We start from the raw sequence: 1,136,753 nt of genomic DNA, 5'->3' as shown, positions 1-1,136,753 counted from the left end.
ACCATTTTATGACCACTCTATAAATTAGGATTTTATAAATGTTCTAATTATCATGTAAATCAGCGGTCCCCATCGTTTTGGCATCAGGGAAAGGTTTCATGGAAGACAATTTTTCCACAGACGGGGCTAGGGGATGTTTTCCAGATGACTCAAGCACATTACATTTATTGTGCACTTTATTTCAATTGTTATTACATGATAATATATAATGAAATAATTATACAACTCATCATAATGTAGAATCAGTGGGAGCCCTGAGCTGGTTCTCCTGCAACTAGATGGTCCCATTTGGGGGTGAGGGGAGACAGTGGCAGATCATCAGGCATTAGATTCTCATAAGGAACACTGCAACCTAGATCCCTAGCATGGACAGTTCAACAATAAGGTTCACACTCCCATGAGAATCGAATGCTGCTGCTGATCTAACAGGAGGTGGAGCTCAGGCAGTAATGCAAGTGATGGGGAGCAGCTGTAAATACAGACGAAGCTTTGCTGGCTCATTTGTGCACTGCTCCCGCTCCTTCTGTACAGCCCAGTTCCTAACAGGCCATGAACCACTACTGGTCTGTGGCCCCGGGGTTGAGAATTCCTGATGTAATGAGCATGATAATATTTTATGGACATTTATCAGTTAAAAAGTACTAATTTATTAAATATCAACATTTTAAACATTCCCCTATTTTAAAAATCCACTGTGACATTTCACCATTTCAAAAAGAAATTTTAAAAGGCATCAAAATGATACTGGTCCTGGGTTATTTCTACTTTAAGGTCCCTAAGTAGAGTAATTTTGGTCATTTTGGGTGATTCCTGGTCTTCTTTACAATGCTAAAACACTCATATTTTAGGCAAAATTTTTGCAGTTTTGCTTTCATCAGTGTTCACATTTCTTACTCCGAACAAAATGTTATAAGTGCTTCCAACTTTGTTTCTTAGTTTGAAGGAAAGGCCTCTACATCAGGAAACTCTTCAATTTCAGCAGATGTACGTTCTTTCCATTATATGCGTTAAAATGTTATCTGCTTCAAAATAACTCATGCTAGAGATATTTCAGGCTTTATTAATCGTAGAGAAGATTGTTGCTGACAAACCCTCCTGCTGAGAGCAGCTTAAAAGAATGAACAGAATGCAAAACCTGTAAGTTCAAAGGCTTTAGAAAGCTGCCCAGGCGATGAGAACTTAAAGAAATAAAATCCACAGAAGAAAGGAAGTACCAAAAAGTGAATCTGATTTTCAACTCTTGAGTACGTTTTACTCAAGGCACTGCTGATTTGAAATTGGACACTGAGAGGTAAAGAAACAGGAGAAAAGGAGTGTCTAAGATGCTCAGAAGTAAAGGAAATCTAGTTTAAGAAGCAAAATTAGAGTCTAGAGACCACCAAGGACGTGGTGCCCTTATAATTACCTCAAAATTTTCAGTTAGGACCCCTGAAGGGCTACACTCTAGGAGAGAGCATGCACTAGAAATATTGTACCATCATGAAGTGGGAGCCCAATTTCAAATCACCTAAATGACCTAATTAGGTAGACAATCACTGAATAGATTAGGAGATTTGCCACCATCATAACAACCTCCTCGCGCACACACCAAGCAAAAGTAAAGAGTCTCTGGAGGACAATAACACCAACCAGATCAACAAATTGGTTCTCAAACTTTTTTGACACAATGTCCAAATTTCAATAACTATTAACAGCCATGTCTGAAGACAAGTCTAGAAAAACAGACCATGAAAATAAACAGAAAATAGAAACAAATGCACAAGGGCACTCAGAATTCATTGGCTTTAAAATAGCTGTAATTAATTGAAGAACGTACACAAAATATAGAAAATTTACACTAGAGAATTTTTTAATCAAATAGAAATTCTGAAACTGAAAAATAAAATAACTGAAATTACTCAACTGATGAAGACTCATAGAAGATTAGACACAGAGGATGACAGAATTGAAATATAGGTCAGTAGAAAATACTAGATTGGGCTGGATGTGGTGGCTCACACCTGGAATCCCAGCACTTTGGGAGGTCAAGGTGGGTAGATCACCTGAGTTCAGGAGTTTGAGACCAGCCTGGTCAACATGGTGAAATCCCGTCTTTACCAAAAATACAAAAATTAGCTGGACATGGTGGTGGGCACCTGTAATCCCAGCTACTAGGGAGGCTGAGGCAGGAGAATTACTTGATCCCAGGAGGTAAAGGTTGCAATGAGCTGAGATGGCGCCATTGCCCTCCAGCCTGGGTGACAAGGGTGAAACTCGGTCTCAAAAAACAAAACAAAACAAAACAAAAAAAACAAAAAAAGAAATACCAGATTGAGGAATGGCAACAAAAAAAGATAAAAATCATATAAAATCACACAAAAGACATGAAAGACACAGGGCACAGTTTTAATATGCCTATAATGTTGCTCTGGAAAGAAACAAGAGGAAGAATTTGGAAGAAACAGTATTTTAAAGGGCAATACATTTTTTAAAAATCATAATTAAAAAAAGGCATAGACTCAAGAAGCACTATGAATCCTAAAGAGGATAGAAACAACAACAAAAACTCCACCAAGGTCCAGTATATAAAACTTTTCAACAATTGCAATGGAACCCAAAGGAAATGGAACAACATCTTCAAAATTATGAAAGAAAATAACTAATTTAGAGTTCTTTATGCAATAAAAATACCCATCATCTTAATGACAAAATAATAATTTCAGACAAACTGAACCTATGATTTGTAACCTGCCAACATGAACTAAGGGAAATGCTAAAAGGACTGATTCCAAAAGTGCAAAGGCAATCGCAGGTGAGAGCCAGAACTGCACAAAGAAACCAAGAGCACTAGAAAGAGCAAATGTGTGGGTAAACCTAAGTACATATCGAAGATTTACAATAACAATAGTAATCACCTAACAGGATTTAAAATATAGGTAGAGTCAAAGTTCGTGACAATAATAGGATAAAACATAGAAGAGTGTTCTAAAATCTTTGCATATTCTTGAAGGTGGTAAAAGTACTAATTAATATTGAACTTTAATCAGTCAAGAATGCTCACCATAATCTTTGGAATAGTCACTAAAAAATAACAACAAAAATAGCAAGATAAAACAGGAAAAAATGGAATGAAGAAATAATAATCCAAAAAATGCCAAAAAGTAGAGAAAAGACATATAGAATGGATAGATAAGTAGAAAACAAAGAGTAAGAGAGCAAACTTAAAACCCCAAATTTGATGACAATAATATGTAAATGCACTGAGCACTTATCAGATTACACTTTAAGGCAAGAAACATTATTGCAACAAAGAGAGTTAATTTCATAATAAAAGTGTCAATCTTTCTAAAACATTACAATTCTGAATTTGTTGCAGTTTTAGTCTCAAATATGTGAAGCAAAATAATGACATGACACGAGGGAAAATGGACAAATTCATTATCATAGTAGAAGATTTTAACAAACTTCTCTGTGATACAAGAAGCAGACAAAAATTCAATGTGGATATAGTACATTTGAACAATGCAATCAATAAACGTGACCTAATTCATGTACCTTATACTCAGCAAATGCAGAATTCATATCACATGAACAATCTCAATTAACTCAATGGTAGATATAAAACAAATATAACAAATATAATAAGACTGAAATTATATAGAGTATATTTTCTGACAAAAAGCACAATTAGGCTAGAAATCAATAACAAAAAGATAATGTTAAAACCTGTATATGTTTGAAAAGTACTCAATATACTTCTAAATAAATCACAAGCTAAAATGTGAGTACAAATGAAAATTAGGAAATACTGTCATTTGAATGATAATGAAAATTCAACTTGTAAAAACTTTAATATTACAATTAAGGCCATATTTAAATGCATATGGTAGAGGTGGAAAGATGAAATGAATGAAACTCGAGGTAAGCAGCAAGAAAGAAGTAAGAAAAGTCAAGCAGAAGTCAATGAAAGATAAAACAAATGTATAAAAGAGAAAATAAATCTACAAGTTCATTCATTTAAAGACTAATAAATTTAATGAATCTATAGAAAAATAGAGAAAAAAAGAAAGAGGGCACAAAATCCAAATATCAAGATTTTTTTAAAGAAGGGACTTAACTACACATCCCTCAGGTAATAAAATGCTAACAAAAATATATCATAACAATTTTAGAGCAATGATTTCAATAAAATGCTGAAATAATTTAAAAAGCCATTATTTATATACTAAACTGTCACATGAAGAAATATATAACACAAATAGTTAATATCTCGTAAAAGAAATGAAATCTGTAACTACAACCCTTTGAAAACAAATTTCCAGGCCTAATGATTTTATGTGAATTCTTCTAAACATTTAGAAATAACATCAATTTTATATACATTATATATTATATATATACACATTATATACAATTTTATATACAGCACAGAAAAAAGGAAAGATTTTCTAACTCATTTTCGGAGGTTATCATAACTTTGATAGCAAAATTCAGTGAGGAAATTATAATAAAGGGCCTAAGCAAAGTCTACTCTGATTTATATAGACACAAAACTCCTACACAAAATATTAGCAAATAAAATCTAGTGATACATATATATAAATTATAGCTGGGCATGGTGGCTCAAGTCTGTAATGCCAGCACTTTGGGAGGCCAAAGCAAGAGGATTTCTTGAGCCCAGGAGTTCAACACTGCAGTGAGCTATGATCAAGTCACTGCACTACAGCCTGAGCAACAGAATGAGACCTGCCTCAAAACAAACAAACAGAAAAATTACACACACACACACACACACACACACGCAATGGCATGGCATTATGGTCAGGCAAGAATTATTTTGACAAGACAAGACATGTAAAAATTACTGAGTGCAATTCACCACATAGGCAAAATAAAGGAGAAAAATCATAGGATCATTTCAAATAGAGGCAGAAAAATCGCGATAAAATTCAACACCTATCCATGATTTTTTAAAAGGTACCTACAAATGAAGAATAGACATATACATATAAAATCCTACAGCAAACGACCTGCTTTAATGGGAAAATATTGAATGCTTTCCTCCTGATAGCAAGTATAAGTCAAGGATGCCATCTGTTGCCACTCTTACTAAAAATGTTTTATTGGATCCTAACAGAATGTAGTGAGGCAAAAGAATTAATAAAAGGTATAAATATTGGAAAGAAAGAAGTAACAGAATCTTTATTTGCAAGAGACATTATTTTATATATATAAAATACAAAGACTCCACAGATAGACTTATAGAATAAATTTGTTAACTATTGCAAAGCCGAAAGTTACATATTCATTCTCAAAAATCAATTGCATTTCACACTTGCAGCAAAGAAGCAAAGAATACAATTTTTAAAATAATACCATTTAAATTAGCATCAAAATGAAAAACTTAAATACCTAGGAATAAATTTAACAGTAGATAAGCAAGTCTTCAATGTAGAATAATATAAAATATTGAGAGAAATTAACAAAGATCTCAGTGGGTAGAAGACTATGCAACTATGCATTACTTTCAGGTAAAAAGATTCAATATTGTGAAGATAGCAGTGCTTCCCCAAAACTACCTATATTCAATATATTCCTAATAAAAATCCAAATAAGCGACTTTGTGAAAATTAACAAGTTAATCCAAAAATTTATATGGCAATGTAAAGAGCCTTAAATGTCCTAGACAATGGAAGAAAATACAAATATTTGAAAGACTGAATTACCAGATACCAAGATCTATTTTAAAGCTAAAATTATTAAAACAGCATAGTATTAGCACAATCATAAACAAGTATAGTACAGAGTCCAGCAAATGAGCCACATGCATATATGAACACTTATTTACAAAAACAGTGGCAATATAAAGCAGTGGGGAAAAAGAAAAGAAAGAGGGAAAGAGAGAGAGAGGCAGGGAGGCAGGGAAGGAGAGAAGGAAGGAAGGAAGGAAGGAAGGAAGGAAGGAAGGAAGGAAGGAAGGAAGGAAGGAAGGAAGGAAGTTTTTTTAATAAATGGTGTTGAGTTGACTAGACATTCAAATCAGGGGCAAAAAAATGAATCTTGAGTTTCTACTTCACATTATTTGCAAAAAATCAGTTCCAGATAGATTGTTGATCTAAATGTGAAAAGTAAGACAATAAGGCTTCTAGAAGATAACAAAGATTATCTTCTTGACCTTCGAGTGTAGGAAAAGTTTTTTAAGAATACAAATTTCACTAATCACTAAAAAGGAGACTGAGTCAAATTACTTTAAAATAAGATTTTATGCTCATCAAAGATACCATCAAGACAGTAAAAAGACAAACCATGGAATGAAAGCAGATATATGCAGTTCATATAACTGACCAAAGATTCATATCAAATATGTATAAATGAGAAAAAAGATAGATAATATAATAAAATTAGTACATATAAAACACATGGATAAGCAATTTGCAAAAGAAGGTTTTCTCATAAGTACAGGCGATGTTACTCATCTAAATTTGTCATTTGGTAAATGGTAATTAAAAGCAGCTGTGGAATAACACTAAATATATCCCAAATGGCTAAAATTAAAAAGATTCACGATACCAAGTATTGAGGAGGATGTGGAGCAAATAGAATTTGCATACACTGCTAGTGGTACAGCTAAAACTTTACTTCTCAAGCTCAACATACCTTTGTCTCATGATCCAGCAATTTCATTATTAGATACGTACCCAACAGAAAATGCATATGTATATGTGCCAAAAATATTACAAGAATGTTTGCAACAGAAATATGCACATCAGTCAAAATCTGGAAATATCCTTGATGTGGCTCAAAAATAAAATGTATTCTTTTTAAAAAAAAATATGGACATGTAGTTGCTCTTTAACAATGAAAATGAATGAAATAATTTTACATGCAAAAACATAGATGCATTTCACAAACATAGTATTGAGAACAGAAACCAAAAACAATTCACTGTGTGGTTACATTTATACGAAGTTTAAATACAGAGAAAACTGATCTATGATTTTGCAAGTCCTGCTAGTGGTTACCACTGGAGGCGTGGGAGGAGTGGGAGCAATTAGGGGAAGAAGGGGTACTTCTGTGCTAACTCTTGATCTGGGTGGTAAGCAGTCAAATGTGCTGACACTGATAATTCATCTGGTTGCACTCTTGTGACTTGTGCATTTTTCTGTCTAAACAATATACTTCAATAATGAAAGTTCATTTTTAAATGTTCCACACTAAAAATTTAGTGGTATAGGTGATTTAACACTAATTATTTTCACAGTTTTATTATTATCATTATTATTTTATGATGGAGTTTTCACACTTGTTGCCCAGGCTGGAGTGCAATGGCGTGATCTGGCCTCATTGCAACCTCCACCTCCCGGGTTCAAGTAATTCTCCTGCCTCAGCCTCCCTAGCAGCTAGGATTATAGGCGCATGCCAATACACCCGGCTAATTTTTGTATTTTTAGTGAAGACGGGGTTTCACCATCTTGGCCAGGCTGGTCTCGAACTCCTGACCTCGTGATCTACCCACCTCACCCACAGTTCTATTATTTCTAAATAATGATCCAGCCAACATTCTGTTTTCTCACATGAAGCTTCACATTAAATGTCCTCCTTTTCTGAATTACCTGCATGCTACAGCTCATTTTCCTGGGAACGATGCTAAAACATCCTCTTCCTCACTTTAAAATATATTTGTCCAATGCTTTATCTCATTGAAATAAATGCCAGAACAATTAGTTCCAAATCCATATTTAGAGCTCATTTAGAACAAATTTGCATCTGGCATTTGTGAGCTTCCAGCTCTCACCTATTACATCAACGTTATTACATGCAAAGTAAACTCTGGTTGAACTCTGCTGCATATCTTCAAAATTATCCGAATCACAAAAAAGGGATGATTTCCAATATTGGGACTTCACACAAGAAACAGGGTGGCGATAACATGCCAAATATGTAAAGAGCAAAGGAGGGATCTGTGAAGCACAGAAATTCAGTGTTTAGAACTACTCGCTGATACTGGAGACAACCCTCCAAGTACCATCCAGTATCTAGTTGTTCATCTTCTGACAGCTCTGGCATTTAAAGTTATTTATTACTTACAAACTGAAATGTTTCCTTACACTAATGACCCACATTTTTAATTCCCATCTTAAAGCCAAGGAGAAAAGAAGTGTAATCCCGTTTCTCCGTGACAGCCCTGCAAGTACTGAATGACGATTGTCTTGTTCGGTCTGAGTCTTCCCTTCTCCATGTGTGGAGCTGTGATCTTTTAAAGCAATACTCACGTGATGTGGTTTTGAGTTCCTCCATTCTCCCAGCCACTCTGTTTACAACATCCTTTAGTTTCCGTAAGTTCCTCCTTCTTAAAGTGTTCATCCAGAACTACACCAAATGCCTTTCAGTGTGCTCCGACCTGTGAAATAAAATTTCTCTCCTCTTATGTGGTGCTTTAAGAACTGCCTTCAAGCACAACTTCCACCATCCTGTGATTTTGGACCCAGGAGAAGGACTTTTATTGATCATTATTAAACTTGAGTTTCCTCCTGCCTTCTTCAGGACTTATTAGATCCTAAATCTGACCACTCACCTCATTCAAGATGTGAAAAATTGTCCAAAACAACAGACCTGAGGTACAAGTCCTCCACCAGCTACCCGATAGCCTCCAGTTGGGCACCAGTTCATTCATGAGTGTCCTTTGCCTGGAGGTATTCTCCAAATATCATACAGCCTGTGTTTCCGTAAGGTCAACATAGTCAGCAGTAGCCTTGCCAAATGCCTCACTGAATACCACATACCTGTGACTAATGAATATTGTCCATCTTCATTCTGATAACCTGTCCAAAATATTCCTGTTGCAACTGAGCTTTCCAGCCATATGAATTAGGATGTAGATGCTGCATTCACATAGTACAAAGAGATCTGGAAGTTCATCTGCACTCAATTCCTCCCCTTCATCTGGTAAACTGGGTGTCTGTAGAAAGACCATATAGACTTTCTGAGCATCATTTTGCTAATTGCGACAGTGGGGTAATTACCTATAACTCTATTGTAGATTTTTTGAAAATGTGTTTGTTTTACAATTTGTGTGACCTTTGTTTAAAGCAGTATTTTCTCTTTAAAGTGTTCAACAAATTTCAAACTTCACACTTCAGAATGATCTGAAACAGAGGCTATCAAACATCCCCCGCAGTGCAGAGGCAAAGGTTCTTACCATTTGATGCATTCAGACACTATATTTAGTTAAAAAAACCTTTGTCACCTGTAAAGAAATGTTGTGACAAGAAATAGTGATGTGACAAAGATGATGATGATGATGATGATGCTGATGCTGCTGCTGCTGATGATGATGATATCCTCGCTTCCACCCTGAGGTCTACACCAGGAAGACTTCTGCTGTTGGAATAACTTATGTCACTCGCTTGGCTTCTCAGAGTACGAGAAATTGTATTTATACTCATGTCAGGATATTACAAGGTATTTTAGGGCAGTTGCTAGGGTGACAAACATATTTTATGGGGAGCATGAATGCACCTCAAATCTGTACTTCATCTCAGCAAAGGACTAGATTCAAGTCCTGTGTAATTCTCAGGAAACAGAGTTACAGAGTCATTTTTAAAGCAGAATGTGTTTTTCCAGAAACAGAGCAGCAGGCCCTGCTCTGTGGGAGACAATACTCCTATAAATAGAGAAGAAATCTAATGGTATTTTGTCTTACGCAGGAAGGCTTAGAATATCAGGGCAGAATTTCAATTTTTAATGTATTTATTCATCAATAAGATTCAAACACACACATGTACACATATCAAATAAATCTAGTAACTGAATCACCAAACGAGAGCTTTTATTCCAGGCTAAGCCGGTCAGCCACCAGTTATGAGCTTCAGGCATCCTAGCCATGTTTGCTGGAATAGTCTCTGACCTTTTCTTTTGACAGTAACCTTAACTTCTTGTCTCATTGCCTACATTAGTCAGGGTTCTCTAGAGAGACAGAACTAATAAGACAGATGTATACATGAAGGGGAGTTTATTAAGGTGTATTGACTCACACGGTCACAAAGTGAGGTCCCACAATAGGCCGTCTGCAAGCTGAGGAGCAAGGAAGCCAGTCCAAGGCCCAAAACCTCAAAAGCAGAGAACCTCACAATGCAGCCTTCAGTCTGTGGTCAAAGGTCCAAGAGTCCCAAAGCTGAAGAATTTGGAGTCCGATGTTTGAGGGCAGGAAGCATCTAGCATGGGAGAAAGATGGAGGCCAGAAGACTCAACCAATCTAGTCTTTCCATGTTCTTCTGCCTCCTTTTATTCTGGCTGTGCTGGCAGCTGATTAGATGGTGCCCACCCAGATTGAGGGTGGGTCTGCCTCTCCCAGTCCACTGACTCAAATGTTAATCTCCTTTGACAACACCCTCACAGTCCCACCAAGGAACAATACTCTGCATCCTTCAGTCCAATCAAGTCGACACTCAATATTAATCATCACACTGCCAAGTCTACATTCACTCAGCTCTTGACAGTTTAGCCTTAACTCCTTTTAGTGGCCCGGGGCTGCACCTTGGACTTGAAGATAGATTTAGCTTCTTCAGTTCCAGGCAATCTCTCTACCTGATGGAGTCCCAGCTTGGAACTCATCATCAATGATAGTTTTAACACTCATTCTGTGAGAGGTTCAAAGAGAATGGCCAGCTCTTGCTTGAGAAAGATAAGAAACAGTTACACTGTGTCTTTACCTTAGTGGCTTTAAAAGAGTTTTACTCTCTTTAAAAAACAAAAAAATCTGTGGCTTACTGTTTACTTAACATCCTTCTCTTAATCCTTTATTGTGGTCCCTGAATCTCTAGAGTGGATTTTCTCCAAGGATGACTTTATCAATTCATTCAAAAATGCTGATTAGACCAGGCATCGTACTTAACAGCGTAGGTCCAGAAGTTGCCTGTTAGTTTGATTCTGCCTTTGCTAAGGAACGTGTCATCTGCTTGTGCAATGTCACTCAACAATCTCCTTGCATTTGCCAGCACTCCACTAGACAGTCTCTTTGCCTTTGAATTCTTCATCTTTATGCACCAGTCTCCTTCTCACACACTCTCACTTTCACTACTATTTCAACTTGCACTTTAAAACCTTAAATTATCTACCATAATAAACTCAATTGTTTAGATTTGATATCCATATTTTGTATACAGTTCAACAGAAAGGCGGGTCTATGAAATTAGGAACTATAATTTATCTATTATCCTAATTTCATAGGCAATATCTATATTATCCTATATTTTCCTAATTTCATAGGAAATTCCCTATGAAATTAGGATAATTTGATTTATCTCTTACTGCTTCACCAACACTTAGCACAGTAGCACCAAAAACACTGTAGGTGCTCAAATGTTTGCTTATGGGTGGATGGACAGATGCTTACTTTGTGCCAGGCAGACAGTAAGAATTTCATAATTTTTTAGTATTACCCCCACAATGATTTTATAAGGGTAGGAATCATCAGTGTCGCTTTATGGATAGGGAAGCAAACTAGAAATATTGTGGTAAGTTGCTCAAGACCATTATTAACAAATACTATTATTACTTGGTATTACGTTAGTCAGATTTGCATTTATATTTATAATCCTATTGCTAGCGTTTATTGGATACTTATGCCTTCAACAAATATTTTCTTCCTATTATCTTACAGAGTCCTCAGGCAACCCTGTAAGATAGTACAATTATTACATTCATTGTATGTATTCTCTACGTGCAGGACAATCTAAATGAGAGCTATTAAATGGAATCTTTTCACTTACTCACACTTCTCTGTCCATGGCCAACCCAGGAAATGAAGCATACAAAAAAACTTCTGCTTTCCTAGAAACAGCACTACCTAAAGAAAATAAAATCAGTTTAATCTACAGTTGCTCCTGTAGTTCCCCATTACAGAAAGTCATTGTCATCACTAAATTGTCATCACTAAATCAATTTGAAACTTCATCTTCCATTATTGATAAGGACCAGGATAGAACCACAGGTTTTGACATGCTTTGATATTATTAAATATATGTATTTGCTTTTTCTTACACATCAGTTAAATAGGAAATAAAACTGTAGTGTGTTTTATGATAGGAAAACTCAACTGTGAATCGGGGTTATCTAATTTCCTCATTCTTCATTTAAATGTACTCTACCACCAAGTCAATATACCTATCAATTGTTTTCAGGTATTGAATCTTTCCTTGTCTTCTGTTTCCTTCTATTCATCTACAGAAACTAAAGTAAGTACCAAACGCCATGAAACAAAAGTTGACACAAGGATGAAATTTCCTGCAGATTGACATTTTTGGAAAACACAGCTATTGCTCACCCAGGGATTTTCCTACTTCCTTTCAAATGGGATGTCAATTTTGTTTGGTTGGCAAAGTACCCAGCTTGGGTGGATCTATTCTCAGCCAATAAATTTTTAGCCAGGCTTGGTGATGCACATCCTCCTTGCTGTTAATGGGTCTAAAGGTGGGAATATGATGCAGGTGCAGCCACTGGAGGTTCCTGAGAAAGACTTTGCTCTCTCATTTTTTAGGGGGTTAGCAGGGAGATAACAAAGAGACCTGTCCTTTCTTTTTGAAACGAGTTGAATGAGAACAAGCTTCCATAGCTGTACCCATGCAAGGGGTACACCTAAGAACAAGTATCCAACATGCTGAGGTTGGCATATTGGATTATTAAGAGCTGGGTCTTTGACATCAGTCCAGGCACTGCACAAAACGCCTGTTCTTCCATGCATTCTCAAAAATTCTTCTAATATGAGATAATTTAATGTCTATAACTTTTGTCATATTTAGTTAAGCTTCTGTTTAAGTGCAAAAAAACCCTAACTTAATTAATATGTGTTACTCGTTGCAACTGAAAAGAAAAAGAGAGCGTTTGCATCCTTAAGAGACAATTTAACAGTGCTGCCAGCAGCCAGAGCTAACATGTGTCATGTCCCTCTGTCAACTTGGCCAAGTTGACAAGCCACAATTTCTTCATGACAACACACACACACACACACACACACACACACACACACACACACAGAGGAATATAATACTTATCTCACCTGATTACTGTGAAAAGAAAATGTACATGACACATACCTGATATATAACTAGTGTCAGGTAACTGATAAGTACAAGTTTTGTGATTTCCTTACAATTATCTCAGTGGGTGATGAAGTATTGCTGAGTAATTGATTGTTCTTTTTGCATTTAACTGATATTTTTTGTATGACAAAGGCTATAGGAAAGGCAGGAAAATCCTCTCTCCATATTTCCAGAAACCCCTCTGAAGAGCTTTTTTCATGAATAGCCACTGTGCCCTTTTCATTGATGCCACTTGATATTTCAACCTTTCCCATCCTAATTCATAGACAGTGTCCTACCACTGCAAAAACAAGCAAACAAACAAAAAACAAAACACACACACACACACACACACTTTTCAGAGCTTCCACCATCCAGCTAATTCCACTGAAAAGCTGTAAAATAAACCAGCAGGCAAGTAAAAGTTGGTATTAGTGAAATTTCCCTGTTTTTTTGTCTGTTGGTTGATTTTTTTGGAACAGGGTCTTGCTCTGGCACCCAGGCTGGAGTGCAGTATTGTGATCATGGCTCACTGCAGCCTTGACCTTCCAGGCTCAAACAATCCTCCCTCCTCAGCCTCCTGAGTAGCTGGGACTACAGGTGTGTACCATCACACCCGGCTAATTTTTTGTAGAGATAAGGTGTTCCTATGTTGACCAGGCAGGTCTTGAACTCTTGAGCTCAAGTGATCCTCCTGCCTTAGCCTCCCAAAGTGCTGGGATTATAGGCCATGGCATCTGACTTCCTGTTTTTATCTTTCTTTCAGAATTTTTTCTAGAAAATAAATATTGCAAGAACTCATCTGGGGAACACTGAAGCAAGTTCACAAACTCATCCCCATAGTATCTCTCTGAAGGGAAACCAGTAAACTTGTCCAATACCCAAAATAGGTGAGCACCAGACACATCCATACTGTGCCTGCACATGCCCTGAAACCTTGCATACCAAATCTTCCCATTCTTCTCCAGTTTTGGTCTGATTTTAGACAAGAAATATTTTCCTATCTAGCTTTCTCACCTGAAAAAGGAGCAATTAATATCTTCTACCTTGTAGCCATTGAAGGGATTCACAGATTGCAGGAAAAACAAAGTACTTGTCACAAAAAAAAACACCAGTGACTCAAATACCACTCTGAGGTGAGAAGACCAGATACATATGCGGATCCCTTCTTCCCCAGATATGATAAAATGTGTAATGCCAATGTGAACTTCTTGGCAGGGGGATTCTCCCTGTTGAGTGTATCTTTACCAGTCTTGGACTCATGACTGTGAGTCTTGACTGACGGACATCCTGGTGAGCCTAAAATCAAGAATATTTTCATGGTCTGTCTCCTTAACTTGCACTCCCATTGTGTTTCTGCTATGGCTTTTGACAGCAATAAGTACACTTTCTAAAAACATATTTTGCCTGGGATAAATTTTAGAAGCTAGGACTACTGTGATAAACTTTAAAAATATGAGGCACTCAATGACTTAGCATTGAATTAACTTCAGAGGAACTATATTCTCCCAACTCCAAGACTGCAGGAAAAAACATCAACTCCACCTTGTATCAAAAACCCATCAGGTTGACAGAATAGATTAAGAATTGAGTAAACTAAATCTGGAAGCTTGGTTTGTTTCAATTTTAACTTTCAGAGCCATGTAAATTGGGTGTCAGACCTTACTTCTTTTGGTCTTTAATGTGTTCAGATTTTAACTTGCAAGAAAATTTATTCTTTGAACTAAATTCTTTCCCTTGGGATACCATGATGGAAGTCACTTACATTCCAAATCGGGGTGTCTCTTTTTTTTTTTTTTGAAACGGTGTCTTGCTCTGTCACCCAGGCTAGAGTGCAGTGGTGCGATCTTGGCTCACCTCCCAGGTTCAAGTGATTCTCCTGCCTCAGCCTCCCAAGTAGCTGGGATTACAGGCACGCACCACCATGCCCAGCTAATTTTTGTACTTTTAGTAGAGATGGGGTTTTGCCATGTTGGCCAGGCTGGTGTTGAACCCACCTCAGCCTCCCAAAGTCTGAGATTACAGGCATGAGCCATCATGCTTGTCCTTGGAGTTTCCCTTCTAACTCAGCATCTTCATGTTATTATTAATGATCTCAACGTAGAAGCCTATATTGAATTATGTAGCTGGATATATTATGGGATGAAAAATAATATAGTCAATAAAAATTTTAGCTTTGGGAACAGAGGGGCTACAGGGTTAATTTTATTTAACATTTTGTCCTGACCCTTTTCAGAGTCTTCACTGAAAAAAAACAGTGAAAGTCCTAGGAGGACCCTAAAAGGAACAGTGATTGATTAAAATTAGAGGAGGAGATCTGTGCTAATAGAATCATAATCTTCCCTCCCAAAGGGGTAAACACAAACTCCTTGATTAGCATGAGCTTAATGGTTAACCCCACTGAATTAAGAGAAGCAGTAGCTGAGAAAATGTTAGATGGTTTCGAGAAGAGGAGGTTTTTCCTTATGTTCTCTTGCCTGCCTCTTAATTCTCTCCACAGAGGTGAGAACAATTATTGTACTGATGAACAATAACAGTTGGTCTCCATACTTCCATACTGGGTGGAGCCAATTTATCAAAAGCCCTTGACATGGAAGAGATGATCTTTTTCTTCTTTCTCCTCTTCTACCTGGGACCTGTGGAAGTCAGCCCCTCCAAGTTTCCTCCCTGAAGGCCATTCCCTGTGGTCATGAAGTTGGCAAGCCCATTTAGCTCTCATACCAAAACCAAGGCATTCAATATCACTTTATATGCATGATAATCTTTATTTGGTCTCTCTGGATCCTTCGTCTTATATCTCCAGTCACGTGGGCCTCATACAAAGAAATGGGCACTCTTAGCCTCCCTTCCCCCTCCCACAGCCTGCACACTGGCCAGTTTCTGTCTTCTCTTAGCTTTTATTTCATACTCTTATCCTGTTTTGTCACCTTTCATCTCATTTCAGTGTCCATGTTTTCTTGTTTGTTCTTGAGAACACAGAGTAAATGTTCTCAAAGGCGTTGTTTTTTCTTGTGAATAATCATCAGAAGAAGTTAATTGTTAGGATTCTTACGTTTCTCCTCCATATGCTTTCATGAGTCTTGAGTTTGTGCTGTTGCCTCTTTCTCTAAGTGAATGAGAGTAGAGACTTAGTGATGAGGCGGCAGGAGAGAAGGAGGGTGAGGAGAGAAGAGGAAGGAGAGGGAGGAGGTGAGGAGAGGAAGAGGGGAGAGAATCCTCAATGCCTCAGAAAGGAGGTCTGCACAGTAAGTTAGGAGTTTCCTGATCTTTTTGCTTGAATATGCTAAGGATGCCTTTGTCCTGTCTGGCTCTGTAGTTTAGTCTCAAAATTATAATAAGTGTTGGGCAACAGTGATGGCTCAAGACAGGACCAGTCATGCTGTACAAACAGGTAATGCCTCATAGGGTTGACAAATCACCAAACAATATGTGAGGTTCTTTGAGAAGCAATTGTTAAGAAAGAAGATTCATGCTGGGCAAGGTGTCAGAGCCTCAGCAACAGAAAGTGATTGTCTCACAAGTAGTAAGAAGAATTTACCAACAACAGTATAGGTTTGAAGAGGAAAGTTTTATTAGATGAAAGAATACTGCAGGAGAGTGCGGCGGGGTGCCTCAGCAAGAGAGAACTGAGCACACAGCGGTGGATTTTTCCTTGCGGGTATTTATGGGCCTTAAAGTGGGAGCTTAAGAGTAAATTGGACCACATTAGCCACATAAATCATGATAAATGATTACATTTGTAGGAATTTTGCTGCTTTGATGTAAAGGTTAACACAATGAGCTTCAACATGCAAGCATTTCGGAGATGTATAGAAATTCTAGTTATAAATTGTGGGGAAAGAAACCTGAAACCAGGTGCTGGCTTTAGATAATAGGGACGTCTAATTATTTCTGAATTCTCCGGATACGGAGTTTGCCTCTGGATGGTCTGCCTGATAGCCACCGGGTGATCTTTGCTCTCCCCAATGCAGGAAAGAATAAAGTCAAACTAATGGGTATGACTCTCAGTCCATAAACTAGGGCACAAGAAATGTCCTGTTTATATTCTATTCACATGATTTTCTGACTTAAAGCCCCCATTCCCACAGGCTATTGAGAAAAACTTAACACAGTTCTTTCTGGAGATTCCTTATCTGCCCTGAGCAGTGCTTCACGTCGAGTCTCCAATGCTGCCAAGGCTCAGCAGGGCAGGGGAAAAAAGGCATCCCATCCTTCATTGCTTATCTGCCATTGCCCTACCAGCTGGCTTTAAGAAGACATTAAGCTCTCTGTCACTGCAGCTGAAGAAAAACACAGGGAACATCTGCAAGGTATCCATAGCCCCATCTTCCCAGAAACACCAGGCAGACTTTCTCTTGTATTCGGCTGCCCCTGTGGCGGTATACCCCCAGGACAGCACAGGATCCCTCTTTTCTCACAATCAATAAACCCAGCTCCTGCACTGCCTCTAGCCTGGGCAGACCGAGTCCTGAGCTCCTGCACTGCCTCTAGCCTGGGCAGACTGAGTCCTTCTCTAATTCCCGTCAAGCCACTTCTCTATCCACAGATAATCTCCCTGAGGACCTGAGAATGTACAAACAAAAAACCACATCTATTTTTTTTTTTTAATCTGGTGACAAATTTCTGTGCTTGTTTCAACGTGGGAAAGAAAAAGGGGAATAGATCAGTGGAAAAAAATATATGAAACAGTAACCAGCCATCCACCATCCTAACCACAAAAACCGCTCCTCGTATCTTTCCCCGCCCCATCTCACAGCTTTGTGTTAACCGTGTATTTGCCATAACAAAGGATTCAATTAAATGTAGAATTTTAAAATAATAATTGTGTTTTTCAAAAACCAGTATATAACAAAGTACTCCCATTTTTCTAAGAGAGAGGTTTTTTTTTCTCTTCTTTTCTCCTTTCCCCTTACCCCTACTTCTCACTTAGCCCTTTCTGAAATGCAAAATAACCTCTCACCTCTCTCTCACCAGACATTCCCTAGAGGGCAAGTTCATCTCTGTGCTCTGGATCTCTCCTGTAGAATTGACAGTCTATTTGCAGATCAAAGCACGTCCCCATGGAGCTCCCATCTCCAGGTACATGTTTTAGGCATGCCCACTAGGCCACTTCAATAACTGACTCCTGCTCAGAAAGATGCCAAGTCAACTGCCTAGTTGATAACTTCTGGGTATCAGGACACCCCCAGGCCTTGCTCACTTCATTCCTTACCTAATAAAAGTGCCCACTTTTTGTTCCAAAAGCAAAGTGACACATTCCAAGCAGGGTGAACTTCCCCCAAGCTAGCTTCAGAAATAAATTCCTTTTCTTGTACCAGTGAGGCAGCAATGAGAACAGGGTCTGGAGACAGGGAACTTAAGGCCAATTTGTGCTAACTTCCTAAAAGAGAAAACACCAAGGTCTGGGGGCAGGAAATCTAAGGCCAATTCACGCTGACTTCCCAAGACCTCACTCTTGTTAGTGGGACTCTTCATACAGAGAGCAACTAACCTACTTTGTGGCTACAAGTACATATTTCCTTTGGATACTTTGGAAAATTCATAATAGTATAGTGAAGAAAATAATAATATACAATGCCACCACCCTGAAATAAACACAGATGAGGTATTGATATGCACACATATGGGTAGTTTTCAAGAATTTTATGTGGCAGGTTAGCTGAGTCGGAAATTAAGGGTTTGATTTTTCTCAGTTATAAGAAAGATTGTAGCCAATATTTCTATTTAGCTAGGCATATATTTCAATACTCAAAAATCAGGAGCCCAATATTTTATGAGATTATTTTCACTATGGAATGTTCCTTTTGCTAATATAGAGTAATACTAAATTGCTCTGCTTAATTTTTAAATTTTTGCCTTAAACATGCTTTTAATATTTCTATTGTCTTCCTTGAGTCTGTTCGTGGCTTCCTAATATCTACATTTTACTTTTAAGTTATTCTGAGTTCCCTGTTTTAACATTTGTTTTAGTTTGAGAGTCTTTGTGTTTAGTAGATAACTTTACTCGTGACAGATACTATCACAATTTGTTTAGTGTTGCTCCTTGTAAGGCTTAACAGGAAGCACGGCTAGGAGGACTCAGGAAACTTACAATCATGACGGAATGCAAAGGAGAAGTACGTCTGACATGGTGGCAAGTGACAGAGAGAGAGAGAGAGAGGGAGGCAGGGAGGAGAGAGGATGGGGGCAGAGAGAGAGAGAGAGAGAGAGAGAAATTGCCATTTATAAAACCGTCAGATCTTGTGAGAACTTACTATTCTGAGAACAGCATTGGGGAAATGGCCCTTATGATCCAATCGCTTCCCACCAGGTCCCTCCCTCAACACCTGAGGATTGTGATTTGGATAACAATTCAAGATGAGATTTGGGTGAGGACACAGAGCCAAAGCATATTACTCCTATAACTGACCAAAGGTTTCACCTTGTCCAATGTGTAGGTGGGGTCAATTTATCAAGAAAGGGGAATTACGATGGAGAAAAAGTAATTCACACAGAACTGGCTGTGTGGGAGATGGGAGTTTTATTATTACTCAAATCAGTCTCCCCAAGCATTCAGGGATAGGAGTTTTTAATGATAATTTGGCAGGCAGGGGCTCAGAAGTGGGGGGTGCTGATTGGTCGGGTTGGAGACGGAATCAGGGCATCAAAATGAGTTTTTCTTGCGTCTTCTTTTCCTGGGTGGGACTGTAGAACTGGATGAGCCAGATTACTGGTTTGGTAGTGTCAGCTGGCACATCGAGTGCAGGGACTGCAAACTATCTCAAACACTGATTTTAGGTTTTACAATAGTGATGTTATCCCCAGGAGCAATTTGGGGAGGCTCACCAGTGTATGTGAGGTGGACCTATTTACACACTGGTGAAGTCTTTGACAATAAATGTACTGATCACATTTCACTAATAAGAACAAATAGAATTGGTATAGGGAGCAATCACACTGTGAAACAATTTAAGATTGCTCCATCTTGTCAGAACCAGCTGTTGTCTCTTTGCCCAAATGTTAGCTGTCACTCTCTTTACGCTTTTTCAGTTGAGACAAACGAGGCTCTCATTCCTACTGATTACTAATTCCAATCATCGGGTTAGCACAATCACTTTAGGGTAACTCTATTTAAAAGAGCTGAATAGATTTAGCAACAACACAAAAAGGTTTCCCTCACATTAACTATAAGATCTGACAGAATCTGTTATACATAATTTTGTGTACATTCTCCTCTTTTGCCTGCAGAATTCCAGTGCCTCTCAGATGAAAACGAAGACCCCGGCTTTCTGTGTATGTACTAAATTTAACTGTTTGTCTCCAATCACTCCACAGTTCTGACCACAACTTTTCTACTTGCCAGACCTGATTATTTACTATTTTCCAATTTAACTACAAACGTTTATATCTTGATGACTTTACTCAAGTTTCCAAAATGTATGCTCCCCTGCCTGTCCAAAGAGAAGACATTTGTTTCTCATGACTTAGTTCAAATATCTCATTCTTTGTAACCTCACCTTCCTTTTGAGTAAAATTATTTGTTTCTTCAAGCTTATTCCTATAGCAATTACCAAACTGCACCACATTAGTAGGTAACACTGATATCTTTGAGAGAAGGAACTGTGTATTATTTATATTTGAATCCCCACACCTAGCACAAATGGAACCAACATCTATTCCTTCACTCATTTACTAAAAAAAAAAAATTCACTACTGTTAAATCAAGTTTCGCCTAAAGCTGCCTCCTTACATATTTAAGTTCGGCCTAAAGGTTTTTCTGTACGTTGTGAACTATAACAAGTGAAGATATAAACCAGCCATAGCTCACACCTGTGCCAATCACTGAGTTTTTGGCCAATCAAATGTAGCCAACTGTTCAAATCATGTTCAAATAAGGCAAACAGAGCTGTAAACAATCCAGTTGTTTCTGTACTTCACTTCCATTTTCTGTACATCACTTTCTTTTGGCTCTCTGTAAATCTTCCACCACGTGGCTGCACTGGAGTCTCTCTGAATCTGCTGTGATTCTGGGGGCTGCTCAATTTGAGAATCATTCATTGCTCAATTAAACTCCTTTAAATGTAATTCGGCTAAAGATTTTCTTTTAACATGACTTACCGTATTCCAGACAATATTCTAGGCTCTTGCAATACAGTAATGAAAGAACAAAGTGTCTACTTTTTTAGAACATCCTCAATAAAAAATAGTTTAGTGGAATTGAAACTTTTGAAAATATTATATAGTTTAGATTGTATCCTTATGAAATTGGATGGGCTGGCTTTAAAAGAAATTTAGTCTAATTCATTATCCAACTGACTTGTGTGAGAAATCATTCCTTTGTGATGCTATTTAGCTGATTTTTTGGAACTTGTTGAAATAATCCAGTACTTTTTCTTTATTAAAACACACTTAGCATATAGTTATGAGCTTCTTTCAGAAATTATAAAATAAATAAGGTAGGCGTGAAGGTTTTACTGAAACCTGAAACTGGTCTCAAAAGGTGCCCTTCGCACAAAGTAAGGGCTAAGTATTTTTAGAGTGAATGAGTGAACGAATGTGTTCACAAAGCAATGCTTCTGTTGTAAGATAGTCATTAAGGACGCTAAAATAACTACATACTGGTTGCTTAAAATACATATGACTTCTATATACAGTATATTATTTCTATACCTATGAGTCCATTTTTTTTTCTCAGAAATTCAGATTTTATATTCACCACAAGGTAGGATAGATTCTACTTGATTATTTGAAAAGATTTTACTTCTACAGCAGAAAAGAAATGAATCCATCTGTCAGAGGTGTTTGAACCAGAGCAATTCCATCTTGAATAGGGGCTGAGTAAAACAAGGCTGAAACCTACTGGGCTGCATTCCCAGGAGGTTAGACATTCTATGTCATAGGATGAGATAGGAGGTCGACACAAGATACAGATCATAAAGACCTTGCTGATAAAACAGGTTGTGCAAAGAAGTCGGCCCAAACCCACCAAAACCAAGAGGGCCACAAGAGCGACCTCTGGTCATCCTCACGACTCATGATATGCTAATTATACAACATTAGCATGCTAAGAAACGCTCACACCAGCGCCAGGAAAGTTTACAAATGTGATGGTAATGTCAGGAAGTTACCCTGTATGGCCTGTAAGCCAGTTCTGCGGAATTGCCCACTCCTTTCCTCAGTTCTGCGGAATTGCCCACTCCTTTCTGAAAGCTCATGACTAATCCACCTCTTGTTGCCCATACAAATGGACAATCAGCAGCCCTCAGGGCTGCTTTGCCTACAAACTAGCCGTTCTTTCATTCCTTTACTTTCTTAAACTTGCTTTCACTTTACTCTATCCACTCCCCTCGAATTCTTTCTTGAGTAAGATCCAAGAAGCCTCTTGGGATCTGGATCCGGAGCGCTTTCCAGTAACAGATTCATACCCTTAGTTGTATCCAACTACATGTAAGTTTCTGAACATTGAAAACGAAAAAAAACAAAAAAACAAAAAAACATTGAATGTATTTGAAATAGAATGTAAAAGGTGAAAGAATACAGTAAGAAGTTTTAATACTGATGTCATACAAAAGAAGCATGTCAAAAGAAATCATTTTTAAGTACAGAGGTGGTGTACTCTGAAATGAAGTGGACAATATGCTTGGCATAGTTGAGGTTTTGCATCTCAGTTCATCTTGCTGTGCACCAGCCTGTCAAATTGAAGTGATTCTCAAAAATGGTGTGAAAAATATTGTCTGGGTTTAGACAGAGTCTTTTGTTTTGATTTTGCAATGTTGTTATATTTTTGACACATCTAACATTTTTCCTTCTTGAAGTGTTAAAGAAGACATTTTTAAAGGTTAAATATCATATGACTATCTTATTTTAAGAACCCCTGTATTTCCAAATTTCCAGTTGTCACTTTCATAGGTGGGTAATTTGAGACAAAATAAATGCACACATACATACACACACAAATATACAAAACTGTATACTTTTTACAAATATAGAAAACTATATAGTTTTAATGTGAATTTAATAGATAATGTAGTTACATGATTCAAAATTCAAAACATACAGTAGAGTGACAATCTCTCACCCCTCTCTTCTTCCTCAGGGGCCAATAATATTATCAGTTTCTTGTTTCCCATTCAAGAAGTATTCTTTTCTATTTCTCTACTCCCTCCACTTCCTTTCCATACATGGAAGCACAGAAACATACTACATACAATGTCATGCATGTTACTTTATACTTAATAATCTATCTTGGAAATTGTTCGATATTAGGACACAAAGTAGTTCTGCCATCTTTTCCTATAGTTGCGTTGTTTTCCATTGTATGAATGGGCTACAAATTATTGAAGTAGGCTATTAAGAGAAAGCTATGCCCCCAACCTTAGGTTACTGCAAATTCTTATTAAAATTCTTCAATAGATAACATTTTTCTTTTATCATTTTGCATATGTGTGGATATATATATGAGATAAATTCCTACAAATAGATAAGTGGTTATTTGGGGTTTTTTAACGTTTATTTTAGGTTCAGGGGTACATGTGAAGGTTACATATGTAAACCCGTGTCACAGGGATTCGTTGTGCACATTCTTTCATCACCCAGGTATTCAGCCCAGTACCCAACAGTTGTCTTTTCTGCTTCTCTCCCTCTTCCCACCCAAGAGTGGTTATTTTGAAAAATTATTTCCATCTCATACTCCAAAGAATTCATTCTTGTTTGTCTCCCTTAAACCCATAACAGCGGGATGTATCCCCACACCTGTCAACAATGTGTGCTGCCAAACTCTTTTGGTTTTGCAAGTATGATAGGAGAAAAAGACAATTTCAATGAAGTGTTAGTTTATATTTTATTACCACGAATGATGCTGAATATCTTTAATGTGTTTAAAAGCCTTTCATGTTTGCCCACCTGTAAACTCTCAGTTCAATTCTTCACCCTCTCTTGAATTACTGGCAGCTTTTTTTCTTACTCATTTAGTATATATTTTCTATTTTAAGAAAATTTGACCTTTGTTTTTTTCAATAAGTTGCAAATAATTTTCCCAGTTTGCTGTATGACTTTTGACTTTGCTTATGATATTTTTGCTATGGAGAAATTATTTTTAGGCACTACATTTATGAATCTTTTATTTCATTGTTTCTGGGTTTTATGTCCTAATAGAAAGGACCATTTCTACTTCTCACATAGTTTCTTCTAGAACTGTTTAATTTTAAATATTTGATACATCTGTATTTTGGTTTACAATGGAAGTATGAATCCAATCATATTATTTACAGCAGGCTATCCATTTATCTTTACATTACTTCTGAATAATTTACCTTTTGTCTATGGATTTGTTAGTCCACTTCACGTGTGTGTGTGTGTGTGTGTGTGTGTGTGTGTGTGTGTGTGTATTTACATATGCTTGGTACCATTTCTAGACATTTATTTGGTTCTATTCATGTTGACATTACCAGGCTATTTTAGTTAGTTAGTTAGTTAGTTAGTTAGTTAGTTAGTTATAGTGTTAGTATATGTTTTAGTGTTTGGTAAGGATAAATCAACTTCAGTACCTGCTTTTTACTCAAAAATTTTATTTCTATTATTGCTTATTTTTTTCCATTTGAAATTCAGGATCATCTTCCCTAGCTATAACAGTTTTTAAAGTATTTGCTGTGATCACATCACATGTATAATTTAAAGATAATTTACATCTCTATGATAGTGACTATTCCTATCCGAGTTCACAGTATATCTTTTTCTATGTTTGCATCTCCTTTTAGTTCACTGCTGAACATTTGCATTTTCTTCATATAGGTATTTATAATAAAGGCACATATTTCTTGGTGTGGCAGTTACTGCAATTTGACACCTACTTCCACCACTTCTCACACATCCTCCTCCACCACAGAGGGGGTAAAGCTGGAGGTCCTTCCACCAAGCAGAAATGTTCATACAAGTCTTAGAAGGCAGGAGTGAGCAGTGTGAGATGACATCTAGACTCAGGGAGATGGAATTTCCATAAGCATCTGCAGCAGAGGTGCCACTATCACAAGTAGTGAGGAGGAGGTGGCAGCTTTGAGGTTTCCACTAAACAAAGTGGATTAATCTGCATCAATCCTGCCTGTGAAGTAACCAAAAGAGTTTCCCTGATTCTTGCTGAAATTCTGTAAAAAAATTCTTTATGATTAATCTACCTGATATCCTGTTTCCTGCAATAATTAGAACCCCCCCAAAAAAGTTTGCAGGCAACAGACCATCAAGGCAATTGGAATTTAGAATCAGCTCTCTGACTCAGTTTGGGTTAAAGGGTTAGCGTTAATGGGTGGGACATCATATTCCATAACTCAAAGTGATAAAAGAGTTATGTAAGGGGTCATCTTTGGGAGAGAGTAAGTGGCATCTGTGATAGACTACTTTGATGTGGTACTAGGTATACAAGGATCATGGAGTAGGCTGGCTGCGTCTAACTGCACTGGAAGGTTAAATAATAGGACTCCATTATTGTATTTTGGGGTTAAGACATGCTTGGTAGCCCTGGTAGATTCAGCTTCTGACCGTGGACAGCAAATGACTGTCTAATTTATTTAGATTCACACAGCATTAAGCTGGGTGTGCCCAGCAGCATCCTACCCTCAAGAGGAAGTGGTCTATATGAGACTGAGTTTGAGGAGATACTGAAAGCACAAGTACATTGCTTAAGCAGCTGGTGAGCACTCCCAGTGTGCCTACTCCTGCCACATGGCCTCTTCACCCTTCTCCCATATCTACAGCCCAATAGGGATCATCCTGCAACCCCCTTACTAGGGCCAAAAAACAGTTAAGCACTGCACTATGTGCTGGCCCCAGTGGACTACCAAAGAATTACTCTCCTCTGAGGGCTATCCCTAATGACTCAGGAATCCTCACAGTACTCAGACCTCCAAGCAGTCTATCTCTTTAAGCCCTTTCCCTGAAAGGACAGGTGGCCAGATATTTATGCTCCTGTGTTGATGCTGGTGATTTGGGAAACAATCAAAGGTTAAGAAGGAACAAGATTTGAAGATTAATAACAATAAGGTTTGGAGAAGAGGTTTCTGCAGGTGCCTCTCAGAATGCTAGAAGAGTATGAGTATATCTGCATCCTAGAGAACACTCCTCAGGACGTGTCTATAAAACAGATTCTAGATAAGAAAGTGGGCAAGACAACATGCTCTGTGAATGTCAGTCAGCCTCTTTCTCCAGATACACCATTGATCACAATGGGCCAATGAAGAGGTGACCAAAGGAAGCAGGGAAGGAGATTGCATGTGAGTTTCACAACATGTACTTCCCCTCACCAAGTCTGACCTAACTTCAAGTCAACCAGGAACGGAGACCAACACTAATTCCCAAATATAGCCCCATAGCCCAGGGGGACCAGACTGCACCTGGTGGCAGATCAACAGAATTGGATCCCTTTCATTATGTAATGGGCGGTGATATATCACATTCAAATAGAAACCTATTTTTGCTATACTCTGTTGCCTGCAATTCCTCTAGCAATACCATCCACGGACTTAACAAAATCCGTATTCATCATAATGATACATGGCTTCTAACCAAGGATCACATTTTAGGCAAAAGAAGTAAATGCAATAGGCTGATGCTTATGGGATTCACTGATCTCACTGTGTAATCCATCATCCAAAAATCGACATTATAGAAGGGTAGAAAGACCTATGGGAGTCTCAGAGGTAGCATCAACTAAGTTTTAGAAAAGCCTGTGAGTTTGGCATACTAGCCAATAGGTACAGAATATATTCTGAACCAGCAGCCAATATGTGATGCTGCTTCTTTTATCACTGAACTATAGGAGTCTGAAAGTCTAGGGATAGAAGTTGAAGTGTCTTTTTCTAATATGGCACAAAATATGACACAATATGAAAAATTTTGCTTCCTATTATCACAAATTTGAGCTGTGTTGGTTCAGCAGTCTTAGTACCCAAGAGACTAACGCTTCCACCAGGCAATACAACAATGGTTCCATCAAACGGAAGTTAAGAATGCAACTGGCCAGTTCTCCCATGACATTAGAAAATCCAGCAAAATACATGCTTGCTGTGGCATTTAGCTGACGTGATTGATCCCAAATATGAAGAAGTGGTTTCCAACTACATAATGGGAACTTAGGTGAATATTCTAGAACATGGAGATTCTCTAGGGTGCCTCCTGATACTGTCATGTGTAGTGGTTAAAACCTAAGACTCCAGTAATTCCATACATTGCAGGACTCCAAAGGCTCAAATGAACAAGAATGGAGGTTTGGTTTATTCAACTATATAAAGACTTATATGGTATAAAGGGAATGTGGAAAGGGCAGGCAGGAAGTTATACAAACTTTTCCCTTATGACCATTTGCAGAAAGAAGACTCAATTAGCTACTCATATTCTTCCTGGTTTTCGTACGTGCATGTGATCTTGGATTTTGTATGTGGATATGTTATGTGCTCAGTGGCCACAGTGGGGTTTCCACTGGCACCAGGTCTCTTGCTGTGTTTGTGCAATTTCCCTTGCTGTATTACTTCATGATGTGTTGCTTCCAATACCAGTTCCCTTTCCTTTGTGGACATTCTGTAAGCTACTTAATAGCAATCGACTGAATGTGTCCCCTCCAAATCCTGATGTTGAAACCTAATCCCAATGTGATGGTACTTGGAGGTGGTAGCTTTGGGAGGGGATTAGGTCAAGAAAGTAGAGCCCTCAAGAATGGGATTAGTGCCTGTGTAAAGCCCCAGAGAGCTTGACTGCCCATTTTGCCATGTGAGTACACTACAAGAAGACAGCAGTCTATGAACCAAGAAGTAGGCCCTCAGCACACAGTGAATCAGCCAGCACTTTGATTTTGGACTTGCAAGCCTCCAGAACTGTGGGGAATAAATTTCTGCTGTTTACAAGCCACTCAGTCTATGGTATATCGTTAAGGCAGCTGAACACACTAAGATATCATGTAAGTATTTTCTCTTTAAACTATCACAATTGGGTTATGTTGTCTGCAATTCAGACAGACCAAAAAAAAAAAAAAAAAAAAAAACCACACACACACAAATTTTTATTTTGTTTATTTTTGCTTCAGAAAACTGCGTCTTTTCTTTTACTATGTCTTCTAAAGTGCTATTTGTCCCTTTTTGTGGTGAATGCTTGGGTATACAATTATGTCATCTGTACATAATAAAGTTTACCTATTCTTTTCCAATATTTATACATCTATCTATTAGTTCACTAAGACTGCCATAACAAAGTACTAAAGACTGGGTGGCTTAAGCAATGGAAATTTATTGTCTTACAATTCTGGAAGTTAGAAGTTTAAGGTCAAGTTGTCGGCAGGGTTGGTTTCTTCTGAGGCCTCTTTCCTTGGCTTGTAGAGAGCTGTCTTCAACTGGTCTTAACTCTGTGATTCTCTGTGTCCTCATCTCTTTTTATAAGGAAAAAAGTTGTATTAGATTAGGACTCATCCTGATGACTTCATTTTAAAAGTGAATTAGCCCATTTACTAAACCTGTCTCCAAAGGCAGTCACATTCTGACATAGAGGGAGTTAGGAATTCAACAAGAATTTCTGGAGGACACAGTTCAGCCTATAACAATCTACCTCTTGTTTCATTTTTTGGCTATATACTTATTTGACAAAATAATAGAAGTGATTATTGATTATTCACAGTATTTACTGTCAACAATCAGGAAGCTGATTTTAAAGGAAGGATTCCATTGTTTCTCCATTAAGTGGGATTCAGGATTTGGAGTTAAGATATAAGTAGATTTTATCATGTTAAGAAAGAATCCACCAGATCCAGCAATTCCACTTCTGGATATATATCAAAAGGTATTAAAATTGGAATTTTGAAGAGATGTCTTCACTCCCATGTTCACTGCAGCATTATTCACAATAGCCAAGACACGAAAGCAACCTAAATGTCCACAAACAGAGAAAGAAATAAAGATTACGTGGTATATACACACAGTGGAATGTTAGTCAACCTTATAAAGAAGGCAACTCTGCCATTTGTAAGAACACAGATGAATCTGAAAGACACCATGTTAAATAAACTAAGCCAGAGGCATAAAAAACAAACACTTCATGATACCCCTTACAGTCATACACTGCATGATGATAATTTGGTCAACAATGGATCACATATATGATGGTGGTCTCATAAGATTATAACACCACATGTTTACTATACTCTATGTTTAGCTATGTTTAGATACACAAATACTTGCCATTGTGTTGCAATTGCCTACAAGATTCAGTACAGTAGCATGCGGTACAGGTTTGTAGACTAGGAGCAACAGGCCATACCACGTAGCCTATGTAGTGTATTAGGCTCTACTATCTAGGTTTATATAAGTACTGTACACTCTATGACGTTTACACAATGATAAAATTGCCTAATGATAGCATTTCCCAGAATGCATTTCCATTGTTAAGCAACACATGATGAGTCGAAAATAGAAGCAGGGTATAGAACAGTGGTTGTCAGGGGCTGGGGAAAGGGGAAACGAGGTATTAGTCAAAGGGCACAAAGTTTCAGTTAGGCAAGAAGAATAAAACCTAGAGATCTATAGTACAGCACAGGGCCCATATAGTTAATAATATTAATAATATTTTATTATATATTCAAAATTGCTAAGAGGGTATTTTGTTAAGGGTTCTTATTATACACATGTAATAATAACAGAGGGGGGAGGAGGAAACATTTGGAGGTTATGGATATATTCATGGCATAAATTATATTGATTCTTTCATAGGTGTATGATTATCTCCAGACTTGTCAAGCTGTCTACATTAAATATGTATAACTTTTTGTAAGTCAAAACACAAATAAAAACACTGCTGATGACAGAAGGAAAGAAGGAAGGAAGGAAGGAAGGAAGGAAGGAAGGAAGGAAGGAAGGTTGGCTCCACTCTTCCTTGTTTATTAAAAGTTATTTTTCAGAAAGCAATGTAAAAATTTTATTAGTTATTTGAATAGCACTGATACAAATGGTCACTTTTCAATTTTTTTTCCTTTGAGCTGGGAGTGGTGGCTCACACCTGTAATCCTAGCACTTGAGAGGCCAAGGTGGGCAGATCCCCTGAGTCCAGGAGTTCAAGAGGAGCCTGGGTAACATGGAGAAACTCGCATCTCTACAAAAACAGAAAAACAAAAATAAAAAAATTAGCACAGCATGGTGATGCACACCTGTAATCCCAGCTACTATAGAGGCTGAGGTGAGGTGGAAGGATCCCCTGAGCCCAGGAGGTCAAGCTGCGGTGAACTATGATTGCACCACTGCACTCCACCCTGGAAGACAGAGTGAGACCCTGTCTAAAAACATTAAATTAAATTAAGAAATAATTTTTTTTTTGCTTTGAATTGTAGGTCATCAGAAACTTATACAAATAGTACAGAGGATTATATCATCTTTACCAGTTAGTATTACTGATATAATAAATTTTGGTGATAGATTTCCTAATGTTGAACTATTCCTGCATTCTTGGAAAAAAGTCTACTTGCTCATCGTCTGCTTTTCTTTATGATATGCCACTGGATCCTACTTGCTAAATAGTTGGCGTAGTACTTTGGCATCAATATTCTCAAGTAAGGTTCATCTTTTTAAAGCAACTATGCTTTATATCAACTATGCTCACATCTTCAAAAGAATTTGAAAACTTACCTTCCTTTTCTATGTTTGAAGCATTGAAATTACTTAATTTTTCAAGATTTGGTAGAAGTGTCTCAACTTGCTTTGTTTGCTTTTATCGTTGCTTGTTTGTTTCTGCGGGCAGTCAGTAGCTTTTAGACAAATTTCTCTATTTCTTCTAAGATAAATGATCTATTTAGATTTCTTTACATCTGTTTAGAGTTACTTTTGATAAATTATATTTTCCTGGAAAATTATTCATTTCATCTAGCTTTTCCAAACTTATTAACATGTGCTGGAGGAAATTAGTTCTTCACGATCCTTTTAATTTTCTCTGATTCTATACTTTCTCATCATTGCTTATTTTTGCCTACTTGTGCTTTTTATCTTCTTAATTAGGATAGCTAATGATTCATTTTCTTTTCAACAAGCAGTACTGAAAACTTTAAAAATTGTCACGTTTCTCTTTTATATTTTAAATTTTTCTCTCTATTAATCCCAATCTAATTTTTTGAGTTGTATGACGAATTTATTGACTTTCATTATTTACCAGTAGAATGCCTAATGCTGGCCGGGCGCAGTGGCTCACGCCTGTAATCCCAACACTTTGGGATGCTGAGGCAGGCGGATCACAAGGTCAGGAGATCGAGACCATCCTGACTAACATGGTGAAACCCAGTCTCTACTAAAAATACAAAACTAAAATTAGCCGGGCATGGTGGCGGGCGCCTGTAGTTCCCAGCTACCCGGGAGGCTGAGGGAGGAGAATGGTGTGAACCTGGGAGGCAGAGTTTGCAGTGAACCGAGATCGCGCCACTGCACTCCAGCCTGGGCGAGAGAGCAAGACTCCCCATCAAAAAAAAAAGAAGAATGCCTAATGCTATGCATGTTTCTCTGCGTGCTGCCTTCATGTCTAGATTGTTCTGCCATAACATGAGTTAGTTAAGAACTTTTTTTTTATTTCCAAGCAGTAAGGAATTTCTGATTTTATACTTAGTTTGCATTTCACCAGTATATCATTTTTCATACTTTATTTTCAACTTATAATCACTTTGTGTTAAAATGTCTCAAATATACCATAGAGTTGATTTTTGCTTGGTGATCCTATACAACTCTTTCTTTTAAAGCATGTATATGTAAATATAATTTGCATTTATCAGTATGATAGTTATGTTAGGCTTTAGCTCTCCTTTGTGACATACTTTCTGCTTTTATAATTCGGTTTTTAAAACTGAGACTATTGGGCTGTTTGTTTTGTTCGGGTGTATGTGCTTCTTCTCATAATTGGAAAGTCTGTATTTTTCTTCTAATGGTTACTTTGTGGTTTTTTATAATATCAATAATCATCTGAATCTTCTATTTCAAAATAATATAGTATCAGGAAACTTTTGTGGGTCTAATTTTGGTAATTCCCCACTCTCATCAATGACTAATTGACAAAGTGCCCCCTTTCTCCTTACCTTTCTCCTCTGTCACAACAGTTTGGTTTTTGCCTTCTCATTATGTGTTTTGTGTTGTTAAATATACATATTCCTCCACTACTTGGCTTATTTATTTAAAATGATGTCTTTTGGCTCCTGGGAATGAAAAGATAGATAAGACCGTCATGAAATTTAGAGCACCTACCAATTCTTTTTTTTTTTTTTTTTTTCCTAAGACTGAGTCTTGTTCTCTTACCCAGGCTGGAGTGCAGTGGCACAATCTCGGCTCACTGCAAGCTCCGCCTCCCGGGTTCAGGCCATTCTCCTGCCTCAGCCTCCTGAGTAGCTGGGACTATAGGTGCCCGTCACCACGCCCGGCTAATTTTTTGTACTTTTAGTAGAGACGGAGTTTCACCGTGTTAGTCAGGATGGTCTCGGTCTCCTGACCTCCTGATCCGCCCGCCTCGGCCTCCCAAAGTGCTGGGATTACAGGCGTGAGCCACCGCCCGGCCTAGAGCACCTACCAATTCTTATTAGTAGCATCATATTTTCAGAGTTTATAACATTTACATGTCTTTAACCATACTGTTTCCATTTATCTCTTAATTTGTTGACAATTAATCTCAAGTAGTGTCTTTAAGAAGACACAGGGGTGGTATTTATAGTAACAACATTCCCTGAACACTTGCATGTTTAACCACATCTTTCTCCACTTCACATTGGCATGGCAGTTTGATTTGGCTTTAAAAAAATCTTTTCTCACTTTCTTTCCATAAGGACTTTTTCCCTAAGGACATTTTGCCCGATTTAGAAGGTTGTGTTGTATCTGAGACAATCCAACTTGTTTAATTGTAAGTTGTAGATACTTTTAGTCTGGCTCGCCTAAAGATTTTTTTCCTTGGAAACCGAATCGGTTTACTGAAATCATTCTCCATTTTGACACATCTCTATTTTTCCTAGATCATGATATGCCTTATCAAGCATAGATTCAAATTACCTTCTATATTTTGGAATATTACCTTGAATCATATTTCAGAATATCTGTACACCTCCATTCCTTCTTCTAAGACTCTAATTTTTAAAAATATTAAATCTCTTTTGCCTATCCTCCATTTCAGGTGTCAGCAAAGTATGGCTCATTGGCCAAATTCAGCATACCACCTGTCTTTGTAAATAAATTTTTACTGGAATACAAGGTATTGTTTATGACTGTTTTCATACTGCAATAATACGATTGAGTTATTATGACAGGGAACATATGGCCTTCAAATCTGAAAATATCACTACTGTCAATCCCTGTTCTATATCAATCCTTTCTCTCTCATCCTTTTTAACTCTTTATTCCTATTTCATTTTGCTGGGCTTTCTTGTTCCTGTCTTTTACGTTCTGTGTTCTTTCATTCAACAGTGTATTTTCTCCCCAGAGTTGTTTTCAAATGCCTTTATTTATGGTATTTTAATTTTAGTCTTCTACATTTTTCTGAGTTCCTCCGGAAAACATCACTTCATATCCTTTTCTCTCAACATCTCTGATCACTGACTTCAGCATATATATATATCTATGTGTGTGTGTGTATAGAGAGAGAGAATTTCTTTCTAAATATCTTTAAATTTGTAGCTATATAATAGGTCATAACGCTAGACCTTCTCTGTGGCAAAACTTTTCAGGTAACCATTCTTTATTTATGATTTGTTTTTCCTTTCTCTTTCTCTTTACTTCTTTTCCTATAGTATTATTATACAGGCATTATTCTGATTCCTGTTTTGTTTCAGACATCTATTTGGGTTGATCTGACTTGGCATCTTTTGAGAATCAGCTATTTTCAGGCAACAGGGAATATGGGAAGCACCCGGTCTTGTTTTAGAAAACATTTCTCATGACTTGAGGACTTCTGTATTCAATATTTGGCCTTTGCTTCTTCCCAGAAAATGAAGCTATAGGCAACCGTGCAGTTGTCCCTCAAGGCACGGTTTCTGCATAACTCCTCCACATGGATGACTGTTTCCAGTAACCACAGCTTCTCCACGTGGTGTTGGCTTCATCTCTGCCTCTCTGGCTTCTGAAAGCCAAGCTTCCACCATCAGCCTGAGAGCCCATGCACACCTTTGGCTTTACACGCTCTAGAATCCATCTGTCCCTGTGTGGCTCCTGGGAGGATTCTGCTGTTCCCATTCCCTCCCAATTTCCACTTTGCTGGGTCCTTTTGCCACCTATTTTGTGGTTTGGCATTTCACGTCTCCTTTTATTTTTTTTTTAAGAGTTTGCATGTGTTTTTTATATCTCCATGTTGCTTTTTGTTGGTTTTCTAGAAAAGGTGCTTGAAATGCTGACTTCATACTGCATCATCACACCGATATCTGTCCTAATAGCTTTAAGTTTCACTTTCTCAATCTGTTTAATGAGGTATTAGCTGCCCCATGGAGTTACTACAAAATGTATTAAGCAATCAATGTAGATTTCCTAGCACATCTTTCTCTATTATCCTTCGTATCTACTCAGGAAAGGGTAAGAGGCTAATTCTATTGCTTCTCAGTCTTTCTTGCCAAGGTTTAATTTCAGAACCATACTGCAAATGTAAAGTTGCACTCATGTTTTCTGGTTATCGTGTAAACTTCATGTATATAAAAATTAAATTAGATATTTCTCTTCTCAGAGCCTTTAAGATGTTATTTAGATAATTATAATAAAATACTTGGACTAAAATTTGAGGGCAAAAGTTTGTTTTCCAGATAAAAAGTATATGGAAGAAAGCATTACAGGCAAGGCAACAGAATGTATACAGCAAGAGAACTATCAAAGATGGTGGAATGTTTGAGACCTTAAAGAAATTCAGCATTGATGGCTGGAAAGCATGAGATCACAAAAGCCATTTAAGGACCTAACTCTTCTGATCAAAACACTGCATCAATTATTTAGTCTCTTGTGAATTTAGCCATGCTGATACACTATGGCTAATGGATTAAACTTACAACTTGAACATTTTTAGCACCCTCTTGAGCAATCCAGCATATGAATTATAAATTATGATACCCTCATTGGAAGAATGAAGTTGCTTCCCCTAATCGTTTATTAATATAAATGTCTTCATTTTCTGAGTAAAAATACTCGTAAAAATTATGTATATGTACACTGAGAAGAAACAAAATTGGCCTCTTACCCTTTCCTGGGTAGGTAACTCAGAATAGTAAAGCTGTTCTAATAAACAAATGTGTATATGTATATTGTTTTAAAATTATGCATTCTGTGTGTGTGCACACATGTGTTCAGAAATGACACATATCAAATTAATTGTGGTTGACTCTGGAGGGAAAAGAAAAGAACTGGAAAAAATAAATAAGACTTCAACTCCATCTAAGGTATTTTATGTTTTCTTCCTTTATTTAAAAAATTCTTAAAAAATGTTAACTGTTAACTCTGTAGAGCAATCAGGTGTCAAGGTGGAAAACTGAGTCAACAAGACAAACTGAAAGCAACAATCAAGCTTCCTATTCACTTACAATGCAAGCAAGAAGTGCAAAGGGGCTCCAGCTTCCCAGTGTTTCATTTTCCTCTACAGAATGGAACTGGGTGAGGTTCAGGAATGAGGGGGAGTCATCTCACTGCTGAAAAGCCCCAAACAAAAGGCCTTTGTCTCTTCATGGACCCATAGACCTGGGAGAAGAAGAGAAGGGCTTTAAGGAGGAAAGTACTGAGTCAAAATGAGGAAAAGTGCTTCAGTCAAGGCTGCTAAGCAAGAGGCCTCCGGATGGCGGCAGCAGGGTGAGGAATTACATATGCAGGTGAGCATGGCTGGTGGTGGTGCAGAAAAGGGATGAATTCTTGACAGCAACTCCCTGCAGAGAACTGCAATGCACTGGCTGTGCACCAAGTCTGTAGGAAAAGCCGTTTCCTCCCATAAAGCTGCAGGATAAGCCATGAATTTGCTCATGGTTAGGCCTAAAATATATGTAAGATTTTAACCTGGAGACAAACTGCTCAAATTCTAGTTATAAATAAAGTCATTTGTTCTCTATACTTTTCTGTATTTTATACTCTTTCAAAAATTAAAGTTATACATATACATTGAAAAAACAATTCAAATAGATACATAAATGAATAAAGTAAATAGTGAAAGTCTCACTGTAATCACATTACCCAGAGATATCCACTGGTAGCCGGCTGGTGTCTTTTCTTCTGAATATTTTCTGTGCTTCTATATACAAATATATATAGAGAGACATATTTATAAAACTTGAGCAATTTTTAAATGTATTATTCTGCATTTAATAATACAGTACAGCATCTTTCCAAGACAAGATGTATCGATCTAGCTCATCTTTTAAAATGGCTGCATAATTACAATGTACACAGCAATGCAATATTGCAGTGATGTGGCATAATTTTGTTACCCCATGTCTTACAATTTTCTAAATTGAAAAATGTAATTTATTAGCACATTTGCTACAATTATAAATAAAACTGCAATGTATATTCTTATACTTATGATGTGCACGTGTTTAGGTATTTTCTGAGTAAACCCTTAAGGTAGAAATGCTGGGTCAATGGATATATTAATGTTGACACATTGCCAAATAGCTTTCCAGAAACTTTGTGCCACCAATGCATCTTCCAGGGCTACATGAAAGAATGTCTTTTAACACACTGTTGCCAAAACTGGGTGTTTTAATAATTTTAATTCTTAACAACTGATAAGCAAGACATAATTTTACCTTCAATTTGAATTTATTTTACTAATAAGGTTCAGCATTCTTTAATGTTCACTGATCAGAACTAGCAATTTTGTGAGCTCCCTATTCATTTTCTTTGACAAATTTTTCACGAAGTTTCCTATTTTTCATATTAATTTTCAGGTTGATATGTCTTAGTACTACCTAGCTAGACAGATGCACACATATTTATATATATAAAATGCTGTCCTAAGTATGACAAATATATTTTTATATTGTCATATTTTATATGTGTTCTTTGCTTTTCATATGTGTTCTTTGCTTTTCAATTCTGTGATACTTCTTGACAAAAGAAACTTAATTCTTAGAAAACCAAATTTGGAGGAGGGACAAAGATGGCTCATTAGAAGCAGTTGCAGTCTCAGCTCTCACAAAATGGCCAGTGAATTCTGCACCTTCAACCTGAGGATCCAGGTTCTCACATTGGGACTGACTAGGCAGATGGCTTGACCCACAGAGAGTGAGGAAAAGCAGGGTAGGGCGACAGCACACCCAGGAGTCCCATGGAACCAGGGAAGTCCATGCCCCTAGCCAAGGGAGGCAGTGACTGATTATGCAATCCTGCCCAGGAAACCACTCTTTCCCTATGGATCTTTGCAACTCATGGATCAAGAGATCCCCTCTTGAGCCCACATCACAAGGGCCTTGGATCCAAAGCACAGAGCTGTGCACAGTCTCAGCTGAGCAGCTGCTCACTTACTTGCTTGCTCAGGCACCCAGGAGTTTTACATACTCCGGCCACAAGAATGCAGGCAAGGTGAGAGATTCCGTGCATTCCTCTAAGAAGGAGGCTGAATCCAGGAAGCCAAGCAGTGTTGTTCTGTGGGCCCCACTCCCACGGCACCGCACAAATTAAGACCCACTGGCTTAGAATTCCAGCCGGCCAGTGGCAGCAGGCTGGACAGACTGAGACAGCAACCTGAGACAGACTGAGTTTCCAGTGGGAGGGGTAGCCACCATACCTGCAGCTGGAGTAGGCCATTCTAACAGGCCAGCACTGGGGACTGGGAGGAATTCCCCAAAACCCAGCACAACTGCTGTGCCTGATCATGGCCAGTCTGCTTCTTTAAGTGGGATCCCAATTCATCCCCCCTCACTGGTGGGGCCTCCCTGTGGGGATTTCAGCAACTCCAGCCAGATTTATACAGACAGAACTCTGATTTCTCCCTGGGATAGAGTCTGCCAGGATGCCTGTTCTGGAGAGGCCGGGTAGTCAGTGCAGTGCAGTGCACCTGCTCTGCCAAGGGGCAGCCATACTGCTTCTTTAAGCACATCCCTGATCCTGTTCCTCCTGACTGGGTGAGACTTCTCAACAGGGGTCACCAAACACCTCCCACAAGTGTTCTGGCCAGCATCAGGTCAGTGCATCACTGGGATGGAGCTCCCAGAGAAGGAGAAGGCTGACATCTTTGCCGTTTCACAGCCTTCACTGGTGATACCTCCATGTTTCAGGAGGGACCACGATGACTAGGGTCTGGAGTAGACCCCCAGCAAACCACAGCAGCCCTACAGAAGAGTGAAGAGTGGTCTGTTAAAATAAATAAACAGAAAGCAACAACAGCATCAGCAAAAAGGCCCCACAAAAACCCCAATCAATGGTCAGCAATCTCAAAGATTAAAGGTAGATAAGACCATAAAAACTAGAAAGAATCAATGCAAAAATTCTGAAAATTCAAAAACCCATAGTGCTCTTCTCCTTCAAATGACCACAGCACTTCTCCAGCAATGGCACAGAACTGGGCTGAGGCTGATATGGCTGAATTGACAGAATTAAACTTCAGAAAATGGGTAATAATGAACTTTGCTGAGCTAAAGAAGTATGTTTTAACCCAATGCAAAGAAGCTAACAATCATGATAGAACAAAACAGGAGCTGATAACCAGAACAGCCAGTTTAGAGAGGAACATAAATGACCTGATGAAGCTGAAAAACACATGAGAAACTCACAATGCAATCACAAGTATCAATAGCAGAATAGACCAAGCAGAGGAAAGAATCTCAAAGCTTGAAGACTATCTTTCTGAAATAAGACAGGCAGACAAGAATAAATAAAAAGGGGCCAGGTGTGGTGGCCCACACCTGTAATCCCAGCACTTTGGGAGGCTGAGGCAGGCGGATCACGAGGTCAGGAGATTGAGACCATCCTGGCTAACACAGTGAAACCCCGTCTCTACTAAAAATACAAAAAAAATTAGCCAGGCGTGGTGGTGGGCATCTGTAGTCCCAGCTACTCAGGAGGCTGAGGCAGGAGAATGGCGTGAACCCAGGAGGCAGAGCTTGCAGCTTGCAGTGAGCCGAGATCATGCCACTGCACTCCAGCCTGGGCTACAGAGTCAGACTCTGCCTCAAAAAAAATAAATAAATAAATAAAAAGGAATGAACAAAACCTCTGAAAAATGGGATTATGTAAAAAGAGTGAACCTAAAACTGATTGGGGTATCTGAAAGAGACAGGGAGAATGGAACCAAGTTGGAAAACATACTTCAGGATATCATCCTGGAGAACTTCCCCAAACTACCAAGACAGGCCAACATTGAAATTCAGGAAATCCAGAGAACCCCAGTAAGATACTCCACAAGAAGATCAATCCCAAGACACATAATCAGTTTCTCCAAGGACAAAATGAAAGAAAAGAATGTTAAGGGCAGCCAGACTGAAAGGCTGAGTAACCTACAAAGGTCAGCCCAGCAAAATAACAATGGGCCTCTCAGTGGAAGCTCTACAAGCCAGAAGAGATTGGAGGCCAATATTCAACATTCTTAAAGAAAAGAATTTTTAATCCACAATTTAATATCTGGCCAAACTAAGCTTCATAAGCAAAGGAGAAATAAAATCAGTTTCAGACAAGCAAATGCTGAGGGAATATGTCACCACCAGGCCTGCCTTGCAAGAGCTCCTGAAGGAAGCACTAAGTATGGAAAGGAAAAACTGTTACCAGCTACTACAAAAGCACACTGAAGCACACAGACCAGTGACACTACGGAGCAACCACATAAACAAATCTGCAAAATAACCAGCTAGCATCATGACAGGATCAAATTCACACATAACAATATCAACCTTAAATGTAAATGCAATAAATGCCCCAATTAAAAGACACAGAATGACAAACTGGATAAAGAGTCAAGACCCAGCAGTATGCTGTCTTCAAGGGATCCATCTCACATGCAAAGAAACACATAGACTCAAAATAAAGGGATAGAAAAAGATTTACCAAGTAAATGGAAAACAGAAAAAAGCAGGAGTCACAATCCTAGTCTCTGACAAAACATTTCAAACCAACAAAGATCAAAAAAGACAAAGAAGGGCATTACATAATGGTAAAGGGTTCAATTCATCAAGAAAAGCTAACTATCCTAAACACACATGCACCCAATACAGGAGCACTGAGATTCATAAATCAAGTTCCTAGATACCATCAGAGAGACTCAGAGTCCCATAGAATAACAGTGGGAGACTTTAACACCCCATTGACAATATTAGACAAATAACATTGAGATAGAAAATTAACAAAGATATTCAGGACCTGAATTCAGCTCTGAAACATGTGGACCTGATAAATATCAACAGAATTCTCCACCCCAAAACAACAGAATATACATTCTTCTCATTGCCACATGATACTTACTCTAAAATTGATCACATAATTCGAAGTAAAACACTCCTCAGCAAATGCAAAGAACTGAAATAATAACAGACAGTCTCAGAACACAGCACAATCAAATTTGAATTCAAGATTAAGAAACTCACTCAAAAACCACACAACTACATGGAAATAGAACAACCCGCTCCTGAATGACTGCTGGGTAAATAATGCCATTAAGGCAAATATCAAGAAGTTCTTTGAAATTAATGAGAACAAAGAGACAACATACCAGAATCACTGGGACACAGCTACAGCAGTGTTAAGAGGGAAATTTATAGCACTAAATGTCCACATAAAAAAGCCAGAAAGATCTCAAGTTAACAACCTAATATCACAACTAAAAGAACTAGAGGACCATGAGCAAACCCCAAAGCTAGCAGAAGACAAGAAATAACCAAGATCAGAGCAGAATTGAAGGAGATGAAAACACAAAAAAACCCTTCAAAAAAATCAATGAATCCAAGGGCGAATTTTCTGAAAACATTAATAAAATAAACTACTAGCTAGACTAATAGAGAGGAAAAGAGAGAACCAAATAGACACAATCAGAAGTGACAAGGGGCATATCACCACTGACCCACATAAATACAAACAACCATCAGCAAGTACTATAAACACCTCCATGCACATTAACTTGAAAATCTAGAAGAAATTGATAAATTCCTGTACACATACACCCTCCCAAGACTGAACCAGGAAGAAATAAAATGCCAGAATAGACCAACGACAAGTTCTGAAATTGAGGCAGTAATAAATAGCCAAAAAAAAAAACCAAACTCTAAATTAAGACCAGATTTATAGACATAAAAGACAGAGATTTATAGCTGAATTATTCAAGATGTACAAAGAAGAGCTGGAACCATGTTTACTGAAACTATTCCAAACAATTGAAAAGGAGGGACTCCTCCCTAACTCATTTTATGAGGCTAGCATCATTCTGATACCAAAACCTGGCTGAGATACAACAACAAAAAAAGAAAACTTCAGGTCAGTATCCCTAATGAACATTATACAAAAATCCTCAATGAGATACTGGCAAACTGAATCCAGCAGCGTATCAAAAAGCTTGTCCACCATGATCAAGTTGGCTTTATTCCCAGGATGCAAAGTTGGTTCAACATACACCAATCAGTAAATATAATCTATCACATAAACAGAACTAAAGATAAAACCCACATGACTATCTAAATAGACATAGAAAAGGCCTTTGATAAAATTCAACATCTTTTTGTTAAAAACTCTCAATAACCTAGATATTGAAGGAACATACATCAAAATAATAAGAGCCATGTATGACAGACCCACAGCCAGTATCATACTGAATGGGCAAAACCTAGAAACATTCCCCTGGAAAACCAACACAAGACAAGCATGCCTCTCTCTTATTCACCATAGTGTTGAAAGTTCTGGCAAGGGCAATCAGGCAAGAGAAAAAAATAAAGGGTGTTCAAATTGGAAGAAAGGAAGTCAAATTGTCTTTTTTGCAGATGACATGATCCTATATCTAGAAAGCCCCATGGACTCAGCCCAAAAGCTTTTTAAGCAACTTCAGCAGTCTCAAGATACAAAATCAAGGTGCAAAAATCACTAGCCTTCCTATGCACCAACAACAGGCAAGCAGAGAATCAAATTATGAATGAACTCCCATTCACAATTGCTACAAAGAGAATAAGATACCTAGGAACAATGCAGCTAACAAAAGAAGTGAAGGAATTCTTCAAGGAGAACTTCTAACTACTGCTCAAAAAATCAGAGAAGACACAAACAAATGGAAAAACATTCCATGCTGATGCACAAGTAGAATCAATATTATGAAAATAGCTATACTGGCCAAGGAATATATACATTCAAATGCAATTCCCATTCAACTACCATTGGCATCCTTCACATAATTAGAAAAACCTATTTTAAAATTTATATGGAACCAAAAAAAGCCCAAACAGCCAAAACAGTCCTAAGCAAAAAACCAAGGTGGAGGCATCACACTACCTGACTTCAAACTATACTACAAGACCACAGTAACCAAAACAGCATGGTACTAGTACAAGAACAGACACACAGACCAATAGAACAGAATAGGGAACCCAGAAGTACTCCACACACCTACAACCATCTGATCTTTAACAAACCTGACAAAAACAAGCAATGGGGAAAGGATTCTCTATTTAATGAATGATGCTGGGAGAATTGGCTAGTCATATGCAGAAAATTTAAACTAGACCCCTTCCTTACACCTCATACAAAAATTAACTCAAGATAAAGACTTAAATGTAAAACCCAAAACTATAAAAACTCCAGAAGAAAATTTAGACAGTATCATTTAGGACATAAGCATGTGAAAAGATTTCATGACAAAAACACCAAAAGCAATAGCAATAAAAGCAAAGATTGAAAAATGGGACCTAACTAAACTAAAGAGTTTCTGCACAGCACAAAAAAAAAAACAAAAAAAAAGTTTAGCAATCTATCAATCTGTCAATGGTCTAATATCCAGGATCTATAAGGTACTTGAACAAATATAGAAGAAAAAAAACATTAAAAAGTAGGCAAAAGGCATGAACAGACACTTCTCAAAAGAAGTCATACATGCAGCCAACAAATATGAAAAATAGCTCAACATCCTGATCATTACAGAAATGCAAATCAAAACCACAACGAGATACCATCTCACACCAGTCAGAATTTAAAAAGTCAAGAAAGAACAGATACTGGTAAGGTTGCAGAGAAAAGGGAATGTTTTTACACTGTTGATGACAGGTAAATTAGTTCAGTAATTGTGGAAGACAGTGGGCAATTCCTCGAAGATCTAGAGGCAGAAATGCCATTTGATCCAGCAATCCCATTACTGGGTATATACCCAAAGGAATATAAGTCATTTTATTCTAAACATACGTGCATGTGTACATTCATTACAGCACTATTCACAATAGCAAAGACAAGGAATCAACCTAAATGCCTATCAATGATAGACTGGATAAAGAAAATGTGGTACATATACACCATGGAATACCATGCAGCCATAAAAAGGAATCCTATTATCCTCAGCAAACTAACGCAGGAACAGAAAACCAAACACTGCAAGTTCTCACTTCTAAGTGGAAGCTGAATGGTGAGAACACACAGACACATAAAGGTGAACAACAGACACTGGGGCCTGTTGGGTGGACAGTGGGGACAGAGAGCATCAGGAAGAATAGCTAATAGATGCTGGACTTAATACCTGGGTGATGGGTTGATATTTGCAGCAAACCGCCATGGCACACATTTGCCTATGTAAAAAACCTGCACATCCTGCACATGTACCCCAGAACTTAAAATAAACGTTGAAGAAAATAAAAGAAAACCAAATCTGTCTGTCTTTATGGATCTGCCTTCATATCTTCAAGGTCATGTTTCTTTCTGATTTGAATTACCGTATCTGAAAATGTGAAAATCTGAAAATGACTAATTAATGGCTAATGTAAAAATAAGTACAGGGGGAGGGAGGGAATTTTTGCTTCTGGGATGATGGTACAGACATATTTTTCCCTGTTCTTTCCACTAAATATAACTAAAAACCTTGTCATTTTACATTAAAGCAGACATAAGTAGATACTGAAAGGTGGAAAGACTAAGGCAGAGTGGCTGGGGTTCTCTGGACTCAAACAATGACACAGGAGTGAGTTCCCTGGGCTTTCTTTTAACCTCATGTATCCCAGACAGGGTTCTGGAGAAGCTGGAAACTCAGTGTGCCCAGACAGTAACTTACTCTGTCTAGCATATAGATAAAGAAGTGGCTCTTTAGCAAGACAGAAAATTTTTAGAAAAGTACTGCTTTATGGAAGCCATAAAACCACAGGACCAAAAAAAAAAAACCAAAAACAAACAAACAAATAAAAAACTGGCTCCATCCCCAGCCACACCAGCGAGAGCTGAGCAGGAGCCTAGGCTCCCACCATTGCCAGGCCATAAAGAAACACCACCCACTGCTGATATAGTGTCAGAGGAGAGTAGAGAGCGGCAATGGCATCAGCGGAGAGCACATGGGCAGCTTGGACTTCCACTCCAGCCTGGCATAAATGAGGCTCGCTCCTCCAACTGAAGTGTGTCAAAGGAGGACTAGGGAAGCATCAGGACCTTCCACACCACCCAGTGGTAATGATACCACCCACTTCTTGGTGCCAGCGGTGCCATGTGAGCATCAGGAATGAGGCATGCCTGCCACTCTCAGTGGAGGCCTACTCAGGTACTGAGCTTCCACTTCCACCCAGTAGTAATGCGAAGCCCCAGTTTTGGATGTCAATGGAGGCTGAGTGAGGAACCTGGATTTTCCCCTATCTGGCTGTAATGAGGACATGCCCCTTCCTTGTCCTTCCAGAATGGTGTCACAAAGAGCCTGCTAAAGCGGAAAGCTAACTGAGATGCAGTCTCATAACATACTACCCCAAATGCCCAGGTTGTGGTCAAAAATCACTCCTCATACCACGACCAAGAAGATCTCAAACTGAATGAAAATGTACGACATATTCCAACACAGAAATTACAGAAATATTACAATCATTTGGCAAAGATTTTAAAGCCACCATCATACAAATGCTTTTAATAAGCAACTATGAACACACTTGAAACAAATGAAAAAATAGAAAGCCTCAGCAAGGAAATAAATGACATAAAAAATAAGCAAGGGGAAATTCTAGAGCTGAAAAATACAATAAGCAAAATAAACAACTCAACGGACGGACTCAAGAGCAAAATGGTGAGAACAGAATTTTTAAAAATCCATGAACTTGAACATAAAGTAACAGAAATTACCCAATCTGAACAATGGAAAGGGAACAGGCTAAAATAAATACATACATACAAATAACAGAACCTTAGGAACTATGAAACAATAACAAAAATCTGAAGTTCAGACTACTGGGGTTCCAAAAGGAGAGGAGGAGAACAGGGCTAGGCAAGTACTCAAAAAAAAAAAAAAAAAAAAGGAAGAAAACTTCTCAAATTTCACAAAGACATAAATCTACAGATTCATGAAGCTGAATGATTCCCAATCAAGATAAATGAAAGAAATACATACCAAGACACCTCACAGTTAATTTTTCAAAACTTAAAATGAAGAAAACGTTTTGAAAGAATCAAAAGAGAAACAACTACTTCTTATAAGGTAAAAACAATTTGAATAGCAGCATACGACTCATCAGAAACTATGGAGGCCAGAAAGAACAGCCATATTGTTTTCAAAGGGCTGAAAGAAAAGAACTGCCAATCCAGAATCCTATACACAGTGATAGTATCCTTCAGGAATGAAGGGGCAATAAAGACTTTTTTTAATAAGATGAAGAGGAAACAAAAAATTTTTTTGATTTTTTTAAAATAAAAAGAGTAAAAGAGTAGCTAACGGAAGTTTCCTAAATAGAAAATAATAATAATAATAATAATAAAAGAAGTAGCCTTGGGACATCAGGAACGGGGAAATAATATGATAAACAATAAGATGGGCAAATACCATTTTTCTCCTCTTGAGTTTTCTAAATTATGTTTGACAGAAGAAAGAAAAATCTTAACATCATCTGATGTTGTTCTAAATATATGTAGAGAAAATATTTTTAAAATAATGTTATAAATTGGGAAAAGTAAAGTAGCATAAAGTAAGCATATTTCATTCAAACTGGAAAAATGATGACAGTAGATTATAAAGAGTTACATATGTGTAGTGTAATACATAGAACAACCACTGAACAAAAGCTATACAAAGTGATACACTCAAAAACACTATTGATAAATCAAAAGAGAACTCTAAAAAGGTATAAGCAACCTGTAAGAAGGTAAGAAAAAGCAAATGAGAAATGAAAAACAGAAAGAACAAGTAGAAAATAAAAAATACAAACCTCTTCCGATTAAAGACAGAGGTCAGCAGAGTGGATTAAAAAACATGATTCAACAATATGAACTCTATTAGAAACTCACTTCAAATATGACAATATAGGCAGGCTGAAAGTAAAAGATATGGCATGCAAACATTAATCAAACAAAAGCAAGAGTGGCTACATAATATCAGATAAAGTAGACTTCAGAGCATAAAAAAAAAATCTTTAGAGACAGAGAGTAACATCATATAGTGATGATTTGATAATCCATCCAAAAGACATAGCAATCCTAAATGTTTACATGCCCAACAACGGAGATGCAAAATACGTGAAGCAATTTCTCAATTCAATTGATTGAACTGAAAAAAAGAAATAGACAAATCCACAATAATAGTCAGATCCCTCAAAACTCCTCTATTAATAACTGACTGAACAATTAGACAGAATATCAGCAAGGATACAAATCACTCAATAACACCATCAACCAGCAAAATCTAATTAACACTTTTGGAATACTCCACCCAAAGATAGCAGAATACACACTTTTTTTAAGTGCCAATAAAACAAATACCAAGAAAGACCACATCCTGGGCCATAAAACAAACCCCAACAAATTTAAAAGAATTGAAATCACTAAAAATATAATCTCCAAACACAGTAAAATGAAACTAGGAACCAATAATGATAAGATAACAGGAGAATCTACAGACACTTGAAAAATAACAATTCATGTCCAAATAATTCATGGGTCAAAGAGAAAATCTCAAGGGAAATTTTTTATAATTTAAAAGAAAATAAAAATGCAACATATTAAAATGTGTTAGACAAAGCTAAGGCAGTTTTTTTAATTAGTTTTCTCTTTGCTTATTACTTTGCTTTTGCAATCAGTATTAAGTTGTCATCAGTTTAAAATATTAGGTTATAAGATGTTATTTGCAAGCCTCATGGTAACTTCAAATTTAAAAACCTACAACATACACACAAAAAATAAAAAGCAAGAAACATACCACCAAAGAAAATAGCCTTCACAAAAATGAAGGAAGGAAAGATGGAAGGAAGAAAAAAACCCACAAAACAACCAGAAAACAAATAACAACAACAAAGAAAGAAAACAAATAACAAAATGGTAGAGGTAAGTCCTTACTTATTAACAACATTGAATGTAAATGTACTAAGCTCTCCAATCAAAAGACATAGAGTGTCTGAAAGAATAAAATAATAAGATCCAACAATCTGTTGCCTACAACAAACTTCACCTATAAATACACACATAGACTGAAAATAAAGGGATGAAAAAAGATATTCCATGCAAATGGAAACCAAAAAAAAAAAAAAGTAGGAGTTTCAAAAGAACTATTAAAAAAAGACAAAGAAAGTCATTATATAATGATAAAGGGGTCAATGCAGCAAAAGGATATAACAATTGTAAATGTATAAGCACCCAACATTGGAGAACCCAAATATATAAAGCAAATATTATTAGAGCTAGAGAGAGACCCCAATAAAATAATAGCTGGAGACTTAGGATGCCAATCTCAGCATTAGAGATATCTTCCAGGCAAAAATATCAGCACTATACACCAAAGAGATCTTTACAGAACATCTCTTGCAACAGCTACAGGATACACATTCTTCTTAGCATATGGATCATACTCAAGGACAGACCATATGTTAGGATGCAAAACAAGTCTTAAAACATTTAAAAAAAAAAAGAAATCACATCCAGTATCATCTCTCACCACAATAAAATAAAACTAGAAATCAATAACCAGAGGGACTTTGGAAATTATACAATATGATCCTGAATGACCAGTGGGTCAATGAAGAAATTAAGAAAAAAAACTGAAAAATTTCCTGAAGCAAATGAAAATAGAACCAAAACATACCAAAACCTATGGGATACAGCAAAAGCAGTACTAAGAGGAAAGTTTTCAGTGCCTACATCAAGAAGGTAGGAACATACCGTAACACAATAAAAACCAAATATACAACACACCCATAGCTATTATTACACTGAATAGGGAGAAACTGAAAGCCTTTCCTCTAAGATCGACCAAAAAACTGGAGAACTGATAAACAAATTCAGTAAAGTGGCAGGATACAAAACCAACATATAAAAACCAGTAGCATTTCTATACACCAACAGTGAACTATCTGAAAAATAAATTAAGAATGTAATCCCGTTTACAATTGCTAGAAATAAAATACAATGCCTAGGAGTAAATTTAACCAAAGAAGTGATAGATCTCTACAATAAAAATTATAAAATATTGATGCAAGAAATTAGAGAAGACACAATAAAATGGAAAAACATTCCACATTTATGGATTGCAAGACTCAATATTGTTAAAATGTTCGTGCTACCCCAAGAAATCTATAGAGTCAATGCAATCTCTATCAAAATGCCAATGGCATTCTTCACAGAAGTAGAAAAAAATTCTAAAATTTATATGGAACCACAAAAGACCCAGAATAGCCACAGCTATACTAAGCAAAAAGAACAAAACTGGAGGAATTATATTACCTGACTTCAAATTATACTACAGAGTTATAGTAACCAAAACAGCAAGGTACTGGCATGAAAACAGACACATAGACCAATAGAACAGAATAGAAAACACAGAAAGAAACCCTTACATCTACAGTGAACTCATTTTTGACAAAGGTGCCAAGAACATGCATTAGGAAAAAATGTCTCTTCAATAAATGGTGCTGGGAAGACTGGATATCCATATGCAGAAGAATGAAATGAGACCCCTGTCTCTCACCATGTTACAAAACATCAAATCAAAATGTATTAAAGACTAATTCTAAGACCTCAAACTATGAAACCACTACAAGAAAACATCAGGGAAACTCTCCAGGACATTAGGCTAGGCAAAAAATTCTTGAATATTACTCCACAAGCACAAGCAACTAAAGCAAAAATGGACAAATGAGATCACATCAAGATAAAAAAAACTTCTGCACAGCAAAGGAAACAATCAACAGAGTGAAGAGACAACCCAAAGAATGGGAGAAACTATTTGCAAACTACCCATCTGAGAAGGGATTAGTAACCAGAATATACAGGGAGCTCAAACAACTCTATAGGGAAAAAAAATCTAATCATCTGACTTAAAAATGGACAAAAGATCTGAATAGACATTTCTCAAAAGAAGACATACAAAAATGACAATCAGGCATACGAAAAGGTGCTCAATATCACTGATCACTAGAGAAATGCAAATCAAAACTACAATGAGATATCATCTCACCCCAGTTAAAATGGCTTATATCCAAAAGACAGGCAATAACAAATGCTGGCAAGGATGTGGAGGAAAGGGAACCCTCGTACATTGTTGGTGGGAATGTAATTTCATATAACCACTATGGAGATCAGCTTGGAGGTTCCCCAAAAACCTAAAAATAGAGCTATCATAAAATGTCACAATCTTACTGATGGATATATACCCAAAAGAAAGAAAATTGGTGTATCAAAGAGATACCCGCACTCCCGTGTTTGCTGCAGCACAATTCACAATAACAAAAATTTGGAAGTAGCCTAAATGTCCATGAACAAATGAATGGATAAAGAAAATGTGATACACAAACACAATGGAGTACTATTCAGTCATAAAAGAAGAATGAGAGTCTGTTGTTTGTAACAACATCGATTGAACCGGAGGTCATGGTGCTAAGTGAAATAAGACAGGCACAGAAATACAAACATTGCATGTTCTCATTTATTTGTGGGATCTAAAAGTCAAAATAATTGAACTCTTAAAGACAAAGAATAGGATGGTTACCAGAGGCTGGGAAGGGGTTGGAAGGTAGGGGAGAGGTGAGGATAGTTAATGGGTACAAAAAAATTAGAAAGAATGAATAAGACCTAGTAATTGATAGCACAACAGGGTGACTATAGTCAATAATAATTGTACATTTTAAAATAACTAAAAGTGTACTATTGGATTGCTTGTAACATAAAGGATAAATGTTTGAGGACATGAATATCCCATGTTATATAATGTGATTATTGCTTACTGCATGCCCATATCAAAACAACTCATGTAATACTCCATAAATATATACACCTACTGTGTATACACAAATATTAAAAACTTTAAAAAATGGCAAACAGGTATATGAAAAGGTGCTCCACATCATTGATCACTATAGAAATGCAAATCAAAACTACAATGAGATATCATCTCACCCCAGTTAAAATGGCTTTTATCCAAAAGACAAGCAATAACAAATGCTGGCAAGGATGTAGAGAAAAGAGAATCCTATTACACTGTTGGTGGCAATGTATATTAGTACAGTCACCATGAGAACAGTTTGGTAGTTCCTAAAAAACTAAAAATAGAATTACCACATGATCCAGCAATCTCACTGCTAGGTACATACCCCAAAGAAAGGAAATCAGTGTATCAAAGGGATATCTGCACTCCCATGTTTATTGCAGCACAATTCACAATAGCCAAGATTTGGAATCAACCTAAATGTCCATCAACAGATGGAGAAGGAGAGAAGTGAGAATGTTTAGTGGCTATAAAAGTATAGTTAGAACCAATAAGATCTAGTATTTGATAACACAACATAGTGACTACAGTCAACAATAATTTATTGTACATTATTAAATAACTAAAACAGCACAATTGGAATGTCTGTAAGAGAAATGATTAAGTGCTTGAGGTGATGACTATCCCATTTATCCTGATGTGATTATCACACATTGTATGCCTGTATCAAAATATCTCATGTACCCCATAAATATATACCCCTATTATGTACCAATGAAAAATTTTTAAATTTTTAAATTAAATACAATTTCTAATTGTTCAAATTAAAATAAAATATCTACTTGTATATCTAACAAAATATGTACAGATCTTATATGCTGGAAACTGCAAATATTAATGAAGGAAATCAAAGAATACTGAAATAATGGAGCGACCTTATGTGTTCATAGATCAGAAGATCCTACATAGCAAAGCTGTCAGTTCTTCCTAAATTAACATACAGGTGAAATTTGTGGACAAATGTTTACAGCATCTTTATGCATAATAACCCAAAATGAGAAACAACTCAATATCCTTCAACAAATGTGCAGTTAAGCAAATTGTGGTACTTTGTACAATGGAATATTACTCAACAATAAAAAGGAACAAACTATTGATCCACACAATGATATGAATAAATCTCCAGATAATTGTGCTGAGTGAAAAAATGCCAACGCCAAAAGATTATATACTGTATGAATTCATTTATATAATATCCTTGAAATGACAAAGTGTAGAAATGGAGAACAGATTCATTGTTGTCAGTGGCTAAGGAGGGAGTGAGGGTAGGAAAGAATTGGATATGTCTATCAAACAAATCTCAGTTGTATTCACTTTCCCCGTAATGAGGGCATGTTTCTCTTTCATTCTAGTGAACTTACACAGAGTCATTTTCATACAAAGTATACACATTTTTTCAAAGTGCACTTATGCACAGCTAAACTGTGGAAAACAAACTGCACAGGAAAGTCTTTTATTGACAGACTTTCTTTCCAAGGCCCCACAGAATCACAGAATCCTTTTTCTGATGATTTCAGTGCATTTAATATGATAAAGCACATTTTGCAATGAGATAACATGTTGCTAACGGGCTGACAATTTTATAAGTGACATAAAAATTTAAGGAACAATTATGATTATCCTTGCAGTCATCACTATTTTGACACTGTAGACACTTATGCACTATTTTGACATCGTACTTACTGAAGAAACATAACTATTATCTCTTCTCAAGACTCAGGAACAACTTAAGATTTTACCATATTGTTATGTGCAAAGTGATTCAGGAAATTTTATTCCCATGTTGTTTTATTTTTCTTAATAAATATTTAATGTTTAGCCATTATTTTGAGACACCATTATTTTGACGAAACAAGCCATATTATATTATTAAAATATTGTGTTCTTAAGCTCTATTTAATTAGAATAAACCCATTCATTTTCTGACTAATTCAAGATAAAAAACGTGATGAAATTTGTTTCTAGAGCATTATCATTATTCTAAGAATTGTATTATAATACTGTTAAGAATAGTGATATAATGCCATCTACTTGTTACTTTGGAAAATAACTTACTGAAAAAAGTAACTGCTAAAAAAATTGCAACCCACAAAATTTTTCAAATATATTTTAAATTATTATATGTCAGAGATAAAATAACAACCACCAGGTATTTTTCTGCAATTTCTCAAATATTTTAAACGTCAAATCTTCAAAAGTCACAATTGCATTCATTTGTGTATTTAGAACACATGTTATTTTTTCAGTTGAAATTGTATTAGCACTGTCCCCAAATGCCCTAGCTGCTCTCACCTACTTAAAAAGTACACTCCATGAATGTTTACACTTTATGAAAGTATTAGTAGTTTTGATAGTGTAAATTATTTTAATGATGTACATTTTTGTGGTTTGTATAAGAAATGTAGTTAGGCTTAAACCCTAAAACTTTATAATAAACACAAAAGTATTTCTTTGCTTTTCTTTTAATAAGTAACCATGAAACTTTTCATTTAATCCTTCATTAAGCTACATTACCTAAGAGCATTTTACTTGGGCTACATGTTGGATTTGTAAAAACAAATGAGACATGATCTCTCCCTAATGAAGTTCCAAATTTAATGTTTATTTCTAAATTTATAGCATAAAATGAATATATCATTTATAAATACCATGTGCTAATCTATTGTGCAACTGGAGATAATACACCATTTAAATTAAATGCATAGCATTTCTATATGTATTTTACTTCAGTTAGTCTAATGATATTTTAATAATAAGTAATAGTAAGCTAACTTACATAGTAAATGTGCCAAGCATTTGCATATAATTCATTTTGAAGTTTTAACATTTTCTTTTTCAATATAGAATGATGAAATTCAAATATTACCTAAAGTTGCATTATAAAATATCAGAAAGAATAAAAAATTTTAAATACATTTACAATGTATTTAATTATGTGATAACTTATACCAACAAAATATGGTATATATTTGAAATTGATGGATTATTTTAACAAATTAATTCAAGATTAAGAAGAAAACATAAATAACATGAATACACCGGTAATCATAAAAAAATGTAGAAGTTAGGCAAGATACACTCTCAAAATGACAAAACACCCAGATATGTTTACAGCATGTTTTATTAAACCTAAAGAAAGACATATTTGTTGTTACCTAACCCGTTTCAAAACCAGAAGGAAAACATAGAAAGTTAACACCTTACTTACAGGAGGAGAGAAAAGCTATTGTATCTAATTCTGATGCCAAAATCAGCCAAGAAGAGCACAGTTATCACACCATCCCTATTCAGCACACACACACCTAGAAAGCAAGCTTATTAAAGAGTTTTAATGTCATATTTTTAGGTTAAATATCATAGTTTATTAAGAGAACAATACATTATGACCAGTAATGTTTTATTAAGGAATATAAGGATGGTTCAACATTTAGAATTCTATTTCTGTAGTCACTACATTCATAAATTACTAGAGTAAGAAAAATATTATTGTCCTGATAGAGTCTTAAAAAAATTTGACATATTCCTAATTTAAAACTCTCAGTAAACGAGGAATAAAAGGAAACTTCCTCAACTTAGAGGCACAAAGATGAAATGTTGGAGGCATTCACATCAAAGACGGGAAATACAAGGAAGCCAGTTATTATTGTTATTGTTACTAGCCAATGAAATGGGAAAATAGATTTTAGAAAAAGAAATACGATATATAAAAATTAAAAAGAAACTTTTAAAAGTTATTATTTTCACATGATATAAATGTGTTTCAAGAAAATTACCCAGAAAACTATTAGAATCAATAATTCTAATAAGGGAGTTACCCCCAAATGATACCTTTTTAATGTACATGCAACTGTCCAATTTTAAAGTAGAATCAAAACTGTGCCCATTCAAAATGGAGATAAAACTAAGACATCCAAAAAAATACCCAGAAATATTAAGACTTGAAAAGAATTGTACAAATATGCTGAAAAGTGATTTTCAGGTAAGAAAAACCTGACATATCAGGATCCTGTATGTAAAGACATCAATTCTCATCAAATAATTTAATAAATTCAAAGCAATTCAAATTGAGCCCACAATACTTTTCCCTTGGGACTTGACAAGCAGATAAGAAATCCCATTTGAAAGAAAAGTGCAAAAATAGTCAAGACAACTTTTTTTAAACATACAGGAGCTTGCCCTACCAGGTATCAAACATTCTATAGAGTCACATGAACCACTGTAGGTGGTATTGGTGCGTAAACAAAGAGATCATTGACTTCAAATAGACTGAAATCATGTACCCAAATATATATGCCAATTTAGTGTGTACTATAGGTAACCCTCTAGTCATATCTACCTACACTTTCTCCTTAGCTTTCACCTAGACACCAATGATTCCCATATTTGTATCTTCAACACCGTTTTCTTCAGTTGTTTTATATGTTTAATAGCAACTCAAATTTAAAATATCAAATGGAACTTTCAATTACCAGCCCCAGCAAATTAGTTCCTGACTCCACCTTCCTCACCTTAAGAAATGGCAATACTTTCTACCCAACTGCTTAAGACGGACATATAGGTATCATCTATGATTATCACTTTCCTGTCAACCTCTTTAAGCAAGGCTGGTTGACTCTACCTCCCAAATAAACCCTAAATCCAACTATCTTCATTGCTAGCAGCCTAACCTGAGCCACTGTTCCTCTGACCTGGACTCCTGTTAATAATTTTTCTCCTGCTTCCACTACAGCCCTCTACAATCTATTCTCCCATATCCAAGTGGTCTTCTCTGAGGAAAAAACAGAATCCATTCATTCGATATCACTATCCATTGTGCTTCTACTATGGGTCAGGCACTCTTCTAGGCAAAGATTTTTCTATTTTATTCTTTGCTGTAGTCTTTCTGCCTAAAAGAGTGCCTGGCCCCACCAACCAAAGTCTAGTGGTTGGTGCAGCTAAAAAAAAAAAAATTAAAAAATGAAATATATGATATGTTAGTGATAAATGTTATAAAGAAAATAAATAAAGCAGGGAAAGGAAATAAGGTCTTTGGTTGGGTGAAAATTTAAATAAAGTAACCAGAGAAGTCCTTTCTAAGAAGACTTTTGAGGAGGAGAAGAAAAAGGGAGGAGGATGAAAAAGAGAATGTGTGAGCCATATTTATTCCTTGGGGGCAGGGAGGAGGCAATCCAAGCAACAGAAATAGGAAGTCCAAAGGCCCTGATATAGAACCATGCCTATTATATTCAAGGACAGTGAGGATACCAGAGAAGCTTAAACAGAATGAGGAAGATAAAACATGTATAGATTATGTCAGAGAGATAAGAGGGAAGGTGTGATGTTGGGCAGTGCTATGGACTAAATGATTGCATCCCCCAAAATTTACCTGTTGAAGCTCTAAACACCAATGTAATGATATTTGAAGGTGGGACCCCATGATGGAACTAGTGTCCTTATAAGAGAGAAAATGAGACCAGAACTCACTCTCCTCCATGTGAGGACTCAGCAAGAAGCTAGGAAGGAAGCCCTCACCAAGAATCAAATCTGTTGGCAATTTGATCTTGTTCTTGGACTTCCCAACCTCCAGAACTATGGGAAATAAATGCTGTTGTTTAAGCTACCCAGTCTATGGTATTCTGTTATAGTAACCTGAGAAGACTTAGACCAGCAGAGAGCAGATCATGTAGGGAATATGTCATAATAAGAACTTTTCTTTTATTTTGAGTAAGATGGGAAGCATGGAGGGGTTTGAGCAGAAAAATTACATGATCTGACCATGGAAACTGTGATGATAGGATCACTGTGGCTGCTTTGCTGACTGAAGACAGGCAGAGTGGGAAATAGTAAGGAGATAATGGAAACAATACTGGTAGGAAATGATGATTGCTAAGCCCAGGTGGTGGCAGTGGAGATAAATAAGAAGTAATAGGTTCAGGAGAGAGATTTAAATATGAAGCAGAATTATGTGCTATCGGATCAGATGTAGAATGTGAGAGAAAGGGAAACATTAAGGACAGAGCCATGGTTTTTGGGTTAAATGATTAGAAGGACAGAAATTATTTATTTTATTTTATTTTATTTATTAGACGGAATCTCACTCTGTCACCAGGCTGGACCTCAGTGGTTCAATCTTGGCTCATTGCAACCTCCGCCTCCTGGATTCAAGCAATTCTCCTACCTCACCCCCACCAAGTAGCTGGGACTACAGGCTCACGCCACCACAATGGCTATTTTTTATGTATTTTTAGTAGAGGCGGGTTTTTGCCACGTTGGCCAGGATGGCCTTGATCTCTTGACCTGACCTCATGATTCACCGACCTCAGCCTTCCAAATTGCTGGGATTACAGGCGTGAGCCACCACGTCCAGCCCAGAAACGGTTTTAACTGAGATGAGAAAGACTGCAGGACGATCAGGTTTGAGGAAGAATCTTAGGAAATTTATTTCAAACATGTTTAAATATCCAGGTGGAGATGTTGGTTAGACAAATGGATATGTAAGTTTTGAGTTCAGGCTAGAGATAGAAATGTGGGAGCCACAAGTACAGAGATGATATTTAAAGTCATGACACTAGATGAGAGGAAGTTAATGAAGAAAAATAAGATATCTAAGAACTGTGCTCCGTGGAACTACAATATGTAAACGTCAGGAAATGATATGGATGATTCAGAAAATAGATTGAGAAGGTACAGCCAGAAAGATAGAGAAAAACAAAATAAAATGTCGTATCCTGAAAGCCAGGTGAAGGAAATGTTTCAAGACAGCTTGATCAAATAGGCCAACTTCTGCTAATTGCTCTGATATTATGAGGATTAGTAAATGAATATTAGAGTTAACAATGGAAAGTTGTCATTGACTTTGATGAGAGCAGTTTTGGGTAAAATAATAAAGATAAAATCCTTCCTTGAGTGGAATCAGGAGAAAATGAGGATCAAAATGAAGCAACTAAATCTCACCCTCCACCCCCAGCACACACACACATATGGAGAGAGAAAACAACAACAACCACCACCAGAGCAAAAAAGACAAAATATATAAAACAATGACATTCAAGACACTTAGCATTAGACAACGAAGGATACTAATCTCTGAGAGATAGGAAATAAATGAGGTCAACTCTGTGATTGCCCCAAAGTCCTGGCTTGGGAGAGTTTCTAAGCTATAGCCAAGGCAGTGGGAGCCCAGCAGGAGCCCAGCAGATCCCTTGATTTGAGAGGGAGATAAGAATCCAATGAGAACAAGGTGGCTACAACACAGAGAATTGAGTACTGCAGAAGAGAGGGCTGAAGAGGGACCTTGTTGAATTTTCATCTGAGTAGCAATCAGTCCATGAATGTGAGGAAACTATCAGAGGAAAATTACCAGAAAAGATTAAAGGAAACCCAGTAGTAACACAGGGCCATAATAGTGACTGTACCTACCAGCCAAAGACTGGAAATCCACAGACTGGAAAAAGGACAATGTATAGAGTACTCAGAAGGATCTTGCCTCAGTAGTGGTGGAAAAATAAATTCATGAAATACCATTAAATGCTTACAATAGAAAAGAAGAAAGGTTTCAAATCAATGACCTTAGTGTCTATCTTAAGAAACCAGGGAAAGAAGAGCAAATTAAATCTAAAGCAAGCAGATGAAAGAAAATAGTAAATATCAAAGTGGAAATCAATAAAATAGAAAGCAAAACAAAAACAACAACAAAAAAAACCTGAGAATATTAAGGAAACCAAAAGCTAATTCTTTGAAAAGATAAAATTGAAAAACGTATAGCCAGACTGACCAGGAAAAAAAGAGAGAAGGTAGAAATTTACCAACATCACAAACAAGAGGCGACATCACTACAGATTTTATATATATTTAAAGGATGATAAAAACTTTGTAGCAATAAATTTGGAAACTTAGATGACATGGACGAACTCTTTGAAAGATACGAACTGCCAAATTCATTCAAAATGAAATAGATGGGCTGAGTAGCCATATACTTATTCAGGAAATTTAATTTCTAGTTTTAAAATTTTAACTTGTAGTTTTTAATAAGTTAAATTTATTTTATAATGTGAAAGTTGAATTTCTTCCGGTAAACTACAGTTGCTTAACTAATGAGTTCTACCAAATATTAAGGAGGAAATAATAACAATTCTACACAAACTATTCCAGAAAACCAAAGAGGAGGCAATACTTCCTTCTCATTCTCTGAGGATTAAGACATTTAAGCAGGTGCTGCACTGATTTAAAATATTAAAAAATTGAAAAAGACAAAGGTATTAAAAGAAAAAAACTATACAGACACAGATATAGGTAGATATATATCTTATGACCATAGATGCAAAAACACTTGAAATCAGAAAATATAACAAGAATAATATATCACAGATCATAATAGTAATATGTGAAATATATTACATAGTATGATTATGTATTTTGGCACAATATATTGTTACATATAAAGTGAGAGACGTGTGACTCTTCCTTTCTCTTAAACCTTTAGAGGCCTTTGTAGGGTTTCCTAACTGTCCTCATTTCAACATTACTGTATCTCAGAAAATAGGAAGGCCTGAGGAGAGAGGGAGACATGAGGGAACCACTGGTTGGTGGAGCAGTCAGAACACACACATCATTTATCAACTCCAGCCTGGGGTACGGGAGTGAAATCCTGTCTCAAAAAACAACAAAATCTATTCTTTTTAAAGACATGTTGATAGGTAAAGATACCAAAGACTTATTACTGAAGATCAAAAGAGAAATTATTGAAGAGCAAAATCACAATGATATTTACATAGGACTTGGATCATATTTATGTAAAATGTTAAAACCTCTGTATATATACATGTTTGTGTACAAACTGTATGTTGATCTGCAGATAATTGTTTGCAGTCATATACAGTTCAATATTGGAGGTTGCAGGAGAAGAAATGGAGATTTGGGAGCTCAAAAGAGACTTTTCAGGTTTTCTCTTGTACTTTTTTGCCTTACCTTCTTTTCAGTATTGTATCAGCAAAAGTAAATCAGTAAACAGTTGACCCAGACAATGTAGGCATTCTAGGCACTGACTCCCTGCACCATGGAAAATCCACATGTAACTTTGACTCCCTCAACATTTTACTAATAGCTTACTATTGACCAGAAGCCTAATCAGTACATGAACAGCCAATTAACATATATTTTGTAAGTTATATGCATTACATAATATATTCTTGTAATAAAGTAACCTAAGGAAAAGAAAATCTTATTAAGAAAATCATTGGGAAGAGAAAATACATTTACAGTAGTGCATTATGTGTATCGGTCCTGTAAGTTTCCATCTTCTGCTTCCAACATGAATCATCTGTCTGAAATAGCAAAATACCTGCAGCTGCAGACCTCAATCTCTGGTGCACACCAAGCGGTTCAAGTCATGACTTTTCTCTGCTTCTTGGGAGCACTTCCAGCATCACTAGTGGTACTTAGTATGGATGCCATGGTGTCATTCAAGGTTTACAGGATCGCACTAAACATGATGTAAATAAAATATGCAAGAACCTCAAGGGATCACGTTTTGCTGTGATACACAATTTACTTGAGAGATAAACCACTCATTAGGAGATGATTATCATCACACAGCGAGTGGATACTCACAACCCTGGAGCTCACCACAACAGCAACAGGAGGCAGCTAAAAAATTACTATAGAAGTACAATACGCCGTACAGTTAATTTTATGCAGTTATAATTTAACACTGCATCTTTACATTTCTCTCAACTTCTATGCGCCATGCATCGTTTGTGTTTGTATGTGTTTGTTTTGATAAATTTAAACTTCTTGTAACAGATTTCTGTATATTTTATGGTAGTAAATGATAAAATAGTGTCTACATATATTTTATACATTCGTGACATACCTACCATTTTCTTAATTTTTGGATATTTCTAGACTACAATGTTTATATGAAAGTCTTTTTCAAATTGTTGCAAATCTCCAAAAAGTTTTCCAATATATTGATTGAAAAACATCTGCATATAAGTGGACCTGTACAGTTCAAACCCGTTTTGTTAAAGGGCCAGTCATATATACTATATAAGTAGAGTTTAAAGAAAAAACAATAATAGCCTGTACCCACCAACCAACTTAATCATTATAACCTGACTTCTCTGCGGGTTCTTTGTGCTCTACTAAATCCATGTGTGGAAATTACCCTAGAGGCAAAGGGATACATGCACACTGCCAGGCAAGTGTGATGGCTGTTTTATATCACATTATATTATTTTCATTATCGTTACCTTTTTTTCAAGGATGGGTTTGAACTATATGGAAAGTATGTGTATATGGTTTAATGTGAGTGCTCTATGATTCAACTTATTATTGAAATAAACAGCAGCAACAATATTATTCCTTTATATTCACATAGCCTCATTCACAATGTTATGGTCTCAGTTGTCTATTGTGTGAATATGGGAAAAGCTACAATGAAAAAGCAGCACCAGGACCAGCCACCACTACAAGAAGGTTTAAAAAAAAGTGCTAATGTCATAAAAATGTGTGTTACTGCTATTTACATTTTGCTAAATTTAATATCTAGATATAAAAATATTACATTGCAAACTAAGTGGTGATATCAAAAACCAGAAAAGAAAAAAAATAGGGTAGCACTGCAGATTTCTCTAGACTTTAAAGAAAATACTTGCAGACTTACAGACTCAAAATTGGAAATGAGAATATGATATTAGTCAGGATATAGTAAGCCATATTAATGAAAAAGTGTTAGAACAGATTGAGAGGTCAGCATATCAAGCCTTCTCCAAGATGTGGTCGGTCTCATACAACATTGGATGTGCGGCGCCTGTGGGGTTGAAGAGCTTTGGCCACCTCTTCACCACCTCCAAACCCTGAAGCCCCGTAACAGGGTTGGGAGAGCCTGTGGTTGCAAGTAAATTCCAGAGCCATGATGCAGCCTGGCATCCCTTGGACTCACTCCACATAATCCCAACACACGGTCCCTCAGAATCCTCAGAAAATAGAAAAGGAGGTTCTGAAGTTACTAAAAGAAGAAAAGGGTGATTAAAGTGACAACAGATACTAGGAAGGTGGGCCTTGAAAGAATATCAAATTATGGTAGACATTTCCAAAATTTTGAATATTACAATCAATAACGAGTTTTTAAATAAACTTGTCCAAGATACCATCATTTCTAGAAGCCATGGAAGTGATTAACTGGAACTTGCAGATCATGTATGAGTTTCATAGGAAATATTTCAGAAAGTTATGTAATTAAGGTTTTAAACAATCCTCCTCTTCTACAGACCAAGGACTGGCGAGCTAAATGGTTTGGAATTTCTAACTAATTTTGCTAATGTGGTACAGAATAATACAGAGTTTATTTGTGCTGAGTTGTTTATATTAACAGTAACAACAGTAAGAACTTTGCAGGGAGTGAGGGCAGAAAGTTTCATCTGTAGAACCAGTGCCATGTTGACAATTGGAATTACCTGGGATTCAGTAGTTCACTTTATCGGGATCACTAATATCCAGTATTGATTATCTGGAATTCAGTGGTTTCACAGCAGCCCTTTTCAAGGGTAGACTGCAGTCAAAGTTGATGTCCCAAACAGAAAGGCTTCAAAACACATTGAGATTTTTCATTTAGAAAATTATCCACCTGAGTGCAGTCTGTGTGTAAGGGTTACCTAGCCTTTACTATTATCATATTCTATAACAGGCACAGGCGAGAGCAACCATGCTGTGACCCGCAGTCCCCAGCTTATAGTGATGCAAACAGTTTTTGTGCTAGACACAAGGATGATTTTATGCTGGTGCAAGTAGGATCTTTAGGTGATAACTCCATCTGCGATCAGTGTCACAGTGCTCTTGGACACAAACCCAAGGATTGTGATAAATCAGTACTGTGGAGAAGGGCGGAGAACCCATATGGATACCCCCAGTCTGAGGCCATCTGCTGCTCCAAACTTTGCTTAAAATGGCAGAAAGTGAAGGCTGCTGGTGGGGAAATGAGACATAAAGAAAATATATTGTTTGGAGGGTGCTTCAGGGATTTCTCTCCCCAGGAAAATGAAAGTGAAGCCTTTTATTATGGTGTCCCTTAAAAGTCTGCTTTAAAATTGATAAACATCTATTTTCTGGGGCTATGGGTTTGGAAACTCGAAATTCTCCAAGGATTAGAGTGTATGTGATTTTGACTGTAAGTAAGAAACTGAGATAAATACCCAAATTCTATGTATACTACACACCTGTTTAAGAGAAAGTGAGAATGGGAATTTTAGATTACATGTTATGCTTAGTTGTTTATAAAGAAATCTATGACTGCTGATTTTCTGGGGCATATATATTTATCACTTATTATTTAGTGACAGGTGCTGGATAATTTGATTAAATGTTCCTAAATCTTATGACACAGATGAGAAGTTACATTCAGAGATATCAAAAAATTAAATACCACTCTTTATATTTCATACAACTATTTGTATTTCTACCTTTGAAGCTAAGTAAGCTTTCACAAGACGTGAAATTTCTAGGAAGTAAGGACACTTTCCCCATTTTGTAAACATGGTTCAGTCAAAATTATGTGACTCCTATGTTGATTCTAACATAACTCTCAACATATTATGCCATGAAGAGAGAAGGGCTTCTGAAGTGCTACCAAAAATAAGCAGTGGAAAGAGTAGTAGCATTTACTCTATAGTGGATGATGAGATTGGAAGAAGGCCTTGAAGAGATGACCCTAATGGCCTTATGCAAAGTTTCAAACATGCACATCGGGGCATTGCTGCTTAAATTGATATGTTTAATCAGTAACAAAGGACACGTGGACATTCTCAGTATGTGAGGCCAGCATCCATTCTACAACAGCTATGTACAGGCAGATCGCCAGATGCCTTGGTGCTTTTCATTTCTGAAAGTTACCATCAGCACCAAAGGCAATATTGACCCACAGCATCTATATGAATCATTGGGATATCCACATGCCATGCTTCCAGGTGGGCACAGTCCATCAGGTCATATTTTGATAACGATTATGGTGTTCTTTAAGTTTTATGGATATAATGTTAAAGGTTGTCATCCTACCCACTTCAAAAACACTATTCTCAGAGCTTCCAGTTCTATGTGGAAAGACTCATTTTGGCTTCGAGAGTTCACTTTTGGAGTCTCTTTAGGGGTCACACAAACAATATCTATCTACACCATGTTTTAAAATGTGCACACTTGTGACATTATTATGATGTCACAAACCTGTATCTTTTTGTAGATTTAAGTCCAAGAAATATTTGCAAGGCGCACACAAACAAATCCCGATAATTTCAAAAATCTTCAGAAATCCCACTCGGGGCTGCTGAAGGTGAAATTTCACCCAGGCTATAATTTTCCCATACTGCACTCCAGGGCCAGTGGAGAGCCTTCTACTTTACCAAACCTGTTCTGAAATTCCCCAGCATATCAAGGGCAACCTCAGGAATAAATAGCACTGCTCAGCAAGAACCTGAAGCACAGTGGAAGTGAATGTGGTACTGAGATTTATGAAGTTTGGCATTTAAAAGAAACTTCCATGGACCTCTTTAGTGATCTTCGTGACCACACCTAAGCCATAAGCAAGAGGCTTCCAGCTTTCCCAGATGTATGAGACTCTACGCCAGAAAACACAAATGTCCTGAGGATTATCACCCTGCAGGGGATTTGCTTGAATCCCCAGCAGATGTAATAGAAGCCCACAGGAGACAGACTGCCAAGCCATTTTTTATTTCACGGGGTTATAAGGTTGCCCAACAGTTAAATCTTTCCAACATCGCCTTAGTGAAGATACATGTAGAGCTTGACCACTTCCTGTTGTCTCTTTCTTATGCTATGTCCTGGTGCCAATTCATAAATGACTATACCTCTATGATTTGTTGGAAGGGTGATTTTTTTGGAATCACTTGCCTAATAGAGAAGAGGGCTAAAACTGTCATTGCCTACTTTAATTCAACATTCATTCACCATGAAGTATAATTTACTTGATTGCTTAAATTAATATGTTTAATCAGTAACAAGGAATTCCTTTATTTTAGCAACACAGAACAGAGACTGGAACCATTCTGGAGCTGATAAGCTGGCTGAATTGAGTAGGGGATTTGTTCCTCAGGTATATATTGCAGAGACTACCTCTGGGGACCTCGATCCATCAGGGCTAATGTTCTTCCCTGTCTCAGAAGCATTACACAGAAAGCTAGAACAGTACCAAAATCAATGTTGATGTCTTAAGGAACTCATGCTTGTTTACTTCCTCAAAAAGGCAGGTAAATATAAAGACATTTTTAAAAGAGCAGTCTGTGGTTTGAACAATTGAGACAGACCATGTGAAAAAACATCAGTGAGCTGTCTACAACAAACATAGTTTGATGGCTTTAAGACACTTTCTTCCTGCTGAGATTACAGTAGTCTGTGACAACACCCCTTTTCGAAAAACTGAATAAGCCCTCTAAGCTGGGAAGGATGGAGCTGCCTGTGTGAGTGTGTGCAGTGTAATTGTGAATGTTCAGAGCAAGAGCCCATGACAACAATAAATTAAAAATAAAATCCCACAAAGTATGACATCTCTGAATCTCAGCCTCCTTAATATGGTTCAAAATGTATTTTGCAGGCTAAGGGAAACCGTGCCATCATAAGAAAAAGTCATGGTTCTTTTTCAAAATGCTTGGGACTAATTACAGGTAACACTGGCCCCACAGATGTCCACGAACCAAGCACTATTTTTTTCTGTAACCTTGTGTGATGCTGCCGTAGTCTACAAGGGTACCTGTGCTGATTGTATTCATTTGCTGGGGCTGCCATAGTAAATTACCATGAAGTGGATGGCTCAAAAGAGCAGAAATTGATTCTCTTGCATTTCTGGAGGCCCTGAGTCTGAAATCAAGGTGCCAAGAGGAATTCCATAGCCCCTAAGAGAGAACCCTTCCTTGACTCTTCCGACTTTTGGTTGCTCCAGGCATTCCTTGGTTCCTGGCAGCGTAATCTAATCCTAACCTTCATAACAATAGAATAATCCATAATTCTAATCTTCATTTTTTTAAAGACCTTCTCTATGTGTCTTCTCCTTCTGTCTCTCATAAGGACACCATCACTGAATTGAAGAGCCAACTCAAACTAGGATGATCTCATCTCAAGATCTTTACCTTAATTACATCTGCAAAAGACTCATTTCAAATAAGATCACATTCTGAGATTCTGTGTGAGCGTATCTTTTGGTGGCCACAATTCAACCCACTGCAGTAGACCTAAACACAGCTGCATGAACACAAGCTGCACAACTGCTTATGCCTCCCTGGAGGCTCATGACTGTCGTTCCTTTGAGACGATGTTATAAGTACATTCCCACAGGGAACTGCTACTGTATATTCCTGAATCCATGTGGCAGAGTCATGTCTTGCTATGTGGTGGGAAGCCCAAAACTTTTGGAATTACTTCTGCAAATATCCTGACAGGGAAAAAGCATGTTTTCGGGTGTCTTTGATGATCTAGTTTTTGTAGTCCTTGAGATTGCCCTCAATGTTCTAAAGGGAAACATCCCCCAGATAGTACACTGATTTCAGATTTTGGAAATAATGCAAGAATGACCAAAGATTTGGGTAGTACTACAGCCCCCTTAAAACCACAAAATGTCCATGGGGCAAGAGGAAGGTTTTTTGCATCCCAAAGCTTAGCCCACCTTTGCTTTCAACCCCTGACCGTCAGTGATGAAGGGTCCAGAGAAGTTGTGTTTAGCGAAAAACTAAAGAATATACCTGCTGATGAAAATATGGTCACCATCATTACCCATATCATACGGATAGGAGCATTTAAAAAGCCTTAAATACTCTGAGTGTCTGAAAAAAACTTTTAAGAAAAGATACGAGTCTGTACTTCAACAAAGCTCTATGTTTCACACCAGAGTAAACAAGAAAAGGAGACTACACCTTTTTTTGAACTGAGAGATCCATCAACCAACTTTTACCTAACCCAGCATAAATCAACCATATAAAAAAATACTGCTTCTGAACAAGAGGAAGAAAAAGAGAGCTGCTTCTGAACAAGATGAAGCAGGTATAGAGGTTAATGTATGGCCAGAAGGACCATTAGAATGCAATAGAAAGCACAAAGCTGCTACCCCTGACAGCAGGGACTTGGTCTGTTTGCCAAACAGTTGAGCACAGCTAAGCAACACCCTTAAGGGTGGGAGATATTTATGAGACTCTTATCAGAACTAAACTTTCTATTTGATATCTTGAGGAAACATGCTCAGAGATATCAGCTGGAGCAGATGAAAGAAATCACCAGGCAACATTCTTCTCAGCAAAAATGCCCAGTACATTGGCTCCAAGAAAGTGAAAGATTATCCTGATATAGGTATATCAGAACTAAATATTTTGAAGAAAAAGAAAACATGACTTGCTTTGTAAAAAAAAAAAAAATAGAGTTTTCTTAAAAATAAGGGTTTTATAAGCATTCTGCTTGCCCTCCTTAAAAGGGAAAAATAAGAGGTGACAAAGGGCAGGGGAGAGAAAAAGGAGAATCTAAGCCTCAGGGCAGGGTGGTAAAGTGGGTGATATTGGGCTGATCACAGCAAGTGCTGTGGGGCTGGGCTCATGATGGACATATAGCAGAGGTCATAAACTTTTTCTGTTAAAAACAAGATAGTAAACAGTTCAGGTTTTTCAAGGCCAGATAGTCTCTGTTGCACTACTCAATTCTGACATTGCAGAATGAAAGCAGTCATCAATCACACATAAACACATAGCTGTGGCCGTGTCCCAGCAAAACTTTATTTACAAAAACCAGATACGGCCCATCCATATTCACGTAGAGAAGGGATAATAAATATCATTCATGGAGTAAAAAAAAAATCAGAAACAGATTCTATATTATCAATTACAGCAATTTTTAATGTGCATATTCACAGATGGCCAAACACTTCACGGTCCATCTGTTGGTAAGCAGTGAATGGAGACAACATTTAAAATGTTGCCCCATATCTGGATGTTTCAGTTATATGGCAGTAAAATGTAACTCTCCATGTTTATATGCAGTGAAATAATGTATTCCATCTCTGAGTGACATCTATGACAGCATCCAAAATACTACAGGTGACCATGTTAACACTGTCGGCAAAACTCTGGTGAACCAGTATCTGCCCGCAGTTCCTCATACTAGACAGAGAGCAGTGTTCTGGGAAGAGGAGACTGGACTACTCAGCGGCTGGTCTAATGGCAAAATGTGTGATCTTGGCTTTACTCGTCATGGTTCTCAGAGAGCACTTGTTCCTTTCTGTGTTATTCCCTAGCCTACAAGGGAGTCACCTCCTGATTAAGTTCCTGGGTTCCCCACCCACATCCAGAGGCCCTAAGTCAATACCATAATCTTTAAAGTCAGGAGAATTTTTATAATAATCCCCACCAATGGTGCCATTATCCATGGATGACAGAACCCAGCACAAGTTATGTTAGCAACTGCCTTTGGAATGGATTTTCCTGTTACATTCTTGCCTTCCCTGAGACACGCTGAACACTTTCCTACCTTCCCAGTCCACCAGGTACACAGCATTGGCTGGGAACAGAACTCCAGCAAGACCTCAACGTACAGCAAGCACCACCAGGGTCTCTCAGCAAACAGGGAAGCTGAAACGATGTACAGTTTATAGAGTTTATGGGTAACATCTATACTACTTAGCAGTACTATGTAGTCAGTGTGAAGGTTCAAAAAGTGGAAATATCTACCTCTAGCAGTGAAATATGAATGTTTCTTAATGTCCTCATTTCCTCCTTGCTTTGCTATGTATTTCTGGTTACCAGCAGCATCTTTGTAAAATTTACCTTCTTGTCTATCAGTAGGCTTTTACTGCATCACAAGCTTCCTAAAACTTAGTGGCTTTTAAACAACATTGATTATTGTCATGATTGGGTTAGTCCTTTGAATGGTTCAACTGGCTTGGGCTAGCTTGGCTCATTATTGCAGTCAGCCAGTGGCTCAGTGAGGACTGGATGGTCAAGGATGATCTCATACGCTGATGGCTGGCAGGCTGGTTGCTCCAGGGGACCTCACTGGAACAACGGCTGGGACCACTGGAGTCTTTCTCCACATGGCCTTTCATCCACTAGAGGCCCAGGCATGGCTGTTCACACAGTGGTCAGAGATGGCAAATCTAATGTGCAAGCATTTTCTTCAAAGCTTACTTGATTTCCTGTGCTAATGTCCTATTGGCCAAAACAAGTCCCATGTCAAAGGCCAGAGTCAGTGAGGGTGAGGATGTAGGAGACATTACAAAATTGGGAACCACTTCTGCAACAATTTACTCACCCTGGAAGATGTGAGAGGGTGAATGCTCACTGCAGTTGATTTGAGTGCAAGTTTCATGAAGACCCTCATGATTTGGCTGGTCTTACTGATGGTAGTGACATGAGTGTAGGTCAGGATTACACAACTTCCCTGTACATGTCAGCTTGTCACCCTTTTCTGTGAACGGAAAACAAGAGCAGTTTTTAGCCTCAGGTCATCATGATTTTGGAGAGCATAAAATTCAAATGTTTTCCAATCATAACTATATGAGTTGTATCTTTTAAAGGTCCAAATCCAACTTGGTATTTTTGAACTTCAATGTACAAATGTCATTTGCACAAATCATATTAAAATTTACTTTTTTAAAAAAATTAAATAAAACCTGTTGCTATGGACTGAATTGTGCCATCCTAAAATTCCTAAGTTGAATCCCTAATCTGCAATGTGATGGTATTTGGAGAAAACTAGATGGTAATTGGAGTCTTTGGGATCTAATTAGGTTTAGGTGAGGTCATGAGGGTGGGGCTCTTATCATGGGATTAGTGGCCTTATAACAAGAGACACCAGAGAGACTCCATCTATGCTATTTTGTTATGACAGCCTGAGCTGAGTGGAATAATTTGCTCATCTTGAGGTCTCCTCTCTTCCTCTTTTGGTGTCCACTATGAAGTCTGAAAAAGTTAACTTGTTCACTTTTGGATTTTTGCTCTTCTGAGGCATAAATATCCTAAGTTTCATCGGGATTCTTGAAACTCACCCCTTTATTTTCTATTTCTTTCTTTTCTATATTTTTAATGTGTGTGACTTTTTAAGTATGCACCAACACATCTTCCCAGGATTATTTTTAATGCTTTTAGTGACCTCAAAACCTTTTCTTTAAAAAGGCATTACCTTCTACAGGCAACAATAATTTACTGTACATTGCAAAAAACTAAAATGGTATAATTGGATTGTCTGTAACACAAAGGTAAATGCTTGAGGTGATGGATACTCTGTTTTTTACCCTGATGTGATTATTATGTTTTGCATGTCTGTGTCAAAGTACCCCATGCACCCCATAAATATATACAAAATATATACACCTACCATGTACCCACAAAAATTTAAAATTTAAAAAAATAAACCAAATAAGTAAAAAATAAAAAGAAATGACCTTAAGGTAACCAATTTGTCTTGGTTTGCCTAGAACTTTTCTAATATTAGCACAGAAATCCCTACACATGAGGACACCCCTAGGTAGCCAACAAGCACGGATGGCTGGTCACCCTGCATGCCCTTCAAAACAAGCCTCCAAATGAGCCCCACACATATTTACTGTTCCATGAATATCTGTGAATCCAAAATTCTATTTAGAAAGCAACATTTTTTTTCTATTAAATAGCTCATCTTTCTCAAAATACAACTCTCAATAATACATGTTGGTCCTGCTCAGCCTTTATTGTGATGCTGCTGCTGCTGCTGCTGAAAGGATGGTTGCTTACCAGCTATGGTGAGAAGTGTGAAAAGTGAGGCTCTCACCATGTCATAGCTCCTGGCTCATGTGTTGTTGGTGATGAGACGTGCCTCAGCCAGGACATACCTCATCGGTGGCACAGCATGATTTCCAGCCATCTGATGCTGCATCATAAATATGTGGATATGCAGAGGATTAAATCTCATACAGCTAGGATGCTGGTAGACTCCACATCTGTAGTTACACTCAGTAACAGGACCAGAGTGTCCCTGATGACTATATAACAGTGACCCCAGCAGGCTTTAGAGGCACCACAGGGTGGGCTCAGAACAAAGTTTAGCATGAGGTCAGTTTATAGTTTAGCTTAATTTTATCTACTCATTCACATTTTGTACCAAATTTTTGTTCCCCATTCTTGTGCCCTTGTTTGAACTAACATGTTCAGGGAGTATGTATCATGTTCTGGGATGCTCTAGGCAGGAGTCAGCACACTTTTTCTATAAATAGCAAAATAGTGAGTATTTTAGGCTTTCTGGGCCATATGAGCTCTGTTACAACTATTGAACTCTGCCATTGTAAAGCCAAAGCAGACACAGGCAATACATAATGAATGGGTATGATTGTGTTCCAATAAAACTTTATTTATAAAAACAGGCAGTAGGCAAAATTGTGCCTGTGGGCTGTAGCTTGCCAACTTGTAGTCTAGTGAAACAATTGTAGTCAGATGCAGAGTTCTGAAGCAAACAAATGTTAAAGTATTTTTGGGGATTGTAATAGAGTTTTATCCACTGGACTGCTAAAGGTTTCAAATCATTATGATCTTGATCTAATTGTTCAACTTTGGGGGCCACTCCAGAAATTTCACTAACACATTGCCACACTTCTTGACCAGGGGCTTTTGGGAGCGTTGAGTGCAGATCTTCTGAAGCTCATCTGGGTTAAAAAACAAAAGCCTCTCTGTACCTCTTTGAGTGTATAAACTGAGCAGAACCCACATTAAAATCTTTTGCCAGGCTGGTGCAGTGGCTCATGCCTGTAATCCCAGTGCTTTGGAAGACCATGATGGAAGGTCAGGAATTCAAGACTCCATCTCTACAAAAAACTTTTTTAGTTAGCTAGGTGTGTTAGTCCACTTCGTGTTACTATAAGGGAATAACTGAGGCTAGGTAATTTATAAAGAAAAGAGGTGTCTCTGATTCTGCCAGCTGGACAAGAAGCATGATGCTGGCATCGGTTCAGCTTCTGGTGAGGACTTGGAGAGCTTTTACTCATGGCGAAAGGCAAGGGAAGCTGGCGTGTCACATGGTGGCAGAGGGAGCAGAGAGAGAGGAGAAGGTTGTGGGCTCTTTTAAACAACCAGCTCTCATGTGAACTAACAGAGTGAGAACTCACTTATTACCATGAGGACAGCACAATGCCACTGGTAAGGGATCTGCTCCCATGACCCAAACACTGCCCACTAGGCCCACTTCCAACACTGGGGATCACATTTTAACGTAAGATTTGAAGGGGACAAGCATTCAGACTGTATCACCGGGAGTAGTGGTGTGAGCCTATAGTCCTAGCTACTTGGGAGGCTGAGGTAGGAGGATTCCTTGAGCCCTGGAATTTGAGGTTGAAGTGAGTCATGATCACACCACCACACATTCCAGCCTAGGCAACACAGTGAGACCCTGTCTCTTAAAAATATATATATTTAGCCAGAATAAACATCTCATCTGAATGTTGCTCTAACACTTTTCAAATTTTGCCTTTAACTTAAAGCTTCTCATTTCTTCAACTGGTGCATAGTGGGCCTTGCCAATTGTTCTCGTGTCTGGTGCCATGCGTAAAAATGTCCCAAGCCTCTTGGGAATTTGCCTCAATAACATCTAGGGACCTGGGAGGGTTGACTAGCAGGCTGAGTGTTTGTAGTCAATCATAAAATCTTGAAGGCCACTTGATATGGTTTGACCGTGTCCCCACCCAAATCTCATCTTAAATGGTAGCTCCCAAAATTCCCACATGTTGTAGGAGGAACCCAGTGGAAAATAATTGAACCATGGGGGTGCTTTTCCCCATACTGTTCTCATGGTAGTGAACAAGTCTCATAAGATCTGTTGATTTTACAAGAGGTTTCCCCTTTTGATTGGCTCTGATTCTCAGACATGCCTTTTGCTTTGCTTTCCACCATGATTGTAAGGCTTCCCCGGCCACTTGGAACTGTGAGTCCATTAAATCTATTTTTCTTTATAAATTACCCAGTCTCAGGTATGTCTTTATCACCAGCATGAAAACGGACTAATATACCACTTAAACTCACCCATTTTAAGTGTCAGGGTCTTGGTAAATCATTCGACAATCTCTACCTTAACTGAATCATTGTGAACAAAATGGACTCATTATATAAAGGCTTTTTACAACTCACACTTTTAGAAATGTTGAAACCTAGCCTCTGTTCAATTTCTCATCCCTTTCCTCAAAATGTTACAAAATAAAAGAAACCTCCATTTTGGCTGCCAGTGGCTCCCGCAAAATAATAAATTTCTTTTAATAGTAACTTCCTTTTAACATGTGCCACAGTTGTGTTAGGAAACTTTGTAATAAAAATAAGCATCTTTAGTCACCTAAGTTAACTCTAGGGGAAAAGCACCTATTTATCACATGAAGGAAGGTTTTTTTCAGAGAAGACCCATCTTGGGGACATGTCCAGACAAGCTCCAGTGCGGTTGCTTTGGGCAGGTGGCTCCCCAGGGAAGTATACTCTACCACAGCTCTGCTGTAATGATCTTGCAGAATGCTCCCATAACATCTGCCAAAACATCAAACTGAGCTGTGAAATTGTTGCAAACTCCTGTACGAGTTTGTCTATAAACAGTCCAGATTTGCTATCATTAAATTAACAGCTTCCCTAGTAAAACACAACATCTGTATCAGCCCCAGCAGAGCAGGTATTTTGAGTTTGTCTTCTCCTCCTCACTAGGTGCCAGGTAAAGCAGTTCTGAGCCCCAGATTATATGGCCATCCACCAGAAGGTAGAAATGACCTGCTCAACCATGGTGAGCAGGGGATGGTGGAGGCTGATGGTCCATTCACACTGTCAAACATACTTAGTTTCTTACTTTCTTGGTCAGCCATAAAACCTTAGCATAGAAAAGGAAATGACATGAAATAAAATGAATTCCTACAAAAAGTTAAGCCAATCCTATTAATACATAAAACCCACCTCAACTGGAGTTTCCTGCACACCAGCTTTACTGATGACAACAAAGTCCCAGATAATAATTTGTTGCACAGTCAGGAGCCAACCTCTTGAAACCGTATCAGCCTACTTTTCCATCTGCAGTGAATTCTGGGAGACTTTTCCTTTCTATCTCTTAGACCACTAACTCATCTTTACCCAAGCCAACTTCCCTATCTAATCTACCTGTTGTTTGCTTTTAATTGACCAGAATTCTGTCTCATTCTTGATGAGTTATGAGCCCTCTTTTGTTAATATTTTCTGTTGCATCCCCCATTAACTCCGCTTCCTCACATAGTTCTTGTGTTTTCATAATACTGGTGACTGTTTACATTAGTAGTTTTCTGAAAATTTTTGGAGATTTTGGACTGTATGCTGCTATTTTAAGTTGACAGTTTAGTTGACCACAAGTGTACTTTTATTATCCAAAGAGAATTCCTATTCACCTGTGTGTGACAAGAAATCCTGACTATGGACGGTGGTGTTTGCTGAGAGGAGGGGCCAGGCAGAGATGAGGCTGGGTGAAGTACAGGTGGCCACATGAAGAGGGAAGTGTTCTATCTCCAATCTTCCTGTCCACCAAATATTTTTCTAGGAGTCTCTATCAGAACTTTCTCTGCAGGAATTTATGCCCTGGCTTTAAGCTAGAGGCCAAAGTGCCACTTCCTCCAACTTAAAACAGAAGTTTCAAGAGGTTATTTAATCTTGTTATTGTAAAAGGAAATTAAATCTTGGGACCCCAAATGCATTAAGCCAAAGGGAAAAGTCAGGCTGGGAACTGGGTCAAGCAAACCTGCCTCCCCCTTTTTTTGTTCCTAAACAAATGGCTACAAGATGAAAAGCTACACATCTCCCCCCTATTTTGCCCACAAGGAAATTCTTGGTGAGCTGCAAGATCTTTTAAGATGTTTCTGTTTTCTGTTAAATTTCACCAGGGCAATGCAAATTGATAGCTTATCTTTATAGGCAAAGTAACCCCAGCCCATCACACACAAATGCTTATCTGATTGCTCCCCTGCCCAATTTTGTCTATGTTATCTTATGTAAAATGCAGATTTCCTTCCTCTGCCACATTTGTCTATGCCATTTTATGTAAAAGAAAAAAATGCAGATTCACTGAGCCAGATAAAGGCATGAATAACGCCCTCTTACATGAAAATTGGGTACTTCTTAATATCCCTCCCTTACCCCCTTGAATTTGGAGCCGTCAAAATCATCTTTGGAGAAAAGCATAGACCTGTCTCCTGGGTGTGTCCTTAATTTTGGCAAATAAACCTCCTAAAATGATTTGGGACTTGGCTCATTTTTCTTTACTGACATTATTAAAAGACAACTCTTGGTAAAGACATATGGGTTTGCTTTATCATTCTTTCTCTCTCTCCTCTGTGTCTCTTCCTCAATCTCTCTTTACCTCTCTCTCTCTACACATTTATAACACACATATATACATTTTGATATTTATTCAATCCTTAAAATATTTTAAAGTATTATGATCAATTTTATAGATGAAGAGCATTAATTGAAGGTTAAGAACTTAACTTGATCTAATATGAAATAAGTAGGAAACTTTGTACTACACCTTATCTACTGTCATAGAAATAGACTTTAAAATGTATTTGTATCTATTTTTAAATGATTTGCCCCAACTAGACTTTGAATTCTATTGGTCAGGATAATGGTTTATTCATTTCTGTCACTGGTGCCCAACAGGTGCCTACCAGGCTTCTAGAAGGTAGGTAAAGTTTAACACAGAGTGCGTGCCATGAGCATTGTCCTCATTTCTGCTCAGAACCAATTAATCATCATGGCTGTAGCCCTGTGGATTAGTGCCTTCATGATAGGGCCACACAACAAGACACCCATGGAGACCCTGATGTCCAGCAAGAGAGGGTGGAAGCCCAGTGGATAATTGTGCAGGAGAGCAGTAGTACCTGGCCCAGACTGATAATGATTGTGGAAACAAATGGAATACCTCGGGGAGCTCCCTCAGGATTATTGTAGGGGGCTGCAGAAAGTGAACTTTACATAAGGCAATCAGCCCCCTAAAACTTGAGAATTTACTTATTTCTAACTTTTAAGTTCAGGGGTACATGTGCAGGATGTGCAGGTTTGTGACACAGGTAGATGAGTGCCATGGTGGCTTGCTGCACTGATCATCCCATCACCTAGGCATTAAGCCCAACATCCATTAGCTATTCTTCCTGATGCTCTCCTTCCTCCCAACCCCCACCCTCCTATAGGCCCCAGTGTGTGTTGTTCCCTATCATGTACCCGTGTGCATTCAGCTCCCACTTATACGTAAGAACATGTAGTATTTTATTTTCTATGCCTGTATTAGTTTGCTGAGGATACTGGCTTCCAGCTCCATCCATGTCTCGGAAAAGGACATGATCTTATTCCTTCTTAGGGCTGCATAGCATTCCATCATGTAAAGGTACCACATTTTCTTTATCCAGTCTATCACGGATGAGCATTTAGGTTGATTCCATGTCTTTGCTATTGTGAAGTGCTATGATAAACATATATGTGCATGTTATCTTTATAACAGAATGATATATATTCCTTTGGGTGTATACCCAGTAAGGAGATTGCTGGGTCAAATGGTATTTCTGCCTCTAGGTCTTTAAGGAATTGCCACACTGTCTTCCACAATGGTTGAACTAATTTACACTCCCACATACAAAAAAGCATTCCTTCTTTTCCACAACCTGGCTAGCATCTGTTGTTTTTTGACTTTTTAATAACTGCCATTCTGACTGGTGTGAGATGGTATCTCACTGTGGATTTGATTTACATTTGTCTAATAATTAGTGATGTTGAGCTTTTTTCATATGTTTGTTGGCCATATATATGTCTTCTTTTAAGAAGTGTTTGTTCATGTCTTTTGCCCACTTTTTTTTATTATACTTTATGTTCCAGGGTACACGTGCACAACATGCAAGTTTGTTACATATATACATGTGCCATATAGGTGTGCTGCACCTGTTAACTCGTCATTTACATTAGGTATATCTCCTAATGCTATTCCTCCCCCCGTCACCCCACAACAGGCCCCGGTGTGTGATGTTCCCCTTCCTGTGTCCAAGTGATCTCATTGTTCAATTCCCACCTATGAGTGAGAACATGCGGTGTTTGGTTTTCTGTTCTTGCGATAGTTTGCTGAGAATGATGGTTTCCAGCTGCATCCATGTCCATACAAAGAACATGAACTCATCCTTTTTTATGGCTGCATAGTATTCCATGGTGTATATGTGCCACATTTTCTTAATCCAGTCTGTCATTGATGGACATTTGGGTTGGTTCCAAGTCTTTGCTATTGTGAATAGTGCCGCAATAAACACACGTGTTCATGTGTCTTTATAGCAGCATGATTTATAATCCTTTGGGTATATACCCAGTAATGGGATGGCTGTGGCATTTCTAGTTCTAGATCCTTGAGGAATCACCATACTGACTTCCACAATGCTTAAACTAGTTTACAGTCCCACCAACAGTGTAAAAGTGTTCCTATTTCTCCACATCCTCTCCAGCACCTGTTGTTTCCTGATTTTTTAATGATCGCCATTCTAACTGGTGTGAGATGGTATCTCATTGTGGTTTTGATTTGCATTTCTCTGATGGCTAGTGATGATGAGCATTTTTGCATGTGTCTGTTGGCTGCATGAATGTCTTCTTTTGAGAAGTGTCTGTTCATATCCTTTGCCCACTTTTTGATGGAGTTGTTTTTTTTCTTGTAAATTTGTTTGAGTTAGTTGTAGGTCTTGGATATTAGCCCTTTGTCAGATGAGTAGATTGAAACAATTTTCTCCCATTCTGTAGGTTGCCTGTTCACTCTGATGGTAGTTTATTTTGCTGTGCAGAAGCTCTTTAGTTTAATTAGATCTCACTTGTCAAGTCTGGCTTTTGTTGCCATTGCTTTTGGTGTTTTATACATGAAGTCCTTGCCCATGCCTGTGTCCTAAATGATATTGCCTAGGTTTTCTACTAGGGTTTTTATGGTTTTAGGTCTAACATTTAAGTCTCTAATCCATCTTGAATTAATTTTTGTATAAGGTGTAAGGAAAGGATCCAGTTGCAGCTTTCTACTTATGGCTAGCCAGTTTTCCCAGCACCATTTATTAAATAGGGAATCCTTTCCCCATTTCTAGTTTTTGTCAGGTTTGTCAAAGATCAGATGGTAGATGTGTGGTATTATTTCTGAGGGCTCTGTTCTGTTCCATTGGTCTACATCTCTGTTTTGGTATCAGTATCATGCTGTTTTGGTTACTATAGCCTTGTAGTATAGTTTCAAGTCAGGTAGTGTGATGCCTCCAGCTTTGTTCTTTTGGCTTAGGATTGTCTTGGCAATGCGGGCTCTTTTTTGGTTCCATATGAACTTTAAAGTAGTTTTTTCCAATTCTGTGAAGAAAGTCATTGGGAGCTTGATGGGGATGGCATTGAATCTATAAATTACCTTGGGCAGTATGGCCATTTTCACGATATTGGTTCTTCCTATCCATGGAAGGAAGGAATGTTCTTCCGTTTATTTGTGTTCTCTTTTATTTCATTGAGCATGATTTGGCTCTCTGCTTGTCTGTTATTGGTGTATAAGAATGCTTGTGGTTTTTGCACATTGATTTTGTATCCTGAGACTTTGCTGAAGTTTCTTAGCAGCTTAAGGAGATTTTGGGCTAAGGTGATGGGGTTTTCTAAATATACAATCATGTCATCTGCAAACAAGGACAATTTCACTTCCTTTTTTCCTAACTGAATACCCTTTATTTCTTTCTCTTGCCTGATTGCCCTGGCCAGAACTTCCAACACTATGTTGAATAGGAGTGGTGAGAGAGTTTTGCCCACTTTTTAATGGGTTGTTTTTCTCTTGTAAATTTAAGTTCCTTATAGTTGCTGTATACTAGACCTTTGTCAGATGAATAGATTGCTAAAATTTTCTCCCATTTGGTAGGTTCCCTGTTCACTCCGATGATAGTTTCTTTTACTGCGCAGAAGCTCTTTTGTTTAATTAGATCCCACTTTGTCAACTTTTGCTTTTGTTGCTATTGCTTTTGTCTTTTTTGCCATGAAATCTTTGCCTATGTCTATGTCCTAAATGATACTATCTAGATTTTCTTCTAGGTTTTCTATAGTTTTGGAATTTACATTTAAGTCTTTAATCCCTCTTGAGTTAATTTTTGTATAAGATGTAAGGAAGGGGTCTAGTTTCAACTTTCTGCATATGGCTAATTCTCCCAGCACCGTTTATTAAATAGGGAATCCTTTCCCCATTGCTTGGTGATGTCAGGTTTGTTGAAGATGAGATGGTTGCGGGTGTGTGGTCTTATTTCTAGGTTCTCTGTTCTTTTCCATTGATTTGTGTGTGTCTGTCCACATATTGGTCTATATGTCCATAGTATTGTGCCAGTACCATGTTGTTTAGGTTACTGCTGCCTTGTAGTATAGTTTGAAGTTGGGTAGTGTGATGTCTCCAGCTTTGTTCTTTTTGTTTAGGATTGTCTTGGCTATTTGGGCTCTATTTTGGTTCCATATCAATTTTACATAGGTTTTTAAAAATTCTGTGAAGAACTTCAGTGATAGTTTAATGGGAGTAGCACTGAATCTATAATTTGCTTGCAGTAGTATGGCCATTTTCATGATATTGATTCTTCCTGTTAGCATGGAATGTTTTTCCATTTGATTATGTCATCTCTGACTTCTTTGAGCAGCGGTTTGTAGTTCTCCTTGAAAAGGGCCTTTACTTCCCTCGTTAGCTGTATTCCTAGGCATTTTATTCCCTTTTATGGCCTTTTATGGCAATTGTGAATGAGAGTTCATTCATGATTTGCCTCTCAGCTTGCCAGAAGAGAGTACCTAGAAATAAAACCACACACCTACAACTACCTGATCTTCGACAAACCTGACAAAAATATAGAGAACCAGGGAAAAAGGTAGCCAAGAAGAGTTCTCCTTGCATAAAGCAAGGTGTAAAGACTACTCTTGCAAAGGAATCCAACTTTAATTGGATAAGACTGGAGCAATGTATGGCCCAAGGTGTTGTCAAAAACAATATAGTAATCAGCCAGCAATTAGAGGAGCCTACCAGTTAGGTGTGATATCAGCCTGTAGCTTAATTGGGTGTTCAGGGAAAGAGATAGTCCAAGAGAACTGGACCATGTATAGTCATCTCTGGGAAGGAAGGTCAGAGAAACTGTGTCCATGCCCAAGGCTGTGCCCTCTGAGAAGTGACATCTCCTGACCCTTGTGTGCCTCTTTGTGAAGCCCCATTTAGCAATTCCAGGGAAGTCAAAAACCTTGCAACTTCCTTCTCCACTAACCCAGGACTAAAAATGGACAGGTTGACCTCAGTGTTTACAAATTCAGAATTTTGATAGCGGTAGATATGGAGAAAGACCTATTTCCTGGGTCTCTGCTGTATAGCCTTCTTCAGGCTTATCGTACTCAGTGAACATTCAGTGCTGGGTGCAGCTCCATCACCCTTTTGTGTGTTTACATGTCTCTTTCTATGAAAAAAAGGGTTGCATTGGTGGCACATCCACTATTCTTTTCAGTTTGTTGAATTTGAATTGTGAAACATCTTTGACCAATGGGTGTCTCTGTGATGAAGGAGGTTCAAGAGGCTGTGCTTTCCAAATGATATTCTATAGTAGTGTTTAATTTCTTGCAGCTCCATCTAGTTACTGCATTTGAAGCATGGCATAAATTGGTATTTGCCCTGTTATTTGACCTAAAGTTGAAGGGTATAGAGTTTTTAACCTGATCTGTAGAGCAGAGAGATTGAAAGCACTTAACTCTTGTTCAGTACCCATACTGCCTTGCTGTCTGGGTATCTGGCCCCTTTCCATAAACATTTCTTTTGAGTTCATGTAGTTCTTTAATAGAAAGCTGCTATTGTTTATATTGTCATTTGTGAAAGAAGTTGGAGAATCACAGCTTTGCCGTGACAGGTTTTGCCCGAGGCTTTGATACCTGTCACCCAGGGTATCTTAAAAGCAAGTTGTTCTCCCGTCACTCTCTTTTCCCTCTTCCCTGCCATTCCTTTTACAATGCTGTGAAAAAAGTTCTGCTTCTTAGATGAATGGGTACTTTCTATTTTGTTTCTAAATGAGCAATTTTGAGGATTAAATGGGAAGATACACTTGCTTCCCTTTTGCACCTATCTGGAATGTACATTCTGGCAGAAGGGAGTCCTTACGTTTAGTTTCAAAATATATTACTTTCCTGGATTTCCTTTTAACTTTTTCTGACTTTGGGTCCATTTTCTTTTCATTGCCTCATTTTCCAGGAAGCTCTATTCTTGAAGAGCCATGGCAAGACATATTAAAATTCCAATAGAAAACACTAAAAGGAAAGTCTGTAGAATCATTAGTGACTAAATACTGGCAACCTATTTTCTCAATCTTCCTCCATGTTGTGTTCTTTGTATTCTCAAGATGATAATATATAATGTATCTGAATTCCTGAAAAATGGGAAATCTTTAAGACATATGTATATAAAACATATACTGTGTTGGTGCAATAATGGCAATTAAAAATATGAAGAAAAAATTCCATTTATAATAGCATCAAAAAGAATAAAATACTTAACAATAACTTCAACAAAAGAAATGCAAACCTTGCACTGCAAGGTTTTGCAGTATAAAACATCACTGCAAATTACAAAATTAGAAAACTATAAAGCATCATTGAAATAAAGTAGAAAAACCTAAATAAATGGAAAAACATTTAATTTGCTCGTTGATCAGAGACTTAATATTTTTAAGATGCCAATACTCCCAAACTGACTCACCAATTCAACAAAACCTTTATCAAAATTCCAACTGTCTTTATTATGGAAATTGAAGAGCTCATTCTAAAATTTATATGGAAATGCAAGTGACCTAGAATAGTCAAAACTACCTTGAAAAGGAGAAAGCTGTAGGACTCAATTTTTCTAATTTCAAAACTCACTATAAAGCTAGACAATATGGTACTGGCATAAGGATAGATATATAGACCAATGAATTCAGAATTGAGAATCTAGAATTAAACTCTTACTCTTATTGTCAATTGATTTTTGAAAAGTGTGTGAAGACCATGCAGTGGGAATACAACAGTCTTTGCAAAACATGTTATCGAGACAATTAGATATACACATGCAACAGAAGGAATGTGGACCCCTACCTCATACCATATGCAAAAAAATCAACTCAGAATGAAACAAAGACCAAAATGTAGGAGCTAAAACTATTAAACTTGTAGAAGGAAGCATAAGGACCTTGGATTAGGCAACAGTTTCTTAAATATGACACCAAAACACACACACAAAGATAAACTGGACTTTATCAAAGTCAAAAACGTGTGTGTGTCAAAAGACACTATCAAGAAAGTGAAAAGACAACCCACAGAATTGGATCTGATAAGGGCTTGCTATCCAAAATATATAAAGAGTTGTATGACTCAATAATAAATAGACAACCCAATTAAAAATAGGCAGAGTTTGAATATAATTTCTCCAAAGAAAATGGCCAGTAACACATGAAAAGATGTTCAATATCATTAATTAAAGAAATATACGTTAAAACCACAATGAGATATCTCACACCCACTAGATCGGCCATAATCAAAAAAGGAAAGAAGATAAAAAGAAGGAAGGATATAAGTACTAGCAAGGATGTGGAGAAATTGGAACCTTCATACATTGCTGATGGGAATGTAAAATGTTGCAGCCACTATGGAAACCCCTTCAGCAGCTCCTCAAAATTTAAACGTCAAGTGTCCATACAATCCAGAAATGCCTCTCCTAGGTATATATCCAAGAGAACTAAAAACCATGTTTTCACACAAACATGTGTCCCCATGAATGTATATAGCAGCATTATTCCTAATAGCAAAAAACTGGATATAACCCACATATCCATCAACTGATAAATGGATTAAACAAAATCTGAACTATCCATACAATAGCCATAAAAAGGAGTGAAGTACTGATAACACTCTACAACATGGATGAGACTTCTAAACATTGTGGTAAATGAAAAGAACTAGACACAAAAGGTCACATATATGATTCCATTTAAATGAAATGTCCAGTATAAGTAAAACCCTGGTGGATTAGTGATTGCCAGTGGTTGAAAGAAGAGGTAATTAGGACTGACTGTGAATCAATATGAGGCTTTTGGAGTGATGGAAATATTCTGGAATTAGATAAGGATAATAGCGGCACAATATTGTGAATATGCTAAAATCCACTTGTAAAAATCTAAAATCATGAGTATCACATTATGTGAAAAAAAATTTTAATTCTTCAGAAGCTTAGGTTAGGGAAAACCTTTTTAGATATAACACCAAAGGCACGAGAGACAAAGAAAATAGATACATTTGAGTTCATCAAAAATTTCTTTTGGGGTATAATAAAAATGTTTTAAAATTAGCTTGTGGTGATGGCTGCATTCCTCTGTAAATATACTAAAAACTATTGAATTTTATGGTATATGAATTGTATCTCAGTAAAGCTGTTAAAACCAAAAGCACTATGGGAACTGTGCTGCAGAGAACGGATGCAGGCAGCCAGAGTGGAGGTGCTGAGCCCAGTTTCCAGGCAATCCCACTCATGTGAGTGAAAGATGCTAAGTGGCTGGACTGGGCTTGCATTGGAGGTGGACAGATGTGACTAGATTCAAGAGATAGGTGGTGGGAGAAATCTGCAAAAATGTGAAAAGAAACATGAGGATAAATAAGAGTCAGAAATTAACATGGTAGTGGAATAATGTACTCTAATGAGCTCTTCAGAGAATAACTGCCAAATAAATCTAAATAAATAATGAGAATCTGCGCCTTGACAAAGATGTAAAATTATTCTTCAGTGAGTGTTCTGCATAAAAGGCAACATCTTTCTTGATTGCACTTGGCGACTTCCCAGAAATTCTCATTTAATTGTTTTATTGTAAAGCTGGAAGTCTTGCTATATCTACTAACACCTCCTTCCCTGAATTAAAGTTTTTGGCATGACTTAGCGGGGAAGAACAGCACAAGTACTCAGGATTCTTAATAAAAAATCAGAAAGCCATTTACTTCAGAATAGATATTTAAGCCTATTATGTTGTTAACTTAAAGGATTCAATAAATGGAGGTCTAAATTTTTAAGCAATTTTTTTACCTCACATCTTCAGGGTCTACAATAGTTAACAAGAAAGAAACAGATTGGATAAGTCTTCATTGTCTTGTAAATATGAGTTATTTCTCAAGATGCTAAAGCAAAGGGACTAAATCTGCTGATGCTCATCCAATCATTTAAATAAATAAATAAGTAATGATATATTTGACTTTTAGCCTCACATCTTATACTTCAGGTGTGAGCTTTAGTTCTATCGCAAAATTCATCTTTTTAAATTTATTACCTCCCTTTTAATTATCGATTTCTTTACACAACGTATTAACTTCATTTCTGATCCTGAAATTATCTAATTTGAAACTCATTTTATCAAATACCATTTTAACATCTGATTTAGTGTGTGTGTGCAGAATTAGACAGCCCAGAGGGAAAATGCCGTGCTGAGCCGACAACAAAAACATTATTTTAAAAAACATGGTATACTTTCAGATGCAGTTGATACGAATTATTAAAAAACTTAGTTGACTGTGGTTGTCCCTGGGTTTCATATTCACTGGAGTCAAAGCCCGTGTTCTAATTGTCTTGCTATTGTTGGGCAGTGCTTTGTTTTGTTTTCTCTTCACAGCTCTGCTAAATAGGAGATGAATTCCATCTTAATATCAAAATTAATGTATTATTATATTTATCACTCATGCCACAGCATTAGGATGTAAGAATTTTTTCACGTGATAAGCTCTGCAAAGTGTTTATGGAAATTTCAGGATGCAAAAATCAGATATCTTTAGGAAAGATAGCTTTTTTGTTCCAGCTAGAATTTAATATAGCTTACAAAATATAAAATAACATAGAAATTAAATTCTAGCTAAGGAAAATCAGGAAAAAGGGTTGATTAATGAAGTTAAGGAAAGAAAATGAGTAGGTCCATACAGAAAGCCTGCTATGGCAATGTTTTTAAATCAAGCACATGATGCAGTACAACAATATGTATCCATTTAAGTAGACTTCAAATATAACCAAGCAACTGTGACAGGCTGTTACACTGACTGGAGTAAGACTCCTCCTATATTCCGATAATAACCCATAGGCTTAAATCACACTACATATCTTTCCTTAACAACCAAATTATGTTAGAGGGGAAAGAGAACAGTAACAGTTATTTTGTGCTTATGACAGGGCTTGGTCCTAGCTTTATAAATTGATTTCAGGCAGTTAGGACACCAAAAACCCAAGTGTTTTTTCTCAATGGTAGTATCAGTAATAGTAATAGCAACGCAATTAACTCCAAAGATGCCAAGCCAAATTATTACAAGTAAAAAATAAAACAGTTATATAGCAAAGAGCTAAGATAGTAGTGCAAACAGGCAAATATGAAAATGTTAATAATTACCCACAAATATTACTAACAGCAAGCACTCTACCAAAGTTACTTTGGAAAAAGGTAATAGCAAAATTTCTTTGGAAAAGAAACATCGGATGAAGCTCCATGAACTCAGTGGGTCAATATTTTCAGTTATTTGGTCTTAGAGCAGCAAGTATTACAAAACATGTAAGCTACAATGTAAGCTATAAACACAGGACCCATAGGTGAATGGGTATTTATTTAGGTAGATAGAAGCCACTATTTCTTGAGTACTTACTTTGCATCGGCCATTGCATCTGGTGCTATGCCTAATTTACTCATTACAATAGAACTATTTTCCTTATTTTTAAAATGTTTAAATAGTGAGGTTTATTATTGTTCCAAGGTCAAATATGGGCAGCATTTCAACCCAGGTTTGTCTGTCTCTAAATCATGTGTTGTTAACAAATTATTACATCATGCTCTGTCTTATTAATGGTTATAAAGGAAATGTTTACTGAGTGTCAATGTGTTTACTCTTTGATTACATGTTATGTATTTCAAATACATGATCTCATTTGAGCTAGGTATTATTTTATATGTAAGATTCAGAAAGGACAAATACTGAACAGTTTTATGACCACCAAATCCTTGGGATCTTTCATTGATCTTCCAAATGCAATCATTTGAAAAATAATGTCTTCATTCGTAGAAGTATAATAATGCATAGGAAAAACGAGAAATATCTTTTTCTGTTTTAAAACTTTTAGATGAGACAACTGAATTACAAATAATTCAGTGGCCTGCAAGGTCTGTAGACAGTCAGGGGTAAAGCCAAAATTATAGCTCCTGGGTCTGAGTTATGCTGTTTCTCTGGAATGCTCCTTACCTGAAAAGGCTATAGCCTTTGTTATTCCACTGCCCATCAAGCTTTTGTGACTTAACCCTGGCTTTTCTCCTCTGCTGGTCTTTAGGGAGACCAGGAAGCCGACGCTTGGTGGAAATAGTGCCTCTGTTGTAATATATCAAGCGACCATGATGGGTCTGTTGGCAGTTAGTTTTTTCTCTAGGGGTGTGTGGGGGGGGTGTGGGGGGGTGGGTGGTGTTTTCATAAAAGACACTTTGGTGGAGATAATGGGCAGTTTAACTTCGGTTTTAAAATAAGCTTGTTTTTCAGCTTCTAACGTCAAAAATTCTCCAAAGATGTGGAAATCTAATAAAAATCCATGATAAAAGACTTACATAAGCAGAATTTGTGCTACACATCCATGTGAGACCCCAAGGAGAAAAGAGAAGTGCTTTGCAAAGCAGAATCTAGAGAAAATTCAGCTTCCTTCTGAACCTATATATGCTGTGAGAACACAAAGACCTGCTCCCTGACTGGCCTTGGCAGAGGAGAACCATGATTCATTCTTATTACCATGACAGTGGGTAACATGGGCTGTCACGGGGGACAAAGCAAGGCCGGTCTCCTATACTGAACTCTAATGGCCAATATGAATGAGGAGGACAAAACAGCTGAGGACGTTTACATCATCCCTGTTCCTATGTGCTTTAGTAAAAATAGCACAGACTTCACTAGGTGATCTGAGCTCCTTACCTTTCTTGATCAATATGATGATTTAAAAAATTAATAGCGGCCGGGGGCGGTGGCTCAAGCCTGTAATCCCAGCACTTTGGGAGGCCGAGACGGGAGGATCACGAGATCAAGAGATCGAGACCATCCTGGCTAACACAGTGAAACCCCGTCTCTACTAAAAAAAATACAAAAAACTAGCCTGGCGAGGTGGTGGGCACCTGTAGTCCCAGCTACTCGGGAGGCTGAGGCAGGAGAATGGCGTAAACCCGGCAGGCGGAGCTTGCAGCGAGCTGAGATCCGGCCACTGCACTCCAGCCTGGGCGACAGAGCGAGACTCCGCCTCAAAAAAATAAATAAATAAATAAATAAATAATAGCAATGATAATGACCTCACAGGACTGTTGGAAAGATTTTTTTTAAACCTTGTGTCTGTGTTATATGTAAATATAATATATATACTACAGCATATATACTGTACATATAGATGTAATATATATACATATATAAAGCACTTAGCACAGTATTCATGCATTCAGGCATGCATTCATTCAAACGCACAATATAAATACTGGTTTCCTAGAGATTTTTTTGTTCTGCCCTCCTTATCTCAACCTGATTTAAATATATTTGATATGTTTCAATTCATTATAGTTGTTATTGGTGGTTCAGTTATCCCATTTTTTGAGACAAATGGGAGCCAATTTAAGTTGGTTCTTGAGTCCTTTTGATATGACTTCAATGTGATTTTCAATTCTTTCCTTACTTTCAGGATTGAGGTTTCAGGCTTCTTTTGTACATTTGCTGCCACAGACCTGGAATCAGCCATTTCTCCAAAGATCCCTGCTTTCATTAAAGCTGGGATTTAGAGACTACAGTCCAGACACTTGGGATGGTCATCTGTTCTGAGTCAGTAGTTTTTCTAGAACTTTTCAGTGGAAAAACTTAGAAAATATGTAAGGTTTTGTTTTGTTTTTGTTACTGTTCTATGAGACAGAGTTTTGCTCTTGTTGCCCAGGCTGGAGTGCAACGGCACAATCTCGGCTCACTGCAACCTTCCCCCTCAGGTTCACGCGATTCTCCACCTCGGCCTCCCAAGTAGCTGGGATTACAGGCATGCACCACTACGCCCAGCTAATTTTGTATTTTTAGTAGAGATGGGGTTTCTCCATGTTGGTCAGGCCGGTCTTGAACTCCCAACCTCAGCTGATCCACCTGCCTTGGCCTCCCAAAGTGCTGGGATTACAGGCATGAGCCACTGCACCCAGCCAAAAACATTTAAGTTTTTAAAGAGAAAATGCATTTGATATTTATAAAATTTACACTATCATTCAAATTTAAGACAGGTTTTGATGTAGAATCTTTGATTTTATATTTGTATCTCTTCCCTCTTACACTGAAAATACTGAACCCTAACAGCATTAATACAATTAACATCATTACTGGTTTTCTATGTTCTAATATGTGTATGTAGGCATACACACACCTACTTACCCACGTTGGTTTAGAATAACAATTTTAATAATATTATAAACACTATGATTACTGAAAACTGTTTAAGATTACTTTGTTCTTTTTGTCTTTAGGATATATTCTAGAAGGAGTATACTATCAAATAATTGTGTTTTAAAATCACTTGAAATAATTATTCTCTTTGTTAAAACAACCAACTCAATACAGAGGCAGGTTCTTTCATGTCATTTTGACTTTTATTATTTAGATTTAATTTTGTTTATAATTATGTAAAGAATGTACATTTTTCCAGTGCCAAATCTACTACATAAGATGTATGCTAAGAAGTCTACCTTTCGCATTTATCATTTCCACTCTGTGTTCTCCTTCTCCCTAAAGATAATCATTCATGTTAGCTTTATCATTTTATTGTTGTTGTTGTTTCTTATTTTGAGACAGGGTCTCACGCTGTCACCCAGACTGGAGTGCAGTGGCGCAATCACAGCTCACTGCAGCCTTAACCCCTCGGGCTCAGGTGATCCTCCCACCTCAGCCTCCCTGGTAGCTGGGAATACAGGCATTCGCCACCATACCTGGCTAATTTTTGTATTTTTTGTAGAGACAGGGCTTCTCCATGTTGCCCAGGCTGGTCTCTAACTCCTGGACTCAACTGAACCACCCGCTGCGGCCTCCCAGAGTGCTGGAATTAAAGGTGTGAGCCACCACACCTGGTCTTTTCCATTGGTTTTTGAATATAAACAAATGTGGATGGATGTATTTTGCACCTTCCCCTGTCTCAGATAGAAGGCAGCATAGTTTACACACTTCTCTCTGGTATGCCTTTTCCATCTATGAAACTACCCTAGCCACGTTTTCTAGTGCCAATGGTGATCTTTGGTATCTTCTTCATGCCGCACAGTCCTCTGTCGTGCAGATCTTCTACGGCTTATTCTATTATTACACATTTGGCTGGTTTAATCTTTTGCTATTACAAATAGTGTTGCAATAAATATTCTAAGGCGTACATATTTTCATATTTTTGCTAGTTTTTTAAAATAATTACCAAAAGTGGGACAGCTGAGTTAAAAGTAAATGCATGTGTAATTTTGCTAGCTACAACCAATAGGGAATGAGAATGTTGGTTTATCTCAGTCTGGCCAACAATATTACTTTCAAATTTTGCATTTTTGCCAATCTAATATGTGAAAAATATCTTGATGAAATTTTAACTTGTATGTCTCTTACTCTAAGTGAAGTTATCTTTTCTCACACTTATGGGCTATTTGCAGTTTTTCCTTTTTCTTCTAAAAGTTTATTGAAAATTTTTATTTATATTTCTAGAAGCTCTTTATATATGAAGTGATATAAGTGGCACTATTTTTTCCCATTGGTCATTTTTCTTTTTAGTTTACTTGCCATGTAAAAGTTGCTTTTGGATTTTGAGTAATAAGCAGGAAATTATTCCACGCTCCTGGTGTATAAAGAAATTCATTCACGTTTTTGTCTAGTATTTATATATTTTATTTTTCCAATTTAAATTACTAATTTATTTGGAACTTAATGCTAGTACACAGTTGGCAGAGATAACAATTTTTTTCTCTTTCTAAACAGCTATCTAGTTATCCTTACATCATTTTTTTAAAAGTCCATCTCCCACAAAAATTAAAAAATAAAAATGTATTTGCTTAAAAACAGTAAGAAAAAACAGAATAAAATTTCAGTAATACTAAAAGATTCTTGTTTTGTTTTGTTTTTGTTTTTGTTTTTTGAGATGCGTGTCTCACTTTCTTGCCCAGGCTAGAGTACAGTGGTGTGATCTCAGCTTACTCAGTTTACTGCAACCTCCACCTGCTGGGCTCCAGGGATCCTCCCACCTCAGCCTCCCAGTAGCTGGGAACACAGGTTCAAGCCAACACACCTGGCTAATTTTTTGTATTTTTGGTAGAGACACCATTTTGTCATGTCGCCCAGGCTGGTCTCAAACTCCTGAGTTCAAGCAATCTGCTTGCCTCAGCCTCCTAAATTGCTGGGATTACAGGTGTGAGCCACCATGCCCAGGCCTAAAAAAATTAAAAGTCCATCTTGCTCATCCTTTTCATCATCTTCCACATACTTTCCCTTCCATTTCCAAAACATGATTAATGGAACCAATGTTATCCTGTTCAAAAACAGCATTTTGGTAGAAATTAACAAATTGATTTTAATATTTAAAGGAAATATAAAAAGCTGGAATAGCCAAAACAATCTTTAAAAAGAAGAAGAAAGTTAGAGGACTTCAGTTATCTGATTTTAAATTTTATTGTAAAATTATAAAATTATTAATAGACTGTGCTATGGCATAAGGACAGAAAGACTCATGGATCAGGTCTTCTTTAGTTTCTCTCCACAGTATTTTGTTTTCAGTATGGAGTTTTACATGTTATTTGTAAGTATATTAAATTGTTTATTGTATTATAAATGGTACTGGTTTTTACATTTGATTTTCCAACTGTTGGTTGCTAGTATACAGAAATAAATTAATTCTGTAGATTGACTTTTTATCCTGTGAGCTTCCAGAGTTCTTGTAGATTCATTTAGAATTGCCAACATAGACAATCATGCCATCTAAGAATAAAACTAGTTTAACTATTTCTTTCTTCTATATGACTTTTGTTTTATTTGTATGCCTTACTATACTAGCTAGGACTTCCAGTACCATATTAAATAGAAGTAGTGAGAGTGGATAACTTTGCCTTGTTTCTGAATTTAGGGAAAAAACATTCAATCCTGAACCATTAATTATGTTACCTGTAGTTTTTGTAGATTCCAATAATCGGACTGAAAAAGCTTCCTTCTAGGTCTAATTAGTTGAGAGATATTGTCATAAATAGAAAAATATTTAATGCTTTCTCTTTATGTATCGACATGGTCATATGGTTTCTCTCCTTTATTCTGTTAAGATGATGAATCATATTGATTGATTTTCAAATGTTAAACCAACTTCACATTCCTGGGATAAAAATCACTTGGTTATGATGAACTATCCTTTTTCTATATTTCTGCATTTGATTTTGTAATATTTTTGTTAGGAATTTTTCCATCTATGTTCATGACAGTTACTAGTCTGTAATTTTCCTGTCTTTTACTTTTTTTATTTTTTTTCTTTTGAGACGGAGTCTCACTCTGTTGCCTGAGCTGGAGTGCAGTGGCATGATTTTGGCTTACTGCAACCTCTGCCTCCCGGGTTCAAGTGATTCTCCTGCCTCAGCCTCCCAAGTAGCTGGGATTACAGGCATATGCCACCACATCCAGCTAATTTTTTTTATGTTTAGTAGAGATGAGGTTTCACCGTGTTGGCCAGGCTGGTCTTAAACTTCTGGCCTCATGTGATCAGCCCACCTCGGCCTTCCAAATTGCTGGGATTTCATTATGTTTTCTTATCACCTTTTTGATCCCTGTGGATTCTGTGTTAATGTTCCTCTTTCCTTCCCAATGTCAGTAAACTGTGCCTTCTCTATTGTCTTTATCAGTCTTGCCAAAAATTTATAATTAGTAGTTTTCAAAAACTACCTTTTGGAATTATGACTTTTTTTTTTTTTTTTTTTTTGAGACAGGGTCTCACTCTGTTGTCCAGGCTGGAGTGCAGAGGTGCTATCTCAGCTCACTGCAGCCTCAACCCCCCGGGCTCATGCAGTCCTCCCACGTCAGCCTTTCTAGTAGATGGTCAGTTCCTGCTTTTATCTTTATTTTGGTCATCGCTGGGTATTTCCAAATTTAGCAGACACATTTCAGTGCCCCCAAGTGTTAGAGTGACCTAATCATGCATGGAGGTGAATCACTTAGGAAATGAACTTAGATTTGTCGAGAGTGACTGCTTTGCAATAGAAACTATTTAGCTAACCATTAGAGATCTTTCACTTCAGCAAAGAAAGCAAAAGAAACCTTTTAATCAAAGAAAAAATACAGACAGTAACCTAATATTATTTGATACAACTTACGTTATACTGGTAAGCCTAAATGTACTAAATTTTTGAGTTCAACAACCTGGATTGTAAAAAACTTATTATCTTTATGGTTTACTACATAATTACTTGCTATGGCCAAAATTTTTCCAAAGAAACTTTGCGCTATTAATGAAAATTTAAAAATCATAGACTTAAACCTTGATTGAGAAACAAAAGTGGTTTATAACTATACATTTGTGTCACTGTTAATTAGTTCATTATTCAGCTAATGTAATAGAATTTTTCCCTAAGAAGCTGAAATAAAGCTGGTGATGCATTTCACAATTGATGATATCTCTGAATTCAAAAAGTGGTAAGTATTTTTCAGAGAAATGGTACTCTGTGTTTGTGTTCATGAGTACGGTGGTTTTTAAATATTTCCTGATTTGTTTTTCCTAGCTGTGAATCATTTTGATTCCTCATATCTTGGCCAATACAAAAGGCTTGGTTTGAGAAGGGAGGGTGCCTGATGTAAGCAGATCTCAGTAAAATGAAAAAAAAAAGTATGTACTCTGGTCTCTGGAATAGAAGGAAGAAGAAAGTGAAGGAAAGAAAGGAAAGCAGTGAAACACGCAGATCCTGACCTCCTCTCTCTTGTCTAAAGTCCTAGAGTGGGTTAGTACAGTGGAAAGCCTCACTTCCTGCCGGGGGCTCTGGAGAAGTCCACCTCACAGGATGCCCTGCCCTGAACGGTGGTGGCTTCATCCGAGTAAGGGGACAACCCTGCCAGTTTGCAGGAGGGAGGGACGACTGTTTCCAGTACCCCTGTCCCTCCAGTAGTTTATCCAGAACTGTTTCCAGTACCCCTGTCCCTCCAGTAGTTTATTCTGTTAGTAGGTGCCAAAGCCAAGACGTCAGTCTGGGCAGTCTAAATCCAGAAACTGAATATGGAGCTACCAAACCGTGCACAGGTAGAATCCAGGTTGGAGAGAATGACTGCTATTTCCAAAGTGTAGCAAGCCTTCTTCCAACCACTAATGCTATTGTCTCCCCATATGAGCGTAAAGAGCCTCCAAGCAGAGTCAGACTTTTGGAGAGGCTTTCGTTTTGCCATCCAGCAATGTGCAGGTAATCCTGTATCAAGAGAAAGATGCATAGCCTTAGATGAATTCATTATGTTACAGTAGGTAAGCTGACATGAGCAGGGCAGAAGACCGCCCTCCTCCCCGCCCCCCACCAGGAACGTCAGGAGACCATGAGGTGATGGTCAGGCGATTATTAAGCTGTCTCTCCAAAACAATAATTGGTTGCAGCCAGCACAGGGAACAGCACTGTCCCAACAGACAGAAAAGACCTGAAACTGGTGATCAGCAACTTCCTAATAAGATCTCAGGAGTTGGGTGAGTGGGCTCAAGCATGAGCACTAACAGACAAAACGCTGGCATTTTTTAAAAAAACGCCTCAAGGGAGCACGCATACAACTCCAGCAAACACACTACACATGCAGCCCCTCTCAAGCACTGGCAGGCCACTGTGCATGCAGACAGCCCACCCCAATAGAAGAACCAGGGGAGAAGACCCCAGAAGTATGCCAACATATAAAACCCTAAGTCAAAGCTCAAACTGTGCCCTTGATCTTTCACGTTGCCCAATGGGCCCTCTTCTAAGTGTACTTTACTTTTGTTCCTGCTCTAGAACTTTTTAATAAACTTTCAGTCCTTCTCTAAAACTTGCCTTGGTCTCTCACTCTGCCTTATGCCTCTCAGTGGAATTCTTTCTTTTGAGGAGGCAAGAATTGAATGAGGTTGGTGCAGACCCATACAGATTCACCACCACTCACATACTTTGGTGCTGCCTGACTCAGATACATTCCCTAAGTGCTAACAATTATGTGAGAGGGAAATCAAATCACAGGAGCCCAAACTCACCATGCTAAAGGGAAAGTTAAGCTTGGGAGCTGAGTCACGCAAAAAATGCCTGCCTTTTGTTCCCAGACCTTCACATGTTTTCTTTATCTCATATAAAATGTAGATCTACTGAGTAGGATGTGAATGCAGAATTGGCTATTTCCCCGTTCCTTTCTTTTCACATATAAAATGTAGATTCACTGAGTACTAATCCGAGCCTCAAAAGAATATGACCACTTGCCTCCTTGCCTACTCGCCCCCATTTTTTTTTCTTTCTTCTTTCTTTTTCTGCTCACCATTTGCTATTTAAATATTGAAGTTCTCAAAACCCTCTTTGGAAGAAGCACAGGACACAGATTCTACCGTGACTTGTGTTTCTTTTTCCTGGGTGTGTCCTCAACCTTGGCAAAATAAACCTCTTATCAACTGAGACCTGACTTGGTCACTTTTGGTGTACAGTTACAAAGTAAGGATCAAAATATATAGCTTAAAATTCTAAGGAAGAAGTTTGAAAATCAAGAAAACAAACAAGAAAAGCAGGAGAGAACTAATAAAGATAAAAGTAGAACATTTTAATTAATTAGAAAAGAAAAAATTGCAAGCAATGAATACATACCGGTTCTTTCAAAATGTCAGTCATCAAAGCAAATCTCTAAAATTCAGATCAACATCAAAATAAAGAAAACATGAATAGGAAACATCTGGAATGAGAAAGAGAATATAACTACAAATATCAGAGGGTTTTCTGTTTGCTTGTTTTAAGCTCTGGGGAATGTTATGTATAATTATAAGCCAAAGTTCTGAAAATTTCATTGATAGTGATGACCTTTTAGGAAAAATGAGTAACCAAATTAAAACAAGAAGAGCAAAAAAAGTCTGAATTGAACAATGATCATGGAAGAAAAAGATAAAGCTGTCAAGCACAAGAGCTGCTGGCCCCAAGTAAGCCATTCCGCAAGTCTGTTTGTTCAGATATTAAAGAAAAGACAATAAAATCACCTTTGCAAAAATTTTAACAGTGGGAAAATTATGGTAGTAAAAGAGATTTGATCTAAGGCCACCTCCATTTGCCTTTAGCCTTCAAACTTACCTGACGTATTCGCAGGCTTGGGCCAAGCTAACTTTGGGAGACATTTAGTTGATAGTTTAAATCATAGTAGCCCTTCCTCAAAGCTCAATCGCCTTTTTAAATCTAAGCAAAGGCCACCAGGCTAGAAGGATGAGAAGAGCCCAAATTCTGCTAAGGTGTAGACATAAGCAATTACAAGCCATTATTCTGAAAGTCACAAGATAGGCAACTTTCCCAATTACTCCTGCAGATAACATCACTATTACAGAACCTAAGATTGGCCTTTTGAGGGATCTTTTCAGGTGTTTTCTATGTCTGATGACCAGTGGCTCCACCTGGACCCACCCATGGTTCCTGTGGCACCACCCAGCATTGACCCAGCACACAGGAGGGCCATTTCCCATACCCCTGTGATTATACAACCAACCAATCAGCAGCAAGCACCCATTGCCTGTCCAGCTCCTCTCTTTCCCCAAACTATCCTTGAAAATCCTAGCTTCCAAATTTTCAGGGAGGCTGATTTGAACAATAATAAAACTCTGGTCTCTCATTTAGCTGGCTCTTGGTGTGGGCAACTTTATTACAATTCCCCTGGCTTGATAAATCGGCTCTACCTGTACAGTAGGCAAGAAAAACCCATTGGATGGTTACAATTATTGCTTAGCTATTTAGATTCTTTTTGAGCTTATAAACAAATATAAAGCTTCCTTATTTATATTAGAAAGCTAGCATAATCCCCATACCAATTCTAACAGAATAACACACAGACGACAAAAAAATTGCAGGTTGATTTATAAACAGTAATACACAAATCCTAATTAAAATAGAAAATCTAATTCAAAATCATAAATTTCAGAAATTCAATTATTGTTAGAATTTCTAGTAATATTATTAGATGAACATTTCTCAAATATCCAATGGAATCTACAGTTATAGAATAAGTAAAAGGGAAAGAGCTGAGTTGAACAAAGTCAAGGAAATGTCTTGACTCTAAGCCTCCTCAGTACCTATAATTTGTCCAATGTTCCTTTTGCTAAAACATTTTGGAAGGCCAGAGACGAGCTAACTAAGAGCCAATATAAAATTTCACAATGATGGACCAGACATTCTTGCTAAAGTCAAAAAAGGAGAAAAATAAGTCAGCATGCTTATTTAAGAATGGTCATAAATTCTCAGTGGGATACTGACATGAGAAAAGAAATAACACACTACTATGGGAAGGAAAAAAGACAATATAAGTTTATAATGACAAGTTATCAGGAAAATAACTCAAAAAAAGTCAATCAGTAAATGTTAAAATAATAAGAAAGTTCAATAAGCTAATCAGCAAAGAATCAAAAGTATAGCAACAAAAAATCAACTAATAGAAAGACGGGCATGGTGGCACATAACTACAGTCCCAGGTACTTGGGAGGCTGAGGCAGGAGGATCACTTGAGGCCAGGAGTTTGAGGATACAATGAGCTATGATCATGCCACTGCATTCCAGCCTGGGTAACATTAGTGAGATCTAGTCTCAAATAAATAAGTAAATAAATAAATAAATGTTAGGAAATATTTGGAAGAAGTTATCCCTATTTAATAAGCACAAAATATAGGCATTGCATAGGAAAAAGGTAAAAGAAGTATCCTGGACCTATGTGAACAAAGTGATACAACTTCATTGAAGGACATAAGTGAAGATTTGGACAACTGAGCAACAATACAAATCTGACAAAATGAATACCAAGTTATCTAAAGACAGGCAATTAAAAAAAAGCAAGTAACTTTTTGGAAAAAAAAACAATCAGGGGACATGGCATGGCGGAGACTTGGTATGTAAGCTACGTGAGATTAAAAGCTAGAGTGTGGTGTCTGAATCATGCAGGACACAGAGATTAACGACACATATTGGAAGGCTCTGTAACATCCTCTGGCATCCAAGAAAATTCATTCATTATAAAAGTGATTTATCTGATGCAAATTAAAACTACAATGAGATATCATCTCACTCCAGTTAAAATGACTTAGATTAAAAAAAAAAAAGAGCCAGACAATAACAAATGCTGGTAAGCATATGGAGAAAAGGAAACACTTGAACACTATTGGTGAGAATGTAAATTAGTACAATCACTATGTAGAACAGTTTTGGAGGTTCCTCAAAACACTAAAAATAGAGCTACCACATGATCCAGCAATCCCACAGCTGGGTATACCCAAAAGAAAAGAAATCAGGCCGGGCGCGGTGGCTCAAGCCTGTAATCCCAGCACTTTGGGAGGCCGAGACGGGCAGATCATGAGGTCGGGAGATCGAGACCATCTTGGTTAACACGGTGAAACCCCGTCTCTACTAAAAAAAATACAAAAAACTAGCCGGGCGAGGTGGCGGGCGCCTGTAGTCCCAGCTACTCGGGAGGCTGAGGCAGGAGAATGGCGTGAACCCGGGAGGCGGAGCTTGCAGTGAGCTGAGATCCGGCCACTGCACTCCAGCCTGGGTGACAGAGCGAGACTCCGTCTCAAAAAACAAAAAACAAACAAAAAAAAAAAAAAAAAAAAAAGAAAAGAAATCAGTGTATCAAGAGCTATCTATACTTCCATGTTTATTGCAGCCCTGTTTACAACAGACAAAATTTGGAATCAACGTAAGTGTCCATCAACAGATGAATAGATAAAGAAAATATGGTACATATACACAACGGAATACTATTTAGCCATAAAAAATGAATGAGATCCTGTCATTTGCAACAACATGAATGGAACTGGAGCTCATGAGGTTAAGCGAAATAAGCCAGATACAGAAAGACAAACATCACATGTTTTCACTTATTTGTGGGATCTAAAAATCATGGAGATAGAACAATGGTTACCAGAGGCTGGAAAGGGCAGTGAAAGGGTATGGGAAGGTGCAGATCATTAATAGGTATACAAAAAAAATAGTTCCAAAGAATGAATGAGACCTAGTATTGGACAGCACAATAGGGTGACTGTAGTCAATAATAATTTAACTGTACATTTTTAAACAACTAAAAGAGTATAATTGGATTGTAACACAAAGGATAAGTGCTTGAGGGGATGGATATGCCATTTTACATGATGGATTTTTATGCATTGCATGCCTGTATCAAAATATCTCATGTACCCCATAAATATATACACCTACTGTATACCCACAAAAATTAAAATAAAAAAATTTTAAGAGAGAGAAAAGAGTGATTTATCTCTTAAAATAAATTTGGCAGCATGAAACAGAAAATCCATTGATAAGAAATGTACCAAATAGGAGTTTATGTTTCTCACAAATAAGGGTCGTTACCTGCAGTGGCTACTCCAGAAAGCCATGTAAGGTCGGACCTCTCTAGCCTCCTGCCCCGCCATTTTTATCAGGTGGGTTTGCCCTTATGGTGGAAAGATGGTTACCTAACCTACAAGATTCACCTCATATTCCAGGAACAAAGACGAAAAAAGAGTCAGTAATACTTAACAGTGCATCCACCAGCTCAGGAAATATTAGCTTGACAGTCCTGCTTTCTGGGTCATGCAGCCAGCTGCAAAGAAATACGGGCTCATTGCTCCCAACAATTGGGTTCCATGAGTAAAAAGGAATGGGAAATGGTTATTGGATAATATTACAGAACCAGCCATGAATGTATTTCAAATAAAAGATGAAAGGCTGCATTCTTTAACACGAAGGATTGGGACACTTGGCTAGCCATTTGGGGGAGAGGAGACTATTAGAACTCTATTTCATGTATTACATGAACTAAATTTCATGTGGATCAAAAAATGTAACAACTGAAAACAGAAATGGTACAATTACCAGGATCAATCACAGGTTAGTATCCACATGATCACACAGTGGGTGATGCCTTTCTATGACAAATGCTATGAGCAGAATTCATGAAGGGAAGGTTCAATAGATCCCATTATGAAAATGTTGAAAACTTTTTAGCAATAACTTTTATAATTTAATTTTATTTACAGTAAAATGGAATGAATGAATACAATCCAACAACGAACTATTTACTAACAAAAATACATTCATTATATATGAAAAGGAAAATATCCTCAATGTAAGATTTGGTAAGAAAAGAATTCATAAAAAATGGCAAAGATCATCAATACAGTTTGCAAGAGAAAAGACAATTAACCAACAGATACATGAAAATGTGTTTAATTTCATATTTAGTAAAGGAATGCAAATTGGCAACAATGAACTACCATGTTGTACCTATAAAACCCTGATGATACTCAGTGGTTAAGGTGGTCAGGACACAGACCAGAAGAAATGGTGAAACTGCCTGTCGGTGGGCAATATAACAGCAGACGTATCAAAATCTTTACATATCTTAAATGCCACTGCTAATGTTTTATTCTATGAAAATCTTTAGAGATTGTGAAAAGTTTAGCTATGAAACTTTTATGACCATATTGTATTTGGAATGAAAATTTGGAGAAGCATAAATGTTCACCATAGGAGGTTGGATAAATGAATTTTGTTATACAATGTAACTTTATTTGGTCATTATTAATTAGACTATGCTGAAATTTTATTGTTAGAGAAATACTCTCCTGGTATATTTAATGGAACATATAGGTTTAAAAAAAACATTAAAAAGCGATTGACAAACAGAGATTGAGAATTAGACAGACAGAGACACACAGAGAAGACTGAGAAGGATATATATTCAGAAGGATATATAAGCATTTATAAATGTGGCTATGTTATGGACACAGGGAGGGGAACAGCACACACTTGGGCCTGTTGGGTGGTGGGGGACAAGGGGAGGGAGAGCATTAAGACAAATAGCTAATGCATGTGGGGCTTAAAACCTAGATGACAGGTCGATAGGGTGCAGCAAACCACCATGGCACACATATATCTATGTAACAAATCTGCACGTTCGGCACTTGTATCCCGGAACTTAAAGTAAAACAAACAAACAAAAAAATGTAGCCATGTAAAGAAAATTTTGGCGTGTTTCATTTTGTGTCTTAAATTATCTGTATTTTCTTTACCTTTATACAATGAATCTACAATGTTTGTAATAACAAAAGGGACCAAAATGTATGATCCTAATCATGAATTACACCACAATAACAATATTTACCTCTGGGCAAAAGCACTACGGGGTTTTCATTTTTTTTTTTTTTTTAGGCTTTTCTGTATTTGCCTTCATGAACAGGTAAAAGTTTTGTAATCGGAATTTTAAAATACTATTTTTTAAAAACAGCACCAAGATGTTCTCTGTGGCCCTCATAATAGGGCCTAAAGTTTATTCAAATGTATGTAAGTTCATTCATTATCTGGCCTTGGCTCACCACACCTTCTCTACTACAGTCCAAGACTGGAATGAACTACTCTCAGGTCTCCAAAAACACCAAAGCCTACTCTCCCCCGGGTACCAGCTCCTGACGACATGCCCTTCATTGATTTCTCACAACCCCTTCTGCTGGAAAACCCCCTCATCCTGCACCACAGAGCTAGGTGGGCCAGGCGCCCCAAGAATACCTACACCTTTGTGTGAATCCTAGCCTATTCTATTTTCTGCTTGCTTGCCTTTCTCATTCCCTCAACTCGAAGCTTCTGCAGGGCAGCACCTACTGGGTGGTCAACAGGTTTTTCTGTCAATGGAGGTAATAAATGAGAAACAGCAAGAATGGGACCAGTCTTCCCTGTGCCTTGGATCTCATTTACTTTATCTCATTGAATCCCAACCAAGATCTCATGAAGTAGGTATTATTACCCCTCTTTCCCAGATAAGGAGACCAAAAGCCAAAGAGTTAAGAATCTGGATCACCCTCAAACAGCCCCTAACGCATAGTCAGGGCTAATAATTATACAACTAACGACCATGTGTACCCTGTGGCCATTTCTCTAAAGGCAAAATTAAATGAAGAACCAAGCTAATTACCTATAAGATTAAAACATAAAGCACCTTGCTAGGAAAATGAGATGGGAAGTGGAAATAGGAACAGGATGTTTATTTTACTTTTTCTTTTTTTGTCCTGATTCTTTTTGGATAGTTACACAGAGTGACTGAATTCATCTGCATTAAAACCCCTTGAGAATTTTTATAGGTTGAACCAAAGCAGAATAATGAAGTGAACCCTTCTAGGCAGGAAGGCAAAAGCAGACTTAAAAGATGATTCCTCTTGTGTTACTTGGCCTTTATAGAATAAGCCGTGATGAGCTCCTCAAAAATGCATTATTGATGTGATGTAATAAGGCAGCCTTTCTTTTTCCTTTTCAAATAATGACTTATTTTATATTAACCATGCCATGAAACATTGCCACTAAAGGTTGTTTTTCAGCACAAGTGAATCGTATTTGATTTCATGCCTTGCCTTTTCCATCTATTGCAATAGCTCTCATGTTTTGTCAGTGAGGTTTTATTCATATCATTATTCGATTTCTCATTCAGCATGGATTCAATAGATTCAAGATATTTTTCTTTCCTCAATTACGCCTTTGTTCCCCTATTTTCAGTTTTCTTTTATTTCCAAGTGATTTCTGGTTAATTCATGCTTACCTTCATATTCCATTTATTTTATCTTCTTCTATAACAAAATTCCTTAATTGTGCTACATTGAAAAAAAATAGATGTTTGCAAATAATTAGATATTTAGTTTTTTTAAAGGGCTGCCTGTTCCTAATGTCTTGAAAAATATTAAAATCCACAGCCCTGTTCTCTCATTATACATGCAAATTCCAACTGCATGCAAGGTTGTTATTGGAGTACCAGGACAAACAAACTCAAAATCCAAATAAAGGGACTTTATTTAGAATACCAATTAGATGGGGAATGTTAATTAGGATTTGATACAAAAATTATGAATCCAAATTACACATAATTAATGTTCTTCCCCAGCTACATTTGGTAATGATTTATTTCTATTTAGTATTCAGTTGGCATAACTTGTAAATGTATACTCATAAATGCATGTCCATTTTCTGTCTTTCTACAACGGAAAGCCTTCTGCATGCCAGGCACCGTGCTAGATGCAGTCTCAATTTACATGGAGCTTGTGGCTTGTGATCTAGGAGACAGACAATGAAATCGCACTAACGAATATATAATTTCTTTAGGGTACTGAGATGAGTGCCCTAAATAAATGGAGCACAGTCCCAGAAGCTTCTCCAGGCTGGGCCAGCCAGTTGAGACCTCAGGATGAAACAGAGGTAACAAAGGCTTGCCCTCTGCACCTCTACCCGGAGGTTCACTCCCTGCAATTAGGCACATGCTCCTTTAAACCTTTAAACTGCAGTATCTGAAAATTCTGTTGGATTCCTGCCTTATCATACGGAGACATTTTCCCTACTAAATGCTTGAGCTGAAAAACTTGCTAGACCTGACCTGGCCTGAATTTTGAAATTCAGTGGCCTGTCCAGTTAGCAAGTCTTCTGCTTCTACTGTTGGCCGTAGCTGCCCACTTACTAAGTTTCATTTAAAATGTGTAGTTCAAAGTTTTCGGCTACCCACAGCCAGCGGAGACTGTGGGATAATGGCTGGGCAATGTGGAGTGTGGGCTCCTGCGGAGCCAGGGGCTTCAGCAGCAAGGAACAGGTGCTCCCTGGACACCCCTGTCCTGTTTCATCATTGTTCACAAATAAATTGCCTTTGGACCCGCAACACATACATACACATACACATGCACGCACACACACACACACACATACACACACACAGAGAGAGAGAGAGAGAGAGATTGAGACTTCACATAAGATGTGTATCCTTGGTTAGAAACATTAGGAAACAAGTGACAAAGCAAAGTCTTTGAGTCCATCTAGAAAACCTTAAAGCCAGAAAAGGAATTGAATGGGTAAAGGGAAGAACTGGCCTTTTGGCAAATGCACATGGTGAAGGCAAACCTTACACTTGGGAATGGTGGACTGGACCCAAGGTTCGGTGAGTTTGTATTTGCTGCTTGGTGACTTCACATGGTTCACATGGGGTAAATATCATCTTACGGAATTACAGAAAAACACAACTCAGAACTTGTCCAAGGTCACCTGGCTTCTAAGTGGTAAAGCCTAAATTCAAACTCACTCACTCAGAGTTCATTTCATATCCTTATTTGGGAAGAAAGTGCTGAAATTAAAAAAATAAAAAAATCCAGAGTTCATCTTGGGATGGCTAGAAAGCTCATGGAGAAGACCCTGGGTGGAGAAGGAAAGGTTCTATGTTCTGCTCATAGCAGAAACACCAAGACCAATCAGGACAAGTTATCCTCCTTTGGAGAGAAGCAATTATTTCCAGGCTAAAACAAAGGCCTATATAATATTTTAATGTATTCAGTTCTTCAGCTGATAATCTTCTAGAATCCAGATGGAAGGGTGAACACTTTTATGTTTTTTTTCCTCAGTCTGCTCCTTTGTTCTCCCATCCCTTGTCTAGTTTTTACCCTAATTTCTATAATAATATGAACTGTGTATTTAACAAATATTAGCTTATTATCTTGATTCTTGTTTCCTAGATGTTTATTGTGATCAATAAAAGTATAACATCAACTCTGTATTTGTGAAGCGAAATTCACAGGAATGTGTGGGAAAGAAGCATCTAAATAGTCACTAGTTTCCAAGATACTTGCATAAGAAGAAAAAAAAAAAAAGCATTCATTCTTACCACAACACTGCAAGTCTGTATTATTCACACCATTTTACATAGAGATGAACAGAGACTTAAAATCAAGGTCATAAGCTCATGTGACCCACAGGGTACTTGCCATGAAGTTACCGGACTGTAATATCTAAGTCTGCTACAACGGGGGAAAGGTGGTATTTAATGACATTCCTCAGCAGTGTCACAAAATGACACAATTAGGGAATAAATTCTAGATTTGAAGTTAATCTTCTCACTGCTATCACCAGAGGGTGCAGAACACTGATCCTGCAGGCAAACGCAGCCACCTGAACCACCACAAATGGCAGACAGTGGGAGGTGGTGCCGGGGACTGTGGCATTACAAGCCATTCTTGAGGTTACCCAGCAGCAGCTAAGGACTGTGAGGAGGATGAAAAGGCAGGATGGAGACATTGCTTCACAGTGTAAGGGACAAGAACAGAGAGCTGCAGAAAGATGTTGAGTCAGACCCCACCAGGATTAGATCTTTGACACCAGTCACAGAGTGAGGAGAGTCGGGACATTAATAGGGAAAGCCTCTTGCATATTATTTAGAACTCATCAAATATGACCGGAGTTATTTCATCAAGGGTGTACATGGTTCTTCTTCTACTGACAACAGAAGAGTAAGGGCTGACTATATGGGTTATTGCAAAAGTAACTGCGGTTTTTGCCATTAAAGTGGTGGCAAAAACTGCGATTACTTTTGCACCAACCTAATACAAACCTATCATCTTCCTAAGGTCCTAAAGCACCCATGCAGGTGTTGTTTTGTACCTCTTGCTGGGTGCTGAAGTAACAAAGATGCCAACAGATGACCACCAAGACAGGTACACCAACTGGGTACACAGACTGCAGCTAGTTGCTGGGGCAAGATTGGAGTGCTCTACCTAATAGAAGAGGAATTTATTTTAATGCAAAGTGAAAGGAGGAGAAAGGAGCCAGTGGATTCTGTGGGGAAAGAAAAACAAAGCTCATGTCTGGGGACCACACGGCCAGAAAGTGACTTGAAAGAATGGAAATGCCCAATTGAAGATTTTAAAGTTATTTTCTGTGGAATGTCTGATGAAAACACCCCGCTCTGCCCCCAAAGGACTCTTCAGTAAAGTCTGCATTGTTCCCCGGTGTTTTCCATTAATGGATTCTTAGCAGAGAATCAACCAAGTGCTGAGCTGGGCACCTGGGTTGGTGCTGGGCAAAGACGGCTGCAGGAGCCTGGGGAGATGGGACAGCTGGCACAGGCAAGGCCTCCCAGTTGGGCACACCATTCACTGTGCTTAGAGCGGAGATTCTGACAGAAGTGGTGGGAAGAGAAGAAAAAGAAACAAAAAGAGAGGACAAAGGGGGAAAAAAGAGGAGGAGGAGGGGAGGAAGGAGGCAAGCAGCCCAAGGTTGTTTTTGGATGTGCAGAATTCTCTTCGGATGTGCAGAGCTCCAGAATTGAAACCAAGTGTCAAAGCCCTGCATTTTCTGCTAAAGTGTAAGCGTACAACAAAATCCCCATTTCTAAAAGTGAGCCCACTGTATGAACTCAGTCCATGCTGAATTCAGAAAGCAGAGGAAGCTTGAATGGTTCCCATGACACAGTGAAAACAGCCAAACTGTCAGAAGGGCTTTCCAAGCCTTCCACCAAACAGCTCCAGGCTATTGGTCTAGCCTTATGTCCCTCTTCCAGGAGCAGCTCTAGTCTGCAACATTTCATGCTGCAGGCTGTCTCCCTCTGGACATTCCTGCTGTCTCCCTTCTTCACCTACCTAAGTCTTTTGCATTCCTCAAGTTCCTGCTTGCATTATGCCATCCCTCCCCACCTATCAGGAGAGGTTCTCAATTTCCTTCCCAATCTCCTCACTCCGTATGTCTGTTGTCTAGGTCATCTTAAGCCACCTATGCATCCATTTACAGACTCAGCACAGTGAGGGGACCTAATTGGTTCCCAATAAATATAGATTGCCTTGAAGTTAAAGATGTTGTGTGTCTAACAGCATTTGCAGTGAAGCTAAATAATTTGGCTTAACAAAGTGTTCCCTCTAGAGGGTTCTCCAGGAAGATAGGGAAAATCAGATGGTAGTGATCTAACTCAGAATTCAGATGCAGCAAACCCAGCATGGCTGTCTTACAGGTTGCTTCTGTGACAGCTGGTGTCTGATTTAGAAGTTGCCTGCCCAAGCAGGTATGTGTTTCTGTTAGATCCAATTAGGAGGATGAAATGGTACCCAACAGACAAAAAGTCCCACTGACCACGTTCCATTCACCTACACTCGTATCTGTGCCTATGTACCAGCCAGATCTAGTGTAACAGTAACCAGAGCAGCGAATTCTTGAGGCGAGTCATGGGCTTGGGTGGGCACATTACAGGGGGCTTAGTGGGTGCTCTGGGAGATGTGCATGCCAAGATGCCATTGGGGTTTCTAATTTCTTGGCCCAGGTCCTCATTGCATCAGCAGGAACCACAACTCCAGCGGACACCAGGGGACTGTCTGTGAGGCCCTTGTGTCAAGGCAGCAGATCTGATCTTCTGAACTCCAGGAATGCAGTGCCTGCCTCTTCTTTGATGCTGTAATTAATTTAATGCCCTAATTATTAAATTAGGAGATTTAATGATTTAATAAATTAGGAGAGATTCCATCCTCTCGAGAAGGCCACATGGAAACAAAAAAGCAATGTGGTGAACAAAGTGTCCTGAAATTGGAATGTTGCCCATTTATTCCATGAGAACTTACATCCAAATGGAAATAAACATAACATTACAAAATGGTTTATGTCCTTTTTCTGATTTGCCTTTGCCAACATTATCCTTCAGAGACACATACTGCCCTTTTAAAAGGCCCCTCTCAGATGGTGTCTGGACACAAACATCACTAACAGAAGAGCAGATGCTGCTGAGCAGCAGATCCTACCCCTGCTTCAGCTGGCTTCTTCAAGTGGGCACCATTTGAACATGAAGGAGGAAAAAATGGTAAAGAGAGGAGCTGTATTAGACAGACAGGGAGAGGTAAAGGGAGACAGTGAGCCAGAAAGAAAGAGAAAGATAGAGGCAGGAAGGGAAGGAAATAAAGTCTGAGGCATAAACAGAGACAGAATTATGTCCAGACAGACATACAGAGCCTGGCAGAGCAGGCTGATGGACAGACAAACCGACCACCAGAGGTGGTCCAAGACAGCCTTCACCCAAGCCATTTCCGGGGCTACTCTGCGCTAAAGGGCATCCAAAACCATTTTCCCCAAAATACCACTCCCTCTGCTCCCCTGACACACTTCCTCCACTCTGTCCTACCCTAAAACACATCAGTCCTCTACGACTCCAGGTACTCAGAAAGACCCAGTCTGGGATGACAGCAACAAGGAGATACTTCGCACACAGACAAGAGTAGGAAACAGACTCAAGAAAAGAGACAAGGGGGAAATGTCCTGGGGAGAAGAAAAGAGAGTGAGAAAGAGAAGACAAGATGATGCTGTGACAAGGTGGGCTGATATAATATGGCTCTGTGTCTCCACCCAAATCTCATGTTGAATTGTAATTCTCAATGTTGGGGGAGGGACCTGGTGGGAGGTGATTGGATCTTGGGGGTGGATTTCCCCCATGCTGTTCTCATGATAGTGAGTTCTCACAAGATCTGATGGTTTAAAAGTGTGTGACATGTCCCCCTCCCTTGCTTGCTCGCTCTCTCCTGCTGTCATGTGAAGAAGATCCTTGCTTCCCCTTTGCCTTCTGCCATGATTGAAAGTTTCCTGAGGCCTTCCAGTCATGCTACCTGTTAAGCCTATGGAACTGTGAGTCAATTAAACCTCCTTCTTCATAAATTACCCAGTCTCAGATAATTCTTTATAGCAATGTGAGGATGAACTGATACAGAAAACTGGTACCAGAATTGGTACCCAGAGTACCAAGAGGGCACTGCTATAAAGACAACTGAAAATGTGGAAGCAACTTTGGAACTGGGTAATGGGCAAAATTTGGAACAGTTTGAAGGGTTCAGAAAAAGATAAGAAGAAATGGGAAAGTTTGGAACTTTCTAGAGACTTATTGAATGGTTTTGACCAAAGCCAACCTGAGGGAGTGGGGATGCGTACAGGGCTTCACTTGCACGGGGGTCCAGACTTCCCAGGAGGAGGAGTGGGAGCCTTTCTCTGTGCACCTTTGTAATTCTGGTGCCAGTTATCTGGAGATCTTTGAGTCCCCCAGGCTTTAGAGCTGACCCTTATTAATATTTAAATGATGGTGGCTTATATATACTTAAGTCTATAGTACTCAAGTGTCATGATATTCCGCAATTCATATGTAAATGCCTCAATAAATAAGTAAATATACAAATAAAAAGTTAAAACACATATAAAGAAAAATAAAGTAAATATGGCAAATGTTAATTCTTGACTCTCTGTTGTGGGTATACAGGATGTCAGAAGGCTCTTCTTTTAACATTTCAGGATGTTCAAACTTTTCATTTATTAGAGAGGCTGGAATTGTTTTAAAAATAAAGTAAGACAAAAAAGTGGCTCCTGCTTTGATATGGTTTGGCTCTGTGTCCCCACCTAAATCTCATCCTGCAGCTTCCATAATTCCCACGTGTTGTGGGAAGGACTTGGTAAGAGATGACTGAATCACGGGGACGGGTCTTTCCCATACTGTTCTCCTGATAGTGAATGGGTCTCACGAGATCTCATGGTTTTAAAAATGGGAGTTTCTCTGCACAAGTTTGCTCTTTGACGGCTGCCATCCACGTAAGATGTGACCTGCTCCTCCTTGCCCTCTGCCATGATTGTGAGGCTTCCCCATCCATGTGGAACTGTAAGTCCCATTAAGCCTCTTTCTTTTGTAAATTGCCCAGTCTCGGGTATGTTTATCAGCAGAAAACAGACTAATACAAGCTTCTTTCCCAGACATGATGGAAAATATAGGGCCCACTCCTATTTCTCCCAGGCACTGCTTATGTAGAATCCACTGCATCACTTTCATCCTCCTGCTGAGTCTGCCACATTTTTCTCCTCATACTTGCTGGTGTTCCCTTCTCTCCACTCCACATTGACCCAAAGATGGAATATGGTCCCTTCTTCCTTGATTCTCACAAACCCCACCTTTACTACGGATTTGGAGGCAAGGACTTGGGGCAGGGCTTCTAGTACAGAATATCATCAGACAGACAAAATGGAATATTTTGAAATCAAAATTTAACTCAGTTTGCCTTTACAGTTTAAAATGATAGATATACTTTACTATCTTATACTTGTAGTATTATTTCTAATGAAGTGAGAAAACTGAAGGGCAGCCTTGCCCGTTTTAGAGGTCCCCTGACCAGCCCTACCACCAGGAGGGGCAGATTCAGATATTTTTATGGGTCATCTCTTCTCAGGACCCAGCTCTGTCATGTTGCTCATCTGGTCCCCTTTCGTCCTTCAGCCCCTCACTCCTCTGACCACAAACACTCTGAATTCAGCTTGATTTCTTATGCAGAGCCATTCGGTTTTCTCTATATTTTGCCCTCTGCTTCCAAATGGTGTGGCTGCTTGTACAGTAGGAGGGGAGCTGCCCCCAACAGAGCCACATATCTATTAATTCATTTGGTTAAGCAGAAAACAATTTGGCCCTAAGAGCAATTATGCTAGCAGAGGGAAGAAGCATTGATGAAGTGTTTGTTTTAAACAGCAATTTTTAAAATTCTTGCTACTCTGAAACTGTGGCTTCACCAAAGAACCCTATTTAAAATGTGGCAACACTCAGTGGAAATTTGCATGGGAACTTTGGCTGCAAAGCCTGCCTCAGGAAAGCAGCCCTATTTAAAAAGAGCTATATGAATGCTACTGTCTTTGTGTTTTCCGGGGTCACTAGCCTAGGAGACCACAATTGAGAAAATGTAAAGAAGTCTACCCCCAGCTCATTTTCCCAACCTGGTTATCTACCCAACTATCATTTGTATTCTTGACTCAGCCCTCCCGCTGACAGCTCTATTCAGCCTCCTTGGCTTCTATTCAGTGTCTTTGGACCCAGATCTCAAATCCCCTTTGGGGCCTTTCTTTGCTCATTCCCACTTCAGGGTCCAGGACCTGTTCTGGATCTACTCTGTTCCTGGAATCTCTGCTTTCCATGCATTGTCTCCAGTGTTTGGCCTCCTGTGAACAGGACTCAATGACCTCTGTCCCTCATACCATTTTGCCACCCCAAATTTACACAGCCAGTGTGAAAACCTTCAGGAAAAGAAGCTTTCCCTGTCACTTCCTCCACAGTCCCAACTCTCCCAGAAGTTTCTTATCAGAGAGGCGAGTTCCAATTCTTCACTTTGGGGGAAGCCAGTGCTCTCTCTGCCTTGTTTCTGTAAGGTCCTGTGAACAGGCTACACCACAGTCGAGCCATTGTGACCCTTGTGACCCACAGGTACAGGCTTCCTGGAGTCACAAAGTCTGGAGCAACAAGAGAACCACTAAAGAAGAAGAAACAGCTAAGTCCTGCCTTAACTGATTAACCGACCTTGCAACATTCCACCATTGTGATATGTTCCTGCCCTACCCTAACTCATCAATCGACCTTGTGACCTCCCCCTACCTTGTGACTATGCACCTTGTGACATTCTTCCCCTGCCCGAAAACACTGCCCCAACTGTAACTTTCCACTACCTACCCCAAACCTGTAAAACCAGTTTCACTCCCACCACCCTTCACTGACTCCTTTCTCGAACTCAGCCCACTTGCACCCAAGTGAATAAACAGCCTTGTTGCTCACACTTACCCTGTTCAGGCTGTCTCTTCAATTAGACACGTGCATAACAATTTCTAGAACTTTGGATCATCAGAAAGAACCATGGAAACATCACTGGTCTAAGACCAACCAGAGCCCTCCTGGTTCTGAGCAAGACAACCTTGGAGTCTTTTGTTTGCAATAAAATGGAAACTTCAGAACTATAATAAGAAATAGAGACTTATTCAAGGTTATCTCTCCTATGCTCTATTAAAGGAAGTACCAGGAAATAGTTAAATAGCACCTGCAATCCTGGATTGAGGCTTCTTCAGCTACAGAGCCATCCAACTCCAGAGCTGCTAGAGCACTGATCAGAGCCACCAAAACTCCGTGAGTCACCAGAACAACTCACTCATACCAGGGCAGGGTACCCGTCTCTGCACTCTTACTATTTCATTCAGACCAAAAGTTATAGTCATAATCTTGTCTTATCAGATTTGGGACACTCTGGAACAAATGTCATCCTAATTTTGGTAGCAACATAAAAGCAAGTGAGCATGATTTATAAACAAAGGGCTTTTAGCCTAGGATTTGCAAAAGTTCTCCTTCACTTTTATAATTTAGTCTATCTGCAGAGGGACATTTAGATCTTATTGTACCTTTCCAAAAATTCTGCAACTAAGAGTCACACCCTGTTAATCTGCTTCCTTGGAGTCAGGGGGTCTCCTGTAACCACTACATGCCAGCAGGTGCTGTTCTAAGAAAATCTGCCTTCTTTGAGGAGCTTCTTCCCCCACACCGTGCTCTCACATGTACACCCCTGTAGTCTATCTCAGTGACTGGTGACCTCTTCCTCCTGGGCCAGAGTCCTTCCCCCGGAGTGGTATAATAAGCTCAGAAGAGACAGCCCTTCCCTCTCTTAAGATTTGAAAACTTCAGAGTTCAGAACCACCAGCTTCCCCTGCGTCACAGGGCAAACCCCAAAATTAGGGTCAGCCCAGGAAGCCAAGTGGGTCCTTAGCTAAGTGCAGGAAAGAATTCAAGAGCAAGCCAACGAGTAAAGTGAATACACATTTATTAAGAAAGTAATGCCATAAAAACGTGGCTACTCCATAGGCAGGGCAGCTTTGAGGGCTGCTGGTTGGCTATTTTTGTGATTTATTTCTTGATCATATGCTAAACGAAGTGTGCATTATTCATGAGTTTTCCAGGTGATTTCTTAGGGGTGAGGAGTGGGCCGCCAGGTTGCCATGGCATTTGTAAACCCTCCTGGCACTGGTGGGAGTGTCTTTTGGCATGCTAGTGTGTTATCATTAGCACATTAGGAGCAGCAAGGGTAACCAGAGGCCACTTCTGTTGCCTTTTTGGCTTTGGTGGGTTTTGCTCAGCTTCTCTACTGCATCCTGTTTTATTGGAGGAGTCTTGTATCCTGTGTCTTAGGAAACCAGTGCCGCCAAACTCCTATCTCTCATCTGTGCCCACTGCATATCCGCAGCTTACCAGCAGGAGGAGAGAATGAACATAACACAAACAACAGCAGGGGAGGTGAGTGACCCTGCGGGTGCCCGGGGTTTCAGCATGAGAAGTTCTCAGAAGAGCCCTGGGCACAGCCTTCCCCAGGTTCTGCTTTTAGGTTTTGTTTTTCTGTTCTGATGGTGGTGTTGACTTTCTAAACCACCCCGATCTTTCCAATAAATCTTTTCATGTTTAGATGGACTCAAGGTGGTTTTCTATTACCTGGAACTCAAAGAATCCTAACAAACAAATGGCCCATAATTTATCATCATCATTCAAATAATTACTATGTGCCAGGTATTACATGAGACCTTGAGGAAATGTGTATAAATAGGATGGCCTCTGCCCTTAAGGCATTCAGAATCCAAAGGAAAGAGGCACAGGGTAGCTAGCACTCCTTTCCCTGAGTTCCCAGTTCCTGGACTTCCTACCTTGCATGCCAATGAGTTGTACACGGGACACTCCACCCCACTCTGTACTCTGGGGTGAGTGGCTGCCCTTTTTGCCCCTTAAATTCCCATTACCTATGGCAATCATAAAGACTCTATGAAGCCTTGTTATGGGAATAAGTGAAACGCAGTAATAACAGTAACGCTGCTTTATGGTTTTCAAAGCCCTTTCAGATAAATCATCTCAAATGTCAAGAATATGCAGTTTCAGGAATGTTTATAGCAGAAAGCTGAGGTTTTCTGGGCCTCAGAGCCAAATAAAAACAATGTTCAACTTCCTTCCTTTTCTTATCTAATCTTAATTTAGCTTTCTAAATAGGCTTTCTGCCTGTGAAAAGAATGGGCTGATGGTGGGGAGCTGGGGAGCAGGAAGGGTGATAAAAGTACCCGGGTAACTTGGTCACATTTTCTGAAAATCAAATGAATTGATTCCTGCTGAAGAGAAATGTCAGGGCCTCAGGTACCCAAAGGCCTGATCCTCTGTGAAAGAAAATACCATCCCGTGATCCCAGACTCACTACACCAAAGGGAAAGTTAAGCTTGGACAATACAAGGCCACATATCTCCCCGATGGCCTCCTGCAGAAATTGCTCACAAGGAAATTCCCTGTGAGTCCCTAAATCTTTTAGGACGGCAGTCCCCAACCTTTTTGGCACCAGGGACCGGTTTCCTGGAAGACAATATTTCTACGGATTGGGGCAAGGGAGAGGTATGGTTTTGGGATGAAACTGTTGCACCTCAGATCATCAATCATTAGTTAGATTCTCATAAGGAGTGCATAACCTAGACCCCTCACATGTGCAGTTCACAACAGGGTCCGTGCTCCTGTGAGAATCTAATGCCACCACCGATCCGCCAGGAGGTGAAGCTGAGGCGGTAATGCTCCCTGGCCCACCGCGCACCTCCCGCTGTGTGGCCCGGTTCCTAACAGGCCACCGAATGGTACCCATCCACGGACTTGAGGTTGGGCGCCCCTGCTTTAGTATATATATCGCCCCATAAACTAACCCTAAGACCAAATTCTGTTGAATTACTTTCTGATAATGTCAATTGCCGGTTTAATTCCACAGGACAAGGACAAGACCAGAAATCATCCCTCTGTCTACCCTGAGATGAATGTATAACTGGTTTTTCCCTCTATTCCCTCTTTTCACATGTTTGCTTTAGTTTTTGTTTTTGTTTTTTTTTTTTTTGAGACAGTGTCTCGCTCTGTCACCCAGGCTGGAGTGCAGTGGTACAATCATAGTTCACCGCAGCCTTGATCTCCTGAGCTCAAGGGATCCTCCTGCCTCGGCCTAGTCAGCTGAGACTACAGCCTATACCACTGTGCCTAATTTTTTTTTTTATTTTTTAACACTCCGGGTCTTGCCTTGTTGCCCAGACTGCTCTCAAACTCCTGGGCTTCAGTGATTCTCCCACCTGGGCCTCAAAGGCCTCAAGTGCTGGGATCACAGGTGTGAGCCACTGCACTGGACATTCACTTTATGTTGTGTGAAGTGTACGATTTACTGAGTGGAAGACTATATATAATTGACTCTTACTCCAGCCCCTCTTTTCACATGTAAACTGTAGATATTGCTGAGCCTAATCAGAGCCTCCCAAAGATATAACCACCTGCCTCCTCTTCCCTTTTTTCTTTCCTGCTTATTCTTTCCCCTTTACTGACGTTCCCAAAACCCCCTTTGGAAAAAGCACAGGTCACAGATGCTCCTGCGACTTGTATTTTTTTCCAGGCACATCCTTAACCTTGGCTAAATAAACCTCTATCTACTGAGATCTGCATTAGTCACTTTTTGGTTAATACTTCCAAGAGTGAGCTGGCATCCAAAGTTCAGGAACTGCAAAGCCAAAGCCTCGTTCACTCAACTCATTCAATCCACAAGCTCTATTGCATGCCAATTTATACCAAGCACTATGGTAATACTCACGACTGTACCCACTCTCATCTGGATTTTACCACTGAGTACAGTGGTTCTTGAATGGACTTGTGCCCTGGAATCACCTAGACAGCTTTTAAAAATACTGATCCCTGGATCCCACACCCAGAGACTGATTTATTTAGTCTGAGATGTGATCTGGATAGCAGGAGTTTTTAAATGTACCCAGGCGACTCTAACGTGTGGCCCAGGTTGAGGCCAGTGGTCTAGGAGAGGAAGATGAAAAAGCAGAGAATCACCAGAAAGGGTCTAAGCACCTGAGGCAATGAAATCATGTGGGGCTCTCAGAGCCCAGGATCTGGGTCCTCTGAAAGGCTCAGGAGCCCAGAGAAGGAACACCTCAGATGAGACCTGCCAGGTCCTGCCAAATGGCCAGGTGAAGATGTTGGGAAGATGGGAGAAGAAGAGTGTTCTGGGCAAATAGAATAGCCAGAAAATGCCAGAAGAAAGTGCCCTGAAGGGAGAGAAAGGCTGGTGTGTTAGCAAACAGAAAATGTCCCTACAGCAAAGGAGAGGCAGGAAGTGATCAACTAAGCTTGGAGAGGTGAAGAAAGATCAAAACACAAAAATTGAAGTTTTGAGATGCAATTCTGAAGACAGTGAGAAGGCATTAGAAGGTCTGCAGCAGGAGAATGAAAATGACCAGATGTGGGTAAACAGAGCACTCGCTGTCTTTCTCTCACACTCTTAGAGAATGACTAAGAATGACTCTTAGGCTCAAGCCTATAAGTAGAAAACAGCATGGAAACAGCATGGTTAATGCGGATAGGTGACTGTGTTAATGACGTATCATTTTACTTTTTAAAATCTCGTCTGTATCTAGTCACTGGGTTTGATATATTTATAACCCTCTTTTTCTCCCCAGGAGATCAAAGCAGCTGCATCATCTCATTAACCTTCACTCAGCATTCCTGGAGGAGATTGCCAGGTAAACAGTATTAGGGAAAATTTAAAACACTTAAGGTTTGAAAAACATTTGCCAAAAACTCAGTGTGATAAGCTGAGAAAAAGCCAAGTTCTGGGGCTGCTTTTTCCCCTGATTCTTAGGGTCCGATTTATCTGCAAGATGACATTGTTAAGAAGAAGAGGTCAGTTTGGAACATGTCTGCAGAGCAGGGCAGTGCCGAGTTTCAGGCTAAGCTGCACTTAGAAAAAAAAATCAGAGAGAAATGAAATTGCTTTTTGCTCAAGGAAACTAACAATTTCAGTTCCAGGGAAAATAGTCAGTTCATGAACTGTGAGAGAAATGACTGCATTGGCTCCCAGAGGAAACAGGATCTTGCCAATTCTCCCACTGCTAATAAAAATTTTAGACTATTTTACATTTGCTCTCATGAGGGAGAGACTAGATATTGCTTATCTAAAGCTAAAACACTTTGAATTTGATTTGACCTGGTAGATTTTTGCTAACTCGGCAACTACACATTGAGACTGGCCCATATATTGTTTTGAATCAGTCAACTGTGTTTCCCAACATACTGCCAATTCTTGTATGCCCAGAACTGATTTTCTGCTGCTCTTTCCTTAAGTTACCTCTTACCTGCTCACTTGAAAAAGGAGGTTTAAGTTTACCTTTCAGTTCCTGTGCTGAGCTCAGCCCACTGCCAGAGCTCAGACAAAAAAGTCAGAGCATGGATTACACCAGTGCTTCTCAAACTGTAATGTACTCCCAAATTACCTGGGGATCCTGTTAAAATGCACACTGGTAGGCCTGGGGATGGCCCCGGATTCTGTATTTCTAAGGAACTCCCAGGTATTGCCAATGCTGCTGGTTCCAGGGCCATATGGTGTCTACCGGTTCTGAAGCCCTGAGGCAATCCCTCCTCTTAAAACTCTCTCCCCCTCACCCCGCTTCAATTTTCATTATCACGGAATCATCTGAGTCTTAAAAGACCTTTTGCCCTTCCAGTGTCTCCTTTAAAAAACACACTCCCTGGAGGATTAATATTTGATGCTCTCTCTCAGCTAACAGTATCAGAGATTAAGTTTCAGCTAGTTGAAATCCAGACCAAAACGGAGCAAGTCATGACTGTGGATGCTGAAGAGAAAAAGGAAGCAAAGAACACAGAAAAGACCTGGTGGTGACTTTATCCTCCCCAATGAAAGAGAAACAAAAAATGAAGCCACTCAGAGGAGTTTCAAACCACAGGACATCACCTAGAAATGTCCTGTGCAGAGCTACAGCCTTGGCAATAAATCCCACTTCGGCCCCAGGACTGGAGGCAAATTAGGTCGCATTTTGCATGTTTCCTAATCTGTAAAATGGAGATGACAATACACACCCCATTGCACCCCAAGTTATGGTGAGTATTAAAAATGAGACATTTAATCTTAGATATTGCCAAGCACTTGGTATGGTAGTTCTAATCATTCCTCAAAATATAGTCAAAATGTAATTAACAATGCCTGTACGACTTACAAAATCAGATTAGCTGGAGTGTGGGGGTGAAGGGAATAGTTTATCACACAGTTCTCCAACCTCTTCTCTGTTATTTGCCTTTTTGTATCTTGCGCCCCATGATAGCTTTCCTCTGCTCCTTTCCTCCACATTTGATCCTAATTTACTTGTAGCATTTTCCCCTAGGGAAATATCCTATTCAAGAATAAGAAAAGCATCAGGAGCTACCATGAATTCCTACTGGGATACCTTACTTAATTAAAAGACACGACTGTAAATCCATTACTTCACTTGCCCTTTACTAGCTGACCTTGGACAAATAATTTTCTCACACTTTTTTTTTCCTCTGTAAAATGGAAACAGCAGCAGCTATCTCACAGGGTCATTGTAGATGCTTTGACAGAGTATTGTATATGGCCCTTTGAATATTGTAAATTGGAGTCCTCTTCTGCCTCAGAATCCCCCCATCAATGTCCCTTTGCTCAACTGCATCAATAGGCATTATCCTTAGGAGTAAATAGACCAAGCTAACAATGAATTCTAGCCTTATTTCTTCTTTTTCTTTTTCAAACTTGAAATGCTCACTCCTATTTTCTCAACTTTTCTCCAAACTGTAGCGGCCCAAAGAACTGTTATTGGAAAAGCTGTATCGAATATAATTTTTTGAGCTGTTCTTTTTTAACAAGAGGTCTAAATGGGACAATTTCGAATTTCTAAGGAAGTCAGCATTTTAGCCACTCAGAGTTGGATGGGAACTGCTCTCAAGAAATTGAGGTATATAAAAAAGAATGAGATCCTGTCATTTACAACAGCTTAGATGGAACTGGAGAACATGATCTTAAGTGAAATAAGCTAAGCACAGAAAGACAAATGTCACATGTCCTCACTCATGGGCAGGAGCTAAGAGAAAAACATAAGTTGAATTCATAAAGAGTAGAATGATGGTTACCAGAGGCTGAAAAAGATAGCAGAGAGAAGATAAGGTGAGGGATATTAATGGGTACAAAAATACAGTTAGAATCAATAAGGTGTAGTATTCAGTACCACAACAGAGTAACTAGAGTTAACAATAACTTATATATTGTAGAATAACTAAAAAAGTGGATAATATGGTTTGGCTGTGTCCCCACCCAAATCTCATCTTGAATTACAGTTCTCATAATCCCTATGTCTCATGGGAGGGACCGGTGGGATATAACTGAATCACGAGGGCAGGTTTTTCCTGTAGTCTTCTCATGATAGTGAATAATTCTCACAAGTTCTGATGGTTTTATAGAAGGACAGTTCCCCTGCACACATTCTCTTGCCTGCCGCCATGTAAGACATGACTTTGTTCTTCCTTCACCTTCCGCCACGACTGTTGAGGCCTTGCCAGCCGTGTGGAACTGTAAATTAATTAAACCTCTTTCCTTTATAAATTACCCAGTATCGGATACATCTTTGTTAGCAGCATGAGAACAGACTAATAGAGTGAAACACAAAGAAATGGTAAAGACTTGAAGTGATGGACATTTCAATTACCCTGATTTGATCATTACACACTGTATGCCTGTATTAAAACACCACATGTACCCCATAAATATATACAACTATTATTGCCCATAATTTAAAAATGTAAATGATTAAAAGAATTTATTAAAATATATATATTACTTTTATATTGTATAAAAGTAGTAATTACAATAGTTGTTAAAAAAATAAATGGAGGTGTTAGGAACAATACTCTGACAGGATCACAGTAAGGTCTGGAGAGGAGTTCCTTCTTCCCCCTTTGGAACTCAAATCACCCAATCCAATAATCAAAAGCAAAATTGCCAACATATGTTTTGTTTTCCATCATATGATGTTCAATTTGGGCCATGAGGATATTTCTAAAATCCCATTTAATATAAACTTTGTTTTATATGAGCTAACAGATGGATCCTGAAAGCTATGAAACAGAATGGCTGTACAGCATGTCATAAGTCACACTGGTAGGGTGACAGGCTCCAGGTGTTTATGTGGCTTGGGAAGCTATCAAAAAATATGAAGAAAATCAGTTCAATATTAGGTGTTTTTAAAGTCAAAAAAATAATAATTTGAAAATCTATGGGCTGTTCATCTGATTTTTTTTTTTTTGACATGGGAAATGCAATGATAAAATACCACTTGAATAGGCAACCACCTTTCAATTATCTCATCTTCCCTGGGCCCCAGTTTCCTTATCTATGAAATGAGGCTCGTTTTGGGTCAGAAGTGGCAGAGATTTCATTTTGGGTGCTATCTCTAACCCATGACAGTGGCTGCTGAGGCCTGGCCTGAGAGGTCTGAAGCTCTGTATCAGTCAGGGTTCTCCAGTGAAACAGAACCAATGGAACGTGTGTGTGTGTGTGTGATTTCTTATCAGGTGTTGATTACAGTCTGAGAAGTCCCAGGATCTGCCATTTGCACTCTGGAGACCCAGGAAGTGCAGCACTGTGTTTTGATGGCCTGAGAGCTGGAGAGCCAATAGTGTAGATTTCAGCCTGAGTCCAAAGGCTTGAGAACTAGGAGCAGGCAGTAGACTGATGTACAGCTCAAGCAGTCAGACAGAGAGAGGGTGAAACCAACCTTCCTTCACCCTCTTGTTCTATCCATGCCCTCAATGAACTGGATGAGGCCCACCCACACTGGGAAGTCTGCTTTCCCCAGCATACCAATTCCAATGCTCATCAGACATCCGGGCATCCTGTGGCCCCATCAAGTTGACATAAAATTAACCATCATAGATAGGTTCTGTCTGAACTGGTGTCACAGTAGATAATTAATATCTGTTATGAGTCTAGGGCAGAGTCGGTTAGTGTTGTGCCAATCATTTGTAACACATGTGAATGAGACGGTCACTGATGTCCTTTGCTTTCTCCATAGGTATTGAGTCTGATTTGCCTACCACAAGATGAAGGGCACATGTGGCGGAGGAGAAGCAGAAGATAGGATTGGGAAGCCCAAGAGTCAGCTGGAGGTGCCCTAAGAGTGCAGCTTTGGATAACAGACATCCTGAAAGCTGGCTTGCCTGCCACTGAACACCACATGCAAATTCAAGCCCAGTGAATATGTGTGGTCTCAACTGAAACAAAAAAAAAATTTTTTTTAAGAAACAATACAGATTTAGGCCCTCACAATTCTCTCAGCAACTGTAATGGGTTGAATGGTGGTCCCCAACATTATGTCCATTTCCTAACCCCTGGAACCTGTGACTGTGACCTTCTTTCAAAAAAGGGTCTTTGCAGAAGTAATGAAGAGATCAGATCATTCTGGGTTACCCAGGTAGGAACTGAATTTAATGACGAGTACCCTTGTGAGAGACAGAAGAGAAGACACATGCGGAGGAGGGGCTGTGGCCACTGAGGCATGCTGGAGCCATGCAGGCCAGGGAAGTCGAGGCACGCTGACATTCACCAGAAGCTGTCAGAGGCAAGGGAGGGTTCTCCCCTAGAGCATTAGGAGGGAGTGCGACCCTGCCAATAATCTTATCTTTCAACTCTGGCCTTCAGAACTGTTTTAAGCCACCAAGATGGAGGTAACTTTTATGGCTGCTGGAGGAAACTCACAAAGCAGCCTACAAAGGCAGTAGAGCAGCTCAAGCTTGGCCACAGGAGGAGTCAGGCCTCGTGCACAGGACATGGGTTCAGATCCCCACCACCCTTCCCAGCTCCCCTGCTCTGCAGATCCCCTCCTTACACAGGATCCCCCAAGTAATCAGCCTCTGCCTGCCTTCCTTTGGGCTTTGCCCCTCATCTGTGCCATCTCCCGCCTCAGACAGCCTCACCCAGGCTGCTCCTTGAGCCTACCTTGACCTCGGCCAAGTTCTCTAGTCCAATTCAGCTGCCACGCTAGTCACTAATCATAATTCTATTTGCACAGGATGCACATGGCCATGTTGGAGAGTCTGCCAAGCTATGCTCCCTCTCCTTTATTACCCAAGTGACAACTTGCAACTGCACACACAACCCTGCCAGCACTTGGCAGCTGAGGAATGGAGCAGGAGAGGCAGGGAGCATGCCAGCAAGTGAGTGCCCTGGAATAACGTCTGACAAAGAACCTTTCCTCTTCACACCACAGGGTGAATTTGGAATTGGTTAACAATCATTTATTGTGTGTGGTCCAATGCTAGAAGAATTTTGAATGTTCCCAACACAAAGAAACGATCGGTGTTTGAGCTGATGGATATGCTAATTACCAGTTTGATCACTGCACATCACATGCATGTATGGAAATACTCTGTACCCCATAAGTATGTATAATTATTAGGTGTCAACTAAACACATAAAAAAGAAACTTTCCTCTCCCAACCGGCAACAAATAATGCACACAAAAGGGGTCATTTCTGAAATGTTATCTTTATAGCCTCAGAATTTCAACCCACAGAAGAGCATTCACAGGAACAAGTGGTCCAAACCACTCACATCTTCGGACGCTGCTGCCCCGCTCTATCTTGTTCTAATAATGGATATTGCTTGCACACACCAAGGACATCTAAAATTCATCATATGGCAAACCATATCCCCCACCTTGAAACTGGTACATTTCCACCTTCACTGCTCATTTCATCCACAGCCATTTCTTTTACATTGAGACCTCACCTGGAAAAAGAGAATAAGCTGTCTTGTAAGTTGGGTCTTCCCTACTGTCACAGAACACGGCAAGGGACTAAGGTGTCATCTGGCTCCTGTGTTATGATGAGAAATGTGAGGAAAAAAAAACTAGGCCAAAAATTCTGCTTGCTAGATATTATGATATAATACTGTACATCACTAGAGTCTACTCTTAGCCATGTGTGTCAAGAGTAGTAATGTAGACCAAATACTAAACATCTGGGAGACACCAGTTTTTTGTTATAGGAAAGGATTAATTAGAGCTTCCTTGCATACTTAAAGTGGGAATCAACATATCAAGTCTAGGGCTCGCACATAGCAAGTCCTCAGTGAGTATCAGCCACTGGCAATCCTGTTGCTGTTATTGGGATTGCTGTTAAAACCACCCTCCCCAAAGATATGTAACGGTTTGTTTCCCTACATCTCCTACCCACCTTCCACCATTCCCACTTGCCTCCATGTTTGCTCATCTAATGACGAAGGGAGGGATCAAGAGGATAGAAGAAATGAAAGCAAAAACTTGGTTCCTGCCGGATCAGAGAAAGGGCCTTAGCCATTCAAAAGACTAAAATGTGCATTTGTCTATCAACCACTTCGCTTAACTCTGTTCCGTATTCTGCACACAAAGTCATTATAAGACACTTCTGCATCAGAAAGCACAGCAGCCTAACTGGCACTTATTTTGTCTCCAAAACCACCAGCCTACGTGTAAAATATGCATCACCCCAAGAAACCATCTTGCTTTGTGAATAATTGAACACATGACTACAGAATGACCCTGTCCAGACAGCCCATGCTGCCCTAATCCCTCCCCTGTAACTGGGAAGGTGCTGCCAGTTTTCTTCGGCCAAGCACAGAGGAGCCTTTCCGTTTCTGTTTCCTCCAGCCTTGATGTTTGTCCACCGAAAGCCAAGCCTTGTCCCACCTAGGGTCCTGGCTCCATGCAGTGCATTAAGCAAACCATGGTGCCTCCCACTGTTTCCCTTCAACCCTCAGCTCTGTCCCCTTATCTCAGCACCTGGATCCTCCCTTCAGCTCCCCGACTCCTTTCCTGACCTCTCCATGCAGCCATACCCTTCTGTTACCTGCACAGACCTAGCCCATAGTGGGAAAAAAAAAAAAAGAAAAAGAAAAAAAAAAAAAAAACAAAACAGGTTGCAAACCTTGTGACCTTGTGTATGACATCCTTAGACAAACTTCAACCCTCTTGACTGGTCCATCAATTTCCCTTCATGCTATTGTAGTGGTAACCAGATCCTGGGTAGTATGCCTGGTCAGCTGGGCAATGCTTCCACTTTCCCTGCAATTTCATCACTCCAGTCAAAGTCGTCACTCATCACCTTGACATGAGCCAATCTCTTAGAAATGCATCTGATGAACTAATCACACATGCACATAAATGGCTGAGAAAGCAAGGCTTTCCCCTGGACTGGTAGCAACTGGGGTGGGCATTCCCTCCTTCTAAGGGCCATTCCTTGGGTTCTGCTGTTGGCCAAAACATTGGGACCACAACATTTGTACCCTCCTAAAAATACATTATTTTAACTCAGGTCAGCCACTTAGTGTATTTGTTGGCTAGGGCTCCCATAACGAAGTATCACAAACTGGGTGGCTCAAACAGGAATGTATTTTCTCCCAGGTCCTGGAAGCTAGAAGTCTGCAATCAGGGTCTCAACAGAGTGGATTGTTTCTGAGGGCTCTGAGGGACAATCTGTTCCATGCCCCCTCTCGGAGATTCTGGTAGCCTCAAGCATTCCTTGACTTGTAGATGATGCTCTCCCTGTCTTCACATTGTCTCCCTCTGTGCATGTCTGTTTCTGTGTCCAAATTTTCCTTTTAGGTAAGGACATCAGTTATATTGGATGAGGATCAGTGTAATGGCCTCATTCTAATTTAATCATCAGCAAAGGCCTTATTTCCAAAAAGGTCCCATTCACAGGTCCCAGGGGTGAGGACTCCAACATCGTTTAGGGAGCCACAATTCACCCGTAACATTTGGGTATACCATATTCTTATTTGAGTCAAGGATGCATTCCTCAAGACCCCCATAGAACTTAAAATTTTCATAATACAAAATTAATTTTTCTAAAGGTAAAACAATTGTGGAGGGACTACAATCTCAAAATGTATTTAATCAATTACTTTATTTATTTATTTATTATTTTTGAGATGGAGTCTCGCTCTGTCACCTAAGCAGGAGTGCAATGGCATGATCTTGGCTCACTGCAACCTCCGCCTCCCAGGTTCAAATGATTCTCCTACCTCAGCCTCCTGAGAAGCTGGGATTACAGGCACCCACCACCACACCCAGCTAATTTTTGTATTTTTAGTAGACATGGGGTTTCATCATGTTGCGCAGGCTGGTCTGGAACTCCTGACCTCAAGTGATCGGCCCACCTCAGCCTCCCAAAGTGCTGAGATTACAGGCATAAGCCACCACGCCGGGCCTCAAAATGTATTTAATCCACAAACACGTAACATGTTTGCTTTTTAATATTTCTTTTTTCTTTTCTCAATGTTTTCTCTAAGTTTCCCTTTGGGCACTCAAATTTACATAACCTCCACCACAAAGTGACTGATTTTTCAGCACAAGCCCAGGCAATATGGCTTAATGACAACTTAGAGGATACGTGATTCAAAAGTTTTAATTTTTAAGTAGCAATGAATATTAAAATAACAGTACAAAAATAACCAAAATCCCTTGCAGAAATTCTGGTGCATGTCAACACGAGAGGGATCCACAGCCACCAACAATGGAAGCCGCATGTTTCCATTCACCAGCTGAAGCGGCACTGTCATCTGGCAACTGCATGAACACAGCAGACAATTCCAATGGGGGCCCTACTTTGAAACTGTAAATTATTTACACTTTTTTTAATTTGGAGAATTATTGAGTTTGTTTCACATTTACAGTGTGAACACAGCAGACAATTCTGATGGGTCCCCTGCTCTGAAATTGTGTAAATTATTTACACTTTTTTTAACGTGGAGAGTTACTGAGTTTTTTCCAAATGTGCATAGCCTATTGAGACTTTGCTAATATTTTTAGGTCCCACTCTTTCAAATTCACATCGTTCAAAATTGCATTCAGTGCCACTGCGCTGTGTAACTTGCACTTTTCCTTCAGGAGGAAGAATCGCAGGGCAGAACTACCCAGAGGAAGCAAGGCGGCGCAGATGGCGGCTACATGTGTAGTCACAGAGGCCAGTCTTGTGTAGATGAGGATAGAAATGAGTTTTAGATATTTCTCTTATCCTTGGTCTTTATGTTGTTTATTATCTGGCCCTCTCTACCTAGCTCTGAAGGCTGATACAAGAAATATTACTTTTGTTGCATGTTCTTTTGTCCTCCCCTTCCCCCGGCTACCAAAATAGGCCTGTCATCTCTTGGTATAAAAACTCAGCTCCTAAAGCAAAATGACCTCAAGGCAACAAGAGGCAGGCAGTAAATACTCAGCAATGTGGTGTCGTGGTCAACCGGGAACCAAAAGCCCTGAGACTTGGCTTTCAGTCTTGGCTCTGCCACCAACCGGTTATACTTCCTGGAATAATTTGTTTAACTTCTCTGGGTTCCTACTCCTCCATAGTAAATGACTTGTACATTTTTGCTAAATTGATGGAATGCCAAAGGCAACACACCATTGAGAACTGCTCGGCAATTCTCTCACAGAAAGAAGCATGGGTGATGTGATGAGGATCTCTGTCACAAGGCTTCTCATCTCCTCCCCACTAAACCCATGGTTTTCCTGAGTTTCCCCAGTAGTGCTGAGGCCTCCCAGGCCCGGGAGAGCAAATAGGGCTGTTCTCACCAGTTTTGCCAGCTGTCTCATCCTCAAAGGCCTCAACACACCTCAGCTACCCCCGGTTTTACAGTGTATGTTCACTCCAACCCCTGCAGGGAAGCAAAGGCTACCTTGGATGCATTGCACTGATCCCTGACCTTGACAGTACAGCAGGTGTTGGACAGTCCCATCCTTGGGCTTCTGGATAGAAGGGCCCTACATAGATACAGTATCTTCTGAACTAAAACAGGTGATTTGCTTCACAAGAGACTGGTGAGTTTTGAAAGTAAAATAATCTAAAAAATATAAAAATCAAATCACATTTAGCGAAGCCTCTAATTGCTCTAATCAAAAAAGAACGAAATTGCATTAGATTCATCTACCTAAGAAAATCCGTAATGGGACATATGGTTACACATTTCCCCCTTATTAGTGAGCAACAGGAATGCTCTCCTCCCTGACCTAAACCATCTCTACTGCTATTTCCACAGATGAGCCCCATTTCTTTTTTCCAAAATCCTTCTCTCTCTCTATAAAGGAAGACATCCCTCTTCAGCCTCATGAAAAAATAAACAAAAGAGAGGACACAGCTTGTCCTAGTCTTTGGAATGTCAATGTAAAAACATGTTCCACTCTTGGAGCAAAGGCTTGTTATTTTCAACCTATCTTCAGCAAGGGTGCTCCACAAAAGAGTCTAGAGTTTTACCTTTTGGTTCCATGCTCAACATCTGAATGGGTTTGTTTATATGTTTGATTGCTGTTTGGGTTTTTTTTGTTTGTTTTTGTTTGTTTGTTTTATCTTGTGAGTGTGATAGTAGAGTGAGAAAGGTATTAAATAGTTAACTCTTGCCTGCTCCCAACAATACTGACAGCAACTGGTGTCAGTAGAAGACAGTGAAAAATGAGCTGGGATTTTAACATCTGTGAACCAGGTCTCCCTTAAATCTGACGTGAAAGTTGATGACAGGAAGCTGAAGTCAGTAAAACAGGGCCTTGCCTTTGCAAAGTATAGTGAGAGCAAATAATTTGGAGAAATAAAAAGGTCTCCTAGGCATGAGCACCATTCTTCCCGTTTTCTTATGGAAATATTGCCCAGGAGAGAACTGATGAAGAGGTCAGAATACATAGTTATTTTAGAGCCATTTGGCAATTTTGTCTGTACTCAACCAAAAGGTCATTAGAATTGCAAACAGCTAATGTTGCATGCCAACTTGCTTGCAGGAGAAACCAATTATCACAAACGAAAGCCTCTTGTCTCAGATTGGTTTACTCCGACTGCTTTTAGAAAAAACAAAAAAGCAGATGATCCTCCTGCTCTGATTTTAACCGGCCTCCGCCCGACCCTTCTGGCAACAGAGACCTTAGGATCTTAAGCCAAATGGGCACCTACAAAGCAAAGCGCTGCCACCTCCCTGGGATCTGGCCTCCTGCACTCCCAGCCTCTTGAACCCAATCAGTGCTTATGCGGAACCAAGTCTCTTCTAAATTGTTTTCTTTACTTAAAACAAATGACAGTGTTTGAAAATAACCAAGAGCTGCAGCACTAACTCTCAAGGTGAACTTGGCTGACGGAAGTGCATTTGTAGACTCTGACCTGCTTGCTAGAGTGACTGTTTACAGTCATTAGGAGACTCTGAAGAATTGAAGGTCTTTCTGTGGATTTCTTGATATTTTTGAATACTTAAAAATAGAGTGGTTTTTTTTTAACGGTATCATTTATAAACCATTTGGCTATCTTATGCTTCTTAATTTGCATATTTAAACTTCCATATAGTCGATCAGTATAGTAGAGGCATTAATGATTAATAATTTTAAGGAACCATAAAGTTTAGAATGTGCACTCATTTAGAGAGGCAGCACAGCACAGTGGTTAACGCACAGACGCTGGAGCCACAATGCATTTGAACACTGGCTGTGTGACCTTGAACAAGTGACTTAACCTCTCTGAGCCTGTTTCCTCATCTGTAACATGGGCATGGTAATCATTCATAAATGATTTCCTTTAAATGATTTATAGATAATGCCCTTTAAAAAACACCTTTTTATTTCCTCACATGAGCTATGAAGACTATAACAGTGCTATATAGCTAATAGCTCATAGTATTTATAATTTTTCCAAGGCATAAATTTGAATCATGTGTTCTGTGAGAATGGCATGAAATAGCCTATCACCTGATTTGAGAATCTGGCTGTTGCAGGTTAGGAAGGAAAGGATGAATAAATTAATAATGCTGCTGGAATAGTTGGTGGTCCTTACGAGAAAAAAAAAAATAGATTTCTATCTCAAGACATACAAAAAAATCTATTGTAGATAGAAATAAAGACTTAAATGCAAAGAACAAAACTTTAAATCTTTTGGAAGAAAACAAAAGAACACCATTATGGCCTCAGGATAGGAAAGAATGTATTTAAAAAGACAAAATAAGGCTGGGCATAGTGGCTCACACCTGTAATCCCAACACTTTGGGAGGCCACGTCTGGCAGATGGCTTAATCCCAGGAGTTTCACAACATGGCAAAATCCTGTCTCTACAAAAAATTTGCCAGGTGTGGTGACATGCACCTGTAATCCTTGCTACCCAGGAGGCTAAAGCAGGAGAATCCTCCAAGCCCAGGAAGTCAAGACTGCAGTGAGCCATAATTGTACCACTGCACTGCAGCCTGGGTGACAGAGTGAGACCCTGCCTTCAAAAAAAAGAAAGAAAGAAAGAAAAAAAACTGTGGTGGGGGGGAACTATTTTTAAAAGCTATAATATATTTAAAAACATTAAAATTAAGAACTGCTCACCAAGACATCATAAAAAGTTGAAAAGATAGGCACAACCTAGGAGAATATATTTGTAAAACATTTAACTGACAAAAGATTAATATCCAGAATAAAAGAACGTCAATGAATTGATAAGAAAAAAGCAAACAACCTAATAAAAAAAAAATGAGCAAAACACTTGAATAGGTATTTCACAGGAGAGGAGACAGGAAAGCCATCAAATATATGAAAATATCCTGAATGTCATTACTAGACAAGGCAATGCAAGTTAAAATCACAACGAGATACCATCTCATAACCACCAATGTGATGAAATACCAAGCACAGCAGAAGGATAGAAAGCAATGATCAGGAACTCATGTGCTACAGGTACATAGGTGCAACCACTTTGTAGAACAATTGGGTGTTGCAGAGAATTCAAAATGTTCTAACTTACAATCCAAAAAGTCCACTTCTAAGAGTGGATCTCAAACTTTGCCGTATATCACAGTTACCTGACATGTTTTTTAGAAATCCTGATCCTCAGGCTGTACCCAATTAAAAAAGAATCTCATAAGACCCATACATCATAAGACCCATACATCAGTATTGTTTAAAACATCCACACAATTCCAAGGTGAGCCAAGCTTTCTAGCCAGCAGCACCCTCTGGGCTGTGGCTTTTGACTGCTCTTCAGTACTGGCTGAAGTGGAGGAGACCCAGAATCAGCAAGACACCCAGTAGGCTGGGAGCCCACTGAACAAAATCCCATTCATGCTTCCCATCCACAACAGCCTAGGTGTAAGAAAGAGATCCTCTCCAACTCGGATATTTACGTCTGGTGCCACACAAACAAGGAAGTCCTCCAGCAGTCCTTTGGTCCAAGACACGGCCAGGTTTTCCTCCCCAAATACCAGTGGGGTACCTCCTCTCAAAGGGTACAAACTGAGAAGTCTCATTTTTGGGTTCTAGGGCTGGGGGCTGGGAGGTCAGACAGGACTACTGGAAGATGTACCATTAGTCAGAGGTCTAAACTGAATGGTTCCAGCCATTTGTAGCAGAAGGTCTCTTTTGCGACATCCATTTAGTAGCAGGGTAACTACTCCAGCCATGCAAGCCTACTCAGCAAATCAGAGCTTCCTCATTATTTTGTAACAGTTGACATAAAAATTTTTGATTGAATTTAAAATTGAGTTGCGTTAGCAAGGTATTTTCAATGTAACACTTGTCAGTGGAAAAAAGGAGCAATTTGATTCATTATCATTTTTGAATTCTTATTAGATGATTTTAAAATTTTTATTACTTACCTTAAGAGCAATGGTTTTCATCAGTGGTGACTATCAAGAATTTAAAGAGATCATCATTTTAAATCTTGACCAGAAATTGCATGTAACCATTTCATGCATAAAGCCTGACTTAAAAAAATCTATATATGTTCAAGGAGGAAAGCTTAAGTTTCTCTTTTTAAAAATATTGGAAGATTCCATGTGGAAATTTCATACGAACTCATTTTTAATACAATTACGTAATATAAAAAAATTCTTTTTGCACCAAGACCCATGGAGATGCCTCCAAACACCCTCCAGTTTACCCCTGTGTGTTGAACAAATGCTGTCATTTTCTATGTCTCTCATGATGGGTCAGGAAGTATGGCCGTAAAAAGAAACTTGTCATGAAACACGTGCAAAAACATTTATGGAAGCCTTGTTTGTAACAGCAAAATACACTAGAAACCACCCCAAATTCATCACAATGGAATGGATAAATGGTGGTGTGCTTATTCAATGGAGTAGAATGCAGCAGGGGAAACAGTGAACTACAGGGACAGGTTAAACATGGAGGAATCTCAAAAGCTCTTATTAGGCAAAGGAAAAAAGCAAGTCACTGAAGAAAACTACAAAAAGTTCAAAAAAGAGGCAAAACAAATGACACATTTTTAAAAGAGGGGATTGATGATATTTTTAGGAGACAATAAAGTCCCTAAATGTAGCCACTCTAGCAATGCCCCTCACACAATCCCATGTCCACTGTACCTCACCCACTTTGGCCCATGGATCCGCTACCTCTTCAGGCTACATCCAGAAAAATAGATGCTCTGAAGTGTCTCCAACTCACCTGGAGTTCCCTTCCCCAGGTCTAGGGCTCAGCTGAGGGATAAAGAAGATCCCTTCACTGCTTAGGTATCCACTGGGGTCTGAGGTTTTGCATCCTTGAATATCCTTCTTACCAACAAATCAGATTTGATTTCGTGTAGTAGAGGCAAATCAAGCTCTCTCATCATCTTGAATTTTTCCTCACTCTTTAAAAACTCAAAAAAACCTCTTTTTCTGTCAAAAATCTTGGCTCTGGCTCTATTACCAGAAGTGTTCACAACAGTGGCGTCTATTCAGATACTGGACTAATTCTGAGCCCACCATCTCCCACAGCAATGGGCAACTCAATGAGAGGAAGGCTAAGGCAACAATATGTTAGGAAACATCTGCTGTTTCCTTGAAATTTTATCTCACCACAGAATTCATGGCACCACAGGAGCTTAGAGAATGGCTTTACAAATTTAGATAATGCTTTATTTACCTAATCCTTTGGGAAATCTGCAGAGGTATTTTTTTTTCTCTGTAACAGATGTTCACTACCTGCAACTCCCACGCTGTTTAATTTAACAATGCTTGATGGAAATATTTTTACCACATATTGTATACTTTCCTAATTTATTCAATATATCATCCAGAAGACAATGACTGTATTTGCAAAAGAAGGTCACCTCATTAAGAATATTAATTATTGGCCAGGCAGGGTAGTTCACACCTGTAACACCAGCACTTTGGGAGGCTGAGGTGGGTGGATCACGAGGTCAAGAGTTCCAGACCATACTGACCAACACAGTGAAACCCTGTGTCTACTAAAAATACAAAAAATTAGCTGATTAGCCAGATGTGCTGGCGCATGCCTGTAGTCCCAGCTACTCAGGAGGCTGAGGCTGGAGAATTGCTTGAACCCAGAATGTGGAGGTTGCAGTGAGTTGAGATCACACCACTGCACCCCAGCCTGTCAACAGAGTGAGATTCTGTCTCAAAAAAAAAAGAAAAAAAGAAAAAAAAAAGAATATCAATTATTATCTTATGCTACCCGGTAGCTCTGCAGACTATCATGGTTTAGGGAAATGGGCAGGACACCTTAGCTGTCACTCACCCTGGCTGGTCTGTCCTTCTGTGTCCTTCCTTACATCAGCTATAGCTCATGGCTGCTAGCTTGTGGTCAGCAGTAGGTCTTCTGTTTACAACAAAGTGTCCATGCTTCTCCAGGTGTGATCCTTAGGCCAGCAGCACCAGCATCGCCTAGGAACTTTTAGAAATGTAGACTCTTTGACCATCCCCAGACCCACTGCATGTGGATTAACATTCTTGGGCACAGAATAATTCCTAGTGTAAGGTGAGCTAGGACACTTGTCCCTTGACGTAACTCTGAACTGATGTTAAGGCAAGAACTCAGTGAGGAAAAAAGAAAGTGGTCGGACAAAAAACAGTCTGAGACACAGGTTTTTTTTTTTCTTTTTTTATAGATGGGGTCTCACTGTGCTACCCAGGTTAGCGTACAATGGTGAGATCATACCTCACTACAGCCCCCAACTCCTGGACTCAACTGCTCCTCCCACCTCAGCCTTTCAAGTAGCTACAACTACAGGTATACACCATCGCACCCAGCTAATTCTTTAATTTTTTGTAGAGTTGGAGGTCTCACTATGTTGCCAAGGCTAGTCCCGAACTTCTGGTCTCAAGTAATCTGCCTGCCCCAGCCTCCCAGATTGCTGGGATTACAGGCGTGAACCACCATGCCTGGCCCTGAGACACTTTTATATCTATGAATCTCATCAGCCCTGTTGCTACAGGAAGTCATTACAATCACAATTACAATAATGCACACACACTTTGTCCAGCACAACCCCCAGATTATAGTTTTGTTACTTACTTTTATCCTCTAACCATCCCCTGGTATTTATTCTGAATTAATTTCACTTGAATTACAACTTTCCCTGTGTTAGTAAAATGAGCATTGACTAGAGTGAGAAGGGCAAACAATGATATCTGCTTTGGGCTCCCCTGACCCCTGCACAGAATGTATCACATGTTATGAAGCTAGACTGCCTGGGTTCAAGTCCTGGCTCTGCCTGTGTCACTGAATGACACTGTCCAAGTTATTTCAACTCTCTGTTCCTCAGTTTCCTCATTTGTAATATATAATTGCACCTGCGTCTCAAGGTGAGCTTAAGAATTATATAAATTTATGTATATATGTACATATATATACACACACACACACACACACACATATATGTAGTGCCTAGAACCAAGGCTGGTAGCATTGCTATGGCAAATGCTCAACAGATCATCACTATATCACTATTACTATATTTTATTAGAAATCATTATTATACTTTTGTTATTATGCTGATTATCTACACCCAGATAGGAGGCCTTGAACCACTCATATTTCTTTCTTAACTCATTTGTTTTTAGCTGTGAGACCTTGAGTAAATGTATTCACCATCTCTGAGCCTCAGTTTCCTAATCAGTAAAAAGAGGATAAGAATAGTACTTACCTCACAGTTGGCTAAAAGTACAATGAGAAAAGTTTTTGTAAAAGTACCTAGACCTGGTACATATGGGCCCTAAGCAAATGTTAGCTGCCTTCTCTCCTTTACCATGAAAGCAAACAGTCATTTCAACTAAATAAGATGTGTTATTTTACATGTAATTCACATTCAAGATGCCAGTCACATGTATCTTCTATTCACCCTGCAGGGCCCAGCTGAAATGCCCCCGGAAGTGATGTCTCCCCATTCTCCCTGGGGGCCCCACAACTCTATCCTGACTTCTCCTAAAGTACTTGGCTTACTGGGTCATAATGTGTCTTGCATGTGTATCTCCCAACTATGCTGTGCACTCCCTGGGGGCAGGTATCAGATTTTATTTCTATCTATGTCTTTAGTACCCCAGGCAGGGCCTGACAAAGAGCCAATAGTAAATACTTGTTGCATGGGTGGGTGGATGAATTGGTAGGTGTCGGGAACAAGGATGGATGAATGAACACCTAGGGAAGCTCCCTGGCCCTTTTTGCCATGGAAAGATTGAGACCTGGGACAGCTATTTTCTAAAACACAGTTGTGTTGGATGACTTGAACTGCATCTTACTGGGTAAATAGTGCATTACTCCATTACACTGTGAATAACAAACCCTTTCCTCCTAGGTATACATACAGTCAGAAAACACAAACAAGTTCTGAGAATTTAGGTAGCCTCAACTCCGTATCTGAGGAGTGTGTATATATTAGGGTTGTTTGAAGCTTTTGCAAACTCTTTAGGATGGCATCCAAAGATCTCTCTGATCCGGCACCAGCCTTTCTCCCCTGTCTTGCTTCTCCTGTTCCTTCACTACCTCCTGAGAACAGAGCAGTCCATGAACACTTTCCAGATGCCCCCTCATAGTCAATTACCCCTTCTCTGCGTTTCCTCAGAACACTGCACTACTTTTGTCTTTGCAGTATTATTTATCCATTTTATAGCTAAGGAAACTGAGGATTAGAAAGATTAATTTGCCCAAACTCACACAGCTAGCAAGTAGAAGAACCAGGATTTGAACCTAGACTAACTCCAGAGCAAATGCTCTTGAACATTGTGCAAATAAAAGGAATGCTAACTTACTTTTGCAGTTATCTCAACATTACTCTGAAAATAAGTACTGATATGCTAAAGTAGTAAAAAGCATTAAGAAAAGTGATGAGTAATTGCCACAAATCATAACTAATGGTTATTCCATGATTATTACAATCTCTTTTTGAGGTTACTCTCATAGGAGCATGATCTATACAAATACATATATGCACAGACAGATATATAGATATATAGATATGGATAGATATAGATGATATACATATCTACAGATATACATATAGAGATACAGAGAGTGTCAGTTTCAAATTTATATATAATCTATGTTACACCAGGCAGAGAGTAAAGGGTAAAGTTCAAACCAGGGTCAAATGGACAGAAATAATTATGCTTGCATTGGCTCTTTTTCCCACTTACTATTGCAGGACTTACAACTCCCTGCCAAGCCTCCCCAAGTCTGTTAATTTTATGGAATCCCTTGAGATGTCATGGATATAAGACTGTGCTGGCAACAAACGTGTGGCATTGAGCTTCTCTTCACCTGTGTTGTGGGCACCTTGGATAAGGCTTGCTAAGGCCACCTCAGCTGTCACTGATGTGGCAGTGCTATATTTTCCCCAATTTACCATCTGATAGTCCAACTATAAAGCAAGAGAATGCTTGTCTTCTTTTACAGTTCTCTTAGGATGCTAAACTCCAAAGTCATTTTAGATTGCCCCCGTGTCCTTAAGGGGTAGCAAAACCAGTTCCTTTTGTTTCTACCTAGAGATCTAACAACTGGGCAGCTGACCAGTGCCCAGTATGGACCTTGAACCCCATCCTCCAGGGCCCCACCTTCTCCAGCATACACTGTCCTTCCAGTGCTTCAAGAAACAGACTCAAGGTTTGAATTTGACTTTGAAGCCTCCTGGATTTTGGTGTGCCCTGTAAATTGCTTAAGGTAATAACACCACCTTGCACTTCTATAGTTCTCTTCCAAATAAATAGCGCTTCCTTGTACTTTATCTTATTATTATTAGTCACCAGCTATGGAGATAGGCAAGGCTAATATCATTAACTGCCCCCAGTTTGTAGATGAAGAAACACGGACAGGCATTAGGAAATACAGGGGGAAAAAAAGAAAAAAAAAAAACATGATACCTAAAGAAAGGCCAGATTCTGTCTTTGTTTAGTATAGGCAGAGAAACCTAAGTAGCCACTCAAATCATGGTTCTCAATTTCAGTTACACAAAAGTCTCTTATCCAGTAGCTTGATTTAGACCAGATGTTCCTTTTCTAAGTTTAGGACAAAATGTGAAGAAATGCTTTCAAACACTGTACTCCTGAGGCCTTTAGAGTGGATACGTGGAAGAAGGCTATGATGACACAAGAGAATGAGATTACTGAGGGAAGTTTCAGGCAATGTTTAAAATAATGGCCGGGCGCGGTGGCTCAAGCCTGTAATCCCAGCACTTTGGGAGGCCGAGGTGGGCGGATCACAAGGTCAGGAGATCGAGACCACAGTGAAACCCCGTCTCTACTAAAAATACAAAAAATTAGCCGGGCGCGGTGGCGGGTGCCTGTAGTCCCAGCTACTCAGGAGGCTGAGGCAGGAGAATGGCGTGAACCCAGGAGGCGGAGCTTGCAGTGAGCCGAGATCGCGCCACTGCACTCCAGCCTGGGCAACAGCGTGAGACTCCGTCTCAAAAAAAATAAATAAATAAAAAATAAAAATAAAAAATAAAATGAGGATAGATTTTAACCTCTCCGGAATTGCTTAAGGACTTCCATAGACGGAAATAAATTATATGACTACAGGTGCTCCCCCAGAATCTTGTGATTTGGGGTTTTTGTGTGTCATCTACAATTCTCAGTGTGACCAAAAGGAATCTGGAGAAACATTTTCCCAAGAAGGTTCTGTTCTTAAATGAGGAGTAGATAGCTTATTTGATGACTTAACTTTAGGAAATTATCAGTTAAGCAAAATTAAACAGGTTTCGTTTTTTTGTGTGTTTTGTTTCTGCAATATTCCTTAAGTTTTTGCCTTCAAGCAATTTGAATTTCTATGAAAAAGAAATAGCATTCTCTATTTCCTTAACTATTTTCCACAACGTTATTTTTCCAAGAGCATTTTATAGGATGGAATTTCACAAAATACATTTGAAAAACTTTGGCCTCAACTCAATGTATAGGTTTTATTGTAGGGGGAAAAAAAAAGTATTTGCTTTCAAAAGAAGCAAGAAATAGAATACTTGAACAAGAGTTGAGAATCATTCTATCAGGTATTTGAGGTGTTTCAACAATTTTCTTGAAAATTTTATTGTGTAACAAAATGCAAAATCTCTTCTTCACCCCATAAGGAAAGGAAAGAAAGAGATGAGTATAAGTGAGCCAATGGGTTCCCAGAAGGCCACTTGGAGTTCATGAGAAAGATTAGAGACCCAGAACAGAAAGCAAAGGATGTGAAGAGAGCTGCACTGAACTGTAAAGGTGATGGGTTTCATCCAGGGTGGCCTCAGTTTCCAAAATCCCTAATTTCTCTAGTCTGGCCTTTTTACCCATGGTCTTCCAAGACACACCTCTGTCCTCAGTCATGCTTCCTTTTGGCTCTGTCAAGGACTAAAGCATATCCTCTCCTAGACAAAACCTTGTGAAGAAGTGGCAGAGAATCTGCCCTTGGGTTTGCTGCAGCAGACCACGCAGGAGTTCAATTAGTCCTGATGTTCAAGCTCAAATTCCAACTCTTAGCCTTCATGGCTGCCTGTTAGGACAGCCTGAATTGACTAAAGCCATAAAGATCCAAGCAAGTTCACTAAACAATTAGAAGAAAACTTAAAGCAGTAAAACTCCCCATAAGCTTCCTTACAGAAATATATTTCTGGGACACCGTTTGCCCCATCAGTTGTTCCTCACTCCACTGGCTTCTACGTTTCCAGAAGCTTCTCTTCCAGCTGCCTTTCAGCATCCCGTAGAATGATGACTATCAACAGGAGAGACACTGCCTAACATCAACCACAGAAAGGCTCCCCAAGGGGCTAAGGAACACAGGCAGAGAACTGTATTTTCTTGATGTCTCTGCTCCTATGCAAAGAGAGGCTGTTGGAGAGAGGATTCACCCCTCCTAACAAAATTGCCATAACATCATTGTAAATGACTTCCCAATGGCTACTGCTCAATGCACAGCACCCGCCGCCACCTGACACAGCCCAAATCCTAACACTTGGCAGCAGTCGTTTGTCTTACATGTATTATCTTATTTTCACAAGAAACTGGAGCTGCCAAAAGGCCCTGTGAAGAAACACAGCCTGGCAGATGCCACGACAGTCCCAGAGTACAAGGCCCTGGAAAGGGGACTGGCAAGCTGACACGCCTCCCCACATCCCAGCAGGCAGGAAGAAGGCGACAGACACAAACTGAGCTGCATGTTAATGTCTCCAAAGTTCAGAGAACAGAACATAGGAGACACAGAAGGAGAAATTAATATGAAAGAGTTTCAAAGTGAAGCAAAACATTTGTCATTACTTCAGCCACTGAGTAGATTTTCAGATTATTTAAAAGCAAAGGCAGCCTTATAAACAAAGTACAATTAAATAAAATACATTTTTAACTGGAAAGAACAATCCAGGGATATTTTAAATGCTTCATATAATGGAAATATTTATTTTTAAATAGGAGGAAGGAAAATGGTTCGCTGGAGTCTTTTGAATGAAGGACCAGGAAAACATATTTTCACAGTAAGTGGTAGCATCTTGCCCATGGACCCACCAGTCTCCACGGGTCCTTCAGGGAGCAGGTGAAATCACCCCAGGCCCAGTGCCACTCTTTGGTTATGTCCTCTAAGCTGCCACCTTGCCAAAAGGAGTTGTTCAAAATGCAGGACTCTTCACGTCCTCCCCTTACTTAAATGTAACAGTGGCTCCTTTCTTGCCCTCGGAGTACAATCTAAAATCATCAGCATGGCCTTCCAGTCCCTCCATGACTGCCTGCTGCCTGTCCCTCTGTCCTCAGACATCACTCACATGCTCCCTATTCCACTACTCACTCTGAGGCTTTCTTCATCCCCCAACCTTACACATGCTGGTTTTACTTCTCCTCTACTGAGTCAATTATGAGCCATTCTTTAAGATCCCGGCCACATTTATTCTTCTCAGTGCTTCCCTCTATCTCTAGGCAGCATTCCTTTCTCCCTTGCCTACACCCCAGAAAAGTCTGCATCCCTCTGTCACCAGGTTGTTATTTGGTATTGTGATGAGTTGTTAGAATGTTGGGGTCATGTTGAGATGGTAGGCTCAGGAGGCAGGTACTTTTCTTATTTCTCTTTGAATCTCTTTGATACCCTCTAAGCCAACATACCATCTGTTGGTCTAGAAAGATCTTTCTCTATTAAAATATGGAGAAACAAACAAATTAAAAACATGAGGTGATTCATAAAATATCTTGATGCTTATGGAAAAGGTAATGCTTTCTGAAAACTTAGATCATATTTCTAAAAATGTCTTTCAACAACAAAAGAAGGAAGGAAGGAAGGAGAAGGAAGAGAAGTAAGGAGGAAGAATGGAAGGAGAGGGAAGGAAGGAGAGGGAAGATAAGGAAGGAGGGAAGGAGAATGAAAAGCGGGGGAAGGAGGAAGAAAGGAAGAGAAAAAGGAAGAAAGAAAAAATTTAGCATATATTGACTTGATGTCTTCAAAATGACATGGAGGGTATGACCTTAAAAAAACAGGACCAGAGAACCATAAAGACAGAAGAGGTCAAGATGAAAGAAGAGATGTAATAGGAACTTCTGCAACTGAAAAAAAAGGTAAAGAATTACAAAAGCGAAGAGCAAAATCACGACTGAATTAGGGCAACAAAATGTGATTTCTCATCATTCAGCCATACTTTCCATCCAGCACATCAGGTCCTGGCTTCTTCTTCCTACCCCATCTCTGCTACAGGAGTCCCACCAGGTCTCCTTAGTGCTCCCGAGTATGACACCTACGATTTCCAATCCCTACAGTCTAGAAGAATCTCAGCTGAGGGACTGGGCAACAAGAAGGGCACATAATCATCTTTCTTAGGCAGGTAACCTGTTGGATCTTGGTGACTGGATGCCAAAAAGCTGAAGAAAGTAAGCCGTCAAAGAGAAAAGAAAACTAGAAAATAACAAAAACAGTAAAAATAAAAATAAAGGCAAGAATTTATTTTCCTCATAAAATATACATTTTTCTTGTTTAAAGATTAAAAAAATACATGCTATGACAAACATTAGAAAATTTGGGGGCTGGGTGCGGTGGCTCAAGCCTGTAATCCCAGCACTTTGGGAGGCCGAGGTGGGCGGATCACAAGGTCAGGAGATGGAGACCACAGTGAAACCCCGTCTCTACTAAAAATACAAAAAAAAAAAAAATTAGCCGGGCGCAGTGGCGGGCGCCTGTAGTCCCAGCTACTCAGGAGGCTGAGGCAGGAGAATGGCGTGAACCCAGGAGGCGGAGCTTGCAGTGAGCCGAGATCGCGCCACTGCACTCCAGCCTGGGCAACAGCGTGAGACTCCGTCTCAAAAAAAAAAAAAAAAAAAAAAAAAAATTGGAAAATATTCTATAACCAATATGAAAATGATGTAGAAAAGTATCCCCAACTTATCACTGCTGAAATTATCACCTATATATTTGAAATAACTTTCCATGTTAATACATTAAAAATTACGTATCTACCATACACTCATACACATACCCTACATCAATTTAAGTCCCTGTTGCACGCGTTCTTTGAGAAATAAATCTAGATTCTCTAAGAGAGCATCCTGAAATGATAAAGGTGTATTACTTTCTCAGACTACAGACCATTGTTATCACCAGTGAGAGTCTGCCTGTCACTCCAGGGCCCCTTCCAGCTTCTGATACTAGGCATTTGGAGGCAGTATCTTCAACATATCTTCCAAGTTATCATGGAAAAGGGAAGAAGAACAGAGGTCAACATGTGCTTCTGTAAGCCAGGCCTCCAAGAGACTGTATCACTTTTGCTCATATTCCATTGACTCTATGTCAGAGGGTCCTACATAATTGAAAAGGGGTTAGGATATAAAACTTAGTTTTGTACCCAAAATAACAGGAAACATACAGGTATTACTAAGCACTAACAATCTTTGAGATGTGTGGTAGTTTTAAAATATGTCCACAAAATCTCTGGTGGAATCTAATTCCCCTTCCCCTGAGTGTGGGCTCGAGGTTCTAACATGACTCAGTATGAAAGAAGAGAGTATGCTGAAAGTGACACTGTGTAACTTCTGAGAATTGGTCAGGAAAGGTATTGCAGTTTCCGCTTTGCTCACTCTCCTTCTTTCTTGAAACACTAAAGGAATGCCAGCAGCTGTGCCATGAAGATACTGAAACAGCCCTATAGAGAAGTTGAGTGTGATGTGGAATTTAAGACCTCTACAGGCCTGGCATGGTGGGGCTCACACCTGTAATCCCAGCACTTTGGGAGGCTGAGGTGGGTGGATCACGAAGTCAGGAGTTCAAGACCATCCTGACCACATGGTGAAACCTCATCTCTACTAAAAGAAAATACAAAAATTAGCTGCGTGTGGCAGCACACACCTATAATCCCAGCTACTTGGGAGGCTGAGGCAGGGGATTTGCTTGAACTCAGAAGGCAGAAGTTGCAGTGAGCGGAGATAGTGCCACTGCACTTCAGCCTGGGTGACAGAGTGAAACTCCATCTCAAAAAGAAAAAAAAAAACCCTCTGCCAAGTCAGTAACAGTGAGACAAACTGCCAACAGCCATGTAAGAGGGCTAGCTTGAAAATGTATCTTCCAGCCCCAGTTGAACCTTCAGATGACCACAGCCCCATCAGATGACCATAGCCCCAGTCAACATCATGACTGCAACCTCATGAGTGATCCAAGCCAGAAACATCCAGCCAAGCTACTCTTGGATTCTGATGTACGAAACTGTGTAAAATAATATATATGTATTGTTTTAAGCCATTAGGTTTTGGGATAATTTGTTATGCAGTAATAGATAATTAATGCAACAGAACACAAACAGCATAAGACTAGGTAAATATCACCTTATTGCTAACTGGGGCTTTGGGACCAGATCCCAATGTGAAAACCATAATGGAGTCTCTGTAACTGTCTTGCTTAAACTCAGTAGCCATGGGATTTAGAGACAAAGTCAGCAGAGGCACTTACTTACACATTTCCTTTACACCCAGACCCATATCCTAGCCTTCTATTACTGGTTTTCAAATGGCCAGGCAAGACCAGGCTAAAGAAAAGCAGACCAAGGAAAAGCAGGGAAGAAAAGGGGAATCTGACTCTGACCAACAAGCCACTGGAGGTAGCAGGAGGGCAAAAAGGAAAGCTCGCAGGGGAGGCAGCTTCTCACTCCTTTTAAGAAAGAAGTTCTAGGAGAAAGGAAAGAAAATTTGCAGAGAGAGAAAAGCAAAAAGAAAAACTTTCCATTCTGACCTAGAATCCAAGCCTCCTCCCCTTGTTTCTCAAAATTCTCCACCTGCAAGTGACTGGACTCATTAAATATCTGTGTACTCAGATCCATTCACATTAGACTTCCTCTGACCTGGATGGGGTAGGTTAATGCAAAGCAGCATTATTCTCCCTGTGCTTCTTCCCTGGAGGCTAAATGGTGTTATTTCCTGGTGTCCTATGGCTATCTTTCTCTACTTTCTGATAAAAAAAGGCTCTAGCAGCCTGCTTTAATTCTCATTTCTAATAATAGCCTATATTCTCAAGTTCATTTTCACTTAATATCATACTCTACTCAAGTATGATACAGAATTACTCAAACAACCAACAGTGTTTCCAAATTGAGACCCTGCTAAGCTGGCTTTAATGGACAGGATATTTAGTACATTAATTGTTTATACACAGAGACTAACATTAATTATGTGAGTTCATCAAAGTCTGAAGTTCTTAAATGATTTGTTTTCTTAATAAATTAAAACTCTCTTTTTATTGAATTCTTACTAATTATTTTCATCTCAACAGATAGCAAATATTATGCTCTGGGTGAATTATCAACAAATCCTGAATTCATGTAGCTGAAATTAAAGAAATATTTCACCAGTAATAGCTATTTGGCTATTGTCCAGTAGTCATTGTCAAAGACTAACTTGCCTGGTGGGCCATTCCTACATGGATGAATAGATAGATAGATAGATAGATAGATAGATAGATAGATAGATAGATAGATAGACAGACAGACAGACAGACAGACAGACAGACAGATAGATAGATAGATAGATAGATAGACAGACAGACAGACAGACAGATTAAGTTTGGGAGGGTGAGAGAGAGAGAGAGGAGGAGAGCAATTTGGGTGTGTAGAAACAAAAAGGCCTGAAACACATAAGACAAAAAGTCATTACTGCTTGGCAGAAAACACAACACATTAGGATTTGAGACCTGGTTCTATGCCCTGCTGACATTTATAACTTTTTTGCCCCAAGGAAGTAGCTGGAATCATTTTCCATGTCTGTTTCCAAGTCTGTAGTAGGGAACACCACCACCCCTGCTCTGCCAGTAGTGTTGAAATACTTAAATGTAGGTGTCTTAGTCATTTCAGGTAGCTAAAATAGAATATTATAGACTGGGTGACTTCAATGACAAACATTCATTTCTCACAGTTCTGAAGACTGGGAAATCTAAGCTCAAGGTGCCAGCAAATCCAGTGTCTGGTGAGGGTCTTCTTCCTGGTTTGCAGATGACTACCTTCTTACTGTATCTTCATATGGCAAAGACAGAGAGAGAGAGAGAGAGGAGAGAAAGGAAGCAAGCTTTCTCATGCCTTTTCTTATGAGGGCATTAATCCCATCACAAGAGCTCCACCTTTATAACCCAATTGCCTCTCAAAGCATCCTATTTCCAAATACTGTCACACTGGGGATTAGAGTTTCAATATATGAATTGTGAGGAGAGGATACAATAGCATTAAATCTGTATTAGGTAAGGAACGAATAGGAGGAGGGAGGAAGGGAGGGAGGGAGAGAGGGGGAGGGAGGGAGGGAGAGAGGGGGAGGGAGGGAGGGAGAGAGGGAGAGGGAGAGAGAGAGAGAGAGAGAGAGAGAGAGAGAGAGAGAGAGAAGAAAGAATTGGCTCACACAATTGTGGAGACTGAAAATTCCCACCATCTGCAAGCTGGAGACCCAAGAAAGCCAGTAATGTAGTTGAGTATGAGTGTAAAGGCTGAGAACCAAGAGAGCTGATGGTGTAAGTCTAAGTCTCAGAGGAGTAGGAGACTGATGTCCCAGCTCAAGTGGTCAGACAGCAGGGGCAAAATCTCTCTTCTTTGGCCCTTAGTTCTATTCAGGCCCTCAACAGATTGGATGATGCCCACCACATGGGCCATCTGCTTTACTTAGTCCAGCAATTCAAATGCTGATCTCAGCCAGAAACACACTCACAGACACACCCAGAAATCACATTTAGCCAAACATCTGGTCACCCCAATGATCCATTCAATTTGACCCCCTGGATCCAGTCAAGTTGACACAATAAAATTAACCATCATGGTAGGTGACAGAGTTCTGAGAGAACAATGAAGAGTGTAAGAAATCATGAAGATGGAGAGAAAGTGCTTCACGTGGCTATCACCTTCCATTCCTACCCCTTTACTTCCAAAATTACCTATGTTGCTCTGATGACAGTAGAGAAGGCTTCTCATGGCAATTCCAGGGTGTTTCATTCCCTTGAAGCCTCTCTGTCAGACACTGTGGGGAAACTGTGTGGAAGATGAGCCAGGGGAATATTTGCATCAACTATTTTTTTATATCTATTATATGCCAAACATTTCATCCTTGCCTACTTCAAACCTATACTTCCAGAATGAACCCAAGCTCCCACTGAAATAAAGATAAACTATAAAAGTGACTTTCTTATCTCTGAGGACACAACAGCCAAGACCCAAACTGTGATTGGATATCCTACCATGCTTGGCCCCAGACTAAAAGCACCAGTGGAATAAAACCATTCACTCCTCTTTCCCCCTCTCTCCTAGGATGTTGGCCTGATCTTTGCCCTCACTTTACAACTAAGAATTTTAATCATGGCACCCCAAGGCCTTACTCAAAGCCACTGAATTCTCATCATTTTACAAAGCCCACCCTGAACTGCTGAGACTAACACACAGTTATATTTTCACCTAGGATGCCCCTACTCCTACCTCCCCTAACACATGACCGTCAAACAGAGCATGTTTCCTGCCCATATTTCCCATCACATATTCTGCTCACCTATGACATGGCATTTTGGTCAAAGCATCATTGAATGAATCAGAAGCTATGAGAGAGTTTCCACTTCACAAATAGTTTTCAGTGTGGGTGGCGCTTTACCTTAGTGGATTTGTCAACTGCTTTTTCAGGCTCAGGAATCACGGCAACCTGTGCAGCACAGAACTCAAGAAAAAGTAGCCAAGAAACCCATTAATGTGACCAAAAAAAAAAAAAACTTCAAATGTGTTTGTGCAGACAGAGGGTAAGGCAGATAGATATCTAACACTAATAAAGTGATTTATAGGCACCTGGGCATCCTTAGAGGCTAAGGCCCCAGAAATACTTGTATTGTTGTTGCAACTGTTTGTATTGACAATATTAGTTTTTCATTTGCCAACAAAAAATGTTCAAAGATGAGCTATAACTTATATTAATTCGGTCTGGATTTATGGGGAGCTGGGGAAGAATTTCAGGAACATGTGGGTTTCTGTAACCTCTACACAGCTGATGAACATGCTAGTCACTTTAAGATCCTTTCCCACAGGGCCAGAAAGACCTATGCTCTCCAGCTTAGGTCTTCAGTCTCATCAGGAGAACCTTCTAGCCAGTTATGGCCACTGTATACTGTATGTCTTCACTCAATGCCTTCCCTAGCAGTCACCAGAGATATGTTTATTAGAAGCTTCCCCAAAACTAGGCAGCTTGTAATAGATTCAGGGAGCCTGGCTTCTGCCAATGTCTGTCATGAGTTTATAAATCTTTATTGCCATTATCACTACTGTCACCATCGACAATAGATTAGGAAAAACCAGATCTGTTATCACACCAAATGGTGGATCCAAATAGTTTTGAGAGCCCTAGGAGGGTGAGTCTGTCATATTTTAAGGTCAGAAGGAGAGTGAGGCTTTGGTCATTTTCTCATCCTAAGTAAGAACAAGTGCTGGGCTGTGGCCCAGATTAATAACACTTACCTATAGTCAAAGACATGGCTTTGTGTCCTTGCAACTTTCTCCACCTCTATCCCTCTCTTCAAAACTGTGTGATGCGAATGTTGTTGATGTCTGTAGCAGACACCATGATGTACAAGGGGTCTTCAAAAGTTCATTGGAAAAACATCTTATGAAAAAACTATGCATGGATTTCAAAATGTTTTGCACCAAAATAAATTCATACTAACTTGTTATAAGATGTCTAAACAGGATATAGTTTGAGGCACTAAGAGCAAGACATCAGTTTGAAAAGAGTCCCATTGGAACGCCATGCATTCTGCTAAAATTGAAGTAAGAAAAAACATCAAGTTTATGATGAACATTGGGTGGAAGAATAGTGAAATCACTGACAACTTCTGAAAAGTTTATGAAGGCAATGTCCCAAGGAAATCATAAGTTTACAAATGAGTAACTTATTTTAAGAAGGGACAAGACAATGTCAAAGGTGAAGCTTGCAAAAGCAGATCATCCACATCAATTTCAAGGAAAAAATTAATCTTGTTCGTGCCATGATTGAAGAGATCCAATGATTAATAGAAGAAACAATAGCCAACACCATAAACATCTCTGTTGGTTCAGCTTACACAATTCTGACTGGAATATTAAAGCTTAGCAAACTTTCCACTCAATGTGCCCAGATCAGCTACAGATGAGAATAGAACTTTTAATAGAAATTTTAGGCAAGTGAGATCAAGATCCTGAAGCATTTCTTCAAAGAATTGTAACAGGTGATGAAACATGGCATTACCAGTACAATTCTAAAGACAAAGCACAATCAAAGCAATGGCTACCAAGAAGGGGAAGTGGACCAGTCAAAGCAGAAGCAGACTGGTCAAGAGCAGAGGTTATGGCAATAAATTTTTTTTTTTTTTTTTTTTTTTTTTTTTTTTTTTTTTTTTGAGACGGAGTCTCACTGTGTCTCCCAGGCTGGAGTGCAGTGGCGTGATCTCGGCTCACTGCAAGCTCCGCCTCCCAGGTTCACGCCATTCTCCCGCCTCAGCCTCCCAAGTAGCTGAGACTACAGGCGCCCGCCACCACGCCCGGCTAGTTTTTTGTATTTTTAGTAGAGACGGGGTTTCACCATGTTAGCCAGGATAGTCTCGATCTCCTGACCTCGTGATCCACCCGCCTCGGCCTCCCAAAGTGCTGGGATTACAGGCTTGAGCCACCGCACCCGGCCTAATTTTTTAAGACACTCAAGGCATTTTGCTTGTTGACTTTCTGGAAGGCCAAAGAATGACAACATCTGCTTATCATGAGAGTGTTTTGAGAAAGTTGGCCAAAGCTGTAGCAGAAAAACACCTGGGAAAGCTCTACCAGGAAGTCCTTCTCTACCACATCAATGCTCCTGGTTCATTCCTTTCGTCATCTAAGGAAAATTTTGCCAAGGTTTTGATGGAAAATCATTAAGCATCCATCTTACACTCCTGATTTTGCTCCTTCTGACTTCTTTTTGTCTCCTAATCTTAAGTAATCTTTACAGGGCACCCACTTTTCTTCAGTTAATGATGTAAAAAAGCCTACACTGACATGGCTAAACTCCCAGAACCCTCAGTTCTTTAGGGGTGGCTTCTGCCCATTGCTGCCATGACTGGTATCATCACTTACAAAAGTGTATTGAGCTGGATAAAGCTTATGTTGAGAAATAAAGTTTATATTTTGATTTTTATCTTCTAATTTTATTTTTTTACACGCATTTTGAAGTCCCCTTCTACTCCCCAGATCTCCGTTCAGGAATGAAGGACTCACTTACCTGATTGTCCAGTGGGCTACTGATCAGTGGCCCTCAGCTCTCAGTCCTCTTAGTGAATTGCCTTGGCTGAAGGTATTGTCTCGCCTAGGGCAACCTTTATCCAGTGACTGGCTCACATGGAGAAATAAGGACCTTTTTCCTCCATTTCAACTGAGGACCCCTCTGAAGAGCCATCTCTGCTTCAAATATCCCTGTGGGGTAAGCTAGGGCCCTCCTTGAGGCTGCATTGCTGCCAAATAAACTTCTCCCTCTGCCCACTCCTGCCTCTTTCCCTTCCCCCAACAGGTGTAGATCCCAAGAACACGCCTAAAATACTTCCTGCCTACAAATCTCCTTCCTAGAGTCTGCTTCCATCCTGCAGCAATGTCCCACCCCACAGCCCCTCAGCCCTGCTCTGAGTTCCCTTACAGCTGCAATGGACAGTCTGTAGCATGCTGACGACTTCCAATCTCAAGTACCTGCTGCTCAAGGCTTCTATCCCTGGGATTTTCTCAGTAGTTCAGGTTGTGGGTAGGTATGACCCAGGGAGGATGGGAGTTTGTGGATAAGCGCCCCAGCCTCTCTGTGCTTGGGTGGGGCAGTTCTGAGGCATATTCCACACAGCTTCCCAGGGAGCTCCTAGAGGGACAGTTCACAGGTACCCTCACAACCATGCACCTTTTGTTGGCTTCTCTCCTCTGTCTCATTTCTCCACTCCCTGCTTGTGCTGCCTGAATCACCTCCCACTAAGCCACCAGCACCCAAGTTCATGCCTCAGGTTCTGCCTCTGGGTGACCTGAAAGAAACTAAGACATCCTTATTTCTCTTTGTCTTTATAATTGTGCTGGAAACTCACCTTCCTGGGGTGGGATCCCAGAGCGCATTTGCTGGAAGGAAGCCATGAATCAGGTGAGTAACAGCGTCCAAGAGATCAACCTTGTAAGAACGCCAAGGAAACATGCAGGGTCAGCCCCAGTGACGCTTGGCCAACTACTATGTATGTTATGATAAAACATTAAAAGTGGATAGACCTAAAATGCCACTCCGGCTCCATTTTCGTGCACAGGAAATGCCCAGGGGCCATGAGGTGTGGGCATTCCAGGGGCTGAATGACAACAATGACTGCCTCCTACTGAGCAGCACCTTGGCCACATGTTGGGAGAAACAAGGGGCTGATCTCACTCCTCCTTCCAGGCCAGTGAAACCATCTCCATTCTCACAAGATTGGAAACTGAGGCTCCAAAGGGTAAGATGCTTTCCTAGTCTGGCAGCCAACCAGCCCAAAGCCAGAATTCAAATCCAGACCAGATCACTTCCAAACCCCAAACCCTTGACCAGGCAGCAGGAGGCCTCGGAAGCACGTACATGCCCACAGATGCTAACTCTGGGTGGTGTGGGGTCTGTGGTGTGAGGATGAACAACAAAGTGGGCTTTGTGCACTGCAAGGGACAGGAATGAGAGGCGACGCGAGGGAAAGGTTAGCAGATACCCAAAGGCTCTAACAGCAGAAAATAGGTTGAGGAGGATAGAGAATGAGAGAAGAGATAAAAGAACCACATCATCATCAAGGTTAGCAGCAGCCCTTGAGGAATGTGCTTGATGCCGCTGTACACAGGCTGGACCTGAGCTGTCCTGAGGGGGGGTGTGGGTTCAGTACTGTGCCATCTGCCTGTCACTGCTCAGTATTTATTGAGTGATCTTGCGCTAGAGACAAGGAAGTAAACACAAAAGGCAAAGGCCCTGCCCCCAGAAAGCACATGTACAAGTCGGGGGAAACTGGCAATAAATGCACTTACGTAGTATAAATGTCTGAGAGTAATGACAGCTATAAAAATATGACAACAGGGCTGCATTGGTAGAGAGCAGGGTGAGGGCCACCTTAGGTTCAGCAGTGGGGAAGGCTTCTCAGGAAGGTCACATTCCAAGAGCGAAAGGAGTGAGAGGCAAAGCATTTCAGCAGAGGGAATAGCCAGGACAAAGGTTTCTTGTGCAAGGCTCTCGGGAGCAGCAAACAGGCTGGCATCTAGGCACAGGGTAAGTTGGGGGAGAGCTGTGACAAATGATGTCCATCTCTGTCCCTTGAATGAAGACTTTTTTTTTTTTTAACCCAAAAGCATCCAAGTCTGGAAAAACTTAAAGCTCTCCCCAAGTTTTGCAAATTCTTGTGGATCTAGCATTCCCTGTGTCCTGTGGCTTTCAGCCTCTTTGTCCTCCTTTGCTGTACTGGTATCACCTGGTGACAACCAAGAATCCACTTACCATAGCTTTCTACAAGGAACTAACCACAACTAGCAGTGTACAGTTATCATATTATCGTATTTATCACGATTGGGAGGTATGTGTGGAAAGAGGAATGGTGTCCAGCCCACAGCACTCTGCCTTCTCCCTCACCCTTTCTCCTCCTCTCTCCTTCTCTTCCTCTCTTCCTCAACCTCTTTCCCACACCCCTACCATGACAGTTCTCCTTCCATTACATATTCCTATGTTCTTCCTTTCTCTGACCCTGGAAACTACTTTTGACTTAAGTAGAAGTCTTCAAAGGCAGAGCTCCCTAAGAAGGATTCTAGAACAACTACTAAGTTAATAAAATGTTCTCTATCTCATGACTCCTGCCTGGGCAGGTACATGGGTAACAGCCCTGAGGCCACAGGACTTGGACAGGAAGAACGTCAACTCCCAACCTTCAGGATCAGCTTGCACACAAACCCGCACAAATATGTGCACATGTCTTCTAAAGAAAAAATTACATGGCCAAGTGCAGTAGCTCATACCTGTAATCCCAGCACTTTGGGAGGCCAAGGCGGGCAGATCACCTGAGGTCAGGAGTTTGAGACCAACCTAGCCAACATGGCAAAAACCTGTCTCCACCAAAAATACAAAAATTAGCCAGGCGTGCTGGTGGGGGCCTGTAATCCCAGCTACTCGGGAGGCTGAGGTGGGAGAATCGCTTGAACTGGGGAGGCAAAGATTGCAGTGAGCCAAGATAATGCCACTGCACTCTAGCCTTGGCAACAGAGTGAGACTGTCTTAAAAAGAAAGAAAAGAAAGAAAGAGAAAGAAAGAGAGAAAGAGAGAGAGAAAGAGAGAAAGAGAGAAAGAAAGAAAGAAAGAAAGAAAAAGAGAGAAAGAAAGGAAGAAAAGTAAAGAAAAAATTACGTCAGCCACAAATGGAGAGGACACAAGCACTGTGAAGCCTGTAGATTTCTGTCAGGTTTCCTAGGGAATGGTCTATGTTGCAGAGGTGTGGTGGTGTCCTTGGAACACCGACAGGCATTTAACAGAGCAGGTTCAGCCTGTCTGACCAATAAATACACACATTACTTTAATGCTGGACCTGAGGAGGGTATGTGTTTGGTGGGATGTTTCATTTTTATTTTATTTCTATTGTGTAACCTAGATTTAGTTGTAAGATAGGCCCCAGATAATCATAAACATTCAGTAGCCTATGATATTTTTGCAACAACATTTGTTTTCCTTTTCTCTATCCCATCACCCTTTTACTTTGGAGGTGCAGTCATAATTATAATAACTACAATCTGTTGCATCTCTGATATACGCCAAGACATTTTCCCTAATCTTTATAAGAACAAAACAGTTAATACTATCATCAATTAACAGATGAGGAAACCGAGACTGAGAGAAGTTGCTTAAGGCCATGTAACTAAAACAGGAACACACCTGAATCCTTCTGAATTGAATTCCCATGGCCTGTCAAAGAGGAAGTCTTTGTCCTTTCTTGAGTCCCAGACTCTCTGCAGCTTTTGCAAAAACAACCATAGGACAGTTCTTCCATTGAACTTGTTCCTTGGTAAAACCAGGGTGATTAGGTCACCAGTGTGTGCTGAGTGCCTGCCGTGTTAGCCTCAATCCCAGGGTGAGCAGGTCACTAGTATGTGCTGAGGGTCTGTCATGTGAGTTTCAGTCCCTAGAAGGAGCGGGCTGCAGCAGAACGGTGGGGGCCAAGAACTAAGAGATTGGGTTCCACTCCTCCAAAGCTTCATGTCTAATGAGCTTTTAATGATGACTCCTTGTGACTTTTTTAAGCTGGGAGAAGAATCCAGGAGCAGGAAAGACAATTTTCACCCCTCACACTTCCTTACACCCTCCTCACCCCATCCTCTGGAGCTTACACAGAGGGCTAGTTGAATATTGCTCTGTCCCAAATCTTCCTCATGGGAAGATCTTCCTCCTAAATTTCTCCATCCCCCAACCCCCGCCATCTCTCACCACAAGTCAATCCAATATTGGAACTTTGTATTAAGAAAAGACATCAACAATAACAGTAGCATTCAATTACTGAGCCTTTGTGAGGCTCCAATAAGATAAAGTGTGTGAAAGAGCTTTGTAAACTCTAAATCACTAGAAAAGCACCATGAGCAATTGTTGTGTGAAGCCCCAGTCAAGGACATCTGTGTTGCTGTTTCAGAATCCTCGCTGGGTGTGGGCCTCACTTATAACTATTATCATTCCCAGCAGCAGCAGCAGCAGCATGAAATATTTGCTGAACTCTTTATGTAGTGCCAATCTCTATGCCTAGCACTCTCAAATCTAATGCTACCTCATTTAAGCAACCCCATGGAGCAGGTATTATCATCTCCATTTTACAGAAGAGGATGTTAGGGATTTTGTCTTTAAATAAGTGGCTTTCGACGAAGGTCAGGTATATTGCTTGCTAGAGTTGGGTATTTGGAATGCTGTGTCAAGTAACTCTTTCTTGGTTTAACGATGCCCTTCAATGAGTTAGAAGAATAAGTAAGGAGAGGTGTCCTTTGGGAAGCCACCAAATGTTTAATAAGGGCCCTTTGACTAAGTTCCCAAACCCTGGAGTCATTGATACAATCCCTAAATTCCCCTCATCATCAGGGGCAAGAGAAGTTCCTAAACAGGTTACTCTGAAAGGTCACTGACAGCCAATTCAGGTTCTGGAGGGAAAGAGAACCAGGCTGTGATTTCTGAGGGTATCAGGCCCAGGCTGGGGGCTCTAAGGCAAAAGCATCTTAAGTCACCCCTGGTGCATAAGGCTCTGTTTGGTCCCTCCCCAGGGCCTAACACACTTCTGCTCTCTCCCTGTTCTCTGCCCTCACTCCTTTCTCCATCCCCCGGTCTCTAACCACAAGTCAATCCAATATTGGAACTCTGTATTAAGAAAAGACATTAACAATAACAGCAGCATTCAATTACTGATTTTCATGGATTTGGTTGTCAAATCCCCACACGTACCCATGAAGCACTGTTATTATATCCACCTTCCAGATGAGAAAACTACAACATTTGGAGGAGACTTTGATAAGCAGATGGTGAAAGACAAGAGCTGGGGTGGGAACCCAACCAGTAGAATACTGCTGCTTTACAGACTATTTCAGTGAATTTTAAAAAGATCATTGTATTCTGGAAAAGCCTAAGCATCTAGGAAATTCACAGCTGAAAATGTGGCCATCGACGTGGCCAGAAAGTCAAGTCATTGTTCAACCTAGATTGGATTACGAAGGGAACCAGTGGCAAGTCCTCACCCAAATAAAAATAAAAGTAAAAAAAAAAAATAAGTAAAAACAAGAATTAGGGATGGAACCGAAAGCCAGAGCCCCAACATGTAAGTCCAGACCCGCTTTGACACTGTAACGAGAGCCACTGTGTATGATGTGAGCATCTACTGCAGGGAACTGAGCTAGGTCTTTAGACCATCTCCTCCATGGAGGCTTCCAACACCCCTGAGAGGGAGGAGCTTGCTAGAGGCCAGTGAGAGGGCAAACTGGGTTCTAAGAGTTTTTCTGCAGGAAGCCAGATCTTGAGTTCTGAGCCACTTGCTGTGTGATTAAGAAGTCTGAGATAGAAAGTAGTTTGCAGCTGTTTAGGGGCCATGCTGATGGAGCTAAGGTTGGGAGCTCAGAATCAGGCTAAGCAAGCTAAGGATATAGGCTCCAGTCCGGAGGTGGGCCACTCACTTGCAGAGCATAAAAAAGAGAGCATCACTTTGCCAGCTTTATAAGGACCCATGCAAACAGACCTCCATCCTCAGGAAGACCAGTCCAGGTGGACATCTGACCAAAACCAACTAAAGACACCTCTTGACTTATATAACAAGGTAGTTCACACTATAATTATATAAATTACCTAGTCTTAGTAAACCAGAGTGGAAATATAAGAGTTATGCTTATAAATCTAATTTTAAATAAAAATGTTCTCTATAACTTGACTTTGATTCCTGTGAGCCAGTTTATTGTCATCTAAATGGATAAGAGTTGACTGCATTCTGAGAAATAAAACCTTGAATATTTTAACACAAGTTTTTTGCTCTAATGGTTTATTCAGCCACTAAGCATTTATTAAGTCACTACAACTCAATCGTAAATGTCATAAGAAAGCATAATATTAAATGGGTATAAAACTGTTAAATAAACAGCAAAATAAAATCTTGTAGAAGCAGCAGATGGACTCTCTTAAGCCTAGCTGTTGTGTGGGAGGGGTATCTTGACAGTCTAGTGTGGTAAGCAACCCCAGTCAGGGTCCTTCAGAGACCAAGGCAGGGAAGTGACTCTTCCAAACAAGAACTTTTTCTCTTCCCACCAAAGTCTGTTAAAACTACCGAACTCCCCCAGTACTGCCAGAACCGACAGTGAGAAGGTCACTATGTTTGCTGTTTATTTAAACAGCTGGTAGATTTACAGAATGAGAAGGTCTCTCCAGCAATTGCACAGACTTGCCAAGAGCAAACAGGAACATCGGCAGCTAGAGCGTTAGAAATGCAGCAGATGATGACTCTGTGACTTTAAGTGTGAACTCATAGCCCCCTCAGGGAAGGCAACTAAAGTAATCAGTCCAGATGCCAGGAGACCCCCATGGAGGGTTCTGTTGTGAGTGGGACCTAGAGATGAACCAGGTGGCGGCGGTAGATTCCATGAGCATTTCCCAGTACTCCACTAGGCTGGCGAGAAGGTAGCTGCTCAACGGTCCTGGCAGTACACCAACATTAACTGGCTTTCTTTTTGTTGCTTGGTTGTTGGCTATACCTGTGCTTAGTAGAAGGAATACAGTGTGGTTTCCGTTTGTCTCAACTAATCCTTTTGCTGGATCTACCAATCACAGTTTAGAAGACCCTTAGGCACCTTTCAAGAAGCTTTACCTAAATGGAGTAGACCTAAGGGACAATTATTGTCCTAATCCCAGGGTCACAAGGGGTAAACAGCTACCTTTACGTTGTAAGATTTCAGGCAAAGGGTGGGATAATGGCAGATACCTGGGGCTCAAGATCTTGGAGGTCAGGCATACTAAAGTTAACTGATAGGTGATCACTTCATGCATGAGATGAACAGTAAGCAAGGGCCATATTCCTAATCCCTGGAAAATGTCTTAATGTTTTAAAAGACGAGAAACTGCACTGGAAGAAATTGGTTCGTAAGGACATAGGTCCAATGAACCTCTGGAGCCCAAAAGGATAGAGTCAAACCAGGCTCCACCACATGCTAGTTGCAGGTCCTTGTGCAATTTACTTCTTCTGTGCTTATTTGGACACAGCAAGTTTGTTTTTGGTTTGTTTTTTGTTTTTGTTTTTTTGATAGTCACACTCTGCCTCCCAGGCTGGAGTACAGCGGCTCAATCTCAGGGCTTACTGCAATCTCCGCCTCCTGGGTTCAAGCAACTCTCCTGCTTCAGCCTCCCAAGTAGCTGGGATTACAGGCATGCACCACCACGCTTGGCTAATTTTTTGTATTTTTTGTAGAGATGGGTTTTCACCATGTTGGCTAAGCTGTTCTCGAACTCCTGGCCTCAAGTGATCCACCCACCTCGGCCTCCCATAGTGCTGGGATTACAGGCGTGAGCCACCGCATCCCGCCAAGTCACAGCATTTTAACAAGGAAGCACATTGCCAGGATTTGCTACACTGCTGCTCTCTCATTTTGTCACTTTGTTCTTGCTAACTCCCTCTCTCCTCCTTCATATGCTTGTCCCAAAACTCTTCCACACTCCTTCGTTCATCTCCTCTCATTGCTACCTATATATTTTTATAGTATTTCATTTTGAGTTTTAAAAATAAACATTTGATCACAAAATGACAAATACTGTATGATTCCTCTTACATGAGGTACTTGGAGCATTCAAATACGTACAGACAGAAAGCAAACTGGCTAGGGGAAGGGTGGGAAGCAGGAGTTCGTGTTCAATGGATAGAGTTTCACTTTTGCAAATGAAAAAACATTCTGAAGATGGTTGGTGGTGATGGTTTCCCAATAAGGTGAGTATACTTAATGTCACTGAACTGTATAGTTCAAAATGGCTAAAATGAAGACTTTTATGTCTTATTTTGTCCCAATTTTAAAAAATAGAAAACTTACAAAGCACCACTTGACTCACCTGCATCATATTTACCTACAAGATTCACCAGAATAGAAGTATTTGTCATACCCAGATCACCTCAACACTGTCCTGTAGAAAGAACTGAGGTGGACTAAAAGGACTACAATACCCAGCAGAGGGCAGAAGGGAGTCAAGGTGGTATTTTCCTCTAAATTTTGTATTTGTGATCATTCTTTCTTCCTCTCATTTGCTGTCTTAGTTTAATGTTCTCTTTCAAAGTGTACGTCTTTCCAAGACAGCCATGTTAGAGAACAGAGGATAAATGATTCCCTCGCAGAGCAAGTTGGTTAAATTATTGCATAATTTAAATCACCACATAAAAATAATTGCTCCGTGGAGCTGGGTTTGTTGGTGGTAATAGAGTTCCAAACTAGGCTTTTTCGCTTTATTCTGGCTGTATATTATAGACCCAGATCATTTTGCAAAGTAATCCACAAATAATTGTATTGATGTTCCCGCAAAAGGATATTAAAAACCCTGCTAAGTCTCAGTGGAAACCCTATGGAAATACTATTGTAAAATTAATGGGATTCAGGTTTTAGGTGTTCTTCCTTCCAGCTGAGCCATGTTGCCATGACCAAATGCTATGAAAGTGCTGCCGTTCGCATGGGCCTTAGCTGATGAAACATCTATTTTTTCCTTTAATTTTCTCTTTGTCTTGATTTAGCGCATATTTGCAAGTTATCCTTGATGTACTATAATTATTTTGAGGAGACTGCTTTTTGGCTTAAAAGGATATTGCCGTTTTATTATTTTAGAACACCAAGGGAGTCATACTCAAGGAAGAGACGAGCATTTTAATGCTGGGCTTCCTCTCGAAGGAAACCAAACTCTTCACCGATTGTTTTTTGACTTCTGGTTCAAATAGCCTAGGAGGTACAAGGGTAGCATGTGGATTCGCGTGGAAGGTTTTCTTTAAGGCAATGAGCATTAGCTCGCTCTCTGTCTTCTCCCAGGGCTGCCACTCAGAATCGAGTTAAAACGGCGACAGCAGCAGCAGCAACAGCAATATCTGCCCAGGCAGTTCTGGTTCTTCCATTTACTCAAATAATTTAGATGCAGATGGCCTTTCTCCTTCACGCATTGAATATGATTTCAAGCCCCAACCATCCATTATTACTTCACCTGCCTTGAAACGGGAATTGTAAGCACTCTGATAAATGATTTGAAAGACTGTCTAATTTCCTCAAATATCCCTGTCTGCTGTTAACTTGCAATTTTATAACATATAAAATGTTCTGAAATTCCTGTGTGCTGCATAGTCCCGAGTTGACAGCACGTGCCCCCTTCATCAATGCTACAAAAATAACAGGGAAGGGGACACTATTTTTCTCTTTCCTGGGCAGTGGAAGAATACTGCTCTCTGAGCCCTGCATGCGTGAACAATGAGTCTTTCCTATACGAATGATGGCGGAGCTCCTAGGAATACACATTAGGATAGGCTTGATTCATTTAATTTCTGTCTCCAAAAACACAGCCTCTTCCTTCCTAAGAATCCAGGTGAGGACAGTGGGGGTAGAGATAGAAAGATAGGAGGTCAAAAAAGAACAACTAAACAACGTAACAGCCTTGTGTTGTTTCGGTGTCTGAAAAGCCTGAGTTGCTGAACCCTGTGTTGTGCCTTATGTGACTATCTGTTGCAAGATAGGTGGACGCCCGCTCTAAGCTCCATTACCCTCTGTGCATGGTGATCCATTGATAATAAGCTTCAAGAAAACCAGTTTTCATGTGGAGCTCACCACATTTAGGAGCTCTGTAAGAGTTACTTTCACAACCCTAAAACCACAATTTCCATGAGGAAAATCTAAACAAACTGTACAGACTAAATAAACATCATTTGGAGGAAAGGAAGTCTTCAATATGGAAATCACAGTGACACATACGTTGGCAGGGCTTGCGTGCTGCAGTGGATTAAGACATAAACAACCTTCCTTGATAGAAAATTCCATACAGAAAATCAAATCCGGCTGTTGATTTTAGATCTCATAACAACAACGTGTCTCTGGACTGAGCAATAGAGCTGAGTAAGGCAGAGCAGGGATGCTGTGTTTATTCCATCTACATGGAGGAGAGGAAGAAAGAACTTGCCCGTGTGGAGCTCCATTGTGAAAGGCGGGGGCAGCTCCCCAGAGGCAAATTCCACTTGGCTCAGGCTCTCCGCAGGATTTGTTTCCGTGGGTCCTGCCTAAATTCATCTTAACGGAGACTATGCTCTTCAGCTTCTGATGAGGGCTGTGGAAAAGAATCTATATCTGTGTGGAGTGTTCCCTATGTGCCTTGCACTATCTCTGTTAATTAAAAACATAAACAAAGTACGGAAAATCATGTAACAAGCACTGTCTCCAGATCCACACGTCAACGTATTTTTATGCTTGCTTCAGATCTCTTTGGATTTGAGGAAAAGACGCTAACTATCTCAGTTAAAATTAAAGCTCCTTTTGCTACCTGTCTCTGTCCCATTCTCCTTCCTTCCTCCTGCAGAGAAGCTACCATCCTGAATTTGGTGTGTATCATCTGTTGTGGATACTTTACCATGTCATCTCATTTAGTCCTTCTGACAACTACTTTGAAATGGATATTATGCCCATATTATAGATTAGGAAATTGAGATGCAGGGAGATCAGTATTTGCCCAAGATCACATAGACAGTAGGTAAAAGAGTCGAGGTCCACAGTCAGCTTTCTCTTATTCAAAACCTGGGACCTTTTCACTGCATCTTACATACAGAAGAGCTGGTCCTCTTCCTCATGGCACTGAAGACTTCAAATACTTTTCCCAGCCAAATCATTTCATCTCATTGTATCCTGACTTACGAGCTTTACTTTCTGATTATTTAATGGCAGCTCTCTTCTGAACCATTTTCAAATTTTTGCCCAGACATGGAAAGCTCAGCACGATACTGACTGGAGAGGGATAAAATGGGAGAACTGCATGCCTTGCTGCATGCATTTGGGCATCCTATCAGTCTTTAAATATGCAAAGGTGCATGGTTGCCTCCCTGAGTACCAACAGTGCATTCCATGCTCCGCTGCTCCTATGCCATTAGGGAGCTATCTGTAAAGTGGTTTCTTAAACTTCCCCATAAATATTTACACTTTGTTTTATAGCCATAACTCTCTGAAAAGGCTTTAGGAGAAAGGCAGAATGTAAGCAAAGTATAACTTAGATTCAACAGTGGCTGCAGTACAAATTGAAAAGCCACTTTTGCAAAGTAATTTAGAAATATATATCAAGGACAGTAAAACTATCCATAATAATTGACTTTAAGAACTACATTCTGAGAATCTATCCTAAGGAAGTAACCTAAATAGTGGGAGACACTGCCTTCAAAACCCTTCTCAGTTCTGATATTTATTATAGCAAAAACCTGGAATTAAACTAATGGTCTAACAAATGTGTTAGCTATACTTTAGAAGGGCCCCTTGATTGAATCCCATATTGTCATTACGCTGGTAATTTGGATAAAAAGCAAAGCTCACATCCTCTCTTTGCTAATTCACTATTAAATTTGGCAAGCTAGCGAACCATTCTGAATTTCACGTTTTTCATTTACAAAATGGAAAATGCTGATGTCTACTTTAAAGAGTCGAGAAAATTGAGTGAAGAAAATACGAGCGTAGAAAATTGAGTGAGAAAATATGAAACAGCTTATCCCAGTTACTGAAACTAGATAGTGATCAATAAATTATAGCAAATAGAATAAATATCTATGAAAAAGATACAGACATATTACAGTCACCAGGGAATATGTCAACAAAAGAGTCTAGATTCAGACATACAAAAATGAAAAGAATCTAATTTATGTTATGTATTTCTACCCACAATAAAAAAAAAAAGTAAGAATCTGATTGGGGTAATAGCACTAAAACATTTTTCCCTACATAGTAAACAATCTTGCTGTAATTTTGTTAGGCAGATTTTATAAAGTTTTTAAATAAAGCGATTTTTCTAAGCTGTTACTGTGTAAACTAGGAAAAAGGAAAGACTTTTTCAATCCAAGAGAAAAATATTCTAGCGTTGTCTAGATTCAGAGACTGTTGTAATGGTGGAAACAGCCCTGGACTCATAGCCCCAAGACCTCTGGTCATGTCACAGGAGCAGCTTTCGGCTGCTGTGTTCCGCCACCCAAGGGACTGGGACCTAGTGGTCCTCAGTTTTCTCACCTGTAAAATGAGGATGGTAATAATGCCTAGCTCACAGATTTCTTACAAAGAACTAGATAAGATCCATGTAGGCTGAAAATTCATTTGGTTTATAAAGGCTCATTTATGTTAGATTAAGTCATTTTAAAAGTGTGATCTTATGGTGACTTTGTATTCACTTAAATCAATGGAAAGCATTGGTGATTAAACTTGAAAACTTGAAAATATATATATATGTACTCATCTCCAGGGCCAAGCTGACATTCACCCTTGCTCACTCTTGTAGCTACAGCTTACGTCAATGCTGTTGTTTTAGAGACAAACCTGTTTTCAAAAACTGGAGTCAAGTAGGAGCCAGAGTCCTTTCTGAAATAAAACAATAGCTACTTAAGGATGTCCTTGAGGATGGTGACCTTGCAAAATGCAATTATTATTACAGAACATTATGCTCTCAATACTTTGGCCTTCCTATTTTCACAGCTGAAACCAGAAATGTCAATTTATCCTAGAGTTTTTGGCATATTTGTGGACAGAAATTAGCTGACAGTTCATTTTTGGTCAGGTAATCTTCAGTTAGACATGGCATTTATCTGCTAACTTAGCCAACATTTCCTCAGAAAGTTCCCTTCCCCCCTTGTTGCACATGCACACACATAAAAAGCTATCTTTTATAAAGAGTTTTCCCCAAACTTACAGCCTTACCGGGGGAAAAAGGTAAGCAATCAATCAATGCAGCTACTAACTTCAAAACTGTTGTAATAAGGTCCAAGTGAATATAAACAGCAGAATAAAGTATTCTATGCACAGAGATTCTTTCATAATGTGCTTCTAAAAATTAAGCTTTTCATGTAGAAATTGTCAAATAACTAGCTGTGCTCATTTCTGAAGAGATAAATAGCGACAGGATTTCATTATGTTACAAATTTACAAATGAATTGGTTAAAAATCCCATCTGGCTAGCAGCCCCTGACACATCCTCCTATTTCCCACTAAAATACACATACAGTTTTTTTTTTTTTTTAAACGAGGCACAATACAATTTGTTTAAAAAAAAAAAAAAAGAATGCTTGCCAGAATCTGGGAGAAATTTTTCTATAACACTAACTCCAAAGTCAACCCATTGACAAAAACAATAGATGACTAATTGGTGCTTTCCTCCCAAAATAATAGAGGTTTCCATTCTAAAATACGAACAGATGTGCTTCCTCCTTTCCCAGCTTCAACCTCCTGATTCAGACTCTTCCATTCAGCCATTTTTCTAATGCTTGGATAGAGGTTTTTAAGACAAGCCGGGTACTGTTAGTCTTTTCCCAGGGTGCCTCTCCTTTCTCCATCTAGTCAGAAACTGCAACATCCAGAACAATGGCAGTTTATTGCATTCTGGGAGCCACCATCCACCAAAGAGCTAAAGACAAGAACAGAGGACCCACATAGGTAACAGGACAGCCTAGGGATTGCAAGTTTTTAATTTTCTCCATTCGCTCAGAGTATCAGGAATCTCAAGCCAGCAGAAATGCCCTGGATGAAAGTCCACTGAAGCTGAAGAAGTCTGCCGTAAAACTGCATGAAATGTGAGGAAGAACTCATATAGATACAAAATAGGGCCATGGGCTTTCCACATACAGTGTTAACAGCCACCCCACCACGCCACTTTTTTTTTTTTTTTTTTTTTTTGAGACAGGGTAATCTTACTGTCGCCCGGGAGGTTGGAGTACAGTGGTACGATCTCAGCTCACTGCCTTCCTGGGCTCAAGCAATCCTCCCATCTCATCCTCCCAAGTAGCTGGGACTACTGGCGCCTGCCACTGCAAGCAACTAATATTTCTATTTTTTGTACAGACGAGGCCTTACTACATTGCCCAGGCTGGTCTCCAACTCCTGAGCTCAAGCAATCCTCCCGCGTTGGCCTCCCAAAGTGCTGGGATTACGGGTACAAGCCACCACGCCCAGACCACTTTTTATTTGAAGATTAAGTAGAACAAAAGGGTTAGGGTAGCTTATGAAAAAAATAATCCACATAAGGGAAAGGAACTATCTTGAATACTTGAAGAAGTAAAAAATTTCTGAAATGATTTACTGCAGAAACTGATAAACATCATTTCGACTACTCTGCCATCATCACTAGAATGCTAGAATACTTCGGTTCAAATCTTGGTTGCTGGATGACCTTAGGCAAATTACTTAATCATACAGATCGTCTTTCTTCTACAAGTGAAAAATGCAGATAAAAATATATTCTCTTAGAAGGTCGTATTAAGAATTATATGGTATCAGACAGGCGCGGTGGCTCACGCCTATAATCCCAGCACTTTGGGAGACCGAAGTGGGTGGATCACCTAAGGTCAGGAGTTTGAGACCAGCCTGACCAACATAGAGAAACCCCATCTCTACTAAAAATGCAAAATTGGCCGGGCGCGGTGGCTCAAGCCTGTAATCCCAGCACTTTGGGAGGCCGAGACGGGCGGATCATGAGGTCAGGAGATCGAGACCATCCTGGCTAATACAGTGAAACCCCGTCTCTACTAAAAAATACAAAAAACTAGCCGGGCGAAGTGGCGGGTGCCTGTAGTCCCAGCTACTCGGGAGGCTGAGGCAGGAGAATGGCGTGAACCCGGGAGGCGGAGCTTGCAGTGAGCTGAGATCCAGCCACTGCACTCCAGCCTGGGTGACAGAGCAAGACTCCGTCTCAAAAAAAAAAAAAAAAAAAAATGCAAAATTAGCCGGTCGTGGTGGTGCACTCCTATAATCCCAGCTACTCAGGAGGCTGAGGCAGAAGAATCACTTGAACCCGGGAGGCAGAGGTTGCAGTGAGCCAAGATTGTGCCATTGCACTCCAGCCTGGGCAACAAGAGTGAAATTCCATCTCAAAAAGGAAAAAAAGAAAAGGGGGAAGAAGGTAGTAATGGTAGTAACAGGAGTGGTGGGGTGGTGATGGTGGCAATGTTTGCAGTGGCATGGGTGGATAACTAGACACCCAGTTTTATATACATTCCTATGGCTAAAGAATACACCTGGGTTAACAGATAATGAATGGATTACTAAACTCCTCTCCAGTTTAATGACAAAAATTGAAACAGTAATTTCAATTTCTATTGCCACCAAAAATGAGTGAGCCTGCTTTTCAACAACCCAACACCCTCACAAATGGAGTAATTTTGTTACTTAATGTAATGTACTTAAATGATGGGATTCTACTTTTATCTATAAAACTTAAATACATATAAAACTTAAAAACTTTAATGTGTTTAAGTTTAAAGACAAAAGTAGGATACCATTGTTGTTTAAATCTACATCATCTCTTTTATCAGTACATGCTTACTGACTGTACTTTCTCCTCCATGAAATGCCTTTTCATATCCTTACCCCATGTTCTCATTGGGTTTTTGTTCTTTTTCATTAATAACCATTCTAATATATTAAATCCAGCATCACTTTTTAATAGAGACTGAAAATATTTTCCTGAGTTTATCATTTGTCTTTTACTTTTTTGTTTATAGTTCTTTAAAAGCACAGAAGTTTTAACATTTTTGACATCTAATGTCCTTTACCTTTTATATTTCATCTGGAATTTGTTTTTAAATAAGTACCTGCCACTTTGTGACAAATATCCATCAAATTTTCAACTCTAACCAATGCATTCTCTTCATCCCATCCCAATTTGAAAGGCTTAATGTATCATATATATGTATAAGCACACACACATCACATAAATATACATACACACACACACAAATATACATACATGCGTTTGTTTTCACTCTTCTACTTATTCATTTTTCTGTGGTTTAAAAGTAAATAAAGGTACTTATTGTGAGTGGATTACATAAATTACATTATTTCTAAACTAGCAAATCTTAGGAAACTCTACAACGTGGCAAATACGCGTGAAAAAAATGTGTATTCAGGGAAGTGTGTGCCATAGACAGCAATGGGTAACAACCTCTTCATCCATCAAGCTGGAATTCAACACGTATGATGGTTTAGCCACACAATGGAGTTTTACACAACCATTAAGACTCATAAAGGTCCAGGGGCAGGAACTCAATGTAAAAAATAAATAAATAATAAAAATATTTAGTTTAAAATAGCAAAAAATAATTATGAAGCTGTGTTTGGCATTAATAAACGTCCATGAGCTAGTTAACCTTAGAAGCAATTAAACATACTGTACTGCATTTTTCTTTAATGTGGTTTCAAGTTTAAGAATACAAAGACAACGTATATGAAATGATATGCACCAAATATATTCATAGTACATAGAATATATGTTAGTGGAATATTTAGTAGAATAATGAGCTGTAAGTGGAAGAATAACTCCCCTCAAAATACTCCACAAGGGGACACAACAGCTTGACCAGAGGGAGCTCCAGGGTCAGAATGGGAGACAGTATTACTGTGGGAGAGGAATGGATGTGACTGGGGGAGACTAAACCTTGTCACCAAGATAGAATCTCCTTAAGGGACAGTGCAAAGTCACAGAACAAAGGCTCAGAGAAGAAGGTATTCTCAGGCAAGAGCAGAGCCCTGTGGATGAGGAAGTCAGGAACTCAGGGTTCCTGTAAGAGGCCTACAAGAGTGTTCATGTCATGGGCTCAGGGGATATTCACACTAAAGGCAAAGTTTTCAATTCTTTCCCTCATATGTTGTAATTCCCTTTAATCCTTCTGACCCTTTAACCAACTTTGTGTCAGGTCCCCACCTCCAACTCCCAACATAACCCATCAGTCTGCCATCAGGGACCTGTGAAGTGAGGGTCACAGCACCAGTGGATTCCAGGCCAGAATGGGAATGCGATGAAATGTCACCCACTGTGGCATGGAATAGATGCCACAGAGGAGCAGGGCTCAAGTGGAGGACTCAGGGGTGCATGGAAGACCATCTCCTCCCCTCCCCAAATATGAACAGGAAAGGACGTCTCATGTCATGAGAGAAGGTGACACTTGATATTAGCAATGCTGAGACAAGCTGTGTATGGTTTGTATTTCTGGCTCTGCCACTTACGAGCTATGTGATATTAGTCAAGTTACCTAACCTTTCTGGGCCTCTGTTGTATCATCTATAAGTCAGGGACGGGAACAACACATTCCATAGAGCTGTTAAGAGGATAAAACATATTAATATTCATAGAACCTTAGCAGTGTCTAGAACTTGTAAACAATGAATGAGGCTGGATATGGTGGCTCACACCTGTAATCTCAACATTTTGGGAGGCCAAAGCAGGTGGATTGCTTGAGCCCAAGAGTTTTGAAAACAGCCTGAGCAACATAATAAGACTCCGTCTCTACCAAAAAGTAGCTGAGTGTCATGGCATATGTTTGTAGTCCCAGCTACTTGGGAGCCCTGGAGTTAGAGGCTGCACTCAGCCGAGATCGTGCCACTGCTCTCCAGCCTGGGCAACACAGTGAGACCCTGTCTCAAAATAAAAATAAGAAATAAATTTAAAACAATGAATGTGTTAGCTATTGTATTTATATAATTATAACTAAAACTTTTTGTATTACCTGAATCTTTTTAAAGAGCACATACTTGTATTAAAAACAAACTTATAAAAATACATATTTACCTTTATTAAGCACCTACTATGTTCTAGCCTTTGATTATACAATATTATGAATATACTAAATGCCACTGAACTCTTTACTTAAAAATAGCGATATTGGTAAAATACACACACATTACATAAAATTCACCACTTAAATCATTTTAAAATACAGAACTCGGTGACATTTAACACATTCACACTGTTGTGCAATCTTCACCACTGTCTAGCTCCAGAACATTTTCAGTGCCCCAAAAGGTAACCCTGTTTTAAGCATCGTTTCTCATTACTGTTTCCCTCAGCTTCTGGTAACTGCTAGTCTGTTTTTTGTCCCTGTTTCCCTATTTTGGACATTGCATGTAAATTGAATTATACAATATGTGGCCTTTCATGTCTGACTTTCAAAATTTACTATCATTTTCTTCAGATTCGTCCATGTTGTAGCGTGTGTCCGTATTTTATTCTTTCTTATAACTGAATAATATTTCATCATACGGACATACACGTTTTGTTAATCCCTTCATCTGTCCATGGATGTCTGTGTTGTTTCTACCTCCTGGCTGTTGTGAATAGAGCTTCCATGACCCTGCATGTGCGTGTTATTTGTTTGAGTAACTGTTTTCAACTCTTTGGGGTATACACATAGGAATGGAATTGCTGGGTCACATGGAAATTTTATGTTTAACCTATTAAGGATGCAAAGTATATTTTAAAGAAAATAATTGCATAATAATATGACAGGCAATAGAGAGTAATGGAGCCACATAGCAAGGGTTCGAATCCTGGATTCATCACTTACTAGTTGTATCACCTTAGAAAACTTAAGTCCTCATTTTCCCATCTGTCAATTGGCAGTAATACTAACCCCTATCCCACCAAGTTGTTACAAAAATTAAGGGAATTAATAAATGTAGTACAACTGGAACAATGCACATGATGTTACTTATTTTGATTTAGTTCTGTTTGCATGCCTGAGTATAGACTATATACATAATTGTTTAAATCAAACAATTAAGACTGGTTGCCTTTGGGAATTGCATTTGAAGGATAAAAGACAGAGCCCTGTCAGCCAGGCGTGGTGGCTCACGCCTGTAATCCCAGTACTTTGGGAGGCTGAGGCAGGCGGATCACTTGAGGACAGGAGTTCAAGACCAGCCTGGCCAACATGGTGAAACCTCCCCCTGTCTCTACTAAAAATACCGAACAATTAGCCTGGCATGGTGGCGGGCACCTGTAATCCCAGCTACTCAGGAGGCTGCGGCAGGAAAATCACTCAAACCCAGGAGGTGGAGGTTGCAGTGAGCCGAGATCACGCCATTGTAATCCAGCCTGGGCAACAAGAGTGGAACTCTGCCTCGAAAAAAAGAAAAAAAAAAAAAAGACAGGGCCCCGTCCTCTTTTTATTTTGTTTGTGCATTTCTCTCTGTAATGAGCACGTATTAGTCTTCACGGTATTTTGAATTAATGAGGTTTTCTTTTCAAGATGCAAAGTGACTCATTCAATGACTCAAAACCCTTCCGTGATCCTATAGCAGTGGTTCCCAAAGGCCTTCATGCTGGCTGGACACATAAAATCACTTAAATAACTTATCCAAAATACAGATCACCCTACTCATCATTTGGCCTTATTGAATGACAAGTTTTGGTTGATTCTAATGTGTCATGATGTTTGAAAACCAGAGTGTCTGCACTCTTTCCATGACCAGGTCTCTCAGTGTCTTGCAGTTTCATCTTCCCCTCTTCCTTCCTAATAAAGCTTCTTGGCCAGGCGCGGTGGCTCACACATGTAATCCCAGCACTTTGGGAGGCCGAGGCAGGCAGATCACTTGAGGTCGGGAGTTTGAGACCAGCCTGAACAACATGGAAAAAACCCGTTTCTACTAAAAATACAAAAATTAGCCAAGCATGGTGGCACATGCCTGTAATCCCAGCTACTTGAGAGGCTGAGGCAGGAGAATCGCTCGCACCCGGGAGGCGGAGGTTGCAGTGAGCCAAGATCACACCATTGTACTCCAGCCTGGGTAACAAGAGTGAAACTCTGTCTCAAAAAAAAAAAAAAAGAAAAGAAAAACTTCCCACCTATTACTTGACATGCTCTTCTATGCCTCAGGATGTGTCTTGCCTGGAATGCAAGCCCCGTTTAACTTCATTCTTTGAATTACTAATCCCTATTTATTCTTCAGTACTCAGTTCAAGCATTGTCTTCTCCGAGATCCACTATTACCAAATGAAGTATGTCCAACATATGAAATACTTAGTCTGTCCGAAAATGAAGTAAACTTCCTCTCTCGGTCTCCCAGAACATTCTTTAGCAGTAGCTCGAAAGCATCTTCTCCACATACACTGAAACTGTTTTTTCCCATGTCTGTTTTTGCTCCCACCCAACCGAGGTCTTGAAGGCAGAGACCATGTGCTGTTTAGTGATTCTTAACTAAAGATTTCACCATGAAATGAATAGTTCAATTTTATAATAAATACCTAAGTGTATATATATGTGTATTTATACATATATAATTAGAAATGTATAATTCACAGTAAACTATCTAGTAAATTACAGGGCACAGAGAACACTGGCCCAGTTTTTCCAAATTCATATTTAATATATGCATGCAGATATTTGTGCGTGTGCATGGGAATACTTCTGAGATAATATAACCTCTTAAGTCAATGTTTCCTAAAGCCGGTTTCTAGAAACACTAGCGTCAGGAGCTCCTCAGGGAGAAGAAAGGATTTCACGGATAATGAAATTAAACACTCTACGATAGCCTACACTAAGAGCATTTCTGGTCGTGTTATTTGACCACAACACTATTTCAAATACATCTATCTATGAGCATTCAGAGAAAGTAACGTTCTATGGACCCACAGTTTTAGAAATGCTGCATAATGTACTTAACCAGTTCTTTTTCTGAAGTGACAGAGTGGTCACACTTATTTGTGGCATGGTGAGGAACGATTTCCATTGGAGTAGGCCACGCTCTTACTATGCTCTTACCACCATCAGAAACAAAAGACACTTTCCAAGTGGCAGTCTATTTCGGGACAATCTATTTTATCTTTTCCACCACTGAGAATTCCACTCTGCTTTCACAGGCAGTTCTTTCAACTGAATGAATCGTGTTTTCTCCTTTGGGGGCGTGTGTAAATGAATTGCTAACCGTTTTGAATAGCACCCATCTGTGACAACAGTCATGCTTATGGGTGGCAGTTAATTAAGACAACTTGGAAGATGATGATGTCTTACAAATAAGAAAGGAAGAGAAGAGGACGGTCTTTTTTACAGAGTCATATTTATAATACATTTATTGTATGTATTTATAGTATCATATTTATTGCTTGTATTCTATTCTCTTAAGGCATAGTTTTGGGAGTGTGTATCAAAATGCACTCCTGATTTATAATGTTGCATGGGACAAGGACAGAACTTGGCTTCTCCTATTTTATTCCTGAAATCTTAGAAAAGGAAACCCTACACTACCCATTTATGTTTGTGGCTTTGCATTCAGCATAAAATTAAATTTTCTCTGGCATCGTTTGTCAAGAATGCTTTTGAAGCAGTGATTTCCCTGAGTTCCTTATGTAAGCAGCCCATCTTTATTTTATTTTTTTGAGACGGAGTTTCACTCCATCACCAGGCTGGAGTGCAGTGGCACGATCTCAGCTCACTGCAGCCTCTGCCTCTCGGGTTCCAGCGATTCTCCTGCCTCAACCTCCCTGGTAGCTAGGATTACAGCCATGCACCACCATGCCCAGCTAATTTTTGTATTAGTAGCAGAGATGGGGTTTCACCATATTGGCCAGGCAGGTCTCGAACTCCTGAGCTTAGGAGATTCACCCACCTTGGTCTCGCAAAGTGCTAGGATTACAGGCGTGAGTCACCACGCCCAGCCTGGTAGCCCACCTTTGAAACCACCATCACCCAACAAGTGTGACATCACCCAGCAAGTTATATCTAAGGATAAGGAAAAACGTGAAAGTTGAGAGTTTGAAAGCTGACCGATTTCAGAACCAACCATCTCTCTAACAAACATCTTATTACAAAAGCAGAGACTCAACTGTAAACTCTGGTAATAATTTAGAAGATTTAACACTCTGCCCTAAATCCCACAAAATAGGCATAACTCAATTATACACAAACCTATAGATGTGGCTGGGCAAGGTAACTGACACTTGTGATCCCACCACTTTGAGAGGCTGAGGCAGACAGATCACTTGAGTCCAGGAGTTCAAGACAAGCCTGGGCTGGTGAAACCCATCTCTACAAAAAAATACAAAAAAAAATTAGCCGTGAGTGGTGGTGTGTGCCTGTAGTCCCAGCCACTTGGGAGGCTGAAGCAGGAGGATCATTTGAGGCCATGAGGTCCAGGCTGCAGGGATCTATGATCGCACCACTGCACTCCAGCCTGAGCAACAGAGCAACACCCTGTCTCAAAACAAACAGGCTGGGCGCGGTCGTTCACACCTGTAATCCTGGCACTTTGGGAGGCTGAGGCGGGTGGATCACTTGAGGTCAGGAGTTCAAGACCGGCCTGAACAACATGGTGAAACCCCATCTCTATTAAAATACAAAAAAAAAAAAATTAGCTGGGAATGGTGGCAGGTGCCTGTAATCTCAGCCACTTGAGAGGCTGAGGCAGGAGAATCTCTTGAACCCAGGTGGTGGAGGTTGCAGTTAGCGAAGATCGTGCCACTGTAGTCCAGTCTGGGTAACAGAACAAGACTCCCTCTCAAACAGTAACCGTAATGGAAGAAACAAACTTAACATAGTAACTATACAAAGGTGCCCAATGTACTATAAAATATACGTGTATCATATAAAAAATGAAATGCCAGTCTAAATCTTTCTGAAAGTTTACCCTAAACAAAATGCTTATTCCAGCAATAATTTTAAGTATGTTATTAAATATATTTTTGCTAAGTGCTTAAGATTTAATGATACCTTGGAGAAATTATAGCTCATTCACATCTCCTGGAAATGTTGGAAAAAAAATCTGATTGCCAATTCTCCCTAGAGTCATGGAAACATTCAAAACATTCTTTGTTTTCAAAAGAACCTGCAATTACCCCTCTTCCCGCTAGGTGGTATACTCAAGGCCAAGAAAGCTATCAAAGGGATGAGTATGTTCTTTTTCAACAAGGTCAAAAAAAAAAGGATAATTTTTTAATGTAGTTTTTTAAAATTTATTTTTCCATTTCAATAGGTTTTAGGAGAACATGTGTTGTTTGGTTATGTAAGTTCTTTAGTGGTGATTTCTGAGATTTTGGTGCACCCATTGCCCAAGCAGTGTTCACCGTACCTAATGTGTAGTTTTTTATTCCTCACCTTCTCTCCCACCCTTTCCCCCGAGTCCCCAAAGTCCACTGTGTCATTCTTACACCTTTGTGTCCTCGTAGTTTAGCTCCCACTCAAGTGTGACAATATACGATGTTTGGTTTTTCATTCCTGAGTTACTTCACTTAGAATAATAATCTCCAATCAAGAGGACAAATTTTAAGTTTGAAGAGGTGACTATCTTATATCTGAATTCCAAAGTGTTTGATGAAAAAAACAGAGACGTTAAGAGAGAGAAGGAAAAGTCTGCTCAAATAGCCAGGGCCCTTGAAAGAGTGAGTCACCTACCACCAGGAATGACAATTAAAATTAGGCAAGGCCACCAGCCTCCAGCATTACTGTATCAGAGTGGTGGGGACAAAGTGGGAACCTCAATTTGCTTTTACAGCATGCACTTGGCTTGACTGTTATGCAAAATTCTGAGAACTAAATTTAGATTGCTCTCAATCTTTCTAGTAGTCAGAAACCACAATTGGTTCATAAGTTTGTGATGTTCTGAAACTTTTTTCTGCTTCTATATAGCTTGTATCTTGAAGGTCAGGGATTATAGGTTTCACTGTAAAATCTCCAGATGAGATTTTGCTAGGTTACTATCTCTCCAAGAAAATTCAGAGTGGCAGATTCAACTCTATGTAACAGGATATTTGGAAAGTACGTTCAGCTTTGCAGAAGGGGAAAAATGTATTTTATAGAATATAATGAAAATGAATCTCTTCTGGAAAGAATGGGTGATATTTACAATAGATATTCAAACGGTGAATCAAACACATTGATCTTTTAATTACATTGATCTCTGGAGTTGAAAGAAACGTATTGCTTACTCCCTGTGGATATTTTCAAACTTCTTTTTTTTTTAAGCAAAGCAGTTTATTTTGTTTTCCCTAGTTTGAGACACAAACCATCTTCCTGAAGTTCAGCTAATTATTGCATGGGAATGTGTGTATGAATGTGCATGTGTGTATACTGTAGGTATGCATGTGTACGTACGCGTGTGGTGTTCGCGCGCATGCTCTCTAGGATCCTCTGAAATGAATTTTTGTTGTTTTAAACCAGTTTTTTGTAGAATCACAACTTTGCTTCTTTAAACTCACTTGTTTTAAAATATTTCAAACCGACAATATTCTAAAATATATTTCCCATTACTCAATTTCAACTGAGAAAATGTAACCGTTTCATTACAACTTAGCACAATAAGTGTGAAAATGGATTCGTGGGTAGTGTTTGAAAGCGGCAGTGTCTTCAGGGTCCGCCAAGGTCCTAAAGACCTGTTTGTACCTAGAGTACATGAACCCAGGCAACTCTGCTCTGGGAATTGTTGCCTCTCTATGGTACGGTTTTCTTACTTTTCCCCCTTACTTTCAATTGTTATTTTGTGTTGCTACCAACACACCAAGGCAGCAGGGAGGGCCCCTTCTATTTCTAACCTGCAGAGGCCTTGGAAGGATGAGAGTCGTGTTTTGCTAAGAACGTGCATAGCGCAAGTGGGAGAGCGGGGCCGTTACGCAAGGGACTGCTCCATGACGGCAGTGGTGCATACCGTGCCGTGTCTAGTCTGGCTGTTTTATTTTCTTGCTCTTGGTTTTTCTCACAAAAGGTGAAACTGCATGTGGTTGAATCGTGGGTAGTCGTGCTCTTGTTTCAAATAAATCTTTCTAATCTATTTTTACTTGTGGCTAGAATCATAACATTTATAAAAAAGCTTTGTGTGGGCCCCTCAAGTTATATAAATCTTATGTATTTTATTTTTCGTGTGCTAAGAGCATAGTGTATTTTAACAAAAATGTCTAAATGTGCTTTAGGGCTTTCATTTATCAAAAAGCACACCTGCATTATTGCTTGTGTGTATATACACATACATATATATACATACATACATGTCGAGTATGCTCTTATTATGAGGCACGTTGACCAAGGGGAGCTCATTATTTTCCTTTGGGAAAAGACTTTATTTCAATCTGTTTTCCTTGAGTTATTTTTAACAATTATCTTTATCAAGGTCATTAAATGGAAAAAATGCTAACAAGAAGGCTAGTGATACTTTACAAAGGAACAGTACAGGAGAGCTGTAACTGCTCGTCTGTTCTCTCTTCGGTAAAAGTTGTGGGAGTTGGTGAACAAAAGCAACAGTTTCCAAAAACAATGGCATTCTCTGTGACCTGCAGCACAGCTGGCAACCCTGGGTTCTCAAACATCTACGACCTACGCAGTATTTCCTCCAGCCACGTCTAACCATGCCAACATCTCACACACATCGAAAGCATTGCTTTTTCCTTTCGGTTTTAAAAAACATTCCCTCTAATGAACAAAAACAGCCCTTAATATTTTTCATTGAAAAGTGGCTACAGTAGATTACAAATGTTAAACCCGGGAAGGCCTGAGCTCATTTCTTGAGACTTCAATCTGGAATTACAAAACACTCACCAGCTGTAAACTCTATGCAGGTCTTCCAAGCATGGTGTAGTCCCTGGTACATGGTAGGCCCACAGTAAACATTCCCAATGGACAGATGAACCAGTTACAAACTCACTTGTGGGTAAAGACTGAGTTTACCACACACAAGGACAAGTCAGATTGTGTCTGGAATTCATGGGTTCTTGGTCTCACTGACTTCAAGAATGATGCTACAGACCGTCGCAGTGAGTTTTGCAGTTCTTAAAGATGAGTGTCTTCGGAGTTTTTTCCTTCTGGTCGGTTCGTGGTCTCTGTGGCCTCAGGAGTGAGGCTGCCGACCTTCGCAGTGGTACAGTTAATTAAGACAGCGCGTTCAACATTGTTCATGCCTCCCAGGGAGGGTTCCTAGTCTCGCTGGCTTCAGGAGCGGAGCTACAGACCTTCGCTGTGAGTGTTACAACTCATAAAGGCAACGCAGACACACAGTTGACAGCAAAAAGATTTATTGCAAAGAACAAAACAACAACCCTGACACACCTTGCAAAGAAGACCAAACCAGATTGCCACCTCGGGCTGGCGTGACCTGCCTTTATTCCCTTATTTGGCCCCACCCACATCCAGTTGATTGGTCTGCTTTACAGAGAGCTGATTGGTCAGCTTTACAGAGCGCTGGTTGGCCCGTTTTGACAGAGTGCTGATTGGCACGTTTATATATATTAGCTAGATACAGAGTGCTGATTGCTGCGTTTACAATCCTGTAGCTAGACTCAAAAGTTCTCCAAGTCACCATCCTTCCCAGAAGCCCAAGCAGCTTCACCTGTGGTTGGCGCTGACATGGGATTTTGCGGCACCTAGCCCGGGCACTCAGTGAGCCCAGAGGGGGCTCGTCCCAGACATTCAAGGGGAAAAGAGGAGAAGTGAGAAAGAGATGGAGACCTGCTCTCGTGGCCAACGATCCCGCAAAGAGGGAACGGCAGTCCACGCACTGGATTCAGACTCCCATCAAAACCAGCAGGCGTCTGCCTATCGCGCGGAGTGCGGGCCCGCCGAGCCCGCACCCACCCAGAATCCGCGCTGTCCCGCGAGCGCCGCGCGCAGCCCCGGCTCCGGCCCACACCTCTCCCTCCACACCTCCCGGCCAGCGGCGGGAGCCGGCTCCGGCCTCGGCCAGCCCCAGAGAGAGGGCCCCCACAGCTCAGTGGCCAGCTGAAGGGCTCCTCCAGTGGGGCTAGAATGGACGCGGAGGCGGAGGAGGCACCGAGAGCTAGCGAGGGCTGCTAGAACGTTGTCGCCTCTCAAGATCATGATATAAAGGTGTTTTATTTGTGTCCCCTACAGATTTCTTTAGTCTTGTTTTTTCTCCTACTTCTTGGAAAACACGTCACATTGTATGAGGAACACTATGCCTTTTCAAATCTTTTCTGAATTCATATTTTATCTTAATTGTAGAAAAAGTAAGATAGGTTCATTGTAGGAAAAAAAAGGCACATGGAAGTATATTTTTTTAAATCCTCATTATCTCACTCCCCAGAAATAACAGCTACTAAAATGTTGTGGTTTCTTTCCATTTTTTTCTATATTTTTGGTGTTAAATTATACCTGTGTTGACATATATAAATGCTATATGTATAATTTCATATTTGGCTTTTTAAATTTGTTTCTTAAACGTACACGTCAACTAAACCTTCTTTTTAAAAAACATAATTTTAGGCCAAGCATGGTGGATCACGCCTGTAATCCCAGCACTTTGGGAGGTCGAGGCAGGCAGATCACCTTAGGTCAGGAGTTCAAGACCAGCTTGGCCAACATGGGGAAACACCATCTCTACTACTGGGCTGGGCATGGTGGCGCAGCACACCTGTAATCCCAGCTACTTGGGAGGCTGAGGCTGAGGCAGGAGAACTGCATGAACCTGAGAAGCGGAGGTTGCTGCATGCCAAGATAGCGCCATTGCACTACAGCCTGCGGACAGGAGTGAAACTCTGTCTCAAAAACAAACATAATTTTAATAGCCATGCTGTGTTCCACTATAGATATGCCCAATGATCAATTACCTACTGTTGAACATTTACATCATTTGAAATGTATCTTTATGACCATCTTTATATATAATATTTAAGCATACAATGTTAGTGACTTTCTTGGAACAGTTTCCTAGAAATAGACTTGAATATTTTTAAGGCTTTTGATTAAGTATTGTCATGTCACCTTCTAGTGTTGCTACAGTTTGTGGATTAAGGTCTACCAGCATTGTTTGATAACTATAAGAATAGCAGACAGCAGCTATCTTTTTTCTTTTCTTTTTCTTTTTCTTTTTTTTTTTTTTTTTTTTTTTTTTGATGTCTTATGGCCAGGCACCATGCTAAATGTTTTATTTGTGTTATCTCATTTAACTTTATTCATAACAATATGAAATAGGCATTCTTTATATTCATTTTACAGATGATAAACTGAGGCAAGGACAGGTTATGTAATTTTCTCCCAAGGTCGTACAATCAAGTTGTAGACACATGATTTAACTCCAGAGCCCTGGTCCCCGCTGTACTGAAAGAATCTTTGTCAGCATTGAAAGGTTCAGTATATATCCAGTATTTTAAATTTTTGCTAATTTGATAGAAAAAAAGACTCTCATTTTTGTTTTTAGGTTAATTATTTTAATATTAGCTCCTTTATGTGCTTTCCTGATATAGTTATCAGCCAGTTGTGTTTCTTCTAATGTGAATCATCTGTTTCCATCATTTGCTGTTTAGTAACTCTTATTATATAAACTTGTCAAACATTAAAAAATTTTATCCTTTGGGCCTATTGGTAGCTAAATATTGTTCTTGTTTGGCATTTAATTGTATTTATGTTTTGAACACACGAAATCTCTTCATTTCTATGCAAATATATTGACATTTCTGTTTGAGTGTTTTCGTGCTCTGAAAGTCATCCCATATCTAGAGATCAGATCAATATTAAATTTTCTGCTAAACACTGTCTTTCCCTGTGTTGATCAATCTACTTTACCCAGAAAGTCTTGCTGACAGCCATGGATTTCTTCAGTTTGTCTTAGATGGCAGTGTTATCAAAGTGGAAACAAATATTTTCTAATATTTCTGGTACTCTAAAAACACAATTCATAGAAATTTCAAAGCAGCAACTTTGTCCTTCCCACAGCTAATAACAAAAAGGGAAAACAAAGGAAGCATAGTTATGCATTGCTAATGACAATTGGAACCACAGGACTGGATTTTGGTCCTGGGCATCTGATTTGGTGTCAGGAATACAAGTCCTTTCTTTCCAGCACTGTCATTCACTGGGTTGCTTCTCAGAATAAAAATCCTAAAGAGTTACTCATGAAGTGTTACCTTTGAAATTTCAACTCTAAAAGGAAATGTTGCCAATCAGAGATATCTGCCTTCTGTGATAGATTACAGCAGAATAGTCTATTTACAAAGCTCCACATTATCTTATTATCTGGCAACAAAACTTCCAACTGCCACAATTAGGGCTCTTTTCATTTTATCAAGGCTATTTGCTGATAATTCTCCATATAAAAGCTTTGCAATAAACCATTTTTTAAAAATTCTAATTTGCACCATCATAATTGGAGATGTAATATTCTGCTTTAAAAGAATAAACATGTTTTAGGAAAACCTTCTCCATCCACTCTAAAATCTAAGTGTAAAATTATTTACATGCAATTTTCAGTGATTTATTCATTATTAACTAAAGTAGGGCTGATGTTGGATTTTTTTTTTTTTTTTTTTTTGCTACTCGTTACTAAACTACTCTTCAACTGCTAAAAAAAAGAAAACCTACAATTATAAACAAGACATAAGCAACCCTGGTAACAGATCCACCTTTTATAACAAAAATTTTTCAAAAACAATTAATGTTCCTTCACATGTAGTGTATGTTTGACTGATTGTTACAAGCAATTCCATTGGCCTCTGTTTATATTTTTGAGGAAATTAATGTCCAGGTAACTGTGGATCTAGCTGCATTAACTTTAGTCATATGAGCCTAGATTGTATGCATTTTAGACCTTAAAATCTTGTACTTGTTTTTGATCCAATTTTAGACTGTTTTATGATACAGTAACTTATCAGCAGTTAATAATCTGCAAGTTATACAATTTATAATATAGGATATTGAGCAATTGTTATTTAAAAATAATAACTGTAATAACAATAAAAATGGTTCTCAAAATATAATGAGTAGTCACTACCTACTTTTCATACCACAAGGATAGAAGATGTTTTTGAAGTCATCTGTACCAGCATTGAAAATACAACCAAGAAACTGAATGGAATAACAATTACTTGACAGAATACTCTGATCAGAGATGATTATGCATAAAAACAGTGAAAATTTACAAATGCTTACTATATGCATTAAAGTTCCTAATCAATTAACATTTATTTCTGTAGAAAGTAGAAAAGTTCCTCTTCAAAGTTCTGCTTGGTTTAAAATAAAATAATAGACACTGGGAATAATAGCTCCTTACTCTAAAGCCTCCTATCAATTATTAGTTCTTACATTTTAGTCCAGTTAGTTGCTTTGGCTTACTCAGGCATGCCTGGACAGGCCCAGGCAAGTCTTAGCTCATAGCTTATGCCTCTTCCTTATTTGGAAATGTTATTGCTTCCTTAAACCTTTTGTAAGCAACTTCCTCTTCTTCTTTGTTCTCCCTTGCACTTAGCTATTTAGTAAAGTTTTAGGTTATTAGCAAATCATGTATCAGTTTAAAACTGTGAGGTCCAGCTCCAGCCAATGGATGCAGGACACAGCAGTAAGGATGACCAAAATGCATAAGGGATAAATATGTCTGCTTTTCTTTTGTTCAGGTGTGCTCTCACCATTGTTCCATCTGCGAGGGACACCCTTTCTGCAGAAAATAAAGATTGCCTTGCTGAGAGATCCTTTGTCTCCGTGCTGACATTTCTTTGTGGCACCCATTATCTGTTTCTAACAATTTCTCATGTGCTATAGTTGTCCTTATGTTATGGATAAGAAAATTGAGACTTAGAGCAGTAAAGTAACTTGTGGTCAACATTCTGGTCAGGGACAAAGCTGGAGGTTAAATCAGACCTGTCTGAATTCAGGATCCAAGCTCTTAACTCTTACATTATAATAAATGTTGACCACGCTTTTTTTTTTTTTTTTTTTTTTTTTTTTTTTTGAGACGGAGTCTCGCTTTGTCGCCCAGGCTGGAGTGCAGTGGCCGGAGCTCAGCTCACTGCAAGCTCCGCCTCCCGGGTTTATGCCATTCTCCTGCCTCAGCCTCCCGAGTAGCTGGGACTACAGGCGCCCACCACCTCGCCCGGCTAGTTTTTTGTATTTTTTAGTAGAGACGGGGTTTCACCATATTAGCCAGGATGGTCTCGATCTCCTGACCTTGTGATGCACCCCTCTCGGCCTCCCAAAGTGCTGGGATTACAGGCTTGAGCCACCGCGCCCGGCCGCTTTTTTTTTTTAATAAACCTAGGTACACAACTTTTAATAAAGCTGGCTCTTCCTTCATCCTAAGGTCCATTCAGACAACATAGTATTCAAAATATCTAGAGAACTGTATTTTACAAGAAGATACCAGGAGTGACCAGATGAACCAAGAACACCTATTAATTTTTTTTTTTTTTTTTTTTTTTTTTTGAGACAGAGTCTCACTCTGTCACCAGGCTGGAGTGCAGTGGTGTGATCTTGGCTCACTGCAACCTCCACCTCCCGGGTTCAAGCGATTCTCCTGCCTCAGCCTCCCGAGTAGCTGGGACTACAGGCATGCGCCAGCACACCCAGGTAATTTTTTTTTTTTTTTTTTTTGGTATTTTTAGTAGAGATAGGGTTTCACCATGTTGGCCAGAATGGTCTCCATCTCTTGATCTCATGATCTGCCTGCCTCAGTCTCCCAGAGTGCTGGAATTACAGGCGTGCTACTGTGCCCAGCCAGAACACCTATTTTATGTTACTAAGATTCTTTGTAGGTCCCTTATTTTTGCAAGCTTCCCTGTCTGAATAACTCACCACATTTTGCATAGTAGGAATGGAATCCAGCATGGTCTGGAATGGCTTTAACTGGGACTGTGTGTGTGTGTGTGTGTGTGTGTGTGTGTGTGTAGCCCAAAGAGTCCATGTATGACTCATTTAAAACCATTCTTTAATCAACTAGTGGACCAGAACTCTGACTATTAGGTGTGCATCTGGCTTTCTGGTACTTATTCTTTCTGGCCATAAAAATGTTGCCAATGCCCTGATTGTGTTGATGTACTGCATTATATAAAAATGATGTACCATTGGGGAACACTGAGTGATGGAAACATGGAACCTCTCTGTACTATTTTTGAAATTTCTCATGAGACTATAATGATTTCAAAATAAAAGTTTTAAACTACCACCACATTTCATTTTGCCCAGGAAATGAACTTCTGACTTTTGCAGTTAGTATTATTTACAACCAATCAAAGTTCTTCTTGGGGAATTTGCCGTCTATTTGAAAAAGCACATCTGGGCTGGACGTGGTGGGTGGCACATGCCTGTAATGCCAACACTTTGGGAAACTGAGTCAAGAGGATCATTTGAGCCAGGAGTTTAAAACCAGACTGGGCAACGTGGTGAAATCCCGTCTCTACAAAAAAATAAAAAATAAAAATTTTAAATTAGCTGGGCATATTGGCACACAGCTGTTGTTCCAGCTACTTGGAAGGATGAGATGGGAGGATTACTTAAGCCTGAGAGGTTGAGGCTGCAGTGAGCCTGCAGTGAGCCATATTGGCACCACTGCACTCCAACCTCCCCAGCAGAGTGATACCTTGTCTCAAAAAAAAAAAAAAAAAAAAAAAAGAATGGTGATTCCTCAAAGACCTAAAGACAGAAATACCACTCAACCAAGTAAACCCATTACTGGCCATGTATCCAAAGGAACAAAAATCATTCTGTTATAAAGACGCATACATGTGTATGATCATTGCAACACTATTCATAATAGCAAAGACATGGAATCAACATAAATGCCCATCAGTGAAAGATTGGATAAAGAAAATGTGGTACATATACACCATTAAATACTATGCAGCTATAAAAAGAACAAGATCATCTCCTTTGCAGGGATGGAGCTGGAAGCCATTATCCTCAGCAAACTAATGAACTAATGCAGGAACAGAAAACCAAATACTGCATGTTCTCACAAGTGGGAGCCAAATGATGAGGCCACATGGACACACAGAGGGGAATCCCATATGATGGAGCCTATTGGAGGGTGGGGCATGGGAGGAAGGAGAGGATCAGGAGAAATAACTAATGGGTACTAGGCTTAATACCTGGGTGATGAAATGATCTGTACAACAAACCCCTATGACACAAGTTTACCTGTGTAACAAACCTACACATGCACCCCTGAACTTAAAAAAAAAGAAGCACTCATGTATGAGATAGGCACTATCCTGTGTAACAAACCCACACATGTACCCCTGAATTTAAAATAAAAATTTAAAGAAAAATTCATGCGTGAGATGGGCACTATTTGTTATTGTACAAGAAACACAGAACAACATCCATACATTTGTGACTTGCATCAGAGGGCCAACCACTTGCCTTCTTCCAGGTGTCTATCTAAAGTCCAGGGTGACTCAGAAATCCTCATTAGAAACCAAAGTTAGACTGTTGAAGAAGAATCCCACATGCATCTGGAGGTGTGACTCCCCCAAACAAGGGGAATTCGCCAGGTGACAGGATGAGACCTTCAGCAAGCGGGAAGGACTTAGCTGTGCTCCCCATCACCCCACTGGCTCTGCATAGTTAGTGATACCGTATGTATCATTGCCAAGTCCGGACAGGAACAGATGATAGCAATGCTGGGTTCCAGGAAGGGAGCAGCAATAGACAGAAAAGCAAAGCAACCTTGTGCAGATGAGCAAGGCCCACCCAGAGCACGGACCCTAGAGCACACAGGTGCCTTGTCTTCAGACACAATGCTCCAGGAAATCTCCACCTTGAGCAACTGGAAAAAGTCCCTGAAATAAGACACTGATTGAAAACACTGGGGAAGGTAAAAAGGAAAAACATTAACGATTTGTTCAGAAGGCACCTATATAAAATGCAATCTTTACTTTTTATTTCCCCCCCAAGGGGATTGGAGGGGAACTCAAAGGACTCCATAGCTTTGCCTAGTTAATGAGGCTGATTGTGGAAGTTCATGGAACTCATTCCAGTTCATACAGACCAGAAATGCTGTGCCAATGTTTGTTCACAGTTAGTACTCAGAGGAACCTGTTAAAGTTCATATTAGGAGAAAGGTTGAAACTTTGAAAAGATAGAGCCATGCGCATAGCATGAATTCCAAGGTGGAAGAAGATCTGCTAACAGAATTTAGGAAGGAAAAAGGACAGGGCAGGGAATGCAAGGAACTCTCACACAAGCCATTTCATAGACTGCCCCAGAAGTGCCCATTCGTCATCTGACATCAACCAACCCAAAACCCTGTTGGCCACTCTGGAAATAGATAGCTAAATAAGTCTACATTTTTTTCGTTTGTAAAATGGTGAGTCAAAAAGGCAGAAGATTTATCTCATGCCTCTAAAGATCGTTTATAATGTGGCTAAGTGGCCCAGGATAAAACCACCACAATCAAGGTGATTCATGCAGGAAACCCATTCTGTTGAGATATAAATGAAAATCCACATTAAATTACAGTCTATTCTATGCATGGGAGAATTGCAGTGAGCCAGCTCAGTGGATTCCCAGGCCCATTGAAGGCTGAATACAATTGTTCTTCTAAAATGTTGAAATCAGACTCCTTCGAAGTGAGAGTGCAGCCTCTAGTTCTGAGAGCAGGGGTGAGCAGCCAGTGGCCCTGCCAAGCAGGCATCTGGAACTATATTCCCGGATGGCAGCCAGCCTGGGGATCTATTCAATTACTGCAAGTTCCTTGCCAGGAGGTTTTCACCAGTTCCACTATTTATCAAGACAATTGGACCCAGTACAAAAACCACCTTTGCAAATTGCCATTAAAGGGGCTATCTATGTGACTGAACTAGGGATGCTCGCTGCCTGTTGGCATTTTAACTCAGTGGTGCAGTTACCATATTTTCTTCTGGCTTTTAATACCTGAAAAAGGTGTAATCTCCTCACCTCACCTTCCCTTCTTGCCTCAAAGGTCTCAAGTATTAGGGAATGACGTAAGTACAGGAGCAGGTTCATTGAGCAGTGGCCCATGGTCTATTATTTTGCTCATGACCTGTTTTTTTGTGTGTGACATTAAAGTCCTTTCAGCTTCTCTCCCTTCCTCCAGCTGTCACCACATTTCTTGACTTTTTCTTCTGATATCTGTCAGTCTCCACTCTAGAAAACAAAGGTTGGGCTCCAGGCATTGGCAATGGCCAAGTGAAACGCTTTGTGAGCTCAAATCCTCACATCTTAGTGCTTTTCAGTGAGAAGTTGACTAATGTTGTATCCAAAGACCTCCAATTTTATTGTAAATTAGCCAAAACTGTAGAAACCTCTGATTTGTATTTTCTTTTTCTCCAGTGGTTCCTTTCTTTGCCTCAGTCTTCATTCATATATTGATGTTGCAACTTAACATACAGAACAAACATAAAGAACAATATGAAATGCCACATGGAGCAAGCTGGTTGACAACCAGGAAATCTGAAAGGGAGGCAATCCATTAACTACATACACATCAGTTTGGCACTTGCCATAAATCATTGGCCCTCATCTGTTGTCTTTACGATAGCTGACAATGGGCATTGTGAGCCCTTCTAAAGGGTGGTCTAAGCGGCATGTCCAGAACTGCAATAAAGGTAGGAATTCCATCCACAATGGGTTTTGCAAAGGCACAACCTCATCAGAGTAAACCCCTTCCTTGAAAATAAGTAAAATCTGTTAACATATTACACTTTTATCAGAAGTGTTTGTGTCCTTGGAGGCAATGGTAAATTATCTTGTCTATTGACAAAACACTTGAAAACTGCATTTCTGTAAGAATCTTTGCCTTTCTTCAAAAATACCTCATGGCCTATGTTTATGCATAAAAGAGATGCACTGCAAACAGCAATGAAGAAGGCTTATTTTATGGCAAATGCAATCTGGTAGATTATAGAAAGAAGACCAATGTTGTCTAGTAGTACAGATCTTTGGTAAGCATGAACTCTGAATGCATCCTACTGTATTTTTCCTACAAAACTACTTCTTTTCTTAATAGAGTCCATATTTTATTATGTTGCCTTTTTAAAGACTAAGAGAAAAGACATGCTCCTGGTAACTGACTGCTTCTCATCAAACTGTACGGGGAGAATTAATTTAATGGAGAGTTTCTTTTTAGAAAGAAACTGTAAGAGAAGAGGACAACAATTGGAGTTTCCACCAGGCAGGCTGGTGTTTTATGTGCTAGAGAAGCAGCTGGAAATCTGAATGACAGTTTTGAAAGATGGATGATAAAGGAAAGGCCAGCAAAATTGAAATGGTGGGTGGTAGTGTGGAACAGGCCAGGGTAACATAGCAAAACTGAATCATCTCATCTGTATCAAAGCTTTTAAGAAATTTTTTCTTTTTGCATCAAACAGCTTGCTATTCTCTCTGGTGACTAACTGTCCCTTGAAAGCATAGATGATTTGCTTTTTTTTCTTCCATCCCAATCAATTCTAATGACAATTTCAAAATTTTGGTTTCTACAGTAAAGGATGTTCCCATAAGACTTCAATTAAATTCTGAATGTGTGTCTTCTGCATATTATGGTTTTTGTTTTTGTTTTTAGTAAATGTTTGTTCTCCACCTTAAAAACAATGTGAGTATTTATGAAACTAACAAAAACACTGTAGCTTGGAAAATTCCTTTGGCACAGACAGACAGGAGTGTTCAGTCACAAATGTTCCTGACTTAAAAGCTGAACCAAATAAAATTTGACAGCAAGGCGAAATATGTTATAGGCAAAGTGACATTTTATAATAATGGAATAATAAATGCAGAAGGGAAAAATGAACTAAGCCTGAAATATCATCTCAAATCCCATGGATACTAAAGGGAGGGGAATCTCAGCTAGACTTTTCCTGTTTTTATTACACTAATAATTATGTCTATGACTGAAGCACTCTTAAACTCAGAGAACTCCAGTATTTCTAATCACGTCGTCACCTATCTCCAATCACTTATCTATATGAGATCCAGACGACGCCTTGGTAGCATGCTAAAGTGGATAGATGCAGAAAGAAAGTAGTGGAAAAATCACAGGACCACTTTATCAAGCACTTCAATTTGGAACCGAATCAAGCAACGTGTTAAATCATTCTGATGAACACAACCCAACCCCAAACAACCTACAACTTGACATTAAATCAGATTACCAATGGAATTAATAAAGACCAAATCAGTTTACTTGCCTACCTTCATCTTCCAACCCCCTCCACTCAGCAACCAAAGTTAATTTAGGCCAGTTTCAGATAATAATCAGCAAGGGCCTGTCAATCACCCTTCTATTCCAGAGGACAACAATTGTAGAGAGGGTAAGAAGCACTGGATGTTTGGCTCCGGAAAAAGAGAAACTGCTAAGGCTTGTCTTAACACAATGGTTTGGATTAGGACGAAATGACAGCCAGGTTTGCAAGGACAGAAGACTTGGTATGTGCATTCTCCTCAGTGCCAGAAGATATGCATTTGCCTCCTGCAAGTCCTAGTAAAATACTCTTTGGTTCATGGTGGACTCCTGACTGGGAAAAGCTCATCAGTCCTTATTTTCGTCACCCGGAAACAGACATTTGCACAGAAGGATGGTCGTGGTATAATACAGAAGGAATAAACCAAGGCAACGAGGAACTCAAATCAGTAGATTAAAAAATGATTTAGATAGTACATTAATTGTTCATTTGCCAGATATTTATTGATACCTACTTTATTCAAGATAGTAAGTGAGGTTCTGGAGAACAATCAGAAATCTCATTTCTGGACATGCAGTTTCATTTGGTTTGGAGTGGGATGTAGAAACAGGCCTTTTTTTTTTTTTTTTTTTTTTTTAAACTCCTGAGATGAGCCGAAGGATCAACATGTTTGGAGCCCACTGATCTGAAACAGTGAACCTGAATTTCTGTGTTGCCTGGTAGATTCAGAGAGGGAGCAGTAGAGTGGAATTAGAGTTAATGCGTAGAGAATTGCAGTCTCTGTGACTGCAGGATGGCATCAACAAGGCATATTGCCAGGGCAAAGAACTGTTGAACCAAATACTATGTCACTGCTTAGAAGCTGAGTGACCATGAGCAAGTCACTACACTCCACCAAAGGACAATTAACACACCTTTCAGAATTGTTTAAATACTCAAAGGGGATCATAACAAGGCCTCTGCCCAAGGCTGGGTCCATCGTAACTGCTATGTTAGGCTCACCCTCCATCCTTCCTTCCTCTCACTTGGTGTGCTCTCCTTTTTTTCCCCTTTTACATTTAAAAATTGTTTTCATTCTCCACAGCCCACTTTCTCCATGAAGGCTTCCCAACGCCCTCCACTCCCACCAGCAAGGCTCACTAACCTCCCTTCTCTGTCCCCCTTCGGCCCTCACATTCAGGATCACACTACCTGACACTTAATTGTTCTCCCATGACCACATGAGAATGGCTTTACTTTTCCTGTCTGGATTCTTCCTGAGCACTCGGAGAATGTTTTCTTCCATAGCGGTGCAAAAGAATTAATGTTGGTTAGTCAGATTTCCTGTTGGGCTGCTGCCATAAAAGACGCCTAAAGAGGAGGGGAGCCTCCCTTTTCTGTGGGCATAATACAGAAGAGACCAGCCAACCCAACACTGCCACCGCCTATGGCAGGCATTAGTATTCTGAAAAAATCATCAGAATGCCAGTCTCCTTCCACCCCCACTCACTTATTTTGCTGGAAAAATGCAAAACCTGCAGTTTTCCATGAACCAGATCTCACTCTATGCACGGAGTGAATGCAGTGCCTGTGTTTAGCATCCCAATGTGATAATTATGCATTATGCTTACTCTGTAGCTAAATCTTACATTTTTATCCTAAAATACAAAGAAATGACTAAATACTCCAGGGTGTTATGTTGCCCCTCCTCTCTGTTACGATTTTTTCTTATTTTCCAGATTAATCCCTGCTGAAATGAGCCTGTGAAAATAACTTGAAAGGTGAATGATGAGAAGAGGTGAATTGCAGAGACATCCGTGCCAGCCAACACATGAGCATATGGGGAGAGGCTGCACTGTGTGTGTATGTGTGTGTGAATGCTGTGTGCCCGTGGAGAAAGCAGATTTTTTTTAATAGGGAACAAAAGCTGGGTTATGTAAGCAACACTGTTTGAAGCGGCATTTATAGCAAGAATGGAAACAAGATATGAATATTCATAACTAACATGGAAGAAGTGTTCATTGCAAGGAGGAAGTGGAGATAGGATTCTGAATATTGTTTAACCACAATATTATACAGGAGGCATTAGATACATAGACCACATAATATATTACACAAACACAAAATTACCTAGCTTTACTGCCTACATTTTCCCTTCTTCAACACACCAATAGCCAGTTTATTAATATTTTCACATGTTATTTGGTCAATTTGTTTTAAACAAATTTGACTCTTTCAGTCTCTCAAGACCTAAAAATGAAAGAAGAAATGACAAAAATAAAAACAATATACAAAAATTAACTTCAAATGAATCAAAGACCTAAATGTAAAAGATAAGACTATGAATCTCTTACAAGAAAGCATAAAGGTAAATTTTTGTGACCTTGGATTTCGCAATGGATTCATAATCAATGACACCAAAAGCATAAGGAACATTAGAAAAATATAGATAAGTTGGACTTAATCAAAATTCTTTTGTGCTTCAAAGGACACTACCAAGAAAATGAAAACCCAGAGAATGGGAGAAAATATTTGCAAATAATTTATCTGATAAGGGCCTTGTATCTAGAATATATAAAGAACCCTTAAAACTCAGTAATAAAAAGAGATAAATAACGCAATTTAAAAATTCACAAAGGACCTATATAGGCATTTCCAAGAAAAGATATACAAATGGTCAGTGAGCACGTGAAAAGATGTTCAATATTATTAGTCATCACAAAAATGCAAATCAAAACAACAATGAGATACCACTTCACACCCACAAAAATAACCATAATAAAAAAGTCCGATAATAACAAGTGTTGGTGAGGATGTAGAGAGATTGAAATCTTCGTGCACTACTGGTGGGAATGTAAAATGGTACAGCCACTTTGGAAAACAGTCCAACAGTTCCTCAAATCGTTAAAATAGAATTAACATTTTACTCAGTCATTCCACTTCTAGGTATATACTCAAGAGAAGTGAAAACCTATGACCACAGCAAAACTTATACACAAGTGTTCATAGCAGCATTATTTATAATAGCTAAAAGGTAGAAACCAAATATTCACCAACTGATGAATGGATAAACAAAACACATTCTATCCATACAATGGAATATTATAATACATTAAAAAATGAATGAAATACTGACACATGCTAAAACATGGATAAATCTTAAAAACGTTATGCCAAGTGAAAGAAGCCAGTCACCAAAGGTCACACATCATATGATTCCTTTCATGTAAAGTGTCCAGAATAGGCAAATCTGTAGAGATAGAAAGTAGATTAGTGGTTGCTTATGGCTGTGGAGGTTACAAGACTGTCATAGCTAAAGCATATGAGATTTTCCTTTGAGGTGACGAAAAATGTTCTAAAATTGACTGTGGTGGTTGCATAACTCTGAACATACCAAAAGTTATTGAATTTTATACTTTAAAAGGGCAAATTGTGTTATGTGTACTATATCTCAATCAGCCTGTTGAAAATGAAAAAGGAAACTAGGAGAGAGAGAAAAAAAAAAAAAAAAAGGAAGAAAGCAAACTCCAGGCTCTTGGACTCTTAGAAAACACAGACTATTGGCCGGGCGCGGTGGCTCAAGCCTGTAATCCCAGCACTTTGGGAGGCCGGGACGGGCAGATCACGAGGTCAGGAGATCGAGACCATCCTGGCTAACATGGTGAAACCCCGTCTCTACTAAAAAATACAAAAAACTAGCCGGGCGAGGTGGCGGGCGCCTGTAGTCCCAGTTACTCGGGAGGCTAAGGCAGGAGAATGGCGTGAACCCGGGAGGCGGAGCTTGCTGTGAGCCGAGATCCGGCCACTGCACTCCAGCCTGGGTGACAGAGCAAGACTCCGTCTCAAAAAAAAGATTTAAAAAAAAAAAAAAAGAAAGAAAACACAAACTATTTATCAATTGAAGTTCTATCAATGAAATCATCAATGAAATGAATGCTATGAAAGAATAAATCGAAAATGATCAAGTGAAACTCCTATCTCAACCTCAAATCCAAGCTTATTCAACCCATAGCCTGTTGGTCACACAAATTTGTAAACTTTCTTAAAACATTAGAATTTTTTGCAATGTTTTTTAGCTTATCAGCTATCATTAGTATTAGTATCTCTTATGTGTGGCCCAAGACAATTCTTCCAATGTGGCTCAGGGAAGCCAAAAGATTGAACATCCCTGCTTCCATTCCACAAGTCTCATTCACCATGATGTGACATATTAATGGTGAGTTTTACGTAAGTGAGATTTTCTTTTTCAGACTTTTTTTATTGATACACAAAAAGCTGTATATATTTAATATGTACACCTTAATAAGTCTGAAGATAGGTATAAACCTAAGAAGCCATTGCCACAATTAACGCCATAATCATATCCCTCACCTCCAAAAGTTTCCTCCTACTCATTTATTTATTTTCTGATTGGTTGATTGTGATAAGAACACAACATAAGATCTATCTTCTTAGCCAATTTTTAAATACCACAATATTGTTAACTGTAAGTGATATGTTGCACAGTAGCTCTCTGAAACTTACTTATCTCAAATAGAAATTTGATCCTCTGTACATTTGCTTTGAAAACTAGAAGCCTGCCCAGTAAAGTTGATGGCAAATGGCAAACTAAGGAGTAGCATTTGTCACAGTAATCAATCTCTTCAGAGCTTAAATTGACAGTATTTTCTCTTCCGCACGAAGCCGAGTACACAGGTAGAATGATCTTCCAAAATTTAATTAGGCAATCAGCAGATCTTGAGAATGAGATCAAATGACCACATTTTAACGTTGGAATCAGGCATAGCAAGGACAAAGACTAGATCTATTTTAACATATTCACAATATTTAGAAAATTAGCCCAGAATGAGTCCTAAACCAGTTGTTTTCAGACTGTCCTGCAGGCTCCTGTGGGGAGCTCCAGTGTAAACACATAACAGATTTTCTGGCTCTTGGGGGAAAAAAATCTATTGCCTTAGGTCAGAGATAAAGTTAGATTTTTTTCATCATGTAGCATTAGATTATAGATTTCAACGTGTTCCAGTTCCTCCTCTCTGTTGCAACCAGTGAAGCTCCACTTCTACTTGGTTTAAATGCAAAGTTTCTGCTTACAAAAGGAATTCTATAGCTTAAAAAAATGTTGAAACCTGTACAACTAGACCACTTTAATTCACAGAGCATTCTAAGTTGTTCCAGTCTCACAAGAATTTCTGCAAAAAAAAAAAAAAAATTAAAAATGAGTTGCAATAAAGGCCAAATTTTATCCACAGAGGAAACATCACCAATTCACAGGAGACCTGCTTCCTATAAAGAACTCCCCACTCCAATATTTCTGGAAGTTTCCTGGAAGTGTTTTGCATAAGCTCAAGAATAAATCACCATTTATTCATTCAAAAACATAGACTCTAAATGGCACAACACAAGTGTCAGCTGGGCTTTGGGTAAGGATGTCAGGCTGTGTCCTCACCCTTGACCTTCACCGTTTTGTCAGCAAGATCTCCACCTCCAAGCATGAGGGAGAGGGCATCTTTCTAGTCACTTGTGACCAGTGATTGTTTAGAAAATGCCTTTACCCCTTTGCTAGAGGAAACATGATTCTCCCTAATTTTTCCAATGTTAACACAACAGATTTTCTGCCTCTTGGGGAAAAAAATACTCTGTATTGCCTTAGGTCAGAGATAAAGTTAGATTTTTTTCATCATGTAGCATTAGATTATGGATTTCAAATTAATGACATTTCACCTGTTTGCAGAAGAAACAGGCTTTAAAAATCTGGCTTTCAAAATGAGCCATTGCTGGTTTCATATGGCATCTAAGTAGCAGTTTAGAGGCTAGTGAAAACTGGTCTCTCCCAACTTTCCCCTGAAACACCCATGGAGACTCAGAGAACGATGAACCCTCAGACAGACTGCCCATCTAATGCCAGAGCATGTACAGCAGTTGCATTAACTCATGAGAGAAGTTCAATATTTGTGAATCTGAAACCAGGTTTGGTGGTACCAAGGCAATATTTTGTGATAGAAAAAGCTGCAACCCTCCTACCCTGCCTCATGGACCTAAGCCTCTTCCAGCCATTACTTGAACAGGTATTCCTCTGCCTTGCCCATTCTGGGCAACAAAGTGTTAGAGTAAACCAGCCTTTTCAGAAGGGACCTAGGTAGAAAAGACTGAATATTTAGATTTTTAATCCCTATATTTGTATGTTTGGCCATATGGCTTCTACATGTTTTTGGCCAATATTATGGTGGTGAAAATTATCCTAAGTTTAAATTATAACAGAAGGAACTCCATTTTGCTCACTGGTGCATGCCCAGTACCTAGAATAGTGTCTGACACATAGTAGACAATTAATATTCATTGTTTGGATGTTGTATATAATTAGTTTTTAAAAATCAGTAGGGTTACATTTGACTTCTGGTCACATTTGCACCTTAATATTTGAAGGAAATTTAGGCACGGAATTCTTTAATAATTGTCATACAAATCATTTCATTAAAAATTTCATTATGAAATTCATCAAAAACTTAGGATAATAAAAGCAAGAATTTGTTGGGAGAGGGAATAGTGCATTTAATAAGAAAGAAATAAAAATAGCTTTTGTTGGTTGGTAACCTTCAGGATTCATCCCCTAGTCCTCTCCTGCCTCACCCAAACAAGTGCTAACAAGCTGGCTCATTTGCCAGGGCAGAGCTGCACACTGTCAATGCTGCTGACACTTTGAGGAAGAAGAAATAGTTACTTTTTAGGGCTATGCATTAATTTAAGCATTTGGGAAAATTCAATTTGTAAAAAAATAAAGAACTAAATGGGAACCCTCCAGTGATGGTTAATACTGAGTGTCAACTTGATTGGATTGAAGGATGCAAAGTATTGATCCTGGGTGTGTCTGTGAGAGTGTTGCCAAAGGAAATTAACATTTGAGTCAGTGGGCTGGGAAAGGCAGGCCTACCCTCTATCTGGGTGGGCGTCATCTAATCAGCTGCTAGTGCGGCTAGAATATAAAGCAGGCAGAAAAACGTGAAAAGACTAGACTGGCATAGCCTCCCAGACTACATTTTTCTCCTGTGCTGGATGCTTCCTGCCCTCGAACATCAGACTTCAAGTTCTTCAGTTTTGGGACTCAGACTGGCTCTCCTTGTTCGTCAGCTTGCGGACACCCTATTGTGGGACCTTGTGATCATGTGAGTTAATACTTTAAATAAACTCCCCTTTATATGTATCCTATTAGTTCTATCCCTCTAGAGAACCCTGACTAATACACCCCCAAAAATAATGTTTAATATCAGGATAGAAAGTATAGAGATTAAGATTTGGTAAACAGAACAGTGTGTGGAAAGATGGTGAGTTAAAACCTGGAAAAAAGGCCAACTGTACAGTGCTGTGTGGCCAGCATACACTGGGTTCTCTACCTGGGAAAGGGGCTATTGCACTTCATACACCTATTACCACGTGTTTTCCTCTATCCAGAAAAGGTGGAGAATGCTCACTAACCTTCTGGTGCTGATTCTAAAGGAAGTAACTTACTTGTTTTAGGAAGGTGGTTGGAGGCTTAAACGTACATGGAGGCCTGGCATCATGCTTCACGCCTGTAATCCCAGTGCTTTAGGAGGCCAAGGAGGGAGGGGAGCTTGAGGCCAGGAGTTAGAGACCAGCCTGGGCAACAAAGCAAGACCCTGACTCTACAAAAAAAAGTAAAAATTAGCCAAGCGTGGTGGCACACAACCTGTAATCCCAGCTACTCGGGAGGCTGAGATAGGAGGATCGCTTGAGCCCAGGAGGTTGAGGCCTCTGTGAGCTATGATTGTGCCACTGCACTCTAGCCTGGGTGACAGAGCAAGACCCTGTCTCTAGAAAAAAAATAAAAAATAAGTGCACATGGAGTTAGAGGTAGCTCTGGGGACTTAGCTTTCTCTTTTCTCCCTGCACCGACTCCCATTATTCTTATGTCTAAATTGCTTTATTCCTTCACTCTCTCAGCTCTGAAAGACAACCACAAAGAAGTAACCTCAAACAGGTTTAATTCCTCTGCTTAAAAGCACTTGCCTAGGTCCAGCTTGCCAAATTAGTAAACCAATCATTTCATGCAGTGACTTCCGTCCCAGCACATACCTCCAGTTACCAGAAGACCAGGCTACCTACAAATTCCAAATCCAGAAAAAGGGTCTCACGTGAATGTGAGGAAACAGCTGCTATGGCCTGGGAACCATCTGCATCCTGGTCTTGGGGGTTTGCCCTCTCTGAGTGCTAAGAAAATTACTGGTGGAGAAGGAAGCATTCAGCTTTATTGCTGAGCATTAACTCATCATGTGACAGAAAAGGGTGGCCTCAGACTGCTGATGGCAGCAGGGAAGTTATCTATCCTATGGTGAAAATCCAACCCTACCAAATCCACAATCCTACCATGTCTTGATAGAAGCTCTTATACCTCAATACAAGTTCAGAGCTTTGGAAAAATGAATTTTCTGAACATCATTTCATGGAGGAGAAAAAAATGACAGCAGGTTATTGTCCCTCAAAGTGGCTTTTCCTGACTTCCAAAAATAAAATACAAATAAAAATGTGAGAAGAAAGGGGAATATTCAACCACATCAAAAACTAAGTTTTTCTACCACCCTATTACTGGAGTTTGGAAAGAATGTTCTCTAATTCTACAGTCGATGGGTTTGGATTGGAAAATGCAATCTGTGCCTTATCTAGGGGTGCTGGTTTGCCACGAAATGAGAAGAGCTTGCCTTCTTCTTGATCTGTTTACGCCTGATTGCCGAAACCCCAAATTTGGGGCTATATAGCTTTATCTTCCCCTGGGATGAATAGACAAACAAAACAAAAACAGAAACAAAATATGCCCATGAAAAAAACTACTACCAGAGAGTAAAGAATGCCAAACATGATGCTGAAAACAGGAAAAACAAGCCTCCAAAATGGATTTCCTTCAGAAAGCAAAGAAAATTATTACAAACTGTCAACTTCAACAGGAGAGAAGAAGCAGGAAAAATAGAGAATAAAAGATTCTAAGATGAGAGAGAGATGAATGAGATGAGAAAGGCATTTAAGAAAACCAAACATCTAACAGCAGAACTCAAAATAACAACAATTAGGAGAAAAAATGAAAACTTCACAAAATCAAATCCATGATCAGAAAGACAACATTAAAAAAGCTCTCAGGAACACACAGAGAAAGAGAATGAAGGAATGAAAAAATGATAAGAAGTAAGATGATGAATGTTTAGGACAGAGATTAGAGAGTTCACTGAGTATTTATTTGGTGTTCCTAAGGAAGAAAATGGAAGAACCGATCAAGAACAAGAATGAGACATGAATGTAGAATACTTTTCTAGACCAAAAAAATACTGAGGAATCCAACTCAATAAGTTACATCACATTCCTAGAAAAATTAGATTACATTCTGACAGATGCTTAATTTATAAGAACTGCAAAGAAAGAGAAAACCCAAGCCTATGAGTAGAAAAGTGGGTTACGTGCAAAGAAGAAAAAATCAGGCAGATCTCAGTCATTTCTCTGTGACACTAAATAGTAAAAACAAAACATTGGCAGAGTTTTGGGGGAAAATTGTAACATAAGAATTTTATCACGTGTGAGAAGCTCTTCTTGCAGTGTGAAGTCAACATAAGCATAGTTCCAGATTTGTATTGATTCTGAAAATATGTTAATCTTTTACATCTGTTTTAAAAGGTACATTTGCCATCTAAATGAGAGAGAAGGTTAAATGAAAAACTCAACAGTATAAGTTTTATGGTGTCAAAAAGTCAGGCAGTAACAACTGATAACTATTAGTTTAAATAACTGTTTAAAATTTACTTAATGATATGAAAAGCAAATCTCAATTTTATATATAAAAAAAGATACAGACTCTAAATGTGATTTAATGAAAATCTTAGTGGAAAACTTAAAATTATATTATGAAACCCAGGAATGAAATTGGTTATGATAGAGAAAAGGTTTTTAAATTTCCCAGTTCTTTTTTTGTTTTGTTTTGTTTTGTTTTGTTTTGTTTTGTTCTGAGACAGTTTCACTCTTGTAGCCCAGGCTGGAGCGCAATGGCGCAGTCTCGGCTCACTGCAACCTCCACCTCCCAGGTTCAAGCGATTCTCTTGCCTCAGATTCCCAAGTAGCTGGGACTACAGGCCCACGCCACCACACCCAGCTAATTTTTGTATTTTTAGTAGAGACGGGTTTTCACCATGTTGGCCAGGCTGGTCTGGAACTCCTGACCTCAGGTGATTCACCCACCTCAGCCTCCAGAAGTGCTGGGATTACAGGTGTGAGCCACTGCGCCCGGCCCCACAGTTCTTATAATAAGGTAGACTCAAACAATTGCTCTCATTCTTGATTTTGATGTAAGACAATAGCAATTTTTATTAAAAAATTTAAAGATAATAACAAAATAAAATACACTATATATGACTTTCAAATCAGTGAAGATGAATGCAAACACATCATGATATGATCTTACTTTTAGTTTTTAAAATGTCTATTAAAATTCTGTATGTAACATGTGAAACATATTTTTAAAAATTTTCAATGTTTTCTAAAATAAGAGTATATTGGTTTTAAGTACAAAAAAATTTTAAGAGATGTCGCTCAGGCATAAAGGGAAAAATATTGCATTGACATTTTCCAATCAATTGCCAGTGACTGACATTTGTTTTGCTATCTGAAACTCACCATCAGAACTGTCCTGTGCAGGCTCAAACAACCCATGAGAAAATGGCTTTGTGTAAACTTGCAGTTGCAGTCTTTGAAAAATGTAATTCCTGTGGTCTTAAACAACTGTTTACACATTTACTGAGGTTACGTAGAGGGTTCTTTTTTTGAATTCTAGAATGGCAATTGCTCCTGTGCCCATGTTTTTATTAGGTATGGGTTCTTAGAGGCTCGAGATTATTACTTTTTAAATTCCACTACCTAGTCCAGAGCCTAGGTATATGTTTGCTGAATTTAAGTGAAATGAATTGCTGTAAATAAGATTATTTTGCCAGAGGGTTGTTGCCATCAGCATGTTCATTCCCATTATTGGTCAAAAAGCATTAACATCACCGCCTCGTTTTAGTTGCCTCTTGAGCCATTTTAAACAATTCTTCCCTCTATATTTTTTTGACTTTATTCACACCTGCAAAGCCCAGGTGGTGTTTGTTACTATATATGCTTTTAATTACCCATAGCTTAAATAAGCCATACTAGTGAAGCTGCATTTTCTGCTCAAATTTAAAACTCTTTCTCCATCACCTGAGTTTATTTAGGTTCTGACTTTTCCGCTCAAGTTCTATGGATCTGCATTACTTTTAATTTCTTTGGAAAATTTGCTTAAGCAAACAGTTTAAACATGGCATGCTTTTCCCACACTTTCAGGCCTTTGCTCCTGCTGTTCACTTGGCCCAAGCATCCATTCCCCAGCATGTGTGTACTCATCTGAATGCAGCTGCTGCCTCCTCAGTGCAGCTTCTCCTTCATCTATGGCTTTCCATTGCGCATTGCACAGTCATTATGACAATGCTTATCAAGTAGGGCAGGACCTGTGTCTCCTTCATCCCCAGTCCCCTTGCTTAGAACACTACGACCCACATGCATTCAGTAAACCAGTATTTACCGAGAGCTGACTGTGGCCCTCTGCCAGACCTCCAGGATATAGAAATGAACAGGTAAACACGGTACTATCCTCATGGAGTTCCCAAGCTTACCTAATAAATAAGATAACAGTTTGGGTTTTAAAATATAAACTTTGTTATCTCACATGGTATTTAAAAAAAAAAATTGAGATGGGTCTCGTTCTGTCATCTAGGTTGGCGTGCAGTTGGCACAATCACAGATCACTGCAGCCTTGAACTCCTAGGCTCAAGCAATCCTCCCAACTCAGCTTTCAGAGTAGCTAGGGCTATTGCAGGCATGCACCACCATGCCAGGTGAACTTTTTTTACTTTTTATAGAGACAGGATCTCGCCTTGTTGCCCAGACTGGTCACAAACTCCTTGTTTCAAGCAATCCTCCTGCCTTGGCCTCCAAGAATGCTAGAATTACAGACATGACCTCTGCACCCAGCATTAAGGTAACAGTTTTGACAGAGCAGTGGCCAAAATAAATGGAGTGGTATCCATGAGTTGTGGGAGGGTCTGCTTCAGATAGGGTGGTCAAGGTAGGGCTACTTCAGGAGAAGTTAAGCCAAGGTCTGAAGTACAAGAAGGAACCAGCCATGTGGAAAGCTAGGTAACTTTGCATCCCAGACAGAAAGAAGAGTGTGTGCGAAGGCCCTGAGGATAGCATGGGCTTTCTGTGTTCAAAGACAATAAACATAGTCAGTGTGGCTGGACCAGAGGGTGAGAGTCCTCAACAAGAGAGAAGAGTAGCATGAGCTAGTCAGTTATGCAGGGGACCCAGATAATGCGGCCCGGCAGTCAGTGGGGAGTTTTGTAGTGGTCAGGGAAGCCATTAGCCATAGGTTCCAATTTAAGGTTTTTAAATACGAACGTGACATGACCTCATTTCTCTTTTTAAAAGATCACTGTGGAAGTGGATTGACATGAGATGTATTTTCCTTGGACAGTGGTGCCATTTACTAAAATGGGAAAGAAGGAGGAGCATGGGTGTATTCGTCTGTTTTCACAATGCTAATAAAGACATACCTAAGACTGGGTAATTTACAAAAAATAAGAGGTTTAATGGACTCACAGTTCCACATGGCTTGGGAGACCTCACAATCATGGCAGAAGGTGAAGGAGAAGCAAAGGCACGTGTTACATGGCAGCAGGCAAGAAAACATGTGGAGGGGAGCTGTCCTTTATAAACCATCAGATCTCATGAGACTTACTCACTATCAGGAGAATAGCATGGGAAAAACCTGCTCCTATGATTCAATTACCTCTTACCAGGTCCCTCCCATGACACATGGAGATTATGGGAGCTACAATTCAAGATGAGATTTGGGTGGGGACGTAGCCAAACCATATCAATGGGCTTTGGAGATAGCTGAGTTTTGGATACCATATGTTTGAACATGGAAATCTCAAGTAGGCAGGTGGGTAAGGAAGCTTAAGTTTCATGGGAAATATCTAGCTCAGAGATTTAATTTGGGTGATATTTGCATATATATGTATTTAAGATTATGAGAGAAGAACAGATCATTTAGAAAAGAATGGAATAGGACCCAGGCCACTTCCTGGGGCACTCAAACATTTGTAGGTGTGATGGAGAAAGGAAAACTGGCAAACAAGCCCAAGAAGGAGGGCCCAGTAAGGTGGGGAACTGTGACTTGGAAGAAAACAAAAGTAGAGTATTTCGGAAGGAGTAAACAACTCACTGAGTGGAATTCTGCTGGGAAGGTGAGCAAATCGGGGTGAAAGAGTTCTTCTGAGCTGGTCAATGGGAGGTTGTTGGTGGCCTTGTCAAAGCAGTTTCAATGCCATGGTGGAAGCAAAAGTAAGAGTGAATGGATTGCAGAGGGGGCTGGAGGTGAGGAAGGAAAGAAGAGGGAGTTGGCCCTGGAGAGAAACTTTGCTGCCTAGGAGGGTGGAGAAATAATTTCCTCCCCATATCCACAAGCTTTGCAAAATAGGTTTGTTTTTGCTTTGTTTTGTTTTGTTTTTTAGATGGAGTCTTTCTCTGTCGCCCAGGTTGGAGTTCAGTGGTGCGATCTTGGCTCACTGCAATCTCCACCTCCCAGATTCAAGTGATTCTCATGCCTCAGCCTCCCAAGTAGCTGGGACGACAGGCATGCGCCACAATGCCTGGCTAATTTTTGTTTTTTAGTAGAGATGGCGTTTCACCATGTAGGCCAGCCTGGTCTTGAACTCCGGACCTCAGGTGATTCACCTGCTTCGACCTCCCAAAGTGCTGGGATTACAGGCATGAGCCACCGCACCCAGCCAAAACACAGGTTTTGAACACACTGTAGTATTTCTTTTTCAAGTGCACTTAAAATTTACGAGGAATCAACTGACCAAATAGCAATACTTGTAATAACTGGTTTGAGTGTGGGAGAACCCTTCTGTTAATTACACTATTTTTTGTTAGTTTTCGTACTCTCCTACATAGCTAAATTAATAATGGCTGACATCCTGTGAGTAATTAAAATTTGCCAATCAAAATATACTATTTTAATACCATACTCAAAACTGCCTGTGATGCACGTACTCTGACTATTCGACTTTATATACAAGGATCCAAGTGTCGGAGAGTAGAGACTGTACAAGATAACAGAATAAGTACCACTTGTTACAGGCAGCATTGAGTCCCAAGTTCTGACTTCAGAGTCTGCCATTCCTAACCTCTGAGAAGTAAGAGTTGGAGAAAAGAAAGGAAGTATGAATGACATAAGATAAACACTAGAATGTTTGCCATCCCCATCAAAGAAAAGTGGTCTTTCCCAATTCATTAATAATGTTAGTAACAAGATGAAACTCCTTATTGAATAACCTTCAGCAGTAATTTAAATAATTCTGCTGGTAGTTGAGAAGAAATGAATGGAGGCAGTAGGTGTGATCTTTTTTTTTCTTCATGCGAGTGGGAAAGGAACTTAGGAAATGCCATCCACCTCCCACGAAATCTGGAATATTTAAGATGAAATGTTCTAAATATGAGTGTCTAAATATGCCTAAGACATGCATAAGGGAACTGTCTCAGTGGAAGTAGTCTATTAAGGTTTACTGAATTTATGACTATGTGCTTATGTCAATAGTTTCTAGGCAAATTTTTTTAAAAAGTAGATTTTCTAAACACTAGACTAACCAGAGCCCTGCATTTCATCAGCGTTGAAGGCAAGGTTCTAGGAGAAAAACTGAGTCTCGTCCTTTGACTAAGAGATCACTAAATGCGTACACATCAGGAAAAGACAAAGAAACATGGAACATGAGTCCTCACAGGACAGAGGGACCACAAGACAGAACACTCTTGGCTCTCTGTACCAATAGCTGCTCTGCCCATTCTGAGAGCAAAGAGATACAACTCAACTCTCTGGAGTGTTTCCGGCAGCCAGCCATTTGCTCATCTATGCATTTAGTCATCTTGAAAGTGATCTCAAGTTTTTGCGAAGTGCACAGCATTGCAAAAGAAGCAGTCCTAGCTCTTGGGCTTACAAACTTCAAAAGGAAATGGTTTCCTTTGCTGATTTGCCAAGTCCCATAGGAGTGATAGACACTAAAGCAGGAGGGTGAGAGAACCCAAAAGACAGAAGTGACATAATACGCAAGACTTCATATCAACAGCATAGCACAAATGGTTTCTAATCTTTGAAATTTTAAGGCAGGTATGTGCCCACTGTTTAAATTACGAAGAAAATAAATAAATAATTCACTCAGAGAGCACTGGTATTCCTGGGTATACATATATACAGTTGAGATATAATACACAGACAAATTTCTCTTTTTTCATTCAGTATCTTGTGATTTGTACCACATTATGTAATTTCTCACGTTATTAAAAATTCTTCTTATATATAGACCTTTTTTTTTCCTAAAGAGTAACTTTTAAAAATAAAAAATCAGCTCATTACAATGACTTTTTCTTTTCTTTTCTTTTTCCGGGAATAACTTTCTTCGATCTTTACCCTCCCTTTTGGCTAGAGCCTTAACAAGAAGTGGCAGATGAACATCTGAGATGCAGAGAGACCCTAGGTTCCCAGCATGTCCAGCCTCTGAGTCACAGAGGTCATATAAAAAAGTAAGAGAGAGAGAACTGTGAGAGATAGGCTGCCCTAAGAGTGGAAGGCTTTGAATGTTACACAGAGTTTGGAGTCATTTGCAGACAATGGGTAATAATCTTTAATTTTAGTCATGAATAAATAGCTTATTGGGAATATTAGCCTGGTAATGTGCAGTAAGGATTAAAACGAGAAAGAGAACAGAAACAGAAGGCATTTATGAGTTTATTGCTTTGGCGCATTTCCAGAGGACAATTCACTTATATATACCAACATGTGCCACAGATTCATCTTTTGACCCAACTTCTTCACTCTTAGGAATTGAGTTTAAAGATGTATGTGCAAGGGTGTTCATTTTAAATAACAATATTTAAAATATTTATTTAAAATAGAGAAAATGCTTTTAAATCAAATATCCAACAATAATTAATTCACTTCTGTGACTGCAAAGGCATTTCCCCCAAATCCAATTAGTCATCTGATAGTTTTGAATTTTTTTATTTTTTTTATTTTTTTATTTTTTGAGACACAGTCTCTCTCGCTTTCACCCAGGCTGGAGTGCAGTGGCGCGATCTCGGCTCACTGCAAACTCCGCCTCCCGGGTTCATGTCATTCTCCTGCCTCAGCCTCCTGAGTAGCTACAGGCGCCCACCGCCACACACGGCTAATTTTTTGTATTTTCAAGAGAGATGGGGTTTTACCGTGTTAACCAGAATGGTCTCGATCTCCTGACCTTGTGATCCACCTGCCTTGGCCTCCCAAAGTGCTGGGATTACAGGTGTGAGCCACTGTGCCTGGCCAGTCTTTGAATTTAAGTTCTCAATAGTCCCCATAAAATCAAGTGCAGAGTTGTGGTATGGATTTTTGTCATAGCAGAACAATTGTGAGCTCTGGAGTGAAAAATCTGCTTTCAGTCCTAATCTGCCATTTGATAGGTGTCTGAATTTGGCAAGTCATTTGATATGGTTTGGCTGTGCCACCACACAAATCTCATCTTGAATTTCCACGTGTCATGGGAGGGACCTGGTGGGAGGCAATTGAATCATGGGGGCAGGTCTTTCCCGTGCTGTTCTAGTGATAGTGATAAAGTCTCATGAGATCTAATGGTTTTAAAAACGGGAGTCTCCCTGCACAAACTTCCTCTCTTCTCTCGTCCACCACTATGTGAGACATGCCTTTCACCCTCTGCCATGATTGTGAGGCCTCCCCAGCCATGTGGAACTGTAAGTCCAGTAAATCTCTTTCTTTTATAAATTGCCCAGTCTTGGGTATGTCTTTGTCAGCAGCATGACAACAGACTAATACACCACTTAACCTCTTTAATTTTGTTTCATCTGTAAAATAGGAATAATACGATATTTTTTGTTTGGTTATTGTGAAATTGAACAAAAATAAAAGGCCTTTCTTCACTTAATTTTTGCCTCACCAGATTAGGAATTTCGGATAAGGAATATCAGTACTTCAAATAGATTATTTACCTTAATGAAATAGGAACATACCCACAATCTACTGCCTAAGCTAAGATGCTAAAATTTTTTTTTAATAATTAGTCTCTTTGGAATAAACCATAGAACCGTTTTTCCCAATATTATAAAGCTTTCCAATTTTCATAAGGGCATATGCAAATTAAAGAGTATCTCACTTCAATTATGAGTACTTAAGATAACGTAATTATGTTATTCATGTGACCTACCTTGATCCATGGTGTATTTTCAAATCCATGGTGTATTTTCCAAAAAAGAAGGCCTAACTTCTTTAGTTTCATCTAAAACATTTTGCTATTTAACATTTTTGCCTTCAGGCAAAGAAATAGGGAATCTTATTTGCCCTTTACTGTCCTCATTCATGCCCTAAATATTAGACTCATTAGGGAAACAAATTCACATGCTTGGAAGCAAGTAACTACTGTGCTTGGTCATAAATGCTATTTTATTATCATGAGATTTAATGCTATTCCTCCAAATTTTATCCAAATATGTAGCAAAACTTTTTCTTTTTTTTTTTTCTATAAGATTTAAGGACCATTACAAGCCTAAAGACTCTAAATTGGCAATAGTAAAATTACTACACACTCCATCTTTTCCTTTCACATTTAATTCTCTCTCTCACTTATTTTCCGGTGAAGATAAAAAAACAGATAAGGTCATGTTTGGGGACAAACAACATAAGGTGTTGACAATAAATTGCAAAAATTGGGACATGGATCTTAAGATAAAATTGGTGTTATGGTGGATCTTTGAGAGTTGAAAATAACCTTTCATCAATCTGAGACCTACATCTAAAAAATAGTGTACGTAGAATTATAGATGAGCTAAATTTTTCTAGGTGTATATGTCTTCAGAGGGGTCAAGCTGGTGGATAAACTCAGTTGTGCTGACTCCTTGAGTGTGTATGGTGACCCAGGAGGGGCCGTTGGAAAATGTGGCTGTGATTCTTGGAGAGGTAATGAATAAGGGAAAAGCTGGAAGAGCTAAATGGCTCACAGTGCCTGATGATTGTGCCACATGCCTGGAAGAAAAGGTAACAGTGTTTCAAAAAAATTCTGAGTGGTCTCTGGAGAGTGCAACTGTGTGAGTGTTCTGCAGACTGAAAAAAGACCTTTAAAAAAAAAAGTTTAAGGTGGCATAATTTGCGTACAATACAATGCACCTTTTGAAAAATTAAACTTTTTGGCCGGGCGCGGTGGCTCAAGCCTGTAATCCCAGCACTTTGGGAGGCCGAGACGGGCAGATCACGAGGTCAGGAGATCGAGACTATCCTGGCTAACATGGTGAAACCCCGTCTCTACTAAAAATACAAAAAACTAGCCGGGTGTGGTGGCGGGCGCCTGTAGTCTCAGCTACTTGGGAGGCTGAGGCGGGAGAATGGCGTGAACCCGGGAGGCGGAGCTTGCAGTGAGCCAGATCACGCCACTGCACTCCAGCCTGGGAGACACAGCAAGACTCCGTCTCAAAAAAAAAAAAAAAAAAAAAAAAAGAAAAATTAAACTTTTTTTGAGATAATTGTATATTCACATGCAGTTGTAAGAAATAAAACAGAAAGATTCTATGTACCATTTACTCAATTTCTCCCAACGGTAAAATAGTACAATATTGCAATATCACAACCATGATATCGACATTGACACAGTCAAGATAAAGAGCAGCTCTATCACCACAAGGTTCCCTCATGTAGCCTCTATATAGACACACACCCCCTTCCTCTCCCCACTTCCTCACTCTCACTCTCTCTGATGCCTGCCGACCACTAATCTGTTCTCCATTTCCGTAATTTTTTTCATTTCAGGAATGCTATTTAAATGGAATCATATAGCATGTGATATTTTAGGGCAGAGCTTTTCATCCAGCATAATTCCCTGAAAATTAAGCAGTTGTAGCAACAGTTCATTCTTTTGTATTGCTGAGTAGTGTTTCATGGTAGGAATGCATCACAGTTTGCTTAAGCAGTCACCCACTGGAAGACAAAATATATGAATTTTAAGGTTACATTTTTGATGAGTTTTGACAAGTTGATACACCCATGGAATCATCACCACAATCAATGAAAAGGACATTTACCCTAGGTAAATGAAAATGTATGTCCATGTACAAATGACGCAGGTGCTTGTAGCAGTTTAATTAATAATACCTAAAAATTTGAAACAATCCAAATGTCCAACCACAGGTAAATAAATATATAAACAAATCAATTATGATATGTCTACACGATACAATACTACCAGCAGTAAAAAGCAATGACCTTCTGATACACGCAACATGGATTCATCTCAACAACATCACAGTGAAAAAAAGCAAGACGTAAAAGAGCAATATGCTCTGTGCTTCCATTCATGTGGATTTCTGGAAAAGGTCAGACCTATTGTGTCAGAAAACACATCAGTGATTGCTTAGGGCTGGGTGAGAGGAGGGGTGGAGGTATTGGCTACAAAGGGGCACAATATTTTTTTGTAGCTTAAGAAAACGTTTTTGGGCTGGGTGTAGTGGCGTAATCCCAACCCTTTTTGGTAGGCCAAAATCAGGAGTTCAAGACCAGCCTGGCCAACATGGCGAAACCCCGTCTGTACTAACATTACAAAAATTAGCCAGGTGTGGTGATAGGTCCTACAATCCCAGCTACTTGGGAGGCTGAGGCACAAGAATTGCTTGAACCTGGGAGGCAGAGGTTGCAGTAAGCCGAGATCATGCCATTGCACTCCAGCCTGGGTGACAGTGAGACCTTGTATTACAAAAAGAAAGAAGGAAGGAAGGAAGGAAGGAACGAAGGAAGGAAGGAACGAAGGAAGGAAGGAAGGAAGGAAGGAAGGAAGGAAGGAAGGAAGGAAGGAAGGAAAATATTTTTGAACTCTAAATTTGGGGAGATTCTGTTGCTTAGAATATAAGGGCCTTACTTTCTCAGAAAACAAGGAACTGGTGGCAAAAAAAATTGTTTATGGAGGATAGAAAACCTCTATAGAGGTTTAAGGAACCAAGGGATGGAAGACTAATGAAGCCCAAAAGTGAAAATAGAGGAAACTTAGAAGAAACCAATCAAAGCTTCAAACAGCAGAAAGCTGATTGGAGCAATATAACACCAGGGTCATGACCTATTTGATGTCAAGTATGTAATATGTGAATCCCTCCTTCCTGGTTTGTGATCTTTACACAGCCACGTGCACCATTACTCTTTGAGCTTGCGGGAGAACTTAGCCCAGGAAACACAGAAGAAAGAGCACTGAGATGGAGGAGAGGTCTTTGACAGGAAAATTCTCAACTATCTGATTCCACAAATTGGCAAGACACAAAATTACTTCTACTAGCAGAAAACAAAAAAGGAACAATTACCTTGTTTTTCTTTGGACACTTCTATGACAAAATACATTGTGACATTTTCCAGTGTGTTTTCCACTGCTTGGAGCCCTCTCTATATCTCCAGAAAGTATTAGTGTTGATATAGTAAATGGCATGCTCTGGTAGAAAGAAGCTCTTTTAGCACAGTATGTATGCCCACATCCCTGCCATGCCTAAGGAGACAGTACTAACTTGAGTTATATATAGAGAGACACTGGAGCAAAAACAATGAAAGACGGTAGGACTGGAAACATTAGTTGAGTCTGAAAGAGAACAAAAGAAGATAAGTTCAAGCCAGCTGACAGTAAGACTGAACACCAATTCCAGGGGACCTGAAGGTAGGTGTGAAGTGAGATATGGTTACTGGAAGTCAGAAGTGGGGGAATATACTAAAGAAACTGGGAAGAAAGTGGGAAGAAAATTGCAGTTGGGGAGAGTTATCAGTAGATGCGAAAATTACTGGGTCAAATGTGGTTCTAGGATAGGATATTGGCACAATGTAAAGTATCCCTCCATAGATGGCTTATTATTTGTAAGTGAAAAATGTACCTTTTCACTGGAAAGCCTCGTTAGTGATGACAACGTTACCAAGTGTTTAAAGTTAGCACCATCATAGTGGACAGATTGACAAGGATGTGATGCATCTGATATTGACGTGATGCAATGTGAAGTCTTCATATCACCCATGAAGTGTTCTTGCCAAAAATGTTCAGCCTAAATCTCATGAAACCTACTTTTTATGGAAACGCAAAGGACAGCAGAATAATACAATGACACCATAGGAAAAACCAGACAAATCTAAAGTGTAAGATACTCTATAAGAGGCTACGCCTGGACCTCACAAATAATTAGTAATAGTGATTGTAATTCATTGATAGATAGAAAGAAAGGTAGTATTTTACCTCTTAATACTGTAAGGCATAGAAAGAGTTAATGAACAAGTTAGAACCTGGATGACTAAAGAAGAAACTCCAGACAGACTCTTACCCAATTGCTTAATGAGAAAAAAATCAGAGATTAAGACCAGTGCCTCAGCCAGGCAGTGGTGTTCATACCTGTAATCCCAGCACTTTGGGAGGCCAAGGTGGGAGGATTGCTTGAACCCAGGAGTTTGAGACTAGCCTGGATTTAGAGACCAACCCTGTCTCTATATATATATAAAAAAATACAGAAATTGGTTGGACATGGTGGCATGCGCCTCTAGTCCTAGCAACTCAGGAGGCTGAGATGGGAGGATTGCTAGAGCCTGGGATGTTGAGGCTGCAATGAGCTGTGATCGTGCCACTGCACTCCAGCTTGGGTGACAGAGTGAGACCTTGTCTCAAAAAACAAAACAAAACAAAACAAAAAAACAAAAACAAAAAACAAAAAAAAAAAACAGAGACACAGTATGTAGCGTTTATGAAATAGAAGTAAGCATAAGTTAACTAAACAAAGACTAAGTTTTTATTAAACATAAGAATTTATTAATTTTCAACTCATCTTTTTGTGGTCCTTAAAAAAATCTCACATAAGACAATTCTTCAAATATTCTTGTAGATTACCCCTCCCCTCAAAACACGTGGTAGATCTCAACTCATTCCAGTGAACAAGATTCTGAGGCTCAGAGAGAGCACCTTACAGAAAAATCTGTTAATTCAATTTAATTGGCCCACGTATTCTGCCACTGTGGGCAAACCTCGAGTACCAGGTGTCTTTTGATAAAATAACTCAGGACTGCTCCCTCGAATAAGCACAATTTTGACTTCAATGTTTTATCAACAAAATTTAAAAATATACAGAAAACTTAAAAGAATACTTCAGAGAATGCCTGTGTACCCTCCTCTTAGGTTCAAGAATTGTTAACATTTTGCCAAATTTGATTTATATAGTTGTATTGGAAAATTCCCTTCCATAAGCATACTATAATTTTTATATCTAAGAAAGTAAGGCTAATTCTATAATATCATATAATCTCCAATGAATATTTAAGTTTCTCCAACTGACACAACTAATATATTTATAGATTTCCCCCCGGAGTCAGGTTCTTATCAAGACTTATTCAATGCATTCTTTATGTGCGAATTGATGTCTTTCATCCCTTTACTCTGGATTTGTCTTTTCACTTCTGCTTATTGTCTTTTCCTTTAGAAATCTTCATGAAGTTGACATATTGAAAAATCCAGGTAAGCTGCACTGCCCCTAAGGAGAAGGCTTGGCTGCATGGAGGCACCAAGGCTTTGGTACCCACAGCAAGTGAGGCCCCCATAGCCACCTGTGGCTGAGAGTGAGCAGTGTCTACCCCCAACATGGAGGGTCTATCATGATGAGGCCCAGAACAAAGAGATTTATTTTGTTGTCACCTATAAACAGCCCAGTTCACTCCTATAATCATAGAGAGGGTGATAACCCCATAAAATTGACAGAGACTGGATCTCCAGTCAACTCAGCCAGTGGATGCCAAGTTAGGTTCAAGTGATTTAGAAAATTAAGGGAGGTTTGCATTGAAGATGGTGGCCTGAGCATCTGTGTTTTCTCACTTACTTCCAGAAATCCCACTGAAGTAACAAAACAGACAGACAGAGGGGATCAATAGGAAACCACAGGGAGAACAGAAAGGGAGGACCACAGTCCAGAGCTCTGAGGAATTTGTGTAGTTTAGAGAGCAAATGGGATCTTAGTGAGTGTCAACCCGAGTGGAGGGAGCTGTTACTTGGAAGAGACACAGAAGGTTGCTATAAAGGTGTAGGAGCAAATCTGTCCAGGAGACCCCATGCTGGCTTCAAGTTCAGAGCCTGCATGCATTGGGAACAAGAATGGACTGTGGAGCAATCATCAAGGACTGTGGTGACAGGAACAGGGTATGGAAAAGCTGGGCCAGTGGATTCCATCTATGTTTAGAAAGTGACCGGAAGCTGTTCTGTTTACCACTGTTTAACAAATGGAGAGCTGCTGTCTGCAGAGGTGGAAGATTTGCCTAGAAAAGGCTGGGGCTGCAAGTTTGTAATTGACATCCCCAAGACTGGGAGCAGTGAGCTGAGGGGATGAGAGCATGCCTGCCAGTTCTGTGTACGGACACCCTAAAGACAGAACTGCTGGTATCCCCTATCCACAGGGCTCACAGGGGGTCCTCACAGTCTGGGGAGAAGCCTGCTGGGGAAATCCAATTTCATAACAGCTGAAAACAGCCACACATATGCCATCTGTGTTCACAGACATAAATATTAGGAATATAAACTAATGATTACTAAACTATCAGAAAAAAACATCAGTGCCTGAGTTAAGAATCAAGGCCAAGACAATCGTTAAAAAATCAGGAAACAACAGGTGCTGGAGAGGATGTGGAGAAATAGGAACACTTTTACACTGTTGGTGGGACTGTAAACTAGTTTAACCATTGTAGAAAAAAGTGTGGCGATTCCTCAAGGATCTAGAACTAGAAATACCATTAGACCCAGCCATCCCATTACTGGGTATATACCCAAAGGATTATAAATCATGCTGCTATAAAGACACATGCACATGTATGTTTACTGCGGCACTATTCACAATAGCAAAGACTTGGAACCAACCCAAATGTCCATCAATGACAGACTGGATTAAGAAATTGTGGCACATATACACCACGGAATACTATGCAGCCATAAAAAAGGATGAGTTTGTGTCCTTTGTAAGGACATGGATGCAGCTGGAAACCATCATTCTCAGCAAACTATCGCAAGAACAGAAAACCAAACACCATATGTTCTCACTCATAGGTGGGAATTGAACAATGAGAACACTTGGACACAGGAAGGGGAACATCACACACCACGGCATATTGTGGTGAGGGGACAGCGGGGACGGATAGCATTAAGAGATATACCTAATGTAAATGATGAGTTAATGGGTACAGCACACCAACATGGCACAAGTATACATATGTAACAAACCTGCACGTTGTGCACATGTACCCTAGAACTTAAAGTATTAAAAAAAAAAAAAAGAATCAAGGCCAAGAAACAGAAAAAAATGGACCCCAGCTTAACAGACAACTCAGGAAACAAAGAGAATTTTAAAAAGAAAACCCAATAAATTTTAATCAAAATGTCATCAGAGATTTGAGACAATATTATGTCCTTAAAAGAGAAATGGGCTGCCATTAAAAAAAAGGAATAATTAGAAATACTAAAACACATGATGGCTGATGCTGAAAGAATTCAATATAAGGGTCAGAGGATAAAGTCAAAGACAACTTCCAGAACAGCACTGAGCAAACAAAGGAAGAAAGGTAGCAGATGGCTGGGCACAGTGGCTCATGCCTATGATCCCAGCACTTTGGGAGGCCGAAGCGGGTGGATCACGAGGTCAGGAGATCTGAGACCATCCTTGCTAACATGGTGAAATCCCATCGCTACTAAAAATACAAAAAATTAGCTAGGCATGGTGGCATGCGCCTGTAGTCCCAGTTACTCTGGAGGCTGAGGCAGGAGAATTGCTTGAACCTGGGAGGCAGAGGTTGCATTGAACTGAGATCGAGCCACTGCACTCCAGCCTGGGCGACAGAGCGAGACTTCATCTCAAAAAAAAAAAAAAAAAAGATAGGAGACAAAACGAGTTGATGCAGAAGGTCCAACACTGACTTACATAGAACTTCTAGGAAGGAGATTACAGAAAATAGGGTGAAAATTTTTTTAAAATGGGGAATAATTCCTTAGGCTGAAGAGGGACAAGTCTTTAGATTGAAACTGCCTAAGTAGTGTCAATTGGGAAGAATGATAAAATATTCACACCCATCTCCATCCTGATAACAGTTCAGAATGGCAAGAATAAAGAGAAGATTCTAAATGCTTCTAGAAATGAGAACATATAGGCACATACACACACACATGAGGCATACCACAAAAGAAGATCACCTGGGCCTCAGATTTCTTATCAGCTTGAAGATAGGAACAATGTTTTTAATAATTCTGATGAAAAACATTTTGATATTTATGATCTGATAACTAAATAAACAATCAATCAAATGTAACTGCAAAACAAAGATGTTTACTGACATGCAGCTTCTCAGAAAAATTTACCTTCCATTTATACTTTCTGGAAAAAAATTACAAGATGCTTATGTACTTCAGAGGAGAAAGAAGTCTTTGAAAGCAGCAGACAAGGTATTCAAGAAACAGTGGAAATGACCAGAGAATAATGAGAAGAAACCCTTGGCAAACAGCAGGAAAGTGGGCCAAACTGGTACAAAATCTGTTTTCCAAAACTTCTGGTGTCTTTTTTCCTTCCTCCCTTTCTTCCTTTTTCCCCTTCCTTTTTTCTTTCTTCCTTTTCCTAGTGTGGCTATGGAGTCTTCTTTTTATATCTTTTCTTTCGTGGGACTTGGTGCTAGAAGGGTAGATATGCATCATGAGGACACTAGATTTCCACACTTAATATTACTTTTACATTGTGGATGTTTACTACATTTACATTCTGCTACCTTCTATCTTGACACTATAATTAAAGCTTATCTATAGATTTATTCTAAAAATTGAAAAACAGAATTTACAGCATTGTAATTATGCAACATTATTCATAGCAGAGCCAAAGAGCAAGACTGGACCTGAAGAGAAGGGGTATAATCCTTAGACGTGGAGGATCATTTCAAGAGGAAAGTGGATTCCATTTCTTTCTTTCTTTCTTTTTTTTTTTTTTGAGATGGAGTTTTGCTCTTGTTGCCCAGGCTGGAAGGCATGATCTCGGCTCACTGCAACCTCTGCCTCCCCGATTCAAGCGATTCTCCTGCATCAGCCTCCTCAGTAGCTACGATTACAGGCACGTGCCACCATGCCCAGCTAATTTTTTTTGTATTTTTAGTAGAGACAGTGTTTCATCATGTTGGCCAGGCTGGTCTCAGACTCCTGACCTCAGGTGATCCACCCTCCTCGGCCTCCCAAAGTGCTGGGATTACAGGTGTGAGTCACCACGCCTGGCGGAAAGTGGATTTCATTTTTTACAACATAGAAGACTTCCATGTGTTTCACCAATTTAAAACTCCAATGAGAGCAAAACACAAAGAAATGCATGGTATCTCCGTAAAGTATATTGAATTATATCAAAATTTGGGGCAATCGAGAGAATGTCAAAAGAGAAAATCTGTTTGATCTTGACCATTGATACATTCTTCCTCAAAGGTGACAGGTTTAATGATGTAGTACTAGATCAGAGACTGAGGAGATTAAAATGGAAGGAAACCACAGCCCCAAATCTTTTTCTTTTCTTTCTTTTTTTTTTTTTTTTTTTTTTTTGAGATGGATTCTTGCTCTATCACCCAGGCTGGAGTGCAGTGGTACCATCTCGGCTCACTGCAACTTCCGTCTCCTAGGTTCAAGCGATTCTCCTGCCTCAGTCTCCCGAGTAGCTGGGATTAGAGGTGCATGCCACCACACCTGGCTAATTTTTGTGTTTTTGGTAGAGACGGGGTTTCACCATGTTGGCCTGGCTGGTCTCGAACTCCTAACCTTAGGTGATCCACCTGCCTCGGCCTCCCAAAGTGCTGGGATTACAGGTGTGAGCCACCATGCCCAACACCACAGCCCCAAATCTAAGCTGAAAATTACTACTACAACATTAGAAGTCATTTGGTTCAAGTGTGCTCTGAGTCTGGCATAAACACACCACAGACAGGAGAGTGTCCAAGGGCACTGATTAATTGTGGGACTGCTCTCTCTCTTCTCTGCCCCAACTATCACTTTTTGCAGAGGAGCTCACAGCCTTACCCTTCCTTCCCCACAGGGCAGTGAATGTGAGCAACTGGGTTGAAACGCAGGGGCTCCATGTATCCTCTCATCTCCTGGAGGGGGAGTGCTACCACACACTGGAAATAAACTACCAGCATCTCCACCTGGTAATCCATTTCTTCTCCAGGATCACCAGTTGCAAGCTGCAGAAAATAGAAACAGCTGGCAGGCGAACGGAGAATCATTTTAGTAAAGTTCAGCATGCAAACAAGGAGACATCCAACTTAAACTGAGTAACTATAACCTAGGAAAGTAGAGATAATAGAGTAAATTAAAAAAAAAAAAGAATTTGAAAGAAGTACTAATATCCTCACAGCAATAAGAGAGGCTATTATATCCATAAAACAAGAGCAGGTAATGTCTTAGGTCAGGTTGTCCAGGACAAATACTCTGAGACTGAGGTTTGCTTACTGGAGGGTGACTTTGGAGTACCTTTGAGATCCATACTCGAGAAAAACTGAGGTAAGCAGGACTGAGCAGAGGAAGAAGTTGAGATGCAATGTAGTCACAACAGAGGACCCAGCCAACTTCATGGGGAGCTCTGGAGTTGTATTCATGCATCAATCATCAGCTGTGTGATTGGATGATGGAGCACCTTCGTCCTGAGCCGCGGCATGAGGGGGTGTGCCCACAGCGCCCACTAGAGGTAATTATTTAAAAGTGCCAATGAGAAAATTAAGAAATTTAAATTAGGATCATTAAAAATTTAAAAACCATTGAACTATATAAATAGAAAGAATAGACAAAGCTAAAGACTGACTTAATGAATTGGAAGACAGAGCCAGAGGATTGTCCCAGAGGGCAGTACTAAGACTCATAAGGAATAGAAGCAATGAGAGAAAAGTTAAGTGACATAAATGAGAATATCAGAAGGCCCATGAGATAGAAAATTTATCAATAAAAAAACAGAATACTCTTATACAATCAAAGAAATAATAGAAGAATTAGGAAAGAGAGGTAAGTAAACAAAAGTTATAAAAACTTTTCAGAGGAAGGAGTTAATAAATACTGTCTGAAGTTGGTCAAACAAAATAGTACAAACAGTTAGAAGCATGGCATGAATTACCAAAAAATTCAAAAAAGAAAAAACTCAGTGTGTTGACCTCTAGGGACTAACTAGGACTGTGAATGTATATATTCATTATATTATCTATAAATTAGCAAATATTTGCTTACTAATAATATTTATTAATAATAGTAAATGGACATATATTTATTTAAAACATTTTGAAGACAAAGTAAAGAATATTGATACTTTCACCTGACTGTCATGCAATCTATTAATAACCATTACAAGTATATAGTGGTTAGCATTCATGTTGGCTCCATTTATTGAATGTTCAGTATGTGCTAGGCACTGTCTGAAAGAAGTATCATTATCCCAACATCCATGTTTTATAGGCTTAGAGAAAAATAAGTTAAGTGGCTACTAAGAAGTAGAGCTAGGATTTTCACATCTGTAGACTTCAAAGCATGGACATTTAAATACTCTTTAAATTTTGCTCTCATGAGACGGTTGAGTCAATCCTCTTGTCAGTATTTATTGTAATATTGGATGTATTCCTTGAGTTACTGATAAATACTATTTCTTTGGCTATTGTTCATTGGACTCTGGGTGGTAGACAAGGGATATAGATCTAAGAAGTCTTGATAAATCTACCCAGAAAAACTCAAAACAGGAGAAGACATTGGTTAATAGGTGACTTGGAAGTCCATGGAGATATTTTTTGTTTAAAAGTAGGGTGGAATGGCTGGAGCAGAGGGGTACTGGTGCAGACAATAAATTTTGCATTTTTGGGTGGATGTTCTTCACCAATGGACAGTAATATAGTGATTAAGAAATGGGAACACACTGGAGATGAACGCAAGGTAATGGTGTCACAGAAAGTCAAACAAGAGGGGAGTCATCCCTTTTATATCTTGAGTCTGTCCTTGACCTGGGAATAAATGTTGTCGGTGATATTGTTTTGGATACTAGGCTACAAGAAAGCTAAGCAAGTTTAGGTTTGGTTGAGCCAATGAAGGAAGACAAAAGCAAATTGCTAGTTTGAGAGCTTCCCCAACCAGGGTGAACATCAGTTCTATGTGCCCTCTACCGCAAACATAACTAACACTTGAATTTCTCTAGTTCTCAGTTTCTCCATTAATGCATGACTTAGGCTCCCATCTCTGACCTCAATGCAATAATTCCCTATCTGTTGGTTATGAATTGAATGCTTGTTCTCCCCCAAAATTCTTATGTTGAAGCCCTACCACTAATGTGATGGTATGTGGAGACGGGGCTTTGAGAAGTAGTTAGGTTGAGATGAGGCCTTGAGTGTGGTGACCTCCTGCTGGGATTAGTGCCCTTATAAGAAGAGATACCTGAGAGCTTTCTCTTGCTCTTTCTGCCATGTAAGGATATAATAAGAAGGCAGCAGTCTGCGGGCCAGGAAGTGAGCCCTCATCAGAAGCCGACCATGTCAGCACTCTGATCTCAGACTTCCAGCCTTCAGGAGTGTGAGAAAATAAATTTCTGTTGTTTAAGCCACCCAGTCCATGGAATTTTGCTATGGCAGAATGAGCAGACTAAGACACTATTCTTCCCACGTGCATTTTTGTCTCCCCACTAATTCATTCACTATTTAGTAGGATGACCTTTAAAACAACAACTGACCACAATAATCAGTTGCTTAAAACATTTCAGTGGAAAACAAACCAAATCAAAACTTATTAGGCCTTTCCATCATCCTTAATACATCCAAATTCTGTAATATGACTCTCAAGGGCTTCCAAATTTTGGCTTTTGCCCATTGCTTTTAGATTTACTTTTGATACTTTCAGACTTGGGCCAAATAGACTTTTTAAGGTTCCTCCCACACTATGATTTCTCCAGGGGTGTCCAGTTGTTTGGCTTCCCTCGGACACATTGGAAGAAGAAGAAGAATTGTCTTGGGCCACACATAAAATACACTAGCACTAATGATGAGCTAAAAAAAAATCACAAAACTCATCATGTTTTAAGAAAGTTCACAGTTTTGTGTTGGACTGCATTCAAAGTCGTACTGGGCTGCATGCGGCCTGTGGGCCATGGGTGGGACAAGCTTGCTGTGAACCTTTATACAAAGTTAACTGTTTTTGCTTAGAATCCTTCCTCATTACCAACCCACTTCCTTTTGTCTTTTTGTCCTGGATAACACCTCCTCACTCACCCTTCAGGTTTCAAATCAACAGAACTTCCCCAGGAGGCTTTTCCTGACTTACAGGTGATGTTAGCATCCCTGTCTCCATACAGTCCTGCAATGTTCTGTCCTTCTCCTAATATTATACTCCTCACTTGTTTTTAATGGCCATTTAAAATCTGTCTTCTGAGCTAGAATGGAAATGCCAAAAGGGGGCAAGCCATGTTTCTCTCGTTCATGATTGTACTCTCCCTTTCTCCCTTTTAAACTCACACTTAAGGCATTCACTGCACGTTGAATTAATGAATGATCAAGTAAAGGAATGCCCTCTCACAGCAGCCCTCCGTGTCACTCTGCTTGTTCCAGGGCTGACCCTGTTGGCTGTAAATTGCAGGTGTCTGCCTGCTGCCCAGATCTCATTATCCCTGGTGTAGCCGCTTCCTGGAGCTGAGGCAACTCTCTCTGCCCCCAGAGCTGTTTGAAGACTGGAGGCAAACCAGCATGAGCCTGATTCTAACACAAGAAAAGGGAATAGATTTGTCAAACTGTAGATCAAGGAATTTGGTGCTGATTTGGAGCAGAAATTTGAAGCAAATTACTGAATGTATTATTAAATGCACAGGATCCATTTAGAATCCAATAAGTTTAAAAAATAAATTAGAAATTAATATTTATGAGCACTTAGGAAGGAGTTGATCAACGTGAGTCATCATTGATTAAAAATACAACAGGCTATTATTTCACTTTGGGGTTTCATGGTGACACTTTGCACGGTGACATTTTGATAGGGTCTCAATCCTCCTAGTTTGGAATTTTGTACACACAAGGAAAGATAAAGATATAGGAAACACAAGATCAAAGTATTTAAATCTGAGAAACTGCCCCAAATACCTCTCTGTCCATTAACAATGCAAAGCTTTCTTATAAAAACACGGTGGGGGAATGAAGCTTAGACTTGAGGCTTAAGTGATTTTGATTTTCCAGCCATCTGTCCCTACCCTGCTCTCTTTTCCTCTGCTTATCCTGAAACTAAGATGGATGGTTCTACAGAGGAGATCCTGAATCCGTCTCCCTAACCACTTGAGATGTGGATGAGGCTGGCCTGTCTGCACAAAGGTATAGGCTCTGCCCAAGTGGGCTTACCAGAAGTGCAAGTGAGGGGGTGCACTTGGATTCTGTTCCTTGCTATAAAATGGCCCTCCTCTCTGCTAAAGCATGACCTAATGATTGAATGGTTTGAGCTGTGACCAGGAACTGAGAAGGGAAAGTGGTAACAGCTCTTTCTCACCATTATGGGTGGAGACTGACATGTGAAAAGAGGGAATGGATGTTGTTCTTTTATTTTTTGAGTCTGTTAATATGAATTGTCCATTGAAGAACTGTTGTAGATAATAATAGCTAACATTCAGTGAGTGTTTCTATGTGTCAGGTCCTGTTCTAAGAATTTTTCATGAATTAACTCATTTAATCTTCACTCAACCCTATCTGGTAGGCACGGTTTCAATCTCATGAGTTAAGAGTAATGCAGCCAGTAAATGGTAACGGTGGGATTTATACACAACAACCAGGTCCAAAGATGGAGCCCACATACATGACAACACCACATATTCCACTCTATTGTATCCACTGCTGACCACCAGCAGAGCCCAGGGAGAAGGCAGGTTCCTCTAAGACACTTGACAACACTTCTAAGATGTCTTTATGAATAGAATCGAAAATTGAAGTTTGGCAATTGCACTGTTAAGCAGTTTATTAATAACCAGTGAACCAAAGAATGCTATGCTCCCAGCTTAGCGGAGGGAGCTCCTTAGTGGGATGTCACGTGGCATCTTAATATTTTTATGTAATCCGTGAATATGGGGAGACACTGGATGCCTGAATCCAATCCTAAGGGACTTAGAGAAAGTGGATCAGGAACTTTGGTTCCAAAGATCAACTCCATGTTCACGTGCATGGCCTAAGCATAACACCATAAAGAATTTCCAGTCTTCTCCATGTACTCCTATCAACATTGAGATGTATTTGAGAAAAAAAAAAAAAGAGAGAGAGAGAGAGAGAAAAGATCTCAGGCTGTATTGTGTTTGCTAATGGTTAATTAGGTAATTAATCTATAAGACAACTACTTTTTTATCCTTTTTTTTTTTTTTAAGGGCAGAGACACATACCCTTCCAGGAGAAGATGGCTCAGATGAGAGAGACTTGAAGCTATATCACATGAAGAAGAGTCAGAGTAATTGAGGATGATTAATCCTCAAAACAGAGTGTTTAGGTAAAATTTGAGGGCTATCTTCAAAGATCTGAAAGACCTCTTCATGGAGGAAAGATGTGAAGACCAAAGGTTACAGGGGAGTGGATTTGCATAATTGCTGTGCAAGGAGGGAACAATTATGACAGCTAATGTTTACTGAGTGCTCACCACGCATGCACTAAAGTTAAGGTCTTTATATGCCTTAGCTACAAGGTTGTAGATCGAATTCATGCTCATCACTACAAGCATCTCAGAGCATTGTTAGTAAAGGCTCCATTTATTGACTACTTATTAAATTACCTCATTTAATAGTTGTGCTATTGATTTTTGTTATTGTATCATTACTGTTTTATAGATGAGGAAATACAGAAGTTAAGTTGCTTTCCTGCAGTCACCCTAGTTACTGGCTTTATAACCATGTGGACCCAGGCACTCTTGATACTAATACTGCCTCCCAGAGTCATGTGTGTAATAAGGAGTTAGATCAGAGCTGTTCATTAAAAATATAAGGTGAGCCACTAATGAGAGCCTATGTGTAGCCTTACATTTTCTAGTGGCCACATCAGAAAATGTAAAAAGAAACTGGTGAAATTAATTTTATGTATGCTTATATGTTAACCCAATACATGATGAACCCAATGGACTTATTACATCAAACTATTCTCATGTATTGCAATAATGTAATCAACATAAAAATACTTAACAAGTTAGTTTACATTCATTTTAAAAATATTAAATTGTATGTCTGTTTTACAGTTACAGAACATCTCAGGGCTAGCCACATTTCAAGTGCTCAACAGCTGCCTGTGGCTCTTGAGGGGGAGGATCTTAAAAGGGAGCTTAGTTTTCCACCTTGATTCTGATGCCTCCCAGCCCCCAACTTATTTCCTTTGCCAATTAGAAGAAAATGCCTAACTGCCTTTGACTTTTCCGGTAGAGCCAATGTAGGTATTGCTGAATTGGGGGAGGACAGGTGTTTCGCCTGCAACCCTCTTCCCTCCTGCCAGCTAGGCTGAGAGTTAACGTTTTTGATTTCTGTTTTGAAAATGATTTAAGTAGGTTGCAAGAATTAAGTAATTTATTCTAAATACCAAATTAGGGGTAGAACGTCTTGCCTTATGCAAAGTTATGCAAAATTAGGAAGTCCCTGGCTTAATTGGTTAGAAATACATCTTGTAGCTTCAATTGCAGGGTTAGTAAATACATAGATGTCGACTGAGAGGGAGGAAATGTTTTGTTATTTTTGCCACTCTGTCCAAGGGTAGAGGCACAGCGTCAAAACAAACACGTCTTAAAGTAGCGTTCAAACAGCCCACCGAAGTTTCCCCTTAATATCCGGAACCGGTTGCCAAAAATGAAAAAAAGATGTGAAAAGATTCTACTCGCTTTTGGCCTCCCGGAGGTGGCGCTATGAGGGTGACGGAGTTAATTAGTGCCTCCAAACGCCGTGTGTGAGCTCATCGAAGTCATGCTCTGCACACATATTATTTATAGCAGATTTGAGGCATGCATGGTGTTTGACATTTCTGTCTTTATAAGTAGGGGGACTTCAAAAAGTCGTGGGCATTCCCCTAGGCAAAGTGCAGTGGGCAGGGACCAGGGTGCGGGCGCAAGGCGAACGCGCAGACCACGAGTGTCCTGGCGCAGGTGCCAGGGGCGGCGGCTGCAACTCCGCAGCGTCCGCTCGGGAGGAGAGTTCGCGGCTGATCTCCGGATGCCTTGCAGATGCAAAATGTGTCTCTGGCCAGCAGGAGGAAGGAAGAGGAAGTGAGAGCAGCGGCAGCCGGCGGTGCAGCAGCCGGCCGACCCAGAGTGTAAGTGCGTGTGCTGGGGCGAGCGGGAGCGGGCGAGGATGGGCACAGGATAGAGGTAGAGCCACCCACGCCGCCGCGGCCCCACGCTGGGCGACAGAGCCTCCAGTTCCCCTTCAATGGTGGCAGGTCGCCGCAGCTCTGATCGCCGGGAACCCTTGCCGCTGCTGTCCTGCGACCCCAAGCAGGTTCGTAAAGTTTCCTGGGCTGGCGCCGCGCCCCGACTTCCTGACCTCGGCGCGGCAGGGGAGGGGGCCGGGACTGGGGCCGGGAGGAGCCGTACTGCTCCGGGGGACTCCGGGAGCCGCGGAGACACTTTTGTTTCCTCCCTGGGGGCGCCGCGGCTCCGGCGGGGGTGGCCGCCGCGCTCGGCAGGGTGAAAGCTGTGGGCGCGTCGGGGCGCTCTGCAATTGGGGAAGTCTGAGCTCGGGGGATGGCGGGAGTGGGAGTGGGAGCGGAGGGAGGGGGCGCTGGAGGTGCAGCGCCCGGGGATGAAGCGCAGGGCCCGGGGCCCGGGGCCCGGGAGCCCGCCGAGACGTTTCGACCAGGGTCTGCGGGAGGGGGGCGCCGGAGGGTTGCGACGCTGGCGCGAGGTTGTTGGGGAAGGGGGATGTGGGGCTGGGACCTTGGAGTCAAGATTCCTATAGAGCCAGAGAAGCGGCTGGCGGCTCGGACTCTGCGTCTTCTCCTGCACTCAGGGATGGGAGGGAATCCCCCGGCGAGTGCGCTCGTGGGAGGAGGCGGTGATGGGCCAGAGGGATGGGGGCCAGGAGGGCCGGAGAGGGCGGTCTGGGCAGCCGGGAGCCCCGGAGGCTCTGGTTGTAAATACTCTCCTCCCAGGGACACACCGGGGTCTCCGCCGAGACCGGGAGAGGCGGCGGGGGGTTTTGTGGAGCTTCGTGGAAATCTCAGCTTCGGAGAGGGGATGCACCGGGCGCGCCTTCAGAGAAGGGGGCGGCGGCATGCCGGGGGCCCGGGAATCGGAGCGGAGAGTGGCAACCGCGATCGCCGGAGTCTCTTTGAGGAAGAGGAAATACAGAACTCAGCTGTCCCGGGGGTGCGCGCGTGTGTTTGGGATTGGGAAGTCGGTGCTGTGCCGCGAGCGCGCGCGAGGTGGCGTGTGTGTGTGTGTGTGTGTGTGTGTGTGTGTGTGTGTGTGTATGTGTGTGCGCGCGCGCGTGTGTGTGCGCGCGTATGTATGTGTGTGTGGTGTGTCATCGGTGTGTGTAAGTGTGTGTGTGTGGGGGGGGTGGGTGTTGTCGGTGTGGGGGGGTGTTGTCGGTGTGTGTGTGTAAGTGTTACCGCACAGCCAGGAACTACCCGCCCAGTGACCCTCTCCAGCCTAGGGGGCGATTTGAAGTTGGAGGCGGGACGGGACCTGCCTTGACCCAAAGGACCAGACTCAGGCTTGGTCCCAGGTAGTGACCCAGCTCTGAGAGCCCCTGGACGGCCCCCGAGACCCAGTGAACGTATTTGGGATGCCCCTCGCGCTGGATCATGGGCTTCCCAGCTGCGTTGGCCGTGAATGATTCGGGGCTAATTCATTATGGTTAAGATTTTAGATAACCTAAGGCAGGGGATGGGGCCTCCAGAGGCGGAGGCTCCCTGTTGGGCGCGGCCGGTGCCTTGGGGATGAGGCTATGGAAGAATATCTGAGTGTTTCTTTTTTGCTTCTATAAAGGTAATTAATGACCTGTATTTACATACCAAAACCCTGCGACCAATTTTGGGACATAGAGGGATATAATCCTTCTCAGAATCACTTTGAGATTGCAAAGACTGGCAGCAGCTGTTATTGTTGTCTCCTCTGGCCCCATATTATCTCTGGGTTCTCAGGTTCTCCTCTGGGTTCTCACATTATCTCACCTCCATGCCTACTTTCCAAGGTTGTTTCAAGGATTATTGTCCCCCGATTTATAGATCTGGGGGAAAATAATGGCAAGTTAGGAGGCCAGATCCCCTGCAGACACATCGTATACTTTTAATTTTTCTTATAGCTGACCTTTTGAAGCTTTACTCTTTACTGTTGTACATTTCCTATCTCTGGAAGGCTGTGGTTAAATGTGGATGCTGCCTTTTTTCTACTCTGTTTTGTTTGTTTGTTTTTATTAGGTTGGTAAATTGTGAGGAAATGACCTGGACTGCTGTGACTCTTGGGGAGGGGTTGTGTCAGGAGGGTACTGAACTGGAGAACAAGAAGTATGGTAGGTATCAGGGAGGGGCAGGCTGGGAGGCAGACCCGGCTGGGAGGCAGACCCGGATGGGAGTCTGGGGAAACTCAGGGCCTGGAGCAGTCATTGGGCAAGAAGATGGGCAGTTCTAGTGATGGCCATGCTTACTGTCCTTGGTAACTGCAGGCACCCTCACCGTCTCACATTCTTCTTTTTCACTGAGTTCTCTCCCTAGGGCCTTTGCCCATGAAATTACAGGAGGAGCTTTTCTCCCACATGTCCAGATGACTGACTTCCCCTGCTTCCTTCAGGTGTCTGCCCAGCTGTCAGCTTATAGGGGGCCTTCCCTGGCTACCCCATATAAAATAGCAGCCAGACATTCCCTGGGCCTCTTATGTTACTCAGTTTTTTGTCTTAGTACCTTTTACTCCCTGGCATTATACAGTCATTTGTGTATTTGCGTATTGTCTCTCTCCCTGTTAGAGCAGAAGTTCAATGAGGGTAGTGATTACCTTGTCTTGTTTACAGCTCCAGAACTTAGATGGATTCTTAGCATGACTTCAGTGCTCAATAAGTGTTTGTAGACTGACTAAAGGAGAGGTGGCTATATTGGGAGAGATCCACCAGGGAAATATACCAGGAAAATGTTGCAGCATTAGTGCAAGTGAGAAGCCCAGGTAATGGGCTTTTGTTTTTTCCCCCGTCCTTTCCCCCATGCCAAGCCACTCTTCTTTTAGACCCTGTTCTGCCTCAAGTAGACTCCTCCCCTTTTCAGCCTGAAGAAAGGAACAGAGGGGTGATTCCTTGAGAGATTACACAACCAGTGCACTTAATAACACATAACCAGCTGGGCGTGGTGGCTCACGCCTGTAATCCCAGCACTTTGGGAGGCCGAGGCGGGTGGATTGAGATTAAGACCATCCTGGCTAACACGGTGAAACCCCGTCTCTACTAAGCAAAATACAAAAAATTAGCCGCGCCTGGTGTCGGGTGCCTGTAGTCCCAGCTACTCGGGAGGCTGAGGCAGGAGAATGGTGTGAACCCTGGAGGCGGAGCTTGCAGTGAGCCCAGATCTTGCCACTGCACTCCAGCCTGGGCGACAGAGCAAGACTCTGTCTCAAAAAAAAAAAAAAAAAAAAAACACAAAAACAAAAACAAACAAAACAAAAAAACCCCACATAACCATTCCAGATCTGGTGTTTCATCACTCTCCTTGGAGAAGGTCTTTTAAAGAAGTCTGTGTTGCTTTCGCCTAGGAAGAAGGGCATTATTGTAAGGGGATTGAAGTCAGAGGCATCTACTGTATCCCATTCTGCTCTCCTAGGATATGGAAGTGAAGACAGGAGGCTGTAAGGGAGACTGTGTGGCAGATGCAGGGGAGATGAGAAATGCCTAGGAGAAGAAAAATGAAAGTGAGAAAACATGAAGGTCTTCTGCAGGTGCAGCTAAGTCTTGAACATTTACTAAATTACTGTATTGAAAAGAAGGTAATACTTGAGTGTTTCAAAGTAATTTACCCCCTTTGGGTGTTTGGTGTGAGTGGGTGGGGAGGATGGGGAAAGGGCTTTGAAGTCTTTGCCAGAGGATGTGGCTGGGGGTGAGGCAAGGAGCTCACCTGATCACACACTTTGCTTACTTCATCATCTTGCCTCATGCTCAAGGGTTAAAGGTGATCGTTCCTATGGAGGTAACATTTCCCTTATAGATCTAAGACAGTGGATACCATTAAGGTTTGTAGCTCAAGCTGGTAAACGCTTTTTGGTGCCTGAAACCATCCAAGTAGATAATTTGGTTTATAAGACATTCTACTGAATTTGGAAAATGTGGTGGATTAATAAACCTTCTCTGCATCACAAAGCCTGGAGTGTTTGCTACTAATTGTGCAACTCTAGTTCTGGTTCCTTCTAATCAAACAGAGAAGTATTTTTTAAGCTTAGGGTTGTAACCCATGAGTGGATCATGGTATCACTTTAGTAGGCCAAGACCAGCAGTTTAAAACATGAAAGAGAAAAGTGGTGTGGAAAACAGAATTTCATAAAACAGACACCCAGTCTTCATGTCAAAGTATTGCTCAATCTGGGTAACGATTTTTAAAGTCTGTTTCAATAATTCTGGGGAAAACTACATCTTTAACTAACTTGCCAGGGATTCTGATGAAGATGTTCTAGAGGGCTATCCTTTTAAGAAATACTTAGCGATCTCCTATTAACAAAATACTGTTGGTTTAATCCCCCTGCAAGAGATGCTATTTCCAAATGTTGAACCAGATGCAGTTCTGTCAGCTGTTGACTTAACTTTTAAAAATGCTACTATTTGTAGAACTTGCCAGTGTGCTAGGCCCTGATGCTGCCATCTTGGAGGAACTAGAAACTCAAGTGACATGCTTTTCACTTTTGTGATGCAGAGAGGCAGTAGCTCCCTTTGCAATAACTCTTTAACCTTGCTTAGAATAAAATCGACAGGATATCCCCTTTTCTCACCAAGTTTTAGGTTAGAACTTTTGAGGTCTTTGGAAATTTACTCTGCTCAACTTCTTTCACATTTTACATTTAGTGTTCCCCATATGAATGATTCTAATTACGAAGACAGTTGTAATCTCTTCTGGTGGCAGCCACACTGCTGGGATGCATGATTAGATGAAGCATTTTAGCTGACCTGGGCTTGGATTGGCTGTTGAAAGAAGAAAGTCAAAGGCTGACAACTCAGCTTGGGCAACAGAGCAAGACCACATCTCTCAGAAAGTTAAAAAATTAGCTGAGTACGATGGCATGCACCTGTAGTCCCAGCTACTTGATAGGCTGAGGCAAGAGAGTGGCTTGAGTCCAGGAGTCTGAGGCTGCAGTGAGCTGTGATCGCACCACAGTGCTCCAGGTTGGGTGACAAAGAGTTAAGAGGTGGGTAAGCCCATGTCTTAAAAATAAAAAAAGTCTGAGAACTTCTTCACTGCCCACAATAAAAGGATCATGAAGGACAGTCATTCCACAGGGTGTGGCTCTCAGGACCATGTGTGTGGCCACGAAAGCCTTCCAGTATGCCAGCACAGCGTTTTTAGGTTCAGGAAAGCCAGCCTGTATGTACAGTGCACACACTGGTTGCAATGCTCAGTTCCCTGGATAATTTGGGTTTTCTGAGTGTTAACAATTGGAACTTATCCATATTAGCCAGAACTAAAGCCTGCAAAGCCATATCGGGATTCCTGATTACATTAACTACTTGTGTATTAGTGCTATGTTTTCTAACCTGTTGCAATATAAGTGCAGGTATGGTATGAGCAGAATTTGGTCACTGGCCTGAGGTGGGATGAACAGTTAAGTATCAGATAGGACTATGTGTGGGAGAAGAAATGCTAGCTCATCAAACAGAATTAACTACAGTAACAAACTGGCATAGTGCTGAGTCGAGAAATTAGTCACATGTATAAATAGAAGGAGATGATTCTCAGTGTTCCAGGCCCCCACAAACACTGATTTCCAGAATCTGAACAGATTTATTATTGGAACTTCAATTTTAGGAATTGAGGCTACAGTTTTGACTGCTTTAGTTCTAACAGTTAAGGTAGGAAACAAAACTTTCATCAGTAGAAAACACTGGAAAGGCACAACTTGCTAGACTATAGGACTGCGATGTGTTCAGTGGGTTGTACTCTGCATAAGGAACGGTGGTTTAAGGGAATGATAATCAGGTAAGCCCTATAAAGCATTCCCTTGGTGGAGTTGGAGTCACAGGATCAATGCGACATGTTTCTCTGTGCCCTGACATACCCTTCCTCTGGGGATGCTGTTTTGGAAATGATGGGGAACAATCAGAATAGTATTGTTATCCCATTTTACAGATGTGGCTTGGAAGAATGAAATGTCACAAGGATACTTAGAGAGTGCATCTGAGCCTTAAACCCATTTTTTCTGACTCATTTTACTGTGTTGTTTCTTTCTGCTGCACCGTGATGTCTGCGCTAGTTAGTTCCTTCTTTTGTTGGTTCCCTGGACTTGCCAGCCTCTGAGGCCGGGATCCCATGTGGAGCTATGCTTCAGTGGCATCCTGAGAGGCTCTTCACTCCTGTATATCCTGCACACGGATGTGCCCTGGGTTGCCATGGTATCCAGGGATGTCTCTGCTGCCACTGAGTCCTAGTTCTTCAGAGTCAATCCCTCTCTTTGGGTATCTCATTCCAAAGTTGACCTTAATTTTGAGAGTCAATGGATTCTTCTCTCAGGGACAGTATGCCCATCAACCGACATCATGATATTGAAGCGTATGAGCCAGAAGGCAATTTATTAATAAAAAATGAGAACAGTATTTGCCAAGAAGAATGGGCATCTATTCTTCAGCCAACATTATTCCTCTCTGGATGAGTCATGGTGAAGGCAAAAGCATGGAACCACCTGGGAAGGAACCAATTGGAAGAGAAATATACTTGACAGTGTTTTCTAGCTTATCATAACTTTTGCTAATTCTCTTGTTGATGGATTCATACTAACTAAGGAAACCAGAGACTGGAGTCCTTTGACTGGGATGGTTTCTCCTTTGGGCGAGGCTGAGGCTACTTGTACAGTTCTTTTTCTACTTGTAGGCTGTTGGCCATTTTACTAACCCATTATTTCAGGCAGTGTCAGCCTCAGTGCTGTTGACATTGCGGGCTGGATGATCCCTTGTTGTAAGGGCTGTCCTGTGTACTGTTGAATGTTTACTGTCTTCCCTGGTTGCTGTTCACTAATGCTAGTAGCATTACTCATTTGTGACAACCCCAGATGTCTCCAGGTATTGCAGATTGTCCTATCAACTCTCCTGTCCCCAGGCTGAGAACCGCTGGTTTGTCTTCCTGAGTTAGTGAGACCAGTTGTGTGTTATCAGATAGTCCAGACTTTCAACAGCAGTTATAAGTGCCCTGCTTTTCTACTTACTGGCTATTCCTTAGAGTCTAAGGTGGTGTATTAACAAATGAGAGGGCTCACTCTTTATGTTCATTTCTTTCCTCCAGCTCTCCAAGTTTCCTTTCTAGCTCTCTTCCCTCCTATATTGCAATTGTTTCTCTAATCCAAATGTTTTTCAAGTTTCGTTTGCATGTATGTTTCTTCCTAGTACCTGTGACTGAAAAACACTGTAACTAGTGAGTTTTTGTCTCAGTTTCTTAACAAGGTTTTGAATTCTGACCACTGGTTACTGTTTTGACTTTACATAATGGCAGTAAGATAAATGAAATGAGGAAGGTGGGTAGCAAAGCTCAGCTTGGCTTGTTCAGAGGCCTTTGTCACAAGACAAAGGAAATGTCTGTGTGGGAATGAGTTAAGTGAGTTCAGTGCCTCCTCCTTTGCTTGTCAAATCCACCTTGACTAGTTGGATAGTAACAGATATTGATATTCCATTAGTGTGACCAGGACATTGCAGCAGGTCAGGGAGAAGCCTTCAAGGTACTGCTTTATGCGAAGTCCTTTCCCACTTTGTCCATTAGATTTCTGTCCTAATCTTGCCACGTTAATTTTCTTATGTAATTATCTGTCAGCCTTTTATTTACCTTCTCTGCTTGGCTGCTATCGTAGTCCAGAATACCATCGAGTGGCTTAAGTGCCATAGAAATATTGCTGGGTTATAGACTAGCTATGACTCCCCAAGGCATCTGCCGTCTTACAAGTCACCAGCCCTATAGCAACCCTCCACCCTTCCTTCCGCCCTTTGTGCCTTTTTTTTTTTTTTTTCCAGTTCAGAATTGCACTTAGAGCACAAGAGTTTTGTGCTGTGGGGTTCAGTGGCAGAGCTAGATGAGCTGTATTTTCCAGGCTGCTACACACAATTACCCTTAATTTTGAAGAGTAACCCATTTCAAAATAATTTTTTTTCTGTTTTTGGCCTCTTTAGCCCAAATGCATAACCACAGCTGACTTTACCCTTGGCCCTCAGAAAGCATGTGGCTTGGGAGGTAGAGCTAGTGGAGGAGTTTGGTCAGATTGCTCATTTTTGGTCAAGTGAGGAGTGAATTCCAATAACACTCAGTCAGGCTGGTTTTTACTTGACTCCTGTCCACCCTCCAACTCGCCCCACCGCACAGATTCCTATATATTTTTTTGAGATAGAGTCTCGCTCTGTCGCCTAGGCTGGAGTGCAGTGGTGCGATCTTAGCTTTCTGCAACCTCTGCCTCCTGAGTTCAAGCGATTTTCCTGCCTCAGCCTCCTGAGTAGCTGGGATTGCAGGTGCCCACCACCATGCCTGGCTAATTTTTGTATTTTTAATAGAGACAGGGTTTCACCATGTTGGTCAGTCTGGTCTCGATCTCCTGACCTCGTGATCCGCCCGCCTCTCCCTCCCAAAGTGCTGGGATTACAGGTGTGAGCTGCTGTGCCCAGCCTCTTTTTTTTTTTTTTTTTTTTTTTTTTGAGATAGAGTCTCCCTCTGTTGTCCAGGCTGGAGTGCAGTGGCATGGTCTCGGCTCACTGTAACCTCCACCTCCTGGGTTCAAGTGATTCTCCTGCCTCAGCCTCCTGAGTAGCTAGGACTACAGGTGCCTGCCACCACGCCCGGCTAATTTCTGTATTTTTAGTAGAGACGGCGTTTCACTATATTGGCCAGGCTGGTCTCAAACTCCTGACCTTGTGATTGGCCTGCCTTGGCCTCCCAAAGTGTTGTGATTACAGACGTGAGCCACTGTGCCTGCCCCCTAGATTTCTTTATAGTGGACCTGTGCCTCACTTATTCCAATTGTGGACCACTCTGGGAAGTGACCACTACTCAAAAATTTTGGTTTGGGGGAATGGGACTGATTATTTGATATATTAAATAATAAATGTGCTGTACATATGTGTGTGTGAGAGAGAAAGACACACACACACGCCACACATACACCCATGCAGCTCTCCTAATAATGAAAGACCTTTAGAAGCAAAGAAACGATTATATCAGCTGCTAAATCCTGTTTTCTCCAGTGCTATCACTTTTATAGTAAGTCAGCACAAATCACATGAAATTAAGCATTTTGTCAAGGAATGAATATGTTTCCATCATCTCTAGGCTTACTGCACTGCCAGGAAGCGACTTTGACTCATTAGAACTACTTTCTCAATTACTGTCCATTCTCCAGCTGAAGGTTTTTGAGAAACATTTGCTTGGGTTTTTATGAGAGAAGCACAGTAAAGCTTTATTTTTTAATTGTAATATATTTTAAAAACAGATGTTGGGCTTATCCTTGAAACGTATATAAATATTTTCAAGCCAAACTATTGCTGGGCTTATAGCCCTGATCATAATGCTTCATTCAGTCCTTCAGTCAGTCTACAGCCATTTTGCTTGCTACAGCCAATTTGTATGCTGTAGCCTGGGCACTCCATATGTGGAGAAGGGGTAGGGAGGGCTGTAACAGAGGCAGATCTGTTAAGAGACGGTCATAACAGTATGCTAAAGGTATGTTTACCGTGATTGCAGATCACAGAGGTAGGTGTTCACAAATGAAGTGACTTTTGAGAAAGATCTGGAAAGCTGAGTATTAAAAGAAAGAATATGATACGTCCAGGGAATATAGCAATCAGGGTGGTGGAGGACAGTCTGGAAGGGGCTTTACATCAGCAATCCCAGGAGCTGGGCATTTGGATTGAGCAGAAATGAAAGCCGAAGGGTTTTAGGCAAGGAAAAGATGCAGTGGGATTCCAGTGACAGCAACCTGGAGGATAGATTAGATGATACAGCTGGAGGGAGGGGCAGAGAAAAGATGGGAGCTCCTGCTAGGCCTGCCTAAGTAAATACATGGTCTTGGTCAGATGAATAAATAAACAAAGCAGTGTGCTTGCTGTGCCAATGAAACTTGGAGACAGGTTGCCCAGCCCCCACCTTCCAGCCTGAGCCCCTCAGCGGGTGCCAGCCAGAGTCTGAGCAGAGGGAAAGGAGGGCAGGCCTGCACACACCGTGTTTGCCTGTAGATACTGATGACAAAATTAAATGATTTGCTAACTGATTGGATTTGGGAAAAAGGAAAAGGAGTCTTTGTGGTTTAAAGCGACATAAGCACACACTTGTTTTTTTTTTTTTTTTTTTTTTTTTTTTTTTTTTTGAGACGGAGTCTCGCTCTGTCGCCCAGGCTGGAGTGCAGTGGCGCGATCTCGGCTCACTGCAAGCTCCGCCTCCCGGGTTCACGCCATTCTCCTGCCTCAGCCTCCCGAGTAGCTGGGACTACAGGCGCCCACAACCGCGCCCGGCTAATTTTTTGTATTTTTAGTAGAGACGGGGTTTCACCGTGGTCTCCATCTCCTGACCTTGTGATCCGCCCGCCTCGGCCTCCCAAAGTGCTGGGATTACAGGCGTGAGCCACCGCGCCAGGCCAAGCACACACTTGTTAATGGAGGGTTCAGATCTCCTGTTGAGTACACAGCTGGGTGACTTCAGGTAAGTTAGTGACCTTCCTTGGCCTCGTTTTCACATCTTTCAAATATAGGTAATGTAAGTCCCTACCTCTTCGAGTAGCTGAGATGATTAAATGCAATCATGATTGTAAAGTAGCGTACCCTAAAGGCATTGGGTTGGGTTTGCTATTATTATTGAGGTTATTATTACTGATTCAGTAGTTTCTAGTCAGGTTCTTTATTAAACTATCTTGCTAAAATCATATAAAAACATGCATTTTGTGTCTAATTTTCTTCAAGTGACCTAGGTAACTCCTCCTAAAGTCTTGACTAGAATTAGTTTGCTTAATATGTCTTTTCTTCAAGAAAACAAGAAGAAAGTTGGGGTTGGCAGGGAAAGAGGAGATGTTGGTCAAAGCCAGATAGACAGTTTCAGTTAGACAGGAGGAATAAGTTCTGGTGATTTTATTACACAACATGGTGGCAATAGTTAATAATTATATATTATATATTTCAAAACAGCTAAAAGAGGGGATTTTAAATGTTCCCACCACAAAGGAATGCTAAACATTTGAAGTGATAGATATGTTAATTTGCCTGATTTTATCATTCCTTAGGTATGCATGTATCAATACATCCAATCGTACCTCATACATATGAATGATTACTATTTGTTAAATAAAAATGAAACTTAAACCAGTACAGGAGAAGTACCAACTGTTAAAATACGGACTGGGATGAGTTATGATTGACTGTGAATTAAAATAACTGATGTAATGACTCAAGTTAGCAATTTAGGGTTCTCAAGCGAAAGCTCTTCTAAATAGATATATGTCCAGTTCAATTTGAGCTAACCTGAGATTTTACTGTTTTATTGTATTATTAATTTTTTTTTTTACTTTGAGGGGAGAGAATGGAGATGGCTCCACTGGAGCTCTTTCCCTTTTCTTGATTCCAGCTTTTGGGGCTGTTTGCATTTGTCCAAGTGTGCACAGGGGCCCTGGGAGAAACCCCATGTCACTGGAGTAACAGTGAAGGAGCAATTGGCAGGACTTTCATTCAGTTGAACTGGGTTTCATATGATTATGTTACGTGTAAAAGAGGGTCAATGGGTCCAATAGTGTTTTGGAAATGTCCCTTTTTGAATCATTAGGAACCTTCCACCAAGTAGGGGACTGCTGAAATGTTCATTGGCAGATGGGTGGTTGTAAAGTGTTACATTTTCTTCTTTAATCTGAGCCAGATGATCAAGCTGCCAACCAGATTAAAAATTATCCTGGGGATAAAAGTGGAAAAATAAAAGAAGAATGTCTGTAGTCCCAAGTGTATAGACCCAGTGTGGCCCCATTGTCCCAGCACATTCAATTACACCAGCTTTCACTTTCAAAGTGCCCTGGATCGGACAATTCATTTTATGGCCACCTAAGTAGAAGCCACCTGCTTCCATTTCCAATCATTCTCTCTGGCTATGGTCGGTTTGTTTGGGTGCTTTTTCCACTTACTGCTTCTTCAGGAAGGCAGCAACTAGCTTACAGGCACACCAGCTCATTAAGCAGTAGCTCATGTACCCATTAAACAGTCACTTAGTAACAGCTTTTAAGGAGTGGGTTGAAAAAGAGAGAAACCTTAATCTAGACACTAAAATGCCCTGGATAGAAGTAGGGGTGTCAGACAGCCATGTGCCAAACAGAAACTGCTTCTCCAAATTAGTGCTTTGAAAATGATGTCTTTTGGTCTCCACCTTGACTTCCATTACTATAGTCATGAAAATCACTTGTCTAATGACTGTATGTAAATCTTTATTGGACCTGACAAATACACAGTCTTCAGTGTGAAAAAATTCTGGTCACTTTCTTTTACCTAGGAGAGTGGTAAACATGGGTTATTCAGCAGCTAGAGTGTCCACTGTGTAGCAACGCCTCTTTTCTATATATCAGGATTGGTGTGTACCTTGAAATAGAATCCAGTGGTAAATACATGTTTAAAGACCCATAAGAAGACTTAGGTAACGAAATACGATCTACAGTAACTCACTGGAGAGTTATGTTCATACCAAAATATCTAGCAGCTTAAAAGTGATTTCAAACATGTACCCATTTTACAGATGAGGGAATTCAGGTGTCTGGGAAGCTGGCTGCCCAACTTCACATAGACTCAAAACCATATCCTCTTTTCTGCAGCATACCATATGGTACATACCCCTGCTGCCAAGTTTTCGTCACTTTTGCCTCGGTTGAACCTGTTACGCTGGATCATTATGTTGAGTTGAGCTACTTGGTGAAGGATGGTGAACAATTTGCTGCCTCAGGAGCACGTAAAAGAGCGCGATCGGGGCAGCAAAGCATTACCCCAGCTGTGGCTGACTGCCTGAGGGTGGTAGAGAGAAGAGCGCATAATAGAGATTCCTTTATATACCCAGTGAGACAACCTCCCACAGTCACAAGCGTTGTCATCTAATTATTGTCAACTGGTTTAGGGCCATGTTGAATCTTTTCAAATGTGTTGCTAACAATTCTAGCATGTGCAAGTGTGTAATGAAACAGTCTGAGACTCGGCGTCTGGACCTGGGAATGATAAGACGGGCAGATGAGGGTGTCTGAAAATACAAGAAGTTGTGAAAATTCTCGGATTTGTTTTTATCTCAACATATATCTTTAAGACAATTTTTCATGACTAGATCAAAGCAAGGCCCAAAGAAATGGCATAACAGTAGTTTTAATGTTGAGTTTCACCTTTTCGAAACCCAGAAGTTGTATTAGGAATAGTTTGGTCCATCCATTAGAAGTGATAAGTGCTTTGAAGAGTATTGGATCATATGCAGGGGGAGGGAAACCACCATAGGACTTTAATCCTTGGCTAGGGAGAGACTGCTGCCTTTACTTTTCAGGAAAGGGATCAGAGTATTTTAAATTCTTAATTGCTACTGTGTGCCTGAATTTGTTCCAGCATTTGATTCGGAAATAGTCTTTATTTTTCTCCTTTTGCTTTTTCAAGGCTAGTCAAGTGAAGCAGTGGTAGTGGAGAAGGAACAAAGAAATCCGTAACTGGTTATGATCAATTAGTTGTAAACACCTCGGCACTTGGACCAAACGGAAATATTCATTTGTTAATTCACAGGTATTTATTGAGCACCTGCTGTGTACCGTGTGGTGTACTAGGTGATACGTAAACAATGGTGAGCCTCCTTCCGAGAGAAAAGTAGGCCTGTTGTTGATTTCAACAACAGCTGGGCTGCTTACACACTAGAGGAGGAAGTATGCATTGATCAAAGGATCACACGAATAAGTGTGATGTTTGAACTCTGCTAAGGGCTGTTGAAGGGGGAAGTTACTGATGCCGGGGGAGCCTACAACAGGGAGATTAATGTAGTCAGGGAGGTCAGGGAGGAGGGTGAAAGAATGTTACTGGGTACAGACAACTAGCACGTGAAGGCTGTGTAAAAGGCTGACCTTGGATGTTGCAGGAACTGGGGAGCAGAGTGCCTGAGGCAGGGAGCACTCCAGCCGTGGATTAGACTGGAGAGGAGGGCTGATCGGGATCATGGGGCTGAGCTTTTATCAAAAGGGCAAAGGGAAGTCACTGAAGACTTTTACCCAAGGGAGTGACGTGATCAGATTTATGCTTTGAAAAGATCCTTCTGGCTTCAATGTGTAAATTTTACATCATTTAAAATTGGTCACAATATGACTGTACAATCACTCCTGTTAGAATCTAACCATTTCTAAAAGAATCAATTTAGCCACTAGTGTCTTCTTTAAATTTTAAACAGCAATTTAAAAGAGTGATTTAGCATGGGTAATGCAACCACTTAGGAATGATGAAGTACCTAGTTCTGTGGTTCTCAGACTTCAGAATGCTTAAGAATCACTGGGGACCCAGGAAACCACATTTTTAGCAGCCTCTCAGGTGATGCAAGTGCACGTGGTCCCAGACTTCACTTTTCTCTTCTTTCAAGAAGCGTCATCCTAGAAAGTGGTGAGTAAAAAGAAATTATAAACCTCAAGGTACCACCTAATCAGGCAGCTAGAAGAGGATGGAACCTCCTTAGAACCTCCTATTGCCCAGGTTTGAACCTGGATCTGTTCTCCCAATCCTGGGGGGATTTTCTTCCAGTGCACCTGAAATGGATTCTAAATCCTTTGAGTTACTTTTTTCATTTATTTTCTAATCCTTTCATATGCAGCTGTTTTCTCAGATCTGTGGCTCACTCTCTGTGTGTCTCTGATATTTTACTTTTCATCTTTGTCGCCGTTTAATAAAAATCTTGTTCCATAAGTCCCAGATGAGATTTGGGGGCAGGCAGGGGTTCTGAGGGGGTGGGTTAGCCTGGCCTGATGAGGAGGGGAGAGGAAAAGCCCCTCTGTAGGTGTTACTTATTTTGCCTCCTGCAGCAGGAGACAGGGCATGTATAGGGGAGAGACTAGTTCATGACTGCCAAAATAGGGAATTATTTTCAGAGACATAAAGACTCAGGGACACCAGAAGAATTCGCTTTTGGGGGGCTTTCCTTGAGGCACCCTGCTCTCTGGGTCTTCAAATACTGCCCGTCTTCAAATACTGCTCAGAAGCCATCAGTGGGGGATAAGGTGGGCTCATGATTCTTCCCTTGCAAGTGAGCATAAGACCCCAGAATTCCGAATCAGGTGAAATCAGGTTGAAATGAATATTAAGGGGAAACACCAAGCAAAAGAGAAGTCATGCCAGAGGTGTCCGGCAGTTTGGTGGGCTGGGAGAGAGAGGCCCCTGGCTTCCTTTGTGAGTGAAGTGCCTGGATCACATGATATGAGTGGATGGTCACCTCCTCTGGGAACCTTCCGTGACTTCTGGCATTTGCTCCTTGGACACATGAAGTGCTTCCCTGTGCTGGCATTGATTGTGCTGTTTCACACTCTGTTTCATGTCCTTCTCCCTGAGTAGCCTGGAGGGCTCATGGCAGGTGTTCCCAGGCTGAGCCCATAAGAAGTACTCAGTAAATGTCTGTAGACAGAAGCACTATTTTTCATGCATGTGAGCGCTGCGTCCTTTTCACAGTCCTTTAAAATGGTTTCTTCGTCTTTGAGTAAGGGCCCTGGGGATACTCTATTTAGGGATGTCTGGCATGTAACTCTCGCTGTCCCCAATTTTGCTGAAGACCCAAGGTCACTGATAGAGGAGCCTCTGGGTGTTGGAGAGGCACACGGCCGTGCAATGCCCTAACCCTAGGAGGCAACAGTTACTGCCTTAGTGTCATTCCACTGTGCCCAAATCCACTCTAGATAAAATGAACATTACAGAAGAAGAAACCAACATTTTGTCATTGCATTACTCTCTGCAGAAGTATTCTTACTTGCTTGTCTACTTATAATTCTCTCCTAGTCACCCAAGAGCCTACAGGGCATAGACATTTGAAGACCATAACTGGAAAGAACATAGCAAAGATTTCTTGGCTTTTCATCCTTTCATCCACGGTTCGGCCAGTGTTGAATTTGAAGCGTCTGTTTCTTCCTTCCTCCCTCCCCAGTGCTTGTGGGTGACTAGGCATCTGTGATACACATTGGGGGCTGGGATTTTTACCACATGTGTGGTTACCCACATTTCATTTATTACATTCTGAGAGCACCGTGGCCTTGATAATTTACGTTTCTAGGCTATAATTGCATATTATTTTTCTAGCAGCTATCAGGGGTTTCAGCTAGCAATGGAAACTTGATAGTGTCTTGGCTCTTCATTGCTGGAACAATTTATCCTGATGTTCAAGTGCAGAGCTGAGCCCATTTCTTATAAGCCAAGTAGCACACACATGGTAAACCCCCAACTTAAGTGTTCTCAGTTCACTCTGGAAATGGAGCATATTCAGGCCTTTGGAGCCGCATTCTCAGACCTTTTACTTCCCCTTTCTCCTTCAGTACAATAACCAAACAACTCCTTGCTTCCCCAGTGTGGAGAACCTGGCAGTTGCTAAGCATGCCTATTCCAATTATGCATTCCAGAACTTAAGAAATGACCATAGGATGAGATGTGGGACCCACTGGGTCCACTGTGAGGTGGACCTGAACTAAAACTTCATAGATCAAGCCAGATGCGGTGGCTCACACCTGTAATCCCAACACTTTGGGAGGCCGAGGTGGGCAAATCACCTGAAGTCATGAGTTCGAGACCAGCCTGACCAACGTGGAGAAATCCCATCTCTACGAAAAATACAAAACTATCCAGGCGTGGTGGCGTATGCCTGTAATCCCAGATACTCGGGAGGCTGAGGTAGGAGAATCGCTTGAACCTGGGAGGCGGAGGCTGTGGTAAGCCGAGATTGCACCATTGCACCCCAGCCTGGGCAACAAGAGTGAAACTCCGTGTCAAAAACACCAAAAAACAAAAAACAAACAAAAAAACAAACGAAGAAACTTCGTAGATCACCTGGCCCCCATAAGTTCCTACTAACTGAGGCCACAGTGATGTTTTGAGTGTTCTGGAATCAGTGTTCATTCAGAGCCATTGTCCATTAGTTCCTAAAACGTCTGATTTTTCCTTTTTCCCCAATGCGCAGTTACCCTGGTAAAAGGTTGTACGTAGGTCTTCTTGGGGAAGGCTGGGAGAAAGATTAACGAATACACTTTTGGCAGTGTACCAGGGCCCTATTTCAAAGGGACCCAGCCTTCCTTTCATTCTAGTTGAGCCCGTGGAAACTCACTGTAAACTGACTCTCACGTCTGAGGATTGGTTGAGGGACCATGACTGTTTTCATGATTCAGATTAGACTTTTGTTCACTTGACCTAGGACTTTTCCACTTATACACATCAAGTAGAAATTTAGTAGGCTTCTCATCTATTCCCACTTTTTGAAATACTATGATCATCCAGCCAACAGTATAGCCCTGTGCAAGTTAGACTATTCTTTTTTTAATTATTTATCATTATTATTTTTTAGGGACATGGTCTTGCTCTGTCACCCAGGCTGGAGTACAGTGGCATAGTCATAACTCACTGCAGCCTTGAACTCCTGGGCTCAGGCCATCCTCTCACCTCAGCCTCCTGAGTAACTAGGATTATAGACGCGCACCACCATGCCCGGCTACTCTTTTTATTTTCTGAAGAGGTGAGGTCTTGCTGTGTTGCCCATGATGGTCTTAAACTCCTGGCCTCAAGTTAGCCTCCTGCTTTGGCCCTCCCAAAGCACTGGAATTACTGGAATGAGCCACTGCACCTGGCCAAGGTACACTATTCTGATGGCCATGTTGACCTTGCTGTCCATTAAGATAACTATGCCACACTAGAAAGTGCTCAGTTAGGCTCTGCGCCTGTTCCGAGGCTTGCTCCCATTTGTTCCCTTAGAGACTTCCCTGAGCTGCCTTGTGGGATCCAGACCCACACAGATCCAGGTTGAGATTAATCACCACTCACTTGCTCTGTGACTTGGGGGAAATTTATTAAGTTCTCGTAGCTTCTGTTTCCTCTTGTATAGATGGAAATGATGCCAGTGTGTGGTTGTCAAGATAAAGTGAAAAAATATAATCAACGAACAGCAGAGTTCTTTGGCCTCGGCCGGCACACAGTAGATGTGAGAGGATGTAGGAGTTTTGAACCTCTGCTCCAAAATTCTGTGGCCAGAGGCTGTTGCTGGTTGAAAGGGATGGAATTAGGAGTCAGCGGTGAGCTCACAGAGCACACTGTTCCTGTCTGGCTTCTTGTGCCCTTCAAGTTTGCTGACAATCTGAAACAGATGCTTGATTTCAGCTTTTGTAGAAAAAAAATGTCATTTCATTTAAACAAGTTGTGTCTGAAAAAAAATGTCACAGCCTTTTCTGTCCTTTGCATTAAGACTTAAATTTCAAGTTTGCTGTGTTTTTCAGTACCGCAGTTTGATTTCTGGATTTTGGTTTTTTTGTCTGTTCAGAGAAAATAAAGTCTGTCTGGGAGAGGCGACCTTTTTTATACTTCCCATCGCCTCTGAGGAGTGCCTTTTCTGAGTCCTATTTGTGGACTTCATTCATTAACTCATTCTTTGAGCACTTGAGGCCAGGAAATGATGATACATGTGGAGTGCCTTTGCCCTCTGCAGGGGAAGATGAGGTTGCAGTGGGCACAGCTGTAATGCGTGGCTGATGCTCTCATGCAGGCAGAAACCAGGTGGGGATGGCAGAAGAGCCCTGTGTCCTGTTGGCCAAAGACGTGCTTCATGGAAGATGATGTTCCTGGTGGAGCTCTTTGGGGACTGGTGGTCCAGACATTGAATTTGGAATCAAGAGGCCAGGGCCCTATTCTTGGGACTGACCCTGACTATCATCTGTGCTCTCCTTCAATGCCAAATTTTTCTCAGCTATTTATAAATGTGGAGGGAGGATGCTAGATGTGATTGATGGATCCCAAACACAAATCTGTAGGTCAGTCAGCTGCATTCAGAATCATCTCAGCAGCTTGCAAAAACTAGAATCTAGGATCTCATCACCAGAAATTCTGATTCTGGAGTAATTTCCTAAAATCTCTATTTATACAAAGACTCTCTGCACCAGGTAATTGTAGTCTGAAGCCCCCTTAGGGATGCCCTGAATGTCTTCTATGTGCCTCTTCCCTCTAGTTCATTCCTCATCCTTCACATCCTAATGCCATCTTAAATGTCTCTCTCAGAAAACCTTCTTGGCTTCTAACTGAGCAGCCCTCCATAGGGGATTATTAGTTCATGCCTCTGTGCAAGAAAGAAAAACAAAAACAAAACGCATCAGTTCATTCACTTCTCCCATCTCCCCTGCTGGCCTGAGAGCACCTGAACATAGTGATGGTACCGTAGCCAGTCATCTGTGCATCGTCTGTGCTCTGCCCACTGCCTGGCATGTAGAATATGCCCAGGAGGGGATTTTCAGAGCTGACCAGATGGGAGAATGGTAAAACTGAAGATCAGCCCTTTTTCCCTGCCTGTTAGCACCTCTAGGAAAGATTTAAGAGATGTTTCAAACAAATCACTCCAACGTATTTGGGATTGCTCATTGTGATGCCTGATCTGTGCCAGCCTCTTCCTACCACATCTATGACTGTTACAGAGGTAACTATTCCATCTCTTAATTTGCAGCACCCAGAATGGATGTGGAATCACTGAAGGAGGTAAGCAGGGAAGAAGACAAGTTGGATCCTGACAGTTTAAACCCAGGTGTTTTGCAAATCCTTCCAAAATATCACTTGGCTTTTCCTCTCTATACCTCCTCCCTTGCCCAGTTGGAAAAAAACAAACAAAAAAAAAACCCCAAAAAAACAAAACCAACCTGCAGTACGTGTGCCCACATCCTCCTCTGGATGAAATAGAGTTGCACAGAGAAAAGGAAAGTTGATTTCCTAGTTATTCTCCCACACACAGAGTTCTGGGTGGCACCATCCCACACTATTTGCATCACTGAGCTACACACTCTGCCAAGACTGCATCTTAAATTTAAACACATTTTGATGAAAATAGAGAAAGGCTGAGGAAGAAAGGTTAACACTTCCCCATAAGAGGTGCGTAAGCACTATACATCGTATGTTTTTCTTCTGGCTCTTGGATTAAGGACAGAATGTTAATTAAAAAGTGAAAAGCTGATCTTCTGAGCAGCAATTAATTTCAGGATTGCTCTTTCATCTGTTGGGTCTTTGCATTTCTGAAGGTGTGGTGGAAAATATTTCCTAGGGGTCTTTCTAATACACATTTTCATTTGATTGTTCTGATCTTTAGGCTACATGTTGACTTAAAAAAAAGCCAATATTACAAAAAGAAATGTCATCTCAAGGTTCTGGATTCTGATTGTCGCTCTGGTGACACAGATGAGATTGGCTCCAGGCATGTACACATTGGTTAGCTGGTTCTGCTCAATCCCTGTCAGGAGTCAAATGTTCCATTTCGTCAAGACTGCTAAGCAGCAACATAAACTGGATTCATTAGCTCGAGTTCTGAAAGCTCCTCTTAAAAGCTATTTTTGTATTCGTATTACTTTAATATTTAGGGACAGGCTGCATCATTTTCTAGGTGCCAAAAGTGATCACTCAGTTTTTTTTTTATTAGGTACTATTTTAGATTCAAAAATATTTTATTTTTTATGGACTGTCTTGTGCCTTTGACCTAGCTCTCTTTTCCCTGGGATGTGTGTCCTGAGAGGATAAGGTTTATGATATTAATAATACCTGCATTATTAATTCCTTTCAAATGAAACCAACTGTCTCTGTTCCACTCCAACATGTGTGCATGCACACACACACACACACACACACACACCCCAAGCATACATCCTTCATGTAGATAAAAAGATAAAATGCCTTTGGGGTATCTATGGGGATAACTTATTTTTCTCCCCTATTGATCAGAATGCATGGAGGCCTGGGAAACTCTGCTGGAGCACCTAAAGCCTCCAAGCTGGGAGACTTGAGCACTATTGTCTTTATTGCTTCTTTTAGCAGGATTTTCCTGGGGATGGTGAATGTGCCATAAAGCGGGGCCCACAGGCCTTGCAGAAATGGAGGAGCATGCCATTCACAGAAGAAATGAGCTGTCAGCTCCCTTCTCCTCTTACTATAATTTGCTACAGCCTAGAAATGAATAAGTGACAGCTATTAAAAGGGCTTAGGAATAATTGCAGTTAAAAGCAAAAATCACGATATTATCCATTGCCACTTATGCTCACTTTTACTTTTGAAAAGGCTTAATGTTTGGGAATCCATAAAATGTTTGCAGAATATCATCCTGAGTCATTTTGTTTATGACTAATCTAAAATATTTTTATAGGTTTTCAGCCATCCAATAGTGGTGTTGGTTTTGGTGGCCTCCGAAGGATGGTGATATTCCCATTGGAGTGATCTGTGACACGTTTCGGTGTTGGTCACTGCTGACCCAGACTGAGGTGACAGGATTCTTCCATGCAGAACTGCAAGAGTTCTACAGCAGGTGTTTTTCCTGGAGGGAGAGCAATGACTTTTTGTGAATTTTAGTTTTAGAATTTGAAAAAGTCTTCGCCTGAAACATATCTTTAAAAACGTCTCCTCATATCTCAGCTAATGTAGCACATCACAGAGATGTCACTGTATTCTGGAAGTTGATGTCATTCTTTGGAAAGCCATCGAGTCATCTCCACACCTTCTGTGATCTCTGATGTTCAGATATTTAGTTTAGCAACTAAATTTGAATCTAGTTTCTAAAGAAGACCCCCAGGCCGGGCACGGTGGCTCAAGCCTGTAATCCCAGCACTTTGGGAGGCCGAGACGGGCGGATCACGAGGTCAGGAGATCGAGACCATCCTGGGTAACACGGTGAAACCCCGTCTCTACTAAAAAATACAAAAAAAAAAAACTAGCCGGGCGAGGTGGCGGGCGCCTGTAGTTCCGGCTACTCGGGAGGCTGAGGCAGGAGAATGGCGGGAACCCGGGAGGCGGAGCTTGCAGTGAGCTGAGATCCGGCCACAGCACTCCAGCCTGGGTGACAGAGCGAGACTCCGTCTCAAAAAAAAAAAAAAAGAAGACCCCCTTGTGCTCTGAACTACTGGATTGCCTTAGGAGGCTCAGGTTAGTGTTTGCGAAGGTTAGTTTGTGATTTTTTTTTTCAGGAAAAAAAGATGTAGAATCTTTTTAGCAGAAGGATCTTGGATAAAAATCCTGAGTAAATGTTTCTCGGTGTATGGCAATGAAAATGAGTTAGGTATAATGCTGGCTTTTAAGAAGTATTTAAATAGTTTTTTATTCATCTTCATATGTCTTGGAAAAAGAATAACAAGTACATCAAACCTGTGATTTCCTAGATTTCCTTGTTTAGGATGAGACTAACATGCAATAATTGTAAGAGAAATACTGAGTAAAATAGGGCTGGGAAATGGTCTTTGAAGAACTAGAGTTTGGGAAACACTGATGTAAACCAAAACCTGGATTTTGTCTGTGCCACTTCTGAGGCAAGACAAGGACTGACTTGCCAAAGTTTACCTGTTGGTGACCTTGAAACTGGAATCCAGATGAAATGCTGGTATGTTTGTGAATAATAACAAGGAGAGCTGACTTTTCAGAGCGTCTCCTGTGAATAGTACCAAGTGATTTATATATGCTATCTCATTTAGTTCTCACTACAGGCCTTTTTTGAATTAATTGCTACTAGTATTTTATTTTATAGCCAACAAGATGGGTGTGGTGGCTCACGCCTGTAACCCAGCACTTTGAGAGGCCAAGGAGGGCGGATTGCCTGAGGTCAGGAGTTTGAGACCAGCCTGGCCAACATGATGAAACCCTGTCTCGTCTAAAACTAAAAAAATTAGCTGGGCTTGGTGGCGGACACCAGTAATCCCAGCTACTTCAGAGGCTGAGATAGGAGAATCACTTGAGCCCCGGAAGCAGAGGTTGCAGTGACCCAAGATTGTGCCACTGTACTCCAACCTGGGTGACAGAATAAGACTCCATCTCAGCAAAAAAAAAAAAAAAAAAAAAAAAGAGAGAGAGAGAGAAGACAACTCTAAGTTCAGAGAGGTTGAGTAACTTGCCCAGGGCCATAGAGCCAGAAAGAGCTGAGGTGAAGGAGGGACCACACCTCTGTCCATCTCAGCTCCCTGAGAATAGTTCACATCAAAGAAAATGTTGAAGAATGGATCCTTTTGTTGGTGCTAAACTGCTAGACATGAGGGTCCAGAGCCTTGTTCTGGAGACTTGCAAATGATGATTTTTATAGCCTCATTGGAGAGGGGGACTCTGCCTAGAACATCCCCTGAGAAGTTCTCAGTATATCAGCATATTACAGATGGAGAAGACTCAGTTAGAAATCAGCTTTCTTCTGTAATATTGATGATTTTCAAAATCACTTAGCCACAGGTTCCCTTTTTCTCCAATAAAACCTATTACATTTTGCAGAACCAGTACTCTGTGGAGCACCTATTTGGGGAAGCTAACGTTTTAAACTCATTTTGCACATGGGAAATCTGAGGTTTGGGATTACTTGGCCAAAGCCAAAACTAGCTGTTGGCAGAGCTTATGTCATTAATTAATTTATTCATTCAACAGATAGACATGCAGTGCCTCCCATGTGCCAAGCATGCTGGGAATTGGTGGTATAGCATTGAACCAGTAGACAAGACACAGATAATAGGAGCCACATGTAAATAGTTTTGGATAACAATCATGATGGACTGAATGTTTGTGCCCACACCCCCACCCCTCCAAATTCTTATGTTGAAATCCTCATACCCAATATGATGGTGTTAGAAAGTGGGGTCTTTGGGAGGGCCTGAGGTTCTGAGGGTGGAGCCCTCTGGCATTAGTGCCCTTATAAAAAGGACCCAAGAGAGCTCTCTGCTACTCTTTCTGCCATGTGAGACATAATGGGAAGTTGGCAGTTCACAGCCCAGAAGAGTGCCCTCAGCAGAACCCAACCCTGCCGGCACCCTGATCTCACATTTTCAGCCTCTAGAACTATGAGGAATAAATTTCTGTTGTTGATAAGCCACCTAGTCTATGGTACTTTGTTAGAGCATCCTGAATTGACTAAGAAAACCATAAATCTATGAAGACTGGAAACCCTAGCATTTCCTGGGTCTTCTCAAGGCAGAGAGGGCTTGCCTTTTTCATCTTTCATCTTTGTTTTCCCAGTTTCTAGTATGAGGCAGCAATAACACAGGCTCAATAAATATTCGTTGAATAATCTCTTCTCGGCCTTTTGGCTAAGATCAAGTGTAATATTCGTTGAATAAGCTGTTGATGGATTGGAATCTTTCCCATTCTATAACAAAATGGCTTATTATTCTTATTATTAAAAATAATAATAGGATAATTATTAGTTCTGGTGTGTATTACTCTTTGGGACGTTTAAAACAAAATGTTCCAAGAGGTCCCCAGATTGAAATAGGTCTCTTGGTCAGCCTTGCTAAGAAACCCGGTTCTGAACAGCATTGACCTCGAATGCTCATTACAGGACAGATTATTTGTGACATGAGTAATGTTTGAAAATCATCTCTGTAGGTTTTTCGGCATTCCTAAATTGTGTCACTGGCTGGAATTTTCAGATCACAGCCATATTTTGATTACCAGGCTTTTGACCATTTTGCTAATGTGCCAGAATCTCTAAGGCCTAGCCCAATTGCTAATATTGATGAATTCTTGAGGCGTATATAGTTTGTTCAGATGCAAAACGGATGGGACTCAGAATCTTATTAGCTCATACCTGTGGGTATGGGGCAATCCATCCATCTAGCAATTTTCTAAACTATGTAGCCTACTGTGAGATACTGAATCCCTGCCCATGAGTACTGAGAAGGACTCACAGAAGGATGATAGCTTTCTCGGCATTATTTGATTCTAGCATAAGAAAACTGGCTAATATTAGTATAGTATGAGAAGTTTTTAGTCCACTGGACTGGAGGTTTGGAGCTGCCCAGGTGGTCAGTGCTGGCAGGAAAGGTAAAGAAGATCAAAGCATATGGCTTTTCTACTTGCCTATCTTTTTCTTGAAAGAATTTGCGGCTGACGAAGACTATTTTGCTCTGGCGGAAATGATGATCTGTTGGTGGCATGTTCTGGCCTCTTAGTTCTCTTTGTTGTCCTGGGAAGAGGGCAAGTGCCCCACTGGACCTTGATCTCTATTCCACAGGGGACTCCCTGCTTTAGAAAGACCCCTACCCATGAGGCCCAAGGATGACCACCCAGCGTAGCCCCCAGCAAGTACTGACACACACTTCATCCAGAGAGATCATTTAGTTTAAGGGAAGGTCATCATCACTTTCAGAGATGGGTATTTTAGTGATTAGAAATGTGGCTTCTCTGGTAGAGGGCATTCATTTTTTTAAAAAGAGAAAGGATAATGAATCGGACACTATCTGTCAAATTATTTGCTAGGTTTCTTGTGGAAACCTAAGTTTTCCCAAGACAGTATTTCCCTGAGAAGAAATTGATTTTGGTATGATCCATAAAGCCATGCAGAGTGAAATAAACTACTGGCAGAAAAGGGACAAATACATATATAAAAAAAATAGGAATCAGTGTTTCAAAAATGAAATACAGTAGAACACTGTGAGGGTTTTGTTTGTGTGTTTGTTTGTTTGTTTCTTTGAGACGGGGTCTGGCTCTGTCACCCAGGCTGGAGTGCAGTGGCACAATCTCAGCTCACTGCAACCTCTGCCTCCCAGGTTCAAGCAATTCTCCTGCCTCAGCCTCCCGGGTAGCTGGTATTACAGGCACCCGCCACTGCACCTGCCTAATTTTTGTATTTTTAGTAGAGACGGGCTTTCACCATGTTGACCAGGCTGGTCTCAAACTCCTGACCTCAGGTGATCCTGCCAGCTTGGCCTCCCAGAGTGCTCGGGTTACAGGCGTGAGCCACCGTGCCTGGCCAGCTGTGAGTTTTATTTAGCCTCAGAAGTATCTTTAGACATTAGGTAAAGAGACACAGGCTTAATCATATCTGTAGTTTACTGTAGGTTATAAGAGGAATATTTGATGAAATTATGACATATGTTACTGAAGGGAAATGGTGCCATGTTTTCCCCTATATATTTTAGAGTGACAACCTATAACACGGAAGACATTAGTGCCTCACTAAGAGCATGGCACCAGGAGCCTGAAGGAATGGGACCTGAATCCCATTTTCTTCGTTTACCAGATACGAAAATTTAAACAAGTTAGTAATGCTTTTGAATCTCTATTCCCATCTGTAAAATGGGGGTAACAATACAGATCTCTAGAGTTTGCTGTGCAGACTTAACAGGCTTGACTCATGGGATGTGGCCAATAAATGGTAGCTTTTGTTATGAACTATAGGTAGAAAAGTATCTAAATGGTTTCCCCCAAGCCCAGAGCGTCTGAAATGGCCTTTGGAGGTATCTTCAGACATCATGACTTCATTTGGTGTGGCATCATGCTTGTCTGATTTTTAGATTTCCAAAGAAGTCTTGCAGCGCGTCACTACTGGAAAACGTTTTGGAGTTTACACAATCAGTAAATGAATTTTAAAACTGTTTTTTTCTAAATAGGAAGGTAAGTGTTGCCTGCTTCATCTATCTACTTGTAGACCTGTTTCAGTGTTTTAAAATCCATCACAACATTTAAAATTATGAAAGCCATTTGCTTCATGACTAAACAAAATTCCCTGAAAGTCTTGTATATTCCTGCGACCAGCTGAATCCTCTAAGAGAAGCAGAAAAGCCACACGAGCTTCTCTATTAATGTTGCTGATGTGTTGTGACTTGTACCAGGTCCCTTAGGCCAAAGTGAAGCACAGATTTTTTTGGGGAAAAGAAAAGCTGATGAATTAAGCCAATAACTCCAACCTTTTGGCCAGAGAAATGTAAATTCTTTTTCTAAACTCACAGAAATAAGACTCTTCCAGGGCTGGAAAAGACTTTGATGAATAATGCAGGCTCATTTCCCCCATTGAATTTATTCCTCGATGCTATGCATATAATGGATAATCAATAAATATTGTTTGCCTGCTTTGTGTAGCTGTTTCAAATTGGGATGAGGATGAGTATGTGGTGTTGAAATAGAGGAAAGCTAATTTTCTTATCCTGGGATAAGCTTTAATCTTGTTAGCCAGATGTTCTAAGCATGAGAGCTAACCAGTCAGACGAGACCACAAATATCTCAGTTGCACAATGCAATTGGCTTGGGAACTGCATTCTTTAAAGGTCATCCTTTGTATGGGGACAGAGGCACCCCTTGTCTACATTTTGGGAAGATAGGTTGGCTTCCTGGTCCCATTCAGGTCAGAAACACCACTGCCCGTCACTTTTGGCCCCAGCTCCTTGTGGTTAAGTCCCACTGCATTGTAAACTCCAAGCAGAGGGGCCAGTTTTGACCAATGAGAATGGTTAACGCTTCTGGCCAGCCCTCTTCTGCTGAAGTCTATAATGCGTGGCTGTTTTTATCCCTGTCTGTTGGAAGAATATTCAGAAATCCATTGCAATCTCATTTTATCATTTTGATAAAGCCTTTAATTTTCCACCCCTTCCTTTGCAACTTCATCCATTTGCTGCATATTCAGCCCCTAAGAATCCAGGAATGAATTGATGTGCTGGCTTCAAAACAGCCTGGCGTTTAGAAGTTTTGATTATATTCGAGAATCTCCAGGCTTGACTGTTCTTAGCTTTGATATCATGAGGACTATCCTCACAGGGAAAGATTTATAGCATCTGGGGTGAGAACATTAATTGTGGCCCAAAGGAACATGTGATATTTTGATAAGGTGCTTGAGGAAGTTGTTGGATATAGAGCAGAATGTATTTCAGAAGGGTGCAAGCAATTTTGAGGCCTTCTGGCTGATCATTGCAAAATGGGTGAGCACTGGGAGATCACAAAATATGTGGTGGGCAAGGTAAAAAGAACGTCAAACTGGATGAAATAAGAAAACAGGGGGAAAAGCTATTTGAGAGGAAACTTGGCATATACTTAGTATTTGTGTCTGTTTTTCTCTTGAAATGGGCTGATGTCCTGGCAGAGGCTTCTGGCTGTTGTCAGAGATACGAACATCTGTGCTCCTTTGCAGAAAACTCAGGATTCTAAAGTGTTTGCTGGAAATTGTTTAACTCTGCCACTTGTTCCATCTCCTCATTAGGAAGAGCTTAGTCTGTACTGCTCAGAGTGTACTTTAAGAGGAAGATGTGGCTTAGGGTTCTGGGCTTCACTTTTACATACTGCGTGGCAGAAGCAGGTTTCCAGCAATGAAATCTGAGGCCATCAGATACAAGTGTGCACACTTGTGTAGATCAGTATGCTTGCTTGAGTTGGAAGTAAGAATGAAAGATGCCAAATTAGTAAGGCAGTTGTGATACAGACATCCAAAGACAGCCAGCAGGATGGACAGGTCTTTTGTGGCTAAGTTTTGGAAGGCTTTGCTTTAGTCACTGTAGTTAATTCTAAAAGCTGTTATAAATGACCCCAAAATATCAGTGACAATACAATAAGAGTGTAGTTTTTGATCACTTTAAAGTACATTCTCCTATTCCCCTAATTAACTCTGCTGTTCACCAAGTACTCTAACAAAGTGGTCAGTGGAGTTACACAGGGCATCAATGTCTAGCCAGCATATCACCTTCCTTTAGCCAGAACCTAATCCCAGCTGTGGCACATGCAGGAAAGGCCGGGCAATGTAATTTAGCTCTGTGCTTGTGGAAAGTGTCACTGGTTTATTGAACACAGCCTCGAATGTTCTTCCTAGACAGTGATGGATCCATCCACGTTTTGTGGAGCCCACTTTATGAAAATAACACAAAATTGGGTACTAAAGTGAATGGTTTATTTAGAATGAGAATGGGCAGGCCTCAGTCAAGTGAAAGGCTCTGAAGATTACGGTTTCTTAGCTTCATGGTGATATATCTCTGCTCCTAATGGCCAAATATAAAATGTGTTTTTCCCCTTCTTACAACCTAATAAAACCATCTTTGCTAGGTGCCCCCATGGAGCACTTTGTGCCGTTAAAGTGTGCCAGGGCAGCTATTCTCACATTGCCCTTGGAGTGAACAGTGCTGCAACCTTGCTGGGAGGCAGTTTGGCTATCGGTACTGAGAGCACAAGACTCGTCCTGTGCTTTGACTCAGGGGCCTTACCTCTCAGCCTCTGAAAGCCCCCAGTGATTTATATTCGGTATGTGTAAATCATGAAAACATCCTCATTCTCCAAAGACAGGTAAATGGTTGAATTATATCACCATGCAATGGAATATTGCAGCAATTACAAATGATGATAAGATGTTTTGTGCAAGGGAAAATGCATATAAGTGAAAACAGCATGATGTGAAATAGTGTGAACTCAATCGTGTAAAAATAAGTAAACTAAAAAATACTGAAATAAATGATATGAAAATGTTACCACTGGTCATCTCTGGATGATCCACATATGACCAAACTTTATTCATCTTTATAGTACTTACAGACGAGGCACACACAGGACCTGGCCTGAGGTACAATTATTTAAATAATGATAGTTCTGATCCTTCCACGTAAATGGCAATATTGCAGCCTTAATTTGCCCTAACATTTTACTGTTTCCAAACTGTTATCACATATTATCATATCAAATTTTACAACAACCCTGAGAGGACAACAAAGAGAAAAAAAACCCATACATTTCTAATAGAAAACAGATTAAACAAAACAAACCTATCCAACCACAAACAACCCATGAATATGTTGACATTTCCCGATAGCATCTCCGCCTTCTTCCTCCTGTTCCCCTAATTTATTCTACTGTTCACCAAGGACTCTTGCAAAGGTAAAAAATACTACTCTCTTCTCAATTAGCATAGTTTTCTATGTAGATTTTTAATTACAAATATTTTAAGAGTATTATTTTGGGTTTTCTCTGAGCTTGGAAACCTAGCCTTATTCTACCAGAAAATGCTTTCTGCATTTCAGCTAAGGCATTTAGAAGTCCACATTGGGTCAGAGCCTGCCTGCACCCTGAGCGGCTGTTTCTGTTCTCCCTGCTACATCCTCCTCTGCGGACTCAGCCCTGGGGGGTAGGGGTGGGGTTGTTGGGTGAGTCTCTAGGACCCTGGGACCCAACCCTGGAGAGACCCCAATCACGCTGGGTGCTCTTCTTCCCTCGACTCATGTTCCGTAGCTGCTTAGTCTTGTTACAAGTGCCTGAATCCTAGCCTCTGCAGCACCCTGAGAGCTGGGCACTCAACTCTTACCATCCTCATCTTGCCTCACTGCCCCCTTCACTGCAGAAGCTACAGTTTGCTCCCACGCTTAACCTAGTGACTGACACCTCTTTATAATACCTGCAAGATGACTTCTCTGATTCTGCCTGCCTGCACCTGTGTGTTTCTGGATTTTCCATCTCCACGCTTGGCCCTGCCTGAGACTTCTGCAGGTCAGCATCTGACTGGCAGATGCTGGCCAGGTTATCCGAGCTGACTCTGATGCATCCATGGTGTTGCTGTTCACCAGATACAGAGTTCCACTGGCACAGCACACTCTCTTCCTGCTCCTGAAGCTCTCTCTCCTTGCCAGAGGTCTTGCTTACCCCTGGGGCCTGGGCAGATCCAGTTCCAGATTCTGGAATCTCCCTACGGGCCCTACCTTATTGCAATGTACTGGGCCAGGCCACCAGGTACTGCCTTAGAAAATGTGTTTTGAAGTTGCTAACTGCTTGGAGTACTGTGGTACTGCAGGCAGCTGTCAGGGGTAGAGGTATGGGGAGCAGAGATGCCTGAGCTGATCTAGAAAATACTTAGGGGTAGAATGCTCTAATGTGAAAATTAATTTTAAAAAACACACTGCTAAAGACAGTTCAAAATGTGCTGCACTTTCTGTCTGTAGCAATCTTGAATCCAAAAAAAGAATGTGGAGGCCGGGCGCGGTGGCTCAAGCCTGTAATGCCAGCACTTTGGGAGGCCGAGACGGGCGGATCACGAGGTCAGGAGATCGAGACTATCCTGGTTAACACGGTGAAACCCCGTCTCTACTAAAAAATGCAAAAAAACTAGCTGGGCGAGGTGGCGGGCACCTGTTGTCCCAGCTACTCGGGAGGCTGAGGCAGGAGAATGGCGTAAACCCGGGAGGCGGAGCTTGCAGTGAGCTGAGATCCGGCCACTGCACTCCAGCCTGGGCCACAGAGCGAGACTCCGTCTCAAAAACAAACAAACAAAAAGAATGTGGAATGAAGGTTTTGGTTTCTGTCTCTTGGCAGATAGGTCAGGTCAAGTGGACAGAAAATGGAGGCAGGAAAGAGTAGCTGGGGAGAGCCTGCAATGCCGATTTTGTTTCCTGGGGCTCCCTTAACATCTTTTGATGAACTGCATGGCTTAAAACCATACAGATTTGTTCTCTCACAGCTCTAGAAACTAGCAGTCCAAAATTAAGGAGTTGGCCTGAAGGTTCCAGGGGAGGCTCTTTCCTTGCCTCTTCCAGCTTCTGGTGGCCCCAGGTGGTCCTTGACTTGGGCAATATCACTCCAGGCTGTGCCTCCGTCTTCATATGGCTGCCTCCTTGTGTGTCTGTCTTTGCATGACATTTTCCTCCTTTTTTTGAGACAGAGTCTTGCTTTGTCATCCAGACTGGAGTGCAATGGCGCCCTCTCCACTCACTGCAACGGCGCCGTCTCCACTCACTGCAACCTCTGCCTCACAGGTTCAAGCGATTCTCCTGCCTCAGCCTCCCGAGTAACTGGGACTATGCGTGTGTGCCACCACACCCGGCTAATTTTTGCATTTTTTTTGGTAGACATCTTCCTCTTTTTATAAAGATACCGGTCCTAGTGGGTTAGCACCTGCCCAGATGACCTCATTTTAATTTGATTATATCTGCAGAGACCTATTTCCAAATAAGGTCACATTCACAGATAGCAGGAAAAGACTTCAATGTGTCTTTCTCAGGGGACACCTTTCCATGCATAACAGCTGCCTCTGGTCCAATCTTTCTATCCCCTCTTCAGTGGTGTGTCCACCAGCAAAACTTCTGTGCCTCAGTTTCCTTGACTGTAAAACGGTGCCCTCTTCTAGGATCTTTGAGAGAATTAAATGAAATCATGCTTGGCAGAGTATCCCGCTCACAGAAAGTGCTCAGTAGGGGTTTAGCGTTTATGGCTAGGCTTGCAGTCATTTGATTTCATAAGCTAGGTTTGTGGAGAAATTGAGGAAGTGAATGAGCCAAACACAAACGTAAACACTGTTGATAGGACTGGTGGTTAACTCTTTCAGTGCCACAAAACACATTCTGACTCACCTGCACACAAATTTTGCTTACAAGGTTGTTGTCGGCACTCATTTTGCTCCAAGTATTTGCTTGATTAAAATCTTGTAGGCTACTCTTTGCAGCTGACCTATAACAGAAATACATTAACTAACTAGAGATACTTTCTTCGTTGGGCTTCCATCTAGAGCTGAGCTTTACTTAGGCTTTCAAATTGTAAGCAAATGCAAAGTAACTGTCTTGGGAAAATTCCAGAGAATCTAGGCCTTGAACTGTTCTAAGCAAATGTGGCCCTCCTTTTAGGGTGGAAATCTAAGAAATGGAGATTATGCATTGCCCAGTTCCAGGGGCACCATTCATACCGTGGTCTGTGCGTGTGCGTGGACAAGCCTGCTCTTCTGGGTGAGGTGGCCATGGGTCCTTTACGGGGTTCAGTAAGTCCTGACAGTGGCATTGTCACTGTGTGACACTTCTTATTCTCCTAGTTTAGTTATTCAATGAGAATGGGATTCCTGAGATTCTAAACCATATTCCATAACTTTGGAAAATATATGTGTATATAAAATTTTTCGTAAAATGAAAAACTGAGAGAGGACTGCAAGTCAAATTGCTATTTTCTTCCCTGCTTCATCTTTGTGAACTTCGTTTTGTCAGTTTTCCTGACAGTTGACAAAAGTGGACGGTTTTGGTGGCATATCTGATTTAGGAAGTAAGTGCCACAATTTGAAAGCCTAAGTAAAGCTTAGCTTTAGATGGAAGCCCAGTAAAGGAATTATCTCTAGTTAGTTCATTTATTTCTGTTATAGGTCAGCTGCAAATCTGCACAGTTTTGAATTTGTGTGCTCATTTAATGATACCGATCATCTGAAATCCTGGTTTTTAAGATTGTAGATTTCATTATGGAATAAGTTTTTAACTTAATTTGTATATGGGTCAATCAATGTTTTGGGAATTCTGTTCTAAGACATGTTGAAGCTGTGCTGTAGTTATTGGGTTTATGAGTTGTTGGGGTATTATTTATTTTTAATGTACTCTGTTCTTTCCTCTTCCCAAAGCAAATAATCAAGAATTAATGTTTAACTTTAAGTTGGATCCACTCACTTTTTATTGAGAGTTATTATTACTTTAATTCACATTTCTTTTCCCTGAAGCCCTGATATATCTTTGGGAAGATACATTTTTTCATGCATTAATTATTTTCCTTTTCAGTATCAATTGCAGGTATTACAATCACAGCAAGAAACATCTGTTGTACATTTATTATGTGTCAGGCACTGTGTTGCCTGCTTTAGATGAATTATTATTACAATCATTTGGTTTTTATATCCACGCTAGACTTTACATACTGTCTATCATAACTCACATTTTATAATAAGGACCTGAGACTGGGGAAATAAACTTGCCAAGTCGACACATTTAAAAGTGGAGGAGCCAAGAGTTGAACACACATAGTCTCTGACTCTGGAACTATGCTCTTAAACCCTACACTCTTGATATTGAAGATATAGGGACATCTTTGCATTTGAGGACAGAAATGCACATATAGCCCAGAACTTTTCAGTGATTCCAAAGACCTCTGTATTTTCATGTAACATAACTTTGGGGGCCACAGATTCGCTTTGCTCAATCTATTTTGTTCAGGATTACATGCATGCTAATTTGCTCAGGCAGCAGCTGAAAGCAATGGGAGATATTCCAACAAGGCTCCAGATTGCAAGAGAAATTAGTGTGGATTTAAAAATTAACAGGCTTTGTATGCATATAACTAAGAATCAACTTAATTGCCATGAAGATGAATACTATGGCCCCAAAGTATGTATGTCAGAAGGTAGGATATTACTTGGTTTTGTGTAATTAGTAATACCAAGGTCAAATCAACTTAGATAACCGGTTTAAACTGTTAAATAGCTTTTCTGGCTTTAGATATTTCTCAAGATTTTTAATGTATGCTATGTGCATTGCAGTCTACAGGAAAAAAAAAAAAAAAAAAAGGATTATTAGTGTTTTTGCAATGTTCCTGCCCAGTGTTTACTTGTTTATTTGATCTTGTCTTATTCCACAGGGAAAGGTTCATTGTAATGCACCCAGGGATGTGCGGTAGATTTTTCCAATGCAGCAGGTAGGATGACTTTGATGGTAAGGAACAGAAAATTGAATGCTGACTGGCTTAAACAATAAAAGCTTATATAATTGAAGAGATTAGAGGTATGGTGAGCTACAGAATTAGACTGATTCAGCCACTCTCTGGGTCATTTAGGGTTTCTTTTTTTTTCTGTCTCTGTCAAACAGGATTGGACTTTGGAGCTGGCCACAGGGCAGATTCCCCCAACACACCTGCAGGGTGGAGATCAGAGAATGCCAGAACAAACATTAGGTAATTTTTAAGAAGAGTGACTTGGGGTATGTGTGCCCCAACAAGTATCCGCCATAGCCAGTGACCTGGATATGCTTAATTTAGATTAATGAACTTATCCATCCTCTCTCTTCTCCACCTTGTAGTTGTTAATATTCTACATGTAATGGATAGGGGTTTTCCCCCTCAGATAGTTTTGGTGAATATTTCTGTAGTTGTCCCTCAGCATAGAAAGATTTTCCAGCAGGATACTAAGAGGTACTGTTTAGCGTATTTCAGTTTCCCATTACCAATCCCATAGACCTGATAAGATGTGGATGTTGGCTGCTAACATCAAAGAAAGTTTTCTAATTTTCTTAGTGGAAAATGAATGGAATGAATCATTCAAATGAATTCCATGATTCATTATGGAATCATTCACTTAATATTATTTTGATATTAAATTAATTATATTAAAATATCATTATTTTGTTATTAAAGTGGAGGTAAATGGACTGTCATATACCTTTTCACTTTGCTACTTCACAGTTTCCCTGTGTTTTTGGTGTGCTGAAGTGGCCTGGTGCAGTGGCTCACATCTCTAATCCCAACACTCTGGGAGGCCGAGGCGGGCAGATCACTTGAGACCAGGAGTTCCGGACCAGACTAGGCAACATGACAAAACCCGGTCTCTACTAAAAATACACAAATTAACCAGACATGGCAGTGCACGCCTGTAATCCCTGTTATTCGTGAGGTGGAGGCACAAGAATCGCTTGAACCCAGGAGGCAGAGGTTGCAATAAGCTGAGATCACGCCACTGCACTCTAGCTTTGGCTACAGAGTGAGACTCTTTATCCCACCCACCGCCCCCAAAAAAGGAAAGTGCTAAAGGGTGTTTTCTTGAGTGACAGGCTGGAACTTTAGACGGCAAGAAAAAGAGAGCTAAGGGCATACTTTGCGTGTTACATGGACGCTCATTTTTGACCAAGGGGATTTCTTCTGAGAAGTGAAAAAATATCTTCAGACAGTTTGGTTAATTTGGTGATTGTCCTGCTTGTCAGGTTGCACCAACTGATATTCTCTTCTTTTGTTCAGTAAATCAACCAAAGGCCGCTATGTGTAAGGTATTTTCTGTGGATTCAAAGTTGAACAAGACTTCCTTAGCCTTCCTGGTCTTTCAGTCTGATCAGGGAGATGAGACAGGCACACAAATAACCATAATACAAAGGACCAAGAGGAAAGCTAGGCTTGGAAAAAGGGCTGTTGGGTTTGGAGGAGGGAAGGAAAGATTCCTGGAGAGATGAAGAAAGTCCTTGTGTGCAAGGGGAAGGGAGAAGAGGGGGATTGCAGACAGAGCAAGTATTAAGAATTTCGAGCCTAAATGTTGTGAGGCAGTTAAAATACAAAAAATAAATAAATAAATAAATAAATTGGTCCAGTTATGTCTCATATTAGTGACTTATTATTGTTTAACAAATCACCACAAAACTTAGTGGCTTGACTCAACAAGAATCATTTATTCTCTTTCATAATTTTCGTGGTTGAGGAACCCAGGAGCAGCTCAGCCAGGTGGTTCTGGCTAAGGGTCCCTTGTGAAGTGGCGGTCAGATGTCAGCTGGGGCTGCAGTCATCTGAAGGCTGGACTGGGGCTGGAGGACTTGTTCCAAGATGGTGTGCTCCTGTGACTGACAAGGTGCTGCTGGCTATGGATGTCTCTTAGGGCTGCTTGAGTGTCCTTATGACATGGCATCTGGCCTCCCCCAGCATGAAAGTTTCAGGCAGAGACAATCATGTGGCATCTTTTTTCTCTGACCTAGCCTTTGAAATCACATAGCATAGCTTCCCACATACTCTGCATGTTAGAGAAGAGTCACTAAGGTGGGTCTAGGGGCAGAGGATTCACCTTTTAAAGGGAGCAGCATCCGAGGATATGCACCCATGTTTTAAAACCAATACCATTCTTGAAAAAAAAAATGACAAGCAAAAATGATAGTTGCATTAGTTTTTCTTTAGTTGTTGTGTCTGCACAGTGTTTAACTATATTAGTTGGCACATTGTAGTTTTTTGATTGGTAAACTATGGTATATATAATGTCTTCATCTGTTAAACTAGTCATTTAAAGTAGAAACTTAGCCGGGCGCGGTGGCTCACGCCTGTAATCCCAGCACTTTGGGAGGCCGAGGCGGGCGGATCACAAGGTCAGGAGATCGAGACCACGGTGAAACCCCGTCTCTACTAAAAATACAAAAAATTAGCCGGGCGCGGTTGTGGGCGCCTGTAGTCCCAGCTACTCGGGAGGCTGAGGCAGGAGAATGGCGTGAACCTGGGAGGCGGAGCTTGCAGTGAGCCGAGATCGCGCCACTGCACTCCAGCCTGGGCAACAGCGTGAGACTCCGTCTCAAAAAAAAAAAAAAATAAATAAATAAATAAATAAATAAATAAAGTAGAAACTGGCAGTTTATCCAAGAGACATCTTACCACAGAAGCCTCTTATAGAAGACAGATAAAGTAGAAGTCAGGGGCTCAGGCTGAGGTGGTGGTGAAGGGGGCTGGCACAGCCTTTCCTCAGTGTCCAGGAGGATACCACTAACACCCTGGGTCCTGAGAATAGAACTCTCTAGAAGCCATTTCATGGACCCATCCACTCCTTCCTGTGATTTTTTCTTTTGGAGTTCAGTTGTTCCTTTGAAGAAAGAACAAAAGGATTTCATGTTGTTTTGCAAAATATAGTTATAAGAATTATTTTCTGTATTATAAACACATAGTTTGAAAGATGATGTGTAGCACTGAATGATGGTTAGTACCAGTTCTTCCAAAAACATTGTGTGTGTGTGTGTGTGTGTGTGTGTATGTGCGTGCGCGCGCGTGCTTGTGGGCAGAGATAGGAAGCAGTTGAGAGTGAGGAAGGGACTTGAATTTGAACAGAATTTTCTCCTCTGTGGAGCATATTAGTTAAATATGCTCTGAACCATAACACTGTGTTTAAAGCAGTGAAAGACATGAGCCACCATTCTCAGCAATATCAAAGCTGAAGCCCTCCGTGACCATGTGATCTCACACCATCATGCCGTTCCTGCTGGAGTGGGAGGCAGAGTTCTGAGAAGTGGAGAATGTGAGTGCTTTTAAATTAAGTGTCTTTGATAATTACCAGAATAACGGAAAAAGTTTATGAACCAGATCAGGAAAAATATGCTCATTAGTCATATGAATATTAGTTTTCTCAACATAACAATATACTTCTGAGGTTCCCCCTTCTTCCTTGGCCCCGCACACACACAAAAAATGCCATTTGTGTAGACTGTATGGCCATTTCTGTAGAGTGTATGAAAAGAGACCCTCTAATACAATAGAGAAGATGGAAAAGCTGAATACATTTTCTCTCTCTAACTTAGCACACATAAAGGGCAAGAGCCAGAAAATTAAATTTTATTTAAAGAATTTTGAGGATGAAAAGCACAACGATATTAATTTTTCTCCACTGTCACTTTCCACTTTCATCACTGCTACAATTTATTGTACCCACTTGTTCCTGGAAAAGAAAGAGCGTAATAGCTTGTTACAGTGATTTCTTTTTAAAATAAAGTGTTGTAGGATGTTGAAAAGCTAGAAGAAACCAATGGCTAGTGGTAAATGAAAGAGAGGGAACTTTGTTTGCAAAGATGTGGACAGGGAATAATATTGCTCCTTGAATTTATCCACTGACAATCCAGTATTAATATCTGTGGGACTTCCCATTTAGAATATTGGTAAGGTAGAATTAGTTGCTACATCTCCATAATTATTTCTTAAAATGGTTTTCTGAGAACCAGGAAAATGTCACACTACTTCTTGTTCCTACTTCCTATTCTAGCTGTTCCAGGTTTTATTATGAAAATGTGTAAGTGGGAGTAAAAGCCAAGCTCTTACTTAACAGAGTGCCTGGTGTGCAGTAAACATTAATTCTCTTCCTCCTTCTCTATCCTTATGCCTTCTGCACTGACCCCAGGATCCAGCGAGGAGGGTGACAAAAAGTGTCACAGCAGATAGCTCATGAATTGCATTCTTTTCATTAGTTAGCTAAAAACTTTTTCCACTCCTGTCTTCTTCCCTTTGCAGTTTTTTTTGTTTTGTTTTGTTTTTTTCTCCAACAGGAAACCCACTGTTTTTTTGTTTCTCTACCAAAATGTGTCAGGTTGCCTTCGTTTAGGGCTAGGACAGCAGGCTCTATGATGGGATCTAGTTTTTCTCATTGTATTAGTTTTCCCTTGTTTGAATGAAGAAAGCGATTATAAACCTGGATTACTGTTCATTTCATTTTCATCCATGTATGTCATTTATTCATTCATTTGTTCATTATGACATTTGTAGAAGTGTAGGGCACTGTGTAGGGCTGTGTATGTGTTAAGGGGTGGGAGGGACTAGAGCAGAAGGTTATTGGAACTGAGGCATCTGACCCTCTGTCCCTGCTTTTTAGTGGCTCACAGTCTGGGGTTGTGGGGAGGGTTGGAAAGAAAGACAGGAAGACAAGTAGATACATTTCAAATAAGCATTTACTGAACCCTTGCTGTGATCAAGGAACTGAGTCAAATTTTATGTGGATACCAGGTTTTACTAAACTTGTTTTTTTCTTTCAAGGAGATTATACTTTAGTAGAGGAGAGAAGACACATCTAATGTAGCAGAACTTTAGGGAGCTTTCTATGTGTCAGTCACCAAACTGCAATAGTACTGGGGAGTTCATTTATTTTCATGTCAATTACATAAAATAATCCTTCCTATGCAAAGAAGGTAGAGACTCTCTGAGCTAGAATAATTATAGCAGGAATTGTAGAGGAAGTTGGGAGCAAAATAGTCATAGTAGTTAAGGGTTCTGACTTGGGAGTCAGATATATCTGGTTTTGGATCCTGGCTTCGTTACTTAATAGCTGCGTGACTTTGGGGGAAGGAGGGAGATAATTACCTTTTCAAGATTCAGTTTTCCTGCTTGTAAATTGGGGATTATATTGATAATATTTACTGTGGTAGATTGTGTTTTCCAAAATGGTCATATCAGTATCTTTTATTATATATGATCTTACCATATCCCTGTGAAATTCCTGCCATCTAGCAATAGCGTTTATGTTCCTCCATTTGATCTCGAGTGGAATGCTGTGACAGCTTTGACCAACAGAGCATAACAGAAGTGATACTATATGGCTTGCAAGGCTACATCATAAAAATGTTATTCACCTCCATCTTGCTCTGCAGTGTATCTCTTGGAACCCAGCCACCACGCTGGGAGGAAGCCCAAGCAGCCCATGGAGAGTCTCAAGTGGGAGGAATTGAGGCCTCTGGCCCACGGGCCTGGCTGAGTTCCCAACCAACAGTTAGCCTCAACTTTCCAGCCATGTGAGTGACCATCTTACAAGTGGATCCCCCAGCAAGCCCCAGTTGAGTTGCCCTGGCTGACTGTGCATGGAGCATAGATGAACCATACCTACCCAACCCTGCCCAAATTGTAGTTTCATGGGAAAAATAAAGTGATTGTTGTTGTGTGAAGCCAATAAGTCTGGAGATGGTTTGTTATACAGCAGTATACAACCAGGACACTTGCCACATAAAGTTGCTAAGAGGAGTCAATGAAATGATACATATAAATCAGCATAAAACTAGTGACCCATTAATGATAGCTCTCTTCATTATTATCACTAGTTAAGAGAAGTTATTTAATAGACGTCAGCATTAGTTCAAAGCAAGGTCACAACCTAAAAAGCTACCTATGAACTTTTGGCATCCAGTAGGTTTTAGGAAACTAATTGTGTTCACTTTTTTTTTTTTTTCCACTTGCAAAACCCTGCTGTGTGTCAGCTTCTGTATCACCTTTCTGCTGCTATTGTGCTGAGTTTGTTCTGAACTCTGTGTTCTCTGTCGTTTCAGAGTTTTACTTAGGCTTTCTGTGCCATGGCCCGATGTGTAAACAATGTTTAAACTTCCAGATTATTCTGTGAAAGTCATGCTCAAGGCTGTTATTTTATTTAAAAAACTTTTGTGTGTGTGTGTGGTAAAAAGCAACACAAAATTTACAACTTTACCATTTTAAGCATACAGTACAATAGCATTAACTATATACATATTCTTACACAACAGATCTCTAGAGCTTTTTCATTGTGAGTGACTGGAACTCTATACCCACTGATAAACAACCTCCCCTTTCCCTTCTCCCCAGCCCCTGGCAACTACCATTGTACTTTATGTTTCTAAGAGGTTGACTACTTTAAATAATCCCTGTCAGTGTAATCATGCAGTATGGGTCTTTTTGTGGCTGACTTATCTCACTTAGTATCATGTCCTCAAAGTTCATCTGAGTTGTAGCACATGACAAGATCTCCTTCTGCTTTAGGCTGAATAATATTCCATTGTATGTATATTCCTATGGTTTCTTTATCCCTTCATCTATTAATTAACATTCAGGCTGCTTCTCCTTCCTGGCTATTGTGACTAATGCTGCAGTGTACACAGTAGTGCAAATGTCGCTCTGCTGTTATTTTTTCCACTTCCTACCAATAGCAGAATCTCACTGAAATGCATTGGAAAGACAGATAGTAGAGGCTTATCTGAGTTCTTTGCCATCTTTTTTCCAAGGTATCTTAGAGAGTGATACATAATCAGGTAGCCAGACTGCCCAGATTCTTCCTGGGGGTTTCAACTTCATTATGTGTATCTATTGTGTAACCGGATGTGATTAGAATTAAACCTCTGCCGGGCTTTCTATTACTTTCAGAGCAGTTTCACAAGCATTAGTTTATTGAACCCTTGTTGCATGATAGCTATTTCTTTAGTATGGGGAACACAAGGGTACAAATATGGTGTGGATATAAACTCCAATGTATATATTTGTTGTGGTATTCAATGTTCTTTACCAATGTAAAATTCACTTATAGACTTGACACAATTTTTTGAAATTACTATTTTTAAAATTAATAAATATTTTAAAAATTAATCAATTTTTTTCTAAGATAAATTTTAGGTTTATAGAAAAATTGGGAACAAAGTACAGAGTTTCCATATTCTCTCTTTCCCCAGCAGGGCTTCCCTTTTATTAACATTTGTTACAAGCAATGAGCCAATATCGATACATTATTATTCATTGAAGTTCATAGTTTACCTTAGGGTTTACTTTTTGTTTTTTACAGTTCTGTGAGATTGAACGAACGCATAATGCCATTTATCCACCATTATCCTATCATACAGAAGAATTTTACTATCCTAAAAATCCCCTGCAGTCCACGAATGTATCCCTCTCTTACTGCATGTTGCTGGCAACTACCAATGTTTTTAGTGTCTCAATAGTTTTGCCTTTTCCAGAATGGCATATAGTTGGAATCAAACAATCTGTGGCCTTTTTAGACTGGCTTCCTTCACTTAGAATAGCATTTAAGATTCATCCATGTTCTTTTTTTTTTTTTTTTTGAGATGGAGTTTCCCTCTTTTGCCCAGGCTGGAGTGCAGTGGCCCAGTCTCAGCTCACTGCAACCTCCGCCTTCTGGTTTCAAGTGATTCTCCTGCTTCAGCCTCCTGTGTAGCTAGGATTACAGGCATCCACCATCACGCCTGGCTAATTTTTGTATTTTTGGTAGAGACAGGGTTTCAGCATGTTGGCCAGGCTGGTCTCGAACTCCTGACCTCGTGATCTGCCCACCTCAGCTTCCCAAAGTGCTAGCATTACAGGCATGAACCACCGCACCCACCCCTCATCCATGTTCTTTCATGGCATGATAATTCATTTCTTTTTATCTCCCAATACTGTATCATTGTGTGGATGTACCATCGTTTATTCACTGATCTATTAAAGGACATCTTAGTTGCTTCTGAGTTTTGTCAAGTATAAGTTAGGCTACTGTAAACATGCATGTGCAGAATTTGTATAGACATAAGTTTTTTTAAACTCTATTATAAATTACCAAAGTGTTCTCCACACAGGCTATATTAATTTACACTCCCATTCAGCAGTGTGTGTGATTCTGTTTACTACAAATTCTTACTGACAGTTAATACTGATGAATTCTTTCATCTTTGCCCAATTGAAGAGTGAATGTGGGTATCTATCTTACTGTTATTTTAATTTATATTTCCTGATTATTAGTGAATCATCCCATTTTAATCTTGGAAGGAACTTTGAGATCTTCTAGTTAATGCTATATTTTAAAGATGCAAGAAACAAGACTAAGAGTATTTTCTTGGCTGGGCATGGTGGCTCACGCCTGTAGTTCCAGCACTTTGGGAGGCCGAGGCGGGCAGATCACAAGGTCAGGAGTTCGAGACCATCCTGCCTAACACAGTGAAACTCTATCTCTGCTAAAAAAAAAAAAACACACACACACAAAAAATTAGCCGGGCGTGATGGTGGGCGCCTGTAGTCTCAGCTGCTCGGGAGGCTGAGGCAGGTGAATGGTGTGAACCCAGGAGGCGGGGCTTGCTGTGAGCTGAGATTGCGCCACTGCACTCCAGCCTGGGCAACACAGCGAGACTCCCTCTCAAAAAAAGAAAAAAGAAAAGAAAAATTTTCTTACTTCTTCACTTTCATTTTTCTTTCCTAAGAATATGTTTTTAGTCTCATTGCCTTATGCCCCTCATTGTTGTGGCTACTGAATTCAGTATCTCATCCAACGGAAATCTTTCACATTTGCCGGGAGGGTGGAATATATACAAAGAGAGGGAAAAAAAATGAAAGAGTAATACCGCGTATTTCTCCCTTGCACCAACTGCAGATTTCTCCCTTGCACCATCTTTATTTTCACTAACAAGAAGATTCTGTTTCCCAAACTAATTATATTTGACACAGGGCCTGAACCAGCGTGGGTCCTCAAGCGTTCCCATGAATGACAGAATGAACCCTAAGATGCAAGGAGTGGGAGATGAGGTCCGCTTAACAGCTTGAAAATACCCCTAGATCCCAGTGGTATCTCAGCTCTGCAGCTTGAGCTTGACTTCCGAGTCTGCCTGTAGCTGCGGTGGACTGGGAATTACTGATAAGGGAAGCAAGTGTTGACATTTTCCATAGTAGGATGGGTTCTCCAGGGAATTCTGACCCAGGTTTCGTGGTCAGCTCTCTTGAGGCCAGGCTAGCTTTCGGGACCAGCAGAGTTGACCTCTGCGGCAGGGCAGCCTATGCACTGTCCTCTGAGGCTAGCAAGTTCAAGACACTCTGGTTTCCCGTGGAAAGCCTTTGGAGTATTGGAGGAGGATTGGCTGGGCTGTGATCCAGTCAGTCTGTGTTTTAACTGCTGGGGAATGAATAAGCCTATCTTCCTGACTCCCTGTTTCCCATTAAGAAGCCCGACACCTTGAGTCCCAGGAAGCATGCCACACATGACTTTAGTGCCCTGTGCACACACAAGTTTAATTGCTTTGTGATTGCCTAAAATGTGAAATGAAGGAACACATTGCCTATAAGGATACCATTTGCGATTCCGTGCATTTCATTTCATCACACGTATTTGTGTCAGTTAAAGCAACATGGAAGTGTGTTTGCTCCTATCTTGATATAGTGTTTCTCTGTGATTTGGAAGAATAACTGCAGATAAGCAAGCTCTGGGTGTGACAGACATGGGGGCAGAGGTGAGACAAGGTGGAGGCTGGGGCGTAGGGAGGGAGTCGGAAACATTGGGCATTCCAGAAGGAGGGAACAATATGTGCAAGAGCTGGGACCTGCAATAAAGCCTGACATTTCTGGAGGAATTCTTAGTTTTTTTTTTTTCCCCATTGTTGTTGTTTTGGTCTTGAAGTATAAAAAGCACCCATGCCTTATTCTTGGGAAAGATTCATTCAGATAAAATCCCATTGTCACTCAAAGTTATGCTTTCTCACACAACCATTTCAGTCCCCCACTGCTGGTGGCCCACATTACCACTGCTTCATTGGTCTGGCCACAGTGAATTCTCTCCTGGAAGTGTTTGCTCAGCAAATGCCTTATTCCAGCAAATTTCAGAGCCCATAGTTCCGATGAACAGTCCTGATCATGTGCTGTTTGCATTTTATTCAGAAAAAAATAAAAAATGGGGAGTAAAAAGAGGGGAAGGGATGTGAGCCAAGCAATAGCTCAATGTTTTTTAAGAACTAGATATTTTGTTTTTCATCAAGTAACAATTACCCAGTTGCAACCACAATCTATTTAGAACTAAAAATTTAAGCCAGCCTTCCAAGCCCCAAAGAAAACTATGGAAAAAAAAGATCCAGGAAACTTTTGGTACTGGGATGTAGTATCTCCTTGTCATGCTAAGTTTGCAAACCTTGCTACATTGCCACAAGGAGGAGGAACATTTCAACACTGATTAGCATCTGGGCCTCACAGATGAGGTGTGTTTGTTTGAACAGTGTCTTGGTTATAGGAGAACCTTTATTAGAACAACCCCAAGGGCTCAGGGAGTTTATTATAAACTAGGTTGTTACTTTCATTAACATGGAGAAGCATCTAAAGGATACATTGTTTGTCAGATATATCAACATCAAAGGTTAAAAATAGTGTGGGACCTAGGGATGCACCAGAAAGCTGTGCCAATGGTGGGCATTGGCTGTGATAGGACCAGATGAGAAAGAGCATAAGATACCCATGGAAATCATGGTGCACAGTCACCTGCATGGGGCAGCATGCAGTGTGCATGGGATAGACCTGCCACATGGAGTGAAGGTGGAAAGGGGAGCCACCTAGACATTCAGAGATGGGTCTTGGTGGGATGGGAGAGGGCGTGGACTAGTGAGGATGGAAAGTGCTGGCCCAAACCTTCCCATGCATGCCTTAAAATGAATTTCTTTCTGGGCTGATTGGAGAGAAAAAATGATTACAATGTTAGAGATTCTCTTTCCCACCCCTCATTTTCTCTTGCTTTTTTTCCCCATTAATATATTTTATTTTTTAGAAGTTTTAGATTTACTGAAAAATTGACTAGGTAGCACAATGAGTTCCAATATACACCTGCTATCCACAGTTTTCCCTATTATCAACATCTTGCATTAGTGTGGTACATTTGTTATAATTAAGCTAGTATCCATTATTATGAATGAACAACAACAGTTCATTAAGGTTCACTCTATGTGTTGGATGTTCTATGGGTTTTGATAGTTGCGTAATGGGCTGGGCATGGTGGCTCATGCCTGTAATCCGAGCACTTTGGGAGGCTGAGGTAAGAGGATCACTTGAGGCCAGGAGTTCGAGACCAGCCTGGGAAACACAGTGTGACCCCCATCTCTACAAAAAATAAAAGAATAGCTGGGTGTGGTGATGTGTGACTGTAGTCTGAGCTACTCTGGAGGTTAAGGTGTAAGGATTGCTTGAGGCCAGGAGGTCAAGGCTACAGTGAGCTGTGATCGTGTCACTGCACTCCAGCCTGGGTGACAGAGTGAGACCTTGTCTTAAAAAAAATAAAAAATAAAAAAGACAGTTGCACGATGTCATGTGTCTACTGTTACAAAGTCATACGGAATAATTTCACTGCCTTAAAAATCCACGATGCTTCACCTATGCACCCCCCTACCTTCCTCCTGGCCTCCAAACCCCTGGCAACCAGTGAGGTTTTTTTCAGAGATTGGGGGGGTTTCACTGTGTTTCCCAGGCTTGTCTCAAACCCTTGGCTTCAAGTGATCCTCCTACCTTACCCTCCCAAAGTGTTGGGATTACAGGTGTGAGCCACTGTGCCAGGCAAACCACTGAACTTTTGACTGTCCCTATAGTTTTGCCTTTTCTAGAATGTTATATAATTGGAATCATACAGGTATGTAGCCTTTTCAGACTGGCTTCCTTCACTTAGAAATATGCATTTAAAACATATCCATGTCTTTTTGTGGCCTAATAGCTCATTTAAAAAATTGCTGAGTAATATTCTATTGTGTATCTATACTACAGTTTATTCATTCATCTACGGAAGGACATCAGGGTTGCTTGCAAGTTTTGGCAAATAGGAAGAACAGTGCTGTAAACATTTGAGTGCAGGTTTTTGTGTGGACATAGATTTTCAACTTGTTTGGGTAAATACCTAGAAGCATTATTGCCAGATTGTAACAGACAAGATTATGTTTAACTCTGGAAGAAGGGACCAAACTATCTTCAAAGGTGGTTACACCATTCCCCCTTGCTTTTTGATTTTCCATTGACTTTAGTTTGGGGACAGAAATTAAAGATAATATGTGGAAAAATGCAGGTACTACTTTTAACGTGTAATACCCTGATTCCGAAATATCCAGAGAAGCATGTTGTGCTAGGTGAGATAAAGACTAACAGTATTCTTCAGTATAAGGATATTAATTGTTTACTTAACCAGAAGTTAGGGATCAGATGGCTTCAGATTCATTAAATAGCTCAAGACTGTCCTCAAGGATCCAGACTCTCTCCCTCTACTCTTCCATAAGTATGTTGGCTTTCTGTCTTCTGCTCATACTTCATGGTCTTAAGATGGCGGCTATAGCACCAGACAGCATGTCCCCAAACACTTTGGAAGAAAGAGGAAGGCGAAAGAGGAAGAGGAAGCTGTCCTTCCATTTTGTCCCTTTTATCAGAAAAGTGAACACTCCCACCCCAATGAAAAACCCAGCAGATTTTCTCTGATGTTTTACTAACCCCAAATGGGTTCTGTAGTCACTCTAGCTGCATGGAGGCCAGGAAACAGTAATTTGGAGTCTCTCTAATTTCTGCTATTGGTTTCTTCCTGTAATGATATTCTCACTCACAGCCTGGCCTCATCCATTTATCAAGCAGAATATTGCTGGAGCCACTTGTAACTTTTTGTCACTGTATGGGAGGGGAAATAGCTTCTTCCCACGCATCATCAGGTTCATGACTGAGGCCCCCATAACAAAAAACAGATTGACAATAGAAAAGGATTCGAGGTAAGTTTTATGTGCCACAGGAGCCTTCATAGGAAAGAAAGACCTGAAGAAGCAGGTAAACCTGTGTATTTTTATGCTTAGGTTTGGTGAAGAGTAGACAGTCTTAGAGATGTATGATTGGACAAAGGGGCTATCTATGATCTAATTGTAATGAACTGTGGGAAATTTAGCAAGCCTGTTTGATCAGATTCTTTTTGTCATTTCTATGTCTTCAGCTCCTTTCCTTTGGGTATAGGGAAGGAGTCTCTCTCATATGGTTTGCCTGTATCCCCACCCAAATCTCATCTTGAATTGTAGTTCCTATAATCCCCACAGGTCGTGCGAGGGACCTGGTGGGAGGTAATTGAATCATGTGGGTGGTTACCCTCATGCTGTTCTCATGATAGTGAGTGTATTCTCACAAGATCTGATGGTTTTATAAGGGATTTTCCCCTGCTTTTACCTGAATTCTTCTCCTTCATGCCGCCTTGTGAAGAAGGACATGTTTGCTTCCCCTTCTGCCATGATGATAAGTTTCCTGAGGCCTCCCTAGCCATGCTGAACTGTAAGTCAATTCAACTTCTTTCCTTTATAAATTACCCAGTCTTGGGTATGTCGTTATAGCATTGTGAGAACAGACTAATACACTCTCTTATAAGGCTCTTATGAAGTGCTTTAAAGAAAAGTCAGAAAATCCTTCCTCGATTTTATGACCTGCTTTAGGAGAAAAGGGGTGACGGGAAGGTAAGAGTGACCTTCCTGCTTCTGTTGTTTTCTCAAATGCCAAGGTGCCATGTTTTGGGGTAGCAGGTCCTGAACCCATCACTTCAATGTTCTTATTTTATCTGTGCATGAGGGCTGAATTATTCCATCACTTTCAAACTGTGTTTTATGGAGCCCCATATTTCTGACATGAGTGTAGGGGTCTCTGCAGGGAGAGTGAACGGAATTTGAGAGGGCAGGGCTCCGGCTTCCCTCTTCTTCCTAGACAAGCATACCTTCATTTACTTAAGCTTCCTCCCAGGGTAGAGGTCCTAGGGGTTTCCTTTGAATTAAACTTCTGCAGCTAAAATTAAGGGTAAAAGCATTCAGTTAGGTGGATGTCTCTTTCAATTCTAAGAGTCAGACTTTTGGACCAAGATGAGACAAGGCTATTAGTCTTGTCCTGAGTCCTTTGCAAAATCCCTAGGATTTTTTGCCTTGAAAACTTTACCAAATACCCATATTGTGCACAGGTTGGAAGAAAATTGTTTTGTCTTCTGTCCTAAAGAAAAAGGAATTTATTTGCCATTTAAAAAGTGGCTTAAATCTTAGCTCTTCCTTGTCAAGTTGATGGTCTGGGGGGGGAAGATAAGAAGATGGCCATCAGTCTAAGTGTTATTCCTAAAAAGTAGAAGTTTTGATCTTTCCTGGTATCTCCAAATGGAATTTATCAAAGATTCTGCAGTAACTGAAAGGGGTGATCTGTATTCTCTTCCACTGTTTCCTAAATCTCTCACACGTTTATGTGAAATTTGTGGACTTTTCAGGTGGGCATTTAATATATGATATAGTGTTAATCTGGGTTGGAAAATGTTCTGGGCTTTTAAAGTATATCTTAGTTAAAATGCTTTGTAATTTGCATATATGCCCTGAAGTAATTTTATGGAATAGAAAAATACATGAAAACAAAAACAGAAACTAGGTCTATGCTGAATTTGCTATTGGGTGAAACTGACTTTTTTTTTTTTTTGAAATAACTCCAGTGGTTTCATGGTCCACACAGCACATTGTGATCTATGGACAGTGTACTGATGCAGATTCTGTCTGCCTGATCCTGGAAGGTATACTGGCTTTCCAGGCTTGTTGGTGCAGTATTTAAATAAATGAGCCCTGCTGTGTATGAGAAAAAGGGCCTCTGTACTAACTGAGCATATGCTATCTGATGTTCTATATTTACATGTGTCATCTCATTTACAATGTATAACTCCCTCCAAAATAAGTGTTCTCCCATTTTGCTGTGGAAGACAGTGACACATCAAAGTTGTACCATATTAAATAGCTAGGAAGTGTCAAAGTTGGAGCTGAAGTCTCCCAGAAGCCTGTATATTTGTCACTAAATCAGTAACTCTGCTTCACTAAAATTAATTGGCATTCTTCACATAAATGCCGGGGGAAGGGAACTAGTAAATTTTGGAATGCATTTTTGTGCCAGATAATTTGCACATTTCAAATTGTTTAATCCTCACAACAACCCTGGGGGAAGGGGGTTTATGCCGTGTGTGGAGCGGGAACTATAGCATTACTCCCACTTCAGGTCACAGGAAATTGAGGATTGAAATTATAGAGGAAATGGGCCCTTGAAGAGCACGTAATCTCCCCTAAAGATGTAGCAGTAATGATGCTGCAGATGTCTTTAGGTGGTGGAACTTCTGGCCTCTTTATGAATTTGTAAAATTCCCACCAAAACAGTCACTCAGCGTATTCTGAATACCGGAGGCTGATGTCATGCATTATCCAAAAGCATGATGAATGTTTATCTACCCAAAGCATAAGATGAAAGGTTCTGATTTTCCTCCTTCTCCACGTACTTGACAGCAGCTAGTGGGCAAATACTTGGCTTCCCTACCCTGTGTGTGCTGGGCTCTTGTTGGGCTGAGGTCGAGGAATAGCATGTGCCTGTGCAAAGTGGCTATGCCCAGGGCTTCCTGAGAGTGGCCCTGGTAGAATGGCCGTGGTAGAATGCCCTGGCCCTGGTAGAATGCAAAATTGGTGGTCCCTTCAGTGAGAACTCACTGGCAGAAAATCCTCACACAAAACCTAAAACTTAGATTGATCTGCAATAAAATTGTCCAGGAACCCACTGCCTCCACTCCTGTCCTGGGAGAGATTTGCTCCCATCTCTGTCTCCATTCTGCAAGAGTTTGTTGGATGTGGTCCCAGCCCTCCTGGGCATTTCCTGGCAGAGGCTGGGCAGGCTATGACATCACGGCAGGGGGCAGATCAAGGAGGAGCCAGAACCTGGAACCCCTGTGCCTCTGGATCCAGGTGGCTGCTGGATGGGAAGGCAGAAACTCAGCAGGAGAGTGAGGATCACCATTCGCCCAAGAGGCAGGATGTAGACTCTGACCAGAGGGCTCAGCGATAGGTACCAGGCAGGCATTGGCTCTTTGGGCTGGTACACGTACATAAGCATACATATGGGATACTGCTCCATGCCCTACTAAGCTGTAATGTTCATGGAGCTGGGTTTGGCCTGCAGGAACAGGGTGCCTTGAAAGAAACCTTCCTGTGCTGCTTGGGGGCGAAGGAGGGCCTCACGTTGTAGATGCAGACCTGGCTCATGAGTCTAGCAGGGGGCTGACTGAGTCTAGCAGAAGGGTCGAAGTGCTGCCCTAGCTGAAGTTATCCTTCTCTCCATTTTCCGAGAGGAATGAATCAGTGTCAGTGCGGCAGAAAACTTAGGATAAGATGATAGCAGCAGTACACACGAGCAGGGGGTGTCCTCCCGTCCCACATTCTTCCTTGTCATTTCCTTAGGGAAGGAAACCTCAGCCCTTTAGTTTCCTTGTATAGAAAGGTTGACTTTTGTTTTAAGTGTCCAGGAATCTAACATCAGGAGGTAAATAGAATCCTGGAAATAAAGCAGAAAGATAAACAAGGTTAGTGAATCCATCCCTTTCTGGTTCCTGCCTGAGTTGCCTTGTCTTTTTTTCTTGAATGGAGCAGTGAAGAGGGCTTCAGAAGAAAGACAATAATGATTAATTGACTGTTTACATTTCCATGAATATATGGATTGGGTTTTTGTTTGAAGGAAACTTTGATGTTTTTGAACATAGGAAGGGAAAATAAAAACCAAAAATAGTAACCTCCTTTCTTTCTAGGTGATGAGAAGAGAGTTCAAAAGCCCTTTACTGCTGTTTCATGTATTTATACAATTAAAAAACAATAACCCCGGGGGGGCAGAAAAAGGTAGTACATCTTTACTAGCATCTATTATGTGTCAGGGAGGCTCTGTGCGAGAGCTCTGTGAGCTCATTTAATTCTCACAGCAGTCCTAATGAAATGTGTATTATTGGCCATCTTTTATTAAATTTAAATTTAAATTTTAAGTTCTGGGATACCTGTGCAGGATGTGCAGGTTTGTTACATAGGTAATCGTGTGTCATGGTGGTTTGCTGCACCTATCAACCCATCACCTAGGTATTGAGCCCAGCATGCATTAGCTATTTTTCCTAATGCTCTCATTAGCTGTTTTTGCTAATGCTCTCCCTCCCTGTATCCCACCTGCTGACAGGTATGTTGTTGTGTGTGTTGTTCTCTTCCCTGTGTCCATGTGTTCTCATTGTTCAGCTCCTGCTTATAAGTGAGAATATGCAGTATTTGGTTTTCTGTTCCTGTGTTAGTTTGCTGAAGATAATGGCTTCCAGCTCCATCCATGTTCCTGCAAAGGACATAATCTCATTCCTTTGTATGGCTGCATAGTATGGTGTATATGTACTACATTTTCTTTATCTAGTCTATCGTTGATGGGCATTTGGGTTGGTTCCATGCCTTTGCTATTGTGAATAGTGCTGCAGTAAACATATGCATGCATGTATTTTTGTAATAGAATGATTTATATTCCTTTGGGTATATACCCAGTAATGGGGTTGCTGGGTCAAATGGTATTTCTGGTTCTAGATCTTTGAGGAATCGTATTATCCATCTTGATGAGGAAAGTGAGGTGCACAGAGGTGATACTGCCCAGAAGGAAATCACAGGCAAACAGATCTGAGGGGTCCAGCTGCATCTTCACAGGCGTGCTGTCCATAACGCCTTTTGTACATGGATGCTGCCCAATGGGGCTGTCTTACAGATGCCTTTTATGACCCATACCTTTACCCTATGTATTCCTCATAGAGTTGATCCAAAGATGGGATTGAGCCTACTATCAATTTTCTGTCAAACCTTTGAGAACTAAATATTTCGCTTTTGAGCATGAGATATTTTAAGTGTTGTTATTCAAAAGAGAAGAAAAGGAAATGACAAATAAAATTAACAAAGTCTAATTTGAGAGATCATGAAAAAAGTCTTAAGTTTTTTTGTGGGTCTTATGTTGTTTCTTGCCTTGATATTTAAGTAAATTAAGTAAGGTTCAGTTGACTATATATTTTGCAGACATTCTAACCTGTTCATTACAGTTTACTACTGTGGTTGTCTATATTCCAGCCAGTTTCTTTCTGTCTGAGAAAAGTTCCTTTCTTCAGTCTACCTCAGTCTCTCTTTGGGTTCAGCTACCAGGTAGACAGGTAGTCTTTTATAATGCAATATAGTCATATTTAATGTTCTTCTTTTTCTTACTCAGTGGAAGCACTTGATGCCACCAATTGTCCTCTTATCACTCCTTTGCCAACGTCCTATGGAATTTCATGTATAGTAATTTCAGAATCGCTAATTTCTGGCTAACACTTATTGAACTCCTGTGATATTGTTGTGTAAAGGAAAAATATATACATCTAACACTTGGAAATAGGCACATAGGCAAAAGTATAACTGCATGTCCCTTCAATGTCATACAGAATTATTGTCCCCACTCAAGATTATCCAATTCTCTAGGAGTAGGTGACTTTCTCTGCTATTGTTTAATTTACTATTTGCTGTTGGTTAGGATATTGTACAATCCGTAAGGGTAAATGAATACTATAGAAAATGGACAGTGATGCAAAGGGTTTCTGTGTGATAGCAGTGTGAATGATTCTTGCCCATTAGAAAAGATAGCCCCAAAGTACCATTTTAACGTCCTATAAAGCATTACTTAGGTTTTTTAATCTACTTCAGCAATCTTATTTTATCGTTTTTTTTTTCTTTAAGGGACTATATTAGTGGCTCTGACATGCATTATACATTTTACTTTTTTCCTTTTTTGTTTTGTTTTGTAGAGACAGAGTCTCGCTATGTTGCCCAGGGGTCTTGAACTCCTGGACTCAAGCAATCCTCCCATCTTGACCTCCCAGAGTAGTGGGATTACAGGCATGAGCCACTGTGCCAGGCTGCTTTATGCAATTTAATCTTCATGTAAATCCTCTTAGGTGAGCTTATCATTATGTCTACTGTGCTTAGAAAGAAAGGAGGCTCAAAGGTGTTCAAGTAGCCTGATACAGGATGGATGGCTTAGTAATTTGGAGCCACCAAGGGAGCAAAGGTTCATCTGAATAAGGTCCACTGTTGAATACACTTTGTGATGTCACCATGAAAACCCACATTATTCTCACCAAGGACTGCAATGATGAAGTGCAGCTGAGGATGACTCAATAAGGTGCACAAAAGAATGTAGATTAATAAAAGGAAGAAATAAGTAAAGGCAAAAAGGCTGAGACTGCCTACAAAAAACTATGATGCTATTGCATTTTCTTCTCACCATTAATCAGAAATAAAGTGTGCAAAATGTCTGTGCACTTGTTTTCATTCATTGTAGCACGACACAGATTTTACTTGGAAAGTCCCTGTCTCCTACCTCAGCCCTGAATATTTGCTTACGGTGTGTGTATAGAGAAGTGGTTTAAAATAAGAAGTAGCAGAGGTGCTTGCTTTACATTAACGAAGCATAACATACAAGATGTTGAGAGAGAAGAAGAGCCATAATTGCTTCTAGACTCTAGCCAAACCCTGGGTTCTCATCTTTCAACATGTAAATGTACAGTTTCTAAATTCAGCTTTTTATCACTCCGGGGTGTTTTCACTTTTTCTTAAGGATCTCATCAAGTTCTGAAAACAAAATTGGTTGTAACTTACTTTCCTTAAAAGGAAATAAATGAAGTGTGTGCTATGAAATTAAGTCAACAATGGGCTGCCCTAATTCTAGAATTACTGGAAATGATTAGGGAAGCATACATGGTAGGTGGCAGTGAGAGAGGCAGGATGAGCAACTCTTTTTTTTTTTTTTTTTTGAGATGGATTTTCACTCTTGTTGCCCAGGCTGGAGTGCAATGGTATGATCTTGGCTCACCGCAACCTCTGCCTCCCAGGTTCAAGCGGTTCTCCTGCCTCAGCCTCCCGAGTAGCTGGGATTACAGGCGTGCGCCACTACACCCGGCTAATTTTGTATTATTTTAGTAGAGACAGGGTTTCTCCATGTTGTTCAGGCTGGTCTCAAACTCCTGACCTCATGATCTGCCCACCTCGGCCTCCCAAAGTGCTGGGATTACAGGCGTCAGCCACCACGCCTGGCCTAGGATGAGCAACTCTTTATTTATTTATTTATTTATTTATTTATTTTTTTGAGACAGAGTCTCGCTCTGTCACCAAGGCTGGAGTGCAGTGGCCGGATCTCGGCTCACTGCAAGCTCTGCCTCCCGGGTTCCCACCATTCTCTTGCCTCAGCCTCCCGAGTAGCTGGGACTACAGGCGCCTGCCACCTCGCCCGGCTAGTTTTTTGTATTTTTTAGTAGAGACGGGGTTTCACCGTGTTAGCCAGGATGGTCTTGATCTCCTGACCTCGTGATCCGCCCGTCTCGGCCTCCCAAAGTGCTGGGATTACAGGCTTGAGCCACCGTGCCCGGCCTAGCAACTCTTAAAACACAGCTCTCTCTCTCTTTCTGGTACTGTCAAACTACTCCCAGCTATGCTCATGATAATTACTGCAGGAGGTAACACTGGGAACTAAAATGTAATTAAAATACTCAGTCTGCCATGATATTCATCCATGACTGCAAACTTTGGCCTTGAAACATTCCAGTAATCAGACTCAGTGAAAATTTGCTGGAGTCTCAAGTTTAAGATATTGGGAAATTGGTTTTGTGTCTAGAGGTGCTGAGTTACCAACACCTACTCTTCTCATCTGCATTCTGATCAAAGGCACCCCCATTGCCATGCACTTAATCCAGAAGCCCCCAGGCCCTCCTGATAACTCTCAGCCCTTCACTTCTTACATTCCTGCAAAATTCTGCAGATCTGGTGTTTCTATGGAATCTGGTCTCTATTTCCTCCACACTGTTCCTGCCCTAGATGAACCCTCATCAGCCTCTCTGCTCTGGAAGACACTTCCACTGTCTCCTCATGTATATTCTTATGTACCTCGCTTCCCTTCTGTTCCCCAATGATTCTCCTTCTGCAGATGGGTTCCTTAGGTCGTTGTAAGAATGTGCATGATCTTGGCACTTGGCTTCCAAACCTTCAGAGATTCATGTTTCTTATCAGCCCAGGTATAGGCTCTTGCTGAGTGTCTGAGGCCTGTCTGATCCAGCTCCTGTCTCCTTGTTCTCTAGTCTCCCCTCACCTGTCACTCAGCTTAGCTCACAGTCTGACTGAGGCCCTATTTACATCTTCTTTCAGGTTTTTGAACATGCCAGACCATGTTGAGCTGCTCCTTGGTGCTGGACTGCTTCCCCCTCCACCTGGTCAAGCATCTCCTTCTCACTAATGTCCTGTAGCTTTCTAGTAATAGTATTCTGTAAGAGACCATTCTCTCCTTTGGGGCAGGGCATTGTCCAACATATATTAGTGTCCCTGGGCCTAATAGGGAGAGGCTCCCCATAAATATAAGTGGCATGAATGAATGAATGAGTAAAAAGAGGTATTTCTTGTGTCAAAAAGTTAAGGCAGCTTACCTCTACTTAGCCATGGAAAAATTGTGTGAGTAGGACTTCAGGTATTCTTCTATTTTCCATAAAGCATATCATCTCTCCTTTCCACCACTTTGTCCTATCTAGGGGGCAGAGCAGGGAGCACTTATACCATAAAAGGCAGAAAAGTTATAGATCAAGATATGCCCAAGGCCCTTCTAGTTCAGCCTCTCCTTGGAGTATGGACTTGAGCATAAAAAAGGAGATCTGAGCATAAAAAGCAAACTGAGGAACAAATGAACAGTGATATTGGTTTTTGGATAAACCAAACCCAGGCACCATTTGACAGCAGGCAAGGGAAGGGCTGCAGCTTCACCTTTCTGTGATATTCCCACCAAAAATGCATAACCTGAATCTCATCAGTAGCAGCACCAGATAAATCCAAATTGAGGAACAAAATAACCAGTCCATAGTCTTCAAAAGGGTCAAGGTCAGAAAAATCAAGGGAAAACTGAGGGAAGCCCTTTAGAATGAAGAGACTGAAGAGGCACAACAGCTTAAAGCAGTGTGGGATTCTGAACTGGACTTTCTTTTTTTATGTAATATACTATAAAGTACTATTATTGGGACATTTGGTGAAATAATGTACTATAAAGTACATTATTGGGACATTTGGTGAAATTTGAATGAGGTCACAGGAGCAAATATTATTAAATGTTAATTTCTGATTTGAAAGGTTGTGTGGTAGTTATATAGGAGAATGTCATTGTTTGCTGGAAATCTACACTAAGGTATTAGTGGATGGTGAGCCATTGGGTTGGCAAGTTACTCTCAAGTGGTTCAGGAAGAAATAAATTTATTTATATTATAGCTTCAAATTTTGTGAGTTAGAGATTGCTTCAAAATAAAAAGTTTTTAAAAAGAAAAAAAATCAATGAGCAAGCTTAGACTTTTCCCCGTGGACAAGTTGCCCAGGAAAGACGTTTCGTATTATCTCCTGATGGAAATGTGCGCAGAAGTGACCTTGGTAGACCTTGGAATGAGTTGGGGGTGGGGAGGTGGTGAAGCCAAGGGACACAGCCAAGAGAACACCTGCATCCTTTCTCAGCAACCCTCAGGAGGTGGCCTTAAGTGCAGACAGGCTCAGAAGACAGCAGAGTTCAGGGGAGCACAGTTACCTCTCAGGGCAGGTGCAACTAGCAGGTTTTTAGTGACTGGGAAGCAAGAGGTTTTTAGTGACTGGGAAAGCAGGTTTTTAGTGACTGGGAAGCAAGAGGCCAATTTGATGATAGGAAATGTCATCAAGACTGTAGGAAATGTCATCAAGACCACTGGTACTCAGACTAGCAGATTTCCTCCCTGTAAGCAGATGTCAAGGGAAGGAGTTGTAATCAGGAGAGTGTTTGGTAAATGTAGAATCACAGTGAGAAGAGCTAGCCAGTGTGATCAGAAAGTCCAGAGGCCTCCAGAGTCAGGACAGCTCCATCCCCCCATTCTGTAGGGAGGCTTCACACCTGGCAGCAGATGTGGAACAGAGAGGCTAGAGTGGCGCCACTCTCCCTTGTATAGAGCTGGGGTAGCCTGGCAGTGCCAATTTGCTCAGATTTCATGGTTGGCCACCTCTGCTTCTGACTGATGTGCTCTTGCTTTAGATACGCGAATGGCCTCAGCTAGGTTGTTACCAAGTTCTGCCAACTGCAAAGCCCCATGGACTCTTGAATGACTTTGCAGATCTGAGATCTTGTGTTAATTCTTTCTGGATTGGTTTTATACGTTAACTGTCAGAGGCATATGCCACTTTATTCAGGTTCCTTAGAGCTTCTCCTTGCCACCCTGTACTTCCTCAGAGACCACTGGCCATGTGGGAACTTGAGTTACAGAGATGCTGACCTCTAGAGTAGCAACTTCCCTCTTTCTGTTTTGTTTTGCTTTGTTTTGAAGTCTGGAGCCACATCAGAGGAAAGAAAGATTATTTAAAAAAAAAAAAATGTTTACCATCCTGGAATATTTTATTATCTCTAGAGTTCTTTTTTTTTTTTTTTTTTTTGCAAGCACTTTTATTTTTATTATTTTTTTTAACATTTTCTTTTTTATTTATTTATTTATTATTATTATACTTTAAGTTGTAGGGTACATGTGCATAACGTGCAGGTTTGTTACATATGTATACTTGTGCCATGTTGGTGTGCTGCACCCATCAACTCATCATTTACATCAGGTATAACTCCCAATGCAATCCCTCCCCCCTCCCCCCTCCCCATGATAGGCCCCTGTGTGTGATGTTCCCCTTCCTGAGTCCAAGTGATCTCATTGTTCAGTTCCCACCTATGAGTGAGAACATGTGGTGTTTGGTTTTCTGTTCTTGTGATAGTTTGCTAAGAATGATGGTTTCCAGCTGCATCCATGTCCCTACAAAGGACGCAAACTCATCCTTTTTGATGGCTGCATAGTATTCCATGGTGTATATGTGCCACATTTTCTTAATCCAATCTGTCACTGATGGACCTTTGGGTTGATTCCAAGTCTTTGCTATTGTGAATAGTGCTGCAATAAACATACGTGTGCATGTGTCTTTATAGCAGCATAATTTATAATCCTTTGGGTATATACCCAGTAATGGGATGGCTGGGTCATATGGTACATCTAGTACTAGATCCTTGAGGAATCGCCATACTGTTTTCCATAATGGTTGAACTAGTTTACAATCCCACCAACAGTGTAAAAGTGTTCCTATTTCTCCACATCCTCTCCAGCACCTGTTGTTTCCTGACTTTTTAATGATCGCCATTCTAACTGGTGTGAGATGGTATCTCATTGTGGTTTAGAGTTCTTTAACTTCCCTGGGTTGCAGACTTCCTTTCGAAATTTAGCCAGAATATCTATATTTCTCATTTGAGAACAGTGTGTCTCCCTGCTGGAAACTCAAGTTCTTCCATTTCTGGGTGCAAAGTCCATGCAGGGCCATTGCATGTGTGTGGAGATTACAGTTCTCTTTCTACAACTGAATGCTGTCTTAGGGTGGGACACACACTTCCCCCACAGGCTTTGCTGCTCTTTCTTGCACAGGTGGCCACTTCTCCTCCTGCAGGCCTTCTGGGTACTTAGCCCTGGAACCTGTGGTCCCAAATGGTTCCTTGTTTAAAAGCCATCTCTTCCCTGGTGAGCGTGACATGGGGGCTTGCCCAAATCTTGACGCTCTTGAGTAGCAGAGGCTGTTTCTGAAGAGGTTCCTGAAATCAGAAACGTGGCATGCAAGTCGGCCCCCAGCTGGGGGTTCTGGATGGCTCGGTGGTTAGAGGCCGGTTAGAGGAGGTGTGGGTCCTTCTATGAGTAACGAAGGCCCTGTGCACCTCCTGGAATAAACTCTGTTTTCTTCAAAGAAACTTTAGAGAGGAAGTACATATATAGACTGGCTCACACTGGTCCAACCTAAGGGTCCTCAACTTACTATAATTTTATATTTTGTTTTATCTTTTGTCATAATATTATAAGGCCTTGCACACAAATGCCTTTATAAATAACTTCTTCTGGGCTGGGTGTGGTGGCTCGTGCCTGTAATCCCAGCACTTTGGGGTGCTGGGCTGGCAGATTACTTGAGGTCAGGAGTTCAAGACCGGCCTGGGCAACATGGTGAAACCCCATCTCTACTAAAAATACAAAAATTAGCCAGCCATGTTGGCGGGCACCTGTAATTCCAGCTACTCAGGAGGCTGAGGCAGGAGAATCACTTGAATCCAGGAGGTGGAGGTTGCAGTGAGCTGAGATCAAGCCACTATGCTCCAGCCTGGACAATAGAGCAAGACTCCATCTTAAAAATAAAAAAGAAAGAAAGAAGTAAAGAAAGAGCTGTGGGGGAGGAAGGGAGGGAGTGAGGAAGGGACTACTTTCTCAGAATATGCCTGATTTGGGCTTGATATGAACATTGAACCACTTCCCTCTATCACATATTCAGTTGGGGATGGGAAACAGTGTCTACAGGGTCACCAGGTCAATTTGGTGTCCTGCCCTGGCCACCTGTGTGCCCTGGCAGTTGTCTATAACCAGATTGTCCTCTCATCTAAAAGTGCAAACTCCTGATAAGCTCATGGCCCTCAACACCTGGTAGATAGAAGCAATAGCATGAGGGCCGGGGGATGGTGGTGGTGGTGGGTCCTAAGCTCCTATAAGTCTCAAAGAGCAGAGACTTGGTTTCCATTTGCAAACAAACCAAAACAAACCCATAAGCCCCATATGAACTCTGCCATTAGTCTTTGACATCTGTTTGATTTTTTTACTGGGTCAGGGATGGTGATGAGTCCTAAACTATGGGGACCATGAAAAGGATTAGGAATAGAATCACTGGAAACACATGTTATTCAAAACAGGTGGGGCCTGAGGTCTGCTTAGGAACCTGTAGCTTTTGCTTTTTATCTGTCCCTGGGCCACTGTGCTTCTGGGAATCAGAAAAAAAAAAAAAAGGCAGAGTGTAATAAGAAATTTGCGGCCGGGCGCGGTGGCTCAAGCCTGTAATGCCAGCACTTTGGGAGGCCGAGACGGGCGGATCACAAGGTCAGCAGATCGAGACCATCCTGGCTAACCCGGTGAAACCCCATCTCTACTAAAAAATACAAAAAACTAGCCGGGGGAGGTGGCGGGCGCCTGTAATCCCAGCTACTCGGGAGGCTGAGGCAGGAGAATGGCGTAAACCCAGGAGGCGGAGCTTGCAGTGAGCTGAGATCCGGCCACTGCACTCCAGCCTGGGTGACAGAGCGAGACTCCGTCTCAAAAAAAAAAAAAAAAAAAAAAAAAGAAATTTGCTCCTTGGGGCACCCTACTGACCTGTGTCTTTGTCAGTCAGATTCCCTGTTTGATGGGGGGAGTTCTGCCACCCTGCACTCTGCGAGACCTTCCCTTGCACAGTGAGTGCAGGCTTCATGTGAAACCGTTCATACTCCATGCAAGTGGCGCAAGCCTGACAACTGTGAAGGAATGCTTCTTGGGTTCCTGCTCAGTTAAGGGGCTGACTTTATGTTCACAGTGACAGCTGCAAAGTACAGATTTAGGGTGGGGGCACTAGCTCTAAATTCCTGTTACCATTTGTGTTTTTAAAAAGTCTGCATTTTTATGTCTATGGTGCAGCTTTACAACTTGCTGCTGTGATAGCCTATACACAGCCATTTCTTGTTCTTTTGATTTTTTAACCAAGTGATTTCTGGAACCAGAAGGTGACTTCTTGGGGGATGAAAGCACTAGGGAATCTGAATTTCAAGAGGTGGGATAGGGAAGGCTATGAGATTTTGGAAGTTGGGCAACATGGGAGAGACTGTGGGAAGCATGCCTTTCTGCTTACGGTGATTAATTTTTGTTTCAAAGAGCAGCTCTCGGTAATGAGGGTTGCATGTGCTGGAGAATTAGTAAGAATCTTGGGGGATGCCTGTGCTTCATTCTTTACGCATACCCCTAGGTGGAGGTGGAAGTATTTGGTTCCCCTACACTCTTGATAGACTCTTTCCTATGGTTAAAGGACAACTGAATTTCCCAGCAAAAGCTGGATATCAGGGTCTGGAGACTCCTATGTCTCCGTACTACCTGTGTCCAGGCTATTATTCCTGCCTCTTCATGCTCCACGAGGTGGCAGGATGCAAGGTTTGTCTTCCACCTGGACGGTTCCTGACTCTTGGAGACTCTCGCATGCCTGAGATGTTTTAGCAGTGGACTGAAGTGTGCAGATTTCAGGTGACAACTTCATTGCTTCCGCTAGAGGAAATAGACATGTTGGTCTACATGCGCATCAGCACGATGGAGGGAAAAATGCTCAACGTTTTAAAATAGACTTTTAAAACATTACCGAGACTGTTTAGTGCCTTCAAAAAAAATTCTTTTGAACGTTGACAGTCCTTTCCTCCATATATAAAGGAAACGTTTTATGTGGCTGTTTTGCTTAATGTGGGCTGGTTTTATTTTGGACTCTTTGAAACCCAGCGTGAAGGCTAAAATTCTGCTCTGTGGAAAAGTAAAAATGAAAGGAACTGCCTGGTTTGGGTTGTGCCAAATTAAAGTGACAAGGTACAGATAACAGGGCACAGCCATGCCCACAAATTAGTCCTCTCTAATTTGCTGCTGTGGAAAGTAGTGCTTTGGTGTTGCATTGCTATTTCTTTCCTTGAATTAAAGTTTAAAAAAGAAAGCCTAGTTTGCTCAAAAGAGAAAACTGGAAAAATGTAAGCCCATCAATATTGAAACAGCCCATGGTTCCCTGTGTTCAGGGAATTGTTTGAGGAAGTTCTGCTTCAAAAACATGTAAATTACGTGGTTTTATTTTTAGAAGCCGCACTTCTAAAATGTGTATTGGATTATTTTGTGTGCTACTTAAAGGTAACCCTTCCAAAGCTCTTGTTGACATGCAGAACGTCTTTTGTGTGGGTCAGGTGATGGTGGTATTTTTATTTTAAAAACTTTTTTAGAGACATGGTCTCCCTCTATTGCCCAGGCTGGAGGGAAATGACACAATCATAGCTCACTGTAACCTCTATCTCCTGGGCTCAAGAGAACCTCCTGCTCAGCCTCCCAAAGCACTGGGACTATAGGCATGAGCCATGCCCAGCTGGCGGCAGTCTTTTGTGTGGTTTTTTTTGCACGTGATGTGCCTTGGCATCATGGAGTGAGTGCAGCATCTTTCTCCATGATGTTATTGGGATCCAGGAGGACATGTGGTTTTCCCAGTCAGTGTGCCCTGCTCCAAATTATAATACTCCTCTTCCCCGATTACAACTTCTCAGAAAGCTGAAATGTCATTCTTTGAAATGTGGTGGCACGTGATTATAATATTACCAAAAAAAAAATCAGATACATACGTTGTGTAATAAAAGTCAGGATTACTTATTACAACACCGTACCAAAAAAAAATGCAGTATTTTGGTCCCGGTAAGTCTTGTTGTGTTCTTAGTATCTGTGTATGTTAAGGGGAGACCTGTTGTCTCTGTATCGAGTTGTCTGCTCCTCTGGTGGTGAGCACTTTCACACTCATAGGAGGCTTTCATTTATCTGTCTGGATAATAATGGCTCATTTCACACTCTGACTTTTAAGGCAGTGTTTCTCAAAGTGTGTTCCACAGATTGTTACTAGATGGTGATGTTTAAAGGGTTCCTTGCACTTTGGAAGGCTAAGGCTGGAGGATTGCTTGGGGAGACCAGTTTGGGCAACATAGGGAGATCCCATCTCTACAACAAAATGTAAAAAATTAGCCAGGCGTGGTGGCCATGTACCTGTAGTCCCAGCTACTCGGGAGGCTGAGGCGGGAGGAACTCTTGAGCCCAGGAGGTCAAGGCTGCAGTGAGCTGTGATTGTACCACTGCACTTCAGCCTGGGTGACAGAGTCAGGGCCTGTCTCAAGATAAAATAAAGGGTCCCATGGTTGGATAAATTTTAGAGACACTAGGATAAATCAAGCCAAACAGATTGGTTTCCTGAAGGAGTTTTCTGAGCCTTTTCTATACAAAAGTACACCATGACTTTTCAGGACAGCAAGTGGAATAGACATCCGGTTTCCCACAGGAATAAGTTCCTAAGCGCCTGCTTGGGAAACACTGCCTCAAAGTTTGGCTCTATATGCCTGTCTGGTGTGAATCGTGTCCCCTACAAAAACGGTATATTCGAGTCCTAACCCCCCAGGCCCTTAGAATGTTTCCTTGTTTGGAAATAGGGTGGTTTTAGATGCAATTAGCTAAGATGAGATCATACTGGAGTAGGGTGGGCCCCTAATCCAATATGACTGGTCCTTATAAAAAGGGGACATTTAGAGATAGAAGCACATACAAGAAGAACACGGCGTGAAGATTGGAGTGTTGCTGCCATAAGCCAAGGAACTACCGGGAGCTAGGAGGGAAGCCTGGAACAGATGCTTCCCTAGAGCTTTCAGAGGGGGCAGGGCCCTGTTGACATCTTGGCCTTGTAACTTCTGGCCTCCACGACTGTGAGACAGTTGGTGGTGCTTTGTTAAGGCAGCACTCGGAACTAATCCATTGGCACTCTTGGGTCGAGTTTAGTACCTCAGACTTCTTTTCAGGAGGGGCCAGAGCCATATCCCTTGTGCTAGAAGCTGCATACTCAAGTGCCTCTCTGGTTCTTTCTTTTCTATGGGTTTATTCTTTATGCTATTTGTGATGTTTTCACTGGGGCCCACCCTTACTTCCCATTGACCTGGAACAGAGGTTTCCTACTCTTGCTATATATTAAAGTCATTTGGGGAACAGGAACAAAACAAAACAACAAAAAAAGAAACTGTCTGGGCCTCGCCCCAGGGCAATTAATTCAACTCTCTGGGAGTGAAGATCAAGTATTTTATTAAAAACTCTCAGTCAATTACAATGTGCATGCGAGGCTAATAACCACTGAAGGAAGGAAGCAGACACTAGGCCGTGTGCAGGGACGGGCTGGGGGAGGAGGCTCCAACCAAAATTCGGCAGGGAATGGGAGGCTCTTTGTTGAAACCAAGAACACTCGGGCTGCGTGCCTGACTGACCTGAGTGTGGACCCTGGATCTCTACTTACCTGACTTGAGTGTGGACCGTGCATCTCTACTAACCTGATCTGAGTGTGGACCCTGCATCTCTACTTACCTGCTGGGACCAGGTGCAAGTAGTTTAGCTGCTCTCTCCTGTGGCATCCTGATTTAACACTTAGGGATAATAATGACTCCCTAGGAAGGCTGTGGTGAGGGTCTGTGGGAGGCTGTGTATAAGGGCAGTGAGTACAGGGCTGTAAGTACTATGGGGAGATGAACTGGGCTACCCCTCTCCAGCCCCCGCCCCCTTTTCTCAGTGGTCTCCCTAGGTAGGAACCATCTACCTCTGTCACCTTCTGCCCATTTTCCAAACCTAGTCCTTGATTCCTGCCTCCAGCCCTCCCTCCCCAGCTACCTGCTCAAAACAATTGCAACATCCGATAGGCTTCCAAATCCAAGGCGACTTTCTGTCTGCACACCGTTTCTTCACAAAGAAAACACATTTGTTGAGGAAGTATGCTGATTCCTCAAGGAACCAGCCCCAGGGCCAGGCATGAAATCACTGTGGCTTGCACCACTGTGGGTTGCAGGCACTTCCTTAAAGGTGAAGCCATTCTGGGTAAAAGGCAGGCCACTAACACACAGCATCTGAAAGACTGGCCTGGAGCTCTCCAGTTGAGGAGGGGTCTAGATCTTGGTGAAGTTTCTGGCTCCTGCCTGGATCACAGTCAGCTGTGGAGCACATAACACTAGGGACTTCCTGGGGAATTGGGCATCTCCGGAAGCTGGGCCTGGCACTGGTAGTTTTCAAAGTTCTCCAGGCGGTTCCTCAAAAGCTCTAGGGGTGGTTCTGCTTCTGTGAAGGCAGATTGGCCATCCCTTCGTATTTTGTGCATGTGCATGCATTTTGCTATGTGGGAAGCTAGGCGCTCGCTCAGCTGTTCACTCAACAAATGCTTATTAGGTGACAATATCTACCAGACCCTCTTCTAGACACGGGATACAGTGGAAAACCAAACACTTGTGCTTGCATGAAGCTTCTTTTCTATTCAGGGATCCAGAAAATAAACAAGTAAACAAATGTCTGAGGTGATTTCAGACCCTGAGAAGTGCCATCAAGAAAATAAAACAAGGGAGTGGAGTGGGAAGGACAGGGAGCACCATTTTAGTTAGAAGCCAAGTCACGCTTCTCTAAGGGCACTTGAATGGAAACCGGAGTGAAGAAAGGGAGTGAGCCACAGGGCAGTTTGGGAAATGTTATGGGCAGCTGAATAGCCCTGTGCTTGGCCTGCTGGAGAACAGCAGGGCCAATGTGGCTGGAGGGGAAGGGAAGATGGAATGAGGAACAGAAAAGGGGCCAGAGGCCAGACCACAGAGGCAGATGGGCCATAGCTAGGGCTTTGAATGTTTTTCTAAATGTGATAGGGTGCCTCCGAAGGTTTTGAGTAGGGCAGCCACATGACCTGACTTAGGTCTCAAATGGATCATTCTAGAACATCAACTACTGTGGGCAAGAGTAGAGTTGGAGAGATCAGCTAGAGGTAGACTTTTTAGCACTGTCCAGGGAGCAGCTAGGAGAGGTTTATGCATATGCGGCAGGTAAAATATTATAGCAAGGCTTCAAAGTAATTGCTAGGCAGTGTTTACTATTCTTAGAACTTCAGAGCAAAGTATGGAATATATACTTTTTGCATATTGTCAGATAATTCTGCATATTTTCAAATGTGATACTTACAGTGTTATCTGAACATGGTCACAGGCTCAAACGAATTTGTGTGCATTTTTATTCATGTCTTTTGTGTGTGCAACCATTGCTAGTTTTATTACAGATTAGAGTGAAAGAAGTACTTTTTTGAGGTCAGATTTCTGAGGCAGCCTCTCAAGTAGATCTAGAACTTACTGGTTTCTTGACAAATAAACAAATTGGAAACTTCTAATTTTTCTTCTATCTAATTATTTTGCTCACTCTTGTTTATAAATGTTGTGCCTTTTCTAATGGCTTGTACTTTTTATTGATAAGTATAACACCTCATTAATCTTGTTTGGGTCCAGGTAATTACATGTGCATATTATCATCTTAATTGTGTCATTTGTTTTCAGTCTGTGTTACTAAGAGAGGTAATAATCTGTATTATCAATGTAGATATGACTAAAATAGAATTCAGTAGACTGTCTAAGCAACATATTTTATACCATAAGTAAAATATAGAAGCCATCAAAACCTGTATGTTTCGGCTGGGCACAGTGGCTAACGCCTGTAATCCCAGCACTCTGAGAGGCTGAGGTGGCCGGATCACGAGGTCAGGAGATCAAGACTGTCCTGGCTAACACGGTGAAACCCCATCTCTACTAAAAATACAAAAAATTAGCCAGGCGTGGTGTTGGACTCCTGTAGTCCCAGCTACTTGGGAGGCTGAGGCAGGAGAATGGCGTGAACCCAGGAGGTGGAGCTTGCAGTGAACCGAGATCACGCCACTGCACTCCAGCCTGAGCAACAGAGTGAGACTCTATCTCAAAAAACAATAACAACAAAAAACCTGTATGTTTTGAAATTTACCTAAAACATGTATCCTTTTAAATGTTGCCTAAAATAATCTATGATTAGATTCTTTTCCCATAACACAGTTGCAACATTAAAAGGAAATGTGCTAGAAATATTATACCCAATAATAAAAGGAATAATTAAATAGGCAGAAATTAAAGATGAATCCCCAAATAAAATTTCCAAAAATGTAACAAAATATGTAAGCAGTAGATACTTATATAAGTGTGCTCATTTATGAAATGTTTTGAAATTTTTTTGTCTCAAATGCCATGTAACATAAACGACAAGTAAAATTTCATTACCTCACCAGGAAGAACAATTTTAACCAAGTGGTCAAAGTTACCGTCTCTATTAATGGGACAAACCAACTACATATGCCCTCTGATAAAACATCACTCCTGTGATAGGTCTGCCAAAAATGCATAACCTGACTCTCATTGTGAGGAGAGATGTTAGATAAACTTCTGTAGATTTTTTTCTGTACTCTTAAAAAATGTCAGGGTCATGAAAGGCAAAGAGTGAAGAACTATCCCAGACTAAAGGAGATTAAAGACAGAAAAACTCAGTGCCCTAAGTAATCTTGGATTGGCTTTTAGACCATGAAGCAAATTCATTTTTCTTTTATAATAAAGAACATTACTGGGATAATTAGTGAAATTTCAAGAGGGCCTGTAGATTATATAATAGTGTGTGTCAGGCCTCTGAGCCAAAGCTAAGCCATAGTATCCCCTGTGACCTGCACGTACACATCCAGATGGCCAGTTCCTGCCTTAACTGATGACATTACCTTGTGAAATTCCTTTTGCTGGCTCATCCTGGCTCAAAAGCTCCCCCACTGAGCACCTTGTGACCCCCCCACCCCTGCCCTCCAGAGAACAACCCCCTTTGACTGTAATTTTCCTTTAACTTCCCAAATCCTATAAAACGGCCCCACCCCTATCTCCCTTTGATGACTCTCTTTTCGGACTCAGCCCACCTGCACCCAGGTGATTAAAAAGCTTTATTGCTCATACAAAGCCTGTTTGGTGGTCTCTTCACAGGGATATGCATGATAGTGTGTATCAATGTTAATTTCCTGATTTTGATAATTGTGCTGTGATTATCTACAAGGATGTTCTTGTTCTTTAGAAATATACATTGAAATATGGAGGGGAAAAGTGGTATCACATCTGCAACTTACTCATAATACAATTGAAGGGGAAGGAGAACTCTTCTGTTGTCTTTACCCTCCTAGATTCTGGGTCTGGGGCCCTGCAAATTAGACTGACAAAAGACAGATTAACAAGAGATAGCAAACAGAAGTTTATTAGTACATGCAGCATGCATACATCTGGGAGAAACTCAGTGATGAGTATCTCTACAGAGTGGTTAGAACTTGGGCTTATCTAGTATCTTAACAAATAGCAATAAATTTGCAGAGAAGTGATAAGACAAAGGAAAAGGGTTTTAGGCTTCCCGGGGTGGCAGACTATGGGAAGGTAAATACATGGGGAATACTAATGGCAGATAAGGGTTAATTTAGTAAGGTTTGTTTGTGCAGGTCCATCCCGATGCAATCTCATCTCAGGTGATAAGGTTGTTATCCCCTTCCTGGTATGGGATGGTGGGGACACCTTTACAAGAATTTATCTTCTGCTTTCAGGCAGATAGTGAGAGGGCCAAGAGCATGTCCTGTTTCTGCTTTAAAAAAAAATTACCTTCAGCTCAAGATAATTCTTATGCCAAAGTGGTGTATTTTTGAATGGCACACTCTGAACTCCTTCACGATTCAGAAAAAAATAATAATACAAGAAAAAGTGAGATAAAGTTACCATGATAAAATGGTATTATTTGGGAAATATGGGTGAAGGGTATACTTTACATTCATCTTGGAACTTTTATGTATGTCTGAAATTATTTTGAATGATCAACTCTAAATTGGGCTTAGGAGAGAACATTTTATTTTCTCCAAAACTGCAGAACACCCTTTATCCTAGTGGTTTCCAAGTAGTAGGAGGGAAACTTTTCTTTTTTAAAGGTAAGGCAAGTATTTCTGAGATTGCCTTAAATGTATATAAAATAGCTAAATATTTCAAAATTATCTTTTATCCAGAGAGTCTTGACATACCAGAGGAGCCAGTTAGAATGAAATGGACCAATAGGAAGTATTTTTCTAATGTATAGATTGCTGAATTCTTAAAGAAAGCTCATATATAATTTTCTTTTTCTTTTTCTTTTTGGCTCCTTAAGAGTCAACTTGAAAATATATAATTTAAAATATTTTATTCCCACTGTTCATAAACTTGCAGAAGGATCCCAACCCTTGTTATTGAATGTGTTTTAGAAGAGGAAATGAACTTTTACTAAGAAATGAGAAATTCACCATAGAAGGGATTTTTGGAATGATGAGAGTGATCGATCCTGGAACCCTGTTGAAGACTCTCCATCCCTATGGACTGGGAAGAGGTGTGGACACTGGATTTCTCATGTTCTAGACATAAATTTCCCTCAACATTGGTTTGTGGATGGTTCAAGCTTGAACTCTGAAAAATTTTATTTTTCCATAAGTTTACATTTATGTAACTTATCTTATGGTCTACATTCCATCATGAAACCACCCATTGTTATTGTAAGTACTCTGGGATTGCCTTGTGAATTGTCACTTGAGAGATAGTAGCCAGTTCCCAGTGGTTTTACTCTTCATTAATGCAGGGTTGTAGATTACTGACTACTTTGGTACAGAATTAAGTTCACTTCATGAAGTTCTGCTTTTCGAAGTTCTGCTTCTCAAACTCTGCCTTTGGTATTGGAACTTTGGTAAACCAGTAATCTAGGGGGTTTAAATAATTATGGTCACCCAGATTAGAGAAATGGTACTCTGAGAAAGGTTGGTTCTTTTTTTAATAATAGTTGTCTTATGAATGACACAGACCGTGAAGTTGGACATTATCTGGGATCTGTTCTCACTCTACAGCAGCTGGGTAATCTTAGACAAGCTATCTGTGCTATTGGCGGATTCTGTATTTGAGAATCCAGTTACTTGCTAGTATCTATTTGTAACCCCCAAATCAGTGCTTATGGCACTTTTGTGGTCATTTGTGGATGAGCAGAGCAATGAAAACTTTGAGTCACCTGATGGGCATGTTTCTAGGCCTGTCTTCTTGTTTCATTTCTCATACTGTAAGCAAGTACTCTTTCTGTAGTCTATTTAATGCCACATTTTTCACATTTTTGTGCTTTCTGTTGGTGATTTAGCTGTTTAAAATGGCCCTAGGTGTGGTACTGGTGTGCTGTCTAATGTTCCTAAGCACAAGAAGGCTGTATGTGCCTTATGGAGGAAATACGAGTGTTAGATGAGCTTCATTCAGGCATGAGTCACTGTGCTGTTGTCCATGGGTTCGAAGTTAATAAATCTATAATATGTATCAAAGAAAGTGTCTTTAAATAGAAACACACATAAAATAAAGTTGCACATTGATTTGTTGACAACGATGCTGTGACATTACTCTCAGAGGGACCTAACTCCGTATTTTCCTTCAGGAGCAATCATTTAATGTTGGCAAATTCAGTGTTTGTGGTGACTTTATAGAACACAACTACTTCTAATGGTGAGAATGGATTGTATTCAGTCTTTCTGACTCTCAGCTTCGAAAAGTAACATTGAGACATTATCAGTCATTATGCCAGGGCAACACATTTAAACAAGGGCTATGTCAAGCAAACTGGGTCATACGGTCATCCTATCCTGGGTAAAATGGATATTAAAATACCTCCTTTCAGTAGCATTCAGCAAATAATTGTCCATCCCCTATGGAGCCAGGTACTATATTGGGAAATGGGTATCAGTGATAAACAAAACCAACATGTCCTCTTTCTGCATGGTGTTTATAGTGTATTGGAATAGGAAGACACAAAATGAATAAGCATACAAATAATCATATTGTCTGTCATTCAGAAAGTCACCAGGATAGCTAAATAGTAGAATGGAGAGCTTTATTAGTAATACGGGCTTGCAAGCCAGGAAGAGGAAGTCTGTACATAGACTGAAGGTGCTCTATCTTGGAAGAGGGGAAGGACAACTTGGATTTTATGCCTTACAGGATTCATATTACACAAGAGTCATGCATATTCAGCAGGTTTGGGGGAAAAGCTGTACATATTTATGAGATGATCCAAGTACATGCACAATGGGTAAACATATATGCAACATACATCCCACGTTCACTTTGGGGCATAGTTTTAAAATTAAAATGAGTTGGAAAAGGCTCTTTACATCCAAAGGTGAACTCTAGGACACAAAGGCAGTTTGTATGCATCCTCTATAAGCTGCTGAAACTGGCCTAAGGTCTGCAGTACCTTATCCAAAAAGAATGTTTGTGAGGGCCATCCTCTGTCCAATCAGAGTTGCAGTGGCCTGGGTTGTAAATCAGATTTAAGAGGAGTCTGATATCTCCATTTGTTACGAAGTTTAGAGCCATAGGAATTTGGAAATTTGCTATGCCAACTGGGTCCTGACACCTCAACACATAAAAAACTTTCTTTTCTTAACCTTAGAGTCCATCTTAGTTGATAAAGGGGTATCTGTTTTGATCTCTCAGATCACAAGTTATAGATTATGACCAGTTCTATGAAGGATAACAGTAAGCTGTTATTGACAAGAATAAGTATCGAATTGGGAAGTTGGAATGGTGAGGCATGGAAGGCCTCTTTGAAAAGATGAAATTTAAAGCAAGATGGGTAGATGAGCTTCATTTTACCAGAAGAAGAGCTTCCCAGGTGGAGAATGAGGCAGTCTAGAGCCCGACCCCTTCAAGGAAGACCTTAGTAGCTGAAAAGTAATGAACAAGAAGAATGTGATGCAAGATAAAGTCCTGTTAAGATTTCTAAGAGCAATGGGGATCCACTGAAGGTTTCCGAGCAGGGAAGTAATAAGATATTTTACAGTTCTCTGGAGTGTATGGAATTGGAAGTGGAAGGAAGAGCAAGTGAATGCAAAGGACCAGTTAGGAGGCTACTGCAGGAGTCCAAGCAAAAGTGACGGTGGCAGTAGAGGTGAAAGGAGAAGATAGGTTTGGAAGAGATACTCACAAGGTCAGATCTATTGGTTTTGAATATGAATGTTTAAAATAAAAAAAAAAAGATCAGGAATGATTTTCAGATTGTTTGAACAGAGGTACCATTTTCTGAAAGGGGAAATGTTGAAGGAGAAGTAGATCATGGGGCACGGAGTCAAGAATATAGCAAATTAAAGTGCATTTACATAGAAGACCATCTGTAAATATTAGTTTTTTTTTCATTTATACCCTGGCGGTAGGAATTTTTAAAATGACATTTGTTCCTTTCATCTCCCTCTTTTTCTGGAGGGAGATTTGTAGATTTGTGTTTATCAGAGTCCAAATTTGGTAACCCCTCTTTCTATTTTCGTATCAGTTTTCTGGACATTCTTTTGCATGCATTAGGTGGAAAGTCGGTTAATACTCATCTCCTCAGTTCTGCCTCTCTCCACAAACTTCTGTGGTTTCCCTGGTGCAGGTTTCAGATCTGCTTCAGGATACCAGGAAGAGAGAGAACGGGGAGCTTTATCTGCTCTAGATTATTGTACAGGCCACACAGTGCCCCAGCATTGGCCTTCTGAGGCTATAGCTTTTCAGTTCACTCCCAAGCTCAGCTGCTGTCCCAGGGCAGAGTCTCCATCCCAGCATGCTGGGACTGTAGAAACTTCAGTGGCAGCCATGCCATCAGCTGGACCAACCTATCCATAGGGACTTCTGGATTTTGTTTCTGAACTTGGGTTGGACTTCTGACTCCTCCTCCCATCTTTGGGAATTGCCTTGGGAAGAAAACTTTTCCTCTTAGGGTTGCACGGTCTGAGGGATGGGGGCTGTGCATTAACTGTCAATAGACTAAAAGGAGAAAAGACAAGGTTGATTTCCATATACTGAAGTACTCTTTGATAAGTGCTGCACAGACAGGTACATTTATACACCAATTTAACAAATAAGAGTAGTGCTGAGCTTCACTGGGGAAGTATAGCAGGCCCTGTTGTGCTTTTTGATGCTTATGGCAACTGATTTTGTACTTCCTGGTGCCAAGGGGCCGGCTTCTCCCACGTAGCAAACACCCTTGGAGGGGGTTCAATGGTGGCTGGATTTCCCGGAGGTTCTGCTTAAATTCAGAATACTACTTTGATGGGCTGTTCGTCCCTTCAGACCCTAAATTTCCTTTCCTCTCGGAAGAATCCTGGCCCATCAGAGAGTCTAAATTGAATGCTGGGAGAAAAGGGCTCCTGGAAGTGTCTCCCATCCACATGCAAGTATATCTACCTTCTCCTCAGTGACCTGCTCTGTCTACCAAAGAGCATTGAGAGGGGTGACCCTCCTCTAGTCACAAAAAGGTGGTATTCCCCATTCTACCATCGTTGGTGGTACTGGCGCATTCCATTTACATAACTGTGTGAGGCCACTGTGTTGACTCATCCCTGAACCCGGAAGATCTGCCTCAAGTGACTTTTCACTTTGGCTACCCCGAGACACATGGCCTGGCAGCTTCACTTTCCTGAAACTAGGTAAGATATGCCACATCCTGTGGATATAGATATTTTTAACTACAGATGATCCCTGACTTCAACTTAAGATTTTTGGGGGTTCAGTGGTGCAAAAGCAATAAGCATTCAGTAGAAACCGTACTTCAAATTTTGAATTTTGATATTTTTCTAAGCTAGCAATATGAGGTATAATACTCTCCAAAACTTGCAGTCAGCCATGAGATCACACAATTTTGCCCAACTGTAGGCTAATGTAAGTGTTCTGAGCTCCTTTAAAGTAGACTAGGCTAAGCTATAATGAATGTCCTGGAGGTTAGGTATATTAAATGCATTTTTCACTTACGATCTTTTCAACTTCACAGGATATAACTCCATTGAAAGTCAAGGAGCATTGGTAATGGATAATTAAGGGATGCCGTGAGTTACCAGTTCACAGATTTCTTGCAATTTTTTAATCTCTGATAAATGAAAATGTTACACCCCAGTGGGTTCTTCTTGCCTGCTACACAGATAAAGCCAATACACTAAGATGGCAGTGTTGACATAGAGAATGAGTTTAATTATCACAAGGCAGCCGAGCAGAAGGACAGGAGACATTTCTCAAATCTGCCTCTCTGAGAGCTTGGAGGCAAGTGTTTTTAAAGGACAATTCGGTGGTCAAGAGGCTAGGGAATGAGTGCTGCTGATTGGTTGTAGATGAACTCATAGGAGTGTGGAAAACTGTCTTCATGTGCTGAGTCAGTTTCTGGGTGGGGGTTACAGTACTAACTGAATCAGCTCCTGGAGATGAGTCAGGTCCCTGAGGTGGCAGTCAGTTCACCAGAATGCAAAAAATCTGAAACATATGTCAAAGACCAATCTTAGGTTTTACAATCGTGATGTTATCTATAAAAACAATTAGAGAAGTTACAAATCTTTTAACTTCTGGCAACATGACTCCTGAGCAGTAAGCAAGCTAGGGAACAATAACTGGTTATCACTTACCTATGCAGGTCTTAGCAGAATTCAGGCCCCTCCCATAGTTAGCCTTGTCTATGCCTAGGAATGAGGAAGGGCTGTTTGAAGCAAGATGGAGTCAGGTATGTCAGATTTCTTTCACTGTCATAGTTTTTTGCAAAGGTGGTTTAGCACAATGTTTAAAAACAGTGGGCACTAGATCAGGTCTGTGATCAAAGGTATAATTCTAAACATTGCTAACTGAATTGGTTCATCGCTTCCTTCAAGGGCTGTAAGAATCAGTGTTTTTTTGTTTGTTTGTTTGTTCGTTTCTTTAAAGTTTTTTTTGGCTGTAAGTTTATTCAATGCAAAATAACCCTCTCCAGTTTTACTGAGGTGGCCGACCATGTTCACAACCAAATCCTCCTCTAAACTGGAATTCAGTTGCTGATCCAGCCCCAGCCTCCGCTTTCTTGTTGACACCAGGAGGCACAGCACTATATCTGCAGGTATCTCTGTTGGCTTCCCCTCTTGTGAGTCTTGCAGGTTCCTCAGTCTCCAGACCTTTAGGCCGAGGCCTGCCAGTCTCTGGACGGCTGCGGCATAGAGTGGCAGGCACAGTCTCCAGGGGCAGATGAAGGTAATCACGGAGATACTGGATACCCTCATTGGTAAGGTACCAGTCGAAATGCCTCCAGGCAAAACTGTTCCTTCACGCAGCCTCGGGACTTGAGAGACTGCACGGCCTTCATGACCTGAAGATTGGGCACATTCTTGTCTGCCAGCTCCCGGTGCTTACACATGTGGACATCCTTCTTGGCCACCATGACTCCCTCCTTAAAAAGGAGTTCATAAATGGCAATCTGGTTCTTCTTAGGCATCAACATCTTGGTGGCTGTAGGGTCCAGGACCGGGACTCGAATCATACCTGACTCCATCTTGCTTTGAACCTCATGAGCTAACTGCCCTTGCTATTCCTGGGCATAGACAAGGCTAACTATGGGAGGGGCCCGAATTCTGCTAAGACCCGCATAGGTGAGTGATGACCAGCTATTGTTCCCTAGCTTGTTTACTGCTCAGGAGTCATGTTGCCAGAATCAGGTTTTTGGTTAGGAACCATTTAATATTTGTTTACTAGATTATAAAAACAGAAATATTTTCTTTTTCTTTTTTCAGTTACCAAGTGTTTAGCAAGGAAATGTAACCTGCTACAATATGATTATGCCTTCTCTTGAGCGCTGCATTGCTTCTAGGGAGAAGAAGTATTAGAATAATCAGAAAGATGGAAACAAAGAGCAAAAAAATTACTTTGTAAAGTTAAGAGATTTTTTTCTTTCTTTCTTTCTTTTTTTCTTTTTTTTTTTTTTTTTTTTTTGACAGAGTCTTCCTCTGTCACCCAGGCTGGAGTGGAGTGGTATGATCTAAGCTCACTGTAACCTCCACCTCCCGGGTTCAAGCAGTTCTCCACCTCAGCTTCCCAAGTAGCCGGGATTACAGTCATGCACCAGCACGTCTGGCTAATTTTTGTATTTTTAGTAGAGATGAGGTTTCACCACCTTGGCTACACCAGTCTTGAATTCCTGACCTCATGATCCACCCACCTCGGCCTCCCAAAGTACTGAGATTACAGGCGTGAGCCACTGCACCCAGCCAAGATTTTTATTTATTTATTTATTTATTTATTTATTTATTTATTTATTTATTTATTTTGAGACGGAGTCTTGCTCTGTCGCCCAGGCTGGAGTGCAGTGGTGCAATCTTGGCTCACTGCACTCTCCGCCTCCCGGGTTCAAGCGATTCTCCTGCCTCAGCTTCCCGAGTAGCTGGGACTACAGGTGCGTGCCACCACACCTGGCTATTTTTTTGTATTTTTAGTTCAGATGGAATTTCGCCGTATTAGCCAGGATGGTCTTGATCTCCTGACCTCGTGATCCACCCGCCTCGGCCTCCCAAAGTGCTGGGATTACAGGCATGAGCTACCGTGCCCGGTGCCAAGGGATTTTTTTAAACAACCAACTAATGTTCTTTTTTATCTGGCAAGCAGTAACGATGCATTGGATATAGCATATATAGGTTTTAGCAAGATTTCAAAAAAATAATTAGTTCTCGGACAACATGGAGAAATGAGAGCTGGATGCTAATATAGTTAGACATGATGGTTGCATAACAACAGCAAAGCCTCAGCCTCCCCTCTCCTTCTTTCCCTGTGGGTACTTAGGTGACCCTGAGCTAAGACTCATTGGCATACTGGTGTTAGGACCCGCATTCATTCCGATGGATCATTGTGCATCCTGTATTGTTGTTAAATATTTTAAATATGCTCTCAGGGTGTAATAAACTAGAGCTCTTGGGAAAAGCAGACGGAAGCTGGGTCACGGCCACGTTAGCTCTTTGGGAACTTTATGCATCGTGCCCACACCCTACCTCTAGTTAAAATGAGAAACAACAATAAAACAAGTAAGAAAATCCAACACTGTCCTTTTCCCCCATAATGATGACTTCAGTACATCTTTAGAAATATGAAGTAACAAATTATGCTTTATTTTCTCAATGATTGGGTGCTCCTGCTTTGCTGGTGCCTTCAACATGAGCCTTTGTTGAGTTCCGAGTAGGCCTCCCTGAGGCAGCAGGGGAAGGAGAGAACTGAGAATTAAGGATTGGTTCTGTTTAGATTTTGAGCTTCCATTGGTAGTTGTGTTGACTTAAAGTGAGTGCAAATTGTTTGCACAGCCATTAAGCATTTATGATAACGTATTGAGTTGTTTAAAATAAAAGCACTGCTAAAATTAAAAAATTAAAATAGGGCCATAAACAAATAAGTTTTGGATTTTTTTTTTTTTTGAGATGGAGTCTCGCTCTGTCATCCAGGCTGGAGTGCAGTGGGATGATCTCGGCTCACTGCAACCCCCACCTCCTGGGTTCAAGCTATTCTCCTGCCTCAGCCTCCAGAGTAGCTGGGATTACAGGCATGTGCCACCACACCCAGCTAATTTTTTTTTTTTTTTGAGACGGAGTCTCGCTCTGCCGCCCAGGCTGGAGTGCAGTGGCGGATCTCAGCTCACTGCAAGCTCCGCCTCCCGGGTTCACACCATTCTCCTGCCTCAGCCTCCCGAGTAGCTGGGACTACAGGCGCCCGCCACCTCGCCCGGCTAGTTTTTTTTTGTATTTTTTAGTAGAGACGGGGTTTCACCGTGTTAGCCAGGATGGTCTCGATCTCCTGACCTCGTGATTCGCCCGTCTCGGCCTCCCAAAGTGCTGGGATTACAGGCTTGAGCCACCGCGCCCGGCCTAGCTAATTTTTTTTTAATTATTTTTAGTAGAGACGGGGTTTCAACATGTTGGCCAGGCTGCTCTTAGACTCCCGACCTCAGGTGATCCGCCCCCCTCAAGCTCCCGAAGTGCTGGGATTACAGGCGTGAGCCACCGCGCCCGGCTACCTTGTAATTCTTTTAATGGAAAAATAAAGCAAAATACTTAACAGAGAGGGATTTACTACAAAAGTGTAAATTGATTAAACTACCACTTTTGCATGTTGGATTGGTGAAATGATTTGCTTTTCACTTTAGGGTAAGTGTGCCTTTCCCAGAACCGACCTCCGCTAGCGCCGTCTGCAGTGTTACACCTGATTCCATCTCCTGCTGCATTATGAAATGCTGACTCTCAAGGCAGACAATGGACAGGATTTCAGACAGAACCATTTACCTGCCTGTGTGATGTTTCCCTGTAGGTGACACAGCATGGGTGCCACTTCTGTACTAGCTGTGGAAGTCTGGCTCTTCCCTTTAGTAGCCTTAGGATTCAGGGCTGGTTCTGGCTTCATTTACCATCATTAAGAGCCTGTTTGACTGGAAGAGATGTTATCTCATGATAATTGTTCCCTTCTGCTCCTTGCCAGGTTGGAAAAATAGATAATGATGAAAAAGTGTGCTGAGAAGCACCAATTGCCAGATCCCCTAATGTGTGAGGGATTAATCTAGAAATATAGTGGAAAATTTCCTTTAAATACGTAAACTAGACTGAAGGGACTGGCAGAAAGTAGGGTGACAGTTGTTTATGAAATTATTGCATTTTTATTAGTTTGAAATACACTTGCATATGTTTCTGTTAGCCCTGGGGAAGAGAGAAAATTTTATTAATGTAATTCAAAGTTATAAACATCACTCATTGTTAAATTGCTATAACTTAAAAATGAGATGTGTAAGTTAGGAGGGATAACAATATAAATTCGTGGAAAATTTTATTTTGACCTGCTTGACTTTGTGAACTTAGAAAATAATAATGATCATTTATTGAACATGTATTATGTACCAGGGACTCACTGCAATCATTTAATCATTACAACAACCCTGTGAGTTATAGCATTATCATTCCCATTTTACAAATGGGGAAACTGAGGCCTGTCAAGCTTAACCGACTTACCCAGAATCACCCCCCGGCTGGTTAGTGATAGATCCAGGGTTCCCTCCCAGGCCCTCTGACCTCAGAGGTTATGGTCTTCATTCTTCATATTTTAAATGCTGCAGTCACTTAACTTTTTTGGGTTAGTTTCCTTATTTTTAAAATGTGGGGGCAAGACTAGATTCTTTATAACAAATTAGAGTTTTGGAACTGTGCTATCTTTTTTTTTTTAACTGAAACTGAGCAGAGGCGATGTTCATCACATACTCACTGCAAAAGGTCAAGAGAATGACTAAAGGGTAATTACCAGCAGTATTTGTAGCAATTTAAGTCATTTCAGGATTTTATCTTTGACAGTTATTAGTTATTAGTTTTAGTAACAGGGCACTGAGAGAAGGTATTTCTTAGTCTGCATCTCAGTTGCTTCCTGATTTCTCTCTGAACCAACCTCCTCCAACGCCATCATCTCCCAGGAGCTGCTAAATAATCACACTGCAAGCAAGGGCAATCGGCTGCTCTTCGCAACTCATCAAGAGAGTGACTACTAAATGCAGGGGATGAGTAAGAAGAGGGAATTCAGGCAACGAATAAGAAACAGTTCACTAATTAGGAGAACCAGGAGAGACTGCTGTTATTCTGTGCTATTCAATCTGGAAGTTACTAAACTCTACCTTAATAGAAAATGTGCACCTGACTTCTCTAGGAAAGAAAAGAAGCGTTCGTTAGCAGATTGGAGATTCCTCTGCATTGCTTGGAGTTTCCAAAGACATAGCCAATTGAAATATCTATCTGTACTTTCATATTTATTACTGAAGGAACCCCCCCCATTTTGTTACCGTGCTTAAGTTTGGTGTTTCACATAAGTAAGTTTTCCAAATAAGTGAAAGCTAAAACTAAATGTTTCATAATAGATTATAATGAAATGTTAAACCTTTATTAAGTATACGATATAAGCAAATGATGCATTAGAGCATCTATGTATTGTTTAGTGAAGAATTATAAGATGAATATCCATGTACCCATCATGCAGCCTAAGAAATATAATGCTAGCAGTACTTTTCAATCCTGGATCCCATTCTCTTCCCTAACTCAAGTAAAGATTGTCCTGAATATTTTATTAGTAATTTCTTTGTTTTATTTTGGGGTTACATAAATATTAATAATTTTTTTTGCAACTTTATAAAAGTGGAATGATTCTGAGTTTTTCAGTGGCTTGTTCAATATTAACGTTATGTTTCTGAGATTCAACTATGAGAATGTAGTTCACCCATGTAGATGTAGTTCATTTTTATTCTTCAGAGTATATTCCATTTTATGAATATGGGACAGTTAATTTTTCTCAGGAGAGATAGACATTTATTTGAGTTGTTTCCATTTTCTTGCTATTAGGAGGATATTGTGAATATTTTTGTCCATCTGTCTTAGTGTAGATGAGCAAGAGTTTTTCCAGGATGTATACCCAGGAGAGGAGAGGAGATGCTGTGTTGAAGGCTACACACACCTAAAATTTTACTGGGCAATGCTAACTTGTTTCCGAAGTAGTTGTGCCACCTTTAATTCTCACCAGGAGTACATGAAAGTTCCTGTTGCTCCACATACTTGCCAAAACCTGGGGGCTGTCAGATTATATACATTTTCTAGCCTTTTGGGTGTAAAATGGTGTCAGCATGGGGGTCTCTGCATTCCTCTGATTACTAATGAGGTTGACCATCTTTTTATAGGTTTATTGACCTTCTTGTTTTTTCATGAAATGCCTGAATATGTCTTTTGGGTTGCTTGTCCTTTTCATATTGATTCATTGGAGTTCTTTATATATTTTGTGTACTAAATCTTTGTTCATTATAGATGTTACTGTAGAGGCAGGAAGGGGGTGATCCCTTTTCTCCCCATCACAAGAGTCACAGCCCACACCTTTATAACAAAATATAGATCAACATGAGAAAAACATAACAAACTCAATGTACTTAAACACTGGAGCCATACAAAACATATGACAACTCAAGAAAGGACCAGATGGTTGATGCTTAAATATCCTTTTCACTGGGGAGAAGGAGGTGGAGAGCTGTAAATGAATGGGCCCAAAAAACTACACCAGTGGTTTGTAAATGATTCTCTCTGGACTCTGAATGGGACCTAAGGACAAATAGTAGCTGCAGACAAGTTACAGGAAGGTAAGGGCAGAGCTGCATTGTGAACAAAGGTCTTATTATGCAGATAACAGTCTTCCAGGTCTTCCCTTGGAATTGCCCTCAGGAGAGCAGAGGCGGAGGCTGACTGGGCATGGTGTCCTGAGCACAGAGACTTCTAGTCTCTTCTCTGGTGGTTAACGTTTCCTGGTTATTTAATGAGATTCCTAGGGAAGGGGTTTTGAGGCAATTGCATTTCTTTTAGAAGTTTTCTCAATCAGATAAGGGAACTTATTGAGAGAGCCAGTCCTGGTGCTTTGAATAGTAAGGAGGATCAGAGGGAGTAGGGGGAGGTCAGATGGAGATCTTGAGGCTGCTTCATTAGTTTAGCATGTCAAGGCACCATATTTCAGGGCATTTTCTGAGCCCCAATATTGAAGATATCTTCTTTCAATGTGTGGTTTCTATTTTTTCTTATTAAAATTTTTTGGATATATTTTTTCTTATCAAACATTTTAATAAGCAGAAATTCTTAATTATATTGTAGATGAATTGGTCAGTCTCTTTTTTTTATGTTTTGGGCTATATATAGCTTGCTTAAGAAATCCTTCTTACCCGTTAGTTATTAGGTTATTCTTGTATCCTAAGATTTTCTGAGATGTCTGTTTTTCTTTTTCATTCAAATAGTTAATCTCTGGAATTGTTTTGTTTAATGTACATTGTAAAGTAGAGGCTGATTTCATTTTGCCCCCTACATTGTCCCAATGCCACTTATTAAATACAGGTTGAGTATCCCTAATCTGAAAATCCAAAATCTGAAATGCTTCAAGATGCAAAGCTTTTTGAGTGCTGACATGACACTCAAAGGAAATATTCATGGAAGCATTTTAAATTTCAGATTTTTGGATTAGGGATGTTCAGCCAGCAGGTATAATGCAAATACTACAACACCTGAAAGAATCTGGAATCTGAAACACTTCTGGTCCCAAGTGTTTCAGATAAGGGATTTTCATCCCTCCTGTCTCCCCCAGTCACTGGTCTGCGCTGTCACTTTTGGCACATATCAAGCTTCCATATGGGTGAAAGTCCTTCTCGAGACTATAAATGTTACATAACCTTGTTGACAGTTTTATAATATTGGGCTCTCTTAGTCTTAAACTTTGTATGTTTATCCATTTATTTTGGTGTTCTTTAATATTTTTCAATAACTTTTATTGCTTTATACAGAAATATCTTGTAAAATTTTGTTTCATATATTCCTAAGTGTTGCTGCAGCGGCCAAGAGGGAAAGCTTCTCCCCTTCATCTCCTGAAGGTTTGCTGAAAATATACTGACAAAAGGCCAATGAAAAGGAGAGAAAGGCATACAATGTATTTAATGTGCACAATGCAGGAAATCACATGAGAATGATTTACCAATAGCCCAGTATAGTCCAGATGCTTATATACCCTTCCATTTATGGGAGAGAGGAGATAGAGAATGGGCAAGTAAGTAATAAGTTCCCCTGAGCTCTGAGGGAGGTGTCAGGAAGGTGAGGGATGGAACTTCACTGTGAGCAAAGGTCATCTTATGCAGATAAAGCCTCCCAGGTAATCTATGAGAGCTGCCCTTAGGAGAATAGATGAAAAGCCTGTCCGGATGTGGTGATGACTTACAGTCTCTTCTCTTCTTTTCCTGGGTGGTTGATCTTTTTGGGCTATTTGATGAGATTCCTAAGGAGTGGGGTCTTAAGAAATTCCAAAGAGAGTCCCTCCCGGTGCTTTGGGAAAGAAGATCAGAGACAGGGAGGTGGAAGCAGGTCAGAGAGAAACCTTGGTTCTGAGGCTTATTTCTGAGGCTTTTCACTTTTCAAAGCACTTAGCATGCCAACGCTCTGTATTGTGAAGCATCATTTTCTGCACTCCAACACTATCTTCTTGTTTTATTATCATGAAATGTATATTTAAGAAATAGTTCTTTCTGATGCTTTGTTCCTGGTGTATAGAATTGCTAGTCACTTTAATATATTGATTTATACTCAGAAACCTTGATAAAGCCTTATTCATCCTAATAGTTTCTGATAGACAATAATATTATCTGAATAATGAAAAATTTGCCACTCCCATTCTTAAAATGTTTAGAATGAGATCTCCAGTACAATATCGAGTAGAGGTAGTGATATTTGACTTCCTCGCCTTGTTTTTGATTTTAAAGGAAAAGCTTGATGGCTCACAGTTGAGCATGATGATTGCTATAGAGTTTCTGTAGACATACTTTAGGAAGGAAGCTTTCTGCCATTCCTAATTTGCCTACTTTCCTAAGATGCTTTAAAAAATTATGATTGACTAGTGTATTGGTCCTGTTTGACGGTAGCAGAAAGGAGTTACATTTACTATCCATGATTTTTTTTTTTTTTTTTTTTTTTGAGACGGAGTCTCGCTCTGTTGCCCGGCTGGAGTGCAGTGGCCAGATCTCAGCTCACTGCAAGCTCCGCCTCCTGGGTTTATGCTATTCTCCTGCCTCAGCCTCCCAAGTAGTTGGGACTACAGGCGCCCGCCACCTTGCCCGGCTAGTTTTTTGTGTTTTTTAGTAGAGACGGGGTTTCACTGTGTTAGCCAGGATGGTCTCGATCTCCTGACCTCCTGATCCGCCCGACTCGGCCTCCCAAAGTGCTGGGATTATAGGCTTGAGCCACCGCGCCCGGCCCATGATTGTTTTTGATGTCTGCAGTGGAAATTAGTGAGGAGGGAAAGATAGGAGGAGGTAATATATGCTTGCTATATACTTATTTTCTGATTGCTTTATATGCTATAAAATAATTTCATACAAATTACCTCATTTGGGTTATTGTTTCCAGTGTCTTTTGTTTGTTTGTTTGTTTCTCATAGGGACTTAGAGCATTCTGATTCCATAACTGTGGCTGGTCTTAGGCCCACCAGTTTTTCCTGCTACACATTGGTGATATTCAATTTGCACTATGCTTAACTAAGCTATTCTTTCTTCCTTAGTCTTCTGTAGTCTTCCATGTCACACACGTAGCGAGTTGCACCTGTAGCCTGTTATTTTTCACTGTACTCCCGAAGAATTTTCTTAAAGTGTCTAAGAAATCAGTGGTATCCTTCCAATCTGATCCTTTTCTTCCTTCATTCACTTATTCACTCGCCAGGTATTCATTGATAGCATACTATGTGACCACAGGTAAAATGATGGAGAAAATATCCCTGCCCTCATAGAGTTGACTCTCCAGAGTGGAATCAGGACAATAAACACATAGGCCAGTGTGTAGCATTGCAAGGTAGTGATGCGGTGAGTGAAGGAGTGAGTGGGAGAGAGAAAGAGAGGGAGGGATGACTGGGAATGTGTGTGTGCCCATTTTACTGGCATTAGGTTACCTAGGAAAGGCTTCCCTGAGGAGATGACCTTTGGTCTGAGCCCCAAATACAGTGAGCAAGTCAGCTGCGGGAAGTTCAGGAACAGCAGATGAATGACAGTGTGGTGAGTCTGGGGAACTTGAAGGAGTCAGGTGTGGTCACAAGAGAACAAGTCAGGAGAAACTGGTAGGGGACAGAGAAAGAGACAGAGGCCAGGAAATGCTGGACTTGCAAGATCCTCATTAGAGAGATTTTGCTTTTATTGATATGATGAAACTATGTAAGTATATTTTAGAGGCACGTAATATTTTTGTTTACTTTCTCAAAGAATTCATCAGTCTGTTATCTGATTTCTGGGAATAACAATGCATCCTGGTCTTCACTCTTGTCTCAGAATCTCCAAACTCAGTGATTGATGGGAAGAAGCTTCTTGTTAATGTTCTTGAAATGAATACAGAATCTCTCTTTCTCCCTTAGAGGAGTTTGGAGAATGCTATTGCTGAAGTTGGCCTGGCTCACTGCACCACGTGGGGAGGTGATGCTACCAGGGGGAGATTACAGAGGAATAAGCCAGCATTGAGTTTCCTCTGTGGTAGAGCCTCATTGTGTGAGGACGGGAGATTCTCAGTCTGACTTCCTTCTCCAGGTAGAAACATCTAACTTAACCAAGTGTAAATGATTCATGTGTGACTCTAGAACTTTGTCTTGCTTGTGCTCCTGTTCTAAACTCTAGGTGTTGGGAGATTGGAATGGATCTCATTTTGAACTGGATCTTAACTTCTTTGCTTCAATCCCCTGTTGATAAAATGAGATTATAGAGCAGTATTTGCTGACCTTCCTCACAAAGACCCTATGTGTGATCAAGTGATTTAGATGTTGAAAGGGTGGTTTGTTTTCTTAATATATGAGAAATAGTTAATGCTACAGTCTGATATAAAATGATTATTAATAATAATTTTTATTTTTATTGTATGTAATGTAATTTAACTCTGAAGAAAAAAAATGCTGGATATTCTTTTGAGACCACCGAAAGGATATGGCAATAGTTTCTTCCTTTGTCTTACAGAAGAATACATGCTATAGAAATCAAGGAGTAAAAGTCAGGGCATTCTTTCTGAATTTTCTTTCTCATCTTTTAGCCCCTTTGAATATGATGTGATTTTAGAAACAACTTAGAATTTAGAAACAACTTCTAGGTCATTTTAATAAACTTGGGAACCTCGTTGGTGGAGAGGTCCCTGTAAGTGGTGAATGGAAGTGAAATCATCTTGGGCATTCATCTATCAGATATTTTCTTATCAATGTAGTGGCTGTACTCTCTAGTAGGTTCTACAATTCATATTAGCCATTTTACATTTTCATACCTGTGAAGCTTAAAAACACTGCACACATTTGATACTACGACAATACAGGAGGGAGAATGCCGCTTATGGTAATACTTTACTATGTCTCTGCCTTGAAAAAGTAAGTAGTGAGTTGGAAAAATTGTTTAAGTGACTGAGAGAAAGGAACCTACTATTCAGGAAAGAAGAATTTTCAGATTGTCTGCATTGATTAATGCATTGGTTAGTTCTTCAACTCCCCACTTTACCTCAGAAGCCACATTTTTTCCTGTGTTGTTTTCACCCTGGGTTTGAGCTTCTATGATGGCTGAAATCAAAGTTTTGGTCATAAGAAAGAATGACTGAGATGAGTAGTTGGTATTTGAGAGCTGGTGCTTCGCCCATGCTGGGTAGAAGAAGACTTCTTTTCTGCTTTTTCCAGCTGGAGAGCTTCCTCAGGTCCACTGTTGAGCAGGTGTTCTGCTGCCCGTTCTGTCCTGCAGTGACTTTGGTGTTGGTCCACACCAACCAGAGGGAGCTTGGGTACAGGGTTGACTCTGTGGAGCTCGGAAGCTCCTGGGTCCACTCTTATCTTGGCCATCCTTCAGTAGGATCCCCTGCAGCCGGCTGGGGAATTGATCAGTGCTCAGCAAAACAACCTCTTTTATTTTCCGGTGTCCTTTTGAAAGACCCTTCACTCTGAAGTTTCACAGCCTTTGATTACTGCAAGAATTTAGGATCACATCATAGAATTTAAAACACAAAGTGGAAAGGTGGCTTGGTGTTAGAAGTTATTTCCGTAAGAGGGGACGGCTGTGTTTTCCATTTGGTGGGAACGGACAGGAAAACTACCGTTGTGTTCCCATTCTCGGCAGGCTCGGATGGAAATGTGTCGGGATGAGGAACTTTCTGTTTGATAAAAGCTAAAAAGCCCACTCACATTTCTAACCTTTCAAGTTATGACAGTCATTCACGACTGTCAAATATAATGGCATTTTGGACATCATCCAGGAATCGTTAACAGCTTCCAAGTGCCTTGACACAAAGAGTTTATGAAAACATTCTGAGCTTTGTTAAGAAGATGCTTCTGACCCACCTTCAATAGGATTCGCTTTTTGTGTTATCTTTCTATCAATGGTGATAGAAAAGCCAATATCCTTAGCTGTCTGGCGCCTGAAAAACAGGATGTGTCCACAAAAGCACTCGAGTTCGCTCTCCTTCTCAAGCAAAATTTGCCAAATTTTAAGATGGTGAAATGAGAAGAAGAAGAAATTTGGTTTTGAGTTGAATTTTTCCCTATCTTAATTACAGAAGGTAAATATTCTGAAAAAAAAAATTAAGCCAGAATTAAAGCATTAAAGTATGCCTTCTAGAACCTACAACTCATTTTCCTATGTGTTAAAGGTTTTGAAAACAAGTGAAGAAGTCTCTTTCTCCCATTGGATAAACATTTAGGTATTTAGGTGAAAGCAAAAATGATCAAGTGTGAATCTCTCTTTAGGAGATCTCTAGTTTAAGAATAAATATGTTTCAATATTGTTGCTTGTTGTCTGAAACTGGGAACAATTTTAGTCGTAGATTTAACATCATATTTGGCAGAATACATATTTGGCAGAATACACTCAACCATGAGAGGGTCCCCTGTGTCTCTCTGGAGTCTCATTTTATATTAATAAAGGCATAGATGAAAACTGCTTGTAGTCTTTGGTTCTGAGGGAAACCCTGATTGAGGATTGAAGTTTGGCCTGCTGAGAGCATGTCAGCCTTTGCCCCTATATTGACCCAGGGATGGGGTATGGTGGGGGGGTATTGTCTGACTTCTGTGGGGAGAGGACTCCTTTATATCAGAGAGGCCTAAGGACCTGGTAGAGTGTTAGTCAGAATTGAATGGAGAGAGGGATTCCAGAGGGATTTGCATTAGTCAAATGAAGAAGCATGGGTGAGAGTGGGTGGTGGTGGCTGTGGGGGGTTAGAGTCCTTCTAGGCCTAGGGTGTGATTTTCTACTGAACCCTTCCCTGACTTCTTCGGTTTTTCTGGTTACTTGGTTTAATTTCTGTCCCCTGATTCTGAAGCCCTGGAGGTGTCTTCCTTCTCTTTCAACTCCTACCAATGTTTAGATCTTATGGTCACGTGATTTCTGAGAATTTAACTTCATAGCTCATCCTCTTGTCTTCTGACTCAAAGACAAGCACATTCAAGATTTATTTTCCCCCTTCTAGCAAAAAATGAAAGGGGAGAAGTGAAAGAAGGTAGGTGTGCTTTAGAGTGATTTCAAGTAGCTGGGGGTAGAAAGGAAAAATGGAGAGGAAGAGAGACTACCTTTCATGGTAGGAGCTTGGCATGTTTGGGCAACTGAGAGAGGGCTGGAGCCACTGACGTGGGATGGGGATAGGAGAGAGGAATGGGGTGAGGGAGAGAGAGATGGATGGATGCCCAGGATGAGGTCAGGACAGATGGGCCCTGGTTAGATCACACAGGCCTTTGTGGGCCATGTTAAAGACTTTGGATTTGAGCTTGAGAGCAGTGGGGAGCCATTGAAGGGATTTAAACAGAGGAGGTGTTTGAAAGTCTTTGTGATTTCGACTTTGGAGGCTATGTGGAGAATAGATCTAAGGGCTCTTGCAAGAGCCCAGGTGGGAAATGTTAGTTTGGCCTAGGGAATGTTTGTGAGGGTTGAGTTGGTGGTAGACTGGACATGGAGGGGAGGGAGAAGGAGTGTGAAGCAGGACTCCTTGGTCTGGCACAAGCACCTGAAGTTGTCAGAGGGCCCTGAAGTCCTCAGAGGAGGCTAGTTCATGCTGTGGCAACAGCGGCTTCAACATTTCAGGCCACGGCAACAGAGTTTGCAGTCTTGCAAAATCTGCTATAAGTCCAAGTGACCCTCCAGAGCAGCTGTCCTCAAACTCAGTGGTCTAGTCTGCCTCCATATCAGTTCAGGTTCTACCAAATTCACTGTGGCAAGGGAAGAGAGAACCTGGCTCTCCAGTGCCTCTGTCACTTCCACTCACATGTCTTTAGCCACAAGAGTCATGTATATGGCTGTGACCTTATCCTGCCAGAGGGCTAGAAGTGCAGTTCCCTAGAGTGCTCAGAAGTGGGGAAGCAGGAAATCTGGTGTAAAGGTGTACCACAAAGCCATTTTCTAATGTGAGGAATCTGAAGGAAAAATAGCTTCTGGAGGAAAGAGTTCAGTTTTTGATATGTTAAATTTGAGATGCTCGTGAGATACCCAAGTAGCTATGTCAAGTAGGCAGTTGGCTATTTGCGGGAGGGAGAGAGGGAGGAAGGCAGGCAGGCAGGCAGGCAGGCAGGCAGGCAGGAAGGAAGGAAGGAAGGAAGGAAGGAAGGAAGGAAGGAAGGTAGGTTGGTTGGCTTGGGTTCAGGATATATGTTTAAAATGTATCTGTGGTATTGGATGAGACTACCTAGAGACAATGTCTGAAGAAAGACAAGGACTCAAAAATGAGCCCTGTATTAGTTAGTCTAGGCTAAACTCTGCCGTGGATCCAAGCAATCTTAAAAGTCCTAGTGGCTTATCACAGGCTTTACCCATGCCAGATGTCCGCTGGGGCACAGTGGGAGGCCCCATCATATTATAACTGTACCATCTGAGCAGAAACTTTGTGTTTTGTTTTCAATGTCTTATGCCCAATACCTGGAAGCATACCTGGCAGGAGGTAGTACCTGGCAATACCTGGCACAAGGATGTCATGGGGAAATTATATATATATATATCATATACATTTTTATTGAGGTACAATAAAATCAATTTTCATTTAGTGATTTTGACCAATGTATGTAGTCATGTAACCATCACAACACAGTCAAAAAACAGACCATTTTAAAGCTTTATTTTATTTTTTATTTTCTTCATGCTACCTTGTATAAGAGAAATAGACCAGTTTCATCACCCTAAAAAGTTCCCTTGTGCCCCCTTGCAGACTCTGCTCCCACCTCACCCCTGGCAACCACTGATAGGCTTTCTTTTTGTGTGTGTGACTGGATCTCTGTCTCCCAGGCTGGAGTGTGGTGGTGCAACCTCTGCTCACTGCAACCTCCACCTCCTGGGCTCAAGAGGTCCTCCCACCTCAGCCTCCCAAGTAGGTGGGACTTACAGGTGTGTGCTACCATGCCTGGCTAATTTTTTTTGTATTTTTTATAAAGACAGGGTTTCTCCATGTTGCCCAGGCTGGTTTTGAACTCCTGAGTTCAAGCCATCCGCCGGCCTTGGCCTCCCAAAGTGCTGGAATTACAGGCATGAACCACTGTGCCCAGATGATATGCTTTCTATCAATATAATTTTGCCTTTTCTAGAATTTTCTAGAAATGGAATCATACAGTATGTGGTCTTTTATAACTGACTTCTTTTATTTATTTATTTATTTATTTATTTATTTATTTATTTATTTATTTTTTTGAGACGGAGTCTCGCTCTGTCGCCCAGGCTGGAGTGCAGTGGCGCGATCTCGGCTCACTGCAAGCTCCGCCTCCCGGGTTCACGCCATTCTCCTGCCTCAGCCTCCCGAGTAGCTGGGACTACAGGCGCCCACAACCGCGCCCGGCTAATTTTTTGTATTTTTAGTAGAGACGGGGTTTCACCGTGGTCTCGATCTCCTGACCTTGTGATCCGCCCGCCTCGGCCTCCCAAAGTGCTGGGATTACAGGCGTGAGCCACCGCGCCCGGCAACTTCTTTTATTTAGCATAGAGATTGGTAAACATTTTCTACAAAGATTCAGATAGTAAATATTTTAGGCTTACAGGTGGTATGGTCTTTGTAGGATCTACCTACTCAGCTCTGCTGTTGGTAGTATGAAATGTGTACTGAATGGGTGTAGCTTTGTTCCAATAAAACTTTGAGAGGGCTGGATTTGGCCCATAAACTAGAGTGTGCCAGTATCTGACTCAGCATAATTCACTCCGGATTTACTTCTATTGTTATGTGTATCAGGAGTTTATTCTTTTTTATTGCTGAGTAGTCTTCCATTATATGGATGACGTTTTGTTTTTTCATCGATTGATGGACATTTGAGTTGTTTTGAGCTTTTGGCTTTTATGAATAAAGTTGTTATGAACATTCATACACCTATCTTTGTTTTCATTTCTCTTAGGTAAATCCCTAAGAGTAGAATTGCTGTGTCATATGATAAATGTGTATTTAATATTATTAAAAATGGACCAAACCGTTTTTCAAAGTCTTACTATTTATCAGCAATGTATAAGAATTCTAGTCGTTCTAAGTTTTTATCATCATCATGAGTGTGTCCTGAAGTAAATACTTATTAATATTCAAATGTCAATGGATGTAAATGAGTCATTGAAAATATGTTGTGAATATTGTCCAGTGTCACTTGTATTTTAATGTCATTTTAAAAAAATGACTCTTATTCTATCTCATAGTTTTGCCATAAATTATTAAACTATTTTCTATTCTTTAATCTTAACGTTTTTTTAACATTTTCCTGAGAACGATGTAGACGCCACCTTTGTGGATGGCAGTTAATTCAGTGTTAGACTTACTGATAAGGGGGCAGAGCACAATTTCTCTTTACACACTGCAGTTACTGAAAACCACACAGACCTTACTACTCAGTTGGGCTGAGTACTGGGTTGAAATCTTTGAAATGTGAGGAGCCTAATTTAATCCCACCTCTGAATAGGCAGCCACTTCATCTCCTCCTGGGTGTACCAAGGCCAACCCACAGGCAGATTCTAGATTTTTCTCCAAAAAGTTATGTATCTGTTGGACCCCTAGAGTTTTGTCTTTTAAGTGTGTGACTGAACTAATTTTTACCTAGAAAAACTTTATGTAGATGTTTGAAATGTCAACCTTTTTTTTTTTTTTTTTAAATCTCAGTTAAGTTTCATAAACTTTCACTTTAAGCCGTGTAACTTCCCACTGAACTCTCTTGTACCTGAGTGAATTGATTTGCTATGTAGGTTCTTTGCCACAATAAGCTCATTAAATGCTGGGGTCTGTTACCAAAAAGTGATTCTTTCAGTTTTGAGTACTTGTTCTGAGGCTGTACTCTGACAGAGCAAGATGTCAATTAAGATTATTCCTTGTTAGTGGAAATAAAATCACGTTATCTGCTTATAAAAGAATCTCTCTGTTCTTTCTCTAAGGGGAGGGGGAGTGTATTCAACTCACACAAAGTTTATCCATTCATGAAGTGAAAAGGTAAAAGCTTGTAGGTCACGAAGAGATCCCCGTTTTACCAGACCGGAAATTATGATCTGAGCCAGGGGGTATTTTTCCTGCAGAGCTGACTCTCAGAGGTAGTGTCAAATTGCAGCTTCTATCACAGCATCAAGAATGGAGTCTTTGTGGAGCCTGAAAATCTCAGGCCATAACTGATTCCTGTCCACAGAGTCAAAGTCAGAAGCAAGTTCACTGTGTCGCAGTCAGTATTACACAAGTACAAGGTGGAAAGGTGTGACCATGATCACTAATGGAAAAGTGCATAAAGCCTTTGTCTTCCTTGTGAACCAGCCAGGATGTGACTTTCAGAGTCAGGGATAATGTTGGCTGGCTCTTACTCGGTGCCAGGCGCTGCTCTAAGCATTGTGCCTGTTAAGGTCCAAGGACGTTTAGGGTAATGGTTCAGAACACTGCGGATGGGCTAGATTGCTGACTAGCCAAATGAGTGACCGGTTTCCTCAGTGACTCCATCTACCCATGTTTAGGGTGGGGATTATGAGAGTGTCTTTGTCACAGGGCTGTTGTGAGGGCTGAATGTGTTAATTTATATTAACTGTTTAATAGGGTACCTGGCACAGGGTAAGTTACCTAGGTGTGTTGGCTATTACAGTTATTTTAGTACTCATCCTAAGAAACTATTGACATAGGTGCTATGATTTTCTCCATTTTACAGTTCAGTAAACTGAGGCACAGAGAAGAATTTTTCCAAAGCCACAAGGCTAGGAGGTAGTGAAACTAGGAGTAGAATACAGACAGTCAGAGTCCAATCAGTGGCTGTTAACTGCTGTACTCTGCTGCCTTCCTGCTTATTAGGAGAAAATGACTGTGCATTTTTATATGTGATCTGCAGTAAAGCAGATAGTCCTGCAAGGAAGAAGTGAGTAGGAAGGTTGTATTTGGCACTGACGGCTTGGACTTTACCACTGGTTCCTCCAGATGAGTCTCTACACCCATTGCCTTGTTACTGGTCAACAAATTGGCCAAGAGTCCATCTTCTCTTTGGAGTAGTCCTATCTCAGAAATGACATCACCACCTATTCTGTTACAGAAGTCATAATCCTGGGTCATCAGTGACTCCAGCTTCTCCCTGTTTGTCTATTATCAATTGTTTTGATTTTTTAAATAGCTTATAAATCCATCACCTTTTCTGTCTCCACGACCACCCCAGCCCAAGTCACTGCCATCAGTCACTTTCTTACCAACCTACCCCTGTCATCCTTGCCCCATGCCAGTGTGTTCTTCATGCAGGCAAAGGTAAAATGCAAATCCGGTCAGCTTGTGGCCGGGCTTAACACATTACCTGCTTTTACATTCCAATCCAGGTCTGTCTGCCTCCATAGCCTGTTCTCTTTTTTTCCCCCATCTTTCCTCTATAAAGTTTGTATGAGTTGACCTTGATTTGAAAGGTCGAGAAAAGTAAGATTCTTAGGTGTCCAGTGGAATCTGGTTTTCTTTAAACTTACTCATCAAATTCACACCTCAGATAATTGGGCCCCAGACTCTATACCCATTACCAGACTTGTCAGCAGAACTCAACTGTTCCACATGGGTTTATAATATCTGGTATTTTTCTGGGCAAGGCAAAGTATATTGTAATAGTAAAATGATAAGATGCAAGATGGCCTTCTCTAATTTTTTTCACAATTGCCTTCATCAGTCTAGCTAGGGGTTTGTGTGTTGGTGTTTGTGTACTTGTTTTTATTGTCATTAGTTTGGTTATGGCACAATAGAGTCCTTGTCAAAGTGGATATTAGCAAGTTGAGTTCCAAGTTTGCTAGAACTGAATGCAGATACAAAGCATTTGAAATTATCAGCATCCTGTTAATAGAGGCTAGAGGAGAAATCAAAGTAAATTTTCAGAACTATGAAATTAGCAAACTACCAACACAGGGTTGGAAGTTTCTCTATTTTCCTCTTACCAACTTTTAATCTGATCATTTCCCAGGGAGTGCAGACAGGCTGTGGGGAAGCTCTCTGCCCAGGCTAACTTGAAGGGAAAATGAGCATGAAAAAAACAATTCATTCAGAATGTTATCCTTGGGATACCAGTGAGCAGATCAGCAACACTAGGATGTAATCAATAATACTGGCTTTCAGAATAGAACCACATACCACTTTCCCCCCAAATATGCACCATGGACTGCCATTTACCACCTCAGAGCTTACTTCTCTATGCATTTGAGCAGGAACAAGCCTTCTTGTTCTTAAGCATGGCCCACTGGCTCCACTGTCATCTTGATGTTTGTGTGAAAAGCTCTCACAGTGTGGCCGTATGGCCATGCTGATAGCATGTGCCCTGACTGTTTTATCTTAAATCGAACTGCAACAAACTTGTGAGGGAGCTCAGATAAAAACTAGAAGGAAGAGATTTGTATCATAAAATCCAGGGAGTTTTGGCAGAGCCTCCTAAGGTGAAAGAGATGAGAAGGAAAAAAATCTATAGGTTTGTTTGTCTTACTAGTGAGGGTAGCGTTGTGGCTAATAACTAGAGAGGTAAAATATCTACCACCCTGAAAATGGGGGAAATTTGTTTTTTAACTGCATCTTTCCTGAGAAACATTTGAGGTTCTGCTGTTTAGAGCCATGATAAGACAACCTTTGGAATGAAGCTGAGTAATCACTGTGTCTTAGTCTCCACTAAAACCACAGCTTCTGGGGGGCAGCTGGGCTGAGGTCTCGCCAGCAAAGCTCATTAGGCCCCAGGTGAATCATGCCTACTATCAGTGTGTGATAGTGTGATGCCTGTGTTCAACCATCATATGGGCCACTGTTGACACTCCTGAAACCAAAGACAGGTTAGCAAGTGAAAAGCATAACACATTTATTTAATCAAAGTTTTATATGACATGAGAGCCTTCAGAAACGAAGACCAAAAGCCCCAGAAATGAAGACCCAAAGCCCCAGAAACAGAGACCCAAAGCCTCATAACTATTCTTATGCTTAGGCTTGATATAGAATGGACAGCCATGTAGAACTATGATTGGACAAAGGGTGTGACGTAATGGCAATATGACTGAGGAGGAACCTCAGCAAGGGCTGTTGGTTCAGATTCTTATTGGCCTCTCTGTGTAGCATTTCTTCCTCCCGGATATAGGGCAGGATCCCTCTGGAAAAAGGGTCTTGGGGGAGAAGGAAGAGAGTGACCTTCATAGGTTTCATGGTTTACTTTGGGGGAGAGAGGTTCTAGTTTCTATGACCTACCTTGTGGAAGAGGAATTTTTTCTTTGTATTTATTATTCTTTCATTAACATAAGTTAATGCTTAAAGGAATTTTGTGAATTTGTCTTCCTATCCCTTGATCATTTTTCTTTTCTTTTTTTTTTAATTGTACCTTAAGTTCTGGGATACATGTGCAGAATGTGCAGGTTTGTTACATAGGTATACACATGCCATGGTGGTATGCTGCTCCCATCAACCTTTCATCTATGTTAGGTATTTATCCTAATGCCATCACTCCCCTATCACACAGGCCCTGGTGTGTGATATTCCCCTCCCTGTGTCCATGTGTTCTCATTGTTCAACTCCGACTTATTAGTGAGAACATGCGGTGTTTGGTTTTCTGTTCCTGCGTTAGTTTGCTGAGAATAATGGTTTCCAGCTTCATCCATGTCCCTGCAAACAACATGAACTCATCCTTTGGAGAAATAGGAACACTTTTACACTGTTGGTGGGAGTGTAAATTAGTTCAACCACTGTGGAAGACAGTGTGGTGATTCATCAAGGATCTGGAGCCAGAAATACCATTTGACCCAGCGATCCCATTACTGGGTATATACCCAAAGGATTATAAATCAATCTACTATAAAGACACATGCACGTGTATGTTTATTGCAGCACTGTTCACAATAAAAAAGACTTGGAACCAACCCAAATGCCTATCAATGATAGACTGGATTAAGAAAATGTGGCACATAGACACCACGGAATTTTGTTTTTTATGAGTTGCTTCAGCGGTGAAAGAGAGATGGGAGAAAGGAGAGCAGTAGAGGTCAGAGAGACCTTGGTTCTAGCACCTTCCAGTCTTCTTTAGTTCAGAGTACTCAGCATGTCAAAGCTCCATACTTTGGGGTATTGATTGTTTTCTAAGCCCCAACACTACCCTCTGAATATTTGCTGGGAGGATTAGACAGAAAAGGATAGATGTCACTCTGCAAGGCTGGAAGAACATACAGTTGGGGAAGTTGTGCGGTAATAGTGGAGCAGATCCCCCTCTGTACAGAGGCTCGCCTGTAGGCCCTCTTAAAGCACTCAGCTGCCTCATAACTCAAGATGACATCCGGTTCTCCTTGGGGAGAAAGGATTTAGGACAAGTTGACTCCCGGTCACCTTCGTGTACTCAGAGAACTTTCCTAGAGGACTAGACCTGTGGTCAGGAGAGAAAATAGTTCTCTTATTTTCCATCAGGGCATCTGCTCAGGCAATTCTCTGTGACTTCCTGCCTTTGCAATGTAGGTCAATCCTTCCAGAATCTTACCCTAACTTTCCCCTCTCCGATTCTGTCAACACAATCATTTACCTGGAATCTTCTGTACGCCCTCAAAACTTCAAATCTAAAAAACTCCCTGAACTTAAGGTGAAGTTATTATTTCCTTTCTAGTACCGTAGCTGTTTGTCCAATTCGGTTATGATGTTTACAGCAAAAGGAATTCTCATGCAGTGTGGCTTGTGTGTGTTTCACGAGACTGGACTACAGATGTGTTTCCTCAGTTTTATGTATCCAGCTACCCCATGTCTGGCAAATAATAATACCAGGTCAGGCACTACTCTAATTGCTTTATAGATAATTTATCTTCATAATAATCCCATGAGAAAAGTACCACTGTCATTCCAGTTTCACAGATGAGGATACTGAGAGGCTCAGCATGTTGTGTAACTTGTCCAGAGTCACAGCGTTTTCTATTTTGTTTTTTTTTGAGACAGAGTTTAGCTCTTGTTGCCCAGGCTGGAGTGCAATGGCATGATCTCAGCTTACCGCAAGCTCTGCCTCCCAGGTTCAAGCGATTCTCCTGCCTCATCCCCCCGAGTAGCTGGGATTACAGGCATGTGCCACTACGCCCGGCTAATTTTGTATTTTTAGTAGAGACGGGGTTTCTCCATGTTGGTCAGGCTGGTCTCAAACTCCCGACCTCAGGTCATCTGCCCACCTCAGCCTCCCAAAGTGCTGGGATTATAGGTGTGAGCCACCGTGCCCGGCCCGAGTCACAGCGTTTTCAATGTGAGTGAACCAGGATTAACATCCAGGCCAACAACTGACCCCAGAGACCTCATACAAGTCTGTGCTCTTCTGGGAATAAGGACCCCAGGCCGGGAGAAAAAGGCCGAGCCTAATGGTATTCCGTGTGAGGCAGCCATGTGGTATTGCATTATGCATCAGAATGACTAATTCTGTGTATGAGGGTTGTCAGGTGAAACCCAGTGGAGGCACAGCCCAGAGTTCTGCAGGGGCCTTCACTGATAATGTGATGCAATCAAATTTCTTAGGGGTAGCAGTTAGAGCTCTGCTGTTGCTGGAGAGAGGGCTAGAGAAAGAAGTTTCACATATTGTTTTTTGATCAGCAGGTTTGGAAACTTTGAATGTTTGGCTCACAGGATGGTGGAAATGCTCCAGCACTTCCTGTGGCCTCTAGTCTGGGTTCTGCGATAGGGAACTGAGCTCGAGCCTTGCCTCCTCACTGGGGACTGTCTGCACACATCACCGAGTGACAGGGCTTGCTGGGAGGAAGGGAGCAGCCACTGGCATTACAACAGCTGAAAAGGAATTTGAAAAGCAAATATCCAGAAAACCAGAACAAGGGAGGAAGTGTGTGCATTAGTTTGCAAAATGATGAACTTTCCAGTTGAAATGCTGATTCCCAAAGTGCAAGAGAGCTTGGAGTGAAGGAAAGAGAGCTAGTGGCTCAGCTCAGGTCTCATCCTGTTTTTGAAAGATTTTTTCCAGGAGGAAAAGGAATCTGGAATAGACCCTGCTCTCACTTCTCAGCAGCTCCCTTTCTATTTCTGTCCAGTGGGAACAAATGAATAGCTGCTGCTTGAAGAAATGCCGGAAGGTTTTCTGTGCAAGGAATTCTGGATTTTAAAAATGCATCACTGGCTTGAGTAATCCTTCACATTTGTAATTTTAATCTCTGAATTTGGTTTTAAGGAAAGAGTGGTTCATTTATTAATTCACTTGTCTGAAAAATATCGAGCTGCTCTTTACCATGCTGTCTGATCAGGTCTGGAGCAACAAAGATGAATAAGATATGAGGCCTACCCTCAGGGAACTCATATAAACAAATAAGATAAGGTGTGGAAAAGTGCTCTGGTAGGTCATTGTAAGCACCTAAGAAGACAGATTCAGGGCAGTTACTTCTAGCACAGGAGGCTGTGAGGTAAGGGAAATCTTTAATAGGAGCTGGCGCGTGAGATAGGCATTGAAATCTAGGTGGGAATTTTTGAAGCAGACCCAAGGGAAGGAAAGGACATTGGAGGTAGAGAGAACATTATGAACAAAGACAGGGTGAAAACGAGAGGTGAAGCTGGCTGGGCTTCTGGGTCGAGTGGGGACTTGGAGAACTTTTCTGTCTAGCTAAAGGATTGTAAATGCACCAATCAGCACTGTCAAAACGGACCAGTCAGCTCTCTGTAAAACGGACCAATCAGTTCTCTGTAAAATGGACCAATCAGCTCTCTGTAAAATGGACCAATCAGCAGGATGTGGGTGGGGCCAGATAAGGGAATAAAAGCAGGCCACGCTGCATTAGCAGCTGCAACTGGGGTCGCATTTGGCTGTGTAGAGGTGTGGGTCTCTTGCTCATTACAGTAAATCTTGCCGCTGCTGGCTGTTTGGGTTCGCACTGCTTTTATAGGCTGTGATACTCACGGTGAAGGTCTGCAGCTTCACTCCTGAAGCCACCGATACCACGGGAGGAAAGAAGGACTCCAGACGTGCCACCTTTAAGAGCTGTAACAGTCACGGCAAAGGTCTGCAGCTTCACTCCCGAAGCCAGCGAGACCGCGAACCCACCAGTAGGAAGAAACTCCAGACACATCTGAACAGCTGAAGGAACAAACTCTGGAAATACCATCTTTAAGAACTATAACACTGACCGCGAGGGTATGCGGCTTCATTTTTGAAGTCAGCGAGACCAAGAACCCACCAATTCTGGACACAGAGGACCTTGGCAGGCTCAGGAAATGGCAAGCCATTTATGAATTGAGAAGAGATACTGCAAACATTTGTCTCAAGTTCTCTAGTCCTTCACCCAGACCATAACTAGCTGGAGGATTATCCTGATTTAGGCTGGGGGTTCCTTCTTCACGCAGGGCCACCAGCAGCCGCCGCAAATTGATCATTGACAGTCTTAAGGTAGAACCAGTTTTCCATGTCTGACTTACAAAGCCATTGCAAGTGCGTGGGGTTTGGGGAGCAGGGACTCGTTGGGTGGGGGAAGATGCACCGGTGGTACCTGGATGCAGGCTGTGAAAGGTTTATATCCTAGAGGTCCCAAGTCACCATCTACAGATTTAAAGCAGGAAATGAGATGTTCAAATGATTACAAATGCAAGTATTCTGTTTCTTTTACTATTTATCATTCTGTTGCTTTGCACGGTAGAAGCTGCAGTTAATAGAATTTTTACTGTTCTCTGTGAGTTGGAAAGAGTTACTCAAAAGAATTGGGCTACTTTCCTGGAGACAAGCCCATAGATGCAGGTGATGATAATTCAATACGGGACTAACGGAAAGTTTTCTCTGCCACTTTCCATTACATTCCTGGCTAAGTCTATTCAGCGATTCTCTTTTTTTCTGCGCAGCCGAGGAGGCAAATGGTCTCCAAGTATGGCCTATGAGAAACCTGTGCCACAAGATATTTTATTAAAAAAAAAGTTTCCTGGACAGATACATTTGGGAAATATTGTAGATTGCATATGGACATTTCACAGAACACGTGTTACATTAAAGTCCCTGAGAAGTCCTGCAGTAAAGGAAACTATTTCAAAAGAATGGCATAGAGCCCAGCTTATGCCTGCAATCCCAGTACTTTGGGAGGCTGCAGCGGGAAGTATCGCTTAAGTTCAGGAGTTCAAGACCCGGTAACATAGTGAGACTTCATCTGTATTAAAAGAAAATGGCATAGTTGTTACAAACATGAGCTTATGAAATCAGACATGTAGATTACATTCTGGCTGGGTTCCATATGTGGATGTGCGACTTTGGGCAAGATACCTAATGTCTTTACATCTTGGTTTGCTTGTCTGTGAAACAGGCTGGTAATGGTACCTAATTCATAAAATTGTCTTGAAAAGTATATAGTACATGAACTAGTTATTAGATATTATTCCATTCAGTGTTTTCCAAGAATCCTCTTTTTGCATTGCATTTATAAATAACTCAGAGAAGCAGTGCTGTGTGGGAAATGCCAGAGTAAAACTAGTGCAGTCCATGTGTGACTTCTGGTAGCAGTCCCCCAGAGGAAAGGCAGAGCCTAGGTGCTGAGCGCTAGGTCACAGATGTGGACTTACAGCTATATGAAGCTCTAGAATTGGGGAGCAAAAGATCATTTCCTCTTGATTGCAAGGTTAGAGTGTGTAACTTCAGTCTCTTTTGCCTTCCAGTCATTTAATGACAAGTTTGGCACTCAGGGCAGTAAACAGATATGGTTAGGTTGATGTATTAGGAGTTTTTCAATTGTAAGTGACAGAAACTGAACTCAAGCTTACTGAGCATAATGAGGAATTCATTAGTTTGTCTATCTAGGAAGGTTATTAGGGTAGTTCAGAGAACTGAAGGAAAAGTGAAGGAAAACTCGACAGAAACTGAACATAGCTAGGCATCCTGTCCTTGTTCCCTTTTGAATGTTTTCCTCTTGACTTGTCTTAGCTTCTCCTTGCCTCATTCTTTCCTGTTGCGGATGACTTTCCCCATAGAGCATGGCTGCAGCTTCAGCTTCATCCCCAGCAGAGCAAGAACTCCTGGCCTCGAGTGATCCCCCCGCCTCGTCCCCACAAGTGCTAGGATTACAGGCGCGAGCGACTGTGCCCAGCTAACAAATATTTATGAGATCCTTATTAAGGGTATTTATTATACTAGGTTGGATGATGTTTATTGTAAATTTTTTTTCAGATTGTTATTCGTCTTTAAATTTTTAAAATACATACTTCAATATATAAAAATTACACAGGGGTCACACTAATCCTCTCTGTTGTTCCAGTTTTAGTATATATGCTGCTGAAGCGAGCACTGTCTCAATGTTTATGAAGGTTTTTGGAATTCAGAAGTTTTTAAGCTTCTTTGTATCAAATCATCAGGCTCTTCTTTGACGCATTCTGTCTTTGGTGGTTTATTAGATTGCTAGGGCTGCCATTAAAAAGTACCACAGTCGGGGGCGCTTAACTAACAGAAAAGGGTTTTCTCACTGTTGTGGAAGCTGGAAGTCGGAGATCAAGGTGTTATCAGAGTTGGTTCCTTCCGAGGGCTTTCTCCTTGGCTTACAGATGGCTGTCTTCTCCCTGTGTCCTCAGATGGTCTTCCCTCTGTACCTTCTGTGTTCAGATTTCCTCCTCTTATAAGGATAACAGACAAACACACTGTGTTAGGGCCTGGCCTGAAGACCTAATTTTACCTTACTACTTTCAGGGTCCTGTCTCCAAATACAGCCACATTCTGAGGTACTGGGGGTTAGGATTTGAACATACAAATTTTGAGGGGGGACACAATTCACCTTTAACCGTTCTCATACTAAAGAGGCGTCTATCGCCCTGAGAGGGTTTAAGGATTTGAAGGAAGTCCTTTAAACTAGCTAATATTTAGTATCTTCATTAATTTACTGCAAATAACACCTGTCAGTCAGGGCTGTGAAGAAGAGTGAGTAAAGTGTGTGTCTATGGTGCCCAGCCACATGCCTGCTCTGGGCTTCTGCCCGCCACTCTTTCTGGCAGCTGTCCCCTAGCCTTCATGATGTCAATGCCAGACACTGGGAAAGCAAAGATTTTTCTCTGCAAGTTTCCATTATATTGCAAGCCAACCGTAGCTAATAGCACATTTCCCCACCTGTCAAGTGAATGGGCTGAATTGTTGCTAAGATTAGCATACATGGCTTTTGTCAACAGCGTATACAGAAAATGAAATATTGAGCCTCCACACGCGATTCCATTTTCTGTTTATTCTCTCTCTGCTGAGTGCTTGTATGTTCTGTTCTGAACACACCGTGTTCCCTCATTTCTGAAGCTGCAAACTTCCTCTTTGGCCCTGGGCTGTTTTCAGAATGGCCATCAGGTCCCTGATACAGGAACCTGAAATGACACCCGCACCATGTACCCATCCATCCAGATCCTCCAGTGTAGGGCAGGTTGGGGGACACGTGCCTACCACTGCTGCTCCCATGGGAAACAAAGACTGGCTTCAGCAAACCTGGACACTCGTAACATCCTGAATGTCAGCTGACAGCACCATTGGCTTCATGTATTCTTTGACCTAGACACCAAAGGTATTGAGAATTTCAGTCTGTCTGGCATAAGAAGGATGGTAGCACAAAGAAGAGAAGAGCAAAACTTTTACCCAAAGCCTGTTTCAGTGGCCCCTGCTGAGGTTCAGTGTACCATGCAGGGCAGTGTTGTCAAAAGTGAAGACTAGGCTGGGTGCGGTGGCTCATGCCTGTGATCCCAGTACTTTGGAAGGCCAAGGCAGGCGGATCACCTGAGGTCAGGAGTTCGAGACCAGCCTGGCCAACACGGTGAAACCCCATCTTTACTAAAAATACAAAAATTAGCCAGGCAGGGTGGTGCCTGCTTGTAATCTCAACTACTCGGGAGGCTGAGGCAGGAGAATTGCTTGAACCCGGGGGGTGGAGGTTGCAGTGAGCTGAGATTGCGCCACTGCACTCCAGCCTGGGCGATAGAGTGAGACTTTGTCTCAAAAAAAAAAAAAAAAAAGTGAAGACTAGAGGGCTCTAGGAAGACAGCAGGGCCAAGAGGGAAGGCTGCTTTCAGTGGATGCGCCTCCTGAAGCCCTTTCCCTTTCTGACTAACGTAATGCAAGAGGAAAATGTGGTTTATGTCTTTTTCTATCAGAGACAACTCAACATTAAAAATATGAGATGAACAGCTCCCTTCCCACTATCCCCATCATCATTATAAACCCATTATCCATCATCAGTGGATAATGACTGTTAGCGGGCAGAGGACAGCTTTCCTGGGGAGGAAGGAAGGGGCTGAGGAGTGGAAGCAGATCGTTTCTCCAGCTGTTTGGTGTTTATCACCCATTGATCTGCCCTGGCCTCCACTGGCCCATCTGTTGGGCTTGTGAGTGCAGTGGGGGAGGGGACACACAGTTCACCAGGGCAAGTGTGTTCGTTTCCCCAACACACAGCTTCTGCAGGAATGGCCTTACAGGCTTAATTTTTTTCTCAGTAGGGTTCACTGTGCAACAGAAAGACTAGAAAGAGCATTAAAGGGTTCAAAGCCATTGCAGGCACCCAAAACTAAAACCAAATGGGAAACTCAGAAAAAACAAAAGTGATCAGATATTTGGGAGCTTTGTGGAACCCAAAGAATTAATTATGCTGTATGGAAAAACCTGTAGACATGTAACATCTTTAAGAGACTACAGCAAGAGGTGCGTTGAACTTCGGGCATAGAACAATGTGTAGAGAGATGAGCTTCTAGGTGGGAATCAAAGCGATTTCTCTCCGTTGTCTTCAAAATGCAACCCAAAGCTAGGGAGACATTTAGTAGAAGAGTGGGCTTGTTCATGGGTGATAGAGTCAGATGTTAACTGCTATGCAGACTTCAGTACCTAACTCTAGAAGAAGTAGTGATTCCTCTTTCTTATTTAATTCACTCAACTATAAACATGCCATTTAAAGTGCATATCGAGGTGATAGAATCTTAGTATTAAACATGAAACAATTCCCATATATTTGGAATGGAATAAAGTCAAGCCAGCAGGCAAGCAGGAACAGTATAGCATTCTCCGCCCATTCTTTACCCACCTCCTGGGATTTGATAGTGACTTTGGAAGGCATAATGATTAGAATGTCTAGCCACCTGCCTAGACTTCCCTTTTGTTTCTCCCTTTAATGGTTCTTAAATTTTAGTTTGTATAAGCATTATTATACCTGGCTGTCTACACAACTTCTTGTAACTTGTATTTTACTGGGCAATTTAAGTAATACTAGGTTATCTACTTTGGTAATTTTGACAACACTAGGCTCAGTTGTACTGCTGGTAGCTCTAATGAGATGTTCATTGAGGAGGGGATGCATTCATACAACACCCATGTATTAAAATGCCTGCCTACTGTGGCCCTGAATCTGTAACTGTGAATGCGATGTGGACCTTGCCCTTAGAGTACTCCAGATGTAGTGGGCAGAAGTTGACAAAGGGAGTCCGGTAACCCCAGAGTTGTGCTGGGGGAAACATAGGACACCAGGATGCTCACTTTGTTGGCTGAAGATTTTAGAATGGATTTCCTTCTCAGTTATGTCTCACGAAGAGTTGGGCTTGTGTGTTGATCTTTCCTGGAGAGCCCAATGAGACCGTGTGCCTTGTGTCCATTTCAAGGATGGGGTGTGTTGCCCTGATTGTCGGTAATCCGCCTAGAGGATTTGCTAGCTTGCCACCTGTATTAGTCTGTTTGCATCCTGCTAATAAAGACATACCAGAGACTGGGTAATTATAAAGAAAGGGGTTTAATGGACTCACAGTTTCATGTGGATGAAGGGGCGTCACAACCATGGCAGAAGGCTCTTACATGGTAGCAGACAAGAGAGAATGAGAACCAAGCGAGAGGGTGTTCGCCTTATAAAACCATTAGATCTCGTGAGACTTATTCACTACCATAAGAACAGTATGGGGGAAACTTCCCCTGTAATTTAGTTACCTCCCACTGGGTCCCTTCTACAACACGTGAACATTTGTTGAGACTGAGGGGAAGGGCCTGTTGACCTCTAGAGGGCAGAGGCCAGGGATGCTGCCAGCCATCTTGCAATGCTCAGGGCAGCTCCTACAGCAAGGAAGTATGGCCCCAGCTGCTAATTGTGCCAGGAATGAGAAAGCCCAGGCTAGAAGCTTTCTTCCCTAAATTTCATCAGAAGTAACACTGATTATATATAGAAGCCTTAGGTGCTGTTTCCTAGTGAAGATATAAATTTAAGAGGATAAGGTCTGCACTTCTGATGATAAAATGTGAACTAGATCATCCATTTTGCAATTGTGCACCTGGCTGTACCCCAGAGTAGCCTTGCTGTGTCCCCCTCCCTTTCCCTTGTGGTTTGTTAATGTTGGGGAAAACTGGTGAGGTCTAATTGGGCTTGGTTAAGTGAATTCCCAAGGGGAAGCCTCCTTGCTCCTTTGCTTTCTCAATGGTTGCTTTGTGTACAGCTCCCCTCTGACTCTCCACTGGAGCCAACGTTATTGTATTCTCACCTGTTCAACAGGTTTTTCCTGAACGGTCTTTGAGAAATAAATACTAGTTAAAAGGGTAGAAATACAAGCGTGGCCTTTGATTCCTAAAAGGTTAGCTGACCTCTTTTGCTGTAATTCTAGATGATTTTATGTACAGGTGGGGGCAAGGTGCTTAAAATGCATTCTTATTTTTATTATTTACTGTCTTAACCCCCAAGATGGTGTATGCTTTCTTTTGAATAGTGTTACCTAAAATTCACAGAGTCTCTCTGCACATTAGAGCCTGCTTTCTTAATTCTTATTCTAGGGTATGTAATTGAACTTGGATCTCGAATTGAAGTAATGTAGCACAGATATAATGCATTGTTTTTAGAGCTCTCAAGTATTCAAAGAGCATACAGACTATGGAGAGGAAGTTGGGAGTACAGATTGTTTGCTTGCATTTGCACATAGCAGACACTATAATTACTTAACAAGTCCCTATTGTTGAATATTCAATTGTTTTCAAGTTTCGAGAATTACAGACAAAACAGAAATTGGCATTGCTGTGGTTAATAATTATTTCTTGAGGATAACATTCTAGAAAACTGAAATTACTCAAAGGGGATGCAAAATTTTAAGGCTTTTCGTATAGTTTGCCAAAGGCCCTCTAGAAAGCTGTGCTGATTTACACTCTGAATAGGCGTGCAGGGACACACAGCTTCCTTCTTTAGAAGTCACAAACCAAGAGGTGTGGTGGAAGTTGTCCAGGGGGTCAGGAGTATGGAAAACTGAACCTACCAAGGATAACCCCACCGTTCTCTGAACACATTCTCTTCCTATTCTTGCCCTTCACTTCAGCAAGTACCCTGTTTCAGGAACATAACAGGGCATGCTCCTCCCTTGGGGCCTTTGCTCTTGCTGTTGTTTTGGCCTAGAAACTGATTTCTCCAGATGTCCACAGGTCTCCCATCCTCACCTCTCTGATGTCTTTTTTTTTTTTGAGACAGAGTCTCGGTCTGTTGCCCAAGCTCGTGTGCAGTGGTGCGATCTCGCCCCCCTGCAACCTCTGCCCTCCGGGTTCAAATGATTCTCTTGCCACAGTCTCCCGAGTAGCTGGGATTACAAGCACCACCACGCCTGGATAATTTTTGTATTTTTTAGTAGAGATGAGGTTTCACCATGTTGGCCAGGCTGGTCTTGAACTCCTGACCACAAGTGATCCACCCGCCTCAGTCTCTCAAAGTGCTGAGATTACAGGCGTGAATCACCACATCTGGCCTCAGATGTCTTTACTCAGATGCTGCCTTCTCGGTGAAACTTTTCCTGATTTTCCTGTTTAAAATTGTATTCCTGCCCCTCCCACACTGGTAGAGGCACAGGCTTCAGTTTCCTTCCCTGCTTGATTTTTCTTCATATCCTTTGTTGCTAACTCCCAGATTTGTTGCTCTGTATCCCCAGCACGGGGAATAGACCTGGCACTGAGCAGAGGCTCAATAATTATTTGTTGAATGAGTGACTAAACCAGTGCTTTGTAGATTTGCTCTTGCTGGTTACCACTGATTAGCTTCTCAGCAGGCTTCCCTAATCGTCTTTGGTCAAAGGAGTAGCGGTTTTGTTTTGGTTCATTTCCTTTACTTGTCAGCTGCACTGAAGTTAGTTATTTATATAACTGCTGGTGGTGGTGAGAATTCCATTAACTCTGCTATCTCTGTTGTCTCAGTAACGTCCAGCTACTGCTGAGATCTGGGATAGTAACTGACAAGGCTTACTCTGGTCTGATAAAGGACCAAATGCACATGTTTAAGATCTTCATTACAGATACCAATTTCTCAAAAAAGACAAGAGAACCTGATAGAAAAGGGGCAAAGGTTTGGACTGTTCACAAAAAGGGAGGGTGTGTCTTTTCCTCTTTATGTTCAACCTCACAATAAGAGAAATAGAATTTAAAAATAGATTAAGATTTTATTTTTCAACCTGTCAGGTTTGCAAAAATTCATTCTGTTAGTGAGGCTGGGTATAAATAGGCCACATCATACAAGTCCAATGGAGAGAAATTTGGAAATGGCTATCAATATTAACTGCATCTGTGCTTTGACCCAGCAGTTTTACTTCTGTGAATCTATTGTAAGGATGTACCTGCATATGTGCAAAATTAGTTAGACATAAGTTTATGGATCATAGTTTGGTTTATGATAAGTAAACTTAAGAAATCACCCAGTGGTCCACAGCAGGGGACTGGTTCATCAAATAGGACACATCCGCACAATGAACTACTATGTAACTGTAAAAAGAATCAGGATGCTCTCTTTGTACTAACATAGAAGGATTTAGAAAATATACTGAAAGAAACAAAAAGAATGCTCCCTTTTGGCCAGGCACGATGGCTCACACCTGCAATTGGGAGGCTGAGGAGGGCGGATCACCTGAGGTCAGTAGTTTGAGATCAGCCTGACCAACATGGTGAAATGCTGTCTCTACTAAAAATACAAAAATCAGCCATGTGTGGTGGTGTGCGCCTATAATCCCAGCTACTTGGGAGACTGAGACGGGAGAATCACTTGAATCTGGGAGCTGGAGGTTGTCTTGAGTCAAGATCATGTCCCTGTACTCCAGCCTGGGCAACAGAGGGAGACTGTCTCAAAAAAAAAAAAAAAAAAAAAAAAAAAAAAAAGCTGCCTTTTATATAAAGAAAGTGGAAATGCAATAATGTATTTTTGTATTTGCCTTCTATACTTGAAGAAATTCTGGAGGGATACCTAATCACTTGGATAACTGGAAGGATAAGGAGTGAAAGCAGATATTGGGCCGGCGGGTGACATTGGGAGAAGAGACTCTACAATGTACATCTTTGTACACACAAACACACAAGTTTGTATCACATGATTGTTAACAAACTAATTTTAAAAAGAAATGGGGCCAGGCCAGGTGGCTCACACCTGTAATCCCAGCACTTTGGGAGGCCGAGGTGGGCAGATCACCTAGAGTTCAAGACCAACCTGGCCAACATGGCGAAACCCTGTCTCTACTAAACATACAAAAATTAGCCAGGCATGGTGGTGGGCCCCTGTTATCTTAGCTACTTGGGAGGCTGAGGCAGGAGAATTGCTTGAATTTTGCAGTGGGCCAAAATTGTGCCACTGGGCAACAGAACCAGACTCTGTCTCAAAAAAAAAAAAAAAAAAAAAAAAAAAAAAAGAAATGGGCTAGCCTGGGAAGAGGCCGCAGAGGATAATGGTTGCCTCCTTTGTGTAAGAAGCACGATTCATTCAAGTGAGAATTCAGAGTCTGTTCTGAATGCCATCCAATCCACAGCTGTACATTTTTCTGCCCTGCCCCCCCCACCGAAGGTGCATTGTGGGAACTGACCTTGGCGGGGGAGTATGAGTGTGCATGTGTGTGAGCTCTCAGGGTGTTTCTCCTTCATGATATCCTGGTTGCTATAGTGCGGAGATCTATTTGTGACACGCAGAAAACACTTTAAAGAAACACTGCTTCCTGACCATGACTTCCTGGGCAATCTGTCCTTCCGGAGACTGTTGAGCGCCAGACATTTACATGCATGTCTGGACAGAGAGTGAGCCTGGCTCATTCAGACCCTGGGCACCATTTGGAACAGAACTCAGTGGTAAGGAATAGCTTTCTTTCCACTGAAGATTCACACAAGCCGTGCCCCACAGGGCAGCGTCTCCTGGCGGCTTTGACTCAAGGGCGTTGGCACGGGTACCCCCATCTTTCTTCTTTCCTCAGGAGCCCGTCTTACCATTGGCTGTGCCCCTCACCTCCAGCACCCAGACACCAAGGGGAGCCGTTTTTCATACCAAACCACCATGAAAACAGGAAGTGATGAAGCAAAATTCACCCTGCATCGGCACTGAGTGACTTCTCTTTCTTTTTCTGTCATTCCTCATTAGGTATAGACACGTGTGGCCGTTTACACTGTAGGATCCCCAGTCCCACTGGCTTTGAACATTTTGGGGGCTTACAATGCCGCCACCCGCGGACATCGTCAAGGTGGCCATAGAATGGCCGGGCGCCTACCCCAAACTCATGGAAATTGATCAGGTTAGTAACGTGACAGCCTTGGGTGTTTATTTTCAGTTTCCTTTCTATATGGGAATTTTCATAGACTTTGGATAGTTCGCTCTTCTCCCTTTCTTCCTCTAGCTGTGTTGAAAAATCTGTGCAGTAATAGTTGCAATGTAGCTTGATCTCTCTCTGTGGCACATATAATAGTGATGGATGGAGTTTTTATACTCTTCCAGCATCCACTTGGATTGTGTCAATGCAGGATTTGTGTCTGAAGCTGGGAAGGAGGTGGGAGGGACAAGTGGATCGGGCCCTGGGCAGTTGACACAGTGGAGGCTGCCCCATCCCTGCCTTGCCATGACACATGAATATGTGCAGATTGTTGGAACACAGGCAAGACAAAACTTAATTTTTAAAATCACTTTTTTCTTCATTTTTTGCAGAAGCAGCGAAATGCACTGATACTTTGTTACATTAATAGTTTTATAATGATATTAGTATAGAGGGGTTCAGTCTTGGATTTCAGCCAATTGTAATTTTTATTTTTAGTGTAAAATTCACTATGTGTCTAGCATATTGTCTGCCATGAAGTAAATACTCAACAAGTGTTTATTGAATTAAAAAATATCAAGAAGACTTATAAAAGTGGTTTGACCCATAAAGACATCCTTTAACTTGAGTCTTGAGAATTGTATGGTGTGATTCTCATGCACTGTTTGATTATAGGTTATCTCGGAATGGTTCATTTTGTCCTCACTTTACTGTAGTCATTCAAGAGCAAATGATTTAAGAAATAAAAGGTTGAGACCTAATATATACTTACGGGTTTTATAATGTATATAATATAGGCTTCTAAATGGCTTTCTACATTTTAAAAATTATAATACCATGGCAACTCCAATCTTTATGTTCTCTATGCTATTTTACGATTATGATTTACAATTTTTTTCCTGATCAGATTTTATTATCTGGTGGCAGATCAATGCAAGAGTTATATGGAATTGTGTGAATCCAAAGGAATCATTAAAATGAATTATACGGGTCAGATCAGAATTAATTGAACTTAAACTTAAATGTAAGAAAGGGTAAATTTTTGGGATTTTTGTCAAAAAAGCTGTCATCAGACCACACATCATTGTCATTTTAACTACTGTCTAAGGTAGTTTTCTAGTGACTCAAGAAGCAACCTATACAAATAGAGAAGAGTAGAGATGCCTAATAGTTTCGGATACTTTTGAGTCAGGCAACAGATGCTTATCTGCTTTCATGTGTGGTTTGAGATGCTAGTTAAAATTTACCTTAAGAAAATGTTTGGAGATACTTGGTGCAGACTAAATGTAGTTTAGATTAGGTTTGGCCACAGCCTGAGAGACCGATGGCTTCAATGAGATAGAAGTTGGTCTCACACACGTGTAGAGGTCCTGAATGCCCTGCAGTGGCATGCACTCGGGCCCTCTGTCTTGTTGCATTGCCCTTCTCAGTCTGTGGGGCTTTGGATCACATGCTTGGGCATCACCTGAAAGCACATTAGAAATGCAGAATCTCTGGTCTTATTCCAGACCTCCTGACCGAGTCTGCATTTTAACAAGATCCCCAGGGTATCCCTGTGCATAGTTCAATCTGAGACTTGCTGAGCTAGATACCTGGTGCCCAAGCCCGGTACTCATCAGAACTACCCAGGCACTTACTCGAAATAACTGTTTTCAGTGGTCCCATCCCAAGAGACTCTAATTTAGTGGTTCTGGTAAACTATTTAATTTTGATTCTGCCATGGTCAGTGCAGTTTGAAAACCTCTGCTTTAAGACAGCAGCTCTTAATAGACAGTCCTCCTTACCTGTGAGGTGAGTGTAGTGTTCTCTGCCTTTGGAGGTGTCCTTTGCTATGTGTGTGTTTTAATGTATATATTTTAAATTATCTGTTTATTTTGGAATAATTTTAGATTGACAGAAAGCTACAAAGATTGTGTATGCTTACATTTATACCCTTTTTCCAGTTTCCCCTCAGGTTAAAATCTTAATCTTGTTACGTTAGTCAAAACTAAGAAATTGACGTTGGTACATTACATTAACATAACTACCAACTTTATTTGGATTTCATCAGATTTTCCACTAATGTCCTTATTCTGTTTGAGGATCCAATCCAGGGATACCAATTGTCATGTTTCCTCAGTCTCCTTCCATTTTGGACAATTTCTCAGTCTTTCCTTGTTTTTCATGGCCTGATAACTTTGACAAGTACTTGTATGTTGATATAATTTTAAACACACAAAAATTGCAAGGATAGTACAAAGAACTCTGTACCTACTTTTCCAGAATCATTTGATGGAGCCTTGGAAGCACCATCCCCCTTCACCCCTGAACACTCAGTGTGTATGTCCTAATATCGTAACCATTCTCTTACATAATAATCACAGTACATTTCTAAAACCAGAAATAAATTGAATAGTGGTATAATGCTATCGTCAAATTCACAGTTTGTAATTCATATTCAAATTCCATCAGTTGTCCCAATAAGGTCCTCTATAGGGCCTTATTTTCTCTATGGTGTAATATCCCATCCAGGATCATGTAGTATGTTTATTGTCAGATCTCTTTGATCTCCATTGATCTCTAGAAATTTCTCAGTCTTTACCTTTTGTGACCTTGACGTTTTTGTAGAGTACAGGACAGCTGTTTTAGAAAAAGTCTTCAGTTTGAGGTTCTCTTACATATCCTACTGATCAGATTCGAGTTTTGTATTTTTGGCAGAAATGTAGAGAAATGATGTGTCCTTTTTGGCTCATCATATCAAGAGGTACATGATGTTGCATTATCTGATTCTTGGTGATTATTTTGATTTTACAGATGACAAGTATAAACAATTGCTTAAATTGTAGGCCTCCTGTTAATCACATATGGAAACCTAGACAGACAGTTAGGAACCCAGACTCTTGCCCTGCAGTTGCCGGAATTACAGTGAGACTTATGGAAGTGTTGCTGTCAGATGTTTCTTGATTGAGTCAGAAGTTGGCATGAGAATTAGAAGTATGTTTTCACATGCAATGAAGAGTAGAAGAAATGACCATTACTTGGGTTTTCTCCTTACCTTCTACCTTGTTCAGTAAAGAGCACATAACCTGCCTCTCTCTCTCTCATAGCATGTTAGCTTCATTTAGAAAGCTCTTTGCTTCTTTTTAGCCTGGATAGCTGCTATTTCACTAAAAACCATTTCCAAAAGTTGGGTTAAGCACTGCTGCTCTATTGTCTCCCAAAAGTTTGGGTGCCCCTCCACTTACCACATTGTGTTGTGCTTGTCTATCAACTGAACCCAGTGGTCCTCAACCTTGAGTGTGTACAAGAAGCATCCAGTGAACTTATACAATATGCATATACCACCTTGTGCAAAATGCAGCCCCAGCCGCAGAGATCGTGATTCTGTTGGCCAGGGACAGGGCCTTTCTTCTGCATCTGTGATAAGCACCAGATGAATCGAATCCAAGGGCTTCCACAGTTTGAGAAGCAGTCATTAGACTGGGAACTGCCTGTCTTTGACTGTGGTTTCTCCTTGCCTGGTGAACAGTCCTTAAAATGAAAAGATACTTCATGAATGAATCACTGGGAGGAGGCGCTTCCTGAGTAGTGATTATCTTATCAGGTACTCAGTTCTGCTCAGCCACCCTCCATCAGTGCCTGGAGTTGTCAGAGGAACGTCTGCCCATGATGGACTTGTTTCTCTTCTTTCTAAATATTTAGGAGAAAATTCTGTGTTTCCACTCAGCAGGAAAACCCCCCAGGAGCTTCTTACACATGGACTTCGCTGTATCACGGGAAGGTCTCAAAAGAATTACCAGCTCACTGGTTCCTGACTCCTGCTCTTGCCTTCACAATGTATTGTTGAATTTCAAGCTTGGGGGGCCACTTGAGGCGAGGATGTTTGTTGTCTGGATACATCAAGGCTCCCGCATCCACTGTTCTTGTTAACTTATTATGTCCTGAATAATGTATGTGTTTCTCGGTCAAGAGTCTGGAATCCCAAACACTTCGATAAGCAGCATGTAGTAAGAGGCAGTGTGGCAAAAGGGGCATGTATAGGCTCCAAGGACATTTAAACCTGGATGCTTGTTTTAGTTCCTTCAGCTGTTATAACAAAGTACCTTAAACTGGGCAATTTACGAACAACAGAAATTTATTGCTCACAGTTCTGGAGGCTGGGAAGTCAAGATCAAGGCACAGTGGATGTGGTATGTGATGAGGGCTTGTTCCTCATAGATGGTGCCTTTGTATGTTTCCCCATAGGCAGAAGGGGCAAACAGGCTCTGTCAAGCATGTTTTTATACCACTACCATAGGGGCCAGGTTTCAAACAGGTGAATTTTGGGGAGACACAAACATTCAGACCATAGCAGTCCTGGAGCCCTGCTTTCTGTGAAAATCTCAGCCTTGTTGAGCCTTAGTCTTTTTGGGATATTAATTTGCTACTTTGATGGTCCTTGTGAAGATTAAAGAAAACATGTGAAAAGAATGTAGCATGTTGCATAGTTTAGAGTGATTCCTTAATAAAGGCAGCCATTATTGCTGTTAGTTTTAAGCAAATTCTCATTAGATTAGAAAATTAGGTACTCTGGTTTTCCTTTTCACCCGCAGTTCCATGTGAACAGTTGCTCTCTGTTCTCATTCTTTCTCTGACTAACTTTTTACATGTTTAGGAAGGAGACAAAATTAAAAGATAAGTGGGAGGCATCCTCTGGTAATAAAGAGGTGTCCTGACTGGACACATAGCCAGTTTGTGCTATGGAATCCTCACTGGCTCCCTAGTACTTTGTGATTTTTTTTTCCATCTTGGCCACTCACCATTTCTGAGCAGCAGCTTTTCTGTTCCCTGCATAAAGTCTTCAAGCCTCCAGTATTTCCTGTCCCTGCCCTGCCCCCTCAGGCCTTGCTTTTCAAGGAAGACACAGACCAGAAAGCTACCACTTCTGTCTTTGCCTTAGAACTTGTCTGCCTGCATATTTGCATGGCACCACAGACTACCTGATGCCTTTGTCTCATGCCTTCCTGTTTTGTTTTGCTGCTTCTACTGCCAGCAGAGGAGGGAAGAGGTGGTCCCAATTTGTTTCCAGTGCTTTCAGCTTATCCCAGTCCCCAATGCTCCACATAGATTTTAGCCCATCCTTTCCACCTTACCTGGGCTTTGTCCCATCCATGTTCTCTTCTCTTGTTCTTTTCTTCTTCTCTGTCTTCAACAGTGAACTCTTCTGTTCTTACCTTGGAAAATCCTCCCCTTGACCTAGTAACTCTCTTTTGGTAGTATTTTATTCTGTTTTTCCATTCCAAGCTTATTTAAATGTTTCCAGTATATGCCATCGATGTTGTTCCATGCTTATTTTAATCTTTGCACGAACAACAGTTTACCTCTTTACAGGGCTCCCCTTTTTGGTGGCACCTCTGCCTTGGTTGTCCCCACCCTCTCGGTTACACTCAGCAAAGTTGCTCATTCTCATCTTCTTGAAACTCTCCCTCCCATCCTCTAGCTTCAGTGCCTGAGATTCTTCCTCCTTGTTTGATTCATCTGGGATTGTTTCCTTCCTGGTTCCTCTTCTTTCCAGATCAGTTCCAGCCTCCGTGCGAAGCCCTCTGGTCTGTGTGTTCACTGTCGACACTTTTTGTCTTAGAGTCCATGTTCACTCATGATGTTAAAGTTTTACCTCTGCCTACATACATAACAGCAGTTCCCATCACCAGCGTGGCCTGCCAGCTACTCACTAGTTTCGTTTCTTTGTTGGGTGGATATATGATTCCCCTCTCTAACTTCTAATTTCAGTTGTCTACAGAAGAGACAAATGGTTAGTGAAACTGCCCATATGTTAACCTGAAGAAAGGGGTCTCACAGGTGTTACCAACTTTTGGAGGTTATATCATGCAGAGAAGGGAACGTTAGATATGTTCTTTTTTTTTTTTTTTTTCCTCGACGCAGGTTCTCACTGTGTCACCCAGGCTGGAGTACAATAGTTCAAGCAGAGCTCACTGCAACCTCTAATTCTGGGCTCAAGAGATCCTCCTGCCTCAGCCTCTTGAGTAGCTGGGATTACAGGTGTGCACCACCATGACTGGCTAATCTTTGTATTTTTAGTAGTGATGGGGTTTTGCCATATTGCCCAGGCTAGTCTCGAACTCCTGGACTTAAACGATCCTCCCACCTCAGCCTCCCAAAGTGCTGGGATTACAGTCCATTAGCCACCACACCCTGCCTAGATGTGTTCTTCATGGCCCAAGTGTAGGAACTCCATCCTATTTGTACTAGGAGAGAGATTCCACTTTTGCTCAAGAAAAGCCAGCACGGGCCATCTCAGCAGGTGAGGGGATTGATCCATCATCTCTACTAAGTGTGCATCAGAAAAATGCTTGGAGAAGAGGTTGTGAGCATATTCAGGCCCAAAAAGGGCAATGGGAAGAGATACATAGTTTTCAACCTTAGTTCTGCTTCTCAAATGGCTTGGGGCAGAGGGGTGGCTGCCGAGGGCTTCTGGGCACTCCTCACTCACTCCTGCTGCAGTACCTTTGTATTGTCCCATTTTCATTTGTGGATGATTTGGGGGAAGATTTTGTTTGAAAAAAGTTTATCAGTTTTAAAAAATAGACATGGATGATTCTTGAGCTTTCTAGTGTTCTGAGACTTTAGTCAGATTCTTTAGGGTGACTTTGTATCCTTCCATATATTTCATAAGAATTACCCCTGGGCCAAGGTAGTGTCTGCAGGCACTGTATGTGATTCCCAGGTACCCTTCCATTTTGTAGAAGCTGCTCCTTTAGATGCTTGTTCCTGCACATCCACGGTCTTTTTTCATTTCTTGCCGTTTCCTTCTAAAAGTATGCCACCTTTAATGCCCCCTGCCTTCTCCCAGCTCTCCACTGCTTTAAATCCTGGCTTTGCTAAGCACTGCAGAGAGCCTCCTTTGTACTCAAACGTTTTCTGATCACATTATAATGCAGTCTTTTCTCCAGCTTTCTAATTTCTTATACCATTTTCTTTGCCTGTAGCTTTTATTTGCAGTTAATACATTTCACACATAACGTAATTCACATTTTTCTTTTTTCGTGCTCACTTCTCTTGAAACAGATTATAAGCTCTTGGAGGTCATCCTGTGGCTTACATACATTTGTATCCTTTGGTTCATCACCTTGATCTCCATTACTGTGTATCTACAATAGGTTTTAATTCTGAACAGTGAAGATAAGAATAAAACACTGGTGGTCCTCATTCTCCAAACAGAAAAATTATAACATCTCCCCTACCCCAGTATATTGGGAGGGGGTTAGTTCCCTAAAAGAAAAACAGATGCATGTATTTTAGGTAAGTGCGATTGCCTGCAGTTTTTCAACTACCATATTTCTATTGCATATTTAAGATATAATTCCATATGCATAAATTTGATTTACACGAGACTTTGAAAATCTCATTGAGTAAAACCCATTTGAGTTTTTGTACTTTACATGGAGTTTTGCTCATTAGTAGTAGTAGTAATAATAGCGCAACACACTATGTGGCAGGCAGCAGAAGGCCTTGCATGTGGTATTTCATCACCTTACTATACAGCCTTCAAGATCGACTTAGGCTCCCTACTTCATAATTATTCAAAGGTTCATTAACTTGCCCAAGATTACTCAGTTAGGAAGGTACTGATTTGAATCTAGCACTGTATGACACTAAAACCCAGGCAGTTTTTTGGTTTTATTCTTGTTAAGGCAGAGTTTTGCTCTTACTGCCCCGGCTGGAGTTCTATGGTGCAATTCTGGCTCACTGCAACTTCCGTCTCCTGGGTTCAAGCAATTCTCCTGCCTCAGCCTCCTAAGTAGCTGGGATTACAGGTGCCCGCCACCATGCCTGGCTAATTTTTGTATTTTTAGTAGAGTCACAGTTTCATCATGTTGGCCAGGCTTAGACATTGCCAAATGTCTCTTGGGCGGTGGACTGAGTCTCCTCCTGTTAAGAATGGACTAGGTCAGGGCCTCCTGAGCTTGCTTCTGTATCAGAATCACTTATGAAACATGTTGAAAATACACAGAGGATCATTGTGTAGTGATCCAAGGTTCAGGGATCCTTGTTTTTGTGAAGCTCCCCTGGTGATGTTCATGCTGTTGGAACTACATTTGAAAACATTGCTGTGAAGCCCTTGAAATTTCTCTCTCTCCCTACAGAAGCTACCTTTGGCTCCCGCAGTAACTTTTAGTGAGTCATTTAAAGGTAGTGCCTCAATTTCTCCATGAGGGAAATGGTGCTAAAAATTTTTAGTCTCTCCTTACTTTACAGAGAGTACAAACATAGCTTTAAGAGCTCATTTTGCTCCAGTTAAGAAAGGTGTAAGAAAGACTGTGTGGTACTGCACCACTGCTTTCATACTGTCATAATAGGTGAAGAGATATTGGTAGAGGAATAGTCATCCTTTGTCTGATTTTTGCAACTTTTGGATTTGGTAATGTAACAGTTATTTCTTAAACTTCCTTTAAAATAAGGTGACTGGGTACTTCCTTTTCTGGTTTTAGTGAGAGAGTCTATATAATAACCTCATAAAATCTTAAAAATTTGCCATGTTTTTGAAGAAAAACACAGCAAACATACCTCTCCCTTTAACTGAGCTGAGTTTAATTGAGCAAGAATGAACTCTTCCTTTCTCCTTTTCCTTCTGCAGATGAAATGCAGATTTTTAGTTTGCTCTGTAGGTGGTTGCTGGTGGGGTTCTCTTCTGTCCTACTTCCTTCCACAACACTGTCACTCAGAAGTTTGGGCAACTCAGAACACACCTATTAACTATGTTTTCTTAAGACTTCGTGACTAAGAACGCTGACATTTCTAGAACCTTTTGTGAATGTTACACTTTGTGCTTATTTTCCTATTAGGTCAGCAGGTTAATTGTGGCAGAGTATCTAAATATGTGAATTTCAGTGTTGAGAAGGAACTCTGGGTACCCAGGAACACAACAGCTTGTACTTCAGGAGTACGTTGACCAATATGCAGTGTGTCAAGAACTCCAAGGAAACGAGAGCAGCCTCCGGCAAATAAAATGTGTGCTTTTCTAGTTTCTTGTTCCTAGCTTTCCATCAAATGCATTCATGGGTCAGTGGCATCACCATCATGCTTGACTCCCACCCCCACATACTCCACAGCCCCTCAAATAGCAAGTCCTGTAGAATCAGCCTCCTAAGTGGGCTTGAGTCCATCCATCCTTTTTCCGTCCTAGCTGCCACTGCTCTAGCTTATTTCCCCTAGGTGGCTTCAGTAGCATCACAGCTGGCTGCCAGGCCATGCTTCTTCCTTCCCCTTCAATCCGTTCCCCTAGGCCTAACATTCTGTACTGGCTTCCATTGCACCTAGAATAGAATCCAGACGTCCTTGCTGGGGTTGGCAGGGCCCCGGGCTGCCTCCAGCTCTTGCCAGTGCACTGCCTTGCTTAGTGCCACTGTGGAGTTCCCCAACACCACCTGAGTTCTCATCATATGCAAACATTTTCTCCTTTCACAAACACAAATTTATTACCACTTCAAGTCTTTAAAAATGTGATTTTTCTCTTAACTAGAAATTACCCTCCTCAGTTCTCTGCATGTCTAACACCTGTTTATTCTTCCATCCCAGATGAAGTGTAAGTTCCTTAGACCTTTCTCTAAGGCCTTTTCTGACTCTTCAGACTGGATGAGGGCGCTTGCTGTGTAGAACTTGCAACATCCCACAGGGCTTCACTTGTCAGCATTGTAATCACTGTGTGATGCTCTGCATGGGCCAAGTGTGTCCCCAGCGCCAGCAGAGGGCCTGCACGTGGTAAACTCATAAAGGAGTGTTTGTTGAGTAAAGGAAATAAGTGATATTGATACTTTTTCTGTCTATTGATACAGACAATAATATGTGAACAGGAATGGCTGTGGTGAAGACATTCCTTGCCTCGTTTGCACCACGTATTCTAAATACATTATTACATTTTATAAATACCGACTTTAGGAAAATCTTTGTGTGTCTTTCCATCAAAGCCATCTGTAGTTAAAAGACAATCAGTGACTTTGAGACAAACCATCTCAAAATGATGATGGATGAATCCTTACTCTGGGAGAAGTTGGTGGTGATCTGTTTGGATTGATCAGCCTCATAATCATGAGATGCTCATAATTTCCGGCTGTCATTTCTTCCTTGACCACCCTGACCTATATAAACAACCATCCATCTGCCTGTCTGCCTTGCTCATCTGCATGGCTCTTGTATCTCAAACTCAGCATATTCAAAACAGTCCTTGTTCCTCCCACCTCAAACCCATACAGTTTTGCTTTTCTTCATGTTTTCCTTTTCTGGGTGACAGATGTGAACTACACCCAGTTTGCTCAAGCTGACACCATGTGTCTTTTAGACTCTTTTTTTCTCCCTCATCTTTGTTATCCAATCAGTCATCACAGAAAACTTGTCTGCATTTTCTGGTCTTGGTCACATCTGCTGCTGCCACCCTATCTGGACCTCTTCCTTCTGGTCAGTGTGGAGGAGTACAGAGAGCAGGAGAGAGCTTAACATCAGTGTGTGTTGAGTATCCTCAAAGACATCTCTTCAAAAGAGAGAGCATAATATTTACACAAACAGGAGATTATGAGGACAAAGCAAATGGGTATAAATTGTGAACAGGTGTACATGAGAAAGAGCCAACTAGATACCTTATAAGTGAAAAATGCAGTAGTCGCTGGTGGCACGGTGGCTCATGCCTATAATCCCAGCACTTTGGGAGGCTGAGGCGGGCAGATCACGAGGTCAGGAGATTGAGACCATCCTGGCTAACATGGTGAAACCAATCTCTACTAAAAATACAAAAAAAAAAAAAAAAAATTAGCCGGGCATGGTGGTGGGTGCCTGTAGTCCCAGCTACTCGGGAGGCTGAGGCAGGAGAATGGCATGAACCCAGGAGGCGGAGCTTGCAGTGAGCCGAGATCATGCCCCTGCACTCCAGCCTGGGCAACAGAGCAAGACTCTGTCTCAAAAAAAAAAAAAAAAAAAAACCAGAAAAATGCAGTAGTCTTTCCCTTATCTGTGGGTTTGCTTTCCCCAACCAACTACAGTCTGAAATGTTAAATGGAAAATTCCAGAAGTAAACAACTCATAAGTTTTAAATTGTGCACTGTTCACAGTACTGTGATAAAATTTTGCACTATCCTGCTTTGTCCCTCCGGGACTTGCAGCACCCCTTCGTCCAGCGTATGCATGCTGTAGACACTTCCCATTTGTTAGTCACCTAGTAGCCATTTCAGTTATCAGATCAACTGTCATGGTATGGCAGCACTTGTGTCCAGGTGGCCCTTATTTTACTTAATAATGGCTTCAAAATGTAAGACTAGTGATTCTGGCATTTCAGATATACCCAAGAGAAGCTTCCTTTAAGTGAAAAGGTGAAAGGTCTAGATTTACTAGGGAAGGGAAAAAAAAATCAGTTGCTAAGACATATGGTAAGAATGAATCTTCTATCTGTGAAATTGTGAGAAAGAAAAATAATTCATGCTAGTTTTGCTCTCAAACCTCAAACTGCAAAAGTTATGGCCACAGTGTATGATGAATGCTTAGTTAAGATCAAGAGGCATAAAATTTGGGGGTGGAAGGTATGAAGAGAAACATGTTCTGATTGATGGCAGTCAGGTTCAGTACTATCTGAGGTTTCAGGCATACACTGGAAGTCTTGGAACATATGCCCCTCAAATAAAAGAGGGACTACTGTATATGTTAATAAAATGTAAAAAGAAAAAAAAAAACCAACAGCAGAAAGATAAAACAATAAAACACAGAGTAAGTCTAGAGTGGATTCGGCTAAAGAGAGAGTTGGTAAATTGAAGGTTGAAAATGAGGAATTCATTCAGAACATGGCTCAAAAGAGAAAGGAATGAAAAATATTAATACGAATGCTAAGCTGTATTGAAAAGGATAAATTAAGAAGCTATAATCTATGTCTAATTGGCAGTTCCACTAATAAGGAAATGAATGTTGGAGACAAAATATTTAAAGAGCTTCTGGCTAATATCATGCTTCTCTGGAATTAAAGGGAAATCTGACAGTGAGAAAGAACAGGGGCTCTGCATTTGGCCACTTGGGTCTGTGAGACTCTCCCATCAGAAGCCATGTGGACTTAATACCCTGTCCAAGGGAGTAGAAAATGGAAGTTGTATAAGCAGGGGAGTGACATAGTTAGTTGTACTTTTAGAAGGTGCCAATTGGAGAATTGGTTTTTGGGGGCAAAATGGAAAATGAGAGGCTAGTTAGATTGCTCTTGCAGTAGCCCAATCAAGAAGCAACTATGCCATGAACTGGGATGGAGATAGGGAGATAGAAAGAAGTTAGGTATGTGTCCCGTTGTGACATATGGAAAGACTAATTTGACAGAAAATTGATGATTGATTATGGGTGTGGGGTAAGGCAAAGTAAAGTGCTAAGGGCAGTTCTGAGATTTCTGATATGAACAACTGGAAGGATCCTGGTGACATCTGCCAAGATAGAAAACATCTGTAGAGGACTGTGTAGGTGGACTAACGTTCCTCATGGACAACTTACAAAGGGGTACAGGAAATTGTTCAGGTGTCAGCATATCTCCTTTCATATTTCCTTTGGGTTTGATACATCAGCCAGTTTTCCTGTTTAACTTCTCTCAACCCCAGTGCAATCCCTTATCATTTGAGAATGCACACCTGATTATGCTACTTCGCTGTCTAAAAACCCACATGGGTCCAAACCTTTAAGAGTTGTCATATTTCGGAATCAGTAAAAGAATTGTAAATATTCTCACCACAAAGAAAAGATAAATATTTGAGATGATGGGTATGCTAATTACTCTGATTTGATCATTCCACAATGTACACATGTATCACAATATCACTTTATACCCCATAAATATGCAGTTATTATTTGTCAATTATAACTAAAAACTAAAAGAGTTGTCTACGGGAATTAGGCATTTTTTTCCTCTATCTTGCCTTTTGAGCCTCTGTCTCATCTTTCATTTGTGCGACATTGTCAGCTCCTCCGTATGCGAAGAGGTCATCCATTTCGCTCTGCCATTGCATTTGCCCAAATGCAAATTCAACCCAGAATGCCTTAGGCAGTCCAAATAGCACTGACTTGTACTTGCTTCCCTGTACCCACAGGCAGAATAAAGAGGACAGCTTTGAGAGTCACCCCGGATTGCATTGGCAGGAAAGAAAACAAACAGCAATATGAAGGAGAGCAGGAAGATGTAGTGTTGATTCTGAGTTTATATTCTGACAAACTAGAAGAAGATGAATAAAAGTTGAAAACTGGGAAAGACAGTTTTGGGGTAAGATTTGAGTTTGAGGTTATGAAAGGATGTGCATTCAAGTTGAATTGGTCTGAGACAGAAAGGACTACAAAGAAGTAGGGGTTGGAGATGGTGATTTGGGCATCCAGAGTGAGCTTGAGCAGAGAGGCTCTTCTGGTTGGTATCAAATGTTCCAGCATTAATTTAGGATTTTATAATTTATGCGTGAGGAAGGATCATCTACTATTCATATGGTGATGCTAAAACATTGCACTTCAAATAACATTTGTCCTTAACTTCCTATGTGTCAGGAACCAAGGCACCCAGCTCCAGCACCCACTCCACAGGTGTTAGCTCTGAGCACTTGGGCTTGTTGTTCATGGTTTTGATGACTTGGTAGATGATTTGGGATGGAGTTAAATGGTAAGGATTCTGGAATTGTACAGGTCTGGGTTCAAATTCTGACTCTGTCCCATGTGTTATGAGGCTTTCAGCAAGTTACATAGCATCTCTCTCTTTTTTTTTTTTTTTTTTTTTTGGAGGCAGAGCTTTCCTCTGTTGCCCAGAGCTGGAGTGCAGTGGCATAATCATGGCTCACTGCAACCTTGACCTTCTGGGTTCAAGTGATCCTCCCACTTCAGCCTGCCAAGTAGCTGGGACAGTGGGCATGCACCACTATGCTTGGCTAATTTTTGTACTTTTTGTAGAGATGGGGTTTCGCCATGTGGCCCAGGCTGGTCTCGAACTCTTGAGCTCAAGTGATCTGTGCACCTAGGCCTCCCGAAGTGTTGGGATTACAGACATGAACCACTGGCCAAATTACTTAATATTTTAAGATCCCTCATATGGTTTTCTCATTAGTGAAATACACTTAGTAATATTATCTGGTAGGGAGTGTATAGTAGTCACTCAAAAAACAGTAGCTGTTGCTACACTGTATCATAATTAGAAGGGCTGGCCAAGTGATCATAGTAAAAGAAGATAGTAAAGTCTGGGTTGATGTTATATTGAAGGTAGGGGTGGTGAAAGAGTGTGAAATTGTCATAATTGTTTGCATAGTTTAGACCCTTCCTGAAAAGCCTGTGTTACTATTCTTCAGTGCTGTAGGTTCTGCCTCAGATTGCCACCATTAGCTTAATGGAACGTTTTTTGAGACTCAGAAGCCACATCCCTCCACTACCTGCTGGCGGATGTCTCATGTCCATTGCCACTCAAGAAAGGAGGATGAATTGCCATTAGTGCATCCACTCACAAACACACAGACCAACTAGTAGCATAGAGAGACAAAAAATACAAGAAAAAAAAAAAACCTAAATGAGAAACATGAACTAATTTCATACTTTTTTGGTCACTTGTTCCTTTCAGTGTTCTTTTGACCGCTGTCTTACTTTCAATCTCAGGTTCTTTGCCATTGATAAACCTTCATAATCCTGTGTGGAGATGGAGCCTGAACCCTACTTTGCCTTCAGGGCTTATTGGCTTTCTCATATCTACTCTCCTAGCCTGATAACATCCTATCCATTAGCGCTGACAGTCATTTCTGTTTATCCTACTGAATCTCTGTGAATTTTTATTTTTAAGCTATGCACATAAATACAGTTAACTTTCCAAAGGTGAACTTAACACACATAAATAAATTATTTCACATGGGTGAAGGTAAGCAGACCATAAGGCCTGATTTGATTATCTGTGTGAATCATTCATTTCCACATGAAAGGGAACACTTGATTGCAAAGGCATGGTGGAGTGCAGTGGCCTTCTATGGGTTTAGAGTCATCTAGAAGTACTTGGAAAAGACTGATATTAAGGAAATTTGAAGACAATATAGGAATTAGGACAGTGGTTGTTGTTGCTGTCAGAGATAAGGAAATTTGGGAAAAAATTGTTCTTGATATCTATGGCAACATTGATATGTAACAATATTCACTAAATTAATCAGGAACTAGGAGGAGAATCACAAAAGATTATGATTGATCTAAGTAGTCCTTTATGTTTGCATTGTTCATCTCTATAGTTCTGTCATTTTCTAAAGTTGCAGTTTCCCTTCTAATTGAAGGGAAATACAGTGTCTGCTGAGCAGAAGCATGTTAGAATATCTAAAGGAGAATGTAGGTCTGCTTGTCTTTAACCCATTAATACATTCGACATAATTGTTTCTGTCTTCATTTATCTTCATAGATTTTTATGACACAAAGACTGTACTTTATCTTGGTAAAATCTAATACCTAATTTGTTTCATGAAGCTTGAAACAAGTCACTTTTGGTAAACCATTTAACCATGTTTTTGAAATGAATCATCATTTGTCAAGAAAAAGTTGGCAGAGCCTATCATCTTTCAATTTTTTTGTTTTTGTTTTTGTTTTGAGATGGAGTCTTGCTCCAGGCTGGAGTGCAGTGGCGTGATCTCGGCTCACTGCAGCCTCCGCCTCCCAGGTTCCAGTGATTTTCCTGCCTCAGCTCTCTGGGTAGCTGGGATTGCAGGCACACACCACCACGCCCAGCTAATTTTTGTATTTTTGGTAAAGATGTAGTTTCGCCATGTTGGCCAGGCTGGTCTCGAACTCCTCACCTCAGGTAATCCACCTGCCTTGGCCTTCCAAAGTGCTAGGATTATAGGTGTGAGCCACTGTGCCCCGCCCATCTTTCAGTTTTTAAAATTAATGTGATCCATGGTTTTACGACTGTGAAGAGGTTGCTGTAAGCCCCCTGTGTCATTTTTGATAATTGCTTGAATCTTGTGCCTGTTATTCACACTGCAACTGTTGTCAGAATACTTGCTTTCCAAGAGCCAGGTGAATTTGCCTAAGGAAAGTGTGGCTTTGTCATGATTTTTCAGATTCATCAGGCTGTTATTAGGAAGATAGGGTATGGACACAGCCTTTTCAGAACACATCCGATTCCTCCATGAAAAAGTAGATGGCTCAGAAGCATGGAGAGTGGTCATAGGATCATTGGAAGAAGAGTAAAACTGTTGTAAAGTGATTGGTGTCATTGACACAATGTCACAAGGTGCCTCTGGGAGCTGGATGGCTTATTGTACATTAAAGTTCCTTCAAGTCACATTGTATGCTTCATAGTCAACATGCTATCCTCTCTCAGTGGCGTCCTGACATTTGGAAGCTGGATTTCTTTTCTTCCTGAGCCAACATTACTAATAACTGCTGAGCAGAATGTGTTCAATGAATTTCTACCTATAAAAGCAAAGTAAAATCCCAAGTGCTGTGCTATACCACCTCAAACTGTTAGAATAAAGCATCTGTCAGGTTTTTTTTTCTTTTTTTTTGGTGCACTGGAGAAATGCTTTTTAATAGTCTAGGACCAAAAACTTTAAGTCTTTGTGGAAAAGCATTTTGCAGTTAGAGGGCCATGAGGCTATCGCTGAATGGAAGGGTGGAGGAGCGGTGGGGACTGGGGACCGCTTCTGTCTTCCGCTTGCTGTGATCCATCTTTAGCTGCTCCCCTGAGCCTCCATGGCACAAAAAAAGAGAAAGAAGCTAAAAGTCTGGAAACAGAAGATGGGTTTTTAATCAATGTTCATTAACTGCATGCCTTTCCAGGCCCAGCAGCCACGCACCTGGAAGGGGACAGTGTCCCGGAGGCAGTCTCTGCCGCCAAAGTAAGTGCCATGCAGGTGGCAAAACACAAGAAGATGAATTTAAGAATAACCAGCAGGATGCGGCAAGTGCCAAAGGCAGCGTCGGGCTGGAGTCACTTTAAGGAAGAAGGAGGAATTGGATTTTCATTTGTTTTTTCACTCAATTTCTTTAACCAGCATTTTTTAAAAGTATGTGTGAAGCATCCAAACAAGGGATATAAGTAAATAAAAGAAGCTATCTATAGATAACTTTATGTAATGCCCTACTATGTACCAGGTGCTGTTTCAAGGATTTTACACCATTATCTCAATTTATCTTCATAACAGGAAGAGAAAACAGAAGTGTTGAGAGAAGTAACAAGCCCAAGTTGCAAAGCCAGGGACTGCAGAAGCCGGGATTCAATTTCAATCCCAGGAAGTCGTCTAAAGTCTTTGATGGCCAGGTGTGGTGCTCACGCCTGTAATCCCAGCACTTTGGAAGGCCAAGGTTGCAGAATTGCTTGAGGCTAGGAGTTCAAGAACAGCCTGGGTAATATAGCGAGACCCTGTCTCTACAAAAAGTAAACCAGCCAGGTGTGGTGGTGCACAGCTCTAGTCCCAGCTACTCAGGAGGCTAAGACAAGAGAATCCCTTAAGCCCAGGAGGTTGAGGCTGCAGTGAGCCAAGATCATACCACTGCACTCCAGCCTTGGTGACAGAGTGAGACCATGTCTCAAATAAATAAATAATAAAGTCATCCAAGAGCTCATAGTTGAGGGGAAGAGAGAGAAAAACACGTAGTCAATAAAAATTCATCATTCTAAAAGCTTTTCTGGTGTCTATTCACTTGATACTACCTCATGAACATTTTCCCCATATCATTAGAAACGTTTGAAATGAATAAACTTGATGGAAGCAGCCTTTTTTTTTTCCTGGGTGATGCCCATTTTGAGGCAGGCAGAGGCCTGAGAAGTGGATGTCAGAGCTGAGAACGGCAGCCCACACTCCATAGTGGCTAAAACAGGTGTGTGGGCACATTGGCTGGGGGTGCTGCCAGCCTCAGCAGGCCGGTGTCAAGGCAGAAATGTGGGCAGTAACAGACTTTTGAGCTCTCCAAGGTGAGCTTTTGGGCTTAGTAAAGTCCCTAAGCCAGGTGCCTTGGCCAACAGACAGGAACAGGTGGCTGCACAGCCAGGGCCTGCCAGTGCTCATCAGAGGCGGGGCAGGGAGGGGCTCTGATGAGGGCTGACAGCTGGGAGGGTCTCCCGGAAAAGTGCCTCCAGGAAGGCTGGACTGGCCACCTCCTAAATAAAGAGCCAGGGACTCCCCAGGTGGCTGGGTCTCCAGTGCCTTAAAGGAACATGTACTCTGAGTGAGAGAGTGATCATATTTTTTTAAGAGATCAAAAAGAGGCAAAAGGAGAATTGTTTAGTAAGAAAGAAAGAAGTGTTAAATTTAAAAGGGTGGCAGGGCACCCTTGTGATCCATGGATCCGCATAACGGGTTATGCAGGACTAAACCTAGAAGATGGCTCAGAGGGGAGACATGGATTTAGGAATTAGTGGTACTAGCATTATGTTACAGGCAAAGGAAAACGAATGTAGAAAGGAAAGCAAAAGCCCAATACCCACTTTAAGGAATAGAGAGAGATATAGATTGAAAATCAGCTGGTAGAGCATTTGGCCATTTTCAATAATCTACCTTTTTTTTTTTTTTCCTCCGCCTCCTGGGTCCAAGCAATTCTACCTCAGCCTCCCTAGTAGCTGGGATTACAGGTGCCTGCCACACCCAGCTAATTTTTGTAATTTAGTAGAGACAGTTTCACCGTGTTGCTCAGCCTGGTCTCAAAAGTCTTGATCTCAAGTGATCCACCTGGCTCCGCCTCCCAAAGTGCTAGGATTACAGGCATGAGCCATCGCGTCCAGCCTTAAATCTAACTTATTTTACAAAAATTGGCAATAAATCTTCTTGTGTAGGAAATTTGCTTTGTGGACTTACTCTCTTTAGTAAATTAAGTTAACGAAAGAACTCTTTTAGAGAAAGAATTAAGATAAAAAGAGAGGAATACACCCTTAATAAGAAAAACTACTCCTTGAGTGTAGCTATTGACACATGGTACTTTACCAGTCAAATTCATATGGAAATGCGTACTTCATCTAACAAATAACAATATTTTTGCAAACTTTAAAATTTCGCCAGAATATACTATAAAGTGAAGAAAGACTTTCATATGCTGCAAGATGACCTCACTGTTGGGAAGGGGAATGGGGAAAAGAATGTGGGGTCAGGGCCTCTGTGCTTATGGGCCTTAATCCCCGCACATAGAAATGTGGTAACTGCCTAATATTCCAGGTTATTCTGAAAAAAAATCCTGCTCTTGTTTTTCAGCTCTCTGTTGAGTCTGAGAAGGCAGTTTTGATCATCCAAACAAAAAGCTTAAGAAATTTAGTGATGATTTGTATAAATTAGGGAAACATACTGAAGCAGTTAAAATAATTTGGCCTCAATATTCTAAAACCAATTTTTTTCCGAGACAGAGTCTGGCTCTGTCACCCAGGCTGGAGTGCAGTGGTACTATCTCAGCTCAGTGGTACTATCTCGGCTCACTGCAACCTCTGCCTCCTGGGCTCAAGCAGTCCTCCCACCTCAACCTCCCAAGTAGCTGTTACTATAGGCACATGCCACCATGCCTGGCTAATTTTTGTATTTTTGTAGTTTTGTACTTTTTTTTTTTTGGACAGAGTGTGTTACTCTTATCACCCAGGCTGGAGTGCATTGGCGCTGTCTTAGCTCACTGCAACCTCTGCCTCCCAGATTCAAGCGATTCTCCTGCCTCAGCTTCCTGAATAGATGGGATTACAGGCTCCTGCCACCATGTCCGGCTAATTTTTGTATTTTTAGTAGAGATGGGGTTTCACCATATTGGCCAGGCTGGTCTCGAACTCCTGACCTCAGGTGATTCATCTGCCTCAGCCTCCAAAGTGTTGGTATTACAGGCATGAGCCCCTGCATCCAGCCTTTAGTTTTTATATTTTTTGTAGAGATGAGGTTTTGCCATGTTGCCTAGGCTGGTCTCAAACTTCTGAGCTCAAGCTATCCACCTGCCTTGGCCTCCCAAAGTGCTGGGATAACAGGCATGAGCCACCATGCCCAGCCCAAATATTTTCCAATAGGGTACAGAAGTTAATTTTTAGGGCCAGGTGTCATGGCTCACGCCTGTAATCCCAGCACTTTGGAAGGCCAAGGCTGGCGGATCGCGAGGTCAGGAGTTCGAGACCAACATGGCCAACATAGTAAAACCCCGTCTCTACTAAAAATAGAAAAATTAGCCAGGCATGGTTGTATGCGCCTGTAGTCCCAGCTACTGGGGAGGCTGAGGCAGGAGAATCGCTTGAACTTGGGAGGTGAGGAGGTTACAGCGAGCCGAGATCATGCCACTACACACCAACCCAGGTGAGAATGTGAGACTCCATCTACAAAAAAAAAAGGAGTTACTTTTTAGTTCCTTTAGGGTATATGGAGTTATAGGGAGAAGAATCAAGCAGTTTCATCATTTTGAACTGAATTAATTTTTCTCCTGGGGCTTTTCTTTCAATGAAATGGAAAGCAGATTATTCAGTGGGTCTACAGAAAGCTATTAATGTATTATTCATATCACTCTACTCCCAGGTCTTGGAGAATTGGACAGATAGACAGACATACCTTACGTAACTTTTTGGGCAAAAGTTAACTAAAAAGTCCATAAGGCAGGGCTGGCATTTGGCTTGGAATTTACTGGTCAGGCAATGAGTTCACATCAAACAGGGCTTTCTATAGGAAATGAGAAAAGCGGTGATACCAGGCTAGTGTTTTCAAGGTAGTTGGGGTGTCTTGGTCAGTCTTGTCTGCTTATGAGAGTATAAGGCTCACCTCTTCGGTCATGCTTATGGAGGGTGACACTTGTTTGATTGGTATCTGATTTATCTGTTGAATTACATTCTTTGTCAGCTGGTGCTCAGTGCTCTTCCAAGCCATGAATTGCCTAATTCCTACATGAATGACTGCACAGGGCGTAGTGACAGCTTTCAGTGTCTAACAGCTTATGGCCAGCAGCTGCTCAGTCACCCAGCAGTGGTAGGAAATGGGAAATATGCTGGTTAATCCAGGCTATCATTAAAAATAGTTGGCTTTTTGTTGTTGTTTTTTAAAGGAAAGTTTGTGAATGTATAGATTTTTTTCATTTAGCAGAGGTGTATTGAGTCTCCTATTAGATCCTGTTAATACCTACATACTGTGGTAACTAGTACTGAGGGGTGGGGAAGGCTACAGAGATGAATTAAGATGCCTTGTTCTCAAAGGATGGGGAGATAAGATAGATATACAGTCCTCAGAAGTGAATCATTTAATCTGCTAAGTCCACAGAGGGAGTAATTACATCTATTTAGGGAGATAAGGGGGCATCTGGTTAGAGGGGGTGGCTTTGACATAGACGTTAAATGGTAGGTAAGAGTTCCTTGTTAGAGTTGGAACAGAAAGAAGGAGAGGGCCATTTCAACAAAGCTAATGGCATGAGCAAAAGTGTGGAGATGGGATTTTTGTTTGTTTGTTTGTTTTTGGTGATTCACCATCAAGATCCAGAAGCATGGGGAACGTGTACAGAATAGTAGACTTACGGAGACCAGATTGTGGATGGCTTTGGGTGACAAGCTAAGGGACTGACTTTCTTTTTTTTTGAGACAGAGTCTTGCTCTGTTGCCAGGCTGGAGTGCAGTGGCCTGATCTCGGCTCACTGCAACCTCCACCTCCTGGATTCAAGTAATTCTCCTGCCTCAGGCTCCTGAGTAGCTGGTACTACAGGCATGCGACACCACGTCCAGCTAATTTTTTTTTTTTTTTTCTGTATTTTGGTAGAGACAGTTTCAGCATTTTTGGCCAGAATGGTCTCAATCTCCTGCCCTCATGATCTGCCCACCTCCGCCTCCCAAAGTGCTGGGATTACAGGCGTGAGCCACCGCTTCTAGCTGGGACTGACACTTTTATTGGAGCAAACGAGTGATATAAGCAAAGTTTGTAGGGCAAGTCTAATTTTGTGTATTTATAGTTGACATGGGGATTGGAGAAAAAGAAATTGGAGATGTGGAGACTTATCTGCAGGGACCTGGTGATGGGATCTTTAGAACAAAGGTGGTAGGAAAGGTCTGGAAAGATTAAAGGGAGAGAGGTTGTGGAAGTAATGATGAGACTTAGTGTCTTGCAAATGTGTATGTCACAGAATGTATTAAGGAAGAAAGAGAAGACAAGGACAAGTTGGCTAGAAATGTGCCTCAAAGAACTGCTGAAAGTAGGCAAGTTGAGTGTAGGAACTGATGGAAGATACGATTTGGGGTTGATTTTCTAGGGAAGCAGTTGATTGGAAATTCATGGCAAATAGTTATTAATGATGGGCTGGTACTCAGGAAAGGTGCTGGGTCAGAAGCAGCAGAATTAAGGGTGATGAGATTGGGGCGTACACTCAAAGATCTATTTGATGGCAGGAGTTGGAATGAGGAGAGTCAGGAGTTCAGAAGAACAGTTAGGCCGTGAGAAGCAATGCTGTGGACATCACAGAGGAAACATGTACATAACCTGTTAGCACCTTATATCTGAAGAGTGAAGACATAAAGGTTAACGAGACTCCTGGGCAGTAGTGGTGCCATAATGAGGGCAGAGAAGTCATGGCAGCATCGGGTGTGGGATCTGAGGGGCGTGTGCTACCATTGGGTAGATTGAGGGGTAGGGAATGTGAAAGTGGTGATTTTTGTTTCCACTTTTAATAAGATCCCTGCAGGACAGTTAAAATGTTCCGTCTAAGAGACTGTCAAAGATTTGCAAGAAAGTGTTTGGGGCTACAACTGTAGACTTAGGACAGTTGAATAGAATGAGATCCATGAGGAACTGACTGACTAAATAAAAGCAGAAAAGATGAGAAAAAAAATCTGGAGTTAGAGAGCTACAGGTAAAAGAGCAACTATGAAGGATTTCTTGGACTTCATTGAAGGATTAGTTGTATGTGTAGGAGAATGAAGAAAATATGGTGCTATATCATAGCTCTGGAAAGGGGGTTTCAAAAAGAAGAAAGTAGTAACAGTGTCAAATAAGGCAGACAGGAAAAGGAAGGCAAGAATGGTGAAAAGGTTATTGGAATTAATTTTTGGGTGGTGAGGGCTAACGTTTGATTGAGGTAGATGGAAGAATGGAGGGGCCCATCATTATGTAACACTCATTTTAATTGGCTAGGCTACCCTATGGGTGTTCACTCAACTATAATTCCTTTTCCTCTGTGGTTTACAGTTTTTCTTTCATCTTTCTCTATTAAGTCTCTAAGCTTTGTGCATCTGTGGTCTTTATTCCTTTCATATATCCAACTTCATTATGTTCTAGGCATAATAGTACCCTAGAGACCTCTGTCTTTTAAAACTCGATTCTCTATGAATCAGACCTGAATTGAAATCCAAGTAATTCCTCTAAGAGACTTCAGTCTCTAAGTCTAAATCCGGGAACAGTTGCTTTTGATGCCTTCCGCTACCTCAACAATACCTTCTTGACCTGACTTTTTGTTTCAGTGTTATGTAAGACTAAAACCTGGCTCTGTTATTTGTGTTTCAGTTTTGAGGGTGCATGAAGTGAGATTTGGGGAGATTCTCTGATAAGTCATCACAAATTGATAGCGTAGAGGGATCTCTGGCAGCTGGAAGGGCAAAATTCTTGTCTAATGGAAAAAAGTTTTGTTTCTGAAGTTCCTTAGTCATTTGGTTGAGAGAACACATTTGTTCATCAGTTCACAGCAAGAGCCATCAACAGTGGACAGCTTCTTGCAAAGGCCTAGGACTTGCGTAACATGTAACTACAGTAGAACCCAATTGCCATTGTCATCTTATTCTAGAGGACAGATGCAGGATATAAGGAATACCCCCACCATCTTTCTACTCCTCAGTAATTCTAGGTTTCCCTTTCTTTCCAACTGTGTTTATTCATTTTTTAACTTTTGTGGATACATAGTAGGTATATGTATTTGTGGGGTACATGAAATGTTTTGACACAGGCATGCAATATATAATAATTATATTGTGGAAAATGGGGTATCTATCCCATCAAGCATTTATCCTTTGTGTTACAAACAATCCAGTTATACTCTTTTATTTTAAAATGTACAATTTAATTATTGGCTATAGTCACCCTGTTGTGCTATCAAATACTAGGTCTTGTCATTCTTTATTTTTTTTGGAACTCATTAACCATCCCCACCTCTCCCACAAACCCTACCACTACCCTCCCCAGCTTCTGGTAACCAGTCTTCTACTCTCTCTCTCCATGAGTTCAATTGTTTTGATTTTTAGATCCCACAAATAAATGGAAACATGTGATGTTTGTCTTTCTGTGCCTGGCTTATTTCACTTAATATAATGGCTTCCAGTTCCATCCATGTTATTGCAAATGACAGGATCGCATTCTTTTTATGGCTGAATACTTCACTGTATAAATGTACCACATTTTCTTTGTCCATTCATCTGTTGATAGACTCTTAGATTGCTTTCAAATCTTGGCTATTGTGAATAGTGCTGCAACGAACACCTCCAACTGTGTTTATAGTTGTAGGCAAAGACACATTCTTTTGCACACATGGTAGTGAATGTGCTCATAGAGGATGGAGCTCCAGTGGGAGAGAGTTCATTGGAGGGACACTGCACACTGAACTGGGCCTTTAGTAGGGTTTAGGGAGGCCCTTGGAGAGGACTATGCAAATGGTGTTCAGAATTCACCAATAGGGCAGGCATAGTATCATGTCCAAGGGTGAGGATGCAAGGAGGAAATGGAGCCCTTTCAGGAGTCCTAATCCTTTTTTGAAGTCTTTTGCCCTTTGTATTAATTTAAAAATATAATTAATATAATTTAATTTTTGTAACAACTTGAGGGGTTGGTAGAATCTATTTCCATTTTACAGATAAACTAATTGGTGTTCAGCAAATGAAGAAAATTGCAGGTTACTTAAACAGCAAACAGGGTGATAGAGCGTGGATTTGAACTGATCTCTTGGATTCAGAATCTCTTTGCAGATACCACATTTCCCTTCATATAGACAGGAGTAAAACTTGCTTATATGTAGACAGATTTTTTATGGTTGTATCTGAAAACCCAGACCATGTATTGTACTTCTCTGATTTCTCATCTTCTCTTCCTCTCTTCCCCATTCATTTCTTGTCTGTGATTGTTCTTTGGGTTGACATGATACTCGCCATCCTAGAGACAGGGTCTTGTTTGCATCCAAAACAGGAAGAGTTTCCACATCTCTAGGAGAGCTGGTGTGTCTCTCTGCTGCATTCCTTCTATCTTGGAGGCAGGCAGAGCACAAGTGTGGCTGTTAGGCGCAAGAGCACAGCTGTAGTCACCCGCCAGTTGACACCAGGGCACATGGTGTCATGGTCGCATTACTGGAGTGTATCTGGCTCAAGCTGCTGCATGATTGGCATTTATCGGGGCCATCGTCAGGGGAAGAATTCTATGTACTTTGTAAGAACCATTTCGTAACACTTCATAGTCCATTTGCCACATGTTCTCATAAAAATATCATCAATCCACGATTTTTGCATAAAGCCAAACTGCAGCTTGCCTGATTCATGTACTATTCCTGAGGGATTCTGGTTTTGACTTGGCCTCATGGGCTTCTGTTGTCTGTGAGATCTTTGAACAAAGCTATATTTTCACCCTAATTTCAGTGTGGCTAGATTAAATATGATGCATGTTTTGTTCAACTAATAATGCTAAGTATAGAAAAGGATCACAGCGGTAATAAATCAATACATTTGGTGGTAACAGCTGGTAGATTGTTACCTTGAGAAAAATAAGAGGCTTATTGACAACTAAGAATAGCGAATGTAAATTTTCTTTGCTTAGGTATCCTTTTATGAAGCTTCTTCTTTTTTTAAATTTAAAATGATGAAATGAAACTAACAAAGTATTTCCTTTTTTGTTATTTTGCAGAAAAAACCACTGTCTGCAATAATAAAGGAAGTCTGTGATGGGTAAGTGTTACTCAGGATTTATCTAAGGCATTCTAGTTGATAAATTGACAAGCAAATAATATATTTCCAGTAGAATAGTAAAATATTATTCATAAGTCACCCACTGACTTGCTCAAAGTCACTAAGAATTACTCTGTAGGAGTATCACACCCTTTTCCACCAGAATTTACCATTAGTCCTCATAGAGCAGAAAGTGTGAAATGACTGTTACATGCACAGTGGGGTTGGCTTTATTTATTTTAGGAAGTTGTGTTCCTTTTGTCCTACCCAGCAGGGAGTACTCTAAGGGTTTTTGAGGGCGCAGTACACACTTGATCTGGTATAAACTGAGAGGACCACTCAGGTCCTCATAGAGGATGAAAGAACTGAACAGACAAGGCAGTGGGTAATTGTACTGCCCCATGGGATCTCACAATGATATGACTTTCCTACTTTTTTGTGGCTGCTCTAAACAATACAAAGGAAATGTATATATGGTAGCTGCATGAGTTTTTTTTTTTTTCTTTTAAACCAGAACTGTGAAAATAGTTGTGTTAACTGAAATTTGTGTAAGGCCTAGAGTACTTAATTGGAGTGTTTCAGTCTGTAACAACTATACTGATAGGGGATTGTAGAATACAGAGACAATTAAAATGTGCTGAATATCCAAAACTTAAATTGCATTTATTTTCTTTCTTTGCTTCAATCCCTTAAAATCAGTAGAATTGTAAAGATTTGTATTTAAATCTGCCACAGCAAGCCTTGAAGATGAAATGCTTAAAGGTGAGCAGCAGGCCTAGCATAAGGTCTAGGCAGTCCACACATGAAATGTTTGGTCTCAGGGTGTGGAAGGTAGGCTAAAGTCATTTTGCTTTAGGAACTGCATTGTGGTATATGTTGGGATTGGTCCAGTTCCAATCACAGGGTGCTTAGTTCATCCAACACTAAAAAATTACACAAATGAAAATGGCCACTTTCATTTTTCTAATCAGTGTATGCTTGTATTTTTAAGGTGGTCTCTTCCCAACCATGAATATTATGCACTGCAGCATGCCGATAGTTCAAACTTCTATATCACAGAAAAGGTAGGTCAACCACATTATTTAATATGGGACACATGTTGAAGGAAAGTAAATCATGATGATGTTTCCTCTGTTCAGGACTAGACATGCTGGTCTAAATTTTACGTCTCTACTATCCATGAAAATAGGGTCTGTAAAGCAAATAACTGCTACTTTAGCATCCACAAGATGATATTTAGCAGCTCAAGAGTAAAGACCAAATATGTTTCATGTCTTGTTCAGCAACTGCAGTTGCCTTCGAAGAGTGAATATGTTATCTCTTTCTTACTGCTTGGTTAAAGGATTTATTTGATACTTAATGACTTAGTTGGGTTTTTCTTTCTCAGATTTTGTTTTTCCAAAATACCCTCTAACCCTTGCTTAACGTACATGAAATAATGATAAGAAACCTTTTTAAATGTGGCATTATGTATGTAGGCACTAAGAGTGTTCTATGAGTCTTGGGAACCTAGCTGTCTTCTTGGGTGATTTGAACTCTTTTTAGCAAGATTAAAGGAGAAGGAGGGATTTGTGAAGACAGCAATGGCCCTGGGAGCAAGTAAAATTAATACGTACAAGATCCCCAATAGTGGAAGGGCACACTGGAATTTACTGAGTGCATACTGTGTGCCAGGAACTGAGCCACGCACATTATATCTGTTCACAGATTTCTTCCTTAAGACTAACCTGGGCTATAAAAATACTGGCTTTGGGTAACAGGTACGAAACTGAATCATTGAGGACAAATGGTTAGACTAATGCTTCATACTTGATTCTACAAGAAGCAAGTTTAGATTTTTGTGCTTCTTTGATTTTTGTCTTTTGGAATTTCCACAATAGTTTTGCATTCAACACTTTAGGCCGAGCTCACTGAAATGCATATGAAACAGTTTTGTCTTCATGAAACTGATCTTGTGGGGTCAGCAGGGAGGGAAGGAACACCCCTGTGAACAGCTGTCATTATAACAAGGTGGCCAGTGCTGAAACAGAAGTGAGTACAAAGTGCTCTTGAAGGAGGGAGAATCCGGTGGCCTCAGGCTTCAGTATATTGCAGGCTTTGTTTGTCCCAGTTAGTAGTCCCTAGAGTGACTGTAATTTTACCCATGAATCAGGTGGTGGTAGAAGGTGGAGGCAGTAACAAGGGTCCTACTTCCACTGATGAGTCCCTTGCTCTACCCCAAAGACGGAGGGAGGGATTCAGTTCAGCAGCAGAGAGGCCGCAAAGGCCTGAATGCGTCTCAGAAATTGTGTCGTTCTTCCCAGATGGACACTGGGAATTTTGTAACTGATGCTGTTTTCTTCTTCATGTTGATTGCCAGAAAGCTGAGAAAGGGGCCAGGTACGGTGGCTCACGTCTGTAATCCCAGAACTGTGGGAGGCCAAGGAGGGTAAATCACTTGAGGTCAGGAGTTCCAGATCAGCCTGGCCAACACGGTGAAACCCCGTCTCTACTAAAAATACAAAAATGAGCTGGGTATGGTGGTGGGTGCCTGTAATCCCAGCTATTCGGGAAGCTGAGGTGGGAGGATTGCTTGGACCTGGGAGGCGGAGGTTGCAGTGAGCTGAGATCATGCCACTGCACTCCAGCCTGAACGACAGAGCGAGGCTCCATCTTGAGAGAAAAAGAAAAAACAAAGCTGGGAGTTAACAAGTGAACTCAGTTTCCTGCCAAGCCTTGTATTTATTAAGTTTACCTTTGATTCCTTTGACTTCTTCTGTATAAACATTTAGTTTCCTATCTTTATTTTCCCTTTGCTTCAGTTTCTTAATATTTTTCCTTTATTTTATACTGCATGTATATAATTTGCATGCTATTCTTTGTGAGATTAAAGAAGTTATGTAGAAATCCAAGTTAAATGACAGCAGTTAAAGGTATCACCATGGTTTCATTCATAGCAGTTACTGGGTAGTGAAATCAATTCAGTTAGTTGCCAGAGCATTAAACACTGGAACGTAGTAGAGTAGATTAGGTCAGAGTATATCTCCTGTGTTGCTTGTGAAATACTTGTTTCTCCTACCCACATACGTAATACATGCAGATTACACCGGTGATTTACCCTCGGTTGTGGTAAAAAAGCTGTTGAGTCATGAATAGTTCTGGCTCTGAGTAATATGTGCTGGCAGATGGCCCCCAGTGACATCCTGTCTTCTGTCACCATTGTCTGGAGACCTCAGTGTAGTGAAGATCACTAAAGATGGGGTTCTTAGACTTCAGAGAGAACATAAGCATGGCACAGAGAACCTTAAAAAAAAATGGGGCTTTAGATCCCAACCCCAGAGACTCAGAGTGAGTGGGACTTGGATATGGCCTGGGAGTTTTCATTTTTAAAGCACCTTCTGGGCGGTCTGATGCTGGATACCTGGAACCACTGGGAGAAACAGCCCTGGGGCCTATTTTCTAGAGAACTGGGACCCATGTGTACAGGACATTACACCTTCTGTCCAGAAGTTGAGCACAAAGTTCAATTTAGGAATGTAGGCTGGGCGCATGGTTCACACCTGTAATCCCAGCACTTTGGGAGGCCAATGTGGGTGGGTCGCCTGAGGTCAGGAGTTCGAGACCAGCCTGACCAACATGGCAAAACCATATCTCTACTAAAAATATAAAAGTTGACGAGTGTGGTGGCTCACACCTGTAATCCCAGCACTTCAGGAGGCCAAGGTGGGTAGATCATGAGGTCAAGAGATAGAGACCATCCTGGCTAACACTGTGAAACCCTGTCTCTACTAAAAATACAAAAAAATTACCTGGGTGTGATGGCACGCGCCTGTTGTCTCAGCTAATCAGGAGGCTGAAGCAGGAGAATTGCTTGAACCCAGGAGGCAGAGGTTGCAGTCAGCTGAGATCGTGCCACTGCACTCCATCCTCAGTGACAGAGTGAGACTCCATCACACACACACAAAAAAAACTGGGTGTGGTGGCACATGCCTGTAGTCCCACTCAGGAGGCTGAGGCAGGAGAATCACTTGAACCTGGGAGGTGGAGGTTGCGGTGAGCCAAGATTGCACCACTGCACTACAGCCTAGGTGACAGAGCAAGACTCCATCTTGAAAACAACAACAACAACAACAACAACAACAAAACAAAGTATGTAGGAATGTGTTTGTGTGCTGCCATTTCTTGGCATAATTTGAAAATTATTGACATCATATGATGGTTATACTTTTTTCCTAATTAAAATTCATGTATATGCAGAACATTCAAACTGTAGAGAAAGGGGGAAATTATTATTTTATGGTGCATCTTAGTTATTTTCTGGGAATCTTGTTTTGCCTGAGGACATTCTTGAAACTGAGTTTATAAAGGACTGGCCACCAAGTCTGTCATGTGGAGTTTTTCATCTTCAGTGGGCTGTAGCAGAGATTATTCTTTTATGAAGAGTTTAGGGATTGAGAAGACTCATCTTCCCTATCATAGTTCTTTGTTTGTAAATACAATGTCATCGCTCTTCCTCATGCAGCTGTCACTGGGTACAGCTGTGGGTTTGCATGTGTCACGGAGCTCCGCACGGACAGAGCAGGAGATGATGGTGACTCCTGGCTCCACAGGGTTGATCCTGGGCTGCCTTCAGTCTGCTGCTTAGGTCCATCTACTTCCTTGCAAGTATTCCTAAAAATACAGACATTTTTTCCCATTTTAAAAATAATATACGTAGCATCATCTTGGTTACTTACAGCCCAGTGAGTTGTTAGGTAATATTTGCATCACTATGGTAACTGGTGACTCATTATTGAAACTTGTGCATGCTGTTACTGATTTTCCCTTATATATGAGATGGTCTCTGTCTTTTTGCTGAAGATGAAAATCACCTGTAGTTTCAGAAAAAAAAGTTCTCTAGCTGGCCAATCAATCCAATAGAAATAGAGGTTGATGGATGCTTGTGATTCTCTTCTAAGATCCTCCAGAAGGCACTTTCCCTGCTTTTCTCATGTTCTCCAAGCCCATTTTTTGAAATAGTCTTCCCTTGCTTATTAGGCCATTAACTGAGGTTTTTCTGGTGCAGTGGGGGAAAATGTCATGTTAAGTAGCATTCAGCAGAAGCATCACTTGGAAATGCCTCAGAGAAAGTTAAGATTCAGTGATTCACAAGTTAAAATTCTGCTCCAGAAACTTAACTATTTCATGGTGATGTCCAGGAGAGAGAGAGAGAATAAAAAATGTTAAGTGAAGGGTATGTTTAAGTGGAATTTGTCTTTTGAATAAGAATCCTATTGAGACAGCACTAAGCATTGTTTGTTTATGACTGTCATCACAGTGCAATGATGCAGGTATTGGTATCTTCATTTTACGAGAAAAGTGAGACTGAGAGAGATTACTCAACAACTTGTGTGGGTCGTACAGATCAGAAGTGGCCAAGCTGAGGCTTGGACCCCGGTGGGTCTGATCCCAGAGCTCTCTATGTCGTCTCTGAGAAACCCTCTGTACCATTGCCTCAGCCCCAATTTGTTTATGATGCCCTTTCTTTGGGCATCACTGTCATCAAGCCAGTGATCCTAATGGTGACTGTCCCCAAAACAATAAATACAGGAAGTTACAGACTATGAACGTTGGTTACCAGCTTCAGTCTGTGGCTTCCTTATTCCCTCTGAGGGTAACTTGGAGGAAGTTGTAACAGGTAGTCTTCCACATACTAGAGCTTCACAAAGTGCATTTATATTTGCCTTTGGTATGGATCGTATGACTGCCTAAGGCAGTGCGATTGCATGAATACCATTCTTTTTAGACAAACAGGAAAATTGCCTTGTCATCCCTAATCGTAAGCATGTATGGAGGTGAGTCCCCAGAAAGCATAGGGCACAGTGGAGGACGCCATGAGGAGGTTGGATTGTGTGCTTGTGGATAATTGAGGTTTTATTTTGATTGCAGGATGATACTTACTTCCTCCCTATTGAGACCTACTCTAGCATGTATGAAGTATAGTGATGTATCACTCAATGTCTTATTTAGATAAATTCCTTATCTTGTAATCACAGAAATAAGCTAAGCCTCATTCAGGCCCTCTCTGCAAAGCTGGCCCCAGGCACCTTTGGTGAGGAAGTAGGGTTGTTTAGGGGACAACCCCTTTTTTGTCTTTCCCACTTCCTAAGTGCCCTGGGTTCTCAGACAGCTCCCGAGCCTCCCAGAATCCCTGGCAGCCAGAATTGTGCATTCCTTTGGATTTGTGCATTTCATTCTGGTCAGGAGATTAGTCTACTATTTTGCAGAATTCAGTTCAACTATCATGCTTTGGTAGATCCAACTGTAAGTAAGCAGAGTAATCTCAGTCTCCAGAAATGATTGAGACTTAGAGGTAAGCCAGGATGAAGGCCTGGGAGGAAATCAAAGGAGATGGACAGGGAGAAGCCTGCAGTCCTGATTTCCAGCTCTGGTTTCTGTGCTTCCTGTCTTTGCATCCTTGTGAGAGACCTGCTGTGGCTTTTCGGTTCCCGCCCCTTTGCTTAAATCGCTTTATGCTTGTCTTTGTTACTCTCAATCAAAGAACTTTCTCTAGGGCAGGCATTTTAATTTGAGCAAACTCATGCCCAGGAAAGCTGTAAATTTCCTAAACCAGCCAAATACCCTATGCAACATTCCCTTTCTTGCTGCCTTTGGTGAAGGATTCTGTTTCATCAACAGAAGTCACTGTGGCTGCCTCAGCAAGACACACCAGCAGCCCTGGGCTAGCTCCTCTTGGGCCAGTCCATAGGCAGTAATGGGTGGAGAAAAACGTTTCTGCCTGATATGGTTTGGCTGTGTCCCCACCCAAATCTCATCTTGAATTGCAGCTCTCATAATCCCACATATTGTGGGTGGGACCTGGTGGGAGATAATTGAATCATGGGGGAGATTTCCTCCATACTGTTCTCGTGATAGTGAATAAGTCTTTCAAGAGCTGATGGCTTTATAAGGGGAAACCCCTTTCTCTTGATTTTTCATTCTTTCTCTTGCCTGCTGCCATGTAAAATGTGCCTTTCGCCTTCCACCATGATTGTGAGGCCTCCCCAGCCACATGGAACTGTGAGTCCATTAAACCTCTTTTCCTTTATAAATTACCCAGTCTCAGGTATGTCTTCATTAGCAGCGTGAGAACGGACTATTACACTGCTTTTCCCTTTGGCCTGTCCCTTTATCTCCTCAGGGTTTCCTGACTCCAAGCAATTCTCCTGTGCTGTCTCTTCTTCCTGTTCTGAGACCCTGCTGCCTACTGTCTCCTCTGTTAAACCCGTGTGTTGCTACCCAATTCTTTCCTTTTTGCCTGATGACCAAACTGATTTCTGCTATGGATGCTGTGTGGATGCCCAAAGGCTGCTTGTATTCTTGTCCCCAGCCTTTGGCAACACTGGACTCTCCTGGACAGGCTGCTTATCTGGACTCTCACTCATCATTTGGGCAGCCAGAGAGAAATGGCCATGGTGGGAGGAAAAAAGCCACATGTGAACACACCCAATAGAGAAAACTAGAAGTGACTCCCCAGTGTGTGCCAGGTACCGTGCTAAACCCTGGGGCTATCTCTAACCTTCCAGATTCTCACAGACAGAATAAATCTTTACCTGAAATTAACCAGTTACAGTGACAGTGAGTGCCACAAAGGAGAAATGTGAGTGTCTGGGCCTAATTAAGCCTTGAGGAAGTGACATTTAGACAGAGATCTAGGAAGAAAGGAGGGAGGATAAATGGGAACCTCTTAAAGTGGGCCAGATTTATGGTGTGCAGAGAAATAGTGATAAAGCCAGCATAGGACCATCCAGATGTGTCTTGAAAGTTTTGCATATGCCCTGATTCTCAAGACTTTTTAAGGTCATCTTAAAGATCTTGAACTTCATCCTCAGATCACTGGGAAGCCTTGAGATGGTTTTCAGCTGGACTTGATGACAAATGATTGAATTGCAGACTCCCTTGTGATTACACTGAGTACACTCTGTTGGAAGAATCATCAACCTATGGCAGAAACAATGAGAAAACTGTTGACTTGGAGAGGAAAAGAATGCATGGGTGTTTTTTTAAATTATTTATTTATTTATTTATTTATTTATTTATTTATTTGAGACAGAGTTTTGCTCTGTCTGGCAGGCTGGAGTGCAGTGGTGCAATCTTGGCTCACTGTAACCTCCATCTCCCAGGCTCAAGCAATTATCCTGCCTCATCTTCCCGAGTAGCTGGGATTACAGGCATGTGCCGCCATGCCCGGCTAATTTTTGTATTTTCAGTAGAGACAGGGTTTCACCATGTTGGCCAGGCTGGTCTTGAACTCCTGACCTCAGGTAATCCACCCGCCTTGGCCTCCCAAAGTGCTGGGATTACAGGTGTGAGCCACCATGCCTGGCTGCATGGGTGTTTTAAAATATGCATAGAGATTGACAACAAATGTTGGGTAGCCCTTTGATTCCAAGGAAAACATAGAGCAAGATGATAGTCTTAAATGTCTGCCTTTAAAGAGTTTACTATCTATTATCTCCTTGACAGCTTGGCTGAGGGTAGTAATGATACACTGCAGTTGAATAAAACTGCTCATTTTATTTATTTCCAAAGTGATATATTCTTGATAAATTTGTCTATTTACACAGCCTGATAAAATGTTAATATTCAGTTACCTGATGTATTTGTTCATGTCCTTTCTCATGCTGCTATAAGGACATACCTGAGACAGGGTAATTTATAAAGGAAAGAGGTTTAATTGACTCACAATTCCACAGGGCTGGGTAGGCCTCAGGAAATTGACAATCACGGTGGAAGGGGAAGCTAACATGTCCTTCTTCACATGGCGGCAGCAAGAAGAAGTGCAGAGTGAAGCGGGGAAAGCCCCTTATAAAGCCATCAGATCTGTGAGAACAGAATGGAGGTAACCACCCCCATGATTCAGTTACCTCCCATTGGCATGTGGGGATTATGGGTACTACAGTTCAAGATGAGATTTGGGTGGAGACACAGCCAAAACATGTCACCCGACTAATTTATATCAAATTTTAACTTCTCCTTTGGACACCTAATTTAGGATTCAGACACTCCCAGCGTAGAACTATAAGAAGGAGAAATGAATTTGCCCAGATTTGACAGTTAATGTGCTACGATGAGAGAGATAATTAAGGTACAGTCCTTGTCTCCACAGAGTTTTCAATCTAGAGGAAGATTGGGCTGATAACAATTCTAGTCATTGGGGTAATTAAAAGGGGTCCTACTTGAAAAGATTATTAAGAATATGATTTTCGAGTCACTTAGGTTTATAATTTGACCATATGATTCTGTGTACCTTAACAAATATTTTGACTAGGATATGAACTCCTCTACTGTTTTTTTACATCATAATTGAGGTAAGATTTATACACCCTGGAATTTGCCCATGTAAAGTGTATGATACAATGGTTTTTAGTATATTCATAGAGTTCTGCAGTGCTTTATTTTTTCGATAGCAAAGCTGTGATATTTCCACCTCCAGTATTTTCATCTTCCAAAGCAGTAACTCTCAGCCTTAAATGTAGATTTTGGCTCCAAATTTAGAGATTCGGATTCTGTAGCTCAAGGCTAAGGTTCAGGCATCTTTAACAAATACAGCTGGTCCTAGTGCTAAGCTCACTTTCCAGTGGAAGTGTGAGCAGCCTCTGGATCTTTCCGCTATTCCTGCATGGGATGAAAAACCGTATTTTGAATGCATATTGGCTTCTAGGCACGGACTCCCCCATGCACTCCCTGAGCTGGGGGTGTCATTCTGATTGGTTTGCACTGTTGCCAACAGAGAATGAAGTCCAACCTCCTTTCTTAAGCCAGAGTTAAAGGGTGCATCACAAGTCAACATTTTCAATTTTATTCTTTCTCTTATTCACTCAATTTTAGCCAAACTGCTGTAGTGTTCTCTAAATATATCTTGATTTATCTCCTTTGTGTAGCTTTACTAACCTGGAATTCAGTTCTCTTTATCTCTCTCCCATTATTTCAGGTACTAGATTAGCTGCTGAGGGTAAAGAGATGAAATGACATACTGCTTGCTTCGAGAGCTGAATCTTAGAAACACACACACACCTAGGAGCAATGTCATTTAAATGACTGCCATTTCAGGACAACAGTTCATCCTCTTCCTACCAATCCTAAATTGTTTGAGCTGGAAGAAACCCTGGCTTCTTGCCTAACGTAACTGTAGCCCCACTTTTGGAGATTCGTCTCTTAATTCAGTCCTCTTATAAATCTCTACCCTTCCTCTCTGCTGCTGTAGGTATTGTTGTCTACTAGTTCTTTTTCTCTCAGGTGTCTGTACTAGCTTATCAGGACCTACATTGCTTTATCGTTGCCTTGAGCTGTTTAACTATTTCCATGCTGATTTATGTTTTCCTCTCAGCAAGATTCCAAGGTACTTTACATAAAAAACTGTATGTTCCAGCTGTGTGTCTCACATGGTTCTGTGAATATAATATGTAGGTGTTGGAAGGTTGTGGGTTTTATGTTACATAGTTTTCTTTGTAGATAAAAGTACAATTAGTGCTTAATAAATTATGTATGATGTTGGTTAATTCAATTACCAGAAGATGCACATACACGTTAAGATTATTCACAGTGGAGAAATTGTAGGTGAATAAATGAATCTTAATGTTCCTCTTAGTCTTAAAATGGTGTTGAAAGTTTAGTTTGGCTTTCAGTCTGCAACAAATGATTAATTACTTTTTTCAAAGAAATACGTACATTCAGACACACACACACACACACACACACACACACACACACACACACAATCTGTACCGTGCTGGATATTGACCACAAATTCTTAAAAGATTCATGAGATTTCACAAAATGATATTCAGCAGGACATAAATTTACAAAAATCTCTTGTTCCCTGTCTACCAGGAATGACAAGGTAGAGAACCTATAGATAAATTGACTTGTATTCCCCCCTCCAGAAAACAACCAATTTGAAAAACCCATGGATTTAGAATATATGAGCTATTTATTTAGAATCCCCAATTTAGAATGAATGATCTATTTCAGAGAACTTGGTCAGCTCTCGGAATTTATCTCCAGTTTACAGCAATAGTGAGAGGGAGGGAAATAAGGAACAGAGACTCTCTGGTACCTTATAATATACAAATAAACTATCACTATGCGGATCACAAAACAGTAATACAATTTCAAAGTATTATCAGTTTTGTTCTCATTATAGCAAATAACATCCTCTAAGAACCAAATGGTGTTTGTGAGAGATAATGTACTCAAAATTACGTTATTGTTCTATTTTGAGAAATGAATTTTACTTGATTTCACCCCAGGCTAGCATCCATTAATATTCAGGTGGCTCACCCATCTTCAGTTCTTCAGTTCAGGCAGTTAACTCTGTGGGAGCAGTGTCACAGAAGATAGAATTGTTGGCTTACATACATACAAAACTGTAGAGTTTCTGTGAAGGAAAACATGGGCATTGACTTACAAACCTTGCTGATACCCTCTCCCCTACCCCCTACACACTTTTTCATTAAATAAAGGAAAAGTTTTGCACAGTCACACTCTACTGTGGTGACATATTTTTCAATAACCAAGGAACAATTGAATGCAACTGTTTGCAGTCAGAATTCTCTATACATATGTGAAAACAAGCTGCTTAAAACAAAAGTTGGAGCAACAATTTTGGCAAACAGGAAAAACACTGAAATATGACATCTTCTAGTTTGCTTTTTTTTTTTTTTTTGAGATGGAATCTCGCTCTGTCGCCCAGGCTGGAGTACAGTGGCTCGATCTCGGCTCACCGCCTCCTGGGTTCGAGCGATTCTCCTGCCTTAGCCTCCTGAGTAGCTGGGATTACAGGTGCATGCCACCACGCCCAGCTAATGTTTTTATTTTTGGTAGAGACAGTGTTTCACCATGTTGGTCAGGCTGGTCTTGAACTCCTGACCTCAGGTGATCCACCCTCCTCGGCCTCCCAAAGTCCTGGGATTACAGGTGTGAGCCACCGAGCCTGGACTCCTCCACCCTTTCTCAATCCATTAATCACAACCTGTGAAAATTGAAGTGCATGTTTATACACACACACACACACACACACACACACACACACACACCCTCCTCAGATTGTCCTGACTTCCCCTAGGAGCTATCCAGCACTGGCATTGGGCTTCAGCCAGCCATTCCTCTTTCCATCAACATCACCCCTCTTTTGCCCTAGTGTCTTTGCTTATAGTGACTCAAACTAAATTGGCAGTAGACTTTCTGAAGTTGTCTCTAAAAACATTTTTGGGTGGTTTTAGACTTTTCTAATTAGAGTTTGGGAACTGGATGGGAGCTATCATTTTAATCATTTGGTATGTTTCCTCTAGAGAGGATTTGGAAGCATATATACTTATTTCAGGATGAAGAAAAAAGAAACCAGCCTAAGTTGAGTCACCTAAATGAGAGGGAGCTTGGAAGAGCAGGGCAGCGACCGCCACCAGCATTACTCAGATGTCGGTGGGTTTTATGACATGTTATTTAATGTTTACCACTGACTGTTGGATAGAGGCTATAACAAGATGATTACACAGGCAGCTAACTTTGTAGCTTAGGCTCCCTAGCTTATGCTTGGTAAGATGTGACTGCCTCTAGAATTGCAGGCAAAGACAAATGCCAGAGGTCATGATAATTCCATGTTCTCCAGTTCAGCTATTAAACTAATGAATAGATTGACTCAAGTACTGAAACATTTAACTGTGTAATGCTCAGCTGGAGAATGAGTGACACATGGGTTTCCTCCAAACAGACACTTCTTTACCAAAAATGATCCTAAAAACACCAGAGCACTTTTTCCAAACAAAACTAACTATAGTGAAAAGCAAAAACCATTCTTAGTAGAGAACGTTAGCTCCAAGAATGGCTCTGTGATTCTTATAATTTGTTTCCAGGCCAGAAACTTAATCGCAAATCTTCTAAGCACACTCCTGTTCATATTTTTTATACTTCTAAAATGTGATTTATTTTTGAACAGCAGTCAGATTATGTTTCTCAAAGTTTGGAAATACACATTGTATATATTTTTTTGTGTTTGTGTGTCATGGGTAAATAAAATATCCATGAAAAAGTGGTGACCTGACTACTTGGAATACCTTTTTGTTGTTGTTTTTAGTCTGTTTTCTGTTTTTAAAATATTTGTTAGAACTCATCAGGATGATTTTATGACTACTGATGGTTGTGCTCCACAGATGGAAAAACATTTCATTACACTCTTTGCTCTACGAGGTCAGACACAAAGCTAGATTTCCTCACTTTGGTTATCCCAGTGTCTAGCGCAGTACTCTATAAATATTTGTTTAATGGAATAATGAACACCTACTATGAAAATGAACTGGTGACCCAAGGGCAGGCATAGGGGTCAGGCATGAAAAAGACCAAAAAGAAAAGCAGAAATAGAAGAAAGGTAGAAAGTTAGGCAGAAAGTCTGGGGAGAGATAAGAGGAAGGTGAACTTATCTCCACCCAGGAAAGGTAGGGTGCCTGCAACTCTTTTCTGGAGATGACACCCAGTGACATTAGGGTCCTGGGTTGCCCATTCTTTGCACTGTGATTAGAATTAAGTTACAATAATTTATTGTCTGATTGTTTCTTTCTGATCCCCATGGTTCTGGTTATCTATTGACGCATTAAAAAACAACCCAAATTTAGTAACAAAGCAAAAATTCATTCTCAGTAGAAATGATTAGTTACACTCACTGATTCTCCAGGCCAGGATTTGGACATGACATCTTTCCATCCTTATGATGGCTTGTCTCTTCTTGATGCCTGGAATCACAACTGGGAAGACATGAATAGCTGGGGACTAGAAGCATTTGGAAGCCTCTTCTTCACTCATGTCTGGCTTCTGGGCTTGGATGCCTCCAAGACTGGGCTCATTTAGGATAGTAAACTGGAGTGCCCTACATATGTCCTTTCCATGCGGCTTGGGCTTCCCCACAGCATGGTGGCAGTGTTCTGAGAAGGAGTTCCAACAACAGGGCACTTCCAGAGAGCAAGTGTTTTAAGAGAGCCAAGCAGAAGCTGCATGGTTCATGATGACCTAGCCTTAGAGGTTTACAGGATCACTTCTGCTGTACTCTATTGCTCCAAGTAGTCACAAGCCTGCCCTGATCAGCGGGGATGAGACATAGCCCTGGTGCATGGCGCACACCTGTTGTCCCAGCTATGGGGACTGAGGTGTCTGCAGGCTGTGGTGAACTATGATTGTATCTGTGAATAGCCACTGCACTTCAGCCCGGGCAATATAGCTAGACTCTGTCTTTAAAAAAAAAAAGGGGGAGTGGAGGTGGGACGTAGACCCCTCCTTTCCAGGAAAGGAGTGGCAAAGAACCTGGGGGCTTTTTAATTAAACCATCCATCATGTCTTTACATTTCTTTTTCAGGGAAAGTTGTCAGATAGGTATACTATTTTCCAGAAGTTATCCAAAGATGAAACTGTGTCTTTTGCTTTTGCAATTATTTAACCTTTTAAACCAAGAGGAAGAAACTAAAAGATAAAGTAAGAAAAACAGAAGAAAGTGTGCATCATACAAACACAGAGCAGCAAGAATGTGGCAATTTTCTCTGTTGATAAATGGTACAGATCTATTGCTTCTTTTAAGCGTGGGGAGGAGGGACAATAATCATGTAAACCAAGAAATTTAGAGGAAATTTATTTGGCACTTTGATATTTACACCTTCTTTTGAGCACAATTTTGGGAGAAATTGGATTCACTGCCTTTACCATATCTGAAGATTAAAGTCAAAAAATAAAAGTGCTTTGTTGCCATCAACTGCACTTGTAAAGCAGTAACGATTCTTTATTTTTCCAAGGCAGTCTTATACTTGGTGCTTTGACTGAGAGAAAGGGCTGGAGAGGGGTGGATGGGTGGATGAACTACAGCTCTTTTCTGTTTCTGGGAATGGTGTAAGTTAAGGCAACCTTGGTCATCAAGCACGATTCATTTGCTTTGAACTCCTATGGGGGAGAAATACTACAAAACACAAACTTTAAAGGTGATTCATTGTGATCTTAACTGAGATTTTTCATTTCATTAGGAGATAAATAGGAGAGGATAACTTCCTCTTCCAGTTGTGTTTTTTTCCCAATATATTTGTTCTCATTTCTCATTTTTTCTCTACTCCCTAATGTTTATTTTTCTTTCTCCTCTGGCCCTTTTCCTTGTGATTGTTTTTCCTTCCTTTCCTTCTCTCCATGCTTCATTCTTATTTTGCTCCCTCTCTTTCTCACTACCGTCTCCTTTATTGGGTTATTAGCCATCTTTTTAAAAACTTCCTAGTCTCTGTCCACCTACTTTTATTCCACCTTTTTGATGTTCAAATCCCCCCTCTTGCAGCTTTAGACTTGTCAACACTGTAGTTAGGTTCAGATTTTTAGATGTTAAAAAATGAGCTGCCACTTTACTGATTTAATACAACTAGTATAAAGCATTCTTTTTTCAGTGCCTGCTGCTCTGAAGCAAGCAGATACAAAATCTCAAGTGTCTTTAAAAAACGTTTATACAGATTAGGCATATTGAGACATATTAGAAGAAGAAAAGGTAAATTAAAAAAAAAGATCAGAATCCTATTAGAGAAAACCAGTGGCATTCTACTATATCTGCTTCAAACATATTTAAGTCTAGAAGTATATTTATATTTTACAAGTGTGGAAAATACTATACACATTGTTTCACAGCTCTAGACTTAACATATAGCAGCCATCATAACACAGTAGTTAATATACTCTGCCTACTTTATTATATAATGAGGATTAAACAAGGTAATGCCAGCAACACAGTTTGCAAGGCGCTTAGCCCATAGTCATTCCTCAGTGAGTCATATTTCCTATTTATTTGTCAAACTTTCCTAATGGCTGAAAAGAATTCAGCTCAATTCTTGAAGTCAGTTATTTGTTTTTGGACTTTTAAATTGTTTATCTTCCTCTCTCTCTCTGTCTCTTTTTTTTTCAAACAGTGCTAAAGGGGTCGCTTTTTAAAGTAAGTCTATATGTAATTCCTTAACTATTTCCTTATAAAATATTGATAAAAGTTGAATGATGAGTCAAATAAATTGTGTCATCTAGGTATATGTGGCCATCATTTATGAAGGACCCCCTAGGTGCCAGGCACTTTCATGCGTTATTTCATTCAAACTTTTAGCATTCACAGTAGTCTTAGACATTTGAGAGTTTTAGGTCACATAGCTTCTGAATGCCAGAATTGGAACTGAAATAAGATCTTTTATATTATTGTGAAGAAAGTTCCATTTCAGTGACTTTTCAGAGGTGCTTCAGAAATTGCAGAAGGAGTTGACTTATACAACCTTTAAACATATTGTTTTGTATGATTTAAACATGAAAAAAAACAACATAAACGCTGATAATGGATAGGAGCACAGTGAAAGCAAGCTTCATTATTATTATAGCTTAAGCTGCCACGCTAAGTTGATTTTGAGAGGGCCTCAATATAAAGCATTTCATTTCCTCCTCTCCCTGTGCATACATTTACACTTCTTATAAAGTGTGTCATTGACTGGGAAGATTGCTTTTATCTTAAATCAGGCATGAATCCACCCACTCAAGAAAAATCATCTCAGCAAGTTCGCTGCTGCTGCACCTGTGTCCTCGGCTCATGGAAGGTCAGGGATAGTTCAGGCCTATTGGCTTGGGAGCATGTCAGGTGTCTAATAAAAGTGAAAACCTAATTTTCCTCTTTTCTATAAGTTTTGAGTACTTTTCCCCTGATTTCCAGTATTTATTCTAAGAACCAAAAATTGAGATTAGATGTTATTTATACAAATTTACGTGATAAAATAAATATCCAAGTATCTGGAAAGATTCCTGAGATTTCAAGGTAAGCTCTTAAAAGCAGTTTCCAGCTAATGCTCTATGTTGACAGATAATGCCTTGTGTATGGTAAGTGGAATTCTGAGATGGCCCCAAAATTCCCACACCCTTAGTGGTACACACGCATCTAATCCCTGCCTCTTGAGTGTGATCTGGGCCTGTGAATAAGGGGGGCTATCACTTCTGTGATTGGGTCACAGTGTATGGCAACAAGGATTTTGTAGGTGTCATTAAGGTCTTTAAACCAGTGATTTGGGAGTAATCAAAAGGGAGAATATCTTGGTGGGCCTAACCTAATCAGATAGACTTTTAAAAGACCAAAGAAGATGAAGCATTAACGAGATGTCTTCCTGTTGGCTCCGAGAAATAGCGAACTGCCTTGTTGTGGAGAGGGGTACAGAGAAAGGCCCTAAGACCAACCTCTCCGAGCTGAGAGTGGTCCCCGGCCAACAGCTAGCGGGAAATAGAGGGAAGAGGGATCTCGGTTGTGTAATCACAGGAAATGAATTCTGCAACAACCTGAGTGAATGTGGAAGAGGGCTCTGAATTTCAAATGAGGACCCAGCTGACTGACACCTTGATTTCACCCCTCACAGACACCCGACTAAAAGCTGCTGGACTCCTGATCCATAGAAATTGTGGAGATAAATATATCTGTGCTGTTTTAAACTCCTAGGTTTATGGTAATTTGTTATATAGCAATGGAAAACTGGCAAATACACGGGGGGAATGTATTCACATTTCCTCCACATTAAGTAAGACAACAACACACAAAAGCACATTGAATGTGGAAACTTGCTATATTATTATAATGATCACTTATAAATCAGAGATTGAGTTTTTATGTTAATAAAAAAGCCTCATTATTCCTGCCTATTACCTTAATAAAATATACATTGACAAACCTAAGCTCAAAAAACATATTAATGTTGATACAATATCTCTTTCTCTATTTGGGCTCTGAGGCATTATCTGAACTTTTTTTCTCCTTCTAGAACAAAAGGGTTCCATTATTTGAAAACCACTGTCTTGACTAATAGGCGCTTTTTAAAAAGACTGCATTTTGGTTGTTGTAAGAATGTAACTGTTGGCAGGGAAAGGAAAAGCAAGATTGTGCAAGGCTAATTTATATTCAGTACATTGTTTCAAAGTGTATGTTTATCTTTAATTGTTCTCTCATTATAAAGTAATGCATAGATGTAAGAAATCCAGCCATCCTTTCGGACAGATGAGTTTTGTGCTAGTGATACTGTTTTTTGAAATCAGAATTCATTTAAGTAGTAATTTTAAAACTTTTAAATCATACAATATTTCAAACATATCAAAAAACTACAAAAAATGATATAACTGACACTTGTACAGCCCACCGTCTGGATGTTGATAGATGTTAACATTTTGTCTACTGTTTTGCATCACCTTTAAAAACACTTCCAAGCATAGCTAAAACCTTACCCTATCATTTTTTTCTGCCTCTCCTTCTATTCCTTTCTCCCCAGAGGTAAGTACTAGCCTGAAATTGATGTATATCATTCTCATGAATGTTTATAGGTTTTCTACATATGTATGTGTTTATGAATAATATCAAGAATTGTTTTATGTTTTAAAATTTAAAGCATTGATATCCTACTGTAGGTAACTTTTGCATTTAAATTTTTCACTCAGAGTAGTATTTTTTGAGACGAATTGTGTATGTAATATATTTGAGATGAATTTGTGATAGCCCATGACATAAAACACAGTTGATTTATCCATTTTTTTAAACCAATAATCAGTTGTTTCCTCAATTTTGGCATCACAAAGAATACTGTACTATGCATGTATTTGTGTGGGACTGTTTAAAAGTTTCTGTAGAATAGAATGTAGAAAGCTTTTGGATTAGAGGAAACATCATTCTCACCTTTACTGCTTTTCAAAGTGGTTCTACTAGCTTGCAGTCCCACCCACAAGTTACCAGCTTTTCTGTTCCCCTCACTCCAACCAGTGCTTGTTTGCATAGCCTGGCTAATGTTAGCCAACTGACTGGGGCACCATGGGACTTCTCCTGTCTTTTTTTTTTTTTTTTTTTTTAAAACAGAGTCTCGCTCTGTCACCCAGGCTGGAGTGCAGTGGCAGGATCTTGGCTCACTGAAACCTCCGCCTCCCGGGTTCAAGGGATTCTCCTGTCTGAGCCTCTCGAGTAGCTGGGATTATAGGTGCAAAGAAAGAGAAAACCCAAGCCCATGAATAGAAAAGTGGGTTATGTGCAAAGTAAACATCAGGCAGACCTCAAGATCTTGCAGTGTGAAGTCAGCATAAACATACTTCCAGATTTGTATTGATTCTGAAAATATATTAATCTTTTATCTCTATTTTAAAAAGTATATGCCATCTGAATGAGAGAAAACATCAGATATCAAATTCAAGAGTGTAAGTTGTATGGTGTCAAAAAGTCAGGCAGTAGCAACTGATAACTCTTAGTTCAAATAACTGTATAAAATTTACTTAACGACACCAAAAGCAAATCTCATCTTTATATATAAAGAAGAAGATACAGACTACAGAAGTTATTTAATTAAAATCTTAGTGGAAAACTTAAAATTATACTGTGAAACCCAGGAATAAAATTTGTTATGATAGAAAAAATGGTTTTTAAATTTAACAATTTTTTTTAATTTTTTGATACCGAGTTTAACTCTCATAGCCCAGGCTGGAGTGCAGTGGCATGATCTCGGCTCACTGCAACCTCCGCCTCCCAGATTCAAACTATTCTTCTGACTCAGTCTCCCTAGTAGCTCGGACTACAGGCGCCCACCACCACGCCCTGCTTATTTTTGTATTTTTGGTAGAGATGGGGTTTCACCATGTTAGACAGGCTAGTCTCGAACTCCTGACCTCAAGTGACCCCCTCGGCCTTCCAAAGTGCTGGGATTACAGGCATGAGCCACCACACCCGGCCTACATGTCTTTAATTTACATTTCTCAACTGCTGAGGCTGAGCTTATTTTTCTGTGTTTACTATCTAGTCAGTTTTCCGTTCTATAAACTGCCTATACATTCTTTGTCCAATAGTGGGTTTGGAGTGTTTCATTGTCATGGATTTACAGGAGTTATTTATATGTTTTGGAAGCAAATTCTTTTTCCTAAATTTCCACCCAGTCCATAGGTGTTTTAACTTTTCTATTGTGTCTTTCGTCAAACAGAGGTTTGTAAGACCATTTTAATCTATCAGATTTATCCTTTTTTTCCCCTTTGTTACCTGGGGTTTTTGCATTTTATTTAAAAGCACTTTCTCTGTATGTTTTAAAGAGATACTCTTGTGTTTTCTTTCAAAAGTTAGAAAGTTTTGGTATTCATATAGGTCATCAATCTATTTTGAAAGTGTGTGTAGGGCGGTATTATATGGAGATCTAATTTTATCTTTTTATGGAGACAGCCAGTTGTCTTACCACTGTTTATTGCATTATTCATTGTCTATCTCCCACTTCCATGATTTGCATTGTCACTTCTGTCATTTGTCAAGGTTTTGTGAATATAGGGGTCTCTGTGGCTCTCTATTTCGTTCCATTACCATACAGCTTTGATAGCTTCCAACTGAGTAACAAGACTAGATTCCTAGTAGAGTGAATCTCTGTGCCGTTTTCTTCCTCTTTCTCTTCTTCAATGTCGTCATCTTCTTGTTCTTCTTTTTCTTTTCCTCTCTTCTTCCTCTTCATCATCATCATCATCATCATCATCATCATCATCATCAAAATCACCCTGCTTCTACCTTTTATTCCTCCATATGAATTTTAGTATATGCTTGTCAAATCCCATTAAAATTTTGATTAAAATTGAATTGAATTTATGGACTAATTTTGGGGGAAATTTGCTTTCTTTAAGATATTGACTCTCCCATCTATGAAAACAATGTATCATTTTATTTATTAGAATATTCTTTAACATTTTCAATAAAGCTTAACCCTTTTTCCCCTTAAAATTTTTGTATGTATATTTAGTAAGATATATGCCTACGTACCTCAGAATTTTGTATCCATCATAAATTATACCTGTTTTAAGCACTTCCATTGTTTATAGCTATTTATGTACCTCTTGTTGAATAGTTTCCGTGTATAGCAAATTCTGCTGAACTTAATTAATTTCTGCAAATATACTGAGGTGTATTTATCATGTTTTAAAGATTAACAAAATTAAGTATCAGAGATTACATAATTTTAATATGATTGTATATGACTAGTGTACAGCCTGGATTTGAACTTAGTTTTATCTAAATCTTTCCCTTTTTCTAAGAGCGTTTCCTTTTAAATGAGCTAATGTTTCTCTGACGTATGTTATCTTGTTTAGCAGGATTTTTTTAATACTAAAAAACCAAAATCTCATTACAGAGCCTGTATGTGAAAGAGGAACTTAATTCACCCAGTGTGTCTCTTAATATCAATTAAATTAATTCATCTGGATAGCCACATTCATGGCAGAGAGTAAGTCTATAAAATAAATACTTTTTCTGGTCATTATCTTTGGATCAGCTCTTAAGGAAAACACCCATCCTAATTGAATTAGCGTGGCTTTCCTAATTGCTTACTGCCCTACTTGTGCTTAGGCCTGTGTTGTATTAGTCCCTCCCAACAGCTCTGGAGGCAAGGCCTAGAGCATAGTGTGGGTGGTCCAGGGCCAAAGGAGAAAAGCTAATGTGCTAAGGTAAGATGAAGACAAGTTTTTAATGCTTTTAATATTTGAAGTGTTTAACTCTCTCCTCTGACACCTAGTATCCCTACTAACTCCTCCAAAAAAGCCTTAGATTTTAACTTCACCCCTGCCAAAAAAAAAAAAAAAAGAGAGAGAGAGAAAATAGGATAGAGGGAAAAAATCTCGAATACAATGCAAGGGCAGTTTCTCAGGTGTGTGCTGCTGGCTTGTTTGCTTCCAGCTCTCAGTCTAGATCCCATTTGTCTGGGGTTTCTTTCTGGCATCCTCTCTCCATCTCTTGCTAGGCCCTTCCTCTTAGGGCTGGAGCAGGTACATTTCTGGGAATGGTCCTGGACAGCTTTTTGAGCCTCAGAGCACAGTAGTTATAGATGCCTGGGCTGTTTATAACTTTGCTTCAGTGTTGAGGCTGCCTAGTGCTGTGGCGTCAGTGAACAGCTGATGGCAGATGGTTCATTTCTGTGCAGGACGTATTGCAGACATGTGGATTGGTAGTGGAACCTGAGCAAATATATCTCAACTCTCTGTTTTAAAAAAATGCTTAATAATAAGTGTGCTCATAGTAGGTACGAAATAAGCATTCACTGGTTGACTGAAGGTTATAGAATAGGGAAGGAAAGGAAGGATGGTTTGAAATTTATTTGCATTGTGAGAGGGGGGAGGGGATTGTTACCGTGAGCTTTAGTTTATAGATATTTTCACTATTGTTCCAGACTCTGTTATAATATTCATTCCATTCATTCAAAAAGCATTTGTTGAACACATTTGATATACCAGGTACCGTTCTAGGCACTGGTGATGAACAAAACATGGAGATGCCCATTCTTCTTGGGCATTTGTTCTTTTGGGTGTGCAAACTGACAGGAAAGGTTTAGAAAAAGAACAAGGCAATTAATTTTAGATTGAGGTAAGCGCTATGAGGAAAATAGAGTAGGAGAGACCCCCAAAAAAGACATGGGGGCAGAGTGTGGTAGGTATTGCTCCTTTGGTTTAGTCTGCTGGCTTGGCCATAGAATATAGGTTCAAGAATGACCCAGAAATGTGACTTGCCTGGTTTCATGTTTATAAACAACCAGATTTCAAAAAAATAAGACTACATATGGGTGCACATGGTTTCCAGAATTGAGGGCTTAAGGCCCTTCATCCTCCAACCATATGAGTGTCGAGAAACAAACTTATACACTAAGGCAGTCATTCTGCCATGAAGATTTGTGCTAACCAAGGTTAATGTCTGGGTTCTCCATCTTTGCATTGTGGTTGTGCCAGCTTGGCGCAATCTGCCTCACTCTTCAAGGCCCTGGTTGTCCATCTGTAGGCCTTGGCCTAGATTGCTTTAAGGCATCAGGGAATGTCTCTTTAAAGAGGTGGCACAAGGCGGGGTGTGGTGACTCATGCCTGTAATCCCAGCACTTTGGGAGGATGAGGTGGGCAGATCACCTGAGGTGGAGAGTTCGAGACCAGCCTGACCAACATGGAGAAACCCCGTCTCTATTAATAATACAAAAATTAGCTGGGCATGGTGGTGCATGCCTGTAATTCCAGCTACTTGGGAGGCTGAGGCAGGAGAATCGCTTGAACTCAGGAGGCGGAGGTTGCAGTGAGCTGAGATCATGCCATTGCACTCCAGCCTGGGGAACAAGAGCGCAACTCTGTCTCAAAAAAAAAAAGAGGTGACACACTTTGGGAAGCCAAGGCTGGCAGATCACCTGAGGTCAGGAGTTTGAGACCCACCTGGCCAACATGGTGAAACCCTGTTTCTACTAAAAATACAAAAATTAGCCGTGTGTGGTGGTGTGCAGCTGTAATCCGAGCTACTCAGGAGGCTGAAGCAGAAGAATTGCTTGGCCCCAGGAGGCAGAGAGTTCCGTGAGCTGAGATCGCACCACTGCATTCCAGCCTGGGCAACAGAGCGAGACTCTGTCTCAAACAAACAAACAAACAGATGACATTTGAGCCAAGACTGGAGGATAACAGGGAGCCAGACCCCAGCATTCCAGGAAAAGGAACAGCTAGCACAAAAGTCCTGCAGCATGAAAGAGCTTGGTGTGTTAGAAAACAAAAGAACAGGATAGTGAGCTGGGAGTGAGAGGAGGTACCAGATAAATTGTAGATGTTGACTAGGGCTGCATCACAGTGTCTTCTAAACTATAGTAGGAATTTGGATCTCCTTCCAAGTACAATGAAAAGCTACTATTTTATCCTGGGGTTCATGAACTTGTGTAGGAGAAACATTACAATCGTATAAAAATGTAAACTTTTCATAGCTTGAATCACAAATGTCAGCAACAAGCCATGATAGGATAAGCAGTATCTGCACCTTTATTACCAACAGAAATTAAAGATACATCCATTTATTACTGTTATCACAGTTATCTCTAAATATCATTTATCATCTTATGCCTAATTAGAAATTATGATAGTTATTAGACCTTACAATAGATCTTGTTATTTAATGCTTTAATACAGGGGTCAGCAACTATAGCCTGTGGACCACGTCCAAGCTGCCACCTGTTTTTGTACATAAAACTTACTGGAACACAGCCATACCCATTTATTTACATTTAACAGTTGTAACAGAGATGTTCTAGCCTGCAATGCTTAAAATGCTTACTGTCTGGCTGGAAAAAGGTCGCTGATACATGCATTGATAAAGCAGTATATATATTACTATGATACAATTTTTTTTTTTTTTTTTTTTTTTTTGAGAAGGAGTCTCACTCTGTCGCTCACACTGGAGTGCAGTGGTGTGATCTTGGCTTACTGCAACCTCCGCCTCCCGAGTTCAAGCCATCCTTCTGTCTCAGCCTCTCAAATAGCTGGGACTATAGGCACATGCCACCACGCCTGGCTAATTTTTGTATTTTTAGTACAGACGGGATTTCACCATATTGGCCAGGCTGCTGTCAAACTCCTGACCTCGTGATCCACCCGCCTCCACCTCCCAAAGTGCTGGGATTACAGGCATGAGCCACCGCGCCCAGCCTATGATACAATTTTAAAAATATTTGGATAACTGTTTGGTTTCTTTGCAAGCTTATTTATTTTATTTTATGCATTTAAAAACGTTATTCTGAAAAGAAGATCCATAGGCTTCACCAGAGTTCTCTAAGACATCCAAGACTAGGAAAAAAAGAGAAAGAAAAAGAATTCCTGTATTTCACTGTCTTAGGCTGGGGATCCAAATGGGTGGACTTGTATTTATTTCCTCTGCCTGAGATTCTCTCCCTTCTCTCCCTCCTCCTTTGGCAGATTTTCCATTTCTTTTGGAGTGTGGTACCAAAGCTGTCTCCTTTTTATGAATAACATATTGGATCCTACACATTTACTGAATGAGCCAAGCGAGGCTTTATTAGCACTGTTCAAAGCAATGCCCATAATAACACTGTGTAGTATGGATCTGACTGTCTTCATGTAGCACTGCGGAAAAGGAGGCCCCAAGACGTTGTCTTGCTCGTCATTCATTTACCCTGTATTCACTGAGCACCTATTGTGTGCCAGGGGCTGTGCCAAATTCCCAGGTGACAGAGCTGTTACTGGTGAAGCCAAGTTTTGGATCGGGCCCATCTGACACTAGTGTCTGGGTGGCTCATGCCACAGCAGGTTATGTTCAGGATGTCACGTGAGACCCTGATGCCTCAAGCTTGGCCACTCCTCCATCCCTAGTGTTTCCAACCACATTGTTCCTTGGCTGTGAGCTGTAAAGGGTTTTATCTCATCCTCTCTCCACAGACCACTATTTGTATTGTTTTGCCTAGAACAGGCCATGGAGTCAGTATTTTCCCAGCTGTAGTAGCATCTTCGGTGATCCCTGTTCATGCCACTGGAATGGCCCTTTAGAAATGTTTTATTTATTTATTTATTTATTTATTTATTTATTTATTTATTTGCAAGCACGAGTTTCTTTCCTGTAAGTGCAGCTCTTTTTTCTTGTCTCTGTAGCACTTTGTGGCTTTCTGAGACCACAGGCTCTAACTTGCCCATTGCAACCCATGTTTAAGCATTTGCACATGGCATTTGATTGAGGGGTAAGTTAAAACTGCTGGCAGTGGAAAGGGCTGGCAGTCAGGTCTCTTATCTCAAGTGGGTGGAAAAATAAGACTGTTCAACGTGGTTCGCTCAACTCATACAGGTCCCTTCTGTCCAAAACCAGGGAGATTGCTTCTCCCTTGGAAACACGGGCACTCCTCATTGGCTGGGTCGGGCTAATACCCACACTATTAGGCATTTTCGCTGCTTTTTTCCCCTTCTTTTCCATGTTGCAAGTGATGTTAATGTACATGGGATTATCTAACTGGTCACCAGTACTTTCTCAGTGCATGAACACAGATTATATTCTATATGTTTGGTGCAATTTTACTATTTTGCATCCTGCTTTTGTCACCACAATACAGTGTCCCAGGGTCCCATATTACTGAACATTCTTTCATAGCAGCACTTCGATGGCTACATGGTATATCTTTGGCCTGCCTTACCATAATTTACTTCAGGTTTTCTTTGTGTTAGGGGACATTTGCAAGACTTTGGATTTCAGCCAGCATCTAATCAGGATACAGAAACCATACTGTTATTTAAACAGGGGATATTCCAGTGTAAATCATTGACAGCTAGTAGAAGCTGGTTAGTTGTGAGTAAAAGAGAATTCCTATGGGTCCAGAAGCAGCAGTTGCAGAAAAGAAGCTATGGCCTCCAGTTTGAGGAAGAGTGGGTAACTGAGGAACTAAAGACCAAGAGCAGGCATTGCTCATCCCCCAGGGTTCTTCAAAGAGGGCATGGCCACCACAGGGACGTCACGACCCATGGGTGGTACAGAGACTTGTCAGAGGAAAGCAGCTGGCCAGCTGGCTGTGCGGCACTATAGATGCGTCTCTGTTGTCAGAAGCTTGGGTAGGCAGAGCTGCTTTGAAGCAGTCCCTGGTAGGGAGAGCAGAGCCCGGGTGCAGGAGGCTTGAGGACTTGCCCATGAAATGGTAATGGTGGATCCCAAAGGGAATGTGCTTTCCCCAGGCAGAGTCACTCCAGTGCCCTCTATTGGTGAAGCGTCACATTGCCGCAGCTGGCAACCTGTCAGAAAGCAGGGCCAAGAATGGTTTTGAGTTGAGAGACAATAAATGAATAACTGGAATATTTGGCCTTGCTTTTAGCCTTTTTTTCTGTAAACAGTGTTGTAGCAAACGTCTTTCATAAAATGTTTATTGCATCTCTGATGTGTTGGTAGGATAAATTCATAGAATTTGAACATTTCAAAGGCCTTAGTCATATGTTACAAAATCATCCTGTTGACTCTACTGGGTGCTGTGTATGGGAGCAAAGACATACAGCCTTGTTTTAGAACTTGTTCCTCCTTTACCTTTCGAATGTTGGCTTTGTCTGCTGGGTTGTTAACTCTTAGGCTGAGAGATGCTCAGAGCCGGCGATGCCAAGGTTGGAGCCTGCATTCTGATGTGATAAGGGCCAAGCTCTGCCATGGAGGGAGGGAGTAGTGTGTTGCTGAAGTCCTCCCTCATCTTGCTCAGTCTACTGAACGCATTCCCCTCCCATTTCATTAGCTGCTTCAACAAATTCATTTCCCTAAAACATCCCCTTCATCCTATCAGTAGTCTCTCTCAAAAGCTGTAAACGTTTCCTCTTTGTTTATGGCAGTGCAAATGAAAGAGAAGAGGAGAGAACTGACCAATGGCCCTGGGTCCCTTGCCTCCATTCTGTTGATGAGGGACTGAAGCAAAATGACATGCCCAAGGTCACATGGGAAGTGAGCTGGTCAGGCCCAACCAGGGCTTCCTTCCTCCCAGTCCTCTGCTTCTCACAGTTGCCAGACCACTGTGGCTCCATCACCCTAACTCCTCATTGTTCTCCCAGCACAGCACCTGTCCCGCGACAGGTATCACACTCCTCTAGTGCTCACACTATGCCCTTGCTGGGGCCGCCCCACTGTCTGAAATGCCAAGATGGCCCCCCTCAGCTGCTGTGCTCAAGGGGACTGCCTACACCTAACTTCAAGGCCAAGTCCAAGATTCACATCGACATAATTGTATTCCATTACTGTTTAACAGATTCGAGTCAGTAATTCTTATCCTACAGTATTAGAGATGTGGACATGAACTGGGTTCTACCCTGAGCTTTTAGTCCCAGCCTGGACACCAGGCAAAAGTAGGTATGTGCTGGCTTCTATCATGTGAAATTGACTAAGGAAGCAAGCAACTTCATGTCTTTCAACAGGGGTCTGCTTTTTTGTTTGTTTTTTGTTTTTTTTTTTTTAATCGTGGACATCTGGTAGTGCATGTTCCTTTAAAGCGAGTTTGTCATCTCCAGAAAAGCATGTTGTTCTTTCTTTCTATCTTCCACAAGTCCTTGGTTAAAACACTGAAGGGGACAGGCAGTCTCCTTCTGTCCTTTCCCTCAGGCTTGCCATGTCCTGACAGATTCCCTTGGCTCCTGGGAGCTGTCTACCCACCTCTGTCTGCTCCTTCTGACCCAGATCTTATTACAGATATAGAGAGAGCAAACCATTTATTGCAGAACAGGCCCTTCACCTTCATGTTCTGTGTTTACAGACCACAAATAGGTAGTTAATAGATATCTCTTAATACTTGTCTTGTTCTTTCTTTTTTCGGCTTTGGGAATTGGGTACAGTATATCTGGGTCCTGTGGAAAGCGAAATGATTGGAGAAAAAGACAACAGCTGAAAATGGAATTCTCACTTAGGAGCATGAAAAAAGAGTAGAAAAGAAGTCAAACCACAAATTCTTCAAATTAATGGGTGGGAACGAAGTGCTACCACTCTAATGGGGTGGCGGGGTTGCCGTTTCTGATGGTGAGCAGCCCCTGGAAGGCTGGAGCCTCTGTTATGTGGAATGGGCATTTACAGCAGCTGACCACTTTTTCTTCCTTATCCTTCTTCCTCATCCCCAACTCTTTGCCTTTCCCCCACCCTTTTTTTTTGGCGGGGGTTGGGTGGTGTCTGGATTTTATTTTAGGGTATTTCTAACATGCCTCCTTAACGTTCTAACATGCCTCCTTAACGGTCAGATCCGTAGTCCTGTCTGGAGACATTGCTCTGTAACTTAGCAACCAGCATATCATATATTGCCCTCAGTTGTTTCATTAGCCTGAAGATGTGAACATCAAAAAAATGGACACACAGTGGACAAAAGCGATCAGGCATGCATGCAAAAACAGTCTCTGTGATGATTAAGAAATAGACCTGAACAACTGCATTATTTTACAGTAACATATCCAAAGTAAGGGCCTCCTCACATCTAGAGAAAGAGACAGACACAGACAAGGATGGAGAGGGAGTGAGAAGAGATGGAGCCAGGGAAGATGTTGGAGCTTCCTGCCCTCCACAGGGCCTGAATGCAGGGGATCGGAAGCCTTCCTCCCTGTGGACCTCCTGTTGTCCTTGCTAAAAGACAGGAAGGAGAATAGAATTGGGATTTTTGAGTAGGCAAAATTCTTAATTTATCTGACTCAGTAGAAAGTTGGCATACTGAGAAAAACAGATTTCAGAGGGAAACATATGACAACAATGACATTTTTCTGTGCCATCTTATTACTCAATCTGCATGGAGGCTGAGTCGATGAACTAGTAAAGACACAAAGACATCCTATCGAGATGTCTGTGAATGGCAGGGGCTGGTACAGTCTGGAACTGCTGGGTATTGGTAAATATGACAGCAGGGCTTTGGCTGGCTTTCACTGGGCCATTTGTCATTCTCCTCATACATTGTGTTCAGTCAGGACATTTCCTTGCAGAAATGTTCTTTCTGCTGGTTTTCTCATTTTTGAGAAGCTGGCATGAGTTTTGTTTGCTTCAAACTTTATTATTTATTACCTCAAAATTCAGAATATTTATTCCAAATGTCATGTGTAGTCTTAACAAAAGTTTAGACTGTGGTGATTCTAAACTTCATTTTGCATCAGAGTTACTTGGGATCATAGTGAAAATGCAGCAAACCAGGTCCCTGATTCATGGGCTGTGGAGGGGAATCCCCAGAAATCTGCATCCTAATACTCACCCATGGTGATTCTAAAACGGATGGTCTGAAGATCATAGGAGAAATGAAAGATTAAAGACTCATTTTCCAGAGAGGGCATGTGGCAATTTCTTGGCACTGTGAGTTGATAGATACATTCTTTGCTTTCATGGAATCCCTTTCCCTGTTTGTGGGGAGTATTGCCGCATTGTTTTTTTCTTCTTTACACACTTTATTTATTTCCCATAAGTTATTGGGGTACAGGTGGTATTTGGTTACATAAGTTCTTTAGTGGTGATTTGTGAGATTTCGGTACACTTATCACCCGAGCAGTATACACTGCACCATATTTGTAATCTTTTATCCCTTGCCCCCCCTCCTGCTCTTCCCCCCAAGTCCCCACAGTCCATTGTATCATTCTTATGCCTTTGTGTCCTCATAGCTTTGCTCCCATATATCAGTGAGGACATGTGACATTTGGTTTTCCATTCCTAATTTACTTCACTTAGAATAATAGTCTCCAGTCTCATCTAGGTTGCTGAAAATGCTGTTAACTCACTCCTTTTTATGGCTGCATAGTATTCCATCTCATATATAGATGTGTATGTGTGTGTGTATATGTGTGTGTGTATATATGTGTGTATATATGTATGTATATATATGTGTGTGTGTATATATGTGTGTGTGTGTATGCATGTATATACACCACAGTTTCTTTATCTACTCATTGATTGATGGGCATTTGGGTTGGTTCCACGATTTTGCTATTGTGAATTGTGCTGCTATAAACGTGCATGTGCAAGTATCTGTTTTTGAATAATGGCTTGTTTTCCTCAGGGTAGATACCCAGTAGTGGGATTGCTGGATCAAATGGTAGTTCTACTTCTAGTTCTTTAAGGAATCTCCACACTGTTTTCCACAGTGGTTATACTAGTTTACATTCCCACCAGAAGTGTAGAAGTGTTCCCTGTTTACCACATCCATGCCAATGTCTACTATTTTTTTTATTTTTTTGATTATGGCCATTCTTACAGGAGTAAGGTGGTATAGCATTGTGGTTTTGATTTGCATTTCCCTGATCATTAGGGATATTGAACATTTTTTTATATGTTTCTTGGCCATTTGTATATCCTTTTTTGAGAATTGTCTGTTCATGTCCTTAGCTCACTTTTTGATGGGATTTTTTTTTTTTTTTCTTACTGATCTGTTTGAGTTCCTTGTAGATTTTGGATATCAGTCCTTTTTCAAATGTATAGATTGTGAAGATTTTCTCCCACTCTGTGGGTTGTCTATTTACTCTGCTGACTGTTCCTTTTGCCATGCAAAAAGCTCTTTAGTTTATGTCCCAGGTATTTATCTTTGTTTTAATTGCATTTGCTCTTGGCTTCTTGGTCATGAAATCCTTGTCTAAGCCAATGTCTAAAAGGGTTCTTCCAATGTTATCTTCTAGAATTTTTATAGTTTCAGGTCTTATGTTTAAGTCCTTAATTCATCTTGAGTTGATTTTTGTAAAAGGTGAGAGATGAGGATCCAGTTTCATTCTCCTATATATGGCTTGCCAATTATTCCAGCATCATTTGTTGAAAAGGGTGTCCTTTCCCCACTTTATGTTTTTGTTTGCTTTGTTGAAGATCAGTTGGTTATAAGCATTTTGGTTTATTTCTGTGTTCTCTATTCTGTTCCATTGGTCTATGTGCCTATTTTTATACCACTACCATACTGTTTTGGTGACTATGGCCTTATAGTGTAGTTTGAAATCAGGTAGTGTGATGTCTCCAGGATTATGGCTGCCTCTGTTGAGTCATGCAGGTTGTCAGGGAAGTGGGGGAAGGCCGGCAGTGACAGGCTTCACCCAGCTCCCACGCTAACTGAAGGGCCAGTCTCACTCCCACCATACAAAGTTCGGCTACAGATTTCCTTCTCTCGGTGGAGTTATACCTGCTGCTCCAGTGTCTACCCTCCCATTGGATCCCTGTGGTGCCAGGCCGTAATGGCCTGCTAGGCGACGCAGGGAGCTCCCAGGACCCTTCTGCTGCTTCCTCTACTTTGTATTTCTCTCTGCTCTCTAAATTGGCTCAGCTCCAGGTAAGGTTGGAAACTTCTCCTGCAAACAGACCTTCAGCTTCTCTAGTGGGAGTGTTTTCGGAGAGGAGGGTCTCCCTTTCCTACTTCCACAGTTGGGGCACTCACAGTATTTGGGGTGTCTCCTGGGTATTGCGGGAGCCAGTCTGCTTCCTTCAGAGGGTCTGTGGGTCCTCTCCGGATTACTGGTTTGTCCTTGCAATCTATCTGGAGCTAAAATCCACAATGCGAACTTCGGCACGCTGCACTATCTGGAGCTGCAATCTAGTCCTGCCTCCCATCCGCCATGATGATCCCCTTCCCATTTGCCACTTTAAAGCCTTAGAGCCAAGTCTCTCCATTCAGTTGCAATGCCCCAGTGAGGTACTTTTTTTTTTTTCTTGAGACAGAGTTTCGCTCTTGCTGCCCAGGCTGGAGTGCAGTGGCGCGATCTCGCTCACTGCAACCTCTACCTTCCAATTTCAAGCGATTCTCCTGCTCAGCCTCCTGAGTAGCTGGGATTACAGGCACCCGTCACCACGCCCGGCTAATTTTTTTGTATTTTCATTAGAGACCGGGTTTCACCATGTTGCCCAGGCTGCTTTCGAACTCCTGACCTCGTGACCCACCCACCTCAGCCTCCCAAAGTGCTGGGATTGCAGGCTTGAGCCACAGCGCCTGGCCCTCCACACACTTTCATATGCCATTTGATGCTGTTTCTTTGGCCTGAGAAAAGTGACCTTGCCTCAGATGAATGTTGCTTGGATTGACCCTGTCAAAAGATGGCTCCCAAGTGTCACCCATACCACTTGTTGATAAGACAGAGATGACCTTGTTGCTCACCTTATTGAGGGAGAACATCAGCATGCAACACTTTGTCAGTATCTCAGGCAGAGGTGAATTCGTCAGGACTGCACTAGAGATGCAGCACCAGTAGGAGATGTATTTGAACTGATTGCAAGGAATTACCTCGTGGGATTATGGGAGCTGGTTAGGAAAACGCGAAATCCACAGGGAAGGCTGGAATTCTGAGACACAGACTAAATCTGCTATCTACTGTCCACAGATAGAATTTGTTCCTTCAAGGAGCCCTCAGCTCTATTTTATTGTTAGTGTTTTGTTTTTTGTTTTGTTTTGTCTTGTTTTGAAGACACAGGGTCTTGCTCTGTTGCCTACGTTGGAGTGCAGTAGTGGGATCATAGATCACTGCAGCCTTGACCTTCTGGGCTCAAGCAATCATCCCACCTCAGCCTCCCAATTAGCTGGGACCACAGGCATGAGCCACTATGCCCGGCTAAACAACTCTGTTTTTAAGGCCTTTCAATTTATTGAAGCAGGCCCATTGAGATTATCTAGGATAATCTCTCTTACTTAAAGTCAAATGATTATAGACTTTCATCACATCTACAAAATACCTTACAGCAACATGTAGATTAGTATTCACATAACTGGGAACTGTATTCTAGTCAAGTTGACACATCAAAAAGGCCACCCAGTACCACACCACCCCCAGCTGTACCAAAAAAAAAAAAAAAAGGCAAAAAAAAAAGGCTATCACAGAAAGTAAAGTCAGAATTTATTGAGAATTGGAAGTTTGGTTTAGTTGGGTCTTTCAAAGCATGTATGGGTCATGATACAACAGTTTGGATTGGTGGAAACTGCAGGTTTCGAGGCAAGGGATTCAAAGAACCTTAGAGGATAAACAGTTGATGTTTTTCATTTGAGTTTCTGGGTCTTTCAGAAAGTTCTGTAATGAACAGTCATGCCATCTGCCTAAGCAGGAGACTTCTGGAAGAATAAAGTTATGCCAGTGAAGACAGAGGAAGCATACAAAGTGCTGTTACTGCAGACATTGGAAGGTGTGCATTCTTAGTGACCAGCTGAGTATGGGGATAAGGTAGACGGTTTCTGTTCTCAGTCCAGAGGCTCTGGATTCCTTTCTCATGAAGCGGCCACATGACCCTTGTTCCCAAAGCCTGAGCTTTGCAATTCTCCTTCTCAGGAGAGTATTTGTGGACAGATACGACTGCCATATTGCCCAGCTGGCTCCTTGAGAGAGATGACACGTTTGCTAACAGCAAATCAGAGCTGGAGCGCCACCCCTTTCTTACCCCTGCTCCTCCCTCTTCTTAAATGGTAGAAGATCAGTCTGCCTTTCAAGTGTCCCGTCTTCCTTTTCTTCCTGCATCTCCAGCTCTAAGCGACCACACAGGACTTTTCTCTGTTCCATGAGGAGGTCTTGTCCTTTCGTGCCTCAGAGCTTTGAGATGTGCTGTTTCCACCTCTTTCCTGGGAAATCCTGCCTATGTGCAGAGGGCCATCTTGCATGTCATCTCCTCTAAAAACCTTTGCTGCACACCCTGTTCTTCCCCTCTCCTCGCATCACACCTATGTGCTGATGCAGCGCTGGTCACCCCCAGGTCTCTGCCATGGTACAGATACAGTTATTACATGTCAGTTTCTCTCACTGACCAATTCCCAGCAGACAGGAATTAGTCCTATTTAACTTTGTATCTGCCTTGGTGCCTCATCTGTGCCTGGCATAGAGTAATTTAGCCATTTATTCAACAGATAGTTTTTGAGTGCCGGCATGTGCCGGGTCATAGGTGTCCACTATTCTGGATGGGAGTCATATACACATACTAAACTATCTGCTCTCTTGGAGGTGACATCTTAGGGGTGAGGGAGACAGCCAATGAACAAAAAAAGATGAATAAGTAAAAGCACATAGACAGCACTTACTGATGCTTAGAGGGCTGCTCCCTCTGAAACAGACTGAGGGTTGAGTAGGATAAAAAAAGTGGGTGAGAGATTCCCTGCCTCCAATACGAAGCATGCCTGTGAGACAGAATTCCTCCTTAGACATGCTGGTCAACTTACAGAAGAGGTATGCATTTGCTAATATTTGTTATCCTGCTGGGTAGATGTTTCTGTCCTTGGTGTAACATAGATTGTATTATTATTTTTATTTATTATTTACGTATAGGGTCTAGCTAAAAACAAATAAGAATATAGCAATGTGCTTTTTACGTATTATTTTTGTGCTTAATAATAAACAGTGAACTCTCTCCCTTTCTCTCTCTCTCTCTCTCATTTCTTTCTAGCATTTGCAATGTGCCAGGCACCGTTTTAAGGACTTTAAATGGGTTATCGCACTTGGTCCTCAGAATAACCTTAGGAAATAGGCAATATCCTCGTTTTCCATATGAGAAAGCGGGGGACATGAGAAAGCTGGGAGCATAAGGACAGCCATGCCACTTGCACCAGGTTTTCCCGCTTGGAAGTGAATTGTGTGTCCAGTCTGGGTGGCCCCATCACTTTTAAGCTGTGGACTATGCCTCCTGTGTGGGATTTATGAAATCAGAACAATGACAAGCCTCTTCCTTTGTTAATGAAGTTTACATCTTAAGTTAGGCCTTTCTTACAAAGCCAAAGGTGTCATCAGCACATGGTGAAAAAGCTGTAATCCAGTTGACTTTCTGGATAGAATATGCAGTGGTCTACCATTGCCTTTGTTTCTGAGTTTGCTCTGCCTTTCTGCCAGGACCTTAAATTTTTAATGCATATTTTATTAGTTCTTCTACATATCTCCTTTTCATTTGAAGTACAAGACACTGATTTAAAAGCATGGGGGAAGGAAAGGAGAGAAGATAAATGTAATTGTTGACTGAGAAGGCACAGGCAGAAGGTGCTGCTGTCTCTGGGACAGCAGGAATTGCTCCCATTCTTCAGCCAGTTTGAGTCTAGATGCAGTGCCTATGTCCGTTTCCTCTTGTTCTTATTCACCTCTAACAGTGCATTGTTCTTCCCACTTTTGGGAAGAGAACTTAGGTCTGAGGAATTAAGTAGCTTGTACTGAGTCCACTCAGCTGGTGGGAAGCAGAGCAGGAATTGAGCCCAGCTTTATCAGAGGATTTAATCATGCTTTGCTTTGAAACAAACAATCATCAAGACCCTTTCTGGAAAGCAGTCTTGCTTGGGTTCCAAAAAGGAAGCAGTGAACCTTGAAGGAGTGCCTGAGGGAGCCTAGAGGCCAATGAGGAACTTCTCCCAGCCCTCCTCCCACCCAGCACCCAGTATGTCGCCTTGGGTGTGGTGGGGAAGCCCTGGGACTCTGGGGAGCATTCCTTAGCACTTAGGAATCCAGTCTTGATTATTTGCTGTCATGTATGTTGAGCGACTGATGAACTCTCCCCTCTGAGGGTAAATGCAAGGTCTGGGTCTTGCCTTTGTCAGGCACACAGAGCACAGCCTTTGTTGCCAGATTACCTGGGTTTGAGTCCTCTCATCCCCTCCATGATGTTGGGCAAATAACTCATCCTCTCAGCAGCTTTGCTTTCTTATCTTTAACGTGGGCATAGAGGTGTAATGTTGGTTACATAAGCATGAGAAACAAAAACTCCCAGCCCAGTTCCTTTCAATAAATGTTAGTTTATTGCTTTTGTTAGGAATGCCTCATCACAACTCCAAACTTCCATGATTATTAGAAAGATTATTTCTGGGCCAGCTGTGGTGGCTTACGTCTATAATCCCAACACTTTGGGAGGCCGAGGTGGGTGGATCACAAGGTCAGGAGTTCGAGATCAGCTTGCCCAATATGGTGAAACCTCGTCTCTACTGAAAATACAAAAATTAGCCGGGCATGGTGGTGGGCACCTATAGTCACAGCTACTCGAGAGGCTGAGGCAGGAGAGTCGCTTGAACATGGGAGGCGGAGGTTACAGTGAGCCGAGATTGTGCCACTACACTCTAGCCTGGGTGACAGAGCAAGACTCCTTCTGGGGAAAAAAAAAAAAAAAAGATTGTTTCTAAACCCTCCTGACATTTTTATACCCCTAGAGCCTTCTTCCCTTCCTGTTTGGAAAATTTGGTAAGAATAAATTAGACCTCTTTCCTCTTAGGAAGAGAACTGCCTTAAGCCTTATATGAACAGGTGTGCCTGACCCAAGGGTTCAATCAGCACGTCTGCTGGCTCACTCTGAGACTTGCTCTTCATAGTCACTAATACAAAGGATTTTTCATTCTCCATCTTATTTTCTCAAGTTGTTTAGAGCTTGAGCAAAGAAAGGGTATGTTATGTATTCGGCTTCCTTAGAACTCTGTTGTTAGTATTTGCCATCTTCCTTTTCATTTCTCACAGAGTCAGAATTTTAGAGTTGAAAAGAGATTTTAAAAATGACTTGAATTCATTTCCCCATCTCCTATCTCAGCCTGCCTGCCAAGAGACATTCAGTACCATGCTTACCTGCTTCCGGTAATGACGAGCTGGCTCTCTCCAGAGGTGACCCAGTGCATCAGGGGATGCTCTACACTGGGCTAAATTGCACACGTAGGGCCCAGATCTGGTGGTGTTGGGTTTTCGGGCCTGCCTGCACTTGGTGTGAAATGTTCAGATCTGCTTTTCTTTTGGAGGGAATTCTGGCCTGAAGGCTGCCCCCTTCTGGGTGGTTCTTTTAGAAAATTCATTGTCCAAAAAGTCATCAGAATTGGCTGAGGAAGCAAGCAATTTTATGTGTCTTTGGCATCTCATCAAGAAATTTCCTGCCACCTCAGTGTGTCTACTGAGTCCTGAGCAAACTCCAGCTTGTGGCTTGATCTTATATTATGCAAGGTAGTGATCCTGAAGGCAGATTTATTAACCCCCAACTTCAGCATACCAGGTAGGGCATGCAACCATGGTGAGTCCTGGAAGGCCTCCTCCTGGAAATTATGTGTGGTATATACTCTACTGGAAGAAAATAAAACCACCAATGAAATTCTATCTTCAATGTCAAAGATGCTGTATTAATCTGTTCTTACGCTGCTATAAACAACTACCCGAGACTAGGTAATTTATAAAGGAAAGAGGGTTTAATTGACTCACAGTTCTGCATGGCTGGGGAGGCCTCAAAAAACTTACAAATATGGTAGAAAGGTAAGCAGGCACGTCTTACATGGCAGCGAGTGAGTGAGTGTGTGAAAGAAGCAAAGGAGAAAGAGCCCCTTATAAAACCATCAGATCTCGTGAGAACGGCATGAGGGAAACTGCCCCTGTGATCCGATTGCCTTCGCCCAGGTCCCTCTCTCAACACATGGGGATTATGATTGAAGATGAGACTTTGGTGGGGACACAAAGCCAAACCACATCAGATGCTAAGTGGTAGCTTCATAACACTCACTTCAAATATACTTGCCACATGGAGGCAGGCTGATTGGAGAGCTGCTTATTTATGCTATTTATTCTTAACTTCAAGGCAACATGCAAAAGGAACCAGCAAATGTTAAGAAACGAAGCTCTTTAATAACCCTTTTAAAGAAACAGCTTTACTGAGACAGATGTCACAGTGATCCACCTTTTAAAGGGGGTGTTTAGTGCATTCACAGTGTTGTGCAGCCATCACCAATCTAGTTCCAAAACATTTGCATCACCCCAGAAGAAAATACTGAACCCACCAAGCAGTCATTCCCATTGCTTCCCTCCCCCAGCCTTAGGCAACCATTTATCCTAATGCCTGATTCTATTGATTTGCCCATCCTGGACATTTCATGCAAACGCAGTCATGTAACATGAAGCCTTTGTGTCTGGCATCTTTCACTTAGTGTAATGTTTTCAAGGTTTATCCATGTTGTAGCATGTATTGGTACTTTATTCTTTTTATTAATTTTAAGACAAAGTTTCACTCTTGTTTTCTAGGCTGGAGTGTAGTGGTGCGATCTCAGCTCACTGCAACCTCTGTCTCCTGGGTTCAAGCAATTCTCCTGTCTCAGCCTCCTGAGTAGCTGGGGTTACAGGCACCCACCACCATGCCTGGCTAATTTTTTTTTGTTTGTTTGTATTTTTAGTAGAGACGGGGTTTCATCGTGTTGGTCAAGCTGGTCTTGAACTCCTGACCTCAGGTGATCCGCCTGCCTTGGCCTTCCAAAGTGCTGGGATTACAGGTGTGAGCCACCACGCCTTTCATTCCTTTTTTATGACTTATTAATTTTCTGCGGAATGGAAAGAACACATTTTGCTTATCCATTTATCAAGTAGTGGACTTATATATTGTTTCTACTTTTTGGCTATTACAGATAATGTTTCTGTAAACATTAGTGCACAAATTCTTGTGTGGACACATACTTTCAGTTCTATTGGGTAAATATGTAAGAGTGTAATTGTAGGAGTCAGGAATTGTAGAAATGTAGGAGTCAGGTCATATGACCTTAATAACCTTTTAAAATTACTTTTTTTGTTTGCTATACTTGGGACTCATATTCCTTTTCTTTGGGTTTGTATTCACTTCCTTGGTACTGAATATTGTCAGATAGAAAGTTAACAGCCTTTCTAGAAATAATTAAAAATTATTCAAGTGAGAATAAACTGAATGCCTGTTTTATCTGCTAGATTATATTTGCCTTTGTTCTCTTCTTTACCAAGCTTCTACTTGAAGATTTACAAAGATTTTTTATTTCTTTTCCAGAACCGCAATGAGATAAAAAATGGCACTATCCTTCGATTAACCAAATCTCCAGTAAGTTGATCTCAGCTTCTAACTTCCCAGTAAATTCTTTGCTCTGTGTTTCTGCTATATGTGAGATATTAATTTTTGAGGATGACTTTAGTGCAAAGCAAAAGGCTTCCAGAATGTCCTGACATGCAGATTCTGGATTAGTAGGAATGCTCCTCCATAGATTTCCCACTGCAGAGGAGGAAGACCTTACTCCAAGCGAAGGGCAAGCTTGTCTGACCTGTGGCCCAGGATAGCTTTGAATTCACAAATTCGTAAACTGTCTTAAAACATCATGAGTTTTTTTGTATTTTATTTAGTTATTCAGCTATTGTTAGTGTATTTTATGTGTGGCCCAAGACATTCTTCTTCTTATTGTGGACCAAGGAAGCCAAAAGATTGGACACCTCTGCTTTAAGGTTTGAGTTTGGAGGTCGTCTTGACAACTTCTGTGTTACAACTGGGATCACTCACCTGTACCAACTGGTTTTACCCACCTGCTCACACATCCACCTAATGCCATCTGAGCAAATTCAGACAACAAACAAACAAAACCAAAGTCGGTTATTTCCCTTTAAAGTCAGTGTGCGTGTGTGTGTTTGTGTGAAAGAGAGAGTTTAAGTACTTTGTAGCTTTAATGGGTTATTACAACAATTCATAAAAATAATTTACAAATGTTGGCCACTTCACTGTTCCATTGACAGCTGATTCTACATAAAGAACTTTAGAGTCTTCTGAATTAAAGCTGCTAAACAAGATGCTACAGTATATTTAGACTATTGTAGTCGATGATGTCTCTTTTCTTGATCTTTCCTACTTGCTTGGCGATACTTTAGGTAGTAACATTAGTGTATTTAACTATGTTATTTTACAGTGCATTTCATTGCTTTCTTAAAAAAATAATCTGCCCCAAATACACCACGTGTTACTATTTTCACTCTGCATATGTGATGAAAACTGTGTCTAACTATCATTTTCAGTTTCCACTGAAGCCATGTGGTAGGCTAAAAATAAATTTAAAAATTGGGAAAAGCATCTGGCTAAAATTAAGCTGCGGGTACTGTAACTACCATAAATTCTTATTGTTGAAAATTACGTTAGAGTGGCTTAGAAACTCCTAAACATTTTACCCAATAACATCCTGAACCTAAAAACAGTGATGAGCTCAGTGGAGTGAGTTGCTACAGTTCGCAGAACTGTCTTTGATGCCTGCTTTGCTACTTAATGGAAATTATAATCTTTACTCATTTTTCAGTGGCTACATGATGAGCTGAGGCATTTTTGTCTGACTTTGCATTGGTCTTCTTACTCAAGTCAGCATGAATGAATGTTAATTTGACCTTTAGACCATTGTTTTGTTTGGTTTTTGTAGTTTCTATTTATCCTGCTAAATGTAATCATCTGCTTGCTGGACAGAAAAAGTAGACCTTGCCTTTTATTTCCTTTTAGAGTCTAAAAGACAGGTTTTTAATCAAAGCCTTCTCTAAGGCAAAGAAGGAGTTAGTTTCATTTTTTTATTGCTATGGATTCATGAACAAAATTTCCACAATCTAAGTCACTCCTTGAAAGAAGGCTGGATATGAGACAGGGTGAAGTTTTTCAGCATCCCAAAGGAAACTTAGGATGACTTGTCATCAGGGAGAATGGAATTTGTGTTCTCGAGAGAATGATCCTCACATTCCCAGCTCAGTGAATGGAAAGATGTGAAAGCCCGTGTAAGAGGCACTATTAAAGATGGGAGCCCACCTACAAGAGACTGGCTTATGGTTTCCAAAAAGCAGTGGTTCCCAAACTTGGATCAGCTGTGAAACTTTGAAAATGCTGATATCTGGTGCCTTAATAGAGAGGGTGGATTACAGTATTTGGGAATTGGCCCCAGGAATCTGCATTTTTAAGCAACCACGTTGTGTTGTGGCTGTGGCCACAGGGTCTAGAATTGGGAAGTTACTCTATAAGCAAGACATTTTCGACCTGTGAACTTTAAATAGGTTGTTTTTTATAATTTTGCATTTAGCTGAAAAATACAGGTTGCATGTACTCGTTCATTTTTTTATACACAATAAAAATATGTTTAAAGAAAAAAAACACCTATGAAGCTACCATAAAGAAGCCAGCAGATGGTGTTATACTAGCTTTTGAAGTTCCTTCTGCCTCAGCTGAACTCTCCCTGAAGCCAGATAAGGACATCTCAACACCCACACGGATATACATACACGCGCGCACGCACAACACACACACACACACACACACACTCCTGTTTTTATGTAATGTGTAGCTATGCTGAGTTTTACCTCCACTCTGTCAAAGGTGGTCTTTTTGTTGATTGATGAATTTGTTTTCTGTCTCCATTTATCACAGAACAGTCGCTCTAGATTGTTCCTAGAGAATTAGGTCATTGATACTAGAGGATCTAAACAAACAACCTGCACTGTTTAATTTGTAATAGGCCTTGTACATGGCTGCTGCTTCTCCACTGCATGGTACATCTTTAGACAGTCTCTCTAGTGGCCGTGTTAAACAAGTGTATCTTTCTAGTGTGGTATGTTTATCCATCTCCTGTTACCATAAAAATATAAGCTGGGTGCGGTGGCACACACCTGTAATCCCAGTACTTTAGGAGGCCAAGGCGGGTGGATCACGAGGTCAAGAGTTCAAGACCAGCCTGGCCAAGATGGCGAAACCCCGTCACTACTAAAAATACAAAAATTAGCCAGGCATGGTGGTGGGTGCCTGTAATCCCAGCTACTCAGATGGCTGAGGCAGAGAATTGCTTGAACCCGGGAGGCGAGGGTTACAGTGAGCTGAGATCATGCCACTGCACTCCAGCCTGGGCGACAGAGTTTTATATATATATATATATATATATATAGAGAGAGAGAGAGAGAGAGAGAGCGCGAGCGCGCAAGAGAGAGAGACAGCGAGTGCGTGCGCGCGCCAGGAACACACCCAGAGAATGTGTGCAAATGTGTGTGACGTTTGGAGCAGTCAGGGTTTGGGGAACTTCTGAGTGCAGAGCTGAATAGTGTGTCCTACCTGCCATGATCATAATAGCTGTGGGCATGGAGTCTGAGGTCCTCTGTTGCATGCAGCATATTTTAAAATCAGCTTTGGCTATTGTTCGTAGCAGAAGAAGCTTGGCTTGCCAGACCATTGTTGTTACTCTTCTGAAATTTTTGTTTTAAGAGGTGCTTACGGTGACTATATTTGTAGTCTTGAAGTGGAGAGAAACTTCTAAATAGAATACAAAACACAGAAGCCATAAAGAAAAAGATCAGTAAATTTGACTACCAAAAACTTAAAACAACCCCACAAAAACTTTGTGTTTGGAAAGAATTCCAGAAGCATGTATGTATGTATCTGTCTGTCTGTCTGTCTGTCTATCTATCTATCTATCTATCTATCTATCTATCTATCTATCTATCTATCTCTATCTATCTATCTATCTAGGAGGAACTTCAGCCTCTCTTACAGATGAAAATCTACAGTCCTAGATAATCAAAGTGTGAGGAAAAGATGCTGTGGGGTCAGGATTTTGAAAATTTGAAGTAGAGTCTATTTGTGTGCCCTCTTTGGAGGGCAATTTAGTTGTATTCACCCAAGTTTAAAATACATATACCTTTGTCTTAACAGTACTGCTGCTGGGAATTTATATAATAAATAGACTCACAAAAGCACTGCAGGATGAACACACACACACACACACACACACGCCCAAGCATGGCTATATGCATCATTGTTTTTAGTGATCAAAAACTGGGAACCTGTTATATGTCTATCAGTTGGACTAGGTAAGTGCTGTAGGTAATTTTTATGTTGTAGAATACTGTGCAGTTGTTAGTAAGAATGTGATACGTGCTGCCGAGGAGGTATCTCTAAAGCCTGTTATTAACACAAAAGCAGGTTGCAGAACATCCTGTATAGAAGGATGCATGGGGGGGTAATCCCAGCACTTTGGAGGGCCGAGACGGGCGGATCACGAGGTCAGGAGATTGAGACCATCCTGGCTAACACGGTGAAACTCCGTCTCTACTTAAAAATAATAATAAAAAAAAAACTAGCCGGGCGAGGTGGCGGGCGCCTGTAGTCCCAGCTGCTCGGGAGGCTGAGGCAGGAGAGTGGCGTGAACCCGGGAGGCGGAGCTTGCAGTGAGCTGAGATCCAGCCACTGCACTCCAGCCTGGGTGACAGAGCGAGACTCCGCCTCAAAAAAACAAAAACAAAAACAAAAACAAAAAAAAAAAAGGATGCCTGTTATGTATGTGGAAAGGAAGTGTGTGTATATTCAGATAAAGGGATACAATGTTTCTCAAGGGATACCTACAAGAAACTTAACTTTGGGCTAACTTTATTTTTTTATTTGATAACTTCCAGTAGCACTCTCTGTGTGTGTGTGTGTGTGTGTGTATTATTATTTTTTTGAGATGGAGTCTTGCTCTGTGGCCCAGGCTGGAGTAGAGTGGCACGATTATGGCTCACTGAAACCTCCATCTCCTGGGTTCAAGTGATTCTCCTGCCTCAGCCTCCCAAGTAGCTGGGACTACAGGTGTGTGCCGCCATGCCTGACTAATTTTTGTATTTTTAGTAGAGACAGGGTTTCCCCATGTTGGCAAGGCTGGTCTTGAACTCCTGACCTCAAGTTATCCGCCTGCCTCAGCCTCCCAAAGTGCTGGGATTACAGGCGTGAGCCACCGCACCCGGCTGTACTCATATATTTCTACCTCTCTCATTTGCTGGTATTAATTAAAGAAAACACAAATATATATTTAAGTCCGTTATAGTACAAAAGAGGCGAATCATAATGTCCCATGCTAAAAACATGTCAGGATTGCAAACTATGAGTTTTTTTGTGAACCCTATTATATGCGAACTGAATTATTGCCCATTACGCCTTCTTTTGGCCTGTGTGGACGTATTACAGAAAGCAGAACTGCTCATCAAGTCCCTAGTGTTGCCTTGTCAGCTGTAAGCATAATCTTCGCTTTCTGCTCTTTCTGGTTTAGGGAGCTGGTATCAGCGTTATCTAGGTCAGAGGGCCTGTCATAATGATTTTTGGGTTTTATTCCTTCTGGCAATAAGAAAAATGGTATTATCTCAGTCACTGTGTGGATTCAGGTTATCGGAGATTCTTAATAAGCCCATTAATGCCTTTTTTTTGAAATTCCATTTTTCAATTCAGGTTTTCCATTTTTCTCTCCTGGTTTGAGAAACTAATAAAGGGTTGTAAAATGCCTTAAATTCTATTTCTTGCCATCGCTTTCAGCAGCCTGGCTCATGGGAGAAGAAGCCATTGGAGGCTGGCGGGCAGAGGAGTCACAGATGCCCAGGCTGCTGCCCAAGGACAGATTGCAACGGCGGCCAGGGCACAGGGTCAGAGTTTCTTGCAGGTTCAGGAGATGCAGGGGGCTTGGGCTACCTGTCTTGTAGGGAATTGGAGAGTTGGAAGGAGTGTTATAGAGGGCAAGCCCCAGAGCTTCAGGATGTGGTGTTCTTTGAGCTAGGATGTCCTGTTCTTCCCGGTGCTCTGGCAAAATTAACTGCGTGCTGTTTACTGGAATAGAAAGGTGGAGAGGATGAAAAGTTTGAGATGTTCATTATGTGTCCATGAGGATATGTCATCAACTAGGAAGCCTGGAGAGATGCAGATGTGCCAGCCACCCCCGTACAAATGTCATTTAAAGCTGTGGGCTGGAAGAAGTCACCATGGGGAAAGTAAAGGAGAAGGGCTCAGCACAGACCCCTGGGGACACTCTAAAGTTTAGAGGAGGAGCCGAACAAGAAGCCAGGTGAGCCAAGTGTTTCAAGGAGGAGGGCGTATTTACGTGTGTTGGAGGTTGCCCAGGTAATAAGGAAGATGAGATGAGGGTGGTTCCTGGGCTACCACCTACAGGTATTAATAGCATCGTAGAGACACTCTCCATGCAGGGTTGGACAGGGGCACCTCATAAGAGCGGGGAGAATAGGAGGTAGAATGGAGGCAACACTTTAGAGCTACTCCCTCTTCCAAAACTGTTGCTGAAAATGCAAGCAGAGAAATGAGGAAGTAGCTATAGGGAAATTGGGTCAATGGCTGTTTTTACCTTTCTGTTTATTTTTTTTAAAGATGGGAGATTTTGGAGACTTTTGCAGTTGGAAATGATCGACTGCAGAGAGAGAACTGATGATACAGAAGAAAGGGAGATAAATTTGAAGTAGAATACTTGAGAATGTCAGGGGAGAGGAGATCCAGAGCTGAGGGGAAGAGTTGACTTTTGGTAGGAAACAGGGTCCCTGCCACACAGCATCTATTAGGAGGAAGCAGAGCTTGAGGGTAGAGATGCCAGCAGCTGGTGCTGTTAGAAGTAGGAAGATGAAGGAACTCCTGGCTGATTGCTTTGATTTCCTCAATGAAATGATCACCAATGGAGGTGAGGCAGCAGAAAGGCATAGAGGGGGTTTAAGGAGAGAAGAAAAGATGTGGAGGAGTTATTCTGAAAGGGCATAGCAAACATTCCAGGAAAATATTGGATTGCTGGGCAACATTGACCGTACATTTGAAGATATCTATTAAACTGTTGAACCTAAGGATGTTTTTAGACTACTCTTTAATTGGCATCATGGATCCAGAGTTATGCTAGCAGTTTCTTGGGGATGATTTTAACTTGTATCTTTGGGAGAGAGATGTTAAATGCTTGACACACACACACTACCGGTACCCTTTCCTGTGCCCACGACTAATCCTTTATGAGCTGTTTCCTCCCTTGGAGTCTGGAGTCTGAGTTCCAGAACCCTTTCCTATCTGGGACATGAGGTAGCCACATCTAGCTGTTTCAATGGCCCAAAGTAAAACTTTTTTTCTATCCTTAGAACAATACCAGAAAATATAACTTGCTGTCTGATACAGAGATCTATGTGACTATTAGATTCTTTTCATGTGTGCTGGTTGCTTGAAAAATCAGAACTAAGGCTATCTTATTTTTTTAATAATGTTGACTCTTTCCTCCCAAATATAAAAATGGTGCAGATTAATGCAAAAACTAAGGCTTCCTGCAAAGAAAACTGTTTAGAATATTACAATTCATAAATAAGCACAGGTCACATCTACTTGCTTTCTTTGATCATTTGTATGCAAATGCGTGAATACATATGTGTGCATACATGAATGTATATTCATTTATAGGTTCATATATAGATTCATTTAGACATTCATATATATATGTATTCATTTGTACATTCATTTAGTGAAATGTGTTTTGAACTCATGGTAAATGCCACACTTCTATATGTTGGGTGACATGACATTCTAGCAGATACACACGCTCCACAGCACATATTCCCACCTCCCGCAAACAATAAAATATGTTTGCATCCTGGCTATTTCTCTTAATATTGCCTCGTGAGGATGTTCTCACTATTTTACATTCTCTAAAAGTTCCACATGTAGTTCCATATAATATTTCATCCTATGACCATATCATGACTATTTCACCATTGTCCTATTGGTAAACACGATGGCTGCTCAATGTTTGGCTATGAATGCTGTTTTAAGGGCTCCAACTGTACCACACATTCATCTCAGATACTTACATGCATCCATTCAGGGAAGCACATCACCACCAGGGATTCCTTCAGCTCTGCATGCTCATGAACATCCTAGGCTACCTTGCCTGCCGCTTCCACACCCTCACTTCCCTCCACACCCCCTGGCCTGCAGACCCCAGACACATCAGTCCTCTCCTTTCTCTCCCTCCAGACAGACCAGGCTTGTTCCACCTGAATCAGGGTTTTGACACTAACCATTGATGCTGCCCAGAATATTCCACTCCCCAATGTGGTGGGGTCTTTCTTGTCAGTCAGATCTTTCCTTGGATGTCACTACCTTAGGTTGCTTGTCCCTGAAAACCACTCCATCTAAAGAAGCCATCAGTCATGCTCTAACGCAAACCCTCCACTTTAGGTTTGGCTATAAAACATCAATATTTGATTTTTTATTGTTAATTTTAAAAGTTATCCACCTGCCACACCAAGCTTGGGTGAGCCCCGGGAGGGTGAGAACCTTGGCTGTCTTATTTGTTGCTGTATCCCAAATGTGCAGAACAATGTCAAGCTTTTCAGAAGTGTATATTGAACCAGTGAATGAGGATCCTGAGGATTTTGAAGGGACATTCCTTTCCACTGGATAACTGGAAAGACTTGTCTGAGAAGAGGCTAAGCAAAATTATATACAGAGTGATCTGCAATAACTAATATCCAAAAACAAAATTTCCTTACAAAACTCCAATATTTTAAGAACAAAACCTTTGATTCCCACTTTTTTTGTGTAATAAAAGCTGTATTTCCAGATTATTTAGAAATTAGAGAAGATAAAAAGAAGGTATATCCCTGCCTGTTCTGGATTCAGTTGAAAAAAATATTGCATTAAAAGGGTCCCACCAGTTTGACATAACGTTTTGATTGGCGGTCACTTGTGGGACTCACCTCTGTGGATCACCCTTTCCTGGCAGACTCTGTGATGAGGGTTACTGCCCAGGTGAGATGCAATTTGTCACACTGTGGGTGGAAGGGAACCTTAAACATGATCTCATCACAGTTCCTTGGTGTACCTACCAATGGGGAAAATGAGGCCAAGAGAAGTGAAGAGAGAAGTTCACTGTGGCTGCAGAGATAGCCAGTGAAAGAGATGTAAGTGGCCCTGCCTCTGACTCCTGGCTCATGGAGCTTTCCATCATGGTCCTCTCACCTCCTGGCTTGCCACACTCCTCCCCTCCTCTTTAGTGACCGTATCTCCTCCGGTTGTTCACCTATGTCCTAGGATGAATAGGGAAATTTACCCCAAAGCAAACACTGTGGGAACTGCACTTTTTGAAGAACGGCTGTCTCCTTAGATATGGGTACCAAGGGAAGGAGCAAGGGCTGCAGGGAGTTAAGAAGAGCCCCATGCCAATAGAACACATCATTCTCAGGCGCGGGGCTGAGTGCAGGAGAGGGGTGAATAGTTCTATAGGAACTTTCCAGGCCATTGAGTCTATGAGCTTTGCTGTAGTGTGGCAGTTTGGAGAAGGCTTTACTGCTATTATGGGAGTGACTCCTTGGCTAAGATCCCAGCAAGTTAGGATATTGCTTTGCTATTCTTACATGTGACCATCTTGGTAAAATATTTTCAATTTCTGTAGCAGCAACCCATGAGCGGTTGTGGAGGACTCCGCAGTCTTGACTCCTCTGCCTGGGACACTAGTCCTTCTCAGGTTTCCGTTCTCTCCTCACTTCTTTTATTTTAAAATTTATTTATTTATTTACTTTTAAGTAGGTAAGTATGAAGGCATGTAAATGAAGTAGGAGGAGTAGGTATAATAAATTATATATTAATAAGAGTAGGTATAGTAAATTCCATCTACTTAGCTTCCACATTGTTGACTTTTTCTTTGTTTTCTTAGCAAAGGTTCTTCCTTAAAAGTGCACAGCTTTTAGAAGGGCAAGCACACTTTCTTTAGGTACCGTAAACCAGGAGGGCCTCCTTGTGTTACAGCTGGGGAAGATCAGGTGGTAGTTGAAAAACACAATCAGCTGGGTGTGGTGGCTCACACTTGTAATCCCAGCACTTTGGGAGGCCGAGGCAGGTGGATCACCTGAGGTCAGGAGTTCAAGACCAGCCTGGCCAACATGGTGAAACCCTGTGTCTACTAAAAATACAAAAATTAGCCAGGCATGGTGCAGGAACTTGTAATCCCAGCTACTCAGGAGGCTGAGACAGGAGAACCACTTGAACCGGGAGGCAGAGGTTGCAGTGAGCCGAGATTGTGCCAGTGCACTGCAGCCTGGGTGACAGCAAGACTCCATCTCAAAAAAAAAAAAAAAAAAAAAAGAAAGAAAAACACCACAGTGCTGCTTATTCTATAATCACAGAGAGATGCAGCATCCTGAGTGATGTAGAGCAGTGGTCCTCAGTGTGTAATTCCCAGGCCAGCAGCAGCACCACCTAGGGTCTGGTTAAACACACAATTTTTGGGACCCCACCCCAGGCCTTTAGAACCAGAAACTCTAGGGGTGGCCATGGCCTGTGTTTTAAGAAGTCATCCAGGTGATTCTTACACAGGCAACAATTTGAGATCCACTGTTTACAGTGTGTTTTCTGGAGTCTAGCTGCCCAGGTTCTATTTTAACTTTAGCCCTGATAAGCTGTGTGGCCTTGGGCAAGTTACCTAACTTCCCTGAACTTCAATTTCCTTTGTCAAAGACTATGATAGGACCTACCTGGTGGGACTATTGTGCAGATTAAATGAAGGTATTTAGAATAGTGGCTCATAAAAAGTGCTAGGTAACTGTTGGCTGTTTTTCATATTGGTATCAACTGCATCAAACACTATTAGTTAGCATTAATAATGACAATGAAATAATTTTTGGGTACTCATTATTGTCATAACCTAGATAGTAAATGCAAACATCCTTCTTGGAGAAAAAATACACTTTTCAAGGAATTTGAAATGATTTGCTTGAGTTAACTATTATATGTTCATGTGAATGCTGTATATGCATTTGAAAATTTTGGAAAATACTATATTCCTTAACAATTTTAAGAAATAAATAATTCTCACCCAGCTCTCCACTCTCCCTTCTAGTATTTGAGTGATGTGTGGGTTATCTGTAGATCAGTGAATAGATAAGTAGGGAGGGCTCTTGTTTTCCTCCCTGCTCTTTTCCTTTTATAATTTCTGATGCAAAGCGTCTGTTTTTGGTTTTAATTAAATGGGAGACCTGAGCACATCTGTGACCAAGTGATGGGGGCATGGGTTCTATCCCTGTCTCGGGTCCTAAAGAATTGGATCAGTTCCCCTGTTGAATTCTTTTCTCTTCTTGAGGGCTGCTTCCAGGTGACAGTGGAGGGGGCGCTGGGCAAGGAGGGAGGGCTCTGTGGCTGTGGACCTGCTGGGGTGGAGTCCTTCTGCTCTTAGGACCTGCGTGGATTCCCTCCCCCATTCCAGGCAGGGTCTGTGGCCAGCATTGGTTTTGCCTTCAATACCTATGTGGTTCTCCTGCCTCCACTCTGCAACCTTAACCTGTGATAGTTCACAGGGGGTTCCTGAGAGAGTTGTAACCAGTGTCTGTTGAGGAGAGATACCTCATTAATGTGGTCAACACCCTATCTTCTCCCTCTCTAAAATATAACACAATTTCAAAAGAGAAAGCAAGTACCTGAGAAGGAGAATATGATGATGGCATAGTGCTTCACCACAGTGATTTTGAGTTAAATAAAACCACGACAGATACTCAGTTATCTGTATTAAGCAAAAACACAGGCAGAACATTTTATTCCTTTGTGTTTCTTACTGCTTGCCTCAACTGAAAGGTAGATATGAAAACCTCGACTGGATGAATAAGACATCTGGACTATAAGTTATTACCCAGAAGTTCAGCTTCTTTCATATATTTCGATTCCTCTATGTCCTGCATGTAGAAGCCAAGTGTAAATGCCTTGAAAGTAATTCTAGGCATAGCTGGTAATTTGGTTTCCTAATTATTTAGTTTTAAATTCACACAAGTAGCCAATGCATGTGAAACACATGTTGTTGAAAATTCAAATTTACAAGCATGGTTGTGGAGTGCTGGAAGATTTGCAGTAACCTAGAAAGATCATTTGGGTGGCTAATGAAGCTTCCGAACACGTGTAGGCAGTTATTACTCACAGTATTGACTGAACAGGTGAGCATGCTGTATAAATTTGTGTAATTGCTTAACTGAGCAAATAGCTTTCAGTTGCTTTTACATAATTTTACTTAAAGGGTAAATACTTCCCCTTTCCTCCCTCCTTTCTGCCACATCCTGTTCAGTTTCTAGGGCTTTAATATTCTTGTACTCTTGCTCTTGGTCTTTTCCTCGAAATGGAAATCCCAACTCCTTTGAGAAGAACGCAACTGTTTCCTGTTGTGAGATAAGCGGACCTCGCTCTGAAGGTGAATGTTTGGGTTGGAAGCCTTGAAGCCTGTCCTTGAGATGCCCACTCTGTAATATGCAGATAGTCTTGTGCTTTTGGCCTTTGTAGCTCTGTTTCTCATTGAAACATAAATCTGTTTTGCTGTTGTGGTTTCCTTTGTCAACACTCTTCCCTTTGCTTTCGCCCCGGAAGGCTCAGAATGCCCAGCAGCTCCATGAACGAATCCAGTCCTCGAGTATGGATGCCAAACTGGAAGCCCTGAAGGACTTGGCCAGCCTCTCCCGGGATGTCACATTTGCCCAGGAGTTTATAAACCTGGATGGCATCTCTCTCCTCACGCAGATGGTGGAGAGCGGCACTGAGTAAGCGTCTTTTTTCCTAACTTCCACAGCTGTCCTATGTGTCTCAGCGTTTTGAATATTATTACATTCCTTACACTTGCAAACTGTTTTAAAGACCAGAGCCTTGGTTAGACTCAGGAACAAAATAGTTTTTAAGATAGTGGCAAGGCAGTGGGTTTGTAATTTCAGGAGTTCTCCATCCTTTGCCCACCAACATCTAGTGTCTGAGACAAAATAGAAATCCATCAAGTGCTAGAAATTTCAGATTCATGTGGAAAAATATCATGTCATTATCTCAGAGGGCCTTGCCAACAATGAAATTATAACTCGACAAAACATTAATCCCTCGTATTCCTTGCCTATCCCTAAGAAAAATTTTCTCTCCCTTAATCCATTAAAAAAATTAGATTACCTAATTATATTTCTTTCTTTATTGACAGCTCAAGCTAGTTCAAGTTATGTTTCAAAGTATAAAACCAGGTCAAGATATCATCCCTGAAGTAATTTTAAAACATAATACTTGAATGATTAAATACTTGTCATTAATTACTTGAAATTAAATGCAGTCAGCATGTATTAATGACCTACTGTGTGCATGCAAAAGAGTTGAACATGGGAACATTTTTTCATATGAGCCTTGCCTTCCAGAAATTGGTGGAGACTATTATATGGGCAGAATTCTATTGTGTATAATTCCTCCTGAGAGCCAGGAGTCTAGATGGTGGACCCATTATCTCTCTCTCTCTCTCTCTCTCTCTCTCTCTCTCTCTCTCTCTCTCTTTTTTTTTTTATTTGAGATGGAGTCTTTGTCGCCCAGGCCGGAGTGCAGTGGTGCAATCTCTGTTCACTGCAACCTCCACCTCCTGGGTTCAAGTGATCCTTCCGCCTCAGCCTCCTGAGTAGCTGGGATTTCAGGCATGTGCCACCACACCCAGCTAAGGTTTTTTTTTGGTTTCTCTTTTTTTTGGGGGGGCGGGGGAGAGGGAGTCTCACTCTGTAACCAAGCTGGAATGTAGTGGCACGATCTCAGTTCATTGCAAGCTCTGCCTCCTGGGTTCAAGCGATTCTCCTTCCTCAGACTCCCGAGTAGCTGGGACTACACGTGTGTGCCACCACACCCAGCTGATTTTTGTATTTTTAGTAGAGATGGGATTTCACCATGTCCGCCAGTATGGTCTCGATCTCTTGACTTGGTGATCCATCCGCCTCGGCCTCCCCAGGTGTTGGGATTACAGGCGTGAGCCACTGCACCTGGCCTAATTTTTGTATTTTTAGTAGAGATGGAGTTTCATTCACCACATTGACCAGGCTGGTCTCAAACTCCTGACCTCAAATGATCCACCTGTGTCTGCCTCCCAAAGTGCTGGGACTACAGGCATGTGACACCACACTCAGCTAGTTTTTATGTTTTTAGTAGAGACGAGGTTTCACCATATCAGCCAGGATGGTCTCGATCTCTTGACGTCGTGATCCACCTGCCTTGGCCTCCCAAGGTGTTGGGATTACAGGTGTGAACCACTGCGCCCAGCCTAATTTTTATATTTTTAGTAGAAATGGGGTTTCACCATGTTGGCCAGGCTGGTCTCGAACTCCTGACCTCAAGTGGTCCGCTTGCCTCTGCCTCCCAGAGTGCTGGGACTACAGGCGTGTGACACCACACCCAGCTAATTTTTGTGTTTTTAGTAGAGACAGGGTTTCACCGTGTCAGCCAGGATGGTCTCAATCTCTTGACCTCACGATCTGCCCGCCTCGGCCTCCCAAAGTATTGGGATTACAGGTGGGAGCCCCCATGCCCAGCCTAATTTTTGTATTTTTAGTAGAGACGGGGTTTCACCACGTTGGCCAGGCTGGTCTCAAACTCCTGACTTCAAATGATCTGCCTGCCTCTGCCTCCCAAAGTGCTGGGATTCCAGGCGTGAGCCACCGTTCCTGGCTGGAACCCATTATATCTCAAAGAGCCCCACAGAGGAGATGAGTGTGAACTGTCCTTGAGGGAGCTGGAGTTCCACCAGGAGGGAGGAAGGAATGTGCCTTCCTACTGGGGAGCTCCCCTTCTCAGCGAAGGCTTGGGTTCTCTGGTGTGAGTGTGGAGCATCAGGAACTAGGCAGAACTGATGCTATGTGTGTGCCTTGTCAACATTCTTTTTCTCAGTGCTGTGGCCTTACTTTATGACACATCTTCACCTGCAGAACAGCCCAAAAGATTCACCATTCCTCAGACCTAGGATGGGGGACAGCAGTTCTGAATTCTCTCTCCATGCTGCACACGTATTATACAATGTGAGAGAATGTCAATATTGAACGTACTTTATGTGAACTAAAGCCACTGAATGCCTTTCTTAAAGAAAGGAGTATTATGCTCATTAATATCTTAACTACAGTCGCGCACTGCTTAAGAACATTTCGATCAGTGGTGGACCACAAATATAATGGTGGTCTCATGAGATTATAATGGAGCTGCGCTATACAGCTGTACCATTTTTTATCTTTTATGCCATGGTTTTACTATACCTTTTCTCTGTTTGGATACACGAATATTTGCTGTTGTGTTACCATTGCCTACACTACTCAGCATAGTAACATGCTGTACAGGTTTGTAGCCTAGAAGCAATAAGCTGTGCCACATAGCCTAGATGTGTCGTAGGCTATACCATGTGTGTTTATGTAAGTACACTCTATGATGTTCACACAACAAAATCACCTAATGATGCATTTCTTAGCATGTATCCCATTGTTAAGCAACACATGACTGTATTTATAATAATCAGTAAGCTGTCCCAACTTGATACATACAGCCCGGTTTCAGACAGATAAACAGAGCTTAAGGCCAGGTGTTAGGTGTATTCTCTTTTGCATTGGTCTCTTACACTTTCCCATCACACTATGTTTGTGGGAAGGAGTGATCTCTCTCTGGGTCACCTTTGTGACCCCCTTCCTGTTTTATGTAAGTTCGAAGTTACGCTACTTTCGGGGATGGAGGAAGGAGGGACTGGAGTTGCAAGGCCTACTGCCATCCTTCTGCTGGTCCTGCATCTCACGCTCAGAGGTGGCTTATTTAATCCACAGCAAATTTTTCAGATCTTTTGCTAAGATTAAAAAGAAAAGAGTCATTTTTCTTGTAAGAAATCCTGGCTTCTCTGTTAAACTTAGAGCAAGACTTCAATTAATTAACAGGAAATCTTTGGGATAGAAACCACACAAATTAAATAGGTTCCTGCAATTTGAAAGGCATTTAGTCATGACTCCTAGGCAAGGTTCCAGCTGGAGAAGGTGGTGGTTTCCTAAGCAGGACCCGTGGAAATTTTCGTAGACATTGAAGAAATGTTGCTAGAATTTTTCGCCTTACTTTTAGGAATAATGAGATTCAGAGATGACTTACCTCCTCCTCATTATCCAAGGCTGGGCTTTTTTTTTTTGTGTACACTTGATAAGTTCTTGGATACATGTGCAGAACGTGCAGGTTTGCTACATAGGTATACACATGCCGTGGTGGTTTGCTGTACCCATCAACCCGTCATCTGCATTAGGTATTTCTCCTAATGTTATCCCTCCCCTAGCCTCTCACCCCTGACAGGCCCCAGTGGCCCCAGTGTGTGATGTTCCCCTCCCTGTGTCTATGTGTTCTCGTTGTTCAACTTCCACTTATGAGTGAGAACATATGGTGTTTGGTTTTCTGCTCTTGTGTTACTTTGCTGATAATGATGTTTTCCAGCTTCATCCATGTCCCTGCAAAGTACATGATCTCATCCTTTTTTATGGCTGTATAGTATTCCGTGGTGTATATGTGCCACATTTTCCTTATCCAGTCTATCATTAATGGACATTTGGGTTGATTCCAAGTCTTTGCTGATGTGAACAGTGCTGCGGTAAACATACGTGTGCATGTGTCTTTATAGTAGAATGATTTATAATCCTTTGTGTATATACCCAGTAATGGGATTGCTGGATCAAATGCTGTTTCTGGTTCTAGATCCTCGAGGAATCGCCAGACTGTCTTCCACAATGGTTGAACTAATTTATACTTCCACCAACAGTGTAAAAGCATTCCTATTTCTCCACATCCTCTCCAGCATCTGTTGTTTCCTGACTTTTTAATGATCGCCATTCTAACTGGCATGAGATGGCATCTCATTGTGGTTTTGATTTGCATTTCTCTAATGACCAGTGATGATGAACTTTTTTTCATATGTTTTTTGGCACATAAATGTCTTCTTTTGAGAATTGTCTGTTCATATCCTTGACCCACTTTTTGGTAGGGTTGTTTTTTTTTTTCTTGTAAATTTGTTTAAGTTCCTTGTAGATTCTGGATATTAGCGCTTTGTCAGATGGATATATTGCAAAATTTTTCTCCCATTCTGTAAGTTGCCTTTTCACTGTGATGATAGTTTCTTTTGCTGTCCAGAAGCTCTTTAGTTTAATTAGATCCCATTTGTCTATTTTGGCTTTTGTTGCCACTGCTTTTGGTGTTTTAGTCATGAAGTCTTTGCCCATGCCTATGTCCTGAATGGTATTCCTAGGTTTTCTTCTAGGGTTTTTATGGTTTTAGGTCTTACGTTTAAGTCTTTAATCCATCTTGAGTTAATTTGGGTATAAGATGTAAGGAAGGGGCCCAGTTTTAGTTTTCTGCATATGGCTAGCCAGTTTTCCCAGGACCATTTATTAAATAGGGAATCCTTTCCCCATTGCTTGTTTTTGTCAGGTTTGTTAAAGATCAGATGGTTGTAGATGTGTGTGGCATTATTTCTGAGGCCTCTGTTCTGTTCCATTGGTCTATATATCTGTTTTGGTACCAGTACTATGGTGTTCTGGTCACTGTAGCCTTGTAGTATAGTTTGAAGTCAGGGAGCGTAACGCCTCCAGTTTTGTTCTTTTTGCTTAGGAATGTCTTGATTATATGGGCTCTTTTTTTGGTTCCATGTAAAATTCGAAGTATTTTTTTCTAATTCTATGAAGAAAGTCAATGGTAGCTTGATGGGGATAGAATAGAATCTATAAATTACTTTGGGCAGTATGGACATTTTCATTTGTTTGTGTCCTCTTTCCTTGAGCAGTGGTTTGTAGTTCTCCTTGAAGAGGTCTTTCACATCCCTTGTAAGTTGGATTCCTAGGTATTTTATTCTCTTTGTAGCAGTTGTGAATGGGAGTTCACTCATGATTTGGCTCTCTGTTTGTCTGTTATTGGTGTATAAGAATGCTTGAGATTTTTGCACATTGATTTTGTATTCTGAGACTTTGCTGAAGTTGCTTATCAGCTTAAGGAGATTTTGCGCTGAGATGATGGGGTTTTCTAATTTCGCAATCATATCATCTGCAAACAGACAATTTGACTTCTTCTCTTCCTATTTGAATACCCTTTATTTCTTTCTCTTGCCTGATTGCCCTAGCCAGAACTTCCAATACTATGTTGAAATAGGAGTGGTGAGAGAGGGCATCCTTGTCTTGTGCCGGTTTTCAAAGGGAATGCTTCCGGGTTTTGCTCATTCAGTATGATATTGGCTGTGGGTTTGTCAGAAATAGCCCTTATTATTTTGAGATGTTCATAAGTGAAGGAGAAATAAAATCCTTTGCAGGCAAGCAAATGGTGAGAGATTTTGCCACTGCAGGGCTGGGCTTTTAAAAGGTCTCTCTCCAGCTGGTACTGGGTGGGGCCCTGGAGCAAAGTCAGTAACAGAGAAACAATGAGGAAGTATCATATTGACAGAGCACAAGCACAGTGTTTAAAACCTGAGTTTAATTGTTCTATCCATCATGGGGTTTTGAAATTTCATTCCTAATTTCTGCTTGAAACATAGATGTGAACGCGAATACAGCTGTGGGGAAACATATTTTCCGAGCCTGAGCAACATAAGGGATATTGAGGAATGGACAGTGTTTCCAGAGACAAATATCAAAAAGATGGATATCAAAGCGTTTCTCAGAAATGTTTATTTTATTTTATTTGAAAGAAGAAAAATTGTATCCACAACTCTAAGTCCAATGTCATAAAAAATAATCTTTTTTGGGTTTTAATAAAACACCACAGTCTTTGTCCATGCCTCTGTGCACACAGACAATGAGACAGCCTACTTCTGTGTCCTTCCACTGTTAGTCAGTCATCACTAGGGGCAGAAAAACAGGGGAAACATTTCCAAGAATGAAAGGGCAGGGTACTTACAGTTTCCTTCCCACTTGGCAATGTGATGGGAAAATTACGCCGCTGGAATATGAGTAAGCTGTAACACCACCCTGGGCAGGACAGTCAACTGCGAGCAAAAGTTAAATTCATGTATTTATGATGAACTTGGAAAGTTTCTTTGTTTTTTTTTATTTTGAGATGGAGTGTCGCTTTGTCGCTCAGGCTGGAGCGCAGTGGCGCGATCTCGGCTCACTGCAAGCTCCACCTCCCGGGTTCACGCCATTCTCCTGCCTCAGCCTCCCCAGTAACTGGGACTACAGGAGCCTGCCACCACACCCGGCTAATTTTTTGTATTTTTAGTAGAGATGGGGTTTCACCGTGTTAACCAGGATGGTCTCTATCTCCTTACCTCGTGATCTGCCCACCTTGACCTCTCAAAGTGCTGGGATGGAAAGTTTTTTTAAATTAACTTTCTTTCCTTATGAAAAATTATTATCTGTCATTTGAAAAGTATATAAATAAGCAGAAGGAAAAAATAAGAATCATTTGTAGCGTGCCTTTCTACAGACAACAATTTTTAATATCTTGGTGAATATCCTTTTTTATATATTTTAGATACACACATTGGCACAGGCTTTATACAAGTAGAATTATCATACTCATGTTTTTATAACCTGTTTTTTGTAGCTAACAGTATTTCCATGTGACAAATATTATTCTCCCGTCAATTTTGTTGCCTGCATACTGTTTCATTTTTGCAGCTTTATAGCTTATTATATATAATTAATATACAATAATTTGAGGAATGTGCATAGTATGGTGAACTGTTTCCGTATTGTAGGACATTTATATTGTCTTCAGGGTTTTTCTCTGAAATTTTATTTTATTTTATCTTACTTTTTCTTGAGTCAGAGTCTTGCTCTGTTGCCCAGGCTGGAGTGCAGTGGCAGAGTCATAGCTCACTGCAGCCTTGACCTCCAGGGCTTAAGCAGTCCTCCTGCCTCAGCCTCCTGAGTAGGTAGGGACTACAGGTGCCACCACACCTGGCTAATTTTTAAATATTTTTTTATAGAGACAAGGTCTCTCCGTGTTGCCCAGGCTGGGGTTGAATTCCTGGTCTCAAGTAATCCTCCTGCCTTGGCCTCCCAAAGTGCTGGGATTATAGGTGTGAGCTACCGGGCCTGGCTTTCTAAATATTTTAAAATCAGCTTTTCTTTTAGCAAAATCTTTGTGGATATTTAATTTATTTTGTTGGAATAAAATTCCTGACTCAGAGAATATATACATTTTAAAGCTGTTTTAAAATAAGAATAGCCCAATAGCTTGCAGAAATGTTCTAATTTATACTTTACCATTCTTGTGGGAGTATGTCTATTTCCAATACCTTGGTCAATACTGGGCTGGCTTTCTGGTTTTCCTCAGAAAGATAGCAGTGGTGTTTGTGGAGTTCTAACTAATCTGGGGAATTTATAAGTGCTGTTTTATTTGTTTCGTTGAGGTCATTTCTCCAAAATCTGGCTGTAGTATTAGAAACATTGGAAGGAGTCCCATAGTTATTTTAGTGATATGTAAAGTTCTTACGTAATTGTCTTAAAAAGAAACATTAATTGTATAAATTATTAGTCCCCTCCGTACTGTGTCATACATATGACACAGATGGAAAAGTCTATTGCTGTGTGTATGGATGACATGTATATAAAAATTGTCATTGTTGCATTAATACAAGAACAGTCTTAAAACAGGTTCCCTCTGTCTCATATTAACCTTTCGCTATTCAAATTCTTTTCATCTTGCCTGAACCAGAGCTGTTTTCATTTTCTGGGTGTTGTGAAAACTGAGGTATGACTTGAATTATACACTTTGCTTTGATGTTCCCTAGCACCCACACTTGAGATGGATTTGTATGTTTTATTCCTTTAGCAAAATGCGTATTACTGAATGCTGAACCATACTCCTGACACTGGGTTAGGCATGTGAGGGGTAAGAGGAGGTGCATAGAGGATAACACAAAGATGTGTATGACAGTTTTCCATTATGTGTGACCTTTTCTGGAATTTTGCCTTCACACAAAAGATAAATGTCTTTTTTGAAACTTTGTTAACCTCCAAGGACACAGATGATCAGCTCTAACTTACTCCATTGACTCTGAGAACTTGGTGTCTCTTAGAAGCCTTGGCTGTTCTGGAAGTTCCAGTGCAGGCCAAAGTGATTCATCTACTGACTGCCTTGCAGCCAAGGCCAGCTGACACCATGCACGTTTTGCACTTTACCTCCTCGGAGACGACAGACCCAGCCAGAAAGAAGCTGCTCCTGTGGTCTCTGCAGTCAACCCCAGCTGTGAAGGCTGCCACATCTTCCCAGCGCTGTCTGCTGTTTTCCTGGAGCCTGCAGTGCACTCTGCATTGCTCAGGGAGCTCCAACTGAACAGCTCTTGAGGGCTCTGCCAGAAATTTGCATCACAAAGGCCAAAGAGGCCAACCTTCTTGGGCTTTGTCAGAGATTGTGTGGCAGAAAATTCCCTAAACAGGATCTGCCCCCTCCTCATTCCTTTTGCTTTCTCTCTGCCTCTTTGTCCTTCACTCTGGTAATGGAAATGCGAAGGGGTCACACAGCCCATTTGAAGAACAGATTATCTTCTGCTGGCGAAAAAAAAAAAGAAAAGTTGCTATTCCTTGGGCTGAGGTGAGAGGTTTCTGGCCACTGTGAAACATCAACCTTTCCAGAGTAATTTCTCTTCTAGTCACGTTTCTCTTAAAAAAATGGGTATACTGAGAGAAAGCGAGAGAGACAGACAGACAGACACAGACACACAAAATCCCACTTAAGGCAGTAGACAGACGTTGCAACAACAGTTTCTCTTCTCCTTATGCGTAATCTGAAGCCAAAGTGAGGGTGCAAATTTGAGGAGTATGAAGCACTGTGACTCAGCACTGAGTTATGTCTGTGCTCTGGTCAGGGAGAGCTCTCCAAGGTCATGGATACTGGAGGAGGCGGAACTCGTATAAAAACCATAAGCATGCTCAAGCCCCAGGCCAGAAAGTTATTTTAAAACTTTACAGCGACTGCTTTATATATTACACACACACACACACACACACACAAAATTTTATTTCAAAACCTTTTTAAACTTAAAACTTGCGAGAACAAAGCAGAAAATCGCCACTTGCTCTTTTCCTGGAGACCCCATTTAAGTTTCACCCATTGTCCCAGCTCCATCCTTTAATGGAAAGAATCTAGCTCCAGGTGGCACCTTGCACACAGGTGGCCCGTCTCCTCCTAGTCCCCTCTGATCTGGAATTGTTCTTCACTCACTCCTTTTCTTTCATGACTTTGGTGTTTTCAAATTATAGGTTAGCCATTTTATAGAATACCCTCTAATTTGGGTTTGTTAAAGGGTAATTTGTTAAAGGTAATTTTCATGGGAAAGTAAAATCATAACTCTCATACAGATGTGAACATTGATTGTACAAATTGGGTAATTCTTGTCACACCCAACTAAGTCACAGTTGAGGAACGGAGGCAAAAAGCACATGGGCACATGGTGCACCTACTCCAAGAATTGAATTATCTGCAAGCCCAGCTGCTAAGGTGGCCTGATGTAACCCTAAGACCAGTTTAATCTAGTAGCTGCTGGAATGACCTGCTGTGACTCTAGGACTGGTTTTACCTACCACTGCAATCAGAGCTTAGCAGCTCTCAAAAATTCTTGTGCCTATAAACTTTCTTTCAAAACCATAGGTAACATTCCTATTTCTAATAAAAATCCCAACGTTTTCTTTGTTCCTCAGACATACCAAAGTCTACTGGTCTATGTGTATGCTTCAAATTGCAATTCTGTGATTCCCCAGCAAAATGTTTAATTTAGAGGTTTCCCTCTATATTACATTTTGATTTCAGATATACAAATAAACGTGTGTTAAAATAATTTATTTTACTCATATGGTATGGTGAAACCAGGCAGATATTGTAACTTTAAAGGAAAGGTCAAAAGAGCACAAATATATATGAAGGAGAGGAATGTTGAGATGAATTGCAAATGGAGACAAAACTGGTTTTCCACCAGTGGAAAGGAAGTCAATTAAATCACTGCAAGACAGGATATATATATATGTATATACACACACATCAGTTACCTACACCTTACAAAGAGTTGTAAAATAACTCAAAGCCAACAGGCCTAGAATCTCATAGCCCAAAGGATATGTTGTAGGCACTGCTTAGTTTTTTACTGAAACACAGAATTCTGTTTTCTACACATTTTTCCAGTGTTCTCTCATCACAACAAACATTACAACAAAAATTTCCCTTCTTATGGAGACCCATATTGTACGTCTTTGGCTGGAATACAACAGATGGTTGTGATTTTTTTTTTTCCCATTTTGTCCTGTTGATGGCACATGGTATCTCTTTGTTTTATTACTGGTGGTAACTTTGACTGCTTCATTAAGATAGCATCTTCCAGATGTCTCCACTGTAATACTTTCTCCCTCCCTTAGCAGCTAATTCATGAAAAGTTTGTAGGGAGACACAGTGAAACTATGTAAAGCCTCATTGCTCACCCCAATTTCACCCATCAGTTTGGCATTGACATTTCTTATCTGAATTAATTATTGCTCTGATGATTTCCAAAGGGGAATTTTCGAATATTATTATTTCTTCTACATGTATTAGTTGGTTTTCTTTGGTAGTAAGAGCTCTGTTTTTTCCCTATGTATTTATTCACCTACATGTTTATCTCCTGTGGGGAGCTCATACTAGTTCCTGAGAGCCACTTTTGTACAATTCTGTTCCGCTCTGCGTTCGTTGATCTCATGTTGGTTCTTTAAGTTGGCCGTAGTGAGAGTTGTTACACCGTGGAAATTGGAAAACAATATCAAGCAGATTTGTGTGTTTTTCCCCAGAGATCTGGTGTTTCAACATCAGCACATCACTCTGTAACAATGTGGACTCATTCATTCCTGTTTTATTCAGTGGGCTTAATCTATCACTATTATTATTGATTTTGATGCTCAACGTGTCCCTGATTTGGCCTGTGCGAGCTTTTCTAAGGTGACTTCTGTGTCCTTTTGACCTGTATTTCATTATGTTTTGAGCATTTCTTTACTTTCTGGCTTAACAAGATGTTCCAGAATTATCTAGATCTCCTTGCCCCACCCCCTAACATGAGCCACTTCCCCAAGGAGCCCCAGTTCCTTTTAGTGGAGAGTAGCCTCTGGCCCTTGCGTGCTGCCAACTTCTGTTCGGGCCTGCTTCCCCTTCTCCCCCTTTCACCCTTTCACCCTGCCCAGTTCCTTTTTGATGAAGGAAGGGTAGGAAATAGTAAATATTTTTTAAAAGAAAAGACAGGTAGAGGAGGGGGAGCAGAAAAGGAAGAAAAAGATCTCTTTATATACATTTTCAATCCTCTTCCCGCAAATTTTACCAGAGACTAAATTTAGTCTTCACCTGGTGACTTGAGTTTCTGAAGTGGGTACATTTTATATGGTTGAGAATGTGAACATTTCTGAAGAGTAAAATCATTTGTCAGCCATGTCAGTCCCTACTCGGGATGTGCCTCACATTACACTATTGCCACAGTGCAGAGCCCCAGCCCTTAAACAGCTAGAAGGACAGTGAGATGTCCTGAGGCTTATAGCTGATGTGTCCTCAGGGCCTGTGGCCTGTAGATGCAGGCACTACCTATGCTGTCTGAGGAAGAGAAATCAGAAATCAGAGAGACTTCCCAGAGGAGCCTAGAATGAGATGAGTTTGGGGGTGGGACTTAGTGAGTTGGGCAAAGAGGGGATGGATGTTTCGTATAGAGGGAAGATCATACTTAAAGCCAGAGAGATTTGGCAGACTTGAGGAATGGGAGATGGTTTGGGCAGTTTAGAAACACTTATTTCTTCATATTCTTGACCCTAGTTTTTTTTTAAAAATAATAATAATAATTACCCTTTCTTGTAGCCAGATTTGCCTATTCTAAGCCACCAGCCCAGAGTTCCAGTTTTGGAGTTCAATACTAGTGCAATGTCTTATTGCAAAGAGATTGATTGCAACGTCTTCCCGCAGAAGAAGCCACCTGAGGGAGAACAGAGCAAGTAAAATTAGTGGACATTCTACCAAAGAAAGATAATAAATTATTTCTTTATAGTCTAGTGCTTTTTGGCTCAATGTTTTTTCATTGAAAATTTATCAATTCCTATCCCTTTGTGTACCCCCCGCTCCATTGAACACAGACCCATTCTGATCTAAATGGACGGTTCTGGATGCCTTTACTCATAAGCAAATGCAACTGGTTGATGACAGTAGTTTAATGCTGATCTTTTGATTGACTGTTTCTGATCATTAAAGAACACCAGTTTGTTACTTTGAATGATGTCTTGAAATGGATAAAGTTCTTTTACTTCATGGTAGTTAAATCTGTCCTAAATCTAATCCTGAGTTTTCTTCAAGATATGTTCTTTATGTAAAAATCATTGCTTTTAAGTACGCCCCTCACATGGTTGTTTTTAAATTTTGCAGGCGATACCAGAAATTGCAGAAGATCATGAAGCCTTGGTAAGAATATATGATCCATGGATATTGATGATTTAACCCTTCCTACTTTCCTGCATAATTGAACCCTGTCCTGTGACTGATTGTAGAACTATGCATCTAGTATTTTGAATAAGTGATTTCTTACTGTTTTTGTTTTCTGTTTGATGTTCTTTTATAAACAGCTTCTTCAAAAATGTATTTTCCCCCCTTTTTTGCTTTGGAGTAGAAGGAGTATTTTATGTATATAACCACTAAGTGATGCTATAACCACAGAAAGATTGCTACCCTCCTTCTGGAGCAATGCTAAGCATAATTTTATGTATTACTTTAAACAAAACTTTCTTTTTTGTGGGCTGTGTGATGTTCAAAGTCAAAAGTCTTTGATTTTCTTCAATGGCTCAGAAAGAAAAAGGATTCACATTTTAAAAAGTATCCAAGATTGAAGGATGCAATGAAAATTATTTACTTTGAGTCTGAGACAGTGCTCAATCATCTACCTATGAAGTGAATTGGATAATTGTGTCTGAAGATAGGAAACTCCTTTCTTAGAGTTTTCCATTCTAAGTTTCTCTCTTAACCATTAAACAGGGTGAGTCCAAATATGGTCTAACAAACTCTTTGAAGTAAGCTGGACAGATTTTCATGGTGCCAAGCCATTAAGCAGATAATGTCAGTTTGAGAAGGAACACTGACCAGCATCTCAAAGGTGAACCTTATTTTGTAAGCTCTCAGAGAAAATCCTCATCACCTTCAATGTACTATAGTATTATGCTGGTCTCAAATCTTTCATCTTCTTCTACCCCTCACACACAGAAAAGTATGAGTTGCAGGAACTCTTCTGTTTATTAAATTCTAATAAAATAGAAAGCAATATTGAGCTTCTAGGGTAAAGCTTCTTAAATTTCATTTTGATATATTTAATACAGTAGAAGCACTTAATGGTAATGGCAGCAGAAGCCACTTTTTATGAGACTTTATCCTGGGCATTGTCTCAGTGTTTACACTCATTACTCCAAATCCACACTTATATTTAACATACAAGCTTGGTATTTCCTTGGTGCAGAAGTTAAAATCAGGTGGAGGAGCTAGGATTCAAACTTACTTTCTCCCCATTTACTTAATAGAATTTGCAAATATGGAGGAATTTGGGGCCCTGAAGCCAAAATAATTTCTTTGAAATCTATTAGCCAGTAGTTTTAATCTTTTGGTGTGTAGATATGCTGGACAGTTTGTAGTTCATGATTTTTATTGATTAATCATAGACAGAAATCAATAGTCAAGGCTCTGGTTCTGATAATGGCAGAGTGGCACAATCAGACTAACACAGATAGCAATTATGAAATCTGGACAAAATATGATGAACAAAACATCTAAAACCAGCTATATGAAGGCACTGGATAGCAACCCAAAACAGGCAGAAGGTAGAGGGAAGTTAACCCTTGAGAGACCAGATGGGTCTTTGATGGGATTTCTGTGTTTGAAGCTTTTTCCCTGAGAACACCTACTTATCCAGGCAGCATGGGGTGGCAGAAAGCCTCAGTCTTAGTAAGTTACTAAGAAGATATACTTTGGGACTGCAGAGCAGCTAATTAGAGGGAATCTATGAAAGAAGAGAAGCTCAGAGAGTGGGAGACTCCACATCCACATATAAACCCTGTCCCAGTCCACTGCTGATCATTGAAGCATGAACGCACACTTTAATGGTAAAAACAGCAACTGGAAACTAAAAGATTTGAGCAAAGATGTCAGCTGTCACTCACTGCAGAGTTTACACTTTTACTTCCTGCTAGAACAAAAATCATCGCTCTTCAGAGGAACAAAACTGAATTCTGAATATTGACAGTGTTTTGTTCACAATGTCCAGTATATGATAAAAATTTACTAGGTATGTATGGAAACAGGAAAAGATGACCTACAGTTAAGAAAAAATGTAGGTAGTAAAAACTGACCCTGAGATGACCCAGATGTTGGAATTAGCAGATGAAGGTTTTTACAAAACTTTCATAAATATGTTAAAAACTAAAGAAAAGTGTGAGTGTAATGAATGCACAGATGGAGAGTCTTAATAGAGAAATTGAAACCATAAAAATAACCAGATGTCAGTTATAAAATTGAAAAGCACAGTAAAGTGAAAATTTTACTGTATGAGGTTGAAGATATCAGAAGAAGAGACAGTAGCCTTGGAGATGTATCAGTGTAAGTTACCCAATCTGAAAAGTAGGTAAAATGAATAATGAGTACTTGACCTGTGAGATAATAAGTGATCTGAAATACATTTAATTGGAGTCCCAAAAGGAGAGGAAAAAGAATGGGGAAGACAAATATTTGAGGAAATAATTACAGAAGAAAATAACGATGGAGATATATGAAGCAAGTTCTTACAGAGTGTTGAGACATGATACTAGATAGGTATTCAGATCTGTAGGAAAATATGAAGAACAACAGAAACAGTAAATATGTGGGTAATATAAAAAGACAAAATATAATTTTACTTGCCTTTAATTTCTTTAAAAGGCTATAACTATATAAAGCAAAAATTATAATACTGTTTGGTAGGGTTTATGACATATGTAGATGCAATATGTATGACAATGAGAGCACAAAGGATGGAGGTATAAGAGAAACTACACTACAGCAAGCTTCCTAGTGTGTAATCTTCCCTTTAAGTAGACATTAGTATATTAATGGTGCACATTGTAATCCACAGAGTCACAACTAAAAACAGTGCAAGGAAGCATAAGGCAAAATACAAAGGAGGAATTAAATCAGACTCCTAAAAATTTTTTTGATTAATTCAAAAGAAGGTAAGAAAAGAGAAGTAGAATAAAATATAGTTGAGACAAATAGAAAACGAATAAGTTGGTTGATTTCAAACTAATCATATCAATACATTACATGTAAATAGACTAAGCAGCCCAATGAAAAGGTTTAGATTGTCATATGAAATTTTTTAAAAAGCATGGCCCAGCTCTATGCTGTTTATAAGAGATGTACTATAAAGACAAGGGCACATGTACGTTGAAAATAAAAGGATGGAAAAACATATGCCATGCAAATGCTAATAATAACAAAACAATGGTTTTATTAATATCAGGAAAGATAAGACTTGGAAGCAATATATTATCAGAGTTAAAGAAAGATGACTAGTAATAAAAATGGTCACCTCATTAAGATTTAATCCTCCTTTGTATTTTAAATGTGTATGCTCATTTAAAATTATTATACATGGGTATAATAAGGTTTTAAAATACATGAAGCAAAAACGGACTACTAAAGAGAAAAAGAGGCAAACCCATTAGCATAGCTGAAGGTTTTAAAACCAGTCTTTCCTAACTGGTATGAAAACAGCCTAGGCAAAATAATAAGGATATAGATGATTTGATCAACACTATCAAAGGTCTTGCCTTAATTGTCATTGATAAAGCATCAGACTCAACAACAGCAGAATATGCATTATTTTCAAATGCACATAGAATGTTCACAAGATAGTCCATAGTAAGGCTGAAGAATTTTCAAATGATTAAAATTACACAGATTATGTTCTTTGATCACAAGGAAATTAAATTAGAAGTCAGTAACAATAAAATAGCCGAAAAGCCTCAGATGTTTGGAAATTAGAAAACACTCTTTCATACTATCCAAGAGTCAAGGAATAACCCAGTTGAAATTATGAAATATTCAGTAATGGATTTCATTACTACTCAGTAATGAAAATACAGTATACCCAAATTTGTGAATGCAGCTCAAGCTGTGTTTAGAGGGAAATTTTTAGCTTTAAATATCTATGTTGAAAAGGAAGGATGGTTTTTAAAAAAAAATCAGTGGTCTAAGTTTCTACTTAAGAAGCTTTAAAAATGTGAAGTAAGTAGAAAAAAAAAATAATACCAATCAATGAAATAGAAAAGAGACAAATAATAGAGAAAATTAAAGCCAAATATTTATTAGAAAAAAAAAAAAAGAGAAATCCCATATCAACACCAGGGATAAAAGAGGGAATATCACTACAAATCATACTGACATTAAAAATAAAATAAAGGAATATTGCAAATAATTTTACGTTAATACATTTAACATTTTAGCACTTGGGGAGGCCAAGGCAGGTGGATCACTTGAGCCCAGCAGTTCAAGACCAGCCTGGGTAATGTGGCAAAAACCTATCTCTACAACAAAATTCAAAAATCAACTGGGTGTGATGGCTTGTGCCTGTAGTCCCAGCTAATCGGTAGGCTGAGGGGGGAGTGCTTGAGCTAGGGAGACGGAGGTTGCAGTGAGCCAAGATGATGCCACTGCACTTCAGCCTGGGCAACAGAGTGAGATTCTATCTTTAAAAAAAAAAAGAAAGAAAGAAAATTTAGGATGAAATAGACAAATGCCATGGAAAACAGATTTACCAAATGTGTTAACCATGGAAATGCATGGCTTTGATTTCCTTTCAGGAAAGAACTTGCCAAGAAGGGTGCAATTGGCTGATAGTTTTCAGTTATCACACATTCCAGGTTCATGGCATTCCAGATTCATGGCAGCTTTCAGTACTCTCCCAAGGCAGTCTTTAGTTATTGAACATGGTGGTGATACCAGAGCCTGGTCATTTCTACCCATTATGGGATTTCTCTAAGAGGCAGTGTTTGTTCTGCAGCATCCCACTGAGTTGGCTAAGACATTTTCAGATCTGCATTTGCTTCCTCTCCCCCTTCCTTTCCCAGGCGTCAGATCTGTTTCATGGTCCCAAGGCTTTCTATACCCAATCCTGCTCTCTGCCTGCTTTGTCTTCCACGGACATTGCCCAAACTCCCACTCAATCTCTGTTCTCATAGCTCAATCTCAGCATCTGCTTCCCAGAGGACTAAAACTGACACATCAAAACTGACTCATGATGAAATAGAAAATTTGGACGCCCATAGTTATTAAAAAATTGAAATTGGCCAGGCGCGGTGGCTCATGCCTGTAATTCCAGCACTTTGGGAGGCCGAGGCAGGTGGGTCACGAGGTCAGGGGTTCAAGACCAGCCTGGCCAAGATGGTGAAACCCTGTCTCTACTAAAAATACAAACAAATTACCCATGCATGGTGGCAGGCATCTGTAATCCCAGCTACTTGAGAGGCTGAGGCAGAGAATTGCTTGAACCCGGGAGACAGAGGTTGCAGTGAGCGAATATTGTGCCACTGCACTCCAGCCTGGGCGACAGAGCGAGACTATCTCGGAAAAAAAATTGAAATCATTTCTTGAAAACTTTCATACAACAATAACTGGTTACACTGGCGAATTCTATATTATATAGTGTAGAAGAAATGCCAAATCTAAACACATGCTTTCAGAAAATAGAGGAGAGGGACCAGTACTCATTATTTTATGATACCAGTATCACTCTGATACCGAAACCTGGCAAAGGCAATACAGGAAATAAAAATTATAGACCAGATGCAAAAATCCCCAGAGGCATATTAATAAATATAATCAAGCAATATATTAAAGGGATAATACCTTGTGACCAATAAGGGCTTATCTCAGAAATAGTTTAACATTTGAAAATCAATCAAGCAGCTCAGTGTTTTATGAAATAAAGGAGAAAACCTAAAGAGAAAAATCATCTTAATGGAGAGAGAGCATTTCATAAAATCTAATGTCTATTAATAATAATTCTCAGCAAGTTAAGAATAGAGGGAACTTCCTCATCTTGATAAAGTCATCTACAAGAACCCCATCATACTTAATGTTGAAAGACTGAATGTTTTCTACCCTACATAAGGCAAGTATGTTTGTTTTCTGCAGTTCTGTTCAACCTTGTGTAGGAGTTCTTAGCTATTGCAATAAGTCAATAAAGAAACTTAAAAGCGTAATATAAGAAAGGAAGATGTAAAACCATCTCTATTCATGGAAAACATGATTATTTAGAAAATTCTTAGGAATCTACAAAGAAACTGCTAGATATAATTGAATTTAGCAAGGTTTCAGGATACATTATCAATATATAAAAATGAATGTATTTTTATATGTTAACAGAAACCATTGGAAAATGACATTTTAAAATTTTCACTTATAAAGTATCAAAATCATAATTTATTTGTGGAAATAGATCTTAAGTTATATTTAGGGATAAATATATCGATAGTCATGCAATATCTATTTATTTGCTAAAAATAAATGAGAGAAAATAAAGAAGATCTAAACAAGTGGAGGGATAGATTTCATGGGTTGGAAGACATAATATTATTAGATGGCAGTTCTTTTCTGACATCCTTTGGCAGGGACACAGAGCCAAAGCATATCATCTTCAAACTATAGCTTCAGTGCTATATCAATTATTTTTTAAAAGAATTACAAATCAATCCTAAAAACCAATGGTAATGCATGGGACCTAGAATAGCCAAAATGATCAACAATAAAGTTGAAGAGTGTCGTTGACTGATTTCAATACTTACTATAAGGTTAGCTGTCAAGATGGTCTGATACTGGTATAAGGGGGTAAACAGATCAATGTAGTAGAATAGAGTCCAGAATCAACCTGCACTGAAATTTTTAACAAAGGAGCTAGAAGAATGTTTGCTGACATAAGTCATGTTTTCTGAAGGTAAGTCATGCTTTCTAAAGGATGACTTATAAATCCATACCTTTAAATGTGTATACATTTTACTTCCTCAAGGAGGAAAACAGATGGAAAACCTCAGAGGGCAGGGCAGAACTATGGCCATTAACCTTGACAATTAATGATCTATTGAGTACAATTTGTTATAGCTTTAAAAGTGACCCTTATTTTCATCTTTTTTCAAATTCTGTATTGGGGCTGGGCTTGGTGGCCCACACCTGTAATCCCAGAACTTTGGGAGGCTGAGGCAGGTAGATCACCTGAGGTTAGGAGTTTGAGACTAGCCTGGACAACATGGCGAAACTCCATGTCTACTAAAAATACAAAAATTAGCTGGGCGTGGTGGTGTGCACCTGTAATCCCAGCTACTTGGGAGGCTGAGGCAGGAGAATCGCTTCAATCTGGGAGGTGGAGGTTGCAAAGAACTGAGATCGCACTATTGCACTCCAGCCTGGGCAAAAGAGTAAGACTGTGTCTCAAAAAAACTAAATAAATAAAAATAAAAAATTCTATTGGGCTTACCACTCTATGGAAACATTTGGAAGCACTATTCTTTTATAAAATTAGTAGCAGAAATTTACATGCTTGTTCTGAGATTGGCTGAATTTTGTTGGAATGAAGATGGTGTCTACTAAGTTGATGAGAAACATTTATTTGAATCATTCCAGCACACATGGTGTGTTGGCTGTGACAGTGGCTTTCCACCAGCATGTAAAATTTGCAGTTGACTTAATTTGTGGCTGTCAGTACTGCACAATCTTTAGCCTAACACTTACAAAATACAAATAATCCAAACAAATAAAAATGTTCCCGGATATGCCATGTGATTGCTTTTTATCTGTAATTCTTTTAGCCTTGACTCTCTGTACCCAGCACTGATTTCAGAGGCAGAACTTGCCCTCTGCTTTCCCTGTTTGGAGGCTGAATTACTCCTCTAGGAGTGGAAATAAACACCTATGTCAAGGTTCAGTAAGAGCTTTTATAGCCACCTCACTTGAAAGAGGTGATTGAATCCCTTGATTTGGAATGTAATAAAATTTTAGCATGGCCATCAATTCTTTGCGACTGAGAGTTTGAAGTTGAATTTGGAAAAAGTTATTTCGTATGGGAACTTACTATGTCACCCAGCAACCAGTCCTAATGAATTATATATGTTATATACAGAATATGTATGTAATACAGAATATTATGTAATATGTATATATTATATACCTATGTGTATTTTACATAAATATTAGATACTAGTAATATGTAAAATAGGTCCTATTATATATTCCTATCTGTCTCTCCCTATCTGTCATGTCATTAGATAGACCAGGAGAATTATCCTTCCTCTGAGTACCTTGACTGGTGTATGCTGTGAAAAAGCTTTACTCTCACTTACCAATCATTCCCACTAATGGATACTTGAGAAGCACAGATAGCTCTATTTGCAGTCTCAGAAATGGTGCTCCACCTTCTTAACAGCCATAGAGATTGAAATCTTGACTCCCAAACAAGCGTGCGGATGTGGAAACCAAATGATACCCTTTTTCCTTCTCTTCAGCCTTTTTTCCCCAAAGTCCTTGCAGTCTGTTCTGTCTGAGGAGTCTGTAGACAGAGCTCTGGAGTGTATTTTTGGAACAATTGACTGTACCAGATGTTACTAAGATCAATTGGATTAGGGTTCTGTTGAGCAGGTAGCTAGGGAGCAGAGTCATGTTGCGTTCATATATTAGAGGACATAAATATACTTTATCTTTTGCTTTTAAAGGATCTGCTAAAGACTAATGTCATCTAGTTTCCTCATCTTATCTGAGTGCTATCTAGCTAATGGGGGTGCAGAGAAGAGGTTTTTTGTTGTTGTTGTTAGTTTTCTTTTTTCTTCGAGACAGAGTCACTCTGTCGCCCAGGCTGGAGTGCAATGGCATGATCTTGGCTCACTGCAGCCTCCGCCTCCTGGGTTCAGCCTTCCAAGAAGAGTAGCTGGGACTACAGGTGCCTGCCACCATGACCGGCTAATTTTTGTATTTTTAGGGAGACAGGGTTTCACCACGTTGGCCAGGCTGCTTTCGAACTTCTGACCTCAGGTGATGCGCCCGCCTCAGCCTCCCAGAGTGCTGGGATTACAGGCATGAGCCACGGCACCAGGCCAAGAGTTTGATTCAATAGTGTGTGTGTTTCTCTGCCACTGCCTGTTCCATTGCCTGTGCTGCTGTTGATGTCACTGAGGCAGGTTTTTTTGCCTTGTAGAGATGCTGTGAATGCTGTCCTCCCGTGGCGTGTATAGGGGATTTTTTTTTTTTTTTTTTAACATTTGAGGTCTTTTAGTATGCTGGGTATGACCAGATGTCCACTATTAGTTATCATTTGGTTCTTGTTTTTCCTCTTTTTAAGTAAATAAAATAAATGAGCTAACATTGCTTACTGCTAATGCTATATGTTACTATGTAATAATGTTTTCACAGTAATACTAATGCCTACCCAGTCTGTTAATAAATCTTACTAATTGCTTTTATTTCCTGGCTCTTATTTTCCTGAGGCAATCTTTTTACTTTCTTTTCTGTTTGTTTTTTTTTTTTTCCTTTTGCAGTCGGATATTTGGATTTTCATGTGACCCATTGTCTGTAGAAAGAGTCATTCTAGAATTTTTATTTAACCTTTCTCACTACTCTCTTCAGCTCAGTGTTCCACCTGTCTTTGTAATGTTCTGTTCTGTTCTTCAAATAAGTTTGTGTTGTCTGGTTTGGAATTTCTTTTTGAGGCATGATCCTTTGATGCCACCTAGGGGGCACCTGTAAGATCGAGGTTGCCCCGTGCAGCTCTGAAAAGCCAGAGGTATTAGCTGCTTTTCCATCTGGTCTGAATGGTTTGGCTTTCCTTGCATTGCTGTTTTTGCTTTCATTTTCTAGTTCTAAGAACAGAGAATCCTTAACACAAGGTGAAATATTTGAAAATCTTGTGCTTCATTCACCTTTTAAAAATTTCACTTTTGCATAGTGACAATGTAGTAACACTCACACGCTACTTACTATTCACTGCACAGCATTTGGAGGCCTTTAAGCATGTTTGCTTGTTTTCATTTCTCCAAAAATCTGTGAGCTAGGTGTGATGACCACTGCCATCATCATCCCCATTTTTAATAAATGAGGAAACAGAAGCATGGGATGTTGCATAACTTGCCTACTTAGGGCTGGAGGGAGAACCCCTGTTGTCTGACTCCAGAAACTACCTGCTTAGCCGTTTTCGTTTAGCTGGTTGCATCCCCTCTGTTTTCCCTGGTCTCCGGCAGCTTTGGATCTTTGTCTTTCCCTGAGAACCACTTCCCCTTTTATAGGTTCCGTTTAGCATGACGTCTTCTGTGGTGGTGCAGAATTTCAAAGGTTGTTTTTGAGGCTGGGCCGAATAGAACAGTAGGAAGAAGGGAAATTGAGAAGCTGTTTCGAAAGAAATGTTTTCTGTTTTCTATTCTACTAGTTGGAAATAAGTGGGAAGGTTCACTCTAAATATGTTAGGAGACTTTGTAGGGTATCGATAATGGTATGCATGAGCCTACAAATGAAAAATCTATATAACCAACTTTATTTTTTAAAAAATTGAGCCTAGGAATCAGTGCTGTTGTGTAATACATTGTGCAGATCTTGATTGGCATAATTCATTGTACTCAAAGAAAGAGTATTTATCATAAAGGTGTTAATATTTATGAAGATGATAATTTACAATAAAGGTGAATATCTGTAAAAGATTCTGTGCATCTAAGTCTCTACTAAAGTGTTGTTTTGAAAGCTCTAGAAACCAGGATATTGTCTAATAAGGGTCCTAGGTGGAACTGCATTTGTCTGAGCCTAATCTCTGTTTGGATTTTCAAACCACATATTAGGCCCACCTTATGGCCTGCTGAATCTCAGCAAGTCTTTGTCAGCAAACCCATTATGTGGAGTGATTATCTCCATCGATATGCCAGAAAAGTTATTAACTAAAGACGAAATGCTGGCCAACATCAAAATGAGTATGTTTACTTGCATATATGTTTGTGTCTGTGTGTCCACACAGGGATGTATAGACCACTTAAAAAAAAAAAGTACTAATTCTCTTAATAGAAGTATTTTTAATTTTCTCTTTTGATGTGTATGGGTAATAAAGGAAGCACATTGCCCTCCCTAAGCGACTCCAAATTTCATTAGCCAAGAAGCTTTTCTTTAAGTCATCATTTACTAAGTATCTATATGCTACATGCTTTATTAAGTAAGTAGCTCTGTGGCTAAATAGATATCACCACCCAGTTTTTCAGCTGAAGAAATAGAGGCTCAGACAGGGTCAGTGAATTGCCCAGAACAACATAGCTCACCAGAGCAAGAGCTGGTGTGAGCCCAGGTCTGTTGGATGCTGAAGCCCTGGTTGACCTCAGCAAGGCCATCCTGCCCCTTCTTGTCACTCATGTTAGTGAGAAAGTCACCTGTGGTCCTGCTGTTTATCTCTTGATCTTTTAAAATTCTGCTTGTATTCACTTCCCCAGAACTTTCTTGCGTCAGTGTCTTTGCTCACCTTTGGGGTTCTTGACTCTTGTGCCTCCCTGTCTTTTTCAGCTTTGGAGACATGCTGTCCTTCACCCTGACGGCCTTCGTTGAGCTGATGGACCATGGCATAGTGTCCTGGGATACATTTTCGGTGGCATTCATTAAGAAGGTAAGGCGGACTCTGCCTCTTTAGGCTTTCCTTGCTGTCTTCTTTCATAGCTATTTTTCTCTGCTGTGAGGATATTTCATAATTGTCTTTCATTTAGTTCTTTTATATATGAAAATGGGTATGATTTTTTATAATATTATGTATGTGGGTGTCAGGAAACCCAAATTCTATATAAAAATGATTGTAAGAGATTATAAGGGATTGCATGTACACAGCAATAGCTCAGGCCAAATCAGTGTGTCACACTGTTAATAACTGCACAAGTGTCTGTTGAATCCCTGTGTGTGACTCTGTTGGTTTCAAGTCCTAAACAGAGTTCCTACTATTGTCCTTCTTGAGCCTTTTATCCCCAGCCTGCTGTCCAGGGAAAAGGAAAGGGGCAAAGTATACCAATGATCTGCATACCTAGGTTTGAAGCAAGGATGTATGAAAAGGAGGGCTACCTGAATCCATGTGTCTTAAGCAGAATGAGTATGTTTACTTGTAATCATGGTGCAATGAATATCTCAGACATCACCCAGTTCTACCAATTCTTCCTTTTGGAGGAAGCAAATGAAGATGGACCTGGTGCAGGGAGAGGGTGCAGAAGAGCCCCACCATTCCTTGCAATTGAAGTATAGCACATTTGCAACTCTGTTTCCATTCTTCTGACTAAAAATAAACAGTCTTGATCTTGTTACTCTCAAATGTAGATTAAATCATGGACAATTATCATTTATTGATTTATTTTTTCCTTTCTTTGTATTTGCAAAATGGTTTATAAATTCATTGGCATATCTCCTCCCTACTGTTGTATTAGTAATAAAGAGATGTTTGGAATTCATAACTTTATTTCATAAGTATCAGTTACTAGAAAGAGAATTTCAGTGAATCTGTGCAAGCCAGAAAATCAGAGCAAAATCCGGTAAGAGTCACTTGAAGCTTTTAAGCCTTTTATTTTAAACTAATGGTAGACTTAAAGAAAAGTTGCAATAAATTGGACTTTGGGAGGCCAACACAGGTGGATCATTTGAGGTCAGGAGTTCAAGACCAGCCTGGCCAACACGGTGAAACCTCGTTTCTATGAAAACTACAAAAATTAGCCAGGCATGGTGGCACTGTAATCCCAGCTACTTGGGAGGCTGAGGTAGGAGAATCACTTGAGCCTGGGAGGCAGAGGTTGCAGTGAGCCAACATTGTACCACTGCACTCCAGTCTGGGTGACAGAGTGAGACCCTGTCTCAAAAAGAAAAAAAAAAAAATTAGTACAGAATGTTCCTATAAGCCCTTCATCCAGCCTCCCCTAAAGTTAACATTTTGCATAATGACAGTACGGTTGTCAAAATTAATAAATAAGCTGTGTGCAATGCTGGCATTTGATTTCACCTGTTTTTCTATGAATGCCTTTCTCTGGTTAAGGATCTGATCCAAGATCCCACATTGAATTGGGTTGTCATGCCTCTTTAGTTTCCCCGAGTCTGTGACGGTCCCTCAGCTTTTTTGTTTGTCATTTGTGGCTTTGACATTTTTGAAAGGTACCAGTCAGTTATTTTGTAGAAAGTTCCTCAATTTGGGTTTGTCTGATATTTCCCTCATGGTTCAATTAAAGAGGGTTATGCATTTTTGGCAAGAATGCTACAGAAGTTATGGTGCATCCTTCTCAGTGCGTCCTTTCATGGGCACATGATGTCACTGTCCTCTGACTGGTGATGTTACCCTGGATTACATGGTTAGGTGACATCTGTTGGATCTCCCCACTGTAAATGTGCTGCTTTTTTTTTTTGGAAATTAATCATTATCTTAGGGGAGATGCTGCCTTGAATCAAAGGGCATGGGATGGCCCTAATCTGTTGAATGAGGGGGGTAGGATCAGAGGGCCCACAGATGTCATGCCTACACTATGTTTTATGTTCATTTAAGACCAGAGCTGATGGAAACCCAGGGCCTTGTTGACACATCTCGAAATCAACTCTCTTTCGTTATGTAAATCCATAAAGCCAAAGGGGATGAGCAAAAGGAACCCTGTAGAAAATGCACAGAAAAGGAAGAGGCCCCTTTTTGCCTGTATTTGTCAGTGGTATGAATTGCTATAAAGGAAAGGAACTGTTAGAATTGCCATTAAGAGTAATGCAAAAGCCGCAATTACCTTTGCACTAACCTAATAGCTAAAGAAGCCAAAAAAATCCCGATGTGTTATGAAGTACCTTCCTGCCACCTCTGGTGGTGGCAGGGAACGTAAGCATTAGATTATGAGAGGAGAAAATAAATTGCACTATTTTGCCTCTCTAAGATCAGTTCTAGAGAAGCAGTTCCAAATCTGAAGATGTGGAAGTATCATTGATTTTTTAATAATTAACAAACATTTTAACATTTTGAATTTACAGCAGGCTTTCTTTTCTACCTCCAGAGTGCCTGGCTTGTCTGTTATGAGAGCCTCTTTTGCTATAGAATGTAACAACAATGTTGTACTGAATGTGAATTCCTTGAAATTATGTTGTGCTTTCACCAACATTAGCTCTTTTGATTCCACACAGCAATCCTTTCCAGAACAGAACAGATAGTCTTGTTATTTCTGGTTAGGAGGCAGGGATGCAGTGGCTTGCCGAGGTTGAATGAGGTCACATAGTGAGTGGGCGTCCTTGGTCACATGGTCAGAGCGCTTCTCCTCATCATCATGCACCTGTGCTTTCCAAGTGGTAGAAGGCATAGTTCCCGGAGCCTCGCTTAACCAGCCTGTCTCTTACATATTCCTCCATGACCTTACTGCTAGAGTTAAGTGATTTCTTCTGCTGTCTATTCCCCTGGGATCTCCTGAATGCCCCTGTTCCAGCACTTGTCACATTTCGGTGCATTTTTTGTTCGTTTGACAGTCTTTCCCAATAGAGTATTACCTCGGGAAGGCAGAAACACGGCTTTCTTCATGACTTTATCCTCGGGGCCTGGCACAGAGTAAGGTCTTAATACATTTCTGTGAAATGAATGAATAAAATTTGCTTGGAAGCATTAAAAATACCCACAGAATTTGAAGAAGAGAAGGGAAAACAGTGGTACCATATTTAAATATATTTTAAGTAAAATTTCGGTTATGAGTGGAAAGGAATTAGAAAACTGTGTTTCTTGTGAGCAGTGGCCAGAGAGAATGACAGTCATTTAGTTTTCTCACAACTTAAGAAAATATTTTTCATTCATTGAAATTAATTCAAAAATCATATTAAATGTAAGAAAGTAAAGACTGACAGTCTCGGTGGTTTCAATAAAAAAGTAAGTATTTTTAAAAAGCAACACATTTAATCTATTTCGTGTCCTCATTCCCAGTCATATTTTCTTTGCATTGCTACTTAGAGATGTGTTACATGAATCTGAAAAATAGTCATCAAAAAATTACTTACTTTTCTGTAAGGTTAACTTTTTTATTCATTAGCTGGACCAAATTCAGCACTTTGACAACCCACGAATTGTATGTAGGCAACTGTCTTTTAAATGGAGCTTTATCTCAACAAAAATCGACTAGGAAATGGGCTGACAAAAGATGCCTATCTCTGTGGTCTAGAGTTGGCTTCCTATTAATGCCAAATTCATACCACTTTGGAGAAATATTTTTTTTCCCTGCCAGCTTCTGTCTCCTTCTCTATTACTTTATCTGTTTTGTTATATGTGAATCTAGATTCTGGTTTACAAATTTTGGCTGCAATAAATAGCATCATTTCATAAACAACTCTGAAACTTGGAATTCCTTGATACCAATAATGTTGTTGCTTTTTAAAGACTCGGCTACTTAGGGACAAAGTAAGAAAACACGGAGTAGAAAGAAAAGAAAAAAAAACTTTATATGTTATGAGTTGGTTTTTCCCTAGCCAATTATAATATCAGTGCCTTCTTTTGGAAGGAAGGTTTCACATAAATGCTCCAGAAAACCTTAGGTGTGCAGGAGAACCTGGCTCACCCCACAAATGTTTTCAGCACCTGGACAAACATCCCACCATATTGGTTTAAAGACCTGGTAATTTTTGCCTCTTAAAAATTTGAGAGATTTACAGGCCTCTACTTAGATAATTTTAAATACAGGAGTGGAGCTTCATGTTCCCCATGGTTGTTTTTTTTTGTTTTGCTTTTGAGACAGAGTCTCACTCTGTCACCCAGGCTGGAGTGCAGTGACGCGATCTCGGCTCACTGCAACCTCTACCTCCTGGGTTCACGCCATTCTCCTGCCTCAGCCTCCCGAGTAGCTGGGACTACAGGCGCCCGCCACCACGCTTGGCTATTTTTTTGTATTTTTAGTAGAAACGGGGTTTCACCATGTTAGCCAGGATGGTCTCGATCCTCTGACCTCGTGATCTACCCGCCTCAGCCTCCCAAAGTGCTGGGATTACAGGCGTGAGCCACTGTGTCAGCCTTCTATGGTTCTTTTAGTTTTTGATAACAGGAGAATTTTAAGATCTCATTCTAAGTGATTCTAAGAAGTATTTATTGGATTGTTGATTCATGCACTGTAATACCCCTTAGCTTCTTAAAAGTTACATAAATATTTCTCTTTTATTTAGCTAAGGTTTGAATGAGCAGTACAAGGAGCTAGTGTATATAAAATTACTGCTGGCTCCTCTTACTTACTACTTCCTTATGATACGGGCCTACTTTTGAGAAGCTGGACTGTGGCTGGCTTGGGTTGGCTCACTTGTGTCACCCAGAAGTGCAGTGATGGAGTTGGGATAAATTGAAAGGCAGAGGGAATCATTATTACTCTTCTGTGGGATAAAGGAAATGAAAATTTAAATAGACATGAATAACCTCTAGCTATACGAAGATCTGTAGTTTTCAAACTGGACATACAGACATTTGTCCATTAACTGATTTATACATTCAGTTATAAGGAGTTGGTCTCAAGTTCCCTGGAGGACGATAGTTATTACTTTCACTTGGATCAGCTCTGATGCCTTGGTTATTAATACTCATTCAGTTAAAATATTAGGTCATTTGAATACCTAGCTAAAACCAGTGACAAATAAGACAAAAGAAAGAAGTTAAGTTTCAGAAAACTATTAGCATGTACTTCAGACTTGTACATAGGACTCTAATGCATTGAGTGCTCCAGGTGTGTTACACAAAATGCTCATTACGTAACATGCTTTAGGATTGCTGAAATGGTTAGGTTCTTTATGTCAAGGAAGAAATGAATTACTAGAAAAATGAATTTTAAAGAATACTTTCATGAAAGTAAGGGATTCATTTCTTAGGAGAAAAATATGTAGAAATAACTAATGGAAATGGAATAAGTATGTGGGATATAAATATGCCTAAATTAAAGCAAAGACAGCAGATTATTTTTGCCACCATTGAGCAAGCCCACTGGGAGCAAGGAAGAGTTAATGATTCGTAGAGAACTTTAAAACCCATTATGAGAAGGTGTACTTCCTATCAGAAAACACTTGAGAGTAGGCTGGGTGCCATGGCTCACACCTGTAATCCCAGCACTTTGGGAGGCCGAGGCAGGTGGATCACTTGAGGTCAGGAGTTCGAGATCAGCCTGGCCAGTCTGGTGAAACGCCGTCTCTACTAAAAATACAAAAATTAACTTGGTGTGGTGGTGCACACCTGTAATCCCAGCTACTCAAGAGGCTGAGGTGGGAGAATTGCTTGAACTGGAGAGGTGGAGGTTGCAGTGAACTGAGATCACACCACTGCACTCCAGCCTAGGCAACAGAGCAAGATTCTATCTCAAAAAAAAAAAAAAATGAGTAAATAAATAAAAAGAAGAAAACACGGAGAGTTCTGATTGAATATTTCAAGAAAGGAAATACTGTAAAAAGGATATTTATGGAAGTAGGGGAATAATTCAGGGGGTAAATTTCCATTTGATGGAAAACTTGAACATAAAAGAACATGCAGAAGACTGTGTTTTAGTAACCCAGCAATGAGTTAGACCACTGGGCCAGTGTTATGTATATACTATGTATCAAAACGGAGACATGTCAGATGTATCCCAGAGATGTAAAATAGGGAGCTGGAAATATGAATCACTAATGATTATGGATTCTTAGAAAAGAGTGATAATTGGGAAGAGAGGAGTACGAAGACAATGAGGTTGATATTCCCTCCATTTAATTTTTTGCTTTTTTGAAATATCCAAATGGTGGCATCCTTTTGGATGCCAAGAATAGGCCCTCAGTGTACTTCATGATAAATGCCTTTTTATCTGTCCATAGAAGACTGTAAGGTCCTTGAAATTTGTTTGTTCTTTTCATCTTTGTATTTCCAGCTCTGTGGGACAGGGCAAGCCTATTGTATAGCACACAAGCAATGCATGTTACTGAAATGGATCAATTATTGATGAGTAAATATTGGCTGAATGAAAAGAGTGCATGAAGATGGAGGTGGAGGGTGCTTGACAATATCAGCAACAGCTTCTCAGGCAGAAGCCTCCATGCAGCCTTAAGGCACATCCAAATTTAATAAATAGAGACAAGCAGGGGAGCCGGGAATGAGGAGAAAATTAGTTGCAAGAAAATCTGAAGTATTGTCAATGAATTTCTTTATGAGTTCTTCAGTTTCCTAATACCAGTGCCAAGAATTATGCCGAGAGCATGAAAAATGGTTTGGTGGGGTAAGGGAGGAGTCAGAGAATTTATTCTCTGTTTAGAAGATGTCTAAATTAAGCATTAAACCCTAAACACAGTGTAATAGTAATTGGATTTTTGTCAGAGAAAGATGGCCCTAGGGAAAGAAGGGTGGCCTTAGTATGATAGATTTGGTGGATTGGAGCAGACTGTGAGGAGTAAGTCAAGGGCTTGCCAAGGATAGTAAACATGTTGGAGAAGTTTATTAGCCATGAAAAGAGCTGAAGCAGTCTTTTGAGAACCTTAAAATTTCCATACTCTTCCTGAAGTTTGTATTTTAAAATAATAGCTTTTCAGAATGTAAAATCATAATGTCACCGCACTTCTTCACATTATTCATTTTCCACCTCTGAGATCCAGATGTAGCTGGGGTAGGCAGAGTGTTGCGATCTGCGTATCCCACCCCTCCTTTCACCTGGACATCAGCGGACTAGGGACAATTCCGATGGTACCTGGGAATTGCCATGGTGCACTGTGCATTTATCATGTGCAAGGATGGAGAGGAGATGAGGCGAGTGGTCTCTGGGGCAGCAGAAAGGGAGAAATTAGTGTTGACGGGGAAACAGCAAGTGTTTACTTCTTGTGGAACCAAGTTATTTAGCTTTTAAGAAAGCAGTCATTATACTGATATAATAATGGCTTTTTATTGTGAGTTGTCAACAGACAGTAATAACTTTTAATGAGGCCTCTAAAATAAGACCTTTATGGTACCCATGTGTTTGGATTACTGTGATCCATTATTCTAACCTCTGTTTTTTATTTTCCTCTTACAATGTGATTTATTATGTTTGGGGATTTAGTGATTAATTCCTTAGAGAATCTAATTTGGAGCTTAAACTAGTATTTTAACTTTTAGTACTGCTCATTTAAATGATTTCCTGTTTGCTAAATTTAGGAGAGATGAAAAGAACTTATTTTAACCATCAGAAATTGGAAGAAAGAGGTAACGAGTTTTTCATTTAAGAGAGTGGCCAGTGACTGAGAAGTTGCCAGTTGAATTGTGTTGACAAGTGAGATTTGTGCGAGTCGCCTAAGAATGCAACAAGAACATAATAAGCATATAAAAGCCATGGATTGTGTGGATGAGGGAGGAGCCTGGGAATGCAAGAGGAATGGCAATTATCATATGTTGAAATTACCGTCCCAGAGAAACACAGGCATCCTTACAATATATGTGTTGAAATTGTCTGCCCCCAAAAGATGAAACTCAGGAGAATAGTCCTGGGAAATACAGAAAGAATAATCTTTGGAAGTATGTCTTTTTGAAAAAATTTGCTTATCAGTGAATTATAGAGATGTGATAAATCATGCTTTGTGATGATATCATGAATCATCCCTGGATTGATGGTTTTCTTGCTATTTGCTGTAATTCCAGGTCATCCTCAGTGCCTGGTGTTTCTTAAATGAGTTCCCGATTTGCTTCATTTGTTCCCTTCTCCACGTCTCTGCTCTACTTACCACGAGCAGTCAATTGTGTCCCACTTGGATTTTCAGATAGCAAGTTTTGTGAACAAGTCAGCCATAGACATCTCGATCCTGCAGCGGTCCTTGGCCATTTTGGAGTCGATGGTGCTCAATAGCCATGACCTCTACCAGAAAGTGGCACAGGAGATCACCATCGGCCAGCTCATTCCACACCTGCAAGGGTAAGCAAGCTGAGATGCTCTGGGGAGGAGAAATGCTTCAGGAAGATGGCCACGGTGATGCACTGGGAAACATTTTGTGTTTTTATCGTTTGGTTAAATGTATAGAAAAAAATCTCAATTTGGCATATAACCAAACCATGTGTCACACTGGAATGGCATGGTTACTTTCCCTTGGCCCCTGTCCCTCACTGAACTCCAGACTGGTTCTTGGCGCTGCCTGTCCCCACACCTGGCCCTTGGTAAGCTCTCAATTTTAATGCATATTGGTAGATATTGGCAGAGTTTTACTTTTAAGAAGGTAAAACAGGATGATTTGTTCTCTTAAGTTCTCTTTCCTAAACCATCTAAGTTAATGTTTTCTGTGATATAATGAGTATTTTCATAGTTAATTAGAAATGTAATGTTATGCCTTTTTGCTAGGAATTTTTAAAGGCAGGCTTCTTTCTTAGTTATGCTCAAGGTGATTCTAGTGAGTTGCTTCTTTTGTATTTTATAAAATAAAGGTTTTTTTTTTTTTTTTTCTAGTGGCTTGAGCTATAAAATGGAAGTAAGATAGCTGCCTCTGCAGCCTGCAGTCTTTGAGGCATTTTTCCCCTTCTTTCCTCCCTTAGGTAACTAGGAAGGTTGTCTCTGATGATACCAATCTGAGGAGGACTCTATTGTACAGTGCTACTTTAGAAATTAAAGTATTTTGGGTTGAAGTGATAATAAACATTGTGAGCTCGCTCACACAGGAAAGGAGGTTATTGGAACAATACTGGGGTACCTTGTAGAATCCAGAAATGACATAAGTAGCTAAGCCTTGAGGAGGAGAGAAACCATAGCTTCCCTGGAGTCCTCAGCAGATGGCCTTTTCTCTAGAATTGTGATTGGCACTACAATGACCCAACTCCCACTAACTCTTGTCCCTGGTCCAGTAGGTCGCAGTTCTCAAGAGGAAACCCGATTGGCCCATTTGGGTTGGTGGTGCAGGGTGGGAATGGTTCTCTGAAATGTTAACTGTTGTGTTTATAATATAAACTACCAAAGTAGATTATATTAGATATTTTTTTTCATTTGGAGGTGGGAAGATGATCAGCATTTAAAATTTAAGTCACAGAAGCTGAGGATTGTGGTGGCCTCAGTGATTGTGACCTCAGAATCATAATTCTTCAAAATGATGAGAATGTAGGTAGCTTCTCTAGAAATAAGACCAGTTTCACATTTCCTTTGAGTGTGAACTGCATTAATTTATATACTGTGTCTTTTCTGGGAATCTCAAAGGCACACATCTTCATCCCAAAGCACATTACCAAAGTGAAGAGTTTATTATTCTCCAAGTACTGTGCTAAGGATTTTATATGCATAATCTCATTTTATCTTCACAGCAATCCCATGAAGTAAGTGTGTCTAACCCCACGTTGTAGATGAGGTAACTGTGCCTTGGGGGATACCCATGAACTTGTCCAAGGTCTCAGCCAGCCTGTGATGAACTGGGCTTTGCACCCTATCCTGGCCTGGTTCTAAGCTCCACTTCTGTCTCGCTGGCCTGATAAGTTATTCCTAAATGTAGCTCATAAGTCACTCTTTGTTTATGCCTTGAGTCCTCCTTATTTACTGTTTACCACATGCCTTACATTAGAGCTTTGTTTCATTTATTATTTCTGGTTGCTTTCCAGTGAAAATGAGATTTATAAACAAACACCCGTTCTTTTTGTTATTTAAATGTTTATATTTGGAAATAGAATTTTAGAATATGTAATAGAGCCACCCAATTAGCCCAAGAATGTAGAGACATCTGAAACTACTCCCTGATATATTTCTTGTATCAGACAGAAAATTACACATATGTACACACACATATACATACATACATACATACATACATACATACAAACAACTATTACTAGTAGTACATCAATTACAACATCCCCTAGGTTTATGCTTTCAATCTGAATAAGAGAGAAGGCTGCCTGTATTTCTGGGCATTCTGCACTGACCAGTGTACTGTGAGCTGGTAATACTAGTTGTTTACCGCCTTGTGATGTTTGAAATGCATTCTCAGTGCTAAATGCATTTGCTAGGCCCTACCTTTGTCTCTCACTTGTTTTTGGGAGAGGAGGCTGATTTTGAGGCTTTTCAGGGTTTGACCCAGGGCTAGTCTCTTCTAACTTTGTGTTCTGATTTTCTGAATTGTTCTGTATCTTTACAGGTCAGATCAAGAAATCCAAACCTATACTATTGCAGTGATTAATGCACTTTTCCTGAAGGCTCCTGATGACAGGAGGCAGGTAAGTTGCATTTGTTTAGTCTAACGGCTATGTCAGGGCTAGGAACTTTGTGTGCGGAGAACGCCCTCTCCTTCCATCTGGGGACTCGTTGGGCCACTCTGCTGTCCTGGCCGCATATGGACTCTCCACAGCAGCTATGTTCTGCTGCACAGCTGGCCCGCTGGGGTCCTTCCCAAATCCAGGGGCAAGTGGGTAGAGACGGTAAACCCTTGACTGATGAGGGATGCTAGGAGTGTTCCAGCAATAGAGCCTTTTCATGAAATAGAATGCAACCTGGAAGACCAGATGTACAAAGGTGAAAACGTTGCTGCTGGGTGGAAGCGGAGTTAGGAGTCCCCGCGACCTTCTGTCGTTTCATGGGATGCTCACTAGGGTGAGGGAAGTGCAGTCCTCGTTTTCTGGATCAGGAAAGGGAGACCCTGAGAGGCGCCACGTTTTTCCCAGGGAGGGAGGCGATGGAAGGTGAGAGGACAGGAGGGATAATATGCAGATGGCTGCTCCTGGTGGAGATAACTGCATTCACATGTCAGAGGGGCTCCTTGCTTGGTGAGATTACTTATTTCTGTGTGTGGATGTGGCAGGGAAAATGGAGCCATCTCTTTCCTCTGTATAAAAAAAAAACCAGGTGCAGTGGCTCACACCTGTAGTCCCGGCCCTTTGGAAAGCCAAGGTAGGCAGATATTTGAGGTCAGGAAGCTGAGACTAGCTTTGTCAATATGGTAAAACCCCATCTCTACTAAATATACAAAAGTTAGCCGGCCTGTTTTACAGCCATGATAGTACACACTGGTAATCCCAGCTACTCGGTAGGCTGAGGCAGGAGAATCACTTGAACCCGGGAGGCAGAGGTTGCAGTGAGCTGACATCACACTACTGCACTCCAGCTTGGGCGACAGAGCGAGACTATCTTTTTTAAAAAAAAAAAGAGGAAGGAACCCCTTAATGTACATAGATGGAACCTCTCCTTTGATGGTGTCCTTTGTCTGTAGATCCTTTATTTCTTCACGAAGGAAAGGAGCATTACAGAGGGGACGTGAAAAAGTGGAATTTTGCCTTGTCTTAGAATGTAGCTCACACCTCAAAATCCATTCATGTTTTTTCAATCAATGTGTCCTGTAATATGTTACCCTGGTCACAGTTTCCTTCCTTAAAAAAAATAGGTGGAAATATGAGCTCTTTTCACCCACTTAGAAACTATGCTGAGGGTCTTGATGGCAGTTGCCAGTGAGTTCATTTAGAAGAAATTAGAAAGCAAACCTGCTACTGAATGCCATGACAAGAATTTTTGGATTTTATTTTACTTTTTCATTGCCAAGGATTTTTAACCTCAGTGACTAAACATGACGGCTTCTGGTTTGTTTTCCATTTAGAATTTCTTACTCATTCCCGGGGGGCTGTGTCTGCACAAGGAGTGGTGTCGATTAATAGTTTCCCGGACGTTTGATTTGGTGTTCGCTGGAACTAGGTGGAGGGGCCTGCCCTCCACAAGCCTGTGGTGGGGGCGCTCTTACCCTGGCTGGATTTTTAGGAGGGGCTTTGCAGATCTGAGGTGAAGTCATGGATAGGGCTGCCTCTGTGATATTTTAGTCTAAATACTGAACTCATAACTCCCAAGCAGCCCGGAAGTTGTCTGGAAGCTCTCACTGTGTATATCCACAAACTTGACGTGGGCATTGGAGGAACTGGGTCCTTCTGCTGGCCAGACCAGGGACTTCTGGCCCAGCCACATGGTAGCTGAGTGTAGCGTGTGGGGTCAGGAAGGCTGCATTCTGATCTCAACTCTTGGAAGTTTCCTTTCCTTTCTCCATCTGTGAAAGAAGAAGATGGATTAGAGGAGATGAAAGTTCATGCCCACTCAAAAGGCCGCTTCACTTGGATCTCTGAATCTAGACATGAATAAAATGCATACGGCATCTTATTTTATACCAAGCACTACTGTTCACTTGTTAAATTGGACTCTCATGACCATGGACAAATAGGGAATTTCAGGACATTGCTGATAATGGTAATATAATGGAATGTCGACATAAGATTAGGTTTGGATTTTGTGAACCAAGTCTTTCTTTGAAAACTATGCAACATAAGACTGACAGGAAACAGTTTAGCTATATATTATTCTAATAAACTACCGCAAAGAGTAATAAACCACCTCAAAGTGTAGTCTAATAACCTTAAACCATTTAAGAAAAGATTCTAACTAAGAACTACTGTATATAATTCAGCAGAAATTTATGAAGTATTATATGACTCAATCAAGCTCTAAAAATAGCTACAACGTATTTAATTGACTTGCCCATGGAAAGGTGATGTGGACTTCATAGACTATAAACTCTTGAAATTAAGAGTGTTATTAATCAAAGTAAAGGGAGTATCATGATTTTTAAATTAAAAAAAAAATCAGTAAGTAGCGAGATAGCTCTAAAAAGGGATTTCAGGTTCATAATGAAGAAAAATTTGTTGGATATTATTTTCTGAAGGTCAGTAGAGGCCTGTGAAGCAGAAGACTGAGCTAACTGGTAATATCACGTAGGTTGCTGTGGATTTATATTAACAGCTGAGCGTGTACACCTTAGTCTGGGCTCTATGTTCTAAGTTTCAGCTGGTCTGAATTTGACGTTGGCATTGCTGGCATATGTTCTGAAAAATTAAAAGTTCTGAATTTTTGGCAAATAGAAAAATTGACCAAAGTCAGCCATCAATGATAATATTATTGAGAGTCTGGCATGTGCCAGGCAGTGCTCAGTATTTTATATTACATTATTTCATTTTATTCTCATATTCAGAGAAAGCCACATTATTTCTGTTTTATAAGTAAGGAAATTGAGACTCAAAGGGAGTAAAGAACTTGACCAGGTTACTGAGCGGGTAAGAATCAGAGTTTGAGTCCCAACCTTATCCCTGCTTTTACCTGCAAAGCATCCCATCCAACACCTGTCAAAGAGATGTCACTCACAGAATTCCCCTGTGTTTGCCAAGTAAACAGCTCCCCGAAGCCTGGATAACACCAAGCCCATTTTCTCACTCCAATTAGATAGAAATGTAATCTAAACATGTATTTACTGGATTTGCAGGAGCACTATTTTTTGTTTTTGTTGGTTTTGTTGGTTTTGTTTTGTTTTACCTGTTTAAAGCCTTAGAACCATTGCTTTTTTTGGGGTGCCTGATTCTACCTCACTCAAATACTTTTTTAAAATTTCATCTTCTTTTTTTGACTTGGGCCAGACACATTCATAGGACTCCATTATCTGGCTTTTCTTGGAATTTGGAATGCTTTTAAACACTTATACCCTATTTCTGCTGTTACTGAAAAAAATGCCCCCATGGTCAGAAGGACCTGTGCTATTTTTTCCTTTGCATCCGTGAAGTAGGCCTTACTGAGAGACGCCTGTGCTGGGACCTAGGGCAAAGCTTCTTCCTCTGGAGAAGGGTTCCAGAGGGTCTAGGGTTCCCCCAGGGGTGGAGGCCTTCCTTTCCCATGCCTCCGGGATGTAGGAGATTCTCTGTTTCCTGGCACAAATGGAGGGAAGGGCTGTGCTAGTTTTGTCGGGGAGGGGGTTGCTGTTAGGTGGCCAAATGCATCCTTTTGTTTACAACTTGCACCATTATTCAGTTCACTATTTCAATGGCAAATACGTTGCTGAGATCCCTTCCAAATTTCTCTACAAATATTTATATACTTTGGATAAGCACTATTTAAAAAACTTGTTAGTTAAAAGATTTGGTAGAAAAATCAGAAAATACTAACTCAAAAGGAAGAAGTTTGAAAGATTCCTGTAATTATATTCCCAGAGGCAAAACCACTGCAATTATTTACAACTCTTGTGACTTTCATGGTGTTACTTCCCTGTTTGTTCTGTGCAAAAATTCTCCTAATACATCATTTTTTTTCCCACCAAATGTGAGCATACTACATGCAGTGTAGTTTTTCTAAACTGCCTTTGAAACTAAACAATATTTTGTGGACATCTTTCCATGTCAGTATACCTGGATTCATATTTGTATCTATCTATATACTTTTACATAATTTTAATGCTATAAAATATTCCCCATGGATTCTCACATTTACTCCAACAATTCCTTACTATTAGACTAAGAAATGGAGGTATGAATATTTCTATTTTCTCTTTGACCAAGCTGCTGTTCCTTAGGAGGATAGTGTAAAATATTTATTTGTTATTTTATCAAGCATTTATTGTCTTCTAGGTGTTAGACATTGTTCTTTGGGCTTGGAATACAAAAAAGAAAAAGTTTCTGCTCATGAGGGACCCACAGCTTATGTAGACAATAAACATTGTAAACAGATAATTACAATGATTTCTTTAGTAGAAATTGGACATGCATTGTCCCTTCTAACTTTAAATTTTATAAACTGATAGGCAAACATAGGAACAGAAATTTTTGTTTCTGTTTTTATTTATGAGCAATAATTTCATGTTTTAAAGGAAAGAAATTAAAACAGCTATAGGATCCTTTGAGGTTTTTACTTGACATCTGGCCTAGAAGAAACAAAAAAACCACCACCAGTGGGCCTTTCTATGAAGACTGGGAAGAAAGCACTGCTTTCTATGCCTAGTGGAAGGGAAGGTTCCTTCTGGGTTACCATTTGACTTGTTTCTCAATGCGTCATTGCTCCTGCTTTCTTGTTTTCAAGAGCGTGGAAGAAGACCTAGTATTGGATTTTGACTTGAGGGCCATCTAGCTTTTTTGTCACCTTACAGTATTTAAGCACTTTTCAATGCAGTGGGTCAGCAGGGGCATTCAAATAAAGTGGTCAACCTCTAACAGAGTCCTCTGAATTTCCATCCCTTCTTCTCTCCTGCTTGCTTTCCTTTCTGTGGTGGCGATGACGCCGTTAGGTTGATGTAGAGAGCAATGTTGACATCCTTGATTGTCCTCTGACTGTAAGTCACCCACGTTCCCTTTGTCAGCGTAAAGTGGGCCCTGCTCTCCCATGCTGCTCCTGTTTACCCCTGCTTGTATGCCCCCCTCAGAAATCTCCCCCACCCCCATGTTCTTGGTTCTCTTTGCTTTCTGCAAATTTGTTTTCACCTTGGTAGAAATCATGGTTCTGTTTTTAAACCATAGCTTAGTTTCTTCTCTACTCAGTAAGAGTAGCAACACCAAAAACACCCCCTACCACAAAACAACAATCAAGTGTCTTCCTGAATATGAGCAGTATTTTTACTTTAAAATGTGTGCTCCAAGACTGTGCTTAATGTTATTTTCCCTTAGTCTTTACTTGTCAATATTTATAAAAGGAGTCTGTGCATCATTCCCTTTAATAAAATCACCCTTGAATCCTCCATGCCACTCAGGAGATGCTAAGGCATGAAACACAACCTGTAGAAATCAGGCCTTGCAGAGCTCAGTGAGTGTAGACTCTAGAGCTTTGCATCACCCAGATATTTGCCCTTCACTTAAACTCCACTCAGATCACTTATGTAGCCTGGTATATGTATTACTCACTCTTGGGTTTTGCACAGATTAAGATGAAATGACTTTTAGAAGAGACTGGAATCTCCTTGCTACAGGCATGTGTTGCCTAATGAAAGCTTTCTGCACATACGTAGTCTAATAAAAGATGATGAGGCTTTCTAATAGAGAACGATTGCTATGTTTGGAGTGCCTGATTTTTATTTAGCACCCACCTTTTTCTGGAAGGAAGAAGTTCCTAAAGAAAAGAATTTTGCAGGTGCCAGATACATTTCCTTTGCTTTTGGACATGGCTTTTACATTCTAAATAGAACAGTCAAAAAAATAATTTGAATACTGCTGCCTGTTTGAGTTCATTATTTCATACGAAATACTGCTGATATACAGTTACGAAGCACACCCCAGGATAAAGTCATTTTTGGCCATGTCGAAATGTAGCTTTCTAACCTAAGCCTTTGTGTGGGCGTGTTTTTCTTTCACAGGAGATGGCGAATATTTTGGCTCAGAAGCAATTGCGTTCCATCATTTTAACAGTGAGTACCTATGTGCTGTGACCTCTTTGTGGGGGAGGAGTGGCCTGGTGCATGTATTAATCTCTTCTTTTGGCTTCAATCTGTGGTTTGTTCTGTGACTTGCTTCTGTGGTGAAGCAGTAGGAACTCTAAAGAAGGAAAAAGTGAGCTTTTGGAGTTGGAATAAATAAAGTCTTTCCCACAGGAATTGCCTCATTGGATCGGAGGGAGGGGTTTCTGGAACTGCCCTGGAGAGAGAGGAAGGGGGAAGGCATTCTGGCAGGAGGGATTGGATAGCTCTCTCAGTGGGGCAGGTTAGGGAAATCAGGCTTAAAAGATTCACCCTGATGAGGTTTTGCTCTTTTAATGAGAAAGCTAGCTGTAAACATATCAGGTACCAAGAGAAGTCCTGAGATGTTGAACATCAGTTTTGGGGCCCCCTGGCAAGAGAGAGGAAGGAAAGATGAAGATGGGAGCCACTCATTCGCTGCAATGCAAAATGACCTTAAACATTGGTGGGAAAAAAAGCCCTAAGGTGTCACCTTGTAAATGTTTAGAAATAAACCAAGTAGCACGATTTCCTGAGGTCTTACCCGCTATTTGACTTACCAGCTACTTGAAAGAAGCAGGTTGATTGATTGCCCTGCTTACAAAAAAGAAAAAAAAAAAAAAAAAAGGAAAAGAAAAGAAAGAAAAAGAAGAATTTCTTTTTGTGTGATTCCAAAGAGCAGTTCAGCAAGCTTACAGTTAAAAACACTTGGTTCTCAAATGCAGGTTTTAGCAGTATTCGGGTATGGTGAGGCCAACAGATCAGGAGGTGGCTGGCATTGAAAAGAAAAGTTTGTTAATTATAGTTCCCCGAAGGAGGGGGCATGCCGTGCCACTGGGGGATTGTGGGGGCAGGGGAAGCTTCTGAGTCGGGAGGCAGGGAAAGCCCAAGGAGATCTGGGTAAGAGCCCTTACTGTGGTTTTTGAGGGAAGGGACAAGTGAGGCCAGGTAAGCTGGCTGAGAAGGTTTGGGATTGGCTAGTTTGAATAATTTCAGTGGGCTGTGGAGTTTATGGGCTGTCTCTGGTTGTCTGGTACCTGGCCCTGGGTGGTTAGGGCAGGGGAATAGTGGTCCTAAGAGTAGGAGCCAGAGCTTGTAGAGGAGTAGGGTGTGGTTGCCAAGGCTCTGGACTGGTTCATTTGCATATGAAAGGAGTCATTTATTAGCTCTAGGAATGGGCTAGATCTGGGAGGGGCAGTCTCTCCAGGGTCAGCAAGGTCCCAGATGTCAAAACACCAAAAACAAGTGGCTTATACACGCACACACACACTATCCCCCCTCCCTCCCCGACCAATGCAAGTAAGCCATCAAAAATTAATGTTGAAAATAAATGTTCTAGATCCCAAAGCCAGTGGTAATGACTGCAATTTGTGACCAAGTTAGTTTGATTTTAAACTTCCTGGCTGTCAAGGATGACACGAAACATATGAGTGTAATTTTCATTGTTTGATAAAAAGAGGTCCCCCAGTTCTTCGGGAAAGATAAAACTTTTCCCTCTGGAACTGAAATCTGAAATGAACCTTGGGAGAGCATCTGAATACATCTAGGTCCAATTGTAGTTTTGGAAGTGCACAAGTATTCATAATTGCTGTCCTTTATATTGGCTCTCAATAAATGTAGAAGCTACAGCATCAATGTGTAGCTCAGTGTCTTCATATTACCTTGATGTGGCACTCAGGGTTAGAATGCCCTGAGAAATGAGTGGTATTAATGACTGTGGCCACCCTGTCTCAAAAATCAACATCTCTTCTTTTATGAGATGTTGATGGCTGAAGTTCGAGGTTGGTACTCTCCTGTAAGAACTTGGAGGCAGTACTTTGGAGTTGCTAAGAAAAGAGATACCCACACACTTTGGATACTAAGTGTGTGCTATGAGTTAACATGCTATTCTGAAGATTGGAGGATAAGGGGTTTGATTTGCTCCTAACCATCCTGTTGTCTAGCTTCCCTGCTTCCCATAATTTTGGTTCGGTGACTTGGTATTCTCTGATTTCTCCCTGTCCTCTTTCTTCTATTCCTCAATCTTCTCTCACCCCCCCTTCTTTAATTGGCTATTTCAGCATGGCACTAACAGCTAGGGTGTGGATTGCAGGTGGATGCCAGGTTGAGAGGCACCCAGGCAGCACTCTAAGGACCTAGACTTCCTCTAGTCCTGGAGGAAGATCATTTTTCTCTACAATGGGGAACTTTGTCATTTACTGAATAGCCACTTAGAAGTTGGTTTGCAGCAGTCTACCCAGGAGCAAGTACAGATTGCCAAGAGAATTGGTCTTCCAGATAGCAAGGCATGACTGGGGCTAACATTTGAAATAACTGATGTGATGGATTGTTTCACCACATTGATCCGTTGTTTGGCATTTTTAATGTACGGCCAGAATCTGTGTTGAAAAGGCTATGTGTTAGTCCCAAATGCTGAATGTTCAGTTGATGGCAGCTGTCCCATTTCTGGGTGGGGGTGAGGGGATTGGGGGTGGACCTATCCAGTCGTCCTGTCCTGCCACTCGTTCTTTGTTCTGTTTTCAGTTCTGTTTCTATGGGGAAGAGTCATTTTATCTTTCATTTAATTGTTAACAGTGAGTAAAGTAATTCACGAGCTTTTGCTGTCTGCTTTTGATGGTAGACATCCTTATGTAGCTCCCACAGTGGATTAAGACTTGATGGGTATTTTGCTTTTGTGTGTTCCTTGTGAAACTTTTCCCTGTTTTGAAGTGGGCTTACCTGTCAGACAGTCCTAGGGTAAGATAATGGCAAGATTGCTTCCTATGGGTATGCACCATGGGTTTTTCTGCTGTATGTGACAGATGCTTCCATTGGAGAAATCCACAGTTGTCTTGGAGACACCCCCATTTCAAGCACATCTTCTCTTGACTTATATGGCTGCCGTCACCAGTCCTTTTCCAGCGCTTTTCCCCTTCCACTCACGCCTGCCTACAGTAGGTTTTTTCCTGGACTCTGACCTGAAGATCAAGAACCTTCCTGGGCTCTGAAATGTAAAGGAAAGCTCTGAAATTCCCTGTGCCCTCGCCTACCTTCTCCATTCCTTGTACCTCCCAATGAAGACTGTGAGAGCCTACTTGAGGGTTAATTCTTGTTGTTTCCTTTTCTTTCTTTTTTAAAAAATTTCATTTGTGAACCATCTCCCTAGCATGTCATCCGAGCCCAGCGGGCCATCAACAATGAGATGGCGCACCAGCTGTATGTTCTGCAAGTGCTCACCTTTAACCTCCTGGAAGACAGGATGATGACCAAAATGGACCCCCAGGACCAGGTGAGTGCTCACTGGACAGCAGTTAAAGCATAGGACGGACAGAAAGTGTCATTAAAAGTCTTTTTTTGAGGTACCCTGCAACTAGGGAGTTTCACAGTTTGAGATGATGTCGTTTTATTATCATCTCAGAACATAGGGGCATGGCTTCAAAATTAGGTGAATCCAGGATCAGAAAATATACCCAAATGCATTCTTCCATTAGGCTCCAAACATGCATGTTCTGCCTTTATTGAATAAGAAAGTTTGATGTCACGTGACCACAGACCTTAGCCCCTGGGCCCAAGTACGTTTAATGGTAGTAGCTTTCGAGTCAAGTTCCCAGACAACGAGGGCCTCTTGGTGACTCTATGTGGCATTGATTCTGCAGGGTTGAGGCAGCAATTTTCATCCTCTAGAGATCAGTGCCAAGAGTAGGGTCCCAGATTAAACCTGATTTCTGGGCCAGCATTTCTGTTGGTTGGCTGTTGGCTGTAGCTCTCTGCTAGGTCTCTTGTTGTGCATGAAAGGTTATATCTCCATTCAGAAGCCTTTGGGGACTTTTGCTGTGTGAGGGTAGAGTGAGAGGAAACAGCTGTGAGCCCTGCCGTAGCACATTTTCAGCTTAAACAGTGCTGCAGCTTTGGAAAGGAAAACACTCATTATTGGCACGTGAGGGCCTGATCTGTTGCAGATGTGAACTGCGTATGTGAAGTGTGTAGCCACCGCGGCACTTCATTCATGGAGCAAGGCCATGCAGTTAAGAATGATGGAGAGGCTTTGAGAGGCAGTGAATGTGCCCCACGTTTTTGGCAAGGTGTGGTCATCCCAGGGAGAGGAGACTGTCATCTTACCACCTCTAGTGACAGAGAGCAATGCATCTTAATATTGAGTGACCCTCTTTGCTTGGAAACCCTTTTAAAAATGTATTTATATGTTTATTTTATAGTGGTGGGATATGTATAACATAAAGTTTACTATTTTAACCATTCTTAAGTGTACAGTTTAGTGGCATTAAGTACATTCACATTGTTATGAAACTATCACCACCATCCATCTCCAGAACTCTTTTCATCTTGCAGAACTGAAACTCTGTACCCATTAAACACTATTTCCCCATTCCCCTGTCCTCTTAGCCCCTGGTAACCACCATTCTACCTTCTGTCTATGAATTTGACTACTCCAGAGACCTCATATAATTGGAATCGGACAATATGCATATTCCTGTGTCTGGTTTATTTCACTCAGCGTAGTATCTTCAAAGCTCATCCATATTGTAGCATCTATTGGGAATGCCATCTTTCAAAGGCTGGATAGTATCCCATTGGATGTCCACGCCACATTTTGTTCATCCATTTGCCCTTGGATGGACACTTGGGTTGTTTGCACCTTTGACCCTTTCTTTCTTTTTTGTCCTGTGTTTATTTCCATGAAGTAACTTAGTGGGGTGAGGCACTTTGGGTACCTCTTACTTTGTTCCCAACTGTACAGTATCCCCAGTTTCTCTAGCTTAGCTTTCTCCAATCACGACCCTTCCATCATATCTGGGCCTCTCAGTTAAGACTGCACTGGACCATCAATATTCGTGCTCCAGATGACTACTTGGCTAAGAGGACCACTGTGGAATACAGCTAGGCCTGACCAGCAGGGAGACTGACAGGGGAAGACCGGTCTGCAAAGCTGTAACTTAGAACATTGGTTCTCTTTTATCTGTTTTTCTTTTGCCTGAATGCAGTGATTCATTTAGACCCCAGGGAAAGAGTATATGTAATGTCACACAATGAAAGCAGCTTTTTCCCCTCCCTTTTCTTTCTACTCCCTGTTTCCTTCAGGCTCAGAGGGACATCATATTTGAACTTCGAAGAATTGCTTTTGATGCCGAGTCTGAACCTAATAACAGCAGTGGCAGCATGGAGAAACGCAAGTCCATGTACACGCGAGATTATAAGAAACTTGGCTTCATTGTAAGTAAGCTATCTCCAGTATGCGCTCTCCCTCCAGCCTCCCCGGGCCTGACCTCAGCCACATAACTGATGTCTCTTCCGAGCGTGTGGTCCTCTTGCGCTTTACAGAATAGTTTCCACATTTCCAGATGTTTAGCTGGTTTAAGCAGGATCACATGAAAATCTCTTCTGGCTTCAGTGAAATGGAATAACTTGCACAAGTGTGACTAATACTGAGTTTGTTTATTCAGTTCTGATTAAGTGTAACCAAGAGTAGTTCGGCCGGGATGCATCTCGACTTCATTAAATCTACTTCACAAGACGCTTAAGATTTGTGTTTGACTTAAATGAATGATGGCAGCTGTGGGATGGATCTTATTATTGGGTTAGTGAGTGGATTACTTACATACATCAATTTTATATCAAAGTCAAATTGAAAGTCTCCTGAAATTTAATCATGATGACATTAACACAATTTATGTTTGCTTAAAAGGCCTCTCTTGCTATGAATTTTAATAGGTTGTCTCCTAGATTTTTTTTTTCAGTTTGCAAATCAGAATACAGCTTGTCCCGAATATAATCCATTGTTTTTATTTCTATTTGCATTATGTTCTTGATTTTATCCCCATGAAGCCTCTGAGTGACCTTAAGCTAATATCAAATTCTGCAGGTGTAAAATTGGATTTCCATTTTAATCCCCATCATAAATGGCATTACTGAGATTTTGGCTTCGGTGATTAGAAATCACCAGGCCTTATTTTATAGTTTCAAATACTCTTTCCTTGGAAAAAAAATATATGTGCTATATGTGTGTGTGTGTGTGTGTGTGTGTGTGTATAGTGTATATGTTTTATATATATGTATGTGCATATACATATCCACAGGCACACCCAAATATACGTATATACACACAATGTATATATCTGTATATATACACACAATGTATATATCTGTATATATACACACCATTAATATTTATATGTAATTTGACAAATGGTATCGTGCTTTATGTGTTATTTGAGAAGCCTTGTCTTTCATGGGAATATTCTTTGAAAATGTTTTCATATTACTTAACATGTACTGTGTTTCATTATTGATTTGTTTTTCATTATTTAGATGTAATGCATTGTATTTAACCAAGGCCTTTTACTAAATGATTCAATGTTTTGAAATTACCATAAGTCTATAATTAATATCTTACAGCCCAGAATGTATGCACACCCATGCTCACATTACTAGGATAAATTTGTGGAACTGTACTTTGTATAAGATGTTTTCAAGGCTCTTGATACTGTCAAATTGCTTTCCAAACACAGAAAGTCATGCCCATTTTAACCAGCAGTGGGTCAGACTGATCATTTCTTTAACTCTCCAGTAGTGTCTCTTAAACTAAAAATGCCTAAAAACCTAAAAAACTAACACTCTTAACAAGTTATTGTTTTTCTAGTGTTAGTTTTAATATGACATTTTAAATAAGAATACTTACTGAATATTCAGCTTTGCAGCTTGCCTTACAGAGGTATTCTGAAATTATTTTTATATCATCATATTTTATATTTCGACCTTGGCATTCCACTTTATCTTTTAGTTGAATAAGTTTTTTAAATTTTTAGCAAAAAGTGTCATGACTGGTGGAGCGGGTGAGTTTCCTGTACTTGTGTGTGTATGACCAAAGGCTCCAGGGTGGCAGTGACCTTGCTGGCAGAGCCACTCTGCCAGAGCGATGGTCCAGGGAAGGTGGATGGGACTCACTTTCTGCCTTGCCCTCAATTCCTTCCAAGTTTTACTTTTATGTGGTAAGCAAGACGTATCGAGGTCACTTGGGAAGCTTTGCGAAATCGCGCAATCTCTCTTACCCTCAAGTCATATCAAAATTACCAGGGAATAATCAGGGCATGTACGTTTGGAAAATACTCTTAATTGATTCCTCTCCTGAAGGAGAGCCTGGTTCTAAGGTGCTCCTGTGACTGCAATTTTATCGTCTTCCTCCTGCCAGTGCCTGGATTTCTTCTGAGCTATGTAGAAAGTCCAAAACCTGAATTCTTTCCATGTGCTGTCCCGGGGATGCATGTGTTTCCATCCCAGTAGTGGTTTTCCTCGGGGGTAGTTGGATCCCAGAATGCACAGTATGGAGGGACTGAGGAGAGAGGGAGGTTGTGGGATGACCACATGGAGGAAATAGGATTACTGTAGAATCTGGGTCCCTGTGAGGGGTATCTGGAATGGGAGTGTGTGCTATGAAGCATCTCGTTTTTATTTTCAGGCCCTGTTCTTACGTGAGGTGACCAGGGTATTCCGTGAGCCAAAATCGGAGTAAATTTTCTCAATGTAGCTCCATCTGTCTAAACATTCTTGTTAATTCCTTGTACAGCTTAGTCTTGGTGTGTCTCTGTCTTAGTTTTCCCTGTCTGGGGAGTGCTCTGCTTCATGAGTACAGAATAATAGTTTTTTAATTTTTTTTATTTTTTATTTTAACAATGTTAATTGGAGGTGGTGTTAAGACCTTTAGCACTTATGAGGACTTGAAAAGTCATCCTAGAAAAAGCAAAGACCCTGCACAGAGAATAATCATAAGAGAGTGTTGGTTTTCTTTATTTTTCCATGGTTCTTTTTTAGTTTTTGATTTTAGTTCTTCCCCTGCAACTTCTCCCAGGTCACAGTCTTGCATCAGAGAGTTGAGAAGTTGGAACGACTATTTAGTAATGATTTTGAATGCTGGAAATGATCCAACTTTTGACAAGCAGATATTTTCACTTTGAGTACCCAGTCAGCCAGAAATAGACGGGCCTCAGTAAACAGAACCGCATGGTCATGGCACCACCTAGAGACAGGCTTGGGAAAACACTGAAAGCTAGCTGATGATACCAGGGTCTGGCTGCAAAATCTCTAGATGCTGTAAGCAGTCCCATGCAGAATGCTCTCTGTACTTCCCAAAGAGGAGTCATCTTGCCTGTTAAACTCCTTACTGAACGTTAAGGATTAATTTGAGGTTGGGATCATCTTTTGGATCCCTCTGAAGAAAAGTTCAGTTCATAAGATGAAGACTGCTATTTCTCATTTTTCTGCTCCCAAGTAGGCAATGCCCAGGAAGCATCCCATGACAAGGTTTTGGAGTTCACTGGGCCTAGATTTAATTTTAGCTTTCCTGCTTTTGAGCCATGGGCCAGTGGTTCAGTCATTTAACCTGTTTGGGCATGGGTTTTCTCAGCTGTGAAACTGGGCAGCATCTTTTCCGTTTTGAGGTTATGGGAGGGCCCCACAGGACTGTCTGCCCACGACTAGCACAGCAGCTGGAACCGAGGTGCACTCAGCCAGTGCTACTTCCCTTTCTTCCTTTTGGAGAGAACACATCTTAGAAATCATCTGCAGTCTTTTAAGTTTTCCAAGTTAAAAGGGGCCATTGCTCCAACAAGGCAAGAAGAACAGTTTATTAAAGGATAATAAACCACAACACCTTTGAGGAGGCAGATGGGCATCACATTCCTTCTCAGCACAACATGCCAGTGGAGCAGATTTTTCTGCTAAAATAATTCTAAAGTCACAATCTAGGTGGCTGAGTGGCTTGTAAGGTTAGTCATAACACAGAAAAGGTGCTTCGTCTTCTTTCTGAGAGCTCGTTTTGCTTTTTGTTTTTTAGGTAGAGTTTTACTCTTGTCAGGTGCCCACCACCACGCCCAGCTAATTTTTTTTTCTTTTTAGTAGAGACGGGTTTCACCATGTTGGTCAGGCTGGTCTCAAACTCCTCACCTCAGGTGATCTGCCCATCTCGGCCTCTCAAAGTGCTGGGATTACAAGCATGATGCACTACTCCAGCCATCTTCTAAGATCTCTGTTACTGATTTCTCTGGTTTCAAAATGGACAAGCCTTTGTAGGTCCCTTGGTGGGAAGAGACAGAGTTGTCTGCGATAATGCGGTTCTTTTTTTCTGAGACAGAGACTCGCTCTGTCACCCAGGCTGGAGTGCAGTGGCACAGTCTCTGCTCTCTGTAACCTCCACCTCCCAGGTTCAAGTGATTCTCCTGCCTCAGCATCCTGAATACCTGGGACTACAGGAGTGTGCCACCATGCCCAGCTAATTTTTGTATTTTTAGTAGAGACGGGGTTTCGCCATGTTGGCCAGGCTGTACTCAAACTTCTGATCTCAGGTGAACCACCCACTTTGGACTCCCAAAGTGCTGGGATTACAGGTGTGAGCCACTGTGCCCCTCCGGGATAATGCTATTCTTAGTGGAACTTCTAAGAAAGGGCACATGGATTCCTGAGAGTAATGGAAGGCAGACCCTCACCTCTAGGATGACTTTATTTTGAGAGCAGGGGAAATGCTATCTACAAACTTGTCCCTCTTGATTGTAGCCACCAAGACCTGTGCACCATGGCTTTCACACTCTGCAAAGTGTTGTGTTCATGGCTAGAGCCCTTTCAGAGTTTGTCTCTGGTTTGATTTCCAATTTGTAGCCTATTTGTGAATTTTTCCTTGTTCAGTCTAGTGGATGAGCGTGAAAAAGGAGATGTCTGTAGTTCATCTTTCTGATCCCTTCTGAATCAAAGCAGATATTAAAATCAGACAAGGCATTTTTTTTTTTTTCCCTAGCTGCTTTGTTTTCCTTTCCTTTGTATTGACTGGGGAGAAAATAAGCTTTTTTTTTTTTTTTTTTTAATTGTTTCTAAACGATATAATGTGTTTTAACATGAAACATTTTACAAAACTTTTTCATAATATTTCAGGATCATCCTGGAGGGAAAAATGACTAAAATGTGAAGGTGGAAGAGGTTATGGGTAACGGTAAAAACATTATTTCAGAATTAAGGTTCATGTTCAAATTTTTAAGAGGATTTTCTACCTTCTTGGGTGATAGAAAGTAATTACCTGTAGTTACACAAGTATAATTATACAAAATTACATATGCAGGGGTTGGTGTCGTCTTAATACAGTTTTTCACCAAATAGAGATGGCAGGGATTAAATGAACTGCATATTTATATTTTTCTTTCTCTATCTCTGTCTCCATCCTAATACTAAGGAAGGAAGCATCTTTGTCTCAATGCTACTAGGTGTCAATAGTCATTGTGAGAGTAACATTGTGATTAAGCTTGGGCTATAGATTTGGGTTGCTGACATTGATTTCTGACTCTTCCACTCACAGGCTGAGTGACTTGGGCAAGGTACTTGACGTTTTCATGTCTCTTTTTTATTCTTTAAAATGAGGGGTAATAATTTTCTCTATCAATACGTGTGTTGTGTAGATTAAATTAGTAGATACTTGTAAGTTGTTCAGAGCAGTTCCTGCTACATAGTCTGTGAATCTAGATGCTATTATTACAATGTTATGATTGCTATTAATATTGGAACGGCACCCAGTGCTCTGACACCATGATGGATTGTGATGGCAGAATGTGAGAGTTGTAGGTTGTCCCAGGAGGGTAATGTGAAATGCGTGGTAAAAGTAACAGTTAAAGGCAAAAGAACACTGGGTGCTTGGGAAACTGCAGGTCATTTATCATGGCCAGCATTTATGTTGCAAACTGAGACAGAAGTAGAGTTGGCTTTAGGAGTAAGGGAAGAGTTATAGAAGAATTTTAAATTCAAAGGGCTTTGTTATATACAATCAGTCCACATTATTCATGGATTCCATATTTGCAAATTTGCCTATTTGCTGAAATTTATTTGTAACGCCCAAATCAATATTCAAAGTGCTTTTTTAGATCATTCTGGGACAAATGCATAGTGGCAAAAAAATTTGAGTTGCCCAACTCAGATGTTCCAGCTGAAGTCGAACAAGACAACAAGCCACCGCCCTGCCTTCCTGTTTCAGCTCTCATGCCTCAAACAGGTGTCCCTTTCCCAGTCTGTCTAGGCCACGGTTTTCTCACTTTTGTGCTTCCTGCTTTCTGATGGTAATTTCAGTTTCACATGGCCCTTAAATGTGGTGCTGAAGTGCCGTTTTAGTGTTTCGAAGTGTAAGAAGGCTGTGATGTGCCACGCAGAAAAAATACAAAAATATACAGGTTTGTTAAGCTTTGTTGAGGCAGTCTAGAACTGTTGGCTGAGCATTCAATGTTAATGAATCAACAATGTATACTAAATAGGGTGTCTTTAAACAGAAACACACATAAAACAAGGTTATATATTCACTGGTTGGCAAAAACGTTATGGTCAAAGGCTCGCAGAAACAATTCTATATTGTTCCTAGGAGCAATGGTTCAGTAGTTATAAGTAAGTAGTTATAAGTAAGTTATACTAGCAGCAATATTCTAGGACACAAATACTGCAAATAAGAAGAGTCTACTATACTGGGAAGTCCCCAGGGAGCTTTTGGGCAGAAGTAAACTATGGAGAGGAGAATCCCAGAGGCCCCCCGTCTGTGATAAGTGGGGAGGAGAAAGTCTGCTCTTAAATGGTAATGAGAGGTGAAGCCAGCTGGGCTTCTGGGTCGGGTGAGAACTCTGTGTCTAGCTACAGGATTGTAAACGCACCAATAAGCACTCTGTGTCTAGTTAAAGGTTTGTAAATGCACCAATCAGCGCTCTGTGTCTAGCTAATTGGGTAGGGGACTTGGAGAACTTTTCTGTCTAGCTAAAGGATTGTAAGTGCAGCAGTCAGCACTCTGTGTCTAGCTAAAGGTTTGTAAATGCACCAATCAGCACTCTGTAAAATGGACCAATCAGCATTCTGTAAAATGGACCAATCTTCTCTCTGTAAAGTGGATCAATCGGCACGATGTGGGTGGGGCCAAATAAAGGAATAAAAGCAGGCCACCTGAGCCAGAAGTGGCAACCAGCTCGGGTCCCCTTCCATGCTATGGAAACTTTGTTCTTTCGCTCTTGGCAATAAATCTTACTGCTGCTCACTCTTTGGGTCCGCGCCGCCTTTGTGAGCTGTAACTCTCACTGTGAAGGTCTGCAGCTTCACTCCTGAAGTCAGCAAGACCAGGAACCCGCTGAGAGAAACGAACAACTCCGGACCTGCCGTCTTTATGAACTGTAACACTCACCGCGAAGGTCTGCAGCTTCACTCCTGAAATAAGCGAGACCACAAACCCACCAGAAGGAAGAAATTCTGGACACATCCAAACATTAGAAGGAATAAACTCTGGACACGCCATCTTTAAGAACTGTAACACTCACTGTGAGGGTCTGTGGCTTCATTCTTGAAGTCAGTGAGACCAGGATCCCAGCAATTCTGGACACATTCTGCTGACCCAGATGGGACCATCACCTGTCGCCAAGTGGTGAGACTATTGCATATTGCCAAGCGGTGAGTACCATCGGACCCCTTTTGCTTGCTATTCTGTCCTATTTTTCCTTAGAATTCGGGGGCTAAATACCGGGCACCTGTTGTCCAGTTAAAAGTGACTAACATGGCCACTGGACTAAAGACACAGCTGTCAGGCTTTCTGGGAAAGGGTTCTCTAGCAACCCCATGACTCTTCGGAGTTGGGAGTGTTGGTTTGCCTGGAACCAGCTCCCGCTTCCCCTGTACTTCTGGGCTGAGCCAAGGGTCGACAGAGAGGAAAGCCATGCAGCTTCAGGAGCCCGAAAGCAAGTTGGCTGATCCTGTGGCCCTGAGCAGAACTCTCAAAGGCATGTCGCCTAAGCGAGACTCACCCATCTATCCTATCTATCCTGACCCTTGCCCCCTGGGTCCTAACGCCTGCCAGACAAACTTCCTGTCACCTCTCTTCTCCGAGGTTAGTCCCGCATCTGAAAAACCACTGTCTCTGGTGCTTTTCTACTTTCTTGTATAAGAATGATTTCTAGTATAAACTCCAGGACTCTGTTACCTTCTTTAGGCACCCGGGCTCACCAGTCAGAAGGACATAATTTTTGCACAAATACCCGTTGTAGAGGGGGCTATCTGGAATTTTAGGATCCCTCCTCAGACAAGCAGGCCTAACAGAAGCTATTCCTGAAGCTACGATATGGGGAGCCTCAGAAATTGTATCCTTCCTATTCATATAAGTGAGGAGAAAAGGCATCACTCTTCCGACTCTGGAGAGCCCGTGCCTCCCTCAGGGTATGGCCGTCCACTTCATTTTGGGGGCATAACATCTTTATAGGACATGGGTAAGGTCCCAATACTAACAGAGGAATGCTTAGGACTTTAACAGGTTTTCGAGAATGCGTTGGTAAGGGCCACTAAATCCGATTTTTCTCAGTCCTCTCTATGGTCTAGGAGGACAGGCAAGGGTGCAGGTTTTTGAGAATGTGTTGGTAAGGGCCACTAAATCCGACTTTTGTTGGTCCTCCTTGTGGTCTGGGAGGAAAACTAGTGTTTCTGCTGCTGCGTTGGTGAGCGCAGCTGTTCCAGTCAGCAGGGTCCAGGGACCATTGCAGGTTCTTGGGCAGGGGGTGTTTCTGCGGCTGCATCGGTGAGCGCAGCTATTCCCATCAGCAGGGTCCAGGGACTGTTGAGGGTTCTTGGGCAGGGGGAGAAACAAAGCAAACCAACACGCTGGCCATTTTGTCTTGCAGCTGGGAAACACTCAGGCATCAACAGGCTCACCCTTGAAATGCATCCTAAGCCATTGGGACCAATTTGACCCACAAACCCTGAAAAAGAGGCGACTCATTTTTTTCTGCACTATGGCCTGGCCCCAATATTCTCTCACTGATGGGGAAAAATGGCCACCTGAGGGAAGAGTAAATTATAGTAAGAAGGAAAAGTTAAATAATTTCTGCAAATCATTCAGTACTACTCAGTACCATGTTGGAATTCACAGGGAAAGTATCATAACTTACTATGATTCAATTCATTTATTTTAAAGCCAGAAACTGCCTTAAAATGCCTGCTATACCAAAATACTACATCCCTGAAACCTGGTGAATTCTCAGAAAAATCATTCTAGATGAAGAGAACCCAGTCTACAGTGGACTTGCGTTGTATTTCAGCACTGATCCCAATGTGATTTTACCACAGGCTTTCATCACTAAGAATGTGGTGCAGTCTCTTGGAGTACAAGGACAGTATTAGTAAGAATCTAGAATACATTTGTGGGAATAGAAGAAATTAAATTTTGACATTCTCTTAATTTTTGTGGTATTCTCTTTTTGCAACAGGCCATCTCTGGAAAGCACAAGATAATGCAGGTTTTTGTCAATCGAATCACTTTTCCCTATATCCCATATTAATAACTGGGATAGTATTCTTAAACAAGCACTTTGCTTTCAAATACATTTTAGATATAACCCATAAACCTCAAAGTAAAAGGACAGTATATTTAAAAACACACATTTCCTGAAATCCTGTATGGTTATAGCTATATAGAATGCAAGAGGTCCCAGGGTGCTCTGTAGCGAAGCTCTGCCAATCCTAGCCAGTCCACCAGCCCCAGTCAGCCCCTTTCCCCTGAGGGATCCTTGGGGGACATGGGTAAAGGGATTACCCGGGATGGTTCGGGCTGCATGAACTCACGCAGATGTGCCTGTTCCTCAGGGACCATATCTTATACTCTCTGCCTCCTTGACACTTGGATCAGATCAGAGACTCTCTTTTTCCTATCTGAAATGCTGCAGACCCCAGTGGTAATAACTTCTGAGGCATCCCTGACCTCAACAAGCCAGGAAATTCCTTTAGTGAACCAGAGCAGAAATAGCCACCAGGTGGCGCAAATACACAGCCATTGGCTCTCAGCCAGCCCGCTGAACTCTGGCCGGCTAGCTGCTGGGACGTTTCTGTTACATTGCAACCCTGCTTATAAGCCTGAAGGGTTTGAAGTTGCTTAAAGTTTAAAGGCCACGACAGGGGGTTCTCGGGTTCTCGGGGTCTCTTTAGAGGGCTCTAAAGCTTTCATCAGGGCCCAGAAGGAGCTAGAAGCATTCTTGGATGTGCAACTGGCCTCCGTATTAAATGGGATTTGCCTGATGTTCATGGCAGATGGGCTTTTTCCCAGTACCCGAGTCTCCCAACTCTCATTCCCAGTTATTTTTCCTTATTCTACCGTGAAAGTATTTTAAGTAGGGCAGGCAACCTGTACAAGTAATTTTTGCTTTCTGCTTTAACATGGAAGTACAGGAAAGAATGCACTGGAAATGGAAAATCTCTATGAATATTGGCTGTAAAAACAATAATAATGTATTTGGGGGTTGAAAGTTCTGTCACATAATTAAAATATGTGACAGTAATAACATGAAGAGGGCAGGATAGTAAAGGGAGTTAAAGTGAACCAGCATTGGTGGGGAGTTATGCAAAGCTGTCTGGGGAAGTTTGATCTGACTCTTGACATGTGGTTCTCAGGTAAATAGAATCTTTTAGAATCATTTTTCAATTTTTTAAACAGTAGCCACCTCTGGAGCTGTATGTTTAGAGGTACTGTTGAGATTTCTGTTTTAATGGTGGGGAGCGTTCGAGCCTCTTGAGCATTCTTTTCATCTCTAACTTTTCCTTCCTCACTCTTACAAATATTAAGGGGAATTTATTTTTATTTGCATTTTTTTTTAATTGAGACAGGGTCTCACTTTGTCACCCAGGCTGGAGTGCAGTGGTGCAATCTCGGCTCACTTCCACCTCTGCCTCCTCGGCTCCAGCTGTCCTCCCACCTCAGCCTCCTGAGTAGCTGGGACCACAGGCGCTTACCACGAGGCCCAGCTATTTTTTTGTATTTTTGGTAGAGACAGCATTTCACCATGTTGCCCAGGCTGGTCTCAAACTCTTGAGCTCAAGCGACCCACCTGCCTTGGCCTCCCAAGGTGCTGGGATTACAGGTGTGAGCCATGGTGCCTGGCCATAAAAGAGAATTTTAAAAGGGAAGAGAAGCCAAAGTGGGCGGCCGATGGGTCAGGCAAAAACTGTCAGAGAGTTTCGTTGCACACTTCATTGATTGGCAGGTGGGCATCCTTTTCAGTGGCTCATTCGTTACAGGTGAAGAGAGGATTGCCAGCACCCTGCCCGTACATGTTCAGGGTTGCCTCTGTGCTGTTTCTTGGATGCTTTTGGTCAAATGACAGAGAGAATGGCATGCACTGTCTTCATGTTTAATTTTATATGCAGAGACCATAGTTGTCTTAAAGTTGTAGCTGCTAGTTGGGTGCAGTGGCTCACTCCTATAATTCCAGCAGTTTGGGAGGCATAGGAGGGAGGATCACTTGAGGCCAGGAGTTCAAGACCAGCCTGGGCAATTAAGTGAGACTCTGTCTCTACAAAACAAAAAAGTTTTTTTAATTAGCTTGGCATGGTGGCACGTGTCTGTAGTCCCAGCTGCTTGGGAGGCTGAGGCGGGAGGATCCGTTGAGCCCAGAAGGTCAAGGCTGCAGCACGCTATGATTGCATCACTGAATTCCAGCCTGGGCAACAGAGCGAGACCCTGTCTGTCTGTGGGGGGATGAAAAACAAGTTGTAGCTGCACATGTAGGAAAGAAAAAGTTAGCTTTGGAAAACTCTTGAAAAACCGAAGAAGATGAGATTTATTTCCTGTCATTGAACCAAGCGAACCAAGCACATTAAGTCACGGGGCAGGGCCTCTGCACAATGGGCTCTTCTCAGATAACTCAAGGTCTCATGGGGCCATTTCCACTTCAGTGTAGCATCATCATACCTCCTAGGGGTGCAGAGAGATCGAGAAGTCCCTCTTAGAATACCTGCAGATCTTTCTTCTGTGACCCACCTTTGCCATCCGCTGCATTGAGAAAGGACATCCGAACTGGTGCAGTGGGACCCCTGGGGGCAGTCGTAACACAAGCTCTCTGTCACTGTCTCGGGTGAAGAGTCGGCCCATGTTTTGCTCTTGCTGCAGGGCATGTGCTGTTGCCACTATTTCCATCTGTTTGGTGACTTTCGTATGTGATGTGTTATTCCCTTCTTCCTACCCCGGCATGGGGAGGGAGCAGGGAGGAGTACTGATTGCTGGGAATAGTCTAATTTCAGAAGCACCCGTGACCTGTGGACTCCATCTGAAAAGGGGATGCATGAATAATTGGACTTTTAAAACTTTGGTTTGGGGTGGGGTGGGGTGGGGTGGGGTGGGGTGGGGTGGGGTGTGGTGTGGTGTGGTGTGGTTTGGAGACAGGGTCTTGTTCTTTTGCCCAGGCTGGAGTGCAGTGGCGTCATCATGGCTCACTGCAACCTCCACCTTCCAGGGCTCAAGTGATCATCCCACCTCAGCCTCCCAAAATGCTGGGATTACAGTTGTGAGCCACCATGTTCAGCCTGTTTTCATGTTTTTAAAGGAAGTGTTTTAAGGGAAAACTTTTAAAAACAGACGACCTATGATTCATTGCCATGATAATACTTGACCTTCGTTGTTCTTACTTTTTACGGTAATTAACTTTAACTCCAGACACAATTTCTCCAGGATGGTTATTGAACACCAGGTGAAAAGATAGGTTTCTTCCACTCGTGTTTTTCCAACTCCTTTCCTATTTAGCACGCATTGCTATGCCTTAGGAAGGACATTTGTGGGCGGTTAAGGTTGAATCTGTTCTCTGGCCACTAGAGGGCGCGCCTATCAAAGGCATGTGTGTGAGAAACTCTGCAGGCTGATGGCGCTTGGATAAAGAGCAGCTCTGATGTGTTCATGAGGTGGAGGACTTAGTGGGGGCTAAGTTCAGCAGGTTCAGAAGAATGCTTTTCCAGCCAGAATCTTCCTCCTTCCCCCTTGTAGCTCAAAATCTCCAATAACTCTATACCCTGGCTGTGGCAGAAGGAGAGGCAACATATTAAACAGTGTCAGTCCTTCGTCTCTGGTGTATCGTGCAAACTTCCTTGGCATCCTTTCTTTGCACATGGGGCATTAGAGCAAAAGAGCACCATCCAGCAGGTGCAAGGGTGACACACAGGGAACCAAGGGCGAGGAAACATCAGGGTCTCGTGATACATAAGCAAGTCAATTCTGTGTGAGGCTAATAAAACATAGCTTTTATGAGTGCAGCCTTTGGTGCCAGACTGCCTGGTTTTGCATCCCAGCTTCATTGCTCATTAGCTCTGTGACGTTGGACAATTTACCTAACCTTCCTTGCCTCATTAGTAAGTTGGATCTAGTAGTATCTCCCACCCAGGCTTGTTATGGACATTAATGAGTTAATTGATGTTAAGTGCTGAGAAGCCTTGGCATGGAGCCAATTTTAGTAAGTTTTTTACAATTGATGATTGTTATTTGGATCTGATGGTGGAAATGAGTCTGCAGAATGCATTTACACCCCAGATGACTGGGGACATTCTTCAACGTGGCTTCAAAAACAGTTAATCCTGAGGAGTGGCATATCCCAAAGTCCACGAATTCTAGAGAATTTTCATAAGAGTGCTTAGCAGTGCAGGAGTTTTATACCCCTCAGAGAGCCTCTTTAGTGAAGGAAGAGGTGGATTTTTTGCTGTGCATTTTTGCTACTCGGGAATTAGCATGTAGGCACATGGCCGAGGATGTCTTTATGGTGCCTGCTCTTGTGCAGATTTTCAAAAGCAGGTAAGGCTCAAAACCACAATATACATTGAATCAATGTGACTGTCCATGACAGGAAACACTTTTCTATCCATGATACCCTTTGGAGAGTGCCTTGGACCTAGGCTAGGCACTGCTAGGACAGAGGACCACCAGAATCTGGCGGGGCTGAGTGGTGATGGGGTCCTGGTACCTGGGATGGGTAGTTATAGGCATCCAGCACCTCTTCCTCCAAAGATTTTCTGTAGGTGCCTGTACTCGTGACTTTGCCTCTAGTAGGATCATATCAAAGCACCCCTGAGAATCACGCTGGTTATTCTGGGTTACAGGCAAGAGAGGGAAGGAATGACCAGTTAAGAGTCTCATGATCCAGTTACCTGCTTCCCATTGACCCTGCTTTTGATGGCCATCGAACAGCTCCATGCGAAGCTAGCATGCCTTCTATGTTTATCCTTTCTCCTGAGATAGTGTGCTGTTGCGATACTTTTTATTTTGTTTTGTGTTTTTCCAAGTGGTGACTTTGTCACAGTGTCCTTCCTACCTCTGAATTCAGTGCGATGTGACCTCGGGAGAGGAGATGTGAGCACGATGTCCAGACTCGGACATGTCTGTTTCACGTCTGCCAGGAAGTAATTTTTATGCTGGGAGCCGGCTTCATGGCGTGGGATTCTAATTCTGGGGATGGCATTTTGTATGTGTAGGAAGACTGTCAAAACCTTTCCAATGGGAAGGGACAAGAACCAATTTGAGAATCACATGGTTACATAAGAACTGGCCCTGTGCGGGCATCTCTGCACACTTCCTGTACTTGTTCATTCTGAAGACGAGAGAAAGAGGAGCAGGAAGAATCTTCCATGAACTCTGCAAACCTACAAACTTTCCAATGAGAAGTGGTGCACACTCCCCAGATGGTGCTTGGGACAACATGGTTAAAAGGGTAAGGGGTATTTATTAACCCTTTGCTTTCTTGTTATTCCTGTCCCTCCTCTTTAAATGTTTACATTACCAAACTGGCTAGACTGCTGAGAATCTATCCTTTTTAGGTGGCCTGCTAGGGTTTCCACTGGTCTTATCCCAGTAAATAACTGCAGAAAATAGCTGCAGCAGCCACACCCAGCAGCAGTAGCATCTAGGGGACTCTTTGGGACCTGAGCCAGAAAGTTCCCATATGCGGTATCTCATTCTGTCTCCACAAGACACAAGACACGAGGATTATTATGTCTATTTTAGAGATGAAGAAAAAGAGGCTTACAGCTTCAGAAGATTTGAAACCTGCCCACAATAGCTACAGTGTTTGAGCAGGACAAGGAGACATATGCAGACTTAATTTTTGTTTTCAAGTTGTTTAGTCACAGGTGCAGACACTCACGGGAGCAAGGCAGTGACACAGACGAAAGTAGCAGATCTCAGTGAAGCTTTATTTCTAGCCTCCTGTGCCAGGGACACCCTCCACTCCCTTGGAGTCCTTGAGAAGGCCACCAAATGCTTGTCTCACTGTGGCCTTTCTAGACTTAGCGTGGTATTCCCACTAATGAAGGCCACACACCGGCCATCCACTTGCTGCTTCTTAAGGGAACATGCGCAGAGCATTGTCCTTCCTGGATCTCAAGCTAAACCCAGCAGGAGCAAGACCACGTTTCTATCTGGGGGTTGAAAGCAAAATTATGCTTCCAGTTTTCCAGGGATGCTGTAAATCCTTCCCAAATGCTCACAGCAAGCAAGTGGCAGGGCCAGCGTTTGGCCCCATTCACCCTGATGCCAGTCCTCCCCCACCTCAGCCTCGAGGCTGTGCTGTCTTGCTATTTAAGGAAAAGGGAACGTGTTGGCTACAAGGTCTCAGTCTCTCTTTACATTCAATTCAGGTAAATCCAGGGAGGCCTTGTCTCCATTCTTGGCTTATTGAGCCTTTGCCTGCTTTCCTGTTGTTCATTTGTTGATGACCTTGCTGCATAGCCAGCACAAAGCAGTGAGGGAAAGCAAGTGTTTTCATGGCTGAGGTCCTGAGTGCTCATCTTCCTGTTTCATGATAATGCAGAAATCGGCCTGCATTTTTTGCCTTCTGTTGTTCATGGATGGAGCCTGAAGTTAGCAGTTTTGAATTTGGTTCTCTCCGTCCCCCCAACCCTTTTATATATTTATCCGCGATGTCATATACTAAAGCTTTTGCTTATGTTTCTCGGAAGGGTTCTCCCGCATTTCCACTGCAGCCTTCCGTGTCACTTATGAGCATTAGGGCAAAGGGAAAGGGCCGGAAAATGGGGACCAGGAAGAGGGAGGCCTCGGCCGTATAGCTTTTACAGTTCAGGGGCATCTGCTGGAGATGGTCCGTCTGGGACCATGTCTGTTAGGAGATGAGCCATGCCAGCTTTTGCAGATAGGAAAGCTGTGGGAGGAGGCCCAGTTCTTCCTCACTTTGGGGAAGCATCACAGATTCCTGCAACTGCTGCTCACTGCAGGGAGCCCCGCCTCCAGCCAGCTGGGCGAGGCTGGGCATCCAAACAGGCATCCAAGGCGTGGGACAGGGGCCTGTGGATTTCCTCCGTCTATCTGAGTGGCTCACTGAAGGATGGCATCCCATCGGTCACATGTAGGGCACCTTGATAGTAACGGATCATGCTATGGAACAGGGTCATGTTGGAGTTTAGACTAAAAATAAGAGACTAATGTGTTGATTCATTTGTTGGTACAACCAACACTTATGAGCATTTATGATATTTAAGGCAGTGTGCGGACTGTAGTCACAAAGATGAATCAGGGAGAAGCCAAGGCCTTCATGGAACTGATTGTTGAGTGAACTCCCTGTCACTCTGGACCTCGTGTGCTGTTCTCTCTCCTGGCACTCTCATCCCCTCTCCTCTACAATTCTCAGTTAAGAACTGAGTATGTTGCATTCTTAGACTAGACAGGGGGAGCCTGCTGGGAGCTCTCCCAGTCCAGGTCCTACCCCTGTTTCAGCACGTAGTTTGTACTTCCTTACTAACCTGATGTCCCACCAGAGGGATAGGACCTTGTCTACTTAGCACACCTTTGCATCTCTTGCACCCAGCACAGTTCCTCCCACTGGATAAGCATATGGTAAGTGTGTGTTGAATGAATGAATGAATGATCAGTTAAGGATTCTACCATTCAAGAAGGGAGACACATGTTTACTTATAGGTAGAAGTTGATATATACTATGAGAATCATACAAATAGACTATAAAGTGTTTCTGAAATTCCAAAAAGGGATAAGGAGAATTTGTTTGAGGACTCCATGAGATTTTACAGTGGAGAGGACAGTGAAGATGAATCTTAAAGAATAGGGAGCATTTGGATATGAGTGAGCTGTGGAGGAGGAGGAGCGTGGGTGATCAACAAGGAGTGGAAAGTGGAAGAATGTGAAATTTCCTTCAATTTCTACTCCTTTGAGGCTGGGCCATAAAATATTATGTGCTGTGGTGTTTGGATGATATTTGATAATTTGTAAGTTAGGAAATAATGCAGTTAAAGCTGAGGATTTCACTTTGGTGGTAGTAAAAAGATGGCAGGAAGGTGGAAGAGGCTGGAGGTGATACTGGCCGAAACTAGAAATAGAAGGTGAATAGAAAGGGAAAAAACAAATGTGAAAGAAAAGGTGTGGAGTACAGGGCTTGATAACAGATTGGATGTGGGGAGTGTTGCACAGCTTGTGTGGCCAGGAAGCTGGGGTGCTCTTTCTGCTGATAGGAGACGCAGCTTTGGGAAGGGGCTGGCTTGTTCCATTTAGGATAAAGGACATTTGAATTACTGTCAGGACTTTCAGCTGGAGACAGCTAGAAGACCAATGGAAATAAAAATACCTAGCACAAGTTAACATTTGCTGGAGATTTACAGAAACCTGGCAAGTGTTTTGTTAGCCTAATGTAATGAAAGGGGATCTGGGAAACTATAGAACAGAGAATAAAGTGGCCAGGACATACCTCGAGTGTGTGACGCCTAGGACTCCCGCCTTCATGCATCAAGTACCGTGCTTGTTCTGGAGAATTTCTCCAGGAGAGCCAGGGCTTTCCAGAGCATTCTGGATGAGAAGTGCCAATGAGATGTATTTAGAGGGACAAGTTGCTGAGGCAGCACCAGGTGAGATCATTTGCTGAAGCCTACAGTGGGTTCTTCTAAGTGTGTACTACAGTCGTGTTTATGTGTATGCACATGTATGTACGTGTGTGTTCACAAGTGTGTGTGCATGTGTGTGCTCATCTGCCAGCAGGAGAGAAAATGGTGATAAGAGAAAACTGGAAAGAGGATGGCCTATCACGCAGGGATTCTGATTTGTTTGTAAGAGCTGGAAAACACAATTGATACTCCTCCCATAGCAGGCCATTGGTGCAGTCATATTTTCGCCGTTTCCTAGTGACTAACACTGTATAGATAGTGCTGCCTTATTTTTAGTGCAGAGTATGAGTGTGCTGCGGAAGGCTGCCGGTTACCAAGGAGGCTGCGCCTCTAAGCTCCTTCAGGGAGCCCCCTGAGTAGTGACTCCAGCCTCCGTGTCACTCTCTGATAACCCCTGGCAGAGAACATCCTTAACCCGAGGGGTGACCGCTCTGTGCTGCCTTCCCTCCATCGCTGCTTATATAATGGCTTTTTGTTCTTACTCAGTTTACATGTTAGAAAAAATTACCTCTGTCTTAAAGGAGAGTTCTGTGAAAACATTAGGCAGATCATAGAGAGCCAGGGGGCTCTCGGTTGGATACAATCACTGTGCGGGTTGGGCAGTGTAGCCCGACCCGGTACAGGGGTTTTGAGTCAGCTTGGCCTCTTTGAGCCTCCCCTCTCACCAAGAATCCAGAGGGGAAGTGGTCAAAGCACTCACAAAGTTCTCAGCATTTTTTGCTTTACAAAGTAATACAAACCCAGCGAAGGGGTAAGTAATCAGGTTGAATTCTTCAAATCCCTCACAAAAATTCCATTTTTGGGTCTGGGTACACATCTGCAATGTTTTGTTTTGTATTTTGATTTCATGAACTTTTTCTTTCCACTCTTTAAAAAATGTATCTCCTATATATATAAAATATATATGTATCTATATATATGTGTGTGGTTTTTTTTGAGACTGAGTCTCGTTCTGTCACCCAGGCTGGAGAGCGGTGGTGCAATGTCGGCTCACTGCAACCTCTGCCTCCCAGGCTCAAGCTATCCTCCCGCCTTAGCCTCCTGAGTAGCTGGGATTACAGGAGTGCACCACCATGCCTGGCTAATTTTTATAGTTTTTGTAGAGATGAGGCTTCACCATGTTGCCCAGGCTGGTCTCAAACTCCTGACCTTAAGTGAGCTGCCCTCCTTGGCTTCCCAGATTGCTGGATTATGGGTGTGAACCACCGCACCCGGCCCAGTTTTTTTTTTTTAGATGGAGTCTTGCTCTGTTGCCAGGCTGGGTTCAGTGGCACGATCTCGGCACTGCAACCTCCTCCTCCTGGATTCAAGCGATTCTCCTGCCTCAGTCTCCCGAGTAGCTGGGACTACAGGTGCCCGCCACCACATCCAGCTAATTTTTGTATTTTTAGTAGAGATGGGATTTCACCACGTTGGCGAGGGTGGTCTCAATCTCTTGACTTCGTAATCCACCTGCATCAGCCTCCGAAAGTACTGGGATTACAGGCATGAGCCGCTGCACCTGGCCCGGGCCCACTTTTTACCAGTATTTCTTTCTGCTAATCCATGAGAGACATCCCTATGGGGAAAACTTGGGAGAGGAAATTGTGAAAAACACACACAAGAAAACACTCATAGTCTCACCTTCCACAGGCAAACACTGCTACTGTTAGCATCTTTCTTCTTCTTCTGTGAACTCTGTCCTTTACACAGTGGAGACTGACCTCTATGTTTGATTTCCTAACATTTCCGTGTGTCCTCAGTATACCTTGATAAACATCACGTGCAGAGGCCAGGTAAGTTTTTTTTTTTTCTTTTTTTTTTTTTGAGTTGGAGTCTCCCTCTTTCGCCCAGGCTGTAGTGCATTGGTGTGATCTTGGCTCACTGCAACCTCCAACTCCCTGGTTCAAGCGATTCTCCTGCCTCAGCCTCTCAAGTAGCTGGGATTACAGGCTCGCGCTACCATGCCCAGCTAATTTTTGTATTTTTAGTAGAGATGGGATGTCACCATGTTGGCCGGTATGGTCTTGATCTCCTGACCTTGTGATCCACCTGCCCTGGCCTCTCAAAGTGCTGGGATTACAGGTGTGAGCCACCATGCCCAGCCAAGACCAGATAACATTTTATTAAGTGGTTGAACCAAAATTTATCTAAACATTCTCCTATATATTTACGATTTTTTTTACGTTACAAAAAGGGGTTCCATGAACATATGCGAATAACTGTTCTTCCGCATTGAGGATTATTTCCTTAGAATGGATTGTTAGATTCTTGGGTTAAAATGTAAGAACATTTTTGGCACAATTATTTTTGATATTTATTTGTACCTTCTATCTTTAAGTACTTCTTTCCATGAGGTGGATTTTTGTTTATATGTTTTTTAACTACTTTGATTTAGTTGGTTTTTAAAAAACTATTCTAATTCTGAAAGCACGATGGGCTTACCACAGTAATTCAGAAATGTAGGTAATCAAAATCATTTAGATAAAAATCAGCCGTATTTCTACATATGTAAATGAAACATTGTTATAGTTTTGATATTTATCTTTCCAGATATTTTCTGTGCTTGTATAAGAAAGTATGGTTTCATGAAAATATGATCATATAGGTTTTTGAAATATGTTTTCAAAATGAATTTTTAAAATAAAATTTCTGGCTGGGTGTGGTGGCTCACACTTGAAATCCCAGCACTTTGGGAGGCCAAGGTGGGCAGATCACCTGAGGTCAGGAGTTTGAGACCAGCCTGGCCAACATGGTGAAACCTCATCTCTATTAAAAATACAAAAGTTAGATGGGCATGATTGGCAGGGCACCTGTAATTGCAGCTACTCGAGAAGCTAAGGCAGGAGAATCACCTGAACCCTGGAGGCGGAGGTTGCAGTGAGCCAAAATCATGCTACTGCACTCCAGCGTGGGTGACAGAGTGAGACTCTGTCTCTAAATAAATAAATGAATAAATAAAATAACATTTGTATGTGAAAACCTAGAATAGGATAGTTTATGATGCCATCTTAGTATATGCTTAGCTTCATCTGATAGACCGTAATGGAAGATTTTCTTCATGTTTTAGGTACAAAACTTTGATTAAAAAACATATCCCTGTGGAAAGCATGTTGAGACTTCTCTCCACATTAGTCTGGGATTATTGAATAATTATTACTATTAATATCCATGGAAATTAATATACATGCAACCTTCAGAACAAGTGAAACTTGCCCTAAAGTAAAGCAATTTTTAGTAATCAGTAGTCTATCAGTGTAATGTTCATTTTATGTCTTCCTAAACATTTTATCACTTGCATTGTGGCTTATAAATATTGACCTTTTGATAAAGAGCCTTTGCTGCTGCTCTTTCATTCAGTATAAGAATTTCTGCTAAATACCATTTCTTCTTCTTCTTTTGTTTTTGCTAGGGATAGAACAATAAAGTGTCTCTAGAAATCTGATGATTTGGCATGGTTTGTAGAGAGATTTGTAGTCCAGGATTGTTTAACCACAGATTCCTCAGGGTTTTCTAGAGGTTTACATTCTGGTGCATCCATAAAAACCAACTGATAATGTCATTTTTTAGATAAAAATGTAGGATGATAATATTTTATTCAGTGTTGTGACTTGGGACTGACATAGGCTTTATAAATTATTGAATGATGTGGTGATTATGTACTTCATTTGTTCCACAAAAATCTACTGCCATTTATTTTACTTTTTTTGTTTTTCAAGTTTTAGCAACAGTTTATTAAGATTCCCTGAATTCTTCCCTGGAAATGTGTCTCTCATTCTTTTGGGAGATCATTGCTTAAGCTAGGTAACAATCGGATTTCATGGAGAGAGTTAGTGCTTATGTCTTTGAATAATCACAGTTACATTCCCATGTGGCCCCCAGAGAGTGGCCTTCTCTCCTTCCCAGAGGTCTCAGTGCTCATTATCTCTTTCCTTGGGTTCCCATGAACTCCCCTGTGTCTTTCTTCAGTTACATAGCATATGTTATATACACTCATTTTTCATTAGCTTCAGAGTTCAAGCAACTGTCATCTTTGCATAAGTCACTTGGATCTCCTTCGGAATGCCTTGCAGAAACCAGTGTTTCTCAAAAGGATTCTTTTCTTCCCTGTTCATGTTCACATTAGAATCTGCATCTGTTGATGGAGGCTGAAAGTCTGATGCTTCTAAGAATGTATGTTATGCCTGCACTGTGTGTCCATCATACATAGTTTTTGAATTCCTTTTGTCCCATGGCAGTGCAGTTTGAATCTCTTTCATGTACATAAACATTCAAACATCATGATTAAAAGTATGGTGTTCCACACACAACTACCAAAGTCTTTTAAGCAATTTCTTAATTTTGAATGTATATGTTGTTACCAGTTTAAAAATTATTATATACAGTGCCACAGCAAATAGACCTACAACTTAATCTCTAGTAGTGCAGGTCCTTGGTTAAGGATTGGGCATATTTTATAACGTAAATATAATTCAGCAGGAAAAGGACTAAAATAGTTATTGTCGGAAAGTTCAATGAAAATCTCAGAAACACATGAGCTAAAGCTGCAGCAATGATGAAACTTGTCTCTTCTGCATATTCTCATAGAAGCTTCTCATGGAAGGCTCAGTCATGGGGTTGACTGTGGGGGACACATCCAAGCATTTCATACCCTAATCCCCAGCAAGATTTAGTGGTTTGGGTTGTGTTTTTGAAGATTTCCATGCATATTACAAAATATTCCAGAACTGGTGACAATTTATACCCTTACCATTAGTCTTAGAAAGTGGCTGTTTCTAAGCCTTCCTAGGCTATTTCATAAATCTGAAGATTTTCTTTTTTCTTTACTAATTTTATGGTTTCAAAAAAAAAACTCTTAAGATGCCTTTTCTCTAAATCCCCGCAGCCACATTTCCTATCTCCCTATTATAGTCTTCTCTTGCTCTTAGTTATTGTTGTTGTTATTATTATTCTTTCAACCTTCCTCCAGTGGCCTGTGAATGTGTGTGTGTGTGTGTGTGCGCGCGTTTTAACATGAAGCACAGTCTGTATGTTAAGCACTAGCCCCCGCCTTTGAATAAATGACTGTAAGGTACAACTTCATTTAACCAAGGATAATGGAGTAATCCAGTTCTACAAAAACGTCTCATCAGTAAGTGTCATTTGGAACCTAAGGATTGGGGCTCTGTTTTCTGCAGCTCTTCCTGATTAGTTTTGGGCAAATCATTATTTTTTTTAACCTCAGCTAATTGATTTGCAAAGTCGTGATGGTGCTTTTAAACACCTCTCTTTAAAAAGTTATTAGAGATCAGGAAGACCTGGTGTGTGAAGTCTGTGATTTCTGAACCGCGGTAAAAGTGAATATGATTGCCATTGAAGACAAGATTTTGATGCCCCCCCTTTTTTTTAAACTCTGTGAATGGAGATTCTTGTCACAAGATAATAGAAATGATTAGACAAAGAAGACCTACTGGCATTGACTAATTGGAGTCCTTCAGATTCCCCAGTTTGGGCTGGGATAGGAATTTCTAGAAATTGAATATTCAGGGAGTTCCCTTGAAGAATGACCTTGTGTTGTTATTTTCTTTTCACTGTGCTCTGTCAGTCACTGTGAATTCAAGTGTTTAACAGTTTTTAGTCTACACACAAATTAGCTAAGGCATTGTTTAATTGAAATAGTCAAATTATCACATTTCAGTGCACCTGTGGCCCCATATTTACAGTAATACAGTTTACTACAGTCTACCTGCACAGTCCTTTTTCTTTACTGTCAGAATTCATTTGGAGTAAATGACTGATAATAAAAAGCTGGTTATAATAATATCTATAGTAAACAAAGTTATTAAATGCAGTACACTAAAAGCATAATATGTTATTAGAAGAATGGGGTGAATTGCAAAGTTTTATTTAAACACTTTTACAAAACTTGTAAAACTGAGAACATAACTCATATTTTAACAGTTTTATTGATGTATAATTTATAGACCATGTGATTCACTCATTTAAAATGTACAGTTCAGTGCTTTTAGTATATTTACAGGGTTGTACAGCCATCACCAAAGTCCATTTTAGAGCATTTTCATTATCCCAACAAGACCCATTAGCTGTCACCCCAATCTGCTCATCCTCCCCAGCCCCAGGCAACCATTAGTCTCCGCTCTCTATAGATTTGTCTATTCTGGATGCTTCATATAAATGAAATAATACAACACATAGTCTTTTGTTACTGGCTTCTTTCACTTAGCATGATGTTTTCAAGGTTCATCTATGTTGTCTCATGTATCCGTTCTTTGTTTCTTTTTATTGTCTGATTTTATTCTCTCATACACACACATCCCACATTTTATTTATCTGTTTATCAGTTGATGAGCATTTGGGTTGTTTCTAGTTTTAGTTATGATGTCTAAAGCTGCTATGAACACTTGTGTACAAGTTTTTGTGTAGGTGTATGTTTGGATTTCTCTTTGTTCTGTACTTAAAAGCACAATGATTGTATCACATACTGACTCTATATTTAACCTGGCATTGAGGAAATGCCAGACTTTTCCAAAGTGCTTGCACCAATGTGTATGCTCACCAGTAGCTTATGAAGATTTCCATTTTTTCAGGTCCTCATCAACTCTTGTTATTATCTGACTTTTTGCTGATAGCCATCCTAATGAGAGGGAAGTGGTATCTCATTGTGATTTTGATTTGCATTTACCAGATGGCTAATAATATTTGAGCATCTTTTCTTGTGCTTATTGGTCATTTTTATAACTTCTTTGGGGAAATGTCTGTTCAAATCCTTTGCTTGTTTGTTAATTGGGCTGTTTATCTTTTAATCACTGAGTTGTAATAGTTTTATATGTTCTAGATACAAGTCCTTTATCAGATACGACTTGCAAAAACTTTCTCACATTCTGTGGATTGCCTTGTCACTTTCTTGAGAGTGTCTTTTGAAGCATAAAAGTTTTTAAATTTGATTTTTATTTTGATACATACCTAGTTTGTTTTTTATTTTTATTGCTTATGCCTTCGGTGTCATAACTAAGAAATCATTGTTCCATTCAAGGCCATGAAGATGTATACCTACATTTTCTTCTAATAGTTTTATAATTTTCACCCTTATATTTAGTTCTTTGATCCATTTTGAGTTAATTGTGTATAGTGTAAGGAAGGAGTCTAACTTCATTTTTGCATGTGGATATCTAGTTTTCCTAGCATCATTTGCTGAAAACTGTTCTCTCTTCTTTGAATTTTCTTGGCACCCTTGTCAAAAATCAATTAACTATAAATGTGAAGGCTTATTTCTGGATTCTTAATCCTGTTCCATTGCTATATGTTTATTCTTATGTCAAGTCCACGCTGTCTTGATTACGGAAACTTTGTAGTAAGTTTTGAAATCAGAAAGTGTGTGTTCTCCAAATTTGTTCTTTTTCAAGATTATTTTGGCTAGTGAAGGTCTCTTGAATTTCCACATGAATTTTAGGATTGTCTTGTTAATTTCTATACAGAAGTCAGCTGAGTTATGGTGGGGATTGTATTGAATCTGTAGATCAGTTTGGGAGGAGCATTGCCATCCCAGCTTAATATAAAGCCGCCTAATTCATGAACATGGGGTGCCCATTGATTTTTTCAGGTCATCTTTAATTTCTTTCTACAGTGTTGTGTAGTAGTTTTCAGAGTATAAATTTTGTACTCTTATCTTTTAAATTTATTTGTATTTCATTCTTTTGTATGCTATTATCAATAGACCTATAGAAATGATCCCTAAGAAGTATACTTCAGATTGTCTGGATCAAAAATCTTGTCTGACTTGAGCCACGTAACCACCTTGGCACAATCAGTCACGTCCAGGGTTATGTGGTCCTTCCACATTATATATATGGTATGTATATACATACAGTACTGTTTTTCCAACAAAAGCTTGAATCTAGGGTGATATGAGTGGGTTTACCATGCCCACTACGACCCCCTGCCCAGAAAGTGGACCTTTACTTGGAACTCAGATATCACATAAATACTTATTTATTATTTTTGAGCTCTATTCATTTACTTTAAGAAAATTGAAGTACAGTGTTATTTTAACAACTAGTAAATGGAAAGAATGAGTAATATTAAAGCTTTCATCTCTACAAATGATACTATTTAGACCTCCCTATTAAATATTCTGGGCTCAGTATCAAATTCTATTGTAATATCAGCGTAGAAGTGGTTTCTAATTTAAAACTCTAGCTAGCTGCTGCTCTGCTAAGAATAAAGATTGGCCACAAATTCAACATAATCTGTAGATTCTTTGCCTTTAGGCTATCATATTTGATTCACAATAACTCTGCTCTTTAAGACAGTTTTTAATGACATGATGGGAGAGGAAATGCAAAATGTTTTACATTAGCCTATACTCTATTTGTCCATCTAGTTATAATAGACAGACTCGTTATAAATTATGAGTTCCTATTTAATAGATATGAAGATTAGTCAAATATGTAGAACAAGAGAAAAAAGGATAGCAATGAAGTAATTTGTGATGGATTATTTTTTTTCTTTTGAGACAGCGTCTCACTTTTTTGTCCCGGCTGGCGTGCTGTGGCATGATCATGGCTTACTGTAGACTCACCCTCCTGGGGTCAAGTGATCCTCCCAACTCAGCCTCCTGAGTAACATGCCACTACACCAGGGCTAATTTTTGTCTTTTTTTGGGGGTAGAGATAGGGTTTTGCTGTATTACCCAGGCCAATCTCAAACTCCCAGGCTCAAGCGATCTGCCCACCTCTGCCTTCCAAAGTGCTGGGATTATAGGTGTGAGCCACCATGCCGTGATGGACTTCATAAACATAGTAAAAGGTTTCAGCCAAAGCAGTTTGATTTAAATGGATATTTTAACCCTTGGCTTGCAATAATTTTGTCCTCTGGAAAGTATGGTTTTCCAGGCAACATATTCATTTTTGGCCTTGACTGTGTAGAGCAATTATAGGAGCCCATATCAACAAGTGTCTTCAGTTGTTTCATTAGTGCCTGGAACCAGACCACAAAGGTGGCCAGAGAGGGTACCCCTAAACCATATCTTCCAACATCTCTGACTCTGAACCACACATGCATAGAGCCTACTCAAAGCACCCTAGCTATGGACAGAAGATCTCACTAAGACCAGAGTTGTAGCCCTAGAAACAGTTTGCAGTTTGTGCACAGACAAGAGAACTATCTGCTAAAACAACGGAAGCAACACTCATTGGGAAAAAAACAGAATCCAGAATTTTCACCACCTAACATTTATAATATCTGGAAAAGAATAAAAAATTCCCAGATCATGGAGAATGAGGACAAAAGAAAATCAATCAGCTCCAGCTCCCAGATGAACCAGATGTTGAAACTAACAGACAAAAGGTTTAAAATGACTGTAATAACTATCCCCAGTGAGAAAAACAAACCATGTTTTCAATGAATGAGAATCTTAGCAGAGAACAGGTGTTGGTAGAGAAATGGAAATGGTAGGAAGCAACCAAATGGAAATTCTAGAAACAAAAAATAAAATATCTGAAGTTGTACGTAATAATATATAATAGATCTTTTACAAATGTAAGCTATTATTATATAAGGGTAAAGATAAGGTATTTTGCCTTTATTTTATTATACTTTTACCAGTGAAATAGAAGCAGATAGGACAATTCTGTCTACCTTTTCATCTTCTAAACCTTATTCTCTTTGGCCTTGAGAAAAAAAAAATAAGTCTGGAATGCAGTACTTAGTGAAGTCAGAAAGTTGAGGGAGTTGGGGGACATAGACTATGACCCTTCCCTCTTTCCTGCTGTTTCTGTCCTGCTGTGAGCACCTCTGTGCTGTTGTGCTTTATAGAGAAAATTCCAATTTACCTCCTTTTCGCTCCTTTGCTGGGTCCTGAGTAACAGGAGGTCAGCTTCTAGGCCTTTCTTATCTCTTTCCCTGATAAAAGTTGGATTCATGTGTAGTGTATGAACAAATAAAGCTCTGGGGCCCTGGGTCCGTCCTCTTCTCCCCCTGCCTCTTCCTCCTCATTGTCACATCCTTATTGTAAATGCTTTAGGGGCGGTTTATAAAAAATGACATTAATTACTGAAACAATATTATTTACCCAGTACACTGGCAGAATGTTTACTATTTATAGCTGGGTTTTATTTTTGTTTGATGTGTTTAGTTGCTGTGAAAATGAACATGTTGCTCACTCTCGTTGAACCTGTTCTTCCTCCTCCTTCCTCCTTCTCCTTCTTCGTCTGTGCCAGATCGTCCTCCTCTTCAGCAGCTTCCCTTCCTTCATTAGGCCTTCTGGGCAGTTTTTAGGATGTCTGCTCCTAAACTTATATTTCTGTTTAAAATTATTCCATAATAGTGTGTCAACACACCAATCACTTCGACTCCATGCAGGTTGGTCTCTGCATTTCAAACCTGTTTTCCGTGTGTTAGTCCTTTTTGACATTTTTATAGGGTTTCTCCAGAAAAAAAAAAAAAAAAAAAGAGCATAGCAAAGTTATGAGCCGTCCTTATGAGTGCCTGCCTAGAGGGAAAGAGGAACTAAACATTGTTTGCATACTTACCACATATGAGGGCCCCTCCACCGTGTTTGACACACTCTTCTCACAGCTAACTGGTGAAAGTGGTTTTATATCTAAAAATACTACACTGAGGTTGAGTAACCTGCCCAGAGTCTAACACAGGGTAAGAAGGGACACCAAAATTCAGTGATAATTGTATCATTCCTAAGCCTCTGGGCTTTTAAAATTTATTTACTCTAAACCATACTGCACCACTCTAAGTAAAAGGTTAAGAGAACTCAGGAATGCAAATGCAAAAGTGCCTGTCAAGGGAGAGAGAGAGAGAGGAGGGGCAGGAAGAAAGAGAGAGAGAGAGGATGGGGAGGAAGAGAGAGAGAGAGAGGAGGGGGAGGAAGAGAGAGAGAGAAGGGAGGAGAGAAAGGGGAGAGAGAGAGAGGGAGAGAAGGGAGGGAAGAAAGGAGAGAGAGCAAGAGCACTCGTGATCTATTTACCTTCCTATGTTATCATTTTTAGCCTTTTCCCACCTTTTATGTGCTGAGAGCTGTTCCGCTGCCATTTTCTCTCCCTGCCTCAAGAGCACATTTAAGTGCAAGTGAATGGGGTGGGATTGTGATTGTTACAGTGATTGCTTAGAATCTGCCCTACCATATCTGCCAGTGTATGAAACTCTGAAACTCTGCCAATGTTACCAAACTCTGAGAGGGTGTGAAGCACTAGTCTTCACTGTACTGAGCTGATTACCTCATGTCGTCACGAGGGGGCAGCACCTTCCCATGCCTTTGGACTTAGGAGCCTGGGAGGGTGGGAAACTCACACCAAACCCCATCCCTTAGCTGGTCACCTCTTACCTTCCAAGCCTGATCATCCAAGTTTGGGCAAAACGGATGTAAACGTGTTTTTAATTTTTTTTCTTATTTGAGAGGGGGGCAATTGGAGAGGGGAAATACAGCTTATATGTTGGCATACACATTTGAAATATCTGGTACTTTATAAGCAGGTATTTTATGTGTATTCTGTGTTTTCTCTGCAGAGAAAATAACTCTTTCCTTTACTAGGGATGCAGTGCTCAGCAGTGCCTGTTGCAACCGTAAGTTACACCGTATTTTCTCAAAGAAACATGGTAGTAATTGGAGGTCACTGTTCAAAGTACTGACTTTAGTTTGCTGACCTTCAATCAAACCTCAGTTAGGCACTTACTAGCTGTGACCCTGGGCAAAATACTTAACCTCTCTGAGCATCACATACTCATCTGTGATGTGAGGGCTGCAATACATTCCTGCTTTCTTTTTTCGACAAGTATTTATTGAGAATTTCTTTACTTGTGGAACGTGGTATTATGTCCTGTGTATAATGGTCTTTTTATGTACCTCCCAGTTCAATTTCATATAAGTTGGCCTCTTGTTTCTGTAACTAGGATTGCATTTCTGTCAAAAGTCTTGGCTCATACGGGGACACTCAGAGGCCATCCAGTCTGAAAATGCAAGACAGAGCTGCCTCAGGAAGTGCCCGATGATTTAATTAAAATGTGAAGAGTAGCCCACAGAGGGGGAGGTGTGGTGAACAGCCACCCTGCAGGGGTGAGGCGGGCATCCTCCTTCTCGGTGACTTAGCCTGGACCTGGGATGAGTAGAGGCTTGGAGTAGGTTCAGAGACGGTTCTCAGGACAAAAAGTTGGCCCCTGTTTTAGGGAGGCTGACTTGTGGCCACTGGGCATGCTAAGGGTTTGCCATCTAACACTTTATGCCTGTCACTTGTCCCCATTTTGAGTCCAGGCAACTGTGGCCACTGGAATTATGGAGAGTCTCTTGGGACTCTTCGTTATTATTTTTATATACTGAGGTGAAATTCACATAACATAAAATTAAACATGTTCAAGTAGACGGTTCATTTAGTACATTTGTAATACTGCACAATCACCCTCTAGTTCCAAAAATCATTATTTTTTTAAGTTTCTATTTCGATGAGATTTTAAACTAGGAAAAAAATTACAAGAATGGTACAAGGAACTCTGCATAACCTTCAGCCAGATACATTCACTGTTTACCTTTTGCCTCATTTTCTCCCTGGTGTTCACTTTCTCTGTGTGTGTGTGCGCGCATGTGTGTGTGCATGTGTGTGGGTGTGTGCATGTGTGTGTATACATACATTTTCCCCCCAAAAAACACTTTAGAGCCTGATGGAGACATTGTGCCCCTTTAGCACTAAATACTTTAGTAGGTATGTATTTCCTAATATGGCCCTATGTGCAATTATAAAAACCTGAACATGTAACATTCATACAGTTCTATTATCTAATCCACAGTCATGACTCAAAATTCATCAAATTTTCTGTACACTTTTTCTTTCCTAGACCAGGATGCAGTCCTCCGTCCTGTGTGGATTTAGCTGTCTTCCTTTGTGCTCTCCTTTGATCTGGAATAGCGCTTTGCCTTTCTGTGTGTTCTTTGACCTTGACATTTCTGGGAGAGTACAGACCATGGTTTTGTGCATCATCTCTCTCAATTTGGATTTGGCTAATGCTTTTCATGATTAGATTCAAGTTCTTATATATCATCTCCCTCCTAAGGGAAAACGGGTCCTGATTTCCACATGCTAAACTTAGGAACATTGATTATCCTATTACCCCTACAAAAACCAGTGATGGCAGTTTTTAGCCTTACATTGTAAAGCTGTCCCAATTCTGTGGGCTTTAGTGATATGAGGGCCAGTTTCCTGAAGACCGTGGAAAATCTGACGCTATTCCTTTAGTTTCGGGCATCATCAAATGGGAGGTTTATGGCTTCAAGACTGGAAGATGGTGATGCAGAAGCACATTGTGCAGCCATTTGGGTTCAAATCATTCTTTCATATCGTTGACCAAATGGAATTTGCTATATGTTCATTCACTGTCAGATGCTGAGTGAGAAAATGACAATTTACAACGTACGTTCTTAAGAGGATTAAGTCAGTCTTCTATGGCATGGTGAAAAATTCCCCAGGCCGCCTGCTGGGCTCCTGCACACTTTGCCTGGAAGGATGAATCCTTTTCTTTACCTCGCTGTGTAACTTCCTCTGCCAAGCAAAAGCACCTTGCTACCTGGAGAATAAATTGACAATCTCAATTTTGATATGTTGCTGATTTCTTTTGTGTACATTATTACGAATTTACAGCTAATCTTAGCAGTAGATCCAAGGAAGTGATTATCTATCTTTCCACTGTTTTCTTTCATCCGTGTAGCCAGCCTTACCCAAGTCTTTGTTCCTCTTTCCCCATTCACATGTATTTGATAATTCAGCTTTTCCTAAAATATTTTGCCTTTTGTTTTTAAAGTTGGAAGAGCTATATGCAAGGCCGGGCGCGGTGGCTCACGTCTGTAATTCCAGCACTTTAGGAGGCCGAAGCAGGTGGATCACAAGGTCAGGAGGTCGAGACCAGCCTGGCCAACGTAGTGAAACCCCATCTGTACTAAAAATACAAAAAATTAGCCGGTCATGGTGGTGGACGCCTATAATCCCACATACTCAGGAGGCTGAGGCAGGAGAATCACTTGAACCCTTGAGGCAGAGGTTGCAGTGAGCCAAGATTGCGCCACTGCACTCCAGCCTGGGAGACAGTGTGAAATTCCATCTCAAAAAAAAAAAAAAAAAAAAAGCTGTCTACAAACATTCAGATGAAATTTGGATTACTTTTAAGCCACGTGAACAAAATTCCTCTTGCCAGTCTGTTCCCTCTAAAAAAAAACTTATCTATTGCGTTTTTTTCTTAAGCTATCTATTTGGAAATAATTTGGGGTTGACTGAACCATTGGAACCATAGTACAGGGTGTTATCCTGTTCCCTTTACCTAGCTTCCAGCAATGCTAATATCATACACATTATGTCTTACACAAAGTACATTTATCAAAACCAAATATTAACAGTGTATGATCCTGTTAACCAAACAGCAGAGTGTTTCAGGATTTCACCAGGTTTTTCCCTGATGTCCTTTTTCTTTCCTCGGATCCCAGATAGCATTTAGTTGTCATAGCTTCATTCAACCTGCGACAGCTTCTCAGTCTTTCCTTGTTTTTAATGGCCTTGATATTTCCTAGGAAGTCCGGTCATGTGTTTTATAGATTGTTCTTCAATTTGGGTTTGTCTGTTATTTCTCATGGTTAGACTGGTGTTACAGGTTTTTGGAGAGAAGCTTACAGAGGCAAAGTGCCTTTGCCACATCGTATGAGGTGGTACATCTCTCCTGACTTTTACAATTTTTATTCTCTTGTATTGTGTAGTTTCAAATATATTTCTGTGGTGCTAATACTGTTTTTTTTAAATTAAAAAAAATTTTTGAGACAGAGTCTGGCTCTGTTGCCCAGGCTGGAGTGCAGTGGTGTGATCTCAGCTCACTGCAAGCTCTGCCTCCTGGGCTCAAGCGATCCTCCCACCTCAGCCTCCTGAGTAGCTGGGACTACAGGCGCCACCATGCCTGCCTAATTTTTTCTTTTTTTGAAGAGATGGAGTTTTGGATTTTTTGTTTGTTTTTTCGTTTTTGTTTTGAGACAGAGAGTTTCATTCTTGTTGCCCAGGCTGAAGTGCAATGGCGTGATCTCGGGTCACTGCAACCTCCGCCTCCTGGGTTTAAGTGATTCTCCTGCCTCTGCCTCTCGAGTAGCTGGGATTACAGGCGTGCACCACCACGCCTGGCTAATTTTTTGTATTTTTAGTAGAGACAGGGTTTCACCATAGCCAGGCTGGTCTTGAACTCCTCACCTCAGGTGATCCGCCCACCTCGGCCTCCCAGAGTGCTGAGATCACAGGTGTGAGCCACCGCACCCAGCCAGAGATGGGGGTTTTTCCGTGTTTTTCCCAGGCTGTTCTCGAACTCCTAGGCTCAAGCAATTATCCTACCTCCCAACGTGCTGGGATTATAGATGTGAGCACCACACCTGGCCTGTACTGCTTTTTAAAGTGGAATGATGTGGATCGGTTACTTGTTTTTTCATGCAAAATCCTTAGAACCTGCTTAAGTTATCTGTATAGTATGGGATATCCCCATCAAAGAATATCAACTCAGAACATTGCTTTCTCTACCCTAAGTACTTTCTTCAACTCCACTTGAAAAGCATGGATGTATCACTTTGTAAAATGTTATACACTGGAAGAAATAATGCAAGAGGAAAAGTGATTGAGTGAGTGTATTCGTCAAGGTTCTTCAGAGAAACAGAACCAGTAAGATATATACACACACAGAGACACACACACACACACACACACACACACACACACACACACACGAAAGCCAGTGGAGAGCTGGAGATCAGAGAGCTGCTAGTATGGATTCCAGGCTGGTCTGAAGGCCTGAGAACCAGGAGGACCAAAGGCAGAAGATTGGTGTTCCAGCTCAGGCAGTCAGGTAGAGAGTGAATTCCATCTTCCTACACCTTATTTGAGCCCTCAGTGGACAGGATGGTGCCTTTCCACACTGGGGAACCATCTGCATGATTCAGTTCACCAATTCAAATGTTAATTGATACAGATTGGCTGTATCACCCAAATCTCCTCCTGAATTGTAGCTCCCATAATCCCCATGTGTTATGGGAACAACCCAATGAAAGATAATTGGATCATGGGGGCAGTTTCCCCCATGCTGTTCTCGTGATAGTGAATAAGTCGTACGAGATCTGATGGTTTTGTAAGATGTTTCCCCTTTTGCTTGGTTCTCATTCTCTCCTTGCCTATTGCCATGTAAGATGTGCCTTTCACCTTCCTCCATGATTGTGAGGCCTCCCCAGCCATGTGGAACTGAGAGTCCATTAAACCTCTTTTTCTTTGTAAGTTACCCAGTCTCGGGTATGTCTTTATCAGCAGCATGAAAATGGACTAATATACTACTAATCTCTCACAGAGACAGTCACAGACACACCGAGATAATGCTTCATCAGCTATCTGGGTGTTCCTTGGCCCAGGCAAGTTGACATGTAAAATTAGCCATCACAGCAAGTTCCCCAGTGCCTAACTCCCTCCTGAATCATGCATTGGCTGTCTTGAGTTTTGGGGAAGGGCATTTATTCGGTTTGATGGATCTGTGGATATTTTAGAAAGCTGATTTCAATCTATAATGTAAGCCTCCCCTTCAAATACAAAGAAAAATATAGATAACAGATTTTATCCAATTTCCTTTCACTTATGATCTCTCTAGGTCCCAGTATATACCACATAGTAAACAGTGAGTCAAGGAAAAGAAGGGCCAGAGTAATCCACAAACCTTAATCAATCCATGACCACCCAGCAGCTGGAGCAATCATTCTCTAGCTTTCTCTCATTAGGTACACACTAAATTAGAAATCTTTAAGTAGTGTTCTCTTGAACACAGAGTGACAGGAATGAAATGTGACACATAACAGAGTAAAACAAATACAAATAGTTTAAAAAACAAAGTCAGTCTTTAGAAGGAAGGTCACTTTTGCTTATTTCCTAAGATTTAATTCAAATTCTCAAAATACATTTTAAATTATTGTGCTGTAACTTGAATATCCCTAATTACTATGCTTCCAATTGGGGAAAACAAATAAATTTAATTAGCTCTGAAGTTTGAGAACTATTGAAAGAAGCACTATTCCCATGCCACTTCTTTGTACTTTCTTGTGCTCATGATGTTTTTAATTGCATTTTTTGTTTTGTGTGTGAATGCGTTTGGCAACCATTGCCACAGAGTATTGTGTCTGGAATTGGTGGGTTCTTGGTCTCGGTGACTTAAGAATGAAGCTGCAGACCCTCATGGTGAGTGTTACAGTTCTTAAAGATGGTGTGTCCAGAGTTTGTTCCTTCAGATGTTCAGATGTGTCTGGAGTTTCTTCCTTCTGGTGGGTTTGTGGTCTCGCTGACTTCAGGAGTGAAGCTGCAGACGTTTGCAGTGTTACAGCTCATAAAGGTGGCACAGACCCAAAGAGTGAGCAGCAGTGACCCCTAACGGGTTGCGGCTACTGGCTCAGGTAGTCCGCTTTTATTCCCTAATCTGGCCCCACCCACGTCCTGCTGATTAGTCCATTTTACAGATAGCTGATTGGTTTGTTTTGACAGGGTGCTGACTGGCGCATTTACAATCCTCTAGCTAGATGTAAAAGTTCTCCAAGTCCCCACCCCACTCAGGAGCCCAGTTGGCTTTGCCAAGTGGCTCACACGCTGGGGCCGCAGACAGAGGTGCCCACCAGTCCTGCACCCTGCGGCCGCACTCCTCAGCCCTTGGGCAGTGGACGAGACCAGGCACCAGGGAGCAGGGGGCCGCGCCTGTCTGGGAGGCTCGGGCCATGTGGGAGCCCATGTGGGGAGTGGGGGTGGGGTGGCTTGGGCATTGGGGGCTGCAGGTCCTGAGCCCTGCCCTGCAGGGAGGTGGCTGAGGCCCGACTAGAATTTGAGCACAGCGCTGCGGGCCAGCACTGCTGAGGGATCGGGCACACCCTCCACAGCCGCTGGCCCAGGTGCTAAGCCTCTCAGGTCCGGGGCCAGTGGCGCTGGCCAGCCACTTGGAGTGCAGGCCCAGCGAGGCTGCGCCCACTGAGAACTCCCGCTGACCCTCGAGCACTGTGCAGCAGCCCCAGTTCTCCCCCACGCCTTTCCCTCCACACCTCCTTGCAAGCAGAGGGAGCCGACTTTGGCCTCAGCCAGCCCAGAGAGGGGCTCCTATAGTGCAGCGGCAGGCTGAAGGGCTCCTCAAGTGTGGCCAGAGTGGACACCGAGGCTTGAGAAGGCGCTGAGAGTGAGGGCTGCTAGCACTTTGTCACCTGTCAGTATCATGAGTTTTATAAGCCACTATGTGCAGAAACTTTTCTTGATAGGGCAGAGAAAGTAAAATCTCAGATTTGCTTTATCTGACAATCTTCTGCTAGAACATACTATGTTTAGCGTTCTCACTCTGCGTATCTATTTGGAAAAGTGGTCTTCTTTAATTCCTTGAAGCTCTTAATTTCAGTTCCACTGGAAACTCTTCCTCCCACCTTTTATCTAGTTTGTAACATACAATGTCCATTTCTGCATGGGTCACTTTTCCCACTGCAAGATACATCTACAGACCTTCCTAAGCATTTTTAATGGCTACACCATATCCGTATTTTCTCATTGAGCTGTGTGTTCCATATTGGTCTATGCCAGTATTGTGTGACATTGATTGTATAGTCTTCTAAAAGCTGTAACTGTGTTTTCCTTTTCCCTTCTTTACTTGATCATCTAACTTTCATTTACTGCAACCAATATCAGAATAAAAGTAATACAGAAATAAAAGAAAATCAGTTCCATGTTTCCATTACAGTGCATCTGTTATTTTTGTTTTCTGTTTCCTTCCAGTTTTTGGTCATTTTGTAAATGGTAAAATAATTGTAATAGGAGGGAAGAGAGTATTCTATGTTTTATTTGAAGCGTTATCTCACAAGCACTTTTTCATATTGTTATACCACAATTACTTTTATGGCTGTTCATTCCATTGAGTTGATGCATTGTATATATTTTGATATTTTTAATTACTGGACATTCAGTGTTCTAGTATTTTTGCAAGGAATATTGTGCATTTTTATTCTTACAGCTTTCTCTTTCTTTTTCAGTTATCTCACTGCAATAGATCAAAGTATTTGGAGACTTTCATAGTGGTTAGGCTATATGTTCCTTTTTTTTGTTTTATTTGTGACTATTTTTAGCACATTGTCATTTATAAGAAAGTGCTTTGTCAATGCATAGGGAGGAGGGGACAATAAGGAAGCTGTCCTTTTTGTGAAAGTATTGTTAGGATTCTGAGGAAGCTCTTCTAGGAAATAACTGAATAGTGAAAGTATAACAGTCGATGAGTCTTTGGGGAGCTTGGGAAATTGTTGGGATGTTAAAGGCCATTCTGAAATTAATTTGTCTAGCCCATTGTAGGCTTTACTGAAATTATATCTAGTAAATGACAATATATTCTCAGTTATATCCAAAGACTATTGTAGAACCAGCCACGATCTCCTGTATATCATTCTAAACATCACTTGAAAGTTCTTTCTTACATCTAATCTGAATCCTATGCTGCTGTGAAAATCATTTTCAAGTATTGCAGTTCAACTTGGAACTAAAAGTAACTATGTTCTTCTACACTGAGAACAGAGACACTGTCCATTCTAAAGTGATCATGAGTCATTTATTGTTTTTGTTTTTTGTGTTTTTTTGAGACAGAATCTTACTCTGTCGCCCAGGCTGGAGTGCAGTGGTACAATCTCGGCTCACTGCAACCTCTGCCTCCTGGGTTCAAGTGATTCTGGTGCCTCGGCCTCCCGAGTAGCTGGGATAACAGGTGTGCACCATCACACCCAGCTAATTTTTGGTATGTTTAGTAGAGACAAGGTTTCACCATGTTTCCCAGGCTGGTCTTGAACTCCTGAGCTCAGGCAATCTGCCTGCCTTGGCCTCCCCAAGTGCTGGGATTACAGGTGTGAGCCACAGTGCCCAGCCTGTTGAGTTTTGTGTTGGGCATGGGGAAGAGTGAAAGCCAGGTGTCCCCAGAGGGTTAAGAAACCTGTTGGAAGGTGACCCTCGGTATAACCCCATGGTGGGCCTCCTGTATCAACTGCTGTTTGGTTTCAGCTGTCCTAAAGGGAGGACTGACTCTGTGACCTGACAGTGCCTTCTGTGATGCGTTACTATTGTCATGCCATTCCAGACAAATGTAAAGAGATTTGGTAGTGACTAATTTGCATTGCACAAGGTGTTGATAGTAGTGAACAGCTTGCTCTGAAGCCTGTATTCAAAATTTGGAAGGAACAAACACTACGGATATGCTCATCTCACCACTACCCAACCTATTTTTCTTTCACTCCTTCGCTTTGTCTCCTTATTATTCTGCTGATCTTTGTCTCTGCAGTGTTTTAAATGCTGTTTCTCTTTACTTTTCCCACCTTCCTTTTTTCCCTCCCACTCCTTTTTTCTATATCACCTTTCTCTCTGCTCCTTCCACTTCATCTTAGATTCCACTTCCCCTTTGATTTTTTACCATTCTTGACCCCTTTCCTCTTTTATTGGGAAAATAGGCTTTAAATTTGGAGTATGCTAAGAAAATGTCGCTTTATGCTAAAAAACTGCAGGATTCAGGGACTGTATTTGTGGTGTGGCTTATTGATAGAAGAGAGGCTATGGAAGCTAGTGCTTACAAGTGATTTAAGGGTGATAGCTCAGTGTCTCAGGTGGACATGATTATGTTGTGGGACAGCTGGGTTCCATTTTAGCCTGATATTGACCTCTCCTTGCCGTGTAATTAACAGTGTGCCAGCCACAGATCATAAAGTGAGTGCCGTTCAATGAATAACATCACGTACTGGTGCCTGGAGTTTGTTGTACCCATGGGACCTAGTGGGCACAGGGCATGCCTGGATATCTAGCCAGGAGTGACATTTAAGCTCAATTGCTGGATGCTGGATTACAAGAGCTCTGACATGCATCCTCAGATAGCCGTTCGATACAGATGGCTGATGAGTTCTGAAGCTTCACACTGACGTGTCCAGGAGCCAGGGGCAAACTGACCCTTTCCTCTTTAGGCGCAGTGCCTGCGTCGACTGTTTAGAAATCATCAGAAAATATTTGAATATATCAGGTGAATCTTAGGGGGCTCAATTTTTGGTGATTAAACTAGACTCCTAAATAGAGTTCTCTAAACCCCAAACACAATGAACAGAGATTCATAGTGAAGTAGGTTTGCCTCCCGGAATGAGAGTTGCAGTGAATCCAGTCCTTTTCTTGGCTTTGGTGTTGTGTAGTGATTAACAAAAATGTGAGATGACTGATGGGCACCTTTATAGGAAAAAGGAAGGGGGAGGGTATTAAGCATAGAATGGATGCTCTCATTTGCTTGAGATGTGTAAAATAAGTTGGGGTAGAATAGGGAGGGGCACAAGACTAAAGATTTAAACCCCCCAATCATGGTTTCATTTACTACGTTAAGGAATTTGATGAGGTAATTGGACAGAGTCAGGACAAAGAGAGAGCAAGGCTGAGTATCAATGATCTTCAGATAATCACTAAGGTATTATTCAGGACACAAGCCAGATGACGTTAGCTTCACCAGAAGATGGACTGATGTGGCCATGGATTCAGTTAGTAATTCTTGGAATTGCTGAGGCTTGGGGAAGCCACCACCATGTGGTTTATCTTTGTCTAACCTCACTAAAGCCGGCTGAGCAGGCACTATCTGTTTTGGGCTTTCAGGTTTGGGGTGGTGGTTCTCAGTGGAGCCTGAAGGGGAAAGAGAGGCCTTTTAAAAATAAAATATTTCTTTTCTCTTCTCTACATAAGTTTTGAGCTTAACAGGCTTTGATCAAGAAGGATTTCACGTTGGGTTTGTGTTTTGAGTTGTATCTGCTCAAGACGCTGCCGTAGGGCTGGAGGAGAAGGTCAGAGAGAGGGAAAACTTGGACTGTGCTGAAACCGCTTCAGGCTCACTTATTTAATTATTCACTCAGAAACAGCAGCGTGGACTAAGAGCTATCTGTGCTTTTGCAGTGTAGCTTCATTACTTAATTTGAAATAAATTCCCTTATAATAGGTCCAATATATAATCCAAGGCAGATTTGAAATAACATTCAAAGAGTTTTTGGCCATCCACTCTGTTGTTTCCTTCCATCAGTGGGGATCTCTGTGACGTGGCTTGTGCTCCCTCAGTGGTCCTTTTTCTTGAAACCTCACAAGGTAACTTGGGACCAGAAGATGGTGTAGCATGAACAAGAAGAGGTGGCCTGCAGTCCTAGGTGCTGGTCCATGCTGGCCAGGACAGAGAATACTGGATATCACATAGTCTCTAAATGCAATTTCAAAGAGTGCATCTCTAGAGTTAAATGAGTTTGCCTTAAATTCTGTATGGTTGCAGATGATGTAATCCTTTTATAAACATTTTATTAGGCAGGTTAAATTAAGATACAGGAAATGCCATTTCACATTGTGTTGAAGAGGAAAGTCAAGTCTTGTGAACGTTGTTTACTATAACGGAAGGTTCTTACATATCCATCTCAACTTAATTTTCTCATTGTTTCAGCATCCGAGTTCCCTGCTGCCTTCTACTCTTTGCACAGTAGAAAGTCAATCTGTGAGCAGCTTGCTGAGATGAGTAAGAGCTGTCTGCTAGTGAAGGGAAATTTGGACTCAATGAAAATAGTCAATGGAAACCTCTGTTTGCTGTATCAAGCATGCAGTACTTATATGCGTACATGGAACAAATTTCTTTTTCAGCTTCAGTGTTGTAACGAAGATGGCAATTTTCCTTCTCAGTGTAACATATAAATGCTCTACTTGGTAACTGAGTAGTTGTCTTGAGTTCTATTTCTGGTATTGTTGGCAGTGTACTTGCCTAGGACAAGCCTTTTGACCACTAGCTATAGACTCTTAATATCCTAATCAAGGCTATTAGTACTTTCTGATAGCAGCTTAGCTCCTCCATTTACGTCAAATCTTACCTTTTCTGCATTCAGCTGATGAAGTCTGTGAAAGAATGGGAATAATATAATAAGCTAGCTTTGGTGTTTTGGCCTTTTGGGTAAGAATGCAGGGAGGAAATGAAATGAGGGATGCCTTGAAATGTCTCACTTAGACTTTCTTATGTTCAGAGAAATACAGAGAGAACATTTCCTAGATACTGAGAGTAAATTTCTTTTCTTGAACCTATCTTAAGTGCCTCAGAAGAGGACTTCAGGTTGAGATGACTTTTTTTTTTTTTTTAATGTAAGCATGGACAATTCTCTTTCCACCCTCAACCCTTTACAGAATTTCTGAGAACAGTGAATTTCAACGAAGGGGAGGAACAGAAATGAAGCTGACAAGAGAAGCCATCTAAAATTAAAACTCTCCATATGGAATTGCTTTTTCTTTTCCCCTAGAGCGTGTACTCACTCTAAGTCGTGGAAACTCAGCTCTGTCTTTGAAAATTTTCTTACAGTATACTCTTTGGAGGCTCTAATAACGCCTAGCTTCTATTATTGTCCAGCTTGTATCTTCTAAATGTCAAAACTATGTTCCTCCAAATGACAAGTTTTTATTTTAAAAATATTTTTACTAACTTTACTTATATATTGAGCAGATAATAGTACAAAATTCAAAAACAAAAGACCCAACATGGTGAATATTGTTGATCTTTGTCTTTGGGTTGGATCTGATTGTGTTTAGAAGTTGATGGGGGGATAAGTAGCTCTCTAAGCTAGATTCTTTATTGCTTCCCATCAGTCTAAAATGTATTAGAAAAGAAAGTAAGGCCTGGTTGCAAGAATAAACTAATGGATTATTTTTACTTAATGGCAAGTTTACCCAGAAATCAGATATTTAAATATTGCTGCTATATCTATATTTGTATGTCCATATGTTATTGCCCACGATGCCACTGATTGGTGGATACACAGTTTATGTACAACTGAGAAAAAGAAATCTAGCCAGTTAAACTATTTCCCAGCACCTCCCATTATTTAAATGATCTTTTAGGAAGGAATTGAGTGTATCTAATATATTTTAAAAACATATTTATTGAAAGAACTCCTCTGGACTTAATGATATATAGGTATTTATCATTGAACACTCTTATAAACATATAAAAAAATACAAGAAAAATACATCAGGTAACTTTTACTCCTGACACTTCTACACAAGAAAATATAAGTCTTCTGAATCATTTTCAACTCAACTCTTCAGTGTCTAAACTTGCTACACGATTTATCCTTTGTGCTATAAAGAATATTGGTGAAATAGTTTTAAAGAATTTTTATTTTGGTTTATTTTGAATTAACACTTTCTTCAAAGTTTCTGGAAAAAAGAAATTTTAAAAATGAAAGTTCAGCCAGGCATGGTGGCTCATACCTGTAATCCCACCACTTTGGGAAGCCAAGGTGGGTAGAACACTTGAGGCCATGAGTTTGAGACTAGCCTATCCAACATGGTGAAACCCCATCTCTACTAAAAATACAAAAATTAGCCCAGCAAGGTGGCACATGCCTGTAATACCAGCTACTTGGGAGGCTGAGGCACAAGAATCGCTTGAACCCAGGAGGCACAGACTGCAGTGAGCTGAGACAGTGCCACTGTACTCCTGCCTGGGTGACAGACTAAGACTCTGTCAAAAAAAAAAAAAAAAAAAAAAAGGAAGGAGAAAGAGAAAGAAAAAAGGAAAGAAAGAAAAGAAAGAGAAAGGAAGGAAGGAAGAAAAGAAAGGAAGAAAGGGTAAGTTAGTTCACTGATGCTGAGTTCTTAAGCTGTTTACCACTGCAGTTTTGTCATGTTAACACAATTCTGACTGTTGCTGGGCTGGGAATGTAAAGGAACAGATCCCAGCACTTCCAACAACCATTTGGTGCCTAGGGTTAGTAACTGCTTTGGTATATCTCAGGGTTTTCATTACAGTTGCTGAGACCCATTCTGCTAATTCAATTCAATGCTGAATTTTTAAATATTCACACATGAAAGTTGCTTTGCAACTGCTGTCCATCTGACTGCAATTGAAAGATGCCATTCATTGTGAAATTGTACCCAAATTTAGAGTTGGTAATAGATGAAAAGAAATGTGCATCTGGGCTGGGCCAGGCACGGTGGCTCATGCCTGTAATCCCAGCACTTTGGGAGGCCAAGGTGAGTGGATCACCTGACGTCAGGAGTTCAAGACCAGCCTGGCCAACATGGTGAAAACCTGTCTTTACTAAAAATACAAAAAAATTAGCCAGGCATGATGGCGTGCGCTTGTAATCCCAGCTGCTCGGGAGGCTGAGGCAGGAGAATTGCTTGAACCCGGGAGGTAGAAGTTGTAGTGAGCCGAGATCGTGCCATTGCACTCCAGCCTGGGCGACAAGAGTGAGACTCTGTCTCAAAAAAAAAAGGAAAAAGATGTGCATTTTAGAGTTAATGAAAGATAATGATTAAATATAATTTCTAGAATTTTTAATGTTTCAGATGAGAATTGTGGACTTTTACTGAGCTCATAAACCAAAATGCTAAGTCAAAAGTAAAAGCTGTTCCTGTTGGTTCCTAAGCGTGATGATTGGGTTTTCACATTCATGTGTGACATGTGCCTCCCTCAAATCTTGTGATGATGTCATCACATGACCCATCTGACGTGGGAAGAAAAGTGAAAAAGTAAAAAAAAAAAAAAAAAAAAGCAGGAACTTGAGATTTTGAAATGTCTTAATTTCTTAGTGTGATTCTCCCCTTCCTTAGAATGCTCACAAATATTAATAATACATTTTTTTTCAAGACATCTAAAGCGACTCAATTTGAACATTTAAGTGGCAGGTTAAAAAAACTTTTTCCCCTAATAATTCAAATATTTATTTTACTGTAAGAAATTCAGAAATCTGATTTAAGGATGACCTTCTTATTGAAGAGAGGAAAAGCAATGGAAAGATATCTGTATTGGTAACTGAAACTGGCTCAAATCATAGCTGTATTCTCCTTTCTTTGAAATGTGTAGAATTATAGCCAATGGGTTAAGAAAAACTATTTAAAACTTGGAAATAAGGCAAAAAAGTAGAGGAGCATATCCTTTCAATATCATATTGGAACATTTTTTAAATAAATAAACCTGACCAAGGATTATTTAATTATTCAGGAGAACTTCCTTATGTTTAACTTTTGTTTTTCACTCTTAATTGGAGTCTATAGACACTGGGAAGTTGTGTGTTACTGTATAGATTTTTGGCAATAGCTGTCTAGTGAAAGAAAGAACCCTATGTTTTATGCATTTTAGGACATTAACCAGCTTTGCAGGTAACCTAGCAATTTTCTACTAACATTTTCAAAGGCTAGAAACACATTCTCCATCAGTCCTCTTTAGATCAGCCTTATTATCTTGATGGTTTCTTCATTATTGAGTTGAGTAAATCTTGACATATATTTATTCTGTATTTTTATGAGTCCTGTTTTAAACTTTAAAAAAAAATTCATTTTGTTGAGCTTTAAACCTCTCAAGTGAAATAGTTACTATTCATCATTATGTTATATATTTATAGGTTGACAAGTGCTCTTGGTAGTAGTTCATAGTGACCTGCAGAGATGAAAATGCCTGTTTATGAGGTTTAAAACTAGATTGCTGAACCTGTGCATGAGTTAGATTTCATTAAGGGACTCCCCTGTGATTAGCACATGATTCTCCTTGTGTGGATGGAAGTTTCAGGGGCCGAAGCTGGGCTTGTGCAAGGAATCTAGCCAGAACATTTCAGAAGAGCCTGCGGATGCAGGGGTGCCCCACGAGGCAGCTGTTCATCTTTGCTCCTCCAGCACCTGGTGTGGGGTTTTCTAAGCTCTCAACAATGTGTGTGGTGGTTTCTGGAGTTACTATTCTTGTCTTTCAGGGGATTTGAGGAGATTTTTCTGTTTTCAGAGGCTTCAGAAACGCATGGTTGGGTCTTCAGAATGATCTCTTCGGAATCAATTGAGTGTATCAGGCATTAAATTTACTTGGTTCCAGTTTACCCCCACCCTGCACTTTCTCTTACCTCCCTCCCTCTTGCATTAATCCCATTTTTCTCCCTGCTTTCCTTCCCTCCTCCCCTTTTATTCTGTTGACCTATCTATTTACAAACCCTCCCTCACTTGAGATGGTGTAGAAGATGACATCACACTTAACTGAGATATGTATTTATTTGATTACCTGAAGGCTTTCTATAATGTCTTAGTGGAAGCCTTTATGGTAAACACCAATCAATGAAACACACAGACATCAGGGAGTAGAAATTTCCTGTGTATTTGAATGTTGCACTGATCACCTTATCTAGTGTAGTTAGCCATTTTCTTAAAGTAGTAATTAAAGTGTTTCAAACTTGAAGTGGTTTAGGGTCATGAATTTTGAATTGACAGAATACTCACAGTACAGTGCTGTATTTTCTTATGTAGTCAGTCAGCACTCAAAAGTCAGGTAAGATGTTGCCAAAAGTATAAATGAGTGGAAAACAAGAAAGGCCATTAAATTCTTTGTCAGAGAAATCTTCATAAATAGAACAAGTGACCATACGGGTAGGAGACTGAAAATGTCCATTCCTTAATTCACTGAGATAGAGAAGGTAGAATATCCCCACAATATTTTGGGGGACTTTTGCTTCTTTAATTAGTTGTCTGATTATGTTGATAAAACCCTGGGGATGGAGATATGTACAGTTCAACAGTCTCAGGAAGGAGGGTCCTTTAGTACAATGTTTACGGGATTCAAGATAAGTGTGGGCTCAGAATGGTGTTGGGAATCAGAATCCTGGAGCCAGTGAGAAAGCCAAACTTCACATGAATGACATCTGAAGTCTAGTAAGAGCTCAAGGTCAGTTGATGTCTTGAAGGGAACCAGGCACGGCGTAAGAACCAGGATTTCTTCAAGAGGGAGCTTTAGAAGAATGTAGTGGAGAATGCTGATGCCACTCCAGACTGGAAGCTCATAGTTGACAGCTGCCACCTCGCCAGGGCCCACCTGGTTCTGGGTTCTGTTCAGAGCATTTTCTGGGCATCATGTCGTTTAACCCTCACACCAGGCCAGTGAGAGAGTAGTACCTCTGCAGTGTTATAGGGGAAGAAGTGGCTTTAGAGAGGTGAACTTTCTAAGAGTATCAACTGATACTGAAGATTGCGTTGGAACCCAGGTTGGTCTCTCTCCACCTCTGTGCTGCCAATCATGACGTTGTGCTGCCCCCATGTCTGCTCCTCTCACCTGTTGCAAGTAGCCAGCCTCTTACCTGATGAAGACCATCAGGCCCGAAGGACCAGGCTCTTTTGCTCCTGCAGAAAGCCAGTTTGGGGTGGGACATCTGGACAGGCAGAAGTCACGTGACTGGTGGACACAGGATTCCCAGGCACCTGTTCTCTCAAGGGTGGGCTCTTCTGGGGACATTTGGGGGCTACTCATGATTCCGTTGAACTGTCGTTTGACTTAGTCCTTCCAACCTCCAACATACGGGGCCACTGAGAGAAGCAGTACCTGTGGCAGCTTTAAACCGCCCTGCTCCTCTGCTGTTCTGACAGCGTGTGAAGCCAGCAAAAGCTTCTTTGCATCAGGTGCCAGTGGGGAAATAGGAGGAAAAAGGGGGAATAGGAAGGAAAATCATGCTATTTTGTAGACAGGGGAGGATTTCATAAAAATATGTTCAGAATGGTTTTACAAAGACTGTGCATATATGCTCCAGGTCTGTTCAGGAAAGATTCATTTGTGGAGGATTGAAATGTTCCATTAACATTTCTTATCTAAGAGAAGCAGAGGAATCTACTGAATTTCACAAAATGTAATATGAAAACTGATCTCCAAGGGTCACCTTTAATATTTTACTTCCTTCTTCATTGTTGAAAATATATTTCAGCTCTCTTTTACATACCAGCATACAGCAGAGGGAGAAGATAGCATAATCACTGCAAAAGTATTATCAAATGCAAGCACGCATTTGCATTTTTGGCAAACAACCACTTTTGATTTTACATTGTATTATTCCATAATATTTAAAGCACAAAGTCCTGAAACTATCAAACCTACTTGAGTTTGTGATAGTCAGATACTAGTTTCATTGTGCTTTTAATTAATAAAATGTAGATTTTCTAAATTAAAATTTTCATTATGAAATATTTTGACCATAAGGGAAAAACAGAATTAAATGGTATTCATATATGTACCTACCACTCAGATTATACAGATACTAACTTTCTGCTGTATTTTCTTCAAACGTGACTTTATGTTATGACTATTAATAAAATGGCACATTACAGATACAGTTGTTGTACAGCCCCCTTCACATCCTCTCTTCCTCTTTCTCCTTTCATGAGGCTGATGTATGTTATTCCCCTGAATTTTTCTTTTTTTTTTCCGAGACAGAGTCTAGCTCTGTCACCCTGGCTGGAGTGCAGTGCCATGCATGATCTTGGCTCACAGCAACCTCTGCCTCCCAGTTCAAGTGATTCTCTTGCCTCAGCCTCCCGAGTAGCTGGGACTATAGGTGCATGCCATCACGCCTGGCTAATTTTTGTATTTTAGTAGAGACAGAGTTTTGCCATGTTGGTCAGGCTGGTCTTGAACTCCTGACCTCAGGTGATCCACCCACCTCGGGCTCCCAAAGTGCTGGGATTACAGGCGTGAGCCACTGTGCCAGCCCCCTGAACGTTTTTATGCTTTGACAACATGGTTGTGAAAATACTAAGTGAAAGTTTCTTCAGAGCTGTATTTTGAAATAATATTCTCAATTTAGAGCCATAAGTCTATTATTTTATTATTATTATTATACTTTAAGTTGTACGGTACATGTGCACAACATGCAGGATTGCTACATAGGTATACATGTACCATGTTGGTTTGCTGCACCCATCAACTCATCATTTACATTAGGCATTTCTCCTAATGCTATCCCTCCCCCAGCACCCCACCCCCTGACAGCCCCAGTGTGTGATGTTCCCCTCCCTGTGTCCATGTGTTCTCATTGCTCAACTCCCACTTACGAGTGAGAACATGCGGTGTTTGGTTTTCTCTCCTTATGATATTTTGCTGAGAATGATGGTTTCCAGCTTCATCCATGTCCCTGCAAAGGACATGAACTCATCCTTTTTTATGACTGCATAGTATTCCATGGTGTATACGTGCCACATTTTCTTTATCCAGTCTATTATTGATGGACATTTGGGTTGGTTCCAAGTCTTTGCTATTGTGAATAGTGCCGTGGTAAACATATGTGTGCATGTGTCTTTAGAGTAGCATGACTTACAATCCTTTGGGTATATACCCAGTAATGGGATCACTGGGTCAAATGGTATTTCTAGTTCTGGATCCCTGAGGAATGGCCACACACTGTCTTCCACAATGGTTGAACTAATTTACATTCCCACCAACAGTGTAAAAGCATTCCTATTTCTCCACGTCCTCTCCAGCATTTGTTGTTTCCTGACTTTTTAATGATGGCCATTCTAACAGGCATGAGATGGCATCTCATTGGGGTTTTGATTTGCATTTCTGTGATGACCAGTGATGACGAGTATTTTTTCGTATGTCTGTTGGCTGTATAAATGGCTTCTTTTGAGAAGTGTCTGTTTATATCCTGTGCCCACTTTTTGATGGGTTTGTTTTTTTCTCATAAATTTGTTTAAGTTCTTTGTTGATTCTGTATATTAGCCTTTTGTCAGAAGGATAGATGGCAAAATTTTTCTCCCATTCTGTAGATTGCCTGTTCACTCTGATGATAGTTAACTTTTGCTGTGCAGAAGCTCTTTACTTTAATTAGGTTCCATTTGTCTATTTTGGCTTTTGTTGCCATTGCTTTTGGTGTTTCAGTCATGAAGTCTTTGCCCATGCCTATGTCCTGAATGGTATTGCCTAGGTTTTCTTCTAGGGTTTGTATGGTGCTATGTCTTACATTAAGTCGTTAATCCATCTTGAGTTAATTTTTGTATAAGATGTAAGGAAGGGATCCAGTTCCAGCTTTCTACATATGGCTAGCCAGTTTTCCCAGCACCATTTATTAAATAGGGAATCCTTTCCCTATTTCTTGTTTTTTTCAGGACTGTCAAAGATCAGATGGTTGTAGATGTGTGGTGTTATTTCTGAGGCCTCTGTTCTGTTCCACTGGTCTGTATATCTGTTTTGGTAACAGTACCATGCTGTTTTGATTACTGTAGCCTTGTAGTATAGTTTGAAATCATGTAGCATGATGCCTCCAGCTTTGTTCTGTTGCTTAGGATTGTCTTGGCTATGCAGGCTCTTTTTTGGTTCCGTATCAAATTTAAAGTAGTTTTTTCCAATTCTGTGAAGAAAGTCAGTGGTAGCTTGATGGGGATAGTACTGAATCTATAAAAATCTTTGGACAGTATGGCCATTTTCACAATATTGATTCTTCCTATCCATGAGCATGGAATGTTTTTCCATTTGTTTGTGTCCTCTTTTGTTTGGTTGAGCAGTAGTTTGTAGTTCTCCTTGAAGAGGTCCTTCACATCCCTTTAAGTTGGATTCCTCGGTATTTTATTCTCCTTGCAGTAATTATGAATGGGAGTTCACTCATGATTTGGTTCTCTGTCTGTCCTTGGTACATAGCAATGCTTGTGATTTTTGCACACTGATTTTGTATCCTGAGACTTTGCTGAAGTTGCTCATCAGCTTAAGAAGATTTTGGGCTGAGATGATGGGGTTTTCTAAATACACAATCATGTCATCTGCAAACAGAGACAATTTGACTTCATCTTTTCCTAATTGAATAGACTTTCTTTCTCTTGCCTGATTGCCATGGCCAGAACTTCCAATACTGTGTTGAATAGGAGTGGTGAGAGAGTGCATCCTTGTCTTGTGCTGGTTTTCAAAGGGAATGCTTCCCATTTTTGCCCATTCAGTATGATATTGGCTGTGGGTTTGTCATAAATGGTTATTATTTTGAGATACATTCTGTCAATACCTAGTTTATTGAGAGTTTTTAGCATGAAAGGCTGTTGAATTTTGTCAAAGGCCTTTTCTGCATCTATTGAGATAATCGTGGTTTTTGTTGTTGGTTCTGTTTATGCGATGGATTGTGTTTATTGATTTGTGTATGTTGAACCAGCCTTGCATCCCAGGGATGAAGCAGACTTGCTCGTGGTGGATAAGCTTTTTGATGTGCTGCTGGATTCGTTTTGCCAGTATGTTATTGAGGATTTTCACATCGATATTCATCAGGGATATTGGCCTAAAATTCTCTTTTTTTGTTGTGTCTCTGTGAGGCTTTGGTATCAGGATGATGCTGGCCTCATAAAATGAGTTAGGGAGGATTCCCTCTTTTACTGTTGATTGGAATAGTTTCAGAAGAAATGGTACCAGCTTCCGTTTGTACCTCTGGTAGAATTTGGCTGTGAATCTTTCTGGTCCTGGACTTTTTTTGTTGGTAGGCTGTTACTGCCTAAATTTCAGACCCTGTTATTGGTCTATTCAGAGATTCAACTTCTTCCTGATTTAGTCTTGGGAGGGTGTATGTGTCCAGGAATTTATCCATTTCTTCTAGATTTTCTAGTTTATTTGCATAGAGGTTTTTATAATATTATCTGATGGTAGTTTGTATTTCTGTGAGATCAGTGGTGATACCCCCTTTATCATTTTTTATTGCATCCACTTGATTTTTCTCTCTTTTCTTCTTTATTATTCTTGCTAGTGGTCTATTTTGTTGATCTTTTCAGAAAACCAGCTCTTGGATTAATTGAATTTTTTGAAGGAATTTTTGTGTCTCTCCTTCAGTTCTGCTCTGATCTTAGTTATTTCTTGTCTTCTGCTAGCTTTTGAATTTGTTTGCTCTTGCTTCTCTAGTTCTTTTAATTGTGATGTTAGGATGTTGATTTTAGATCGTTCCTGCTTTGTCTTGTGGACATTTAGTGCTATACATTTGCCTCTACACACTGCTTTAAATGTGTCCCAGAGATTCTGGTACATTGTGTCTTTGTTATCATTGGTTTCAAAGAACATCTTTATTTCTACTTTAATTTCGTTATTTTTTATTTATTCATTTATTTTTGGGACGGAGTCTTGCTCTGTCACCCAGGCTGGAGTGCAGTGGCATGATCTTGGCTCACTGCAAGTTCCTCCTCCTGGGTTCATGCCATTTTCCTGCCTCAGCCTCCCAAGTAGCTGGGGCTACAGGTGCCCACCACCACGCCCGGTTAATTTTTTGTATTTCTTTTTGTAGTAGAGACGGAGTTTCACTGTGTTACCCAGGATGGTCTTGATCTCCTGACCTTGTGATCCACTTGCCTCGGCCTCCCAAAGTGCTGGGATTACTTGGGTGAGCCACTGCTCTCGGCCTCAATTTATTATGTACCTAGTAGTCATTCAGGAGCAGGTTCAGTTTCCATATAGTTGTGCAGTTTTGAGTGAGTTTCTTAATCCTGAGTTCTAATTTGATTGCACTGTGGTGTGAGAGACAGTTTGTTTTGATTTCTGTTCTTTTACATTTGCTGAGGAGTGTTTTACTTCCAATTATGTGGTCAATTTTAGAATAAGTGTGATGTGGTGCTAAGAAGAATGTATATTCTGCTAATTTGGGGCAGAGAGTTCTGTAGATGTCTATTAGGTTCACTTGGTCCAGAGCTGAGTTCAAGTCCTGGATATCCTTGTTAATTTTCTGTCTCATTAAGCTGTCTAATATTGACAGTGGGGTGTTAAAGTCTCCTATTATTATTGTGTGGGAGTCTAAGTCTTTTTGTAGGTATCTAAGAACTTGCTTTATGAATCTGGGTGCTCCCGTATTGGGTGCATATATATTTAGGATAGTTAGCTCTTCTTGTTGAATTGATCCCTTTACCATTATGTAATGGCCTTCTTTGTCTCTTTTGATCTTTTTTGGTTTAAAGTCTGTTTTTATCAGAGATAAGGATTGCAACCCCTGCTTTCTTTTTGCTTTCCATTTGCTTGGTAGATCTTCCTCCATCCCTTTATTTTGAGCCTATATGCACATGAGATGGGTCTCCTGAATACAGCACACCAATGGGTCTTGACTTTGTATCCAATCTGCCAGTCTGTGTCTTTTAATTGGGGCATTTAGCCCATTTACATTTAAGGTTAATATTGTTATGTGTGAATTTGATCCTGTGATTATGATGCTAGCTGGTTATTTCACCCATTAATTGATGCAGTTTCTTCCTAGCATCAATGGTCTTTATAATTTGACATGTTTTTGCAGTGGCTCATACCGGTTGTTCCTATCCATGTTTAGTGCTTCCTTCAGGAGCTCTTGTAAGGCAGGCCTAGTGGTGACACAATCTCTCAGCATTTGCTTGTCTATAAAGGATTTTATTTCTCCTTCACTTACGAAGCTTAGTTTGGCTGGATATGACATTCTGGGTTGAAAATTCTTTTCTTTAAGAATGGTGAATATTGACCCCTACTCTCTTCTGGCTTGTAAGGTTTCTGCAGAAAGATCCACTGTTAGTCTGATGGGCTTCCCTTTGTGGGTAACCCGACCTTTCTCTCTGGCTGCCCTTAACATTTTTTCCTTTATTTCAACCTTGGTAAATCTGACAATTATGTGTCTTGGGGTTGCTCTTCTCAAGGACTATCTTTGTGGTGTTCTCTGTATTTCCTGAATTTGAATATGGGCCTGCGTTGCTAGGTTGGGGAAGCCCTCCTGGATAATATCCTGAAGAGTGTTTTCTAACTTGTTTCCATTCTCCCCATCACTTTCAGGTACACCAATCAAACGTAGATGTGGTCTTTTCACATAGGCCCATATTTCTTGGAGGCTTTGTTCCTTTTCACTCTTTTTTCTCTGATCTTGTCTTCTTGCTTTTTTTCATTAATTTGATCTTCAATCACTGATATCCTTTCTTGCACTTGATTGAATCAGCTATAGAAGCTTGTGTATGCTTCATGCAGTTCTCGTACTGTGGTTTTCAGCTCCATTAGGTCATGTAAGCTCTTCTCTACACTGATTGTTCTAGTTAGCTATTCATCTAACCTTTTTTCAGGGTTTTTGGCTTCCTTGTGATGGGTTAGAACATGCTCCTTTAGCTCGGAGAACTTTGTTATTACCGACCTTCTGAAACCTACTTCTGTCAGCTCGTGAAACTTATTCTCCATCCAGTTTTGTTCCCCTGCTGTTGAGGAGCTGCAGTCCTTCAGAGGAGAAGACATGCTCTGGTTTTTGAATTTTTAGCCTTTCTCTTCTGGTTTCTCCCCATCTTTCTGGTTTTCTCTAACTTTGGTCTTTGATGTTGGTGACCTACAGATGGGGTTTTGGTGTGGATGTCCTTTTTGTTGATGTTGATGCTGTTCCTTTCTGTTTGTTAGTTTTCCTTCTAACAGACGGTTCCCTCAGCTGCAGGTCTGTTGCAGTTTGCTGGAGGTCCACTCCGTACCCTGTTTGCCTGGGTAACACCCGGAGGCTGCAGAACAGCAAATATTGCTGCCTTATCCTTCCTCTGGAAGCTTAGTCCCAGAGGGGCACCCGCCTGTATGAGTTGTCTGTCTGCCCCTACTGGGAGGTGTCTCCCAGTCAGGCTACTCGGGGGTCAGGGACCCACTTGAGGAGGCAGTCTGTTCGTTATTGGATCTTGAACGCTGTGCTAGGAGAACCACTGCTCTCTTCAGAGCTGTCTGGCAGAGACGTTTAAGTCTGCAGAAGCTGTCTGCTGCCTTTTGTTCAGATACACCCTGCCTCTAGAGGTGTAATCTAGAGAGGCAGTAGGCCTTGCTGAACTGCGGTGGGCTCTGCCCAGTTTGAGCTTCCCTGCTGCTTTGTTTACACTATGAGCATAGAACCACCTACTCAAGCCTCAGCAGTGGCAGATGCCCATCCCCCTGCCAACCTCCAGCAACCCAGGTTGATCTCAGACTGCTGCGCTAGCAGCCCAAGGCTCTGTGGGCATGGGACCCACCAAGCCAGGCACGGGAGGGAATCTCCTGGTCTGCCGATTACGAAGACCATGGGAAAAGCCCAGTATTTTGGCAGGAGTGTACACCATTCCTCCAGGTAGAGTCACTCACAGCTTCCCTTGGCTAGGAAAGGGAAATCCCTGGACCCCTTGTGCTTCCTGGATGAGGTGATGCCCCACCCTGCTTTGGCTTGCCCTCCATAGGTTACACCCACTGTCCAATCAGTCCCAATGAGATGAACCAGGTACCTCAGTTGGAAATGTAGAAATCACCTGTATTCTGCGTCAGTATCACTGGGAGCTGTAGACCGGAGCTGTTCCTATTTGGCCATCTTGGAAGTGACCCATACGTCTATTCTTAAAGTCATTTTTCTGTGAAGTATAATTCCTTGAAGTGTCCACTTGTTGGAGGAGGTTGAGGTTAGTATAATTACTATCAAAAAATAGACTTTCAGAAATTGGTTCCAGCTTTTCCTGCCCCTCATTACTTCTCTGAGGAGCCTGGTAGATCCTTCCCCACATGTGTCCCTTATAGGTGTCCACTCCGGCAGATACTGCTTGGAGACATATGCAGAGGACTACCATTCGTTTGGGTTTTGCCCCAACACAACCAGCTTATACACATTATACAAAAACTTGCTTTTTTATTTCTCAATTCATCATGGACATGCTCACATCTAAGTAGATGAACAATCTAGTGCTTTCTAATATATTTACATAGAAGTTTGTATCACAAATTCTGTTCCTTTCATTTTCTTCTTTTTTGAACTATAGCCTTTTCTCCTTAACTTCACTAAATGAAGCTCCCTGTCTTGTTTGCAGCCTCCCTTCTTTCCAGTACTGTGTGTTAACCATCTTAGTGTATGCTTCCCACCATTTCTAAATGCTTTTATGATCATGTGTATACATGTGCACATGCACGCACACACTCCTCCACACACATGCACACATAGGTATATTTGGTCATTTCTGTACAAAAACAGGATCACACTTGGTATATTCTATGTACTAAGTGGCTGTTACTGTTGAGATTTGAAAAACATCAAAAAAAAAAAAAAAAAAAAAAAAAAAAAAAGCCCAAACAGCAAAATGTTTTTACAAAGAGAGAGCCTTGCTCAAGGTGCCAGAACATACGTGGGGGATCCAAACCTCTCACCCAGGTCTTCTCAGACAAAGTCACTTTCTCTGCACCCAACTTCAAATGAAGACCACTCCCACACAGCCCTGGCAGCTCAGGGCAGCGTTCGTGTGCCAGGCCTTCCCTACCTCTTCTGCGGGTTTGCAGGAGGATGGCCACCTGCTGCCATCCAGATTTCAGGCACAGCTTCCTCTGATATCCAAGGTCACATTAGTCTGTACCTGGAACCATGACTGTATGAGGTTCACAAGGACACCAAAGCTTTATTTTTTATTTTTTAACATAGTAGTTTTGACTCCATCTAATCTGTTTGCTAAGGTTAGGGGCAATGCGGCATTCACATGCTATTTACTTAACATTTCCAATACTCTCCTCCTCCCTCAAGGTTATTACTTCTCTGGTTGGCGATGGACTCAAATCCTCATTCTCAAAAGCTTGTTCTCAGGGCTGGGAAAGGCACAGTTGCTGTGTTGGCAGGTGGGCAGATTTCCATGGGCTAAAACAAAACTGAAGCAGAAGCCACCGTATATCTGCTGCTCCTGACCTTTGATAGAGAAGGAGAGTGGAAAATTTCTCCTCGGTATTTGCTGGCTTTGTCGTGGGATGTCACACGATGCATTTGAAAAAAGTTAATTTAAAATTTTAATTTCAACATTGATTTTTAAACCAGAACTACGTCCATCTCTCTTGTCTTTTTATCCTCAGCTCCAGTTGATTCCTGCTGGAATTGTTTCCAATATGTTCTCCAGAAAAGCATCTCCTTTCAGAAACTTTCAGGATCACGGGGGCCAATTACGTCTGTTTAGCTATTAGGTTGACTCATATGATTAACATTACATTTTTGTAGTTCAAAAATGGCCAGATATTGTCACTTCAGTGGTTCAACCCAATATGTTTACCCTGAATATTTACAGGTGGGAAGGCTTGGGAGCTAGAAGGCCCCATGGGGATTCTATTACCCAGTTCTCAAGCTTTACAGGGGACCACCTGGGGCCAGCCTAATTGCCCAGTTGATGATGAATTGATTCACCTGTGCTGAAGCTGTCTCATAGAATGCCCCTGATGAAATGTGAAGTGTGGTGTGAACGGTCAGGCTCCAGGAGGTGCAGGCTTCAAGGATCACAATAAAGGATGGGGATCCTTTAAAGCCCAGAGGGCTATTCCCTGGCAGGAAAGGAAAATTAGGCAAACACCTGGAGAGGCCCAAGCCTGAGAGACCTCAGGACCTGAGATTGCCCCTGACTCTGAGGATTCAAATCAGACAGATCCTCTTCCTGGCCTCTTCTATCCACACCCGAGTTTCCTCACACTGTTTGAAATGCTGTGGGCAGAATGCAGGCCACTTGCCCTGACTGCAGAGCACTGACTTGGGCAGGTGGGCATGAGCCTTTCTGCCCAGCGTGAGTTGCTCTGGCACAGCTGGATGCTGACCTGCAGGGAGGTGCCTCAGTGAGTACTTGAGCAGGGTCCAGGATGAGAAGCCAAACTGTTTCTCATGTTCTCCTGCAAAATGAATTTATTTCCTTGTTAAAGAAGAGTGGACATACCCCTAGTCAAATATAAGTGAAAATCGATACATCTTTATTAGAAAAAGTTAGAAAGATATGGACAGATAAAAAAAAAATTACCCATCTTCCCACCACTACAAATCAATATTACTGCTACTTTGGCAAATTTCCTTCCAGATTTTAATGCATTCAAAAAATACGTAATTATACTAAGTCTTTGTCTTGATACTGCTGATCCATGTATACTTTATATAATAAGAATTTATAGAAAATATTCTATATAAAATATACATTGACCAGGACTATATGCTACTATAGAGATTGTATACAAAATACAACTGGCTGCATTTTATATCCCTACCCTTTTCATTCATCCTAAGTAAATACTCGATGCACGTAAATGTTGCATAGTGTTCCCTAAAGTCGGTTTTCCATCATGTAGTTAACAAATTTTCCTTTTAGTGTAGTAAAGTACATGGACTCTGGATGGTTTGGTTCAAATCCCAACATACTAATTGTGTGAATGTGCGCAAGATGCTTAATCTCTCTTTATCTCTGTCTGTTAAACTTTAAAATTGGTGTAAGAGTTGTATGTAGCCTGTTAAAGAAAAAAAAAATTATGCATAACCTGTTGCAGAAAAGAAACCAAAGTCTTCAGATTTGCCATTTATAAGAAGTACATTGAAGGGAGGTAAGCTATGTTACCAGCCATGGCTCAGATCCCTAGCATGTCGTCTTTTATGTCTGAATTTATATCAAAGGCCCTATTTGAGGTTTGTCTTTAAACAAAAGAGGAGAAGGGGCCCTAAGACACAAAGGTTGGGCATTGAGTCACTGTGATACTAGCTGGCAGGGGAATGGGGACCTTCTAGCCATGAGCTAAGGTTCCTGAAAATATTCCTTTCAACATAACATTTGCAGGACAGAGAATTTGTTGAGTGAAACATTTGGGAGTCTATAAAATCATTACAGTATTTATCCAGGGGAGCAAAACATTAAACATTTACAAAGGGGCCACTGTGTTGTTCAGGGAGCAAAATATTAGCATTTCTTTGTTAAGATATTGAACTTTTGATTAAGGAGTTTTTAACTCTGGACAAGGACTGATTTTCTGATTAATTCATGGGTCGCTGGGAGGATCAAACACTTAGAACAAGAGTCTGCAAATATTTCCTATAAAGGGCCAGGTAGTAAATATTTTAAGTTTTGTGAGCCATATGCAAGGCTCTGTCACAGCTTCTGGGTGTCTCAGCTCCCTGGTGTGAAAGCAGCCACAGACAATATGCAAATCAATAAGTATGACTGAGTTCCAATATGACTTTTGTTGTGGACGCTGAAATTAGAATTTCATGTCATTTTCATATCATAGATTTTTTTGTCTTTTGATTTTAAAAAGCTATTTAAAAACATAAAAGAACAAATATTTTAGACTCTCAACTGTATAAAAACCATTTGGCCCCTGGGCTGTAGTTGGCTAACCCCTGGCTTAGAGCAGTACTTGGCACTAGTGATTGCTATGTATGTGTTAGCTCCTACCCCCACGGTTACAGCTGTTGTTATCACCATCGTCACCATCTGCATCCTTCTGCTATTGTAAATAAAGCACTGAAGAACATCTTCAGGGAGAAAGATTTTTATCCCTCCCCTGCTTTTGCAGTTACTAACTGTGCTGCAGCCCTATGCTAGGGCCAGACAGTGCTAGGCTCTGGAGAAATCTCTGCATCTCTTTGACTTCCTGGGAGTCCATTTGTAGCAGCTGCAGCTTGATCAGCTCCTTGCTTCACCATGGCAGAGAGGTTTCCCCTCCCATGCTGATGGTGGTTCCTCACCAGAGGCTGCCTGGAGAGCTGTGCTGGGCTCAAGGAGAATGGGCTTCATGACAGATTATCAAGGCCCAGGAGTACTGTTTGCACATGTGCTGTGTTCTTTGTTGGACATCATAGCCTGTGCTCTCCCTGGGGATGAATGAAAAGGGGAGACAGAGATGCCCACTGTATATGACATGTATTTATCCCTTGTTTTAAAGTGATAAGAGGTGGGAGAAAGGGGTTCATAAAAGGAGTGATACAAGGAGGAGCTGGGAGGTAAGGAAAGAAAGAATAGGGCACTGTTGCTAGAATGAGCCATGATATCTGGATTGTTCCAAATCCCCCATGTGCTCAGCTGAGTAGAAAAGTTGCAGATATCTTTATAAACCTTGACAGCACTATTTCATTATTCATAAAGACTTTTTAAAAAATCATAACCAGCTTCATTTTTAAAGGAAATTTATCCCCAAAGCATTTTTTAATTGAGTTTTTATGGTAATTCTTTGTATTGACTGTTGAATCAACATACCAAATAAAATATGCTCCAGTGTTTTCATTCAGGAAGTCTCAGTTCTGCTTCTTCAAAATAATGAAGTGAGAGTCAATTCAGATTTTCATGAATTTACATACCTGGCAGTACATGGCCTTTTCTAAGAGTAAATGTAAAAGAGTATTATTTTTTAACTAGGAAAGTTTGCCTTAAATCCAGAATCTTTGGTGTATGATCTTCCATTGTGTGTGCCTGTATAATTTATGAGTGTGTGTGTCTTGCTGTATTATTAAGGCTTTTAATAACTCACTTCTGAAATAGAAGTACCTCGAAGGCAGGTACTATTTTTGTTTTAAACTCATCTTTCGATGAAATGTATAATTTCTGTCTTGCACAGTGCCTTGCATAGTAGTGGACGTCCAAAATTGTGTGATGAGAAGGAGCTCAGGGTTGCAAGCCATCTAGTGGTTATTTGCCTTTCCCTTCCCTAGACAGTGTCCCTGCTGTACATCCCGCCCTGACCACAGTATTGCTCAGGACAAAATCTTTTCTGCTATTCCTGTTTCTATAGTGGCACAGAATACTGTCAATACCCTTTCAGATGCCTGAAGACAGTGTTAGTCCAACCTACAACTTCCATCTCAGTTAATCACCACACCTCACACACCTTTCTAATTTTCCCTGGGCTAACTAACTAGTTTTTTTTTTTTTTTTTTCCAACTTTTCTGACATGCCTCTCTGTTCTGACATTTCTGCTTCTTTCCGGCCACTCTTGTGTGTACAATTTCTTATGTGTCAGGAACTGGGTTACATTGTGACCCCCAGATTGTGCATCATGTCCAGATGTGACCTGGGCAGGGCCCAGTCCAGTGGAACCTCTTCTGTTCTTGTTGTGCTCCTATTAATAAAACCCAACATGGCAGAGCCTTCTGGTTGCCACATGAACTTGACTCCTCTTGGACCTGTTGCCAACTTCAATTCTTAGTTGATAATTTGAACAGTCATGGACTCTGCTTGGTTTCAGAACATTTTCAGGGAGGAGATTCCCTTAGTGACACTTGGAGGTGGTCCTAGAGCTTCTTTGAACCTGGGGTATCACACCAGGGGTACAGTTGTGGAGTTGCCCAGCCCAGAGAAACAGAGCCAAGGTTGGGGCCAGGAGGTAGCAGGTGGGTGAATGAAATGAGACAGATGAGTGGAAGTGTTAAGGAGGTCAGGCAAAGAGAAGACGATGTACATCAGAGACGGAGGTACACTGGGGAATCCAGGGGGCTTAGAATCTATTGGCCTAGATCCCTAGCATCTTCCTGGGTGTTTCTTTCAGGAGGCAGCTTTGTGCCTCACCTTAAAGAAATGATGAGGAGCTTGGATCTCATGAATTATTCATGAGCCAGATTTCCCTTAATCTGTACACATGTGCTTGAATTTCTAAAAATCTTTTTAAGGGACTTTATATTTCTCTGATTAAATTTCTTGTTGCTAATGGACCCCATATGCCTAGTCGCCAAAGATCTTTTGAACCTAAAGGGGAAAAAAGCTACAGAATTGAAGTGGTGACTCTGCCACTTATTAGCCATTGTCTTTCCCAAGTTGCAAGTTCTGACCTCATCCATAGGATGAGAACCATAACAGGTACCTCGTCACTTGTTTTGATGGGTGGTTGGGAAGATAATTGGAATTTTGCGTTTGGAGTGCCGGGTGTGAAGCCCATCAGTATCAGTGCCAACACCTTGTCGCAGTTATTTTTCTGCTCTCAGGGTATTTACCATGTCTCCGTCTTCGGTCAGTTTTGATAGACTGTCTTCCCTGTTTTCATCCAATCTATTGATTCTTATTAATAGATTCCTGTTATATATGGGGAGGGATCAACAGCAGAACCTGAAGATTCCTAGAGGCTACTTGTAAGGATCTTTGGGACACTGGTCCATGTTGGGGGTTACAAAGTCAGAGGCCTTCAACAACCTCATTATACAAATGTGTAAGAACCAGGTGAGGAGAGAGTGGTGGGGCCCGTGTCAACTCAGAGAATGTATGTCCCATCTAAAACAGTCATTCGCTAAGAGTCACTGCCCAATCCAACACCTGGTACAGGGGGAGTCAAGGGCACCAGCTCCATGGGCTGCTATGAATAGCTCCCTAACATGCACTTGCATTTGGTTAATGTGGCTTTGGAGCAGTGGTTCTTATAGTATGGTCCAGAAGCCATCGGCAGCACCTAGGAACTTGTACGAATGCAAATTCTTGGCTCCACTCCAGACCTACTGGATCTGGAGGTGAGGCCCAGCAACCTGGGATTTCACAGGCCCTCTAGGAGATTCTGATGTTCTTGAGAATGATTTGGAAAGTGGTTCTCAACCTTGGAAGGACACTGGAATCAATGTTCTGGGGAGCTTTAAAAATTCAACCACCTGGCTCCCAACCACAGAGCTTCTCATTGAGCTGATTTGGACTAGAACCTGGACACCAGGAATTTTTTTTAAAGCTCCCCAGGGGATTTTCAGGTGCGTCTAAGACAGAGAACTGCTGTTCTCAGGAGCTTATTGAAACACCCACATACTCATTTCTCCTGGGTGAAGAGGTGAGGAGAGGGAGGCATATATCATTTGACGGAGTTCCTAGATGACCTCTCTTCCCCTTAGAGAATGTGACCTTGAACCACCAGCTCAAGAAATAGCCTCGAATAGAGCTTTTCATAGATTAAATGAATATTCACTCAATGTGACTTGTTTTAAAGTTTGCTTTTAATGCTATATTTGTTCAGCAAATGTAGGCACTCATATAACACAAATATTAACTCCTAAATCCTCAAAGGCTTTCCCCATGATATGCCATCTGGCAAGCATTGTTATCATCAGCTCTTTATTATCCACGCTAATAAAGGACTAGCATGGCACTGGTAATTGAAAAACACGTATCATTTAAAAATCATTCAGGCTAGTACCAGTACTGTTTTCCAAGCCAGGAAGTATTCAAGAGTAGAAATATTGACTGATTACAGTTTGCTACTTCCCTGTGGAGGTGCTAATACATATTATTTTAGTGAGAAATTTGAGCCATTGGAGTGAGAAGCTTCTAAATTATAATTCCTGTTTCTGAGTAAGGGGGTTTGTTTTATTGATAAGAGTCCTGAGCACAGAGACAAGGAACAGCAAGTATATTTAAAATGCATGTGTCCCTGGGAACCAGTGGATTAAAGCATGGTATAATATAGAAGCTGCATGGGGATTTGAGGAATGGTGGATCTGGACTCTAGATCTCCTGATATTACCTGTGTCATTTGAGATGAACCATCCTATCTACCAGTGGGTCTCAAAGAGTCCTCAACTAGCAACAGCTGTATCACCTGGCGATTTATTAAAGATGCAGTTCTGGGCCTTACCCCAGGCCTACTGGATCAGACTCAGGGTGGGGCCAGCAATTAGTGCTTTAACAAGCCCTTCAAGAAATTTAGATGCCTGCTCAAGTTTAAGCACTGCTACTCTCCACCAGGGGCTCAGTTTTTTTGTCTATAAAATAAGAGGACCAGCCTAGATTATATTTAAGGTTTACTCTAGCTCTCCAATGGCCATGGTGTGTGGGCACAGAATAGGTTTAGAGATTTTCTGTCTTAGAGCTTATACCTTCTCTTGGATGTGTGATTGAAATCATGCGGCTGAAAAACTGACAGGCAGGTAACAGAAAAGAAACTGATTTCCAGGAACTAGATACTCAGACTAGATACCCAAACGGCACCTTGGGCACTCACTACAAAATAACTCATAATATCTTCAGCTGGTTGGTACTACTTTCCCAAAGTAAAAAACTCTGGTGTTTTGGAAAAGGAAGCAGCCATCTCCCTTTTCTCTAGGGGCTGAGAGCTGTCTGCTGTGATTCACAGAGCAGCATTTCAACGGGAACTAACAAATGGCATTTCAGAAGAATGTACCAGAGGTACACAGGCTTTGCAGTAAAACCAGGGAAAATTTCAAGCCGTTTATCAAAGCTCCTGCAGCTTCCATTTCAAGACAGGTGGAAAAAAATAACATGGAACAAGAAAAGAAAATAAATCTGTATCCAGAGCATCTCATAAATAAGAAAGGAGTAGGGGAGTTGCTGGCCTTGCTGGGCTCTCAGAGTATTTTTGTCACAGTACAGAAAGCTTTTAAATGTTTTGGCATGAAATTCTTTTCCTTTTCCTGTTATTAAAATTTGTGGTTGTAAAATTATTTCACTGACTATTGAAACCAAAAAAAAAAAAAAAAAAAGAAAGCTGAGAAAATGATACCTGGAGTGAGAGAGAGAGAATGAGAACATAGTTCACTCTTTACCCCAAAATATTTTTTATTGTTATCTAAAATGTAGTGATGCGGCCGGGCGCGGTGGCTCAAGCCTGTAATCCCAGCACTTTGGGAGGCCGAGACGGGCGGATCACGAGGTCAGGAGATCGAGACCATCCTGGCTAACACAGTGAAACCCCGTCTCTACTAAAAAGTACAAAAAAACTAGCCGGGCGTGGTGGTGGGCGCCTGTAGTCCCAGCTACTCAGGAGGCTGAGGCAGGAAAATGGCGCAAACCCAGGAGGCGGAGCTTGCAGTGAGCTGAGATCCGGCCACTGCACTCCAGCCTGGGCGACGGCTCGAGACTCCCTCTCAAAAAAAAAAAAAAAAAAAAAAAAAAAAAAAAAAATGTAGTGATGCTCCATAATTTAGGGTAAGTCATTGAAAATCAAAGGCAATTTTCTAATTGGCTTTTGTTCAGTAAGAGCCTATTTGCTATAGACAATTAGGGATGTGGTTTATTGAACATGAGAGAGACATGGGTCTGTTATAATGTCTGAGGGGGTGGATAAATTATAACTTTTATTAAAAAGATAGGCCAGTAGTGGTAGCTCACGCCTGTAATCCCAGCACTTTGGGAGGCTGAGGCGGGTGGATTACCTGAGGTCAGGAGTTTGAGACCAGCCTGGCCAACATGAGGAAACCCTGTCTCTACTGAAAATACAAAACTTAACCAGGCATGGTGACGCATCCCTGTAATCCCAGCTACTTGGGAGGCTGAGGCAGGACAATTGCTAGAACATGGGGGGCAGAGGCTGCAGTGAGCCAAGATCATGCCGTTGCACTCCAGCCTGGATGATAGAATGAGACTCCATCTCAAAAAAAACAACAACAAACAAACAAACAAAAAACCGACCGGCTGCAGTGGCTCACTCCTGTAATCCTAGCACTTTGGGAGGCCAAGACTGGCAGATCACTTGAGGTCAGGAGTTCGAAATCAGCCTGGCCAGCATGGTGAAACCTTATCTCTACCAAAAATACAAAAATCAGCTGGGCGTGGTGGCGGGCGCCTGTAATCCCAGCTACTCAGGGGGCTGAGGCAAGAGAATTGCTTGAACCTGGGAGGCAAAAGTTGCAGTGAGCCAAGATTCCACCACTGCACTCCAGCTTGGGCGACAGAGCAAGATTTGGTCGCGAAAAAAATAAAAAAAATAAATAAATAAAAGATGGATCTCAGGCCCACTCTGCCAGATGGAATAACGTTGATTGAGGAGAACCTGCATTGGACATCTTTGTGAAATTCCCAGCAATGTTAGGTTGTTGATCAACCTGGTAAAAAGCTCATGCTCTGAGTTCACAGTCTGGCTTTGCCACAACTGGCTCTGAAACTTTGGGCAAGCTACCCAATTGTCAGTGCTTTGGTTTCCTTTGGGGGATAATGACAGTATCTACCTGGTGGGAGTTTTGTGAGGATTGAGAACACCGTGTGCAAGACACTTTGCGCATGCCTGGTGCATAGCAGGCATTCTTTTATTGAGACTATTTGCTAATTAGTCATATAGTTCTTTAAAGGAACCCTAAAACTCAATTACATTGTTTTTTAACTGTAAGAATTTTTTGAAAATAGCAAATGAAAGCCTGCGGAGGGGTATGATTGATGAAAGGAGGTTTGAAGGGCATATTGGGTGCAAAATTCAAAGAAGATTGATAACTCTTGAGCCATGGGATCTTCTCCTCCATCAGCTTCATTAACATAGCTTTGGGGAATTGTTAGAATTAGATTCAGAGATACTAATTTTTTTCCACTAGATTTCCTTTTTTATGTATTTATTTTTGAAACTCATATAGCAACACTAGAAATAGGTCTGAACTAAATATCATGTTTCTCTTTTACATTTGGCTCCCCTCCTGTGTTGGCTGGCCTATGCTGCACAATGGCTAATATTGATTAGCCTACCTTTTTCTTAAATACACTTTTCACAGTCTATGTAAAGTCTAAATGCTAGCAGTACCAAAATAAATGGATTCATCTCTAAACTGGTGGTAAGAAAAAAAATAGGAACGAAAGATGGTTGAGACATATTGTCCAGTGAAATCTTTCCCTGTGATGCCACGGCCAGGTGTGAGGTCTGGGGCAAGCTTCCTAACTCATCTGAGCGGCAGTTTCCTCATCAGTAGAATTGGGATAAGAATAGCACCTACCAGGTGTGAGATTTAATACATGTAAAGTGCAAAATAGTGCTAACACCCAGAATGTACTTAGCAAATGTTAACTTCTTAAATGCTACTTGTGTTCATGAGAATTCGATGTATCAGAGTCAAAATAATCAATTTGTGTGTAATGGGTAGGGAGTTTTACTATTCTTTACTAAATAAGTAAAAACATTACAAAATCTTTAATGGTAAGTTACTTTTTAGACTTAATCTCTGGTCATTTATTTCCAATTAAAACTGGACCCCACTGTATATGACATGCAGAATGGTTTTTATTTTTGTTACAATCATATTTATTTTGAGATGTATCATTCTTATCATTAGTAACAGTTCTCTGATATTTTAAAAACTTTCCAACATTGGAATAAATGAATCAGGATAAAATGCTGAAATAAAATACTCAAATCATTGCACTTATACAACCTCTAGTTGTAGACAGCAATGCTATTTAAACTGTGGAACTGTGGCCAGTAGGCAGCACTACTCTCTCATAGTTTCGGATATTGCTTATTAGCTTATAAACAAAATTTCAGATCAGCATGGGTAAGATAGTTTAGATGTACTCTTGAATAATGTAGAAAAGTGTGAGTTGTTTGATCCTTGAACAAGTGAACAGAAAGGCCTTCCAGCACCAAAGTTAGAAAAAAAATTGCCTTTAACCAAAATTGCCCTGGAAAAACAGAGATTCGTGCTGTTTATCCAAAATGAAAGTATGTCATTTCATACGAATTATCTAGATCGTGAGGCAAAAGCAGTTTTCTTTCACACCTCTTTAACTTTTCTTTTTCATCTGTTTAACCTGGAAAAAAAAAAAACTTGTCTTAAATTATTTACCATTTAGATCTGAATTTTTAAACTTTCTTATTTTCAGTTTTTTTTTTTTTAATTTCAGTAAGTTTTTGGGGAACAGGTGATGTTTGGTTACATGAATAAGTTCTTTAGTGGTGATTTCTGAGATTTTGGTACACCTGTCACCCAAGCAGTGTACACTGTACCCAATGTATAGTCTTTTATCTCTCACCAACCCCCATTCTTTCCCCCAGGTCCCCAAAGTCCAGTGTGTCATTCTTATGCCTTAGCTCCCACATGAGTGAGAACATACCATGTTTGGTTTTCCATTCCTGAGTTATTTCACTTAGATCAACAGTCTCCAATTCCATCCAGATTGCTGTGAATGCCACCATTTCATTTTATTTTACGGCTGAGTAATATTCCATGGTGTGTATAAATATGCCGCATTTTCTTTATCCACTCATTGATTGATGGGCATTTGGGCTGGTTCCATATTTTCGCAACTGCAAATTGTACTGCTGTATACATGCGTGTGCAAGTATCTTTTTCATATAATGACTTCTTTTCCTCTGGGTAGATACCTATTATTGGGATTGCTGGATCAAACAGTGGACCTACTTTTAGTTCTTTGAGGAACCTCTACACTGTTTTCTATAGTGGTTGTACTAGTTTACCTTCCACCAACAGTGTAAGAGTGTTCCCTTTTCACTGCATCTATGCCAACATCTATTATTTTTTGATTTCTTGATTATAGCCATTCTTATAGGAGTCAGGTCGTATTGCATGGTGGTTTTGATTTGCATTTCCCTGATCATTAGTGATGTTGAGCATTTTTTCCATATGCTTGTTGTCCATTTGTATATCTTCTGTTGAGAATTGTCTATTCATGTCCTTAGCCCACTTTTTGGTGGGATTGTTTGTTCTTTTCTTGCTGATTTGTTTGAGTTCTTTGTAGATTCTGGATGTTAGTCCTTTATCAGATGTATAGATTGTGAAGATTTTCTCCCATTTGGTGGGTTGTCTGTTAACTCTGCTGATTATTTCTTTTTCTGTGCGGAAGCATTTTAGTTTAATTAAGTCCCATCTGTTTATCTTTGTTTTTGTGGCATTTGCTTTTGGATTCTTGGTCATTAAGTCTTTGCCTAAGCCAATGTCTACAGGGGTTTTCCAGTGTCATCTTCTATAATCTTTATGGTTTCAGGTCTTAGATTTAAGTATTTGATCCATCTTGAGTTGCTTTTTGTGTAAGTTGAGAGATGAGGATCCAGTTTCATTCTTCTATATGTGGCTTGCCAGTTATCCCAGCACCATTTGTTGAATAGAGTGTCCTTTTCCCACTTTTTTTTTGTTTGCTTTGTCAAAGATCAGTTGGCTGTATTTGGCTTTATTTCTGGGTTCTCTATTCTGTTCCGTTGGTCTATGTGCCTATTTTTATACCAGTTCCATGCTGTTTTGGTGACTATCACCTTATAGTATAGGTGGAAGTCAGGTAATGTGATACCTCCAGATTTGTTCTTTTTGCTTAGTCTTGCATTGGCTATGTGGGCTCTTTTTTGGTTCCATGTGAATTTTAAGATTGCTTTTTTCTAGTTCTGTGAAGAGCAATGGTGCTATTTGGATAGGAATTGCACTGAATTTGTAGACTGCTTTTGACAGTATGGTCATTTTCACAATGTTGATTTTACCCATCCATGAGCATGGGATGCATTTCCATTTGTTAGTGTTGTCTATAATTTCTTTCAGCAGTGTTTCATAGTTTTCCTTGTAGAGGTCTTTCATCTCCCTGGTTAGGTATATTTTTAAGTATTTTAATTTTTTGCAGCTATTGTGAAAGAGGTTGAGTGATTTGATTTTCAGCTTGGTCGCTCTTGGTATGTAGCAGAGCTACTGATTTGTGTACATTAATTTTGTATCCTGAAACTTTACTGAATTTATTTGCCAGTTCTAGGAGTTTATTGGATGAGTCTTTAGGGTTTTCTAGGTATGCAACTGTATTATTGGCAAAAAGTGACAATTTTACTGCCCTTTATGTATTTCTCTTGTCTGACTGCTCTGTCTAGGACTTCCAGTACTATGTTGAATAGTGGTGAAGGTGGGCATTGTTGTCTTGTCCTAGTTCTCAGGGGGAATGCTTTCACCTTTTCCCCATTCAGTATAATGTTGATTGTGAGTTTGTCATAAATGCCTTTTATTACCTTAAGGTATATCCCTTCTATGCAGATTTTGCTGAGGGTTTTAATCATAAAGCGGTGTTGAATTCTGTCAAATGCTTTTTCTGCATCTATTGAGATGATCATATGATTTTGTTTTTTATTCTATTTATGTGGTGTGTCACATTTATTGACTTACATATGTTAAACCATCCCAGCATCCCTGGTATGAAACCCGCTTGATCATGGTGAATGATCTTTTTGATATGCTATTGGATTTGGTTCACTAGTATTTTATTGAGGATTTTCGCATCTGTGTTCATTAGGGATATTGGTCTATAGTTTTCTTTTTTTATGATGTCCTTCCCTGGCTTTTGGTATTAAGGTGATACTGGCTTCATAGAATGATTAAGGGAGGAATCCCTCTTTCTCTATCTTTTGGAATAGTGTCAATAGATTGGTACCAATTCTTACTTGAATATCTGATAGAATTCAGCTGTGAATCCATCTGGTCCTGGACTTTTTTGTGTTGGAAATTTTCTTTATTACCATTTCAATCTCACTGCCTGTTATTGGTCTGCTCGGAAATTCTGTATCTTCCTGGTTTAATCTAGAAAAAGTGCATATTTCCAAGAATTTATCCATCTCTTCTAGGTTTTCTGGTTTATATGCATCAAGGTGTTCATAGAAGCCTTGAATAATCTTTTATATTTCTCTAGATTCAGTTGTAATATCTCCTGTTTTGTTTCCAATTTAGCTTATTTGGATCTTCTCTCTTCTTTTTTGGTTAATCTCACTAATAGTCTTTTTTTTTATCTTTTCAAAGAACCAGCATTTTGTTTCAGTTATGTTTTATATTTTTTTGTTGTTGTTGTTTGTTTGTTTCAATTTCATTTAGTTCTGCTCAGATCTTCATTATTTCTTTTCTTCTGTTGGGTTTGGGTTTGGATTGCTCTTGTTTCTCCAGGTCCATGAGGTGTGACCTTAGATTGTGCGCGCTCTTTCAGACTTTTGATGTAGGCATTTAATCCTATGAGCTTTCCTCTTAGCACCACCATTGCTGTATCCCAGAGGTTTTGATGGTTGTGTCACTATTATCATTCAGTTCAAATAATTTTTTAATTTCCATCTTGATTTCCCTGTTGACCCAGTGATCATTCAGGAGCAGGTTATTTAATTTCCATGTGTTTGCATGGTTTTGTGGATTCCTGTTGGGGTTGATTTCCAATTTTATTCCACTGTGGTCTGAGAGAGTACTTGATATAATTTCAGTTTTCTTAAATTTACTGAGACTTGGGCCGGGCACAGTGGCTCATGCCTGTAATCCCAGTACTTTTGGAGGCCGAGCTGGGCGGATCACCTGAGGTCAGAAGTTCAAAACAGCCTGGTCAACATGGCAAAACCCCGTCTCTACTAAAAATACAAAAAGTAGCTGGGCGTGGTGGCATGCGACTGTAATCCCAGCTACTTGGGAGGCTGAGGCAGGAGAATTGCTTGAACCTGGGAGGTGGAGGTTGCAGTGAGTGACATTGCACCACTGCACTCTAGCCTGGTGATAGAGTGAGACTCTGCCTTAAAAAAAAAAAAGAAAGAAAATTTACTGAGACTTGTTTTGTGGCCTATCATATGATCTGTCTTGGAGAGCATTCCGTGTGCTGATGAATAGAATGTGTGTTCCGCAGTTATTGGGTAGAAGGTTCTATAAATATCCATTAAGTCTAGTTGTTGTAGGGTATAGTTTAAGTCCATTGTTTCTTTGTTGACGTTCTGTCTTGATGACCTTTCTAGTGCTGTCAGTGAGTATTAAAGTCCCCCACTATTATTGTGTTGCCATCTATATCATTTCTTAGGTCTAGTAGTAATGGTTTTATAAATTTGGGAGATCCAGTGTTAGATACACATATATTTAGTATTGTGATATTTCCCTGTTGGACTAGTCCTTTTAACATTATATAATATCCTTCTGTGTCTTTTTTAACTGCTGTTGCTTTAAAGTTTGTTTTGTCTGATACAAGAATAGCTACTCCTGCTTACTTTTGTTGTCCATTTTCATGGAATATCTTTTTCTACCCCTTTAACTTAAATTTATATGAGTTCTTATGTGTCTCTTTAAGGCGCAGAAACTTGGTTCGTGAATTCTTATCCCTTCTGCCATTCTGTATCTTTTCAGTGAAGCATTGAGGCCATTTACATTCAGTGTTAGTATTGAGATGTGAGGTACTACTCTATTCATTGTGCTATTAGTTGCCTGAATACTTTGTGTTTTTCTTCATTGTGTTATTGTTATATACACAATATATATGTATTGTGAGATTTATGCTTTAAGGTCTTCTGAGATAGATGCTTTAAGGAGGTTCTATTTTGTTTGTTTTTTTGAGGATTTGTTTCAAGATTTAGAGCTCCTTTTAGCAGTTCTTATAGTGCTGGTTTGGTAGTGGCGAATTCTCTCAGCATTTGTTTGTTTGGAAAAGACTGTATCTTTCCTTCACTTATGAAGCTTAGTTTCACTGGATACAAAATTCTTGGCTGATAATTATTTTGTTGAAGGAGGCTAAAATTAGGACCTCAGTCCCTTGTAGTTTGTAAGTTTTCTGCTGAGAAATCTGCTGTTAATTTGATAGGTTTTCCGATATAGGTTACCTGATGCTTTTGCCTTATAGCTCTTCAGATTTTCTTTTGTCTTAACTTTAGATAACCTGTTAACTATGTGCCTAGGTGATAATATTTTTGTGATGAGTTTCCCAGGTGTTCTTTGAGCTTCTTGTATTTGGATGTCTAGATTTCTAGCAAGGCCAGGGAAGTTTTCCTCAATTACTGCCACAAATATGTTTTCCAAACTTAGATTTCTCTTTTTCCTTAGGAACACCAATTATTCTTAGGTTTGGGTGTTTAACATAGTCCCATCCTTCCTGGAGGCTTTGTTCATTTTTTAAAGTATTTTTTCTTTGTCTTTGACGGATTAGGTTAATTCAAAAGCCTTGTCTTTGAGCTTTGATGTTCTTTATTCTGCTCGTTCAATTCTATTGCTGTTACTTTCCAGTAAATTTTGCATTTCTCTAACTGTGTTCTTGGTTTCCAGAAGTTCTGATTGTTTTTTATTTATGCTGTCTATTTCACTGAAGAATTTTTCTTTCCTGTATCCTGTATCCTGTTTTTTATTTCTTTAAATTGGACTCCACCTTTCTCTGCTGCCTCCTTGAGTAACTTAATAATCCACTTTCTGAATTCTTACTCTGGCAATTCGGATATTTTGTCTTGGTTTGGATCCATTGCCGGTGAGCTGGTATAATCTTTTGCGGTATTAAAGAAGCTTGTTTTGTCATATTACCAGAATTGTTTTTCTGGTTCCCTCTCATTTGGGTAGACTAAGTCACAGGGAAGATCTGGGACTCAAGGACTACTGTTCAAATTCTTTTGTCTTACAGAGTGCTCCCTTGATGTGGTGTTCTTCCCCTTCTCCTAAGAATGTGATTTCCTAAGAGCCAAACTGTAGTGATTGTGTTTGCTCTTCTAGGTCTAGCCACCCAACAGAGCTACCCAGCTCCGTGCTGGTACTGGCACGTGTCTGCAAAGAGTCCTGCGATATGATCGGTCTTCAGGTCTTGCAGCCATGGATAACTGCACCTGCTTCAGTGGAGTTAGTAGGGGAGTGAAGTGGTGTGGGTCCTTGGTTATGTTTTTGTTTAGTGTGCTGGTTGCCTCCCAGGGAGCCTGCAGTGGTGATCCAGTTCCTTCAAAGCGTCTGTGAATTATCTCAGCTTTCCTGGTATGTTCCTGCATTAGTTCTTGGAACAAAAGTTCATGGTGTAAGTCTCCACATGCTGCTCTATCCTTCCGAGTGGAAGCTGCAACTAATCCTGCCTCCTATCCACCCTCTTGAAAAAATGGCAGATCTGAATTTTCAGAATAGTTCTTGGTCGTTGTTTTCAGTAATTAATGGTGAAGAGTAAATTGCTAATCTTACTAAGAGTCTTGTGGTGTTTTTGCTGAGTGATCTCAAGTATATGGAGAGTTCAGATCAGCCAGGTCTTCTCCTCTTAGGCATATTTGTAACTATTTTTTATTTGGGTAAATTTATGGGGTACGAGTGTACTTTTGTTACATAGATATACTGCATAGTGGGGAGGTCAGGGCTTTTAGTGTACCCATCACCTACATAGTGCATTGTACTCAGTAAGCAATTTCTTGTCATCCCACCAATTCCCAGCCTTCTGAGTTTGCGTTGTCTATCATTCCACACCCTATGCCCACGTGTGCACATCATTTAGCTCCCACTTCTATGTGAGAATATGTGACATTTGACTTTCTGTTTCTGAGTTATTTCACTTAAAATAATGGCTTCCAGTTCCATTCATGTTGCTACAAAAGATATGATTTCATTCTTTTTTTATGACTAAATAGTATCCCATTATGTATATGTACCACATTTTCTTGATCCAGTTATCCATTGGTGGACACATAGGTGCATTCTCTATCTTTGCTATAGTGAATAGTACTGCAATAAACATAAGAGTGCAGGTGATTTTTGGTATAATGATTTCTTTCTTTCTTTTTTTTTTTTTTTTTTGGAGACAGAGTCTTGCCCTGTTGCCCAGGTTGGAGTGCAATGGCGTAATCTGGACTCACTGCAACCTCCGCCTCCCAGATTCAAGCAATTCTCCTGCCTCTACCTCTTGAGTAGCTGGGATTACAGGCCCGTGCCACCACACCTACCTAATTTGTTGTATCTTTAGGGGTTTCACCATGTTGGCCAGGCTGGTCTCAAACTCCTGACCTCATGATCCACCCGCCTCAGCCTCCCAAAGTGGACTACAGGAGTGGCCACCGTGCCCAGCCAATGATTTCTTTTCCTTTGTGTAGATACCCAGTAGTGGAATTGCTGGATTGAATGGTAGTTCTATTTTTAGTTCTTGAGAAATCTCCATAGTGTTTTCCATAGAGGTTGCACTAATTTACATTCCCATCAACAGTATATAAGCATTTTCTTTTTTCCCTTTTCTTGCCATCTGTTATTCTTTGCCTTTTTACTAATAACCATTCTGACTGGTGTGAGATGGTATCTCATTGTTGTTTTTGTTTGCATTTCTCCAATGATTACTGATGTTGAGCATTATATGCTTGTTGGCCATTTGTGTGTCTTCTTTTGAAAAATGTCTAATCATGTCTTTTGCCCACTTTTAAATTGTATTGTTTTTCATTTGCTGAGGTGTTTGAGTTCTGCATATCTGCAACTATTATTTCACCTTTGGGGTTCTGTGTGCTGTGTATGGTGACCCTAAAGACCAGAGAGGAAGGTTCTCAGACTTCCTGAGAGCAGACAGATGTCAGGACGCTGTGGATATCTGAACTTATCCGGTGCCTGTGCTCAGAGGCCTATGGACTGTGTAAACCTGGACAGTTCACAAAGTCCATCCATGCATGCGGCTGTATTTAACCTCCCACATAAGGATGCGGAGTCAAGGTGTGAATAGGCCATAGTTTCCTTGGGGTCAGCTTCCGAATTAAATACCAGAGGTGTGGCTTTATCCCAGCTTTTTCTACCCAAATGCTGTTGGTTTCATTTTAGTGCAGCTACCAGAAATAATTTTCGTATCATTTTCTTTTTCTCACAATGTCACATGTCTAAGAATAATCCTGTATTTGAATCTTTAGCTCGGTTTCCTAATCCCAGGTATAAATCTGGTTTTGCTATCCTGAGGAGCAGTAGAAAGAAGTTGCTGCATCCACCTCAGTAGGTTTACATGGAGATAGAAAATGTCATCATGTTTGATTATTTGTAGCTTGCCTTGTAGTACTTCACTCTCGAGGAGGGAAATTGGATCTCTGGTGGTTGGTGAAATCTGCTGAAGAATTCACCTTATCATGCATTTTGTTTTACTCACAGAATCACGTCAACCCTGCCATGGACTTCACGCAGACTCCACCTGGGATGTTGGCTCTGGACAACATGCTGTACTTTGCCAAGCACCACCAAGATGCCTATATCCGGGTAAGTATGAAGGCCCTTTTCAGATATTGTATTTCCTACTCAATGTTAATTTCAAACGCACAAATACGGAGGGATTAGCTTTAGATGAATCATCCCATATTTTCTGGCTTTCTTAGTAAACTAAAAAAAAAAAAAAAATCAGAATTGAGATCAATCGGGACTGAAATGGGGATTTTAACTTTTAATTATTTTCTTTTGATGGCGTTAAAAAATACATTAGATACTGGAAAACCATTTCATATAGTCCAATATTGAATTATGACAAAAACTCTTAAATAACAAGGAACAAAAGTGAACTACCTACCAAAAACCTGCATGACTCCAAATTCAGTGGCTGTTTAGTCTGATGCTGGAGGAACAATAAGATAAACAGAAACAAAGAAAAATAGGAGAGATGGGGAAGGCAGAGAAATGCCTTCTTACATTTCACGTCAGACTAGTCAAATTTCAGTCAAAAAGGTAGATTAATTTGTGGGTGGAGCAGAAGGAAGTGGGGGACTCTATTTTCTCTGTGAAATGGAAGATGCCACCTGCTGACTGGGCAGTGCTGGCATGGAAGAAACCGAGTATGAATGAATGGGAGCCTAAGGTGACAGTGGCAGAGAACACTCATCTATCAGGGCTACTCGGTTGGAGCCCTGGATTTGTGCTGACACCTCTACCCTGTCCTCAGGGAGAAGAACCCAGACTCAGTCAAGATGAGGTAGATCCAAGATTGAGATCAGGGAAGGATATGAATAAATGGGGCAGGGGAATTGGTGAGTGGTTAAAATGATGACTAGATGTAAGCTTAGAAAGTATTTGATGAACAAGTCGCCTAAAGCAGGAAGAGTAAGGCTGAACTTAAAATATAGTAAGAGCATGTCCATTAATCTCACATTCTCTGTTGGATTCTCTGTGGCACTGGCTCCCTGGAGACCTGGGTTGGAGGCCTGGCACTATCATCATCCAGTGATGTCAGTGTGGGCAGTTCCTTTGGTGTGGGCTCAAGTTTCCTCTGTAAACCAGAGAGACGTGACGGTTCTTAGTTGGGACAGTAATTATTCCCCTAGAGAGCATTTGGCAATATGTGGGCATGTTTCTTCGGTTGTCATCATGCCTAGTGGTGTGCTCCTGGCCAAAATCTGTAATCTCTGGGACCGTCTGTACAGTGAAAAACTGTACCACCCAGCAGTGACCTCCTTGAATAAGGCCATGCCAGATCACTGAGTTCTGTGTAGGCAATATATTGTAAATCTATGTGTTGTTCTATATATATGCATTTTGGGAAACTTTGACCTATTCTGAAATATTATTTGCAATCTGATTATACAGATAATTTTATTGTCATTTCTCTAAAAGGTTTGGGATCAGGTGTTTGGTCAGAAATACAGTCCCACATAAGAAAATTGTTTTTCCATAAAACTTTGATTTGACTTACATGCAAATATATTTGTTGCACAGATGGTTTCTAAGAGTGTAATCTGCTTTTGTAGTAAGTAAATTAATATTTTTGAGATACCATGTAGTATAGCCTTGGAGAGTTGAGCGTGAAAAGTAGAAGCTAAGTAGAAATTGAATTTACCATTAACTGATTAATGTTCATGGATGAGTGTTTCTAAAATTGGAGCTTATTGATGCTGAATGTATTGTTAATTGCATAAGAAGCATATGTCTCATGAAAAGTAATTTAATGTTTTAAGTCTGTTTTCCTCAATGTGTTCTTTAAACATTGTAAGTGAAATGAATACCATGACAGCCTGACAAAACTTTATATTTGATAAGGACTTAAAAGAAAAAACCTATTTGTAAAGAAAAGTGTGGCTTTTGGTCCACAGGCACTTTTCTTTATTGGTTAGACTTTCCTGTATCTCAGATGACTTTATTGGTTTCTCAGAAGTGTCCTTTCCCTAATTTTTTTCTGTGTCCCATTTGACTTTGGGGCATTTACTAGATAGAAAGCTAAGGCTATTTTTGTGAATGCATGGGGTTAGTAGAGCATATATAAAGTCTGAAGATCTCTGCAAGGAAATTTTAGGGTGACTTTGAAAATAGATATCTCCATGATATGGCAGTAGTGCTATAGGTAGTGGAAATAGTGATCTGGACAGCTAATTAAATTTTGATTTATGAGCTCAGTGGTCTTTTCTGAAACGTTAAGATGGGCTCAATCTTTTCAGTTTACATTTTGATAAAAATCTGTTTTGAGGATGTATATCTTCTCTATGAATGCAGTTTTTCATTTGTTATTTATATCTTTCATTTGATAAATGCTTATTCTGTACCTGAATATTGCCTCACTATTCACTCTCTGCCAGTCAGTTTTATAGTTGAGATTTTAAATAACTGTAACTCACACACACAAACACACATGTATATATGCACAAATATTCCCTCGTTGCCCTTGTAACTCCCAGGTATCATGGTCCCTCACCCACTTTCTAGCCATGTGTTCCCAAGTTGTTTTTTGCCCTGTGTTAATCTTGCCTGCCACTCACTTTTCAGCCGCCTGCTCCAAGACGTTTCTCCATTGCTTTCTGGAAGCTGTCTTGCCAAATGCAGAGCACTTTCCTCATCCTTTGTCTCACTGACCTTGCCCTTGACACCTGACACTCTCTAGTGACCCTCTGTTGCCCAGCAGCCAGTGATCTGTCTTGGCTCTGTTGCTGACAGTTGCTCTTAATCTCTCTGGAGGGTTTCTTCTCTGCCTGCCCATCAAATGCACAGGACCCCCATGACTCTGTCTCTGGACCTTTGCTTGTCTCAGTCCCTGAGGCTGCACATTTCCTGAGTAACCATCAAATACCCAGCTGTGAGCCAAAGGATGGGGATTCCTCAAGAAGACAAGTTGCTCATGGGTCCTGACATTGAGGAGTTCACTGTCTAGAGATCAAAAGTAGAGGTGGTGGTGGGGTGTGGGGTGAAGAGACAAATACCAGGCAGTTTCCAAGTCACTTGGCGTGTGTCTTGATTGAGTATGCTGGGAACACAGAGGAAAGTCACCAACACAGATGTGGGGGTCAGGTCAGGAAAGCTTCCTGGAGGAAGTGACATCTAGGCTCAGAGCTGTTGAATAGTACTAGTTAACCCGGTGAAGGGAAGAGATGGAGAGTACTACCTCATGTGGAGGGAACCACGGGAGCAAAGGTATGCTTTGTTCCGGGAGCCACGCTAGTATAGGATGGCCAAGGCAGGGACTGGCAAATGGAACATGGCTTGTGAGGCGAATGTGCTAGTTCAGTGGGGATGTCTTAAGCCATCCGAAGAGGTCTGTTGGACCTAAAGGCAGTGAAGAATTTCTGAAGTATTTTAAATCAAGATGAGAATGAAGTTTAGACAAATCACTGTCCCACTAGAAAACCAATGTGAGAAATCAAGACCAGAGGCAAAAATAAAATGTGGGCAAAAATAAAAGAGAAATGGAGATAACTTGAACTAGGGGAGTGGGAGTGGCAATGAAATGGAACAGTTTGAATGAGTTACTTTGGAACTAAAATCAACTTGACCTTCTCCAAGGAAGAGGGAGGTTTCTGTCTTGAGTGGGAATAGACAGTGGCGTCATTAAGGAAATAGATAGTGCAGGTCTGTGCAGGGGCAGGCATCTGGACCATCCAGACTCTTACATGCATGTAGGACATCTGTCTAGGAGGACATATGCAGTAGGCAGTGAGATCTGGGTGGCTGAGCTCAGATCCATGTAGACATCACACTCTATATTCTAACTCCTTAAGCATTCTTATTCCCTCCAATTCATTCATCTATATTGTCACAATATTATCTTAGTGGCTTCCTTGCTAATGTCTGGAACCTTCAAACCCATATTCTGTGCCAGTTGCTAGGATGATCTTCCTAACCAGAGTTCTGGGTGCTTCAGGGACCATACCTGGCCTGCAGCCTATCTCCGTGACTTTATCTCTTGCTACCGACTCTCCTTTCCCTCTTTCCATCCCCCATCCCCCCGCTATAGTAGCCTTTGCCTATATAAATGATGGTTGGCCTAACTAGCCAGGCAAATCTCTACCACTATGTCTTTGCTCCCATTCTTGCTTCTGCCTGAGTGCCTGTCCCACACCATGTGTCTGTTGGACAGTCCTCATGGCAAAGGCCATCTTCTGTCTGAAGAAGGCTTCCTGACCCTCTACCCGGATGACTCCATCCACTCTCTTTGCACCGTGGACACACAATTTAAATCCTAGAACATTGTACAACCTTAAATGTATTTATTTTCGGTTTCCCTAATTGATTGTAAACGTCTTGTGAGCAGGCACCAAGGTTCATTTATATTCTAGCCCCTGACAGAGCTTAGCACATAGTGGCTTTTAATCATTTCTTGTAATTCACATGAGTAAAGAGTTTCTTTAGTTCTGGTTTAAATGGTCTCTTGACCATGATCAATTCTTTTTTACCATTGGAGAATCATGGCCTTTGTTCCTCCTAACAGTAATAAAGGTATATTTTTGCTATGTGAATTTTGTGATGGGCAGCCCGGTTTCTCATGTTGTATTCGAATAAAGTTTTGTAACTGTGTACTGACAAAAGCAGTGGATGTAACTGAATTACCCCACACTTGGACAGGCTCAGAACATGAGGAGGAATTGCAAATCTGAGTATCTTACTGTGCACCGAGTAAAATCTGGGGCATAGCATTATTTCAGACTCCCAAGTCTTATTTACTCTGGGTATAATTGCTTTTACTTTTTCTAGAAATGCTTCACTCCCCAGCTCTCCCCACCAAGGGAATGGTATGAGGCTATCTCAGTAAAGAGACAAGTGGAGGGGAGGGTTCTTGGCTCATGCCTGTGATCCTGCTGTCATTATTTTCAGAGACAAGATAATGGTACAGAGTTGAGTGTGTTGTAGATGTTTTGTTTTGCTTTTTTCTTACTCCCTGGAATGACAATTCTCAGTGTTTTGGAAGAAGGAAGCTTAGTGACTCCCTTGGAAACAAAATCTTTAGACTTAGAATTTATGGGGTTTTTGTTTGTTTGTTTGTTTGTTTTAAAGACACAGTCTTACTCTTTCACCCAGGCTGTAGTACAGTGGTGCATTTTCAGCTCACCACAGTCTCTGTGTCCTGGGTTCAAGTGATTCTCATGCTTCAGCCTCTTAAGTAGCTGGGGCTGCAGGCATGCATCACCACGCCCAGCTAATTTTTGTAGTTTTAGTAGAGATGGGGTTTCGTCATGCTGGCCAGGCCTTGAACTCCTGACCTCAGGTGATCTGCCCGCCTTGGCCTCCCAAGTTGTTGGGATTACAAGTGTGAGTCACCAAGCCCAGCCCATGTTCTTGATGCATTTAATTATTCACTGGGAACTACTGAGAAACCCAGATTACCTGGTTTTAGTTTGACTGAAGACCTATGCTGGCCAATGTGGGAGCCAAGATTCAACCACAAAGCAGGAAGCAATGGCAAGGAAACCTAGGGCTCTCTCAAAGGTGGAACTGGAATAATAAGAAAAACTTAAGAAAAAGGCTATGACTAGCAGATGGGGTGGTTTCAGGATGATGTAATTCTGCATGGTAATATTCACCTTCCCATTTGGCCAGAGCAAATGAATACCTAGTGTGGTTTTGGTAACATGCAAGACAGGCTGCATAGATGAGCTCAGTCTTCAAGTAATCCCTAGGAACAAGCATTGTTATCACCATTTTATAAATTCAGGAGCTGGGACTTAAAGAGGTGCAGAGTTCTGGTCTGTCAAATAGCCAGTCGACAAGTAGAATTTGAACTTACATATGCGGACTGCAAATCTCAGGCTCCTTCCAGTTGTGTAGCCTTCTGTCTCTGGGCTTGGAGTATGATGAGGGCAATAGTGTTATCCTTGGAATGGAGGGAAAGGGGACAGATTCAAAGAGAGAATGATTAGAAAATGTAGAAGGTCCACAGGACTATCAAACAAATCATCATATTCAGTTAAAGATCTTCTGAAATCTAGCATGGTCAGGAAGCCATTTCTAAAGATATTTGATTGACACCCAAAAGTTGCTATTTTAAGGAATAAGTGAGCCCAGGGAAGGTGTCATTGCAAAGCTTTTCACGTTTCAGAGATAGTCTTTAGTTTCAGAGTGATGATAGGAGAAGTAACATGCAGAAGTATTCGGATGTTCAGAAACTATTGTCAGTCATCTGAACCCTCTTGGCATCACAGTCAGACAGAAGCAAACTGCGCATTAATCCCAGGCTCTAAAAAAGTTAGATAAACATTTAACATGCAACAATAAAATCCAAGTGCCCGCAAATGAGATGTTTCTATTATTGCTTACATCTTTTTCAGAGGAAAAAATATACATAGAAAACAAACAGTCCATCTTCTTAGATGCTAAAAGTATCCAACTAAAAGAAGAAAAATCCTTTTAACATTCATTTTCATTCATTCATTCATTCATTCATTCATTCATTCATTCATTCATTGACTTTTTCATGAAATATTACCAAACATCCACCATACACCTGCATGGAGCCATGCGCAGTAGCTGTGGTGGTGAAGAAAGGCAGGATCTGATTGTGAAATACCTGAAATAGAAAAGCAAGCAAGTGAAGGGATTAGTTGTTTATTTGTTTTTTTTACTTGAGAGATTCCTTGTTTCCTTTGGGATTTTTAGATGTGACTTATGCTGGGCACAACTCTCAAGTTATAAAAACATTGCTAGATACTTCTTTGCAGTTTTTCACAATGTATTGAGGAGGTAAATATTTCATTCTTTTGTAAGTTATTACACTGCTTATGTCAGAATCACTTAGGGCTTGCCCCCTTTCCCAGCGACCTAATTTTAAACAATGGCACTGCTTCTTAGAGAAGTATTCTGGTGGGCAGTCAGTGTGGAATAGAACAAGCCTGACCCCTTTTCTCTGTTTGATTGGACATGGTGCTATGTCATAAATAAAATATTTTCTTAATTAAACTGATACCCAACCAGTTGATAAAATCCTACCCAACAAAGCTGTTACCCAACTGAATTTGTATAATCTTGAGGTTTCCAGGAACAAATTTAAAAGTAAATCCTGGAAACTGTGTGTTCCTTACATATCCACAATTCTTTTTTCTTTTCTAGTTTTATCGAGATATAATTGCTATACAAAAAAAAAAATCACATAATTAATATATACAATCCGGTGACAGTACCTTACAGTTCTTGCTTCAGCATCCCTCATAATTTATGATTAACATTTCATCTAGTTGGAAAATCTTTGCATACTGGCTGACTGTTATAGAAGATGATGAATTTCTTGAGAGGGGGGAAAATAGAAATGCCTTTAAAAATAAGATTAATCACAATGGTTTCATGCAATTGTGAGAGCATATATATGTTTCTAATATTATACCAAATCAGAAGAGAAATATTTATAATGTATCAAGTAAGAAAGACTGTGAGTAAAGATGGCTGTTTCTACTGAGGAATTGTTTTCTCAAGATTGTTTCATTATAGCCACTTTTTTAAACAAAAGAAGAATTTAAAGTATGTTTAGTTTACACTATTTTAAAACCTTTAAGTGGGTTTTTCCTCCTCATGATGCGTACATAGTAAATCATACTTATACAAAATAGTTGGGAGAAGTAATGATTTAGATCCTAACTAATGGTTGACACAGGGAGGCCTGGATTTTTTGAGGCAGAAACCTCAAGAAAATGCTCTGAAATTATCTAGCGTGAGAAAAGCTACTATCTTTTGAGCCTTTACTATGTTCTGAGTACTTCACATACATTATTTGAAATTTCCCTTCAATGTTCCCAGACGTGGGAAGATAACGAAACCTTGTGCCCTTTCCTTCCAGTCTATAGATCTCTCTGTTCTTCTCTTCAAGGCCCACCTCAAGTTCAGAGTCGTTTTGGGGAATCTCTTTTCAGCTTTTCCGGTCAGGAAGCATAAACATCAGTGATAACAGCAATCACATGTTTGGAGCTCACTAGAACAACTAAGCTGAGCATTTTCATTTATTTCTTGCAGCACCCCTCTGAGGTTGCCACTGTTACTGTTTCCATTTTACAGATGAAACTGACACACAGAGAGGTTAAGTGGCTTGCCCAAAGTCACACAGCTAAGGTAGTACCAGAGCTGAATTTTAAATCCAGATAATATGTGTCCATTGTCCATACCGTGTGCTTTTGAGGGCTTATAGATTCATATGGAGGTGGTAGCCACAGTTCAAATGAGTCCTACGGATGTGTTTTGCTTCACTGACCCAGTGTTTTTAAAAAGAAGAGAATTTGATTGCCTTTTGTCAGGGCTTACACTCCCTCCCCAATTCACTGAGAGCCCCAGACACCTTCTTGTATTATGGCTGACTGCTTCTTGCTTTCTAGTTATCTACCTGGTACTTGAAGGCACTCGAGTTAGTGCCCGTTGATGCTGATAGTCTGTAAATGACATTTGTGAAGTTCTGAGCACACCGCCAGCACATAGAAGGTGCTTCAACCATTTGAGTTGATTGTTCCCATTCCTACTCCTTAAAGTAGTACTTGACTGATGTACAGTCTTCTGGGAGTTTCATATGTATTTGCTCGGTATTTATCTTTTCATCCTTGTAAACTCCCAGAAAGCAGACATTTCATCTTTGGTTGGGCGTTTATTCCCTGGCTGAGAATAAAGTACTTTAATCCCAACCTCCTGAGACTGAAGAAGAGGAAGAGGCATGTTTCCCAGTTTCTCCCATTGTGAATTCTAAAGAAAAAAAGTCACAAGATTATATTACAAACAGACTGCACTGGACCAGTGCTCTGGGAGCTCTGCGCGTCATCAGCCCTCTGTACCAGGAGTCAGACCACAGAATGGATCCCTCGCAGGACACACCAGTCTGCATTGAAGGGAACAGGAACCAAGTAGTCCCTGTGCATTAAGGCAGGGTGCTGGTGGAGGCGATGCCCAGACTTTAAAATAAACTGAGGGACTTTTAACATTTCAAGGGGTAAATTGGCAGTTCCCCAAGCGACATAATTACAGGGCAGTGTGTAATGTGTAATTAAACTTAACCATGAAGCAAATGATTGGAATAACGCTTAGTGCACATCATTTTTTTGTTCCCATTGTGCTGACAGAGCCTCCCCTTCTCTCATCCCCGAAATGGCTTCAACAGCAATTGCTCTTCATTTTTTTTTTTAAATAAAATTATATGTTGCCAATTAAACACACAATCCCATGTAAAGGAACATTTTTCATTTGAGTGACATTTTTCTTCTAGGTGATGTGGAGAAAGGATCCAGTTTAGAATAACAAGGACCCCAAAGGCACAGCCTTGCTGGGATGTTTGAAATGATTCTTTGTCTCATAATTCATTTAAGTACTTTTTTTCCTGCCTTTAATTTTTGTTCTTTCTTTGACCAAGGTCCACAGCTTGGAGGCTTGTTTGTATATACAGGATTTTTAAATGTTTTAAAAATAGTGGCATTAATTTCGTTGATTGTGAATAACCAAGCTGTTACTGCCAAACAATCGGGACCCCTTGAGAGTGTGAATATGTGATTAGATTTACTAATTGAGCTGGAAGGAAGAATTTCTGACTTCCAAAGCCAGTGATTTGAATGGAATACTTCAAGCATGAGGATGAGATCATTGTTAAATGTGGGCTTGGTTTTATCTCAGAAGATCCCTTGTCCCAGGGAGGGAGGGCAATGTCCACAAACCTCTGTTAGCTGACTGTAGCAGTGCCTATGTGGTGTGCTCACACCACCTGGGGTGCTCACGTGTGTTCTTGGGGTGCTGGATGAGGTGTCTGAAATCTGAAGCAGAGCTGAAAGGTGGTTGTTACCTCCTTGTCTCTCTTGGTACCAAGCTGAGCATTAAGTTCAGAATGCTTGCTTGTTTGTTTGCTGTTGTTCCAGGTTAACTGAAAATGCTACAGCATTACAGAAAGATCCAAACAGCTCCACGTGGTGTTTTGAAATTTATCCCAACTGTAGGCCGAGAGACCCACACGTTGGACAGTCTGTGAAAGCCCCAAAGTCTCAGCGTTTCCTTAGTGTCAGGACCTACTTTAGTGAACTCCAGGTCCAGGGCTGAGACCTCAGGAACATCATTATCTCTCCTTTTTTCTCTCTCTTCCTCCTGCAACTTGATGGAGATGCCTCTCACTGGGCCCCTCCAAATCTGCTCCATCAGACGCAGGATGCAGCCTGCCCCCTTGTTGCGGAGCTTCTTGTCAGAGATAATGGTGATTTCCTTGCCCACACAGTTGTTCCTGTGGAAGTCATTGCCCAGGCACGTGTAGTACTTTTCTAGGATGACCCAGGCTGCCTTTTCATGGTTTCTGATGCAAAAGCGACCCATCTTGGAGAGTCCTTAGTGAAAGAGGTTTCAGACTTTTTTGGTTAGCTTTCTCCAGAGGGTTTTTGCTGTTATTGTTGTGTTGGTTTTTCTCTCAGAAAATTTTAAAACACAGTGGGACTTTAAAACAGTGATGGATTTGTTGAGAAAAATGAAACTAAGTTACATAGTGAACTGTATGCAGTTGACATACTGTAAACCCAAGTCCAGTGTGAATTGAAAGGTTAAAAACTTCAGAAGGCTCACATGTGCCTGACTCCCTCACTGAGGTACCAGCCAAGACTTAGCTCACAGTAACTATTGTGGTTTCTCTATCTTAGATCCAGTTAGTATCTTTCCATTATTTCTCCAACCCAGTTCTCCAAATTCAGCCCACATTGTTCATTTTTATGTTTTGTTTAGCTAGTTAAATATTTATTGAGTACAGTACCTGCTCTGTGACAAGCCCTCTTTCTTTCTGCTGTAATTGACCAAGCTTCCACCTTTAAATGTGCATTTTCTACCTTAACTGTGCGAACCTCAGCAGCTGCTCTGCTGGGGGTTTGCTATTTCTTCTCCCTTTTCTGCTTTAATTGTTCTAATGCAAGAGTTAAAAGAACTGCAGCTCACTTCTTACTTCTTTGAAGGGGAAAGGTTTCTGGGAATCCTCTCTCTTCTGTTTTTCTCAAGTTAAGAGAATGCAGACCTCTCTGCCTTTTTAATTTTTTAATTAATAGATATTGTGTTTTAGAACAGTTTTAGGTTTATGGAAAAGTTGAGCAAAAGTAAGCTTTCTCTGTTACTAACATCTTGCATTAGAATGGCTCATTTGTTACAATTGATAAGCCAATATCTTGCAGTCTTGCTATAATTGTTTGTTAGTTCCAAGAATTTATGTATTAATTCTTTGGAATTTTCTACATAGACGGTCATGTCCCCTGTGAACAAAGACAGTTTTGTTTCCTCCTTCCCAATCTGTATATCCTTTTATTTTTTTCTTGTCTTATTGCACTAGCTGGGATTGACAGTAAGATGTTACCTAGGGGTGATAGGAGCGACCATCTTAGCCTTGATCCTGATCCTAGGGCAGAGTCAAGTTTCTCACCATTAAGTATGATGTCAGCCGTAAGTTTTATGTGGATGTTCTTTATGTAGCTGAGGAACTGCTCTATTCTTAGTTTGCTGAGAGTTTTTATCATGAATGAATGTTAGATTTTGTCAAATGCTTTTTCTGTGTCTATTGATACCATTATACAACTTTTCTTCTTTAGCCTGTTGATACAATGCTTTACATCAACTGATTTTTGAATGTTGAATGAGCCTTGCATACCTGGAACAAATCCTACTTGGTTGTGGTACATGATTCTATTTATAGATTGTTGGATTCTATTTGATAATTTTGTGAAGGATATTTGCATTTATGTTAATGAGAGCTATATAGGTCTGTATTTTTTTTTTCTTTATGCCGTTGGTTTTGGTATTAGGGTGATACTGGTTTTATAGAATTAGTTAAGAACTACTCCTTCTGCTTCTACCTTCTGGAACAGATTGTAGAGAATTGGTATCATTTTCTTGTTTAAATATTTTATAGAATTCACCAGTGAAACCTTCCAGGCCTGATACTTTCCATTTTGGAAGGTCATTAATTATTTATTCAATTCCTTTAATAGATATAGGTCTATTCAGATTGTCTATTTCTTCTTGTGTGGGTTCTTGTAGATTGTGCCTTTCAAGGAATAATTGGTCCATTTCGTCTACATTATCAGACTTTTGAGCATACAGTTGTTCATAATATTCCTTTATTATATCCATTGGATCCATAAAGTTGACTCTTCTTTCATTTTTGATGCTAATAATTTGTCATTTTTCTTTTCATCTTGTTGAGCCTGGCTAGAGATTTGTTGTTTTTATTGATCTTTTCAAAAAACTAGCTTTTGATTTTATTGATTTTTCTATATTGCTTTCCAGTTTTCAATTTCACTGATTTCCACTCCATTATTTTTTTTTTAACTTTTCTTCATCTTACTTTGATTTTTAATTTGTTCTTTTTTTTCTAGCTTTCTAAAATGGAAGCTTAGATGCTTGATTTTGTATGTTTTTCTCCGTTGCTTGAATTCCCCATTCAATTGATATTTTGCTACAAATATCCTTCTAGCAATGGCTCTGCCTTCCACAGGGGTTCAGTGTGGCTAAACCTACTCAGGACTTTGCTATTTAAATGTTTCATGGCACTGAATATGGGTTGCCTTGGTAGGCCAACCCAGTGACTAAAGTCTCTGGCTCAGTGAGTTACTCTTTTTTCCATTAAGACCCAGTTACCAACAAACTAATGCCAGCAAATTCTGTTTACTCTACTTTCAATCCTATTGACTCTACTCTCAAAATCCTATTGACTCTGCTTTCCAGAAACCTACCTCCTTTCCCCACTTCTACCACCATTACAGTAATCCAGTACATCAAACCTCTCTCCTGTAATAGTGTAACAACCTCTGATTGGTATTGCCTGCTCCCACCCTTGCTCATCTTTTCTGTCTTCAACACAGTAGCCAGAACGTTAAGATGCCATAGTGTTTCTTCCAGTATTGGTCAGATCACGTCACTCATCTGCCTACAACCTCCAGTGACTCCCATCTAACTCAGAGTAAACATTCAGCACCTTTGCTACAGCTCTCAAGGCTCTGCAGTGTTCTGGCTCTCCATCCTTATGTCCTTCTATCCTACTCCTTCCTCCTTCAACTCCACACACAGAGACCCCCTTTGGATAAGTCAGCTAGGGCTGCCATAACAAAATATCACAGACTGGTTGGCTTAAACTACAGAACTTTATCTTCTCACAGCTGTGAAGGCTGGAAGTCTAAGATCTAGCTGCTGGCAGGGTTGGTGTCTCTGAGGCCTCCCTTCTTGGCTTGTAAACAGCTGCCTTCTTGCTACCTCTACACATGGCCATCCTTCTGTGCACTCACACCCTGTTGTCACTGCTTCTTATAAGAACACCAGTCATACCAGATTCTGACCCTACCCTGATGGCCTCATTTGATTTTAATTGCCTCTTTAAAGGCCCTACCTTCAAATATAGTCACATGCTATACAGGGGGTTAGGGCTTCAACATGTGAATTTTGGAAGGGCACAATTCCATCCATAGCACCCTTGTTGGCCTTGAACATACCAGATACCTCTGGCCTCTGGGCCTTTTACTTTTTGCTTTCTCTCCTAGGAATCTGTTTCTGGGTAGCCACGTGGCTCATTGCCTCACTTCCTTTAGTCTCTGAGCAGCTTTCTGTCACCTCTGGATATAAAATACTGATTTCCTCCTCTTGTTCCCTGTCTACCTTACCTCCTTTATTTCTCTCAAAATTTAACATTTCTCACATGCTCTGTATTCACTGTTTTCTTTATTTCCTGTTCACCCTTACTAGCCAGCAAACCTCATAAAAGCACAGAGTATCCATGATGTTTCTGCGGTACCCCAGTGCCGGAGGCAGTGCCAGGCACACAGAAGACACTCAGCACACATTTGTTAAATGAGTGCCTGTATCGAGTGAGTGGCAGGACTCTGCCCAGAGGGTTCTGGTGTTCCACCTTTTGGCCAGATTCACCCCGTGGATGGAAACCACAGAAGCAGATCTCCATCTGGAACACGCTCTAACCTCTCTGGATGCAGCTGCCCTTCTGGCCTTTGTCCGTCCTGGAATGAAAACCAAATTAGAAACTATATCGGTATGCCCCAAAATGGCCTTGCCCCAGATATGCTGATGCTTGGGCTTGGGTGAGTCACTGCTGACTTCCCTTTTTGAACAGGATTCATGTGACCAGAGCCCAGCCAGTATTAGCAACCTGCCTACCAAATCAGAAGGGCAGTTTGGACTGGTATAATAAAATTTAGGTGGTAATGTTCCCAAATGTCCCTTTGTATTAGTTAAAAATAGCTTTCCCCTTAGGAACTATGCCATACACCTGGTGCACCCAGTAGTGGTTGACATTGTCGGGTAATTTTATTTTTACATTGACCTTAATTTTATCAACTTTTTGCCTGCACTGGTAAAACCCAAGGTTCCAGAATTTGGCATACATCATAAATAATAGACAATATTTTTCTTCTGTTTTATAAAGCAACTGAAACAATTTTAACAACACATATAACAACCCTAACAACTAACTTCTCTTTCGTTGGTTTATCAAATGCTGCTCTGTAACACTGGTCCTGATATCTGGAGACTTTTTGAATCTAAGACCCTGGTTAATGTCATTCACACCTGTGTACAAACTTGCATTTGCCAAGATCAGGAAGGTCACCCTAGCCAATCTTTCAGTACTTGACTGGTGATGCTCCTATGCCACAGGGCCCTTGCACATGCTTTTTCTGCTGACTCAGCTCCTGCTTTCTCCATGCCTTCCCCTCTTGCCCACTTATCCCCAGATTAATCCTGCAGGACCTTACCCTTCAGGCTCCTCTTTCATTAGTTTTGTTTCCATGTTACTCCCTTTATAGCACTTAGTTTGGAATTATATAATCATATGTTTTATTATTTGATTATTATCTCTCTCAAACATGAAAATTTTGAGCAGGAACCATCTTTTTTTGCCCTATGTCCTTACTTTCTGTCACCGGACCATCTAAATTAAATGAATGATGAAAGATAGGATGTGTTGAACCTCTGAACAGGGTTGTGTTCCTCTTTTTACCCCCTCTGAAGTCCTTTATGGCCTTAGGTGATATGTGTCAGAAGATCAAAACTGAAGCATAACTTGGAAGGAATCTCTTTTTCCATGACCTGGTGGAACCATCAAATTGGGCAGTTTGAGCTACATAGGATAAAGCCTTACAACAAGTTTCAGTTATGAAAGCCATGAAGATGTGCATATGTTACATGAGCAGACATGAGTTCTCTATAAGCAAATGACTAAGAAGACCAACATTTAGTTTTCAACAGAAGGGTCAGTTCTGCTGATAGCTTGGCAGCTTAGGGCTCTACTCTGCATATGGTAGGAACAAAAAGAAAGCTAAACTATATTGAGTAATGAATGTTTCCAGCTATGGTTATGAACATTTTATATGCATTACCTTATTGAATTCTCACTATCATTGTGTGCATTTTGCAGATGAGAACACTGAGGCTCAGAGAGGTGAAGTAACTTGCCCATTGTTACAATAGATAGTAAATTGCGAATGGGGCCTTTGGACCCAGACAGCTCTGGTGGTGACTTTTTAATACTTTACATTGGATTTGGTAGTATGCTAATACATAAGTTTTTCTTAAAAAAAAAAAAATCTGATTAGTATTTTTGCAGCATTTGCTGGTGTCTGTGGTATCAATACTCCTGCTGTGGCTGATTTCAAGCTCCTAGCAGTCTATGGCCTGCAAGCCTTTTGAAAGTGATGCAGCAGTTGGTTTGCCTGCTCTGGCACCAGCCGCTGGATGTTGATGGTGCTTTTGCCTTCTCAGGCATTATCCCATTTGCTCTTCTTAGCAATATGAGGGACTGTGGAATGGGTGAGGTTAACTTATATGTCTTGATCTTTTCAATGGGTGAGTCATATGTCCAGTCCATAGTACCAAGTCATGGCCTGAGGTGAGAAACACTCTCTTACTGACTCTTAGGGCAGGAGCCTGCAGAGAACACAGAGCTGGACCAAAAGCCCCAAGGAACCTACTGTCAGAATGGCTGAAGGACAAACAAAAGAGGATCTGGACAGGAAGAGAGAGGCCTACATGGTCCTGGGGCAGCTGATGCTGGTGGAATGTGGTGGCAAAGGGAGTAGGAGAATGAAGTAACTGACAGTCTTTTCTCAATCAGAATTTTCTTAATTCTCTGAATTCATAAATATATATTTGATGTAGGAATTCTTCCCCAAAGAGCTTACCAAAAAATCCCCTACGCTTACCACCATACATACCCAGCCATGCAAGGGTGCAGCTGCTTGGAGGAGAGGAAATCCTGGGTTCTTTCATGATTAAGGAGTGGCTGTGCTGGTCCATAGTTGGGGAGAGCCACAGCATGGGGCTGATTGGGAGAGTCTGGGACCTCATAGCCCCTTTCTTCTTCCATCAGAGGAGACTATGGATTTTTCTTTCCCATGTTAAGTCTAGATGAGCCGGTGAAATGATTTTAAAGGGAACTCCTCCATTGCTTTGGGAAGTATGAAATGACATCATTTTTAGATTATGGTTTATCAATACTTATATATATGTATTTTTTTAAATTATACTTTAAGTTCTGGGATACATGTGTAGAACATGCAGGTTTGTTACTAGGTATACTTTAAGTGGCAAAAATGCTGAGACCTTTTGACTTAATGTTTGTTTTTAGAAATGTACTTAAATCATTTTGCAAATCAACATAAAAGTTGCTGTGTAAGGATGTTTGTCATTAGATCCAGTCAGGTACAGACGTGAGGACCTCTGGGCAGAGGTAGGGGACCTGGAGACGAGGCTGAGAGTGAGGCTGGAGTTCCCCTGGGCACCTGTGCAGATATAAATACAACCAGGCAGCTGGGCCTCTTCGCCTTGGCAGGCTTAAGCACATTGGATTTGTGTCCTTTTATTTCTTAAAAAAGGAAAGAATTCTGAAATGAAAAAAAGTAGCCTTTTGGCGTGTAACATCTGCAAGATAATTGATCTCCCTGATATTTCAACACTGAGACTGTTTATCACGGAGGCTGCTTTGGAACCAAGAGCAGCCAACCTCTCTGCAGTACCCACTACATACCTCATGTGGCAGGGGAGGACCTGGTTCATCCCAGAGGGCAATCTGGAGGCGGTCAAGGTTGCTTCCTGGCAAAACCACAGGTGTTCACTGCTGTGGCCTGCAACACTGTCTTCCCTTCTCAGTTCATATCATTAGAGGTCTTTGCCCATTGTTGAGGAATTAAGAGAAATGTCCCATGCATCTTGTTCTAAAGAAATATATTTGAGTCTCTTGCTTTCCACTTTTTACTTTTCACCTGAAAGTGTCCAAGAGTTAACTGAGAGGCAAACTAGTCTTCAGGTGTGGGGAAGACCAGGTGGGTGTTGAGGCCATGTTTCCAGCTGGAACGAGGGACTTGGAATCAGAACTGTTAACCAATATGCATGAAGGGGAAGGAAATCCTATTAGGGGGCGTCATCACCTAGGAAACACGAGTCAGTTTCCTTTTCTGCACTCCAACATGGAATGCCGAGCCTCGAGGCCCCTTCGCAGATTGCCCCTTCTCTGTCCCCCACCCTCACATTCCCAGATCCCTGGGGCCTCGTTTGTGCGGGGGTGGGGTGGAGGGTGCAGAGTGGAGGCAGTGCGTGGGGTGTGTGGAAGGGAAGGGGACATTCTTTTGCTGTGGGAGTTGGCTCCCTCTCATCTCATACATTTTCCTGCTGGTTCTCACTCACAACATTTACAGGAAGCATTTATAGCAAATACTTGCCAAGTGTTTTCCATAAACACACAACTAAGGACATTTTTCACACATTCCAATGTTCTGTAAATGTTTATTTTCACAATACACAAAGAAGGTTGAGTGTACGGTTTTCCTAAACAAGCCTTTGAAGTGTGGGCTTTGGCCCAGGGAGATTTGCTTCTGAGTTTTTTATCCACATGACCACATCATCCCTGGGGGCACACCAGGCACATGCTTCAATGCAGAGAGTCTCCAAGTGAGTTTTCTCCCCAGCTTGGATTCTCTGTGGGAATACGTGCCCTGACTGCTGAGTAGCCTCTGGGTTCTGAGCCTCCTCCTGATGAAGAGGAAAGTTAGAGGTTCTCAGTACGTCATGTAAGCCCTTGCTTCTGATTGGGAATATGGAGGACAGGGATGACTCACTTAAGATGCATTTGAACATATAGATGTAATAAGTTATGGAATCACTCATGCTAAAGCCAGGCAAGTTGGTATTCATGTAAGGGATGGAGAAGCTGACTGAACCCTCTGTGGGCACTGCCAGCCTCACCAGAGGCCAGAGTCATGTCTCGTAGTGTCCATGCACTTGTTGTTGAGTAACTGCTTCATTACTGAGCACCTACTGTATGTGCAACTCTGCTGCAATGTCAGAGATTCACAAATGAGGAAGTGGTTCCCAACCTCAAGGGATTGACTCTGTCGGGGAAGGTAAGACACCTACACTTTACCATAATTTGGGGGCATAAAATGGGAATTATTGTAAGAAAGATACAGATAAAAGGTTATCTTACTCGGGAGAAAACTCACTTGGAAACTCTCTCCAGTGAAGCATGTGCCTGGTGTGCCCCCAGGGACAATGTGGCTATGTGAATGAAAAACTCTGGAGCAAATCTCCCTGGGACAAAGTCCACACTTCAAAGGCTTGTTTAGGAAAACTGTACATAAGGTTTTATTGCCTAAGGTTTTATGGAGAAAGTGACATCTGGATTGGGTCTGAAGGAGAGGGAAAACTGAGACAGGTGTGGGAGGGGCAGTGTCAGGGAGGGGTGTCGGGGAGGTTGTTTCCCTAGGAGGGAGCCACGTCTTGGCCTAGCGTGGTAGGAGAGCTGTACCAGAGGGAGATCTTCCTCTAGCAGGAATAGGCAATATTTATGATTCATACACAGAATGAGATGTAATGAGATGAACTCCATTTAAAAAGCTAGATGTAATAGGAAGAAAAGATTTCCTTTTCACATGCTTTTTTAACCTCAAGTAAAACAACTTATGGCCCAATTTCTTAATTAGATTTCAGTCAATAATTTTTTCATTGTAGCTAACTTGTCATGTGCATAATCAGAAAATTAACATTTTCTGTTTGATAATATGTTCCCGAAATGGCCAATTTATTATTTGTCCAGAAGAGGATAATAAGAAATAGTTCTTTCTCCTCACCTTTCCATCTTCTCAAGTCTGTCCTCCCAAACCAGAGTGAATTTCTAAATCAATGTACTAAGTGAGAAAGTGAGGTGGGAGCTGACTTAGAGAAATTCATTTTACCACTAGCTTTCCTGGAATGTGTTTGTTTTGTAAAGTGAATTATATTCAAATATGTTTCAGACAATATATGTGGAGGGTAACTGTGCTTTAAGACAGCAGTAATTGTTCAGACAGTGGTGACAATTTCTCAGTAAGAAGTCAGGGTTGAGAAATGTCAGACTTAATTTTTCATCCACCAGTGACTGACAGACAAAAGCCAAACATCTTGGTATCTTTGCACTCCGGTGAAGGAGATGCGAGGCATTTGTATTCAGTAATGTAATGTTGAGAGAGTCAAAACTCTGCCCCGTGATCTTGATTTATTGCTCATACTGCCCAAGATGCATAGGGGCTTCTCTGCCTTTATTCAGCATCCATTTTCCCGTTGTAATTAGTCTTTCTTGCATTCCACAGCTCACTTCTGGTGTGGAATGTTAAAAAGATGCCTTAGGAGAGAGTTTGACATCAAGGCTCACCCTCTCCATGAAGCCCCCTGTCTGCCCATTGCATCTCATATGCACCTTCACTGCACAAAGTGATAGTTCTTTGTGAAAAATGCAAACAATATAGAGGCACATAAAAGGAAGTGAAAGTTGGCTCATCCTACCAATCCCATGTCCTTGTATCTTCCAAGTAGATTGCAAGACCCTCAAAATGGACTTTTGTTCATACATGTATTTTTAGTATCTAGCAAGTTGCTCAGCAATAATCAATGCTTAAAAATATTCCTGGAATGAAGGAATTGGTCAAAGGGTAATACATTGTAAGGATGTTGGGAAAGACTAGGGCTAGAATTGAGCTGGTAGTTTGGGGAAGCAGTGCCTTGATTTTCAAATTATGGACTTTGAACTTGCAACATCAGCATCATCTGGGAGCTTAGAAATGTGGGACCTCAGGTCCCAACCCACACCTTCTGAATCAGAATCCACATTTTAACAAGATCTCCAGGTGATCTGTGAGTACTTTAAAGTTTGAGAAGTACTGGGATTGTATATGTCTGCAAAATAATTTAAAATGTGAACTTTAAAAAAAATTACAGTGAAGTGTGTGTGGTTTGCATTAAAGAGTATGCAGTAGGGAGTTCTACCTCAACGATACCACAGGACTTTGTACGAATGCCACACTTTACTCCCCTCTGTATTACAGGGCACACCCAATGTCCTGTCCTTGGATGTCCTGTGGGACTGTTGTCCTGGGCCATTTCTGAGCCAACACCTATAGTGTCTTAGTCTGTTTTTGCTGTTATAACAAAATACCATAGACTGGGTAAGTTATAAACAATAGAAATTTATTTCTTATGGGTCTGGGGACTGGGAAGTTCAAGATTAAGGGATCAGCAGGCTTGGTGTCTGGTAAGGGCTGTGCTCTGTACTTCCAAGATGGTGCCTTGGTGCCATATCCTCTGGAGGAGAGGAGCATGATGTCCTTTCATGGTAGAAGGGAGAGAGGGCAAGTGAGAGCCTCCTTTCAATCACAAGCCCTTTTATAAGGGTTGTTATCCCAGTCATGAGAGAGAAGCCCTCATGACTTAATCACCTCCCAAAGGCCACACCCTTATTACTGTTGCACTGGGGATTTTCAACATGAACTTTGGAAGGGGCACCATCATTCAAACCATAGCAGTGTTCCTCCTAAACAGCATGCAACTTACTTAAGCTCTAAAATGTAGTCCCGCTTCAATGGCTTGTGAGGACCAAATGAGCTAAACACTTGAGAGTTTGCACATGGTAATCATCTAATATGTCTTAACTCTTTTTTGTTAATTGAGATAAAATGCTCATGCCATAAAATAAACCATTTTAAAGTAAATTATTCAATGGCATTTAGTACATTCACAGTGTTGTGCAATCACTACCTCTGTGTAGATCCAAAGATGACATCATCATCCCAGATCAATGTCTTGTGAGGACCAAATGAGCTAAACACTTGAGAGTTTGCACATGGTAATCGTCTAATATATATTAACTCTTTTTTGTTAATTGAGATGAAATGCATATGCCATAACATTAACCATTTTAAAGTAAGCTATTCAATGGCATTTAATACATTCACAGTGTTGTGCAATCACTACCTCTGTGTAGATCCAAAGACATCATCATCATCCCAAAAATCAACCCCATACCTGCTAAGCAGTGGCTCCCCATTCTCACTTCTCAGCCCCTGGCAACCACCATTCTGCCTTCTCTCTCTATGGATTTTGATTCTTATTAATGATTTTTTTATTAGCCACAGGAAAAACAAAACAAACCAGAACCAATCAGATTTATTTCTTTTTCTACTTTCATTGCTTTACATGTCTTTAAAAACAAAAGGTTTGCTAATGAGGGAAATTGGGAGTGTAGATGTGACAGACCTTTAAGTCAGTGGTTCCCACAGTGTGGTCCCAAAATAGCAGATCTGTGTTACTTGGGAACTTGTTAGAAAAGCAGATTCGTGAGTACACCCCAGAATGTCTGATCAAAATTCTGGATGGTGAAATCCAGCAATCTGCATTTTAATAAACTTTTAGAGGATTCTAATAGAAGTTCAAGTTAGAGAACTATTGCTTTAAATAAACCTGGAGTGAAGCCTACAGGTGCCCACTACACCTGCACCCATCCTTGGGCCCAGGAACACATGTACTGGCATAAAAGGGGAGATCTTCTTAGCCTAGCTTCTTTGGTGGGGGAGTCAGCTGGAGGATTGCCCCTGATACCTCCTGGCCTTTGAATAGTCAACAGAGCTCGGCTTCCCTCAGTAATGTTGTGCAGGCACAAACACAAGTCATTCTGCTATTATTTAATCCTTTGGCCTCTTTGTGCTACCCAATGTGATGCTCAAAGGGAGGACCTTTCAGCAAAACGTGGCTGTGATTGCTCTGTGTGTTTCACACATCCTGCTTTTGTTGTACAGGGAGCATTTCTTTTTTGGTTGATTAATGTTCAATTTGAGGTCTATTATGAACCTCCAGGCTTTAATTACTATACCATTACCCAGTCAATTCCTTGCCATTTTATATTTATGGCCTTTATTATGCCTCTGTATGTGCAATTGCCTAATTTTATTCTGGAAGCATTTCACCTCATTAGCTGGGTTTTATACCATTCCTCTCATTTGTCCAGATTATTATTTATCTTGATTCCCTGTGTGCCTTTTTTTTTCTTTTCTTTTTTTTTTTTAACAGTCTGACCCATTATATTAATACATTCTTTTTCTCCTTTTCCTGGGATGCATTGTTATTTGGCTCTTAGAAATATCGCTTTAAGTTTTTTGTCCTTTTCCCTGGTGGTCAGTTATACTCACATTCTTAACTTGGTCATTTCCAATCTTCTGAAAGCCTGTCTCAGCTGCCTGGCAGCACTGGCCCTGTCCAAAGGCCTGAGGCCTCCGCAGCCTGGACAAACCATGGATGGCTGCCTCTCTCTAGATGACCAGTTAAGGCTCAGGGAAGGTGAGGGGATGGAGTTTTTAGTTAAGAGCATGCTGCTGAAAATAACTTTTAAATATTCTCTTAAATCCTTTTCTAACTCTCTCTCCCTCAGTCCCCTCATTGTCTCAGAAAACTTTAGGACTTGGTTTACTGACTTACTTATTTTTGTGGGTTCCACCTCAGACCTTCTCAATCAAACCCTAGGGGAGCCTCCTAGCAGCCTGCGTTCAGTAAATTCTCCAAGTGATTCTGGCACACATTAAAGACACACTTTTCTAAAGAGATGCTAAAAGAACTTGAGGAAACCCATCTAAGAAAGAAATATTATTTATTTCACCCAAGTCCTTACTTTATCACAAAAAGCAAGATTAATAACGGCTACAGCAACCATGTTTTATTTTCTGTTGTCTTTTTTTCGACAGCTTTTCCCAAGAGCTATACGAATATTTCAGAAATGCAAAGAGTAATACCTTGGAACAAGAGCTTATGTAATTATTATCGTGATAGTAGTATCAGTTGTCTCCATCAAGTGTTCAAGGTGTTTCAGGCACTAAGGAAACCTTTATTTCCATTTTGTTTTCCCATTTAATCTTTACAACCCTTTATGGATACGTATTCCTGCCCTCATTTTTATGGAGAAAACTGAGGTTAAGGGATATGTACAAAGTCACCAAGAAGTTGATTTTGTCTGTTAGAAACAGATCCAGGAAGTTTGCTTCTGTCCAGAGCCACAGTGCTGATCACTCCTTTGTGACTATGTGAAGGTCTTTCCTGCTCAAAGCTTTATTACTGTAATATTTCACCCTTTCTGTATTCAATAGGAATTGGTAACCAAGAATATATGCTTTGGGGTTAGGCCACCTAAGCTTCCATGCTGGGTCTGTTTATTTCTGTGCTGTGTGACCTTGGACCAATGACACATCTCTTTGTCTCTGTTTCCTCATCTGTAAAGTGAGATGGCTTAGTATTTTGTCATGTGCTGGTACATGTGTGTGGAATGAGACAATCTGTACAAAGCCCTTCGAAGAAGGCCTGGGAGAGAAATGCTTTCTATAAATGTTAGCTGTTTGTTGCCTTTTGCTGCCATCTTCACAGCATCCCTAAAGCCTTTTTTCTTTTGGGTTTATTTACTTCCATGCCTCACTACCTTTCTAGGCAGATCTGGTGAACTAGCAGCCTGTGGTTCTGCTCTGTTCCATTTTGTTTGTCTGCTTGGCACACTTTCTATAATTTTAGTGTTTTCCCTCTGCTCGTTTAAAACCATCCTATTGGAGCTTGGACATGTTTGTTTAATTCTCTGGACTTGATTGAAATTCATGATCACAAGTAACCTCTTGTGCAGCCCCCTTGAGGCAACTCAGGGTTCTTTCTCATGCTGGTCTTCAGTTTTCTTGGCACCAATCATCATTAGCATTAGAACCAAGGGAGAATGTAGGAGAAGTGACTCCCCTGTGGCGCCCAAGTCTCCGTAAGGGGAATCAAAACTGGGCTTACTCTTTGACCCTGGAATAGATCTGTGTCTTGGGATATGATCTAAGGACTAACACTTTATTCTGGGGAGTTGCCTGATACTATTCCTAAGGGGACACTGACCCTGTGTTGGAGTGTGGGGAGATCTCATTGATACTGATAAGGCTTCTTATTTATTTGTTGATTTAGCATAGGAGAAGATCTGCAGTGGGTCAGGAAACTGATTTGTGACATTGACAAGGATTCTCAGGACAATTGCCCTATGGTGGCTGGAACAGTTTAGTTTGAGGACTTTATTGCCAGAAACACCATGTCATGCATTGACTTGTTCTGTGGGATCCTTGTTCATTCTTCACACTATTACCCCGCATTCCTCTGGGAGAGCCCTGCCTAAACACCAGCACATGGGACTTTTTATCTTGCATTCTTCTTGTAAGCAGGTGAGGACCTACTTTTATCTCTCTCTCTGCCTCTCATGCTAAAACAACCAGAAGGCCTCTGGCTTACTTTCATGAGTCCCTAGAAGCCTGTCATCAGAGAGCCAGTCTCACTGCAGTCATGATTTTGTTTTAGCTGCTGGTAAAAGTGTTGCATGAAATGTTGGCCATGGGCCATGCAGAAATAGGAAGAGGGAGCGCAATAAAGAGATAAAAACACGAACTCTCTGAAGGCAGTTTTAGGGACTTTGCATTTGTTGCGTGACTTGATAGCACAACAGTCCCATGAAGTGGGTTTTATATAAGGTCTTCGTATCTCACAAAGAGATGCAGCGCCTCGTGCAAGTTCATCCTAGTTGGCGGCACCTTTGTCCAAGGTCTCTACATGATCGGTGCTTCTCATAGCTGCTTTATGTCCCCTGTCTTTGCAGACAGTACCACCTCACACACACTGTCCTTGGTGTGGCCTATGGGGAGGCCACTGTGCCTCACCTGACCCTAAGTTAGCATCAAAGTGACATGGAAAAGGTTCACAGTGGAAGAGAAGCCTCCACAGGTGACAGGGTGTGAAGGAAGCCCTCAAGCCCTCCAGGGCTGGCTGCAGGAGACACAGAATGAATTGGGCTCTCCCAATTCAAAAAGAGAGAACTTCAATAGAAAGTGGAAGAGAGATTGTGTCAGAGACGAGCAGGTGAATATCAATCAGCCATGTATGCTGAGGCAAGGAGGGCAAGAGAGCCAGAGAAGGGATTCATACTTGGGTGAGGCTGGCCTTGGACTCAACACTTCATGGTCATGCCCAAGCCAAAGAGGTTCCTGATCTACACAATTGGAGAAGAGTGCCAAGAAACACAGAGCATTCAGAGGAAAGCCTGGAATTTATGGAAATAAAGTCTGTGGGGACACTGCAGCAGCTTTGGTCACTCACCATGAGGAATTGTCATCTTCAGGGGATAAATGAGATGGCACAGAACCTTATAGCTTTGTCTAGAAGGAGTAGGGCTTTATAGACCACTTCAAGTAGATAGAAAAAATTGATCAAATTCCCCTTAGCCTCTTTAGACATGAAATCTACTGAGTTTCTTGGTATATATGTGAAGCCAATTTGTAAACTATAAGGAGACAGGAAGAGATTTGGTCATTGGAAACCTTAAAAATTGAACTCCAAGGCTGGGCACAGTGGCTCATGCCTGTAATCCCAGCGCTTCAGGAGGCCAAAGAGGGTGGATCACCTGAGGTCTGGAGTTCGAGACCAGCACGGCCAACATGGTGAAACCCTGTCTCTACTAAAAATACAGAAATTAATTGGGTGTGATGGCAGGCGCCTGTAATTCCAGCTACTTGGGAGGCTGAGGCAGGAGAATCGCTTGAAACTGGGAGGGGGAGTGGGGGGGACGGAGGTGGCAGTGAGCCAAGATTGTGCACTCCACCCTGGGCATCAAGAGTGACACTACATCTTCAAAAAAAAAAAAAAAAAAAAAAGACTCCAGGGTTAAAAAGTCACCTCTACCTTTTGTTTCAGCATTCTTAAGAGACTGATAATACCTACCTTATCAATGGATGTACTTGTTGGAAGTCAATTGATAGAGAATATATAAACATACTCTGTAAACTATGAAGCATTTTATAAAACATAACTTCATATTGCACAGATATCCAGCTTTTTTTAATAAAACATGCAGAAAGAACTTATTTTGGTGTGTGATGAGTGGTAATAGCAGCTCTTAGTACTTCACTGTGATTTCTGTTCTAGCATATTTGCTCTTAAAACTGAAGAGTAAGGGGGAAAATAAAGATGAAAAATAAGCTTTGATATTTCCAAATGGAGCTTTTCAAAATGTCTCTGATGGACATGGTTAATATCAGAATGTCGAAATTGAATGTAGATGTATCAATGTGTTAAATAAAAGCCATTGTCCAGCTTAAGAATTATCTCTCACTAAAGTAGTGTCTAACTAGTAGCATTCATAATTACAATCTTTTTTACAGTATTTTTGTAAGAAAGTTGATCTCAAGAGTTACACACATAGCTTTAAGTATTTGTGTCTGCCTTGACAACAGAAATCAGTCAAGAAGGTGGCAGGTTTATTTTTCTATACGTGGGTAAATGTGATAAGATGGATGGTGCATTAAAAAATAAAGAGCAGGGCTTCTCCAAGCTGATTTACATATTGATTACTTAAATTACTACTTAATTTAGCGCCTGGTAATAAACTGTGCCTTGGAAATGTTTCCCAAGCATTTATTGGCTGCAGTAATTCTACCTACAGTGTATGCAGATCACAGCCTCATTAAATATTAATGTGCTCATGAAATGTTAATAGAATGTTAATGTGAAATACAAGGGAATGTGCTCTCTGGGAGCCGATGAAAACTACCTGTCTTCTGTCTTTTCTTTATGTACTGTCTTCTGGCTCTGTTTCTTTTTTTCAGTTCATTTCTCCCATCATCAGGAGCTTCAGATTAGCTCTCTAATCTGGCTGTCTCAGAAAACATTTAGAAGGGAAATAAAATTCACTGATTAATGGAACTTAGTTGTTCTCCCCTCCTGCTTTCCAGAATGGGTTCTCTGAAAAGGAAAAGGGTGATTCAGGCTGAGTGAAGTGAAATTCTCTGTGATTGGGCAGACTGAGTGCATATGTTTTGGGGAGGCCAGCCCACTGCCAAACTCACCTCAATGGGCTCTGACCTTCATGTCTATCTGGAATGTTCCTTCTCATATACCTTGACATAGCAAGATCTTTCCCATTGCTTGATTCTCAATAGTCCGAGAACCTTCCTTGATCACCTGGTTATCTAAACTCCCCTCCCCAAGTATTCCCTGTTACTCTGTGTCACTCAACAAGTTATTATTTTATTTTCATAGCACTTGCGATAAACTGTGTAACTACGTCTTTTGTTTTTGTGTCCTTCAATTAGAATGAATGCTCAATGAGGTCAGGCCCTTGTCTATTTTATGGAGCTCAGCCATCTTCCTGGTAAATAATAGGTGCTCAATTAATACTGTTGACTACATGAATAAAACACCTGTCCCTGCCACTGAAGAGTTCATAGTCTGTGGAGGTGACAGAATGAGTCACTGCACAGCAGCATTGTAGATGCTACTGAGAGATGGTCATTCAAAGTGCTGTAGCTATTAAGGAAGTCCCAGAAAACTCTTACTGGGGATGAGTTTTGGAGAGGCAGCTTTAGACATGGATAACATTTTATAACTTGAGAGTTTTGTTATTTTGTTTTGCTTTTGTTCCATCTGTGTGTAGAGTAATTTCCTTAGTTGACAGTGATAGGAACATCTCAAATTAGCTTAAGAAAAGAGGATAATTTATTAGATGGACAAAAGGATTTTCAGAGGAGGGATTGAGCAACCAAAGGAGAAAGACAGGGAAGTAGCTGTGCTATAGGAACAGGGGACCAGTAGGAACAGGTGGAACCAGTCTCAAACACTTCTAGGTCTCTCGCTGCCTCTCCTCTCTGTTTTACTTTGCATTTTAGTTTTATTTTCTTTTTTTTCTAAGGGCCAACATCCGGGTAACTCCTAAACTCCTAAGTCCACACCCCAGGGGCACCGTCAGCATAGTTGAGCCAGTTTTCTTTTCTTTTCTTTTCTTTTCTTTTCTTTTCTTTTCTTTTCTTTTCTTTTCTTTTCTTTTTTCTTTTCTTATCTTTTCTTTTCTTTTCTTTCTTTCCTTCCTTCCTTCCTTTCTTTTCTTTCTTTCTTTCTTTTCTTTCTTTCTTTTTCTTCCTTTCTTCCTTTCTTTTCTTCCCTTCTTCCCTTCCCTTCTTTTTTTTTTTTTTTTTGTTGTTGTTTTTTGTTTTGAGGTGGAGTCTCGCTCCGTCATTCAGGCTGGAGTGCAGTGGCACTACCTCGGCTCACTGCAACCTCCACTTCCTGGGTTCAGGTGATTCTCCTGCCTCAGCCTGCCCTCTACCTGCGATTAAAGGCACCTGCTACTACACCCAGATGCTTTTGTTATTTTTAGTAGAGACGGAGTTTCGCCATGTTGGTCAGGCTCGTCTCCAACTCCTGACCTCCAATGATCCACCCACCTCGGCCTCCCACAGGGCTGGGATTACAGGCATGAATCACCATACCTGGCCCCAGTTTTTCTTAGTATGAAGTCTCAGGAAAGGACTCTGATTGGTCCATCATGTCACATTTTCCAGGCATGATTTATTCAACTGATGCCAGAGGGTGAAGAGCTTGTAAGAATATGGACTTCCTTGGAAAATACCCTATTGAGGTTTGAGATTGAAGTCACAGAAGGAGTTACTATTCCCAAGAAAAGAGGATAGAAATGGGAGGACGAGAGAGTTGTTTGGTCACTGAAATAAAAAAGTCTTTATTGTACTATTCCAAAACGCTCTCCACAGGCTCCTCTGTGTAAATGGGGAACCAACAAGCAAAATATCCTCTTACAGGGTTGAAGAGGGTTGTCAAAGATTTAGTGGGGGAAAATGAGACTTTTAGGTCCTATATACTTGGAGTACTATTTTGTCCTGGCCCCGGGAGTCTTCATTTGGGGATCTGAAGTGGATCTGTGTATTCACCTATTGGAATGAAGTTGATATTCTTAATGTTTTCTGCAATTGAATTGCCTTTCTAATCTGTTCCCTTTCCCATTACAGATTGTGCTTGAGAACAGTAGCCGAGAAGATAAGCATGAATGTCCCTTTGGCCGCAGTAGTATAGAGCTGACCAAGATGCTGTGTGAGATCTTGAAAGTGGGCGAGTTGCGTAAGTATACTTATTTCCCACATGGGTGTGAAGCCTGGCAGAGTCCCAGCTTCCAGGGTTGTGCCCCTACCTGTATGAAGAAATCCCAAGACGCCGACAGCTTCTTATGGTCATCACTGTGCATAGGTTGATTATTATTTGGCTCAGGTTTACAATACATACTTTTGCATGTCTGCTCTGGAAGTAAATGTGATTAAAACCTATGGGAATGGAGAAATTTACAGATATTGTGGCTGAGTTTCAAATATCATGTAAATGAGTACATATTAAAACAGACTTGCTTCTGTTGAGGAAAAAAAAAACTATGGATTTCTTTTTTAAAATTCCAGTTTATAACCTACCAGTAGATCCTTTTCTTTCTTTCAAAGCAATTTTTCTCTATAAAGAAAAATTGAATACCTTAATGAAATTCTCTTGCTCCCAGTGTTTCTGTTGTTTGGAATACTTTCTCTAAGAAAGAAGAAATTATTAAAGAAAATAGGTAGCTGAAAATGAAAAATGTGGTCAGCAATATTTTTATTGCTCTTTTTCTTATATCACAAAATTTATGAGAGTACATACAGAAAAAGAAAGGATGAGAATTTTCTTGCCTTTCATTCATTGGCATAATTTGGCTTTAACCTATGAAGGTGGATATGATTTAACCTGTCCTCGTTATCATTGTTGACATTGAGTCTTCTTAAAGTGGTTTACTTCCATTCCATCCAACATTTAGAAGCCAACACACATATAAATCTTTCCTCACAGGCTTAATCACATGAGCACCAGAAAAGACTGTTTACAACAGAAAAATGTTGGGGTGTTTGGTATTACTGTGAAAATATAAATATTCAGTTGCTTGCTTGAGAGCTTAAAATAATGGCCTGAAATGATTAATGGGAGGAATCCGATGATTACATTGGACAAAGAGTTATGTTTTATTTACAGTGTAGAACTGACTACAGGTGCTGCTGAAATAAACTAGGAAATTTAATACTTAGTAAGGAAAAATACTAAGAAATTGAGCCTGCTTGGCCAAGTGGGAACCTTTATCATCTTCCAGTGAGGGCTCATGGGAGGAAGCAGCCGATGTTGACATGGACCATGAGCATTTTTGCATTGGAACAGTAGCAATGTAACCTGAGAGATCTCTGCATTCATCTACTCTGGTTTATAGCTCACCCAATGTGAACATTTCTGTTTACGTGGATCCTTGACTTGAGTTATCCTTCTCCCTAATTATACTTAACTCGCTGAGATTTCAGTCTGCAGTATCACTTACTGTTTACTCAGCTTAATGATGTAAGTCCTAAATCAAACAAATACTGCTGAATTTCTCCATCTGATAACTGTGACTGTTTCATGTTTATCTCAATTTCATGGGAGAAATTGGTGAAGGCTGCTGGCTGGAAAGCATGTCTGGACCATCTAGTTAATTTTCAGGAACTGGAGTGAGTAGTGGTGTTCTACCAGATGGGTATTTCTGTGTCCAAGGTACTGCTCTGCACTGCCCTTCGTTGTCCCCTCCTTTCTGATGACACCCTTTAGCTGTTTATGCTCATCTTGATGGCAGCAGAAGGCACACTGTCTATGTGCCTTCACTCATGTTCTATGACATGCCATGCCCAGCTATCTGCTCTTCTCCTTTGCCCAAGGGACATATGTCTGTCCTGCTAAAAGTAAACAAAGAAGAGTGATCTGGTGTAGGAGGTGGAGACTGCTGGTAATAGAGAGGAACTGAGTTCAACTCTGCTACTTTAGGGCCTTGTGTCCCTGAGTGAATTACTCAGAAACTGCACTGTGCTCCTACACCTCCAGGTTCTCTCCAGAGCAGAATGTCTAGAAATGGATTGGTAGTATTTGGGGTGATGATTTGAGTAGTTGTGTTCATTTTCTGGCTGAAATTGCAGTGATCTCAGTGAGAGAAGCTCTTTGGGAACAGCTTGTATTCAGCCTGGGGGAAATAGCTTGGAAGAGATGGCTGAATTCCAGAGCAGGTGCAGGCAGGGTAAACATGACCCTGACGTGGGCTAGCCTTTGGGTCACTGGGTCCCCATCCAGTGGGCAGAGGGGACCTCAGCTGGCAAGAATCTGGGCAGGTAGTCCTCCTCAGGTGAGTGTTCATTTTGTACTTGGGGATGGGGTGGGGACAGAATAGGGGATAGGGCTTGACCTCTGGCAGGTGCAGAGTGGCACCCTGGCCTTTTGAGTATCTGGTGGTCAATCCAGGAATCAGGACAGAACTCTGTGGGCTGAAATAACAGAGTGGAGATGAAGGCAAACACCTCGCGGGTCCCTGGAAGTGCCACAGATGCTCTTCCTGCACTGAAGACTGTTCCATCTCCCACCTTCTGGTGGAGAGAAGACTCCCGACATTCTGCCACGACTCACTCAGGCCTGGTTTCTGCATCGAGACTGGGCTTGGACACCTGAGGCCTGGCATTGTCAAAGCAGTCTCTCTTCACCTAAGATGACAAACACATTTATTAATTTGTTCAATGAAATCTATCCAGTACTTAAAACATGCCACAGACTATGAGGGACACTGCAGGTACAAAGGAACCAGATGTGGTCCTTGTCCCTGAGGGAGTTCAGAAAACTTCCTACACACTTCAGAAAGTGGGAGAATGAGCTGGGACTGATATTTTTTCCTATGAGTTTTGTCATTATGTTTTTTAACACATGCCCATCATCTGTCCTGAAGCATAATTTCCCCAATGTTGTAATAGTTGTAAGTTTAAGTTTTTAGTTTGACTTGTTGCTTGCCATCATCTGCAAAGCCCATTCTGGAAATTTGTCAAGGCTTACAAAAAACACTCATGTTTCTGAAGCCTACATGCCAAAATGAGTTGTTTTCTGCTCATAAAATATTAAAAGAATGTTACATTCTGATTGAATGCTAGACATCAAATGATAAAACACCCTGTGGTAAGAGCAAAATTGCTTTTTAATTGATTGCTTTTTGCCCATTGCCATATTAAATAAGTTACTAATATGCAGAGCTAATCTGAATACACCCTTATGTTGAAAGAAATGCCTATTTTGCTTCTGAGGAAAATTAGATTTACACACAAATCTATCTTCACTTGGCTTATATATGTCTGTTTTTCTCCATTCCTAAGTTCATGGTTCTGAGCACTTCTCAGGTTTGTGTTAATAATTAATCTTGAAGACTATGGTCACTTTTGTTCTATAAAGAAGTGCTAAGACCACAGAAATACTCAATTAAAACTCTAACTGGTGGAGAGAAAGGATGTTTACAAAAGCAGAAAGATCCAATTTTCTAGAAAGCGTTTCTCTTTTGATTTTAATTTTTGTTCTCTTGAGGAAACCCACTTCTGAAATAACAATTATATTTTGGTGTCTAAAGCAAACATATTAATGTTCAATTAATTACTAATACCAAATATTTATGTACCATTTTCTAAGGTTGCTTTAAAAAAAAAACAGCACTATTTCCTGCTTCCTAATTATTGACATTGCAAGAAGCAAATGTTACCTCTAATAGCATGGTCCAAAATAATGTCTATTTACATTCTCAGAGCACTTCGTCAAGGTTATTCAGTTGAAGTCTGTAACACTCTCAGGAGTTAATCAAGAGCAATGGCATCTATGTTTATTAGTGAAGGGAAGACCTACTTACTTGCATAATGTCTGAGTTTACTGAGCTCAAACTGGAATTTAGGAAGCCAAAAAAAAAAAAAAAAAAAGAGAGAGAGAGAGACAGTGTAGAAAGCGGCAAGAAAGTAGAGTGATTGCCTTTGGGCATCTGAATGACCTATCTTGGTCACTGGCTTTATGCCTAGGGCATGTTTCTTCTCTGTTCTGAGCCTCTGGTTCCTTATTTATGAGATAAAGATAGTACATGCTGTGCACAGTTGGTTGGAGCCTTAAGTGAGATAATGGATGTTGTCCTAGTTAGAAGATGGGTAATTTTGGGGCCGGATGTGGTGGCTCAGACCTGTAATCTCAGCACTTTGGGAGGCCAAGGTGGGTGGATCATGAGGTCAGGAGATCAAGACCGTCCTGGCTAACATGGTGAAACCCGTCTCTACTAAAAATACAAAATTAGCCAGGTGTGGTGGCGAGTGACTGTAGTCCCAGCTACTTGGGAGGCTGAGGCAGGAGAATGGCGTGAACCCAGGAGGCGGAGCTTGCAGTGAGCTGAGATTGCGCCACCGCACTCCAGCCTGGGTGACAGAGTGAGACTCCATCTCCAAAAAAAAAAGAAGAAGAAGAGAGCAAACTGAAAGTTCGGTGAGGCGAGGAGGGTGCTCTGGCATAAGCGACAGCTGGATCTAGGGCCTGGAACAGTGTCCCTTGTTTCTTTATCTTCTATATATTGGTTAAATTTTTCTTTTTAACCTGCTTTTTTCATGAGGCTCTTTTGTGAGCAAGACATATTTTCTCTTAGTTTCAATTTCAGAAATTACAAAGAAGAATACTTAGGGACCTGGACGTGGTCACATATCCCCATAGCCTGGCTTGGATAATTGGCAGCCCCAGTCAGAAGAACAGTATTGAAGATTGCGAGATGATATGGTTTGGCTGTGTCCCCACCCAAATCTCATCTTGAATTGCAGCTCCCGTAATTCCCACATGTTATGGGAGGGACCCAGTGGGAGATAATTGAATCATAGGGATGGTTTCCCCTGTACTGTTCTCATGGTAGTGAATAAGTCTCATGAGATCTGATGGTTTTATAAGGGGAAACCCCTTTGGCTCCATTCTCATTCTCTCTTGCCTGCTGCCATGTAAGACTTGACTTTTGCCTTCCACCATGATTGTGATGCCTCCCCAGCCACGGGGCATTGTGAGTCCATTAAACCTCTTTTTCTTTATAAATTACCCAGTCTTGGGTATGTCTTTAGCAGCAGCATGAAAACAGACTATTTCAAGAAAGGAGCAAGTCTTCAAAAGAAGAGGTATATTTGTGTGTGCAGGGTCAGTGAGAGTGGAGGGGGCAGGGAGTGGTACCCTTACAGAAGACAGGAGGCACGGCACAGATAAATACACATGTGCTTATTATCAATGTGAAGTCATTAAGAAGATGCCCAGCTTCTAGCTGTGGAAAAAGAAATGGTAGCTATTTTTTGTTGTTGTTATTAAAGCACTTGTCCTGAAAGAAATAATTGTTGGTTGGGCATGGTGGCTCACGCCTGTAATCCCAGCACTTTCAGAGGCTGGGGTGGGTGGATCACCTGAGGTCAGGAGTTCAAGACCAGCCTGGCCAACACGGTGAAACCCTGTCTCTACTAAAAATACAAAATTAGCCAGGCATGGTGGCACATGCCTGTATTCCCAGCTGCTCAGGAAGCTGAGGCAGGAGAATCATTGGAACCCGGGAGGCGGAGGGTGCAGTGAGCCGAGATTGCCCCATTTTACTCCAGCCTGCGTGAAAAGAATGAAACTCTGCCTCAAAAAAGTAAAAATATAAATAAATGAATAAATTGTTGATGAGTGGCTGGAATACTTGATTTCTGGTACAAATGGGCCAGTTATTCTCTTTTGAATAGGTAGAACCTTACCCAATTATATTCTGCTGTCAGATAGAGCTAAGATATTTTATTTTCCTCACTCATTCATTTATTTACTTAATAACTAGGGTTCCTCTATGAGTCAGGATCAGGTTCACTGCGGACATGGATTTAGAACTCATTCTCCATCCTCAGGCAGCTCACGCTAACTGGGGGGTCCTTTACATAAATAAATGATTATAAAACATTTTTCCATTTGTAACATTACATTTGAGTCACGTTCATGTCTCTGGGAGGCAATATTTGGTTCCTTCGGTTTGTGAAGAACTGGGTAGGGCTGTGGAAAGGAGAGTCTTGGAAGATGTGAGAGAGAAGAAGCGATACCAGCGTGTGGGGTTAACAAAGACAAAGAGGTGTCAGGCAGGCATGACTGTGTGGATGGTGGGAGGCGGCTGTTGAAAATTCTAGGTAGCGAGAATTGGTGAGCTAGAAGATCTGGAGCTTCGAGGAATTCTAGTTCTGTGTAGTTAATGCAGAGGGTTTGAGGGAGGAAGCAAAGGGCAGAGGTGCTAGCAGAAGAAGCAGCTGTCAGATCACAAGTTATTTGCCATGCAGAGAGTTTTGACTTTACCTTACAGGTAGTGGAAACCAATAGAAGGATTTTAATAATGAAAAGAAATGTCCCAGTTATGGACATAACACACTAGAATTAGATTATATTTTCTGGGTGTGACGTAACTTGTGAGCATGATGGTGTACAGGCTCACCCCAGCCCTGGTCTAATAATGCAGCAGTTAGGACAATTTCAGCTACAGATAGTAGAAATCCCAACTCAAAATGTCCTGCTAGGAACATGTATTGCATAAGTCCAGAGTTGTATAGATCCTAGAGCTGGTTAGCATACCTGTTTGGCGATGTCATTAGGGACCCAAGTTATTTTCATCTTTCTCTCCTGTGTCTGGTAGCAAGATGATGGCTACCTTCACATATTCAGAGGAACAAGAGGCCATCTCTTCCGGTGGATCTCTTCTAGATGTGTAGAAGTGTTTTTGAAAGACTTTCAGCACACTTTCTCTCATATTTTCTTGGCTGACACTGTGGCCTCTGACTGTGCCTCGCCCAGCCATGGACAGGGAATGAGACTGTCCAGAGGCTGGATTAGTCATTACCCATTACCCATTAGTATAAGATACTTCTCCTGAGAATGTTATGTGACCACAGGATGTTAGATATCTAAAGAAAACTGGAGTTCTGTTAAGATGGGAGAAATAATTACCTGAAACCCTTAGTTCTGTCTCTTTACAGTCTTTTCTGCAGTGTCCTTACTGGTGCAGAAAACTATAACAAATTGAAGCCAGATTATAGCCCTCTGTCATTTTGTCTTTACTGAGAACTGGGGAAATGCACTAGTGTCTTTTGTAATGTAGCAGTATCAAAGGTTGCAGAAAAATGGAAATTGAGGTTTGATTATAATGCCTTTCTTCTTTCATCACTAAGATGCTAGGGCTCCACTACATTACTGTCGTTTTAGCAAATGGGTATTTCCACTTCCTCAGTTACACTTTTGTGTAGGAGCTATTCTCAGGCGTATTTTGAAGGGCAGAATAGACATACATTTGTGATTGAAGCCTTGAAACAGTTTTGCCAAATTCACCTGTTTAACCATTTATAATTAGATTACAATTTAATAACTACTTCTCTGGTTTTTTTTTTTTTTTAAAACAAAACAAAACAGAAAGAAACCTACATCACACACTATGAAAACATTCACCATTTCCTTACTTTGTCTTTCCATGGCAATATTTATTATAACACACCAGTGGTGCCGAGCAGAGCACCTTGTATAATTCATCACCCAGACACCTCTGCTTTAGCAAGTAAAAATAACACAGATGAGCAACCTGAAGGACTGTTTGGAGTGCAGCAGCAATTAGAATAGACACTTGACTCTGGGACATTGGTGTTTTCGTACCTTGAGAAGTACCATCCATCACTTTCATTCTTGGGCAAAACATTCTAGCTAAAGAAAACTCAAGAAAATTAGCTTTTAACAATTAAATCTCTTAAGGACCTTTTTTTTCCTTCCAAATACGAGCTTGTACTCTTGCTCTATGCAAAGTGGAATGCTCTCAGATCTTGATTCTGCCCTGAATTTTCACATTGTACTGTTATATTCTATTTCAACCTTAAGTTGAAAGTAAAACAAAACAATTGTTCTAAAGCCTAACTGTGATGTTAGGAAGTTGCAGATACTTTTGGTCCAAATTAAAATAATCATAGGAGAGAGCATAAAAGTCATTTGAAGGTGATTGTTTTAAATAATTATAAAACTAATAGTGGGATTTATAATAGCATTCTCGAAGGCAGGAGAACCTCATATTAGATTGTTGCATTCAGAATCAGAAACCCTTGTGATAGGGATAGTTGATATGAGGGCTTTTGCCATGATGGTTAATCTTCATCTTGCCCCTTACTATCCCCATCTGTAACTTGGGGATATCATCGTCATCAATCATCATCAATCATCATTGTCATCATCATCAGTCATCGTCATCATTCTTTTCTGAGAATCAGGTGAGGCAATGTAAATTACAGTGCTTTGTTAACTGCAAAATGCCCTATTTGTGGAAGAAATAAATTATCTTGAATATGCACAAGCTTAGAGATACCAAGATGCATCTTGCAGCAAAGCCAACTGTTTCTGTGCGTGATCTGAAATTCTGTGGTGCTTTGTTTTTGTTTCAGAAGGCAGTACTTGAAGATACTTTTGAAATTGCAGTAAAATGTTCATCCCCATAGGAAATGGTTGCAGAGAGCAACTAAACTTGGCAGTTTAAAAGGAGACTATACCAAGCACATCTCAATTATAAATGGATGAAAACAATATTTATCCTAGGCTTTTTAAGGACTTCCTCCTTTTTACATTATTTCTGAAAAGATACATAGCTGGCCCCAGTCAGCATCCATTCCTGTTGTCTCTTAGAGGTCATGCCTAAGAGGTGAGCTTGGTAGATTTGCCCACGCTGGTAATGAGAGATGCAGATCTGTTGAAAGGCACAGGCTCCCATTGTCTTCTTACGCCTTAGAGAAACACTTCTGGTTCATCTCAAGTGTCAGGTTTGGGTGACCATTCTGATTCCTCACCTCACCCTCACTGTGGGAGGGCATTACAGCATCCTCAGAACTCCTGTAGCACTTTCTCTGTGTCTCTTTGTTATGCTTTCTACTGTTTACTAATACATACTCTTTTCTTTTTCTTTCATTCCTGGCCTCACTTCCCCTAAAAATTGGGGCGGTTTATAGGAAACCTTGAAGATAATAAAAAATAATGATACGTGGTAAAAACCAGGGCAAATAAAAAGTAAAATGGAAAAATGGATGATGAATGTTAGCAAAGTACGTGTTACAAAAGCCTTTGCATTTGCTGGCAGTGGACACTGAATTTGGTTCAAATATTCATTTGTCTCAGGGAAGCAAGAGGAGCTTGAAAATATGAAACAGGTCAGTGCTCCATATCACATGAATAAGCTCAATGTAAAAACCCAGATGCTAATTTCAATTTAAACCCAATAATGTTAAAATAGTATTTCATAATATTTAATACATTCATTAAAGATGATGGACTAGGACACATTCTTATCATTAAAGAAAAATCTGCCAGAAAGTGACAAGCTAGCATCATTCTTAAAATGAAGATACCAAAACAGCTTTCCCATAAAAAACTGAGACTAAACTGGGATGCTATATGATGCTCATATTATTCACCATTACTATTTTTCCTTGATCTGGAAAACTTACAAACACATTAGAGGTAGAGTTCATCGATAGAAACAAATATTTTAAACTATAGGTAGTAAGATTTTCTATCCCTGAAGAAGCAAAGGATAAGCTAATGTGGTTTAGCTAGATAGTGAATAAACAAAACTTAGTAGATGTTCCATATGTCAGCAATAATTAATTACAAAATGGAAAAAAAAAGATTATTTAACAGTAGCAATGAAAATGTAAACTACTCTGGAATAATCCCAATGGAAAACATCTTAGAAACTTAGGTGAAGAAAACTATATAAGACTTTACCAAAATATACAATAGACATTTCAAATAAATAGAGAAGCAAAATGTTTTCTTCCTGGTAAGAAAACAATGTGAAAAAGATGCAAGTTCCTCTACATTAGTGGACAGGCTCATATCGCATTCCACAGTACCACTGGGAATTAGGGTGAAACCTTCACAGAATGACTCTAGACTTCATTTGAAAGAATACGGATATGAGAATTGGTAAGGGAGAATTGATAAAGAATAGCAATAGAAAAATAATGTAAATAAAAATATATTTTTTAAACTTTTTTTTTTTTTGCAAGAAAGTTCAAAGAATTCCTTTTTTTTTTTTTTTTTTTTTTTTTTGAGACAGGGTCTCACTCTGTTGCCCAGGCTAGAGTGCAGTGGTGTGATCTTGGCTCACTGCAACCTCCACCTCCTGGGTTCAAGTGATTCTCTTGCCTCAGCCTCCCGAGTACCTGGGATTACAGGAATGCACCACCACACCGGGCTAATTTTTGAATTTTTGGTAGAGATGGGTTTTCGCCATGCTGGGGAGGCTGGTCTCAAACTCCTGACCTCAAGTGAGCTGCCTGCCTCAGCTTCCCAAAGTGCTGGGATTACAGGCATGAGCCACTGCACCTGGCCCAAATAACTCATTTTTTTTTCACCCAGGTTCATCTATGGTTATGTTAACATTTTGCCACATACGTTTTATCATTCATCCTCTTTCTCTCTCCCTCTTGTCACACACACACACACACAGTCATGAATTGTTACAAAAATGTTTCTTTTAGCCAAAAAAAAAAAATTGTTTTAAAAAATATAACCTGAAGAAAATTTCAAAATAGAACTATTTTAAATCAGTTCTAACTCCAGCCTCTTGTCTCTGAAAGAGCAAAAGGTGCTGGAGCCCTGCCTGGCAGGAGGCTTGCCCGGGAAGGCTGTGGAGGATGAAGGGACTCCGCTGCCACAGAGTGAGGCTCCATCTGGAAGTGGTGTCCGGAGTCTGGCTGAGCACCTCTGCTTGCCCTTAGAGATCTGAGAGAGACTCACTGCTGCCGAGTTCTCCCCAAAGCGGATCAACGGTGTTGCTGTCAGGGACCTTTCTTGAATGAAACTTACGTCCACCTTCCCTTCTAGTCTTTTCCAATGCTGGTAGATGTCGTTTTCCTAAAATGCCAGTGCTTATATACATGAGGAAGTTTAAATTCAGGATGCAAGCATCTTATAGCAGGAGAAACATCATAAAACAAAATCACAAATGTAACAGGATTCCAATCAATGACGGAGGCAGTTTGCAGGATGACACCATCAAGTCTCATCAGTAAAATGAGTATCACAGTAACTAGTCTCATTCCAAAGGTGTAAAGTGCAAAAACCATCTTTCCCTGGTTCCAGAGATGCCAATCTCTTCTAAATTTCAAGCTTGGACCCATGGGTTATGTTTTTTTCCAGAGTAGTAATCACTGTCATCAGCATTTATACCCTCCAAAGTCCTCATAAGTTGTAAAAGTAGAATATTAGTATGGATGGCAGCATGAAATTGGAGGGAAAGTATAAGCAGAATGCTAGAAGTTTCTAATAGATAGTAAAATAAACTAACATCACTAAAAGAAAGTAAAACCACAGAAATCAGGATGTCAAACTGCACTGAAAAGGTAACGAAATGCTAACTGTAAAGTTTTCAAAACCAAAATATACATGAGTGAAACAAACAAATGGAGGGGAAAAAAAAAAAAAAAAACACAGAAGCATACCCAGAGCTAAAGTCTTTAACACACTTTTCGCAGACACTGTGGCTTCCCACAGTGTCAGTTTTTCCCTCAGGGAGTCTGCAGTGGTTAGGGGAGCAGCTGAGGACAGAAAGTTCTAGAATGCTTTTGTTTCTCATCCTTCACCTGGGGCCTTTGGTTGTAAAGATTTACCTGGTGGTTGGAGTAGATTAGAAGGTCAGTGCTAATCAGGTCTCCCAACCTTGGGCACTTGAACTTCAATCAAAAACCACTTGCTGATTTTGGCTGGGCACAATGGCTCGCGCCTGTAATCCAACCACTTTGGGAGGCTGAGGCGGGCAGATCACATGAGGTCAGGAGTTTGAAACCAGCCTGGCCAACATACTGAAACCCCCGTCTCTACTAAAATACAAAAATTAACCAGGTATGCTTTTGGGAGCTTGTAACCCCAACTACTTGGGAGGCTGAGGCTGGAGAATCGCCTGAACTTGTGAGGCAGAGGTTGGAGTGAGTCAACATCGTGCCACTGCACCCCAGCCGGGGCAACAGAGTGAGATTCCATCTCAAAAACAGAGAAAACATTTGCTTTTTAAAAAAGAGGGTGACCACTGCCTTTTATTGGACGCTTTCTATGTAACAGAGGATTCCCAGAGTCAATAATAAGCTCATGTTACCTCTGTTAACCCCCTCAGCGTCTCCATTTACAAATAAAGAACCTGAGATGAAGGGAGAGGTTAAGTAGACTGAGGTGATGCAGATATTAGATGGAGTGAATTATTGTGAGATTCTCCTGTGCTGTTTGCCCTTAACTATGGTGCAATACTATCACCCACTGCTTTCACTTTTTTTGTAAATATTGTGTCTTCCTTACAGACTGTAAGCCCTTTGAGGACTAGACTCATAGTGAATTCATCTTCCATCTTAAATTCTAGCCCAGTGTTTTACATGTCGTCTGCATTTAATAAGTGTTTGTTGCATGAATAGAGTAGCTTTCTATTTGCTTCAGGGTCAGTTCCAAAAATATTCTTCAGACATTGCTAAATTTTTAATGAACTTTGCATTTTACCCTGAAACCTCTCAAACAACATTCTTGTTTTCTTCTAAAATAAGTGCGAATGAGTTATACTAAAGGGCTTCTCTTCATTCCTCTCCCTCCTCCTCCTCCACAGGGTAATTTGGTTGAGAAGGCCCACTGAGTCCAAATTTGAATTAGAAAATATCAACACTACAGTATGTTCCCCCAAGAGGAGAAAAAATGATCTATTTTCAATCTTGTGTTTCAGAACACACAGCTGTGTGACTTCCTAATTTATTATATCCCCAACTGCCTCCAGACAGCTCTCAGCTTGCTGCTTTTTTTCTACCCACTCCTGCTCTATGGGAAATGAGTTCGACTTTAACCAGCACAGAGTTCAATCTCTGTTCTAGGCAGGACTCCAGCAAGGACTCCGAGAGGCCAGTAAACAGCACTTCTGCAGAGCTGCCTCCTCCTCAGCAGGTGCACCTATCCACCAGGACTTGATGGGAGCCAGGTCCTCTCGGATGGTGGCTGTCAGAAGCCAGATTATCAGGGGCAGCTCCAGCTGGCAGGTCTTTTGGCTGCCTGTCTTCTCTGGAGTGAGCTCGCTCTCTTCCTCCCAGAGAGGCCTTTCTGACCTGTCTGCAGGGAGCAGGACACGTTCTAGATCCCAGCAAACAAGCCCAATGTGGCTTCCCTTAATTTTGCTTCCCAAGGGTTTTGGCCACAAGAACAGATTGCAGCTGTGGCCTGAGCATCTTTAGAAGTGTGAATCACAGGTTCTTTTCCCTGAAGAAGCTATTTTGAGCTTTATAATTGCATATTTCCATGTTTTTTTTTTTTTTATAGCGTGAGTAAGGAGAATGACTTGCATTTTTTTACATGGAAATCTGCTGGTTTCTTTGCTCTTCTGTCTTGTATAACTTAGTCCGGTGATTCCTGAACTTGGCTGTGTATCAGATTCACTTCGGGGAGCTTCTGTGAAATGCAAATTCCTGCAGGGGAATCCAGAAATCAGCAAGCTTAATAGACTCTGCAGTTGATTCCTAGGCAGCCCGACTGCCCCCTCCCAACTTTGGACTTATCCTTTCCTGGGAATTCAGATCATGGCTAAGTGGATATTACCGTGGGGTGGCAAGAGCCGGTCACAGTGCCTAAGAGAGATTAAGCATTAGAAGACCTGGATTCTAGTTCTGGCTCCACTACCAAGCAGCTCTAGACAAGCATCTCCTGTATGGCCCTCATGTTCCTAGGCGGGGAAGTGTTGGGATTGTCCAGGTGGCCACCAACTCAAAAGCTACTGTGGTACTCCTTGTTATGTAACCAATATGCTGACTGTAACCACCACATTAGTTTTACTTGAACTTCGTTGTCACCTGTTCTTGAGTGACATGTATTGGCTATTCCATTCTGTACAAGAGAATTATGGGAATGCCCACAGGCCTTGTTATAAAGGGCTCCTGGGGAATAGGCAACCTCAAAGCATGGACCAAAGGATTTACCTCTCCCCTGCAGGTATGATGACTCTCAGCTTTTGGACAGACATTTAAGCAAAATGGGCTTTTCCATTTGTTTGTTTGTTTGTTTATTTGAGACAGGGTCACCCAGGCTGGAGTGCAGTAATGTAGTCACAGCTCACTGCAACCTCTGCTTCCCAGGTTCAAGTGATCTTCCCATCTCAGCTTCCCAAGTAGCTGGAACCACAGACACATGCCACCACACCCAGCTAATTTTTATATTTTTTTTTCTTGGTAGAGGCAGGGTTTCACCGTGTTACCCAGGCTGGTCTCGAACTCCTGGACTCAAGCAAGCCCACTGCTTCGACCTCCCAAAGTGCTGGGATTACAGATGTGAACCACCATGCCTGGCTGTGAAATAAGCCTTTCTCATTCTGCATGTTTTTCTACTTCGAAATATCAACCATCAGAATCTTTTTAGAGGAATTAAACATTAATTTTGCCAGAACAGATATAGGAAGTGGTAAAAAAAAAAAAATCCCTCTGTTTTCATTATTTTCTGCCCAACTGATTTCTCCCCCTCTATTTTCCCACGTAAGCATCCTCTGGGCTAGGTTTGGTGGCCACTCTATAATGCCAGTGCAGCTTTTGGGGGTTGTGGCAGGTGCCTGGCCCATCTTTACATGGAAACAGCAGTGTTTAAATAAACCTGACACTTGGAGGAACAAATGAACCTAAATGCAAATGCTATTAACATTTCTGCAAGTCATACCTATCCCCAAGAAGCATAGCTCTCATGTTTCTTTGTCTTTTATTGGCAATTTAATTGTTTGAGAAATTGCTTTTTGCCAGAGTCCCTAAGAATCCTACAAAAATGCACTAACTTATTTTCCCATGGACTTGCCTGGGTGAGAACTCATCCTGCCGCTTTTCTGTGTCATTGCCATCATCAGAAGAAACCTCAAATGTAAGGTCTCGCAGGGTTCATTGTTTTCATCTTTTTTTTTTTTTTTTTTTTTTTTTTGGTTTTAGATCAAGAGTTTGCCTTAATGCATATTGTATTAGTCCATTTTCACGCTGCTGATAAAGACATACCTGAGACTGGGTAATTTTTAAAGAAAAAGAGGTTTAATGGACTCACAGTTCCGCATGTCTGGGGAGACCTCACAATCATGGCAGAAGGCAAAAGGCACGTCTTACATGGCAGCAGGCAAAGAGGGAATGAGAGCCAAGTGAAAGGGGTTTATCTCATAAGACTTATTCACTACCATGAGAACAGTATGGGGGAAATCACTCCCATGATTCAGTTATCTCCCACTGGGTGCCTCCCACAACAAATGGGAATTATGGAAGCTAAAATTCTATATGAGATTTGTGTGGGGACGCAGTCAAACCATATCACATATACTATACGAAATTCTCCTATGTGATTTTACTGTAAAAATGGACTAATATGCATATTAGTTTATATCCTGACTCTTTTCACTTAATGTATTAGAGACATCTTTCCTTTCAGAAAATATGTTCATTTGTAGTTCATTCAAACTTTTAATAATTGCATAGTATTCAATTTTATAGATAGGGTCATTTTGTGGATATGGATATAAATAGTATTTCATTTTATGTAAGTATGTTTCCTATTGATAGGTATTTACATTGTTTGCAAATTTTTATTCTTATAAAGAGCACTGGGATGAACATTTGCTTAGTAAATACACTTAACATGTTAGCACTGGGGCTATAGCAGTGAAATAATCTGACTACTATGCATTCCCTTAAAGAGAGTATATTTTAGTTGGAGAAAGATAATAAACAGATAAAGAAGTATGTCATATGGTAAAAAATACAATGGAGAAAAATCGAGCAGAAAAGGGAGGACTCATGAGATTGCCTCATTGAGAAGGTGACATTGATCCAAATTATGAATGAAGTGAGGAAGTGGGCCAAGATGGTATCTGGACAAGAGTTTTCCAGAAAGAGGGAACAGCCAATATGAAGACCCTGAGGCATGAGTGTTCGCCATGAGAAAGTAAGAACACAGAGGCCAGTGGGGCTGAAGCAGAGAGAACCAGGGGAAGATAGTGTAAGAGTGGGGTAGTGGGTGGCCGGGCACAGTGGCTCACACCTGCAACTCCAGCACTTTGAGAGGCTGAGGCAGGTGGATCATGAGATCAGGAGTTCAAGACCAGCCTGGCCAATATAGTGAAACTCCATCTCTACTAAAAATACAAAAAAAAATTTAGCCAGTCGTGTTGGCAGGCGCCTGTAGTCCCAGCTACGTGGGACACTGAGGCAGGAGAATTGCTTGAACTCGGGAGGCAGAGATTGCAGTGAGCCGAGATCACGCCCCTGCACTCCAGCCTGGGTGACACAGCGAGATTCTGTCTCAAAAAACAAAACAAAACAAAAAAAGGGATAGTGGGTGAGAGATTCTTCAGGCACCTGTAGGCCCTTGTAACCAATTTGGCTTTTACTCTACGTGGAAAGAGAAGCCACTGGGCAGATTGAGCATACATGTGACATTATGTAATTTATAATTTCAAAGAACTGTGTGGCTCATCTATTAAGATTAGACTGTGGGAGGTCAAATTAATACACCCCACTACAATAAGCAAGTTGAGAGATGATGGTGTCCTGAACCAGAGTGTTAGCAGTGGCAGTACTGTAAAAAGGTTGGATTCAGGATTTATGTTAAAGGTAGAGCCAACAGGATTTTCCTGGATGACTGGATGTGGAGTGGGGAATAAGAGGAGTGAAGGATGGATGACTAGAAGCAGGGAGTCATCACTGAAATTGATGGAGGGGCATAGAAGATTAGGGGTTCTGTTTTATTTGTGTTAGTGTTGAGATGTTGTTTAGACATCTAATTGGAGATGCTGATTTCAAAGTTGGATATATGTGTCTGGGGTTTAGGGGATGGTTCTGAATTGGAGATTTAAATTTGGGCATCACCAGTATATGGATAATAGTTAAAGCTATGAGACTGAATGAAAGCATCAAAGATGCCCTAGAATTGATCCCTAGAGCACCCAAAGTTTAGAGGCTGGGGAGAAGAGGAGACTGGGGAAGGAATTGAGTGTGGGGCTCCAGGGGCATAGGAAGAAACTCAAGAGAAAGTTCAATTTAAAGTGAAGGAGAGATTGCAGTGTCATATGCTGCAGGTGGTGGGGTTAAATGAGGACTGATAACTGACCATTGATTTTAGTAAGGTGGAGGTCAGGGTGACCTGAACAAGAGTGATTTCATTGGAGCGGGGGAGGAGAGAGCCCAACTAGATGAGTTAAGAGCAAGTAGGGGCAGAGGCAATGGGACGGTTAGTAGAAATGCATGCTGCTCCGTGTTGGCCGATGATGGCTGTGAGGAGATAGTGAAGAGGAGGCTTTTAGAAACTTTTACACAGTTTGACATCACCATAGCCTTCAGTGAAGCCCATGATCATTTTTCTGGTGATTAAATTTCATTATACTTTTTTTCAAGAGTGTCTGTTTCTAAACAACAAGTTAGAAATTGAAAACAAACTGGTTTTCACTGCAGATAGTTTGACAGGTGCTGATATAGATGACCATTTAAAGGGCCTTTGCTTCACAGTGATACAGAAAATAAGGTGGAAGCTGGAAGGGAAGTTATAGTCAAGTGAGATTTCTTTATCGGTGGGGGAATAACAGCATGTTTATATGCTCCTGGGGAAGATTTGGTAGAGAGGGAAAATTTGATGAAGAAGGAGACCTGTATCTCTGTCTTTACACACATCTTAATAATTTCCTTAGCCAAGTGCCTACCAACAGATTCTGAATTAGTGCATACTTTTAGTATTTTTAAATTCACAGGTAATATGTGCTCAATGCTAAAAAATTTAAACATGCAGAGAAGCAGAACCAATAATTATATATTATCCCGCCATCAAGAGGGATTCATATATACCTTTCCACATTTTGGGGCATTAAAACAGGATTAGAGTATGTATTTTTTTAATATTCTATTATTTAATATATTGTAACTATCCACTATAACAAAAATGTAATTGTATCATTATTTAATGTCTGCTTAGTGTTTCATTGTATCTACTGTAATTAATTTGACTAGACTCTTATTGCAGGATATTTAAGGACATTTCTCTTTTTCATGAGAAATAGCAGTGTGATGAACATCCTTGTAATTCCATGTGATTATTTCCTGTAAATTAATTCTTGGAAGAAGTTCTGTGTCAAATGGTCTGAAATATTAAAGGTTTTTATTTATTTACCAAATTAACCCCTAGAAAAGCTGAAGCATTTGCACTTCACTGAGCAGTCATGTAGATGCAGATAAAAGGCAGTTTTTGAACTAATTAAAAAATTGGGGGTGGAGGAAGAAACCTAACTGAGATGGTGGGATTTGAGGTGATCCATATATAGGAAGATATTAAGATAGATGGTAATAGATATAGACACGATAGAGACTTTTGGATTAGGCATGGTAGATTTATGCATATTTATGATAGAGATTTATAGGTAGAGATTTATCGATAGGGATTTATGGATGCTCTTTCTTCATCTCCACTATAGCCATATTATTACTTTCGTGTGCCCTAGGTACTTTTGCCTTTATGGGTCCCTTCCTTCATAAAACAATATTAAAACTTACATTTTATGACTGCATTATTATAAAGATGGATATAATCCTGGCTGGATTCATTATTATTCTATTTATGTTTTCTTTCTGATTTAAATGAAATTAAAATATTTTCAGGGGCGTCTGAAAGCATCGCGGGCCTGCAGCACTGTGCCTGCCAGGCCTCCTGACTAGGTCAGTCCTGATTCTGTTTCTCTGTACTTTTTATATTTTTGATAATGAATAGACATTACTTGTAAAAAATAAAGGAGGAAAATATAAAACTAAATGTATAAATATTCATGCTTCCTAGGTAGGTTTCTTTCCCTCTACTCATGAAGGCAGGAGGTACATTCCCCTTTGCTCGTATGCTCCGGCTCATTTCTCCCTAACAGTGGGCTAGACTGGAAGGCCTGGCTCCAACAATCAAGAAAAAGTGAAAATGCACTAGCTCCTCTCTCCACCTGTGGCTCCTCCTGACCCCTGGGTTACATTCACCCCTTTGTTGGCGCCTGAAACTTGGTTCCATCTTCAGTCACTGCCTCACATCCGCAGCCAGCCAGTGGCCACATCCTGTTAATTCAGTACCCATATTTCTTAAATCTCCTGATTTTTCTGCATATGCACTCTTATCACTCTAATTCAGATCACCATTGTATGGCCTGCATCCTTGCCTCCTCTAGTCTACCCCTGCTTCATCCGGCAACTGTGTGTTTTCTCCTACAGCATTGTCAGACCTGTCTAAAACCCCTCATTGGGCCACGATTCCTCTTAGGCTGAAGCCCAGACTTCTTTGCAACACCTCCATGCCACAGAAATCTCAGTGTGATGTGCCTTCTCTTCACCTTGGGCCATGGCCCACACTGGGTCCTCATTCCAGAATGTCCTTTCCATCCCTGTGCTTGTGCAATTCAGACCCACTTCTCAGCCCCTCTCCCTGAGGTCACAGCTCCCTGAGATCTGGGCTTGATCCTGCCCTTCCCCCTGTTGAGGCACATCTCACACTGTATTGAATTGCATATTTTCATATACTTATTTGCAGCTTTTCTCCCTCCAGCTCCATCTGCCCCATAATTAGTATCAGTTCCATCCCAATTCTAGTGTAAGATTGTCCTTTAATCCAACATGTATGTAAAGCTTGGAGAGACTGCACGGTTTGGAGTGGGGCAGCTAGTGGCTACCATGCTGAACTGAACAGAAGACAGTTTTGTTAGAAAGTTAAATTCTTTGTTTCTGGGGGCACAATTGGGACAGTAAATAATCCGTAAAACCTCCCAGTCAGCACAGGCAGTCACATGGGATGGTAGAAGACAATGGGAAGGGTCTTAGCCGCAGTGCCAGACACACAGCCTGTGCTCAGCAGATATTGCCTGTCACCATCATCCCGATGGAGGCAGCATTGGGAACCCGGCTGGCCAGGAGTTTGCCCTCTCGGGGCTGTCTGTGGTGGGGGATGGTGTACCCTGAGGATGATACCATCACTGGCAGGCAGTGGGAAGGAGGTGAGAAACCAGCAGATGGGTCCTGCTGCTACTAGATTCTCACCAATGGAACTCAAGATCTTTGTTCTCTTTATGTGGGATGGAGCCCCAGTTTCTTTGCTGCTCCTAGCCTTGAGGAGAAGTTAAAATCATAGCCAATAACACTTACTGAACTATTTTGGCTGGCTAGAGGTTTGGGTTCTCAGGTGGTAAGGAAACAAATTTAAACAGCCAAACAAGATCAGTCTAACCTTCTGTCTGTTGACTGTGTTGTTTTTCTCTTAAAACACTGGTCATCGTGGCTGGTGAGATGGGCAGAAGAGACCGTTTCCTGAACCTTTATTCTTATTTCATCGGATCCCATGCCACGTGGTTGTCTGTATTTATGCTTAAGATAATAACATAATTTCTTTCATTTTTGACTATTTCTCTTTAGTCATGACCTTGAGTCCTTTGATTTCTAGCTTTGAGTAGTTCATGAGATGTGGTTGTGGAGGCTTTTTATCTCAAGAAATAGGAAAAAAAATAACTGGAAGGAGGCAGTCAAATGGATTACTCTCTTGAAGTAATTGCAAATAGTGACTCATCCGGGGTAACGAAATCACTTTACTGAATTTCGGATAGTGGTTTCAAAATGGAGCAAAATAATTTTTAGAGTGCTTCACAAGTAGCAAAGGGAAGTGTTTCATTAAATCAGTTTTACATTCGTCTGCCTGTGTACTGGGATGCAGTACAAAATGTGTTTCATACTGTAGGTCACAGCTGAAATAGTTTAAAAAGTTCTCCTCACCCCTGCCCCATTATAAGGCAGTTCACCTTGAAATTACTTACTCAATAGAGCATTGTCTGTTTTCACATTAATGTGTGCATTACACTTTTTTATTCAAATTCATTATTTTCTGTCAGGGTTTATCTTAAGGGACAAGTTGCCTGGCACGCGGTGATGCAAGGAAGGCTGATCGTCATCTGTCGCCATCCGATTCCTGCCCACAGCCTCTCTGTTGGTGCCCCTTCTGGCTCTTTGTGATGTCCCCATAGCCCTAGGCTTCTCCCCCTCTTAGAAGGGCTTCTTGATAGATTAGAAAGTAGGAATGTGTGACATTTCCTACATGCACATAAGAAGAAGCCACAAGACATATCTTTTAAAAAAAAGGACAGTGTCCATCCTTTTAACTGCCAAATAGAACCTTGGTCTCATCCTCCTGGAGTTAGGCCTTAAAACAGCTTCTGTGTTTCTCATTTGTCTCAGTGTATTGCCAGTGTTTTATTGGAAAGATAATATTCCATTAAAAATATTTCCAAATGAAAACCATCAACTACTATCTATGTAAAAGCCCTGTATCTAAAACCCAGGCAGAAATGGCTGGCTAAATGTTATACACCTTTCATAGCTCCTGAACATCCTCACACATAATCCAGGGAATGGGAATAAGTGCAGCATGAGAAAGCAATTTCAGGGTCCCAAATAAGAAGAAAATGATTGAATAGTCATGTATTCCCATTCAAGCCAAGGTCTGTGGAAAAACCCTTACTGCTTTGGGCCTTGAAAGTCTCTGTAATCTGGCTTCTGCCTGCTTTTTTGCCCTAGCTTTCTAATGCAACTCAAAAGAAAACTAAACTCACGACCAAAATCAGCTTGCATTTTGCCCATTTGCAACTCCCTAAACAAGCTAAACCACCTCACTTCTGACTCCTCCTTGGTATGTTCTCTGCCTAGCTGCTTCTGGTCTAATATTAACCCCACATTCACAGCCGGGTTATTGCCACCACCACACAACACTCTGGGGGCCCTGGATCCAGGCTAAGTATAATTCAGTGCACTTCTATGGGGCACCTACCGTGTTGCAAGCATGGTGCCCAGATAGGACAGCAAAGACAACAGGATTCTTGTCTTCATCCCCTCACCCTCCCGAAAACCCAGGCCACAGAGTTATTAGGCAAATACTTACTGTACGTCAGCTATGTCCGAGATCTCATTCCAGGCACTGGGAGTTTATTGATCTGGTGAAGATAAGTGAAAAGTGAATCGTGAATTATTTCTTATTTGTTTGTATTCTAACATCATTTTAAGCTACTGAGCAAAGAGTAGTTCTATAGAAACAAAACAGAATATTAATAAAACTGTTTTACCCACAGTAATCCTTTGATTTCTACCACTGTTTAGACAAGTGACATAGCATAGATTTTATTTCCAAATATTTTCTATTATATTTAAATTATGCTATATATTTATACCCTATATATGAATTTATGCATATATAAAACATATGAAAGTATATGAATAAGTGTATTTATGTATAAATATGCATAAATATATGGTATATTGATATATAAATATATTTATATAATTTTACATATAAATATATTTATATAATTATGTATATTTGCATACTATATATTTATACTGTATATTTAATTATACTGTATTATAACTTTTGAGAGGATCAGTATTTTCATTTTTTAAAACAGTCACATAATTGTTCTTGAATTTTTTTCTGCCATTTCCCTACTCCTAAAATAATCACACAAAATCTGCACTGTATAATATATATAGAAATATATTTTAATATTATAAAATCAATACATTAGGTGCAGAGTGGCTCTTTCCCGTAATCTCAATACTTTGGGAGGCCAAAGCAGGAGGATCTCTTGAGGACAGAAGACAAGTCTGGGCAACACAGCAAAACCCTGTCTCTACAAAAATTAAAATAAAATTACCTGGACATGCTGGTATGTGCCTGTAGTCCTAGCACAGACCCAGGAGTTCAAGGGTCACAGTGAACTATGGTATGTTCGTGAAGGATACAGTGCCACCATACTCTAGTCTGGGTGACACATCAAGACCCTGTCTCTAAGGAAAAAAAAAAAAAAAACAAGCACACACATGCACTCACAAACAACAATAAAAACCAGATGCTTGTCTACTGTTGAAAATGTAGAAGTTTTAGAAAATGGGAATGATATTTAAAGGAGAAAATTAAAGCCCCTTACTATTCTGCCACCCTGAGATAACAGCATAGGCATAGTGATGTGTTCCCTTTTAGCCTCTACTGTATCTATAATTGTATCCTCACCTTATCTGCATAAATACATATGTTTGCATATACATGTATATATAAGAAATATGGGGTCATACTGCCTCTGAAGTTCAGAATCCTGGTTTCTTTTTTCCTTCCCTCAAAATGATCATCAATAACTTTTTTCCATATCTTAAAATATCTTTCAAGGGCATATTGTTTAGTGACTAGATAGCATCCCATTGTGTATATATATATATATATATATATATATCATAAATTATGTACAAAAGATGTCTATTTCTATATATTTAGGTTGTTTCCAAATTTTTACTGTAAAAAACACCTCTGGCTAATACCAGAATTAATCCAAAGGATTCATTTTTAATCCTTTCCTTAGAACAAATTCCTAGAAGTGAAATTGCTAGTCAGTGGGCATGTGTGGTTACTAGAAAGATATTGCTAAACTGCCCTCTGAAAAGTTTCCTTTGATGTTTCTGGCCCCTTAGCCAGGGGTATGATAAAAAGAATAGCAACAATAAAACAAAACCAAGAAACCTCTTTGTCACCTTGAGAGTTCAGGATATTGTCTTATTCTTAGCTGTTTTATGAGAAAGGTTAAACATTTTTTGACATATGCATTGTCCATGTATATTTTGTGTGTTGAAATGGTTGATTCTGTTGTAATTGCATGTGAGTGGTACCCGCCTTATGTTTTATGAAGAAGATAAACCAGTGGCACCCCCTCACTGCAGGCTCCTCCTTGTTAATGGTGACACATGTTATTAACAAAGGAACTATGAAGGTTGACTCTTAAAGTAATAGGTGGAATAGACGATTCCTCGCTTGGGATGCGTATGGAGTGGTGGTTTTACTTATGTAGTTTACTGCTTTAAAAATATTAAAATAGAGGTGCTATATTGATTTGCATTCCGAGTTCATAAGAAGTTAAGTATTGAGGGGCCTGTGTTAGTGTGTTTTCACTCTGCTGATAAAGACATCCCGGAGACTGGGCAATTTACAAAAGAAAGAGGTTTAATGAACTTACAGTTCCACGTGGCAGTCACATCGTACATGGATGGCAGCAGGCAAAGAGAGCTTGTGCAGGGAACTCCCATTTTTAAAACCAGATCTCATGAGACTTATTTACTATAATGAGAACAGCACAGGAAAGATGCACCCCCATGATTCAATTGCTTCCCACCAGGCTCCTCCCACGACATGTGGGAATTGTGGGGGTTACAAATCCAAAATGAGATGTTGGTGGGAATACACCCAAACCATATCAGGGCCCAAGCCCTATTTTCAGAGGAGACCCTTTTTTGGTGCGTCATGCACTTTAACACTCTGGTTTTTGAATTGCCAAAAGCCTATAGAATACTTGGGTTAGTGTCTAATTTTTGTTAAGTTTTAGATTCTTTTTGAGTTAATACTTTTAGATTTAAAAGAAAGAATGCTCCTCCTCATTCTCAAGAAGAACTTGTTTACTCTTGAGCCTCAGCTCCCAGCTTAAGGGCTCTCCTGAACCTTTTTGAGTATACTAATATTATATATGTTGTGTGTGTGCGTGTGTGTGTGTGTGTGTGTGTGTGTGTGTATTTAAAGGCTGGATAATATTCCAGAGTAATGTCTGATCTAAGATTATGTTTGAAATGGGGGCATTAACAAAGTTAGTTTTGCCTGCAGGGAATTTTTCTTATTTTCATCTTCTAGCAAGATACTGGGGGATGATCTTTTTAGCTAATGTTAGTTGAGAAAATATGGTAGCATGAGTTTTGTTTTTTTCAGGTTACACCAAATACAGGAAGGTGCTATTAAATTGTATTGTCTTCCTTACTTGTTGAATGTACTGAAATCTTTTAGCTTAATTAAATATGAGGAGCGGGGAAGGTAGAGAGACTGCATGTGCACCACCACTGAGCTCTCTCTGGAGTTGAATTCTCCTTAGGAGATTTGAATCAAAACATCCAAAATTGATTCTCTTCTTGAACAATAGTCCCACTCAAGACTCTGAAACACAGTTATGAAATCTCTTGCTAGTTTCTTTTTGAGAGCATGAGGCCAGTTTTGGGAAAAATACAATTATTTTTCCCCTAAGATTGTGGGCATGGTGAAGAGTATGAGGTTTGTATGTGTAGGGGTGGAGGTGGAAGGGATGAATAATTGATTTTCTTTCTTTTCTACCTACTATTCATGTAAATGGAATTCCACAATATGTAGCTTTTTGTGTCTCTCTTCTTCCACTCAGTATATGGTTTTTGAGTCATCCAGGCTATTACATACTGGTTTAATGCCAGGTGAGATTCAGTTTTCTTTGTTCTCCTTTTAAGTCAGAGTTATTGAGGGATAATTTATACAGTAAAATTTACCCTTTTTTTGATGTACAGTTCTTTAGTTTTGGTAAATGTACACAGTCATGTAACCACCATCAAAATCAGGATACAGGCTATTTTCAGTTCTCCTAAAAGTTTTCTCTGGACAATGAGTTTTGCCTCTTTGACTAGTAGTTCTCAGTTGGTGGAGGATAATCGGTGGGGGAACGTGGTGAAAGTAAATCTAGGCTCATTGACAGAAATCTCCACTAATCTCATTGAGTTAACTGTTAGGATGATGCACTGATTCCTCGATGAGAGTATGCCTCCCCTTTGTGAATTGTGTATAAAGGAATGTCCCAGAAGAGAAAATACATCACAGATGCTCCCCTTAACGGGATTACCCTCGTTTATTAATCCAGGTGTGGTTAGTTCCAAAGGGTGAGCCAGGACCCCTCCCTGACAACAGAGTAAAGCTGGTACCCATCATTCTGAAATCCATCATGCCATGTTTCACTAGAAGCCAGGGATGGCCAGACCAAACAAGAAAGCCTTGCTCAAGAACACGCGGGACCACAGATGAGAACAGGAGGCTGGAAACCCGTGTATTTTCTGATCATCGTTTCCAATTTACAGCTATTATCCCAGGCTGATACTTAAATATGTGTTCTAAGTATAACACACACACACTCTGTTCACAAATTCCAATGGAAATCAAGAAAGGGTACGATATTTTTAGTGAACTAAATTGATAAAGAAGTACTTTTTATGGTCTTAGCCCTCTACTATAGATGAAAAGGAAATAAAGAATATAAGAGGATTGCATTTTCATATGAATTTTTCCCAGCCTCTCATATGTATTCTCATATCCTCTTCACGTCTGTTTAATCACACTCCCCAAGATGTGGAAGGCTTGCGAAGAGCCACAAAATGAAGAGACTTAAGCAGCATGGGCTTCTCTGCCATCCAATGGTGCCAGGAACGTAGGGTGATGAGGTTGTAAGAGGATGCAGTGGCAGTTTTCCCTCTTTTGCCTTCTTGGATTGCTATCTCCTTACCCCCTAGAGGAATATTTTCTATGTCTGATTGGATGAGGTGAAGAAAAGAAAATTGCATTTATTTGAAGCCTTAAAGTTTTAGCCAGATGGGAGCCAGCTTAAGTTTCATTTGAATATAATTTTATTTTCTCCCCCTGTCACCCTCCTATGTTGAGTTGCCTCTGACAACTGATAAAATTCACATTTTCAAGCAAATCTAGGATTTAGATAAAAATATGCAGAGAGAGCACACAAATTAACTCATGTTCTCAAAGTTAAAAAGGGTGAAATTGGAGTAACTTCACATAAGAAAAATTTCAACTTATGCTGGTAAGATGGATCAAAATAGAATATAACAATATTTTAGTTATAAAATTCTTCCAATTCTTAATTTTTAAGTCAGTAGGAACATTTTAGCAAAGTTGATTACTAATTCTGAGACCCATTTTCTCATTAACTTTTAGTATAAAATCGGAGATCAGTTCCATTTGAAACGTTTCTTCCAAAGATTGAGCTAAAAGTGCTTGTTATGAAATAAATTATAAATTTGGGGCATGTTATGAGATGTGAGACTTTAGAAATTTTAGCACCTATTAGTCATTCACTTTCCTTTGCTACAGTGAGGCACAATTTGAGAATTTCTCTTCTAGGGAATTTCTTAATTTTCATGTTTGCAGCTGCTAGAACTTTTCTGCTTTTAGTAACTCTGGTTCTAGATTTTTTCCCCTGCCTCATAGATGAAGGGGTTGGGAAGTGATGGAGTGGAATTTGTTTTGACTTTATCAGACCAAGAATTAATTTACTAATTTGAGTGGTTTTCATCAAGAAACAGATTCTTTTCCTTCTAAATAGATCGCTTAGATCTATTTAGAGAGGTCTTAGGACCAGACTTGCAAGGTGTAGATAAAGCACATTTTTTTAATGTCTCTAGTTAGACTTACTGGGGAAGTGGGGAGGGGCTTACTGGCCAACCCTGGGAGTAAATGGTAACCGTTTATTGCAGCTCTTAGTGATTTAGAATGGAAGTGGAGCTGTTCCCACCACTGACGGGCTCCCAGAGAGCAGCAGCTGCAATCTTAGAGGAATGAAGGAGTGTCCTACTGTCAGGATAGAACCCTGACTCTTACATGGAGAGATGAGGCTTTGGAGACATGTGACCAATCATTTCAAAATGAGGTCATTAACACTTTTATATTTGACTTGTAGAATTGTTACTTAAATTCAAACTGCTATTTTGTAATTAGTTTGTATTAGCGACCTTTATATTTAAGATTTATAGCCTTCAATAATTTGGGGGAGCATCTCATGACCTAGGAGTCGGGCTCATTACTATGTAATGTTTGTTTGACCTCCTAAAGGGGATTTCTGTAGGAATCCCTCAAGCTGTCTGTGCTTTAGTGAGCACCACTATCTCCCCTTTTGTAAACCAGCGTGAACACTCCTTAGTTTCATTATATCATTATATCGGGTAATGAACCAATCATAGTTCTCTCTACTCTCTCAGTTATTTAAGTCTGAGACATTGCATGTTAATTTCTGAGCTACCTGTATCTTAAATGTTTTGTTCTTTTATGAAATTGATTTTCTTATTTGTGTTTTACTGAGGCATATGCTAAAAGTCATCTGCCTTAACAGAGTGGGCCTCACAGGTATACTAGCAACTGCAATAAGAAGAGATGGGAGTATGTCCTGGGAATTAATGTTGACAATAAGTGTCATATACATTGGCCACTCTCAAGTGTAACACTATCACATCTTAGTGGTCACAAATATTCTATTACTAAGAATAGGTAAAGTGCCAAAGGTTACAGGTGATTTCCTAGAGTAAGTTCAAGAATGTCTCTTTAACGTCACTCTCACTTGCTAACATACTGTACTTTCCTGAGATAGGGAGACTGGGATAGAGTTTCGCCCAGACAGCTGGGAACTGCTTTATTGCACAACCCATCTTGTGTCACCACAGCTTTCATTTAGGGCCTGCCTGGGAAAGGGATGAGGCATATGAAATTTCCCATGTGTCAAAGTGGGGCAGGTGACCCACAGTCAGTTCCACTGGAGAGCAGTAGACCTGTGCCCAGGCCATCTGTGCCTGCTATTACCTGTTGGTCTTCTCCATTCTCTTAGCCCAGTATTTGGTCTGTAATGTTCAAATGCAAATGTTCTGAGCACCTCCGTAATACTGAATTTTGGATTCTCATAACCCCAAGCAGAGGTCGAACTGTTTTATTTATGAGTGAGAATAGCCTGCCTAGAGTTTATATTTCAACTCATCTTTCTGAGATTTCTGAGTGACTCCAGTCCAAGAAGAGCCTTCAAGAACACATTTATTAGCCACATGACTTCATTTCCAAGAAGCTTTTTTTTAACCTTTATGGTGTTAATAACAGAAAAATTCTGTCTTTTCAGAAAAAAAATTAAGAGTTTCAAGCTGTTCCAGACGAACAATTTCTATTTCTAGTTTGTTAATTTTGTAGTTCTAAAGTTAATAGAGATAACTTAGAAACAAAGTTGTTGTAATGTTTTAAACATCTGAAGCCATTTCTGAAATTATCTCTCTCGACATCTTTTCCTTAAACAAAGCTCCGCTTCTTTTCCTGATGATGAAGCAGATAGCTTAATAGAATCATTAGAAAAGGAAGTATGGGAAGAAAATAAATATTTGTACATAATACAATAATTAGAATATGAAGTATAGGAAGAAAATACTTTGCATTTCTGTCACTCTTTGTTGCACATATGTTTAGATATTTTGTTCATTGCTGTACCCTACTGACCAACAGACCTGAAAAGTAGTGAGATTCTCAGCAGGTATGTGCGGACTGGATACTTTTTTCATGTTGATTTCTCAGTTTTCTTTTCAGTTGAGATGGTGCCATAGCACCATGTGATCAGAATGTTTACTCTCAAAGCATCACGTCTGTAGATGAATGCTTGGGTTGCCTGCCACTCTCAGTAATCAGTGGCATCTATAAATTTAAGACCTTTACCTAAAAATGAATGGATGAGTTTCTGGAGAATACATGGATCCTGAGTTTTATGAGATCTTCTTTAAATTCTGACAAAGTTTGTCTCATAAATTCAGTGTGGAAAAAAATATTTCCTGCCCCAGAAGTTGCCCAGATAATTCACTCCTAAGTCCTTTTGATGGGTATCACTGTCTAATCAGTCAAAAATCTTCTTGTAGGTTATCGTGACCCACTAGTTTTTCTTAGCTGGGTAATGCAAGTGGATTTCCAAGTATCAGAGCAGATCAAAACATAGTGCCCTCAGTTTCTGGATTTTTAAAATTAATTTTGCTTTACCCTAAAACTGATGTGAGCACTTGAGTTCAATGTTCTCTGTATCAATAGCTCTTTTATTTTATTTTTTAATTGGCAAATAATAATTGTACATATTCATGGGGAACACAGTGATGTTTTGATATATACTAGGTATAGTAGTCAAATCAGGATAATTAGCATATCCATCATCACAGTCATTTATCATTTCTTTGTATTGGGAACATTCGATATCCTCCTTCCAACTATTTGAAACTATATATTAATACCACTGTCATCCTACAGTGGTATAGAACACTAGAACTCTTTGGGGCTCTTTGAGGCACAGAGGCCTACTGGCCTGTAGCCACAGTGCCTTCTTTGGAGAATGATCCCAGAAGGCCTGGGTACTGGGTACCAAGGGACAACCCAGTGGCCACAGCCAGGAAGGGGCCTGCATCTGTGCTTGGAGAACCACTTCATGCTGAGGAAGATTCAGTTTTGCCTCATTCTTGCCATTGCCCCCAAATGACTAAATACTAGATTCAGAGAAGTAAGGCTATACAACCAGGCATAAGTGCTTGCATTAATGGACATGCCACACTCAGTGCCCTACAGTTTTGATTCTGCCTCTTCCTCACATGGTTGTGACTTACCACCTGGCTGGCAAGTGTATTAGTCTGTTCTCATGCTGCTAATAAAGACATACCCGAGAGTGGGTAATTTATAAAGGAAAGAGGTTTAATTGACTCACAGTTCCACGTGACTGGGGAGGCCTCACAATCATGGCTGAAGGTGAATGAGGAACAAAGTCACGTCTTTCATGGCAGCAGGCAAGAGAGCTTGTGCAGGGGAACTCCCATTTATAAAACCATCAGATATTGTGAGACTTATTCACCACCATGAGAACAGTGTGAGGGAAGCTGCCCCATGATTCAGCTATCTCCACCTGGCCCTGCCCTTGACATGTGGGGATTATTATAGTTCAGAGTGAGATTTGGGTGGGGACACAGCCCAACCATATCAGTGAGTCACAGATACAACTTTTCAGATTGTTTCTTTTTCCCAGATTGCCTGAATGTTGTTAAGGCAGGCAGTGTCTCTATGGTGGTTTTGTTCCTCCAGTCTGCTAGCACGAGTGTTTTCATTTTCAAAATAGATACGTTCAGACAGAGAACCCAAAAAGAAAACCTATGCAGAGAAAATAAATTGGCACTTTTTTCCATGTGTGTTGGTGGTAAAGTTATGAGATGAGTTAAGATTGTCTCAAGAGAATTTGGAGTGGGAAGAACAGAGGTCCAGCATGCAAACCTATGGAAGACGTTTGTTTAAGGGCTCCTAGAGGAAGAGAAGGATGACCACATGAAGGAGTGACTTGAGGGGGAAGGGCAGAACCAGAAGACGCGGAGGCACCAGTGAATGCTGCGAAGAGTCAAGTTAGAAGAGGGCTGAATTCTTTCCTGGAGGACATTGGAGTCTTTAGCTAGCATAGTTCTCATGGAGGGATGGAAATAGATGGAAGGCAGAGTAGATGTCAGGCCTGGGGTGATGGAGATACCTCTTTTCAAGATAGTAGCCACAGGTGGGTGCATGCCTATAATCCCAGCTATTTAGCAGGCTGATGTGGGAGGATCCCTTGAACCCAGTTCAAGACCAGCCTGGGCAACATAGAAAGACCCCACCTCAGGGGAAAAAAAAAGGTAGCCATGAAGGGTAATGAAGAGATAGGGCAAAAGCTGTTTGGGGTGGGAGGTAGAGGTGTGTGTTAGAATCCTGGCTGGGTTTTCGTTTTGTTTTTGTTCATGGTGGTGTTTGGGAGTTTGTTTAAAGATGAAAGACACTCCAACATATATCACCGATGGACTAGAGCCAATTATTTTCAGCAAATTTGGTAGCCAGTCGTTAAACAGTGGGCAGCTTAGATTCGGCTATGGTGGGAATATTTACACTACAGAAACTGGCAAACACAACTAAGACCCCACCATCCCCACCAAAAGCTAGCTGTTAAACAGGTACCGCATACTGCTGAGCATATCTGAATACAGATAGATGGAATCCACTGTAGGAGAGACGTGCAGAAGAGAGAGGAGACACTGCTGGAGCCTAGTCTCTGCAGATGGGGAAGGAGATAGCATCTGAGTACTTATGGGGAGATTGGCTTTTAAAAGCAGGAAGGATTTTAATAGGAGGGAAAGTAAGAAGGATGAGAGAGGAGAGAGCCAAGATTCATAATAACAGTGATAATTATCAAGACAAACATTTCTGAGTGCGTATTGTGTGCCAAACACTGTTCTGCAGGCTTTGCCTATATTACTTCCTGTAACAGCTACACCACTGAGGCAGGTAGCATCCTTGTGTCTTCGTAGATGAGGAATCCAAGGCACAGAGGGGTGTAGTAGTTAGCCCAAGGCCCACTGACTGTCAAACCATGTAGCCAGGATTGGAACCTGATGATCTGATGCTCCAGCCCTCATACATAGTCCCCTGCAGTTTCTACTGCATCGCAGAGGATATGCAGATCCCAGGGCAGGAGCTCCCTGGGACATGAGCTCCCCACCAGTTGTTCCATTTTCTCTATGAAGGATGCAACATCACCCTCCTAGCATGAGGTCAGTCAGTGAGCAAGGTTTAAAGATAGTAGAAAATGTACGAAATGATGCTGTGGAACATGTGAGAGCAGGCCGACTAGAGGAACACGAGAAAATGCCCAGGCAGTGTCAAGGGCCCAGCTGATGGTTCAGATCCTGACTGCAGTGAGGCCATCTGGTGGGACTGTGTTCTTGCAGACACTTCTGCTGCTCCATGTAGGCCCAGAGGAAGAAGCCCATGGGGCTCCTCTATGGTTAGGACTATGACAAGTGGATGCGGCAGAAGATCCAAGGATGAAAGAATTTAGGAATTTAGGGAATTTGGTAGAAACAGCATGATTATAATAATGGACCATGGAATCTGCATGGGAGAAAGAGGTTGTGGTGGCAGGAGGGGGCTGGTTGAACTTGCAGTTTTGACTAGGTTGAAGAACTACAGCAGTGTGTTTAGTACTTAAGGAGGTAGGAGAGGAGGCTGTCTTCAAAAACTTGAGTGTTGGAATGTGCTGATTCTGGTGATTATGTGTTTTCTCAATACTCTCAGCTCAAGGGTGACTGCAGAGGGAGATAGCGGAGGTGAATCGGAGGAAGGGTCATTGGAGATGAGGCCAAGGGTCATACAAGTGGATTTAAAAGCAGCCCGGGATGATGGTAGAAGCTGTGATGAAGAGAAAGACTGTGATCATGGCTTGAAAACGCTTACTATTAAATAATATGCCATGTGTATGGTGGCTTCTTTTCTTACCGGGAGGATTAAATAAGTTCACATCCTGGGCCTCCATGTGTGGGGAAGCTGTGTCTGTTATTCTCTCTCTGATGCCTCTGGAATGTCTAGTCTCCCACTCACTGGGCTGTCAGCTGGTCAGGTCATACCAGTTGAAGGAAATCCCTCTTTTCCTGAAGAGCAGCCTGCAGTGAGCTGCTCACGCAAGTGTCTTTTCCTCTGGACCTCATCTTGAGGAGAGCTTGCTACTCAGTTAGTACAAAGTTCGACCTAACTGTGGTTTCCCTTGCTTAGAGGCAGTGTTTCCTCATGTTCTAAGTGGGATTAATTTTCATAACTTAATTTACCAGGTCCAGGAGGCAAGCTGCAGTTGCTATGGGAACGGTAACTGAATTTCCTGGCTTTTGTACATTTAACACATCAACAGTGATGCTAAAGTGACATAAGTATTTATCCCTTTCCCCACTTTCATTTCCTTTTCCCTTTGTAGATGGATTATTGTTGGGGAAAGGAGAAAGAGGATTTAATTTCACAGCCCAGTTTATCTGATTAATGTGTCTTAATATACACTTGGCGAGTTATTTTCATGGTAGTTACATGTCTAAAGGATGCTCGTGTCTGAACTACTTCCCACCTTTGGTGCTGGTTTTGACAGGCTTTCTGACGTCCCAGAGATCCATGTAAGAAATTTAGAGAGAAAAATGTTCATCGTCATAGTGTTTATTGAACTTAACATGGCTTTATGTACTTTGGTAAGCGAATTGCAAATTTAGAATGCTGGGCTCATTCTCATTTCTTCTTAATCACCATGAGTCATTCCTTCACTAACATTGAAGGGCCTATCAGGTTAGGTATCTATATACACACAGAGCGTGATTGTCAGAGAAATACTTGCATTGCATTTCCAGGCCACATAATCTTTAGCCTAACATTTGCATATTAATGGATAATTGTAAAACATTATGTAAATTATACATGGTGGTGAATATATTATCAAATCAAATGGCCGTTAGGGGTAATTACAGGATGCTGCTGTGTCAACTAGGATGCTGCAGGTTGAATGCTGAACACTTCTCATAGAATGAAATATAACCCGGCCAGGGTTTATTTCTGTCCAAAGTCACAAGTTGCCTTTCAGTGTGACCTTCCATTTTTGTTAGATGAAGCACATTTGGGGCCACAGAATATTAGGAATGAAAAGGATAAAATCCTGAATGAAAAATATTAAAATGTGGAAACCTTTTAGGTTGGCGATTACTCTAAATGTCTGAGTCATAGAGAAAACCCCATGAGTACTGATGCTATTCAGTGTATTTAATATAATTTGCTTATCGTTCTTTTTTTGTTTTTAAATAATCCATGCTCATTATAAAAGGCAGCAGACAGCACAGTCTCCTTAAGGTACCCCATTGCTAAATGACTTGATTCTTTTAACGGCTGCTTACGTGTCCCCTTCTTGAAGACCACTGGCTGATTTATCACTGTTCTCCGCTAGTCCACCTCAATGTCTGGTTTGTATATGGTGGCCACAAAAGCACTGTGGAAGGAAAAAAGGACAGGTGGGAGTGAGGGAGGAAAGAGGTTGGGTCAATAAGTGCTACCACCATGAGACTGAATTCTGGGCAACCCCAGTCACTTTGTTCCGCTATTCGTTAGGCCTGCTGTATTCTTTGTTTCAATAAAGCTTCTCTCTAGAACATGTCTTTTTGCATTAAGGAGATCTCTACTTTGTGGCTGTATTCAGTGCTTTGAAGGAAGGCTACCTCTGTGTAGAAACCTTTGGTTTTATACAGTAGGTCTGTGCCTTTCAAATCCCTTGTATCTTCAAAATGAAAGAAAACTACCTATTCTATTTGGCTATAATTCCGTGTAAAATGACCCCCCCACCAATCCCCATTAATCTGTTTCTGGTTCTCTGAGCACTCTGTTCTGTCGGTGACAAATGAAGGTAAAACAGTTTATGCCAAAGCAAACCTAAGGTTGTGACAGGTATCATCTTTGCAAAAGCAAAATATAAATGATAACCAAATTTGGCAAATTGAGAGTAGTCATTGACAGACATAGTTATTCAGATGTATACTTGGAAATCGGAATCTTAGTCTGGGAGCCTCTGTGGACAGAAACCTTCTGTGTCTCTGTCCTCCTCTCTTCCCTCTGTGCCTCCCTCCTCTCTAGCCCATTACCAAATTGGGCCAGAATCAGGTGTCTTGGGACATTACCCCCAATTTTTGACATATTAATTAATTTACTTAGTTTATAGTGTAAATCAAACTTTTAAAAAGCCAAAGATCTAATATTTCATGGGCAGTAAAACTCAAAGGAATTATTGACTAAAATTTTTATGTTTTTGTCACTTGGGTTTTTTCTTGTTTTTTATTTTATTTATTTTTTGACTTTTAGGTTCAGAGGGTATATGTGCAGATTTGTTACATGGGTAAATAGCATTTCACTGGGACTTGGTGTACCATTGTCACCCAGGTAGTGGGCATAGTACCTGACAGTTAGATTTCAACCCTTGCCACCCTCTCTTCCCTCCTAGTAGTTCTCAGTGTCTGTTATTCTCCTCTTTGTGTCCTTGTGTATCCAGTGTTTAGCTCCCACTTATAAGTGAGAACATGCAGTATTTAGTTTTCTGTTCCTGGGTTAATTCACTGAGAATACTGGCCTCTAGCTGCATCCATGTTGCTGCAAAGGACATGATTTCATTCTTTTATATGACTGTGTAGTATTCCATGGGTGTATATGTTCGGCCCATTGTTTAAAATTCCGTACACCCATTTCCAACCAAAAAGAACTATGCCTCATTAAAAGACAATTTTTCACTTTCTCAGTGCCAACGCTGGAATTACATGATTAAACTTTCACTTTGCCTCTTGCTGGTTCTGTGACACCTGACAAGTTACTTAAGTTCTCTTTATGAAAGCATGGGTAATAATTCTTACCTCATGGGACTGTTATGAAGGTCAGTGTGATCACAGATATGAAAGTCCCTAACAAAGGGCCTAATCCATAGTAGGTGCTCAATCCATGTATTTCCTTGCCAGGTATCTTGTTTCCATCCTCTTCCTGTGGTGCTATCACAGAAACCTCTAAAAGTGATATTGTCAGAACTAAATGCCAACAGGTGGCCCATGTGTAGTTCTGCGCCTGCCCTTGGGCAAATCATTTATTTATCATTCCTTTCCCTTTTCGCATTTCCAGCTCTGAGTGGTAATTTGGAGCCATTGGGATCTAATGAGAAAATGAAAGGCATTGTTACCGTTATTGTTCTGGTGCCATGAGGTCTCTGGTGGGAACATTTGAGAGAGGAAGACAATAATAAAGAAAAAAGAAACCTCCCTAGAATTCAGCTGTGCTGTCTGGGGCCTCCTGCACATGACTTCAAAGCCACGTTTCCTTAAGTGGCCATTAAAGTCTGAATCTCCTTCCCAGCTAAAAATAATTTCAAATGATTAACATAATAGTGAATCATTTTTGGCTCTGTGAGATATTATTGATGGCAGTTCATACTGAAAAGCAGTGAAACACAGAAATGGCTTCTGTCACACAATGAAAGAGGAAAAATATAACAATAGTCCATAAAATAGTTTCTACTACACTATACTAGAAGATTGACACACATAATATTAGTTTTCAGCAAGGATAAGTTATCTGATTTTTATGATGTTCCCATAAAAAGCTGATACATTGGCCCTAAACTTGCATTCCTGCCTTGAAATAATTTTAATCTTCCATTTTTGACAAGCACTGCAAAGGGTTGTGACTTGCTGGAACCCTGTTCCACAGAGCATCTGTCTGTAAAAGCCCCCACTGGAGTGATATTTTCCCTGGTGGATCAGAATTGGCTCCCCTGGGTTTATTTAAAATATTCACCAATATGGGGAATATATCAGAGTGAATATAAAAGAACCATCTCAGGGTAGTTCACTGAGCACTGGAAAATATTCCAGCATGAAACTCTCATCTGAGACTCTAACCACAGGGAGACCTTTCCTTGCCTCAGGTGGCCCGAGTGGGACATCGTGAGCCAATGGGATGCCTCATGTATGGCGATATTGTGCCTAATGGGTATGCACCCTTCCCCAACATCCCCCTTGATCATTTCTTGGGTGTCCCTATGAAAGGAAGAAACCCATGATGGGTTCCAGAAATCTCTGAGAAATCCTGTTTGGGGTATGGATGAAATCAGACTGCTAACTGTAGATTTTTGAAACATTTCACAATCTTTGAGGAATCCTTTAACCAAGTACTCTCAGATGAGGATATGGCCCATGTAGAATCAGGGACAGTTGGTTTCCTAGAAGTGTCTTCTAGGCTTCCCTGGTCCTGGGGTATCCCCAGGGCTTCCTGCATTGAGATTCTCTGGAGGAAAGGTCACATCCCACTCTCACAGAAGGAATGGAGCCCTGATGGAACCTTCAGAAGGTATGCATTTACTCTCATGCAGACACAAAATCATTTCGCACCAGTACCTCCAGTCAGTCTGATGAAAGCCTGGACAGATTCCCTTCTTTTCCTCACTCTCTTCTCTGCCCACTTCTGGTTAGCGTGTCCCCCACCCCAGTGCAGCAGGAAGTGAAGGGACAGCGTAGGTGTGCCCTTGAGAGCAGGAGAGAGGTTGGTGCATGACCCCCCTTGCCTTTTAGGTTTTTTAAGTGAATTTTAAAATTTACAATGAAAATATAAGCTAGCTAAAAAACCTCTCCTATGAGAGTGGGATTTTTTAAATTGTGCACCTCTGTTGCTGTGACCTGAGTGAAACATCCTAGAGAAGATGACTTAACATTTGTATGAAACCAGCCCACAGAATCAAAAACAGTGAGAAGGAGAAGGGACCTTAGCATTGATAGAGTCCAAGGAGCTCTCGACTGAAGACCTTGCTAGCCTGGAGTGGAGTTTTCACTGTTCAGTAGCCAGTCATATAATGTACACTGTGTGTGAGTGTACGTGCATTCACTTACCTCTGTGAACACACGTGTGTGCCTGTGTAGAGTTGCCCTTTGTCTTTTCTTTGTGCCACTGAAGAAATAACCTTTTTCTGTAACCAGTTCCTGCCATCTTCTTTAGGGTTGATAACCCCTTGCTCTTTATTAAATGGTAGTAATGGTATAAGAATTTTCAAATGGTGTTAGTTGACACAATAGGAAGTTGGTAATATTATGGCAATGCACAAATATAACAGAAAATGTTTTCTGGTCTGAAAGTAGAGATCATTAACTAACTGAACTGCCAGTACTCACTCCCCTCTAAACTCAATTTTTAGAAGAAGCTTGGAAATGTGAAGAGAAGTGTTCTCACTAATCAACCCAAAGGTCAATTCATGGTGGGCATGTGCTTGTGTGTGTATGCACACATCTGCGTTGAAAAGGACAGACTAGTTTCTTCTCTACCAATGATGCTCTGAATTTGTTGGGCTAAGGTGGTGTTCCTGAGTTGGATAAAGCTTCTGTATCTTGGGGACATCTGAATGAAGGAGTAATGAAGGCCTTGTAAAGAACAAAGCTCATGAAAGAAGCTATTGTGTAGATTATTTCATGAGAACCTGATAGCTTAAGGAAAACTTGATGTCACTTCGAAATCATTTTCCCATTTTCTACCTAGAGCAACAGGTGGCAGGACACATGTACCCCACAAAGGGCAGGTTGTGCCTTCTGGAGATCACTAAGGGAGTCAGCCTTCTAATACTTGATTCTCCTTAATCCTATAAAGTTAGACGTACTCCTAAATGGTTCTTAATTTTTTTTTCAAAGCACATGACAACTGTGTACCACAATATCATTGATTTTAGCATGTTATATCAGAGTCAGGGTGTAAAGTCTAGCCCAAATGTATTAAAGGAAAAAATAAGGTAAAACCTGCCATTGGTAATATAATTTCCCACAAAATGATTAGAATTTACATCTGTCTGGTTATATGTTTGTTTTCATTTATTTAACAATGCGTTAAGCACCCTTTTCCTCATCTTTTCTATATTATACCTAACCTAATAAAAATATAATACATATATTTTTGAGTACTTATGTGTAGGACATTTCTTATAAGACTTTTTACAGTAATTATTTAATACTGAAGCCATCCTATGAAAAAGATACTGTCTTCATTTCCATTTGACAGATGAGAGAACCTATTCAGAGGTGCAGTAACTGGCACCAGATGCCCCAGCTAAAAGGGGACCAAATAAGAGCCAGAACTCAGGACTCTGACTCCCAAGTCCCCCACTGGACTCCACCGTTCTTGCCCTGAGTATATCATTGTATTTCTCCTCCTGCCCTCTCCACCATCACATGCACACTCACACAAGGATGAAATAGGCTATTTGGATGATAGACGTTGCCATCTGTTGGTGCCAGGGCACCTTTCCTCTTGGTGTTCAAAGGGACCTTGCCCTTGGTGCCTTTCAACCTGCTTTTCAAGTCAAATCTGTTTGCTTGGAAAGAACCAGAGAAGAGTATGCTTCTTTAATTTTCCATGTCATCCTTTTCCTCTTCAAAAATTGATGGACGAAATAAACTCAGTTTGTGGTAGGGATATCCTGTCCAGTTTTCTGACAGTCACTGACACTGCATTCTAATGGAGCATGATCTGGTTTAAGCTTGTTCCTAGGAGCTCTGCTTGGTCTGAGCCAGGAGGTTGCAGTAGGAATTCTAAAGGACGGTGCTCCAAGAATTATTTATCTCATTGTGAACTGACATGTGAAAAGCTGACCCTGCCTGGTGCCCCTGTCAAGAAAGTCACTTAAAAGAAACTGCAACTGTTGTTGCTTTTTAATCACTGCATTTCTTCGCTCTTGGGTACACGACCTTGTAAAGAACTGGCTAGGGATCTATAGTCAATAAAATAGCTTGTGTTTATAAATCGCCTTTCCCCCAAAGTGTGAGAACGACTCAACAAATTTTACTAGAACTGAAATCTTCCTGAAATATTATTGAGGAAAGCCAGACCATTGTAAATTGTAAATTCTTTCTGGGTAGGATTCTGCCTTTACATTTCTTTTGTTCTTCCTAAAGCATCAAATGTTTCTGAATGTTTTGTGATTAATTGGTTCCTAATTAAGGTTAAGTTGAATGCTAAATCTTAATGAATTATATGGAGTAAAACATGAAAATTTAGGGCTGCCCTTTCAGCCGAGACTACAGGTAGGACATCTCCCTTAGAAAGATTGTGACTGCCCACTGTACCTGGATGGCGCAACTGCAGGGTGCATGGCTGACATGGACAGTGAGGATGATGGTGCCCCCTAGAATTGGTACCACTCAACTGGATGCAATGGTCCAGTTGTGGGTACTGCAGGACCCAAGACTTAACACAGATGTGGTGAGCATGTGTTGCCTAGAAGGTCTTTACCCTCAGAATTCAGGGAGGCAAAACCAATGAGAAATTTCCGCCCACAGGAGGCTAGAGCTAACATCCTCTTGAACATTGACTCACAAGCTGATTGGGGCAGGTCCTGCAAAAAGTGACCACATTTCGTTGGTTCTTGGGAGGATATTTGGGCAGTTGAGTGTGGAAGGGGTTAGGTATCTTGACTACTACAACTTTGATTCTAGATTTACACACATACTTGAAAGTCTGAAGTTTGCATAATTATGGACCCAGGAGTCTTTGTTTGTCTCCTGCTAGAGTCTCATTTGCCAAAAGATTAAGAAATTGAGGTTCACAAAGGGAAATCAGCCTGCCCAAATACACAGGACTTCTAAGTTGTAGAGATAGCATTCACCCAAATCTTTAAAGCCTATGTTCTTCACAGTATATTCTGCTGCTTCTAGTTTGGGCAGTATCTTTACTATAAATGTCTCAGCTCTTTGTTTCTTGTTATTTCTGTATCTGCATCCACTGGTCACAGAAGCCATGTGCACACATTCATTTTAATGTCCAGTGTTTATGTTGCAGGACGAGTCACAACTGCTTTTTGACATGGCTGACAGGGAAATGTGGATGTAGTGGCAAAGCTAAATGATAAGCTTCTTAGAAATCTGTTCCCTGGGTGATGGAATATGCTCAGTGCTGTTGTTTTTGAGCAGTAGCATTCCTGCTAGGACAAGAAATGCAATACATATGCTAATATGTGCATGAATGGTTGGAAAGATGTTTGAATCAAAGAAGCTTGTCTGTTTCACATTTACAGCCAATGGAAAATGAAATTTTTGTAGCAGGTTTTCAATGAAGTTGGGAGAGGTGCCAGAAACTGGAGATTGCTACATAGTAGTGCCATCCTCTGAATTACTGTAGGCATGCATGCTATCTACAAGGGGTTGGATAAAATGTCTGCCAACTTTGAAACCCAAAGATTCTCTAAAATACTACATGAATTAGATCTCTCATATACATTGAGTGTAGTATGAATAAACACAAGTTCTTAAATTTACCTTGCATTGTGATTATACAAAATGCTGAAAAACTTCACATTTTTCTCAAGACTTCCTTAAAATATTTAATAAAACATTAGTACATTTCACCTGTTATTACTAACCCCAAAGCAAAATGGCCCCTTGAAACTTTGTGTACTTCTTTATGATAGCATATATCACCTTCTTCTTGCAGTGCCATTCTTATGCTCATAACCAATTTCCCATTCTTCCAAGATCTTTGAAAATACAGGCCATGTCTTACGCATCTTCTCATCTTCCTGGTAGGCCACTGGGGCTGAGAGTGAATCTCATCATCACAGTCTTTAAAAGTAGATTCTGAAACTATTGCCACTGACATTTTTTAATGGATTTTGGAAAAGACTAGGTTTTGATGATTAAAAGAGAAAGTAACAAATACTTGGAGCCATTTTAGGTTTACTAAATTTAATTTCTACCAGAAATAACTTTTTATGTTATAAATATTAAATTACACAGGTATCCTAAATATAGTATCTAGGTTTTAGTTTAAGGACATGTTTATAGGTATCTGAGAATCATTTCCGTGGAGGGAGCATGAGTCTATCCTTAGCTGTGTATTTTTTGAAGATTTGAATCCATAATCTGAATAAAGGAATGCAAATTATACTATCAGACTTTTCAGGATACCCCAAGCCAAGAGGAGTACTTACTTCATAATTAAAGATTTTTTAATGTTCTAGTAGACTGAAACCATGGGACAAATATCAAGATTTGTTTAACTTGATATAATTCTATACTTAAAGAATCAGTTGCACATTGCATACATGTAGAACTGAAGAGACTTTGATCAATAACCCAAGGTGAAAGGACTTGAGCATTTTTGTTGACAACCCTGTCAATCTAAGCTATTAAATGACTGCTAAGTAAAACCAGTGCAGTATCCAGCTATACTCACAAGAATATAGTTTCCAGATCCAAGGAGGGAGTTAATAGTCCTGTGATAAATATGCTTGCCTCAGATCATACCGGGAATATTAGGAATCATTCTGTGGCACAAGAGCACATCCAGAAGAAGGTAATGATGTCTGGAAGCAACAGTCGATGAAATGGGGTATGATTAGCCTTGAGTAGGGAAGTTTAAGAGGAAACACGTGAACTCTCTTCAAGTATTTCAATAATCATCGAGTGAAAAGATATTTGACTTACTGCATATAACTCTAGAAGATAAATCAGGAGCAATGTTTGGAACTGTTAGGAAACCAGACAGTAGTCTTTTGTTGTTGGTGGTGGTGGTGGTGGTGGTGGTGTGTGTGTGTGTGTGTGCGCTTGTGTTTTAACAAAATGAAAATGTTCTGCAAAGTTGTGGGGCACTTCTCTTGGTGTAACCAAAATTACATGGCAATCTTTCATGGGAGTTGCTATGATCGAAGTTAGAGTTTCCTTTTTGTCTTTTGATTTTTTGGCCATGTGCATATGTACTAACTTCTCACAAAATAAATAACCTAAAGAAAGACTTTTTTAAATGTGTTTTGTCCATGTCTGGAAATGAATGCAGATTCTTAGAGGAATATTCTGACAAAAGTACTTTCAAGGATATAAAATCAGGGAACTAGATTCTTTCTGCCTGACACCCACCCAACCCCAGGACATCTGCTCAACATTCTGTAAATCACAGACGCTGCTATCAGGCTTTCTTTATGGAAGAGACAGATTGCATCATTAGGGAGCCTCAGACAAACAGGACCTGGGGGTTTGGTGCTCTCCTTGGTGCTGAACTGAGGCTGGGCCTTCAGGCTTCCTCCCAGGCTAAGGTTGTCCCTAACCTTATCCCTACCCTGCAGCAATTCAGGTTGCACCTCTTGCCTGTTGATCTGATAATTCTGCTGCCTTTGCTAAATCCAACTGGTACTGTGACTACTTTGATTCCTCATTCACCGACCTCTCTCTCAAGAAAGATGAGTTATGCAAGAGGTTTGAGATTTGGATAAGGAACTGTGTAGCAGGTGAAACATCACATTCATAGATCTATATAGACTTATTAAACAATTGCATCTTCTGTAACTTTCAGAGTCATCCCATGGTATAGATTCATTGAATCTTAGTAGACTTAGATATGAAGGCAAATATTGGATATGGTAGGTTGCAGCCTGAAAAACAGGGCCTTAAGGGTTCAATGAGAGCTCTCATAGAATAGATATAAAAGTTGGAATTTTTTATGTTTTTTATTTCTCTCATACATACAAAGCACTGTTCTTGATGACTGCAGATAGCAGTTCTTTAAACTAACATGACTTTGCATGAAATGAAATAGCTTTGAGTAAATGTTACCAAATGACAACAGGAAGAACTACTTTGATGGAATAACTTGATAACAAAAGCAGAGATTGGATGAACTTGGCCTGTCTAGAGTAGGCAGTCATATTCTCCTGATGAGAGGAGAACACTGCTGGGCTAGCAGGGAAAGGTGCTTCTGCTCTTCTGTGGGGTCTCAACAGACAGAAATTCACTGGTGTGAGCCTTGCTCCCCAAGAACCCAGGCAACTGGGATTGAGCGAAGTGAAAGGATCTTGGAGATCTCAGAATTAAAAGGAAGAAAAAGAGATGCTAAAGGAAAAGAAAAACATGGATCGTAAGGGAATGAAAGGTCTGAGAACCTCTGCTGTTTAATGACAGTTAGTTTTTATAAAAACTTGCACAGAAGACAAACCATTTAAGGTTCATAAATTATATAGCCAGATTTTAATGGCAAAATTCCTTGAAGAAAGGATTCATTTAAAGTAGCTCACTAGTTGTAATTTATAGAACAATGTTACACCCATTTATGTAGTTAGTAAATGCGTTCCAAGGTTCATGTGAATTTTGCAGAATGAGAAAAAAAAAACTTTAAGTATAAGGGTAAATAAAAACAAGGTTTCAGGAAATATAGCAAGTGAAACATTTAATCCTCAGAATTCAGCAAGTGAGATTCTGTGATTAATATTTCATAGAAAGAACTTGGAAAGTGAAATAATTCATACTGTCTCATAATTTAAGCCAGTCTTTTAACATCTGGTCAAACTCAAGTTCAGATTTATTAGTCTTCCAAAAATTATCCAAATTAGAAAGAGTCACTAAAGAAGCAGCCCATTTATTGAATAGTTTAAAACCTTTATTTCCTGAGTAAAATATTCTTCAGAGCTAAAGTGACCCAGTGTACATTTGCACAGCTCTTATTATCATATCTCACTCAGCATGCATAAGAGGCCTAGTAGACACAGTTCAGTTTTTATCACTTCTCATTTCTTTTAGCACTGCAGTTCTTTCCAAAGTTTTGATGCTACTTATATCGATTCTGAAAGAAAACAATATCCAGTCATTTGTTTCACAGAATGGCTCAGAACAATTACTACGCATTTACCCAAAGAAGAAGGAAGCTGAACATGTCAAAGAAAGAATTTTTATGGGAAATACCACCATTTATGGCAGGGCATCCTACCTGAAACCCTTAGAGTAAACCATGATGCCTTCCATATGTATTACCTTCTGTGGTTAAATTGTCTCCTTGGATGATCATTAACCTTGGTTGGAGCAGACTAAATATTAGCAACAAATGTTTGACATGTCTTTCACTGAAGTGCAGATAAGGTTGTGATTTAAAAAAAAAAAAAAAAAAAAACCTTTGAACTTGGCTTCTACATCTATCAAATAGGGTTTGTTTGTTTGTTTGTTTGTTTGTTTTCTGTAATTGTATGTATTTAAGGTGCACCACATGATGGTTTGAAATACATATACATAGGGAAATGATTTCTACAGTCAAGCCAGTTTGGCTTATTTCACATAGTTGCCGTGTGTGTGTGTATGTGTGTGTGTGTGAGTGTGTGTTTTAAGAGCACCTAAAATCTACCCTCTTAGCAAATTTCCAGCATACAGTACAATATTATTGACAATAGTCCCCATGCTGTTTTTTAGGTCCCCAGACTTGCGTGCACTGCCTTGCAGAGTTGTTGTAAGGCTTGTGCACCATAGCAGAGGAACAGTTACTTCTTGGTTTTCTTTCAAGGCTATGATTTGCACTATTAAGAAATAGAACTGGGGGCCAGGCATGGTGGCTCACGCCTGTAATCCCAGCACTTTGGGAGGCCAAGGAATCCCAACACTTTGGGAGGCCAGGGTGGGCAGATTACCTGAGCTCAGGAGTTCAAGGGCAGCCTGGAAAACATGGCAAAACGCCATCTCTACTAGAAATACAAAAAATTAGCTGGGTGTGGTGACGTGTTGTCTCAGCTACTTGGGAGGCTGGGGCACCAGAATTGCTTGAGCCTGGGAGGCAGAGTTTGCAGTGAGCCAACATTGCACCACTGCACTCTAACCTGGGTAACAGGGCAAGACTCTGTCTCAAAAAACAAAAAAATAGGCTGGGTGCGGTGGCTCACACCTATAATCCAAGCACTTTCAGAGGCTGAGGCAGGCAGATCTCCTGAGGTCGGGAGTTCGAGACCAGCCTGACCAACAAGGAGAAACCCTGTCTCTACTAAAAATACAAAAAAAAAAAAAAAAAAAAAAAAAAAATTAGCCAGGCATGATAGCACATGCCTGTAATCCCAGCTACTCGGAAGGTTGAGGCAGAATAATCGCTTGAACCTGGGAGTCGGAGGTTGTGGTGAGCTGAGATCGTGCCATTGCGCTCCAGCCTGGGCAACAAGAGCAATGAGTTTTACAGCTCTCAAACACTTGGATATCATTTGCCTGTGGAAGTCTTCCACCTTCATAGGAAATCTGTGACGGACTCCTCTCCTCCCGAAGAAAGCCTGCAGAGAGCAGCTTTCTTTGAATCCCATGAACGAATATGACACAAAAATGGCTTCTGACCTGAGCCTCTGGTTTATCTAGTTGTCCTAGAGAGACGGATACAGCAGGCTCCCAAGAAGAAGCCACATTTGGGACAGAGCAGCTCTGCACCTTTCACGTTTTTGCCCATGGTTTCCTTTGGAAGGGAAAAGCTGAAATACGAAAGGAGAAGAGAGCTGGGCACATCACATAGTTTTAATTGGTTTCAAAGGGTCGCCAAGCAGAATCCTTTCTGCAGCAGAATAGCCTTTCCTTGGGAGCTGATGTGATCAGAGAAGAATCCTGGCCCAATAGCTGAACCAGGGGCCCTTTGGGGGAAAGGGCCTGGGGAGTCCCAAAGCGGCACTGTCCCTGCTTAGGCTGCAGGCAGTGACCCTCTCCCCACACCCGACTCAGAGCCAGCTGTGTCCTGAGTCCAAGGTGGTACATTACGCGCTTAATGTTTATCCGTTAACAAGACAAACATAACAGGGTGGTCTCTCTTAAAACACGGTCTTCCCATTCCAGTGGGAAGACAGAAAAAACAACTTAAAAAGAAATTAAATAATTACAAATTCTACCAAATTATGAATCGAAAAGAAAGCAAGGGCTTGCTTTCCCAGTGGGTCTCCCTCATAACGTCACTTCCTCTAAACTCATTGGGAATAGCCATTTCCATTCCGTTTTCATGTCTGTGAAAGAGATAAAAAGCTGCCCATATCAAGAAATGTAATTCAAGCCCTTTCAGCAAATACAGGATATTCTGAGTCAACTGAACTTTAACTATCCAAACAGGTTACTGCAGGTACCTAGGCCCTGTTTTTAAGTCTTTCAAAGGACATTGGCTATGTGATTTTGAGCTGAGGTAATACATAGGAAAACATCTTGAAAATGTTAAAGGAATCACTCTGACGATTGTCTCATGAAACGTGTTTAAATAAGTGTTCAGGCTAAGTCTTTCCATGAGAACGCTCAAATATACATTGTTTACTTGTTTGGTTTATTTGCCATGAATAAAATAAACGATGAATTTCTCATCCATGTTTTCGCTTTAGAGTTGCCTGTGGGCTGGATGGGGAACAGATCTCAAAACAGAGGCTTCCATTCTCTAGTACCAAGGAGTCAGAGTCTTATTCAGCATTTCAAGTCACAGAATAGTCATAATGATTATGCAAATGCACAGGAATCTTCTTTCATTTGCTGTCTTATGAAAGAATTGGAATCAGTTCTATAATGCAACTGGTTGCTTTATTTTTTATAATTTAAGGAAATTTATTTTATAAGTATGTAATTGATAAAATAGATTTTTATGCTAGATTTTAGTGTGTAAATTAGTGACTCTCAGTGAGTGTTGGTTTTGTGCCCTAGGGCACATTTGGCAGTGTCTGGAGACATTTTTGGTTGTCACAACTTTGGGGGTGCTACTGGCATTCAGTGGGGAGAGGCCAGGGATGCTGCTAAAAACCCTTCAATGCACAGGACAGCCTCCCTCTCAACAAAGAATTAACCAGCCCCAGACACTAATAGTACTGATGTTGAGAAACCCTAGCTTAAATCAATACTGTTTTGTTATAAATTTCAAGATGTGAAGATTTAGTTCTACAAGGCAAACCAATGATTTATGATAAGAGTGGAATGATTTTTCAGATAAACCATGATTGTAAATATTTAAGGTACTGACATATTCTAATCAAAGAAAGCAGGGTTTTTTAAATTTTAAAATACCTTTTTTCAAAAATAACTATCACAATTTTTTTTACTAGGAAGATTGGGAAAGAGAAAACTAGTCTGTACTGTATGAATTCTTTCCTGGAGATACTTATCTGATAGGCCCAACTGAATGCACAAATATCTCTTGCTGACAAAAAGATAACTTCATTTATGTACTAAAAATTATATACTTTATTTAGAGAAAAGCCTTTCCAATACATATACAGCCTGTTTAGCCACAATTCAGACACATTTGTAGTGACAAGCCATGGTTACGCTTTATGATATTTAACTAGAATAAGCCCAACAATCCAGTCAGGAAAAGAGGTGGTAACTGTGTTGCAGCCAGAATTTCCTGATTCAGAAAGATCTGGAATGTTAATGTATTGATTCTATGGGGAGCAGGTGACACCAGAGTAGCGTCATTAGTCCACCCTTACATATCTCATGTGCTTGTAAGATCCCAGCCTTAACTGGGGCCAGGGTGTCATGTCTGTCCAGTTTTGAACCTGAACCCACTTTTGTGGTCAGCCCAACTGTCTTGCTTAGGTGTTTTAAAGCAAACACCAGCTATAGAGAGAGAAGGAAAGGCTGAGACAGGAAGGAACACCGATTAATGAACTATTTCTGATTTAACAAGCTATTCGTTAAATTGGCCTATAAAATGAAATGCCAGGTCATTTGTATTCAACAAACATGTATTACGGACAAAGCGCTATAGGGTGGGGACAGAAAGGTAAACCAGCCATAGATAGCTCTGTGCCTCTACACATTCATTTTGGTTCAGCTCTTTCTCTTTCTCCTTTGTAAGTTAAATAAGCAACAACAGTGACTACCTAAGACCAACTATGACATCTTTCTAAAAAGTATAATATTTGGAAAATTATGATCCTAAATCATAAGTTTCTTATTGGTGAATCTGGCTTGTAAACATAGAAGGGAAATTTCTATTTCATTAGCAAGCACATAGTGAGTTGTTCCAGTGTCTTCCAGTGCCTTCCACAAGCTTGAAAAGGATTTGAAAACTCCTTTGTTCTTTGTACTGAAATCACTTAGCATTCCCAGGTTCCCTTAAAAAAAAATCAGAAGGTGAATTTGTGTTAGCTGTTATTTTGCTCCAGAAACTCCCTTGATCTTTCAAAGATGCCCCTTCTTGACCTAAGAAAATCTGATGCAAGATAGACATTGTGGCCTTCCCCTTGATCCCTCCATGAGTTTCAGAGAATTAAGGTTAACAGCAGACATTTGCTTCATTCTTTGATTTGTCTCATACTTTGATTTCTTTTTGTTTTATTTTGTTTTCATCATTCTCATTCTCCTGTTTGATTCACTAATGATTGCAAAATATCAACATATAAAATGTAAGCCGCTGGTCTAAAGAAAGAAATCATACTAGGGTCCTTTCTTTGGCCAACTCAAAGCCTGAAAAGTAGCCCCACGTGGGTCAGTTCTTTTACACTGTTCTTTTACACGAAGGCCACTGGGCAGAGGCCTGGGCTTTTTTTCTCATTACTGAGGACTAATATCTTGGGATTCCTTATGAGAAAAGTGATACTTGATGTTTCTGGCAGTGTCATCTGAGATGTTCTGACTTGCTTATACGTGTAGAAAAGCAGTTTCTCTCTTTCAGAGGCCGACCCTGAGTTAGTCTATTGAAATTGTATGTAATAATTACTGGATAGTTATACATATTCTATATAATTTTAAAAGGAGTCAAGAAAAATATTTGTTATAGGCAACAGTGAAAGATCAACTGACTCTTTCTTGGCTTATTTATATTCAGGAAGCAGGAAGATTGTGTGTAGGTAAAGGTGGACATGGTGATTATAAACTTAGGATTGATTTAGATTTTGGCAAGTTGTTTCTGTGGGCTTAATCCATTCAAGCCTGCCTCCCATGAGACAGTGTGGGCTCCAGGACCAGCTGGGTAGAGGAGCGGTCACGGGATTTGCAGGAAGCAGACAGCTCTGCGTACCTAGGAAGTCTATCCTTCGCCTCTCAGAGCCTATGAGATAGGGTTGATTCTAAACCTCACAGTGGTTGTTATCTAGATATGTGTGGTAAGCTGTGGGGAAATGCTTTGTTAACGCTGAAGTATTGCATGAAAGATACTTTCCATCATAGAAATATAGACTGTTTCATAATCCTAGACTATTTTAGGGAATCTAGGAAAAGGAAGATGTATTTAACTATTTTCCTTTTCTCTTAATTCCTTTGTGGAATGTGGCACTGCATAAATACATATTTTTTTTAAAAAAACCTCTTCTTCCTCCCAAGTTCAAATAAGTGGTATTTTTACTTCCTCTCTACTAAAATTTAGTAGAGAAAAGAGGAAAGAGAAGTTGCTGCTGAGTAAAAGAAGTGAGCAAAGGAAAAAAGGCATTTTTAGAAAGTTTTTGAACTATTGTGATTTGGGAGAAAAAGAGAAGTTTTTTAAAATGATAATAACGTGCCATATAAGTTCCAGGCAGCAAGCAGATAATGCAAGTCCTCAGATTCTTATACCACTAAAAGATTTTTAGTGAAAGTTTGTTTTTTAGTTCAGTTCAAGAAAAACACAAAGAGAGCACACTGAGTTCGTATGTCCCCTGCACCATTTCTCCTGTTATTAACATCTTACAGTGGTGTATCATATTTATTACCATTAGTAATAGTAATGGTTGCTAAAGTCCATACATTATTCAGATATTCTTAGTTTTTATCTAATGTCCTTTTCGTATTCCAGGATTCTACCTGCAATATCACCTTGCATTTAGTCATTGATTGCTACTCCAGGTGGTCTGGATTCAGAATTTACTGGTAGTGTGTATCTGTGTATAAAACTAGTTACGCTTTCTAAGAGTCTCTATTGACCATGCTAGTAAAGCATTCATAGCTTCATACCAGCCTAGTAATATTACCTCCACCCCGGAGCTTAGCTGTATAGCCACTTTAAGCAAAACATGGGCAAAACCTAGCGTGGAAATTAAAAAAAAAAAAAAAAATAGCCCACAACAGCCACAGCAAATGATAGCACATGGCTGCTAACATTACTTCTCTAATTCATACTTTATTAAAGAAGGGAAGACTAGGGAAGGGGAGGACTTGAGGATGGAAGCAAAACAAACACCCGGGCTTGGATGTTACATTTGAGATGTCTGTGAGACATGGGAATGCAGATAGTTGGAACCACGCATCTCGCTGCAGAAAGAGGGAGGAGCCAGGAGACTGGGTAAGAGTTCATCACCCAGAGAGTGAGAACAGGTGTTGGAGCAAAGACCAGCAGATTGAGCTCCAGGTTTGGACATTAAGAACAGGAGGGGGAAACAGTGAATCAGGCACCCATCATAGGGAGAGCTGAGAGAGAGTGCCGTCTACATGGGGAGGGGTGATCACCACCTCAGACACCGTGATGGGTGAGTGAGATGGTGATTTACCAGGCACCCCGGATTTGGTAATGTGGAGATGGTGGGAAAGCCACAACTGCCTCATTTTTAACTGAAGGCAATAATAGTGCAGACCTAGAATGTTGTGAGGATTCGTATATAACACATGTGAAGTGCTTAGTGCAGGAAGTGTGCAGTCACACTATTTTAATGGGATACGGTTTACAGATGACTTTCATGTAGGTTGGCTGCTGTGAGTCTTCCAGGTGATCTGAAAGAAAGGAGTGGCCATTACAATCGTTGTGCCCGCTGACTAGTAAGGACCCTCTCACCCTCTGGTTGGGACAGAGTTGTCAATTCATGCCTCATTGAGCATTTTCACACCTGGCCTGAGCATAGCCTTTTTGCTCTATTTTGTTTTGTACAAAAATAACAACAAACCTGTTCATTGTAATTGTTTTTTAAAATGAGTGGGATGTAGAGCTTTTCCCTTATAAATAAACATGCTTCACCCTTCTCGTTGAGAGTGTCTGACGTGTATAAAAAAAGACTACTTCATTATTTCAAGTCTTGGGGAATGGAGATGGCATCGCCATTATAAAGAGAGAGGGGAACTCGGCTCATGAACCTGAGGACCCCAGAGTTCTTGATCTAAAGCAGGCAGCAAAGGATCCCTGAGTTCTTGATCTAAAGCAGGCAGCAAAGCCGGCCTTTGGCCCCAGTTCCTTGTGTGCTGGGCTCCCTGCTCTATGTGACTGTCCTGCTGCCACAAGGCCAAACTCTCGTTGGTCTCCATCCTGCCTGCACATTAGATTCACCAGGGACCTTTCAGATAATGTTCATGTTATGGCTCACACTCTGATTTTCTGATTTAATTCATCTGGGGTAGGCCCAGATATTAGTATATCATTGTAATGAAGTTTATTGAGATACAATTTACACATAGTAGAATTTCCCCTTTTGAGTACAGTTCTCTGTGTTTTGACATGAGCACAGGCATCCAGTCATATGGCCAACTCCACAGTCAAGATCTGAACATTTGCATCACTCCAAAACCTCCTGTGTGCCCGCTTTGTCATCCTTTCCCCCAACGCCTGGCCCTGGCAGCCACTCCTCTGCTTTCTGGGGCACCACTAATTCTTAAATGCAGGTGATTTTAATGTGCAACTGAGTACAGCTACCTGGCAGCCTTTAATAAGATGCTTGGGGCACAGGGATGAGAACTGCTGGGCTCAGTTAACACAGTACAGGATCATCCATCAGATGATCTTTGACTTAGGCTTTCTTACGGATTTTAGCTGAGAGAAGGCAGTTCTGTTGCCCACTCTTGCTGCTGCTGTTTCTTTGTTTAGTGGTAATTGGAAGGGAGAAGGGACTGGAGTGAGAGGAGGCTCCTGGCATTGTCTGGGGAGAGCAGGCCTCCTGAACCTGCCACAGTGAGCACTGTGAGGGCATCAGATATGTATGCAGCCATTTTTAGGTGACTGACACTGTTCCCAGCAATGCGGACACGATAATGAACTACATATACAGCTCAAATGGGGCTTGCTTCAAGTGCATGGAGATAGGCAAGGAACAAATACACCCATATGCAAAGAAGAAAATATGTATCAGAAAATGTGATGCACAGAACTGAATCCAAGTGATACTCTAGAGTGTGGGGGCTACTTTAGATTGAGTGGCCCAGGAGAGCTTCTCTGAAAAGGTTACATTTAAGCTGAGCCTTGAATGTTATGAAGAAAGCAGCCATGAGGAGTTAATGAATATTCCAGGCCAAAGGAACAGCCAGTGCAAAGGCTTTACAGTTGGAAATAAGACTCATGGGCATTAGAACATAAAGAAAGATGTTCTCAGGATGTTGAGGATGTCTCAGATTTTGGAAGTGAACGTCTGGTCACTAGTGACACATCTCTACTGTCTTCTGATACAGCCTGCATCTTTTGCATACATATATTCCCAGCCCCTACGTGGAATTCCAGTTGACCAGGCCCAAAGACATTCAGCTGTAACTGACATCACTCACAGGGCAGTTGAGCAGCTCTGCTTTGGGCTGATGGGCTCCTGCCGATTAGCACAGGGAAGGAAGAAATCAGAATTCAACTAAGAGAAATCAGTGCCTACCAGCAGCAATAGGGTTAGTATGGAAATATTTAATTCATTACTACATTATGAACTGGGTTTTAAAGCATGGCTCTGAATATTCCTTTACAGCAAAATGTAAAAATATGAAGCTCAAATTCCCAGTGCATATGTAACACTCTTTCTCTACTTTTTTTTTTTTTTTTTTTTTTTTTAAAGACAGCATCTCACTCAAACAGCCAAGGCTGGATGGCGTGCAGTGGTGGGATGGTGTTTGTATTTTTTTATAGAAACGGGGTTTCTCCATGTGCCCAGGCTGGTCTCAAATTCTTAAGCTCAAGCGATTCACCTGCCTCAGCCTCCCAAAGTGCTAGGATTACAGGTGTGAGCCACCATGCCCAACCTTGTAACTCTCTTGAACAAAATAGGCCTGTCAAGAATACACTAAAACAATTACAGATATTGTGAAACGTAAGTGATGAATCTCTTTACTTTTGCAAATATAATTAGCGACAAGTGTTTCATCAACATAGAAAATAAAATAAAATAAAGAAAACCTGTGTCCGCTTTGGTGCAACTCAGTGAACGAGAAACGGTGCCATTGCAGGGCTCACAGCCGGTTTGGGGGGTTGCTTTTCTGCCACGTTAACTCATGTGTTCTTGTTGGCAAGGTCACCACTGAGCACAGCTTGATCCTCTTATCTTCATTCTCCTTTCTTCTGCCAATATTTCAGGGGCTATGACTTCAATTTAAATTTATGCATTTATTTTACATGTATGTGATAAACTCATCCTTTTTGTCTCTGGTGATACTTTTCAAACAGTGTTTCCCCGCTTCCTTGCTCCCCACTTCCTCACTGTGGCTGAGAATTTCTGGGAGATGTTGGACTAGTGAAAAAAAATACAAAAACACTCACGCCTGATAAACGTGTATCTTTCCTTTGGCACATACAGACCACTGCTGCAATCCCAACTCAGGCCACAGTAGATCAGCGAGGTGGGCCAAGACCTTCCTGTTTGAAATAGACCTTGTATATTTCAGAGTCCTTTAGTCTGTCCATGATGAATAAGGCTTTATGTTGTTCAGGTTATGGCTATAAAATGACAAATGATCACATTAATCTTTGTGTTATTCCTTTCCCCTAAGGACATTGTAGGGACAGCCAAGGTCAGTGCAACAGTGTAACCTGAGAGTCGTTTTTCCCTCTTTCCTTTCCTGTACCAAGTGTTGACATTACCTATCACATATGCCCCTCTTTTTTCTGATCTCAACTTCCTACTCCCACATAGCTTTTACTTATTTTATTTTTTTATTATATATTTTTTGAGACAGAGTCTCTGTTGCCCAGGCTGGAGTGCAGCAGCATGATCTTGGCTCACCGCAACCTCTGCCTCCTGGGTTCAAGCGATCCTTCTGCCTCTGCCTCCTGAGTAACTGGAGTTACAGGAATGTGCCACCATGCCCAGCTAATTTTTTTTGTATTTTTAGTAGGGACGGGGTTTTGCCATGTTGGATAGCCTGGTCTAAACTCCTGACCTCAGGTGATCTGCCCACCTCGGCCTCCCAAAGTGCTGGGATTACAGGAGTGAGCCACCACGCCCAGCCCCATATAACTTTTAGAATGCTAGAACGCTAATGATACAAGAATAAGGCAGGCACATCTGCTGCTTATACCCACCAGGATATAGCTGATGAGGCAGCTACATAATGCCCTGTAACTCCTTCACCGATGGAGAAATACACTAACAGGCAGTAACATTGTGTGTGAAACATACATTACTTTAGGTTTGTGACTAGCTGTTTTTGTTCCACTATAAACAAAGCCGTATGCTGGGGAGGAATGGGGATTTGGCATCCACAGAGTTCTGCGTGTCACATCACGCACATGCTGATAGCAGCTGGGTGCTATTATGTTTATATTTTTGCTGTTCCTGTATCAGTTAATGTTTTTGTCATAATGATGCTAAGTCCTTTACATGGGAGTTCAATTCTGTTGGTCTTGCATTGGAAGACCTGTTTTGCAAGAACTGTTTGTACAGTATCACAGCTACTTTTGTCCTTAACAAAGTCACCATGTAACCATTACCCTTGGGGGTAATAAGGAAAATGATCCCAAACTATTCGTTTGGCTTTATTTAGTTTTGTGCTTTGGGGATGGTTTTTGTCTGGTGGTAGGTGTCTAAGTTGAACATCTGTCTCTCTAAAACTACTGTCCAGTATATTAGCCACTAGCCACAGGTAGCTATTTAAATTTGAATCAAGTAGAAATAAGTAAAATTTTAAAACTCAATTTAATTCCTTAGTCACACTAGCCCCATTTCAAGTGCTCAGTACACACACATGCACACACACACACATACACATACACAAACATAAACATTTACATTATCACAGGAAAGCCTACTGAACAACATTGTAATATACTGTAATATAATGTAATATTACATTACAATACTGTCCAGCAGAACTTTCTGTGATAACATTTTACAAATCTGAATAAAATGTGAGAGTTTACGTCTTTTGCACTTTTTAATTATTCTGGATCAGCACCTGTAATTTATCTTCAATCAACATGATGTTGCTCATGTAGAGAGAGATTAATTCATGTCAACAAATAAATAAAACCAACAATTTTATTTATCTAAATAAACCGTGTGAATTGTAAGTATTGATTGTTGATAGAAAGAGGAATTAGACACAGGCTGAAATAGAGTCAACTAGCCTCAGACTAAAAAGGAAAATTTTCCCATAAGGAGACGGTGCAGACTGCAACAGCTTCTGCTTCCCTGTTTCCATAAGGACAATGTTGATGGGTTTTTGTGCTCATACAGTGCTTCCTTCTGATGGTGTAACTGTGAAAAGTCCAAACTGCCCTCTCAGCATTTCAGTTCCCCTCATTGTTGAGTCAGTATTAAGACAAACTGGAATGATAGATCTGTTCTCCAGTTTTGTGGGGAAAGAAACAAAGACACAGTTTGCTATGTGCCCTGCCCACCAGCAGGAGCCTACTACAAAAGAACCTGCCCTTGTATCTCCCCCTCCCCATGGCCTACAGTCAGTGACCAGGAGGCTTCTAGGAGTCAAAGCAGCTCCTATTATTATGGAAGGAATGTCAGCATTTTGAAACAAACAAAACCAGTTGACCTCAAACCATGGCATGTCATAATCTGTACATTCTGCCCATTGATAAGTATGTAATATAAAGCGCCATTCATTTTGTGAGCCTGTTTGCACCCATGTGGTTGTCCTTGCAAACTAAATCATTTTTTTAAAAAAATGCAGCAGTGACTCATTTTCTAAACCTCATAAAACTTTTTCTAATTCTTTCAAGAAAAAGCCTCAATCTCAGAGTTCCCAAGTGCTACTAACTTAAGTGTGTCCTCCCTCCAAATGTATGTGTTGAAGGTCTAACTACCAATGTGAAGGTATTTGGAGATGGGGCCATTAGGAGGTAATTAGGTTTAGATGAGTTCACAAGGGTGAGACCCTCATAATGGGATTAGTGCCCTTATCAGAAAAGACACCAGGGAGCTTGCCATCTCTCTCTTTCTACCATGTGAGGAAATAGCAAGAACACTTTCATCTGCAAGCAAAAGGAAGATGAAAGATCAAAAGCTGGAGAATTTAATGCCAGCAAAGGATGGTTTGATAATTTTAGAAAGAAGTTTATCTTTAAAAGTGTCTAGCTGATAGAAGAAATAGCTTCTATCAACAAGAGGAAGCAGATGAGTTCCAAACTGCCATTAAGAAAATCATTAAGGGGAAAGGATATCTGCCTGAACAGATTTTTAATGAAGATGAAAGTGCCCTATCTTGGAGAAATGGAAAATGCCACCAAGGACATTTATTGGTAAGGAAGAGAAGCAAGCACCAGGATTTAAGGCTGCAAGGACTAGGTTAACTCTACTGGTTCTGGACAAATGCAGTTGGGTTTATGATCAGGGCTGCCTTTATCTATAAAGCTGCTCACTTCCAACCCCTGAAGGAAGGAGATAAACACCAGCTTCCAGTCTTCTGGTTGTACAAGAAGGAGCTCTGGACAAAAAGAACCCTTTTTCTGGATTGGTTCCATGGATATTTGTTCCTGAAGTCAGAAAGTACCTTGCCAGTAAGGGACTGCTTTTTAAAGTGCTTTCCATATTGGACAATGCCCCTGTCACCCAGAACCCCATAAGTTCAAAATCAAAGAAACTGAAATGGTCTACTTGCCCCCAAACAACATCCCTAATTCAGCTTCTAGATCAGGGGGTCGTAAGGACCAGTAAGGCTTTTATCTGATTGACTTTATTGTGAAAGTGCAATATATAATACATATAACATGTAAAATATGTATTAATCAACTGTTTTTGCTATCTGATAGGCATCTAGCCAACAGTGGGATATTAGTAAAGTTTTGGGGGAGTCAAAAGTTATACATAGATTTTTGACTGTACAAAGGGTTGGTTCCCCTAACCTCCATGTTGTTCAAAGGTCAACTGTACCACAGACTGAGTGGTTTAAAGAACATAATTTTTTTAAAAATCATGATTATGGAGGCCAGAAGTCTGAGATCAAGGTGTTGGTTTCTTCCTGGGGCCTGTTTCCTTGGCTTGTAGATGACCATATTATCGTGTGTCTTCAAATGGGCCTCCCTCTGTTCATGTCTGTATCCTAATATCCTTCTCTTATAAGGGCACCAGTCCTATTGGATTAGAGCCCACCCTGTTGTCATTTCAGCTTCACTCTTTAGAGACCGTTTCTCCAAATATAGTCGCATTCTTACTGGGGTTAGGACTTCAACATAGGAATTTGGGGGTGGGAGGGCACAATTTAACTCATGTTATATTACATGTTTTTTTCCCTCTGATCTCTCAACTGTGTGAGGTTGTGAGGAATTAGAAATAATTCACCTCCTAAACGTGTATCTAATTTGTACATGGGAATACAATTTAAGTCCTCTAATGCTCTATTTTTTTTTTTTTTTTTTTTTTTTGCACAGCACTGTCTCTCTTATCTTAAACCTAATGGAGTTACTAGCTAACTGTTCACGTCTTCCCTTTCTCTTCTGTTGTCTTTATTCCGCACCCCTGAAGATTCTGAACCACCCACTCCTTTCTGCCTTGGGCAATGAATAGTCTTTCTCTTAGTGTCCTCTACATGTCCTCTTCACAGTTCTTTAGGGATCAGTTCTGATGATCTTGGTCTGTAGTATTCATGTCCCTCATCTCACATCATGGGACAGATTTGCCTTGCAATTTCTTTTCCAAATTCTGTATTCTTATCAGAAACATCTGTCATCAAAATACTGCATTTGCTTCATTTCATCAGATATTCCGTGTACCGGGACCCTTGTAGCCCTACTCCCTGGGAAGGGACATTCAGGCCTTGACACTGGAATGCCAGCTTGCTAGAAAGTTATAATCTGGTGTCTGTTTGGTTTTTGTTCTGTTTTGTTTTTTGTTTTTTGTTTTTTTACACTAAACACATGGCCTAGACATTGGTTTTGCTTCATTTTCTCTCAACATTTATGATAATAAAGCTTTGTTTTCATAGAGCACTTATCTCCTGAAAAATTCACACTGCTGTGAACACGATCCAGCCTTGCAGTGTGCCTTGGAGGTAAGTAGGTGGCAAGTATTTTTATCCGCTTTTATTAAAGCAGAGGCAGAGCTCACTGCACAAGGATCCCCTGGAAGGGGGAGCAATTTGGACTTAGCCCATTTGCGCTGCTCCTGCTCCGTTCATTTGGGCACCATAAACCCACCCCGACAGAACTGCACACAGAAGTGTCTCCTTTGCAGGCAGACGTACATGCATGCATTTCAATGGCTTCCAGGAGACAGCGATTATGGAATGTGGAGTCTGAATGTAAATGGAATTTGAAATGAGCCTGACTAGTAAATTATTCTGAAAGAAAAACACATTCAGAAATATGATTTTATCGCTTCTTGGCGTTTTGGCTAAGATGAAGTGTAGAAGTATGATTTAGATTCCACCCATCCTTAGGTGCAATTCAAATGCCAGTTTCTCTAAAAAATAAAGCCAACTCTTCCCCTGGACTCTGTAGACACTTGACCCGTCCTTATTTTGTGGTGTATAACTCACCACACTTTATCTTGTTGCTCTCCTGGTCAGAGTCTATGCCTGATCCATCTCTGTGGATAAGCACTCAGAAATGTTTTCTGAAGTAGAGTGAAAGGAACTAACCTCTGTTCTTTGTGACTGGCACAGAGCCCAACAGTTTCTTCCAGTGGGAGGTTATGAGCGTCTTGAGGCAACCAGAAGATTGTCATGGTTGGATTGTCCTCTCACTTTGCTTCATGCTCACTGCTTGACCACTGATTATTTTGGAGAATCTCTCTCTCCTTGGCCAAGGCTTTGGGTATTATAACCGAGACAGCATGATCTAACCAGCCATTTTATCAGCAGTGGCTCTGAGAGCCCAGTGTTGGGTGCCACCCCTGCAGAGGGACATTGTGAAGTATCTTTATGTCCTTCGAGCATCGCTCCTTCCCATCAACTGACATGGTGGAGCAATAGCATCCAGTTAGTGACCTTCCAGGAATAATGTGAGTATTGGATGTATTAGGCCTCTGAAGTATATCTGTGCTGCTCTGATAAAAGGTGCTTTAAGTAGGGTTGCTTGTTAAAAATAAGTAATGCCAATACTCAGGCTGCCCCCTGTGTTTTCCTTTCCCTTGCTCCCTTAGATGTTTTTCAAAGGTGCCAATAAAGCCTGCAAAACATGGGTAATGAAAAGGAAGAGAGAGCAAGTTCTTTTTGTCATAAGCGTGAACTGTGAGTCATCTCTTCTGAGTCACCGTGAACATACAAAGGAAGCCAATCAGTAGGGGTGCACTCTAATAGGATGTTTCTCCAATGACTCACACAGGCCTGGAATGAGGAGCAGCCTGAATCAAGACAAACAAGTATATTTTTAAATCTGGAAGGGCGCGCTTCCTGGTGCAATATGATGATTAGTCCTACACACTTACATGCTTATTTTAGCCCAGGCACTGAAATGTGTGGGCATGGTCTCCACGGAGCCTTCTCCTGTGGTCATGTTTTGTTTTGCCAGTGGGGAAGGATGTTTAATGATTAACTGTCACTATCAAGAATATAATATTTCAGTGCAATATTTCAAATGTGAGGAGAAGAAGAGTTTTTGAGTGTTGTGACTTCAAGAACTTGGCTGCATTGGATAAGGCCTACTTCACGTGTAAGCATGCATTCCACAAACATTTTTTGAGGCCCTTAGTACTGAATATATAAAGAGAGAGAAGGCATACTCCTAAGCCTCAAGGGTCTTCGAATTTCCACAGGGAGACATAAAAGCAAACGGAGCATTGGAAAATTGGCAGAGGGTGAGATGGAGACACTTAGAAGGTTTGACCTATAGAGAATGGGCGTAAAAGGATCCCTCGGAAGTGGGAACAACTGCTCTGGATTCTGAAAGACCTGCAGGAGTTACCACTGAGGAGTGGACTGAGATGAGGAAGGGTGATTAAGGCAGAGGGAAAAGCATGTATTAAATCTAGAAGTCTTCCGAACAGTTTATTTTATGTTTTTGGTTATTCTCTTATTTTCTCAAAATTTTGCAGTTGTTTTCTTCTTTTCTCCTGGCAAATGCATTCTGGAAACCTTTTTTCAAGCTGTCCCAGAAACCATCTCATTCAGGGCGAGTCAGTTGTGAAGAGGCATTACTTTATCTGAAGGATTTTAAGCAGAGGCTATAAACGTGGCTGTAGTTAGGTTTTCACGAGCTCCTCATGGAAGACAGTGAGGGAAATGGTTCTGTCCCGAGGCTGGGAGACCATTGTAGCCTTTTGTCTTAATCCAGAAGAGCAGTGATGAGCACCTGAACCAAGGTCAGTGGCAATGGGAACGGAAAGGAGTAAATGTAATATATTTGTGAGATGGTGATTGAGAGAGGAGTCAAGGCTACCCTGGCCAACTGAGTGGAAATAGCTGAGATGGAGAACCTAGTAAGTTTGGATAAGCCATAAAGATTAGGAGTTAACGTTTTGTTAATTTTGACTTTGAGGTGGCTAAGAGACGGCTAAGATGGGCGTATCCATTAAGGAGTTGTCTGGAGCTCGGGAAGCTATCTTGGTTCAAAGTAGAGATTTGGCATCTATGAACGTAGAAGTTTCAGGACCAGCTTAGTCCTCCTTCGGCAAGAGTGAAGAGTGAGAAGAAAAGAATGGTGAGAAAAGAACTTTGGGCGTAAGGAAAACAAACAAAAACAAAAAACAAATCTGTGAAGGAGACAAGAAAGAGCAATGAGATTGGGAAGAAGAACAATTATCTAAATATCTCTTCTCCAGTATTAGTGAGCTGATGCTTTTTTCCCCTGTGAGGTCCTAATGACTATCAAATAATTTTGAAGCCATTCATAAAGAACCTGCGTGAATATATACACATACTCGATAGATGTCTTTCTTACTAAGAACCATGTTGTCATATTGGGTATCTTATTGTACATTGTATTAACCATATAAGATGTCCTGGGTCACTTCTATGTGTTGGAGAATAGAATAGTAAAAATGCTCTCTGGTTTTAGAGAATTGGCAGGTGTTTATAAAATGTAAGTTTCAGAATGCATTTGTCAAGGGAGAGAAAAAAACCAGTTTCAAATATTAGTAACAAAATTGAATGACTAAGAAATAAAATAAAATATCTGCAAGGAATGGGAACAAAAACGCCTGAGAGTATCAACTCTTATTTCACATAGGAGGAAGTTCTGAACAATTTCATCAGTATTTTTCTTCCTTTAAAAGCATCTTATGTTTAGTCTCATCCTTAGGTTTTCATTAAGTTGTGTTCTTATCTAAAATGGTCTCTACTTAGTGAAGATTTTTAAAAAGAAGAGAGAGAAAGATGGCGGCCAAGAAGTTGGAGAGGAAAGTAGCCCTCACTGAATTTGGTTTAGGGCAAATTCTCCTGGAGGCAATGTCTGTGATTGGATTACAGCCACCTGAAAAGACTTGCAGGGATCTTATAGAACCTTCAGGGGTTGATTATCATTATAAGTTAGTAAGATTGAAGAAAAAAAGTAGCAGACATCCAGTATTACAAACAACTTAGGAGGAAACAAAGGTTTTAAAAAAGATCTTCTCCCATTAATTTAAGACTCTAATTCTTCACAAACACAGATTTCTAAGGCAGAATCTATACGTGCCTCCATCCCAGTGGCCCAGGAATAAAAAAATAATGTTTTATTCATAGGAATACCAATTAGCTTACAATGATGTGGAGAATGAAAAAGTAGACTCCTTATACCAATAACAAGAGTTTAAACCTAATTTTATTAGGGCGTTTTTATGGTGCAAATAATTTTTATTAACTGCAAAACCAGATTCCCTTCCAGGATGTCTGTACATTCAAGACAGTGCAATACATTCTGAGAGCACACCCTAGTGAGTATGCTGTGTTATACTCAAACTTATTTCCCAAAATACCACCAAAACACTAACATCTGTTGTGTTTGGTTGTTTTGGTTTGGTTTTGAGGCGCTTTCTGTGAAATAAAGAAATCCAGCTTATGTAATCTTTGTGGTTGTTTTCTTTTCTTTTTTTTTTTTGAAGAAATCAGTGTGCATGGAATTGTTTGTAATGAATCAAACTGATTATATTTGGCTACTTACTGATGAGAGATTCTAAAATCTGAGACACCTGGGGTAATCTTTGATATGTATGTGATCAGTCAGGATCAAAGAGGCCTGTGGTCTTTTTATGTGAACTGTGGGCAAATTCACATCTCCTACTGCATAATGGCAGCAATTATGTATTTATTTAGCTTCTGGGCCAAGGAGACCTCTGAGTGCACTGGTTATACACAGATCTGGTTAAGATCACAACCTGTGAAAGCTGCTTGCCTCCTGCACGTACATCTGGCTCTGCCTCTCTCTGGCTGTGTGACTCGGGCAAGTCACTTAGCCTCTCTGTGCCTCATTTTTCTCACCTATGAAATGGAAATAAGACCCAAACCTGTCTTATAGGGGGTCATAGGAGAACTAAATAACTTGATAATTGTAAAATACTGAGAACAGTGGCTGTTATATATTAAGCACTATATAAATGCATGGCAAGAAATAAATTGGTCTGATTAGCTTGAATTTCTTAATCTTTCAGGATATTAGCCTTGTATTAAAGGAGATGCATTTGGTATCTTGTGTACTGAAATCAGAATTTACAGCCTGGGCAACACAGCAAGACTTTTTTCTCTACAAAAAATAAAGAACTGGCTAGGTGTAGTGGCACATGCTTACAGTCCTAGGTACTTGGGAGGCTGAAGCGGAAGGGTTGCTTGAGCCCAGGAGTTCAAGGATGCAGTGAGCTGTGATCATGCCACTGCTCTCCATCCTAGCAAGACCACGAGACTTTCTCTCAAAAAAAGAATTTTTTTTTAAAAGAGCAAGATTTATAAAACCAATAAACAAATAAGTAGTCCTTGAAATGAAAAGTCTGTGAATTGTCTACTTTTCCTCCCAGTAATATTAAAACAATAACATTTCTATGGGAATACACGTTTGCCATGGATAAATTGGAAAATTCTGTGCTGTTTTATCAACTGTAAGGATTGCATGTCCAAAAATTAGATAGTTGACAAGATCAAGTCTCCATAAAAATGGAAGATCAGAGAAAAAAAGAAGTGGAATCAACTATTTTTGAAAATCACGGCAAGTAAGCTTTCTAGAAAGTATTAACTTTCTGCTTTTTCCATGAAAGGAAATTCTTCTCCAGTGAGCAGCAAAGTACCAGGAATTCTGTACTAAAACTGTTGTTAAACCCTGGCTCTTCCTCTTGTTAGTTCTGTGAGTCTGGGCAAGCTCCTTCACTCCTCTGCCTCTGTTTTCTCATCTGTACAATGGGGATGATAATAGCTGCACTAACTTTGTGATATTGTTATGAAGATTAAATGAGAAAATACTTGTTTAAAACAAAAAACAAAACAAAACAAAAAAACAGTTCCCGGTGTATGGTCATTGCAATATTCTAAGATAAATAACTCACCTTTCTAGGCGGCTCTCCTAATTTGCTGAAGCAGATCCCCCAAGTGTCGTGTTATTCAGATTATGTCCTTTTCAAGTTTTCCAGCCAGCCGTTACTGGTTTGATATTTAATGCTTTATCCTTTAGCATTCCCTTTTTTTGTAAATCTCAGTTAAGTGGCTGTGTGAAACTTGACCTTTTCCTAAATAGTTACCACAGTGCTTGAGGATATGCTTCTTGGGGTCTGGGGTTGCATTCATGTGCTAAGAGCGCCTCTCTGTGTTCCACTCATGACCTTTCCCACACGAGTTTGGGGAGCAAAGAGCTATGGTCCTTGCCACACTCACTTGTTTAAGACACTGAACCAAACAGTATATAGGCAAAAATATTACAAGATTTAACTCTATTTTTGTTTACTAGTATGCGTCTCTATCCTTTCAAATCTCACATTGACCAAAGCATGATTGTCAATGGATCATTCCCTTAATATCCCCTGCATCTCCCTTAATGCCTTTGTCCAGGATTAATACATAGTTGACAATGTTATGCCGTCCTTGAGGCGATATGTTCATCCTGGCAGAGGCTGAGATGAGCACTAAGCCCAGTACTCCTGCTCAAAGTAGGTTCCTGTAAATGGGGCAGGTGGTGCATGGTAAAGAGAATCCCCTTTCTGGGGACTACGTGTTGGCAATTGTACAGAGGAGGGCTATGTCTCTGTATTTTAAAAACATAATCAGATTTGCTTTTGTTTTCTGCTGAATTTGTGCAATGAGTTTGCTTCTTTGTGATGTTATTCATTGTTCTCTTTTAAGAGAACATCTACACTCAGTTTCAGAAAGTTGGAGGAGAGAGGGAGGAAGAATGGGTCATTTTGAAGGATGGACTATTTTAAGGCACTGGGTAAAGCTTGTGGGGAGCCTTCCAGAGCGCTGTGTGTCTGTGCTGGCCCCACTGCAGGAGGGCTGTGATGTATGTTAGGGGATACTCCACGATCTGTGCATGAAGTGGAACATAATGAAAGCCACGTAGAAGAAAAGCATGTAGCTGGAGGCATGAGGAGGCAGGAAACCAAGGAAGGGAGTACAGCCACGTGTTTCTGGAAGGCTGACCATGTGAGGTCATGTGAGCCATGAAGGGTGCAGACATGATTAAGTCAGCCTCCCCACTTTCCCTAGGCTTCTAATCAGGAGTGGGAATCCAAATGGAAGGAGGAAACGAAAGACCTATGAAAGCATCAAGAAGTGGAACAGAGCTTTAGAAGTGAAGTACCATTAGCAGAGGTCTGGGCTTTGGAGGTTGACTCAGTGGGCTCCAAATAGAGGGAAAACCATGAGCTAAGCATGTGGAAATGCAATCAGGGGTGGTTTGTTTAACACAGAGGTACAAATTATGGTTGAATTTAGGGTGCATTCATAGATCAGAGAAAAGCAAGAAGTAGTGGAGTTGGCTCAAGTTTAGATGAGTGTTGAATGCCTTGCTAAAGCATTTGCATTTTTTCCCTAACACTACAGGTGATCACTACAAGGTAATGACTTTTGAAGGGGAGTCAGTTACTGAGCACCAAAGACAAGAAAGAACCTGTGCAATGAGCAATCCTTGGCATTTATCCTTAAATTCACATTTATCCAATACAGAATCTCTTATTTTTAGCCCATTTGCCAGCTCCTTAGACCTGGCTAATGCTCTGAGCCCCAGGTTAAGGTGTAATCTAAAGTCACACCATGGCTCTGCAAGACAGACACAGTTCTTAATGGGTCTTCAGTGAGGGACATCCCAACTGCTCATTAATCTGCCTGTATCCCAATATAATCCTCAGGTGCCCATCTCACATGGTTGGACAGGCAATTACTTATATCCACAGTAAATTTGCCATATGACAGTCTCTTAATGTGCCATTTCTCTGAATAATTTTCCTCATAAAGTTTTAACAAGAGTATGCAGAAATCACTTGAATATATTTTCCTTTGCCCTGCCTTGAACTGTTTACCACACAACTAGAATTTTCCTCTTCATCTTCTGCTCTCCCTTCTTGTATTAGGGTTCTCCAGAGAAACAGAACCAATAGAAAAAATAGATAGCTCATATTTTATTTTTATATATATATATAAAATATACGTATATTTGGAGAGACAGCAAAAGAGAGAATTCCTTATAAATCTCATGTATATATAGAATATATATATTATATATGTATGTAAGTATATATATATGAGATTTATTATGAGGAATAATCTCATGTAATTATGGAGGCTGAGAAGTCCTACAATCTGCCATCTGAAAGCTGCAGACCCAGAAGAGCTGGTGGTGTAATTCAGTCCAAGTCCAACGGCTTGAGAACCAGGGGAACTGATCATGTAACTCCCAGTCCACAGACAGGGGAAAATGAGATGAGATGTCCCAGCTCAAGCAGAGAGGCAAGAAAAAGGGCTAAGTTCCTCTTTCCTCCACCTTTTTGTTCTATTCAGACTCTCAAGGGATTGGGTGTTACCCACCCACCTTGGGGAGAGCTATCTACTTCATTGAGTCCACTTATTCAGATGTTAATCTCTACTGGAAATACCCTCACAAACACACTCAGAAATAATGTTTAATCTGGGCACTCTTTGGCCCAGTCAGATTGATGCATAGAGTTACCCACATCTCCCTATGCTCCATCAACACCACTCCCAGAAGGTAAGTAAAATGTATTTAGCAAGATAAGTGTGTTTCATACTCAGTTTTGTATTGCTAATTCACACCACAAACTTGATACTCCTCTCCAAAAATTTTTTTCGTTGTTTTTTACTGTTATTTTTTTCTCTTTGGGCCAAGAAAGAACATTTCTTAGACCTAAAAGCAGCTCCAGAAATGATTATTTTGCCAACAGATGAAGGGTAAATGATCCAGGTTTTGTTTCTGTGCACGTCTTGATTGTTTTCAACTGGAGGACAAAGGAAAAGAGCAAACACAGAACCTATCAGCAAGACCATTTTTCAATTATAAGCAAATTCCCAAGGGCTACTTGGTATGCACTTACCAGAAATCTCAATTTGCTGGAATTTCTGCATATTTCGCTTTTCAGTTCAACATCTCAGAAGATGACCTTGGGAATGCTGCTCTATAACTTTCTAGGAGATTAGGGTACCTTTCTAACGCGAAGCTAAGTAAATAAGATTTCACCACAAGTTAAACCTTAAAGCAAGGACTTTTTTGAAAAATCATATTTTTATTCTGCATAACATTTTATGACTAATATTTATGAAGTGCTTACCCAAATGTCAGGTGCTGGACTAAGCATTTTATGGGAATCTTTCTACTATATCTTCAGTCAGTTCTACAAGATACGAGTTTTTGTTATTCTCATCATAGTAAAAGAGGCTGAGGGACATGAACAGACTTGGTTGGGATCACACAGTTAAGTGGCAGAGGGAGAATTCTAGCTGCAGTCCTACCTCCAGAATGACACTCCTAACCACTTTGTGCTAAGGTATTTACCTGGTTCATCACTCATCCTTAATATGCTGAAATATCAGTTCACTGGATTCCATAATAACAAGAATCCTCAAATCACCTGAATTTTAATTTCATTAAACAGAGACCAAAATAAGAGTAAAAAAAAGAGGTGGAAAGTTGTCACTTTTTCACACTCCTGTTTAAACCCCTTTAGTCGCTTCCCATTGCAGGTGGAATGAGTTCACCTCCCTAATGCGGTCTACAAAGCGTTGTGCGAACCAATGTCTGCTGGTTTCTTCAGCCTTGGCTTTTACCCATCTCTCCTTGCTCATGAGCTCAAGGTCACACAGATAATAAGTGGCAGAGCCAGGATCCAAACTCAGACAGACTGGCTCCAGGGCCATGCTCGTAACCACCTTGCTAGTTAGATGGATGGATGGACCGACTGATGGACTAATGTGCACATGAATTAATGGACAGAAGGAAGGGAAAAGGAGGGAGGGAGGGAGAAAGGAAGCACCCATAAATGGATGAAGGAAGGGAGGGAAGGAAAAAGAGAGGGAGATGATTTGAAAGAACCCTGCAACACTTCTTTACAGTTCATACACAGCTAGTCAAGTTTATTATAGTTTTTGCATCGACATCTGCAGTACCCTTCAGTAAGACTGGGATCCCCATTCATGAAAGAAAATGCATGCATAGGCCAATGGCTCGTGCCTGTAATCCCAGAACTTTGAGAGGCTGAGGCAGGCAGATCACTCGAGGTCAGGAGTTCAAGACCAGCCTGGCCAACGTGGTGAAACCCTGTCTCTATTAAAAAAAAAAAAAAAAAAAGCCAGGCTTGGCGGCATGCACTTGAACCCAGGATGCGGAGGTTGCAGTGAGCCTGATAGTGCCACTGCACTCCAGCCTGGGTGTCAGAGCAAGGCTCCATCTCCAAAACAAGAAAATGCATGCATATACTCATTTAGCCATCCAACAGATGAAATTAAATTAAAGTCCAGGTATGGAGAGGTACCCCCTGCCCAACTTCAGAAGCTGATAGCAGTTAGGTGATTGGTCCAGGATGCCTGCATAAACCAGTTACGTACTTTTTTACCCAGCCAGTAAACCTAGTTATATAAAATGTCAATCCCTATTTCTAGAGGTGATGGGCAGGATATACACAACACTCATTCTGAGAAGCCCACTGAAGTCGTATTATGAAATGTTACAGTTTTATCCTGTCTGCTGGATAGACAGGATATCTGCTCCTAGAGAGCTCATATTCCACCTTTTTAAGTTAACTTTTCATAAAAAGTGTAACTTACATAGAGGTGTTCAAATCCAAAGAGCACACACAGCTCAATGAATTTTCAAACCACCAACTGCCCATGTAACTACTATCTAGATTAAGAAAAGGTATTAAACAACCCTCAGAGGCCCTCTTGGGCCATCCTCTCAGTCTCAGTTTCTTCTCCCTTCCGAAAGAACAATACCCTGTTTCCATTACCATGAATGAATTTCGCCTGTTTTGACCTTTAAATAAATAGGATCATATCCTATGGTCTCTTTAGTGTGGGGCTCTTCTTGCTCCACATTATGTTTGTTTCAGTTCATTCATGTTATTGTGAAAGTTATTTGAATACATTCATATTGTGTGTAGCATTTTTAAAAATAATTTCTTTGTAGTAAGTACGCTGCTGTATGAATAAATCATAATTTATTTATCCAATCTGCTGGATGGACATTTAGATTGTTTCAAGTTTTTGGCTCTAACAAATAGTGCCACTGTGAACATTCATATACATTTCTCTTGGAATGCATATGTATGCATTTCTGTCGGGTTTATATCTTTGGCTAGACTTGCTGTATTATAAAGTAAGAATATTTTAGCTTTAGTAAATACTGCTAAACTGTTTTACAAAGTGGTTGAACAATTTTACACTCCCATCAACAGTGGATTCCATTTGTTCCACATTCTTATCAACACTTACTGTTTTCCATCTTTTATTTTAGCCCTTATGGTGGACGTATGAAAGTAGCTCATTGTGGTTTAAAGCTACATATTTTTTTCTGTGACTTAAAAAGCTTAGCCCCTTTTCATGTGTTCGTTGGCCACATAGACATCCTATTTTGTGAAGTGCCTATTTACATTTTGCCCATTCTTCTACTGGGTTGTCTGTCTTTTTCTTAGGGACTTACAGCTTATAGAAGTGGTTATGTGTCATAGATACCAGTTCTTTATTAGATAATGTTAAAGTTTTTTCTGTATTCTAAATTTGTATTCTAAATTTTTATTGTATATTTTGACAAGTTTTTGAGTTTAGTATAATAGAATCAAACTGTTTTCTTATGATTAATGATATTTCTGTTTTGTTTAAGAAACTTTTGCCCACTTTAAAATCATGAATATATTCCTATGTTATATGAAAACAACTTTATTGTTTTTCCTTTCACATTGAGATCTATAATTCATGCAGAATTGATCTTTGCAGATAGGGAGTCATAATTCATTTCTTCCAGATGCATATACAACTGGCCCAGTTCAACAAATTGAAATTCCTTTCCACTGCAGTGTCATTTCTGTCATAAATCCAGTAACTGTATATATGGATCTCTGGACTCCCTATTCTGTCCCATTGTTGTTTTTCCATCCATACACCAATATCACACTGTCTTCATTGCTGTCATTTTACAAGTCTTTATATTTGGTCCCAAAAGTTTTCCAAATTTGGCATTTTAGCTAGGTACGATAGTAGTTACTTTGTTATTAAAACTACTAAAATTGACATGTATCGAGTGCTGATTTTATCTCAGTTAATATATGAATCACTCTACATTTAATCTTAACAGCAACCTGATAAGATAGATGCCATTTTTTTTTTTTTAATGGGGATATAGAGGCATGGAGGAATTTTAAGGTGATCAAGGTCACATTGCTATTAAGTAGTGACGTCAAAATTTGCATGCAGGCCAACCTGGCTGCAGAAGCTCTGCTCTTTTATTAACACACACCGTGTGCCTGGGATGTGGCCTCTGATTACTTTTGCTGAATTGGCTGTCTTTTGGTGCTATGAGTCTGATTTTCAGCCTTGACACTAGTCGGTATTTTTTTTTCCTCTCTCCATGTCCTCAAAAAAAGGCCCAAGGGAAGGTGAACAATGAAGCATTGGATAAATTTCATACTATTTTTTAGTATAAATTTTATACTATTTTTAGGATGGCTGAGGATACAAAAGACTATCCAGAGTTCTATTAAACCAGACTTCAGGAGCTGAGAAGAGCTGTGAAAGTTTAAAGCCTCTGATCCCCTGTCCTGAAATAGCAGGGGTGGTAGCTTCTATCTAGGCTGAACTCATAGGCAGTGAAGGAACTTCAAGTTCTTGACCCCACTCTCCTCTTTTCACCTCTCCCACCTACAAAGGTTCTGAACTTTTAGCATCTCCCCACGCAGTACCACCTTCCAAAATCAAACCGTTAAGGAATACCAGGTTTAAAAATAGAAAACTCAAAGTTTTCTAAGTAGGGTAAGATTATTTTTATACAAAGGTATAAATATACATCTGCATCAGAGAATTCATAAATATATTATCCAGACTGACCATAGAACCACAAATAGTTCTACTGTAAGTTTCTGTGCTGTGGATCACCAGGCAGATTTTAATGACTGCTCTAGCAGTTTTTCTATGTTAAATGCCTTTGTGTGTGTATGATGTATTCCCTTTTTCCTGTAATTCATAATTTTACAACAAAATGTCCATTGTGTTAGACCAGTGCGTGTGTCTTTTTCAAAGTGCACCATTTCCAAAGTCTGTTGCAATAGCTCATGAAGTCATGGTAAAAAATATTCATACTTGCCCAGTGCTTCCCAAATCTCTGTTATTTGTGAATGGGTTCAGAGTCTCTCTTAGCATCACCAAGGTCATAGAAAGGATAAACAGAGCTTTTCAGCATCTGAAAATGTGTATTTGTCTTTAGAAAATTTCTGTGAGAGCAAAAATGGTATGCATTTTCCTGTGATCTTGTCATTCTATCATTAGTCAAGTAATTTCCTTATGAAATGGTCTGCATTCGGTACGATTAACAAGTTGAGAAAGTGTAAAAACAATTGACAATTTTCTTATGAAAGAAAGAATATATCCTTGCTCATCAAACATTTGCTAAACCTATCAAATACCACTCTAATATCTTTACACTCTAAATTAAATGTGTCGTCATCCTGTCAATAAAGGAAATAGTAGTTTAGGAACTAAAGTTCAGTGCAGGCAGACTCTCTAAATTCTATAATTTTGGATGGACTTTGGGGAGTTGAAGATACATTATCTGGTGTATATGTGTATGGAGACTGCTGTAATTTTGGACTTGGCAAGAGCCTTACAAATCAATTAGCCCAACTCATTTACAGGTAGGAAATCTGGAGCCCAGGGAGCTGCAGTGACCTTTGCAAGGGTATGGTCAGCTCTAGAACCATTCCCTACACTCATTTTTCATTGCTTGTTTGCTACACTGCAGTAATCCTTGTTCTCTGAGAGCCAGTGACAGTACCTGCCTCACCACACATTACCCAGTGCAAAATAGGAATACATCTACTTTGACAGGCAAAGTGGTACATAAGTGTACAGCATTCTTATTTTTATTTTTAAAAACATATATGTTCAGGTTATAGCTGCTTTCAAAGCTGGCTTGCTTATAAGTGAATGAGATATCAGCAAATTAATAGAATCTGTTGTACCCTCAGTCCTGAAAATATCTTAATATTCCAGACTTAAAAAACCATTGTGTTGGATTTTTTAAATAAAGTAAAATCTCATTGTGTTAAAAATAGTGTCATTAAAACAATTTCGTTTTTAAACGTCTTACTATTTTTGTCTCATTGAAAGTGTCTCTCTAAATTTCGTTTATAAAATAATTGTCTGCTAATTTTTTTTCTCAGTGTTGTTTTCCTTTAAAAACAATAATAAACCTCACCCTTCCTGTTTTTATTTGTTTATTTAAACCTAAGAACTCTATTCTTAGACTTAGGCTGTCTCTGCAAGGTGACAAGCTCACGTGTATAAATGTGTAGCCTGGGAGAGGCTCCACTTGATAAATGGTGAACATGGCCACCCCGTTGGCCCACACTTGAACTGAGCTTGCTGTCTTAGTCACTGTTCCCGTTTGATCCTCACAGCGAACTGATGAAGTTTGTATCCGCGTACACAAACATCACTGTTTCTTTTGTTACCAGTCAAGAACCAAGTTGTTCTTACTTTGTTGTTTGCCTGTATCTCCCTGCAAAGGAGGAGTCTTCAAGAATCTTAGAATGATGGCAGGCCAACCCCTTCATGTGGAGGTCAGAAACAGCAGTGCTGGAGATAGAATGCTGGATTTGATTTCTGGCACTGTCGTTGCGAGTTACTCATCTTCACAGCTTCTCAGTTTTCTCATCTGTGAAACAGGGATGATAATAATAGTACCTTTGTCATTATTACACATTCAGAGAGTTCAGACAGGAAAAGTCCTTAAAAGATTACCCTGCACATAGTTACCTCTTCATGTGAAGTTTCAGCTTTGGAGTCTGAATACTTCAGTAGGTTTTTGACATAATCATCAAGAATGATTGGTTGACTCTACCCGCCCTTACCTACGGGACCCTAAAGGCCGTTCACCAGATTCCTCTTTCCTTCCTCATCTCCTAGAATTGTTGGAGTCTTTAAGAAGCTATAGTCCAGGCACGGTGGCTCAAGCCTGTAATCCCAGCACTTTGGGAGGCCGAGATGGGTGGATCACGAGGTCAGGAGATCGAGACCATCCTGGCTAACCCGGTGAAACCCCGTCTCTACTAAAAAATACAAAAAACTAGCTGGGCGAGGTGGCGGGCGCCTGTAGTCCTAGCTACTTGGCAGGCTGAGGCAGGAGAATGGCGTGAACCCAGGGAGGCGGAGCTTGCAGTGAGCTGAGATCCGGCCACTGCACTCCAGCCTGGGCGACAAAGCGAGACTCTGTCTCAAAAAAAAAAAAAAAAAAAAAAAAAAAAAGAAGCTATATAATGTGCTGGGGATGATGATTAAAAATAGTAACTAATAGCCATGATTTACTAAGCCTATGCCATGTACTTGATTAAAAATAGTAACTAGCTGTGCATGGTGGCTTATGCCTGTAATCTCAGCACTTTGCAAGGTCAAGGCAGGCAGATCACCTGAGGTCAGGAGTTTGAGACCAGCCTGGCCAACATGGCGACACCCTGTCTCTACTAAAAACACAAAAATTAGCCGGGCACCTATAGTCCCAGCTATTCGGGAGGAGACAGGAGAATCACTTGAACCCTGGAGGAAGAGGTTGCAGTGAGCCACAATTGCACCTTTGCACCCCAGCCTGGGCGACAGAGCAAGACTTCATCTCAAAAAGAAAAAAAAAAAATAGTAACTAATAACCACCATTTACTAAACCTATGCCAGGTGCTTGATTAAAAATAGTAACTAGGCCAGGCACAGTGGTTCACACCTGTAATCCCAGCACTTTGGGAGGCCAAGGCGGGCAGATCACCTGAGGTCAGGAGTTCAAGACCCACCTGACCAATGTGGAGAAACCCCGTCTCTACTAAAAATACAAAATTAGCCAGGTGTGGTGGGACACGCCTGTAATCCCAGCTACTCGGGAGGCTGAGGCAGGATAATCGCTTGAACCTGGGAGGCAGAGGTCGCACTGAGCTGAGATCATACCATTGCACTCCAGCCTGGGCAACAGGAGCAAAAGTCTGTCTCAAAAAAAAAAAATAGTAAGTAATAGCCACCGTTTACTAATCCTATGCCATGTGCTAGGCACTTTACTGCATACTTTATGTACGTAATCTAACTTGGTGCTTACAAACGTTCTGTGGTTACGTATTTCACAGATGAGGAAACAGGTTCAGGGAGCGTTTATTTGTCTAAGGTTTTATGGCACACTAGGGGGCATCACATTTAATTATTTGAATGCAAGTTTGTCTCGCTCTCACCGCTGTAGTATCCTGCCTCCTCATTCCTGTGTTTTCTCTGACCTCCAGTGATCTTGAGCACGTTTTCTTATGCTATTGTCAATGTACTTGCTTGCATTTCTTTTTAATATTAGTAATTTCACATGGCTTATACAAATTACATACCAACAAATTGTGTACAAAGAATTATGTACAAAAGAATTCCAATTCCAGTTTGCTGTGGTGATTCCACAGTGTCATCAGGAGCTCCTGCTAACTGTCTAGGGTATAGCCCTCATTTTTATGCTGACAAAATGGCTGCAGGAGCTCCGGTCATCACTCCTGTGTTCCAGACATGAAGAAGTTGAAGTGGGGAGGCAGAGACAAAAGGCCACAAGTCAACCAAGTCTTTCCCCTTTTAAAGGTCTTTCCTGGGAACTGTGCCCAACAGTTTTCACTTACCTGTTATTTGGGATTGGGTCATATGATGACTCTTAATCACAAGGGAGGCTGCAAATTGTACTTTTTTAGCTGGGCACATTGTTGTCATGAACAAAACTCAAGTTCTATTAACATGAAACCCAACTTGTGAGTTTCTTGAAATAAATCAAATGCATTCATCCAGTGTGACCTTTCCCCAGTGACTGAGTACCTGAGGAAACCTTGATATGTTACGGAAGCTGAGAAAGATAAAATACCTTGAGGAAGAAAAAAGAGTTGGTTCAGCAGAAGCTAGGAACCATGTAGACGATTTCTTGGCTGCTCAACACAGTTGTTGAGAGTGCAGCTTTGCCCAGACCCAGGAAAGGAGACGTAAGGTCCAGAAGGGGAGCGGAACCCTGGTGATTCCAACCTAACTCCACGTAAGCCACGAGTACTAGGAGGAAAGCAGAGGGATCTCACACAGTAAATATACATAAGCATTCATAGATGAAGCTGCGCCTCTTGTAAGATTTTACTTCATAAATATTTTCTGTGGATAGAAAAACACTTGTTTCAGATTTGTGTTTGTGGAAGTGCATTGGAGGCAGGGTTAATTGAGAAACAGAATGAGGAAAGCGAGTGAAGCAGAACAGTGATGGGCTTTGGAGCCAACTCGACCTTGAATCCTAGCACCACTGCTTGCAAACTATGTGACCTTGGACAAGTCTCCAAGCCTTTCTAAATCTCCTATTTATAATCTTAAAAGGAAGTTAGTAATATCTTCCTTTTGTGCCTGACATAATAAGTGACTATGAAGTCCGTCATCCAGTGCCCGGTGCGTGGCTGCTGGCCTTGGTACTGCTATCTCATGGCCGAGTGTTCTCAGTCAGCAGATGCTGGCTACGTACTTGCTGTGATCCACATTGGACTGCAGGTCATGATCTGGGTTTATGTTGAAGGAGGAGTACGGGAGACCTAAGAGAGTGGGTGGAGGAATTAATTTTCAAAGCAGCAACCACAAAGAAATGCAGTGAGCTCTTGATGTCAACCAAGGTAGGAAGTCTGCTGCTGGAGCAGCTGACTGTGGGTTTCAGATGCTCATTTGGGGCCGACTAAAAAAAGCTCATGATGGAAGGTGTTATTTATCCAAGTTTTACCTTTCTCATATATAAAATGAGGATGTCCATAAGGCCTACCTTCGAGGGTTGTTGCAAGAATAGTGCTTGTAGAACCGTTGGCATGTCATATGTACCCAACAAATTGTTTAGTTAATTACTAATGATGTCACTTCCCTCCCTCTTTACCCAAGCAAGAGCAGGGCTTGCAAGTCTCAGTTTTGTCTGGCTATCTTAGCTCCACTCATCACATAAAAACTTTTACTAGAGCATAAAGTACACATATAATCACACTAGATCCAAAAGTGATACTGTGATAATATGGATTAATAACAAGTTCTTAGATGGCAACAGTGTTTTAAGGTACAGCTGAAGATTTGTAAATTTCATTAGCTTTGGTGCTTATGAAAGTGAGACCGACCGCTCATTGCCCAGGGCAGCAAACTGCACAGGCTGCCAGTGTTGATCTTCTGAGTTTCTTAAATAGCTTTGTGTCGCAGGTCAGAACTTCACATTTGCCATCTCTCTGCTAGACTCAGGCTGGGGTGGGATGACTTATATGTTCTTGCTTCTAACTGCTGAAATGTGAACAGGTTGGACTAGGAATTAGTGGGAAAAAAAAATCACAGAAAAACTCACGTTCCTGGAAACCGTAGGCAGGTGCAATATTTATTGTCATCACCACCACTTCCCTCCATATTGATGTTAACTTTTATCCTGTCCAAAGTACTTTCCTTTCCCATCAGTTGACTTGTTTGATCTGCTTTGAAGCCTAGGGAGAAGGCAGAGGCGATTTCATTTCCTCTGGTTTTTTTTTTTTTTTTTTTTTTTTCTTTTTTTTTTTTTTTTTTGAGGTGGAGTTTTGCTTTTGTCACCCAGGCTGGAATGCAGTGGTGTGATCTCGGTTCACTGCAACCTTCAGCTCCTGGATTCAAGCGATTCTCCTGTCTCAGCCTCCAGAGTAGCTGGGACTACAGGCGCGTGTCACCATGCCTAGCTAATTTTTGTATTTTTAGTAGAGACAGGATTTCAGCATGTTGGCCACGCTGGTCTCTCAAACTCTTGACCTCAGATAATCCACCCCCCAGGCCTCCCAAAGTGCTGGGATTACAGGTGTGAGCCACTGTGCCCAGCCCTCCATTTTCTTTTAATTAAGAAAATTGAGGCTTAGAAAGGTGAAGTGACTTGCTCCTGATTGGCCTGGGCTGCACTTGAACCCAAATCTTCTGTCCCCCAACCCCTGGACTCTTCCTGCAGGACTGTGCATTGCTCCTGGCCCATGCCCTTACTTTATTCGGAAGAAAACAGCATTACCATATCTTCAGATCAGGTTGTGCCCTTTAGAAGTGGTGAGCTGTGCAAATATACACTACGTTGCTGTTGTTTTAAACTGTTGAGAAGTCTGAAATTCACTGTGTTCATGAAGGTTGAAGAGAGAAGAGGTTGGTGTGTAATAGCTTGGTGGCTGGGTACCCTTGAGTGTGTGTCCATGAGACTTGATCAGGGTTTGTTCACTGGGGGCCTGCTCTGTAGGATTCTAAGCAGATCCACTGCTCATCTACATGGCAGGCACCAGGGCTCTCCCCGAGAACAGAAGGTCTCTGCTGTAAGTCTGTTCCCACCCCTCCCTCCATCCTATCCTGGACTTCCAGGGCCTGAAACCCCACCATTCTGAGCCTTGAGGATGAATTGACCTTAGAAGATACTCCAACAGCAAATGAAACACCTTATGTTCTCACTCATAAGTGGGAGTTAAACAATGAGAACACATGGACACAGGGAGGGGAACAACACACACCGGGGCTAGTTGGGGGTTGGGGGGCTAAGGGAGAGAGAGCATTAGGACAGATAGTGCATACAGAGCTTAAAACCTACATGATGGGTTGATGCGCTGCTGTGTGAAAGCCTGAAAGTCATCCAGTCCTCACGCAAACCACCATGTTACATGTATATCTGTGTAACAAACCTGCACGTTCTGTACTTGTATTCCAGAACTTAAAGTAAAATTAAAAAAAAAAAAAGATTCCAAATAAAATAGAAAGACTTTCACTGTATGTAACAGCATATATATTTATTTTTTAAAAACCTTAGGGTATTGGTTTTGGGGGTCACAAACCCTAATTCCATGGGCTCCACAGTATTCTCATCCATAAGACATGAGTGGTAAGAAGAACTGTAAAGATCAAATGAGGTTTAATGTACAGAAGGGCTATAAAAATGTAAGCTTGACTGATGGGATGATGGGAGGGGCTGGGGCACTGGTCTGAGGAGGAGGAGGAGGAGGAGGAGGAGGAGGAGGAGAGTAGGGACCAGACCTAAAGTTCAGTGTTCAGAGCACTAGGTCTGACCCAAGGAAGCTCTCCAGTGGGGGCTTGAAGGCAATTTTGGCTGACTTTACGGTTTTGCCCAGGACTGGACCAGTTGCCGCCTTCAAAGCCATTCGGGTTGCTTTGACCTCCAGCCATCTGTGCCTGGAAATGTAAAACAAATGGTTAATGGCATCAGATGGTTAATGATCTCAAATGTCCCCTGCTTACTGCCATAAGAGAGAAAAGAGCCCCCTGGAGAAATAAACATGGATGCTATTTTCAAAGTTGCAATTAATCGTGTATTCAGGAAAACCCATCTTCTGCCAGTTATTCTGATAAGAAAGAGGAAATTGAGGGTGATGGAGGAGCTGTGCCTGAGAGGGCAGTTTGAATAATCTGTATAAGGTCAAGAAGGCAGATATAGGGCTCATAATCAACACAGCAGTTTTAGAGCAAAGCCAAGGGGGTCATGTCCTGGCATGGGTTAGGGACTGACTATTGTCAGTCAAAATATGTCTCTAAGGCTAGGTCTGGCTATCTGCCCTTAAGCTTCCAAGTTGTATGGGGACCATCCTTTGGTTGCTTTTTCAGAAATGCTTTTTCACCATTATTGCCTGAACCAAAGATACCTCCGCTTGTCTCCCTCTGGGGCACCTACCTGTGGTTATGTCCTCGCATTTCACTGTTTTAAAACTTCTTCCCTTGTTTTCCATGTTTCCTCCAGCTAGTGAGACCTGCAACGACTTCCACCCGATGTTCTTCACCCACGACAGATCCTTTGAGGAGTTTTTCTGCATCTGTATCCAGCTCCTGAACAAGACATGGAAGGAAATGAGGGCAACTTCTGAAGACTTCAACAAGGTAATGTGGATCTCAGTTAGAGGCAGGGGATTCCTGTGACACCAAAGGGGCCTGCTGCATGGTCCCTTGTCTGTGCAGAAGGCATTTGGCAAGGTGGGGAAATGAGGAAGATTGCAATGACAGTTGCTTCAAGAGTGGAGAAAGACAAACATCCCTGTGTAGACATGAATCTGTGTGCTGGGGATGACCTCCTCCCTCTGGGGGTAAGCTTGGAGCAGCTTTGTTCCTTTTGTCTAAGTCGTAGCCACCAGCAGAGAGTTGTTCTTGAGATACATTATCAAGGAGAACGTTTCCTTTCAGAGCATTAGTTTGGGATGCCTTGTCAATATTGCAAGATCTGCCAGGGAAGGGGCCTTCCCTCCACCTGTGTAGGAGATTGGTACACAGCAAATGAGATCAGGAAGACTGCTCCACCTAGTCCAGTGGTTTCTTTGTGGATTATGGATGTGTTGTGATCATCTGCCCCGTGCTGTGTCAAAAGAATTTTTGTTAAAATGAAAGATCTCTTTCAAAGAACTGAGTCATTAAGGTTATATGCAACATTTCTTGGTTTACAGTAAGCATTTGATCCTTTGAACTGAGATGTCCTTTGGTTTTCTATATCATAACATCTCACTAGAGTGTGACTTTCACATTTCCATTTGTGTGTGAATAACGAGCAGAGGGAAGGGCATTGGCCAACTTAAAGAGAGCAGAAGCAGTATCCATGCTTTCATACAGAAGCAAAATCTTTGTCCTTAGATAAAGGCCTAATTAGCAATAATAACTAATGGCATATTGCAGCCTTTAGTACTTTTAATTTGCTGCTATTGATGGCTCTGAATGTGGTCGGCTTTGTCACCCATGCCCACTCACCCAGCACTAAGGGCTGTGACTAAGAGTCGAAGGGTCTAGGCCTCAGTCATACTGTGGGGCTTTCATGGGCATGTGCTTGTTGCATAACGTGATATCTGAATTTCACCTGCACTTAATATGCTTGTTGGTTATTGCTTCCCTGTCACCTTCTCCCTGGATATACATCTCATCCTTGTTTCCCACTATATTTCTGGTTTGTGGCATCTTGAACCAACACCAACTGAAAAGAAAGAAAATCAGGAAAAGGACCCCAAGCTTCAGGCAGGTCCTAATCTTTCTTCCTCAGCACAGTGTTCTCACCTGCCATATCATCTCTGTCATCCCAACGATCTGTCCTTTGCATCTTGGTCATCAATTGAATTCATTGAAATAGACCCCAGTAATGCCCTTCTGTGGAGAGCATTGGTCTAGAAACTGCAATCCAGAGCCGTTGTGTGTCTGAGCAGCTATGCCGGAAGACAGGCACGTTTCAAGAAGGAAAGTGGAGAAAAGAAGCCCATTAATTTCCTTATGATTATAACTGCGGCCTCCTAAGTGTACTTCACTTGATTATGAGAGACTTTGCAATTCAGGTGCAAATCATCCCTGGGAAAGAGGGAAAGGGGAGCAGGGAGGCGTTTGTTCAATCAAACCAAAAAAAGAGAGTTAAATCAGTAGTCTTTGAAACTGGCTAAGGGACTAAGGCCACTTTGCCCTGGATCATTTTAGCTCTTTCATGTGCTGCTGTGTGAAAGCCATCCAGTCCTCAGCTTTGCGAGCTGGGGACACCTGTTCCTCCAGGAGAAGGAGACCTCACCAGCTGTTACGGATTTGGGCATCAGATGTCTGCTTTCTGAGAGATCTCATTTATCCTGCTTCTCCTGAATTATAGATTCTGCATTTTTGCAGAATAATATCTGCAAATAATAATGTTTCAGATATTATTGGTGTTGATCTAGGCACAGATAAGCTGTGTAGGAAATATTATGAAAGTTCTGCAGAGGACTGACTCTGGGGATGAGCATTCAGACACTTAAATCCTATAGAAGTTACAGTTTGTAACATGAAGCACCAAGAGTTCCTTGTTAGCAAAGGAAGCCAGAGGCCCCAGGCTGGAGGAGGTGGGCACAGCTGGTAGAGGGAGGTGACCATAGCTCTAGGGTCCCTGTGGCTTCTGGCCATGTGGTCAGATTGGTGGCAGACATCCTGCCTGTTCAGGGCCCTGGCAGGAGACAGCAAATCCCCCAGAGTGTCACTCTGAAACTTTTATCATAATTAGCCTATATAGCTGTGAAATCTCTTCAGTAAGACCTAAGAGCCAGGTTTTGGGTGCAGTTTCTTACTGTATCTCTAATGCCATCTTTTTGTGTTGTTTACAGATCATAGATTAATGCTGGGGGGTCACACCTCTACTGCCAAGTAGGGATGACAGTTTATGGCTGAGGACAAACAGCTCCAGGCCTGAGAGCCAGAGGGTCCTGCCTCACATCCAGATAGCCATCAGGCAAGAGCAGATATCAGAGGAAAATCAGGGATGGGGAGGACAAGGAATTTTAATTTGCTACGTTAAATACTTTTGTTGTGTTTGCTTTTTTTTTTCCCCCCCTTTTTCTCAGTACTGTGCATGCCTTACTTAAGTAACCAGAAAAATGTATCAGGTATTTACATTTTTATCATGTGTATATCACTTTTCTGTTGCTGATATAACAAATTACCACAAATTTAGTAGCTTAGACAATGCAAATTTATCTTACAGTTCATAGTTCAGAAGTCAACAATGGATTTCACTGGGCTAAAATCAAGGCAGCAGCAGAGCTGTTTCTTTCCAGAGGCTCTAGGAGAAAATTTGTTTCCTTGCTTTTTTCACCTTCTGGTGGTTACCTGCATTCCTTGGCTTATGTCCTTGTTGTCCATCTTCAAAGCCAGCAAGGACAGCTTGAGTCCTTCTCACATGCCATCCCATCACCCTGATCCCTCTTCTGCCTTGGTCTTCCAAACCTTTAAGGACCTTGTGATTACATTGGTTGACCTGGATAATCCGGCATCATCTTCGCATCTTAAAGTTGGCTGATAATAACCTTAATTCTATCTGCAGCCCCAATCCCCTGTGCTGCAGAAGGTAACGTATTTGCAGGTTCTGAGGATCGGAACACAGGCACCAATGGGAAGCTGTTATTCTGCCTACTCCAGTGTGTATTTGATTTGCAGCTATATTCGATTTTTAGATGTGTAGATCAGTTTAAACTAATGAAACATGGACAGACGAGCCTTTCGTTTGTTTTTCTTTTTGCTGGTAGACATAATACCTGTCACAGAGTTCTGCTAGTGGCAACTCAGATACAGATATAATTATATCCGTTTTCTTTTATGGCCCTGTTCTGCCTCCACTAGCCTTTTTAAAAAGGAAGCCCCTGTGTGACAGCCTCTAGTTCATTTTGAAGACTGCCTTTCTGATTTTTTCCTGCTGCCCATCTATCAGCCACTGTTCTGCTTTACCTGATAATAAATTGGAGAAGAGAGAAGAGCTGAAAGTTAAATCAGTTCACTTTTCTTCTTGTTATTAACTTGGTAGCAGAGGAGATTGAATTTAGGAACAAATGTGGGTTGTGAATTACTGGTAGATTTAATGTTTTTTTTCTTATTCCCTGACTGTCCACATTCAAATTCAGAAATAGCTTTTAAAAGCCCAACATGAAACATAATTTCTTTTCAACTTTCTTGGACACCATCTCAGGCTCTTGCCACTGTAAACAGAGCGTGGAAGGTGGATTTATTTGTCAACCCTGGGACCCAGGGCTCTGTGAGCAGGGCTTAGCTATCTGCCTTCTTTAGCTCCTCACTGGAGAAGCAGTGCCCCTCAATTTAAAATTTTGATTTGCCCAACAAACTACACTGGATTCTATCAGAGGCAGGAATAGCTGCTGCAGCCCGCCTTGCTTGGGACACCAGTTTATAGATATCGAGTGCTTGGTAGTTAATGCCACTGCTGGAAGAGGGTGTTTGGAAAAGCAGCTGTCGTCTGCTCTTCCGGGCTTGGGAAGCAGCAGATGGAATGTTTTTTATTTATATAAGAGAAGTAGAATTGGAGAGTGATTAAAATATTTATGCTTTGAAAAGTACTTTCTTTCAGTTTCTCAATATAGCACTCTGCAGAATAATCCATTGATTCAGGCCATTGAGTTTGTGTTCTATGTTTTTGTCTTTTATTACCAATATTTTAGAGCATGCATTATTCATTTTTATGGGCATTAGAGAAGAGCTAAACTGCAGCTGGATACCTCAGCACACAAGTAGCCCCATAATCATTTCATTGAAATCCTCATTTTTGAGCAGGGTAAGAAAGGGGACACAAGTAACTTGGATATTTTAGGTATGGGAATCTCATTTAAAGCATGTGTGGCTAACTACTCCACTGTAAAAAAAAAAAAAAAAAAATCTAATGAGAGTGTACACTTTAAAATATATGTCTGTGTGTAGCACTGTTTCTCACCATTAACTGTACATTAGAATCACCTGGGGGCTTTTGAAAACCCTGTTATCCCACTGGCCGACCGCACCACAGATTAATTAAATCATCGGAGGGGGAAAGCTATGAATGAGTATTTTCATTAAGGTAGATTTTACCATTAAAGGTGATTTATGTTAATAGACCCCCCATCATTGACATATGTGACACTTATCACAAGCTACTATAAATTTCGTGCATTGATGGAGTAGGATGCTTGTTGACCTGTGTGACTCAGATTTTCATCCTAAGTCTGCTATTCCAGAGCTCTGTCTGATAATCTAAAAATAATAATAGTTTTTAAAAGGATCTATCACCCTCTCTTTTGGTGGGGTGATAATAAATTGAAGTAATTAGTGTAAAAATGCTTTGAGGTTGCAGTGAGCCAAGATCGTGCCACTGTACTCCAGCCTGGGTGACAGAGAGAGACTCTGTCAGAAAAAAAAAAAAAAAAAAAGCCTCGAGGAAATAAAAATGGCATATGTAGTTGTGGAGTGTACTGAAAAAGGTAAAGCCTTTCTATGAAAAAATGAGTAAATTGCCCTTTTCACAAACAGACATTTTTTGGCTATGTTAAAAAAAAAAAAGTGAAGCTATGAATTTCACACTAAATTCTGAACTGAATTAATAACCCATGTAACTGACAAAAGTAGGCTTTAAGCTGAAATTTTCATGGATTTTGGAAGTGTCTTCCTCCAGACAACTTTATTAGGTACCTTAGTTTCCTTGTGAAACACACGGTAGCAGTCTAAAAATCAGAAGGTCGCATGATTTTCACATATTTAATGGCTGATGACAATTAAGTCTTCCCCAACAATTACTAGTTGCCCAGATCTCTTGGCTGATGATTGAGCCCTTTTAGAAACCATCAAAATATTTGTTCCTAGCATTGGTGTTACTTTAGACGCTATCAAAATTGACATTATAAGCCAAGATCAGATGATTGTGCCACACTTTCAGATTACCAAAATGGAAGAAACTCATTTGAAAAATGAAGTCACTCTAGAGTAAAAAGCACTATTTTGAAACTTTATCCAGCAGCATAATAAACTAAGCGCACACAATAGAGCTTAGAATCTCAGGCTTGCAGATGAAAAACCACCCCTTAAAATAGCAGAGATTGTGCATAGGGAGAACCCAGGCCCATTAAACAAAGCTGCAGCTGCCCCTGGCCAGGCTGTGAGCTTCATCTGAGTCAATGGGAGAAAATCTCAATTAGGAAGAATGGGAGAGCAGGACAGAAGGAAACATCCTGAGAAATCCCCTATGAAGATTATTCATAGGAAATAACCACCAGCTAGTTACATCTAGTGGATTATAGTGTGGGATAGAAAAGGGATTGTGTTTAAAACCTTAAAGGCAGCTAACACATGAATAAAAAAGGGAAATGTGTTTGCTTCTCAAACTGTTTGCAGCTTACTGACTTTCTGTGCCTGCTTTTCAGGGGACAATTATATATTCAGGAGTCCCCTTACTAGGACAGTTCAACTTCATAGTGGTGCAGACGGCGCTCTGTTGGTTAGCTGAGCTGGCCTAGGGAATGAAAGGTGGTCTGTAACTCTCATCATGAATAAACATGAGTCTCCTCATTTGCATGAGGCAGGTGACTGTAAAATATCTTGGAGCAAGCTGTGAAAGGAAGCTTTGTGCATCCATGCCCAGGGGAAGCTGGGAGGACTCAGCGTTGTTTATCTTCATTAGGATTCCATCTAGTGCTGCTGTTATTGATCTGAACTGGGCCTGATGTGGCTAATAAAGTAGGTGTATGTTTTAATTGAAACATGAATATTTGAGTAGAGGAGAAGTCTTAAAGAGCCCTAATGTCGTACAATGAGGTTTTCCATTTTTCAACTGTCTAGGCCATTAACAAGCATTTTTTTTTCAAAAGGCTTCTGATGTTTCACAAAGGTCTTAGGCTTGCCACACAGGCAGTGGAACCTCCTCTAGAAGCAAATGCATTCTACGAATAGATTTAATTATTATTTCTTTGACATTCCCTGTTGGATAGGTAGCAAAGAGTTTCATTTGTGTGTCTGCTTTTAAGCTATTCGCGTAAGATAGTGTTACCTATTTCCATGGAGTTTGTCACTTTCTGTTGGACAGCAATCAAGATATGTCCTCTCCAGTCCTCATCAGTGTCAATTATACTATCCAGAGACAGCAGACAGACTGGGAACGTGACTTTGGTAACTTATGTTTTTCAATAAGTGTATGTTCAAATAGACCCCATTGTCATACATAAACAGATACGGATTAATGACAGGTAACATGACTCTGGCCAAGTCAGGGAAGCGCTGTGGTATAGAGCAATATTTCTCATTCTCTTTTGCATTATCACCCCGCTAGAGAGTTTTTATAGGTATTTTTCCCCAATCACCCTCCCCCGAAATTGTAATTACAGATATATTGTATATCTCTTTGTGTATGTATGTATAACTGTGCCTTTTATGTAAAAAGAGTAAGATTTACTCCTCCAAGAACCATTTTTGTGCCCTCCCTAAGGATGATGTCCCCACACCCTCATCAAGAATGCATGGTGCAAAGGCAAGAACCGAGGCTGAATTAGCTGGAGGATCTGGTGGCAGTCCCAGCTGGCCCCTCACCAGCAGTGTGACCTTGATCTTGTCCTTTAACCACCAAATCCCTTCTCACCTGTAAACTGGTAGTGGCAGTAGTAATAAATAATACTTCCCAGAGTCACTGGGGATTAAGCTATCATTAGGTTTGCTTTGCAAATTGCCCTATACAAATAGGAGGTGCTAATCTCAACAGGCAAAACCTAAAGTGGCAGTAATTTGCACTTGGTCGTGCAGTGTAATTGAGCTGCCTTGATTTCCCCAGATAGTTTGTTCAAATATCCATAAATACAGATTGTTTTATACCTCTGTATGGGGGTGCGTTGAACTTTAGTTTGGCCATAGAGGGGATTTTGACCACTGTGGTCACTCCTCCCCAGCCCACCCACAAACAAATATACTGCAGGTGAGGGAGGGGACTGGGGACAGTACATAAAAATGCCAAGGGCCTCCCTTCCAGCTGGGTAACCTTGTGCAAGGGACTCGGTTCTGTCGGCTTCAGATTCCTCGTGTAAGATGGGAATAGGAAATTACCCACAGCTAGGATGGCTGTGCACCCTGATGGCATCAAGCAGATAAACTGGCAGGCTCAGCAGTGGCCTGGAGCCAACACCAGTCCACAGTAATGGAGAGCTGGGAGAAGACCGGGTGACACGGGTTTCCAAATGCATCTGAAAAGGAAAAGGATGCTCATGGCAACACTGACAGCAAACATCTTCAGGAAAGGTGGACAAACTGCTCCCTCAAGTTTAGTGATTAACTTAGTAGTGACTCTTTTTTTGTTTTTGTTTTTTTTGTTTTTTTGCTCTTGTCACCCAGGCTGGAGTGCCGTGGCACAATCTCGGCTCACTGCATCCTCTGCATCCCGAATTCAAGTGATTGTCCTGCCTCAGCCTCCAGAGTAGCTAAGATTTCAGGCTCCTGCCATGAGACCTGGTTAATTTTTGCAATTTTAGTACAGATGGGGTTTCACAATGTTGGCCAGGCTGGTCTTGAACTCCTGACCTCAGGTGATTCGCCTGCCTTGGCCTTCTGAAGTGCTGGGATTACAGGCGTGAGCCACCGTGCCCAGCCAGTAGTGACTTAACTTCCGAGTGTGCTGCCGTGGTGGTCTTAGCTGCATGGGGTCCATGGCAGCTTTTATGAAGAACATAGAGAAGACCTCAGAGGGTGATCCATTTTCAGGGACTGTCCTGGGGTTGTGCACTGTACCCTGCATCTCCCAACCCTCTACCCCCTGAATTTACAGTCCTGGCAGCATCTCTTTATAAGGAAGGAGAATGCAAGGAATCTTGAGTCATCCAGGAAGAGTTGGATTTTGTTGACCCTGTTCATGTAATTTTCTTTCTTTCTTTCTTTCTTTCTTTCTTTCTTTCTTTCTTTCTTTCTTTCTTTCTTTCTTTCTTTCTTCTTTCTTTCTTTCTTTCTTTCTTTCTTTCTTTCTCTCTCTCTCTCTCTCTCTGTCTTTCTTTCCTTCCTTCCTTCCTTCCCTCCCTCCCTCCCTCCCTCCCTCCCTCCTCCCTCCCTCCCTCCCTCCCTCCCTCCCTCCCTCCCTCCTTCCCTCCTTCCCTCCTTCCCTCCTTCCTTCCTTCCTTCCTTCCTTCCTTCCTTCCTTCCTTCCTTCCTTCCTTCCTTCCTTCCTTCCTTCCTTCCTTCTTTCGACAGAGCCTTCCTCTGTCACCAGGCTGGAGTGCAGTGATGCAGTCTCGGCTCACCACAACCTCCAACTCCCTGGTTCAACTGATTCTCCTGCCTCAGCCTCCCGAGTAGCTGGGATTACAGGCACGCACCACCACGCCCAGCTAATTTTTATATTTTTAGTAGAGACAGGGTTTCACCTTGTTGGCCAGAATGCTCTTGGTATCCTGATCTCACGATCCGCCTGCCTCAGCCTCCCAAGGTGCTGGGATTACAGGCATGAGCCAATGCCCCCAGCCTATGTAATTTTCATAAAAATGGTTAAACTATTTAAAACCTGCTTAAATAAAGGTTGACTGCTGTCTTTAGCTGAAGACATTTTTAATATGTTTTGTTTTCTGGACATTTTCTATAACAGGAGCATTTATAAAAATGGTTTTGACCAAGAGTAAATCTCACAGTTTGAATAAGCCTGACAGTAGTAAATATACTTCGTGGGTGTTCCTTTGTGTTCAAGATTTTGCATAAAGTGCTTTTCATTTCTGAAGTCTTTCCAGAGCCAGTGTATCTTTCTTCGCATGTGCTAACTTGAGATTTGCCAATTAGGAGGAGAAAATAATTGATTGGTTCTTCTGCTGGACAGTAGTGAGATATATCAGTTCCTTGGTTCAATTTCTGACCATCCCTGAGCATGAGAATAATGATGACTTTAAGTTAACTGCTTTCTATAACTCTGTTCAGTGACTTCTGAAACTTCTTTCCTTTTTATTAATATACATTGGAGCTGTGTAGGAGTTGTTAACTGGTTTCTATGACCTGAATTCCAGATTCCATTGTGGCTTATATGAAAGGTTTGATAATGGCGCAGAAACCATTTTATTAGTATATGTCCAATTAAAAGGAAATTACCTACATTTTAAGTAAGGCATGATGAGATTTAGGAATTTTAAATTAAAGGGCAGATAGGAAGCAGAGTTGGATAGCTAAGAAGGGTACCATTAGGTGGGAATCGCTCATGAAATACAGGTCCTCATTGATTTAAAAGAAAATATTTATCTCATAATTGCAATGTAAGTGATGTTACATGGGAGGTTGAGAGCACATTTCTAAAAAGAGATGAGTCTCCTAAGGCAGAACAGAAGAGCACATAGGTGCTGTCATATAGGTGCCCCCCTGTTGCCAACTGAGGGTACCAGATGTTGTGATTAATGAAGGATTGAGGGCAACAAGGGGCCCTAGACAAGATAAACCAAGCAGTCGGAATGAGAGAGTGGGATTGGAAGCTATTTGCAAAGACTCCAAAACAAGAGCTAGAAAAAGTTAGGAGATCCTAAGTGAGATTTCCAAATGTTTTCTGCAGAATACCAGATCTAGGTGCTTGGTAGTTAAAATATATATTTAATGACTAAATCATTAAACATGCATATTCAACTTCATATGCCTATTCTGCCTCTAATTTACATTGCTTATATTCTGTGCAAATTTTTCAGAATTGTGCTCTTTTATCTGAGCAACAGTGACTTATGGGTCAAGATTATCTGCCTTCATTTTTCAAAGTAGGAGCTAAACACTGATCTGCCTTGTTCAACCCACACACTGACCCTCGTGCTCTGTCACCAGTCATAGAACCAAGTCATTGAGTCAAACAAGGCTGAAGCAAGGACAGAGGTTGAGAGGCCAGAAGAGGGTATCAAAGTAAGTCTACATTTGGCAGTGGTTCCCTCCCCTCCCCTTCCTTCCACATCCTTCCCTACCCTTCCCTTCCCTTCCTTCTTTTCTTTCTTGTTTTTGAGACGTTGTCTCATTATGTTGGCCATGCTCATCTCAAACTCCTCACCTCACACAATCCTCCAACCCCAGCCTCCCGAATACCTGGGATTAAAGGTGTGAGCTACCACTCCCAGCATTCCAGCACCTTTTTGGCAGTCATCACAGGGAGAAAAATTTACATTAAAACTTGAATTTGAGAGACGATAATTCCAAACCGAATTTCTTCTTCTCCCCGCCTCCTTCTTCCCTTTATTTTCTGATTTCTATGTGTTTTCTTCCTATTCTGGTAAAGTTAAAAATAATGGATGCTCAGGCCAACTGTGTAGGAGGCAGTCATTTAGGCAGGTAATCAGCTCAGATATCAGTCAGACCACTGTCTTCCTTAGGAAAGTGCTCAAGCCTGCAGCTATCACTTTTGGCAACAACTCACTCAGATGCCTCTGAGATGTCCCTCTTACTGTGTCCCTAGGAATACCCACATCCTAGAACTCATCTCAGTGAACTGCAGTTGTCTGTCGGGCTTCCTAAGAGCAGAGTCTTGCTCTTTCTCTATTCTAAGTATCTAGCACCATGCCTGGGATCTAGAAGGTACTCAGAGTTGCTGTCTCACCACCATCATACATACAGCACAGCCGCATCAGCATTCCACATCTTGGTTAATGGGGTCACTATCCAACTTACTCTTCAAACGCTATTCATTCTTTCAACAGATATTTATTTGTGTCTACAACACAGTGTTTGTGGTAGACACTGGGAATACAGATGTGAGCAAGACAGGATGGTTCCTGCTGTCGTAGAGCTGGCAGTCTAGTAAGTTTCTACTTAGAAATTTATGGGCTAGTCCCTCTTTGTGAAACTGATTAGTGGCCAAAGTCAGTACAATCACCACATGGTCCTTTATATTTTCATCATTGCCTCAGTTTCTGTCTTCCTCTTCTCTCACCCCAATGTGATAGATTGAATGGCTGGTCACAGTTCTTCACTGCTTCATGGTAGTAGAATAATTCCACATGCTTGCCATGACCTCATGATGGGTGAAGTATATTTCCTCCACCCTTTGACCTTTGTCTTGGCCAAGTGAACTTGCTTGGGCCAGTGAGATGTGCATGGATGTGAAATGAGCAGGAGCTTGACTGTTGCTCAAGTGATTGAGCTGGGCTTTTGCACTTCTGCCATCATCATGAGAACTACATACCCCTGGCAGCTACTGCTCCTTCATTGTAGGTCCCAGAATGAGATATATGGAGCACAGCTTTTCCAGTCAGCCCACAGAATTAGAGCTTGAAACAGCCACCTCAGCTGACCTGTAGATCTGTGAATGTGAGAATAACTTCTTACCTGGTGGGGTTGTTTGTTACACAGCATTAATGGTGACAATAGCTGACTAAGACAGCAACTGTTACACCAACTTATCTCCCAGCTTGGAAACCTTTCCATCTTCCAAATCTCCTTCAACACAGATCTGACCATACCATTCTTGCTTTTAAAACTTCAGTGGCTGTTCATTCCCTGACTCATTAAATTTTATGGCCTTAGCAAGATGTTCAGATTTATCTTTAATTCACCTAAAATACTTTTTCTGCTTTATCTCCATATCTTCCCCTGCACCTACCCTAGGCTCTACCTGAACTGCCCACCATTTCTTGTATGTGCAATTACATTTTCATATCTCATTCCCTCTACCAAAAACATCTTCCCCCATCTGCCTGTTGAAATTTTACTTATCCTTTAGGATTTTGCACAAGTGCCACCTTAGTGAGATAATTACCATCTCCCTTTTATTCAGAATGAATTTTTTTACATCTGCTCCCACAGCATGGAGTTCAAATTTTTTTGGAGAATGTCTTCTAGCTCTGTAGTAGTTGTTTATTTTTAAATCTGTCTTCCTAAATAAAGTCAATATATCATTGGAAGCAAGAGCTAGATTTTATGTCTTAATATCCTCCAGGTACTTTTAAGTAGTATCTGCTCAAATACTTGGTGTTCAGTGTTGAATTAATTAATGGCCAGAAATGTTTAATTCAATGATCATTAAAAATGGTCCACCTGACCAATAAGCTAAATTCATATACACCATCTTAATATGGGGTGGCCACTGTTGTTCAACTTCTGAAGGCCATGGGTATTTTGGAATTCCACACAATAAAGAATTTTCTTGCCCCAAATGCCAACAGGCCTGATTGAGAAACACTTCTACACCCCTCCATCAGAATCTCTTCGGATGCTAATACTCTGAGGAAGTTATGAAATGATTTTGCCATCTGTTTCTTAATAAAAATGGCAGTTGTCATTTTTCTACGTATGTAGCTTTATACAAGGTGAATAGAAAGTTTCAAAGACATTGAACTTTTGCAAAAGAAACTGAATTGTTATTTTTCCAAGAAGATTGGTTGGAACTCCTTGTTAAAAAACGTGTGTGTGTGTGTGTGTGTGTGTGTGTGTGTGTGTGTGTGTGTGTGTATATACACATATACATACACACATATATATATATGTATCTCCCTCTGTTTCATTTTCACCTTCACTCATTTATTATATTGCTCTTAGACCTGCTTAACCCATGTACTCTGGCCATTCCAAGAGCACTGTTTTTCCCACTAGCCTTGTTTCCAGGCCGGTGGGAAAAATAACATCAGTAATGGTGCTTATTCTTTCCCAGAATGGCTGCCGAGAGATCTTCCAGTGCAAAGAACAAATGTGACTGTCAACCTTCCATCCCATGTAGGGGACGGGAGCTTACCCAAGCACGCCCAGGAAATGTGTGCTTGTGCAGCAGGAATGTCGAATCACATGTGTGAACACATCATGTCGTTCACAAAAATTATCTTTTGTATTTTACCTTTACCTCCTAAAGTTCTCTTAAATTGGGGGAAAAATGCATCCCCCTTAGAATGTCATAAGAGTGGAAAGACCCAGTTCTTGCCTCAGTGAGTGTTTTAAGTGCTGGAGGCAATCAACTTCCCAGAACTCTTCTGGTCCTATTCTCCTTATTTCTCTTTCACATATTTGTTTGCGTGGCTTGGCTGGATCTGAGGTGTATGGCATATGGCTTTTTGCCGCTTGAGCTGCCACAGAAGTAAATGTCATTGGCACATAATGCCAGATTTCCATTTTGTGAATCACAGAGCACGGGATTCTGTCCTAAAGCTCCCTGGCCACTATGTGTTCTTAAAGCAGAAGTAGAAAAGGGTAAGACCCACGCGTCACACAGAGATGCTTTTCCTATTAAAATGCATTCATTGCCACAAAAAGTGTATATAAAATGGACATATTTTTGCCCCAATGTGTGTTTGAAAAAGATTCTTGGCTTGCTTTATTGTGGTTTTGGCACTGGGCAAGCCTGGACATTTGCTTCCAAGCCTCAACTGAGCAGATGCTCGTTGGTCAGGGATTCAGATGGATAAAAATTTGCTTGTGCATGTACCAGGAAGAAAAGGCTGTGAGTAAAAGATATCAATGTTTTTTGGATGCAGCTTACCAGAATATTTTATTCGTTAAATTTTCAAGTTATAAAAGCTTTTAGGCTGATAATGGAGACCTGAAGCTGCCACAGATGCAGCCTCAGCCTTTGCTCCCCTGCATGACTGAGGAATCAAGAAAGGGATTTGCAGATTCACACACACACAAAGGTGACATGGAGCCATATGCAACTGCCAGTATTGGACTGTTTTTGTCCGACAAATACAGCAATTTCAAATGGCTCAACCAAAAATTGTTGTACATTACATGGAATCAGCGGTACTTACCCATAAGTATTCACTGTTGATTCCTGACACAGTCTTCTTCTGTGTTATTCATAGTACCTATTTCTCTTTCGTGTTCTCTTATTCTGTGATCATTTAGCTCACCACAATAAGTTGTAGTAAAGTCTAACAGTCAGGAGCATTGGCCCTGGACCCAAAGAGTGGGGTTCATACCTTAACTCCTTTGTTTACTTGCTGGGTGAGCTTGAGCAAGTTAATTGCCGTGCCCTGTATCCCAGTCTCTCTGTCTAGAGACTGATTGTCATAGAGTTGTTCTGAGGGTTAAATGAACCAAGATTAGGTGGAACCTCATGAAATGGCCAATATAGGACCATTTCTGAATTACAAAATGTGTAGTTCTGTTCCACTCTTCTTAATAAATGAAAAGCATTTGGGGCCATCCCCATGCGGGAAATGACATGAAGATCACACAGCACACACGACGCTCCAGATGAGGCATTGGAGAGGCATGGATTCTAGTCCAGCTCTGCCTGTGACCTCCTGCGTGACCTGGGGCTTTTCTCCTATCCTGCACTCACCACCCTCCCTTCTAGACAAGGCTGTGGCCCCGGGGATGGCCTCCTTCTGTGCTTTGAATTCCATCCCCTCTCACCTCCTCTGGGGCTCTCTGTCTATTATCACTTCTAATCTTTGCATCATTAGTCTCTTCCTCTCACACGCGGTCTTCTCACCAGAATATAAATAAACACAAATCTCTCACATTTTTAATAATAAATCAATGATTTTCTCAACCCCCTATTCACCTGTGCCCCTCCAGCTTGGTTTCTGAAGTCATTGCTTCAGTTTCCCAGCTCACTTTTTCATGTATAATCCACTATAGCCTGCCTTCTGGCCGCACCGAGAATGTAACTGAGCAAAAGAAGAGAAATAGGACTCTAAAAAGCACTGAAATATAGTATCAGTCCTTGAAAACCTCTTTAGCCACAGAAGTCACTGATTTTGACAAAGAATGACCTCCGATGGACAGTTTTAAATCTCAATCTTGTTTGCCACCTTTGCAGCCCTTGACCCTGTGGGCCACTCTCTCCTTAAAAAATTTTTTTTCCTGTGACTTTGGAAATGAACGTACATGCAAGATAGATATAGATATACAGAGACAGATACAGATACAGACATATATATATATGTATATGCATACAATACACCTAAGATATATATACAAATGGCACATTGAATATATATGGAAGAAATAAAATAACTGTTGTTGTTCCAGTTACTAGCAGTATTTTTAGAAAAAAAATTAAAGGGTAACTAAAAATATAACTGAGCTCAAGAAAAGAAATATGACTCCAAAGTGCATTAATATATATTTTGAATACTTGAAAACTTCTGTAGCCACAAAATACATGATTTGTAAGAGGCAAGTGGGAATTGAGAGGAGTCATTGAGTTTGTTCTAAATTTAAGACTGGAAAGAAGTCACATTGTTATGAATCCCCACTCTGATGAAGAAGATAGACATCAAAAAATTTATAAAAATACATCTTTTATCCTTTACACCTTCATGCTATTCGTATCCTCCCCCACCCCCATCTCTTGTCTTCAACCTAAAAATATACCCAAATCATTCCTGTCCTTAAACAGTATTTTCCAACCCTGTTCCTCTTTCAAGTTCTTACCCAATCTCTGTCCGTCTGTGCACTGCCAAATTTTCCAGGAGAGAATGGCATCTCCACTTTCCCACCTCCTCGCCTCAAGGTGGTCTGATATTCACCCACCCCCACCGGCTGCAATTGCTTCATTTAGCTCAAGGACACCTTCTGATTGTTCTTGTTCATCCTCATCCCTGGCTCTGAGGCACTGGCTTGTGTTTCCTCCTGTGCTTCCTGGGATCCTCTCCATTCCTCATTCCCATGGCACTGACCCCTTTAGCACAGGCATTTCCCGAGGCCCTCGTCTTTTCCTCTCCTACCACCGCCTCCTCCCCACCTTCAACCAGCATCTGAGGCAGACAGAATTCCACCCTTACCGTCTTCTGAGCTCCACCCCTGTGGATGGTCTGCAGACTCCTCAAACTCGGGATGTCCAAAACTAAACTCTCCATTCTCATGGCTTCCTTCCTGCTGCTGCTTCTGTGGGCTCTAACTCCAGGAGTGACATCACAGTCCACCCCGTATCTCGGACTTGAAATCCAGGAGTGATCTCTGGCTTCCCTATGTTTTCTCCCTAATAGGTCCCCAAGTCCTACTGATCCGCCACCATATGAGAAGGGCCACCTGCCTTTTAATGCTGTAACTCTGCTTTTCTGCACCATTATCTCAGCCCTGGTCTCTGTGCAGGAACACATGCCAGCATGAAAAATCAATCGGCTTTTGTCAGGCCGTAAATACCACCAAAAGAAAATCTAAAGGTGTTGTTAAGAGAGAAAAAAACAAAATCATTTTCCTTCTCTCCTGGAAATAGCTTAATTTTTTTTCTGGTCTTAAAAGAAATCTTATTGCTCTCAAGAATCACTTTCTCCTGTCATAGCTTAGCCACCCTGTGCCTTTCACTTATGGACTCAATTTGTTCTGTATCCTGCCTTCCTGCCACCATCATCTCTTGTGTAGACGATGTGTTTGTCTTTTAATTGGTCTTCCTAAATCTGGACTTGACCCAAGCCTAAGTTCTCTTTCCCCTAGCTGCCAGAAACACCTTTCTAGGACACAGCTCTTCTCATAAGACATCTGTCTTCGAAAACCTTTGGCTCTCTCTTCTTCCAGCAGGATAGCAAAACTCCACATTCTGTCCTAAACCATTCTTCCAAACAACATGCCTATTATGTCTAGCAGCACACCTCCTACTAACCCATCATTACTCATGCTGAGTGCCCAGCATGCCTTGCACTTCCCAGTATCTGTCCCTGACTGTGTTCCCTTAGCAAGGAGGAACATTCACTCTTTCTGGTGAAAATCTGTCTGTCCTTCAAGGTCCAACTCATGGGCCCTGCCAAGCCCCTCCATGGGGACGGGAGTAATTTTCCCTCTTAGGTTCACTTTTCTTCCCCTCTCCTGTAGCACTTAACTTAGCCATACACTAAGTTTGGAAACTTATTTTAGCCAATTATCTTTGATTTAACTGGGTTCCCATTCGTTCTCTGTCCCACCTCATGGCTATCTTGAGGCAATGCTGCAGAATTCCAAAGGCTTGAAAATCATGATCTTAGATTATGGGTATTATCTACTCTCTCTCCTTCTTGTCTCTACTCCTAAGAACTAGGACTGATTCTTACCTTTCTACCCCAGAGTGCCTATGAAGAAGAAAGAAAGAAATATATATGGGCTTAACAAATGTTACTTAAATTGAAGTTTTATCCTATTGTTGAAAAAAAAAAAGCTAATAATATCTATTTTTAAATCAGCTGATAAGGTCTTAAAAGGAAAAAGCACACCCTAGAACAAACGTTGCAACCTACAGAACAAACTGAGTCTTACGGACTCATTTTGGCATTGAATGGTGTTGTGTGGCTATGTCAGGAAAAAGAGTGATTCTTCGAGTGGCAATTTCTTTTAAGACCAAGACGAAAAAAATTAAGCTATTTCCAAAAGAGAAGGAAAAGGAATACTTTTTACTGTCTTAAAAACATCTTTGGATTTTTTTTTGGTGAGATTTATTGTCTAACAAAAGCCAATTGATTTTTCATGCTGGCATGTGCTCCCGCACAGAGACAGGGCTGAGATGATGGCAAAGACTTCCCTTCCCAGACCACGCTGGGTTGAGGCTGGAGTTCTGGCTTCCAGCTGTTTGTGAGGTCAGTTACACCCCTCTGCATGGGGAGAAGACCTGCACTTCCTTCTGCAAAACAGAAAGGAGGAATTGGCATTCATGACGATGCGAAAGGATGCCCTGCTACCACTTTGCTGGCAGAAACCTTGACATTTCCGTAGAATTTTAAGAAACTGGTTGAGACAGGGTTCCTTTGGCTCATGATCCTTTGACTCAATGTTGGAAATTCACCAACATTGATTATCTCATTTGTAGAGCCATCCTGTATAATACAGCTATTTAGAATTATAGTCATTCAAGGGGGGGAAAGCAAAGATGCACATATAGATGTTCATTTCATTGTTACTTATGAGTGAGAAATTGAAAATAGCCCAACTATTCAACAGTGGGGATATGATAAATTAATTTATGGATACATTTATTTCTCTGTTAGAATTTTTTTACTCACTCAGAATGATATTCATGAATAGTATCTAAATATCAGAAATATGTTTTGTACTATATTAAATGGGAGTAGAGCAGCATGCAAAATTATATCTCAACTAATAAAACTACAAACTAAAAAGGGTTGAATGATTTGTTTTTTTGTTTGTTTGTTCGTTTGTTTTTTGTTGTTGTTGTTTTTTTGGTGGTGGTGGTTTTTTTGAGACGGAGTCTCACTCTCTCGCCCAGGCTGGAGTGCAGTGGCGCAATCTCGGCTCACTGCAACCTCCGCCTCCTGGGTTCAAGCGCTTCTCCTGCCTCAGCCTCCTGAGTAACTGGGACTACAGGTGCATGCCACCATGCCCAACTAATTTTTGTACTTTTAGTAGAGACGGGGTTTCACAATGTTGGCGAGGATGGTCTTGATCTCTTGACCTCGTGATCTGCCCACTTTGGTCTCCCAAAGTGCTGGGATTGCAGGCGTGAGCCACGGCACCCAGCCGGGTTAAATGATTTTAATGATGGCTTCTATGATGTTGGGTTATGGGTTTGAAAGAAAAATGGTTTCTTTTGCATAGTGTGATTAATTATATTTTTCTTTTACTATGTTTTTAATGTTCCCCATCTTCACTACCTATCATGTATTACCTTACAATCTTTTTTTTAAAGAAACACTTTAAATTATGTGGGTGTAGAACTGGTACTAAACTTCAGGTGTGGTCTGATCAGTGGTGTCAGTCTACGGGGAATTTCTTTATCTTGACATTCCATGTTATAAATTCAGACTAAGTTTGTTTATTCTTCCTTGAAATAGAGCATGGGTTTGGGCCAGCTTTGCCAGCCCAGCTAGTGCCCAGCATCTTAGCCTGAAGTTGATTGGTACTGAGATCAAAAGCCCTCTCAGGTTTGATTCAAGAAAGATTCATTAACTGGAAGGAAGTTCTAAGCAGATGTGACACCCTTGAAAAAGTAAGCCACATTGCAGACAGAGCTGGACCCAGGTCTGGATTGCTTGTGAAATGAATTTCTGAAAGGGGTAGTGTTCAGCAGTGCTTCTCAGAGCACCCTAGTCCCTCTCAGACTGGGATTGCAGGAGTGGGAGGAGGAAGGAATGGGAGACAACAGGGGATGAGTCATTTTGATGTTTTCAGATATCCTCATCCCATGGCTGTACCTACAATGGTGGGTAGAATGACAGAAGTACTCAGAAGAAGAGAAGAAGGCTTGTATAACTTGTCTACATGTAAGGTTTGCAGTAGGATTTTGTCTTGTTGTCTAAGTTATCAGATATATCTAGAGATGGTATTCCTGGTGTTGTATTAGTAAATCCAGCCTTAAAGGTTCCCAGTATTGGGGAGAGCTGTGAAAAGAGATTAATGTGCAATAGCCATAGCACATATATTGTATGGAAAGAATGCAAAGGAAAAATTACATAGAGGAAGAACTTTAAGAGAGCATCATAAGAATAGAGGCTCTCCAGGTGAGCAGAATAGAGTCTGCTTGCAAAAGATATTAAATATAATGAAATTCATGAACATAAAATGTAATAAATGGAACTTTATTATTTTCAAGGTATTAAGGCTATATTCTTGGGTTCCCAAGACTTGAAGGAAACACAAGGCAACATGTTAAAGTGCATTATCTCAGGCACTTCCTAAATATTACTTGAATAAATGCACGGACTCCTCACTTCCCAACTGGGATTTTTTGAGTGTGAAATATGTTTTCTCAATGTGTGTTCGAACAGCTGAGAGGTCCAACACAATAGACTCTCACAAAACATAAGCAAGAGCACTTATTCAAGGTTCAATGTATGTGATTATTTGAAAGATTTGCTTCGTCATTCTCATGCTTTTCATTGTGTGGAGAGAATTGTAGGTAATGCATTTTGGAAACCATGTTCTATATTTAGCTCAAGATGACTTGGTGGGGGCAGGGATACATTTTTGCATTGTATATACATGGATAGGTTATTATACTTTAGGGCCAATTTTTATTTTTATTATCAAATTAACTCCTTTCCGCAATTAGTAGCTAAAAGTTGCAGGCAAGTACTAGACAATAAAATGGAATTATATTTTTTTCTAAATTTATTTTCTCCACAAATTAGTTTATAGAGCTTATTCTTGGTGAAAATGGAGAATAACCTGTCAAATATCATTTGCTTAGGGGTCATGGTTCACATTTCAAAACTTCCTTTGATTGGAAGTATTCATAGAAAGAGAACAGTTTGAAGCGATCTGGCTCGTACATGCTGTTGCTATCGAAAGATGGATTTAAGAAGAGCAGAAAAATAATATAATATTTATCAAATCTCTGGGTGAGAAAGGATTTTAAAACTTAAAATGATAAATGAATCAAAATCAAAAGATAAAGATCAACTGGTTTGTCCATATAAAACTGTTGTACATTAGAAAATAAAATTAAAAAGCAAAACAAATTGGGGGGAAAATATTAAAAAAAAAAAAAAAAAGAACAGCAATCCTGTTTTTGTGATGGCAGTGCTGGTTCGCTAAGACCAGGTACACCCTTAGTTAGTTTGTTTAGAGAGGTTATGGGTTGTTGCTGATATTCATTGTGTGACTGGCTTCTGATAAAACCAACTTACTACCAAGAACCAAAGTTAAAACAACTGGGTTTAAACAGGACTCACCCTAGAATTTCGTATGGTAACTTATTGGGCCTCTGGGTACCCTCCCTTTGTGGTTCCATATCTAGCCCTGTACAGACCTCTTGGATCCCCCTTTAAGCCTCTCTGCTTTGTCCACCCCCTTCAGAACATGATCTCCCTGGAACTGACTGCCTTTATCTCTAGTTTCATCTCCAATTTCTGCTACTACTTCCTTGCTTGCCTGGGTAAGCTGAGTTTGCTTGTGTTCTTGACCTTGTTGGTTTCTGTCTTATTCATCAGACCCTATATTCTTCCCTGCATCCCTGGTGCACCCTTTTCTGTTGTGGCATAATCCCTGTTGTCACAGGAGACCAGAATGCATAGGTTATCTGTGAGCCTTTTCATTTGATAAAATACCTTTGCATCTGTGAGAAGAAAGAGCAGAAAAAGTAAGGACATCAAATGTTTAACCATTTGAGAAAACATGGTGAGCCATGGGTTTAATCTCTACACATTGCAATTAAATTAGTCCTCTAATGAGAATATCAGAAACTAGTTTTTTTCTTGAAAGGTAGAATTATTTGCATGTGAAATGGGTGTGTTTTGGAATTAGAAGAGGTTTACTTATTCATTAGATCTGAAAACCAAGGAGGATGTGATGAAGCTTTCCTTTTCCTATGGCAAAGTAGCTGTTTCTCATTTTGCACCATCTAAAGGATATCCTACCATTGGCCCAGTCGCTTTTTGTCACCATATTGCCAGTGGATGTGCTTGGCAAGACTGAGCTGACAATTTTGGCATTTTCATTTTTCCTTCTGGCTTGATTTTTCATCAGCCTGCAATTCTGGAATTCATTTCCATGGTATATTTGGAAAATTCAAATCGGCAAGTGATAAACTCAGAATTTCACCAACTATCCCTTTGAAGGCTTTCAGAATGATCAGAGATGCATCATTTTGGTCCTTGTTCTTCAGGCCCATGTTCTTCTGGGTCAGCCCATTCACTTATGAGGTCTGTGATGCCCCAGGAACTTCCAGACCTTGACTCTCCAATCCTGTGAATCCAAATCATGGTCACCTCTCTGAGCCTGGTGCTCTGGAAGAGGCAGGAAGAAATGCATGGGTTGGGGATCTGTTTATAGATGGGTATGCATTTTGTGGACCCTGGTGTTATTTCTTACTGTTTGTAGGTACCACTTACATGTTAGGCATTTTGTGGGTAATAAAAAGTAGCAAAGCCCAGGGAAATAAAGTTCATATTAACGACTCATATTTTATAACTCAGCCTTAGGATGCTTGGGAACAATCCCACCTGCTCCAGCTGCTTGCCTGGGGAGCTGTGAGGCCACAATGGGGTGTGCTGCTCAAGGTGCTCCACAGATAGACACTTGAGTTTGAATCCTGAGTGCCCCACTTACTAGATGGCAACTGGAGACGTGTTATCTGAATGTCTTGGGCCTTCATTTCTCCATTTGTAAATGGGGCCTTTTATAGCAGAGGCCCATGGTAAGCACTGCATCTGCATTTTCTGTTACTCTCCTAAGCTTCCACAGATGTCCAGACTTATCACAGAGAGCTCAGCATCCTGGGACCAAAAGATAAAGTGACAGTGTGGCAGGGTTTGCACATTCTGCTCAGGATCATCTCTCCATGAAAGTGAGGAAAAGAGATGCAGGTGCCTATGTATGGGAATGTTTCTATGGAATATTATTGATATCTCCCTTTGAGGATAAAAAGAGTTGTAAAAGGTCTCCTATGTTCAGTTGCAGTTTTGCATATGTTTTGGTTTTAAAAATGCACCATGTAAAATGATCAGAGATAACTATACTGGTCAGCCCAACATCTAGAGAAATATCTCTCCAAAGTCTCTTGAATGAAATAAAGGTGTCTCACTGAGCCAGTAGTGGCTGCACCTCTGACCCATTGAGGAAGAGTCCCCACTTCTTACCTCACACCCTTGGGAGATACGGTCTGATGCAGTCTGCACTGAGCCTGTTGCTGTTATGGAAGCAATGTCAGCGTGTTTTGTGTGTGTGGGCTCATGCATGTGCACGTGTGTGTATGAGGGCGTTCCATAAGAGGGCTGAGATGTAGGTGGAGAAGCGCCTAGTGCATGTACACCCTACCTGTTTGGAATTTTCATGAGGCTGTGTTTGACCCTGATGACCTCCCTCATAAGAATGAATTAATCAAACAAAAATGGGTTGCAGCATAGCCATGTCATAAACTGTAGAGACCATTACCATGACCTTCATTGCCAGCAAGGAACATGCATCCTGATGAAATGGATACTCAGTGGAAGCATCCAGTTTGGGAACAGGAGTTGGAAAATGAAAGGAATGGCTGTAAGTGCCACCTCTCATAGGGCCCAGTAAATGGAATCCCTTCATCTGCCTTTTAAAGGCTCAATATAAAAGGTGCTCATTTCAGTTAGGACCTATAAGTGAACTAAGGAGAATTTGGACAGCCAGTTTAGAAATTATTCTATAACAGTCACTATAATTTTTTATTCAAAAATACAGGCATACCACCTAACATTCTTTTTTGATTTGTGGATTTATTTAAAAACTATTACAAATGTATAAGAATTACATCAGACTTAGTAATAATACATTCAATAAATCATGTTTATGGAAAGGAATAAAATTTCATGAGGTTGAATCTGCCCCAAGACAATATGGGATAAATGGTACTGACAGTGCCTACTCCAAGCAGAACAAAGGGTACAGGTTGTAACGTGTAAGCAAAATAAAAAGGGATTTCTTCTGACTTTTATTCAGATGCCCAGGGGTGATTCCCACCCCACCCCCTGAATTTTCTAAGTATCTGATACTGTGATTCCCTTCTCCTTTCTGTGGATAGCACATAGTCAATCTGAATGTGTTCAGAAGCTGGATGATAGGCTACCTGTCATCCATGTGGAGCCCGTGGAGTACAAGTCCATTAGGTGTATGCAGAATAGCTTCATGCCAGTTCTTAGGAGCTTGACAAGCAGTCATCCAAATATCATGCTAACAAAATCTGGGTTTCCCTCTTTTTGAGGCTCACCAGCAGCTCTGTAAGCTTGTATATACTCTTTTCATCACAATCTAGAGTGGGAAAAAATCGCCAGAAAGGCCAGGTTAACTAAATAGAGCACCCAGCCTGTGATCTCCTTAACAAAACCACTGGACAAGATCCCATGGAAAAATTCTTTGGAAGTTTCCTCAAAGATGCTGCTATAGCTATTTTTTTGTGAAGCAGCCCCTCTAAAAATATTGATGAAGCTGCTTATTTTCTAGAACTAAAACCATGACTAGCTAGGTGAATGAAAGAGCTTTTACTTGCTAACTTTTGAATAGATGAGGGGGAGAAGGATTGAAGGCTAAAATCAAATTATCTGTTTATCTTGCAATTTTGTATTAAAAATGAGTTTTTCAGGATAAAAATTACCTTAAAAAACTTTATGACATTTCACGTAGTGTCAACAATAATAATACATAGTCTTCCTACCTTATTGCTGATGGATCTAATAGCATCTGTATTACCTCATGAATGTGGTCTTTACGAACTTGCACGCTCTCTCTTCATAAACCTCCTTACTAGGATAACTACCAAGCGCCAGACTGTGCTGTCTACCCACCCTCCACTTTAACTTTGGATTATATGATACAACCAAATTTGCAGTCATTCAAAAGAAGGATGATCTTACTCTCATGTAGATGGTCTTTTGTAATGGTTTGAAATAGTGAGACCCTCTGTCCCATTCTCCAAAAAAATGCCTTTTTCCATTTTGTACGTGGAAGATTACTTTTGGGGTAGTCTTCTCCTCCTTTACGAAAACATCTCTTAGCAGTGATTCCTAAACTGTGGTGTGCGTAAGAAGCCCTGGAGTGCTTAGGAAAATATTCGTGACTCTACCCCCCTGAAATTCTGGTTGGGGAGAGATGCACTTCCCCCCAGGAATCTGCATGTAATGAGAATTTCTAATGTAGGTGATCCTTGTGGATCACACTTAAAGAATCCAGAGCTCAAATCCTTTGATTCAAATCCTGGGTCTGCTACTTTTTTTGTTGTTGTCGTCATTTCAGTCGAGTTGCTTAACCTCCTTATGTCTCAATTTCCTCATTTGTATAAATAGTTGAATGACATCTCACAGGTCTTTTGGGAGGATTAAATTGGTTAATCTAGATAAAGTGCTTAGAATGCACTGGATTATTAACTGCTAGGTTAATTCCTGGATTATTAATTGCTGAATTATTAATTGCTGGATTAATTCCTGGATTATTAATTGCTCAGTAAATGTTAGCTAGATCAACCCAACGAATCAGAAATGTCTTGAAATAGATTGTTTCAATCAGGTTGGTATTCTGTTAATCTGTCATTCAGCTCAACTGAGGAATATCTTGGGTTATGTTGGTGCGTTAGGAGGGGCTAGGAGTCATTTAATGGAGCGCTGCAATGGGTTTCATTGCTTGTAGAACAAGAACCAGACTCCTTAACTTGGTCTCTAAGCATCTGCTGGTCTGATCTTACACTGTCCTCCCAGTCATTCTCACTGTGATCCATTCACATTTGGCTTCTTTCAGGTTTCCAAAGATGCCATGTTGCCTCCTAGCTCACATGTGTTATTCCTTCTGTTTGGGTCACTCTTCCCCTCACTCTCAATTTATTAACTTTTACTCTTCCTTTAGATTGTGGCTTGATGTCACTTTCTCTGAAATGCTTTTCCTGATCTCACTAAGTGATTATTTGTGCTAAGAGAACACAGAGTTAGTAGCTCTGTTTTTATACCCCATATCACAGTTATGCTTAATATTTTTGCCTCCTCTACTAGAGTCTGCAGGTTGTAAGGTAGAAACCTTGTCAGTTTGTCGTATCACTAGCACAAGTGCCTGGCATATAGATACTTGCTAAATATTTGTTGAGAAGATAATTAAATTTTGATTGAGGAAGACTTGGATGGAATGATGGTTTTGTCATAAACAGTGAGGATTTGGACACCCTTCAAGAGGATGGGATGGCAAAGGCTGGGTGTTCCCATGGCAGAGACTAGGTAGGATGGGTTAGAGGAGATGTTCCAGAAAGCTGGTAGAGAAAACCTGAGCCATCCACCACCCTGAGAGTGAAAGTTGTCTGGGCAGAGCCGAGAAAGATTGACAGTGTTGGCAGTGGGTGCTGCACCTGGGTGAGACTTGTTTCCTACACTTAGTGGCATAAATCGACAAAATGGAAAACCAGCATTCAGATTCTTGAAGGTGCAAATCCAACATCAAGACCAAGGGGCGGCTGGGCATCGTGGCTCTTGCCTGTAATCCCAGCACTTTGGGAGGCCAAGGTGGATGGATCACCTGAGGTCAGGAGTTTGAGACCAGCCTGGCCAACATGGTGAAACCCCATCTCTACTGAAAATACAAAAATTAGCCAGGCATGATGGCACATGCCTGTAATCCCAGTTACTCAGGAGACTGAGGTAGGAGAATCGCTTGAACCCGGGAGGAAGAGGTTGCAGTGAGCCAAGATCGCACCATTGCACTCCAGCAAGACTGTCAAACAACAGCAACAACAATAACACCAGTGGGGTATAGCTGAACATTTGGAGTTGGATGGATATGGGGTTTATACTGAGCCTCATTTAGGAAGAAAGGAGGCCGAGGGCTACTGTTGCTGTTTGGACAGTGGATGTGTGGTAGATGGACAGTTCAGTTTGGCTTCAAGAATCAGAAACACACGAAGAGCAGGTCCCAGCCTCCTCAGAAGCCTCATCTGGGTCATTATGGGCTGAGGGTCCCAGGCTTGCAGAGACCTTTAAGGAAGAGAAGGTTCTCCTTGAGGTTGTTATGATGCCAAGGCAGATGACGATAGGGCAAAGTAATTCCTTTCTCTCTAACATAAGCCCAGATCAGTGCCTTCTGTGACACTTACCATTTTCCGTCAATCTCTGTGGAACTGAGGGCTTCCGCAGACCCCTGAGTGAGATTGCCACCTTATGATCCCCCTCCTGAGTCTGACCAGGATGTGTAGCAATTCACTGCTCAGTGGCGGCCCCTGCTGTTAAGGAGAGAGATGGCAGCACATTCAGAGTTGGTGACATTAATTCTAGTCATGCAACCCGGGGAATTTGGAGCAAGCAGGGGAGGAGTCTGAGGGTATGAAAATGGGCTGAGAAAATCCAGGGAGATCCCCAGTGTTCAGGGCGCCTTGGTGAGGTGCTAATGCAGAAAAGAGCTGGGCCTGAACACTCCGTACTTACAAAATCTTCCACAAGCCGCCAGTGTAATCACTTCATTCCAGAGGTTTGCTAGGAACCACCGCAGTGCCCTCTGAGGAATACCATTGAAAACTTTAACTTTTATTTGCGGAGCTCTCAGGGCTGTTAGGCAACAAATATTTTTAAAGATGTCCCTCTAATTCTCTAGGTTAAAAGTTGCAGTCATTTTAATTAGAGATGGAGGCTGTTTATGTTTGTTTACATCCTGGGTAGGAATTAGAGTATGGATCCTCCCAGTAGGACCCCTGCTGGGATGCACGCTGGAATGCTTGCATTCCTGGTTATGTGAGCACCCCTGGCGTGCATGCGTTGTGTGTACATGGCAAGGTATCGCGAGGTGGTTCTATGACATTTCTGGATAAAAACTGTATGTGAAGAGAAGGTAGGAGAAAGCAAACTCACAATCAAATAAAAGTAGAGAGGGGGAAGAGATGAGATTGCAGTTGATTATGGGTCTGGCAGCAGATGTTCTACACGAATCCAACTCGCTGCAGCCAGTCTGTTTCTATGGCAACAGAATCAGTAATTATTGAGCCCAGGCACTCCCCCCTTTCTCCCAACAAGGTGGAGGCTGATGAATATGAACTATCTCCAGCCCATCACCAGCTTTTTCTTTTTCTTCTTGTCCTTATTTGTTTTTTAGTTCTTTATAAGAAAAAACGGGAGATATTGAGAAGTACCAAGAAGGGGAGCTATGTGTTTATTGACAAAAGAGCATAGGACACTAAAATAGAAACGAAGTTATTATTTTTCTCTTGTGATACTCTAAGAGAAAAGCTCTTCCTAGAAAAGCCGATGATCTCTGAAGATGCTAAATAAATGAGCAGGAGTTTCCCTGAAATGGAGGCGCCCTTTGATTGGCTGATCTTTCCTCGACTTCTGCCAATCGGAGCATCCCTGGGCTCCAGCTCCATAAACATAAGCAAAGCTACATGCTTATTCCTCTGGACTTGGAGTGTATACCATTCAAAGGTGTGCGGCAGGTCTCTGTTCACATGGCTCAACTGGAAACCTGTTTCATGAACAAGCTTACTCAGGAACCATCTGGTGGTATTCCAGCACATTGTTCTTCAGGGGGACGACTCTAAGTCGCTTTGTGGTGGCAGCAGCTTAGAATCAGTATTTGTGGTTGGGAAAGATGGACTTACGGGAGCTTGGTGAGTAAACCTCCGTCTGACACATCTGTCCACTGGTATTAGCAGCCTGAGCTAAATGTAGCTTTGTCCTATTGTCTGCCGAGAAAACTGAATTGGAACAAGCACATGGAAGAGCGGGCATTCAAGGGTTCCCATGATGTAGGAGACTCTGAATTCAAAAGACTGCATGCTTTGCTTTGGTCTGATCCGATTTGTAGTTGACTGTACATTATACTTGGACATTGGTTGTCTTGTTAGGATTAGTGTAAGGAGCAGAGTTCTGCTTTATTTCCCTGGGTGTCGATGCATTTCAAAAGAAAATGCTTTTAAAGCTACATTAATAATAAGAGTCAACCCTGTGTATTGCTAGGAAGAGAGAAAAAGGTGCAGGCACGGAGCCCGGAGCTCCTTGAATGTATTGCTGGTGTTTGCATTGTGAAGACAGATGTTATTACAATGGTCTGTCAAACACTTCTTCAGATCCCCAGCCACGGAACGAAGCATCTCTTCTCCGTGTGCCACTGTTCTCTGCTTGGGAAATGTGTAACTGAGCTAGGTCATGTCCTTTCCTTCTTTTATGAAACCTGTCTCCAAACTGAAATGTGTTTTTTAATTAATTGCAAAGATAAATTGAAGTGCAGTTGGAAAGATTTTAGCAGTCAAAAAGCATGCTTCAAAATGACTCTATTTTGCATCCTTTCAGACCTCTGAAAAACCAGAGAGGGTTTGCAAAGTTATATTCAAGGATTGGCTCTCTGCCAGGAAAGGGATGCTCTGAGCTATTGCTCTGCTCCCTGGGGTTTAATTTTCTGACACTGGTGATGAAATTTTCAATTTCGTTGGGTAGAAACAGGAAGAACTATAAACAGGCAATGGAGGGGAGCATGGGGAATGAGAAACTCTTCGCCTGTAGGGACCCTTCTAGCTGCAAACTTAAAAATGTATGTGGCAAGATGCAATCCAAGCACAGAGCAGGATTCCAGACCAGCTATAATCATTCTAAACGGGGAGAGGAAAGGTATTGCCATTGGCTTGGGTGCAGAGAGTGGGGGATGAAGTTGGGGCTTCTATCTCTGCCTAAGATCTTTTCCCCTGTTTGTCTCCTGATTTTGAGGATTCATCACTGTTGCTTTTTTTAAAAATGTGATTTCCTGTCTTATGTGCCTGAAAGTGTCATAGCACACTTGATGTCTTCTATTTACAGTCCACTTGACTTCAAATAATGGAGAGAGGAAAAGAGAATGATGCATTATCATCTGGTTTATGAAGAAATGCACATGAAATAGTCAAACAAGAGAAATCTTATTGGTTTGTCCTTTTTTAAAAATGTCCTTTTGCAGAGGAGAATGTTGTGGGTCTTCACGTGGCTCTAGGATAGAATTTACTTTATCCTAAATGGGACCTGTGAGGAATGGTTAAAGAAACAAAAGAGCTAGGAATCTTGCGCCTGTAGAAGACTCAAGGCAGGGTGAGGGCGACTGGGTGTCTGGGAGAGACCTTCTACTCTGTCTGTTAAAGAAGTAGGGCTGACGTTGCAGGAGAGGGAGAATTTCCTAACTGCAGGTGACAGTGCATCAGGGACACCTGGTCACTTGACAAGGTCAGTGACCTGTTTGTTAGCCGAAGGCCTTTCTAGAGATATAGGCTGCTCTCTGATCCCATGAGGCTCCAGATGGCTGCATACATTGAGAATTCTGCCTGACTGGAAGAGCTTGTGTGCGTGTTAACTCTGCCTGCTGCACCACACTCCTCAGTACACCTCGATGCTCGGTTTTTAGGAAGTCTGGTTTCTAGAGGATGTGCATTAAGTGACAGTCAGCTCCTTAGAGTCAGTGTCCATTTTGCCTTGGCCCCTTCTCTCCCCCAGTAGTGTCACTTTACATGAGTGAAGTGCTGGCACCTGTTGGTAAGAATGAGAGAAGAAACCAGCCTTTTATGGAAGCAGTAAAAAATGTTTATGAAAAAAATTCTAAAACAGTAGTTCTTAAGCTATTATTGGATCATGGAACTCTTTAAGAATGTGAAAGCTATGAACCTCCTCTCTGCCCACACCCCCCAAATGCATTAATGCATAAACACATGACACTTTGATTATCAGGCATTTTAGGGTAAAGCAAGATCCCTGTCCTGGGGGAATAGCCAAAAATGTATCATACCCTGAAGTTCATCATCTCCTTCTTTTCATATGGGTCCGCTAAATGCTGCAGCCCCATCTCAATCTGTCCTGACCATTTAATGTGTGCCAGGCACTGCTCAGTACATTTTATATGTAGATATAATAATACATTGAATCTTCCAGCAGCCCTAATAGGACTAATGTTTTTTGCCTGTTTTAGATGAGGAAATTTAGTTGCCAAAATATTAAGGACCTTGCCTGTGTTTATCCAGCTAGGAACTGACAAGTGCTTGGTGTTTCATGCATGTTGATGTACTTGTTGCTACATTCATATATGGAAGAAGAGTGAGTAGATAGGGGAAGATGGTTTCATCAACCTATCAGTCTGTCAAGTGGAGTCAGACCATAGGTAGTTGAATTAAACAGTCATCACAATAATTAAAGTCAAATTGAAAAGGCATTTTGGGGTGGTTGGGTGAATTATTAATAATACTATTTGGGAAGTTTGAGCTAAGAAAAAGCTCATCACAAAATGCCCCATTGGTTGTCCCTTTATGTTACGTGCGATGCCCCATCTCATTCCTGTAGCATTTTTACCTGGTATGATTTGGGTCAATTAACCTAGGAGACCAGTTCCTCCTGGGCCATCTGGGAGAGGTGACAGGTCACCAGTGTCCCATGGTTGCCCCTTGCTTGCATTTGCCAGGAATGATTTGCAGTGGCCAAAGCAATGGCGAGGGTGACGAACAACCAGGAACCACCAGGCAGCCAGTTTGGGGGTGCCTATGAACTGCAATGGCTGCAGGAATCACCAGGACTACCATGCTTTCTCAAGACCTGTGAGCAGGGGAGGTGGACGCAGCTCAGAAATAGAAACTGTGTTCCTCAGAGTTCGAGGGAGAATTGATGACTGCTAGGGCAATGTGGAGCTGGATGGGTGTGTGAGTCCTCCACTCCCAGTTCAGCCACTGCATCTCCCCTTGTATCTGTTTTATAAATGGATTCACAATGAAGATGTAACAACAAAAAATGAGAAGGAAGGGGTTAGGCTGCTAGAAGGAAGAAGAAAAGCTGTTCATCTTATCAGGATGTCTTATCTGATATAAAAAAAAAAGCAAGATTGCAATACTAAGTGGAAAGGAATCTGTAGGGGTCATGGTAACAGGTTTTTACAACGTGGGTTCTTGGCTATGCTTGCTAGTATTATGCACTTTCTAGTATTATACTAGGTATGTAAATGTGTAGAAGACATTTTAACAAGTGTACAAAAAATGTACTACAGGGACAATATAGCAGATCTCATTTTACATCGATGCTGTCCAATGGAAATATGATGGAAGTTATGTATGTAATTTTAGTTTTTCTAGTAGTTCACCTGAAAAAAAGTTAAAAGAAACAGGCCAGTTAATTTTAATGATATGTATTATTTTACCCACTATGTCCAAATCATTATTTCAACTTTTCTACAAAACTACACATTTTCTACAAAACTATTTTTCTACAAAACTACAAAATTTCTACAAAACTATTAACAAAATATTTACATTGAATTTTTCATGTTAAGTCCTTGAAATATGACATGTGTTTTACATTTACAACACAACTCAATTTGGATACTGGATTTTCACAGGAAATCTGTATTTAGATCTCATAAAATTCATAGTTAAAAAAGTAGATTCATGTGCACAAGTTGTTCCAAACATACATCAAAGTTTTCCAATAACTGAATTGAGTATTGGTTTTTAAATTTAAATGAGCTAAAATTAAATAAAATTTACAATTCAGCGGCACAGTCGCACTCACCACACTTACTCACCAAGGCTTCCCTAGCCACGTGTTTAGTGGCTACTCTACTGGATAGTGTGGCACTAGGATCTCAGAACATTCCTCGCGCACTAGGCCCGTAAATTCTCTCACTCCATCATCATGCCACGGCACCTCTATCTCTTTTACCTCCACAGGGTACCTGGACCACCTGCTCTGGTAACAGAGAAACAGAATGTTAGTATTCACAAACATACTAACTTTTGCTTTCACCATTGCTCATAGTGAACTCAAGATGGACAGCTGAATCTTAGTTTCTCCATTACACTGTTTGGCAAGGGGGGATTAAAATAGTATGCTGTTTCCTCTTACAGAAAGTCAGTACTCATCCATCTGTGGCATTTCTTTCTTAATCCTTACTTATCTTGGCCCTGCTATTTACTGTGCTCTGTGGCCCCCTCTGTCAACTCAGTATGGAACGTGGGTTTGATTTTAATTATAAACAAACCATAACTGAGAAGGTAACTCTGTTACAAGCAGATAATTCTTCATGAAGACAAGTATAAATTCAGGCTAAGGAGTGATTTAATTGCTATCATCTCATTCAATTCTGCAAATTTTGTTGAGCGAGAAAATATTGACTAAATAATTCTTTCAGTTAATTTGGTCTTCAAATCCGTGCCTTCAATACCAGATATTATCCTATATCTTCACTCCCCCAAACATTTATTTTAACGTAAAACTCACCATGAAAGAGTAATCAATCTCTTCAATAACTACATCAAAACCATCCTGCAAAGCCTTCCTAGAGGCAACTAGTCTTAGTCTTCTAATGATGTCCCCAATTGATGATTTCACCCAAATCAAATGGACGAAATGAATGAACTTTGGAAAAGTTTAAGAGGACTGAGCTTAGAGTGAGCTTTGGCCTTCATTTGGCCTCCATTTGCCAAAGCTCACTCTAAGCTCAGTCCTCTTAAACTTTCCTTTAATAAAGAGCTCTATTAAGAATTCCACAAAACATTAAGAAAAAAAAAATCCATGTGGTTGAATACTATCTTTCCTATCAGGAATGCCTTCTGACCCAATGGTCCCCATTTCCTGCATTTTGGACAGAATTCCAAAGAATGCCTTGTGAATGTTGGTTGGAGTAAATTGTGTGGGTCCTTTACAACTTCTTTCTTTTGATAATATTACTTAACTTTTTGTAGTGAAGCAACACTGGTGGAACAAATAGATTAAACCATAGGCAGGGTTGAATATCAGGGCAAGATGAATTGCTTTGCATGTCTGCTGATTTTCAGCCAAGCCGAGGCTTAATACTCTCAGTCATGAGTGGAAATTAGTGATTTGGGATTTCAGTGAGTGCAGAGATGCTGGGAAGTAGCTGAACATCACATATGTAGAGTTATCATTACAATAAGTATCTTTGGATTACCACAGGATTTGGAAGTCTGCTAATTTGCTAGCTCATTTCAAGCAATCTGTGATATTCTAGAAATAATGACTAGAAAAGTATTCATATGATGGCGAGCAGTAATCTAGAATCCAAGGCTTTAGAGTGTGGTTTCTAGTTTAGCAACTAAGTTTTGCAAGTTATTTAACCTTTGTGATTCTCAGCAACTTTACATGGGTAAACTGAAGTTTAGACTTGGTGACTTCCTATGGCATATATGTGTCAAACTTCTGAACTATCTATCCATCTGTCTTCTGGCGCCCATGTTCCATTGAAAATAACAATCTTTCCCGGTGTATCCAGATCTAGCTTCAGAATCCTTCTTAACACAGCACTTAGTCAACCACTAGTGAGATATCAGAATTGTCTTACAGCTGAAACTGATTTTTCATCCCTCTCCTATGTCCTTGCTTCAGCTCAGGGCCTTGTGCAAGACTTTGAAAAGAAGCATACAGGGAATTATCATCAGTATGCAGGGTTTTGGTGATAAGGCAGACAGCTCTTTACTCATCCTCTTGCTCAGCTGTTCCGTGGAGGTGTTGCCATCTGACAAGGAGGGCTGCAGCCTTGCACTTTGGGAGCTCACTTCTCTTTTCCTTTAAGCTGTAAGTGATGAGAGACCTGTCAAGGAGAGCTGTTCACTGGCATCATTCCCAGACCTGGAAGTATAATGAAATAAAGTTTCTTTCCAACTTGGATGGAATTCTTGCAGCTGAACATTTAAGATAGCATCTGGGGCAGTTCTGATATCCACTTGCCTGGTTGGAAAGAAGCACCCATCAGCTAATGGAACTCAGGCCTTCACACTGGTAGCCCAAGTCAAGCTGCTCTGGGCAACTCAGTTCTAACTAAAGTCTTCCAGGTCACAGGTCCCAGCAGGTGAGATGGAGCCCCCTCCTTGCCTAATGAGCCAGCAATTTGAAGTCTGCATTTCAGAAACTTTGTCATATACAAAGAGGGATATCAAAGCAGGAGCTGGTTTGAAAACCACCAACATTGGTACTGTCCCTAAACCTAGACTACTTCATGCTAAAGGTTCCAGGGCACTCTTTCTAGTACCATGAGGGTAGTAGCAGGGCCATACCTTTTAGCTTTAGAGAATGATGGTGGGATAAAAGCCACATCCTAGATTCCCTAAGCCAGGGTCAAATATCTGGGCAAAGCAGGCATAAGAAGCTTTGCAAAGACCACCTTATGAGCCATCCTTCTGTTGCCTCTAAAATTTTCTGAGAACTGGGTAGAGGGACTCCTTAATCTCTCTGAACCTTAGCTTCCTCATCTGTAGAAAGAGAAGTAGGTACGTTTCCCATGAGGCTGTTAACAAATGAAAATATGAATGATGTCTGTGTGAGTGATTACTAAATTAGAATATGTATGTGAGGAGAAAATAGTCTGATTCCATCCCTTGGGTAGAAGCCATTTATTTTTCACGTCTCACAGAATGTCTAGTTCTGCTCTTTTGCCATGGAAGGGTCTCTCTACTTTCTGATTATTCTCCTAGATAATCCTGAGACACCACTCCAACCCTGCTAGCACTGGAGGCCACCCAGAGGGAAAGGCACTACACTTAAAACCCAGGGCCTGGGTCAAGTTTCAGCATAGCCACCAAGTAAGATTTAGGTTTCACCATGTTGCCTCTCCAATCTTTAGTATTTTTTCTCCTGGATAAAATATAGATCTTATCAACTCTATCTGGTACATAGAAATGTTTAGAGAGCACATTTATTAATATATCCCATGTACTCTGTGGATTGTAAAATAAGATCTTACTATTATGCTTCAAATCTAGTATCTCCTAACTCAGCCTTGTTTATTAAGGAGGAATAATTGGAAACCTATTTCTAAGGTAGCAGAAGCTCCAGAATGTGGAGCTACAGCGATGTGTAGTTTCCTGGTTTTGGAAGCCAGTCAACATCAAATGATATTGTGCTTCTAGGGAGATGCCTGGCGGTATTCAAGAAGGCTGTGACCTGCCATAAATAATCGGTGGCTTTTACATTTGTAAGTCAAGATGTTTTTGGTCTCGGCAGATGGCCCATAAATCTTTCTGGATAGCTGAGCTTTCGCCATCCTAGCCCAACTCTTTCTTCTTCTTGAAGGCATAATGTTTGAGAAACGTGTACATTTTTGGTTCTTTCACATGCAGATTCCCAGCCACTTCTTGATGACTTTCTTCTCCACCCCTCCTCCACTCCCGCCGGCCACGCACTTCATACCCATGATGTATTCTGTCAAGAGAGGAGAAGGGGTGATTTCTTTCTCTGTCACATCTGGACATCTATTTGATATAAACCTATAGCATCCTAGATCTTGAAGTAACCTGAGTCGTAGGATGTCAAATAGATTTCATCTGGTGACAACTTAGGCCCTCTGGTATGGCTTGTTGGGGCTGTACATCTGGGCTCCATGAGCCAACAGGGAGTGAGGGGAGGGTAGTAGCATGCAGTTACCTTATTACAGGTAAAGAAAGTGAGGTTCAGAGACTACGTCATTGACTTGCTAATATCCACTGTTAACAAGAGACAGAGTTCACATTTTCTTGCTCAATTTATTCAACAACCAATGTTTGCTGAATGCCAGTCCTTTATCAGGTACTGTTCTAGGCCTTGGGATTCCCAATTGTGAGTATATATGGATTAACCTGCATGGAGATTTATTTTTCAGGTAATCATTAGCGTCAACGTTGGAATTCCCTGGAATATGGAAGCTACAATAAGAAAAATTTTCAACAAACCACATTTATTTATGTATTCACTAAGTCATCTGTGCATTCACCTATGCATTCATTTCCATGCCTGTTTACATAAAGAAAATTTATCCACTTTCAAAAACTGGGCCTTTGTAAGAGTTGTTTGAAAACTACTTGAAAGTAATCAGTGAAAACAAATTGTCCGACAGCTATCTTTGCCTTCCGCCTTCCTTCCCCTCTAAACACCCAAGAGAAACTGAACTGTAAAAACAAATTCAAGAGGTGTACACTATCCTAGTCTTACAAAGCAACCTACAAGTAGAAACCTGGGTGGACCAAATTTTTTCAAAAGTTTCTGAACTGTTAGAACTGTTAAAAGAGAAAGAATTTGTACCTATGGTGATCTAGAACTGTTGCAGTTCCATGTGACTTGGGTAGAAGTATAAATGGCAATGGAGATGAAAGTCTCTTATCCCCAAATTTGAATACTGTAGGTAAATATACAATAATCCTACCCACTGTGTATGGTGATCTGTCTCTGTCTACCACTCTGACTCCCCATTACTTGCTTCAAGGCCAGACCAATCTCAGAAACACTTGCACTGATGGTTTTAAGAGCTGCACTCTCTGTGTGCCAGGCATTTTGCATATTCCTTTAGTGGGATTTCTTAAACCTTTTTTAAAATTTTCAGTGTAGTGATTATTTTAAAATTACCACATGGCATGCTCTGTCAAGCAACAAGTTTTATTGAAGAGTACATCCTCCTATGCTCAAAGGATAGAGGGCCAGACTCAGGGAGACTCCAATTCTCAGTCTCTGTCCTTTTCCTAACAGTTTCAGTAGCGTGTTAAAAGCAGTATTAAAAGGCATTGTGTCACAGAGAGAGTTAGCTTATTATCCGGTTAGTAAGTGGCAGAGTGAAGTTCAAATTCAAGTGTGTCTGATTCCCAAGCCCACGTTTTTACTGAGGTCAGGTGCCTCCATTTCAACACCAACTGTACGTAGATCTAATAGCTAATACACTGGAAAAGTAATCTTCAACCTGGGTGCTCATTCTTCTGAAGGGTGTGAAGACCTTTCAGGGGAAAGGAAGGCATGGATAATTAGCCTCACAATAATCCATTTTCAGATTCTCAGCTTCCACACATACATTAAAACTGATCATTTTGCAACCGCACCTGTGGCTTTCACACCAACTTCTCCCAACCGCTCTTCTCTCTCTTGATAAAAGAAAGCCCCCCGCTCACCTCCATCAGATCTTACTATGGTGTGTTGCTCAAAGTATATAAACCTTCTCTGAGAGCCAAACAAAAGGACTTGTGACCTATCTTTTAAATAAGGAACCATAAGTGGGTCCCTGTCACGTTAAGAGATGCATTCCCAATGGGATACTTCTCTTGGGTTTGGAAATTATGTATCAAAATTGGTAATAAAGTCATGTTTAAATTAGTTTATATTAATAATAATTATGCTGTTAAGCTCAATCAAGAAGAAAAGTTTTATTAGAGCCTTCTGTTCACAGGAAGTATTTTTTAAGTTAGATTTTAGTGTGTATGTGTTTTTGTTTCAGAGAAGTATGATAGGATGATTAATAAAAGACTTTTAAGCATAAAATTCCATTATGATAAAATTCTGTATGAGTAAGATTGAGGTAGAGTGGGGAAAATGGGAAATAAAATGGGAGTTTGGGTTCTAGGTCAGGCATTAGAGGATGATGGCCTGTGGCCTGCTGCCTGGACTTGTAAATACATTTTATTGGGACACATCTGTGCCCATTTTTCTGTGTACTGTCTGTGGCTGCCTTCATACTGCAGTGGCACATTAAGTAGCTGTGACAGAGACTGCCTAGAAAGCCTAAAATATTTGGTATTGAGGCTTTTACATAAATCCTATTGACCACTATTCAAGGAGGAAAATAATTATTATGATTTCCAACTATTCAAGTAGAGATTATTCATGTATTTTTAAGTGAGTGATATGGATCTCAAATTACTATTGTATGTATATTCAACTATATATTTAAAAGATGGCATACAGTTTTATCTTTTTATTTTTGAGACAAGTGTCACTCTATTGCCCAGGCTGGAGTGCAGTGGCACGATCTCATCTCACTGCAACCTCCGCCTCCCTGGTTCAAGCGATTCTCCTGCCTTAGCCTCCCAAGTAGCGGGGATTACAGGCATGCGCCACCACCCTTGGCTGATTTTTCTATTTTTAGTAGAGACATGGTTTCACCATGTTGGTCAGGCTGGTTTGGAACTCCTGACCTCAGGTGATCCACCCGCCTCAGCCTCCCAAAGTGCTGGGAGCACTCCCAAGTGCTCACGTCTATAGACGTGAGCCACAGCACCCAGCCAGTTTTATCTTTTAAATGTCAATATTGTAGTACACTGAAAATGATATTATTTGAAACTATTTCAACTTTGATGAAAATTTTCTGTTGTTTTGTTTTGTTTTTGAGACTCGCTCTCACCCAGGCTGGAGTACAGTGGTATGATCTCAGCTCACTGCAACCTTTGCCTCCTGGGTTTAAGCAGTTCTCCTGCCTCAGCCACCCAAGTAGCTGGGATTACAGGCATGTGCCACCATGCCTGGCTAATTTTTTTTTTTTTTTTATTAGAGATGGAGTTTCACCATGTTGCTCAGGCTGGCCTCGAACTCCTGACGTCAAGTGATCTGCCTACCTTGGCCTCCCAAAGTGCTGGAATTACAGGTGTGAGCCACCACGCCTGGCCTGATGAAAAACTTCAACTGTTGACTAAAAATGTCTGAGCCATACATACAGTTTTTAAAATAGGGAGTGGGGAAGTCACTGCCTTAGAAGACAGGATCACTAGTGTGGCTTCCATAGTTCAAGACCATCCTAATGATGGGCCGGAGCTTGTTTCCTTCTCATGGGGCAAATTGAGGCCTATGTGGGCATCTCAGCCCTCACTCAGGCTATTGTTCTGCAACTTAGAGGGTAGCTGATAGAGACATAGGGCCCTAATGGGACAGTGTCAAAGCACAGTCCTCCTAAATGTCAGGCCTCGGTTATGCGGATCAGAAAAATTTTCCCTATACTAGCACTTCTAATTAGCCAGCTAGGGTAGAAAAAGAACAGCAGTCTCCCTCCAGGAAGCGGAGGGCTGGCTTTTTATCAGGATGTACCTGTAGGATGGATGGGAGACTGCACCATGCTCTGGCTTCACCAATTAGGTTGTACCACTCAAGTGGACATTTAAGTCTGCTTAGAAACCTTGATGCGTGTTATAGATTGAAATATGTCCTCCTCAAAAATATATACTGGAGTCCTGGCCAGCCGTGGGTGGCTTACACCCCTAATCCCAGCACTTTGGGAGGCTGAGGTGGGTAGATCACCTGAGGTCAGGAGTTCGAGACCAGCCTGGTCAACATGTCAAAACCCTGTCTCTACTAAAAATACAAAAATTAGCCAGGCATGGTGGTGGGTGCCTGTAATCCCAGCTGCTCAGGCTCAGGAGGCTGAGGCAGGAGAATCGCTTGAACCCAGGAGGTAGAGGTTGCAGTGAGCCGAGATCGCACTATTGTACTCCATCTAGCCTAGGCAAATATATGTATATATAGACATAGATATATAGATAAAGATTGAAGTCCTAACCTCAGAAAGTTCCATTATTTTGAGATAGGGTCTTTACAGGGGTAATCAAGTTAAGATGAGGACATCTGATGGACCCTAATCCCAGTATGACTAGTGTCCTTATAAAAAGGGAATACTGGATGCAGAGACAGACATGCATAGAAGGAAGATGATGTAAAGAGACACAGGGAGAAGATGGTCATCTACAAGCCAAGGAGAAAGGCCTGGAACAGAGCCCCTTACAGCCTTCAAGAGGAACCGACCCTGCTAAGGCAGACTTCCAGCCTCCAGAACTGTGAGACAATGAATTTCTGTTGTTTAAACCACGCAGTGTGCCATACTTCATCATGGCAGCCCTGGCAAACTGATAGAGTGCACTCAAAAGCACAGTTTCTTTTCATGGACTTTCCAAAGCCCAGGGACTTCTGTTTCTTTTAGCTGTGTTTTGAAATTGCCACATGGCATGGGCCATCAGGATAGGAATTTTTATCTCCTTCCCCTAAGAGCAATTAAGGTCAAAGACTGGAGCCAGAGCTCTTGAGTTTAAATCCCATTAGCTGTGTGACCTCTGGCCCAAATGGTGTCTCTTATAAAATAGAATAATAATACCTGCTTCTTAGATTACTTGGAGGACCAAGTGAATTAATAACATGTAAAACTCTTGGTGCTCGGCACATAATAACTGCTCGACAATGAAACGTTCATTGCCATTGTTGGGGGGCCAGAAAGCAACCAGTGCCTAAGAGCACCCCAGACTCATGAATCACACAGCAAGAAAGCCCGCATGCTCCCCTGGAATTCTAGAAGTTTTATTTGTGAAATTACCTTACAAATGTTGGAGAGGTTTTAAAAAAATCTCTGCTTGTCTTTTCTCTTGTTTTATCCTGTCTTATTCTTGGAAAAGTTAATATTTGAGAATAGCTAGCATGTCCTATTAATCCTTTTTTTTAAAAAAGGATCCGCTCTGACACCAGTTGGCAGTTAGGTTTCATCAGTCACTCGAGATTATGGATTAACTCTCTGATCTTTTTACCCTTCGAGCTAATTAGCCTCTGGACAAATACCGCTAGTCACAGAGGCCAAGCACAGCTGACCAAACACATTTCAAAGAGTAAATTTAGTGAGTAAATAACACCACGCTTAGATCTCATGGTAATACTGCTTTTCTGAATCACTGGAATCTGGATGTTTCCTTCCCAGGGAGAGGTGGAAGTGTAATGTTTACAACCCTTCAAAGCAACAGAAAAAAATGTAACAAATTAAGTCAGCTACTTCTTCCCTTAACTCCTCCTGTTCCCCCATTTAAAATTATTTCTTTTCTTATGTCTTCAAATAACAAGCTCAGTTTGACTTTAAATGGCTTAAGTGTATCCTTTGGGACAGTTGTTTAATAGACCTCTCTCAAAGGGAGGCTTCCCTGGATGCCCAGCTGAAATGTAATTTTTCTCAGTTTAATTTAATTATCACCACCTGCCAAAACTTTCTCTCACCTCCACAAAGCACCTTGAACAGTTCATGCCTCACCTTGGTGGTAAGGCCTGTTAAGTACTTGTAGATAATTATCCTCTTAATGTTTGGTGAAACTTAGTATTTCTAGAACTTTCGTTTTTTGCTGAAGAAGACTTCTCCAGGTAGTGCTTTCCAATCTCCCTTCAAGTTGAAATGAGTCGTACACACAACTTCACCAGTGAGGCCTCCATACCTAGGTTTCCACAGTTGCAGGGAGAACATGTCCCAGGGGTGGCCCATCTCCTTGGCAATGGCAGTGAAGATGGTGTGTCCATCCTGATGTCCAGCTCTGTCGGGCACCAGGTAGCTGGAATGGCAAGGCTCCTGGCCTCTCCCCTGATATCTCCCTCATGTGAGCAGCCTTACACTCTGCATCCATGTTCTGAATGCCACGTTTCTTCCTAATCCCACAGTTCAGAGTTCTGGAGAAGCGGGAGTTCCAGATTGACTGGCCAGCTCTGACGCTGCACAACCACATACCTAAGTAACTCAGGTTTTGTTTTTTGTTCTTGCATTCAGGAAAAGAGAAGACAGGAAACTATTGTGCTCTTATTTCAGAAGAGTGGTAAAAGTGTGGTCGTTTTGTCACTTGTTACCAGTATTCAGTGATTCAACAAAACCTTTATCAAGTGAATACTACATGCCTAGTAATATGCCAGAGACATGGAAGGAATTCAAAAAGAATACAATCCAGCTTTTGCTCTCAGGGATCTTAGAAAACAGTGAAAAGCTTATAAGGTTGTAAGCAACATTAGCTAGTTAACCACAGAGGGGGAAGCCTCCAGTGGACTAAGTTACAGGCCACAGTTTTGTGGCTACCACATTTGGAAACAGCACAGTCCACACTGGCATGGTTTTCCCAACCAGTTTATCATGTCTGCTGCCCAGCCGCATCTGGATAAATTGTGTAATATGATTTTATTGTATAGAATGCAGTGCCTCTGTGTGTATTTGTCGAAGGAAGATTACCAAGAAATAGTTCATGGAACAAAGAAGGTATTAGACAGCATACAGCATGATCCCTGGGGTGTATGTGTGCGTGTGTGTGTGTGTGTGTGTGTGTATGTGTATTAAGTGTATGAATATATTTGTGTGTGTGTGTGCATGTGTATGTGTGTTTGTATCTATAAGGAAAGCCTGAAAAATGAATACAATGCTATCAAGAGTGGTTAATGCTGGAGAATGAGACTGGGGAATCCAGACGAAGAGGTTTATTTTTAGTATAGTATTCTTCGATACATATTTTTACTATCGGTATGTTTTGACTTTTATAATAATTTTATTTAACCATCAAAGTGGATTTTTGAACAACATAAATCTTGTTAAAATATTAATAAAAATTAAACCCCTTACAATAATATGAACAGGAAAGCGACTCAAGGGGTTCATAAAGGGAATGTTTTACTCTTGACTTTAATTATTAAAGAAATATGACTTATTTAGAGTTTGTTTTGGAAATATTTAAAGCAGTGATTTTCATCCTTTGCTGGATATAGTCACCGGTTGAGTCTTTTGAAAATTGAGACCCAGCCCCAGGATGATCCCAGACTTTCTAAGCCGGAATTTCAAGGGAGGCTTAAGCAAGTATGTTTTTAAACAGCACACACAGACACACACACACACCCCCCACATACTACACACATATATCACCAGCAGCTTCCTCAGTCAATCCTGATGTGTACCAACTTAAGGTATAAAACTAGGGAAGTGATGAAAGTGGGAGGAAGCAGTTGTGGCTGTAAACATACTGAGTTAAACTGCTTGTGAAATGACACAGATCTTAAACTGGGTTGAAAAACAATATACAATATCATGAATATTGAATTTACCATATATCATTATCACCCAAATATGAGAAAAAACTAGAAATGCAAGAAGAAATGAACAAAAATATAGCTGGACTGACATTCATTACACTATTACTCTATTATGTTAAAATATAATATATAGAATACTTCAGTAATATAAATAACATGTCAACTAATATGTACATATTGTATGGATACCTTTAAATATAGCTGTGATGGCATATCTTTACATTGTAACTGTATTATGTTAAAATATAATATATAGAATACTTTAATAATATAATTAACGTGTCAACTAATAGGTAGGTACACACTGAATTGACACCCTCCCCTGAGAGTAGGCCTTATTTTTCAGTATCCATGCAACTTTTTCAAAAATGTATCACTTACATGGCTAAAGATCCTCAGTAAATTCTCAAAGGCTTTTAAATAATCACTGAACCAAAGAGGAAATCTAAACTGCTACTAAAGATTTAAAAAATGATGACAGTGAGAACATCGCATGCCAAAACTTATGGGATATAGCCAAAGCTGCCCTCATATAGTATATTTGTAGCCCCAAAATTAATATATTTAAATTATGTATATAGAAAGAATAAAAACAAATGAACTCAGGATATAACTCATGTTCGAAAATAACAAAAGCACCCAAAGAATACAAAAGGAAAGATAATAAAAGGCAATAAACTAGAAAATAAAAGAAATAATAGAATCAATAAGTGAATCTAAGAACTATTGCTATTAAGGCAATTACTTAATAGAAATAATTGACAGTCTATCAAACAAAATATAGAGAAAACATAAGAATTAACAAAATTTAATTGAAAATGACAGAGACATGGAGCTGATTAAAATTTAATTAATGAATTTAATCGGTGGCAATATTCGTGTGCTTTACAAAACTCAATTAGTACGCACAGACACGCATGCCTGCACAAACAAAATAACCATAGGCTACCTGTGAATAATATATTTGGGATAAAATATATACATTGCTAATAAAGCAAAGTGTCATACTTTGCCAGTTGAAGTATAGATTAGTACAGTCTTTCTGAAAGTGGCAATGTTTATTAAGAACTCAAAATTTTCTGTGATATTTATCCTTCCATTCCAAGTCAAAGAGTTCATCCTAAGAAAATCAGAAGTGCAGAATAAATATTCTTTGATATTTTAAGAGACCTTAGGAAGACTCATGTCATGGGAGTGAGCTGATGATATGAATGGTTGTGGGGAGAAGTAAAACCAATATTTCATCTAGAAAAAATAGCATGGAATTATAAACTTAAAAATAATTCTGGAAGACTCTACACCACAGTGCTAACACTCATTATTGGAGTGTAAGGATTACAAGTGATTTTTAACTTCTTCCTTTCATTTTTATATTTCTTCCTAATATTATTCAATTAGAAGGTAGTATTTCTGTAATTCAATAATAAAATTACTGAAACAAAAATTTAATATAAAAAAATGGAAAGGTTCTAGTAACAGGCAAAACACATACAAAAATCATGCCTGCATAATTTATCAAGACTGAGGATGCCACCAAATCCTAATGTTCCCCGGTTAGTTTGTTCACTTTCCATTTCCCTGAAAGGGACATGAATGAGAGGTGGAGGGAGAAGATATTAGCTAGGATGTGTTCTCTTTCCAAAACCTGAATTCTTTTTTATTTCGTGTTTCCATCATTGGGTCTTTTATCATTAATCTCTAAGATGTCAGCTGTTCATCGCCAGGTGCCTGAATCCCTACCAGAAACTCCTTTCGGTGTTACCTATCCAGGGACATGAATTTCTCTTGCTCTTTCCTTTCTCTGTGCTTTCTGTCCCTGAATCTGAGCTTTCTGGAAGTGGTCAGCAGCACCCTCCCTTTGCCAGAAGTGCAAAGTTTGGCCATCACTCCCCCTAGTGGCAATTTAACAAACTCCTGAACTGACCAACCAAAAGCCAAGGCCCAGCACTGATGCCACGCTGGGTTAACTGGGGCACTTGTTAATTAAAGACGTATCACTGGACCCTACCTCAGGAGTATGGCCCAGAAATACGTATTCTTTTTTAACAAGCATCTCAACCATGGGCTTTTGTCCCATTTGTACCCTTCCTTTGTCATTTTTGTGGAATACATAGTGATTGGGATTCAGTGTTTTATAGAAAACTTGATTCCAATTTTTAGTACTGAATGTGAGAAAAAACATTCAAACTTCAAATTGATTGGCCTAGAGCATATGGTTCTATATATTTTAGAGAAGAGAGGCAATATAAGAGTGAATCTCTTGTAAACTTAGTATACATTACTAAAGAGAATAGAAACCAGAGACGTTTGTGATTGATGTCCTCCAGTGAACACTTGTGAAAAGACTAGCTGCTACTTTATTCTACCTGCAGCCATATCAGTGTATAAATTACAACCAAGCATGTTATATCTTGGCACTGTTGCTTTCTTCTCCATTTCTATTTCTAAACATCCCCCATACCTGAAATGTGTTCTCCAGTGGCCAGCCAGCCTCTTTGGAGCAGCCTGCTGATTTAATCAACATGCTGCTTATCATGTTTTCCAGATGGTTAATGCATCTCTTAAATAAAACTGGCCCTAATTTGAACTGGTGTTTCTATTCTGGTCCTCTCTGAAGAATAATTTGTCTTATGGTCAAAGTTTCTTTTTCATTATTTCTCTCTGGGCTCTGGTGATGTCTTTTTACCACTTCTTTGTTCAAAACTGTCAAGTGGCACATTAATTCAATTCATTGATGCTAATCATCCATGGAGGAAAAAGAAGACAGTTCATATGAATATCAACACATTCCTCAAATCATTTATCACTCACATGTAAAGTTGTAGAGAACAGATTCGTCAGAATTATTAATTGAGAAAGGAAAGAGCCCTTTGTTGTGGATGGGTGTTTTCTCTTCATTGCTGCTTCTGCTTCGAGAAGGGGTGTCCTTGTCATGTGAAACAGCATTATTTGGGGAGCAGTAGATACAGGCCGTTTTTAGGAGTCTCACTTAAAAACCCGCGGTCTTAATATTCATTGTTACACAAAGGATTCCAAATATAAATAACCTTCAAGCTGACCCATAGATTCAGGTCTGATTCCCGTTTCACAAATGGTTTCCAAGGCATACAGTTAGGTCGTATAAAAGTGACATTAAACTCATGTTGGCAGAATGCCATTGTGGCGTGACTTCTGCAATAATGAATGGCTGAAAGTAGGCAAGATAATGTAAGATTTGAATGGGGTTGCGTCCTGAAAGGAAGGCAGCCAGAGGTCCTGGGAATTAAATGGAGGAGCTGCAGTAAAAATATGGCTCTATTACACCAAGCATTTTCCTCTTTTCCTTTCCATTACCTGTCTGAGATGATTTGGCAGAGTTTAAAAATAAATGAAGTGTATTCATTTTTCCTTCCGAGTTTTGCTTTGAAGGCATTTGGTAAGGGGCAAAAATGAAATATGAACACAGGCAGCATGGGGGATCAAGAGATCAAAATGTAAGCATTATATCCAACATATATATCCTTATGTGGGGAAGTATGCTTGCTTCCAATTAAGGTCACATCATACGGGCAGATGTGATGCTTCCAAGCAGTGTTAATGATCTGCTAGGTAATGCAGAGGAAATGATGTGTTTGGAATGGGTTTTTTTTTTTTTCCCATTTGTACCTTTCCACTGTCATCTTTATGGACTGCAACATGTAATGATTGGGATTAGGTTTTTTATAGAAACTTGATTTCAATTTTCAGTACTGACTAGAGACAGGATTCTTTTGCAGGCATATCAGTTACGTTGATCATTGTTTTTCACATTTTATTGTAGCTGCCAAATCCTTATTATAAACAGAGTAGAACCCTACATATAAAACCCACGAAAGGGCAACTCTGAGGGAAACCAGGTTGAGCATCTCGGCAATTCCCCTTACTAAGCCATTTTCTCCAGTGCCTCCCTCTCTTCTCCCATAGCCGAGTCCGAAAACAATCTTCTGGGAGAAAGAACAAGGTTTCTTCTGTATAACCTAGGGGAAAAGTGCCTTTAATTATTCATTCATCCTCTGCTGGAACAAATATTTATTCAGTGCCTATGATAAGCCAGGCCCTCCCTCTTCTAGACAATGGGTTGCAGCAGTGAGGAGGAAAGACAAGGAGACTGTCCTCAGGGAGGCAGCTGGGGAGGCAGCCAGGCCACTCCAGCCGTGATGCCATGAATACATTAAGAATGGGGAGAAACGGATCTTAGGGAGGGAACTCATGGGGAAAGGATGGGTGGGTAAGGCCTGTGGAAGAAACCGGGATGCTGAGGAAGAGTGGCCACATCAAGAGCTTGGGAAAAAGTGTTTCAGGCCAGGAAAGTTCCTGGAAGCCCAGAGACAGAGGTATTCAAGGAATGTGAAGATGGCCAGAGCCCATCCTGGATGTGGGATGCTGGGGTGATCGTGGCCAAGAGGTCAGAGGGAAGCAAGGCTGGTTGGAGAACATGTACTAGGCTGTGATGGAAACTCAGAATTTTTCATTTTAAGTTTGCTTTTAACTTTGGTTTGTTTTATTATTAAACTTCTTATGACTAAGCTGTTTATGTTTGTATTCCTTCGACTTCCAAAATGGCTTTGTGGTAACTCACGTATGCGTTGTGTATGCACAGGTTCATTTGGTTCATAAAAGCTCAAGACCATGTGGAGGAAGAAGGAAGGAAGTTAACTGTAGGGTACTGTAGATAGTGGGATTGAGAATTTAAAATGTAGTTCTGTGTTCCCCAAAGCCAGAGTAGAAAAAACAAAAAAAGAAAAGAATGGCTTACATAATTCTAATTAGTTAAAAAAGGAAGGCCCTTCATTCTTAAGGAAAGAAACATCTACTACTAAATTCTAAACCTAATGTACAGACTTAAGTTTCCAAATTACGATGGTTCCACTTAAGATTTTCAACTTTATGCTGGTGTGAGAGCGACACACATTCAGTGGAAACCATACTTTGAGGACCCATATAACCATTCTGGTTTTACTTTCAGTATAGTATTTAATAAATTACATGAAATATTTAACCCTTCATTATAAAATATACTGTATGTTAGTTGATTTTGCTTACCTGTAGGCTAATGTGGGTGTTCTGAGCATGTTTAAGGTAGGCTACACTAAGCTATGATGTTCAGCATTACGTGAATTTTCAACTTAAAATATTTTCCACTTATGATGGGTTTTTTGGGACATAATCTCATTATAAGTCAAGGAATATTTGTATTTCACTGAGTCTTATACAGTAATTCATCAATAATTCTCTTTATGAATATTAAATGCCAAATATACAAAAACTATTGGCACTCTAGGGAATGCAAGCTTTAATCAGACATAAATTCTGCCTTCCTGGGGCTTGCAATTTAATAGGATATGTAAAGAACCTACACAAATAACTATACTACAAGACAGCAGGTACAAATACTGGTTTTCATAGGATCTAAAAGTAGGTTCTCTAATTGCTTTCTGTCAATTTCAGATGTCGCATTAAAGCATGACTCTGGGACAGTTCAGGGTGAGGGGAAAGAGTTAAAGTAACCAGTCAGGTTTATAGCTTTTCTGTAATCAAGGACTTAATACACAGTACCCAGGGGCAGGGCAAAAGGGCAGGTTTTTTTGTTTGTTTGTTTGTTTGTTTTGAGACTGGGAGTCTCGCTCTGTCGCCCAGGCTGGAGTGCAGTGGCACGATCTCCGCTCACTGCACACTCCGCCTCGCGGGTTCACGCCATTCTCCTGCCTCAGCCTCCTGAGTAGCTGAGACTACAGGTGCCCACCACCACACCCAGCTAATTTTTTTGTATTTTTAGTAGAGACAGGGAAAGGGCAGGTTTTATAAGATGTCCTTCAAAGTTGACTCTCTCGGGAGGCTGGAACACATGTGTTCTGTATAACTAATTGAAGACACATTGGATATAGACATATAGGTGACAAATCAACAGTTACGAAATTTCAGTGGTGCTTTTTGTTCCTATTAAGACATTTGTTTTATATAGAACTAATTCAAGCTTACAGGTGAGAAATTAGAAAAAGTAGGCATCCTGAAAGGAAAAATGCCTCTTATCTATCCACCCAAAGAAAACTGCAAGCATTTTGGTATTTATCTCTTAGACATTTTTCTGCGTATATGTGTATCACACTATCCCAACTGTTCTGTGGTCCCCTTTCTTTACCTCTTTTCACATCAAGACATGCAGTTCAAAGATGCCTTTATTATTTATTTATTTATTTATTTGAGACGGAGTCGCTCACTGTCACCAGGCTGGAGTGCAGTGGTGCGATCTCAGCTCACTGCAACCTCTGCCTCCTCCAACCTCTGAATTCAAAAGATTCTCCTGCCTCAGCCTCCCGAATAGCTAGGAGTACAGGTGCACACCACCACGCCCAGCTAATTTTTGTATTTTTAGTGGAGACAGGGTTTCACTGTGTTGGCCAGGATGGTCTCGATGACCTCGTGATCTGCCCACCTCAGCCTCCCAAAGTGCTGGGATTACAGGCGTGAGCCACCGCACCTGGCTCAAAGATGCCATTATTAATTACTACATGACACTCAAGTGTGTAACTCTTATCAGGATTTATTTAACCAGTCTTCTAGAGTTGACACATAGGTTGTTCTCAGTTGTACACTATTAGCAACAATACTGCGTGAACATTCTTTAAATATATCTTTTCTCACTTTTCCAATTTTCCGTAATACTTTTCTAGTAGTGGAGAGAACAGTGATTTGTGATTCTGCGTCTTACTGAGTCACACACATACCCAAAGCTTTTATGTAAGATCTTTGTTTATTGATGCTAACTGCAGACAATGCTAAGCTATCCTTTTTGCAGAAGGAGGACTTCAAAGCTCCTAAGGAGCTCATGAATTTTAGATTCTCCTTTGTTGTGCTTTTCTTCTGACCCCCACCCCACCCCCATTAATTCCCTTAGATGCTTAACTCAAGCCAGAGCATGGAAAGAGCTTTCAGCTCCTTCTGTTTACTCAACACCTACCACATCCAATTAGTCACCAAACTCTACATTCTGCCTCCTAAAAAATGCCCTGAATCTCATGCTTACCTTCTTCCCACATCATTCAGCTTTCCCTCATGTTTTTCTGTAGTGACCCAGGGTCACCACAGAACTTCTTCAGGGCTCTCCACTTCTTGGGTTTGGCTCCCACGTTAATCCATCTTTCATACTTCATTTTCATGTCCATCTCATGATGCACTCCCTTGCTTCAAAGTTTTTAATGGCCCCAAATTGTTTTCTAGATGTACTTCAAACTCCTCAGCTGGACATACCGGCCTTCATTTCCTGATCAAGTCACCGAGGCTGAGGCCTGAGAATCGGTATTCTTGAAACTTCCACTGTGATTTCAGTTCAAGCAGCTTGGCTCTTCAGATATCCCCAAAATGGGCACTGTGGAAACTGGTCTGCTTGGAACCGACACTAGGTCATGAGGCCAGTTATAGCTGGAAACTTCCCTAAGCTACAGCCAAAAATTTTCTACCACAGTGTGGTTATTTTAGGAATAATTTAAAAAGCATTTCACCAAAGAGCAGCATGTTTGCAAGTATAGATTAAAAGATCATTTCCATTTAGGAAGTCTAATTTAATTAAGTAACACCATTTTTGAGGTATGAAGTCTTTTCTTGCTGAGTCAGGATTTTTTGCTTCTCTGTTAATGCAAAGCAGGTAGTTGAAATTGAAGATTTGCCCTAGGATAATACTATTTACATGCCTGGCCACATTAAAGGTCCGGGTAGAAAGTACTATTCTGTGGGACAGAGGGGCAAGAGGGGTATTTTGTTTCAATCTTATTAGAGCACTATGTTAAACTACTTTTTTTTTCAAGTAGAATGTTTAAATTTTAGGTTCTTTATGAAAAAATGCTTAAAAGCTATTTAATGATTTGTGTTTCTTGTAGGCAACGTATTCATAAATATCAAACTATTAACAAAAAGAAAAAAAGATTTTTGAGCAGTTATATGTTTCCATTGAATTAACGGTGAAGTTTTTAGAAAAAGTACTTTGTGAAACTGAAAAGGATATTGCAATAATAGCATTTTATTTTCTATTTTATCTTTCGCTAATCTTATAGTAGTTTAATGGATTAAAACTCTGTAATTTTCATACCATGTAATGTGAACTCCTAGTTTGGCTACTAATACTGTTAATATCACTTCTGAAAAATAGAGAGATTAGCTTTTAAAACAGCTTTGGTTGCTTTTCTTTCTCTTTTTTCCTCTAGTATGTAATTTCCACAAAGTCTGTCTCTGTCTTATTCATACTGTGTCCCCGTGCCTGGGTGATGGCAGGCCCAGGTTATCTTCTGAGCTAAAGCCTGCATGATAAAGAATGGAATTTTGTGTAACAGGCCTCTCTGAGAAGGTATATGGGAAGGAGAAATGTGATCCTTGACCTAGAGAAAGCTTATAATAATGGAAAATACTTTTTCCTAGCTTGTCTGAGTTTTCAAAGCATTGTGCTATTGATACGGCATCAATGACTGGAGGAACACCAGGGTCGTTGGTCTTGTGCCAGTTTAGATAAAACTACAAAGACACACGTGGGGTGGTTTTAAGGAGCAGAGAGTTTGTTAGGCAAGAAAGAAGAAAGGAAAAAGCAAACACTCCCCCGTATAGAGACAGAGGAAGGGGGATTTGAACAAAGGGAAACCCCATGTGTGACAGAAAAGTGGTTGCTTATATTGGGACGCTGGAGGAGGCGGTGTCTGGTTTGCATAGGGCCCAGTGGATTGGTTTGATTTGACCAGGTCTGTCATTTACGTAGCCTGTCATTTACGTAACACTGATCTTCATCGAAGTCTTATCTAGTTCAAGGGATCTCCAAGCTGCCTTTTTACAGTACTATTTTCAGTTTGTTGAATGGTTATTTCTTAAAATAGAAGATGTAAGTATTCACAGTATAGATAGATGGGTGGATAATACTGTCCAGTCATAGCAGTGTCATAGAAAAAGAATAAAGAAGGTTTAAGGGGTGAGAGAGTGGGGGGGATGGGGGCTGCTTTTTCAGTCGTGCTTGCTGAAGGTCGTTTCTCCAAGGAGGTAACCCTTGAGCTGTGAAGAGAGAGCTACAGAACTACAGCTGGGGGAAGAACATTTCAGAAAGAGAGAATAGGCTTTAAAGGGCTTGAGGTGGACAGCAAACTTGGTGTGTTTATTTAGAAAGCAAGGCAAAAAATAAAATAAAATAAAATAAAATTTTAAGAAGCCAGTCAGTCATTGTGCCTGGAGGGCAGTGAACAAGGAGAGGCCTGTGAGTGGACTCAGTCAGAGAGCTAGTGTTAGAGCAAAGGGAATTTCCTCTCCGCCCTCTGAAGTTTCCATAATTGAGTCTGCTGACATCAACTGATAGTAGACCAATTAACTGGAGAAAAGGCAAATAAAGTTATTACCTGTGTGGGGGCATCACAGGAAAGTGAGTACCCAATAGCTCAATGAAATTTAGAAATGCATGTCCCCTTCTCATTTGAAAGAGGGCACTGGGGGCTGTAGGCACATTTAGAGGAAAAGTAAATGGTTTTTAGGGGAGATGAATGGACAGGAGGAACAGACAATAGACTAAGACAAAGTTCCAGTAGGCCGGGTGTGGATGTCAACTCTGGTCTTTCCTGGGAGTTAATCCTCCTTGTTTGATGAGATTATATGCTTTGGGAGGCCAACGTGTACAGATCATTTGAGGTCGGCAGTTCAAGACCAGCCTGGCCAAAATGGTGAAACCCTATCTCTACTAAAAATACAAAAATTAGCCAGGCGTGGTCACACATGCCTGTAATCCCAGCTGCTCGAGAGACTTAGGCAGGAGAATCGCTTGAACCCAGGAGGCAGAGGTTGCAGTGAGCCGAGATCATGCCACTGCATTCCAGTCTGGGCGACAGATTGAGTGAGACTCCATCTCAAAAAATAAAAAATTAGAGAAAAATTTTTAAAAGAGATTACAGAGAGGGAGCTCAAGACAACTGCATTACTTCTAGAGGAAATTCCCTCAGTCAGACAAGGGAACTTCCGAGAAAGCCCCTCCCTTCACTTAGGAAGAGGCAGAGGGGTAAGAAATGGAGACAGGAGAGGGCCAAAGAGACCTGGTTTCTGAGGCTGCTTCTTTAGTTCAAAGTACGCAGATGTCAAAGAGCCATACTTTGGGGTATTATTTTATGAGCCTCAACATTAGCCAGGGGCCAGATTTTTCAGGGTCTTGAAAACCGTGGTCAGGACTTTGGCTTTTATTTTGAGTGAGGCAGGGAACCACTGGAGACTTTTGAGCACTGGAGTGACATGATCTGCCAGATTTTAAAAGACCACTGAGACTGCAGGGGAATGAGGGGACATGAGGCAGATGAGGAGGCCCCTGCTGCAGATCAGGCAAAGGCATATGTGGCATAGACTAAGGTGGAGGGGTTGGAGATGACAAAGAGTGGGCATGCTCTGAATTTATTTGAAAGGTAGAGCAGACAGGATGCTCTGACTGAATATGACAGATGGGCATTGTGGTGGGAGAGACTGGATAAAGACAAGTAAGACTTTAGGTTTTGATGGCACCACTAATAGAGATGGGGAACAGATTTGGGCAAGCAAGTGCAAGAAAGAGTTGAGCTTGGACCTGTTGGCTCTGAGATGCTTGGATAGACACCCAAGTGCAGATATAGAGAAAGCAGTGGAATAGATGCATCTGAGTTCAAGGCAGAAGTTGGGACTACAGATATAATTTGTAGTTGTTCACACATAGATGATACTAGTTCAGATCACCTAGGGAGTGAGTGAAGACAGGGAAGGGGTCCAAGGGCCAAACTCAGGTCATTCCAATAGAGTCAGGAAGATGAGAAAAACCTAGCAAGGGAGACTGAGGAAGCGATACTAGGAAGCAAGAAGTATGCAAACAACAAGTGTGGTGTTTTATAGTGCCAAGATAAGAAAGGCTCTTTAGGAAGAGGCCATTATCAGCTGTTTCAAACTCTGTTGTAAAATGAAGATGGCAAGTGATCAGATTTGACCTCATGGAGGTCACTGGTGCCCCCAGTGAGAGCAGATTCAGCTCTGATTCACTGCCTGATTACAGGAGTTCTCTTATGATTGCTTTTAGTTTCTTAGTCAAATGAGGATCTAAGTTATCTGATGAAAAAGGAGGGAGGGAAGGACTCTGGAGGTTTGTGAATAGAGGAGAAGCTGTACATAGTTGTCTGAAGAGTGAATCAGCTAGAAAAATATAGTCAGATTTCAAACAGAACTAAGAACTCTCTTGTTAGTTCAGGTCATAAATTTAAAATGAGATCAGACAGCACCATTGTATGCTTTTCTGCAGCCTGTTCAGCTGTTCAGGTGGGTGGAGGAGGCAGAGAATAGGATTTAAGCAAGGTTGGTTTTGCTAAGCAAATATGATAGAGAGAAGAGGTGCTGGGGATGTATTCATGAATATAAAAGGAGAGATTATAATTATAATGGAATAGAAGTTAGGTAATGAGGAAAGTGAAGCCATGAATGGGGTGATGGAAAAGGTGGCAATGTTAAAAGTCACAGTAGGATCAAAGAACTTTTGGAATGTGTTGCGAGTTGCAACTGATTGGAGCCAGCATTGTGGGTGGTAAGATAATTTACAAAGACAGTAGTGAGTTAAAGCAATGGGCAGCACAGCAGAGAAGAAGCTGTCTGCAAAGAGACAGGATCTGGAGGGAAGTTTTACAGTGGTGCTGGAGGGGCTACCTACAGATAAGTTTGTGCCGCTGGGGCTACATTCAAAGCAAGGTATTTGGGAACAGGATGTTGTGTCAGCAGGTTGTTGGTGGTTAGCCTTCTCTCAGAAAAGTTGTTCTCTCCACACCTGGGGCATCTTCCTTGCTGTTTACTTATCTAATCAGGACTCCACAGAATGGGCATACTAGAAAGAGTGAATTGGAAAGACAAGAGATGGTGCTTGTAAACTTAAGACTTCAGCAATGATTCTGTATTGTCAATGACAGCGCTTAGGCTACAATCACAGCAAAGCCTGCTTTAGGAGATTATAAAGAACAAGATCTTTGGGTTGAGGAGATTGTGGAACTGAGAAGCTAGATACTGGATAGATCATCTGGGAGGATATTGAAGTTACTAAGAATGATGATAAAGAGAAGGGTAAGAAAATTGTCCATGAATTGTGGCATGACCAGGTGGAGAGTAAGTACCATAAACAGGGATAGTGGGTAGTATAATGTCAGGCACTTCAAAGGAACTGGGCAGGGGGTTAGGGAGTAAAAAGGATGGTGGTCTGGAAGCAGAAAGGAAGAGCAAGAGGTACACCTATCTGGCCTTCAAGACCAGCAGTACCAAGGGTGTGGGACAAAAAACTTAGGAGGCTGCAAGAGAATAGCAGTTGCCTGGAGAGTCAGCTAGGTTTCTATCAGGGCAAGAAAGAGAAGCAAATGCCTGGAGAAGATATATGAGAATTTACTGATGACAGACCCTGAGGTACAAAAGGCACCTTGGAGAGGTTTGGTGATGGTAGAGAAGTAGGGAGATAGGAGCTTAAATTAGGGAGTAAGCAGAGCCTTTGACACAGTGGATCTGTGAAAACCTGGGTGTTATGGGATAAGCTGGATGGAGTCTTGGGCTCCTGCTCCTGACTGAGGTACCCAGGAATAAGAGGTGTGACAGGGCTGCTTCCAGACAGGAGAATGGGATACTCAGCACTAAATGTAGCTACTTGTTAGGACTCTTATTTATGGTGGGCAAGATTGGAGAAGGGAGAGTGAAAATTGCACCAGAAGCTCAGGGCACCATAAGGACTTTGTGGATAGATCATCTGTGAGGATATTGAAGTTACTAAGAATGATGATAAAGAGAAGGGAGAGTAAGAAAATCGTCAATGAATTATGGCATGACCAGGTGGACAGTAAGTTCCATAAAGAAGGATGGTGGGTAGTATAATGTCAGGCACCTCAGAGGAACTGGGCAGAGGGTTAGGGAGTAAAAAGGATGGTGGTCTGGAAGCAGAAAGGAGGAGCAGTGGTCCAGTAGGGGCTGCAGAGCTGCAAGGGCTTTGCCTCAATCCTGTCAAAGGCAACCTCAAGGTTTCCAGGAGCCATACCCCTTCATTTGCTCATTACTTTCTAGATTAGGAAATCACCACTCAGCAACTGGGGTCTTTGCCTGAATGCATTTCGGAATTACTAAGTTGGTTGAATGCTTCCACAAATACTGTTTTCATGGAGAGCACTTCATATTTACATTGGAAAAGAGCTGGTGCCATCCTCTCCACAGAAACAAGGCTGACAGCCCTTAAATAGCTTTGGCTATCTCTTGGGGAGATCACAGTTTGTGGGAAATCGACAACATTACCATGGAACATAACTTGGAAATGATATTTTTCTTTGCTCGCCACTGAGCATTTTGGACTTGGGAAACAGGCTACCAGAAGAGTAGTTATTGGGAAACGGCAATCAACGCGCGCTTACCTTGGCTCATGATTTCTTGCCATTTTTTCCGGCATTGTAATCAAACCTGTAGGCTACTGATTATTTACTCATTAAGTTCCACTTTCTCACTCTTCCCATTTCAAAGATGTCATTTAAAAAATTGCCCAATTGATGATTTTTATATAGGAACAACATATTTTTCATGAAAGTCTTTTTCACAACTGCTAAAAAGCTTTGTCACTATAAGCTGTCACAAGATGGCATCACTTGGTAGTCTTAAAGTCTAATTAGTTTTCTTGTACGCCTGGGTGCATTTTTGAGCTATAAAATAAAACTTGTTGAATAAAGTGACCTTTTTTTTATATGCAGTCTTGCCTATTTCAGAATTGTCCTTTACAAACATGTAACATGATGATTGATCGGATGGCATTTGGGTCTGAAATTACTTCTTGGATGTAGAAGAGAACAAGGCCTTGTTTTGAAAGTTTCTGACTTAATTATTTTATTTCAAAAAAGAAAAGAAGGCAAATGCAGAATTTGAAGGGAATTATAGATTCTGCCCTGACTAAGAGAAGGATAAGAACATCATCAATGGATTGTGGCATGACCAAAAGGAGAATAAGTAACATAAGGAAGGCTGTAGTCCCATGGCAGGCACCTCAAAGGAACTGGGCAGGAGATTAGCAAGTGGAAAGGATAGTAGTCTGGAAGCAGAAAGCAGAAGCAAGAAGTATACCTATTCAGCCTCCAAGAAGTATGTGTAGCCTTCAGGGCACCCTAGACAAGAAAAGGCTTTCAGAAAGGGAACAGATACTGCAATAAATAAATTTGAGATGTACACCTATTTTGCATCACACAGTGTGCTAAGAGATAGAGATCTAAACATGAAAAAGGGATCTTCTAAAGCATCGAATGGTCTAGCAGAGGAGAGAGACGTGGAATCCAGTAGCCCAGTTGAGTTAGCATTAGACTGAAACAGAGGAGTAAGAACAGTTTATCTTCTTGGGTGAGTAGGGAGCTGGGATCCTACAGAGAACAAGAGTGGAGATATCTGAACTAGACTTTGAAGGATATCAAGAATTTACCACCCATTTTGGATAGGAATGGGCTAGAGGGTGTCAGAGAAGGAATTTAAAGATGAGGCAACAGCCTGAGTAAAGGATTAAGGGCACGAATAGGGTAGACTTTGGGACCCTGGGGATGTAGCAACAGACAGAAAGAAGTGATTTGGATCCTTACATATGGAAAAGATTCTGTGAGTTTCCTGGCACCCAACCTTTGACAGATTTAGGATGAATAAAAAGATGTATATGTGTTTCCAAGATGGTGCAGAGAACACATATTTACTTGATACTTATATACTCCAGGATATAAGAAATCAGGTTACTGTACTGAAATAATGCAGAATTGGACCATTTTTCTGTGACAAGTCTAAATAATTTATCTGGTGGGTGTTTTCATAAAGGAAGGTTTTACACCTGTTCAGTGTGTGGTTTTTCCAAGTACTTTTACTTCGGAATTTCTGCTTGAAAATAGATTCTGTATCTTTTGGCGAATGGGAGCCAAGGGGTATAGTGGTGAGTTTGAAGGGAGAGGAGATAGTGTAGAGAAACTGTAGTGTAGAAACAGATAGTACAGGAAAAGAAGATTTGAGCTGAGAGGAGGGTTTATTTACTAGTGTGACCAGTTAGGAGCTACTCGACCTTAGACTAAAGTCCCTTGACCTCCTGGAGTCTCATGCCTTCGGCCATGTAGAGGGAGGTGATGAGCTATTCTGAGGCTCCTAAGATACTACGTGTGAGGCATTAGAGAACCCCTTTTGTGCCATAAAACTCTGTAGAAATGGGAGCTCGTAGTCCTCCTGATCTCTTGGTATACTTTGAGAATTTAGCTTTGTTACAACTTTAGGGTCACAGGTTAAGAGATGAATGGCTCATTGAATGCTTCTCAAACTTCTGGGATGCAGAAACATGTCTCACCTGGTATGCTTGTAAAAACATCAAATATTGGGAACCATCTCCAGAATTCCTAATTTAATGGGATTGGGACAGGGTTTAAGAATCTGCATTTTGAGCAGACATCTCATGAGTTGCGAGGAAGGAGGACCGAGGAGACCATTTTCTTGTAGAAACTGTCCTAAAAGATCTTAAAAGTTATGTGCATCCAGTAAAATCAGGCCAGAAGTTGCCCAGCCTATTAATAAAACCTTGGACTCACCTTCTGAGAGAAAATGCAAGCACCCCTTGCTAGGCTTCTGAAGGTCTTCTTTGACAGGCACCCCAGCTGAGATTGGCCTTGTTCTCCTGCACCAAATAAAGGAGGTGCTAGCATTTTTGAACTCCTATGGTATGCTTGGGGTGGAGGATTCAAGAACAGATTACCCTGCTTGCTGCTAGCAGAAACTCAAACCCACTGCATTCTCCCATCACATTGACCGTTCATTTGTCAGCAGTGCCCCTGGGTGGGAATCAGGCTAACAACCTTCCAAAACCTCCCATTCTGTCCTTGCTTCCCCCACACCCCTGCCTCAAGGAACATCTGTGATGCATCGGAAGGTGACCCAAACATTTGGCCAGAACCCTAATTCTGATACTTCTGCTTCTGTGACCCCCATTAATTCCCTTACTTTCCAAGCCTCCAATTTCTCACCTGTGAATGAGCAAGATGCACCTGGGTTGCAGCATTGCTGTGAAGATGAAGCGAGTGCTTCAAGCTCTGTGAGATCCTGCTGTGTGGGGTCTGCTGTCCAGATCATGAAGAACTCTTGCCCCTCAGGAACTTGTATGTAGATGCTCTTCTGAGCAACAACAGTGAATTAGGAAATCCTGCCTAGGGATCAGAGCAAGGGTCCAAGTTGGGGGCATGGAGTGGAAAGTAAAAAAACAGCTTTTTAATTTTTACTAAAAGATAATTAGCTTCTGAATAAAGATAGTAATTTTGTATTGAAACATTTAATTCCCCTTCTTCCAAAGTTCCTACTGAAATGACTAATACACACACGCACACGCACACGCACGCGCGCACACACACACACTCAAAACATACCCCATATACTGTACCAGAGCTGGAGCAGGGAAGAGTGAAATCTACTCATTCATTCAGCAACATGCAAAACACACACACCTTTAAGTTGCCAGAATCTCAGTGGGTTCATTTTATGTGGCTAAGATTGTTACATGTTCAACAATAGAGGAAATAAATAAAAAACTGTATTGTCCTTAAAGATGATGGTGTATAAGCATCATTTACATATAAAAATATTGTTACCTTAAAAAGATTAAAAAACAATATATACAATATTATATATTGCAACCATGCTTAGAAAGACTTTTAAAAGGATATGCAGCAACATTTTTGACATTTTCTGTAAATGATAGGATTAGATCACCTTTTAAAATACTGCTTATCTATTCTGTCTAGTTTAATTACTTTGAATCTAACATACTTGTATGATAAACGTATGTCTGACAGATAGTAATAATTGGGGCTTTTAGACTTCAGCTGCAGACTTAAAAATATTTGCATAGCTCATTAGGGGCTCTTGTGTGATGTCCGTCTAAATGTCAAGAGAGTAGTACCTTCAAGAGTAGTATGTCAAGAGAGGTGCGGGTAGATCACGAGGTCAGGACATTGAGACAATCCTGGCTAACGGTGAAACCCCGTCTCTACTGAAAATACAAAAAATTAGCCAGGCATGGTGGCGGGCGCCTGTAGTCCCAGCTACTCGGGAGGCTGAGGCGGGAGAATGGCGTGAACCTGGGAGCTTGCCGTGAACCGAGATTGCGCCACTGCACTTTAGCCTGGGCGACAAAGCGACACTCTCTCAAAAAAAAAAAAAGAGAGAGAGAGAGTAGTACCTTCCATTATTTGGCATGCTGACCTTATTATATTGAAATGTCTTGAGAGTCGTTCACTCTCCAGTGGGTCACCTAAGAAATGCTTTGGGAGTAACAAAGAGGTCTGTCTCCTCCAAGAGATGATACTGCTCTCTTCCTCCTCTGCTCTCTGCGTATTTTTTTTCCTTCCCAGGTATTCACACACCAGTAGAATTTCTCTTATGTAAGTGGACCTCTCTTGAGACTGTGATGGAAAAGAATGTATTCAGTTTTTTTCCCCTCTTTTGAAAAAGCATCATTACAATTCCTTCTCCCCATCCATTCATTTTCATAACCGAGTCTAGAGTGATTTCTCTTTTCTTTGAACTGTACTTGAATGTATCCTGTCCCTTTCACAAGAGCCACTTTTACCTGTGAGCCTCAGAAGGTTAGAGTGATGATATGGAGGTGCTGCCTTATTAATCAAACGTTTGCTCTGTACTGGGCATTAATCACTTAAACCTGCACAGCTGGATAAGATTCATTAGTGTCATCTTTCACTGTGCTCATCTCCCCGCCCCACTTGCTCTTGGAGGCATTCATTAAAATGCCACCAGTGCTTCCATCACCGGCTCCATCTCTCTCCCACCTCCTGTGGCCATGTGCTGTGTTTGGCCCCTGGGTACAAAGAAAGATCACTAAGAGGTTACCAAGCAGAACATTAAATTACAGGGCCTCTGATGGCTTCTTTGACTGATTTCCTTTCAAATCTGCCTGGATCCTCTGGAAGCTTCTTCTCAGGATGCATGTTCCACACTGAGCCCAGTGGCTGCCCTTGGGAGTGGATGAAGGCCTCAGAGACACTGAGCATCTCTCTGGCGTGGGCTCGTGTGGGATGCACCTGTTCAGCAGTCATGCCCTCTCCATCTGGGGACATCCTGCTGGTGCCAAGACCATCCTCCCTGCTTCCTGCTTCCTCGCCAGATCCTTCTCTAATCTACTTCCTGACTTCCACATAGAGGTCTTTGACTTCAGAGTCCCTTGCTTTGGCCTTTAAACCCCCCTTCATTTAATCATTCTTCAGTAAACATCTATTGAGTGCCTACTGTATGCCAGGCTCTGCAGCAGTCACTGGGGACATAATTCTGAGCCAGAAAAACATGGTTCTGACCTCATGGAAGTTTCTAGCAAAGACGACATGTAAAAGAAAAACAGAAGAGTAAACAAAGCAACGTGGTCTCAAGTGTAAGAAGTGCTATGAAGTCAACAAAAAGAGACAGAGACAGAATCTAGTAGGAGTGGGCACCATGTTTTGAATAGCATGGCCAGAGAAGACTGTAGTCCTTGGACCAACACCATCAGCATTGCCTGAGAACCTGCTAGAAATGCAGATTCTCAGACCATATTTCAGACCCGCTTCAGTCTGATTCATCAGAGACTCCCCCAGCGGTCTGTATTTAATGGGCCCTCCAGGTGGTTCTAGTGACCACCCTAGATTGAGAACCACTGATTTAGGCTTTGCCTGCGTGATGGGAAGGAGGTAGGTATGTGAAGTGTGGAGGAAAGCACCTTCCAGGCTGAGGGTCCAGATGAGCAAAGACAGAAGAGAGCTTGGCTTTTTTGAGGAACTGAAACCAAGACCATTTTGGCCAGAGCCAAGTGTTGGTGATGTGGGCTGGGATTAAATCAGATAGGCTCTTGCAGACCAAAGTGAAGGGACAGGATTTTAATCTAGTTCAGAAGCCCTTGAAGCATCTTAAGCAATGCCTTGCACTGATCTGGACTCCCTTTCAAGATGATCTCTATTGTTGAGTCCAGAATAGATTGGAGTGGCTTAAGAATGGAAGTGGGAGACCAGGAAGGAGGCGGATGCACAGGTCCAGGAAGTAGATGGAGGTGGCCTGGACCAAGGTGGCAACAGTAGGAATAAGGTAAGAAGGTACTTGTGAGATATGTTTTAGAAATAAGCTCAAAAAGACTTGTTGACTGATTAGGGGTGTGGGCAGGGGTAGTGGTGGAGAGGGGGAATCATGACTGACTTCCTGGTGTCTGGCTTCAGTAACTGAGTAGGTGGATGGGTCGTTTACTGCTCCAGAGAGGCAAGAAGTGGACATGCCCTCTCAACCTTCCTCTCAGACACTCTGTAACATGCTGGGTCTGAAATTCCACTGTAAACAGCTTCATGGAGTCCATCTTCAGCTTGTCTTCGTGGGCCAGTCCTCAGTTCAGCCCAGACCCCTGAGCCCTCATGGAGATCAAGGAGCCATTGCTTTGATCTCCATAAGTGCTCTGTCCCTCTAGAACAATGTCTTGTGTGCAGTGAACATTTGAGAAATACCTAAGTGACTCGGTCTGCAGGAAGAGCAGCATTCCTATCAGAAAAAATATTGAGTCAGTCCCCAGCCTTGATTAAAGATGTATAATTGTTACCTTCACCTTAGGAAGGAGAAAAAAGATAAATTGCCTGGTGCCATGAAACACAGACAGCCCAAGGGGTTGAACCAAAGACAGAAGCAGAAGATAGGAGTGGCCAGGGGCCCAGGAGAAAATAGAAGAAACCTGTGGCTTGGTGGTGAGTGACCCTTTGCCCAGTCACCCACTGTGAAGAGTGAACTGCAGGAGGGAATAGGAAGGAAAACAGATCTTTTAACTCTGCTCATCTCCTGCAGAGAAGGTGGGCTGGTTACATAAAAAGCTACTGTGGGTTGCTCAGTTCCTGAGTCTTGCTCACAGGGCTGAAGGAAGCATCACCTCTGTCTCTCACAGATACTAATAATGAGCTTGCCAGTCAGTCCAGCCAGTCAGGAGTCGTTTTCTCCAGCTGTCCCTCGCACCTTGTTGATGGTGGGTCTTGAATAGTACATTGTTTCTTGTTTTCTGTGTCTGTTTAGGATATACAGGGAGCTGTATCTTTAGATTTAAATGCTAAAAAAAAATGGTGAGTTAGATGGGGAGAATGGAAATGAGATGTATAGGAGCGTGGGGCAAACATAGAACGAGGGAACTCCAACCGAAAGAGCCGTAACCTAAATCTGAGAAGCTAATTTTGCAGAACCAGCTTAGCCATGGGACTTTGGGGATTTGCTTTGAAAGATGTTTGCATTGCCTATGTGATTGGCATGAGGCCACACAGTAGTACTCAAATAGGAGGAGGGATTTTGCAATGTCTGGAGATAATTTTGTTTATCACATCTGGGTGGGGTGGGAGGGGGGCCGCTGATATCTAGTGAGTAGAGGCCAGAGATGCTCCTAAACATTCTACAGTGAACAGGAGGGATTTGCCATGGGGATGAGAGGATTTGGCAACATCTGGAGATAGTTTTGTCACATCTGGGTTGGGGGTGGGGGGCCATTGAGACCTAGTAAATAGAGGCCAGAGATGCTGCTAAACATTCTACAATGCACAGGACAGGCTCCCACAACATAGAATTATCTGACCCAAATGTCAGTACTGCCAAGGTTGAAGAACCCTGGCCTAGACCAAGTGAAGAGGACAGAGCAAGAGAACCTGGCCTGATGTCTGCCAAGGAGAGAGAGTGTGACCATGCACACTGAGAAGGGGGCTCTTCAGCTGGTCTGTCGTCAGAGGAACCAGATGAGAACATTCCGTGAAGTTCCACCTGTCTTTTCAGCTCTTGTGTGAGTCTCCCTGAAAATCAACAGATACTTATATCCTCCATTTGTGGCCAAGGCACAGGGCAAGGGGATATGAGGGAAACACAGTGGAATAAGAAGTGGTGTCCACCCTGCCGAGTTTCCAGTTCAGTGATAGGGTCTCCTATCACACAAGGCAGATTGAAGTAAGTACCTCTACCATAGGGTGAAAAAGTGTTATGAGAGCTTTGAAGAGCGAGTGAGTAGGCCAGGCATGGTGGCTCAGGGCTTGTAATGCCAACACTTTGGGAGTCCAAGGCGGGTGGATCACCTGAGGTCAGGAGTTCGAGACCAGCCCGACCAACATGGTGAAACCCCTTCTCTACTAAAAATACAAAAATTAGCTGGGCGTAGTGGAGGGTGCCTATAATCCTAGCTACTTGGGAAGCTGAGGCAGTACAATTGCTTGAACCTGAGAGACAGAGGTTGCAGCGAGCCAAGATTGTACCATTGCACTCCAGCCTGAGTGACAGAGTGAGACTCCATTTCAAAAACAAACAAAAAAAAGGAGTGAGTGAGCAGTACCTTCTATATAGAGCATATCCTAGAGGCTCTGCTATATGGTGGGAACATGTTCGAAGCCCTTTTGCGTCTTGATATATATAGCATGGTGGTTAAGAGCATGGATTTAGGAACAGTGAGGACTGGGTTTGTATCCTAGCCCTCAGTTTCCTTCTTCATAGGAAGGAGATAATTGTAGGGTTATAGTGTTAAAAAAAAAAAATGAGATAATCTAAAATGGTTCAAATAGCACCTGGCACACAGTCAAGAGTTCAATAAATGGTAGAGACTGTTGTGGTATGGAGGAAGTTACTGCTCTGTGGAGGGGTAAGAGCTGTGTGATATTATACAGTTGGTTTAATTTTTCTGAACTTCAGTTTCCTCATCTGTAAAAGAGAGATGAAATGATGTGCTCTGTAGAACCTTTGTAAGGATAAAAGGACAATGTATGCCAAGTGCCTGGTGCATAGATGACATTCTATAACTCAATGTGAAATCTTCTCCGTACTCCGGACTTTGCTTGAAGGAGTCTGGCGTCTTCTGCACACGATGATGTCAACTTGGGTTCCGCATGTTGCCTTAGTGTCCTTCACCCAACCCACCAGTGCAGGACACAGTGACCCTCCCCACCCACCCCCACCCTACCCACTGTCTACCCCTCTAAATGATTCTAAGAACCAAGTGTTTGTCCTCTCAAGTATTTATAAGCTTCTCTAAGATAAATATTTTATATAAAATCAAGCACCTCTTGATTCTAGTTATGTTTTTCACCACTTATCTATTCAAACTACATTTATTGAGCATCATCTGCATGCTAGGAACCGACATAGGAGTTGGGGATAGTAAGTCAAAGAATACACAATAACTCAACTTGACTCTGTCTATGATAGACAAGTGTTTACCTAGCTTATGTCACTGGAACTCGACCTTCATTAATTTTGCAATATTATTCAATTAAATAAACCTGGGCTACATCCTGAAGGAGGACAGAGAGTCAGCTAGGAAAAGAATCCCCAGGGCCTACGTGGTTTTGGGGAGATGATGAGACATTCCAGGCAGAGGGAGTGGCCTCTTGGGTGGAGGCCAGAAGAGAGAAGGATGCTTCTAGGTCACTGGTCAGAGTGTGAGGAGGAAAGGGGCAAGAAATGCAGCAGGCGAGGTGAGGTCAGCTTAGGAAGGGCCTCGTATAAATTGCTGTGTAGCTCAGACTTTGACCCAAGGTTACTGAAGACTACAGAAATATTTTAGGCTAAGGAAAGACATGATCAGATCTGTGCTTTGGAAAGAAAACTCTTTGGATTGAAAAGATTAGGAGGCCAACGTCTGATCCAAGCTAGGAGATAAACACCTAATCAACGTCGTGTCCCAGATTGGGAATGTGGTCAATAGATGTTTCAGATGTGGGATCAACAGGTTTGGGTTGTTGATACGATGTGATGGAGACTGAGTTGGAGAATGAGAAACTGGGGATGATTTATTGGTGGGTAATAGTACCTCCAGTTGAGATAGAGAATGTGAGAATAAGAGCACACCAGGATTAGGGGAGAGAATAGCTCAGTGGATGAACTAGCTGTGAAGTGCTTTGGGCACATCCAGATGGAGATACTGTGCTGTTCAAAGCTAGAAAGTGAATTAATACAGAATCAAAATCAAATACCGCATGTTCACACTTATAAGTAGGAGCTAAACGTTGGGTACACAGGGACATAAGAGTGGAAACGGTAGACACTGGGGACTCCCAAAGCAGGGAGGGAGTGGGGCAAGGTTTGAAAAACTACCTATTGGGTACTGTGCTCACTATTTGGGTGACGGGTTCTATAGAAGTCCCAACCTCAGCATTGTGCAGTATTTCCATGTAGCAAACCTGCATGTGTACCCCCAAATCTAAAATAATTTTTAAAAAATAAGATAAAATAAATTAACAGTTAAAAAATAAATTAATGCATTGTGATTGTTTTTAAATTTTGCTGAAGAGCCTAGAGAGACAAGGTGAGTGAGATGGGCTGGAGAAATTGGAGTGACAAGAATTAGATAAAATTGTTAAGTCATTTGAATAGATGATCTCACCGAGGAAGAAGGTGGGGAGTGAGAAGAGAAGAAGACCCCAGGACTGTGCATCTGCATTTAAGGGACAGGCAGGAGAAGATGAACTCCCAAAAGACTGAAGGGGATATTCAGAGAAGTAGAAGAGATTACTATTTTCAGTGAAAAATGGAGGATCTTGATGATTTTAGAAGAAAGTGGGTTTTTAGGGAGAGCCCCCAACCCCTCATACTTACCATAGATAAGTACCTTTGGAAGGCATGGAGCAACACAAACACAGAGATGGTTGCAGTAAATGCCATTCTCATTTTAACCAGGGGTGGCTTTGAAGATTAAATTACAAAGAAGCAGTTGGGAGAATTCCAGTTTTGGGTCCTGACAACTCTTTGTCTTCATAGCATAGCAGGAGGGTCCAGTGGCCACTTGGACAACAGATGCACTTACCCTGTAACCATGAATACCACTCATTCTCTCACTTACTGGGAGGGGACTGTAGTCCTCATAGCTGCCCCCCCAGTCTCCCTTCCTAGTGATGGAACTTTCCATTATTGACAGGGAAACAGCAGGCTAATGGCACAGATGAAATGTAAATTTTGACAGCCCCGACAGGTAAATATTGGCTTTGCACAAACAAGTTTCTATAAATAACCTGTCTGCTGTAGAAACTCCACAGATGGCAGCAGGGCTGCCCAAGTGTTGATTTTTCCCAGGGTGCTTGGTGCAGAAAAGCACAGCTGTCAGCTTTGCTGTTCCTATTCCCAGCTCAGGCTACCTCTGCTGTGCCTGCCGACTGTCCATATCCCATCTTCCTTTGGCAGGGAGAGGCAGGGACAGGTGGAGATCAGTCATTTCAATAATCTACCTCCGATGCCTTTCATTCCAGGATTCCGAAGGGGTTTCTTAAAAATGTCACTTCCTCGGGTTCTATAGTCCAAAGTGGGAATTTGTCTGATCTGGGGATGTGTTCGACCCTTTTAATTAAAGTTGGTCCCGTTGAAAAGAAAATTGGATGGAGTGAGATACAGTCACTCTAGACTGTGTGCCACATGGCCCTGTTGCTAAAAATAGTACCTTCAAGGACTCTGGGCAGCATGTCAGGCTATTATGTTAGCAGGCGTGGACTCTGACTTAAGGGGAGTGTGAGGGGTATGGAGCCACAGCGGGTCATCTCACTGGGGAAATTTGCCCGATTTAACCCCATCCTGGGAGCTAAGGGAAACACAGTGAGCCACCGTTGGAAAAAAGAGGCATTCTTATTTTTCAACTATGTGACTAAGAGCCCATAACTGTAAAAAAGCCGATTGAGGTGATGGCATTCTAAATGATCGTTTTAGGGATGCCCAGAAAGCTTCGTGCTAAGTTAAATGCCCGTCACTGAGGCTGGTCTCTGGTTTGGGGTATGCCTGTACCTCCCTCCTTTCCTCCCTGGGGTTTATATTCTGCTCCAGTTTCTTTCTTTGGGCTCATTGACTTAATGCATTTGTATTGTAAGCCCCTTCAAGACCCTTTGGGAAGAAGAAAAGAAAGAAACCATATAAAAGTGAGTCAGGATTCTGGAAGGTACCTAAGATAGCAGTAGTAACTTAAACAATTTTGTATCCTACAAAGGCTTTGAGAAAATGTATGATAATAATGGACCTTGTGCATTTAAAAACAATCATAATTGAAAATTAGGAAGAAAACAATGTTGAGTACTGGAATAGGAAATCACCTGTGAATAACAAAGTAATGATGGTACCACACCCAAAGCAGAGTTATTGTGATATTTTCTTTACCCTTATCCCCGGAGAGTAGAGCAAAGCTGCCGTGAGTCAGCAGGCATTGGAAAGGACAGCAAATACACTTGCCATTGCTCTGGGTTCACAGAGTGAATTCAGGACCCTTTATTCCCACTTCAAGGCAACCAGTCACTGCTAGCATAGGCTCCTTTGCTTTTCTGGTGGGGCAGCCCCTTCTAGCTCTAATTCTACATTAAGAAAGTGTACTAGTGTTTTAGGGCTTTGGGCCTTTTCTCCCAAATCTTGTCTCCATGTGTGAGGGCCTATGTTTTCAGTAAGGGCTGGGAACACTTCCCGGGCTGGGCTACATCCAGTCCATTGTGCTTCCCAAGTACTTTCTATACTACCTGGCATCCAGCAGGCAACAAATCAATGTTTGTGAAGCCCCGTTGACTTCAAGGAGCCCTGGTCATCAGAGAATCTGATCTCCACATTGGGGAAGAGACCAGAGATATGCTTCGTGAGTAAAATTACAGCTTGATATTCACCAGTAGAGCTTAGCAAGATGCTGAGCAGAGAAAATAATGAATCATCTTTTGCCTAGCCTGTGAGGATAGAAAATATTATACGGGAGGTCCCAGGAGTAGAGTGAAAATCATGTGGGCTTTGAAATCAAGCAGACTTCAGTTTGAATCGTGCACTCCTTCGAGTGAGCTGGTGGACTTCGGTCAAGTTTGAGTCTCTTTGAATCTCAACTTCCCCATTTTAAAAATACACATGATAATAATTGGATTCTTAGGATTGTCGTGCCCAAGAAGCAGTCTAATGTTAGGTGGCAAGCAGGGATTCTGGAGCCAGATTGCCGAGTTCAGATTCCTGCTCTGACATTTACTAGCTGAGTCATCTGCAGCAAATTACTTAGTCTTTCTGTGTTCATGTCTTTATGTTTAAAATAGGGAAAGTTGCCATGAGGAATAGTTAATCTATGTAACGTTCTAAGATCACTGTGAAGCACATAAGAACTGCATGTGTGCTTGTGACAATACCAGGTGGCACTGAGCAGAGATGCCCCTCCTGTGGTACTCCCCACCTTCGTCTTGCTCTCTTACTCTCCCTGTTCTTTTCTTGATCATTTTTATGTTTCCTGATCATTTTTGAATGTGAAACCAGCCCCATTGTTGTGATTTTCCTAAAGGATTGTGCAGACCCTGTCTAGTGTATATCCCCCCTCATAGCAGATGTTGGCACGACTTTCATGGAAAGCCAGGAAGGGAGCTCTCGAGGAAAAAGATGAATGTTGTTACTCAGAACTGGGGTTAAGGTTTCATTTCTTTTTTGTTATGAAAATATGCTCTGCAATTGAAAACAAAAGTGCAAAGTGTTCTGAAAACTAAAAGTAATATACATGTTTCTTGAGTAAGGAGTGAATAAACTATTCAGAGGCATATAATACACTTCACTTATTCGAGGCATTAAATATTCCAGTTATTCATTCATTCAAACTTTCTTACATAGCAGTTCAGTTATACATGGTTCTATGCCAGGTTCTGGGGATAGAAATAGGAACAGGACAGTCCTTATCCCCCAAAACTCCAATCAAATTGTCTATGAATGAAATTGGTGATACAAGCAATTGAACAAAGAGCCGCTCATGACAGAGGATCTAAAATGCCAACAGAGAGCACAGAGACGAGGGGAGGCCGGTGGCCCTTGTGTTAGGATGAGTGTAGCAGCTTAGCTGAGGCAGAGCTTACAGAAGATGGGGGAAAGGGAAGACTGGATTTATATAAACACCATGTTACTCTGAATTTTTTAAGCATAAAAGAAAAGGTATTGTTAACAGTCACAGAACTGCGTAACCGTAGTAGATAAGTGATACCGAACATACGCAGTGGAAGGACTTTAATGAATGTGTTGCCTGCTCATTTGCATGTTCACCCACCTCAACCCGCTGCAGTGGCCAGTGTTGTCCCCAGTGTACAGATGCGGGAACTAGAGCTCAAAGGGAATGAGGCAGTAGCCCTCACCATGAGCACGTCTGAGGTAGGACCCGGGTTCCGCACGTAGTCTGTGTCACACTGCACTGTCCCCCATGCCAGCCTGCTGCGACCGTGATCTGAAGGTGGCTGGTCATGGTGATTTTTGATCCATGAGAATTCTGGAAGCTCTCAGTGGTGTGCTGTCAGGACTGCCTTTTTCCTTCCAGATCCTTGGACATCTTTTCTTCTCTTTCCTGGGAGCATCTTATCAGTTACTGGGAAAGGCCTTTCTGTACTATGTATTCATTTTCTTGGGAAGTGTTCATTATAAGTGTAGATTTTTTACAGAGCCTAAAAAATTTCCTGGCTGGGGTACTAAATCTAATTAGCATGCAAAGCCGTATATGATCTCCTGTTATCATTCCTTCAAGCCAAAACACAGTGAACCCACCATCAAAGCAAGTGGTTTCTTCAAAAAAGGTAAACCCTGCCATTTGTCCAGATTTATTCCCTCTCCATACAAATCTGTATTTTTTATGTGACTAAAGATAATCTGTCGTCTACACCAAAGAAAACGTCCTCTTCATTTCCCTCCTGAAATCCCCTTCCATGTCATAAGCCGCCTCAGAGGGCGGCAGCACCCACCTGTCTCCTGAGACAGAGAAAACGTTACTTTTAAGCCTCACTACAATTTGAAGGTTGTCACTTGTAATTACTTTATATTTCTATTTTAAGCATTGTTGACATGCTCTGGTAAATCATTTTGTTTTTCTAGTATAGCTGAGGGGTCTTAGAAGTAAGTAATGTGCAGCTGCACTTCCTGATAGAAGAGGAAAGACGTTCTAGATATGGCAGAGAGGGGGATGCCTCCTTAGTAAGTCAGGGTGGGATGCCTCCCAATGGCCTTTACTATTTTTTGATCCACGTCCACCAGGTTGTGAACCAGCTACCTGGAGGTCCGGACTGACAGGGGAGTGCTTTGGACTATTGTACCTTAAAAAAAAAATTTGTCTGTGTATAGCCATTGGTGAAATGATGATTGTATAGTCCATTGGTTTTATGTAAATTACAAATCAATGTTAACCTCTACCTCTAAAACTCTTGCTCCCTGGAAATCATTCAGCACGAAGCTAAGGTGATGCTAGCTTACTAACACGATTTCAAAGCCAAGGCACCTGGGGTGGAGTGAGCAGAAAGGCTTAGGAAACAGAATTCAAGTCCTGCCACTTCCCAGGTGTTTGATCCGAGGCAAGTTGATTTACATCTCTGAGCATAAGTTTGCTCATCTGTGAAACTAGAGAAATGAGGCCCCCTCTCAGGATGTTTTGTGGAGTGAATGCAGTGTCTTCCAAATGGAGAAGATGAGTTCAATCCTTTGAAAGTACATGTTTGGCCATTTACCCAGGACTGGTCACAAGACCGAAGCCATGGAACTTCTTCCTAGAGATCCAAATTATTAGGTTTGACATTCTATTCTAATGACCCTTTAGCAATGCCATGGCAATTGCTCAAAGTGACAATTTCTAAAGGGAACTGAGAAATTAATAGGTGTCATGCTAGGAGATAAAAGGCCTCACATGACCAAATGTTTGTGATATGCTAGGTTTAAGAAATCGAACAGATTTAACATGTAGATGTTAATATGTTTGTAGATAAAAGATGGAGTTTCTCAAAATGTTACATCATAAAGTCTTTTCCTTTATCTCATGCTCCCTTTCTTTCTTTTGCCCCACCCAACATATCATGGAACCTGTGTAACCCAGAGCTTACTCTGAAAAGCGTTGATCTAAGGAATTCCACAGTTAGTGTTCTCAGCTCTTGACACCTGTGCTACCAGAAAGGCACATTGTCATAGACAATGCCAATACCAAACACTATATAAAAAGCAAATATGTGACTTCTGAATATACCTTATAGGAAGTGAAGGTGATTGGTTGAAGTACTAGGCTTTTATTCTACGTGTTTTTTATTTAGCTGAAATTTCAGAAATCAATTTATTCTTTTAGAGCCAATCTGGATAAGAAGTGATGGGATATATCCAAAGAGTATACTACATAATTGGAAACAAACTTGGAATTTCGTTTACATTGTTTAGGCATATTTCATAAAATACAGAGCTCAGGGCCAATGCTACCTCCTTCATGAACCTTCTCTAGATTTCCCAGCTGGAAGTTGTCTTTTCCTTCTCCAAACCACTTATCACACTATCTGTGCCTCTCCTGTGCATTTATAACTTTCCTAACTATATAAATCTTCCTTTATAACTGTCGCTGTTAATGCAAGAGCTAATTGTGTGCGTGGTTTGTCTCTCCTGCTGATGAAGAAACTCTTGTTGTAGAGTCCCCCAGTGCCTAGCAGAGAGCCTGCACATGCTAGACACTCAAATGTTTGACTTGGTGAGACTTTCTTGTATTTCCCTAAGATTGTTAATTTGTCATTATTATTGTTGCTAATAATTAGTTGTCAATTAACTAATATTTCATGAACATCTATGTGCTAGGCAATTTGCATTGATTACTGTACTCAATATTGTCAACAAAACTCTGCAGTAGATACATGCCCTCTCCAAAAAGAAACCAAGGCTTTAAGAATTCATAAAATATCTTGCCCAGTATCAGAACTAATATTCTAAACTACAACTGTATCTTGCCCAAGCCTGTGCTTTAAATCACTAAATTACCCTCTTAAGGAGTAAAGAATATACAAATACCCACAACCCAAAAGGGCAGCCTCAGAGGAGCCTTGGTAGTTCCCCATTCTCCTTAAGTCCCACTGTAGAGATAATCACCCCTAGGGATGAAAGACTTGAATGCTACTACCCAATTGCTTTCTCACATACAGTGTGAGTGTAGAAGGCTCTCCTTGGCCTATTCTATCTAAGGTTGCTTTCACCAGATTTGCCCCAGTGTGACTGTAAGCCCTTGTTAAGCTTGGGTTAATTGCCAATTTAGGCAAGGTTCTCATTTAGAAAGTCCCTTCAGGGAAAGCAGCCTCAGAACTAGGAGATGGTTGTCTATTTACTCTTCACTCACCCAGCTGCTAATGGGGTTAAGGGGATGGCAACAACATATGCCACTCCAGATTCTTCCTGTTTACAAAGTCTTGATCATTTCCACACTCAAAATCCTGTCGATTGCCACCTGTGGAGTCAGGCAATAAAACCAACCAGTATTTATTGAGCACACGCCACATGTAAGGATAGGGTGAGTGTTATGAATTCATTCATACTGGTTTGCTTTTGCTAGGAGCATACAGTGTGGTGAAGAATGAAACAGGAGATTTGTTTTCTCACTGTGGGTCAGTTGCCACTCCATGCCTGCCTCAGACCAGCCACTTGGCCCCTCTGCTTCCCAGATCCCTCAGCAGTAAAAGCAGGAGAGGGGGCTTTCGCAATTCCTACTCTCTCCTTCTCGGCCTGGCTGAGAGTGGGGCATCCCCCCCACAATCCCAGGGAAAGGGTTGATCTGCACTTCGAACATGGGGACCCTTGTCTACGTGTGGCATGGTCCAGAGCCACAGCAATGCTTCTCATGTGTTCTGTTCACCACTTCATCTCTGAGAATATTTAAAAAATGCAGTTCTTGGTTAAGTGAGCTGGATCAAAACAGATATCCAAGTTGGAATAGGATCTACCCTGTGTAGAATTATTCTTGCAGGAGGTGAAACACACAGAGCCTGCAGGAAGAGTTCTATGAGTACTTGAGTCCCCAGCCTGTCTAGGTTAAGTCTACTATGAGTACTTGAGTCCCCAGCCTGACTAGGTTAAGTCTTCTATGAGTACTTGAGTCCCCAGCCTGACTAGGTTAAGTCTTCTATGAGTACTTGAGTCCCCAGCCTGACTAGGTTAAGTCTTCTATGAGTACTTGAACCCCCAAGCTGACTGGGTTAAGTCTTCCATGAGTACTTGAGCCCCCAGCCTGACTAAGTTAAGTCTTCTATGAGTACTTGAGCCCCCAGCCTGACTAGGTTAAGTCTTCTATGAGTACTTAAGCTCCCAACCTGACTAGGTTAAGTCTTCTATGAGTACTTGAGCCCCCAGCCTGACTAAGTTAAGTCTTCTGTGAGTACTTGAGCCCCCAGCCTGACTGGGTTAAGTCTTCTGTGAGTACTTGAGCCCCCAGCCTGACTAGGTTAAGTCTTGGAGCAGTTCTTAGACTCTGTCTTCAGTAAGTGGCCAAGTCTTTGGCCTTTGTATGCTGTGGCTAGGAGATAAAAAAAACTCATGTCTTAGATGTGTCAGAATACAGTTATGTCCATAGTGCTTTAGGGGTTAGTCTCTATTTTTATTAGCTTAAACAATTATGCAGGTAAATACATGTTCATGTTTTTCTTAAATCAGCAATGTCTATAGCTTTGTTTTTAAGAGGGAGGGTGTTGCTATCACACAGGCTGGAGTGCAGTTGTACGATTATAGCTCACTGCAGCCTGGAACTCCCTGGCTCAAACAATCCTCCCACCTCAGCCTCCCAAGTACTGAGGACTGCAGGCATGCACCACCATGCCCAGCTAATCTTTGATGTTTAAATCAATTGAATTTTTAAAAAATTGACGTCACTGAACAAAATAGACAAAAAATCTCTCTCATGGACCTTACATTGTAGGTAGCCATTGATGACAACTAAAATAGAGAAATAGGATTTTCCCATCCAAGAACACAGTATCCAAAATGAAGAAACTGTAGTAAAGGCCCTCTTAGCTCATGTAGCAGGAGTTAGCAGCTAATTAGTTAATTAAAAAGTTGATGACAATGGTTGTGATTAATCATAATATGACATATGTATACCTTAAATATTTTATTTTAATGTAAAACATACAAATGCATGTTAAATCACCCACTTTTTAATGTGAGACCCAAGCTTTTTCTTAAATTTGCAGATTGGAGTTTCTAATTACCATTCTTAGATAAACCATGCCAAAAAGACATAATCTGTGATTTCCAGTTTCAGTTTTCTTAAAGTGGAATGAGCTCTGAAGACACTTTTGAAGTAATCTAAGTACAATCTCTTCTAGTTTTTTGTGGTTGACCCTCCCACATGTGGTTCACCCTCCCACATGTGGTTCGACAGCAGGTTTGGCTTGGTTTCAGCAACTCATTTTCATCCAGTCTTTCAAAGCATTCAACTTGAAGCTTTTTCTACTCATATTTCATCAGTGTATATAATATGCAATCAAATTACATAATTACAAGGACAAGTATAACTGGAAGAAACACATTTAGGAGACAAAGACCCCTAAATCTCACATCTCAGCTGGTAGGAGCAGAAACCCAGGGGCATTCCAGCATCTTGACTATGAGCTTGGAGTGTCAGCCTGGGCAACAGCCAGTATATTTTACAAAAAGGATGGAGGGTGTTTCTTAAACTGGCAAGTCTGTTATGGTGGCCATCTTTTAAGAGAACTCCTACTGTACTCCTGGATGTGACCATAAGCGGACATTATTTGCAGCTCCTAGAACAGTGTTTCTCAGCCTGAGTTCTGTGGCACCTGGCAGTTCCATGGGTGGCCTCAGGGGCCACCAGAGAGTGTTGCCAGCAAGTCTGAAACCCCCCAGCTTCCTGCAGCTGTGGGAGCTCCACTTTTGTTTTATACCTCTCACTGCTGCATTTAATTGTATTCAAATAGGAAGACAGGGCAAACCATTATTATCTTTAAACAATGGATATTGTGGTGCTTTTAGAGAGGAAATCTTAGACCTTTAGCAGTAGCATACACTATTATCAATAGAGGACATCTGATAACAGTCTGAAATCTTTTCAAGAGACAAGTGATTTTAAATGTCTGGTTTACAGTTGATTTTCTTCCATTACGTGTTTCTGAATAGGCACTGTGTTCATTGCCTAGAGCTGCTGTAACAAAGTACCACCAATGAGGAGCCTTCAGACAACAGGAAGTTATGGTCTCGTAGTTTTGGAGGCTACGAGAAAGTTATGGTCTCCTACTTTTGGAGCATGGCTTACAGGGCCTTGCTCTGTCTGAAACCTGCAGGGGAATCTTTCCTCGCCTCTCACGGGTTTCTGTTGAATTGCTGGCCATCCTTGGCATTCCCTCGCTTGCAGCTGCATCACTTCAGTCTCTGCCTTTGTTGTCACGTGGCCTTCTCCCTGTGTGACTGTCTTCATATTGCCATCTTCTTATAAGGACACCAGTTATACTGGACTAGGGGCCAACTCTGCTCCAGTATGACTGCATCGTAACTAATTACATCTGCAATGGCACTGTTTCCAAATAGTGTCACATTCTGAGGTACTGGTATGAGGACTTCAGCGTATCTTTTGGGGGGAGCAAAATTAAACCCATAACCGGTGCTAAAGATTTGTTTAATATAGTTCTTTTCCCTGCCCCTAGAAACTGCCAGAAATAAAACAAAGCCTCCTAACATTTAAAATGCCAGTGATGTCCCTGTGCCTGAATAAAACTGAAGTAGATCCCTGGGAGAACCCCCTAACTGAGGTGAGGCAGTGGGGCCCAAAAAAGAAACTACAATAAAAGGAAATACCATATTTTCAGTGCTTACTCTATACTTAATCCTGTGTTAAGCACATTCTTTTTTGAATGTATCTTCCCTCAAATCCTAACAGATATCTTTAGCATTTCATATGCTTTCATTTGTAAGCAACAGAAAACCAAACGTTAATGGTCTCTAAGAAGAAAGTGGGCCAGGTTCAGTGGCTCACACCTGTAATCCCAACACTTTCGGAAGCCAAGAAGGGAAAATGGCTTGAGGCCAGGAGTTTGAGACCATCCCAGGTAACATAGACCCCATCTCTAAAAAAAAATACAAAAATTAGCCAGGCATGATGGTGCACACCTGTAGTCCCAGCTACTTGGAAGACTGAGGCAGGAGGATCACTTCAGACTGGGAGGTGGAGGCTGCAGTGAGTCATGATTGCACCATGGCACTCCAGTCTGGGCAACAGAGTGAGACCCCCATCTCTAAAAAATAAAAATAAAAAATTGAGAGAAGAAAACGTATTGGCTCTTTAACTGGAAGCCAGACTAAGGTAGAATTCAGGGCCAGCATAATCCAGGGGCAGTAGCCCATTTCCCCATGATTCCCTGGGCTCTTCCCTCCTCCGTGTGGCAGTTTTATTGCTCAGCAGCTAGTAAGGGGGTGGCAGTAATGAGGGACATTTGCACACCACAGCATCCCATGGAAGAGACAGGGCTATCTTCAGAACGTGATCCCAGAAGGATCGAAAATACATAACAGAAACACTGAGTCCACCCTCTACTTGGTCCTTGGCTTGAATTTGTGCCCACTCCCTATTTCTGAACCAAATACTGTCCCAGTAAAAGGGGTTGCACTCAGACCAATCAGAGCTACCTCTGCAGGTGGGTGCGGTGGTCAGCATTCACTCAGATGCTAGGGCTGCCTGGAGGGTGAGTGGACACCTGAATAAAACAGGGTCCTCTCAGGAAGGAGAAGGGGGCAATCTTAGGTAAGCAACCAACAGTATCCACTGCAGGAGGCCCAGGGTACAGATGAAATCACTCAGATTTAGGGAGTTGCTTGCTCACTTCTTTCCAAAATCACACAGCTTGTGTTAGATGAACATTCAAGACCAAATGGCTTTGACTTTGTCTAGCATACCACCACTTATTCTCTTACTGGAGGGGCCAGCCATTTTCCTGGGCTTTTTGGAATAGTAGTGTAGTCATAGCTTATTAGAAATGGCCTTCAAAACCCTCAGCTGTGCGCCTTGTAGTAAGAGCATCAATAGCCTCAAAATGTGTGTGCCCCTTTGAATGAAAATGCTGTTGTGCTGTCATTGAGTGTTTAGAGAGAATTCTGGGGGTGCCTGTGTTGGGAAAATGCCCCACCTGAATAGACAGCCTCAGCAGAACCGCTCATTAAATTGTTTGCCTCCTTTTGTGCCTTAATGCACTTTGATCAAGATATCAGATAGGTTGCATCATCAGATAAGGATGTCAACAAAAAACAGAGCTGCTCTCCTCAACTTTGCCGTTAGGCCAGTAGAGTACTAGTACTTTTTTTTTTTTAGAAGGGACAAGGCTATATTAGTCCTTTACATGTGGCTGATAAAGATATATGCAAGACTGGGCAATTTACAAAAGAGGTTTAATGGACTCACAGTTCCACGTGGCTGGGGAGGCCTCACCATTATGGCAGAAGGTGAAAGGCACGTCTCACATGGCAGCAGATAAGAAGAGTAAGAGCCAAGCAAAAGGGGTTTCCCCTTATAAAACCATCAGATCTCGTGAGACTTACTGGCATGAGAACAGTATGAGGGGAACCACCCCCATTCAGTTATCTCCCACTGGGTCCTTCCCACAGCACGAAGAAATTATGGGAGCTACAATTCGAGATGGGGTTTGGGTGAGGACACAGCCAAACCATATCAAAGGCAATACCCAAACAGCCTCTCAGGAAAAACTTGCAGTGGTGGAGACCACGGTGGTCCTGATAATATTGTTCACAGTAATAGCAAATCTCCCAGATGGAAGAAAAATTTTCCTGTGTCCCTGGCATCTCACTCAAGTGACGAGAAATGAAGAACAAGCTTCCTCGGCTTAGACCTTGGGGACAACGTGGGTCCTTGGCTCGAACCTGGAGTTGAACTCCTTCTGTGCATTTTTCTTGAGAATTTCTCTGGCCCTTGGCTATTTAAAGCTTTCTCTAGTGTCACCAGAAGAGGATTACAAAATCCAAGAGTTTTTCAAGGACATTTTCTTTAGTGAGCATCTGACTTCTTGTCAAGGAGAAAAAAACTATTTTGCCCATTATTAACCTTCATGCTAATTGTTTCTTTTTTCATCGCCTAATCATCAAAAGCACATGTTTTCATTTCCATTTCAGTCATTTCAATTATTTGCATCCAAAGCAGAAACAATCCCAATGTTATTAACTTTTATAATGCCCAAAAGTACACAGCTGTGAACCCTACCTAGCCATGCCTGAGGGTTCCTGTTTCCCTGGGAAGGCACCCTCAGCAGGTTTGGTCTCTGAGCTGTGTGCAGGGAGAAGAGACTAGAGTGTGGATGGTGCGAAACCTAGCGCTCCTCCCTCCGTGCAGAGCTGCCAAAGCAAAGGCACATATTGTCAGCCCTTGCCTCACTTTCCAGAGCCACTACCCAGGCCACTCTCTTCCTGAGCCTTTTAGGAAAGCGTTGCAGCAACCTCTCTCATTTTCTTGGTTGGGTAGGGCTGAGTTAAATTGGCCAGGCACGTGACTTGTCATCCACATTGCCCTAGTTCGCCAAAGTCCGCTTCTTACCATCATGGCCCAATCTCTACAAAAACTTACTCTCCCTTGCAAATTCCCTCCAAAACTGTGACTTACCCTCAACCCAGCCCTCTTTGCTTCATTCCCAGAGGGGTCTCTCCAACCCCACAAGCCACCCAAAGCTGCCAGGATCCTGCTGGGAGAGCCTACATTTCAGACCTTCCCATACCAAACCCTTTCTTCAAAACAAAACAAAACAAAAAAGGCTTAGAGGAAACTCAGTAAATAATTGCTGTACAGCAGAGCTGTTGTCATTCAGATGGGAGGGGCAACTTGAAGTCCTGCCCCTTGGCACTCCGAGGTGAGCCCTGCCTCTTTTGAACACTGAAGATCAGAGACCTGAAGTCACACGCCTGCAGCCATGAAGCCTCAGGCCTGCTGCCTGTCTGGCAGGTGCCTCAGTGCTACCTGCCTCTGCATTCTCCTCTCCAACTTCTGCCTGCTCCGCCAGATTCCCCAGAACTCCCTGAGTTGTCATGTGTCTGGAAGAATCCCACAGGGTTGCCCTTCATCCCACAGAGATGCAGCCTCTTAGCAGGAGAGCGTTGCTCACATCCTATTGCCCTGGTCCTAGACTTCTGTCCTCCCAGCGCCCCACACCTCTCACTCTAGGGCATCCAAGCACACAGAGTATTTCACACAGAGCATTTAAAGTGCTTCTCATGCAATTGTGATTTCACAGCTCACTTCTCACCTTAGAGGCTTAGCAGGAACTACTATTCGTCTTCCCATACCAAGTTCCAAGGTAAGAGTGGAGATGTAAGCCCTTGTGGATCTTCAACTAGAAAATGACCTGGACTTGTTAGAGAAAGCGACTAGTTCTTCCTATCTGGGGCACCTTGGACCAAATGGATTAATATCCTTAAAAATGCCATTGTACACTCTGTTCCTGTATCATTTTAGCTGTAGAAAGTTGGTGACACTGTGAAGAGTCCTATCTAAGCAAACTTGGGGTACAGTGATTCCTCGCCTACAGCCTGGCATCTCATAGTCTTCTCAAAGCATGGGTGAGTGGCATAAAGGTACTGTCTAGCCCCATGTGCTCTGAGCTGCTTTGAGCAGAAGTTAACTGGGCCAAAAGGACACCTCGTTGTCGCTCTATCATAGCAGTGCGGGATTGTGATTGAGAATGGGACAGAAGTGATAGCTTCACATCTTTTCCAAGTCAGTCTCTACGCTGAGACTCTCTGAGCCCTGGCTGGAGCACCAGCCCTGGGAAGGCTTCCACCCACTGTCTCTGCAGCACCCCAGAGGATCTCAGACATGGACAGCAAGCATTTCCCACTCATCTGTTGCCTGAACAAACATCTAGAGAGCTCTTGCTGTCCGGGCACTGAGCTTGGACACTCAGTGATGAATGGAGCACACACAGGGTATTGCCAGCCTGACAGAGCAGGCTGAAGAGGTACAAGGAGCCCACATCTTGGAAACATCCAAGAGTCTAATGGATATTAGAGACACAGAAGAATGAAATCAGATCTCATCTTTGCTCTGTGTCTGTCTCCTCTCTGATCCTCTCAGCCTGCTTTTTCTTCAGTTACAGAAGCATAAGACTCCGTAGAACCTTCCAGCTTTGTTTCACTTAGTTCACTTAGTTTGTTTCGCTTCCTTTGCACTGTATTCTCCCTGCTGCCCTTGCCCCCACAAGAGTAAGCCACAGTCAATCCTTTTCTGAAGTACAAAGACTTCATTTAGCAGGGTTTGAATTCAGGACATTTTTTCATCCATACATTTCAAGATTCTTAATTAGAAGTAGATAGACTCCTAAATCTAACATGCTTTTTTTCTCTATTCATGAAACGGGAAGTGACAGAAGGGTATTTAGCACATTACTTTCTCTTATCACTTATCACCCAATCCTGAATTCATTTTCATTTGTCTCCTAGTTAATCAGGGAAATCCTTGAGACAGAGAAAAGAGAAAACTAATACTTTTTATGAAGGAGCCTGAGCCAGGTACTGTGTGGGAACCCTTCCCTGTGTGTGGACAGGAGCCTTCAATGGTGTCTAGTAGTTGCCCTTCCCACAGCTATACTCAGTGTTCTGTGAATGAATGAATGAGGTTAACCCTCCAAAGAGCAGATCATCTTACACCTCAGCATGTGTTTTAGTATCTTCAGTCTTTAAAGTCTTGTGTATAGTTTCTGGTTACCTGAAACAATATATTATGCTGAGCTTTCTGATTTTCTTACATATCCTTAAAGAGAGAAAGATATACCCAAAAGATCCCAGCACATAAAATTTGCTCAATTAGTGTTTAATACACACAGATGGTTATTAAGGGAAGTCTGTAGCTAGGGAATACCATTCTCCCTTTCATGGAGGTAACTCCACGTGTGCCCAAGGTTACACAGCTCAAGCATTGGATTTGTGTTCAGGTTGCATGTATTCAGGACCCACCATGTGCTAGGTGTGCCACTGGGAACTGGCCACGTGCTTATAATTTAATACTACAACAACTCTGCAGAGTATATATTAGTGTGGTGATTAGGGAGATGATGAAACGAGGTCTTTTTTTTGAGACAAAGTCTCACTGTGTCGCCGCCAAAGTGGAGTGCAGTGATACAATCTCAGCTCACTGCAACCTCTGCTCCCGGGTTCAAGAGATTCTCCTGCCCCAGCCTCCCCAGTAGCTGAGATTATAGGTGCCTGCCACCATGCCCAGCTGATTTTTGTATTTTTAGTAGAGACAGGGCTTCACCACATTGGCCAGGCTGGTCTTGAACTCCTGACCTCAGGTGATCCATCCACCTCGGCTTCCCAAAGTGCTGGGATTACAGGCGTGAGCCACCATGCCTGGCCTGAAACTGAGGTCTTAAGAAGAGTTTTATTTAAGGCCACAAGTTTTTACACCACAGGACCCTATTCCAGTAGCATCCATTACAGCTTAAGCAGCTAGTACTGGTCCTGGGAGACTGACTCTCTGGGATAAATCCCGAAAAGCTGCCTTAAGTGTTCTAAAGGAAGCACATTTTATTCCAAATTTGTATCCATCCTTTTCACTCTAGCATGGTGCCCAATAAGCATGATAGTGACCAAAGCTTTCATTTTATTAAATTCTGCATTATTTTAGAATACATTTCTTAACTATCAAATTGACAAAAATGGATCAAGTGCAATAGGAAAGGAAGAAACTGTTATCCATTCTGACCCCTTTCGAGGACTGATGGAGAAAGAGATAGGAGACTGAAGGTGCTCATGTTCTCACCTCAAAGGTGAGTCTGAAAAGATTCACTGAATTTTTCTGCACGCCCCCTTTGTGCAGAAAGAGAGGAAGCATGTCTTTCTTACCCTTGAAAACATGCTTTGACCATTTCTGCACTTGCCTTATTGGAAAACAGTTGCAATTGTGAGCATGACATGTTTGGAATGATAGACTTTCTCACTAAGGGAGGGAGAGTCAAGTTTATTTTAAAAAATCAGTGAGGTGGTTCTAAAAACACAGCATTAAAAAATGAGGTGCCTGAGCATGCTCTGTAGAAGATGATTTTATCCTATCTTAGCGGGTATTTCTATTATGACTACTCTTGTGAGGAGCAATGCCCCTGGAATAAAGGAGTGAGTAACAGAGCACAGCCTGTGACTTGGGAGGCTTCCCACTAAATGCAACTCAGAAAATTAAAACCATAAGTAATTTTTTTTTGTTTGTTTTTGTTTTTGTTTTTGAGACAGAGTCTCGCTCTGTCGCCCAGGCTGGAGTGCAGTGGCCGGATCTCAGCTCACTGCAAGCTCCACCTCCCGGGTTCACGCCATTCTCCTGCCTCAGCCTCCCGAGTAGCTGGGACTACAGGCGTCCACCACCTCGCCCGGCTAGTTTTTTGTATTTTTTAGTAGAGACGGGGTTTCACCAGGTTAGCCAGGGTGGTCTCGATCTCCTGACCTCGTGATCCGCCTGTCTCGGCCTCCCAAAGTGCTGGGATTACAAGCTTGAGCCACTGCGCCCGGCCAAGCATAAGTAATTTTAATGACAGCCTAAGAGAAATGAACCTTCAAAGGTTAGGAAATTGTAGTTTTCATTGGGGGAATTGCATGGAGTTAGACTTTCTACTCTTTTTATCTTAAAAAGGCACATCGAAAAATATTACAGTATATGAACATGGAATAAAATTCACTGAATCTGCCATTTGGAAGCAAGATACAGCTTTTGAATTAGCCCAACATTGGCTTGCTATTGATTTTATTAACATAACTACATTGGGCCCAAAAAGCCACCTAACCATTTCTAGACATGTCCAGAGGGCGTAAACATTCCCTGGAAAATAGTAGCTTGCCCATGGGCTGGAGGGACCCGCACACCAGGGTAGTCAGTTCGGTTGCATTTTATACAGATAACGAGCTCATGACTCCTCAGTCACTGGATGTGTTTCCCAGCTCTCTGTGATTTGGGTCGACCAGTGCTCCTCACAGTAGGGATGCTACCTAATGAACAACGTAATCTCTAAACATAATTTAGGGCCTTGTGGAGATGCATTATTTCATTAGGCCACTTGGATCTCATGGAGCAGCAGACTATTCATTTTCCCAATTGCTCCCGAAGGAGTATGCAAAGCTGATGAACCTCTTTACTTATACTTTGGGAGTAACTCATTGACCGGACAAGCTCTGGCTTGTTTCCAGGGGACTCACTTGGGAGTGATGGTTTTCAAGTGCATTTGAAAGCCAATACAACAGATTTGACCATCATAGACTTGAATATATAATATTTTAGTATACATCGCCAGCTACTTTCACATTGTTCTGTTGCAGTGACTCTAAGACATACTCTATAAAAACCATCAGCTGCTTGACCCATTCATTGTTTATTTTTTCAACAAGTATTTTATGAGTGCTGACCATTCTGAACTGGGCCACAATAAACACTGAGCTGGAGGACCATAAAGCGTGCTTAATAAAGGTTTGGAGAGTGGCATATTGCCCCAGTAAGAAATATTTATATGATCATTTTAATCTCAACTTAAATAGAAAAATTTTCAATCTGCTGCCTTGATGTGTATTTACCTGTGCCTTGATGTGCATTCCAACACATCTAATGCCTTGATGTGTATTTACCAATGCTTTGATGTGCACTCCGTCAGAAAACTCAGATTTGGGAGGCAGGAGACGGAACAGGGGAGTGACCCTAGGGAACTAAGAGGAGGTGGCAGCACTTGCACTTTCATGTGGAGCTTGACCCCACTTCTATGTGGATGAAAGAGTCAGTGCAGTGCTGGTGGTGCAGCCAGCCTCTGGACATCAGGAAGTAAGCCCGGCAGAAGTCCATACCCCAATCTGTAGCTGCCTAGACCAAGGTAACCCCATTAGAGGCAGTACTAGAGAGTATGGGCTTTGGTTCTTGCAGAGTCTGCTACTTGCTAACCAGGTGCCCCGAGTAAAACTCTTAACCTCTCTCAACTGCCCTTTCTTAGTAATCCCCACTATTAGGGCAGATGCAGCCTGTAGCTCAGTGGCTGGCCAGATAAAACTTCCATAGGTGAAGGTTGCCCATTGCTAGTGAGGTCATGCTGCTACCAGTCCCTCCTGTCTTTCTGGTCCCTCGTTGTGGGTGCACGTGCTGTGCAGCTCTTTGTCTGTCACATGCCATACTTTAGTACATTCTCACCATTCAGAAAAGCTCCCTTTCACACTTAATCTAGTGGAAGAAGATTCCTAGCTCCTCAGCAGGACCGTGTGGTTCCCTGAGGCCTCTCCCACAGCCCTGGTGGCTGGGATGACTGACTGCACTTTAGACCATAGGTAATAGTCACAGTCTGGCCTGGGAATGGGGCTGAGAGTTTACTCGGCCTGCTCCTTCAAGATGAGCATTATTAACCAGGCAGTGGGAACCAAACAGGGCTGAAATAGGGGTCGGTGTTATCTCTCTGTTTCAGGGTGTCACTGCCCCTGATGCATTTCTTGTCAGTGCTTCTTGGAATAGAAGGAAAAAAAACGATGGTGTAATATACTGTTCTTATCAGAGACTTCACTTTTCAAATACAAAATGCCATTTGTGTGTCACTGAGGCTGTTGTAATTGCCCTCTGCACCTGATTTATAGATGGTTCTTTTTGCCTGGTTACGCTAAATGATTTGCTTAAAGTCTTATTGATTGGATGGGGAAGGGTAAGCGTTGCTGTTAAGGCCCTGTTGAGTCAGTGGGAAAGGAGGCAGAAGGAGATTTAGAATGTCTTAAAATAATCCTATTCTTGGATAGAAGTGCAGGTGGCAAGAGACAGCCAGCTTTCTGTTTTCTCATGCAGAGCGAAGATGCACTTACGAATCCTGACGTTAATCCTGAAGCCTCACTTGAATCAAAGGAGTTTATCTTCTTGGTTAACAAGTGACAGATAAATAAATAAATAAAACTTTTGAATCTTCTTTTTCTCTCATTTGCCATTTAGGATTTTCAGAGATTTACTATCACCCAAAGACAGTACTAAACCACAAAGTGATAAATTTTGGATTTCTGAACAATCAGAGATTGACTGGCATGAATTATTAAGATTATCCCAAGGCTGGCTTCCAGAACTGTTTCAAGATCAATCACCTATTTACTGATATTTGAACTCCCAACTCTCTTCCCCTTGAGCCCATTACTGTAGTTAAAATGACAGTCCTTGGAAGTAACCAATTTATTTAAATTTATTTAAATATTTATTATTAAATATGTAAATAGCCCTTGGGCCCCTGTCAGTCATTCATACTCCAGTATGAACTAGTTCCTTCAAGTTTAATCCCTAGAGTGATGCTAAATGTATAGGGAGGGGTATGTGTTTTACCATAAACAAAATAGTGTGGGACTGTCTCCCAAAAGTAAGGCTGAGTATGGAACCACTGTGTGGTCCCCAGTTCTGGGCTGCCTTGTATACTGTAAGCTTTCAATTCTGCTACTCTGACTCTTCACAAGGGAAGATTATAGCTTACTTCTTGGTGTTAATGTGAGAATCGGCCTAGGTAAACTCTAGAACTCTACTAGCACTAATTTAAACAAGGATTTCTATATGTGGGCTTGCTGTTGAGCAGCAGATTGTAAATTATATTCCATGGAATAAGTGTTCAAGATACTGTTAACAGGCATAACACGTAAAAGTGTTCTGTCGCCCAACAAGTTTGAGAAGCATTAGGTTAAAGAAACAATCTTGATTTCGCTAGTTGTTTCTAAATCTCCAGTACTATATATCTTTTACATTCTTCCTTGTTCATTAAACTCATTTGTTAAGGAATGTCTCTTGAGGCAGGGATAGCATAGTGATTAAGGAATTTGGAGCCAGACAATCTAGGTTCTTGGCGTGGCCCCAGGCAAGTTGTCTCGGTTTTCTCGTCTGTAAAATGGGAATGATAGTATCTACTCCTAGGGTTGTTGAGACAATTCAATGAATGCAACCATATAAAGCATTTTAAAATGTCCCTAATGCATGCTAAGTTCTCTAGAAGTGTTAGTCTTGTTATATTTTTTGAAACCAAAAGGCTGGGTATCTTTTTAAATGGTACTAATCACCAAGAGATAATTCCCATAGGAACTAATCTTATCAGGCTAATTATTGTTTGCTTTAAAAATAAGTTATGGGGATTTTAATTTTTCTCTAACATGTATCGAATTAGGAAAAAAATTAATACAAAAAGCAGAACACATACTAAATTATGGGATTCTGTTGCATTAGAAATATAGAAAAATGTAACTCATGAATATCAAATAGGACTTGAAAGAGGCCTCTGAGCTTCAGCAATGAGTTACTAAATGGAAACACTGGAGTACCAGATCTTATGTTATTTGCAACTCCATATATTAAGAGCACATCTGAATGAATTGTCTCTTAGGGTTACTGTAAGACACTAAGTAGCTGGATTTTCTTTCTGTCCTCTTCCTCCTCACACTAAGGGAAAAAGGAGGAGAGGGGAAGGTTTAGTCATATGTGTTTAAGTATAATTCTGAGTGGATCCCAAAGCTGGAAAAAGTAAAACCTGAGACTCCACCCTTAGTCGGAGGGGTCACCTCTCCCATGGGACTCTAGGGGGGGGTCACAGGAAGAACTGATTTGCCCTAATGCTGCCATACTGAAGAATGAAGAAAAAAAAATGCCCACCTAGGCTTAAAAATTCAAAGCCAAATTCTTCAGGAGAATGGGAGTTTAGTGAGGTCTGAGTCCTAACCTTGTCACTAACTATATGTGCGATCTTGAGTAAGTCACTCCAGGCCCAAGCATTGTTCTTCACGTGTAAAACAAAGGGACTATCTGCGATTGTCCTGAGACTTATGAAGCAGAGTAGAGATGAGGGTGGACTCTCAGTCTGGAATTTGGAGTTCTTCCCTTCCTCCACCCCTTTGCCTCGGGCAGCTGGGATCTTCCTTATGTAACACGTTCAGGAAAAGGAGGGCAGGAAGGTAAAAATATTACCCCGCAGTTATAGCCAAGCTGGGACCGCACTGGGTTCTGGGGATGGAAGAATGAAGATGAAAGGGACTTGGAGGGAAATGGGAAGGAACAGAGCCCATGTAAAATCGAGATTGATTCCTCTGGACCTGGGCAGTCATCTGTAGTCAGTCCTCGGTGTCGTTGCTGGGTCTGTGGCTGAAAAAGAGGCTGAGGGGGTGTGCTGGGGGATAGAAACATCCATCACCATTGCTCAGAGTATTTAAACTTCCAGAGATTGTCATTAAACAAATTTCTGCTGCAGCCTGGCAGCCCTCACAGACATTTGTTGGAAGAAAATTACGAGTAGGTGATTTGTCGGAGGTAATAGCCAGGCTGAACTCTGGATCCTTAATGGCATTTGGACCTTTTGCCTTTTTAAAAATTGCTTGTTAAAAAATTCATTTTCCAGCCTGTCTTTGCAATTAGAATTGGAGGGATCAGGGCAAAGTGAAAAGAAAAGGACGAGTTGCTGGGCTTTCAGGCCCTGCATTGGGGCCCAGGAAAATTGAAATGGGTTGGGGGCAATATAGGGACCCAAGGAATAATGGGACAGGAGAGACTCTGCTCATAAGGAAGGGAGGCTTTCCTGGAAGTACCTGGTCATTACCTGCCAGGAATAGCATCCTTTCATAAATTAAGGTCTTATCTTTTGTGCAGCAGCCAACCCAGATAGGCCAAGGCCAGACACGGCACAGGGAAGATCTGAGGGGCTGGGAGCTATGTATAGATTGCAGGGCTGCTCTTCCCAGACTCTGGAAGCATTCAAGCACTCAGAGAGTCACGAAAAAAATGATCGCTCTGTTTGTTCCTTGAAGTATAAAAATGGTTTTATTTTTAGATTATAGTGTTTTTAAAAATCTACTGGCAGTTGTCTTCAGATGCAGCCTTGGGAAGTGGAATGGTGCAGGCAAGGGTGGGTGCAGGCAGAAACTTTACAAGGAGTCAAAGGTTTCTCAGCCGCAGCACAGTGGGCATTCTGGGCTGGATAATTCCTGGCTGGGGGGCTGTCCTGTGCATTGTATGATGTATAGCAGCATCCCTGGCCTCTGCGCACTAGATGCCCGTGGCACCCCCGCCACCACTGGAGATAATCGGACATTGCCCTGTGTTCCCACAGGGGGTAAAACTGTTCCAAGTTGAAATCACTTCTCTATCCTCAAAGTCATCAGCTTTTTTTCCTCCATAGAATACAAAGCGAGGGCAGAAAACACAACCTTTCCTACAGCTGGTGCATTGTTTTTCTTCAGTTTTCAGTTATTCCCCCAGACCACCAAGCTCTCTTGTGCCCACCTGCCTTCCAGTTGGCCAGTGCCACCCCCCCCCATGGGGGTGCTGTTCCCCTGCGTTCTCTGATGGCCTCCATCAGATGAAATGATTCTACATTCCTCCTCCCCCCCATAACATAATAAGTTTAGTGCACACTGTTCTTGTCATGAAATATTTGCATTATATTTACCAAATATATTTCCTTTAAGTAAAAGTTTGCCAAATGTGCTGCTTCAGCAGGAGAAAACACATTTTTACTCTGTGTTTCCATTTGGTTTTGTTTATGTGTGTTTTTTAAAGGCAGCGCCAAGAGGACGTACTCGTCCTGAGGTCTCTGGGGTTCTATTTTTTTGTACAGCATTGGTTTTCTTTTACACTGTTCAGTATTTGGGGTTCCAGAATGAGAACAAGGAGATATGCTCTGCCAGCAGGAGGGCCCTCGCTGGGAAGCACCTACATATCATGTAGGCTGGTGGTGATGCATACTGAGTGGGCACAGCCTCCCTCCCATGGATTTGCAAACCTCCCGCACCCAGTTTCAGCACACCCCCAAAGAAGAATGAGAGACGTTTCTCCTAGGAAAGGCAAGCTAAACCGTAAAGTCAAGGCCAAAGCTGTTGGGCAACAGTCGAAGATCTAAATGTTTTATAAGATCTAAATTTAGACTTTGGAAGTGGAGTGTGGTTGAAATGAGTGGTATTTAGAAGAGCAGTTGTTCTAATACACAGTTCTCATGACCTCAGCACTCCTTGTTCACAACCCTTTAGTGGCTCCTGCAGAATGAGTTCAGCCTCCTTGGCCTGGAGTGCAAGGCTCCTATAATTGCCCATAATTGCCTCATCACCAGTCTTTCCTCCAGCGAAGCTTCCTCAATGTTTGTGTTCCACACATACAGAACCACTTTCAGTTTTCTCGATGTGCCAGGCTATTCCACAGCTTTGCCTGGAATGTCCCTCTCTTCTTCCCTTCTGCCTGGAAATTCCTACTCATCATTCATGACCTACCTCAAACATCTCTTTGGTGCTACTTTTCTGCCTAATATCTATAGTATATTATAGTTCTCATAATCGATTGGAATTATTTATGTTCCTTTCTGAATTTCCAATACGTGATACAAAGTAGAAATTCCCTGAATGTAATTGAATGGATTAAGGCATGATCCTTATCCCACAGAGGTAATTTAGGATGTGCCATTCTTGAGAAGATTTTTTTAAAATCAGTTACTGAAGTTCTAAATTCCAGAAAGTGCCTAGAAAATTCTACAGTCTTCACCCAGCCTCTTCCTCTGGGGAAGGCCTAGATAATCTTAAGCCCACACACCAGGCCCTCTGATCCTGTGGATCCAACCAATACAAGGGTTTTTATCATTATTTTCTTCCTTGTCGGTTTTCAATGGTCATAGCTTCCTTGGAACTGTTTTCTTAAACTGAAATTGAATTTCCTCTTGACCTTTACTCTCCTACCTGAAGATATAACATTGACACACACTGTTTGACTGCAAGATGTGAGTCCAGTTTCAGAAGAAATTTCACTCATTGTTATGCTAACAAACCCATTAGTTCTATAAGATTGTGTTCTGTCCTATGAATGTGGTCTTTTTCCTCCTTTTCTTTAATTAATTAATTGGCATCTGAGGGATGCTAGAAAAGAAAAAATACCAAGGACCTCACAGTTCAGTGAGGTAGCTAACCCATCTCATAGTTCCACTGCCCACAGAAGGGGCTTCCATGGATACAGGTACTAGAATTTGAGAGAGCCGATTGGAGGGAGTGGCAGCTTGTGGGAAAGTCTGGACACAGCTTCCCAGATGAGGGACTGGGCTGTGACAGTGAGATCCCTAGAGACCAGTGGTGTGCCCATCCTCCATGACCACTTTGCTGGTGGTCGTTTCCACTCATCGTCACCTTTAAGACAGGAGGTGCATTGAGAGACTCTGAGCACTTTCCATAGAAAACATGCCATTAGAATGAACTTTTAGGCTAACACTCAGCCATTATTTAAAAAGCTGTCATGAAAGACGAATATGAAAGGGCGGTTCTTAGGCCTTGATCGGTGCTGGCATCTGAGTGTAGCATCCACATGGAAACACTTAGGATTGCCTGGAACTCAGCCACCATGCCCCTTTGATGCCCTCCCGGCAGCAGCAAGTTAATTGTTAAGTCATATTCATTTATAAGACGGAGCTTGTCATTTTTTTCTTTGTCTTACTTGTTTTCCTTCCTTTCCCTTCTCTGTCAAGTCATCTTTGGGAAGGTTTCTTAATTTGCAGAAAGAAAAGATCCCGCAATCCAAGAATAAAACTAATTATAATGACAAATTGGCCAAAATAAAAAAAATGACAAATAATCTGTGGGCTGAAATTTTCCCAAAAGCCAAGAATAAATAAAATGTCTTTTAAAGTGCCTGGTGGAGGAGGCTGATAAAAGAACTCAATTATCTGTTGGGTTTTTTTTTTTTTTTTTTTTTTTGCAAGTCTGTGATATCTGACTTTAAAAGAGAAAAAAGTGATAAAATGTTTAAGAGTAGAAAATAAAATAGAAGTTCATGAGCTTTTGTGAATTTTGAGGTTGAGAGAAAATATAGTCTTAGTAAAAGAGCTAATGAATCTGTGGGTTTGCTTTCAAAAATAGCATCATTCAGTCCGCTTCCTCTCCTCTTCGTTAACTTACTTCAGTTGCACAACTAGACACCTGACCACCTATTGATTTTATTAGAACTTTAAACTGGTTTACTGCAAACAGGTACCATACTTTGTTTCCCCCAGATTTGCTTCATTTCCTTAAGGGATTAGAAAAAAACAAAATTAGCAAGGAGCAAATATTTAGAATTTCAAGAGTTTGACGGGGAATCGGGAAAGCTCCACAAGAAAAGAGATCTGACGGTGCCACACAGGCATATGCAGAGGGATCTTACCATTCTTAGGTATTATTTGACTTTACCTGGGCACTGTCCAATCTTTAAAGCCCAGCAAATACCCCAGATGAGATCCTTCCTTAGAGAACTTTCACAGGAGACATACAGCCTTGAAAAATAAAAGACTACCATAATTGAGAGGTTTGTGCAAGGAATCCTATCCTAGCACTTTCTTCACTGAAGAGCATTTTGGGAGCTTTTCTGTGTGGAAAATGAGGAATTCTAGAGAATACATTATAGTTAGTAAATGCCTACAAGTATAACCACAATTTTACTTGACTCTTGAACCAGGTGCAAGAAAGAGAACCTCTTCTACCTGTCAAGGAAATCACAAACTAGGTGAGAAAGGAGTAGTAGTCATAACAATAACAATAATAATAACATCAATAATAATAAGAGTTGTCGTTTTGCTTGCTGCTGTGTTTCTGATGCCAGGACATAAATGTCTGCTCATGGGTTTCACAATTTTCACAAGATTTTAGATACTGTTTTTGTCCTCATCTTACAGTTGAAGCAACTAAGACCAAGAGAGGTTTAATAACTTGCCTATATCAGCTAGCTAGTAAGTGGCAGAGCCAGGTTCCAAAGGCAGAAGATTTGGTCCAGTGGGCCTGCCTGGTCTTGACCACAAGGCCACACTGCTTCTCAAGGACGTTGTGTTGGTCCATTCAGACTACTGTCACAGCGTACCTTAGACTGGGTAATTTATAAACAACAAAAATTTGTTGCTCACAGTTCTGGAGGCTGGGAAGTCCAAAATCAAGGCACCAGCAAATATGGTGCCTGGCAAAGCCTTACTTCCTGCTCCATAGATGATGCCTTCTTGCATCCTCACATGGTGGAAGGGACTAATAAGCTCCCTTGGACCTCTTTTATAACTTCAATAATCCTGTTCATTACAGCAGAACCCTCATGACCTAATCCTCTCCCTTCAAAGGCTCCACCTCTTAATATTTTACTGCACTGGGGATTATATTTAAGCATATGAATTTGGCGGGGGCAGACACAAACATTCAGACCATAGATGAAGACCTTGACACTGCTCATAGAGACCTATAAAAAGGATTTGGGGTGCATAGAGAAGAGAGTGACTTGTGGGAGAGTTAAGAAGGACTATTCAAGCAAGATGGCATTTCAGGAGACACAAGGTGGTCAGTCTAACAGTAGAAAATGAAATCAGCAGTAGAAAACAACATGGAAAATTCTGTTCTTAAATTACCATGTTGGAGAGGGATTTAATATGCTATGTTTTATGCCAAATTTTTTTAAAAGCCTTTCATGCATAAAACTATAGTGATCTATTTAGATTCATTAAAATATGTGCACATATATATGCATGAATCTCATTATGTGGATATGTAAATTAATGTATTGGGTGAGAGATTATATTTTAGAATATAAACCAAAAACCATGTTGTGATTAACTTTAAAGAACCATCTAGTTTTGGACATTGTGGCAGTTGTTTTTAATATCTACAAATCAGCTGAATTAGGAAACAAACTATATGTTTGGACTTCATATTTAGAGCTATATGAGGTCAGTCTCTTCCTCCAGAGGCACTGCCAGATGATAGTTGCTTGCATGGGGCAACAGTCCAACGAAACAATTAATCCAAATCTCATTCAGAGATGAGAAGCAACTCATTTCATTCACTCATTCATTCAGTTTCACAAACTCATTGACTCTTTTATTCAACAAATATTTTTCAGGTAGTTCCTAAGCCCTATAGTTGGCTGTGAGGCCTGGCCAAGGGGCATGTTAGCCAGAGTAGAAGAGGCAAGAGCTAGGTCTTGGTGGCCAGGCTGAAGGGATAAAGTGTGAGGTTGGCCCTTGCAAAAGAAAGTGATTGGACATCAGTCCAGACTAGAATACCCAGAGGAAAGAACCAAAGCATCCCTGATCCAGGCCACTGTTGATGTCAAAAGGGGTGGGGCTTTTGGCATCTCATAGGGAGTTCCCAGTCATGACACGTTATAGTTCTGAATGGTCCACATAATTAAGGCATTGATTAATTCCTTAAATGAATCAGGGGGAGGGAGATGGAAATGATTAGACAGGTTGTTTCAGTTGCAGTCACATTAGCAATGGGGTTCAGGAAGGGCTCCCATTCTGATGGGAGCTTTGGATTGCAGAAACTCTTCCCCCTGAGCCCAGCATCCATCACAGAGCTTGGAAATACCAACTGGAGTTTCATGAGCAATGGGGAATCAGAGCTTCTTTTAGGATACTTGATACTGGGTGTGCAGCAACACACTTGGATTGCCAGCAGCCTCCCTTCCACAGTTGCCAGGCCTACTCTGTTCTAGGCACTAAATGTACATTATTTAATTATCATAGCAACCCAACAAGGTTGATGCCATTATCCCATTTTGCAGATGAAGAGACTTAGACCATAAGCGAGAGAACCAGGTTTCAAACCCAGAGTTCTCTGACCCCAAAGCCCACATTCTTCCTAGTTTACTGTGCTACTTCTCCTGTGCCAGTCTGAGCCTCAATCACTTGCCAGAGAGATTGGTTCAGGAATTTGTCAGGGATAGCCTGAAGTCTCAAAGTCTTCAGCCAGCATCTGAGCAGTGTTGGAAAAGGCTGAGACTCACACGATACTAAATGCTATGGGAATAGTAATAGATATGAACGATTGTCCTAGTCACTATTAACCAAATGCTGGTTAACATGGAGCACATAGTGACATTCAACAGAGTTACATTCTCTGCCTTCTAGGATCTTGCAACCCAAGGTGCATATTTACTGGCTTGAGTATTGAGCTGTGAGAAGAAAAGTTGCTGTGTTTGTGCAAGTTATATTTATTATGGATGCTAAATTCCTGTAAGTTAGCTGAACCATCCCTAGAATAAAGTACTTTATTTTAGCCCAGGTGCCTACTGACTCACTGAATGAATGAATGAATGAATGAATGAATGAATGAAGGCATGCTTGCTTGCTCTTATAGATTAGCTCGCTTGCTATGCTATGGGTAAACCAAAAGAAAAAAAAAATATTTTTCCTTACCCCTTAAAGTGAGTCTACTTTGTTTTGTGGGAGGTAGCAATTTATAGACCTGTCTACACATTATTTTCTAAAACTCAAGTATTTTGGAAGAGCAGATGGGGTACCATACTGTATACACTAATCATATATTTTGAAATGTATTTCTTTTTGAGCAATTTGGTGACGCTTTATTTAGCAAAAGCCCTTGAAAGTTTCAAAAGCAACAATCCAAAGAACATGAGTGGCTGAGAGCACAGTGGACAGACAGACCCTCTGACCCAAGGCTAACGCTTTTCAAAATGTACTGTGGACCCTGGCCCTGGCCCTGGCCCTGGCCCCTCTGCCTCCTGCCCCTAGAGATGATGATACACGTTGTCACTGGGGGAGGGAATGAGTGGATTGAGCCTGATTATCTGAATTCTTTGTAAATCCCCTGGGTGACTATGATATGCACCCAGGGTGGAGAGCCAGCCTTCTACACTCATATCTGAGTGCTACTCTTCATACCTCATTCTCTTGAGACTCTCATTTTCACTTATAAAATTATTAGAGAAACAAAGAAAGGGAAACTCTATCCCCTTTTACATTTTCTGAGTGCCACAGGGGGAGCAAATAGGTGTTGAGCACCTCCTACATTGCCAGAAGTTTGACTTATAGATCTGATTTAATCTGTACAAGAACTCAACAATGTTTAAAGAATTTATTGGCCCTCAGATATGGAGTTGAGTTATGCATACTGCTCAGTGCGTAGCTTATTGTCACCCTAAGGCCATGCAAGACCCTCCTCTTATTTGGTTATTGTTCCTCTTCACCCCCATTCCCTACGCCCATTTCCTTCCCTCCACAGAGAACCACCTAATATGCTAGAACTAAAATGAACATGTGTCTTTACGAAATATATATTATTTTGTGTGTGTGTTTGTTTTAATTTACATAAATGATAAATCTCCATAATATAAATAGACTGTATAGAAAGTAAGAATGCTTCTTATTTTTTCACTCAACATTATGTTTTCAGATATATCTATGTTGTTGTATAAACTTCCCACATTTGCATAGTATTTCATTGTCTGCATTTATTCCATTTTGTTTATATCTTCACTAGTTGATAGACACTCAGCTCCCTGCTGCCACAAAGAATTCTGCAGCGAACATCCTTATTTGTGACCCTTGGGGACCTGTGTGAGACTAATATCTGGCATATGTGTCCAGGAGTTGGATCCTGGGGTCCAGATATGATGTATGCCTCTTTAATTTCAGATTGTTTTACTTAATAGAAATGAATGAGAGTTCCCATCTTACATCACCATTTGGTATGAACCACCTTTTGAATTTTCATCATTCTGATGTCTGAGAGTGACATTTAATTGTTTTAATTCTTATCCCTTGGATTACTAGTCAGCTTGAGCATCTTTTCACATACTTTTTACCCATTTGGATTTTTCCTTCTGCAAATTGCATCTTTCTATCCTTTATCCAATTCTCTATTTTTCTAATATTCTAGGTGTGTTAAGCCCTTGTCAGTTTCAGAGGTTAAACTAATTCACTCCATTTATAATTTGATAATTTATCAATAATTTCTTTTTTGAACAAAAATCCTTACAATTTAATGTAGATAAATCCAACAATTTTCATCTGTGGTTAGTGATTTAAGTATCTTTTTTATGAAACAATTTTCCATTCAAGAGGATATCATTCCTGTTTTTGTGAATAAGGTAGTTATGTCTTATTTAGTATTATTGCCCAAGGTCACACTACTATCTAGCAGCAGGATTTGAAACTATTAATAATTACCTGTTAATAAATTAAATCATGTTATTCACATTTTAAAAGCAACCAAGTATTATTTGCACTAAAAACATTTTCTGAGTTTTAATCAGAGATCTCAAAAAAATTGCATCCTGCAGCTTCTGTCAGTCAGATTTCGCTGAATTTTCCTTTCTGCCCCTAAATTCTTGCAAAGTACCTCAAATTGCATTACAGCCAGGCTGGTTGAAATTACAGCTTTGGCCTTCATTAAGCTAATTACCACTTGTACCCAAATTGAGCCATTTCACTCCAATAACACTGTAAACCAGTCCTTCCTCTGTGATGTCTCTGCCTTGCCTAGGAAAATATGAAGCTGATGTCAGAATTTTCTGTCTCCTCAGAGCAGGAGGTTTCCAGCTATTTCTCTAAGGAGCTCTGGGATGCAGCTCAACTGTTTGATAGGCAGTATAAGAGGAACGAGGGTGGAAACTGGGGAACCAGAGGGAAGGCTGGGCACAGGTCCCCACCTGAGTTTAACCCACACAAGTGTTGCCTTATTGGTTTTGTACTTTAGGCACTATGTAAGTAAAATCTATTGGAAAAGGGATTCTACTGCTAAAAGGAATAGGGGAGCTTGGAAGCACTGCCTTAAAAAACTAGACTACTTAATATAAACTGATATATTTTCATCTCTCTGCTCATGTTACATTTATATATAGTGCTTTACATTTTGAAAAACCCTGTTACATTATTTGAGTTTATAAAACCTGATAAGGTAGGCATATCTCAACCACTATGGCACACTTTCTCACAATTTAAGCTCCATATCACAGAGTCTGTCCCAGCAGGTGGCTGAAGGGCTGCATCTCAGGAGTGTGGCAGGGATTATCGCCGACTTGGGTAGAAGCTGGACCTAGATGATCCCTAATCTCCCTGCTCGTGCAAAGATGTCAGGACTGGAAATGACGAGAGAGGAAAGTTAACACCAAAAGAATTACCTAAACTAAATCTCCTGCCTGTTGGAGGTAGGGACGATGAAATTCCCATGTTTATGGAACACCTGTTTTGGTCTAGTCATCCAGGTGCTGCCTTCCACTGAATCCTTACAGCAACCCTGGGAGAGAGGTATTGCTGTATCCATTTTAAAGGTGACAAAACTGAACTTCATAAAAGTAAAGGGAAAAGCTTAGATTTGCTCCCTGAGCTCGCCAGCTCCCAAACCACTGTTTGTTCTTTCCACTCACTAGGATGACCCCGAATAAACACATCAGTTAGCCACCCAGAACCTTATTTAGGCAGTGGCTGGGGAAGTTCTTTATAAGTCCTTCTGTCTCACATTGGGCATCACGTTGATGCTTGCATCTTTTCCAGTGCTCACCTCCTGCCTGGGGGTCAAGCCGCATCATCTCTGGTTTCTGGCTACATTCATCCTCCCTATTGATCAGGTCACTCGCTGTGACTCAGCTGTTAGCATCTCTCCTGCTTTGATATCTTGGATTGCCAACACAAACCCATGCTATTTTTACTTTGCCTCAGAAAGGGAGATTGGAAGATAGCAGTCCAGCCTTCTGGTTTACCAAGTTGTTGATTCTTCTTGGCTTTCTCTATTCATTCATGAATTCTTTCTGTACTTCAAGCCGAAAAGATGTGTATGGCTGGAAAGCCCTTCGTGGTGGATCCACCTCTGAAGCCTGAATGGGGGCTGAATGTGATCGCAGCTTTGGAGATCTTTGCTTTCTCTCTTCTGACTAGAATCCTTTACAGTATGAAATCACTCTTTCCCCTTCCTTAGATAAAAGAATAAACATATTGAAAAATGTGGCTGAGAAATTTTGTTTCAAATATGCATATATTATGAGCAGTGTTCTGAGCAAGATAGAAAAATTACCAAAAATAAATGCATGTAAGCTTAGCCTTTTATTAATAGGGCTGATTGTTTAAGAAACCACTTTGTTAGCACCAGGCACAGTGGCTTGAGCCTTATAATCCCAGCTACTCAGGGGGTTGGGCAGAAAGTTTGGCTCACTTGAAACCACACGTTCAAGACCAGCCTGGGCAACAGAGCAAGACCCCATGTCTTAATTTTTTTTATTTTTTTATTTTTTTATTTTTATTTTTTTATTTTATTTTATTTTAGTTAGCAGGATGTGGTGGTGCATGCCTGGATTGCATCAACCCAGGAGTTCAAGCCTGCAGTCAGCTGATTATACCTCTGCACTCCAGTCTGGGCAACAGAGCGAGACTCCATCTCTTGAAACAAACTAACAAACAAACAAAAAACTGCTTTGCTAAATGAAAACTGTATGGATTTCACAATTTGAATTTCTGAATTTCTGGAATCTTGCATTTTATACCAGAAGGCAGTTTACTCATGTGTGTCTGATCATTCTAATCCAATGGAGAGTTAAGAAAGTACATTCATTTCGGCCGGGCACAGTGGCTCACGCCTGTAATTCCAGCACTTTGGGAGGCTGAGGTAGGCAGATTACAAGGTCAAGAGATCGAGACCATCCTGGCCAATATGGTGAAACCCCATCTCTACTAAAAATACAAAAATTAGCTGGGCATGGTGGCCCACACCTGTAGTCCCAGCTGCTTGGGAGGCTGAGGCAGGAGAATCACTTGAACACAGGAGGCAGAGGTTGCAGTGAGCTGAGATCGGACTGCTGCAGTCCAGCCTGGCAACAGAGTGAGACTCCATCTCAAAAAAAGAAAAAAAAATGTACATTCATTTCATATAGTACCTTACATTTTACAAAGTGCTTTCATATGAATGATCTGTTTTACCTAATTACTCTATCGGGTAAATTTTATCATCTGTATTTCATATAAGCAAATTAAGTTGCAAAAAGCATTAAACTTTCTAATATAGTACTACTTTAAAAAGCAAAGGACATTTTGTTTGCAGTCACCTAGGCCTAACACATACAAGTAATTTATTTCTTTAGCCACAAACAATACTAAGTTGATGAAGAAATAATACTATACTTTCGGAGAGCTGATTCATATGAATCGTCATTCAGCTGACACTCAGGTCAATATCAAGGAGGCAGGATTCATGGAATTAAACAGGGCTTCATATCATCCGTGTGAGGCCAGGGCTCTTATTTGTGAGCTGCTTTCCTTACCCTTTCCTTTCAAGATAGCTTCCTGTGCCTAGCTGCCACTAGCCAGTTTCAGTCAAAGCCCCAGAAACTTTCCGGAGGTAGAAAAACACATGTGCATGTTCACAAAATACGGCACAATTTCAGTTTTGTTTGTAGAACTTTCAAGTAATAATCCTTGCTTTAAATGGGACATGGAGTTTTAAAACTCCAAACAAATCTCTGAGCTGCCAAGTCCTATATTGAGAGACTCAAAGATCCTACCCCACTGCTGTATGATTGGAGGATTCTAGCTAGGATCACAGGCTTTGTTATCAGCACAAGTCAGCAGATTAGCAAACAATTGCAGTACCCAGAAACTATAGCATAGGGACTCATTTTAACTCTTGTATACATCACTCAGAACCTTTTCCTCATGACCTTCTGCTTGGCCTGTTTCACAGACATCTCTCCAAACTATCCACCCAGGTGGGGCTAGCAGAACACATGTTCAGGCTTTGTTATTATTTATTGACTGGTGTGTGGCCTTTCTTGTCCCAATTCGTTACATAAGGCAAAGATTCTACCACAAGGACAGTAAGAATGTTGAACATACACTTGATCTTCCACTGTATCCTCAGCTTCAGTTGGTCAAACTCTGTGTTCAGAACTCAACTCACTTTTGCTCTAGAAATACAAACATTCTGCAATTTTCACCTCCAAATTTTGCCTCTTTCTACAAGCTGTATGTAATTTCCCGTGAAACAAACTTATTAAATACATTTTATTCCCCCATCTAACATTGCTGACATTTCTCTCCTCTAATACAATAGCCTTTCAGATCAACAGGGTCCCCAAACAGATACAGAGATATATTAAAGTTTTCTGTCATTTAGTATTTATTGAGTACTTGCTACATACTAGGTTTCTCTCGAGGAACCCAGTGTAATGAATGTGGCCAATGTGAATTTATAAATTACACGCAGTGTAAGTAACATAGCAACAGACCCAAAATTTCATGTTGTGCGTGCTCCACCGTTCCTTATCTGATGGGGTGAGTCATTCACTTCTCGGCAATATCCCTCCGGAGCAATGTGCTAAGTGCTTTGGAGATGGATCCTCAGATAAATCTTGACTTCGAGATACTTTCAGAGCTTCACAAAGATACACAAAATAAACTTTATAGTGGAGGTAGAAGTGATACATGCCATACATATACAGAAAAACAGAGGAAACTAATATTTATTGAGCACATATTGTGCACCAAAAATTCTTTTCAACACTTTCACTTATGTTATCTAATTTAATATTCCTAACTATGCTTGAGGCAGGTATTGTCTTCAGTTTACAGAGCAGGAAATTAAAGCTCAGAGCTGATAAATAACCTGCTGAAGAAATCATTGTTCCTAATACTCATGCTGTTTCCACTCTATATCGCTGAAATGCCTTACGAAAGATATCAAAATAATACAGTGAGGAAGAATATGACCCATTTAGTTTCAGTTTTCTTTCGACTTCATTGATCTTTTTCCTCCTTTCTACTACAGGTAAGTAGATACCTGAAACATCCTAAGGGGTTGGCCCTTAGCAACTTTAACGATTATGGATATTCTGGTAATTTCAAAAATAAATTCATTTGGATTTGGCCAAGCAACTCCCTCCTGTCTTTCTCCTATGATTTAGTACTCGTGTTGGAGGTAATTAACCGTGCTGCCTTTCTAGGCTGACTTTCCATAGGTATGCTATCCTAGGCATGGGCATTCCTTAAGGAGACTTGGGCGTGGCAGCACCTTTTCTTGTAATCAGGGCCTCTCATACCCTTTTTAACATAACCACTGACAAACCCTCTATAGTATCCTTTCTTGGGTGGGAATTATTACAGCTCCAGTACATCTATTCAGTATATCAGAAGTTGCTGGATATACTCACTAAATGACCCAGATTTCATCTTTCTCACAATTTAACACTTTAAATAAATGCCATCAAGCTTCGCCGCGTTAGAAAATTACTATATGTCTGAAACAACTTGGATATCAATATTTGTCATGTAGCCTTCCTCAGTGTAACATCTAAAGCAATACTTATTTAGCTGATGTACGTTCTCTGCATAGTGTTTACCCAACAGTCATCACTTATGTTTGCTCATGAGGTGTTGGGGTGACGAGCCGAGCTGCTGTATTCTCAGCTGGGCCTGGAGCCTGCTTAGTTTGGCACTGATTAATGATGTGTGGAGAGCAGACAGTTTGCAGAGCCACCTTAGAAACCCAGTTAGCTAAAGACAAATAGCTGAAAGTTGGCTGATAGGAGTGAGGGAAGTGGGCTCTTGAGACAGGAGAGTCATTTTGAGAGATACCAGCATGACTTTTGGTGATCCTAACTAGGGGAAGGGACAGATTCTGCAATAGACATTATTTTTGGGTCTGGCTTCTTGGTAGACACCCCAGGATCAGGTCTAAGGCATGTTACAGATGTATTCACAAAACAGCATCGTTTCTGTGCTTTGAGTTTCACCATTTAGAAACCTGCTTAAAGAGCTTATCTTCTTCCCAGTCATACCTTGAGACAAAATGCACTTTATACCAGTAAACATCATGAAATGTTTGTTTGGAAGCCCTTATGCCAAAAGAACAAGCATTTACAGCCTTGCTTTTTATTTACCAAGTGTATTTTACACTGGAAAAGGTTTCAATATGGCCCCATATAGTATTTATTTTGCCTTATGTCCTTCCTATGTCTCATTTTTCTTTCTCATTTCATTCACCTACTGTGTCATGTTGGTTTGGCATCCACTTCTTTTCTGAAATTGTATCTTTTGTATTTTTTATTCTTTAGGTGGGGCAGTGAGGAAAGGATGCATTGATCTTGAAGTTGTAGAGATAATGTCTCAGCCCTGCTTGGGGTGCCGTCCTTTTAGTGGCATGGCAAAACCAAACACAAAATATTTTTCATTGTCCTTTCCAGAATAGATCCCTTTCTCCGTAGCACCATGTGGGTGGTTGTTCCTGGCAGAGAACTCCTTTCTCTCTCATACTGTAAGTTCCTTTGGCAACTCCTGACCAGAGACAGTAGCAACATCGATTTCCTAAAGATAAATAACCCCTTCTTTAGAAGGCATTTTCTCACAAGCTTATTCAGAATACTCAAGTGAGAAGTTACAAGGATGTCCAAGCCCATTTTGGGGGGAAAATACAGAGAGGTGAAAGGATGTGCTGAAGGTTACACAGGAGCAGTAGGACAAGAAAGACACAAAGCCAGGGAGGTGCCGGGTGTCCTCCTTACCTGATAATCTTTGACTGTACCACTTCATTCATCTGCTCTAAGATCCTGCATTTCCAGCCATTGTTTATATCTGGTCCTGTCAAAGCTCATTGACCAACATTCTCTCTTTTAATCCTTGCCCTACAGTGCAGGGTCTGCACTGTACACTCCATTTGTTGGGAATCTGAGACCTAGAGAGGTTTAGGAATTTGCCCAAGGACACACAGATGGCAAGTGAGCAAGCCAAGGATTTGGAATCAGTTCTGCCTGATGCCAGTGCCTGTTTCTTTCCTTCCATATTTCACTAGAGCCAAACTGATCTTGAGCAGTTGCCTTTTCATTGACCTGCAAAGTTCTAACCATTCCCCTTACTCCACTTTTTAGATTGAGATTATACCCATCCTGCAGGACCCATCAGAGCCTGCTTTGTTCACTTAGTGTTTCCCAACCACCCTGAAATGGAAGTGGCCTTTCCTCCTGTGAATCACATGGCACTACAGCCTGTTCATTTGGCACCAGTGCCTGTAAAGCAGACAGCCTGGAGCAGGTGGGAATAGGCAGCTTTAGGTTCAAATCCCTGCTCTGGCACTATCTGGGGAATGATTTTGAGTAAGCCAATTAATTCTGTCTTGGCAGATGCATCAACCTGACCTCTAAAGTCCAGCTTAGCCAAAAACTCCAGGATTCTAAAGTTGTTATATTATTGAAAAGAATATTGAGTGTGAGTTGAGTCCTGTACTAATCTGTGCCTCCCTCACCCATACTTTCCTGCTGTCTATGCCCACCTCACCCCTAGTTTCCTGCTGTCTATGCAATGCGTTATGCAGAAGAAGGGGCAGTGGAGTATTGATGAGAGACACTTTTTGGTCTTCAGTTGTAACTCACTCCCATTTATTTGTTTGTTTATTCATTTGGTCATTCATTCATTTATTTATTGCTGGCATTGAATTTTTCTGTTACTTCCCAAGATTGTTTCTGACATCTTCTGGAGGCCTCACCAGTACTTTGGGACAATATAGTCATAGGTTTGGAATTAAATCCTTGAAGAAAAGGACTTTCCATTTTTTTAAAAATAACCAAAGCAAATAAGGAAAAGTCACTCTTATAATGTGAGATCTCAGAAGACAAAACTTAGGCAAATAACCCATAAATACTTTGTAACATTTTCAGCATTACAGTTTTTTCAGCATTTAATCAATCTTTGTGTACCTGTACATACAAGCCCATAGTTACCAACCCACACACACGAAAAAAGAATTAATTAATTTAAATAATCGGGTTCATGCCATGTTCAATGGTGCGTGTCCCCTTTTGCACCTAAAATCTTTGATCGCTTTTTAGCTTCTACAGTTCCTCGGGCATTCATTGTAGGAGATGGCAGTTCTGCTTACCCCATCAGCAGACACCATTTTGCAAAGCAGAAACCATCTTTGTCCCTTCTACCCCCAGCAAATTCCCTGACTCCCAGTTTTCACCTGTCAGATGTCCATGCTGATTCCAAGACTCCTTTATCACAATAATAACAGAAGTAAAATTCTCATGGTGGATGGATTTCATTTATAATAAACACTTTTCTTGTTTACTTACTACTTGAGTGCTTGCTTACTACTCACTAGGAGCTATGCATTACTCACTAATCTTTTCATCAACTTAGTGCAATAGCATTCATTAATCGTAGGTTAAAGTTAAAAATGTCTTTGATTCTTAATCCAGTCTGTCACTGATGGACATTTGGGTTGATTCCAAGTCTTTGCTATTGTGAATAGTGCCGCAATAAACATACGCGTGCATGTGTCTTTATAGCAGCATGATTTATAATCCTTTGGGTATATACCCAGTAATGGGATGGCTGGGTCATATGGTACATCTAGTTCTAGATCCTTGAGGAATCGCCTTACTGTTTTCCATAATGGTTGAACTAGTTTACAATCCCACCAACAGTGTAAAAGTGTTCCTATTTCTCCACATCCTCTCCAGCACCTGTTGTTTCCTGACTTTTTAATGATCGCCATTCTAACTGGTGTGAGATGGTATCTCATTGTGGTTTTGATTTGCATTTCTCTGATGGCCAGTGATGATGAGCATTCCATAGAATACTATGCAGCCATAAAAAAGGATGAGTTTGTGTCCTTTGTAGGGACATGGATGCAGCTGGAAACCATCATTCTTAGCAAACTATCACAAGAACAGAAAACCAAACACCGCATGTTCTCACTCATAGGTGGGAACTGAACAATGAGATCACTTGGACTCGGGAAGGGGAACATCACACACTGGGGCCTATCATGGGGAGGGGGGAGGGGGGAGGGGTTGCATTGGGAGTTATACCTGATGTAAATGACGAGTTGATGGGTGCTGACGAGTTGATGGGTGCAGCACAGCAACATGGCACAAGTATACATATGTAACAAACCTGCACATTATGCACATGTACCCTAGAACTTAAAGTATAATAATAATAAAAAAAAAAAAACCTCTAAAAAAAAAAAAGTCTTTGATTCAATTCTCACATTCTGAAGTCAACTTCAGCTCCATGTTTCCATTATAATAGTTTAAAGCATATGCTTTCTAATTACAGAACTTGGATTCAAGTCTCTCTTCTGTCATTTACCAGTATAAATGCCCCGAGACTTGGTATCTGCAACTGAAAAAAAAGGATAGTCCCTATTTGGTAGGATTCTTGTGACGATATAATGAGTTTAAAGACTCCAAGCTTAGAGCACTGTGCCCGTGCTTAGTAAACACCCAGGAAATGCTAATAGTCAGCATTCTGTTGCCTCTAGCAGATAGGAGGTGCTTTATATGCACCTGACTCACTTGATACTGTGCCTAATTAGGTGGGAGAAAGGGGGGTATTGAATTCATTTTCAGTTTTTAAACATACGTTTTCTAATTCAAGGATGAGATGCATGGTGAGGTCCAACATAAGATGTATGCTCTTCTTCTTAAATAAGAAGTTGAGAAACTGCCATTACACTATGTAGTTTAAAAGTTATTTATTTTTGAAACTGACTTTGATTGTCACTTTACAAGATGTATGCTGTTTTTTCCCTTCTTTCATATTATCTTTAAAAAAAATAACAAAACATGGTATTGGCTTTGCTATATAACAAAATTCTAATACAAATTATATCCTTTTGGGAATCATTTTGTTTTTAATAAACAAGTAGCAAGAACATTTTTGATTTATAAATAAACATTACTTCTAAAAAATCCTCAGTAATTTCACCCAAATTATAATTCTGAGAAAGTTCCTTAGACATTGATTATAGTCAGAAATTTTTTTCTAGTTACAAAATCATTGAAATTTGAAAAGAAGGAAAAAGGTGGTTGTGCTCAACATCAGTAGGTCTAGAATTTGTTCACTATTTCAGTTATTCAACAAATATTCAACAGGCTCCTTCTGAGCTGAGTGCTTGGCACTGTTCTAGGACCCATAAGCATGTCCTTACAACAACCAGCACATCATTGTCAGAGGTGTTAGTATTGACTTCAGCAGCCAAGATGGGAAGGGATATAGAAATTCTGTTTAGCTATTGGATCAAATAACTTTCACAAGGACATAAAACTGAACACAAGTTCAGGCCCCGAAAAACACTTGGTTTAGTCCTCAAGGAAGTCTAGTTAGTGCTTATTGGGACTTATAAGAAAACCTGATCCAAAGTTATTGACCCGTTCTATGTGTTAGGTAAGATTAACTAGTGCCCACCAATATAGGAGATGGAGGATGGTGCCACTGTGAATGCCAAATTTAGTGGATTGGTGGTGGCTACTTGCAGACAGAGTCCAGGTTCAGCAGAAAAAAGAAGTGCCGTGATAGATTAGTGATGTCTGCCATTGGCATGGGAGAGAGGAGTGGTGAGATATATGCCACATAATTGTCTATTCTGTGTCCTCCAAAGGACTCATCAGTAAGGAAAGGGACTGCATTCAGATGAGAGCATGGCAGACCCAGCAGATTTCTGGAAACCATTACAATAGCTGGCTTCACAGCTGTGAGGGGTAGAACAGAGGAGCAGAAAGGAAGAGGGATGGAGTGAAGAAAGACAAGAACATTTTCAGATCTAGCTTGGGCTCATTGACTTCACACGACTGAGGAACTGTCCAGGTTTTGCAGAGTCAGGGCACTCTGGGTGGTTTTAATTGTCTGAGTTTTGTAGCTGTGGTAGATGACAAGTTCCCCTTTAAAGATTATAAATGGCTTGCAATTACTTCACTTTGGAAAGCACTCTTCTGCCCCAGAACACTGTAATAACCAGTCATAGAAGAGAAAAGGCCTGGGGATTTATGAGGGTGTCCCAATTTTCAACCATTTGGGAGAAATACAGCAGGACATTGGTACAGCAGTATGTTAGTAAGAGTTAATCTATCATTGCTCCTCTCTCAACCCTCTTTTTCCCTCTGCTTAAAACGATCACAGGGATTCATCCCTGGCCTTCATGAAGACTTGCCAGAATTTTTTTTTTTTTTTTGCACATAACTCTAGAAATACAATCTAGTTGACCTTCAGTTTCTGGACCGAAAGGGACATTTTCCAAGTATGAGGGATTTTAAAATTCAGTAGTCATAAAAAGACAAATGAAGCATGGTCTCTTCCTTTAAAGGGCTCAAGGTCCTGCTAGGGAGATGAGTAGTGAATAAATAATTTCACTGCACTCTGAGATATATGGTTGTTAAAGCAATAGGGTAAGAATGGACATAGATTTCTAAGAGCAAAAAAAACAGTGGTGTGCATAATAATCACTTTGTTTTCCTGCCCCTAAATTGTATTGATAATAGCACTTACTGAGATCTACTCTTATAATTTGTTTACACACCAACTTTCTCCTAAGTGCCTTTTTTTTTTGAGGTCTTGCACTGTCACCCAGGCTGGAGTGCAGTGGTACCATCATAGTTCACTGCAGCCTCCAACTCTTGGGCTCAAGCGATCCTCCCACCCCAGCCTCCTGAGTAGCAAGGATTACAGGCATGAGTCACTGTGCCCGGCCTCACCTAAGTGCTTTTGAGTTTCTCAGGGGTGGATACTGGTCTGGTTATTCTCTCTGCTCCCAGCACCTCCTCACCCAGCCATTAGCACATATTAATCTTGGTAAATGTTAGCTGAGCAAATACAGGCCTGAATATACTTCTGATGCTTCTAACATAATACCAGGCATCAACAACTTATTAGAAAAAATGTAGACAATCAGAACATATTTATTCTTACAATATTTCATTAATAATTCGGCTGAATTTATTTGAAAACTGAAATGGTGTTTTCAATTTCTCAACAAAGAATGGGCCACTTAAAATGTGACACTGTTAGTTTGATCTGTGCTAAAAGGGTGAAAACATAATATTTTCTTGTATATATCACAGAATCTTGACGAGTAGGCTCTGAAGTTCAGCTTTGTGGCCACTTCCACTGCCTGGTCTGTCTGTTGAGGCAAGTTCATGAACAGTTTCATTTTGGTTGATTGTACTCTCCTCACAGGGTGACTTGCTGGAGTGGTCTTTGATTTCCTCTGAGTTCACCATCCTTGCCTGATGGCAGATCAGAGCTGGTTTATGGGAACCAGACCTTGCTTTTCCTACCTCATTTCCCCTGTGGTCTTGCCTGAGCAGTCTGCTTAAGAAAAGTTTATCAAATCTCCTTTCCAGAGGGGCAGGTTGTCCCATTTCATTTGTCACTATTTAACAGCTTATGCAAAACATGCTGGTAGAGCTAAGTGTGTGGGGCTTATTCACAGGCATTGATGAGAGATCATCACAGTGACCATTGACCCCTTTTCAGGCCTTACCAATGAGTTGAGTGAAGAAGGGGCAGTGATTGAGTATCAGATTTGTTGGTAAACACCCTGAATGTTGAAAAGAATGCCTGTGGATATCATTTATTCATTAACAAAGACAAAAAGGATTTGCTAACCCTTCCTAGCATCTTGTGTTTTGGCATCATGATGGTGTAACTTGGAAACGAAAAATCCATCTAGTCTCAGTTACTTCTTCAATGGAATTCCTCCCCTGATTTTGGGGGAGCTCCCAGGGAAGTGAATCCACCATCCCCTCCCCACCAAGGACAGGCAAAACTTAGCTGCAAGAGAGCAGCACCCCAGGAGTTACTCCATGTAGTTTAGGAGACCTTCCATATGGGAGGGTCATTCCTTGTAACTTCAGAATGATTTGTAGAAGGCTTTGTTTTCACCCCATGTTTGGCGAAGTATGGACAAATTTGAACAGGCATTAGAAAAACCAACAGTAGCATGATTATTAAAAAGGTATAGCCATTTTCTCCCAATCCTGTTGGTGAGTTTTCCAGCCTTCTTTACAAGAAACCAACTCTATTTCTTTCTGCTTTTCCCCCACCCTGTCTCCTCAAGGTCACATGTTTTGAACTGACTTGCTTGACATGTTGTTTATTTAAAGCTGCGGATTAAATGCCACCCACTAATGTGATTTGCTTGGGCTTTGCCTGAGGCAGGCTCCATTAGACACTGGTGAAAATAGCTTCCTGTTGTCCAACCAGGTCCTTCGATTAGCTAACCAGCAAATTTAGCCCAAGTCCTCTATTTAAATAGAGAATCAAATTGAAATACAGCAATTGGGCTAAATTTAAATGGGGAAAAGCAGCTTTGTCACATGGCTGTTTGCCTCTTGATCTCTTGTCTCAAGAGCAGACTGCAAAGAGAAAGTGGTGACCCCAAACCTCACCTTTTCTGTCTCCTCTTTTGCATCAGGTCCGTGCAGATGCTAAAGAAAGTGAAAAGGATGTTGCTTACATAAACATTGTTCTTCAACTGAGCACTAATTGAGTTTAAGATGAATTGCTGGTTAATGTGTTTACCTATTTATTTTTACCAGTTATAAAGATGCCTTGAGCCCTAAATTAAAGTGCTTTCTCATGAGGTGCATGGCAGTTATTCATGGCCTGTGTCTGAGTCTTAGGAGTGGGGCAACACCCAGTGAGCACCTGTGCCGAACTGCAGGGTAAGGCATTGCATAACAAGTTATTTAGGGGTCTAACACCAGGGCCCTCAACACTCCCATTTTGGATTATGACCAGATTCTCAGGATGCTTGAAGCTGCCTGAGCATCACTGTCCCCTGCCATCCATTCCTGTTTCATTAGAAGCTGCAAATCCAAGCAAGGCAGTGGCAGCACTGGGAGCAGCTCCCTTCCCAACTGCTTCAGTGCCATCTGTTTGGCTCTCGAGGCATATTTGAAAAGTCACCTTTTATACTTTCATCACAGCCTGTCCTCAGGTTCCCCGGGCGCTGCCTGGATGCTGCCAGCTGCAAGCCTGACCTCTCAGGGTGGGCACTCGTTGCTGCCCACCTCTGATGGAGATTCTGGGAACACTGACCATCACTGCTGCCCAAGGAGGTATGAGCTACTTTGAAAGACGTTGGCTGCCCTTGCTAAAGCAGTCCCTACACAGTGCCTGATCCAAGTAGCCTGAGGCCCTCCACATGCCTCTCACTGAGGCAGCCCAGGGGGAGTGGTCTGGCCTCAGGTAGCAGGTGGTGTCTAAGGGACCCACCCAAGCAGGCTGAGAGCAGGCACAGTCCCCTGTCCGCCAATCTGACTGTCCCCAATGAGAGTACCAATCCTATCCATGCTGTCGGGAGGAGTTGAAGACCAAGTTTTAGGAGAACTGTGGGCAGTAACACACAGAGGACTCGGCTCTCTGGTTGGCATCTGTAAGTCACATTGGGCAGCACAGATGAAAGGGTGCAGGCCCTTTCTCCCTTTTCCCTGGAAGTGCAGTCATTCCTCCTTCCTACCTTCTTATGCTTCTTAATTCAGACCAGTTTTCCTCCACCCCAGCTGCGTATGCACCTCCCCTGGAGAGCTTTGCAGAACATGACCCGTGTCCAGAACCCATTCCAGGGTCAGAATCTTGAGGGATGAGGCCAGGCATAGACATCTCGTGAATTTTGTTACACAGTGAATGTTGAGAACCACTGGTTTTAGAGGCAGTTTCTTTCTGGTAGTCATTTGGTGAGCCCATTATTCATAAATTAAACAGATATTTTCTCAATCATTACTCTGTGACTGGACTGTGCAGGCTCTGGAGATGAGATAGTAATAAAGGAGGGCACAGGTCATATTATGGTACAGTCAGTGCTGTGATAGGGCTGTGATGGGAGAATAGGGACAGGAACCCTGACTTTGGGGGAAGTGTGGCAGGTCAGGAAGAATGATCAAGGATGGTAACATCTAGGCCTAGGATTAACAAATGAGCAGGGGCTAGAAGGAAGGTAGTAGTCATGGGTAGGAGGAAGGGCAAGAATGAAGGCACAGGAGTGAAGTTCAAGCACTGAGGGGATCCTAGTGAGACAAGATCGAGGGGTGCAAGGGCTCAGCCAGGTAAGGACATCTCTACGAGATGGGAAGGTAGACGGCAATGCATTGGAGAGGCTGGCCTTCACCCAAGAGGAAATGCTGGGCCCCTGCAGGGTTTAAACAGGTGAATGACATGATCAGCTTTGCATTTTGGAAATAAGCTGGCTGGAGTGAGGAGGAGCTGGAAGGGGCAGAGTTGAAGTAAGAAGGTTGATGGCTAAACCAGGAAGGGCAAGGGTCCAGGGAGAGGTCAGTGAGAATGACGTGAAGTAGAAGGAATAGATATTCAAGAGGCAAAGTCAACGTCCCACCACTCCTGAAAACTCTGATCCTCAGAGCAAAATTCCTGACTTTCATCAACATACAGGTTCCCAAGCTCAAGAAGTTTCATTATTTTGATCACTGCTACATCACTTGCCATCGCTTACCAAAGACACCCTCAGAGTTACATATGGTCACAAATCCAGGTATATGGCGCCCAGAGAACAAGACTTGAGTTGTCAGTGGTTTGCATTCAAGAATAACCCAGGAAGAATAAAACCAATGGAGAAAGTTTCAGTCTGTTGTTGACCATTGTTTTTCTCATAGCACTTAACTTCGTTTTTGATGTGATACACCATAAGCTTCGTGTTGGTTGGGTTGTGAAATGCTGTCCTAGAGAGGAAGACTTACAAGGACCTCACTGCCCATGCTAAGCACAGCACTGGCTTTGGCTCTAAATTAGGTGTCATCACCCCTTCGGGCAGATGCTTACAGGAGCTTAGAGCTCAGAGGGCCGTTAGGGACACACTGAAGAAACAGAGGCAGGAGAAGTTAATGACTTGCTGAGTTCTTTTATTACTGGACGCCAAGATTAGACCACACATCCTTTGTGAAATTCAGAGAAGCTTTTTTGCATTTATTAATGAACAAAGTGTTTTGAATTCATCTGGTATAATTGAGGACACATGATGAAATTGAGAGGAGCCAGAGGTTGCACACTGGCTGAGCTGTGATTTCAACGCAGTTTCTCTTCATTTACATTAAGGCTGACCCCACAGGACCCTAGACGAGGAGCCCCTTCACCAGGGGACTGCAGTGGTGGAACCCCAGTGAGAGGTGAGGCAGAAAAGAGCAAGGACAGGCCAGAGCATCTTCCGAGCCCTGAAACCATTCAGGCAAGAGTTGAGAATACTGTTTGATGAAAACACCTCTCTTTAATCTGTCGGAACCAATTCTGTTCAATTTGTCCTGAATATAATCTTGAACCACCCTGCATGTATTATAAAACACCCAGAGTCATCTTGTGAAGATTCGTAAGTTGTTTGCAAGCTGCAAGGAGATGATTTTTTTTTTGGATAAGATGTCTAGGACTGTGATTCAGAGGAAACGTCGTAACATATTGGGCATAATGCTCTACATCTCTTAATCCTAACTAAAGATTATTACCCCTACTTTATAGATAAGAAAACCAAGGTTCAGAGAAGTTGAGTGATTTGCCCAGCTTGTAAGTGACAGAACCAGACTTTGAAATGACTTATGCCTAACTATAAAGCCAGGTGTTGTTTTTATTTTACAGTAGGCATTGGCAAGCTACTGTTGCAGGCCAAATCCAGCCCACCACCTGTGTTTTGTAAATAAAGTTTTATTAGAACACAGCCATGCCCATTCACTGACATATTGTCTGTCATTACATAAGTTGCCATGGTAGAGTTGAGTAATTGCAGCAGACACTATATGGCTCACAAAGACTAAGATACTACTATCTGCCCTTAACAGAAGTTTGCTAACCCCTGTCTAAGCCTCACTGTCCTAAAATAAATTCAGAAACCTCAACTGCTACTCCTTGAGCCCAGACAGCACCTTTATTTTCTCTCTCCTTCGTGTTAATATGCATGACACCACTCAGCAAAGTGTCCTGCATGCATGGCCTGGCCTAGGTACTCCACTCCCTGATCTGGCAAAACTATAAAGTAAAACTATGTGAGTTTCCAGAAGCTGACCCAATTTTAAAGACCTCTATATGGAGGTAGGCCAAGGAGGGATCAGTAATTGCCCCTACCAGGTAAGCCATCAGTTTGTACCCTCACTTCTCACACTTTTTCTGGGCAAGGCCATTTCTCCACATTGTACCCTTAGAGTGTAGCCCCAAAGCGATCCCTGGCCTCTGGGAAATTATCCTTCCCACACATGAGCACTTAGGGTCTTCTTCCCCCAGACCCCTCTGCAGGCAGAATCTTTCCAATTCTTCGGTTGTTGTGAGCCTTCAGTCCTTTTGTTGTGTGTAAGGAACATTCCTAGGAAGAAAAATGGTCCAGCAATAAAGTCTCCCCCACATGAGTCATTTTTAGCTAGACTGGGTTGGCATCTGTTTTTCCTAAGACAGCCTTTTCTCCACCGTGAAGATAAATCAATTTAATGGACAACACTGATTGGGGGTAAACTGTACTTTTTTTGTAAGTATTGACCACCTGTTAGTGGCAGTGCCCAGTAGCATACACCATTGTACCTTCTCCAGAAACCCTTCACTTGGCTGTAGATCTATCGCCTTCCAGCTCTTTCCCTGGAAAGAAGCCCAAAATGACTGCTGGAGCCCTAAGACACCATCCCACAGCCACAGGCTTTGTTCTTTGGCTTTGTGAAAGTGTGCTTTATAAACCTTGCTGGCAGACTCATCATTCTGCTAAGGACTTATTTGTTGTGTCAATCTACAGATGAAAGGTGGGAGCCTAAAAGCCTCTGGCATTGCTCATACCAACCATATTACACTCTGGAATATATTGTATTAAGTAGTATGGGCCATCATACAAGTAAGAAATAGTTCCTGCCCTCCAGGGACTTACAATCTAGACAGCATGAAATGTACACCAATAACTAGCTTCACTGCTTGCTGGTGATATGACAAGACTCGCTGGAAGATGTAGATGCCATATGGAAGACTCAGAAGGGGTGCTGGATGTTTGCCGAAATCAGTGGTTCTCATACTTGAGCATGCATTAAAATCACCTAGAGAACTGTTAACATAGATTGCTGGGTGCCACTCTTAGCATTTCTGATTCAGTAAATCTGGGGTGGGCCCAGGAAGTTGCATTCCTACCAAGTTGTCAGCTGATGCATGTGTGGCCCAGGAATACCCTGTCCAAAATATTTTTACAGGAGAAGCTTCTTACATACGTAAATTCCTTCTGGGATTGTAAGGGAGCTGACATTGGTTGAGTGTCTAATATGTTCTCTTCAGTATATTAGGTACTTTGGCTATAATATTTTGTTTAGATTTCACAACACTGTGAATTTCATATTATTACTAGCACTCTACAATGAGCAAACTAAGGCTTAGGAAGAGGAACTTACATTTGCTAGATATCCAGTATGTACTGTAAAGGATGTGGGGCATTATCCAGTTTACAACTGTTTGAATTCTAAATGATTAGTACTCCTAGTTTAGGAGTGGTAAAAAAAAAAAAAAAATGAGTAAAGATAGTAAAAATGAGTCTGAGAGAGATTGAGTGTCTTGAGGAAGGTCAAAGCCCCAGGAAACATGCATGCTGGATTCAAAATCACGTGTGGTGTTCTAAAGGCTGAGAAGCTATACTGCAGCTAGTACCTGTCTGTTTGCCAAAAGCTACTAATGTAGACTCCAAAAGCATGTTTTCTTCCATGCTTGAAGCATGTACGTCCTACCTCCTTGCCTTTGCTCATGCTGGTCCTTCTGCTTAGAATTCCCTTCTCCCTCTACTTCACCTGAGTAACTCCCATTCATCCTCCAAGCAAAATGTTGTCTCAGCCATGGAGACTTCTGTAACATCCCCTCCTTACCCCAGCTAGAGCAGAAATAATGACTTCTTTATAAGCGTTCCAACATACTTTATATTATCAAATTCCTTCACAGACCCCAAAGTCCTCTGGTGACATATCCTTAGTTACAGAAACAAACAAACAAACAAAATCCAAAGTTTTCATTTTAGCCATCAAAGCCATCCCCCATCTGACCCAGCTTGCTTTTCAACCACACCTTGCAGCTCCACCTGATTTCTCCAACTAAACAAAACTGCGGAACACTCTTCCCCACCCACGGCTATGTTCTCCTTCCCCCTCCAAGACTTCACTCAGGCTGCTGCTGTCACCAAGAATGGCCCCTCCCCTGCACCTCAGCCTGTCTGCATGTGACCTTTCCACCAGCCCCGGCTAAAGTCCTGGTGCTATGCCCTCAGCCCTTTGGGAGGGCCTCCATAAGTGTTCGTGGAGTGAACCCCTTGCTCCCCTGTGACATCACGTCTTCCCTTGGGTGAGGCAAGTATGTGTCTTCCCACTGTCCCAGGCCGAGAGCTCATCCGGCGCAAGGCCTGCAGTGTCTCATCATTCCTTGCACTGAGTAGGTGCTCACAAAACATTTGTTTAAAAAAATGGATAAATGATGCTGGATGAAGCTTGTGGGTTAAAGGCAGGATGGGAGAACTGATTGGATGAGGAGCACATGTAGACTCAGTAGGTCTTGTGATAAAACACAGGAGCACATTTACATGACCAACAATGAGAGCAGGGACATAGGTGGACTTTGCCAGAATGCTTGATTACATTTAGGAACCTCCTATGCTCGTACCTTTAACCTGGTCTTCCAAGGAACCAAAAGAATTTCTTAATTCGAAGTACAAATGTCTTGTGGGACTCTCACTTTTTTTGTAATTTGTAACATTATTACAGAGAATATGGGCTAAGAAGACTCCAGAAACACACCACTGACAGGGTCCAGACATCGATTGAATGAGGGGGCAATACCAACAGCGAATGCAGATTCTAAGAGTGTGCTGTCTTTGATGTCTGTGGCAAAGCACGTACTGTAACTAAAAGCTTAATTCCATTGATTTTCTGATGCCTCCACAACACCGTCTGTGGGTTTTTCAAACAAATAGTAAAAGGTGTGATGTTTTCTAAGGAAGATAGAGTTAAGGATGGTGGTTGTGAATGTCTTGATTTGTGAATGTCTTTCACATGCGAAACAGTAACAGAGACATAAAGCTATCAGTTGTAAACCTTGTAGCTAAATTGCAAAGGCACAGAGGAATGTTTGACTTATGTAACTCTTTTGTCTTCTTAAAAAAATTAATGATACCTTTCACTGAGGTTATTTTCCTTGACATGCAGAGTGACCATAGAACTTCTCAGGGCTGGTGCCAACACAACTGTGAAGTGAAGTAGGTGAAGCTAGTCTTTCACTCCACCAACCTCTGTCCTGTGCTTTATACCCACTGCTTACATCCCTTCCTCTGGGGCCAGGTGCCTGCTTTTTCCTTCTCCCTATCAACCTAGTCTTAGGAAAAGTTCTATACTTTCTTCAAACTGAAGTATAAGTGATTTGGGGAAAATTCAAAGGATTATTCTATTTATGTATTCTTGCATCTAGCAAGGATCAAAGTCTTAAGCTAGAGGAATGGGGCTCTAGGAGTGGATTTTAAGCATAATCTATAAGTAGGAGTTAAAGAGTTCCCCACATTCCATAAGGGATCATCATGATTTCCATGCAGAGGTGCACCCATGAGCCTGTAAATGCAGGCGATTTTTAAAAGTCACTTGTTGAATTAACTTTGCTATTTCTATCCAGCTTCCCTCTCCTACTCCTCCCTTTCCCTGGACAATCTCAGCCCCACAGCTGGTCCTCCTCTTGGACATCACTGTATGTATTTGTTGGGATTCTTTGGTTGCAAGTGACAGGAACAGTCAAGCCATCATCCAAGCCATCTTCCAAAGGAAAAAAAAAAAAGGCTCTTGTAACCAAACAACCAAATGCAGGACTTGAATTACCTTTACAGTTGAACAAGGCTTAACTATTAACACTCTCTCTCACACACACACACACACACATCTATTGTCTTCTGTGTGCTTCTACCGGCATTAGTCTCATTATCTTCCCCTTTCCTAAATATGAAGGGACATAGTCTTACAGTTCTTAATTTGAGGGAAAGAGAGCATGCTTCGGATCTGCCTCAAGACAGAAAAGTCTGAGGCAGAAAAGTCTGGGGAAGGATGCTGATTGGTCAGCTCAGGTCACGTGACCACTTTGGCTCATTGCTGTGTCTAGGCAGATGTAGTGTAATCACCATTATCTCTGTGACATCCCCTTAAGAAACACATGACATGAGGGAATCACCTTCTTCATCTGTAAAATGAGGGGAGTGGAGATCGCTCTAAAACTCTTAGCTTTAACCTGATTCTGTTTGAAAATCATATCTTCATTTTTGGTATTCTTATCACTATATCTTTGTCTCTCATCATGTCCAACCTCCCACAAGAAAGCCAGATATCATTGGCAAACAGTAATGATCTCCTTGGCTCAATTCTGAGTCTAAGTGGGCAAAGCAGCACCCCCTATGGTGCCCCTCATATGATACAGCAAAGCATTATAGCTCAACTTTGACCAAATTTAATCATTTTTGCCACATGATGTTAGATGGTCACAATTTCCAAATTTGTCAAGCACTCCAAATTTGGCATTTTGCCTAAGTTAAAAAAAAAAAAACAGATCTGGTGAAAGATCAACTGGAAATTTGCCTGTATGACATTATGCTGGGGGCATGAAACAATGCTTATGCGACTAATTCCAATTCAGATGCAACCCAGGTTCAAAGCAGCTGATACACAGTGGTGTTCCAGATTATTCATTTATTTCCCTTCCCATGAAATGTCTTCAATGAAAAGCCTATCCACCTGCCAACAAAGTCCATCAGCCTGTCATCTCTATCGTTTCTGCACTTCTACTGTAATGATCCTTGGCCATGTCCACCTTTCTGAGACCATTAGTTCATAGAAGGCAAGAAATACATCATATGCATATTTGTTCAACATCTAGTCTATGCCAAATCCATCCTCTTGGGTTGCTTGGGATCCTAGGATTCAACTACATATGTGTGATTTGGGGCAAGTCATCAATCCTTTCTCAGTCAGTTTCCTTTTCTTTTACATAGTGGTAATGGCACCTCCACCGTATTGGAGGGAGGATTAAATAAGGTGATAAAGAGCAAACTGCCTAGCACAGAATTCAACATATAGCAGGGGTGCATCTGTCGTTTGCCTTATTTTTAAGTTCCCAAATGACACGAAGAATGGTGGCATGGGTGGCAGCATAGTCGGGTGTTTACAATCCTGATATCCAATCCCAGCTCAGCCACTTAACGACCAATGGTATGATTTTGAAGTTTCTTAAGGTTTCAAAGCCTCAGTTTCTTCATATGTAAAGTGGAGTTGATGGTAATATCTACCTCATAGATTTGAGTGGCTAAAGAAAGAAAACATAGATAAAGCACCTACCATAGCATCTGGCACATAGATTCCTATAAATGGTATCACTTGTTGCTATCATCTGTAATGGAGGGTGAAAAAAGAAGCAGCAAGATTCCACTCTGAGATGCTTCTGTGTTTTTTCTGGTCTTTTCCTGCTGTATGCATCCTGATGAAGATGAACCCACATTAATAGAGGCAGTGGTTAATTGCCTCCTTGTGGGCTAGCCCTGTCCTGAGGCAGAAAATTACCATATTCTTCTTTTTTCTTGAAGCTTCCAGTGGGATATGTCTGTTCTAATTTAATAAACCTCTTTTTTTAGCGCCTGGCTCAAAGAGGCAATACCACATGTACATTTCCAAATGCATAATTAGTATGAACACTCAGGCCCTAACTACATGGGGAAAGCAGTCTGGGAGAGGGGGGTGTGAGTATCTGTTCACATTCATTTGAAGCAGCGCCAACCAAACTTCCACAGTTAATTGTATCTCAGTGATTTTCTCCTGGAAAAAAATAATTACTATGCAGGGCTCTAGCTGCTGCTTGGCCTTCGTTCATTCCTGACTCTTGAGTTGGCATTGTTTACAATGTTGAGTCAGCAGCAGTCACATAATATGTCAAGCAAGTGGAGTCCGCCTCCCACCCCAAGATTCCCCACCCTACCAGTTCCCTGTTATCAATCCATTTCCTTTCTTGTGTTCCAGCAATACAAGAGAAAATGAAAGATGGGCATGATGGAAGTTTACTCTTTTGGAAAAGCACGCTCAAGGTTCATATTGAGCATGCATGCAGAGGGCACCAGGGAAGCAGGGAGCCCTTAACTCGGAAAGACTTTTCTGAATGGGAAAGGTCAGCCCCCAGAAAAATGATGGTTTTCCTTTCATCTGCAGGTAATGCAGGTGGTGAAGGAGCAGGTTATGAGAGCACTTACAACCAAGCCTAGCTCCCTGGACCAGTTCAAGAGCAAACTGCAGAACCTGAGCTACACTGAGATCCTGAAAATCCGCCAGTCCGAGAGGATGAACCAGGAAGATTTCCAGTCCCGCCCGATTTTGTAAGTTACCCCGTATTGACCTCTGTCTCCCAAAAGACTCTAACCCACTATTTCTCGAATGATTGCCTATCACGAAGCTGGGCTGTGCTGTGAGCTCCTCAGGGAAGGTCAGCAGAAGACATTCCGAGGGATCTCTTATTTAGTTAGGGGAGTCTCAGCAGCTCCTTGAGGAAGGGCTGGGCTGAGTGGAGTGGGCCAGGTGTTGGAAAAATGGATCTAAACCAGGAACTGGCCCCTTTAGTGACAAGTCTTCCAGGGATTTGTAGCTTAAAAGTTTGGACCTTTTCCAACACTTGGAACAATTTTTTTTCCCTTTGTCCAGTAAAACTATATTTCATGCGGGTGCCCTTTGAACAGCAAGACCTTCCGAGCCAGCCAGAGTGAGGCCCATCCATAGGTAAAGCAATATGAAAATGAAAGTAGCATGAGTCCAAATGAGTGGGAGTGAGAGCTTGAGAGGAAGAGAGTGAACTACCTCCTCTTTGCCCTGTTGGCACTGGTTGGCATCGCAGCATGCTATATGGCCTTCATGACTATGAACCTACAGTCCTACAGTGGGGAGGCAGCATGCCCCCCTTCACAGGACTTTGCAAGAAACGCCACTTGCAAGCATTGCAAAATTTCATGTATTCCAATCTTTAAAATGTTCTGAACTCACACATGAAGGGTATTTTGCTTGCTTCATCTTTTCTTAGAACTGCTCTGTTTCCCTTCCTTTGTCCTGTTCTAAGAGCTGGGTCAATTTTAAAGAGGGAAAAAATAGGGAAAGGCATATGTGTTTGATATTTATTCTCATTTTGTCCTCAGAAGACTGGACACAGCTTCTTCTGAGCTTTTGCATGAAGCCAACTTGTAACATAGTTTTAATTCTGAAGGCTATACTCCCCTACCACGCACACATGCTCTCTTTCTGTTTCTGATTCTTTCCCTTTTTGTTTGTTGACCTCCAGTATTTGACACTTCTAATGCTTGGCAATTTGTAAAGCACCCTTCATGCTATTTCATTTCTTCACATCCCTGTGAGATGGGCAGGCCTTACTCCCATGCAAAGGCCAGGATAGGCAGGTCTTATTCCTATGCAAACGCTAGTCTGGAGGGGTGAGCACCATGCTAACAAGTGGAGGAGCCAGGACTGAGCCTCAAGTCTATGACCCCTCAGCTAATATTTTGTTTGCCCTGCCCAAGCTTCTTTGCAATGTGAGAGACTGAAATGAGGTTTAAAAAGTGCACAGGTCTAAAAGGACAATAGCTAAGCAGTAATATCTGTACATTTGTTTTCCAATCTTAAGAAGCACTGTTAGAAACTGTGGAGTAGAACCCTGCAGACTAGTTGGCATGAAGTCAGTCAGCTGGGGAGGGAAAATGCTTCCAAGGTGCTTTGGTTTCATCATTGCAAAACCTAAGTCATACCTGCATAAGCATCAGCTAGCCTTGACAAGAGGTACTGCTGGGGTTTTGCATTGGTCCTCAGCCAGAAGACGGTAACAGCTAGAAACACCAAGCAGGATGCACTTTGGATAAGTGACTGGCTCCTCAGAGATGCAGTTTCTCACCTGCAAAGAGGGACAATGGCTCCTTGCCCCATCCCAGGGCCTACAGTATACTGGATTTCATAACATGTTTCAGCAGATGTATAAACATAGGACACTTTATTATGCTTTTGATAATAAATCTTAAAACCTGAAGGGAGACTTGTGGAATCAATTCCGTTAAAGGCAAGTGACTCTGAATTACATTTGATGAATTATGTTTGACCTTGACTTTTTTCAAGTTAAGACTGTTAACCTCATGGCAAGTGCGAACATTTTACTCCTACTTTGGCTTTATATCTTCACTTCCTAAGACTTTGCCTGTGACATTCTGAAGTTTCTTTCCCCTTGTATTATAAGATGCTCTTATCTTTGAAACAATCCAAATATGAAGGGAATCTTCTGCATGGATGTAGCTTTTGCATCATCCCTCGGCCAAGGACCGAGAAGTACCATGGCCCACTGGAGGTCTTGATATCTGTAGCTGCATATCTGTAGCTGCAGCAAAGTCACAGAGAGTGGTTAGGAGCCACAGCATTTAAGCAGGAGGGCCAGGGACCAGTTTGATATTTACCCCAACCTCTGAAACCGGCAGAGGGTAGCTGCGGTATGTTTTGCCTATTAGAGTGATCTACTAGACAGGAATTCATTATGGGGTTACATGAAGTCTAACTTCTGCCAAAATGGCTCACACAATAAACCCAAGTCACCTAAGAGAAAGGAATAGAGGAGTAGACCATGTATGCTTGTTTTCATTCATTTGTTCATTTCACAAACATATATTGAACAATTCCTACATGCCAGGCCCTGCGCAAGGTGCTGGGGGCAGGCAGAGACCCAGAGACACTTGGCCTCCTTCTGTCACAGGCTAGGATTAGGGGTGGCGGATTTACCATAGACTGGGCTCAGTGCTTAGTTACACAAAGAGCACAGAGGAGATGGATCTAACCCAAGCTTGAGGTTAGGATATTGGGATTTTTGAGCTGAAAATCACCCTTAAGGCCATCCAGTTCAAGCTTTTCATTTTGCAGACAGGGACAGCAACTTGACTGGGGCCTGACCACCAGTGGGGAATCCCACTGGCCATCAGGCTGCCTGCTGCCTCTGTGTATGCCACACACAGCATGGTGGCAAACCTCAGCTCCATGCAGACCACTTGAGCTGTTAATATACCCTGTTGTTATAAAATGGTTATGTTTCCTGAGAAGAAAAATGTAAACTCCATGTGAATAAATATTTTGGGGAATATATATTCAGTGGGTTGAAGAAGCTCTGTTTTATTTCTTAGCTCTTGACTAATTGTTTCAAAGAGGAGGTATTTGTTATGTCTTATTTAGTGCAACTTACCAAGGAAGATAAGTCCATCCACACAATTAATCGGAGTTAATGGTTATAAAAAGTTTGAATAGTCCAAAAATGGATCATTTAACACTATGTTGGAAAGGAAGGGGAGATGCGAGGACAAACATCAGTGAAAGCAGTGAAGCAAAATGTGTAAAACTTCGACCCAGTTTGCTATCAGACTGACCTGGGGTCATTTACAAGTGTGGCTCTGTAAGCAAGTTATGTAATCCATTCTAAGCCTGCTTTCCTCATCTCTAAAAATGAAGATATCAGAAGTGTCAAAGTGTCTACATCACCGGATTGTCATAAGGATTTGACAAAGTAATGCATGAAAAGCACTTATCATATGCCCGGGCCTTAATATTCACTTGAAGAAATGTTCTGTCTTACTAGCCTGTAATCAGAATTTAACAAGTTGTGATACTGTTGATATGTAAATGATAAAACTGACACTGTGCATGTATTTGTAGTAATATATGCCTCTCCCTTGTCTTAGAAAGTACAACAGAAATCAGTGGGAAAGAAAAGCAAAAACAAAGCCAGGAATAAAGCTGATGCCTACCCTGCAAACCTGCATCCTCGCTAAAGATCTGCCACATGCTTCACTCAGAGCTTTCTCATAACCAATGCGAGGGAGACAGTCTGGTCAGTTATACAATGTTCAGTGTTCAGACAGCTGACAAATATCTAATGAGCGCCTGCCACGTGCCAGACACTATTCTATGTGTTGGCAATTCAGTAGTGAAGAGAACAGACCTATTTCTTGCCCCCACAGTGATTATATTTTAGTAGGGAGAAAAAAGGCAATACACACAGTGAATAAGATGATAGCATGTTAAGAGGAGATACATGCAGTGGAGGCACAAGGCAAGATAAGGGAAATAGAGTGCAGTTTTAAATATGTTGGTTAGAGTAGCTCTCTAATTAGGATGGTGCCAATTGAGTACAGACTTGCAAGGGACTAAGGGAGCAGGCCATGTGGGTATTTGGGAGAAGGGTATTCCAGGCAGAGAGAACCACCAGGGCAAAGGCCCTGAGGTTGGAGAGGTCTGGGTGTTTAGTGAATAAAGAGGAGGCCAGTGTGGCTGGAGCAAAATAACTGAGGGGGAGAGAGCAATGGAAGGTGAGGCCAGAAAGGTGCAGGGAGCTCCATTACACAAGGCCTTGTTGGGGAGCCATTGGAGGGTTTTGAGCAAAGGAATGATGTGATGTGACTTAGGTGTTTAAATAATCTCTCTATTACTGTATTGGAAATAGACTCTAAGAAAGCAAGTTTTTGGAAGCAGGGAAATCAATGAGAAAGCTATTTTAATAACCCAATCAAGAGGTGATGAGAAATGATTATAGTGTACTGAAAATGAGATCCATTTTGAAGAGAAGGGACAAAGGTATTTCCTGATTGATTAGGAAATATCTAGGGATGTAAGAGAAAGAGAGAAGTCAAGGATGAACTCCTGGTTTTGGGCCTTAACAACTAAAGGACAGACCAAGTGGAGCAGGGGATCAGAAGTTCGGCTTTGGATATATGAAGCTACGAGACGTCCAATTAGACAGTCAGACAGCTGAGCTTGGGGTTCAGCAGAGAGATGGACAGTGGGTAGTTGCTCAGTAGGGCAGGCCCCAAGTCAAAGAAGGAATCTCACCAGTCTAATGGTGCTGTCTGCCTTCTGTGTATAGCAGTGGCCTTACTGGACCTGAACTTGAAATTGTTTTCCAGAAACAGTGCTAGACTTTGAATTGCTCTTCACACACTCTTTAAATCCTTTCTCCTTTAATCTTCTTCCTTTTATTTATTGGCAAGGCCTTTGGATAGAATGAGAAAGATATTTATCAAAGCAAAGCTAGTAAACCCATAGCTCTGGCCTGATTGACCCCAAGCTCAGAATTTCAAAAGCCAGTTGTAGCCCATGAAGCTATTACCTGGCTTACCCCAGAGGGCAGATATCAGCCACAGAAACATACTGTAGGGCTTACTTATGTTTTCTTAACGTGTGTGAATTCTACGGCTACTGAGTCCATTTGCCAGGAAAGAAGAAATTGCTTCGAAAAAGAAAGAGCTGGTGGGCACCTGCTATGAGCCAGGTAGTGCAATAGAAGGAAAGAGCTGTCTCGTTTCCTTCGTTGCCTGGTCACATTTTGGAGTCCTTGGGGGCTTATAACAAAAAAAAAAAAAAAAAGGAGTAATTCTTGTAGCAGCAGATTCTCTTATTCTGATAGTGCATCCTCACAATATGGTTCCATGATGAAATGTGTTGTGGCAGGCACCTCTGGGTCTTACACGAAAAAGTCATAAAGCATCAATTAAGATTACTCAGAATTCCTTCAATGGTTTCCTTCTCTTGGTCTTCATCACTGCATCCTCTGCTCCATTTTAATAACTCAACCCTGGCCTAGTGAAACTATTATTTAAATATATATATCTATAACCTAAGAATTGATGAAATTCCAAAACTCTTTCTCCCAGATTTTCTCCATCCTCTGGTACCATGTCTTTGTGTGCACCCGGTCACCTGGACTTGGAAGTTGATTTATAAATAAAGTGATTTATTGCTGTGTGCAACTCCCTGGCAGATACCAGCTTTCTTTTCCACTCAGTGCAGGGTTCATCAAAGCTGCAATTTACTGAGTCCATTTTAGACGAGCTACGCGCTGATAATAAATAGTTTAGTGATCTGAAAGTCTGAAATGAGACCCTAAGAGACCTGTACAGGGAAGACTTTACAAATGTCCCAAACTATTATTAGGACTGAATTTCCATATTATGCTTTATAGATGTTCAGTTGCAACAGTATCAAATGAGAGAATGTTTGAGGGCACTTAAGCCTCAAAAAAATGTGTTAATGGAGTACTAGAATACCCTGTTAGATGGCCTTATCCTTTTATGTAACTTTTTTCTTTTTTCTGATGAGTAAATCAAAGCAGTTTGCACAAGGAAAACCTAAGTCTGTGCCCATATTCTACACGTAACCTCTGTGAGTTGTTTCCCCTTCTGTAAGATGGGAATGATGAAATTAATACCTTCCCCAAAAGATGTTATTTTCAGGAGGGAGGGGAAGAAGATTAAATGAGCTAAAACTGCATATTGCGCTACCCGGCTCACAGTAGGTGCCCAACATGCATGAGTCCCTTTCTCGCCTTGGAATGGAGCACCATGTGAGAACAGGTTGCTGGCAGTTCAGCGTCAGGGCAGGTCCAGAGTTAAGGTGGAAGCTGATGAATGTGTGAACCTTGACTACAGGGTAATATAGGCCTATGAACTGTTTGGCTTGAGGAAAGGAGAGAATGTCACCAAAGCAAATTCAGTTGTGCCTTACATTCCTGCTCAGTGCTTAATAAAGACTTGTACTCTGTCTCATTTGGGAGTCACAGCAGGAAAGATTCTTATTCCCATTTTATAGATGAAGAAACTGAGACTTAGATGAGCTACGTGAAATGCTAGTCATGGGGGCAGAGCCTAGACTGAAGCTCTAGTCTTCTGACTTGTAGATCTATGTTCTGGCCAATGCTTCTTAGAACACTGCTGTGAGGAATGGGCTCTGGGTCTCTCTGTCCAGCTTCAACTAGAATAGTTTTGGCTTTACTAGACTCAAATGCTAGGGTGCTATGTAAAATTTCCTGTGATAAAAATTTCTGCTCTAAAAAAAAATAAAACCATTTCACTCTATCATGATATCTTTGCAGCATAATGGATCTCAAACTAAATTATATTGCATTAGCCTGAGACAAGATGCAAATAATCTTTCATTTATCCCATGATTATCTCAGTCTCTGTGGGCTAGAATCTGGGACAGTGTTGTCCCCATTTGTGAATGATGGAATTCGAAGCAAAAGTGGTCCTGTGGTTTGCTCACTATACAGTGTTTGCTGTGGAATAGTAATCGTGTGATTGCCTAATAAGCCTGTTTAATCATCACAAATACAGTCTCAGAGTTTACCTGGTACAGGGGAAAAAAAGTTGACCAAGGATTGATTGTCTTAGCAGTGCTGAATGGATTTTTGTGTAAGTTTATATCTGTGGCTTTGGAAAATAAAAGAAGAAATTTCTCAGGACACTTAGCTCCAGAAAAACATCACTAAAGTGACTGGTGCTTTGTGGAATTCTGTAAATGTCACAGAATCTATTGTGGTGTTGTACTTATGCCCCTGGCCACTGACTCTTAATAAACACTTCTCTAAAGCGCCAAGTTGGAGGTATTAGATGGTCATGAAAAGATGCACTTGTTCTCCCCTGCCCATCTGCCCATGATGCCCACCAAGCCACACTCTGTTTCTCAAGGCATGCTGTGGAATGTGTTTTTCCTCTAACAGGGAACTAAAGGAGAAGATTCAGCCAGAAATCTTAGAGCTGATCAAACAGCAACGCCTGAACCGCCTCGTGGAAGGGACCTGCTTTAGGAAACTCAACGCCCGGCGGAGGCAAGGTATTGTTTCTGGGGACACTCCAAACTTGGATAGGGTAAACAGTGGCCTGCTCCCTGGAGCATCACAGGGGTGTGGTGTTGGTTTAAGGGTAGGCCATGCAGCATTGTACTCAGGACAGGAATAGCAGTCCAGGTCATTTCTGCTTCCCATGCACATCCAGAGAGAATCAAAGTCCACAGTTACCAGAAGAGCCACAGAAATGAAGAGCCATTCCTTGCCATTTAGTGCCACAAAACTGCTAGTGGTGGTGTCAACAATAGCTGACGTGTATATGAGCCTACCATGTGCCAGGTGCTTCTGAAACTCTAGTCTTCTGACTTCCAGATCTGTGTTCTGGCCGATACCTGTTACAATGCATTACTTTATCATGCATTTTATCCTCACCATAACCCTAGGAAGTAACTACTAGGATTATGCCCAGTTTACAGATTAGGAAATGGAGGCACTAAAGGGCTAAGAAACTGGCCCAAAGTCACAGAAGAGCAAGGATTCAAACTCCACAGCTCCAGGACCCTTCCTTTTAATGACTCCCCTTGGTGCAGGAGAGCTTGCACCCACTGTTGGGTTTGATCTTGAAGCTTTCAGCGTGGATGGCCCTTATTGTCAAATCCCCCACACTGCTTCTCTTCTAGGACAGAATTATTTCATATGGGGATATAAGTAAGTGAACTAAGATAGGGTAGCATCACTTACATAATTTCTCAAGACAGATTTCTGAATTGTCTCTATAAATTCTAACTTCAAAATGTCAAATCCAAATGAATGTCAAAAGACTAGACTCAACAGGTGGGAAACATGTCTAGCTGTTTCTTTCCTGGACAAGTAAAGCACCCTTGACTGTTTTCTTGCTCTCTTGACATGCTGCTGATTGCACAGCTAGAGTCTTCATACCACACACTCCTAGAAGCAAACAGCCAGAACATAAAACTGTAAAGTAAGATTTGGGAAGAGGCAAAGAGATTGAAGAAGAGGCAGGAGCAAGCATAGGCATTAGCAACTATACTAAGAACACCAGTTATGGCCCAGGATAAACTTTGGCAGATATTTTGAAACCTGCTGAATGCCCTGCTCAGCCACAGAGCTCACCCACTAATGACAAAAATCATTTTGTGTTTGTCAGCTGAACTCATCCCCCGGCCATTTACTTTAACTGTCCTGTGCTGCATATTCAGTAAATTGGAAGTGTTTCTCATGTCACCATTAAACATCACATTGAGGAACTTCCGAAGGCAGAACTTCCTGGAGGAAGGAAAATGCAGTTTCTTCACAGAGGATGAGAAGCTCTTAGAGTGAATTTCAGGCTGAGCCTCGGGAGAGGACAATAGGCAGAATAATAAGGGCTGAGTTACAGAGAAAGCCTCCTATTAGTGAGAGCAGTGGAAGAGGGAACTCCTCCCTCCCGTTCAGCCACTGAAGGATGAGTTCATGCCCTCCTCTCATCGCATTCCTTGCATCAGGTATCATGTCGGAGTAAATGGTGTTCCAAGAAGACCACAGGGCTCAGTGGCAAGGACATAGCCCCAGAACCGGGCAATGTGGGTGCAGTCTTGCCTCTACACCTGTCCAGCTGTGTGACCTTGGGCAGTTTCCCCATCTGAAATGGGGATAGCAATGCCTGTCTCCTAGGGCTATCGTGAGGAAGAGAGGTGATTATGAATGTGGCAACAATAAACAACAAGAAAAGGGAGCTACTATTGTTCTTTAAGATTGTGTAGGAAAAAAGCAGTGAGCCAGAGTGAGTGGACTTGGTGCTAGGCTTCTCAGTTCTTTAATGAACCATCTAGGTGTCTTTAGAAGGACACATGACCTCTCAAGGCCCCAAGTTCTCATCTGTAAAGTGGGAGGACAGGATTAGGGGATCCAGGAGCTCATTTAGTCAGAGAGCCGATTGTATGCCCTGATGTCTTTTTTGCCTTTGGAAAAAATCAATGTTTGGGATATACTGCCCCCATAAAGATGATTTATAAGATTTTTACTTACTTGACATTGGGCAAAGGACACAGAAGTTTGGGGATGGGAAATGGCAAATAGACACCCAATGCTTCTACTGCTGCCCAGCTAGAATCCCTCACAACCTAGCTCCTAGCACCAATTTAACCTTCTAGTCTACTGCGTCATGAGAATTCCCTGACTAGGTTGAAGTGGATGGGTTCTATCAGAATAATCCTGTTTCTAGATGTATTAATTAACAGCGTTTTTGTTGTTGTTGTTGTTGTTTAAAAAATGTTAGTCCCGTATCTGTAAATTTTTCCAATTTTCTAATAATGAACTACCTCCTGAACAAAAAAATATTAGCATCTAGATTATAAATTTATGAGTTGAGCTCCCTAGGGAGCATGACCATCTGTGTTTAATACAAAATCATCCTTCCGAGTGCAAAAAGGAAGGCTTTTTGGTATTTGGTAAATGGATTTGAAATCTGGTGACTGGTTCTGTGCTTAAAAATAGGGATTCAAAGCAGACTGTGCTGAAATTGGTTTCCTATCACCCCATCAAAACATTCCATTTAGATTTACACAGATTAATGAGAACATGACATTTTTAATCCCTTCAAAAAAGATGCACTTCTACATGAGACCTCAGACTGGGATGGACAACTGCCTGCCAGATGTCATCACAGGTTCAAGAGCAGACACTCCCAGTGCAGGAGCCAGCAGCATACTCCCTTTAAACTTGTCTGACAATGAATAGGATACAGATGAGTGAATTTTTTTTTTTTTTTTTTTTTTTTTTTTTGAGACGGAGTCTCGCTGTGTCTCCCAGGCTGGAGTGCAGTGGCGTGATCTGGCTCACTGCAAGCTCCGCCTCCCGGGTTCACGCCATTCTCCCGCCTCAGCCTCCCAAGTAGCTGAGACTACAGGCGCCCGCCACCACGCCCGGCTAGTTTTTTGTATTTTTAGTAGAGACGGGGTTTCACCATGTTAGCCAGGATAGTCTCGATCTCCTGACCTCGTGATCCACCCGCCTCGGCCTCCCAAAGTGCTGGGATTACAGGCTTGAGCCACCGCGCCCGGCCGAATTTTTAAGTAGTTAACTTTATAAGGGAAAATATGAAAGAACTTACAGTTCTACAGAACTGGAAAGTGATGGAACAAATAGAGAGTACTCGACTATGCCACCTTTGGCTAGAAGATCCCTGAGTTGATACTTAGCGATCCTTCTGCCTGTCTCATGTGCAACTCTGCTACTGGAAGAGTCAGATGCAGACATTTACAGATCTGGGTTTCTGGGAATTCTAACCACATTAGAACTGGGAGGTAATATTTCTCAAAAGACACAATCCGCTGGGCTGAAGTCCCTGCTCCCTACTCACTAGCTGGGTAGCCTCGGGCAATCTGCTCAATGTCTTTGTGCTTCTCTTTCTTCTTCTTTCAAATGGGGATGATGTTAGTTCCTCTATCAAATAGCCGTAAGGGGTAAGTAAAATTATACATCTATAGCACTTTGATGCTGGGCAGATTATCAAACATTCATTGATGATGTTGGCTATTAATTTTAGCTCGTAGCGCCTCACAATATAGAATTTTTTTTTTTTTTTTTTTGGAGACAGAGTCTTGCTCTGTCACCCAGGCTGGAGTGCAATGGCATGATCTCGGCTCACTGCAACATCTGCCTCCTGAGTTCAAGCAATTCTACTGCCTCAGCCTCCCGAGTAGCTGGGATTACAGGTACCCGCCACCATGCCTGGGTAATTTTTTGTATTTTTAGTAGAGACGGGGTTTCACCATGTTGGCCAGGCTGGTCTTGAACTCCTGACCTCAGATGATCCACTTGCCTCACCTCCCAAAGTGCTGGGATTACAAGCGTGAGCCACTGCACCTGGCCAGAATATAGATTTCTAAACACAGGAGGTGGAGTGGCATTGGAGGCCACTAACCTGCATCACTCCACTCTCTCCCCAAGCTTATACTTACTGACCATGAAGTATAAGCCCTGGTCACAGAATCCTTGGCATGGAAATTGCCTGGCTTCTGTGTTCCCTGGACTCCTGCAGGAGAGATTTCAGATGAAACCCCAGAAGTTGTCTGTGTTAGGGACACTGTATGAGTCCATTCTCGCATTGCTGTAAAGAAATGCCTAAGACTGGCTAATTTATAAAGAAAAGAGGTTTAATTGGTTCATAGTTCTGCAGGCTGTACAGGAAGCATCACAGCTTCTGCTTCTGGGGAGGCCTCAGGAAACTTCCAATCATGGTAGAAGGCAAGGGGTGAGCAAGGAACTTCACATGGCCACAGCAGGAGGAAGACAGGGAGAGGGGAAGTACCACACACTTAAATAACCGGATCTCAAGAGGACTTTATCACTATACAGTACCAAGGGGAGGATGGTACTAAAACATCCATGAGCACTCCGCCCCCATGATCCAGTCACCTCCCACCAGGATCCACCTCCAACACTGGGGACTACAATTCCACATGAGATTTGGTGAGGACACAGATCCAAATGATACCAGCCACTATTTGCTTCATGAGAATCTGTAGGCTCAAGAACTGCCCTCTACTTCTCTTGTATTTCAGAGATGAAGGTCTTTCAGAATCACTTGCATTGAATGGCCTTGGTGAGAGTCCAGGGCTAACATTGGAAATCATTTCAAGAAGTGATAACATGAAACCTCCTGCGGAGGACAGTGTCTGTTTGATTGACTGGCATTCCCTAAGTGCTGACATGACAGGCTTATCTTGGAACTCAGTGTTGGGCAAAATGCATGCCTACCACTCCTGCCAACAAGGCTGGTATATCTTACATTGCTCTGGAGGCCCCGTCAGAAGACCTAGAGCCAAGTGGTGTGTTCGGGCACAGTAACCATATTGCCCTGTTGTGGGGAGCAGGTCATTCCTTTCTCCATCCTTGGTTGAAATTTTATTTTAATATTTTGTTACAAAAAGGCAGGTATAAATAAATACATATTTTCAAATTATGAAAAGCCAGTTCATTTTCAGGAAAAAAAAAAAGGCACTTCCCAGTAGGTCAGAATAATGCATAATCATTGTTCCCAAAAGATGGAGGGACAGTAGTGTGGACGAGAGGGACTACTATTGACTGGAAGAGCAGGAAAGTACAAATATGTTTTGAGAACCAATTCTGGAAGATGTAGGATCCATACTTTATGTGTATTTTACTCATATAATTATGACCATTATACTTATGAAGAACAGGGATTTCTGAGGTTTTTATAATTAGGCCAAGGCCCCGAAGCTAATAAGAATCAGAACCAGGTGTGTCACCCAGGTATGTGTGACTTCAAGGCATCTGTTAGACCAAATCATCTTGAAAAGTACCTGGGGACTCAGGGGTCATTTGCTGTGAGCAGCTGTGTCCAGGGAGGCAGAATTCAGAATCAAAACACAAATCTGTCCTTTTAAAGAAAGCTCAGTGAAGTGAGAAAGATTTGATGCCCTTCGTCAGTATCGATAGTTGTTTCCCTTTTTTGCACCAACAAAAAAAATCTTAGATCTCATCACCCGAAAGATGACATTTCCCTTTAAACACATTGCTGGGTCCCTCTTGTTTTGTGACTTGGAAAGGTTGGACCTTAGGCAGAAAGCTGACCTTGTTCTGAACACACAGAAGACTTGGCACATTTTAGGTTATCCTTGGGAAAATTCAGAATCCTCATGGAAGTGTTCTAAAGACATCTTTTACAAAAACCTGTTCTCCTCCCTAATATGGGACTCTTAGGGCCCCCGGGGTCAGCCCCCAGCTGCTGACAGCGGGCTCTGCACTCAAGACAAAGATGTGTCCTGATTCCAAGGCAGTCTTGGGGCTTGGTTCTTGCTGTGCCCTGTGTCTCACTGAACTGGCTGGCATTTCACACCTAGCAGTGGTTGCTACTGTTCACCTTGCTGGGCTCTCCCAGAGACCTGGGGACCAGCCCCAAGCTTATCTTCAGCCTGGATGATGAAAACAGACAGTGGGCTACACTATCTGATAGAACTACCTATGGCTGTTTAAGTTACTTAAAATGAAAGAAAATTTATAATTTGTTTTCTTAGTATTGGATAAAACAGATAATAGAGAATTTCCATCATTGCAGGAAGTTCTGTTGGACGACACTGCAAAAAATTACAGTTGACAGTGGTTATTAGCTCCATAGCAATCTATGTGACATTGGGAATAGCTTTAATCAGCCCTTCTTACCAGGCTCGTGAGCTGTGGAAGCAGCTTTTCCCTCTTATCCTTCACACACACACACACACACACACACACACACACACACACACACACACAAGATTGAAACACAAAATTCTCCCCATATTTTGTTTTGGGTTTGGAGACCAAGCCTGGCTATTAACATACTCTCATTAGTCATTGACTGGAAGACCTCCATATTAACTCTTATTTTCACCTAAATGCTAGTAAACAATCTTTGGTAATGTTCTCACTGCTTCCTGCTAATTGCTTTTAGTGATGCAACTCACTCTTTCATCGCCCAGAGGGATAAAGGAACGAGTAACATCATGCTGGGGTTTGAAAGGAAAATACACATTTTTCTTGCCATAAAAGAAACTGCAAATCAAGCTGCTGCTGGTGGCTGACACTGAAACTGTCTCACCCAACATGTCGACGCACTGTGCTGATGCTATCCTTGTAGCGGCTTTCCCTTCAGGACAGAAATACACAACGTCTAAGCCTTCCAAACCTTAGGACTCCCGTTTTACTGTGAGGAAGATACTGGCTGAGTAGCCTCCCATTTGATTATGAGTCAAGACAAGTTTCTCAGCCTTTTCAGCCCCTTTTTCCAATATTTTGCCATCCATCCAAGACTTTCTAATTGGTGAGGAGGAGTGGAACACATCACTTATATCTGTGATGTACCGATCTTTTTGCTTTTTATCATTTTAGTAGTAGACAGAAGAAAAGAAACTTGTATAGGATAAGAGAATAGAGGTAGGAGGAAAACCAGGACAAGATGGTGTCATACAAGTCAAGGGAATTTAAGCTCTGGAAAGGAGGAAAGTCTGTCTGCTGCAGACCCTTTGAGTTTTCTTTAAACAAACATCAACTGCAACTTTGCAAGGAAGATGGCTGTTTTGCCTCTTGAAACTCTGATAAATAGCCACTGTTCTATAATCATTTCCAAATGTAAAAATGTGTTGCACAAGAGATTTCTGCATTCCTTTTTTTCTCCATAGGCTAGCCAGAGTTACTGATTTGTCCCAGTTCCTACTTCCCAGACCTGGGAAACAACATCTTTCTCTCTTAGCTGCCATGAAGAACTGAGGGAGCTCCTTTTCCTTGAGCTCGTTGGCCTTGTCTTTCATGTCTGCCTTCCATTCTAAAGATGTTTCACTACACCGAGTAGAGTGCTGTGTGCATTGTAGACAGCCACACAGCAAGTATTCATTGGATAAACAAATTTATCCTGAAAGTAGAGCAGCAAAATTTTTGAAATCTTACAAATCAATATATCTTACATGTGAATATTAAGCTGTGCAATTTACTCTACAATAATGTATGTTTGTATTATACTGTGCACCAGTTAAATTTCTTAATTCCTCTCCTCAAAATCAATTGAGTGTCATTGATCTTGTTTGATTGTGACACATTGGCTTGGCTTCAAGTCCCACTGCTGACCCCTAGAGTTTACTTACCCCAGCTCGAGAAGTAAGGGATTCCTATAAAGCACAGGCTAAGATTTAACTCACAATAAGCCCAGCATGTCCAAGTACTACTTCTCACTGTCTTCCTTCCCAGCCTCTATCACCCTTTAGTTGCTCACTTAGCCAAACATATCACCTAGATGCAGCAAGGAAAGGAAAACTTTATGGCAGATTTCTCCAGCTGGCTTTCTGATCATCACAGCCACGAAGGGCAGGGGAAAGAACCTGTGCGGAGAGGCAGCTGCCACAGGCCCCCAACAGCACTGTTGACGTTCAGAAAGCCATTGCCTCCTGCTCTGGAATTCACAATTCCTGTTGTGAGTTACAAGTCAAATTCCCAAAGTTGCTGTCCTCATGGAAAACCCATAAGTACACATTTGCCTAATTTAAATGTCTGTGAATTACTCAGAGAATAACTGTTTTCTCCCTTTGAAATGCTCTCCCAGCAAAATGACCCATGTTTGGTATATATATGGCATAATTTTGAAACTTAGCAATTTCAAATGTTTTCCTAGCTGTTAAATGACCTTTTTCCTGCTCAATTTTTTCCACCAGAGTTCAGATTCCTTTAAATCTGTGGATTGCTGTATTCTGACTATGCTTCGGAATTCTCAAACCCTATTTAAAGACAAGGAAGATAAGAATCACAGAGACGCTCTCCTTTTGTGGATCAAATTTGGGCATTTTCTTTGTTCATTGTGTGGCTTTTACTTCCATTCTTAAAACTTCTATTTCTATTAAAAGAATCATAATTAAACCATGGGTTTGCAGTGACAGCAATTTTAGAGAGAAAACCACTTTTCTTAAAATATAATGAAGAGCTTTTTAGTCAGAGTGGCTTCAAAACAAATTATATTTCAGGCACAATAATGAGGTAACTTGGCCAAGGCCTCAAAGGGTACCAACCGCACAGTGGCGCAAAGGGGCTTGTAGGTGACAGACACTTCTTGCCTTAGGCATTTTGATCAGGTCCCCTTGGGTCTTCATTTATCAGCTTAGCCAACACCAACTGTGCAACTTTTATGTGTCAGACACTGTGCCAAGAGATTGGGACATTGCAATTATGAAGACAGTGACTGTCAACAGAGAGACTGAGAGTCTTCCACACTGTCAGGGCTGGAGTCCTCTTCTCCTATCAGTATTGTTCACAGTACACCCTCAAGGGCAAGTTGCTTACCTAGGGTCTGTAGCAGATAATGGGAAATACTAAGGTGTTAACATTAGGCTCCAATATTGCCAGTCCAAGCCAAACTGGTGGTGCAAAGGAGACTCTAGAACATCTCAGAGGATGGGGAGAGGCCCTTCAGCTGCAGGGATCAAAGGGGGCTTCCTGGAGGAGACAGCTGCACAAGCATTGCTGTCACAGTTCAAGTCCCTAATCTATAAAAAGTGCTCTTTGCCTCTTTCTTCCTGCCTCATAGGCTTACTCAAAATTTCTTCTCACTTTTGAGAGACTGAGGCAGTAAAGTTGAGGAAGTTGTTTATAAGAATGATCCTAATCCCCTGGTCATGCCTATCCAGATAAGCAAATTCTGGGAATTAGAGAGGAGAATGATTGTGCATGTCCCCATTCTGTAGCTAAATCCCTGAATTATTTAGATGAATTCCTCATGAATCCCACCCACCGTGTGTATCACCAGTTGCCTAACAATTCGTTCATGATTAATGTGTGTGTAGTAGCCTAGGGTAGGGGTTTGTTGTATCAGCTAAAATATGGCCTTGGACACAACTGTCTCAACAGTCTGAAATTCTCAGAGAGGAAAGTGGAAGCAGAAACATTCTGAGAAATCTGTTTTTTTCTACATCTCCCTCCCTCTTTTGTCTGTAAATGAATACGGAGCAGTTCCTATGGTGGTTATCATTAGTGATAAAATACCCTCTGGAAACCACCACCTCTTAAAATCTATTGCTGTTGAGCTTGAAGGGGTCGATGACTTTACTAATGGTTACCAAATGTATAGCAAGCAGGACAGGTGATAAGTAAATATCAAACTCAAAAGGGAAGTTACTGTGCAGGGCCCTAGAATTCATCCTTCCTCAGGACTTAAAATCAGATGAACTGCTTGTTTCCTCTAGGCAAGAGTATTAAGAAATAACCAGGATCATATTTCTATAAACCAGAATCACTTACCTTGTAAACTTGTGTTTTTTCTCTCAGACAAGTTTTGGTATTGTCGGCTTTCGCCAAATCACAAAGTCCTGCATTACGGAGACTTAGAAGAGAGTCCTCAGGGAGAAGTGCCTCACGATTCCTTGCAGGACAAACGTAAGTAGCTCTCCTTGGCAGAGGCCTGAGTGTTGGTCCGTTGGTTGTTTCCTAATCACAATATATCATGCAGCGAAACTATCAGCCTAAGTAAGCCCTTTGAACACATCTCATCTAGTTGTAAGTCTTGGCCTGAGCCATCTCATCAAGTGCAAGACCTGGATGGACTTGGGCTTTGGAACTGAACAGGGGAGAATGTAAAATGGATGCAAAGGTATCTTCACTGAAAGACGTAAACTTGGGGTTCAAATGTCCGCATTTTACATTGTTTATCCAGGTGCTGTGTCAAGGAGCAAAACCAATACAAACCTGACTCTGTCAGTTGTCTTTTTCTGAAAACCCATAATAATTTCTTATTTTCATAATGTATATGCCTGACCCCTACAACATTTATTCTTTACAATTTTGTGTATCCCATAGTTATGACACAGAGTTAATGGCAGGTCCAAATATAGCTAGTTTCCCTCAAAGACACTGAAAATGATGATCAGTTACCTCTACTGTTTGCTAAATATTTCTCTTGTATATTTTTTGACTTTTTCTGTATGTTGTCTGTTTTAACATGCATGCTTTTGAAGAGACAGTAATGTGCAGGATTCTTTTAGCCCCACACGGAACCAGGTGCCAGGTTATTTTGACAGTGTTAGCCATACAAATTAAACAAGTATTATAGAAACACTGAAATACACAAGGGTGATAAATTAATTTGAGGAGAAATGAGATAAAATGAACGTAGCCTCAGAGGATATCCCAGGTAGAAAAATCCGAGAGGGAGAAAACATTCAGAGCACTTTTAAATAACCTTTAAAAGTCACCTTGACCTTGCAGTATTCAGATAAGCGTGTCCCAGATAGAGTCCTTACCCAGAGTCTCACACCTTCTGTCCTGTCACCCTGGGGCCCATGGAAGACAAATCTGGATTGCCTTCCTTACAACTCACGGCCATTGAAGGCGAAAATAACCCAGGAGTGGGAAATTTCCTGACACATTCAGACTCTGCGCTGACATCTCAGGCAGACAGCCTGGAACATTCACTCTTCCTCCAGCTTAAAAATGGGACAGTCTGGTCTTTGTAGTGTCATTTAGTTCAGAAAACAATCTTGTTTTCTTTCATAGGAGAACTTTCTTCCCAGCCCACATTATTGGCTCCCTAAGTCAGGGTTTACAGAAAGAAATCTGAAATCCACTGCTACAGAGAGCCTGGGACACTGTCTATGCCTCCCTGCTTTGGGGCAGGAGTTAGGGGTGTCCTGGGCCTCTACCTGTAAATGAGGATCCTCCCTTTACAGTTCAAGCCTTCCCCACCCCACCTTGGCCAAGCTATAGACCAGTGATTCTCTAAACGTGGTCCCTGGAACATCAACAGCAGTATCACCTCGGAACTTCTTAGCAATGCACATTCTCAGACCCCATCCCCAGCCCAGCTGAATCAGAAACTCAGTGGGTGGGGACCGGCCATCTCTGTTTTAACAGATGTTCCAGGCGGTTCTGACATGCATATTTTGAGAGCTGTGATTCCCCAAACGTGGCTTTCACTAATAATTATTAAAAAAAAAAAAAAGTTTAAGTAAATTAATAGTATGTTGCTAACTTTTAACTTGGGCCAAAAAAAAAAGGATATTAAAAAAATAAAATCTAACTAAAGTTTAATATCACAACCCTTTCATGAAAGAAAGGACCCTCAATTACCAGAAAATAAAAAGTAAGAAGGACCTAATCTTAGATAAAAGACAGTCCCGTCTGCTAAACTAAATTAGCTCGCTGAAAAACTCACACCGGTGTCCTCATTTTTCTGCATTTGCTATTAACTGGTGAAAATCTCACTGGTGTGAACTCCCCTGTGAACTAGGAACTGACCAGAGCCCAGCGATGTGGAATCACTGCTCTGCAGTGGTTAAACAGAAAGAGTTAGAGGTTATTGTTGGTTGAAACAAACAGCAGCTCCCCAGGAGGTCCGGGCCCCACAGCGCCATTCTTAACCTGTCACAAGGGGAAAAGTGGTCAGGACAGAACAAACACAACCTGACTCCCCATATGGTCCAGTGAATCTGCTCTCCCACTAACAGGACATAGTGTTTAGCCCCGTGTTTACAGGGATGTAATCACTTCTCAACCCAAAGATAGGCACTTGACTGACAGGTTTACCAGGTGTTAGCACAGCACCCCCATGCTAAATGGCCAGCTACCTAGGAAATTGGCAGCCACAGCAACAAAGCCTTGTGTAGGGGCAGTTCCTGGTCTTGCCCACAAGCTGATGTCCCCCAGCTCTGCTAAGACCCTCACCCCCAAGACTCCAGGGTGAAAATAACTAACCTGGAACCAGAGGTGCTGATGCCAGGGAGAGCCGGCTTGCCAGGGTGAGTGCAGGAGAGCAAGGCCACAGCTGCAAATCTCCACACAGCTTTTCACAGTGGCCACTGAGCAAGGTTGGTTCTTGAAGGGGTTGTGATAGCCCCTCCTGACCATGCCTCCAAAACTCTTAGCAACCGTTTTCCTCTGAAATGAAGTTCCAAAGAGCTGCTCCAAAAACAGTTTATCCATTGCATGATGAACTAAGATTGCATACTTGTGCGGATCTATTTATCTGCACAAGTATTTATCCACACCTTGTGGGAGAGTGTGTGTGTGAGAAAGAGAGAGAGTGTGTGTGTACTAGTAAGATTGTATCCTTCTGCACGTATGTGCTAGAGAAATGGGGATACTCATGTAATGAGTTGAAATGAAGCAATACTGTGCCTGAGACACAAAAAAAAAACGGCCTAGGAAGCTGAGGTTTCCTGCTGCAGGCCTGCCACCTTGGGTTGCATTTAATTCCAATTCTGCATTCTGCCTAGAGCAAAATAGCCACCTTTTGGAACCCTTAAAAGTCAGAAACCCCGTTCCACTGGAAAAATGAGTCGTGCCTTTAATTAATGTTCAGTGTCTTTGCTCTTGCCATGTACCATTGCCCTCTCTTGAGACCAAGGCAGAGATCGTCTTGCGCCCCTTGAGTTAATCAGTGCTGAATACTGAGCTATTGATAAATCAAATAGTAAAATGGAGTTTTCTTAATACAGACAGTGCACATGATTGAGGGTGCCTCTTCGGCTGTCTTCTCCAAAGCTTTAGGAAATCTTTCATTTTGTGTTGCTTTTCTTTGTCAGGAAACTTGGCCTTTGAAAATCGACATCTTCTTACAGCCCCACCTTCCCCATATCCCTCCCAAGCTGACTTACAGGTTGTCATAGCCCCCAACACACACAGGACCCCATTGCTTTGCAGCCATGCCCTGGGTTCCTCACTGCCTCCCTTTGAAAGAATCTAGGCCAGCATTCCTCGCTCCCACATCAGAGGGGGCAGGGAGGAAAGTGCTGGCTCACCCGCCCATGCAAAGATTAAGCCTGCTCCAGTGGATGCGGAGAGCGGCAACACAGGGAGGCACCGTAGGCAATTTGGGTCACCAAAGCACACAGAATAATTCAGGTCCCTCCATCTACAGAATTAACATTATCTGATTATTGATAATGGGAATAATTGCAAATGGCATTTATTGAGTGCTTACTATATACCAGGCCCTATGCTAAGGGCTTTACGTAAATTATTCTCAACAACCTAAAGAGGTAGATAATATTGTCCATATTTTACAGAAAGGAAACTGAGATACAGAAAGATTAAGTAACTTATTCAAAGTCATAAGATTAGTAAATAGTAAAGCAAAGATCTGAATGTAACTGTCTAACTCCATGGCCCAGATTTTCACCCACTACTGTGTACTGCCTAGATTAAAAATCAACAGTGATCTCAGCTCCAGCATCAGGATTTAACTCTCAGAGCAACCATATGGGATAGATAATGTTAGAGTTACACATTGCAGACAAGGAAACTGAGGTTCTGAAAACTTAAGCCCAAAGTAGTAGTGGGCTAGTGGATGTAGAATTCACACCCTGGCACTCTGATTCCAAAGGCACATCTCTCCCCACCATTCCATGTCATGTGGCTGATCTGCTAGGCCAAAGAGACCAGATTCTTCATGCAGCTATCCTGGGATCAGCCTGTACCTCCTCATATTTCTACCCACAGGAGCTTCTACTACGGAGCTGTGCACACAGCAAGAGCTCAAGCCTTCCTAGCTACTTCCTCTGAATGGTTTCTGCCTGAACTTGGATCTCAGTGATGAAAGCTGAAACTGTTTTCATCGTGGGTGGCCACATTTGCTTTTTCAGTAGTAGTTTTGTTTTAAATCACAATTAAACTTCCTTCCACGGGTATTAGCAATCAAAGAGTTTCCTGAACATCTGAAGTGATAACTACATTTAGGGCTGTGCTCAGCATGATTTAGGGGGCTGGCCCCTTACAAAGGGAGAAATCATGGCCTAACAAGGGAACATGGAGTGGAAGAAGAATCACTAAACCCAGCTCTTTTCCCCTACTAGCCTAGCTCTGTGTCATTGCATAATTGATTTCTTCCCTTTAGGGTCAGTCTTCCCATCTGTAAAATAGGAGTGTTGAATTAAGATGGTCTCAACCCAGCTCAAACTATAAAAAGCATAGAAAGAAATGAGGCCATGCCCCAGGGGGTAAATGTGGCGGGAGGGTTCGTTCTTCACTGGTGACCCTGATTCTCACAGATCTGGACCCCCCTTCTTTATAGTGCTTCCATAAAAAAGGCCTCATCAAAATGCTAGCCTGGCTTTGAAGTCATCAAGAGCTCCCTGCGGTCTCCTTAGAGTGTAGATTCCGGAGATATGGGTCTGACCCCTCTGTTTCTGCTCATGAGAATAGAGAGGCCAGCATTTGAGCCTTTCCAATGCCTAATCTTCTGGTGCATCTAGAGACAAACTATGCAAAAAGCAACCTTTAAAAGCTACACTGTATTTTTAGAACTTTTTGTTTTCCTTTTAGTCATAATCCTATGAATGATGTAGCAGCTGGTCTCTAGGACAAGGGACAATGCATGTTAAAAAATATACATGTACTTCCACAAAACCTAGTGAAAAAGTGACTCTTCTCCTTGGAAGCCTTTCTGTTAGAGATTCTGAAGACCACCCCCAGGACAGACTATGGTGTTACTCTTATCACATTCCATACAATGGGTTTTCAAAGCTAAGGGCTAACTTACCAATTGTAGACTGTGGACACTCTCTCTAGTTCATGGACCATGCTGTATATTATAACACAAAAACTTTCTACAAGGCACTTGTGACTCAAACTCTATTTGAATCTTGAGAACGTTTCTTAGAATGAGTTTGTTGACTATATCACATTCCCTTCAATGGTGGTTTTCCATTGGAAAGTTAGCCAACTTCCCAGAGTATCCAAATGTCCCTTCCTAGGGTAGGGATTAGGCAGCCAGATCAGCTACTGAGGGAAAGGAGGCCAGTTCTTGGTTATGAAAATGGATTTGAGGAGAACTGAAGTCAGTGTTCATGGTCAATGGTGGGTTCAGGAATCACAGAGACCACCCACAGGAAGATGCCAACCCCAAGGGGGTCAGGCAAAGAGGCAGAAAAGGGATCTGAGATCAGTCAGGTGGGGCTATATTGCTACCATGTGCTGCAGGGATAAACAACCCCAAAATCTCCATGGCTTGCACAACAAAAAGTTACTTCTCACTCACTTTATACAACATACACAGGTTGGCAAAGGGCTGCTCCATATAGTCACTCAGGAACACAGACCAGTGTGCACCATGTCTTCCATCTTCTCACTTCCTGTTTATTTCCAGCCCTAAGAATTGCCCTCTGACTATCGTCACCTTGTCTTCCCTGAGCCTCCTCTGCTCATCCATCCATTCCCTGAGCCTCTCCTGTGCCATCTGGATGGAACAGGTCACTCCTTCAGTTTCTGCGGCAGGGGAAGACAGAATGGAGGGCCTCCACCTAGAAAAGTAGCATTTCCTTTCACATTTCATTGGCTAAAATTAATCACATGACCTGACTGCAAAGGTTGCTGGGAAGTGTAGTTTTCTATGTGTCCAGAAGGAAAGGAGAGACAGCTATTCATAACTACAAGTAATGTCTACCAGAAGGGTCCAGAATCAGGTTGCAAGATGTGGTGAGATATGGCAGGGGAACCTACAGAGATTCCTGGAGGATTCATCACAACCCCACTCTTCTTAGGGTTACAGAGAGGCCTAGGAGTGTCAACAGATATGGACAAAGTTCTTAGTAATTTTAGGGCACCTGGAAAATGTTAGCATTTGAGGCCTTCTTGTCTATTGTTTTAATATTCTAGGAGTGTCAACAGATATGGACCAAATTCTTAGCAATTTTAGGGTACCTGGAAAATGTTAGCTTTTGAGGCCTTCCTGTCTATTGTTTTAATATTCTAGGTATTCTGTAATTTTATCCTTATCTCTCACATTCACAACCCAGTTGCCCAATAAAAAGATGTGAGCTTTAACTATGAAATCTCTCATCATCTTCATCATTAAGAGAGTCTAAGGAATTGATTACTTGGCATTCCCACATATCCCAAATTCTTGGTAAAGCCACACTAGCCAGTGTGCATACCTTGATTCATAAACCCATGTGGGGCTGAAGGGTTAGGGATTGGAGAGGGGCAGATGACTTTGCATTACTTTAAATTAAGGTTCCAAACCATCCTATTGCCTTCTTTCTTTCAGTTGATCTTTTTGTTTTTAATTTTTTATTTTCATTTCATTTTTTGTAGAGACAGGGTCTCCCTATGTTACCAAGGCTGGTCTCAATGTCCTGGCCTTAAGCAATCCTCCTGCCTTAGCCCTTCAAAGTGCTAGAATTACAGGCATGATCCACTTACTGTTCCCAGACTCTTTCACCTGATCTTAACAAAAGTTTTAAGTGCACAAACCCTTCCATATCTTTTCTTATCTTCCTCCAACTCCAGAGTAAGACATAAGATAACATCATTTTGTCTAACTGCATTATTTCCAGAATCCTGTATCAGAAAGGAATTCTCCCTTTGTTTAATTGAGTTTAGTTTTGTTGTCTGTAAAACAGGGATAATAAAACCTGCTTTACAGAATTAATGAGATGGCAGAGAAAGAGATTTTGGAGAGTGAGAGTTCAGAACTATTTAGAGTGGGATAAATTTTTTGAGGGAGGGCTGCTTTCTCTCATTATCCAAAAACTCAGAAACTAAATAGATGCAAATGCTATAGCAAGAGATACTGATATATGTAAAGCACTTGGCATTGCTCTTGTCACACAGGAGCCCTCTGTAATATCAGTATGAGTATCACTGTTGTTACTACGGTCACTGTTATTTCTACTACTGCTTCTAATGCCATCACTTCAAACAGTACTATGATGGGTGTTTTTTTATAGGTCTTTGTTTCACTGAACCAAATTCTGCTTACAAGCAAGTTCTTTCTCCCCAGGGATGCTTTTTATGAGAATATAAGATATATTTTAGTTTCTAGTCCTGGGACAGTACCTGGCTTCTCTTCCTCTTTTCCACAATCTTCTTTTCTCTTTTTGCAGTAGTTTCTGGGAATGACAACCACAGTAGCGGACCCAGTGCTTAGTCCTGCTTCTTTATTGACATCGAAGCTTTCACATGGTGTAGTTACTTGCATTTTCTTTTATGAATTGCAGTGCCGGTGGCAGATATCAAAGCCGTGGTGACGGGAAAGGACTGCCCTCATATGAAAGAGAAAGGTGCCCTTAAACAAAACAAGGTATGATTTCCAGATTATTGCAAATAACTCTGTTTGCCCAATGCAGTCAGCAACTGCAGCCAGCCCAGCCCTCCTTTATAGCAGTGTTTGTGTGTGTGCATGTGTTCCGACACACCTCTCTTACTCAGCTCTCCTGTTTCCTGTCCCGATTCCATTTACATCTCTTACCCTCATTCTTTCTCTTCCTGATGACTTTTCTGATGCTTACCATCTCTTCCATTCTCTCACTTCCTGTCTACTTCCAACCCTGAGAATTGCCCTTACTATTGTCACTTTGTCCTCTCTTGAGCCCCCTCTGCTCATCCATCCATTCCCTGGGCCTCTCCTCACCTCCCCCATTTATGTTTATTTCTCCCTTCTCCAACTTCCACCCCAACATCTTTCATTTTCTCCTGCTGTAATCATGCTCTTAATATCCTCCCCGGGCTCTCAGCGAAGCCTAGGACAGGCAGAGAGCAGCTGACTCAAAGCATCTTAGAAAATTTTAAAGGCCTGATACCCTTTAGCATTGTGGAAAGTAGGCTGTGAAATATCTCCAACTCAGACTGAAGGAGAAAATTTTCCCAGAGGTGTGTATTAAGCCCTGCAATACCTTTCATACTGCAATACCTTTCACCATCCCCTCCTAGTTTACCAACCATTCCATTATCATTCCATTACAGAGGGCACAGGAGGGAACATTATTTGAAAAGATAAAAGAATTTCTCTTGCCCGCTGGAAAGGCCATCAGGGAGCCAGTTCTTTGTTTATGCCTCTTAGAATCTTGTGATCTATACCATTAATGAACAAAAGTATCCAGATTATCTGGAGTACCCAGATAATCTGGTACCAAAAATGTCACATAGAGCAATAGATTGCATCTTTATTTCCAGTGTCAGTGTCTAAGAGGGACACTAAAATGATATACAATCTATTTACCAATCAGAGTTAAAATAAATAGTTTCCACTCTGTAATTTCTATTGTTGTAAGACAAAGAGAATCCAGTTCTTTGTAGGATGGCCCTATCTATAGTTAAGGAAAAACAAAAGTGCTGTGAAAATACTGTTCAGGAAGGCAGAGGGCAGGGGATGCAGCTGAAGAGGCTGATTGTAAGATCTTTCCTTCTTAAGTTCTATAAGTATAACTCACCTCAACTCCATGGGAACTCCTACTTTGTTGAGCCCAGCACAGCACTGTCATGTAACACATTTGATTGGCAAGCATACTGATGGCAGGGTATGCCCAAGAGGCCAGGATCTATGGCCTCTCTGTTACACAGCACCAACGGGGGTTTCCGTTTCTCTCTTCTGCATGCTGTGGGGAGACAGAGATTCTATAGCTGAGCAGATTAGAGAAGCATCCTTAGCTTTAGCAGCAAATCTCCAGTTTTCATGGTTCGCCTCTTGTGGGGCAGACTTTCTTCAACACCAGCCAGGATTACCATATGCTGCCCATGTCAGGTATTCTCTCCACAATCTCAGAGAGCACTGGTTCTGCTTCAGCCAAGAAGGTCCCCACGTTTACATAACACTTGGGGCTGAGCTGGAAACAGTGTGGAGAAATTGGCAATAATAGGGGTCTGGGAGTCTGCAACCCAGAGAAGACCAGGAAGGGTGTACCTGGAAAAATAGCAACCTGCCAGAGTTCAAGTGTGCTAAATAAAGACAGGGAATTATGTAAAATAGGTGTGGAGGGACCACATGTTTCAGCCCCAACATGTAAAGAGCTTGAGAGTTGTGCTCCCATCCTCACAAAAAGGAGAAGTGGGCCAGGTGCGGTGGCTTACTCCTGTAATCCCAGCACTTTGGGAGGCCGAGGTGGGCGGATCACGAGGTCAGGAGTTCGAGACCAACAGCCTGGCCAACATAGTGAAACCTCGTCTCTACTAAAAATACAAAAAAGTAGCCAGGTGTGGTGGCAGGCGCCTGTAGTCCCAGCTACTTGGGAGGCTGAGGCAGGAGAATCGCTTGAACCCGGGAGGCAGAGGTTGCGGTGAGCCGAGATCACGTCACTGCACTCTAGCCTGGGCAACAAGAGTGAAACTCCGTCTCAAAAAAAAAAAAAAAAAAAAAAGCAGCAGAACAAAGTGAAAATCAGCAAGTTTTCTTGGACCTATCCTAGAACTGAGGTTGAAGGCAAACCATCACCATGGAATGTGGAAAGTCAGATGTCCAAGAAGACATAATAATCCTTAACATGTCTGAACTTAACATGAAGATATCAAAATACATGAGTTATGAAACTGATAGAACAGAAAGGAGAAATAGACAAATTCATTACTATTAATATATCGGAGACTTCAACATCCCTCGGTCAGTAATCAATACACCAGGCAGGCAGAAAATCAAGAATATTGATAACCTGAGCAGCACCATAAATCAGCTTGATCTAATTGATATTAATAGAATAATCCACTGAGCAACGGCAGAATACACATCCTTCACGAGCTCAAAGGAAACATTCACCAAGATAGACCACGTTTTGGATTGTAAAACATGTCTTAAAAAATTTAAAGAACAGTAGTTATACAAAGTATGTTCTCAGATCACAGTGGAATTAAACTAGAAATCAGTAGCAGAAAGACAGCTGGAAAATCCCCCAAATATTTGGAAATTTAACAACACACTTCTAAATAACCCACAGTTCCAGGAAGAATTCCCAAGAGAAATTGCACAATGTTTCAAACTAAATAAAATGAAAATCCAGCTTACCAAAATGTGTGGGATGCAGTGAAGGCAGTGCTTAGAGGGAAATTTATAGCATTGAATGACTACATTAGAAAAGAAAAAATAACTAAAATCAATAAAGCTTCCACCTTAGGACACTAAGAAAGGAGAGCAATTTAAGCCTAAAGCAAGCAGGAAAAAAAAGAAATAAAATTTAGAGCAGAAATCAATGAAACTGAAATCAGTAGAGAAAATCAAAACCAAAAACTGGTACTTTGAAAAGATGAATAAAATTGATAAACTTTTAGCCTGGCCAACCAAGAAAAAAATGAGAGTCACCAGTATAACAGATGTGGAGATGATTTCATTTGAACATGTGAGGTAGTATATTTGGCCTTCTTGTATCAGACTCCTCTCTACTTAAAGGAGACTAAAAAAGTAAAACCGAGTAAATGATGTTTTGCAACCTTTATTTTTCACGTATTGTCATGACACTCATAAAACACAGGATGGATGATGATGGATAGATGGATGATGGATGGACAGCTGGAGGATGATGGATGGATGGAGTACGCTACTGTAAACAGATAAGACTGCAAATAGAGGCTAGTTCCTGGGACTCACTGGCCCATATTTCTAGCTACCCTGGGCCCTTCCAGTCTGACATGAGGGATGATACTAGCAGAATTTCAAGCAGCCTGGCCCTTTAATTGGCAAATATATGGAATTTACTTGTTTTGCAATGTTAATAGCATTCATATATACCATGTCATCAAGCAAAAATATCAAAAGGCAGAAGGAAAGCCACAATTTTACCTGCAGAACCCCCCAACCCACACCCCTTTCCCTGTACTCCAGAGGTGCCCCCCTGTCTACCTCTGGGATTTCTGGGTAGGAAAGGGGGACCTGCAGCCTAAAAGGAGAATCGACCAAAATGTGTTCATAAGAGGTCTGTCAGTGCACAGTGGATGGACGATAACCAAGGCAAATTGCTGGCTCTTTGGACAGTGTTTCCAGCTGTGGAACAGCTTTTGACATTTTGTGCCATGAGACCCATGGTTAACTTAATGACCGAGCAAGGCAAACTGAGACATTGGCATCAGTAAAGGAGATAGTTCGTTAATGGCAGAGTGTTGGTAACTGATCATCCTCTCACCCACTCAGTCTCTGCTGATGTTCCCAGCAGGGCCCTGAGAACAGAAAGAAGAAAATTGGTCCTTTCCCTTGGGGTGTCTGCTGCAGAGGCATTTGTTCATGTAGTCAGTCATCCAGTCAGCCAGCATGGGAGTGCCTGAAATAGCATAGGATGTAAATGGGGTAGCCGGGGTCCTGTCTTTCTGGAGCTTAGAGTCTACTCTGTTTAACAGAGGTCAGTGCAGCAGGCACATTTTTATGGAGACAAGAAATGCTGGGTTCTTCACACAGGGATCAGAAAATTTCTCATTGAGACTTGAAAAGAATTGCCACGAGTAGATGGAAATTCAGTTGGAAGGTTTAGATTTACAAGGATTAAGGATTCTAAATTCAAACTCTATAAAGATAAGCTGGTTTGTGGCTGTGTGCTTTAAGGTGGGCATTCTTGGTACTTGTTTGACTGGATTTGGGGCTTTTAGTTCAACAGTCAACATGAAACCACCAGAGTGAAGATTCATTGATTCAGATAGGAGTGTATTTGGTATATGAGAAGCTTCCATCTTCCTATTTGCCAGAATTAAGCATTTGTTTTTCTAGTGTGGTGCTTAAACCTGAAATAAGAAGCATATTCTACTGAAGCTGATGTCCTTGCATCAGTTTGAAAATCCTGGTCTTAGCCAGAAAGCCCTTTATTCACATTTACTTCATTCATCATCCACTCATTCATTCATTCAGCAATGTATTGAGCATCTCCTTTGTCCTAGGTGCCAGGAATCCAAAGATAAATATGACCTGGCCTCTGGTCCTAGGTGTCCAGTAGATAAAATTTATATTTAAATATGCAATTACAATTTAATATGTTTATGCCAAAAAAAATTAAACACAGAGGGAGCCTGGAAGAATTGAGAAAGGCCGATGCCGGAAATGGCATCTGATCTAGCTTTTGAAAAGGAATTGGCCAGGCAGAGAAGTGAGGAGAAGACTTTCCAAGAGGAGGAAACAGTCTGTAAAGGCACAAGGGCCTTTGCTCATGTGAACAGCATCCTCTAATTGGGAAACACTGAATTTGGAGTATAGGATGGATGGGGATGAGGAGAAGAATGTGAGTTGGAGAACTCTTGGCCAGTTACGCTGCTAAGATAGATGGGGGCTGGAGAGTTATAACTACCTGAAGAAGGTAATCTCTGTTGTGTACTACATGAGTGAGTGGATGACATGAATGATTGGTTTTTGCCTTCTAAAATAGAAACTCAAATTCATAGATATCTGGGCAGTAATACACTATAGCTCTGAAATCTACTGCTATTTCTGTGACCATAATTTAACACCCACACACATGCCAAGTTATATCCTGTGTCTTTTATCAAAAGGTTTTGCCCTCATGATGACCTGGATAAATAGAGAACCAGCATAGTTAAGTGAATGCTAGCAAAATGGCCAAATGTGGTGCGTTACCCTCCAACAACATAAGGATTGACAGCCAACACTGCACACTGAAAATGTGTTGCATAGAACTCTACTCTTGTCATCAGTCAGTCCCTCATTTGACCCATGGAAGATGGCAGTCCCCAAACCCAGGAACCATTTTCCTGAGCATCCGCTGACACAGTGTGCCTTGTCATCTGTCCCAGGGCCAGAGCGTTGAGTACAAAGGTCAGGGGCCTCAGGGCATGAAAGGATGTTCGGTTTCCTCTGCCTCCACTTTCCCTAGAACTCAGGCTTCCTCCACATGACAAGGTGGCAAGCAGGCATCAGTGCAGCAGAGAATGGAGAGAAGCTGCTTCTAGATGTAATTTTTCACTGCATTAAAACCAGAGGAATAAAAGAGCTTCAGTCATGAGCAACAAAGCCCCTGAGCATTCGATGTCTAAGTGAGTGTTGTGGTGTGTGGAGGCAAGTAGGCCCTGAGAGGGACACAGATCAGTGACAGTCTACTCCTTCACCACCTGGCACCTTCTCCCTCATGGGCGGTGTGGACAGGTGGCAGCTTCTGGAGTGTTAGCCTGAGAGGTGCCATTGCTCCCAGCTCTGCAGCCTCCCTGCTCCAAGTGCTGAAGAGCTGACCTTCACCAATGACTCAACAACAGCAAGCCAGAGACATCAATAAAACCCATTATAAGCGATAGCACCCTTTAACACAGACATGCAGCTCAGAGAATTAATTCCTCCCACCCCCTCCCAGGCAGCTTTGGTGAAATTAAAGTGGGAATTGACATTCTCACGAATTTCCCATTTCTTGCCTGTGTTTATCAGGAATCTAGGTCATGACAGTTCCGATCATTCACGTCGTGAGTGGTATATGTCATAGAAGGGCAAAGCCCAAAGTTCGCATGCTCCCTCCTTTTCCTTCCTTCTCCATCCCCCTGCAGAAGAGAAAGTATCACAGCAGTAACCACGCTGACACTCCGGTCTCGAGTGACTTCAGCATCCTGTCGGGAGCACATCTGGGCTGTGGTGCTGTTCACACCAGCTCTTGTCAGCCAGGGGTGATCAGCCACGTGATCTCCCTGAGCAGTCAGGCACTTGTCACCCACGGTCAGCCCAAAGGGGCCTGGATGAACTTTACCTTTTCCTGTTTACCTCTGAGGGCCCCCTGTAATATCCTGACTGGTTGTTCAGAAGCAAAGTTCACTCCCTCCTTTTTCTCCAATCTCTCAAGTATGAGTCAGAGAGTTTGCCTAATAAATGACTCCAAGATTAGTGAAGAAATTGTCATTTTAATGAACATGCCAAATCTGAGAATAATTTTTATGAATTTTTGAAATTATAGCATAGCATTTTGTTGAAAAAACAGTTGTAAGAAGAGATAATGACCTATGACCTGTCACCTTACCATAATTATTTTCATTTCCCATATTTCTTTCCAGTCTCTGTCCATAAGTAGGAATTATTCATAATTGTGATCAGTGTGTACACGGTGTTCATGTCTCATGCTTTTCTCCACTTAGCTTCGGCTCCCCATAATTATCTTACTGAATGATTGGCCAAACATATTTCCCTTGGTGGCTAATTTATGATATCTTTATTACCCAAAAGAGGGAGAGGTTAGTTTCTCATAATGTTCTTTCAGATAATAATATTTGGCTTTTGCTTTCTTTTGAATTTTTCTTTTGAAATTATCTCAGGCATAGCATCTCTGGTTCTTGATATGATTTTCATACTGATTTTTTTTAAAGGATGATATGAATTTATAGTACTAATAGTAAGTCTGTGACTCTTTTAATTTATAAATTAAAAGTCCCAAGAGAGATGGTTATGGAAACAGATGCTGTACTTAATGGCAAATTGTTTTTGTTTGCTTGTTTCAGCAAACTTCCTTTTTACATTATTGTCTTTACTGGGTAGGCCTGAGTCAGGGCCTAAAGAAGAAGAATAGAAAATGAGGAGAGCATTTTTGCAGAATAGCTCCCACTCCACGACTCAGCATTCTTTCCTTCCCTTGTTTCTATTTCTGTCAAGGTGAGGAGACCTTATGAATGTGAGATGCTGGTAGGTCTATCCTCAGAACAAGTCCTGCCACCTCTCATTGAGGGACAGCTGGAGGTGAACCAGACACTGAGAACTCCACGAGAGCCAGAAATAGTTAGATGATGGACTGTGTCGGGAGAGGGATGCAGCCACTTTGGAATAATTCTTTAATCCGTCTGAAATTCTGAAATCTGTAGGCACTGACCTCATCTTTTTGCCTTTTATCTTTCTGGAGCATTTTTGCTGTGAGTCACAGGTGAAAGACAAACTCTCTAACAGATATCAAGGTAGAGGATGATGTGAAGAGATCTGGCTCCCTAAGAAAGAATGCTTTGTGGGCAATTACTGAGCAATATGGCTCTCAGATCACAGGAGGGGAGAGGGATGGTCATCCCTGGTGCCTAATAGAAGCACAGAGAAGGAAGGCATACTAGAACCTCCATGCTGGAACAGTGTAGAGCATTGGTTTGGATACACTTGGCCCTTCCCCTCCAGACTAGGAGTCCTCAGGATGCTGAGATGAGCTGATGATTCTCATCTTCTGCTGACCACTCAGACCACTAGAATGATCGTCCTACCCAGTATTGGTACAGCATGTACAGTCTGAGAAGTGTGGTTTAATGTACATATTAGACATGACACTGACTGCCTTGGCCATTGGTCATTCATCTGCAATGAAATGAAAATGTCACTTGGTCCCCGGACCTTTGGGGCCTGGCTAATTGTGTGTACTCCGTAAGTGATCACCAATGAGTGAGACCATGCTTCTCGATCATACCTTGGAGTCTCTGCTGGGTAAAACCTAAGCTTTGTGTAGCCTTTACTGTACAGTAGCTCAGAGGTCAAAGGACAGATGTAAAGATAATGGGTTCACCTAGAAGCCTCCTTACAGCTGGCGTGGCGTCCACATTTTAGTGAATTCATACCTCGGTGGGCCTCTCTGTCTGTCTTAGGATGATAGAAGGAAGGACAGCCCTTAATGCTGTTGATTGGGAGTTTACTGTTTTTTTGTGGCCTCTCTGGAAGGGAGATGCAAAGAAAGGAGAATAACACGGTTTTGGTGGCGGAGGCGAGGGCTGTCACCTTGGACACTCATTGAACCTCTCTAAGCCCCGCGTCATAAAGGGGATGAAAACACTTGCTACATGGGCTGCATGTGAATTAAATGAGATGGTACACAGACCGCCCTGAATGGAGAGAAGGAATCATGCCGTGAACCTTGAAGAACATGGTTCCTCCTTCCATCAGCCTCATTGCAGCTCTGCTTGTCTAGACAAGCTGGCCCTGTTCCATGGTCAATGTGCAGCCATTTGCAACAGCAAAATGAAATGTGCCGATTTTCCTTAAGGTGCTGTTTTCTCTCATCTCTTGTAGGAGGTGCTTGAACTCGCTTTCTCCATCTTGTATGACTCAAACTGCCAACTGAACTTCATCGCTCCTGACAAGCATGAGGTAAGGGTCTCAGGGGGGATAATTTGTGAGAGAATGTAATCTTTTCTCAAGAAAAATATTAGAAAGAAAGAAATTTTGCTTAAGAAAAATAGATCTGCCCAAAAAAATGACGCACCAAGGGGCATCTTGCTGACTTGGAGTAGAATAGAAACCTCTTGACAAACTGCCCCTTGCAACAGATTCAACTTCTTAGTAGCCTGGTAAAGAAAAAGGATGTAAAAGGCCTCAAATGCAGCAAAGGCATAGTTGTTAATCCAGAGAAAGAAGCGGCCCTGGTTACAGCTTTGGTTTTCATTGAATTTTTCGGTTTTGGTCTGGATTTTCCCAAGATAAACTGGTCTCTCTCTTTAAAACATCTGAGGAAGTAGGTTTTCTACCAAATTTCTTTAAGCTATTTTAAGAGGTTTAGGGCTGTCTCTGCTGTTGGGATTTTATTTTCGAGATGCTTTTATTCCTTTCTGACATCTTGTTATATGTATAATTTGTTTCTCTTCTTGCAGCACGCTGTCAGCTATATTTAAAATATTTAGCATAAATCTAGGAAAATGCATTTGTAAGATAAAGTGGCAGTTACGGCTGATTTAACTTTCTTTTATAAACTGGAACCCAACATCATGCTTGAAACTTTTATTTTTAGATGATACCATTCAAATTTTTGTTTTGCATGTGGTTGTATAAACAGCTTTTAGAAAGGAAGAGAACATTTTAATAGAATCTGATTTTTGTTCCCCATTTCCCCTAGGACATTTAGCTCATTTAGAAGTTATTCAGTATCTGGTTTTCACTGGTTTGAAGCTTTTGAATAAAATTGTATATCCCAAAGAGAGAGGAAAGATTAGACACAAATCCTGCATTTAGAATGGTGCTTAAATATAATTCTGTGTCACTTGACATTTAGTTTGCTGAAGGGTAAGACTTTGTCTTCATCTTTCTGAAAATACATACTGTGTCCTACTGTTTCTGTTTTTAAATAAAATTGCGGTTCTACACAGGCCACCATATTCAAGATGTATAGAGCTGTATACAAAACTACTTAAAATAGTAGAACTTTGGATGTTATTTAAATCTATGCAAGGCTGTTTTCCCCAGTGTACATTAATTCCAGATCAAGATAAATGCTCTGGGACTGCCAGATTTTTATTCATATCTGCCACTTCTTATAGATACAATGAAGAGAAAAATGCCATATGCTTGTGAACACTTTTAATTACTTCAGACCACTTTCTATTACCTCATTTTATTTCCATAATTACAACATACAATAGAAAGTTCTATTAGAGACATTCTCATTTATCAAATGAGCAGGGAGAGACCTCCCAGAACTGAATACCCTCAACAATAGAAAGGTTAATACAGTTGCCCTTGAACAGCATGGGGGTTATGGGCACCGACCCCCCACACAGTTGAAAATCTGCCCATAACTTTTGACTCCCCAAAAACTTAACTGTTGATAGCCTACTGTTGACCAGAAAGAAGACTTCCCCATAGCATAAGCAGTTGATTCACACACATTTTGTATGTTATGTGTATTATATACTGTATTCTTACCATAAAGTAAGCTAGGGAAAAGAAAATGTTAAGAAAATCATAAGGAAGAGAAAATATGTTTACTGTTCATTAAGTGGAAGAGAATCATCATAAAGGTCTTCATCCTTATCGTCTTCACATTGAGTAGGATGAGGAGAAGGAAGAGGACAGGTTGGTCTTGAGGTCTCAGGGGTGGCAGAGGCTGGAGAGGTGGAAGAGGTGGAAGGGGAAGCAGGAGGGACAGGCACACTTGGTGGAAGTTTTACTGAAAAAAAAAAAAATCCATGTATAAGTGACCCACACAGTTAAAACCCATGTTGTTCAAGGGTCAACTATAAGTATAACGACCCTGGCTTACTCTCTGCCAGGCACCATTAATGCTTTATATGTATATTTCACCCCAGTTAACCCTCATATAACTCTGAAAGAATCCCCATTTACTAAAAGAGGGAAATGAGGCAAGAGAGCTTCAGAAACGTGTTCAGGGTCACACAAGTAGTAAGAGACGGAGCTGGGATTTAAACACCGGCAGCCTTGCTCCAGAAGCCCCTCACTTAACCCCTACACTGTGGAGCTAGGAAGAGAAGGAGCAGGCACTGAGCTCGCACATTCCTGGCAGGCCCATCGCTCAGCTTCTGCAGTCACCAACTCATGGCCAATCTGGTTCATCTGTGCTCCCATCTACTCTTCCACCATCACCCATGATTATTTTGAAGCAAATCTGGATATCACTTTATGTATAAATATTCCTGTATGCGTCTCCCAATAATAAAGACTCAATTTAAAATCTGTAACTGCAATACCCTGATCACAAATAAATTAATAATGTGGTATTTATTTATTAAACCATGTGCCGTCAATTTTCAGATTTCTCTAATTGTCTCATTTGTGTGTTTTTTTCTTTCATACTTTGTTCAAGTCAGAATGCAAATAAGATCCATGCGTAGCAGTTGGTTGACATGTTTCTTAGGTTTCTCTGAATCTACAGATTTCTCTTTCTCTGTCTCTCACAATCATGAGCATGTGCCTTTTTTCCTTGAAATTTATTTATTGGGAAAAACAGGTCATTAAACCTGTAATGTTAATAGTCTAGACTGTGCTGATTATAAGTTTATGTATTAGCTTACTGTTGCTGTTGTAACAAACTGCCACAAATTTAGTGTTAAAGAACACAAATTTATTATCTTCCAATTCTGGACTTCAAAAGTCAAATGTGAGTATCCTGGGCTAAAATCAAGGTGTCAGCAGGGCTGTGTTCCTTTCTGGAGGCTCTAGGGAAGAATTTTCCCTTGTCTTTTTCACTCAGGAGTCCACCTGCACTCTTTGGCCTCCATCCATTGCAATGGCCGGTTGAACCTTTTCATCACATCACTTCAGCCTCCTCTTCCATAGTCGGATCTCCCTCTACCTCTCACTTCTCTGACTCTGACTCTTCTTCTGTTTCCTTCTCTCACTTTTAAGGACCTCTGGGATTACATTGGGCCTGCTTGGATAATCCAAGATTATCTCTCTATTTTAAGGTCAGCGGATAGCAACCTTAAGTCCCTTTTCCACAGAACCTGACATATTCTCAGGATCCAGGGAGTAGAATGTGGGTATCTTTGGAAGGCGGGTATTATTGTTCTCACCACAACCTGCAGTATAATTCATATATTCATCTGTCCCCTGTATGTCCTATGAATTGTAGTTAAAGGATTAATCAAATTCAGGCTCCCTTTCTAAGCAGTAGCAGTGGTGTTTGTACTTTCATGGTGATTTCTTGCTCCCCTTTCTTGGATGTTAGCAGGCACTGATGATTGTTGTCTGGATCCTTGGAACCATTAGAGGTTGCAAAAGGTTGATATCCTAATTTTATAATTCCTTCTTTATTTATTAAAGGGATAGAGAGAAACTGGCCTCATCAACTATTTGGTTATCCTAAAGTTATACAATTTACATATGGTAGGCAGGATAAATACTTGATTCTCTTTACCAGTTTTCAAAATAGTGTCTTTCAAAGAAGAACAATGAGGCATTTGGGGGCAGGAGTTGAGTAGGAAATCATGCATTTAAACAGAATTATGTCTCAATATGTTGCAGTTACTGTCATTATTAGTTTCTTAGTTATCTAGTCTGGAATAAATAGGAATACCATTGGGTTGGCATCTGAGTCCTGTTGGGAGGACCCCTTATGTCTTTGACAACTTTCTGGCATTCTGGTATGATGGGGTGCTCCAGGTTTATCTTTGTTTCCTGCCTTTTCTCTGTGGAGCCTTTATTACTTGTAGTGGGAAATGGTATTTAGTGACCAGAATCTAAGCATGAGGTATGTTTATGGTCATTGCACACCATGGTGCAATGGTTCTTGGTTGGTCATTATTTTATTTTTTAGCCCTTTCTGGGGACAGAGCTAGGAGGGTTTTTTTTTTTTTAAGATAAACTACATAATGAATTGATACTGATAGTTCCAACTCAAATTCAGTATCAATACTACAGGGTTTTTATTTATTGGTCGATGTACTTTCAAATAAAATTTTCTGTGCCTGTTGTTTCTAAAAAGAAACGCACTGCAGAAATGGATGGTTAGACATGTTCAGAATCAGATCATAAGGACACTAATTCTTCCAGAAATCCCTTAACACGAAATTGATGTTTTGATGGGTTAAATGCTTTGGCTGAGATCACCTAACCACGGTAGAACAAAAGCCCTCCAAATCAACGCTGCCCTCCTCAAACACGGATCTCAGAATACACCCATTGTGCACCTCCTCAGCTTAAAAAGTAGGACCACCGATGTGCATCACGGAAGATTTCTATCACATCATAGTGACTGGAGATTTATATAGTGTTTTTCTGTATACTTTGGGTACTTTTATGTTGAGATCTGCTACCATGGAATACAGTCCAGATAACCACAGTGCCAAAGTAGGTTAAGGAGGGTCTGGAATTGCCACTTGACCTAGTGAGGCAGAAAAGTTGGGAATCTGAAGTGCATGGTAGAAGGAAGATCACTTGAACAAAATAGGAGAATAATTGCTGTTATAGAATCCTATACAGGACTGTTAGAAACCTAACTCCAGTGTGTGAGTGGAGCCCAGCATCCAGAACGCCAAGCAGCTTTCTGTGATGCAGCAGGGGTGCCTCTTTCACCAGGGGTCATGGTTCTCTGTCCAGGTCAGTACAGAACTCCAGCCTCTGGGAGAGAAGCTAACAAGAGAAAAGCAGGTCCTCAGACAAGGCACAGTTCCTCCTTCTCCCTCAGAGAGATCATAGTCTCCTGGAGAGACAAAAGGCTATGAAAAGAGAAGAATCAGACTCTTAGTTGGGGACTCTGAAGGTCTTTCCAAAACAGATAATGTCCCCAGGGATCAGGCCCCAGAGACCTGGTGAAAAGAAACCTTAGGAACTGGAGACAAAGGCTAAAGAGGTCCCCAGACAGGCAGCCAACCCTCCTCCCATTAAGATTGCCCAATAATTTTAACCATTTTGGCTGCTAGACACTGGGCAGCAGAAGGCTATTTCCTAGCCCTTTAGCTGAGAAACACCAAGGTGGGACTACTGTTGGCCATTGGCTCCAGGGTGGGACAGGGCTGTCATTGTGAATGCTAGGAATCAGACAAGACAGGCAGAGATGAGATACTAGACTAGGAGCCATGACTGGAGTCAGAAAGAAGCCAGCTTCACCTGATGTTGAGTCCAGGACTGGTAGATTCCACCAATACCTAAAAGTCATAGACTACCACATAGGTGTTACATTGCAAGTCATGGAGAACTCCAATCCTCAGCTGTTACGGAGAGCCATTCTTTGCAGAGAAGAGCACAGGCACTGGAGTCAGATTGCCTGGGTTCAAATCCCACCCAGTCTATGTAATACTGAGTCACTTAACTTCTCTGTACCTCAGTTCCTTCACCTATAAAACAGAGATGATAACAGAAGTATCGACTTTATATTGAGATGTTGTGAATATGAAATGACGAAGTAGGCAGAGCACTTAGCGCAGAGCCTACTGAGTGATGAGTATTCACTGTTAGCTATTTTTACTATTAATACTTCTGCAATTGCCACGAGTAATGATCGCTGTTGCCTCCCTTCCTGCCAGTACTGTATCTGGACGGATGGACTGAATGCGCTACTCGGGAAGGACATGATGAGCGACCTGACGCGGAATGACCTGGACACCCTGCTCAGCATGGAAATCAAGCTCCGCCTACTGGATCTGGAAAACATCCAGATCCCTGATGCACCTCCGCCGATTCCCAAGGAGCCCAGCAACTATGACTTCGTCTATGACTGTAACTGAAGTGGCCGGGCCCAGACACGCCCCTTCCAAAACTGGAACACCTAGCTAACAGGAGAGAGGAATGAAAACATGCCCACGCCTTGGAACCCTCCTTTGGTAAAGGGAAGCTGTGGGTCCACACTCCCTTCAGCATCACCTCTAACCCCGGCAACTTTCAGCCCCTAGCTGGCATCTTGCTCACCACCCTGATTCTGTTCCTCGGCTCCACTGCTTCAGGTCACTTCCCATGGCTGCAGTCCACCGGTGGGACAAGAGCAAAGCCTACTGCTAGTAAGAAGGCCAAAGGGCCCTTCCATCCTAGCCCCCCGTAGGCATGCCCTTCCTTCCCCGTGGCAGGAAAGCCAGCAGCCCCAGACTGCCCCAAAACTTGCCCACCAGACCAAGGGGAGTGCCCCACGGCCCCTGTCTGGAGGAAATGGCCCAGCTATTTGGTAAGAAGACCAAACCCCACATCCTCCTTTCCCCTCTCTCTAGAATCATCTCGTACCACCAGTTCCACTTGAATTGAGATCTGTGCTCAAATCTCCTCCCACCTCCCTCCCTGCTTTTGCCTTGCTCTGTTCCTCTTTGGTCCCAAGAGCAGCAGCCGCAGCCTCCTCGTGATCCTCCCTAGCATCAGTTTCCCGAACAGTCCACAGGTCCCACGCCCACTTTGCGTCTGCACTGTGATCGTGACAAATCTTCCCTCCTCACCAGCTAGTCTGGGGTTTCCTCTCCCTGCCCCAGGCCAGAACTGCCTTCTTCATTTCCACCCACACTCCCAGCCTTTTAGCTGAAAGCACAAATGGTGAAATCAGTAGTCTCGCTCCATCTCTAATAGACTAAACCTAAATGCCTCTAGGACAGGCTGTTGCTATCCAAGGGTTTGGTGTTACCTTCTCCTGGGAGGTCCTGCTGCAACATGAGTTCCACAGGATGGTCAAACTGTCAGACATCCAAGTTTACATCATTGTAATTATTACTGGTATTTACAATTTGCAAGAGTTTTGGGTTAGTGTTTTTTTTTTCTTTTTTTTTTTTTTGGCTTTGTTTTTGTACAAAAGAGTCTAACATTTTTTGCCAAACAGATATATATTTAATGAGAAGAAGAGATACATAAATGTGTGAATTTCCAGGTTTTTTTTAATTATTTTAATCCCAAACATCTTCCTGAAAATAACATTCCCTTAAACATGCTGTGGAATAAAATGGATTGTGATGATTTGGGGAGCTGGTGTTTTGATTTAGTAACTTAGGTTCTTGCTACTAAGTCATCAGCATCACCTAGGAGCTTGTTGGAGATGCCAGCTCTTCAGCTCTGCCCCAGACCTGCTGAATTCGGTGATGTGTATGTACATTGGTTTGAAAAACACTGCTGTGGGAAACCCTCCACCTTTACTAGGTCACCATAGGCTCGGAGCATCAGTGGAGAATGTTACTTCTAAGAAGACCATCTCTACTCACTGAGAAAATCAGACCCACTGTATGAAAATATCTATCCCTTTTACATTGTTGTCTCTTGACCATGACTTTCTCTTCTTTTTCTTTCTTACCATGATATAATTTATAGAGTGGGTCAAATTAAACACATCACAACTTTGAGGAAGTACATTTAGCAGTGAAAAGAATGCAAACCCACAGACCTGAAATAAATTAAGCCAGAACTAAATAAATCTAACTGTGGATTAATTATGGGTCAGAGCCCAGCAAAGGATGTTTCTTAGGTCATTTCCACTGGAGGCATTATCAGGATTGTAAACTTCCAGCCCTGGGAGGGATGTCAGAAGGGTCCAAGGTGCAGTATTAAGTGTGGTGCAGCACAAGCCACTCTGGCCTCACAGCACAAGCTGTGGAAGCATCCAGGTCATTGCTCTTTACCGTCATCAGGATGTGCAATTACAGATTGACCTGGGTTGAGATGATATGGTCCAGAGCACTGCATGCATTGCAGGAAAAAAAGTCCTTTGCAATCCAAAGCCATTCACAGGAGTTCCTTCTTCCCATCAGAGCACTCACACCTGAGTGTTGAGCTGTTAATTCGTTGATCATTAAGCTTCGATGTTATTAACATGTACTTGCTGTCAAGAGCATTTATTAATCTACCCATCATCATGATAAAACAGTAACTGTTAGGTCAAAGAAAGCAAACAAAGTCATATTATTTTTTACTTACGGGTTATAAGATCCAATCCATGAAAAAGGGAATTTTCTGGACCAGGATCTCTGAGGTCCTGAGACTCTGGGTTTAAGAAATGTATCTGTCCTGTGACCTTGGCTGGGAAGATCCAGCCCCTCTCTCTTCTGGCACTCTGGCTTTGGTACATTTAATAGAAAGAAATCTTTTCAGGACTATAAAAGGCAGCGTTCTCCAGCTCCTCCCTAGACCATCCTTTGGACCTGTGAGATCTGAAGAGTATGCCATCTGTTTCCCTTCATTTTGTGACATGTGGGGAAGGATTGTTGCCCATATTTGGCCACCTCACCTTCTCCCTCCAGGCTGCCCAAGGCTTTTTTCCCATGCAATAAGCCTACCGCCTCCAACTCATCTCCTGTTGCCTGCAGTTTCCTGAGCCTGGGCAATTCAGCCAAATCCAAGGCAGAAGTAAAGTAGGAAGACTGATGTCATGAAGTCCAAGTTGCGTTCTCCCATTCGCCTTGCTCAAAATAAAACTGATAATTTGAATCTGCTGATGTTTAAATTCCTATCTTATTCTTGTTCAGAACACATAGGAGGAAGGAGAATGAATTGGCCTCTCAAACTTCTGTGACAACATTTGAGGGCAGGGAAAGCTAATAGTAATTGCAAAAGAGAAAATGCAAGGCTGAATATTTCCTGAGTCTAATTGCAAGTCCATTCTAAGCCATCCTTCAGTTATCAACTACAGCATGTCCTGTCCACCTGCTTTTACAGTGAACAAAGCAATGGGTGTCCCCAGTGACATGCATACCTTTCATCCATTTTGTTTTAGTTATGAAAATACAATTAACACAAACCTTTCATTTTAAGGGGAATGAAATATCCATTCAATAATCAAAAGTGTGCTTAGAGATAGGCCCTAGGAACTCAACAAGAACAAAATTTGTAAAATTAACATTTGTAAAAATGAGAACAAAATTTATCAAGTCAGGGAAATGACAAGCAACTTAGTCAAATATAAAACCAACAAGTTGCAGCACAGTGTGGTAAATAGCATTATATAAATAGGTACAAGGTAGAATAGTAGAAAGGAGGTTGTGACCAACACTTTCCAAAATGGTATAAGGGAAAGCAAGAGAGGAGTAGAAACTTGAGTAAGATCTTGAAAAAGGGATTTTCACCATGTAAGAGAGAAACCTAAGTAGAGCAAAGTGCGAAAAAAGCATGGAGGCAGGCTGATCTGGAACAACTCAAGAATCTGTAGGTCATTCAATGTGGTTGCTGTGCAGGATGCTTATGAGAGAGCAAAGGGTGATAACACTGCAGAGGAAGAAAAGCACAAATCCTGAAAATCCTGACAGAGTTGGCAAGGATGTTTACTTGAGGGCAAAAGAGAGTGCATTAAGAGGTGTGATGTCAGATTTGCCATTCAGAAATATCGCAGATACAAAACAGCCTTGTGCGGGCAAACTTGAAGTGGGAGAAAACTGGAAGCAGAAATATTAGCAAGGAGATTTTTGAAATAATCCCAAGCCAGCATTATTTGAGCCTAGACTTTGGTAGTAGCAATAGAAATGGGGAGGAGGGTAAAGTTATTAAAGAGAAGCGAAGACTTCATTAGCATGGGGGTGAGAGAGACAGAAGAGTGCAGAGGACTCCTGAGCTCCTAGAATAGGTAAGAGATAGGGCTGTGAGCAAAAATCAGGAAGAGAGGAGGAACAGTAATGAGATGAAATAATGAGATAGTGTGCATTTGGTGAACTTCTCCAAACAGATAATTTGAGGCAAGTCATTTACTGTGTGCCTGTTACTCATTTATAATGGAAATGTTATTACTTGTGAGGATTATACGTGAGGTGGCTGAAAACTGTCACTGCTCAAAAAGGAAATCCCCTACCCTCCCCATCCCTTCCCTTTCCTTCCTTTCCTCTGTTATCCACGGTGGTTTGAGGGAGGGATCTTTAGCATAGCTTAACTAGATGATATGCGATCAATCCCTCAAGATCCATGGGGGATTGGTTCCAGGAGCCTATGGATACCGAAACCCAGGATGCCCAAGTCCCTTATATAAAATGGCATCATATTTGCATATAACCTATGCATATCCTCCTATATATTTTATATCATCTCTAGATTGTTTATAATACCTAATACAATGTCAATGTGACACAAATAGCTTATACTCTATCATTTTCAAAATTTAGAGTTTGTATTATGTTTTTTATTGTTTGTTTCCCCCAAATATTTTCAGTCTCAGTTGGTTAAATCTAAGGATGCAGAACCTGTAGATATGCAGGACTGTTTTTCAACCAATTCAGTCTGTTTTATGGTAAAGAAAAATGAGAAAGAGAAAGGAAGGGTGGAAAATTTAAGAATTTTGATATACTTCTTGAATTAAGGATTGGAGGTAATGCAATAAAACCACAATTTAAAATAAATTCCAGTGGGGAGGTAAGAGTGTATGCTGTAAATGCATATAAAAAAAATACCCTAACCACTTGAGGCATTAGAAAGAGGAAACTTTCATGGCTGGAGAACAGAGAGGAATATGGGAGAGAGAATAGAAGATAAGATGGGAAAAAAATGTAAAGAATCTTGACTGTCTTGCCAAGAAATTGGAAATATATTCTTTATGTGATCAAGAACCACTGGCACATTTTACCTGGGTAAACGGCATGACCAGATTTGCATTTTAAGATCACGACTGTCACACAGGCAGCAGCACAAAAGAGGAGTTGGGGAAGAGTGGGACTGGAGGCTGAATATGTGTCAAAAATGCTTCACTTTCAAAGAAGGCTGGATGTATCAATCATTCAATCAATCAAATTACTGGAAGCAAATGGAATCCAACAGAGATTATATACAGGGTGCTGTAGAAGAGATAAACTTGATCATTATTGCAAAAGGTAGCAAAATAAAAGGCTATACAGTTAGCCCTTGAACAACATGGGGGTTAGGGGTATCAACTGCCGGCAGAGTCAAATAATCCAAGTATAACTTTTGAATTCCCAAAACTGTAACTACTAATAGCCTACCTTTGCTCAGAAGATTTACCAATAATATAAACAATTGATACATATTTTGTATATTACATGTATCATATACTGTATTCTTTTTTTTTTAATTTATTATTATTATACTTTAAGTTGTAGGGTACATGTGCATAACGTGCAGGTTTGTTACATATGTATACTTGTGCCTTGTTGGTGTGCTGCACCCATCAACTCGTCATTTACATCAGGTATAACTCCCAATGCAATCCCTCCCCCCTCCCCCCTCCCCCCTCCCCATGATAGGCCCCGGTGTGTGATGTTCCCCTTCCTGAGTCCAAGTGATCTCATTGTTCAGTTCCCACCTATGAGTGAGAACATGCGGTGTTTGGTTTTCTGTTCTTGTGATAGTTTGCTAAGAATGATGGTTTCCAGCTGCATCCATGTCCCTACAAAGGACACAAACTCATCCTTTTTTATCACTGCATAGTATTCCATGGTGTATATGTGCCACATTTTCTTAATCCAATCTGTCACTGATGGACATTTGGGTTGATTCCAAGACTTTGCTATTGTGAATAGTGCCACAATAAACATATGTGTGCATGTGTCTTTATAGCAGCATAATTTATAATCCTTTGGTTATATACCCAGTAATGGGATGGCTGGGTCATATGGTACATCTAGTTCTAGATCCTTGAGGAATCGCCATACTGTTTTACATAATGGTTGAACTAGTTTACAATCCCACCAACAGTGTAAAAGTGTTCCTATTTCTCCACATCCTCTCCAGCACCTGTTGTTTCCTGACTTTTTAATGATCGCCATTCTAACTGGTGTGAGATGGTATCTCATTGTGGTTTTGATTTGCATTTCTCTGATGGCCAGTGATGATGAGCATTTTTTCATGTGTCTGTTGGCTGTATGAATGTCTTCTTTTGAGAAATGTCTGTTCATATCCTTTGCCCACTTTTTGATGGGGTTGTTTGTTTTTTTCTTGTAAATTTCTTTGAGTTCTTTGTAGGTTCTGGATATTAGCCCTTTGTCAGATGAGTAGATTGCAAAAATTTTCTCCCATTCTGTAGGTTGCCTGTTCACTCTGATGGTAGTTTCTTTTGCTGTGCAGAAGCTCTTTAGTTTAATGAGATCCCATTTGTCAATTTTGGCTTTTGCTGCTGTTGCTTTTGGTGTTTTAGACATGAAGTCTTTGCCCATGCCTATGTCCTGAATGGTACTACCTAGGTTTTCCTCTAGGGTTTTTATGGTATTAGGTCTAACATTTAAGTCTCTAATCCATCTTGAATTAATTTTCGTATAAGGAGTAAGGAAAGGATCCAGTTTCAGCTTTCTACTTATGGCTAGCCAATTTTCCCAGCACCATTTATTAAATAGGGAATCCTTTCCCCATTTCTTGTTTCTCTCAGGTTTGTCAAAGATCAGATGGCTGTAGATGTGTGGTATTATTTCTGAGGACTCTGTTCTGTTCCATTGGTCTATATCTCTGTTTTGGTACCAGTACCATGCTGTTTTGGTTACTGTAACCTTGTAGTATAGTTTGAAGTCAGGTAGCGTGATGCCTCCAGCTTTGTTCTTTTGACTTAGGATTGTCTTGGAGATGCGGGCTCTTTTTTGGTTCCATATGAACTTTAAAGCAGTTTTTTCCAATTCTGTGAAGAAACTCGTTGGTAGCTTGATGGGGATGGCATTGAATCTATAAATTACCTTGGGCAGTATGGCCATTTTCACGATATTGATTCTTCCTATCCATGAGCATGGTATGTTCTTCCATTTGTTTGTGTCCTCTTTGATTTCACTGAGCAGTGGTTTGTAGTTCTCCTTGAAGAGGTCCTTTACATCCCTTGTAAGTTGGATTCCTAGGTATTTTATTCTCTTTGAAGCAATTGTGAATGGAAGTTCATTCCTGATTTGGCTCTCTGTTTGTCTGTTACTGGTGTATAAGAATGCTTGTGATTTTTGCACATTAATTTTGTATCCTGAGACTTTGCTGAAGTTGCTTATCAGCTTAAGGAGATTTTGGGCTGAGACAATGGGGTTTTCTAAATATACAATCATGTCATCTGCAAACAGGGACAATTTGACTTCTTCTTTTCCTAACTGAATACCCTTGATTTCTTTCTCTTGCCTAATTGCCCTAGCCAGAACTTCCAACACTATGTTGAATAGGAGTGGTGAGAGAGGGCATCCCTGTCTTGTGCCAGTTTTCAAAGGAAATTTTTCCAGTTTTTGCCCATTCAGTATGATATTGGCTGTGGGTTTGTCATAGATAGCTCTTATTATTTTGAGGTACGTTCCATCAATACCGAATTTATTGAGCGTTTTTAGCATGAAGGGCTGTTGAATTTTGTCAGAAGCCTTTTCTGCATCTATTGAGATAATCATGTGGTTCTTGTCTTTGGTTCTGTTTATATGCTGGATTATGTTTATTGATTTGCGAATGTTGAACCAGCCTTGCATCCCAGGGATGAATCCCACTTGATCATGGTGGATAAGTTTTTTGATGTGTTGCTGAATCCGGTTTGCCAGTACTTTATTGAGGATTTTTGCATCGATGTTCATCAGGGATATTGGTCTAAAATTCTCTTTTTTTGTTGTGTCTCTGCCAGGCTTTGGTATCAGGATGATGTTGGCCTCATAAAATGAGTTAGGGAGGATTCCCTCTTTTTCTATTGATTGGAATAGTTTCAGAAGGAATGGTACCAACTCCTCCTTGTACCTCTGGTAGAATTCAGCTGTGAATCCATCTGGTCCTGGACTTTTTTTGGTTGGTAGGCTATTAATTATTGCCTCAATTTCAGAGCCTGCTATTGGTCTATTCAGGGATTCAACTTCTTCCTGGTTTAGTCTTGGAAGAGTGTAAGTGTCCAGGAAATTATCCATTTCTTCTAGATTTTCCAGTTTATTTGTGTAGAGGTGTTTATAGTATTCTCTGATGGTAGTTTGTATTTCTGTGGGGTCGGTGATGATATCCCCTTTATCATTTTTAATTGCGTCGATTTGATTCTTGTCTCTTTTCTTCTTTATTAGTCTTGCTAGTGGTCTGTCAATTTTGTTGATCTTTTCAAAAAACCAACTCCTGGATTCATTGATTTTTTGGAGGGTTTTTTGTGTTTCTATCTCCTTCAGTTCTGCTCTGATCTTAGTTATTTCTTGCCTTCTGCTAGCTTTCGAATGTGTTTGCTCTTGCTTCTCTAGTTCTTTTAATTGCGATGTTAGAGTGTCAATTTTAGATCTTTCCTGCTTTCTCTTGTGGGCATTTAGTGCTATAAATTTCCCTCTACACACTGCTTTAAATGTGTCCCAGAGATTCTGGTATGTTGTATCTTTGTTCTCATTGGTTTCAAAGAACATCTTTATTTCTGCCTTCATTTTGTTATGTACCCAGTAGTCATTTAGGAGCAGGTGGTTCAGTTTCCATGTAGTTGAGCGGTTTTGATTGAGTTTCTTAGTCCTGAGTTCTAATTTGATTGCACTGTGGTCTGAGAGACAGTTTGTTATAATTTCTGTTCTTGTACATTTGCTGAGGAGTGATTTACTTCCAATTACGTGGTCAGTTTTGGAGTAAGTACGATGTGGTGCTGAGAAGAATGTATATTCTGTTGATTTGTGGTGGAGAGCTCTATAGATGTCTATTAGGTCTGCTTGCTGCAGAGATGAGTTCAATTCCTGGATATCCTTGTTAACTTTCTGTCTCGTTGATCTGTCTAATGTTGACAGTGGAGTGTTGAAGTCTCCCATTATTATTGTATGGGAGTCTAAGTCTCTTTGTAAGTCTCTAAGGACTTGCTTTATGAATCTGGGTGCTCCTGTATTGGGTGCATATATATTTAGGATAGTTAGCTCTTCCTGTTGAATTGATCCCTTTACCATTATGTAATGGCCTTCTTTGTCTCTTTTGAACTTTGATGGTTTAAAGTCTGTTTTATCCGAGACTAGTATTGCAACCCCCGCTTTTTTTTGTTCTCCATTTGCTTGGTAAATCTTCCTCCATCCCTTTATTTTGAGCCTATGTATGTCTCTGCGTGTGAGATGGGTCTCCTGAATACAGCAGACTGATGGGTCTTGACTCTTTATCCAGTTTGCCAGTCTGTGTCTTTTAATTGGAGCATTTAGTCCATTTACATTTAAGGTTAAGATTGTTATGTGTGAACTTGATCCTGCCATTATGATATTAACTGGTTATTTTGCTCGTTAGTTGATGCAGTTTCTTCCTTGCCTCGATGGTCTTTACATTTTGGCATGTTTTTGCAATGGCTGGTACCGGTTGTTCCTTTCCATGTTTAGTGCTTCCTTCAGGGTCTCTTGTAAGGCAGGCCTAGTGGTGACAAAATCTCTAAGCATTTGCTTATCTGTAAAGGATTTTATTTCTCCTTCACTTATGAAACTTAGTTTGGCTGGATATGAAATTCTGGGTTTAAAATTCTTTTCTTTAAGAATGTTGAATATTGGCCCCCACTCTCTTCTGGCTTGTAGAGTTTCTGCCGAGAGATCTGCTGTTAGTCTGATGGGCTTCCCTTTGTGGGTAACCCGACCTTTCTCTCTGGCTGCCCTTAAGATTTTTTCCTTCATTTCAACTTTGGTGAATCTGGCAATTATGTGTCTTGGAGTTGCTCTTCTCGAGGAGTATCTTTGTGGCGTTCTCTGTATTTCCTGGATTTGAATGTTGGCCTGCCCTACTAGGTTGGGGAAGTTCTCCTGGATGATATCCTGAAGAGTGTTTTCCAACTTGGTTCCATTTTCCCCCTCACTTTCAGGCACCCCAATCAGACGTAGATTTGGTCTTTTTACATAATCCCATACTTCTTGCAGGCTTTGTTCATTTCTTTTTCTTCTTTTTTCTTTTGGTTTCTCTTCTCGCTTCATTTCATTCATTTGATCCTCAATCGCTGATACTCTTTCTTCCAGTTGATCGAGTCGGTTACTGAAGCTTGTGCATTTGTCACATATTTCTCGTGTCATGGTTTTCATCTCTTTCATTTCATTTATGACCTTCTCTGCATTAATTACTCTAGCCATCAATTCTTCCACTTTTTTTTCAAGATTTTTAGTTTCTTTGCGCTGGGTACGTAATTCCTCCTTTAGCTCTAAGAAATTTGATGGACTGAAGCCTTCTTCTCTCATCTCGTCAAAGTCATTCTCCGTCCAGCTTTGATCCGTTGCTGGCGATGAGCTGCGCTCCTTTGCCGGGGGAGATGCGCTCTTATTTTTTGAATTTCCAGCTTTTCTGCCCTGCTTTTTCCCCATCTTTGTGGTTTTATCTGCCTCTGGTCTTTGATGATGGTGATGTACTGATGGGGTTTTGGTGTAGGTGTCCTTCCTGTTTGATAGTTTTCCTTCTAACAGTCAGGACCCTCAGCTGTAGGTCTGTTGGAGATTGCTTGAGGTCCACTCCAGACCCTGTTTGCCTGGGTGTCAGCAGCAGAGGCTGCAGAAGATAGAATATTTCTGAACAGCGAGTGTACCTGTCTGATTCTTGCTTTGGAAGCTTCCTCTCAGGGGTGTACTCCACCCTGTGAGGTGTGGGATGTCAGACTGCCCCTAGTGGGGAATGTCTCCCAGTTAGGCTGCTCAGGGGTCAGGGACCCACTTGAGCAGGGAGTCTGTCCCTTCTCAGATCTCAGCCTCCGTGTTGGGAGATCCACTGCTCTCTTCAAAGCTGTCAGACAGAGTCGTTTGCGTCTGCAGAGTTTTCTGCTGCGTTTGTTATAGTTTACTGTGCCCTGTCCCCAGAGGTGGAGTCTACAGAGACAGGCAGGTTTCCTTGAGCTGCTGTGAGCTCCACCCAGTTCAAGCTTCCCAGCGGCTTTGTTTACCTACTTAAGCCTCAGCAATGGCGGGCGCCCTTCCCCCAGCCTCGCTGCTGCCTTGCCGGTAGATCACAGACTGCTGTGCTAGCAATGAGGGAGGCTCCGTGGGTGTGGGACCCTCCCGGCCAGGAGTGGGATATGATCTCCTGGTGTGCCTGTTTGCTTAAGGCGCAGTATTGGGGTGGGAGTTACCCGATTTTCCAGGTGTTCTGTGTCTCAGTTCCCCTGGCTAGGAAAAGGGATTCCCTTCCCCCTTGTGCTTCCCAGGTGAGGCAATGCCTCGCCCTGCTTCAGCTGTCGCTGGTCGGGCTGCAGCAGCTGACCAGCACCGATCGTCCGGCACTCCCCAGTGAGATGAACCCAGTACCTCAGTTGAAAATGCAGAAATCACCGGTCTTCTGTGTCACTCGCGCTGGGAGTTGGAGACTGGAGCTGTTCCTATTCGGCCATCTTGCTCCGCCCCCCCCATATACTGTATTCTTAAAACTAGAGAAAAGAAAATGCTATTAAAATCATAAGATAAAATATATTTGCTATTTGTTAATATTAAGTTGAAGTGGATCATTAATAAGGTCTACATCCTTATCATCTTCACATTGAGTAGGCTGAAGAGGAGGGATTGGTCTTGCTGTCTCAGGGGTCATAGAGGCGGAAGGAAATCCACGTAAAAATGGATTTGCACAGTTCAAACCTGTGTTGATCAAGGGTCAACTGTATTTTCAAAGTTCGATATATAAATACAAAAATAGAAATAAGACCAAATCTTTCTCGGACTGGCTGAAAAAGCAAAATCTGGACAAATGCTGGTTATAAGATATGTGCCTAAGACAAAATGACACACAATAATTGCAAATGCAGAGTTGACCAAGAAATACCAGCAAAGGCAAAGTCCCAGTGCAATGAGTCGGGAGAGGAGGTGGCGGGGAAAGAGCAAATAAACATCAGGCAAAGTAAAATTGAAAATACAAAGATACGAAAAAGAAAGTTATTTTATAATACAGATGGTCCTCAACTCGCAACAGAGTTATATCCCAATAAACCTTTTGTAAGTTGAAAATATCTTAAGTCGAAAATGCATTTAATATACCTACCTACTGAACATCTGAGCTTAGCCTAGCCTACCTTAAATGTGCTGAAAACACATTAGCCTACTGGGCAAAATCAGCTAACACAAAGCCTATTTTTTAAGAAAGTGTTGAGTATCTCATATACTGCATATTGCAAGCCCAGGAGAAGATCAAAATTCAAAATTTGAAGTACATCCAAATTGCAACAATTTCACACTATCACAGAGTCGAAAAATCTAGGTGAACCATTGTAAGTTGCAGACCCTCTGTACTCTTTTATGTTGGTACTTTTTTTCATGTCTCTGTCTGTGTGCTAAATAAAATAGAATATTTTATTCATCAAGAATATCTACATGCTAAATAAAATCACCTTGAAATATATAAACCAATACTATTATATATAGAAGAGAAGTGATGAGCACCATTCCTTAGGTAGAGACTTCAAATAATGGCATATATATGATTAACTGAATTTGAAAGATGTTTTGGATCTCTTCTCTACAAAAAACTTAAAAAGCCAGACATGGTGGTGCATGCCTGTAGTCTTAGCTGCTTAGCTGAGGCGGGAGGATTGCTTGAGCCCAGGAGTTCAAGCCTGCAGTGAACCATGATCGAGCGACTGCACTCCAGCCTGGGCAACAGAGTGAAACCCTGTGACCAAAAAAAAAAAAAAAAGAAAAAGAGAAAAGATATAAAAAATAAAGATGTTTAGATATACATAGTCTACAAAAAATATACATAATATATCTTTGGAAAATGTTCCTCATATAGATGGCCACAAAGAAAATCTTTACACCATGAGACAGAATGTAAGTATAAAGGTTTCATAGCAATACCCAAAACATCCTCCCCCCAAAACAATTATTTCAAATATGACTAAAATTTTAAAACAATACAGATCATTTTAGATGATTTCTCTGATCTTCTATTACAAAAAGGGAAATCCACAGGTGTCAGTGATAAGGAAAGAACTGAAATCCAAAGCACTAAACTTTGTGGCTGAGGCTGTGGCCTCCCCAGGGTGGTAGTTGTCTTGAGAGAGGTGTAAGTTCCAGTGTCCAGGTGGGGATTTAGAGAACAGGCCTCATTTGCATATTAATGAGGAAGAGAACTGTTTTCCCACAAAAGCCAGGATCTTAAGAGGGCTACACCCTCATTTGCAAGTTAGCTGGTGGGGGAACCCTAACCATTGGCGTACGAAGCTAACATGAAATCTTCTCTGACTAGGCTGTGGGAGAAAAAAGACTCACAATCTATAATGAGTAAGAGTAAGATTAGACACCCCAAAACTTGACACAATAGAATAAAAACATGAAAATCAAATAAAGTGCCTGCCTAGGCCTCCCAAAGTGCTGGGATTACAGGTGTGAGCCACCATGTCTGGCCTAAGATAAACATATTTTAAATAGTATTGAAATCCCCAGAACAATAAAGAGATGACAAAAGCAATAAAACATGAAAAATATAGGCTTTGGAAAAAATGAACTCAGTGTTATGTTAGATATAGGTTAGACACAACTGAAGAGAGAATTAATCAGCTGAAAAACAGATCTGAGAAAATTACCCAAAAGGCAGTGCAAATAATTGAGAAAAAAAAAATGACTGTTAGGCAGCTTGAAGGTGAGAACTCTTAACAGAAGTTCCAAAAGGAAAGAAGAGCAATTGGTGGAAATGCAGTATTTCAAGGAATAATGGCTGAAGATTTGCCAGTAAAACAAATCCTTAGATTTGGAAATATAAAAACTCCCAAGCAAGATAAATAAATATGCATTGATAAAAATCACAATGACCCTGAAAAACACCAAAGACAGAGAAAATGTTAGAGAGAAAGACGATCACCTTCACAGCAAGTGTTAGACTAACAGGTATTGCTCCTTCAGTAGCAACAATGGAAGAGGGCTCTGAGTAATTTTTTTTTTTTTTAATATACTTTAAGTTCTGGGATACATGTGCAGAATGTGCAGGTTTGTGACGTAGGTATACACATGCCATGGTGGTTTGCTGCACCCATCAACCCATCATATACATTAGGTATTTCTCCTAATGCTATGCCTCCCCTAGCTCCCCAACCCCTGACAGGCCCTGGTGTGTAACGTTCCCCTCCCTGTGTCCATGTGTTCTCATAATTCAACTCCCACTTATTATTGAGAACATGTGGTGTTTGATTTTCTGTTCCTGTGTTAGTTTGCTGAGAATTATGCTTTCCAGCTTCAACTACGTCCCTGCAAAGGACACAAACACATTCTTTCTTATGGCTGCATAGTATTCCATGGTGTATATATGCCACATTTTCTTTATCCAGTCTATCATTTATGCACATTTGGGTTGGTTCCAAGTCTTTGCTATTGTGAACAGTGCTGCAATAAACATACGTGTGCATCTGTCTTTATAGTAGAATGATTTATAATCCTTTGGGTATATACCCAGTAATGGGATTGCTGGGTCAAATGCTTTTTCTGGTTCTAGATCCTTGAGGAATTGCTACACTGTCTTCCACAATGGTTGAACTAATTTACACTCCCACCAACTATGTAAAAGCATTCCCATTTCTCCACATGCTCTCCAACATCTGTTGTTTCCTGACTTTTTAATGATCGCCATTCTCACTGGCATGAGATGGTATTTGGCGTGGTGGTTTTGATTTGCGTTTCTCTAATGACCAGTGATGATGAGCTTTTTTTCATATTTGTTGGCCACATAAATGTCTTCTTTTGAGAAGTGTCTATTCATAATCTTCTCCCACTTTTTGATGGAGTTGTTTGTTTCTTCTTGTAAATTTGTTTAAGTTCTTTGTAGATTCTGGATATTAGCCCTTTGTCTGATGGATAGACTGCAAAAATTTTCTCCCATTATGTAGGTTGTTTGTTCGCTCTGATGATAGTTTCTTTTGCTGTGCAGAAGCTCTTTAGTTTAATTAGATCCCATTTGTCAATTTTGGTTTTTGTTGCAATTGCTTTTGGTGTTTTAGTCATGAAGCCTTTGCCCATGCGTATGTCATGAATTGTATTGCCTAGGTTTTCTTCTAGGGTTTTTATGGTTTTAGGTCTTACACTTAAGTATTTAATCCATCTTGAGTTAATTTTTGTATAAGGTGTAAGGAAGGGGTCCAGTTTCAGTTTTCTGCATATGGCTAACCAGTTTTCCCAACATTATTTATTTATTAAACATTATTTATTTTCTCCATTGCTTGTTTTTGTTATGTTTGTCAAAGATCAGATGGTTGTAGATATGTGGCATTATTTCCGAGGCCTCTGTTCTATTGTTCCATTGGTCTATATATCTGTTTTGGTACCAGTACCATGCTCTTTTGGTTACTGTAGCCTTGTAGCATAGTTTGAAGTCAGGTGGTGTGATGCCTCCAGCTTTGTTCTTTTTGCTTAGGATTGTCTTGGCTATACGGGCTCTTTTTTGGTTTCATATGAAATTTAAAGTAGTTTTTTCTAATTCTGTGAAGAAAGTCAATGGTAGCTTGATGGGGATAGCATTGAATCTATAAATTACTTTGGGCAGTATGGCCATTTTCATGATATTGATTCTTCCTATCCACGAGCATGGAATGTTTTTCCATTTGTTTGTTTCCTCTTGTATTTCCTTGAGCAGTGGTTTGTAGTGCTCCTTGAAGAGGTCCTTCACATCCCTTGTAAGTTGTATTCCTAGGTATTTTATTCTCTTTGTAGCAATTGTGAATGGGAGTTCACTCATGATTTGGCTCTATGTTTGCCTGAGTATTTTTATGTCACAGAGTACATTGAAAGTTATGATGCCTGCACAACACACGAGGGTAAGCAGATAAGGCTGCTCATCAGGAAGGGCCACAGCCCAAGCCCTGCCCTGACACCCTGACAACAAGACCATCAATTCTTCTGCATACCAGTGCCCAGTCAGCAGTGCATTGCAATGAGGAGAGAGGTATATGCTGCAGCACCTGTGGAGAAGCTCTGGAATGGAGGGCTGATGATATGTTTTCACAGCATTGAAAGAAGATAATTTTAAGTAGAATTGTATTCCCAGTTAAACTGTCACTCAAGAATGGAAACAAAATAAAGACATTTCCAATAAGGTTAAAGGGAATTTGTCACTCACAGATGATCTCTAAGAGTAAGAGAAAGAAGGATAATTTTGAAAGCAAATCTAAACCAGAAATAGCTGTGTAAAAGACACAATGATAATAACTAATTTAAGGTGTATTAAGTTTTAACACACCTTTTAACTAATAATAACTAATTTAAGGTGTCTTAAAACTATGTGGAATTAAAATACAGAAGAATGTAACGTACAATGAAAGTCTATAACGTAACCTAAACTACTTTATCCTCCTTTCAGTTTTCAGAAGCTTAGAGATACTGATAATCTTTAGACTTTAAATCAACTCTACATGTTAAAATTGGGGAATAACTATTGAAAATATTAGAAACAAAATGTGTGACTTCTCTATCAACAGAAGAGGAAAAAGATAAAGAAAATTAAATTAATTCAATAATAAATAAGAAAAAATGAATGATTCGATGAAAAATGTGAAAAGGAAATAAACAGGCAATTAACAAAATATCAGTATAACTGACCGGGGAGTAATTGAAAAAAATACCATCAAAAAAACTTGAAGAAATACACATTAAAATGATACATGTTTTTGGCCTATCAACTTGGCAAATTTTTGTATGATTAAAGATGATTTCTCTTAATGTATAAGTGGTATTAAAAAATCAACAAAAAACCAGAATAATTTAGCATAGTATAATCCAAAATAAATGTGGACTTAAAATAGTAAATAAATTATCTATGAATAAGCAAAGAAATCAATAAACAAAGAAAATGTTTAAGGTCACAAATAATATTAAAAGGCACATTCACATCGCAAGACAAAATTTGAGAACATTTTTTAAATATTCAGTGATGGTGAAAGGGTAATAAAACAGGCTCTCACAATCTCTCTGGAAAAAATTTGGTAATATATAGCCAAAGTTTTCAAAATATGACTGACTCTTGACTTTGCAATTTTACTCATCAAATGGAGCTGCTCTGTTTGTTTTATCTGTTTATTTGCTACACACCTATGTATGATTTTGTTTCATGAAAGGATTCCAGTGTTTAAAATAAAATTGTAAAACCTCAGACTAAAATAAACTATGAGACATCCATTTATACCGTGACATACATGACTAACATTCACAATCATGTGAAGTGGTCCATTGAAAGGAAAGATGTTAATAAGATGTTAACTGAAAAAAATAGCTCATAAAACTCTATGAAAATGCATATGGATTTTATTTTAGAATGTCAGTGTGTGTGTTGTATATATGCCTAGAAAAGCATTCAGAAGGATATACACAAATGTGTTTGTTTTTGTTTGTTTTTGTTTTGAAATAGAGTCTCACTCTGTCACCCTGGCTGGAGTGCAGTGGGGCGATCTCAGCCCACTGCAACCTCTGCCTCCAGGGTTCAAGTGATTCTCCTGCCTCAGCCTCCCGAGTAGCTGGGATTACAGGCACCCACCACCACACCCAGCTAATTTTTGTATTTTTAGTAGAGACAGGGTTTCACCATGTTGGCCAGGCTGGTCTCGAACTCCTAACCTCAGGTGATCCTCCTGTCTCGGCCTCTCAAAGTACCGGGATTACAGGCATGAGCCATCATGCTCAGCCCTAATAATGTGTTTTTAGTAGTTTTCTCTGATTGACTAGAACTCTGGGAATTTATGTTTTCTTGTTTGTGTAATGAAAGTCTATATTTCAGATTTTTGTAATGGGAGCATGTCTTGCATTTGAAATAAGAAAAGTTTATTTTGAATTTTTAAATTCAGTGTCAGCAGATTAAGGACCTGGACTAACTTTATCCACTCGATCCCCTACATTACCTTCTTGCCCACTGCACTCTAACTTCCTGCTTCATTCCAACCTCTACCAATACACCATGCTTCTATTTATCTACCACCTATTGTTGACACTCAATTTGCTTCCCTTGACCTCTGACCTCAGCTCTCCCATTTCTTCTCTCATCTCACTCCTTCTCTCACCAGGCCTTCCTGTAGTCTCATGGGCAGTGGTACCCCTACCCTCACTCCTACTCTGTCTGTCTCAGATTTTTGCAAAAGTTTCCAACAGCAATGAGGATACCTGCCTATTTGGATGATGCAATTTAATGGGTAAAATCACAGACTCTTAGGAGTCACTAATCTGACCCACTGTCCAATAATAGGAAGTCCATCCTCAAGCCAGCCTCCGCTGGAAAACTATAGAGCCAAAAACCAACTACCCGCCAAAATGTCCCCCTTTGAACACAGAATAATCTGAATATACACAAGAATATAAGAACATTCATTACATTTAGTGACTTCCATCTATGCACTCCTTAAGGCCATATGGATACATTCAATTTGACTTCTTCACAACAGCCTTTCAATATTTGAAAACAACTATTATGTCCCTTTTAGTTTTCTGTTTTTCTATTTCTTTTCAACCCTTCCTATGTGACATGGTTTGCAGCTTAGCTTCAATAGATAAATTTTCGTTCAGTGATGTTCCATTTAAAATAGATCACTTGAAACCCATTAGTTTTCTAAATGTGTTTTGACAGTCCAGCAAACAAAAAGCTTTACTTAACTTGCAGAGTAGTTTTGCACATTTAAAGCTGAAGAACACAACCGTTTTAATTTTATTATGCCATTTCATTTTGTTTTTGGAATCAGGTAACAATGTTGCCCTAAAACTCTAAGAGATTGAGCAAGATCTGTTGATACCAAACATAGTTTTTAAGATGAGAGGCATAAAAAATGAGACACTAAAAATTAATAATCTATGAGTGCTTTTCTAGCTAACTCTTCTGAGTGTTTGAGAGGAAGGAAGAAACAAAATGTGTGTGTGTGTGTGTGTGTGTGTGTGTGTGTGTGTGTGTGTGTGTGTGTGTGTGATAATTACTAATTGTTGAGGAAAGGCCTAATTTGGGGCCAATGTTAGAGTTCTTTAGTTGTTAAAATATATATATATTGACTTTGAAGGCCTGTGTCAATTCCATATTCAACACTTGCTTGCTGTTTTGACTTCAGGTAAGTTATTTCCTGGTTGGTAAAACTTTGTGCAATCTTTACTAACAATGGTCGAAGGATTATATTAAATCGTGTTTATACATTTCAACGAATAGTGTCTAGTATATAGTGAATACTCGATAATTAGTGCCTAGTAAATACTTATTGCTAGACCTTTCTAGTGCCCAAAATCAAGCTCATGCCATTTGGAGGCCCCCCTTTGAGTTTTGGAATCAGATTACACTCATCCCTCCTCCCAAATGTGTTGTTGACCATGTGGATTTTACAATTAACTAAAATCCTCATATTTCTTTCTCATGAATTAACAGTGTCTCATTTTCCAAATCCCACTATCCAAATCTCACCCCCACCTTCCTATGTGGTGGTGCTAGGTGTTATACAAATAGGCCCAATTCCAGATAGATATTACCTAGAAAACCAACATCTGTGGTTCAATCTGCAGGAGTAGAGCTAAAAATGGAACCTGAGTCAACATGCAGGAGTCAGGCAGAAGCAGCAAAAAATGGCACCAGGGTCAGGAGCTAAGGGGTATTCTATGTGGCACCAGAAATAATGGCAAAATCCCTGCGACGTGCCTTTATTGGACATCAGGCATGTGGTGCTCATGTGGTTTTGGCTGCCACTGATACGAGTTAGCTACTGTTGACTGACAACCTGGTGCAAGGCATTGTGCTAAATACTCTCCTTGCATTTTATCATTTCTCTCTCTGAATACTCCCAGGAGGTTGGTATTACTACCTACTTTACCTATAAAAAGTCAAAAGCTCAGAGCATTTAGGTCACTCCCCAAGGTCACACAGTAAGAAAGGGGTTAAGTCAGGGGCTGTTAGGCTTTTTCTGATTCCATGGGCTCTGCTGTCCTCAAAAGGACAGTTTGTGTTAGACTTTCACACGTTGATAATTGTGTTATTCACTTTTTTGATCCCAAGTTTGGGGCTTCCCATTTCTCTTTTGGATGGAGGAAACAGGCCACTACATTTTGCTAGTGGATGTTCTGGTCATAAGTTGTAAGAGAATGTCCTCTCTGTTCTCAGTATAACCCCCAAACTTGGATTTATCCTGGGTTCTCCCAACTTTCCTCTACCTGGTCCTTCTCTCTTCTATATTTGCTCTTAGTTAACTTCTCCTTGAGATCACGGTGGTCCTTGAAAGCTGCAAGGTAGTTCTTTGAGAGGGTTACATTCCAAAATATATGCTAGAAGTTGTTATTCCGAAACATGCCTTTCAGCACCATAGGGTCACTCCTTTGCGACAAGAAACATCCACAGTTCTTCCAATAAACAGCTTTCTAGCTTTCTCACATTACAGACCAGTAGCTCTTTGAAAAGTGAGAACATTCCTTCTCAAGACTGGATTTTGCATTTTTCTGTTTTCATTTGGAAAAGAGTGATATGCCATCATCACAAAATGCAAAGCAGAAGGGAGAGTAGGAGCCTGGGCGGGGTGGGGCTTGGCCTCAGCGGAGCCTGCTGTGGGCGATATTGCTGTGCTGGTGCAGTTGCCAGCTGCATGCAGCTCTCTAGGAGCAGGTGCTCAAGGGTGACATCGCCTCTATGAAGAGGAAAGCAATGTCATATCCTCCTGCCCTGGCTTGAGGCCCTCTGTCTCTGGCACCTACTGCGAGTAGAGTGAGGAGAAATGAACAGTCATACATGCAATTTCGTTTGGCTCAAGTCATCTCAGCATCTGTAAAGCAAGAATACATCCATCACCAAATAAAGTCATTATCGAAGCAGCTGTTACCCAGACATGACTCTCAGCTGGGGAGGTGGGAGAGCAATTTATCTCTTAGCAGCAGCTTGCCAACATCTAACCTGTGATTTACAGAGGAGAAGAAATCCTCAGAATATAAAGTTCAGGCAGACATATAAGGAACGACTCTTCAATTCTTCTTTAAAAAATATCCATTGTTTTTTTAATATGTAAAATACTCAGAGAAAATTTAGAAAGTTCAAAAACAGCTACCCAGGGGAAAAAGTTATATCTATCAAGAAAATAACTATCATTAGTATTTAATATATATTCCTTCCAGGCAAATAAAACCGAGAATATTCTGTATATTTATATGTACTTGTATCACCAGTTGAATGGAATCAGCTGGGGAGAATGAATCTGTCATACACTTGCCCTCGAAGTAGCCAGGTTTCCTCAGGGTCTCCTTCAGTGATCCCATTCATCTTCTTCTGAAGTTTAATATCTTGTTCCTGTGACCATTCCTCCTGACCTCTGGAAAAGCCTCCTGGCAGGTCTAGCTGCTCTTGACTTCACACACAAGATATCTCTGTATGTTTCTCAATATTCAGCATTCATGGGTGAGAAGGACAGCAAAATTAAGTAAATCCTACATATCACATGGAGGAAAGCTGCAGGAAATACTTCAAGTCAGGCGCAAATGAGAAGATGCAGGATGCTAGCAGGCCGTTCACAGACCTCCACTTGAAGAACAAAGAACATAGAAATACTGGCCAAGTCAGGCTGCATTTAGATCTGCTTCCCTTATGCTGAGTAATTGGAACTCACTGCAATTCCATTGGAGTACTTTTGCTCAGCCCTCTTTAAAAGCTCTTCAAACAAAAGGGAGATATACAAGGCATACTCCTTAGGGGAACCCATGAATGCTAATATATATCATCCTCTAGGGCCGGGCATTATTGACATTTAGGGCCAGATAAGTCTGTTGTGGAGCTGTCCTGCATGTTCTGAGATGTTTAGCAGCATCCCTGGCCCCTCCCCACTAGACACCAGTAGAACCTGCCCCTCTCCTCCTAGTTGTGACAACCAAAAATGGCTCTAGACATTGCCAAATGTCCCTTGGGGGCAAAATCACCCCAAGTGGAGAACCATTGAGCTACATATGCAATAATCCTACTTGCAAATCACAGGAAAACATTTAGTAACAGCATCCCTAGGGTCACTAGGGCTGAGAGCATCACAGCTTTCTGGGATTGGAGAGAGAAACAACATAAAAATGGATCCACATAGCTCATTTATTTAAATCCTCTCAACAACGTTCCAAAGCAGGCATTATTTCCTTCATTTAACAGGTGAGAAAACTGAGTATCAGAGGAGGTAAGTAACTTGCCCAAGATCACGTAGCAGGTAAACAGCAGAGCTCCTTCCTCTGCAATAGTGTATCTGGCCAGACAAGATACACTAAGATAAGATAGTGTTCCTGGATCTCAGGCAAGAAAATCTTAGAAATTCTAAATGTATAAATTCTAAATCAGAAGACCTAGAGCATGAGGAGATGGGCTTGAATGGAGGCCAACTTTAGTGACACCAAAACTGAGTAATTCCACAAAGATTTTACCCATTTCTAAATCCTCTGGTCTGTTTAGAATTACTTTGTCAGCAAAACTGTCGTTAGAGTATTTTGTGTACTGATTAGACCCTGCAATTAAGCCTCCTTTGATAAAGGCACGTTAAGACTAATTTTAAATCCTATTACCGTCAGCATGACATCCACTTGAGGCTGTTTTTCAAACAAGTGGCAGTGATTTGCCCAGGGATGTCAGTGTCAGAGTTCATTGCCAGAAGTCTCTGCAGTGGCATCTTCCTCTCCCATTCCTGTCATCCCCTCCAGACACTGTCTGTTCACAACATGTTAAGCTCAAAGTGCCTTCATACAGGGAAAACCCCGGTGCATCTCGCAAGAGCCCAGACATGCCACGTGTCTAAGTGTTGGCCTGAATCACATAGCAACAGAAGATTGAGTGTCTAATCAGATTAGTGAGAGGAAAGGCTCTTGGGCCATGGCCTGCAGTCCCTTGACTTGAATTCTCCTGTATTAATAGAAGTCATAGGTGACTTGTGCAGTCCCTGCTTCATTGTGGAGGGATAAAAATAGAGAGATTGACGGAGATTATTAAAAAGCCTCTGGGCCCCAAAGCCTTCCATGGTCACTCAGATCTCTTCTAGTCTTCCTTTGAATAAAACATATGCGCCGGGCACGGTAGCTCATGCCTGTAATCCCAGCACTTTGGGAGGCCGAGACGGGCAGATCATTTGAGGCCAGGAGTTCGAGACCAGCCTGGCCAACGTGGTGAAGCCCCGTTTCTACTAAAAATACAAAAAATTAGCCAGGCTTGGTGGTGCATGCCTGTAGTCCCAGCTACTTGGGAGGCTGAATCACTTGAACCTGGGAGGTGGAGGTTACAGTGAGCTGAGATCATGCCACTGCATTCCAATCTGGGTGACAGAGTGAGACTCCATCTTAAAATAAATAAATAAATAAAACATATGCTAAGCAAGGCGGGAACTGTTAAAGCTGATCTCTCCAGACTTACTTCAACCAGTGGAGGAGCCAGCCAGTCCATTTCCATTGCTTAAAATGACACCATGCCCAGAAGTCTGCTGAGTCATGCCAAGTGAGGCAGCACGGGGCAGGACCAGTGGTATGGAATTAATTCTAGAATTACTTCTGGACATCGACCTGGACCCAGTACTAACCATCCTTTTTCTGACTCAACAGTCCCACGTGACTCTGAGGTTGCCTGCTTGATTGATTAAATTGATGGTGGAGACATTACAGGGCTAAATGAGCACAGAGTGGGCAGGGTCGGGGTGGAAGGAACAGATCCGGAGGAAGATGTTTGCATTTATTTAGGACATAGGAGTGCGAGCACCTGTGGGACATTCCAGGAAATATAACATAGGAGGAGGTGAGCTTTCTCTGCCACAACCCCACACTGACATGCCATTCTCCCCATTCACTTGAACCCACCAGGTCCCTGCTCCCTTATCTAGTCAGACTTCTAATTCAAAGGGGGACCTATAGGGAAATGGCAAGGCAGGGTCTTACAATAAGATTTTTTGGGGGGTGCGAAATGAAGGGAGAAGAAGGAAGCTACTAGTTTCTTTGCATTTGAGACCAACCCTTCAAATTCTGGAAGAGCAACTGGGCTACAGCTTTGACCTCCAAGCTCAGTTACAAGGGCCTCAGTTCTTGCCCCCGAAGGACCCCTGGGTATGGAAGTGTCCATTGCTCCACAAACAGCAACTTACTTATTTTCATGTGCTTTTCTTTATTGATATTATTATTTTTAATAACTGTGATGGTTTGAGTGTTTGTGTCACTCCAAAATTCATGTTGAAACTTAATCTCCAGTGTAATACTATTAAGAGGTGGGGTCTTTAGGAGGCGATGAGGCCATAAAGACTCCTCCTTCATGAGTGGGATGAAGGCCTTTATAAAAGAGGCTTCAGGGAACATTTGGCCACCTGAGAATGCAGCAAGACGCACTTATAAGACGCCTAATGCTGGTGCCTTGATCTTGCCTTGGACTTACCGGTCTTCAAAACTGTAAGCAATAAATTTCTGGTGTTTATAAATTACTCAGTCTAAGGTATTTTGTTATAACATCACAAACAGACTAAGACAATATCTCGACTTTAACATGCTTTTTTGTTGGGTCATTTTAGTGTTCCTTATCCTTTTGATTTTTGTTTCTTGCAATATTTTTTTGCCTTTCTAAAGTGTCTAGAAACTTTAGAGAGTATTTAACTGCTTGCCCATTCAATCATTAACCTTCTGGGTTTTAGAGCCAGAGCTTCCTTTTTTATTATTTTTTCATGCCTTCATCTTTGACATTCTAGCTTACATCATAGTATATACATTTAGGTTTGTTTTGGTTTTCATTTTAGCTTTTGAGGTTCAGGTTTTGTTTTTAATTGTTTAAATTTTTATTTAAATCTTTCCTTTTATCTATTTGAATTTTTATTTTAATCATTTTATTGATTCATTCAAAAGAACTTTTTTTTTTTAACTTTAAATTCTGGGATACATATGCAGAATGTGCAGGTTTGTTACATAGGTATACATATGCCATGGTGATTTGCTGCACTCACCAACCCTCATCTAGGTTTTAAGCCCCACATGCATTAAGTATTTGTCCTAATGCTATCCCTCCTCTTGCCCCTCATCCTCTGACAGGCCCTGGTGTGTGATGTTTCCCTCCCTGTGTCCATGTGTTCTCATTGTTCATCTCCCACTTATTATTGAGAACATGCAGTGTTTGGTTTTCCGTTCCTGTGTTTGTTTGATGAGAGTGATGGCTTCCAGCTTCATCCATGTCCCTGCAAAGGACACGAATACATTCTTTTTTATGGCTGCAAAGTATTCCATGGTGTATATGTGCCACATTTTCTTTATCCAGTCTATCATTGATGGGCATTTGGGTTGGTTCCAAGTCTTTGCTATTGTAAATAGTGCTGCAATAAACATACTTGTGCATGTGTCTTTATAGTAGAATGATTTATAATCCTTTGATATATACCCAGTAATGGAATTGCTGTATTTCTGGTTCTAGATCCTTGAGGAATTGCTACACTGTCTACCACAATGGTTGAACTAATTTACACTCCCACAAATAGTGTAAAAGTGTTCCCATTTCTCCACATGCTCTCCAGCATCTGTTGTTTCTTGACTTTTTAATGATTGCCATTCTCACTGGCATGAGATGGTATTTGGCATGATGGTTTTGATTTGCATTTCTCTAATGACCAGTGATTATGAGGTTTTTTTCATATGTTTATTGGCCACATAAATGTCTTCTTTTGAGAAGTGTCTGTTCATATCCTTCTCCCACTTTTTGATGGCTTTTTTTGTGTGTGTGTATGTAAATTTGTTTACATTCCTTTTAGATTCTGGATATTAGACCTTTGTCAGATGGGTAGATTGAAAAAATTTTCTCCCATTATGTAGGTGGCCTGTTCACTCTGATGATAATTTCTTTTGCTGTGCAGAAGCTCTTTAGTTTGATTAGATCTCATTTGTCAATTTTGTTGCAATTGCTTTTGGTGTTTTAGTCATGAAGTCTTTGCCCATGCCTATGTCCCAAATGGTATTGCCTAGGGTTTCTTCTAGGGTTAAAAGAACTTTTTATTCTACGTTTTAAAAATTTCTATCCTTAAAATTTTATCCTGTCTCTCCCAATCATTGTCTTAATAACATTTTCTTTTTAATTTCTCTTTAATAAATTAATTCTTATTTTAAGTCTGTTATTTTTTCCCATTTATTTGTTGTTGCTGTTGTTCATGTTATATAAAAAGCTAGGCTTTTTCATGAAGGTTCTAGATATATTTCCCCAAATTCTCGCACTAACCAGAGATTAGATTTCTTTTCTCTTCTAGCTGTACACTTTCTCTCTGGATAGACCCAATAGATTTTTTCATATAGATTTTTAGAAATGAATTCTAAAACAAAGTATATACACATACACACATTCACTCCTCTTACCTCATGAAACAAAATTTCTTCCTGGTCAATAATTCTTCCTCTGCAGATGGCATATTTGGAGGGCTGGAATAATGATGTGTCACTGCTTGACATTATAAAGAAGAAGGATGGGCTTATCTCTGCCTCCAAATAAGTCAAAGAACAATAGACAAGAGGGATTCCAATGGGCTATAGTCTTGTCCAGGGAGAATAGATGTCATGGGAGCAATGGAACAGGACATTAGACCAATTAATAGAGGTAATCTGAATGCTAAGTTAGGGTTGAGAGGAAAGAGCAGTTTGAGAGAGAGTTCTTGATCTCTACCATGTGCTGAAGGCACCATCCTAAATATAGACATTGCTTCCTTTCATCCTTTTAATGACAACTCTGTGTGGAAGGTATTACCCCCATTTTACAGATTAGAAAACTGAGGCTTAGAGAGGTTAAAAATTTGTTCATGACCACATAGGTACTAACTGTTAGAACCAGGGGATGAACTAATGCTCTCTGGTTCTAAAGTCTGTGCTCTAGATACTATCCTCCCCTTCCTCCCTGGGGCAAGATGAAAGAGGAAAAGATTGGAAAGCAAACAGCAGAACATGGAAAATGTTCTCCAAATACATAACCAGGGAATTTAAGAACTCTGAGGTAAAGAGGAGCTCTACTATATGTGTTTGCTGCATGGGAAATCTGGAGATGAATGGGAGGAAGAAGACCAGGACATTCACCATTGACCAGAGATAAGGCACACAAGGGAGAGAAGGGGATCACAGTAGGACTAGAAGTAGTAACAAACCTTTTCTGCTGGACTCATGCCATTCAAGTGGGAAGTAGTCCCCGGCTGGTGGAGAGGAGTGCAGTTTCCTAGGGCTGTCATAACAAACTGCCACAAGCTGTATGGCTCAACTCAATATTCTCTCACAGTTGTGGACCTGAGAAGTCCAAAATCAAGGTGTCAGCAGGGCCATGGTCTGCTTCCCAGCCCTTGGTCATGACAGGCATTCCTTGGTGTTCCGCAGCTTGTAGCTGCATGACTCCATCTCTGCCTCCATCATCACATGGCCACCCGCCCGCTGTGTGTGTCTTCACATGGTGTTCACCTCTCTGCTGTGTCTCTCTGTGTCTCTTCGCCTCTTCTTATAAGGACACCAGTCAGATTAATGGCATACCCTACTCCATTATTATCTTCTCTTAAATTCATGAATTACATTGACAACAGCCTTATTTCCAAATAAAGTCACATTCTGAGTTTCAGGAAGAACATGAATTTTGGGGAGCACTAGCCAACCCAGTGCATGGTAAAAAGCAAAGTAGCAAAACCTGGAAGAACCTGAAAGACTCTATCACCAGAATCTCAACCTGGAATTCTCAAACTCGGCTGCACTATGGAATCGCCTAGACTGCTTTAACCAATCTTGCTGCCTGGACCCACCTCTAGAGATTCTAATTTAATTGGTGGCAGTACAGCCAGGGCTTTGGAGTTTTCTAAAGCTTCTTAGGTGATTCAAATGTGTAGCCAGGATTGAGAAGCACTGCATGGAAGCTGGTGTAGTTGAGAAGTCAGCCAGACTCCAGTTCATAATGAGTCAGACAGTTGGGGTGGTTTTATCTCATAGCCCCTTAAATTCAGAAAGCTATTAGATTAGAGTGTGAGGAGCTCTGGACTTGGTCTTACACACAGGTTTAGGTTTAGCTCCCGTTTCATTAGTCATTTACCCTTTCTGAACCTCAGATTCTTCTCTAAAATGAAACAGTTGGACTAGATGTGATCTGAGTATCATTGGTGCTATTAAAAAACACTCTATATCACTTTATCACATTCATTATTTGGAAGTATTGGGCATCTGCTTAAATGGCTTCTTAACCTCAGTGACTTCCACCAAAAAATAAGAATAAATCTTGAGTAAGCAGCCTACCAATTTATACACTGGGTAGAGGTAGAACCCATGTTCATTTTTTTAAACCACTATCTTCTTAGAACATGGCATAGTGTCTGGCACATAAGGAGCACTCACAATTAGCTGTTCACTGTCTGATTGGTGTCTGTATAGGGAACATTCCAAAGCAGGATAACCTACCCCAACTCCCACTCAGGTCTGTGGCCACAGTAGCAAATCCAATGCCAATAACTAACACTTGGTCTGACATTTTGAAAATAATAAGCTCTGGCTCCTCCTTTTGCCAGCTGAAAAGTGTGTAGAAGTTTAATCCTTTTTCCTGAACCTCAGTCCTCCCATCTGTAAGATGGGAGTGATAATTCTTACCTAGTGAAGGAACAGTAAAGATTGTAGATAAGTAAATTTTGTAGCATGATGGTTGGCAATAAATACTGAATTATCTATGTATATGTACTGGCCCTATTATTGATATTTAAAAAAAAGAAAAGAAAAACCTCTTAGGGGTTATGAGGAGATTTACATCTAATTTCAGCCAGAGGACTACAGTATTGTTAAATAAAAAACAGGAAAGGGTCCCTTCTTAAGGTGTTACTGTTTAGTACTGTTAATATTTGGAATTGAAGTAAGTTACATCTATAGAAATGTTAGCCTTTGATAATGTTAGGCATTAACTTGTCACCAAACCTCACCTGTGACATAAAATATATGATGTAAAATATGTAACTATTTTTAAAGGTAGCTAATGGGATCAATAATATACTTTACAGCATTGTTCCTCATTAGTTATCTATTTTTCTGCCATAAATTTCCATAAAATTAGTGTCTTAAAATAATAAACATTTATCATTTCACACAGTTTCTATGAGCCAGGAAATCAGGAGAGGCTGAGCTAGATAGTTCAGTCTGTGGATCCCTCATGAGATCTTGTTCAAGGCGTCAGCTGGGGCTGCAGTCATCTGAAGGCTGGACTGTGGATGGAGGACCTGCTCCCATGTGGCTCATCACATGGCTGGCATGCTGACACTGGTTCTTTGTGGGAGGCCCCAGTTCCTTGCCATGATGACCTCTCTGTAGGGCTCCTTGGGTGTCCTCAGGACACAGCAGCTGGCTTCCTCCAGAGGGGATGACCCAAGAGAATCCAAGGTGAAAGTTTCAATGACATTGATGATCTAGTCACAGAAGTGGTACTTAATTGTGTCTGCAATATTCTGTTGGTTACTAAAGTCAACCATGTTTGATACAGGAAGAGAAGCACAGGGAATGAATCCTAGGAGATGGTGATTATTGGGGCTTATCTTGGTGCAGACCCCCTTCATCATTATCTTTGTTAAAAACATAAATTCCTGGGCCCCATCTGCATGTTTAGCAAGGCTCTTGAATAACTGCATGATCTACACTAAAGTTTGAGAAAAATTGCTTTATTGTACTTAGATATATCTACATATATACTTTTACATACATACAAAAACACTGAAGTTATAAATATTTGTTTTGGAGAGTGAGTTAGGGTGTCAGAGTAAATGTCACTTTTAAAATAATAAGTATGTGCTACTTTTATAACAAGAGTTTTAATTAAGTGATTTTAAAAATGTTATTACACAATCCCTTTGGATTATTGGGATGACCGAGTCTCTTTGACTTTAAGATAGAAAGTAGAACAAGTGATAAGAACATAGCCTCTAAATACTGAGACTATCTCCTACTACATTAAGACAGAAGTTAGAATTCCATGGAGTACCACTAAAGGAAACTCACCTGTTCTGGCCCTGCCCTATTCCTCTTCAACAAATTGGAAGCTAATCAAGGAGAGCCAAGGTGGCCCAGTTTCTCTGCCTTTCCCTGCCTCTCACTTAGCTTCTATACACATCTACAGCATAGAGATCAAACATTTTGGCTGAGATAAACATTTTGGCAAAGAGTTCATTGGTGCGAGTGAATGAGGATGTCCTTGTTTTAACACTCCAACTGTTTTCATTGTCCTACTTTTAACATTGTTACTCATGCCCCTTCTAGAGATGTTTCCAGATCAAAGCTCCCCAGCTGATTTTAATTGGTCAAGACTAAAAGCTAATCAGTCTTCTCTCCAGGGATTTTAGCCAAGGTCAGGCCCTGAGCAATTGGGGTAAGTATAGAAAGAAGAATGGACGGGAGAGGAGGAAAGGAATGAGACAGGAAATTCGCAATTCACATATCTGGTGGGGCACTTGGATTAGGGCCTTGGGTCTATTTGGCTTGGTATTCTAATATCCATTATGGACACTTCTCAGTTCTTCAGAAAGTGTGGGGGCAGGGCCTCCATGCCCAGAATCTCTTGTGTGCTGCGAGTCTCTGCCTCCATCCCTCTTTGTGTTTATCATTTGGGCACTTTTGCTTCACTAGGACAACCCTGTGGTTAATGCTTTTTTAAATTAATCCAGATGGCATTGCTAATTATCTCTTTAGGACAGAATCCTAGAAGTTGAATTACTAAATCAAAGAGTATGAATAATTTTGAGACCCCTGATTCATGCCCATTCATGAGGCAAGTGTTAGTTTTTCCTAATCAAATTATAAACAAGTGTTCTGTAACTGATATGTATTTATTGGCATATGAATAACAAATCATTGGAAATAGCAGGACTTTAAGCCCATTAATGTACATGAAGTTTTACTTCCTCCAATCCACTGGTATTGGTTGAAATGTTTGAAACTGTTTGCTTCCTGGTAGTCCCCAAGGCTTTCAAGGAGAATGTCAGGCTCTATGTAAAATTTGAGGATTCCTGATCCAGGGTACCCAAACCAATGTGGAATGTATAGTTCAGATGATCCAGCCTCTGTCAGCTGACAAATCAATGAAAAAGTCCATGCATCTTGATGGTTGTGGAAATGTAGGCCTTTGCATACAATATACTAACACTAAGGAAGGTTTTTTATTTAATTGAACTTTAATTCCCACACCATAAGATTCATCCTTTGAAAGTGCATTCCAGTGGTTTTTAGCATATTCACAGTGTTGTGCAACCAACACCACTGTCTAATTCTAGAATATTTTCATCACTTCAAAAAGAAACCCTATATTCATAGTGGTCACTTTCCATTTCTCCCTCCCTCCAGTCCCTGGCAACCATGTCTGCTTTCTGAATTATTTTGCCTATTCTGGGCATTTCATATAAATGGAACCACACAATATGTGGCCTTTTGTGACTGGCTTTTTTTTACTTAGCACAGTGCTTTTAAGGTTCATCCACATGGTAGTAGATATCAGTACTTCACTCCTTTTTAACACTGGGTAACATTTAATTGTATAGATATGCCACATTTTGGTCATTCATTCATCAGTGGAGAGCTTTCCATGTAAACTTTTAGGTATAAAATTCATTGAGAAAAGAATGCTAATCATAATCGTACATTTGACAAATCCTCACCAAGTGAGTAACCAGTACACAGATCCAGAAACAAAGCATTACCAGCACCCCAAGAGCCCCTGGGGTTCCTTTCCAGTCCCTAATCACCCTCCAAGCATAACCTTTTAACTCTATAAATTAGCCTTGCCTGTTCTAACTAACTCCTTAGGTTAGTTTTGTCCGTTTTTGAAATTTTTACAAATGAAATCACGCAGTATGCATTCTTTTCTCTTTGGTTTCTTTCACTCAACTTTATATTTTTGAGATTGATTCCTTTTGCTGCATATAGCTGTAGTCTTTCTCAGTGCTGGATGGGTTTCCCTTGTGTGAACACATACCACAAGTTAATCATCCATCCTACTATTTGGGTTTTTATTTTGGTTATTGCTACTTCTGCTGCTCTTAATTCTTGCACACATTCTTGGTGAATATAGGTACACATTTCTGTTGACTATATATCTAGGAGTGCAAATGCTGGCTCCTAGTGTGTGCCAATATTCAGTGTTAACAGGTACTGCAGAATAGTTTCCCAAAATAATTATGTCAGGTTACATTCTCACCAGCAATGTGAGTTCCAATTGACTCATGTCCTTGCCAACACAGAGTATTGTCTGTCTTTGTCATTTTCGCCATCCTGGTGAATGTATACTGGTATCACCATTGTAGTTTGAAATTATTTCTCTGTTGACTATTGAATTTCAGAACCTTTTCATATAGCTAGTGACCATTTGGAAGACCAGGTTTTTGAGTGTCCATTCAGTGGTTCCCCCATATTTCTATTGGATTATTTGTCTGTTCCTAATTAAATTGTATAAATTCTTTATATTCTGAATTTGAATATTTTATTTGATATAGGTCTTATAAATATGTTCTATGCTGTGACCTACCTTTTCCACTCTTAATGATGTCTTATGAAATAGTTATTAATTTTAATGTAGTCCAGTTTTCCTTTATGGCTAGTGAATTTTTTAAGAGATAGGCTCTTGCTATGTTTCACAGGCTGGATTTAAAGGCCTGGGCTCGTTGAACCTCCAGCCTCAGCCTCTGGAAGTGCTGGGATTACAGGTACATGCCACCAAGCTTGGCTAATTTAAAAAATATATTGTGTCTAAGAAACCTTTTTCTTCCCCAGGTCTTGAGATTGTGTTTTGACATTGAAATGCTTATTACTTCTCCAATTCATACTAAATGGTAAATGTATTTCTCTTATGGCCTCATCAAAAGGGATACTCAATGTATTAGAGATGTTCTGAATGGAAATAAGAACAAAGGAACAAATCATAGCGTACAATTTATCAACACCTGGCAGAAAACTGCAGTCCTCTGTTAGCCTTTAAAGGAATCCAATCCAGGGTTATCTCAACTAGTGTTCCTTCCTGTATCTCTAATTCTTTCCAACTTGTATATCATACTCATTTGTGGCAGCAATTAGTTTGACTCATTAATCTGTGTCTTTTCATCTGTGTATAAACCATACTTCATGACCTATTAAGTCAGTTTGTAACTGGTCCAGACAGGAGTAAGGAACTTTCTGGTAAGAGCTGCTCAGCAATGTTCTGATAAATTTATCTCCCCATCTGAACCCTTCTTGAAGATGCCAAGTGTTCTTTCAATTACCAATCTGGTGACACTTTGAGCATCATTATAATTTATGTTGGAGAGAGTCTAGGGGGCAGGGAAGATAAATTAACCAGATTTTCAGTGACATTGCACTGTCACATGAAACAGAAGGACTGTACACAGGCCAGCTTCTCTCCAAGGGTCACAATGCCTTCTCCAGATCACCCGAAATGCACAGTATTGGTATCAAGCTAACAGTGATGACTGATTCTGACAATGTCACACTGCAAAATGCAAAACATTATCTTCCTCCAAATTAATTGATGCTAAACATAAGCAGAGTCACACAATCGGATTGTGTAAGAAGGAATGATTCACTGGGTGCTCAGAATAGCTGGCCAGTGCATCAGAGGGTGTCTCGTGCCCTTCAGAGCTCAGCACCTGCATTTCGTAGGAATGGGAGGCTCTGTTTAAGCAAGCTTCCTTAGGAAGCATAACAAGACTCACAAAATGGGGCTGATGGGAGAATTAGGACAGCAAGGGAATGAGAGACACAGACAAAATGGCATGTATCTACCCTGGTGAACTCCTTAATTCATTCACACAGCAGATGTGGGATATTGACTAGGACTGAAAATCGTGGGGTTGCTTCCTCAGAGGCTGGGTAAGAGTGTGGATTGAGGAAATACGACAAAATACATTTCATCTTGTCTCCAAAATATCCAATTCTCTCAAAGTTTGAGAGAAACCCATAAAGAGAAAGCTAAGAGTATAAGAGTTGCTTGTTAAAAACTGCCAGGCGTGAAATTCAAGGATTCCCAAATACTATCCAGTAATAATCATATTTCTTTTCTAGCTTATACAACAATATTTCAATAAAATAATATATGAGAATGTTTCCTATTGCTCTTCAGAAAGGGCCAGGGGTGTTTGGGGGGAGAGGAAACTAGAATTAGCCACCTGCTGAAGGGAAGGGCACTTACCTGGGCACCAACATCTTGAGAGCCTCTTAGGTGGGAGTCACGGGGTTCGGATGTGCTTTTTAAGGGAGGAGGTCCTCTCTGGTCCCCTTTGCCAGCTTAGGGCCTTGTTCTTGACTTCTTCTGCCTGGGCTTCCCTTCCTTGCCCCTTCCCACGGCCTGCTGTTTTCACCCTTCAATCTCAGCAAATGCCACTCTGCAGAGAGACCTTCCCTCCCACCCTATCAAGAGAAGTCGCCTCCCACTCCAGCCCTATAGCTAGTTACCCTCATTCAGGTCATCTGTTTATTTTTTCTGTGCATGTTATCATAAAATGCAATTGCCTTTTAAAGTATTCATTTACTTTTCATGAAGCTTGTATGAGGTAGGGACTTTGCCGCTGTTGCTCACTGCTATATTCATAAAGCCTAAACCAGGAGCTGGTACTGCAGATGATCAAATGTTTGCGGAATAAAGGACTGACAATGACAAAAATGGGTTGAGAACTACCGACCAACATCCCAGAATTTAAGTGACATAATTGACTAAAGCGTCAATAAATTACAAGTTCTGAAGATAGAGAGTCATTTCTGATAATAAATGTACAGACTTTCTCACAGTGAAGTTGGCGTGGTGTATTAGTTATCTATTGCTTTGTGGTAAATGCCGGTAAAACTCAGCAGGTGAAAATGATAATCATTTATTATCTTACAGTTTCCAAGGGTTCAGGGATCCAGGACTGGCCAAGCAAGGCGACTCCTGCTTAGGGTCTCAGATGACGTTGCAGTCAAGCTGTCACTTGGAACCGCAGGATTCACTGAACGTGCAGGATCCACTTCTAAGCTCACTCTCATGGTTTCTGATAAAAGACATCAGTTCCTCCCCAAGCTGCCTCCCCATAGGATGGTTTACAGAATGGCTTCCCCTGAGCCAGGTGATCCGAGACAGAGACAACACAGACAAATGAGAGAGTGCCCCCAGACAGAGGCTGCACCCTTCTTCAACCTAATCTCAGAAGTGACGTGTCATTACTTAGGCCATCTGCTATGGGTCACACAAAGCAACCAGGCACAACATTGAAGGGGGCTATACCAGGGTGCAGATACAGGGGGCAAGATCATTGGGTATCATCTGAGAGGCTGGCCACCCCATGTGGCCAAGAGAGGGCTCTCCATTCTGGTCTAGTCTGGTTCCCTCATCTCTCTGGCTAGTCTAAGATCTGCTGATCATTAGGGTACATCCTATTCTATTCTTGCTCCAGGTTCATCTGTCTTGAGATGTCTGTTTTGAAGCAGGGTCCCTCATTCTCAGCTTGTGAGTGAACTCACTATTCACTTTAATTATACACATTTTCAGTGATACAGTGATTTTACTTCCCTCAAATATAGCCTGCAAAACATTGGCCACTGATAACTTTTATCCTCAAGTGAGTTTTATTTATTAATTTGTTAATTAATTGGTTTATTTTTGGTAGCATGTTGCCTCTGTGCTCTAATTGAAGCCTCTTTATTCTGTAACATCAGTGTTGGTCCTGGGTTCAGCCTGCCCTGTGGAGTGGGGAGTGGAGTTCCTTCTACTCTCTTTGGTCTGGGCTGAAAGTGGCAGACCTTTCAGCAGAAACACGTGGTACTGTGAAATATCATATGTGGCCAGTTAAGCGTTTGCCTTTCTGCAGCAGTCAGAGATATAATCACTTAACTAATGATTTCACGGATGGACACCACATTGTATGCAGCACAATAAATTCCAAAGTTGGTTCATCTGAAGAACTCCCTGGGCAGCTTCTGAAAAAAAGTCCATTTCCTAGATATGATTCCAAAATATGTGGGTTCATTTTGTCAATCTTCACTTTCAAGCTCCTTTGGTGATTTTGATGATCAAAGAAGTTTGGAAACACTTGGGGTAGGCTAACATAAACATAGGAAGTAGTAGAGAGGCATTAAAATGAAGACATATCAACATTTCATATGTGCTAACACATGTCCTGAAAGCAAATGAGATGCTGTCTATTTCTGTAACTTGCTTGGGCAAAGTCCTGAGAATGAATTCCCCAACCATATTGGCTTTCCCCCACTTTTTTAGCCCCCAAACTCCTAACGTACATGTTTTCTCTTTCTCAGTGGGTAGGGAGATGGGAAAATCTGACCCTTCCAAATCTCACAGAATGGATTCTTCAACTATAAAGGGAGTTTTTTACCAGAAGAAATGGGAAGAGAGAACAGGATAAACAAATACAGATGGACACCTGAGCATGCCACCATGGAGAAATTGCCAACAGCTGGCATTATATATTCATTTATCCGTTCAGTTTGTGGCTTTTAGTAGTGCAGTCCAGCTTAGAAAGAGGAAAAGACAACAGGCTAAACTACCTCTTCAAGTCTCTTCTGAGAGGTAGATGATGCCAAACTTGAAAATATTGAACAGTGTCACACCCAATTTCTGCTCCTGGAGGGATGTCTAATGGTGCTGCAGAGAAAACATCTTGGTGCCTGTGTTTAAATATAATGAGGGATGATTTCAGCTCTAGCTTTAAGTCAGAAATGATTTTTCCCTCCAAAAAGAATTTTAAACTTGCCTACAGTATGCTAAGCACGCGGTCATCAGAGCTGAGAGTACGGGGCAGAACAGCCAGAACAGAGACTCACGGAACCTACACCCATAGCCAGTGCTGGCCAAGTACATTGGTGGCAAACAATGCCTACTCTAGAAATCAGTGATAAACACTCAGAATAAACATGGTATTTGTAGAAAACACAACCAAGTACTAAGACTTTTTAACCAAGTTCTAATAAGGGTGAACAATCGGTCATCTCCTTTATAAGTCAAGAGAAATGTGTAACACCCAGGAAAAGAATAGGCCAAGGATGGATATAATACAGGAGTTCCCAGTCCCTGGGCTGCAGACTGGTACTGGCCCATGGCCTGTTAGGACCCTGGCCACACAGCAGGAGGTGAGTGGTGGGAGTGAGCATTAAAGCCTGAGCTCCGCCTCCTGTCAGATCAGCAAAAACATTAGATAAATTCTCTTAAGAGCGCGAACCCTATTGTGAACTGTGCATGCAAAGGATTTAGGTTGTGTGCTCTTTATGAGAATCTGACTAATGCCTGATGATCTGAGGTGGAACAGTTTCATGCCCCCACTCCAGGTCTGTGGAAAAAATTTGTCTTCATGCCAAAAAGGTCGGGGACTGCTGCTGTAACACAATCTCAGAGAGAATAAGCCAGGGATTAACAACAGAGTTTATATCTAATTTTTTTTTCTTATTTATTGTATAAACATATACGTATATGTTTTCTTTTATTTCTTTTCTTTTTTTTTTCTGGAGATGGAGTTTTGCTCTTGTTGCCCAGGCTGGAGTGCAGTGGTACGATCTTGGCTCACTGCAACCTCTACCTCCCGAGTTCAAGCGATTCTCCTGCCTCAGCCTCCCGAGTAGTTGGGATTACAGGCATGTGCCACCATGCCTGGCTAATTTTGTATTTTTAGTAGAGAATGGGTTTCTCCATGTTGGTCAGGCTGGTCTCGAACTCCCGACCTCAGGTGATCCGCCCACCTCGGCCTCCCAAAGTGCTGGAATTACAGGTGTGAGCCACCGCGTATGTTTTCATTAATCATTCAGGTCTAGATTTTCTCAGTGAGTCCTTTGGTTATCTCTATCCAGTCTAAGCCAAACTATTCCTCTGAGAATTGTGCCAGGTGGTTCTTAGTAGACAAGGAGAGCTGAGATTCCAGGGTTAAAATCAGCTGTATACTTTCCCTTCCAGAATTCTATCTCAACAAAGCTCATTTATTTCTAGGAGTATACAACTGTCTCCAATGCTATGCTACCACACAAATCCTTCTAAAACAGTTGCTAATTTTTAATCAACCAAATTTATATGTTTTGAATACAAATTTTCTTTTTAAAAATATCAGATGGCATTTAAATATTTATTTCCTTCAGTGTTTCTTTCATTGATTTGTTCCAGAAACTGACAAGAACTTGTTGTTAATTATGTTTATAAGTTCTATAATGAATAATACATTGTTTTTGACAATGATAATTATATTTCTCTATTTATAGAAAATGAGTGCAAAGCAAAAAGAAAAAAAGTAGTCATTTCCATATCCTCAATTATTTCACCTAGCAATGCCTTCACATTCTAAAGAAGAGCTGTTTAGCTAGATTTTTAAAAACTTAATGTCTGCTTATGGTTTCCTTAATGAATTCCATTACTTTCAGTTGTCTCTTATCTTTTCTTGTAAGCATCACATTATTTACTCTCTTGCTGCTTACAAGCCAGTCTATATCCGAATATGTATGAATATGTATGAATATATCTCTCTTCATTTTGGCACACGTAAGAATAGGCATATCTTATTATGCCCATGAACACACATGCACATGTGTGCAGACATATGTACTCAAACACATATGACATACTTATGTGATCCCATGCAGAAAGAATTTGTCTCCCATAATCAAACTTGGAGTCCATACAGTACAATACATTAGCAGGGAAAAGTAGGTTATTGTTATTTGATCTTCTCCAACTCCATATACCATACATTTTTAAAATTTGATTTTTATTTTAATCGAAGTTATACATGCATACTTACGCAGTCAAATTGTTTTACCAGAATTATTACCAAAATCAAGCTGAACCAAAACAATGCCCTGCTCCCCACCTACAACCTCAAGTTTCCATTCCTAAAAGGCTACCTTTGCAGCTTTTTAAACTATCGCTCTTGTTTTTCAGCTGCATATCAATAAATAACATATGATTTTTAGCACTACTGTGATTTTCAGCATTAGGCAGCATAAAATGATTTCCCACTGTGGAAGATAAGGATTTAGCTCTTTTATACTCTTTGCCCCACCATTATCATCTCTCCTCTCTCTGTCACACACACACACACACACACACACACACACACACACAAACATTTCTCTTCCCCTCAAACTCCAGTTATACTTATGTCAAATTTTTGATTAATTCAATATTTAATATTGATATTATTACTATACAAATATAAATGCTATTCTCAGTTGAGTCACATAAGATATGCACAGCTATTTGTCTTCTAAGAAATTAATAACTGGACTATTTTTTAAACTGACTTAGTTTGATGGTTGATTTTATGTGTCATGTTGACAAGGCCATGGGTGCCCAGTTATGTGGTTAAACATTATTCTAGCCATTTCTGTGAGGGGTTTTCTGAATGAGATTAATATTTGAACCTGTAGTCTGAGTAAAGCAGAGTGCCCTTGCTGATGGGGTGGGCCTCATCCAATCCACTGAGGAAGTGAATAAAACAAAGGCTGAGAAAGGGAAAATTTTCTTTCTCTGTCTATCTTGGAGCTGGAACACTGGTCTTCTCTTGCCTTCAGACTTGAACTTGGACTGGAACTTACATCATCAGCTCTCCTGCTTCTCAGGCCTTTGGACTCAGTCTGGAACTCTACCATCAGCTCTCCTGGGTCTCTTGCTGAATACAGATCTTGGGACTTCTTAGCCTTTGTAACTGTGTGAGTCAATTCCTTATAATAAATCTCTTTATCTTTTCATCTTTCTCCTTTTCTCCCTTTCTTTTCCCTTTCCTTCCTCCCTCCTTCCTTCTTTCCTTCTCTCTCATCTATCTATCATCTATCTATCTATCCATCTGTTATCTATCGATCGATCGATCGATCATCTGTTTGACTATCTTTCTATCCATCATCTCTCTTATTGGTTCTGTTTTTCTGGAAAACCCAAATGAATACACTTAATTTCCTTTATATTTGCTCAGATTCTTCCCCAATCTTCAAAATCTCCTCTCAATATTTTTGAACACATCAGGAGCAATATCAATTTCATCTTCTCACAGATATTCTCCCAGAAGCCACTGAACTGGTTGCTCTCTATCTTCCATGCACAGTGGGCATCTAGGAACTTCCTTCACTATCATCCTAACTCTTTTCAATGTATCTCCTGTTTCTTGGATCCCATGGCTTCTGCTTTCTTGGTTTTTACCCTCATTTTGGATTTTTAAAATTGAGATAAAGATCACAAAACATAAAACTCACCACTTTAACAATTTTAAAGTGTACAAGGGTTTTTAGTATATTCACAATGTTGTGCAAGCAACACCACCACTATCTAATTCCAGAATGTTTCATCATCCCCCCAAAAGAAACTCCTTACCAATTAAGCAATCACTCCACATTCCACTATTTCCCTAGCCTTGGGCAATCACTATCTAATTTCTGTTACTATGGATTTGCCTATTTAGGACATTTCATACAAATAGAATCATATAATACATGTCCTTTATGACTAGCTTTTTTAACATAATATTTTCAAGCTTCATGCATGTTGTAGCATTTATCATTACTTCATTCTGTTTATGACTGACTCATATTCCATTGTATGAATGCACTAACTTTTTTTTTATCCATTCATCAGTTGATGGGGATTGGGTTGTTTCTACTTTGGGCTATGATGAGTAATGCTACTATAAAGGTAGCATTAGTGTACCTCTGTTTTTAGTTCTCTTGATAGATACCTAGGAGTGGAATTGAATTGCTAGGTCATATGGTAACTCCACATTTACCCTTCTGAGGAACTGCCAGACTTCCACAGCAGCTGCAGCATTTTGCATTCCTACCAGCAATACACAAAGGTTCAAATGTGGGCCGGGCGCGGTGGCTCAAGCCTGTAATCCCAGCACTTTGGGAGGCCGAGATGGGCGGATCACGAGGTCAGGAGATCGAGACCATCCTGGCCAACACGGTGAAACCCCCTCTCTACTAAAAAAAAAAAAAAAAGGTTCAAATGTGTACATCCTCACAAAAAATTATTTTCCTTTTTTTCTCTTTATTATAGCCATCCTAGTGGAAGTGAAGTGGTAACTCATTGTAATTTTGATTTTCATTTCCCTAATGATTAATGATGCTGGGCACCTTTTCATGTGCTCCTTTGCCATTTGTGTATCTTCTTTGAAGAAACATCTGTTCAAGTTCTTTGCCCACTTTTAATTGGGTTGCCGTCTTTTGTTTTTGAATTGCAAAATTGCTTTAAATAGTCTATTATTAGACCCTTTGTCAAATATAGGACTTGCAAATATTTTTTCTAACTTGTGAATTGTCTTTTAACTTTATTGATAGTATTCTTTGGTGATGCAATTTTTTATATTTTGATGAAGTCCAATTTACCTATTTTTTTGTGCTTTTGACGTTATGTTTTAAAAAGTTATCTATCCAAGATCACAAAGAATTACATCTACCTTTCCTTCTAAGAGTTTTATAGTTTTAGCTCTTACATTAAGTCTTTTGTCAATTTCAAGTTAATGTTTTTTCATTCAAATATTTATTGAGCAGCTAAGGAGATACAAAGGTGATTTAAAACATGGTCAGAGGTGAGGCAAATGCATGAGTAATAGAAAGGAAAAGGCAAGGTTCATTGAATCACAGCAGTCAGAAGAAATTACTGATCTTTATTTCAGCCATGTTTTGCAGTTTTAGTGTACAAGTCTTGCACTTCTTTGGTTAAATTTATTCCTAGGCATTCTTTCTGATGCTATTGTATGTGGAATTGTTTTCTTAATGTCATCTTTAGAATGTTCATTGCTACTGTATAATAGAAGTATGATTGATTTTTGTGTATTGATCTTGTATCCTATAAACTGTTTTATTTATTTATTTATTTATTTATTTATTTATTTATTTATTTATTTTGAGATGGAGTCTCACTCTTGTTGCCCAGGCTGGAATGCGATGGCACGATCTCAGCTCACTCCAGCCTCCGTCTCCCAGGTTTGAGTGATTCTCCTGCCTCAGCCTCCCGAGTAGCTGGGATTATAGGCGCCCACCACCATGCCCAACTAATTTTTGTATTTTTAGTAGACATGGGGTTTCACTATGTTGGCCAGGCTGGTCTTGAACTCCTGACCTCAGGTGATCTGCCCACCTCAGTCTCTCAAAGTGCTGGGATTACAGGCGTGAGCCACTGAGGCTGGCCATATCCTGTAGCCTTCATGAACTCTTTATGAGCACCAATGTTTTGGGGTTTTTCAATGGATTCTTTGGTTTTTTTTTTTTATATATAAGACCATGTCATCTGTGAACAGATATAATTTTACTTCTTTCTTTCCAGTCTAGATGCCTTTTATTTCTTTTACTTGCTAATTGCCCTGGCTAGAACTTCTAACATAATGTTGAATAAAGGTGGCAAAAGTGGACATCCTTGTCTTGTGTCTGATCTTAGAAGAAAGTTTTCACTCTTGCATCATGCTGAATAATGTTATCTGTGGGTTCGTCACAGATGACCTTTGTCAGGTTGAGTAGTTTTCTATTTTTTGGTTTGTTGGGTGTTTTTAGTATGCAAGAATTTTGGATTTTGTCAAATGCTTTTTCTGCATGTATTGGAATGATCATGGCAGTTTTTCCCCCTTCATTCTATTAATACAGTGTACTACACTGATTGATTTTCCTGTGCTCAACCACCCTTGCATTTCTGGGACAATTCTCACTTGGTCATGGTTTCTAATCCTTTTTATACAATTCCAGATTTTGTCTCTAGTATTTTGTTAGGGATTCTGCACTTATATTCATAAAGAATATTGGTCTCTAATTTTACTTTTTCTTGTAATGGCTTTGTCTTTTGGTATCAGTGTAATACTGGCCCCATAGAATGAGCAAGGAAATGTTCCTCTCTCTTCTATATTTTGGTGTTAATTATTCTTTAAACATTTGGTAGAATTCACCAATGAGGCCATCTAATCTTGAACTTTTTTTGTTGAAAGTGTTTTTTTCTCATTGCTGATTCAGTTGCTTTGCTTGTCATAAATCTGTTCAGATTTTATATTTCTTCTTGAGTCAGCTTTGGCGCTTCTAAGAATTTGTCCATTTCATCTACATTATCTAATTTGTTGGCATACAATTGTTCATAGTAGTCTCTTGAAATCTTTTTTAGTACTGTAAGGTTGGTAGTACTACTATCTAGAAAATACCTACGTTCTCTCCTGATTTTAGTAATTTCAGTCTTCTCTCTTTTTTCTTGGTAAATCTAGATAAAAGTTTGTCAATTTTGTTGCTTTTTCCAAAGAATCAATTTTTTTGTTTCATTGATTTTTATCTATTGTTTTTCTATTTCTGATTTCATTAATTTGCACTCAAATCTTTATTATTTTCTTCCTTCTGTTTGCTTTTCTTTTTCTCTTCTTTAAGGAGTGATAAAGTTATGTTATTGATTTAAGATAAGAAAGTTGTTTATAGAATTTCCATCTGAGCACTGCTTTTGCTGCATCTCATAAGTTATGATTTGTTTTATTTTTGTTTTTTATCTCAGAGTATTTTCTAAGTTCTACTGTGAGTTCTTTTTTGACCTATTATTTATTCAAGTGTGTGCTTTTACATTTTCTACATCTTTGTGAGTTTTCCAAATTTTCTTTTGTTACTGATTTTTAATTTCACCCCATTGTGGTCAGAGAACATACTTCAATCTTTTAAAATTTATTGAATCTTGCTTTGTGGCCTAACATATGAACTATCCTGGAAAAATATTCCATATGCACTTGAGAAGAACGTGTATTTTGCTGTTGTTACGTAAAATTTTCTATAATGTGTGCTAGGCCTAGCTGGTTTATAGTGTTGTTTAGGTTTTCTATTTTCTTGCTGATCTTCTATCTGGTTGTTCTATACACTATTGAAAGTGGGGTATAAAGTTTTCCAACTATTATTTCTGAACTATTTCTTCCTTCAGTTCTGTTAGTTTTGTTTCATGTATTTTGAAGCTCTATTGTTAGGTGTATACACATTTATAATTGTTATATATCTTGATGGTTGGTCTTTCATTATCATATAATGTCCTTATTTAAAACATTATACGTTTAAAATAAGATGTGAGATAGGAGAAAAAGAAGAGCTAAGAAATTTGTCCTAATGTCTGTTGAGTCTGGTAGTAGATTAGCCACTTCAGTTCATTTTGGGATACTGTTTGCATGAAATATCTTTTTTCATCTTTTTGCTTGCAACCTATTTGTATCTTTGAATCTAAACTGAGTCTCTTATAGGCCTAATATAGTTGGGCCATGTTGTTTTTTTTTTTAAATCAATTCTCCTAATCTCTGTGTTTTGATTGAAAAGTTGAACTCATTTCCATTTAATGTAGTTACTGATAAGAAAGGACTTACCTCTGCCATTTTGCTATTTGTTTTCTACATATCTTATGTCTTTACATTCCTTAATTCCTCCATTACTGCTTCCATTACATCCATTGTGTATTGAATAGATACTTTAGTGTACTGTTTTAATTCTCTCGTTATTTATTTTACTATATATGTTTTAGTTATTTTCTTAATGGTTGCCCTAGTGATTATAATTAACATCTTAAGCTCTAACAATCTATTTTGTTAATTTTCGTAAGTTTACTTCTGTATATCTCCTCTCCCTTTGTGTTTTTGTTGTCACAAATTATATCCTCATCTGTTGAGTGCCCATAAATATGGTGTCTCTGTCAACTCAGGCTGCTGTAATAGAATGGCATGGACTAAATGCCGGAAGCAACAAAAATTCATTTCTTACTATTCTGGAGTTTGGGAGGCCCAGATTAAATTGCCAGCAGATTTGGTTCTTGGTGAGGGCCTCTTCCTGGTTTGAAGACAGCTGCCTTCTCCCTGTATCCTCACATGTTAGAAAGAAAGAGATCTTCTTATGAGAACACTAATGCCATCCTGAGGGCCCACACACCTGACATCATCAAAACCCAATTACCTCCCAAAGGCCCCACTTTTAATCACCATCATATTGGAAATCAGAACTTTAACATAGAAATTTTGGAGGAAGAAAAACATGTACTCTAGTAAATGTAGATTCATAATTATTGTGTTTTAAATGAGATAGGAGAAAAAGAAGAGCTAAGAAATATAAAATTCATTAATACTTACTTATATATTTACATATGCAGCTATCTTACCAGTGTTTATTATTTCTTCATGTGATTCAAGTTATTGTCTACTGTTACTATCTAGAGTTCTTTCATTTCAACCTGAAGGACTACATTCAGCATTTCTTGTAAAGAAGGTCTACTGGCAACAAACTCTCTCAATTTTTGTTTATCTAGAAATGTCTGAGTTTTTCCTATTTCTAAAGGATAATTTTGCTGAATATAAAGTATGGCCTGCCATCAGAATTCACCTGAGCCTTGATGTCAAATGTTTTTAGTTAGAAGTCAGTCACATAGGCAAGCAGTACCCATGTAGCTGACCCTAACTTACTTCTCAGTCTCCAGCCCTTCCAGAGATCAAACTGATACAACATGGCCCAAGGCCCTAGATATACAAAGACACTCTTCTCTGACAGTATATTCCAAGGGCTGAGAAATTATCTCCCAACAGCTGGCCAAACACTAGTCCTGAAGACCTTTGGAATGTGTAGGATATAAACAACCTAGGTCAACTAAGTCAGTGCTTAACTACATATATATTAACACATTTAATTTTTATAACAATCTTATGAGATCTTCAATTGGTGCCCCAAGAAATGTTAAAAGATATTCCACAAAAAGAAATATTTAATGGTTACAAGTACTGGAAATACTATACACTATTATCAAATTTAATATTCATAATGTACATTAACATATTAAAAGCTCTGAGAAATCCTGCAGAAAAGAAACCTGTTTAATTTTGTTTAATCCAGCTTTTCCTAAATATAGGTGTCTATGGACTCTATTTTCCAAGGAATGCCTATCAAAGTACGGTTTGCATTGAACATAGTTTGGGAACTGCCAAGATAGAGACAACCAGTTTTACATGGAACAATTGAGGTTTAGCAACTGACATCATAACATGCAGCTAGTAAATGATAGTGCTGGACCTCAAATCCAGGTTTGATTCAAAGTCTTATTCTTTCCATCATTTCATACTGGCTCCCAAGGATACATTTTCTAAGCTTTTTGCGATAAGAAGATGCATTTTAAAAACTGAACAAAATTCATACATTGCCTTTCAGATTTTTTAATTACCCACCCTCTATATGTACATGAACGTGATCTCTCCTTACCGAGTGTCTCATATCTATTGCTTTATATGTTATGTTAGAATAGAGATGTTATCGCTTGAAAGGAATCCTGTAGGCAAAGTACTCACCCCTTCATTCATTCATTCAATTTACTAAACATTCTTTGAGTATCCACTATGTCCCAGGCATTGTTCTGGGTACTTGGAATATGTAACTGAACAAATAGAACAAGATTCCACCTTTTTGGGTTTCTAGTTAATGGAACAGAGATATAATGAACTAAAAACATAATAAATAAATACTTATTCTGTACATTACAAGGTGATATGAGCTGTAGAAAACAATAGAGCAACCTAGGAGCAATCAAGAGTGTAGAGTGGAAGAGGTGCAATTTAGAATAATGGGGTCATGGGAGACCTCTTTGAGAAAGTGACCTTTAAGCAAAAACTTGAAGGAGGTAAAACAGTTAGCCATGCAGATCTGTGGAGGAAGAGTATTCCAGGTTGAGGAAATGAGCACAGCAAAATCCCCTTGATAGTTGTCCCTGGCATGTTCAGGGTCAAGCAAGGAAATCAACATGTTTGGAGCAGGGTGAGAGGAGGGTAGTAGGAAATGACTCTGAAGAGGTAATGGGAGTAGGCATTGTGGGCAGGTTATACAGGACCATTGTTAGAACTTTGGCTTTTACTCTGAGTGGGATGGAGATACATTGGGGTCTTGACTAGAGGGATGACACCATTTGGCTATTGCTTTTAAGTGATATTTTTGCAATGTTACAAATAGAATAATAAGAGTAGATGGCAAGGTAAGAAGTAAGAGAAGAATTAGGAGGCTTTGGGAATAATCTAGGTGAGAGATGATAATGGCTTAGATCAAGGTGGTACCAGTAGAATCTGGATATATTTTGCAGGTACAGCCAAGAAAATTTCTGATGCATTGAATGAGAAGTATGAGAGAAGATAGTAGTCAAAGATGGCTCCAAAATTTGTGGGCCACACAAGCAGAAGAAGAGAGCTATCATCAGTTGAGATTATTAAAAATGTGAAAGGAATAGATTGGAGCAAGTAAGATAATGAGTTTAGTTGTGAATATGCTAGGTTTGAGAGGTCCATTAGACATCTAAGTAGAAATAACAAATAATTAGACAGAAATATAAGCCTATTGTTTAGAGAAAGGCTGAGGTTGGAGATACAAATGTGGAAGTGTCAGCATATAGATTTAAAGCCATGAGACTATGAGCTCCTACTAGATGGAGAGGAGAACACAACCAAAGACTTAGCCATGGGGTAATCAGTGTTAAGTTGTTGGAAAAAAGAGGAGAAACCAGCAGAAAGGCCAAGAAGGCTTAACAATTGAAATAAAAACCAAATAAAGAAACCAGGTTAAGGACAAGAAAGAGAAATTACCTGTCAAATGCTGTTAAGTCAAGTCAGATTATGACTCCTAGCTAACCAACAGTTTTAGCAGTATGGTGGTCACTGGCTGTCTCGACAAGAAGGGTTGCATTGGAATGGTGGTGAACACCTATACAGAACTCAATTCATTTATTCACATGACAAGTACTTAGTGTTACCAGTACCTAAAACCTATAGTTTGATGCCTTCTTAGATGCCACTCTTAGATTTAAGCTATAAAATCAACACCTAATTGATCCATGGGAGATATACAGAGGTAAGGTTAAAAAAAAAAATGACTCCCTGGTCAACAAGGCTTGAAAATAACTTGTCAGAAAGTATCAAGAGATCCAAGGTAAGACTAAGTCTACTAGGATGAGAATGAGTTGACAAGGAAGTATAGAAAGAACTTCTCCAGTTAATGTCGGTTCTATCTGGGGAGCAGAGAGTCTCAGTAAGCATCAAGTATTCCTATACTTTTAACATTGAGTTCTCATTTAAGTCCATAAATTGATGTTTTTGGATCAATGCATTAGCCTTATGAATATGGTTAATGTGACTCAACTTCTGAGAAATGAAGCCACACTCATTTTCTGTGTTGATTAGATCAAGTTTCTGGGTCCTTAATGCTGAGCTGGAAAAAAAACCCTACTCCCTGATATTCCCCCTGTGGGGAGACAGCCTTCCGGACTGCCTCCAGGAGTAGCCCTCTTCATTGCCATCTGAATTGCTATCCCAAGAACTTTTTATGTGCAGACACTTTGTCATGAATTTAGGGTTTATAGGGAAGTAAAAGAACATCCCTGGGCTCAAGTATTCACAGGTTCACCAGGGGCAATAATACGTGAAAAGTTAGTAGCTAGAGAGAATGACAAAGCAGAAATGGCACATGGTAATATATCCAAGGGCCAAATGAAGGTGTATAGACAAAACTTTCTGCCAGCCCCTCTCCTTTGCGCAGACTTCTCCTTGGGACAGAGCTGCTATTGCCAGTAGTTCAATTCCTTTGGCTTTGAACAGAGTGAATATCACTTTCCAGACATTCCTGTTTCATGTGATGTAGAAAGAAGATGCAGTTAGTTTGGAAGCAAGACCTGTCTCCTAATTCTGTCTCTTGCATTTAATTGTGGCATGACATTTGGAAAGTCAATTAACCCCTCTTGGCTGCAGTTCTTGCTCCTGTAAAACCAGAATGAAAACCGCTTTTCTTGTAGGGTTTGGTGAGGATTAGAGAAAAGGTATAGAAGAGCCTGGGAACATAGATGATAAAACATAAAAGATTGCTTTTATCAATCCTGATGCTTGGGCTAGTCTGTCAGATCATTTCCCTCTAAGCTAGTGTGTCACAGTCCATGGGCTTGCGGAATTAGCTGTGAGTTGAAGTTGAAACTTAATGCAATTCACTCAACCTTTACAAACCTCTGTTTGTTCTTCTGCAATGTATAGATTTTAAAACTCATTGGGCTCACTTAAAACTGAGCCACTGAAACAGTGTCAGAAAGTGGTCTAAAGTCAGGAATATAGTCAGGCACAAATTCAAGGTCCCCTCATCTTATCCTACTCCCTGTCTCCACTGGGATCTGGCCTGTCCAGCTCACTGATGGAGATGATGAGGTTTGGTGAAAGCAGCTGAACATCAAACCCCATATCATTTTTCTTTTCATTTCTTATAAAAACAGTCATTTGATAGTAACTTTAGCTAAATCTATGCCTTTGCCTGTGTTCTGTACTGGTGAATTACAATCGTAGAATCTTCATACCGTTTGCTAAGATGGTTGTTGGGAAAATAGCATGCCATTCTTGGGATGAGTGGAGCTTATCAAGGTGCTTCATATTCCATTTAAACCTCATAGGAACCTGGAAGGTAGGTACTGGTTTCCATGAGTTGTGATCCACCCACAGGTCACACAGCAGGTGCGTGCAGAGCCAGAACTAGGTCTCTGTTCAAATAACTCCCTAGGACACATCCAACCTTCATTCTCCTATGCTTTCTATCCCTATGAGCTCAATGCTAGTCCCTTGTAAATGTCAATCAAGGTTACCCACATTTCAACTCTCCCACTGGCCTGTGATTCTGCTATATTTTGTTTGGGTCCCTCACTCCCCAAAGTAGCACAGGCAGCCCCTTTAGTAACCAGGAATATGGTCAGGCAAAATATCAGCCTCTGATTGGGCCTGAAATAAGCTGACTGTAAGGGCCAAATGCTTTAATTTTGGAACATGAGCTAAATAAAAAAAAAGATTCACCGTTTGGGAGGGTAGGAAGAGAGTCCATCCTGCTATGGTGATTTCTAATTAATCAGAGCAGTGTGGAGTCTGTGGGTTTGGCTCTGTAAATAGAAAGCAGATGCCACCATGGAGGCTGCCCAAATAAGAAAAATAGCAGAAATGGCTTCAATCTGTGACAAGTTTAATGAAAAGGATTGGAAGAAATGATGTGTAAGTTTTTAAACATCTTATTATAATTAGTAGGAGGTGTGTGTAGCCATAACACCTTATTCTTTTCAGAGAAAAGCGGCCTAAAATATGTTTCCAATAAAATTTCCCAGTCTCCTTATCAAAAGCAAGCAAACAAAAAAGATTTGGGGATGTAAATCATTATCGACTGGACTTTCAAAAGGAACCTATATTTACAAAGCGCAATCCTGTTCTCTCAAAAGCAAGATCACACATTCAGTGGGTCTAGCCTATGCCAGACACTTTACAACTGTAATCTCATTGAATTCTCATAAAAACCCAGTGAGGGAATTGGTTTTTTTGTTTGTTTGTTTTTTGTTTTTCTAATTGCCTTCTTCTTGATGAAGAAACAGAGACATAGAGAGTGAAGCCAGTTGCTCTAGGTGCCACACCCGACCAGGGGAGGCACTGGGTGTGGACCAGATCAAACAGGAGAAGCTATGGTATTGTTGCCTGGCGGTTTGGAGCATGACTTACCTGGGTCTAAATGCCAGCTCCGCCCTTACTAGCTACAATGCCTTGGGTGAGTTACTTAAACTCTTTGTGCCTCAGTTTCCTAGCTGTAATTTAGGGGTATTATACAAACGGACAATGGCCAGACCATATATGACAATGGAGCTCCGATCCTCAATCTCTACAGTAGTTGGCCCAGAACAGTCAGGATGTGGGCAATGACTGCCAGCTTCCTTACTTTTTTGCCCTTCCTTCCAACCCAGAACCAACCAGAAAAAGCCAAAGCCACATATGCTCCCTTAACAAATCCCATAAGATGCCCCACTTCTAGCTAGCAACCTCTGCTTTGCCATGCCAACAGAGCATATCTGAAGCCTCCCTTTCTAAAGCTTTCCCACTTCCCTGCCTGCCTTTGAGTCACTGCCAAACACAAGAGGTGGGGGCTGACTCTCTCCTGTAAGTAAGCCCCGAAAAGCCTCTGTTTGTTCTCCTTTGAACTGTCTTAGTTTATTTCCACAGGGATAATAACAGTACCAACCTTGTAGGGTTGTCACGATGTAGTTAGTAATGCAGGTGAAGTGCTTAAAACAGAATTTGACATATTAAATGCTCCCAAACATAGTTATAATATTTAAAAATCAATTTCACAGTAGAAAGGCAGCTTCCAACACATGATTTGCACATGAGAAAGTTTAAGAACTACCGTGGTGTGGGAATTGGAGCAGATATATAGTTGAGGCCTCCTATGGCCTATCCTAGGCAATATTGTTCAGTATTTAATTCCTTTCCCTCTCTAATTGCCAAGACAAAGATATAAAACAATTAAGAAACCAGAAGGTGGACAGGACAAGCCCAGCTATACGCCCCATTCCCTAGCTCCCTGCACCCACTATTTTAGCTGAGAGGAGCCAAAAGTGAGAGCAGTCATTGGGGCCCAGAGAAAGAGGCAACTCTCAGCCTATGAACACTTGGAAGTACAAAGAATGCAGTTCGTTCACCTCCTGATTCTAGCTCTCATCCCTGTGAGTTGGAGCGGGAACCCTTCTTAGGGGCCTGTGGGCACTGCCAAATAGGGAAATAAAGGAAAATCTTGAGTTCCTTCAAGGAAAATTCTAGGCACCTACCTAACTCTGAGATGTAAATGAGCAACTTGATAAACAAGAAGGTAGTAATAGTTTTAAACAATAGCCATAGGGCTATTGTTTAATACTAGTTTTAAACAATAGCATGGTGACTCACACCTGTAATCCCAGCATTTTGGGAGACCGAGGTGGGTGGATCCCTTGAGGTCGGGAGTTTGAGAGTAGCCTGGCCAACATGGTGAAACCCTGCTTCTACTAAAAATATAAAAATTAGCCAGGCATGGTGGCTCACACCTGTAACCCCAGCTACTTGGGAGGCTGAGGCAGGAGAATCGCCTGAACCTGGGTTCAGTGTTGTAGTGAGCCGAGATTGTACCACTGCACACCAGCCTGGGCGATGGTGGGACTCTGTCTCAAACAAACAAACAAACAAACAAACAATAGCCAAGGAAGTTAGAGTGAGGAGATGTTTTGCTCCCTATAAAAACTAAGAATAGGATCTTAACATATGTCCCTGAGTTGTTTTCAGAAACCCAGACCCCCACCAAATGAATCTGCTGGCACACAGACTTCTGATAAGGGGGAACTGGGACTGAACTCTGACTGCTGTTCGTCCGTCAAAATTTCTTCCTGAGGGGCCTGGAGGAGATCAAACCCATGAGCCAAAGCTAGCATTCTTTTCTGCTGATCCCAAATTTTCAGACAAAGCTTCACCTCCTAAATCAAATCAGAAACTCTTTGAATCCACCTATGACCTGTACCCCTACCCACCTCAAGATGTCCTGCTTTTTCAGTCCAAACCAATACATAGCCTTTGTGTATTGATTTATGGCTTTGCCTGTAACCTCTGTCTCCCTACCTTTAAAAACCCTTCCTTGTCAGCCATTGAAGAGGTTGGGTCTTGGGCATGAGTTGCCCTGTAATTAATGCTTCACTTTCTCAAACTGCAATCCTGATGTCAGTGTTTGGCTTTGCTGTGCCAGGCAAGCAGACCCCAGTTCAGTTTGGTAACAACTGCTGTCTTTGGAATGCATGTCCCCTATATTGGACTGAAATCACCATCGCTATTCATACTTGAGAAAGAAAGACTTCTGTCTCTAAGAGGAAGCAAACGAAGGAAAATCACCAGACATTTGACAAGATTCAGTACTTCAAAAGACAGAACGTTACACAAGGAATCAAAGAAAACATCTCCCTACACAACAGACTAACAACAACCAAATACAAACATTTCTGAAAAATATGTTTTCTGCATAACAGAATTTGAGAGAACATCATACCTTTGAAAGGCAATCAAAATGATGAGAGAAAAGATGACTTGAATATGAAAAACGTGGTTCGTGGATTATTAAATGCATGAGCTGATTCAGACAATGATGGTCAAAGGCATCCCAGTGCTTTGTAAAGGGAGAGCTCAGACTGAAGTGATTACTATTGTTAGTGGTGATTGACTTAATATCAGGGAAGAGGCTTTAAGGCAGTTCATCCAGACATTACCTGCCTCCAGATGTGATGCAGCAGGAAGCCCATGGTTCCGCCTCTGATTGAGCCTCGCCAAAAAAGGTGAAACACAATCCAGTCAAATCTTTCAAGGTAACCATTTATAGAAAACCTGGGTGAAGAGAGAAGGAAGGACCAGTTAATTGACACCACCAGGATGCAAATACTGAGTACAGGACATTTTATAAGACAACTGACTGGTATAAAACAAAAAGGAAGGAGGGAAGAGGGCTGCCCTAGATTAAAAGGGACTTACGAGAAAAAAATTACCAAATGGGAAGGGAAGAACTTGTTTGAATATTAATTCAAACAAACCAAGGCAAAAAGACATTTTTAGAAATGTTCAGAGAATCTTAATTACATGATTGAATACTGTGTGATACCAAGGAATTTTTGTCAATTTTATTAGGTGTGATAGTGTATTCAAGAAAATGTCCATCTAATCTTAGACATGCATATGTCAAAGTCCAGGGATAAAGATGACATAATGTGGGCTGGGTGTGGTGGCTCATGCCTGTAATATCAGCATTTTGGGAGGCCAAGGTGGGAGGATCACTTGATTCCAGGAGCTCGAGACCAGCCTGGGACATGTAGTGAAACCCCATCTCTACAAAAATAAGAAAGTCAGTCAGGCATGGTGGCACGTGCCTATAGTCCCAGCTACTTGGGACGCCAAGGTGGGAGGATCACTTGAGCCCAGGAGGCAGAGGTTGCAGTGAGCTGAGATTGCACCACTGCACTTCAGTCTGGGTGACAGAGTGAGACTGTATCTCAAAACACACCTCACATACACACACACATAAATCACAAATGACATGATGGCTGGCATTGTTTTAAAATATCTCAACAAAAGGAAAAAAAGGAATAGACAAAGAAAATGTTGCAAAATCTTGATTATTACTGAATCTGGCTGCTGGTGATATGGAGGTGTTGTAGTTTTCTTTGTTTGATCTTGAGGTCTCCCTTTGAAGATGGGCTGTAAGCGCTAGCCCTGCCCTGACAGTCGTGAGTGCTTAGAGTGTCTCTGGCAGGATACCTGTGGATGGCCTAATGCCTCAGTGTCCAACCCATGACTCATGGGAAACTTGTTTATACCGGCAGATGCTTTTGTGGCTCTTGTCTGACTTCTGTCTGGTTTATTCCTTCCAAGAAAGTCATTCTCTAAGAGAGCCCTGATGGGGAATGAAGTTAGGTTCAGGTGTGTCAGTCAGTGGAGACACGAGATACAGGGAGGGCCACTCAACAAACCACAGGAAGTAACAGAAGCAGTGCATTACTTACAGATCCCAGAGAAAAGGGAAGCCGTCCTCACAGGGCCAATGGGGAGCTGGTAACATGCGTAACCCAGGTGGGTTTCCTGTGGGAAGTCCAATTGATGGGGTTATAACTAGCTGGCCCCAGCTCTGTGGAGGCACACTGTAACTGAGAGGTGTCACTGTGGCACGTCTGTGCAGTCCCTGTGAGGTGTGGGAGTCAGTGGGGTGAGTCAAGCAGGCATCTATATGTCCCATGGGGTAGTGGTCACCAGGAGGCAGTTGTATAAGGCAGATATCTAGATCAACCAGATTGAATAACTGGGAAGAGGTACAGAACTGGACACTATGTTGAGGTTGACTAAGCCCTGCTTCTGGTATGATAAAGTCCAACTAATTTCAAACATGGATGCTGAGGCAACATAAAATTATGGGAATTCACTTCAGGCGGTTTGTTGTGCTCTTCTCTCTTTTGATTTTTTTTAAATGTTCATTTTTAACAATTACATAAGTTACAGTCAAATGGACGTCATGTTTATCTGATTCGTTACTCATAACAGGCAGCTATTGGAACAGAATTTTCTTTTTCTGAATCTTCCACTCAGTCTAAAAATCATCACACCTGGACTTTGCACCTTCAGATCTACACTGGAGTACGTGGTGGGTGCCGGGATGCTCTGTCTATATCCCCTCTTCAGGGTGGAGAAATTATTTCCCCAGCATCTCAGTGGGTTGCCTACTGATGTCTAAAACCTGAATCCCTTCCCAGGAACCGACCTTGGCCAAGGGGAGCTGCCCCTCCCCAGGGGCAGTTCACATCCATTTTCAAAGCTATATAGGATAAATAAAGGCCCCCTTGCCTCAACATGGAACAGCGCTGAAGGGCTCCAAAGCTTCCCATAAGATGGCTGAGGTCTTTGTTGTGATTGCTTTGCCACTGAACTTGTCCTTCTGATCAAGCCTGCTCCCATTACTCCCCCAGGGGCATTACTCTTTACAGCAGTGACCGATAAACGTCCTACATACAAATCTCTATCTCAGCTTCTGTTTCCCAGGAAACCCTAACCTAAGCTAGTGTGGAAAGGCCTCCACTACCTAATGTTGAAGGAAAAAAGCAGGTTGTAAAACAGTATGAATAGAACGTTTCCACATAAATAATGGAAAACAACAACAACAACAACAAAAGCATACATTTCTAGATGGGTATAAATACACAGAAAAAAAGATGGAGATATGTATCTTTTTACTTTGGGAAACGGAAATGAGTTGGGAAGATGTTAAGGGCAGTTTTCACTGTATTTTAATTGCTTCAACTTTTATCTAAAAGATGAATTAATCTGTTATTTATATTTTTCAAAATAAGTCAATTTTTTTCTTTTTAGACATGCAATGAAAGCAACATTCTGCAAATGGAATACTACAGACACTTATGTGAGTCAATAAGAAGATGATATTATGTCTACCAAAATTCAGACAAAAAGGCTAAAGAAAGAAGTCCATGTGAATACATTTAAAAAGATGAAAAGTAATGGCTGGGCGCAGAGGCTCACGCCTGTAATCCCAGCACTTTGAGAGGCCGAAGCTGATGGATTGCTTGAGTCCAGGAGCTTAAGACCAGACTGGGCAACATGGCAAAAGTCCCTCTCCATAGAAAAAAAGAGAAAAAAAAATAGCTGGGTGTGGTGGCACATGCCTGTAGTCGCGGCTACTTGGGAGGCTGAGGTGGGAGGATCACTTGAGCCTGGGGGATGGTGGTTACAGCGAGCCAAGAATATGCCACTGCACTACAGCCTGGATGACAGAGTGAGACCTGTCTCAAAAAAAAAAAAAAAAAAAAAAAGATGGAAAAGTAGATCCAGAGAATTATATCTATGTGTGTTTCATATGAAAGAGAAATTTCAGAAGCAGGGGAGAGCAAAGGAGAAGCAGCAATGGTTAAACAAATCATAGAAGAAAAATTACTTTGTTTCAAGCAATCTTCTGAACAAAAGGTTTCCAGGTACCAGGCAAAATATCCAGAAAGAAATGCAAACCTATGTGGTGGAATAAACTCAAGAGACATGGAAAAAATTTTACAGGCATTCAGGGATTAAAAACAAGTCTTCCAAATATAGAAACAATTTAGTAGGCACCAGACTTCTTGAAAAATACCAGATATCAAAAGTCAACAGAGAAGAACCGTGGCATTTGATGGGGAAATATCATGGCCTGGGGCTTCCGTATCCAATAAAGTCATATTTAACATGCACAAGAACATCAGAAGGATGTCTCATACATGCTAGGACAAAAAGCAGCGTGTTGGGACACTTATTCTTAGTAGAAATTACTTGTGGAAGTATTGATGGACAGTTGCTCCAAACCAAGAAGTTGAGTCTGGAGATTGGATAGGAAATTGATGGTGATGAACAATAAAACAAAAATTCAAAGGTTGGAATTACTCTAAATAATTGATATTAGTGTGAGTGAAACAATGCAAATGTCAAAAATAGTCCTTTAAAGTTAATGCTCATGACATTAAATTAACCAGATAGCCATTACTATTATTAATCTGGATGGAAAGTCCAGTGTCTATTGGTAAAACCCAAGGGGACATGGTAGGCAGGAAGAGAAGAAGAAAGGAGAAAGCATGAGTCTGCTAACTCTCCTATAGTTTATGGAGGTATTCAAAAGAAATATATTATCAGCCGAAGATTATCATTGGTAGACAAAAATTTAATTTCTAAAGAAACAGAAAAAAATAGGAAAATCTGGTCAATGTAATAAAATGTAAGAAAAAGGTGAAAAAAAGTTTAAAAGTACAAAATAAGATGATGAAAACGGTGAAAAAAGTTATTAAAGTGAATACGAATGTATTAAATAGAAGAATTAGAAATAAGAAATATTCAGCTTTAGTTGAATAAAAAAATTAATTAAATGTGGTTTTCCAGAGACTTGACTAAAATTAAGTAAGAAGGTTTAAAATGATGAGGTGAATACAGGCACACTGGGCAATAAAAGAATGTAGGGATGGCAATAGTAATATCAAATAAAGTTGAAATAAAGAGAGTTACTAAATGGGACAGAGGGCTGTTTTAAATTTTGAACAACATCTACAGTAAAGATACAACAGCCATGAACAATGACTGAGTCTATTCACCTAATCACATAGCATCAAAATATTGAAAAATATATTCAAAATAGGAGGAGACATTGACAAAAAAAATGTATCCTATAGTCAACTTTATTATACTTGTCCCAAAAGAGTAGCAGAGAAATTCACTAAGAATATAAAAATTAGTATAATTAATGAGCTTATATCTCTAGCTAGGTAGCTAGCTGTTGTTGATTACATTTATTACAACCATCCACTGTATATTTACAAAAAAATCAGTATCTTAAATTAAAAAGCAAATCTCAATAATTCCAAAAGAGACATTATATCAACCAGATTTTTCACCAAAATGCAATGCAACTGCAAACTAATTGCCAATTCTTTAAAAAAAAAAAATCTACTGGCCAGGCGCGATGGCTCACGCCTGTAATCCCAGCATTTTGGGAGGCCAAGGCAGGTGGATCACAAGGTCAGGAGATTGAGACTATCCTGGTTAACACAGTGAAACCCCATCTCTACTAAAAAATTAGCCGGGCGTGGTGGCGGGCGCCTGTAGTCCCAGCTACTCGGGAGACTGAGGCAGGAGAATGTCGTCAACCTGGCAGGCGGAGCTTGCAGTGAGCCAAGATCGCTCCACTGCACTCCAGCCTGGGCCAACAGAGTGAGACTCCGTTTCAAAAAAAAAAAAAAAAAATCTACTTAGAAACTGAAAAACACACAGCTAAGTAACACTGGAATCAAAGAAGAAATTAAAACTGCAATTAAGGATGATTCAGAAAGTGATTATAATGACTAGAATGAATCCACATTTTAATTGGCTATGGCCAAAACTGTATGAAAAACATTTCAAAAAGAATAAAAACACATGACCCATACTTTTACCAATATTGATGGACCTATTAATCATGAAAATGAATAATAAATGTATACAGTAAACTGAAATTCATAAATTAAAAACAGAACAGTTAACAACCAAAATAAGGTGATTCAATTTTGACAAAGCTAACTAATAAAACAAAGGAGATAGAACACAAATATACAACATTAAGAGTAGAAAAGCACATATTACTGCAGAAAAAGAAAAATATTACATTATTAGGGAGGACATGAATGAGATAAAAATGAATATAAGTAGGCTACATTCTTGTAAGAAAAAGATCCTCAAATAAAAGAAGATTTTCTTAAACAAGAGACGCATCTAATAGCAAACAATCAGAAAGTTTTAAATGAAAGAGAAAGGGAGAGGTCTACCAAGTGAACATAAATACACAAAAAGTTTAGGGTGGCAAAATTGTCTGACAAGGTAGAATTTAGGGCAAGAGCATTAAAAAGAACAAAGAGGCTTATTTTTAGTGGATAGGAAGATAATTCACAGTGAAAATATAGCAGTCACACACCTTTACATGTCAAATAACATAGCCCTGGGCTCAAGTGATCTTCCAGCCTTAGCCCAGAAATAAACAAAAACAGAAAGGCAAGAAAAGCAAAGACCACAGTTGTGATATGCAGTAGAAAAACCCCTGGAAAACCAGTTTTAATGGGCTGGGGCTCTTTAGTATTGCCATGTGAAACACCATCATTCTCATTGGAAACAAATGGAATTAATATAATAAACTGGCAGTTTTTCCAAGCTCCATATTCCTTCCCAGGGAGACCCTGTAATGTTTGCAAGATTCCTCTGAGCACTCTCTCTGTGTTTGGAAATGATGCTTGCTTGCTGTTTAATGTTTCTATTAGGGAAAAAGAAAAACAAACAAAGATGGTCCCTTAGCATTTCAAATCTAATAACATTGTGACTTGATGTGATCCTTGGGCACCCTAATTACACTCCAGCGGAAGTAATAAGAGAGGAGGTACCACCACCCACTGGGAACCAGCCACCTAGTAAAGCCCATCAACCTTGACTCCTTGTGACAAGGCAAACTTCTTGTGCTTCCCTTTTATTTGAGGAAACTAGACTGATATGGGAGTTTGAGATTGGACAGTAACAGAAAAAAAAAATGTTATTGTTCTTCTTTAGCAGAGGAATGAAAGCAATCTGAGTAACATCTAAAGGTTGTTTATTCTTGTTTTGTGTTGTTTGGGCTATGTCTTTCAGGCCATCATGTCTCCATCTCATGGCTTTTAGAAGATTCAAAGTCTAGCTCAGAGAAATATTCATCCCTACTTTTTGCAATGTTTAAAACCTGATGGAAGGTTTTATGCAGTTTTCTTATGAACCAGGAATTCAAACAAAAATAGTAAAAATTTAGAGGCTCTGAAACATATATTTGTTTTAATAAATAGATACAGAGCTGTTTACCCCACCAAAAAATACGTTTTTAAAAATTACCCCAAGATATTTATAAAACTTTGTCAAAATTGACTAAAAAGACAGACAAATTCAAGGGTAGAAATTCTATAGGTCTCATTCTCTGATTCTTCCATTCATTCATTCATTCATTCATTCATTCAATATTTAATGAGAGCCTATTATTTGCCAAGCAATATGCTAGGTGCTGGTTATAGAGTCAGAATGTATGAAAATTAAAAAAAAATTATGGTAAACAGAAGAAAAACCCTCATGTTTTTGAGTTTGGAAGGAACTCAAAAACTATTTCTCCCTAAATAACTCTGGAATCAAGAATAAATCAAAAGTGCAATTATAAGTTACTTAGACAATATTAATGATAATTATGCCACATTCTAGTGAAAATTGTACTTGGGGGAAATTCATAGCATTTAATACATTATTAAAGAAGTAAGATTTAGAATAAATAAATGTAGTGCTTCTGTTAAGTTTCTTTAGCTGCCAAAAAAAAAAAAAAAAAAAAAAAAACAACAACTAAAAAGCTGATTCTGGAATGTATTCAAAGGATTCTCCAGCCCTCCGTGAGCTATCCATTGGGAGACTCCAATTTTTCCATTGGAATATGTCACAGAATCAAAGAGGAAAGAAAGGGAAGTCAGAACTAAACGTTAGGAACTCATGGACCTTTCCTTCAAGATGCTGAAACTAGGATGCCGCAGTTACAACTGCCATCCATCCCTGAATGTCTCCACACCAGATTCAGCTTCCCAGGAGAGAATGTCTGACTGAATTATCTCAGGTGATCTATCCAAGGTGAGCCAGGATCCCATTGTTGGAGGCCCAGTGGAATCACAGGTGGCAGAGGAAAGAACAGTTTCCTAAAGAAGAGGACGCTGGACCAAAAAAAAATGAGAAATGTCCATGGCACTAATCATTCAATTCCAGATGCTAGAAAAACATGACAAATTAAACCATAGGACAGTAAACACAAAGAATTAACAAACAAAAGTAGCTAATGTCCAGTAGAAACTCTTCCTACCACAATCAGGAGCAGTTAACTGAAAAATTCAAAGAAAGCCAGGAGTCATACAAATTAACATATGCTTTATTTGAACCGACAACATAAACGTGCAGTCATTCCTCAACCTTTTATGGCAGTCTTTTCTTTACATGGGGCCCACTGATTGGAATGCACCATCATCTTTTTCACATAAACCATTCCCATAATGCATCTTCTATAACTGTTATTTTCCATTTCTTTAAAGTGAGAAGAGAAATAAACAACCCCTTGAGAAGTAATATGAAAACTAAATCCTAGTGTCTTGAAGCTTTTCCCCATATGTTAGTCATTCATTCACTTACTTATTTTGAGATGGGGTCTCACTATATTGCCCAGTCTGGTCTCAAGCTCCTGAGTTCAAGTGATCTTCCATCCTTAGCATCCTGGGTAGCTGGGATGACAGGTATGCACCTGGCTTCTTTCCTGATTCTGACAGTTGCCTCTTCCACATCTAACTCAACAGCAATATTTAAGCAATTTTTAAAAAAATGAAGACTTTCCAAAATATTCAACCTAGTTTTCTAGGAAACAACTTTTTCTAAATTCATATTCATTGGTTAATATAATATGTAAGTAGATTATATAATTGCAATAACATTCACAACTGGCATAAACAGTTTTCAGACAATCCCACTCAGCTGGGGAGAGAGGGAGAGGTACCTATGAAAAACTTAAGTCATAATTGTGAACATTTTAGATACATCAGCTCAGGTGGTACATTTTACGATGAGTGAAAAAATTTGATAAATGCAGTGAGTCAGTGGATATTGGATTAAGAGAGCTTCTACTGTATTGATAAAACCACTACTCATTTCTCTTAATCCCTCCCACTCCCATACCCTGATTCTAAAGGCGACAAATCTGCAAATTTTACCTCCTATCTCCATTCCCTCAAAAAAGAAATAAACAAATACATTAGGAATGAGAAACCATTAACTGCAGACATGGCATGTAATTAAAAACATGGCGAAAGAATTTAGATAAAGTGATATGCCAGTGAATTTCAAAATATGAATTAAATTGTTTTCTAGAAAAAATATAGATTCCAAGAAAAGGTAGAAAACTCACATGGAACAGTAACCAGTAGAGAAACTGAAAAAACAAACAACAAGGTAACTGAACTACATCTATCCCAAAGTCCAGATAATTTTATAGGAAATTTCTTTTTTTTCTTTTTCTGTTTTTTTTTTTTTTTTTTTTTTTTTTTTTTTTGAGACAGAGTCTTGCTCTTGTCACCCACACTGGAGTGCAATAGTATGATCTCTGCTCACTGCAACCTCCGCCTTCTGGGTTCAAGCAATTCTTGTGCCTCAGCCTCTCAAGCAGCTAGAATTACAGGCATGAGCCACCACGCCCAGCTAATTTTTTAATATTTTTGGTAGAAATGGGGTTTCACCATGTTGGCCAGGCTGGTTTTGAATTCCTGACCTCAGGTGATCTGTCCACCTCAGCTTCCCAAAGTGTTGGCATTACAGGTGTGAGCCACTGTGCCCAGCAATTTTATAGGAAATTTCTATCAAATCTTCAAAATACAGATAGTCTAGTTTTATTTAAATCATTTCAAAAAATAGAAAGAATTAAACTCTATAAATTCTTTTTATAAGGAAAATATAATCTCTATACCAAACCCTGAGAAAAAATAATACCAAAAAAAAAAAAAAGATCAATCTTAGGATTATAGGTATAAATATTGTTAATACAATATTAGCAAACTGAACCCAGCAGGGTATAATAGAATTTGGTATAATAGAATAATATACCATGAGCAAGCAAAATTAGCTGTGAAATGCAAGGATGGTTTAACAATAGAAAATCTCTCTTGGCCTGGCGCGGTGGCTCAAGCCTGTAATCCCAGCACTTTGGGAGGCCGAGACGGGCAGATCACGAGGTCAGGAGATCGAGACCATCCTGGCTGACACGGTGAAACCCCGTCTCTACTTTAAAAAATACAAAAAACTAGCCGGGCGAGGTGGCGGCGCCTGTAGTCCCAGCTACTCGGGAGGCTGAGGCAGGAGAATGGCGTGAACCTGGGAGGCAGAGCTTGCAGTGAGCTGAGATCCGGCCACTGCACTCCAGCCTGGGCGGCAGAGCGAGACTCCATCTCAAAAAAAAAAAAAAAAAAAAAAAAAAAGAAAATCTCTCTGTAACCCACACATCAATTAGGGTTTCCCTGTTTCTCAGGAATCTGGACTCCAGTCCTGAGTTACGGAGCAACATAAAGCAGTTCTTGTAAATCCCAGGCCTTATTTCTTTGGGCTTCTGCCTCCTCACTGTCTCTCGCCAGCCATCTAGGGCTGGTCACATAACAAACTGTAAGCCTTTTCTTTTTTTCTTCTCCTTTTTCCACAAAAAAAAAAAAATCAATTTCCTTATTTATTTTTTGAATGTTCTGAAATTTATTTTACATGGTTACTTTACTAAAAATATAAACATATCACAAATGAGGAATCCTGTTGAGGGGTTTCTGACCCCATGGTGATGTTCTTCCTCCAACTTCATCACCTTCTAAGTCCAGTACTCTCCAGAGATGACCCTTCCTTCATCTGGAAAATGTAGTCCTGATTCCAGCTCCCACTTCCCCTCTGATTCCTTCTCACCTACTCATCCCCCATACCACTCTGGAATTTATCTGAAAAAATATATTCTCATCAGAAATCATTAATGTAATTATCACATTAACTTAACGAAGGAGGGGGCAAAAACAAAATCACCCTATTAGATACCCAGAGGCATTTGATAAAATTCAGCTTTCATTCTTGAGTTTTAAAATAAAACAATCTTGTCGAAGATCATGAAGATTTATTTCTTAATATGATAAACAAATACCTAGATCAAATACTTGGCATTATGCTTAATAGTAAAACAGTAGAGCAAGTAATCAGGAATGAAACACAGGTGCCCATCATCACCTGCATCTATCAGGCAATCTTGTTCTGAGAGTGCTAAGATATGCAATTGAACAGAAAATTACAATAAGAACTATAACTATTAGAGGCACTTTACCACTATTTTCAGGAAATATAATTTCCTCTTTGGAAAACATATGAGAATTGCCTGAAAAAAATATTAGAACTCATAGGAGACTTCAGTAAGATAGTTACAAATAATAAAAAAGTTATATAGCCTCCCTACAAATCAACTACACCATCATTATATAACAAATAAGCTACACAATAACCACACAAACAGAATTCTGAAGATTAATTTTAATCAGAAATGTGTTAGACTTTTCTGAAGAAACTAATTTTTTTTCCTGAGAGGCGTAAAAGAAGAAAAATAAATGGCAAGGCTGCCCATGTCATGTTCTTAAAGAGGGAAACTTGTAAAGATTGCATAATTGTATTTCTACAACAAAGTAATATTTAAGTTAAAAATATGCAGTATGTACTTTTGTGCCATGCTTGTAAGAGTAGATGCGCACACATGCACACACACACACGCATGCACACACACACACACGCATGCACGCACACACACACCTGAAATTATATTCCTCCAAATCTCTAGTGTGATTACTCTAAATTGTGGCATTGTTGGCAATGTATCTATTTATTTAAAAATTCTTCACTGTATTTTTATTTTTAGGTTTCAGAACAGGACCATAGTTTACTAATGAAAAAAAGATACATACATCATGGAGGGAAAAACTGAGTATTATTGAGTTATTCTAGATTTTCTCTTTTCATTAAAAATTAACTCAATGTAGCCTAGAGTTCCAGGTAAAGTGCTGGCATTGACTTCCTTTCTATATTTTTAATCTTTCTTTGGGCTATGTATTGCATAATTGTCCATCCGTTCATGATTTCTGAATTCAGTTATATTGCCTAACTTTGCCTCAATCTGCACTGGTTACTTGTGAGATAATGAAGGTAATAAAACATACAAACATGTGCTAAGCGATAGGGTAGCCTCTCTGGTAGTATCTTCCCATCTGCTGAGCCTGCCCCACCTTCATCTTGCAGCACTTGGTAGCAGCTGGGAATGCCTCAAAAAAACTGGGAGTCGAGACTCAATTCAACTTGTGCTGAGATGTCACGTGCTCTTACAGCGGTAGAAATACCACTTAGTACAGATGTGTGCTTGGTGAAGGGGGCAGGCAAGCAGAAGGAGGGGATTCCACTGCCCTCAGTTTCCATTCTCACCTACAATAAGACAGGCTCTTGGAAATGCACACAGGCACACTCAGCTGAGTAAAGCCTTGCAGCTCAGAAGGAGCACCTGTGGCCTAATTCCCCACACCACAAAAAAGGTGCCCATGACTGTCCTGTGCAAAGTCCTGGCTGGGAAGCACAGATGTTCGGATCACAGTCACTGTGGACCAATGTGCAAAGTGCTTTGAGCATCAGACAGGCCAGGGGTCAAAGCTTGACTCCATTGCTGGCTCTATTGCCCTCAGCAAGTCATTCAACCTCCCCCGATGGGCTAGGTCCTCACTTAATGTCATCAATAGGTTCTTGGAAACTGTGATTTTAAGTGAAACAGCATATAACAAAATCAATTTTAGCACAGCCTGAGTTAGATAAACAGAAGTGAAGTTCCTATGGCGTATTTCTGGTCACAAAAATATCCCCAAACTTCTTAAGGACTCAAAACACTTCTAATATTAAACATTGAAATGATAGTGAGTAAAATGGACATCTAAGAAAGGTTCATAAAAACAAGTAAGATAATTATTTAAGCACATATTCCAGTTCAGAGTCTCAGGTGGCCAGAGCCTCTCCTGGCAGCTCAGGGCACCAGACAGGAACCAGCCACGGACCAGGCGCCATCCCATTGCAGGGTGCGCTCACACACATCCACACTTAGACTGGGACAACAGAGACACGTCAAAGTCCCTGACATGCACATCTTTGGGATGCGGGAGGAAACCTGAGGCCCTGGAGAAAATCCACGTAGGCACGGGGAGAATGTGTCAACTTCATGTAGACATTGGCCCCGGCCAAGAATCAAATTTTGTTCTCATCAGTGTTATAACAAAATAATATTAAACAAAACCATTTTATTTGAGGCCTCTTGTACACTGATAAGCAAAACCAGATTTGCTCCTGGAGCTTAGGGTTCAGCAAGATCCCGCTTGTGAGAATGGGGCTACCTCGTAGTGCTATTATGAGATTTCAGATGGGGTTAACATCTGCAAAGCATGAATGTGAACTACAGCAGGGGCTTCTCAATTGTTCTTTCTCTTCAACCCCCACCTCCACCTCCCTCATTGCCTCCCTTCCTTGCTCTTTTCATTCACTCTATTGTTTAGTAGCTCCTCCAAATGAACCAAGACAGAAGATGGTAAAAGACAGCAAGCCCAAATTAGTAAAGCTTTCTGTGGCTAAGACTAAAGTACTGTGACACTGGGAGCTAACAGTCTACTAAAAACTCAGCTAAGGAGTATCTACAGAGCCTACCTGGACATAAACACCCCTGCCCATCTGTAGTCACGTCCAAAGGTTGACACATTATGTGTTTTTGTCTGGTTAAAAGTTAGCTTATCTGTAAAGTCACGAGCTAAAAAATAACCAAGTCATCTAAATGTTTGGGCAAACTCTAATGAGAATGGAGCCTTCCAGAGAGCTGTGTTTGTCTTTGTTTTCTCCTGGTGTTTGACTTTGACACCGACTTCTAATCTCAGATGTCATATTAAGAAGAATACATACTAGGTTTATTTCAAATGCATGATAGGTGAGCTGACTAATGAAACTTGGCTTATTTCCCTGTACAGATAGTTCTTTTCCTGCTGAGCAATAATAACAATATGTAATGCGGTTTATTGTTATTCAACGTACTCAGCACCTCTCACTCAAATAAAGGCAGGCTTCAAGGGCATTCATCTTTATGACAACCATGAAACATATCATATGTAAGATCCTGAGCTGTCTCAAAAGACCAACCTGAACAATTTCTCCAGTAAAATGATCACTGGAGAAAAACCATTGAGAAGTGAAGAGAGACTTTTCACCTGTTGAGCTATAGGCTGCTACGATGAGTTGCGTAGCTGATGACACCCTGCAAAATCACAGCCATAGTCATTCTAGAATTTGGAGTGAGAAGGGGGGTGGTGATATAATCCATGTTTTGCCATTGCAGAGAGGGTTCCAGGGCATCTCCAGGGCTGCAGGCTTGGCCCCTCGGGGAGTCAGGAGTCTCTTGCTGGATGGGCCCATCCTCCTGTCCCACACCCAGAGATAATGAGTTTATAGGTCTGAAACTTGAAGACCTGAGCATCAAGCTTTTTAAACTCTCTGGGTGATCAGATGTACAGTCAGGGCTGAGAATCAGGGCTCCAGATCTCACTTTCTAAATGGGAAACCCACCTGGGCAGGACCCAGGCCTGGAGCTGTGGGATGCAGGAGGCCAGGCGTTGGTAACCTGCCAGCTCTCCCACATGGTAGGGAAGGAGGATTGGCCTGAGCCATTGTTACTCCCACAGCAGGTGGGTCTTCACACAGCTGTCCACATTCTAGGGAGCATTCTCCACCAGATGGTGGGACCTCCAGGCAGAAGCCAGTTGAAAAGAAAGTATTTTCTCCTGATTATAGACCTTCTGTTCTCTGACAGGAGGCAGTGTTAATCAACCCCCCAAAAGATTCTTCCTGACTCTCCCATTATATAACCTATGTTCACTGTGTGCTTGGGCCAAATATCATTGAACTTTAAGCTGGAAATGATGATCTCTCTGGTGATTTTCAAAGTTTCCCCCCGCCCCCAACAACTCCCCCAATGCCCAAACCAAAGCCTGTGTGAAATTCTAATCTCCATGAAAGGTAAACACAGAGGTGCTGGGATGACACTGGCAAGCAGGAGCCCAAGGACTCTCTTTGGGCCTGGTCCCACAATGACAGCCCCTGAGGAATCCCCTGAAACATAGATTGAAAACCATAGATCTGGTCCCATCATCTTCCAGGGTCTGAGAAGCTGCCTTGTCCAGGGGCATCTGCTAGTAAATAGAGTCACCTGGTCTAAACCCAGGTTCCCAACCTCAATAGCAGTTCTTGCTTAGCCAAAGGTCTCAGCTACACAGGTAAAGATGGGTGTCTCTGGAGTCTCCAGGAGATATCCAGAATGGAAGAAAAAGAGCCTAGAGGCCTTGTCCTCAGGACTCCCAGAATGCTGACCTGTCCCCTCTCTGTCCCTTGCCACTTGTCCCAGCCAACATTATAAAACAGTACAGGGTACAGGAGGCTGGGCTTGGTGGCTGATGTCTGTAATCTCAGCACTTTGGGAGACCGAGGCTGGTGAATCACCTGAGGTCGGGAGTTCAAAACCAACCTGGCCAACATGGTGAAACCCCGTTTCTACTAAAAATACAAAAATTAGCTGGGCATGGTCGAGGACGCCTGTAATCCCAGCCACTTGGGAGGCTGAGGCAGGAGAATCACTTGAACCCGGGAAGTAGAGGTTGCAGTGAGCCGAGATCACGCCACTGTATTCCAGCCACGGCGACAGAGCAAAATTTCATCTCAAATAAAAATAAAAATTAAAAATAAAGCAAAACAAACAAACAAAAAAAAAGTACAGAATTGGCCAGGAAGTTTTAAAGGGGAGGGAAGGGATGGGACCAACTCCCTAACTCACCTGAGCTTGTGCAGCTTCTCTGTGACAGAGGGGGGTGTCTTCAACGGTTGACACCCACCTCCTTTTCCTGAATCCCCCTCCTCAGTATGGCCACCTTCGTGCCTTCCCTGGGACCCACTGCCCTCTCCTGCAAGACTCAATCAGATTGCTTCTTCTCGGGTATTTCTTTGAACTCCCAACTGACCTCCCCGACTACCTTAAATGGCAATAATATTATTATTCCTAGAACTACTACTACTGCAGCTGCTGCTTTGACCACTGCCTTTATCCTGTGCAAAGCACTGTGCCAAGGCACCACATGCTTAACTTTCATGGTTCTCATCACCACCCTGGGTAACTGGGACCATTATTGGCTTCCTTGCCAAAGAAGGGACAGGTTTAGTGCTGGTATACATTTCCTATCACTGTTATAACAAATTACCTCTGATGTAATGTCTTAAGACACAAATTCATTAATTTATAATTCTGGAGGTCAAAAGTCTGCAATGGAACTCACCAGACTAGAATTAAGGTATTGACAGGGCTGCATCCCTTTCTGGAGGCTCCATGGGGAGACTCTGTGTCTGTATCATTTCCAGCTTTCTAGAGGCGGCCCACATTGCTTGGCTTGTGACCCCTTCCATCTTGAAACCAGAAATGGTGGGTTGAGTCCTCACATCACATCACTCTAGTCCTCAATTCTGTCTCCATCTCTCTCTTACAAGGAAATTTGGGATAACTTTGGGCCCACCTGGATAACCTGGGATACTCCCCCTACCTTAAGGTCAGCTGATTAGCAACCTTAATTTGATCTGCAATCAAAATTTCTCTCTGATATGTATGCAGCATATTCACAGGTTCCAAGAATTAGAACATGGACATCTTTGATGGGGCAGGGCGTTATTCTGCCTTGCTATAGAGATATTATGTAATTTGGAGCTAATAAATGGAGTTTGCTAGATTTGAATCTTGGTCTTTTTGATTCCAAAGCCTCTTCCATGAACTCCAATGCACACTGCTACCAGTAAAATTCTACCAACAACATCTCTTCCTAAGACCCTCTTCTGTGGCAGGCACCATCTTGGACACTGGTGGTTCATATATGAATAAGAATTAACCACGGCCCCAGACAATCTCACAAGCTTGTGGGGGAGAGAAGCTTGCAAATGTCAATAAATAACTATAATGGTAAGTGAGAAAGAAGTGTATGCAAACGCTGTGGGTGCACAGAGGAGTGAGTGATTAATTCCACAGGATTGGGAGGCAGTGTGGGATGGGGTTGGAGAGGATATTTGAAGTAGATCTGAAGGATAATTAATTCACTAGGCAAGGGAGGCGGTGAAGGATGCTCCATGCACAGAGAATGCTGAAAGAAGCTAAGCCATGTAATTGGTTGGATGTTTGTGGGAAAATGAATTCATTTTGTTGTGGCCAGACAGAATGTCTGAGGTGAAAAGATGGGAACTGAGGTTGGAATGGGTTCTGATATTGAAGGGTCTTAGAGGCCATGCTCATGTTCATTGTGGAGAAAACTGACCTCCATCAAAGGATTTTAAGAGAGAGAGGACCATGATCAAACCTCATTCTGGTAACATCTCAGAAGATAAATTTGTTGGCAGGTTGGAAGTGAGGGGGAAAAGGCTGAGGTCAACATCCAGGTGAAAGATCACAGGGGTCTGAGGAGGGCCATGACCATGGGAATGAAGAGCAAAAGGCAGATTGAGACTGTTCTGAGGAGAACTCAGTCGATATTTGTGGCTGTGTCATGGAAAAGGGTCATGGGATGAGGGGCAGCAAGGGAAGTAGAATCAGGAATTCCCCACCAGCTGTCTAACTCAGGGCTACATGGTAGCCCCCTAAACTGAGGTAGAATTTCATCCAAGCCCACCCCATCATTCATTGCCAAGGATACTTGTAAACTCAGCATCACAGATTTCTGGAGGCAAATGCTTCTCTCTGGAGTTTGAACCTATTTACAAAATCATGCAGAAGAAATTGCTGACGGTTACCGATGTGATTCCAAATGCTGAAGTAAGATTGTGCGTGCGTGTGTATACGTGCCTGTGTGTGTCTTGGGGGAGGTGTCCTTTCTCTAAAGCAACTCCTCACATCCCTGCCTGCAGAATGGGTTTCCCCTTTGCCCCACCACACAGGACCACTGTGAGCAGAGATTCATCCTCCTGCCTCCTTTCCAAGCCACACCATTCCCTTCATCACTCCCTCCCACCCTGGCATCTCCCCAGCTCTCCAGGGGAAAGCTAGAACTACTATTCTAATGGCCAGTTTGTTCTTGTCAGGATCTGTTAAAAGAAACTAGGTCTTGGGTGTGTATGTGTTTGTGTGTATAGTTGGATGTATGCGCTTGTGTGTTTCTGCATGGGTCTGTGCATGTGAATCTAAATGTGTGTCTGTGTTACAGTTGCCAGTTTGGCAAATAAAAATACAGGGCGCACAATTTAATTTGAATTTCAGGTAAATTATCTCAGCAAATCATTCTTTTAGTATAAGTATGTCCATGTGTATTTATGCATGCCTATTTAGGGCTTATGTATATGAAAAAATTGCTCATTTTTTAACTGAAATTCACATGTATAACCCATGTGATTATGTGTGTGTGTTTTGTGTAAAAGCCTGTGTGGTTTTGTTTTTGCTCATGTGCTTGGGTGTTTGTGTGTATCTAAGTGCATGTCTGTGTATATAGGTATGTGGTTTTCTGTGTTTATGTGGGTCTGGGTTATAGGAATCCTAACAAGAGATTTGCCCAAGTCATCTAAGCCTGGAGAAAAACGTTATTCTCGGTTTACCAGAGAAAAAGCAGATTTTTTTCTGCAATTAATTAATTGTGACTTTGAACAAATGACTGCAAAGTGAGAAGGTTGAACTAGACTCATTCATTTAGATATTTATTGATCATTCTAGGAGGAGAAAGTGCAAAGGCAAGTAATTCACAGAGGACTCATGGTCTAGAGAAAGGACATCAATACTACTGAGGAGGTTATGATGTAGTAAATGCCACCATAAATGTGTATGGCGACATCCCCACAACTGTGGCGATACCTTCCATTTCTTTGTGTCTGTGACGCCAGCCCTGCAGTGAAGGCAGGCAGATATTTCAGTATGATGCTTTTATCACTTTGAATCTTTAAATTATGATTATTGGTAGAAGCATGCGTGCAGCTCTGATAAACACAGATCGCCCAGGCATCAGCTGCGGGTAGCATTGCTCCATCCATCAAATGTGTTTGTTTTCAATAGTAGCCGTGCCCATGGAAGCCAGGAAATGTCACTGGCTTCAGATGTCACTTAAACATCTGAAGCATTTCTCATCACCCTTCCTGTCACCGGTAGCAGCGTACCTTGCAGCGTTAGAGGGCTGCCTGCTTCCCCTGGGGGAATCTCAGCTCCTTTCAGAGTCCATGCCTGACGTTTATGCTTCTCCCTAACTTTGACACTGGTTTTGCTCATCCAATATTTTCAGGCTCTGTCTTTCAAAATAAAATTAGCTGGCTAAGTGAGATACTGGCCATTCTGGCTTGAAATCTGTCTCAAGCAAGCTTTCACACCCCTACAGAAAGCTGCCTTAATATAATAATTGAGAAATTATGTAGGAGTTTTTGAATCCGATGATATATGGTTAGAATACAGGCCAAGCTGTTATCACAAAGAGACCTCAGGAGTTGCAACAAGATAAGTTTGTTTTTCACTTACCTGGTAGTCTGAGCTCAAGCTGTCCTGGCTGCTCTGGCAATCCCAGAGGGACAAGGAGCCCAATTCCTTCTGGCTTGATGCTTAGCTGCCCTGCTCTCATCAGTACAGCCCATCCCAGCAAGCAGAAAGAGGGAGAGGGGAGGCAGCACAAATTCATTTCCTTTCAAAGGCAAGCCTGGACATTGCATGCATCACCTCTGGCTACAGACACAGGTGAGGATGTGGCTGCACCAAGCTTCAAAAGAGGCCAGAATGTGGTCTTCCTCTGAACTGCCATAGGGCCTATTGCTATGGAGGAAAGAAGAGTGGGATGGGGGCAACTGGCAATCTCTGTTCAAAGAGCATTGGTATCAAAATATTCAAGAGCTCTCTGGACAAATAGCCCTCAGAATACACTTGTCTGTAGCTGGAGGTGCAAGAACAACCTTAACTGAGTGCTCGCTGCGTTACAGACGATGTGAGAATCAGTCAGTGTCTTATATTACTTGATCCTAATAGGCAAAGTGCCTGAGGGGTGAAGTGACTTGCCCAATGGGCGCGTAGGTGCCACAGGAGGCACTTGGACCCAAGGTCTTTCCCACACACCACTCTGCCTCCTCTAATCTGCTGGTGATGGAATGACTCTCTTGGACGTGTGCTGGGTTTTCAGGTGCCAACTCAGCATTACCACCAGCCCTGTCTAGGTCTCCTCTGCACTTCAGAAGCAAAGCAGAAACTACAATTCCCAGAATGCCATTCCCAGGAGGACTCATGTGCCAGCCCCATTGAGGCACCTATCAGAGGCCTTTATCCTGCATTGGTGGCTTTATCCAGCCCCCAGTGCAGAGGGAGCTTCACAGCAGCTTTCCACAGGCTTCTGAGATCCCCTGGCTTTAGTGTTTCAGGCTGAGATCTTGGTAGGTGGCTTCTAGGCCCTTTGCACCCTGGGCTCTTCCTATAATACATAGGCTCCCCCTACCTGGACCACTCAGACTGAACATCACAGACCCAGAAGGTAAGATCACAAGATAGTGCAGAGGTCTTTCTGTCTGGCAGAAAGAGCACTCAAATTGAAACTGGGTGAACTGACATTCTCACCCACCAGGCTGGCCCTTGACCACATCACTTAAGTGGTATGAACATCAACATTTTTCACTCATCAAATGTGAATAACAATATCTACAAAATTATGAGGGCCGGGCACAGTGGCTCACTCCTGTAAATCCCAGCACTTTGGAACATCAAGGCAGGCAGATCGCTCAAGCCCAGGAGCTTGAGATCGGCCTGGGCAACCTGGTGAAATCCCATCTCTACAAAAAAGAATACAAAAAATTAGCCGGGCATGAAGACATGCACTTGTAGTCCCACCTATTTGGGAGGCTGAAGTGGGAAGATCGCCTGAGCCCAGGAGGTCAAGGCTGCTGTGAGTTGTGATCAAGCCACTGCACTCCAGCCCCGGGAACAGAGTGAGACCTTGTCTCAAAAAAGTAAAAACAAAAAATTCATTGGGAAGGTCACATGAGATACCATATTTAACAACAATTAGGACAACAAGAAAGTAGGGTGCTGCTGTTATTAGTTTTGCTAATAATAATAGCCAAGCATTTTATAGGCATCATTGCATTCAATCCTAAAACAACTCTGGTTATACCATTTCTATTTTACAAATAGGAAAACTGAGAAACAGAGAACTGAATTAACTTGCAGATGATCACACAGCTAGTTCTTGACAGAGCCAGAAGCTGAACCCGTTCTCTGTAGTTTCAGTGCTCACACTCTTAACCACTATAGATGTGTTTCATGTTGATACTGACACGTTTCAACTAGCTTGTTTATTTTCACCTTCCTCCTCAGCAGCTTACCACAATTGCCAAGTATAAAGACTAGCAAGGAGAAGAAATGATGAGCAGCAAGATGTATGAAATAACCTCTTAATAATGTCAAGAACCCAACATAAAAGTGGTCTATCTGGCAGGGTGCCTCATCCCTGAGTAATTTCAAGAAAAAGCTCAAGGACAACTTACTCTCAACTTGGGGCACCTATGCCCTGCAGGAGACATTTGGAAATGTCTGCAAACATTGTCACAACTGGTGGGGTGGGCATAGGGGTCCAAAGTGCTACTGATATCTAGTAGGTAAAGGTTCGAATGCCCCTAAATAGCCTACAATGCACAGGACTATACCCCCCGCTCAACAAAGAATTATCTGGCCTAAAATGTCAATAGCATCACTGTTGAGAAGGCCTGCTTTAGAAGGTGTTGTGGGATTTCCTGTGCCTAATATGGATCATGTGGGACATTTTCTGTGTTGTCCAATGTGATAGTCACTTGCCACCTGTGACTATTTAATTTTAAATAAATTAACATTAAATAAAATTAGAAATTTAATTCTTCAGTTGCACTAGCCACATTTTAAGTGCCCAATGGCCAGCTGTGGCTAATGGCCACCATATTGGACAGCAGAGAGTCATGGAACATTTCCATCATCTCAGAAAGGTCTTTTGGCCAATACTACTGCAAGATCGTCTCCTGGTCTGAAACTGTATTAACTATCTCAAGCTGTATGTAGTTCCTCGCATGTTATAAAAAACCAAATATTAAACCGTGATTTTTTTAAAACAGATAAAATAGGGCATATTTATTAAACCGTAAGAAATGGTCTTCTAAATTAGAATGCTTCGAATATAGTTGATGACATCTCCTTGTTAAGACACTGCTTTATTTGTTTATAGATCATTAAAACTGGGAAGAGGATGGGAACTTAAACCTAGAGTTGGCAAAGGCACTATCAATTGATGTTCAAGAAAAGGACTTGAGGGAGGCAGTTCTAAAATTGTAATCTAAACCAAAAGTTGTAGAATTTTTTAGTTTAAAATAGGATTTGCCTAATCTACTTTGGTTTTGAGTTGTATAATTCTTTTTAGGGGCCACAAATGTCTTGGAGAATCTGGTGAAATGTGCTGATCCACATCAACATGCAGATACACAGAGAGACCATTTTCTTTTCTTTTCTTTTCTTTTCTTTTTTCTTTTCTTTTTTTTTTTTTTTTTTTTTTTTTTTTGTTGAGAGGAGATGGAATTTCACTCTATCTCCCAGGCTGGAGTGAACTGGCACAATCTCGGCTCACTGCAACCCCCGCCTCCTGTGTTCAAGCGATTCTCCTGCCTCAGCCTCCCGAGTAGCTGGGATTATAGGCACCTGCCACCATGCTCGGTTAATTTTTGTATTTTTAGTAGAGATGCGATTTCACCATGTTGGCCAGCCTGGTCTCGAATTCCTGACATCAGGTGATCCACCCGCTTCAACCTCCCAAAGTGCTAGGATTGGGCCACTGTGCCCTGACTACACAGACTATTTTCTATACAAGTTAATGTGATTCTTGGCTTCCTAAAGCCCCCTCTGTGTTCCAGTTGATCCCTAGACACTACCCTCACTTCACAGATGAGGTAATTGAGTGACTGAATGAATCAAGAGAAACGAGGAGTTAAGTGACTTGTCCACAGTTTCCACAGCAGCAGGACCTCAAGCAGAGGCAGATGCTCCAATTCTCAAGCCTTATCCATTCATTAAGAAATATTAGTTTATATAAAGTAGTAAAGGAACTAATCTAGCGTGTGCTATAAGATACACTTGTACTGTTTGAAATCCTTCTGCTTGCCTTCTATGACAGGAGAGGATGGGGCAGTACTTAAAAAGAAAAGGAAAGGCCTTCAAAGTTGCCAGAGGGTAGAATAGGGAACTACACACTCATTGTCCACTCCACAGACGGAGTTATGAAGCTCTGAACTAAGAACCATGTTCTATGATTTCTGATCTAGAATTTTTTTTTTTTAGCAGAATGCTGCTTCTTTGATGATACTCCATTGCCTTTCTCCAGACACCACATTCTCAGTAATAATATGAACTCCTCACCTGATTCTATAGCCTCTATCCTTCTTATTAAGGCTTCGAGAAGCGCAGTTTGTGAATTTGCCTTTGAATAGCTCATTAAGTTATTTGCTTTTGTTCATGACTCCTGTCTCTTCTCCTGTATTCTGCTTCCTTATTTGTGCTTTTTCTTTAAAGCCAACAAAAAGCCTAGAAAACTCCCCTATGCAAAATTCCAAATTAAACTGTGCTTTTACCCGTACACTTAATTATAAGAAGTCGTGCCTGCTCTATACTTACGGCTTTTCACAATGTGCCATTATGTAGAACAGCAAGCAGAAGCAAAAAGTAGTGAACTTCATTGGCAATCTAATCCGCACAGAGCTATTCCTATTGAAATGCTGTAAATAGAAATAATATTCAAGAAGAAAGAATCTGCCTCTAAGGCTGTGCCCAACAGATCTACTTACAAATCCCAAACAAAGCCTGTCGAGTCAAGTATACTTAGCCCAGTGTCTGGAACATAGCAATCCTTTTTAAAATATTTGTTGAGTGAATAAACTGATTATTTTCATTTTTCCTCTCACCATTCATTCTCTGCTCTCCACCTTCCTCTGCCCACTTCTGTCCCGACCCTTGGGGCTCCTTATTCAGCTCTCCTGCTGGGTGGCTTTGCACTGACTACAGGCCATTGGAGGTTGGAAGGTGGAAGGAGAGACACATGAGGTTTCTCTTCCCATTTCCTCTCCTCCATGTTGCTCTGGCATGGCTGTGCCCTCCACAGCTACAGCTTCCATGGGTGGCCCTGCCTCCACAGCCCCACCTCTCCCTGAGTTCCAGGAATATTATTTCCTCCTCTTTTCCCTTTAGGTTGAAGGAGTTCAGGAAACATCACCCTGAAATGTGCTGCTTGGTGTGCTGGTTAGTTCCCACTGGGGGCACTTGGGGAACAGCAAGTATAGGGAAGGGCTTTCTCTGAACTTCCTTCAGAAGGAGTTCAGTTGTCATGACCTCCCTCCCTGGGGAACACAGGAGAGACCTGAGGTTGACACCATGCTCAGACAGACTGTCATCGCTTCCTCTGAGGGCTGCTCAGAGACGACTCTTATTACCCGAGAGCGGTTTCGTCTGCAGAACAAGACACCCTCTACCACCACACATCTCCTTCCTCACCCTCCCCTGCCCTGTGTGCTGCTAAGCCCCAGAAGCCCCACATCCCTATTCCTTCTGTAGCTCAGGAGGCTACACAGACGTCAATCATCTGACCCATCTTTCAATCTCATATTTTGTGAAACTCCAGGCATATGTACACAATTAAAATGGTTTTTTTCTCCTGTTAATTGGCCTTATATCAATGTAATTCATAGCCTAGCCAAAGAACCTAGGACGGTAGAGGAAAGCCATTTATGGCTCCCCTACGGGGTCTAAGCCTGTTAACAGCTTCCTACGTTGCTAGTTCCTAGATGTCTTCACATCCTTTTGGTTCCTTCAACCCCACCTGCATCTCAATAAATCATCCATTCATTAAACTCTTTCATTGAACTAGATTAGTTAAATTTTGATTTTTGCCAGTATCCTGACTGATACAGTGAATAACTGAAATAGATATATAAATGAAAAGACTTGAAAACCGACTTTAAAGTAATTTTGAATATATTGTTTTTAACATTAAGGAATAAAGCCATAAACATAAAAATTATTTCTCAAAATAATAAAATCTCAATTATTAGTTTTACCTAAATATAAGTTATAATATGTGAAAGTATACATTTATTTTTATATTATATATGCCAGGGGCCAGGGGCATGTAATATAATTGGGAAAATTATTCCAAGTGTCAAGAAAAAAAACACTACTAAGCACACTAATAAATGATGTCTGTCAATTAGCTCGTATATGCATTCTAGAGTAGAAGTTTGCCACATGCATATGTGTATATGTTTTGCAAAACAGTCGTCATCAGTCATAAAAGTGATAGATGTTTCCTGGTATATCATCTGGGGTCCAACTTCTCACAAAAGCAAAAAGCTTTTTACACCATAACTATGTGGTTTTAGGAAGGTGGGCCCCAAGGTGAGGGGTCAACATAGGTATGTTCTGCTTTCAAATTACAGGTAGAAGCCATTTAGAGACACTTCATAATCAAAAGAACTAGTCCTCAATCCAGAACCAAGACTTGAATTACTGGAGTTTAGAAGTGTTGAAAACTAGAGTTTGAGCCGGGTGCAGTGGCTCACACTTGTAATCCCAGCACTTTGGGAGGCCAAGGCGGGTGGATCACGAGGTCAGGAGTTTGAGACCAGCCTGGCCAAAATAGTGAAACCCCGTCTCTACTAAAAATACAAAAAGTTAGCCAGACATGGTGGCAGGCACCTATAATCCCAGCTACTGAAGAGGCTGAGGCAGAAGAATTGCTTGAATCCAGGAGTCAGAGGTTGCAGTGAGCCACGATCATGCTATTGCACTCCAGCCCAGGTGACAGTGCAAGACTCCATCAAACAAAAACAAAAACAAAAACAAAAACAAAAACAAAAAAACCAGAAAGGAAAAGAAAAAAAGCTAGAGTTCTCACCAGAGTTTGTGTGACAGAGGCTTGAGCCATTATCCCAGTGCTGAATGAATGCTCTCTCTGCCATCTCACAGACACACTCTCCCTAGCATGGCAGCACGTGCTAGTTTTTACCTTCGCTTTCTCTCATGATAATACATAACATCTTTCTTATTTTAAAAGTAAGAGATGTCCAACATAGACAAATACTACAGAGTTAAAAATAAGCAAAAGAAAAATAAAACCTAAAACGACCCATCATCTTTCTATATTGAGATAACCAGTTCTAGCAGTTTGGTATCTCTCCTTGAATAGGCAAACGATTAATGGCAGACTAAGGGAAGAGATGATAAGTGGATATATCCCAGCAAGAACTTAATCAAGTGTACATATTTTATAACTTGCTGTTTCACTTAACAATATGCTTTAATCCCTCTCCAGGTTATGGCGTGCCCTTCTACAGCATCATTTTTATAACTGAAAAATATTTTATTGTATGATTTTGTTATTTATTTACCCAATTCCCTATTGTTGTATTATTGGAAATTTAGATTCTGTCCAATATTCTGCAATTTAAATGTTGCAGTAAAAGATATCTTTATAGTTGCTTGCTTTTCCAAAGGCAGGGTTATTGGAATTACCTAGATTTTTTTTAGTGCAATGGCAAAGAGCTTTGCTCATTCTGCTTACATCTAAGGGTATGGCTGTGATTATAGAAAAGTACAATGGTCATAGTATCTGCTGAGTCCTAAGGGATAAGGACCTGCATATTGAATCCAGAGCCCCTGCTGGAGCCCAAGTTCTCCTTCTACCCAAACCCTTTCCCCACATACTGCAATATCAGACTGATAATCTCGGATAATTAGTTAATATTTTATTCAATATTGCTTCTTCTTAAGGAATACTAAACAACAAAATGAGAGGAGGCATACATTCCTTTCTAATTCTTTCATATACTTACACCTACACACTACATAAATGGCTTTTTAAGACATGTAATGCATTTCATAAAAATATATAAAAATGCATATGCATATGGATATGTATCTGTACTGGATAGCTCATGCCATCTTCAATGTTCCTGTCCAAAAAATTCATAGGTCACTGTGTGTTTGTTGGTTCAGATCCAGAGCTCAAATCCATCTTTAATCAGCAAAGACAGATTACTTCTGCTGCTGGTAAGGACAGAGTAAGATCCTACCAGACTGAGCCTCGTGGAAATACAAATTGTAAGCTTTGGACATAATACAAGCAGCATCTTGAAGACATTTGAGAGTGAGAAGAGCAGGCAGACCCAGGAGTGGGGTGGTCCATGCTCAGAGGAGGGAAGTTATAGGGACAGCTTTTCACTTACACCCAAGTGTAGTCAGAGCGGCCTGCAGGGTGGCAGGGCATTGGTGGAAAAATATGAAAAATATCACAATCTCTCTGGCCTGTGGAAGGGAAAGCTGAATCCAGGGCCACCATGGCTGCTGGGAAGAGAAAGGGAATGCAGGAAGGGAAAGAGTCTGAGGGAGGATTTCCAACTTGTCTGCTCTCAGCTCTGGCTGACCCCTAAGCCACACATGCAGAGTGTAGACTAAAAGCTCAAATGATCACAAAATATTTTAGTCGAGTCAAAAGTAACCACCCAAAATAAACAGTTTGCAGTTAAATTTTTTTTTTTCCTAATTGAGGCTAAATAATGGAACATAGAATCTCCATTACTTTATATTCATAACGTCCAGGATACAATGGAAAATTATCTAAGTTACAAGTGAACAAAAAGATGGAACATATTTTCACGAGAGAAGAAATATCAACTGAGACCAACCCTGAAATTATTTATATATTGTAATCAGCAGACAAATGTTATGAAGCAGTTATTTATAATTATGCTCAGTGGTGAAAAAAATATGTTAGCAATGAACGACAAGATAGAAAGTCTAGGCAGAGAAATAGAAAAGGTCAAAAGAATCAAATAAAAATTCTAGAACTGAAAAATATGATGTCTGAAATAAAAACTTCACTGGATGAGTTAACAGCAAAATGGAGAGTACAAAGGTTAGAGCAAATGTGCAGAAAAGAACATAGCCCATGTTGTGAAATCTGTCAGCCTCAGTTCCCTCTCGAGACAAAGCAACTTTTGTAAAAGTGATTTACCAAAATCTAAGTGTAGTTATTACTAGAATCTTGGCAAATATTGTAGTGTGAACTTGTTTCTATTCATTCTTCCTCAAGGCTATATTGCTTTTCCATGTCTCTCTTCTTCCACAAATGAAGTTCCATTATCTCTAAAGTCCCCTTCCTTTTCTTGTATACGTATTTAATTATGCCTGTCTCCCTTACTTGATAGTGAGGTCTGTGAGGGAGTGTGAAGGAAGAGAGAAAATCAGCATTTGAGTACCTGTGATGAAGCAAACACTGCACTAGGAAATTCTCATCCTGTGCGTCTTTTGGGTGTGCAGGAAACAAGTCCGATTTGTACAGGAACCAAGTCAGATTAAGTGCTTGGTATATTGCCTGGTTTTGTAGCTTTTAGGCAAACACAACCTGCTTCTTTCTTCTTTCAAACTGATGCATTTTGTTGCAGGTATGCATATTTACATTTTCAAAATCATATGTTAACCAACTTGATACCAAAAGACAAAGTCTGAAATGAACAGGCTATTGATGTAATACAAAAGACACAGTGAAGTTGCTAAAGTGAAATTAGAATGTAGATGCCTACAAGCTCTCCAGGGAAATGCTGTAGACAACTATATGGAATTCTGTGAGTTAAAAAATCAGATAAGAGGGCCACCAGCAGAGGAACAAACGCAAGTCAGAGAGGGCTCATCATTAACATGATTTAGTGCAGAATCCACTTTGGGGGAAAACACTTGGGGGATAAAAGGAGGAAAGAAAGGAAACCAATTGACATCATTCCAATCTATCTTTTTATGGCTATTAAGATAATTCTGGTTGTACCTGAAGGGAATTCATTACATTAATTAATACTCCGGCTCAACTCATATTGTAATCTTCGCTTGCGCTTAAATTTGTCAATCCCAGGAAACGTACTAACCCTTTAGGTTTGGTTTATGTTCTGCATCTAGTCCTGACTTCTCCAACCAAAGTAAACCCTTAGATCATCGATGGGCATCACTGCCCCTGGTTTACTGTCTTCCACCTTTATGCTGGTGTTTGACCCCTTCTTGGTATTTTCTCTAAGTCTCTCAACTGAAGGCAGAAGTGCTGCTCTGTTTATGGCTCTGGGTCCGTGTCCTGTTGTTGAATTGATTTCCTCCCTTGGGCTTAGACTTTCATTCTCTCCCTCTTCCAAAGTACTTTTCTTCAGTAATTACTCCCTGCTCTCATTTTTCTCCAACCCTTCCCTCCACACTTCTCCCATTCTAATCTTCAATTCTTCCCATTCTGCCCAACACTCCTCATGCCAAGCTGACCAATGAGCTCCTATTGCCGAATGATGGATGGGTTTTCCGTTCTTATTTTGCTTGACTTATTTGGCATTTAACAATTGAGCACATCCTCATTTTTAAAACCCTCTCTTACATTTGCTTCCACAAATTGCTGTCTCCTGGTTTTCCCCCTCTTGCTCCAAAGCACATTCTTAGTTTTTTGCATGGAGTGCTTCTCCCCCATACCGCTGCCTTCCATATGTCTGTTCCACAGAGTTCCATCTCTGGGCCTTTGATCACTTGGTCCTCTCTCTTTAGGAAATATTCGCTCTTAGCTTTCCAATGACAACTCACATGCCGGGCACTGTCACATCTGTATCCTCAGGGCAGACGATTCTCTTGAGCTCCAAAGAGTAAATCTAATTGCCTCATTTTATTTCTCCTCTGCCCAAACTTATTTCTCCACTTATATTTGATATCTTGGTGAATGCCACCTCCATTCACTCTTTTGCTCAGAAATTTTAGAATCACCCATATTTCTTCTGTCTACCCTAATCCCCATATTAAGTCAATCATCAAGTCCTGTAGATTCCCGAAATAGTTCTCAATCTTATCTACTCCTTTCTATCATTTCTTTTCCAGAGGCTGCATGACTGCAAAATGTTTCTTAGGTGGATTTCCTGCTTCTTAGTCTTGCCCTTTGTCGCATATACAGTCCCTGCTTGTTTGCTAGAATATGCATGTTTGAAATTAAGTCTGTCACCACTTAATGATGCTGTCCCATTAAGAGACAGATTCAGGAAAAAGTTAGATTCTGTTACATGGCCATTGATTGTCCTCCTAATCCAGCCCTGCCTTCCTCTCATGCTGGGGCAGACTCTTTGTTGGCCCCATATCTAGTCCTCTCTTGATTCTCTCCTGGCATTGTCCAGCTAACAACTGCATTTCCCATAAGGTAAAGTGTGGCCTTACATGATGAAGTTTGCACCTTACTTGCTTGGAAGAAAATTGCTTGCCCCAGACTTCTTCACTTTCTATGCCCTTAAGCTGGAACACAAATGGCCATGGCCCATCCCTACCTGCAAAGGTAGAGGAACAACATGGCTCCTGAACATCATCATACAGCAAAGCTACCTGCCAACTTAGGCCTGCTGAATGGCTGCATGAGAGGGAAATAAAAAGCTATCTTATTTGGGCCACTGTATTTTGGGGTCTTTTAATACTCTGCTCCAGCCTTTGCCCTAAATAGTAAACCTGCTTTTTCATTATGCCTTTGTTGTTCCCTTCTCCAGTTGGACTCTATGTCCCATCCATACCAGACAAGTTGCATTCTCCAAATGCTGTGTACCCTCTTGTCCTTCATGTTTATGCATGTGCTATTCCCTCTGCCTAGAGTGTGTTCCCATTTTTCTCTGCCTGAATAAATCCTATTCATGCCTTAGGACTCCACTGAGGCATCAACTTCCATTTGAATCATTTTCTAACATATCCCTCCACCAACAGCACACACATACACTCCTCTCTGCTCCCACAGCATCCTCACAAAGTCCTGTGATCACTGGTTTACCTATGTGTCTTCCCTTTGTGAGCATCTTGATGGCAAGAGCTATCTTTTATTTCTGACATACAGTTGGGGTTCAACAAATGTGTAACAAGTGAAGACTTAGAGAAGCTCTTGATGTTCCAAGTTTCCCTACAGGAAGTCTGTGTGTATCTGTGAATATGTGTATGAGTGTCTGGGATGTAGCCATCTTAACTGAAGCACAAGCACCAGGAGCCTAAAGAGCCAGAGCTGCATGTGTAGCCAGCATCTTTAGAGAGTACTAAGTGGCCAAGCTGGGGTTAGGGGTTCAAATGCCAAGTCCAAGGACCAGGAACTAGACAGAAACTAGAAAGGGAAGGAGTAGGGTAACCAGGACAGTTTTGTGGTAGGCAGAATAATGGCCCAGTACAGATGTCCATGTCCTAATCCTGGAAACCTTTGGGCAAGTTAGGCTATGGGGCAGAGAACATTAATGGTGCAGATGAAATTAAGGTTACTAATCAGCTGACCTTAAAATAAAAAGATTATGCTGGGTTATCCCAGTAGCCCCAGCGCAATCACAAGGATTGCACTGTGACAGAAGTGGAAGGTGGAGAAATAAGCTTGGGCAGAAGATGAAGACAGAAGACGGAGAAGCAGAGAGAAGGCAGTGTGAAAAGGACTCAGCCTGACATTGCTGGCTTTAATGATGGAAGGAGTGGAAGAAGGCCACAAGCCAACGAATGGGGCATCTTCTTGAAGCTAGAAAAGGTAAGGAAATGGATTCTTCCCAGCACCTCCAGAAATGGACATAGCTAACCTCTTAATGTTAGCCCAGTGAAATCCATTTTGGACTTCCGGCCTCTGAACATAAGATAATAAATGTGTGTTTTCTAAGCCATGAGATTCATGATCACATGATGCAGCAGCAGTAGGAAGCCAGTGGCAGTATTATCAACTGAACACACTTGGAAAAGTTAGTGAATGTCCCTAAACTTCAGCCTCCCCCTATAATATACAAATAAAAGTCACTCCCTGGTGGTGAGGATTAAAGTAGATCATTGATATAAAAAGGTTGGCAAAGTGTTTGACACGTAATGAGTGTTCCATAAAGGGTTGTTATCCTTAGTAATAATATCATCATCAGAATCATCATTACTGTTATTGTTTACTTATTTGCCTGGTACATCTGGGGTAGAGAGGAAGAAAGAGACAGACAAAGAGAGAAAGTAAAATAATAAAAGCCTGCTTTGGAAACCTGCAGGCATATTTGGTTTTAGCGCTTTTGCAATGTGTCTTCTCAACTCACAGAGTGTCTTTCATTTCCTTTTGCTTTCTCTCTCTTGGTTTAGGTAGAAAGATCTATTTTAAATTTAGTCATTTCAAAGTCTCCTTGGCATCGCATAAATGTCGCACCATTAAATATATATTCAATGGGTGCTCAAGCAGGCTGACTTCCTCGCCAAGAAATGAAGCACTGGAGGTGGGCAGGTGAGGCACGACAGACACCACACCTGCCCGTAGACTCTGCTGTTCTTACCTATGAGGATTACATTTTCTGAGCTCCAAATGAGGATGTGTGGTCTGACAAGCATTTTTTCTCCTGCATTTTAATTTGTTTGTCTGAAAAGGCTGTCACAGACATTAAATTAAATCTCATGAAATTCAGTGAATAAGCTTTACTGTGAAGAGTAAAACTCATGCAAAAATTCAGAAAAAAAATTATCAGTTTTTATAATATTTAAATTTGAATTACTTGCTACTGTCTAGAGTGCAAGGTTTGGTTGACACAATGGTGAGCTTTTGCTTTGCTTTGCATTTCTCTGGTCAGGTGGTCCCTTCTTCAACTGTTTTCCTCTGAGGCAAGCTTTCTCCATTCAAATCAGAACCCCACCTTCCCATTGAAGAAACAGGTATGTGATGCTGAGCTTGGCCAGTGATTAGTCCCATGAATGGCACATAATCCATATGGCATGAATTTCCTACAGACAGATGAAAAACATGACTTTCTCTCCTCTTGAATAGCAAGTAGTGGAGATGTGCATAGAACCTGTTGCCTGCCACACTTGCTACCACAAAAAGGAAATGCATCTGCAGGAAGTGAAGGAGGCCAGAAACCAGAAGGAAGCAGGGCTGAGAAGTGGAGAGGAGGAAAAAAAAACCCTAATGACACTTTTGAGCCCTCAACCCCAGCTTCACCTGGCATCACTCACTGTCTCATCCTGCTCGGCACATGAGCTGATAAATCTTTTTTGAGTGGAATTTCTGTCACTTGAAATGGAAAAACGGAAAGAGCCCTGGCTAATACACAGAGTCATTGCAAAAATATTGTCAAAAGGAGACCTTGGAAGAAACAAGCCCAGAGGTGAGGAAAACAGGCACAGGAAGAGGGAAGAGTGGACAGAGCAGGCAGGACCCCAGGGTTAATGTTCCAGCTTTGCCCTTACCGACAGCAGGGCCATTAGTGATGCTGCAGCATTTTAGTCTGATGGTCTTCAGAGGGGAAGACTGTGCTCCTGCCGCCATACAGAACATGGGGAGCTGTGGGAGGCTCACCTGGGATAGTAAACGTGAGCACTCTTTGTATTAAAAATGTTAAGTGCTTACAGATGGCATTTATTACATGGAAAGCAGCACATTTTAAAAAGACTATGATGGAAACACAGACTAGAAATGAAAAGGTAGGATTTAAGTAGCTGAAATCTTAAGAGAGGAATATGGAAATCAGTTAATGATTAGATCTCCTTTAAAGAATCTAAAGGGCAGACTTTCTGCTGAATGTCAGTGGCTTGAGTAAAAATACATGCAAAATAAAACATGGAAAAACTAGAAAACAATTATGAGACTGTGTATCTGATAGGAATGGGAAGAGAGAAAAGAGAGGGAAACCAACATTTTGCAAGGTGTCTGCTATATCTGAGACCCCAGGTATCATATATACTATCTTACTTCATCCATGAAGCAACACTACAAGAGTCAGGTATTACTGTCCTTATCGTATGTTTGAGGAAAGTAAGTCTCAGAGCTTACATTCAAGCTCAGGTCTTATAATTCTATAAGCAAATCACTAGACTACACCAATGCCCAGATAATACATTTGAAACTAGAGTTTGGGGGTTAGATAGAGATATGCTTAGTTTGCTTTCCAGATTATAAGAACCAATCAGTCAATATTTTAAAGAAGGCTAGAGTTTACTTAAATAAAAAAATTTAGTTGTGAATGGTTTTCTGCTGGATTGAAAGTCTAGTGCTTTTAATAGCCCCTAAAAATGTGTTTATCTTTACCTCAGTGTCAAGAATTATGAAGGGTCTGGGAATTTACCCTACTTAGAAGCCAATAAGCTAGCCTGTTACTATGTTATCAATGTTAGTAGAAGACATAAGACTCCTGAGCCAGAGACAAAGGACTTATTACTCATGGCAAAAGCAGTAACCACAATTTCATGTTGGTTTGTATCTGTTGGTTCCCCATACCCACTCCCCAAAGTCCCATGAGAGTGACAGAGAGAGCCTATGGGGTGCCTGAATATGCCATGGGTTGCATTACAGTAGGGAAACACTGAAATTAGAGGATTCATTGCTTTTATTGTGAGTGGAAGCAAGCCTGTTCTTAGTCTGGGGTAAGATGTTGTCTTAGTCCATTTGTGTTCCTATAAATAAATACCTAAGGCTGGGTAATTTATTTTAAAAAAGTAGGTTTATCTGACTCACAGTTCTTCAGCCTGTACAAGAAGGCTGGTACCAGCATCTGCTTCTGGGGTGGGCCTCAGGAAGCTTCCATTCATGGTGGGAGGTAAAGGGGAGCCAGCATGTGCAGAGATCATATGGTCAGAGAGGAAGCAAGTGGGGAGGCGGGTGCCATGCTCTTTTTAACAACCAGCTCACTCTTTTTAACAACCAGCTCGTGAGGGAAGTTCCACAGGAACAAGAGCAAGAACTCACTCATTACCTTGAGAATGCCCCCAAGCCATTTATGAGAGATCTGCCCTCATGACCCCAAATACCTCCCACTAGGACCCACCTCCAGTATTGGGGATCAAATTTCAACATGAAGTTCGAAGGGGTAAACATCAAAACTACAGCAGATGCTGTTTCATTTCTCAAAATTTCCTGCTGTAAACACAACTCTGAGAAATGGCCTAGGTAAGGAGTGGTCAGACCATTGTATTGTTGACATGCCCAGTAGGAGTGCATAGGGAGGCTTGGGGCCATGGTGGACTGCCTCTCCCAGCACCGAGTCCTTCCTTTGGCAACACTGAGCTCTTGAGGCCTTCTTGTCCTCTTCAACTACAATTTCATTCCTTTGCTCTCTACTAGAACCATCCTTGCACAGATTTCTTATAGCTGTTTCTCTTTATATTTGCAGATATCTCTCACTTTATTCCCAAAGTTCTTAGAAATGCTTTCTTCATGCCTCCCCCACAGCGCCAGCATGATACCTTTGTGATGTATTAACTTGGCTGGGCTGGACTATAGCCCCAGAATTCCCTTTCTAGTATGTTTGCAGTCAAGGCAGGCTACAAAGCATATTCTTTCATGGACGAGGAGGACAGAAGGGAGGAAGCAGTTGTTTTTCCATGTTGTCCCAGTTCTGCAATCAAACACTGATCTAGATACTGCTGTAAAGGGATTTTACAGATAGAAAAAACCTAATCAGTTGACTTTAAGTTCATCAGAAGGGAGATTATTCAAAGCAGACCTGTATCAATCAATTGGAAGCCCTTTAAAAGAGGACTTAGGTCTTTCCTGGGCTAGAGGCTGCACCCAGCTGCTGGCTCTGCAGGTGCCCTCCATTCCCCTTGGATCTTCCATCTTGACTGACTGCCTGGGGATAGCAGTTCCACCCTGTGCATATGGGATTCCAGCCTGCTGGTGGTTCATCCTTCCTGTCTACCTGCCCTATGGACTCTGGGCTTGCCAAACCCATTCCCACAACGTGCAAGCCAATTTAATGTTTCTAATGAACATGCATAATCAAAATACATACCCTATTGGATTTGCTTCTCTGATTGAATCCTGACCAATTCATGCTGAGACTTAATGGAAACTGTTTATTTGATGAGACTGAGACCTTCCTGTCAATCCAACAATATTCTCAGTCTTCATTCTGCATGACCCCTCGATTAACATCTTCTCTTTAAATCACTTTTCCCTTGGAATTGCAAGTACCCTTCAGACTATCTTCCTAGTGACTCCTCCTTCCCTCTCTGTCTCTCTCTCCTTGTATGCTTCCTCTTCTATTTCTTTACTTTTTTTTTTTAGACAGAGTCTCACTCTGTTGCCCAGGCTGGAGTGCAGTGGCATGATCTTGGCTCACTGCAGCCTCTGTCTCTGCGTTCAAGCGATTCTCCTGCCTGAGCCTCCTGAGTAGCTGGGGCTACAGGTATGTGCCACCACGCCCTGCTAATTTTTGTACTTTTAGTAGAGAAGCAGTTTCACCATGTTGGTCAGGATGGTCTCGATCTCCTGAACTCATGAGCTGCCCACCTCGGCCTCCCAAAGTGCTGGGATTACAGGCATGAGTCACCGCGTCCAGTCTATTTCTTTAATTTTGGTTATTTCCCCAAGAGTATTATTGCCATGTATTATATCTCTTTCTCTTCTCATACAAATGCTTCGCAATCCTCCTAGTGTATACTTTTCATTTTTACCATCTTAGAGTCTCTTAGTGTAGCTCTTTCCCAGCCCAGTTAATTAAAAGTGCCTCAAAATGGATACAAGGCCCAAGGCTGTTTGAATCTCATGTTCCTCGTACCCTGGCGAAACTGCCTTCATCATCAACATCATCACCACCATTAGTTCAGCCTTGATAGGCACTACATACTATTTAAGGTGCTTTATGAACATTGTCTCCTTTAATCCTTACAACATTCTTATGAAGTAGACAGTATGATTCCCATTTTTCTCATGAGAAAACTGAGAATTGTGGAAAGACTATCTAACTTGCCTTAGGCCCCACAGCTAGTAGATGCCAAAGTTAGGATGTCTATACTTCACCCAAGCTCCAACCAACTGGCTACATTGCTTTTGTCAGAAGACATGAGCAGTAAGAACACAATCAGTGAAGGTCATTTAAATTCACAGGATCTAACCAAGCAAGGCAGAGCTGAACAAGTAGCTGCAGCTTAAAAGTTAACAGTAATCCTCAGGTGACTATTGAAACCACTGCAGCCATAGGTCTATCCTAGCTGGTATGATCACAGTTTCCCTTGCCCTTGATTCCTGATGCAGCTTTACAGAGTTTCTGGATACCTTTCTTTACCCTTAGACAAAGGACAGCCAAGTCTTTGCCTTGCTAAGCTGTTTGCTTCCAACGATGAACAACAGCCCTACTACCAAATCATACTGTTGCTTTGCTGATACTGTTTCACCGCTGCTGACCCCATGACTTTGACACTATTGAAACTCAATCACACTATGTCTGACAGGCACCATATCTGACACATCCAATAGGCCAGGGGATTTGATGATCGTTTCTGCTAATGTCAAGTCAGTGCAGTGCTATTGCAGAATCATGGTGCTTAAAACATCCTGCAATAGAGAGCAGTAAAATATTGTTACAAATAGAGGGGAAAAATTGCCTTCTTCCCAAACAAGAATTTTTGGTAACTGTTTTGTCTTGGCTAAAGCCTGTAGGTTCTTGGCATGGTGTTTATTTTATGGGCCAATCATCAAACCCTGATGTGGCTGTGAATAAAAATTATATAGAAATAAAGAACAAATTACAGATATGGCTATAAAAGCCTTGATTCCAAAAGAAATTTGCCACAATGGGAGAACATCTTGGCTGACTCTTCTCTTGGAAGAGTAGGAATAGGGTAATTACGTACTAACTATTGAAACTTTTGTCCTCTGCTTCTCTGAAGAAATTCTTCTTGATAAATTTACAGTCAGTCATCTCCTTTATGTTACATTGATGGCTTCAGTTTGTTTAAACACTTATTTAGTTGGTTATGAACTTATTATAGAGTTGGTTTGACAAGTTCACTGCATCAATGACCCCAGCCAGTAGAGTAACCACCACTCCTTTCTTTGTCAGTTTGATGCCAAGAAGAATCCCAAAGTGGCAGGGAAGTAGGCTCAGCTCCCAGTTTAATTGAACACTGACTTTGTCTACTGGTAGAACATTCCTTCCTATGGCAGAAATCTTGAGATTCTTAGAATAACACCAAACATTACTGAAGCCACTCTCATGACACATGCTTGTAAGGGATTGTCATCAGGCCATTCCATTGATCTATCAAGCCATCTGCTTCTGGGTGACTGGAGAGAGTAGCGAATGTCAAAGGCAAGAGTCCATTACCACATCTTTGCCAGCAAATAAGAAACTTAGAAGGTGGTAACATTTTGTGAGATACAATATCAAAGGACAAAGTATTTGTAGGTCTACAAATGAGAATGCTGGCAGAAGAATTCTGAGAAAGAAAGGCAAATGTGTATCTAGGATATGCATCTATTCCTGTGAGGATGAATCACTGCCCATTTCATGGAATGGGGCTTTGTTAGGGACTCAAAGTTGGCCTCTGCTGTTGGAACTCTGGGCAGTCAGTAGTGGCTGTAGCCAAATCAGTCCACCGATTTGTCCCTGTGGTCACTCTGTATGTCGGCTTATTGAACAAGCACCAATGTGGCCAAGAAAGGAGGCTGGCTGACAGCCACCTTTCCCACCTGTTTATTGAGAACCTTTGCCAATTAATAGCTGAGAACCAGGTGCCAAGAATGGATATTAATTTGCTGCCATAAAGATACCACATCCCAAACCTCAGCTGTGATTGCCATACCCACCTGATTAAGTCTGGGACAATCCATAATTATTCTCTAAGACCCATCTGGCTTTTGCACTGGCCAAAGAAAGACTGGTTAAATGGAGGTGTGATAGGAATAATTGGCGTCTCCCAAGACTCCGATGGTGGTCTTTATATTTGCAGTTCCTCTAGAGATGCCATTTTGCTTTGGGTTTATTATTTTGGGGTTTCCACTTGGTTCCTCTTATGGACATAATCCTCATTCTGCAGAGCTAATGTGAGTCTGCCAGCCACTTGAGCATATCGGTTCTCACTATAGTTTTGGGGAGAAAAAAAAAAGGAATAAGAACTAGGTAAAAAGATATGCTTTTGCATGCAATGGATTACCAGTGTCTTATCCCTTTCCCTCTCCTCCCAAAGTTATCTGTGCATTCCTCAAATATGGGCAACCCAATCACAGAATCTCATTTTGAGAGGCTGTACCCTGGGGCCACTACTCTCCATATTAATTACTATGTAAGTCAAGATTCCAGCAGAAAACAGATAGTACATTCCAAATAAGGTAATTGGAGAGTGCAATAAAGGGACTTTTTACAAAGGTATGGGAAGACTTAATGGAAACCAAGAAGAGGTAGGGAAGCACATGGTATTAGCAAAGGTGGGGAGCATTAATTTGAACCCAAGGGGAGGGAACAGCTATTGGAACCCAGAAAGAGCTGTAACCTTCAGTGAGGATTATAACCACTGCTAACCTGTGGCCTAACAAGAAAGGAGCTTGATGGCAGAAGCTCTCTTTTGCTAGAATTAATACTCTGACCTCAATGTGCTACTAAAGTTCTACCAATGTAATCCATTGGCTCAACCCAATGGGAAGCCTGAGGCCCAGAACAGGAGGGCTCATGGTGCAGCCTGTATAGACCATCATCCCAGGAGAATGGACCTGGAGGGGCTAGTGGAGGTGCTCCAGTACATCATTCCCACCAAGAGGTCCACCCATCCTGAGCATTCTAATATAATCAACACATTGCCAGACCCCAGCACTCCCCATCCCCCTTATCCTGTTCTACTTTTCCACCATGACACTCATCACCAGCAATACGCAATTTACCTATATTTATGTTATGATATGTTCTCTATCTCTCTGCTAGAGAGTAACCCCTCCTGGCATAGGCATCGTCACCTGTTTTACTCTCAGACATATCCAAATTACCTAGAACAGTGCCTGGTACAAATGAGCTGTTGAATAAAAATATACATTTATAGATGAAAATAATGAATTGTGGATAATGGGAGAGACATAAGAGAATAATGCAAACCTAATTGCTGATTGCTAGTGATGAGTCTCTAATTTTCTAGATGCCTTAAGAGTTAGAAAAAGCCCAGGTATAGAGAGAGGAGAGGAAGAGGGAGGCATCAGGAGAGATTTAATTTATGTCAGCAAAGGAGAGAGAGACAGTGAAGACTTTGTTTGGTTTTTATGTCTAGTGAATCTCAAAAAAGTATCATTGTATTACTTAACCTGAGGATTTTCTAAGGAAATCTGACCATCACTTGAAGTGGCTCACAGTCTAGTCAAGTTATCCTGAATACTCTTACCTCCACATTCTTCCCCTACCTACTTTGCTTAGTATTTCCTTCCTTCATTTAGCTCATAGTATTGCAGCGGAAGCATGGGGAAATGAATGGATCTGAGGTTAACTGGAAAGAGCCTTCACTCCTTTAGCTTCCTAGATCTCCTCCCGCTTCCCTAATGCATTTATGCCATTAAAAAAATAGCATCAGTTAAAAAATAACATCCATTCAAAAAAAAAAATGGCCCAGGTGGGGCAAGCACCTTGGAGCAAGGTTGAGGGCATCTGCTGCTCTTGCCTGCTTGGCAGGCCTTTCTCCTTCATTTGGTGACAACACTACATTTTACCTGGGAGGTGTTTTGCACTGAATTGTACCTACAATATGTATACTGAAGCCCTAATCCTCAAGGGGCTATATTTGGAGATAGAGCCTTTAAAGAAGTAATTAGGGTAAAATGAGGTCATAAGGCTGGACCCCTAATCCAACATGATGAGTGTTCATGTAGGAAAAGGAAGAGCCCTAAGGATGTGCACACAGCAAGGAAAGACCATGTGAGGCCAACAAGAAGGTGGCTGTCTGCAAATCAAAAGAGAGACCTCAAGAGAAAATCAACCTCCCAACACTTTGATCTTGGGCTTTCAGCCTCTAGAACTGTGAGAAAGTAAATGTCTGTTGAGAAAACACATGCCTTTTGAGAAAATAAATACCCATTAATAAAACAAATGTCTGTTGTTTAGGCCACCTAGACTATGTGCTATCAGTGTGTGTTGTGATACCAGTCCTAGCAGACTAAAACAGGGACATTAAACTTTCCCCATTAATCATAGCATGAGAAAATCAAATATGCCACTCTCCAGCTGAGACATCTCCAAGCCAAGCCCACCACTCTACCCACCTAGACCAATTCTCTTTCTCTCTCTGTCCAGGGAATTCCAGGAGAGATGGTGTAGCAGGTATTGCAATGGCACTGTCAAAAGTGACCATCCTCAAGTTCTTCCTCTTAAATCCACAGGAGATGTTCTTCTCCTGCACTTTAAAATTCTTTAAAAATTCTGGTTGGTAGCTTTTCCTCCAACTCAGTGAGCTCCCTGACTCCTGTGGTAATGTTTTCTTTCTTCCTTTTGTCTTTTTTCTTTCTTTCTTTCTTCCTTTTTTCTTTCTCCTTTCAGAGTCATTTAGAATACCAATAATAATTTACACGTGATTTTCAAGCAGGCTAAAACTGGAAAAGCATTCCTGCCAGAATCTAACTTCTCTCCAGGAATTAATTCCATTTTATACTTTCATTCAAACTCAGTTTCCATAGATAGAGCATGGTTTGAGTGACAGATCTTGGAAGATGAGCCAGTATGTAAAAAGGAATACAGGAGGGAAACACATCGATCTGAATTAACCTTCTGGTTAAGCTGCCAGTAACTGCTGTGGAACAAGACAGGAGTAGAGCTTTAGAGACCAAAATATAGTTTGGGACAGACCAGACCATATTCCAGGTAATATAGACTAAGGTTTTCACCAGTTCTTTGATAGAATTAGTATCAACACCCTGTGGATGGTCTTTAGGGAATGTTGAATACAATGGCATCTAAGTTAGCAGTATCATAACTGGTTATGATTTTCATTCCTGGTTATGATCCAATAATTCAAAATCCACCCAGATAATGTAAGATCTATATGTGTCCTATCTGACTACTGTTGTCAAAATTCTGGTGGAGAAAAACAGGCCGGCAGGATTGGCTATCCAAATGTAGTTTATTTCTGTCTCGGAGTGGTCCACCATTGGGGCTGGCTTCACAGGCAAGTGACCTATGCAGTCACCCAGGGCCAGCCTCAGAAGGGCCCCACACCTTGTCCAGTGCTGTGCCATAGCCATCCTGAAACTTCTAATTTTTTTTCTTTGAGTTTGCGTTTTGTAAATGAAGTCCTGTGGGGCAATAGAGCATGGGCAATGAGCAGAACAGACCTTTATCTTGTGCTTGGTCCTGGTCCTCACCACCCCATTTACCTTTGAGAAGCACCATGAGTATGGAATCCTAGTTGGCCCACATGCATTGGAGTTCAGCAGGAGTCAAAGGGAGTTCAAGGTCAGTGTGTTATGTCTACAATTGAGTGAGTGGGGGGCCTGAGCAGTCCTGAAGGCTGTGCTTTCTGTTCCAGCCAGAGCTTTCTTCACATGCAGAAAGGAGGTAGTGGTATCCTGAAAAACATGAATGACCAAGGAATCCTGCCATAGCCTTTCTTATTTTTGTTAGCTCCCTGTAGTTGCCAACCATGTACTGAAAATGATGGCAAAGAAGGAAAGGGAAAGGTAGGCCATTTGATATCTTTCCTTTAAGTCCTTCCTTCCTCATCAGTAAGCCAAAGGCAGAGTGTATTGGTAGAAGGTGTGCACATAAAGAAGTGATATAAAGAGTGAGGGTTTTGTTTTTGTTTTTGTTCAGCATTTTCACTCTTTTGGAGAGAATAAACATTCATGAATATATGAAATATGAAATAGGAATTGTGTGGCTTTGGTGATTCCATATAAGAGTTAAGTGCTCTTATATTTGCATTTAAACCTTATAATTGCATTTTAAATTATATTGCACAATACTAATGTGAATGAGAAAATTCAAGCTAATAATTTAAGAGTTTAATTTTTCTTTCCTTAGAATAATATAAAACAGATAACAAACATCATAAAAAAAAAAGAATAATATTAAACAAACAGATAACAAACATCATGACAAGGCCAGAGAGAAACCGCAGAAGAAAGAGAAATGAGATCTGTATTTTAGTTAGTACCCTGGATGGGAATTTTTCCTGTTATTTGAACAAGGGCTCCCACATTTTCATCTGGCACTGAGCCCTGCAAATTATGAAGCCAGCCCTTCCCACAAGTGCATGAAGCATCAGTTCATGTGGCTTTGGGACATTTTGGTTGCAGTGTGATGGGGGCAGAAGTGGACATTGAGAAGGACTTGTATGGACATCATGAAGTGAGACACAGGGCATTAAAAAACAGTCTGGAAGGAAGGTGGTGGCTGTAGTGTTTTCTTTAGCAGCTCACTTTGTGCAGCCTGCAAGGAACAACAGAGACAGCATCCTTAAACAAGGGATGCTTTGTGTAAAGAGGCAGGTTCCTCCCTTTAAACTGCTCAGATAAGAGCAATTTCAAGCTGAGAATTGATGTTATAGAAAGGCTCTTTTCTCTTATAATCACTGATAACCTTCTGTCTATTTACTTGAGTTCAATACTGGGATATATTTGTGCAGAAAAGCTGAGAGCTTGCTCTCAGAAAACCCAGGGAACAGTGTAATAGATCAATTGATTTGTCAAGCACAGGCAGACAGAAACAATTTCCTTGGCTAGACTTAGTTAATGCAGATGGCTGGTTCCTTTACCTTATAATACACCTCACACTGGCCATGGATCATGGTCCCAGGAGGATGTCACTATTTCCCTGGAAGGCTCTAGACTCTTTTTCTAGGTATTTTGAAAGAAGAAATAAAACAGCACAGCAAGAGCCTGAGGAAGCCATTAGTGGGAGGTGGGTGTATCTGGGAGAACAGTTAGGTTAGTAACATGCCTGCTGGTAGTCATGTTAAAACCAGTCCTGCCTCCATTTTCTGTGTCCAGTCACCAATAGTGCGCATGAAGCTCCTGGGGGGAAGGAAGACAAAGAACTTGCCAACCGAATGCTAAGTTTTGATACTTGGAATATCAGCTCCAAGTTTCTGTCTGATCGACAGCAATGGCAAGCTGTCCGGAAGCATAAGATGATGCTAAGCACTGTAGCTTAAGAACTTAACCAGGCTACAGGCTGATGACCCTACTCCACACTTCTTCTCCCCTGCACCCACTCTATGCCTTATCTTAATACTTTGAAGGCAGGGAAGAGAAGAGGAAAGACAGTTGGCACCCACCACTCCCCTGGCCAGTATACAAATATTCATTGCACTCTTCACATTAAAATGCTCCAACCATGGCTAGACCTATACAAGAGAGATGGCTCGAGTGCTAGACTAAAGGCATTTCATTGGTAACTTCTCTGTTTTTGGAACACTCTGACAACCCTAAAGTAGCTTTTAATTCCCTGCTGACACCATAGCATTCTTCCCTTCCCTTCCCTTCCCTTCATGCCTTTATTGATGCTGTTCCTTCTGTTGGGATGCCTTCCCTACTTCTTCACTGGCTGGTATTCATTGATCCCATTTCCTCTTCTTCTGGGCTACACAGGAAAGGCTACATTTCCCAGCCTCCTTTGCTATTGGTGTAGCCATGTAACTGAGTTCTAGCCCATAGGATGTGAGCAGAAGTGACGCAGGCCACTTCTAGGCTTGACCTATAAGAACCTCCTACACAAGATCTTCCAACCTCCTACACAAGATCTTCTTTACCTTCTACAGACTACAGCAGAGGACCACACCAACTCGGAGAGTCATGGAATAAGGGTGGTGGGGCCATAGGAAGGCAGTGGTCCAGGTTCTTCAATCACCACTTGGGAGAGCAACACCTGCTGATGATTAGGACTACCTATTTGGGACTCTACCCCAGTGAAAAATAAACTTTTATTATGTGTAGGAGTTATCTGTTTCAGCAGCCAGTGTTCCTATAACTAGCAGAACTGACTTTTAATAATATTGCCCCTCTTTCTAGGGATCATGACACAACTGTAACCCAGGTGTTTACTACTCAGAGTCCTCTCGCCAGCTGGAGGCTCCCTGTTCCTTGATATTTAATTTTAAAGGCTGGAATTCCCTTATACTCAGGGGACCTTTCAGAGCTCTCCCTCTCCCACCTCCATCCCCACTAATATCCCCTGGGGGGCTTCTGAAAGACATTTCTCCTAGTCTTATCTTGCTCTGATATCACACGTGTTAGAAAGGGTATGATAGGATTCTTGGTTGTTAGAGCAACATTGCCTTTTTTCTGTGTTGGAAGCAAGTCTTAGTTTGAATGGAAAGTGTGGTTTGTTGGGGCCATCAGTGACTTGCTTATTCACTGGTAGACCAAATGCATTCTCTTTGTACTTGTTACCAGGGCAGCTCTGAAGAAATAACTGGGAAAGTTTTTTGGTTTTTTTGGTTTTTTTCTTTTTTCTTACTGTTTTTCCTTAGTCCCTTAATTTACAAGCACAGCTGCTTAAAGAAACTGAATGGCCTGAGATGGCGCCAGAGCTTCTTGACCCCTGATCAGACACCAGAGGGAACTAACACCCCCAAACTGGCACAAACAGGAATAGATGACCCCTAGTTGCCTTTGGGTCATGAACATATCATAATAATGTTAAAATTCCCTCCCCTAAAAGAAAATCTGTACCATTTTGTGTACATGTGATGTATGAAGACATTTTTATACGTTGAGTTTGTGTGTCTGGAGTCCCAGCCTCCACATGCTAACATGCCTCTCCCTCCCTGTCCCCAGTCCTTCACAACCCCACGCCTCCTGTTGTTTAGGGAGAAGGTGCATTTATAGCAAGAGCTCACATTCTTCATTCTCTGGCCAGTGAATGAAACCTGACTGCCTTTTCCAGTTGGATAGTCTTTCTTTGAGACCGACATCAACTTGGGAAAGAACTCAGTTTGTCAGTGGCATACTCACTTTGAGTCTTGCTGAACCTCCACACTCCACAGAACCACTGTGTCCAGCATCGGTGGGTTCTTGGTCTCGCTGATTTCAAGAATGAAGCCGCGGACGCTCGTGGTGAGTGTTACAGTTCTTAAAGATGGTGTGTCCGGAGTTTATTCCTTCTGATGTTCGGACGTGTCCAGAGTTTTTTCCTTTTGGTGGGTTCATGGCCTCGCTGACTTTAGGAATGAAGCTGCAGACCTTCACGGTGAGTATAACAGTTCATAAAGGCGGCGCATCTGGAGTTGTTCGTTCCTCCCGGTGGGTTCGTGGTCTCTATGGGCTTCAGGAGTGAAGCTGCAGACCTTCGTGGTGAGTGTTACAGTTCATAAAGGCGGCGCGTCTGGAGTTTTTCATTCCTCCCGGTGGGTTCGTGGTCTTGCTGACTTCAGGAGTGAAGCTGCAGACCTTCACGGTGAGTGTTACAGCTCTTAAAGGCGGCGCGTCTGGAGTTGTTTGTTCCTCCCGGTGGGTTCGTGGTCTCACTGACTTCAGGAGTGAAGCTGCAGACCTTTGCGGTGAGTGTTACAGCTCTTAAAGGCGGCGCGTCTGGAGCTGTTTGTTCCTGCCGGGTGGGTTCGTGGTCTCACTGACTTCAGGAGTGAAGCTGCAGACCTTCGCCGTGAGTGTTACAGCTCTTAAAGGCAGCACATCCAGAGCTGTTCGTTCCTCCTGGTGGGTCTGTGGTCTCTATGGCTTCAGGAGTGAAGCTGCAGACCTTCACGGTGAGTGTTACAGCTCATAAAGGCAGTGCAGACCAAAAAGAGTGAGGAGCAGCAAGATTTATTGCAAAGAGCAAAAGAACAAAGCTTCCACAGGGTGGAAGGGGACCTGAGTGGGTTGCCTCTGCTGGCTCGGGTAGCCTGCTTTTTTCCCTTATCTGACCCCACTCACATCCTGCGGATTGGTCCATTTTACAGAGAGCTGATTGGTCCATTTTACAGAGTGCTGATTGGTCCGTTTACAAACCTTCAGCTAGACACAGAGTGCTGATTGGTGCGTTTACAATCCTTTAGCTAGACAGAAAAGTTCACCAAGTCCCCACCCGACCCAGAAGCCCAGCTGACTTCACCTCTCAATCCCCCCTCTAAACAGGACACCCCAACTGCTGTTGGGAATTTGGCCAATGACCACTCTAGCTACTTCCTGCCAGATAGAGGGAAGGAAGGGGTTCTGCAGTTGTAGTGTCCTCCAGAGGGGGACTCTTTAGGCCAGTGGAAGGGCCAGCAGGTCAGTCCATATCCTAGCTTCAGGAATAGCTTTTGTTAGGCCTGCTTGTCTGAGGAGGGATCCTAAAATTCCAGAGAGTTCCCCCTACAGTGGGGCTTTGGGCAAAAATTGTGTCTTTCTGATTGGTGAGCCCAGGTGCCAAAAGAAGGGAATAGAGTCCTGGAGTATATACTAGAAATCATTCTTATAGGAGAAACTAGAAAAGCACCAGAGACAGGGAGTGGTTTTTAGAAGCAGGACTAGCCTCGGAGAAGAGAGGCAAGAGAAAGTTTGTCTGACAGGCATTAGGACCCAGGAGGCAAGGGTCAGGGTAGATAGAATAGATGGACGAGTCTTACTTGGGCGACATGACTTTCAGAGTTCCACTCATGGTGACATGGTCAATGAACTTGTTATTGGGACCCCAGAGCTGAATGGCTTTCCAATCTGTCAACCTTGGCTCAGCCCAGAAGTACAGGAAAAGCAGAAGCTGGTTCCAGGCAAACCAACACTCCCAACTCCGAAGAGTCGGGGTTGTTAGAGAGCCCTTTCCCAGAAAGCCTGACACCTGTGTCCTTAGTCTAGCAGCCATGCTAGTCACTTTTAACTGGCTGACAGGTGCCCAGTATTTAGCCCCCCGCATTCTAAGGAAAAATAGGGCAGAATAGCAAGCGAAAGGGGTCCGATGGTACTCACTGCTTGGCAATAGGCAATAGTCTCACTGCTTGGGGATAGGCGATGGTCCCATCTTGGGTCGCCAAAATGTGTCTGGAATTGGTGGGTTCTTGGTCTCGCTGACTTCAAGAATGAAGCCGCAGACCCTTGTGGTGAGTTCTTAAAGATGGTGTGTCTGGAGTTTGTTCCTTCTGATGTTCGGATGTGTCCAGAGTATTTTCCTTTAGGTGCGTTTGTGGTCTTACTGACTTTAGGAATGAAGCTGCAGACCTTCGGGTGAGTGTTACGGTTCATAAAGGCGGTGTGTCCAGAGTTGTTCGTTCCTCCTGGTGGGTTCGTGGTCTCGCTGACTTCAGGAGTGAAGCTGCAGACCTTCGCGATGAGTGTTACAGCTCATAAAGGTGGTATGGACCCAAGAGTGAGCAGCAGCAAGATTTATTGTGAAAAGCAAAAGAACAAAGCTTCCACAGCCTGGAAGGGGACCCAAGTGGGTTGCTGCTGCTAGCTTGGGTGGTCTGCTTTCATTCCCTTATCTGGCCCCACCTACATCCTGCTGATTGGTCCATTTTACAGACTACTTACTGATTGATCTGTTTTACAGAGTGCTGATTGGTACATTTACAATCCTTTAGCTAGACAGAAAAGTTCTCCAAGTCCCCACCTGACCCAGAAGCCCAGCCGGCTTCACCTCTCACCACCAGCATCCATCCTCTGCTGCTGGGGCATTGCAAATGCTCTATGGGAATGGGCAGCAAGGAGCAACTGACATGCATATTACGCTGCCTCCATGCTCCTGCGCGTGCGCTGCTGCCCCATGGACTTCACTTACAGAACAGAGCTCAGTAATAATTCTAAGAGTGCATGAGCACAGCACTGAATCTTAAGTGGAGCTCTTTCAGCTTGGGGCCCTATGGAACCTCACAGGCTATGGGCCCGTGAAGCTGGCCTTGAAGAAGGACACTTCTCCTCCCACTCCTCTCTCCAGCAGGCAGAGCCTCTGAATGGGATCTGGGATAAAAGGACAGACCAGGAAGGAATTGATGAGGACTGTGTAAGATGTAAAATCTTCTTCTGACTCTTCCACTGAAATTGCCAGTCATGCTTGTGAGGTGGATTTTCCTCTGGGAGTGTAATTAAGTGCTGAGTCATGCTTCAGGCCTGGTGGGAACAAAAATATAGCTAGAAGTTGGGGCGCTGGTGTACAGGATACAGACTGCCTCTTGCCCTCTTCGGATTCTCTGTCTTCCCTAGCTCTTCTCACCTCTTCTTGGAGTAAGCCTGTTCCCACCTCCCTTTGTCCTTCCTTCTTGCATTGCCTTTGGAAATGCTGCAAAACATATCTTACTCTATTTGCAAAACAATTTGCTTTCTCCTTGAATTCCTCTGGTTGATCCTGCCTGGATAGGCCAAATCGTGGCATCAAGGTGATCTGCTTAACAAAACAAAAACAAAACAAATACACAAACAAAAATCTGGGTTTATTTCCTTAAGGAATTTGACTACCAGCATTTCTGTGTTTTTTTCTCCTGGATTCTCTGCTAACAAACCTCCATGACATGGCTTAGGACCCTCAGAAAGCCTTTGCTGGCCCCCAGGTGGGTTTGGGAGTTCTTCCTTGGGTCTCCTTTAAAATCACGTGCGTATCTCACATACAAATGCATAGACATATACACATTGTCAAAGACAGACCCAGCCAGATGTTAGTTAAAGCAGTGAAAACAGATTTTATTAAGTAATTACTGACGGGAGAAGAAAGAGTTGAACCCATTGCAATTTGCATAGAGGTGACTGGGATTGCAAAGGGAGCAGGGAGGGAGTAAGCAGGGGCTCAGCAGAGTCAGAGAGGCAAAAACTGTGAAGGGTTGGCCAGTGTCAATGCCTTTGGGCCAGCTGTGTTTGTGAGCTGACAAGTTAGGATTCTACCCACCTACTGAGACAGGGGACAGGGGCCCTAGCTTTCCTGATGATGACTTTTCACAGGAATGGCTTTCGGGTCCTTGCAAAGGATACTTCAGAGTCCCAGGAGATGCATATTCACAAATGTAAGCTCTTTTTGTTTTTATTTTAAATAAATGCTATTGTGTATATTTAAGGTACACAACATGATGTTATGAGATACTATATAGTAACATGGTTACTACAGTGAAACAAAATAACATTTGATCATCTCACACAGTTGCTCATCAGTCCCCATCCCAGAGCAGTTATAATCTACTCATTCAGCAAAAAATCTGAATACAATACACAGTTATTAACTATAGTTTTCATGTTGCACATGTAGAATGAGCAAGTCTAAGCCCTTCCTTGTAAATGCTCTAAGGAAAGAGGGTCAGGAACCTAACATCAGGTGTTGGCTTGAACAAATAGTAAATTATCCTGGCAGGTTTTAGCTTCCTCAGGCAGGCATTTAAGTAGGGGCTGGGGTCATCCTATGGACAGGGACGCTAGAAACCAGGCTAGAGTTGGGTCATCTCTTAGTGCAGAGGTTTGTACTGAGTCATTATGTGCCAAGAGTTCTGCAGTTCTCAATACATACATAATCTTTTTCAATCAACTTCAAGAGATTCTCATACCACAGCATAAGGCAGACCTGCCTAGAGAAAGCTCACTTTTATAGACCATGTTCTAAGCCCCAAAGGGCAGTAGCAAAAAAAGAAGAAAAAAACGGATCCAGTGCAAAATATTGTGACCCCTAAAGATCTGCTCTGGACTTCCTAATCCCACAGTCAGGAACCATGGAATTCATAAAATTTCTCCTTCCTCACCAGGCTGCCAGGAAGCTCAGGTTTAAGTGACTTAGTTAATCATTAACAACTAGGCTAGCTCTGGGGGTTAACAAATAGGTGTTCCATTTTTTTCCTACTGTTTTGGTTTTCTATTTTTATTTCTGTAACCTTGTTGTTTATATTTCCATGGGGATGAGGATGGAGAAGTGGGAAAAGAAACAAACTGAAAAACAGATACTTCGCTCATGGTGAAGTTCTGCCTCCAACGTTTTCATGAGCTGTGTGTGATATGGTGTGGAGTGTTATAAGCTTCATTAGTTCATTAAGAATTCCTGGGATGAGTATTTAGTGAGCATGCCCTTCACACAGAGCACAGCTGTCAGGGCACAGTCCACTGGGGGAAGGGAGGGCCTTAGTTTTCTACTACAGCATAACAAATTACCAGAAATGTAGCAGCTTACAACATACATGTATTGTCTCATAGTTTCCACAAGTCTGGAATGCAAGTACCTCTTAGCGGGATTTCCTGCCTCGGGTCCCACAAGGCTGGGATGGAGGTGTCAGCTGTGCTACATTTCTTCCTGGAGGCTCTGGGGGGAGATCCCCTTCTAAGTTCACTCAGGTTATCCACAGAGTTCATTGCCAAGGAGATGCGGAACTGAGTTCTGGGCTTTGCGCTGTCAGTCAGAGGCTGTCCCTAGCAACTAGGGGCCACCCACAGTCTTTGCCACATGGACCCCCCGTTGTGGCTGCTTACTTCATTGAGCCAGCCAGGAGCACCTCTAGGATGGGTTTAACAGTGTGAGGGCGTCTTAAACTTAGAAGTGACATCTGCCACCTTTGCCATATTCTGTGGAATAGAAGGAAGTCCCAGGTCCTGTCCATACTTGAGGAGAAGTGATTACACCAAGGAGTATACAACAGGAGTCAAATATCATGGAGAATACTGGGCAACATGGCAAAACTCCATCTCTACAAAAAAAAAAAAATTAGCTGGATGTGGTGGCATGCACCTGTAGTCCCAGCTACTCAGGAGGCAGAGGTGGGAGAATCACCTAAGCCCAGGAGGCTGAGGCTGCCTGGGCTACAGAGTGAGAACTTGTCCAAAAAAAAAAAAAAGGAAAGAAAGAAAAGAAACGTCGTTATCCCATGGGCAACAAAGATCACATCAGCTTAAAAGATCATGGAGGCTTTCAGGAGTGTGGGCCACCTGGCCTAGTATCTGTAGGCAGAAGAAAAATTGTTGAAAGAGAGTCTGGAAAGATGGGCTGGGACTGGATTTGCTGGGCGTTAAGTGCCAGATTTTCAAATTTATCACATAGGCCTGTGCTTCCAGAAATAGGCTAAGTGGCATTGTGCCAGCGGTTGATATTTGAACCAAGTGAGCACAGCTCTTCATGGAGCATTGATTTTACTAGAATCCTTTTCTGAGGAAAACATATTAATTTTTTATATTAGAGTAAGTGTCATAGAGTAGAATGCAGAATTAAAATTTATTTCTCTTAAGATAAAATTCGAGACTTCAGATGATTTTCTCTCTGGCTCTGGTGGAACAGGAAGACCCCTGAGTAGCTCCTGGCCAGAACAGCTGTCAGATATGGGGTGCAGGGCAAGGGCAGCCAGAGACATAAGATGGAAGGGGGGGCACATGAGCTCTCAGCCAGCTGTGGGGTCAAGGAAGGCTTCCAAAGGGTTTCTAGGCTAAGCCAAGGGGTCCCTTACCAGTATGAGAAGGAGTGGCAAGTTTAAAACGGATAGCAGAAATCTTGGGGCACAAAGAAGGCCTGTGTGAAGTTTTCCCCCCAGGATCAGGGCTATTTCCACAGTGTCTTGTGGCTGTGGAGGGAAAGGGGACATTCTACCTGTCTTGCACTCTCCTTTGCATTTCAAAGAGGCAAGTATCTCAATATTTAGACCAGCAGTTGGCAAACTATGGCCCACGGGCCAAATCCAGCCCACTGCCTGTTTTTGTACAGCCTAGGAGCTAAGAATGGTTTTTACATTTTTATATGGTTGGAAAAAAAATCAAAAGAAGAATAAGATTTTTTGACACAGGAAAATCATATGAAATTCAAATTCCAGTGTCCCTACATAAACTCGAATTGGAACACAGCCTGCTCACTCCTTTATGTATTGTCTGTGGCTGCTTACACACTACAATGGCAGAGTTGAGCAGTTGCAACAGAAAAGCCTAAAATATTTACTATCTGGCCCCTTGTGGAAAAAAGTTGACCTGGTTAAGCCCTGCACAGCGGGGAGGTCCCGAGGGACACTAACCCTCTGCCAGTAAGCCTCACCTTCAGCCCATCTTCTGCAATGGTGCCATCTACACCTGCATTTCCCAACCTGTGCTCCAAGACATGGGATTAGAAAAAAGAAGAGAAAAGTCTCTAGAGTCAAATAAATTAAATCCTGTTTTTCTTAAAGGATAAAATTATTTTATTACTGCAAATGTTTTCAGCTCTTTATGCACTGTGACCATCCACATTGGGGATATATATTTTGGCATCTGCCAAACTTATTTTACCACTCAACAAATTTTTAAAGAAATATTTATTATGATCTCAAAATCTGCCATGCAACACGATTTTATTTATTTACTTTTTTGATGGAGTTGTGCTCTTTTTGCCCAGGCTAGAGTGGAATGGCATGATCTCGGCTCACTGAAACCTCCACCTCCTGATTCCAAGTAATTCTCCTGCCTCAGCCTCCCAAGTAGCTGGGATTACAGGTGCGTGCCACCAGGCTCAGCTAACTTTGTTTTTGTTTGTTTGTTTGTTTTGTTTTTTGTTTTAGTAGAGACAGGGTTTCACCATGTTGGCTAGGCTGGTCTTGAACTCCTGATCTTGTGATCTGCCCACTCGGCCTCCCAAAGTGCTGGGATTACAGGTGTGAGCCACGGCACCCTGCCACAACACAGTTTTATCAGTGCTACTCTAGAGCTTTACCAGATATCAGGAAATTGTCTCCTAATATGGGGAAAAATAAATACTTCTTCTTAGTGAAGCACCGTTGGCTCACTCCACTGCCCAAGTTGGAGTGCATTGGCACCATCATGTCTTACTGCAGCCTCAAAAGCCTGGAGTTGAGGAATCCTCCTGCTTCAGCTTCCCGAGTAGCTGGGACTACAGGTTTGTGCCACCATACCCAGCTATTTTCTTTTGGTAGAGGCAGCGTCTCACTGTGGCCCAGGCTGGGCCCTGTTCATTTAGTGCCTCTTTGGTGATGGGAATTTGATGTGGCAATGGCTCATGCGGCCCCTTCCCTCACTGCAGGCCCACTCACTCTTTCACTCCCCCATCTGTCCCATTTCCCCCAACATTTCCCCCTCCCAGACATGGGAAGGCAGGAATTTTCAAGCCACCAGTTATAACCCAACAGTGGGTCACAGAATCAATTTAGAGGGTCAGAAACCAGCAATTAAAAAAAATTAAAATGTAATAGCCTATAAAATACCAGAGTGCCTCTCAATAGTACTCGCTGAAATTTTTGTATGGGTTCTGGATCATGGCATGAAAATATATTTCTTACTTTTGGTTATGGTGAAAAATATTTGAAAGCCAACGTGCTAAGATGCCAACAAAATACAAAAGCATAGCAAAGCTTTGTAGGTAAGAGTTGTTCAGCAAAAGTGTTATGTCTGTCTCGCTGTTCATTCTCTTGTGTTTCATCCCAGTGTGTGCATCTTAAATTGCAAACACAGGGACTCAAGGACCGTGCCTTTTGATTGACCTCTGTATCTTCCACTCGTCACTGGCTGTGGGACTCCCTTCCCTCCAGAGGCTGCATAAATATTTGATGCTGATAATGAAGTGGAATTTACAGTTAATAGCATCAGTTCTCCAGCCTACGTTTTCTATCCCACATCCCACTTCTGCGTGGTGTCCCAGAGTTTTCTCTACATACAACCTATTATGACCGTAGAAGCAGTGCTTTCCTTTTCTTCCACAGAAAATATACACACATGGCAACAACCTCTTCCTACACTGTAGCTTTCCAGCCTCAACTCCATCCTCTCTTGCCAGACAACCTCTGCTGCAGCCACTGTCTTCAGAAATCTTCCATGCCTCGGTAGGCACTGTGGGTCCCTCTGCTTCATAGCTTCGCCCTCCAGCCTTTTCTCCTGCTGAAATCCCTTGTACTGGTAAAACCTGAGTCACAAAGACCTTCTCTCTACAAAGCCTTTTTTCTATGGCCCAATACATAGAGTTAGTTGCATCCTTTGTCATGACCACGCAGGACTTGGTGCCTGCATCTGTACAGCAATGATGACACTAAATTGTAAGCCCAGGGCAAGGACTGTGTTTTATTCATCTTGGAATCATCCATGCCTGGCATGGCAGGACATGAAGTATTCTCCATAGTATTTTAAGTGTGAATGAAAGAGAAGAGACAGTATAAAATATTAGAGAGTGCAAAGGTTTACTTATGAAAGAGACCATAGCACTGCCTCGCCCCACCTCCAACTCCTCCCGACCACCCAGGACAAAGCTTTTTCAGCGTGTTGCCAAATCCTTCGACCTGTTCATGGGGTGGATGAGTGGAGATCAGCATGACTTCTATGTATCTCAAGTGGAGAACTGGGCTGACCCTCCTGAGATTTATACTTAGGCCATTTCACAAACAAGGAAGGACTTTTAATTGCTTGTGGAGCTCTAATGTGATCCACAAGTCCAATATAGCGAGCAGTGGATGATTAATAACTTGTGGAATTAGCCCAAATGTGAGCTTTATAACAGCTGTGAATATTGGGAACTACAGAATTAAGAGGTTTTTTTATCCTGAATTTCCGGCAAGCTTTTCTTTTTAGATCTCTCTCTTTCATACTCTCCTCTCTATCCACCCACCACCCCAACCTGAGAACCTCTTTGCCTTTGTTTGCCCCCAGAGGTAGAACACCAGCACCAAACAGGATGGCCTGCAGCTCCCCAACCCTGCCTGGGTGGCAGCAGTGGTTCATTCCCCTGTTCATCAGAGCAGTGCTTTTCCCAGAGGTTGCCCAGTGCACCCGAGGCTGAATGAGAGTCCACAGTGAGCTTCTTTACCCCAGCCACAAAGAAGATGCTGAAGATTGAAAAGCGGTAAAAGCAACTTGTTGGATGCTAACAGGAAATCCATGAGAACTGTAGAAACACTTACCTTAGGGGGGTCGTATAAACCTCAGAGTAGAGGAGAAGAAATAGGAACCCCAGAACTGTCCTGGCCCTCTGCTGGATATAAAAGGTACATCATTTGTGACCTTTACTGTCTTTGGGTTCCTAGGAAGCAGAAGTGAGATTATTAAAATTAATTGTCGGCTGGGCACAGTGGCTCATGTCTGTAATACTGGCACTTTGGGAGGCCAAGGCGGGTGGATCACCTGAGGTCAGGAGTTCAAGACCAGCCTGGCCAATGTGGGGAAACCCTGTCTCTACTAAAAATACAAAAATTAGCCGGGCATGATGGCGGGTGCCTGTTGTCCCAGCTACTCAAGGAGGCTGAGGCAGGAGAATCGCTTGAATCTGGGAAACGGAGGTTGCAGTGAGCCGAGATCACGCCACTGCACTCTGGCCTGGGTGACAGAGTGAGACTCCATCTCAAAAAAATTAATTAATTAAATTAAATTAATCGTGAGGCTGCCAGTACTAGGCATAGAGATCAAAAAGGTACCAAAGAGAATATCATCATCTTCCTTGATGGAAGCCGACAATGAATTCATTTCAATTTTACTAAGCAATCCACTGTGCCAGGAACTGCACTAAGCTGTGAGGCTCTGACAGCTAAATACTGGTTGTTACAGGAACGTCAAAGACAGTAACTCTAATGCTTATCATTTTCCTTCCAAAACATGCTTCTACCTGATGACCATTTATTAATAATTCAAGACACTACTGCACCTCGCGGTCAAAGCCAGAGTTGGTGTTGCCTGCATCACCTTCTTGGATCCCACATCCCTTATCCAGTCAGCAAAACCTGAAGACTTCACCCCCTAGATATTTTAAAGTCCTACCCTCATCAGTAGCACCTCCTTGCTCCTTTGCATGAGCAGCCAGCCCTTAGGTGACCTAGCCTGTGCCTAACTCTCCAGCCTTGGCTCTCTCATGTCCTCCTACTCTGCACCCCATGCTTGGGGTTCTGCACTGGATCAGCAAACATAACCAGGAGGCAAATAACAAGCTGGGGACAGTATCTGTAGCACACATGAAATTCCAACAGTTAGCATATAACAAGCTACTACAGATCAATAAGAAAAACATAAGCAGTCCAAAAAGGATGAAAGCTATAAATAGGCATTTAAAAAAGAAAAATATAAGACATGGGAGGGAAATAAATATAAGAAAAAAGGCTCAACCTCGATAGTAACAAAAGAAATACAAATCAAAACAAGGGCATGACGTTTTCTGCTTGTGTTAGTGAAATAAGGGAGGAATTAAGATCTCTCCTATGGGCTATGAAGTGCAAATCGGCAAATAATTTCTCATGAGAAACATTGCTGTATGAAAAAATAAAAGTCTTTAGAAAATCTGCATAACATTGACTAAGCAGTTCCACTGATATAAACTTATCCTAAGAAAATAAGTGGTGAATTGGGAAAATTTTTCAACTTGGAGATGTATAACAAAAATTAGCCGGGCGTGGTGGTGGATGCCTGTTGTCCCAGCTACTCGGGAAGGCTGAGGCAGGAGAATCGCTTGAATCTGGGAGGATTTTAATGGTAAATTAATGGAAATAATCCAAAGTTCCAACATAAAGTGTTTGTTAAGTAAATTCTATACGATAAACTCTGCAGCTATTTAAAAGGGAAGTGTGGAAACATAATTGTTGACATGAGACAAGCGGTTATTGGTAAGTTTTAAGAGAAAACAGTTTATACAAATTTATGTACAATATTTTATTTAAGCAATTTTTGTATGCATAAAATGTCAGGAAGAGTACCTATCAAACTGTAAATAATGGTTATATCTAGAATAAACTTACTGGTGAGGAAATTTTGGGGAATTCTATCTACATTTTTCTATCTTTGAACAATAAAATGATTTATGTTTATGATAAAAATTGGTTTAAAAATGACTCAAACAAGATTGCCAAACTTAGAGCTATTATTCAATGCAAAGCCTTGAGCAATTTAATTTTTAAAATAAAGTCAACAGTTTAATCCAGAAGATATTCATTCATTTTCTAAGAGTCAGGCATGGTTGTGTGCTGAAGTGAGCTTTTCTTAAATGGTAATTCACATGGTTGCTTAAGTAAATCTTGTCAAATTTCAATTTATGAAAATGTGCCTTGATCTGTGAATTTTGACGATTATGCCAAAGCTATTTTGGTGTAGGTTATTAGGCAATATAAATAAAATATAATTAAAAATGAAATGACACATTTACAGGAGTATACACATCTGTCAAAACTCATCTAACTGCACATTTAAGATCTGTGCATTTTGCTGTATGTAATCATATCTCGAAAATGTGAAGGAAGACAAAAACATTTAAAAATCTTACTTTTTAATCTTAAATTTTTAATGAATCTCTAAGGCTACTGTATTGAATCAATTAAAAACCAAAACAGGCAGACCTCCACTTCTGACCATGATGGAGTCGTCGGTTTCAGACAGACCTTCCACTGAAAATAACTATAAAAGCTGGGTATAAAAACAAAACAAGAATAAGTACAACCATTTGAAGCCATCAGCAAGATACCAAGGAAGCTAAGTTTCCCTGAGAATCTGGAGTTTCAAAAGACAAAGTGAAGATCCTGTAGAAAAGAAAAACATATCAAGGTGAGCCAGACGTTCTGTGTTCAAATGTCTCTCAATGCATTTTCTGCCCCCTAAGTTGTGCTGGCATCAGATTAATAAGAAGAGAGAAAGAAGAAAGCAGCTGCTGAGAAGATAGAATCTAAGTAGAAATTTTGATTTGGTGAAGTGCTACAGAGAAAAATAAATGAATTGAGGATATGCAAAGGAGAAGCATAGCATTATTACCCTGCTTCATAGAATCCCTCATTGTTACGGTTTGAGTGTTCCCTCCAAAACTCAAGTTGAAATTTCATTGCCATTTTGACAGAAGTAAGAGGTGGGACCTTTAAGAGGTGATTAGGGGCCAGGTGTGGTGGCTCACTCCTGTAATCCCAGCACTTTGGGAGACCAAGGTGGGCAGATCAACTGAGGTCAGGAGTTAGAGACCAGCCTGGCCAATATGATGAAACCCCGTGTCTACTAAAAATACAAAAATTAGCCAGGTGTGGTGGTGCGTGTGTGTAATCCCAGCTACTCAGGAGGCTGAAGCAGGAGAATCGGTTGAATCTGGGAGGTGGAGGATGCAGTGAGCTGTCATCTCGCCACTGCACTCCAGCCTGGGCGACAGCAAGACTGTCTCAAAAAAAAAAAAAAAAAAAGTGATTAGGTTATGAGGCTCCTCCCTTGTGAATGGATTAATGCCTGATGTCATTATTGTAGAAGTAGGTGAGTTATCAGGAGTTCGGCCCCTTTTTCTTCTCTGTATCATGTGCTTGCTTGCCCTTTCACCCTTCTACCATGGGATAACGCACAGAGATCCTCGCTGGTTGCCGGCACTGTGCTTTTGGACTTCCTAGCCTCCAGAACAGTGAGACAAATGGATCTCTTCTCTTTATACGTTATCCAGTCTGAAGTATTCTGCTATAGCAATGGAAAACAGACTATGACACCCATGTTGTTTCAGAGTTATCTGTCTTTACTCTCACTGTATGTGAGCAGAGCTAAAATTAAATGGAAGCTTTCATCTAAGCTACAAAATCTTAGTGATACAAAGGATTCTGTTAATCTTTTAGTTCAGTTACTCCCAAACTCCACTGATTCATGGACCCTGCACGAGTCATCACCAAGTCCATGAGAGAGGCCTGGTGTAGCAAACGTTTAACAAGTGCTGCCTGATGATTCTTATTTTCAGGGAAGTTTGGAGTACAGTGATCTAGGGCAATGATTCTCAGAGAACTGGAGCTTGCATAGCAACATGAATATGACTTGAGGTGCTTGCTAAAAAATAGAGATTCTTGAGCTTCACTCTGAGTGTCTCAGTTTGTAAATTACCAGAGGTGATTGTTGTGTGCAGGTAGGTGTTGACTCCAGGTTCAGCTCACCTCTCCCAGTCTCCATCCAGTGATTGTCCAGCCCACTCGTGACTATTTCCAGAGAGGGGGCTTCCAGGCCCCTTTCCCTGCCTGTGAAGGTCACTACTTGAATATTATTGTAAACCTCTGTCAAATATTGTCTCCATAAATTTAGGAATGTGTATGCCTCTCACATCCAGTATTAAGACACAAGAATCAGACTTTTAAACTCAATTTTGTATGATATCATTCTAACAGAAGATTGTTCCCACTCATTTTGTCAGAAAAAAATGCATTTTTGACTAATCTCTTGTGACAGCTATGTTTACAGGTCCTTTCAGGGGTGAATGGAATTTGTAGATCCATCTGAAGACCACCATTTTGCTTCTCAAAGATTCCAAGTGATAAGTGGTTGCTCTATTAGGAAAAAATCTCTTTTTCCTTCCAGAGAGGAGAATTAAAAGACATCCAGAGTCAACCTGACAGTGCAGAACATGAGATCTAGCATTCATAAACACCTCCACAGTCTCACAGAGAAGAGGAGGGAAAGGCAGCTGTCAATAAGAACATGGACACATTTATTTGGCTCCCAAGGCACGTATGCAATGTAGGATTTTAACTTTTCCCATGGATAGCTGGTGTTGATGAAGAGAAGAAACCTAACTCGAGTCAATAAAGTTCAGATCATAAACATCCACGAGCGTAAGGGAAAGCATGTACAATCATGATGCAATTCCCTTACACTCTGCTTCCACTGTTTGCTAATGAGCAATTGTATTTCTCTGAGCCTCACTTTCCTCATCTGTAAGATGGGACTAGTCACACCTTCCTTACTGTCCAGAGTAAATGGGAGAGTAAATGAAAACTGCCTAGCCCATGCATGGCATTCAATCTACAGTAGATATTTTTTAGTTGTTAATAATGTCCTTACCAGGTCATTTTCAGATGCTCCTGAGTTAGAGTCAATCAGGAATTTCTTTAATTGCTCCAAAAGGACACAGCATTGTCAGCTTCTTGGCTAATCCATATTAATGTGATAAATTGGTTCTGGCAAATGGGCTTCTAGCTTGTCTTCCCTTGTGTCCCAGTCCTTGGTTTGCTTCCCATCTCTCCATGTTTTTGTAGGTACTCCAGAAGTGAGGTCCTATTGGTTCCTGCCCTCCCCCTGTCATCCCTATCCTTCTAGATGCTTAATTCCAGACCACAAGGCTGGGCTCTGACTACCTGTTGTTGATGGTTCACTCTGCCCACCAGGGGACCTCAAGGGTTTCTGCATACCTTGTGTCACCCCTGAGAAGACAACAAACCAGTGACCAACACGTTCAGAGGGTGGAACTTCCCATGGAAGGCAAAGTGTTGACTATTTTGCTTTCACAGAATATTTTTTGGGGAATCTCCTCTTTTGGTCCCCAGTCTTTTGAGATATCTCTTAGGTCATTCTCTCTTTATTGGGTTACTTCTCTTTATCCTCTCCCAAGCATGAGTGCAGAAAGTGGGCCCAGCATTTCCCCAAACTGGAGACATTCCCTTAAACCCAGAAAGGCTTCAAAGAACCAAGAAAAGGTACAGGAGAGAAAAGATACAGCGCATGAAACACACCAGCACCTAAAGTCAGGCTTCTTTAAAACTCCACTCCCTCGGGCTCTTCTTTGGACCCATGATCTGTGGCTCCTTGCTGGAGATCTAATAGCTCTCCTGGGAACACCCCTGACTCTGACTGCCTGCCTAGATTTATAACTTTTACTTGCTATAGGGGCTCCCTACCTTAACCACACCCCTTCTGATGTCTATATACCACAGCTGGTCCTTCTAGCTTTGAAAGCTCCCAACACTAGCATTAGAGAGACAAATGTTGGTTTTGCCATATGTCCCAGCTATTATGAATAGCTTCTCACTAACATGAGAAGTTATGTGCTCACTTGCATCTGGCTCTGCTTATGATGGGGAAGAATTCAATGGGCTTAGAGGATGGAGTCTACAATTCTATTCCCCAAACCACTTTACTGGAGAATTCTAGGCTATTTAAAATATCCACTGAATATTCTTGAAGAGAGGGAGAAAAAGAAGAAGGAAAACCCTTATCTACTCTGATTTTGCATCTTTGAGTCTGACTCACCCCTGCAATATACTAAAGTCAAGCAACAAAGGGAATCCTTTAGCTAATCCCTTGAATCATCTGTTCTAACACCAACCAGCTCCTGACCTCAGTGTTGGACCCCATTCCCTGACCCTTATCTAGTGTATGAATGTGACTTCCTTAGTCACGGTGTCTAGCCTCCTCCAAGGACTTGGGTTTGGGCTACCTGTGGGTTCTTCCCCTGCTAGACCTTTCTATTTTTTAGCTTTAAAAACATTTTTCTAATTATGATGAAATATACATAACAGAAAATGTAACATTTTAGCCATTTTAAGTGTAGAGTTTAGTGGCATTAAGTACACTCACATTGTTGTGCAACCATAACCAACATATCTCTAAAACATTTTCATCTTCCCCAAACTCCATATAACCATTAAGCAATAACTCTCTGTTCCCCCTTCCCCCCAAGCCCCTGGAAACCACCATTCTACTTTGTGTCTTTATGAATTTGAATGCTCTAAGTACTTCATGTTAGTGGAATCATACACGATGTAGCCTTTTATGTCTGGCTGCTTTCACTTGGCATAATGTCGTCAAGGTCCAGCCATGTTATAACAGATGTCAGCATTTTGTTCCTTCTTATAGCTGAATTATATTCCATTGTATGGATATGCCACATTTTGCTTTTTCATTCATGCATCAATGAACACTTGATTTGTTTGTACCTTTTGGCTAAGGTAAATAATGCTGCTATGAACATCGGTATATAAATATCTCTTCAAGATCTTGCTTTCAATTCTTTCAGTTCTGGTATATCCCAGAGTGGAATTACTAGATCACATGGTGATTCTGTTTTAATTTTTAGAAGTTCCACCATATTGTTTTCTGTAATAGCTGCACCATTTTACATTCCCACCAACAGTGCTCAAGGGTTCCAATCTCTCCACATGCTTGCCCACATCTGTTATTTTCTGTGTGTGTGTTCCTTTTTAATAGTGGCCATCCTAGTAAGTATGAGGTGGCATTTTACCGTCATTCTGCTGTGCTTCTTGACTAGCTCACTCACTGTCAGCCCTTCTTGACTACCCAGCCCCAGGAGGCAGCCTGCCATGCTAAAGTCTTGTCTGGACCTATAGCAGGAGGACGATAGTTGTTAGAACTCCTAATAGCTCCCTGATACTGTCATTTGTTGAGCAAAATTGTTTCTTAAATCTAAGATATATAATATTTGACACACACAGTTAAGGCACAGACCTGTGAGGATGGAGTGATCAAACAAGATGACTTACTAAGTGTTAGATTTCTGAGAATGAGCACCATCTCCAATTCTCCATTGCAAACTAAAGAAGTCGTCTCTCAGGAGGTTATGCAGCTGTAGGGCTCTTTATGTTACATGTAACATGTCAGTAGAATAACCATAACGATGGACTAGAACAATAGTGAGTAAATGAAAAGGGTAGACTGGCAGAGTGGGGTTCATATTGGCGGAGGGATGACAGGGACTGAGAATTAAAACAGAAACCACAATTTTCAAAACATAAGCCTCACTTACAAAGCAGGCCAATTTCTCCCGACCACACCATAATGGCCATCACAGACAATCTAAGTTCAAACCTTGAAACACCAGCTCTTTCTGGCCCATTTGTTCCCAGATAAGACCATAGAGAAATTGAACTGTCAGTAACTCCACACAGACTTGTGAACCCCAAAGATAAGACCACTCACCTTTCTAGAAACTCTCCAGTTTACAGAATCTGATGAAATCTTGTCAACACCATCTTGTGACTAACTCCAGCCCCCAAAGCTTTATTGGGTGCCCTTTCCTTAATCCTCGCTTTTGAGATGCCTCCAACTTCCCCACAGCATGCAGTTTCCCATTAATCAGCCTAACTTTGTTGACTACAGGTGTGTTCCAGCTGGTCTTAGGCTACAGGACATTGAAGAACATCAAATTACATGCAATGCCTAAAGCTAGTTGTCTGCAACTCCATGACTCTGTAAATGATCAAAGCCTCTCTTTCTGGCCACCTCTCAATTTCCCCCTAGCTCTCACCTTCTCCATCCTCTTCCTCCAAGCTCCTGAAATGCCACACTGGACAGCCGGTACTCGTACTTTTATTTATGCAGGCTTCTTACAAAAATGAATAATTAACATCATGAGAAAATTCTCAGGCTGGCCTGAGAATAAAGCAATCAAGACCACATTAAAATTATGTCTTTTTTTCCCAAGACTCATTAAGGAACTGTGAGAAAATCAGTACACCAACCTGTTGTGAAATCCCAGTGTAATGTTTAACTAATTTTCTGCCTTTGAGCAATATCCCCGCCATTAGCTTTCTTTTTTCCTTACTGGCAGTTTTACTTAATTTCTTTGAGGTGACATAATGAAAGAGTGAAAAGAACACGTACCCTGGGTTCTACAGCCACCCCCTACAGCTCCACTTTCTGACTCACGGCCAGGAGAGTGCTGACTCTGTTTTTCCAAGTCCAAGGGGAGGTGGGTACCTCTTCTCTCCACCCTTACTGCTTCCCCAAATCATTCTCCCTTCCTTCTGGACTTTGCTTAATTTACTGGGGAGAGTGACTGATCCTTCCTGGCAGCCTAGGGTAGAGCCTAACCCCCTTATTCATACCTTCCCGCTTCTCTCCCATCCACATTGTTGTTTTGAAAGCAGTTTTGTTCCCTTGTCCTCCCTTGCTTCTGGTGGAATTGATGGGTGTACAGGAGGCAAACCAGTCCCTTCATGGCAAATTTCAACCGAGTCAGAGAGAAACTTGGCCCTGCAACGCGTAAGCTCAGGAGCTGTTGGTGGCCTTCCCAACCAAAAATGAGGCAAGACAGTCCAAAGCTAAAGGGAAGATGAAGTAGAGGCTCAGAGGCAAATAGAAAGGACACCCTTCCTGGGCTCTTTACTGTGTCCCCGGTCCCGTCCTGTGCCTTCCCTAGGTCCTGCAGTCTCTGTTCTTGGAATCCATGAGCCTCTGCAGTGCCCCTCCACTGCATTTGCTCAAGTGGGCTCCCATGGCTTTCTGTAACTTACAACCAGAAGAGCCTGAGAAAGGCACCAGGCTTCTGTAGCTCCGTTTCATGACCCAGGAGAGCCTCACTCCCTATAAAAGGTGAGCGTCTTCCCTGGCCCCAGTAACTGCACCAACCCCCTTGGGAAGCTGTCCCTACTCCCTAAACTAAGTTAGCCTATCTTGGCTCTGTGCTCCCTGCCTCTCCTGTCAAGCTTCTGCCATGGCCCTTAGCCCTTCAGCCTGAGGCCACTCACAAGCCTAGGAGATCCCACTGGCAGGCAAGGACTGGGTCACAACCACTCCAGGCCCCTCCATCCTTATCATTGTTGCCACGTGTACTGGGGTACACATGCTGCCAGCTTGCTTGCTCAGGTTCATAAGAGGTTGCTTCTTTATTAGGAATTTTCCATTCTTCCTGTGCATAATATGCAGGGCAGTTACACTTCAAACTCACCAGTTAGTAATATCTCTGTTTCTGTGGGTTAGAGTCTTCTTTTGGGGGTGGCCAGGCTGCTTGTGCATCAATGCTTGATCTTCCAGATCTCCCTAGCCCTTCATTTTCAAGATGACCTCTGGGTGTGGGGAAATCGGGGAGTTCAGGGAAGTGAGGAGGAATGGACTCTAACTCTACTTATTTGATTCCTGTAGTTCCTTGGCATCCTGGAAAGGACTACACGTGGATGGCCCCTACACCATGCTGACCTCTGGAGCTGAAATCTGTAGCTGGCGCATTTGCAGTTGATCTCTGGGCTCCATCTCAGTGGCGTAGCCCTCCCCCTAGTTTTGGCCCCAACCAGGTCCTTGCTGCCACCCTGACCTGGGTACTCAGCCCTCCCCCCATAGGTATGGGATCTCTTTCCCTCTGGAATAGCAAACCTCATCAGCCACATCCTCAATAAATTCTGCTTCTTCTACAAACTGTGTATACGTCTTGGGAATGCTAACCCAGGCTCCCTGCCACATCTGCTGTACCACACTGTCTACTGTGCTGTAGACACCCCTCCCAGGGTCCCAAACTCCACAGTTTTTTTTTTTTTTTTTTTTGAGATGGAGTCTCGCTCTGTCGCCCAGGGCACCCCACCCTGGGTCCCAAACACCACACTTTTCACTCTGCTGCAGGCACCACTCTTAGGACCCCAAACGGGAACTCCCTCTGCTCCTGGCTACCCTCTCAATATTTCTAATACCTGGGAGCCTTGGTTTGGGGCTGAAAGGTGGTGTCATATCTCTGACTGTGTGTTCACCTGTCTCTGATCCTCTTCTCTCCCTCCACTTTGCTGCCTCAAAAGGGACATGCTTCCCTCTCCCATTTTATTTGACCTGAAACCCTCTTAGGTCATTCCCTTCCCCTTACCTAGGCCAGTGCATCTTCAGACCTAGGAGCCCAAGGCAAAGCCTCTATGGAAGGAGTTATGTGCTGAATCCTCCAGTTTCAATCAACATGAAAGTTGCAGAACAATTAAGAGTAGGGACCGGCCAGGCACGGTGGCTCAGCCTGTAATCCCAGCACTTTGGGAGACCAAGGTGGGCAGATCACTTGAGGTCAGGAGTTAGAGACCAGCCTGACCAATATGATGAAACTCTGTCTCTACCACAAATACAAAAATTAGCTGGGCGTGGTGGCGCGCACTTGTAATCCCACCTACTCAGGAGGCTGAGGCAGGAGAATTGCTTGAACCCAGGAGACGGAGGTCGCAGTGAGCTGAGATCGTGCCATTGCACTCCAGCCTAGGCAACAAGAACGAAACTCCGTCTCAAAAACAAAAACAAAAACAAAAAAAGGTGTAGGGACCACCAAAAGTGAAAATATATTGATTTAACAGCCCCCAAATATTATACCTATTAAGCATATATTGAATGCCTAGTATGTCTCTGGAACTTTATATATTTTATAGTTAATGAATATTATATTTTATATCATATTATATATTTTATATGTTATATTTTATGGCTGGCCAACCTAGCAGGTATCATTAGCATCATTTTGTAGATAAGGAAACTAAGACCAGAGAGGTTAAACTGCACGTACTTGAAGGCAGGATTCAGATCTCGATATGTATAATTCCCAAGTTTTGCTCATCACAGTACACCATCTTCTGGGCGTCTATTACCCTCATCCAGCCCTAGTTGCCATACGGAACATGCTCTCCTAGTGTTAACTGAACAATCAGATGAGGAAAGAATGAGTGAGGGAATTTCCACCAAAAAACCCAAAGACTTCTTGGTATATCCAAAGGACAGTAGAGATAAATAAAAATTTCACTGTGATTTTTTTTTTTTTTTTTGTAAAAAGTGTTATTCTATTATGCTTTGCAGCTAACAATCAAAGCACTTTTGTGTAATATCTCATCTGGCCATTGTAAGGATCAAGTGAGGCAGAGGAAAGGGCATATATTATAAAGCCTAATTTACAATTGGAGAAACGGAGGTTCAGAATGCATCAAGGTGCACACAGCAATACGACTGGTAAGTAATCTTCTAATTACCTCTCTCTTCACCTACGTATGACATGGCACTTTATCATTATTGAATTATTGATTGATGCAAAAAAACTTGTAAGATTTAGATCTATTAACACAGTGACAATCCCATTTATGTGGGGAATGCTTACCCAGAATGCCCAACAATGCTGAACACAGACGCGAAAGGAAATGTAGGTGAAATAAATAAAGTGTCTTGAGGGTCAAAATAGATGCCACAGTAAAACCCCGAGAGGTTCCTTAATAGGAGAGTCCCTTGAGCTTTCATTCAAAACTTATTTTCTCTTTTTTTAAAAGTCAATTATAATTTCTTTGGTTTTTAGCCTTTAGCAGATTAAAGATAGCAAATGGGAGCAGGGAGGCATGCATGTTATCTACAAGAAGACAGTGAGGGAGGAGACAGGAAGAATATAAAAAGCATACACAAGAACTACGAACGTGTAACAATCTAGAGCCAGTCAGTGAAGAGAAACAACCACTTACACCTAAATGAACTCCAGCCTGTCCTCCCTTGCAGATATTGCAGAGGACAGAGCAAAAGTAGATTGGGAAATTTGATCTTGCTTCTACTTTAACCCTTTGTTCTTTTTGAATGGAATGGTTAAGAACTATATCAGTTTCCAATTACTGCTGTAACAAATTACAACAAACTTAGTATCTTCAAGAAACACAAACTTATTATCTTGTGGTTCTGGAGGTTAGAAACACAAAATGGGATCTGCAGGCTAAAATCAAAGTGTGGGCAGAGCTGTACTCCTTTTGGAGGCTCTGGGAGACAATCCGTCTCTTTGCCTTTCCAGCTTTCAGAGGCTGCCTTCGTTCCCAGCACATACTCACTTCCTCTCATTGCTCCAACCCCTGTTTTCATGATCAGGTCTCCTACTCTTTCTTTGAGCTTTCTGCCTTATGATTATATAGATCCTTATGATTATATAGGGCCTATCCAGAGAGTCCAGGATAATCTCCCATTTCAATATCTGTACCATTCTAAACAGCTGCACAATCTCTTTGGTTATGTAAAGTACTATATTCACAGATTCCAGGATTAGGACACAAACATCTCTGGAGGGTGATTATACAGGCTACCACATTAACAAGTGAATTTCATAAACAAAGAATTTCATAACTAATGTCACCACTTTACTGTCTAGAATCACTGCTCCTCAGCAGGGAAAATGGAGGCAGCCCACACAGGTGAAAATCCACCTGTTCTTCTCTGAATGGCCAAGATGTGGTAGTCAGCAGATTTTGCAAAAGGCAAAAAGAGGAACACAAGCTTATACAAAAGTGTATATTCAAACATGTAAAGTAAATGTGCAAGGGAACTTTGGTTTTATTCTCACAAACTGGAAAGAAGAAATGAAAGCCAGTACATGGTATCTGGCTTGAAGAGAGGAAACCAGGCCTGGGCTGGGGTTTCCCACACATCATCTCATGCCAGCAGCCCAGTGCAGGGACTGATGTTCACTCCAATGACCTTGCTCAAGAGGAAGAGCTTGTATCATGATGCTAGTACAAAAACAGGTGTCCCCAAGGTTTTCATGCAATATCTCATTCTAAGTGGCTAAAATTAAAGAGGAAAACTTCATTTCACAGAATTTTCACATATGTGGAATTCAGAGTAAAAACTTGAGAAAAGTAAGAGCTTCCAGACCAGGGGTCTTTGGGCCTGAGATCCATGAAAATAAACAAGTTAGTTTCAGGGGTCTATGATTTTTTTAAATTCATGTGTAAATTTTAGTGTACTTGCATTAGCTCCTTTTTTTTTTTTTTTTTCTGGAAAGAGGATTCATAGCTTTCATCAGATTCTCAAAGGGGTCTGTGACACCGTAAAATATAAGATTCTTTTTTGGATTATCTTGAGACAGGGTCTCACTGTCACCCAGGCTGGAGTGCAGTGGTGTGATTATGGCTCCCTGCAGCCTTGACCTCCCAGGCTCAAGCCATCCTTCCATCTCAGCCTCCTGAGTAGCTGGGACTTACAGGCACATGCCATCCCATACCTGGCTAATTTTTAAATTTTTTGTAGAGACAGGGTCTCCCTCTGCTGCTTAGACTGGTTTCAAACTCCTGGGCTCAAGCGATCCTCCCACCTCTGCCTCCCAAAGTGCTGGGATTACAGGCGTGAACCACTACACCCAGCCTGAGATTCTTTACATAAGGTGATCAATTAGGAACAGATAAAAAAGCCTCATGTCATTAATTTCCTGATACAAGAAGTTGTTTCCTTTTATCTATGGAATATGCTTAAAGTCAATATAGGGACCAGCACATATGCAAGCGCTAGAGCCCAGCCTCAGCTACTCCTCAAAGGGCACTGTAACACAAAGAAAAGCAACTTTCTACTTTACAGGAATAGTGGGTTTGTGAGTTTCCCAACAAAGGGCTTTGCATATGGCTGCCAGCCCTGATCATGTGGGTGAATAATAACAGAAAGCAAAGCAATTTAACCATATTGAAATAAACTTATTTGCCTTATGGCATAAGTCAACAGTGAGGGCAGAAATCTTTATAAGTTTTCTTAATTTCCATGTCTACAACAGTGCCTGACTGTAGGTGATCAATAGTAGCTGATTAATAGAAAAGCATTGAATGAATTCATTAATGAAGAGATTTCTACAACCCTATGAAGACTGTGGATCCACTTAAAATAGGCTGACTTTATAATTTATTTTACCATTAATAAGAAATATGGCTGAGCCCGGTGGCCCATGCCTGTAATCCCAGCACTTTGGGAGGCTAAGGCATGTGGATCACCTGAGGTCAGGAGTTCGAGACCAGTCTGGCCAACATGGCAAAACCCCATGTCTACTAAAAATACAAAAAATTAGCCAGGCGTGGTGGTGTGTGCCTGTAATCCCAGCTACTAGGGAGGCTGAGGCAGGAGAATCACTTGAACCAGGAGGCGGAGGTTGCAGTGAGCCAATATCGTGCCACTGCACTCCAGCCTGGGTGACAGAGCAAGACTCCATCTCAAAAAAAAAAAAAAAAAAAAAAAAAAAACAAGCACTATTTCCTTATATTTACATTAAAAATTCATATATGAAAGAAAATGGAAAGGAAAGGCCACTACCTGATTATTTCCATCCATAGCATATAATTTAAGACCTATGACTCCATGGACATAGAAGACCTAAGTTTCAGAGCTGACAGTGACAGGATGAAAGGTTTCTGTTTCTGTTGGTTGAGAATGAACTATTTCCCTGCATGTTGAAATTCAAGCACATTATTCTTGGGTGCCATACCCTTACTGTCTTGTTCTTGGCGTGGCCTGTATAAGCCTGCGTGAATGAGTTCTACATGCGCATCTTGAGGCAGCCCACCAAACAATAGGCTTTAAGTAGGTCAGTTTTAGAGTCTGAGCAATTTCTCAATCAAAGAGTGGAAGGAAAGCTTCTGAATCTGAAATTAAGGTTTCTTATATCATGACCTGTAGCCATGAGGTTTTCTGACCCCTCCAGGAGGGAACGCTCACAGGGTTTTTGAAGCAGGGTGCTTGCTGGTTGTTTTACCTGCTAGGTTTGCAGAGAGGCAACTTCATATGAGTCATGTTACAGGAAACACCTGGTTAGATGATCCCATTGTCTGTTGGCCTGAACTCTGGGAGAGCAGAGGCACTGGAAAGGGCAGTGAGAAGGTGGTGGTTCTGGAGGAGCTAAACCACTTCTGAGTGTATTCCAGCAAAGCAGTGAATGCCAGGGTAATGGATGGTCTAGCAAATGGCCTACAAGAGTCTGGTTACAGTAGAAGACCCAGGGATGAGGTCTGAAGGCAGAGTCACTCTGGGTCAGAGCAAACTGGGCAGGTGGAACAGGTGCTAGTGACTCTAGGTCATACCCAAGACACCAGCTAATTTTTTAGGCATTAATAGAGGCATCACGAGCATTTACATTTTTTTCCAGGAGGCAGGAAGAGGCATTGAAATGATTCAAAATTCTGGTTCTATCCTAGAGTGACTTCAAGCTGGGGACATTCTAACTCAGATGTCCTCAGCTGAAAAGCCAACTGGACTCTAGCCGTGCAGACCAGTGAGGATGGAAATGATTGCAAAACCAAGATGGACAATGTTAAGATGGCCTCAACCCTGCTACTGAGATTGGCCCTTATGGAGGAGGATATTTGGTCCCGCATTCAGAGTCTAAAGGGTACAGAGAGTGAGAATTTATTTCAGGCAGATACCAATAACCCTGAAGGCCCGGTCCAGCAGGCAGGGCATACCTGAGATGCAGGCAACAGGTAACATGCAAAGTCAGGTGCACAGTGGGATGTGGTTTGAGAGATTAGTGCCCCTCCCCAGTGAGATTTCCACAGCCATCTGTGGGATGGTGGACTGATGTCATTCTAGCTCCTTAGGAAGGGGCAAGAGCTCACTGGAGGCAGGGGCCCGGTGTGTAAGAGTACTGGGTGGGAATCCGATCAGACAAGGACCAGGAGAGATTGGCAGGGGGCTGAAGGGTCAGGCCTAGAGACTGAGCCAGCAGGCAGCACAGAGGGCTCATGGCACCAGATTTTACCCCAAGCACAAAACCCTGAGATGGATTAGTCCCTAATTTCAGACCTCTCTAGCTGTGGATAGCTGACATATTTTCTTTCTCTGGGGTAAATTAGATCAGGACCTGGGAGGATTGTATTTTCTGGGAGAAGCCCTGGAATACAAGATTTGATATACTTAAAGGGAGCTCACATTCCCTTCAACCTGGAGCAACTCACCTGGGAATGTCTGAGTTGGCCTCAAAGTCTCAGCCAAATCCAGACCTGTCTAAGGAATGTGGAAGCTAAAACCAATTTCACCTGGACCTTTGCCCCATGGCAACATCCTTGCTCCATGAATTGCTGCCTACTTATATGGAAGTTGAAGAGAGAAGACATGTTTTAGCCAAACAAATAACACAAATGATTTTTATTATGGAATTAAATAATTATGTAGATATATTAGAGCAAAGTTATTTTATCTGGATTGCATTTGGCCTGTGCGTCCTATTCGAAAACAATCTTTAAAAAAAAAAAATTTACATCCTCCTACAAAACATTTATTCAATTAAAATGTGAACGACTAGTACCATAATGGTCCCTTGAAAGCAGGATATGGGAAACAACGGCATTTGAGGGAATGTGGAAAGAAACAACAGAAAGGATTCTGGCTTTGAAATTAGTAACTGGGCTTTCATTCTGGGCTTTGACCCTGGCCAAGTCATCTCAAGCCCCTGGTCCTTGTTTTCTGTACTGTCCTGCCTGTGTTACCTGCTTCTAACCTGATTCGGGAGTCCCAGCCCCTTTCTTGACTTCTGGAGGTATGGGTGGAATCAAGATAGATGTCTCACCTGCCAGCTCTGGGGAGATTCTATCAACCTCATGGTTGAGGGTAGATAATAGATTATCCCAAACCCTGCTCCAAGGTGTAAATGTTAACAAGATTCTACAATCTCAGTCCCCACTCCAGTTGTGATACGTTCAACAAGCCCCAGATAGATAACTTCACCTCCCTGCCCTTACTTTCCTTTCCCTGCCCCATCACCATAACAACACACACCCCAAAACAAGTGATATCGGTATTATTAGGAGACCCGAAAAGTGCGAGCCAAAAAAATGTAACCTTTGCCCAATGTGAAGATCCTTGTTGTTGAAGGTTTCCTGTGTTTCTTTTCTGAGTCAGGGTTCATGTTCTTTTGGGACATGCAGCAATTACTCTGATCACTAGAAAAGCCCACTGCTTTTGGACTGATGTGACCCAAATTGAAGAACCCTAATGCTCCCCAGAGCACAAGCACCAAAGAAATAATGCAGGTCAGCCAAAGCCCTTGACAACCTGCATGAGGCCGACTGGCTGACCATACTCCAACCTCCAATCTCACACCCTGTTCTGATTATCAACTGTTACGTACAAACGACCCCAACATTTAGAGGCTTAGAACAATGACCATTTTATTCTCTTTTTTATTGATGGGCTCAACTGAGCGATTCTTCTGCTTCAAGTAGTGTCAACTGTGAGACCTGGACTCAAAAAATACTCGAAACTTCATATAATAAAAGGGAACGCAAAATGGTAGTCACTTTTCTTTTCTTTTCTTTTTTTAAGGGAACAGAGATTTATTTATTTTTGCTTCCATTAAAGATATTGAGTTCGTTTCTTGTCTTGAATGTTACAAACAAGACAGAACTTTTGGTCCCATGAAATTCACAAATATAATTACTTTTAAAAACTATACATTTTAGAAATATTGACTGGTGACCAACTTAGACAACTTCCATGGAAAACTGCCTTACTTCAATCCTTTCTCAGAGACTGCAGACAAATAATGAAAACAAGTTTGGGGCCAGGCACGGTGACTCACGCCTGTAATCCCGGCACTTTGGGAGGCCGAAGCGGGTGGATCACCTGAGGTCAGGAGTTCGAGACCAGCCTGGCCAATGTGGTGAAACCACGTCTGTACTAAAAATACAAAAATTAGCTAGGCATGGTGGTGGGTGCCTGTAATCCCAGCTACTGGGGAGGCTGAGGCAGGAGAATCGCTTGAACCTGACAGGCAGAGGTTGCAGTGAGCCAAGATTGTACCATTGCACTCCAGCCTAGGTGACAAGAGCAAAACTCCATCTCAAAAGAAAAAAAAGAAAACAAGTTTGCATCTGCATAATTAGCAATTGACTTCATATTTACATTTCTATTTATTTGGACCAGTAACATCTCTTTAAAATAATGATATTTCCTAATTTCTTTTGTTAAAATTTTATTTTATTTTAAGTTCCAGGATACATGTGCAGCACGTGCAGGTTTGTTACATGTGTAAACATGTGCCATGGTGGAGTCACTTTTAAAAGCACTCTTTGGGGCGTGAGTGGAAAAGAAAAATGCAGGCCAATTCAGACTGACCCTCTAGGCTTCAGTCCCTTAAGGTACCAAGTACAAGTCCCAGTCCTACAGCCTCACTTCACTTTGCCAACTCTGCAATCTCCACTTACGGCAGTGTTCTCCTCCCACCTGAAACGAATTTCAAGGCTGGCAAGAAGTAATTCGTTCCAGCTAAGAGCAGTTTGGGCATCTCTGAACTGTTGAACGAGGACCTGCTGCTGCAGGCGCAGAGACCTAGGACCCTCTGTGTCTTCTCTCTCTGGCAGGCGAACATCCGTCTGGCTGCCCCTTTCTCCGCTGCTCTTCAGAGCAGCTCTGGCTTGATGGTCTGAGCTCAGTTAGGTGACACCAGTGTTGCGCTTCTCCACTCCTCTGGCCTGGGTCAGGCCTGCAGTCTTTAGGGAAATGAACTTTGTCATCTTATTACAAAAGCAGCACAAGAGGAGGAAATTGCAAGACTTCAGACTTTACAGCCTGACAACATAACACTCTCATTTCCTGTTTTCTCTCTGCCCAGTTTCGGGACTGCGTCTCAAATCCTAACTTGATGCTCTGCCCTCAGTACATTCTTTGCTGACCTGATTCCTCGGCATTTGCATCAGGGTTTAGTTCTGAGACCCAAATTTGCTGTCTTTAATGCACTTCCTTTACATAATGCTCCTGAGAACATTTTTTAAAATCCCCATCTATTTTACCGTACTGGCATAATATCTAACATTGCCTAATTTTTCTCTGTTTTGCTCACTTATTCCCCCATGAGCATTTCAGCATCTGCCGTGAGTCAGCTACATATTCTACAGTGATGGGGCTCAATAACCTGCTCTCCAGGAACCCACAGCCAATAGAGTAATCAGATGAGCACCCTAATGATGAAGTGCCTGGGGAGTGGTACAGACGGAGCAAACACGAGGGATAGGGAAGGCTTCTAAAAAGAGGAAGCCTTAAGGAAAAGGAGGCATTGTCCTGGAAGATAAGGAGAAGGAATTCCCAGGCAGGTGAAAGCTCATGCGAAGGCACTGAGGCATGAACATCTGGGCGTGTCTGGGAGCATCCAGGTAACTCAGGGTGATCGTCCACAGGGCACTTGTGAATGATTAGAAACATGCCCAGAGAGAAGAGCAGGTTCCAGATGTTGAACAGCTCTGTGAATCCTTCTGAGTAATTTGCTCTGTATCTGGAGGGCAAGGGGGAGCTTTGACGGGTTATAAGCAATAGGATGATATGACTTACTGTGTTTTAGATTCAGATTAGTATTTTTCTTTAATTTTATTTTTTAATTGTGCTCCTGGGCCTTTCTTTTTCTCTAAAAGTCTGTATTATCTTAACGAAAAGTCATTTAAGCACATATTTATAGTGGCTATTTTCCCAAATCTATAAAAGCATATTCATCCACACTCCAACTTCCTCCCATCACCCAACCCTTCCATTGAAAGCACTTGGCAGCTGTTTGGATATGGATGTGGATTTAACATTTTGAGCTCTCGCTCTGGGCTGAGCACCAGGTAAAGCGATTTTATGATCTTCTCCCCTGTCCCCTTATTCTGTTTGTTCCCTAACTCCTGGTACAATGACATGGAATATCAGAAAGACAGGCCTTTAGGCCTCATGCAGGAACTTCAAAGAAGCCAGTGATAAACTGGTCTGAGTTTACATTGTGCATTTGGGGCAGCTGAGGGGTTGATCCCTCCTACCCCTGCAGTAAATAGTCACTGTCCACTGCAGTACAGGTCAGTTCTCAGCATTGCCATTCGTTTAGCCACTTCATCTCTCATATCACTCAACCACAACCACCCTAGTTTGGCCATATCATTTAAGAGTCCCATACAGTGCAGTGTTCTGTATCCGACATCTGAACCATAAAGCTGTTTTTGGCACTTTGTTCATGTTTAATTTGAAGCTTACTGGATTTTACTTGGGCTTCATCCATGCACGTATCCCCAGAGGAGATTTAACTAACATTTTTTTTTAATGTAGTGGCAAACCCCCAGTAAGGCAGGAGCCTGTCTGTTATTCACAATGGCCCTCCAACCACAGGTTAGCCTGACTCATCTGAGTCTCAGCTATTTTCTTGAGGATTTTTGTCAGTTCTTATTTTCATGAGCTCCCAAGGACAAAGATTGGAGGCAAAAGAGGGAACATCTATCTGCTCAGCATTCAAAGAAAACCCCAGTGGGGAAAACAGGCAGAACTGTGTGCTTCTTCTCACCTTCCAAAAACTTATAATACATGGTGATCAAATATATTTAATTTAGACAAAACATTTATATATTTTATACATGGCATATATGGTGGACAATTAATTCCCAGTATCCTGTTTCCCTTTTTTATAACCCTGATTTTTTTGTTAAACACTTTGCCAACATCTTCCCTTGTAATGAGGAGTGGTCATATGGTGCTATTTCTCAGCATCCCTTGCAACTAAGCATGGCCAATAAAATGTAAGCAAAGTGTCAGGGGAGACTTTTGGGGGAAGCTCCTATATGTGATGGTGTGAGTTCCTGGAATATAGACATGATGACTCAAGCTCTAGCAGTCATTTTAGACCTTTAGCTCATCTTAAGGATGCAAGTCAGCTCTAAGAGTGGGACAAGAAATTAGGAGTTTAGGTCCCTAAAGACATCATGGGACTGCCATACCAGTTCTGAACTGTCCACCTCTGGACTTTTTAAATCTAAAACTGAAAGAATAAATACACTTCAAGCTTGTTTATGCTATATTTATTTTGTTTTATTCTGTTGTGTGCATTCAAAATTAACTCTACACTTTGGAGGTCTAGGTAAAGGTAGTTCAATCCCACCCTGCCCCCAATTTATAGCATATGTATGTCTAAAGCCCTCCCCAAGATATTATACTTGCTAATCCCTGAGGTATATATTTGCATGGCCACTGCACCTATGCACTTGTTTCTACTTGTGTCTCCTTAGCCCTGTCATTCTCCAATCCAAACATCTCAGTTTCCTCATTGGTTTCCACAGAAATGCCATTCACAATCTGGGCAAAATATCATTTCTCCCATGCACAGCACAACAAACTTACAAATTTATATAAGACCTTCCTATTAGCTCTGGTCTTGTTGCCACCCCACCTCCCAACACTTCTCTCAACATTTCTCATTCTCTTTAGTCAAGAAGAATCTGATGTCTCATCTGTCCCTGCTTCTCCCTTCTCTCTATCTGTTCTCCACTCTTATCCCCTTCCATGTGTCCAAATTCTTCCACCTTACATATAAAAAGCCATTCACTTGCCACAGTTCCTTTCCCCAAACCCCAAACTTTCTACCAGGTGCCAAGCAGACAAAAGAACTTCTATTTAATGTACTTCATCATCTTTAGAAGAGAATTGTGATTATAAATGGCATATTTTTTCCAATGTATGTAATATTTCTGGAAATTGAATAAAAGTGTCACAAAACCCCCATTCTTTGTGGATATGAATATATCTCTAAACATCTCCAGAATCTCAAAGCATATGAATGAGTGGGTGGGGAATGAATGGGGAGAGGGTAGGAAAGGAGTGTTAAAGAATAGATCCTGTTGTTGGCTGGGCCAGTTTGCAGTACTGGGACAACCATCGCTACATTATTAATGCCTTAAAGATCATTGGTGTATTTCCTGCAGCTCTTCCTGCTGGACGCTATCAACGTACCTCTTAGGAGATAGGTTCTCTCCCACTATATGATTACATCCCATGTTCCTCCCACCAGTGACAGTATCAATGGTTGGTCAATCCACTGGGCTTTTCTGAAGTCCTACTGTGTATCTTTGTGCATGCATTGCTAAAACAAATTCATTTAAGTGTTCTGAGATAACATACAAAGGAAACCATATTAAAATTCCAATACCGATTTAGATTGTGACATCAGGAGGATGACATAACAGAAGATCCCCCAGCATCACTCCCCCTACAAAAATATTACCAGAAATGATTTGAAGACAAGAACATCATTCTGAATATACAAGAATTCTGCAGGAGAAGCAGAGAAATCTTTTGGGCCAACAGAATCAAGAGTAGCTGAAACTGGTGAAATAAATTGTCATTTCAAACTGCAAACCCCTTCCCCAGCCTGGCATAATGCACTCACAGGGGAGTTCCCTAGACTCACAGTTTCCAAGATGAGAGGAGGAAATTGAAGATGAATGTATGAGCTCCCCAGCAGTGTGGGAATCTTCACAGGAAGCACATTCTGGTCCTCTCCTATGGGAAGCACTAGGAGTCCAGGAGGGCTGAGCCACCTGGCATGAACTGGGGACAAAGAGCAAGGGGCTGATCACAGCGACTGGCACATGAATCATGGCAGCTAATCAGCACCCCAATCAGTGACACCATGTTGAAGAGACTGGCCAGCACCATGGCACCACAGGGGACATGATTCACAGGAAGGCCTGAATCCTTGGCAGGATTTTCCACAAAGCTCCAGTGCTTGCTGGAGCCTCTCCCTGGCTAGGAACAACTGAAAGGTCAGGATTAAGTTCTGGTGCTTACTTATGTCTTCCCCAGACTAGGAAACAATGGCAAGACAGTAATATAGTTCCAGGGCAGCATTTAATATGCAGTGCTCACTAGAAGTTTTCACCTGACTTGGAAACAACAGGACAACAATTTAGTTCTGGAGCAGTGTTTAAGTTTTCGCATTTGTTATAAGTCTTCCCCAAACCAAAAATCAATGACGAAGCAATTAGTTAGTTCTAGTGTAGTGTTTTAGTTTCAGAGTTCATTATAAGTCCTTCCCAGAACAGGAAGCAACAACAGGCCAGTGTTTAAGTACCAATACTAAGAAGTGAAGGTCAACACCACCAAAGAATAACTGCAAAAATGGAAAGATATGACTGCATACTCAAATGCACAGGCGTCAATGCAAAGATGCAAGGATTGTGAAAACTCAGGGGAATATGACACCAACAAAAGAAACCAATAAAGCTCCAGCAATGGACCTGGAAGCATTGGAGACCTACAAAAAGTCTGACGGATAGTTCAGAATAATGCTCTTAAAGAAGTTCAGAGAATCATAAAAATAAATAGGTAGAAACTAAATAAAATTTGAAAAACAATTCAGGGACAAAGTGAGACATTTGACAAAGAAATAGAAACAAGTTTAAAAAAATAAATAAAAATTCTAATAAAAAAAAAACCAAAAAATTTCATTAGAATGCTTCAACAGTAGACTTGACCAAAGAGAGGAAAGAAATTAGAAAGCTTGAAGACAGAACCTATGAAATAACCCAATCAGAGAAGGAAAAAAGAAAGAAGAGTGAAGAAGCCTATGATAATTATGGGTCACCATCATGTGAAGTAATCATGTGAAGTAATTTTTTAAGTAGACTTAAGTAATTCCCGAGGCAGATGAGAGAGAGAAAGGCATGGAATGCATATCTAAAGAAATAAGGCTGAAATTTTCCCAAATCCAGAGAAAAATGACAGCATCCAATTACAGGAAGCTCAGAGGTCACCACTTAAATTCAATCCAAAGAGGAATTCACAAAGGCACATTATAAGCAAATTAACAAAAATCAAAGACAAAGAAAGAATACTCAAAGTAGCAAGAGAAAAGAAACATCTCATATTCAACAGAGTTCCAATATGGCTTTCAGTAGATTTCTCAGCAGAAACCATGCAGGCCAGGAGAAAATGGGATGCTATATTCAAAGTACTAAAAGAAGCCACCTGTCAACCAAGAACACTGTATCTTCTCTAACTACAATGGAATTTTTAGTTTTCTAAAAATCAATAGCCAAAGAGCATTGGAAAGTGTACAAATCCATGGAAAGTAAACAACATGTTCCTAAACAACAATTGGGTCAATGAATAAATTAAGATAGAAATTAAAAAATTCCTTGAGACAAATTAAAATAAAAACACAAAATACCAAAACCTATGAGACACAGCAAAATCAGTTCTAAGAGGGAAGTTTACGGCAATTCCTACATCAAAAAAGCGTAAAGATTTTGAATTAAAAACCTAACAATAAACCTCAAGGAACTAGAAAAGCAAGAACAAACCAAACCCCAAATTAGCAGAAAAAATAATAATAAAGTTAGAGCAGAAATAAACAAAATTGAAACCAAAAAATACAAAAGATCAATAAAACAAAAAGTTAGTTTAAAAAAAAAAATAAGCAGAATTGACAAACCTTTAGCTAGACTAAGAAAAAAAAGACCCAAATAAATAAAATTAAAGATGAAAAATGAGACACAACAACTAATATCACAGAAATACAAAGGATTATTACAGACTATTTTGAACAACTGTATGTGAATGAATTGGAAAACCTAGAATAACTGGATACATTCTTGGGCACATATAGCCTACCAAAATTGAATCATGAAAAAAATAGAAAATCTGAATAGACCTATAATGGGTAACAAGATTAAAGCAGTAATGAAAAGTCTCCCATCAAAGAGTAGCCCAGAACCTGGTTTTAATGCTGAATTCTACCAAACATTTAAAAAAGAAATAATACCAACCCCACTCAAATATTACAAAAGTTGAAGAGGAAGGCACACTTCCAAACTCATTCTATGAGACCAGCATGATACTAATTCTAAAGCCAGTCAAGGACATAACCAAAAAAGAAAACTACAGGTCAATATCTCAGATGAGAATAAATGCAACCATCCTCAACAAAATACAAGCAAACCAAATTCAACAACACATTAAAAAGATCATTCACCATAATCAAGTGGGATTCATCATAGGGATGCAAGGATGGTTCAACACATGCAAAACAACAAATGTGATCTCTATCACATTAACAAAATCAAGAACAAAAATCATATGACCATTTCAACTGATGCTAAAAAAGAGCATGTGATAAAATTTCACATCTCCTCATGATTAAGAACTCTTAACAACCTGGTTTGAGGACATACCTCAAAATAATAAAAGGCATATATGACAGACCCACAGCTAATGTCACACTGAATGGACAAAGACTGGAAGGCTTTCCTCTAAAATTTGGAACAAGGCAAAGTTGCCACTTTTACCACTTTTATTCAACACAGTACTGGAAGTCCTGAACAACAAATGAGTCAATGAAGAAATTAAATAGAGCAATTAGGCAGGAGAAAGAAATAAAGGGTATCTATACTGGAAAGGGAAAAGTCAGATTAGATTTGTTCACAGATGACATAATCTCACATTTAGAAAAACCCGAAGACTCCATCAAAAAACTATTAGAACCAGTAAATGAATTCAGTAAAAATTGCAGGATACAAAATCAATATATAAAAATCGGTAGCACTTCTATACACCAAAACTGAACAATCTAGAAAAGAAATCAACAAAGCAATCCCATGCATAATAACTATAAAGAAATAAAATACCTAGGAATAAATTTAACCAAAGATTTAAAAAGATCTCTGCAATAAAAACTATAAAACACTGTTGCAAGAAATTGAAGAGGACGCAACAAAAATGAAAAATATCTTATGTTCATGGATTGGAAGAATTCATATTGTTAAGATGTTCATCACCCAATGTGATCTACAGATTCAATGCAATCTCTATCAAAGTACCAATGGCATTCTTCACAGAAATAGAAAAAACAACTCTAAAATTTATGTGGAACCAAAAAAGAGCCTGAATAACCAAAGAAAAAGGAACAAAGCAGCCGGGCACGGTGGCTCGTGCCTGTAATCCCAGCACTTTAGGAGGCCAAGGTAGGTGGATCATTTGAGGTAAGGAGTTCAAGACCAGCCTGGCCAACATGGTGAAATCCCATCTCTACTAAAAATACAAAATTAGCTGGGCATGGTGGTGCACACCTCTAATCCAAGCTACTTGGGAGGCTGAGGCAGAAGAATCACTTGAACCCAGGGGGCGGAGGTTGCAGTTAGCGGAGATCCTGCCATTGCACTCCAGCCTGGGCAACAAGAGTGAAATTCCATCTCAAAAAAACAAAAGGAACAAAGCTGGAGGCATCATACTACCTGACTTCAAAACATACTACAAACCTACAGTAACAAAAGCAGCAAGGTACTGGTATAAAAACAGACGAATAGACCAATGGAGCAGAATAGAGAACCCAGAAATAAATCTGCGTATTTGCAACCAACTCATTTTTGACAAAGGCTCAGAGAACATTCATTGGCTAAAGGACAATGTCATCAATAAACAGTGCTGGGAAAACTGGATATCCATATGCTCAAAAGTAGAACTAGACCCCAATGTCTTGCTATATACAAAAATCAACTCAAAACAGAGTAAAGACTTAAGTGCAAGACCTGAAAAACTATAAAACTACTAGAAGGAAAAGGTGGGAAAATGCTTCAGGACATTGTTTTTGGCAAAGACTCTTTGGGTAAGAACACAAAAGCTTAGGCAATAAAAGCAAAAATAGACAAATGAGGTTACATCAAGCTAAAAACTTTTTGCATAGCAAAGGAAACAATCAACAGAGTGAAGAGACAACCTGCAGACTGGGAGAAAATATTTGTAAACTACCTAACTGACAAAGAATTAATAGCTAGAATATATAAGGAACTCAAACAATAGCAAAAAACCTGATTAGGAAATGGGCAAATGATCTGAATAGATATTTCTCAAAAGAAGACATTCAAATGGCCAACAGGTATATTTAAAAATGATCAGCATCATGAACCATGAGGGAAATGCAAATCAAAATCACCCTAAAATATCATCTCACCCCAATTAAAATGGCTATCATCAAAAAGACAAAAATAACTGATGCTGATAATGATGCTTTGAAAGGGCACCACTAGCACACTGTTGGTGGGATCATAAATGGTACAGCCCACTATAGAAAACAGTATGGAGCTTCCTCAAGTAACTAAAAATAGATCTAACATATAATCCAGCAATCCCACTGCTGGGTATGTATTCAAAAGGAAGAAAATCAGTATATTGGAAAGGTATACTGACATACTTTGTAGTATAAACCCATGTTTATTGCAGCACTGGTCACAGTAGTCAAGATATGAAATCAACTGAAGTGTCCATCAACGGATGAATGGATAAAGAAAATGTAGTACATATACACAATGGAATACCATCTGGCCATTAAAAAGAATGAAATCCTGTCATTTTCATTGACATGGATGAAACTGGAGGTTATTATGTTAAGTGAAATAAGCCAGGCACAGGAAGACAAACACTGCATGTTCTCACTCATTTGTGGGAACTAAAGAAGGTGATCTCATGGAGGTAGAGAATAGAACAATAGATAACAGAGACTTGGAAGGGTGCGAAAGGGTGAATAAAGAGAGGTTGGTTAATGGCTACAAAAATACAGTTAGATGGAATAAGTCCTGGTGTTGAATAGCACAGTAGGGTGACTTTGGTTAACAACAATTCAGTGTATATTTCAAAATAGCTAGAAAACAGAATTTTAAATGTTTCCAACACAAAGAAATGATACATATTTAAAATGGATATCCTAATTACCCTAATTTGATCATTACACATTGTATGCACGTATTGAAATGTCACATGTACACCAGAAATATATAGTTATTATGTAGCCATTTTTTAAATCTTGATTTAAAGACCTTCCCCCCAAATTTCAGTGCTACTTGAGAAGAATAATGTGAACTCATTGTCAGTAACATTTAATATTATGTTTTTAAATTCATGTTGTCTCTCTAATTTTCACAATTTTCCTAAATATTGACATTATATGCCCTATTTTATAGTAAAATAAACTGGTATTCTGAAAGGTAGAGCAGCTTACCCAGGGCACACAGCTACTAGGAGGGGAGCCCCTGATACAGGCCCCCTATCCTGAGTCCAGAGCTCTTTTAATGAGCTCCCATGCATCCTCAGCATGGGTTAATTTACTCTGTCCTTAGTAGAGAGCAGAACATAATAGAACGGGGCTAGCGTTAATAAGCTCTGACTGGGGAGGAGAGGAGCAGCAGAGGGCCTGGTTTTGGTAGATGGGAACTGAGGACTGCCATACACAGTCCTGGGTAGCCAGGAGTAACAGGGCAGCGTGGACCTGGGCCTTAGAGAGAGGAGAAAGCCTAAGACAAGATGCGTGTTGGTGACAGTGCCAGCTTTTACAGGATCTCCCATCACCTACCTCTTTTTTTTTTTTTTTTTCTGATTAAGAAACTTGCTGTGGATGAAGTGGTTGAGGCTAATGCGGTCAAAAAATATTCAGGAAACGTATTCATGCTGAACAAGCTAGACCACAGGTGCAACACTTGGGGATCACAAAGCCTTAGCCTCCTGCAGCACACGGGAAAGCAGTGGTTTGAATCAGAGCTGTCTGAGTGAAATCAGTAACAAAGTGCTTCAGGGAAGAAATCTCATTTTCAAGAGCAGATTTTGAGATGATTCAAAATTGGAACATCTGACAGTGGGGGGCTGCAGGAACATTCTCCAGGGCCTGACTAGTTGTTCTAAACCACAGGTAGGTCCAGGGCTTTTTGGCAAGCTATGAGAGATCCCAAGTCATTTGCACTCAGTACTCGATGAGCCAAGGCAGCCCTGTCAGGTGCAATGATACCAGCCAGTGTGAAGGATACCTGTGCAAATGGGAGGGTCCACTCCATCCTGGTGATGGAGAGGGATGTTTTGTTCAGTGGTCTGTGCGCATGTGCACTTTGTTCCAGCTTCTGTTGGCAAAATCACTTTCTGATTTCTGCATTCTTCCTTTGATCTTGCCCAGTAAGAACTCACTCTCCAAGCATGAAAATTGCTTCCATTTACTGAAAACCTATGTGTCAGGTATTACTATAGCATACTCCTACAAAATAGATAGTCTCACCTCCCTTTTCCAGCTGAGGACTCTCACCTCTGGAAACAGGAAGGGGCTTGCTCAATACTGTACAGCTAAGTCAGTGATGTCCACTGTGACCAGCCCCGAAGCCTGAGCACACCAGAGAGTTTCAGAGCTGACCATCCCTGGGATGGTTGTGAATGGCACTGCCTGGTCCACATACATGCGATGAAGGGCGTAAAACTTGTATTTCCTGCATGCCAAGAAATCCCTCTCACTCTAAGAGTTTCCAGACCTGCTCACAGCTATACATTGAGACCAGGAGAGCCTCAAGAGGCCCAAAGCCTGTGTCAAATGTTCTTCCAGAAGCCCTCAGGAGAGTCCTCACCCATCTATGGATTAGACAAACTAGACCATGCACTCCTGGAGTGCTGCAGCACACCTGGAAGGTATCCAATAAGTGCCCCCTTTTCCTGTCCTCGCCGTTTCCCATGTGTGACATGTTGGCCTACAACTACCGTGGGTGTCTTGGAATTCTCTTGAAGCTAGCCTGGGGTGCAGGTTTCATCACACTCCCGCTAGGGTCATAGCCAGATGCACTAAGCACTTACTTCTTGCCAGCCATGCTGCTTTGCAGTTTGGATACATCATCTATTTGAGTGCTTCCAGCAGTGCAATGGAGCAGGTATTACCATTATCCCAATAGAAATGAGCTGCTTGGGAGGCTGAGGTGGGAAGATCACTTGAACCGGGGAGGTCAACACTGTAGTGAGCTGTGATCACGCCACTGCACTCCAGCCTGGATGAAAAAGCAAGACCCTGTCTCAAAAAACAAACAAACAAACAAACAACAACAACAAAAAACAAGACACCGAAGGGGGGGAAGTTACATCACTGGTCTAATATATTACTCAGAAAAAACAGTAGATATGAGATGTAAACATGAGTCTTTCCATCTTCACAATCTGAGTTCCTAATCAGTCCTTTATTTAGCCTCCCTTGGAAGTCTCTGGAACTTCTCTAGGCCTCACCCCAGTGGTGGTCCTAGTGACCCCAGAGCTCCCCTTTGTCACAGAGTGAAGGACTGAAGAGCAGCACCTTCGACTCAGAGGAAGTCACAGGCCCATGAGTGACTCAAGACGCCCGGCGGTATCCTCGGTATCGGGCTGGGGGTGTAATTAGGGAAACACTCTGACTTGTGCTATCTCTGCTGCAGGTTTGGAAATTGTAGCCCCATCGGTACTTGTAAGACTAATGACTGCACAAGAAATCTTCAAACGATAAAAATTGGTATTTCCTACATCCTGGAAAGGATGCTACTCTAAAACTTTACCTGCTACTCCAAATGCTATTTTTTTAATTGCTAACAATTTAGATAGCTTCTATAATATTTCAAAATTTGTAATAAGCTCCCTCAGAGCCTAAGCAGAGAGAAACAGAATCACAAGGCCTCCTACACTTATCTAGACTGTGGTACTTTGTGGTACCGATTTTTTTTTCCTCAGAAAGACAGTGTTCAGTTCTATTCTTCAGAGCAGAAAATCAGTCTCTTAACAAATCATCCACAGGTAGGAAATATAAATGCACTTCAAAATTCTGGAGAAAAAAAAGATGCATTGTGCACAGCCTAGCAACTATGAATTGATTAATTCTAACCCATGTCTTTTCTCATTAGATCTAAAATCCCACCATGCTAACTGCCCATTATTTTCCGCACTGCTTATTTTCTGCACACCAAATAAAAGGCCTTGACCCTTCAAGGAATAACCCAATTTCTCCAGAGGAAAGATATTATTAGACCAGAATATTCTTTAACAACAAAATAAGGATCACAACCTTACCATATAAAGCTCTTGAAAACAAGACTAAATAAGTTCTGAATAAAACCAATTATAATTTCTACAATATGTGGGTGCTGCTGATCAAATTGTTAAAGGATTGTGTGCTTGTGGCTTAGTTTTTTTTTTCTTTTTTCTTCTCAGTTTTAGCTTTAGCTTTGTTTGGTTTTGCAAGAATGAAAGGGGAAGGGCCTCCTAACCAACCCCACAGATCAGTTCCGGCCAGCCTCGAGGCTCACAGGGTTTATGGTCACTGACTTCATTGAGCCAGGGAGCACGGAAGTGCCGCCACTGTGCAACTTGGGTTTTCTTTATCCTGCAGTTTTTACCTCAGCAGAACTGCACACCAGAGACTCCCTCCAGCTCTTCGTGTGTGGCTCTCTCAAGAGCAAGCTGTGGGTCTGTGAGTGTTTATGTGTGCTTTTCTTCACTTCACACTTATTGAAAAGTGTGTATGTGAGAGGGTGGGGTGTGTGTGTCAAAGAGAGTGAAGAAGAGAAGGAGAGACAGATCAATTGATTCTGCGGCCTCAGCTCCAGCATCCCTCAGTTGGGAGCTTCTGTAGCCAGGTGATCACTTGGAGTGCATAGCTCGGAGATGCAGTCCCCCTGGAAAATCCTTACAGTGGCACCTCTGTTCCTGCTCCTGTCTCTTCAGTCCTCGGCCTCTCCAGCCTACAATGACCTGTCCAGGCCCAGCTACTCGAATGGGCACACCTGTGTAGGTATGTAAATAAATATTTTTGTATTTTTTATATAGACATAACAATGGGGTCCAATACTTTGCTTGCATAATAAATCACATATTTTATTACATCAAGAGTTGTAAGATTCCAAGTAAGGCAGCAATAACCTCACCGACATAGAGAAATGTAGACTCCAAGGGTAGACATTGACACTACATCTATGTGAATACAAAGCGTACTAGCTTAAATTGGGCATAAAATTCTTCCACCTCATTGGTGACTGGAATTTTGTCTTCTTGTATAGCTAACTATTATTTCAGGCTATTTTAACCTGAAATTTTTACTGCTTTTCATGGGCTTTGACCTTATACAGACACATCTGGGTTTGAATCACTGCCCGCCTCCTACTCTTCTCTCCCATTTCCTGCTGGCTGTGGAAACCTGCAGCAATGTACTTAACCCTCTCCCAGCTTCTGTGTCCTTATTGGTGAACTGAAGCTAATGAGACCCATCTCGTAGGGATACCATGGAAATTGTGACCATGCGTGTAAATCTGTGGCATGTGCACACGGTAAGGACTCAACCATCTTAGCTTCCTTCCGTCTCTCAGAGAATCCAGATATGGTGATCATCTGGAGACGATGAGCACTGATATGGTTTCTTGGCTTATCTGTTAATGAAGTGTTTTATTTCCAAGAGGTTTTTTTTGTTTGTTTTTTTTTTTTGGATGAGAGTAGGAGGTAAGGTAAGATCTTTGCTATTCACATTGTAGCTCTCATAACATGGGAATCCTCATAACAGTGGTGGCATTTAGATGATACAGTCCATGGAGCCACATAGACTCAGAACTCTGAGTAGTAAGTAATTGTTCAATGAGCAGACCTCAAAATAGAATCCTAGCTTGAGAAGTCAGGAAAATAACTCTTGGATAAGTCTAGTGGCCACATGCTGCAAACGGAAAATCTGGACACAGATTCTGACACTTAGGAATTGTCTCTGGAGACAATATGGAAATATATCTGAATTAGTCCTACTTCCTCAAAATCATGGCCTCAGGTCATTGTACATGTTAGGAGGTGCACCTCTACTTCTGAGGGTTTTTTTGTTTGTTTGTTTGTTTGAGATGGATTATCGCACTGTCACTTGGGCTGGAGTACAGTGGCATAGTCTCAGCTCACTGCAACCTCTGCCTCTCTGGTTCACGTGATTCTCCTTCATCAGCCTCCTGAGTAGCTGGGATTACAGGTGCGCATGACCATATCTGGCTAATTTTTTATATTTTTAGTAGAGATGGGGTTTCACTATGTTGGCCACACTAGTCTCGAACTCCTGACCTCGTGATCTGCCTGCCTCGGCTTCCCAAAGTGCTGGGATTACAGGCATGAGCCACTGTGCCCAGCCTCCAAAGTCTTGTTTTAGTTAAGACCCAGATTCCCCAAGACTTTATTTTCCAGAGACCAAGAGGCAGAGGTGTGTGGTCTTTTGAACCATGCCTGGGAGATCATCCTCCCCCAGTATTTGGTTTCCTTAAATAATTATTTACCACCTTTTCATTTTTCTCAAAACAAAACCCTACTGCCTATCAAATGGAAATACACTTGAGAAAAGCTCAGATGAAATCAGTTTTACTTCTGGGCTCATTGCAAACTAAATGTTTGAGTTTGGGCAAGTTGTCAGGGCTGAGATCCTTGGACCTTCACTTCAGTAAAATGGACAGGAGATACTCAATCCTTTATCTGCCGTGTTCCCAGTGAGGTCATAGAGGGTAAAAAGGAGGTGTTGGAGAGATTTCAGGATGGGGTTGCTCTGGTTTTCTATTGCTGCATCAAAAATTACAATAATAACCATTTTGTTGTATTATGATCTTATCGGTGAAAAATTTGTTCAAACACTGGCTGGTGATTCTTGTTCTCCATGCAGGAGTGACTGAGGTTAGGAGGTGGTATTTGGATGGTGGATAGATGGATCTGGGACTGACAAAAACAGCTTCACTCACATGTTTGGCACCTTGGGGGTGCTAGAGGCTAGAGGGTTGGCTCATCTGGAAGTGCCATCAGAGTGCCCACACATGGCTGTCTTGGGTAGTAGGCCTTCTTACTTGGCAGCTTAGGAATCCCAGAGAGAATTCCAAAAGATAGGAATTAGAAGCTGCCAATCTTTCAAGTTTGGGGCCTGGAAATGGGCACAGCATTATTTGCCGTCTTCCATTGCTCAAAGCATTCACAGGTTCCTCCACCCAGACTCCAGTGGAGGGGGCGTAGACCCTTCATTTTGATGGAGAGAGTCAAGAAATGTGTGGTCATCTCTATTATTCACAGAGGTACACTTTGGTTGCCCATACAAATTCTCATGGCCCCAAGAGCTTTGAGACTCTGTTGCTGATTAGGTTTGAGGATGATTTAGCACCCATTTTCCCAGCAACTCACAACTTCTTCTGGCTAACTCTGCCTGGGTGACTTATTCACCTGTTGTCATAATAGCAAGAGAGTGGGTGTAGGAGGAGTCCAGTCTTGTGATGAACACGTACTGAGCACTGCCTATATGCTGAGACAGGGGCTGAAGGCAGACCAACTTGATGCTTCACTGTTTGAAGTCGGCTTTTGGGGGAGACAGGATTAGAAATGTGTGTGCAGGGGAGTTTATTGAGAAGTGCTCTTGGCAAAAAGACCAGCAAGAGAGGAAGGCACTGGGGTTGGCAGGGAGAAGGTGGACTATGCTGCGGCCATAAAAGAAGGCCTAGTGGATCCCACTGAGAGCTCTAGGACTAAAATAGCTCTTCAGAGTTGTCCTGAAGTCGGTGCAGGTCTTGGAATTCCCACATCAAACAGTCCTTGGATGTGACCTGACCCCAGGGGAGGGCTGTAATTTTGAGATACCTCCCATTGGTGGAGACAGTTCTGGCAAGGGATTCTAGTGCCGGCGTAATCCTTCAGAACAATGGCTCCAGAAGCTGGGGAGCGAGTGTCTCCTGAAGGGGATCCTGGGGTGTACCTACTGAAAGGGTTGCATGTGGGAAGCATCTCAGGAGGCAGTGAGGTCCACTGTCTTGCAGCTGGAGAGAAGAGGAAGAAGTGTGTGGAAGAGGGGAGAGAAAAGAAGGAAATGTTGATTGGAATTCTTCTAACTCTACATTTGTTGCCAACACCCTAACAACTTTCTGACAAAAAGCAGGATTATATGCCTTCAAACCCTCCAGCAGAAAGGCGGTCCCCCAAACATTTCCGTGCACTCACTCGTCACATGGCCACTGAATACGCAAGACCCTGCGCTCAGAGCCAGGGATACACAGACAAAGGAGAAGACGGATGTTTAGAATGTCTGTCTTTAGGAAATTCACTGTTCAGTTTAGAGGAAAACAAGAACCTGGAGCCTTGTAAAGATTACAATACTTTAAAATGAATGTTGAACTTGGCCCCTAGTGCCCTTGATAATACCCTTTCTCTAGAACTCTTTCAACTGCAAATGCCAGAGCCAGCAGAGCACTATGAAGTGCAGGGCAGAGGCTCACAGCTTGGAAGTGGGCTCTGCGGACTCCGCTCATAAAGCCACCTGGGGAAGGTGAAGTAATAGCCTCAAAAAGAGTGTTTAAAACTTTAAAATTTTAGGCCATGTGTGGTGGCTTATGCCTGTATTCCCAGCACTTTGGGAGGCCAAGGTGGGCAGATCACGAGGTCAGGAGATTGAGACCAGCCTGGCCAATATGGTGAAAACCCATCTCTACCAAAAAAAAAAAAAGTATATATATATATATATATATATATATATAAATTAGCAGGACGTGGTGGCGCATGCCTGTAGTCCCAGCTACTCAGGGGGCTGAGGCAGAAGAATCGCTTGAACCCGGGAGGCAGAGGTTGCAGTGAGCTAAGATCGCACCACCACACTCCAGCCTGGCCAACAGAGAGAGACTCCGTCTCAAAAAAAAAATATATATATCAAAAAAGAAATTTTAGAATTCTAGAAACACTTCTACCTGAATATTGCTAGTCAAAGAAGGAAGCTTCAGTTATCTCAAAGATTCTGTTGCATTCACATGCTTGCTGAAAGACCCCAGGCCATAAAAACTTTTCTGAGCAAAAGGTGATTAGGCAGCTGGATTTCTGATCATCTCAACTGAGCAAGAATGATTCATCCTTTTTTTTTTTTTAAATAAGGACAAAGTCCTACTCTATTACCCAGGCTACAGTGCAGTGGTATGATTATAGCACATTGCAGCGGTATGATTATAGCACATTGCAGCCTCAACAGTCCGGCTAGTGATCCCCTCAACTCAGCCTCCCCTGTAACTGGGACTACAGGTGCACACCACCATGCCTGCCTAATTGTTTTATTTTTATTTTTGTGGAGACAGGGTCTCATTATGTTGTCCAGGCTGGTCTCAAACTTCTGGGCCCAAGCAATCTGTCTGCCCCAGCCTCCCAAAATGCTGGGATTATAAGCATGAGCCACTGTGTCCAGCCCTCTTCATTTTTGTTAGTTGTCAGTTGTCTTTCAATTGCCATTCCAACATAAATTCTTACCTTGATCATAAAAGGATACCCTTGCCTCCATTTATAAGATCATGAAAACATAAAATATTTATATCACCTTCCCAACACATGTAAGAAGTTCTTCCTTCCTATTTTTCATCAAGATCAACTGAATTAGTTGGGTTTCATCCATTTTTATGAAGATTATTGTTGAGTAATCATATTTGTTTCTTACTCATAAAGTTTGTTTTGCTACTGGTTTCCCCAGTGCTTCTCCATGGGGGTAGTACCTTCCATCTTTTCTCTGACTTGAATGTGGACTAATTGGAATGATGCCTGGAGAAAGTCACAATAGGCAGGTGCTATTCAGCCACACAAATTACATTTGCAAGTTAATAATTACAATAATTGCCAACGTTTACTGGACATTGTGTGACAAATTATCTTCCAAAAGGTTTACATTTATTAACCCATTTAATCATGTAATGACCTTATGAAGTCTGTATTATCTTTATCCTCATTTGGTAGGTAAAAAAACAAAGACAGAAATAAGTAACTTGTTCGAGGTTACATAACTAGTTAAAATTTGGCTGATTCCTCACTTTAATTGTGATTATGTCATTGTAGACGTGAGTAAATCAGGGTAATATATTTTTCCCATATTGTTTTAAATAATAGCTTTATTGAGAAATATGATTCATGTATCATAAATTTACCCTTTTAAAGTGTAAAAGTGGCATTTAGTATATTCATGAGTTGTGCATTGATCACCAATATCTAATTCCAGAACACTTTATTGCTCCCCCCAAAAATCCAATTCTCTTAGCAGTCACTCCCCATTTCCTTTTCTCTATAGCCCCTGGAAATCACCTGTCTACTTCCTGTCTCTATGGGCATTTCACATAAATAGGATAATATAAAACATGGCCTTTTGCTACAGGCCTCTTTGACTTAGCATAATGTTTTCAAGGTTCATTCATTTGTAGCGTGTATCAACCTTATTTATTCTTATGGCTGAATAATATTCCATTGTATGGACCTACTTGGTTTTGTCACTTATTCATTGTTGATGGACATTTGAGTTGTTTTCACTTCTTGGTGATTATGGATAATTCTGCTATGAATATTCATGTACAAGATTTTGTGTGGACATGTGTTTTTATTTCTCTTGGATGTATACCTAGGAGTGGAATTTCTAGGGCATGTGGTAATTCCATCTTTAACATTTTGAGGAACTGCCAAACTGTTTTCCAAGAAGCTGTACCATTTTACATTTCTACCAGCAGTTTATGAAAGTTGTAATTTCTCCACCTTCTTCCCCACACTTAGTTATTCACCATTTTGCTATCGCCATCATAGTAGCTGTGGAGTGCGATCTCATTTTTTGTTTTAATTTGTATTTCCCAAATGATAATGATGTTAGCATCTTTTCATGTGCTTATTGGCCATTTGTGTATCTTCTTTGAAAAAAATTTCTACTCAAACATTTTTCTCCTGTTTAAATTTGTGTTTTTGTTGTTGAATTGTAACAATTCTCCATATATTCTAGATACAAGTCTCTTTTGAAATATATGATTCACAAATATTTTCTCCCATTCTGTGTTTCCTTCCCCCACTTTCATAATGGTGTCCTTTCAAGAGCAAAATTTAGTAAGTTTGATGGAATTCAGTGTATCTAATTTTTCTTTTGTCTCTTGTATTTTTGGTGTCATATCTAAGACCTGTATTTTAAAACTGTTGTTGCAGTTATTGACTTTCTCTTGTCATATGCTTGTTCCTTTATCTTGTTTCCCAGATACTGAGTTCCTCACCACCAATATAGCAACCAGGAGCGAAACTCCTGGGGTTGCAAGTAACAGGAATCAACTTAAATTAGGTTAAGCAAAAAAAAAAGAGGAAATTTGCTTGTGAGAATTCCAAGAGTGAATTTTAAAATCAAAAGGAGAAAACAGGCCTACAAATCAAGCTAGGAAACAAAAAATGTTCGCTGCCAGGATCCCAGAGAGTTCTCTCTCCTGGTGCGTTGCCGCTGCCTCCATCTCTATCCCTACAGACCAGCTGGTTTAATGCTCTCCACCCTTTGGCTGACTACTGGCTCCCACAAGCCCTGAGTTTGTATGTGGTAGTTCAGCCCACAGAGGTGGGTTCACCTTCTGGTTACCAATTCCAACTTCCCAGCAGACAGAATTTGGGCTAAGTCTTTAGTCCACTGAATAAGGGGTGGGTGGGAGTGGGGAGAGTTTGAAGTACGGAGATGGCTGCCAGGCTTATGGCAGGAGCTCTCACTGAAGCGGGGGTATTGTTGTGACTGGAGGGATACTCCAAAATGAGCCCTCACGGAAGTTACTGAGCTATTGAGCCTACATCCCCATCACAAACAACCCCAGCTCCAATCTCAAAGAGCAACCCACAGTGGGGAACCAACGAGAAGATCTGAGGACGTGGCCATAAATGTATTCCCAAAGCAGATTGAAGCTGTGGAAAGCCCCAAGGTCCCCTTCCCCAGTGTATCATATTTGTTAGCACTGAACAGTATGTCCCATTTGAACACGTAGCAAATGCGGGGTTGACTATGCTTAAACAGGCTGTGCCTCTTTCTGCCACTTTTCAAATGTTGCAGAATCAATAATTAGACATGTTCATTTTTGCAAAACATTTCTTTACATGGCTGATTTAGGGGGAAAATAATCCTTGTGTTTCTAAGTCATTGACATTTAAATTAATTCACTGAATGTTGGTTTTTTTAAAAGCACTATTTGGTACTCAGGAAGCTTTTTAAAAGGTTAAGAAAAACCTGACTTTTTCCCTTACTCACATTTGGTTAAATATAAAGTGCCTTCAGTGTCAGGTTATAATCCCCTCTCCACACCCGCATACCACACACAGAGTGGTCCAAGATGACATCATAGTTTGATTGATGAACAGACAGAGGTGGCCGCATAATTTCAAGCCAATGTGAGCAATAAAATAACAGTATCACTGACAAGAATAGGAAGGATTTAGACAGAGCCAACAGAAGGTTGAAAATTTATTATCACAACATAGACACACAGAAATTTCACTCTATTTCTCTATAACTAAACGCCTGTTCATAAGACACTGTTTCTGCTGATAGCAGAAAACATTTCATCTTGCCATTTATGTTGTTAAATTTAGTCTTCTTTAGGTAACTTAGCTTTTCCTCTTCCTTCCCTCCTCTGTGAGGGTTGATCTAAGTTCTCCAGGAGGACTTACCCGTCACTCTGGTGTTTATGGTTCTCGGCCTTTGGAGGTGGTCTCTGTCCTCAGCCCTAAGAGTGCCAGCAATTGAAGCTTCGGGGCTGGTGAGGTTCATGGTCTTGGCTCAGTCATGCAATCTGGACATTGGCCCTGCATCTGACCCACCACACGTTCCACCCTCACGGGCCAGGCAGATCCTTGAGGTCTAGCTGGACCATCCCTGTTCCCTGGACATAGCTACTGCCCTCTGCACGTGCCCCTTACCGTGGTGGTTCCCATACACTCTCTCTTCTCCATAATCTCCTACCTTTATTTTTAAATTATCATTGCATTTAACCCCAACTTTAGAATAAATGGTAGATTTCTGATCATCTGAATTTTTTACCACCTGTCTGCCTGTTTCCCGGATTGCTCTGAGGTCGAAACCTGAAGAGAAAGACCACAAAGACACTCTGAGGAGGGCCTGTGACTTTGGGGGAAGGTTACACAGTGAGTAAAACCCAAAGAATATATGACGAGAGCATACTGTGCTTCAGGAACAAAGGAAGTAATTTTTTTTTGTAAATGTATTAATACTGTGGGTAAGAACACAGAACATTTTAAAATTTGTTATGGGAAAGGGAAAAAAGAAGAAGTTACAAAGCATTAAGCAGAGTAAAATCCCCATTAAGTTATAATGTGCCCACTTCTCTACTGACGAGCTATTTTCCTAGATAGAATGAATGCCAAAATGTTCATAGTGATTATATGGCTATCTCTAAATGAAGACATTACTAGTGATTTATATTTTCTTCTCAGTGCTTTTCTGAATTTTCCACACTTTCTATAATGCGCTTGTGGAAACAATAGTAAGGCATGGGGTTAAGAGCTGCAGAGCGTGGGGCTCTCAGATTTGAATCCTGGTTCTGTCACTCCATACAAATGTGACGTTGGGGACATAGCTTCACCCTCAGCACCACCTCACTCCCCTCATCTGCAAAATGAAAATTACACAGGGTGATGTGAACAGCCTGTCACTTAGAACTGTGCTTGGTACATAGCAAGGACACAAAAGGGTGTGATTATCTATTCTTTTGGAAATCAAGAAAGAAATGCATAGAAATTGTGCTCTAGAAGTCCTGAAATTAAACCTATTGTAAGGCAAAAAGTCCTGAGTAACTGAATAATTTCATGCCAACCTGTATCTTAAGTAAATAGAACTTCTCAAATCTTGGGTGTTTCAAGGGCAGATTCATTTATAAAGAAAGATTTCACAGTGTATTAGCTTTCTATTGCTCTGTGATAAATTGCCACGCACTTATCAGCTTAAATCAACACAAATTTATTATCTCACAGTTTTTGCACATCAGAAGCCTAGACATAACATCACTGAGTTCTCTGCTCAGAGTTTTTTTGACAAGGCTGAAGTCAAAATGTTGGCCAGGGCTTCAGTCTGATTTGACACTAAGGTCCTCTTGCAAGTTCACTGGTTGTTGGTAGAATACGGTTCCTTGCAGTTGCCGGACTGAAGTCCCATCTGCTTCTCAGCCATCAGCTAGGGATCACTCTCAATAACTAGAGTCTGCCTCTCTTCCTAGGGAGTGAGTAGCATAGCTATTTCTTTCTTTCAAAACCAGCTAGAGAAAACTCTACATTTAAAGGGCTCCCTGAATATGCCTGGCTCATCTAGGAAAATCTTGATTACCCCAAAATAAACTGATTGGAGTCCTTAATTACATATGAAGAATCCTTTTTGTCATTGCCATGTAACAGAATATAACCGTGGAAGTGATAGCCAGTCATTTTCACAGGTTCTGCCCTTATTCAGAGTAGGGAATTAAATGTGTTCACTAGGAGGCAGAAATATTATAATTCTACCTACCACACATAGAAATGCTTTTAAAAGATCAAAAAGAGCCTTCAAACTAAACACCCAGATAATATCACAAGGGAGAATTTATGTGACTTAGTTCCAAAGTGATTCACCAAATAGAAATGAATACATAATGGAAATTAATAGATGAAGATTAAGTTGCAGATTGAACAAGTTTTTTGGGATTTGGGGGGTTTTGGGAGTTTGGGTTTGTTTATGGCTTTTTGTTTTTTATATGCAAGTTTTTTCTCATGGATTTCACACTCTGGAAATCTGGAAAGAAAACATAATCACTCCAATGTCATAACGTTTTGCTTATAAAACAGTTGTTCTTCAATGTTAGGAAAATGCTTGCCTGAATGTTGCTTTGGAAAAAAAAAATTTGTCTTTTAAAATGACCCCTGCAATTTAACAAAATGCAAATGTAATCAGAGAAGTCTACTTTGCCCTTTATTTTAGTAAACCTAAAACCCCTAGGCTCCTTCAGATAAAAATAAGTACAAAAGAGAATTCTGATGATGATCTCATGAAGGTGTTAGAAATTCCTCTGTGCAAAAGACTAAGTATAAAACTGGAAAAATTGTCACAAGCATTTCAGGGCACAGGAAATCATCAGTGGCATACAATGAATTGAGAAATATTTATTTTTGAAAAACTGCATGAACTTCAGTAAAAGCAATGATACTGTGGCCTCCTTGCCTGAGGCTGCTCTATCTACCCTGCCCTCAGCTTGGTTAGTGAGAACAGTAGTTTTATCACTGTGGAACTGGCTGCAAAAACCAGCAGGTTTACTGCTAATGGGACAGATGATTTCACCGAGATGTAAAGATCCATGGCTCTCCTGGCCAAAAGTGATGGAGGCCGTTGGGAATTAACAAGCAGAACCTACAGCTTTGCTAGCTCAAGGTTTGATCCCTGATGAAGCAACGGCAATCAGCCAGAAGTTTACCTGAGAGATCCTGGAAACAATCTGGAGAAGAGCATCACGGAAGGGCTGAGATAAGCTCTCTACATATCCCTAGTTGATTGGGAAACCATGCATGTGTAGGGGGAGACCTAAAAGAGCCCAGCAGAAAGTGAAAGCCCAGGGGAACTTGAGAACTGGCTGCCACTTTGAATATATTCCTTAGCTCACATGTGGATTGATCAACAGATGGTGACTCTTTCTTTCACTTGAGCAGTTAGAGGCCTTTGTAGGGTTACTACACCTTACAAGCTTGAAGTGTTTCAGCACAAGTTGCTCGATGACTCTAAGCTATGTAGACACAGGTGTGATCCTTAGAAAACCAGACTAATACATGAGCAGAGATGTCAGAAACTCCACACTCCAGGACAAGCAGATCCACAGTTGAAGCCCGGAAAGTTACTAGAAAAGAAGAGACAACAACTCTCAGAAAACTGAGACAAAATCCAAAGTTGCTAAATGCATTATTTAAAACTTTCAGTTTCCAACAACAACAAAAAAATTAGTAGACATGTAAATAAACAGAAAATCGAGATCCATACTTAGGAAAAAAGCAGTCAATAGAAAGGGACTCTGAGTGAATTAAAGACTTCAAAGTGCTGCTATGGGGATATCCACAGAATTAAAGACAACCATAGTGAAAGAATTAAAGGAAAATATTGTGACAGTGTTCAATGTTCAGCAAGTAGAAGACATTTCAATAGAGATATAAAATTATAATAAAGATTCAAATGGAAATTCGAGACTTAAAAATCAATAATTGAAATTTAAAATGTACTAGATGGGCTCAACAGAAGATTTGAGTTCAAAGAAGAAACAAAGAACCTAAAAGCACATCAATACAAATTATCCCAACCAAGAATAGAGAAAATAAAGCTTGAAGAAAAATGAGCAGAGCCTCAGAAACATGTAGTGTAATATCCAATATCTCAACATTTATAAAATGAGAGTTCCAAGAGAGGAAAGAGCAAAGGGAGGAGCAAAAAGTCTTTGAAAATGTAATGATTAACACCTTTTTAAAAATGAGGAAAAGGCCAGGTGCAGTGGCTCACACCTGCAATCCTAGCAATTTGAGAGGCCGAGGTGGAAGGATCACTTGAGTCCCAGAGTTCAAGACAAGCCTGGGCAACACAACAAGACTTCATCTTTACAAATAAAAAATAAAAAATTAGCCCAGTGTGGTGATATATAATCAGTTACATAGGCTGAGGTGGGAGGATTGCTTGAGCCTGGGAGACACAAACAGGCTCTCTCTGTTTAAAAAAAAGGAAGGAAAAGAAAAGAAAAACATTAGCCTACAGATCCAAGAATCTCAAGAAACTCCAAATACACAAAGAGAAGTAAATCTGGATACCTTATAGTCGAACTCAAACTTCTGAAAACCAAATACAACATAAAAATCTTGAAAGCACAAACAAAAAAATGACTTATCACTTACAGGAAAACAGAAATATGACCAATGGCTGAACTTTCATCAGAACTCTGTAGGCCAGACGGTAGTAAAATGATACGCAGCACTTCTTTTTATTGTGCTTCATTTTATTGCACTTTGCAGATACTGCATTTTTTATAAATTGGAGGTTTATGGCAACCCCTTGCCAAACAAGTCTATCAGCACCATTTTTCCAACAGCATGTGCTCATTTCATGTCTCTGTGTCACATTTTGGTAATTCTCAGAATATTTCAAACTTTTTCATTATTATTATATCTGAGCTGTGACTCTGTGTTCAGTGATCTTTGATGTTACTATTGTAAATGTTTTGAGGTGCCATGAACCACACCCATATAAGACAGCAACCTTCATTGATAAACGTGTGTGTTCTGACTGTTCCACCAACCAGCTATTTCCCCATCTCTGCTCCTCTCCACTGCCCTCCCTATTCCCTGAGACACAACAATATTAACATTAGGCCAATTCGCAACCCTACAATGGCCTCTAACTGCCCAAGTGAAAGAGTCACACAGATCTCACTTTAAATCAAAAGTCAGAAATTATTATGCTTAGTGAGGAGGCATATCAAAAGCCAAGATGGGCCTCATGTCAAACAGTTAGCCAAGTATGCAAAAAAAAAAAAAAAAAGATAAGAGAAAGTTATTGAAAATAAATTTAAAGCACTGTTCCACTAAACACACCAATGATAAGAAAGTGAAACAGCCTTATCATTGATGTGGAGAAAACTTTTCATGGTCTAGATAGAATATCAAACCACCCATGATATTCCCCCAAGCCAAAGCCTAATCCAGAGCAAGACTCTAGCTCTCTTCAGTTCTATGAAGGCTAGGAGAGGTGAGGAAGCTGGAAACAAAAGTATAAAACTAACAGAGTTTGGTTTATGAGGTTTAAGGAAAGAAGCTATCTCCATAACATAAAAGTGCAAGGTGAAGGAACACATGCTGATGTAGAAGCTACAGCAAGTTATCCAGAAAATCTAGCTAAGATCATTGATGAAGGTGGCTATACTAAGCAAATGATTGTTAATGTAGACAAAATAGCCTTCTATTAGAAGATGTCATCTGTATGACTTTCATAGCTAGAGAGGAGAAGTCAATACTCAGCTGCAAAGCTCCAAAGGACAAGCTGACTCTCTTGTCAGGGATTAATGCAGCTGGTGACTTTAAGTCAAAGCAAATGCTTGTTTACCATAATGAAAATCCTAGGCCCTTCAGGGATTTTGCTAAATCTACTCTGCTTGTACTCTAGAAATGGAACAAAAAAACTTGGATAATGGCAAATTTGTTTGTGCATTGTTTACTGTATATTTTGAGCTCACTGTGGAGACCTACTGCTCAGAAAAAAGATTTATTTCAAAATATTACTGCTCATTGACAATATACCTGGTCACCCAAGAGTGCTGATGAAGAGGTACAAGGAGATTAATGTTATTTCCATGTCTCTAACACAATATATATTCTGTAACTCATGAATCAAAAAGTCATTTTGACTTTCAAGTCTTATTATTTAAGAAATACATTAGTTTAATTAGATCCCATGTGTTAGTTTTGGCTTTTGTTGCCATTGCTTTTAGTGTTTTAGTCACGAAGCCTTTGCGCGTGCCTATGTCTTGAATGGTATTGCCTAGGTTTTCTTCTAGGGTTTTTATGGTTTTAGGTCTTATGTTTAAATCTTTAATCCATCTTGAGTTAATTTTTGTATAAAGTGTAAGGAAGGGGTCCAGTTTCAGTTTTCTACATATGGTTAGCCAGTTTTCCCAACACTATTTATTAAATAGGGAATCCTTTCCCCATTGCTTGTTTTTGTCAGGCTTGTCGAAGATCAGATAGTTATAGCTGTGTGGTGTTATTTCTGAGGCCTCTGTTCTGTTCATTGGTCTATATATCTGTTTTGGTACCAGTACCATGCTGTTTTGGTTACTGTAGCCTTTTGGTTACTGTAGCCCTATAGCCTTGTAGTATAGTTTGAAGTCAAGTAGCATGATGCCTCCAGCTTTGTTCTTTTTGCTTAGGATTGTATTGGCTATAGGGGCTCTTTTTTGGTTCCATATGAAATTTAAAGTGGTTTTTTTCTAATTCTGTGAAGAAAGTCAATGGTAGCTCGAGGGGAATAGCATTGAATCTATAAATTACTTTGGGCAGTATGGCCATTTTCACAATACTGATTCTTCCTATCCATGAACATGGAATGTTTTTCCATTTGTTTGTGTCCTCTCTTATTTCCTTGAGCAATGATTTGTATTTCTCATTGAAGAGGTCCTTCACAACCCTTGTAAGTTGTATTCCTAGGTATTTTATTCTCTTTGTAGCAATTGTGAATGAGAGTTTGCTCATGATTTGGCTGTTATTGGTGTATCAGAATGCTTGTGATTTTTGCACATTGATTTTGTATCCTGAGACTTTGCTGAAGTTGCTTATCAGTTTAAGGAGCTTTTGGGTTGAGACGTTGGGGTTTCCTAAATATACAATCATGTCATCTGCAAACAGAGATAATTTGACTTTCCCTCTTCCTGTTTGAGTACCGATTTCTATTGCCTGATTGCAATGTCCAGAACTTCCAATACAATGTTGAATAGGAGTGGTGAGACAGCGCATCCTTGTCTTGTGCCAGTTTTCAAAGGGAATGCTTCTAGCTTTTGCCCATTCAGTATGGTATTGGCTGTGGGTTTGTCTTCAATATATCTTATTATTTTGATATATGTTCCATCAATACCTAGTTTATTGACTGTTTTTAGCATGAAGGGGTGTTGAATTTTATTGAAGGACTTTTCTGCATCTATTGAGATAATCATGTGGTTTTTGTCATTGGTTCTGTTTATGTGATGGATTATGATTAGTGATTTGCATATGTTGAACCAGCCTTGCATCCCAGGGATGAAGCTGACTTGATCATAGTGGATAAGCTTTTTAATGTGCTGCTGGATTCAGTTTGCCAGTATTTTATTAAGGATTTTCACATGATGTTCATCAAGGATATTAGCCTGAAATTTTCTTTTTTGTTGTGTCTCTGCCAGGTTTTGATATCAGGATGATGCTGGCCTCATAAAATGAGTTAGGGAGGAGTCACTCTTTTTCTATTGTTTAGAATAGTTTCAGAAGGAGTGGTACCAGCTCCTCCTCTTTGTACTTCTGGTAGAATTTGTTGTGAATCCATCTGGTCCTGGGCTTTTTTTTTTGGTTGGTAGGCTGTGAATTACTGCCTCAATTTCAGAACTTGTTATTGGTCTATTCAAGGATTTGACTTCTCCCTGGTTTAGTCTTGGGAGGGTGCATGTGTTGAGGAATTTATCCATTTCTTCTAGATTTCCTAGTTTATTTGCATAGAGGTGTTTATAAACTAAAGAGCTTCTGCACAGCAAGAGAAACTATCATCAGAGTGAAGAGGCGACCTACAGAATGGGAGAAATTTTTTGCAATCTATCCATCTAACAAAGCGCTAATATCCAGAATCTACAAGGAACTTAAACAAATGTACATGAAAAAAACAAACAACTCCATCAAAAAGTGGCCAAAGGATATGAACAGACACTTTTCAAAAGAAGACATTAATGTGGCCAACAAACATGAAGAAAAAAAACCTCATCATCACTGCTCATTAGAGAAATGCAAATCAAAACCACAATGAGATACCATCTCACACCAGTTAGAATGGTGACAAAAACTCAGGAAACTACCGATGCTGGAGAACATACGGAGAAATAGGAATACTTTTATGCTGTTGGTGGGAGTGTAAATTAGTTCAACCATTGTGGAAGACAGTGTGGTGATTCCTCAAGGATCTAGAACTAGAAATACCATTTGACCCAGCCATCCCATTACTGGGTATATACCCAAAGTATTATAAATCATGCTACTATAAAGACACATGCACAAGTATGTTTACTGCAGCACTATTCACAATAGCAAAGACTTGGAACCAATGAATTCATGTCCTTTGCAGGGACATGGATGAAGCTGGAAACTCTCATTCTCAGCAAACTAACACAGGAACAGGAAACCAAACACCGCATGTTCTCACTCATAAGTGGGAGTTGAACATTGAGAACACATGGGCACAGGGAAAGGAACATCATACACCAGGGCCTGTAGGGGGGTGGGGGGCAAGGGGAGGGATAGAATTAGGAGAAATACCGAATGTAGATGACGGGTTGATGGGTGCAGCAAATCACCATGGCACATGTATACCTATGTAGCAAACCTGCACGTTCTGCATATGTATCCCAGAACTTAAAGTATAATTTAAAAAAAGAAAAAATAATACATTACATGAGGTTATAGCTGCCATAGGCACTTATTCCTCTGATGAATCTGGGAAAAGTAAATTGAAAACCTTCTGGAAAGGATTTACAATTTTAGATGCCATGAAGAACATTCATGGGAGGAGGTCAAAATATCAGCATTAAGAGGAGTTTGGCAAAAGTTGATTCCAACCCTCAAGAATGATTTTGAGGGGTTTAAGACTTCAGCGACGAAACTGCAGATGTGATATAAATGGCAAGAGAACTCGAATTAGAAGTGAAGTCTGAAGATGTGACTGAATTGCTGCAATCTCATGATAAAATCTGAATGGATGACGAGTTGCTTCTTATGGCCAAACAAATAAAGAGGTTTCTTGAAGTGAAACCTACTCTGAAGAAGCTGTGAACCTTGCTGAAATGATGACAAAGGATTTGGAATGTTTCATAAACTTAGTTGATAAAGCAGCAGCAGGGTTTTAGAAGACTGACTCCAATTTTGAAAAGTTCTGTTGCAGGTAAATGCTATCAAACAGCATTGCCTCCTACAGATAAATCTTCCATGAAAGGGAAAGTCAATCAATGTGGCAAACTTCATTGTCTTATTTTAAGAAATTGCCACAGCCAACCCAACCTTCAGCAACCACCACCCTGATAAGTCAACAACCATCAACATCAAGGCAAGATCCACCACCTGCAAAAAGATTATGACTTGCTGAAGGCTCAGATGATCTCTAACAATTGTTACTGGTAAAGTCTTTATAATTAAGATATGTACATTGTTTTTAAGACATAATGCTAGCACACATTTAATAGACTACAGTATGGTATAAACATAACTCTTATAGGCACTAGGAAACCAAAATTTCATGTGACTATTGAGATATTTGCTTTATTGTGGTGGTCTGGAGCTGAATATCTCCAATATATACCCTACTTAAAATGCTGAGAGGAAGAAGAAGTTATCAACCAAGAGTTCTGAATCCAGTTAAAATGTTATTCAAAAATGAAGGTGAAATAAACACATTCCCAGATAAACCAAACTGAGAAGACTCATTGCCGGCAGACATGCCATGCAAGAAATGGTAAAAAAAATAAAAAATAAAAAAATAAGCCCTTCAGACAGAAAGAAAATAACACCACATGGTAACTTGCATTCACAGGAAGGAATGAAAAGCACTAGGGATGTAAATATGTAGAGAAATATAAAATAATAGTATATATGTATATGCACATGCACGCAAACACTTCTCTTACTTCAAAATAAAAATTTGTTTAAAGCAATAATTATAAAACTGTATTGTTGCATTTATAACTCTTATAGATACAAAATGTATGACAAAAATAGCCCAAATACAAGGTGAGGATGGAGAAATATTAGAGCAAAATTGTGAAATCTTACCACAATTAAATCAGTAGTAAGTTAAAATACATTATGATAAGGTAAAGATGCATACTGTAATCTCAGTAACCACTGGAAATATGAACATCTAAATAAGAAGTTACTTAAAAAAGTTACAAAAAGAAGTAAAATAGTGCAAAAAAGACTTGCTTCCCACAAAAAAGATAGTAAACAAGGAAAGAAGAGCAAAAAAAGCAACCCAAGATGTCCAGAAATAGCTGCCATATGAAAATGACATTATATGTGAATGAACTGCACACTTCAAAGGACAAGATGATTAGACTAGATTTTAAAAGGTAACATCTAAGTATACTCTGTCTGCTAGAGACAACTTTTAGACTCAAACACACAATAGGTTGAAAATAAAAGGATGGAAAAACATATAAAAACAGTAACTGTAAGAGAATAGGGATAAATATATTAGTACCAGAAAAATGCACTTTAAGATGTAGAATAATCCCCAAAACAAAAAGGTATATTTCATAATGAAAAAGGGGCTATAATATCAAGAAAAAAATAATTATTATATTTATATATAATTGTCAATATTAATTATGTATATGAACTTAATTTAAAAGCCCCCAAATACTGAAAGATTTGAAAAGAAAAACAGACAATGCAACCATAGAGTTGAAAATTTCAACACTCCTCTCTTCTTAATCTATAGAATTAAACAAAAAGAATGTAAAGATATAGAAGACCTGAATAACCCAACTAACTTCACCTACGTAACATCTACAGAACACTCCATTCAATGACAACCAAGCATTCATGGACCATTCTCCAGGACTGACCATGTGTTATGCAATAAAGTAATTAGCAATTTTTTTTTTTTTTTTTTTTTTTTTTTTTTTTTTTTTGAGACGGAGTCTCGCTCTGTCGCCCAGGCTGGAGTGTAGTGGCGCTATCTCGGCTCACTGCAAGCTCCGCCTCCCGAGAGGTTGATTAATGGGTACAAATACATACCTAGATAGAAGAAATAATATCCCGTGTTCAATAGATTAGTACAGTGACTAGTGTTTACAATAACCTCTTGTGCATTTCAAAATAGTTAGAAGAGAATGATTCAAATGTTTCTAGCATAAAGAAATGACAAATTTTTAAGATGATAGGTATCCCAATTACACTGATTTAATCTTTAAACATTATATGATTGTATTAATAATCATGGGTGCCATGAAAATATGTATATCTATTGAGTATCAATAAAAATAGTAAAATTATTTGAAAATTAGAAAATAGTTTGGCCTAAGTGAAAATGAAAACATAGTATATTAAAATCTATTGAATGCAGCTAAAGCAGTGCTTATGGAAAAATTTATAACTTTAAACGCTTATATTAAAAAGAAAAATCTAAAATTAATAATGTAAGTTTCCACCCCAAGAAGCCAGAAAATGAAGAATCAAAAGCCAAACTGAGTAGAAGGAAGGAAATAATAAAGATCAGAGCAGAAAATGATAAAATAAAAACAGGAATGCAATAGAGAGAATCGATGAAACCAAAATATAGTCCTTTTGAAATGATCAGTAAAACTGATAAACCTTTAGCTAGATCATTTAAAAAGGAGAGATAAAGCTATCATCAAAATCAAGAATAAAACAAGAGGGGACATCATTGTAGACCCAAAGGAAATTAAAAGGATCATAAGGGAAGATCGTAAACAATTTTGTGCCAAGAAGGTAGAGGGAGAGTTTAGATAAAATACACAAATTCTGAAAGGAGACATGATTTAAGAAAAAATAGGAAATGCGTATAGACCTATACCAAGTAAAGAAATGGAATTCATAATTAGAAATTGTGTCTGTTTCCTAGGGATGCTATAAAAACATTTCCATAAATTAGGTGGCTGAAAATAACAAAAACTTATCCTCTTATACAATTCTGAAGGCTAGAAGTTTGCACTTAGGTGTCCACCTCTTTCTCCTAGCCTCTCAAGGTTGCCAGCAATCCTTCACATTCCTTGGCTTACAGCTGCATAACTCCTGTCGTGCCCACATCATCCCCTGGCCATTTTCCCTCTGTGTGTCTGTCTTCATGTGGCATTGTCCTCTCTGCGTGTGGTTCTCTTTTCTTAGAAGAACGCTGGTCATTTTGGATTAAGGACCACTCTATCCTAGTATTACTTCATCTTAACTAATACATCTGCAAGAACCCTATTTTATATAAAGCACATTCTGAAGTCCCAGGAAGGGCATGAATTTTAGGACACTATTCAACCAGGTACAGAAAATCCCAAGCCTAGATGGCTTCACTAGTAAACTCTATAAGGTACTTAAAATAGAAATAGTGCAATCCAACACAATTTCTTTCATAAAATAGAGGAGGAAGAAATACATTTCACTTCATTTTATGTTTTTCTGTCATGTAAATTCAGACAGAGACATCATAAGGAAAGAAAATAACAGAATTTTACAAACAGATGCAAAAACCCTTAACAAAATATTGACAAACCGAATCCAGCAACATGTAAAATAAATAATATACCATGGCCAAGTAGAGTTTATCCTAAGAATGCATGCTTGTTTAACATCTGAAAAGCAATTAATGGAATGCACCAAATTAGTATAATAGAGGCCACAATTACATTGTCAGCCCAATAGAAGTAGGAAAATTATTTGAAAAAATTTGTCACCCATTTATGTTAAAATCTCTCAACAAATTGTGAAAGAAAAGGTGACTTCCTCAACCTGATAAAGGACATCTATGAAAACCGTACTTCTGACTTTTTGTATTAAATGATAGCAGACTGAATACTTACCTCTTAAGATGAGGAGGAAGGTAGAAATGTCCATTCTCACCACTTCTAGTCAACATTGTATTGAAGATTCTATTCAGTTTAATAAAAAAAGAAAAATAATAAAGTCATACAGATTGGAAAGGAGTAAGTAAAACTGTATTTTCAGACAACCTAATCCTAAATATGGAAATATCCTAAGGTATCCACAAAAAAAACCTACCAGAACTGATAAGCGAGTTTAACAGGATTCAAAATTGATATACAAAAATTCATATTTATTTTATTTTATTTTATTATTATTTTTTGGGGGGGGGGCGGAGACATAGCCTCGCTCTGTAGTCCAGGCTGGAGTACAGTGGCATGATCTCGGCTCACTGCAACCTCCACCTCCTGGTCTTGGTTCAAGCAATTCCCCGCCTCAGCCTCACGAATAGCTGGGATTACAGGCATGCACCACCATGCCCAGTTAATTTTTGTATTTTTAGTAGAGACAGGGTTTCACCATGTTGGCCAGGCTGCTCTTGAACTCCTGACCTCATGATCCACCCGCCTCGGCCTCCCAAAGTGCTGGGATTACAGGCGTGAGCCAACGCGCCCTGCTTGATTTTTTATTTATAATAGCACCAAACTTTTAAGAATTAAACTTAAGAAACAATCTTACTCGCAATTAATAAAAATATTTAAGAATAAGTTTAACAGCAGAAATGCAATTACTCTACACTGAAAACTACAAAACATTGCTAAAAGAAATTAAAGAAGGCTTTATGGAATTGAAGAGATGTGTCATGTCAATAGATTGGAAGATTCAATAGTGTTAAGATGGCAGCACTCTCCAAATTGATCTATAGATTAAACACAATTCTAATCAAAATCCTAATAGGATTTTTTGTAGAAATTAGAAAACTGATTCTCAAATTTATATAGAAATTAAAAGAAGCCAGAACAGCCACAATTTTGAAGAATGCTATTGGAGAATTTACACTACCTGATTTCAAAACTTACTGTAAGTATTACAGTAACTGATACAGTGTGGTATTGGTGTGGGGACAGACACAGACAAATGATACAAAATAGGAAGCCCGGAAATAAACCGGTACATTTACAGGCAACTGATTTTCAACCAAGTTTCCCAGATAATTCAAAGGCAAGAGAGTAGTCTTTTAACAAATGGTTATGGAATAATGGGATATCTATAGGCAAAAAAAAAGGGTGAGGGAGAATTTAGATACTTATTTCAAATCACACACAATTGTGAACTCAAAATAGAATATAGACCTAAAAGTAAGAGCTAAAACCATAAAACTTCTAAAAGAGGCCGGGCACGGTGGCTCACGCCTGTAATCCCAGCAGTTTCGGAGGCCGAGGCGGGGGAATCATGAGGTCGGAAGATCGAGACCATCCTGGCTAACATGGTGAAACTCCGTCTCTACTAAAAATACAAAAAATTAGCCAGGCATGGTGGCGGGCGCCTGTCGTCCCAGCTACTTGGAAGGCTGAGGCAGGAGAATGACGTGAACCCACGAGGCGGGGCTTGCAGTGAGCCGAGATTGTGCCACTGCACTCCAGCCTGGGCGACAGAGCGAGATTCCATCTCAAAAAACAAACAAACAAACAAACAAAACAACGACTTCTACAAGAAAATCTCCGTGACATTGGATGAGGCAAAGATTCTTAGCACGGTCCAAAAGGAGAAGTTGTTAAATTGTACTTTATCCAATTTAAACACTTTGCTCTCTGCAAAACATCGTTAGAAAACCAAAAGATTAGCCACACACTTGGAAGCAATACTTGCAAATCCCATAGACGTTAGTATAGCAATGATTGTTTTAATTAACATGTGTGATAATTTTCAATTTGGAAGGATGCTGTTTTAATATATGTAGTGTGGCACTACGTATATTTAATATATGTAGTGTGGAGAACATAAATTTTAAAGTAAAATAGTTCTGAATTTGAATCACGGGTTAGCCCCTGCTGATCTGAAAGGATTAAAGTATATTGCTTAACCTTTCTGGGCCTCACATTTCTAAGGAAATCTGGAAAGAAGCAATCTCATGAGAATGTGGTGAAGATTAAATGAGATAGAATTTGTAAAAACGCCTAGTAGACAGCCTGAAACACAAAATGGTATTCTAGAAATTTTCATATTTCATGTTCCCAAAATGTATTAAGGTAGAAGGCAGCTATTAAAAAGCATATTTAACAGGTTATGTTTGATAAAATAGAATTTGCTTTTTTCTAATTATAAAAGAACGCTTGGTTTTCATATTTTGGATGAAGAAGAGTACTTTTAAAGAATAAAATCAATTGCAATTCCCAAATCCTGATGATCACTATTGATATTTTGATATATTTTCTTTCAAAATCGTCCAGGTATACATTTGTGGGCTTTGGATCTTGTTCTATTTTTTTGTTATATTTCTAAATTTGAACAGTTAGGCAGTCAACAAAACATTTGTGAAAATTTTGGCAGTAGTAAGCATTTGTTGTCAGCTGAAAACTTTCCACGTTAGCAAGTAGATTTGTGTATAAACACGGAATAATATTGGGCAGAGTGTAAAATTTTTTTTCTCTCTCTCCCTCTCTCTCCCCCTCTCTCCCTATCGATTTACCTACATATCCGTTCCATGCATCATCTGTCTATCCTCTTTGCAACCATTCATCCATCAATCTATCCATCCACTCATCCATTCATTTTCCTATCATCTATCCATCCATTCTCTATATCTTTATATGTCTAACTATTGGTCTTAGAATGCAAATATTGAAGTGAGTTGAAAAATGAAGTTACATTCTTCTGAAAGAAAAATTCGATTGATTAATTTCTTTAATAATAAAATATGGATTTGTCATTTCAGTTTATACAGAGGACATTTTTTATAAATTGAATGGAGGAAGTCTCAGCTCCAACATTTGACAAAAATGTATATAAAGCACACCTTAAAGTAAAGGAATTTTATTTAAAATGTAGTATAGACAAAAGTGTATTGAAAAGGACAATATTTTCATTATCCAATTATTTCTGAGTGTTTTTTGTTTTTTGGTTTTTGTTTGTTTGTTTGTTTGTTCATTTGTTTTGAGATGGAGTTTTGCTCTTGTCACCCAGGCTGGAGTGCAATCTCAGCTCACTGCAACCTCCACCTCCTGGGTTCAAGTGATTCTCCTGCCTCAGCCTCCCAAGTAGCTGGGATTACAGGTGCATGTCACCACCCCTGGCTAATTTTTTTGTATTTTTAACAGGGACAGAGTTTTGCCATGTTGAGCAGGCTGGTCTCAAACTCCTGACATCAGGTGATCCACCTGCCTCAGCCTCCCAAAGTGCTGGGATTACAGGTGTAAGCCACCATGCCGGGGCCTGAGTGTATTAGGCTTTCACGGGATCTTGCTAAGTAAAATAGTAACTGCTATAAATGTTTTTGCATATTCCCCCTGCAAAAAAAATGAGAAAGTAAAAGATGATTGATTTAACATGTTTTTATAAGTCAGGTAGCATCTAGTTCTTTGCTTTCAATAAAATGGAAGGGGAACTTAATGAAATTGTCAGGTTATAAATCATTTAAAATAATTTTCAACAATAGTTTACTCCAACATGTTTGGCATTTACCTCAGAAGAAGTTCAAAGAATTCTGCGACATTGCTATATCAAAAGTCCTTCAATTCTGATCTATTTATTCAAGTAAACATGTTTCTCAGTACTTACATGTTTAACAATGAAAAAAAGGAACAAAAGTGATGCTGAACCTTGTCTCTTTACATGAATAAGTAGTATTTCTCAACAGACATAGGTACCAATTAAAAAGGCTCAATAATGTCATTAAGAGGTGCAATTCCAGTAACATTTTACCTTTATCATCTATAACAGTTTATCAAATTGGCAATCTATTGTTTAGAGAAGTTAATTTTACTAACAAAGAAAACTCAATCCAGACTCCAAATTTGAAGTATCACAGGAAATTAAAATTTTTATTTAAGTTTTATACATGTTTTTAGTATTGAGATCAATTCTAATACTTTATTGATCAATAGTGTGATCAAAAAATAATTTCAACTATAAAAACACATTACATTTGGATAAAATTCAGTGGTTGAAGAAGAATTCAAGGAGGTGGGCTCTTCAATTCAAGAAGAGGAATTATCAATGCAAAATTAATCAGTGTGAAATAAGAGTTTGGTCATGTATTTTTAAGTTGATAAGACTAGATAGAAATCACTATAGTATTTAGATACCTTTGGATACACATAGAAGGTTATTCTAACAGTTCCACTGCAATGTTTACAATCGGTCCAAATTTATATCCTTTGTAACTAGATTGATATCCATTAATAATTTCTTGTTGTCCATTAAAATGTGTAAGTTCATAGTTTTTCAAGTTTATTTTAGAAGATACAGAGTTAAACACTGAAAACCATTAGTTCACAGTCTGCACACTAGACGCTACTTCTTGAAGCCTGTAGTCTGTAGTATGGCCTTCAAGGTGCTTCACAATCTAGCCCCTTCCTACCTCTCTCACTCTTCCTTTCTCACTGACTCTGAATTTTAGTCTTGGCCAACTCTTCTCTTTCTTACCTCCAATTCTTAAAAAACTCCAAACTTTTTCTCCTTTTTCTGATGAATGAGTTCCTCCTATCCCTTAAGACTCAGCTCCTCTGAGAGGCTATCACTGAGAGGTTACACCAGCATGCCCCCAAAGTACTACCAGGTCCCTCTATCACAATACTTACGGGTTTCTCAGATTGTTTATTTATATATCAGTTTGCCCCACCGGTCTGTGACTTCTTTTATTCACATGTGTCTCTTCAAGCTTTTGGGCACGTAGTAGCTGCTGAAAAGTACATATTGAATGAATGACAGGACGAATGTGTCCTGACATCCTCACTCTCATTTTTTGATTATTCATTTTTAATAAATTTCTAAATCAGCTAACCCAGTCACCCTACGTCTCTTAACACAGTCTACTTATTTCTTCTCACTGCCTTGCTTGGGCTCTGCTCACTCATCGATGCCCTCAGCCTTTGTTTTCTCCACTAATTGCCCAAAACAGTGCCTCTCTGGTTGACAATGTTCTGGCAACGCTGGCAGCTTTGAACCCACTGAGCATTTTCTCATAAAAACAATGTTTCAAGTAGTAGTTAGGTTAGGCCACAGAGTGTAATCTACTCAAATGTAGTGAAAACACTAGTTGTCTGCAATAAAAGAAGATTCAACCCGAGGAAAGTAAAAATGTTGTTGATAATGCAACATACTTTTCAAAGATGAGCTTCTGTGCCTTTATTTTTTAAAGAGTTCGTGGAGAAGATGTGTCTTCCCTGTGGTGGCCTTAGTAGATGGGAGATGAACTAATTTTTGTTAAATGCCTGCTCCGTGCCAGGCACCATGTGCATTTTATGTGTTGTATCACGTAAGTCTCACGATACTTTTGCCAGATGTGCAGATAGCCTTTGCTGTATTACAAACCACCCCACACTTACACGACCATCATTTATGAGCCCAAGATTCTGTGAGGTGGGCATAGTTGGATAATTCTTCAGTTGGTCTCCTGGAGCTCACTCCTGCAGCGGCACTCAGCTGGTAGATGATGAAATGGCAACGGCAGGGTGATCTGGAATGATCTGGGTGGTCTGTTGGCTGAAGCACCTCGGTTTTCCATCATGGGGCCTTTCCAGCAGGTTGACTCAGGCTCACAGCTGCAGTGTCAAAGAGGGGGAAAGTGGAAGCTGAAAAGCTTTTGGAGGACTCAGTTCCAATCTGACACACTGTCCCTTCCTTCACATACTGGTCAAAGAAAGTCACAAGGCCAGATTCAAAGGGCTGGGATATAGACACCATCACTTTATGGGAGGAAGTGCAAAAACTATGTGGCTGTTTCTAATATACCAAACAAGGGGCATTGTTATTCCATTCCGTGGGTGCCAAAATCCTTCCAAATGTACAAATTCATAAGTAATAGAAGCAGTATTTGAGCCCAGATCTCTCTAAACGCCCAGTTCTTCTACTCTGTACTATACCAGAGCACCTTAGGTAGCCTTCCTTTTCCTCCTTTCCATTCTCTTTCTTTCTCCTCCTTTGCCTCTCTCTATCCATGTCCAGACTCTAAGAGGAGGAAGCAGAAGAAAGAAAGGGTGGGATGCAGTGAGATTCATGCCAGAGTTATGTGCCACGGTCTCTGAGTAACTGGCATCTTAGGGAAACAAGGCTAGCAGTAAGACACATTTTAGGTGAATATTTTTACACCTTTCTTTCTTGTTTTCTTTTCGCCAAATATTGTGTTCAAGTCCCAATTTCCCCTGTTACTAGCTGTATACTTGGCAAGGTACTTACCCACTCAGCCTCCATGTGCTCATCTGTAAAATAAGAGTAATAATTCCTACATCTATGAGTTGTGAAGTTCGAATGAGATAATAATATATGCAAAAAACATTTTGAAAACCGTAGGGCACACACTAGCAATGCGATGAATTATTCATGCTTCTACTCGGGGTCAAAAAGGAAGTATAGTCATGCTGACTGTGGTTCTGAAAACTGCCAGGTGCTTTCAAGGCTTTTCAGCGAAGTGTGGGTTTCAGACAAATGGGAAATCTAATAGACCGCTCTCTGCAGTTGGCTTCATTTCCAGCCAGCACAGATATGATTATAATTAGAGTTTCAAGAGTCTGTTTCACATCAAAAGGATTCCTTGGCCCAGTCTGCAGTCTACCTGAGGTATGTGGCCAGACATGATCCCTGTGGCAGGTGTTTTTATTCGGGCCCATTTGCTTCTTTTCCTGTGCTACCAGGAGTGTCTGTTTCTATTATACTCATTATTTTCAGATACCAGGTGAGAAGAGACTTTCCATATGTGAGATTTCAGATGGTGACCACTGAGCAAAATGCATAGCTCTCGCCCCCTCTCCTCACTTCCTAAATGAACAGCAACTCAGACAAATTCACTTTAACTGAGCCAGGCCTTTTATTAGAAGCCAGAGAATAGTCTGTAATGGTAGGAATTACTCTGCCCATGCATTTCTCCCAGGAAAAACATTCGTTAGCCTGTCAAGGAAGTGAAACCTCTCATTAGAAACTGTAGAAAAGTCCATTTCTCCATTTTTGCTGCTAAAGGATTCAGAACACATCTCACTGCACACCTGAAATTAACAATTCAACTGGAAGGAGAGGTGAGCCCGCTGGAGACAGGTGGAGATGGCTGAGTGAGCAGGACTCCAGATCAGAGCTCAGCCCAACCTGGGTGTTCATGATTTCAAACCCCATTATGGCCTTTTCTGCAGGGTGCTTTTGATCATCATAACTCTTCACTGGGCAAAGTGATGATAGCGGTAAGACTCACCCAGTGTTCAGAGACAGATATTTTTCTTTTGCTTCTTTTTATCTAGCTAATGATTTTCCAATTTTAGCCAGCAGTTCTGAGAAGCCACAACTGTCATAAGAGTCCTTGATGGGATTTCTCTGAGTAAAATTCAGAAGAAAAGCCCACATGTGTAAGTACAAAGAAGCAGGTTGGTTTCAAGCTGCCCCATTCGCCTTGCATTTATCCTTCTAAGCCATGGATTAAAACAAATTCTAATGATGGAGTTGAATTTTCAGGGAGAGGAAACAGCATCCAAGGTTTATGATCACTGGGGTCATAGGAATGGAGACTCCTCAAGGACAGACTCCAAGGAATGGTCACTTTATGCCCTACAGTCACCCACTATTCCTGCTGCACCAAACTATTGTTGGTTTTCAATTCTTGCATCTCATCAAGTCTATTATGCCATTGATTGCAAGAATATTATTTTAGGTATTAATGAGAAAGAAAAGTTGCTGCTAATTGAAGTGAGAAACATATGGAGAAATATACCGGGATGTTTCAGGCCACCAAGTCTTGTTTCTCTCTTGGGAGTGCCTCTTCTCTCACCTGCCCTTCTCCTACCTGTTATGGTCTCTCCAAAATCACATCTCCCGTAGGTTTTGACTGGTATTTACCATCCAGTTCATGTGATTTTTGGAAATTCATTGTGAGCTTCCTGTGAACAAAGATCATATTTTATTCATCTGGGGCCCATCAAAGCCATGGGAGGACACAGTGCTCCAGCATTTCTGCCCCTTCAACCACTTGAGGATGCGGCAGGAGGTGCCATCTATGAAGGAGAGAGCAAGCCCTCACCAGACACCAAATCAGCTGGTGCCTTGATTTTAAATTTCCCAGCCTCCAAAACTGTGAGAAATGAATTTCTATTATTAGAAATTACACAGTCTCAGGTATTTTGTTATAGCTGCGTGAACAGACTAACATACAACCCAGTCTCCACTGTATTCTTCCTTGATTGTGAGCAGCAGCACATCATGACCACATGCTGCAGAAGCTGCTGTTTGGCCCTAGAGAGGGCACTGGCTGTTTCATGCCAGAATGAGGAGTGGAGCCATGTCCACAAGTGGAGACTGGAACAGAGAGGAAGTAACTTGGGTGAGATGACTGAGCTGGGAAGCAACTGAAGGTGCTTCCATTAGCCCTTTGCTAGGGAGCCCCTAGCAACCAACCACTGTAATGCAACTCATGTGGCTCTTCGCTTGAGGCCAGGAGTTTGAGACCAGCCTGGCCAACACAGCAAGACCTCATCTCATATATATCTATATACACATACATATGTGTGTGTGTGTGTATATATATATTATATTGTATTACATATGTAATATATATTATATTGTATTACATTATATTGTATTACATATGTAATATATATATTATATTACATATTATATATATATATATTTAAAAAACTTAAAGTCTCTTGCCTTTATTCTCCGACCCAGGCACAGTGCCAGGAACTTAGAGTTAGAGATGATAAGACCCCATTCCTGCCCTCAAGGAACATATGGTCTAATTCTAAACTCTCAGAAATAAAGTTTCAGAAAGGTGGGTACCTTGTTCAAAGTCACACCATTTGTAAGTGGCTCAAGTTTATGTCAAAGCCTCTCTCTTTTCAACTGCACCACACTGCATCCTCTTATCACATAGCAATATAATTACTTATCATTATTTTTTAGTTGTAGTTGTTAAAATTTATTTAGCTCCACCTTTCACCCATCTTAATAGGTGATTATCAGAGACATAAACCAGGGTGTAAAAGTACATTATTAATGCCAAAAATATTTACTTGTATTAAATGCATTGGATCTATTCATCATAAAAGTGCAATTGGTTATCTCTGGGTGGGTTGAGTGATGTTTATTATCTTTTCTTACACTGTTCTGTATTTTGTAAAATTTAAAAAATAAGTTTGCATTGTGTTTGTATTTTTTGAAAAGTTATTTTTTAAATAAAACAAATGTATATGAAAGCGCAGGACCATAAAGCGCTGATAAGCATCAGCTACTAAATTAATTGCCATGTAAGGAAATCCTCAAGTGCCATGCATTAGGTTAGAAACACAGCCAATGGACCTTGATCGTTAGTGGTGATCAATGCATCCTCCAGTAGGTACTCTCAGAGCCCGGGAAGACTGTGGTAATCCACATTTCACTGTTGCAGATGTGCTGAACCTTTCTCTCTGTCCAGAGACAGGGGACAGAACATCGAGGCCAAAACACCATCAGACACTGCAGCACCTAGAAGGTAGAAGTCTCTCATTTCCTCATCAGCAATCTCTCATTTTATAGAAGATTTTACTTCTTTACATATAGAAATGCCCAATTTTATTGTTCATATCCATTATCAGCCACCTTCCCTCAAGGAATCCTGCTGGGAATTTGGTTTAACTGATACCATGTGTGTAGATGTGGGTCTGTAGCTCCTTGCACAGAGGGACAATCATGAGCCTACTGCTGACCCAGGCTCCCTGGAACATCTTTTGTAGGACATAAACCTTCCTTTGCCTCCTTAGAAATGAACCTCTGCCAGCAAGTGTCCATTCTTCTTACTGCAATGGGATCTAACAATTTCTTCTCACATACTGACTGATCTTTGACCAACCACTTGTTTATAAGGAAAAAAAAGAGTCCCTTTTCTCTGGAAAAAAAGGTTTGGCTTTCCCCTGCTGCTCAGAAAATTAAGGCAAGTGATAGAATCTTCTAGGAATGTCAGCCTAGGAGCTCTAGGCATTCACACTTACCACATATCAAAGTAACAGAAGGAATATATTCCTAACTTAATACAATTGTCCATCTAGACACTTACCATGTTCATGCATGCTTTCAAGTAGTATGCTTTGTAGCTGTGAGGTAAAATAATATTTTACAATGTGTTATGATTTCAAAGACACACTCAGTCTCACTTTTATCTCATTTAACCATCACAGCAGCCCTATGGGAAACATATTACCTGCTTTGCAAGGAGGAAACCAGGTTCAGAAAGGCCACATGGTGAGTTCAAGATTACTAAGTCAGGACTCAATCCCAGATCTTTCGACTTCAAATGCTAGGCAATTTCCATCGCTTTTCCAAAATTAAAAATTGTATCCTGGATTCCCCTCCTGCCAAGCGAATGTGTAGGATGGGAATGATCCTATTCTGCAGCCATCTACTGCGGAAAGGAGAGAAAGTGGGGGAAGAGAGAAGCTAATATCTGTTGAACTTCTGCTCCATGTGGGCTGTTTTCCTTGCACTAGCTCATGTAAACATCATCACTTTCTCTGTTTTGGAAAGGTTGGCCTTCTTAAGGACACACACACACACACACACACACACACACACACACACACACACACCCTTTCTTTCTCCTGTCTCTCCAGTTCCGTTTTCTGTAGGACACTAATGACATGTTCTTGTCCTCCCTGGCAGGGTGTGTACTGGTGGTGTCTGTGATTGAACAGCTCACTCAAGTTCACAACTCGACGGTCCAGGCCTCGATGGAGAGACTTTGCAGCTACCTGCCTGGTAAATATGGGACGGGTCATGCTGCTGGGGGTCTGCTTGTCCTCTCACTCCTGAGTCATCATGACTGCCTTTACTTCCTGCCCATGCTGACAGAGAAGAATTTGATTATGCTACTTCTGTAGGTTGATATTCTTATGGGGCTCATAGAAATTAAAACAAACAAAAAAAATGATCTAGACAAGTTCTCCCTGACATTCATTTTCCATCATGGCACAATGAAATTGCTGTGGACCCTTAGGGAATAAACTGTTGAATGGCTGCCACATTACTAATAATTTGCTTACCTACTGATCATTGCCTTAAGTACTAAGAAGTCAAAATAATGAATAAATAATTTTATGTTAACATGACCAACATTAACATTCCAAGATGTACACCTAGCCCTACCAACACAGAGCTTTGGGTTGGGAGAACAACTGATCTCAAAATTTCAAATGGGAAAATAATCTAGAACATTTCATTAATTTAAACTGGATCTCAATAAAGTACCTTATACACCCACCAAAGGAAGAAATTGATTGAGTTCAAGCAAATTGCATATTTGTTTTTCAGTATTAGTAGAAATAAAATATTAATCATATTTCCATTATAGAATACTGTTACTCAAACAGTCATAATGAATAAACTTTTTTGAGAGTCAAATTTTTATTCACTTAATGGGAACTAATTCATCTAAGGTGCCTACATTATTTTTTCTGTTAAGTAAGGTAGCTGGAATAATGGCAATTGTATCTTTGATTGACACAGTATGCTGTGCCAATAGCATCAAAGTCTTTTCAGAGAAGTTATTGCCTTTAGTCATAATATGCATTCACAGGCTAAAATGTTTAGAATTCAAAAACATAGACTGGGAGAGGATAATACACAAACACGTGTGTTTAGAATGTCCCAAATGGACCGTTAATATTTTAACATATTCACATCATAATTACATCTTTCTTTTGCGAAGTTAAAACATGGCACCTATACTTGGAACGCTTCAGCTTTCCCTTCCTCCAGTTCCATTCTCCCCTGCCCCACCTCCCTAGCAGGAACCCCTTCAAGTGAACTAAATGGGTATCGTTCTTGTCAGATTTTGTATTTACACATTCACTTGTATGGATTCATGAATAATGTGTAATATTGTTCTGCCAGTAATTTTTTTGGTTTTTCTTTGTAAAAACAAGACAAAAGTAGAAAACCATGAGAAGCAAATATATAGCTTCATTGGTTACTGAAAGATGAACGCCCTTGTAAACATAGTCTGGGTCAAGAAAGAACAGATCAATGGCGTCCTCTGAAGTCCCATTCACATGCCCCATCCCATCCTCCCCCTGCAAAAAGCTCAGTGTGCTGATTTTTAAAGTAAAATTATTTTATTGCATTTCTTTATAGCTTTATCACTCAGTGGGCATCCCTAGATACCATAACCTTGCCCAGTATTTACAATTTTGATGTGTCTTTTGAGTTTATTTTAATCTGTAAGTTTCCTTTCCACCCCTTCCTTTTTCTTCTCACTTAGCTGTGGAACTTGACCTGTGGAGTTTCCCACAGTCTGGATGGTGTTGATTGCATTCCTGTAGTATAATTAAGTATGTTTCTCTGTGCTCTGTATTTCCTGAAAATCGGCAGCTTGATCAGAGGTTTGATCCTTTTCCAATCTGATTCCTTTGACAAGCCTACAAATGATACTGTTTTCTTTCATCAGGAGGCTGCCATAGGTGCTTTTATCTTTTATGTGTTTTTTTTTCTTCTCCTTCTTTTTTGTTTTTTAGACAAGGTCTCAGTCTGTCGCCCAGGCTGGAGTGCTCACTGCAGCATTGACCTCCTGGGTTCATCGAGATCCTCCTGCTTCAGCTTCCCAAGGATCTGAGACTACAGGCATATACTATCACACCAGCTAATTTGAAATTTTTTTGGAGGGACAGGGTCTCTCTGTGTTGCCCAAGCTGGTCACTAACTCCTGGCCTCAAGTGATCTGTCCACCTTGGCCTCCCAAAGTGCTGAGATGACAGGTCCTTTGTGAGCCACTGTGCCAGGACTCTCTTTTGGTGATCGTCGCAGTTGTTGATGTTCAATGATGAGATCTATTAATTCATTGGGATTTTAAAACTGTGATATTCAAATCTATTATTTATTTCTTATTAATTGACATATATTGGACACTTTCTCACATCATATTTTAGAGACATTTTTCCCACAGTACTTAGTGGAAAGGCATCTAGGAAAGGCAGGATAAATGTTTGATTCTTTTCTTGTATCAGTTTTCAAGGTAATGCATTGGTTTTCTGTTATCATCTCACAGCAAGCAATTAGTTTTTCCTTAAAATATCATGATAAACTTACGAACTTAAGCATACTGATGGGTTTCAGTCAAGTGCAATTATTATCCTTATGAAGCACAGATGATCCCATTGAGCTTTGACCAGTGGCACCTCCTTCAAGCTGACTCAAGTCCTTTGCACATGAGCCTCAGTCACCTTCAATAGTTTCCTCACTAACTGGTATGACAAAGTGTTCCAGCCGTATCTTGTACATATCAAGCCCAAGGCTTGAAATCAGTCATTTCTCTTAAAAGTCCTGGTTTCTTTTAGTGAGAAATAATGTTTCAAGACCATAAACCAGATGCTTAGGAATGTTCATTATTGTTACTGAATTGGCCACTCTTTTTTTTGTTGTTGTTTTTGTTTTTGAGACAGTCTTGCTCTGTTGCCCAGGCTGGAGTGCAGTGACTCGATCTTGGCTCACTGCAACCTCTGCCACCCTTGTTCAAGAGATTCTCCTGTCTCAGCCTCCCGGGTAGCTGGGAATACAGGCGCCTGCCACCACACCTGGCTAATTTGAGTTGACCATTCTTTCTAGGCCTCTTCAGTGGACAGAAATAGGAAACCTATGTATATTCATTTACACATGTCAACTTTAAGATAAAATATCTGAATTCATACTGACACTTCAAATTCAAGTTCAGAAACACAAAATTTTTTCTTAAAGTCTTCTGTATTGTATCTATATCTCCTTTCCACACAAAGTCCCAATTGTAAAGCACAAAGGGATTACTAGAATTTAAATCTCCAATCATTACTCATTTACCCATCCTTCCTTGCACATAAAACAGTCTCAGAATATCAATTCTAATGCTACTATCATTAATATATTTTCTAATTCTTATGAGCAGTTAAAATTGTTTTTTTGCATCTGCCTTTCCCATTTCTCTACCCTTTTTAATCATTGTCCTACATTATCTGAGCATATAACCACTGCATATAACACCCGTTCCCTTTTCACCCTCATTTAGTCTTAGCTGCATCAGCACCTAATGATTAATGTTCACCACCAGCCCTTATATGAGTTGTCTCTCTAGTTGAATTGCTGTCTAAATTCATTCCTCCAGAAGGGCTCATAGCAACAAGTATTACTTGCATTCTTGCATGTTGATAACATGCAAGAATGTGCCCTTTATACATGAAAGTCAAGGCTTTTCTGTATATAAAACTCCTTGGCACATAATGTCTTTCCCTGAGCATCTTAAATACAGTATTCAAAAGCCTATTGATAATCTAATTGACCTTGTCCTTCCAAGTTATTTGCTGTTTATGCTTTGAAGTTCAGAGGATTTGTTTTCTATAACATTTAGTCATCTAACTAGAAGATAACTTGGCCAGCTGCTGTGTATTGATGTTGTCAGCCATGCAGTGTGCTCTCTCGATGTGACTTCAAATATACATTTTCTGATTTTAGGAATGTTTTAGTGTTTGTTCGGCTTTCTTGATTTTGTTTCTTTCCTCTGGGATTTCTATCATCCACATTTTGAATCTTCTTTGCCAGTCTTTGCTATTTTGCCTATCTCTTGAATATATTTTAATCTCTTTATTTATTTTTTATCTTAAAATTGTTCCTGCTCTCCACCTTCTATTTCACTCAAGACCTCATCTACTGTTTTCACTTGTTCTTGTATTCATTCTAGTTGAGATTTCACTTCTTTATTCCTTATGTCATGTTTTATTTTTTCCTGAGTTCTTTTATTCCATATCTGAGTTTTTCTAATTCTTATTCTTGCTATTTTTTCATGTCTTATATCATTTTATTAATGCCTCTTAGCTCATTTTAAAATAATATGTTTAGAAATAATATGTTATGTTTTAATCCTTTTTTGGCATGACTTTCTGGCATGCTTTTACTATCTGCAGGGATGTTATTCTGTTCCTTAATCTTTGTCTTCTTATAATAACTTTGTATGGGAGTTGACCTAGATCCATTTCTGTTGCTCATTTTTATGTGAAATTAGTTTTCAAAAACCCTTAGAAAGAGACGTGGTTCAGGGTAGTTTTTCTAAATGCACAGAGCTCCTTCTTCTGTTGTTTTGGGGTAGTGTTAAAAAAAATTGTGGCAGCTTGCTTTCTGAGATTTTCTGACTGTTTTCCTATTCACTTTCATCTGGACTTTCTCTATACCCAGCAGTTTCTCCTCAGTGTGTCACTTGCCCTGGAAGGGAGCTCCAGTGGGTCCCTTGTGGGTGCCAGATGACTCTAGTCCCTAATTCTCTCTAGTCTTGAACTCCTTGCATTCACCAACTATTGATTGCACAAAACCCCTCCCTGTCCAGCGGTTGTTCTCTAATTGGCCCGCCATGCTTTCCACCCAACACCTGTCAGCTATCTGGGGATTCTCCTGTTCTCAGTTTTATCTGTAATCCATTGCTTCCCTCTACTTTCTCCCTTACAGAAGTTGATGGCCCATAGGTCTTGTGGTTGTAAAATGGTTTATTCTCACCTAATTGCACATTGGGGTTCATGGATATGCCCAGCTTTGTGGTAACTGCTTTCTGTGGGTTTTCGGTCTTGCTATTCTTTTTTTTTTTTTTTTTGGAGACAGAGTCTTGCTCTGTCACCTAGGCTGAGGTGCGGTGGTGCAATACCCCGGCTCACTGCAACCTCTGCCTCCCGGGTTCAAGCTATTCTCCTGCCTCAGCCTCCCGAGTAGCTGGGATTACAGGCACCCATCACGACACCTGGCTAATTTTTGCATTTTTAGTAGACACGGAGCTTCGCCATATTGGTCAGTCTGATCTTGAACTCCTGACCTCAGGTGATCTGCCTGCCTTGGCCTCCCAAAGTGCTGGGATTGCACTCCTTTTTTTTTTGTAGAGATTCAAAGAGATTTCAAAATTCTGCCGCCTCCACCACCATCTTTCCATACTCCTCCCGTGCAAAGGCTTTAATTTGACGTCAATGGTCTACTGTACGCATTGCTCAGCAAGTTTTTGTTTTTCACACAACATGATTTTATGATCTATACATGTTAAGGCATATAGGCCTAGGTCAAGCCTCTTAATTACTCTATACTTCTTTACCATATAAGTTCTGTATTTTATTTCTTTATTCCTGTTGAGCATTCACAATTTGTTATAAGCTTTACTTTGTATTTTCACATCTCTGAGTTACAGAAGAAGAAGAAAAATATTATTACCATTTTACGGAAGGAAAACAGTGAAGAGCAGTCACAGTTATCATTAAGCCTTGTTTTAACTGGTTGCCTTTCGTGTGATAGACAACATTGGCAGGTATAACCTCGAGTTAGATGTTCTCTTTTTTGGCAAAGTTGCGTCATCTAAAGGTGAAAGACTGACTAAAAATCCTATTTCCTAGATTATTCCCTCTTCTTAATATACTAGCAAAATATAAAACAACCCAACACAGGATTGCTGGTGTTCAAGGTACCATCTTAGCTTCTTCTGACTTCGAACAGGAAATGTCAGAGCCTGATAAGATCAGGTGAGAGGCTGAAAGTCAGATTCTGATGAAGTGGAAGCTGGTATTTCACCAAGGGAAACAAGGTTGATATTTTGGTTTTCAATGATGGGTTGCCTTTTCAATTGGAGCAATTTTAAAGGATTAAGAAGGTTGTTGGGGGTTATTTTCATTTTATCAATTCATGTTTTACCTCCAGCTAAAAATAGAACACTCAGTTCAGGTTAAAAGACACCATGGGCAGTATTGCTTCCATTTTATGGATGAGGAAAACAGGACACAGAAACAGAATTGTTATGTGAGTTGTATGGGGTGGCAAAAATAGATGTTCTCCTAGCTGAGGATTTCTCCTGGAAGACTTACTAGGCCTGACCCACAGCGTCTACTGGGATCAAGCATTGCATTGCCTTCCATCTGGTAGGCCAGGTGAATGGGGGATAGAAGGATATGAAATTAAGCACATAAACACACAATTATTTTTAAATTATTTTTTAGTGAAGTATTACTTTCACCTCCAAAGCTAAAAAAAAAGTACAAAAATCAAAGCTTTAGCAGGGAAATCACGTAAGCACCATTCTTGAGAATAATCTCTTAGTAAATCATGTTGCCTTTCTCTGTGCCCTATAAGACAGTTTTTTCCTAATCGTGCAAAGCATTTCCAACCTTCAGTTTCATCCATTGCTTTTGCCTTTGGCTCTCATTAGGAAGCACCTTGGAAGAATCTCAGAATTGTTAATGAAAAAATGATTAATGGAATCATTCTCACTAGTCAGGGGTCAACAGAATCATAGGCCCTGAGAGTCTTGCTATAACTTCACTTTCTTGGGTCACCTATGCAGAAATCCTATCTCCGTAGAATATAATTGTTAAAAGCTCATGTAGTCTTAAAAGGAAGAAGGCACTTCGTGCCTACTCTGGAGATTCTGAAAGTCTGAATGCATCCTAGAATATGTACTTGTAAAATAGTGTGGTTGGCCAGGCGTGGTGGCTTATGCCTGCAATCCCAACACTTTAGGAGGCCAAGGCGGGCGGATCACAAGGTCAAGAGATCGCGACCATCCTGGCCAACATGGTGAAACCCTGTCTCTACTAAAAATACAAAAAGTAGCTGGGCATGGTGGCATACGCCTGTAGTCCTAGCTGCTCAGGAGGCTGAGGCAGAAGAATCGCTTGAACCCTGGAGGTGGAGGTTGCAGTGAACTGAGATTGCACCACTGCACTCCAGCTTGGCAACAGATCAAGACTGGCTAAAGAAAAAAAAAAAAATTATGTGGTCACTTGGTCATACTGTGCTTCAAGTTTGTATATAATAATGTATACATATTGTATGAAATAATGTGTACATATTATACATATAACAATGTATAACAATACCTGCTACACTTGAGATAGAATAAAATATCAAATAAAATATCCTAAGCACATTGAAATGTATACTACAAATAATAACGCGTTTTGGAGTAAAATATTTTAATCTCAGTTGAACTACTTGCTATGTTTGTGATCTTAAGCTCTCTAAGTCTTAATGTTCTTGTCTACAGAATGAAGATAAAAATAATTACTCCCTCATAAGATTCTTATGAGAAAGAAAGTGATAGTAAACATGAAAGTAACTTACAAATTGGAATGTCCTACATTTTATTTACACATACATCTCTATACATGCAAATTATGATAACTACTTAATTGGTCTTATTTTAACTCTTTTTGCCCTTTGGAATGGCCACATTTTCTTTTTTCCTGTGCTGTTCCAAGTCTCTTTTAATCTGTAGAAATTAAGTATTCCTGTATGTTCCTTGTCACAGGCAGAGTTTAACAGTATAATTTTTACTTTAGCTAGGTTACTGTCAATATGTAAATGCCAAATTTTTCTTCAGGTGTGTCAGTAACAATCAGCTTACCATCTGATCATGGCTGACTGGGGATAGCTGGCTCTTTCCGGAGATTTTGCATATTTCTGCTTCGTACCCTTCGGTGTTGATCTCAGAATTTAGCTCTCAGAGGGCATCTCATGTCCCACATCAGCCATTGCTCCAGGCGCCTCTCAAGCTAACAGTCACAGAAGACACTATCGGAAACTGTTCAAATGGTCCTGCTCAGGGAGGGAGGAACCTGCAGCCGTCTGCTTTGACTTGAGCTAAACAGAATTCTAAGACACACACACACACACACACACACACACACACACACACGCACACACACTGCTTATCTTACCAGAAAGAAGATGAATTTTCTCTGCCTTTCAGCCAGTATTAGAAGTTTATCAAAGAACACCCTAATGTCCGTTTTTAAATTGCTCTGCTCTAGGCTAAGCCAGTTCTGCATTAGCAGTACTTTTAACTTTTTTCCAAAGCTCCTTCACTTAATTTGGAATGTCTCTTACAAAAGTCCCCAAACTTAGCAGACACTATAGTGAAAGGGACCAAATCCTACACCCACATTTTTCAGATGAGGAAACGGAAGTCCAGAAAGGGGATGCAATTTCTCCAAGGCCAGAAGCCAGTGGGCTGGTACTGAACGAAATGCAGGTCTCTGAGTATATTATGACATCAGAGCTTCTTGACCCTCTCCACAGTAGCACCCCTAAAAAGGAGCCCAAGGGAGAGGGAATCTGTTTTTAAACACTTTTATTAAGCTACAATTCACATACTATACAGTTCACTCATTTAAAACGTACAATTTAGTGACTTTCAGTATAGTCATAGAGGTGCATGTTAATCAATCACCACAATCAATTTTAGAACATTTTTGTTACACAAAAGAAATGACATGCCTTTTAGCATCCCCCAAACACCCACTCTTTCCAGCCTTAAGCAAACACTGATCTACTTTCTGTGTCTATGACTTTGCCTGTTTTGGGCATTTCATATAAATGGAATCATACAATATCTGGTCTTGTGTGACTGATTTCTTTCCCTTAGCATAGTGTTTTAGAGATTCTCTGTGTTGTAGCATGTATCATAACTTTATTACTTTTCATGGTTGAATAATATTCCATTGTATGGGTATACCACATTTGTTTCTCTATTAGCTGATGGATATTTGAGCAGTTTACATTTCTTGGCTGTTATGCAAAATACTGCTATAAATATTTGTGTACACGTTTCTGTGTGGACACATGTTTTTGGTTCTACCATATATATACACACATACATATATATATGGTGTATATACATACATATATATACACACATATATATGCTGGATCACATAGTAACTCTATGTCAAACAGTCTGAGGAGCTGATAGGCTGGTTACAAACTGGCTGCACCAGTTTACATTCCCATCAGCATTGTACAAGCTTTCTGATTTCTCCACATCCTCACCAACACATATTATTCTCTCTTTTATTATAGCACATTATAGTGGATATGAAGTTGTATCTCATTTTGGCTTTGAATTGCATTTCCTTGGTAGCTAATGACGTTGAGTATCTTTTCATGTGGCTTTTGGACATTGGTATATCTTCTTTGGAAAACCGTCTATTCAGATTCTTTGTACATATTTTAATTGGACTATTTGTCTTTTTATTATTGAGTTGTAATAGTCCTTTATATATTCTAGTACTGTGATAGGCCATTTGGTATATGATTGGCAAAATTTTTCTCCCATTCTGTGAGTTGTCTTTTTACTTTCTTGTTGGTGTTCTACGAAGCACAAAACTTATTTTTATTTTAATGAAGTCAAGTTTGTCTGGTTTTTTTTCTTCTTTTGCTTGTGCTTTTGGTGTCATATCTAAGAAAACATTGCCTAACCCAAAGTCACTAAGATTTATGCCAATGTTTTCTTGTAGGAATTTTACAGTTTTCACTCTTACATTTAGGTCTTTGACCCATTTTGAGTTAATTTTTGTATATAGTGTGAAGTAAGTGTCCAAATTCATTCTTTTGCCTGTGGCTATCCAGTTGTCCCAGCACCATTTGTTAAATTCCTCCAATGAAATGGTCTTTGCACTTTTGCTGAAAATCATTTGACTGAATGTTAGGGTTTGTTTCTGAACTATCGATTCTATTTCATTGATCCGTATGTCTGTCTTTATGTTAATACCATGCTATCTTGATTACGGTAGCTGTCTAGCTTTGAAATTGGGAAATGTCAGTCCTCCAACTTTGTTCTTTTCTTTCAATGTTGTTTTGGTGTTCTGAGTCACTTGACTTTTCGTATGAATGTTAGGATCTGCTGCTCAGTTTCTGCAAAGAAGTTAGCTAGGCCTTTCATAGAGATTGCATTGAATCTGTGGATCAGTTTGGGAAGAATTGCTTTCTTAGCAATATTAAGTTTGCTAATTCATGAATATGCAATGTCTTTCCATTTATTTAGGTCTCCTTTAACTTCTTTTAACATGTAGTTTTCAGAGTATATATTTTGCACTTTTTTTTGGGTTAAGTTTGTTCCTACGAATTTAGTTCTTTTTGATGCTACTGTAAATGGAATTGTTTTCCTTAATTTCAGTTTTTATTTGCTCACTTCTGCTATATAGAAATACAATTGGTTTTGCATATTGATCTTGTATCCTGCAACCTTACTGAACTTTTTTGTTGGTTCTTATAGTTTTTAATAGATTCCTTAGGATTTTCTACATAGAAGATCACATCAGCTACAAGATAGTTTTACTTCTTTACTTTCCAAACTGAATGCTTTTTATTTCTTTTTCTTGCCTAATTCTCCTAGCTAGAACTTATAATGTTGAATAAAAGTAGTGAATGCAGATATTCTTATATTTTCCTAATACTGAGGGGACAGTATTTAAACTTTCACCACTAAATATCATGTTAGTTGTCAGGTTTTTTGTAGATAACCTTTATTAGGTTGAGGACATTCCCTTTTATTCCTAATAAAATCATGAAGCAGTGCTATATTTTGTCAAATATCTTCTGCCTATATTGGATAATCATATAGGTTTTTTTGTTGTTGTTGTTGTTGATAGGGGAGTAATACGTTAACTGATTTTCAGATGTTAAACCAATTTTGCATTCCTGGGATAAATCCCACCTGATCATGGTGTATAATTTCTGTATAGCTGGATCTTATTTGTTTGTATTTTGTTGAGGATCCTTGTGGTTATATTCATGAGAAGTTCGGGTCTACATTCTTTCGGAGGAAGGTTTCTGGTATTAGTATCAGGGTAATATTAACTTCACAAATAAGTTAAGAAGTGGTCACTCTGCTTCCATTTTTTGGTAGAGTTCTTGATAAATTGTTATTAATTCTGTAACTTTTTGGTAGATTCACCAGTGAATCCTATCTGGTGAAGCTGTCTTATCTTAGGCTTTCTTTTGTGGGAGGTTTTAAATTACTAATTCAATCTCTTTACTTGTTATATGTTTCTTAAAAATGTCTATTTATTCATGAGTCCATTTGGGCATTATGTGTCTTTCTAAGAATTTTTATTTTATCTAAGTTACCTAATTTATTGCCATGCACCTGTTCATAACATTCCCTTATAATCCTTTTTATTTCTGTAAGGTCACTCGTAATGTGAGGACACAGTTTTAATTGCCTACTTCAAGAGCACAATTTATTTATTTATTTATTTGTTTGTTTATTTATTTATTTGAGATGGAGTTTCACTCTTGTTGCCCAGGCTGGAGTGCAATGGTGCGATCTCGGCTCACTGCAACCTCCGCCTCCCGGGTTCAAGAGGTTCTCCTGCCTCAGCCTCCCGAGTAGCTGTGATTACAAGCGCCAGCCACCACACCCAGCTAATTTTTTGTATTTTTAGGAGAGATAGGGTTTCACTATGTTGGCCAGGCTGGTCTCAAACTCCTGACCTCTGGCGATCCACCCCTCCCAAAGTGCTGGGATTACGGGCATGAGCCACTGCGCCCAGCCGAGCACAGTGTATTTAAAGTCTCATACTTTTTTATCTAAAAAGTCATATAATATATCTATATTAATACAAAAATAATATTTAACATTATTTAACATTAAGCAAAATTGAAGTACCAGGGAGCATTGCCGTATTTATCTTGTTTCACCACTCCATCATCCAGCAAGGTCTGGGCCCCCTATGTGAGATGCATCATGACAAGATAGATTCTCCTCAATGAGGGTTTTCTATCTCTTTCTAGGACAACTGATCCATCCCTAACTCTGCTAAGATCCTCAGTTGAATTGCCAGAGCTCCACAATAGACTCACAAACTGGAGAAACAGGACCAACAGGTTTCATTGTGGGAAGGACGAACTCACAAAACATTCATGTGCTCTCATAGGAGGTGGGGGGAGATTATGTTGTTAGTAGGCGTATGTGTGTGGAGTGTATCTGTGTCCTATGATGAAGGTGGCAGTGCAGGATCACCCGTAACTGTCATCTCCTTTTATCTCTGGGATAATAACAGCAAAAACTAAGGACCCCAAGTGAAGTATTTTCCTTCGAATAAACACCAGAAAAGACCATTTGTAACAGAGCTATGTTTCAGATTATTGACTTTAATGCAAGTCTCATTTCTTTCAACTTCAACAAATGAAGTCATAGCCGATATTCCCTGTAGAAAAAAAAAAAAAGAAAAAGAAAGAAAGAAAAGGAAAATCCAACATTTAACTGTGTTTTTAGAATAAATTGCTTATCTTTAACCTGGACGGTTAGGTGGCATTCACATAAATCTGAGATGGAAGTGATATTTAATGCATACAGTAGCTGTAACATTTCCTTCAAATCCTTAAAATTTAATATTCAAATTAATCATAAGTTAATCACTCAGCTCCAGTTCCTAGTAAAGATAATCATTATTAAGGTGTGTTAAATTCGTTGCAATAAAAATATATTCAATTTCCCTCTTTATTTTTTAGAAAAACTGTTCTTGAAAACCACCTGCTATTTAGTCATTGACAAGTTCGGATCAGACATTATAAAACTGTGAGTATGCCATGACACATAACTCTGATTCCATTGCTGGGACATGGGAAGAACAAGAAAACTGGGAGGTGGGAGGCTCTGTGTTCAGCTTGGTGCGCTTACTGGACAGGGCTCGAGCTGTTATTCCAGCTCTTAGTAATAGTGGAAAACTGGAACCTGATTTGGATCCTTCGTCACTCTACGCAAGGCTCCCCTTGAATTACAGTGTGGCAACCTGTACTTGGGTGATTGAACCTTTCTCCTGAGCTCTCTCTGCCTCCCTGGGTTCCCAGGCCACATCTTCTCTTCCCACTTCGCTGATTTCCTGGCTTCTCTCCACCTCCCTACTCCCAGCCCTTGCTCCTCGCATTATCACGGTCTGCTTTTTCTTTTACTGTTTTTCCTTTTTTCCTTTTTTTTTTTTTTTTTTCCTGAGACAGAGTCTTGCTCTGTAGCCCAGGCTGGAGTGCAGTGGTGTGATCTCGGCTCACTGCAACCTCCACCTCCCAGGTTCAAGCAATTCTCCTGCCTCAGCCTCCTAAGAGGCTGGGATTACAGGCATGTGCCACCACACCCGTATAATTTTTGTATTCTTAGTAGAGATGGGGTTTCACCATGTTGGCCAGGCTGGTCTCAAACTCTTGACCTCATGATCCAGCCACCTTGGCCTCTCAAAGTGCTGATATTACAGGCATGAGCCACCATGCCCAGCTACTGTTTTTCTTTTTTTGAACTCAGGAAACTGAATCAAATAAACCCTGTTTCTCAGTTCATGGCAGTCTCTCATCAATGATCCATACATAGCTGTCTTACACTCACTATATTCTTATTTAGTTACTTTGAATACTGAAATAAGCTCCTGAACCCACCACCTAAAACAAAGTCTAGGACCTTGACAATAACTTTCTTTGCCCCTGTGGTCCCTCCCCTTTATTCTCAGGCTTTTCCCACCCAAGTGAGCATCATCCTAAATTCCATGTTCATTCTTCTCCTGCTTTCTATAAAAAAAATTATGGAGGTTTTTCTATGGTTGTATTATATATAAAATATACAAATATAAATCATTCATTATTATATAATACATATTATTATAAACATTTTATAATTTATTATACATAAATTATATGTTTAATTGCTTTCTGGTTTTAACTCTTGTGAACAGTGCTCTTAGGAACATTCTATTTTTTTTAACTTTAAGTTCTGGGATACATGTGATGAATGTGCAGGTTTGTTACATAGGTATACATGTGCCATGTGGTTTGCTGCACCTGTCAACCCGTCATCTGGGTTTTAAGCCCCACATTCATTAAGTGTTTGTCCTAATGCTCTCCCTCCCATTTCCCCCACCGTCTAAAAGAGCCTGTTGTGTGATGTTCCCCTCCCTGTGTCCATGTGTTCGCGTTGTTCAACTCCCACTTATGAGTAAGAACATGCGGTGTTTGGTTTTCTGATCTTGTGATAGTTTGCTGAGAACAATGGTTTCCAGCTTCATCCATGTCCCTGCAAAGGACATGCACTCATCCTTTTTATGACTGCATAGTATTCCATGGTGCATATGTGCCACATTTTCTTTATGCAGTCTATCATTGATGGGCATTTGGATTGGTTCCTAGGAACATTCTTACATGATTCCTCTTCAAGGGGCCATTAACCTTACAGCAGAGATGTTCAAAGGACAGCATTCCCTTCTACAACAGGTAGCCTAGAGTCACAAAATTTTAAAGACAGAAGGAAATCATACAGGCAGGGAGGTCATCAGTGATCTGTCGTACTGTGCACCTGTCTCTCTTAATAGTGATCTCACTCTGTTACGGCAAACAATTTTTCATAACCCGTGGGCTGTGTTTGGAAGGCAGGGACCCTTTATTCTTAGCTAGTGCCACTGTTATTGGCACTGCCTCCTAACTGGATTCCAGGCCTACAAACTTGCCCTCTGTCCTACTGTTTCATAATCTACATTATAGCTAGACTAGTATGTTTTAATGCAAACCTAACTATGGTACTCCCTGAACGTAAAATTCTTCAAAGTCTTCACATCCTTTGCAGGACTCCTAGCCCCATACACAAGGCTCATCAGGAACTGGTTTCTGAGGGCATTTCCAGACTCACCCCTTGCCACTCCATAGCACACTACACTCCGAACCACTTGTAGTCTCTCCACACACCAGGAGGTTTCTGCCTCAGGATCTTTGTATGAGATGTTCACTCAGTTTGGCACATCCAAAAGCTCTACCCTCTACCTCTACCCCAAACAAATCTTATGAACCCACTCCCACACACACAGGCAAACAGGCACATACACATACACAAACACACACACAAACACGTGCACACCCACAGACATGCACACAGGCACATACACGTACACACAAAAGCACACTCATACAGACATGTACATTCATGAGCGTGCACACATTTTCCTAATACCCTGTGCAAACCCTTAGCATGGTATTTACCACAGCTATTTGTAATCGAATTATCCATTTACTTTTCTAAATTGCTAACTAGATGGAAAACCTTTTGAGGGCTAGGACTACATTTTATTCATCTTTGCATCTATCTGCAGGTACTTAGCAAAATACTGACTATATGTTTATGAAAGTACAAAAGAAAGTAAGAAAAAGAGGTAGGAAGGGTTGGGGGGGAAAGGAGAGAGCTTTGTATCTCCAGGCGCAGGTGCAATACTTAAGCGTAGAAAGTCTTCAATAAGTGTTTGTTGAAATAATAATTTTTTTAAAAAAAGTATGATTACAGATGAGCCGTGACTAGACTGCTGTGAAGAAAGTTTTTTCAAAGCATGAAGACAGAAAAAGAAAAAAAGAAACCCTTTTTGTCTATTCGATGAATCTGTTTATACACCTAGTAGGAGCCTAGATCAGGGAACCAGATTCGCAAACTGAAAAGTCCCAGAACTCAAAGAGGGCAGTACATGCAAGTGACCAAAAGGAGGTGCCAGAGAACAGCTCCCAAGAGCAGTGTGCTGGGAGTTACCGAGAAGTGGCCTGGGGCAATTCAGACACAACTAGATCTTCTGTACCTGGCTATAGAGTAGTGTGAGAACCAGTGAAGCACAAGGATCAGAGAAAGGACACAGTACTCATCACTGCAGATGCAAACTGTACAGCATGTGAACTGTACAAGAGACAAGCGGGCATAGGTATGGAGAAAGAATGGGACTAGCGGGCCGGGCGCTGTGGCTCACGCCTGTAATCTCAGCACTTTGGGAGGCTGAGGAGAGCAGATCACGAGGTCAGGAGATCGAGACCATCCTGGCCAAAATGGTGAAACGCTGTCTCTACTAAAATACAAAATAAATAGCCGGATGTGGCGGCGCGCGCCTGTAGTGCCAGCTACTCGGGAGCTTGAGGCAGAGGAATCGCTTGAACCCTGAAGACGCAGGTTGCAGTGAGCTGAGATGACTCCATTGCACTCCAGCCTGAATCACATTTTTCTTTCTAATAAAGAGACTTATTCTCGCTAGCATGAGGTGGGCCACTTTGGAAGAACCACAGATGTAATAAATGAATAAACGACAGATGTCTGATCCTCACTTTGTGGTTCTGTCCACCATGTGTTTTGTTTGTCCATAGTTTCCCACTATGTGTATTAGTTGTGAGCTGATAGAAATTTTTCTTCATTGGGCATGTTCTTCATACAGCTTGTTTTAAGCCATCAGACGCACCTTGAGATTGACGTAGACCCTGAAAATGACAACCTCATGATTTAGTTTTACTTGAATATCAGTCTTCCAATATTAAATGTAGTTTCTAACCCAAAGGGCATCCTTCCTCATTATTTCACACCACTCAATTCTCAATAATTCATGGACTAATTATGCAGCAATTACATTTCCTTCCCACAGGCAGAGCCACAAGATGTTAAAAAAAAAAAAAAAAAAAAAGGATACCTGAGAACTCAGGGTTTTCCCCAAGAACCTGAGTCATGCAGGGAGGAGTTGCTTCAGCGGGCAGCTCAATCCCAGCCAGTGACCACAGCTGGGTCCCCCTCTGTGTGGCCCAGACCGCCACTGCTCTCTCCATTCCTGCAGCAAGCCTGACTCTGGTCTCTGTCTGGCAGTGTTGCTTCCTGGTATCTATTTATGCTTCTCTCTAAATCACAAGTTCTTGTGTCCTAAGCCCAGGAGCTCTCTGAGATCAGGACAGGCATAAACTACAAACAGTTTTAAGAAAAAAACGCAAAACAGAATTGATAACAATTATGGTATACCTTAAATGTAATTAATGGCTTTGGGAGAGGCATTAAAAATACAGGGCAGAGCGACTGCACCCTGTGACTCATGCCTGTAATCCCAGCACTTTGGGAGGCCTAGGGGGGTGGATCACTTGAGGTCAGGAGTTTGAGACCAGCCTAATCAACACGGTGAAACCCCGTCTTTACTAAAACTGTAAAAATTAGCCAGGCATGGTGGCGGGTGCCTGTAATCTCAGCTACTCGGGAGGCTGAAGCAGAAGATTTGCTTGAACCCAGGAGGTGGAGGCTGCAATGAGCAGAAATCACGCTGCTGCACTCCAGCCTGGGCAACAGAGAGAGACTCCATTTAAAAAAAAGGGGGGGGGGGCAATATAATTCTGTTATTCACAAGATAATTACAAGATTTATAGAAATGATTAAATTTATAGTACACTATAAAGGATGTGACCTAGAAACAAGATAAGAGTATTAAGTTATATGAAGAAGATCTCTCAGTTTTTTGGGGGGATCTCTGTGACTACAATTTATAGATAAAACCTCCTTTGAAAGTAATGTCACAGGTCTAAATATGAGCACTTTCAAGTGGAAAAGCCTCTATTCTCCTAACCCCGCCACAGGCTCTGTCATCCTTGCTCCTCTTTAGATTTATGATGATAATGATGGTCATCATCATTGACTGTAATTCTACCATGATTCTAATTCAAGCAGTCAATTCGCTGGCTATGCCAAAGTGTTGAAGCCCTCCCCTTCCTGTATGCTGCACTCCTATATACTTCTGTAGCTGTAAAGGTAGTAAAAGGAAGTAAATGAAAATGTGATAGGCTCAACATTATGAAGTTTGAAAGTCACTACTCTTCTAACAACAGGTTAAAAAGCTGAACAAACTGAAAAACCAACAATACTTCATCGATCTTTAAGAGAAGTAAGATCAGGGCTGGCGGTGGTGGCTCATGCCTGTAATCCCAACACTTTGGGGGCAAGACGGGTGGATCACTTGAGGCCAGGAGTTTAAGACCACTTTGGCCAACATAGTGAAACCCCATCTCTACTAAAAATACAAAAATTAGCCGGAGGTGGTGGTGCACCTCTCTAATCCCATCTACTCTGGAACCTGAGGCATGAGAATCGCTTGAACACAGGAGGCGAAGGTTGCAGTGAGCTGAGATAACACCATTGCACTACAGCCTGGGTGACAGAGGGAGACTCTGTCTCCAAAAAAACAAAAGAACAACAAAATAAGTAAAATTATTGGGCAAACTGCTGCTCCAAAACTGGGGAGAAACAGGTGGATACAGAGAATCACAACTTTCCAGAGCAAAAATTGCCACAGGAGCCAGTATTAAAGAAAGATAATCTGTACTGTAATAGACAAATTGCTGGAGCTAGATGTAGACAAGTTTGTGTTAAAAATTCCAGGGGAACCAAGTCATAGGGGTGTGCCCACTCACTCTTTTGTGAGTTTTGCCTCCAGGAGTTCAACTAATTTCTCACAGTAGTTATTAGAAACACACACACACACACACATACACACACACACACACACACTCTCTCATGTTTCTGATGGTAGGAGTGAGGGAGCAAGGGAGAAATGAAAAAGAGTAGAAAACAAAAATAAAAACAAAGAACAAGGGCAACAAATAAAAAACAGTAACAAATATGGTAGGTATTAACTGTATCAATAATCATTTTGACTGTTAATGGTTTAAATGTACCAACTAAGAAACAGAAATTTTCAGAGTGGATCAAAAAATTAGACTCAATTATTTGCTGTCTAACAAGAAACTCACTTTAAATATTAAGATAAATATAGAGTGAAAGGAGACAGAGAAAGCTATACCATGCTAACATTAATCAAAAGAAAGAGTAGCCATATTAATTTGAAACAGAACATACTTCAAAGCAAGGAAAGTTATCAGGGATAAAGGGATAAAAGTTACATAATGATAAAGGGGTCAGTTCTCCAATAAGACAAAAATTCTTAATATGTATGCACCTGAAAACAAAGCATCAAAATATGTGAGGCAAAAACTGATGGAACTGCAAAGATAAATAGATGAATCCACTATTGTAGTTGGAGACTTCAACATCCCTCTATCAGAAATGGACAGTTCCAGCCAACAGAAAATCAGTAAACACATGTAGTAATCTTCCCTTATCTGTGAGAAATATGTTCCAAGACCACCAGTGGATGCCTGAAACCATGGATAAAAGTACTAAATCCTATGTATACTATGTTTTTTCCTATACAGCCATGTCTATGACAAAGTTTAATTTATAAATTAGGCACAGTACCCTTGTGCCTTGGGGCTGTTATCCAGTAAAATAAGGGTTAGTTGAACATAAGCGCTGTGAGACAGTGACAATCAATCTGATAACTGAAAAGGCTACTGAGTGACTAACAAGTAGGTAGTGTATAGAGCATGGGTATGCTGAACAAAGGGACAATTCACATACCAGGTGAGATGAAGTGGGATGGTGCAAGATTTCATCACCCTACTGAAAACAGCATGCAATTTAAAATGTATGAGTTGTTTCTTTCTGGAGTTTTTTGTTTAATACTTTTGGACTACAGCTGACCACAAATGACTGAAACCATGGAGATCAAAACTTCAGATAAGGGGAGACTACTGTAGTTGAACTCAACAACACTATCAATCAACCAGATGTAATTGACATCTAAGGACTGTTTCATCCAACAACAGCAGAATACACATTCTTCTCAAGTTCACATGAAACATTCACCAAGATACATTACATTCTGAGACATAAAACACATTTTAATTTAAAAGAATGGAAATTATACAATGTCTGCTGTCAGACAACGTTGGTATTAAACTAGAAATCAATAAAAGAAAGATAACTAGAAATCACAAAATACATGGAGATTAAACACTTCTAAATAACATATGAACCTAAGAAGAAATCTCAAAAGAAATTTTAAGGTATTTTGAACTAAATAAAATTGAAAATGAAACTTATCAAAATTCGTGTGATGAAGTGAAAGCAGTGCTTAGAGAGAAATTTGTAGCATTGAATGACTATATTAGAAAAAAAGAAAAACCTAAAATGAGTCATCTAAGCTTCTACCTTAAGAAACTAGAAAAAGAAGAGCAAAGTAAATCCAAAATAAACAGAAGATAAATAAGAAAAATTTGAGCAGAAAACAAGGACATTGAACACAGGAAATCAATAGAGAAAATTAAACCAAAAGCTAGGTTTTTTGAAAATATCAATAAAATTGATAGGCCTCTAGCCAGACCAACTAAGGAAAAGACAGATAACACAAACTACTGACATCAGAAATGAAAGAGAGGACATCACTACAAATTCCAAAGACATTAAAAAGATAATCAAGAAATATTATGAATAATTCTATGCCCACAAATTTGATAATCTAGGGGAAATGGGCCAATTACTTGAAAGACACAAACTGCCAAAACACACAAGAGGAAATAGACAATCTGAATAGGCCTATATCTATTAAAGAAATTGGATCAATATTTAATAATCTTCCAAAACAAAAAACATGAAGCCCTGATAGATTCACTGGTAGATTCTACCAAATTTTGGGGAAGAAAGTATACCAGGTCTCTATAATCTATTTCAGAAGATAGAAGCTAAGAGAACACTTCGTAACTCATTCTATGAGGTCAGCATCATCCTAATACCAAAACCGGACAAAGACATTACAAGAAAAGAAAACTACAGACCAATATCTCTCATGAATATTGATTTAAAAATCCTCAGCAAAATGTTAGGAAATTAAATAAAAAATGTATAAAAAGAATTATACACTACAACTAGTGAGATTTATCTCAAATATACAAGACTGGTTCAACATTCAAAAATCAAATATTGTAGTCCATCATATCAACAGGCTCAAAAAGAAAAATCTCATGATTATATTAATAGACACAGAGAAAAATTTAACAAAATTCAATACTCATTTGTGATTTTAAAATAACTCTCAGTAAACTAGAAATAACTAGAGAGAAACTTTCTCAACTGGATAAAGAATATCTACAAAAAGACTACAATGAACATCATACTTCCTGCTGACAACTAGAAGCTTTCCCACTAAGATGAGGAACAAGGCAAGGATGCTCCTCTTACCATTCTTTTCAACATTGTACTGAAAGTCCTAGCTAATGCAATAAGAGGCAGAGGAAATAAAAAGTCTACTGATCAAGAAGAAAGAAATAAAACTAACTTTGTTCTCGGGTGACTTGACTGTCTATGTGGAAAATCCAAAAGAATCGGCACAAAAAAAAAAAAATTCTAGAACTAATAAGCAATTATAGCAAGGTTGCAGGACACAAAGTTAATATACAAAGTGAATCACTTTCCTATATATCAACAATGAACAAGTGGAATTTGAAATTAAACACATGATACCATTTACATTATCGCCTCTAGAAATAAAATCCTTATGTGTAAATCTAACAAAATATGTGCAAGATCTTTATGAGGAAAACTACAACACTTTATTGAAATAAATTAAATGACTAGATAAATGAAAAGATATTCCATGTTCATGAATAGAGGGAATCAGTATTGTCAAGATGTCAGTTCTTCCCAATTTGATCTGTAGTGATACTGTTCGGATGTTTGTACCCTCCATATCTCATGTTGAAATGTGACTTCTCATGTTGGAGGTAGGGCCCAGTAGGAGGTATTAGATCATGGGGGCAGATTCCTCATGAAGGGTTTAGTGTCATCCCCTTGGTAACGAGATTTGGTTGTTTAAAAGAGTGTGGTACTTTCCCCTGCACTCTCTCACTCCTGCTCTCTTCATTCTTCATGTGATACTTCCCACTCGCCCTTTTCCTTCCACCATGATTGAAAGCTTCCTGAGGTCTCACTCTTAGGAGATGCTGGAGTCATGCTTGTACAGCCTGCAGAACAGTGAGCCAAGTAAACCTCTTTTCTTTATAAATTGCCCAACCTCAAGTATTTGTTTATGGCAGTGAAAAACAGCTTAACACATGTAGATTCAATGCAATCTCAATCTGAATCCCAGCAAATTATTTTATAGATATTGACACACTGATTCTAAAGTTTATATGGAGAGGCAAAAGATCAAGAATGGTCAACACAATATTGAAGGAGAAGAACAAAGTTGGAGGACTGATACTACTTGAACTCAGGCTTACTACAAAGCTATAGTAATCAAGACAGTGGGGTATTGGTGAAAGAATAGACCAATAATCAATGGAACAGAATAGAGAACCCAGAAATAGACCCACATAAATATAGTAAACTGACCTTTGACAAAGGAGCAAAGGCAATATGATTTGAAAAAAAGATAGTCATTTCAACAGATGGTGTTGGAACAAATGGACATCTACATGCAAAAAAATGAATCCAGACACAAACCTTACATCCTTCACAAAAATGAACTCAAAATGGATCAGAGACATAAATTGTAAAAACAAAACTACAAAACTCCTAAAAGTGTAGGAGAAAATCTAGTTGACCTTGGGTTTTGTGATAACTTTTTACATCGTACAAATAAATAGACTCAGAGAAACTATTTGCAAAGTATATATTTAATAAACATCTGTTATCCAAAATATATACATAAAATAACTCTTAAAACTCAACAATTACAAACAACCCAGTTTAAAAAAAATGAACCTAAAATTAAAGACCTTAAACGACACCTCACTTAAAAAGATATACAGATAACAAATAAACTTATGAAAAGAAGCTCAACATTATACGCTGTTACAGGATTGCAAATTAAAAAATGAGATACCACTGTACATAGAATAGGTAAAATTTTTTAAAAACTGAAAAAAATTGATAGTTTCTTATAAAACAAAATAGAGTCTCACCATACAAGCCAGGATACATACCACTGGGCATTTACCCAATTAAGCGGAAAACTTATGTCCACACAAAAACTTGCACAAGAATATTTATAGTAGCATTATTCATAATCGTCAAAGACTAAAAGCAGCCACAATGTCCAATCATATAAACAAATTGTGGTACAGCCATACAATGAAATATCATTCAGCAGTAAAAGGAAATGAGCTCTCACGTCATACAAAGACATGGAGTAAACTTAAATGCATATTACTGAGTGAGAAGAACCAATCTGAAAAGGCTACATACTGTATGATTCCAACTATGTGACATTCTGGAAAAGGCAAAACTATGGAGACTACAAAAATATCAGTGGTTACCAGGGGTTAGGATGGAGAGAGAGACAAATAGGCATAAGACAGAGGATTTTTAGGGCAGTGGTAATCTAATCTGTATGATACTATAATGGTGAAGACCAGTCATTATGCATTTGTCCAAACCTGTAGAGTATACAACACCAAGAGTGAACCTTAAGGTGAACTAAACACTTTGGACGATAATAATGTGTCAGTGCAGGTTTATCAATTTTAAGAGATTACTGGTGGCAGATATTGATAATAGGGGAGCCTATGCATGTGTGGGGGTGGGAGGTCAATGGGACATCTCTGTACTTTCCTGTCAATCTCACTGTAAACCTAAAACTGCTCAAAAGAAAAAGTCTTTTTAAAAATGAAAAATGTGACTCTCTTGGCTTTATCTGTTGCTCTAGGAGAAAGAGAAGGTGGGAATGGTTCCTATGAGTTTGCAGACTGCTTGAAGATTCAGTAAATGATGCTTAGTCTAGGCCTTCTGTCCCAAGGCTGAGCAAGAGTACACACACCATACTGCCACTTCTTATGCATCTTGCACATTCTAATGGTTTTAAATTTCTGTGAATGTATGGAGTTCAGCATTTTCTCTTTTCATCCAAAGGAGTACTTGTCACTTTATGTCTTTTTGATGATGAATCTCTATCTTAGAGGACCTAGAGGGACACCACATGTCCAGTTCCCCTCTTCTACTCCCCAGTTCAGAGATGGCCAGCCTCGCTCTCTGAGTGGTCCACATCTCCACTCTCACATTCAAGTTCACTTACTTGAAGTTGTGCCCTATTAGGGAGGGAAAAGAGAATAGGTCTTGTATATCACGTGATGAGTTGGCTCTGCTAGTCCTGGATTGCCACAGATGGGATACTGGCCTTAGGTTAAAAACAAAGATTAACCAAAGCCCTATTTATCACTCTCTTGAGTCCACTAACTACCAGACCCCCATAAAGACAGCAGTCATCAGTTAAATAAATGAACAATTAAGTTGAGAACAGATGTGTGAAAACAGCCATCCTCTCCTGATTTACTGACCCCTGGTAGACATTAGTTTGGTAATGGACTTTATCTGCAACAAGCAGCCTGCTTCACTGCTTAACAGGGATGGTGTCTTTGATACTCTTAGTTGCAGTCTTACCCCCTGACTTCCCTTGAAGGGACCCTGGGGCTAAGCAGGTGACTTTCATGATGAACTCTGCATTTCCCTCTTAACTCAGGTGCTCACAAAAGGTTGACAAACCATTTTGCCAGCCACACTGTTTGCCGCATTCAGCTGGAATGAAATTTGAGTGGCCATGGTTCCAGCCTGTTTTCACATGTTGGTTATCCTCAAAATATTTGGAGATTTCCAAGGTGGCCCCCCCTTTCTGTGACAGGCTTCGATAAGGTACATTTTCATTAACACAGGGTCGTTCTTTCTACTGGAAGGTGCATGATAGAAATAAACACTCAAGGCACCTCCCAGTGTTTGGAGGTGTAGTGGTCCCAAGATAAGATTTTTAGAGATTTTTAAGGATATTTTGATGTTTAGCAACCATTATAACTGCTGCTTTCTCACAAAGTGAAAATCAAGAGTGTTTTTCTGTTCTGTTTTCTTTGCTTTGCTTTTTATCATTCTAAATTCCATTTGTTATTCTGCATGCCCAGGTGTAAAATTCCTTTGGCAGAGCAGACAACCTAATTGAGTCTGGGAAATGGGCATCAGGGAAAGAAAGCAGAGAGGAGAGTGCAGGGAGCAAGCAGATTCAGTGACTCACATTCAGGCCAGGGATTAAAAGGGGCCATGCACTCCAGTGCTAACCCAGGGGTGCTCAAGGGCTGGCACATGTGTAAGCTGCTGCTGCTTTCAATCACAAGATGAAAGGGAAAAAGGAGGAGGCTCAGGGGGAGAAGAGAGGTGTTAGTCATTGCAGTGATTGTAGAGGTAGTTGTTATAATAGTTGGGTGGGGAGAGGTTGGAGTGGATTTATTATAAGAGCCTAGAGCACACAGATCATGGGACTGAAGGGCAGAAAAGTACCCAGGCCTCTGAAAAAGACTGAAAATAGAACCAGTAAACCAAAGGAACCCAGGGAGTGCGCTCTCCTCCAACTGCCTCGCTGCACACCCTCTGAGTTCTGCCCTCAGAACCCATCCTGCAGACTGGCTTTCCAGATACTCAGTTCACATGGCAGGAAATTACGACAGCACCATCCCAGCTCACTCTAGCTTCTCTTATTCTGAGGGTAGCCCAGGGTGAAGCCAAACATTTTTAACACCGATTCCAAATGTTTGAAAGAATCAGATTGGTCCTGCTTGAAACAGTAGTTTAATGAGATCTAATCAACTGGCTGGGAGCTATGGCATATCAACACAGGTACCAGGAGCCCACCCCCAGGGGCAAAGGGAGACAGCGAAGTGGTCATGTGAGCTGGGAAGAAACCCAAAGAAAGAATCTTCTAGACTCCATCACTGTCCCTCCGCAGAATACAAAGATTGGTCTCTGGGTATTAACAACCTGTGTTGCTGGATTTTTTTGTTTTTGTTGTCTTGGTTTGACTTGTGGTTTGAATCAGTAATTTGCTCGTAAAATGTAGTAAGAGTTTATACTTGTTTGCATCATTCGAAAAATTATACTCATTTTTCTTGGTAAGAAGAGTTTTGGGAGTGGAAAAGAAAAAATGGACATGGAAAGTTTGTTTTAGCTCCATCGAATCTAGATGTAAACTAAATGTTTTAAGAGAATTAGCCTTACACCATCCCCAGGGAGAGACACAAGTCAGTTACATTGTACTTTCTTCCATAAGAATAAGAAACATGCTGGGCCTGGTGCAGTGGCTCATGCCTATAATCCCAGCACTTTGGGAGGCCGAGGTGGGTGTATCACCTGAGGTCAAGAGTTCAAGACCAGCCTGACCAACACAGTGAAACCCTGTCTCTACTAAAAAATATAAAAAATAGCCAGGCATGGTGGTGGGTGCCTATAATCCCAGCTGCTGGGGAGGTTGAGGCAGAAGAATCACTTGAACCTGGGAACAGAGGTTGCAGTGAGCCGAGATCACACCACTGCCCTCCAGCCTGGGTGACAGAGCGAGACTCCGTCTCAAAAAAACAAAAACAAACAAACAAACGAACAAACCAAAAACTCTGTTCCTGAATAACTGGGGAGTCTGATTTGAGTAATAATAATGTCAAGGGTGTCCGTTGAAGAGACCACCAAACAGGCTTTGTGTGAGCAATAAAGCTGTTTATTCACCTGGGTGCAAATGGGCTGAGTCCGAAAAGAGAGTCAGCGAAGGGAGATGGGGAAGGGGTTGTTTTATAGGAGTTGTGTAAGTAATGGAAAATTACAGTAAAAGGTGGTTATCTATTGTTAGCAGAGGATGGGGTTGCAAGGTGCACAGTGGAGAGATCGTAAGACTTATTGTCCAGAAGAAGAACGTCACAAAGTCGATTGATCAATAAGATAGGGCAGGGACAAGTCACGATAATAAAATGTTGTAATTTTAATCAGTTAAGGCAGGAACTGGCTGTTTTACTTATTTGTGGTTTTTCTTTGGCTGCTCCAGACTTCTTGGCTCCTGCAGGCCATCTGGACATATATGTGTAGGTCACAGGGGTTGTAATGGCTGAGCTTCGGCTCAGAGGTCTGACAAAACTCCGATCTCCCGCAAAAAAAAAAAAAGAAAAAAGAAATACGTTTATAAGGGAACAGAATAGATTATTTGGATTGTGCCTAAGAAAATAAGGTTAGGTGTTTAAGGCTATATCATAAATGATTTTTCACTATAAGGTCACCATATCTTTCAAAGGCCCAAACTTCAAAATATTGTTTCCATCAAATTACATCCCCGTCCACTTTTTCTTTCCCAATTTTATGTGTGGCTTTGCCTGAAAAGAATCCCAGCACTTGCGTGAGAGGCTGACTGGCAGCTCAGTGCTGTGCGTGCCCCATCCTCGCCCTTAGGACCTCATTCTAAATGCAGGAGAGAGCAACGTGGCAGGAAATCATTACCATCCAGCAGCTCCCCGGGACTGGGCTCAAAGGCCACTCTGCAAGGAGTTGAGGGTATTAGAATCCATTCTGGGGATTTACCTTTCTTTGCAGTAGCTTCTATTTCTTAATGCCTGAGAGATCTGAATAGCCTTTGTTTTGCCCCATTTCCCTCCAGGCTTAGTGCAGATATGAATGCGGATGTGGTATGTCACACTCTGGAGTTTTGTAAACAGAACACTGGCCAACCATTGTGTCATCTCTACCCTCTTCGCAAGGTGAGTGTGTACTCACTCTGAACATCTGTTTCCAGTGACATACAAGGTCTTTGGAAATGTTAGAAAGGGAGACTTAGCTTTTACTCACTCAGTGTTTTGGGGACAGGGAGGGAGAGACAAGATGACATTTTCAATTACCCCGCAAGAAATAATATTTCTGCATTTCAGCCTAGATCTCTACTCCCATGCTACAAAGAATGTCTTTGCTGTTCAACCATTGTGGACTGTAATTTTGAACTGGGCTGCCAGTAGGTAGGAAATCTGAAAAAAGAGACGCAGAGGTTTAAATCCCTATCACTTAAAAATCAAGCAAGTCACTCTCATAGAGAGACCATCTCATGCCAGTTTGCCCAGGACTTTCCTACCATGAGCACTGAAAGCCCCACAACCTGAGAAATCCTGGGCAGTTGGTCACCCTACTCCGAGCTTTATTGCTCTTACTCATAAAATGGGTTATGATAAACTACCTCCCACGTTGGTTTATTTTGGGAAGTAGGTGAGCTACTATGGAAAAATTGCTTAGCATAGTAACTGATACAGTTTTTAAAGTGTTAATAAAAATGATTGCTAAGTAATCATTATTGATAACATTATTATTCAGTGATAGCTGTTCAGAGGACCCTGTGTGCATTATATCTTTTTGTGTAGCTTTTAGTTGGATTGCGGAGAGGAGGCTGCAAATGTTCACATAATTCCCTCCCCACACTCTGGATGAGAGGATAATATTGAATCCAGTTAGGCCACAGAATATGAATTTTCAGGAGCTCCCTGTAAAGAAAACTTCTATGCCTTCCTTCTTGAATTGTAGTTTTTCTGGATATAACACAACAGGTTTCTATTTTAATTGTAATTTCCTTTTTATCCATGTTAAAATGAAGTCCATTTTAGTGCTTTGTAGCCTAACCAATGACCATGATTTTGCTGATGGACGGTATTAAATGTCATAAGCCTGTTTCATTGAGCAGGAAGAAAGAAATACAAATACCCAAGGAACGTGTATATTTCATGCTTCCTCTGTTACCGACTAAGTGCCAATTACTTTTCCCCCAATTCCACCTGAGGAGTTGCGGGCTCCACTGGTACCTAGAAGAGTTAGTTAACTTTAATTTAAAAAAAAAATTTTTTTTTCATGTGTTCAAATAGCATGTGAATATTATATCATAATATAATATTTGCTGTTTGATATTGCAAGGAAGAAATGGGTCTCTGTGTAGAAATGCAAATGATACAGTTTTTGTGATTTCCTTAAATAATAATGTCATATATACATTCCACCCACAGCTACACATAGTCGCAAAAAGTTCGTTAAACTGTCCCATTTAAAATGGCATTCTTTATTTTTATACTCTCTAGAGTTTACATCTGAAATTTCACGTCCTTGTCTTCCCACCCTGACCCCCTTCTCAATTCCTAACTCTGTAACATTTCCACTACCTCTTTGGCTACAAGGGAATTGGAGGATTTCATGTGGGAACCGCCACCTTCTACCCCAGCTGGCATTCAGTGCTGCTGGGCAGCTTGCAACTGCTCCCTGGACAGCCCCCTTCACTTTCCTCTGACAGCTGTTCTAGGCCTTCGCCCTCCGCCTTGGGTCCCTCTCTCCAGCCTACATCTCTGCAGATAACCCAGAAAAGAGGGATAATGGGTGTATAAGTGGACAGCTTCCCTCTTCTCTGCCTCTGAGCTTCCCCTGAATGGCAGTCACTGACATTGACTGGGCACTCGTTGTGGGCCCAGTGCTGGTGTAGGGGCTCACACTTGATCTTGTTTTGCTCCCAAGCAAGCCTAGGATGGAGGCGTCATCATGACTCCTTTTTACAGTGGAGGAAACTGAGGGTTAGAAAAGTTATGTGACTTCCTGTCAGTCACTTCCTGAGGAAAGAACAGAACTGGGTTCATACCCCCATTGTTCTACTCAGAGATTGGTTGAGCTCTAACCGTGGTGTCAATGTTTCAGAAACTCCCCTGGAGTGTCTTCTTACAACAGCCAGCTGAAATCCTACCACCAGAAACAACAGATGTCGAAATGTGTGCTTCCTTTTGATTTTTCAAATAAATTGTATTGTATTGATAATTTCTTTGAGAGTCATGAGAGTGTATATACAATTTTATACCCTACTTTGTTCCCTTAACATTACATTTTGAGCATCCATTTTTCAGTGGTATATAGCAAAACTTTTTATCATTTTACAAATCACTCCCACATAGCATGTATGAATGCTTAGGTGGAATTACCTACCTGTTAGGGACAAACCACCCCCAAAAAAGCTTCTTGGTATTGCCAACACAACCCGTCCCCTGCCCCCCGCAAACCTCTTTGTGCCACCCCTCCCCTTCCCCCAAGCCTCTTTACATTTCTCAGCCCTTATCTAGGCGCCCTGGTAAAGCCAGCAGACTTCACCTATCAGGCCTTGCTGCAATAAAGCAAACCCCAATTACAAACCATCCAGACCGCACAGGGGAAGGTCGCACAAAAAAAAGTAGTAAAAAACATAAACAAACTTTACCTACACCCTCTGGTACCATAAACGTCACAAGGTGATATGTGGCAGAGTTAACCAACAAACAACCCCAGGGTCTCTCTCCCCCATATAAGGCCCTCATTTTGTAAGCTCAGGACTGCCTCCTCTGTCTGTAGTAGAGCAGCCAGCAAGTTAAATAAAGGCTTGCCTAAGCTTGGGTCTCTCTCTCTCATCCTTTCTCTCAGCTGACCTTACATTACCTACTGAAGGCGGGTGAAGATACAGATGCAGACGTAGATAATGTTCAGCCCCCCAGAAGGAATTCTCTTGACTCTCCTAGTCAATAGTCCTCAGAGTAGCCACTATTCCGAAGTCAATCGCCACCGGCTAGTTCATTTTTAGGAAACTATCCTTGAATATCGTATCAAAGGCCTCACGCGGCATGCGCTCCTTTGTGTCTGGCTTCTGCCTGTGAGCTTCATCCCATGTTGGGTGAACAGCATCATTTCATGTAGAATTCCCTCAACTGTCTTTGATGTAGCTTCTGCTCTAGCGTCCCAGTGAGTCCAACCAAATGTGCTCTTTCCCTCTTTCTAATACATTTTCCACATTGATGCCACGAATGCCTTGCTGTAGGATAAATACGACTTTCCCACCGCAGCCCAACCATTTGCCTGGAAAGCAATTTCTCCCTCTGTCCTTCCACTTGGTGGATTATCCCTCCCCATCGTTCATGGCTCAGCTTATATGTCACTTCTTCAGGGAGGCGGGCCCTATTAGATAGCCCTCTTGTCATAGCTCCTGTATATTCCTTTCTTGAACTTGCTGCTTTACAAGGTATGTCCCTGTGTGACTTCCTCCTTTCTCTCCCACTAGGCTCTGAATTCCAGTGGTAAATTCTGTCTTGTTCACCACTGTACACCCAGTGTCTAGGACGGTGCTTCACACATACCAAGGAAATGTGTATTGGCGCAATGAGTGGATGATGTGTCACTAGCTTCTCATTTGCATCCCTGATGGAAATTCTGACTTTCCTCATGTCAAGCCCTCACTGATTTTTCCAGTGCATACATCTGATCCTGAACAGAGCTTGGGATCTCCACGTTATCTACACAACTAAGTACAAATTTTCACTTAGCTTTTCAGGGCCTTTGACTTGCCTTTCCCTCAGGTTGGTGAATCCTGTGCTGCAGCAAGTGACTGGCTCTCCCTTGAGCCATCCCCAACCCTCCCACCCTGCACCTTGAGTCTTCATCATTCCCTCTACCCAGACCACCTTTATCAACTCCATGTCATCTCTCAAGCTCATGTCAATGGTCAGGTTCTCTGTAAAGTAATTCCTAACTGTTCCAACCAAATGTTAACTCTCCTTTGAACAATCATTGTAAAATAACTGTTCGAGCACTTACAATGTGCTAATATTGTTCTAAATGCTTATGTGTATTCATGCGTTTATTCTTATGGAGTAGGTATGGTTGTCCACCCTTTATAGATGAGGAAGGTGTGGCAGAGAGACATCAAGATACTAAAGTCTCATAGATTTCCTCACTAGGATGCGAGCACATGGAGGCGGGCAGGCCTATACCTTGCCTGTCTTTGTTCTCTCCACCATGCCAGGCACACACACACTTGGTATATGGATGAAAATGAAAATAGCAGAAGCTGGTATTTATTGATGGCTTGCCAGCCGCTGCACTTGACTGACATGTGTGATCTCATTTAACAGTGCTCTTAGGTCTATATTTATTTTACAGTTAAGGAATTTTGAGAGTTGGAGAAATTAAGGAATTTCCCAGGCTATACAGCTAGTGAGGAACATGAGAGGATTCATCCCCAGATCTGTTTGTCTTAAAGCCCAAATTCTCATTCACTGTGCTCTCTGCCTCACTGAGACTCTGTGGGCATTGTCACTTTGAATGGAACCACTGCTCCTGGGCCAGCTAATTCCTCATAAGCAGGACTCTGCACCCTCTATGTCTGGCTTTGCACACATCTCAGACTGTAGTACAATACTAATAATGGGATGCAAGCTGTCTCCCCTATGAGATGCATGCTGCAGGGATGGAGAGGATGGATGGGCCCCTCTGTATCAGGGAGCTCACAGCGCAGAAGCAAGCAGTGCAGGGCAACAGAGATTTGGCTTCAGTGGGGCCAAAAGTTAAAGGTGGAACCGCATTTGGAGCTCACAGTGCATCTACTGTATGCTCAAAAAGGACAAACTTCATCCATAATTAATTAAAGCGAGAAAAATCTACAATGTCCCACTGGTACAAGAAGAAGAAGAAGAAAAAGGAGAGAGGAGAAAAGGAGGAAGAGAAGAGGGACGGGGAGGAAAGGGAAGGAAAAATAGCCGCAGGCCTCATTGCAAAGACCACTCAGGTGGTTTGTGTTACCTATCTTGGGAGTTTATTTTTACCACTCCTCTCATTTGCACACAAAACAGCGCATTGATTGCTGCTGGGGTGTGTGTGTGTGTGTGTGTGCACTCGCATGCTCGTGCACCTGGCTCTCTCTTGAGCCCTCCCCAGCCCTCCCACAGTGTCCAAAACCATGATTCTGACACCACAGCTCACAAATTGAAAACCGAATGCAGTTTATTCTTGTGTACCCAGTGGCTCTTCAAAGCTCTCTTTTTTGGATCAGAGTGTTACATTGCATGAGCCCTAGGTTGAGCCAGAAGCATCCTGGAGCCTCCTTAGCTTTAAGCCACTCCCGTTTGGGTCCCCAAACCTTGAGATCTCCAGGCAGACTTCATAGCTTTGAACTGACCCCTTTCCTAACCACAGCAGTGCTGGAGGTACATGCTGCATTTACCAACATCTCCAAGGCACACTCAAGACTTCAGCCACTTTGATCTACATTAAAAGAGAATCATATTCGGAATGTAAGCCTTGTGTGGAAAGAGGTTCTCCTTATTTCCCTGGGGCCTCCTGAACTGCTGGGTGGCGGGGAGACCTGCTGCCTTGGGAAAGCAACCCAGACTTTGAAACAGCTTTTCCCACAGTGAGTTGGGTTTCTACAAGAAGCAAAAGCTCTCTGATGCTGAGTGTGGGGGAGGCTGTGTATGCACAGGAAACGTATTTCCCTGGAATCCAAACTACCAGGCAAGTGACATAAATGGGTTTGGCAATAAGTAAATTTGCACTCTTTATATGAGAAAGTGACACATGACAAATTCTGGTTCGCCTAAGCAATAAACAAGCTGACCTCAGGAATTCCCTTTTATTTTTTAAACACTAGGTGTCAGATAAAACACCTGGCATCTCTTTTAGTAGGTGGTCTCAGGTGGTCATGTTTAGAAAAAGAATTAAAGATGGACAGGAAATTGGACACTTCCTGAGACTCTGTAATCACTAAATTTAATTCTGCACAATCCACAGAACCTGATGCTCATAATGCTGTTTTTAGCCCTAAGAGCTCACAACACACTGTCAGATGTGTTATTGTCTAGTCTCAAACAAACTCTGTTATTTCTAATAAGAGTCTTTTGGTAATAATTTCAGATTTACAAAAAGTTGTGAGGATACTGCAAGAGAGTGTACTGTTCACCCAAGTTTAATTCCCCACAATGTGAACATCTTACTATTACTTAGTCAAAAGTAAAGAAGTCAATATCACTACTGTGTATACCTTAGTAGCAACTCAAGCCCAGACTTTATTTGGATTGCACCCATTTCTCCTCTAATGTCCTCTTCTGTTCTAGGATCTAATCCAGGACATGCATTGCATTTCTTTTTCATGTCTCCTTAGTGACCTCTGGTCTGTGACAGAGTCTTCATCTTTCCTTGTTTTTCATGACCTTGACAGTTTTCAGGGATACAGGTTAAGCACGTCGGTAAAATGTTCCTTGAATTGGGATTTGTTCATGTCTTCATCTTGGTTCAACAGTGTTAGGGGTTTTTGGAAAGAACACCACAGAGGTGAAGCACCCTTCTCATCACATCCTATTAGGGTTAAATGATGCCACATGGTATTGCTGGTGAGATCAACCTTCATCACTCGGTGAAAGGGTCATTTGCCAGGCTTCCCAACTGCAAAGTCACTATTTCCCCCCTTTTCCTCTACTCTGTTCTTTAGAAGTGAGTCCCTAAGTCCAGCCTCCTACACTCAGTGAGGCCAGGGTGGACCAAGCCCCCACTCCCAGAACATGGAATGTCTACGTATATCTTTTGAAATTCTTCTATGTAAAAAACATGTCTCTCCTCCCTAATTTATTTAATTAGCCATTTATTTATATTAGCACAGATTCATGTATATGTACTTTATACTTTGAGTTATAATTCAAATATACACTCTTTTATTGCACAAATGTATCCAGTTTTCCAGTTTTGCTACCATTGGAAGCTTAGGGTGGCTCCCGTGTCCTTCTGACACGCCTCTGTCCTATTTCTTTTTCTTCCATACTACTTTATGTTCTGGTACTACCAGATGATCCAGGCTCATCTCGTTATCTTGTATTCTTCTGCCCCTGTCCTTGAGTCAGCATGTCCCTAAGGAGACCTGGTCCCTTTTGTTGGAGAATGATATTTGGAAACCAAGATCTGGGTGCTAGGTGTGCCCATTGCTACTGGGATGTCATTGCTTATTGGCCTTCTTAGGTCCTGGTCTTCTTTGTGGAGTGCTGAGTAAAGCATATGTGTGTACAACCCAAGTATACACAAATACCTACAATTGTTTCTGTGTCTGTATGTGTGTCTCTGTGTGTGTGTTTGTGGATGTGAGCTCATACCGATATCTCTGATTTTAACCCAATATCACAGGGTCAAACTCTATTTTATAGGTATAATTATCAAACATATTTTGCAGTGGAGGCTTAAAGCCTTTACTCAAGCCTCATAAGTAGTGAGCAGAATCTGAACTCAACCCAGGGCCCTGGACTTCAGACCTGTAGCTCTTCACATCAGCACTGCCTGTGTTTAGCATAGATTCTGGAGCACATTCAGAGTAGTCACTTCTCAGAGCCAGAGGGAAGTAAAGGCAGCTTTAGTTTTACTTTTCATAAAATATCATAAACACCTTAATTTTCAAGAATCTTGCACAATATCCCAACTTTCTCAGTAACAATTAAACCACTGAGATGTTCGCTCACGTAGTCACGCCTCAAGAAACATTTCTTGAACGCTTACCATGTACCAATCCTACAGCCAGGTACCTAATAAGTTATCTCTTTTGACCATCCCAAGTCTGCAGGACAGATAGGATTCTGTCATTTTATAAATAAGTCTACCGATACCTAGAAAACGGAGAGACTTTCCTGAAGTCTCATACTTTCTACAGAATAATTGTTTTTCTTTTTATCAGCCAGGAAATATTTATGTAGAATGAATTACGTAGAACGGTATTCCAGCAAATGTGGCAGGCAATAGCAACGTAAATGGATATTCTAGCAGGAGAGGCAGGCTTATAGACAAACAGTGAGAAGAGACGAGTGCTCTCACACAGGGTGCCAGGAGGAATGGAAACCCCAGCAGACGAGGGCTAAGCTCGACCTGGAGGGAATAGGAGTGGAGGTGACTCCTTCAGGGTAGAGTAGAGTTTGGCCAGCACACTCTGCCTCGCCTGCATCAGCCCCTCGTGCTGGGCCCTTTACCTAGAACTCCCAGTTCCCTGCATGGCCAGCACCTTGTCCACTTACTGGTTTAAGTACCCCCTCTCCAGAAAGGCCCTCCCTGACCAGCCTCTCTGAAGAAGGTCCCCTTTCCCGCTCTCTCACAGCACTTTATTTATTTCTTTGATACCATCTGAACACAAGGACCATGTCTTTCTTGCTCATCATCTTATTCCTGGACTAGCATAGTACCTGGCACATAGTAGGTGCTCTGTAAGATTTGTTGAGTAAAAAATAGGATGAGAAGGGCAGTCCTGAATGTACCTTCCTTTCTCCCTCGTGAGGATGTATCTGCTCTCAGTGGACTATACGAGAGATCAAAGCATTCGGCTTCTTTGAGAATGTGAAGCAGTTTTCAGAAATAAACATGGGACTCACCCCAGGGTGCCTGCTCTGGTATTCCTCCGTGGGGTTTTAGCATCTGCACTTGCGTAACGCTTTTGACGAGCACTGAAGGGTGAGAACTGTTGTGCCGGAGGCTGGCGCAAGCCTGAAAGCTGTCATTGACAAGACTGAAAGCACTGTCCCTTCTCCTGCTTCTCACCTCCCACACATCCAAAACCATGGATCCCCACTTGCCCTCTAACTGCATCCTTTTCCCCAACCATTCCTTGATTTCTATCCCTTTTCTGATTGATTCATCAACTTAACCTCAGCTACTGGGTTTCCAGTCCCCAGTCCCCTAGGAATAAGGCCTCTTAGAAAGACAGAGGGAATTAAAGGTTTTAGACCCAAACTATTTGGAATTCATTCCTTTTCTATGGATTTTTTCAAAACAATGTGCTGACTAATTACAAAGGTGCACTGAAGTTATCTACACCCAAAGAAGAAAATGAGAAGGCCTAGTAAGCCGCTCAAGTCTCTCCCATTCTAAAAAAATAAATACAAAAACAAACCTCACAGAACACGCATTCCCCTCCAGCTATCCAGAGAAATCAAATTTGTCTCCTACCTCTAACTGAGAGACGATTCAACATGATGTCGAAGAGCACAGATCCTGGTGCCAGCCCACCTGGACTTGAAGCTCAAAGCTTTACTAAGCTTCTATTGTACGTGTACACATTAGGGGCTATAGAATAAAAGGCAATGACAACTGACATGAAATTGGACTAAGTACTTAGCATATATACATCATCTAAAATCCTCCCACACAGTTATAAGGTTATTCCATTATCTTAGCTTTACAGAGAAAAAAATCAAAATTCAAATTGTTGGTTGTAAAGTTGTATAATTGACAATGTTTTTAAAAGTTCCTCTTTAACCATCTGAGGAAATCATGAACAATGACATAAGTGACAAGGGAATATAGCCTTCTAGACACAGAAAGTCAGCTTAAAATGGAGCAAAATATAGTGTCTAGAAATAAACCCCAATGCATTTGCGATTCTTGTTTTTGATGAAAATAGCATTTCTAATCAGTGCTAAAACACTGGATTAATCAAAAAATACAATAAACTAAAGACTAGACATTTGAAAAAAATTTAAGCTAGATGCTTATCTATACCTTATAGCAAAATAAATCCCAGATGATTAAAGACTGAATCACTTTTAAAAAATGGAACTATAAAACCCTGAGCAATTGTATTTGTAATTTGTGCTTGAAAAGTCACAAAGGGAAATATTAATACATCTAACTAGTAAAATCTTGCCCCCTTCACAAAGTCAGAAGACAAATGGCATACTGGGTAAATGTTTTGTAATATGCCACACAATGAATTATTTTCTCTTTGATTCAAAGAGCTCCTAAAAAAATCAAAAAGAAAAAAAAAAAGTAAGCAAAGGCCACAAACAAATGGTTTAGGGAAAAAGATCAAAGGACTGAAAATTTAGGAGAAAATGCTCACCCCTTCTTATAATTTAAAAAGTGAAAAATTAAAATGAGATTTTATCCCCTTCTTATGTATTTTGACTTCACAAAGCTCTTTGATGATTAGGCAATAAATTATCACAGAAGCAGAAAAGGCTTTCAATATCAGAGACCACAAAATTAAGTTGCTCTCTGCATATGTGAAGGCTTAAAACTCTAAGGGGGCCAGGCGCGGTGCCTCATGCCTGTAATCCCAGCACTTCGGGAGGTCGAGGCGGGAGGATTACCTGAGGTCAGGAGTTCAAGACCAGCCTGGCCAACGTGGTGAAACCCCATCTCTACTAAAAATACAAAAATTAGCCAGGCGTGGTGGCGTGCACCTGTAGTACCAGCTACTTGGGAGGTTGAGACAGGATTGAACCCAGGAGGCAGAGGTTGCAGTGAGCCAAGATCGCACCACTGCACTCCAGCCTGGGTGACAGAGCGAGACTCTGTCTCAAAAAAAAAAAAAAGAGAACTCTAAGAGAACTGAGGATGGCATTGGAACACTATGTCTGGACTTGTGCTCTATTGTTCAATCTTTTCTCCAAGCATTTCACATGATCATGCCAGAGATTCAAAGCTGTATTTTTGTTAACATCCATATTTGAAATCTTGTTAATTTATCTACTTAAACTTGTATAAAGACTGATATGGGGGCTAGTAAACTCACAGAGGTGTTAAGACTCTTCAAAGAACAGCAAAAGTAATGCAAATGTTATGTTACTATTGACTTCTGATAAGTGGAAGAAATCAAATTATTCCAAGGAAGGTATTTCTATGATATTTGAGATATGAACATTTTTCTTGCCTGCTTTTGAGAAATTCAGAAAATGACAACTATCTCTCTCGAGAACATGCTTATTAATTCCCTCAGCTCAAGAAAAGCTAATGACACTAATGATTGGGAATGATTCTAAAAGATCCTTTGAGTTTTAAGGCTTTAATCACTGGTCTCCCAGCATCCACTCTTGGCCCTCATCTTCACTTAATTAATCACCCCTGTTAGAGCTCAGCTCGAAGGCATTCCCTCTAAGAAGTTTTCCCTGATGCCCAAAATTAAGCCAGTTCCTACATGACTCCTCTCCATTCTTCACACTCCAATTTTCCAGCATTTATTACAATTGTAATTCAATAATTGTAAAATTATTATTTAATGTCTACATCTTCTGTTAGGGTGTAAACTCCTTGAAAGCAGAGACAGTCTGGCTGTTTTATTCCTCAAACATAGTGCTAGTCCCTGAAATTTCCTCAGAGCCGAACAGAGTTCACTGCATGCATTGATTACTCAACAACTATTTGTTGAATGAGAAGTATGATAGAAAGAATAATCTCCCACCACCTCCCAAGTTCACATCTGAGCCCCCAGTAATTGTCTGTTACCTTAGACAGCAAAAGGAATTTTGGGGGTGTAATTTAGTTAAGGATTTTAGATGGAGAGATTGTCCTGGATTATCTGGGTGAGGCTGATGTGATCACAAGAATCCTTACAAGAAGCAAGCATTAGGATCAGAGCGAGAGAAAAAAATGTGACAACAGAGGCAGCGTTCAGAGCCGTGAAGCCATCACCACTAAAGACTAGAAGAGGCAAGGAATGGGTTCTCCCTGGGAACCTACAAAAGGAACCAACTCTGTAGACACCTTGATTTTAGCCCTGAATTTCTGACCTCCAGAACTGTAAAAGAATATTCATGTTGTCTTCAGCCACTAAGTTTAGGGTCATTAGTCACAGCAGTAGTAGGAAACTAATACAAATAATTAATGTGTTATGTAACATAGAGTAAGACTGATCACACAACCTGAAGGCAAATAGAAAAAAAAGTAAAAGACTATGTAACAAAAGACCCTTACTACTGAACCATATCCACCATCTGATTAACCCAAAATTTGCCAGAAACCATCTGTGTAAAGAATAGGACAACATGCTATAAATAAAAATAGACCACAGAGCCTATACTGGAGAGCTTGTTTATGAGCCCAGATACTAGGGAAGAAACAGTCAAAATGGAACAATGGTATTAGTTGTGAAGCCTAGAACAATTCACTCAGCACTGGGTCTTGGATTTCTCATTTACAAAGTAGAGTTAAGAACTGTTATTTCCTATTTTGCAAAGTTAGTATAAAATTTAGAGATGAACTATGTACGATGTTTGGTATAGAACTTGAAGCATAGAAGAACCTCTGTGGTGTGAACACTAAGAACTCTACAGCAGAGTGGTATGTGATGGTAGAGGTAAAAACAATGAATAATAATGTCAGGAAAAGGAGTCGGTGGGAATAATGCTGTTTAAAATAAGGCTTTTTTAAGAAAGGTATTGCCTGGAGAATAAGAAGCAATAGCAAGAGTGTGATTAAATACTTTGATGATACTAAAAGCTATACAATGCATAATTAGCCTAGAAGCAGGAAAGAAGAAAATTTAGCTAAGGGTAAAATATATATGAAGAAGAGATATTCAATGATAAAAGGGGATGCATTTAAAAGTAATGGCTTTTTTCTTTTACTTTTACCGTTTTTTTCCACCCCTGGAAGAAGAAAATGACGTCAACAGACTTCATTTCTTGCATATAATTTAAAGTCATAAATGCCCATTGGAGCTGGAAAATGTCAGAACCTAAAAACCAAATTGGGCTTTGATAGAGCTAAATCCTGAGTGTTGGAAAATCGCCACTGTAGGATGCAGCAGAATGCAGATATAATAACAGACCTACAAATTCCACTCAAAGGCTAGACATGCCACTATTGGTTAAAAACCCATAAGCAGTGGAACTTCTTGCCTTTGTCTTCCTACTGAATAGAAATTGCCTTGAAGCCCTTTTCTGTACCTCTCTGTTGGCTCTTTCTGATCTGCCTGTCTTAGTCAGGGCTGTTCTAACAAAGTACCCTAGACTGTGTGCCTTACAAACAACAGAAATGTACTTTCACAGTTCTGGAAGCTGGAAGTCCAAGATCACGGTGCCAACAGTGTCAGGTTCTGGCAAGGGACTTCTTCTTGGCTGCAGACCGCTTTGTTCTAACATGGAGGAAAGAGAGTTGGCTCTCTCTAGCCTCTTCTCATAAGGGCACTCCTCCCATCGTGAAGGCTCCAGCCTCATGACCTAATCACTACCCAAAGGCCCCACCTCTAAACACCATCATAGGGAGATTAAGGTTTCAACCCAAGAATTTGATTGGGGTGGAGGGCACAGACTCTGCCTCATGCTGTAATTATTTATGCACTTCCCTCCTCCAGTGGCCAGTAAAGTCCCTGGAGGATCTCATCTTTCAAATCTTGCTCCATTTTAAAAATCAATTTATACCAGTGAATTTGGGCGTGAGGAACAACCCATCCTAATAAACTTTTAGAAGAGATCTGGGGTAGATGAGCAGTCTCCCCCACCTCCCACCTCCCCCCTCATTCATGCATGCTCTTTGACAATAAAAAACGCCCGTTTCAAATCATAATTTTACGTCCCAGGGGCTTTCTCCTTTGTGAGAATCTGTCACTGCTGTCAAACGTGTGAAGTGAACAAAGGCACGTTTTGTACTTTTCAAATCTTGTGATGCTATAATTGATAACAGAGAACTTGATCACTCAAAATTGTTCACTGTAGAAACTCATGTCTAAAAACACTATTTTTCTTTCCTTTCTACGTGTACCAGAATTCAATTCTTTAACATCACAGAACCTTAGAAAGCCCAATTACTGAATGTGTCCTGTGCAATTCACTAATACACTAAAAATGTCTCAGGACATTCTGTTGTGTCCCTGAGGATCCCCTGTTCGCTATCATCTTTGAATGTTTACCATTGTAGTTAATACAGCTGAATGGACTTTTGAATGTTTAGGAAATGCCCAATCTAAATGATATTTATTCCCACAAAGCGGCCCAAAACCTTGAATATAGGAATGCATGGTGTGTCTTTCTCAAGGTAGGAATTCATTCTCAGATTTCCCAAACTTTTTTAAACTTAAAAAAAAAAATGTTTCTTTTTTAGCACACCTTTTGACATCTCCCAGAGCAGAGTGAAAAAGCATGGACTTTGTGCCAAATGGGTCTGAAGTGGATCTGGACTGTGCCACTCATTGGCTCTGTGCCTTTGGGGGAGTTATTTACCTACTCTAAGCGTCAGTTTACCACATCTATAAAAGAGGGAGAATAGCAACTACTTTCTAAACTGTTTTCTAATTACAGTGTTTACTGTCAATCTTCTCTCCTACATTGTAACAGCCTTGATGTCTCTTTCCCTACTATGTCCCCAGCATGTAATTCATGGCACAACATTGTATTAGTCCATTCTTGCACTTCTATAAAGAGATACTTGAAACTGGGTAATTTATAAAGAAAAGAGGTTTAATTGGCTCATAGTTCTGCAGGCTGGTACAGGAAGCATGGCTGGGGAGGCCTCAGGAAACTTACAATCATGGCAGAAGGCAAAGGGGAGGCAGGCACCTCTTACATGGCAAGAGCAGGAGGAAGAGAGAGCAAAGCGAATGCTACACCCTTTTAAACAACCAGATCTCATGAGAACTCACCCACTATCACGAGAAGAGCAAGGGGGAAATCCACCCCCATGATCCAATCACCTCCCACCAGGCCGCTCCTCCAATATTGTGGGTTACAATTCGACATGAGATTTGGGCAGGGATACAAATCCAAACCATATCAAACATAAACACTAAGTAAATATTTGTAAAATAAATGAATAGAATGAACAACTGCACAATGTAATGACTGACTGGAAGAATACTTCTTTCTGCTTTCTTATCTGCCACCATGCTTGTACCTGGGTTGCACGAATTTCCACCCAGGTGCGTGGCTTTTTGACACCCAGAGCCAGTCCTCTCCACCTCGGTATCTGACCTTTTGCATTAAACCGTCCTCACTCCATGGGAGCAACACTTGCCATTCCCCAAGCCCTGGTGAAACCTCATCGATCGTATTTTCTTGCTTATGTTAAAATTTCAGGCTTACTTCACTCTGGGAAAACAATGTTTCAGTGGTGGGAAAGGCGCTGGAGTCTAGAAACTAGAGTGCTAATCTCAGCTGTGCCTGCAGACTGGCCTGGTTAAATTGTGTCATTTCTTTGAGCCTCAGTTTTCTCATCTGTAAAACAGGAAGAGTAATACTTTCTTCTCAGGACAATTTTCAGGATCCTTGAAAAAAGCATACATTTCTGTAGGTTGATGTTGCAATTATTATACTCTTTCCAGTTGTGTATTGGTGACATTACAAACCAAAATAAAAACACGAATTATTGTTAATACTAATGTCATACTTACTAATATGCAAGACACTATTTTAAGTACAATCTTGGTCAATCCTCACAATACTATTATCTCCATTTTACAGATGAAGAAACTGAGGCTCAGAGTGCTTAAGTAACTTGCCCAAGGTCCTACAACTAGTAACTAATGAAGCCAGGGTTTGAACCCACAAACACTCTATGGTCCAAAATCATTTTAAATAGGAAATAGCAATAGAGACCAGTATTTAAAGTTTCTGCTGAAGACGGATACTTTGCTCACATCCAGATGGTTAAATCAGACCACAGTACTTTCTTTCTTTTTCTTGGGCTCCCATGTGGCTTATGCCTGGCAGAGTACAAATCCTAACGGCACCACTTTGCCCAAAATACTGATGGTGATGAGCACTTGGCCCTTGCTCTTTCATCATCCAAATTGCTCTTAGCTCAAGGTCAAGAACAAAATCACCCTGGAGAGCAAGAGAAGTTGTGTGAGTCTGTGGGGCTGTGACCACAAACTGGGTTGCTTAAACAACAGAAAGCAATTGTCTGACAGTTATGGAGGCTGAAGTTCAAGATCAAGAAATCAGTAGGTTTAGCTTCTGACATCTGTGAGAGAAAATCTGTTCTATGCCTTTTTCTCTTAGCTCTGCTGGTTTGCTGGAAATTTTTGATATTTCTTATAGAGAGCATTCTCCCTCTATCTTCACATCATCTTCCCTCTATGTGTCTTTTTCTCTTCCTTTGCTTTTAACGGCAAAACTGCAATTACTTTTGCATCAACTTAATAATTACACCTGCAATGACTCTTTTTCCAAATAAGGCCACATTCTCAGCTTCTGCAGGGTTATCATCTCAGATATGAATTTAGGTGAGACAATTCAAAATCTAACCCACAATAGCAGTCAGTAGTCTCCAAGCCTCTCCTCTTGTCTGAAGACTTTGGGCTGGCTTTGGTTTGGGTAGACGCTTAAATCATTCTAGACAGAAGTGTTTTAGTGAGCCACCATGGCTGTATACTACTGTGTGCGCTGATGATCAAGGACTAAACAGAGACTGGGAAAGGGCTGTATTTTTCAAATTTTCTAATTCCTCTGTTCAGTCGATGTTACTTCTTCTAAGGTAGCATGGCAGGTGCAAAAGTAGGCAGTGCAGGGGGTCCGGGGGTTGCATAAAGGCAACTGTTACCATCCTCACCTACCTAGAGCTCGAGGTTTAGTGGGGGAATGTGAAATGTAAGCATGGGAGTGTATTATAATGTGGAATGTAAAGTAAACAGAAGAGGAAAGCTCAACCTGAAAACTAGGAAAGCTGATAAGGCTTCAGGAAGAAGCAACCCTTGTAATGAGCTTTCAAAGAAAATATCTGAAAAATACAGCCTTTTCTTAGTCTCTCTTTAGTCCTTTTCATTTTCATAATTTTGTGAATTTAAGTCAACAGGCACTTGTTGCCTACATGCCCTGGGCTCAATGTTATTGAAGATGTTAAGGGAAATCAAAAATTATAGCCCAGAGCCCCAAGCCCCTGCCCAGGAGCTCTCAGAGTCATTGGGGGAACAAGACATCAGTGCTGCAGCTGGGAAATTATCCAAAGGGGGTGGAGGGGGGTGCTTCTAGAATGGCAGTTCCCAGGTGAATTCCTGGGATGCCATTTTTGAAGGCCAGAAACTCCATTTTTGTTACCATCTGTCACACTGTAAATGAGAAAGCTGTGCATGAGTTTGGAAGACTGAAAGCTCTGGGCCTCATTCCCGGGCAGACCTCCCTCTAGTCTGCCCCTACCTGTGTGATCAGGTGAGGTACTTGACCTCTGGGTGGACTGTGCTGTAAAGTAGGGAGGGTGTATACTTTCTAGGGGTGGAGAGGGATTTGAGTAGGAGCTTAGCTCAAGCTGCAGGTCCCCTGAGAATCTTTCTCAACCCCTGAGGGTGATGTAAACCATCATCCTTTGCACCTGTGCCCCCTTGGCTCCTGTGCACAGCTATTCCGAGCCTGGAATCTCTGACTTACTCACCCTGCCCCACCGACTCAAGGCCATAAGCTTCCTGCAGGCTCTTGTCTACCCCACTACAGCAGCTTCAAGTTGGCCAGGCTGGGGCCCTTCTCCAGCCTTGGGTGATGCCCAGAGAGGGAGCCAGTGGTGGCTTCTGGAGCTTCCCTCCAGTATTCACTTTATTGTTGGGTAGAGTCAATTGCCATTTTCTGAATCTTAGGTAGAGTACATGCAAATGCAGCTGCAGGACAAGTCTGTCACCGTCATCACCAGGTTGCCATCCCTGAACATGTGGACAGCCTCTACCAAGGGGCAGTGGTGAGTGCCGCTGCGACAAAGGCTACAGACAACCCTGGGTCCGAGGGCACGCCTCCACATCTTTGTTACACCTAAACTTGCACTCTACACACAGCCATTCTGTCTATGCTGGCTGAACCCCTGTTGCCCCAGCCTCAAGGGTGCTGGTAGGATTCTACCCTAGGGGCCCTTCCCTCACTCTCCATGGAGCCTTCACCTTTGAGTGTGATAAAAGCCTGACTGCTCCTTCTTTGCTTCAATTTGATGTTACCCAAACTGCATCTTACAGAAATGCTTCTAATTTTCTAGTTGTGGGTCCTACACTTCCCCAATTTCCAGCAGAAACCTAGATTTTCCTACCAGTTATTGTGACTGGAATTTGGAAGTGGGTTCTGAGTAAACGGGTGAGTGTTGATGTTCATCTGGGATCAGGACTCTGTTCCCACTCTTGGGTGCTTCGACTCCCCTCCTTGGCAAAAGCCAGTGCATTTCCTTGCAGCCTCAGCCCTGGATCCCTGCTGCCACCCCTGTATGCACCAATATCGGGGACTCAGCTACATCCAGATGAACCTGCTCTAGACCTCCCGGGAGGACACACAAGCCACCCATCCCACCTGAGCACAGCCTCTGCTGCAGCACTTGCCACACCCTGTTTTCATAGCTTGTCATTACCTCCCAGCAAACATTGAGCCCCAGAGAACTGAGCTTGGTTAAAATCAGATTGGTTCTCTCAAAGGGATTCAGCCCTCTCTCTGCTTCATCTACTTCTGTTTACTGTACTTGCTCAAGGTCAGTCCCCTTGCCAGGGAGAAAGCTCTGGGAGGGAAGGGATGTCTATGTCATTCACTGTGGGGTTCACCGCCAGATCCCCAGGGCCTTCACTTGCATATCAGTGCACCAAGCACATCATTTTCTTCTACAAAAAACAAGACAACATGAATTGAGCTCTTTTTTGAAAGCATTTATTGCTGAAGTGGTATTCATTGTTTAAAAGTTAGAAAACCAGAAAAGGGCAAAAAGGAAAAAGTTATCACCCATCATTATTATAACATATTCCTTTGCAAGGTTTTTTCCTATGTGCATAAAATCTGGTAGCCTAGTTTCCTTGTTTAACATAATATCACAACTATCTTCTTTTCCTTTTATTTCCATGTTTGCTGAGCACCTACTATGCATCAAGGACTGTGCAAGGCTCTGAAGATTTTAAAGTAGGCCTGAGAATGCAAAGGAATATTTCTGAGACAGAGAAGCAGGGGCACAGCTCTTTGCTGATAAAAGTAGCCACAAGGGGCACCATAAGAATAGTTTGCATGAAAATCTGTTGTCTGTTACACTGACTATGCCAGAGATTCTTAATTTATACAGTAGGAGAATTTTAGGGTTTGCTAGAATTTTCAGAAAAGGCCAAAAGTGCATTTAATGAGGTCACTTTTTGAATGGGGCCATTCCCTAAGCAGCTTTTCTATTAAAGATGTCATGTTTCAAAAGTGAAGATTGGGACCAGCTCTTTTGGCCTGCTGCCAACTAATCCGAATGGATACTGGGTGCAGTTGGAGCACAGCCTGCAGATGCCCACTGGGTGGGACTATCACAGTGGCCCCATAGCTGATGGATCACAAGGAGGCCTGGGGGAGTCCAAGGAAGAGGCTGGGCGGTCAGAGCAAGAGTGGAGGACCCTCAGGGGCTTCGGGACACAGCTGTTCACCAACTGGCACACTAGCCTTTCAATATTTTAAGAAACATACACCGTAGCAGGGCATCCTGGCAACCAAACTCACCTAAAGAGCATGTTTTCCTCTTGAGTCATCAACACTCACTCTTAGCAGCCAGCGGACAGAGCTTTCCAATTGTTGAGCAGATTACTTTAGGGCTGTACAGGTGGCAGGCCCAGGAGGGATTTGGCAGGGGCAGGATATGCACATTCAGTTGGTTTTGAAAGCTCTGGGAAGCAGTGCTGAGAGCAAACCCTCCTCCTCCCCACCCACCTCAGGGTTACTCTTCCCCAACCCCTCCACAAATAGGCCAACACAGTGTTCTTTGGAGTTCCACAGCAATCATCACTGGTAGTAATGAGCTAACTCTTTATATCTGCAATGTGTGTACACTTGGAAGATGCACTTAGATGCTCTCAAAATGGTTGAAAGAGGACAGGGAATCTCCAACCAGGGGAAGAGGAGGTAACTGAGAGATGAGGTGTTAGCTTGCACAGCAATGATCAGCCATTCTTCACTGCTAAAGCACAAGACACGCAAGTAGGCTATTGACAGTCTCCTGCTGGGGGCGTTTTAGACACCACGATAAGTTGCTTATGGAGATCAGCGTAGCAGAAGGGTCAGGAAGCAGAGGTTCAGATTGCCTCTCTGCCATTCAGAACCTAGCTATGAGATCTCTTAGCTTTTCCGCATCTCAGTTTCCTCATCTATGAAATGGTCGTATCTCGCAGGGCTGTTTGAAGAGTAAATAAGATAATGTTCCCAAAGTACTTAGCACTGCATCTGACACAAAGCAAAGTCCAAAATAAAAAGAGCTATTAACGTGAAATTGCCTTCTTGTGAATTATTTCATTACAAATTTATGGAGTGGTTCATTTATTGAAAACTTATGGACTTTAAATATCCTAATTTTAGGAAAGATGTAGGAAGAAACGATCAAACATGAATTGTAATGTTGTCTAACTTTGCTTTTATAGGAGACATGGAAATTTACACTAGAGAAGGCAAGACGAATTGTCAAGAAGTCCCCAATTCTGGTAAGCACTCAGTGGGTAGAACGCCAGCCTTTTCCTTGGCATGCCGTCTCTCACTGGCCCTGGCTTTCACATTCCAAAGGCAAGGACTACTCTGGATATAAGCCCGCGACATGCCATAGCTACAAGCTGCTTCCACTTGTGTTTCCTGCCTTCACACGACAGCATGGTTTTTCAGCCTCAGCACTGCTGACATCTGGGACAGGATAATCGTTTGTTGTGCAGGCTGTCCTGGGCTTTGTAGGGTGTTCAGCAGCAACCCTGGCCTCTACCTACTAGATGCCAGCAGCACCACCATCCACCCCTCCCCAGTCACAACAACCAAAAATGCCTCCCAGCATTGCTAAATGTCCCCTGGAAAGCAAAATCACCCGCATTTGAGAACTGCTGCTTTCCAGTAGACCATGTTGGAGGAAGCTGTATCCTCCTGCTCCTCCACTTTCTAAAAGTGTGACCTTAAGCACGGTGCTCAACTTCACTGAGCCCCAGTTTTCTTGTCTGTAAGACAGGGATGATAATATTGTCCTCCAGTGTTGGCACTGATAGAGTTGAGAGTTCAGAGAGCATCTGGGATCTTGCCTAGGACTTACCAAGTCCTCAATAATTGTGAGTTAAAGTTATCACAATTTTTATTCATGCTTCCTTAATTTGTCCTCTGTGTAATAACACTCTGGTTCAACAGATAGAATGTTTATTTCAGATCAGTTCTCACAGGCTTACGTATTTGACTTAGGCTGTGGTTGCAAATCAGCCCCATTTGAAAAGGAAGCAGAAAAGTAGATCATTAAAGTACGACATTATCCTCAATGCCAAAGATACTGGCAGTAAGGAAGCATCCATCAGCAATGGGAGGGCATAGACTTCGTCCTTGGCTTATCCCTGCTGGCTAGCTCATCATTCACCTTGATACACTGCATTTGAGGTATTATTGATTTGGCAACATAGAAATAAAAGGGAGGAAAATCCCTCATGGTTAGGCTTGCCAGATTTCGCGAGTAAAAATATGGGATGCCCAGTTAAATTTGAATTTCAGATAAACAACGAATAGTGTTTTAGTGTATCTAGTGTAATATTTTATCTGACAACTCTGCTCATGGAGGGCATATGGGTTTTGATGAACAAGGCCAATAAATACATGTTAAGTGACAGGCAATATGTAGGCATTTCTACATAATTGATTAATCAATCACAATGTCTGCATTGCCAATCATTATTTAATTCAGTGAATAATTAAGGGCCAACAGTAGCCCATTTAGCTAATTTGCTTAAGTTGTTGAATAAGATATTAAAAGACCACAGGAAACTCTTCACCACCCCTTCAGAACTCTAAGCAGAAATGGAGACCAATACAATTGGTATTGTAGTCTTCTCAACACACCCCTAAAAACGTATTCTCCAGGCATTGTTTACTTCACTAGCAAAGACTGCCTTGGCATTAACTTCTAATTAGAATTTTACAATTTTTTACTTCTGTCACCAGAATTGCAAGCATAATTCACAGGGCAGGATTCCAATAATTACTTGTGAGAAGTGAAAAAAAAATTCTACTGAACAATTCAACAATAAAAATACTCTTCTGAAACCTCCACCAATTTATTTGCTCTCCAGATTACAGCTATCAAGGAAAAAATAAAAAGAAAATGCAAATAAGTGTCTCTGAAAAAACTGCTTAGAGAGTAATTCATTTCACTGTGATGGCTGATGTAACTGCAGACCTGGCCGGGGCACAGAAGGCTGAACTCAGTAGGTTACATATCATTTCAGCACAGCCTATCAGTCGGTGAGAATTCAGACCTGAAAACAGTTATGCATTATTGAAGGAAATGAAACATTCCAGAGAAAGCCTGGATCTCAGTGAGGCCCTTAGAGGCTCCTAGAGGGAACTTTTCATGGATTTGGCAGAGCATTGAGCATCTAAGAGGACCTGAGTTATGGAATCATTTAATTCTCACTTCTACAAAGTAGATAGAGTATTTTTGTCATCAGTCCCATTTTACAGATGAGAATATTGAGTCTCAGGTAGGTTGAGTTATGTGCTCATCCCACATAGCTAGTAGGTGAGAAACCCCACATTTAAATCTAGAGCTAGCTCTCCCCACATTCAGTACCCTTTCAAGTAGTCCAGTAGCTTTCAACAAGGCCTCCTTAGTACTAAACTTTGGGGAGCACCATTCATATCACAGGCTGTGTGGATGTTGGAATCGTACAGTGGACAACCGGTGCAACTATAAATGACAGCCCTGATCACAAACCCACCTGCTCAATAGAATCATCTGGGAAGCCTCTAAAAATCGCTGAGGTCCAAACCCCACCCCAGACCAATTAAATCCAGGTAATACAGTACACGACAAGGGTTGAAAAGCACTTTGCCACACAGAAATTCAGTTTCAGCTTGGTTATGTACAGAAGAGTGATGACTCTCCCACTTTGAGCTTCCGTTTACCCCATTCAGCCCATTTTTCTTTATTCAACCCCGGTTTGTTGTTCTGCATTCATTTGACATCCTGGTGCATGGAGAAGCTCAGGAAGCTGGTTAAATAGATTGCAAAGCAAAGATGCTGCATGACTCCTGTCCCCAGGGACAGCCCTGATTTGAGACTCTCATTTTAGATGGGATTAGATGCAGCCAGTTGCAATATTTTAAATATATTGCTGAGTTAATAACAGCCCACATTTTGTCTCTATCTAGCAAAGTTCAGAAAGGAGGAGTCTGGCAAATAGGCAAGCAAGACTCATACATTGTTGCTCGGCACCCATCTCAGTTCTCTTTGCAAGTAAATTGTAAAAGAAGAAGGGTGGTCTTTCCCATACTATGTAATGAAAAGACCAGATAATCAAAACCTCCGTCTAACCAGGAGGAGTTCTAGGGTCCCCTACATCATCTGCCACCCACTTCCTAACCCCAATTTCTACACAATGAATGGCAAAGACAGCTGTAGCCGTCAGGCTGAATTTTGACAGCAAACAGCTGTGCAATTATATAGTTTTATTCTATTGCACCTTTTGTGTAGCAATTATAAAACTGTTCATATCAATTTGTAATATGTTGGTTATCATCAGTGTTAAAATCTAGATTGTTGTTAGGAGAATTAGATCAAGGCCTTCAGTCTAAACTGAATGTTAAAAGAACCTCAAACATTCAATGCAAACTGACTTTGGACTCTGGATCTCAGATAGGGTCTGCACTTCCAAAGCGCCGTCAATGTTGTGGTAGAAACTTATGCTGATGCTTGTTTTGCAGTGTGTCCACAATCCTGATCTCAGTCAGCTACTAAGTCTCTGGAGTCACCTTTCTAACCACCCCTTCTTCGCACCATCACCCTCCTCCACCCTGTTTCCCATCAGTGCTTCCCAATCGGTGGCAATATTGCCCCTTGCTCCCACCCTGGGGACATTTGGCAGTGTCTGGAGGCAGATTTGGCAATGTCTGGAGGCAGATTTGTGCAGCGGGTATCTGGGGGTCACAGGCCAGAGATGCTGCCCAGCATCTCACAGTGCACAGGGCAGCCTGCACAGCAAAGACCAAATTGTTATCGGCCCAACATGGCAATAGCCCCGAGGTTTGAAACCGTGAGATAGGGCCTTAGGGTCTCTTATCTCAAATGATCCTCTTCCAGGCCCTCCCCCCATGCCTAAAGACGTCTTTCTGAAACACAAATGTGATTCCTCTGCCTGACACCTCCGCGGCTTCCCCACAGTCCTCAGGGTATCATGTAGTGCTGCATTCCAGGCCCCCATCCTGTCTCCTTCCTTCCACGGTTCCCTGCGTTCTGCCATTCCAATGCTCCTGCCAGGTGGGAATGTTTGGCGTTCCTCTAAGACACCAAGCTTTCTCATGCCTCCACAGCACTGCTCAGGCGCTCCCTCTGCCGGGAGCCGGGCTACTTCAGCTTTAGCGTGCATCCTGGGGACCTTGTTAAAATGCAGCTTCTGATTCTGTAGGTCTGCAGCCGGGTCCAAGACTCTGCATCTCTGAAAGTTCCCGGGTGGCATCAATGCTCCTCATCTGTGATCACACGTTGAGTGACAAGGACCTAGAGCAGTGGTTGTCAAGCCTTAGTGGGCACCAGAATGACTTGGAGGGCTACAAAGACATAGGCTGCCAGGACCCACCCATGGTTTTTGATTCGGGAGGCCTGACATGGGGATGTGGAAGGCAAGGATGTGCATCTCTAGCAAGACTGTGGCCCCCCACTGAGTCACAAAGCCTCAGGCCAGGCCGTCTCTCTTCCTTCCCACCTGCCTCTATCCTGCCTCACTGCAGGGTCATCTGCATCCTCTCCCAGGTTCCTAGAGACACCTGCTAGTGCCTTGGCCTCTGCAGACCCCACAGAGTGTGCCCAGGGCTGGGGCCTCCACCCATGCCCTCCACTCAATGGTGAGCTGAGGACAAGGACGGCCTCTTTGTCTCCACGTCTTAGATGGAGTTGGGCCACCAGTCAGGATTATTTCTCCTCCTAGAAAGCTGGGCAGGCATCTCAAAAATCCTTAAGTACCTCATTTATATTCTGAAATGGTTGCTGATTCTCTCTTGCCAGGGTCAAACACCACCAATGCCCGTAACACTCCTCATAGCCATTTGAAGGACTCTGGGCTGGCAGGAATCCACTGTCTCTCTCCCTTCATTGATAAATGCTGGTGCCTAACTTTTCTACCCTGTTGTCTTCTCTTTCTTCAACTTGAGGAAAGCATTGTGGAAACTGCAATCTTTCTAAAAGCACTGTTTGGTAAAATGTCAGGGCTTTTAGTGTAGCCCACATCTGGAGCCTCGTAGAAATCACTGTCTAGAACCCCATGGCTCAAGAAGTGTAAGGAGCTTGGTCTGTGCACCTCTCTCCTCCGCAGGGGAAGGGACCTTCCTTCCTCCCAGACCCCAGATTGGTCTCTCCTTTTAGTTTTTATTTCCATAATGAGATGGAATTATTTTGTTGGAAAATGTTCTTTATTTTTAAAGCACCTGGGTAGAAGAATGCTGTTGCCGGACCCTCCTTGGACAAGGTGGAGACTGAGGGTGGCTGGGAAGCTGGGAAGAGCTGGCTGGGAGAAGAGAAGGAGGGAAGGCTTCGGGCTGAGGAGACCGGTGGGCAAAGGCACAGGCAGTGGCATGGATATGGATTGTGGGGACAGAAACAAGAGGTAAATTTAGAGAGGTGAAACAGGCTGGATTCTAGAGGAAGGAGGATCCAGAAACCTCAAGTACAGAGGGGCCCTTAGGAGCTGGGGAACCACTCCTTAAACTAAACAACTCTCTTTTTATTGTCTTTTTGTCTCCCCAGAGATATTCTAGAAGTGGTTCTGACATTTGTTCACTCCCGATTTTGGCCAAGATCTGCCAGAAAATTAAATCGTATGTATACAATTTCTACCTTCCGGAGCACTAGTGTGTAATAACATCTTTGCTTGTCCCCTTTTCCTAATGACTAAAATGATCTTCACACTTAAAAGGCATCCCTGAAGGTTAAAGTGTTTCTTTCTCAAAACATTGCACAGAAACCAGAAGACAAACGAGCTCTGAACAAAATCGTTTGGGAAATATACTGAATGCCAGCATCTTTGCATCTCAAAGCTGATCTGTCCTCCAGGCTAGAATGCAGCCCGCAGTGAGGCTCACTGCTGGCAAGTGCCTGCCAGCGAGGTGCCCACTGCACTACACCTGGAAACAGCCCCTGCCTGCCGTGTGAGCTATGGACAAGGGTGTGTAACTGGGCATGGAGAAGACTCTGAGCATCTTTAGTGCATGACATTCACAACGCTGGACAGGGACTGTGTTTTCACAGAGCCCAAACTATTACGTTAAAAATCTGACTCAGATACATAGGAATATGACTGTGAGTGCAGAGACACTGTCCAGAATTCCCACACCCTCCTGTCCATATTCCAGCTCCACTTTGAGTCTGGGGTTATGCTAGACATCACAGTAACTGCTGTTCAAAACACTAAAGGGTGAAACAATGTCTTGAGAGGGCATTGGACTCAGAGGCAAAATAGCATGGGATCTACCTTTCACTAAGGCTACTTCTTTTTTATTTTTATTTTCATTTTTGGAGACAGAGTGTCACTCTTGTTGCCCAGGCTGGAGTGCAATGGTGTGATCACGGCTCACTGCAACCTCCGCCTCCCTGGGTCAAGTGATTCTCCTGCCTCAGCCTCCCAAGTAGCTGGGATTACAGGCGCCCACCACCATGCCCAGCTAATTTTTTGTATTTTTAATAGAGACGGGGTTTCACCACTTTGGCCAGGCTGGTCTTGAACTCCTGACCTTAAATGATCCACCCACTTCAGCCTCCCAAAGTGCTGGGATTACAGGCGTGAGCCACCAAGCCAATCCCACTAAGCTACTTCTAGTATGACCACTGCTGCTTTGCTGCTATCAGGTGTATGGGTGCTGTTCCAGGTGCCAGGTGCTGAACTTCTGATATGTTTCCTCACTTAGTTCTCATAACAATAAAATGAGGTAAGGGTTATTATTATTCCCATTTCACAGAGAAAGCAACTGAGCCTTAAAGAAGTAACTTCTGCTGGGCCACTGAGGACCCAAGATACACCTCAAGGTGCACTTGATCTCCTGTGTTCTTTGTGAATATACATATTCTTGACTCCTTTGCAACGCTGCTTCTTGAGCTGACTTTGAGAACTTGGGCCACTTAATGTCTCTGAGCCTCAGCTTCCCCATATCTAAAATTACAGTGTAAACTAAATTCTGCCCATGTCTCAGAATCATCTTGAAATGTTTTAAAATCCAGATTCCTTTGCCCCAAACCTGGTGGGGGAGTGCTGTGTTTTCCTGGAAATTTTCCAAGAAATTCTTAGGCCATTAGACTCCACACTTAGACTCCTAGGTGTCCATGTCCACCCCAATGCTTGCCTTCTAGTACAGGTGCAAGACTGCCAATGCTACACATACAGGTGATACTTTAATGACTCAGAATAATGTTCTTTAGCCGTGAGATATTTATTTAACTACAGCATCTGCCCCAGTCCCTGCTTCTTTTACTCTTCCTCTCCCGCAGGAGCTCCTATTAGTTTAGTCTGTGCTAGCCTAGCCTTGTGGATGGCTGAGAACACACAGAGGTGAGAGTTAGGCTGCACACCTGGACTGAGAAGCTATAGCTTCCTATATCTGTGGTAACAAAACACCACAAACTGGGTGGCTTAGAACCACAGAAATTAATTCTGTCTCAGTTCTGGAGGTCAGAAGTCCAGAGTCAAAATGGCAGCAGGGCCACGCTCCTTCTAAGATTCTAGTTGGATCCTTTCTGTCTCTCCCTAGCTTCCGATGGTGGCTGTGAGGCCTTGGTATACCTTGCCTTGCAGCTGCATCACTCCAGTCTCTGCTTCATCTTCATATCTGGTCATCTTCCTTGGATGCCTGTCATTTCCTTTTATAAGGACACCAGTCATGTTGGATGAGGGCCTGCCCTAATGCCCTCATCTTAACTTGATTACACTTGTAAAGACCCTGTTTCCAAATAACATCACATTCGCAGATACCAGGGGTTAGGACTTCATCATGTTTTTTTCATGAACACAATTCAACCCCTAACAAAGACACTTTTCCTCATTCTGCCATCCTTCATCTCATGAGCTTCATGAGTACTAAATCCACTGAACAGCTCTCATCTGTTGTAATAATATCCAGGGGCAGGAGGAAGCTATGATTCAGACCCACATTTGGAGCCTCTTAGAGCGATCCAAGAGTTAAACAGTTAAAAATTCTTCCTGGTCAATCTGCTGGCTTAAGCCCCTGCGAGCCAGCTACGCAAAGTGCCATTGCAGGTGCCGGAAATGCTAGCAACACCCCTTTTCATGACTGGGCATGAATGCAGAGAGCATCAGGACATGGGGAGTAGGGGGAAGATATTAGACATGAAAGAAGATGCTGGAAGGTTGAGATGCGGCCAGCTCCCCAGGCCCCCAATCATGTCATCATGCCTAGCTCCCATTAAATCGAGACCCCTGCCCCCTCCTTGCTGAATGCATTATTGTATTTTCTGTGTTAGATGTGGGCCAGCAGGACCCAACAGGGTCAAAGTGACAACTCTTCAATTGAACCACCTTTGAAAAATTGAATTCAAGAGCATCAGTAGCCAAGGATTTTCTGGGTCCAGTTTGAAAGGGAAAATTATTCTTTTATGAAAAAGCAAAAACTGTGTTTTCCTTCTTTCTGAAAAATCACTGTGTTTCAAGTGTCATATGCAGCTGGTCACAATTGGTTCAGTGCTTTATGACTTACAAAGCACGTACACGTATAAATGCAGTCTCACATATTCTTCAAAGCCATCTGTGGTTCAGTAATAATACTGATAACTAAAAGTTATCTGGTGCTGTCTAAGCACCAAAAACTGTTGTAAATCCAACTATTGAAGGTCAGCGCCATTATTTTCTCCTTTCTTAAGAGGTAAAATCATTTGCGCAAGGTCACAGATCCGGTAATGGATGAATCTGACCTTTGAATCCAACAGTTTGCTTTCCATTGACCCCCTCAACTCTTAGCCCTACGCTTTAGAGGAACGAGTAGGTTTTAAATGCCTGACCCACTAGCACGGAGTCCTCACGTGGTAGAGACAAGACCTGCATGTCTTCTGTGGCATAGTCCTTTGATAAAATTCCCCCAGGAGGAATGCCTTACCTGCCCAGTGCCTCTCCCTGCCCACTGTCCCACTCGGTCTAATGCTTTCAAAATTCATTTGAGGTGTCCCCACCCCAGGGACACGTTCCAGCACCCAGCCTACTTTCAGTCGCTTGCACAGCCCTCCTGGGTGCTCCTGGCTCCTCCTCGGTGCCACCAGCCCCCCAGTGCCTGCTCCGCCTCATCCCATTCTTCAATCCCTTCTTCCTGGCTGGTCTCCTACACCACGCACAAGCTCCTGGGGAGCAGGGATCCCATTTCTTAGCAGGAGGAGCTCAGTGAAGAAATGAGGGAATACACGAAGGAAAAGCACCACTTTTCCAGGAAAACAAATGTGTAGCTATCAGGCTATGACCATGGGGTGATCAAGTTTTTTGGTGTTCTGTTTTAATCAGGATACACAGTGCCTACACACTGCGTGTATTTTACTTCAACAGTGGTAAGTCAGGAGGATCCCCTCTTTTTAAAAATCGATTCTTTTTATTTAATGTCTATATGCAGAAACCTCCATATTATTTCACATAAATACGTGCAAACCATCCTATCCCCTGTTGATTGTGTTAATTCAACACTATTTTTTTTTCCTTTTTTAGCCTCCTCCTTCCCCATACCCTGCTCCTTCCACCCACTTCAGTCCCACCCCCACCTCCAAGCTGAGCCACGTCTATAGGCAGGTGTGCCCTTCCGTGGCTTCTCTGTTCTCATTTCAGTGATAGAGACCTACATAACACATCCACCCACAGATGCAACCAACCTGCACCCAGCCCTCGAGAGCTACCTGAGACCCATGTGAGGCAGGCACACATGGAGATTCATTCTCACCATTTTTCTTCTGTCGTAATGACCCAGTTTCATGAAATAGTTTTAGGGAGATTGAACTTGAATAGCTCAATACTGCATCATTAATAACAATCAGCCGCAGTTATAATTGCTCCCCGGGTCAAGCCCACTCACCTAATATCTGGTGGCAGGCAGGTATAGAGCAGGGGCAGTGAGCACCACCAGACTGCATGGTCATTGAATAGAATGCCGTGTGGCCAGAAATCTGAACATCCAAAGAGGGGCCATGGATTGGGATGGGGATGTCTCTAGATACCAAACCATGATGAGAGCAGACACCGGAGTCCTGCTGCCCCACCCGAGGAGCCATCCTTGCAATCAGGGTTCCTATTGCACATAACAGTAAGAGCTCATGTGTTTTGTTTTGTTTTTTCGAGTGCTCTCCATATCTAGGAAATCGTTAATGATATTGATTCTATTTTACAAATAAGAAAACTGAGGCACAAAAAGATTAAATTATTTGAGTAAGGTCACCTGACAAGGAGACAGCAGAACTGGGATTCAAACCCAGGGAGTCTAATTTCAGAACCTGGAGCTACGTTGAAAGAATTCTCGTGGCTTTTCCTTCCCACTACGCTGCCCTCAGTCCAATTGCTTGCCTTGAAAATGCTGTCACATCCTTTAGGTTTCACCTTAAGATCACTTCTTCCACTATATAGGGTTAGAAACGTTTTTTTCCTCTCTAGATGCACAACGCTCTTACAGCATTTTTCATCTAGGACTATAGTTATCTTTTGATGCATTAATTTCTTCGTCCATGTCAAGTTCCTAAAGTGCAGGAACTGTAGGACTGTGTCTTGTACTCATCTCTGGTATCTAATATGATTCCCAGCACATAGCAGGGACTCCCAAAATGCCTGTGGAATGAAGGAATGAATGAATGAACATTTCAACACACAGCTAGATATTTCTAAGGATACGCAAGGTATCAAGTTCAGATGCAATTTTACAGAAATAATTTGTAGTAAAAGTCAACAATGCCTTATCCAAAACCTTGGAGTTGTCAGGCACATTAGCTCATGCCTGTAATCTCAGCATTTTGGGAGACCAGAATGGGACGATCACTTAAGGTCAGGAGGTAAAGACCAGCCTGGGCAACAGAGCAAGACTCCATCTCTATAAAAACAAACACAAAAACGAACAAACAAAACGCCTTGGAGCCAGATATGATTTGAAATTCAGATTTTTTATATTCTAGTAAAGTAATAAATGTGCATATACCATAACCCACCTGCTATCCCTGGCACCTCTTGATCAATCAGATTTATATTTCAGAGTGAAATATATGAATTTTCACACTAAGTATAACAAAGTTTACAAATTGCCCTGTATCAGTTCAGGTCAAGTTTTGCTACCAAATGAAGTTGTTGCTAAGTGGAAAATAATTTTGATTAGTGGGCTGTGAAGAAGGGATTGTGGAGATTATACAAGTTGCAATTTATGCTACTTTAAGTACTCAGTCTACCTACTCATGTCTAGAATGCATGGCTTTGGTCAGTCACTTGGAGCCTTTAAAGTAAGCAGACAAATGTTAATAAATCAGCTTTCCAATCCTAAAGACCACTCTTTGTTCATTCTTTCAAGGACAAACTCTCACCCCCAAGATAACAAAGGTGGGAGGGGATAGCTTTGGCGCACGCCCAAAGGAGACCTTTCCTCCAGCTCTTTTTTCTTTCTCAGGCTGAAAATATGGCTGTTTGGGTCTATGCCATTTCTCTCTCTCTCTCTCTCTCTCTCTCTCTCTCTCTGTCTGTCTGTCTCTGTTGATCTGTCTTTGTCTCTTGCTCTTGCTCTCTTTCTTTATCTTCCTTTTCTCAACTAGAAAAATAAACGCTGTCCAAGAGGCCAAATACATACATGGGGAAAACTGCCTAATCTCACAGAAAATGTGACCTTCAAAGCCTTTTCCAAATTCTCAACAGTCACAACTGATGTTGGATGACTGCATGTCATTTGGTCCAAGCTTTATCTGCATTTCTTGACAGATAATTAAAATGAGAGAAAACCATTCGTAGCTCAGAGTAGACAAGGGATGGGGTGGATCTAGAAACCCTGGAGCATCAGAGCAGGAAGGATCTCAAGAATGATCTTGCCCTAGCTCCTCTCCTGCATGAGGGAAAGCAGCGTCACAGCCTCTGAGCCCACTGGGGAAGCTTCATTCCCCTCTGCTCCCACCATGGGAAAATCAAGGTGTGGGTGATCATGGGGGTGGAATTTGGCTACAGCCCACACCTGAATTGCTCCTGGATAAGTTTCCACCTTCCCCAGGGCTGGTTCTCACTCACTCTGTAAGTGTGGATGTATGGAGTCAGCAAGTAGAACCTTTCTAATTTCCTGCGGGTGGCTCTCTCTCTGGCCCTGTTCAACCCACCCCACCCCACCCCAAATGGAAGGGGAAGGTGAATTTCCTCTTTCGGACAGCAGGCACTCATAATCAACAGCTGCAAGCACTTTGTGAGAACCAATACCAGGGGCTTTTCATGTGGTTTCCCTTAATCCTCCCAATAAACCCTGGGAGGGAGCTGGCAGGATCACATTTTACAGATTTAAAAATGAGGCTCAGGGAGGTTAAATAAACTTCTGAGAATTGCAGAGCTGCTGAGAAAGCGGTGGATGGAGCAGCGACTCCAACTGACTCTGGAGTCTTTACTGAACCACCATGCTCAACTCAGTATCTGGCAAGAGCACTTGAATTCAAAAGGATAATTCCTCTCGGGGACACTAAGAGGGAGCCTGCTGCTTTGTCCTTTCAGGGATCCAGCCTCCCCTGTCCCCCAGGGCAGGGATGTAGGAAGGACTAGTGATGAGACATCAGCTTGCAGCTCCCTCTTCATTGGGTCCACCAAGTGGCTATCGACTCCCCACACTCCCTACTTTTCCAGAGTACCATAACCAGCACTCACTCATCCCAGGGCCCTCCTCTCAGTGGTCCAGTCAGGAAACAGAGCTGTGCAAGGAGGATTTAATATAAGCTACCAGCTTTAAAATGTGCTAAAAAGCCTGAAACAGTAAAAGGGGGAAGGCTGGGCCACCCAGCTATGAGGACTGCAGGAGGCAGCCAGTATCCCTAGGCGGACAGAAGAAGCAAAAGGGAGGAGCTGGTGTTCTCAGGCTTGGGAGACCACATGCTGTGGGGTTGCTGGGGGCAAAACAAGAGGCCATGTGGGCCAGTCCTGGAGCCATGGATGAGGGGTCACCCACGGGTGCTGGGACCCTCGGGAGGGCCCACTGTGGCTAGAGCAGGAGTCACTGAAGGGAACATCCAGAGAGAGAAAGTCAGGGAAAACAACTTCTCCTCTCCTCCTCCTGTTCTCTCTTCCCACCAGTGCCAGGTGCAGTTCCCAAGAGAACCTGGTAAGTATATTTTGCAAAATTCCCAGACCCAAAAGTATATAGTAGAATACAGGCTATAGAACCATAGAGGCTAATATAACCAGCACAGTGCCTTTCAGTGTTTGACCAAAGAGGCCTGCAAGCTGATCTTCTGTCCCATCCCAGAGTTCATAAGACAGGCTCCAGGCTGCCAGTTAGGCTCTGCATGGTCTCGGGTTGCATTTATTTGCCTTGAGGTTCTCAGAACTGTTGAGATGCTCTTTATTCAAAAGACCATTTAGTGATTCCTATAAAAGGTTGTGTTACTCACTGTAAATTCTCAGCTCCAAAGAAAGCCTCATCTTGCCATTAATGGTGGAGCGTGTCCAGGTTCTTGGCATCTTGAACAAATTGGACAAAGCGCACAAAGCAAGGAAGGAATGAAGGGATTTATTGAAAATGAAAGTTCTCTCCACAGTGTAGAAGTAGGCCTGAGAATAGGGGCTCAAAGACCCAGTTACAGAGATTTTGTGAGTTTCAATATCCTCTACGTGGGGTACGCCCTATGTCAATGAAGAGGATGAAGTCAAGTTACAAAGTCATTTACGGCGTTGCCCTATGGAGAGGCTATTTCCTATTATAGCTGAAGTGTGAATCGGACTTATGTTTCCTGCCTCCAGACCCTATTTTCCTGCCTCATTGACATATGACTATATCATTTTGCTACTCTGTAAGTGATTTTCTAAACCCAAGACAGTGTTTGACATTTAGAAGCTGGGAAAAGCCTGGTAGTGAGGATTCCACAGGGGAAATCCTTCCTCATGGGATGTCCGTGACTTTGGCATCAATTTATTTAGTCATCACATCAGGGTCCTTGGTTTCCAAGACTCATGAATGGGAGTGAAAGTTGCCAGCTAATACCAGCTAAATGGTCAAGACTCTCAGGATAAGTGATTGAAAGGAGTAAAATTTTAAGAAAAGATTTCTATAACAGAATGTGCAAAATGGCAAAAATTCAATTTGTAGTGCTGAGTTCATTCATTGACTGAACTCAAAGTGCAGTCTCATATTTCCTGGGAATCTCAACATCAATACCCCTTGCCCTTTAAAATTTCATTTCAATTATTTCACTTCCTTGTATAGGCCAAGTTAATATCAGAGAGAAAACAGTTCTGTTGGGTAAAGAGCAGAGACTGGCAAAGTTTCGCTGGCTCTGTCTGACACCGCACAGACTCTTAATTTTCTGTTTAGAATGGCCCTCTGTGGCATAGACTCAACACAGCTGTATCAGAAAATGTCTCTCCATTTGTTTTCACCAACATTGTTACTTTTTTTCTTAGCTCACCGATTGTTTTGTTTTCTTTTTCCTAGAGCTATAGAACAGTCTGTGCCATTCAAAGACGTAGATTCAGACAAATACAGCGTTTTCCCAGTAAGTATTCTTAGGAATAACCAGATGTTCACTAACATCATATTGCTTCCTACAAATTTATTTCCTTTAGTAAGACAGGACTAAATTTCATTTGAACGCATTATTAATTTGATGAACAACACATCATTTCACAATTTCTTTTCTTTTTGGAGACCAAGTCTCACTCTGTCCCCCAGACTGGAGTGCAGTGGCATGTTCTCTGCTCACTACAACCTCTGCCTCCTGGTTTCAAGTGCTTCTCGTGCCTCCAGAGTAGCTGGGATTACAGGCGCACACCACCACACCTCGGCAATTTTTGTATTTTTAGTAAAGTCAGAGTTTCATCATGTTGGCCAGGCTGGTCTCAAACTCCTGACTTCAAGCGATCCATCCACCTCAGCCTCCCAAAGTGCTGGGATTACAGGCATGAGCCACTGCACCCAACCCATTTCACATTTTTTAAGGATTTTGTATCATTGTTGTGATACACAAGGCATTGAAGTAAATCTTAGGCCCAGACTGGTTTTGTTTCCATTTCCAGCTGGAATTCTCCATGAGGGCTATGGTTGCCTTGAAAGGTTTTGTGAATTATTTTGGAACTTCTTAAATCTACTTTAACTTACTTTTTAACGTGTGTGTGTGTGTGTGTGTGTGCATTTGATTCAGAACAGTTAAAATGTCAGGGTATTCTCTGTGAAAACCAACAACAAAGTAACATGTCACAAAGTCCCAAAAGGTTGGGAAATCTCAGATATTCTACTTGGGAATGGAGGGAATAAAAATATTATCTGGCGTTATTATAACTCTTGATTCAAATCATTAAGGTCAAATATTTAAACCTGCATAATTATCCATTTGGGTAGAGACTTTTAAATTATCCAATGACATTAATCATTTGGCCAAATAAGCCAATTGTTTTACAGCCTGAGAGGACTGATGGTTAATAGAGGGTTTTTGGGAAGTTGGAAGGGTCTGCTGTTTCTAGAGGTGCTTGTAGACACACATACATGAACAAACACATATACACAGAAACACAAGTGTGTACATGCACACACATCTACAATATGAATACACATAAACACACACATGCATGTACACGTGCCTCCATACATATACATTCACATTCACACAATGCACCCCCACACATGCACATACAAGCAAGCACTTAATGTCATACACACACACACATACATTCACATATGCACACACATGCACACACCCTACCACCTGTTATTGGCCCTGGTGTTATATTACTTGTCACTTCACACAGCATGTCTTATCATATTAATCTTAATTTTCTTAGTGCTCTTTAGTGATCCTAGATTGAATTTGAATTAAAAACTGCGGATGTCAATGCCATTCAGACAGCTCTGATTGACCTTCCTCATGGATAACATCAAAGCGGGCTGAACCCCTCCTGTGTGTGCTCTTCAATTTCAGACCCTGCGGGGCTATCACTGGCGGGGGAGAGACTGTAATGACAGCGACGAATTGGTGTACCCAGGTAGAAGGTAACTATTTCTGCTGGTTGCTGATTTTTGAAATTATCTTCAGAAAAGGAAACAGGAGGCACATTTCCTTCCCCCAGCCTAGGGGATTCCCACTTACAGAGAGAAGAGATTTTTGTGTTCTGATTGAAGTAAAGCTCAGTGAAGAAAGAACGGCATTCATTCGTTCATTTGTCCAAGAAATGCTTATCAGAGACCTACAATTTTCCAAGTACTTTGCATCATGCTGGGTGGTAAACAAAACAGAAATATGCCTCCTCTTCTGGAGCTTACAGTCAAGTGGGAAAAACAATCATGTAAATGGATTATCTTATTGTAGACACTTATCCAGCCTTCTGTATCAGTTCTCCATGCAGAATTGGGCCCAGAAATAGTGACCTCTCCCTCTGGGAGTAAGGAGGAGCCTCTAACGAATGGAAAACATGTCATACATTAGCCCTGGGCTGAGGTTCAATTGCATCTCTGGTATCAAAAAATAGATATGCTAGCCCTCGCCTTTGTTGTGACTATAGTGTGAAAGCATTGAATAAACCAGTTATTTGGGCATTTAGGGGCACAATGGGATGCAGATTTGTTCATTGTGTTCATCGGCACCGTTCCACAACAATGCGGTCCATGAATGTAGTCAATGATGAAAAAGACAGGATTTGGTCCAGAGCTTCTGGCAAATACCCAAACCAAGGTTAAAGCAAGGAAGCTGAATGGAGGCTTCTGATGTCACAACACACAATGGGATGTGACACTCTTCCATGAAGAATGCTGTTGCCTCGCCATGGCACTTAATGTAGCATTCATTCATTCATTCATTCATTCTTGAAACACAACCACTGAGAGACAAGCATATGTCAAAGACCAATGTTAATGTTTTTTTCTTAGGCCAGACAACTGGGATGTCCATCAGGATTCAAACTGTAATGGCATTTGGGTAAGCAACTAAATTCAGCTTGAACCCCATTCTCCTTTGTTCCTGCCTCCTGCAAAGTTCATCACATATTTGCTTTAGTTAGATCCAGGGAAGACTACGACAGCCTAAAGCAACTCTTTTCCTGCTGCTTAGAAGAGGGGTATAGAATCCTGATGATGCATGAAGATTGTCAGCGATGTCATGAGAGTTGAGTCTTTCTCAGTCATAGCCCCTTTAAGCCTTGCTTAAGGTCACCCACATCTAATCCCTTTATACTGTTTTGAACAGTGTGAAATTAAATGAAGAGTGATGTTAACAAAGTTTTACAGCAACCCACACAGCTGTTGGAGCAAACCACATGCTGTCCTTATTTTGTTGCAGCCATTTTTTTTCTGTTTCATAAGCCTACCCAGGCAGAGCAGAAATTACTCAGTATTTACCCTACCACTCACACCTTGAGGCATTTAATGCTGGTGTCCTAGTTTCCTATGAATAATGGATTTGCAGCTCCCAGGGGAAGAAAAGAGGCAAGCCAAACTAACACAGCAACAGCCTCAAGTTTGTGGGGTGTTAAGCTTACAAGATTTGAGGGTTCCTTTTGAAAAAAAGAATATCTACTTAAAAATACAAAATCAAATAGGAAAATGAGTAATTTTTAAAACAATCATAGAAATCATAACAAACTCCTGGAGTCTCAGAAATTCAGTTCCCTTTCTTTCGAGATCTCGTTTCTGACTTACCAGAAGTGTTTACATGGAAACATGTCCTGATTGCAGCCTGGCCTCCACTCTCCACCTAGAATACGCTAATGCTCCCAGTTACTCCCAGCACTCACATGGGCAAGGGCTGTGATGGGTCCTGAAGCTTAAGATTCTCTAACTTCAAGATATTATGTTGGTGCAAAAGTAATTTCAGTTTTTGTAATTAATGGCAAAAATTGCAATTATTTTTACACCTACCTAAATAAATTGTCTAAATTGCCTGTAAATAGTTGCTTCATTTATCTGCTTCAGTGAAGAGGAAAAAGTTTCCGTAAATATTTTCCTCTCTCCGGGACACTCACAGTCCAGGTTTGCACTAACAGTCACCTACTGTGTGCTTTCCAGTCCCATTGCCTCCAAGATATGGAAAGCATGAGAGACGGCTGTGCCTCAGCCCACACCACCCACCCTATCCCCTAGTCACTCTGCCTCTTCATGGAGAAGAAGAAGACATCTCCCCTAGAGCACAAGGTGACAAGATCTCCAAGTCAGCTCTTGCTCTGAAAAACCCAGGTTTAGTTGTCATGTTGGAGGACAAAGGGGACTAGTCAATGTGTGATGCCCTGTCTTTGTTCCATGGTCCCAGCCAGGTCTCAGATATGGTGTGCCATGCATATAAGGAGGAAGGCCAAGTAAGAGACTGTACTAGATCAATGGAAATCCACCATGAGCTCAGGGAGGCAAGATGCAGAGCTCATTATCAGTGATGGGAGAAGGACATATCACCTTCATACCTATCCCTTTCCACAGAGGAAACACCACTCACAGAACCACAACATCATAAACTCAGAGGGAGTCTTACAACCATGAAGTCCAACCTTGCCCAGACTGTGTCCTGGGGACCCCAGGGTTGAGTGTGATGTTAATAGGTTCTTTCATGTTTTAATGGGCGTGGGGAGCTCCAAAGACTGGAGAGTGAGCACGGTCTTATTAACACATTTCTGATCAGCAAGTGCTTTCATTTTGGAATACTATGAATAATCCTTCCAAGGACTAGCAACTCCACAAATGGGTAGCTTTACCTTTAGGTTTTAGGATATGCCAACTGTGCCAATTCAGTCCCATTCACAGGCCCAGTATTACTTCCAGGTTTCTTAATTTGGGCACTATTGATGTTTGGGTTGGATAATTCTTTGTTGTTGGAGCTGTCTTGCAAACTGTAGGATATTTAGCAGTATCTCTGACCTCTATTCACTAGGTGCCAGTAGCACCCCCAGCGAAAAATGTCTCCAGACATTGCCAATGTCCTCAGGGGGTAAAGGAATGTGCAAAATGGATCCCTTGAGAATTGCTTCTTTAGAAGCATCAATCTTAGGTACTGAAGATGTCAGGACACTTAGACCTCCAGCTCAGAGACTGTGGAATCCACCCAGACCCTGTGTCCCAGTCACTCAGTCGGCCCTCTATGCTCTGAGGGGTGAGACCCCCGGTCCAGGCACCTCTCCCAGAACCCTGCCCAGCATCTCCTTGAATGAAATGGTACAGTGTCTGGCTCTCTCTTTAGTCCCACCCTCAGTTCCTCTCAAGCGCGACTCACTCACACAGGGCGTTGCTATGTTGAAATAGGGGCTTAAGAGACTTTAAAGGGTTTTGTCTACTCATTTGCCTCTGTGCTTTTAAAGCCATTTAGGAGAGCTTAATATATGTATCTCATAAATTTAAAACCAAGCTGCTAATCGCATCATTTTTCTTTTAAAGGGTATTGATCCAAAAGATGGCATTCCATATGAGAAGAAATTCTGTGAAGGTAAGAATTGCAGATGTCAGTGTGGTTATAACAATAGAGTATTCTTTTCTAGTCTGAGTCAAACTGAAGTGAGCAGACCACCTAAGTCAGAACGTGCTCGATGCTAGGATTTACTCTATGCTGACCAACTTACATTTATTTTCATGACAGATCAGAAAAAATAAAGTATCTAAAAGGTTCAGAAAAGTAGGAAAGGGGTCAGAATCTTAAAAAAGCAAAACAATTTGTTTAATTGATGTTTTTACTTGAGGATTAGGTTGCAAAATGGATAAAAGAGCAATGGAAATCCAGCACTTTTCTGAATAAGAAAATAAGCAGCAGTCATAACTGACATTTTTAATCTTTTGCATTTCCCTTTAATTACACTACAAGGTCAGACACCCAGACTTCTACTGATGGGATGAGTCTCTTTGTCCACTAGGCTAAAGATGTGTATCTGAATGTCTGAATGACTTGAGAGAGACTGCCAGGCTATAACCTATGAGGGCTTCCCAAAAATAGCTGGGCAAAAGATCTGTGCTCTAAGTGCCCAGATGGCACAAACATCTGGGCCACCAGTTCCACTGGGGAAACCTCACCACCCCATACATGACTGAAAATATGCTCCTGGTGATGCCAACACTTGATGGTAACATCACTGTTTTATGTTTAGGCAATGCTTCTCTCCCCACTTTCACAATCACCTCATTCATTCATTCAACAGGTATTTTCTGAACAACGATTCCAATTCTAACCAACGGCTATACTTGGTTCTGAGTTTTCTTGGACAAAAAGTGTATAGTCTTTGCCTTCTATTAACTTAAAGCCTAATTGTCTTTAAGCCCTCAGAGGGCAGGAAGAGGAATAGAAAATGTAAAGGCTCATTACATATTTATGCAGTTTAGGAATATTTGTTGGATGAGTAAAGAATGAATGAACAACTAAACCAATGAATGAAATATATGCAGATCTAGGTGAAACCCTGGTGCAAAGCCTCTTAGATTCCCCCTACACCCTACGCTCCCTGTGCCCTCCACGATGTCCTGGGCCTCCTCAGTCCCCATTTGTGTGGTCAGATAGTGGTTTCCATGAAGCCCAGGCTGGGGAGTCACTGCAGTGAGGCTAGGCCGTCCTCTTGCATGACTTGAGGAGTTTGGAAGTGGAAAAAGGAGGCGCCTCTCTCTGCCTCTGGGAGGCATCAACTGAGTCAGGATTTTAAGGAATTTCAAAGAATGAGTTCACAGGTGAATGATTCATGTGGTTGGGCCTCAGAGTCAGATGAAGTGATTCTGAACCTCCAAACAAACAGGGCTGCATGCAGACCTTTCTATCTCCATCTCTCCATTAATCAGCCAGTATTGTCTATCCAGTGTTTTTGCCTGTATGAATTAAGGGCATAATATCCTTGAAAAATCACAATTTCTCCATAAGATCATTAACCCTTAAAGTGAATTGTAATGGACATCAGTGTCTTTTCAAGAAAGCAGTTTCCAGAACCAAAATTTAGGGCATATTTCTGCTTTCAGATAAAGCTTTGATACACTTATTCGTCCATCATTCACTCAAGATGTTGTACAGCAGTTTGTTTTATGCTAAGCTGGGAAACACACCTGCATCTCTACATCTTAGCTAGCAGCTCCAATGGCCTGGAAATCTCATTTGGCTCCAAAATGCTATGCCCCTCACTCTCAAACATGCAAAAAATAGTAATGCACTACTGTTAAAATGCTCGGTGCCTGGAATACACACAAGGGTATCTGCTTTTGTAACTACCCAGTCTGGAGGCTCCAAACTACTCGAGTGCATAAATAATGTGAATAAATTGTGCTGCTTAGGTTCACAGCCCAGGGGAATCATTTTGCTGGGAGACTCAGCTGGGGCTCATTTTCACATCTCTCCTGAATGGATCACAGCATCGCAGATGTCTTTGGTAAGTAATTTTGGCAGTAATCATTCCAGATGTGCTGGCCTTTGTTTTCGTTTCCCCTTGCTGTCTCTAAATGTGATGCCAACTCCACACAGGTGCAAATTTCCCTCTTTAGCAAAATCTGCCATGAAAGGCATATCCACAGTCATTTCAGTCCTAGACAAACGGCAAAAGGTTCCTTCTACTCACTTCCCCAGCCTCAGCCCAGCTGCTGCCAGGAACCCTGAAAGCAGTAGTGCGGAGTCAAGAAGGTGGAGAATGCACAGAAAGGACAAAGCCCACCGGGCCGGCTTCCCTGTGGAGGTCAGGATGAGGCATTCTGGGGCCTGTCCAGCTTGTTTTTCATCTGAGCAAGCAAGAAGCTCTGGGCAGAGCAGGCTGCTCGGCTCCTGATAGCCTCTGCTGTGCTCCGTGGAAAGCGTCAGGGGACAGACAAGCCCGCCATCCATTCCCAAAGAGTGATGAGACTGTCTGGGAGGGTTTTTTAATTTAAAAAAAAAAAAAGAAGAAGAAGAAGAAGAGGGCCACAAGGCAAAATTGCAAACAATGACAGACTCAGAGAAGGCAAAGAAAGGGGAAGGAAACCAACATTTATTGACTCTATATCAGGCATCAGGCACTATAAGAGAGATTTGCATGCATTACTCAGATGAACGACTCCTAAATATGGGGTAGACATATAATGGCAACTTTGTATATTACCAGTTCATCACCTGAGCACACACCTGCTGCATTATCAGGAGGGCCATTATCTTCCTCTCAAATTGTGCAAACACCTGGGGAGATTGTGTGGCAAAGGGTGGGAGCTGGAGGGTGCAGGGAAGGGCAGTCTGAATGCCACACACCCAAGCAGGGGGTACAGTGGTGTCAGATGGGTCACCTGCAGCTGGGGCTTCCTGTGGCCACAAGTTATCACAAGGAAATGTAACAAAACCTGTGCCTAGAGATAGCTACATACTTGGCAGGGCTCAGTGCAAAACAAAAGTACAGGTGCCCTCAGCAAAACTTGTTCAAAAGTTCCATTAAAGCTGCTAAAATATAAACACTTTTCTTTCTGTGGCAGTCTTCCTCAATATGTCATGGTATTTTCTTATTTACTATTTAATGTCATTCTAAAAAAATAATTAAATTTTTAAATTATTGGCATGAATGTTATGTTCATCGTCACATTATGCAATGCCAGTTTTACATGCCACTGTAACAGCACTGAACTCCTAGGCTGGTGGAATCACTAAAATTACACAATTCTTATGTAGTAGCTTGTCCCTGGAGGGTGCTTTGAGCTGCCCAGAAGACAGAAAAGGCAAGCCAGACTCAGGAAGGTTGGAAGGAAGAATAGAGGCTTCCCAGGAGCACAGGGTCACCAGACTGAACACTTCCTCAGGCCAGGAGATGCTTGGGGCAAGTACAGACCCTCCCAGGCACTGAGGCTTCCATCCTGAAACACTCAGGCCTGAGAGCTGCTGGGTTTCTCCTCCTGCCAGTGCTCCATAGGTCCCCAGGTAAGCCAGGAATCTCTCCTTCCCAGGGCCTGTCTCCCTAACCCACAGCAGTCAGGTGACTGACCCCCAAGAGTCTTCAAACCTCTGTGCAGGAACATGCTAATTATTTGGATGGGTAATGAGTTTGCCTCCCCTGCCCACCAGATGCCAGCACTGCCGGCTGGGGCAGGTGACAGCTGCCACCATGCCCAACTCCAATCCTCCTCTTGCCTGTGCCCAGATTCCCAAAAGGACCAAAGGGCAACATTGGAACACAGGCCTCCCCCATTGACACCATTTAGTTGCCACCTTGTTGGAGGGTCCAGCAGCTGCAGGGCAAGAAGGGGAAGACAGGCTGGGGAGTGAGTGGCCAGGAATCCATCTTGAGAGATGGCAGGAGGCAGGATCCAGAGTCGACCCCGTTTCCAATCCCCTCCCTCACACATACTCAGTTGGCCCATTGGACTTCACTCACATAACACAAATTCAAAAATAAGATTTTTAAGAAGTTCAAGATGGGACAGCACAGCATTAAACCCAGTGCAGGGCCCTTTCTAAGCAGAGGACCTCACGGGCCCCACTGTTGCACACACATAAAGCCCTGCCCGGGTCTGACACAGTGCACAGGGAACAGCAACTCTCAGCCTTTACTTCTGGATGGCCCTATCAAACAACACAATAAAAAATGTGAGGGCATTGCCACAACAGACTTGTCCCAAGAGCCACCCTGTCCGTTAGAGAAAGGAGTGGTGCCCCTGCCCTCGAGAAAGGGACATGGGCACAGTGGGGAAGCCCTGTCATACAGCCACCTATGGACGCGCTTCCCTCTTCCCTCTCCCAGAAAACTGAAACTGATCCAGAGAAATTAACCTGCAGAAACTATCATTTTTTTTTCTTTGACTTCCTCTTCCTAAAGAAATTGAATATGAACTCAAACACTCTCTGGTTGAACCTCTCCCAAGCCCCCACACTGGGCAAGCATAGACCTCCCTCTGTAAAGATGAGCAAATGGGGAAACATCTGGATATACATAAAAACTGCTCAAGAACACAAATGAAGAGTGCTCTTTTGAAAAATGTTTATGGGAGGAAAGACAGTGACATTTTGTAAAATGTTAAATTCAGGTTCTCAACAATAATTGAGAGGAAATTGCACACATGAAAAAGAAGAACTCGGAAATCAGGGAAGACTGCCTTGAGGTGAAACAACTATCTGATCTAAAAATGCAGCGGCAATACTGACTTGCAAGTTGGATGGTGCAGAAAACAGGAGAGCAAAGCGGTCAGGCAGCTGGGGAAATTCTGGGACTCAGGAGAAAGGTTAGATGTGAAAATCAAGATGGAAAGAGGAGAGGTATGCAGGAACGGTCCTGGCAATTGAATAGAAACTGCAGAAAAAGAAAAGACATCAGGCAGAGAGGAAGCTGTGACTAAATAAGTAATGCAAGATAATTTTCTTGAGTTGGGGAAATCTGTCTTCAGCCCACAACCCCCACAGCGTGCCAGGCCAGGGTATAAAATAGACTCTGTGTTCCCTGCTTTTCCTTATTTATTCTGAGGATAAAGAAAACTCTTGGAATCATCCTGCCCAACAAACCAACAACCGGGGAGCATACTAGGAGGGAAAACCCATCTGGCATCAGACTTATCTCTCAACACTAAATTTCAGGAAACAGCGGAACAGCCTCTCTACAGAATTTTAAGAAGGAAAAATTGTGTCGAAAGTGCTCTATACCAAGCTATTGTTCTCACATGAGGACTACAGAAGCTTATTCTCAGTCATTCAAAGACTTAGAAAACATACAAGACATATGCCTTCCCGGAAAAAAAATATTTTAAGAAATACTCCAGTCTCTCTAAGCATGATATTGCAAAAGGAAGCACACAAAAAAACTAGATATAATTACATACAATTTTCAAATGTGTACAAAGTCAAAAAGATTCACAAAATTAAAAGACAAATGTAAAGCTAGAATACTTACAAAATATAAGGCAAGATTTAAATCCTCTAATTAACAGAGTTTCTACATAGCAATAAGAAAAAAATCTAATTTTTAATGATCAAGAACATAACCAGTAGATATAAAAGTTTCGTTTTCAGCAGTAAGAAACATAAATTAAGATAACAATGCAATTCATTTATCATTGTCAAACAAACAAAGGTAAAGGTGATAAAGACCCAGTTTTAGCAAAAATATGGTGAAACAGGCATGTTAATTCACCAAAAAGAGATGAAGTTACTAGAACTTCTCTGAAAGGCAATTTGGCAACATGTATAAGGCAACATTAAAATATTTGTGATTTTTAACTAAAAATTTCACATCTGCAAATTTCACATCTGTAATTTCACATCTGCAAATTTACTTTTAAAATGATCAATTATCTGCTCAAGAATATATGTACAGGAATATTCATCACAGAAGTATTTATTTATAAGAGCAAAACTGAGGAAAGAAACTAAAAATCAAAAAATAGGGGATGTAAAAATATACTACATTTGTACAGTGAAATTTTGTGCAACCAGTTAATACACATATTAATAGACATTTATTGGCAAGAAATATGTTTATGATAATTGGTTAAGCAACAAAAGCAGGTTACAAAATAGTATGTATGAGCCAATTTTGTGAATATATGTGTGTCTGTGTGCAAACAAAAAAATAATTGGAAAGTTGTAGGTCTGCATGTTACCTACCACTGGCTATCTTTGGATGGTGGAATTATAGGTAACTTTTTTTTTTTTCTCATTTTTCTTCATTGAATTTGTATGTACCAAATATTGTGATTCAAAATTTTGGAGATTTGTTTGTTCTATTTGTTTTGGTTTTGTTTTAGGCAATAGCTAAGGAAACCAGTTAAGGAAAATCAATGCATTTTTTTAAGTTAATATTTGCAAAAGCCCTCTGAGGTAGGTGTTTCTACAACACAGCCTCGCTTTACAGATTCTCAGAGAGATTGAGTGGACTGCCCAAGGTCACACAACTAACAGGTGGTGGAATTACTGCCTGTCAGCATAATCCTGAACAAGCTGCTTAACCAGAGACTCTGTAAATGATGATAGTAACAGTGTCAGGAAAGGCCATGTGCTTCAATGAGCCTAAGGGCTATGAAAATGTTGTGGACCCGTATGTTGAATTCCAACCAGACAAAGTAGATTGACACCTGGCTCTGGCAGTGCAGTGGTGATCGTTAATGAGGCTGCCTGAAATCCTTGTACTTGTCCTCCCTGTTCCTGCACCTGGCCTCAGAGGCTGAGGAAAGGAGTGTCTCTCTTCATAACCTGGGGCCCACACTCTCCAGGAGGACAGTGGCTCACTCTGCAGTGTGCTGATTCTCCAGGAAAAAGAGGGGCCCACCCAGCAGATATTTTAAGAAAATCACTCCAGCAAGCCCAGCAGCTGGCCCTATCCTAGAGACTTAACAAGTAAAATTTAGATTGTAATAGTTTTCATCTGCTGTTTGCAGCAATGAACTGATTCAAGTGCTGTCGAGCAGCATTTGTTGGTAACGGTTTGGGTCACTCCCCACTCCCACGTTTTGGCAGTAAATTGTTTTGAGAAATGCTTATGAGAATAGGCTGATGAGAAACCCAAATCAGGCATAACCGATAATTGGAATTCACCAGTCTTATCAATATGGTAATAATGCTATGGGTAGGAGGAACAACACTACAGTTTTAGTGTCATGTTGTCACCTGTTTTAAGCCCCTGGTGTTCTGGGGTTATTAAAATCTCTCTAGATTAACATTCCTCTCCAAGCTAAAAATTGGCCCAGCAACTCTCAGCCTGGCCACTTGGTAAGAAAAGGAGGCAGGACAAGAATAAGATATCTATTTTGCTTAGGATGTTGATACTGAACATGAAGCTTTATCCCCAAGTTATTGCCGAAATGATAACCACCAACCACTCCAAATTTCCAGTGACTTAAAACAATCATTTCTTCTCACCCGTGCATCCAGGGGTGGTCTGGGATCAGCAGTTTTCAACTGAGCTATGTTGGTCTTGGCGCAAAGCTTCAGGTTGGGCCCAGGTGTGTGCCACGTGTCTCTCATTTTTATTGGCTGGGCAATCTATCCAGAGCGTCTGCTTGTCATGGTGATGTCAAAGTGCAAGAAGGCAATCCGTGCCCTGTCCACCATCAACCCAACAGCCAAAGCCGGTCACGTGACCACAATCAAGCTAATGGGGAAGGAGGCGTGACTGCCCAGAGTGGGAGAAGGAAGAGAGTAAATATGCTTTATTGTTTTTATCTAATTACATATGTTAAATATATGACTGAGAAAAATGTGAAAATACAGAAATTATTTGGAAATTGTTAAAATTCCTCCTTAATACTACCACCCAGAGAGAGTCACCTTAACATTTTGGAGTATCAGGCTTGTTTTGAAATATTCTTTTAATATCCTTTTTATTTTTTAAAAAAAGTTAAAATGCCAATAATAGAGCCAATTTTAAGAAGTAAAAAATAACCCCACCATCTTAAATTTTTCACAGTATTTTTGCACTCTTTCCAGCACTCCGCCCCATGTGCATATATGTATATATGTGTATTATATATACACACATCATGCTGTACAAGAAGAGCAAGTTTGCAGTTGGCAGTTCTCTTTTTATTCAATCAATTCATAGGTATCTTCCTCATTACGACTTTGTTTTTATACTCATTATATTTATTGCTGTTCCATAATGTCCTTTTCAGGGGCCATGCAATAATCTACTAAACCACTCACCTATAGCAGGATGTTAAACTGATTCTTTTTTTTTTTTTTTTTTTTTTTTCTGGAGACGGAGTCTCGCTCTGTCGCCCAGGCTGGAGTGCAGTGGCCGGATCTCGGGTCACTGCAAGCTCCGTCTCCCGGGTTCACGCCATTCTCCTGCCTCAGCCTCCCGAGTAGCTGGGACTACAGGCGCCCGCCACCTCACCCGGCTAGTTTTTTGTATTTTTTAGTAGAGACGGGGTTTCACTGTGTTAGCCAGGATGGTCTCAATCTCCTGACCTCGTGATCCGCCCGTCTCGGCCTCCCAAAGTGCTGGGATTACAGGCTTGAGCCACCGCGCCCGGCCAAACTGATTCTTTTTTTTAATTTAATTTTATTTATTTATTTTGCTATTATGGAGCATTGTCCTTTTAAAAAAAAAAAAAAAAAAAAACTTCCAACTTTTAGACACTATTATCTACAGAATCTCTTCATTTGTGCAAGGAGTCAGCCTAGGTAAGAATACCAGGCTTAGCCAATATCCATGAGGTGTGTTGAGCTCAGACACCTCGTGTTTCCATTGTCTGGTTTTTCAGGCTTGTGGCAAGTGTAAACAAAATATCAGTCCTAACTTAGGTAAAAATTCTAGAGTCACATCTCTCCAGGCCCAGCAGCATAGCACTGTTCATGTGTCAATTAATTCAACAAATGCTAGCCAGGTCTACTATGTGCCAAGCCCTGTGATGGGACTGATGACAACGGGGAAAAGGATGGAAAGATCCCTGGTGCCCATAGAGCTTAAAACCCCATGGGGCAATGCAGACGAGCAAGTGGCAGCTCTAGAGCCATCAGTGCTGTAGTGTGCACACGCTGCCCCGCAAACTGGAGGAAAGGCTGCCTGAAGGGAGAGACGCTGTGTTCAAAGCAGAGGAACAGAGCTGGAGGTAGTTGGGTCCCAGCCAACATAGGAAGGAGTGCCCTAGCAGAGGAAAGAGCACAGGCAAAGGCTCGAAAGCAAGAGAGTCCAGCCTTCTGAGAAGGAGCTCGGTGCAGCTGAACTGAAGCTCATCCAGCACCAGGTGAGACAAGAGCCTAGAGAAGTGCATGGGAGGCGGATCTCAAAGGGCCTGGAGTTTATCCTGAAGACAAGCAGGAGCCATTGAAGGGTTTTAAACTGAGAAAGGGGCAGATTTGAATTCTAGAACATTTACTCTGATTTCAGTGGGCAGGATGGAATTATTTGGTTGAAGGGGAGAGAGGCGAATCAGGCAGCAAGAGCAGCTAGGAAAATTCTAGTTGTAATTCTAGTGAAAGTGCGCTAAGCTGGAAAAGTACAGAGGGGAAGAAACAAGATGGACAAACTCAGAAGCTGTCTGGATTCAACAGTGGATGATGCACCCTTCCCATCCTGTATACTTGATGAGGGTTCCTCAAGACATCACCCTATCCCAACCAGATGGTTCACCGGGTTGGGGTTGACCTTGGGCTGTCCCCCGGCATCCCTGCATCTGGGGGAGACTGCCTAGAGCTCATTGCCAATTGCAGGTCTTCCCACAGAGTCTCAGCCAGCCTTTGGAGACTACTAAAGAGCCATCCCTGCTAGGAAACTTCTGGTGCTTTTTGTCCCTTTGTACCAGACCCCCCCCCCCCGACCAGCTCCTAATATTAATAGTTATGGTGAGAATATAATTTATTGTCCAAACTGGACACTTTGAGAGAAGAGGGATCGCTACCATAATTATGCCATGACAACAGGCATTAACCTGGGCTGGCTCAGACAAGACTAGATGTCTATGTCTGGCCACCCTACTGATGGAAGGAGAATCACGTAAGCTGACTCCATAGTCATGACAGTGCCCAGTGGAGAATCTCAAGCCCCTAACTTACATGCAGAATAATCTCAGACATTGACTCAAACAGACTAGGGTTCAAATCCTGGCTGAGCCACCTACATTCACTTCTTTACTCTGAGCTTTAGTTTCCTCATCTGTAAAGTATAAATAATGATGACTATCTTGTCAGAAATTGGGAATCATTTCTGTAACAGGATGTTAAAAATTGGACTATTTATTTCTACCTACATTTTAGCCAATGTGGACAAATTATTCCCACCTTCCCACCATCATATTTCTTCCAAGTGAAAGATGAGACCGTGTCCACAGAACCGGCAAAGGAAGGGAGTGAAGCCAATTCCACAACCTGTCGCTTATCTCCAGAGTCAAAGGTCCAGAAGAGTTGAGGCTGGGAATGGCCAGTGTCAGAGGGACAGTGGGGCTCAGCTCTCCCTGTGGGGTAAGGTGGGTGTGCTTCCCCTGCACCGTAAAGATGCCACTAAGAGAACTGGATAGGGGTCTGCAGAGACTAACCCCAAGAGGACTGGTGTTGGACACTCCCATGGGGAATGTAAGAGCAATGACCGAGGCAGCAGGACAGAAAGAGCATGGGCCCTGGACGAGGACATGAGCCCCAGGAAGGGAGAGCTAGCCTGGGCCACTAGACATCCTGCAGAGGATGGCCTGCAGGGGCAAGGTGACTTCACAGGGCTTAACCTCCAGCAGAGCAGGGCTGAAGCAGCAAACTTAAGTGACGAGTGGGGTGCAGAGAATGCACTCACTCTACCATGGCAAGTTCAGTCACCCGTTCTCCACAGTGCCTCTCAAGAGCCCCACGACAGCCCTCATTGTAGAAAGTCAGCTTTGGATATCTGCCCAGCTAGAGGCAATCACATCTGACTGTACCTCTTCTCCCTCCACCGCAAGCCTCAGCCAGCAAGTGGAAGGAAAATCTAGCCAAGTCGACAAAGAAAGTGGACCACATTCCCAATGCTGAGTACAGATGGCCAGTCTCAAGTCCAGGGTGGACAGGGAGCAAGAAGTTTTACTTAAAATTGTGAAGACTGAACATTTTTCTTTTCTGAAATGGAATTGAATATAACCAGAAGAGTATATGTTATCTGAGCATGAGCACAGGCATAATTGGGCTGGTCTGGATTTTCTTCCAGGGCAAGGGATGAATTAGCACCACAGATGAGTGGGCAGTGGGAAAAAGGAAGGAGTTGTCTCATAGCACCCTGTGGTCCTGCCTGTCTCATGTGCCAGCGAAAGACCTCAAACTCCAGCAGGAGTCTCCCTTGGGGTCTGATGATAGGAATGCATGTTACAAATCAAGACCCTTCAGGGAGCCCAGACATGTTTCGTTCCATTCCTTTGCTGCACCGAGGACCTGATCATATTGTCTGGCAAGCGCAGTAAATGCTATAGAAAAACAAGTGGGTATTGTTTTATAATGGGCCCTTGTGCCTTCTATGAGGCTACTTGATACTTCTTTGCCTTTGTCTCCCTATAAGGCAGAAAACACGTCTGTGTGTACATGACCCCATCCCAGCTGTATCCGCTGAAAAGGAATCCACTGTCGGGCATTCTCCGTGCAGTGGCCCCTCTTCTCTCCTGCTCTTGCCATCCTCTGCTTAAGTAGTGGGGCACCCAGGAGTCCTGTTTACAGCTAATTAGATTAGGAGTGTATTCATCTGGAAAGATATTTGTAGTTCAATAAAGACAGTATGAAGACTCTCTCTCATGGTTCCACAGACACGAAGGGTTCTGAGTCTCATTCCGACCTGTCTGCTCCCTTTCTCCTTAAACAACCTGAGCTTCTCTCTGAAATATCTAAACCTCAGTAGTCAGGTTCAAATCGACCTACTCAAACCACAAGAAAGACCTCAACTTAGAAAGATGTCAAAGGAAGACGAAGAGCAAATCCAAAAACACTTTCGTGCTGGTTTTGTTTTTTTTCTTTTTTTCTTTCAAGGGAAAAAACAATCGCTGCTTGAGTTGTTTGTTGAAAAAGAAGAGGAGGTGGAAAGATCATTGAGGCCAGCAAGGGATGCTGCCCTCCTGCCTCTTCCCCCATCTGTTCAAAAATTATTTCCAAAATATTAAATGCTGCATTTCACTGAATCAGAATTGCATGATGGGCTGGGGGAGGGGGCGATGAGAGAAAAGCGATTCTGAAATACAATTTCCCAAATGTTTATTTTGCTAGCTAAGGCTGTTGCCGATCCTATTATAAAATCTTTGCACGACCCCTGGCAGGCTGTTGTCTGTAGGGTAAGTAGACGCAGATTGAATTTCGTGCTGTGTCAAGGACAAAATGAATCCTTAATCTAGCTGCTGAAAATGCATATTCACTAGAGAGCAAAGTGGCTCCATCTCTCAAACTTATATGCACTTCATTTCTCCCATTGAGATGATTTTGTATATCAGGTTTGGCTACTCTTTATTAACCCACAAACAGCACAGGCAGTATCGAAGCTCTCACCCTACTCTCACTCACCCGCCCTGCTTCCCGCTCTCTGGATTTATCACTGCACATAAAGCCTCCCTTAAGCACAGAGGAAGATTTTCATGATGCATACAAAATATGGAAATTCTATCTGAGTTACCTTCGTGTCGACTCCAGAAATATCTAAGCATTATAGTGCTTTCTTATTATATTTTAAGATGAAGAAAAGCTATTGTTTAGTAAAACTGGACAAAATTACATCTTGTGCTCCTCAGCCATCTTGCAGGCTAGCGGATTAAAGATGCTAGGTAATGAGGAGAGAAACCTCAATCCTAGTTACTTCTCATTGATTCTGTCAGAAAAAGAGAGTTGTGTTCACCATGGTGAATTCTGCTCTCCAGTAGCAACCAGGCCACAAGAGACAGAATGTTCTTCCGTTTCCTTTCCCTGTTCATGAACAGGCCAGACGGGCCGTTCCTGAATTCTGATCAACTCGACGCCCTTCTCTCCCTACTCAAGGTGAGAATCCGGATCTCTCACCTGCCAGCCATGTAGGGTGCACTCCCAGGTTCATTGTTCTGAAAACATCCACCATCTTGGCCCTGCTGCCTTCTGAGAGAAGTAAAAAGCCAAAAACCAGTCATTATGAAAACTACAAGAGGAAATTATTTTAAATTCCATATTTCTGAAAAGCATTTATAATTACTCAGCCCACACACCTGCTCTGCCAGTACATGAAATACTTCTGTATCAGAAAGCAGTGTGAGTCCGTCAATGCCTGTGCTATCCAGCCTGCTGCTGCAACTAGAGGACAATCTCTTGCCCCCTGGTTAATTATGTCTGTAACCTGCTTCACTCTCCCCCACATTCCTTAGCCATCAAATGGAGCTCATGAAATTACTCATCACAGGGGAAACACCTAGAATCTCAAGTTCATTGGGATATGGAAAGAGAAAATTCCATCATTTAAAAATAATGTTGGGTGGTTGGAATTAATTGTAATACACTGTTCATTCATTTTTTTTCAACTAATTCCTTCCATGCAATTCCTTAGAAGGAGTGGGAGTAGGCAGAGATTATCCAGCCCAGCTCTAGTCAAATATCTAGGGGGCAAGACTGGATTCTACATAATTTCCTAGGGAAATCATACAGAATTTCTACTCAAGGAAATGGTTTGGAGTTTGGGCAGAGTGATGAGCTAAACCACAATCCTGGAGGAATATAAGGAAAAGCATGCATGAAGTACAAAGTCCAAAGATTCCAGAGGCAGAAACTGAGGATAGCATCGCTAAGCCTGACTGCTAAAGAGCTCAAAGGAAAGCAGAGCAGAAAGCAGCAAAGAGGTCATGATCTCATGTTGGTAACATGTATTTCAGAGCCAACAAGAATGAGTAGATGCATCAGCATTTCTTAACAGGGCAGGATATGGGCTCAGCTGTGGTCACAGAGTCCCAGATTTGGTGACTTAAGATGAAAGTGTTTCCTTTTATGTAGTAATCCAGAGGGAAGCAGTCCAGGGCTGGGGGAAAGTTAGATCATCCTCAACATGCAGCTTCCATCCTGGGGTCCGAGGTAGCTGCCCCTAATCCTGCCACCTGTCACCTGGAGAGAAGAAAAAAGACCAAGTGAAGGCACATACATCCCTTGGGAGAAGTTGGCACGATGGTGGTAAATATCACTTCTTTCTCATACCCCATTGTCCAGAACTTAGTCATATGGCCACACCAAGCTGCAACAGAGACTAAGAATTGCAGTCCGTGGCTGGGCAGCCCTATGCCCAACTATCACTGTTCTATTATTAAAAACAGAGAAATAGATAAAGGTGGATAACTGGGGCTCTGGAGGTGAAAAGTACCAGCTCAGCTTCAGAAAATGTAAAGTCTAGCTGGGAAGATAAATAAGCTCACAATAATTAACAATAATAATAATAATAATAACAACATAAAGCAAACATTACCATGTGCTTACCAAATACCAAGTATCCTATTTAGCATTATCTTATTTAATACTTGCAATGGTCTGAATGTTGGTGTCCCCCAAAATTCATATGTTGGAACAAATACCCACTGTTAGTATGACGAGGTGGGGCCAATGAGAAGGGATTAAGTCATCAGGGCTTCATCCTCATGGCTGGGATTGGTGCTCTTGTAAAAGAACTCCCTTGCCCCCATGTGAGAATGCAGCAACAAGGCACCATTTACGAAGCAGAGGCCTTCACCAGACCCAGATTTGCCAACACCTTGATCTTGAACTTCCCAGTCTCCAGAACTGCGAACAATAAATTTCTGATGTTTATAAATTACACTATAAGGTATCTTGCTATAGCAGACTATGGACTGAGAAAATATAGCAGAATATGGACTATAGCAGGAAAGGGACTAAGACAATACTGAAATGACTCTACTATTATATGTATTTTATAGATAAAGAAACTGAGACTTAGCAAGTTTAGCTAACTGACAAAAGGTTAAACATGGAGCCCAGACACAAACTGAGTCTGTTGGATCCTAGAGTAGAGGTCAGAAAACTATGGCTGTTGGGCCAGACGCTGCCCTCCCTGATTTTGTAAACTAAGTTTCACTGGAACACGGCGATGCCCATTCATTTATATATTGTCTATGACAACAGCAGAACTAAGCAATCACGACAGAGAGAAAGAGAAACCTCAGAGGTTGGACTCTTGGACCAGCAGAGGGTCAAAGAGGAAATGCTCTACTTTTTCCCTGAAAATGACTTATTTCACTGAAGTTGAATGTGCATCGAATAAGCATCGTACCAGACCAAACAGCCTACAAACCTGAAATATTTACTGTCTAGTCCTTTATAGAAACGGTTTGCCAGCCCCTGCCCTAGTGCTAGAGGGTTAGGTGCAATCAGCTAGGCATGCACAAGCTACCATGAGACCTAGAAGAGGATGCCTAAGAGAGAAAGGCCAGGGCAGGCGAGGAAGGCTCTGAGAGGAAGTCCAGATGTAGCCAACTCTTGGCTGTTGATTAGCAACTGAGCAGTCAAGACAGTGGAGCTGGAGGAAGAGCTTGTGGAGAGACCTGGAGGTCTGAGGTGGTAGGGGTAGGTTCAGGGGGACCCAGGTTGTTGAGGGGGGTAGGAGAGGAGGGCTGTCAGGAGAGGTTGGGGACATGGAGATTCCTTGTGGTGGAGGATGACATTGAATAGCTACAGAAGCCTGCAGATTAGGGTTTCCCTTCGTGGCCAGTCATTGCAGTCATGTAGGGCACTTATTCAAAATGAGATTCTAGGGCCCCACCACAAACCTACCCAATCAGGATCTGTACTTCAAAGAAGCTCCCTATGAGACTCTGGGAAACACTACTGAAGATGTAGGAAGACAGTGAGGAGGCAGGGCCCCCGGCCAGAGGTTGCTGCAGTCACCCGGGGCCAGCAGATGTGTATGCCCAAAGGGGTGGAATGGCAAGGTTTTGGGACCGCCTCTTGGTATAAAGTGAAAGAGAGGAGAGAAAGAAAACGAGATCGTCATTTATGATCACAGTCATGGGGAACAAGAGCCCAGGTCAGTCCTGGTGAGCAGGTGGCCCCAGTGAGCTCTTCTCCACTTTCCCCTCTAACTTGACCTTGGACTTCCGGTATCAAATTCCAGTTATTACCCCCCAAAAAGAAAAACTACCCATATCCCAGACAAATTGCAGTCTGGCTGTTTTAGAAATGACTAAACTTTTACAGAATCAAAGGTATTAGAAGAATCAGCTTCGAGGATGTGTACCTCTTCGTGATCATTTCTGGCCCTTGGAGGAATTTGTTTTTTCTGTTTGTTTCAATGGCCTTAGAAAAGAATTGATTTGTGGTTATCTCTGTATATGAAGAGGATATTTTATACTCTTGTTTTCTTGCTTTTATGAATCTAAAAAAAGTTATTCAGTCACCCTGGGGGGGGGGAAAAACAATGGAAGGAAGGGAATTCAGTAGAAAGAGTTTAACTGTACAATGCGTTCTCATTTGGTATGCGGCAGTGAGAGAAATGCATCCCTCGACTCATTCATTGAATAAATAAATCATAGAGTTAGAGCTTAAGTAATAAATAATAGAAAAGGAAAGGAAAGAAACTAAGAGGAGCTGACAAGGTAAAAATAAATAAATAAAAAGAGCTACATTCAAGCAAAATGATGAAACATAGAGTATTATTTGCCATTTTGTCCTCTTTGTATTTACATGTCATATGCTGCTAGAATTTTTTATTTGATTGTTTATTCACTGCCCTCATAAGCTTTTGGACTGGCAGAGGGTCGAAGAGGAAACACTCTACTTTTTCCCTGAAAATGACTTATTTCACTGAAGTTGAATGTACATCAAATAAGCATCGTACCAGGTGCTGAGCAGTTATTGCTACTGGTCTGCTGGTGTGTAGTATATTTTAAGTCACTAAATTTGGGGGCTACCTGTTACATGAAAATGTATAACTGCAATGCTTGGTGTTTGTTGGTCTCCTTTGGACATGACATGATGAATTTAGCCCTGGGGTTTTGCATGCGGTGTTAGCAATGCTGGAACTATTTCCCCCTGGCCCCTCTGTGCTTGATTCTCTCTTCCTAGCCTTCCAGGACTCACACATTAGATAAGGAATCTTCCTTCAAGATTCCTTTCTTGAAAGCCCCAGATGTGGGACAGATGTCCCTTCTATGTACTGACACAGTACTCTGGACTGCCCTTCATACGACTAACAACCAACTTTTATTGAGTTCTTACAAGTCTAAATGTCATGCATAGATTATCTTCTTTAATTCTCTCAACCACCCAATGAGATAGGTACTATTATTAAGTTATTTTTATTGGTAATGAAACTGAAGCACAGAAGGGTTAAGGAAAGAGTTCTAGGTTACCCAGATGGGAAGTGTTTATTGTCTGTGCCTCTCTAGAACGGTGAGTCCCATGAAGAAGGAGCCCACGGCTGCCTGGGATGATGTCCAACAGAGTGCCCAGCACAGTCTGGTGCCTGATGTTTCTCCCTCTCCCCTCCCCTTCCCCTTCCCCCTCTCTCCACCCCTGTTTTCCTCTGTGTGCCTCTGTGTGTGTAATGAATCATAGGGCCACAGGGACTTTCCCTCAATATGAGACTCATCTCACTGCAAGGGAGATTATATGGTTTACAAATCAAATGCACAGAGTTAAATTACTTTCTTGAAGTTGTCTATATTAAATCCTTAGTTTATGAGAACTGTGCTACCTAATCCAGTTAAGCCTGAGATGACAGAGGCAGAAACCAGATGATGTATCCTGTCTACATTCTCCCAGAACTTCATCTGCCAGGCCCCACTGGAAGACAGACCTCCAGAGCAGTGGTGTGTGCCATCTCCCTGGGGGCCTTTCCCCGGGATGTGTCAGGCCAGACAGGCCCTGGGTGCAGAAGAGTAGGGTGTGTGTGGGTTTCTGTGTAGGGTCACATATGGTTTCCGTATTTGACCCCAAAATATTCATTCTCCACTCTTCATAAATTAGACACGGCCTCCATACAAGAGAAAGACAGAAGGAAAAGATGGCGGCAGCTCTCAAATCATCTGTGCACTTCAGAACTTTTCACCCAAAGCAGTGTCTGGGAGACTACCCCCTAAACAGGCAACCAGGAAGCCTCATGTTCAAGGACTGTCTAGCCCAGCTTGGCCCATTTTGTCATTTTATGGGATTTGGCAGCTTGGGGGCAAAGCAAGGAGCAGATACAAGTGGGCTATGGGAAGCCTCTCCCTTTCTTGTTTCACCAGAACCTGGGTATAAACTGCTATTTACCATAAGGGTTGGTCATTTAATTTGCTGCTGTTTGTCTGAGGTATGAGTACTTGTTCTTTATTAGAGGGAATATCCAATCTGATACATGTTAGTTGCTCTAAAGTGTTTGTAGAAGGGAGAGAGAGAGGAGAGGAGGGAGGAAGGCTGCCTCATAGAGTTGTGTCATTGAATTGAACAATTTGTGCAAGTTTCCTGTCTCAGTGCCTGGCACATAAAGGGAACCCAGAATTAGTTCCCTTCCCCACTCTGGCTTAATGCAAGTTATCTAGGAAACAGCACATCCAAGCATCGTGAATAAGTAGACATTTATTTATAGGACAGATTCATGTAGCAGAGGCTACAGAAATGGGAGTCGGGCAGGAAAGTGTGTGTGAGGGCCAAGGAAGGCTCAGAAAGTTGCATAATGTGGTGTTCCCACAATAAAGGCACTAAGGTGATGGGAGGGGTGGGGACCTGAGCAGATGGGAGGTGGTGTGGTGGCACGGTGGGACTGAGAGACAGAAAGCAGGAGGAACCCTGCTTACCTTCTGCAGGCACCACTGCAGGACAGATGGAGGAGGAGCCGAGAAGCCAGCTAGTGGAACTGGGAGACCTATGGTCCCAACGTTAAGGAGGTAGTCCTTGTCTCTGATTCCCGGGCCTTGAAACTCTCCAGCATTATTAAAAATACCAACCCAAGAGCTATTTTCTTTCTTTTTTTTTTTTTTTGGTAAAGTAACAATTCCTCATGTGCTTTGAGACTTTAATTCTGGGGAATGGATAAAACAATGCTTATTTAACTGGTGATGACATTTTTCATCTTTTTCCAACAGTGGTTACTTAGATTCCTCCACGTGACTTTGTACTGTTTGAAAATAATCAATTCAGGTCTAATGCAGGTACGTGTAATAGAAAAGGGAATATACTGTGCAGATCGTCCACAGCAGTGCAGGATGGAGAGAGCCCAAATATAAACAGTGAAGGAAGGCACTGAGGATACTGCCTGTTTTGCCGGAAGACTGGCAGAATCAGATGAATGAGGGATTGGTGTCATTACTCTCTTTCTCCCATGCAACAAAGCTTTAAGAACATCAATTGCTTGCTGAAGTTAGGGCTTAAAATATTACCAAATTCAAATTATTGTATTTACTAAATATCCATAAAAAATGGGAACCAGTGGGCTTTGTCGATGCATGGAAATACGCACACACCTACCCACGCACAGGGAAACGTTAAATGAAATATTACACAAAATAGTATACACGTGCCAACTATGCCATAAAAATAAATATCTATCATTGATAAAGGTCAGAAGAAATTTTGAAGCAATGCGGTAGTGATCTAACACTCACTAGGTTGCTCATGCTCTTTAAGTTTGGAAAATTTTTCTTGGTAAATATTCAGTCTTTTTCACATATGTACATTTAAGGTACATTTAAAACGAGTTTCCTAAGAACATAAATGCTCAAAAGGAATAAGCAGGAGTTGATGAGGAAAATCTTAATTTGCATTCCTCCTGCCTCAAATGCCTGAAATATCTTGGATATAATGTTGCATGAATAAAGCTTTTAGTGTTTAATGTGATAGGACTTAAACATTCTCTTTTTGCTAGGGTCTATAAAACATTTGCTATTAATAGCCACTGCTTTTCATTTTTATCTACCAAATTTACTTCTATTGGTCTGCTCAAACCTTTTATATTATCTGGCAAATAAATATCACTCCTCTTAAACCTGGGACAGTTCACTTGGAAAGGGACACTAGGTGGTCCGCCCTAAACATGATGCTTCACATAGTAGGGCTCTGACTTGTCAACCTGCTTCTGACTGTCTTTTGGTCTTCCCCACAGTCTTGCTGAAGTAAATAAGGTGATATTTCTATAGCCGTTGGAGATACTGAAACTGAAATACATCTTCCCCAAGTTTGCACACTAATGACAGTAAAACCTTGGCTTAACATCAGAAGTGAAGTCTAAAACATTCAACCAGGAAAGCACAGGCTTGCTATATTTTGAAGCTAATTGAATGACCAGGATAAACCTATGCAGCTGGTCTGCCTGGGCCTTCCAGGGCTCCCGCTGAGGAATGCAAACTTACCCTGGCCCCAGTTGTGATTCAGCACCAGCCACTGTCCACTCCAGCTGAAATCCTGTTGGGGATGATTCCAAGGCTGACTGTGGTTTCCAAGATATCAGCAAGGATTCCAGGAATCTCCCAGGTAGCTGAGCCCCATTTCTTCAGATTGATCCAGAGAGAACTGAGCTTGGAGAACGTTAGGAACATGGAGATTCCACTTCCCAAGACAGGATTGCCTGCCGTTTTCCCACCTACCCTACCCCTCCTCTCAACATCCCGTCTTCCGCCACTGAAGACAAGAACTTCATCACCCACCCCTGACTGAGAATGAGGGCTACAGTGGGTACGGAACCTATTTCCAGTGGTGTCAGAGCCAATCATGGAGTTTTCTTGATTTGTGTTTCTTCTCTGTATTTGTAGAGCTAGACATAGAAGACAGATCACCTGATTTCTAGAGCAAAGCCCTTTCTCTACTTTGCTGGCACACTTCAGAATTATTTACCCCTCCCTTAGTGTGCCAGGCTACAGAGGGTATCTCTATGCCTGCATAGTTCTTGTCTAACTCCTTCCTGTGAAAGGGAGAGCAGACCCAGACAGAATCAGAAACCTAGTTCCTCATCCAGTTTCCCAAGTCTGGAGTTACCATTGCACAGATGACAGAGAAAAAGGTGAGGGAGTGGGGTGGAAAAGAACTATCATTCTTGTACATTTCAACGTGTTTTGCAGGTTACTGACTCAACACAGCTCATAAATTCTGCCTGCATCTCACAAGCCACTTGCTTACTCACTATCTCTGCTTAACATATCTTGTGAGTTTCATCCATTCTATTTGTTTTTCTTGTCTTGTCTGGCAGAATTGAATATTCTCAAATCCTACAGTAAACACACATTGTAAGCAGAAAGATGTAGGGAAAAATAAGATAAAACACAGAGAAAAGTTTTGCTTTATAGTGGCAGGAGAAATAGAAACCCAAACAGAATAACTGAGTCACAGTAATGGTGGAGTTTTGAGCAGAAAATGGTGGGTGCTGAATGCTAAGGGGTGACAGAGTACCGGTCACTGAGACTGCATGGTCCTCCAAGATTTACTGGGAGCTTTCTTTCCATGGGGTTGTTTCTGGTTCTTTAAAGAGGATAAATCATCATTAATACAAGTGCATCCCAGGACGCCATACTTCCTGACCATCTCCTCCCTCTTCCAGCCCCAACTGTGCTGGAAATCACACTTAGGATAAGAATAAGGATGGAGGTTTCATGGCATGTGTGGAAGGAGGAGGCAATTGAAGAAGGAGGAGCAGAGGAAGCTCAGAGACCTGCAGAAAATATACAGGATATCACAGGATGACTGCTGCTTTTGAACACATTTGTTTGTTCTAAAAATTATTTTGAAAGTAAACACAGTAAAGGGGTTCATGTCTTAGTCCTTTGAATAACAAAAGCAACAAGCATATTGTCCAATTCAAGCCACGTATTAGTTTCCTTGGCTGCCATATAAAAGTTCCACAGGCTGGGTGGCTGGAAGCACCATAAATGGATTGTCCCCGAATTCTGGAGGCTGGAAGTCTGAGATCAAGATGTCAGCAGGGTTAGTTCCTTCTTGGCAGTCTGTGAAAACATTTATTCCATGCCTCTCTTCCAGCTTCTGGTGACAGCTGGCAATCTTTGCCATTAACTGGATTGCAGAAGCATCATTCAAATCTCTGCCTCCACCGTTGCATGGCCTTCCCCACCGTGTCTTCGTTTCTGTCTCTTCCTCCTGTTTTATAAGGACCAGTCATAGGGGGTCCATCTTATTCCAGTGTGACCTCTTCTTAACTAGTTACATCTGCAACAACTCCAAACAAGGTCACATTCTGAGGTGGGAGGTGGGGTGAAGACTTCAACACATCTTTTTGAGAAACATAACTCAACCCATAACAGTCCACAATTAAGAAATATAAATTTGCATTTTATTTATTTTGAGTTCTCATTCTCTATCTCTCTGAAAGTAGGAGGATTGAGTTTTTCCCAGTTTAAAGATTTGTGGTAGATTTCACATATAAACTGTCCTATACACGACACAAATTGTTAACCATGGTTATCTCACTAGAGTTATCTCTTAGGGGAAGGTGACGGGGGGCTTTCATTTCTGCATTGTAAGTGATTATGTTTGCATCTCTAAAACAAACCCATGTACTACCTTGCAATAAGAAAGAACAATAAAGACATATTTTCAAGGGGTTAATGGCTTTTCTTTCCCTCACAGCCTCTAGCATCAGAGTCTCTTTAGGAGAGGGATCTTCATGGATGAGGAAAAAAGCAGGAGATCAGGGGCATGTGCCATTTGGAAAATTGTGCTAAAACTACAATTGCTTTGACGTGCTTGTCTTTAGATATACTTTAATTTATTTTAAATTTTAAAATAGCATTAAAGGAGGACTCAAGGTTTTCACGTTTACCCAAAGGGAACATGGATTTTCAATATTGAGAAATACAGAGGCTTCTTGCAGCCACTCATGGAGGCTTCCTGTCAGTGAAGGCAAAAAAGGAATATTGGCTTTTAAAGGTTTTATCCAAAGAAAGATGCCCAGATAAAATACGAGATACTCGGTCAAATTTGAATTTAGGATAAACAACAAATTTTTCAAGTATAAGTATATTCCAACCATTGCATGAGACATACTAATCCAAAAAATTATTCCTTGTTTGCCTGAAATTCAAACTTAACTGGGCATCCTTTATTATTTATGTATGTATTTATCTATTTTTGAGACAGTCTTACTCTGTTGCCCAGGCTGGAGTACAGTGGTGTGATCATGGTTCACTGCAGCCTTGACATCCTGGGCTCAAGCAATCCTCCTGTCTCAGCCTCCCATGAAGCTGGGACCACAGGCACATGCCATCATACCTAGCTAATTTGTTATTTTTTGTAGAAACCAATTTTACCTGTGTTGCCCAGGCTGGTTTCAAACTCGTAGGCTCAAGCAATCCTCCCAAAGTGCTGGGATTACTGGCACGAGCCACAGCACCTGCCTGGCACCCTTTATTTTTATTTGCTAAATCTGGCAGCCCTATTCCAAACATACCAATTTAGATACGCTTTTTCTAAAAATTAGACCACAGGAGAGATTAGTCCCAGAAGTCACTCATAAAAGGAACAATACAAGGTTGTAGCTCATCACATTTTTCTTTGTTGATTTTGCACAAGCCATAGAAGTGTGGTTCAAATGAATCCTATTTTTGTCAACACTTTGTATCAGGAGTTCTTGACAAATTGTGCAGGAGTTGCAGGGGATCCGTGAGCCTCCTGAAATCACAGGCCAGGTTAAATACATGTGCATTTTTGTGGGGAAAGGAACCACAGTTAGATTCTCTAAAATGTCTGAGACCCCCAGGAAGGTCAGAGGGCACCACCTTAATGCCTTAAGGCCATAGCTTTGAACCCAGGGAAGGCATTTTTTTTTTTCTGAGGGATTGGGCATTATTTTTCAGATTAATTACTTTTCAGATGATTGACTTTCTGATGGTCTAAACTGCAAAATGGAGAAAATCTCAGAAAATGTAAGAGTGGGAAGTTCAGTCTGCTAAAGCATCCCTCCCAAGTGCTTGAGATGCCAAATGTCCCTGCATGTTTCGCAAGAGCTGAGTAGAAGACAGGTCAAGGGTAGTGCTGATCATTGTGACTTCCCTGATGAAGCTGAAGGTTAGAGGCATCTGCCTTGAATACCAAAAGCCCTTAAAAAGAGAGATTGAGAGTGGGAGGCGGACAGACAGAGAGCGATGCTCAGGCCATGAATTTTTTTACTACCTTTAGGAAATAAATGACCATTTTGATAATTGCTACTTTATTGTTTTCCTTAGAACTCTTTCATCAATCTACCAACAGCCCTTACCGATGAGCTCGACTGGCCCCAACTCTCTGGTGTTACAGGATTTCTGGACTCCACTGTTGGGTAAGGGTCTTTGCATGCCCTCAGACATTTCAATACATCTGTGTAAAGAAAGAACAAGAGATGGGAGTTGCTCCCAAGATGTTGAAACGAGAATTATTAGGAACTGCTTTTAGAACATGAACTTGAATTCATCCACCATACAGTAGGATGTAATGCAAATTGCATTTTAGCAGTGCTGGAAAGAAAAGCATATTCCTGCTATGGGCAGAGTAGGGGTAGAGTTCCATAGTTTACTTCTGATGGAATATACTGAACACATCACTGAAATTTTCTGATTCAAGGAAAAACAAAGTTTACTTGATTATTTGTTCTCAGAAATTAGTATTTATAAAGATAATGGCTGAAGCTAATTGGCACTTCTCAAGGTCCCAGAATCATCCTGGCTTTAATGCCCCAGATTTGTAGAGAACAGGCCTGGTGAGTTTGAGTGACACACAAACCCAATTCACTACATATGCCTTGGTGTTAAGGCCTGAGGTCTGCTTCCCAGAGCCCACACTTGGCAGGGACACCTGTGATGCTGGTGAAACTTGGCAAGTGTCCCTAACATGGTAGAAAGTCACAGATATGAGTCTATGGCCATCCCACCCTGAACACACCAGATCTTGTCTGATCTCTGGAAGGTAAGCAGGGCCTGGTTAGTATTTGAATGGTAGAATGTCACAGATATGAGAAGTAATTTCTCTCCAAACATCCCCTAAACATTTATGACAGTTAATAAGCACAAGGAAGATGGCAAATGAATGGCTTCCATGTGTAAAAAAGAAGAAAGGGTAGAGCTTTGATTTTAGGTCTAAAGGCAGGACAGAACCAGCTAGAAAGCCCCTCTCTGACTCAGGCAACAACGCCAGAAGGCTGGAAAGCACCATGAGATAAGCCATGAGAACTGTGAGGAGGGCAAGTGTACATGGGGCGTGATTTACCCAAATCTGTAAGGAACAGGAACGCCCCCAAGGGACAGACATTAATTATTTTAACAAGCAATTATTCTGATGAACAAAGGACATCGCATGCCATGAATAATTTATTTGATGATTTTTACTCATCTGCTTTAAAAATATTTCTTAAATACTTACCACCTAACCAGGCACATATGTTACAGGTGTTCATTTAAAGGTAAATAAGGCTTGTCCCATCTTTGTAGTCAATTGCAATTAAGGCAGATGAGACAAGTGAACAAATAATGGTAATGCAAGGGAGATATAGCAATGACAGGTCTCCCACAGAGCCATGGGGTTCCGAGGAAAAAGAGTTCATGGAAGTGATCAACAGTCACTTCCTTTGGGGGGTAACGCATGGGAGACTGGGGTGATAAAAGGGGTATAGAAGAAATTAGGAAGATAACTGACCTTCAGGGAAACGTACTCATATTGACAGAGAAATAACCTGTGAATATAGGGAAAGTCAAGGAGATGTGTTTTCCAGTGTAGTTACACCTTTTCAAACTTAATCATGTTTTTTTTTTTTAAAGGCTAGTCCTTGTCATTAGTGTAAAAATACTAAAATACTTACTAATAGGGATAGTAGGAAGTAACCTTTGAGAAGTAAGAAGTAACTATATGCCAAGCATTTACTGAGTGTTGTATAGATATTCTCTCATTTAACCTCCTTGTGAGGTAGGGGGTATTAGTCTCTGCATTTGTGGTTGAGAGATCCAAGAGCAAATAGACAGAACAAGAATCTTGACCAAGGTTGCTCAGCCAAGAGTGGTAGGGTCTGTTTTCACGGAACCTTATGTCATATCATAACAAAGACATGTTCTTGCCTCCCATAATTTGGGGAGCAAGAATGCTTCTAGCCCACAACTCCCAAACTTTGTGTTGTTTTTATTCTTTGCGTGGGAACATGGCTCACTCTAACCATTGTACTCTGTGTGAGAACATAGCTATGGGATGGAGAAATGACTAAGAACCAAAGAAGTCTTCCCCATGTGGAGGTGTGGCCTGCCCTGTTTCACTGACCCATCATATGCCTCCTTAGGGTCCCCATAAGCCCAGACATCTGGAACCTCCTAAGCCCCAGCCTCAGTCCCCTCTTCCCTCTGCTACAGCCTCTGTTGTCTTTACCTGGAACACATCCAGAGATAACCCAGCCAAAGCAGGTTTATGGGAGAGAGAACCTTGGTCATCCCCCAGATGTCAACATCAGAAAAGAAAAAAATAGATATGTTTAAGTGCCCTCCACCCAGTCTAGTCATCTCTCAATAAAAGTATCTGGAATTTTCTCTCGATCAAGGCTTTTATGACAATAACAAAAAGAATTAGTTAGGTATAAACAATGAACAGTTTACTGTGCCTTTAATGAAAGCTTAAATTTTTACATATTGACTCTATAAACCTCAACTACCTTTTGGCCCCATGAAGTTGCCATAAAAGAAATACCAATCTGATATTTAAAATTAATTTCCAGGTAGTTTAAATCTTTACTGGAGTCACTCAAGGAATGAAAGAGGAATCCACTCACCATGCCCAGCAAACAGATAAAAATGTGTTTCCTCATTTCTTTCCACTTACAGCTCGCACACACCAGTAGTTGCCCTGCATTTCCTAAATCTAAACTTCCCCGAAACTTGACCCACACTTAGCTCCTGCTCCCAGACTCTGTTCGGTTGTTCTTAGTTTCTGTTGGGAGATGAGAGGGAAAGCTCCCTCTTCCTTTCTGCATCTGTTCTGTCCTCCCACCAGGGGTTTACTCCCTTATCAGTGTAAAATCCCACTAGCTCTCCAATCTTGCAGAAGTTTCTACTCATCATCCTGATCAGTGCCCAGCAGGCAGACAGGATCTTCCATCAAGCATGATAATGGGGTAAGGGGAAGAGGAAAAGTTGAGAGTCTTCAGACATGAATGGTTTCTAACTCATAAGCATTATGCGGAGAAATTCTGACGCCATCTCACAAAGTAAGTGATCATCTAGGTATGGCTTATATGAAAATCATCTCTATCCTGAGCTAGTCTTTATTGACCTAGTACCTTTTTGTATTCAGTTCTCTATTACTACTTACAAAAAACGCATAGTCTACTGAAGCAACTTCCTTAGTGTTGACTCTAAGTCCTGCCCTTACCTGTTATATTTCTGACGAGGCACACACTGTAGCTGGTTGTTCACCTCCCTGCAGGAACTTTTCTTTCTTTGTGTTTGTGGGACCCCAAGCTCCCTAGCTGTTCCTCTCAGAATGCTCTTTTTGCCAGCTGTTTCTGTGTACTGTGCCTGTGTTCATTGCCACTCAGCTGGAGTGGAGAAGAATATACTAACTCCTTTTGATGGAAAGGGAAATTCTCTGTTTGGAATCTGAGTTGCAATGGATTCCCCCATTAAGCAGAAACAGAGGCAGCATGACACTGCATGCCTAGGATCGCCATTTGCTATGTCCTTCCCAGCAGTAGTTACAGCTAAACTATCCATATATCATTGTATAAATTATGCCTGCAGATAATCTGTGCTAGGCCAATCTCCTTATTAAAGGAATAAAAAGTTATAAAGTATATAAAATGTTAAAGAGATTAGCATATGATGGAGGTCCTTGTCTTGTGGAATCAGGAAAATGAAAAGAATGTTGACCCAGAAGCAGCACTTCTGAGAGGTGTATACAGCTCCTGTGGGCATTTTGGGCACATGTCCCTTGAATCCAAATACTTATCCACAGAATTAGTGGATTTCTCTATTCAACTGGATCTCCAGAATGTGCTGGCTACCATCATGATCAGCCTTCTGCTATGGGTATCAACAGCATTCTTGGAAAATGTACCTTGTGAAAGCATCAGGAGAGAAAATGGCTCCTTCCCTTTCATTCTTTGTTTATGCTCTTTGTCCTCTCAAAATTTATTATCCCCTTCATAAGACAACTTTAATTGAAATTATATGCATGCATTAATTACAAACATAACCCCTTAGCTTTACAAACCTTTAGTTCTTTCAGTTGAGTTGATGTTAACAAAACCTGTTTTCTTGAGTCTTGGGCTTCAGAAAATTCAATAAGTGATATCCCTTAAAAAAAAATTGGGATTTTTCTTCAGTGTGATTCAGGAAGGAATTGAGTAGGTCAAAAGCAGAAAAAAAGGTCTGTGGGGGTTAAGAGCTTGGCAATAGAGCAGTATAACTGTAAATAGGAAGAAAAAAGTATTTTTAAAAGATTCAAAATAGCTACTGGGCATCTGAGGTGGGAAGATTACTGGAGGCCAGGAGTTTGAGATCAGCTTGAGCAACATAGCACGACCTCATCTCTAAAAAAAATGTTTGTTTAATTAGCCTGGCATGGTGGCATGTACTTGTAGTCCTAGCTACTCAGGAGGCTGAGATGGGAAGATTGCTTGAGCCCAGGAGTTTGAGACTGCTGAGATTGCTGTGAGCTATGATCATGCCACTGTACTCCAACCTGGACAACAGAACCAGACCCTGTCTTTAAAAAAGTAAAAATAAAAAAGTTAAAAAAAAATTAAAATTAAAAATAGTACTTCATGTTCAGATCACTTTCCAAAGCAATTCATATAACAGGAAAATCCTGCTTACATTAAAGAAGCCAAAGATCTAATACCACATGTAGAAAGATGGGAAACAATACCAAAATGTTTACAAGAAGGAAGGACTTCTCATTTGAAAGCAGCATTTAAAATCCCAGAGTAGGCATGATAGAGTGAAAGGAAGTCTGTATTTTCAGTTATAAGGATGCTCATTCTGTGTTATTCCAGGTGGAACATTTAGCATTCCTCAACCTCATTTATGTGCTCAAGTTGAGTTGGACTAGATGATCTCTGAAGTTCTCTCCCACGCTCACTGGGCATGGTTATTGGGCAACATGATGCTACTTCATGATGCTACTTGGTTTAGAAGTACTGAGGAAAATTGCTCAAGAGAGATGATCCTGCTTCTGCTACCCACTCCTTAACTAGTCTGTACCTTGAGACAAGATATGGCTAATTTTATGGGTCAGAGCCTGATGTTCTTGGAACAGTGTTTGGCCAAGGTATATAGCCTGTGGCATAGTGCAGTCTCATGCACAGTAAGCCCTGTGTTGTGTGATATTGAGTGCTTGACAGGCTGGTAAATAAACGTGGGACTCCATTATTGTCCTTTATGTTTACTATATCTTTCCAGCAAACCCAAAAGAGGAAAACAGGCATCTAAAACCTTAACAAAAATAGCCACCCTTACCCAACATATCTAAACTGAGCATTTCTGGCTGTTCATATCCCCTTGTTCTGAAGGTGGGGCCAGGAGTCAGTCCAGTCAGTAGGGTTCTGCAGGCCAAGGATAAGGATGAAAAACAGGGCAACAATCAGAGCTTTTTCAAAAAAGTAAAAAGTTAAAATTCATCATAAAAAGCAATGAAGGCCAAAATAACCAAAAGCAGCTACCAAAATTATCACACCAAGCTGGAGAAATAAGACTGAGATCTGTAATTAGCAAAAATGAGTGCAAACCAGATGACATTTTCTAGATTAAATGTTGCTCCCTCTGCCTCCAGCTTAAATTTGGCATATTGAACCAAAGATGTAGCAAATGCTCAGACAAAGCCATTGTTATAAGTGGCACAATAATGCTCTTCAGGGGCATTTAAACACATCTTTAGTGAGAGATGTCCTGGAATCGAAGCGTTAAAGGTTATCTACTCTCTCCTACCCAATAGATGTTATATGAGAGAATAATTTTGAAAAGCAGTGTGACAACACTGAACCAAGTCACTTGGGGCAGTAAAGCCAGATAATTGGAGAGTAGGGAATTGCAGCTAAAATTTGCTAACCTAATTTCATGTTTCGAAAAAGGACACGTAAGTACTAAACACTAATGGGCTTAATAACCTTATTAAATCCATTATTCGCAAATTGCATGTGATATAATTGCAGATGATTAGCCCTGTTATAATTATACTTTGCAAAACAAATAATTAACCAGAGAGGTGGTCTTCTGAAGTTGGGTGAGGCTGACTGGAGTGGGATAGTGTCCATAGCAGCAGTTCTCCAAGTGTGGTCCATGGACCCCTGTGGGGTCGCTACAACCCTCTGAAGGGGTCCACAAGTAAAAAACTACTTTCACAGCAATACTAAAACAGTATTTGGCTTTTCACTATGTAGCCATTTGTACAGATGGTACAAAAGCAATGGTAGGTAGAACTGTTGACACTTTAGCGTGAATCAAGTGCTGGCACCAAACTCTATTAGTAGTCACTGTGTTCTTCACCTCCACACACTCCCAGTTTAAAACAAGAGGGGAACATCCTCCCTTAAAAATGTCACATAGTACAAAGCAGAAAAAACATTATTAATTTTATTAAATTGATTTTAAAATAATTTAATCTGATGAAATATGAAATATGCATAAAACATTTGTATTGTATAATAAATTAACAAAGTATGATGGCTGTCTTGGGGAAAAGCACTTGTGTAGGCGAGATGAGAGCTGAGTTAACTTTTCATGGAACACCATTTTTGCTGAAAAATTACTTGATAACAAAGCATGATTTTTCAGACTTGGATATATGGCAGATATTTTATCTAAAATGAATGAAATGAGCTTGTAGTTTCAAGGAAAATAATTGACAGTATTGGTTGAAAATCATAAAATTTGAGTTTTCAAAGAAAATACTTGAATTTTGAAAAATTTCCATCTTCTAGTGTGAACTTGACAGTTTCCTAATAGTCTAAGACTCTTCTAATGTGATATATAGCAATATTAACAAAAATGATTTTTTTATACTATAGCATTAAATGTATCAACATTTGGAATATCTTGATAACTCAGGAACCAATATTTTCTAAATATTAGTGTATGATTTAGATAATGCATTGGTAAAAGATTCATTAAAAGTGCAAGACAGACCAATGCATTTTAATGTAACAAGTGTAAAAGATCGTTGATATAATTTCAGATTCCACCTTGCAACTAATCAATCTTTAAGAAACTACTACTTGTCGAATTCTTGTGTAGAATCAAAGACAGCTATCCATAGTTATCTAAAAAGGATACTGAAGTGCTCCTCCCTTTTCCAACTACATGTGTATATAAAACCAGATTTTCTTTCCTTTTTTTTTTTTTTTGAGACGGAGTCTCACTCTATTGCCCAGGCTGGAGTGCAGTGGTGTGATTTCTGCTCACTGCAACCTCTGCCTCCCAGGTTCAAGCGATTCTCCTGTCTCAGCCTCCCGAGTAGCTGGGACTACAGACACATGCCGCCACACCCAGCTAAGTTTTTGGATTTTAGTAGAGACAGAGTTTCACCATGTTGCCCAGGCTGGTCACGAACTCCTGAGCTCAGGCAATCCACCCACCTCGGCCTCCCAAAGTGCTGGGATTATAGGTGTGAGCCACTGAGCCTGGCCAAAACTAGATTTTCTTAATATACTCTCGCCAAAACATCATAACAGACTGAATGCAGAAGCACATGACTCTAGCTGTCTTCTATTAAGCCAGACATTAAAGATATTTGCAAAAATGTAAAACAATGCCATCCTTGGAGAGTTTTGGAAAACATATTTGTTTTCAGAAAAAAAGTGACATGTTGACATGTTTATTATAATAATCTAAAATGAACTGATAATGAAATGTACATTTAAATTTCCCAATTTTAATACCTAATGTGATAAACATTGATAGCTTTAACTCACATAAGCAAAAGCTCTCTGAGGTCTTCAATAATTTTAAGAGTGTGAAGTGGTCCTGAGAGCAAAAGTTTGAGAGCTTTTGTTCTAAGGAGTAAGTATAAAAAGGAAACATAGCTGAAGACAGAGAGGCTAGGGGATGCTAGCATTTAGAGATCTGGGCAGAGAAGATTGAAAAGGAACAACCCTGAAAGTAGAAAGAAAACTGGAAGGGCTTAGAGTCCTGGAGGTCAAGGAAAGAAAGTGTGTCCAAATGAGAAGAGACCATCAGCCAAATGCTGGGGGAGGCAGGGGAAGATGAGAGCTGAGAATGACCACTGGGTGTGCAAGACAGGGACATGGAGAGACCTGGAGCAGAAGCATTTCAGTGGGGCGAAGCTGGAAGCCTGATTGGAGAGAATGGGTTCAGGAGGTGATGACTTGAGCATGCACAACTTTTAATGGGTTTTGCTTCAGAGAAATGGGGCAATAGCAGCAAGGGAATAATAGATCCGGAAGACTTGTTAAAATGGAAAATCCTGCAGCATACTTGTATTGATAGGATGACCCAAAAGGCAGAGAAAGGGAATGAAGGAAAGAATGAGGTCTAGGGAAGGCAAGAAGGGATGGGACCCAGGCATAAGGAGGCACCATCCTTGGGCAAGAAGGACCATCTGTAGACACGGTGGATCCTGGTGGAGGGACTCTCCCTGCCATATATTGACAAATCCCTTCACCTGCAATGACTTCCCCTTTTCCCTATTTATTTTTAAATTTTCATTATTAATTACTCAAAATATGAATATATTTTCATTTTACAAAAAATATTAATGTGTATAAAGTAAACGCCGAAGTCCCCACTTTTGGTCCCCAGTTTTACTCCCTTTCTTAGAAGAAAGCCCTGTGATCAGTTTAGTGTGATTCCGTCCAGGCCCTTTCTGTGTATTTTCATTTGTACGTGAAGAAATGAACACTTTGTTCGGATTTTTCCATAAAGGCTATCATATTGTATATAACATACTGTAAATCAGTGCTCCACTTTAACAATACTTCTTGGAGCTCTTTTCCTTCTTATCCAATACTGCGTAGTGTTTCATAGTATGGTTGTTTTTCTCTCCTACAGGTAGACATCCAACTTATATCCAGAGTCTCATTACTCTTCAAAATGCTGCAATGAGCATTTTGTACTGACTCTTTGGAATATGTGTGAGGATTTCTTAAGAAAAATTTATGGGATCCAAATGTTTACATTTTTAATTTTAATAAGGCCTCCAAAAGGGCTATACCAATTTATATTCCCACAATTAGTATATGAGAATATTTGTTTTCCTACACCCTGGCCAGTAGTGGATATTGTTCATCTTCTTAATTTTTTCCACTGTAACATCATTGTATTGTTGTTCTCACTTGTAACCTCCTGATTACTAGTGAGTCTGAGCATCTTTTCATAGGCATCACCCGTTGTCTCTGTCCTATCCTCTGTCTCTGTCCTAGACAGCATGTTGCCCTCTGCCCATGCTGCAGCACCTACCCCTCAGGGATCATCCCCCAGCCTCTCTGTCTTCAGCTATGTTTCTTTTTTATACCCCTCCAGACAGCCCCTTCATACTGACCCCCATCTAACTGGATGATTATTTTCTGAGATCCTATCATGTCCTACAATACCAATGTCACCTCACTTATAATACCTGTTTACTAATTGTCTCACGCTCCACCTTCCCATGCCCAGACTCTGAGCATCCTGAGTGTGGGAATCAGGTGACTTCATTTTGTAGCCCTCTTACCTGGTACAGTACATGACACATGGCAGGCGCTCAATAAAAGAACTGCTAAACCAACTCATAAGGATATCAGTTTGCCCTTGTAGAGTGCTTTACAATCTGCAAACCTCCTTCATGTGCATTTTCTCAGATTGTCTAAATCAAATAAGATTTGTTGGGATTAGCCTTTTGGGGGAAATAGTAAGGACAAAGGCAAAGGAGTATAGCTGAATTAGGAACTGCATGATGTGATATGTAAAAATAAATCAGTGTCACTTAAACCCTTGGAATTCTAAGTGTGTCCTATAATAAGTATTCTGCAAGATATTAGCAAAATTAATTAAAATATTAAATCACACAATTAACATTAAAATATTATCCATATGTAATCAACAAATAGGAGAAAATGAATTTAAAAGAAACATCAATTCAGTAGCCAAGTGGAAAAAATGAAACAAAGAGGAGATTTGCTAAGAAGTGAATTTGGCTAATGATAAGTCAAACCTTGATGTGAATTTTTGCCCAGAATGATACAACTTTACAACCCAGATTAATCAAAGTAAATGAATACTCTACAAATTTCTCTAGTGGAATCGTTGTAACTGACTGAACTTGAGACTTTTAGGCCACCTCAATACTTAAATACAGATCACAGAGATAATTCATCAATATTCTTCATAAACTCTTCTATGAAATACGAGTTCCACAAGATGTTAAAGGGTACTAACACACATTTCTTAAAAGACGTGTTAAGTCAAACAAGTTTTGGAAATGTTAATTTAAATAAAGGGAAACAAGTTTGTTTGGTATAAGTCTTCTTATAGCCTTCACTATGCCAAAAAGCATTGTATATCCTCAAAAAAGTATAAAATATTCAAAAATATATAAAACATTTCCTAAACTTATTTGACCACAGAACGATGTAGAATTCGTAAGTGTGTTTTATGAGAAAAATTCAAAGAAACTGGTGTTTCACAGAATATCCTTTGAGAAATGCTGTTTAGGTCATTAAAACCATCTGCTATGTCACAACTAACCTTTTCAGGTGTATAAGCATCCACAGCCTTAAATGTCTCCATTTTATCACAGTTTAATGTTTACCCTAATACAGTGGCCTAGAATCAAATCTGGGGCTGGGAAAGGCCAGGATGGAGAAAGCTACAACTGCTTCAAGCTCAAAGAACAGGAGGGGAGGAAATCTCAGTGAGAGGTTAACCTAACAGGTAGGAAGCCTTGTCTGAGTCTAGTAGCTCATGAATTATTGAACACAATGCCTCTGAAGTCTATTTCCCTGTACTATTTTTCTGGTCCAAATTCAAAATTTATCATGCCGTCCTGCTAATCTTTTTGTATGTGAACTCCCAGGACCTCCTCTGTAGCCATCCTCACCTCTGCATAATTAGCCTATTGCCAGTTCTCTGAGTCCACAGTGAGTCATATTCTGTATGTTTATCACTCTCTGAGGCTGCATCTTAGTTGTTCTATGATGCAGTGAGTTAGGGGTTACACAGAACTCTGGGATGTGGCTAATATCAAAGGACTGAAAGGAATCTTAAAAGGTCTTCAGTCTATCTCCCTGGCCCCATGCTGGCCTGACCTCCATCCGCATTAGAAAGACAGTTATCCACCCTTTTCTTAAATTTTCCTAGCAGAAAAGGTCCCTGGATAAAGTCTTAAAGCCTGTCTAAAATAAGTTACCTAATTTTATCCTAATTTACTCCCCGTCCTAACCCTTTACATCAAATGTTCCCAGGTATTTCTCACCAACCCTACTGCTGGAGCCTGTTTTTTTGACTTACTCCCTAAGATTCAACTTAACAGAGCCTCATAATTTATACCCAAGCAAGTTGTGCCTCTGGACAGAGTCAGAAATTGCCTAACAGGAGGATCACCTGCGGTCAGGAGTTCGAAACCAGCCTGGCCAACACGGTGAAACCCTGTCTCTACTAAAAATACAAAAATTAGCCTGGCATGGTGGTACACGCCTGTAATCCCAGATACTCAGGAGGCTGGGACAGGAGAATTGCTTGAACCCAGGAGGCGGAGGTTGCAGTGAATCGAGATTGCGCCACTGCACTCCAGCCTGGGTGACAGCGTGAGAATCTGTCTCAAAACAAACAAACAAACAAACAAACAAAAAACATTGACTAAGAAATTTCATCAGAATATGCTACATCAGTCTTACTTGACTCGTATCACATCTGGTTTACCTCAGAGATCTCTGGCAGGCTACAAAGGCTTTGGAAGAACTCCATTTTTGCCTCTTTCCAGGCAGATTCAAGGTTCTGCCTTGAATCAACATAGGAGGCAATCATTTATTCCATTTTAAATCAACCTCTTTAATTTGTCTACATTACTCTTGAGGCCCATTCTTGATATTACTGTTTTGTTCTACCGAAATGCGTTGGGGAGGCATTAGGAAGTTCTCAGAGAAAGTGATTTTTTTGTGTTCCCTGAGCCAATGTTGGGAAGAGTAACAGCCATTCTCTTTGAGTTTTACTCATTTTGAATTATGGTGCTGGAAGTCAAAACCCAACCAGTGTGTTTTCACATGAAATGCCTGTACTGCCAGGCCCTCCAGTAGAAGGAGCTGGTGAAACTGGAAAGTTAACATGGCTAACTTCCACACCTGTGCCCGGAGTTAAGGATTCAGTTCTGTAGGCATTGGGCAAAGTGTGGAGTAAAGAAATTTAAAGTACCCCTCTTGTGCATCCCTCAACTTACAAGCCCGAAAGCAGTCACCTCCTCCTAGCACATTGGACTGGATTTTGATATACGCAACAGAACAGAAAGAGTAAAATACAAGATCACACAGGGACACTGGATTTTTGTGGAGGAAGGAGAGCAAGAGGAGGAGGATTTAAGACCAGAATGATCGTGATAGTTTAACCTCATTATGCATAGCATCCTAGTAGCCTCAGCTTGTCCTATGACTACAAGCTCAAGACCCTGCATATATATAATTTTCTATAAAGCTATCTTCTCAATTTGCAGACATATCAAAATATTATATTGATCTCACTATATACTCAGGATTTCTGAACACTCCTTGAGAAATGCAATTCCTAAAATGTGTAAGAGAGATTATAGATTTGGGATGGGGATGAAAGAAAGCAGTATATTTTACTATGTGAAATACTTTCTAGTGCTTGGTACAAGACTTTCATCCCAAAATTCTAGATACTATTTCTAGTCAGAAATGTTAATAAAATGATCTCTTATTGGAAAAGATTTCTATATTCTTATAATGAAAGGTGCAACTAACTGTATCCATAATATTAATACCCACACTATTTACTCTTCATGAGCAGGACATGAGCAAAACAATATTTTGGTACATAAATTCCATTCTTAGAATGATCAAAAATACATTTGTGACTAAATAGGTAAGGATTACTTCCCCAAAGAAAAATGACTCCTCTTTATTGACCATAAAATTATTTTAGTATCATACTCAGATCCAGTGCCTATTTCCCATCTGTTTTGCCAAAATATAATAAAATATTCAAGGCAGAGGGCATAAACGATGCAGTGTATAAGGTATCCATTTCAGGCTTTTGAGTAGGCTTTTGAGTAAGATAGCATATTGAACACAAGCATTTACATCCCTCCCTTGAAAAGCCCTACTCTAACAATAGTAAATGAATTTGTCCATGAGGACAAAGAGAACAAGAAGAGCCAACAGCCACAAAACGTTAGAAGCTAGAAATCAGACAGATGAGTGGTAACTGACTTAGTAGATTCAGGAGAGCTGCATCCTAAGCTGGTGGGAGGGAATGCCAAGAAGCAGCCCAGTTCACACTGCAGAAGCCCTGGAAGACTTAGGGATTGGTTACATGTGGGAGTTCTAGTAATGCAGGTGAGACTAAACCAGAAGTATTGGTTGGAAGATTGCTGAAGAGCAGTTAGCTCCTCAGACCCCTTCCAACTCTCCACAGGTGGTCAACTGCCCCTTCCTTACTCTGGAGTAAGACTAGAGCTTTGTTCTCTGGAAATGCTAAAGACAAGGGCCTCTGGACTCGAAGACACCAAACATAAATGAGGAGAGGAGTGTCCTGTGAAAACGCATGAATGCTAAATGTTGAGGACCCTTCCCCGCATGCCCCAGAGTGCTGCCAACCCAATCTGTACTCCCCTGGCTGCAGACTAGAAGACCCTTCCCTGTGGAATGTGAACATCCCAAGAGGAGAGTCCCACAGATGCTGACAGCAGGGTTTTCCAAAAAAGGCCCAGACAGCTCATCTTGCAGTGAGGGCTGTAGTCAACAAGCACAGCCAGGGGCCCAGTTTTCAATCAAAATCAATCCGTTTTTTAGCTGGCAACCAGTTTCAATATTTAAAAATAAGCCTATAACCCAGGATCATCACACATCTGAAGGAAACCTCAAACATGAAAGACAATGCAAAAACAAAGGGGAAAAAAGCAACTTAGAGAAACACAGACTATGTACTAAGGGAGATAAAACTTTTTAGAAAGTTTGATAGCCTACATATTAAAATAACTGAAATTAATATCTTCAAAAAGATAAAAGAATTCTATACCAGACAAATGCTTCAGAAAAGGATAAAAGAAGATGTTATATTCATAAAACAATAACATTAAAATTAAAAAGATATCCAGAGAACCAATAAGGTCATTTGTAAAGTATTCTGGTAATAGCAGATGACATTCATAGAATGATTAAAAAATAAAGTTGAGGATATTATCCAAAAAATGGAGAAAAAGGACCATGACATGAAACTAGGACAGAGAAACAGGGAAAATTACAAGACCAGTTCAGATGACCCAATCGTTGTAGGAAAAAAGAAAAAGGAAGAAATCATCAATGAAATAATTTAAAGACATCTCTCAAAACTGAACATCATGAATTTCCAAGTCAAAAGGATTTATCAAAAGTCTAACACTGTGGGTAAAATCAGACACACACCAAGCCTGCCATCATAACATTTCAGAACACTTGGAATGAAATACCACCATAGGCTTTCAAAAGATAAAGACACAGAATTGCTTCATACTTAACAACGCTGGGGAGGCTGAAAGCCAAAATCAGTCAATTCCTTCAGACTTGTGAGGGAAAAAAATCGTAACTGTGATGGTTAATACTGAGTGTCAACTTGATTGGATTGAAGGATACAAAGTATTGATCCTGGGTGTGTCTGTGAGGGTGTTGTCAAAGGAGATTAACATTTGAGTCAGTGGCCTGGGAAAGGGAGACCCAACCTTAATCCGGGTGGGCACAATCGAATCAGCTGCCAGCGTGGCTAGAATAGAAGCAGGCAGAAAAAATGTGCAAAGAGAGACTGGACAGGCCTCCCAGCCTACATCTTTCTCCAGTGCTGGATGCTTCCTGCCCTGGAACATCAGACTCCAGGTTCTTCAGTTTTGGAACTTGAACTGGTTCTCCTTGCTCCTCAGCCTGCCTACAGCCTATTATGGGACTTGTGAGAGTGTGAGTTAATACTTAATATATATATATTCCATTAGTTCTGTCCCTCTGGAGAACCCTAATACCTAATACAGATTTATGTTATCGTTGTGTAACAGACTGCCCCAAACTTTCATGGCTTAAAACAATAGTCATTTTATTATATCTCACAATTTGGGGGGTTCAGGAATTCAGGCAGAGCTTGGCTGGCCAATTATTCCTCTCTATATGACATTATGGTTACTCGATGACATCACCTAATGGCTGGGCTGGGCTGGAGGATCTAAGATGGCTTCACTCACATGATGTGCCTGGGAAGGGACAGCTGGGAAGGCTGAGTTCAGTTCAGCTATGTAGGGCCCTTTTTTTAAATAGGGTTTTATTTTTAAGCAGTTTTAGGCTTATGAAAAATTTGAGGTGATTGAAACATGGAGGCGGATTTCTCATGCATGGTTTAGCACCATCCCTGTTGGTACCGTCCTCAAGACAGTGAGTGAGTTCTCATGAAATCTTGTCATTTAAATGTGTGTAGCACATTTGCTTGCTCTCCTACTCCTGCTTTTTCCATGTGACATGCCTGTTCCCCTTTGACCTTCTGCCATGACTAGAAGCTTCCTGAGACCTCCCCAGAAACAGATGCTGCTAAGCTTCCTTTATAACCTGCAGAACCATAAGCCAATTAAACTTCTTTTCTTATAAATTACCCAGTCTCAGATATTCCTTTATAGCAATATTAGAATAGGCTAATACAATGATAAGTACTTAGAAAATTAAGGAAAGAAACAAAAGGCAGTTATTAACTCTACAGAAATAAAAAAGTTAGAAAGAAAATAGAAAGCAATCATTGATTAGTTGTCAATAGCTAAATCCTCTTCTAGAGTAGAAAGTGAACAGATAATGTTAAAGACTAACAATCAAGAAGTAGCCTTAAAAGTACATTACTTAGAGATGAGGAGAAAAATATCAAAAGACCCAGCCAATTAAGGCTGGAATTAGTTGCCTGTGGAAATGGAGAAATGGAGAGTGGAGGGAGGTGTGGGGTTGCTATTTGTCATCACAAATCTTATATACACACATAGGTAAGTTATTTGGTTCTATGAGACTCATCACCTCAAGTCTTTGTTGATTTTAGCTTCTCAATTAGACTTCCTTTGGCCACTCTAATTCTCATTTCCTTTTTTCGTAGAATTTATAACTTTCTACATACTCCATCATTTGCTTTTTTATAATGTTTAGTTCTTTTATTTGTCTTTTCCTGTTGAAATATCAACAACACAGAAGCAGAGATCATGTATTTTAATTTTCCAGTATAACTCAGTGCCTAGAATAAAACTTGGAATGTAGCAGGTGCTCAATAAACATCTATTAAGTAAATTACTTTTTAAGCTATGTGCTTAGGTAGCTTTGATTTTAAAAAATAAGTACATTATTCACCTCAAAATTATACTACAAAGCAAAAATCTCACACTTAAAATATTGCTCAAGCATCATGGCTTTCTATTAAAAAACACTATCGTTGGTTTTCTCAGACTTCAAAAAAGGGACACTATTTTCTATGCATCCTGAATGCCCGAACACAATATATGCTTACCTTTCTGAAGCACTGAGATAGTTGCCAAGCACTGTAATACAATTAGTAAGATTTCATATAACACTTAATAATTGGTGATTGTATGTAAGGTTGTGAGATGTGAACTTATAATAATGAAAAGAAGATAAAATATATTTGAAGATTACTCAAATATTTTGAACTAAGTTATTATTTTTTAGTTTACATCTGGTCTTGTTTTAAAGATTTTAGGAAGCCTATGAAAGTTTAGAGAACATAACATTTAATTACATTTAAACTAAATTTTGTTGCATTAATTAAACTACTTACATCTAAATTAAGCAAAAGAAAATGAAAAATCAAAGATGAGACAAAAGGGAGCCAAGAAAATGACTTAGAATATGTAAAATTATAGCTTGATACTGGTGTCAAATTTGTCTGTAAGCTCTGTGTTTATTAGTATTAGATTCAAGGAACAGAGATTCAACATATATGAGTTTATTTCTCTCACACAGAAAAGGTTTAGAAAATGTGCAGTCTGGAATTGATATGGGAGCTCAACTCCACCCAGTTCTCGGGAACTCCTTCCAGCTCACCCCTCTGCCTTCTCAATGTGGACCTTATTCCCATAGTTTAAGATGGCAGCATTCCTATTCTGGGCAAGAGACTGGAGAAAGGGTACAAAGAAGGAACGAGAATCACCATCCAATGGCTTCCTAAGAAGCATTACCAGAAATCGCCACTGGATAGTTCTAATCCCATCTCATCTCACCCAGAACTTAGTGATGTGCCACTCCTAGCTGCAAGAGAAGCTGGAAAATGCAATCCTCATTCTAGACAGACATGGGTCTTGCTAAAAATTCCATTACACTGCATGAAGGGAGAATAAAGCTGAAAGACAATAACAGTGTCAACCACAGCTTCATAGCAACCAAAAAAAAAAAAAAAAAGAAAAGAAAGGAAACATGGTCAGGTTCAAAATAACAGAGTTGGTAAAGATGAGCAATTGCTCAAGAAATGTACAGCAGCTCTTGGTAAAAAGTATTTGAAAGGGATGACTCTAGAGGTCTTTGTACAGAATAAAAAGTTTTATGTCTTCAACATTATTCTTCAACAGTATTCTTACGACACCCATACAACTCACTTTCATAGAACTGCTTCTCATAACAACTGCCAATACTACATTCACAGTTCAGAGAAAACTTGTCAGCAGAGATTTGATTTTTTGAGTTCATTTTAACTGTATTTTTTTAAAAAGCATGATGAAAACATGATTTTTTTAAACTTCTTTATGTGACTATCCTGACCTTAAATATATACATATATATTTGTTTCAGGATTGAAGAAAAATCTATTTACCTTCGCTTATGGAAAAGAAACCACTGTAATCACAGGGACTACCAGAATATTTCAAGAAATGGTACGTAACTTTCCATTTAAGCCTTCATCAGTGTCCCTGTAGTGATTGATTTTATTTCATAAGTACCTCAAAAGCTGAGATTCAGATAACAAGGATCACAGAATAAAATTAACAGTCTCCCTTCCAACACCATTGCCCTCTCTGAAAGAAGGGCCCTGTGCTTAGAGCCATTTACCCACAGCAAAGGAGAACAAAAACAACCTGCAGTCAAGGGATTGACCAAGAGAGCAGCTCATTCGTCCAACAGCAAAGTTCTAGCAAGGCCAAGGCACAGGATGTTTGAGGCTCAGGAGGCAAGACCTAAATGCGCAGTAGCAGAACAAGAGCTGAGCAAAACTAAGGTCATTGCAAAAGCTCTGCCCTCTCAGATGGTGCAAGGTCTCCCATGTTTCTGCTGGAGTTGGAGTTTTCAGTTTCACCTGTGTGGGTTTCAGCCTTCCACCTTGGACCTGGAGGTGGTCTATTGCCACAAGATTCTGATGAAACTTCTGATTGATAAGCCATGGCCTGGCTAACGCCTAAGGAATTGCCAAGTAATGTTTTGTAACACCGTAATGCAGAGATGGTAAACAGTGTATGTGTTGCCATTCTGTCTTCCTAAGCCTGGGAAAGATATTGCTAATCAGCCTTGGCACTCTTGTCTGCTACACTCTGATTCTGCCTCAGCAGTTCTTGAAACACAGCACGTCTGACAATCATCATCAACAAATTAGGCTTGGCACATGAAGTTAAACCTATTTGCCATCCCTGTGCTATCTCTAATTAACAAAAGATGTTGAGGAATTTTCCAAGCAGCAAGCATTTAAACTAAATACGTGACCTATAAATAATGTATTTCTTATAACAAATATTCTATACAGAATAAATGCTCTCCTGTTCTAAGAACAATATAGATTTTTTTTAGTAATAAAATAATTTCTGCCGTTAACTGAGCTCTTACCAAGTGCTAAGAACACTTTATGTTTATTTCTGTTAATCCTTTTAACAACAGACACTGTAAGGCAAGTATTATTACATTTCTTCAGTATTAAGATACAATTGATTGTAATAGCTCTAAGCAGTGTTGAGGGAGGGAAAAGGAAGGAAAAATTACAATGTACCCATTGATTGCAGCATTCAACTCAATACCAAATGTGTTAAGATATACTTCTCAGAATTGGGCATTAAAATAATATTCACACTGTCGCAGTTGGGGAAATGGAGGCATAGAGAAGCCAAGAACCTCTTCCCCAGCCACAAAGAGAGTAAGTTATAGAGGAGACACTTCTACCCACGTTGTCTCACTCCACTCAGATACCAACAAAGATAATACAGTCAATGGGCTATGACCCCAGATGATCTGCAGAAAGAGATCGGCCTCATCCCTCTACAAGTGAACACAACCAATAGTTAATGGACAGTTACAGTCAAATCTGGCCATGTGACTCATCACAGATACAAAGTGAACATTAGGCCTGTGGCTGCACTTTCTTTTTCCTTTAGTGAGATACTCAAACAGCCCCCAACACTGTCAAATACCCTCTGTCAATGAAGATTATAAAAAACAAAACACAAAAAACTCATCTGTGAGAAATGTTATGCAGTCCTATAAAATGATGGCTAAAGGTCAAATATATTTTTATTTATAAAGACAAAACACTGCCAAAAGAAAAATCAGGATATAAAATTGAATCATACAATTCAGTTTCTACCATATTTTTAAAAGGGAAAAAAGGTAGACTTAGGAAAGATTGGTAGAAAATATAGAAAATCGTTGTGTTTGATAAATTATGGGTGATTGCTTTCATTTTTTTCTGCTTTTCTGTGTCCTGATGATTTTATTTTTATATAGAAACAACCTTTAAAAAATTTTGACAGAAACTGAGTCTAAGGAGTAGCACATGGCTTGTCCAAGGTTCCATAGCCAAAGGTATGAGGTTAGAGCAGGACACTGAGCGATAGGATTCTGCCAGAAATGCAGGCTGCAAGCTGCTCTTTGTTATTTGTGACTCTAATCCAGCATTTCTCCTTCACAACACCCAGGTGTACAAAGTCAACATCACCTTTCTACCCACAATAAATGCAGTGATCTTTCATAAAATCATAAAGACCAGAGTAAGATAATCCAAAAAGTATACCTAGGACAATTGATAGTAAATGGCTGTCCTTTCGTGATCTGCTGTCTTGACAACATTCCTTTAAAATTCAGATCGCAAAGATAAAACGGGGCACAGGAGACAGGAGGAGAACCTAATCATGTCAAAATGTGCTCGAAGGCTGTGGCTTTTGTCAGACTTTTGTCTAATGAATAGATGTCGGGGAAGAGGGGATATTTTCTTCCTTTTCTTTGAATTTGCAGTCCTTAGAAATGCGTAAAATGTATACTTTGTCTAGTGTTCTTTGACTATCCTCGACTATTTTTCTAAGACTGTAATTCTAAAAAGATTTTTTGTAGTTTCTCAGTTACTCATTATTTAATGTTCTGGTTTTATTCTCCAGCCCCTCTTCCTATTTTCTCTTGTATTTCCTTGCTATGGACTTTCTTTTGATATCATGCAGCATGTAACCTGACTACCCACGCCAAATTACTTCAATTATTCTCCAAGGTTTTTATTAGATATAGGAAAAGTCAGCTTTTCACATTCTGCATATTTATAGGGCTACACTGATTTTTCAGAACCAGCAAGAGAAAAAGGGGAAAAAGGGAAGAGTCGAATAGAATACTAAAGTGTTTCTAAAAAATTCAGTAGTAAGAATTAAAGAAACAGCTCCTATTTTCATCCTGATCCTTATGTAAGAGATTTCAAAAACATCTATACGTAACTCTATCATGAACCCCGGTCAGTGATTATAACACATTTTTTTATTTTTTTGAGACAGAGTCTCGCTCTGTCACCCAGGCTGGAGTGCAGTGGTGCAATCTCAGCTCACTGCAACCTCCACCTCTGGGGTTCAAGCTATCCCCCTACCTCAGCCTCCCAAGTAGCGGGGATTACAGGCACGCGCCATTACACCCAGCTATTTTTTGTATTTTTTAGCAGAGACAGGGTTTCACCATGTTGGCCAGGCTGGTCTCAAACTCCTCACCTCAGGTAATCCACCAGCCTTGGCCTCTCAAAGCGCTGGGATTACAGGCGTGAGCCACTGTGCCTGACCCTATAACGCATTTTAAAATGGAGAATGGGGAAGTCATCTTTAATCCAAGGAATGATTCTCTGCTGCAGGGGTTAGGAATGGCAAGGGTCCTGCCAAGTCTTGTTCACAATCAACAGAGGGAGGGGCTTGCAGTGGCTCTCAGAACTTCCTAGACACCGAAATGGCCCAAGGTGGGAGGCAGCCAGCACATAGAAGAGGGAAGGACACAAGAACTGCAGAGCTGGCTGGCTCCTCTGGTCCTTCTCTGAGATGGAAAATAGGGCCCCGAAAACAGAGAGCAGAGCCTTTCCTCTCCTGATTGCCTCATATAATTGTCTCTTTTCCTTGAAGTATAAAGTAGACTGGTTTTGAATTTGGGTCCAGGAATTGGTGTGTGGCTTGGGCCGATCACTGAATGTCTCTTGCCTGTTTCTGCATCTGTAAAATGGGGATCACGGTTCAGTGAGCACAGTTGCCAAAGGTGACCCTGGATCTCATTCAGGGTTGCCCAAACAACAAACCAGCCTGAGTGGGCCATCTTCCCCATCCTCCTGGGGAGAGGCTGCACCCAAACTCAGTGGGATGAGGCAGTGCTGGAGATAGCTGCCTTCTCATCTTTTGCAAACCCAGCTTTTCCCCATTAAAGCCAGTTCTTTAAATTATGCCATGTGACATTGTGGAATTCATCACAAAACCCGGTGCCTGACTGACCAGATACGGCTTTCCTTGCACACAGGGATGGGAACGGTACATACCTGCGCTTCAGGGGGCTGCTGAAGGCTGAATGAGAAACACAGGGCTTCATAAATGTCCAGCGTTAGGGTACCACTGAAGCAGTGTTGCTAATTCCACCTACCACCTGTATTATTATTTACTCAGTGGTTTTGAAAAACATTTGCTTTTTCTTTCTTTTCTTTCCTTCTTTTCTTTCTTTCTTTTTTTTTTTTTTTTTTTTTTTCTTTTTGAGACAGGGTCTCACTCTGTCACTCAGGCTAGAGCACAGTGGCATGGTCATAGCTCATCATAACCTCAAACACCTGGGTTCAAGTGATCCTCCCACCTTAGCCTCCCAAATCCTGGAACCACAGGCATTTACCACCACACCTGATTATTTTTACGTTTTATTTATTTATTTTTATTTGTTTTTATTTTTTTGGTAAGAAACAGGGACCTCACTATGTTGTCAAAGCTGGTCTTGAACTCGGGCTCAAGCAATCCTCTTGACTCAGCCTCCCTAAAAGCTGGGATTACAGGCATGAGCCACTGTGCCTGGCCCAATCATTTTTTCAATGTCAAAAGATTTTTTGTCATTGTTAGCAGTAATTTTATTTTTTTTTATTGCTGCATAATAGATGTACAGATCTTCAGGGTACCTGTGATCACTTGATACATTCATATAATCAAATCAGGGTAACTGGGATATCCCTCACCCTAAATATTTACCTTTTCTGTATGCTAGGAACATTCTGATTATTCTCTTATAGCTATTTTGAAATGTACAATCGATTAATGTTAACTACAGTTGCCCTACTAGTCTATGGAACACCAGGTCATATTTCTTCTATCTATCTGTATGTTTGCACCCATTAATCAACTTCAAAAAATTTTTAAGAGAAAGAAGTTGATTTGAAAAAAATAAAAATAAATTCAAAAGCTACATGTTAATAATAAGAAGGCCTCTGGCTCCTAGAGTTAGAGGGCAGCAGAAGGGCTCTAGGATTGGATACCCAGATCCTAAGAGAGAGCAGCAGGCGGGAGGGTAGTTGGGGGCGGCTGGATTGGCCTTGAGTATCAGGCAGAAAGAAGGGGTTCCCTCTGCAAGGAAAAAGCTGGGCTAGGGACAGGAGGCAGAAAGAAGGGGTTCCCTCTGCAAGGAAAAAGCTGGGCTAGGGACAGCTAGGGACAGGATGGAAACTAAGATTGACAGAAGTGAGCAGCAGCAGACGGACTCCTGAGAGGCAGGAGATGGCTGCAGCCTGGGGAGTGGGCTCAGGACTCCACTTGGGGAGGAACCAGGGTGTAAGGGCAGGAATTAACAGGGAGAGGAGACAGTGCTGAAGGCCAGGCAGCTAAAGAAGCCCTGAGGATGGTGGGCTAAGGATTGGAAGGGGCTGGGAAGCAGCCTTGGCTGATTGAACTGGGAACTCTGGGACGTGCTGGGGGTGGAGGCTTAAGGTAGAGGAGAAGTAGATGAGGGGTTTCAGCCTCTCTCCAGCAAAAAATGCCCTCCCTTTGGGGGATACACCATCAGCAAATGACTCTGGCAGCACCCAGCTGAGGAGGCCACGGGTGCAAAAGTGGACCCTGAACTGCCTCCTACCCCTGTGCTGTATATTTCACTCTTCGAGACCCGGGTATTAATCCTGAGGCCTCATTCTCAGCGAGGACTCAGTAAATACTAGACTTTATTCATCCCTCCCTGTCCTGTGTGATCTCGTGCCCCACGCCCAGCAGAATGCGTCAGCCACTCCACCTGGCTCAGCAGGCCAGCCCTTTGTTCACGCCTCCGTTGTTGCACTTTCCTTGGTGTATGGTTCAGTAATTTGCTTTAAGACTGATGTCCAGTCGCATGGGGAACAGGAGCCACATGGGGCCGATATTAGCTCAGCCTCTGTTTCGCATAGCAGGGACTTATACATCTAACACACATTTTTTTTAAAACCTAAATAATTCAGGAGTCCCATTAAACCTTTGAGAAGAGCTAAAGCACAAATTGTAATTCAACTGAATCCAGCTTGCCAACTTAAAAACCTTAATGGTGGGCAAAAAACACAACTGGCAAGATTATGTTTAATTTAAAATAAAATGTAAGAACCACTACAAGATATTACCTCACACCAGGTAGAATGCTCACTGTCAAAAAGGCAGAAGACAACAAACTTAGGATGTGGAGAAACCAGAACCCTTGTGCACTGTTGGTGGAAAGACAAAGTGGTATAGCTGCTATGGGAAACAGTATGGAGGTTCCTCCAAAATGACAAATTAAACTACCAGATGATCCAGCAGTCTCACTTCTGGGTATTTATCCAAAAGAATTGAGGATCTCAAAGAGACATGTGCACCCCTGTGTTCATGGAGGCATTCTTCACGATAGCCAAGAGTTGGAAACAACCTAAATGTTCATCAACAGATGAACGGATCAAGAAAATGTTGTCTCTGCATACACAGTGGAATACTATTCAGCCTTTAAAACAAAGGACACTCTGAACATGCAACAACACAGATGGATCTTGAGGACATTATGCTAAGTGAAATAAGCCAGTCACGGAAGGATGAATACTGCCCGATTCTGCTTACACGAGCCATCTAAGTAGTCAAACTCACAGAAGCAGAGAGTAGAATGGTGGTTGCCTGTGACTGGGGGAAAGGGAGGGAAATGGGGAGTTGATGTTCAACTGGTTTAAAATGTCAATTATGCAAGATGAATAAATCCTGGGGATCTGCTGTGTAACGTTGTGCCTAGAGATGACAGTACTGTACTGTGCACTTAAAAATCCATTAAGAGACTAGTTCTTACTATTAAGTGTTCTTACCACAATAAAACAAAAAAACAGATTAAAGACAAAAAATAAAATCAGGAGTAGAAGAAAAACAAATATTAAAGTGGTATAAAATATAGTTTTAAGTAGGGGCTGGGCCTGGTGGCTCATGCCTGTAATCCCAGCACTTTGGGAGGCTGAGGTGGGTGGATCACTTGAGGTCAGGAGTTTGAGACCAGCCTGGCCAGCATGATGAAACCTCATCTCTACTAAAAATACAAAAAAGTAGCCAGGCGTGGTGGCGGGAGCCTGTAATCCCAGCTACTCAGGAGGCTGAGGCAGGAGAATCACTTAAACCCGGGAGGTGGAGGTTGCAGTGAGCTGAGATCGTGCCATTGCACTCCGGCCTGGGCAACAAGAGTGGAAACTCTATCTAAAAAAAAAAAAAAAAAAAATCTATATATATATATATATATATATATATATATATATATGTGCGTGTCTGTGTGTGTGCATAAATCCAGTAGTTTTATATATATACATATAAATCTGATAGTTTTATTTATATATATATAAAAATCTGATAGATATATATATATACATATATATATTTTTTTGTTTTTTAAGTAAATAAAAATCTGTAAGGCACATACTTCTAAAGTAAACAAGACTCATCTGCTTTTGAACACAAACCAATCCCAGGTCTGAATTTGCATTGCGGCTGCCCATGGCCTGCAGAGAAGGCACTGAGATGCACACAGGTACTCTTTACAGTTTCCAAACAAGACTTTCCTCGCTTGGAATATGTTTTTTTCACTGGCAGCCTTCCTCATTTTGTTTTAGCAAGCTTAGCAAAACCTTTGTATAAACACCTGTTTGGGTTGTTTTGTTTTCAGAAATTCAAAAGTGCGTAATGGCATGTTTTCCAGGGAGCAGTCTTCTATTCATACAGCGAGGGAACTCCTCTCTCTATGCACCCACTTACAGGGAGGGCGGGGAGCAGAGGACTCACATGAAGTGTCTAGATATTAAAAAAAAAATTGAGAATTTTAACACTTCATGAAAGTGCCTGTGTTTACAGCCTCACCTGCCCCTCCTCCCACCCCCTTATGCAGACCACGTTTGGTCTGGAACCTAGTAGGCTGCCCCCCATTCCCAATCCACACTCTGAAAAAAATCTCATCTTGCTTGTTCCCTTCTTTGGGCTTTGGTTAAACCATCTGCAAAATGGGAGAGAATCTGGCAGACCTAGAGAAACTAGAAAAGGGGCACGATTCAGGCCAGTATATGCAATTCATATTCAGGTCAGGAAGGCTAAGGAGAGGGGAAAGAGAAGGAGAGAGGACAAGAGAAACATGGGCAGAGAAGGGGTGAAGAAAGAGTTTCTGAAGGGGATTGAGGAGGGAGGCCCTGGGGCAGAATCAGAGTGAAGGGAAACTCCAGAAGAGAGGGGAACTGGGTGTGCGTGGTGGATATGCTGTGAGCACACCTCGGTACTGCCTCTGGATGCCTGTTGGATTGTTTTCTCAACACAGCACTGCTCTGAGAATGAACCACAGGAGAAAGTAGGACGATGACTTAGGTGCCCAATGAGTCAGAAAGGCTTGCAAGAGTGAGGAACAGCTCCAGAGAGTTGTCCAGGCCCTGGCTGTTGAGAGACACCAAAATATTTCCCTGCAAAATGTGCCTCTTTGACATAAGGATTATTTTGAGCTAAAGGCCATTGAGAACCAGCAGATGCAAGGACAGTTATTTTATAAAGGAAATTTACATTTGTAAAAGTGTCTCCTGCTCCCTGTACCAGGAAGAGAAGGACTCTTAACACCTGTTATCAGTGGGGAAGGCACCCTACCCTTAAACTTAAATCTGCGTAACAAACCTTACTCAACAACCCCTATTTACCGTATTTTTCCTCCTTACCTTCCCATAACTTGCCTCCCCAACTCAGAAGCCAGAATCCCCTTTCCTTTAGCCTAAGATGATATATATAAACCCAAGTTCTAACTGCCCCTTTGGGCTACACATCACTGGGTGCTCCCATGTATACACGTGCAATGCACATATTAATAAACTTCTATTTCTTTTCTCTTGGGAATCTGCCTTTGGCCACTCTAATGTACCGGGCACCAGCTGCAAAGCCTAAGCTGGGTAAAGGAAAGGATGTTTTTTTTCCTCCTCTACAGTGTCCAGCAGAAGGAGAGACGCTGCCTCTGGGAGATATCCTAACAAGAGTAGACATGAGGGAGCAGTCCATCCTCTGCTGACCTAAAGAAACCTGACAGAAAAAAATTTGCTTCCTCAATAGGCAAGAGAATTGTCAAAGGAACTTGCCCTGGGCTCAGAAACACCTTACTACAGGCCAGAAAGAACAGGTTGATGTCCTCACTGGCCCTAGACAGTTAATCATATGTTTTACCCACCAGTATTACCAGGAACCATTGTTCAGGGCCCAATTCTCCGGAGCCATCCATTAGCAGAATGTGTGAATTTAGCTGGAGAGTTGTTTGAGGTTGCTATTATTACTTTTACAGATTTTTAGTTAATACTAGGTATCTTCTCTAAGCTAGACACTCTGTTAAGTACTTTATACACTCCATCTTCATTTAGTTCACAGAGCAACTCCATGTTACAGAGGCTCACAAAAGTTAAGTAACTTGCCCAAGGTCCTTTAGCTTGTCAGGGGTATACCTTAAGCCCTGTCTGTCTCATAGTAAAGGCCATGCTCTCAACTATGCTATACTGTCCACTATTTGGGTTCTGGCTTCTAAAATCACTATTCTGCTGCCTCAGACAGTTGGCAGCAGGGAATCCATATGGGTCTGCAGCAACCTCAATTCTTGCCTCCTCAGAAGAAAGAATTTGATTGGGAGCATCAGGCAGACAGAGAGAACAAGGCACGTTTTAGAGCAGGAGTGAAAGTTTATTTAAAAGTTTTACAGCAGTGGCCAGGCACGGTGGCTCACACCTGTAATTCCAGCACTTTGAGAGGTCGAGGTGGGTGGATCACTTGAGATCAGGAGTTCAAGACCACCCTGGCCAACAGGGTGAAGCCCCGTCTGTACTAAAAATATATAAAAAATTAGACAGGCATGGTGGCGCTTGCCTGTAATCCCAGCTATTCGGGAGGCTTAGCAGGAGAATCACTGGAACCCGGGAGGCAGAAGTTGCAGTGAGCCAAGATCGCTCCACTGCACTCCAGCCTGTGCGACAGAGCAAGACTCTGTCTGTGGGGAGAAAAAAGAAAAAAAAGTTCTGGAGCAGGAACAAAAGGAAGTAAAGTACACTTGGAAGAGGACCAAGCAGACGACATGAGACATTCAAGTGCGTAGTTTGACCTTTGACTTGGGGTTTCATATGCATTCCATGTGCAGAGTGGTCTGCCAGCACTTGAGAGGGGGCTCTGTGGAGTGTGTTCACTGAAGTTACACGTGTGCTCACGAAAAGGCACTTTTGCCTTACCAGTCAAGTGTTCCTGGAGGAAGGTCATATACCAGTTAAATGCCATCATTTTGCCTCTTAGTGCCCATGCTTGAGTCTACTCACCAGACTCCTGAGATCTTATGGGGAAGCTGCTGATCACCACTGTCAGGTGTTTTCTATCTACTGGGAGCTGGCTTTTCCCTGGTGCTGGCTGTGACCAATTATTCTTTTAGAGAAGTGGTCGCCTGACACTCCTGGGGGCAGGATGCCTCCCCTGCCCCACTCATGTCTGACTAGCTACCTATTCTGACAAGACAGCAAACACCTGTCCTGGAGTATGATAAATGTCAGAATTAAATACCTGAACCCACAGAACCCAGCACTCTGCCAGTCCTCTTTATCAAAAGAGGCCTTCTTGAAAAGAGACAGAGGCAAAAACAAATGAACAAACAAACAAACAAACAAAAAGTTAAGGATGAAGAGACAAACTATAAATAAGTGTTAATCCAGGCTTAGCTAAATTCAGTTACACATATAAGGACTTATTTTTATAACACTCCCCACCCCGCCATGATCTCTACTATGGAACAAAATAGGTTTTGTACCTTTAACTAGCTAACTGAGCTTCTGCTGTTGTATTCTTGCCAAAAATTGCATAACCTGAGTTTATTCATGAGGAAACATAATAAAAACAAAACTTGAGGAACATTTTCCCAAAAAAAAAAGGCCAGTATTACTTAAAAGTGTCAAGGTCATGAAAGACAAAGAAAGACTAAGCAATCAGTTTAGATTAAAAGGACACTATGGAGATATGATAGCTGAATATAGTATGTGATCCTAAATTAGATCCTAGCCCAGACACAGTCGTTAGTGGAACAGTTCGTGAAATTTAAATAAGGTCTATAGATTAGGCAATAGTATTATACCGGTGTGGATTTCTTGATTGTCCTCATTGTTCTATAATTATTGAAGATGTTCACATTTGGCCAGGCACAGTGGTTCATGCCTGTAATCTCAACACTTTGGGAAGCCAAATCGAGTAGGACTGCATGAGCTCAGGAGTTCAAGACAAGCCTGGGCACAGTGAGACCCCTCTCTACTAAAAATTAAAAAAAAAAAAATCAGCCAGGTGTGGTGGCACACACCTGTAGTCCCAGCTACTCAAGAGGCTAAGGTGGAAGGATCACTTGAGCCCCGGAGGGAGAGGCTACAGTGAGCCGTGTTTGTGCCACTGCACCCCAACCTGAGCCACAAAGTGAGACCCTGTCTCAAAAAAAAAGATGTTTACATTTAGATAATCTGGGTGAAGGCATGTACAAATCCTTTGTTCTACTTTTGTTCTACTTTTGCAACTTTTTGAAATCATTTCAAAATGAAAATTTTGAAATATTTTTTTAAAAGCCACAGAAAAGAGTGTTGTAAAGAAGCAAAGAAGGCACCTTTGTCAAGCTCAAGCAGGCACTCAGTAAATATCTGGTGAGCCCAACTACTTGGTTGAGTATTTGGTTTCAACCCAAAACCTTGAGAGGATGATGACAAAAGTTATTTATAACAAAACAATGAGGACATTTCTGTTTGCAGAGCCTTGACACAGTGTGGTGACAGCAACAGAGACAGATTCTGGTACCAATTTTTGAGATGCTTCATCTAAAAAGGCAAATGCTTATAGATATACTCAATGCCTAGAGCATCAAAACCTGCTGTTTCTCCTAAGGACAAAATGCATCTCCAAGATATAGTGTTTAATCACTAGAAACTTTTAAAAGAGAAAAAATTCAATGTGACATACCTTATATAGAGAGAAACAAATCACTCTTTTGTGACTCATGTATTTATTATTTATTATTCCCATTTTTAATACTTTCAAGGTCTTGAAATTTAAAGTTTCATTAAATAATGGAGGCATTCTGATTCAAATGGGACTATTTCTTAGGACTTACTCATGCAACTCTTCCTGGCTTATTGTTTCATGCAAACCATCTAGATAGGAGCAGGGCATGCATGACAGTGACTGTAATGTGAAGAGTGTGTGCTTTTGATCCATCTGTTTTGTCAAGATTTTTATCCTGCACTGCTTGAAACAGCACAACTACAGAGGAAAAATTCAGAAGCAAATGCCTTACACGTTTTTAATGTCATTGGCAATGGCTAGGACTCCTGAAGTCCTAGCGGGATGTCCTTTCAACAGATATCTTTTGTTTAGGGCTTGAGATAAAGGACATCATGGAAAGTTATCTGCTGCTTGTATTGATAGCTTGAGTGAGCTGTCATTTCTATCAGCTCCAAAGCATCCCGGGATGAGCCTTTTACCTCTGGTATTCTCTTTCACTTTCCTTCTGCTCATTTTCCACTTGACTTTGCCCCACCACTCCCCTCCTCTCTTTTCTCTCCAATATTGCAATAGGTGCTAGAAATAGAAAGATGAGAAAGACAAAGTCCCCGCCTTCAAGGAGATCATCACCAAATGGGAAACAAAGACAAAAAGGAAATCACTGTGTTTCTGGTGAAAGGGCAGTGAAATAAAGGCAAGTTGAGGCCTCTGGATGTAAGAAGCACTTAACTCTGTCTGTAGAAGTAGGGGAAGACTTTACATATGAGTTAAAATTTGAGCTGAGAGCCCTGAAGAAATAAATAGGAATTCAAAAACGACAGGGAGATGGTGACTCAGAGCTGGGAGGCTCTGAGGGGTAAACATCTTTGAAGAAGAGGGAGAGAGAAGTTGGACATGGCTGAAAGATATTTGTGGGGTTATGTCAGGCTTTGAGGCTGGAGGCAGATCACAGCTACTGTGGAAAGGCTATTATTATACATCCTTTTAAAAATCTATGTTTTAGAGAATCATTTAGCTGAAATTCAGAGCCACACTTGTGAATCTGAAGGCATTTACAGTAGTAGAAACACTATCAGAAACTGCCACAACAAATTGTTAAGTGCCTACTATTTTGAGCTCAAGGTCAATATAGTAGTCTCAATGTTTCTGCTTATTGCAAGCAAATATTTTTAGAGAAGAGAAAGAATTTAAATTTCTCATGATGGATTTTTTTAATGGATTGTACAAATCATTCTCCTGAAAATACCTCTAAATCATAAAAATAAAAGCAAAATCTGCAATGTTTAAAATTCTAATTCATGTTCAAAAATGTTAATAGATACATTTTAGGTCATAGTATGACACAGTATTTTTCAAGAACTTTTCATACTCTTTTTAACAGATTCTGGTTTCTGGTTTCAAGTACAATGGAGTAAACATATCCCACCCTGTCTCTCCTGCTGAAAATAGCTATAAAACCTGAACAGAGTGTATGGAATAGCTGGAGCACTCTGGAAAGTAAATAGCAGGACAAGTGAAGAAGAAAACCAGAATTAGGACCATCGCCAAATGAACAATTAGATTAGCATTATGCTATCCTCTGGCGTCTTCCAACCTGGACTCAAGGCAGCCCAAAACCCAGAAGCAGCACAGAGAGGTCACTTCTAGAAGAAACCTTCTAGTTCTCACTCTAGACATGAGAAAGTGGTCTCCTGGCAGTAACAGCAGAAATAGTGGGAACATACAGTTGCCTAGAATTCCAAGGAGATTGGAGGGAGACTGCCTCTCCACTGGAATAGTTGTGGTCCCAGAAAGGTGGGGCCTTTTTTTTGCAGGGGGGCATGGAGTTTCACTCTTGTTGCCCAGGCTGGAGTGCAGTGGCATGATCTCGGCTCACTGCAACCTCTGCCTTCTCGTTTCAAGTGATTCTCCCGCCTCAGCCTCCTGAGTAGGTGGGATTACAGGCACCTGCCACCACGCCTGGCTAATTTTTGTATTTTTAGTACAGATGGAGTTTCACCATGTGGGCCAGGCTGGTCTGAAACTCCTGACTTCGTGATCCACCTGCCTCGGCCTCCCAAAGTGCTGGGATTACAGGCATGAGCTACTGCGTCTGACCTGCCTTTTTTCTTATTCTGTTCTCCCATCACTTGGGGTCACCATGAGTGAATTTTTAGGAAGAGCACAGCAGAGCAGAGCACTAAAGCCCCGACTTTCTGGCTACAGGACCAAATTGTGGAGTCCAGGGAACCAGAGAGTACTCGAGAGATCATGGGAAGGGAGGATCTTTGGAAAGCAACTCCGTAAAGGTGTTTCTGAATATGCATTTATGGAGGGATAACCAATGCTGGGATTATGTGAAACATTTCTCTTCTTTCAATGCCCTGCACCCTATTTAAAAGAAACTCGATGAATCAGAGTTCAGACTTTGAAGGCCTGTATGGACCCTTTTCTTCTCGTCACTGGAGACAGGTGGGCTCTCCATTTGGACCATCTTGACAAATACATAAAATGCTTCTATTCCAAGGTCAAACCTCTTTCATTTCATCAAACTATGATCGCAGGGATCAGAATATGGAATTCTTAAGGGTACAGTGCCAGTTCTTTAAATGTTTGCCTTACTTTGCCACATCCCAGAGGCTAGGAGTTATCTATCTTTTCTTGCTGCAGTCAGCATTTTCTCTAATGATAGCAGCATGGCAAGCAACTGGGGAGAAGTCTATGTACAGGGGAAGAAAGACAATAGAGACAGGGAAGGAGAGAGACACAAATGTCGATGAGTCTGGCAAAAGGACAACAGAACAGAAAAAAGGAAAGTAAGAAGAAAGTGTGACATGGGAATTATATAAACTAATTACATAATCTCAAAAAACAGGTTTCGAAAGGAAATAGAAATAGTGGAAGGCGCAAGAACTTCGGAACAAAGAGAATTCTCGGCTCCTAGTGTGGATACCTACTATAGAAAATAGACACTTGAGTAAAGAAGAACAGACAAGTCCTCACTCCTTGGGTGGCTGTTTGTGATTGCTTTGTAAAAATTTACCACGGCCAGTTGCCATTGGTCTCCCATCTTCGTCCTGAGTGACAAAGGGACCCAGGGATGTGGGCACAGGAGGGGATGCTCATGTGGTATGTCACAACAGGCTTTCATTTTCATTTTTCCCAAGCTCTGTGGGTGCTCTGCACCTCAAATTCCCACCTGTACCCTAGATAATGAAGAAAATTATTGCTCTGACCTAGTCCTTTAATTATTTTTTTCCCCACTCATGGCTTGAGCTTTCATTAGTTTTCATTTCTCATTAAGAGAAAAATCAAAGAATGAGAATTAAACATCTCCCGATCTATTATCTCACCGAAAATAAGAAGCTAAGAGTCATGGCACTGGAACTGAATGAAGGGCCCAGCTGATGCATGTGCCACCGCAAGATCCACACAGTGCATGGGGGCTGTGCTCCTTCTCTTCTGTCCTCTGGAGGACAACAGGGAGCACTCACTCCCAGAAAGACTGGAGCCCCTGTACTGAGGACTCAGTGTTATGAGAGCTGGCACCTTCCCTGAGTAGAGATAATAGGCCTCAAATCACACTGGCTTTTCCTTTTTTCGAGCATTGGGGTTGGATTTTCACTAATCTCTTAAAATTGTTGTCTGGGCGTGGTGGCTCATGCCTATAATCCCAGCACTTTGGGAGGCCAAGGCAGGTGGATAGCCTGAGGTTAGGAGCTCGGGACCAGCCTGGGAAACATGATGAAACCCTATCTCTACTAAAAATACAAAAATTAGCTGGGCATGGTGGTGGGTGCTGGTAATCCAAGCTACATGGGAGGCTGAGGCAGGAGAATACCTTGAACCTGGGAGGTGGAGGTTGCAGTGAGCCAAGACCGCACCAATGCACTCCAGCCTGGGGGATAGAGTGAGACTCCATCTCAAAAAAAAAAAAAAAGAAAGAAAGAAAGAAAGAAATGTTCCCAGTGCTCAATTATGTGTCTACCCTCATAGATACTATTTGGAAGGTATTGAGGCTGTGTCCAGCTCATCTGTTAATCCCTGCTTTACGGCAGGCACATGCCAGTGCTCAAGAAATGGATGGAGTAGGTAAAGGAGCAAATGCACACTGAAATGGACTGATTACTCCGAATTTGTATGGCTATGTGCATTTTAATAATTCCTAGGCAGCACACCCCTTCAGAAGTGAAACAAGAAAAGGATGCCCACTCTCATCACTCCTATTCAGCATAGTACTGTAAGTCCTTGCCAGAGCAATCAGGCAAAAGAAAGATATAAAAAGCATCCAAATAAGGAACGAGGAAGTCAAACAATCTCTCGTCACTACAATGTGGTTCTACACCTAGAAAACCCTAAAGACTGCACTAAAAGGCTCCTGGAACTGATAAACAACTTTAGCAAAGTTTCAGGATACAAAATCAATGTACAAAAATCAGTGAAATGTCTATACTTCTATAACGTTCAAGCTGAGAGCCAAATCAAGAACATAATCCCATTTACAACATCCCAAGAAAATAAGATACCTGGGAATACATCTAACCAAGGAGGCCAAAGACCTCTACAAGGAGAACTAAAAAACGTCGCTGAAAGAAATCATGAATGACACAAGACAAATGGAGAAATATTCCATGCTCATGAATTGGAAGAATCAATATTGTTAAAATGGCCATACTGCCCAAAGCAATCTACAGATTCAATGCTATTCTTAACAAGTTACCAATATCATTTTTCACAAAACTAGAAAAAACCTATTCTAAAATTCATATGGAACAAAAAAAAAAAAAAAGCCTGAATAGCCAAAGCAATACTAAGCAAAAAGACCAAAGCTACAGGCATCACATTACCCAACTTCAAACTATACTATAAGGCTACAGTGACCAAAATGCATGGACTGGTACAAAAACAGACACGTAGACCAATGGAATAGAATAGAGAGCCCAGAAATAAGATGGCACACCTACAGACATCTGATCATCAATGAAGTCAACAAAAATAGGCCCCTGTTCAATAAATGATGCGGGATAGCTGACAAGTCACAGGCAGAAGAATAAAATTGGACTCCTATCTTTTACCATATACAAAAATTACTCAAATGGATTAAAGAATTAAATGTAAGAGCTTAAGTATAAGAATCCTAGAAGAAAACCTAGAAAACACCATTCTAGACATTGATCTTGGGAAAAAAATTATGACTAAGTCTTCAAAAGCAATTGCAACAAAAACAAAAATTGATAAGTGGGACCTAATTAAAGAGCTTCTGGACAGCAAAAGAAACCATCAACAGAGTAAACAGACAACCTACAAAATATTCACAAACGATGCATGCAACCAAGGTCTAATATCCAGAATCTATAAGGAATTTAAACAATTGAACAAGCAAAAACCAAATAACCCCATTAAAAAAAATGGGTAAAAGACATGAACAGATACTTCTCAAAAGAAGACATATAAGCAGCCAACAAGAATATGAAAAAGACTCAACATCACTAATCATCAGAGAAATGCAAATCAAAACCACAATGAAATACCATCTCACACCAGTCAGAATGGCTATGATTACAAAGTCAGAAAACAACAGATGCTGACAAGGCTGCAGAGAAAAGGAAATGTTTATACACTATTGTTGGGAATGTAAATTGGTTCAGCCACTGCGGAAAGCAGTTGGAGATTTCCCAAAGAACTTTGAGAACTACCATTTGACCCAGCAATCCAATTACTGGGTGTATATCCGAAAGAAAATCACTTATTCTACCAAAAGGGCATATGTACCCATTGTTCATCACAACACTATTCACAATAGCAAAGACATGGAATCAACCTAGGGGCCCATAACAGTGGACTGAATAAGGAAAATGTGGTGTATATATACCGTGGAATACTATGCAACCATAAAAAGAACTAAATCATGTCATCGCCAGCAACATGGAGGCAGCTGGAGGCCATTATCCTAAGTGAATTAATGCAGAAACAGAAAACCAAATACCATATGTTCTCACTTACAAGTAGGAGCTAAACAATGGATACTCATGGGCATAAAAATGGCAAGAACAGGCACAAGACTACTAGAGGTGGGGAGGGAAGGAGGGGGCAAAGGTTGAAAACGACAGTCAGAACGGCGATTATTAAAAAGTCAAGAAACAGATGCTGGCGAGCTTGTGGAGAAATAGGAATGCTTATACCCTGTTCGTGGGAATGTAAATTAGTTCAACCATTGTGGAGGACAGTGTGGCGATTCCTCAAAGATTTAGGACCAGAAGTACCATTTGACCCAGCAATCCCATTATGGTTATATACCCAAGGGGATATAAATCATTCTGTTATAAAGATACATGCATGTGTATGTTCATTGTAGCACTATTCATGGTAGCAAAGACATGAAATCAACCCAAATACCCATTGATGATAGACTGGATAAAGAAAATGTGGTACACATACACCATGGAATACCACGCAACCATAAAAAGGAACGAGATCATGTTCTTTTCAGGGACATGGAGGGAGCTGGAAACCATCATCCTTAGCAAACTAACACGGGAACAGAAAACCAAACACCATATATTCTCACTTATAAGTGGCAGCTGAACAATGAGAACACATGGACACAGGAAGGGGAACAACACATGCTGCGGCCTGTCGGGGGAGTGCCAGGGTGGGGAGAGCATTAGGAGAAATAGCTAATGCATGCTGGGCTTAATACCTAGGTGATGGCTTGACAGGTGCAGCAAACCACCGTGGCACATATTTACCTATGTAACAAACCTGCACATCCTGCACATGTATCCTGCAACTTAAAATAAAATAAAAAATAAAGAAAATTACCTATTGGGTCTGCTATGCTCAGTACCTGGGTGATGGGATCAATTGTCCCCCAAACCTCAGCATTACACAATATACCCAGGTAACAAACCTGCACATGTACCCCTGAATCAAAAATAAAAGTTGAAATCAAAATAATAATAATGATTCCTTGCCTCACTACAAAAAAGAAAGAAGATGACATAGCCATTTCTGAAAAAAATTAAACGTAGTATTCCAATACAGCCCAGCACTTTCAGTTAGGTATACCATATGCCCAAAACACTTGAAAGCAGGGACTATCCATAGCAGCATTATTCACAGCAACCAAAAAGGTGGAAATAACCCAAATGGCCATCAACGAATGAATGGATAAACAAAATGTGTTATGAATGAAGCTTGAGGACGTTATGCTGAGTAAAATAAACCAGACCCAAAAGGACAAGTATGACTTGAGCCATCTACATGAGGTGCCTAAACAGTTAAATGCAAAAGGGCAGAAAGTAGAAGGGTGGTTATCAGGGGCTGGAGGGGGGAGTCAGTGGAAAGTTATTCTTTATTGCATTTTGAGTTTTGGTTTGGAATGATGGAAAAGTTCTGGAGATGGGTGGTGATGATGGTTGCACAACAATGTAAATGAACTGAATGCCACTGAATTGTACACTCAAGAGGGGTTAAAAGATGAAATGAGGCCAGATGCGGTGGCTCACGCCTGTAATCCCAACACTTTGGAAGGCCAAGGCAGGCAGATCACTAGGTCAGGAGTTCGAGACCAGCCTGACCAACATGGTGAAACCTCATCTCTACTAAAAATACAAAAATTAGCCAAGCATGGTGGCACATGCCTGTAATCCCAGCTACTCAAGAGGCTGAGACAGGAGAATTGCTTGAACCCAGGAGGTGGAGGTTGCAGTGAGCCGAGATCACACCACTGCACTCCAGCCTGGGCAACAGAGCGAGATTTTGTCACAAAAAAAAATATATATATATATATAACCATAATAAAATGGAAATAAAGCAATATTTATTTAATGTACTAACATTCCTGAATCAGCCAAGAGAACATCAGTGCTGCCTGTACAGCTTGCCACTAGCTGTATGTGAAAAAGAGGCAATCATTGCATTGCTACACAGCTTCAGTGAGACACAGGCCAGCACACCCTTCATGGCTGCACACTGCCCTTTTTCCCACATGGAACTGGAGGAACACGCCTGGGTCTGCGGTAAAATGCACTTATCCCCAAGCTTCCAAGGCTGGAAGTTATAGGAGAATCTTCCTACAGAAAGGGGCAACAGGATGGTGTTTCTCTAACTCATCCACTGAGTTGCAACACCCACCTGAGAATTACTTGCTTATTTCTAGCAGATCTGTCTCTTGGGGACAAAAAGACAGTACATTAGTTTGGGTTCACTCTTTCTCAACTACAGCCTAGAGGAGCACTGTCCACAGGAAGCCAGAGTTCAGCATGGCAGACGGAAGGAACTGGTTCGAACTGAAGTTCTTCAAATGAGTACCTGTGTGGCTTTGGGCAAGCCACTTAAGTGGGCATCAATTTCCTCGTTTAAAAGTGGGAATACGACAGTACCTACTTCACACAATTGTACCACAGCTTAAATGAGCTGTAAAAGTGTAACAGCACCTAGAATAAAATAAGTATTCAACAAATATGATTTTCTTTTTTTTTGAGGCAAGTCTCTCTCTGTCGCCCAGGCTGGAGTGGAGTGGCACGATCTCAGCTCACTGCAACGTCCACCAACCAGGTTCAAGCAGTTCTTCTGCCTTAGCCTCCAGAGTAGCTGGGATTACAGGTGCACGCCACCATGCCTGACTAATTTTTTTGTATTTGTAGTAGAGACGAGGTTTTGCCATGTTGGCCAGGCTGGTCTTGAACTGGTCTTGAACTCCTGACCTCAAGCGATCCGCCTGCCTCGGCTTCCCAAAGTGCTGGGATTACAGGTGTGAGCCACCATGCCTGGTCTGGATTTTCATATAAGAGATATGTTACAGGTGGTAACGGGATGGGGCAGGATGGTCTTGTATATCGTTACAAGAGTTGAAATATATCAACTCTACAATCTGAACCTTGTGTTGGCCAGACAGCCTGCGGGAGCCTCGGGAGTGTGCAGGAATAATAGGAGGAGATTAAATGGGGCTCTCCAAGGAGGTGGGTAATTCTTGTAACATTCTTTGCATTTTCCTCTAATTCTTCAACTCATTCTTTAATATTTTCGGTAGTTTGTGTGTTTGGTAGTAGATATATACTTTTTTCTCACATCTACTAGAAGATTTACTCATGTATGCTTAGGAAATGTCTGAAGACCCATGAATCCAAAGAAATTTTGGTTTTGTAAATAAACAGAAAAGCCCTTAAGGAGAGTTCCAGGATTAAACACTACAGAAGCTTATTGGAAGCAAATTGTTGCCATCAATGTGTTGGTCAGAACAACCTTTGACCAAACAGTAATGCTGCTTTCATGAGTTCAGTCAATCAGACTCCCATACTGATAGTGTGAAATTGAACTCACTAACTTTAATTGTTTTCTTAATTTTAATTATTCAGGTGCATCTTCCCGAAACTTGAAAAAATTTATAGAAAGGTAAGTGGAAGATAAAAAGTTGTTTTTAATTTGGTTCCTCATTTTGAATAAGGAATGAAAACTCTGTTATTACCCCAAAATCATTTTTACTGAGCATAAATAGCTTGTTAGTCACTATCCAAACTCTAGGATATCACTCCTTGGGCCAGTGAGCATAGAAAGTGATTAATTTGCATATGTCCTCAAAGAAGGGTGATAAAAATGCATACAAAGTTGGTAAAACTTAGGTCTGACAGACAAAAGGATGATGTCATATTCCTGCTTTATGAATGAGAAAACATTTTTTGTGCTTCTTTGGGGCTTGAAATTCAGAAACAAGGCTCGAGTTGTCCTGACTGGAGCCTCAAGAAGGCTTTGCCTTTTCAAAGTTGACTATGGGTCCACGGCTGCCAGGATATCCTAAGAACATGGACATAAGTAACCCAATAACTCACCTGTGCTTATTGATGCAATTGCTGTGAAAGATGCCAAGAAGATAGTATTGTGTCTATTTACCCAGGACCTCAATCCATTCTTTTCAGTTTTATGCATTTATGTGGCCTTTCTCTAATAGGCAAGTGGGACAATGATTATAGAGAATAAATGGGAAGTGGGAATGGTGGTTGGCTGTACTAGAATGAAAGAAAAATAGCAAAAAGGTTGCCAAGAGGGTGGTCATACCAAGATTTTCAAAGGCCCAGCCTGTGTCACTGGCTACATAGCTAGGTTTCCAAGTATCTGACATTCAGATTCCATCTATGCCTTCTCAGCTTGTCTAGAAACAAGATGTTGGACTATCCTGCCATCGTTATATATGCCATGATTGGAAATGATGTCTGCAATGGGTGAGTTATTGAGAAAAAGTATTTTCAAGATTCTTTGACTCTGGGCTCTTCCCCACCCTCTCCTCACCAACTCCACTCCATTATAGCAGCCTGCTGTTCAGCGGAATTTCTCTATCTTAGAAGCACGGCTGGGCGCAGGGGCTCACACCTGTAATCCCAGCACTTTGGGAGGCCAAGGTGGGCAGATCACCTGAGGTCAGGAGTTTGAGACCAGCCTGGCCAACATGGTGAAACCTTGTCTCTACTAAAAATACAAAAATTAGCTGGGCGTGGTGGTGTGTGCCTATAATCCCAGCTACATGAGAGGCTGAGGCAGCAGAATCACTTGAACCCAGCAGACAGAGGTTGCCGTGAGCCGAGATCATGCCACTGCACTCCAGCCTAAGTGATGGAGCAAGACTCTATCTTAAAAAAAAAAGCAAGTCCTAGACACATGTGAAATCAACGTTACCAATCTGTGACGCTGAAAGCTTCTTTTGAAAATATCTGCTCCATTAATTATCAACTCTGATGTAACAACAAATGGGTGCATCCTGATCAGTTATATAACAAGAAATGTGCTACTACTGACTGAGAACCCAAGATTGGGAATTGTGATTTTTTAAATAAAATAAGGCAGAAGCACAGCTACCCCATAAGAACGTCGATCTCACTCATATTCTGATCTACTTTACTTCCTCTTGTGGAAGAGACAGCTTAGACGCACAGACCTACAGCATTTGCAAAGGAACTGCGGATAACTCATGGCCAATCCTATTTATGCCCATGGCCCATAGCAAGAAGGTAATTTTGCTAAACTGCTGATATTGGTAGTGACTTCAAAATGGTGAATTCCTTAGTTCCTATATAACATTTGGGGAGGTTTCTCAAAATCTGTGTACACCCCTAAGAATATGATGCATGTATGAATGCCATCTGTCCTGTGATTATGGCCAAAAAAAAAAAAAAAATGGTGAGACAGGATTTAGAGCAACTCCCCAGTAGCAATAGCCACCCACTCACTATTTTAGGAAACAGGAAAGTAAGGCCAAAAGAAGTTCATGATTTGCCCGAGGCAACAGGGTTGATTAATGGCAGAGCTGGACTCCACCCCAACTGTGCTAGAAGTGGGCCATCCTGCTCACTCCCCTGTTTGCTTTCCTGTATTTCACTTGCCGCGCTTTCCAAGCCTGTGCTGAAAACAAAACTCAATGGTATTAAAGTGTGTTTGCCCGTACAGATAAAATTCAGATGGCAAAGGAGATGCAGACATAATCAGTGAAGTGCGTTCAGGGGAGGAGATGCCATAATGATCCAGAGACTCTGATATGCCAGATGTCACCTTGGTGCCCTTAGGCTGGTTTGCTGCTGGCCCCAGAACCCCAAGTTGGCCAAGGCTACGTGCTTGGCACCAAAGTCTGTGAAGAGCCACCTGGGACTTTCCAGTAAACAGCAAACACCCTTTAAGAACTGCCATAAACCAAGAGGTACATCACTCTATATCATTCCATCCTCCCAGCAGCCCTAAGAGGCAAGGATGATTGTCCCATTTTACAGATGAGGAAACGGATTTGGCAAGGATAAGGAACTTGCCTGTTCTGGTATCGAACGTCAAAGCTGGGAGCCAAACCAGGTTATCTAACCAAATTCCATTCCCTGTCTGTAGTTCACACTGTCTTATTTCCTCTTTGACTCACTCACTTTTTTAAGTATATGGTGAGCACCACGATGTGCCAAGCACTGTGCCAGGCTCTAGGATATGGATATGATGGCAAAGAAGCCACAGCCCCTGACATCAAGGAGCTAATGGAAGGAGAAACACCATGCTTCAGGCTCTAGCTGCCATCATGAAACAGAACAAGGCTATGGTCAGATCAGTCATTGCTCCCCCAGCCCCCAGAGCGTGTCCTTCCAGAGAGGAACAGAGAGCAAACTGACTATACTGAATAAAGAACATGTGCAGAAAGAGACTCTGGCTCCAAAAGCCAAAATTCCTGAAACTGTACTTTTCCAGCAAAACCTGCTTACCCAGACCCCTCCAGCCCAGTCCTACTTTTCCTTTCCCAAAGAGCTAAAGGGCAGGCAGACATCAGCCAGAGACCTGTGCCAGCCTCTCCCCTGCTGGGGATCTGGGTAGAGAAGCAGCAAGCATTTGGGTGAAAGAACAGAGTTGGCAGTATGGGATGTCCCTGTGGTGCCCACTTTGTGATGTCCTGTGGAGGGGTTAAAAAAATAAAGACAGATGGCAACTATACCTCCCCATCTGCCAGAACGTCAAGGTGGAGTAGATTTCCCAAAATGAGCAAAGGGATTTTATAAAAAGCTCAAGCAGCAAGGAGTTACATAATAAGTCTGTCCTGGAACAAGTTTTAGGATATTTGCTTGACTTTTTTCTTTTCTTTTTCTATGACAATGCCAGCTCTTACTGAAGTGACACATTTTTGTGCTTTTTTCTCAATTCTCTAAACTCATCTAGTTACTCAACAAATACTGGTTAAATGAATGAGGGTCATGATTGGAAGATAGCTTTTAGCATCAGGAAGTCAAAAAGAAAGATCACGTAGAGAACCCGGCTTTCTCATTGTAACCCTGCTCAATTAGATTTAGGCTAACTCAGCTTCCTTTGCGCTTTTGCGATCACTGCCCTTGAGGGCTATGTAATGTGAATGATATGAAAGGAGAAACATTCCTGAAAACAAGGCAAATGTTGGGGAGCTACAGCAGCAGAACCTTGGGGTGACAGAGGCAGTAGTGGGAAACGGGAATGGCCTCAGAACGTCCAATCATAAAGGCCAGTGACAACCCTTTGCCAACATCCCAGTGCAGCATCCCTGAAATGAACATGGTAATTGCTGGAAATTCCATAGAATTATACAAGCATCTAGCACTAGCCCCATAAATGGATATAGTTTCATTTGTTACAGTGGACAATCATAGGACAGATGGCACTCATACAAGCATCATATTCTTAGGAGTATACACAGAAAGTATAAATTATACATTTTCATCTTATGGAGAGAGCCAGGACCACCCACACAGGGTGTCTGTGCCTGTCTGCCCCCAACTGTTGTTTTTCTTCAACGCCAGTGCTTCAGGTTATGCCCTGGGCAGTTGACCAGCACTGCATTAAGAGGAAGCCAGCTGAGGCACTGATAGGTCACAGGCCCTAAGGAGCCTGGACTAGTGAGAAACCATCCATGCTATTTATTCAGATGATAGAAAAGCCAGCAGGGAAGGGAATGGAAAGAGCTCCTGCTGCTCAGAGGAATTCTCTCTCCCAGACTCCTCAGTGAGAGACATAGGTAGCAAAGGGAATGATAAGGAGGTTCCAACCAGCCAGCATGTTCCAGGCCACGCCCACTTTTAAGGGACGTTTAATGTATCTCTATGCATGGGGTAATATGGGAGGCCTCATCCCATTCCCAGTCTGTATCGAGATGCCCCTTCTCCCCAGCTACTCAGGAGGCTAAAGTGGGAGGATAGTTTGAGCCCAGGAGTTCAACCCTGCAGTGAACTATGATCATACCACCGCCCTCCAGCCTGGGTGATAGAGCAAGACCCTGTCTCTATTTAAAAAAAAAAAAAAGATATCTCTTCAAGGGGATTGGATGAGAGCCCAACAATGTGATTGTAACTGGCTGGCATGAAGAAAAGGTCTAACTCTCTTACCTGGGTGTTTCAAAAACACAAATGCTAGCTGTGAGTAAGGTGTGAGCACTTGACCACTACAGTGACCTGGGCTTTAGCTGTGGCTCCAGGAAACTGGTTTTCTGTGCATACTGATCAGTTTCTTCCTTGAGAAGGGACACCTCTCTCTGGCACCGGCCAGGTGAAATCTGGCTGGCTTACCTGCCAGGGTAATGAAATGATCAGGCTTATTTTGCCTGATCAGACACAATTCATTAGGGCAGGACAGGCTTCAGAGTCACACTCAGGAGTGAGGGTGTTCATCTGTTCCAAGCCTGGCCATGTGCTCCTGACATGTGTGAGAGCATGTCAGTGAGCACAAATTTCTCTCTCATTATTTTCCCCAGTGTGGCCACTGTGCCCCAGGCTGGTTTTCACATCTTCTTTGTTAGCTGAGCACTCTCGATCTCTCACCTATCCATCTGAGTGTCTGGGGTGAGCTCGCTGGTGTGTGAGAAGGGGCGCTGGGACCCTGGGGTGGGCAGACAAATCCAAGGTGGCAGGTGCCTGGGACACCTGGGTTGAAAGGGTTAGATACCTTCAGCCCAGCCTATTCGTCCTTTGGCAGACACCAGAGAGACGAGACCTAGGAGATAGTTCTCAACCACTAGGGTTCTTTGGTCTCCAGAATACTAGCACAAAGTCTCCCCCAAACATCACCAGAGGAGAAAGAGTACACAGATCAAAATGGCATTAAAAACTTTTCAGTGAGCCGGGCGCAGTGGCTCATGCCTGTAATCCCAGCACTTTGGGAGGCTGAGGCAGGCAGATCACGAGGCCAAAAGATTGAAACCATCCTGGTCAACATGGTGAAACTCTGTATCTACTAAAAATAGAAAAATTAGCTGGGTGTAGTGGTGTGCACCTGTAGTCCCACCTACTCGGGAGGCTGGGGCAGGAGAATCACTTGAACCTGGGAGGCAGAGGTTGCAGTGAGCCGAGATTGCGCCACTGCACTCCAGCCTGGGTGACAGAGTGAGACTCCATCTCAAAAAAAAAAAAAAAAGAAAAGAAAAGAAAAAAGAAAGGAAAACTTTTCAGGGACAGAAGTCAAAAGGCACCTTCTATGGCATCTGGAAGGGGTGATCACCCCATGAGTCACATAGACTCCCTTGCCCTTACCTGAGCTGAGAGTTGGTTGATTTTGCTATGCAAATTAAAAGTAAATTCTATAGTTGTACAAGGTGGAACAAAGGTAACTGGAGAATGTTTCATTAGCAACACCAAGGCTTCCATTTTTATTTCACTTAGCAACTAGCCATGTTGATTATGCTTGCTTAATTTGTGGGTGCCCTTTCATAAGTACAAATTAGCTCAGATTCTTCATTTAGCATCAGGGTTGTGCCTCTAACCAAAAAAATAATTATTTAATGGGGATTTGGGAAGACTTTGTCCATCTTAACTCATCTTGCCCTTATGTGGTTGGAGAACATTAGCTCAGCATAATTGCTTTGTGCCAAAGCGTGGCTGTATCAGCAGAAAAAAAAAAAAAAAAAAAAAAAAGTGTGGCAAGACAAAAGTGAATTGGCAGTGTGTGCCAGCTTTACCAATGACAGAAGAAAGGCTATAGATACCCGATTTGCCTTTCATTTCACCCTTGTTGTCACACTTCAAACACACAGTGAATACAGAACCTGAGTACTTTGGGCAGGTTCTTCAGTGCTGCTTCTATGCATATAGGAATCAAGTCAAAGCCCCTCCCACGCTTCTGCTCTAGTAGGTAGGCAACCTAGTCGCAAATTGCTGTAGCTGCTTTTTATCAGGCTAGGAAGATTTTTATTTTTAAAATAGTGTAATTTTTTCCTGACAATGGAAAACATGAATTTAGCATGCAGTTCTACACCCTGAGAGTTTGTAAAATTAGACGTCTTTTTTTCTCCCCCCTTAGGAGACTCTAGCGATCCATTACATAGTTTAGAAGCACATACACCAACCACAACTGCCACCCTACTGGCTACCCCCACAGCACCAGAAGTATTGTTGTAGTCAGCAATACTTTTTAGCCATCTTTCTATATTAATACATACAAATTACTTCTTTTTTTTTATTCAGGTGAAATTCACATAATGTAAGACTAACCATTCTAAAGCAAAAATTCAGGGGCATTCCCAGTTCACAGTGTTGTGCAACCAATGATATCTAGTTATCTGATTCTTCTTAACAGCTATATAGAGTTCTATTGCACAGGTGTACCCTAATTTATGTATTCAGGCTTCTGTCTTTTTCCAGTTACACACTACACCAAGCAGTATTGCAGTATTTGTATGCACATTTTTGCACATTTGTGGAAATGTTACTATAGGATAACTTCTCGAAAGTGAAATTCCAAGGTCAAAAGTTAAGCCAACTTCAAATTTGGATATATTTTGAAAAACTGACCTCCAAAAAGGCAGTGCCGATATTCATTTATGAGCTCCCTTAAAAGTGAGAATTATGGATCCCTGGGGGCTCCTTTCTGTCCCCTCTTTCCATATCACTTATGCCCCGGGCCCAGCCTCTGAGTGATGGACTTATTTTATCTGGTTCACAATCTGTCTTAAGTTCCCTAGAGCTGCCATAACAAAGTACCAAAACTGGATGACTCAAAACGCAGACATGTATTTCATCACAGTTCTGGATGCTGAAAGTCCAAGATCAAGGTGTCCACGGGGCTATGCTCCCTCTGAAAGCTCCAGGGAAAACTCCTTCCTTTTGTCTTTCTGCTTCTGGTGGCTCCCAGCGATCCTCAGCACTCTTTGACTCGTGACAGCTGTAACCCCAGTGTCTGATTCTGTCTTCACAAGGCCTTCCTCCTGGTGTGGTTCTGTGTGTCCTCTCCTCTTCTTATAAGGATTCAGTCATTGAATTTAAGGCCCACACTAATCCAACATGACCTCATCTTAACTAATGACAACCATAAAGACCCTATTTTCAAGTAATGTCACATTCTCAGGGACACTATTTAACCCACTATAGGATCACTGGGGAAACTGGAGTTTTAAGTATGCAAAAGAGAAAGTAACACTGTAGCATTGTTCCATTTAGGGAAAAGACAGGGAGTTAGAGCCTAAAGAGTGGATGAAAACCCTAGAAAATTCTGTATTCTACTCCCGAGTTAATGCAGCTTAGGATCCTAATCCAAATTTGATGTGTTCCTGAAGGTGTGTCCAAAAGTCAGTTGTACAAAGAAATGAACAATAATAAACATATACTAATGCCAAAAATACTTTAGCACCCTTTGCCTTTTAAACGTAGATTTCTTAAATAATTTCAACTTTTATTTTAGATTCGGGGGTACATGTGCCCATTTGTTGCACGGATATAGTGTATGATGCTGAGGTTTGGAGTACAAATGACCTCATCACCCAGGTGGTGAGCATAGCACCCAATTAAACATAACTTTAAATCAACCAATGGGTGCAATTTTAACATAACTTCAAATGATGTCTTTGCAGTATTTTGTACATTCCTTACTTCTTTTCCAAACCAAATGAAAATAAGTAAGTCAGCTTAAATTCAATAAATGTCTGATTGAGGGCAAAGATTCATCACTTTCAGCTCACTTAGGAGCTTCACCTCTGTCTGACATGCTTTGATTTTAGGACTGTGTCTCTCATAATTACTTTCAGCACTTTCTTTTTTTATTTTACTAACTTTTATGAAATAAGAAAATATAATTTAAAAAATCAAATACCCTCTAGAGAGCACAAGCACTACTATATAAAGACAACAATGCAGGCTGGAATTGATGGTTGGAAATGTTGTTGCAGGGTATAGCCTGGAATAGAAATCCATCAGGAAATGCATGCAAGTCCAAATCCAGCATAGAAACTGAAGAATAAAAAGCAAGCTATAGTGTGGACATATAACTTGGTCAGTAAGATTCTGTTTCCTAACTGTGATACATTTGAAAAGTTTTAAAGACCAAATTACAGACCTCAAAGTGTCAAATAAATCATAAGCAATACCAGACCCCTTTCATTTCAACACTGTGTAAGTCAGGCCAGTGAGTTTTTGCTACAGGAACAAAGGAACAAACGGCCCCTAAAATCTTAGTAGCATAAAGCAACAAATGTTTACGTCTCTCTCATACTACTTGTCCATCAGAGATCACCATGGGACTCTGTTCTGAGACTCAGATTGGTGAAGCAGCTATCTAGAACATTGTCTATACCCATGCAAAGAAAAAGAGCATTCTAAAAGGTGTCTCATCACCAAATATCACACATGTCACTTCAGCTCACCACTCATTGGTTAGAAATAGTCACATAGTCCACTCAACCACAAGGAAGTCAATAAGTCCAGTCTGACTATGTGCCAGAAAGGTGGAAATCCAGAAATATTTTACAAATAGCTCCAATTACCACCACATTCTCTCTCTCTCTCTCTCTCTCTCTCTCTCTCTCTCTCTCTCTCTGTGTGTGTGTGTGTGTGTGTGTGTGTGAGGCATCTTGTATTTGCGTGCAACTTGCATGCATCTATCCTTACAATCAACCAATATATTTTCTATTTATTCCACCAACAGGAAGAGTGACCCAGTCCCAGCCATGACCACTCCTGAGAAACTCTACTCCAACGTCATGCAGACTCTGAAGCATCTAAATTCTCACCTGCCCGATGGCAGCCATGTTATTTTATATGGCTTACCAGATGGAACCTTTCTCTGGGATAATTTGCACAACAGATATCATCCTCTCGGTATCAGTTTGAAGATTCTTTTACTCTTTAATAACATCAATGTATATACAGTTCAATGTATATATGGTTCAAACCATATAGAAATGTGCCTAAAATGCCATTATGGAACATGGGTCAGAGCTCCCATGTGCAGTATCTAAAGGTCATTATCCAGAGGTGAGCAGAATCAGATCCAAAGGCAGAAAGGGCAGAAGTAATTCACGAAGAATTAGGACACATCGAAAGGTAAGCGCTCAAACCAGGAAATTCCTCTAACAGAAGGTGAAATGTAAAATGAGCTGAGGAAGCCCAAACAGGAGACAAAGACAGGGATTTCTCTGAACCTCAGTGGTAAGTGCCTCCTGGTGGCCTGTTAGAATTCTCTAGAGCACGGTCCTCCAGCCTGCTCGTTTCCTGCTTCTACTCTCTCTTGGGGTCCTTAGCTCTGAAAGGCTTTAAAATGTTCCCGGAGCTTTCTAATGGCAACTCAAATATTCTTGATACTATACAAATAACATAAAAGTGCTAGTAATTCACATTAGGAAGTGTGATCCTTAACCCTGTCAGATAGATGTTTTCATCAACCACAATCATTTCATTTTATAGATGAAAAAACCAACGCTCAGAGAGGTTAGGTAGCTTGCCAAATATCACAGAGTTCACTGCATATGTTGTAGCAGGGCTCTGCTTTCTGTATTTCAGAGGAGAATGTACTGTTCTAGGCACAGGGTAACCAGCAGAAAACACAATAGTCCTAAGTCCCTGCCCACAGAAAGCTTATATTACAGTGAGAGAATGACTCAAAAGTATGTCAGAAGGTGATAAGTGCCATAGGAAGAAAATTGAACAAGGAAGAGGAACAGGGAGCTGGCCTAAGTCTTCCCTGATGAGCATCTATAAGAAGAGGCCTGGGTACCCTCCTGTCAGCCCCATATTGACAGCACCTGCACCAATCTATCAAGAAGAAGGGGCTATCCTTTCCCTGGTGTTACCCCGCTCACCTCCTGAGCCCAATCCACTAAACGGAGCTGGCAGTCCAAGCACCTTCTTAGGAGTCAGGTGAGAAATTCAAAGAAGACCTGAAACTCATTCCTTCACGCCCTCCTTAGAGGGGGCAGGTGGAGAGCAAGATTTCCCATTTCAGGCCATCAAGAGCCTTTTCTTGCATATTTGTGTATATCTTTCCAGTCTTCCCTTGTCCTCTTCCTGCAGTCCCTGTCTAAGACAACCCCCCTACTTCTCCCTCAGGAAATTCTGCCTCTCCCCACCTGGAAAAAGAGTAAGGGTCCTTTAGCTAGCTCTCAAAGAGCTCTGGTCTCTTAATTGGAGGGACAATAGCAGACACCCACATCCCAGATTCTCCACCAATAAGGATGAAACCATTTTTCTCTTGAATTACTCATGTATCACAAATATTACTATCCAAGCAAAACACTGTCCAGCCTCACCTAAGTAGAGCATATTCCTCCTGTTCATGCAACTTTGACCACGCCCCCTTAGAAATAGCATGATCACGCATGGAACTTCACTCCATTCTGGGCTGCTTTGCATGTATAAAGGACACCAACCTGGGCTAAGAATGTCTCTTTGAACCACGGGATATGAAAATTGTACATCTGCCCTCAACTGATTCTTTCAGATTTCCAAATGTCTCTCCGACACTAAGAAATGCTTTGGAAAGAGAAGCTGGGGGCAGGGAAATTTGTTCCCAATTTACTCCATCACAGTAATAGTGACTTGACTTCCATTTTTCTGATTTCAAATCCCATTCTCTTTCCACGAACTCTGGTTACGCCACCTCCATAAATTCTTTCGGATATGCCATGCAATTCACTTGATTTATGAGACATGTTTGGTTTCATAAATATGAGATCAAATGTAAGAATGACTCCATGCAATTTGGAAAGGACTGGAGGAAGGAAAAATGTGTGTAAGAATATAAGAATGAGGCCAGGCACGGTGGCATGCCTGTAATCTTAGCAATTTGGGAGGCCGAGGCGGGTGGATCAACTGAGGTCAAGAGTTCAAGTCAAGCCTGGCCAACATAGTGAAACCTCGTCTCTTCTAAAAATACAAAAATTAGCAGGGCGTGGTGGCACACGCCTGTGATCCCAGTTACTCAGGAGACTGAAGCAGGAGAATCGCTTGAACCCAGGAGGTGGAGGTTGCAGTGAGCCGAGATTGCACCATTGCACTCCAGCCTTGGTGACAAGAGTAAAAAACAAACCAACCAACCAACGAACAAAACCTGTCTAAAAAAAAAAAGAATGTAAGAATGGTATGTAAGAATGACTCCATGCAATTTGGAAAGGACTGAGGGAAGAAAAAAGGATGATTGGGGGATTTGTCCACTTCTGTGGATTCTCTAGGCCAGTGGTTCTCAACTGGGGGCAACCCACTCACCCCCACCCTGCTTTTATCACATCTGGAGATAGAAGAGGGGTGCAACTAGGCTGGGTAAAGTGACTCATGCCTGTAATCCCAGCACTTTGGGAGACCGAGGTGGGCGGATCACCTGAGGTCAGGAGTTCAAGGCCAGCCTGGCCAACATGGTGAAACCCTGTCTCTACTAAAAGTACAAAAAAATTAGCCGGGCATGGTGGCAGGTGCCTGTAGTCTAAGCTACTTGGGAGACTGAGGCAAGAGAATCGCTTGAACCCAGGAGGGGGAGGTTGTAGTGAGCTGAGATTGCGCCATTGTACTCTAGCCTGGGCAACAAGAGTGAAACTCAGTCTCAGAAGAAGAGGGGTGCAACTAACATCTAGCAAACAGAGGCCAGGGGGTTTGCTAAACATCTACAATGAACGAGACAGCACCCCAAAATCAAGACTGTCACACAAGGTTGAGAGACTGCTCTAGACTTTGCCTTGTCCTTCTCAAGTGGACTCTTTCTGGCTGCTAATCACACCCTAGCATGTCACAGCACAAATGGGAAGAAGAAAAAGATAGAACAAGTTTGTTCTATAGAAACATCAGTAGTTTTGAAAAAAAAAAAAATCCAATCAAGGAGAAAGCTAAAACCATCTAAAATTTGTTTGATGCTGATAAGTAATTATTCACATCCTAAATTATCTCTGCTGCCTGGTTGCCATGGGAAATAAATTATAAATTTCTCAACGAAGCATCAGGGTCCTTCCTAGAAAGGCTGGGGAAGTAGATGGGATTTGTCCAGTATCCCCAGGCCTCCTTTGACAGGACTCGTAACTCACACAAGATGATAGACTTCTAGAGGGGGCCACATTAGGAAGGTGTGATTCTTTTTTTTTCTTTTGAGATGAAGTCTTACTATGTCACCAAGGCTGGAGTGCAGCGGCGCAATCATAGCTCACTGCAACCTCCGCCTCCCAGCTTCAAGCAATTCTCCTGCCTCAGCCCCCGGAGTAGCTGGGATTACAGGCGCCCGCCAACACACCAGGCTAATTTTTTGTACTTTTAGTAGAGATGGGATTTCACATGTTGGCCAGGCTGGTCTCGATCTCCTGATCTCAGGTGATCCACCTGCCTCGGACTCCCAAAGTGCTGGGATTACAGGCATGAGCCACTGTGCCTGGCCGAGAAGGTGTGATTCTTAAAACGACTCTGTGAGATAGATGCTTTCATTAACTACAGTAATTTTATTTATCGCTCTTGCACTGTCTCTCTTCTGCTCTCACCCCAAACCCCGTCTTTGGATCTTGAGCCAGCAGTGAAGCAGGGTTCGTGCTGGGCCGGCCTCAGGGTTTGGTTGCTCTGCCTAGGCCACCATAGATCTCATCTTAGTCAGCAGCTGGACACTCAAGTCTGATTCCTGGGCACCACGTTAAGGGTTGTGCTAAGGGTGCTGTGCAAAGAAAAAAAAGTAGGGGGGAAGGGGATGAGTTCCATTAATTGGGGCCTAGAAATGTGGTGAACATAGTGTCTAGACTTGACTTGGGCCACTTCTTAAAAATTAAGAAAGCGTTCAGGAAACAGAGGCATGGTAGGAGACCCCCTGGTCAGTGACACAGTCTCTGCTGCCTCCTTTCCCCTCAGAAGGATGGGCAGGAACTCAGCCTGAGCAACCAGTGAAGGCAGGGTTAAATGCCACAGCACCACTCAGCAGGTCACAGGGGCCCAGAACAAGAGCAGGTGGCTGTCTCACTCCTGCCAGGGAGGCGGGGGGGACCAATCCCTCCTGGCATCCCTCCTTCTCAGCCAGATTTGTGACTCACTACCCAGTCTGTCACTGGCTGCCGAGGGCTGGGGCATCCCACAGTCTCTCCTAGTCACTAAAATTCCTGGTGGGAGTTTATTGTCTTCGTGAGGAATTACCAGACAGCAAGCCTCACACACTGGGATTCTACTGGCATGGGTCTTTCGAGAAAAGTCAAGCTTGGCCGGTCACAAGTCCTCTCAGCCATGGTCCGTAAGGAAGGCGATCATTCCAGAAATATCTCTGAGATTCCTATTCTGTGCTTTTGAGTAAAGATGACATAAGATGCAGTCTGTGTCCTCAAATGAGAGAGAAAAGACAGCTCCGCTGAGGAACGCAGCACATGGACCCTGATAGCGAACGTGCTGAGTGCCCATGAGGATGGGCAAGTCACAGGCCTTCTGGGGCCATCCCAAGGGTTAGACGATAGGGAGGAAGCCAGGGACTCCTGGCTGCAAATTCATCTGCTAGTGGGCCTGCCTTGAAGAGCTTCTGCCACAAAACAGCAACTTCATCTTGCCCCAATTACTCTTAAACTTGAAACCAAATGCCTTTTTAAAATACCTTGGTGTTTCTATTTTATCATGCGCTTTCCCTCCATCTGAATGAATGTGGTTTTAATACATTTACATGGCATTTCATTTCAAAGACTGATCTTTGTTGGTTCTAGGTTTCTATGGTACCTAAGATTTCAGTTATGTTTCCAGAATTAAATAGTTACCAGAGACCCTGCCCTAAAGAAGTTACAGATTACGAAGACACAAGCCGACACTTAGCCAGCTGGAGAAGAACAGGCCTTTGATCTTCAGAGGAGCTTATGGCAAACACTGGGACAGCCCACTGGCTCCCCACAACACACACACAGGCACACACACACACACACGCACACACACACAGAGACACAGACACACGCAGACACACACATGCAGACACATACACACACACAGACACAGAAACACACAAAAACACAGAGAGACACAGACACAGAAACACACATACACAGACACACATGAAGACACACAGATACACATAGGCAGAGCTCCTCGGCCCCTGGTGATTCCTGGCCACTGTGGGACAGTCCTCCTGGCCTGCCCCTGGGCTCTCTTGATCAGCTTTCCTATCCAGATGGACTTTCTAACCAGGGAGTCACAGACACAACCTCTCTTCATGCACCCCATAGAGGTAGGATCAATAGGCCAAAATTACATTAAAGCAACAAAGATCAAAGCCAAAGCTTAAAAAGAAAGAGTGGGGGACCAACTGATGTTGCCAATAAAGCAGACAGTGTAAGAACCATTTCCCTCTTCCCTTCCTCGAAACCATAAGTCCATCACAAGCACCTCTAGCCAATCTTCCACATGACCAGCCCCAGAGTCCCTACCCTCTAACAGGCAGACACACCAGAGAGGAGGGACACTGACTCATTACAACTTTCCCAGGTTCTTCTAAATGCACCTAATGTGCCTTCATCCTGTTGAGCAGACCTAGCCACCTACACTGAGGATGTTCCCTTTCTCAATCAGGTCCAGCTGGAGGTGGAGCCAGGAGACTCCAGAGGGAAAGGGAGAGGGACTGAGGAGGTGCAGAAGGGGGGTACCCCTCAGGGTCTCATTGGGAACTGTGCTGGCCATCAGCAGGACAGCAGGAGAGGGCGTCAGGCAGGGTGGAGCAAAGCCAAGGCGGGCCTTCATCCCCAAGGCGGAGTCAACAATGAAGTTCCCAGTGTCACAGGAGCAGGACAAACTCCGGCCTCTCTGGATATCAAAGCAATCTGGGCCTGAAGGTGGGGAGGGGAGAGTGCACGGTCAGGCATGAGGTGCCACCTCCTATCAGGCTGCAGAGAGATGCTGCCCCTCAGTTGGAGGGGACACACTAGGGCCCAGAAGGGTGGCAGGGCCCCAGCCAGGCTACCTAAGTTTCACTATGAGGCCCCAGTTCCAACATAGAGACAAGATGGCACCAGGCACCAAGGCAAAAGCAGCCAGACACTGGGCCCTGACAGAAGGTGGGGAGACGGAAGGTCATGACTCAGTGGCAGCCCCCAAAGGGGAAGAGCCAAGCCAGAAGAGCATGTGGAGAACCCAGGGTGGGGAGTGGAGAAGGAAAACATCAGTCAGTGCAGCTGAGACACATTCAGGAAGGGAGCAAATGACAAAAAGTATACACACACACACACACACACACACACACACAAAATGGAACAAAGCCTCTGTGGGTAGAAGTAGGAACTTGGGGGAAAATGGGAGCTCAGTGTTGGACCCATAAAATGAAAGCAAGGACAAAAGCCGAGGGCTTGGGATTCATTTAAAATGTGAAGATACAGGAGCCTGTGCAGAAGACAGACCTGGCAGGTCACTGTGGCTTTAGTGGCCGTAATGAGCCTGTGGCTTTCCCGTCCTGGGACTCACTCAACCACACAGAGAGATAATAAATTTTTTCTCTATGACAAGAAAATTGAATCTATCTTCCAGTCTAACTAACCAGAGGTATAAGTGAAAAATAAGACTCTGTTCTATCAACTTCAATCTTTCTCTTCATTCTGAGATAGGTCCTATTATCTTCCTTTATGTGTTCAAGAGTGTGAGGAGTGTTAATGGATACAGTGTCAGTCATTCACCCCCGAGCTTTGGGGAGCCCTGGATTTTGTGTGTCAGCCACAGCATGAAAGTCTAATTGCTTCGGGGGGAGTATATGCTGGAGGCGGGGTGGAGCAGTGTTGGAAGAGAGAAGAAATCACCCCCACAGATTCTGGGACTATAGCTGATGTTCAGAAAAACTGGATGAACCCTCATCTGGTACTTTTCACTTTGTTATGTACCTCTGTAACCTGCACTAGAAAATAAGGGTGTCTACTAATTAGGGTCAAATAAGATATCCACTGGACAGCCCTTAATCCAGTGCCACAAAGGGAGACATGAGGTATTGCCTCCCCATCCCATGGGCCACCCGAGCATTTTGCACAGCTTTCAGCTCACCAACTGCAGGGAACTATGTGGTCAGAGCTTCAGATACTCAGAATGTCCTGCCAGGCCCTTGGCATGGCATAATTTGGTCAGACCTGTGCGTTCCATAAACCTCGAAAAGAGAATTAGGTCAACCGCCACCTCGAATGTTCCCTGTGCCCCATGCAGGGAGCATTTCATACCACGGCCAGGAGAAAGTGCTGCTCTTAAAGGGCTTTATTCAAGGCATCCTCATTCATATCGAGCTGTAGGATACTTGGATTTCTTTTTCCTGAGTCCAGATGAGGCCAGTTTCCCCAGCCCCATCCTGACCCATGTCCAGAGCTCTATATGGAAGTGAGCTCCTCAGGGCTCCTCCCCAACTCTGGGTCTGAATTTCTAGAGGCTCAGAAAGGAGGAAAGCACAGGCATTCTTCAAGAGCAATGCTGCATGAAAAATCAGGGGAATCCGCTGGAAATAGCGACCTTCTGCAAGGGAGGCAGGGAAGCCCCCGAGTATCTCTAAATGCTGCTATTGCTGAGTGCCTGCAATCTACCAGACCGTTCTGTTTTCCAGGCCAGCTAAATAAAGACGTGACCTATGCACACTTGTACTCCTTCCTGAACTGCCTCCAGGTGAGCACTCACTGGCTTGCTTCAAGGCCTGCTAACCCACCCTGTTCCTCTGTAATCAAAGTGTTTTCCCGCTCTCAGGTCAGCCCCTGCCACGGCTGGATGTCTTCCAACAAGACGTTGCGGACTCTCACTTCAGAGGTACGACTGTCACAGGCCTTTTGATACCATCTTTGATCATTCTTTCCCTGTGTTTGCTGCAGAGTTTTCACTGGGGATGGGATCCTGGCAGGGGGATGGTCTCCAAGCTGGTGAATAACAAGATCAAACCTTCCAGGTGCTTGGGGAGCCAAGAGAACCTGGTACACCCTGTCTCCTTCTGTCTCGCTCTGGGTCTGTCCTCTGCTGACTGTGTTTCTCAGCCACTGTCTCTCTCGTGTGTCCACATGTGTGCACAAACACTCCCCTGTGCACGCGCGCGCACACACACACACAGACACACACCTTTTAAAGCTGGTCCTAAGCATAGTTGTGGATTTGGAGAGAGTTGGTTGAGTTTGGCCCCTATGCATGACAGAAGTTCTCCCGAGGTAAATAAGAACCTTCCTCCCTTCTCTCAGGGAATCCATTGCTCAAAGAATATGATTTGCACTTCTTTCATGGATGGTGAATAATCTCTTTGTAAAATATTTATTGAGGCTGGACGCAGTGGCTTACACCTGTAATCCCAGCACTTTGGGAGGCTGAGGTGAAAGGATCACTTGAGGTCAGGAGTTTGAGACCAGCTTGATCAACATGATGAAACCCCATCTCTACTAAAAATACAAAAATTAGCCAGGTGTCATGGTGGGCACCTGTAGTCCCAGCTGCTCAGGAGGCTGAGGCATGAGAATCACTTGAACCCAGGAGGCGGAGGTTGCAGTGAGCCAAGATCGCGCCATTGCATTCCAGCCTGGGCGACAGAGCAAGACCCTGTCTCAAAAACAAAAATGAATGAACAAAAGACTTATTGAACATTTTTTACATAGAAAGCATATTTCAATTTTTTGAACTTGGAGAACACAAAAAAAATAAAGAAAAGTAACAAAGATCACCCAAAATTTCACCACCCAAAGTTAGTATATGTGTATGTCTTCCCATTACCACTTCCAGAGATCAATATATTTGGTTTTTTGCCTACATAGTATGAGAATGCACATACTCTGTTATGCTTTCCAGTGTTCATAAATTGTTTCTCCACACCATAATATTGAAACCATTCTAAAGTTTATACATGTGAATATATTATGATTTATTTCATCCTTTGGTGTTGGACATTTAGATTGTTTCCAAATTTATACTATGATAAATAGCATTGTGATGAACAATCGTATATCTAAAGGTGTAAGTCTCTGTGTACATCTCTATTCCCTTGAGACAAATTCCTAGAAGAATTACTGGGCCAAAGGGTATGTCCGTGTTTAAGGATTTGATCCGTATTGCCAAATTGCTCTCTAGAAAAGTTAAGCTAATGACACCTACCCATGACAACATTCAATATCATGGTTATCTTACTTTTGACAATCCCAAGGGTGGAAAAACTAGTATCACTAATTTACACTGATTCAATTCCTAAAGAATGTTAACATTTGTCTCACGTTCATTGGCCATTTGTATGTGACTAGAATTTAATGTGCAGAGCAGCTGTCTGCTGATGGCTTGGAGAAATGAAAGTAGAGTAGGATGGGGATGATCGATTTCTTTGTTCTGCCTGAATTATGTCACTAAAGTCAAAGTCTAGATTTCATGGAATTCTCCCTGTTTCATCTCTCTTCAGAGAGCAGAGCAACTCTCCAACACATTGAAAAAAATTGCAGCCAGTGAGAAATTTACAAACTTCGATCTTTTCTACATGGATTTTGCCTTCCATGAAAGTAAGTAGCTTTGTTTGGGTGTTGACAGAAGATGAAAGCAGCAGCTAGTTTAGGGCCTGGGCAGCTGGTTTTATACTGCTTTTTATAAGCCAGCAGGCCGCAGACTAGGCAGGGTTACTCCTGCCTATTCTGACACACTAATAGCTCTCAGTATTGAAAAAAGATAAAATGTGGGACTTTTTCTGAAAAGATTGGGCTCAGCATTACCTCTGTACTTCAACATCATTTTAGAATCCCTGATGCAATAGAGCCAGCGACTGGTTAGAAAGAGATTTGGGCTGGCAACCTACAGGTTAATGCACTCACTAACCTGTTCTTCCCAGGTTAAAAGCCCTGGTTACCTGATGGATGTGACAGAAATGAGGGATATGGTGGCACCTCTCACAGTGGGCCCTGAAATACCCAGGGACTCAAGAGCAGTGCAGATTCCCACACTCCATACAGGATGAACTTAATCAGAACCTCTAAGGGAGGGACCAAAGAACTTGCCCGTGGCAAAGTAATCAACCCATGTCCCAACTTTCTGGAAAGACTATTACTAAGTTTGTTTTTTAGCATTCTGTCCAAACACTGGAGTCACTGCTGAGGGGCCACACAAAAACAGGCATGATTACTATAGCTACTGATTTACCCTTTACATCTTGAGTCTGAAAAATTATTGCTTATTGACTGTAATCCTTCCTGATTCATTTTCATTGCTAAGCAATTTTTATACAAGAGCAAAGCCCCCTGTTGACTGCCAGATGAGATAATGCTAATGAAGGGTTTCACAGTGTAGGCGAAAGATGGAAGATTCCTCATCCAGAGTTTATCATCTCTGTCCCCCACCCCCAATGCCCCCATCCGTAGCATCTGGGTTGGAGCAGATGGCCATCATGAATTATCAAATATTACATTCGCTGACACATTTTGCATTGCAGACTCTAGTAGTTCAATTCCTAACATCCTTTCAACAAGACTGATCTCCCTTAACTAGATTTCCTGCCTAGGTGATACACATTTCTCTCATGGGGAGAGACATTTTGATAAATAACTTCTCATTAAAATGCAGAGTTGAAGACTCATTAATGAATTCCTGGTGTAAACAAATGCACCACCAAGTGATCTTTGATCATCATCAACCTTGAATATAGATAAAGTTATTAAAAATATAATAATGTCTAACACTCACATGGGACTTTCTTACTTTCCAGAGTGATCTCTAGCTCTGTCATTTATTATCTCTGGGACTGCAGGCAATTCTCTGAATATTTTAAACTCCCTTTCCAGCCCTGGAAATGGGGATACCATATCTTCCTAACAATTCTCTGTGATGATTGTATGAAGTAATGTGCCATCCTCCTAAATGTTATGCCTGTTACACAGAAAAGGTACCATTTCCTTACACCCTTGCTACTCAATGTATGCTTCTGGATAAGCAAAATCAACACCACCCAAGAGCTGGTTATAAATGCAGAATTCCAGGGCCCACTCCAGACCTACCTACCTAATCAGAACCTGCATTCAAACACAATCCACAGATCATTTCTATGCCCATTACAGTTTAGTAAATGGTTTCTGAGGCCGAGGTGGGAGGATCACTCAAGTCCAGGAGTTCAAGACCAGCCTGGGCAACATTGCGACACCCCATCTCTATGAAAAATTTTTTTTTTAATTAGCCAGGCATGGTGGTGCATGCTTGTAGTCCCAGCTATTCTGGAGGCTGAGATGGGGGGATCACTTGAGCCTGGGTGGTTGAGGCTACAGTGAATTGTGATCACATCACTGAACTCCAGCCTGGTTGACAGAGACCTCATCTCTATGAAAATAAAAATAAAGTTTAATAAATGGAGCTCTATAATGCCTCAAGAATAAGAGCTGGGTCAGTCATCAGATTTGTAAGTCCTGTTATGTGCCCAGAGCTATGAAGGTGCTGGGAACATAATTGTCAACAAAACAGAAGAGTCCTTATCTCTGTGGAGGATATAGAGAGAAGAGCTTTATTCTTGTCTGCCCAGAATTCCACAGCTGAACTGACATGCTTGGAAGCAGAGCCTCATCAGTCCTTTCTTGTCCTCACAGCAATAATAGACGCAGTGAAAAAGCAAAAAGTTGAATTAAGCTGAACTGAACATTCTACATCAACGTGGTAGAAGCCTCCTAGGCATTTCTCCATGGGGCCTTCTTCGTCTTCTCCTCAGGAAGTTAGTGGACACCCCACTAGGGAAGGCCTGTGAGAACAGTGGGACCACTGTGGGGCCCACCCCCATGAACATCTGATACCTGCATTTGATGTCTAGGTGCCGCCTTGTCCACCTCTGAAAGAGCTAGCTTTTCTGTCTGGTTTTTGGGAACTGTGGTAGTGTCCTGACTTAAGCTCAGAGTTGGGTACTGCAAAAGACATTTTTAACTTGAAATTTTAGCATTTTCCAAAGTCGCTGGAGGGATAATCCCCTCCAAGATCCATCCCCATGGGTGACCGCCCATGCCTGGGCAGCTCATCTTCCCAGAAACCCACCTCATGTGGGTACAATGTGTGGTTATAGAAAGAGCCCAGAATTTACAACTGTGTTCCTATTCCAGCTCAGACACAGAATAGCTGGGTAGCCTCAAGTGAATTAAATAACCACCCAGCCTTTGTTTCCTTGCATGTAGGATAGAAATAACTAACCCATGTAAGGATTAAGTAAAACAAAACTTGTAAAGTTGTAAGGACTCAATAACTGCTAGTGGCCATCCCCCTGCCCCCACCATCGTCAGTGTGTATGAAGCAACTCCTTCACTCCTGATGTCCAACCCACCCCCCAGCTCCATTCATGTCTGTGAAGTACTTTGAGTTCCTTCAAGGAAGGTATGGTAGAAATGCATCTCATTACCAAGAAGAAAAGTAATCTTTTATCAGAAATTAAAATCCTACAGAGTTATTTATTACGTCTGCAGTCCTGATAGTCCCATGAAAATCTCTCCTCTCATTTTGGTACTGTATGTGATCTGACCATTGTGTTAAAAATATTCTCATTTTTCATGATATTAAAATTCACAATTTCACATCCTTGTGACAGAGCAAATTGCAGTTGAGGGTCCCTGTCTCTTGAAAGTAGGCACAAGACCCGTTCATTTTCCACCCTGGCAGCCTCAGTCCAGCACTGAAAAGTGATTGCTCATCTCCAAAGACTCTTTTTGTCTCTTGCTGACTCATTCTCCAACTGGTTATGAACTAAACAGAGGCAGCAACTTTTCCTCCCTTCAGGAAATGCCAACTTGAGCAGGTGATATTCTTTTTCTTTGTCTGCACCACACCTCCCCACAGAGGAAAGAAAATGCCACTTGGCTGACAAAGCCATTTTTACACTGACAGTTTAAATATATCTCCAGCTGCCCTCAGCTTCCCAGATAGCTCAATTGGAGTAAACCTGGCTCTTGCTTCCCCTCACCATGAATACATTTGTGAAATCAGCCAATGACTTTATGGTGCTGACCAGAAAGCAGCCTTTTCTTTAAAATATCTGCTAGGGTTGCTGTTCATCAAACAGCTATCAAGTGTTTTATGAGTCTTCCTCCATTCTTTCTGTTACATCTTTGGAAAGCTGGTCGTTAGCCGTTTCTTTGATTTTACAAATAAACTATGTTAAAGAAGAAGAAAACAAAACAAAATACATCATGCTCCAAATCTCCACAGATCATCCATGATCATTCAAGAAACTTAATCCAGGTCTTCTGAAGGACAAATAGGAATTCATTGGTCTATTTTAAGTTATGGTCCAAAGTAGAAAGGAAACTGACCAACTTACCATGTTATCTTTGATTGGACCTCCCACTCTAAAATCATTCAAGGAAAAAGTAAAGACCAGTGTCTGGTATTGCATTTCTCCCAAGAAAGCAGAATTCATACTGAGATAAACAAAAAAAGGATCTTTCCTTTGACATTGGCCATGATACAGATAAAATCCTAAATAAACACTTGCCTGTGAGTTACTGAAGCTCCCTTAAGTTTTACTGTCCTGATAGCTACATGCATGTGATGACCCGTAGCCCTCACAGGCATAATAATCATATGGGGAAAAAAATGATGCTTACCTCTGTAAATAAACAGGGTGTAGTCTTAGTAAACTTGCAGCATTTTCTTTTAACACCTATTGTATTATTTTATATGGCAAGCAAGTTCTTCCAAAGGCTGGACTCCCTTGTAGTTGCCACCTAATGTAGGGAAGGGATGGGAGTTGACAGACAGGAATAATTTCCTAGCAGGGAGGAATGTGTTGTCATCGACATCATTTAGAATTGCTGGACTATGGTGATGATAAAAGGTGGACCTCTCCCACTGCTCCCAACCCTGTTCCTCTGCAAAGCTTGGCAAGTAAATATCCCTTCTCTTTCTTTGTGCTTTTTTTCCTGAGTTTTCCTTTTATAATCCCCACAATCATGGGATTGCTCAAGTCTCCAAGGGAAGGAGAAGGGAATGGTCATCTCTTCTCATTTTGAAAACACAGTATAGGTTGAATATCCTTATCCTGCATGCTTGGGACAAAAAGTGTTTCAGATTTTGGATTTTGGGGGATGTTTTAGGACTTTGGAATATATGCATTATATATACTTAGCAGTTGAGCATCCTACATACAAAATCCAAAGTTTTCCAATAGGCATTTCCTTTCAGCATCATGTTGACAGTCAAAAAGTTTTGAATTTTAGAGCATTTTGGATTTTGGCTTTTCGGATATGAGATGCTCAACCTGCATCACTAACTCTGATAATTGAATCATCTTGTTCCATGAAGACATCTATCAACACCTCTCTTTCTTTCTCTAAGGGCCATAGGTTTTAGTTTGGTAATTAGTAACTCACATAAAATGCAAATCAAAATGAAAATAGCCTAGAATTACTTTAAGCCTAGATGCCAAAATTGAATCACAGTCTAAGAAACTCCTGTATAAGCAAATCTCACCTTTGTAATATCAGGCTCCTAGTAAACATTCTTCTCAAGGAACACGATCTTGTTTAAACTGTGTTTCCTTAACAGGTTCAAATTTGCTGTCTACTGTGGATTTTCCAGAGCTCCTGATCACCATAATCCTTTTCTAGACTTTTTCTTAGCCATCTCAGGCATGGATTTTGATTCAATATGTCATTCAACTCTCTTTGCAGACATGGAGAGTCAAAAAGTATTTAAGAGGCTTCCTACCACCACTGCATCAGATGACACCAGGATAGTCCAGGTCAGGTCCTGGTTTGCTGTGCATCTATTTATTACAAGAGGACTCTGCCTCCATGTCTTATTCATCCAACTCTTCACAACTTTTTAGTAGATTCTGTCTGAAGTCTTGATTGGGCTCAATTCCCATTGGCTTGCTCTTATTAGCACACCTGGGAATTTTTAAATAACTGTCTTGTCTCAGAATACTGTAATAAAATACCATGAATTGGGTGACTTATAAACAACAAAAAGTTATTTCTCACAGTTCTGGAGGCTAAAAGTTTAAAATCAGGATGCCAGCATGGTCAGGTTCTGGTGAGGGTCCCCTTCCATGTTGCTGACTGCCAACTTCTCATTGTATCCTCATATGGTTTAAAAAAAAAAAAAGAGTGAGAGAGCCCTCTGGGGTTCATTTTATTTTTATTTATTTTTGAGACGGAATCTCACACTGTCGCCCCGGCTGGAGTGCAGTGGCGCAATCTCGGCTCACTGCAACCTCTTCCTCCCAGATTCAAGCAATTCTCCTGCCTCAGCCTCTCGAGTAGCTGGGATTACAGGTGCCCAACACCACACCCGGCTAATCTTTTGGTTTGTTTCTTTATTTTTGGGTTTTCTTTTGTATTTTTAGTAGAGACGGGGTTTCACTATGTTGGCCAGGCTGGTCTTGAACGCCTGACCTCGTGATCAACCCGCCTCGGCCTCCCAAAGTGCTGGGATTACAGGCATGAGCCACCACACCTGGCTGGGCATGAATTCATGGGCATGAACCCCATGATGGGGGCTCCATCTTCATAGAATAATTACCTATGCCATCATACTGTGGATTCGAGTTTCAACACAGGAATTTGAAAGGGACACAAACATTCAGTCCTTGCAACACACTGTTGGGATTTTCTTTCATTCTTTCTTTTCTTTCTTCTGTTAGCATCTGTACAGCATAAAGTGAAACCCAACTAAAAATAAAGGGAAAAGTGGGAGAAGGGACAAAATGTTCATCAAGAACTTTGGTGAAGCAAAAAGGAGCACAAGTAGAATGGAGATGATGTTATCTCTGAAGTCACAGAGGGGACGGGGAGGCTGACATTTCACCTGGCCTGGGTCTTTCTGCATCATTGCTGATTGTTGTTTGAGAGACTCCTGTGGGACTGCAAGGATAGACGAGGCAAAGATCATAAAAGGACAAAGAGAACTGAGAGTGGTGATCCTGGCTCTGCATTTGAAGAAATCTTTCCAGACGCCTGGTTCTCCATTAAGGGCAATTTGTTGGATGTTCAGATCAGGAATGGCAGGGAATGGGCTGGACAACATGCCTGAGCAGGCAGGGCCAGTATCGCAGCCAGCAGGGCAGTCTGGAACCCACAGGAGCTTCAGAGTGTCAAGTCCAGAGGGAAAGGTGGGGCAGCTAGAATTGAACCTCAAGAAGAAGGTTGGATTCCAAGGTCATGCACCCCCCCACACCCAAAAAAAAGAAAAAACAGGCAAAACAGGAAAAACAGGCCAGGCAAGCTGAAGACTGAACCAGGCAAGCTTCCCCAAAACTGTCCCTTTACAAGACACTATGGCCAAGGGCAAGAAAGATATTGTCGAAAGCTGCATGCTGGCTTGGCAGAACAAATAAACTTGCATGAGAGTGAGTGCTGTTTAAGCATTGCTGCAGCTCTGAGCTTCCTATTAGAAGAGCAGGTACCTACCATTCCTTCAGAGAGAAGCGTTATTTACCAGCATGCCGCAACTTCTCCCTGGAGACTCTGTGTGGCAGACACCACATAACACAGTGGACAGTGTCCTCAATTTGAGTTTTCAAGAAATGCAAAGGCCACTTTTCAATAGCTGCTTCTTCTAACAGCCTCTAGAAGCATAATATGAGGCTGCGGCTCAGGGGCAGTCTTTCTGCCAGAGAATAAGCTAACAGGGGCTGGAGATTCAGTGTGTAGGACTCCAAACCACTAGTATGAATTTTTTCCTGAGCTTTGAGAAGGGAAGCATTATCCTCAGCCCCTGGGGAATGGAGGCTAAGTAGTAAGTGGGGATACCATGCTGGAATATTAGGACTAACTGCAGAAGCAGCCTTGTATTGACTCAGCCATGGGAAGTCCAGCCCCTCTTGTCCAATCAAAGCCCCTGACAGAATTTCCATCCTTACTTTGGGATGAGAAGGGGAGAAACAGAGGGCACAGACCTATGTTCTTGAGTTTTCTGGGGAATGAAGAGTAAAGAACGGGAGGAATCTTAGTTGTGCCTGCCCCCATCACTGGACGCTGGGAAAGTGAGGGCGTAGCTTCGCCAGGAGCAGCTGGCTCAGATGCTGCTCTCTGGAGGCTTCCTAGGGATTTGAAGTTTCCTTGAGGAGTTCTTACTGACTGTATGATGGAATGATGTAGAGTTAATTGTGCTGCTGCCTTAGAGCAACTGACATTCTTGGTCTCTCACCCCTGTTGAAGGACAGTTTCATTGCTTTTCATCACTTTGGGGTTCATAATATTTTTTCTGCAGCCATACTCCCTCTAACTGTGGTGATGAGATAATTTTATGTAATTATATTCCTGACATACTGTATGATTTTTAAAGGCAAGTGCTTGACACATGCAGGCAGAGTCTGCAAATGGCAACCCATGAAAGGGGATGTTAACAAAATGTTTGACTTTCTCCTACTGTAATACCATCCTACCGCACCACCGAAAAGTGACATGTACTGAAATAGGTGTTGAATATTTTAGAGCTCACCTTTTCCTACTGCCCTCCCTGCTACACAAACCACATTCATCCAACATTCTCATGTATTCCCTTCCTGAGTTAGAAAAAGCACACACACACACAGTGGGAAGATTTTTTATGTTCAGAAATCCCCCAGTGCAAGAGAGCAGCTCAGAGACAGCCGTGGCTGAGTCAACATGGGCCCGGGAGGGCATAGGCAGCTCTCATGTCCTTGTCCTTGGATGTTGGCCGTTGCTTGTGCAAGTGTGTCTGTAACCCTCTCGTTTTGTGTCCTGCAGTCATACAGGAGTGGCAGAAGAGAGGCGGACAGCCCTGGCAGCTCATCGAGCCCGTGGATGGATTCCACCCCAACGAGGTGAGCGCAGTCACATGGTGGCTGCCGAAGGTTATTGGATGGTTTGTTAGTTTTTAATTATGCTTACACATTCATGTGTTTATTTTTATCCTGTTTTGTTCCAGAAAGAAAGGATTTGAGGTAAGGTACATACACGTATAAGATAGAAGATTTAATGAAAACAAAGTGAAATTTGGGACAATAGGAAAATAAAGTAGAAATTATACTTGGATTCCTGACTTAGTTTCTATAATTCATAAAATATGTGCAGGGCAGTCCTGAGAAACTGCCAGAAGGGCAGCTCTGTGCAATGCTAAAAGGGGCATTAAGCCATGGCTTCCATAAGATAAGAAAAATAAATCAAGCACTCCAAAAAAAAAAAAAAAGAGGAAAATAACAAGGATTTTTTGGAAGTGAGACCCATGAGAAACGTATTCTATGGTCTTCCTAGAAAGGGTGCTGTATAGGAGGAGAACAATGTCCTTAGCGGTATCCTACAGTAAGAGCTGTTTCTATCGAGGATCCAAAGTACAGTTCTGTAAAGTAGCTCTCCTCTGGTCTCTTCACAAAGCAAGGGGAGCCAGAGGGTGGGACTGTGTCCCCTCCTGGCTCCACTCCCATCCCATTATTCTGGCTTCAACCAGAGAAGCTCTACTTTTATCTGTTGTATGTCCTGGACTTGCTCATGACATTTCTTTATTAAGAAGAAGAAGAAAAAGAAGTGGGGGAGTTGTTCTGCCACTTGTAAAATGTAGAAAGCTGCTCCTCTATGGGGAGGGATGGGCCATTTACTCTCAGGCAATCCCTCATCACTAGAACCTTTCTGCTCCAGCAGTTAGGGAAGCACGGTGTGGCTACCAAAGGGTACAAACGTGAGGGGCATGCCTGAGGATGCTCCCTGGCTGGCCATCGAGACCCAGGCCACAAGAGGGCTGATTGTCCCCTCAGGAGCCTGAATGAAGGTAAACACAGCCTACCTTCCTCCAACTCTAGGCTCGACCAGTGCTCATGCTGGGGGTAAGAATCACCTCAAAAGGAACTAGAAGGGTGCCCACTCTCCAACAAATGAGTAAAAGTGGTGTCCCACAAATGCTGAGCAAATTTTGAAGTAAGTATTAAATGCCCACCTCACAGATTTAAATAGCCACACACACAAAAAAAAATCAGAATAATGCCCTCAGAATTTCTAACCTTCCTGTGTATCAATTGGATGAGTTGATCAAAGAAAATTATTGGCTAGATTCTGGTTAAATATCAGGGTCTATTCCCCAAAACATGATGCCTTTGGTTTTAGAAGAGTTTGTGTATATCCCTTCTTTCGATTTTTTTTTTTTTTTTTTTTTTTTTTTCGAGTCAGAGTTTCACTCTTGTTGCCTGGGCTGGAGTGCAATGGCGTGATCTCAGCTCGCTGCGACCTCCGCCTCCTGGGTTCAAGCGATTCTCCTGCCTCAGCTTCCTGAGTAGCTGGGATTACAGGCGTGTGCCACCAAGCCTGGCTAATTTTGTATTTTTAGTAGAGACGGGACTTCTCCATGTTGGTCAGGCTGGTCTCGAACTACCAACCTCAGGTGAGCCACCCGCCTCAGTCTCTCAAGGTGCTAGGATTACAGGCGTGAGCCACTGCGCCTGGCTCCCTTCTTTCTAGCAGTTATTAGGTAGCAATTCTTGTCATTCTCTGCACAGAGTAGCATCTTACCCTTCTGATTCTGTAGACAATGGGCATATGAAAAGATGGTCACGTAGAGTATCAGGAACAAACTAAAAAGAAGAGGATCAAAGACAGCTTTGTTTTATCCCCCAGCATATATTTATCCCATCTATCAAATGACCATTCTGTCCCTGACTCTTAAAATGATTTTGAGGTTCAAGGTCTGTCAAATTGGGGCTCTGTCTTGCACTCAAACAGTTTCACTATATGTGGTTATTGAAAACACAGTCAAAAGCTGAAAATCAATATGTGCCATAATCTTATGCTATTCCTTCAAGATTTGTTCACATGCTGGTAGCCGGTGATCAAGGCCAAGAACAGATAGCCAGGCCTAAAGCCTGCCTATTTATCATGTATATTGAGCTGAAAAGTCCAGATTGGCAAAGTGCCATCCAAAACTATTTATTGAGTGACTACCCAGTGTCAAATGCAGTGAGAATTCAAAACTGAACAAGAAAACGCCCTGCCATTTAAAATTATAGTATAGAGTAGGAAAATGATGAGTAAACAGACAATTAAATATAAAGCAGTAAATGCCTCCAACTGTGCAAGTACAGAACACCACAGAGCATTATGAGGTAGGATGGGAGAGAGAGGTGTTCAAAAATGTTTTCAGGCCGGGTGGGGTGGCGCACGCCTGTAATCCCAGCACTTTGGGAACCCGAGGTGAGTGGATCACCTGAGGTCGGGAGTTCTAGACCAGCCTGACCAACATGGAGAAACCCCGTCTCTACTAAAAATACAAAATTAGCCAGGCATGATGGCGCGCATGCCTGTAATCCCAGCTACTCAGGAGGCTGAGGCAGGAGAATCGCTTGAACCCGGGAAGCGGAGGTTGCAGTGAACCAAGATCGTGCCATTGCACTCCAGCCTGGGCAACAAAAGCAAAACTCCATCTCAAAAAAAAAAAAAAAAAAAAAGTTTTCAGAGGAGGTGATGTCGAAACTAAGACCATGAACTAGTAGAGTGAAGGGAGGCAAAGAGGGGTTGCAGGAAGTGTTTTGAGCAGAGGCAACTGCATGGACAAAGACCTGAATATGAAAGAAAGCATGGCATTTTGGAGGAAATAAAAGGGCTCGGTGCAGCTGGAGAGTATGACCGTGGAGTTGACAGAGGGAGAAATGTACTGCTTATTAAGGAACCAGATCATGGAAGATCTGTCTGGGGCTTGACCTTGGTCCTGAGGGAGATGGGGAGCCACTGGACGTTCTCAAGCAAGAAAGAAATAGCCCGACTTGTGATCTAAAAAGACGCCTGTAGTAGTGGCGTGGAGGGTGATTTGGTTAGGAACTAGTCCAGAGAGATGGAGACAAACAAAAGGAAAAGTTGTATTTTAAAAAGATTTTTTAAATGACCAAACACAGAGTCGCAGGACAGCAAGGCAAGTTCTTATCAGAGATTTTACTCAAGGAATCAAAGTCAAGTGCATCCTGGAGTCAGTATAGATCCTGCCCACTCTCCTCCCACATTCTCCACAGCAGTCACAGGCCAATGGAAAGATGGCCCAGCATGATTCCAGATCATCAGGTGATTGAATAAAGCATCACGCTGTATTACAAGAAGCTAACTTGATGAACCGTGAAACCACTTCTGGCTTTACTGTCTTATGAATTGGATGTATTTATATACAACTTAACAAGAAAGTGGGCTCTGAAAGACGTTCAACTACAAAGGAAAATACCTGGAAAAGAACCTCTGTTAACCAGAAGATCCTACTTAATCAGAGCACCCATTCCCTAACATGCTTCTGGAATAGATATTATTCCACACACATGCTTAGTAGGGGAGCTGATGACCTCCTGGGCTGCCAAGGTTGTGTGAACTAGCAGGAGGAGGGTGTCTCCATCCTCCCATCCTGAGAACAAATGCTGGGGTAGAGGGTATATAATAAAAGTTTCCACTGGTAAAATGAATTAGCTTGCATCCATCTGATGGCATACCATGCACTGAATAACCCCATCTACTAAAAATACATAAATTAGCCAGGCGTGGTGGTGCATGCCTATAGTCCCAGCTACTCAGGAGGCTGAGGCAGGAGAATTGCTTGAACTTGGGAGGCGGAGGTTGCAGTGAGCCAAGTTCGCATCGCTGCACTCCAGCTTGGGCAACAGAGTGAGACTTCGTCTCAAAACAACAACAACAACAACAAACAAACAAAACAAAACAAAACAGATACACCTTTAGTGACACAGAAATATGTTTATAATGTAGAGCAAAGTAAATATGATAAGACTACAGATTATAGGAGCAATGACTCAACTATATGCATTTGTCAAATTCATGGCACTGTTTACCAAAGAGAGTTCATTTTACTGTGTCTAAATTCGACTTCAATAAGAGCAGATTACAAGATGATATTCAAGAGGAATCCTGTGTGTGTGTGTGTGTGTGTGTGTGTATTCAGATATAAAATCAGGGCCAGGCGCATTGGATCACACCTGTAATCCAAGCACTTTGAGAGGCCAAGGCGGGCAGATCACCTGAGACTGGGAGTTCGAGACCAGCCTGGCCATCATGGTGAAACCTCGTCTCTGCTAAAAATACAAAAATTAGCCAGGCGTGGTGGCATGTGCCTGTAATCCCAGCTACCTGGGAGGCTGAGGCAGGAGAATCACTTGAACCTGGGTAGGCAGATGTTACAGTGAGCCGAGATCACACCACTACACTCCAGCATAGGCGACAGAGTGAGACTCCATCTCAAAAAAAAAAAAAAAAAAGATACAAAATCAGAAAGGCTCTACACCCCATGTTAACAGAGGCTGCCTATTTTAATTACAGATGAATTTTATTGTGTTTTATTCTTTTTGCTTAAGTGGGTTTTCAGCTTTTCTAGAATGAACAGGTTTTGCTTTAATATTTTAGACTATGAATAGAGAAGCATAAAAGAATATCTGTTGGGGAGGCTGAGGCAAGAGAATTGCTTGAACCTGGGAGGCGGAGCTTCCACTGAGCTGAGATCTGACCACTGCACTCCAGCCTGGGTGACAGAGCAAAATCTTGTCTCAAAACAAGAAAGAAAAAGAAAGAAAAAAAGAAAAGAAAAGAAAGAAGAAAGAAGGAAGAAGGAAGAAAGAAGAAAGAGGGAGGGAGGGAAGGGGGGGGAAGGAAGGAAGGAAGGAAGGAAGGAAGGAAGGAAGGAAGGAAGGAAGGAAGGAAGGAAGGAAGGAAGGAAGGAAGGAAGGAAGGAAGGAAGGAGAGAGAAAAAAGGAAGGAAGGAAAGAAAGAAAAGGAAAGGAAGGAAGGAAGGGAAGGAAAGGAAGGGAGAGAGAAAGAGAGAGAGAGAGAAAGAAACTAACTTGGATAAAGAGAGGAAAGGGTAGCTGTGCCCTGCCCTGTGCAGTGCCTCGTGGAAGTTATAACAGGAAATGGCAGTATGAGAAACCCACAGTAGGTGCTCAGTAAATATTTGTCAAATGAATGAATGATTACAGTGGATCATTTTATCACAAGTCTCTAGTTTAGTGATAAGCATGCCAGTCTCATTTCAGCTCAATATTTTCTCAATGCCTGCTCATAAATATTTTATTCCTTATTAGGGTGACAACCAACGAATTGCGTTCAAACCAAACAGTTAGCAAATGCTCAGATCTGAGCTCTTTCATTTTCGTTTCCCTCTCCTTGCCCTCACCCTGTCTCCTGCCTTATTAACACAGAGAGGGAACTAAATGCCTTGATGCCACATGACTGTTAGAAAGACAGCTTAGGTGTATCAAGTTGAAAGCCAATAACATAAAAAAGAAGAACCAGTAATTTTCCACAGACCTGGCAGCAGCCTCCTTTGTTGAGAAATGGCAGGAAAACAGCCACAAGCCCAGGCCTCTGTCTTCAAAGACCCTGATGCTTTGTGTGAGAGATGATCCGGCCCTCCCTGGGGCACTGGCCAGCTATGCAGGCAGCCTTTGCCGTGCTCCTGCGTTTAAGTGCAAAGAAGTATATGTGGGGTGCATATGGTGTGTGGTTTTGCTGTGTGTGTGTGTGTAGTATCTGTGTGCTTTCTGTGGGGGTGTCTGGGGGTGAGGTACGTGTGGTGTTTGTGTGTGTGTGTGGTATGTAGGGTGTGTGTGTGATGTGGGTATAGGGGGTGTGTGTGGTGTGTGTGTGGTAAGGGTTGTGTGTGTATGTGATATGTGTATGCGGTGAGTGTGCATGTGGTGGTATCTGAGGTGTGTGGGGGGTGTGTGTAGGATGTGTGTGTGGATATGAGAGTATGTGTGGTGTGGGGTGTGTGGTGTGTGTGTGTGAGATGCATGTGGTGTATCTGTGTGTGGTGTGCATGTGATGTATCTGTGTGGTGTGTGTATGGTGTGTATGTGGCATGTGGTGTGTGGTGTGTGGGGTGTGTGTGTGATGTATTTATGTGTGGTGTGGGGTTGTGAGGGGTGTGGTGTATGTATGTGTGGTGTGTAGTATGTGTAGTGTTTCTGTGTATGCTGTGTGGTGTGTGGGGTATGGGAGTGTGTGTGATGTATGTGTGTGTGGTGTGGGTTGTGAGGGGTGTGGTGTGCATGGTGTGTGGGGTGTGTGTGTGGTGTTTCTGTATGTGGAGGGTGTGTGATGTATGTGTGTGTGGTGTGGGGTTGTGAGGAGTGTGGTGTGGGGTTGTGAGGAGTGTGGTGTGTGTGTGGTGTTTGTGGGGGGTGTGTGATGTATGTGTGTGTGGTGTGGGGTTGTGAGGAGTGTGGTGTGTGTGTGGTGTTTGTGGGGCGTGTGTGATGTATGTGTGTGTGGTATGGGGTTGTGAGGAGTGTGGTGTGTGTGTGGTGTTTGTGGGGGGGGGTGTGTGTGGTGTGGGGTTGTGAGGGGTGTGGTGTATGTGTGTATGGTGTCTGTGTGTTATGCTGTGAGGGAGACACTGCATGGACATGACCGAGATTATGCAGTGGGATGAGTGAAGTTTGTGTCCACCTTAGAAGGCTCAGAACACATTAAAATGCTGGGGACTTTATGCAGTGACTGAATCAGGCCTAGTTTTCTCTAACTACTAAAATCTCACACATAGTCAGACACAGAAAGGACTTTGGATCACTTTCTGTCACCCACTCAATGTCCAGATGAGAGGGCTGGGCCCAGAGAGGGAGTTGGCCCTGCTGCCTATTAGGAAGGGGACTGTGAGCTGCCCTGTGGGGAGAAGTCGGGGATATCCCTGAGCATCCTTCCCAAACAATGTATTCCCGTCTTGGAGGCCTTCAGCAATCATATTTCTCATTGCTCAGCATTGAAAACCACTGTTGAGATGGAGCCATCTGGAGTCTGCAGGCCTGGCCAGGTCCCATTTGCTAAATGAGGGCATGGTCTGCAGAGAAAGAGCGTCCTCCTCAAAGGCATGTTAATGACAAGCCAGACACTGGACAACCAAGAATGGACCCAGCTAACATCATGGGTAAAGGGAAACCTGATATGCGACAGCAGAACCAGAGAGCAAGTCTCAGGCTGGGAGAGCAAGAGTCGAGACTGCTGTGTATTAAGCTAAGGATTCCTCTCTGGCACTTCAGCCAGACTCCCTGCACTCACAGCCTGCCAGGATCCCCCCCAACCCAGTCAGGGACCCAGCCAGCCTCCACTCCCAAGCACCTGTAGTTCCCCAAACATGTCATTCTCTCCCACAGCTCTGAGCCTTTGCACATGCTGTGTCCTCTACCATTGCACTGTTTCCCCACATCATCTGTCTGCGGAACTCCTAGAAAATTCATCTCAGCCACCACCTTCTTCAGAGAGATCCCACCCCTTCCCCCACCAGACAGAAGTGACATGTCTTCCCTTTCCCATGTGTGCGTCAGCCTCCCAGCCCTCCCTGTGGGCTTGGTGGTGTCATTTTGCATGTCTGGTTACCTTACTAGGCTGAGACTTTCTGGAAGGAAGAACATACCATGTTCACCTCTAAAACCCAAGCCTTAGGCCTGCAGTAAATGCTAGCTGTCCATAGATGAATAAAAAGTGAATTTCTGATAAAGTGAATTTTTAATCTATTACTGGAAAAACAAATTACATACACTTAGCAGCTTAACACAATACACACTTATGATCTCACAGTTTCTGTGGGTCACAGCTTAACTAGGTCCTCTGCTTAGGGTGTCACAAATGAAAATCAAAGCATGGTATCCAGGCCACGTTCTCATCTGGAGACTAATCTGGGGAAGAACTACTTTCAAACTCATTCGGGCTGTTGGCAGATTCATTCCCGTGAGTCTGCAGGACTGATGAGCCAGCTTCAGGCTGGATGGCAGCTGGATCACCCCCAGCTTCAGCCCAGAAAGGAGAGCCTCCGAAGCGAGTCACTAGCAAGGCCGAGCCTCACACAACGTGACAGCATCGCTGAAGCAGCATCTCCTCACCACGGCCACATTTCCTCTGTTAGAACCAAGTGATAGGTCCCACCACCAGCAAGGGATGGAGGTTATACAGAGACATGGGGCTGGGAGTCACGGGGCCATCCTAGAGGCTGTCTCTGGCAGAAAGCACGTGAGAAATCTTGTTGGTAAGTGATTTGTCCTAATTTCCCTTTTCCTCCTCCTTTGGGTTCTCTCTCACAGGTGGCTTTGCTGTTGTTTGCGGATCGTTTCTGGGAGAAGGTGCAGCTCCAGTGGCCCCAAATCCTGGGAAAGGAGAATCCGTTCAACCCCCAGATTAAACAGGTGTTTGGAGACCAAGGCGGGCACTGAGCCTTTCAGGAGCATGCACCCCTGGGGAGCACAGGGAGGCAGAGGCATGGGTAAACTCATTCCACAACCCTGTGTGGGCTGCTACGTCACAGGCCCAAAGGAGTCTCCTTCAGCAGCATCTTTGCAAAATGTCTTTCTCTCAATGAAGAGCATATCTGGATGACTGTGCAATGCTGTGTGCTCCTGGGATCAGTAACCCTTCCATTGTTCCTGAAATAACCTTTAATAAAGTGCTTTGGGTGCCATTCCAAGCAAGAGAGTATCTGTGCCCTTTATAGCTAATTGTTCTAAAAGGAGTTTCTAAAAACACTTAAGAAGTCCAGTGATGTTCAGCAATTTACCCAAGGTCTTGGCCTGCCAGGGGACTGATCCTCCCTGTGTTGTTAACTTCTTAAAAATGGCCTGGCGAGCTGAGGCTCCTCCTATGCAGGCGGCTGGCCAGCTGCCAAGGACTCACACAAGAGGGCAGACCAGGCTTCATGAGCCCCCCTTGAAAAACATAACACAAAACTATAAATACAAAATTAGATATGAACTTAAATACACATTTAGAATGAGGAAAGAAATCACACAAATTACAAGTGTTTAAAAGTTAACAAGTACCATATAACCTCACAAAGTCCAGAAAAATGACAATACATTTTTTTCCTTTAAAGTATTTTATTAGTTGATTAGCGGGTATAAATATACAACTGGATAAAAGAAATAAGGCCTAGTGTCTGATAGATCAGTAGGGTGACTATAGTTTACAAAATGCTATTGTACATTTCGTTTCAAATCGCTAGAAGGAAATAATTTGAATGTTTCTAGCATAAAGAAAAGACAAATATTTAAGGTGATAGATACCCAAAGTACACTTATTTAATCTGTACAGGAAGACTCCAGAGTAAAGGGAGGGTCCCCCGGCCTGACCACCTCCCTTCTCCCACCCTATATGTCTTTTCTGAACCTGTCACTTCCCACCCCTCTAAAAAAGACTGTTTAAATTATCTTAGACCTGACCACCCACAACCTAACATCTAACCAGTTCCATCCTCTGAATGGGCTCAGGCAGGAAAACAAAGGTACCCGAATCCTGAGCTCTGACCTTACTCTGAGGCACAGCACCAAGGAATTGAGAGGTAGAAGAGGATGGTGACCTCATCTCACTTTTTTAGAAAACACAAATACTGCAAATAAATACTACATGGAAATCAATACTAAATACCACTATTACCTGCAAAACTAGAGTCTGAGGTCAGGCCTTCTCCCCTGGATCAGGGGCCCGGGCAAGGCTCATTCACTTCTGCCTGCATTTTCTATGCTCCAGACACGTTCCTTCTTTGAGATTTGACCAAGTCTTTCTCTCTGGCTTGAGAATGCTCTGTCCCTGTGCTTTGTGTACTTCTTATAACAGCTCTTATCCTGTATTTCTGCACTGGTGCCCCTTGAGCTACTGTCTTCAGCCTCAAGTTTTCCAGAATGATGGTGTCTGAGGATTGTCCACTGAGAGGCACCTGAAGGGCTTTCCTGAGTTGACATGCAGCCCTCCTCATCTCCCCATTCTTGGAGGGGCTGTGGAAAAAAGCACCAAAACCTGAACTGCAGGCTCCATGAGATCAGTACCTGGCTGGTCACGTGTACTCCTGTGTCCAGCCCCCAACACAATGCCTGACCACGGCAGATGCACAACAAATAGCACTGAATGAATAAATGAATGAGAAGTTAGTGTTGCTCTCCAGGTCACATTGTTATTTCTTGCTATTTAAAAGCAAAATCAGCAGCCTCTTTTTTGACACATTTGAACTAGACCCATTGAATCACGCTCCTCACTCATCACAGTGAGAAGAGTGAGAAAGAAAAGCCATCAGAGGCGCCTTCTTCCCTGGGCACACTTGGTGAGGAGACTTGGGGTTCCTGTGTCATCATCATCTAAACACCCCAAAACTCTCTTATAATTTCTCTCTCCCAGCCAAGCACTGTGACTCACACCTATAATTCCAGCACTTTGGGAGACGAAGGTGGGAGGGTCGCTTGAGCTCAGGAGTGCAAGATCAGCCTGGGCAACATGGTGAAATCCTGTCTCTACAAAAAGTACAAAAATTAGCTGGGTGTGGTGGCACACGCCTGTGGTCCTAGCTGCTTGGGAAGATCACTTGAGCCCAGCAGGAGGTCGAGGCTGCAGTGAGCCCAGACTGCGCCGCTGCACTCCAGCCTGGGGAATAGAATGAGACCTTGTCTCAAAAAAAAAAAAAAGAAAAAGAAAAAGAAAAAAGAGAAACAGATACTCTCTCTTGTTATCAGAGGAGAGACCAGGCTTGCCCTTCACTATTGAAATGGAGGTCACCATTTGCCGCATGAGTAATTACCAAAATGTCTATTTCCACCCACAGTTGGCATTTTTCATTTCGTGCTGAGCCTTTTGGGTTCAGGCCCCGGTGACAAAAATAAAGTCAGCTCCCCAGAAGAAGCAGATCAGCTAAAAAATCTCTATATGGGACTTGTATTGATAAACAATGTGACCGGACCTGAATCTCCCCAGAATCTGCACCAGCTTCTCTATCCCTTCCTGCTCTCTGTCACTGATTTAATCCCACTAGAGAAAATATTCTTAACTAGGGTCCTTATGGATCCCCAGAATTAATAGTGCCTGTAAACTTGAATGGGGAAAAAAATAAGTCTTCACTGTCTTCTAAATGCAAATGCTAAAATTTAGCATTTCCTTTCATAGTGAATGTAGGTAACAAAACACAGCTGAATTAGTCTTTGTCACAAATACTTTCACATCATATTGCAGTTGTTGCAGATACTGTTGCTTCTTATTTTTCGTAACAGTTATGTTCTATAAAGTTGCCGTGAACACTGAATTAGCACGTGCTGAACCATTGTCCTTAGGGGAAGCACAAGGCTAGGTTCCTATGAGCCTGCAGTCTGAACATTTTCACCAACCAGTCAACACATAACTTGGTTTTCCGTGTGGTTTTTGTTGAAAAGACACCATATTTAATATACAGTGGATTCATTAACATTGACCTCACAGGCAACAGCACTGTAACTCCTGCCTCCAAAGAGCTCATCTACCACTGGGGTGATTTTCTCTGTGCGGCGCGTTGCAGCCTTCTGTGGCACATCATTTAGCAGCACTAGATGGAACTTCAGCACTGCCCTTCGTAGCCATTTTAAACAGCAACATCATCAGGAAAAAGCACAAAATGCCAAAAATGTGGCACTAAGTATACTGCAAAGGGGACACAGGTTTGCAGTATGAAAGCTGAAACAAGAAGGCAAAACTTAACCAGGCGCAGTGGCTCATGCCTGTCATCCCAGCACTTTGGGAGGCCGAGGCAGGTCGATCACCTGGAGGTCAGGAGTTCGAGACCAGCCTGGCCAACATGGGGAAACACCATCTCCACTAAAAAAACAAAAAATCCGCTGAGCGTGGTGGTGTGCACCTATAATCCCAGCTACTCTGGAGACAGAGGCAGGAGAATCACTTGAACCTGGGAGGCGGAGGTTGCAGTGAGCCGAGGTCGTGCCATTGCATGCCAGCCTGGACGACAAGAGCAAAATTCTGTCTCAAAAAAAAAAAAAAAAAAGGCAAAACTTCACCTTGCCAACCAATCTCATCTGGGGAACATGCTAGTTGGGCAACCCAAATTTGCCATTGCTCTGTGCATGGGCACAGATGACTGCAAAGGTGCCACAAGTACACATTAATGTTACAAATAAATTTTAGCAAAGAGGCGAATTCACAAATATGTGATCAGTGAACCATGAGGATCAAGTATATCTTACACTTTAAAACCTCAATACTTTAAAACAACTGTACTTATTAGAACCAACTTTTTATCTTGTTATTTAACACATCCAAAAAGAAGCACATACATTTATATATGCTCATTTTTTAATATCTCAAAATATTCTTTGATATTTTATTTTAATAGAATTGGTATTCTTTGTAATCCTACATGTTTTATTTTTTTGCACTTAAAAATGTTATTCTGGCTGGGCATAGTGGCTCACGCCTGTAATCCCAGCACTTTGGGAGGCTAAGGTGGAAAAGCTGCTTGAGCTCAGGAGTTCCAGACCAGCCTGAGTATCACAGTGAGACCCCGTCTTTACCAAAAGTCAAAACGATTAGTTGGGTATAGTGGCACATGCCTGTGGTCTCAGCTACTTAGGAGGCTAAGGCAGGAGGATGGCTTAGGCCTAGAAGTTCAAGGCTGCAGTGAATCGTGATCTTGCCACAGCACTGCAGCCTGTTGACAGAGCAAGACCTTGTCTAAAATAAAATAAAATGAAAATGTTATTCTGAGAAGGATCCTTAGGCTTCCCCAACCTGCCAAGGGGCTCCATGGCACAAAAAAGTTGTATGCTCTGAGGGGGTGGTGCTTTGAGAAGGAAGAACTCCAAAGTCTAAAAAGTTTGGATGCACAGCGTAATTTATTTGCTTCCTGGAAAGTCACAGGGTGGAAGTTCTACAGTAAAAACAGTCTGGGCCGGGCACAGTGGCTCACCCCTGTAATCCCAGCACTTTGGGAGGCTGAGGCAGGCAAATCACGAGGTCAGGAGATCGAGACCATCCTAGCCAACATGGTGAAACCCTGTCTCTACTAAAAATACAAAAATTAGCTGGGTGTGGTGGTGCGCACCTGTAATCCCAGCTACTCCAGAGGCTGAGGGAGGAGAATCGCTTGAACCCGGGAAGTGGGGATAGCAGTGAGCCGAGATCGCATCACTGCACTCCAGCCTGGGCGACAGAGTGAGACTCTGTCTTAAAAAAAAAAAAAAAAAAAAAATGTCTGCTCAACTCATCATTTACCCAACATTTTGACCTGAGCGTTTTGTTCTCATGATACTTATTAACACCCTGTGGTGTCTGGTTCTTCAGAAGTGCCTTGGAAGATGCTGTGTAGAGAAGTCAGCCTCTGTCTCACACACTCCCTGGCAGTGTCAAGAAAGGGATTTCCCAGGCATTTTAAGACCAGAATTCCCAACCTCTCATCTTTGGTGTGAGGCAGAATGTCTTTGGAACTCCTTTCATTGCAACAACAGCTCTCTTAGTAGAACCAAAAGTGACAAAGACAGCAACTCTCCTGGGCTCCGAGATGCACGGTGCACATTCACTGTGCTGTATGGATTTCCTGATGGATGGATGCATCAATATGCTATTAACATGTCAGTTTCTGATTAAATCTGAGTACAGAACCTGTGTTTGCCTGGCGGGATGAACTCCCCTAATCTGATTTGGCAGAGGCTGTAGCATAAATATTCATACAAGATAAGTCTCTTTTAATCTGGGCCTTTGCTTAGGGTAAAGGGGAATGGGAGAGGTTGCTTTTAAAGCCTGTTTTCTGGGTCACTTCTTAAAACTGCAGTATCAAAATGAATGGTCTCATCATCATGAATCTGTCGTTAAGGAGGATTACACTTTGAAGCTCTTGGATGGACGGAAAGGCAGAGGAGAAATAAAGAGCACACGTTGAGGCTTGCTAAGGATTTCTTTGGGTATTGTGCTCCTGGCTGGCTGCTTTGTTTATAATTAATTACATGGAGCATTTATAGGAAGCCTTCTAGCCTCAGAGCGCTAATGTAACTCACAGGTTCACAAAGCTCCAGCCAATAAACCTCAGCAGAAAGATGGCTGAGAGGATGCACCAAGGGCTTCCATGACCTGTCCAGGCTCAAGGCAGCTTCATACCCCAGAAACTTTCAGTATCACCTGAGGACTCTGCCCTCCAAGATGCGTACTTTGCACAGGCTCAGAAAAGCCCCCAGCTGTTAATATTATTACAGTGACTTTCTGCAAATATCAGCTGGAGCCAGGAGGTTGAGTGAGGCTGTAGGGAAGCAAAGGACTCTTCAGGGACAGGTAGAGACTCCAGGCTCACATAAGTCTCATGGAAAGAACACAATTCTGTTCAGCTGCCTCCTGGAGCTGGGGACACATGGAAACACAATCGGTGGGAATTCATGAAGCAACAGGCCTTGGAAGCCTTAAGCTCCTGGTGCCTCAGTTACCTCCTCCTTAAAATGGGAGCAATAGTACCGTTTTCCAGCACTGTTGTGAGCATTAACAAGAGCTAATGCTTACAGAGGGGTAAGTGGCAAGTACAGTGCATATATGATCTCACTTAACCCTTACAGCAACCACATGTGGCAAGTCTGCTATGATTCCCTACTTTTACAGACAGGAGGCCAAGAACAATTACGTAACTTGCCTGAGACTGCACAGCTAATACATGGAATCAGGTGCCCTGCATGGTGGCTCATGCCTGCAATCCCAGCACTTTGGGAGGGCAAGGCAGGAGGATCGCTTGAGCCCAAGAGTTTGAGACCAGCCTGGAAAACATGGTGAAGGCCCTGCACAAAAATAAAAAGTCAGTCAAGCATGGTGGTGCGCACCTATATTCTCAGCTACTCAGGAGACTGAGGCTGAGGCAGGAGGATCGCTTGAGCCCAGTTCAACGATCGAACCACTGCAATCCAGCCTGGGCAACAGAGTGAGATCCTGTCTCAATAATAATAATGTGATGAGTTATGAAGTTGAAGGCAAGCCGTTTGGCTCCAGGGTCCTTGCCCCTAGCTGCTAGGCTATCCTGCATTTATTAAGAAGATGACATTTGTAAACCATGCTGAGTGGTGAATCAACAGTGGCTCTTAGCATCATTATAACCAGGATGTGATCTGACCATCACATGTGCTAGAGTCAGCTTTGACTGCAGCCTAAACTCCAAACTCGTCACCTGCAGAGTCCATGTCTCTCCAGGCTCTCTTTCCCGCCCATTTCTTCTTTGATCCTGCATCCCAGTCACAGGAAGCTTGTCATTACAAAACACGGGCAGTAGGTAAGTCTCCAAAGCTGGTTGCCAACAATGGCTGCCCTCCCGCATGTGCCTGCTTCTCCTCCAATGAGAGGCGGCATCTATTCCCAGCCCTTGAAGCTGGGCTGGCCCAGAGAAGGAAATGCAAGTGAGACTGCCACACCCAAGCCTTGCCCTTAGGAGGTGAAGCTGCCCTCTGCACCCTTTTAGATCTCACAGCCACCATGTTGAAACGGCTACATTGTCTGGGGTATATACCCTGGTGTTTGTTGTCTCTCCCTGAGAAGGAATTCAAGACATGAACACATGTGGGTGGGTTAAGGAGCAGAAAGTTTAATAGAAGAAAGGAGACAGGAGAGCAGCTCTCTAAGAGAGAGAGAAAGGAAGGCATCCGAAAAGCAGGGAGGCAGCAGACTGCAGCAGATTTTATAAGCAGGCTGGAGAAGGCTGTGTCTGATTTACTTAGGGCTCACAGATTGGTTCTATCAGGTATGATGTTTACATAGTGTGGAAGGCTAGTCACCCCACCCTCATTGTATTAGGCAAATGGACTTCTTAGTTGATTAGCGCCATCTTGTCTCCTCTTTACTGCACACGTGGCTGACAAAGAGAAGGGAAGATGGAGCCACCATCTTGAACAAGTCTAGTCCCCAGTTCCTGCCAGCATTCGCCCATGCAAGCTCCCAGCTTGCTTGTCTATGTCTGCAGTTAGACCTTACAGGCTGCTCTTTGTTATAAAATGATTTGGCACTGCTTTTCATTAAAGAGAAAAGACTTACCAAGGACTCCCATACCCTAACTATCTGCCTAAGTGATTTTTTTCTTAACTCCTTTATCAATGTGGGGAAGTCCAGGCTACACTCCTGCGAGAGAAACCCTGGGGGATGACACACCACGTGAAGGAGAAAGGCTGAATGGAAAAAAAATGAGGCACCTCAGCCCACATTGAGGCCTCAAAAGTGTGAATGAGCATTTTGGACCTTCCAGTTGAGCTCGAGCCCAGCCAACCCACAGAACCATGGAATATAATGCACTCTTCCTCTTTCAAGCCTCTAAGTTTCCGAGGGGGTTTTTATGCAGTGACAGTGAACTGAAGAAAAGGCTCACCCTCTCACAGCTCCATGCTTTTCCGTAGGCTGTTTCCTCTGGGAAACTGAAACACTCCTCCTTCTTCAAAATCCAGCTCCTGCATGGTTGTTATAGAGGGAAACATACCAACACACTCCTACTCTATTGGAGGGCCTAAGTGTCTTTAGGGTTAGGTTCAACTGCTTATGGGTACAATCCAGAGTAATAATGGGTTTTTCTTTAAAAAAAAAAAAAAAAAGGTTATTTTTTTCACATAAAGGACTCCCATTGGTGGGTGGTGCAGGGCTCAGACAGGACTCCATGTTGCCACGGACTCCTTCTGGGAGGTGAAGCCAGCTGGGCTTCTGGGTTAGGTGGGGACTTGGAGAACTTTTCTGTCTAGCTAAAGGCTGGTAAACACACCAATCAGCACTCTGTGTCAAACTAAAGCTTTGTAAGTGCACCAATCAGCATCCTGTAAAAACTCACCAATCAGCTCTCTGTGTCTGGCTAAAGGATTGTACACACACCAATCAGCACTCTGTAAAATGGACCAATCAGCACTCTGTAAAATGGACCAATCAGCAGGATGTGGGTGGGGATAAATAAGGGAATAAAAGCTGGCCACCCAAGCCAGCAGCAGCAACCCGGTGGGGTTCCCTTCCATGCTGTGGAGAGGTTGTTCTTTGGCTCTTGAAAACAAATCTTGCTGCTGCTCACTCTTTGGGTCCACACTACCTTTATGAGCTGTAACACTCACTGTGGAGGTCTGAGGCTTCACTCCTGAAGTCAGCAAGACCAAGAATCCACCTGAAAGAACCAATTACAGACACAACTTCTCTTTGCTGCCGCCACCTTCAGCATATAACTTCTATTTTGTGATTCAAGACAGCCTCCGGAGCAACACCACCAGGACTGCATTTCAGCGAGCAGGAAGAGGGAAGAAGAGAGGAAGGCCACTCTTTCTTCCTTGAGGATGCAACTTCCACTTGCACCCCAGGAGGCCCAGCTCAGTCCCATGGCCATGCACCTTTAAAGAAAGCTAAAAATGTTTGTCTAGCCAAGCAGGTAACTGAAAATAGGCAGTTTTATTACCAGAAGAGAAGGGAGGATAGATATAGGAGGACAAGTAGCAGTCTCTACAAGTGTAAATTAGAACCTTCTGGATACCAATTTGGCAATATGTGGAACGGACCTGTCAGCTACCTCTATCCCTTGCTACTCAAAATGTGGTCATCAGACCAGCCTCACCTGGAAGTTTGTTAAAAATGCAAAATAGCGAGCCTGCCTACTACTGAATCATAATTTGCATTTAAACAATATCCTTCGGTGATTTGTTTGCATGTTAAAGTTGGAGAAGCACTGATCTAGACAGTGGTTTCCAATTGTGGCTGTACATTGCTATAACCTGGGAACTTTCAAAACTCTCCTGATGCCTGGGTCACACCCAAAGAGCATTGAATTTAATTGGCCTGGGTGAAATCCTAGGCATCTGTGGTTCCAAAGTGCTCCCCGGGATGATTCTCTTGTGCAGACAAAGTGTCAAACCACTGCTCTGGACTATTTGGGGGAAAGGAATTGTCTCACAATGACTCCTGAGTCAGACCCAAACTGCACTTTCTTATTTTCCTTGCTAGAAATCCACTTTAGCTTTCTTCTACTTTATTTCTTTCAGGAGTGAAGTGGCACAATCACAGCACACTGCAGCCTCAACCCGTGTCCCCCAACCCCCGGCTCAAGTAATCCTCCTGCTTCAGCCTCCCAAGTAACGGGGACTACAGGCATACACCACCACCTCCAGCTAACTTTTCTTTACAGCTGTGTAGAGACCGGTTCTCTTTATGTTGCCCAGGATGGTGTCTAACTCCTGGGCTCAATCGATCTTCCAGCCTCGGCCTCCCAAAATGCTGGGAATACAGGGTGAGCCACCACATTTGTCCTCTTCTGCTTTCTTGACCGTACCTTATCCCATGTTCTTCTTGTTGGCTGTGCCAGTGTATACTTAATGATGGTTTGGGAAGAATGCAGAAAGTTGTCCTGCAGCACAGAGAAGCAGATGACCTAAAACTGGAAGTCAGTCACACGTCCCTGCCTTTTAGTGCCCCACCCCAGGATTTTCCACTGGGCCCCTCCTCTGCAGCTGAACCCACCACACTGCTCATTGCTCCTCCTCTCCCTCCACTCCTCCCTTAAAGCCCTAAGGGAGGTACTCCTTGAAACTTACCTATTCTTTATCATTGTGCGGAGTAAATTATTTCTTTTCTCATTATATTGTTCCTCTGAGGGCGCTCTTTCCACATTAAATGATTCATTAGTAGGCGCAAGGAGGGGTTGCCGAAAACTCTGCCCTGGAGGGAAAGTATGCCACTCCCTTGGGAGACACAGCAATTATGGCAAATGGTGTTTTAAATAATAATAAAATAATTCCTCTTTAACAGTATGCATTTCAAACTATTTTAGAATTCATGGCTGACTCAGGACCCAGAAACCATTTGTTGTTTGTTGTTTGTTTGTTTGTTTCAAGATGGGTTCCCACTCTATCGCCCAGGCTGTAGTGCAGTGGTGAGATCTTGGCTCACTCCAACTTCCGCTTCCCAGGCTCAAGTGATTCTCCAGCCTCAGCCTCCTGAGTAGCTGAGACTACAGGTGCAAACCACCAATGCCCACCTAATTTTTGTATTTTTTGTAGAGATGGGGTTTCACTGTGTTGCCCAGGCTTGTCTCAAACTCCTGAGCTAAAAGCGGTCCACCCGCCTCAGCCTCCCAAAGTGCTGGGATTACAAGCATGAGTCACTGCGCCCAGCCCAGAAACCATGTAAATATTGATAAATTGACTTCTTAAAAGTAAAAGTTTTTGTACGGTGAAAACATACCGTAAGCAGAGTCAAAAGACAAGTGGCAAAACGGGGGGACACACACCCCATTTCACAGATGAAGAGCTAATCTCCCCGGGACATGAAGAGTTCTTAAAAAGCAAGAAGGAAAAAGCTAACAATTCAGTTTTTAAATTGGCAGAAGGTATGAATGGCTAAAGTTAAGAGAAAATAGAATCCAAGGCACCTTACACATAAAAAATATAAAAATCTGTTTAACTTCACTTATAATTAGATAAACGTGATTTAAAATTACACTGAGAGGTTTCTGTTTTCTGATCCAGCGTGTAGTGAGTTTGAAAGTTGTCACTCCATCCTAACAAGAAAAAGGCTGGACGGGTTGAAAATCAACAACCCTTCTTAGATCTGCCAGAGATCTGAAGTCACAGAGCAAACCATTTCCCAAGCATTGGAGAGAGAGGCAGATGCGGAGAATTCCAGCTCACTGAAGCAGAAACCCAGAAGCAGAAACATCCAATGGAAGTGGGGGACAGGGGTGTTTCATTTTGTTTTGTTTTTGTAGAGACGAGGCCCCACGATGTTGCCCAGGCTGGTCTTGAACTCCTAGCCTCAAATGATCCTCCCTCCTCAGCTGGGATGTCAGGCATGCTGGGATGACAGGTGTGAGCCACCATGC

At 41.1% G+C, this 1,136,753-nt stretch overlaps 2 protein-coding genes, 2 long non-coding RNA genes, 2 other non-coding genes and 1 pseudogene across 18 annotated transcripts; 5 read left to right on the top strand and 2 right to left on the bottom strand.

The window, feature by feature from the left end:
• Positions 1-216,945: 216,945 nt before the first annotated feature.
• LOC105497780 (engulfment and cell motility 1) lies at positions 216,946-791,132 on the top strand. 11 transcript variants are annotated; one of them, XM_011769131.3, is made up of 23 exons: positions 217,061-217,410; positions 326,317-326,467; positions 352,261-352,301; positions 353,293-353,365; positions 391,261-391,311; positions 403,384-403,553; positions 416,152-416,187; positions 427,315-427,414; positions 435,499-435,650; positions 437,842-437,920; positions 442,777-442,821; positions 443,836-443,886; positions 447,059-447,181; positions 448,990-449,121; positions 522,572-522,676; positions 551,728-551,836; positions 630,728-630,864; positions 750,460-750,623; positions 757,805-757,917; positions 767,678-767,785; positions 775,342-775,424; positions 784,047-784,124; positions 789,731-791,132. In XM_011769131.3, the coding sequence occupies exons 2-23, from the start codon at positions 326,390-326,392 to the stop codon at positions 789,929-789,931; spliced, it is 2,229 nt and encodes a 742-aa protein (XP_011767433.1). In that variant the 5' UTR covers positions 217,061-217,410; positions 326,317-326,389; the 3' UTR covers positions 789,932-791,132. The 11 variants fall into 11 exon arrangements, with proteins under 11 accessions (XP_011767439.1, XP_011767433.1, XP_011767441.1 ...); XM_011769133.3 differs by lacking the exon at positions 217,061-217,410 and adding an exon at positions 217,427-217,595; XM_011769135.3 differs by lacking the exon at positions 217,061-217,410 and adding an exon at positions 315,786-316,388.
• Positions 241,500-241,691, top strand: LOC139363051 (U2 spliceosomal RNA). The gene has a single exon (XR_011622933.1). It is a non-coding gene; the product is annotated as a U2 spliceosomal RNA (small nuclear RNA).
• On the bottom strand, positions 292,032-292,530 carry LOC112429482 (small ribosomal subunit protein eS10-like; annotated as a pseudogene).
• On the bottom strand, positions 319,195-325,823 carry LOC139362843 (uncharacterized). Of its 2 annotated transcripts, XR_011622291.1 has the most exons (4): positions 325,772-325,823; positions 321,722-321,763; positions 319,389-319,493; positions 319,195-319,312 (listed from the first exon to the last, which is right to left on the bottom strand). It is a non-coding gene; the product is annotated as an uncharacterized lncRNA (long non-coding RNA). The 2 variants fall into 2 exon arrangements; XR_011622290.1 differs by lacking the exons at positions 321,722-321,763; positions 325,772-325,823 and adding an exon at positions 321,459-321,591.
• On the top strand, positions 492,017-492,118 carry LOC112429485 (small nucleolar RNA U13). The gene has a single exon (XR_003021769.1). It is a non-coding gene; the product is annotated as a small nucleolar RNA U13 (small nucleolar RNA).
• Positions 604,930-619,005, top strand: LOC139362842 (uncharacterized). The gene is made up of 2 exons (XR_011622289.1): positions 604,930-610,434; positions 611,526-619,005. It is a non-coding gene; the product is annotated as an uncharacterized lncRNA (long non-coding RNA).
• Positions 791,133-928,882: 137,750 nt separating the features above from the next.
• On the top strand, positions 928,883-1,135,017 carry LOC105475872 (acyloxyacyl hydrolase). Of its 2 annotated transcripts, none has more exons than XM_071095041.1 (21): positions 928,883-929,364; positions 960,411-960,506; positions 973,023-973,089; positions 987,605-987,704; positions 1,007,825-1,007,884; positions 1,013,158-1,013,228; positions 1,022,034-1,022,094; positions 1,023,514-1,023,584; positions 1,024,458-1,024,506; positions 1,026,945-1,026,993; positions 1,028,808-1,028,902; positions 1,051,005-1,051,096; positions 1,068,740-1,068,822; positions 1,090,005-1,090,041; positions 1,090,791-1,090,865; positions 1,099,036-1,099,208; positions 1,106,878-1,106,936; positions 1,107,015-1,107,074; positions 1,108,690-1,108,786; positions 1,116,950-1,117,026; positions 1,134,919-1,135,017. In XM_071095041.1, exons 1-21 carry the CDS (start codon positions 929,238-929,240, stop codon positions 1,134,922-1,134,924), a joined length of 1,605 nt encoding a protein of 534 aa, XP_070951142.1. In that variant the 5' UTR covers positions 928,883-929,237; the 3' UTR covers positions 1,134,925-1,135,017. The 2 variants fall into 2 exon arrangements, with proteins under 2 accessions (XP_070951142.1, XP_011729735.2); XM_011731433.2 differs by lacking the exon at positions 1,134,919-1,135,017 and adding an exon at positions 1,125,244-1,125,623 and having other exon boundaries at positions 928,885-929,364.
• The last annotated feature ends 1,736 nt before the right edge of the window (positions 1,135,018-1,136,753 follow it).

This window comes from Macaca nemestrina, chromosome 4 (genome assembly GCF_043159975.1).
Source record: "Macaca nemestrina isolate mMacNem1 chromosome 4, mMacNem.hap1, whole genome shotgun sequence".
In the NCBI taxonomy this organism is placed as follows: domain Eukaryota; kingdom Metazoa; phylum Chordata; class Mammalia; order Primates; family Cercopithecidae; genus Macaca; species Macaca nemestrina.
The sequence above is the reverse complement of the archived record's forward strand: the minus strand, read 5'-3'. Positions and strand labels throughout refer to the sequence as shown.

Excerpts from the sequence above, each read along its gene's own strand:
- LOC105497780 (XM_011769131.3), top strand. The coding sequence starts at position 326,390 with ATGCCGCCACCCGCGGACATCGTCAAGGTGGCCATAGAATGGCCGGGC. Across the intron at positions 449,122-522,571 it reads ATAAGAAACTTGGCTTCATT|AATCACGTCAACCCTGCCAT; the intron begins GTAAGTAAGCTA and ends TTTTACTCACAG. Across the intron at positions 775,425-784,046 it reads GTGCCCTTAAACAAAACAAG|GAGGTGCTTGAACTCGCTTT; the intron begins GTATGATTTCCA and ends CATCTCTTGTAG.
- LOC105475872 (XM_011731433.2), top strand. The coding sequence starts at position 929,238 with ATGCAGTCCCCCTGGAAAATCCTTACAGTGGCACCTCTGTTCCTGCTC. Across the intron at positions 1,068,823-1,090,004 it reads CCAGAATATTTCAAGAAATG|GTGCATCTTCCCGAAACTTG; the intron begins GTACGTAACTTT and ends TTAATTATTCAG. Across the intron at positions 1,090,866-1,099,035 it reads GGAAATGATGTCTGCAATGG|GAAGAGTGACCCAGTCCCAG; the intron begins GTGAGTTATTGA and ends TTCCACCAACAG.